Raw genomic sequence first — 832804 nt, 5'->3', positions numbered from 1 at the left:
GTATGTCTTGAGACTACCCGCTTAAGATTTCAGATTAAAAAAAAAAAAAGAACCAAGAAAACAATGCTATGACAAGTATTGGTATCTTGGTCCTTAACATAACACGAGATGTTGGAACACCAAAACCAGTGATGGACTTACCAAGACGCTGTTAGTGGACACATGCCCCGGGAGGAGACAGGTAAGATTTCCATAGTCTTACACCTCCACACCTTATATGCTCCGATTCACTTTCCTCATTTGTATTTCCTGCTGGAAACAAGAGGCCTCCCGCTGGCATGTTGGTCCCCTGTTGATCCATCTCCCCAGGACATGTCCTGGTCAGGCTGAAGTAAGGGTTCTGTCCAGGGGACAGAAATTAATGGGTCGACAACATTTTAAGTGTTTAGGCCCCTAAAATGGAACTCGCACACCATCTGGCAAATTAATTTTGTGAGCTGAGGTGGATTGACCATGAGTCAAAAAGAGATTAAGTTTAGGGTCCCTTCCAAAGCCTCAGAAGGGGCCCAAGCAATGGTTTCGCATGGTTACCTGCTTGTAAAATTGGCAAAAGCAGGGTATTTTAAACTCAATTGCTGCATCTCTTTATACTTTCTTTTCCATCTGGTGGCTGTGGGCTAGCCATGGGAATTTTGGGGCAGTGGAAGTGGAGATCCATTTAGGGTGGGTGTATGTGGAAATATTCATGTGGTTTGCAGTCATTTCTGGGCACAGCTGGGTGACTTTCAGTTTCACCAGCCTGGTTATAAGGGTGCAGGGCCGATGGGCAGATCACAGTATGAACATATCCTACAGCTCCCAGCACGGGAAGTGGTGGATCACGGAGGAGAAACAGGTGTAAAAGGCACAAAGCCAGACACTGGTCCATGGCAATGGACGGTGTACTGTAAGTAGATTTGGTTTGCGTTGATGTCTAGTTGAAAGAGAAGCATCTGCATATCAGCATTATATTCAGTAGTAACGCATACACAATTCTGCACATACCATCATTTTAACTTTGTCTCTATTGAGACAAAGACTTAGGTGCAGGTGGTTTATTTGGGAATTTATTTATTCCTCCAGAGAGCAGGAATGAGGGGACAAGGAGAGTGACAGAGTAGAAGGAAACACCATCGACGGCATTGTTGCAAGAACAAAGGGGCTGATTCTGCCCCTGAGAAGCACACTGAATGCCTCCCCAAACTGAAAGGAAGAGGCTGGAAAGGAAGAGGCTGGTGCATTTATTCCCTGGTTCCTGGGATCCCTGGAGTAGGATAGCCCCACATCTCTGGGCTGTGGCAAGCAAGCTCCTGAGGGCAGAATGTAGGAAGACGTGCCCATGTGAAGTTGGGTGCTGGCAGTGCGATGTGGGTCTGGGTGTACACCTACACCCACTGACCCCCCAAATCCACGGCTGCATCAGAGATGGGCAAGGGAGGTGAGACACCAACGAGAATGGTGTCCAATAGAATTTACCAGAATTCCTGGGCTTATATGCACACAAAACATGAACAGTACTCCAAATAGGGAGCATAGCTCTAACAGCTCTCACTCAACAGAAATTTGATAGAGATGCTCCCAATTTGACAACAATCCTAAAAATGTACATGACTTTACCAATGAGTTCAGCAGCTGAAAGAAACTCCTCTAAATTATCCATAAAAAGCAACGCATTTTTGCTTTTCTGTCCTTTCTGTAGACCATGATATCACTGAGTCATTGTTATAGGGAAAGATGATGAGATTATGCAGCCAACGAATGTAAGAAAACCTTTTAAAGAAAGAACAATTGTCATTTTTCTCAATCATCTGGATTTTGTGGGGCTTATGCTATTTGTCAATTTTTTAAAAAAATTGTCATGTTGTGATTTCTTTTCTTGTTCTAGATAAACATTCAAGTTTGTACCACATTTTGTGTTTGTAGTCTTGTGTTCTCTTCTGAGAGTCCTTGGCAGCCAGCCAGCAGCCTTCCCAGGGGCCACCCCAGCTTGCTGGCCATCTCAGAGAAGCAGCAACAGACCGAGGTTCAATCCTGGGGCACGAAGACCCCGGCTAAGTTGCCAGGCATCGCTGGACTTTGAATTTGTTTTTAGAACAATTAGCTATTAGAGGGCAGAGATACCCTCTCTTGCTTGGAATGGCAGCCACAATACTTTATTAAAGGTGATTTCAGGGACAAATAGAGGGGACTGCTCCCTGAAACACTCAGCATCACACTGCCATTCAGATAGACTCCAAAATGAGAGAAAAGCACTTTGCAAAATTGCTGTGAAAGAGGGTCCTATGGGCCGGCAAAATGGCAGCCCCATAACCATCTGTTGAATGAATTCACTCAAGTTCTTGCTTCCCTGAGCTTCCCAGGAGTGGATCTCCTAGAGGCACTCAGTGGCCCCCTTGGTCTCCAAACACCTGTTCGATCTGAGAGTTGAACGGATTCTCCTTTCCCAGAACCTGGGGCCACTGGAACTGCACCTTCTTCCAGAAGCTATCTGCCAACAGCTGGGAAGCCACCTACAAGAGAGAACCCGAAGGAGGAACAAAAGGAAAATTATACCAAAGTAAAGAATTTAGCAGCAGGATTTACCATATTCTTTGTTGGTGGGCAGACTCTGGGATGGTCTCCCATGATTTCTCGCTTTGTGTCTTTGTAGAATCCTTTTCCCTTGCTGTGGGTGGGACCTATCACTTGGTTCTAATCAATGGAATATGGCAAAGGTAAAAGGATGTCACTTCAGTGACTGTGGAACATTATCTAAGACTCTGCTTTGCTGGCAGACTTGGGAGACTCTGTGGGATTGATGAAGAGAGAAGGTTTGTCAGGAAGCCTGCATGGCAGCAGGCTGATATCCAGCAAGAAGCTGGGTTCTCAGTCCTACAACCACAAGGAAATAAATTCTACCAACAACCTAAGTGAATCTGAAAGCAATTCTTCCCCAGTTGAGTCTCTGGGTGAGGATGGGACTGGGATGACACAACTGGATTTCCACCTTGTGAGACCCTAAGTAGACGCCAAAAACTGCCTGCCTCACAGAAGTTATAACTTCTGCGTTGTTTTGAGCTGCTAACGTTGAGGTGATTGATTTTTTATTTAGTAACAGACAACAAATGTATGTTTTCATTTATCTGTGGACAGCTAACATCTAGTGCAGGCCTAAGGCCTAGGTTTTGGAGATTAATAGGGTAAACCTTTCTTCAAGGAACTCCAGACATGCAAAATGACACCACCAAGCCCACCGGGGGTTCTGTCAACGCTGGAAGGGGAGGAGGTGCCGGCTCTGCTGGGGGAAGTGACAGGTCCTCCTTAAAGAGGGTGATGGCTGAGCTGTTTTCAAGGGGGAAGTTCCCCCAGATGGGTGATGTGGGAAACAGTGCACCTTGCGGAGGACACAGCCTGTGCAAAGGCACAGAGGTGTGGAAGAGAATGGCACGGTGGGAAACCAAGAAAGCCTGGGAGACGAGGCTGCAGAGTCACCAGCTGAAGGAGGCTATAAGCACAAAGAAAGTGGCTGGGGTTCTAGGGTGAGCCCCGTCTCTGGCTTTTCCAGCTTAACGCCCACCTTCTGGTTGCTTGGTTTTACAGCAGGTTTCCCTTTACTCATAGTGTTAGCAGGATCCAGTCTTGGTTCTCTAATCCTCTGGCTCGTCACTAACACGACTTTGATGAGGACTCTTTCTCTGCAGATAATGCCCTTATTTAGCAGATGGGGCCTGGCCAGGCCCAGATGTCCTAACTTGGCTACATCGGCAAAGGGAATGCTGACAGAGAAATGTGGTTGCTGAAGGCCTTTTGGGGGGAACACACTGTTCAGAGCAGGTGCTCAGGGATGTCCCCAACTTTATTCAGAAGCACATGGACACGGTCCCCAGAGGGCAGGTCCTGTTCACCATTCCAACAGGTAGTGCTGCCGGGTCTCTGAGGGATGTTAGGCAGTTCCCTTCTACTCTCTGGGCTGCAATTCTCTCACTTGCAAAATGAGTGGGCTAGAGTATATGGTTTAAAGACCTTTCTGGGTCTAAACTGCGTGTAAGGTTTTAGCAGCTGTTAGAAAAAAACTAGAACTGGTTAAGTTGCTACATTAAATACCCCCAGTATTTCAGTATGTTTCTGAGCCTTCTGAGCTGGACCCAAATTCTGTGTATCCAACACTGTAATCTTGATCATATCCATGTGGTGCCTATCAGAAACATACCCCGCTACCCCTACCACATAGAAACATACTCCCAACACCCCCCCACAACACCTCACCCTCCAAAACCACGCACCACATACCCCATAGCCACCCTCCTCCAAAACGGACACACACACACACACACACACACACTCAGGCCTATGCTCATTCCCACCTCCTCTGCTCCCCCTCCCCCTCCCTTCCCACCCCAAGGATAACTATTAAGGCCACAGGTTTCCAGGAAGGGGCTACTCCTGTCTCACACACCAAGCGATCAGCATCTTCTGAAGACAGAAGGTTGGTCTTGTGGCTGTTTTTCCTGCTATTTCTCAACAAAGGAAGCTGCTGCCAGGTCTGTGGAAAATTACTGCTTCTCCTGTTTTGTTTTCTGCCCTTCTGCTATGTGGTACACCTAAGCTTTCTTCCTAACAATTATGTAAAACCAAGACATTTGTGATTATTTATTTCCCAATCTAAATTAATAGAGGAGGAGATGGGGTGAGGATAAGAAGAGGAAAGTTAAAAGGAAAGAGCTCAGCTTTGTGCATGTGGTAACTCTTCGGCTTGAAAGCAATTAGTTGGCTGTCACTCTAATGGAGATGAAAATATTTATGAGTGTGCACTGCTAATACACTGGGTCTAAAGCGAGAGCAGCGTGGTTATTATTAAACTAGAGATTTGGGGTAAGATGACCCACTCTCATCACTCACTCATGTGACAAGCGTTTACTGAGCATCTACTGTGGGCTTCTCTTAGGACCAGCCTCCTGTTGTAACTCCTATGATACCCAGGGCAAGGCACGGCCACCCTTTCCCCTGGGTGAGGGTGAGCTCTTCCCTGAACCCCAATATTCTTTTGTGCTTCCCTGGTCATGGTTTTTAAAATAGTAAAGCAATCCCTATTCATGTGAGAAAAATCTGACAAGACAATTAAGCAAAAGGAGTAAACAGAGTAAGTGAAAGTTATCTGTAATTATAATAGAGGGAGCCCACGTGCACACACACGCACACACACACAGAGGCACACAGAGAGCGAATCCTTCTGTAAATATCATCTGACGGTCTGCTCTTCCCGAGGTATAATTTACACACTGTGGAATTAACTTCTTGGAGTAAACAGCTTCGGGAGCGTTGACAAATGCACACGGTGGAGTCATCGCCCCCACAGTCTGTAATCCGCTTTTGTTTGCTTCCCTCTGTATTACGAACGTGTTTCTGTGTCGCTCAAGGTAGATCTGTATCACGGTTTTTTTCAGGGCGCGGTATTCCATCAGAGGCTCGCCGGCGGAGACTTTGGTCACCCACCTCCCTGGCGTCTGTCCTCAGGACGGGGACCAGAGACCGAGCACCTGGAGGGGGTTCCGAGGCTGCGGGGCTCGCCTGCCTCCCACGCAGGTGTGCGGGTGACCTCCCACCCAGCGCAGCGCTGGCCAAGAGGAGGTTCTGGTTCAGGGGGACTTCGCAGTTAACGCAGTCAGGCCCGTTTGTGGGTGATGCGGCGTGCGAGCTCTGGCAGCCCCCGCTGCGGTGCGTGCGGACCCCACTGCTAAGTCCAACAGGTGGGGCAGCTCCCTTGGGCTATCCTCTGAGAAGCCCTGCTGCCTTTTTGCAGGCGTTCCTGCAGCCCCAGTGCTTCTGTGGGATACGGCCACCCCCACCTGTCCGCCTGTAGGCCCTGCTGCTGCTCAGAAGCTCACGGTGTCCATTCCATGTGGGGGTCCCTGGTCCACTCTGAAGGCTCCTCTTCGAAATTCTCCCAGAAGGGGCAACAAAGCAGGGGGACTTACCCCTCCGCCGTTGACTTAAGTGGGTCTGGCGAAACATATCTTCCAGGGTTGCTGTGCGGCCCTAGAATCCCCTGCGATGGAAGCAGGCGTCCCCAGAGAGGAGAAGGGGAGGGTGGGAACCTGGCGAAGTTTCTGGAAGAGCCACTGCAGGTCTTCTAGACTCTCTCTCCCTTCTGATGACAGCTTTTAAACGGAGCCACGCTTCTTCTCTTAACTATATTTGGACTTACGCCGAGCTCCTCTCCAGGAGAGCGTCTGGTCCTCCCCGTGAACACACACCATTGGGTCTGCCCCACAGGTTCCTGAGACACACCTGCATACCACAGAGGCCCAGCGGGGCTCACAGCTGGACGCGATCCAGGATCCCTTCTCATTCCTACTTGATAAACTAATTTTATGTATTTTGCTACAAAAATAGAACTCATTAATAAGACAACTATAAAATCAAACCCTGAACAGTAACTACCTTTTTATAATATTAAAAAAAATAAATGCAATTCAAAGCAAGATTGCATAGGTTTCATCAAAAACTTATCATCCCTGATCCCTTTAAAGTTGAACCCTTGCTAAATTTAACTCTTGGGTTTTATGAGACCAAAGTTAAAAATAAACTCTGAATTTATTTTTCCTGTAGGAAGAACATTCTGGGCTATCTTGGTAAAACTGCTTTTAAACGCCTGCAGGGAAGCCCTTACCACAGGGAAGGCATGGCTCTGCTTCCCTGGGCTCTTAATCTGCCCAGAAACATCGTCTATTGGACCCAATTAATTTAATTTTATTTTTATTGAGAAAGAGTGAGAGAGAGAGAGAGCAAACAGTGGGAGGGGGAGAGGGAGAGAGAGAATTTTAAGAAGGATCCATGCCCAGGGCAGAACCTGACGTTCAGCTCCATCCCAGGACCCTGAGATCACAAGCTGAGCTGAAATCAAGAGTCAGACGCTCAACAGACTGAGCCATCCAGGCATTCCTCTCCCAATTAATCTTAAGTTTGTAAAGCAACAACGTGTCAGTGGTGTAAGATGTATTTAAACATTTACGTCTATGGGAGAATGGAAATTCCCAGCTCGGCCCTCTCTGTGCTGACTCAGTGTGTCATTCCAGAGCCACTGTTGCTAGCTGGCTTTATGTCTGAAGCAAACCGAACAGATATAGTCCTGGAAGCACAGGCAGGGCCAGCCCAAAATGTTTGAGGGTTCCCTGGCCCAGGAGGCCCTCCTCTCCACCCTCCCCACAGCCAGCATCATTTCCTTCTTTGGGGAACTCCACAAGTCCACTCAGGACCTTGGGTTCGCAGGGGCTTACATGCTGAGATAAACAAAGACCTGAAGGCTTTAACATTTAATAACCAATTATATACATAATAAATATTAAAGCCAAAGATATAAATACAATTTAAAACCAATCCACTGATTAGTATCTTATGTCTACTTCCAGCGATGCACAAGGTTTAGGGTTCAAGAGAAAGGAGGGGAGTCAATGTCCTGGAAAATTTATTGCTTGCGGGAAGAGTTTGAGGAGCCTGGTTGGAGCTGCTACTGGCATTGTGATAGGAAAGGAGGTGGTCTTGCAGAGAGCTCTGTGGGGCAAAACTGCTAAGGCAGGAGGTGTCAGGGATGGTTAGCTGAGTGGTCTCAGAGTAGCCAAGGACACTGGACTTGATGTATGTCTATGGCTCTTCCAGTATTTTCTGTTTACTGTTGTCTGACCCCAGGCCCAGAGGTCTTTTAAGTACCAATTCAGAAGCTTAGCTTTGCAGAGATTTTAAAATATTTTTAAATAGTAGAACTGCTGCGGCTTCCACAGGCTACAGATCTAGGTCTTGGCCATATTTTTTCTTTTATAAGTTGAACTTTCTCTACATTTGGTCAGCGCTTTCTCAGTCAGCTATTCTCCCCTCTCTACTATACCTGCTCAAATGGTCTCCTGGGTCTCCTCTCTAGGGGGTCCTTCTGTGATGGGCCACGGTCACAAGTTGAGTCCATGGGCCAGTCTCTACCCTACAAGTGTCTCTAGTTCTCAACTAGATACTGTTGATTTCCAAACTTGTGTCTCCAGGCCAGGCCCCTGTCCCAAGATCAGAACCCATCAATTTGATCTAATGGTGATTTAGACATTTCCATCTGGATATTGTGCAAGCACCCCAGATTCAGAATGCTCAGATCTGCCCCCTTCCTCTTCGGGGTTTCTTGCCTTGGTATTTTTCACTTCTGTTCCTCCAGATGCCCAGTCCTGTGAGTCATCTCCTTCCCACCCACCAAATCCCATCAACTGTCAAGTCCGGCATTATAACCTACTTTCCCCTCTCCTATTGAAGAAGATATTTCTTAAAATTCTGGTTCTACATTTGGGCAGTGAGATGAAAAGGTAACACAGTTGTCAGTCTGTACTAAGATTTTTTTCTACGCCTGGTTATTTTCCAATAAAATATAAGCAAAGGGTTTAGATGGTCGATACAATTTGGTCAAAATATTTTAGTATATCAATCATAAATTTGAACTGTTCAACACGACTCATGTTTATACTTAATTAAACTTGCCTTCCTAAGAAAATTGGAGCAACTGAATCAATATTCTAGTAGTTCTCTTGTAGTGTTTTAGAAAAAAAAAAAATAGGCCAATAGGATAAAGTTTGCTCCCTCCTTGGTGGTTCCCTCCTAGTTGGGCCAGCACCAACTGCTTTTGCTGAAATGGACAGGAATTGGTGGGCGGACATGTGAATATGGCCGGAGTGTACTCCTTTTGTTGGTGCCATGCCATTAATGTGAGGCCCTTGGGCCAACCTTGCCCATCTAGGAAAGACGTGGACTCCCATAGCTCCCTATATTTTGTGGATCATTTGCTTGTGTGTGTGTGTGTGTGCATGTGTGTGTGTGTGAGTACACACTTGTGTGGCAGTTTTAAGTTATTAGTTTTTACATAATAACCTAAGGTTCTAAAAGGAGCCATCAGTGCTGCCTCTGCTGTAAGAGGCATCATCTGGAAGGGACCTTGCGGGTAGGCCAAGAGATTCCTCTTCAAGGCTTTAAATCGCAATGTGCTCAGCGACTCACATCTGTAGCTTCCTCCTAGACCCCTTCCTGAGCTCTAAGCTTGTATATTCTCTGCTAAAACGACACCCCCATTTTGGATGTCCTGCAGGCTCCTTTAATCCAACATGCACCAAACTCCTCCTCAAACCACCCTGCCCTCTGTGTTCTTCACCTCAGCGAGCAACAGAATCATCTCTCCAGTTTCCCATGTCATGCTTAGCATCTCGTTCTCTTCCATGCTCACATCCAGTAAACAGCCATGTTCTGTTGATTCAACTGTGGGAAACCAGCCAGTGCACACCTTTCTCTCTCTCCCCACTCCCCTGGGCCACCACCTCTCACACACAGAAGCACCCTCCAGACCATCTCCCTGTCTCTAGGATGGGCCCCACCACACTATTCTCCAGTTGCTACCACAAATCTGGTTATTTTTCTTTCTTGCATGAAAACCTTCAGGGGCTCCTCCTTTCCCGCAAGAAAAAAGTCAAACCCCCTACAGACCTTATGTGATCTGGTCCCTGAGTAAGTATGCTTGGTTGCTCTCTCTCAACCCCATGCCCATACTCTATGACCCAGCCATACTGCAGCACTTTCATTTCCTCCAACATGCTCTGCTGGCTTTTTTGGTTTATTTATTTTATAATAAAATAAACTGCCCACGCAGTTTGCTCCGATCAGAACACTTCGTGCAGCCCCTCCCTCTTCCCCTGCACCTGACTAGATGGGGCTCTTAGCTCTGAGTAAGCTCCTCTGAAAACGTCTCCAAACCCTGCTCTCTCCCATCCCAACCTGCAGAATGCTCCCATAGCCTGGTGCTCATGCGACTGGAGGCATCGACCACACTGTATTTAATTGTCTGTTCACTTGTCATTCTTCCCCTCTAGACTACCATCTCCTTAGATGTCAGAGGCAGCTTCCTGTTGCCTTTTGAATTCTCACTGTGTTAGGCACTCATTAAACATTTTTTGCATGGCAAGTTGCAGTCTGGACTCTTTGGCTCAATATATGATAAACAGGCAGGTTTTATGCATGGCTACCCACCGTCGCTCACTTTGAATGTGGCTTCAGCATGCCATTGTGGACCACCATGCCATTTGTGGAACAAATCTCTCAGGAGTAATGTGTGATTATGGCACACACTGATTTTCTGCTTTTTAACTTTTTAATTATTTAACTAATTAATTAATTAAAAGTAGGCTCTACGCCCTACGTGGGACTTGAACTCATGACCTTGAGATCAAGAGTCGTATCTTCTATCCGACTGAGCTAGCCTGGTGCCACCCCTCCCACCTCCGCCCCAATTTTCAGCTTTTGACCCGATTCTAAACGATCAGTTATAGGCAAAGCTGTTTCAGTGCCAGATAGAGCCCTGATGTGACAGACTTTGAACCCTAATATTATTTTAAGTGTCAGGGACAGGATGGTCTTTTGATGGATCAGACAAGTATGTCCCAAAGAATAAAAATAAAGCCATTTTTGACCCTCTCCTTTTTAGTTTGTTCCTAATTAACTCCTTCTCTGACATTTCTTCATATCCACAATTCTCTCTAGAATGAGAAAAGTAAAACTCTGTGATATGCAGGAATGACAAGCACCACTGCCTAATTATTGCCAGAAAGAAGGTCTCTATATTAAAAATCATCCTAAGACAAAAGTCATCATTCTATGGGGAGCAGACTCTAATATTTAATCAGCTTCTAGCCAATAAATCTGTTGGATCAGTTTATCCACACGATACACAGGAAAGTTAGATATTCTGAGGTACATTTCCTAGATTTATTTTTTCAGTTGTTTAAAGTGAGAAATGGGCATTTGATGCTCACTTCCAATTTACTCAGCATTTATGGGACTCCACTGTTTATTCATTTGTAGACAGAGTGGCACTCTCTTTTGTTTCCTCTGAGACAGTTCTTAGCCTTGCCTGCGCACTCTGCGAGCCTGCAGCTTGAAGGAAGGTGGGCTGCCATTCCATTCAGGTTGCCAAGGGGATGGTCAGCCCTCCCTGTGGCCTGACTGACCACTGAGACCAAGGCTACTGGGAGAGCACACCAGGACTGCTTCTCTGGTGTAGACTGTGGTCGTGGCCACACCATCCTTACCAAAACTAGGCAAGGAGGCTAGAGTTGCAAAGGATTGCCAGCTTTTCAAAATTTGAAAAGTGGCAGGACTACTCCCATACTTACTTCTTTCTTCCTTTTCTTTTCTTTTCTTTTTTTCTTTTCCTTCCTTCCTTCCTTCTTTCTTTCCTTCCTTCCTTTCTCTCTATCTCTCTTTCTTTCTTTCTCTCTTTCTTCATAAATGAAGAAATACCACAAGCAGGTCCAGTATAGATGACAGATAAAGGTAGAGCTTCTCTGGTTGAAGCTGGGATAATGAGTGGGGGGCGCATTGGAAGGGACAGAGTCCCACGCACCAGCAATTCTAGCTCTGTGAGGAGGCCAGATTAGAACTACTTTCCAGAACTGAACCTTGGAATCTTAGTTAAGAAACAGCTCTTACTGCAGGATAATGCTATGGACACTGTTTTTCTCTCATCCAGTGTCCTTTCTGGAAAGATCCATAGAAGAAATTTCTCATAGGTCTCGCTTCCAGGAATCCTTGTGATTTTTTTTTTGAGTATTTGATTTATTATTATTATTTTTTATGGAGGCCATGACATATGCCCCTTTTTACATCAGCCCCTAGAAAACAGAGCTGATGTTGTAGGCTCTCACTGGCAGTCTGTGAGGACTGCCCCGCACACATGATAGGAAATGCAGGAAGCCAGGTATCATTTCCATCTCACTTGCCTTTTATTCTGATTTTCAGTTTGTTTTAATTGAATCGCCTATCTTTCACATGAGAGTACATCTTTCTGGAATAACATAAAGACAAACTTATGGATGCCTGGCTATATTCTACAAGGAACCTAATAGCCTCAGCAACTGCCGTGTGACTGCACTTACCTCATTGGGGTGGAATCCATCGACCGGTTCAATGAGCTGCCAGGGCTGCCCGCCTTGCTTCCGCCACTCCTCCGTGACTGCAGGGCACACAAAAGCATAGGGTTAGCGACCTGCTTCTCTAAGTGACGGTCAGTGCTGGAGAGCAAGGACCACATGGAAAATGTCAGAGCTTCCCATGGCCTGCCTGGCTGATGCTTACTCAGTCGTGGCTGCTCTGGGCTGTTATCTCGGGCTGGAGGCTTTCTCATCAGAAATGACCTTCCCATTGTATGTTCTCTCTCTCTCTTTTTAAATTTTCTAACTCAGGAAGAAAATGTGTGAGGGTGTTGGGTGTATGTGGTTTGTGCAGGGAGGAGGGCGGTGGGAAAAGGTGAGCTCTGAAATATTCAACACCGATGTAAATTCATCTCACTTCTCAGTGGGAGGGTATCGCAAGAGAAGGGGGAAAATTAAACATTTTGTTAACATCTCTTTAGGTGGGCTGCCGTTCCCAGATACTGCCTGCATATGTCAAGCCGTCACCATTAAAAATCATACAGTTTCTCAGAAATATAATTACACGAAATGATCTCAACATCACATTTAGAGTGAGTATGACTACCGAGGAAATATTGTGAGCCCCAAAGTGTCGAAAAGCAATAAAACTGCCCTTCAAACAGGAGTAAGAGACCAAGACTGTCAGATGCTCCAGGAACTCTCTACTGTAATATTATACGGTCAGGAAGAACTCCTCAAGGAAATTTCGAAATCCCTAGAGAGCCTCCAGAGACAGAGATTTGAAGCTGGCTGCTCCCAGCGTCACCCCTGCCCTCACTTCCTTGGCGCTCAGAAAGGGGAGCAGGCGTGGCTGCAATTTTTCTAGCTCTTCCCTCTTCACCCCATGAAGACTCAAGAGCAGGAATGTGTGCCCTCTTGGTTCCCCGCATCACACCCCAAAGGAAGGAATGGAAATTCTACCAGAAGCTTTGGCTGTGCAAGTGAAGGCTGTCCCAGAGCTGAATCAGCACCACGCTGCTTTTGTAATTAGCCCTACTATCACAGCATGCTACCCCTGCTTGCTACCCAATCCCTGTTCCCTGAGGGGCTTCAAATACTGCTGCCCTTCCCAGAGCTCAGAAAAAAAAAATCCTGCTGGTGGTCTGAAGTCCTACACACAGGACCACCAATTCCTATTGGCTTCCTCTCCTGCAAAATGGCCACCACCGACCCACTCTTCCATATTTCGCGTCTGGCTCTTATTGGGAGTCAGTGATAACATATTCCTTCCTGCCAGGAAACATGTTTCTGCTGCTGCACAAGTCCCTATCCCGCCTCACTACAAAGGAGTCCAGTCTTTAGAAGAACTGGCTTATCGTAGAGAATAATCCAACAGGCATTAAAAGAAATGCCGCAGGTTACCAAGGCTACTATCAGTCTATTCAGAGTGAAAAACATTTTCCAACACGATTATTGTGTCTGGGAGGGTTACCCATCATTGCAAATCTGCAGACATCAGTATTATAACACTTAAAGAGAGAATCAGAAACTCATAGGCAAGAGTTTAAGGTTTTATCTGTATCTGTACTGTGACCAGTGCTAGACAGAGTGACCCTTATATTTGTTGATCTCAGGGGGAAATTTTGCTTTCTGAGAATAAATGCAATACCAGTGAACTCTATTTCTTCTCTGATTGGTTTTATTTATTTAACTTTAGAAAAGATTTTATTTATGTATTTGAGAGAGAAAGAGAGAGCATTGAGGGAGGAGGAGGGGCAGAGGCAGAGGGAGAAGCAGACTCCCCACTGAGCAGGGAGCCCCACATGGGACTCGATCCCAGCACCCTGGGATCATGACCTGAGCCAAAGGCCGATGCTTAACTGACTAAGCCACCCAGGCGCCCTCTGACTGATTTTAGAGGAGGAGATCCAAGCAGGGGCAACATGGTAAGTTGGTCTGTTTTCTTCCTGCCTGGGACCACAATTACAAATAGGTAAATGGGGTGCCTGGGTGCCTCAGTCAGTTAAACAGCTGCCTTCAGCTCAAGTCATGATCCTAGGGTCCTGGGATCAAGTCCCACATTGGGCTTCATGCTCAGCAGACAGCCTGCTTCTCCCTCTCTCTCCGCCTACTTATGCTCTCTATCTCTTTGTCAAATAAATGAATAAAAATCTTTAAAAAAAATAGGTAAATGAATTCCTGTTTCTTCAGAAGACCTGAATTAAACTTCTTGAGTAATCACGAATGATCTCTTGGGATTTGATGCATAACGTATTTTCTATATCTATAAAGTCAAGGCAGCTCTGCGAATGGCCAGCTTTTCAATAGAAGCCATTGAAGAAGAGTCGTAAGCACTCGGAAGCTCCTGGATGAACAGCAACACTAGCAGATACTTAAAACAAGAAATCTGAATTCCGGTCAGCACCAGGAAGTCATTGGCTGTTTTACAAACAAACACGTGGGGAGAACTAAGAACCAAGTTTACTCCAATTGAGTTGTCTTGGAAACTGAGAGCAGCTGGTATATTTAAACTGTCAGTGTAAAAACGGCCTTGTCAGCCAAGTGGCATTTTCCTTCCTCTGTTTGGGAGGTGCGGTACAGACAAAGAAAAAAGGGTATCACCTGCTCCAGCTGGGGTTTCCTGAAGGGAGAAAAGATTGCTGCCTCTGTTTAGCGAGGGTGAGTCAGCAAGAGACAAAAAAGAATCTCTGGAGATGAGCAATAGCCCTTCACTGTGGGACTGACGCTGTCAGAGTGGAGAATAGATAGGCTCGTGCCTACCCTCAAGGGACAGCGGCCCTCAGCAGCAGTTTGCTCGGTCACAGGGGGTGGAACAGGCCATTTGCTGTGAAAAATGGGGATGTTTGTGAGGCAGTCGTCAGCTCAAATACAGCACTGAAATGAGAGGGGAGATTTCCATGTGACCTGAAGACTGCAGGTTTCAGGGGCGACTGGGTGGTTTAGCAGGTTAAGCATGTGCTTCGGCTCAGCTCATGATCCCAGGATCCTGGGATCAAGCCCCGCATGGAGCTCCTTGCTCAGCGGAGAGCCTGCTTCTCCTTCTGCCTGCCGCTCCCCCTGCTTGTGTTCTGCCTCTCTTTCTCTCTCTGACAAATAAATAAGTAAAAATCTTAAAAAAAAAAAAAAAGACTGCAGTTTTCATAAGTGGCTATGCAGTTTTTATGCCTGGTAACTAACCTAAGACCACAGTGTGAATGAGATACATTTCCACATGGCTTCCTCTAGGGGACTCAAAGTCATCCACAGGTATGATTGGTCATGGGAGGTGGGTTGGACATTGGAAGAGAATCAACATTTATTCTTCTATGACAAGCCCTAGGAGAACGTAGTCGAGCACACACGGATGACAGCGGTGGTGGGGGGACATCAACTAACAGGATTCTCACTACATCGCAGTGTTGTTTCAATCCTCACACAGCCCTGGGGATTACCCCCCCCCCCTGCTCCCTGGCTTAGTTATGGTTATCCTACACAAAAGAGACCAAAGCAGAGTGATTACTCTCTTTGTAATCAACTCAAGGTTACGCAGTCACTGTGTGTCTGAGCTGGGATAGGGGCACATTTCCCTCTGGTGCCGAATGCTGGGCTCTTTCTACAATAGCACATTGTACCTCCATGATTGCTGGGGTCATGTGCTTCGCAGGCATGGCGGTTACCCACGGAGCTGGATCTGGGAGTGAATGAGCCTCCTCTGTATTGGCTGTTCAAGGGGGACAGATGATGGGCCGAGGTGTCCTCTGCCTGCCGGCTCCCTCCCGCTGGCCCTGGATGTCCTCCCTGGAGCAGTGCCCCTAACTTCATATGGAGAAGGCAAAGAAAGCCCTCTACCAACCTGGATCTTCAGGTTTTATTTTTAATAAATGTCTCTCAGGAAAGTCCCTGAACTGCTGATGATTGTTGCCAAGTAAGGACAAATATGGAGGAGGCTTCTCAGTAAGATGACCCACTGCCATTTGGTTTAGAATGTTCCATGTCACTGAACTTTTAGCTTTTATCCTGCATTTACTGTTGCCTTGAGGACAAGAAGGGGCCGATGAGCCTCTGCCTTCATGCCTGTGAGGTCATCAGTGGGAAGTGGGTAGCACTGGGTCAAGGGTAAAGCTCTTCTCTATCCTTCGTGAGGATAAGGGCTGTTTTTTTTTTTTTTTTGATGGTGATATTCCCAGCACCCACAGAACATGGTAAGACTTAGTAAAACTCAGATGACTAAATCCTTAAACTTGGAGCATTACAGAGCCCCATTTATTAAATTGTAAGGTGCCTACGGGTCATCTGTGGATATGTTGAAATGCAAATTTCAATTAGGTAGGCCCTAATTAGGGGTGGGGCCTGAGGTCTGCATTTATAACGCCCCCAGGTGGGGGCGGGGCGCTGCCTGCCCTAAGCCACCTGTTGAGCAGCAAGGGTGTGAGGGGGGGACCTTACTCCTTCCTGGGCACCTGCTATGAACCAAGCAGAGCATTTAGGGGAATTACACATTTTTTCCATATAGTCATCACAAAGATTTGTTATGTAGATACGGTAGCCCCATTTCCAGGTTTGGAAAGGAACATTTATTTTTTATTTTTTTTTTTAAAGATTTTATTTATTTATTTGACAGACAGAGATCACAAGTAGGCAGAAAGGCAGGCCGAGGGAGAGGAGGAAGCAGGCTCCCTGCTGAGCAGAGAGCCCGATGTGGGGCTTGATCCCAGGACCCCGGGATCATGACCCGAGCAGAAGGCAGAAGCTTTAACCCACTGAGCCACTCAGGCGCCCCTGGAAAGGAGCATTTAGACATGTTCAGGGAATTGCCTACATTCCCAGAGATAATAAACGACAGAGCTAGGGTTTCCTTCGGGAAAGGAAAAGTCCCATGTGAATGTTCGACTTTATTATATTTTTAATAACTTTATCTATATTCAAGGTTGACGATCATCAAAGATCACTTGGTGGTGCATTTGTTTACACCAGGAATTCATTAATGAGTCTTTAGCTCTGCATTTTAAGGAGAGGTTATTTATCAAAACGTCTCTCCCCAGGAGACAATCATGTATCACCTAGGCAGGAAATCTAGTTAAGGGAGATCAGTCCTGTTGAAAGCCTGTTTAGGACTGAAGTACGAGGGTATGCAATGCCGTACGTGTCAGCTAATGTAAAATTTGATAATTCATGATGGCCATCTGCTTCATTCCAGCTGCTGGGGCTGGGGCTGTTGGTGGCCGGGAGAGAGAGATGATAAACTCTGGATGAGACCTCTTCCATCATTTGCATACACTGTAAAGCTTTCCATTAGCATCATCTCAGCTGGCAGTCAATCAACAGGAGGCTTTTCTCTTGTATAACAAGTGCTTAGCCATGAAAATGAGGCTGGGAGGATTAAAGTCAATAAATAACAATTTTCCAGAGTTAAGACCTAAAGTTTAAATCGGTAGCTCTGATAATCACACCCATTTTTGTGTGGCCACTCCTCAATGACCCCCATATTCTGACAGAATGCTAGAAAAGAAAGAGCGGTGTTCTTTCCAGAAAGCTGGGAGAGTGGACACACTTGGCCACCGGCCAATCCAAGATCCCATCCTTAAAGGCTCTGATAAGTTACATCATGTGTGGGGGGCTGGGAATCTACACTGCCGCTGAGTCCCAAGGTCATTCTGTGTCCACACAGGGGAGGCACTGCCTTATCCCTCATTCCTGCCACACTCATCTTTAGCCCACAGGTAAGCAGAACATTGGTGAACTGGCACGAATGATCTAGGTGATTCCATTGATCTGCTGGCTCCCGGCCCAGAGCTCTCTCCAACTGGTCACTGTGGCTTCAGGGATTCCGAATTGATGGTGTAATGAGGTGAAGGTAAGCTTCCCTCCTCCCCGAAAGGGCCTCACACTCGATCTTTCTTCAGTACTCAGAGCTGTGAGTGTGCCCGAATGTGTGGGAATCACGCTGCCCAATCCACTGCCCGTTGGCTTATAAAGGTTTTGCTCAGTCAGGCTCTAAACTGTGGTGACTACTTCTTGTCTTGTGTCAGTACCGACTCCAAGCAAAACTTACCTTCTTGGAAGTCAAAGTCCACGTAGAGGAGATCGAAGTTCGTAAATTTCTGGCTGGCTGCAATTTTTTTCAGTGTATCGGAGAGTTGTTTTGCTCTCTGAATACAAAAGAAACAGGGAGAATCCATGAAACCTAGACTTCAGTGAGACAATTCAGGCAGAACAAAGAAATGGAGAGTCTCCACCCTCTCTTGGAGCCATCGCGGAGGGAAGCTGCCTGTGAAATTCTAGTCATGCACAAACAGCTAATGAACATACAAAACTGTTAACATTCATTAGGAATCAATCAGTGAAAATTAAAGAAATAAGATAACCCTTCTTTCCCATGGGGTTGGCAAATAAAAGATGGATAATCATGATAATATAGAATATTGCCATGGGAGAGGTGACTGAGAATGTCAATTTGTTTTGCCTTTCTAGAGAGCAATTTGGAAATGGGATCAAACCCTTAAATGTGGCATGCCCTTTGACCCAATAATTTTTCTAAGAATGTGTCTAAAGGAAATAGACACAGTATAGAAAGAAATATAGATCTGCGTACATGCAGGTTCATTGTAGTGCTATTTTTCATCACGAAAAACTGGAAACAACCTATCTGTCCAACACTAAGTGGTGAAATAAATCATGGTACATTCATATGCTGTATGCTTTAAAATGATTACAAAATCATGATGTGGAGGAATCACTTATGAACACTGGAAAGCACAAAACAATCTGTGTACTCTGATACTGTATAGGCAAAAATCCCCCAAGTATCTATGAAAGTAACATAGGAAAGACATACATACATATTGACTTGGGTGATGGGATTTGTGGTAATTTTTGTTATTATTCTTTGTGTCTCAGGTTTTTTATATTCCCTAAGATTTTTTTTAATTGAAATATATTTCTTCTGTAAAAAAAATAAAAAATCTCTAGGCCTCTTACAAAGAGATTACCCACCATCCATGAAATAAGTACATGGACCACGGATCCCCTCAGAGAAGAGAGGAAGGTTACGGAGCACCTGGTCCTCGTGTACCTTGAGGGGAATGCCGGTCGTCTGTATGCCTAACCTTGCTCACTCCTCTACAAATACGCCTAGGACTACAAATACTCCTAGGACCAGCTTTAAATAGGGTATACATGTGTCCATACATGTGTGTGTACAAGAGAGAAATGCACATCACAGAGACAGTGAATGAGAGATCACCAGAGCCACAGACCCAGAGCATGGCAGAAAGAGAGGGACAGGGCAGCCCACATGCTCTTGGCTTCTCAAACACACTAGCAGTTGGATGTTTTTATTCATCAGCTTGGAGGCCCTTCCCCTGCCCAGATCCCCTCCCCAGTGGAAATGCCAGAGTAAACACAGGAAAGAACGATCAAGGATGGTATCAGAGGAGCTATTACAGTCCCACCTCTGAAGTGAGAGTCCGGAGCGTCTTGTTGGAGGACATCCAGCTGTGGCAGGGGCTGACCTGTGAGTAAGAAAACAGCTTTGATTACAGAGGAACCAGGCCAGTAGCAGGGAATTCGGCCTTGGAATAAGTCATTGTGGGCTCACCTGGAGACAGTTCAGGAAGGAGTAGAAATGTGCATAGGTCACATCCTTATTGAGCTGGCCTGGAAGACACAAAGAACTGGTATGTTGTACTTGTTCAGATCTAGCAGCCAATTAGGGACACTTGTGGGTGACCCTGTCTTTCCTGAGGAGGGTGGCAATTCCAGGGACCTGCCCTGAGTTTTCATTCAGCTATTCCTCTTGAAGAAGGCCTGGGTGCCCTAGAAATCAGACCGAGCTGGGAGGGGCCCTAAGAGCTTTGGCCCCTATCTGGACCCCAGGTAGAAGGATACAAAGGCCCTCCAGACTGGAATTCCACTAACAAAGGACTTGCAGAGCAGTGGCTCTGTCCTGGCAATGGTATGAGATGCCAAGTTCCTACGGGGTATGAAGAGCATTCAAGGTGGTCATTGGCCAAACCCCCCTTTGTGACTTTATGTAACACTCAGATCGGCCCAGTTATCCCATGATGAGGACCTGCTGGGACACTCTGGGTGTCTGAAGTTCTGACCATGCACTTCCCTGACGTTTGGAAGACTGAAAGCCTCCAAACGTGCATGGGTGGCTGTTGGATGGGAGAGGACAACATGTGCATATCTTATTTGGGCCCTAATTACTAGCTCTAATTTATTTTTTGGTTTAGGTTAAGAGGTGCAGAAGAATAAAGGTGGGGGCACCTAGCTTGCACAGCTGAAAGAGCTCACCACTCTTGATCTCAGGGTTGTGAGTTTGAGCCCAACACTGGGCATAGAGATGACTACAAAAATAAAATAAAACTTGAAAAAAAAAAAAAAAAGGAATGGAAGTGTTAAGTGCCATATGTGAGTTCATCCAGAGTATTTCCAAACATTAGTTGTAGACCCAGAATCTGTCCCCACAGATTTTCCTCTGTCTTTTCACACACCTCCCCACTTCCCTTACCTCCCAGCCTATCTACCCCTGGGGGCGATTTGACTTTCATGGTGTGGCTGAGACACAAAACCCAGGCCCTCCCAAATCTCAGGGATGAATTACTGATGTCTTATCCATTAACATTTCTCTCACACTTGAAAAAATAAAGGAAAATAATAGGACCTATCTCGGAGTGAAAGGAAAGATTGAAGGTGATAGAACACAGTCTTATTTTTCACTTATACCTCAGATCAGTTAGACTGAAAGATAGATTCAATTTTCTTGTCATTGAGGAAATATGTATTCTCTCTCTGTGTGGGTGAGTGAATCCCAAGCCTGGAAAACCACAGGGTTATTATCGCTATTAAAGTCACAATGACACACCAGGCCTCCTCTGTTCTCAAAGGTGTCTGCATCTTTGTATTTTGGATGAATCCCAAGCCACTGGCTTCTGTCTTTGCTTTCATTTTTTGCTCAACATGAAGCCTTGAGCTCTCATATTTCTCAAAGATCCTACTTTCCACCACTGGGGCTTCTTTCCCTCTCTTGTGTATGTGCACATGTGTGCATATGTGTGTGTGTGTGTGTTGTAATTTACCTTTCTGTATGTGTCCGTGTCTGTCTCAGCCTAGCCAGCTGTAGTGACTAACATCCCCTACTCCCATCCTCCATCCTGTGTCCCAATGACTTGGCTCTTGCCTCCGTTGGCACTGCCCCTGAGCTGCAGCTTTCCTCTGCCATCTTGTTTTGTTGTGTTTGTTCTTGTTGGGCTGCGGCCTTATAATTAACCTTAGGTAGCTTGGCTGGAGCCCTGTTGACATGCTTGGCCCTGATGACTCCCCTCTCCCTGAGAACTGGCCTCTCTCTCTTTCTCTTGCCCAGTGGCTGAAGTCTTTTTTTTTTTTTTTTAAAGATTTTATTTATTTATTTGACAGAGAGAGATCACAAGTAGGCAGAGAGGCAGGCAGAGAGAGAGAGTGGAGGAAGCAGGCACCCTGCTGAGCAGAGAGCCCAATGTGGGACTCGATCCCAGGACTCTGAGATCATGACCTGAGCCGAAGGCAGCGGCTTAACCCACTGAGCCACCCAGGCGCCCCGGCTGAAGTCTTTAACCTGTGTGTGGTGTCACCTAAGGCCTGACTATAAGGAACACTCTTGCACTTTCTCCCTTCCAACCAGCAAGGCTGGATTGCTCTGCTATCCAGAGGGACCAGCATTTGTCCTGCTACTGGATACTGGGGATTCATCTGTGGGCTCCCATCTAAGGGCTAAGTCCAGTCATAGCTTTGTCTATCCTGGCTTACTCCTCTCTACCTGCTGTCCTACTGCTGAGGTCCCAGCACACCTTAGGATGAGACCACAAGGTGTGTCCTCCTTCTGAGCCTTCTCTCCATTCCTGTCCCTTTCCCCCCATCTTCTTGCTCATCTGGCACTAGCTCTAATTAGACAAGGTTGTTATAGGAAAAATTCTTAGTTGAGTAGATAGGTCTGTTGAATAGGATAAGGGCATGTTAGCTGCAGTTAGGAGGGAACTGGGAAAGGTATAATGAGTTGGTTTCCCTTCTCTCCGGGATTTCTGCTATGGAAGGTAGGGTGACTCTGGAGTTGGCCACGTGGAAGGTCAGCTGGGCTTACAGTTTAAAGAAAGGGAGGAGGGAAAATAATTCTTATGCTTTTCTCCACCTATTGGTACTGTCAGTTGGTTATTCATTCTTTCCTTTTAGGTATTACTTTTCAATGGTATTCTTGCATATCGAGGAGCCTTGGTATAAAGATTGAGCTCACCCACATGTTGTACCTATAAAGAAGCAGTGTCTGCCACATTCTGGTCAGAAAATGAATCTGGTGAAGGAAGCTGGTCAACAATTGCCCAGGACAGGGGAAAGAGGACTGGAATTATGAAGGCTGAGGCACTAGAAGTGTGTGTGTGTGTGTGTGTGTGTGTGTGTGTGTGCGCGCGCGCTTATGTTCATGCACAGGCACAAGGAGTGGGGAGCCAGTGGGCTGGCCCAGTGGCCGCCATAGTTCCCCTTGAAGATTAGAGGGCATGTTCTTCCCCAACTAGCTATAGCAGCAGTTCACATCTTTATTAGTTCTTTAGGGCAAAGTCTTTGGCATTTACTTAACGCTGGTGGGACTGCAACTCAGACAAAAGCTTAGTACCAACAAAGATCAGCCACACCTCCATGAAATACCATCTGCAAGTATAAAGCCTGAGTAAAACCACATGAACACAGACAGGAGGTAAGCCAGGAATAAAATAAGGTATGCTGCAAGGTACTTTAAAATATATTAGGTTTCAAGTTTAGGAGTAATTGGGGAAAAATTAAGTTGTTGATGTTCTGTGGCAGAGGCCTTTCAAGGAAGGCCTACATGCAGACTTATTTGTGGCAGCAATCCTGGACTTTTTGACTGTAGTCCTCTGGGAACTTCAGGTAGTTCCCAGAATGCCCATGGCTTGTGCCAATGTCAGTGGCACAAGGTGATTTCACTGATAGGATCTATACAGTATTTTCCCCAGTGGAATTATCTTTTCTCTCTTTTTTGAGGACAAGGACACCATTTTAGTATCAACTTTACCCCCAAAGCACATAATAGGTCTCTCAGACATAATTATGGAAAGATTGACTTTCTGTGCACCTGAACGTTTATAGCAGCAATGTCCACAATAGCCAAACTATGGAAAGAGCCTAGATGTCCGTCAACAGATGAATGGATAGAGAAGATGTAGTGTGTATATATATCTATATAGGAATATTATGCAGTCATCAAAAACCCAAATCTTGCCATTTGCAAGGACGTGGATGGAACAAGAGGGTATTATGCTAAGCGAAGTAAGTCAACAGAGAAAGACAATTATCATATGATCTCTGTGATATGAGGAATTTGAGAGGCAAGGTGGGGAGGGTCATGGCAGGTTGGGAGGGAAAAATGGGAAAAGGGGACCGGGGAGGGAGACAAACCGTAAGAGACTCTTAATCTCAGAAAACAAACTGAGAGTTGGTGGAGGGGTGGAGAGGGAGGGAGAGGGTGGTTGGGTGATGGACACTGGGGAGGGTATGTGCTATGGTGAGTGCTGTGAATTGTGTAAGACTCATGATTCACAGACCTGTACCCTGGGGCAAATAATACATTATATGTTAATTAAAAAAAAAAGTTTGCCTTTCTCATAGACTGTGTCTGTGAGCACTTATCCCTGGTCAAGCTTGAAAAGATCTATGTAAGTAGAATCCTAATGTGTGAGACTTACTTTCTGGTAATTCCTCAAAAACACTATACATTCTCGCTAGGAATTTTAATTACTGGTAGAGACTGTGGGGCTGTTGCAGTCCTTGGCAGCCAGACTTGGATTGGGTAGTAACTCAAACATGGCTAAGAGATGCCAGGAGGGATTTATTACCCCCTCCTCCTTGGCAGGAGGGAGCTAGGAATCTGTTCTTGCCCTGGGCCTCCACTACCTGCTGATGCGACGTTACAGCATTTAACCTTTTTTTCGGTGAGTTCCTACCTTGTCCTACTGAGGCAACAGAAAATGTATCACTGACCCAGGAGTTCTGTTTGGTTCTTTCTGCTTCCCGACCTCTTCCTTAATCCATAATGGGTGGCTAAAGTCAAGTCTAAAGTGCATGGTCACCATGTTTCTAGGTGCAAAGACAGAAATAAATGGAAAATCCTGCTTATTTGCTTACACAATCCTTCACACAGTGCCCTGGGAATCAGACTCTGTGTTTGGTTATTGATTAAGACAAGACCTACTCTAACCTAGGCAGAGCAGCCAAACCCTGAGACTGGCCTGGCTTTAACCTGTTCTACCCTAGCCTACGTCGGATGGGAACGAAGGTCGACAGGCTGGATTTGAAGCAGGAGCGGAGCTGAGATGTAGGGCAGCAGCCTCCCCTCAAGCCTCTCATCTTATGTGAGTTATGTGCCAGCCAAGGGAGAAATGAGGAAGCTGGGTAAATCCCACCTACTTCCCCGGGCTGTCTAGGAAGAATACCGATGCTTCGTTGAGGAATTTATAATTTATTTCCCATGGCAACCAGGCAGCAGGGATAATTTAGGATATGAATAATAACTTAAAAACATTAAACAAATTTTAGATGGTTTCAACTTTGTTCCTAATTGGATTCTCCTCCCCCCCCCCCCCCCGCCCCAAACCAGGTCTGTTTATATAGAACAAACTCATTCTACCTTTTCCTTCTTCATCTTTTGTGCTGTGAAATGCTGGTGCCTGATTAATGGCTGGTGAAAGGGCATTTGAGGACAAGGCCAAGCCTAAAGCAGGGTTTTTCAACCTTGGCCCTACTGATAGTCTCTGTTGTGGGGGGCGGTCCTGTGCATTTCAGGATATTTAGGAGCATGTCTGGATTCTACCCACTGGATGTTAGTAGCACCCCTTCTCCAGTTGTGATAATGAGTAGGGGCGACGTGAGAACTACTGGCCTGGAGAATCCAGCAAAGTGACTGGTGAGTCTCCCCAGTCACCCTCTTTCCCTCCCTTCCAAATTGTACCGTGTCATTATTACCTACTGTGGTTGAGTCAAATGAATTGTGCGGCATATCCAACAGAAAGTATGGAGTTGTCTAACCAGAGTTCATGGAAAGAAAATGGGATTTGAAGCCAGAAAACCCAAAGTCCTGTCCCCACTGATGTGATAGAGTAAACTGGAAGCCCATCTCTCCTGTCTTATCCTTAACTTCCCTTCCCCAAGCATTTCTTAGTATGGGAGAAATCTAGGAATCTGAAAACATTTGTTGGGGGAACTGAAATTTTCAACCTCAATGGCTCAAAGAGACATTCTTGGCTCATGTGACTGTCCTTCCTGTGTTAAGGCAACCTAGAGAGGAGTCATGTTCTCTGTGTGACCGTGATACTGTTTCTAAGGGTCACAGTCAAAGCTGCGGAACAGAAGGAATATGCTTTCCTCTTGGGAGGTTGGACAGTGTTTGGCGGGGATGATAATGATATTTGTCGTGCACTAAGTAACTGAAGGGGAAAAATGACTTCCATCTTATTGGTGGGAAGCCTAGAATGTGGGGATTTACTGTTGTTCCCCTGGTGAAGGCACCACAGTCCTTTGAGAACTGGTTAAAGGGAACCTGCTCTTTTCATGTGTTAGGAAGGGCCAAACTTCCTGAGGGAGGTGGTGGGGGTTGGCTGAAGCAGAGACTACGGGAGGAGGAGAAGAGGAGACTGGAAAGGTACAGAGAAGTTATTAATGCAAGGAAAAGCACACCACCCCCAACCCCCAAGGTGAACACTGAGGAAGGAGTTGCAGGGTTTTCTCTTTGAATTGCTCAGCTGACTCATTAGAAACTGCTTGGACCTCCAGAACACGTTAGCAGGGATCGGTCTAGGGAGGAGGCTATGGCCATTTCAGGGAAGGGGTTGACTCTTTAATGAGACTGGCACACGTGTTGTTGACATGGGGCTGAGGGGAAGAAACCCAGGCCCCTCAATGCACATGCTTGTCAGAGAGGCCTGAGGCCAGCACTTCCTAACCCCGTTCCTGCTCAATTTATCTAGTAATACTTATCATCCTCTGGCATACTCCTACTGCAATACAAGCCTATGTTGGCAGGGATTTTTGATTATTGTGTTCACTTTTGGTTATACAGTGCCTAGAACAGTGCCTGGCACATAATAAATATTTTTTGAAAGGACATTCTCTCCCAAACAGAGAGAGAGCCCTACTACTCCCAGATCACACATACAATAAGTCATGTAACATTTGGAGCCTTGGGCTTTTCACCAATAACATGGAATTAACAAAAATACTGTTAATTGGATTAACAGTATTGTTTTAAGCATCAGCATGGCAGCCCTTCCTGATGTGAATTACTATTACTTTTACAATGTTTAGAAAGAATCTCGAATGCTAGAGATGCTACTGACAGTTTCTGGAGATCTTCGAAACATTTCAGAGCCAAGAACTCCAAGAGAGTGTAGAAGCAGGAAGCAAGCTCATGGGAGGATGTGTTGTGTAGAATTTTAACAGCTACCAGGGTCCACAGAATTTTTTAGAATCTGGCCACCAGGGGGCACTCACCATTGGGGTTTGGAAAAACCCTCCTCTGACTGGAGCTCTATCCACTTATTCTAGGTTTCACTTTTCCTTAAAGGAGTTTCCTGATTAAACTCTTACCCTTTGGTTGTCCTAATTTTACATTAAAAATTTCTGCCCTTTCTGACTTTGGATCTGGTTCTGACCATCTTTGGATACTGACCTTTAGAAGCGTACCTCAGGGATCTTGCCTTTCACCAGTTCTGACCTATGCCCTGTGGTGGCACTTTAGGTGTATTCCTACATGGTTTGAACTACATATATTTGAACGATGTAAAACTGACATTGTTAAAGAGTAAAAGTATCTTCAAACTAATACCGAGAGGATAATATCTGTTGTGCAAATTATCCCAGAGAAATGTTCCATCTGGTAAGCCGTATAAAATAACATGGCTGCCATTTGGCAGGTGGGAATTGAGATACTTCAGAGTCTGCATGATACTGGAGTACAGTTTCTCAGGAGTGGTCATTTCTGGGACGGGGTCAACTTTCCTGTTGGTGAAAGAAATAGAAAATATCTTAGTAGATAAGGATAAATGCATACACATCCATTAACCCCCCACCCCCTCCTCTGCTTGCCCCCCCCCCCACAATGAAGTAGTTATTGGTGTTATTGGCAAAATATGTTAGGCTTCCTGATTCTCTTGTGGTTGGGTGGGCCATGCGACTGATCTAGCCTATCAGTTGTGAGCAGAAGTGACATGTGTCACGTTTGTTGATATGAGAACCTCTAGAATGCTGTCATGAGTCTGGGCAACGCTCTATATAGCAGCTGCTTCCCTAATCTGAGTCCTGGAATAGAGTCCTGTGGTGATCCCTGGGTGACAATGTAGTAGAGTAAATGTTTGTTGCTTTATGCTACTAAGATTTGAGGTTGTTCCTGCAGCAATGACCTTACTTATCCTGACCAATAACAGAACCAAAGGAGTCTCGTGTTAACTTATTCTTTGTTTGACCCTTTGAGATCTGTAACTTCATCTTTAAACTTTTCACATATATCACAGTTAGGAAAATACAATTTTACTGAGAAATAAAATGTCATATTATGTATCCATACTACATTCTTCCTTTCTACATTGAATTCGAACTTACATACTTCCAGGAATACATTAAGTTTGAGTTAAGATACTAACCTGCATTAACCTGGGAATACATTGTAGAATTCGCTAAGATTTTCAGCTACTCTGTAAAGTGCCTTTTGTTAACCTAAATGGAATAAGTTGTTTTCTATTTGGAGTCCTTAAAATTCCTAATTTACATAATTATCCTACAGTGTGTTGAAGAGTTTCCCTCAGAATGTGACCTTATTCGGAAATAAGGTTTTTGCAAATGTAAAGATATGGTCATACTGGATTCGAAATGGCCTTAAATCCAAAAACAAGTGTCCTTCCAAGAAGAAGAGGTGTTATGCAGACTCACAAATAGGAAAGAAGGTCTTGGGAAGCTGAAAGCCCAAGGAATATTCTGAGGATTGCTGGGAGCCCTCCCCACGGCCCCTACCCCCAATAGGAGGCAGAAAGGACAAGAAACAATTATTCCCCTGGACCTCTCAGAAAAAGCAGAGCCCTGCTGACACCTTGATTTTGGACTTCTAGCCTCCGGAACTGTGAGAGTTATTTGAAGTCACCCAGTGTGTGGTGTTTTGTTATGGCAGCTTTCGGGAATTTAATACAGGTTCCAAACCAGAAAAAGTTAGTCTACTACTCACAGGCTGGACCTGAGGCATAAGAGACAATGGAAGGAAGGGACAGAAAAAAGCCCCCAGGTATGTTCACTATTATCACTTTTTTAAAAATTTAATTTTTCTTTTTTAAGATTTTAAGTAATCTCTATACCCAACATGGGGTTCGAACTTACAAACCTGAGTCATGTGCTCTACCCACTGAGGCTGCCAAGTGCCCCTCCACTGTTATCCCTTCAAAAGGGCTCCTAAATGGACATTGATGCTGCAATCTTGGAGGCAATTTTTCAAAATGTATCAACATTTGGGGCACCTGGGTGGCTCAGTTGGTTAAGTGTTTAGCCCTTGATTTTGGCTCAGGTCGTGATTTCAGGGTCATGATATTGAGCCTGAAGTTGGGTTCTGGGCACAGTGGGAGTCGGCTTGAGATTTTCTCTCCCCCCTACCCCACCCTCTTGCTCTCTTGTCGCTCTCTAAAAAAAAAAAAAAAAAAAAAAAAAAAGTATCAACATTTGAAGTTGGCTTAACTTTTGACTTTTTAAAATTTACAGTAACATTTCCACAAATGTGCAAAGACATATATACAACAATGCAACACTGCAACATTGTGTAAAATAGTGTAAAGTAAGAAAAAGCCAAAAGCCTGGTTATATAAATTATAGTACATCTAAGAGGTAGAAGGCTATGCAGCCACTAAAAAGAAAAAAGTAACTAATAGGGTGATAGTTATACAACATTCTGAGTTACTAAATGCCACTGAATTGTTCACTTTAAAATGGTTAATTTTACATTATGTAAATTTCACCTCAATAAAATAAAAAAAATTAAAAATAATGAAGTAGTCTGTATGCATTAGCCTGGAAAAGACTGCTAAAAAGTACTGTTGATTGAAAAGAACAAATTACAGAGCAGTAAGCATACTATTATTTCATTTTGATGAATATTAATCAGTCTGTAAGTTAGAATTTGCATAGAAAATATCTGGATGCAGATACATTAAACTGTCTCTATTGGGGAGCTTGGAGCAGGCTGGTAGAGGGCTGGTAGGGAATGATTCCTACACCCTGTATTATTTGAACATTTCACAACAGATGTTATTTTGTAATCAGAAAAATAATAAAAATAAAACAGATTCTCATATTATTTTTATTCTTTCTCAAGCAAAGGGGGAAAAAACTGAACTCCACCAAAGCTTTACTGGGAAGAGCAGAAAGCATTGTAATTTTATGTTATCTGTCCCCCACCTATTTCACTTAGCCAAATAAAATCACTGAATTGCTGCCATCCAGAGGTGACAGGCTGACCACGGATGCAAAGAACACTTTGGCTTGTTTGTGATGAGCAAGATGTACCCAGGAAGAGGAGAAGGCAGAGCCAGGCTGATGGGTTGCCAGTAAGGTCTTAGTTGTAGGTGGGGTCCATACTTTTATACTCTCTAATGGGTTGCTTAGAACTCCCCCATCCAGCCCTGGGCGGCGGGGGGGAGAAAGAAAGATGTCCTATTTTACAAAACCCCAGCATATAGAACAGAATGCTAAAGTCATGCTTTTTGTTACCTTGGGAAAAATTATACTACTTTATGAGTAAAAATCTCTCCAACCCGAATAAAAAGATCTCATAAGGATATGAGATTAGGGTGCCTACCTACTAAGGGCCGAAGGCTGGGTAATGGCTTTGGCTTAACTTGTATATGTGCAGAAAGTTCTAGAAGGATCCCAGTTTGTGAAAAGGACTCAGACTGCCTTGAGGGTTTGCTCAGCCTGGGAGGACCCACCCAGAGTCACCAGGCTTGATACTCACTGTGTGTGTGTGTGTGTGTGTGTGTGTGTGTGTGTACTGTCGCAGCAGGGCTGAAATGGATACCTTATCTTCCATCATAGGTAAGGCTAGCACATACTGCTTATTAACTTTTGCCTTGGCACTTCAGCTTCTTCTTCTTCTTCTTCTTTTTTTTTTTTTTCTTTTCCTGCTGATACACTAGCACTCTGGCACAAGGCAATTATGCTGAGCTATGGCTCTCCAATCACATAAAGCCAAGATGAGTTAAGATGGAGAAAAGTCTCCCAAAATCCCTATTTAATGATTATTTTCTGGCTAGAGACACAACCCTGATGATAACAAGTATTCTGAGCTACTTTGTGCTTTTGCAAAAGCAACCATAACTGAAGCAAGCATCACAGAAATGGCTAACTACTAAGTGAAATCAAAATGGAAGCTTTGGTGTTGCTGGCAGAACATTCTCCAGTCATCTTTGCTCCTTCGTGCACAGCTACATAATTTACACATGTGTGCTGTTAGATAAAACCATTTATTTATTTATTTTTTAAAAAGATTTTACTTATCTATTTGACAGAGATCACAACTAGGCAGAAAGGCAGGCAGACAGAAAGAGGAGGAAGCACGCTTCCTGCTAAGCAGAGAGCCTAATGCGGGGCTCTATCCCAGGACCCTGGGATCACAACCTCAGCCGAAGGCAGAGGCTTTAACCCTCTTTGCCACCCAGGTGCCCCCCAAAAAACCCTTTAATGTGCATAGCAAAACTCACTGGTTCTTTTTTTTTTTTTTTTTAAAGTAAGATCTAGGCTCAACATGGGGCTTGAATTCATGACTCCAAGATCAAGGGTTGCATGTTCTCCTGATTAAGCTAGACAGGCATCCCCAAATTGACTGATTCTTACTTCAGGCAAGAGGGCAAATGGATCTAAGTGACAAGGAGATGGATCACCCCTTCTGGATGTTTCCATAGGTACCTTCTGACTCTGTTCCTGAAAGATTGTCAATGCTATTTCGATCTGCCCACTCCTTCTTATCTGGTAGTTTCTGAGGAGAGTTAGCACTAGTATCTTGGAGACCAGAGTCCCAGGGGTTTGGGAAACATCTCTTAGGCCTTCCCTGATGTCTGCCGCAGGTTGAGCAGACTGAGCTGGAGGCGTCTAACCCTCTCCAGCCCACGTGTCAGGTCTGCTTTGTGAGCCCAGGCTTCCCTGCGTACGCCAGTGCCTGCATCCCTCCGCACACACCGGCGAGCTCACACCGGCCACTCAGAGAGGGGAGAAGTAAGGGGTGCTGAGCTTACATAGGGCAAGCCTGGGGCACGTGATGCTGGTGGCAGGGAAATGATGAGGGAGCACTGGCATCCCGGGCTGGGCTCTCAGGTCAGGAGCACGCGGCCGGCCACAGAGAAAGATTCTCGCCCCATGGGTGGCTCAGAGCCTGTCCTTATCCTCATGAATTGTGTCTGACCATGAAAATAAGCCTCGTGACTTGGGTGCAGGGCCGGCTGTGACTCTCTCATTACCCTGGCAGACATTCCAGCCAGATTTCACCTGGCTGATGCCAGAGAGCTGTGCCCCTTTTAAGGAAGAAAGCAAACAGCCTCTGTGGAAAATATTTCCCAGAACCACCGCTGAAGCCCAGACAGGCGTCACGACTGAGTGCTCAGCCCTCACTCAAGCTTGCACTTGAGTTCTCTCAGCGGCCAGGGAAGGCAGGGAGCCCTTTCCTTCAGGCCAGCCCGCTGGAACCGCATCGCTGACCTCCCACCGACCCACCTTGAGGAGGCATCTTGACACAGACTGGGGAGGGCTGGGGACTCAGCGGGCCCACATTAGCCCACGCATGGAGAGCCTGGGTCCCTGAACATGGGGGTGACCTGGAACATGCTGGCTGCTTGGGAACCTCGTTATCCTTCCCTTGGCTGCCCCCGCCCCCACAAGGAGGCTGGGAGAAAGAACTCCTCTGTGCATTCCCTTCCGCGCTGGTTTTTCTACCACTTGATTGGATGGAATGGAGTGTTTGCTGCCAGTGCAGGCTCCTTGGGGCCAGTGACCTATCAGCATGCTGGCTGGTTTCCTCTTTTTTATTTAAAAATTTTCTAAAAAATTTAAATTCAATTAATTAACATATATTACTGGTTTAGGAGGTAGAGGTCAGTGATTCATGTCTTATAAAATACCCAGTGCTTATCACATCACATGCCATCCTTAATGTCCAGCATCTAGTTACTCCTGCTGGTTTCCTCTTAATGCAGTGCTGATCAGTTGCCCTGGGTGACATTGGAAACATTGGCATTGAAAATGCAAGAAAAGGGGCACCTGGGTGGCTCAGTGGGTTAAAGCCTCTGCCTTTGGCTCAGGTCATGATCCCGGCGTCCTGGGATCGAGCCCTGCATCAGGTTCTCTGCTCAGCAGGGAGCCTGCTTCCTCCTCTCTCTCTGCCTGCCTCTCTGCCTACTTGCGATCTCTGTCAAATAAATAAATAAAATCTTAAAAAAAGAAAAAAAAAAAGAAACAAAATGCCAGGAAAAAAAAACCAACTTGGGTGCCAGGGGACACAGATAACCTGTGTAGGGTGGTCCCAGCACTTTCCATTAGGTGAAGAATGTACAATTAATTATTTCTGGGTCCACTATAAGACAAACAAACAAACAAACAAACACAACTGAAGCATGTCAGTATATGTGGCATGTCATGTTGTGGGGAAGAGGAAGCATTTATGATTTGAGGCCCTTACAGCCATTCCCTTTCCCAGGCTGCCTGGGCTACTCAAGGTTCTGCTGCTCTAGCTCACTCAAATTTGCCCTATTTCCAGGCATTTTTCTCTTTTTGTATTACAGTCATTCCATCTCTTTCGAGGGCAGTGATAGGAGAGGCCAGGGGAAGCTGTATTAACTTTGGCCAAACAGAGTAGAGTCACGGGGGAAAGCTGTGTTTGTCTATGTGACCTTTCTTCTTAAATTCCAGACATTAAAAAGCTATCTTCCAATCATGACCTTCATTCATTTAGCACGTACTTACTGAGTAACTGCGTGAGTTTGGAGAATTGAGAAAAAGCACAGGGCTGCATTATTTCAGTAAATGCTAGCATCATCATAAAAAAAAGGAAAGAAAAAAGTCAAGCCAATATCCCCAAACTTGTTCCAGGGCGGACTTATTATGCAACTCATTGCTGGCTTGAGCTTTTTATGTGATTGCTCTGCTCATTTTGGGTTGTGTGCTCCACCTTGATGTGCTGGCAGATGGGGAGGTACAGCTGCCATCTGTCTTTATTTTTCTAACCCCACCGCAGGACATTGCAAAGTGGGCACTGTGGGGACATCCCACGCTGCCAACCCCATTCTTTCACCCAAATGCTCGCTGCTTCTCTGCCCAGATCCCTGGCGGGGGGAGAGGCTGGCACAGGTCTCTGGCTGATGTCTGCCTGCCCTTTGGCTCCTTGGAAAAGGAAAAGCAGGCCTGGGCTGGAAGGGACTCTGAGTAAGCAGGTTCTGCTGGAAAATGCAGGTGGAGAGGTTTGGGTTCTTGGAGTCAAAGCCTCTCTCTGCAGGTGTTCTGGACTCATTAGCCATGGTTTGCTCTGTGTCCCCTTTGGGAGAACTTGATCCAGACCCTGGAAGGATGCTCGCTGATGTGACACAGGTTCGTTCTGTTCTGTGATAGGGCTGGGGTTGAAGCTCAGTGCTTCCCCTTTCATAAGCTCCTTGTGGTCAGGCCCTGTGGCCTCTTTGCCATTATGTCCCAGAGCCTGGTACAGCATTTGGCACACCGTAGGTGGTCAGTACATATGTTTACAAAAGTGATTGCCTACAGGAAAGCAGTTAAGGCAGGTGTGGACTATGAAAAGATCATAGAACTTCCTCAGAGAACCTGGTCTGCCTCTCAACCTGGCTACTTGTAGCAATATAAGCAAGTTCCTTAACCTTGCAGAACCTGTTTGTTTATACAGAATAGGGACAATCATACTTTCCTCTTAAGGCTGCTAGGGGGTGGTGTGACTCTTGGTGCATGAAGAGTTGGGGGGGGGGTCTGCTATTTGCCAGAGAGTTCTATGTGGCTCATCACAGAAGTTGGGACTTGAGTCTTTCTTGGGAGCTTTGGGATTTGGGGGAGGGTGGTAAACTAACCCAGGGGGTGCCAAGGCAGAATTTGGCACATCAGTACTTCTGCACTGCAATATGGTATCTCCCAACTTGAACTCACTTCACTAATTAGGTCTACACCTCCTTCACTGTGAGAGTTCCAGGGCTTTCCTACCTCATGGAGGTGTTGGTGAGGGCAAATGCATTTTAGTAATATTGAACTGGGTTTTTAGCACAGGCTTAGAGAGCTTGGTGAGTGAAAGCAAAGGACAGGCAGTCAGTAGGATGACCTACTTCTAGTACCGTTTGGGTTGGAGGCCAGCTCTGCCATTAATCAATTAATCAGGCAAGTCACATAATCTCTCTTGGCTTTACTTTTCTGTTTTCTGAGATGGTGGGTGGGTGGCTACTGGGGAGTTGTTCTAGATCTGATCTCACCTTTTTTTTTTTTTTTTTTTCCTTTTTGGCCACAATCCCAGGACAGATGGCATTCACATGTGCAGCATATTCTTAGGGGTACACACAATTTTTGAGAAACCTTCCAAAATGTTGTGGGAGACTAAGGCATTCAACATTTTGAAATCACTACTGATATTAGCAGTTTAGCAAAATTGCTTTCTTACTACGGGCCATGGGCATAAATAAAAGTGGCTGTGAACTATACAGTTTGTTGGCAAATGCTCCAAATCTATGCTTTCTCTCCACGTGAATACCGACATCAGAATGTGAGTGAGGAAGCTATTCTTATGGGGTAGCTGTGATTCAGCCTTGTTTTATTTAAAAGGCCATGATATTCAGGCTTGGATTCTTGGCTAGTAGCAGCATGTATCTTGTGATACAACTGAGAACTCATATCGTGACATACCCATCTGCTGGGAATCAGAGCAGAGAATTAATGGATCAGATATTTTTTAAAGGGTCTTCCAGCTTTACGGGTTGGTTCTATCAATTTCATATATATCTAGGACTTGCTAAGACAAAGAAATTCAACTCAATAGTAGGATACTGTAACAGAATGGAGTGGAGAAGAGAAGACGGCGGGGGTGGGGGTGGGGGTGCAACCCCGAGTCCAGGATTTTCAAAGCTTTCTTTCTCCTTAACTCACCCATTGCAGACATCGTTTCCGATCATGGCATATATGACGATGGCTGGATGGTCCAACAGTTGGTTCCTAGACAAACTGAGAAGCCAGAGATGGACTCTGAATGGCAAAACCTCAGAAATCAAACTTAGTCTTAGCTGATGTCACAGCCTGGACTCGTGAAAGGATTTTTGTGGGCCCCACCCACCCCCTTACTTTGGTAACTTTTTTCTATTTTTCTTTCTTTCCATGATCACTCTTCCCATTTTCCCCTTCTTCTGTATAATCTGTAAATTACTTCCCCCTGAGGGGAAGACCGCTTAAGTGCATAGAGTTGAAAAGGGTGGACTGAAGTCTCCAGGAGGCAGACACGTTACCATCGTCTTAGGATTTTTCACAGCTTTTGTCCTCAAGTGTTACTGGCTTCCCTCTGTCCAGATTCATAGGACATCTGGATAGCTGAGCTCTAGTACTGAACTTTTGAAATTCCAGGGCATTCTGGGCAGCCAGGGCCTTGCTTCTGAATTTTAAGCTCAAAATGAGCACATAAAGTGGGAAAATGAAGTTGTTTTTCTTTTTTGTTTGTTTGTGTTTTTTTTGCCTTTTTTCCAGCTACCTCAGCTAGACTTAAGTCTGACCCTCTTTGTATGCATTTTTATGATCCTTCTTTAAGGACATATGCACATTAATCACTTTCTATGTCCACTGTTCCAAGAAGTGATAATGTCCAGTGTGTGGGAGTCACTAGCAAGGTCCTGGTGCTCAGTACAAGTGATTACACGGTGACAACAGAGGGTTTTCATTCTTTCCTCACAATGAGAAACCCAATTTAAAAACAACTTCGTATATCCCTCTTTCACTTACGTCTCTAGAAATTTCTCCAGGTTTTGGGAAGATCCACCTGAATAATTAAAATTAAGAAATAATTAAAGTTAGTGAGTTCAATTTGACACTATCAGTATGATAATCTGACTGACTGAAAGCATGGAGAAGCATGCTGTGCAGCCAGAGGTCATCCACCCCATCACAGGGACGGGAATGACGTCATCCTGGAATGCTCCTTAATGGTTTTTTTGTTTACTTGGCGTTATGCTAACATAATTCTAAATTCTTTGGATATTCAGATCTCAAGATATTTCCTAAGGATGAGTAAACCTTCTAGTAGATGTGAGAAAATGATATACATCTATCTCCAAGAGGAAATTACTCCAAAGAAATTGGATGAGGGGCAAGAAGAAGTAAAAAGGATTCCTTGAGAACTACCCATCCCCCTAGAAAGCCCCATTTAATCACCTGCTGGTATCCCAGCTCACCCCTGAGGCTTCTTCTGGTTGGCTGGCCTGTGCAAGATTCTGATTGTTCAGAGCCTATATTTCAACTCCTATCATGACACGAGTGACCAACCTTGCTCTACCCATTACCACCTGTAATGTATCTCTTCCACAATAGTATTCATTTGATACTCATTTTACTGTGGCCATGCTGTTAGGCACTTACATTATTATTTCATTTAGGCCTTCACACAACTCTGTGAGGTAGGTACAGTCATATTCCCCGTTTATAGATGAGGAAACTGAGGCGTACTTAAGTGAGTTGCCTAAAGCCACACAAGTCATAATAGGGAGAACTGAAGTTCAAATTCAGTCCCTTCTGTCTGCACTGCTGAGCTCTGGCATATTGCTCCTCCTCTAGAAAGAGTGAACCCAAAGAGGTTTACTGCTAGTTTGTGCCTTGGAGGCTGGTCTGCAGTAACAAGTGAGTAATCATGAGGTTAACTCATGGGTGGTACGACTCATGGGACAAGGCAGAGTCTCCTGTAATTTCCAGCCTTCAAAGCTTGGGGGCAGATGCACTTTATGGCAGACTCTGAATGTTTTTACAGAGCCACATGGGGAAAGGGGGCCTGCACAGCTGTGAAGGCCAGAAAGGCCCACATTCCCCTGAAGCAGTGTGGCCCCCTTCTTCACATACAGCTGGCATCAAACTATACCGGCAGCCCCAATGTTCCCTGGGGTTGACTCAGAAACGTCAGTACATTCAATGAAGGTTGCTTTAATTCCTTCTTTATTGCAGTAGAATATACAGCCATAATCTTTCCCATTCTCCCTTTTTTTGAGCGCACAGTTAAGTGGCATTAAGTATGTTCACATTGTGGTGTGACTGTCCGTACTATCCATCTCCTGAACTTTTCCATCATGGCACACTGAATCCTGGTACTCATTAAAGAATAATCAGGTACCTCATATAGAGGGAATCATAGAATATTTGTCTTTTTGTGCCTGGCTGATTTCATTTACTCTTCACAGTTCTTCCGCTGATATCATGTGTCAGAATATCCATTCTTCTAAAGGCTGACGAATTTTCCATTGTATGGATATACACTTCTGGACTGTCCACTCCTCCCAACTGTCCATGGTGGATAGGCACTTGCTTGGTTTCTACCTTTTGGCTACTGTGACTAATGCTGCTATGAACACTGGTGCACAAGTGTCTGTTTAGGTCCCTCCTTTCAATTACCTTAGGTATATATTTAATTGAAATTGCTGGACCATATGGTAGTGCTAGGTTTAATTTTTTTTTTTTTTTTTTGAAGAACCACCATACTGTTTTTTATTCCTTCATGCAGTGAGGCGGGGCATATTCAGTATGCACGCAAACACAGAAATGAAGAGCAGTCAGTTCATCTCAGCACGCATGCGTTCATTCACTCTCTCCATTCAATCGCAGAACCTGCCACATGCCTGACATACTGCCATGTGCCTGTATGAAATTTACAGATGGGCTGGACACAGCCTCTATACCTGAGGAGTGGCATCCGCAGGGGTAAGGTTTAATGGGAACCCAAAGGCAATGCTTAAAAAGAGGAAAGCCCAATGTGATTTCAGCCTCTTCTCTCTGCTCAGAGAATGTGCCAGATTTTTAAAACTCTGAGTCCTGAATGTAGAGACTCCAAGCATTCCTGGGTGTTAGATGGCTCCCTACTGTTCTCAAGGGGGAGGAGGACAGCCAATGCCTTCTGACGTGCCCTATGGGGACTCCGTCATCTCGGCTGGGCCTTTCATTCAGTTCCTGCCCCACAACTCTCAACTTCCCATTTTCAGTAGGATAACAATCAAGAGGTGTTTAATTCTCACTCTTTGATTTTTCTCTTAATGAGAAATGAAAACTAATGAAAGCTCAAACCATGAGTGGGAAAAAAATTAAAGGACCAGGTCAGACCAATAATTTTCCTCATTATCCAGAGTACAGCTGGGAATTTGAGGTGCAGAGCACCCACAGAGCTTGAGGGAAATCAAAATGAGAACCTGTAATGGCTTGCCACATAAGCAGCCCCCTCTCCTGCCCACACCACCCACATCCCTTGGCTGCAACGGACAAGGAAGGCAGGAGCAGTTGCCACTGGGTGCGGTGAGTTTAGAAACGGCCATCACAAACAATCACTCAACGAGAGATCTCTACCCAAATGCTGATTTTTTCTTCTGCTGAATATTTATATTATAAGCACAGAATTCTCTGTGCTCTAGAGTTGTTGCGCCTTCCACAATTTCCATTTCCTTTTGGGAATCTTCCTTTGATGAGATTATGTAATTAGTTTAGGTAATTCCCATACCACTTTTTCTTCTTAGTTCCCTCTCGCTGTCATTCTCTACTCTTTTGAAGCCCCATCAACATTTGCTGTCTCTCTCCCTCCTGAGCTCTATCGTCTTTCTGCTCCTGGATGGAGACTTCTCAACTGTGGATTTTGCTGCTGCTATTGTAGAAAATACTGAGCAGCTGGACCTACCTGGAAGATGTGAGCAGGAGACACAGGCAGTTGCTAGCCTGTGGGATGTAGCAAAACAAGGGGAGCATTTGAAGAACCGCCACCACCCCTGAGAGGCCCATAGTCTGGCCTCTACCATTCTATTTCAGAGAAGTAGAAAAGATGTGACTACAAAAGAGGGGCATTTGATTTATTCATCAAGGTGGCCCAAGGGAGAATCTATCTGTCCACAGTTATGGGAAGAAGGGGGTCTTTTTTGGCCATCAAAATCAAAATTGTGGTTCATTCAGTGCCTTTTAAGTGAGGAATAGTGCATTGCAAGAAGAGAAGAAGGGTTTCATATTCTCTCAGCACTGGCTCTCCTTCCTAAATAAATTTCCGCTTACACTTCCCCTGCTAGATCAGTGTTGACCACAGCAGCAAGTGCTTCATATCTTAGACATGCAAATCAATTGGTAACATACTTTCAATGGTCTTCTAGATGAGCTTGTGACTTTTTGTGCCTGGCCCAGAATAGGAGTGCTCAGTCTCAAATTCCTCATGGAAAAAGACAAGGTATATTTAAGTATAATAGGTCTTCATAAACTAATGCATTACTTTGATCATGTTTGGAGTACTTTGGGCCAGGCATTGCAAACAGATGCCAGGAACACATCAGCAAATAGAAAAGACATGGTCCCTACTCTTGTGAAGCTTATAGTCATGAAACAGACAATGATCATAAGGTGGTAAGGTTCTGAGAAGCCCTGAAAAAGTCATGTGAAGCTGTGTACTGAAAGAAAAGTAGGTGTTTCCTTTCTTGAATTTCTAAGACAAGAACCTATTAATGAATTTCCAATAAAGTACCTGTGGATTCTTACATCAGAATTCCTAGCTGAATGCCATCTTGGTTATAAGTATCTGAATAGGATGGGGGCAGATCCAGGTTTCAAGCTCTGAAGCTTATATAATCTGGGGGACCCTCTTTAAGGAAAAGGACACAAAACATGAAAATGAGGCCTGACCTGAAGGGAAGCCACAGTGGAAGGAGACAAGGGTCTTAACCAATTGTGGTTAACTATTTTAAGTTGGCAAATTTTACAAACTCAAATGGTCACCAGGATTGGGGCTGGGGTTGGTCCTTCAACTGCAGCCTCATTACCTTCCTAACTCTGCCTCTTGGTGCTCCTTAGAGGTCATCTGTGAAGTCTTGGAGCATCCACATTGGGTGGGACCTTCAAGAGCAAGTGATCAGGCAGCCCACTTTACAGAGGAGACCCAGAGGTGGAAAGAGACGTGGTCAAGGTTCTACAGCTAGTAAGCAGTGATTCGTTCCAGATGCCAGTTTAACAACAGACATTAGTAACCACTGAGATAGATCAGACAGCCTTGTGTCTAGGTTGGGAGATATCAGAGGACAACAAAATGCTAACCTCACTGTCAGTTTGTACTCCTAATTCTGGTTTTCTTCTTCAATCGACCTACTACTATTTACTTTTCACAGCTCTCCAATACCTGTTCCATATTTTCTGACCACATTTCACAGTGGTATTCCGTGGGCCAGACTGGGTGGCGTGTACTTACTCTACTGTACCCAGAACCAGAAACCTAAAAAGCACTATAGAGAGTACAAAATGTTCATGGAAAACGTGTTGTCATACACAGACCTAGAGAAAATCTAATAATGCTTTTTAACTTTCATCAGATTTTAAATAATGGAGACTTGGCTATTTTTATAATTGAGGAAGCATTTTGAAGAGTATGGATTGTATAAATCTGGCTTAAAAAATCAGCCATAAGAAATTTAAACTCCTTCATTTCTCTAAAGTTTTTTTCTTGAGATAAGTAGAAACATTCAGACTAATACACTGACCTTGAGCTCAAAATAGTAGGCACTTAATAATTGTTTGTTGTGACAGTTTCTGATGGTGTTTCTACTACTGAAAATGCTTTCAAATTCACAAGTGTGGTTCTGAATTTCTGTGACAAACTAGATAAATGATTCCCCAAACATATATTTTTAAAAGAAAGTAACAGCCTTCCCAGCATGGCTCTCACCTGACTCCTAGTCTCAGAACTTGACATAACTTCACAAACATCCTTCAGCCCCTCTGAACTTCTCTCCTCCTCTTTCCCAAAGATTATTTTGCCCTTGGAGCCTCTTTGCACTGAGTCACCATCTCCCTCTGTTTTTTGGTTTCCTAATTTTTTTTTTCTGCAGGACACTCTGCTCAAATGTACCTCATTAGTGAGGTTTTCCTGTCCTTCTCCAAGCAGAGGTAAATGCCTGCCACCTCCAACTAATTCCTCAGACTTCAATCTACCTCTCTTTTAGTGTCATTTAACAAGAACCATAGTGGTTCCCTTATTTGTCCCTTCCTCCTTATTTTTGCCTCTTTTATGCTCTCCTTGAAGGCAGGGACTTTGTCCGCTTCATCTTTCTATTTCTAGCAGCTATTACAATACTGGAGAGGATACAGAAGAAGTGGTGGAAGCAAAATCGAGTGGAAAATGAGAAAAAGGGAAGTAAAAGAGAAGACCAAAGGTAAAGGCACATCCCAGCAAGATTGGGAGCTGATAAAAAACCCAGCAAGTTCATGTAAGTTACCAACACAAGTAGCAGCGAGCTCCCCTCCCCACCCCAATGTCCCTTATCTCAAACCCTAAACAAAAGGGATCTAGAAAGGAGACCCCCTAGGACTTCAGGAACACTTGCCATTGACAATGACATAAAATAGTAGAAGATATTTGCTTCTGTATTTGCCATTGGTAAGTGTGCAGACTAAAAAGGTACAGGATGGAAATCTTGACCTAACAGAAGAATGGAAAGCTCACATTCTTCACATTATGATCATGGTCAGGTGTTCTGCCTCAGACTGCATGAGCTGCCTGGGACAAGGAGAAGCCTTAGGAAAGGCTGCAGAGATAAATCCTAAGAAATTGCTCCACTCGGATCACAATGTCTCCATTGTTTAATAATTCTTGGAGAGTGAAAGCCTTGAAAATATTAAAAAAGGGAATAAATCCCCCGAATTAAAAGGAGGGAAATGTGTTCTTCTATAGAAAATGTGTCAGATTGAAATGTTTTTATTTCAAAAATTTCTGTTATAATAAAACAATGTATTTTGGAGATGCGTTTGGACCTTAGGAGAAATGGCAAGTTTTGATACCTGCGGGCACTGAGCCTACCTGCATTTATCTTTTAGATCAAAGCATCTCAAAAATTGGTATTAAAATCGGGCTTTGTTGCTGTGAGCACACTGGATCGTGGCTCCCAAATAGAAATGTCCTAGTTGTCTTGTTATAAATAATTTCTGTCATCTCCTCTCGACATTTTGGGTTGAGACCAAAAATATGACCCAGGAGTTGGGTTCACTAAATACTTTCCCGAAGGCCTACTTGTACTTGGGAGGGTAAATTCTTTGCTTCTTTCCAGTACTCTGTAGCTTTTAAAAAACTGCCTGAAAATTTTCATTTTGAGATCATTTCCAGAAAGTTGAAAATAATTTACAAAGATTGAAATAATTTACAAAAAGTTGCCAAAACAGAACAAAGGATTTTCACCTTCTCTTTACCCAAATTCCCTAATGGGACCATCTCTCACAATCACAGTGCTGTTATCAAACTCGGGAACTTCCCACTGGCACAAGCCTACTGCCTCATCTATAGACCTATTCAGATTGTCCCACTGGTGGGTCAGCCCAACTCAGACCCAACGCTTTCTGTGTCGGACCAACTCAGGATCACATACTACCTTCAGTCTCGTGTCAGTTTAGTCTTCTTTAATCTGCACTAATTCTTTGGTGTTTTTTGACCTTGACACTTTTGAAGGGTACTAACCAATTATTTTATAGCATGCCCTTTGAATTTGAGTTTGTCTTATGTTTCCTCCTGATTAAATTCAGGTTATGCATTTTTGTCAAGAACACAATACCAGATGCTCAGTTAGCCAGTTACAGGTATAAAAAACAGGTACAAATTTTGTTGGAGAACAGAGATCACGAGGCGGGATGTAGTGTGATGAAAATAAGTTCTTGTGTGTATGACCAAATTCAGCAAAGCCTTGATTAATACTCATTTATAGTTTGTTTCTTCATCATTCTTTTACCTTTTTCCTTGTCTATCCTTTTCAAAGAGGACCACTTGTGATAAAGAGGGGACACCGGCACAGAATGCTGGGTCGGGGTATCTAATTGTGATCGCCTACCTCTCCAGGGCTGGTGTTAGTTGTTCTAGACAGTGAAGTGAAGATAGTAGAAATGTAGTAAAGATGCTGGCTTTAGAGGCCAGACTCTGAAAGGGGGACAGCATGGTGTAGCTGGAAGCAGGGACAGACATGCTCTGACAGGGCTGGGATAATTCAGATCCAGGCTTGAGCTCTACCATTGACAAGTTGATGGACTATTAATCACCTAAGTTATCAAGTCTATCCAAGCCCCAGTGTCTTCACCTGTAAAATAGGGGTGTTGGTGGATTAAATGGGTATAGAATATGTAAATACTAGGATAGTGTCTGGGTAAGAGAAGAGAAGGTACCTTTAATGAACTGAATATTTGTGTTCCTCCAAAATTCATTTTGAAATCTAACCCCCATTTTGAAGGTCTTTGGAAGTGGGGCCTTTGAGAGGAAAAGGCCCTCTCTCTCTTTGAGAGAGGTCCGAAGGATAGAGTTCTCATGAGTAGAACTGGTGCCCTTTCAGAAGAGGGGGAGAGCTGGTGTGCTTCCTTTCTGCCGCGTCACAGGTGGAGGCGACCGGAAGTCCACAGTTCACAAGCCGTGAGCGGGCTCCCACCCAGGACCCAGGCCTGCTGGCGTTATGCTCTCGGATTTCCAACCTCTGACACTGTCAGAAATGCATTTCCGTTGTTTATAAGCTGCTCAGTCTCTGGGGGTTTTTTGTTAAAGCCATCTGAACTAAGTCAGCAGGCAGGACTTAATAGCTAAAACCTATAAAAGTAATAATAGCACTAGCAACCTCACACAACTCTCCAAAAGCATCCACCCATCGTGCTAACGGATGGTTCTGGAGACTCGAGCCCTGGCCAATGGTCCTGGACTGTAGTCCCAGTGGAACACATGATTAGCTGCCAAGGGCCTGAGAGGACATCGGTGTGTTCTTTCTGGCTCAGAGGAAGGCCTGACTCATGTGCCCCGGGCACACTCCTTCCACAGTTCTTCTGCTTGTTGAGGAAGGACACTCCTTTCTGGCACATCCAGCAGCAGGATGGATGGCTCCTCCATGTCCAGCCTTGTTAGAACATCCCCCAGAGATGTCTTCTTTCCTCCTGCTTCTCAGCCTGGTCACCTTGCAGGAGCTCCTCCCCACTTTGGCACCTTCTGATTTGTTGTGCTTCCAAGTCTTAGTTCTACTTTTCCTTGAGTAGCTCCTGGCCCCTTAGAATTAAGGGGAGGGGGACGAAGGTTCAAACAGCCACAGGCGCCGGGTAGCTAAACCTGTAGTCCACTGGAGGGGGAGGCCACCACTCAGCTCCAACGGACTCTCGCCAGGCAGGAGTGTGGCTGTGTTGCCAGGGTTGCTGATTTTTGGAGAGAAATAAAAATTGGATTTTTATGTAAAAGCTCTGATTTAGAATTTCAGAGTCATAGAGTTGGATGAACATTGAGATTATCTGGTTGAAGCCCTTTATTTGACACCAGGGAAACTGAGGCCCAGAATGGGGCACGATTCCCTGAAGCTCTGGAGCCATCCAGGGATAGATCAGGGCTTGAAGGTGGTCTCGTATGCATTAATAGGTAATCTTTTTATCTTCTGTGTCCGTTAGGGCGACCGGTGCTCAGAAATATCAGCAGAGACAACGAAGGCGTGGAGATGAATTTAGGGCTCCCTTCTCCCCCCAACTTTTCACTGGAGAGCAACAGGAATGAGTGGTACTGTCCTGCGGTACACGAATAAGGTGATTTTCTTTGTTGGTAATCTCAGAGCAGTGATGTGGAGAAGCGACAGCTGAACAGCCGTCAGGGGAGAGCCCAGGGCTGAACTGCTAGCATCATGGACACGCAGTTCCCTGCTCTCCTCTTCCCGCCTCTCCCCTCCCTCCACTTCTGCTCCAGGACCCCCTTCCTCAATCTGCTGAAGAATCTCCTCCACCTCTTCGCACCACCCACCCCCAACTCCCACTTAGCCTTCCCAGCCCTTGATCATGGAGATGGCCTGAGTATAAATTCCATCTGCTGCCCTGAATGTTGTCCCTTTCTCTAGTTCTCCAGTCTGCTAGATTCTCTCCCATTCTCCAGAAGGTTTAACGCAAGCTTGAAGAAGGGGACCGGCAAGAAGTTCTTGGAGTGGGGCACCATGGGGAGAAGTGGAGGGATCCAACTCACATCTGGCTTGCAGCCAAAGGATTGAGGCAGGGTAGGAGAGGTGAGGCTAGAACACATGCGCTTTGGCCACATGTTAGAATCCTCCGTGTTTCTTACCCATACACTTCCAGCTAGTCCCCTGCTCCTACTCCCTGTGAGTGAGTGAGCGCCTGGGTGTGCACAAAGGTGTGGCCCCACACCACGTAGGAGATTGGGCCTGGAGAAAAATATTCCTGTGAGCACTTCTGACTTTCTGAAAACAAAACAACTCGAAAGTGGTGTTTACACTAAGGTTTTGCTACACCTGCAAAGACAGAAAGAGGAAGCTGCCGGAGAAAAGGACATCGCAAGCTAGTGAAGTGTCCCTTGGAGGCCCCTAACCAGTCGGTCAGAGTGGCCTCCCTGGTAGGCTGTGGGCTGCAGGCTGTGGGGGCTCTAGGGCTGTGATCTGCTTGCCTTTTAAAGCAGATGAGTCTTGTTTATTTTAGAAGTGGGTGACTTGTGAATTTTTATTTACTTAAAAATACATATTGAATACCCCTTTAACATTTGTTTTTCTTCTACCCTTTATTTTAAAAATGAAGTGTAATCCTGCCAATGGTGGTTTTTGTCCACCGTGGAGGTATTCAGGTTGGCAAAGGATTACTGTGTGTGCTTTTCCTCTCTTCAAAGGCCGAACATAACTCCTGAAAGGTATTTGGGCTTAAAAGAAAGTGTGTGTCGGGTTGGCAAGTCCCTACTACGCACGGCAGAGCCTGACCTCAATGCCAGGAGTACAAATGTGGTTCCCCTGGGGCTCCTGCTCACTGTCACACTGGGGAGTCAGACTTGAAGCAAGAAAGTCAGCTATAAGCCAAGTAAAGGGGGAGAGCAGAGGCCACGACAAAGGGCTAGTGCAATGAGGCAGGAGGTTGGCTCTGCTGGACGTGTGAATGAGAGGGCAGGGACGTCAGGCAGGGCCAGTGAGGGCTGAATAAATAGCGTTCATTGAGCCTTCACTGAGCATGAGGCCCTGAGGTCCAATGCCAAGACCCTCATTTTTTTTTTTTTTTTTTTTTTTTTTTTAGTATATGTGCTGCCGAAGCAAGACCCTCAAAAGTGGGTCATGCAGCATGGGTACGGGAGGTGGTTTTGGGGTCCACGATTGCCTCACCAGCCACCTAGGCCGCACCCAGCTCCCATTCCCCAGGGCTCCCTTGTGGTCCACCCATTTCTCCTTTGGCTCCGGCCCCAGCTCCCCTCGGTCATCTCAGACCCGCTATTTACCAGGCTTCATCTTTCTCACTCCTATCCTTGGCCCAGATTTTCCTTCCAGAGGGAGCTCTCTTTTTCCAGGTCCAGCCAGCTGCCCCTTCCCTGTTCCCGTTACCTCCCTGCCCACTGCTGTCTCAAGGGGCCTGGAGACCCGACCCTAGGTGACCCTTCTTTCTGTTCTTGCATTCTGGGAGTTAACAGGCCTTCCCATTACAGACATGTGTATTCTAAATGTATTTTTGTTTTCAAATCTACTTAGTTTTTTAAAGAAACCCTTTACATTGAAAAAGTGACTGATTTTTTAAAATTGCTGAGGAAATAACAGGACAGGTGGTAAGTGGAGTAAGCAATGATGACGGACACTGAGGGAACACTGCATTTTCCCATTCAACTTTATAATAGCCCTGTAAAGTTCAGGTATGGCCTGTTATCATCCTTACTGTGCAAAGTAGGCCCCATCTGGGGTTTGTGATGAATTCCACAATGTCATGTGATGTAGTTTAAAAATTGGCTTTATTGGAGAAGGGGCAAACTTACAAGGCAGGGTTTGTTCCTGGAACCCCATAATCAGACTGACTTTGGGTGCAGCCTTTCCTCCAGCAAAATAGGGGGTAGGTGGCCTACTGGAGCTAGCTTTTTGTCTACGCAACCCAGGATGATAGCCTGGGTCACTGCTGACAGTTGTGTTCATCGAACCATGACCCCCATTTTATAGATGCAGAGGCAGGCCCGAGAAATTAAAGCATTTATCCTAGTCACACACCCATTCCAGCACCTACATTCAAAACCAGTCTACCGGTTTACATGGCAAGGAGACGATTTTATGAAGTAACAAGTTGCAGAAACCTCTGTGGTCTGTTCTCTGGGCCTCGCTTTGCATCTCTGAGTCGTGAGGTGACTTTGTGTGTGGAGCCAGCCAGCTACGAGGGTTTTTGACCCTTTTCTCCTTCACTACATGGGTCCCTCCACTTGGGAACCTTGGGGAAAGCCGGAAGCTATAGGAGCCGCTGTTAGCAGGAAGCTTGCTGTGCCTAACCCTGGTGCTGGAGAATTGGTACCCAACTTAAACACGACTTTGACACTTTACATTTTAAAACACTTCATCAGGGGTACCTGGGTGGCTCAGTGGGTTAAGCCTCTGCCTTCAGCTCAGGTCATGGTCTCAGGGTCCTGGGATGGAGCCCCACATCAGGCTTTCTGCTCAGCAGGGAGCCTGCTTCCCACTCTCTGCCTGACTCTCTGCCTACTTGTGATCTCTCTCTGTTAAATAAATCAATCTTAAAAACAAACAAACAAACAAACAAACAAACAAACGCTTTATCATCCCTGGCAACCACTGGATCAGCAGTTCACAGCAGAGGAATCTATACACGTTTTCCAGGTCTTGTGTATAAACACCAAGAGGAAAATAAGAGCTGTTTCTTTAATTCTTACTGTACAGTTTTTAAGAAAGTCTTTAATATTCTATTCAACTCTTTCTTCTCTTTCTCCTTCCTGTCTCTCTCCACCCGCCCCTCTTTTTACTGGTTCTGAAACGTCAGTGTAGCCATAAATATGCAGGGCAGAGAAGGCTGACTCTTCCTATATCCAATAAACACCTTAGGGAGTAATTGAAATAACTTGGCACAGCTAGTCAGGGTACACACTGCATAATATCGAGAGAAAGCCCACAGTGAGGAAAAGCAACAGCAAATAGGAAGAAGGGCTGCAAATAAAACCAGAATGTTAAATAATGAGTAATTATGAGAAACTAAAACGACAGCGACAATAGCAATAAAAACCTTCTTAGAATTACAGCCTTAGAAAACGAGTCAAGAAGCATCTTCGAAGAAGTTACACTAGACGAGGTACACATTCTAATTATTTCTAAGAATTGCAAATTTAAAAAGGAGGAAGGATCTCATTCCCCCACCTCCCCTCCGCCCCATTCTCCCGCACCTACTCATTAGAAGCATGTCTGACAGACGGCATAGGTTTTTGATCCCGTTCTGACATGCATGCTTTTTCATGATTAGGCTTCCCTCCCATCTCCTTTCCCGTTTTTATCTCCATGATCTGAATGTTAAAGGAAGGCTGTCAACGCGGCATACCGCACAAGGGAGAAACGTCTACTACAAATTGTACTTTGTACTTTTTGCAGTATCTTCGTTTGGTCTTTTTGATTTTACAAAAGATCTCTGTATGCGTTGTGGGTAGAAAGTAATGTTGAGTTGACATGTCTGGGTCGTGTGCGGGAGGGAAATGCTGGTGTCCTAGGCACAGGGAGAAAGCAGCTTAGAGCCTGTGTTTCCCCAGAATCCTATTGCTTCTTCTCACCCCTACTTGACACCCTCAGCTATGGGATCTTGGGCAAGCCCCTCACTGTTGCTACACTGTTTCTTTCTAGGCTATTTTTTTTAAAGGTTATTTCTATGTCAAAATAAAATCTTCAGAAAACAGAAAATTAAAAAAAAAAGTGATCATCCATAATTTAGCAAACATCATGATTTTGGTCTATTTTCTATAGATCTTATGTACATCTAGTTTCTCCTTTTATTTTAAGAAATATAGAATATTTTAGAAATTAAGCTATACCATCCAACTTTATATCCTGATTTTTTTTTTTTGGCAGTGTTTTGTCTTTCTAAATAAATACATATATAGACTCTGAACCTTCATTTTCTAGCGTTGTATGATATTCAACTCAGGCATTTTTGTTCTTTGTTTTTTACAGTCTATGTTGACAGAGAGCTTTTGATAGCACTGGGGCTGTTAGATTATCTCACTGAAGGAAAAGAGAAAGTATAAGGGCTGCAGTTCACTTTGTATCTGTGATGATCTGTAGCCAGGTTCAATTCGAACTTTCCACTACATTGTCTGATATGTTCATCTGCAGAGAGGTGAGGCCAATCTGTTTCTGTAGATCACCGCAGATCCCAGACCAGTGACTGGAGTACCTGATTGTAGTAAGACAAGCTAGCTACAAATTCCAGCCCTACAACTTTGTTTGTGATCCCAGGCAAGGTTCTTGGTCTCGGTATGTCTCTGTTCTCTCAGCTGTAACAGTGTGGGTGTCCTGATAATCCCTCAATTCTGAGAAATACATTTTAACACGTTTGATAGGAGGTTGAGTGCTGCAATCAAGGTGTATGTTGTAATTCCTCCTTGCTTTTTCCTCCCTTAACACTTCCCAGAGCTATTATTATCAGTGGTATCTTAGAACTGAAGAAATATAGTAATACTTGCCTTACAGTTTATTGAAAAAAAAATCAGCTGAAATATTACACATAAAGTATTTTTAACACTTGGTAAGAGAGCAATAAATAGCAGCTATTATTTTATTAGTAAGAAAACTTATATTGTTCTTAGAATAGTAGAACATTTATTCTGTGCTGAACATTTATTATAAGACATAAATTCCTTGCAGGTCATATATTTAGTTAAAGCTTGAACTGCTTGGAAAATGCCTTAGCACTCTTGTTAATTAGAGATGGCACAGGATGGCAAATAGGTCTAACTCTCTGTGCCAAGTCTAATCTGTTGATGATGATTGTCAGACGTGCTGTGCTGTGTGAATTGCTGAGGCAGAATCTGGGTGTAGCAGACAAGAGCGCCAAGGTTGATTAGTAACATCCTAGGGAGATGGAGTGGCAACACACACCCTAAGTGTCTGCCATGTCTGCATTACGTGGCCTGAAATGTTACTTGGCAATTCATTTGGCATGAACCAGACATTGGTCTCTCAATCAGGAGTTTCACTGAAATCCTGTGGCAATGGACTACCTCTGGGTCCAAGGTGGGGGCTGAGAACCACACAGGTAAGAAGCAAGCCCAGAGGACACTGATATCCTGTGAAACATGGGAAGCTGATGGAGACCTGTAAGTGTCCACGACACTCTGAAAACGCATTCCTTTCCTTAATGACTTTGGAGATTTCAGCCACAATCACTTAGCCATTTTTCTTAAAGTGCCAACCCCAGTAGAAATGCGGGAGACCTTTGCAATCATTTTGATTTTGCTCAGCCCTTATTCTTCTAAGGCTTGCTGAAGTTCTACCTCCTGAGCTTTGAATGCCCTGCACCTTGGCCTTTCCAGAACCTGGCTGGGGAAGGATTGATCGCATCTTGTTCTTATTCTCCTCTGCTGTAGGTAAGATGCTCAAATCCCAGGGCCCTTCTGTAGAAAGGAGACTACTCATTTTATTATGTGGTTCTGGTCATCTAACGCTCAGCTTTTGTGACACTTATGAAACAAAATCAATCATTAAAGGCACACTGCTAAAGGCTTAAGTGGAAAGTTACATACCATTTCTTGAAATATTCTGGTAGTCTCTGTGATTGCAGTGGTTTCTTTTCCGTAATCGAAGGTAAACAGAGTTTTCTTTAATTCTGAAACAAATATATATGTGCATAATTAATACCAGGACAGTCACATGATGAAGTTAAAAAAAAAAAAACCAGGATTTTGTTATGATTTTCCAAAATGGGTGGTTCAAATGAACTCAGAAAAAACAAATTTCTGCAGACATGTTTTTCTCTAAACTGTCAGTACATTACTGAGCTGTTACAAGAAGCAATCCTATAAAATGGGTTGCATCAATGTAGTAAGATTAAATTCTTTTTGTGAAGACCTCCAGAATCATCCCCTTCTTTTTTTTTTAAATTTCAGGCTTTTGTCATGTCCACAAACCTCAATAATTATTTAACTAATAAAAGAAACCAAACAAACCCAAATATGCCAAATGAACTTTTCAAAGTCGAGTTTCTAGATCATCATAGAGTTCAGTTAATGGGTGGCTAAAAATGTGATTTTGTTTAAGCAACCCCATATGCAGAGTCATCCCTTTCTAAACTTTTTACCAAGAGCTGCTATAAATTTCTTGAGCAATTGGTCACCTTTATAAAATGTGTTTTTTAAATAATTTTATTAAGTTTAAAATTTTAATTCCAGTAGTAAATAGACAGTGTTTATTCGTTTCAGGTGTGCAATACAGTGATTCAACAATTCTATACATTGTTCAGTGATTTTGAACCTGACCTTATACACTTTCTTCTTTTGATTGCTGTGAAGCTGTGGCAGACACTCTTGCTGATCTTCAGATCCATCCCTCCCCTTCATCTATTTTAACAGAAGTTTTAGTAGAGAATGAGGATGCCACATGACAACTGCTTTACCCAGCTTCTCTCGCAGCCACAAGTGGCCACTTCACTCATTTCTGGACAACGAGGTAAAAGTATCCAATTTCTGGGAATATTTCTTAGGAAACAATTGCCAAGTGACCTTTGCTGCTTCTTTGTCCTCTTTCTCCATTTTGCTGCCCAGAATAGGTAAAAAACTGTCATCTTGGACAGCGGGGGTGACTTCTACATTGGGAAGGCAGAGGGGTGAGCTGGAAGGACCCTGGATTCTTGAGGACCAGGGGAGTTGACATCCCATACCAGAACCGGACTACACATCTCTGAAATTTTACGTGTGAAAGAAATAAACTCAAGTATGATCTTATTTTAACCACCTACATGTGGAGTTTCTTGGATACTTGTAGCTGAATCTACTACTAATGGACACAGAGTTTAGAGACAAATTTGTGACCAGTATCAGGTTACAACTGTGCACATACTTTAAATCATTTTCTTGGCTTCTCTTGGTCCCATCTTTGATTTTCTATCTTCTTTTGCCAAGCCTTAAATTTAATTTAAATGTAATTTAATGTTATGTTCTTTATGCTTTTATAGGCTTCTGTAAAATCCTTTTTGAAACAAGACCAGGTATAGACTAATGAATAATAATTAAACTCAGAAGTATTTGATTACTCTGCAAATGTATTGTATCTTCTCTTCATCACAATAACTTCATATCTCATGACCTTACATAAATCACCATTTACTTGTGTTACATGAGTCTCACTTACTGTATTAGAGTGCCTGCCAGCTGTCTTAGTGCTTCAGAAAGGTAAGCATGTATGAGGCTTGGGCACTTGGCATGCACTGAAAATGTCTTTTTGAAGTCTGAGAAAACTAATGATAATATTTTTTGATAGAAGAGCATGATGTCTGAGCAATATTTTAAGTATGGGATTTTTGCTTTGTGGTGGAGTTTTGAGGTGAATGATTTATTTTATTTTCAAAAAATCAAACCTACCTATGCACATAGTTTTAAAAAGTCAAATTAGTATTACTTGAGTGATGTTTAATGAGCCCTACTATGTTCCAGGCACTCCTGTAGGCACCTGGGTTGTATTGGTAAATGAGGAAGACAAAGATCCCTGCCCTGTATTTCTGATATTCTATCAGGAAAAGAAAAACCACTAAGCATCCTCAATGAAAAAGAAGAGAGGATGCTAGAAGATGCTAAGTGCTATGGGGGGAAAAAAAAAAGGGAGGCAGCAGAAACAGGGTTAGAGTGGTTGGAACAAGCTTCACTGGAAAGGTGAATGTGAACCAAGACAGTTGAACTCTTGATGTCTACAAGGCTTGTAGAGATAAAGAGCAAACCCATACTACCCTCCCTTCCCTATTTCTCCATTCCCAGAGACAACTAATTTCAGCCTTAACTGACTGAGTCCCTGAGCATTTCCTTTCTTATCTCTAAATAACATACCTTCAAGTCCACTTTGTAGACTTTGGCCTTATTTACTTTCCACCATCAAGAGGAGGATTTAGCTATTCACAATTGATCTATGAATGCTTTCTCTTCCATTCCAAATTCTTTTATTTCCCTGGAGTTAATAGCAGCCTTCTGTTTCTTTGCCTAATTTTCTAAGTATTTGTCATCAATTTATTCTCAAATCTTTTACAGTTGTTTGGTACCCTTTCAATATGCTTTATCAGAGAGCTTATTTATTTTTGTCTTGTGGAAATCTCTTGACCTGATTGCTCTGGACTTGCTACCCTCTCACCCTTGTGCTCAGTGGATATCCTGGGAATTCTCTTTACTTAGCAGATCTATTTTCTAGAAGACATGTTTATTTATTTATTTGTTTATTTTTAAAGATTTTTATTTATTTGACAGAGAGAGATCACAAGTAGCAGAGCAGCAGGCAGAGAGAGAGCTTTGCTGAGCAGAGAGCCCGATGTGGGGCTCAATCCCAGGACCCTGAGATCATGACCTGAGCTGAAGGCAGAGGCTTAACCCGCTGAGCCACCTAGGTGCCCCAATTTCTATTTATTTTTTTAAATTTTATTAAAAATTAAAAAAAATTATTTGACAGAGATCACACGTAGGCAGAGAGGCAGGCAGAGAGAGAGAGAGAGAGAGAGAGAGAGAGAGGAGGAGGAAGCAGGCTCCCTGCTGAGCAGAGAGCCTAATGTGGGGCTCGATCCCAGGACTCTGGGATCATGACCCAAGCCAAAGGCAGAGGCTTTAACCCACTGAACCACCCAGGCACCTCTTTTATTTTATTTTTTTGATGGAGAATGTTTTTAAGTAACTTTTGAAGGATGTGGGAGAAGTAACTTTTTTAAATCATTTGTATATCTAAAAAGTTTCTATTTTTTCATTTGCTGAGGAATAAGGTAGGCCCAGAAATACAGCTTACATCATTAATATAAACATAAATATGGTTAATAAGGCTTGTTGGGGAAAAACTTCAAGTAGAGAAATATCAGTGTTTCCTTGGTCCCTGAACTTTCATTACCTAATAGAAAGGTGTTTCAGATAGGGCATAGCTAGACTAGACACATCTAGGACACCCTACATATTTTTAGGGAAAAAAGGTTTTGGTGTTTATAAGCCATTATGTAACAATAACAGATTTATGGTATAGGCGATTGTTTTGTTAAGTAGGAGGAATCCCAAACATGATGAATCAGCTTCTTGTTAAGCCATCAATAGGAAGATGGAAATAAGCCTCCTGGACCGTCAGAGTTTCTCTCTCCTTGGCTGGTGTGGTAGATTAGAGATGGCCTCATTATCTTTGACACCCTTACCCTTAAATCTTGGCTGTTATGTGACTTTTTGACAAATAGGGTATAGTAGAAGTGATCCTATGTCAGTAATGGCCTAGTTTTTAAGATAGCTGGCAACTATGGTCTCCTGAAGCTCTGATCCACCATGTAAAAAGCCTGACTATCCTGCTGGAGATACTAGGTAAAAAACTCTACAATGGAAGTAGCCAAAATATCTTTCAAAGGGTGAATGGGTAAACAAACTGTGGTATGTCCATACAGTGGACTATTATTCAGCAGTAAAAAGAAAAGAGCTATCACATGAAAAGACATGGTAGAACCTTAAATACATATTGCTGAGTGAAAGAAGCCAATATGAAAAGGCTATATTCTATATGATTCCAGCCACATGACACTCTGGAAAAGGAAAAACCATGGAAACTATAAAAGATTAGTGGTTTCCAAGGATTTGGGGAGAGAGAGATGGGATTAACAAGTGGAGTGCAGGGGTTTTTTGGGGGAAGGGAGTCAATGAAACTCATCTATGTAGAATTGTAATGGTAGACACATGGAATTATGCATTTCTCAAAACCCATGGAAGGTTCTACATCAAGTATAAACCCTTAGTAAACTAATGGACTTTAGTTAAGAACAATATGTAAATATTGGCTCTTCATTTAAAACAAATGTACCACACTTATGCCAGATGTCAATAACAAGGGAAATTGAAGAGATGAGAGAGTATATAGGAATGCTGTATTTTCTGCTCAATTTTTCTATAAACCTAAAATTGTTCAAAAATTAAAGTCTATTAAAAAAAAAAAAAGGCCCTATCTGGAAAGAAAGAGGGATGCAGCTAAACCAAGTCTTCTAACTCCTTTTTCCCAGACACCAGTTATATAAGTGAAGCCATCTTGGACCCTCTAATCCAGCCACTAGGTGAATACCATTGAGTGACTATGGTCAATGTCACATAGAGAGTTAGAATTGGGCAGCCAAAATTTTCCTGAATTCCTGATACCCTAAACTGAGAGATATAATTAAAATGGTTGTTGTTTAAGCTACGAAAGTCTGGAGTACTTTGTTACACAGCAATAGATAACCAGAACAGATGGTTATAGAATTCTAGGTTAAAATCATTTTCCCTTAGAAGTTTGAAGGAATCAGTGCGTTGGCTCCTAGCCTCCTAGTGTTGTTGTCTGAAGCTTTTCTGGGCCTTGATCCTTTAAAAGCCCATGGTAGCTTTCAGCCTCCTCTGTTCCAAGAGTTCTAAAATGTTGTGATGACAGGCTTGGCATTGCTCTGTTTCCATTCACAGTGTAGTCACTAACGGATTTTTCTTTTTTTTTTTTTAAAGATTTTATTTATTTATCAGAGAGAGAAAGGGAGAGAGAGCGAGCACAGGCAGACAGAATGGCAGGCAGAGGCAGAGGGAGAAGCAGGCTCCCCGCTGAGCAAGGAGCCCGATGTGGGACAGGATCCCAGGATGCTGGGATCATGACCCGAGCCAAAGGCAGCTGCCCAACCAACTGAGCCACCCAGGCATCCCACTAATGGACCTTTTCAACCTGGACTCATGTCTGTCAGTTCTCAGAGATGTTCTTGAATTACTTCATTGATGATTTCTTCCTTACTTCTTTTGCTTAGAACCCCAATTATTTGCATATTGGGTCAGTTGGGTTCTGGTCTTCTGATCTTCCTAGTTTTTCAGCCCCATTTTCTGTATCTTTTTCTGAAGGATATCCTTAAATTTATCTTTCAATCCCTTTATGGAAGTTAACTGATGTCATTAGCATAACTTCCAAGTGACCTTTTTTGTTCTTTGAATATTTTAGTTTTAGCATAACCTTATTACATGAATGAAACCTCTTTACATTTTTGAAGATATTAATTCTAGTTAATTTTTGTAAATAGGATATCAATTAGAATCTAAGAAAAACATTTTCTTAGAAAATAGAGCAATAGTTTGTTTTCTTGAAGTTGCCTTTTCTCTTTTTGTGTTGTCATTCACATTCAAGGTTTCCCTCAGATGTCTGATGATCCTGGAATGTTTGTTGGCTTGTATTTAAAAGTGGAAACTCGTTGAAAATATAAAAGCTGAATGGAAAATGGACCCCTGGGTGTGACTTGTTGACCATGGTCCTCACCGTAGCATGGGCCGACTTTCTCAGGGAACCCCTGTTGCCCGTGTCTGGAACCTTCCTCCCTGGGATGTGCAGATTTCCCCTGGGAAGGATCTTCTGGTCTTCAGCTGGCTTGCCAGCACTCTGGGGATGGTTCTCTGCATTCAGCATGCATGTACTTTACTGGGCTCCTCTCCTCACTTATGTCTGGTGTCTCTCGACCCAGAAGCCTTTGATTTTAGCATCTCCAGAGAATAATAAACCTCTAGTCTTATACCAGAGTAAGGGGAGGCAGCTGCCCACCTGTGTAAAGTCGGGCAAGGGTTGAAGTATCTAACTGCTTCTTCAGCAATCTTTCAACTGACACTTGTTTTTACCCTCGCCTCCATTTCTAGAGCTGCCATATGTGGTTAATCGCCAAGTCTTTGGGGGGCTGCAGCGTAAACTGGTTTGCTTCTTGACATTCCTTTCTACTGGCTTGGGATGCAGCTTTCTGAGTCAACTAGGTCATTTACCTTCTGGCCTGCTTTCTGGCTTCCAACGTTTTGTAGCGATGACTCTTCCTGTTCTCTTTGTCCTTGTAGACCAAATCATTTACTGTCATTTTAGTGGGGTTTCTCAGGGGAGAGAAGTAAATGCTTTGTTCAATTCATTTCAGAAGCCTGAAATGAATACTTTATCCTCTGCATCATTTACGCCGTCTGCCTTGACTATTTTATTATATTTTGAAAAAGCAGATGGGAAATGGACATTAGATCTGAGTTCAATGCTAAAATAATTTCACGGTCAATAAAGAGGGGTTACTTTCCTTTGGGAAAGTAATTGTTACCAATATTTAGCCATAAATGTATTTTTGATAATTCTAAAAATGGAATTTATGTACCAAAATACTGTTTGGCTCATGACCTGCTCATGGATGAGTGTGGATATTAATATTATAGATACAGTTAGTTGCATCTTTCTTTATAAGAATATAAAATCTTTGCCAACCAGTGAATAGTTTCATTAACATTTCTGACCAGAAATAGTACATAGAATTTTGAGATCAAGGATTTGGATAGGCACTAGAAAACATTTCATATAATCAAAGATAATGTTTTCTTTCATCCCACCTCGAATACACAATCTGTCTTGTAAATTCTAGGGTTGAATTTCTCATGGAGTGCTCAAGAATCCAGAGAAGACAGAAAAATCAATACGATATTTTGTGAAGCCTATAGCACAGTATTTTTGAGATGCTAACAAACTGAGAAGAATGCTTGATGGAAAGTCATCTGTATACAAGGTCAGTTGGATTTGAATTCATAGGAGAAACCAAAGATACTGTGGATAGTAAGCTTAACCCTGATGACCTCTCTGGTTTCAAATCCCTACTTCTTGGGCTCCCCAACCCTACTTGGACTCAGGTTTCTCAGTGTGACCTTTCATTTCTCCCTTTTCCCTCTGTTGTATATTAAAACCAAGTCCAGTGGGCTGGTAGAAGAGGTAACAGTATAGTTTGAGGGATGCAAAGGAGAAGTACGTGAAGTACTTGAAGGTTCTCTGCCTTCCACTTGCCCCAGTGCCTAAGATGCTGGTATCCTCAACCTCCAGGGCTGGCTTGGAAGCAGGCCATGTTGAAGTCCCACTTTGACCAGATCTGTCTACTGCAGGGAGTTTCATGTGAGGACACACTATCAGCTTTCGATTTCTTCTATTTATTTATTTAAAAGATTTTATTTATTTATTTGACAGGCAGAGATCACAAGTAGGCAGAGAGGCAGGCAGAGAGAGGAAGGGAAGCAGGCTCATCACTGAGCAGAGAGCCCGATGTGGGGCTCGATCCCAGGACCCTGGGATCATGACCTGAGCTGCAGGCAGAGGCTTTAACCTGCTGAGCCACCCAGGTGCCCCCAGCTTTCGATTTCTAACACCAAAATTCAAAATAGGTAAATCTCACACAGAATGTCTATTGGCTGCTCTCCCCAACATGGGTTCAGGGAGCAGACAAAAAACCCTTTCTCTGAGAGCCTTCCAGTAACCCACCACCCCATACCATTTCACTATCAAGAAATGGATAAAAACAAAACAAAGAATAAAACCAAGAATAAACCTCAAGCATGATACAGACGAATGAAAGGGGTTGATTTTAAAACTAAACAAAATCATCACCTCCTATATTGAGTCAAAGTGGAACCTTCTTGGAGAGAGGCATCAGAATGCCTTCCTGATAGACTTAGCATTTCAGAGGGTTTGGGGGTAGACCAAGTGTGATATTATGCAAGCAATAATAGTGTATCAGGTGCCAGTGAAGTTTCTGGGGGCAATTTCTGACTCTCTGAAGGGCACTGCTAGTTTGGATATAAATTCTGACACCCTAATTAAGTTGCATCATAGAGAAAAAGACACACAAAAAAGACCAGGCATGGTAGCCTAGCAGCAGGGTCTGTGAGAGAAAAGTGGTAACATCTGATGTGAACGGTTAGGGCAGGGGAGTGAAGTAGGATAAAACTGAATAATTTAGAGACTGGAACAGCTTTATGCAAGGGCTGTTATTGCTAGGAATTTTAAGAAAAGGGTGGATGGTTTTCTTTCTGATGTGGGTGGAAGTCAGACCAGCATGGGACCAGGGAGACAGATTAAAGAACTTTCAGAATTCCTTTTAGTTCTTTGATACTAGATCCCTGTGTAACGTCTAATTCACCACATCATGGAACAACCAAGATTTCAGCCTCAGAGAGAACTAAATGTGCAGAATTCGACTCGTTGTGTATTCAGAGAGACCGGCAATGGGCTAATTATGCAGGGGTGTGTGCAGGGGTGAGAAGGGCTAGAGAGGAGGTCCGAGGAGTTCAGACATGAAAAGATTAGTCAGACAGAATGATAGATTTTGAATTTGGAGCAGCAAATAATACAGGGAAATAGACTTCATGGGCCTTGTGTTCAATAATTCATGAGCCGCTGTACTCAGACAAGGCTTCTTACCTGTTAAGTTAACCTCCCACTAAGATTCTTCCCTCTGTCCTTTTCAGAGCTTGGAGCAATGATAACTGTTTCCCTCCTGGCATGTATGGTCTCAGATTTGATTCTAGGCCACTGCATCAGCATAAACATTAAACTATGATAAAACTGAGAGATAGAAGGTGTGGGCGCTTATAAAAGTAAAAAGATCACTTGTGATGCACAAAAGATTGTTTTAATAATCTAAACAGCCTTTCTCAAAAGATGCTGTGAAACACTACTTTCTTGAGATGTATCTTTCTCATAAAGTATACACACAGACACACAGGGAAGGAGAGAGAGAGGGAGGGAGGAAGAGAGAGAGATTCTACATAGTTCTGTGGTCAAGTATGTAAATGAATTTAGGAACTGTTCCATATTAAACCTTGGAGATATGCAAAGTATTTTTGCCTTATCAAAGCTCTTATTAGTCTTATACTGGATAAATGTATTTCTCCTTGTTCAAACCGGCATCTCCAAAACTTAGTTGACCCAGGAATCTTGTGAAAAATGTATGTGGAACTAGACCTTCCTGGAACAGTGTTTGGAGAATACTGATGAATTATTTCTATCTGTATGTGAGCATGGAGATGGCCTAAAATTTCAGGTTCGGTTGGTTATAGGAATCCTGTCAGAGAAATTTGGAGGTTTTTCCTTTGCTTTGATCAATTTAGACTGCACAATTTATCGTTCTGGACAAAACTTTACAATGAGGCTTGACTCATCTATAATTGGCCAAATTCACTTGTAGCAGATCTCTCTCTCATTTGTTCTATTCCCTCTACCTGGCTACTGAATCGGTATTTTACTTGAAGTTCACTATTTCCAACTTGTCGATTGTGTGGTTATTTTAATATTTTAATGGATTGCACTAATCTTTTGCAGAATATTTATTCTGGAACACACTCAGAAGTCCGAGGGCTTACATTATGCTGATTTATTTTTACGTGATCACATCATGCAGCTGGAGATTCGATTCATGCTGTTTCTATTCCTCCTCCCTCATCCCTAGCATTTTTTTCAGAAATGTTAATTCCTGCAAATCTGATTTGATTTAGGCAATCTGAGAAAATGCAAGGGAAAGAGCCTCGTAGATTGGAAAGCAATCTACAAATGTGATATCGTTATGAATGTATTCAGTAATTCTTTTATTGAGCACCTCCTATGACGTCCCGTAATGTGGGGGTGGTATGTGTGTGTGCTGGGGCTACAGAACAAAGTCAAGCCTGATTCTTGTACTCAAGAAGCTCAGGGTCTGGTGTCAGGTAGGTGGAGGGGAAAAACAATAAAGAAACCGTTATGACCAGTGAGATGACATTGGTATTGAAGAAGCACAATGGGGAGTATGAGATAGAATCATCCAGTTAGATGGGAATTGGCATGAGGCGGCTGTCTAAAGGAACCAACTCCTGAGCGGTGAGTGTCAGAGCGTGAACAAGGGCTAAGTAGATAAGACAAAGGTTAATGTAAATGCTCCTGAAAAGATGCTCAAACTCACGAGTGACCAGGAGACTACATATGAGAACAATAAAATATTATTAGACTGGAAAACATTAAGAAACTGGGCGATACTCAGTATTGGCCAGGATGTGGGGAAACAAGTATTCTCATCTACTGCTTGTGGGAATGTAAAATGGGATAGCCTTTTTGGAGGGATGATGAAAAGTTAAGAATATATACATTCAGATTTAGCCACTTTTCCCTAAAGAAATCCTCATGTGTGTTCATAAAGAGAACTGCCGAATGTTCATTATGGCATTACTGGGCATAATGAGGACTTGGAATTGACTGTCTATTGGTAGGAGAACCAAACAACCTTGCTACGAAATACTGTGTAGAATTACACAAGAATAGAAAGCGCTTCAAGAAGTATTGTTAAAGCAAAGCATTAATTTACAGTATGTTATGCACAGTATAATATTATTTATGGGAAAATCCCAATGAAATATTTTTTTTTATATACCGATATGCACATGTGATCACACAGAAGGGATCTGAACAAAATCACACTAAATTGATTGCAGGGTTTTCTCTTGGCAAAGGGGATGAAATTGGGGGAAAGCTTTGGCTTTTTACTTTACATACCTGGGTATTTTTTTTTTTAAGATGAAAATGTATTCATGACTTGAGTAGTTAAATTAAAAAGTGAAAATTTAGAAATGAGTAGAGTCAAGGGAGAAGTTGTTGCAAGTGGAGAGACTTGCCAGGGTGTGGTAGGAAGAGTCCTTGGCTAGGAGCCGTAGTGTCCATAGATGGTCCTTCCTAATCAAGGGATAGTGCCTCTCTCCCGTGCACTGCACCCCTTCTTGCCTTCTCCAGGACCTGGTTCCTTCCCTCATCCACCTTTCTCTCCTTGTTGGATCGTCCTCTCACTAAAGGCATGCTATAGGAGTTCTCATCTAAAAATGTCTCCTTGACCTTTTATTCCCCACGAGCTATCACCTCCTTTCTCTGTTCCCTTTAATAGTGAAACCTGTTAAATGAGTTGTTGATGTTTACTTCCTTCATCACCTCCTGGAAACTACTCTCAGCAGTCAGGCTCCCATCTCTGTCCACTGAGACGTCCCTGGTCAGTCTCTCCTGATCACCACCCTGCGTACCCAGGGCTCTTTCTTCATTCCCGTCCTCCTCTGCCTCTGGCAGTATGTGGCTGAAGGGCACCTGTCCTTTGTAAACACTTCTTTGATCTGTAGGATGCTGAATCCTTCTAGTTTTCTCTCTGCTTCGAGAATTATCCCTTTATCCTCTCTTCTCAAACTTCTGCATATTGGCATTCCCCAACCTCTGTCCACAGCCACATCTCTCTTTCACACTCACTCCCTGGCACAGAAGTTCTCAATTTGTTGCTTTCAGAACCATTTTATACTCTTAAAATTACTGAGGAACCTAGAGAGCTTTTATGTGAGTTACAGCTGTCAGTATTCATATTTTAGAAATTAAAGCTTAGAAATTTGAAAGAATATTTAATTATTACTTCATTTAAAATAATAATAAACCCATTACATGTTAACTTGAATTTTTTTCTGAAAAATATATATTTTCCAACCCCTCCTCCAATTAGTGAGAAAAACAGCATCATTTTACAATTCTGTGAATCTCTTTAGTGTCTGACTTTAATAGAAGACAACTCAGTTCTCATCTCTGGTTCTCATTAAATCTGTTGTGATATGTTGTTTTGATGGAATTATATGGAGAAAATCTCATCTTAAACATACATGTGGTTGGAAAAGGGAGTAACATTTTCATATCTTTTTTATGTAGGTTGGATAGCCTTCTTTGATTCTATACCAAAACTCGAGATGTGGTATTTTCTTATAAAGATTGATTAGTTGCAATGTACCATCTGAAATTACATCAATGAACTTTTTTGCACCACATTACATTAAAATGCATTTGTCTGTCTTATATTTTGAATGGACCTTTTACCCATGCATTTTTTTTTTTTAAAGATTTTATTTATTTATTTGACAGAGAAAGAGAGAGAGAACACAAGCAGGGGGAGTGGCAGGTAGAGGGAGAGGGAGAAGCAGGCTCCCCACTGAGCAGGGGGAGCCTCACATAGAACTTGATCCCAGGACCCTGGGATCATGACCTGAACCAAAGGCAATGGCCTAACAAATGAGCCACCCAGGGGCCCTACCCATGCATGGTTTTATATATCATATACTGGCCATTTAGAAAATTTTGGCTCACTGAGTTATGTGGATATTCTAAATGCTGATACATTTTATTATACAATATTGAAAAACCATACTTGTTGTTACCACTATGTATCTAGTAGAAAGGTTTTGAGTATTAGGAAGCTGTAAAGTTCCTAACAGAAAATTCAAGTTTTCAAAAATTCAAAATTTTTTCTGAAAGCTCAAATTTTAATGATTAACAATCAATACTGTCAGTTGTTTTCCTTGAAGCTCCCTCATTTCAGATGCAATATCTGCCACATATCCAATCTGAATAACTATAATTTATTTTCTGGTTCTTTTCAATAAAACTGGTGTTCCATGAAAAACTGACTGGAGTGGAATATAGCTCTCAACTCCCTTACACTAGTGTTTTTCCTTAAGAAAATCGTATTTTGTTACACGGCAAAAGTGCTTTATATGTATCTCCCATTTCGTCAGATGAAAATGTTAAAAAATAATGTGTATACGTTAATAAAGTTAATGATTTTTCTGCTTTTAAGTGAACTTTTCAGGGGAAGATGTCCCCTTCTTTTTCAAAACCAGGACCATGTAGAGGTGAAGACCACAGTGACTGCTAATATAGTTCGGTGCCACCACTTTGATTTGTGCTCGGATGTCAGCACCTTCACCCCCTGCTGCTCTTGCACGTCAGTACAAAGGGCTGCAGGGCGCGAAAGACAAATGCTGTTTTAATTCTGTTGTGAAAATGGCTTTTACCTAGTGGATCCTCTGAAAATGTCCAAGAGACATACCTCCAGGCAGTCCATGGACCACACCTGGAAAAAATAACTGATGTAGACTATATACTCCACTCCAATCAGCCCCAGCTAACTTCAAATGACCAACTCTCTGGCTAATTATTTGTTTTGCAAAGTATAATTATAAGACGGCTAATCATTGGCACTTACATCACATGTAATTTTTGAATAATGGATTTAATAAGGTTATTAAACCCATTAGTGTTTAGTACTTACATGTCTTTTTTTAAAACATGAAATTAGGTTAGCAAATCTTAGCTGCAAATCCCTTCTCTCCAATTTTCTGTTTTTAACACCCCAAGTGACTTGGTTTGGAATTATACACTGCTTTTCAAAATTGTTCTCTCATATAATGTCTGCTGGGTTGGAGAGAATAGATAACCTTTAACACTCAGATTCTAGGACACCTCTCATCAAAGATGTGTGTTTAAATGTCCTTGAATAGCATTACTGTGCCACTTTTCACAATAGCTTTGTCTATTTCTTTCTAAGCATGTGCTATGTTTCTGACCCCAAATAGCAAGTCTAAGCCAGAAGCAGAGGGAGCAACATTTACTCTAGAAAATTCCAAGTGGTTTGCATCCACTTACGTTGACCCACTGCTCTCATTCGTATTCCTCCTGCTTGATATGATAACTTTGGTAATTGCTCTTGGTTCTTTAGCTTTCTTGATTTTCTATGGCTAGCTTCACCTTCTTTTTTAAGGCTCTGATTCGTAACCTGTTTTTCCTCCCAGTCTCCTCTGCCCTCCAGCTTTGAAGGACTTCTCTACCATTTAGCCCTGGCCTGCAGAACTCTACTGACTGGACCATCCCTGCCTCCATGTTCAGAAGGGGATTTGGACAACCATAAATGCTCAGGTTATATGCAGTTGGGTTCAAGTGGTTATTTTGTTAAGGGTTTGGTGTTATCTGTTTCCCTTGCCGAGGTTTGCCTGGAGGAAAAAGTACCCATAAAAGACAACTACAGAGTGCCACTTTAATTAGTAGCTGGTCCAGCACCCAGTATCACACAGTGCAGGGCTTACTATGCAGGGTTTCAAACTTTATGGTACAGCAATGCTGGCCCTAGAGAAACATGGTTCCTAGAATGTTTCAGGCTCTGATCCATTAAATTACCCAGGTCTTGTCTGAAGGCACAGCTAGTTAAAGGATGGAGAAAACATATTTGGTGGGTAGAAGCAGGAGCACTGTTCCCCACCAGCTTCTTCCAGTGCTTCTAAACCAAGCAGCATCATGAGGTCGGTTGTGGACTTTAATAACACACTGCCCTATAGCCACTAAACTTGGACACTGGGGAGAACTTCAGAGATGGCTAGGTATAACTCAACTCAAACATATAAATGAGGTCCAGGGATGCTATCTATTCCACTGAGGGCCGTACAGAACCAGAACCCTTGTATGTGTAAACATGATCTTCCTCCTACTCCTCCACATGACTCACAGGGCTCTGTAATTTCAGATATTGCTTTTAAACTAAAAGTCTTTCCTACCTGAATTTTGATATTATTCCCCATATTTCCATATTTGTTACTGGGACTTGGATTCTCTCCCTTAAATAGGATTTTTCTCTTCCACTAATTGCTTTTGAAGGTGATCTGAGCATGAAGTACTTTTTTTAATCTTTAGAAAAAAATACCTTTTTCTTCTCACTCACAGTTATAGTTCTCCTTCCCAGTGTTAGTTATCATTGGGCTCCCAGCTTCCACGCTACCAACCTCACAAGGTGGGTTTTTGTTTTATGTTTTTGCCTTTCAATGACTCAACTGCTTTCTGAACCACATTAAGAAGACAAAATAAAACACATGGTTTTACAGGAAATTGCTTTTTGAATTTTCTGGAGCCTGAGAGTTAAGAGAACAGATTTTTGTTAATGTTGACTCAACTGAAGGATGTAAGGTTTGTTTTGTTTTTGTTTTTTGTTTTTGTTTTTGAGAGAGAGAGAGAGAGAGAGGGAACATGCGCTAGCTGTGGTGGCAGGGAGGGAGAGAGTGGGAACCTTAAGCAGATTCCACACTCCCTCAATGCAGAGCCTGAGCAGGGCTTCATCTCATGACTTTGAGATCATGACCCGAGCCAAAAACCAAGAGTCAGATGCTTAACCAACTGAGCCACCCAGGTACCCCAGAGTGTAAAGATTTGTAAAAGTAAGGGCTTGTGTTTGTCTTTTAATGCATGTGTGTAATTTCAATTAGTTACATTTATCTTATAAAAAAGATATTAAATTTTGACGGTTGAAGGGTATATTGGAAAAAGGAAAGCAGCCATTTTCTCTCCCAAACAGCATTCTTCTGCTTTCAAAGGTACAATTACAAAGAACATTGTTAATACACAAAGCATGAGGCTGATCCCAGATAACAGGAAGCACTTTCTAGAGATCCAGTTGAACAGAGAAATCAATACATTCTATCCTGTGTTGATAAGCATTTGGACTCAGAAGGACATTTGCTCCAAATGCCTGTGGAAACTGTCTACATGGCTCACAAATGCTGCCTCTGGGTCAACATTCTTTTCATTCTCCCAATTCCACCAGAAAAGGATCTTTATCATACGCTAATCTTTAATATTTTTTACACACTTTACAAATCTTCATTCTTTTAAGAAGGAGACTGGCTCAGCATAGATTATATGCAGGTATATTTTGCATGAGATTACAGAGCTAGTTTAACAGGACCTCCTGCTGGGGTGGGGGGGACACATCCAGAATGGTGACACACAGCGGGTGTCATGCTCTGTGTCTGCCTAATGGGGGAGTCCACGGCAACTCACATTCCAGACAGAGAAGTTCCTTTTCTATCTAAAGGAACGGAATATATTTTTTCCCATTCCAGCTGGTGGCAGAGGACACAGGCAGAGCACACAGAAACAGGTAGCAAAAAGAAACAACTAGATAGCCTGGGGCCCCAGAAACACAGAGGAAAGCTCTGGCAGGGTAGGGAACCTGACAGCCCACCAGTGGGGGTGCTCACCTCCTTAGAAACAACAGATAAGGACAGCACTCAGAGTCACACTGTACAGGCAGACTGAGTTTTTGTAAATGGCAACACAGAGTCTCACACTGTGCAAAGTCAGCACGGACTAGCTCAGGATGCCCCCGTGTTCATATAACACGCACCTAGACAGTCGCTTCCTTTGTGAGATGAAGTCAGAATGTCTCTGCACAGCCCTTAGAAGGATTATAACCCATGCGAGTCTGAAGACTGGCAACTTTCCTCTCCCTCTCTCCCCACTGCCTTTTTCCTAAGGAAGATCTGGCTGCCCGCTGGGCTCTGATGGGATTACAGGGGACCACCCCCCCAATTCCCCACCCCCAGAGAAAAACCCTAAAACAACTGAACAGTGTACTTGGGAGCAGGAGCTATTTTGGGGTAGAGTTTGCGGGAAAATTCAATGCAGGAGATGTGGGGCACCTGTTGGCGAGTGTGTGTTTTAAGTGGAAAGAAATGAGCAAATGAGTTTTCACTTCGGCTGGGCCTGCTGAGGGAAGTCTTTCATTCTTTGCATGAGTCCAGGGAAGATTTAAGGTACTTGGCAATTAATTTTAAACATCAGACTGGTTATTTCTTCAATGGCAACTCTGTGAGGCTTTAGGCCAAAAAGTGGCTGAATTTTACAGGGTTCAACTTAAAGTTAAGCTTCCATCAAAATTATAATAAATGATGTCCACTTCTCTCTCATAATGAATTCCTTTTGTTATTGTCATAAAAGCCTTAATACAGAGAAACTTCTAGGTAGTATTATACACGGCTGGATGGTGGAGGCCCACTTAAATATTTTCTCCGTTCTAATGTTGGCAGTGGGAGATCAGTAAGAGTCTTTCTTCCAGGAAGCTGCTCCAGCCTGGCCATCTCTAGATGTAGTCCAAGTGACAAAGACAACAGAAGGTGCAGCTAAGGAGAGAAGGACCAAGGCTAGGGAATAGGGGGCCCCAGACCGCTGGCAGCATGGGTGCCCTAGAAAGGGGCTCCTTGAAAGACCTCTGAGGCAATGCATGCCACATCTCCCTGGGGAAGGGCTCCTTTAGCTTTTAGTCATTTCTCCAGCCCGTAGCCATGCCCTCAGACAGAGTGACAAAGTGACTCCAGATAGCCACATTCCCATGGCTGAAATGAAAGAGCACACAAAGATTGGGAGCTGGGGGCTGGGAAGATCCACACCAAATCACTCTCTGAGACAACATGACGTCAGATTTCACGACGAGAGACTGCAACACTTCTTATTAACATGGGACCCTAGTCAAGTTTCTTAACCTGTCTACTTAATCCTTAGATTCCTTGGCTGTGAAAGAAATTAATGCCATCTCCCTTGCATAGAGATGAAACGAGAAAAACCTCTATGTAACACTCAGGACAGTGATTGGTATATAGTGAATGCCTCACAAAGGTTACTTCTTATTCTCCCTATCACTCTTATTATTATTACACTAACCTAATTTTTCACATGATTAAACTTGAAAAACTACACTTAAACTTGAAAATGCCTTTCCTCTGCTTTCCCTACATTCACAGATGATTCCTACATAATTATGAGTAATTATGGTTACTTTTCCTAGTTTCTTCTCTACCTTTTTCATTACCCCAATCTCGTAAATCCTTCAGGGTTTGGGCCCCCTTGCCTAACATCCCCCAAAGAAGTGGCCGTTGATAAATTCTATGCATTATTTCTTCAATGACTCTGCAGCTCTGTGTTGAGAGTTGTCTTTTGGCACATCTCTCTTCTACTATCATCATTTGTACATTGCCTTATCTGCCCTACTCGGTTGTAATTGTCTGTAGAGATCAGTCAAGCCCTATTTACCTTTGAAATATCTGTAGCTCCTGCCTGATGAGGTGGTATTTAATGAGTACTTAGATGAGTGAGAGAAGATAGTAAGATAATAATCAACTAAATTATTCATGATACACAGTGTCCTCTATTAAATTAAAAAATAGGGTGCTAACCTATGAATGGCCATTCCCACGTTCTGAGTCAGCACCCAATCGCACACAGCAGATTGGGATTGTGTGTCCCTCAGATTTGCCATACATTGTCTCCACCTTCAAATTCAAAGCATTAAAGCCAGGGTGATTCCAGGACCTTGTGACTTCCCTGTTAATTTTAGCCATTACCTTTATAAATATTAATTTCTGAGAGTGAATAATCATAAACATCTTTGTCCCCGAGTGAGAAAAATTCAGTGATGTGTTTATGTATTTTCCATTAGAGATCAACAATTGTGCCCCTGCAGCCGGAATACTTCCTCCTTGCAAGCAGTGATAAAATACAATTTGCAGCAAGCTGGTGCAGCCACTCTGGAAATCAGCATGGAGGTTCCTCAAAAAGCTGAAAATAGAGCTACCCTATGACCCAGCAATTGTACAACTTGGTATTTACTCCAAAGATACAAATGTGATCCAAAGGGGCACGTGCACCCAAATGTCTATGGCAGCAATGTCCACAATAGCCAAACTATGGAAAGAACCTAGATGTCCATCAGCAGATGAATGGACAAAGAAGATGTGGTATATATATGCAGCCATCAAAGAATGAAATATTGCCAATGATGTGGATGGAACTAGAGGCTAAGCGAAGTGATTGTCAATCAGAGAAAGACAATTATCATATGATCTCAATGATATGAGGAATTTGAGAAACAAAATAGAGGAGCATAGGGGAAGGGAGGGAAAAATGAAACAAGATGAAACCAGACAGGGAGGCAAATCATGAGAGACTCTTAATCTCAGGAAATAAACTGAGGTTTGTTGGAATGGAGGGGGTGGGAGGGATAGGGTGGCTAGGTGATGGACACTGGGGAGGTATGTGCTATGGTGAGCACTGAAAATTGTGTAAGACTGATGAATCACAGATCTGTATCCCTGAAACAGATAATACATTGTATGTCAATAAAAAAATACAATTTGCATTATATCCCACTGCATAGTGCACTCTATGTCAGTGGTGGGTTTCTAGTCTATTACTCATGTTCTAGAAGAAATTCCTAATGATTCCCATTTCAACATCTTGGGAACAAGCCCTATTTCTTGTTCTTTGCTTACATAGATACATTGAAAGGCTTAAACGTAGTCAAACATACATACCCACTAATGGAGTCCAGAAACCCAGTAACACCAGAGAGCTGGGGCCAGTCAAGCTCATTGGTAAGAGCTACTGGTAAATCGATGAAGGATTTCTAAAGAAAAAATAAAGTGGTGATTATAAAAACAGTCATTTGTTTTTTATAGATAGTAAGATTATTGATTGCCTAGGCATTGTCCTCTCTCTCTCTTACTCTCTTTTTCTTAATCTCTTTAAGAGACTTTGACATATATGAAGCATATGCCTCTCTATCATGAGAAGCTTCACAAAGATCAGCATCACTCATGAACTGGCTTCCATTCAGCTTCTGTGAAAGATGTGAAATGCATGGCAGCTTCGGCTCATCCCTCATTTGAAAGGGATGCTGCAGTAGATGAGTAAACTTTCAACTCTTTTAAATGTGCTGAATTTTCTTCATATTTTAGTTGAGATATTCAGGAAATCAACTGTCTAAAGAGAAATAATACCCAAGCCTCCAGCAAAAATGTCTTCCCTGAGTTCAAAGCTATGCCCTCAGTCAATACGATACGGTCTCCTGACCTCCTTGGGAGTCTCAGGCACCTGTGAGAATCTAATTTTGGCTCCTTTTCTTCCAAAGAGGCACATATACTTAACGGGGTCTATAATTTCAAGGGGTTCACAGACCCCCTGCCTCTCTAGCATAGACTCCAGTTCAAGAACTCCTGACACAGAGTGTTGACAAAACCAGGATTCACTTGAACCATGTTTCTATGGTTTGTACAAAATCAACAGCCAAAAAATGATGTCAGCTATGTCCCCTTATGTTTCCTTTTATAAAGGCCTTCTGGGATCAATCTCTATTCTGGACTAATTTCTAGAAGAAGCTTATTTAGACTGATGTGTTTAGAACAGGGTTGCCAAATTTAACAGGTAAAAATAGAGGACGCCCAGTTAAACTTGAGTTTCAATACACAAACTGTGGTGTAGACATACAATGGAATACCACTCAGCCTTTAAGAAGAAGGAGATTTTGACCCAGGCTACAAAGTGGGTGAAACTTAAGAGCATTATGCTAAGTGAAATAAGCCAGTTTCACAAAAAAGATAACTACTGTATGATTGCATGTATATAAGGTGTTTAGAGCTGTCAAACTCATAGAAACAGAAAGTAGAAACGTGGTTGCCAGGGGCTGGGAGCGGATGTGGGCCCAGGTGGGTGAGGGCCCCTTATACTTGTCCCAAGTGTGATTTCCAGCACAGGAGAGGCTGGAAGTGGCAGAGAGGTGACTCAGAAGGATGGCTTCTTGGGACTGACAATGTTAATTCACAACAACAATGGTGTATTATCATTAGTAATTATAATAATTAGGTATTAATTATATAACAATACTAATGTATCAGTTACAATGTGTCTCCGTCAAAGGAGTAGAGACAAGGTCATGGAAAAAAGGCTCCTGATGAGTCTTGAAGTACCATGCAGTTCCAGTGACTGGCACTTTGTCACCCGTCTCCCTCTCCTTAGCAGGAGGCACCCACCACTTTCTGCTCAACACTCCACCATTATTGTGAGTCAGATACTCTCTTTTAGTTTTTCTTTCTGTTGCCAGCATAAATCATATGTTTTCTCTCTCTTTTTTTTTTAAACCTTATTTTTTCGCTAGGTCTTTCTGCTTACAAAGTGTGTTTGCTGTAGGATCTGAGAATATTCAGTTCTTCCAGAGAAGACAAGGAAAGCAAGCAGAATGGATGAAACTTGTCAGACGTTTTAAGAGGAGGTAGCGAATCAGCGAGTGGCTTGTGAGATGAAGACAGAATTCATGTGCTGTGCTAAGTAAGCTAGTAGCCTGTAGAAGACACTGGAAGTTAAAAGAAGGACACAACACTCCTGGCAACCATTCTCTGTCCTTTTTCTCAGTCATCTGCATAATGACCACCCCAGATTTGGGGAACCGGCAGGAAGCGAACTAGGCTTCTCATTCTGGGCAGCTGGCTCCACCTTTCCTAGGCAGTGAGACAGGAGCCCTGCTGGCACAGGGAGGAAGTCTGATGCTCTCTGCAGCCTGGAGCCAGAATGGAGGGGACGGCAGTTTGGAACTGCGCCAGCAAAGTAGGAAAAGACTTTACTTTAGAAATCCAGGAGCTCTGACTTCTGTGGCTGGCTCTCCCAGTACGGTAAAATGCCACAATTTGGACATGACACATTGGCAGTGGTTTCCATATCCCATCCAGCCCCATTCTCAGGCGGGGGTGGCTGGTGAAGTGTTTATCTTCCCAGCTGGGGAAGAGCAAACGGGGAGGGAGGGGTAGGACAGGTGAGGAAATGGCCGGCAACCTCATCTTGGGAAGCGGGGTCTCTCAATTCAGTTAATTGATCAGTTGCTGGATCCATCTGAGAAAATGGATCTCAAACACGTGGGAGACTCTGGGACTTCTTGATGCTCTCAAAGAAGCCCCAACCAGTCCTGGAAGCATCCCCTCCAAGATTTAAACCAGAGCGGATGGCAACTGATGCTGAATCACAGAGGGGACCAGGATGGGTCTGCATCTGGCTCTTGGAGCCGGAAGGCCCAGGAAGGTCAGCTGCATAGGCTTCTCCCTGTCACTTGATTAACTCTAACATAACACACATATGTGTTTTCCTGGTTAAGTGTTTAGACTTCACTTACGGTGTTATGGCAAAGTTTTACTATTCCTAGCTGTGCAAAATCAGGGAAAGTGAACTTTACTATTGTGTCAGTTTTGCTATCTCCAATGGCTATCAGATATTACTCTCTCTACTTCAAAAGCAACGTCGGGAGGATCTAAGGACAGCGAGAAGAGCAGGTTGACAAGTAGAAGCCCTACACTATGTAAAGGATCATGCTTGGATGGTCACCTAGTGTCCCTTGCCAAGTGGATTGTCCCAGGTTTAAGAGAAGTGAAGTTTATAGCCAGATAATAGAAGATTTGAGCAGACAAATGGAAGCCTCGACATACTTTTTCTTCCTTAGTAAATCTGGTAGATAAAAATGAGAAGTAATGGCCATTAATAGCAAAGGTTTTATAGACCCTAGAAAAAGAGAATGTTTAAGTCATATCACATTAAACACTAAAAGCCTTATTCACGCAACATTATACCCAAGATATTTCAGGCATTTAAGGCAGGAAAGATGCAAATTAAGATCTCCCTCATCAACTCCTGCTTATTCCTCTCGAGCATTTATGTTCTCAGGAAACTCGTCTTAAATGTACCTTAAATGTACATATGTGGAAAGACTTAATATTTACCAAGAAAAATTTCCCCAATTTGTAAAGAGCATCAGATGCTCAGTGAGCACTAAGTCAACTATAGCACTGCCTCAGATGTTATTCTGATTTTATCAGCGACATAAAGTGTTTTTATGTCATAATTGGCATGTATATACTATATTTGTGTGATATTTTAACATTATTCTTTGTGTGTATGTGCACTGAGTAAGCCCACTAGTTCTCATTTTTAATGCATATTCAGAAAACGTAATACTTTGGATTTGGATATATCTTAAGCCCTAACCTCAATGAGCAACTTATATTTGGGTTTCTTAAAACCATCTTCAGTGAGAGAAAAAGAGTAAATGTATCAATCAATCACACATTCATGTGGTCTTGCCAATCTTCCAATGATAAAGGGATTCTTTTTTTTTTTTTAAGATTTTATTTATTTATTGACAGAGATCACAAGTAGGCAGAGAGGCAGACAGAGAGAGAGGAAGGGAACCAGGCTCCCTGCCAATCAGAGAGCCCTAAGTGGGACTCGACCCCAGGACCCTGGAATCATGACCTGAGCTGAAGGCGGAGACTTTAACCCACTGAGCCACCCAGGCGTCCCAAGGGACTATATTCTTGATGCCTTTATTTCACTGTTTCCACTCGAGCCCTCCCTATCCAGCAATGCTATGTACTCCCTTTTCCAATACCGCTAACTGGGTTAGATCTAAGTTGTTTATTCTCAAATAACAGAAAGTCACTTGGCAGAATCTGTAGCTAATATTCTGTTGGAAAAATAAATAAAAAACACCATCCTCAGTTAAATTAGTATTTTAAAATTTATCTCCCAGGAACTAAACTGTCAAAGAAGACAGGTTTTGTTGTTTTACTCAAAGAAGAAGATAGCTCTTAGGCTGGTCTTTTGATAATGGTGCAAGAATTTCAAGGCCTGAGAATCAGAGGCTGCTCTCTCTTTAGTTTTGGGAAGAGGAGTCTTCCAGCTGGTCTGCCACTACTTCATCTGTCCTGCAGGTGGCGCAGATGAGGCTACCCTTCTCTGCCTTTCAATCCCAAAGGCCCGCTCTGACTTCCCCATTCAGCTTGCAACTCAATCTCATCACCCCCGCCTCTCCTCCTCCTATCGCTGCCACTACCTTAAAGCCCTTCCTTATAGGAATACCAACTCACGAAACTTGAAGGGCCCTCCTTGACCTTCACATAAACTCTCCTGCTCTGGTCCCATTCCTTTAGACTTTGACATGTGAATAGATCCAGTAAGTGAACATATATCCATTCATGATGTTTGCATGTGCTACGTTTCCCAGATAACTTTTGTGTTTTAGGCCAGAGTAGGGAAGGGAAAGAGTAATGAATTTCCCTTATGTGCCAGGCACTGAGACACGGAAACTTACACACCCTGTTTAACTTCATCAAACATCTCTGTGAGACAGGGACTCGCTTCTTCCTTCCTTCCACTCTCCCTCCTACAAACACTTTCTGAGAAATTACCTGTATCAGATGCTGGACACTACCTCTCAAGAAAGCAATGAGTACCCAGGCCTCAGACAAACAGCAGTAAATTGAATGAGCATGCTTCAACCTACTTGAACCTACAGAAAAAAACAAAACGAACAAACAAAAAAGTTTACCGTGGCGTTTCCCATCGCCAGTTCTGGGCCACAGAAGAGTCTATTTTCTGGGGAGGAACTGGGCAGCACGGGACCCATGGCAGACAGAATTCAGAAGGAGTCTGGGTGACTTGCCAAGGTCACAGAGTTGGTAGTAGGGGGTGGGGATTTGAGCCCAGGTTCAAGTGGGGTTAGGAAGAGAGAGGCTTAAAGCACGCTGGAGTTCTAACGGTCCTTGCGTATCCCCTAAACTGCTAAATCTCACAGAATCACACATGTGACTAAGCTGGTCTGCCAGCTGTTGAAAAAGAGGCTTCCTGGGTGTCTACTGAGTGGATGGTCTCTGGGATACTGCTTTGGCTGAAAAGTTCAGAAAGCTACAGATAACCCAGGAGTGGCCGTCATTTTTCCTCTCTGTTTCTCTTACATGGAAGCCCTACATAACTTATGAGGAGTACAGCATGAGTATTTTGGGGATGCATACAGAAATGATCTGTGACCCTAAGCTGACACCTACATACACACCCCACTCACATATTCGCAGGGCCTGTTCTGTCCTCGCATCTGGGGAGAGGCAGTCAGGGCGCACAACACACACTGCTGACCCGAAGGTTTATGTTCCCGTGTGGCCTGGCAGATGAAGCTCTAGGAGAGCGGGGAAAGTGCATTTCATTTGGTTTCTGCCTCTGCAATCTCTTACTTAACTCGGTCGGGCAGCATCATTCACATAGGCTAATGCTTTGATATAGACAACCCCAAGAATGCAATTTCACTCCGAATTTGATGCTACAAACTTTAGAATCCCATATGCAGTCAAGTGAGTCTCCTACTGAGGTCCCTGTGGCCCAGTAATTCATTAAACATACAGAGAAAGAGAGCAGAGAGGGAGGGACAGAAGCGTCTGTTGACCATCGTACCGGGCAGCCATAAGTTCCTCCTTCTTGGAGCTCACAGGCTGGAAAATAAAGTCTTCCCAGCTGGGTAACCTTGAAGACTTGCTTTCACTCTTCTGTATCTCACTTTCCTTGTCTGTACAATGGACTCACCACAGCACCTATCTCATCAGGTGGGTGAGAGGATTGGAATGGAAAAACCATGCAAAAAGTTCAGAATTATCAGTGTTCAATGAGAGTTAGCTGTTAGCAGGATTGATAGGGAAGCCCAGGGTGCTAGAAAGGACATCCATCCTACATGCGGGGGTGGGGGCAGGAATCTTGAAAGAATTGTTATCCCATGTGAGTCCTGTGAGGTTGCTAAGAGGGAGCCAGGCAAAGAGAGGCCAGGGAAGAGAGAGTTCAAGTGTTGGCAATATCATATGCAAAATCCCAAGGCTGAATTCATCGTATTATGTACAAGGAAGATGAACAAGGTCTCCTTCAAACAAACCCAAATAACCAGTATGCCAGTTATCCACTGCCCTATCTGTTGTTATGACCAGTAACAAGAACTGCTCAGCTCCTGCCACGATGCCTACTGAAGGCACATTTAGACTTTGGCCAGCACTAAATAAGTAATTTTCAGGGAAAAGGAGTAGCATTTCATCTTTGACCCTATGCCAGTCCAAAACCTTACAGGGCAGTGAAGAAATAGTCAAATAAAGATTGCTAGCAAAATGTGACCAGGAAATAGAAAGAGGACAGACTAGCGGGCAACAATTTTTCATCATTTTCCCTGAATATAGTTCTTTTTATTTATCTATTTTTTCACCTTGTCAGCTCCTCTTAGTCTCTTTCTTTCCCCTTTTCTTTTATCTATTATTTAAGCGCTAACCCCATGATTTATTTATTCAATGAGTGAGTCAAGGGATGCTTTATCTAACTGCCCCATACCAAATGAAAATGCATCACGCAGTTGGATTTCTTCCACAGAATTCAATTCCCTCCAACATTACTTCCAGAGTGATTGATTGAAGAACTGTATCCAAATTCATAAAACTGAGAAAATAAGAGTTTCAAGTGTCCCACTGTTATGCAGAAATAATCACAACTCAATTCTTACACAGAGCCTGGGAAACAAATTCTTCCACAAACAGAAAAAAAATGACTCTTCTAAGGGCCAGGAACAGGCAACAAGGCATGCATCTCATATTATAAGGGTCCCTCTTCAGATAGTTTCTTTTGATTTGTAAAGGTTTGGTCATTTCTAAAGCAGCCAGGCTGTCCCTTACTCTGGCATGGAGTAGTTCTCCCTTTTTGAGAGGTAACATCCAACTTAGACTCTAAAAGTCCAAAGTCCATAGCCAAGCTATAGAGGTGAGAAGAGGGGAAGCCACCATGGGGATACCTCATGATCAGGCCAGAACTGGGGTGTCACTCCCCACTATCTCACTCATAAAGGATAAACTCATTTTCTTCCTCTCCCCTCTTTCACCTTCTACCAAGAAGCTGTCACAAACCTCACTGCTTCTAGCCTTCCAACCTGCACGTAGGATGGCCCTGGGTTACCAGAGCCTGTGGCCAGGGTCCCTGCCTTCTCACTCTCCCCCTACTATCTTCAGCAGTGTATTCCAGAATCTTGTGGGGAGTTTGTTGAAGATATGGATCCTGTTTGGATAGATTTGCGGTGGAGTCTTAGAATCCTCATTTTTAATGGCTGTTGCGATTGGCCAGGTTTGGTAAACACTGCTTTTAGAGCTAGTGTAGCTATTCAATATTCTCCATCACACTGCACCACCCCCTGTCCTAACCTCTTCTCACACCCCACTCTACTATCAGTGGGCCACTCAGACCTCCAGGCCTGTCTCAAGCTCTTCTTCCTACTCAACCGTCTTTACTGATTGATCGCTGCTCATTAGTCAAGAGTTAGCTAAATCCTGGCTTCCTTGACGGGCCCACCTCTTCTCTGTGAGGGGCTCTCCTCCAGCTCCCGCCACACCCTGTGCATGCCCAGCTAATTACTAATATATTAATTATAGTAATTACTAATACATATTACTAAATATTTCATCTAATATAGTAAATATTTTAGGCTTTGAGGGCCATTTTGTTTCTGTTATGACTACTCAATTCTGCTACGGTAGTGGAAAAGCAGCAACTGACTGTAAATGAATGCGTGTTAAAACTTCATTTACAAAAAAAAAAGGGAAGGGCTGCATTAGGTTCAAGGGCCATAATTTGCTGACTTCTGCTCTAGGGTCTGACAGAATCAGTTTTTATCTGGGTTCCATGTTTAACTGCATTATCTTGGATCAGTTAGTTAACCTCTCTAACTCTTCATTTCTTCATCTATAAAATATATATAATGGAGTCATTTCATATGACAGGAGGTAATGCTAAGTACAGTGTCTGGCGTTTGGTAAACACATGGTAATATCTGCTTACTGTTATAATTGTGAGTTTACTTGTCTATCCTCCCAAGTAGACTTCAAGCTCTTTGAGGTTAGAGCCTGCTTTTCACATCTAAAGCCCTACCTGTCCACCCTTATCTCTTTTCCTCTGCCTTTAATAGAATTCCCAGGGCGTTCGTTGGGCACACAGCTGCCCAGCCAGGCACTCCTCCCCAGCCTCTGCTGTCGCCTGGTGTGGCCATGCGACTGGGTTCTTCACCATGAAGTGTCTGAGAGAGTATTGTGTGCCACCTCTAAGTCAGATTCTCCCAGGGAATGTGCGTGTCCTCACTTGGTCCTTTTTCTTTCCTACAGGTGGGAGGTGGCAAAAGCAGGAGCAGCCCCCTTAGACCCAGGGGTAGAAGCTGCATGTTGAGGGTGAGCTGGTCATCTTGCCAGCCCTAGACTGCTTCTCTTCAGATTATTATATGAAAGGAAAGCATATTTCCATGTTCAGTCACTAGATTTTTGGATTCTTTGTTACAGCAGCTAAGCCTATACCCTGCTGGATTAATAACTAGTCTTTTGAGAAAGGCTCTACCCTTCTCCTTGCTCTACTTGCTGGCACACAACTATGTTACCAACAAGAGAACATGACCTTTCGCTCCTTATTGATCTATTTTCCTATGGGCTCTTTCACAATCAGTCTTTCAATTCTTGGCTCAGCCCTGCTGCCCTTAATCTATCTGAAATTTTTGGACCTTGTGTTTCAGAATGTTCCCCTTGATTTTCCTCTAGAAGTTATGGTTTTGCTCACACCTCTCACCAATCTGCCAGCCATGGCCTTAAGTAGAAAAATCCCCAGGAAATCATTCAAAAGCCCAGTACTGGGGAAGGGCTGGGCTGGGCTATCTCTATTCTTATTACTCCAAGGACTGGCATGGAAGAAATTAGCTAAATGAACTAATGAATGAATGGGGTGTAGCAATCAATTCCAACCAGCCCAAATTATTTCTAAATGCCAGAAATTTCCTCTTTCTACATCCCCACTGGTTCAAGATCCTAAATGTTTTTCCTGTGATGAGTTAGTTCCCTGAGACCCATTTCATGGTTGAGGAACTTGAGGGAGAGCGAAGCAACGTGGTAAATATAATTAACTAGAGGGCAAGAGATTGCCTCGAGTCTTAGCAGCACACCGGCTGGCACAGGTGTTTATGGACTCATGCTGCCTGTCTCTGACGAAATCTCCATCTCGTGTGCTGGGAGAGCAGGCATGTGGGCTGGCTAATTATAAATGCCTTTCAGAAGTATGGAGCTTAAAATAATTTCCTCTTGTAGTTTTTCATAACAACGAGCGTTTGTCTTTTTAATTCTTGCAGAAACTGGTGAGGGCTAAGATCACTGACGTTTTTGGAAGAATGGGCCCCCGAGAACACCATACTTTGCTGGCAGGTAAGAGCCCCAGATGCTCACCTTGAGCAGGGAGAAAAGGGCATCACATTGATCAGGCCTCAAGGCAACAGCCCGTCTGGCCTGTGCCCATGAACAGGGAATGAGAATCGAAGAACATTCTGTCTCTTGTGGCCTGAGAGCTGCTGGAGAGGATTCACCAAGATGAACACAGGTCTCTTTTTCTGACAGAATAAGTGAGAAGTACCATGGATTGAGGCTTCTCTTCTCACCAGTTAGCATCCTTAATCTGCCAGCCTGCAAGATGTCTGAGGAGCAGAAAATGTCATCTTGTCCAGTTTTATGGAACTCTGGCCTTTCCTCAGCTGGAAAAACAATAATCAAGTATTCTAACCCTTAAGTCTTTCTGGAGTCGACACGAAGTTAGTGGAGGTAGGATTTTCATATTTTACGTGCGCCATGAAAATCAGCCTCTATGCTTTATGGAAGCCTCATGCTCACTGTTAAATCCAGCAGGGCAAGTTAGGGAAGGTCAGGGTGTGAGCTCTGATAATACTGGACTGTCTGCGGGCTAATAAAGGGCAGCCAAACTTGACCTGGACACTCATCTCAAAGAAAGGAATGAAGCGCATGTGGGCTTGAAGACTGGAGCTGCCGGGCTCTCGGGTGCATATGCATTTTCTGCAGCCAGATTAAGGATTCATTTTGTCCTTGACACAGTACGAAATTCAATCTGCGCCTACTTACCCTACAGACAACAGCCTGCCGGGGGTCGTGCCGAGATTTTATAATAGTACAGGCAACAGCCTTCGCTAGCAAAATAAACATTTGGAAAATTGTATTTCAGAATCTCGTCTCCCTCCTCACTCCCCCAGCCCCAGCCCGTCATGCAATTCTGGTTCAGCGAAATGCAGCATTTAATATTTTGGAAATAATTTTCGAGCAGATGGGAAAGAGGCAGGAGGGCAGCCTCTACGGCTGCCCTTGATGATCTCTCTGCCTCCCTTTCTTTCTCAACAAAACATCTCAAGCAGTGATTGTTTTTCCTTTGAAAGGAAAAAAAAAAAAGCACGAAAGTGTTTTCAAATTTGCTCGCTGCTTTGCTTTGCAATCTTTCTAAGCTGAGATCTTTCCTGTGGCATGGGAAGCTCATTCTGCATCTGATGACTACGGGTATCTTGGAGAGAAGTGAGGCTTGTTTAGGGAGGGAGCGGGCGAAAGCCTCTTTCTGTCGCCCCCCGCCCAGCGGAATGAGGCTCCTTGTTTCTGTGGAGCCAGTAGGGTGATTCTTCACACTCTCTTTATTGAACTACAAATATCTTTCCAGATGAACACACTCCTAATCTAATTAGCTGTAAACAGGCCTCTCGGGTGCCACACTGCTTAACGAGAGGATGGCAAGAAGGGGAGAGAAGAAGAGGCTGTGGCAGGAAAGATACCCCAGGCCGTGGAGTCGGTTTCAAAGGCGCAGTCGGGATGGGGTGATGTATTTGCGGCAGCGTTTTCTGCTTTATAGGGAGATAGAGGCCAAGAAATGTTGAGTAGTCTCATAAACGGCAGAATGGCCTATGATGAAACAATGATTCACTGATCTTCTTTAGCACTCCCTGCACTTTCCAGACGATATGATGTATGACTTGGTGCAGCAAATGCGAGCACCAGACACGCTGGGGCCGTCCTGTCGGGTCTTTGTTGACCATACCTACTCCCACTGGCAGACCCCAGGGGAGGCCACCACAGCTTGGGGGTTACTACGGTTCCTGCATGAAACCAGAGTTTGTGGAGGGATTGCCAGGTGGGGTCACGGGACAATGGATATTCTCTGGTGTCAAAGCAAAATAGCAAAATTCTGTAGCAAAAATGCTACAGAATCCAAATTCAGAACCCCTGTCACCCAAAGCCCTCAGAGAAAGACCCAGAGGCTTCATTTTTAAAGGTGATTCCTGTTTGTTTGCCCTCTTCTGGTCATTTTGGGAAGGCTTCCTCAAAGGTAGTTCACAAGGAAATCTGGGATCTGACATTGGGTGAAGAGCAGCCTTTACGGAACTCTAGAGATGAGACAGGCCCCAGTGTAGAAGGACATAAAAGGATGAGGCTCTAATTGGCTAAAACCATGCAGACAGCCAACCAGGCCTCCCATTCCACTGATGGCCTCTGATCTCTAAGCCCATGTCTAGTCTCTGTTCTGCAGAATGGGCTTGGACTCTGCAAACTACACTTCCCAGGCTCTTCTGCATCCTCCAGCCAATGGGAGGCCCAGTTGGGAGAGAGGCATATGAGAGAGGAACTATTTTGTGGTTTCCAGCTGAGGTCAGCAACCTCCACCAGCCTTCAGCCTCCAACCTCCCGCTTCCTTTGCTACTTCCTGCTCATCTCCACATCCCAAGGTGGTCCCAGTAGCAGCTGGTCTGTGTGCCCCTGGCAGTCAATACAGGATCTGCCAAGGTTCCAGCATCAGCCACACCCCTTGCTCTAGCTTCTGATAAACCCCCATCTTCCTTTTTGTTCACTAGCCTAGCGTCAGCAATGATTAATTTCTTCAGAAACTCCCTTTTAGTTCTAATACCGATGTAATCAGTTGCTTGTATTAAATCCAACATTGTGTAACCAATCTCCTGTATTAAATCCCCTCGTTGGAATGCTTTTATTCTCTTGATTGGGCCCTGCTAACTGCTGACTCTGACACTGACTAGAAACCCAGACTAAAAGGGGTTCCACCTGCTGAGTTAGCCAAAAGGTTGGAGGTTCTCTTCCTTTGTGGTGACATTACTAAAAGGCTCTCAAATAGTAGAACCCAGGGGCAGAGTGAGCATTCTCATGGACACTCTCTTGGGGAACCTCACATATCCCACTGTGCTCTGGGAATCTTGGGTTGAGAGGTTAGTCCACCATGTACTGATGGTTTCCCATTTTGCCCTAAGATATTCTATCTTAGAGTACCTCTTTTTTGGCATTTCTAGATGTAAATAATTTTGGAAACCGCACTGTGGTACTCCACAACCACATCTTTCTTTTGTAAATCCTCCAAGTTTAGACACTAGAGGCAGCAGGAAAACTCTGTGACAGTGGTTCTCAAAATATGGTCTGGGGAACCCTGGGAATCTTTGGGACTCTCACAGAGAGTTTATGAGATCACTATTTTCCTCATACTTCTACGACTTGATTTGCCTTTTTCATTTGCCTTCTTATTTCACCCATGAGGGTACAATGTAGTTTTCAAGAGGCTACATGAATGCATATGAAAACAGATTGAAGAGGGAAGCAGGTATGGGGATCTGGCTGTCTTTAGCCAGATATCAAAGAGAGTCACAACAATGGAAAAGAAAACTACCCTTCCAGCTTGTTTTTTGTTTGTTTTGGAAAATAACATTATAGGTCATAAAAATGTTACTTATATTGATTGTTTCTTATTGTTATTGCCAAATGAATTAATGAATAATTCACAGCAGAGGCTTCTGACCACAGGTGGTGCTGGGTGGAGGGAGAAGAGGTATAATCAGATGTGATTCTTCTGGCTGGGCTGATGTCCAAAGCTGGCTCTCTCTAATGGGGGCTCTGAGAGGCCCTGCTGGGAACACGTGACTAACCTTGCAGGTGCAGTCAGTGCATTCTCTTCAGCCTCTCTAGTCTTTTAGTATTCGTGCTCCAGTCCCTGGTCAACTGGTTTACCCTCCATGGTGCAGTCATCTCCAGGCAATCTTCTCCAGGATTTGTAATGGTTCATGCTGGCTCTCCCTTCCTGGGGTCCATGTCCTTGCCCCCAGGACACACATTCGTTCTTTCCTCAGTCACCACTCTTACATTATTCATGAGAGTGTTTGGACACCAGCCCCTTTGACCCCAGTCTCTGGAGACAGCTACCCAGGTCCGCTAGTGGTGGCCTACTCTGAGGGGGAAGCATGTCCACCCTTTCCCTGAGGGGAAAGCTGAGCCCCACTGCCATGCTGACACCAGCCATGCCCTGCCTCAACTCTTAGACCTTTGAGGTGGGTCTTCTGCTACAGGTAGCAGAAATGATTGTTCACTCCTTTCTGGTGCATGTCCTGCTGAAGTCCTTCTGATTTTTCAATGCGGAAGGTGGGAATTGTTGGCTCACATTGTCTTGGGGCCTCAGTTGAAACTCAGGTAGAAATAAATAGTCCATTTTAAAACATCCTCTTGTAAAATCTTCCCAAAGTTCTGATAAGATAGCTATCATTACTCATATATATTTTAGGTGAAGAAATTAAGCTCAGGGAGGATTAGTATGTGGCTAAGCTAGGATTTGAACCCAGGTCTGCTTAAAAGTCCAAGATTATTTTATAGAGAGATGATTTAGGGGCTGGAAACTCCTCTGGACAAGGCTCTTGGCTCAAGGTGTCGGTTTCCAACATGGCTGTCATGCTATCAGTTGGGTGGCCATACATCCCAGTTTGTCTGGGCCAGTCTAATTAATGCCTATTATCCTCATAAAATTACCAGTGGTGATCCCCCTTCCCTCAGGTTTGGACAACGAACTGTAAGTTCACTATAACTACTGGGAGTTAGGGGTATGATGCAGAAGAGCCAGAGGCATCCGAAGTTTCTTAGGGGGACAGACTCTTCCAGTAGAGTCTCCAAAAGCTAGTTCGACCCTGCAGGGAAGACCTGCATAAGGGGGTGCAGTCGATACAGCAGACTCTTCTGATGTGTGGATGCCCTCACGGCCCCAGGGTAAGCCGGTCAGGTGGGACATCTCCCTCCGGGAGGCTGATCTCTTCAGGAATTGGCTGTAAAAGTCCACAGGGTGGGAAGTGTATGGGAAAAATACATGTCCACTGTGCATTCTAGATAACTGCTGAGTTTGCCCATTTCTTTTCTTCCTCACCATACTTTTCCAGGTTAGGGCACTTTCACTAGAAAGAACCTAGCTGGTCTACTTTCCTGTCTCCCCTCACCCCTCACCAGTCCAATCCAACTTGCCACTGGAATCAGGGTGATATTTCTAAAATTCAAATATGACTGCTGCTCTTTCTCAGTTTAAAACCCCTTGGCAGCTTCCTACTGCCTTCAGGATAAACTCTGAATTCCTTAATGTGGCCTCAAGGACCCCTGAGATCTGTCTCCTATGCACCTTTCCAGACTCTTCTCATACCTTCTCCACTTCATATTCTATTATCATCAATGCAGCCACACTAGACTTCTCAAAATGCTGAACCCTCTTACTTCTGTGAGCCTTTGTGTGCTCTTTCTGCTCCTGGGACCCTCCTTTCTGTGAGGATCAGACTGCCGGAACTCCTTCTTTCCTTGAGTTCGGGGCATGCGTATGCATTGCAGCAGCTATGGAGTCTGGTCTTCATTTGCCCATAAGACCTGAAGCCTTCTGAAGGCCTGGTTCTTTCCATGCCCTTTACTTCTGTGTCATTTGCTTCTATCACAGGGCTTGGTATACAGTTGGTCCCAGGTTAGTACTTGGCAATATTTTGTTTACTTGCCACAAGTATTAAAGCCAAACAATCAGAACATGAGACATCAGAGCTCAACATATGCCATGGATGTCTGCCAGGCATTGTAGTTATATATATATGCTGACTCCCTGGCAAATGAAGAGATTCTATAGATAATACGTTTGAAAAATTAGTTTTTTTTTTTTAAGGGAGTATGATCCATAGTAGTCCAGAAATGAATCAACTTAATATCCAGTCGTGGCCAGATGGTTTAGTACATTATGGCTTGTATACTGAAAAAGATGCTAGAGAACACTGACAAATATAATGAATACAAAGACTAAGTAGCAACGAGGAAAAATGATTATAATTAGTGCTAATTGACAAAAAGGAGAGTGGCCAATTGCATACTTGCTACTCTTATAACTACATAATGCGTGTGTGTGTGTGTGTGTGTGTGTGTATGCACAGTAGGAGTCGAGCTCTGGGAAAGAATGGAAAAATAATGAGAAAAGGTCAAGTTGGTGGGGATTTTTTTTTTAACTCTCAAAATTGGTTCTAGTACTGACTTCCTATCTTCTTTTTTCCCACAATAAGAAGAATATTAAGAGAATATTTTAAAACTAATCTGATACCCCCAAATGTTAAAATGATTCTCCCCGGGTGGTAGGATTAAAGAGAATGTTAATGATTTCTTAACAATTTCTGTATTGCTTATTTTTCTCGATTGAATATTTAACATTTATAATTAGATAAAAGCAATAATGCAAATATTTACTTTCTTCCCTCTCTCACTTTGAGCAGATATACTTGCTTCCCCACTGATCGTGGGCATGGTCGTATGACTTGCTTGGGCCAATGTACTGATTGTGGACATGATGTAGCAAATGTATTTGTGTGGGGCCCTTGTCCTCTTGCACTTCCACAATTACCGTGAAAAGAATACTTTCTGGATAGACTGCCCAACCAAGAAAAAGGAGAGATACATGGTACAGACTTAGACCCAACCTTTAGCTTGGAGCCAAGACCAACAGGGTTTAGCTGACCCTAGACAACCCACAGATGTGTGAGTGAGAAGAAATGGGGACTGTTTTAAGTCCTTAAGACGTGGGGTAGTTTGTACAGCATTATTTTGATAATAACTTGGTGATATACCTTCTTTTCAATGCTAACTTTCTAAGCAAAATATTTCTCTATTATCCTTGTCTCATCTTCCATCTTATAAATGGCACAACACAGAAGTGGCCCCGGCTTGGAGTGGCTGGATTGATCTGTAGCTTGGAGATGTATATTAACCCCTTTGAGAACACTAGAACATCAAAGGCTTGAAATAGGTGACAGAATGCCGCTAAATCGGTGGTGTTGTCCCTACCACCAACAGCATTATTAACATGTTGGTGAGATTCATGAACCCAATTACCATTACGCCCAGTTTGGCTTCCACATCAACTCTACGTTCTTGCCCTTCTTGTGGCCGTTTCTAAGACTATAATTTACTGCCAAAAAGTGACAGGGGAGTGGGGGTGGGAAACATAGGTTTCCCTGGCTATCTAAACAGGGAGAGTTCTCAAGGTTTGAGTTAGGCCACTCTGTTTTCTGGAAGACCTACATTAGCATGGTAACGGTTTTTGTTTTTGTTTTAAGTGAACATCTTCCTTAGCTTTCTTTTGGCTGGGAAGAAAGGGGGCTAATATAGGTCTTCTGTAAAAGCAAAGTGGCATAAAAAAAAAAACAAAACTTTCAGCAACCAGGGGACTCCTATAACCCAACCCAAACCAACAATGCTGAGCTACAGTATTTCACTTAATTTGTTGTTGCAAACAGCAGATGAAAAAATGTTAGAATTTAAATCCCAGTTGTCAGGACTCCAGACTGCTGGGCTAGCTTCTCAGTGAATCTTTCTCTTCCCTAGAGATTTCGCACACTATAGAGTGAGCTGCTGGCTCTGGTGACAGTTTCTGAGACGCCATTCTCTCCAGGAGGACCCTAAAGGGAGAGGCACCCTTCACCTCAGCCTCCAGAGGCCCAGATGTGGGACAAGAAGGACAAGCACAAGGACATGGACCAGCCTGGTTAGCTGCCACCACTGCACTGCATGAGTCAATCTACTTTTTGTCTAGTTTGAACCCAATATAGAGTCCAAAGCATTTTCACAGCCCTGAGATCATGAAACACATGGCCTTGCCTGAGATTGTTCCTACCATCATTTACAGAGTTTCTGGATAAGTGGCTTATTCAAGATGACAAGGAACTGAATCTTCCACCTGTTAGCTGTGTGACCTTAGGCAGTCTACCTAACCTCTCTGGGTATCTGTGTGTACAGTGAAGCTATGTTGTGAAACACCTACCTTGGAGGGTTTTTACAAATACTAAGAAAAACAGTACTTTGGTGTTTTTTAAGCTATTTGCTCAAAACGAAACAAAATGATACCCCAGGTCTTGGATTGCAATATTTGGTACCTACATAGTACAAATTCATTGAAGAAAAATGAAGAATATGTTACCCAGTGTTCTACAATCCAGACATATCAGTGTTAATGTACTGATCCACAACCTTCCAATTATTTTCTTTGCTTGCACACACAGATGCACTTACATATTCACAAAACTGGTTCATACATTATTACTTCATAACCTATTTTTGCCCCCTAACAAGTTATTATTTGTATATTTCTTGCTAAGAAATATGTCTATGACATGTGTATTAGTGGTTGCGTAACATTTCATTTTATGGGTATATTTTTGCATGTCTAATCCCTGTTTTTTATTTTTAATTTCTAATTTTTGCTCTTATAAGTAACTCTTTGATGAATACTCATATACACAGATTCTTGAGCAAATGACTAATCATTTTTAGAGGTAAACTTCCAGATGAAGAATTAATGATTAAAACCACCACCATTTTCATGTCACTTTATATATTTTGTCAAATTGCCTTTCAGAGAAGTTCAACCAACTTAAACACTCTTGGTGGTGAAAGAAAATGTCCATTTCACCATATCTTTGCTGAAAATAGGTCTTTTATCACTTCTTAAGCTTTATCTGTTTGACAGATGATAAGTGATATTCTATTATTTTGTGTTTCTTTGATTACAATTAAAGATGAAACTATGTTTATATTTATTAGTTATGTTATTAAAACACTTAAAAAATTTATTATTGACATGCAGGAACTGTGTGCTATTAGGGAACTTAAATATCGCCTTGTATGTTATAAATATTGTTCTCATTTTTCATTTGTCTTTTAACCTTATGGATTTTTTTACATTGTTTACATTTGATAATGTTATATACTGAAATCTAGTAATATTTGGAATAGTTGGAATAGTAATCTGGAATACTTCTTAAAATAATCTTTCTCAGGAGGGCATAGGTCTGTTATGTTTTCTGAATCTCTGAAAATGGAGAACAAGTTTCTGGAAGAACAAACAATATCTTGGCAGCCTGAACAATTCTGACATGCAACCCTCAAAATCCTGTCGAGGCTATTCTACTATTTTCTAAAAGTTAGCATTGAGAGGTAAGTCTGATGCTAAAATGTTTTTTTCCTCCTAGTAAGTACCTTGGTGATTTTTGTTGTTGTTGGGCAGAATGATTGCAAGATTTTTCTTTATATTTGGAATTAAAAAAAAAAAAAAAGGAAGACACGGTAAATAGAGTCTATTTTACACTTGGGCCTGTGCTCACTGCGGGTTTAGTATTGAAGACAAGGATTCCCTCAACTCAGTAATTGAGTTATCTTTTATTGCTTATTTGGTCACCACTTCCTCTCTGCCTGATATGTTCTCTTTTCTGGTTTTCCTATTCAGTCTCCAGAACCCATCCCGCATGCCGGTTCTCTGAGTTCCAGAATTTCCCCAGCAGGAGGACTGGTTTGCTAATCTTGTTTTTTTGCATCATCAACTTGCTTGTCAGTGTTGTCACTGGATTTTTACATCAGGTGATTATTGTTCTTTCTCCCCAAAGTAGTCTTTCCTGATGTCTGACTGCTCCTTTTTCATGGGTACAATCTCCTGTTGACCATTATTGAGAACCTGAATTTAATATTGTACAAAATGCCACTCTGTCTCCTACAGCAAGCCTTTTGCCTTTTTTTTTTTTTTTAAAGAGCATTCCTCTGTTGAGATCATGAGCATTTTTTTATACATCCAGATGTTTCCCTGCTTGCTCCCCTTTACAAAGGGAAGTCTATGTCTGTTCAGTTTTGGGACTTGGCACAGGTTCAGTTGGAGTGTTTAGATGTATGTTCAATTTCTCTAGTTTGAGAAGAAGGGCTCAAGGAAGAATTTATAATTCTTGTAGTTGGATTTCTCCAGATCGGAGTTTCAGGGTTCTTGGAGAGGGAGAAGGGAACCACGGCCGAGGTGGCCATATGACCAGGGTTTCCCCATTGTGCCTAAGTCTCCTTTCCACCTGGCAGAGGTCCCCCTTCTCTAATGGACAGGACAGTTGCTGTGATGAGCCGGCTGTGACAATGCCCTCACATTTCTTATCACATTGTTTGAAATAAACCAAGCTGGAACGGTTGTGGCTGCGCCTTTTTACAACAGATTTTGCTGAGGAGGGAGATTTGCACCTGTTTGGAGTTGGCATCGCATTTAGAGGGAGCAAGGAGGGACCAAACACAAAGAGTGGCACATCCGGGATGATTACTGCCAAAATTACTTACCAAAGACATCTGTGAAGCTGTGATCCATTCGGGAGAGATGTGAAAATGAGCCCCAGCTGAGTCTCCCAGCAGAATGATTCCCCTGGGCTGTGAACCTGGGAGGCACAATTTATTTGCATTATTTATGCACTCCAGTAGTTTGGAGCTTCTGGATTGGGTGGTCAGAAGGGTAGATACCCTGGTGTGTATCCCGCACAGAGCCTCATGACAGTGACGCACTGCCGCTTTTCAAGCGTTGGGGAGTGAGGGGGATGGCATTTAGGAGTTGACTGAGATTTCTAGGCCACTGAAACTGCTAGGTAAGCTGTACAGATGCAGGTGTGTTTCCTAGCTCAGCATAAAACAAAACTGCTGTGCAACCTCATGAGTGAATGATGGATGAATCAAAGAATCCATACTTTATCTGAACTCAGAAATACACCCTGGGTTTTGGTTTTGGAAATGGCTCTCTTGAATTCTATTGTAATTCACTATAAGCATTAGTGATCTCATGGAGCAATTTGGACTTTTCAAAGTTGTTATGGTCTTTTAAAGCCCTTAATCCATATACACAAAAGCACTGGGTGGACAATTCTGGCTGACTAACGGGAGATGAACATAAAGGTCTCTGCAAAGCCCTATCTGGAGGTTAGGAATCTCTTAATCTGCCTCTGAGGTCCATCTGCATGATTTGTCTACCCATGGGTGATGGATGTACTCTTTTTTTTTCTTTTAAAGATTTTATTTATTTACTTGACAAACAGAGATCACAAATAGGCAGAGAGGCAGGCAGAAAGAGGAGGAAGCAGGCTCCCTGCTGAGCAGAGAGCCTGATGCAGGGCTCCATCCCAGGACCCTGGGATCATGATCTGAGCCAAGGCCGAGGCTTTAACCCACTGAGCCACCCAGGCACCCCTGGATGTACTCTCCTAAATTCCTTAAGATCCTGAAAGAATCAACGGATCTGTCCCAAAGTCAGACAGAGGGACGCCTCTTTTCCTTAGACAATCAGACTAGTTGATTCAGGGCAAAGACTGTGTGGCCTCTGTCCAGGACAACTCAGAGCCAAGCATAGCCCTTGGTGCATAATAGGGATAGGCATTCAGGAAATATCCATCAAGTGGAGGAATGAATGAATGACTGGAATGCTTTTTAATGTTAGGGAAAAGCACTGCCCATATGTAAAAAGTGAGCCTAGCAGAGGGTCTTGCCTAAGACCCTTTGGGTATTACCAGGCACAAATTTTCAGTAGTATGTGGGTGATCATAGGTTTTTCCCAACAGTACTGGCAGCTCAGATGTCTGTGGCATTTGGGCATTTAGAACACAGAGCTTTTGCTCAGATTTTTGGGAACTCCCCAATGGCTATAACTTGGAGGTGTCCCTCAAGTAACCCAGATATGAATCTTTAGGCCAGTTGCCTGCCACAGGGATTCTGTCAGCACAAACCTAGATATCTGACCTTGTTGTGTATTGAGAAGGACATGGAAATGCCAGCACCTCTATTTGTTTTCATATTTGGGAGAAGCCCTAGGTTTCCATTACCTTGTGCTCTCTCCTGTTGCCTTTTCTGCCCTCATCATTCAAGTTTCCAATTGTTTCCAATCTCCACATAAAGGGGGCAGTCAGAAAAATTCAGTTATACTTTTTCTAGGTTCTGCCTCCATTTTCTACAAGTTTTTTCATTGCTTTTTTTCATGAAAATAAATGGACATCGATCAACTTTAAGCTCTAGCACCAGGCACTTCCTCCCTTGGGTGGTCTGTTGGCTTAAGTGTGCCTCCGACTAGAAAAGAGTGTCCCTGTTGTGATAAGCACATTAACTCTACAATACATACCTTCACAGAACTTCTTCTCATATGGAATTCCATCTTTTGGATCAACACCCTTCAAAAGAGAAAGGATGGGATTAGCAGTTTGTTTTTAAATGTATGAGACGCATATACTGTGGCTTTCCCTAATGGCTTTAAAAGTACAAAGGCAAGTTAGTGGATAAAACCCATTAAAGTCTCCTGAGCCCTTAATTCAACACAGCGACACTGACACTCGGTGTGACCTGGGCTTTATGGTTGGGGGCAGCAATAAGGAGAGATCCAGAGGGCCAACCATTTGGTCCAGAGGACGCCCCTCTAGCAGTGTCTGAAGGGCTGGCAGTGTCGCCGCGAGGGGGCGCTCTGGGCCCACTAAGTGACCGAGACACAAGGTCAGTGTGTGTCCCTCTGTCTCTGAGCTGGAGCTCTCAGTGCGCTGATGTCTTCACTCCCTAAACATGGATGCTTCCAGAACCCCGATTCTCAGCAGGGCTGGCTTCCCCCCACCTCTGCCCCGAGGGACATTTGGCAAAGTCTAGACATTTTTGGTGGTGACAACAGGGGGAGGGGGAGCGCCTGGCATCTAGTGGGTGGAGGCCAGGGATGCCGCTGCACAGCCTATAATTTCCAAGGGACCTGGATTTCCAAGACTCTGGGATTTTGTTGGAATTTCTTCTATTGTTCTAATTAACTATTAGTAATTTGGTATCCTTTTTGTTCAGGAGGATCCTCAGTCATGTATTAGCACAAGACCCCACAAAATGGGGGGTCTGCTGCCGTTGTTGTCCTCAGAGAAGTATTTGGTTGGGCTTCCTCCTTTCTTCCCTCTCTCTTCCTAAAAGCTTCAGATCTGCTGTTCATGCAGAGCTGAAACACCAGCATTAATTTCCACCCTGACTGACTAGCTTTGTGGAATAGAAAGAAAATGGCTGCCTTGACGTGGTGGCGCAGTAGGAGCTTTTCTCCAACAGCTATTTGGGTCGCTGTAAAACTTTGCTAACAGAATTCTTCCTTTAATTTCTCCTGACTCAATGCAGAAAAAAGGGGTTGGATGTGGGTGACTTCAAGGGACTGTGACTGACAGACCCTCAACTCTCATTACATCCCTGCCATCCATCATGTGAGATCTGACTCTACAGCCCTCTTCCAGTTTGCAGAGAAAGCTTGCTTTCATCTGTCATCTTCTTCCATAGGACTGACTAAAGCAAATGGGCTTTTAAGGAGGGCAGAACGTCAGAGGATGGGACTAGGTTTGAATCTGGTTGCTTACCCAAATGCCATTACAGTTTGAATCCTCGTGTATATCCCAGTTGTCTGGCCTAAGAAGAAAACAGCAACATTGGCCTTCAGCATATGCTTCTCGCCCCGTGAATGTCAACTGAATGAATGAGTGAACCAGTGCTGTATGAAGGGTCAGTGATGGACAACAGGCTTGTCAAGGAGGTGTGTCATGCATGACTGTCAGTGGCACACAGAAACCTCCACTTGGCCTCTGCCAGTATCTCGGTTTGGGATATTTTCTGACCACGGTGGACCAGCTCCAGTGGCCTCCATTCATGGACTGTGCTGTGGGATGGAGCCGATGGCAGAGTGAATGAGTCGGCAGCCCACTTTATTCAGATAGGTGAGGCATCACATGGTACTCTAGACTCCCAAACATCTGGTAAACGGAACACTGTGGCCCCACAGTCAAGAGGAAGGTCACGCATCCACTTTCTGAAGTTCGAGATGTGGCTGGCTGAACATCAGCCCGGGACTGAAAGGCGACACATGGTCCACTCATGGGAGCTCCTGCCTCACTTCTCAGTCCTGCGTGTGGACCTCGAGCAGGAGGCTGGACACAGGCCCCCCCCCTCCCCGTACCCTGTGGACTCACATGTTCCTCCTACTAGACCAGAAGCTCCACGAAGGGAGGCCCTACTTCATTTCATTAACCGCCCGACACCAGGCAGAGCGCTGGGCAACGAGCAGGTGCTCTAGGAAGGTTTCCTGGACAAATGGTGAACGAATGCTGTTCTTTCTTCACTGAGCTTTACTTTGGTGGGGACACGGAGGTCCCTTCTCTAAGTTCAAATCCCCTAGGCTGGGGCTGGAATGACGCCTCCTGCCTCCTTTTTAGAAGGTAATTTCCCGAGTCAGTGACCATTGGAGACGTACCTTCTGCCCGGGTATGCCATCCTGTTGCTGTCATTGCAGTCTCTCCCTCGCCAGTGGTAGCCCCTTAGCGTCTGGAATGGAAGAACACACACAGGAAGGGTTCATTTCCTCCCCTTGTTATCCACAAGGAAGGGCAGTCAAAGCTGTCCCAGGGGTACCAGCATGTGCAATTCTTAATTCCAGTACAATCTAGGAACACTAGAGGTTACTAAGAAAATTAAGATTAATATGCTGAGACATGCTGTGTGAGGGAAATGTATCAGAGTCCCAGCACCAATGCCAAGTGGTAGTGTGTATGCGTGTGAGTGTGTGTGTGTGCTGTTGGGTGTGTGTCTGTACATGGGTGCACAACAGTGTATGCATGTGGGCACAGTGCATGCCTGCTGTATGCACATGTGCATGTGTTCATCTGTGTGTGTTCGTGTGTGAGTGTATACACTTCCATGGACAGCACGACATCCAACTCTCTGAACTTCATTAGTTATCAATCTTCTTAACCTCCAAAATAGTTGATTTATTTGGTCAAATGAGTAATCGTTGTACTGGATAATTTAAAAATCTCTAGCCGAGTTGGCTAACTTTGTGGATTTATTATATGATTGACCTGTCTTGATCCTTGATTTGAAAGACTTAAGAGTCACAATAATATCAAACAACATCTTCATTTCCCCCATTCCCAGGTAGACTATCTGAGATCCCACCAACTTGGCGGAGTTATACATGCCCCCTGCTTGTTCGCTTTTCCAGAGAACATCCTGACATCCGTACTGCTCTAAATCAAACATGTGGATACACATAAACACAACACACACGCACTCTAAAAATAGGTTTAAGAATTTCCAAAATAATTCTCAGCACCTTTCAAGATAAATGAAACACCCAGCTGGGTATGGCATCAAGAAACAAAAAATAGTCCCGGCCTAAAGACCCACTCTGATGGTTCGTGTCCTATTAAGATGCCACAAAGTCCATAAAAATCATGGGATGGTATATTAACAAATTTTTAATACATTCCAATGGAATTCAGTCTTGTCTTATTAAAGGTATGATATTTGTAGAAAATGATACAATATTTAGTGAACATCTGGTTACTCTTAACAATACTTACTGGGAAAATGCTGTGTTTGTCTGAATCTACATCTTTGAATGGCACAGAATTTTGTATCGTTCTAGAAAAAAAGAAAACAAAACAGCTGGTGAGCTAAGAAAAAAGAAACTGTTTATGGAAACAAACAGGGACATTTCAGATGTGCTGTGTTGAGTGGATGTGATAGAAGTCCATTCTAAAAATAAAATGAAGTGTCTCCATGGTATGGAAGAGTGCCAGCCCCACTTTGCCAATCTCTGCTCTCCACCTAATTAGAACTATTTTCTCTCTGATATTAATTTGGCCCATATGGGGAAGTGAAACAATTACATCAACATTTTAGAGAAGACAGGATATTGATGTTGAGATGCCCAGAGAGGAAGGAACTGCATTTTCGGTCCAATGAGCTCAGCACTATAGATTGAATTTGTGCCATTTTACACATTCTGTGATGGAAGTTTTTTCTTAAAATCTACTCTTCTAAACCACTACCTCAAAAAATCTTGAGGCACTGAGCTGGCAACGTTCACTCCCATTCATGAGCCTGAAAAACCAAAGACTTGGATCATTGATGACCAAGGAAATTCATGCTAAAGCCACAGACCCCTCACCCGAGGGAGGCTCTCCCTCTGTGTCCTCACTACTAAACTTTTCCCAGCTCCTGCATGGCACGCACTGCTTTCCCTCTAGGAAAATCTCTTACGGGGTAGCAGGCTAGTGCCATCAGACGGCAGGGTGAGACTACTGGCAGAGCCTAGAATGTAGAGAGTAACATGAGCCTTTACAGAATTTATTAAATGGTCTTTCGAATCAAGAGCATTCCAGCAGTTGTAAGAGCCTCAGGGCAAATGGATTCAGCAAGAGCCAGCATGGAGCTTAACTGGTATCTTGGAGTCTGTCTTACTAACTCGGGGATGGTGGACCCAGAGTCTAGGTCATAAGCTTCTCTGGAGATGGCCTCATGATCTTGCGAGGCCTTCTTGTGATCTCTGTGGGTCAAATAAATAAATAAATTCTTTAAAAAACAAAAAACTGTATCTAAATCTGATACTCATGTATCCTTATAGACGCCTGGTTGTAGGCTGAAACATACATTCATTCATTCCATAGGTATTTTTAGAATCCCTGTTGTGTTCCAGACACCACATTAGATATTAGGGATGAGTATAAGATATATTTCCAATGTTAGAGGAGTTTCATGGGGGCAAACAACTCATCAGTAGGCAACTACAATGCTATGGAGAAAATGTTAAAAAGGGTTGGGCATCAAGAGCAAAAACACTTCTAATGCAATACAGGGAAGAAGGTAATCTTAAGTTTAAATTTAAAGGATGACAAAGCATTTTCAAGGCATGTAATTGGGTGAAGAATATTCTAGTAGGAACCAAGAGTCATGGGAAGTCTCTTAACATAGCTCTGGGTTCTGAAACTAGACTCTCAGGGTTTGAATCCCAGGTCTGCTGTCTACTTGCTATATAACCTTAGGCAGAGTATTTAATCTTTTGTGCCTCTGTTTCCTCATTTGTAAAACAGGGGCCAATATTAGTACCCACTTCCTAGGGCTGTTGTAAAGAGTGAGTTGCTCCATGGGAAGCATAAAGACCTGTGCCAAGTATGTGGAAAACGCTCACAAAACGTTAGCTTTTTATTATTTTGTGTAATGGTTACAGTTATTCCAAGGGTGATTTCTAGGGCTGGGCAAACAGGAGACAGGGATCTGCTCCTATGGCATTTTAGTTTCTGGAGCCATCCGAAATCCAACCCATGGACCCTCTTCAGATTTTCAGATTTCAAGGCACACGGCATTCTACCCAGTTACCTTGTCAGCTGGGACTTGCTCAGGGATGAATATAAAATCTATTTCCACGAGAGCCATTGCTCTATGACTGCCAGTTGTCGAGCTAGCGGGCTTGATCCAGTGAGCAATTGTAATGCAGGTGAATGTTATTCATTACATAATAGAATAGCTATTCAAGTTCAAACTCCCTAAAATTATTTCATGAAACTGGGGCATTACAACAAAAGAAAACTAGGGAGAATAAAGTTTCCATGTGTAGCTGTCTCACATTCGAGTCCCAGGCAGCACTCCAGGGCTGGGAATGGTTCTGTTCAATATGCATGTGAATGTGTCAGATGCATCTCTGTACACCCGGGGTTAACCTTGGTGGCAGGGACAGGGACTGATATGGTTGGGAGGAGTGGGCCATAGGGAAGAAGGAACAAGTAAAAAAAGAAAAGAAAAGAAAAGAATGATGAACAAAGGCAATTAACGTGGGCTAGGATAGTCTGTACGCCTTTATGTGAATTGATCCACATGCAGGTTTATGCATATGGAAATTAAATAACAAAAGAAGATTATTAAGAGGGGATTCTCTTGACTTACCCTTGTTACAATAAAAAGTAGACACTCATAGGCACTGTGAATTCTTACTAGCACAAAACAAAACAAAAAAGAACAAAAAACTTGATTGCCCCATGGCAGTAGCTTGGTATCCTACATATTTCTGTTCTAGTAAAATAGTGCCTTTTCTTTCTTTATGCCTTGTTTCTTCAGTGAGTCCCTACTAATTGGAAGCAAAGTGTCTAAGTACAAGGATAAAAGGTTTACTAAGAGATGGTGTCCCCGTCCTCTAAGAGCTTTGGGTGGTATGGGAGCCCAATGGGGAGAGGCCTAGAAGAACGGGGTGCACAAGCAGGCACTGGTGAGCTTGGGGTATGGAGGGCTAGCCAAATGCTGGGGAGCAGGGAGCTAGGAAACTGCCCACAGTGGGGACACCGTCCCTGTATTTTGAAGGCATTAGACCAAACAGGATGAGGCAGAAGAGTTACAGAACAGGAAAGGCATTACTCCTGGAAGGGACTTTAATGAAGGATTATGTAATAAAAAACAGGTAGGCCTTATCTCTACCATCTGCTGACTGTGCTTTGGGGTCAGACATCCAATATGCTAGAACCTACTTGCTCATCCAAAAGTGGGGAGAAAAATCAAGGGACAGACAACTGAGTGGTTCTGAGCCTGGCCTTTGCAACCTGGCTGCTGGGTTCCAATGCCTGATTTATTGATTACTAGCATCACAGCCTTGGACAAAAGGCTTTACCTCTTTAGAAAGGGGACAATGATGCCATCTGCCTTGTAGGGCTGCACTGATAAGAGTTCCTAGTGTACAGACCTTATCAGACAACATTTTGTCATTGTTATTATTACTAAGCCACAGGTTGCTTTGAAGAATAAATGAGGCTGCATTTAAATATGCTTTGTAAATCATAAAGCACTGAATAAATTGTGATCTGGTGCAAATTATATTAGAAGCACAATTATTTTTTAGAAAGAAGGAAAAAACACACTGCTTTTGCTTTTTCATAAAAGAAAAATTTCCCTTTTAAATAGCGCCAGGAAAATCCCTGGTCACAGATGCTCTTGAATTCAATTTTTCGAAGTTGGTTCAATTGAAGAATTGTCACTTTGGGTTCTGCTGGCCTATGTTTGACGTAGAAAATGCAATGACGCTTCAGGAAGGAGGGGACAGGGTGTCTCAATTCAGTAAGAGTTAGACATGATGAAACGACTGGGGGCCTAGGGAGCTGCCTGCATCTCAGCCTTCCAGCATCTTCTTTCCTGTCTATTTCTCCTCTGCTCCCTGTGTCATGGTAGTCACTACATCCAGCCCTGGTCATGAAAAGTGGGGCTGATCCTGTTTCCACGACCCAGGTCAGCACTTTGCATAGCTGACCTATGGGAACTCATGTAGGCAGATGAACTCGGAAAAGTTTTAAACTCTTGGATCTCTAAGAGGCTTTGAATGTAGGTCAGCAGATAGTCTCCTCCTCTCCTGAGCAGCTTTCACAGCAGACAGGAGATGTTTAGTGGATTGAAAGTCATGAAACTCATGAGATAAAGGAGGAGGAATGTAGAAAAAGTGCCTCTTCGTTTGGGTTGAATTGTATTCACAAGACTGTCATGTTGAAGTTCTAACCCCCAGGCCCTATGAATGTGACCTTTTTTTGGAAACAGGGTCTTTGCCAGTGTTACAAAGTCAAGATGGGGCCATGAGCCCAGCCCCTGATCCAGTAGGACTGGTGTGTGTACAAAAGGGAAAGACGGACACACAGGGAAGACGGCTGTGGAGGAGGCTGGAGGCAGAGACTGGAATTGCCAGCAGGATTGCGGGCTCCCATCAGAAGCTAAGAGGCAAAGGGTTTGACCCAGAGAGTCGGAGACACTCTTGGAGAGCAGAGTCTCAGAGGAACCCTGCCAGCACCCCACCTTCAGACTTCCAGCCTCTAGAACAGGGAGAGGATACATTTCTGTTCCTCTAAGCCATCCAATTTGTAGGTATATTATTATAGCTGCCCTAGGAAATGACTATAGCCTCTGAGTTCAGATGTGCAGCCTGAATCACATCCAAGCCCTTGCAAGGGGAGCTAGACAGAGCAGACACAGGGGGCAGCTGGGAGAAATTATCTGTTTAAGACTCAGTGTCCTTCAATGTAGGAATAATAACAATTAGAAAAACAAGTAGGAATAATAACAATCCCTACTTACGGAGTTATTATAAGAACTAACATGGACAGGTTTGCATGTTTCCATGTGTGGCACCCCCATCAGTGACCGTATGCTGTGGGACAGCAGCCACTGTCACATGAGGAAAGTGGCCAAGTGCAAGGTAGAGCCTGTGCTATTTTGCCTCTTGGTCCAATGTCCCTCTTGGCACACCACTGCATCTTTTAATGCTGTGGACAGTGATTATGATGACACCCAGCATAACCCCAGGCTTAGATGAGAGCTGGGGTATGGGATTTAAATAGAGACAGAAGGTCCTGGTAATTGGGACAGTGTCTCTGCATTGGCAACACTGTATATGCATTTCTGAGCCAGAGCTTTTAGGTAATGGGTTGGGTTCTGTGAAATAAATTAGTCCCTTTCCAGCCTCCTGAGTGCCTTGAACTAAAGATGCTCAGAGTTCCTTTCATGACAAGGCGCCAACCTTGACTTTGTCTGTGTCTTACACAGCAAGGAAGGGCTGTCCCCGTGTGTGGCACGGATGTGCACCAAGTTGCCCAGAAGTTTCACCAGCAGCCTGCCTGCCAGCCCAGGGGATAAGTCAGATTTTTGGTTCAAAGATACTGTTATGCAGTGGATTTCCAAAATGATTTGTGCAGACCTCATTTGTCTTTTAGTTTCTGTACAAGTCATGGTATGAGACACGACCAATGCACACCTTCAGGAAGGTGCCTTTTGCTTCTGACAATTATTTTAGTCATTGGAAAACAGGGACAACCAACGGTGCCATCTCATGCCAGTATTCAGGGAGGTAGGAATAGTATACGTACGATTTAATCCTCTGACAGATCTTGGCCAAAAATGGGAGCGAACAAATATCAGAACTACTTCTGGAATGTTTCTGGAGAGGAGAACAAAAATAACAAAAAGAGTTGCTTAGTTCACGGAATAGCCCTGCAACTTATAAAGCTCCTTTTTCCCCTGCTGGCTCCATAGTCTGGATTTCGGGAGCCTCTTTCCTTTAGAACCTGGGCCATCTCGTTTAACTGAACTGACCTCTTGTTTCTGTCTGCACACTCTGCCCTCACTCTGTCTCCATGCCTTTGTTCTTGCTGGGGTCTCAGCCTTCAGCTCCCCCTTCCTCCTGCCACCTGTGACCCCCACCTTCACCTATGCTCCATTTCTTTCCCAAAAGGTCTGGCCCACCATGATCTGTTCCACTTGTGCAACAGCATTCTTCTACCTCCTTGTACCCAAGGGCTTTGAGAAAAGGTTTGAAAAAAGAACGTGTTCCAATAGAATAATCCCAGCCTATTATGAGAGAAAGACAAGACTAATTGGAGAGACATGCCAGGGCTTGGGAAGAAGGAAGGAGGAAGTCCCCTTTCCTGGGGGGTGCCGTGGGGGCAGGTGAGGTGGACGGATGAAGCTCCTGAAGCGTTGTGAGCACGGGATTTCAGAAAGCAGTTTCCATAAGACTCTGGCTGTGTGATGGATGGAAAGCCCCGGCTTTTGACTAAGAGATACGTTTACAATGATCATGGTTTCCATGATATGTTCCTCAGATGAAAGTAAAAGATAACAGGGCTGAAAAAGTTAGAAACTAGCATTTATCGGTGAGCAGGGAGAGAGGGGTGATTTTCACCAGCCAGAAGAGTCCTTCAGACGGCCATGAGTTGGATCAGTAGCGTCGGTGATACATTGACCTTGACAGAGGAGAACAAAGCAAACTCATTTTCGTGCTATGAATCAAAGTTGAGCAAAACTTCGTGAGGTTTGCTCAGCTTTCTAGAATGAGAGGAGCAATCCTTATTGGTGCCCCATCCATGTGTAAGATACAGAGACAGAAGAGGCTGTCCTTGTCCTCATCAAGCTTACTGCTTAGGGGAGTGTAGGGGTGAGCATCTCAGCTCTTGGCGTGCTTTGGGATGTCTGCAGTGGTCCCGGCATTAACACAGCTGTCTAGAAACCCAGTGGAGGAGGCAGGAGATGAGCGAGAAGTCCTGTAGGAAAGATGCTGGCAGGAAGGGACAGATACTCTAGGCTTTGTGACCCCAAGTGTGGTCCAGACTTGCTATAGGTACAATTTGTGCACCCCTCCCTGATCTACTGACTTGGAAAGCCTGGGGTGGGTCCCAGAAATCAGTGTTTTCTAAGTCTCCAGGTCATTCTGATGGTTGCTAAAGTTTGAGAACTTGAAAGTGTGATCACAAACCCAGAAAGTGTGCCTGGGAACTTTCGGAAATGCAGAGTTTTGGGCCCCACAGTTGAATCAGTCTGTGTTTTATCAAGGTCCCAGGTTACTGAGGTGATTGCTGAAGCGGGGGAAGCCTGGGGCTTTGGAGAGGGAGCGCCCTGTGAGGGGCTGTGGAAGTGTGAGGTGTAGTATCAGGGGACTGCCGAATGTCTCACCCTGGCTGTGGGATAGCAGAGCACAAGGACGTGGTGAACCCCGGAGGCAAGGAGGCAGCATGACCAGTCTAAGATGTCGCACTGTGTGCTTTTCCCCATGGAATGATTACTGAAGGGTTAGCCGAGGGATCCCATTCGTATTTCAAGAAGGTATGCTGGGGGTGAGAGGGTGGCCCGGAGGAGGTGAGCTGGGGCAGAGAGACCCGATCCTGGGGTTGCTAATTTCAGCATTAATGCTATTTTGGGGCGGAATAAGTCTTTGTTGTGGGGCTGCACTGTGCCTGGTGGGATGTTTAGCAGTGTATCTGGCACCTAGCCATTCAGACGCAAGCAGCCCCAAAATGTCACCAGACATTGCCAAATGTCCTCGGGGGAGAGGTGGGGAGGATCAAGCTGCTGCTGACTGGGAACCACTGCTGTAAGGCGGGAGGAGGGGGATGTCAGGCAAAGGAGGGGTGTTCAGAAGGTTGAGTCCAGAGACCTGGTAAGTGAGAGGGATGAGCATTGCGGACACACCGTAAAGCAAGCACCAGCATGAAATTATACGGCAACAAGGGTGGCAGTTTGGAAATACAGACACATTCTGAGACTCAGAGCTCCAAGGCAGGTTGCATTTGGATGTCTGAGCTCTGTCTTTGAATATTTACTTGAACCTGAAGGCCTCAGTCTAATTAACCTAACGACCAGGTAGATTTTAACACTGATGTAACCAATACATCAGAAAAATTTACATGGACAGCCTTATCATTACTGCACAAGAGGTACAAAAGAATTAAATGTTATATCTGCACAGCTGTTCACTGTCAGAATTCAACGGAAGGCTGCGGCTGTCTCTGACATTCATTGTGCAGAAATGGGGTCTAGGGTGTGTATAATAGATGATGAAGCTTGCCCAGGGACCACCTGGTCCCCCCACCCTGAACTCTTCCTGTTCAGACAGAGGTTTTAATTATCCGGTCTTTTCATCACATGGCATGGGAAGGACTAGCCTCTTTTCCTTTCCTTGCAAAGAGAAATGAGACAGGCACAGAGTAATGTTGCAGAGTTCCTCCCTTGCAGTTTGCCAGCCCCTTCCTTTCAGTCTGAACTTTGCTAGACAGAGGGAAAATGAGAGCTGTTATTGATTCAGCAATGGTTTTAAAATATTGCACCTGGCGGCATGTAATCCCATTAAAATGAAAGTCTCAGTCTGGGCTGTCCCTGGGCACAGGAGCCACGCAGCATCTTCATTTAGCAATCTATTCGAACCAGTTTCTGCTTGTATCCTGAGCTTTCCCATGCACCAGGATGTTAAATGAAAACAGAACAATACACAGGGGTTGAATAAAGAAAAAAAAAATGTGGTGACTGGGGTAAACAGAAGGTCAAATGGGAGAGAACAACTACTCTTCTATACACAGCCAAAATGAAGTTGGATTTCTCCATGGTGAAGTGCTTTTCAACACTTGCTACATATTATTTTACCTGGTTTTAATTGCACCAGGGAAGATGATTCTATTAAGTAGGTAGGTTTTTGATGACTAACGTCAGGTACAGTTGCACAGGTCATGCACTGCATAATTTTAACCTACATAGCCTGTGATGTGAATGGTGCTTCTTGAAAGTTAGTGCTGAGGAGGTTGAGAGCTATTGGCATAGTGGAGAAGGTAGGAACTTGGAAGTAGCTAGATCTGGATTTAAATGATGGTTTTCTCCCTTACTAGCTATGGGGAATGAGTGTATTACTTAACATACCTGATCCTTAGTTCTCTCATCTATAAAACAGGGTTGATAACAAAAATATACTATTTTCTATGATTTTTTGTGAGAATTCAACAAATTGATTCCACAACTCAGGTACTCTAAAACTTAGATGCTCAGTTTTCTGCTAGATCCATGAGGAGCCTCTCAGGGTCTCACTGAGATGCAGATATTTTCTGGAACATTCCCTTCCACAATACTTCACTTTTCCCCAGCCTGATAGGCTGTGCTGAAATGATATGGAACCCACTGTATGTGTCCTTCTACATCCCAGCCAGGTCTGCTGTTAGACCAGCCATCACAACGTAACTAATTGTAGCTGCTATCATCTGAGCAGTAACTCAAGAGACACTTATTGGCATTTTATGATTATTTTTTCCTTGATAGCTTTGATCTAGAGAGTACATTAATTGGAGGAGGTGTTTGAGGGGTTTTGTATTAGTGTTTGGTAGTTTGTTTTTTTGTTTTTGGCTTCTCACTGGAAATTATTGGAATCTGGCCCTATGAATTATGCTTGCAATTCTGATGACAGAAACGAAAAATCATAAAATCCTAATTAGCTTCTGAGCTAATGCCAAGGCAGTTTGTGCTGGTGGAGTTAACAATGCTCCTAGAAGAAGTTTTTAGATGCGTGTGGAGAAGAAGGAAAGAAAAGGATCGTATTGTTCTCCAGTTTTGTTTAGAGCTCTGAAGGTGGTCAAGGGTTTCCTATGATGTTTCCAATTTCCTTTCTATGGCTTCAGCTGATTAGCTAACCCACTACTGTTGGTCTTTAATTACTCACTGAATTAAATAATGGTTGACAACATTGTGATTGATTAACTGATTGCATAGAAATGCCTGAATAATGCCAATCCCTGCATCCCAGCTCTGTACATCAAAACCCATATGCCCCCCAAGAGTGGGGCTGCCAGATAAAATATGGCACTGAACATACTTACACTAAAAATTTATTCATTGTTTATCTGAAATTCAAATTTAACTGGTCTCCTCTATTTTTATTTGCTAAGTCTGGCAAACTGAGCCACGAGGGCTTTTCCTCCTCCTTATTTCTGTGCTGCCAAATCAAGATTGCCTTAAATGTACTGCATCGGGGGAATGACGAGAGCAGGGTGATGAGGGAGAGGCTGAGGACAAAGGCCATGCCCTCTCATCTCTGAGGAATGCTTCCTTATTGCCGGGATCTTTAGCATGGAGGGAGACTTGGTTCTTTGAAGGTTTACTTTTCTGCTTCCTATCCAGTTGGGGCTCATTTGCATTCAGGGCCTAAGTCAAATACTTGACTCCCTAATAATCAATTTGAACTAAACATGGTATTGATTGAGTGCTAGAGAATTTCCAGGCATGACACCAACACTTGACACACATCGTTCTCTTAGTCCTCACAGCCATGCTTTGACAAAGGAGCACTACCACTGTCTCTATCTTGCTGATAGGGAAACTGAGGCTCACCTTGAAGTCACATATTTAGAAAGTGGAGGGTCAGGGGCGCCCAGGTGGCACAGTGGGTTAAAGCCTCTGCCTTCAGCTCAGGTCGCGATCCCAGGGTCTTGGGATCGAGCCCCACACATTGGGCTTTCTGCTCAGTGGGGACCCTACTTCCTTCTCTCTCTGCCTGCCTCTCTGTCTGTCAAATAAATAAATAAATAAATAAATAAAGTGGAGGGTCAGAAAGCTAGAAAGCTAGAGCCTCCTCTAAAATGGTCTGCTGGCGAGTAGCAGTCCTCAACTGCACATACCAGAGGATGTTTGGCAACATCAGGAGCCACTCACAGTTGTCACGACTGGGGAAGGGCGATGTGGCCGCGGGCCTTTAGTGGTTAGAAGACAGGGATGTGGCTATACACCCTACAGTGGACAGGACAATGCTCGCAACCAGGGAGTAACTAGCCCCAAATGTCAGTACTGCCCAGTTTGAGAAACACTGCTGCTGGGAGAGAGGGAGGAGAAAAAGGGGGGGGGGAGCGCTCACTTTCCTACGACGGTGTGTTGTGGGCATGGATCTGGAGTAGCCCATGGTCTCAGGGGTGTGAGAGCAGGGGAAGGGGAAGATGAAGGCACCCAGCACAACGCTGCTGTTCTTCTCATCCGCTGCTTACCAGAATGGGGGATTTCTTCACAATCTGTCTCGCCTTCTCTAATGTAAATTTCCATGGCTCCTATAAAAACAAAGTTAGACAACATTACAGCTTGCGCTTCATCTCTTCTTTGTATGTCTTCTCTGAAGTTAGGGCTTTTAAAGTCCATAACTTTGCAGTAAAGAAATGATTCCATAAAACTGTGAAAAAAAAATTCGCAAGAAGGCGATTTCATGCTAATAACTCTTTATTAAAGGATTTACTCTGTGCCAGATGCCAGGCTAAGTACTTTGCAAACAGGATCTTATTTAATTTTCACAACAGCTCTGAGAGATACGACCTTTTTATAGATGAGGAAATTGAGATGCAGGAAAGCTAAGAAGCTGGGTGAAGATCGCAGAGCCAGGTCTGGCAGAGACCCAGTCTAAACTTTCACCTTTCTACCTGCTCTACTATGTGAAGGCCTCTAGATACCTCCTCCTTATGTCTGGAAGCCCCATGGCAGAAGGCTGCCAACAGCTCACCTGAGTGGTGACTGCTCCCACACAAGGTAACACCCCATCTCCCATGCACAAACTCTTCTGGTTCCTCACCCCTATTTTTTCAGCCATGTCTACAGCAACCAGGTTTATCTTTTTAGTTCACATTCCATGTGTAAACACGTAGGTGATTACGACAAATGACTATTGCTACATAATCCCATATTTGTATACTTGTGGGCAGTTTGGGAGAAAAGTAACCCTTAGGGAAGAGGGTGGGAGAATTTGCTCCCAGCACTGCTTCCCAAACCTTTTGTCCTCCTCCCATCTGGACTTAACTACATTCTTTCTTGTGCTGCTCTCTGTAAAACCTAGGAGAGCCTGGGCGATGGTTTGCACACCGGGGTTCAAATCCCAGGTCTACTGAGTATGAGCTGTGTGCCCTTGAGCAAGTTAAACTCTGAGCCCTTCAGTATCTACAGATTTACTTCCTTAACATGTAAGAAAGCCCTATTTTTGTCATCTGTAGTATGAGGGTGATGTCTACCTCCTAGGAGTGCCGGGAGGATGACAGGACATCATGCATGTAAACCCCTAGGCCAAGGCCTGCCCCAATAATCCCCAGCTCAGTAATTGATGGGTTGGCTGGAAAATTTCTGTTTCAGCTCCGGATGTCCCCTCACGCACATCAGTAGGGAAGCTGGGATTATGGGAGAGTGGCATAGTTCTCACTCCAGGAAACTGAGAACATTGCCCTGCATTTTAGTAGAAAGAATGGGCACTGGAATGGGATTCTGGAGCTGGCTGACAGCAGGAGAGGCCTCCTGGGACATGGGGCCCTTGCTGCTAATGGACGTTCAGGACTTGTGTCCCTGCTTGACTCCTTTGTATATTCTTCACCCCTGGGGAGATGCCTCCCTCCATTATGGAGCACCGTGCTATTCCAAAGACCTTAGCCATGCAGAGCGAATGTGGGTGGAGGAGTGACCGCTCAGTGTGAGCTTGGGTTGGAGCCAACTTTCCAGCAGGTGCTTTAGGAAGGAGGAGAGCAAAGCTAGCCATAAGAGCTAGCTTGCCCTCCACAGGCTGGCTCTGAAACCCTCTCCCTGGCTTCTGCCCCACATCACACTCCTCCAGCTCAAATTCAAAGGAGGACAAACTAAGCCTCTTATGTCAGAGGCAGCAGGCCCACTGGCATCTAAGAGTGCATGTTAGCAACTTGAGAAAAGAAGCTGCTCTCCAGGTCAGTCTGGTCACCAGGACGCCCCTGTACAGTGTATGTTTCATAAAATACTGAACCACGAATGTGCCAGTTGATGAACACCCACATCCCTGAGCCCCTGAGGGTCCCCATCATCGATCTGGCCATACAGCCTCTCCCTAGAACTTCCAGACTTCCTTATGATCCATCCACAAAGGGGCCAAGGTCATGGTACAACCTCACGGGCACCTGTAGACTGAGCTCCAACACTACACCCAGTGTCCAGTCTGATTGGCTGACAACAGCCCCAAAACAATTCATTATAACCCTCCCTTTAAAATCCTAGATACGTGAATGCAATTTTGGCTTCTTCTGGAAATTCTCACAAATCCTGGAAGCTCTCTGGTAAGTAAGCCTCTTGGGCAAGGTCAATATAAGAAACTGGATCTGGGTGCAAATTTCTGTCACAGTGCCCTTTTTGGCTGCTCTCATTAACCTAAAACTCATTCTCTGTAATACCATAATGTGATGTTGATGTCCCTCCACCTTTAATTACGTGCCCCCTGTTTCTGTGCTTGGAAATACCCCTTTCATTCTAAAGCTCAGCTCAAGCACCCGAAGGGCCTAAAACTGTCCATGCTACATACTAGATGCTCAACTGATATGTAAATAAAAAGCAAGAGAAAACCTGTAGGATATTATGTTAATCAAGGAAAAGAGGCCCCAGATTTTACACACAGAGAAAAGAAATCCTGCAGAGAAATATGCCATAATAATTGCACGTGACACCTTTTTTCCTTTTTGGTTCTTTCTTGCATTTTCTAAATTTTCGATAATGAGCACAAATTCAGCAATGCATGCTTTTTAAAAAGAACTCAATATATATTGCCCTGTTCCTTCCTGAAAAAACAAAAACATGATCACGGCATAGGGACGCAGTGAGAACACTGGAGATCTGGTGTGAAGAGACATTCCTGCCCTCCCAGGGTTTCTGGGTAATGGAGGAGACAGATAAGGAAGGAGCACAGCGAGCAGAAGCGAGAGGGGCAGAAAGAGGCCTCAGCAGGGTCCTTGTAGGACAGGCCACTTGGGTCCCCTTAAGGGGACTAATTTGTTTTTCATCCGGCTCCGTTCTCTGAGGGGACCGATGTGTAGTGAGGGATAAAGACCAGCAAGCAAAACAAACAAACCAAAAGCCCAGTGACAAGGGCTGCACCAAATACCTTCTGACCCCCATAGTGCCATGTGTGATGATGCTTCTGTCGACCTCCCTGGAAGGCCTAGGGCAGGATCATCAGGACCTGGCTTGACTAGAGTGTCACTTGCTCCCATAGTTCAAGTGCACAAATGTCAACATAAAAAAGAGAATATAGATACTAGGCCTGATCTTCTGTCCCCAGAAGAAAATGGATGTAAGGATTCAAAGATACTTGGAGGGGCAACTGGATGGCTCAGTCAGTTAAGCATCTGCCTTCGGCTCAGGTCATGACCTCCCAGACATGGGATCGAGCCCCAAGTGGGGCTCCTTGCTCAGCGGGGAGCCTGCTTCTTCCTCTCCTGTTGCGTCTCCAACTGCTCATGCTCTCTGTATCTCTCTGTCTCAAATAAAGAAAATCTTTTTTAAAACTTAATAGAAAGATACTTGGAAAAGCTAATTTTTTTTGCTTGTTGTGATGACAGGCAAATGGGCAAATTGTTAGCCATGGGCAAATGAAGATAATTACTCTCTCTCATCGGTAACCTTTCACTGTTGGCAATCTGGTGCTTACAGCGCCGCTTCTGAAGTATGAGGACCACTCTTGCATCCTCCAAAAAATTAAGACTTCAGAATGGAGGGGGCAACTGTAATCAGAGGCTGCAGAGAACATTCGGGGCTAGATGGTGAGCTGGATATGACCCCTTTCTGGTTGGAAGGCATACTGGGGTTTCTGACTCAGAGCAATGATCTGAGGCATAAACAGATTCTCCATCAACAATGAGGAGCTTGGTTCTGGAGTGTTCATTTGATCCTGCAACATTCTATGGTCGATCCTTTCCAATTTCTCATTACTTTCTGCCTCTAGTTAGAGTGGCTCCTATTCCAGGCTCAAATCCTCTTCAGGGTCTCTTTAACATTCTCACGAGTGGCTTGCCAAGGAGGGCCCCACACAGGTTTACAAAGAAATAAGCTCTCAGAGTGGGAGCTTTAGAGTCCCAAGAACCATGGATACATAGAGTGCATTTCTTTACTCAAGAATTTGGAAAATTCCAAGGACGATATGGCACCGTGTGCCAGCAGTCTACAAGATGGGGAGAGGTCAACCTTTTGCTTGATCATCAGAGCACAGAGTAACACATAGCCATGGTTGTTCACGGAAGACATCCGCCTAGAATGACTGAAGTGTTCATGCAGACCAGAGCCAGCCCAAAGTCTTTGGACAAGAGGAGAGGTTCGGTGACTCCCGATCTTCCATGGAAGATATTTAAATGCTGTACTGATCACCAGGTCACAGTCTCCATCATCATCTTCTATTTAAAGTGAGTTTGGACTCCAGAGTGCTTGTGGGTTTGAATCCTAGCTTTGCCATTCACTAATTGTGGGACCTTGGGCAAGTTACTTAAGCACTCTGAGACTCACTGTCCTCCACGCAAAATGGGGATAATACTCTGTGTGTGTGTGTGTGTGTGTGTGTAAAGAACAAGAAAGCCCTTGGCACAGTGCCTTGCATGTAGTAAGCACAACATTAGTGTAACAGCAACCGATGGTTTTGAGTCGTTATGTCACTAATGCATAGCTGGAAAAATTACTGTAATTACAACATCAGCCTACAAAAATGGATGCCGTATTTCAATGATCTTCAAAACCACCCTGAGTGGAAAGTGGTGAGGTTACATAATGTAAGCAGGGCCACTCAGCAAACTGAGCAGACAGTACTCAAGTCCCTAGACTCCAACACCTTTTCCACCATGACCACACTGTTTCCCGAGAGCAAAGTAAGCCTGAAATTTTAACCAAGTGAGAAAATATGACTCCCAAGGTTCCACCAGGGCTTAAGGGAATGCAAGGGGAATTCATGTGTGTGGGGGGTGCTTTCAGGCAAAGGCTCACACGGTGGAGGAGAGAGATGTGACTCTGTAAGCCAACAATCCATGCACCTGTGTGTGGAAATGCAAGTACAAACATTGTAGCCAGCGTAGGACTGAGAGAGAAAGAAAGTCATTCAGTCAGTCATTTTGTTGGGCTGTCATTCACTCTACTCATTCATTCCACAAACGCTTACTGATTATGCTGTGTGGCAAATTATGTATCAGGGCTGTAACAGTGAATGAGACATAATCCTTCTCATCAAGGGTTTTATAACCTGGGAGAGACGATTGGCAATAAAATGTAATTAGAATACAATGTAGCAAGTGTTAAGTAATAAGTACCATTATTCCTATTTTACAGATGAGGTAGACTGAGTCTTAAGAGTGACTAAAATCCAAAGTCACAAAGCCAGTGAGGGGCACAGTCCAGATTCAGTTCATACCCCCTGGGCACAAAACCTGTGCTTTTAACCCTGCTCTGGGAGTTGTTAATAGGTGTGCTAGAAAAGAAAACTGTTGTTGTTTTAAGTTGAAGAAGCTGGGGAAATTCGCGAACTAAATGCTCCTCTGAGAGAGCCCTAACACACATTAGCATATTCAAGGCTTTCAACCACTTTGTGTTAAGACGCACTAGTTAGGAAAGCATTTCCAAATATTCAAATCTTTCAGCCAAAGCGTAGTGTACCGTATTGTCTATGATGGGGAAACACGTAAAGAACACAGTAAACGGGGAATGCTCCAGAACTCGGGATCATTTCTCCCGACATTTTAGGAGTATTGGTGAATTGGACAAGACACATTCATTAATGGGCCTTCTCAGGTTTTGTGATGTTAAATAATTAAATCCTGGTACACTCAGGAGTGAAGGAAGTAAAGAGAAATAGTATTTTTAGGCACGAGTTTCTACGGTGAACAATTTTTAGCAATTGCGTTCTCTACTATCAATTATAGCAGCAGGTAGATTTAAAAATTACAGAAAGTGCCTTTTGTTCACTTCACAGTCCTGACAACAGTGACAGGTACCCACAAAGGAGAAAGCCCCTTGGGAAGTGAAATGATTTTAGACACAAGATTTTTATTGTTAAAGAGCAGGCACGTACACGAGAGGGTTTGAGGGTGGGGGGATTTCACTGATCTACTTGGATCTTCTCTAGAAGTTTATTAGGACAGGTTTTTTTCCCACACCCCCACACTTAATGGTGTAAGTTGATCCAAAAACGGAGCAAGATTTGAGAGACGCTATCTCCAAAGACTTGACCACCAGAGGCAGTAAGCACAGAATACCTCTAATGTAAGGCAGACTAGAAGAGCCAAGGGAAGGGAGGAAAAGCCCTTTGAGGTGATTTCTATTAAGTAGAAAGACAGAGGTGGGAAGCGCCTCTACTTGTAAGATTTTATGAAATCCTGGCATGTCTGGCCTTTGGGTGGGCTCTGCTCATCTGTTATTGTATCTCTATTCCACTGTATCCTACAGTGGTGATTTTCCAATATGTAGGATGAAGTCTACCAAAGCCCAGTTTGATTTCCACGATTTCCATGTTCCAACGAGGCCCAGCTCTAAAGGGCATTTATGACTCTTAGCTGTGTGGAAAAAATGAAGTCAGTTCATGCCACCTTCTTCTTCCAGGAGCATGAAGAAAGCAAGGGGGGGAGGGAGGAAAGGAGGGACAGAAATACGAAAGAAAAAAGCCATTATCTTCAAATGTATTCCCTTTTTATCACTGAATAGCTCTTCTTCATAGGTATTTTACCGTTAGCTACATTTTCTTCTTTCCTTCTCCGGGGCTACTTCTGCATTGTAGAGCTATTAGTATCATTAATATATTTAATCATACTATCCTTATTCTACTCCCCAGACAGCATCTTTTACAAAAAGCATTGTTTTATACAGCACTACTCCCATTCCGCTCTTCTGACATTGTCATCCATCGAGTTTCCCACCATCACTGCACACATACAGCGTTCTTCGATGCTTCCAGGTCTGTACCAGGCATTGTATATGCTGTAGCTCTTCACCTTATACTGACAGCAGTGGCGTGGGGGTGGGGATTAACAGTTCTTAATCCTGCTTTAGAGACGAGAAGTCTAAGAGCCAGCGCTGGAATTCTCCAAGGCTTCACAACCAACATTCTTCAGCTATATTTTGACCCTTTCTTCCCTAGAGTCTGCGTGCACAGAAGTTCTCCAGTGCTAGACTGTATGGGCTGTTCTTATTACAGGTTATTGTCCTACTTTTTAAACACACGGTTTCTGGCAAATAAGTGGGTTAGTTAGATGGTAAATGTGGTTTGGTCATTGGGTTGTATAGACCAACTGTTTTGCAACATAATATTCTATTTGTTGTCACTGTTGTTATGATCTATTATTATTCCGTTTGCATTCAGGTTGCTAGATCAGTCTTGTCCAATGTTTCACAATTAACCTGTGTTAGTTTCCTATTGTGGCTGTAACAGATTATCACATAGTGGCTTCAAACAACACCAATTTGTTATGTCACAGTTCCAGAGGAGGTCAGAAGTCTAAAATGAGTCTTAGGAGGCTAAAACCAGGTTTCAGCTGGGCTAACAGTTGTAGTCCCGGGGGAATATCCATTTCTTGCCTCTTTGGTGTTTCATGGCTGTATTCACCCCTTGGCTGATGGCCTCCTCAGTCCATCTCTGTTGCCGTATCTTCTTCTCACATTCGGATCCTCTTGCCTCTCTCTTATAAGGACCCCTTTGGATTACATGGGGCTCATCCAGATGATCCAGGAGAGTTTCCCCATCCACAAATGCCCCACAAAGTCCCTTTTCCATATAAGGTAACATTCACAGGTTCTGGGGATAAGATGTGGACCTCTTTGGGTCCACTGCTCATTCAACAAGTATTTATTGAGGGATTAATAAGTGCAGTGAATTGTGCTGGGCTCTGGGGAAATCACACATAACAGCATGTGCCTGGGGGATACAACAGCTGGGTTATCTGTTGCCATGGAATTTATACCTTAACAGAAGGAGCAGATGTTAAATAATAATTGTATAATTATTTAGCTTATTGTGCAATTGCTAATTATAATTGTAATACGTTCTGGAAGGAAGGGGTCTGATGGAAGGCAAGGAAGTCTGGGCACCAGGAAAAGCTTCTTTGAGGAAATGACTTCAGAACTGAGTTCCGATGTGGCTGACTATTTAGGTGAAGAAAAGGGCCAAGAATGGATATTGGGAGACCATTGATTAAAACTTTAGGGAAGCCTGGCTGGCTCAGATGATTAAGCATCTGCCTTAGTCAGGTCATGATTCCAGGGTCCTGGGATCGAGTCCTATATCAGGCTCCTTGCAGTGGGGAGCCTGTTTCTCCCTCTCCCACTCCCCCGCTAGTGTTCCCTTTCTTGCTGTGTCTGTGTCAAATAAATAAAGAAAATTTTTTTTTAAAAAGTCAGAATTTGGGGATGCCTGGGTGGCTCAGTCATTAAGTGGCTGCCTTCAGTTCAGGTCATGATCCCAGGGTCCTTGGATGGAGGCCCGCATCAGGCTCCCTGCTCAGCGGGAAGACTGCTTCTCCCTCTCTCACTCCCCCTGCTTGTGTTCCCTCTCTCGCTGTGTCTCTGTCTGTCAAATAATAAATAAAATCTTAAAAAATAAAAAAAATTAAAAAAAGTCAGAATTTGAAGTATCTTTTGAACTGTTCAAATTCACTAGAGTCATTAGCTTTTCTTGAGCTAAGGAAAGAAAAGAGCATATTATCAAGAAAAAAACAGTTATTTTTTTAAACTTTTCTAAAGTAGGCAAGAAACATTTTTAAATCTTGAATGCCATATAAGTACATTTCTTGGAATCATTTGATTTCTTCTACTTAGCAGAAAGGGTAACTTAAATTTGCATTATTACTGCTGTATTTTGAAGCTTTTAAAGATCATATGAGTTTAATCACCTCCAAATTTGTCTTTAAACAAGTCTAAGTAGATAAATTCTCTAAGATTCCAAATATGGGCTTACACCAAAATAGAGGATGGTATCTCTGTCAAGATACCTCAAAATACCCAGAGAAAAGACTGAACAGTAGTCTGTATATCTGAGTATGGGGCTTAATGTTTTCCTCAGTTCTGTTAGCGTTTTAAGCCTTCAAGTCTTCAGGGAGCAATTTAATGTAGTAGTCTCTGATATTTAAAACCTTTCTGTTTCTTCAATAATTTCTTGTCTAATGACCTTCAAAGAGTTTTGCAAAGGCAAAATACATAAGAGATAGTTGGCCTCTCATTTAATTTTCACTCTTTTTGTTATGAGAAGAAGATTGGTATCCCCCTTAAATTTTTGGTCCTTTGATCTTCTTTCTCTGTGAACTAATTGTTTGTGACCTTTGCTCATTTTTCCTTTCTTTTTGATTTTATAAAAGCTCTTTGAATTGTGGAAAAATAATTCGTTGTGTGGCATATTACAAAAATATTCTCCCCATTTACTGTTTTTTTGACTTTGTGTACAGCAGGGTTTTTTTTTTTTAATCAGTCAGATGTATTCATATCTCCCTTTATGACTTCTGTATCACAAATCACAATTAAAGTTGCTCGGATTTTTCTTCTTTTAAGGTTTCATTTTTAATGATTCAAACTTTAACTTATTTGGGATTTATCTGGCTGTAAGAAATAGATAAACATTTAGCTTAAATTCTATTTCCAAATGGCTAGTCTTTAGTTCCATCCATTTATTGAATAAGCCAGTGTTGTACCACTGATTTGAAATGCTGCTTTTATCAAAAACAAGAGTCTCCAATGCACCTGGGTTTATTTTTAGGCAGTATACTCTGTTTCCTTTTCAGCTGACTTTGCACATCTAGAAGGCTATATCGCCCTGTCATTTATCTCATTGTTCAACAGTTCCCGAGATGTTTAAATAGGAACTTTACAAACATTGTCAAATAACTCCACAACCAGCAACTTAATTTGGATTTTGATTTCCCACCTGTAAAATTAGGATAACAGAATAAGCTTGCAGTTGTGTGGAAGGACTTTAAATGCTGTATGACAAGTACATAGGCCAGCTTTTGGTACAGGTATAACAACTCAAATTGTGTTTGCCATCGCCTTTTATCATTCATCCCTAATGTGTGCCTGTCACACAAAAGGAGCCTAGAAAAGGTCTATTGTGGGAATAAAAGAATGACTGTCTCTGCCTTAAAAGCCTATCAATTTCACCCAAGACACTTCTGACCCTAGTGCCATTTCTGGTCCCGGTTAATAAAGATATGGTTACCTTCTAGGGACAAACATGGATTTATAAAATGGGAAACTTTATTAACTCTTCCAGAGTATCGAGGTAGTACACAAAAAAATGGTCCAAAATTGTAGGTTATTATTCCTGGAATGTATGTTCCCATCACAAGTAACACCTGATTTTTTAATAGTTTGTCAAGTCACAACTGAAGATCAGCCATCATTCAAGAAGGAAATTTCCTTAACCTGAAACTCTGATGATCACAAAAATGGGTATTATGTAATGATTTGTTTGCCCCTAAGCTTGGATATGGGAGAAAAGTCACATACTGTACAGAGTTAGGGTGGAAAAAGGGGAAGAGCAAATACGAGCTGGAGGGGTTGACCAGATGACCAAAGAGGAAGAGAGGCTTCTATTTAGTTTAGGTTGGAGCTACTATTTTGCTAGAATTGTCCATGACAGTAACCATGGAGGCTCCAGTGTAGTGATGATGACAGAGGAAGTAATTTTTTTCTTCCATGTTTGAATACAGATTCTGTTTAATGGAGAGCCCTGAATTCATTTTTATTTTCTCATAAAAAAGACAAGTCATCATTACAATGTTGAGAGGACAAAGGTGGACTTTAGAGACTCGGGTCTTATTAAACAGAGATGGAGTAGAGAAATGTACCCCCATACACACACACACCATATTGGACCTTGGGGGAAGATTAGCTCGCACATCTGAAAGCATTGTGCACAGAGCTCAGCTCATCCTTCGGAACAGAAGGGCCCAACTGACGGTCCAGAACAAAATGTAGTGATTCATGCATTTTAGAAAATGTTCAATTTACTGTCCACTTGTAATTTTTCCTGAACTTTACTACCTGAGATATTTGAAGAGATGCTAGATATTTTTTTTCACACTTACTGTTTAAAAAACGAAAGTAAGTTCCTGAGATCAGCTTATTTATCTCTCAGCTGAACAGCAAGAATTTGTTGCGTGACATTTTCTCATAAAAAGAGTACAAACTTATTCCTTCCCAAGCCTTTTTATGTCAGCTTTGTGGTAATTTGGGTCCCAAGAAAGCATGAGTTCCCTGTGTATGCATACACTCCCACACACTCAGCCTTGGAGAGCTTCGGGTTCCTGTAGCAATCAGACTCACTCAGGAAAAGCCATTTCAAAGTCTGGATTGCTTTCCTCAGGCAACGGGTCCCCTCACAGCAGTTTACTATTTTTCTGAAATACTTTTCAAAATTGGTATTAATATGGTACCTGCATTAGAATCACCATTTATGTAAGATGAGATAAGAAGATGAGGACAAATGAGAAATAACTGGGAAGTTCTTCATAGCTTAAGGATGACCTCAATGCTAGACTAAGATGACTTAAAAGAAGATCGTCATTTCATTTCATATTTAACCCCCATTATACTTTATTTTATGTAGTGCTTCTTTGAAGTAATTTTTATTTTTATTTTTTTAAAGATTGTATTTATTTATTTGACAGATAAAAATCACAAGTAGGCAGAGAGGCAAGCAGAGAGAGAAGGGGAGGCAGATTCCCCACTGAGCAGAGAGCCCGATGCGGGGTTTGATCCCAGGACCCTGAGATCATGACCTGAGCTGAAGATAGAGGCTTTAACCCACTGAGCCACCCATGCGCCCCAATTTTTATTTTTATATTAGAATACATTTAATGTATATTTCAGTATATTTGCATTTTACTTCTCTTTTATGAACTTTTGTATTTGAAATGTATTAAATAGTCTGTTTTACTGATTTCAAGTACTTAAAATTTGTTACGTGAAATAAATACCAAAACATGCTGAATTTTCACTCCAGAATTTGAATGACTCTTTAGTTTAGCACTGGAAGCCCTTCCAATCTGCCCCTTGTCTCCATTTCCTGCCTCCCTTGCTCTCTGCCTCATTCAGTGATAAATATGTCTATGTTTCCTTTCCCATATAGAACTCACATCTGGCTACCTTTTTCCTTTGCTTAAGGCCCCTTCTCCTACCTGTGATGTTTACACTGAATAAGCACAACTGGTAGAATAGGCTCTTAGAGCAAATTCATTCTCCACTCCCCCCTCCCTCTGCCTCTCAGCCCTTTAAATGGGTTGGAGGCCCCAGGGAAATGAGGAGAATCTATCTGCAGTAGAGCACATGCTCTGAATATAATTCTCTTTTAATGTGGATCAAAGTGGTGTCAAGTAGGTCTTGACTATGCTTTGAGATGTCTGTGAATGTAGCATGTCCCTGCAGCTCGGGGGTGGTTAGGAAGGGCATCTGTTCCAAGTTACAGGGTGTGCCCAGAGGGAGCTGCATAAAGCCAGGGAGGCTCCACTCCTGGCCCGATGGGTGCTCTCTAGCACTGATCTAATAAAGACATAGTACACGTGGAAGAACCACATTCAATTTTCAGGGTCAGAGTGCTGCTCGGGCACATGCGTGCACATCTGCAAGAGTGCACGTGCACACGCATTCACGCAGCAGGTGCTGCCTAGTTTTGGGTGCAAATGAGATCGGAGTGGGGTATAAACAATACCCTCAAAGTCAGTAACAAAAAACCACCTGGGTGGTCTTTACAACGCAGTCTGCAATTTTCTTCTTTCTGTTCCTTTCCTATTCTGTCTCGTCCTCCTTCCCCGCCCCCCACCCCCAGCTGGTGCCGACTGAACACTGTAGACTGTTTCTTGCTTCAGTTAATCATGGATGACGCTCTGTCATTCTGAGCACACAACAGGTAAGGATATGACCTGCAGCTAAAAGATGGGCAAAAAGTGGGCTTGGAATGTCAACTGCGCCGTAGATGATGACTAGGCAGTTTCTTCAGGTCCCTAAATGTGCTTCCACTTTTACTTCTGTTCCTACTGCGGTCAGACCCCATTGCTCTGCACTTCTGGGTGCTGCCCACCAGAGCCCTGGAGCAGAAGGACCCGCTTCTTCTCTCCACCCTGCAGCATGCATTTCACAGGGGCAATGGCTCGTGTCATGTTATTTGTATTTCACCAGAATCAGAAACACAAGCAAAGCAGGACACTGAGGGTGTAGAGTCCCATTTGTGAGGAATTACTGACCCAGGATCGGTGGTTCAATTATAGAAGTAACCATAACCCCGGTACTAGCAAGTGGCCTAGAGCACAGTGGGGTAGAACTTGGGCAGAACTTTAAAAGACCTGGGGCTGAATCCTCTCGTTGCCACTTACTAGCTTTGTAATCTCTTAACTTCTCCTTGTCTCAATTTCTTCTCCCGTAAAATAACCCCCGCCCCCTGGGAGCACTGTTACATGAGATCGCACATGTCAAGGGCAGTGCTGGCATATCATCCGGACACCAAACATGTGCCTGGCACAATGGAGACAACAAAGATGGCAAGACACAGACCTGTCATCTTGATAAGCTTACATCTTAATAAGAAAATCTGTGTAAACTTAATATTTTAATATCGCTGTGCTATACTTTCCTCACCTATAACATGTGGACAACAACAGTACCTATTCATAAGATTAAATGATTCATGTACATAAAGCATTTAGAACAACACCCGCACATAATAGCACTTCAAAAGGTATTTAAGATGTTAGTGGAGAACAGAGTTAGTATTTTGCGGAGAGGATTAGGAATTATCCTGCAGAGAAAGTGACAGAGACGTGAGCTCAAAGGATGGGCCTGGTAATGACAGGGCATCCTGGATGGAAGGAATGATTGAGAACAAGGGCGCAGAGGTGGGAAGATTAAGGTGAGCTCAAGGAAGAGCCAATCACTCTATTTTGGCTGCAGCAGGTAGGTAGGTAGGTAGGTAATTTTAGTAGGTAGGTAATTCTACCCACTAATTCACATCTGCTTTGTAGGTGTGCCACAAGTAGAACCATGGAAGTCCAGGAAGGCTTTTTGAGAATCCTGAAATGCTAAGTGAAAATGTATACCTAACTGGGTAGGCAATATAGAGATCATAAGCCGGGCACAGAGACAGGCACTGGGAAAACTAATGTGCCTATGAAATAAGGAAAATCAGAATTTCCATCAGCGATGCAAAGGATAAGCTAGAGGCACTTTATTCATTCAACAAATATGTCTTTGTTATGTGTGAGGCAACCTAGGCATTGGGTGTACAGTGGCGACCAAGGCCAAGTCCTCCGGGAGGTGACAGCATAGTGGGAGAGATGGACAGACAATCACCCAGTTCTATCGTTTAAAACAAGGCAGGTTCTGTGGAGGGACCTACAAGAGCTTCAACAAGATGGGTATATAGGATGAGTCAGGGATGCACTCCCTGAAGAAGCAACACATGAGCTGAGATCTGAAGCATGAGGGAGAAACTGATTTCCACATCAAGGCACTGAGGTGGAGTTCAAGATCAAATTTACCTTACAGAAGGGCCTTTCTGGCATCAATGTGGAGAATTTTTTGGAAAGCAGGCAAGAGCAGAATTTGGTTGGACTAACTGGGAAGATAGAGCAGGAGTGACACAAAGGATGATTGTGGGAATCCTTCATGTGGTGTCACACACACAAAACACAATGACCCTCCCAGGCAAAAGAAGCCAGACGTGGAGAAGACCATGTTGTATGATTCCATCTATATGACATTCAAGAACAGAACTTTATATGCATGAACTAATCTGTGGTGATAGACTTTAGAACAGTGGCTATACTGAGGGGTAGGTATTGACTGGGTGAGTCATGGGGGAGGCTGTTCTGACAACAGACTGGAAATTATTTACATCTTTAGTAGGTAGGTAATTCTACCCACTAATTCACATCTGCTTTGCAGGTGCGCCACAGCAATGAAAAGAAGGTCTGAAATATACCATTAAAAAAAATACATGCTCAAAGTGTAATGTTAAGGGGGTAGAGTAGGGTAAGAATTACACGTTATCGTAACTCTCAAAAAAATCAATATAATAGCAAATAATTTAAAAATTAAAAAGAAAACATCCAAGATTTTGACATTGGTTATTTGTGGTGGGGGGAATTCAGCAGACTGAAGCAAAGAGACAACCTGGGGAGGATTTTCAGAAACATTGACAATGGATAAGAGATTAACCAACTGCTCTCAGCAGGCTAGGGATACAAATCGCAGTTCTGTTCTTTCCTAAGGGAATGACCTTCAGCAAGTTACATAACCCCTTTACCCCAGTTTCTGTGACATTAAAAAAGGGCTCATAATGAACAATGGTGCCTCCATCCTAGAGTTATCTGGGGAACGAAATAAGGTGACGGGTAAGCACAGCATCATATAGGACAGTGAGTCCTCAGTAAGTATCAGTTGTTGCTGTTAAAGAAATCTTGGAGGCGGAAGAGAGGGAAGCTGTTCATGTTTGCACCAACTGCCCGTCTTGTTTGGGGCACTTGCAGGGAGGGAGGCTGGTGATGGGGATTTGAGGAGGTGGGTGAAGGTCCAGAACAGCAACTAGGGGAATGTCAAGGTGAGTAGGGAGCATGGCCTGAACATTTCTAGGGTGAAATCTTCCCACCTGCTCCGAGCCAGCTAGGATGGCTGGAGCCATTCTGAGTGAGGAACTACAAAGGGTGTCATGACGGGCAGACAAGGAAATGGTATTCTGAGTATAAACTGCACAGGGTAAGAAAATAAAGAAATGTCATTTTACATGGGATAGTTTAAAGTTGAACATTTTGTGACTATATATAACTGTGAGTGTGATGTATATATAACGTGATGTTATTTAAGGAAATGACGAAAAACCCCTATCACCTGCCTTTATACATAGAGACACGTTTCCTCTGTGCATTATCAAATAGTGAATTATTATGACACCATATTCACATGCTATTGGAACATATGAAAAAGAAATTTTTTTAATTAAAAATGCCTATCCCTTCTAGAAACTAGTGGATTCCAAAGCTTCTCAGGTAGATTTCGAGGACATGTAATTGGCACGTGGTCAGTCACTTAGGAAGCATGACATGTGCTCATACTGTAGGTATTTGCACCTTTTTCTTCCTTCTCCAGGGGACAGGCTGATGATGTTTAAGGCTGTCAGTCGGCAGCATCATGTTCATTGGTTAGGCCGCAAAGTGTTAAACTGAATTTATTTCAATGAGAGTAAAAAGGAAATTACATTTGAAACAGAAACCTATTGTGTCATACACAGAAAAACTACAATTCTGGAATAGGAGGCATAGAATTTTCTTTTCTTTCATATTTTCTTTTATTTTTATAGGAAGCTTCTGAAAATTCAGTATTTTGAAGCCTAATTAGATCTAATATTATACTCTCACCCAGAATGTGAGCTGAGAATTTTCTCAACATTTGCAGTCCTGTCTACTGCATTCCAATTGAAAATTGTCCAATGTGATACAATGCACACAGGGTGTTCTGAAGAGCTATCTCTGAATAATAATGATACTGATAATAGTGATACTGACTACCACTTTTATTAAGACTTCTTTACGTAGCAGGGATTGTGCTGAGCATTTGGGGTGCCTTAGCTCACTTACTTCCTACAGCAAACCTATGAAGGAGTTATTTCAGGCATTTTATTATACCCATTTTATTGGTGAGAACAGTAAAGGTCAGACCAGAGTGACCAACAGCTCAGGTTTTCCCAGGACGTGGGACTTTTAGGACTTACCCCAAGAAAGTCCTGAGCAAACTGGATGAGTTTATCTTGCTATAAAAGTGACTTGCTTGATTTTTAAACGTTAGAAAGAAATTTAACCTCTTCTCTTCTTGGCTGATTAGATTTCCCACTTAATGCAAGCCCAGTTCTAGATTATAGTCTATGATAGTTAAATAGAAAAGACATTCTTTGGCAGCATGGTGGAAGAAGGGGGAAGGGTCTGAGTGAAAACTGGGCAATATTATTTGACACGATGTACTTGAAAATGTCATCTTGCCTCTCTCTGTTCCCAAACCACTGGGCCTGCAAAGCTGAACCTCCCTTTACAACATTTTCAAAGAGCTTGCATGTCACCATAATCTGACATTCAGAGTGAAAACCCACTCACCTTGGGAAGCGGATAGAGATGACACAATGGTTGGCCGGGGTCCTGCTTACAAAACTCCAGGGTATGACACACCACATCAGCATTAATATTTGCGCTAAGCCTGGAGGGAAATGGGACAAAACAAAGGCTATTTAAGATCTCTCGGGCTTTAGGAAATAGAGCCTATTTCAAAGGAAGGTAAATCCCCAGAATGGATTCTAGCATGGTGTTTGAGTCCAGCCCCATGTAGCTGCCAGGTCACAACCATCTCCTGCCGTGTTGTTCTCTCCTCTATGTAGAAGAAGGTCCTGGGGGTGGAAAGGGGGCACAGACAGCACTGAGCTGTGGTCAGCCTCTCACATGGGCACTGTGGTTCTTTTCAGGAGAAGCCACAAATAAAACTGGGAAAGGAAAAATGAATGGGGGTTATAATTTGGTGGAAATAATATTTTAAAGTTTGCTAGGACTTATAGCAAAAAATCATGTGTGATAAAGCCTTAAACACCTAAAATTATTTTTAGGCATAATCCAAATTTCTTTCCCTTTAAAATAAATACATTTCTTTTAGAATAAAATACAATAGCATTGACTTCCCCCCACCCAAGGATGGTGCAAGGAAAGTGTTCTTCAAACATTTTGGTTTATAACTAGTTTGAAGGGGCTAAAACAAACCTTCTATATCCATTTCCTAGCTGACACTTCCCAAACCCTTCTTACCAAGAAGAATGAGAACAATGTGCTGTTTCAAATGAAGGAAGAAATAGAGTATCATTTTCCAAGTAAATCACTGATTCAAGCCCAACCCAACCCAAACCAAAACAATGAAAAGCATCCATAAATATAGGATGGTCATACCTAGAGACTAATCTCAGAAAACCAGGTCTAGATTTTCTTCTCAGCTCAAATGATCATTTAACTGTCTCCTTCACCTTATAGGGGCAGGTTCCCGGCAACTCCCTATCTCTTGGCCAGTTGATTGGACCTGATTGGATGACATTGGACAAGCAGGATCAGTCAGATTCTCTCTTATGGAAATGTAGAATTAGTACTAAAGATTTCAACTTCATGGGCTGGCTGTTCCCAGAATAACAAGAGCCATCGTGACTTGGGACTATAATGTCACCTTCTGCCATGTGGAATAGCAGTTGGAAAGCTAATCTCTAGGATGGGGTACAGGGGTTAGAATCCAGTATCTGCAGTGAGGAAACCTGGGGAGAATATGCCCATGTTTCTGGTGGCTTCCAAGTCCTGATGCCATCTCTGTCTGAGGCCTGGCAAGATGGTGTCTTAATTTTTTTGAGCCACTGAGTTAAGAGGGAAAAAGAGAGTCATTTGCTTGGCCCCAGGGCTCCTTCGTGAGAGGTGGAGGGAAAGGCAACTTAAAGTAGAAAAGGAGGCCACATCTTCTAATTTGTGGGACAAGCTGTATATGGCAGATAAAGTCTATTAGCAAACTAATGTCTACCAAGGGTCAGTAAATCAGGAGAGGGTAGCTGTTTTCACACATCTGTTCTCAACTTAATGGTTCATTTATTTAACTGATGACTGCTGTCTTTATGGGGGTAGAATATTTAGTGGGCTCACAAGGGTGATAAATAGGGCTCTGCTTAACCTTTTTTTTTTTTTTTAACCTACAGCCAATATCCCATCTGTGGTAATCCAGGACCACTAACTAATCATATGATATCTAAGACCTATTCATTATCTCTGCAATTTCAAGTAAGTGAACTTGATCACTGGACTGGTAATGGGGTCCCCACAGTCAGAGAGTGAGGCTGATGGTCTCTATGTTGAGGAATAGGAGTAGAGAACTAGGTATGTGGTATTCTTCCCAGAGTCCTCTAAAGTCAGAGCTTCATCATCAAAAGACTGAAAGTGAGAAACGGTCCTTCAGACAAGAATAGAAAATGCTGAGCCTCATAAATCCAGAGAGTGTAGGACCACTAAAATGTACAAGATGGAAAGAAGTGCTAATGTGGGACAAAGAAGTAGCATGTGTGCTCTTCACCAGCCATGGAACAGAAAGCTCAAGTGACTCATAAACTGTGAAATCCTTAGGAGATCTCCAAATTCTTTTTTTTTTTTTTTAGATTTTATTTATTTATTTGACAGACAGAGATCTCAAGTAGGCAGAGAGGCAGGCAGAGAGAGAGAGGAGGAAGCAGGCTCCAGGCTGAGGGGAGAGCGCAATGTGGGGCTCCATCCCAGGACCCTGGGATCATGACCTGAGCTGAAGGCAGAGGCTTTAACCCACTGAGCCACCCAGGCACCCCAGAAATCTCCAAATTCTTAATAACCATTCCCACCCAATATTGTTTTCCTATAGCAGCAAAAAGACCAAAATAGTCACATTTTAGTTTACTTCATTTTACTACCCTTACTGGTACAGAGGTGTACAGGAATGAGGCATGTGGTGGGGGAGCAGGGCTGGTGGGGAAGGAGGTGTTAACACATTTGGCAGAGCTAATTAACAAGTTTAATTAGGATCACAGTAGAATGAATTCAATGAGGATGATCATCACCATAAATCAAAAGAAGGGAGCAAGGTCAGGGTTAACAGACAGTATGGCAGGGAGTAAGGACAGGACCTTCCACACATGAAAGCTCTCAAATTTAGACCTTGACATCACTTTCAAAGAAAGCTTAAATATTAATATATAGTCACAGAAATATACTCACAGCATTGAAAGATCTTCCTCATGCAACTTAATAATTTTATCCCATATCTAAACCACACCCATAGCATGTTATTAATTTATTAATTTCCCTAAATCTTGTATAGTAGTCCTCCTCTTATCTGTGATTTTGCTTTCCATAGTTTCAGTGACCAGTGGTCATCTGTGGTCTGGAAGCTGATGATTACATATTATCTGAAGGTCAAGAATAGCACACGTACCCCAATATTTGTAGCGCAATGTCCACAACAGCCAAACTATGGAAGGAACTGAGATACCCTTCAACAGACTAATGGATAACGAAGATGAGGTACATATATACAATGGAATATTATTCAGCTGTCAGGATTAATTAAAGGATTAATAACCACCATTTGCATTGACATGAATAGAACTGGAGGGGATTATGCTGAGTGAAATAAGTCAAAGAGAGAAAGAAAATTATCATATGGTTTCACTCATATGTGGAACATAAGTAATAGCATGGAGGACCACAGGGGAAGGAAGGAAAAACTGAATGGGAAGAAATCAGAGAGGGAGACAAACCATGAGAGACTCTGGACTCTAGGACACAAACTGAGGGTTGGGATGGGAGGGCTGGGGTAACTGGGTGATAGTTTTTTTTTCCAATATTTCTTTGTCAGAGGGAGAGCATAAGCAGGGGGAGTGGCAGGCAGAGGGAGAAGCAGGCTCCTTGCTCGTGGGATCATGACCTGAGCTGAAGGCAGTTGCTTAACTGACTGAGCCACCCAGGCATCCCTGGATGATAAGTATTAAGGAAGGGCCTGTGTTGGGATGAGCACTGGGTGTTATATGCAACTAAAGAATTGTTGAACACTACAACAAAAACTTGTGATGTACTATATGCTGGCTAACTGGACATAATGGAAAAAAAAAAGTAGCCTAACTCTACATCACAATGCCTTGTCATTCAGCTCTCTTCACTTCAACATGTAGACATTTTATCATCTCACATCATCACAAGGGTGAGTACAGTGAAATAAATATTTTCAGAGAGAAAGAGAGACAGAGACCACATTTACATAACTTATATTACAGTGTATTGTTATAATTGTTCTATTTTATTATTTTTGTTAATTATTTCCTATGCCTAATTTATAAATTAAACTTTATCACAAGGATGTATGTATAGCAAAAAATGGTATATATAGTTCAGTACTGTCTGGTTTCAGGCATCCACTGGGGGTCCTTGGAATATACCCCCCTCTGGATAAGGGGGTACTGCTGTAATTATCTTGTGAATGGCACAGATATTGCTTTGTATTTTGGGTGTCTAAATAATACATTAATTACATTTAAGATGTACTATGTTATAAACCCTGTTACACATTTTCTTCTAAAAAATGTTAGTAGTTTAGGCGTCTCCTGATCTCTGAGAGTTCCTAGGTTTGGAATACAAGGGTTTAAGATTTAGAGGCAAGCATAAATAAATCCCAGGAAGCAAGCTGAGATGTACAGAAGACAAGCATCAGGCTTGCTATGGCAACAAATGGCACGATGGAAATCAAAACCAAGTAGAGGAGGTCCTGGTACTGGCTAAGATTGGCTGCTCCTGGAAGTAGTCCCTCCCTGCACAACCCAGGCTCTTGGAGGAATGCCTGAATGTTCAGGAGTCCCATTTCCCAAGAACATCCTGTGGCTTGACAATGGAAAGGAAATGTAATTGAATAATTAGTTCATGAATCATTGAGAATTGACTGGTATCAAATAATGAGGAGGAATGCCCTCTGGGTTAGGAAACACATTTAATACTGGAATCCTGAAATTCAGGTAGAACTAAATCATAAGGTTGTCATTTTCAGCATCTATAACAACCCAAAACTATATGTGATTGATTAAAACAAGTTGTAAGAAGGGCACACACTAAGAGAAGAAATGTCTATCAGCAAACAACTAATATGAGTACTGGAAAATTACTCACAAATCAAACTAATGGTGGACTGAGCCATGAAGAGCGATGATTTACTACATTTGACTTTCTTCAAGTGACCCAGCCCATACTAACGAGAATTTGTCATCTTAGTACTTTGAGTCATCTCACAGGGAAAAATGTCCTCCCCTCCCCGACACCTACTCAGGGTGTGTTCCTCTTTTGGTGGTTTGCTGGCACCATTCTTCTCTATCACCTTGTGTTCATTTGTTGTCATTTGAGGTGGGGACTGTCCCTTGTACAGTTCACATCTGCAGTACCTAGTATAGTGTCTGTCTGCCCTTTCTGATCCTTGTGCTTAAATGTCTCCTGCACTTGCCACTCTCCAGGCAGCTACAGAAGAGCAATGGGTTTCTCCACCAACCCATGCCACAGCCCTTTTGTTCCCAGCACACGTGGCAGCTAATCTCTGGCTCCCCCTTTTGGGTATCCGTATGCCCTGCCCTCTTTAAATTCTGTGACTTTTTCCCACCTACCTTTCTGGTTCCCTGATCTAGGCCCAGCAGAACCTCTCTGGTCAGGCTGACATTTCCCCCAGAGCACTTGGCTTATACTAGGTATATAAGCAGATTCAATGAATAGGCTAAAAAGTTTTTCTTTTTCTCATTTAATATGTTCAACCTATTTCTTTGGGGTAGTCTAGTCATAGCTCATAGCTCATCTGTAGTGATACTTCTGTTCTTTTAAAATAATTAATTAAACAAGCATTTGTGGAAGGCCCTCAATATATATTGAAGACTCAAATATAGCACCAAGCCCTGAAGATTCAAAGCCTTCTCTTTCTTCCCCTCCTTCTCTCCCTCCCTTCCTCCTTCCCTCCCTCCCTTTCTTTCCTTCCTTCTTTCCTTCCTTCCTTCCTTCCTTCCACATATTCAGCATTTTGCTCTCATAAGGCTTTCAATCTAGTTAGCGACTCAGAAAAGTCCACACTTTTACACAAAGGTGGGGTAAGTGCTGTGCCTGGGGTTTGCATGGGGTCCTAGGTATGAGTGAGAGAGAAAGAAAAAGAGAGAGAGAGAGAGTGTGTGTGTGTGTGGTGGTCGTGGTGGCAGCAGTTGACATGTCTGTCTTAGTCTGCAGAGGGTCAAGAAAACTTCCACAGGAAGTGACCCTGGAGCTGAGGTCTAAAGAAGTAGAATTTGTCTGGGGTAGGGGTTTCGGATGCATCAAGCAGGGCAAATGTCCTGAGGCCAAAACATTTGGTGTGTGTGTGGAGAATTACAAGTGGTTTGGAGTATGGAAGGGATAAATCTGAAAACGTCCTCAGGGACTGATTTATAAATAGCCCTGTGTATGTCACTAAGGAATCCTGCAAATGGCATGAATACTGAAGAATTTCATGTTTGTGCCATATTAGTTTGGCATTTAAAAGATATTGGCCAGGTAGAATGTGGACTGTCAAGCTTGCAGGCCAATGGGCAGACCTAGAAGCCTAGAATCCAGTTAGGAGGCAAGGGCAGTAATAGAAGTATGAGTTAAAAAGAAAGTGTTCCTGCTTTCCAAATACTCACAGTCTAGGGTCATTAGAAATCATTTACCATAACAAAGTGAGGTACATATTGATAGAGGCAGGTGCAGAGCATGACGAAGCACTCATGACCACTGTGGACTGTATGATTTTCAGTTCCTCTTGTCCTTAATATTCTGCCATTCTAGACTACCTAGCTGTGGGGAATGATGCTTCCAAGACTCTCTGCTTTGAGTCTTATGGCATATAAAAGAGGAATCACATAAGAATATTCATCATATCATTCACAAGAGAGAAAACCAGTAAACAACCCAAAAACCCATCATTGGAAGAGTGAAGGAACTGACTTTTGTAGAGGCACAATATTCTATATAGTCAGAGGGAATGAGCTACAGCAACAACACTAGGTTATGTTATGGATGAAACTTAGACATATAAATCTAAGTGGTATGTCCCAGAAGATTATATACATTGTGTTACCCACTTCATAAATTAAAGAAATAACTAATATATGGTTTAAAGCAATATATATATAATAAATGTAGTAGAATTCTAATTATTTTATGTAATTATATTATCATTAATTATAATGATTAATCATTAAGCTATTAATCCAATAATATTTGATTAAGATTAATTTTCTATATTTTATTGACATATTTCTTATATACTAATTATTGATATTGCATATATTTGTATATTACATATATTTATATTTATTGTTATTTATAAATATATTACATATATTTATTAGCATAAATAAATATAAATTTAATATAATACATATTAATGTAAGTATTTATACACATATACGAAAACTACAAAAAAAGAAAGCAAGAGAAAGATGAACATGGAGATTATTAATTGGAAGGAGAAAAGCATGAGAATGACAGAGGAACTGGATTGTTAGAGTAAATTATAACTAAGGTCCTAGACTTAGTTTTTTGAGTGGTGGGTTTGGAAGCTAATTACATTATTCAAAGTAACTAAATCATAAATGTAAGAAAGCCATGTATGGATCCTTGATGAGAAAATGCCATGAATAGGAAGGAAAATCATTTATCTGATTCAGTGCACCTGAGCTCAAAATAGAAAGAAACATAAGAGACAGAAGGAAACAGACTGATGATAATGACATGCATGCGGGAACCTGAGAGGCATGGGCTGGGGCTAGGGAAATGGAGAGGGCCAGGAAACCCACGAGGAAGGAGAGAGGAGAAGAGCCTAGGAAGAACACAGCCTGGGACCGGAGCAGGAAGAGAAGGGAAAAGGTGGGGCTCCTAGGGGAGCTCAGGAGAAAGGGTTAAATGCTTAGGTCCAGACAGTAGGATCTGGTAACTTGTTGGTAAAATTCCTTCTGAGATGCTCTTGAAGAGAAATTGAGCTAGGTGCCACACTGTAATTCAAGGGGAGTCTTTGCCTCGAGTGACAACCGATCTGAGTCAGGTCTGAATGCTCCACTACTAACAAGAACAGGAAAACAGCTCAAGCCCTTGTTCTGTGAATACATCCTGCTGGAAGTGGAACCAGCTGCCTGGCAGCTTTCCTGTTGCCCCCATGTCCCAACACCAGACCCAGGTTACTGTGCCGGCATACTCACAGTTTTATGAGGTCCGGTCCAAACATTCTTATCACTAAATAGCAGGTCGTCTTCAAGAACAGCTTTTCTAAGAAGAAATAAAGAAGGGGAAATAGATTATTTTTTATTCTGATGAATTTAACACATGAGTTAAAAATAATCATCTTTACTAGGAACTGATGCTGAATGATTAATTTAGCATTAATTCAAGTGATTAATTATAAGGGTTTAGAAAAATGTTACAGTTAATGTATTCATTAAAACCTCATTTTAGGATTATGTGAATGCCACTTTGTTTACCGTGCATGATAAAGATCACCAGTTTATTATAAAAATACAGTTACATTTTTGGGTTTTATTTTCTTTTGTACAGCAAGGAACATCTGAATGTTGATGAAGTTCTCCTTTGTTGAAATAAAAGAAACAGGACTCACATTGAAGTAAGCAAGCTGAAATATAGCTTTGTTAAAAATACACTTCTTTTGTGTTCATTCAGGGAAAAAAAGATTGCATTTAGGCTATTTGGTTTTGGGTGTTGGTATTCCAGAGACAGGAGACTGTCAAGATCCCTGCACTGCTATCTACCCCAGAGAACACACAGACCCCCGACCCCCACCAACACACACACACATAAACAAAGCAATCTCCTTCCTCTCCACTGTGACAGTACAGGGATGCCTTGTGGATTGATCTGCACAATAAAACCTATGAACTCTCTGGACCTGTTTTTCCAGTTTGTGACTCCACTGTGAAACCCTGGGAATTAGAACCTTAGCACAATTAGGACAGATGGGCTATCCTGGGAAAAGATGGGAATCTCTCCCTGATGAGAATTTATCTTGTCATGCTTAACTCAAACGGGGCTACACACACCTTGCCTGGAGGGCAGGTAGTGAAAGAACAGCATAAATATTCGGAACTCTTGCCAGTAGTTCATTTTTACTCAGTAGTAAATAATGTAAATAGTATTTTTGTATTCCAATAGATCTATCGATAGGACTTTTTTTTCCTACAATAAAGCATGAACTTCAAACACACTATGCTTTGGGAGTAGGAACTTAAAACCATATCCCCACACTGACCTTCTAGAAATGAAAAGAACCATCGGGGAATACTATGACATGTGATGACAGCAAATTAGATAACTAGAGGAGATGAACAAATTCCAAGGAAGACAGGATGTCAAAACTGACTCAAGAATAAATAGACAATCTGGATAGATGTATAACAAGAGATTGAATTAGTAATCAAACACTTCCCCCAAAGAAGAGCCCAGAACCAGGTGGCTTCACTGGGGAATGGTATCAAACACTTAGGGAAAGATTTTCTGAATTGATTTTCTCCAAAGAAGATATATGAATGGCCAATAAGCACACGCTCAACCTTTTTAGATATTCAGGAAATGCAAATCAAAACCACAGAAAGATACCACTTCACACCCACTATGATATGCTGTAATAAACACAACAGATTAGCAGGTACTGATGTGGAGAAATTAGAATCTTCATACACTGCAGGTGGGAACAGAATACGGTGCAGCCACTTTGGTTAATGGCCTTATAGTTCCTCACATGGTTCAACATAGAGTTGCCATAAGATCCAACAAGTACACTTATAGGTATATACCCAAAAGAATAAAAAATATACATCCACACAAAAATGTGTACATGAATGTTCATAGTGGCATCCTTTAAAATAGCTGAGAAGTGGAAACAACTCAACCCTCATGTTCATTCACAAATGAATGAATGAACTAAGTGGGTTATATACATACAATAGAATGTTATTCAGTTATGAAGAGTAATTAAACTCTGCTCCGTGCCACAACATGGACGGTAAAACCATTATGCTAAGTGAAAAAGATGTAATTGTATTTATATGAAATATACAGAAGAAGTGAATGCGTGGAGGCAGAGAATAGACTCGTGGTTGTTTGGGTCTCTGGAGGATAAATATTTGGGGTGGTGAAGCTTAGAGGTGCTAGGGTCCTTTTCGATATAATGAAAATGTTCTAAAGTTTGTGGTGATGAAAAAGGAGAATTTCAGACCAATATCCCTGATGGATATGGATGCTAAGATTCTCAACAAGATCCTGGCTAATAGGATCCAATAGCACATTAAAAAGATTATCCGCCACGACCAGGTGGGATTCATCTCTGGGTTGCAAGGATGTTTCAAGATTCGCAAATCAATCAATGTCATAGAACAAATCAATAAGAGAAGAGGGAAGAACCACATGGTCCTCTCAACTGATGCAGAAAAAGCATTTGACAAAATCCAGCAACTGTTACTGATTAAAACGCTTCAAAGTATAGGGATAGAGGGAACATTCCTCAACTTCATAAAGTCTATGTATGAAACACCCACAGCACATATCATCCCCAATGGGAAAAAGCTCACAGCCTTCCCGTTGAGATCAGGAACACGACAAGGATGCACACTCTCACCACTCTTGTTCAACATAGTATTAGAAGTCCTAGCAATAGCAATCAGACAACAAAAAGAAATAAAAAGTATTCAAATTGTAGAAGAATGAAACTCGACCATTCTCTTACACCACACACAAAGATAAACTCAAAATGGATAAAAGACCTCAACGCGAGGCAGGAATCCATCAGAATCCTAGAGGAAAACATAGGCAGTAAGCTTTTCAATATCAGCTACAGCAACTTCTTTCAAGATGTGTCTCCAAAGGCAAAGGAAACAAAAGCGAAAATGAATTTTTGGGACTTCATCAAGATCAAAAGCTTCTGCACAGCAAAGGAAACAGTCAACAAAGCAAAGAGACAACCCGTGGAATGGGAGAAGATATTTGCAAATGACAGTACAGACAAAAGGTTGATATCCAGGATCTGTAAAGAACTCCTCAAACTCAAGACACACAAAACAGATAATCATGTCAAAAAACGGGTAGAAGACATGAGCAGAGACTTCTCCAATGAAGACATACAAATGGCTAACAGACACATGAAAAAATGTTCATCATCACTAGCCATCAGAGAGATTCAAATCAAAACCACACCAGTTAGAATGGCCAAAATTAACAAGACAGTAAATAATGTGTGTTGGAGAGGACGTGGAGAAAAGGGAACCCTCTTACCCTATTGGTAGGAATGCAACTTGGTAGAGCCACTTTGGAAAACAGTGTGAAGATTCCTTAAGAAATTAAAAATGGAGCTTCCCTATGACCCTGCAATTGTACTACTGGGTATTTACCCCAAAGATACAGATGTGGTGAAAATAAGGGCCATCTGTACCCCAATGTTCATAGAAGCAATGGCCACGGTCGCCAAACTGTGGAAAGAACCAAGATGCCCTTCAATAGACGAATGGATAAGGAAGATGTGGTCCATATATACAATGGAGTATTATGCCTCCATCAGAAAGGATGAATACCCAACTTTTGTAGCAACATGGACGGGACTGGAAGAGATTATGCTGAGTGAAATAAGTGAAGTGAAATAAGTCAAGCAGAGAGAGTCAATTATCATATGGTTTCACTTATTTGTGGAGCATAAGAAATAATAAAGAGGACATGGGGAGATGGAGAGGAGAAGGGAGTTGGGGGAAATTGGAAGGGGAAATGAACCATGAGAGACTGTGGACTCTGAAAAACAATATGAGGGTTTTGAAGGGGCAGGGGGTAGGAGGTAGGGTGAGCCTGGTGGTGGGTATTATGGAGGGCATTTATTGCATGGAACACTGGGTATGGTACATAAACAGTTGAATTCTGGTGCACTGAAATTAAAAAATATATAAATAAATAAAATTTGTGGTGATGGATGCACATCTCTGGGAATATACTAAAAGCCACTGAGTTATACATTTTAAATGGGTGAATTGCCTGGTATGTGATTATACCTCAGTACACCTGTTTTAAAATAAAAACATCTCCCCTTTTCCCCGGGGAGCTCCTTGTCAGGGCACTGCAGTGGAGAGTGTCGAGAACCTCGGATGTCCTAGGACTCAGAGATCAGATTTCAGCACCTGTCCACCTGCCTCTGACCCTCGACTGCTTACCCTTTCTGGATTTCAATTCCTTCATCTGAAAAAGGTGGGACAGGGACTCAGTCTTCTTCACTAGACCATCTAGGAACTTGGGAGAATTAAGTAACAGCCATTCAGAACTACAGGAATCGGCAAAGCACTCTGCCAGCAAGTTTCAAGTACCCTGACACAGAACTAGTTTAGCTGAGAGCTGGGCAATAGTTTACTCTTGCAGTACTTCTCGGAAGAGAAAATTTGCTTTCTTTCTGGTAAAATAAAAGACGTTGGTGTGTGTTGGTGTGTGTGGGTGTGTGTGTGTGTTTTGGAACCTCGTTTTGCTCAAGTTGAAATGAGCATCTCTGAGTCGGACCATCCGAATGACCCATTTCTTGAACGGATTCTGTGATCATTTCTCAAATGGATTCTATGATGCTTAAAAGTGAGGGGCTCCTGGAGCAATAGCTGGTCTGAAGCATGAGATGGCCCCTTGACAGCTAAATTCTAGATCAGCACAGTAGGGTACAGAGTGGAGACATGCAAAGTCCCCAGAGCAAGCCAGATAGAGCCTAATCACCATGATCAGTTGTAACCTCACCATTAGTGATGGAAAACAAAGTTGCTCACATATTGCTAGTTACCCGACTTAAAACGTACACAGTTAAACTCTCTGTGACCAGGAAGGTACAACAGCATTTAATTTCTACAGAGTCAGACTTGGAACAGCATCGGAGAAAAAAAATCGTGGCCATTCCCAAGGGCAAAGAAGGGTTAAAAAGGAGCCGGTGAGCAGTCATTGTACTTAGATGTACACACGCGTATGTAAATAACACCAAGCACATTCTAGGCTGTCATTCACCTTCACATTTACTGTGAAGAAGTTTCTCATAAGAATCTTTTGAGGGAGTGTTTCTTCTTACCCTTGTTGTATAGGGAGGAACGTCCAGGTTTAGAGAGCTTAAGGCCCCAAGTCACAGATCGGCCAACTGGCTCGGTTAGAGATTGTATTTTTTACTCCAAAAGCCCATGTTATTTGCAGCATGACTGTCAGGTGTACTTAGGACATTTTATTTGATGCTTTGTCAACTCCAAGTATGACAGGGTCAGTGACAGACTAAGTACTGGTGAGAAATTTGAAGCACAGGGAGATTAACTGACCACACAGCTAGTTTTGAGGCTATGTGTTCTCTAGCTTGTTCGTAGATTTTCAGAATCTCCAGAACACGAGGAGAGTTGCCTTCCTCATTTTCAATCTACATGAGTTTTTAGCTATCATATTCCATGAAGATAAGATTTTTGCAGAGGTGACCCCCAGAAGAATGAAGTTCCAGCAAGGGTCTTAGGGCATAGGAGTCTGCTCATCCCTAGGGAGAATGATTCCATTAATCATTTTTTCATTAACAATTCTGAGATTCTTCCAAGGTGTTTACTAATGAGAGCCAGAGGCAAAAGCAGCAGGTGAAACCGAAGGTCAGTAATGCTTTGCAAAATTCAAAAAAAAAAAAAAAAAATCTTCTCAGGCAAGAAAACGCCAACATGATTTACTGAGTGATTATTCTCAAGAATGTTGTTTACATGCTTTCATTCTGCTAAAAGTTATGTTTTCTGAGCTTGTGTTGCTTTGGAGGTAAAAGCAATACTATACTATTTTAAAATAGTTTTTAAAATAGTATCTGTGGGGGCGCCTGGGTGGCTCAGTGGGTTAATCCTCTGCCTTCGGCTCAGGTCATGATCTCAGGGTCCTGGGATCGAGCCCCACATTGGGCTCTCTGCACAGCAGGGAGTTGGCTTCCCCCTCTCTCTCTGCCTGCCTCTCTGCCTACTTGTGATCTCTCTCTCTCTGTTACATGAAGAAATAAAAAATCTTTAAAAAAATAAAAATAAAATAGTATCTGTGTGTTGAAATCCATAATTTCACTTCCTCTGTCCCCATTCTCACAGCTCACCAGACAGGAGGCAATACTGGAGTTCAGGTAGGCACTATGGTTCAGGCCTATTTGATTTCAAGAAGGAAAAGTCCTGAGGTAGGAGGCAAAGTGTCTTTGTCACCCTCTACCATCTGCATGGCCATTCTACGCCCTGGTTTCCACTTCCGTAAAATGGAAACAGTAATGCCCACCCTAACTTAATGTATGTCAAATGAAAGAGCCTTTACTGAACTGAGCGTCTTATTTTTTTTTAATATTTTATTTATTTATTTGACAGAGAGAGAGAGAGACATCACAAGCAGGCAGAGAGGCAGGCAGAGGGAGAGGGAGAAGCAGGCTCCCCGCCAAGCAGAGAACCTAACTCAGAGCTCCATCCCAGGACCCTGAGGTCATGACCTGAGCCAAAGGCAGAGGCTCAACCCCCTGAGCCACCCAAGGCACCCCTGAGCACCTAATTTTTATCCAGAGGTAAAACATTAATTAATAAAATGAAAATAACCTCAAGCAGCATTTTTTTAAAAGATTTTATTTATTTGACAGAGAGAGATCACAAGTAGGCAGAGAGGCAGGCAGAGAGAGAGAGAGAGAGAGAGGAGGAAGCAGGCTCCCTGCTGAGCAGAGAGCCTGATGCAGGCCTCGATCCCAGGACCCTGAGATCATGACCTGAGCCAAAGGCAGCGGCCCAACCCACTGAACCACCCAGGCACCCCCAAGCAGCGTTCTTAATCCTTTGAAATTCTTTCAATTGAGAGGTAACCCACCCCAGAAACTGAAATACCTACTTTGCTTCCTTTGGTAAAGTAACAACTTTCATTTTACCAGAATCTGACCTTCTGCCTCTCATTTACCTCAGCAGACACTGAAATGTCCTGCGTTGAGTCAGAAAGAGCCCAGACCATACCCTGAAGACCAGCAATCTTGGTCCCTGTTGTGCTACATTTCGCTAGTACATTAGGACAAGGTCATCTAGGAAGGAGGATTTTTACTGAGCCTTTCATCTTTGAACAACACAACCTTGCCTAAAAAGAGAAAATCAAACACCAGGTACAAATGTGATTATCTTCAGTGTGGTCTATTACACGGAAATGACAACCAATAAACAAATCTTAATGATAATTAGGACTGTTTTCACTTTTTTTCCTGTTTTGTGAAATGGTAATAATGTTTTCCTCTTCTTTCTCTAATTCAGGGATGTGAAAATGCAAAGTCAGGTTTATGATACACTGTAAACATCCAGTAATGGGGGATGGGTCAGGAAAATATGGGACATTTATGTGGTGAAGAACTGTAGAGTAATTAAGGGGCTTGACCTAAGTCTCTAGGTCTTAACATAGATCTACAGATCTCAAAAACATACTGTTGAGTGAAAAACAGAAGTTGCAGAGCTATACATACAGTAGACATTACTATGAAAGCAAAATCCCACATGGGGAGAATTCTGGAAAGATAATGTTGAAGGCAGAGGAATTTTGGAATTTCTTTGAGTTTCCACCTACGAGGGGAAAAAGAGCTCCTGGAAAGAAAAACCCCAAATCCATGGACAATTGTTATAACATAAGTAGGTATTTCCATGAACCCCAAAACACATTTAGGCAAGGATAAACCACTCATGGCCACAAGACCTATGGGTTATCAATATCTATATGACAGAAAGTAAAGGGAAGCAATGGAATGCCAGAGAAACCTGAGAGTAGGGGAATCCCCAGATAGCTCATAGGTATTGCTCAGAAAGTATGGTGGACCAATTAAAGAACAGCACCTGAGACTGGGAGGGGTTTGGCCCACTGTGACAGATGAGTACAAAGGGCTCAAGGCAGAAGGACTAAGATGGCTGGCTTGTCCAGGCATGTATAAATTGCAGAAACTGACCTGCCAGTGCTCCCTAACAGAACAGTGTGCATACTGAGGAGAAACTGCTGGGTTTGGAAACAACACTGAGCTGGACAGAAGCAAAGGAAAGAGAAAATCCAGATAAAAGTGGGCAGGGAAACAGTCAGAAACTCTCTCAGCAAGCAAGCTGCTGTGGTTTGTGTGTCTGTGTGTGTGTTTTAACACTACACAGGAACAACAGAAAAAGTTTTATGCATTTAGAAAAGTACCTTGAACCACTTCTCTTTAAGAGGTTTTGAAAACTAATTTCACATAAAAATGAGCAACAGAAATGTATCTAGGTCAACTCCCATACAAAGTTATTATAAGAAAAAAAGAATAAGGAACAGAATCACATCCTTATAGATAGCAAAAGCATGCCAGAAAGTCAAGCCCAAAAAAGGATTAAAAAATAACATAGTATTTCGTAATGAGTTAAGAAGCATTAATAAAATGTTACAAGTCGTGAAAAAACAACAGAAATCAGAATTAGAATAACTCAGACATGGAATAAAAGAACTCAGGGAAAAATACAAAATTATAAGAGAAATGAAGTCTGAACTAGAGTGTATACAAGAACTGAACACAATAGCTAATGTCTTAAGTAAAATACAAGGTGAAAAGGAGCAAAACTTTCAAGAGAAAAAATAAAGGGATAGAAACTATTCAATAGCTAGGCAACATATCGAGGTTAGGCAAAGGAGATTGAAAATACGGATATTAGAAATCTCTGAAAAAGAAAACCAAATCAATGAAACTGAACAAGTAAACAACTTTCCTGAAATTATAAAAAAATGTACTTGAGAATATTCTCTGTGCCTGACGTCAACATACAACAACTAACACCAAGACACATTCTACTTAGATGACTGAATTTTGGAGAAGAAAGGAAAAAGCAATCTTTGAATTTCTAGGCAAAAACAGCAAGTGACTTACAAGAAAAAGGGAATTAGATTACCAGCAGGCTTTTTAAAGACACATTTAAGATACTTAGGGAAAGAAATTGTGTGCCAAGGATTTACATATTCAGAAAAACAACTGATTTTCAAGTGTAAAGGGCACAAAGAGCTAGCTATTGACATGAAAGAATTCAGGGAATATTGTTCCCATGAGTCCCTCCTGAGGAAAATGAACTTTAGACAACAGCTCAGCTAGAGAGACATCCTCATAAGGGCTGGTGGTGAACATCGATCAAATAGTTGCTGATGGGACGGAGACAAAGTGAGGGCGGGCAGGGAATGGGTATCATCCGTAATAGCTGTATGCTCAGGGCATATAGTCAATGACTAGAAAGGGTGGAGAAACAGGAAAAGTATATGCAAAAAACAATGTTAACTGCTTTCAGTGATTATAAAGTATATTAATGGTAGCAAGACGAGGACTGACACTTTGAGACGTTATATATGTAATGAGGGAGAGGTGAATGAGTCATGATGGGATATTTTATCACTCTGCCCTTGAGAATTAGACCTTCAAGTATGGAAAGAAGAGATACAGATATGATTCAGAAGAGACTAAGAAGAAAATCCTGTCAAGAAAAGAATCCTGTAGTCCTGAATTTGAAGTGTTAGTATGAACTCACTAGACATTTTGTCTTAAAATTATATGTAATATAGGTAAATGTATGTATATATAATTTTTTTTTTTTTTCCTAGCATTGTCTACTGAAGAAACCCAGAAAGAATGACCAACTCAGTGGCAATGAACACCCAGATTGTGGTCTTAAAATACTATTTCCCAATAATGGAAACCAGAACTTTTGAGAGAAATGATTGATTTCAAGCCTGGGGCTGGAAAAGCACAAGTCAGGGCTGGAACATCTTCTATCAATTAGTAAGGAAGCTATCAAAGGTTCCTTAGACTCGTGTCAAAGGGACTCAGGAGCCAACTTGAAGTTCCCACTGGTCAAACATGAGACAGTTTGAGTTACAGAAGGATGGTAATTGAAAAAAACAAAACAAAACAAAACAAACTCATGAAATACATATAAATTCAAGAGTTCACATTGGTATTTTAAAGAAAAGTGATTGACTACTGTGGGATGATCACAGAAAGGAATGAATTATTTGAAAACTGGCAAGTAGAGCAAAGGAATCAGGAATGTATCTGGACTTTCTTACTATAAACATTATCATTAGTGACTGTGGGGAACATGTCTTTAAAATATGATGAGGATGAGGGAACTGTCTCTAATGCATTTCCACCACTAAATATAATATGAATGTTATTTAGAATAGCACCATTTTGCAACTCCCAATGAACTAATAGATTGGGTTATTGAGCATCAACAGCTGCTAATATCACAAAAAGGAAAAACCACATTTAATGGACTCTCAATGAAAGAAAACATCACCACTTATAGTCTTGCCAAAGAAATCAAACTGGAGTCTGATCAAGCCTCTGGATCTAGCTGCAAATTTTCACGAAATACAGAACACACAACAACATACTCAACCATACCACAGCAAAATCAGCAATCAGCAATCAGCAAAATCCAGGCTGTGGGAAACTCTATAGAGCAAATCCCACAATTAAATTACATGGCAAAGAAAGGGAAGGAAAGAAAACTTGTAGATTAAAATAGACTTAAAAGTCATATCAAACATTTTAAATTATTCACTGAATAATACCATACATTGTTTATGAATTCATACAAGTGAATGTGAAAGTATAAAGCTCAACAAGAACAATACTCATCAAGTTCATATGAGTGGTTCCCTCTAAGGAGATTGGAGGAGAATGGAACTGGGGGTGAGGGGAAGCCAAAGGGTGTTTCAAGTTTATCTGCCACATTCTAATTCCATAAAAGAAAGATGATGTAAATATGTCAAAACCTTAGCAATGGTTAATCTGGGACATTGTAAACACATCTGTTTTATTCTCTCTTGATCTTTAGTTTAAATTCCAAGAAATTTAGCTTGTGAATGCATATTGTATGTAACTGAATGCAGTAAATCCTCCGAAAATGCTTCTGTGCTGTTCATGCAACATGCTGTATAAGCCCAAGACACAGACGCCATTAGTCTAGCTTTCTTACTTCAAGAAAATTCATCCTTGATGAATTTGTTTCTTAACGTTAAATCAATGACAATTTGATTCTCAAAGAAGTTTACCCATTGTGATTGTTCACTTAATAGTATTCTATAAAGGATCTATAAAGGAAACAGAATCAGCATTTTCTCGATTTTGTTGAGATTGAAAGAGAAATACACAACTTGTGTATTTTTGTACCTAATCAGTTTTATTCATTCTAGAAGATGGAGATAATGTTAAATTATGATTGAATCATCAAACATAATACCTATTATACCCAAATCTGCAAATTCACTAATTATGCTTTCTATTTCTATTTCTTTTTTTTTATTTAAAATTTTGATAGTTAACATATAATGCATATTGATTTCTGGAGTAGAACTCCATGGTTCATCACTTACATACAACACCCAGTGCTCATCATAACAAGCGCCCTCCTTAATACCCATCACCCATCTATCTCATCGCTCACTCACCTCCTCACCTCCCTCCATTAACCACCATCATCTCCCCCAGTTTGTTTTCTTTTCAAGAGTCTCTTATGGCTTGTTTCCCTCTCCCCTTTTTTTCCTTTTTCCCCTTCCCATATGTTCCTCTCTTTTCTTTCTTAAATTCCACAGAGTAAATGAGATCATATGATATTTGTTTTTTTCTGATTTATTTCACTTAGCATAATACTCTAACTTTATCCATGTTGTTCCAAATGGCAAGATTTCATTCTTTTTGATGGCTGAGGAGTATTCCATTGTATATGTACCACCTCTTTATTCATTCATCTGTTGATGGACATTTGGGCTCTCTCCATAGTTGGGCTATTGTTGATAATGCTGCTATGAACATTGGGGTGCATGTATCCCTTCAAATCTGTACCTGTGCATCCTTTGGGTAAATACCTAGTAGCGTGACTGTTGAATCACAGGGTAATTGTATTTTTTAACATTTTGAAGAACCTCCATACTATTCTCCAGAGCGGCTGTACCAGTTTGCATTTCCACTGTCAAGAGAGTTCCCCTTTCTCCTCATCCTCACCAACATCTCGTTTCTTGTGTTATTAAATGAAAAAAATAAGAATAAAAGAAATATAGAATACAAGTAAAAAGGAAGCTCAATCCTATTTCCCCTAGAGCTGAAGCTTCGCAGCACCCAATGATAATAAACTTGGTGGGAGCTAGTTTCTGCTGGTCGGCTGCGGGAGTGTCCTCTGCACCGATTCTCAAGCCGACCTGTCTCCGTGGAAACCCCTCTCCAGGGCTCAGTGGGGTGAGGCTTGGTGGCCAGGGCTCTGGCCTCCACTAGGTGGCGCTGTTTTTGCTCCCTGAACGCTTATCAACGCGGACGTGCGGGATGAATATGGCGGCGCCCTGCTCTCCAGCCTCGGAGCTGACAGTTCACACCCCCTACTCTTCTGTGAGCCCTCAAAGAAAAGCAAACAGTCACCCTATTTGTGTCCCTCGTGTATGCTAGAACCCTGCATTCACTCTGCCTGTGTCCGAGCCTTTTTATTTCTGGCATGTGACTGAATTTCAAAACCAAATGTCGGGGTCACCCACCCCTCAAACCACACTGTTCCCCTGGGAGAGATTCTCCCCACGCCTGCCTGCCCCTCCCAGGAAAGGGGTCGCCAGACCGACGCGGAGTCCACACTTTATAGCGGAAAGCCTGCACGAAGTCCCGCTGCTCTCTCTCGGGCCTCTGGCTTCTATGCCTGGGAACCCAGGCGCCCCTTGGTGCCACGCATTCTTCCTGAAACCCAGGGGATCCTCAGACTACCTGGTCACTCCTGGGATTCTGTCCCTTTTCGCCACCTGAGCACCTTTAATCCTGGCTTATCTGCCCCCATAAGGAACTTAAAAGTTCAGATTTTGCGTCCAGAGGCCTCTAATACTTAGCAGTAGCTCGCCCAAGCAGGCTCCCTCTCTGCCCCGTTTCCACAGCTCAGTCTCCCCCCGGTGAATTTCCGCACTTCCTACCTTCCAAAAGGTGGTCGCTTTTCCACTTGGAGCCTTGCAGTTCTTTCAGACGCCGAATGGACTTCTTGGGTGGTCAGAATAACTTGATAACTATCTAGCTGTGTTTGGGGGGGCAAGAGGAGCTCCGGGATCTCCTACTCCTCCACCATCTTAACTCCTCCCCCCACAACTTGTTTAAATCATCAATCAGTTCTTTTTTTTTTTTTTTTTTGGGAGGATGGGTAAATGATTTAATTGAGATCCTGTTCAAATCCATGGGCTGTTCCCAGATTATTTTCCCCAGTTAGGTTTTTAAGATCAGCTGTCTTCTCAGCCTAAACAAAGCTCTGTGTTGGTAGGGCTCTGGGTGCCTCTGGGAATGTGCATGAGGTTAAACTAACATAAATCACTGAAAATTATCCATTTTTTCATTATTTTGACCTTCTTGGTACTTAAGGCAATGAACCCCAGTTGGTGGGCAAATCCTTATAAATGTAACACATGAAACAAAAATTAGCCATTCTATGTTTTATTCCATAAATGTCTACAGCAGTCTCATCCTGCCATGATGGAAAATGAACATCGGGGAGCACAAATATACTAGAGTGGTTTTTTGTGTGTTTGTTTTAATTTCTATTAGTCTCATAAAAATATCAACTCACATAAACACCTCAATTACTTTCTCCTCCCTAAGCAGGTGTAGGGTATAAACTCACTCATGATGACCCAAGAATCAAACGAAGAAGCCGACCCACAGCTGCATGACCCTTTCTGTGCTTACCCGGCAGGTAGCTGCAGAGTCTCTCCATCGAGGCCTCCACCGTGGAGTTGTGAACTTGAGCAAGCTGTTCAATCACAGAAACTACCGCCACGCAGGCTGCAAGGGGGGAGAAGCAGAAGAAATGTCAGCAGTGTGGAAAAGAAAACAGTGTTGGAGGGCCAGAAGAAAGGAAGGGATACGTGTGTGTCCTTAGGAACACCAACCTCCCCGCAACACAGAACGTTTGTTGGCTAAGCCTTTTAAAATCTGCCATGTGCATAGAGGCCCTGTGAGTTGTAATGAGGTGTGAAGTGTGCTAAGATGGTGTGTTTGAGGACCAGAAAGAATGGTTGTCAGTTCAGTTTTGCTACTTGGAAGCTATGTGACTTTGGGGAGCTAACGGAATCTTTGTTTATTTCTATTTTGATCACATGGGAGAAAGAAATGGCATTTAAAGGAGATAGTGCAGAAATAAACCAGCTAGCACAGAGTGGAAGCCCAGTACGCATTAGCTTCTTTCCCCTCTCCTTTTCTTCTTTTTTGCAGTAGTTGGCTTCATTGAGACTAGGATCATTCCCACTCCATACATGCTCAGCTGTGATCCAGGGTCAGTTTTTTAATTTTAGAAAAGTGGTGGAAATTGCTCAGCATTTGGAGTCAGAAGATCTGGTATTGAGTCTTGCCCTTGAATCTTGGACTCAGCATCCTGGCTTTCTAAGACTTGGTCTCCTCACTGCAATGTAGGTAATAATTCTACAGGGCTGCTGTAATGCTTAAGGGAGATAACAGTGCAACTGAATGTGGCTTTGAAATCATGGTACTATTGTAAAATATCATTTTACCTCCCAGCTATAAAACACTCTGCTTGAAAGCATGTACCAATATAATAAGTGTCTGGAAGGAACCTCAGATTAAATTAAAAATATATTCCTTCAGCTATCTTGATATATAAATGTGTAGGCCCAGAAGTACTATGCTGACACCCCTTAGAAGGTTCTATTACTAGCCTTGATCTCCTGAATGTCTGTGGAAGCCCAATCCTCCTTTTTCCAAAGGGAGGGGACTCTTTCTTCTATACACAAAGGGTTGGTTGGCCAAAGATCAGTAAGTCTGTGAGAGGAAATGTTATCTTGAGATAACAGGAGTGGCGTTTATTAGCAGAGGTTGGTTTCTAAGGAGGCAAAAGAAGGCTTATATCCCAAATGAAGACGTTCCAGGGGGCCTGGCCCAGTAGTAGCTCGCTATTATCCATATGCTCAAGGAGCTGGGAACCCAAATTCACATGCAGTGTCATTAAAACCAGATTTCTACAAGGACCCCTTGAGGGAAGGTGGCTGATAACAGATGTGAGAGTACAACCAACCATTTCTAGACAGATAAAGCTGGACAAAGCTGGACTCCCCTAATTTGAGATAGCATGATCTTAAAAACCAGTCTTACTGTTCTGAGAGCAATGGCACGTTTATCAACGTCAACTATCAAGGTTGATTAGATGTGCTTTTAACCTAATCCATGCATTGAGAGTCTTATTACACCCAGTGAATTCAGTAGCTAATACTTATTAGCACTTTATAGTCTAAAAAGCATTGCCATATATATTTTATTTTAAAACATTTCAAAAATACAGATTCAATGCAATCTCAGCAAACAAAAAATACAGAATACTGTAAATAAAATAAACATCCTTTAAATCACCAAGAGATAGACCAATTTCATTTTTATTTTAAATATATAAATATATTTAACATATGTGACTATATTCAGCATTTATAATATGCTTTTATACCTTAATAGATGTCTCCGCCAATCACCTCTTAAGTTAGGTGGAGCCAAATAAATTTTAATAGCTGCAATTGAAAAGCAATTATAAATAATTATATTGCAGTGTGGAAAGGGGATACAGTGAGGTATAGTTAAAAAGGGAGAGGCTTTGAATTAAAGAATAAACTTGGGTTCCAATACTGGATCAGTCCGTTATAAATAGTGCAACTTTGCACAAGTTACCTACTCTTCTAGAACTTCTTTTCTAAGAGTTTAGAGTTGGACCTTAAGTTCCTTGAGGGTGGGAATGGGGTCTTAACTCTGACTTTGAGTGCCTGATGCAGGGTCTGTTTTGGAGTCAGGGGACAGCAAGGTTTTCTGACTTCAAGCAAGCTGACTGAGAAGCACTGAAGGGACATTTCAGTTGTTAGTTGCCAGGGGTCTCCACAGGAAAAGCTGAATGGGTACACTCGAGCTGTGTTCTGACTCAGTCACGATCCTCAACAACATTGCTTATAATGTTTTTGTCTTGTTGGAGGGCATAGGGCATGGCGGTACTTCTATTCTGGTGTGAAACAACCAGAGCCATCAGCTGAGTCATATAGCAGATTCTATAGCAAATAGTCATGGCATGCAGCTCAGGATCAAAGAAGGCAAAGGAGGGACATCTGGATGGCTCAGTTAGTTGAGCATCTGACTCTTGGCTTTGGCTCAGGTCATGATCTCAGGGTCATGAGCTCGAGCTCCGAGTCAGCCTCCACACTCAGTACAGAGTCTGCCTGGGAGTCTCTTTCTCCCCTCACTTGTGCGTGCATGCATGCACTCTCTCTCTCAAATACATAAACAAATCTTTAAAAACAAACAAAGAAGATGGTGGAGATTGGGTTGAAATCTTGCATCACAGTCACTTCATCTGCCATTTCATCAATGAGCGGCTTCACCCAAAGTGGACTTGAAATATAAGTATGCCTTTGTTTTAATCCAGGGCTTGGAAGGATCAATGCAAAGCGAATTACGAATCACGCTGCTCAAAACCAACCTGCTTCTTTGTACTTATAGATATGGGTTTTTCTTTTACGCAAAGGAATCCCATCAAGGACTCTTATGACTTTGGAGGCTCCTTAGCACGGCTTGCTAAAATTGGAAATCATTAGATTAAAAGGAGCAAAAAAAAAAAAAAAAAGTCAGCTGCCTCTGAAGATCAGTAGGATCTTGCCATTACCCTCACTCTGCCTGGTGAAGAGTTACGATCAAAAGAGCTCTGCAGAAAAGGGGGTAATAGGTTTGAAATATGTAAACGCCCAGGTTGGGCTCCGCTTTGATTTGAGTCCTGCCCACTTGGACATCCCCGCCCATTTCCAAAGAGGCTCGACTCCCCTTCCAGCTGGATTGTTAATTTAGGGTCTGCAGTAAGGTGTGTTCTGAATCCTTCAGTTGGTGAGAATAGAGAAATTGACTTTGCTGTAGTTTCTAATAAGAGGTTCCCCGGGCTTGACAAGCTAAAGAATGTTTTCCTTGGGAGAGATGCATGAACAGAGTAATTTCTCCCATTACAGACCATTCTCTGGCTGCTAATAAAAGGCATGGCTCTGCGCAAGTGAGTTTGTCCAAGCTACTGTTCATTTAGGAAGTGACGAGAGCCGGTGAGAGCTGTGCATTAGCTGAGTGGTCACCATTTGAAACCTCACATATGGCAAATCTCTTCTCACATGGCATCTGAGACTAAGGAGGGTAATCAAAACAGACACTCCTGATATTGTATGAGGAGATGAGAATGGGCCCAAATGAGAACACCTGCTAAAGGGATCTGCTTCTGGACACATACTGGAGGTAGGTTGCATACTATACCCAGAATCCTTTTGAAATGAAACAGGAGTCTTGCAACTCTAATTATAATCATATCCACGCTGGCTGGAAATGCAGGCACTGTGGAGAGCAGGTTAAAAGATTTCCCACTTGTCCAAAGTCCACACGTCATGGAAAAGCCTGGAAAGCACTTGGCATTTGTCAGAGCCAGGGTCAGCATGACTCTACTACCTTTTTGACCCTAAGTGGGGGCATAAATAATTCATCACATGGCTAGCGTGTGCCCTACACATTGTTTTTTGTTTTTTTAAAGATTTTATTTATTTATCTGAGAGAGTGAGAGAGAGAGAAAGAGAGCATGAGTGGGGCGAGAGGCAGAGAGAGAAGCAGACTCTCCGCGGAGCAGGGAACCTCCATCCCTGGACTGCGGATCATGAGCTGAGTTGAAGGCAGACGCTTAACCAACTGAGCCACCCAGGTGTCCCTGCCCTACAGTTTTTGAAGTGTTTTGCATATATTATCATTTTATTCAAACTTCACAACAACTCCTAGATGTAGGAATTATTGCTCTCAATTTACAGACTAGTGGACAGAGGCTTGGAGAGGTTAGCATACCTTGCCAAGTAACCAGCTGGGTGGAGAGGTTAGCATACCTTGCCAAGTAACCAGCTGGGACTGGAACAGAGTATGCATTGAGTTCCTTCTAGATGGAGGCACTGTATTGGGCTCCTAGTACATGCTGAAACAAACTGACAGAGTTCCTGCCCTCTTAGAGATTATACTCTGTTAGAGAATAGTGATCGTAAACAAGTAAACAAACACAGAATTATAAATAATTTTAGGTGCTAGAAAGAAAAAGGACAGGGTGAATTAGCAGAGGGTAATGAGGATGCAGGTGTTATAAACCTTAGCTAGAGCCAATAGAGAAGGCTTCTTTGTAGAATACACACACACACACACACACACACACACACACACAATGACTAATATAATAGAAAGGATCATGAGGAGCTGGGACAAGTTTTGTAAGACGTGGGGGCTGCTGATGGCCACTTCATGGCATAAAACTAGGAAAGCCAGAACCCAGTGGTGAAAGATGAAATTCAGGGGAAGGAAGGGGCCAGGTTCAAGGGATCTGTAGATTGCAAAAAAGCCAGGGATTTTTCCAGAGAGTGATGGGGAGCCATGGCTGGGTTTTGTTTGAAGGGGCTGCTGCTATCTGATCTATGTCTTTAAATTATCATGCTGACTGTCATGGGGAGGAAGGGCCTTAGGGGACAACGGTGGGAGCAGAGAGATGAAGTGGGAGGCTCTTTTGGTCCTGGAGAGAGATGACGGTGGATCACAGAGAGTAACAGGTGGCAGGGGGGACCGAGGAAAACAGACAGATTTGGGATCTACTGTGGAGGTTCACCTGATACAATTTATTAATGAAGTGATGTATGAGGGAAAGAAGTGGGAGGAAAAGTGAGAATCAAAACTGACTCCTTTGTTCCTGGTTTGGGCCCAGGGAGGGGCAGAGCACAGGTCTGGGAGCCATGCCACACCTCAGTCCCTGAATTTCTGTTGGACTCATGTGACTTTGTACATCCCACCTGCCCCCCCCAATGCCCCTCAGTTCTGTTCTCCTCAGATTTCCCTCCTTGGGTGGGAGCAGAAGACATGGCTTTACATGTTTACATTATTTCTCATATTGGTGGAAAGAAAGGGAAATAAGAAAGAAAGGCATGAAAATAATCACTTACAATTATCCTACTCTCAGTCTAGTTTCCCTAAGCTATTAGTTACTAAGCCAGAGCTGGTGGCACACCACCCAGGGAGGGAGAGGCAGACAGGGAAGAAAAGAGAATGGAAGAGAGGGAAGAGAAGAGAGAAGCTATGTACCAGGAGAGAGCAGAAGAACGTGGGGGGTCAGACAGACCTGGGCTCACATCCTGCTTCTGTGACTTACGAGCTGATGTATTTGGTAGGATGGTTAATCTTTCTGAACCCAGATTTTGGCACCCACCAAATAGGATAATAACACCTGTCTGCACAGTACACTAAACATGGATGCCACTGTTTTGCACTTATTCCCATGAAGAGGGGTGACCTACTTCCCAGTCTTCCAAGTGAAGTAACCTGCTTTGATCAGTGGACCGTGGAGGAGATGACAGCATGTTGGGTCTGAATCCAGACCTTCAGAGGCCTTGCAGCTTCTACTTTTGCCCTCTTAGAACTGTTTAGCTGTGAGCTGGAGCCAGCCTTCTGGAGAGGCCACAGGGGCCCAGTCAACAGCCGGCCAACTACTAGATTGGTGAATGAGGCCATTCTAGAACATGCAGCTCCCGTCATCTCCCCGTCTACCACCTGAATACAGCCGCAGGAGTGAGTTGAGGGGATACAAGTGGGAGGACCCCCCAGCTGTGCCCACCCCAAATTGCCAGCCCACAGAACTGTAAGCTAATGACTGTTGTAGAAGTGTGGAGTGGTTTGCAAACTTAGCACAGGCTATCTGACACACCGGGCAAAAGCGTTGTAAGGTTTAAGCAATGCAGCACGTAAAAATGCACAGTTTCTATTCCAGCTGCTGAGACTATAGGGCAAAGACATATTCTCTGTGACTCTTTTTTAAAATAGAAACTCAGAGGGGCGCCTGGGTGGCCTAGCGGGTTAAAGCCTCTGGCTTCGGCTTAGGTCATGATCCCAGGGTCCTGGGATCGAGCCTTGCATTGGGCTGTCTGCTTCAGCGGGGAGCCTGCCTCCCTCCTGCCTGCCTCCCTGCCTACTTGTGATCTCTGTCTATCAAATAAAAAAAAAAAATCTTTAAAATAGAAACTCAAAAACTTCTTTGAAAAAACATATTGCAGTGACAATAGCATTTTCACCTTTCTATGGCCGAATTTTGTTTTTATTGCCAATAGCTAGTATTTTCACTCCATCTGGGCAGATCAGGCTCTGTGGCCTAAACTGACCATCACCTACAACACCATCTTTATGAGAAAGTGCTCAGTGAGTTCCAAACTTCTAACATTCACAAGAGCATCAGCAACAAGAGAGGGCCATTTCCTGGTGAGAGGCTGAGCGCACTCAAAGCTGAGCAGAGCGCAAGCAAAGGCGAAGAGAAGAAATAAGCAAACAGTGCTGAGAGATGCAGGATGGTGGGCTTGGCTACTTTAGAAATACATGAAAAGCTAATAATCAAGAAATGAGAGTACAGACACAGGAGCCATCCCATCTTGTTATTAACTCAATGCATACTTATGAGCACCTGCTATGTGCTCAGAGGCATAGGATACAAACGTGCATAAGAGAAATCACGGACCAGGAGGGCAGCCCAATGACTAGAAAGACAGTCTAGTCCTGGCAGCCTGTAAGCACTACGGTTCAGGGACCCATTAATGCTTTGGAAGCGCAGAGGAGGAAGAAACGCACTCTGCCTCGAGGAACCGGGGACAGTTTCCTGGAGAAGTTGAATGTTGGAAAATGGGGGAACCTCATTCAACAGGAAAAGGCAGGAAAGGGCTTCAAGGAGAGAGGTGTAGCCTTTATAAAGCCTTGGATGTGAGAAAGAGAAGAGTTGGGCATCCCCAGGCTCCGTGGGAAAGACGGAGTGAGAGAGATAGGAAGAGATCCCATCTTGAGGTGCCTTGAAGGGCACACGGCAGTGCATGGGCTCTTAATGCTCTAGAATCTAGATTATACACCAGTGGTGTCAAATATTTCGCTTTGTACCCCCCAAAGGAAATTTGAAAAATTATGTACCCCTTTTACATTTTAATGGATGTTAAAATATTATTAATGGATATTAATTTACCTAGTTGCAAAGAGTATAATTCTAGGCAGACTATAAATATTATAGTAGAAATCATACATTAATCTCTATGTATCCAAAGGAATCTAAATACTATAGTGATTTATACCTACTCACAACCACTGGAAAAAAATATAAGCTCAAACGCTTCTTTCACAGTGAGAAATTTATGTTGATAATCCCTCTCCTTGAATTCATATTTCAATAAAAAGTTGACTTCCTTGAATTTTTCTTCCACTATAGAATTTTATCCCAATGTAATATATTTTTGTGATTGAGAGTATTTTATTGATCACACTGTTATACCTCTTAACACTAAAAATATGAATAAAACTTACATGAAAATTTGAGTTTCCTATGAATATAACTCTAAGTATTAAAAAAAATTCTTCTGGATAGAGTTTTCATTATTAGTAAAATTAGCTTTTCTAAGCAGTATGTATTGCCAATTCGATAAACAATTCCTAAATAACAAAAGTAAAATTTTATTGGAATTGTACTCCTTAATGAGATGATTGGTCTTTTCGATTAGTACTTACATCTGTTGAAGAATGGCAAGACTCCATATCATGTCTGTTCCTATTTTTCATTATTGAAGAGGTAGGTGCTGAGAAAACATGTTTCCTTAAGTAAATGGAAATGGAAGGACTTTTGATAGAGTGATGTCCCTCCATTCTGTTACTTCTTCTGAGTTAAATATAAAAAATCTTAAAGTGATCTATCGTTGGAAATTATTCCAAATGACCCATCACCTGACAACTCCATTAACTACCCCTTCAATTGTGTTGAAAGCAAAGAACTAGAAACCACCTGACTTGCAAAAAAAAGTTGTTATCTAATCAATGGAGTCTTTATTTTTCTCAATTTCTGGGAAGTTATATTAAAATAAGAAAAAAGTTTTAGTAAGACTCTCCTTTTAATTATACCCATTACAGTTCACCAAGAGAGACCTTGTGAGAACTTAATATACTCAGAAAGAATTGGGAAGTTGAAATATTGTTCGTTTCAATATACTTTTGCCAACATAATATTTTAAGTATAATCTTTTCTCTTAATGCATACTTCATATATATCTTTGCTGAAGTTGGAGCTGCAGATTTAGTTCATCATGTTATGAGACATGTCCTCTGTGTAATCCAAAATGGCAAAGTCAGACCTTATCATTAATGCCAGGAACTAATCAGATTATCTTTCAGAAAACATATGGCTTCATTTTTCCTTTCACTTCTGTGTTTGAATTCTAAAATAGATACTTAGAGAGGGTTTCTCTAATATCTTCCATGCCTTTTTCGAGCCCGGCTAGAACCTTGAGAATTGTCATTCTGAACTCTAGATCTGACATATTACCGATGTCTGTATTGATTAGGTCCCTAGCCTTTGGTACTGCCTCTTGTTCTTTTTTTTGCGTTGAATTTTTACGTCTTGTCATTTTGGCCAGATAAGAGTAAATGAAGGGGCAAGTAAAATACTAAAAGGGTGACTTAGAGATAGAATATAGATGAATAGAAAAATAAGAGGGATGAAAGGGTGAGTGGGTGGGTAGGTGAGTAGATGGATGAATGAGTGAAAAGAAGGACAGACTGATCATGGACGGAGGGATAGATGGGAAGATAGATGATGTTTGGGTAGATAGAAATAATGGCTCATCTTTGACCATGCCCAACAGTTTTTATGTACAAACCTACTTTTTAACTTGAAAAATTTTCACCTGCTAAAAAAGACTTACAACTACAAAAATGTTTACAAATGTTTTGTTGGAAAAAAAAAAACCAGTATTTGATTTTAGATTGTTTTCTTAGCCATCCAGATTTAGAAATCAAACAATAAGATCCAAACACCATAAATACATACCTAGACAATTTTGAAAGGAAATATAACAAAATATCAATAGTGTTCATCTGGATTTGGGGCTTACAGTTGATTTTATTCTTTTTTTTTTTTAAAGTGATTTTATTTATTTATTTGCGAGAGAGAGAGCATGAGAAGGGGAAGGGACAGAGGGACAAGTAGACTCCCTGCTGAGCACAGAGCCGGACACAGGGCTCGACACAGGGCTGGATCCCAAGACACTAAGATCATGACCTGAGCTGAAGCCAGATGTTGAACCAACTGAGCCATCCATGCACCCCACAGCTGATTTTATTATTTAAAAAACTTTAGTATTTTCTAAAATATCCCAGAAAGTCACATACTCCTCTACAATTAGAAAAAACAATTATATTTTATCAAATAATTTCTCATTGAATAAGCTTTTTAATAGTTGCCCTTTACCTTACTAAGTTCTAGGAAAACATGAAATGACATTTTCTAGAATACCTTCAGCTCTCTGCTGGGTATTTTTGCGCACTGTGTCTCAGCTAATCCTCTTCCTCATGGGATTGTTACTTTTTACAGATTGTTACATTTGAGGCTCAGAGAAGTTAAAGGACATATCTAAGGCCTTTTACACAAGCAGGAATTGCACTGTTAACTGGCTAAATCATTCTAATCCAGACCAGTTGAAATTTGAAATCTATAGGCTTCTAAGTGTCACACTGAATATATAAAATATGGGATACTGAAAGTGAACATTGTCAATAACATTTATTAAAATAATCATTGCTATATTGTAGTCTATATGATTTGTACATACTTTCCCACAGTATTCCTTTCACTTTCTAATGACATTTCCTGGAGAACAAAAATGTTTAAATTTAATAAATTTGTAAATTTATTATTTTTATTATGTATAACATATATATTTATATATAACATATATGTTTATATATAACTTGTGTATTTATTATATATAGAATTTTAATATAGCCCTTTTGATGTCATATTTAAGAATCTTTAAATCCAAAGTCACAAAGATTTTCTTCTACATTTTCTAGAAGTTTCATAGTCTTAGCTCTTATCTTGAGACCTAATAATTGTGTGTGATTTTGAAATCAGATATATCACTTCTCCAACAGTGGTTTTCTAAATTTGGGGCTATTCTGGTTTCTACGTGTTTTCATTAAATTTTAGGATCAGTTTGCCAATCTTTACAAAAAAAAAGACGTTAGGATTTTGATTAGAAATGTGTTTAGTGTATAGGTCAATTTGGGGAGTACTGCTATCTTAACACCACTGTCTTCCAATCCATTACCATGATGCTGCTCTCCGTTTCTGTAAAGCACACTTTCATTTCTCTCAGCAATGGTTTTTAGTTTTCAGTGTTGCATTGCTTTTGTTAAATTTATTCCTACATATTTTTTGGTATATCGTGAATGGAATTTTTTCCTCAGTTTCAATTCTTAAAAATTTGTTGTTAATATAAACAAATATAATTGGTTTTTATATTACTCTTAAATCCTGCAATCTTATTAAACTTTCCTATTCAATATAGTAATTTTATTTAGATACCTCAGGATTTTCTATTCAGGATCATGCTGTCTGAAAATAAAGATGGTCTTACCCATTCCTTTCCAATTTTCAGACTTCTATTATTTTTATTTATTAAACTGATTAGAATTTTCAATAAAAATTGAATGTGGTGAGAGTGGACATCCTTCCTATGTTCCTGATCTTAGGACAAAAGCATTCAGTCTTTTGTCATTAAGTATGAAGCTGGCAGTAAGGTACTCAAAGATGCCCTTTATCAGGTTAAGAAAGTTCCTTTTTATAATTTATTGAGTGTTTCTGACATGGATAGGTGATAGATTTTGTCAAATCATGTTTCTCTTTCTTTTGGGGATGCTAATGTAGTTACAACCTCGACTAATTCAGTATATTCTATTAACTGATTTTCAGATGTTAATACCATCGTACATATCTAGGATAAATTCCAGTTGGTCATGGGTATAATTCTTTTTATATGTTGCTGGATTCAGTTCGTCAATATTTTGTCAAAGATTTTTGTCAATTTTGGATTTTTCTTGTAGCATAAATGTTTAAAGTTTTAAATTTTCCTCTAAGCACCGGTATAGCTACATTCCATAAAATTTGGTATATTGTACTTTCTTTTAAGCCAAACTATTTTCTAATTTCTCTGATTTCCTCTTTTATCTATTTTTTTAAATTGTGCACATTGTTTTTTTTCCCCAGATTTCTTCTTGTTGTTGATTCTTAATTTAACTGGATAAATGTTTGTATGATTTCAGATTTTTTAAAATGGATTGATACTTGTCTTATTGTCTAGTATATGGTCCATAGAGGACAATGTGCCATGTATAGTTAAAAAATAATGTGTACTTTTCTGTAGTTGAATGGAATGTTCTATAGATGTTAGTTGGGTCAAGTTAGTTGTTAAGTGTTGTTCAGGTCTTCTATATCCTTACTGACTTTTTGTCCCCTTGTTCTATCAGTTATAGAGGGAGGAGCATTGACATTTTCAACTACTGTTGAACTATCTGCTTTTCTTTTGAATTTTTTAATTAAATTTTTAAATTTTTGTTTTTTGGGGCTCTGTTATTAAGTGCATGCACATTAACAATTGTTACTTCTTTCTTGATATATTGATCTGTTTATCATTATGGAAGATACTTCTCTGTCTTAGGATTATTTCCCTTTTCTTTCTTTTCTTTCTTTTTTTTTTTTTTTAGAGAGATTGAGACTCTGAGCAGGGGAGGGACAGAGGGTGAGGGAGAGAAAGAATCCGTAGCAGGCTCCACTTAGTATGGAGCCCGATGTAGGGCTTGATCCCATGACCCTGAGATCACGACCTGAGCTGAAATCAAGAGTTGGATACCCCATTGACTGAGCCACCCAGGCACCCCAGGATTGTTTCATATCTTAAAGTATATTTTGTCTGATAATGCTTTACTTACTCCAACTATCTTACTTTCAACCTATTTGTCTTTGAATCTAAAGTGCATCTCTAGGAAACAATGTAGTGGGGTCTTGTCTTGTTTATCTCTTTGATCGTCTTGTGTTTTGATTGACAAGGGCAGGTCATCCACATACGTGGAAACTAACAAACAGCTGTGCAAATAGATGGACATATCATAACTTTACAGGGATTTTACTCCACTTAATGCTTTGTAACATTCTTTTCTTTCCTCTTTCCTGTAGTACATTTGGTCTATGATCTAGTTTCACCCTCCTCCCCAAAATTTATTCATAGTCTTCCTGAAGAAAAGCATACTGTTAACTTGACTTCTTTCAGTTTTGCTCACTTTGTGACCTTTCCCCAAAGCTGTGGCTTGCTCTGTCTCTAGACTGTCTTTGTGGTCTTCCTCTTCAGAGTTGTGAGCCCAGAACAATCCAGGAAAAAAACGTAGGCGGAGTGAAAGTTGAGATGATCAGAAACCTACCATTTGTGCTAAGGTTGGAGTTAAATTCGAGAATTTGAAAATAAAAGCAGGGGAATTAAAGAGAGGAGAAGGTGTGAAAAGTGGGGGACAAAGTACAGGGGGCTTCAGCGGAGAGCCAGGGGGTGACCTGTTAGAGCAGCTTGGTCTGCAGGACCTAGGAAGGTGAACGTGAGCTGCAGGCCCTGGAGAATGACTTGACTGTGTTGCTGAGACAAGCCCCGGAGCTACACCAGCCGGGAGACCCCACATGGGAGCGGTCAGGACTGGGGACAGAGACATGCCTTCAGAGGCTGAGAACTTACATGGCAGAGGGGTACATAACCCCGCCCTCAGAACTGAGACCAGCCCTCAGAGAGGAAAGAAGAGAACCCTGGTGGAGGAGGGGGTAGGGCGACTAAATGTAAACACAGAAGGGGTAACATGAAGAGTTTTCGGTTAGCAGCAGCAGTGGTGGCTTAGCAACAAGTGTTCAGTTACAGAGAAAAAGAGAAAATGAAATTTCTGGATATAAGATTGTGATCGTAAATTTTTAAACTTTTCTGCCAGCTCTGTCTAAATCTTTCCTATTTTTGTTGGTGACCCTGTCATCTTACCACTCACCACTTTCTCATCATTCAAACTAAAAAGTCATCTCTTACCACTCTGTCTGGGATGCTGGGAGTGGGAGCGGGGTGGGGAGACGGGGGTTAATGGACTCTGAAGACGTTCTGTATAGTTAATCAAACATGGATGAGGGGGAAGAAAGGTGATGTCTTTTTTGGTTTTGTTTTGTTTCTTAACCTTTTAGAAGGTTTCCTGAGCACCATGTGCTGCTTTATAAAATAAAAATTTTTAAAAAACCCTCAAATCTCAATGAATTAATTTAAAATGTCAATGATTTAGAAACATAAAGATTACTTTGCCCCTAAATCACCCAGGTAGAGAAATGATGTTTTGCAGAAATGAACATGGCTTATTATTGATTCCATAACATTTGGAAAGTGGCAGGAAGGAGCACTGCTTATTCAAGCGCATTAGAAACAGCATTTGCTTAGTGATCAAATGAGAGGTACAGTTCTGTGCCAACAAATCATGGTAAATTGGGAGGGGGCCACTGGGGCTTTGCACAGCTTGATTCTGCAATATGTTTAAGTCCATGTCCTCCACTTCTGCCTGTGGTCTCTACTGTAAAGGCTACTTCTGGGACTGATGCTGAAGGTTTTTGTTTCCATAGGGATATTGGCTTAATGTCTCAGTCACATCTGTGGTGGTTTTTTTTAGAGTTACCTCTCCAGTCACAGCACTCCCCACTTCCATGAGAGCAGTCTTCTCACCCCACAAATACATCTGTGCAGTAGGCTCTCCTCATTGCCACCTGCCCCTTACTAAGTGTCCTAAAACTTGGCCCAGATTCTTGGTTTAACAGCAAGGAAAGTCCATCTCTGTGTGTGCTGAGAAATGGTAGGCAAACACTGGACTGTGGGAGCCCATAATCAACCAAAGGGCCTAGAGCAATAAAACCAGCTGGTCTGTGGGGTCAGAGATGGAAGCAGTACCAAAAGGCCAGGGAAAACTCCCTGGGACCCTGGCAGCCACCATTTTTGGGATCCTGGCTCATTGTTTTTAGAAAAATGGAGTGAGCTCTGTTTTTGTGACTTTTGATTCCAAAATTCATGCTTGGGATTCTCATAAGAAAACTCCTTCCTTTTTCTTTTCTGCTTACCCTAGCTTAACTCAAGTTAATTCCTGCTACTTACAACCACAGGAGTGATGATTGGGGTTGCCAAAACCCAATGTCTAGGAAACAAGATAAGGGGATGGGCACATGACAATAGGAAAACAATAGTTAAAACACTAATTTTTTAAAAAAATATGGGATTAGATAGGACACAAAAAGCATAACAGGCGAAAGAAAAAAAAATAGATAAACTGGACTTCATCAAAATGTAAAACTTCTGCACTTCCAAGGATACCATCAAGAAAGTAAAGAAACCCCTACAAAATGGGGGGAAATATTTACAAATCATATATTTGATAAGGGATATATATATATCTAGATGATATAAATAACTTTTACAATTCAACAACAAAAAGACAGTAATCCAATTTAAAAATGGGCAGATGAGAGTCGCCTGTGTGGCTCATTCAGTTAAGCATCTGACTTTGAATTTCAGCTTGGGGTATAATCTCAAGGTCTTGGATTCGAGCCCTACGTTGGGCTCCAGCTCTGTGCTCAGCATGGAGTCTGCTAGAGATTCTCTCTCCCTCTCCCTCTGCCCTTCCCCTTATTCATGCTCTCTAAATAAATAAATAAAATCTTAAAAATAGAAGGGCAAATGGCTTGAATAGACATTTTGTCAAAGGAGATATGCAAATGGTCAATAAGCACATGGAAAGCTGTTCAACATCGTCATTATTTTGGGAAATTCACATCAAAACTCGAAGGAGGTATCCCTTCATATCCTCTAGGATGACTATAATAAGAGAGATGGGTAATAACAAGGGATTGGGGAGGTTATGGGGAATTCGTACCCTCTTGTTCATGAGTGTAGAGATGTAAAACAGTGCCACAGCTCTAGAAAACAGTCTGGCAGATCCTCAAAACGTTAAACATTGAGTTACCCTATGACCTGGAAATTCCACTTCTGGGCATATACCCAAAAGAAAAGAAAACAAATGTCCACACAAAACCCTTGTACATGGATATCTGTAGCAGAATTATTCAGAGTAGCTAAGAACTGGAAACAACCCATATGTCCATCAATAATGACTAGATAAACAATGTGCGGCATATCCAGACGATGCAATATTATTCATTCATAAGAAGAAAGGAAGTTAGTGCATGTCACAGCACGGAAGAACCTTGAAAGCCTTGTGCTAAGTCAAAGAAGCCAATGACAAAAAGCCATGCATCCTTCCATTCCATTTATAAGAAGTGTTCATTAGAGACATAAGGGAGACTAGTGATTTTCAAGTGCTGAAGGGACAAGGAGATAGGGAGTGGCTGCTAATAAATACTGGGTTTTTCTTTAGCTTGATAAAAGTGCTTGAATTAAATATTGATGATCAAGACACAGTTAATGAATATACTAAATAAACATTATACTTTAAAAGGGTAACTATCGTATCGAATTGTATCTCGACAAAGCTAGAAAATAAAATTTTATTTAAAAAAATGTGGGGAAGAAATACTGTGTCCCAACCTAATCACTTAGAAAACAAACAAACATAATAACACTTGCAGTGATATCTAAGGCAAGTTTTTAAATGGCTGTGTAAACTTGGCCAAGTTGCTTGTTTCTCTGAGTCTCAATTGTTTCTCCTGCCCAGTGGATATGGTGATGATTTATAAACCATAAGGTCATTCTAATGATTAAATGAGGTAGTCCATATAAATCTCTTGGAAGAATGTTAATTACACAATATGTGCTCAATAAATGTTAGCAGTCTCATAGTTATTAACTTACAAATGTAATTGCTACGGCTGAAGAGCCCTTCCTTTCCCCACGCACCACTCCAATTAGCCCAGATGCAACTCAGAAAAAAGATAGAGGGCAGCATCGAGAAATGCCAGGAAGAGGCAAGAATGGCTGCAGACCAGCAGCAAAAAAATTTCATGAGTAAGAAACAATTACGATCACTAAAAGTGCGTCTTCATCAAAACGGATGGAACCCAATTAATTCAATTGAACTGCATGAAAATGGGAAAGCAGAACTACTTCCATGTGTTGAGAAGGTGACTCTAAATATTTTATTTTATTAGGAGCTTATAAATCAAGGCCAGTGTATACTTTAATGAACAAGGGAAAATTTTATTTTGGAATGGTGATTAGGATATTGCCAGCAGCTAACTAAGATGATTCACCTACCCTTATCCAACCACTCAGTTGGATGACCAGAAATCCTACTGGCTCACCAACTTTTCTCAAGGTTGCCCAGCACCTTTAAGCAGAGAGGTAATGACAATGGAATCTTTGAGACCCCTGAGGCTTCCGTCTTCAACATTTGGGTGGAAACTCTTCTAGAATTCTAACACTTTACCCTACTCCTATTCTTTTTCACCCAGCTTATATTTTCACCTTCCTCTGGCGACTTTATGAATATGATGAGGTTCTTGCGTTCGGCAGTTATCTGCTTTGAAATGGCTTGCCTTCGCTCTGTGCCTCTGGGCTTTCTGCGGGCCCTCCCAAGAATGCTGTGGTTTATAGGGCTCCTGGGAAGGTGGGTATCACTATGTGCACTAAGTGCCCAATTTGTCTTTCATCTTAAACACCGTAATCTTTACAGTCCAGATTCTCATTTTTTTTTTTCTCCTAACCTGGGTAGTGAATTCCTGAGGACAGAGACATTTTAAAAATTATTGGTATTCACCTTTGTGTCTCTAACTCAGAGCACAGGGCCTGGCATGTGGTGGCCACTCAATGACCATGTGGGGGATGGACACGAGGAAGGTGCCTTTGTGCCAGTGGACTTGAAGTCATATTGTCCTGCTTTTCATCAGAAAGGAATGGAAGACTAGCCAGTATCCCTTCTCTTCTCCTGCCTCCTCCACAATGCTCCTCCACTTACTACCAGCTTCCCTCACTGCTTCCTAAGACATGTCCCACATTGGCCCCATAAACCAGAGCACCCCCAGATTCCCTTTAAGGAGATCCGCCCTCCCCTTGTTGCTGGGACTGTTGGTGTTAAGAGCTCACACCACGTGCCTCTGAAGGCATTGCCTCCCCCCAAGGGAGCTCCCCATGGGGTTGGTTCTTATCCAGTGACTGCTCACTGTGGTAGTTCCAGAGTCTAGACCCACCTCAGACCACTCTGAGGAGCCTTTCTGGCTCCAGAGTTCTCTGTGGGATTGACAGGGTGGGTGGGTGGGGGTGTGTGTGTGTGTGTGTGTGTGTGTGTGTGTGTATCTACAGCATAGCCCATATTTTCCTCCTAACTACTCCTGCTGCTTCACCCTTCCTCGTGGTGATTTCCCCAAAATCACACCTCGATGGGACACCTGGGGGCTCAGTGGGTTAAGCCTCTGCCTTCGGCTCAGGTCATGATCTCAGGGTCCTGGGATCGAGCCCCACATCGGGCTCTCTGCTCGGCAGGGAGCCCGCTTCTTCCTCTCTCTCTGCCTGCTTTTCTGCCTACTTGTGATCTCTGTCTGTCAAATAAATAAATAAATAAATAAATAAATAAAATCTTAAAAAAAAAAAAAGAACACACCTCAATAAAATCCCCTGTTTACAAATGGGGAGTTAAAAAAAATGGAGTATTTGACCCCTGTTTCTCCAAGGAACCATCCAGACAGTGAGCCCTCCAGCTGGGACGGCCGGCAGGCCCTGGCTCAGCACAGTCAGTGACGAGTCCATGTTGATTGCATGACCGACTCCTCTCACCCTTGCCTTTCCTCTGACCACGAGGACAGTCAACAACTCCAGGCAGAGTTAGCCAGAAGTTGTGAACTGGGAAAAGGGGTGTTAAAGCATCATCAATCCTAGCCACAGCAGACTCCCTGAGCTCTGGGGGCCACATTTGCATAGGAAACCAAATGAACCCCCATGGCTAAAGAGGAAGGCCACAAATTCCTCAACACTCCCCATGGAAAGGAGGGAACTATGTCCTCTACCCTTGAGTCTGAGGAGAAGGATCAGGACCACCTTCAGCAACAGAAGATGATGCTGAGGTCACAGGCCATTTTCCTTCTACTGTGCAGTGCTGCCCACTATCCTTCTGACAGAGGTAAGAATTTCAGGCTCTTCTAAGGTTTGCCCACCCAAGAGAAAAAAAAAAGTGCCAGTCACCAGCGAGGTGGAGGACTTTCACAACTAATTCAAACTAGCAACTGGGTAGGGTATTTTTATGTGGTCGTGTGAAAGCTCAGTCTCAGGCTCAAAGGTTTTCTCTGTTGGTGAGGCTGCTGGCTCCCGACCTGGAACTCACAGCCAGTGACGTCATTAGATAGGTGATTTACTACCCAAGCGGAGTATTTGACCCCATTGTTATGTCCACTTGAAAAATAGACAAAACCCTCACTTACCTACGCAAGTGTGGCCCTTGGAGTGTCCAGTGCTGGGCTGGTCGTCAGAGGCTGGAGAGGCCAATGTGTGAAGGGGCAGGAGTAAGGACAGAGTCGTCGCCAAAAGGATATTCCAGAGGGACTTCATCTCAGGGCTGTGCACCAGAGAGATCAGCCTGCGTAGAGAGGCCGCCCTCTGAGGGATGCCGAAGCTGGGGCCACAGAAGCTCTTGCTCAAGCTCCCCTCCTCTCACGTCCTCTCTTGGAAACACTCCCACCACACACGCCCCACACTCTCACATAGACACACTTTTCATAAGTGTGAAGGGACTAGAAAAACATACAAACACTCACAGACCCCCTTGTTCCTCTTGCGGAACCCCCAGCGAGAGCCAGAGGCCTGCGCCCGGTTAAGAGCCGCGAAGAGTCTCTGGGAGGCGGGAGGCAGGGTTTCTGAGTTACAAGCTGCAGCCAAGGACAGACCCAGGTGGCCGCAGCGGCAACAACGTGCCCTTCTGTGCTCGCCAGCTGAAGTCAGTCAGAAGCACGGGGAACCTCAAGGCTTACCAGAATCATCCTGTGGGGTGGTTAGGAGGCCCTTCCCCTTTCGCTTGTGCAAAATGAAACAAAACTAAAACTGAAGGTTTGAAAAAAAAAAAAAAACCACAAACACACACCCTTTAGCAATGTGACCAGCAGCATCTACACATTCTAGAGATTATAATTTGCTCTATTCAGAAGTTATCTAGTTTTGCTCTAAATAATTTTATATGGTGAGATCGAGCTCCTTATTCTCTTGCTGAAGAATATTCTGGTCAAGTTGTTCTTTTCCTCAAGCTTTCTCAGGGCCTTCAGTCCAGTACGCAGGGAAAAACAATATAGACAGGAAAGAGCACTCAGTATGGCTGGATTTTAAATCTAATGAGAAAAAGGACGTGCTGGAATTAACCTCTTCATATTTACTTGACTGAGTGTGATGCATCTCTTTTCTCCAGAATTTCAAAACATGTTAATATTCCCCACCTGTAGATGATTTGTTCACTTTTAAGAGACCAATTTTCTGTTTTGAAGATGAGAACCAAATACTGTTTCTCTGGGTTGGGGGGGGCGGGTGGAACCAGATCATAGATAGAGAAGAGACATATAATCTAAGTGCTTTGCTTTGAAATAGGATACAGCAAAGTCATTGCCATTCTCAGGCAAGATAAGGGGATTGGGCCAAAGTCCCACCATCTAGATAAGCCTGGGAAAATCCTGCAGTTTTTATTCCCCTTTGTTTAGGCTCTGAGGAAAGCTTATTATAAAATGTGTGAAATATTATGAAAGCTATCAGACTTGGTAGAGAGCTTTACTTCTCCTCTTCCTGCTTTTACTTAAGAAATAGCAATTAAGGGGTGCCTGGGTGGCTCAGTGGGTTAAGCCGCTGCCTTCGGCTCAGGTCATGATCCCCAGGTTCTGGGATCGAGCCCTGCATCGGGCTCTCTGCACGGCAGGGGGCCTGCTTCCTCCTCTCTCTCTGTCTCTGCCTGCCTCTCTGCCTACTTGTGATCTCTGTCTGCCAAATAAATAAATAAATAAATCTTTAAAAAAAAAAAAAAACCAGAAATGGCAATTAAAATAGCAGGCAGAATTTTAGAGTTGTATTCTTTCCAGGATGTAGGAAATACTAATTTTTATGGTTTGAAGATTTCTTTGTAAGCATTAGTTTAATAAAGGCCAATTGGTCAAATCTCTGAATCTGCAGCAGAGACATCATATGCCAGAATGTTCTCCTGCTTATGTTCCAGGACAGGTTGGACCAACAGATGCCATGGATGACCCTGGTCACCATGGAACTGTGATTTCCTTTGAGGCTGGTCCTCAAGGTCCCCGACCCTGTGACCAAGGAAAGCTCTGGAGGTCACCAGGTCATAGGTCACCACAGAGGGCAGGGCCTAGAGAAGTTCTAGAGACTTCCTGGAGAGGCCACATAATGGAATGATTAAGAGCTTTTACTGCAAAGACAAAAAGACCTATGTCCAAATATAACCTTTAAATGCTTCAGTTTCCTCATTTATATTGGAATAGTAATAATATTTGTCCTACAGGGTTGCTGGAAGGACTAACATAAATGATGTAACCCAACTATAAAGCAGTGTACCTGGCAAGAAGACAGCGCTTCGTAAATCAAAGCTTTGGTTATGATTCCAGCAGCAGTGTGATGAAATCTGCACCCCAGGCCAGCCTTGGAGAGAGGGATAAGACACCCGCACAAGGTGCAGGCCAAGGTGTGGGAAAACGGCATGGGTTAGAGAAGGCAGCATCTATCGAATGCCTTCTGTGTACTGGGCAACACTCCAGGAATGCACAGTTTCATCTGCTAACCCATAGGTAGGTGAGGAATCTTCCGGCAGCTTCCAGAAGAGCACTTGGCATTGACTCTGGGCCTCCTGAGGTTCTTTTGGTCTAGATTTATAGCTGTGAGCAGGCTGTAAGCAGGCCTCTCGGGGTGAGAGGAATTTCTCAGCATAATGCTGTATGCAAGTTTTCAGCCTTGGTCAATGTGTGTGCAATGCCGGCAGTTCTGCCTACAACCACCCCCCACCCCCCAGGCAGGAACAGTGAGCCCTGAGGCAACCTGGGGTGCTTAGGCTTCAGGGCTGGCCAAACTGGGAATTCCTGGCTTAGATGTACAGCGCTGACCAAGTCCTTGACTGTTTCCAGGGGTGAGATTTCTCAGCTGTGCCGGTATGTCATAGTTATACTTGACACATGGTAGGTTTTCCACAGAGTGATTTTCATGCTTGAAGGTCAAGTTCTTACTGGGCAGGGTCAAAAGAAGAACATAGAAATCAGGAAGTGATTTCTGCTAACTAATGTTAAAGCAAAAGTATGTGCCTGCATTTCCCCAAACACCACCTTTCTGTCACCAAGTGGGGGGTTCCTCGAGGTGTCCCCCAGACTGGCTGCTCTCATTTCCCCCCTCGGGGCTGCCTATGTTCATTGATCATTGAGTGCACAAGACCTAGGATCTCTGCCCAACTTGCTGAAAGGCTCTGGATCTGCCCGCGGCTTATAATAATTAGCTGGACCCCTGGACAGTGTCCCTAGGGGACCCCTGCTGTCAGATGCTCCAGTTCGGATTTTCTTGATATCTGCTTTAAGGAAAGAGATTTCTTCCTTGCAGCATTTTGTTACTTTACTTGGGGAGTTTCAAACCACAGTCCCTGTAGCAGAAGGCTGAGTGTTTCTGATTCCCAGATGCTGCACCTGTGGTTCTGGTTTGCTCTGTCTGAATATGCTTCCTGATTATTTTTTGACCTGCCTTGGCCTCAGCCATCTCATTCATAGCAAGTCCCTTAACCGGCGGGGGGTGGGGGGGGGGTGTAGAGTGGGGGGAGACCTAGATGGCAGGAGATACTGGAGAAGCTGATTCTGTCACAAAAGCATATCTTCCCTTTGACTTTCTCCCCTTCCTGACACCAAGGGTCCCTCTCTTTGCTTCTGGCTTCCCAGGATTCTCTGCGGTGGTGCTCGGTTCAGACCCACCAACCTCAGACGCTTTGCTGACACTCTCCTTCCCCGTCAGAGCTTATTTATTCTAGCTTTAGCCAGTCCTCTTTCTGTTCTGTGCTAGGGAAATAGTAAATTAATCCGCAACAAGGCTGCACATCTGTTAATTAAAAGAGATAGGAATTTAGGAGGGGGTGCCTACATTCTCACTGTGGCTTCACTCTTTCTTAGCTGTGTACCTTTGGGTGAGCAGATCCACCTCTCTGGGATTAGCTGATGTCACTGTAAAATGGGACATGATGCCAATATTATAGAAAATTCCTAGGATTAAAGAGACGATGTGTGGGGCTCCTAGGTGGCTCAGTGGGTTGAGCCTCTGCCTTCAGCTCAGGTCATGATCCCGGAGTCCTGGGATTGAGCCCCGCATCGGGCTCTCTGCTCAGCAGGGAGCCTGCTCCCCCCATCTCTCTCTGTCTGCCTCTCTGCCTATTTGGGATCTCTTTCTCTCTGTCAAATAAATAAATAAAATCTTAAAAAAAAAAAAAAGAGGATGTGAGTGAACAAACCCTAATAGCAAATGTTAGATAAATTTAAAGCTAACGATTGGGGGTGCCTGGGTGGCTCAGTGGGTTGGGGCCCCTGCCTTCGGCTCAGGTCATGGTCTCAGGGTCCTGGGATCGAGCCCCGCATCAGGCTCTCTGCTCAGCGGGGAGCCTGCTTCCTCCTCTCTCTCTGTCTGCCTCTCTGTCTACTTGTGATTTCTGTCTGTCAAATAAATAAATAAAATCTTTTAAAAAAATTTAAAGCTAACTATCAATTAACACTGTCCTTCTCAAGTAATATTGGAATTTTATCATGCTTTGCTTTGTACATTTTCTGAGGACATTTAAAGAGATTTCCATTTTAGTAATGCACATAAGTAGATGCAAAGATGGAATTCAGAAAGCCTCAGGGGAGTGGCCAGCCACAGTTGCTATCCCTGGTCAGCGGGGGGACTTGTGATGTAATGTGAGTTGTAAGCGTACAGTGGGCAGTGGGTGAGAGTGTAGAGACCAGGAATGTCTCTCCCAGAGGTATGCTGGTAGCTTCCAGCAGGAAGAGCCATGCACCAAGAGATAAACCAATGATCCTCTGGCGATGGGTGGCCAAGCAGCGGTGCAAAGTAACCTAGACACACAACAGGCTGTGTGCTCCAACACTCTCCACAAACCCCACACCCTCATTCACACACTTGTAGGTTCTGAGAGTTTTAGAGCTATGTAACTGGCAGGGGTATGCGATTTATAACCACAGCCTTCTAAGGAGGGTGCATTCTATTAGAAACCACTGCGTTTGTCTGCTGGGCACCTGATCAAAGTTTGGAAAAAGGAGCTGCGGTGAGTGAACCACTTTTCATAAGCAGGGCAGAAGAATTTGGACATAATCTAGAAGGAAAAGTGTATGAGCAGAGAAATAAGAGTGAAGGGAGAAGCAGGACAAATGAGACACTAGGATCTCTCTGACTAGAAATCAAGAGAGAAGTGTGGGGAAGTGGGGTGACAAAAGACTGAGCTAATAGAAAGGTCTGATGTAGATTTGCAAGTTGTTTGCTATGCCATGTGTGAAATAGTCCTTGGCCCAGATCCTGAATGGATTTTTGTGGAAATCAATGAGAGCACCTTTCCTGTTTGGATCAGAGCAAGAAGAAGCAGAGGCAGAAGGACCAAGAGAATACAAGCTCAGGAATTCACAGGTGTCTTGGGAAGGGATTTGGACTCTCATGTGCTATAGACTGGGGAGGGGGTAGTCTTCAATCACTTTGAGCAACATCTCCAAAGTGTAAAGTTTGAATGCACAGAGAATAAAATAAAATAAACACTGTCAAAATAAGCTTGAAGCTCATCCATTCATTTTTTTCATTCATTTTTAGATAAAAGAAGTCCAAGGCTAGGCTGTTCAGGGGGAGGCTGGCAGTCCCCTGATATTTTTAGGGACATAAGCTCTTCATTTTCTTTTTTTTTAAATTTATTTTTAAGATTTTTATTTAGTTATTTAACAGAGAGAGAGCACACAAGCAGGGGGGAATGGGAGAGGGAGAAGCAGGCTTCCCACTGACCAGGAAGCCTGATGTAGGGCTCCATCCCAAGACCCTGGGATCATGACCCGAGCTGAAAGCAGATGCTCAACCAACCGAGACACCCAGGTGCATCTCCTCATTTTCTGTCCCACTATCCTAGAACTGATTTTCATCTTCAAGATCAGCAAAAGTCCAAAACGGCTGCTAGTAACCCAGCTCTTGTGTCTACACTCCAGGCCAACAGTAGAAGAAAGCAGAAGGCTAGTGGAACCCAAACCTACCCCTTTACAGGTGTTTCTTCCTAAACCTCCCCTAACACCTTTGCTTCCATCTCAGGTAAGCAAAACCCAGACCTGGCTGCAAGGGATGCTGGGAAATAGATTCATATTCCCAATTGCAAGGGAAGCTGGAGCAGGTGGTCTTTATTCTGGTGCATGTTCAGCTAAAACCCAGGGTTCTGAAAAGAAGGAGAAATTGAATTGGAGGCACTTGCCTACCATGTATATTATGCATAAATGCATATTAACATTTTTCTTTCTGAATTAAATATGTTTGATTAGGTTGTGTGAGTTTTTGGAAGATAAAACGAGCAGGCATCCTGACCTGTCCTATTCTTCTCAGTGGGTTTTCTTTGAATGCTAGGCAGACTGATGCTCCCCAAAGGCTCTATCCCCTCCAACTCTTGTCCTAGAGACTATGGGAAAATGAGCTGGCAAAAATCCTCATGAAAATCACAGCTGAGGCTGAGACGAGTTGGGCCAACCTGCGGTTGGGGGACCGTCATGAGTAAGACAGGCTCCCACTATACTGGGGAGTTGGCCACTATGTAGAAAAGCAAAAACAAAAACATGGACTAAATTTCTTCTGCAAATACTTTCTTGAAGGAACCCCAAGGAAAATGCAGTCAGGTGCAAAAGAAATGTAAACAAAATGCTAAAAGCAGCTTCAAGTTTCATGGCACAGCAAATATAGGGCGCTGCAGTTGCAGAGGGCCCTAAGATTACGGGGTCGACCAGAGGGCTCATGGTCAACGTTCTGGGTGATCAAGCGGCTACAGAAATGGCAACCCCATGAACTTGCCTCAACCGGAGGGGACTCTGTTCTGTGGCATGGGCCCCAGCTGTGCACAGCAAGCTCAGACCACTCTGTCTCTTCAGGCTTCTCCAGAGTTCCTGCATCAAGACTGAAAGTCTCTCGCTGACTTGCTGAGTTGTTGCATCAGGAGTCAGTGAGAGACAGAGTGAGGGGGGATTGCTTTGCTAGTGCCTGGCACAGAGCAGTGCGTCAAGTGTCGTCCCCAAACTCCTGCCAGTGTTTCCTTTGGGAGGATGGAAGGAGGAAGATGGGGTGGGGTTGAACATAGAGTTGGTGGGAAAATAAGGAGAATCAACATATCCCTGAATGACCTTATGTTAAGATTATATGGGCCTTCAGGAAAAAGAGAAAGATAATGGGGAGCTCAAATATAAAATCAGTGTTAAAGAAAAGTAGTAATCTTAGTCAAAACACAATAGATCATGTTATCCCGTTGCTTACAACTGCTCCAAACTCCTCAGGGCCCCCAAACGAAAGGGTTAATTCCTCAGAAGGTTTGAAGGGATCTTCATCATCTGGAGATTGTTATCTCCCCAGCCAAGTTTCTAGGCACTTTGCTATGTTTTCTGTGTTCTGGTGATACCAAATTACCCAGACATTCCCAGCTGTTCATGCCTCAGTGCCTTTGCATGGGCTTTCACTCTGCCTAGAGTGTTCTCCTTATCTTCCAGGACAACTCCTCCTTTTCCATCAAGGCCACCTCATTGAAGACTTCCTCGTCCTCTGCCAAGTACAAGTTGGCTCTGTCTTCAGTGCCTCCCTAGCCCTCGCTTCTGCAACATGGCCACGAGAGTAGGCAATTGACTCCCCCACCAGTGGGCGGTTCCTAGAGGGCAGCTTATTTAGTGCCATCCCCACAGAACATGCACTGGACTCATGGCAGGTACTCAGTCAATGTTCATGGGGGAAAAGAGGAGTGAGCCAGAAGAGAAAATATGTTAGCTATTACAGCAGAGAAGTGGAGCCCATGAGGATATTTTTCATAAATGTCCTCAGGAGTGTTATGTGAAAGGAAGAAACATTAAAGGCAGGCAGTATATTTGGGGTTCAGAACTCAACCCTAGTGCAAATACTTCTGAGTCAGATGAGGGAAGGGCCGAGCATCCGTCAGATTTGAGAGGCTGGTCCCGGGTACAGAGAAAACAAGAAGTGAGAGAGTCATGCTGTCGGGGGGTAAAATCTAGAGTCATGCAATTTCCTCCTGGTTTTTCACAGTTTTTGTAATAAGGTGGTAAAGCTGATTTCCTGGGTGACTGTGGACCTGAGCCAGCCAAGGGGAGCAGAGAAGGGAAGCATGGGGAGGAAAGGGTGTCATCTTGCTGAGGCCCGGAATGAGCTGCTTTGAGGAGCCATGAGGAGGGTGACCTCACTGACCTCACTGACCACCGCCCCCCCCCCCAGAGAAGGAAGACAGAAAGGTCTTTGTCTCTGCACCTGCAACGGCAGATCCTCTTTGCCTCTTGGAGATGCCCGAACCATCTTTGCAAATTACTTCTTGTGGTGATTTGGGGTGGGAGGAGGATGGCCAACTTAAACGGAGATCACAGAGGAGCAAAGTGAAGCGAGGGCGGTGGGCCTGGGTGCTCTGCCACAGGGGCCGGCACCTAGAGAGTCCGTCTGAATTGACCTGCAGTTTTCTCCTCATCCCACATCCTAAATAATGCTTTTAAAAGTCACTCTCTCATAATTTTTTTTTTTTTTTAGTTTTGCTGAGTTTTAGTGTATGTGCATGTATCTATGTGTGCATATGGCTGTTGGATTGAAGATGGTCTCAAATTCTTTGACACTCTCACTATCGAGAAATGGGTCCGTTGGCCCTTCTCCTGAATCTGGGCTGCTGCATGACTGTTGACCAAAGCTGTCTGGAAGACATGTTTCTGGGCTAGTGCCAGGCACAGACTTTCAGAGGACTGCTTTTCAGAGCCTCTGCTTTGGTTTCTTGGAGCTCTGAGCTTCCAGGTAAGGAGTCTGATGGCTTTGCTACAGAGATCACATGCAGACCCTAGGACCCTGTGGAGACCTAGAAGTCCCCTTCTGACTCAGCCTTCCAGCAGTCACTCCAAACGTACCAGCCATGAGAGTGAGACCAACTTTGACCTTCCAAACAAAAGTGAAGCCATCCTGGACCCTCCAGACCAACTTCCAGCTCAATGCCAACAAAGCTCCTCCCCCACCCCCAGTTGATATTACTTGAAGCAAAAAAACCTACCAGAGGAACCCTGCCAGGAAAAGAGGTAATAAAATAGTTGTTGTTTTAAGCCCTTACATTAGGTGTCACCCATTATGTAATAGTGGATAATCAGAACAGTGTGTGAGATTGGAGACTGAGGTAAGGTTGGCCAGTCTGCATCAGCCGGGTGTTAAGGGTTTGGGCATATCTGCCCCATTTCTTTGGTGCTGTGCTTTTCAGAATACTAAGGTTCTTCATTTGAGATCAAACCAGCCCCAAAGCACTAGACTTTTCTAGTGATCAGAGGTGGTTGCTGCACGTCCCAAAAGGACAGTAACCCAGACGCAGAAGATGAAAGGACCATGTAAGACTTTCAAGGGCATGTATCTTCACCTTGAGAGCAAAAGTCACATTTTCTGGCTCACACTTTTTAAGTCCCCCAAGAATACTTATGTTCCTTGTTTGGGTATATTGTTTTTTATTGCAGGGAAGGTAAGGAGAAGGGGGTGAGGTGAAGGAAGAGAGGTTATCTGCCTGGAGCTTGTTAATATGTTGCAACTGGAGTAAGGGTTTAAGTTGTAGAATCCTTTGTTGACATTTGCTACCTTTGCACTAGGTTGAGATAACACGTGACCTGTTCTCAAGCATCACGAGGTTGATACAAATCTCAGAACCAACAAACAAGGAGGAACTTTGGCTTCTCCCCAGAGCTCAAGGAAAGCCATTCTCCTGAATCAAGTTAGGAGCAGGTAACACATGCAGAAGGTTACCCAAAACAGCCTCAGAGAGGTCAAGATGACTTTTCTGGAATCAAAGCCCAGAATGAAAACCCCAAGTACGATTTTGAATCCAGAATCCTTTCTGCTTCTTTCTTCCATATCCTTTCAAAGAATTGTTTCTTCTATTCTACTTTCAGGGGCCATCATTTTTACTTTATTTTAATTTTTTAATTTATTATTTTATTCTATTTATTTATTTAAGAGCAAGCGAGTGAGTGAGCGAGAGAGAGAGAGAGAGAAAGAGAACGCACAGAGGGCTGGGGCAGAGAGAGAGAGAGCCTTAAGCAGACTCCATGCTAAGCACAGAGCCTGATGTGTAGCTCCATCTCATGACCCTGAGATCATGACCTGAGCCCAAACTAAGAGTTGGACTCTTAGTCCAACTGCGCCACCCAGGTGCCCCTATTTTATTCTATTTTATTTTAGAAAATGTTTTACAGATGATGTAAAAGTTTAATGTTATATGTATTTAATATATATTTAAATATTAACATTTAATATATACTTAAATATACACACACACACATATATATATACACATAAAATTATTAAATAGGAACTGAATGTCCTAATATAACTAGGATACAATAAATTTATTATAGTATAACTATGTAATTTTTAAAATTCAACATTAAAAGAAATAATTGATGCAGAATGTTTTGCTAAAACACTATCTCCTCTCTTTTATTCCATGTGTTTAGGCAGCGAATCCTAGACAAGGACATTGCTACTGGGCAAAGTTTCAGGTACAGGTATAGTTTGCTTCAGCCTCCTTGTGCCTTCTCTTAGACAGTCTGGATCTGTCTGAGACCTTAAGGGACACACAGACCCAAGTGAGTTGCTCCAGGTTGATGGGGATGTGCGTTCCCTCCAGGTGTGTCAAATTTGCTTTCCTGGCTTCTCCCTGAGAGGACAGTCCTCCCAGATCCTCACTAACTTATCCCAGAGCAGGAAGGCAGCTAGTTGCAGCTGGAGAGGTCTGAAATGAAGACTAATATATGTCAAGGCTTTGTGTTTTGGGGTGAGACCTTGTGCCATTGGTTCTCCAGGCTGCCTGCTGGCTCAGTGTCTGAACTTGACATTGCTTCCATTCCCACTAAGCTCTCCAGGTGCCAAGCTGACCTCCATTTCTGTGAGGCTCCTGACACCAGTTGAGCTCTTGCCCCTCCCAATGGGGCTAGAAGGCCTCATTTCCCCACCTTACAGATAGTTGCTGGAGTCTCACTGCATGTGGCCTGACCTCTCAAACCACATCCTGTTTGCTCACATGACTATCTGTGTTATCTGTTGCCTGCATTTCCATTATGCCTTGCCTCCTGGACTGTACCTCTTCTGGGTTCTTGGTGTCTGCCTAAAATAAGCCCAAGCTTTCTTTAAGCATTAGACCCTGAACTCTGGCCCCAATATCCACCTTGATAAGAGCCAGCTTCATCAGTAATCATGGGGCCACTTCCAATTTGTCTGTCTTGGTCTTACAAGTTTTTCCATTCTCACTGGTCTGCAAGGCTAAAGTCCAGTAAACTAAAGTTGGTTTTGCACCCAAGGCCATCTGAGATACCTGAGTCTCAGTCTTGAAGCCACTCCAGGGTAGAACCAGAATTTTGAACCATTCCAACACCTCCTCCCCCACCCTTCCCCCCAAAAGTTGCCAATTTTCATGATGGTGGTTGGCCAACATCTCAGATATGACTCATTGCCCTTACACAGAGTGATTTGCCAGTTTGCTCTGACCAACCCAGAGAGACCTTCAGACCCTCATCCCTCCATCTCCTGGGACTAGATTCTTGACAGCCATTCATTAGACCCGCCACTCTCCCTGGAATTCACTGCTTTGCTGGAATATGTTTCAGGAGTGAGTTAGTACTCTGTCCTCACTGCTCTGTGGCACCAACACTTCTACTTTCCCAGAACTTAAGCCAAAAGAGAACGAGACCATCTAACCAAGTATTTTTTTTTTTTTTGTAATCGGGCTCATTTGCAGTCGAGTCCCTGCAAACTGACAAGTTCAGGGAAAACAACCAGCCAGCACCTTGCTTCACCTGGTGAGACATTTGTCCTGGAGGGTCCAAATGCATCTTGGCTGCAAGCCACAATATAAGAAATCGACTTAATTTCTTTTTTTTTCTTTTAAGATTTTATTTATTTGACAGACAGAGATCACAAGTAGGCAGACAGGCAGGCAGAGAGAGAGAGAAAGGAGGAAGCAGGCTCCCCACAGAGCAGAGAGCCCGACGTGGGACTCGATCCCAGGACCCTGAGATCATGACCCGAGCCGAAGGCAGAGGCTTAACCCACTGAGCCACCCAGGCACCCCAAGAAATCGACTTAATTTCTGATTCAGAAACTTTCCTTACACTCTTTGATGTGAGAAAGTGATCAGATTTCAACACAGACCTGAGGGTTCTGTTTGTTGGGTCTGACATAAGATAGCCCTGTGGGAGTGATCCATGCCTGGCTCAGACCAGCTCTGCCAAAGACAATACAACTAGCACAGGGCAACACCAATAATGCCTTTGAGTTCCACCATGCAGGGAAAGAGTTCATTTTCAACCAACAAAAACAGAAACCTTTCATCCTGTCACTGTTAACTCTGGAACTTTGATCTCTTATCTCCACGGGGTCAGAAGTCCTAAATTACATGATTCCAAATGGAAAGCATCAGTTAGTGGTCTTGCCTCCCCATTTGCTTTCATATGTGACTTTTTAATATAAATATAAGAAAATGCTGCATTGATGAAAATCAAAATGTTTCAGGGAACAGCTTTCAGACTTTCAGCATGAAAACAATCACAAATAAAGTATTAAAATTTTCTATTTGAGGCCAATGTGCGGCTTTTAAATAAAATCAAATAAATTTCTTATTAGTGGTAGAGTACATTAAAAAGCCAGCCTAATTTAATTGGACCCACAGTCTTTGTAGGATTTTAGAAACTCTTCGTTGATGGATTCATTCAGGGCGTGTTATTGATCACCTTCTAGTCAGACATTGCTGGAGGCGTGAGAGTGAGGAGAACCTACAAGACTTTTGCTCTCATTGAGTTCACATTGTTTGGACTCACAGTTGACTTGCTGTGCCCTCCAGCAAATACATGTATTTAAGTATGGTTTAATTGCTTTTGCTTTTTGTCATTATTCATCCACATGATCAGAGGATACATGCTCCTTGGGACACTCAAAACCCCACAATTTCTCCAGAGCAGAAAGTCCGCTTTCTTCATCTGGACTTTGGACTTTGAGTAGGTGCTGAGAATGGGCTCTAGGGCTGCCATGTGGATTAGTCCCCATGTTTACTGTGAGCACATTTCACAGATAAAAGGAAACAACTTCTTATACCAGGAAATTAATGACACAAGCACTTTTTATCTTTTTCTATAGATCACCTTATGGAAATACCTTATATTTTATAGAATCACACACCCCTTTGATAATCTGATGAATGCTATGGATCATCTTTCTAGGAAAACATATTCAATTTTATACCTGAACTTAGAATACTATGGACCCCCTGAAACCCATTTATTTTCTAGGGGTTCCTGGATCTGAAGTCAAGAACCTCTGGTCTGGAAAGTCTTACTTTTCTCACTGCCTTACTCTGTTTCCCATATACATGAAATTTCCACAAACTGGAGTTTTCCTCTTTAAATTTAGCCACTTGGGTTGAGAAATCGTACAGCCTTTGGGCAAACCTATTTCTAGATTAGCACTGTCATGTAAACGCTTCCTCCTGAGCAAGGCACCAGAGCAGACACTCTCTGTCCTCTGGGATGGAAGCTGTTTTCATGAAGCAAAGTGTGGGGAACTCCAGCCCAAGGACTGGTCTCCTTTCCCCAAGCCAGACACCATACAACAGCTTTCATTTCTTCTTTCCAGTTTATGGCAAAAAAAAAAAAAAAAAACCCACAAAAAACAAAGTTCCTTTGTATATTTACTTCACATATTTGAGCGAGCTCTTTTATTTCAGTTTGTATTCCCCTTTTTGCATTTTGAAAAATCTGCTGAGCACCCTACTTTAGGCAATCAGAGAAAGAACAGGCGGACACCCGCCAGCGCGGGCTGTCTCCTTTTCTGCTGCCATGAGAGAAGGCTTTCCGAGGATAGAATGCTGACATGAATCTCCAATTGGTTATGAGATTCATTTGCCAGTATGGCAGCTTGGTCAGTGGTCCTTCAAAGATGTTCATGTCTTAATCCTGGAATCTGTGAAAAAGGTTTTTCAGAAATGCTTAGAGATCTTGATTGAGAGAAATTACTCTTGACTATCTAGGTGGACCCAACATAATCACGAGGGGTCATAAAAGAGAGGCAAAAGAGGGGTACCTGGGTGGCTCAGTTGGCTAAGCATCTGACACATGATTCTGCCTTGGGTCATGATCTCAGGGTGGTGAGATCAAGCCCCAGAAGCTTGAGGAAGATTCTCTCCCACCTTCTCCCTCTTCCCCTAATCCCTGTCCCTGCTCATATGCTCTCTCTTTCTCTCTAATAAAGAGAGAAAGGCAAAAATATCAAAAAATATCAAAATATCAGAAATAGGAGCTGGAGATATGACAATGGAAGGAAAGGTTGGAATATAAAGAAGGGGCCATGAGCCAAGAAAAGCAGGGAGACTCTAGAAGCTGGGAAATCAAGGAAATAGATTTTTCCTTAGAGTGTCCAGAAGGAATGCAGCTTTTCCAACACTCGGAGTTCATCTGTAAGATCCAGTTTGGGTTTCTGACCTCCAGGATTGTAAGATGATATTTTGTGTGGTTTAAGCTACTAAGTTTGCTTGGAATTTATTATAGCACCAACAGGGAACTGATAAAGTTACTAACTATTTTATTAAAAACAAACAAAGGGTCAACATAGAGGCAAGAGCTACCTTCCTTAGGAACCTACTTGTGTTCTGTCCTCTAGAACATCTGTAACATAAGATGCTCTAGAGTTCATTCAGGTGTTTGTGGCTGATTTTCCTCATTGACTCTAGATGCCTTCACAGCTGTCAGAATGGCTCAAATCAGAAGGACAAAGGAGTAACAAGTGTTGGTGAAGATGTGGAGAAAAAGGAACAGTTGGGCACTGTTGGTGGGAATGTAAATTGGTCCAGCCACTGTGGAAGAGAGTGTGGAAGTTCTGCAAAAGAATGAAAAGCAGAAATATCATATGTTCCAGTAATTCCACTACTTGAAAATGAAAACATTAATTCAAGAAGGAAGATACATGTAGCACTGTTTATATGTTTATTGCATTTATTTATAGTAGCCACGGTATAGGAGCAATTTAAGTGCCCATCAATAGAAGAACAGATAAGGAAGATGTGGGGTATGTCTATATCTATCTGTCTATCTATCTAGAGGTATAATATATATATATATATCTATATCTATATATAGATATATATATAATGGAAAATTACACAGTCATAAAAAGATGAGATTGTGTCATTCGTGACAACATGAAGGAACCTAAAGGGTCTTATGCTTTAAGTGAAAGAAGTCAGACTAAGACAAATACCAGATGATTTTATTTGTAAGTGGAACCTCAAACAAAATAAATAAATGAACCTATTAGACCTATAAATACAGAGAGCAAACGGGTGATTGTCAGGAGGGAGGGCAGAGGGGGTGACCAAGATGGGTGAAGGGGAGTGGGAGAGACAGGCTTCCAGTTTGGGAATGACTAAGTCACAGGAATAAAAGGCACAGTGTAGGGCACATAATCAATGATATTGTACTAGCCATGTATGGGGACAGGTGGGAGCCACACTTGTAAACATAGCCTAATGTAGAAACTTGCCAAATCACTCCGTGATACACCTGAAACTAACGTAGCATTGTGCATCAGCTATACTAAAAAATAGATGCAAACATTAAAAAAAATAAAGGGTAAGCTTTATGTGCATTATTCACAGGATGAAAGGATGATTCCATGATTAGCAGAAAAGAAGGAAGCTGTGTCTTCTTCACATAAAAAGTAGCAGAGTGTACAATTTTGGACCCCAGTCAACATGACAATGATAATGAGGAAGGAGGGGTCTGTAACGGGTGACCCAGCCCTGGTTCTTGAATAAGATGTCTTAGTAGAGGCTTAAGAGTGCCACAGAATGAAGGGCTCAAGATCACGACAGAATCATGTCCAGAGACTTGAGGATCACGGAGCCAAGGGTGGCTAACTCAGCCTAAGAGGCTGAAAGACCACCCCAGGGGAGCTGGTAGAGATACTGGGTGGGGGAGGGGGGATGCATGTGTTCCCTTCTTCCAACAAAAGAGGCCCCCCGCACACCAAGAAATTGACACCTTCCTTAGGCTCTTTTGGTTTTAAGTTATAGGAACCCATGGGAATCAGCTTGAGCAAAACCTTAATTTCAATAGAAGGATACTGCAGAAACACCTGGATACCAAGAAAAGGAAAAGCCATGGGTGGGGGTGCCTGGGTGGTTTAGCTGTTAAGCATGTCATGATCCCAGGGTTCTGGAATCGATTCCTGCCTCTGGCTTCTTATTAACTGCTTCTTCCTCTGCCTCTGCCTGCCACTCCCCCTGCTTGTGCTCTCTCTCTCTCACTATCTCTCTCTCTGTGTCAAATAAATACATAAAAATATTTTTAAAAATATTTTTTAAAAAAGGAAGAAAGAAAAGCCATGAGGACTCAGGAGGCACAGGACCCTGAAATCCATTAGGAATCTGAATGCCTATCTTCACTGTTTTTCTCTGAGCCTCCACCTCATTCCTCATCTTTGGTTTTGGGTTCTCTTCCCCTGTTTCCAGCCTGGAATGGCCACCAGTACCTCCTGAATTTGCATGTCGCAAGGCCAAGCTTCTCTCTCTCAGGTGAAACTCTTCATTTACCTCCTTCTGATCTATCGACTCTGTCCAGGAGAGAGGGAGTCCAGGTGTGCAAAACTGCTCCCAAAGCCTACATTGTATATGGGAAGGGAGGGACCAGGTACGTATAAGGGGTCTAGGCTCCTCCCTCCAGCCACCAGGGAGGGTCTGGTCCTCTCTCCACTGAGTTAAGCAAATTCTAGAGCGCAGGGAGAATGACTTGAGGGAGGGGATTGGGAGTGGGCAGAGGAGAGCCCCTTCCAACTTCCTCCTGGCTTGGGAAAGCAGAGTCAGTTCTTTCTGGCCAGAAATTGGGAAGCAAAGGTGTAAGGGGGTTGGGTATAGGACCACTGACACATTTTATTGCACTTTTGCATGATGTCCCCTTAAAGAAATTAAATGAAACCTTCAGCAAAGGGAAAGAAAATTAATGATGTGGAAGTTATCCAGAAAATCTGTTAAACATCATACCGGAATTTCACAAGAGGTTGGTGTACTGATTTTCTCATGGCTCCTTAACGAGTCTTAGGGAAAATCACGATATAACTTTAATGTGATTTTGATTGCTTTATTCTTAAGTCAACCTGGTAAGTTTCTCATGATGCTAAATTATTCATTTTTATAAGAAGCTTGCATAAATAAAAGTATAAGGGCTGGGGTGTCCAGGGGTTTGGAGAAAGAGGTGGAGATAAGTATGGGAAGAAAGTGAGAGGTAGCCAGAAAGACTGGATTTGCTCTTTCCCAGAATCATGACATCACAGAGATCTGGCTTTAGGCATCGTCTACAGCCTTTAAGAATTGCCCTGCAGGGGCGACTGGGTGGCTCAGTGGGTTAATGTCTCTGCCTTCCGCTCAGGTCATGATCCCAGGGTCCTGGGATCCTGCTTCCTCCTCTCTCTGCCTGCCTCTCTGCCAAATAAATAAATAAAATCTTAAAAAAAAAAAAAAAGAATTGCCCTACAGCCCAAGACCACTGGAGTACACAGGTAGTTCTGCAGCAAGGGAGAATACATATCCTGGGGAGCTTAGGAGCCTCTCTAAAGGGAGGATTCGAAGGGAGGAAGGGACACTTAACAAGGTGTTAGGGGCTGAAGTTTAGTCATAGGAAGGTCTTGGCAGGATTGGATGGCATTTTGTAAACTCAGGAGTTCCTAGAAAAGCCTGCGAATGGTCCTCTCTTTGAGACACACGAATCTGTGGAGTTACTGTTAGATCGGTCTCTCTATGGACTTGGTGCACACAGGTCTGAAGGAACTGGTGTTTCAAGACTTTGAGGTCAGATGGTCTGTGCTGCACACACGAGACAGTCTGGCATGACTGATCTGTTTTATGAGGGAGGTTTATGTTTCACACGTGTCATTTCTGTTTCCCTTCTCGCCCCGCGCCACCCCCCCACTCTAGTCTGGGTGTTGGCTGGGTCTGGTTTCATTTCCACCCTACTATTCTGCGCCAGAGCCACAATTGTCCCCCTGCCCATACACACATATGAAACGGAAAGAGCTCTCCAGCTACATAACCTCCTGCCAGATGTCTCCTGTCATCTGCACCAGAGAAACAGCAACAGTGCTCACCTCCCGGAATCGAGTACTCAGAAAATCATCTTGTTTGATTACTTGTCCCCCCTCCCCACAGGTCTATACCTTCACTGTGTATGACAGACATAGTATGTAGAGTTGACAACCAATTCAGCTCAACAAATGTCTATATTGGGAATTATGATTTCTAGGAAGTGTCTTCTCTCCCTCTGTTCAGACTCTTCCTTAGGAGCCTGGGTGGGATGCTAGCATGGCAGGCCATTTCCTGGGGCTGGGTCTTACGGGGGGTGCGCGGTTAAGAAGTCCAGCAGAAACACAATGAAATACCACCTCACATCCACTAGGATCATTATTATCCAAAAAAACAAAGAAAGAAAGAAAGAAAGAAAGAAAGAAACAAGTATTAGCAAGAATGTGGAGAAATTGGAACACTCGTACACTGTTGGTGGAAATGAAAAATGGTGCGGCTCCTGTGGAAAACAGCATGGCAGCACCTCGAAAAGTTAAAAATACAATTTTTATTATACATATGATCCAACAATTTGACTTCTCAGTATATACTACCTAAAGGGATTTCAAGCAGGGTCTCAAAGAGTTATTTGTATACCCATGTTCATAACGGCATGATCTATGGCAGCCAAAAGGTAGAAACAACCCCAAGTGTCCATTGACAGAGGAATGGATAAACGAAATAGGATGTACACATACTGGAATATTAGCTTTAAAAAGGAAGGAAATTCTGATATTTTACGTGCCACAGTGTGGATGAACCTCAAAGACATTATTCTAAGTAAAAGAGGTCAGTCACAAAAGGACAAATACTGTATGACTCCACTTATGGAGGTACCTAGTATAGTCAAATTCATAAAATGAGGAGTTATTCAATGAACACAGAGTTTGGGCCACAAGGGAGGCTTCTGGAATGCAAATGTTCTTAATCTGGGTGGTAAATACATGAGTGCATTCACGTTTTAAAAATTCAGGTGAAGACTTACAGACTTCATGATATACATATTACACATTAAGCTTCCAAAAAAAAAAAAAAAAGGTGAAATAAACACAGACTTTTCTAGGGACCATCCACTGCCTACACTCCAAGCCATACACCAACACTGTCTATACTTGGCTTATCTGTGGTTTTCAGATGCAATAGGCCCCTCTTGATCATGAGTGAGATGAATGTGAGTGAGATGTTGGGCACTTGTTTTTGCCCTCTGTTCACCTACCTGTCACTGAGGTCATTGTCCCAAGTTCAGAGTCAGTCTAGTTTCAGCTCAAGAATTGGTATTTTGATGCTAATCCTAACCCTTCTGAGGGAAGCATATGGTATATACCCGAAATGGGAGTGACCAATATTATTAATAAAATTCTCTACTAGCAACAGCTGTGGGCCCATCTTTTAAGCCAGGTGTATGCTTGGAACATATCAACCATATCCACATACACAGGTACTATATTAGGAAGTAGAACTTCCTGGATGCAAAGACTACCAGTCTGATCTTTAGGAGATGACACAGGTATCTCAAAGGACACAGATTTGCTAGCCATGCGAACAAAATAAGACTCAACAACGGAATGCATTCAATTTGTCTTTATTTGGGTGGTGAAGAAACTGCTTTTCACTTTTTTTCCCATGTGGTGTATCCTCAGATGAGGTATGGAAGTTCAGATAAGGATCACAAGCCGACTTACTCCTTTCAGTGACCAATCCTCTCAGTATGGGCTGAGTGCAAATCAGATCTTCAGGAACATCAGCTCCCAAAAGGGCTTAACATACTTGCCTCACATGGGCCCAGGCTCCTGTGGTATTAATGGCTCATTGATTTCCTCTTGGATGGGCTGGGGTGACTGTGGACTGAACTCTGAATGCCTAAGGGCTCTTGGGTTGGTTACACACATTGAGCTGCCTCACGGCTTTTAAAAATTGCTAATAGTGTCCTTCCCCTAGGAAGTGTCTTCAGATGCTCCAGAGCTAGTCACAGCTAGCAGTGTTTAATTGCTCAGAAAGGACCCAGCATCATCAGACTGGTGTCTAAGCCATATTATAAATTACTGGTGGCACTTCTAGCCTGTCTTCCCTGTGCCTCAGTCCTGGATTTGTGTCCTTCTCTCTCTCTCTCTGCTTCTCTAGATCCTCTGGGAATAAGGTCTACAGTCATGTCATCTGTGAATAGTGACACTTTTACATCTTTCTTCCAAGTCATCCTGTTTCTAACCTTTCCTTTTTCCTTTTTTTGCATTGGCTAGGCCTTCCAGTTCAATGATAAAAATAAGTGGTGAAAGCAGATATATTCTTTTCTTACTCCCAGTCTCAGGGGAAAGTTTTCAGTATTTCCCTGGCAGATTTTATGTTTGCCCTGTGTTTGTTTTTTTGTTTGTTCGTTTTATTTTCTGGATCCCATCATTTCTGTTTAAAAAAATAGACTTAAGACTTTTTGTAGGTAATGTATCTTTTTTCTCTGACAGCTTTGAGGATTTTTGCCTTGTCTTTGGTTCTCAGCAACTTAATTATCTGTGCCTAGGTCTGTTTTCCTTTGTATTTATCCTACTTAGGGCTCATTGAGTTTCTTGAACCTAGCTGCTGCTGGTTTTTTTTTTTTTTAATCAGTTTTGGAAATTTCTTTGCCGGTCTCTTCAAATATTATATCTTACTTATTTTTTTCTTTTTTAAAAAGATTTTATTTATTTATTTGAGAAACAGCGAGAGAGAGAGCATAATTGGGGGGATTGAGGGGAGCAGCAGAGGGAGAAGCAGACTCCCTGCTGAGCAGAGAGCCTGATGCAGGGCTCCGTCCCAGACCCTGGGATCATGATCTGAGCAGAAGGCAGACACTTAAGTGACTGAGCCACCCAGGTGTTCTATTCTCATTTTTTTTTTTTTTAAGATTTTATTTATTTATTTGACAGAGAGAAATCACAAGTAGGCAGAGAGGAAGGCAGAGAGAGAGAGAGGAGGAAGCAGGTTCCCTGCTAAGCAGAGAGCCCGATGCAGGACTCAATCCCAGGACCCTGAGATCATGACCTGAGCCGAAGGCAGCGGCTTAACCACTGAGCCACCCAGGCACCCCTTCTATTCTCATTCTTTTTTCCCCATTTCTGAACACCAGTTATATACTCCCTGAGTCTCTTTTGCTCTTGTCTGTATTCTTATTTTCCATCTTTTTTTTTTTCTCTCAGTTGTTTTCTGTTTGTGGTTCAATACAGATATTTTTTGTTGGCCAACTTTCTGTTAAATTACTTCATTGTTCTTTGATATCTAACATGCTGCTAAAACCATCTGTTGAATACTTAGTATCATTTACTACACTTTCCAGCTCTAGGATTTCCATTTGACTTTTTCATAGATTCCAATTATCTGGGAAATTCATCATTTTCCATTAGTTTTCTTTTTGTATGTATTGTAATTATCTTAGTGTTAGTATTTGATAATTCACATAGCTACAGGATTCTGGGTGTCAATTTTCTGGGATTTTTATCTTTTATTTTTCAATGATTTCTTTCTATTTCCTGTTATGCCTATCAATTTTTTATTGAATGCCAAAATGTATGAAAAAGAATAGAAGCTCCAGATGATGTTATTTTCTTCCAGAAGATGTTGTTTACTTCTAGAAGGCAGACAGAGTATTGGCATATCATCTGGGTCCAGTGGAGTCAAATCTACTTCTGTTTTTCTCTACTTATAAGTTGTGTCCTTCAAGAGTTTCAACAAAAGCTTAGAGGTCTATCAGGGCTCCTTCTTTTTTGTGTGTTCTCAACCCTTTTCTCTCTCTCTCTCTCTCTCTCTAGCATTTGCAGAAATCAAAATATCTGCTTAGTTTTTCCCACTCCAAAGTTTCTTTCTTCTTTGTTTCTCAGTATCTAGCCCCATGCAAACACAGCACAGAGGACAGAAAGTGCCTCAAGAGGTGTTTGTGCACAGAATGTCCATCTCCTGTCAATGCATTCCCTTCTCTATAGGATTTTCAGTTTGTGAGAACTGTGCTTTGTTAAGGAAACGTGGCTGCCTTGGTTCTTCCCCAGTGCCTTCAAATGGTCATTGTTGTTGTTGTATCCAGCTTCTGTAGTTGCTTTCAGTGGGAGGTTTGTCTGACACCAATGACTCCATCAGTCAGAAGAGGAAGTCCTCTTTGTTCAGCTTCTAATTGATTCAATATTAGAGACCCATTAAAAGCTCAAGACAAAAAACGTGAAATATTTTATGTCATTTTTATGAATGTCTTTATTCTTCTGCCTTCACGTTTTAGAGGAATGCTTGCATACAGCAAAATGTGCCAATCTTAAATGCATTGGTCTTGACACGTGTAGACCCATGTAACTGTGTCATTTAAGCTTTAAAAGCATTTTCTTTATAGCACCTAATTTTGTCAACACTGAAAAAGCTTTGGCATGATGGTCAAAATTCATAAATCAAACAAATTTTTATAATTTGGAATTTAACAAGATTTATTTAAGCAACCGTGTGAATTACCATTTTAACACAGTGGCCCCCACACCCACATATAGCCATGCTGGCCTTTTAGACATTTTAGACATTTACTGAAATGTCTTCTGGATTGAAGTAAATTGCTGACTTCATTTTAAAAATTAAGTTGCTCCAGTCTTTGCCTTCAACAATAAATAACTCTAAGTTTGGCAATTTTGTTTGAGTTATTTTTTAAACAACTTCTTATTATAAAGATAAATCATTTTTACTGTTCAAAGAATGGAAAAATGTAGAACGGTTTCCCCAAAATTTCCTCACCAGCAAGTTTATTCCAGATATAACCAGTATTTATAGTTTGGTATATACTCTTCCTGGCATTTTATTATTTTTTTTAAAGATTTTTAATTTATTTGAGAGAGAGAGAGCATGAGAGAGAGCGAGATCTCCCTGACATTCTCTGCATGTACAGTTTTTAAATAAAAAATCCTGTCATATTTTTATAAACTCCTTTCTCTTAAAAATTTACCAATAAACATCTGTCTCTTGTTAACAGTTATGCTTCCATACTTCCCTTTTAAATAGATGCATACAGTGTATTATATGAAACTTACTTAAAAAATACCCAATTGTTGGAACTTTGGATAATTTCCATATATTCTCCATTAAAACCCACACTGTTACACATTCCCAAAGTGAGAAAAATTCTCAATCTACTAAGTATTTCCTTAGGTTAAATTTTTACTGGTGGAATTGCTTTGTCACTGTTACACACATTTTTTTTTTAAAGACTTTTTTTTCACACAGCAAAGTTTCCCACAAGAAATCTTTGCCAATTTGTACTTCTCCAGCTGCCTAGGAAAGATCTTCATTCTCTCCTTCCTTCACCTACAAAGGCAGAAAATATGTCATTGTTGTTTTAATTTGTATTTCTTCTGTTACTATTGAGGTTGGGCTTTTCCCCCTTATGTTTATTCTCCCTACATATATTAGATTTTTCTTCTTTAGAATGCCTGTATAAATGTATATATATATATATTTTTTTTTTTCTTTTTGAACAGCTCATGCTCTGCTTCCTGATCTGTGATAGCTGTTTATATATATCACACACATAAGAATTGTCATATTTTCATATATGTTACAGGTACTGCCCCGTTTGCCACTTGCCTGTGCTTACATTCCCCCCTGCAGTTCTGCTAGAGCCCCGCAGGCCAGCCAGCAGGGCCCCGAGCACAAGTCAGACGGGGGTGTGAGAAGGCTGAGGCCAGAGAGCTAGGCACAGGCCACGTCGCCCAGGGCTGGTTGTCGCACAAGGGAACTGGAAGTTTCCACCGAAGAAGGAAGTATTTAAGAATATCTAGGGAGCGAATTCTTGAGGTTTTAAGGGAAGTGAGAGGGACAGAGGTGACAGTGACAAGACTCTGACTTCTGGGCTGAGCAGTGACAGGGAAAGCGGTGCCTTCACGTGCTGAGGGTCAGTAGGTGCGAGAGTGCCTGGAAGGAAGGAGATGAGCATTGAAGTTACTGTCCTGCGGTGTCTGCAACACTCAGATATTAGTGGCCTTCCGGGTCCCATAGCCAAGTACAGTCCCTGCACATGGTGGTTGCCCACTGGGTCAAGTTTATTTATTTATTTTTTAGATTTTATTTATTTGAGAGAGAGAGAGAGCAGGCCTGAGTGAAGGAAGAGGGGACAGAGGAAGAAGCAAACTCCCCACTGAACAGAAAGCCTGATGTGGGGCTTGATCCTGGGACTCTGGAATCATCATCTGAGCCAAAGGCAGATGCTTAACTGACTGAGCCACTCAGGTGCCCCTGGGTCAAGTTTAATTAAGAGGAATTCATTGTCAGCCTCTATCAACTATGATCCACTTTTCTTTGGATCCTCTTGAGCTCTGTGCCTGGTGCCAGCAAACTCACAACTAAATTTAAGAATCTCAGTTCTGCTTCTTTGAAACCCACAGATCCCAAAGAGAATAAAGGCCACAGGTGACTTTCCCCTCACATTTGGCTGAGGGCCAGCACTTTCTTAGGGACCTTAATTATTTCCTTCTCTACTCTGGAGTTTATGTGGTTAAGGTAAATGTTTCTAGAGTTCTGCATGGATTCCCTGGTGGAAGTCAACCCATGATTCGCCCGTTTCCCGTCTTCAGCAAGCTTGGATGCTGGGCGGCTCCCATGGACTCTCGTTCAGCCTCTGGTAGCTCCATCCCTAGAGAAGGCACAGCCCCGAGCAACAGTGGCATGAAATGCTGTTGCCACACAGACAAATCTGGGGTGCTGCAGGGTGGGGATGAGAGAAGTGGAGTCCTTGTACGGGGGCAAAGCAAAGGCGGTCATTAAATGCCTGGTGTGGGGTGGAAGGAGGGGGTGGAAGAGAGTGGGATCTAAACAGAAAAGATCGCAGGAGACGCAGAAGAAAACCTCACAACTCAGCAGTTCTCAGTATTCACAGCTATTACAAAGCCCGTATTTGGGCTCATTCTATAAGTCACTCATCCTCTGCTACCAGAAGTACTAGGCCCGTGGTCATATTAGAGTTCTGTGAGCAGTTAAAACTTCTCCCTTGCATGTGGAATGGCCCAACGGTAAATCTGAGGAGGGTTAGTCCATGCAGAAGAGGCAGCTGCATCAGCTCTGGGCCCAAGATAACTTGGAATGCACAGGTGGAGCGGACCTCCGTTTCACAAGCAGACCCGAAGATTCTGCAGCCTGCCAGGCAGCCTTGTCCTGGGGGCTAGAGAGGGACTGGAGGCGGGGGGAGAAAGGAACGTGGTCTATCCTGTAAGAAAACTGTGCTTCCCTCTGGTATTTCATCCCACCTCTTCTTTTTCTTTTATACTTAAAAAACTCTCAGCCCCTACTTTGAGCCACACCATGCTGGGGATGGAGAATTCAGAGAGAAATAAAACACAGCCTTTGTTCTGGAGAAGCCAATGGGCAGAGGGAGGCGATAGATGTATGAACATTTAGAATTCGGGGTCACTCTTTCTGCACAACTGCATGAAAAGAGTCCCAGGGGGCCATGGAAATTAATGCAAGTAGCTCTCTGGGTTCGGGATTCGGAAAAATGTTTATGCAACATGGACTTTGACAGGTAAGAGGGATTTCGGCACGAGGAACGTGTGGAGGGAGAAGCTGGGAAGCAGAGGGAGCAATAGCGTATGCAGAGGCATGAGGACTCCTGGATGGTGGCCAGAGTAGAGGCTGGCAAAGGGGGGCAGAACCCAGAGTGGAGATGTGGGAAGGCTACGGCTGGCTGGGGAAGAGGCTGGAAACGTGGGTATGCCTGTTTTGCTGATGAAGGGAGACCTGCCCTTTGGGTCATCCTAGATGGTGTGTACCGAGGGCTCTGGAAGACCGTGCCGAAGTGGACATGGCGTTGAGGGCTACTCCCAGTCCTTTAACAGACAGGGATAGTAGAAACTGGAGAGCTTGTCCTAATAGCTTTTCATTTCATTTCATTATCAACATCAAATATTTATGCAGCCTCTGTAGGGAAATGAGTCCCACAGACAGTGAGGGGTAGCAGATCTAGAGGTTAATCAAAGGATGCAGTCCTTGGGTCCTTATGTTTGCAATTTAAAATGGATACCCTGGGGTGGAAATGCCTGAGAAGAATTAATCATGGGACAGATAGAACATTTTTGCTAATCAAATGTTAGCTAGAAGACTTTGCTATGTTCCTTGATTTTGTTAGCATCTCAGCACAGTGGCTTGCTAACATTTTTAACCATGGCCCAAAGGAAGAAACACATTTTATGCTGTGACCCAGGAACCCACACAAAAATTTCACCAAGTACTATTGCAATGTGCTCTGATACTTTATACTCTATTTTACCATTTGATTTTACTATTTATTAAATGCCGGTCACTGACCCTCTAAATCAATTTCATGACCCATTGCTGGATTATAACTTGCAGCTTAAAAATTGCTATCTTCCCATTTCGTGAGGGGGAGATGCATGCGAAGGGAAAAGAATGAGATCAGGCTGGAGAAGGGGGGGTGAAAGAGGGAGCACGTCCCTGGTGAAGGAAGGGGTGACATGCACAATCGCTCCAGTAAATTCATGTGTCCCAAGAGGGGAGTGGATGATCAAGGGCGCTGCAACAGGAAGGGGGACTTACTTGCTCCTAATAGATTAGAAGGGAATTAATTGCTCGGTTCCTGGTAAAGATGTGGAGTAGCACTGATGAACCTGCGTTGTGTGAAACACTAGGAAATAAACATAGTATTCCTTAAAAGGAATTACTGAGTGGTGGAACGAGTTTGGGAAGTGCTAAAATTTATCTCCCCAATCTGGAAGGTCACAAATCATATTTAAAGATCAGAGAACATTTCTAGTAGCAAAATCATTTTATCCTTAAAAAAAAAAAAAAACCAAACCAACCCAGGATTTTATTTATCACAGAACATTTTCTGTTCCATGCAACACCGATCACTACCTCACAGAGCAGTTTGGAACACATATGTGCAGCCATGCAACATAGCAGAAGACAAACAAAGGGTGCAGAGTCACATGGGGCAGGGTTAGTGTCCACTAGAGCTGCCCCGTTCATGAAGGTTCTAAGCCAGGAGAGCCTTTTCTGTGAAGGGCCAGAAAGATTTTAGGCTTTGCTGGCCCCTGTTCTTTGTTGTAACTTCTCAGCTCTGCCCTCGTACCGTGAGAGCAGCCATACATAATACATAGGAGAGTGCCTAGGCTGTGTTTCAACTCAACTGTATTTATAACCACTGAAATTTGAATTTCATATGATTTTCCTGTGTCAAGACATTTTAGTCTTCTTTTCCTATTTTTTCTCTAACCATTTAAAAATGTAAATATCTCTGCATAGCTCCCAGTGGATTTGGTCTGCCAGCCACTGGTCTAAATCTTTGCTACTTGCCTCTCTGCAATGACAAGGGAGAGTCCAAGATAGGTAGAATATTCCCTTTCTCTCTGCTGAAGTAGCCCTAACCCCAGGAGAAGAAAGTCCCCACAGGCCTAACTTGTTTGTGCCCTAAGGGTTTTCACTGTCAGTTGTCAACTTGTTTCTCTCTCTCACACAGATAAGAAACTGTGCAAGTTAGCTTAGGGAGACTTTGGAAGCTTCTTTTATTTATTTATTTATTTATTTATTTATTTATTTATTTATTTAAAGATTTTATTTATTTCTTTGACAGAAAGATCCAAGTAGGCAGAGAGATAGGGGGAAGCAGTCTCCCTGCTGAGCCAGATGCGGCACTTGATCCTAGAACCCTGAGATCATGACCTGAGCCGAAGGCAGAGGCTTAACCCACTGAGCCACCCAGGCACCCCTGGAAACTTTGTTGGTCCCAGAGCTGTTTGAGGGCCCTTCTTCTGTCCCCCATCCACCATGGGCATGTGTCACTGGCTCCTCTTTCCCCATGCCTCCCTCTGTGATGGCTGCTCTGATGGGCAGTGACTCAGGGCTACTCCTGCTCGAAAATTTCCACCAGAGCAGGAGAAAAAAACGATGTGGAGTCTCAAATCTTGAGAAAAATAAATTTCAATTTTGCATTCTACTCCATGACACGTCCTCTAATCTAAAAAATAATGTGTTTCCCTCCCAGGAAAGTATTCTAGTAAAACCAATGCTCCATGAAGGGCCTTGCTTACCTGGTTTGAATATCAACTCCTGGTACAGTGCCCCTTACTCCATGGTTGGAAGCGTAAGCTTATGTGATAGGTTTCAAAATCCTGGCACTTAATACCCAACAAAACCTGGTCTCAGCCTATCTTTGGGGACTCCCCGCAAAATTTCTCCTGCCTACAGACGCCAGCCCAGGTGCACCCCTTCAGAAAATGTTCATGATCTCGTAAGCTGATGTGATTGCTGCAGCCTAGAGATCATAACATTCCTATTTGTATTATCATGTATTTACACATCTTGTTTGCTCAATTCAATGGAAAGCTCTTTAAAGCCAGAAACTATAATTTATCATCCTTATATTATAAACTCCTTTGGAAATAGATTCCAATATTTTCTCCCATAATCCTTGACTCCTGATGTATACCCTTTCATGTGATTCCTCCCTTCAAGTGTAGACTCATGCTGTGACTTGCTTCCAACCAACAGAATATAGCAAATGTGATGGGGTATCATAACTCCATGATAATTATCATCTCCATCATCATCAACACCATCATCATCATCACCACCACCTAAGATGTTGTCATGCTAGTAGACTCACCCTAGAGATGTTCCTTCTGGCTTGTTGAAGTATTCTATGTTTGGGGGGGGTGTAGGTGGCAAAGACTGTAGGTGGCCTCCAACTGATACCTGGGAGAAAGCCAGTGCCCCCAATCCTACATCTACAAGGTAATGACTTCTGCCAACAATCGAGTGAACTTGGAGGAGGATTTCCCCCAGAGCCTCTAGAAAGAATGCACTGATACTTTCATGGTAGCCCTGGGACACCACAAGCAGAGGACCTGGCCAAGATGTGCTCAGATTCTACTCAGAAACTGTGAAATGAAGCATGTATGTCATTTTAAGCAGTTAAATCTGTGGCAATTTGTTGTATAGCAATAGAAATGTAAGACACCTCCATTCCCCAATGGACTGCCCTGACAACTGTGCCTTGCACGGCTTAGCTTGCAATTGCCTTACACTTGCATGCTCACTGAAGACCCATGAATTCTTCACAGATTAGCCTCTAGCACGCCACACACTTGGAAGGTACAATCAAGGTAATGTTTGAGGCAGAAACTTCAGCTTGTGCCAGCTCTTTGTTTCTTTTTCTGTCTCACCCTTCTCGTCCTCATAGACACAAACAATATAGTTACAGAAATAAGTGTAGGAAATAAAATCGTTAGAGAAAAAAAGGAACACTAGGGCTAGTACAGTTATTATGATCAACCATCTCCCTTCAGCCTGAGAGTCCTGGGGCATCTGGGTGGCTTAGTCGGTTAAGTATGGGACTCTGGATTTTGGCTCAGGTCACGATCTCAGGGTGGTGGGATCAAACCCCACATCAGACGCCAAGCTCAGTGCAAAGTCTGCTCGAGATTCTCCTCGGCCCCTGCCTCCCACGTACATGTGCTTGCTCACTCTCCCTTTCACTCAAATAAATAAATAAATCTTAAAAAACCAACAACAACAACCAAGAAAAAAAACTACCAAAGGGTCCTGGCAGCTCGGTGAAGAGGGAGGAACATGATTAATTACATGGCTCACAGCTCGGGGATAGGTGGGCCATAGCAGCTCTTCCAAGGAGACAATGTTTTGTACTGGATCTGAATTTTACCCCTATTGTCCTTTGGGGTTAGTGCACGGCCTGTAAAATTGGACTTACTCTAGGCAGAGGTGCCTTATGCCTGAGGTATGAGCCCATTTGGGAGTTCATGGAGAAAGATTATGCGTGTGTGTTTTGTGTGTATGTATACATGAATGTGTACATATGCACATGCATGTGTATATGCGTGCATGTTCACTTGTGTTCATATGTATGTGCACGTGCATATACATGCATGTGTGCGCGTATGTACATGTATGTAATTATGCATGTGCTTGTGTGTATATGTATATGTGCATATGTGCGTGCGTGTGTATATGCATGTGCGTGTGTATATGCATGTCTGTGTGTGTGTGTATGTGTGTGTGCGTGTGTGTGTATATGTGTGTGTATGTGTATGAGAATTTGTAAAGAGCTGCCAAACTCCTCCGACAAATCATGACTCCATCCAAAGCTCTTCCTTCACTAAGAGATGACCAAACTCCCATCAGGCTCCTAGCAATGTAAAGGCCATGTCCCTAGGATGACACCAATTCTCCCTTCAATAATTTTTTTGAGAAAGTTCAGTGCCGCTAATGCATTCAAGCACTGAACGGAACGATGCTTTATTCATGTGGAAAGAGGAGAGACAGAGATGGACTGCCTCCAAGAATGTGTGTTGGACCCCATGACTAGCAGTGGTGGCTGGCAGTCTAGGCAAGGCCGTTGGCCTGTGCTCACCCCACTGGTGCCGCAGCAGAAGGACCTCTGCTCTCTCACAGGGAGTCAGAAATTCTGAAAGCTGAAGGTGTGTCATGGGACAGCTGACACCCTTGCTTAAGTGGAACAAAGGAGCACAGCAGGCCCCAAACAGGGGAGGACATTCCCACACAAGGCAATAAGCCCAGTGCAGACTGTATGGGCTCCTTAGCTCCTGGTAAGGAATGTTCCAGGCCCAGGACCCTTTCTTATGTAAGTGAGAAGACTGTGCACCGGGGATGCCTTCCTCAGCAATTTACTACGAAGTTCTTACAGTTGAAAATACGCATCTCCAACAACTCGGAGGCATCTTTCTTAAGGACCTGAAGGCCATTCCTATGAAATGCAATAATCAGGAAGGGTAGGGTCTCTGTCCCTCAGTTTTGATGGGAGGACAGAAGCCTCATTTGGGCAATAACCAGCCAGCAGACACAGCTGACCTGGTCGCATGTAACTAACCAACCCTTTGTAATTTTTTTTTTAAAGATTTTATTTATTTATCAGAGAGAAAGAGGGAGAGAGAGGAAGCACAGGCAGACAGAATGGCAGGCAGAGGCAGAGGGAGAAGCAGGCTCCCTGCTGAGCAAGGAGCCCTACGTGGGACTCGATCCCAGGATGCTGGGATCATGACCTGAGCCGAAGGCAGCTGTTTAACCAACTGAGCCTTTGTAATTTTTCACTTCCCTGACTACTGAGTCCCTGCTCACCCCTCCCCCTACTCCCTTGTTCCCCTTTTAAATTTCAGTCACCTCTGCACAAATTGGAAGGGGGCTCAGCTTTCCCCCAGCTTTCAATAGTTACTGAATAAAATCTGTCTTAACATTTTAATGCCTCGCATTGTTGATGTTTGTCTCTATGCGTGTGTAGTAAGTAATATAAATGTATATGCATGTGTATACGTGAGATATACACAGATTTTATAGGCAACCAAAGGAAGACCCTCTGCACCCATCCAGGGAGGCAGGGGGCACTTCTGAAGATTTTAAAACCATGTCAAGAAGATCTGTTACTAGCGGCGCTTGGGTGGCTCAGTGGGTTAAAAGCCTCTCTCTTTGGCTTAGGTCATTATCCCAGGGTTCTGAGATGGAGCCCAGCATCGGGCTCTCTGCTCAATAGGGAGCCTGCTTCTTCCTCTCTCTCTGCCTACTTGTGATCCCTATCAAATACATAAATAAAATATTAAAAAAAAAAGAGAAGGTCTGTTACTAGAGTATCTAGAAGAAAAATAATTATGCAAATACTGGCAGCCAAATCCTTAAAGGAAATAAGCCATGTTTTTGATTGTTGTGTTATTTCTGTTTTCTTAGACAATTAACTTGGTAGAATAATTTGGCCTATCAGGTCAGGATCAATCAGAAGTGGAAATCATTGCTTTGCAAATAAAGTAGAAAACTTTTGCATTTTCTTCTTTTTTTAAAAGATTTTATTTATTTATTTGACAGAGAGAGAGAGAGATCACAAGCAGGCAGAGAGGCAGGCAGAGAGAGTGGAGGAAGCAGGCTCCCTGCTGAGGAGAGAGCCGGATGCTGGGCTTGATCCCAGGACCCCGTGATTATAACCTGAGCTGAAGGCAGAGGCTTTAACCCACTGTGCCACCCAGGTGCCTCCAAAACTTTTGCATTTTCAAAATCGATGGCAGGGTTGGGCATGGATGAAGAGTGGGGAGAGAGTGAGGACCCAAGGACCCAGAGAGGCCAGAAGGTGGGATTTGGAAGACTCCATGCCAGAGAAAGACTCCCAGGAGCAGGTCAGGGAAAGGATGTTAGAGAACAGGTATCAAATATTCAATTAAAGTTGTCTGTCATGAGCTCATCCCCAGGCCCCAAACTGCAGATGTAGCCTATGTCCAATGCCCAACTTTTTGGCTATACTTTTATTCCACGAGAGGTCTGAACCCTGACGCAGCACTCAACATTCCCCAGAGGAATTTGTTGATTCACAAATATCATCACCGATGGTTTTGGGAGAAGAGTCAGAAGAGGGTTTTATATCATGCAGTCTGCAGCAGGTCCCTTCTGATCTGTCCCTTCTTCCCCAGATCTCACTCACCTGCTCTGCTGTCCAGTGAGAGGAAGGACGGAAGAGGTGCCCTGCTCTGGGGCTAGATTCATAAGTCCATGCCCTGTGCCCAAGAGCAAAGAAGCCCAAAGGAGATATAATGCTCTGCTTCCATCCCTTTAAAATAGTTACTATTTAATCTGTGAAACTCTGTTTTGTAGTAGTTGCATAGGACAACAGAGCCTGTGACTAAGCCCAGGAGGGAGGTGTAAGGCATACATCCACCATCTCACCATTCACAATCAGTATCCACAATACCCCCTCAACACAGAATTTTGGGGGACCCTGGTGTGTGGGACTTCAGCAGGACTCAAAGAGAGAATAAGCCAATGATTCTCACACTTTCCACTCAAACCAGAACACACTTGGAACCCAGAAGGAAGGCAATGGTCCTCTAAGAAACATGGAAGAGCAAAGAACCTCATCCTGTCCTTTCCTTTTTTTTTTTTTTTTAAATTTTTAATTAACATATAATGTATTATTAGCCCCAGGGGTACAGGTCTGTGAATCGCCAGGTTTATACTTCATAGCACTCACCATAGCACATACCTTCCCCAATGTCCATAACCCCACCACCCTCTCCCTACCCCCCACCCCCTGGCAACCCTCTGTTTGCTTTGTGAGAGTCTCTTATGGTTTGTCTCCCTCCCAATAACCCCACCACCCTCTCCCTACCCCCCTCCCCCTGGCAACCCTCTGTTTGTTTTTAAGAGTCTCTTATGGTTTGTCTCCCTCCCAATCCCATCTTGTTTCATTTATTCCTTTGCCACGATGTGGATGGAACTAGAGGGTATTATGCTTCGCGAAATAAGTCAATCAGAGAAAGACATTTCTCATATGATCTCCCTGATATGAGGAAGTTGAGAGGCAATGTGGGGGGTTTGAGGGGTAGGAAAAGAATAAATGAAACATCATGTCCTTTCTTACTCGTGTGATACCAGAGCAAGATGTGATCAGGAGAAAGTAAGTCTTTCAGGAAACCCAGGAGATGTTGGTAGGGATGGAGGTGGGAGGAGGAGAGACATCTTTCCCCACCCCCAACCCCTTAAGGAATTTCAGCCTTTAAATATCAAAGACTAGGGACTTCCTACCCAGCTGGAGGAAGTCTGAGCAGTTAACATCTGAGCTATGAGTGCCCCAGGATGAGGAAGACTATTATTGGAAGTCAGTTGTTATTGGTTATGGTAACCCCAGCTGCTGAAACAACACCTAAATATAATAAAAGCTCATTTCTCCTTTTCCAAAATAGGTATTCCCAATGATCAGGAGGTCTGATCCTCTGAGGGCCGTCCTCTGAGTGGAGATTAGAGGACAGATCCTTTCTTTCTTTTGGCCCTACTACTTTTATCACGCGGGTCTCCTGGAACTGTGGTCTCTTCATTAGTCTGTATGGAGGAAAGAGGTTCTTTGGATCAGGCCTGCAAGTGACACAGATAACTTGCGCTCTCATTCTATTGGCTGGAATCCAGTCTTTAGTTAATCCAGGCTATAGTTAACAGCAAAAGAGACTGGGAAACGCAGTCTTCTCTATATAGCCAGGAAGAAGAGCAAATAGACGGACACTGGTCAATGAAGACGTAGGAAACGCATTCTGGTAAATAAAGGCACAGAGGGCGAAATGCTATGGTGAGGCAGGGAACTCTGAGCCATGGTGGTTGTCAGAATGCCTGTAGTATAGCTCAGCCCTTCCCCACTCCACCCCCACTTGCCAAGGGCTAGAGATGGCTGGAGTTATAATGTGAAGAACATGAGTATTTATAGAGGATGGCTGGGAGGCTCTCTCCCCTCTTCTCTTCCCTGCCTTCCAAGTAGCACAATCAGTAATGATGGGGCATGCTAAGGTCCCATGATCATGTGCGTCTTGAAAACCCACCAAGCCAATCCATCCAACAGAGACTGGAAGTCAACACTCCAAGTATAAAGAACCCACGTTTTGGTTGGTGTATTCTTTGTCTTCTCTCCCCCATAAGCCTGAGATGCCCGGGTAGACGACTGGACATGGGAACTGGGGGCAGGGTCAGATTTCCAGGGAGCTACTGGCCAGCACAACACTAACCTATGCGTTCTCCCAGGCACACCCACTTTATGCTAATGATTCTCTTAGGCTTGCGTTGTGTTGTGCAACCTCCTCAGCAAAATGCTGAGAGGAAGAGCCCAGAGCCTTCCCGGGAAACTGTGACATCCTCCTGGAACATTACCATGGCCAGGGTGAGGTGTGTTAAAGGGTAAAGGAGGCAGCCATCTGCATTAACTAAGTCCAGCCAAGGAAATTGTTTCTGTCTGCAGGGGCTTGACAAATCAATTGATCTATCATGCTGCTCGCTGGGTTTCCTGAGTACAAGGGCTTAGCTTTGCTGCACAAATATGTCCCGGTATTGAGCTCGAGTAATAGACAGAAGGTTATCAGCGATCATATGAGAAAAGAGCCTTTCTCTAACATCACTTCTCAGCACTAAATTGCAGAGAAATCTGTGCAGTTTAAAGGGATGAACCTGCCTCTTTACACAAAGCATCTCTCCTTAGTGATGTTGTCCCTGTCATTCCTGGAAAGTTGTACAAGGGGCAGTGCTAAAGGAAGATAGTTGATGCCACCACCTCCCTTCCAAACCCCTTTCTCCCTGCATCCTCTCAGTGATGTTTGTGCAGCTTCTCGGCCTCACCCCTGCCTCCATCAGGTTACAACCAAAATGTCCTAAAGCCACTTGAATTGATGGCCCATGCAATCACAGGCAAGGCTGGCTATGTAATTTGCAGGGCCCAGTACGAAATGAAAATGTGGGAGCTCTTGTTCAAAAAGCAGGTAAAACATAGCATTAAAGGTCCAAAAATACAGACCTTGTTTTTTCCTCCACAGTTTCTTTCTTACCCTGTCATGGTGTTTTTAATTTTTTTGTTTAGTATTAGAAGTGAAGAAAAATTAAATTTTACATTATTAGTTTGAATTTACCATTTGTATTCATATTGTGCAATACCAGGGTTAAATGCAAATATAAAAGCATTTAACTCTTATGTGAAATCACCAAAATTACACAATTCTTATTGCATATCTCATACATGCATATATATTTCATTTTTACGAAACACTGGAAATACTGCACAAGAAACCCTTCACTATTTTATGTCATTTTGTATGTACCAACATTTCTACCAATACTCTCTACCTTTGGTTTCCTGATTTGGAAGAAAGGATTGAAAGGAAAGGAACTATAGGTGCCAGATCTTTTCCTTTTGTTCTATATGATCATTTTCAGTACATGGTTGGCTGCTGCAGGGAAGGAAGAAGGGTAAGAAAGAATCTGACAGGATACCTTGATCGTTCATGTTTTTTAGAATGCTACTGCCTTCTTTTTGTGTTCAAAGCAACTTCTGGTTTGAACAGAGAGCGTGGGCTCCCAGGGCTGTCAGTACCTCCACTCACTGCATCATGGACACAACAGGCTTCCTCTGATTTGCTCTGAGTTTTGCTGAACTCCATGCATTATGGATCCTCTGGGATTCTCTGCTCATGGGCATCTCAAAGGCTAAATGTAAATGGGACAGCAGGAGCCAGAAGCCCTACATAGAGCACCTGTCACCTCTGCACATTGCCGTGGCCCAGCGAACTTCACTTATAAAATGCAAGTCAAAGATAAAATTATTAAGAATTTCAGAATGGGGGTGTCTGGGTGGCTCAGTTGGTTAAGGGTCTGACTCTTGATTTTGGCTCAGGTTGTGATCTCAGTATCATGAGATCAAGCCCCAATGGGGCTCCATGCTCAGCACTGAGTCTGCTTTAGATTCCCTCTCTCCCTCTGCCCCCCCCATTCTCTCTCAATCTATCTTAAAAAAAAAAAAAAAAAAAAAAAAGGATTTCAGAATGACTACAGCAGAACATCAAACCAGGCTCGGGTTCTTCTGAACTTGATCCTGTGTTGCTGCATACGTCACCCCTCTGTACAACCAGCCCTCATGAAAAAGCACAGCCCAAGAAAGCTAAGCTATAGTCTAATGGTCAGTCCTGCTTAATTTCCCTACCAGAATACTGACAACAATAGTCAAGGAAGGCATGGATATTTACATCTTACTTTATATGCATAGATTTCAAAAATTCTTGGATCTTGCAGAGACAATAAAATGTGAGAATTAAAAATCCTACAGAGTTATAATGGTGTTAACTCAGATGTCTTTACAATCAACAATCCCTAATGAGCATTAGTGGGGTTCTCATATTAATTTCACCAGAAGACTGGTAAAAAGCCTTAGCCTGGTATCACCAAGAGAATGGTCTGGTCTGTGCCAGACTATAGTTTGGTGTCTAAAGACTTACTGCATTCTTGTTCCACAGCAATCCTTGCTGTAATGTCCACAGAGAGCTTTATCCCCAGATTCTGCTTATAAACATGAGCAATGTCCTTATTTAAGTGGTCTTGTTATCCCAGGATGAACATATTTTTTCTGTTTTTTTATTCAGTTATAAAAATAAAACATATTTGTGGTTAAAAATTAAAATGACACAGAAGGTATAGAGAAGGAGTAAGAAAGTTCCCATCTAGTAATCTGCAAACATAACCACCATTAACATTTTTGTTAAGTTCTTTCCTTATTTTTTCTATTTACACACATGCACTCCTATAATTCTGGAACACACACACACACACACACACACACATTTTTGTTTGTTGTTTTTCCAAAATGATAGCATTCTCGATGTACCATCAGCCACTTCTGCTTTTCATTTCGATATGTGATCATTTTCCCATAGATCTACAGATCTTCCCATTAATGCATAATTGTAATGCTGTTTCTTTATCTAACTATATTGCTAGATATTTAGATTGTTTAAAGTTTGTTGTTGTTGTTCTGTTTTTATGTCTACAAAGTGAAATAAACACGTTCAGGGGTATAAAAAGAAGGAAAGAGGGTCATCTGGGTGGCTTAGTCCATTAAGCGTCTGCCTTAAACTCCTCAGGTCATGATCCCAGGGTCCTCGGATCAAGCCCCGTGTCAGGCTCCCTACTCAGTGGGGAGCCTGCTTCTCCCTCTCCTCCCTGCTCATGCTCTCTCTCTCTCTCACTATCTCTCTCAAGTAAAATCATTAAAAAGAAGAAGAAGAAGAAAGAAGAAGAAGAAGAAGGAGGAGGAGGAGGAGGAGGAGGAGGAGGAGGAGGAGGAGGAGAAGGAGGAGGAGGAGGAGGAATGAACTATCTCCTTTTTTGTCTTAGTATAGATTGACCATAATGTCTTAATTACCCTTCCAGTACTTCAGCCACCTACTGGTGCACACTTGGAGCCCCTCCCTGGCCGTACCCTACTTGGGTGCCTTCTCCTACTTGGACCCTGCAGCAAACTCCAGTCTGGTCCCTCCTTCAGTCTACCTCTCCTTCATCCGGTAGCCAGAGTAATCCTTCTAAAAATAGTTCTGCTTGTCTCACCTCTATTTAAAAATCTTTGCACAAGCACAAGCTGGAGGGGGCCATGCTCAGAAGCTTCTGGTGTCTTTCTTTCAACAGAGTCTAGTCAACCTCTTTCTGCTCACTCTATTGCCGATATGAGTTGACTTGACTTATAACCTTCATGTCATATTTTATAAATCATTGGGAGGTGAAGTTCAGATCATTTTGTTTCCCTTGTCTTTTCTTTTGGCATATTGGCTCATCTTCCAGGATCCATTGCTTGAAACATACCCTATCTACAGAAATTGAGTTTGAATGAGAACATGAAGTGGAATTAATTCTTGGCCAGAAGTTAGACTTTGGGAGAAATATTTTCCATTTTTTGACCACTTGAGAATTACATGTAAACTATTGTTGGTATTAGAAATGGCTCTGGTGAATTTAAGAAAAAGAAAAAGAAAGAAAGGATCAGAGCAGGAGACAGGTTGCTCAATGAATTGAAGAAAAGGCTGAACACCCTGAGTTTGGAAAGTAGGAGAACTCAAGCATGGTCAGTTTTAGACAGTGCCATTGCACAGTCTGCTGTACCATCTCTCTTTCTTGAATTAAGATTTCCTGAAGAGAGAGAAAGAACTGGTCTACTTGGGATAGGGAGCCTGTTGGCTTTGGGGATCATGGCTTGGGAGTGGTATGTATTGATTTTGTCATGCCATGAAAAAGGGGAAAGAGCAGTCCCTTATTTTTAGTCTGCTAGGATGGCGATAAAAATACACCAGAGAGGGGGAGGCTTAAAAAAAGGAAATTTATCTTCTCACGGTTCTAGAGGCTGTAAGTCTAATATCAAGGTGATGGCAAGTTTGGTTGCTCCTAATCACCTCTCCTTGACTCGTAGAGAAGCACCTTCTCACTGTGTTCCGACATGGCCTTTTCTCTGTGTGTGCCTGTCTAGTGTCTCTTCCTCTTCTTTTAAGGACACTCATCCTATAGGATTGGGGTTCCACCCTTATGACCTTATTTAATCTTAATTTCCTCTTTAAAGGCCTTATCTCCAAACACAGTCACATTGTAAGACACTGGGCAATAGGCTTCACCACAGGCATTCTTGGAGGTCAGAATTTAGCCTGTAATACTGCTCAAGATAACAAGTGACACTGTCACCAAATGAAAGGGGAAGTGCTGCTGGGCAAGCAAGAACAGCAGATGGCCTCAACCTTGCTCCTCTAGACCCTTATCATACAAACAAGCTTGTCTGATCTATATATATTTTTCTAACTGGTGCAATTCTGGTTTTTTAAATATACTGAAGTTCAAGGGAGGAGATTTAGGAGCCTAGAAGAGTGAAGGTTCTCAGTTAACCACAGCTCCTTTTATCCCCTCCATTGTTATAATACTGCAGGCTGAGAGAAGGAAGGGGAGGCACTGAGTAAGATGGGGGAACAAAGGGAATCTTGGGGGGTGCTCAGGATAGTTAACTGGATTAGGTGGGCCCATTTCAAATGCTGATCACTTTCTCTTAAAAATCCTCAAGTTAGGGGTGCCTGGGTGGCTCAGGGGGTTAGGCCGCTGCCTTCGGCTCAGGTCATGATCTCAGGGTCCTGGGATTGAGTCCCCCATCGGGCTTTCTGCTCATCAGGGAGCCTGCTTCCCTCTCTCTCTCTCTGCCTGCCTCTCTGCCTACTTGTGATCTCTCTCTGTCAAATAAATAAATAAAATCTTTAAAAAATTATTTAAAAAATCCTTGAGTTAAATAATATATTACACTTCTATGAGATGAACTAGAAACAACAATCAAACACATTCCTCCCAGGCTTTCTCTCCTTTTCTAACATAAATTAAATCTCTCCTGCTGTCTCCCTCTTTCTCTCTTCTTTCTATACCTTATAGGTTTTCCATCTCCTCTCTAAGATATCTGGAAGATTAGAGGTTCATCACTGGTATATCAGCTCTTAGGTTTGCCTTATTCTCTGTCTAGCTCCTTCTTGTTATTCACAATTCATTATTTTTATTCATCTCTCTATATATAGGTGAGTAAAAGAACATATAGAGAGATGAATATATATATATATATATATATATATATATATATATATATATACCTACTATATGTATTCCATTGTTCTGGGTAATTTGGAAGCATCAGGAACCAAAACAGATAAAGATGCCTGGGCCAGGAGGGCTTACTTTCCACTAGAGAGATAAAGTGCCATAAATATAATAAATAGGTAAATTACATATGGCAGATGATAATGGTACCAGGGAAAAAGAAAAAGCAGGAGCATGGTAAGGAAGATTCCAGGACCTGGGGACATACTGATACATTAGAGAGCTCAGGGTGGGTTTCTTGGTGGAGATGATATGCTGATAGTCCCTCTTAGCCCCTCCAGGTCTACTCTTTGCCCTTCATCCTGCTCTCTGCTGTGGTGGATGACCTATATGGGCTGCACCAATAGGCTCTCTTGTTCTTTGGCTTCACTTTGGGTTAGGCCTATCAATGACACTGACAGGACACTGAAGGAAGTAGCACACTGAGGTCAGAGTATTAATTCTTCTGGCTCCCTCCTTGCTAAGCCAGAGTTTGGTAGTGGCTGCAATCTTTATTGGCAGTTACGGTTCTTTTTGGGTCTCCATAACTATTCTTTTTGAGTTCTAATTGTTACTCCCTTATGTTGTTAACCCCTTGGTACTTCTATGTCCCTTATTGGTTTCTATTAAATCTACCCATACCTTTGTAAAATGTACCTTTATTACACTCTTTAATTACCCTAATTTGGATGTACTACTTGTTTCCTGCCAGAATCTTGAGTTACAGAATAATTAGTACTGGAAAAAGTGAGCCCAAGACACGGTCTCTCAAAAAAAAAAAAAACCCCAAAAAAACAAACCAAGATTCTATGATTGGATTGTTAGATAACCTCCTTTATGGGAAGAGAGAGAAAGGGATAAGAGACTAGTAATCCTTGGCAAGAAGAAGTATCTTCTCTGGTTATTTCCTCACTTCCAAAAAGTATAGTGAGAACCAATATACTCAACTGGCAGGATACTCACATTAGTTCTCTACTATGTGGAATGAAGATTCTATTGATAGGAAAAGCTAAGTGGAAGCCCCAAAATAATAAACTCAAGGCAATGTGGCATTCCTTGGAGGAACTGCAAGGATTAATGGTACCATCAGAGACTTGGGAGACACAGGGGTGATTATTCCTACCTAACTAGTCTTGTTTGGCAGGTGCAAAAGCCAGATGGGTCTTAGAGAATAATGGTAGATTTTTCCAGCCTTAATAAGGCGGTTATGGCAATCAGCTGAGGTTTTGGATATGGTATCTTTATTAGAAAAAAATCAGTAACTACTCCTGGCACCTGGTTTCCAGCTATTGGCATCCAAATGCTTTCAAGAAACGTGTGAAAAGTGGCTATCAGTCACTCTCCTTCCTTGGCCACATTGGTGCTTATTCAATGAGCCTATGTAGAAAGTGGCAACAGAGACAAAGATGGAGGCTTACAATGGATTTCTCATCCCCACCGCTAATTTGACAAGAGCCACTGCTGATTGCCCAACTTTTCAGTAGCCATAGTCAACTCTTGAGTCCCTAATAAAGCATAGAGAGAGAAATTATTTGTCTTCACAGGAATATATATATGTATCAGATATACATATACAGATAGATAGATATCTATCTATCTGTATATATATACCAGATACACATTTGCCTTCCTTTATCAGAATTTTTCTACTGGCATTCCTATTTGTGGACCTACAAATGCCTTACCCATTGAGCACTAAATCCCCTGGCCTTTTAGGTGTTGTTCTGCCAGATATCTCACAGAATGTCACAACTATTTGGCGACAAAGAGGTAAGGCAATCGGCTCTTTGATATTTACTATTCTCCCGTAACTAAGAAGCAGATGGCTTGATATATTATTGGAATGGCCTGGTGAAGAAAATCCTTTATAAGCAGGTGCCTTAAACTAGTGGCCAATATCTTGTGCCATCTCTGCGGCAGAATGCATGGGCCTATGAACCAAGAGAGATGAGAGTAGCTGGAGTAATGTTTGATGTTATCTGCAGAATCTTAAGATCTGTACTCTAAGGAGGAATGTCTTAACAGAAAACAGTGTCATAGTTCAACTTAATTGGGAGCTGGGATTATTCCAAAGTCATTTTTGGGCTCTTCATGTTACTGAACTAACAAAGAAGGTGGGGAGTGGTCACTGTAGTGACTAGGGTAATTGATACAGTGAACTTATCAAACTAACTTCTGAAAACACAGGAATAAATTCACAACCCACTGAAATAAATGTTTAAACAAACTGTACCACCAAAGGAAGTACATAAATGTAAAATATTCATCAAGGACTTCTTTCGAGAAGTAGAAAATAATGTCCCATGAGTCAGTAGTAATTACCCTATTCCCTTTCTTCCAAGGGAAATATCTGCCAAGATGTTCTACCATTCTGGCACTTAAGCCTTTGGATTCTGCAAGGCTTCCATGGCCATCTTTGTAATTTGTTCTTCATATTCTACATAATTTTTATTCATAGCCACATCAGGATTTGAAGATTGGCCCATAAAATAAATACTGAGCCAAAAATGTACAGGCTTTAGCCAAGACTAAAATAATTGCCGAAAATTCTTGTTTGGGAAGAAGGCAAGTTTTTTCTTATTGGCATCAATGTTTTACTGCTATCTATTGCAGGAAGCTTTACGAACAATGATTCTGCAAAAACCCTGCACTAATTGACATCAGAGGGAATAAGCACTAAATCTCCTGGCCTTTTGGGTGTTGGTCTGCCAGATATAGTTTGATTGAGAGTCAGTGGTGTCAAGGTCATGGATCAGGAGTGGTAAAGCGGTATTGGTGAGACAATAGTATGGTCTGACATCTGGGTTGTTGTCCATCATTGGGGTTAAACAACTTGGAAAAGGAAAGATCTGGCTGTCCTTTGTCTGAGGGTATACAACAGTTCAGGGCATCTGCAAAGCTGCATTAGGAACCATGGGCAAAGAACACTTCTGATTATACCAGCTAGACGAGAGTCATGGCTATAATGGTTTCAATGAGTTTCAATGGTTTCAATGAGTTACGTGAGGGCTACCACAAAGTTTTAAGAAGAAACTACCTGCTCAGGTCTGCCTTGCTTGGTCAGATTCTACAGATTTAAATGGCCTTTGATTATGACCTCAATGTCCATGTCTTCTATCAATATCTTATTGCCAGTTGTTTGGAACTTGGGTTAAGGGTTTAAATTCTGACCCTAACATCTACTGGTATGGGTCCCAAGGCTAGTTATATAACATTTCCCAAATTATCAGGTTTCTCATAAGAAAAACGGGAATCATATTTCACAGAACTAAAAAAATAATACCAAAATGTGTAAGAAAAAAAAGGGCATCATAATATTGACTTCATAAGGATGTTGTAAGGATTAGATGAGATCATGTTTGTAAAGCACCTTCAGTAATGTCTCATGCATATCAAGGCCCAATAAATAGTAAAGGTGTTTATCAGTGTTATCATCACCATGAAGGCAGTTTCTCCAGAGTCCAGAGGGGAAGGAGATTCAAGCAGCCTTGGAACTGGTCTTCTTTTTGATGCATCTTTCATGAACTGTGCTGGGCAAGAGTTACACTAATAAAGATTCTGAGAAGGTAAGAATGAGAGGAATATATTTGAGTCATTGGTCCTAAGTATAGTCAAGACCATGAGGACTGAAGTCCACCTCTATGAGAGAAGGAAGAGGTATAATATATGGCAAAAACACTCTTAGGAAAATGACCAAAGTTAAAGGAACAAGAGGAACCAGAACAGGAGATTGAGAGAGAGAAAGAGAGACTGGGAATAGAGCCTCAGAGGTATTTCTAAAACCAAAGGAGAAGCAATCTAAAGTGGAGATGTTGCTGAAGGCATCATGCAAAATGAGGACTAAGAATGCGTTTGAATTTGGCAGGAAGGAGGTCTCAGTCTCATCAAATGAGCAGTTTCCATGAAGTGGCACATGAATCAGTCAGGGTTCAATTAGGCAAAAGCTATAGGATACATATATTGAATATAAATATTATGAATTATAATACTTATTATAATCATACAAATTATAAATATTAATATAGATATATCAAATATTAGTTAATAATACATATTAATGATAAATATAATATACTCATTCTTATTAATATATGATGGTATTTATCACAAAAAGTTGAGTTACACAATTATGGAGACTGGCTTAGCTACCCTAAAGTCCATAGAGCAGGCAGATGGGAGGAAAAGACCATGTACAGGCTGGAACCCCATAGACCCAGGCTGAAACTTACTGTCCACAGGCAGGCAGGCAGGAAGATCCAATGCAAACGGAGAACCAAAAGCTAGCTTCTGTCTGCAGTCTCTAGCTCAAAAAAGGCCTAAGTTCTCTTTTAAAAGGTTTCCAATTAATTAAATAAGGCCCATCAAAAGTTAACCCAAAGTTAATGTACTTTTTGATGAACTTAAAGTCAACTGATTAGGCAATTTACAGTTTATGGTTTACATCTGTAAAATCCCTTCACTGTACCATCTAGAATGGTATTTGTTTAGCTAGGAGAACATTAGAAAATAGTTGCTTCTGCCCTTCTGTCCTTCAACTCACACAAAGGAATATTCCTTGAAGTCTGCCCTAACTAGAAATACCAGAAAGATAATTCTCTGGTAACTCAGCCTAGCCAAGTTGACATATCACAAAGGCATCACACAGGGGCTAAATGGTGGGGGCACAAAAACAGTGTTTCTTTTTTCTTTTCTTTTTTTTTTTTTTAAGATTTTATTTCTCTTTTTGAGAGAGAGAGAGAGTGCACACCAGCCGGAGGAGGGGCAGAGAAGGAAGAAGAAGTAGACTCTGTGCTGAGCAGGGAGCCAGATGCAAGGGCTCAGTCCCAGGACCCTGAGATCATGACCTGAGCTGAAGGCAGACACTTAACTGAGTGAGCCACCTATGTGCCCAAGACAGTGTTTCTAAGAACTTTAGGAATTAAGTGGGAGACTTCTGCAATAAGAAAGAGAAGGAGCTATAAGAGATATGAGCAAGGGATGATTCCAAAAGAGAACAAAAGAGTGAAACTGCAGTTAGAATAACTAGGAACAAGGCCTTATTTTTGCCTAGAGAGGGACTCAGTTCTAGAAGGCACAATTCACCATGGGCCTTTAGCCTTCCTACACATTCTTGCTGGGTATGCCCAAAATGCAAGGCACAGTCTGCTACTTACCTAGGTCATTTCTCAGAGCTGTGTTTGCAGGTAGGCATTCTTAAGGGACGAGGTAACATCTTCCCCAGACAATGAATATGCTTGCCATCCCTTGCTATAAAAGCAATAAATCCCCAATTTTAGTGTTCCTCTCCTGTAATGCAACCCATACCATGTGTGGGCACTCACCACAGGCTCTCTTTGTCACCCTCATTGGCCTTAGTGGTTCATGAGGATTGGGAATAGACCAACATAAACCAACATAAAGCTCTGGCTATTACTTTTGCTGTGAATAATAAACCCCTTTGTCTCTGACCACGAGTCTTATGTCTTCTGCCAGCATCCACAAAATAGTAACAGGCTAGTTAATTCATGTCTAAGTAGGGTAAAATCCCAGACCCTTCACAATTCTTGACACACAGATGAGGAGGTACAAATTTCTAGTAACTTCTGAAAGCACTAGACTTAAAATCTAACAAAAACCATTCACAACCAAAATTTAAATAAATTCTAGACTTCTTTAAAATACAGGTTGATTGGTCTTTGTAATCAGGAAAGAAAACTAAGCCTATTCTCATCAAAGTCCCAAAGTCTGGCTTCAAATGTATTTTCTGGACAGTGGAATAGTCTAGTGAATCAGTTGTAGAATCTTAAGACCTGGGCTTTGAGCCTCATTTTCCTCAAATATAAACTGGGACACTAATGCCTGACACCTGCAGTATTGCTTCATGGGTTACATCAGAGCCGGTGCGGTAGACAGTAAGATACTGTGGATACCTCACAAATGCTGGTTCTCCTTTCTTCTCTTGCTTCCCGCTCCTATCCCATACATGGCCTTAGAACTGTTTTCTAACTTTTGCGTAGATTTTGCATATGTTTTTACTCAGGCCAGTGACATTAAGTATTGTGTGTCCTTTAGATGCCTTATAGAAGATCCAATCATTAACTAGTTGGCTTCCCTATTCCTCTCTCAAGAGTTCAGCTACTCAGAGCCCAACTTTTCCAAAAATGGTCTCTGTTTCAGTCCAAAGTCTCCTTTTACTCTGCTGCTTTCTATGTAATAAGTGCCATTTTAAAGCACTTAACATTTACAAAGAGCGCTCCCGTTTTTCATCTCAGGTGAGCGTCTCCCAGCGCGCAGTGTTATATATGGCAGCTATATGATAGTCATCCACTCTGTAGACCATTAAATGGAAATGTTATGCTGTTACCCAAGGTTGCACCTTACCAAGGTCATTGGTAAATGGCAGAGCTGGACTATAAACCCTAGTGTTCTGACTCTAAGTCTTGTGCTCTTCTCCTTCTTATTGGCTGCTATCACCAGTCTTTTTTCTTCCTGTTCCTACCTCGCCCACCCCTGGGTTGGTTTTTTTCTGAGGTCTTGACAGTGTTTTTGCAATGACCCTGTATATTAGCCAGGGCTCTTTCAATTTCAAGTCCTAGAAATCCCACTTAAAAAAGATTTATTGGCTCATGTACAGAGAAGGATGGGGAGTAAGTGGTGTCAGGCACTGCTGGGTCTGAGGGCTCGGAGATGTCATTAGGGTTTTTTTCCTTCTCTCCATTTCTCAGCCGTGCCTCTTTCTGGTTTTTGGCCTCATTCACTTCCTGTTGATGTGCTTCCTTTCTGTGGTAGCAAATATGACAGGCAATAGCTCTGACATACACCTCCACTGCTTGATGTTCTAGCGGAAAGAAAATCGTGGTCTTCACCTCTCCGTGTGAAACTGGCTTTGTTGGATCGTGTGCCTACTCATGTGACCAATCAATGGCCAGGTAAAGGGCTGTTGTGATTGGCTGGGCCAGTGTCACGTGTCTATTCCATCACCCGGAAGTTGGGGTTCTGGGTCTGGCAGTTCACTAGGGTCACCTGATGAGAAGGGAGGCTGCAGGACTCAGAGGGAAAGAGTAGGGGAAGGGGACGTCTGAGAGCAGAGGAAAGCAAAACAAAACAGAAACAAAACCGTCCCTATGTCTAGCAAACCATACGTTCTAGATTATCATGAATAATTCAAATTTCAAATATTATAAAAACCGGTCTATGTTTTCTCTGAAGTTTTGCTTGAGATTCGATTCTTTGCGGTAAAGATTATCCACTAAATTTCATGTGATTTAATTTAATACCTGTGAAAACCTTTTCATAATGCTAAATTAAAACTCAGGAGCAAACGTGCTTGTCAGACCACACATCCTGATTTGGAGCTCCTAAAACCTGGTTCTGCTAAGTAAGGACAGCAGAGTTTATGGGCGGCGGGGGTGCGGTTTTGGTGTCTGTCTTTCCTCCACCTGCCCACCTACGGGACTCCATTTCTTGGCGGGGAAGCCAGCCTGCTCGAGCACTCATTGAATATATATTTAATGGTGCGACATTTACACGATGCCAAGGAGACTTTGAAATGACTAAATTTAAAATAGATTTTAATACCTAAAGCAAGAGAGAGAAAGCAGAAGGAAATGAAGCACATTCTGTGAGTTAAGAAGACACATTAGAAAAGAGCTAAAACCAAATATGCCTGCAGATTTCCAAAATAGACTTTTATTGTGTTATTTCCCATCTTTCTTCCTCTGTCTCTTCCTTCTCCTCCACCCCAGATGTATTAGGCCAATTAGTGAACAACAACAATGATGATATTAAATTACTACTATTTATGGAGCACTTACTTTGTACCAAGCACTTTACCAAGATTTTTAGATATAATATCTCATTTAATCCTCACAAGCACACAGTGAGTATGATTCCTATTAACAAGATGCGACAGGGGGCTTAGGAAGATTAAATGTCTTGTCCAAGTCCATTCAGTTGATAATACTTCTATTAGTTTCCTATTTCTATTGCAACAAATTACCACAAATTCAGTGTCTTAAAACAACATGTGTTTACTATCTTATAGTTCTGGAGGTCAGAAGTCTGAAATGGGTCTCACTGGCTAAAATCACTGTGTTAGCAAGCCTGTCTTCTTTTCTGGAGGCTCTAGGGCAGAACCCACATTCTTGCCTTTTCTAGTGTCTAGAAGCTGTGCTCATTCTTTGGCTCATGGCCTCTCTTCACCACCCAAGCCAACAAGATTAGACTGAGTCCTTCTTACACAGCTGTCTCTCTGCTTCTCCATCTTTTGCCCCAATCTACCACTTTAAAAGTGATTACCTTGGTCCCACTAGAATAATCCAGGATAATCTTATTTTAAGATCAATTGATTAGCAACATAATGTCATCTGAATCATGAGTTCCCTTTTCTATGTAGCCAAACATATTCACAGGTTCAGGGATTTGGGACATGGAATCTCTAAAGGCCATTATCCACCTATCTACAATACTGTCTTAGTTACTCCACTCCTGATCTCCCTTGCTTCTGAGCCTTGGACTTGGCATTTGAACTCTTAGCCTCACTTGCTCCTTTGATGGTCTCTAAAGATGCTGGCTATACTCCCAATCTCTGGCTATTAGGCTCCTGGTACTTCAGTTAAGATGGCTCAGTCCCAGACACATGTGTACATAGTCACAGATACACACAGACTTCCTCTAGGGAAACATTAAGCATACGGAGCTTCTCTGAATCCTCACTTAGTACACATTTGCTGAGCCCCAACTATATGTCAGAGATACAAGAAAGCCCCTGCCAGCAAGATGCTTACAATCAGAGAGAAGACACACAGGTAAACCAGGGACCACAAGACCTTGTGGTAGAATGGGCGGAGTGTTGTGGGAGCAGAGGAGGGGTGTGGGGAGCATATTAGGAAAGATTCCAATGGGAGCTGACACTTGACTGAAATCCTAAGTCATGAACAGGAATACTCAGGCAGAGAAATAAAGGGGCAGACTCTAGACAGAGGGATCTGCATGGGCATAAACCTGGAGAATAAGAGAAATGGACCATTTAGAAATGCAACTAGCCTGGTTTAGATGGAACATAAGGGCCAATTCAAGATAAGGACCACAATGGCACGAGAAGGCCATTTAACCAGTTCAGGTAAAGACTAGGGTAGAGTGATAAAGAACCCCAAAGAACAATACCCTAAATAAACTAGATTTTAATTTCCCTCTCACAGAACTATCTTGCTGGCCTAGGCTGGTGAATAGCTTTGCTAGATGAGTATGTTCCAGAGTCACATTTTTCCTCTACTTCTGTACAGTCAAGGACAAGACACTGTAGTGTCTGGTTCCAGCTTCAGGGAGTAGGAAGTGAAGACGTCTGGGCCAAGCAATTTCCTCTTAAGCAAATAAGGCAGAGCTGGTTAGGAGGGTGCTATTGACCATGTGACAACATTTCAACATTATCCTGAAAACAACAGGACATCGTTAAGGGCTGAAAGATTTCATTTCAAAAATGCAAATTCTAGCACTAAGGAAGGATAGTAGAGTGGACCAAGGCACGTCTAAGAATTAGAAGTCCATTTAAGATGCATTTAGCACGACTCCAGGGGATAAGAAAAGAGTAGATGGAATGGAATTTGCAGAAGCAGATACAGGCGAGTTTTAAAAGTAAGAATGTGGAGCGCCTGGTTGGCTCAGTGGGTTAAGCCTCTGCCTTCAGCTCAGGTCATGATCTCAGGTCCTGGGATCGAGCCCCGCCTAGAGCTCTCTGCTCAGCAGGGAGCCTGCTTCCCCTTCTCTCTCTCTCTGCCTGCCTCTCTGCCTGTCAAATAAATAAATAAAATCTTTAAAAAAATAAATAAAAGTGAGAATGTATTCAATTGTTAAATGCTACAAAGATATCAAGCAAAATAAGGACTGTGTTTGGCATCAGGGGTCATTGGTCAGGAAGCTGAGAGGACTTCCAGTGTAGCAGTGACACAGAAGAAGGGGGTGGAGAATTAGAAATAAGGAATAGAGAAAATTGTCCAAGATGTTTGGTGATGACAGCATATATGAGGCAGCATTTTTTTTTTTTAAATATAGAAGAGCCTGGATATGGAAGGGTTGAAGATAAATGTGAGCACAAGGTAATTAATGAATAAACGTGGTTAGAAGGAGGGAAAGAACAGGATCCAGGGCCCCAGGGAAGAAATAAATTCAGGGATAGAAGATAGATCCAGAGCCATAAAAAAGCAAATTTTCCCCTTCTACTGAGACATTTAGAGAAAATGCCAGAGAAGCTGCCAACCATCAGCATAAAGATGGAAGACAGTAAGCCAAGGGCAGTAAGGTCCATCTGTGGTCTAAGGGTTTATCTCTGCTTCAGAAACTTAAGACTAGATGCAGGACAATTTTCAGCGATTAGTAAATTTGACCACAAGGCACAGATTACAATAGGAGTTGAGTGTAAGTATTACTATGAGATGTAATGAAGTCCCTGCAGCCACAACCACAATTATCTTAACAGTCGCAAAGAGATGCACTGGAGTGTCAATTCTCTTCCTCCCATTCCTCTTCTCCCCATATCCCCAAGTGTTTCCTCAAGATTCTGCACTAACTCATCTTAATGATGGGCCCTCCTTAACTTGGTTTGTTCTCCTGCCTGTGGCACCCTTTTCTGCCTTCCTAACTCAACGAATTCCATTTTGTTATCTCAGCATTTCCCTGAGGATCTTTTAGGCAGAGACATCCTAGTTTCATTTTAGTATCTTCACTGTGTCTTTTACATTACATCCACAGTCTGTTAGTTTCAGACTTTGCCTTCTGGTACCAAGTCGATTAATATGCAATTTTGAACATGTAAATATGCATACATACAGCAAAGTGCACCAGAGTTAAGAGAACAAAGAAGCAGTCTGTGTTGGCCTACAGGCTGCAAAACTGTACAGCGTAATGAGCCCTGAACCTATAAAGAGAAATTGGAGTTGGTTTCTGCCCACCCAGATGATGTATGTGAATTTCCCAGTGGGGTTCACTGCAGGTATTCAAACACTGATTTTCCTTCTCCTTTCACTCTCTCACAGAGTACATTTTCAAAGGGAGGAGGCATAACTATGGCATAAGTACATATTTATAAAAGGAGAGGAAGGCAGGGGAGTCTGGTGGCTTGGTGGGTGGATAAAGCATCAGACGTGATTCGATTTCTGCTCTGGTCATCATCTCAGGGTTATGAGATGAAACCTGCACATCAGGCTCCATTGAGTTTGGAGCCTGCTTGGGATTCTCTCTTCCTCTCCTTCTGCCACTTCCAGACCACTTGTGTGTGTGTGTGTGTGTGCGCGCGTGCGCGCGTGTGCATGCTCTCTCTCTTTCTTAAAAAAAAAAAGAGGAAAAGGAAGGGGAAAAGGAACTATAGAAAGCTAAGATGTTTGGACAATTTTTTCTATTCCTTATTATGTGAAGGAACAGAGTCATGAAAAAGCACATATCACACAAAGAAAAATAAGTAGAAACAAGTCCACCTGCAATATTCTCCAAGACCTTGTTAAGAACCATATTTAGATTTTGATAAATCACTTATACTAAAATTTTTTTTGGTCAGAGAGACCCCTGGATTAAAGTTATTTTGGTTCATGAGATCACCAAATCTAGGTTATTAAATTACACAGAAAATGCCAGTTTTATTTTGTTTATTTATTGATGTAGACAGTCTGGATTTCATTCCCCAGTGTTTCTGGTAGCAAACCTGTTGTAGCATTTGAGAAACATGCTTTGGGATATGATAGTCACTACCCACTAGCCTTGTGAATCTGGTAAGTTATGAAATCTTTCTCCCTTAATAGCCTCATTTTCATTAGGATTCAATAAGATAACCACAGAAAGTCCCTTGGCACATAGTAAGTGCTCAGTAAGTTGCCGCCATGTTGGAGGAGGTAGTCAAGAGGATGTGACTGCCCCCTTGACTGAGAGACCCAGATAATCAGAGGCTCCTTCCTCCCAATCCTGTCCTTGGATTGTGCACTCTACCTACCATTCCCACAGTGGGAACTCTTCCAAGGAACCCAGCATAGACCTTTATACTAATTTGACAATAACTCTGCAAAAGACAGCACCCTTGTCAGTAGGTTTTAGTCAAGCCACTCTGTGAGCTTCTGGCCAGCTGTGTATGGAAACTTTGTACCACCTAGAATACATCTGTGATTTGCTAGGTTGTAAGCAGAATAGTGGGATAAGTTGTCCAAAATGAATGATGCCCAAGAATTTCTTGCACAGAAATAGCGATGACAAGCAGGAGCCATCAGTAGAAATACTCCACCATACACAGACCCACCCTCACACAAATTTGTGAAATGCGTTACGTTTAGTGTGCAGATGCGGGTATATGAAAGCATTAGAGAAGAACATGTGTTTCCTTCCATTTTGCCCCCTTATATTCAGTAGAAAAAAAGAAATACTCAATAAAATGCTAACTAATTCCCCCAAGATTACCAGTGTATGGGGGGAAAGGGCTATTGGTAGCAGAGAGCACTTGCAACAATGGCAACAATGATTGAAGATCTCTTTAAAACCAAGATGATTCTCTGATTATTGTATTTTTCTGTAATCATAGCCATACTCCAGAAGTAAGACAGTAAGCAAAGCCCTTTGCTGTTACTCTAAAATGTGCAGAAAATAACAATAACCCTGCTATTGAAATAGCAAACAATCATAAAGATTATCTTTTATAGCATGGTTAAAAGTGGGGAACATAGGAATGAATTTAAATTTCCAACAGTTGGGTAAAGGAGGGGTGACAAATTCATACAAGAGAATATTTTTCAGCTGTAAAATGATGCTCTAGAGGGATAAGTAATAACTGGGAAAGATATTAAAATGCATTGTTAAGTGAAAACAAGTTATAAAACATGTACCTTAGATTATTTTTTGCTGGGAAATACCGCCTATCATTTATTCACCTAGCTTGCTATCAATCACCCACCTACTGAAGTCTATGCAGCAAACAGCGAACACCAGTTATCTCAGCATAGAAAGATTACGTCATTTTATGTTTTATTTTTCTTTTTCTTATCTTTATTTCTATGGTATTATTTTCTATGTTGACTGTTTCTTGCTTTTTAGAATAAGCAAAATAAATGCTATGTACTATAATGAGAGAGAGTGCAAGAGAGAAGCAGGGTGTGCTAGGGAGTGTGTCTATGGGAGAAGAAAGAGAACATTCATTCAGAGACAGACTGGTGTTTCCAGGCCCTAAACTCTGATTCTGGCTTTCAACCTGCCTTCTACATAAAGTAATTCAAGCCCTATTTTCTGATGGATAAATAGTCCTTTTGACTCTGAGATGCCTCCCTATGGCTCATACCTATAACCTGAAAATAAGTCTACATTTAAACCCCAGAGGACCCTGCCTCCTTAAGTCTATGTATGTAGTTACAGTATAAGAAGATTTTTCTCTAACTCAGAAGCTGGATCATAGATGATATACCAGGCTATGTCAATTTTATGTTTGGTCGGGACTATCTGTAACACATACACAAACATACATGCAGTCAACTTCCAGTTTACAGTGGAGGTAAACTAATTGCCAACTGTCATTTACTAAAGCTCTTGGCACTTTTTTTCTTGACACCCAGATCAATTTTCTCAATTATATTACCTGCCCCTGATCCCTGGCATATATTGTAGAAGCATGAGTGTAAATTTTGTATATTAAAACTTATTTTTAGGTAAAATTTCAACAATTGGAATTTTAATGTATTGGGAAGTGAACTTAATATTTATAGCTTTATTCCTTAATGTTAAAAATCATACACTTGAAATTACTTTAAAGCTGATTTTCTAAATCTTTTCATTTATCTATTTCATTTATTCACCATAATAGGGTAATAAAGTACAAAATGTAACTCATCTGGTTTGACTGAAGAGTTTAATGAAGGGATGGTGCTATGGGCTGAATGGGTCCCCCTCAAATTCGTATGTCGAAACCCTGACCCTCAGGACAGAGGTACCAGGAGGCAGGATTTTGGATGTGATTAGATCATGGAAGCAAAGCCCTCCTGAATGGGATTAGCGAGTTTACCGCTAAGAGAGAGCTCTCATCCCTTCCATCAGATAAGTTTAGAGCAAAAACCCAGCTCCCTTGTAAGTGGGTTCGTACCACAGAATCAGCTTATGCCTTCACCTGAGACGTCTCAGTCTCCAGAACTGTGAGAAACAAATTTCTGTTAGTTAAGCCACCCAATTTATGGTATTTTGTTAGAGCAGCCCGAGCTTACTAAGACAAATGGTTTGCTGAGATGTGGGGAGGGTTGAAGGAACCAACAATGGTGTGGAGATGTCCAGGAACTAGCAGTGTAGGAAGGGGCTATCGGCCTCAGACCTAAAGGGGCAAGAGGAGAGAGTAGTGTTTCTGGAGTCCAGGAAGGGTCGGCACCATGAAGGAGAGGCCACCCCATGGGACCTGTGGTTGTGGACACAGCCATCCCAGAAGCAGAGTGCAGGAGAGGGGCAAGGGAAGAGGTACTTGCTGGGTCTCTCTTTCTACCTTCTACCCTCCTGTTTCCTGTAACCAGCGAACAGTCACCTGGCAAGAGCACCTGGATGATAATGTCTACAAGAGTCAGGACAGGAGCCAGGAGAAGAGGGTGGAGAACAGAGAATGAATGGCAAAAGGGGAAATAAAATCAGTATACTCATGCAACAACTTTTTTTTTTTTTTTTTTTAACTGATGGCTAGGTTCCAGACATTGGGCTTAGTGTATTTGATTCCCTAAACTTAATTTGGGATTGTAAGTTGATTAGTTGGGTACAGTTTTGAAGGAAATCTCTGCTTTCTTGAATATTTTTTCTATTTACAGCATTTCAATAAGGACAGCACATCATGGATTAGACTACCAATGAGCTCCACTACCTTTTGCGTCTGCTTGCTGTTCTACATAATGGTGCCATTTGAAAAGCCGTTAAGTATAGAACAGGCACGACTTCTCATAATTAAGCTCAGGAGTAAAATACACAATTCAATTTTGGAATTTTACATAAGGGAGGTTTCCAGGCTCTTTGTTGGCTTTTAAGAAAAAGGACAAATAAGGACACAGAACACAGGAGATAGGAGGCAGGAACAAAAGCAAATAACTTAATGAGCTATTCAAAGGGGAATTCACAAACGGCTTCCTGAGCCTTAATGAGAAATATGGAGGCATTTGGGTGAGGAGCTCATGTTATTATTACTGGAAACGTGTTGTATAGAGAAAGGTAATGGATTCTCAAAAAAAAAAAAAAAAAAGCTTCTAATGAAAGTAAAAAATTATAGAACATGCCTCTTCATTCACAGCTACAGAATCCTGGCTGTGGAGTACTGAATGAGCTTTCATTTCTCTCTTCTACCCTCTGGCAAGTTCGGAGTCCCAGTTCATTGCTTTTTAAGCACTACCTCTTCCTTTCCTTTCATAGAGGCCAAGCAGAAGAATTTGGATAGTACAAGTATATCTTATTTCACACAGTAGATTAGTTTCTTTGCTACTAGGCTAGTATTTCTGGTATAGGTTTTGAAATTCAGACCATCCACCTTCTGATTCAGGTTCTGTCACTGTGTAAACTCAGACAAGTCACATGATTTCACAGGGTCTCAATTTCCTCATCTGTAGAGATCAACTGGAAGACAGAGGGTTTACCTGCGCCGTAGGAAGTCATTAAATGCATGCGTTGTAAGGACAGTTGTATCTGTACGTATCTGTGTGTGCCTTTCCCACTGGAGAATAGGGGATCAGTACCATTCACCAGATTCTCCAATAACTTTGTGTTCCCTAAAAACAATTACACAAATCTAAACCAACAGTTTGAGGCATGCCCTATTTTAAACTAAGAAATTCTACAGCTTCACAAAAATCTTTGGGTTAGATGGCAATTTCCTAGCTGTCAGGTCATTTTCTTGAGATTCAGTTGATAGCGGCTCTGCCAATTTAAGTTTCTACTCTCCTCCCAGTTTTAATGATCTGTAACCAAATAAATCAGACTTTAAACAAGGAGATAAGCCATCAAATATATTAGAAATATTCACATTTAAAAGAACATTTCTACAATATAAATAAATATGCCTTATTTTATCTGTTTTTAAAATCATCATTTTAATATTTGGTTTCTCATAACATGCAAGGAACTGGAGCTTGAGATATTTAATAGAATTTCACAGTAAAAGATCTTGCAGCAGCGCTATCCAAAAGAACTTTCTGAGAAAATGGTATGTTCTATAAATGTGTACTGTCTGATACAGTGGCTACTAGTCATATCTGGCCATTGAGCACTTGAAATGTAGCTAATGTGAATGAAGAATTATACTTTTGATTTAATTTTTTTAAATTTCTTTTAAAAAAATTTAACATATAATGTATTGTTTCAGGGTTGCAGGTCTGTGAATCATTAGTCTCACATAATTCACAGCACTCACCGTAGCATATATCCTCCCCAGTGTCCATGACCCAGCCACCCTATCCCTTCCCTACCCCCATCTTAGTTTGTTTTCTGAGATTAAGAGTTTCTTATGGTTTTTCTCCCTCCCCGGTCTCATCTTGTTTCATTTTTAATTTAATTTTAATAGTCACACACAGTGAGTGACTACCATATTGGATAACGCAATCTTGGAGAATGCCCCCATGTAACCCGTACCAAGAGCTAAAAATCTCAAAGCACCTCTTATCAAGCAGGATTATTCAACAGCAACAGTATCTGTTGAGGGGGACCAGATAATTCTTTGCAGGGAGCTTGTCCTGTGCTCTGGAGGGTGTTCAGCAACATCTCTGGCCTCTCCCCACTTGATGCCATCTGTACTTGATCTCCAGTTGTAACAATGTCTTCAGACATTGCCAGTTGTCATCTGGAGGTTATACTCATCCCAGGTTGAAAAGTAAGTTGTCCTTTGAGCTTTTCCTCAAAAGTACCCAGGAAGCAAGCACTTTACCAGCTGGACTAATTCTGTATCAGATTCTTGAAATTATTAAGAGGTTATTCCATATATATGGATGTCCAAGATTCTCTTCTCTAGTCTTTGTACTTCTTGGCAACTCTGGAAAACTGTTTGTTGAGGAGGAAGGCAGAACTAAACAAATTAGTTGAAATGTATATTCACAGGAAGCTCAGTACACCGTGGTTAAGAGTGTGAGCTCTAGGACTAGAGACAGACTCAGTTTCTGGTTTTGTCATGAGCTAGTTGTGGGTCATTTGCAAGTCAATCTCTGTTCCTTAGTTTTTTCACTTATAAAATAGGATGATAATAGTAACCAGAGTTGTTTTAGAATTAAATGAAATAATGCCAATAATATGCTTGGCTATTATTACTGTAAGGAATAATGACAGTCATATTCTATTTTCTTGTTGTGGTATACAACAAAACAATGGTAAAATATTAAATATTTTATCACATGACCTTCTGAATGATTTTTATAGGTATTGGTATTCCCATTTGAAAAACATGGCAGCTCCCATAATTTAAGTGGTGTGTTCAAGCACATGCTTGGTGAGTCCAGAAAGCTGGATTCAAATCCAGTTCATCCAGTTCCAGTGTTGGTGTTCTTTCTGTCATACACCAAGAATTCTGCCTGATCTCACCATCTTAAATTCTGTGTCTATGAGGGATCAGTCTATGTATACCAGGTATGGAGAATTTTATAGAGTCATCAGGAATGTGTGTAAACTTTTGAAGGGCCCAAGTGTGAAAGTCAGAGAAGCCTGAAACACTAAACCAGAGAGGTTCTCAGGAGCTGCTGTGAAGCTGTCCCTGCATCTAGATACAATCACCCCTGCAGGATAAACTCCTCTGCTTCTCCTCTGCCTTCCAGATAGCTTACTGATACTCTCATCAGGAGCCTGCAGGGAATGGAATTCTGGGAAATGTAGTTCCTGCTCTGCTTCTGCAATGCAGTGGAGACCTAGAAGGGGATGGTAGTGATTCTAAGCCAACAACCAAAAATCCAGCACATAGCCAAGGGATTCATTCAGTCACCAGCAGATTATACAAGGCAGGGTGATATGTGGGAAGGACCATGGGTTCAAATTTTCCCTTTGGCAGCTATAGTTATCAGTGAATAATTCATTTCACCACTCAGCCTCTTTGCCTGTCAGGATTAAGGAAAATAATGTCCTGAATGATTCTCACAGTCTGGAATACACTGAATACTCAGTTAGTGTTGGTTCTTGCCTCTCCCAGCTTTATACAGACACGTGTATGCTGAAGCCTGTTTGTCCTAAGTGCTCTTACATAGTTTACGGCAAATGTTCTTTGGGAAGAGATTACTGGTTGCCCCAATAGCCACTCTTCCTTTCTTCAATAAAGATAGAAACTCCATGATGGCCCGGATGAAGATCCTATTCCTGGCCTCTTTTGAAATTAAGTGTGACCACATTCTCACCAGCAGCTGTGAGGGGGAGGTGCTGCTGGATCTTCCAGGTCTGGCCTTTGGAAGGAACTGGATCTGCACTGTCTTCCTCTCCCTCTTTCTGCAGGCTAGGATGCCACCATGTTGATGAGAACCAACAGTGGGCTGGCAGCCATGGATCAAAGGCAGCAGAGCAATAACCCAGAAGGAACTGGGCTCCTTGTTCCTCTGGGACTGCATGTCAGCCAAGACAGCTTGGGCTCGGACTCCTATGTGAGTGAGAAAGAAAATTCTGTCTTGTTGCCACCACTGAGCCTTACTTGATGTAGCAGCTTGGCCTGTCTTCTAACTATACACTACTGAATACAGATACTCCTACATAATTCTTCAATTATTACATGAAGGCAGCTTTCTGTAAGGGTGTGAATGCTCACTTGAGACAGATTTCAAGCCAGAATAGCCAATATCTCACTTAGCCAGCTAACTTTATTTGAAAGACAGATCCTGAAGGTGGTGGGTGAACAACAGAGATGCAAAACTGGGGAGAGGCAGAGAAGCATCTGGAACCAACGCCAAGGGAGTTCAGATACCAAGCAGGGGAAGCAGGTAGCCCTTTCATACCACAAGCTGTCCTGTCCAAGATGACAGGAGGGCTGATAAAAAATGCTCTCAATGCAGAAGTCTGACATTTCTTGGCTTTCAAGAATAGTGCTAGTATTAAAAACAAACAAACTTGACAAATAGAGCAATGCTTCCCTCAGCTGAATGACGGGGTGATCATCTGTGGTTAGCAGAGCAGCACACATGCATCCAATAATCATAACTTAAAGATTACAAGTGATAAAAGCATCACATTGAAATATCTGTTGTCTTCATGCTGGCCTGGCTACACCGACACAAAGAACTGGAAAGTACTGCTAAGTAACTGGGATCACAACTGGCACATTTATTGCAGCATTCACTACACCATGACCTCGTCAGTTGCATAGATGTCCTTTCTCTAGACTGCGAGCCCTCTATGAATTATTTGCCTTTGTACCTTCTGCTCCTAGGATGGCCAATAAATATTTAAGTGGATGAAACTGTTCAACCTCTTTACTTTGCAGTGACTCGTTCAAAGTCAAAATTAATAATAGAAAAAATCTGATTGCTTTTTTCATTCTATGGGAATAGTTCCATTTTTTCCAGGACATGAATGGCTAATACAAACCTCTTATTTATTATGCATTCTATAACCCAGATGCACATATACACACAGACACACAAAAAACTACACATGCATGTACATACACACAAACACAAAGATACGTAAGCGAACGTAAAAGACACATAAACACAGAGACCCACACAACACACATGCAAATATACACACAAACACATGGGTTTTACATTTGAATTTCAGGCAAAGAATGGGTAATATTTTAGGATAAATAAGTTTTAAATATTGTATACTCAAACACAGGCATGGGACATACTTACCTTAGGAGAATTATTTGCCCATTGACTTGAAATTCAAATTTAACTGTGTGCCATGTATTTTTATTTGCTAAATCTGGCCATTCCACCACAAGCACACACACATAGGTATATGTGCAGAAACACATACAAAACCACATAATTAGGGCGCCTGGGTGGCTCAGTGGGTTAAGCCGCTGCCTTCAGCTCAGGTCATGATCTCAGGGTCCTGGGATCGAGTCCCGCATCGGGCTCTCTGCTCAGCAGGGAGCCTGTTTCCTCCTCTCTCTCTCTCTGCCTCCCTCTCTGCCTACTTGTGATCTCTCTCTGTCAAATAAATAATAAAATCTTTAAAAAAAAAACCACATAATTACACACAGACACATACACCCCAAGATTCTGCTCCTCCTCATATCCTGCCACTGCCAAATTGCTCACCAGATTACCTGTCCTAGCTTTCCTTAGAGAGCTGGGGAGATAACAAAGTGTCTTGGGAGGGAGGAAGAAGGCTGACAATTCTCCACTCATAGTGATCCTGGGTGGAGGAGGGGAAGGGGAGCCTTATTCTTCTGTGATATGAACAGCTGCTTTAGAAAGGGCACACGTCCCTCCAAAGATTCTCTCCACCCACCCCCCCATACACAAACCCTCAGCATCTCCAATCACCACAGTCACCACTAGCAACTCCTTTTACATGATTTTATAAATAAATTCAAGCTCCAGATAGAAACTTCTATTCCCCAGAAATCTGATGTTGAGTTTACAAATATGCTTGGCAATGAATGACAGGATGGGTTTGTTCGAAATTCTACCTCTGTTTACGGTGGTCCATGTATGCTTAACTTAGAGATCCTAAGTTAAGTTAATGGGTAATTCTTGACACTCCTTCCCTTATTGCCCCCCTGACCCATAACCCTTCACCATTACACACCTACTAATGTCTATCTCAGAAGGGTCTTGGATATGCTTTTTGCCCTCCATTCCCATGGCCATTGGTCATCCTTTGCCTCTCGCCATCTCTCACCTGGATGTTGACCTCACCCCCTACTGCATCTCCCCAGCTTGTCAACTAATTCATCTTCTAAGAGGATATCAGAGTAGAGCTCGCAGTGTGCAAGTCTGATCATGATCCCCCCTTCCTTGAAATCCTTTGATGGAGCTCCATTTTCTTCACCATGAACCCTGACCTCTCAGCATGGCCTGAAAGGTCCTTCTCTGTCAGAAGCCATTCCAATCTCAGTTTCTACTTTCACCTCAAGTATTCAGCCTGATTTTCCCAAAATCAAATGATTTGGGGAAATCAAAATGAATGATATTCCCTATAGTGACTCCCATTGCTCAGCCTGTATCCCATCATTCTCTGTGCATGAAGAGCTCTTCACCTCTTTCTCTGCCTACTGAATTAATTATCCTTCAGATCGCATTACATATCCTCTCCAACCCCATCTCACACTGCCTTCTACTCCTGTAGAATCCTGTGTAGCCACGATCTTCTACATATACTTCCCATTTACCATTATAGTTATTTATTAACACTTGCAAACCATTCTCCCCACCACCCCAAGCTTGTGTATGGACCACCAGTATCTGGGATCGTGCCTGCCACAGAAGAGGTTCTTAGGAAATGACATTGTTGGTAGAATGCTACTGGGAAGCAGTATGGAATAGGCTTATTAGCAGAGGCTTTGGAATCAAGAGACTAAGATTTGAATCAAGAAAATACCATTTATTACCTCCATGGCCTGTAGCAAGTTATGTAATATTTCTGTGGCAGGCAGAATAATGACCCCTCCAAAGAGGTCCATATTGTCATCCTGAGAACCTGTAGATATGTTGCCTGCAGGACAGAGAGAAATTAAGACTGCTAATCAGATGATCTTAAGAAAGGGTGAGTATCCTGGATTATCTGGGTGGACCCAATGTTATTACAAGCGTCCTTAAAAGTGAGAAAGCAGAAGAGTGACCGGAGTGATGTGATGTGAGAAGGGCTCAACTCACTATTGCTGGCTTTGAAAATGGAAGTGGGTTAGGAACCAAAATACGTGGGCACCCTCTAGAACCCTGGAAAGATAAAGAAGCATAGTCTCCCCTGGAACCTCCAGAGGGCACGCAGCTCTGCCAAGACCTTGGTTATAGCACACTGTGTCCCATTTCAGACTTCTGACCTTCAGAACTAAAAGGTAATGCTGTTGTGTGGTTTTAAGTTTGAGATAATTGTTACAGCAGCACTAGGAAACGTATACAAGTGCTAAGCCTGTTCCTTTTTTGGAAAATGAGGACAATAATAATCCCAATCACACAGGGTGATAGAGAGAACCAAAAAGCTAACTATGTAATGCATTGGCACGGTGCTTTGCATGGAATGGGTGCTAAAGAAAGGCAGTAGCCAAAGCAATAGCTACTGTACCAGTACTCCCACTAATATAATACTGTTGTCATTTAAAGAGGGGTGGAGTGGGGCGGTAAGTTGGGAGTTAAAAGAGATGCCCAGGGAGCAGCAGTCTCATCCAACTGTTCATAACAGGGTAATGAGAAGAGGCTGAATCTGCTTCCGTGGAGATCCCCCAGGACCCTCTGTAATGACAACAAATGGAAACTGCCACCACCCCTCCTCCCATCCGAAATTCTACAATAATTACAACCGTGCATTTGTAGGATGTCATTAGCTACACAACTCTTCATATCAGCCTGTAGCCCATCAGGTAGAAAGTCACTCTTTATTTCTCAATGATTTTTCTTGCATGATCATTTTACTGGAGAAATTTCTCACCTTTGTCTTTTGAGAAATTTCAGAATCTTTTTTTTTAAAAGATTTTATTTATTTATTTGACAGAGAGAAATCACAAGTAGATGGAGAGGCAGGCAGAGAGAGAGGGAAGCAGGCTTCCTGCTGAGCAGAGAGCCCGATGCGGGACTCGATCCCAGGACCCTGAGATCATGACCTGAGCCGAAGGCAGCGGCTTAACCCACTGAGCCACCCAGGCACCCGAGAAATTTCAGAATCTTACACATGATATGTTTCAGGGCTGTCGTAAAGGTAGAAGAGCCAAAGCCTGCATTCATTTGAGGATGAAATTCTGTGGAAGTTGAATAATAATGAACTACATTACTACTACTACTACTACTACTACTACTACTACGACTACTACTACTACGACTACTACTACTACTACTACTACCCAGTAGGGAAAGAAATGTCTATATAGGGAAATAACCCAGATTCCAATAGCCAGATCATCCATTATGTATTTGATATGAACTTAGTGTGAATTGTTTCTAATTTGACTTTCAAGATTAGAGGTCTGTGTCAAAGTCAATGTCAGAGGACAACAAAGACTAAACACAACTCTTTCAGGATCTCTTCTCATTAGAGTTGGCACAAACACTTAGGGAACTTTTATTTTTGTTCTAATCCTGGCTCTACTGACATCCTAACTCGTAAGTCAATAAATGCATGATGAGTCAACCCTCAGGGAAAACTTCACTGATGGTCAGAGATGTTTGTATTCAGGAGAAATCCACAGATAACCCTTGGCTGAATTGTTAGCAGACTAGTTAGCTCCCAATCTCACCAGTACTTTAGTCTTCTTAACCATAGAAAGCTTTGTTAATGTGGATTTCCTGCCTCCCATCATGGTTCCCAGTCTCATTTGAAGGGGCTACTGAACAGCAGAGTGGCCGCAGGAAGCAAGGAAATGAGGCAGTGGGGGAAGGGATGGGGTTAAGGAAGAGGGTAATCATTGAGCTCCCACTCTAGATCTAGCTCATATTTGGCAGATGTTAAACCCCTTGAAACTTTCTATGGTCCTGCAAGGTGGCCCCCCTCTCACACACACACACAACCCTGCTGGACTATTGAAATGCCAATAGAGTATTACCCCCACCTTAAAAGACCACCAGAGACGTGAGGCAAAGCCAATCAGCAAGGGTCGTTTATTGCAGGTTCAAACCTGGACCTCTGTGCCGCTTGTTGCCAATAACGCCGAGAGGTCCAGAGCTGGGTTGGTGCAGGGTTTTTATAGACAGGTACAAACAAGTTTTGCGTGGGGCTGAGCTGGCTGATTGACAGTTTGAACAGGCATACTTGGCGTCAGTGGATTGGGTCAGGGGACCCCGCGCGAAAGCAGACAAAGCAATCTTACAGAAGCAGAACTGGCCGGTTAGCCCACGCATGCGGAAAAAAGCACTATCAGGATATTGAAGGCCTGGTTACTATCAAGTAAAGACAATTGGGAGTCTCCTGGTGGAATGTTACATTCCTGCTATCAAGCGTCCTTGTTAATGAGATTTAGGTTTAGAAGAAATTTAACTTTATTTACTTTTCCTTCTACCTCCGCCTCCTTCGGTTTTTTATGGAGGGGAGGGTGACATTAGGGCTTGAGGAACTGAGTTCTGTGTCCCTGGAAATTGGGCTATTGATAAGGTAACTTCTTTGTTTTAAATCTCAAGGACATTTGCAAACCAAGGGAGACTCCTACCTTGCAGGACTGTGATCTCTGCAAGTTAACTATTTATTATTTTATGGCAGTCAGGGGTGCCTGAGGAATGCTACACATATGGAGGGGAGTGGGTGAAGGGGGGGTGCAAGGTGCCAGCTTTTGCTTTGTCCTCAGCCAGCCTCCTGCTCCTTCACTATAAGCTTCATGACTGTATCATCGCTGTATCTCCAGGGATTAGTATGTGCATTAATGCCTATTTGGGGAAGTTAAATGAATTACAAGAGGATGTACAGCTAGAGGTGTATAGCCAGATTTTGATCCCAGGCCTGCCTGCCCACACATCAGTCACACTGACCACACTCTGGACACTTTTGAGCTTCCCAGCCAAGGCTTTACACAAAGTCATGGGCACCTTTCTTGCAGTGTGAAGAGTTATGGCATGAGATGCTCCTTCTGACTTGCAACGTCTTCACTCACAGTCTGCGTGTGTCTGTGTGTTTTCATGTAGGGAGGCTGACTGATCCTGGGAGAATGGAGATATACGGGAAGTGGAATCATGAGGCACACTCCTACATAGCTGCTTCCTTCACCTGAGCACACATCTGTTCTTCAGTGTGTAGTTCTGTCACTCTAAGAGCATGTGACATTTCAGAACAATATTACCCAAATTGCTTTAATCCCTCTGCGAAGAAGGAAAAAGAACTGGTTTTTCCTATTTCCATCGCAGTCCCAAACTCCAGTCTACTTCTCTTTTGTAAATGGGGGACACAAGGAGTTTACCTTGACATTAGAGTCAATGTTGATGGGCTCTATGGGGTGGCTGGCTCTAAGAGGTTGGAGTTATGTCCCCTTTGATTATTTCTCCTGGGGTGGAATCAGAGGGCCTAAGGGTGACATCAAATCTTAATGCTATTAGATTTCAAATGCTAAGAGACTACCTTTGTTTTTCTTTTTCTCTAATAGAAGCATTAAATAGCAAGCGAGTATCATTTCTAGACTTAGAGGGGCAAGGGCTCAAAGGAATTCTGCAAATGTCGCACGGTCTCTCTGGGAAGGAATATGGAGCTTGGAAAAACTGCCACAGTTTATTAATTCCATTTGTTTTCAAAGAAAAGGATGGTTTTTCACATGGCAATGCTAAAGAGCCCTAGCCCATAAAAAGATTTTCCAAGGGTTTTCCTATACACATCTGATTGTTTTTCATGTCTTTTATCTATTTCTGGGCTGTGTTGTTTGACATGGCAAGTGCATACCTGCTGTATTGCCATTGACAACTGTACTCTTACCCATTACAAATAAGCTTCTTTCTTCTATTTAATCCCTTGCTGTAGGTTCTACATTGTCAGATAATATTACCACCTCAAATTTTTGTGTGTTTGTTTGTACTTGGTAGGTCTCTGCCTCCCTCTTTCATTTAAAATTTTCTGATTATTTGCTTTAGTTGCATTTCTTTCTCTCTCTCTCTCTCTCTCTCTCTCTCTTTTTTTTTTTTGGTATTTAATTCTTGTACAGTGTGAAAACCTTTGTCTTATAGTAAGGGAAGCAATCTATTTATATTCACTGATCTCTTTCCTGTCATCTTGAAGAACTTAATGTTTTTCTGTTTCTATAGTAATATATGCTTTTCCACACTTAATGTTGTAGATTTTTGTTCTCCTCTATTTTCTTTGCTGGCCTGTTCAGAATGAAATCTACTTTATCAATTCCACCTCAAATTTATGAATTTCAGTTTATATGTTTATTATTCTTTTTCTGGGGTCAGTATTTGGTAACAACTTAAGTCATGTATTTTTTTGTTAAGAGAGATAGCGTGCACACACATGCATTTATGTCCATGAGTGGGGGTGGAGGCAGAGGGAGAAGAAAAGAGAATCTTAAACAGATTGCAAACCCAGTGTAGAGCCCACCTCTGGAAATTTATGATAGATAAAAATGGAGATACAAACATTGATTATATCAGTTTTGTAAATCCTTAATTTTTTTCTATTACTCTCCGGATTCAGGGAGAGGGACACTGAAATTTCCTATTGGATATATTTTTTGTCAATTTCTCCTTCTAATATATTTTTTTAAACATTTTAATACTATGTGATTCAATGACTAGGTTTAGTCATCATTCATGACCATTAGTTTTTTATTGTAGTATTATTCAAAAACATAAAACTATCTGCTTTGTCCCATTCAGCAATGGTTTCTCTTTATCTCAGCCTTATTTGATATTAATTATTGCCATCCCTACATTCTTTTTTGTTCACTCTCTCTTTATCCACCTTATTATTTTTAACGTTAATTAGCTGCAATCAAGTTTCTGGAAAATCCTACATAAATGAATTTAAAAAAAAGATTCTATTTGTTTATTTGAGGAAGAGCAAGAGAGGGAGAGAGAGCACAAAGGGAATGGGGAGAGGGAGAAGCAGACTCCAGGTTGAGCAAAGAGCCTGATGCAGGACTCAATCCCAGGACGCTAGGATCATGACCTGACGGGAAGGCAGACAACCAAATAAGCCACCCAGGCACCCCTATAATTGAATTTTTAAACTAAGTTTAAAGGTTCTCTTGTTTGTAATACTTCTACTTAATATATTTATTTTCATTTTAATAATTAATTTATGATTTTATCATCTTATTTTGTATTTTTTAAAAAGGATTTTATTTATTTGATACACAGAGAGAGCAGAAACAGGGGGAGTGGCGGGTAGAGGTTAGAAGCAGCCCCCCGCTGAGCAGAGAGCCTGACATGGGGCTCGATCCCAGGACCCTGGGATCATGACCTGAGCCAAAGGCAGATGCTTAACTGACTGAGCTGTCAAGACACCCCTTATTTTGTACTTTTAAACATATTTTCCACTTTTAAACATATTTTCCTTATCTATTGCTTTTTTTTCTTTTCCTATTTTTTTCTTACATAAACCAAATGATCCTAATTTTTTTCCTATTTCTTTAGGAATTAGAAGTTGTAATTTTGGTCTGCTAGTGTTAATCTTTAAACTGAAAATACATGTATTTCTCAATTAGTACCAAGGATAAAAATAATGTCTTTTCGAAATCTGTATAAACATGGGAGATTTACTGCCATCATCCTTCCTTTCCTTTCTCCCTTCTTGCTTAGCATGTTTTGTTAATAAACAGTGGATTTTCCATTCAGATTAATAATAATAGTAATGATTTTTTAAGGTTATGAACATTAAATAATCATTCTAGACATGTGCATTTTTTATTTTTTAGAATTTAGATTATTTCAAACTTCCACTTATTTTATTGCCCTTTAATTTCCTATCCAACTTCCAGATTCAAGTTCTTGGTTTGGAGCATTTGTGCATAAGTACTTCTTCAAGTAGTTTTTATTCAGGAAAATATGTGGATGCTATGCTTCCTAGTTCTTACATGTATGAGACAGTCTTCTGATGCACTTACACGTGTAAATATCACTTTACCAGATGCAAAACCCTTAGGTCACAATATTTCCATTTCAAATGCTGTGGTTATTCTCTGTTGACTTTCAGCATTTGGTATTTTTAAGAAGTCTGGTGCCAACTGAACTATTTTTATATTTGGAAGACAACTTGTTTTTAATCCCTGAATTCCCATAAGATGTTTCTCTTTGTCATTTGAGTTTAAAAATTCTACCACATAGATGTGCATTCCTTTTCAGATATTTTGCCTGGAGACCCTTTTGTAGGTCTTTTCAGATATTTGTAGAGACCCTTTTGCTCTGAAGCCTCCAGTCTTTTGAAATCAATGCATTTTTCTTCTATTATTTGTTTAATGATTGCTTCTGCTCCTTTGCTCTGCCTTGCTTCTGGAATCTCTCTTTCAGATGAAACACATGTACACATACTCACATAATCCTCTGGGTCTACTTTTTATCTCTTTTATAATTCTGCACATTGCACATTAGCTTTCCTTTTTTTTTTTGGCCTGGGTTTTGGGAACCTTAATCTCATCTTATCCACTCACATGTGTCTACAGCTTCCCATCTGCTGAAGGGTGCTTCTATTGCATGTTTAAAAAGAACAAAATGTTGACTTTTTAGTAACACAAGTAACAGATTAATTCATCTTCTTGATAAAGGTTAAAGCAATTCAAGTGAAATGAAAAATTACCCTTAACACCTTCCCAACTCGCTTCCCTTCCCCGAATTAGAAAGATGTATAGTAGGTAGATATGAATTTGCCCACATTTTTTTGTGTATCTACATCCATGTAGATATGGATGCTTTTGAATTGTTTTTTTTTATTATTATTACTTGCAAAGAAACTTTCTATTCATACTGTTTTGCAGTTTGTGTCTCTCATTCAGTAACACATAGTGGAGGTCACTCCACACTGGCTTAGGTCAGGTTTCCTGGGCAACGGAAGATGAGGGGGTGAGGTGCATGTAGAGGGGTTGATTGGCTACTGCTCTTAGGAATAACACCTGTGGGAGAGGAGAGGGATGGCACTGAACAGAAGGATAAGTTAAACTGCACTGCAGCCACAACAAAGCTCTCAGCCATCTCATGGAGAGCTTTAGAGCTTTCCAGACTCATCTCAAATTGGAATAAGGGGCCCAGGTGCACTAGAAATTAGATGTGACCTGCCCTTGAAAGGGGCCATGACCTGGCGTGAGGCAGATCCCCTTGACAGCTCCTGGGGAGGGATTCGGCTTTCAGACATTAGCAGGGAGCCCTCTGTGCAGCTGAGGAAACAGTCTTTCTATTCTGAAGGTGGACATAGACACGGCATCACAATGCCCACTAGACATACCCATACCTACACATCTAATCTTAGAAAATTCATGTGTGGTGACTTTTGGAGCAAACAGGTCATTCAAAAACATCCTCTGTTCCAGGGGTTGCTTGTTTTGAATAATGGACCAAATGTCCATGATGATGAGCACATTGTCCATTTTGGCTAAAATGTCACTGATATAATAATAATAATAAAAAAACATGAACATTTTCAAATACACCAAAATGTGTTGAGAACAACATAACAAACCCTCATATTAGAAGCACCCAGATTCAACCATTATCAAGATATTGCAATATTTTCTTCTTTTTTTTTGGAAGGATTTAAAAGAAAATCCCATCTAATATACAGCATGGTGACTCACTTGAAAATTGTTAAGAGAGCAGATTTTAAAAGCTATCACCATAAAAAAAAAATGATAATTATGTGAGTGCATGAAGAGGATAATTAACCTTATTTTGGTCATCATTTCACCATACATTCACGTATCAGATCGGTATGTTCCAGACCATTTCTTTTCGTTCTTTCTTTTTTTTAAGATTTTATTTATTTATTTGACAGAGAGATCACAAGTAAGCAGAGAGGCAGGCAGAGAGAGGTGGGGGGGGGGGAAGCAGACTCCCTGCTGAGCAGAGAGCCCGATGCGGGGCTCAATCCCAGGACCCTGAGATCATGACCTGAGCTGAAGGCAGAGGCTTAACCCACTGAGCCACCCAGGCGCCCTATGTTCCAAACCATTTCTTAATCTGGTTTATCTTTATCATGAAAATTGGGAAAGGAAGGGAGTTAAATATGGGATCTCCCATAGACCTCATCAAGCCAACTAATCCAAACAAAAAAACATTTATTTATACAAAGGCAGCAGATTAGTGAGCTCTAACTTTTGCTTAAAAGCCATACAATGCTCCAGTTAGAATATGTGTTAAAAGAATATAAATACATCCTGTGTACTCTAAGTTTCATTACTAACTTAGCTGCTAAAGCTTTTCTTTAAAATATTTGCTTATTCATCTTTCTCCCACGTGTGGGCTTCCCAAGGCTATTTCACAGCTTTTTGTTTCCTACAGCAAAATGAACTCTTACTGTGAAATAGACATGTTCATTATCTCCTTTACTCATTTTTTATTCTTCATGTTGTTCCAAACCCATCAAACGTTCTTCCTTTTTTTTCCCAAGAAACAAGAGCACTGCCTGAAGCTAGAAGGCTTATCTCTCTGGAGACTTTCCGGTCTTTTCCTCTGTTGCCTTTAAACACCCTGTAATATGGTAATACACAATGTCTATCTCCACGTGCTCCTGATTTGGGTTCTTCATCTAAATAATTAATATAATCTCTCAGTACAAAAGTCAGACCAATTATCTATCTATCTATTTATCTAAGTACCCGGCACTATCTTTCTCTCTTAATATTTTGAAAATATTTGCAGAAATAAAACACAGATGTCATCCATTAATTTGGTTTCCTAACTCGGAAATACTCCATTCTGGGTCATGCTCTCTAGAGGATTAACCTAAACCGTTCAACTTCAACCCACTGACATCTTTACCATTTCATAAGGTCCCACCATAATATTACCACATGATTTAAATATGACCGTTGCAGCCATAAATCAGGGAGTCATGTGCTCACATACTCTGTTCTCATACAAGGGCCAAGATTACACAAACCCCCTAAGAGGTAGACATCTCCAGGAGAAACTTCTAAAAATATCATTCTAGAAGGGGAACATGAGAAGTGGAAATAACATGGTATTAGGAGTTTGACTTCTTCTTTAAAGAAGAAGACCAGCATTGTTGGTCTCTGATTCTTCTTCCACAGAGTAAGAATAACAATATTGCCCTGGACAGGTCAGAGAAGAGCCTCAACTATACATCTGTCCAAACCCCCACCCCTCAGCAGTTCTTAAATCGTTTCCTGTGCAGATAGTTTATTGGAATCTGCCTTACCAATTTCCATTGTGAAATGAAAATGTGAAATTTAAAAAAAACAACCTATTTTTGTGAGCACCGAATATAAGCCAGGTTCTGACTTGACTTGCTTGACTTGCTCACATTTATCCTCATGGCCATCCTATAGAACCAGTGCTGTCATTATCCCAGTGAGAAAAAACAAAGCCCACCCAAATGAGAACAACAAAAAGCTGGTCACGATTTGCTACAAGAGGGGACCAGCACTTGTCACCAGCCACCAGCACTTGCCTTTGGTCGACTCAGAGGCTGTCAGGGCAGCAGGGAAGCTTGCAGAAGGGGCCGTATTCAGGTGTGCTCTCAAGGCTGTGGCCATGCAGAAGCAGGACGTGGGCTACCTTGAAGTGGAGCATCTGATGTGATTTGTTTGGAGAGAATATATTTGGCTTTCTCTGCTTGGTGCTGACTTGGAAGGAAGGGCAACAAAACTACAGAAGCTGGCAGTCAGTGGTCACATCCTAACGGTTCTGGACTGACGGCTGCAGACGGTGGTGGCTTGGTTCCCCAGGCTGGTTGCAGCACAGGGAGACAGTTAGGGTTTGTTTGACCTTCACACATGGTCTGGCTGTTGTCCACCTGAATGCTCAGTCTCTCATTCCCACCTTGCAGTTGAGGACACCAAGGCACAGAGAGCATAAGTGACTCACTCAAAGCGTCGCCACCAGTAAGGGCCAAGCTGGGATTTGGACCCGACCAGGGGGATGGATGCCAGAGCCTGAACTCAGCTCAGCCCTGTTCATCTACCCCAGCTTCTGCCCGTCAGCCCAGGGCCTCCCCCAGCTCAGCCCTTTCCCGGTGTGACCCAGCTTGCTTCTTTGCTCTCTCTCGGCTGCTCTTTCCTCCTTTGGAAGCTACTCAGAAAACTATAAAAGCCAACACTTTCACAGGGTTTGCATGAGAATTCACGGAGATATCTGCCCTCAAGTCATGGCCTATGGTAGATGCTCGCAATGTGTGTCTTACTTTTGAAGAGCGAGCATGCCCTTGGTAAACATAGGCTAGTTTCTAAGTCTGATTGATAACTATATCATCACAACTTTTTGTTTCTAACGAGGAGGTTGGGGAAGTTTATTTGAAAAGTATTTCAGGGAGATTTCCTCTGGAAAGAATAAGGTGTTTGGGCTACACATGCCCACTACTACTTTTAAGAAAATAAAATATTTAACAGCTTCCCCATCATTTCTTCAAATCCTTTTCACTGAAGCTTTCCCAGCCTGCAGCCATTTCTGCTTTTTTTTTCTTCCTTTGGTGGCCCCCACAGCAGCATCTGCTTTCTGTTTACAGAGCTGAACCCACAGTCCGGAGCCCGGAACCCCGAGCCCCGAGCCAATGTGATTAATTAGAAATAACCGCAGTGGGACACACACCCCTCCTGCCTTCCCCCAAACACAGCGGTGCATCTTTTTTAATTCTCTCAATAACCAGCTCATATCCCCCACCTTATAGCAACTGGCCTTCACAGGTGTCTTGTTTCAGGCCCCATCAGAGGCCAAGGATTGGCCCGAACACCTTCCTGGTGATCAGAGGGGCTGCCTGAGCTACGCTGGGGGAACAGATGGCTCCAACCAGACTTCTGAGAACCTCAGGCAAGTGGGAGAACTGATAGACAGGAGGAACCTCAGTCTTCTCAAGGCGGTAGTACTCAGCTCATCGGGCCAGCAAGTGCAGGGCAATAAAAGTTGCATGAGACCCAGAGAGTTATTTAGAACCTCCTGTTCTGCATACCCGCTGTGTAACCTGTGCATGGATCACGACCTTGTAGAGAACAGCACTCCCCCTCCAGGGTCTCCATGAGGTTGACATGGACTAAGAGACACAAGAAACTCCACCCAGCCCAGGACCAGCATGGAATTTTTCCAAGTAAGCTATCTTACCAAATGGTAAACGATTCTGCAGCTATAATTCACAGTGCGGACTGATGTGCTTTGGAGCAGTGGGGTTCGGAGCCAACGGCCAAGAAAGAGTTCAGTGCCAAAAAGGTGGTTTTATTCAAACGCCAGGACGGGACCCTTGGGCAGAAAGCAGCCCCAGGATTGTGAGGAGCAACTGATTATATCCTAAGGAGTTGCAGAGGTCAAGGCTGGAGAAGTTTCCAAAAGGATTATCGTATGCTAAAGAGACCCAGAGGGTACTGGAGGCCTTGCTATCCTCAAGCTAAGATTGCTTTTTCCTCTAGCAAGGCATTAACATTAAGATAGTGGGGAATTTTCTGGAGGAACATTCTATTCTGTCTGCCTCTAGCATTTATCAACGGGGATGCAGGTTAGAAGGAAATTTAATTTTATCTACCTTGCCTTCTGCCTTTATCCCCCCACATCACAGACCACAGCCAGAGGCAAAAGATTTGGCTAACGTTATAGTCCAAAGATTCTTTGATTTTCTAGAAAAGAAAAATGAGCATCTGGCTCTTTAACCTGGATCATTTAATGCTCAACCCCTTTCCACCGTGCGCCCCACCTCCCCAAGGAACCTGGGAGCGTTGGATGGAGACCTGAAGCGAGAGAAGAGGAGGGGACTCAGAATCTGTGTCTGACTCTGGGCCTGACACTATACAACTTCCGACACAGTCTCACTTCACACAACCCAAGGGTTTTAAAACCTACGCATTGCAGAAGAGAAAACTGACGTTCATAGTGGTTGAGTGAATTGCTTACATTTACACAGGAAATAAATTTCAACTTGAACTCCTAACAAATTCCTCAAGCCCGTGAGCTAGGACATACTGATTCAGATAAGATTAGCAACCTGTTTTGTGTGTGTGTGTGTGTGTGTGTGTGTGTTAATTTTCTCTGTTCCTAGTCTATTCCGTACCTTTTCTCTGATCCTCAGCACGACCCTACAGGGAAAGTGCTTTCAATTAAGACCTGCTGCCGAGAGGGATTGACTTTCCCAGTGTTACACAATTAAATGGGAGAGACAGGATTTGACGCAAGGTCTGCCTGCTTCCAAAGGAACTGCATCTTTTCACTACATCACATGAAACAAGAAAGACTGAAAAGTGATACTCACTCTGCTCTTAGCCAAAGAATGTCCTTTGAAGGCATTTCTCAGTGCTTGAACTCTTGGCAACAGCAGCTCCAGGTCAGGGGGAGAGGGGCTGGCAGGGTGGAGGGGTGGGCTGAGTTTCTTGTCCGTACGCTCTCATTTGGCCCTTCAGCATACTGCCTTGTTCCCCTTCTGCTCTGCCATTCTCTCTTGCTATGGGCTTTGCACATATCCTTGTCCTTAGGAGCCTGTGAGCTCATGAGCCCCAGAGTTTTCTTTTACTTCTCTGAGAATTTTAAGTTCACGGTCAAGTGCACAGAAATGCAAAGAGGGCTGCCCCCAGAGGGAGGCCTGCAGACTGTCCCCTAAAAGGGCTCTGGGGGATGGGGGAGATGCCGGGAAGGAAGAGACTTAGGCCAGTCCTCAGTGCCGGCGGCTCAGAAACCTGCCCTAGCCAACACACAGCGAGTGCGGCTTCATCCCTCAGAAGCTGAGTCACATTGATCACACGCATGATCTAATGTATTGGTATCTAACTGCTAATTTATTGACTTAATGAGATCTCACTGTTGCATTTCAGAAACACGTGATGCTTATTAAGGTTTTCTGTCCCCTGGATTGAACCAGCGTCTACTAGAGCTTTCCTTGCTATGGTTCCTTGCCAATTCATTTCCACCCTTGGATCTATGAATATGCTTTGCCAAGTAATTTCCAAGTCTTGCTGACCAGGATGCTATGTTTTTTTTTATAACTTGAAAGTTATTCTGTATATCTCCCATAGATCAATTAGGTCTTGCTTTTATGGTTTATTTATTTATTTTTTTATTTGGGAGAGAGAGACAAAGAAAGGTAGGGGGAGGGAGGAAGGGAATCTTAAGGTCAGAGCCTGACTCAGGGTTCAATCTCAGGATCTGAGGTCATGACCTGAGCCCAAATCAAGAGTCAGGCTTAACCAACTGAGCCACCCAGGTGCCCCTGATTTTGTAGTTTAAATCTAAAAGTAACATTCCTTTCATTTATAAATTACTGGGGGAAGGGTCTGATAAGACCACAAGCTTTAGCTACTGACAACACTGAGCACTTGTTGCATGAATAAATAAATCAGATTCTAAATAGGTGTTCATTCCCCACATTCCAATGAAGCTCTTCTTGGCAATATAACCAGGGACTGCCCCACTGCTAAAATATTGGTTAATTCTCAATCCTAAACTCAACAACTGCTCTCTCTTGTTCTTGATTTGATTTCTTCACTTGGTTTGTATCAACAGTTATCCCTCCATAGCCTCTTTTACTGGTTCCTTCTCTTTTTCCCACTCTACATGGAATGCTCCAGAACGAAGTCTTTGGTTTTGGGTTCCTTTCTGTATAAGGGAATCTCATAGTTTTATGGCTTTAAATATCATCTATATGCCGCATTTGTATCTCCAGCCTAGACTTCTCTCCTGAGCACAAGGTTCATATATCTGTCTAATTATTTGGCATTTCTATTTGGATACTTAACGAACATCTCCAACATACAGATCCAAAACTAAATTTCTTATCTTGTGACTATGTAACTGAGTTTTGGCCTGTGGGATGTGAGCGGAAGTATGCAATTTTCTGGGTCTAGGCCATAAAAATCTTTCGTGTAATCCTCTGTTCATTTCCTCTCTGTCTTTTGGCTAGAAGCTGACTCCACAGGCAATCTCGAATGAAAATGGATCCATACCAATGCACATCATAATAAAATGCAGACCACTGAGTATAAATGGAAATTTTTCCTGAGAGGAGAAAAATAGATGGACTTTCTGTGAATTCTATCAGATAGTTAAAGAATTAACACAAATTATTTGAAATGTCTTCCAGAAAATAGAATAAGGAACACTTCTAAGTTTATTCTAAGAGGCCAGTGTTTGATACCAAAGCAAAAGACATCACAAGAAACAGTAAAACTATAAGCAATGTCCTTAAAAACATGGACGCAAAATTCTTAACCAAATGCTAGCAAACCAGCAGCATATTGCAAAGGTTATACACCATGATCTAGGGTAATTCTCCCAGGAATACAAAAGTAATTAAACATACAAAAATCAACTAATATCATATACCACATTGATAGAAGAAAAGAAAAAAAGACTTATATGATTATCATAATATACATAGAAGCATTTGACAAAATCCAATCACCTTTCATAACAAAAACACTCAACAAAGTAGAAATAGAGAACTTCCCCACCCAATAAAGGAAATTTATGAAAAACCCAGAATGAGCATCATTTTTAAGGGTGAAAGACTGAAAGCGTCCCATCAGAAATAAGACAAGGATGTCTATTTTCCCACTTCAGCTCAAAAATGGGCTAGAAGTTCTTGCCTGTGCAATGAGCAAGACATAGAACTAAAAGGCATATAATTTGAAAAGAAGAATTAAAACTGTCTCTAACCATAGAGGATATGTTCTTATACATAGGAAACCCTAAAAAAATCCATTAAAAATGATTCAAATTAAGGGAGGGGCTCCTCAAGGCTATAAAAATAGAAGATCAATATACAAAAATCAGTTTTATTTCTGTTGATTTTGTTTTCTGTTTCTTGTTTTGTCTGTTCTTTTATTTCAGTTGATTTCTAAAATCATCAATGAACACTTTGAAATGAAATTAAGAAAACAATCTGATGCACAATAGTATCAAAGAGATTAAAACACCTGTGCATAAATTTAACCAAGGAACTGCAAGACTTGTACACTAAAACAGTAAAATATTGTTGAAGGAAATTAAAGAAGCCCAAAATAAATTGAAAGACATCATCTGTTCATGGATCAGAAGACTTAATATTGTTAAAATGCAATACTCTCGGAAGCAATCTAGACATTCAGTGTGTTCCCTGTCAAGTGGGCCTCTCCGAGGGCCTTTTTAGAGAAATGGAAAAGCTCGTCCTAAAATTTATATGCAACCGTAAAGAACCCTGAATAGCCAAAACCATCTCAAAAAAGAAAAAAAGAGGACTCACACTTCCTGATTTTGAAACATGCTCTAAAAACTTGTTTTCAAAGCTAGCATGCACAGTATGTTACCGGCCTGAAGACAGACAAATAGATGAATGGGATTCAATTGGGAGTCCAGAAACAAACCCATGCATATATGGTTAATTGATTTTTAAAAAGATTTTATTTACTTATTTGACAGACAGAGATCACAAGTAGGCAGAGAGGCAGGCAGAGAGAGAGGGGGAAGCAGGCTCCCCACTGCACAGAGAGGCTTGAACCCAGGATCCCAAGATCATGAACTGAGCCGAAGGCAGTCTTAACCCACTCAGCCACCCAGGCACCCTGGTTAATTGATTTTTAACAAGCAGGCCAAGACCTTTCAGTGAAGAAGGAATAGTCATTTCAACAAAGTGCACAAGCAACTGGATATTCATGTGCAAAAGAATGAATCTGAACCTCTACCTCATACTCTACACAAACATTAACTTGAATAGAAGACCGAAATGTCAGAGCAAAAACTATAAAACTCTTTGAAGGACCTGTAGGTCTAAATCTTCACAACCTCAGATTAGGCAACAGTTTCTTAAATATGACATCAGAAGGATAAACAATAAAAGACAGAAAACATAATACAATGGGCTTCATCAAAATTTGTAATTTTGTATCAGAGGATATTACTATGAAGTGGAAAAAAACCACAGAATGGGAGAAAATATTTGTAAATCATATATCTGATAAGGGTCTAGTAGCAGAAAAAAAGAACGCAAACTCAACAACACAAAGACAAACAACTTATTTTAAACCTGGGCAAAGAACTGGAGTAGACATTTCTCCAAAGAACATAAAAATGTGCACCATCATTGCCTAATAGAGAAATGCAGGTCAGAATCATTTCACGTCCATTAGAATAATAATAACGGCAGTAATAATAAAGTGGAAAATGAGACGTGTTGCCAAGGCTATAGAGAAATTGGACACCTTGTCTATTGCTGATGAGAATGTAAAATGTTGCACTTCTGCAGAAAGTGGCTCCACAGTTTTTTGAAAGGGTAAACAGAGTTGTCCTATGATGAGTACTTCCTTACCTGGGCACAAACCTAAGGGAACTAAAGACACCTGTTCACACAAACACTTGCACAAGAATATCGACAGCAGCATTACTTACAATCACCCAAAGCAGAAACAACTCAAATCTCCCTCAACTGATCAATAGCTAAAGGAATGCGACGTGTTCTTACAAGGGACTAGCATTCATCCATGAAAAGAATAAAGTCGTGTTGTTAGCAGCAGCACGGAAGAACACGGAAAACACTGTGCTAAGTGAATGAAGCCGGCAACAAAAAGCTACCTATTGTATGATTCCATGTCCATAAAATGTCCAGAAAAGGCAAATCCATACACATGGAAGGAAGATGAGTTGTTGGCAGGACTGGGAGTAGGACAGAATGTGGAGCGATCGCTTAAATGGAAAGGAGGTATTTTGGTGGGGAAAGGGAGGAAACCATTCTAGAATTAAATGATGATGAAGGTTGCGCAACATCATAAATACACTTAGCAATGCCAAACTTCACACTTTAATATGGTTAAAATGATAAATGCTATTTGAACTTTATCTCAATAAAAAACAATTCCAAAATGAGGGTGTAAACCAAGAAAGCAGAAGACTTGGGGGTCGAGGAATCCGAAAATGCCCCTGGAGAGAACCCAGAGAGTCCTCCGGATGACCAGGAAGGGAGATCCCAGATGACCACATTCATGGAGACAGAGAGCAGGCTCCGAGAGAGTATCCGCAAGAAGATGGCATCATTCCTGATGTGTTTTAAAGCACTGGGGAGGTTTACAGGATTGAGTCTGGGCAAATACAGAGAACACTAAATTAAAAAACAGGCCTGCCGTTAATTTCAGAGAAAACAAATAGTTGTGCCTATTCGAGGCAGCTTAACTGAGAATAGTGTTTGCATAGTTATAATGTCAATATTAAACACTGAATTAATAAAAATTTTTATGTAAGTGGGATCTGAGGGATAGGAATATGTGTGTGTGAGAGAGAGAGAGAGAGAGAGAATGCGTGTGGGAGAGAGGTGAGAGGAAGAGTAAAGAAGAGATAGGAGAAAGGTAATTTATGCCGTCTAACACAGAAAGGACAAACAGCGCTAAAAGCAGGATGTAATTTATTGATGTGCAGGTGAAAAACAAGACAGTTTCAACTGTGGCAAAAGGTGGCCTCTTAGAAACAGAAACTTGAGACAGTGGGTAGGGAACAGGAGATTGTTTTGGCTTAGTTTGGTTTGCTTTTGGTGATAACCCTGGTAGAACTATTTACTCTATATGTATACATGTATAACTTTGATAGAAATAAAAGCTAAATTATAAAAATTAGGATATGTGATCTGGAGAAGATCAGTAACTCTGTCCTTCCCCCCCCCCCCGCCCCCAGTAATTTATTGTTCTGTATGAACTCCAGGGCTGAGTAAGGGAGACAAATTCTTTCTGCACGTGATCATACAGGTATGGGGCGTGTGTGCGTGTGTCTGCATGCACATGTGTGTATGTGCATATGCCTACACATGTGTGTGTTCACCGGCATGCTGAGGTGCGTTTGTTCACTTACATGTGCTGAAGTGAAGGGAGGCATTAATGGGAGGAATTAATGTAGACTGGCTGGTAAGCAGCAAGGGAGTAAATAATGTAATGATTATAAGAAAAGACAAGAAACAAGCTAAAATAATGGAATTCATTAAAGGAACCACAAGCAGATATTAAGTTTTTAAAAATCTAACTAAACAGTTCTTCTTTAGAATGTCACAGCATTGTGTGGATGAAATAATTGAGATATGGAAATGACGATTATTTTGTTTTGCATCCATTTTCTATAAATAGGGCCATCTGATAATTATCATTGTTAAAATAATCCATCATTCATTAGAAGACTTATAAACATAATTAACAGTAAATTCTTGCCAGTTTCTGAAAAAAATCAACAAAAGAAGCACTGAATGAAATAAATATTTAAATGCCATCTGATATTTTTTAAAAAGAAAATTTGTATTCAAAATATATAAATTTGGTTGATTAAAAATTAATGACTGTCTTACAAACTGTTTTATTTGCATCATAGCATGGTATTGGAGACTGCTGTATACTCTCAGAAAGAAGCAAGCTTTGTCAAGGTAGAATTCTGGAAGGGAAAGTGTGCATTTGATTTGAACCCTGGAATTTTGACTCTCACTGTGTGACTAGGAACCACCTAGTCCTGAGATTTTCTAGCTCAGACTGGCTAGAGATGACCAAAGATTAACCCACCCCATTAGTGAAAACCACATGTGGCCAGCATACACGTATTCATACGTGCAATAAATTAACAAGAATAGACAACGAAATCTGATGTTAATCTCTGGCTTCCTGTCTTGGGGAGAGTAATACAGCCATCCCTTTGCTTATTTTTCTTTTGGGTGTTAGACATTGCTCTTGACCCACAAAGGAGATGACCGACTGTTGTTTTTTGTTTCAGAACTCTATTAAGAAGTCTTGGTTTTTGGTTGTGTTTCCTGCAAATACCATGTTTACATTCTGAGCCTCCTCACTGACTTCTAGCATGGGCATCACTTGCCTCCAATGTACTTGACTGGTGCTAGCTGTGGATGTAGATTCTGTGTTTTTCTGTTCTGGCCATTACACCCGGTGCTCTCAGCTCTGATGACCACGTGCTTGGAATACTGTAACAAGTTGAAGGATGCTTTAAACTCCTTTTGGAGGGGAAAGTCATTTCTGGCTTGAGCTGGAGCTGAAATCATCTCTTGTAAAAAAAAAAAAAAAAAAAAAAGCACAAGCACCAAGATATTTTCTATGCAGCTCCATGATATCCTCCCAGGAACAGGGATTCAGCATGACATCATTCAAACATTTGCAAAGTTGGTTATCATCCAACATGCAGAAGGGACTTGAAGAAGTAGTGGAACCTGTTGTCTTTTCCTCCTTCCAAGCTGGATTACACTACTAAAAGCCACACACTGAACAGATGCTTGTAAAATGTCAGCAACTTCTCTGCAATGTGTATCTGCATGGGCTTATCCTGTTCTCCTTTGCCCCATCTTCTGGTAACACACCTCGTTTACAGTGGAGAACCTATTCCATGAGATTTGAGAGGGTCTGATTTCCTATTTTAGGGTCTGATTTTCTTTTTCACTTATCCCAGCTGACTCTAAACTTGCTTGATCATCAGACTTACCTGAAGATGTTTAGAGAAGAAGAAGATTAAAAAAAAATGAACCCCCAAATTTGGAAATGGGATGTCGGAAATGGGTATTTTACAGAAGCTGTCTACAAGGTTCTTAATGGGAGCCAACTTTGGAATTCATGGGCCCGCTTAAGCTGTGGTAGCCATTAATTAAACCATTAGTTAGATGACCAAATTTCTGATGCTACAGAAAGGCACACATTTGCCAAAGTCACATGACGTTTCACAGTATCTATGTGTTTGCTGTTGCAGGGCCTGCCCTCAGCTCAGACAAAAGGAAGAAGAAAAACCTTTACTTCCCACCCACAGAGCAGGCTGAACTTAGGGCAGACCTCTGAGTTACAGAATAGAGCTCCTCCAACCATGGAGCAGAGAGGCCATACCCTACAACAGAACCCACTTGAGGATAAAAGTAATTAGTGGCCAGTGTTTTGCCCGCTGCATTGGAGGGAAGTAAAATCTCTTTATCACTGAAAATGGAAATATTTAAAATGAAAAGTGAACTAGTTTATAAATTGAGGATGAGGAATCTTGCTTCAAAGCACAGACATCCTAAGACAGACAACATGGAGCAAGAGTACCACATGGCCTACCAAGGATGGTCAGCAGCTCTTAGAGCATCCAGAGAGGAGAAGGAGTCAGATGGAATCAGAAGGAAGAGCACTCTCTTTGCCACACAGGGTGCCCAGCCTCCAAGATGGCCCGCAGTGACCCCTGCCCCCTGGCATTCACACCCTGGTAGAGTCCCCTCCCACATTGTACCCATTCAGTCTGTGTGACCAAGAGCATATGGCATAAGTGATGATATGTCATTTATGAGATTAGGTTGTGAAAGGCTACAGATTCTATCTTGGGCACTGTCTCCTTTGCCTGTGTGCCCTCTCTCTCTCGGTTCACTTGTTCCAGTGTGAGCCATGTTGGGAGTAGTCCTGTGGAGAGACCCACACGGGGAGAAACTGATGCCTTCTGCCAGGAGCCATGTGAGTAGGCTTGGAAATGGACGGTTAAGCCTCAGTCAATTCTTCAGAGACTACAGCGCCAACTTATAGCCTCATGTGATACCTTGAGCAGAAGCCACCTAGATGAGCCACTCCTAGATTCCTGACCCCTGAAATGAATATAATACAAATGCTTGATGCTGTCACCTGCTAAGTTCAAGGGCTTTTCCCTACAAAGAAAGAGATAATATACAATGACAGTTCTACAGTGAGGAGCTCTATATATTCAATATCAGAAGCTACTTTCTGTCTTTACAACTTGTAATATATTGATGCTTTTGCCAACTTAAAGCATATTATTTATATTCCAGAATATTTGCCAGTAATTCTCAACTAATCCTTTTGTCACTGTGATTCATTAGTTCAACAAATATTTAATCATCTATAATACCAGATTCTGTTTCCGGCCCCATGAATAAAAAATGAACAAAAGTGACAAAGTCCCTATCCTTGTGCAGGGTTCATTTTACTGGTGACAGATCTTAAAAAGTGAGTGAAGAACTGAAAAGGTCACTTCATATAGTGATAGTTTTCACGAAGAAATAAATAGGTGAGCTGAACAAGAGTAACCAGGTGTAGGGCTGTGGTAAAGTAACTTCTCTTGATAGACTGGGCAGGGGCATGACATTCAAGCTGACATGTGGGGGTAAAAGAGAAGGGAGGCCTGGAAAGAGAAGCCTGTTGGTTCAAACTATCCTCCAGAGTTCCCAGGAGTAATCTGAAACCAGCTCCCTTTGTGAAGGGCCAGGTGAGAGGCAGGCCACTCTAGATTGGTAGGTGGTAGATTTACTCAGCAAGGGGACTTCCTGGCATGGCTTGCTTGTCTTGAGTAGCTGTAAGACAAGTAGATCTCTGCACCCACATGCCAGAATCTTCAAAGTTATATGGAGGTCTTAACTGGGTTCAGACCTGCATACCATCCAAATGGTCTCAGCACCACATAACTCTTCTGGGAGCAGGGAAGGCAAAAAGAATGCAGGTTCCAAGGAAAGGTTAGGGATGAGGAGCCCTGGTCCTCAATTGCCTATGTCCAGCGCACAGGTCAATTGGGGGTCATGTTCTGCCGATGACCACCCCCAGCAGGCCATTAAGTAGTGAAGTAGACCAGAAAGCAATCCTCCTTTACAGAGTCCCTACCTGAACGCAGGGGCTCCTACCTGATGAAGGCTCCCAGGTGTTGATACCTAAGGGAGCAGCATTCCATTCAGTGTCTTGCTAATCCACAGCATAGCATCCACATGTTTGGCTTTGGCAGATTGCTAATTATAATTTCCTTCTCCTTCAACATCCCTGGCGCTTTTTGGAGAACAGTGAGAAATACTCTTATATTTTATCATCATTATTATTAGTATTCTTTATTATTATTTTATTGCTAGGAAAGATATATTACTATCCACTTTACTAAGTAGTATTTGAGAAGTTCCTGGCTCACCAACATGGCAGTTTTTAATAAGCATTTTTTTGGTAAGATTGTATTTATTTATTTGAGAGAGAGACAGTGAGAGAGAGCATGAGTGAGGAGAAGGTCAGAGGGAGAAGCAGACTCCCCATGGAGCTGGGAGCCTGATGCGGGACTCGATCCTGGGACTCCGGGATCATGACCTGAGCCGAAGGCAGTCGTCCAACCAAATGAGCCACCCAGGCGTCGCAATAAGCATTTTTTTATACTCTTAGTTTCTTACCTGTTTCTCCAGAGCTTTGAGGTAATCATGAGTTTTGGAGACAAGATCAAGTATACTTTGTCACATCTTCCTGAGCCATTCACTTGCCCAACCTCTGGGGAAGCAATCCCATGGGTGTGTGTGTGTGTGTGTGTGTGTGTGTGTGTGATCATTAGTTTTTGATGTAGTGTTCCCTGGTTCCTTTTTTGTGTATAATAACACCCAGTGCTCCATGCAATCCATGCCCTCCTTAACACCCATCACAGGGCTCACCCATTCCCCCACACTCTGCCCTGCTAAATCCCTCAGTTTGTTTCCCAGAGTCCAGAGTCCATAGTCTCTCATAGTTCGTCTCCCCCTCCAATTTCTCTCCCTTCATTTTCCTTCCTTCTCCTAATGTCCTCCATGCTATTCCTTATGCTCTACAAGTAAGTGAAGCCATATGATAATTGACTCTCTCTGCTTGACTTTCAACATAATCTCTTCCAGTCCTGTCCATGTAGATACAAAAGTTGGGTATTCATCCTTTCTGATGGAGGCATAATATTCCATTGTATATATGGACCACATCTTCTTTATCCATTCGTCTGTTGAAGGGCATCTTCCACATATTTGCTAACTTGGTCCTCAGTCTTAGCACTCCACACCTGCTGTGTCACCGGAGGAGTGCCACTGGAATGGATACATGTCATCTTGACCTTGTGTTTCATTACCTTGCTGCCACTTATTCTCCCATGGTCCCATTTTATCAATCTTGTCTTTCTTCTTGATGCTTCGAAAGCTTCAAATAGCTTGTCTTCCCTGAGAGATGCAGCTGCTGTGCTCTGTGAGGGCACGAGATCCTGCAGTACATCAGCCAGCTGCTTGGGACACCCAGTGAACCCCTCCTTCTTCAGCAATCTGGTTGTGACACTCCATCTCAACATATTATTTAGCAGCAGTTCATTTGCAGGGTGTGTTTTGCATTTGCCGTGTGATGCAGTCTATGATCAGTGTTAGTTTGATGCAAATACTGTGCATAGCAGGGTGAGCCTGGGAAGACCCTTGAAGAGAAGCTGGCCTGTGCACAATTTTTCTGTTTCATGTGACAGTGCAATGCCATTGAAAATCTGGCTAATTTCTCTTTCTTGCCCCCTAGACTCCCTGTGACATAAATTATAGTGATGCTCAACATGTCACCAGATTGGTAATTGAAAGAACACTTGGCATCCTCAAGAAGGGTTCAGTGGGAGAGATAAATCTATTGGAACATGGCTGAGATGTGCTTTCCACGAATTTCCTTTCTTCTGCCTGGATGGCTAGAAACTGACTAATGGAGTCATGAAGTATGGTTTATTTTTAGATAAAAAGACAAAGATTCATGAATCAAAGTTAATTGTTGCTACAAATGATGATGATGTATAAGTTGGAAAGGAATTAGAGATACAATAGGAAACAGTAAGTTGAAAGAAACCCTGGATCCTTTTCCTTTAAAGGTTAACAGAGAGAGGTATGTTGTCTCTGCTGGGTGTTGGCCAATTGCGTACTATGACTTGTTCCTTTGTTCTTCTTTTCTTTTTTTTAAAGATTTTTTTTTTTTTTTTGACAGACAGAGATCACAAGTAGGCAGAGAGGCAGGCACAGAGAGACTGGTGGGTGGGGGGCAGGCTTCCCGCTGAGCAGAGAGCCCAATGCGGGGCTCGATCCCAGGACCCTGGGATCATGACCTGAGTCGAAGGCAAAGGCTTTAACCCACTGAGTCACCCAGGTGCCCCTGTTCTTATTTTCATTCAGAACACCTCTCACACCTACCTCTACCTTACCTGCCCCCCACACCAAACCCGCAAGATAGGGTAATCCCAACCCCTCTGGAGCTCACTAATTCTTTATCTGTTCTTCTTTCCCAAGGTCTATAGGAAACAACAGTGTGTGTGTGCCCACGAAATGGGTTCTCAATAAATAATTGTTGAATTTAAAAAAAAGGACATCTCTAATACATTGTGCGCCCCTCCTGGTAGAGCCATAACAGGGCTATATTCACAATTTAGTATGAGGTTGATAATTCATAAACATTTCAATAAGAAGTACATCAATATCAAACAAATTGAAACACAGTCTCATGCTCTTGGGGCAGGCAATTTTTTCTTAAACAATATATATAAAAATATTACTGACCTAAAGAAAAACATTTGTAATCGGGACTACATTAAAATTTAAATTGTTTGTCAAAGGCACCATTAAGTGAGTGAAAAAGCAAGTCACAGAGTAGATGTTTTTGGTAATACTATATCCAACAAAAGATCCAAATCCAGAAAATAAAGAATTCCTACAAATTCATTAGAAAAAAGCAGACAAACCAATAGAAACATGGGGAAAAGCACTGAATGGACACTTCAAAAAAAGAGGGTTTTAAATAAAAGAGGACCAATAACTATATGAAACAGTCTTGAACTTCATCAATCCATAGGGAAGTAGTTTTAAACTACAACGTGATGCCAACATACCTCCACCAGAATGGCTAAAAGGAAAAGATATACCCTGCATTTACAGGGATCTGAAGCAACCATAACGTCCATACACTGAAGGTGAGGTGGTACCTTGGTGTAATTATTTTGGAGAACTATTGTGTAGTATCTAAAAAAGCGAATATATGTACACCCTGTGAACCAGCAACTCCTCATTGCATTCTTTACTTTATTGATTAGCCAACACCATGTTCCTGGCTCATTTGAACTACAGATTCCACATCAGTTTGAATACCTGGACCAGGAATCCTAAACTTTTCTTTTACACAGATGGTGGCCCTGCCCTTAAAAGCTTTGTGGGCTACCAAACAATATGAAATAGTTAAAGCCAAACCAGTAGATTTTGGGAAGTGAAGTGTTAAGTACATTGAAGAGCCTTAAGGATTTGCTATTTCTAATAATTTGTAACTCCTATGCCCATAAGCACATGCCTGTTACAGAACATTTGTCTACCGTAGGTCAACACTTGCCTATGAACAGGCATGAGTCAATGCTCTCAAAGTTGCTCACACTCTCTGACCTAGTAATCCTACTTCTAGAAATCTATCCTAATAAGATCATTAGAGATGTTTACTCAGATTAACTGTCCAAACACTAAAGGAAGAACAAAGTGGGATGGAGCCAAGGCCTTCCAACACAGAATGGTGCTTGTGGACACTCTTGAGTCTGAGGAAGTCAGCCTGCCACCCTAACCCATTCCTCCCACACACACTTACTGGAGAATAGAGAAATGTTGACAATGGGATGTCATACTTACCAAGCCAGATATGTCCAAGGTCCTCATTCAAGTGGTTCTTCCTCTTCCCTTCTCTTCTCCATCTTATTATACTACTCCAGTTGTTCAGCTTCTGACATTCCCTAAAATCCCCAGAAAGAACAAAGATAAGCTTTTGGCTTCGACCAGTTAAAGTCGTCTGGGGAGCTTTGATCTGAAAATATCTCTAGGAGGCTGTGTAAATAAATGCTTGGAAATAGGACAGTGAAATCAGCTGAAGTGTTAAAACAAGGACATTCTCATTCACTCGCACCAATGCCTTCTCTGCCAAAATATGTGATCTCTATTCTGTGGACAGATAGAAGCTAAGTGAAAAGAGTGGAAAGGAAGAGAAACTGGGCCACCTTGTCCCTCTTAGCTTGGCTTCCAATTCTTTGAAGAGGAACATAGCAGGGCCAGAGCAAGTGAGTTCCCTTTAGTGGTACCCCATGGGATTCTAACTTTTAATAGCAGGAGACAATCTCAGTATTTAGAGGTTACATTCTTGTAACTTGGTCTACTTTTTTTTTTTTTTTTTGAGAGAGAGAGAGAGAGAGAGAGAGAGACAGCACATGAGTGGGGTGGGGCAGAGGGAGTGGGAAAGAGAGAATCTCAAGCAGGTTCCATGCCCAGTGCTGAGCTAGACTTGGGACTTGATGTCATGACTCTGAGATCATGACCTGAGCTGAAACTAAGAGTCGGAGGCTTAAATGACTGAGGCACCCGGGTGTCCTAATTAAATAATTTTTAAAACATTATTAGACACCCTTTTGAATGTTGTCTTATACGGTCTGATCTCTTTTGACTTTAATTAGAATGTAAAGGGGTACCTGGGTGTGCACACACTCTCTTTCTAAACAAGATAAGGAAAAAAAAAAAAAAAAGGAGGAGGAGGAGGAGGTGAAGAAGGTGAGGAAGAAGAAGAAACAAACCACTTTCTATCATTTTATTTATTATTGGCAAGCAATGAACATCTGCTATTAAAAGGAATTCTTAGCTTCTTTGACTTCTACTGAAAAATAAAGATATAATCTGATTACTAATTTATATACCTTGTAGAGGGAGAGCCCACATATTCATTCTTTCACCATTGACTTCTTAGCCCTTACATAGTGTGTGGCACACTATGTGTGTGGTACACACACATAGTGTGCCACAAAAGAGACCCAAAATATGTTGATTCTCTGATTCCTAGTGTATAAAGAATGTTCCAGTACAGATAACCTACCTCAGCTCCCACCCAAGTGGCCAAACCTAGGTCTGATATTTTAAGATAGCAAAACCTAGGTCTGATATTTTAAAAATAGTATATTTGGTTCCTCCTCGTACCAGCTGAAAGTGTAGAAATTTATTTATTTTTTAAAGATTTTATTTATTTGAGACAGAAAGAGAGAGAGAGGATGAGCACACCAGCAGGGTGAAAGGCAGAGGGACAAGCAGACTCCCCGCTGACCAGGGTGCTGATGCAGGGCTCAGTCCCAGGACCCTAAGATCATGACTTCAGCTGGAGTCAGACACCCAACCGATCGAGCCACCCAGGGGCTCCATGAAAGAATAGGAGTTTAATTCATCTCTCTGAACTTTAGTCTCCTCATCCTAAAACGGGGGTAATAATATTTACCTAGTGAAGGAATAGCAAGAGTTGGAGATAATGAAAGTATCCAATTATATAGCAAAGTGGTGGCTAATAAATAGTGAGTTATTTATATAGATGTGCTTGGTCTTATCACTGACATAAAACGCATGCACGCGCACACACACACAAAACCTCTTGGGAGGTCTTGAGATCTATGTCTAACTTCAGCCAGAGAACTATAGTATTGTTACTATAAAGCAGGAAAGATCACCTTCTTGAGAGTTAATGTTTAGTAATGGTAACATTTGAAAGCAAAATAATTTACATGGATAAAAACTTCAGCTTCCATAATGTTGACTACTCACCTGTCACCAAACATCACCAAACAAAATATATGAAGCCAAATTTGCAACTGTATCTAGTTACCTAGTTGTCTGTAACGAATGACCACATAACTTAGTGGCTTAAAATCACCAACATTTTTCATTTCCCAATTTCTGTGGTTAGCTGTCCAGGGGCACTGAGCTGGCTGATTCTGGGGAAAATCTCTCCTGAGGCCGAAGACCAGATGTTGGGTTGGAGCTATGTTCACCGAAGGCATGACTGCACCTGGAGGATGTGCTTCCCAGGTGGCTCACTCAGATGACTGGTGAGTTGGTGCTGGCTGTTGGGAGACCTCAGTTCAATGCCCCAAGGACCTCTCCATAATGCTGCTTGACTGTCCTCGGGGCACAGCAGCTGCTTCCTCCAAAGCAAGTGGTCTAAGCATGCCAAGGTGGGGGCTCCAACAACTTGAGCTAAGGAAGGCACACTTGACTGTGTCTGCCATGTTCTACTGGTCACAGAAACCAGGCCTGTTCAATACAGGAGGGGAATTGCAGGGCCCATATACCAGGAGTTGTAAATGATGGGGGGGCCATTGTGGAGGCTGGTGGGCAGACCTTCTGCATCAAAATCACCCAGGTTGTAAACAACCTGGGCCCCATCTTCATTTTAAACAAGCTTCTCAAATGATTGCATCATTTACATCAAAATTTGAGAATAATTGCTGTATTGTACTAAAACATGTCTATCTATATCTATATAGATCTATCCAAAAACTTTGAGATTATTATGCATAATTGTTACTTCTGGGGATTGAGGGTGGCTGAAGCAAATATCATTTTTTAATAATAAATATGTGCTGATTTATAATAATAGTTTTAATTAAATTTTTTAATTTTTAAAAATTTAATTAATTTATTTTTGAGAGAGAGCACAGTGGGTGTGGGGGATGAGGAGCAAAGGGAGAGGGAGAGAAACACACCCAGTGTGGTGCCCAACCGGGGGCTTAATCTCATGACCCTGACAGCATGACCTGACCCAAAATTAAGAGTCCAGCCCTAGGGCACCTAGGTGGCTCAGTCAGTTAACTGGCTTCCTTAGGCTCAGGTCATGATCTCAGGGTCCTGGGATCAAGCCCCACATCAGGCTCTCTGCTCAGCAGGGAGCCTGTTTCCCCCCACCCCGGCTGCCTCTCTGCCTACTTGTGATTTCTCTGTCAAATAAAATCTTAAAAAAAAAAAAAAAGAGAGAGAGAGTCCAGCCCTTAATCAACTGAGTCACCTAGGCACCCCTGAAGTGTTTTTTAATAGCATCCGTGGTACTCAGAACACATCTAGTCCAACCGTCTTGTTTATAAAAGAGCCTGAGGTTGAGAGAGGGCACACAACTAATGAAAGGGAAGTCGAACCCACACGTGCTTGTGAGACTGAGTACAGAGCTTCTCCCACTGAGATCCAGAGACCCCCTATTTGTGGGTCATGACATAAAGCCCCTTCAGCCAACTCAGTTGTGAGGACACTGGAGGCTGGCTGGCGTCTCACCTCCAGCAGCTTCCACACATTGGTTCTCAGCCTTGCTGCAGCTTTGCCTCAACCGAGAAGCTTTTAAAGCCCAAGTTGCACCCAAACCAGTTCAGTGAGAATTTCTCGAGGTGGGGCTAGGTGGCAGGATGGGTCAAAGCTGTCCCAGTCATTCCATGGTACAGCCGGGTTGAAGAGCCCTGGGCTCAGACTTTGGTGCGAGAGTGTTGCAGGATCTTACAGGTTGTTTGTGCTGCTTTGCTTGTCACCTTGTAAGAGGTTGGCTGGCGCCTCTCCAAAACATAAGTTCTTCCCAGAACCTCAAAATGGGGCCTTCTTTGGATATTGAGTTACTGCCGATGTCATTAGTGAATCTGATGAGGTCACACTAGAGCGCTGTGGGCTCTTAATCCGATGTGACTGGTGTCCTGAGAAGAAGAGGAGAAGAGACACAGAGACAGACAACACAGGGAGGAGAACGTCCTGTGAACACACAGACACAGGGGAGAAAGCCCCGTGATGACAGAGATTGGAGTTAGGTGGCTGAAGCCATGAATCACCCAGCGTTGTTGCTAATCCTCAGAAGCCTGCTGACACCTTGATCTCGGCTTCTAGTTTCTGTGAGAGAATACATTTCTGTTGTCTGAGGTCACTTGGTTTGTGGGAGTTTGTTATGACAGTCCCAGGAAACCCCACGCACCTCCAGAGCACTTTGGGCTTGTCGGCACAGCCGCTCCCATTGGCCCGGTGCAGTCCCCACAGACCTCAAGTGCTTCCTCAGTCCCACTCTCTCGGCCCTTCCCCCACTCGTGTGGCTTCTGTCGGGTCTGCTGTCCACGCGTTGGTCCTCTTCCTTCCATTCACCTCCAGCTCATCCCAGCTGCTGAGGCACCTAGTAGACCTCCACTGTCCCTGACTTATAAGACCCTTTGGGGTCCCAAAATGCTCGGATTGTGGGCCTGGAGAACATTTCCTATATTCTACTTTTGCCCTTTCATCGTTACCGAAGGAAGGGGGAGAGGATGGTCTTCGGGACACAGAAGCTAGAACTAGAACTTGTTCATTTTCTGGCTCCATCCTTTAGAATCTATGTGGTCGTAGAAAAAAAAAATGCTTTGTTTGACCTCTGTGAGCTTCAGTTTTGTAGTCTGTAAAATGGTGGTCATACCTTCCATGCAAGGTCGTTCTTGTCAAGACAGAAGGGGGCAATGTTTACAAAGCGGACTGGGCAGTGTCCTCAGCGCCCAGGAGGGGCTCTAGAATGTCTCGGTCTCAATCTGCTCTTCCCAATCAACAGTGGCTTCGCATTCCAACGACCTCTCCTAGCTGGTTCCATTTCCTATTCCATGGCTCCCATGATATGTATCCTTCCTAGACAAGACTGTATGTAGCCCCTTGAAATCCTTCTCTTCTGTTGTTCTTTGAATTCTCTGGAGCCAGAGATTGTAAGCCCCACAGCTCCTTAGAATGGGATGAAGTGATGCATCATCATGCCGGCTCTTCAGACGGGCGATCTGCAGAGGCAGCGTGAATGACCTGAAGGAATTTCATTTTAAAAGGTAAGAGAGGGGTGTGTATGTGTGTGTGTGTGTGTGTGTGTGTGTGTGGTGGGAGCATGGGTGCCCACTTTATGTTAGAATTGTCTTCTCTAAAAATCTATCCAGAAATTTTACTGGGGCCAGAGAGAGAAGTGGGTATACTGTCAGAAAGGAAAAGATACCCAATCTCTTTTTAGCATGGGAAGTGGGGGAATTATTTCCAGAAACTTTATGCAACAACAACAACAAACGGAGGGAGCAAAAATACACTTAAAGTTAAGAATAAACAAACAAAGAAATTAAAAAAAGAGAAAACCCAGTAAGAAAATGACTGGGAGAGACAGGCTAAAAATGGAAGGGTAGAGATTTTGAAAATGAATAAAAGAACAACAAAAAAGAATTTTTACATGAATCGGTAAATGAATTAAAGTAAAAATTTCAATAGATACCAAGGGGAGGTTTAGAAATAAAAATTTAAACAACTGAAAAAACAAACAAACAAACAAACAAACAAACCCAGAGCTGAAAAGCTAAAATGAGAATCAAACAAGTTCAAATGCTTTAAGGTAAGGTAGTATGTTAATGAAAATATGAAAAACTAATAAAAGAAACTGGCTCTAAAACTCAGAAGGTGAAAGATTAAATGGGAAAGCAGATGAATAAGACGAGAAACTTTAGAAAGGAGGATAAAACACTAAAATGAAAATAAATGAAACCAATAATGAAAAGCATAGGCAGGTCATTTGCATCTGCTGGCGGCTGTTGACTCTTGCAGGCCCAGGGCTGGGAACTTTAGGACTGAGACTAAGGTCCTCATGACCAGGCCTGTGGCCCGAGTATTACTCCAGAGCCTGAAGGCCAAGTCCCTTAGACAATGCCCATTTTTGGTTGGTTTGCAAACATGAGGAAGAGACCAGATGCCTTCTTCTCCCTCCATTTCTCCCACCATGAAAAATCTTACACTAAGACCCTGACTCGCCATTTCCCTTCAGGTCACCTTTCCACGTATAAGAAGGGTTCCAGCCAGTGGAGCCGTGACTGCGCCTGCTGCAGTCATGGGAGAAGGTGAGGGAGGTCAGCCTTCCTGGCACAGGGAGCTGCTCTTCTGCCATGGTAGCAGTCCCTGGAGTGGCCCTCAGGCTTCCGACCCCATGACCTAAACTCAACCACCCATCTTCCTGCAGATGTGTTCCTCCCACGCCACCCTGCCCACCCTGAGTTCATTCTGCTGTTTAACGCATACACCATCGCCCTAATCCATGGAGCCAGCAAACTCAGAGTCACTCCAGACTGCTGCCTCGTGTCTACTCCCACATCCAACGAGCCACCAGGCACTGCCTCATCTCCTTTACCTCACACTTGTCAAGCCCTCACTGTTTTGGTTTTTTTTTTTCCTTAAGATTTTTAATGAATTTATTTATTGTAGAGAATGTGTGAGGGTGGGGAGGGGCAGAGGGTGAGGGAGAGGAAGAGGGAAAGAATCTCAGGCAGACCCTGCCCTGAGCACGGAGCCTGACTTAGGGCTGGATCTCATGATCCTGAGCCGAAACCAGGAGTCGGTGGTTTAACCAAATGAGCCACCGAGGCTACCTGTCAAGCCCTCATTGTAAGTGATAGTAGTCAGAAGAGACAAGCAAGGGCCTGGACAAAAGGGTTTTAGGTTCCTTGTTTTGGTGCCAGGAACTTGAGAAGACAATAGTTTATAGGGATGTGTATTATCTCTAAGGCTGAGGATAGGAAGGAGCTGGGAAAATCGAGAGTCAAGAAAAGGATGATTAGCCCTGGACCTGGGTCGATGTGCTGAATCCAAAACCGATTCCATAGCACTGAGTGTGCTTGGCGCTGCCCCACTTGACACACTTGAACGGACCTGAGGTCGTCTTAAGCATCGGAAGTAGGATGTCAGCTTCTCTATTGGTTGAAGAGGGTCTAGAGAGACAGCCTTCTGAGTTCCTGTCTTGCTTAACATATGTTTTATTCAAAGAAAGACCAGAAGATCTGAGAGGCAGTGGAAGGCTCTGGGGCCAAGAGGCTTTTTAACCATCTGATCAGTCCATCTCTGTCTTTATCCCTCCACAACGGAGCAGAGGGCTGCACAAGTCCCCTCTGACTGTTACTGATACAGGAGGATCCAAGGCAAGAGAACTCGGGACACAGCCCAGAGCCTTCTGCCTCATGTCTGATTAGGCACACAGTCTCCTGCTGCTATCTGATTCAAGCCGACACTTCGACACCAGGGCATTTCTGGGCTCTGGAGAGGAGCACCGGCTGGCTCTTTCCTCTCATGGAAGGACTTTGAGCTGAATATGCTGTGCCCTGGCCTCATCTGGAGTGGGCTTCCAGGATGGGAGAGGAAGCCATCGCTGCAGAGACTTCTGGCAACAAACTCTGATACTGGCATCCCCAGGCAAATCGCTGCCGCTTGTTTGAAAAACAGCTTCACGTAGATGTCGTGCTGACGGTAATCAGATTTAAAATTAGCCTTAACGTGCCTTCATCAAGGGAGGCTTAATTGCGGGGCCCAATCAGTAGACAAAATACTACAACCACAATTTTGCTGACAGAATAAATCTAAACAAACCAGAGGATTTTGAAGGGGTAAGAGCTTCTCTGAGGGATCACTCAGGCTTGCTAAAAGCCGCCCCTGTTCAGACCCATCTCCTTATGGTGCAGGTCTTCTGTTTGAGGATAAACGCAGAATTTATAAGGTCTCCATTGTCCAAACTGTAGGAATTCTTACTTTTTGGCTGGGTACAGCTCCGAAGGGCGGGAAGCCCACTGTTTGGTAGCTCTGTGATCCCTGGCAAGGTACTTACCCCCTCTGAACCTCCGTTTTCTCACTTGCAAAATGAGGGAAATAAAGTGAACCTTGAAGGACTGTTGAGAGGTTTAAAATAAGTAAGATGTGAATCAAGTTTTTTTTTTTTCCCTTCATCCTTCCCAAGCCCAAATGGCCAGGGGTGCTTTCAGTACCTAGGGACATTGTTGCTGACATTTTTCCATGAGTAGCAAATAGGATCATTCTGTCCTAGATAAGCAGGCACCTGGAGTATCTCCCTGTCCCCATCCTCTACATCTAGTTTGGTGGTTTACAATGGGGGGCAAGTTTGGGGGACATTTGGTAGGATCTGGGGACATTTTTGGTTGTTACAACTCACTCGGTGACGGGGGAGGCTGGTACTATTGGAATCTAGTGGGGAAGGTCCAGGGAGGCCATGAAACATTCTACAAAGCACAGAATATCCAACCCCACCCCCAACAAAAGATTATCTGACATTAAATTGTCATTAGTGCCAAGGTGGAGCCCCTGGTCCTAGAGGATGGTATATATTCTTATCCTTGAGCTCCTGGAAGGTAAGGAATGTGCCTTCCACAACTTCCCTTATCATGACAAAGGTTTGAAAGAGCAGTGGGGAAAGTATTCAAATGGAATTACTCTAATTATTGAATGTAAGTGTGGGTGGAGATCACAGTTCAGTCGAGTTGGCTTGTATTTCTGTCCTCTTTGGTCTTCAAGTTGGGCTCTGTTAATATTTCTCTAATATCCTGATTCAGCTCATTTCCTTTGACTTTTCCCCATTGATTTATGGGATTAACTTGTTTGTTATCCTCATCTGTTAGTACCAGACACGGAGAGATATCCTGATGTGTGACGTTGAGGGTGCTCCGACTGGCCAGGGGACTTTTCCAGAAGTCGTGGGGGAGTGGTCACAGGAATCAGATGCCAAACATTGGAAAAGGATGAAGAGAATCTCTGGAAAGAGAAACCTGGCTAACCTGAGGGCAGAGTGATGGGAACAGACTCATCTTCCCTGGTTTCTTCCATTCAGTTGATGATACAAATACATATAAATATATAGCATATTCTCAGTAATACTCTATCTATCTATTATCTGTTTTTTTCTATCTGTTAATATACATGCAAATCCCTGGAAGGGGAATATATTTAAATATTAATGATGGTTGTCTTGATTAGATCCTTTTCTCCCTATGTACATGCTTCTGAATTTTCCAAATTTCCCAAAAGTTATTTTATACATTGAAAAACAGTAGAGATTATTTTTTAAAAGAATAGAAAGCGCCATTTTCAACACGTCTGCCTGAACCTTACATTCTGAGGATTTCTCCTTCTGTGTAAATTGCAAGTTAGATGTTGGCAAGCTGCTGCTAAGAGATAAATTGCTCTCCCACCACCCCAGCTAGGAGTCATGTCTGGGTAACAGCTGCTTCGATAATGACTTTATTTGGTGATAGATGAATTCGTGGTTGCTTTACAGATGCTAAAAAGACTTGGGTCAGACAAAACTGCACGTATGGCTCTTTATTGAGCCTCACTTTGCTCATAGTAGGTGCAGAAAAGAGACAGCTCCATGGCGGGCAGAAGGAATGACATGACATGGCTTTCCTCTTCGCAGAGGAAGGGTCAGCCCTGGCTCTTGCTCTTGGAGGGCTGTGCGCACCTGCCAGACGTGCCCACATGGGAATACAGCCCCACGACAAGCCTCTGCTACCAGTCTGGTTCTTACTCTCTCTTCTGCTTTGCATTCTGCGCTGATAGCACATCGATCTTTTCCAAATGTAAACAGGAAAATGCAGAATCCAGTCTTGAAAAGGAATAGTCTCTTTTCTCAAAGAGCCACTAGCCTGTAATGGGGGAAATGCTGGAAAGCTGATTATAGGAAAAGCCATGGATGCCCCTTGTCACAAGAGAATAACCCAATGGCACCCACTGATAGGGCAAGGGTCTTTCTAAAAAAAAAAAAAATTATTATTATTATTATTTGTATTCAAAGCACCTCACAAGTTCTGGGCACATATTTTGGAATCTGATCTTCATAAAAAGCTATCCTGGTGACTCTCAAGGACCATGATGACCTCAAAGAAAATAGGAAGGTTGCTAAAGAAGTTATCTAAGAGCAGATATGAAAGAGAGAGATGGGCCAAAGGGAGAAAAGCTGATGGAATCCAGGATAAATAAATCAAGGTTTGTGGGGGGAATTTTCAGGGTTGTGAGGAAGTTCTATTACAAATTATGACCTGGATAAGGTAATATAGATGCCCAGTGAAAGATCTAGAACTGATGCAGCTGTGGAGACTTGCTCAGATGTGCGGCTGAACGGGTGAGGCATGCTTTGAAGGATTAGGGGCTGCGCGATCCCAGGCAGGCTAGGGGACAGCACACAGTTCATGGTGCTTCTAGAGAAGCCTAGTGTTTTGGAGGTAAGGGAGTCCATTAACAAAAGGCGATGGCCTGCTCTCCTCCACAGAAGAGAGAACTGAAAGTTAAACTTAGGATTAAAAAAAAAAAAAAAAAGCAGGAGTATCAGGGGACGAAGGTCTACCACAACTATCCTTTGGAGTGAGTAGAACCCATGGAATCAGAGAAGCCTGACTCAGCTCCAGATTCACCTCCTTCCTTACTCTGTGACCTTGGAGAGTGACCTACGTCCTCAGAGCTTTGGGCATCTCATCTGGGAAACTAGTAACACTACCAGCCTCCTGGAGAGAGAGATGAGGTAATGACGGGAAGGAGATGAGGTAGTGAAGGGAAAGCCTTTAGCACGATGCCTGCCATCGGGTGGTCAGCAAATGGCAGCCGGAGCCACACAGGCACATTTCTCTTGTCCAACAAAGGCAAAGAACAGAGCTCACCCGTTATTCCTGGCACCTCTTGGAATGCCCCTTGGCTCCTTACCTTGCTTCCACTGCCTGCCGGTTCTGCTCGATTCCTGCATGTTGACTCAGTTTCCACTTCCAGCTCTCTTCCTGCCGGTTGGACCACCGATCCTGGATCTGGCCCATGCATTCAGCCTCCGCCACCACCACCAGGAAGGTGGGGGTAAGATTTGATTAGCACAAATGAGGCTTAATAATAACTCATGGGGAAAAGTGTGAAAATTAGAGTGAATGATGAGATCCGTGTGGTCAGCAGCTAGCCTGGGAGGAGGAGTCGAGTGTGACCTGATTCTCAGACTCCAAGGGCCCCGGTGTAGGTGTATTTGACTGTGGTTATCTGAAATGTCTCCTATGGGTATTTATTATTTACTGTTTTTGAGTCTTTTCTAGTGTCTAGATACTTTCTTATGAAACTTATAAATATGAATTAAAATAATTCTTCAACAGTTGTTATAAAAGGATTTTATGGAGAAAGGTTTACAAATCAGGAAATCACTTACCTGAAGTCACACAATCAATGTGCCTTAGAACTGGAATTGGTACCCAGGATTTCCAAGCTTATCTTTTCTTAACATCTATACAAACATGACATTGCACAAGAGCTGGGCTTTTCCTCAACACTCAGGTCCATTCTCAGTCTCTCTCTCAAACACACATACAATTAGCTAGAAAAGCACTCAGGAGTTACTATTTTCTGACATCTATGTTGTGCATTTATTTTTTAAAAGTGTATTTTATACCATAAGATCTTGCTAAATCCCTTAGGATCTTTGGTCAATAGTATCACATATTCTAAAAATCAAATGAGGGTAGCTGGCTGGCTCAGTCAGTTAAGCGTTTGCCTTTGGCTCAGGTCATGATCCTAGGGTCCTGGGATCGAGCCCCACATCTCCTCCCTCTGCTCCCCATTTATTCTCTCTCACTATCTCTGCCTCTTTCTCTCTCAAGTAAACAAAATATTAAAAAATTCAGATGAAATTAAAATGAAGTCAAATAAGTTGTGTCCTTAAGTTTTAATCATGAAAAAATATTCTGTGAGTTAAGGTCTTTTGTTTGTTGGACTGTCAGACCACATTTAGAAAACTGATTGGTTTCAAGTGACATATTTTAAGTGTAACGCCATCAAACTAGAGTTTCTTTATTGATGGGTAGCTATAATCCATGTGTCTTCTTCCTTTCTGGCTGTTCTAACAAAATACCACATACTGGGTGGTTTATAACAATAGAAATTTATTTCTGGCAGTTCTGGAAACTGAAAGTTCAAAATCAAGGTGGCAGCATGGTTGAGTTCTGGGGAAATCACTCTTCTGGGTTACAGACTGCCAGCTTCTCACTGTATCCTCACGGGATGGAAAGGGGTGAGGTTGCTTCCTGGGGCCTCCGTTAGAAGGACACTGATCCCCTCCGGACCTAATCACTGCCCAGAGACCCCACCCCCAATTAGCATCACCTTGGGGGTTATGTTTCCAATGGATGAATTTTAGGGTACACACACATTCAGTCCATAGTACTATGTCACATAGGAAGGGTCAAAAGAAATAGGAAAAGACTGAAAAGGACCATAATAGCTGCTTTCAAGTACTGAGAGGTTGTCATGAAGAAGATGATTCGTATCATCTACACATCGTCTCATCAACACATCGCATACGTATATGTATACATACACATACGTATCATCACACACATTCGTATGCGTAGGGCCTTAAGTAGTGTACACAGGACTGGTAGATGAAAATCAGTAAAGGTAATAAATGATCTTTTATTCTTATATGTACAGTAGTCTTACTCTCATCCATGGTTTCTGGGGTTCAGTTACCCCCACTCCACTGTGGTCCTGGAGCAGACGACCCTCTTTCTGATCTATGTTCGGGTCATTGGAAGCCTCATGCTGCTGCCTGTGTCATGACCTTCCCTGCATTCCCATCACGGAGACACTCTGTCATCTCAGGTCATCATAAGAAGAAGGGTGAATACGGCACATAAGCTATCTTGAGAGAGAGAGGCCGCATTCACATAACTTTTATTATAGTATATGGTTATAATTGTTCTGTTTTAGTATTCATTATTGCTGTCCATCTTACTGTGCCTAATGGATAAGTTAACTTTATCACAGGTATGTCTGCATAGGAAAAAACATACTGTATAAAGGGTTCAGAACTATCTGCACTTTCAGACCCTCTACTGAGGGTCTTGGAGTGTACCCCCCTCAGATAAGGGGAACACTGTTGTGTTCAGATTTTTCTGCATGAGGAGGGGGTATTCTGGTGACTGGTTGGGCACTCTAGTTTTCCAGCACAGGCTTGCTTAAGGATGGGCCTCCTACACTTGGCTGGGAGGTAGGATTAATGTCTATTAAGGTGATTTGACCCATTAAGTCTCATCATCCAAAGAGGCAGACATTCTCATAGTTGGTGACAGCTTTTGTAAGAAATCTGGAACAGGCAGACTAGAGGGGGTGACAGGAGTGCCGCTGCCCCATAGATTACAGGAGGGGCTGGTCGGAGGAGGAGCTGAACCCAGAGAAGATAGAGCTGATGTTGGAGACAAGGGCAGCTAACTGAAGGTCAATTGCAGGCAACAGACAAAGGCATGGAGGATTGGAGGAGGCAGCAGAAAGCAGGAAATGAGAATGTATGGGCAACGTAAGAATTGGAGTGGATAAAATTAGTTCACGTCATTAATCTACTGGCATTGGGTTTAGAAAAGCAAAATAAGTTCTTCTTATTTCAAAGGCAGGGGATATGTAAGACAAAAATCTGAAACACAGACTTAGCAATAAACAAGCAAATAAACAAATTCTCAGAATTTCATCCAAACAGAGAGAAAACCATTAAAAACATCTTGGCGAATATTATTCTAAACCCTTATCTATGCATATTTAATACACATGTGTACACTTAAAAATAAAATACACATATTCCTACTATAATCTATTTTTTCAGGTAATAATTTATTAACATCTTTCCTTTTAAGGAAACATTTCATATAATTTTGAGAGCCCGTCGTGGGTTATGGTGGAAATGGATGTCCCGTAAGTTATTTAATCCTGAGGTTTTAAAGTTTTATTTTTAAACACCGAAATCTCTTCTTAACAAAATCATACAGAGGAGCTTAGTGTGTTAAACAGATAAACAAAAGAAACAGAGCCATTCCGTTTGATGAGAAGTACAAGGTCAGAGTTAGTTGTATCTTGAAAACTTTGGGTATACATTGCCAAATTTTTCTCCAGGAAAATTGTGAGAGCTTGATTCATTATCCTTTTACCATCCATCATTGAAAGCATACAAATTTCTTAGACAAAATTCTGTTTTAAGGTATTAACAATATGCCTTTTAAAATTATTTGTGACCATGAACACTTTTTTTGCTCATTGTATATTCATGATTCTTTAAGGATTTACGTAGTCTTCTTGTTAACCCACATTTCTTTTGGATTATTCTGCATTAGGTTACTCTGTTTTTCTTATTGATTCATTTACCTAGTAAGAGAAATAACCTGTAAATCAAATAGTCATTTGCCAATGTGGTAAGCCAAGTAGGCAGCTCATCCTGATGCGCGTTTCTTCAGTTTGTATGGTGGTGAATATTTTCTCACTTCTCTACTGATCGTTCACCTTATATTTTGTTAATTGCCTTTTTGATTTCCTTTTCACAGTGTTCAACTGCAGCACTCACATTGTGGGTGCTCCTTCTTTTATTTATTACTGAATTGCCTTAATTTTATTACCTTTTTCCTTCTACTGATAGCGAAGTTACACATTTTTGTTTCTAGTATTTTTAGTAGTTCCTCCTCAACTTTTAATATGCAGAATTGATTTAAAGTCTAAAGATGGTTAGTATTTCTAAAATGTTAAAGGTTAAAAGATGAAAATGTTTCAAGTTACATTTTGCCTTTTGTTGTAGGTTATATCCTTGCCCTGCAACTTAATCCCACATTGTTTTAATACACCTTGAATTAGTTACTACTATTATTGTCTTGTGCACAGCCCTTTGTTGAAGATTTGCTCCCCATACTCTGCATTTTCTTCCCACACTTACAGATCATCTGTCTGTGACAAACTTCCTCGAACCCTGTTGGAAAGGACTTCCATTTTTTTTTTTTTTCACTTGATTGGCATTTTAACTGGGAACAGAGTTCTAGTTTATAATCTTCCACTTACCCACTACAGATGATTTCTCAGAGTTGTTTTACTCTTTTAAGGTAAGCACAACTTTTTAATGCCTTCCCTGTGGAACTCCCTCATGGAGGGTCACACCCAGAGGAGTTTTTCATTTCCTTCTGCCAGGAGTCCAGGTCTGTCCAGGCCATGACCAGGTATTATGTTAGTCTTTCAAGTGGACATTCTAGAACATATGGAAGCAGTATAGATGTGAGCCCTGAAATCATATGAGTCACAGGCTGATGGTCTCGAGAATTCATGTTATCGTCCTGTACCAATGGATAGATTCTTTTCCCCCTTCTAATCTGCAACTGAGACTTCTCAGGACCCTGGCTTTTATGGGAAGAGCCCAGTCCCACTTCCCATCTGGCTTGCACACGACACCTGGCATCTGTCCGCACCTGGGCATGAGAGCCCGCACCCGTCAAGGTGCCCACACCTTCAGCCCCAGCTCAGGGTTGCCAGTTGACTTCTCTCTTCATCATGGGTACCTGTGGGCTTCACTTTCTTTATGACAAGCTCAGGTAAAATAATTTAAAATCATTTTCACTGTGTTTAATTGTTTTGTTGCTTTTAAAGTAATTTTGGCAAAGGGATGTTTTTTGTATTGTCACCGAGCCAGAAATCCTTTATACTTACTTTTTATCTCGCGGTACAAGGATTTTCTTTGCAGACAACTACACAATTGATTCTGAACCTATTCCAAAGATCTTTGAATAACGTATCTTTATTGCAGATTATACATATTGAGATATCTATTGAATCCAGTTCATCGTGTTAGTTAAAGCCTAATGCCATTATTTAAGGTCTCTACAAAAAGTGTGGTGTTCATCAATTCTTTTGTATTTATAACGGTCTTAGTTTATGTTTTTCAGGGCCATTTTATTTGGCATTAGACATTCTCGTCAGTGATGTCAACGTGGTACATTGTACCGATGTCGATGAGATTTCACACTAACTTTTCTTTGCCACAGCCTTTTATCTCTTATTTTACTCGCTTGACATTTATTTGCTCCTTCCCCGCCACCTCCCTCCTTGAGTGCACCACCGTGACTCAGTATTTGCTGGTAGATCTTACCCGTCTCTGTATTTGCAATGCTCCCTATCTTTTTCGTAACCAGCATTTGTCCAGATTTTGCTTTCCCAGGCAGTCTGAGGAAGATCAGGTCTTATCTCTAGTTTTGTATTTATACACGAGGCTTCAGAAAATAGATTCTTCCGCCTTTTTTTTTTTTCCCCCCATCCTTGCAGTGACGGTCAAGTTTCACCTCTTTGACAGCACCTGTGTGTAATCTCTGTTGGACGCCACGCGATCCCAGTCATTTGCTGGACTGGCACGTTGAGCCTTCTTACGAGCGAAGCGCCTCTGACAGGGGTTCAGCGTGATCTCCCTGCCTCCAGACCCCTCCTTCTCCAAACTGTCTTTTGTGCTGCTTCCAAGGAGCAAGTGGTGATATTAAACTGCAAATCTGGTCATGCCAGTCACCTCTGTGCATGTCGGTGGCCCCAGGTGATGGAAAGAATACACTTCCAGCTGCCATTCACGGCTCTTCACTCTGGCCCAAGCTTGTCTCCTCTTCTTCTCTCGGCCATGCTCATCTCCGTCCCAGCCATGACACGTTTCCTCTTTTTAAGGCCTCATGTTCTTACATCTTGCTGGAATGCCCTTTACCAATCATTTTAGAAAGTACCACTGCAGTCCAGTTAAGTGCCTGGCACTGTGCTAAAGGTAGTGCATGGGCGTGGTGACCACCATTGGCCTGGTTACTCCTCCTATGGGGTCACAGGCCACTGGGGAAGATAGCGAAAGCCTCAGGAACAACAGCGTAAGTAGAGGTGGCTGTGGGAGCGCAGAGGAGTCTCCAGCCTTGACTTTGATATCTAGGGGATGCTTTCCAGGGCAAGTGATGACCAAAGAGAGTCCCAAAGGACAAGCAGGGATCCAGCTCGACCTTCTTTCCCTTATCACCTGGTGGCTTCTGGTCCCCCTGCCCCCGCCCCAACTCTGTCAGACCTCACTTCCTCCAGGCAGGGGAGCTCACCTGCTCTGAGTGCTAGCTCAGTAGGTGGGATGCTATGGTCTTCTTAGCCATGGACTGTATTTATTTGCCTCTCGGTCCTGTCTTAGACAATGAGCCTCTTGAAGACAGAGTCTGCTTCTTATTTTTATAGCCCTGTGCAACATGCTTGGTGCATAGCAAGTGCCTGGTTATATTTCAGTGGAATTGGGTTCCCAGACCCTGCTCTTCTTCTTCGCAACAGCTCTTCTGGCCCTGGACTCACTCTCTGGCCAACCCTTCTTCTGTTGCTCTATTCCCAGGATCCTCTTCCGATTCTTCAATCATGCGCTCCCTACACCCACACCAGCACTCGGATGGCCCGTGTGCTTTCATCTACAAGGCTACAAGGGCAACCCCTTTCATTCTGCAAAACAGAATGACAGACAAGTAGCACCTGCTAAGAGGTGTCTATTGAAGGTGGTAAGTGCTTTGAATAGCACATCTCCTCCAAAATGTGGTGCCTGGGAAAGGTGGTTTTCTTATGGTGGAATAAAATTTTTACTAAGAAAATGAGAGCTTTACATCCCAGTTGGCTTCCCTATTTACACAGGCTTCCAGGAGGAAATTTGGATTTAATGTTCAAGTTGGCAACTCTCTTTACATGATGTTTCTGGTATAATTATTCCCTTCCTTCACCTGGATGTGTTCTAATTATTTTTCTGAATTAAAAAAGCCCACTTAACTTGAAGTGTTCATTAAATGTCAGAAAACATGTAATTACATTAGGAGAAAAATTTAGTGTATAACTCTATTTTCATATGGGATTATACCATACCTCCTTTCCCCAAAATTTATTTTTAATTATGGTTCTATTGCAAGTTATCAAAATCCTTATTGCAAGTATGTTAACATCTTCAGTTTCTCCTTTGTTCCTCTCCTTTGCTTATTTTTCTTTCTCAGAAAGAAGGTTGCATTGGTTGAAACATGCCATTTAGTTTGAGTTGTGCTAGAGATGGTTCATTCAAACCAAAGGGAAGGAAGGGGTGGGAGGAAAGGGGCAGCCATGGGGGAAAGGGAAGGGACCTACCTCCGGAACACTGATGGTTCTAGCCACCCCATCCATAGTATTCTCAAGTAATGAGATTTCCCTTTCATTAATGAGGTGAGATGCTCACAGTGGTTAAATGACTTCCCCAAGATTTTATTTCTTTGTTTGGAAAAGTCCAACAAATTCACAGTTTATGATTTCATCTCATTGCCGTTTCCTGAAATCTCCTGTTCCTCCTCTCTTCCTGATTTTAGAGAAAAACAGCTCTGTTACCTGCTTACTCATTCCAGAAGCTCAGGAGTCATTTGCATTCTCTCTCTGTCCCTTGAGAGGCAGCTAGTTCTGCCTCTTTGATACCTTTGCTTTCTTCTTCTTTCCCATTGCTTGTGCCAGAGTCTGGGCTCCATGGTTCTGGCTTGGGACTATTTCCATCACCTTCTTGCTAATATCTCTGCTTGCAATTTCTCCCACTCCAGTCTTTCCCCCACGGGGGTGTTTTGTCGTTGTGACATTTCCGAGTGGCAAATCCGACACCATCCCTTGTCTAAGTGTATTGTCTTGCCCTCAAGTCCAAGTCCCTGGCCAGCTATGTCAGGATTTTTAGGCTCTGTGCCTTGCCTGCCCTGCAAGTAGTAACCTCTCCCGTAGGCATCCTACAGACCGGCCACACCGAGTGACAGGTTTGTGAACAGTCATGGATTTTCATGCCTCCACGCCCTTGCCACTTTGTTCTACCTGCAGTGTTCATCTCTTGCATGGTGAACGTCTGCCGTCTTTTGAGACTGAACTCAAAGCTCTACTCCTTTCTTGTTTTCCCTTATCTCGTTATCAAACGTGTTGAGCATGACCTCTTTCTAGTTCTCTACCCTGTACATATTTATATACTGTTTACCACACTGTGCTGCAATTATTGCTTTTATGTTTCACTAACTTCTTTGATGAGAACTTTCCTGATTTCACAGATTTTATTCTTTTTTGCAAACTTTAGACTTACTTATTTTATTCTTGTTGCATGCCCAGTGCTTAGTGGTGAGCACATTTTTGGTTATGGTGTGGGTATTTTATTTCCTTTAAGTTAAAGGTTTATGTTAATTGTAAAATATTACATAACTACAACAAAATAGAGTAAAGGCATGTATGGCATCAGAACACCTGCTGAGTTGATTTTAAGAGCAGGTGGTAGGACAGGCTTTATTTGAGAATTGGAAACCAACCAACTGGTTTGGGATGGATGTGCAAATAGTCTCAAGAAACATTCGGCCCGGCATTTTTTCCTTTGTAACGACTGTTAGGTTTTCTTATCCTTGTAAGTAGCTAAGTTTGAGGGGGCCAATTTATTACCCTTCCTTGTACAGGTTCTGAATAAAAAACCAGACAGGAATTAAAATATCAGCAGATTCAAATGCAACGCTCAGTTTTATTTCAGGTAAAGCCGAACTGAAGAAAGCAGCATAGATCTGGTTAAAAACTTGAATTCCTATGTCACTACGCCCCTGGCTTTCCCAATTGGTCCAGGCTTGGAAACCTGAGGCAGCAGGAGGGGGATGTCTCACCATCTGGGAATCCTTGGCAGTTGAGCCCCATGAGATGAGCTGTCCAAATATGGACAGCAACCTGCACCATCCTGCTGCAAAATGAGGGAATGACGTCACACTCTCCAGATATCACCTGTCCATAGAGGGAGGGTCTAAGGAGAGGTGGGCTCTCTTCATCATCTGAAAGCATTAGTTTCTATTTAATGCACCAAAGCACAAATGCCAAAAGGGAAAGGTGCTGGTTCTTCCCAGCAAGGGTTGGAGGATGGACCCCGTCTCTTAAACCCAGAGTCCCAGGACCTCGGATACTTTGATCCAAAGAATTTCCCTTCCAAGGACAGATCTGGAACTCCGAAGTAAAGAACAGTATGATTCTGTCTACTTTCTTTTAGCTAACATTTGTCTTTTTATCATGACGATGGGTAATAAGCACTCCCAACAAGAAGGACATATGGGTTAACGTCATTAAAGCTTAATGATAAAGGACACATCGATTTGACAGTCAGGTGCGAGTGCTCTGATGGGAAGCATAATTGTCTGTGAATTACTATGGATCAGAAAGGAATTTTTTCTTGCAATTTATAGAGGGCCCTGGACCATGTCATCTCAACTCAACTGAATCTGTAATTGCACATCTTGACGAGGGTCCGGAGCAGTGACCTGAAGGCATGGAACACTCTGGTGGCGAGTCCGGAGCGGCCTGTGCTGCATTTGCACGCCTGGACGTCTCTGACAGCCCTCGCAGCCCTCAGACTTTATGATCCAGATACGCATCCGGTGGAACTGACCTAAGAAAAATCCTTTACGGGGCTCTGACCCGTATCTTATTAATTCGTGGTTAGATTTATTTTTGACTGAATTTATTTCTGTTCCATAGGGCTGCAGTGCTTTCCATGGTTAAATGCGCTCACTCAAAGTGTGATGTGTTTAATTCGGTCAGTTCTGGACATCCTATAATGGTGAGGGGGAAGAAAAGAGGAACGTCCCCGTCAGGAAGGCAACAGTGCAAAATAAATACTTGTATTTTCACATAGTGGGTCTGACTTATGCTGTGAGTTGAGATGGTCTTCTTAGAAGGAACGTGCTTTACCGACGCTCAGTGTCTTGGGTGACCTAGCCGTGGCTGAGTCCCCTAAGCCAGCGCTTCTCAAAAGTTGCTGTGTGCAACAGTCCCCTGATTCTGCAGGTCTGGGGTGGGGCCAGCAACGTTGCTGGCAAGCTCTAGAGCGATGCTAAAGACCAAACGGCAAGTAGCAAGTCACCAAATCAAAACACCGGCTCCCCAACTCATCACAATTCATTTTATTCCACAGCATGTGTAAGGGAATGTTATTCTCAGGAAGATGTTTAGGATTAAAATAATTAAAAAAAACCTTGAAAGTACACACATTTATGTATCTCTTCTTTTCATTAAATATATATCTGTTTGGCAAAAAAATGTTAGACTCTTTTGTACAAAAACAAAGCAAAAAAAAACCAAAAATAAAACAAAACAACCAACCAACCCCCAACCCTTGCAAATTGTCAATACCTGTAATAATTACAATGATGTAAACTTGGATGCCTGACAGCTTGACCATCCTGAGGGTCCGTGTTATAGCAGAGTCCCCAGGAGAAGGTTAACACCAAACACACCAAACCCGTCGAGGGGGGCCGCCTGCCACAGAGGCATTTCGGTTTAGTATATTAGAGATGGGGATGACGACTGATTTCACCATTTGTGCTTTCGGCTAAGAGGCTGGGAGGTTATGAGGCCCGAAGAGGGCAGGCGTGGGCTGGGGCAGAGAGAGGACACCCAAGACTAGCTGGCGAGGAAGGAAGGTTGGTCACGGTCACAGTGCAGACGTGAAGTGGGCACGGGACCTGGGACTGGGTCCGGGAGACCCGGTGCGGCCACGGCTCTGACGAAGCTGCTGCTGCTCCTGGAACCAGAGAGGAACAGCACAAGGCAAAGGCCTGCACAGAGGAGGGAAGGGATGTGAAAGCAGATTTTGAATCACAGGGAACTGGGGATGTGAGCAGACTCCAGAGAGAAGGGGAACGAGGAAGTGGTGTTTGGTCTTCTCTGGCAGCTAGGCTGTTTCTTCCAGACACAAGCACTGGGGCATTCCCTTCGGTCTAATGGGCAGGCTTTGGGGCAGTCTGGTGCTGCCGGCTTGCCCCCTCCAGGGAGGGAGGATGTGCCTGCTGGGCATTGGGCAGGGGGTCCGGATGGAAGGGCCCTTTGGCTCTGTTATTGGTGGCGGGTTTTGCTCTGCTCCCACCAGGAGACTGCAGCAGTGGGGAGTGATCTAAAGCAATGGAGTCTAGAAACAGAATCAGGGCAGTGAGCAAGACGCCAGGTAGGGGCAGAAGAATGCTGGGGCTAGAGGCGAGGCCAAAGACAGTGTTGACCCACAGCTTCTCTTGACCGCGAGAGGGTTCCAAGGCGTGGGTGTGTTTTCATTCTTCTCTCCCATTAGCTTGATTTTCCAGTTTTGGAGGGGGGCGCTTCTGGGCCCGGCCACTTCAGTTACAGTCATAGACGAAGTCATAGTTGCTGGGCTCCTTGGGGATGGGAGGAGGCGCGTCGGGGATCTGAATGTTTTCCAGGTCGAGGAGGCGGAGCTTGATTTCCATGCTGAGCAGGGTGTCCAGGTCATTCCGGGTCAGCTCACTCATCATGTCTTTCCCCAGCAACGCATTCAGCCCATCCGTCCAGATACAGTACTGGTGGAAAAGGAGGTGACAAGGGTAACTGACTACTGATGACAATGATCAGAGTAGTGACAGTAGTTAAAAATGACCACTCAGCATGTGCTGGGCTCTATGCTAAGTGCTCTGCCTCCATCACCAATTTATCAAGTTGACATCTCTGGTTTGCAGGTAAGAGGACCGAGGTGCCGAGAGGCTGAGGGTCACGTGGTAGCAGGTGGAGTGGGCGGGACCGGAACTCAGGTGATCTAACTCTAGTGCACCTGTACTCTTCAGTGCAAATGATGCTTCTTCTGTAACAGCAGGAGGATCTGAGTTCTGTGTGACCTCACAACATCACACCTCCAACATTCTACCAGTGAGTCTGCTTTTAAGCTATTGGTTGGACATATCCTACCACGCCCGGACTCATCTTTAAGTCAAGCCTGCTTCTTTCCTGACTCCAAGCATAGTTCCTAGTCTAGTGGCTAATCTCTGCCTCTCCTTTTGGGTTCTTAACACTCACGATGACAGCTGGCTCTCAGCCTGAAGCCAATGGTAGTCCCACCCCAGCATTTCTCTGCAAAGGGCTGGGCAATAACATTCTGTTGCTCAGTGTCTGGGGGACAAAATGGCTAAAATTATTGGCTGATCTTCATGGGAGGTGGACTGGCTGCCTGTCTCTTCCCCCTCAGTCTCGAGTTTCCAGGTTTTTTCTCCTCTGGGTCTGGGAAGCCTGGTTCCTGGGGACAGCACTGATCTTGGAAAGCCCTCTGGAGCACTCATCTAAGAACTGGTTCTTCCTTTCTCATTAAAACTGACCATGCCTTTTGTTTCTCCAGTAGACTGTGGACTCCTTGAAGAAAGAAAATCTGCTTCCTTTATCTGAGGACCTGCTTTGCTCTTCTCCTTCTCCCTCTTAAGAGTCCTGGGCCTTGGCATTAGAGCCAAGATATGTGTTGGCCGAACTGGCTTCCGCTGCCAGCATCTGACAGAGCAGCCTGCGTTCTGGATATTGTGCTCCACTCACCTTTTAGGATCTCCTAGTCCTCTGTAGGATCTCTGTGATAGCATTTGTTCTGTTCTTACCGTCAGACTAGACTTCCTTCTAGAATGGGCTCTAGATTGCCGCCCCCTCTTCTGCCCTCACTGGGTCAAGTTACAATTCCAGACCTTATACGTAGCCTGTCCTTTACACTGTGGTTACCTGGAGCACAACAGCAGATCTCAAGCAAAATGTACTATAGGACTGCAAGCCCTTTACAAACCCTAAGCCACAGCGATCTGGAATCTTCCCATGAGGCACACCTGTGGCAGGACTTTTTAAGCCGAGAAGATGCACCGTTGGTATACCCCGAGGATGTGTGTCTGGGTAATGCAGCCCTGAAGTGCAGAACTTCACTTTGGCTCTGTAATCTCAATGCCAAAGCACTGAACCCATCTAAACACCAGCTGACCGCTAAGAGATGTCTGCAAGTACTCCCGTCCGCACGAATACCTTAGACAGACTCTGAACTCCTCTAAACGTTACTTTCCACATAAATAACCTTCCTGGAAATAGATACTGAGGTTCTACCCTGGAGATCCTGACTTTTAGATCTGTGGTGAGTAAATTTTACTTAGAAAAGCTTCCAGCTAATTCTGATACGCTTCCAGATGTGGGGGCCACTGAACTCCATGTGCTCTGAGGCCCCTTCCGGCTCTAACGCTGTTTGACCGTAAATCCCTAAGTCATGGGATTACTGCTTTTTGTACAGACATCCCAGTTCTGGCCAGCTTCCCAGTACAGATTAACCCACAGCAACACTTCTGTGGTGCCTTTCTTTTGAGAAGCAGCAGGCCCAGAAAATTTTATTAAAGAGTACATCAACCAATAAATAAAAACTCGGTAGGACTGAATCTGAGTTCAAAGTATCAAAATGAACTTAAAATGTATTTTATCTTTAAAGAAATAATGTAACTTCTAGCTCTTCCCCTAAAAAGGTCTAAAAATAATGACTAACCAAGTAATAGTATGCACAGCTAATGGCCAGATTCTGGTTGCTAAATACCACTTTCTACCAGAAGGGACCATGGCTCCATGGAGAAAAGGCAGATAAACCAGGCATATTTTGTAATAGCAGCATGACTATAAGTTGTCCAACTGGTTGTCCAACTACAGGTTGTCATGTAGTCCAACATGACTACAAGTTGGGTCCAAGATGACCCAAGTTGACATCTGGGGTCATGTCAGTAGGGCTTAGAAGCCAACCAGAAGGTGCTCCTACTTTCTCTAGACAGGATTATTTGGACACTGACCATGACAATCACTGCAACCCATTAAAACACAAATATGTTTAAATTCATTACTTCATAACGATGCTCAAATACCAAAACCACCTCGCTGTCCTCATTTGGAAGACGTGCGTTATTCTGAGGAATGACAAGGATGGTCAAGGGTTTATCCTCCCTATTCCATATAAACTGTATAGCCTGAAATATGGGGCCAATTTTCCATAAAGAAGAAGGAATGACCAAATTGAGGTATGAACCTTCCCAATGTTTAATGGGTCCAAGGATCCAGGCCAAAATCACCAATGGCTGCTAACATCCCCCAAAGAGAGACAACCAAACACCATGGAAGAATACAACATCATTGTTGCTCAAAGTTGAGCCTCAACTAGAAGAATCCTCTGACTACCACTCAATTGGAAACACGGGAAACAGATAACCGTGAAATAACAGCGCAGCTTGCAGTAGGCAGAAGAACACCCTCCTTTGAAGGGAGATCGTGTCTTGGAGCCTGTGAGTATGTTAGGGTGCATGGCAAAGGGAATTAAAATAGCTAATTAGTTGATCTGCAAATAGGAAAGTCCTCTGGGATTGTCCAGCTGGGCTAATGTAATCACCAGGGTCCCTAAAAGTGGAAGAGGGAAACAGGATAGGCCTGAGCAAGAGAAGGGAGACAGAGGGGGGGTTTTGACTATGCAGGAGGAGGTCAGAATGAGGTGGTGTGGAGACTCAACCACCACAGTTGTGGGAGAATGGAGGTCATGGTCAAGGGATGCTGGTGGCCTCTAGACGTGCAAACGGCAAGGAAATGGATTTTCACCCTAGAACCTCCAAAAAGGAATTCAGCTCTGGTAGTACCTTGATTTTAGCCCCCCCAAAGACCTACATCAGACTTCCGACCTCCAGAATTATAACATAATACATTTATGTTGCTTTAAGCCGCTAAATTTGCGGTAATTTGTGACAGTGGCCACAGTGAACAAATACACCTAATTATAATCAGCAAATCTAGACCCTCAGCAAGGTTACCAGACAGCTGACCTGGTTTTTTCAGTGAATGGTATGCAAGGAAGAAGAGCACAAACAGATGCTCCTGAGAGAGAGAGAGAGAGAGAGAGAGAGGGAGGAACCTATAGATTCAAGGAAATCGAAGAAACCTGTTGGCCAATTGCTATGCATGGATCTTATTTGGATGCTGATCTGAACAAAGTGTAGAAGAAATAAAACACACAAAGGAGACAAGAGGAGAAGTCTGAAAACCAGCTATGGATGGTGGTATCAAAATGTTAACAAATCAGCTGTGAGAATGGTACTGTAGTTGGTTTCAACATGGACACTGTTATTTAGAGAGGCACATTGGAATATTTACAAATAAATGATTTTTCTGGATTTGCTTTGCTGGGGGGGGGGAAACTGGGCATCGGCGTGGGTACAGATGGCGCCACTTTGGCCCTGAGGTGATTAACAGCCCACACTGGGCAACGGGCACAGGCCGGAAGTGGGGAGGTCTGGTCCAGCTTCCTGCCTCCCTAGTGCAGGGACCAAGGAGACAGGGACCCTGGAGCAAGGCTCCGTGGTTTCAATTCCAGCTCTATCACTTATTACTAGTTTGACCTTGGACAGGCTTCTTAACCTCTTTGTGACTCATTTCCCTCCTTTATCAAATGGGCATAATAGTTTGTTTCTCTCAGAGGTATAATGAAGATTAAGTGAGGTGAACATCCACAAGACATGGGATGGTGCCTGGCAGAGAGAAATCCGGGCTAGTTGCAATTACTATTATCCTTACTAATATAGAGGTATTCGATTTTGGGAGGCTTCTCTCCTTATATGATAAATGAAGATAGCTGTAATAGGACTTCCTGTTTTATTGAGTGATTATGCAAATAAAAGGAGGTAATACATATGAAAGAGAGCTGAAGAAATGAGAAGTGTTCACAAGTGTATGGCATTTTTCACCTCCCCATATCAATAAAAGGTGGCAGTTACAAATAAAAATTTGGCAGTCGGAGAACATTTGTCCTTATCTGGAATTAATGCACCCTGGAGAAAACAGCCTTGCCTAGATTTAAATAACATCCAGAGTTCTCCTTCTTAATACGGTGGCCTGCCTGTATATAACCACAATTTTATTTAAAAAGAGAAGCAGTAGGCCTCAGTATCTATTTTCAGAAAGATGAAGACAAAGTCATACCCTTTTGCAAACTAAATGTCAAGTAACACAGAATTACATTTAAGCACCATTCTAAATGCAGGATTTGCATCTAATCTTTCCTCTCTCTTTGGGATGTACGATTTTATTCAAAAGCTCTAAACCAGTGAAAAGCAGATACTGAATAACTTCTAAATGAGCAGAGTCTCCTAGGGGAAATGGGAAACAAAAGTCAGATTCTATTAAAATGTTCCATTCCTTTCTAAAAGCTGTTTATGCAACCACATGTAAAACAAAAATTTGAATGGTATCATCTAAAAATAAAGAGTTTGGAGCATAATGCTGGGCTCTCGTTTACAAGAGAACGAGTTACATCAACCATAGCTGTATTTCACCTTACAAATACATTTTCCTAGATCTATGCTAAATATTTTAAATATAGCTGACAGGCGTGCTTCAAGAAGAAAAACAAATTATACATATAACAAGATGTCAAAAAGGAATAAAATCATCTTAAAAATAAAATTCCAACAGCAGAGACAGCCCTGAATCTCTTAAAATAACTTAAGGAAACATGGTAGAAAACCTACTTCATCCAATGTTTTAAAGAAGAGAGACAAGTTTATCTTGGGAAGATCCTGATTCAAAATCCAATATTCAATGGAAACCAAAGCTTCCTCAAGGCTGATTCTTCCTCAGGGTTGACAGTTATGCCCTTGCTGAAGCATTTGTACTTTCTCTTTCTTTACCATGAACTCGTGCTCAAGCTAGTAAGAGGCTGAATATGTGATAACTGGTGGTTTTTAAAGAAGTTTCCATTCAGAGTGCCTGGGTGGCTCAGTGAGTTAAGCCTCTGCTTTCAGCTCAGGTCATCACCCCGGGGCTCTGGGATCGAGCCCCACATTGGGCTCACTGCTGCTCAGCGGAGAGCCTGCTTCTCCCTCTCCCTCTGCCTGCACTCTGCCTACTTGTGATCTCTATCTGTCAAATAAAAAAATAAAATCTTTTTTAAAAAAAATGAAGTTTCCATTCTATTCGAAATCAACGAGATGTTTCTTTGTTCACGATTTTTCGTAGGCAGGCTTTTTTTTTTTTTTTTCTAAGTGAAATTTCTTTACAATATTTCTCTCATGCTTGTTTTTCTTGCAAGAGGAAAAAGTGACATTCTCTCACAAATTAACCCCACTGAGACCCTTACCTCATGCTTGTCAGGAGCTATGAAGTTCAGTTGGCAGTTTGAGTCATACAAGATGGAGAAAGCAAGTTCAAGCACCTCCTACAAGGAATCAGAGAAAACACCACATTGAAAAAAAGGGCCACATTGGTTCTGCAGGTACAAGTGGCTGTAGATCGAACACAGAGTGAGTCCAGATGTGAGAGGCAGCAGTGAGGCTGACAGGAGGAAGGAGTGGTTTTTTTTTGGTTTTGTTTTTATCAAGGTTCACAGCACATGTCCTCCTATTTAGGGGAGGTCTGCATGAACCAACTCATTTAATTCTCAAGATAATCCTTGTAGCAAGTGTGATCTTTCCTCTTGTAGGGGAAGGAGCTTGGAGAAGTTAAATCATTGTCCAAAGCCATAATCCCAAAGCCATGATAGTCTTCTTCCTTTAGCTTTTCCCTTCTAGGTCTAGGGAGACCTGAGAAATACTAACTTCTTTCCCAACCAGCATATTAAGGGCTGCTCTATCTTTGATCACCCCCAAACAGACATAGGGGTATGAACTTCCTAAAACATGGAAGCTACATGGAAGTCAATGAGGCTTGTGGGTGAACTCATTATCTTTAGGTCCTTTGCTCTTTGAAGTACTATGGGGCAAAGGCTAAATAAAACTTAGATGTTATCCAGAGGCTACAGAATATAAAGGTCAAGCAAGGGCCCAATGTTAGAATACATGGGTTCATTCATTGGTGAACATTTGCTACCTGCAGGCTATGAGCCAGACCCAAAGGGCCAAGGAGTAAGTAACTGTCATTTCACTGTAGCTGTATGACATTGGCTGAAACACTCAATGTCATGTCTAGTATGTATGTTAAAATATCCTTCTCAAATTATATGTGCTGTGCATTATTGGGGACAATGATTATTCTATCACTTTGAGCAGTTAGTGGGACACAACCTTTGGAAGACAGTCATGGAACATCTCAACACCTTAAAAGCCCCTAATCTGGAGGGAAAGGGGCAAGTGTATCCATGCTCTGCATTGTTACAACACACACAGACTGCATAATTCCTTAGGAGGGCAGATCTTTCCACATACTTCTCTGCCTAACACCCGTCAGAGGATTTGCCTTTGGCCAGTAACTCACAGCAAGAATGCTCCAGGAAGAAGATGGAAAGCAGACCGGTAAGATGGCTCCAGATTTCAGACTTTCAAATGGGTTAAACAATTCTTGCCAGGTGAACTCTGAAGGCCTAGCATTACTTGGAAGCCCACACAGTCAACCATCCGGCTATTTGGGCTCTCGTGGGGTTCGTCTGGGTCTGACTCGCCTCCAGCTGCCCCCTCATTAAGAGGGAGCAGCTCTTGTTCTGAGCCCAGAACTACCAGTATCTCAAACCCTTCAGCCTCCTTACCCTGCCAGAAATAGGAGTAAGTGAAGGAAAGAAGGCCAAGTCAGGAATGGGAGCTATTCCGCAAACTACCTCTCTCCTCATTTTCGTTACTTCTTCCTCGGGCCTCTATTCATGCCTGCCCAGTGAAGATCAATGATATTTTAAAAAAGAGTTCACCAGGGGCACCTGGGTGGCTCAATGGGTTAAAGCCTCTGCCTGCGGCTTAGGTCATGATCCCAGGGTCCTGGGATCGAGCCCCGTATCGGACTTTCTGCTCAGTGGGGAGCCTGCTTCCTCCTTTCTCTCTGCCTGCCTCTCTGCCTACTTGTGATCTCTCTCTGTCAAATAAATAAATAAAATCTTAAAAAAAAAAAAAAGAGTTCACCAAAACAAACCAAAACGTTTTTTCCATTAAGTTTGGCATCTCTCTTGGGACTCTGAGTTTGTCATGGGCCCTACTAGTGGCATCATAATTTGGTGTCATCTTTAAGACAAACAAACAAACAAACAAAAAACAGTCAGGCAATCCATATCGAGAACCAGGGATCCCATTTCTGGGATTAGTTCTAAAAAACTGAAAAGCAAGCCAACACCGCACACATTATTACCTATAAGAATGTATCATGAGAACCAAATAAATGTCTTCCCCAGTTTGGGTAAACGATTAAAGAAATCACAAATTAACAGAGAAATATATTCAGCCAGCCATTTAGTGTAATAGTTATGAAGATCTGATCTTGAGTGACAAAAATCAAGAGAAATGAACATTATTTACATACTGATCACATTTAGGAACAATGTCTACCTGTGGACAGAGACTGGAGGCAAATGATGGGAAATGAAAATAATTATGTTAAGGGGCTGGGATCATAGGTGATTATTTTTTTAAATGTAAATTTTTTTTCAATAAAATGATAAGCTCTGATCTTGAAAATTCATAAAGAGATTAGGAACACTGACATAAATGATGATTTCATACTAATTTTAGTATCATTCATTAGGAAAACTCTCTGACTCCTGCTTGAGAGATGGGGAAAAAGGAAAGGATGGGCTTTGCTGTGAATGACCTGTCAGTATATGGTGATGGCCCTAGGTGACCTTCAGAGGTGAAATTCACAAATGGATTTCTGGGCTGAGGCTGGACAACTGGCGCTCTGCTTAGGCAGTCACATGAATCAGCCCCTTGCTAATGACAGCCAGGGTAAACACCATCAGAGCTCAGACGCAGCCTCTTGACTAGGTGTTGATGTCATCTGAGACCAGACTGTCCGTGTGGCTGTCCTTGGGACACCTTCTCTCCTGCAGAGGCTCGTAGAAGGGAGAGAAAGGAGGGGGCCTGCCAACTTTGGGTTTTGCCCTCCTAAGGTGCAAACCAGTGAGGACGTGAAGGAGCAGAGTCGTCATGACCTAGATTCCTGATAAACACAGGCAGGAAAGGGGAAATTCGTGAGAATGTCAATCCCCACTTTCATTTCACCAAAGCTGCCTGGGAGGGGTGGGAGGAATTAATTCTCTGATCCACACGCCTGCATTAAAGGCTGCTATCGCCTATAATGAGTTTTATTGACGTTCCTGGCTTGTTGTCATTGAGTCACTGATAGAGGTCAGCTCTTCAGCACTTCGAGCATAGAGGCTACAGAGCTGGGAGTGATGGCACCTCTTGGACTAACACTCTAGAAGCTGCCACCTGTCCAAACCGTCTGTGAGGGACAGAGGTGCCAGGAGGTGGTAGCGGAGCAGTCACGGATCTGGGGCAGTGTCCCCCTCAGGGGCTTCATCACACTCCACAGCATTCAGACATCTGATGCTCTGGGGCTTTGCTATTCACAACCTAAGGTCTTTTATTCCCTCTGGATTTAATTCCGTGAAAAATTGTGTTCAGGAGCTCCTTATTTTCCTCCTCTATTCCATTAATTCCCATCTCTCACAATCATGCCTTGGGGTCTCTGACCCCATCCTCAACTCTGGGGCCTGCAAGCAGTGACAAGGCATGCTGGGTCAGGGGAGGCTCAGAGAAATTCTGGGCATGGACAGTACCTTGTTTTGGAGACTGCCATTTTCCAGGGGTTAAATGAGAGACTTGAATACAAGAGTCCTATGCAACATATTTTTAGTATAGGCGCTGGCTGCCATTCCTTATATTGTTTTGGGGTGAAAGGTCCCATTTGGCCATTTTTCCAGGCATTCTCTTGAGCTGTGTCAGTTCTCTACCATCTCCTCAGGTCATCTTGAGGGCAAAAACACAGGATATAACTTGGCATGTGAGTGTGCTTAATATGGCTATAGGCATAGCAGTAGAGTTCATAGCTGTAATACACGGCTGCTCATCTATAGATCTGTGAGTTTGAGTTTCTATTTTAGAAGGCAAAAATTACTCACTCATGTAGTTCATAAAATAATAGAGGCTACTGCCTTCTTTGGGCAGCTATAACTTTCTGGCCCCAATCTGTCTTAGCATTACCAGCCAGTAGTTCTCCAACCCATTTTCTTCTCTCAGTCCTCTCTCTGTGTCTCTCAATCCTATACTCTGAATTCAATGTTTCTCAATCAGAGGATGTTCTGTCCTATGTTGGAAGCACCCTGTACCTTTTCACATACTCTCTCTTCTTCCTAGAAAGTTTTCGTCTTGCTTTCCCTCCCTTAGCAATTCCTTTTCAACCCACCTCAGACACCATTTCCTCCAGGAGCCTTTCTCAAGTCTCCCAGGCTCTCTCTGTATTTAAATGTCCTAGAAGTGGACAACATTGGATTATCATTGCATGTTGGCACATGAGTCTTACATCTAGTAGACACCCGGGGCTAGGGGCTAGGTTGTATTTATCTTTGAATTACTAGCTCCTGGCACAGACCTGATAGAAAGAAGATACTCAATATCACATGAGTATGAAATGAAGCAAATCTCAATAAAAGGCCTTTGCGTTAAGACCAGGGTTCTCAAGCTGATGCTAGAACATTAGCTTCTAGTATAACCTGTTTCTTATGGCAGGTTCATGAACACACTAGAAAAATAAAAGCTGGATTCCAGGACATGGTGAGTTGGAAGCTTCTGCTATGTGAAATACATTCCTATTTCTTATCAGTGAGACCTGGTCGGATTGGTTCCTTTCCTTTTCTATTCCTAGGACCTTGGACAGTACCCAGTATATCAGATGCAGAACGAGTGAGAACTCTGATCATTTACCAATGTATTGCTATGAACAAGGTGTCTCCCTTATGGATGTTAATGTTGAAGTCTGCCTTGCTCAGCAATTGAACTAACCAAAGTCCCATAGCACAAAATGTCAGACCCTACCCACTAGTTGGAAAAACTGTCTGAAGAGCCAGTAACACACATTGGTTACTGCCCACTACCATGTACCGACAGATCTCCTGTGGACACATTTTGTCAGCTCTCTTTTTAAGCTGCAGATAATCCCCTTTTCTACCAGAAGTCCCAGAGATAGGGAGCAGCAGGCCTGTGGAGTACTAGAAGAAGGGGTGTGGTATGGGGGATTGAAGCAGGAAAGTCTTAGAACCATGGGTTTCCTTTCTGCCTTTTGATGTTTTGCCTGAGGAACCAGGTGTATGAATGCTGGAAACTTTGCAAGACAATCGGTTTTCATGTACAGGCAATGAAAGCATCAGGCTTGGGGAGATACTGCCTATCTCAGCCTTCAAGGTAGCCTGGAAGAGCAGGGGGTGACTGAAACATCTTGACTAGTAATACCAGGGAAGAGCCTCCACTTGCTAACATATCTCTATGTTTATAGCAGTGTATCCCATTCATCCATCCATTCATCCACTTTTCCATGAAGGTCATGACAAAAAAAAAAAAAAAATAGATTCGAAAATGTCATTTACTCTGTTCTGTTGGTCTCCTCTACAGGGAGAGGAATCTGACACAGGAAGGCCACATCCATCCACACGTGTCACATGCGTCAATGAGATCATCATCTCCACACCTGTTTCAACATTGGTGACTTGTGTCTTCTCTCTTCTCTCTCTTGCTTTTTTGTTTGTTTGATTTTTGGTTAGTCAAGCTGGAATTTTATCAGTTTTATTAATATCTTCCAGAAACAAAGTTTTGCTTTTGTTGATTTTCCCTGTTTTCAGTTTCACTGATTTCAACTCTAATATTAATTATTTCTTTTCTTCTCTTTGCTTTAGGCTTAAATTGCTCTTCTCCAGCTTCATAAGGTGGAAACTTTATTGATTTTATATACTTCTTCTTTTCTAATAGATATGTGTTTAATATTATAAGTTTCCCTCTAGCACTGCTTTTGCCCCATCCTGCACATCTTGATGTTACATTTTAGCTCCATGTAGTTTATTTTGTAATTTCTCTTGAGACTCCTTTGAACTATGTAGAAGTGTATTTTTAAATTTCTAAGTATTTGGTGAGATTTTTCCAGCTATCTTTCTATTACTGATTTCTAGCTTAACTCCAGCTCTGGCCTGAGAACATGCTTGTATGACTGCTATTCTTTTAAATTTGTTAGGATATATTTTATGGCCCAGAATGTGGTCTGTCTTGGTGAATGCCTCTTGTGAGCTTCACAAGAATGCATATTCTGCATTGTCAGGTGGATTTTCTATTACTGGTAATTAGATCAAGTTGACTGATGGTGCTGTTCTAAGTCATCGATATCCTTACTGATTTTCTTTCTGCTTCATCTATCAATTACTGACAGAGAGGTATTGAAATCCCCATGTAATAATGGATTTGGAAATTTATACTGTTAGCTCTTTGCCTTTGGTTTTCTGCATTTGGAATATGACATGCCTAAATGTTATGGGTGAGGTTTTTGTTGTTGTTATTGTTGTTTTTGCACATTTATATTGCTTAATGTTCTCTAAATTTCCTGGATTTGTGGTTTTATGTCTGTCATTAATTTTGGACTATGCTTAGCCATTCTTGATTTAATATTTCTTTTGCACCATTCTTTTTTTCTTCTGGTATTCTAATTATACATAGGTTATACCTTCTGCAATTGTCTCTCAGTTCTTTGGAGTTTTCATTTTTTTCCCTCTTTGTTTCAGTTTAGAAGTTTCTATTGACTCATCTTTAAGGCACTAATCCTTTCCTTGGCCACATCAAGTCTACTAATAAACCCAGGAGAAGCATTCTTCACTTCTGTGACACTACTTTTATTTATAGCCTTTCCTTTTGACTCATTTCTAGAGTTTCTGCCTTTTTGCTTACATTACCTATCTGTTCTTTCAGGTTGTTTCCTTTTCCCATTAGAGCCTAAGACATTTATAATCTAGTTATTTTAAATTCTCTGTCTGATAATTCTAGCATCTTTGTCATAATGGAGTCTGGTTCAGATGATTGCTTTGTTCTTTTCTTCAGGCTATTTTTTCTTACTTTTTGGCATGCCTAAAATTTTTGTTGAGATCCAGACATGTTATGTTAGGCAACAGGAAGTGAGAGATACAGACCCTTATGGTGACGATGTATGTTAATCTGGTAAGGAATTGGGATATGTTCAATATTTGCTGTAGCTATAAATTCCAGAGGCTTCAAATTCCTCTAGTGTTCCCGTTTTTCATCTCCTCTGTTGACTCTGGGATTCCCTAAGTACTCCTCCTCAGAGACAGTTGATGTTTTGCAGATCTTTCTGCCCTAATCCAATGTTTTATTATCTTGGAGTCTTATTAGTGTACTGGTAGGGTATGGGTGATGAAGAGCATTCGATAATTTCCCAATTAAGTCTTCATCTTTTAGGGGCTCTGTATCTTCTGGCTTTCACCTTCTCAAATGGTATAGACTTCCCTTCCTATCCTCTCCCCTTCTGCCTGGCTGCAGAGTTTCCTATCAATTTCCTTAGGCTCTGACTCAACTATGTCTCCCCTACCCCCAACACCATGGTTGAGACAGAAAGGCTAAAATGAGATGAAATGGGAGAAATGTTCTTGCCCTAGATAGGAAAAAGGGGTCTGGAGGACAGAACTCTGTTATGGAGAAGGCTCTGGCATATTTCATGTTTACTCTTTCTTTTTCCCTGCCAGAGACATGAAGGGTGGTCCTTTTCAGTTCTTCACTGTGAGAATCTGCTAGGGTTACAGTAGGTAAAACCCATGAAAGTATGCTCCACAGAAGATTGCAACCCCAAGTTTCTCAACCTCACACTAACCCACACTCAGCCTACAGCAATTTATCAGAATTGTCATTTAAGGGATCCTGTGATTTCTAGCTCCTGCGGCTTCTGCACCAAGTGAGCAGATCAGGCTATGGCTCTCAGGATGCCCTTGACTCTCCAGATTCCAGGGTGGTGGTTTGCCCTGCAACCTCAGTTCTTGGATAGGTCCAAAAAAATTGCTGACTTTCACTTTATTCAGTTTCTTCTTACTATAAGGATAGGAGTAAAAATTCCCAAGCACCTTACATGTTGGAACTGAAAGCAGTCTCTCCACATGTATTTTACCTAATGCTCTCCATTCATACTCAGAGCACATGAGTCCTGGCAGTCTGTTTTGCTGCCAGCTACACCCTTCCTGGCCTTCTCTGGGTTATAAACTCTTGTTGCTGCCAATTTCCCCACACTGTTTCCTGCTCAGCTCCAAGTGTTCTAGAACGATGGGGCTGAGCTGAGCCAGTGCTCCCCGAGACTGTGCTCTGCGTGTCAGGTGGCTGAGGAGGCAAACCATGAAGACTGGGACCTTGCTGGTATAGTTAAGGATGCTCCTCTGAAATCTGATGAGTGGTACAAACTCTATTTCCCCACATCACAAACAAGAGAGAAATGTTGTGTAACAGGTGACCCACAGACTCTGAGGCACACTGTTGTATCAGTGTGCTTGTCAGTTAAGTGTGTTATATGATAGTGCTGTGACAGGCTTGACAAAGAAGGAATTCACACTGAGTTGAGGTGAGTTATACTTATGTTACTTAAGAACAAATGATCTTGCTGTCGGTTTTCTCACCAGTATCTTTATAGTATGTTTATCCTCCTAAGTAGTACTTTTACAGTATAACTGATCTGTGGGGTATTTTCTACCAAGGTGGCTGGAGCACCCAGATCTATCTAGATAATTTTGCTCATGGATGGGTACTGTGTATCGCAAGATGCAAGAGGTAGACACAAAGAATTGGCTCCCTGGTGGCCCTTCCAAGGGCAAATACCTCCAAAGTGGGGGCAAAGGAAATTCTTCCATCCTTTCAGAGAGCGCCTCCTCCCACACTCTCTAGTATGGAGCCCTGGCTGTTATGATCAACACCTGGTTGGTAACTAGGAGGGGAGGGTGAAAAATATTGTGATATGAAGATGATTTAAGCAATATTCACCTCTGGGGGAAATTTTCCCCTTTAATAAGGGTTTGAGTTATTTCACATACGTTCCATGACGCCGAAGGCTACCACGCCCTTAAATTTTCTAAAATGTTTTGAGTCCTCTTTCCCAGGCTTCACACAGACTCTGGAGGCTACCAAGAAGGTAAGGACAGCAGGAGAAAATGGAAGAGACTGGAGTGGAAGTCAAGGAAGAAAGAGCATGAACATAAATGGGAAGTGAGGAGAGGCCCAAAGAATGGGTGGGGATGAGGGGAGCGGGCTTGAGGGCGGCCTGAGTGACAACAGTGGGGAGGCAATTTCTAGGGTTGTCAGGAGACAGGAAGGGAGAGAATGGAAGAGGTGGGGGAGAGGGATCTGAAAGTGATCAGTGAAAGCATAAGGCTAAGGGATATAAAAGCAGTCAAGAAAGGAAAAAGGAGAGCTGAGCAAGTGACGTGCTACAGCACAAGCACGCACATGCACGCGCACACACACGCGCATTGCTCCTAACGTGGGGCTGGGCACCCCCCCCCCCCCGCCCCCCGCCGTTTCTGGCTGCTCCGTGAGATTGCGCTGTTCGCAACAATTTGGAAATCGTACCTTGTTTTGTTTAAGGGCACCTTTCTCTTTCATATGAGGGCAGTCCTTCCCCGTCACCACCGCTTTGATATCTGCCACCGGCACTGCAATTCAGAAGAGAAAATGAAAGTCACTACACCGTGGGAGAGCGGAGATGACAGGAAAGAAGCAGGGCTGAGCCCGGAGTCTGCGAACACCGTCGTCATTCCTGAAACTATTGCAACACAGGGAAAGAAAAGAGGTAAAAAGAGAAAGAGAAGTGAGGCAAAATCCCAGGCCTAGAAACTAAAATGGATTCTTATATTCTGCTAAAAAGCATCCCTGGGAGAAAAATCTATGTTCACAAGCAGAATCTGGTTCACTAAAACAAATCCCTTAGAAAAACCCATCATCGTTGTGTAAAGGTGATGGTATCAGAATCAGCAGTAATAATACTACTACCAGTGGTACTAATACTGGTATTAGTTTCTGCTGCCAGGAGCAACGCCAGGTGTTTCAGACACATTGCTATCTCTTGCTACAGCAGTTGCATCTATTCAATTCTGAGTTTTGGATAACAAGGAGAAGCAACCTTACCAAAAAAAAAAAAAAAAAAAATCGATCTGGATCTGAACACTCATCTCCAAATTCTCATTCTCTACCATCTCATTAATTTTCACAGCAACTCTGTGAGGCAGGGCTGTGTGTGTGTGTGTGTGTGTGTGTGTGTGTGTGTGTATAAATCCCTATTTTATAGACAACGAAAGCAAACTCAATTAAAGAAAGGGAACATTATTTTCTGATAGGGAAATGGTAGCTGGTATTTATCTTGGAGATCCTGAGAATAATGAAGTTAGATAAAATGATGTTATCTCATGTCTTCCTCAGGACTTGGGGGAAGATAAAAGATGCAGACAGGTTTGTACATTTAAAACTTGTCAAGAGCATCGAAGAGAGGGAAGGCAGTAAGATGGTTTGGAACCATACTTTTTAAAACTGTGAAGTCACCTGTCCCTCTCCAATCCCTAATCTTTTAGTCCTGCAAGGGACTGTGAATCCTGGGGCCCACTTAGGATTTGCAGAAACTTCTAATAATCAATGCCTCAGACTCCCTTAATGACGAAGATGATGAGAGATTTTGTAATTAAGGTTCATATACTTTTACTGAGGAATTGCATTGTGGGGGAGAGATTTGGATGAAGATGAAATTATGAAACATACAGAATATCAAAATGATACAACAGGGAGGCCCTTGAAAAGCTCACATTTCCCAGGTCCCCTAAAATTGCTAAGACTTTGCTCAAATCTATTGACAGCCCTAGAGCTTTCTCTAACCCTAGAGAAAAGTGGGGTTGAAATGAACTCTTCCAGGAATCTCTGCACATATTCCCTACTGTCTGTCTCACCTCGTCAGCTCCTTCATCTTGCAGTTCTGATTCTAGATTGCATTGGCAGGCATCACGTGTGCTGACTAATATCTGGCTTTCCTCCTTTTCCTGGGCATATGGAAGACTACACTTCCCAGCAACCTTTGCAGTTAGGTGGGCCATATGATGAGGTCTGGCCAGTGAAATATGAGAGGTGATGGCATGCATGCCCCTTCTTGAAGGAAGCAGTAAAAAGCCCACATCCACCAGCCTCCCTTCAGAAACCCAACAGGCCACACGCTCCATCCAGGTGGCACAGCTGTGGGATGGCACAGGAGCCACTGGTCTGAGGGGCCATGTGGAACAGTCCTTCCACTGCCCAGGCCAGTAACATGAGTGGGAAATAAACTCTTGCCGTAAGCCACTGAGATCTGGGAGCTGTTTGTTCCTGCAGCGTAACGCAGCAATGTGGCCTATCTGGAGTGGCATAATTGTTTGCCTTCAATGCCTTTCCTGCCTCTAAGCCTAACCGTAACTCTAACCCTATAATTCCTGGACCTCCTTTTGACCACAACCCTTCACTGACTTCAACTCTTCTTAAATCCATTTTTTATAACCAATAATCAGCCCTATTCCCCTCAGTGGTCAATGTGATTGCCTATTCACAAGCCCAGGAGGGGACATTTGGGCACTCTGGGAAACTGGGGTTGACTGTGTTTACTTTTCAAATTGGGCCTCCCCCACTGTACCTTGCAGAAAAAGTCTTTTGTTGTATCATATATAACACAGTCAACGAACTAGAAAGAATTTCCACAGTCTATAAATACTAAGTTACCCTTTGGCTTTGAAAACCCATCATATGGAACCGGACAAGAGGAACACAAAAGTCGATGGTGGGAGCAGTCTTCAGAATCTCTAATGAGACGGCTTCAGGGGAGAAAAGGCACTTTTCCACTGTGCTTGTGGCAGTACATATTCTGTTTTTTTTTTTTTTTTTTTTTTTTTTTAATACGTATTGTCCCCTGTCAAGGAGACAAGTTGCTGTATTATTCCCAGGACTGTGGCTAAGAGGAAACACAAAATTCTAAAAATACAGTCTGGCTTTTAAAGGTTGCTCTTTGCATAGTTTGTCTCCAGATGCACTGGAAGATTAGGAGTCAGAAGGGCTAGAACACCGTCCTTTCTATTCCCATGAGCAGAATCAGACTCATGTCTCTTGAATCTACACTCTGAGGAGGCAAGAGAGGGCTCCTGACTCCTTCAAAGTCAGGCGAGGGTTTCCAACAGGCTTTTTTTTTTTTTTTTTAAATGTTGGAGCAGTATAAAGAAGCGGTGCCCAGAGATAGGAGAAATAAAAGGGGCCCTGCCGGCACACTCCACCCCACTCTAAATGCTTGGGGCATGGTCTTATTTCTTCCAATCCTTTTCTCAGTTTGAGCCAGACTGAGACAATCTCATTCAATACTACCATTTTACAGATGGGAAGACTGAGGCCCAAAGAGAGGAAGTAAATTATGCAATGCCATAATTAGTTAGTGCAATGCATAATGCATTATGCATAATGCATTAGTTAGTGCAATACAATGCACTAACTAATGATAGTTAGTGGGAGCCAGAGCTGGGACAGTTTTTTCTTCTACTCTATGCTCTCTAGCTTGGTCATGGCTTCTTCCTATGTGTGGAAGGTGTCAGCACCCCAAATCATGCTGCACACAGCCCTGGGTGTGGTGATCACTTTAGATACTCCAGGAAACTCTTTGATGGCTAATATCTGTGGAAAGCACAGCAACTGTGATTTAAAACAAAAATACACGGGAAAAAGGAAGGGTGACCACCAAAATAGTGTTAGTTTTCACTGCTGGGAGCCAAACTGAGGCAGAAACCACCCCAGGAAGTAGCTAGTGAGCCATGAGCACTTGCTGTATACACAGCTCCATAGAGGCTCCTGAGAGTGGCCACACAGAGGGGGGTCGGGCGGAGCCTATCCCCCTCCATAATCAGTGAAGAATCTGATCTCTAATTTGGCAGCGCAGAGCAGTGGGAGGGGCCGGTGTCCTGAGCTGGCTTTGAATTCTAGATCGACCACTGGATCTGTTCCACTTTGGGCTGAAGTGCTGGGAGCCTAACCTTCCTCGTCTGCAATGGGGAACTCGAGCATCAGCTTCGTCAGAGTTGCTCAGAGAACGACATCCTAAGGCCAGAGCAGGATCATGGTTGGCTTTTCATCTAGGCTGTGCAGGGTCGTGGGTAAAAGCCACGGCTACGGAGCTGGATGGTCGCAGACATCTCTGCTCTACTGTTTACTAGCCATGGGACCCTGAACAGGTTGTTTAAAATTTTCTGTACCTCAGTTTCCTTATCTGTAAAAGAAGGGCAATGATGTCTACCTCTCTAAGTTGGTGAGAGGGTAACTTATGTACAGCTCTTAGAACAGCGCCTGGCATACAGTAAGCACTCAATAGATGTTGATCACAATTATTCTCGTTATCAATAATCAAAGTTAATTGTCTCTTTGGATTGAGGGACCTGAATTATTCAGCGTGCTTCCGTGACCCAAACTGCCCACTTTGCTTTGCTGTCTCACCTGTTCCTCCCATCCTCTGTAATAGACTTCATCGCCTTGTGAGGGGATGAGCCTTCTCCCCCCTGTCCCCTTAGATGTGGGAGAGGAGTCTGGCCTAGATTCTTTCAAAGGGCAGAGCTGAGGGGCCTGGGGCACGGCTGGAAAGTTGTGGAGTCTATTGTCTAGTGCGGGTGATGAGAGCCCGTAAATGTAGCGACTGGGATGTGGGGTGGTATCTCCTGCCAAACAGGAATAATACGAGAAGAGATTTCCTAAACCTTTAGGGGTGACGACAGCTAAGGAGAGGCCCTCAATCTCCACTCATCCTCTCTGCATTAAGAAGATTCAATTACACTCTTTGATTCATCAATATCTCAATATTCAGCACTGATTAACTCAAGGGGCGGAAGACAATTTCCCCCGTGGTCTCAGGAGAGGGCAACCATACATGGCAAGAGTGATAGCACTTGGTATTAATTAAAGGAACATTTCATTTTTCTAGTGGAACGAGGTTTATGACTTCTAAGGGCTCTAAGAAGATGGGCAGAATGCAGAATTGGAATTAAATGCAAACCAAGGGCAGGTCTGAGGCAGTCAACTTGAGTTTCCTAAGCAGGGCCTGCTCATCCCAGGCACATATCAGGTCCATTTTACTTCTTTACATGAATACATGCCCTCCCTGGCTCCCACGTGCATAAAGATACAATCTCACCAACACACACACACACACACACACACACACCCTTCCACGTGCATACACCTGTACAGGTATGCAGTCCTGGTTTATCCTGCAGTGGGTAAGCTGTTAATGGAGCAGTTCTTTTGAACTCTAAAGTACTGAGTTTCAAAGGCTGCAGAGGAAGGGGCAGGCTAGAGTTTTTGGAGCCATCGTCAGAAGGGACCACTGTAACCCTTTCCCAGAACCAGCATCACTCTGTGGTCACCACCAAAAGCTGTTCAGAGATTTGCAGCTCTGACCTTGCACTTCCATGACCACCCTGGCAAGCTGGTTCTCCCTGGCTTCGGCACTCTGGGTTTGTAGCTAGTTACTTTCACCCTGCCGGCAAGCCCAGGAGCTGCCCCTACAAGGCTCACGAGCTGTCTGGTCCTTGACCTTCTCCAGGAGCAGGGCTACCAATCTCCTAAGCAACAGAACTAGCTAGAAGGGGAGTGCTGCATATAAAACCTGCAAATGATGCCAATCAAATGTCCATCTGTGGACTGAGAAGAGGATTATATCCCTAAAAATATGGATAAGTAATATGTCCAGTGAGTGGGAGAGCAAATTCGCTGGCCCACGTGGGGAAAAAAAATTAATCAAGCTGTGTGTGTGTGTGTGTGTGTGTGTGTGTGTGTGTTCTTCCCACACCACTTTCCCTATTTCCTGAACAGGTTAAGAAGGAGACTATGGAAGACTTTGTATAGTACTTCTGGTTGCCTTGAGCAACAGCAATGTTTAACTCTTCCTTTTACCACTGTAGAGCAGCGATTCCAAACTGCTGGCCCCTGGACAATTCCAAGTTCACGAGGGAGGTTTCACCAGTGAGTTTTCACCAGTTAATAGCAAACAGAGGAAAATGAAGACACAGCTATGAGTTTTTTAATAAAGCTAATTTAATTTAGTAGATGGGATTGTCCTATATTCCAAGATTAGGCCCTTCAGGTCTTTCTTGTTGTTTTTCATGATCAAGAGCCCCCTTTTTTAATGAAAGGAATGTGATATTAAATTTTAGTTAGATCTCATTTTTTAATAGACTTTTTTTTTGGCCAAAATTAAAAGTTGTCAAGCTACCATCAAATCACTTTTTCTGGTTCTTCTAAAATATTTACTCACTGGTGAAGCCAACTTTCAGAAATCATCATGAAAAGAAGAGTAGCAGTCAGTGTCTAGCTCAGGGGTACTCACTTTGAGTAAGTATCAGAATTACCGGGAGAGTCAGTAAAGATGGAGATTGCTGGCCTCTTTCCCAGTTTCTGATTCAGGAGGACTAGAAATGAGGCTGGAGAATCTGCATTTTCTAGTAAGTTTCAGCATTTAGTAAGATGCTGCTCATGGTCCAAGGACCACCCTCAGAACCACTGGTCCAGCTTGTCCATGGTGGAATGGGGAAGGCTTTCTGAGACCTGAAGGGAGGGTCCTCATTATGGGCAGATGCTGGGAATGCTGCCACAGTAGGGATACACAGACACTGCCCCAGACTCTGCACCTGTGCCTTTCAGATTTCCTGCTCCGCCCACTAACAGAGCCAGTAATATGGGCTGGGGAAGCAGTGCTCCTGTGACAGCAAACAAGAGTGCTTTCTGAACTAAATGACTCTATGAAAACCAGATTGTTCCATTTTGAACCTGGAGGAAGAGAGAATGTTCCAGGCTGTCCACCTAATATGTCAGTGCAGAGTCTGAATGTATCAGGAATTTCTCACTTGTGGTGACTTACTGCCTTTGATGGCTGTGGGCTGCAAGGAAGTCAATCCAGAGCTGACTTCTGTGAGCCCTGAGGTGATGAGCAGGAAGGCACTGAGGCTTGGGGGGAGGTAAGGATTCCATCTGGGACACACTTATATGACTCATGCAGGGTCAATGTGACTTTTGAAGGCTCTCTGAAAGTGTTTTTATTTGTTTTCTCACTCTTTGGTTTCTCTTCCTGGGATATCCTCTGAGGTTATGTTCATTTTATCTCATTTCTCTTCCAAATTAATTCATCACCCTCGTGTATTTTAATGTTTCTATAATACCTGGTTTAATTTGTACACTTATTCCTGTCTAAAAACCTGGAACCTGGCTTGATGTCGGGCTAAAATAATTAGCAAATTACTGGCTCTTCGAAACATACAGGTCAAAACATCACACAGAAACAGCAAATAAATACAAATAATAATAAGTATTTCAGGGAATAGTTAGCTGACAATAGAATGTAATGCAGCATAGATATTTCTAAGTGTTTCAGGAAGCAAAACCAACTACCCAAATTCAATCTTCCTAGTAAGAGAGCCACTTACGTTTGTCCTGCAAGGAATCGTGGGGCACTTCTCCCTGAGGACTCTCTTCCAAGTCTCCATAGTGTAGGACCTTGTGGTTGGGTGAAAGTCGACAGTACCAAAATTTGTCTGAGGGGGAAAAACACATACACACACAATTTGTAAGGTAAGTGATTCTCATTTCCAAAAATATCAACATCTTTATTTCCTAAGAGTCTTGCCTGGAAGAACAAGCAATGCATTTGATTTTAGGTCTTCAGGAAGGAATGAATTCTAGAGCCCTGGGCAGTAAGTCCCGTTTTGATTTTGATCTTTAGTTAGCACTGTCCTGCGAATCACGGGGGAGGTTATTGAACCCTTCAGGAATAATGGCACCAGGTTTTCTGCAGGGGTGGTTTCCAGAGGGTTATTTCATCAGTATCTGTAATGACTATGGGAATTATTCCTTGTCCACATAGGCCTGGCAAAAGTGGGGAGGGAGATGCAGAAAAGCCAGCTTTCTTGGTTCTCTCCTGCTTCCACATTCTTCTCTGAGGTTAAGACAGTTGACATGATTGTGTGCCATATCTTAGTTGGTGTACCAGACCCCCACCCTGGGGCTAATACACACAAATTAATCCACGAACGAATTGTTAGGATTCTAATGCCAGACACAAGGGGTAGACTTCATGAGGAAATCATCCAAATAACTCAGGGATTTATCCAAAGGACAAGGATATTCATGACGGTCTCCTCTCTGATTCCTAGAGTTTAGTTCTCTAAATAGGCATGACTAGAAGGGGATTAAGAGGTACAATCTTCCATTTATAAAATGAATAAGACATGGGAATGTAATGCATAGCATAGGGAATATAATCAGTAACCTGGTAACAATTTTGTATGGTGATGGATGGTAGATACATTTATTGTGGTGACCTTTTTGTAATATATTTAAGTATCGAGTCACTATGGTATACACCTGAAACTAAAAATTTTTTAAAATTAAAAATTATGACAAAAACAAAGAAATAGGCATGACTAGGGCCTTAAGAGTCATTCTTTTCTTTTAATTTTTTTTATTATGTTATGTTAGTCACCATACAGTACATCATGAGTCATTCTTATAAATAACTCCCTCAACTTAACCTGCTCTGCATTCCAATGTAATAAGAAATATCTGAATAAGCCTGTGAGGAAGGAAGAAGGAGGCAAAAAGCACTTTTTATAGATAAGGAGCTTAAATTGTAACAGCAGTATTCGTGAAGTTCTCAAGCAAGGCGGTGCTTAGATGTCTCCTCCTCCAGGAAGCCCTCTCTGGTTACTACTGCTATCAGGGCTGTCCCCATCCTATTAGCTGCCCTAGCATCTTCCTTGATTTTGGGTGCCCCCATGTGATGCATCTTGGTATTTCTCATTATTTGTCACAAACTCCAGGTAAGCAATTTGCCCTAGCAGGTGTACTCTGAACAATTACTGATGGAAGAGGACTCAGGATACTCATGAGCTCGGACCGTGTAGAGAAGTCAGGGCTCTCTAATGACAGCCCCTGTCTTCATAAAGGCACTGTCCCAACCCCTTGGCACAGTGCCTGGCACATAGGAGTAACACAATTGGTGTTGGCTAAATTGATAAATGAGGACCCAAAGGGACTTGGCCAGAATGCTTAAGACCCAGAGAATGTATGACCTTGAAAGCATCTATGTATGACCTGTAAGGCCATCTGTGCAGTTATGTGGTTGGGGAACATGGTGGCCTTGGTCAAGTCACCTCATTACTGTGTCTATAAATGGATTGTTTTGAAACTACTCTGATTGGAAGGTGCTCCATTAAACACTGTAAGTAAAGTGGTTTCCTATCTAAAATTGCCTTTATTGCAAAACTTATGTCTTAACTAGGACTCTTTAAATAGAAAAGAAAGTGTTAAAAGTGGAAATAAAAGCCACACAATGAACAAAGAAAACGCCGAAACTTGATCCACAAAAGCAAAATGCCTCTGTCATTCCCATCTTCCTCATCTATAAATAGGGCTTGGGAATTCTTGAATGTCGTCAGAATATGGCAATCCATATAATTTAAAGAGAATCTGAAGTGTGCTGGAGAAACTGGAGAGGAAAGGAAAAGTAGTTTGGTGGCTAGGGAAACATCTGGCATTGCTCAATTTAAAAAATTATGTTATATCTATACATACAACACATGTCCCTTTCCTGCGAGACTATTTCAAAGGGAGAAAATAAAGTTACTCCCTGAATACTCGACAGTCATTTCAATTAGGCAAACATGTGATCACCAGATCTCCAGGAGGCGAACACATTTGGGAATCAGACTCGTGATTCACAATAGGAACTGTGAAGTCCAAAGGAGCAGGCAGGACTTTGGCCATGAGCACCCACAGTGCTCTTGGGGGGGCCTGCATGACAGGCCGTGACAGTTCCTCCTCCCTAAGGGGAGCTTTCCACCTCGTCTAGATGGACTGCAGAGACTGCACAAAGCCCCCTGGAGAGCTTTACTATGTAGCTTCCTTCCCCTGATACCTTGGCACTGGGATTATTAGCTAAGTGAAGCGTCGCAGAAAACCAGCAAGGAAGTCCTTCCTTGTACTGGGACATGCTGGTCTTATTCTGAGTAAGGGCCCAAGCTGTTCTTTACAGGGATCCCTAACTACGTAAGGTGGGAAAAGCTCTATGGGTAATGGTAGTAACCTAAAGCCCAAGGGCCAATATGACGCCATCAAAGATCATCCATTCTCAGGACATTGGGGAGCATCACAAAATTTAAGTGGTACAAACAGATATGCTGTGAAGTAAGATGCACAATTTATATTCTTTTGTAAGACTTCAAAAATCTCTGCTGTGTATGCTTTCAAGGGACATTTCCTTATGCAGTGAACATCTGCAGAGTGCCTAAACGGCACACAGCACTCTACTGGGTACGGCGAAAAGTCATCAGGGTGACAAGCAGACCTGAAGGACAGAGCCAAGAAGTTCAAGGATGAGGAGCTCCCTTGGTTTTTGGTGGCAACTGAGAGAAACACGGTGGACACCCTTGTTTCCCAGACTTGGGAAATAGGCCCAGGGACTCAACAATTCTGACTATACTGCAGGGAAAAGTAGGAACAAGGAGGGTATGCATTCTTCCAGTCAGAGACTACGAGAGGACGGTGGCTATCTATCTGGAAGCAAAGCAACCATCATCTTCATAACATTGAGGTAGATGTTCACTGAAAAGAGACACAAAAGGCCTCCCAGAACCCTGCCATGACGATATCTAGCACCCGGCTGACGGAGCACTCCTCCTCCTTCTGTCTAACTCCTCTCCTGTCCTCTAGGAGTTTCTCTTTCTCAGGCTACTGCTACAGTGGGAGAGAGCAAAAAGATCCAGACGTCATTAATGGAAGTGATGGCTCCGTTCCTTCCTCCCCATCAAACGGGAAGTCGTGGGTGGACTGGAGACAGGGCTGGGAGGTCTCAGGGAGGCTGTTTTGACTCCTAAGCAGATGGGTGGATACCATGACAGTATCTTCTTCGGGATAAAGGCTGGAGTCATTAGCTCTGGGAGGGTTTAGCAGCATCGTAACTTGGGCATGTCTGTCTCAAACGGGGGGCTGCGGTAGAGGACAGCTAGCTCCCAGCAACAAAAGGCGCCGGCTCGTTGCATGAGACAATTTCCGTGGCAGCCAGCAGCAGCAGTTTGATTTGCAGTTTCTTTTAGGGTAAGAAAAATGTGTATTTCTTTTCGAAACCCAGCATGATGTTACTAGTTCCTCAATCCCTCTGGGCAATGAATGAGTGGATTGTGTCACTAAAAGCAATTAGCAGGAAGCAGGGAGAACATTATCAAAGATTGTTTACTAGCACTTAAAGAATAAACAGGAGTTAATATAAGGGTCTTTCAGTCAATTACGAGTGTTAGCACGTTAATAGCCATTTCTTCATTCCCCAAATTCAAAAACTGACAAGATGGAGGCAGTTTTGTGCTTCGCTGTCTCGGTCTGTCTCCGTACGAGTGCACGAGGGTGGGCGTGCAGGCAAGCGTGTGCACTTGTGTGTGTGTGTGTGTGTGTGTGTGTGCAGGATCAGAGAGAAAAGCTGGCTTCAGAGCTCACAAGCCTGGTAAGAAGGTCTCCAGGGCTGATTAAAGCTATTCCCAGTGTCACATAGATCATTACGGAGCTAATAACCGCTGACAATTGTAATTCTTACAGCTCTGTTTGATAGAACTTTCTGCAATGACAGAAATACTCCACAGATACTTATCCAATAGTAAGAAATGAAGTTTTAACTTTTATTTAATTTCAAATAAATAAACCATAGGTTGCTATCTCCAACAGTATGACTAACCGTTAGTCCTCAGCGTCAAGTCTGGAGACACATTGGGGGCTGGCCAGCAGGATGCCAGGGGGCCGAGCAAGCTGGATACCAGCTACCATTGTTGAGTGGGAAATGTTGGGTGAGTCAGTGAGGCACAGGGCACAGCAAGAACGGAGTGTTCATCAGCTCTGCCGGAGTCTAAGGGGGACATCTTTGTCTTGGGTGCAAAATCCCCCGTTGGCAAGTAGCTGTTGGCCCAGGGAGCCCTTAGAGTCTCGTGTTTGAGAAGCAGGGGGCCTTTACTAAAGTAAAATCTTAGGGCACTTACATTTGGATTTTGGAGCTTTCCTAGGTTAACCTAAAATGTGCAATATCTTAAGCGTATTTAGGTCTTTTTCCTGCCTAGGCTTGAAGCTTTCCAAGTCATAAAACATGAGGGACCCAGCAATGTTTTTAAGGGGAAATGTCTTCTCTGAGATGATGAGATACCAGATTGCTCTGTTGGTCCAGTAAAGGAAGACAAGGAGTATAGACAGAGACAGAGGCCATTCTGCCTTCCAAATTTTCCTCATTTCCCTGGATAATCTTTAGAACGAGAGATGGTGTTCTGATTCCGAATTCTGGCTCCCTGCAATCTGCTGCTTCCTTTCACAACAGAAGATGAGTCTAGAGCCCCAAATCCTTTTAAAGATGGTTTAGCCTAACTGCTGCTTTGGAATCCTACAGACCTGGGCTCCCCACTAGGCCCTCACACATGAGCTAAGCGTCCTCGGCCAAGCTGTAAGAACCTTAGGGATCCCTATTCTTTTTTTTGTTAAGTAATGTTAATTATTACCTGAGTAAAATGTATATAGAATATCTTATTTTGAGGTACTGGAAAGTGCGCTGTCCCTGAAAATCAACTGGATTTTCTTCCTCTGAAAATATTTTAATTAAATATTTAAATATATTTAAGTTTTTAGTTAATTTATTTATTTTTAAAAATTTCTTCTCAGTGTTCCAGAATTCCTTGTTTATGCACCACACCCAGTGCTCCATGCAACACGTGCCCTGCCCTCCAAAATGAGCTATGATAAGGTTTAATTAAATATTAAATGAAAATTTCAATCAAGGATAGAGGAAGAAACAGCCTGTTCCTAACAAGGGTCCATCTGGTTACTTTGCCTGACTCTACCCTCGGCTCTAGGTTTTCTGAGTGTGCGGAGAGACCAAGGTAAGGTAGATCACCCCTGGCAGCAGGAAGGAAGCAAGCCAGTTGCTCGGGGCACAGGCTTTGCTCACATCCGAGTTCCAAATTAAGTTTGTCATGTTAGTGCTTAGAGAAGGGACGCTGGCCAAGAAAATGGACAATGTTTTCAATGAGAAGCAAAAATTTCATGCTATCATTTCTTGTAACGACTCTCCAGTGTGTTACCCTGGGCTCTTATCAAGACTGTTCAACACGAAGCATTCTGAAAGTCTGTAATCTCTGAGATATAAGGAAAACAGGGAGCAGTTCCTGATCCCGCAGATTCTCACGATGGAAATAATGGCCCTACCATAGTCCACTTCTAGAATTTCATCTGAATTCGGTCCTGCAGAAGCCCAGGGGACCCAGAAGCAAGGTCACTCTCTGTCACTGTGAAGGAGTCTGGGCAGAAGCCGTAGGTGCTCCGTGCTGGGCACAGAACGGAGTGAGGTTGGTACGTACCTCCTTTGCCAACTCCCACCTGCACTTAAAAACCTACACTCTGAGGATCTACAAGCTAAAATTTATGCTAAATATTACTAAGGTATGTTTGACAATGTGCAAAAGCACTGTACTGAGTGCCATAAATGCAGGATTTTGTTTCACCCTTACATACAATGGTCATCCTTTGACAGATGAGGAAATAGGAACACAGAGAGATCTAGTAGGAGGCCGATGGCCAGAGAGCTAGCGAGCGGGGAAGCCGGGGCTTGAATGCCGTTGGGAGGTGTCTCACGTGACTTACTGCCTCCAAGTTCTAATGTGGCCAGAATTCTTAGAAATCCAGATTTGCGAATGTCCACATCAGTCTCACCAAGTAGCAGAGCTGCGCAGGAGGAGGGCAGAAGGATGGGTCGGTATGAACTCGGGTCTTCTAGCCAAATGCGGTGTGGCAAAAGACGCTGTCTGCTCCCTGCTTTCTGGTTCTGGGGCATGGGAATCTCCTTCCGCTCATCCCCCGCACAGCTAACACTTAAATCGGCTCTTCTGTACATGACCCACTGTTGAACAAGTTTAAACGGAGGGTGGCCGCCATTCCTTCCCAGTGTACTTGCTCTCTACCCTGGGAGGGCACGTGGCTGTTCCCTTCTGAGAGCTCCCGTGGAAGTGCACCTCTTTGGAAGGGATTAAAGTGATTTTACGAGGGCATCTGTGCGGCTCAGTCAGTTCAGTGTCTGCCTTCGGCTCAGGTCATGATCTCAGGGTCCTGGGGTGGAACGCTGTGTCGGGCTCCCTGCTCCGCGGGGGAGCCTGCTTCTCCCTCTGCCCTTTCCCCTGCTCATGCTCTCCTTCACGGTCTCTCTCAAATTAATAAATAAAACCTTTTCTAAAAAATGATTTTATATCATGTCCTCATTAATCTGTGTAAATCTAAGTGGAATGTTTCGATGGGGTGATAGGAAACCAATTTCATCACTGTTGGCTTTGAAACCCTACTTTTATGCACACAGATCTAGTCACCAGATTTTAAATCCACTTGCACAACACCAAAAGGCTTTCCTTTCTGCACCCAAAGGATGATTTTGTATTAAACACAGATGGTCAGGCTCCCTAGGGAGCTTAACTAATAAATTTATAATCTAGGTGCTAATAGTTTTTTTTCATTAGGTAATTCCTTTTTAAAAAAAAGTGGGAAAAATTTGCAAATTATGGGCTAATACTTCTTTAGCCAAAAGACTGTCATTATTATATCTGGAAACAGAATTATTCTAGTAGTATCTTATCCATGTCAGACTAGAAAGGGGAGACTTGTGGTAAAATAGACTGCAATGTTAAGTTGAGTTCTTTGAATTACGTTCTGGAGGATTCCAACTGGACATCAGTGGAGATGTTGGATGGTAGGTATCCATGTGCCATCTCCCCCCTCCTCCTCCCACTTCCATGTCCTTTGCCCAATGCCAAGTAAATAAAATCTTGATAAATCATCTTACGGGAGCAGTATGTCCTGACTATTGATTTTTCCAAAGGCAATGAAGAGATCAAGCATAGAATCGACTACCTGGCTAACTGAGCTAAGAGATCATCTAGCCCAATTCTCTCACTTATTAGAAGGGAAATTGTAACCCAGAGGGGTCATGTGTCTGCCTAAAGGCATTCAGTTGGTCACTTAAGAGTTGTGAAGCCTAGAGCCAAGTCCATTCACTCCTAGCTCATTGCTCTTTTCCGACACAATCTCCTAGAAGAGTAGCCACTACACTTTGTTGGGGCTTTCTGAGAGCTACGTTCATCATCAGTTTCCCTCCTTACATTGACTTTAGGTCATAGGTATTGTTATCCCATTTCTGATGGGGAGACTGCCCACAGTCACACAACTGATCAGGGGGAGAGGCAGGAGTGCACTTATATCATGTGGCCCCAGGGCTCTTGTCTTTACCACCATGCCATACTATCTTTGGAAAAGCATTTGCCCTGATCACAATGTCCCATGCAAGGAATGAGGTGAGAAAGGAAGAAACTCCTCCTTCCACTGCTCTCCCAGCACAAGCCTTTCTCAGTCCCAGCTGGAACTCAGCTCTTATTATTATTATTCTGCCCATTGTCCTCTCCCCCGAGGCCCCTTTTGAAGTTCAGTGCCATAGATTGCCATCCTCTGGGAACAGCCGACACTTATTTCTCAAGGAAGTTCTGCCTTTGGAAGTTCCTTAATATGATTTTTAACCGTAATACTTGAAATCATTTGAATTTATTCAACATTCAGCACAAAGCTATTAAAGTAAATGGCCAGGGGGATGGGCTCAGCATAAATACGAAATTATGTTTGTCATTAGTGGCTGAGCTCTGCGTCTGAGGACAGCGTCCACTGGTTTTCAAAAACATCTGCTGGAGTTTCTCCTGGGCCATATGTTTTTCTTGGTAGACTTGCTACCGCTTACATTTGTTCCTGGTTATCCCTCGATCTCCTCACCTCTCCTCAGACCCTATTTTTTGGTTTTATTTCCTGTTTGTTTATAGGACAGTATGAATCCTGCGACTTCGCAATCAGCCTGTCAACAGCAGAAGAAAGCAATCGAAGGACTTTTACTTCCCTGACTGGGAAACAGCTGGGAGTGTCTCCTGCCTACTGGAACTAGTCTATCGGCTCCCATTTTGACATGATATTTTGGGACTAAAATTCCCTGAGACAATTCAGAAGTTCTTCTCACAAGATTATGAAAACCGATTCTATCCCACCTGGGTTCAGTGTTATTTATATCTCCAGAAAAAGTAATTTTCACCTAGCAGGGAATCAGTATGGGGATTTGAGCACGAGGACCATCCATGCTGGACGTTCCAAGATCGAATCCAACTGTAGAAGTAAGGACTGTAGAAAAAAATTTTAAATAAAGTAAAAATAAAATGAAAGTCAGGGCCATAGAGTTGCTGGAGTATGAATCCTTGCTCTTCCACAACTTACTTGGGCAACTTACTTAACTCCTCAGGGTGTCAGTTTCCTTATCTGTGAAGTGGGTACAATCACAGGGTTACCCGGAGGAGGAAATGCATTAAAATAAGTAAAATGAGAGTCTAGTACACAGTAAGCTCGTGATACACGTTGGCTGTTGTTGAACACCTACCAGCAGATCTGTGGCACTGAATAAATAGCTCAGGTGGCTTTTCAGTTCCATAGGTCTTCTGGTAATTCTTTGATTTTTCCCTGGGTACTCATGGGGAGTCAGAACTTACTTATTCCCGTTCTGAGTCCAGTGCTGCAAGGTCTACCCTTAAACCAGCACCCACGGCCTGTGATTCCCCAGGGAGCACGCCACTGGTTCCCCTAGCCGGGGGAGGAGTGGTCCCAGGCACACTACCTTGCCTTCGCCGGCAGTTGAGTTTCCTGAAGCAGGTCCCTTCCACGAGGCGGTTCAGGCGTTGCTGTTTGATCAGCTCCAAGATCTCTGGTTGAATCTTCTCCTTTAGCTCCCTGGGAAGGACAAACGCGCATTACACAGCATGCCTTGAGAACAGTACCTGGCTAAAAGAGCCTCGTGGGCAGTTGGGGCAGAGAAGTGCAAGCTGCATCTTTCCCCAACCATCCCAATACCTCCCAAGGTGGTGGTTTAGAGAATTATTTATCCCGCGTTAGTGGATGGGGTTATCTGTTAAAACAACACTATAGATTCTCTGACATTTACAGAACATCCACCAAAGCACCAGCTGCTTCAGTGACGTTTTTCCACACCGAAGTCTCCCGAGAAATTTCTTCCCTTGTTTCACAGAGCCACAGATATGAACTCATGCAGAAATGCACTTGGCTTTGCTAAGACAATAAATCTTTGGTCACACGTCCCCCGCTACAGCAGGTAAACTCCCAGACTACATTTGTGATCTGACCAGATAGCACTACTGGACAGCCACGTAATTACTAATTCCACAGCAAACCACAGGACCACATTTTGGTTTCCACTGTATCACTTACAAATGGGAACAATACACCATCCCCAATTTTAGCCTACCGAGACTGGGATGATGACGGGATAGATTAGGGATTATTGGCATCTTGAGTCAGGCTAATACAATATAATTTTGTGTTAGATGCATTATGCCTTAAAGATATCAGGACAGAGCACAATGTTTTTTAAATCTCTTTTTTTCTAAGAAGATTTTATTTATTTATTTGAGACACACAGAGAGAGAGAGAGAGCGAGCGAGCAAGCAGGGAGAGAAGCAGGGAGAGGGACAAACCAGCTCCTGGCTGAACACAAGCCCAAAGCAGGACTCCATCCCATGACCCTGAGATCATGACCTGAGGTGCAATCAAGAGTCAGATGCTTAACCCACTGAGACACGCAAGCCAAGAGCACAGTTGTTGTTATCATGTGAAATTTTATGTAGTGCCCTAGTCTTTGGGTATAGGAAAGCCAGAGTTGTTCTAGGTGATGCTGGACAGGGAGAACCCTCAGTAGTGTTATTGATGAAAGCATAGATCTAGAACTTGGAAGTCTAAGGTTTCGATCTAGACTCTGCCCATGACATGCATTTCATGTAGCTCATCTAAGTCTAAGTTTCCCCACCTGTACATGGGGATAAGAATCTTTTCTGGGAAACTGCTATGACTCCCAGAGGAGACGGTGTGAGTGCAAGAGCTCTGTAAGCCCTGGGCAGGAATGCAAGGTTATTACTGAATTTGCTTGAATAGTATTCTCTCCTTCCCTCAGGCCATATTTCCATATACCCACACTTCACTCTACTCAAGTCTTGCATGTCTGTCAGCTTCCACGTCAACTCTGGACCTGCTCTGCACTGCAGAAAGTCTGTCTTCACAGGGTGGTCGGCTCCTAGGTGGAGAAGGCACTCACGCTGGGGAAGTGCTTGCTTTGTCGGGTAGAGGTACTATTTGATTGAGCTCAGTTAGCATCCCCTTCCTGCTCCCCATCCAAACCCACTAATAAATGGGTATTGCTATTTCTATTTTACAGGTGGGGAAGCAGCTCCTAGCGGTTATGCGTAAAACCTGATCTTCTGCATATAAACTGCTTCTATTTACATGTGAGATAAAGAGAATTAGAAAGTTGCATCAAAGGACCCGGTTATCTAACGGGGTGTGCTAGTACTCTGCTAAGACATATTTTAAACTTGAAAGGTTTCAAACCTCTTGTCATTTGCTACTGTTGCAACTGAACATTTAAAAAGCACAATATGGAGATTGAGCCCTAATAATGCAGCTCGGTACATTTGCACAGCTCTCCTGCGCAGACCTCCAGGGTCTCATCTCGGGCTTCCAGATCACTAAAACTATTTATTATCAGTGTTCAGCTTTGGCACAATGGACTTAATATAGTACAGCTTTGATGAACCCTGCTCTGAATACTGAGAAGAAGGTAGGGGAGATGCCAGGGCAGACACACGTGACAATAAATCACTGCTTCTGACTTCCAAGCCGGGGCCATGGGGCAAAGAGAATTAGATGGCACTAAGGAATAGAGAAATCACTGGAGAAAGGGTTTGGGAATTTCACGGAATCTTAGGTGTTATCTATAAATAATCGTTTTAGTAGGCTAGAGGTGAATTATGAAAATGGAGATAAAGATGCAGGGAAGAGGACCAAAAGGAGGAAATAACTGAAAGTATTTCCGAGTCATTTTAGTCAATGATTTATGACATCTTAGTGTAAGACCCAGATGTGCCCATCCTGACACACTCCATTATGGAAACATATCCTGGGGACACACCACCAAAGTGAGTGAATCTGCTGCTGTAGGGGTTCCTTGTTGTGAACCCCGAAGGCCTCCAAAACATGGTCGGACAATGAGAAAGAGAGGACAACCTTTCTTTCTTCTAAGAGATTTCCTCTTCTTTCCATGCAAATGGACCCACTTGCTAGAAAATTCACTCATTGTAGGAAAACATACGTAACACCTACATGGTGTGTCTGTGGTTGAGGTTGGACCTCAGCATCATGCACCATGGGCTGCAGCTGGGAAAAGAGATTCTCAGCTTGGGGTGCATGAGGCCAAGGTCACAGGTGCACTGCCTTTGTTTTGACAGATACTCTTCTAATTCTGTCTAAAGGCCTTGTAAATATATAAAAGAAGGAAGATTAACGAGGGTAGGCTTATGAGTATGTGAAGAGCAATTCCAGGGCCAGCGTTGTTTCTGGGAGACAGTCCCAGGTCCAAGGCCAGCGAGGCCAGTGCCACACACAGAAGACAGAAGGCACCACTAGAAGACTGGTTAGCTGCCTCCCTGGACCCATGGTCTGCCCCCCTAAGCAGCTATCGGTGTCTGCCAAGAACAGACTTTGGCACACATTTCCTGTAAAGGCCAGACAGTAACTATTTCGGGTTCTGGGGACCATAGCTGTCTTTGGCAAGTACTCAGATCTGCCATAGTAGAGTGAAAGCAGTCGACATACATTAAACACATGAGTGTGACTGTGTTCCAATAAAAGTCCAATTACAGAAACAGGTAGTGAGCTGGATTTGCCCCAAGAGCTACCTATACTTTGCAGCCCCCTGATCTAGAGGTTCTGTGAAGACCGGGGGTGGGGGCTGAGAGGCAGTGTTGTTTCATGGAAATTGATCTGTCTTGACACCAGAGAGCCTCCAAATTCAGTCCTTGTATTTCTTCTGTTCTGTATATTATAGACTGGTGACACTGAATATTAACTTTATGCTGACAGCTTCTCCAAATTTGTATTTCTAACCTGGACCTTTCAGTTGAACTCCAAATTCATCAAACCATCTGTGAGACGTGCCAGATGTGGGTGTCTCACAGACACCTCAAACTTGACAGGTCCAAAGCTGAACTCCTGACCCCCTGTCCCAACCTGCTCTCCTCCTTCTCACCTTTGGTTGTTCAGCTCCAACAAAATCGTGAACTCCTCCTTGACTTCTCTCTTTCTCTTATCTAATCAATCAGGAAATGCCACTGTTTCTTATTTTCAAAATCTATCTGTAGTAGGGACTTCAATCACTTCAAATCATCTCTGGACTGAGTTATTGAAATAACTTCCTTACTGATCTCTCTGCTCCCAAACTTGCCTCCCTGGAGAATATTCCCAGTACAGTAGCAAGAGGGATCATTTAGAAGCCTAAGTCAGAGCATGCCAATCCTCTGCTCAAAACCCTCCATTGGCGCCACATCAAGGCCCTCCATCATCGACTCCAAGCCACTTTTCTGGACTAACTTCCTATTGCTCTCCTTGCTTAGTCTTCTCTCACCACATTGAGCACCCAGACCTACTCCTACCTCAGGGCCTTTGCACTGGTTTCTCTCAGCTGGAATACTCTTCTCAAATAGCCTGCTCCCTTAGTCCCTTAAACATCTTAACTCAAATGTTACCATCCCAACTAGAGGGATCTACTCTGACCGCATTACTTGGGACTGCCAGCTCTCTGTCTCCCTTATCCTGCTTTATATTTCCATTGTCATTATCCTCTTTTAGCATGCTATAATCTTATTCACTATGTTTATTTGTCTGTGTCTCCCCACTAAAATTCAAACACGGCAGGGTGAGAATTGCGTCTTTCCTCTTCACTGCTGCATCACCAAGACACAAAACAGTACCTGGTATACGTGGAAGGCATTTGATGAGTATTGGTCAAGTGCGCTGAACAATGAAAACTGTAACTGACCAGATCATCCTGCTGGCACTTGCTAAGAGAAAGCCCTATGCAAAGCTTGGGCCAATCTTTAGTGAGGAGGCGGATAAGCAGGGTAGCCATTTGCCTGATTTCTGGCCCCATTTTCACTTTTTCTTTCTCACTATACTTCTACTGTACCTTCTGAGATACGGCGAGGCATATAAAAATACATTTATAGTATTTTTATAGTAAAACTATTGACACATCAACAGTGTGACAACATGTCCCATTCTGGTTATCAGCTAATGATAAGAGGGACCATTTCTCTGAGTGGATATTATGTGCCAGTATATATGCTAAGTGCTTTTCAGGCACTACATCACTGAATCTTCCTAACTGCACAATGATGTGGACACTTTAATCACCTTCTTTTTTAGACCTCAGAAAAACAGGCTTCGAATGGGTTACGTGACTTGTCTAAAGAGCCGCATTTCCAAGTAGTGGCCTTGGAGTAGGATCCCAGATGGGTTAGTAGCTCCCTGGGTGCGGATTTTCTACCATTTGCTATTATGCTTCCTTGGCATTTACCCTTGCATCTCTCCTTTCCCTCCACAGTGTAGTGTTAAATGACCTGTTTTGGGACTATTCAAGCTTCTTAGATCCATTAACTCGGATTAATTGTGTGGCGGGACTTATCTCCCCTGCAAAGTCATGCTAAGTGGCAAGTAACAGATATCTCCTCTCGGAAATACTCCGTCAAGAGCTAAGAAATACAACAGCTTCTTCAATCCACTGAGTGGTCTCCCCAAATATTTGCTCACACAGAGTGTGCATTTTTCTCCTCAGGAAACATAAATGGTTTATAACAACGAGGCACGTCTCAAAGGATCTCTGGGGAACTTAAGTTGGCCACTGAGCTGTGTGCGGCAGACACAGAGGGAGCCAGGCCGTGGAGAGAGCGCTACAGGGGTCAAGAGGCAGGTGAGGGTATGGCCAGCAGGGCTCCGCACTAGCAGGCAAGCCCCAGCCAAGTCATTGTCCCAGTCTGCTAACTTGAACTAGATATTTGAACTGGATGACCTTAATTTCGAATATACTCACTCCCGAGCCTGGGAAAGAAGTGTATCCCAAGCGCTCTCATGACAACCCCCACCTGTGTCTCCTCCATCCTAGCACAGTCTGGGCTAACCCTCCTCCCCCAATTTTACAACCTGGAACAGTTGCGGGGTGGGGCAGTCAAGTGGCCCTGACTGTCTGTCCATCCGCAGCACAGGGCCTGGGAGGCAGGAGTCGCTCAAGACGTGTTTGTTAAATAATGAGTGAACGAATGCAAACTGTCATATGTGGGCTGTCCCTTTCTCTCTGCTGATGTGGGTTTGTCCTGGGAGCTGTGTCGGCAGCCTTTAGGCTTCATCCAATCCCACCAAGAGTTCCTCTCTAGCAGGTCACTCTAACAGACAAAACATCACTGGACAAGCAGCTGGAGGCTGGCTCCCACCTGCCCATTTTGGAGGCTGGGATAATGATCAGGTTGGCTCATAGCCTCCCCTTTAAATGCTATAGTTTCCGACAAGCTTTTATTGCAACTACGGCAAGGCCTCCAGTGAGCCGTGCTGTTTTTTGGGCCCGTGGCCGAGTGACAATGCAGGGACCTACAGAAGATCTCCTTTATATTTGCACTGCTTCTCTTCCTGTCATAAGTGCAAACGTAAGAGCTTCTTATAATCAAGGGAGAACGTCGGAACGTCATGGGAAGAGCCTTAGGAAATAAAGATACGAAGCCAAAACAGAAGCAGAGTGTTCACACTCCACGTGCAGTTAACATTCTTACTTAGAATAAAGTCATGGTCAAACATTAATTTGGGATCCGTCGGCCTTGACTGAAGTGGTTCCTCAAGTCTCCCTTTAGGAGACTTGCTCTACACACATTCTGGTCCCTCGGAAGGACTTGCTGATCCTAGTAAGGATGGCCTTTGTTTTATTTTCTCCTGCGCCCTTGACCTGACACAATGCCCTTGAAGGGAGGCATCAAAAGGAAATCATACCAAATGCCTACTAAACAAGCAGTTCTGACTTCAAAGTCCCTGGGAGATTTAAAGAAGCAAACTGAAGACAAGCTCCTTTGTCCCCATCAAAAGCAGTTTCCACAAAGCAGCAGCCCTCTCCACAGTGATTGCTCCATGTCCACGGTGACCAGCATGGCAGCCGGGAAGAGGTCCGCGCCAGGAACCCGAGGCCCCTGCCAAGGTGTGTTCACAGCAGACGCAGGATGCTTGCTTTAATGTCATCCAACCATTGGAGGGTGCAGAGCTTGAAAGAGCTTCTGTCTGAGGATGTGAAGGGGTGAGCCCTGTCAAAAGCATAATGAAGTCTCCGTGTGTTTGCCCATCTGCTGAAACAAGCCTCTGGAAAGCCAGCATCTCGGGGCTATACGCCCCGTGATGGGACGAGGCACCGCTGTTCCTCTCTACAGGAAAGAAACTGTGTCTCTGAGGAGTCAAGCATCTATCAGAAGGGCTTTCTGTTAGGTATTCCTAGCTGTACTTCCCGGCTGAGGACCAAGGCCTGGCAGTGCCTGCTGTAGAGCTGGCTGGCCATCATTGCAAGTCCGATTCAGGTCTCACCATGGTGGGAGCCAAGGACGCCCAGGGAGCCTATCTGCTCCCGGCTGCCCAGCTTCACCCCACTCAAGTTCGCCTTGCATTCCGCTGCCACTGACGGCGCTTGCCAGGGCCCACGAGCAGGCACGCAGCAGGGAGCTGCAGACCTGTGAACTTCTTTAAACTTCAGCTTACTCTTGCACTTCACAGAGGAGCTCTGCTGGGCTGGACAAAGCGCGAGCTGAGGGATCCGTGGGCTGGAGTTCACGTCCCGGCGCCTCCCCTCTCTGGACTTTTCCTGCTCCTTAAATGGGAATAAGACCTACCTCCTTCGCACGCATGGGAGGCATGAAACAGCAGGAGGGGCTACTTTGCAAATTGCCAACCATTTGAAATGTCAGATATATAAGAGTAAAGGACAGAAGGAGTGGCAGAAAGAAAAAGGACCTGAAACAGAGAGAGAGGGAGTTCGTGTCATGAGGACACCTGTGTTGTACGCCGGCTTTGTACGGAAGTCCACAGCCATGTGCGGTCTTCTGCAGGAGGAAGGAGAATGCCTGTCACACACTCTCCTTACCTCCACCTCTGCGCCTGTTTCCTTCCCAATGATAAGGTACCAGAACTGACCTAGCCCTTAGAAAAGGACAAGGGAAGATAAATAGGACAGTTCTAAGAAAAGACGGAGCAAACCATACAGTCTTGGTGTTGGAGGTTCAGAACATCCTAAAGATGGAGACATGCGAAATGATGACTGTCGCAAGTGACACCTCCTGCAAAGTCCTACAAGGGGACCTGGTGCTCTCAACCTTGGGCCTGCAGGCTGATAGTGACGGGGGTGATGCAAGGTGCTCTGGGGTGAGGCAAAACCGATAGATGGGGCAGGGACAAGTGAATCTCTCTCTCCTGCTCCATCTCTCTTCCTTCCACTCACTACTTGAATGTGTCTGAATGACCAGTGGGCCTTGCTCTGGCTGGGCAGAACATCTTGCCACTCAAAGGCAGGCACCAAGAAATACCTATCTGGGCAAAAATTGATCCCAAGTGTTAGGAAAGGTCTTCCTACTTTTCAGCTACAAGTTCTCAGGGGACTCCTCCAAATGCAAGCCACTCCCTGGTTTAGGTCCTGCTGCTGGGACCTGTCCCTGCCGTCCCCTCAGCTGCCTCTATGCCAACTTCCTCAGGGAGCTGCTGAGACTTCATGAACTGAGCTGAGGTCTTCCGGAGTGTCTTTTGTTGGCCTTCTATAAATGAGCTCACAACACAGCCCACTGCACTGTGTGTGATCGGCCTTCAGACCAGAGATGGTGGGTCAGAGCCTCTGAGGAGAGAGAGCTCAGGGGTTACTTACAAAATCGGGCGAGACTGGAAATCTTCCTGGTTCATCCTCTCAGATTGGCGGATTTTCAGGATCTCAGTGTAGCTCAGGTTCTGCAGTTTGCACTTGAACTGGTCCAGGGAGCTAGGCTTGGTTGTAAGAGCTCTCATAACCTGCTCCTTCACCACCTGCATTACCTGTAGATGAAAGGAAGACCATAACTTTCCTGGGGGGTTGCCCTTGCCCATTTGGAAAGGTCTAGAGTGAACGGCTCCCTGCCTCTCTGTTCCTTACTCCTGATTCCCTTCCCCTGCACTCTATGCCCAAGCCTTGAGAGTGCTTTTCCAAAGAGTAAACAACCACAATGTACACCTTCACTCTCTCTTGTGCTCCTGGAACCACAAGGAAGGAGATGGACTGATGAACTTGGAACTGGGGTGGGGGGCCAGGCCTGGCTGGGGAAGTGCTCCATTGGCTCAACATATTATGGGACTACTGCCAAAACTGACGCTACGAATAATGCAAATTTCAAAAGTGAAAGAAGTTCAAGCGACAGCTAGGAGTCTGTGTCACCGCCATTTTTTCCCGAAGAAGATCACTGAGACACAATTAACTGTGGAAGTCTGGCTGGTACTGGCTCAAACAAACGTGAAATGATACTCACACTCACACCTCCGAGAATGCTCTCCCTGGGTAGTGAAGGCCTGAGTGTTCACATACATGAGGGATCAGAAACTGTGCACGTGCTGTTGCCTTCTTGGGCCAAGCACTAAAAAGGAGGCCTTTTAAATAGAACAGACATATCCCATTGGAAGCTTAAAGAAAAAAAGAATATGGTAATGTGCTGCCTAAGGACAGGTCCAGCCCACAAGGAGGCAATTAACATTAATGTGGATTCGTCTTAAAAAAAAAAAAAAAATGTGGATTCGTCTTCATCAGAATTTATAAAGCAGGAAAAGACCAGAAAACACACAGAGGCATCCAAGGGACCTGTAGTAATCTTCCTGCTTCTTTTTTTTAATCTTCCACTGCAGAGGAGAATAATAATTGTTACCACTGAGAGAGGTATGTACTGTGGGCCTGATACTATGGTGGAAGCTTTATGTCTGTTCCTTCTCTTATTCCACTCAAATCTAGGAGTTAGATGTGGTCATCATTCTTTTTACATATGAAGAAACAGAGGCCTTGAAATGTCAAGTAACTAGTTCAGGATGTTATGGCTGGTTGGTAGGTGAATGCGTTGGGATTCGAGGGCTCCATGGTCAATCATGCCACTGTGATGCCATGGTCAATCATGACCCCATGCCACTTGGGGTCACTTTTAGAGATAAAGAGGTTGAGATTTAAGATCGAGGTCTGACCCAAGGTCACATATCTCTAGCTGAGTTCTATGACACTGAGTACCCCCCATGATAGATCTACTTTAACCAAGGATGTGTGTGCCCTGCTTGCTCTGTGCAGGGGTAGTTACTGTGTGAAGACAGAAAGGCAACTGTCTTCTTGTCCTCTGATTCATGGGAGTTTCGAAGACCTGGGTCCTTCAGTCTAACTGTGTTGGCTACCAGCTCGCCATAAACCAGAAAGTACTAATAGAAGCAATTAATAAAAAGTTGCTTGAGGAGCATTTGCTGTGAAGTCAATATAACAAACATCACTGAGTACTTACAATGTGTCTATACTGGGTGAAGCACTGGGAATTCAAGGGTGAATAAGGTATGGCCCTTGCCTTCTGTAAACTGGTGGTCTAATAAGAGAGCCGGACATGGGACATAAGCAATGATCATAACAGCAGAAGAGTGGACGTGAAAGAGAAGACGGACTGGTGGCCTTTCGTGGCAGGTGGGGAGACATTTCAGAGAAGACATCGTAAGGGTTTTGCAAGGAGAATGAGTATTCAGTGCTGTGGGAAGAGATGAATAACCTGCACACGGGCCCTCATTAACCCTGCTGAGCCTGGGCTGCCTCTGAATTGGGACCAGTTACATAAGCATTGTTTCCTGCCCCCAGCATAATGGCATCAGGGAAAATTTCCAGTTGACCTTCCACATGATCTGCTTCCTTTTTTCACACAAGTAAAATGCTAAATTTGGGATGCTTGACAAATTTTGAAATTGTGACCATCTTATATCATGTGGTATAAATGGTGGTTAAATTTGGTCAAGGCTGAACTATATAACACTTGGCTGTTTCATGAGGAGGCAGCACAGGAGCTACCTCCTCCCCATTTAGAGAAACTCAGAGTTGGGTCAAGGAGATAATTATCATCTCCCAATGCTACTTGACCTTCATGTGGGAGGTTGGACATGTAAGAAAGACCAAGAGAGTGATTAGAATACCAAAAATGAAGAAGCAATTTCAAAATAGAATCAGGTTACAGCTGGGAAAGTTTCAGAGACATCTCCAATTTCCTCATTTCATAGATAAGGAAAGAGGGCCAGGGGATGCTCCCACTTTAAGGGGAGAAACACTTAAGTGTTTCTTAAGTGGCTGTCACAGGGATGACAGTTACCAGAACACAGAGGATTGGACACAAAGATAACACTAGTGAGTGGGCATATGACCTGAGCTGACCAATCAGCATCCTTCTCCAGACTTCTGACTTGACTTGAAGCAGAGCTGAAGCATGCTCTTTCCCCTAAAACTGATAACCATAATACTGTCTCGTAACATGTAGAAGAGTGGAAGATGATGAGACTGGTTCCATTCAAATTAGATAGAAGAAAGATTGTGTGCGTGTGTGTGTGTGTGTGTGTGTGAGAGAGAGAGAGAGAGAGAGAGAGAGAGAGTTAATAATAGTTAAATTATACTCAACCATAATGTCAATTCAATCTTGACGTTTGGTGGTTTGTTACATGAACCTTTATTTCCCCAATTGAATGGAATTCCTGTCACTTGCAACTTAAGATCTCAACGAATACATACAATGAAGTCAAAGAGGAGTATCTGCTTATGGGATGGAGGCTGCCCAGATTGGGGAAAAGTAAGAAAAGAAAGCTGGATAGAAACAATGAAGTGACTTCAATAAGGAAAAACTTTTTAAAACAGCATCTTCATTTAATGCTCATGGTTGTACCTTTGCATGGAAATGATGATAATCCCTGACGGTGATATGGGAGATTCTTCAGTTCCTACTTACATTTTATGCTTAAAATCCACTGTTAAAGGTTTCAATTCTTCTAGCTTAAGACTTTCATCTTTTGCTAGATGTAAGAATCCATAAGTGGGACAACCTTTTAAATTTCCAACAATCACTTACGCTTCGGTTTAGAAGTGAATATAGACCATTTCCTAAGAGTAAATTGATAGGATAAAAAAAGAAGAGGCCAAAGGGGCACTTGGCCCCAGGGTAAAGGATGCAAGTGGTTGAGATACAGTCCAGAATGGAGGTTGGTGGACGGAAAGACTGGCTTTGCCTGATTTACTTCACAATTTTGCTGGGGCCCCAAGAAGTTCTATGGTAACTCCATGTGCCAAGGAAAATGAGCCCAGTAGAAAAAAATGTCACTGATATATATATATATTTTTTTGCAGAGACAAAAAAGTTATAAATCAAATATTTATCTATTTCTTAGCAAAGTAGCTTCTAAAAAGGCTAAAATTAATAGTGTAAAGTCTCTATTAATGCTCTACGTGCATGATTTAAATCAAGACACTCACAACCACCATGCTTACTCTGTCTTCTTTGGAAAATATCAGACCTTTTATCATGGTTTGGAAAGCCCATAGATGGTGTTGCAGAGGCATCAGCAAATCAATGGACTTAAAACTTCTTATTTACAGAATATGAATATGTTCTGTCATGGACATCAGACAAAACATGCTCTCAGAACCCACATTCACTTACTGGTATTGACTGATTATTTTAACAAGGTCAAAACTGTGCCTGTGGTGTGTTTCTGGAATTTTTCCAGCACATGCTCTCTGTAACAATGTCACATGTTACAAAAGAAGTGGGAGTCCCAAAATACACATGTACCTCAAATGGAGAAAACCTTTCAGATCCTTGGAAGACTGGGTTAAAGGTGTAAGTTCTGGGGACCCCCCCCCCCCCCCGGCAAGAATCAAGCGGGCTGGTAGTCTAAATGTGCTCCTGTTTCCCTGTTGCTTACTGAGATGGGCTCCTGTGTTTTATTCCAAGATCTCCTGAGCCTCCAGGTGCTTCTAGTCTAATCACTAATCTGACCTCGCCTTCACAGCCATGGTCTTCACCCAGCATTATTCATCTGTTCTCATCAACTGTTTTTCAAGCATCTACAATGTGCAAGGCACTGTAAGTGAGATATTTGAAGCCTTGAATCCTAGTATGGGAAAGTGGATAAGACATTACATACTTGCCTCCTCCAAGGGGGTAGGGGGAGTGATGTCACAGAAGAGCGAGGTCAAGACATTTATTCCCTAAATACTTAGCTTTGCTCAAGTGCTGACAGGCTCATGGCACAGCCCCCGACTTTGGCTGGGCCTTGAGGAGAGACCAGATGTGGACACAATGAGAGGTAGAGAAGGAGTCCTTCCTGGAAGAAACAGCATGAGCCAAGGCTGGAGAGAGGAGAGCCCAGCCCTAGTGGGGAGGAGTGTATGGTAGTTTCATTTAGTTGGAAAACTCAGGTGGTGCTTCGAGGTAAGGCTGAAAGTCAGGCTGGGCCAGAGAGGGGGTGGTTTCAGCTGGTTAAGATGAAAAAAATTGGATTTTTTTCTTTCAATTAGTGGTAAGTCACCAGGGGATTTTGGGGTGTGTGATGGAATCTGGTACAGTACACTATGTTGGGACACACACAAAGACTGGAGAGGTTGTGCTCACAGAGGGGTCTGGGAAAAGGAAGACATGACAAAGGAATCATTACCCTGGCTCAGCTGGGGTAAGGAGAGATGTCAGAGAACTCTGCAAGGCCGAGACCAAAGTGCTGGGACCTGGAGCACAGCTAGGAGTTACTGAGGTGAAGAAGTGAAGGGAGTCCAGGCGAGGAACCAGAAACAGCAAGAACAAAGGCTGGACGGAGGGAGTGCTTGACTCAGGCATTTGACCAAATAAGCTTTTAGAGCCCATGTTAGCAGCTTTCGGCCAGCGGATGCTATTGGTTGGAGGATGGTGGCTCAGCCTTTGGGGCCCAACACAAGTGGAGAGCCAGGCTGTGATCTTCTTCAAGATATTCAGTGCCCCCAAGACTCAGTTTTAGTAAAGCAGAAGGACTACTCATTTAGAATTCATCAAGGTCTTTCTCACTAGATAAATCTTTATACCCTTTATGGTATCCTGTGTATAGGTAGCAAACATGAGTCTCTGTTCCCAAGCCTTAGTTTGGGTCCCTATAAAGTAGAACTAATAGTTCAGAGTTCATAGGATTGTTGTGAAATCCAAACAAGATTATTACTTGTAAAGTACTGATACACTGAATGGAACATACTAAAAACACAACAACTGTGATGTCATGTTCCCTTGCTGTCTGAGGATGAAATGACTTATGTCTGAGGTTAATCCAATAAAAAAAAATATCCTCAACAGTGTTCCCAGACCACATTTGTATCACCGAAGAACTTGCTAGAAATGCAACTTTCAGATTCACCCGAGACCTACTGAATCAGAAACCTATGATCAGTGTTTCAACAGCCCCTCTGGGTGATTCCAGCACTCACGCAAATGTGAGAAGCACTGGTCTCGGCAAACGTCCAGCACAACTTCTCGGCCTTCAGTACGGTATCTGTAGTGATTCTTGTCATAGCACAGTAAAGCAGTTAAGCCAATTACTGGTGTACCTTTCCCCATCCAGACTGTAAATGCTTTGAGTGCTAGTACTATTTCTTATTCGTATTGTGGTCCCTACTACTTAACACAGTACCCTCCAGACTGTAATAATGATAGATATGCTCAACGCCAAAGATTCTTAGGCTCCCACCTCTTATCTGCAGAATTAAAAGAATACATCCTTAGCAGAATTAGAAGACTGTTAACATGGTTTTCAAAGTACACTTTTACAAAGCCTAAAAATTAAAGTCTGTGGCTTTGAAATGCTGTCTGAGGGTTTGAGAGGTCATTTTGGGCTTCCTTTCCCAGGCTGAAATGGAAAAGGCTGGTCTGCAGCTGAGCAAAAGTTTTCTGGAGAAATGGCTACTGGGCATTGCCACTAAGCGGGGGTGGTGGCGGTCAGCACTTACAAAAATGTACAATATACCCTATCAGTAGCAATCCATTAAATGGATTTATCTCCATAATGAAGAGAAAAGGTTGTCACGGAGAAGACAGATGTCAACACGGTCTAGCTTAAAAATGAGTCGTGTGGGAGAATTTTCATTGCTGGGCTTTAGCACTGGACCATTTTTCTTCCCAAGAATGTTCCTTACACAAGACAAAATGACTGAAGACTCATAAGGGCCAAAAAATGGGAAGGATTCTGCCTGGAGAGGGGTCTAGGTGCTCATCTACAGACAGGATAACTTCCCGGAGGCCAGGGGTCACTCTGAAGGGCTATTCTCTGAGCTCGGGATGTGGGGAGAAGTGGCCTTGCTCCGAAAGAGTACTAGAAGTTCACAGCGACACGTACTGACCTAGATGCAGACTATTGATTGCCCCAGCCCCCTGGAGGTCTTCAAAATTAGGACACCTTCTGGAAACTAAAAATGTTTTTCCTTTGTACTTCTGCCACGGCTGGGGAGAGGGCTGCCTAGGTTAGTCCATGAGAATGAGAGTTTTTGCTGAACAGTGTCAAGTGTATTAAATGAAGGGGAGAGGAAGAAATAAAAATGTTTATGGCCCCAAGGAGTAGCATTTAATTTTCTTGTATTTATTCTGGGGCGGTGTAGGCATAGAGCAGAGGTTGGCAAGTTTCTGTTAAGGGCCGGATCATGTCTGTGGCAGCTACTTAGCTCTGCCCGGGCGTTGTGAGCATGACTGCAGACCAGAAGCAAATGAACAAGTGTGGCTCTGTTCCAATAAGACCTGATTACAAAAAACAGGTGGGATGCCTGGGTGGCTCAGTGGGTTAAAGCCTCTGACTTCGGTTCAGGTCAAGATCCCAGGGTCTTGGGATCGAGCCCCGCATCGGGCACTGCTCAGCGGGGAGCCTGCTTCCTCCTCCTCCTCCTCTCTCTCTCTGTCTGCTGCTTTGCCTACTTGTGATCTGTCAAATAAATAATAATAATAATAATAATAAAACAAGTGGTGAGCTATATTAGGCTGGTGGGCAGGAATTTGGCAAACCCTGGTATAAAGGGAAACCACTGGGTTTTAGAGTTAGGCAGTGCTCATTTCAAAGTCTGGCTCCCTGACCCGCTGAGCCAGGTGAATCACTCAGTTTCTCTGAACCTGTTTCCATATCTATAAAGTGGAGGTGATCATCTTCAGTCAGGATTAGGACAAGTCCAAACATGATACCCATCAGTATAAGGTTTCTGTGAATTCCAGTCCTAAAGACAGCTTATCCAAAAAAAAAAAAAAAAAATTCCTCCTTGCTGCACACAAACTGCACACACACAGCGGGCTTCTAACATGGGTAGAGCAGTTCAAGATTATACTGAAGTTGCACTGAACAAAATGGTTTCTGATATTGTAAAGTTTTTGTTCTTTTAAAAACAGGGTTCTCGACTGTTCCCCCCCTGAATGGTTTCAGGGCCTTGAAGATATTTTGGCCTGTCCTTGCTTTTCCTTCTGCCACATCTCCTGCCGGGGTTTGGCCAGTGCAGTTCCCTGGTGAGGGGCGCTGTGTGGTCAGGCTTACTGGAAGTGGACAGAAACTGTTCTAAATCACAGAGCATCAGCCCAGCCCCTTGAGATTTCATCACGGGTCCTCCATTATACCAGAAGAATTTGAAACATTTTGTTCATTAATAAATGCAGAAAAGCTCCTTTGCATTTCACAATAGACACAACCTGATCTTGGCAGGCGATCATAATAAGAATCAGCAAATCATTTAACTTCTCCCTCCTTGCCTCTGTTTCCTCAGGGGTCCCTAACAGCTCTCTGAGCTCTGAACTCCTACAGTATCTGTCTGAGGGGGTGATGATGACCAAATTCAGAGCCGAAGGCCAGTGCTGTGTGTGATGTGGGCAGCGAGGTCACTTTAATTTTTCTTCTCTGAGGTGGTATTTCTGAACCCAGCACAAGCAAGTCTTGCTGTGTATCCCATCAAAGGCCAGAATATGTCCCCGAGCACTGAGAAAAAGAATAGCTCACTGCAGACCCAAACTTTCTGCTGGTTTGACTCCTCTTCAGATAGGGCCTGGAATGCAGACTGCTGACGGTCGAGGCCTGTTCTTTGAGGGACCATATATCTGTACTTGTAAGTGAAATGTAACTCTGAGTTGTGTTATGTCTTTGGTGAGTATGGAAAACTATGTAGCAATGATCAAAATAATGGAACCACTTGGGCTTGGAAGTTGGGAATTTTGCTCTGAGGATTATACCATTAAGGAAGGTTGTGATATTGACTCCCTTCTTGAATAGGGAGTCTACTCTCTACTTTGCCTCATTCTCACTGGCCCCTCCCTGGGCCTCTGGCCCATCCTTACCTGTCCTGCTTTACCTATAAGCCTCTGACTTCAGAAGCTGGATTGTTTCCAAAATGCAAGTCTGATCACATCATTTACCTGCTTGAAACCTCTGATGGTTCAGCACTGCATGTGGATGAAGACCAGTGCCCCACATGGGCACCTGTGGTTGCCTTCCAACTCCTGCTCCAGGAGACGCCTCCCCCTTGGCTTCACTCCACACACCCCATGATCTAGCCACACTGAGAGCCTTTAGGTGCCTTGAACTTCACCCCTGTGCCTTCATTTGTGCTCTTCCTTCCACCTGTGATTTAAAGCCTCCTAATACCTGCTCATTCTTCAAGTCAACATAATCCTTCCCTGACCTGCTGCCTTCCCCCCAAAGTCAGTGTTGGTCCCCCAGTCTCCCATGATGGGATTGTACCATAACATCACAAACTGTGTGTCCTTTGTTGACTATCACACATCTACAGTCTGTATAATCCAGTCACATAGTAGTTACTAAGAAAATACCTATTTAGGGATGCCTGAGTGGCTCAGTCAGTTAAGCCTCTGTCTTCAGCTCAGGTCAGGATCCTGGGGTCCTGGGATCGAGCCCCACCCTGCGCTCCCTGTTCAGCGGAAATATGCTTCTTCCTCTCCCTCTGCCTGCTACTCTCCCTGCTTGTCCTCTCTCCATGTCTGTATGTGTGTGTCAATTAAATAAATAAAATCTTAAAAAAAAAAGAAAATATCTATGTAACTTATGACCGATGGACTCATCAAGTGATTAAAAGAAACAAATAGCTTAAAAAAAATCAGTATTTCTCAACCCTCAGTCTACAGTAAAATGGAAAGTATCCCTTGGCCTGGCCTCACCCCTCCTCAGAGATTCTGATTCATTCGATCTGGAATGAGCTCCGGACACTGGGCAAGTTTCACACGCCCCACTGGGATGCTAATGTGCAGGAGGGCTTGAGGTCTACTCGTCTAAACAAGAAGCCATAAGATAGAAAGAATCAATGACCGCTGCCCTTCCAGGGAAAAGAGAGAAGGGCTAGCCTCCCTTCCTTCGTTAAACTGCCCAGTGCAATTACAGAGGAAGAACCAAGAGCTCAGCTTGTTGTTGCCAGTGGTTCCTCCAAGGCTTGGTCTTCAGGTATTAGCTATGGTGTGGGCAGGATGAATGTTTTCACCTGGGACAGTCAGAGAAAGGGTCAGGGGACCATGATGGCTCTGGGCATGTTCTGAGAAGCCACCTTTACTCGGGAAGACAGACCACTCTGCTTATCACAGAGGCAGCCAAAGCCACTGTAGTGTGGGCATCTGCCTGCCAGGCTTGGGCCCTGTTTAGGGCCCCACTTTAGCAAGGGCAGCCACCATCTCCCCAATGTGCCCACAGTTCCCTGGGCAGCAATTAGCAGCTGTGCTCCCAGACACAGGGCAGCAGCCTGTGTGCCAACCCGAGTAGGCAACCTGCGGCCGGCAGTGTCTCTATGGGCCTGGAGAACCTGAGGGAGCACTAGTACTAGCCAGTATGAGAGGTGATTTTTCAAACGTACCCTTAGAGCACAGCGGATGGCCCTGGAGCTGTTAGAAAGGGAGCTACCTGTTCAGCACTTCTCCCTTGCCTGAGAACTTCCTCCAGTTTTAGCTGCTAATGAACCAGAAATTGGGCAGCAGGAGATAGAGAGATACTCAGGCAGCTCCAAGCTTCCTGAGAATCTGCACATCATCCAGACTGACAGCTTTGAGGGCCTTGGTGTTCATCCCCCAAATAGCTCATTAGATAATGCCTGACCCCACCGTCCTGGGCAGGTGTTAACCGGGTGAGTTCACATTCCAAAGACTGAGACGCAAGGCACTAACAGTGGTCCTATTCCTCACAGAAGGCATCTAACTGAAGACGGAAGGCATCTCTGTGGCCAGGAAAAAAATTAACCTTTCACCCAGCAATTCGTCTTAAAATCAATTAGCGCAGGGTCTCTTGAAGAGCAAAGGACATGGAAGCAACACACTTCTCACTCTCTTCAGCGGCCGCAGGAAGTCAGCTCAAAAGAGAGAAACCAAGGTAAAGTTTGAGATCACGACCTTCTCTTTGCAGCCTGCCCTTGAAGGGACCGCAGTTAAGAGGCAAACAGCAGTGTGACCAAACTTCCTTTCTCCACTGCAAAAAGGGAGCGAAATTAATACAGTCATCAGGGCAGATTGGCTGGTCAGCTAATTGAGGACCCTGGTTGACAACAGGAAGCTATTTTCACCAGTGTCTGATGGAGTCGGCCTCAGGCAAGCAAAGTCTGAGCAAATCACATTAGTGAGTGACATTTAATCCACAGCTTTGAATAAACAACATGTCAAGTCAGTCAGTCAAAACATGTGACTACGTGTGAAGAAAGAGGCAGAAACCAATGGGGCTGGTTTGCTCACCAAAGTTGAGAAACTCTTTTCCCATGGGGTTGAGAGAAATGGCCAAGATTTTTTTTTTTTAATGAGATTTTATTTATTTATTTGCTTATATTATAGCTAAGATTTTTTAAAAATAACTATGCTACTGTTGTTTTTTTGATGCTCGTTCACTAAAGTCAGCCGTGCTTTATCAAGCATGGATGCTGAAAGCAAAGTCTTTTGAAAGTCTTCTGAAAGTTACAAGGAATGCCCTTCCCAATGGGAAAGTCTCCCAAACCGTGGTCACTCCTGAGGCTTGGTTCTCTTGCAGCTGTGGCTGCCGTGAGTAAGAGTAGTGATGACTTTCCTGGGAGGTCCCCAAAAGCAGAGGAGGAATTCGTCTAGAGAACTGAGCCTCAGAGGACTTTTGTTTTTTAAGTTACATAATCATAAGACCAAAATACACACTGCTAAATGATGAGCGATTCCAGATCGTCCTTGTTCCTGGATACATGGTGACCACAGATATCCCTTCAAACATTATGGGTTGTTTACCAACAAATCCGGGACGACTCACTGCCTCTTCTTTGCTTATTCCTGGTAGGGTGGGATGGAAAGGAGTGAATGGTAATTATGTCTGCTCTTGTGTTCATCCACCCTGGTATGTCTCAGCTTCCACGGATGGTGGGATTACCTAATTACACATCTCTGTGCCCAGGATCAGTTTCATAAATATTTGTGGAGCGACTGAAGAGGCTAAAGGAAGACAGAGATTAGGAGTAGCAGTGGGCCTGGATAAATTAGCTTCAAACTACTCTGAAATTAGTTGCTATTAAGAAATAAATGAAATGTCTACTGTCTCACGTGGAGGTGAAACCAGACGCTCTGTGCACTGAGATCTCCCGGCATGTTTTGCATAACCTGTTAAATAGTGACAAATGAAATGGGACAATCTGCCCCGCTGGAAGGGAGATTTAATAAACTTTTCATAAGCAGACTGCTCAGGTAAGACCACAGGGGATCCAGGGTGGGAAAAACGAGGTCTGGCTCCCACAAACTAGCTCAGCTATCAGGCAAGGCCGCTGAACCCCAGGGAGATCAGAATCATCGCTTCAGTGAGTCGCACTGGAAGGACAGTGCCACCAAAATGGAAGGGCTGGCGGAGTCTCCTCGGCAGACAGATGGGGCAGGGGAGGGAGCCACACAGTGGCTCTCAAAGTCAGCAGTGCCCATGGGTCTCTACTCTGTTAGATATATGGGGAAGGATTGGTCTTTTTACCCTTCTGCAAATATTTTCCTCTTTTCTACTTATCCAACTAACAGTGTGACATTATGAGTGGACCATTCTCTGCTGAGAAATTTAAAACACTGTGGTATGTGTTTTAATTTCCAAATAAATTCATTGGAATCATCAACGGAATACCCTAAGAGTAAATATATTTTGATTTTCTAGGTTTGGCCTAATAAATCACCATTTCCTGGGTATTACAAGCTTTAGAAGTACACATTCAGTCCTGTACTTGCTCAGTTTGAATATGGATTGAACGCTGGGGGAGGTGCTGAGAACCCAAAGAGCCAGACCCAGTGCCCACCTTGCAAAACCCGCCGTTAGGGGGAGGCAGGTGTGTAAACAAATAATAATGTTGGACTTTAGTAAGTCCTATTATAGGTATGGGCTAACAATATAATTTGGGGGCAGGGAAAACAAAGTGATTATTAAGCACACGACAGTTTTTTGCACATCCAAATAATTTCTATTGTATTTCTACCCTATTGTTTCAACAATGGCACTTCTCAGAGTGCACTGAAATTATGTATTCACTACTGGTCGTCCAGTAGGACCTTGAGCCTGCAGAAAGAAGAGACTATACCTCATTTATCTTTTTATCACTAGTGGGTTTTTAAATCCCTCATACCTGGAAAATTTCCCACTCAGTCCAGTAAAGCCAAGGTCAACCAGACTATATTTCTGAGTTACATGTTTAAAAAATATGATTTCTGGTGCATCTTTGTGAAGGCCATGGCTGAATCCCTGTGATAGTTTCAAGCAGAGGGAAAGAGAGGGTTTCTAACAGTAGCAATGATAGAATGATAGATTAACTCTGGTTAACACACCTGCTATCCCAACGTCTTGCTGTATTTTTCCCAGATGGTTATAAATTGGGACACCTCATAAATCCCCAGGCCTTTTCTTTTCCGTGGCTGGTTATTACAGTGTCCCAGGGCAGAAGAGCACTTTCTAAACTTAAGTAATTGTGAGCCATTTATTATCTTTAAAGGAGAACCTGTCAACCACCACAGCACAAATTTTAGACAATTAAAACAGCTCAGACTGCTCTGATTCTGCAAAATCCCAATGGTCACTTGGCAATTTGGAGCCAATGACCCCAAAGAAGGTTTGAAAATGGCTCCTGTGTTTCTCTACACAATACCTCTTCCTTCTTTTTTTTTTTTTTTTTTTTTTCTCATTTGCTATACCTCTCACAGCTGGAGCAACATAGCTGTTCCCTCAGTTTCCAAAAATCCACTGCATCTGCCACAGTTTACCTGATTGTGGTCCCTTGCCTACCGATGTGTCCTTTGGAGGAAACCCCACAGAAGGTAATTGCGTGGTATATGTCAATGTCTCCTATGTCAATGGTGGGCATCACTAATCTATCAGGGCACCTTTTTAAAATTTTTTTCCCTGCTGAACAAGGAGTCTGCCCATAGGCAACCACCTCCAATCAGTTGAATTTGGCATTCAAGATGGCATCCATCCTCCATCTCTGAAGAAATCAATGTAGATGACCAATAGTTAATCTTAACTAACACATCCAACTGTTCAATAACTTCAGACTAGAGTTTCTTAAACGTCCCAAGGTCCAATTTCTTTGAGGATTAGCTCAAGTCCTTTAAGGGTCTGGACCTGTGTTCAATTTTATGTACTTGGGTAAGTTGTTCAATAACTACACAGTCTTTCTATCTAACTCACTATCTTGGTGATCAAAACCAATACTAACGCCTCTGGAAATTGAGTACTCTCTACCGCAAGGACCTGACCACTGGTCCTAGAACAGAGCCAGATACTCAGGGCTGACCCATGCCTGCTGACATGATGAAACAGTGGGCAGACATGGGTCTCCTCGGTCAAATTATAAACTGTCGGATGTTGACCACAATCACCTTTTCCCTTTCTTTCAAATTTCCATGATTTTTATAACTCTGGAAAAAATTTCTGACTATACCCAATATATGAGGAACTTACCTAGAATTATAACTTAGGTGAAATTAACTGAGGATTTTTGGGAAGTAATATCTGTTTATTTAACACAAATCCTCTTGCTATTTATTTATTAAAAACAAATGAAATGATTTCCAAGTGGCTATAATTTATATTAGAATTCAGATATATTGAAGAGTAATGTTCTGTTGTTTTATTTTTTTAAAGAAAGTATGATAGGAGGGGAAAAAAAGGCTTGAGTCATGTAAGATGGCACAAGCAAAACAAGCTTCAGAAAACAAAAACAAAAACACATTAAACTATATGAGAGTTCTCAATTTCTCACTTAAGAAATCTATGCAGGTTATGTTGGATCTCACCACTCATCCCACCATGCATTCTTGAATTAGAAAATATATTTTTAAACTGTAAACAAATTTGATATCCACCTTCTCCCTCACCTAATCAGGTATAGTCATAAGAGTCAGATGGGATGGGTACCCAGAAAACACCTTTTCTTTATCAGAGGGGACAGCATGGTGACTCTTAGTGCTTACTGGTGGTTTATTAAGTGGGGTGGCAGTCCTTTAAACTTGGTATCATTAATCTCATTGTTTCTTCATGACAATCCTACCAGAGGGACCCTTCATTTCTTTGCATTCGGAAACGGCTGGTAAATGATGGGAGAGACTGAATCCGAGTTCTGAATGTAGAAAACCTATGCTTTGGACCTGCCTGGGTGGCCCAGTCAGTTACGTGTTCAACTCTTGATTTCGGATCAGGTCACGATCTCAGGCTCCATCATGAGATGGAGCCCTGAATCGGGCTCCATGCTGGATGCTGAACCGACTTAAGATTCTCTCTCTTCCTTGCCCTCTCTCTCTCTCTCTACCTCTCTCTTTCTTTAAAGAAAAAAGTTAGAAGAAAGCCTATGTTTTAAATTATTAAAATGGAAATATGAAGGTGCAGTTCATTTCAGAATATGAGAGTTGAATGAAAAGATGTTTACAACTTTAACCTACAGTTAACGAATTCTACCACACGAAGTTGATAAAAAGATTCGCAAGTCATACACAGCTCCTGCTAACTAGTAAGTACTCAAGTAGTAAGCAAACTCGCCAAGCTTTCATAAATAAAATCCAGGTCAGAATTTTACTTTTATTATTATTGTTACGAGGGTGCTTGGGAATTAGCATGAACATCTGACAAATAAAAATGGGTTCCGAGGAATTTGCTGAGGCTGTGAGGGGAGGAAGAGGATATCTATTCTGCAAAGTGGTGTCTGCTGATGGCATAAGCAGAACTGCCAACTGCTAAAATGAGTATCTGAGGACTTGCGGGAGCCCAAGGGGACAAGTGTTACTAAAGGTGGCATAGAAGATGATAGTGCTTGGAAGCCGAACCTGAAATCTGGGGACTTCAGCTAGTTGATAACCACACCCCTCTCCCCTTTTTTGGCAGGTTGGTCACTACAGGCTGGTATGTATAGGTGCACAAGGATGCGTGAGATGCTGGAAAAAACCCGGACACTGAAAATGTTTAAAAAGCGCTTACTGGCATTTGCCCAAACTTCTTTGTTCTGAGATCTCATCTTGTCAAAGTGACTTTTCCTTCTGTTTCATCTGCTTGGGGTATAAAAAAATGAAAAGTCCTTGCCCTCAAGGACTTCATTCCAAACCAATAGCTCTACTGTCTAAAGGGGGAAGTGAGGCCTCTAGAAGATCTCGGTGCTTCCAAGATCAAATTCTTAAATTACTGAAATTCAACGTTTAGTAAATATATGAATGAATGACTAAGTGAATGAAAAGATGTATGGGACTCAACACATACAAGAAATTATATATATAATACAACTTCAGAATCTTAGCATTTTTACGTGGGTGGGACTATAGGGGTCAGATTGCAGCATATGCTAAGATAAAATTAAGTGATTTACTCAAAATCACACAGCAGATACTGGCAGAGCAGGGATTTGACCTCAAATCTCCTGACTTCAACCTGCTTCCTGCCATTTGCTCTGAGGCAATGATGTCCAATGGTGATTCCCATGTTCTCTGTGGTTCAAGGGTGGGGAGACCACTTCCAGTTGGGGGATTAGAAAATACTGTAGGCTAAACGCAGGCTCTGGGAGGGGTCCTGCAGGATGGGTATGATTCAGATCTGAAAGGAGGAGTGAGGGGATTAGGGCTTCTCAAGTCAACATAAAGGCAATTGTTCAAGATCACTTTGAATTTAAGGAAAGGCCAAAGGAAATCAGTAAACACTAGCGTCAGGCAGAACTGTGTTTGATTCTTGGTGCTCTCACTATTACCATCTATGTCTTCTGGGGCAAATTTCTGAACCTAAGTTTAAGCTCCCCCAACAAACTAGAAATTACAGTATAGACTTCACAATGTGATGTAAGGGTTAAAAAAATCTTTTCTAAGCAGCTTTTACAGGACAAGACAAAAATGATAGCTATTCTTCATGCTTATTTACTTAGAGAGAGGGGTAGGATATAGTGGAAGATGCATCAAGATCAAACTATGGAAGCCTGTAATTGCCAAATAGAAGAATTTGTTTGAGGGACACCTGGGTGACTTGGTCGACTAAGCATCTGTCCTTGGCTCAGGTCATGATCTCAGGGTCCTGGGATCAAGTCCTGCATCTGGCTCCCTGCTCAGCGGGGGAGTCTGCTTTTCTTTCTGCCTCTCCCCCGACGCATGTGCTTTCTCTCTCTCTCTCAAATAAACAAATAATTTTTTTTTTAAATAGAATTCATTCAAACTGTATCTTGCAGGTGAAAATTTAAGACCTTGAGAAGAACTAAGTGATAAAGTCAAAGATTAATAATTAAGCTAGATTCTTACCGGGCTTTGCATTTTTCTTCTTGTGCTGTCTTTTGTGGAACCCTAGGCACATCTTCCCACCTTTCTGTTTTTTCTCCCCATCCCCAATGGACATGGGCATCCTTGTAACTTTTGGATTGAGAATTCTGGATGGGTTAATGAAAAAAAAAAAAGTGCCCTCTAAACAAGGTGTTATTTATCTTTATGAAATAGATATTCATAAAGTCTCCAGCTGGGAGTTGCCAAGGGAAATTTAGATATGTTTTCCATCAGATCCCTGTCCGTAATAGGGATGAAGAGTCCATTCTGAAAAGGACTACAAAAATGTGTTGTTCCCAGTTTTGGTATGACACTAAAAGGACAGCACCCCAAACAGAGCGGAGACATTTTCTCTACAACTTCAAGATCAACATATCCCTTTTTATTGCCCCACTCAAAAAACAAAAAGAGGCAAAAAGGAGAAAATTTGAGCGAAGGATGGATGCCAAACCAACATGGTGCAAAAGGTGAATGGAGTGAGAAGGAAAAACAAGAGATAAGAAGTATATAAGTCAAGATAAATACTACATTTAAAGTTTTTTTTTTTTTTTTTCAGTAGAAGAATCCCTTGGTACAAAAAAAGTAAAGCTATAAATGCTTGGTTTTTTAGCATAAGATGTTCAAAAAGGACATCTCAAAATACTTGACTGATACAAGGACATTTTGTTTGAAGGGGACTTGGAAGCAGGTAGGCTCTGGTAAGCAAATTTATAAATGGCGAGAACCAAGGCACAGAGAAAGGATGTAGCTGGATGAACACAGTGACAAGCCTTACACCCCATCCTAGTGTGCATATTGAGAAACCAGACCCCAAACATCATCTACTATAGAACCGATCCCTCCCCTAGTTAGGATAACCAAGAGTCACACTGGTGTTTCGAAACGACTCCCCTTTCTCAAGAGTCCACCTCCCATGCTCCCATCAGCCAACTTTCAGCTATTTGTCTTTGGCTAACTGGGTTTCTAAGGTAGCTCTGCAAACTGCTCACTCCCCACACATCATTAATCAGTGCCAAACTAAACAGGCTCCGGGCCCAGCTGAGAATACAGTGACTTGGCTCATCACCCCAAGACCTAATGAACACACATGAATGATGACTATTGGGTAAATACCACACAGAGAATGCGAGCAAGCTAAGTAACTACTGCTTCAGACGTTACACCTAGGAAGGTTGTGTGACAAATATTGATATCCAAATTGTTTCAGACGTACAGTAATTTTCCAAGGTGCTGAAGCTTGCTGGCATTTATTTAAAGTGTTAAATTGAAAGGGGGATAAAATTTGGGTCATTTAGGGAGTATACTCAGCAATTTCTATGATATTGGATAAATGTAGCTGAGCTATGGTAATTTCCATCCATGATAAAGGAAACCATACTAGTGGGTTTGTTATCAGTTTTGTTAAAAAGGACATAAGAGGTTTTGGGGAGCCTGGGTGGCTTAGTCGGTTGACCATCTGACTTGGTTTTGGCCCAGGTCATGATCTTAAGGGTATGGGATTGAGACCCGTGTCCGTGCTCAGTGCAGAGTCTGCTTAAGATTCTCTCCTTCTGCCCCTATCCCACTCTCTCTTTCTCTCTAAAATAAATAATAAAAGGTGTTCATGCTTTATTAAAAAAAATAACATGCCCATGGACAAGCATCCTGTAAAGGCAGCACACTTAATTATCTTTAATATTAATGCTATCAGGGATTGCGTAAATCATGGAAGGAAAATAGGAGAGAGTTTCTAAGCCACATCCAAAGGGATCTTTTTTAAATTACCAGGATATTAATAAAAGAGCTGGTAAGGGACAACCCTAAGGATGTTCCAAGGGTATATACTTAACCATTATGGGCAGGGGGAAAGAGTTAGATGAAGTTAAGAGAAAACTGGAGCACTAGGTAATAACTAAGTGGGTCATGTTCTTTCTCACTTTATTATTTTGATATATTTCCTAAGGTTCTCTAGCTATATAGAGTGAAAGTACATGAATGTTAGAAACAAGGAGATCTATGGTAATTTGCTTATCATCTTTGAGCCTTAACTTCCTCCTCTGTAAAATGGGGATAATACTTACTTCAAAACATAATTTGGAATATTGAATTAGAAAATGTAAATGAAAGTACCTAAAGTATTTCTTGACACATACTAGCTATTCGATGAGTGCTTCCACTTTGCTTTCCTTCACATTTATGGCATATATCACAACTAGGTCCCATTGTAGTTTATTTTGTCTGCCTTTGTTAAGCTGTGACATTTCTCAAGTTCAAGATTTGTTTGAGTATCTACCACCACAGCACCTTGACACTTTCTCAGGAGGTGTACATCAAATGCTCACAGGAAAACCACTGAATCCCTCAACTCATCAGACAAGGGATAGTATAGCCTGCACAATATGACCTGCCAGGTCCCACACCTCCATAAACACAATGCCCACACTGTATAATTTATAAATCCACAATCACTTCATTCATTAGATTGGATTCTTCAGTGGAGACCTCCTACATAGCAAGTACTTGATAAATACTAAATGAGAGGATATTTTAATACTCCTTTGTATTTGTTTGGGGTACTCTGTTGATGTGAAAGACTACTACATTAGAGGAGAGGAATGTCAACAAGGTTCACTGGGAGAACAAAATGCAGGAAAAAGTTTATTTCAGAGAAATGTGTACAGGGCTTCTAGAAAAAACAGTCAAAATACAGAGGTGAAAACTACAAAACGTTATTCTTATAAAAATGAAAGTGACTTGAGTTCTAGGGACAGAGTCTGACCAACTTGAACAGAGGATACAGTGGAGGACAGAGCTGGTTGTGTTCACATCAGGATCCTCACTGTATGACAATAACAAGTGGTAACAAGAAAAATCACAAGCACCTCAATAAATAGTAATAGAATCTGAACCTGTGTTCTGCTAGCTCTGCCGTGGAGGAGAATCTGGGGAGGAGTTTATGACACAGGCAAAGAATGGGGTCATAATAAAAAGCTATTGAGTAGTTAAAATGAGCCTGTGTGCTACAGTTTCTGGGTACTGCCATTGTTGGCTGATCCTCTGTTGATTTGTGTTGATAATAAACCGTGCGGCTGTAACTGGACTCCTCCAATCACACAATAGCGGCAGAGGACCCTCGACAGTCTCCCAACATAGGACTTGGAAGCTCAGAGATTTGTATGGAGTTTTAAGGCTCCATGACCTATTTAAGGTAAAGATTATGAACTTGGAGTTCTTTGAACTACCTGAAATTATGTGTCACGTCTCATGGACATGCACAGATGTATCCTTTCACTCTCAGGGAATCTGTTGTTTTCCTCATTCTCAAAGCTGGTCATGATGGAGTCCATAAGAGACACTGATTTAAAGAGGCAGCATAAGAAAAAGAATTATGAAAACCAGAACAGAAGCTGCATTTCTAGTTTTGGACTACAAATGGCTTTCTTTGTCTCTGGAACATTTTCTTCTAGAAGTATTCCATGAGCACCTCTCACACAGCATTCTAAAACTCAACTTCTCTCTTCTTTTTTCTTCCTGGCACATTCCCTGTAAGGGTTTATAGTATCCTCCTTTGGACCAAAAATAATGAAGTCATCTTGGACACATTTTCCTTTCTCATGCTCTGTGTCTAATCATCAAGTTATGACTGTACCTTCTCAGTGTTTCTCTGTTTTGCCTTTTTCCTTCCACTCCTCCTCCTTCTGCTTACTGAGGCTCAACTTCCCTTATCTGGACTCTTCAGGAGCTTTGTAGCTTATCTCACTCCCTCCACGTTCAACCCCTCCCATCCTTTCTCCAGAGGCAGCGAGACACGTGGAACACAAATCTGACCCCGTGGATCCAGGTGCATAAAAGTCAAACTTTTCAACAGTGAAAACAGCATCCTCCATCCCTGGGCTCCTGCCTGTGTCTTCCTGTCTCACTGCCTCCCATCTCCCATCTCTCAGTCCAGATGCCACCTTCTAGAAACCCTGGGGAACTAGTAATTTCCTTGTTCTTTTATGCGGATTTCACTTTTGGAAAGCCCCCTCTGACAGGCTCACTGCTCATCCTTCACTCAGGCAGGCCTGTCACCCCCTCCCAGACGATCCCACTATGTTAAAAAGACTTAATTTAAGCAAACAACCCCTCCATCCTCTGCCAGACTGTTATATGCTTTGGGCAAAGACACCTCCTATGAATCATGTTATCCCCAATACCTAAAATATTGCCTACTCTGCTGAGATTCTATGGGGTATTCATTTTCTTCTGGTTGGGTCACCCTGAAAACATCATGGCTGCTCTGGAGTCTCGGGCCAGCAGCAGGTAGCAGCAGGGAGCTAACCTGAAAGGAAAAGGTAAGGAGCAAAACAGTTCACAAGTAAAGGTCCTGACGTTTTACATGGGGGAATATAAAACCCTGCATCTTCCACAATTCCTGTGGCACTGAAACTCCGACTGGGGACTTGGCCAGCTGCATGACCTTTCAACCTTATTCAATTTTTTATTTGGATCAGTTCTCCCCCAACCAACAATATTTCTTCATCAGCGTGGCACTTTTGGTGGCAAAAAAAAGCTAATGACTCACGCGGGCTTGGTCTGGGGTACTGCTGAATCTCCGTGTACCTACAGCTGTTTTTCCAAATGAATGCTTTATTATGAAGTTTAAGGCTTTTTCATCGGAATTTGCTGATGTGCAATAGGAATGATAAATGTTTTACCTTAAGGCCCCATGGAATCATTAGGGTAAAACATGCAACATGTATGAAAACCCTTCATCAACTGTAAGGTCTTATACAAAGAAATGTACTTTCTTACTCTCCATTGTTTTAGAATGATCAGAAACATTTGAATAAACTGCCTCCTTGTGTCAAATGCAAGATTCCAGAAGTTCAAGTTGTGAAATCTGGAGAGCTTTAATTTAGCAGAGCACAGTTCCTTAAACTATTTGCCCTAATAATAAAAGACTAAGATTAAATATACCCATTTGAAGAGAAACTACTCAACAGTATTATTCAACATGTTTGTTCTTCTCTTTAAGAAATAGGAGAGGAAAGGATGATTTCTTAGTTGGAGGGATTCTCACTGGAAGAATGGCAACAAAGGTGACCAAAGCTGCTATCGCATTTGGCCCCTCTGTGTGCCCCAGATGTGCACCTTCTGGGAAGAGAGAAGAATCTTCCAAACATGCAAACCTCCTCAGCTTGCAGCACAGAAAGAATTCATGAATGAAGAGAGAAAGCCAAATCGAATCAACAACTTGGAGAGCCAGAAGGCTGGACTGCTGTTTTCCCAATCTTCCCATCCGAGGCAAAACCCAAAATAGCACGAGCTGGTGTTGGAAACCCAGGCAATCAAAGCAAGGGAAGATGCTAACAGCTGAGTCATGCCAAGTGACCTCCCCAGTAAGGAGGCTGAGTGCAGCTGTAGATGACAGATGATATGGCTTGATCCAAAGCAGGAGGTAAGGACCTGAGGAAGGGAGGGAGGGAGGGAGGGAAAGGACCAGGCTATGTGGATATGATGGCTGGCATAAGAACTTCCTTCCAAAAATAATACATGCTTGTATAAAGTTCAGGGAGGCTAATGTTTAAAAAGATACAATACTTCTCTGAAGGGCATTCTGTTGCACTGGACAGAGCCCCGGTTTGGGAGCTGGAGAACTCTGGGCTCTAAGATTTTCCATTTAACCTAATATGGCTCAGTTTCATCACCTTCGAAATGGTTACAATAACTCCTCCCTCCCGGAGTGGCCATAGGGATTAAACAGAAGAAGGCTCTCAGCCCTGGGACAAGACCAGAACAGGAGGTCAATCAATGGTCTTACCCCCAAAAGACAAGAACCTTTAGCGCAGGTAATTCTTTTGATGGTAATATCTTCTCTAATCACTTCCAGTGATAACATCTCTGCACAAACAGAGAGATTAGATATCATCTAGCTCTACTTTCTAGTCAAGCTGGTGATGATCTCTACCATCTCTTGACATATGGCCCTTCAGCCTGCCTGTGAGAACGGGTACCGCAATACAGAGCTTCAGTTGTGGGAAAATTCTGCGGCAGCTGTTAAAATATGCCTACCTTACAAGGTTTTATAAATTCAAATCATGTTAAAGTGTTTTTCAAAATGTAAAGCACCATATAAATGTAACACAAGCTGAGAGATGAAAATGTATCAGTTTATATTAAGTAGTCTAGTTCTTCAAGGCAGTGCTTCTCCACCGCCCCCCACCCCCGCCGCCCCTTTTAGCAGTAGAATCCTTTCTCAAGTAGGTCTTACATATCACCCAATACACCCAACAAAGAAAGGCAAAGCCTGTCTCCATTCAATTGGAGGCTGGAGGAGGGGGTCTGTGCTCAGCCTCCCTACGTCCTGACTTCCTCCTGCCATTCTTCCCACACAGCCCATGAAGACCCTTGAGCTGCCCCTCGGCGCTCCTTGGAGAAAGACAGCTTGAAATCCCCTGCTCTGCGGAGACAGGACTCTGATCTCAGCCCCTGTACTTTCCTAGAAAAGGCACAGACAGCACAGAGAAAGGACTGGCTTACGGTATTTATTTGAGTGAAATGGCTCAATATAAGTACAAGTAGTCATTAGCTTAATGAAGGCCAAAGCTGTAATTACGACTAGCCTGGTTGTGATGCAATTTGAGACACTTTGCAAGAATTTCAGAGCAAAAAGGGAAATTCAGTGAAATCTGACAGAGAGGCTGTAGGTTGCAATTTTTGAAAGACTGCTTGTTTTTAGTGTAAACAATACTTGATCTGCTTTAAAAGCATTGTGAGTACCATGACTTAATTTATTAGCCGTTAATTTATTACTTGCTTTCAATCATGCTGCCAATCACGTGACCGCGAGCAACAATACTGGGATCCCGTTTCCTTGTCTACATAAATGGGAATCATAATCCTTACCCTAGGTGGGAGAGTACCTCATTAAAAAAAGATCCAAAAATCACATCCCATAAGTTGAAAATTGGTTCCATGTGTCCCTTTTAAGTAGTAGGGATTTTTGTTCAAATATAGAAATTATTGGTAAGTTATCAAATAGCGAACTGGGAGTTAATTATTGCAGCAGCTAAAGCTGACAGAGGACTCATGTCTAGAATATAGAAAGAAATGGAAAAGTGGATAAAGAACGCAAAAAAGGCAAGCCTTAAAAGGGAAGGTCCAAATATGTAAAAACCATGTGAAAAGATGCTCGAACTCACTAGTAATCCAAGGTACAAAAATGAAAACAACAAGGACTCTCAGCTATCAGAGTGACCAACATTTAAAAGATGGTTCATGGCCAGTGTTGGTGGGGATGCAGAGAGATGAGAAACCTTGTGTACTGTTTCCATGTAGGCAACCCATCTGAAATTAAATATGTGTGTATCCAATGACTCTGAGCTCCAATTCCTGGGCACACGTCCCAGAAATCCTTCTCATACAGGTCCCTGAAGATCACAAATGAGGATTTTAGTTGCAGAATTTTTTGTGACAGTGGGATCTGGGGGTAGCAAGGGTGTCTATCAACTGAGAAGGACATAAGTCAAATGGAATGAATGCAGACAATGGAGTACTATGCAAATGTTGGAAGTCTACACAGCAATGGGGATATATCCGAAAACATAATGTGGAGTGACCAAGTAACAAAAATTCTTACTTTTTTATAGTCTGTTTATATTAGAGATGTATCACTTATGTCAATGAACGACATACACATACAAAAATAATAAGATATATTTTATAGGGACACAGGCACATTTTAGTCCCAGCATATTTAGGTAGTTCTCTACTGGGGAAGGGGCGTGGGTTTGGGAGAGGGGTAGAGAGGAATAATGACAAAATAAGAGGAAAGTCTTGCAGGGACTTATGATAATAACAAGCTTTGAGCTGAAGAATCTGCCTGACTCAACTCTCTATCTGCGGGCCAAGTGCGTCTTGAAATTTTGTTATGTTCTGTGAAGATTAAATGGAATGCATAAGCCAAATTTCCTGACTAAAAAGGTGCTCAACACCTATTTGCCTCCTTCCCCCATGCCTCTCAGAAGATATAGAAAGAATGGCATTCTCTTTCCTTTGTTTCTCTAATAATTTAATAGATGAAAATAAATGAGGGTCTCAAGAAAATGGGGTATAATATTAGCACTGAAACATGGGTATAGAAGTCGCATATCAGAATCACCCAGAGGATTAAAAAAACTACAGATAAGCAAGCTCCACCCCCTCACCCTCCAGAACAAAGTGGATTATTACCTTCAGGGGTGGGAGGCAGTGGGGACCAGGCTGAGATCTGCAAAGCAGAATCTGAAAAGCACTGACATTGTGCCTGAGGGTCTGTCCATTGTGATCTCAGCCACTCATGTCTTCTGCATCACTGCTTTTAAAACCTTCAACGGCTTTTGCTAAATAAAGCAGAACCAAACTGCTCAAAAAGAAATGTATTTCAAAATATATGACTAGTGTATACAGTATGGTACTCCATCTGCTCTTCCAAAATACTTGAGTTTTAGAAAATAATGTGTAGATAGGTCTATAAATTGCTACCTCCCACAAAACAAAGTAGACTCGCTTTAGGGGGTATGGGAAAATATTTTTTCCCTTGGTTTATCCATAGCGAGAAAGCTAATCTATAAGAGCAAGCAAACGTGCCTTCACTCATTCATTCATTTAGTCTTTCAGCCAACACCTGGGCCAAAATAAAGTGCTAAGGATGTACCAAGGATGGTTCAGCTAACCCTCTGTTAAGATGTCACTAGGTGCTTCATGGAATCCAGCATTTGGATAACACGGAGTGGGACAATCATTCATTTCTATTTTATTTCCCACAATATTTAGCCCCACGGATTCTCTGACTTCTCCACCGCTGCTCAGAAGTAGGCTAGAAACATGGGCCCTTAAGGTTATCCCCAATAAATTCTTGAATCAATCTCCCTTACCAATGGAGGAGGCTACAGCTAGCTTGAGAGAAGAGTATTTAGTAAAATGGGAAAAATGTGGGTATTTGAGTCCCTTAACGCTGGGTTTGAAACCTGACTCTCTCACTTGCTGGCTGAGTTTCTGCCTCTATCTATGAAGTGGGATAATGACATCAACCTTGCTAGGTTGCTGTGAACAGCAGATAATGAATGGACAGTGCCTGCCAACAGTGTGGGTTTGGAAAATATGTAGGTGAAGCTGCTTGCAGCTCTAGGGGTGTTGCTATAAACCCAGTATCTAGTCTTCCTGTGAAAGCTCTGCCCCCCAATTGCTCACAGATCTCTGGGTCATAGGTCTGTGCTCTGTGATACATGCTGGACTCATGTGGAAGAGTTTCTGTAACCCAAAGTTCTCATGAGAATGGAACACTACCTGAGCCACTCGATTGCCAACGTGGCTGTAACTGGAACAACCCCTCTAACCCTGTTCAGCTACCTTTCCTTGGAGTCCTAGTTCCTAACATCACTAAATCTCCAGACAATGTCTGAAATTGATATCTTAGATTCTGTAGACCATTCAGCACTAAAATACTGGAAACCCTCTATGGTGTCAAGCATCTTGGTTTGATATGCTCAAGTGATATGCTCAAGATGCTTTGTTCTTCTCCTTGGGCATACTGGCTCTGACTAATGTCTAATAGCTTTCTGTCCCAAGGGCCAGCCTAAGACCTCATCTTTTAGCCTGGCTTGCAAGATCCAGACCCTACCCCTTCTGCCCTGGGTAATATGTCCCTTGGCCAAGCCATTCAAGAGCGAACATTATAGGGTTCTGAACCAAGTCAAAAAATATTTGTTGACTACGAGTCAGTGAGTCCATGAAAATAAAGTGATGGAGTGAATGAAATGTGTCACTCTTCATTTCTGAATGAATTTTTGATTGATTAGGTGGTTGGACTGCTGCCCAGTGCAGGCAACCATCACCTGGCATTGCCTCTGGAGAGGGACACTGACCTCGTTTAGCTCTGAAGGGCTCATGTTTTCCCATTCCGCTATGTGTGGAGAGTCAAACAACTGCCACAATGTCCAAAATGATATGGCTCATTAAAATTTAATCATAACGTGGTGCTTGGTTTCTATCCTGAAACATAATCTCTCACCTAGCACATTAATTTACATATCTACATAATGAAATCCACACATATATATGCACATCTTTTAATGACTATCAATGGACTACTATGGTTTTATGCATAAAAGGTTTTTTTTTTTTTTAAAAAACCTGGCATAAAACATATCCATATTAAATCCCTCCCCGAAATAGTAACTTAAGAACAAAATTTTCCAAGTTGTGTTCTGCCATTTTACCTTTTGCTTTAAGATTGACCAACTTGCCCCTTTTGAAATGTCATCTCATTTGACTCACCAACTAGTCACACTAGTCTCTGTATACCCAAAACTCTCTCTATGGGCCTTAGATGATGATTTCAACGTCTATGCTCTTGAGAAGCAATACAGCCACACTGTGGTTAAGAGCTGGCCCACTGGATCCGACCTTCTGCCTTTAGAACTTAGGTCTGCACATCCTAGCTATGTGGACTTGTCAGGTTATTCAACATTTCTTGGCCTCAGTTCGTTGAACTATAAATGGAAAAAAGTACCCTACCTTGTATTAATAAAAATAATTATAATTATCATAATTATTATTATCGCTAAGTATTCCCCTCCTGGCAAGTCTATGACCTCCTCGGTAGCTAGATGAGGGTCTTTTTTTTGCACCTGGCTCAAGGGCTCAGGAGTCTTCAAGTACAATTGCTGATATACTGCAGGCATTCAATAGCTATCAACTGACTTCTACAGAACATAAAGAAAACTTCCTAAAATGTTCTTCAATGAAAAAGCGTCCAGATAGTAACCTGTCTTAGTTTGTTTGAGCTGCTGTAACAAAATACCATGGGCTGAGTAGCATGCAACAGAAATTTATTTCTCCCAGTTCTGGACACTTAAAGTCCAAACAAGATCAGGGCGTTAGCATGTTTGGGTGAAGGCCCTCTTTCTGGTTCATAGCTGGCATGAACTATGTCCTATGTCCTCAGGTGATAGATAGAAATGGTTAGAGATCTCTGTTGGGTTTCTTTTATAAGAACACTAATCCCATTCATGAAGGCAAAGCACCCCAAGTTCCCATCTCTTAATAGCATCAACTATGGGGGATGGGGATAGGGCTTCAACAAATTATTCAGGGAGGGGGCAGAAGCATTCAGACCATAGCAAATTCACTGCAAACCTCCCTCCCCTCATACTTATGGCAGTCATTTATCTTTTGGGGTTGTGTATCTCCTGAGAAAATCCTCTGAAGAAGGACCACATCTGCGTCTAAGGCATTTTTTGGGCTCTAGCCTACTTGACACTGTCCGGATCTCCTTCCCTGTCTTGTGGAACTTTCCCCATTCTCCAACAAGCACCTGGAATTCTTCAGATTAGCTCCTTGATAATTTTTTTCTGTTCCCTTATGGGAATGAGACAAATTTCAGGGAAACTAAGTATGATATCTATTTACAGTGAAACAGGTAATTCCAATAACAGTTCCAATAATAATAGGTAGGTGGTCAGGTACCCAATTATACAAATGAAGCAAATTAACTTTTATAAAAGAGGGGAGGATAAGCTGAGTGACGTTCTTCTTGAAAGCAAATCTACAGATTCATTCGCTGTTTTATTATGAGTACGTTTTTTCTCAACCTGGAAATTCACAGAAGCTCATGAATTTCTATTTGTTATTTTACTTTATATGCTTATTTTTTTTTTTTTTACTACTTTTCCCCTTTAAAGTCAGATATCACAGACTGAAGAAAAAACAACAGATAATTGAGATTCTTTTATCAGCCTCCTCCACTAAGCACTTCAAGAGACATTTTATTTATTTTTGGCTTTTGGGAAAATTTCAGCCCACAGATTATTTGTCATTTTTCTCATTTTGGTTAATTTGTCATTATAGTTAGTTTTATTCTTAGATTCTGGGATTTTTAAAATTGAAGTAAAATTGACATATAATATCCTATCAGTTTCAGGTGTACCTCTAGTGATTCTATATTTTTATACATGATGAATGATCCCCACAATGTCTCTCTTTTTTTTTTTTTAATTGTGGTAAATGGTATATCTTGGATCTCTACTCTCTGAAATTAAAAAATCTTCACAAATGTCATTTGGCAGAGAAAGGAAAGTGAAGGAAAACAAGGAAGACAAAGAAAAATATGAAAACCTCCATCTTGTAAATGAATATGATTTAATAATTAACTCTCTTCTGTTGGGAGGTATCACAGGAAAATAGTGGCTGAGTTCCAGGCAATAGTACAAGCTTCCCGTTGTGGAGGCTGCACTTGGCTGTCAGCAGGATTCAAGGTCTAAGGAGGTCCATTTCACATTCGACTTTCATAATAGTTTTAAAATGGTGAGTGTCGCTCAAAACCTCATCCTAATGACATATTTCCTGTTAAAACATGCTTGTAGAGCCTCTCGTACCTGCTGTCTATCTTAAGGGTGATAATGAGTATGGATAACCACAATTAAAGTAGTTCAGGAGGATGGACAATAAGAACTAAGATTGAACTGGGCACGCCACAGGTATCCAAGGACCTTCAGAACTCATAGCTCAACCCCTCCTCTAGTGGGCTTTCCCAGTTCATGATGATGGGAACATGTCTTCTGGGCAGTGGAGATATTAAAGGAAATAGTTCTCTCACTAGACTGTGGGCTTCCTTGTGGTGGAACTCTTTAATGAATGAATGAGGACAAAGAGAGATTGGTCAAACACAGGACAGAATGCAACTTACAGAACTTATGGGTTCATCAACATAACAAGTGAAATTCCTTCTGAAATTGGGCTCACATCTTGCAGAAAAACCCTGTATGTCAATATTATATCTTCAGGTAGGAAAGTAAAGGTACAAAGCTAACTCAATTTCAGTTTAGGGAAAACAGTTCCAAGGATGCCATGACAACTGAAAACCAAAAAAGGAGGGGAACCATGATTAAACACCCTTGTGTTGGCTGGATACACAGCAGCAGAGGGCCTGGCCTATGGGCTTATCACTGGCTGGGATTTCCAAACAAGAGGTTGGGTGGGGACCTTGGAATTTTCAAGGTACCTGCTGGAATTTAGAACTGAAGTTCTAGAATGAATGTGTTTCCAAAAAGAAAAGAAAAGAAAAAAAAAAAGACAGAGAGAAACCTTTCCTCAGAAGAGCAAATCTTAAATGACTTCTGTGGGACTGGGATCATGAATTAATTCATTCAGTTACATTCAGGTAGTGTGTACTCTCTACCACATTTTGGAAATTAGAAAAAAAATCATAAATAATTCGAATGTATCATGAGAAGAACCATAAATATACCACAGTTTATTAGGCAGAGAGGTAGCACCAAAGATAAGATGTTGGAGGGGAGTCAAGAATGATGAGTAGCAATTTCCCAGGTAGAGGGAAATTCCAAGCATGGTATAGAATCACCTGGTACATGGGGGAAGCTGAGAACAGTTGTGCTTAGCTGGAACATGGACAGTGAGGGAGCTGGCCAGAAGGGAGGCTAGAACTGAGGCTTATATGGGCAAATCACAGAAAACGTAGGTTCCAGGTCAAGGAGGTTGGATTCCTCCTGCACGAGCCATGAAAGGGCTGGCTCTCTCTACACAAGGAGGGACATGGCCACCAAAGTCGTGTGTTAGAACAATCCTCCTCCTAAATACTACCTATTCCAACCAGACTCTACTTCAAATCCTAAATCTGGATCTTATTAAACATTTAGATCTTAGACTGCTGCCCAACAGCCCTGGCCTTGACCTCTTTCTTAGGACAAAAGTCTCTCTCTACTCCATAATGGAGTAAACCGTTGTTGAATCTGGGAGCAGGAGACTTGCATGTGCGTGATCGAGAGGATTTGCCCACTCAGTCCACAACAGCACCATCTCACAGATAGGTGTTCTGAAACTGGGGTCCTCCCACGGGCAGAGCCTGCCTCCCTGCTCACATCCTGGGGCCCTTGATGATCGAGGGTGTAAACGAAACCGTAACACTGTACAAAAAGCAGAACCACAGAGATCTCAGGACGAATATGTCCTCTTGGCACTGCCTTAAAAAACACACGTAAACAAAACCAAACGGAAACACTGAGTGGAAACGTGTTTTCTCCTGTGGCAGCGGCCCATCTGGCGAAGGCTTCTACTGAAAGGACACAGAGGTGGTAAATACAATGCAAACATTTCATGACAAGGACAGGGTGCATGAAACCCACTACGTGTTGCAGGAGATAGGAGTGGAAGGCTCTTTAGCTGACGGAGGCAATCAGAGAACGGAGGGGGAAGGGCGCCTCCACAGGGGTGACGATGGCAGGGAAGGCGGGGAACAACCAGAAGGGAGGAAAATGGAAGGCAGGTGCATAGGAAAGACCATTTTCTGGGCAGTAGTCTCAGTTCTGAACAATTCACCCCCCCCCCCAACGACTACCCAGAGAACATTAGGCAATGTTGGGTCATTGCAACTGGAGGTGGGGGGTTTGCTACTGGCATTTAGGGTTGCTGCTGAATGTCTTAGCATGCCCAGGACAGCCCCCACAGCAAGGAACGACCCAGCCCGAGTATCATTCATTCATGCTGAGGCTTGAGAAAACCCGATACCTTACAAAGTTTTTCCCGTGCCCACCGCCCCCCTCCCCCGGTCTTGGCAGCACTATTCTACTTTCCATGGCTGCATCTGAAGACAACTGCCAGTAGATTTAGAGGGGAAAAAAAAAAAAAAGAAAAAAAAAAAAAACACCGTAATGTCTAAAAATAAAACCATTTTTATACTTCAAGGAACAAACAGCGATTTTTTTTTTTCGTGACTCTCAGTGCTTGAACATTTCCAAAGGCTGGGAAGAGCAGCCCTGCAATCTATACATAGCTCCCAGCCCCTCAGATCCTGCCTGCGCCACGCCGCGCCTGGCCTCTCTTGCGCTGGCTGCTGCAGCAAAAGATAAGACCCTTAATTTATGAAAGGATGCTATTCCTGGCAGGTAATAACCAGAAACTTCCAGGAAAGGCGGCCTTCCTAATGCCCAACCTCCCTTCCATCCTATCACTCAATCCCTGTCACTTGGTCCCTAGACGGTCCCTCCTCATTTCAATTTTCCTGGGCCCTAATTCCAGTCCCGAAACCCCAGCAAAGTGTCTGTGCTGCTTTGTCCCAAACCCTCTGACTCTGATTGCAAAGATAAGCCAGAAAATGAATTTCCTAACAAGCAATTTTTTTTAAAAGGCAGAAGGTCCATGTGCCATTAAGAATCCGGAGCTCGGGCTGGCTATTACCTCAGACCAATCACCTCCTCGTAATTTTCTTTCAACAAATGTCTGTGAGGGCTGCCAGGCTACAGCAGAAATTTGTTTAATGACAGTCTCTGGAAAATTCAACACTCTGGACAATGGTGATGGATGCATCTCCCCTCCAGCCCACCCCTCATGGCCTCTTTTCTGACCGCAGACCCAGCAGCCACACAGAGGACCGGGTACAGATGAATGCCCCGGGCCAGAGGAATCAATCTCCATTTTACGCGTGCTCTGTTGCTTCCCATTTCCCTCCGAGGCCCCCTTCATCTTCATTCTCTGTCCCCAGAACCCAAAGCGGTACTGGCTTGGCTACAACGTTGGGGTAATATTTTTACCTCCCTGCCCTCCTTTTCCTGACCGTGTTACGTAAGGAAGATCCCAGCTGCCCAAGGCAAGGAGGTGGAGGGAGGGAAGAACGCTGAATTCGTGACCAAGACTCCGTCCTCATTTCTCCCCTGCTGTGTGGTCTCAGCAGGATTCACTGTCCTCAGGAAAACGGCAGACTGTCCCGCAGGAGGGCAGGGCTAAAACCCAGGCCTGCTCCTTCATTTTCTAGATGAAAAACTAGGTTTGGGCCTGGAGTGACTTGTTCAAGGTCATGCATTTAGGTAGTGACTCTGGTAGGGCCCGACTGTCACCGGAACTCAGGCTCTCTGAGGGGTCTGGTCATGAATTTTTAAGCTCAAGTGGGCAATTTTTCCTTTTGTCCTATGAGTCTTTCCTTTTGTCTTATCCCCCGACCCTGGGCTAAGGGACCCACTCAAACTGAGGTTGGAATCTCGGGTCTTTGCCTCTTTTAGCTCTGGCCTTTACTGGGGATTGCCCTTAAACCTCACAAGAGTAAAGCCTTCCCTCTCCCGCCTTTCCCCTTACCGTGAGCGAGGAGAGGATGGAGAGAGAGCCCGGCTCTCGGTGCCAGGACCCCTCCCCGGAGGCGGCATTTGGGCGTGTTCCCAGTACACCAAGGGGAGAGCAGGAGAAATACAATCTACTCCACCTGCTTGCCTGTCATGCACGTATTTCTGAAGGCCAGAGGCCTGTCCTTCAAGCTCCCAAACCACTATTACATTCAAATTCCCATTAGACTCCTAGGATTTATACTTTTCTCTATATCTAATACAATGGAATCTCATCACTTACTGTGTTTCCTGCTTTTTAAATTAATTGTGTCCTAATTCCACTCAGGCTGGAGAAAAATAAATCCTTCTGTATCTTAATCTACTGATTTTCCTGGGTTCACTCCTGGTTTTGTTGGAGTGTCTAGAAACATGTAAAAGGTACAATGTATTTTCCATTAAGCCAAGAAGGACCAGCACTTGGAAAATGACAAATGGTTGAGACATTCCGGGTATCTATGCTCAGCCTGTCTTTCTTCATGCTCCTTAACACTATGGAAATTGCTGCTTCTATTTCACTTGGAGGGGATACTTTCCTTCAATTTAAAGAATGTAGGGGCGGATGGGTGGCTCAGTGGGTTAAAGCCTCCTTCGGCTCAGGTCATGATCCCAGGGTCCTGGGATCGAGCCCCGCATCGGGCTCTCTGCTCAGTGGGGAGCCTGGTCCTCTCTCTCTCTTTCTCTCTCTTTGCCTGCCTCTCTGCCTGCTTGTGATCTCTGTCTTTCAAATAAATAAATTAAAAAAAAAATAAAGAATCTGAGTGACTCCTGCTAGATGAGCCTGCAAGTAGCACATCTAGGCTCTTGACGCTTTTGGTAACTGAAACCCATGGGCCAGCTGATGGGAGGGACACGGGATCATGGGCAATGCTGTTGGGTGGACGTGGCAGCCTTGGAATAGGCTCCAAGGCTCACAGCTGGGGTAGCTGCTGCTGTGCAGCAAATCAATTTTCATTTTTCATCCATAATGGTGAAAGCAACTAGCAAGACTGACTCAAACAATTAAAATCACCTGTTGTATTTCCTAACAGAGGGCTGAAATTTGGGAGTCTTAGAGTGATTTTTGAGCTCAAGAGGGAAGCAGCGGAGTGTGTGTGTGTGGGGGGGGGCGGGTATGCATGGAAGTTGGTGGCAAGCAGAGCTTGAGCCAAATCCTAAACTGACCTTTTTCGTTGTGTGACTTTCAGCAAGCTGAGTCCACACATTCCTATACGTATCATCAAGGTACAATTTTGCACATTTCTTTTTGGGTGTGGCTTGAGTACAGAAGAGGTGCTTTCTCTTGCTCCCAGCCCCAGAACACCCAAATGCAGCCCCAGACACAGGACAAGAAATATTTTGTGAATGAATGAAGTCTATGCTTCAAATGAAGCGCCCCAGTGTGGCAAGGTGATCAGCTTCTCTCCTTTATCTGCAGTCTGCTACGTGTCATGTCGCTACAGACCAGGACCGACACAAAGCCTGAGGCTGGCATGGCGGCCCAGGCATATAGCGTGGCCCAGAACTGAGGACTGCCCACTGTGGTACCTTACGTCCAGCCTTACTTTTGGGAGACACAACCAAACTGTCTTGTTTGTTGTAAAACACGTGGCTCTTCCTCCCATACTGTTAGTAAGACTCCTGAAATCAAACCTGAAGCAACTAGATCACAGTAGAGGATGAATGGTTGGCAGAGCCCCAGGGGCAATGTACATATTTAAAGAAATTGGCTACTTTGAAAGACTGGCATTTCAACAACTGTAACAGACTGGCATTTCAGCAACTGTTTGGGGGCTCCAACTGCAGGAAGTAGGTGACTGGTCTCTCAACTCTCCTGGGAAGCCGGACTTGAACTTAACCTAAATAAGGCATGTCAGACAACTTTGGATTGTTATGAAACCCGAGCTTCATCTCTTCGTGCTCCATCACTTTCCTTGGCTGTTGGTAAATCTCTGAAGAGCTCAAAAGGCAAATCAGGAAAAAGAAGATTCTGAAGTCTCTCTCTCTCTCTTTTTTTTTTTTTTTTTGGCCACTTGTTAACCAAGAAGATAAGCTCCTTTGGGTTCAGGTGAGGCTTCAAAATTAAGTCCAGGATTCATAAATGTGTCTTCCCTCTGCCCGAGAAAACAGGAAACTGGCTGTCTCTTGTCACCTGCACTTTAGATCCAAGAATAGGATGATTTTAAGACTTTCTGAATCTCCTTCTAGCTGCTATCCTGCAGCATCCAGGCCTTTGACAGTAATGCCTACTCTTCCCCATCCAATCAATAGGACTTTAAGCAAATCACTTAGCGTAAGCAGTCAAAAAGAACCATCTGTAAATCAGGCGCAGAAGGCAATGAAAACCACCTCAGCAGCACACGAATGGCGTTCTATGTTTGAGAAGTTGAGTCTCTGATAAGAACGGTATACTTTGCCATCTTTTTCTCACCCCCATCCGGGAAGCACGGACAAGAAAAGCAGCCAGAGCGAAAACACCTTGCAACAAAAAGATAATGTCGACATCTATTTCAGGCCCTGGTTGGATCCCACTGCCTAGTTAATAATACTTGCCTTGAAAGAGTTGGCTAGCCATCCTCCGAAGCCCACTCCCAGTCCTGACTGTAAATATTAACTATGGTCTATAAAGCAGTCAGTCATCATCTCTCCCACAGGGCTGTTTGGAGAGGCCCCAGGAATGAGACAACCCCTGCAGAGCAAGTAGGAGCCTTTCTCTACTAGACTGAATGTGAAAGAGCTTTTCTGAATGGCATGAATGTACCCGAGTGTACATTCTGAATGTCTGATACAAACAGAGCTGCAGAGTGAGTGCATGAGCTTTTGCACGTGCAAGGTCACGGACAATGGGCTAGAAGGACAACAGTGACTGAGAGCAAGGCAGCCTAGCCACATTCCTGAAGGTTTTGTCGGGCCAGCCCTGGAGCTAAGCGCCGTACCTGTCCTAGTCCTAGAGATGCTATTGTCTCCACGTTACCGAGAAAGGGCACTTCAAAGATGGTAAGAGCTTTGCTCAAGGTCACACAGCTAGTAAGTATCAGACTGGGAACCGAGCAGAAGCTCCAGGGGACAGCAAAGCACATACTCCTTACTGCTGTCTTTGAGGTGTTCTCTCATTCTGGGCCGTTACAGGCTGAGATATGGACTCCTGCAGGGCTTACTTCCCGAAATCGAGAGGCAGGCCATACTGCTGAGCCCTGCCTTCCCTCCCAGGCAGATGCATCAGTAGGTGTCACGTGCTCTTAATTTCCTTACTTCCCCTCTTCTGTTGGGTCTCCTACATCTCACAGCTGGTTTTCTGAAGGAAGGTGAATTCATAGCAAGGAACTAGTTAGAAAATTTCTCACTCTAGATTAGAATTAAAACTGTCATATAATTCTTTCTCTCTCTCTTTTTTTAAGATTTTATTTATTTATTTGACAGAGAGAGATCACAAGTAGGCAGAGAGGCAGGCAGAGAGAGAGAGAGGAAGAAGCAGGCTCCCTGCTGAGCAGAGCCTGATCCAGGCCTCGATCCCTGAACCCTGAGACTATAACCTAAGCCGAAGGCAGAGACTTAACCCACTGAGCCACCCAGGCACCCCTATATAATTATTTCTTAAGGGGCGAATATACTCTGACCCTCAGGATCACACTCCAACCCTTTAGTGAAGTCCTCCAGCTTGACACTCAGTGAGGCCCAGCTCTGAATGGTGGCCACTAGTAAATACTTGTTGAATGAATGAACAGTGAATGGGTCAATCAGCTGATGGACTGGAAAGTGGGTAGGTCTTAAAATCACTGTACCAGAACAATATAAAAGAAGCTGGCAGGATGTACTAAAATATTAACTATTAATGTCTACAATAGCCAAATCCATTGTATTGGCTTCCAGATGCACTTGGAAAGCACTGCTTCCCAGTTGAGTCCCCTGGATGTAGGCCAAAGCTTGTCCAATCCATGAGTTACTCCCAAAGTGTAAGGAAGGAGGTTCATCAGCTTCACACACCCCTTTGGGAGCAATTGAGAAAATGAACAGTCTGCTGCTCCATGAGATCCAAGTGGCCTAACAAAATAATGCGACTCCACCAGGGCCTAAATTATGTTTGGGGATTATGTTGCTCATTAGGTAGCATCCCTGCTGTGAGGAGAACTGGTCAACCCAATGCAAAGAGAGGTGGGAAACACAATTAGTCAGTGAGCCGCCATGAGCTGTCTCACTAGATTAGAACTGAACAGACCATCCTATTCCATAAGATCCCCCAGCCCTCAGGCCAGCTGTCACCAACCAGGGAGTGGTCATGGCCCCAGATGTGTCTAAAAATGCTACGTGGGCTATTTGGGGCCCGAGGAAGTCTTGTTAATAATATCAATAGCAGGCCAATGTTAGGAAAAGTCAAAAGCTGCGTTTTTCTTTCAAATTACAGGTTCAACAAATTTTATTCCACAGGCATATACTGTAATGTTTTATAAGGTGCTTTTTTAAGATAAAAAGAGTTGAAAGCCTACCTGTGTGCAATTCCCCCAAGTTAAAGCTAAAGTTTCCTAACCTTTGAAGGTTGATTTCTCTTATGCTGTCATTAAAATTACTTATGCCTTTAATTTGCTGACTTGCATTTAGTGAGAAATGTCCCAAGCCACACACTGTGCTCCATTACTCACTCTCCTGTTCTGGGGCATTGCTCCTCATGAGTTACACCGTAATTGAAACACCCCTAAAACAGGATAAAATCATCTTCTACAGGATATACTCAGGTATATAATTTAAGTAAACTTGGCTCCATTTTCTGCTGTCAATGAGAAATTCTATCATTCCAACCATGTCGTATTTGCAATTTCAGCTGTTTCCCAATCAGGCAAGTGCAGGGGGAAAAAAAAGAAAGAAAGAAAAAGCCAGAGCATGTTCTCTAGTGGTAAAGGTTTGCTTCTTCGACTGTACAATGAGGGCATGTAGACGAATTCGGTCACTTTTCAGACAGACTTCCTACTGGTGAGGTGAGATTATGGGTACTTTTAGTTTTTTTCTCTCCATCTCCATCTTTATCATGTTATTAGTCATTGGAAAAGGTCAGAATGGAAATGAGTTTCTGTCTTTCTTATTGCCCTTGATCCATTAGCATCAATTTGACAGTTGATACATTGAGTCTTAATGCAAAATCTGAGTAAGATGGAAACATTGGCCATGATCATCACACTATTGAGTGCCAACGTATAGCAAAGGAAGTTGGGTGCAAGTTTGGAAAGAGAAGTGTCTCCTTTAGAACATGGAAGGTGGCTTTTTGGGATTCATTTAAGAGGGTCAACCTCCTAGGACCAGGACTGGCTGCCTGAGTTGTAATGCGTGCTCTTGGGAAAGGGGCCTATCATGGATGAATTTGTGGCCTTAAGTAAAATTCATTTATCTTCTCAGTTTCATAATCTCCCAATCACAGCACTACTATAGACTCTACAGAGTTGCAGGATTACATTACAAACACATGGACAGACTCAATACATAGGTCCTTGGCACGTGTAACTGGAACACAAATCGAACACATGAGCTGTGTGAACTTGGATACACAAGGAATTACCTCCATGAAAAGGAGAATGGCATTACGTATCTCATAAAATTCTTTTAAGGACCATCTGGAGGTATCAAATAGTAACTGAGCAAATTTTGTGTGCCAGGGACTTTTGTGTCTATGCGTCTCTCCTTAAGGATATAAATGGCCATCAGAAAGCTCTAATACAAGGTATTGTTTCAGGAAACCAGATATTATACAGAAGAATTTGCATGGGCTCAGGTGACAAATATGTGCTGAGTTCTAAGAAGACCTGCTCTTTAGAAGGTAAATCTCATTCATTGATTCGTTAAACATTTATTGTGCGGGTCTGTATTAGGAGGCAGGCGAGGCACTATTAGACACAGTTTAATAAAACATGGCCCCTGTCGATGCATGAGAGAGAATTTCCACGCAGTTAGCCGTTCAGTATCTTTAACTAGAAGCATTTGTTTCCTTCTTTTCCTCCCTACAGGAGATCTCTGATTAACTGGGAGACAAGTGAAAATCAATTCAGGGGTTGGGGGGTAAGTGCTAAAAGAGAGCAATGTGCCTGATGCTCTCCTGTCATTTCCAGATTCACGGACGCAGGTGAAAACAGCGTGCTGGGTCTGAGAAGTCTATCTACTTTCTAATGGAATCTTGAAATGCAGGATAAAAAATGCTATTAATTTAGACCACATGAATTGAAAGACTGTAATTTGGAGTAGGGTGTCTTCTGTTTACTCTTGTTGGGGCACAGGATGGGAGGCTAGAGCACTGAGGAAACACTAAGGGAGACAACGCTGGAAGGTTCTACGGGCATGTGTTTTTGTTGACTGGGGAGAAAGAATGAGCAGAGAGAATTGGGAGAGCAGAGACAGAGCACAAGGACAAGAGCCAATTTTGTTCTTTTCTCTAGGTCTCAAACACCCAACAAGCTCTTGGATGTTGCCAAGATAAAGGTTCCCTGTAACTGTTCAGCCCGCTGAGTAACTCGGCAACACTCTCCTGGATGCTCCATTCACCTGGGAGTGCCCCACATCAAGCTCGGTGGCCAGCACAGAAAAGGCTCTGTAAACATGTGTTGACTTGGCAGATGAATGGGAAATGCCTGTGTGATGCCTCAGGGTTCCTCCTGCAGGCAACAGAGACAGTGAAAAGAGAAAAGCCTGCCCAGAGCTGGTGCTCCAGCCAGAGCTTGGGAATTTTGTTTGGACTGGCCTTGAAAGGACAAGAAGAATCAGTCTTGTTCTTTACAGCAACCCAGAGAGGCTCACTGAGGTAACCCCTGCCTCAAAGCAGCTCAGAGCACGTGGGGCTGGCAAGGACCTTTCATGCCTCTCACAGGCTGAAGGCCGGGAGCAACTGTACTCCAGGCTTGCTTGGAAGGGACTATTCACAGTGTCACAGATTTTGTGTAGATGAAACTTTACAGGAACAGGACGCAACTGTGGCATTTTCAAGGACACCGATCTGTTTGGTCCAGGGCATCCCAGATAGGAATGATTAGTCCCCTTTTTCTAGGAAGACCAGGCAGTTTCTAGTTGAAGAACTGGGAGGAATCTAGGAATCTAACTCTACGCTCTTCTCTTAGAACATGGGTTTTCACCAACCCTCCGAGATGAGAAATTAGTGGGGAAATGATAATCATATGAGCAACAGTGACCTAAACTTGTCCATCCATACACACCTTAAAAAGCTTCCTGTGAAATGTTTCCTCAGCTTGGGTGAGCTATTGTGAGAGGCATGTGACCAACCCAAGTCCTTAGGAGGAGACAGATGCAGAAGCAGGGCAACAGGATAAGGGCAAAGAGCTTCTGCACGCAAGGGCTGGACCTCTGTGGGGAGAAGGGCAATCCCATGACACTCTTCCAGGCACGTGAACTTGGGGAGGTTGGGGGTCCCCAAGAGGGCAGGGAGCTGGGGAGCAGAATGCAGGGGCAGCTGAGGGTCCCAGTTAGACAAGCAGTGATCTTGTGCTTTCAGGTCTGTGATTTCTACACTGTGTTCAAAAGAAGCAAGGGAATCCCCCTCAGAAGACCAAAGGCCAAGAGTTCAAGCTGTCCCCTCCCACTGGAACGGGAAAGAAGGGTTTGGCTGTGGAAATGTTTGAAACATGCTGATCTAGTTCTTCTGGCTGGATCCCAGGGGCTTTGGGTGGGTAGGGGGCTGGAGAGAGCCCTATGGTATGGTAGCCAAAGGGGGCTGGATTGAGGGGGGGGTGTCTCACTCCTAGAGGAAATCTGTAGCATCAGATAGCGGGAGTAAGGTCTTAAAAGAGATTGGGCCCACCCAGCGAGGGACAAACAGTGGGGAGAACTGGGGACAACTCACACAGCAAGTCACGTTTCTGGAATTCTGCAAATCAGGTTTGTTATGTGCAAATTTAATTCAGTCCTTCCCTCAACCTACACAGTAGGACCGAGGCTTCTGAAGTACTTTTCCAACTAGCTCAGGAGCCAGAATGGTCTAAGGAGAGGACATCTTCCTATTAGAAATAGCAGGCAGGGAAGGGCACAGGCTTAAGAGCATTCACACCATACCCACCCCTCTCACTGCACACACTGGGGAACCAAACCTGGAGTGGGAAGAGAACCTCTGGGCATGGCTAGAGAAGGCTGAGAGCTGTTTCCTTTTGGCCAGCACACAAATTAATAACATTGGGGTTGTTTCTGCTTTGGTTACAACTAATTGAAATGACTGAAATGGAAATGAACATGTGCTTTTGATGATTAGGAGATAAGAAAAAAACAATTAGCATGAAGGTTAATAATGGGCAAAATAATTTTTTTTTTCCTCCTTGACAAGACAGATGCTCGTGAGAGAAAATGTCCTTGAAAATCTCCTCAATTTTGTAGTCCTCCATTGAAGACACGAGAAAAAACTTCAAATAGTCAAGGGCCAGATAAATTCTAAAGAAAACTTACAGAAGTCGTTCAAGGAAGGGTTCAAGACCAAAACCCAGGTGGTCCCTAAGGTCTGAGGGTGAGAAAACTCTTCCCCCCTTTCTTGTCACTGGCGTGAGATGCCAGGCATGCAAGAAAGTTACTGTTCTTCCATCTTGGAGTTTCCTGTCCCTGCTCAAGCACAGTTACCATCACCACTGCAAGCTTCTCCTGAGAGGTTACTGAGGTTTTGCCCTGTCTCTTCTAAAAAAAAGGTACCCAACTACTTTAACTGCAAAGTTGTGGGGGAGCCCATTCTCTCTCTCTGATAGCCTTACTCAGTGAGCCAGCCTGCCTGTTATCTTGATCACAGGGCATGAAAGCACTAGGTGTGGCTAACAGTTCAGTGGACCTATGGAGGTCGCCTACGGAGTGGGAGTCCATGCCCCCAACACGGGCACTCCCAGAATCATCTCTTCACACTTGACACCTCAAGGGCATTTTTCACTCACAGAAACATGCCATGTTATGAGGCTCTTGGTGGTCTAATTAGAAAGTACACACTCAAGGGTGTGGAGCAAAGTTTCTAAGAAATAGAGCCTTGGAGACTACTCTAAAAAACATAAGAAGGGCTTTGTGAGAGCATGCTAAATGAGAAAGTCAGAGACATGTGGTGCTGAATGGTAGCCTGACACTCATGAGCTATGGGATTATGGAAAAAAGGGATTAACTTCCCTAAATCTGAGAGGTTTAGTCTGTACACAGGGCCTGCCGAGGTGGGTGGGTGTTGATGGCTCACCTGATGGTTGCCTTCCTTCTTCCTACGTTTGCTCACATGTCTGTCTATCCTCCGGGCAGTCCCTGAGCCTCAGTAAATCCTAATCCCGCTTCCAGACTCATATCTGACTGGTCTCAGTATAACCCGTCCTTTTTTGGTATAGTATGTGGTTCAGAACTGGGTATGTGCTCAACTTCAAACCAAGGAGATAAGCAGAGGGTTGACTGGGTTCTTCTAGGGATCTTCTTGCTTCCTTTGGGGTCACATCCTCATGTGCCCCTCTCTCCTTCACTGGACTGACGTCACGGTGTGCCATGTACATGACTAAAACTGCCACACAGAGGAGGGTAGAGCCCCAGGAATCATGAGCTATGGGATTGTGGAAAATGAAGATAAATGAAGCCCCTGGATTAAGCCATCCCTAAAGTCTACATTATTTGTACCTTCTTGTTATATGAGCCAATTTTCTTCTTGAGAAAGACTATTAAAAATTGTAAGTTTTCCATTACTTGCAAATTAACGTATGTAAAATAATTGAGGTAGCTAGTAGAATTTGGAGGGAGATAAATAAAAAATAAGAGAAGTGTTGCATTGAGCATAGAACTAAGTAGAGAATAAGCACTCAAAACATGATAGCTTCTTTCACTGGAATATCTTTTCTGGCAACACCGCCTCATCTCAATTAAAGGGTTCTCCCAGAGGATCTATTTCAGTTTTATTCAAGCATGGTGACATCTCTGGCATTACAAATGTTGAGAGGCTTCGTTTTACTCATTGGCAGTTTCTAGAAATTGAGCATGCTGGGGGCAGAGAGAACTATGTCCAGAGGACCCTTAGTGCCAGGAGTTGAATTGTGTCCCCCTCCAAAAATATGTCAGTACCTCTGAATGTGACCCTACTTAGAAATGGGGTTATTGCCAATGGAATGGGTTAAGATAAGGTCCTACTGCAGTAGGGTCAGCCCCTACTCCAAAATAACTGGTTTGCTTAGGAGGAGATGGCAGTGTGAAGACACAGACACACAAGGAGAAAGAAGGTCATGTGAGGACAAAGGCAGAGATTGGTGTTACCCAGCGGCAAGTGAGGAACAGCAAGGACTACCAACAAACCAGCCAGAGGAAAGGAAGGATCTCCCCACAGGTTTCAGAACAACCGTAGCCCTGCCGACACCTTGTTTGGACTCCTCAGCCTCAGAACCGTTGAGATAATAAATTCTGCTGTTTTAAGCCACTGGGTTTGTGGTATTTTGTTATGGCAATTTTAGGAAACAAATTGTCTATTTGTTTCTAGACAACAAATTGTCTATTTGTTGTTCTGACAGTGTCTATTCAGAAATACTAAGAAATCACGTGGAAACCAGATATTGAAAATCACCTTTTTTAAAGACCTACACATTACAGGTATCCTGTACCTATGATCGTTTATGCTAGGCAGCTAAAAGTTTAGCATTTTCTCTCTAAAAGCATCCTAATATCCCTTTATTTAAAAGTATGACCATTCTCCAAATCTTTTTTTTTAAACAAAATTTAATGACGTCGCCAGATGTATAAAGTAGATAAAAGTACAGCTCCTATAGTTGAAGGAAACTGGAGAGATCCAGACCGGCTGCCAATTCTCTCTTCTGACCCCAAATCACCCTGAGGAACAGTGATCCACAGCACTCGGGCTGAGAAACACTATTCTAGGGAATGCAAATTATGGGGGCTTGCCACCGCATTGGGAACTACAGTAGGGTTCTCCTGAATGGTGGCCACACAGCTGGCTCGCCAAATTAAGAAATGTTCTCCTTTCTGTACAATATCGCGACCGATCCCCAATCAGACTCTATGAGTGGTGCCCCTGGTGCTTTTGCTTCTGCCACTTAAGATGGGAGATTCTGGAGTCTGTTTTCAAACCTGTTTCTGCCAGTTTGTCTTGTTAGTGTAATTACGTAATTTGGTTGCAGATTATATACACTGATGAAATGTAAGTGTGAAAAGAAAATGCTCTAAGTTGCATGCTTTGGAACACTGGATTAAAAAAAAAGTTGTTAAAACAAAACAAAACAAAACTGCTGGCAAACCAGGTGTGGTTGGGTCAGCCACAAAAGACGGGAAGATTCTGGGTGCCTGGGTGGTTCAGTGGGTTAAGTCCTCTGCCTTCGGCTGGGGTCATGATCTCAGGATCCTGGGATTAAGCCCCATATCGGGCTCTCTGCTCGGCAGGGAGCCTGCTTCCTCCTCTCTCTCTGCCTGCCTCTCTGCCTACTTATGATCTCTGTCAAATAAATAAATAAAAATCTTAAAAAAAAAAAAAAGTCGGGAAGATTCTGTACCTAGATGGTTTCCTAAGTGCCTTCCAGATCTCATTCCATCTTAACTAAACTGGAACTTTACACTGCAGATGGTGATTTTTAGGTATGGTTCAATAAACCATATAAAACTCCATTAAAAGCAAATCTAAAAGCCATTAAAAACTCCAATCAGCAAATCTAAGGAATGCTTTGACCTGACATGAAAAAAACCGGGGAGTGAACATGCATTTATATGCTTTAAGTTAAAATAAAATATTGAAAGTACATATATATCATGTTATGATTAACCATAATCATTTTCATGTTTTTTTAATTAACTAATCAGTGGTCAGGCCCACCTGCATGGGGTGAGAGGGCCTTTACTGCAGTTGTTTCATTTTGGATGCTCTGTTTTAGATGGGCAAATGCTGCTTTTGTTGTTGTTGTTGTTTTTTTTTAATTTTTTTATAAACATATAATGTATTTTTATCCCCAGGGGTACAGGTCTGTGAATCACCAAGTTTACACACTTCATAGTACTCACCATAGCACATACCCTCCCCGATGTCCATAACCCCGTCCCCCTCCCGGCCCCCCTCCCCCTAGCAACCCTCAGTTTGTTTTGTGAGATTAAGAGTCACTTATGAAGGGAGTTGACGGAAATTGGAAGGGGAGGTGAACCATGAGAGACTATGGACTCTGAAAAACAATCTGAGAGTTTTGAAGGGGCGGGGGGTGGGAGGTTGGGGGAACCAGGTGGTGGGTATTGGAGAGGGCATGGATTGCATGGAGCACTGGGTGTGGTGCAAAAACAATGAATACTGTTATGCTGAAAAAAAAAAAAAGAGTCACTTATGGTTTGTCTCCCTCCCAATCCCATCTTGTTTCATTTATTCTTTTCCTACCCCCCAAACCCCCCACATTGCATCTCCACTTCCACTTCCTCATATCAGGGAGATCATATGATAGTTGTCTTTCTCTGATTGACTTATTTCACTAAGCATGATACCCCCTAGTTCCATCCATGTCGTCGCAAATGGCAAGATTTCATTTCTTTTGATGGCTGCATAGTATTCCATTGTGTATATACCACATCTTCTTTATCCGTTCATCTGCTGATGGACATCTAGGTTCTAGATCTAGTTTGGCTATTGTGGACATTGCTGCTATAAACGTTCAGGTGCACATCAAATGCTGCTTTTTGATCTCAGTCATCAAGGGCTGCCTAGAATGTAAGCTCCATGAGAGAGGGACTGCTTGCTTACTAATGCTCATTTTTAAAACAACAACAAAAAAATTCCATTGGTTCAAAACATAATAGATAATGTCAATTTTAAAAAACAGAACATGTGTTTACCTGTATAATTTTTTTAAAGATTTATTTATCCACTTTAGAGAGTGAGAAAGACGGCATGAGCGGGAGGGACAGAGAGAGGGAAAGATCATGCCAAACTGACTCTACTCTGAACACAGAGCCAGATGCAAGACTCAATGCTACAACCCTGAAATCATGACCTGAGCTGATCAAGAGCTGTAGGCCCAACCAAATGCACCACCCAGGTGCTCCTAGCTGTATATTTTTTTAAAGCTACTTTTAAAAAATGGAAATTGACCTATAAATTACCTCTTTGTGGGTATAACTGTGCATTGGGCATGAGTCTCAGAAAGGGCTTTGTTGACTTCCCAGCCATACCATATCTAGGTCAAAGACTCAGTCACTTACCAGAGACAGAGAATCGATACCAGTAAGGTATGGGGGGGAACAGGGGAAGCAACCTTGGAATGGCTCCACTTGAGATTCCTGAGTACTTCATCTTCTTCAAGTAAAAGTCTACAGAGCATATCCCACTCCAACTTAGATTTCTGTTTTGATCTCACCAACGTAAAAAGAATTGTGTTTTCCAAACATTCTCAGATATGAAGTAGTAAATAAGTCAGTGGTCCTGTGATCGTTCTAGACTGTTCCTTATACCTACAAGTGTCCCCTTCTCCATTCGGATTCCAAATAAACCATTTCCCTGGGGAGCTTCACCTGCTCTGAGAAAGCCAGGCCAAGAAGGAGAGAATAGGAAGTAGGACAGCCCAGACTGCTTTTAGCTGAGGAGACTGGGAGCCAGAGGGGCCAAGTGGCTTGGCCATGGCAGGCATGGAGTGGCATCTGATGTAGAGTGAAAACTCCTAATCTCCTGTCTTATTCCCCATTCTGTATGGCTCTAACAAAAGCAAATAGAAGCAGGAATCAAAATGAGTGTGAAGACATTCACAGTGCCATCCTACCCTACCATGGGTCACGTGCCCAATAGATAAGGGTTAGTTTGACATCCTGACTCCATGGGTGGCAGTAAGCTGGGAGTCACTGGATGTGAATATTATCAAGACTTTGTAAATGAGAAGAATCTGGAGTGGCATATGCTGTTGGCATCTTCCTAACCCCATTAGCAGCTGGGCAAGTGGAGAGCAAATAGACAACCATTTCCCAGTTCTGAGGCCATTCTCTCTGGAGGGATTTTCAAAAGGAGAACACTGCCTAAATTGGCAATTAACCCAAACTTAACAAGGGCTTACAGTCACAGCAGGGCAAATCTATTGAAAGCAACCTCAGATAGAACAGGCCAGAGGGAACCTTCCACACTCAAACTGTAGGAGAAAAAGCAGTTGGCTGGTGGCCACAAGTTTTACATTTCTGGATGTGATTATGTCTACTTTGGAGCTTACGGATAATGGGGAACCACAAAGGTATCTCTGAGGCTGCTTTTTTGGATTGTGAGTATTTGTCTACTCTTTAGTCCCAAAGAGGGTGATGTTTAATAATCTACAGCACAGGTTTGGGCAAGAGACACCTATGGTTTGGAGTACTGGTGCTGATACTGGGAATTATGTGTAACTTCTTAAAGCTTCAGTTTTTCATTTATAAACTGAGGGAAAAGGATATCTACCTCAGAGTTTTGTTGTAAATATTAAATGAAATCATCAGTGCACATAGTAGATGTTCAATAAATATTTGCTGATAACAATACTAAAAGTAAATAAATAATCTTAGGGAAATACAAGAAACTCTCTCATCAAGTCAATCATTTGAGTGTCTAGCACAGGTCAACTCTGCTAGACATTGAGAGGCTCTAAGAAGCACGCCACAAGAGCAGTTTCTTCATCAGCTTGGGAGATAAGCCATGTACCTGGTTAGCTCTTGCATGAGAGGGCAGATTATGAATGCATAGGAGAGGCAACGGTATAGTGTGGTAAGAGGCTGAGAAGAAGAAAGGACAACTGCTAGCCAGGGAATCTGAAGAAGCTTCATGAAGGAGGTGGCATTGGTCCTCAGCTATGTGTTTTATGAAGTATCCTTAACCAATGTAAACTAAATTCCAAGTTGGCTTCCAATTATACAGCACATTCTTGGGATAAATTCCATTACTCTTACCCATATTGGCCCTAGAAAAAAATAAGTTGATTTCTGAAATATCAGCTAAACAGAGACCAGGTAGGAAAAAAAAAAAAAAAAAAAAGCCTACTGTTCCAATGACCTTCACTTCTTCTATGGTATATTTGGAAGTCACGTGTTTGTACTTTACACAGTGTTTGGTATTTGGCATTACCTGTGACACCATGCCTTTCTACTACCACAGGTGTAAAATGCTGAGGGTAGTTGCTTTAGAATTCCTTGGATCTGCATTTTTCATTCAAAGCATGCCCTGGGTAACACTAGTTCCATGACATGCTGGGTGGGCGAGGGGAAAGAAAGGAAGTATGAGAGGGAGGGAAGAATTCTGTGATGTAAAGTTTTGAGAAACTTCATTTCTTCTATCTCCCTCCTGAAGGTTCACTATACATATTAGCATATACACATTAAATCTATCTAACTTATTAAACCTGGGATACCACAAACCCATTTGGGCATGTAAGACTTTGTATCCTTTAGCACAATACCTACTCATTTCCAGTTCAACTTGGAAATTGAGGAATTGGTACAGCATTTCCAAAATGTCATTACAATATCATGACAAATCCAAACCCATCCAGGCAATCTGGAAACGTAGGAAAAACGGTTTGTGGCTTCCAGTCTTGTGATCACTCCTGGACGGATGATCAAACATGGACTTCCAAAGGATTTAACTCATCTTATCCATTTAGGAGGCACTGCACTCACTCCGTAAAACACCCTGACCTAGACTTTCACAACTTGCCCAATTTCACAACACTTCACTCCTCTCCTTTTCACAGATATGCAAATTGAAGCTCAGGGAGATTAGCCAATGTCCCTAAGATGGCACTACCAAGAGATGGCAGGACTTCAACTCTGTTCCCTAAGCCTCCCTGGTCATTCCACCCCATCTGCCTTAGCTTCATAACAGTGCTTAGGAAGCTAGCATCGCCTTAGTCTAGCACTGGGTAATTCCAGGGAACAAATGTGCTGGGAGCCGAGGTAAACAGTAATCTGTAATTCACATAAAGCCAATGGATTTTACAGTCATCGCCTCATCAACAGGTATTTAGAGAGAGATTTTTAGGATAAGATAGCTCCAAGCACTCCCCATTAGGCCAGATCTCCATGCAGTGGTTCACAACCTGGGGTACACTGAACAAAGACAGGCAGAGGTCACTGAGCTGTACCCAACCCTGACTGACTAAGTGGCCCCCTCTTCCGCTGCATCTCGAATATCTTTCCTCTTCTACCAGGAAGTGCAGCTGCACGCTGCTTGTAAGACCCCTCAGTTATATCTGGAAGAAACAAAATGATTTCGCCAAAGCATCAGTCAACAACCCTTGAAATAGAAACATGAAGTGATTATAAGTGACAGTCCTCAAATTGTGCTCAGGCTCAAAAGTGGTGCTTCCTTTGTCTCAGGAGACAGGTTGGGGCCACCTCCATCTAAGGAAGCTTAGGTTGTGTGATGGGGATTTCTGGAGAGATATAGAGAGGCCATTTTCTTTGCTGCAGACAACGGACTGCCTTAGTTATATGAAAGCCACAGATTTATGCCATGAAGGAGTAAATCTGGATAAATGGCATGACTTATTCCTTTAAAGGCAGTGCTTACTTTGATGGTGGGTTCCCTGTGTTTTAGCCTGAAGGAATTATAACATGAAGGCATATATGGCATTGCATGCTAATTAGGAAGTTCACTGCCCTGGCCAGGGGATTTTTTAGGCTCTGTGAAAAATTCTACACACATGACAATTACTTGCTGCAAAAAGGAACACACAGTCCAGGAAGCCCAAGAGCTATACTGATAAGATGCTCCCAGGAAGGTGGGGAGAAGACGTAAAAGGGTGGTCACTCCAGCCTGCCACTGGGAAAACCCAGGGAGTTCTTGCAGCGATAAATCACCATGACCAACCACCTTCAGGTCAGAGTTGCAGTAAGCTGGCATCATGGGACAGTGTGCTGGGGACTGCAGCCACCCGTGGAGCCGAGATTCCCATCCCGGGGGGTGCTCCCTATGAGTGCTCTCCCCTAACTTTCTTTGAGCTCCAATTTCTTCATGTGTACAGTGAGGATACCATTGACTACCTGGTTTGAGGACGATGAATTGGCAAATGGGAATGAAACACAATCATCAAGTCCTTCCATCATGCCCACTCTTGGCCACTGATGTTTTCTTTAATTCTTAAAATTTTAAAGTAACATTGGTGTTTGTATTAATTCAATCTTACCCTTCCTACGTTCTCTGTTCTGCTCTGTTCCAGCTAAGGTACTGCACTGGGCCTAACAGAAGGCTAACTGCCTTTGTAATCTTCCTGTCGGTATCCTGGATCATCATTCATGAACAGATCTTGCCTAATTTCTTGTGCTATCAAATTTCATTAGTTGACATTGCCAATTTCATTGGAATTTGTGGGGGAGCAAAGACAGTCCTGTTCCTATTTCTATCCCCAGCACCTGGCATAGGACCCACTGTAACTAGAGTGGATTATGCTAAATGAAATAAATCAGTCGGAGAAAGACAAATACCATATGATCTCACTCATATATGGAATTTAAGAAACAAAACTGATGAACACAGGGGGAGGGGAGGAAAAAAAATAAGATAAAAGCAGAGAGGGGGGCGCCTGGGTGGCTCAGTGGATTAAGCCGCTGCCTTCGGCTCAGGTCATGATCTCAGGGTCCTGGGATCGGGTCCCGCATCGAGCTCTCTGCTCAGCAGGGAGCTTTCTTCCCTCTCTCTCTCTCTCTGGCTGCCTCTCTGTCTACTTGTGATTTCTCTCTGTCAAATAAATAAATCTTTAAAAAAAAAAAAAAAAAAGCAGAGAGGGAGGCAAACCTTTGGAGACCCTTAACTATAGGGAACAAATTGAAGGTTGTCAGAGGGGAGGTGGGTGGGGGATGGGGTCATTAAGGAGGGTGATGGGCATTAAGGAGGACACTTGATGTAATGGGCACTGAGCGTTATATGCAACTGAGGAACTGTTAAATTCTACCCCTGAAACTAATAATATACTGTATGTTAACTAAATTCATTAATAAAATCTTAGGACAGTGAAAAAAACAGGAAGTCTGAACAAATGAATGGAGTATATATCACCATCCTCAGTAAGTGAAGTATACCATACGCCCCCAGAGGGTTCTCCCACCCCTTACTAAATAAACATATGTATTACTTTGGTTTCTGGAACACACGGACTTTACCTCTCAACTAAAGAACCTATTTTCATAAGGACAAAAAAGGAACAAAAGCCCTGCATAATAACACTCACTCCTCTCTCTCCCGGGACCCGAGGGGCTGCCTTCCTGGCTTGATGGGGAAGCTCACCCAGTCACCTCTTAGAGCGGCCATAGGTACTAGACGAGGGCTGTGCAATCCTTTAGGAAGATGACAGTAATGTAGCTGTTTTCCCAAATAATAGAACGATCAGGAAATCATTCAGAAAAGCAGGAGAGTGGGAGTAAGATGGAGCAAGAGAGGGTCTGAGGCACGATGTCGTCCCCTCTCTGTACCTCCTGATAGTGTCACAAGCACACAGCAAACACTCACATGACCTGCTATTCGAAGCACTCTGCATCTATTAATTATTTATTCCGTACAGCAACATTTTTTTAATACAGACACTTGGGCACAAAGTGAAGGGATCTGCTACAGGTCACTCAGCTGGTAAGTGGCAGAGCAGGGATGAGAAGCTGGCGATGCGCCCCCCGAGTTCCTGCTTGCAATGGTGACATTACGCTGCCTCTTGGGAGTCACGGTTCCAAGAATTCGATTGTTATCATTTATTAAAACAAACAAACAAACAAACAAACAAACAAAAAAAAACAGAGAAAGCTGAGATTCAAAGAGATTCCACAACTTGGCCAGAGTCCACCAGTCCACAGGAAGGAATGCACAATTTAAAATTTAGTCTGTCTGATTACAGAGCTACTGGGGCCTCTTGGATTATATGTTTTATCCTTCCACAGATTTAGTGGAGGATGACTCATTTTCTCTGCTGAGCGTTTTGCTCAACTATACTACTGGATATCAAGCAGTAATTTTAGCCGTGAAAATTTTTTTCTGGTCTCTTCCCCAATATGTAAATCAGATTCCCCTGATAACCAGCGCTGACTGTGTCTACTCCACTCCACAAACATTGATCTGTGGCCTGCTGGCCTGCCAGACACATGATGGAGCGCTTGGGAAGCAGAAGGCATGGACAGAGCCGAGCTCCGAAGGTTCACAGCCGTTAATGAAAACATACACGTCCTGCATGGAGACAAAACAGGAGAAAAAGTCCAAAGCCCCAAACTCTAAAACACAAGAACTCCTTCAGAACGTGGAACAATAACTAGACGGTAACGTCACGAGAAAAGCAAAGGGATCAGTTGCCAGAGAGCAGAAATAAAAAGTCTGGAACTCACTCTGTGAACACAGAGCGTGGCGAACACATCCTATCCTCTTTATAACAACTATAACCCCTGTCAGCTTTGCTCTCCTTTTTGGGGCTAAAGCTAAAGAAAACACCAGAGACAACTCTGCTTTGGGTGTGACACCTCATTACTTCCTTACGCACATCTCTCCACAACATGTTTCCTCCTAATTTTCTATCACAAGTTGTCTAATTGCAGTGTCTATTATTATCATTTGTTTTTCCCCAAGCCTTGGTAGAAGGGGAGAAATAGTAATTTTTTGGTTACTACTGCTATCTTAGAAACCTTCTCGAATCATTTGACTCACCTTCTCTGATTTCTATCTGGCCTACTTCCAGAAGAGCTCAAAGGGGTTTACAACAAATCAGTGAGTCCAGAGAAATAAGCGGCAGCAGAAAATAAGCATTAGAGAGGAAGGGAGTGACAGGCATACCCCAAACTAGGGTACGGCCATGATAATAGAGCATTCAGTTTAGCACGACACTTTCTGGGCATCCCTAGAATGCCACCACTTTGGTCAGAATTATTCCACCGATGGGCCCTTAGCCCAACATTGGAGAAATGAGAACGCTTCTGTATTTTTCCAATGGTGGCTTTACAACATTCCTGTTGGCTCCCTGGATGGGGTGAGACGGTCACCGGGGAAACCTCCCCAGCAAGATGACTCGTGGTGTGAATGGCTCCCCATGGTGCACATTCCCCTTTGGGTCAGTGTCCACGGCAGAGCCCCAGACAGTAGCCCAACGAACGCCCAGAGCCTTTGACAGCGCTATTTTCAGCAACACAGCCCCATGGCACTCTGAGTCTCGCTTCACCGGGTCCTCTTTTCAGGAGGACCAGCTCTAATGACAAGGGCCAAGAAATCCCCATATCAGACCCGCCCCCATGTCTGAGTGCCACACCTGAAGAAGTGACAGTTTTTTAAGAAACCCCTTTGCCATCCTGGCACACAAGGTGCCGAGGGTGGGGTACGGATCTGACTGATCTCTGCCTGTCCCTGCCTCTGCCTGCCACAGGAAGATGGGATGGGGCCAGGAAGCGGCAGCCGGAGCCGGCGACGAGGGAGAACGGCAAAGCCGACAGCTGTGCTCTTGGGCACCGAGCGCCCCGGGAAAATCAGCGCTCGGGCTGCCCTGCTGCCATCTGCGGAGTTTCTACAGCAGACACGTTATTTATAGAAACTTGTTTGTGCAAAGCCAATATTTACCTGTCGGGGCTGTCAAAATTTACAATCCATCCGTGCCATTAGCCTGCTGTTTCCCCGTCAATAATGGAAATTTCCATCACCAGGAAGAGAGGCTTGGTGGGGGGGTGGCTATGAGGGTTCTGCTCCCTCTTGGTAGGTGGGAGAATGGAGGGTGTGAATGGTTACCGGGAAAGCCTGGGTGGCGTACTGGTGGCCACGGCAGCCGCCTGCTATGCTGTGAGGGTGAAGAGTTGTCAGGACAGAACAGTGGAATTCTCCCATCACTTCTTTGTGGCTGAAGCTTCCAAGACACTGCTGGTCAAAACCAGAATGGCATTTTCTGCAACAACCTCTAAATTGCATGTGTTGGGTTGTGTGTTGTGTGTGTGTGTAAGGGTATGTGTGCGCTTGTGTCGCTCCCTGCCTTCCAAGGGACGACTGCTATCTAGAATAAGGAGTGGGTGGGGTGGTTTTCCATAAAAACCCACACCTTCCTTCTGAAACCATCGGGATCCTTTGTTTCTCCCTGCAAACAGCCATCTCCTCTCCTTCTATGATACTCCTCTTCAGGGTCTTTTGTGGGTTCACCGTCTTCTGCAGGTGCACAGTTCTATGCCGTCTTTCTTCTCTCTCTCTTTACTTTCTCCCTTGGTGACCTCATCTGCTCAAATGCCTTGCAAATTTAGCTCAGGCTTGTGACACCAATTTTGTATCTCCAGCCCCTCTTACTCGCTTTTACTCATTAGATGCTTTAGCTTTGAGCAAAACATTATTTCCATTTGATGTAACCAAAGCACTTCCCAGCGAGCTCAGAAACTGAACTCCTCTCTCCCTCATTGCCTGATTTGCTCTTACTCCCTCCTGTATTTTTTTTATCTGGGCTTGGAGGTTCCAATATCCACCAGGAAATCATTCTCAATATCTCATTCTCCAACTCACTCTCAATTACATCCAGTGAATCACTCAAATCTCATGTTGATTCCAAATCCTAAACATCTGTTGACCCAGTTCCCATTTTTGGCCACCAACTCAATTCAGGTCCTTTGTCGTCTCCTTCTTGGATTACGCAGCTGCCTCCTAAACTGGTCTGTCCTCCGGTAATCTTGGACCTTTCAGTTCAAGACTTATCCTTCTAAAGCACAAATCTGATCATGTCTTGCTTATCTTAAAATATTTTTGTGATCATCAGTAACCATGGGACAAAGCCTGAACTGCATAGCAATTTACAGAAGGCCCTTTCTAAGCTGACCTGGCTCACTTCAGGAGCTGTACTTCTTGCCCCTGAACCACTCACACTCTGGCAGTGACCTAGAAGGACATAAGGAGGCCACCTGCTCTGCCTGGAATGTCCCACAAGTGCCCCCTTGCCCTCCGCCCCAGATTCTTCTGGATAACTGCCGTCCTTCAGGATGTAGAGCAGGTATAATAGGTAAATAATATGACAAAATTCATGAAGGTACAGTTCAAATGACAGAAGATGAGCAAATGCTTGTTTGTGATAAACACAGTCAAGTGGGAGCATATACGTTCTTTGACTTAATTTCCCCAGCTTCTAGGACAGTTCCTCATAGGCAGTATATGCTCAATTAATGCAGACTGAATAAGTAAGTAGTAAAAATGATGAAAAGCATAACTAGAATGAATAGGATCTTGATTTAACAGGGAAGCTTATCTTAGAGCAGCTTAGGAACACTCTAGAGCAGACTCTCCTTAAAATTTGTGAGAGAGACAGAGAAGGGGGAGGGGGATTTGCTTCTGTGCACTGATGGGGAGGGAGGCTGGGGGAAACTAAGGCCACACATGAGATCCAAATTCACATAACCGTGGGCAGAAGAAGCTGAACTCCTTGCGCTAAACCGAAGCAAGGAGAAGATTTAGGAACTGGTTAGCATGTCAGCCAGGTACGGGGACTTTGCGTATATTACCATTTTACCCCTACAAAGGTTCTACGATGTAGATGAGAAACACAGAATTTCCATGATGGCCTGCTAGACTCTCCCTAATGGGCTGGGCTTATCACCTCTGACTTTTCTGTTTGGCACAGCTACCCCGCACTCCCACATCTCCTCACCAGGTGCCTTGCACACAGATGGAGGGCAGCAAAGCTTTGTTGACCACCAGGGAGACTTAGACAAGAGCTGAAATCATAGCTGGGATCTCACTGAATTTCCTCCTCTTATTTCTCTAATGGCAGAGCAGCTGACACACCCTTCCCGATGTGGATGGCCATATCCCCTTTGGGTGACAGCCATCAGACCATGCTTTCTTGTTCTGTTCCCCTCAGATGGCCTGGCCCAGCATTTCTCAACCTCAGCACTGTTGACTATTGTTCCAGATGATTCCACGTTGTGGAGGCCGCCCTGTGCACTGCAGGGAGTTCTGCAGCATCCTTTGCCTCCACCGGCTGGATGCCAGTAGCACCCACACCCACCCACCCACCCAACTGTGACAAAACTGTCTCTACACATTGCTAAATGCCCCCTGAGGTAAATTCCTCCCCTAATTTGAGAGCCACGGGTCTTCAATGCTGATTGCACAGACAAAGCAAGCATAATTCTAAGACAAATTCCCAAAGCTGGTTCTGCAGGACCCCAACCTCCCACCTTCTTTGGCCATGGCTCTTTGGGCCAGAGTTACCAAGCCCTCCATTCTCCCCATGCTCCTTTGTGTCTTCTTTACATCTGCCCCATCCCCACCCCCTGTATCTCACCATCTTTTTCAAGGTTTAAAGCAAGAAGATGCAGCCACCTGAGTACTCTAAACAGGTCGAAGGAGGGACAAGGTATTATGCTCGGTGCATAAACAATGAGGTGCAGGGACTACTGGAGGTTTGATTCATGACTGGCTAGAGTGACTGACATGCTCATTATTCACAGGTGTAAGAGAGGAGGTGACGTTTCCTTTAGCCTCACGAACAAGGTTCAGGAACCGAGCAGCCCACAGCAACTTTTTATGCAACCAACCCACCTTCTCTGTAAGAGATGCAGAGCTTAAAAATCTGTTTTCCTTCCTGTTCCCTCCTGAAGTTCCTCTTCATAGTAGGTGACTGAGCAAAGGGTCACTCACTACTGAACCACCAATTTCTGTAATTTCTGTCTTTGCCCCTGGCTGCTCCTATCTTTGGCTTCTTTTTGGTTCAACCCCCAGTAGATTCTGGACAGTCTCTGCTTCATGACGCCAGGAATTTGTCTCTCTTCTCTCTAATTGTTTCCTCCTTCCTAAGGCGACGATGACAAATATGTACCTCTCAACAAGACTAGGGAGTGACTCAATCCTTTTCCAACAGGACACTGCTTGACGTGCAGACACAGTATTTGGGTATTCCACAAACCATCATGCACACAAGACATGGCGCTAAAGGGATAGAGACCTTGTGGGGATCAGTCCAATGGCTCCTGTCTTGTGGGTCTGACCACACTGAGGAGGCAGCCTATAAGCCAAGCTGAGGATAGGCTTCCCGATGCTGTGGACAGTGAGATGCCTGCCCCAACATGTTAGGGAGAGTCTGAGATAAAGGCCAAGAATGCATGCCTGCCTCTTGTGTCTTCCAAGCAGTAAGCAACACCTCTATCTAGCCAGATACACAAGACAGAAATGGGAAAGTTGTGACCCTCCCCCATTCCGGAGCCACACTTCACCTGTACTCAGACCATCAAGCAAGACTTCTTGAACTTCTCCCTGAAACATACCTTGGAAATACTTTCTTACCTCTAGCCCCATGGCTACCCCCTTAGCCAAGGGCACCATCATCTACTGCCTGCACCGGCATGGCAGCCTCCTAACTGGTCTCCCCACTCCCACTCTGAAGCTACTCCAATCTTCTCTGGGCCCAGCAATGGATATTGTCTCTCTTTTTTTTTAAAGGTTTTATTTATTTATTTATTTGACAGAGAGAGATCACAAGCAGGCAGAGAGGCAGGCAGAGAAAGGAAGAAGCAGGCTCCCCGCCAAGCAGAGAGCCTGATGTGGGGCTCGATCCCAGGACCCTGAGATCATGACCTGAGCCAAAGGCAGCGGCCTAACCCACTGAGCCACCCAGGTGCCCTGGAGATTGTCTTAAAAATAATTTAGATCAGTGCATGTTATTGTTGTACAACAGTAACAGTACAACAATAACTTTATACAACGTTGTACAATTGTTGTACAACAAAACATTGTACTGTTTTCTCCATTTAACTAAGTCTAAACCCCTGCTTCCAGTCTATAAGAACCTGCATGATTTGGCCCTGATCACATCACTAACACCATCTCCTGCCATTTTCCCCCACACTTGGCTCCGGCCAAAGTAGGCTTGGTTTCACTTCCTTGAATAAGCAAACCCCTTTCTTGTCTTGGGTCTTCTGCTCCCTCTGCCAGGAATTCACTCTCCTCCACACTTTCATATGGCTACCTCCTTCCCATTGTGTAGATGCAACCGGAATTGGTCATTCTCCAACACTAGTGGGGCTCAGGATCACCTGGAGGGCTTGCTAAACACAGACTGTCGGGCACATCCCCAGAGACTCTGATTCAGGGGTACGGGGTACAGTCTGAGAACCTGCATTTCTGACAGGTTCGCAGATGACACTGAAGGTGCTGGTCCAGGGAGCACAGCTTTCCTCAAGCACACTATTCAAACAAAGGTTTGCCAGCCCTAGCAGGTTCTGTCTCTGTCCTTTCTTTGTTTACGTCATGGCACATCTTATCCTTGAGACCATTTTGCCTCGTTTACAACTTCATTTTGCTTTTGCTCATTTCCCCTGCTAAAATGTAAACTCCATGGGGGCACAACTGTGTCTGGTTCGGCCTGGTGTCCACAGAGACTGGTTCAGAGCCTGGCACATAGAAGCTGCTCAATAAGTATTTGTTGGAAGAATGACTACGTAAAGGAGGGATTTAAAGGCTGGAGCAAGGTTCAAAGACCCCTACATAGAAGCCAGAAAGTGGACTGAAGAGGAAGTGGTTAGGAACCAGGGAGGAAGGTCCAGGCACCAGGATATCCCAGGTGAGGGGTAGTGACAGGTGAACAGATGTGTCTCCCTGGCAAATGCTCAGATGCTCAGGCCAAGGACCATCTTCACCCCTGGGGGCTCCTGTCTGGCTCAATGTAGAACATGGATCCTGAGAAGAAGCTCCCAGAGGATCCAGGCTGATTTGAAAGGAAATCAGTCAAAGAGGCCATCAGAGGCCCTTTAATTAAATGTTCTGCTTGGTAACCTCTTAGTGATCTTTCCCTGTCCCCAGGGGGTCAAACACAGCACCTGGCCATGGGAGGTAAGAGAGAGAGAGATGGAGCCAGCCACCAAAGCGTCGGTGGAATTCTAATGAATGTCACAGACGGTGAGCAGAATGGGTAGACAAGAGCAGTGAAAGATGACACTAATGAATCTTATCCAGCTGTGCAGGTTTATATGATTAATGCCCAGCGCCGAGCAAACGTTTGATTAATAAGACAGCACCTCCATATCATCGCTCTCACCTTCGAGGCCCTAGGTCACAGAGGCTCTTGTAAAGGAGCTGAGACACTTTCAAGCAAGGTTCAAAGAAAAAGCAATCACTCTAGACTCAGTTATGAAAATGAATGGAAGGAAAGTGCGGATTGTAATGGCTGTTCTTAAAAAAGAGAGAGAAAAAAGGCAACACATTCTTTTCTATCACGGAGAGCCTCGAGAGAGGTCCACTTACATAAGAAAAATACTTCTGGTGTGTGAATAGATGGGGAAGAAAATAATACGGACAGCATAAGAGGACTGAAGTTGCCTCTGTTCTTGGGGGAGATAAATCTCCTTGTTACCCCAAATGCTTTGGGGACCCACAGGAAGATAATAAGACTCTCATGACATTTCTGTGTAATGAGGTCACTTGTGCCAAATAATGGGAGACACTGTTCTCTTCACATAAAGATAAGCATGTACAAAGGCCTCAAATTAGCTGCACAATTATTTTTCAGGTCTGAAGTTAAAGTCTGAAGGCCCTAGCTGTTATAATCGGTTAGATATATATTTATTACACGAGGGTGTTAAAATCAATATAATGAAGTTAGAAAGAATAGATAAGCACTATTTTTTTTAATGATCTCTAATTGGACAAAAAAATGGAAAAAATTTTGATGTGTATCTTTCTAGAAATTTTTATTAGTATAATATTGTATATAGTATGTTAAAAACTTTTACAAATAACAGTTAAATACCTTTTCCATATAAATAACTATGCTAATGCACCACCATCGTCAAGGAAAGCACAGTTTTCTATTTATTTAACTTTGCTCCTATTGCTGAACATGTAGATTATCTCCAATTTTAGCCTGTATAACATGGGCGCGCTGAAAGTCTGGCACCACATGGGTATATATGTCTCATGTTGCTAAACAAATGACTTGGTTGCCCTATTTCTTGCTCTAGGACTGGTACAGGGTGTATGTGTGTGTGCACGTGTGCACGTGTGCCTGTGCACATGAGTTTTATTATTTTGGAGGGAATTTTGGAAAAAGGAGAATAAAATGTTTCAATCCAAAATTATCAACTTTATAGATAACAGATACATGAAAAGATGTTCAGCACCACTAATCATCATGGAAATGCAGATCAAAACCACAAGGAGATAACCCTTCACACTAGTCAGTATGGAAGCGTTAAAAAAACAAGAAATAACAAGTGTTGGCAAAGATCAGGAGAAAAGGAATCCACGTGTACTGTTAGAGGAAATGCAAATTGGAGCAGCCACTGTGGGAAACCATATGGAGGTCCCCCCCAAAATAAAAAATAGAAATATTACATGATCCTCTGTTTCCACTACTAGGTATTTATACCCCCAAAATGAAGACACTAATTTGGAAAGAAATATGCACCCCTATGTTTATCATAGCATTATTCACAACAGTCAGAATATGGAGGGAACCCAAGATTCTGTCAATAGAAGAATGGATAAAGAAGTTGTCATGCACACATGTGCGCATATGGGAATATTATGCAGCCATAAAAAGGGATGCACTCTTGCCACTTGTGACAACGTGGATGAACCTAGAGGCTATCATGATAAGTGAAGTAAATTAGACAAAGAAAGACAAATACCATATGGTTTGACTTATATGTGGAATTTAAAAACAAACAAACATAAATAAACAAATAAAAAGCACACTCAGACCTATAAATACAGAGAACAAACTGATGGTTTCCAGAGGGGTGCCACAGGAATAAAAGGCACAATGTAGGGAATCTAGTCAATAGTATTGTAATTGGATTGTATGGTGACAAAGCTAGCTACACTTGTGGGGATAGCATAATGTATAGCATCATCTGATTTCTGTGCCATACATCTGAAACTATTGTAACACTGTGTGTCAGCTCTACTCAGATAACAGCATCCCCAATCACCATCTTTATTCAGAAGCTAATAGGCTTGTAGTGAAAATTGTACAGCTGTTTACTGCTCTTGACTCCATGCCTAACACTCAGAACCTTGCTCACTCCTGGGCATCCCTGCCACACTGTTGTTGCTCAGAAGAGCATAAACACACAAGCTGCTGTGAGGCATGATTCCATCCTGGTCTGGATGGAGGAGCTCATGCAGCAGGTTCATACAGAGCACTGAGCACGTCCCATTTCATTTCCTTGGTGGTGCTGCGAACTAGGTTATGTCATCCTCGTTTATGGTTGAGAAAGGGAAACTGGTAAACATAAGGGAATTGTCGGTCACAGAAATAATGAGTACCAGAATGAGGGTTTGGACCAAACAGTTAGAGCACCTTCCTGATGGCAGATGCCCTTGAGGCAGGGCTGGTAGAGAAGCAAGGGAAGGAGAGGCACCTCCAGAAGGCCCAGTGATCTTTAGCAGGAGACACTGATGCCACAGGAAGGATCAGCATTTTGGGAAGGAGCCCCAGGAGCCCCAGGGCCACAGCCTGTGCTCTTCAATCCTCACCCCAAACACAATCACAGTGCTTCAAAAAAAAAAAAAAAAGAGAAGAAAAGAAAAGAAAAAGTCAGCGCTTCCTTGATTTGGCTCAAAGTGGCCAGGCAAACTTTAGCCATGACACCTGTCAGGGAGGATCCACAGCAGCTCAACAAGGAGTATGTGTGCTGCATCTCGGAAGGTAAGGACCCAAGGCTTTATTCATAGGCAGGGCACTTTCTGGTCTAATTGTGCTGGAGGCATATAACTTTTCACATCTTTTGGGATGGTTGCTGTAAAAATGGTCTCCTTGGACCACCTTCTTTGGAATCCCTTGGGGTGTTTGCTTAAAAAGCAGATTCCTAAGCCATATCCCCATCCACTCCTACTGAACTGGAAACTCTGGAGGAGATTCCAAAGACTTGACATTTTTTATAAATAGACCAAGCAAGAAATATTTTGGGGACATTCCCAAAGTTGGAGAACCGTTCCCTAAGTTCATCCTATGCTTTATGATCATGGGGCCTTAATAAAGCAAAGCTCATTACTGAGGGATTAGTATGACTAGCAACTCTCATGTCTATTGTGCTAGAGGGCTTTCATGTTACCCCCCAACACACTGTCATATGTCTCAGAACAACTCACCAGTTGCCCCTCCACAGAGGAAGGAATGAACTCCAGGAGGTCAGGTGACTTTGAGGCCACATAGCTCCTAACTGCTCACACTAGGAAATAAACACCCTTCCTGGCGCATACCCTTTTACTTTCTCTACACCATCTTACCTCTCTTAATTCTCATCACTAAGCTCCATGGCTCCCATTCACCAAAAGATGGAGAAGTCATTTTTGAGAGCAAATTCCCAAGTAAAACAGCACACTGACCAGGTGTAAAGTCTTCCTCTATGAAAATACCCATCAGGTGAACTGTTTAGACCCATCATAGAAAAATGATCCAACTCCATGTATACATATTTTTTTCTCCCTAAATCTGTCAAAGGTAGGGCTCCAGGAAGCTCAATCAGAGGCTTTCTGCTGCCTCCACAGGGCCCCAAAGGCTATCCTCTTCATGCCTTCACTCTTTGCTCAGGCTGTCGGTTCCTCTTTGAATTCCCTCTCAGGTGACCTATGCTACTCCACTCCTATCCAAAATGTTTGGCAAATTCTTAATTATCTTCAAAGCCCAATTCAAATACCTTCTGTTCTTGGTAGGTTCCCAGTTCCCCACCCTCCATCTCCTACCTCTTTCCTCCCCCCAGAGGACCCCACACCCTCCCCTTAAGTCTAATGGAACTCAACAGTTAACTGGTTTATGTGTCTGTCTCCACTGCTAGACCATTCTACGCTTGAGATGAGATCCCTTTTTCATTTTTATATCTCCCTCTTAGTCAGTACTTGACACATTAAGAGGTACCTGATTCAAATTTATCTATCCCAATACCTTTTCCCTTTCTAAAAACCTTCTCTTGTCTAGAATGTCCTTAAGGCTACAAACATTTTGATTCAGGAACAGGTCAAAGCAAAAATCTATAATTCACTTCAAATTCGTGCATTTGCCTTCTCTTTTTTGCAAGAAAATAATTAAGTCAGACACTTTTAAAACAAGGTTGTGTTCTCTTCTATATCCAAGAAGTAATTTTAGACCCAAATGCCATCAGATCAATCAATGTATTATATGTTTGTAAAGGACAATTCTGAAATCAGCTAGATTGCGTGTAGGAAAAAAGGTCACTTTATCCAATGAGTTTTATTTTACAGCTCAGAAATGCACCCAGGCGTACAAGAAAACTAATTAGACTTTAAGACTACTGAGTGAGGCCATCTTGCGACAGCCTGTAATGACAAAGCTTTTGAGCAGTATTTGGAAAGACTATCACCAAAAATATGTTTTGCCTATATAAAAATCATCAGTTGGGCAATTTTTCAATGACTACTTTGAAAACCAAGAAAGCTGAACTTATGATGGGTAAATAATAAGTGGCCTACAGATTTGATTATAATGCAGGAAAAAAATGGCAAGAAATCATTAGTTGAATCAAGTCCCCATTGCCCTTAGACATTAATTACTTCTTGGGTAATCCGAATTTCCTAAGGCCAAAATGTCTAGTGGTGAGCAAAGAAAAGTATCATTTCCAAGTTATGTTCCATTGTAATGTTGTCGATTTCCCACCGACTATGATCTCCTCAAGAGATAGCCAAAGCTATTTAGGTGCTGTCAACCTTGTTTCTGTAGAGAAGAATAGCACCAGCTCTTTTACAATGTAAATTTGAAGTTCTCATCATGAAAACAGTATTTGTTGAAGCATTCAACCAATCTAGTAGCTCTGAAATATATTCAGACAAAGCCCTCAATCACTAAGTGACAATTTTCTAATCTAGAAAAAGTAATGGACAGTGGAAGGAGTATTGTTTCTGGAAGCCTTGAGATTGTCCTTGACAGGATTGAGGCAAAATCCCTAGAGTTCTATAGCCCCTGACAAGACTACTTCCCTTGGCATCTAAGGAGTCCTCAAGCAAGAACACGCCTGCTTTCCGGTGCAATTTCCACTCTCCCTCCTCTAGTTCTTCCACCTCACCGTAAGAACCACCAAAGAGATCAGTCACAACAAGTAACTACTTTTAGTACCGAGCGTCCCACTCTCCCTAAGACTCCACCAGAATCAGCCCATCATGCCTCTCATTCCTGTATACCTCAGTCATGAACACACTCCCAGGAAGCCAGCTCATTCTCTCAGACTCTCACAGATCTACATTCCCAAAGGCTCTGCTTATTCCTTAATATGCCTGAAGCTCTGGCCACCCCTGCCCCCATCTCCAAACCTTTTCTATTGTGTCCTCTGGAACCCATGGTCTGTCATCCATCAATTCTCCTATATCTTCTCCAAGCATTTGTTTCTTTCTTGCCCTGATGGAAATCTGGCTGACTTTCTGGAAGATTATTTCTCTTGCAGTCTTTTCAGGTTTTGCATCCCACACTTTGGTACTACTGATTTTGGAGACTGAAGAGGCTGTCCTTCCTGCTCCTCCTGCTGCTTCCAGGCCACCATGTTTCCTCTGACTAAGCCCCTCCCAGTCAGTTCCTTTGAGCTGCCTGACATCAGACGGTGGTACCCACTCTCTCTCCTTACGTTACTTGCTCTTCTCTTGGTCCTGCCCACAATGCAGTGAAGATTTTCTTCCCTTTCGTCCCCTTGCCACCATTCCGTTATCATTCTCGGCAGTTTCAATATCTTCACAGATGATCCACCCAGCCTCCAGCCTTTCAGTTTCATGGTCCCTTCAATCCAATGATCTCAACCATTATACTCCCCTGAACCATCCTTTGCTGTGATTTTATCACTCCCTTTCATTCATTTGCAAATCTCCAGAACCTTGTCCCTGCATTATATTTGCCTAGCAAAACACTTATCTACCTGAAATCCTCTTCTCTGCCTCCACCCACCTGAACAGGGCTGGAGAAAAGCATACAGTGGTGCTCATCTTAAACCTACCACCTTAACTAACAAATGAGTTCCTAGTTCTGTTTGGCACTCTTACTATATATTCCCATATATCCGCTTTTCACAGCTTCTCCTCCATTAGCAAACCTCTGGGGCCCCACCCCTATCGCCTGAGTTTTTATCAGTTAACTTTGACTCTCATTTCATTAAGAAACTGAAGCCAATCACAACAGAACTTCTTTAATCAGGCAGGCAGTGAATGAGCACTGAAACTGCTCTAATCCTGGGTATCCATGATTGACCTCCATTAGGACCAATTTGATAGATAATTTACAGTCTTCACTTTACAATAGCTTTGCAGCAGATGATCATAGCCTCTTTTTAAGAGAGTCTTTCTTCTTTTGGTATTCACAATACCACCTTTTGTTGTTGCATACTTCCTACGCCTCAGCATTTCCTTCTTAGTCTCCTTTGCTGAGTTTTTCTCCTCTTCCCTACCTCTAGCTGTTGAAGTGCCCTGGTTCCAATCTTTGGACCTCTTTTCTATCTCCATGCACTCCCTCAATGATCTGATCTAGTACTTTCTATGTGTGGACAACTCCCAAGTTCTACCTCTTCCTTGGACTCAGATGCATGTATTATAGTGCTCTCTCCACATCTGTACTTTTAAGTTTGTCAGGCATCTCACATCCAACAGGTCCAAACTCAACTCTTTCTTCTTCCCTTGTCACAATCTCTTCCTCTCATCTCTGGAAATGGTGCCATCAAACCCAGAATCATCCTCGACTTCACTCATTCTCTCCCATTCCACACCCAGTCTACCATAGCGCCAGCATATCCTATTGAGTCTGCCTTTATTTTTTTTAAGATTTATTTATTTGACAGAGTTAGAGATCACAAGTAGGCACAGAGGCAGGCAGAGAGAAAGGGGGAAGCAGGCTCCCCACTGAGCAGAGAACCCAATGTGGGGCTCGATCCCAGGACCCTGAGATCATGACCTGAGCTGAAGGCAGAGGCTTAACCCACTGAGCCACCCAGGACCCCCTTGACTCTACCTTTAAAACAAATTCAGGGCCGGGCTGTCCCATCATCTACCCCAGGGACCCACAACCCGACCGGTCCATGCTCCGATGAATCTGCCCAACTTTGGCAAAAGCCCGAAGAAAGTGGTTCACCAGCTCTGGCTGGGAGCGGGCTCAAGCATGGAAGTTTCCCAGGCAGCTGCAGTTCTGAAACAATTCTGTCTATAGAATGCTCAAGGTGACACCCTGCTGACTGGAGTAGCCCCCCAAGAATCCCCTCAGACCCCAGAAAGTCTGTTCCTTTTGTAGTAAAATGAACCTTTGGACGGTTTTCTAAACCACTTTTCATGAACCAGTGAATATGCAAAGGAGAACTAAATTTGAAATCTGTACAAAAGCTCATCCCTATAACAAGTGCCGTACTATATAAGCTCCTGCTTTGTCAGTCCTTAACATCCACCTCTCTGAATTTTCATTAATTTCTATTTCCCCAGGGCAATTATTTTATATACAATGACAGCAGCATTCAATAAAATACTTAGTGAAAAGAAAAGAAAAAAAAACCACCACCCAACTTCAGAACATGATTGCTCTTTACTGCGTCCAACCCTTCCACCTTCTTGCTAGCCATCAGTTACCCCTAATCTGACCTGCAGTAAGCAGCAGACTTCTCATCTGCTTCATTTCACCCTTACTCCCCAGCAGGCACAGTGAGCCTTTGAAGCCTGTCGTATCAAGTTGCTCCTGTGCTTACAACCCTCCAGCGTTCCCCGTCTCACTCCAAAGTCAAGGTGCTAACCATGGCCCACTGAGGCTGACACGTGGGTGCCTGTGGGACACCATCCGCTCCCACACCCCTCCTTGTCACTACCCTCTAGGCATGCTGCCTTGCTGATTTAAAACACACCAAAACGGTTTCCACCTCAAGCCCTTGGAGCTCACACTTCTCTTCCTGGAATGCTCTTCCCCAGCTATCATTCCATAATCTGCTCTTCACAGCTCCAGGGTCCCCTTCCCACAGAAACCCTCCATGAGCAGTCTGACCAAAACAGCAGCCCTCATCCTTCTTTAAGCTTTTCCCCTTGTTTAATTATTTCTCCATGACATTGTTACTACTCGACATATTATGATCTGTCTAAATAATCGACTGTTTGATTTCTATTAATTATTATTATATAATTAATTATTGAAGAAAGAACCATTTAGCAGAATGAAAATGATGCCTTTAAAAGGCAGTTTGGAGATTCTTCAAAGTAGGCAAGATGTTGATGGAGAGCAGTGCTATTCAAAGTGTGGTTAGAGAAGAGTGCAATTCAACTGTTTTAGACCAGTCCAGAGCAAGATACAGAGCTTGTATGAGAATGTGATTCAACACCCTGCTTCCTTCATTGAGAAAGTCTCATCAGGAAAAGGATATGAACTGGACTAAACAGTGTGCGTAATGACATCACTGATGGGCATTTGAGCACAAGCTCTTCATCCTGCTGCAAATCAGTTACAAAGAGCTCACTGACCAGCATTTTGAATAACACTGATATAGATCATTGAGCTTGATGCCTCCTGCAATTTCTTCCCTAGGGTTTTGAAAACCATTTCTAATCTCTTGACATATCTAGAGACCAGGAGATGGGATGCAAGGCAACTGCCTCTACCACGTACATATACAAATAACATACACATCGATGACAACTTTGGAATATATATATTAATAATGTGCCACAAGGGTGATAAGGTAGGATAGATATGAAAGAAAACAAGTACATTTCATATTCAGAATCAGGCTGCAATGTACACAGCATGACAACGGTTTGGCAAATCAGATGGATTTGAAGAAAAAGAATTTTCTACTATTATGAGCTTCCATCGGGTCAAGAATCAAATTTCTCTCTCTACTTGTGTCTCTGGATAAGGGGCTGGATAAGGACTTGATAAGTCCTCAGAGGAGGACCCTACACAAATCTTCATTCCATGGCGTGCAGTCATAATTCAACAGATGCCTACCATGAACCAGAAGCTGGGGACACAGTGTGAACCAGACAATGACTGTGTCTTTGTAAAAATTACATCTTAGTGGAGAAGACAGAAAAGTAACCAAAATTGTTTTAAATCCCAACTCTCTAACTTTCAGGAGTAATAGTAATGATATTAATGACTATATAATAATGGGTGTTCACATCACCTGCTATGAAAATTAGGGATTTCAGTCCACCAGACTCCTTAAGGATCAGTAAGAAATTAGATAAAATAAACTGTTATTATTGTAGTACTATCTTGAGTTTCATAAATGTAGTTTCTCTTTAACAACTTCACCATTAATCCTAAAGAAACATAGGCCTTCTCAAAAATTGCTTTTTCTTTTCTTTTTTTAACAATTTGATGGTATGAATACCCTTTCCTATAAGACATACAAAGAATCGAATGGCTTTTAAGTATTTTTCTAAGGAACCTAAAATTTGAATGTCTTAATTGAAAAGAAAAAGTTTAACACAGTGCTTTAGTAAGATTTTTAACAAGATACCCTGTTGCCCCTTTGTCCCACAGAACAATAGTTAATGCTCAGAACTTGACGCAGCCAAGCACATAGTAGTCTCTGGGGCCAGTCTTTACTTTCAACTACCTGCTTTGCATGATCTTAGAGTAGAAAATCCTGACTCAGCAGAAAAACTTTCATAGCTTAAAATTGTCATGTAATTAAATTAGGATTCCTAAATGGAAATGATTTTATAATCTATACTTGCAAACATGTTGCTCTTGGGTGGAATGCTTTTGAAATTTTTCCTAAAGAAATCACGGTGTGCTGGATCATTTTAAACTGCAGCTGAGAGCAACTTCTAGTGGTAGCTGGCCTCTGCTCTAGAATGGGTTCCAAGCAGACCAGTGCTTCCTCAGCACCCACCTCGGGACCCCGTGAAGGGCCAGGCTGCTTGTAGTGATATCACAGGGGGAAATTTAAGACACACAGATTCTTAGGATTTGTCCCAGGTGACTTGGTCCAGAAGTAGAGGCCTGTATGCTGTGCCATAGGGTTTGAATTTTATGTGGAAGGCGGAGCACTGGCATCATCAGATTTACATTAAAATGAAGAGCGAAAGACAGAGTAAAGTAAAGGGTGAGCCAAACCCAAGAAGAGAAGAGTATGTAAGGAAATTCTATGGGGATCCAGGAAGTCAGCAGTCATGGCCTAAGCTGGAGGAGGGTGCCATCAGGATCCTTTTACAGAGGCAGAACTTAAGGAATTTGGGGGCTGAGAGGATGCTGTCCATGCTCCAGGTTAGGTTACTGATTTAGAGTGATTAGTGAGGTTCAAGGCGGAAGAAAGGAGAAACAAATGAGGATCTAAAATTCAGGGACCTGTTCGGTGCCTTGAATGCCCCTTTCCTTCCGTGAAAAGGACAGCTTAGCGTTGTCCATAGTTGAGCAGAAGGGTCTAAAGCAGAAGCTTTGGGTATTTGTGTAGCTCAGTTAGAACAAGGATAGGTACCAACAGCCACTGTTCTCTCCACCTTTGGAATGAAAAGTATTCCAGAAAACTGGAAACGTGTGGGAAAATGTATTTTAAAAGAATGTTCATTCCAGCATTGATTGTAGTGGCAAAAAGCTGGGGACAATTTGTGTCTCAACTCTAGGAAATCGGTTAATTAGGATACAATCATACACCAGAGTGCCATGTGGCGATTAGCAATGATATCACTGACTGCGCGTCTTAAGGTTTAAGGAGGTAAGAAAAGGGGGTCCCAGAATCGTTTAGATGGTGTGATTCTCTCCCCATCCACATTCACAGAGAAATATCTGAGAGGACACGGACCAGAATATCCACAGAGGATTTCTCTGGATAGCTGGATTATAGGCATTTTGTTTTCTGTGGCTCACAGTCCCTAACTTAACTCCATTTTCATGACAAAGCCAATTTGTCACCTACGCAGATGCTATCCAAAGTACGGATGTCTCTAAATTAGCAAAGCAGAGCGCCTGCCTCCCAAGTCCATGACAAAGGGCCCTCTGTGCTCTGAATGAGCACCAGCTCCTGCGCGTGCTCACGAGAGAGGGCCGGGGAAGACAGCCTACGGACACCAGCCCAGCTGGCGGCCCCTGGGCCCTGTGCAGGAGATCCTTGAACTATGGCAAAGCCATAAACCTGACTGGCCACTTTGAGTCTCTCTCCTAACCTTGAATGATTCCAGAGACGCGCTTTACTGGGATACCTATTATGCCCCTTTCTAGGGACTCTGAAAACGAATATTTATAACTCCTGCCTTGTGGCATAGTAATTTGCGTACATTTATATAGACCGTATTAAACTGCAAGCTCCTGGAAGGCAGAATTTATGTCTGATTAAGGTTTATATCCCCCAGAGTGTCAACAGTTTGCATGTATTAGGTATTCAATATTCATAAAGAGAATTATTGATGTTTCTTGTATAAGGCCCAACAGAATACATTATGTTTAGAATTTATTTTTTAAAGCTTATTCCCTTAAGAATAGACACCCTCCCTTTTTAACTAATCAGAATTACAGAAGCCATCATTTTCTTCCTTTCCCCCCTTTTTTAAACCCTGGCTCTGATGGAATGCAGAACCACATTTTTCATTCTTTCTTTTTTTAATATTTTATTTATTTATTTGACAGACAGAGATCACAAGTAGGCAGAGAGACAGGCAGAGAGAGAGGAGGAAGCAGGCTCCCCGCGGAGCAGAGAGCCCGATGCGGGGCTCGATCCCAGGACACTGGGACCATGACCTGAGCCGAAGGCACAGGCTTTAACCCACTGAGCCACCCAGGCGCCCCTCCATTTTTCATTCTTAATCTCACTATCTATGGCTTCATTCCCCCTCCACCTGGTTTTGAGCTTTTATTCGAAGGAACTGGTGTTTAGGCATCAGGTATATGAATTCCCTCAAAGGCCTCTTGGAAGTCAGTGGAATAAAAATATAAAGAGTTAAGGGGCACCTGGGTGGCTCAGGCAGTTGATCAAACAACTCTTGATTTTGGCTCAGGTCAAGATCTCAGGGTTGTGAGATGGAGCCCTGGGTCAGGCTCTGTGCTCAGCGCAGAGCTTGCTCAAGATTCTTTTTCTCCCTCTCCCTCTGCCCCTCCCCCAATGCTCGCTTGCTCTCTCTTTCTCTTTCTAAAAATTAATTATTTTTTTTAAATATAAAGATCTAACTCACAAGTACTTTAATACTAAATAATCAACCCATGATTGACAATGAATTTAAAATAAAAAGTAAAATGGGGACTCTCCATCATGACCTAAGGACCTAACTTCATAAAGGAGCTTGCCTACCTCTGACCTCTGCCACAGCCGCTAACACTCCCCTATCCCAGCTGTGACATCCAGTGTGACTGGAATACCCCTGCCTCAGGGATTTCAGAAGCTTTCTTTGTCTAAAATACCCCCAAGGTCTGGCTATGGCTGTTCTTTCTCAACACCCTGGTTTCCTGGACAGACGGTACCCCTCTCCCGGTTAGCTTCCTCACTGGAGCCCCTTTCTCCCTATGCCTCCTTCTTTATTTTCCTCATAGCACCCAACACGTCCTGGTTGCTGGGGGTCACCCTTGCTGCCTCCAGTAGAGCTGCTGTTGGTCGTCCCCATCACTGTTCCATCTCCAGTGTCTAGAAGAGGGCATGGCTTGGGGGTGAAGGGGGGGCACTGAATAAATATTTGTCCTATCAAAGAATGAATGAATAATTAAAGGCATTCCCCACCCCCTCCAGGTTATAGGGAAGAAATCATGTTCCTTCTCCCAGAAGACTACTTTCAAGCTCTGCCACAGGGAGACAGGGGGATGGCCCCGGAAGAAAAGGTTGGGGTGAGGGGGGCTGGGGGTTGAAGAGGCGGAACTTCCAAGATGCGCAACCTGGTTTCCAGCACAGGTTTGTACTTTCATGTGCTTTATAGGTAAGGGTCCACTCTGTTGAAAATGAGGTTCTGCAGCTAAAATAAAAATGTGAAAAGCAATGATCAACATCAATGATATGCCTGCAGAAGAATCCGGCCTCTGGTTAGCACTGAAAACGGCCATCGAGTTGCTAGAAGAAACCTAATCCCAGTCACTGTATGTACAGTGTATAGACGAGAGTGAAAAGGCTCAAATGCCGCTGAAGCCCATTCAAAACAGCATTTCCTCTGCATTACCTAGTAGATCATTACCACCTCTTGGAAGCACTACATTTGCCTGCATATCTCCCCACATAAGGAGTCCTAAGCTATTAAACAGATACCGCTGGAAAGAATGCTTACATTTCCTTGTCTCCATCCCCTCCTGTATTGCCTGTGTTGGTTTGTCTTTTTTTTTTTTTTCCCTTATGGAATGCCTTCAAAGCAAAGCTCTGAAGGAAAAATGAATACAGCTCATTTATTTTTAAACTCCGCCAAATCATCTCAGTCAGGCAATAGAAAGAAAAAGAGGAAAGTGCTTGGTGTAATAGAGTCATATTTTTTTTTCTGCAGTTCCTCCATTAATTCTCAGGACCTCTGGCTGCCTTCCTTTCAGAATGCAACCCCATTCAAATCTTACATTATCTTGCCTCCTTTCAGACATTCGTTATTGCAGAAGTCATGCCATCATGGCATTCTGCCAACATGATTTTTAATGTCACTTTTGTACAATTCCACTGTATACTTTGGAAACCGTTTGTAAAGTGGGAATTGGACCTAAATCTATGGGTCAGCTCAAAGGTTATTTATATTTGGAATCCTTCGTGTAGCACTGAATATTGAGACCACAGGTATTTCAAGTAGGACTCCTGAGAAGTCGATGCACGTAAACTGCTCCCCAAATAATGCTGTTTCCTAGGACAAGAACACTCCTTCTCAAAGCAGAAGCAGCAATGGGAACCATTGGGCTGTGGTTCCATAAGAAGGCTCTTTCCTCTCTCGATTAATAATGATGACAAACCTATTCTCTAAAACTTTATATGTAAATGATAAATGATTTGGGTAGCATGTGGATATTAATATGAACACTTTCCTCTTCCCCACATGTGTGATTAACATGAGTGAATTCAATTCGTGCCATTTGACAGTTTTGAACAAAGAAGTGGCAAAAGGGGGTCACCAATGACTACAGAGAAATACTGAAAAGAAACTTTGGCCATGGAACAAATTATTCTACAAAAGGGACCAGAATAGAAACACCAGTTTGAATTAGGGCCAGTTTTATTTAAGAGACCCATTAACCATCTGGAAACCATGATAAGCAGCATGTTGATTAAATCGGCGAGCTCTTCCAAATGGGCTGGCTGTCTAGAACCTGGAAAGAAAATCTAAGGTATGGAGGATGTTGAGAAATAGGAACAGAGAATCCTAAAGCAAAATGACCAGGTATAACTCACTTGTTTCTAATTTACACTCCCATACATTTATAGATAACCTAAGAAATAAAAAAAAAAAAGTAGCAACCAGTGTGCTCACAAGTGTCCACTAGAGGAAACTAATACAGACACCTCTGGCCTCCCTTCTTTTTTGGAAATTAATAGTAAGTTAGATCACAAGAATGACTTCTCACGTTGCCTCTCTTTTCTACAACATTCAGCAATGTATGATCCAGGTCAATAGATTCCACACTTGAATATTTTAATCGCTTGGGATGCCTTTAAAAAAAGGAATACATATTTCTGAGCCACACCCTTGAGGTGTCCAGCAACATATATGTCTCATTAACAAGCGCCTCAATTAAGTGTTAGCTGGCTGGCATCCGTTTTCAGCCCCTGGCTCTTGGGTAAGGAATTTTAGGAGATTTGCTAAATTGCCACTAGGGGGAGTGTTGACCAAACTTTACATTTCTGGTAAAGGGAGGGTGCTGCCCTGCACCCTCAGAATCATGGTACCACCCAAGACCTCAGGTTTGGGGAAGAACATGTCCTCGCTAGTACCTTCTCCCTCCACCTCTCAGCTGTGTGCCCTGCAAGGGAATGGAGCGTATACAAACTACTGAGTGGACATTAGAAGGTTTCGTGGTGCTCTCAGTCTTGATAGGCTTACATACACGTACACGTCATGCTTTTGTACGTCCTTCTCCAGTGAAATGTTTTTCTATAATTTTATATTAAAATTTTCTATATTAAAATTTACTTTAGTAATTTTATGGTCTAGTTACAAAGGATTGCAATCTCATTGAGGGATGTTTGGAAGATGCCCAAAAATACATAGAAGAAGAAAAAAAGATCACTTGTAATCCTTACACTCAAAAAAAAAAAAAAAAAAAAAAAAAGGAGTGTTGACACTGTGGCGCAGTCCAGAATCCTCTCAGTTTGTAATGACATTTTTTTTTCTAGATGAAATCCCTCTATTTCTGTATTTTCCCACACAAAGAGTAATCATGGGCACACTCCCACGATATCAGTCTTCTTAAACTCGGTCTCCTATCAAAGAATATTTTCCCACATTTCTGATTTCCTTATGAGAAATTACTTGATTTCAAGTAAGGGGGTCAAGGATCATATGAATTTTTCAGTTTTGGATACACACTGCCATTTTCAGAAAGATCACACAAATATATGTCTCAACCAACAAGTCACAGAATTTGCTCTGCTAGCAATTTGTGTATTTTGCCCCAAATATATGCATACCTAGTAGTCTATAATTATTTTGCACGCGTGCGCGCGCGCGTGTGTGTGTGTATACGTGCTAACTGAGCTTTACCTGTCCATTGGCATATTGCCATCCCCAGTACTCATTAACAATATTTTAGTCATCTCCATGCCTGTTCCAATATCATTTTCAATTATAAACTTGTTAATTTGCATTTCCTCATATTTTCTTTGGCAAAATTGTCACTGGCTATTAGTTATTTAATAGAAGTAGTTCTTGGATTTACCTTTAAGATTCTGTTATTTCTCTCTTTTCTAGTTTATTATCTTTATTATATCTTTCCTCTTGCCTTTTTTGCTCTTTCATTTTCTAACGTGAGTTAAAACCCTGGTTCATTTATTTTCATTCTTTCCATAAAAATAGTAATTTTAAAAGAATAATTTTTAGGGTTCTCCTAAGGACAACTTCGGCTGTATTGTGTAAGTTTTGTCACAGCATGTTTTCATGGTCACCATTTTCTAAACAGCCTCCTACAGTAGCTTTGATTTCTGTTTTGATTCAGTAGTTACTGAGAAGCCTATTGCTTTAGGAATGTACTAAGGACTTTCGGCCATGTAAGTGACATATTTTTAAAGAGTTCCATGGATCCTTAGAAAAGAAGGCATACTTCCAGTGGAAGATACCAACTCAATAAGTACCTATTGGTTGACTTATTAATTATATTATTAAAATGTTCTCATGCTATTTGAAATATAACAATAATACAATGATGCTTTCTCAAAGCTGTATTTTTGTCCATTTCTTCTTGTATTTCTAGTTTTTTCTTTTCATTTTGATGATACTGCTGTGTTGTGAACATGTGAACACAGATTCATTAGAAAGAATGAAAGGGTGGTTTAATGTCAGTTTGGCAGTTATCTCTACAAAATAATTCTTCATCCCATGTTAAGCTTTTTGGCTTAACTCTTCTCTGATGTCCATATTGTCATTCTTATTTTTTTCCCCATTTATGTGCTGAATTTTTGCTTTTCAGTCTTTTTTCTCTCATTTGCTTAGGAGGCTGTTTTGTGAGAACATGATTTATATCGTTTCTCAATCCAATTTAAGACCTTTATCTCTTCACGGGTGTAACCTAGTAGGTTCATGGTCACAATGGATAGTTTCTGTCATGTTCCATCTCCTCTCTAGTCCTGTGCCTTCACCTGGGGCCCACTGGAACCACCGAAGGAAGCTGGTGGTGACAGGATGGGTGGTGGTGTTTTTAAAAACTTAAATAAGCCTCACTTGCAATTCTGGTTTATAAAGCTGGTGTTATGGGCTGGGTTTTTCAATTTTAAAAGAATCAACAGGTAGGAATCACCAAAGTATGAGAATCACTGCTCTAAGCAGTTCCAAAACAAACTCTGAATTGTATATCTCCAGTAATTAAAGTCAAGAATACACACACTTTCTGGTATTAATAATACTGTATGGCATTTTAATTTTTATTATTATTTTATCAAGATTTCTATTTTTTAAAGAATCCATTTTTGATGATTAAATTAAAAATAAATACAAATTTAAAATTTATAGTAAAAATATATACAGAAGAATATCATATTAAAAATGAAAATCTTCTGGGTTCCCCAGCTTTGTTCTCCAGAGTTATTCATTGTCTTTTTCATTTCTTATTCATTTTCCTATATATATGCAAACCACACAAATCTATTCATACACCAAAACATAAACACACACACACACACACACACACACACACCCCATGGATTACATGCTGTATATTTTCCTACTAACTTCCTTTGTTCACTGAGAAATAATTTCTTGGTCATTTTTCCTCATCAAATACATAGTTCATTCTGTATAATAAACTTGTATTATCATAATTTGTTTAGACAGATGCCACTTGGTATCAGACACGATATCTTGGTTTGGGAAAGCCCACGCAAGTGTAACATATGGTGCTCTTCACCATGGGATATTTTTTTCAGATCAACTAGTTACAGAATAGTGGCCTAGGACTGACTTCCCTTGAAGCTTACAATTCTCTAATTAACTAGATAACGCTGTGTAGTATGATTTACTGTCTTGCAAGCTTTTCACTGTTTTTGAAGATCCCTGAGAGCAAGGTCTAGATTATTCTGTCTTTGGATTCCTCCTATTTACCAAGGCACGGGGCTAGGCCCTGAGTATTCCCTTGACAAATGCTCTTTGTCAATGAATGCTGGTGCCAGTGCAAAGCAACCACACCTCCACTCTTCTGAAATAAGAGTTAAAACATTTGCTGTTTTCTGGGGCGCCTGGGTGGCTCAGTGGTTTAAAGCCTCTGCCTTCGTTTCAGGTCATGGTCTCAGGGTCCTGGGATCGAGCCCCACATCAGGCTCTCTGTTCAGCAGGGAGCCTGCTCCGCACCCCCCCCCACCCGCCTACTTGTGATCTCTATCAAATAAATAAATAAAATCTTTAAACAATTTGCTGTTTTCTGTTTTCTTCAATGCATGAACAAAAATCAAACCCAAATGAGTAGGTATGTGGTTGTGCAATGTCAGAACTGTCCTTCAATCTGGAATCCCTCTTTCTCCAGAACTCTGACCTATGGGGTCAGAAAGAAGCAGTGGCCACTCAGAAGATCATGGATGCCCATGCAAGGGGACATCAGAGGATGGGCCAGGAGCCTTCCCAATGGAATGGACACCAGGATGGGCATACCATCCTAGCTGCCCTTACCAAGGGGCTGGCTGGCCCCAGAGAGAGACTATCCCTTGCAACTCCCTGCAACTCACTGGTGAGGTTGTACCTATTATAATGTAAGAATAATTTAAACTAAGAGGAGCTTGGAAAAGTCTCCTTGGAGAGTTCTTCTTTAGCACAGAATGAAAGGTCTAAATATATTGAGTTTCACCAAACATTGTCTAAGAGGATGTGATAATTATCTACAAGTACTTAACAGGCCTTAGCACCAAGGTGAGGCATGAACTGTTTTAAGGTGCTTTATGGAGGTGTGAGAAAGTCTTGGCAGGTAGTGGTAATTAAATTAAATTGAGTAAAATTACATTTCAGCTGGGGATCTAGGAAGGTCTCCCTTGTCTCTCAAACAAGGGTCCCTAAGGATATGTTCAGTCATTTAAAGTCAAACTGGGCCAGTTAGTAGAGAACATGAGAGAAAGAATCATCTTAAATGGGTTTGGCAGAAACTGAAGTAGGGAGTAGTTAGCTGGTTTAATTAGTCACATTGTCCCTTTTGCTTCAAAGGGTTGTAAACACCTCACTACCGACTCTAGCTGGGAAGGAAAAATCATCAAAATTCCAGTGACTCAGAAAAGCAATATTACTGAGAGATCTGAGCTTGGCATTATTTACCTACCAAATTTGCTCTTTGAAATGTGTTTGGTCAGCTGTGCATGGCTTCTGTGACTAGCTATATTTGTCCAAAGGCTAATTAGCTCGAAGGGTAAAAAGATCAGTGAGTTAATCCATAATCTCAAGTGACTGATGAAATCTCACTGCCAAGTGGTGCTGGAGCAGATACTTTTTCAAGGGTTAATAAGGCATGATAGCTATTCTCAAATATTAGGCTTTGCAAGAAAAAGACAGGATAAAACAAGAGAAAAGACAATCCTAGATTTGGGGCAGGGGGAAAGCCCTTCTAACATTGATATGGCAACTTCATGAACAAATCTTTGAGAATTTCAGGGGACACGTGGGTAGTACTTGCTGGGTGATTCATGGGTTCTGAAGTGGTCTTAGGCAGAGGTTGTTCTTTTTGGTCCCTCAATAATACAATGAACATTTGACTGTTGAGCACTTACTATGTGCCAAGAACTGAGTTTTAATGTTATGAACCCAGCTGATCCTCGCAATAACCTAACAAGGCAGGTGCTGTTATTCCTCAGTTTAACAAGTGATGCCATTCATGCCCCAAAGTCACATGGCTACTAAAATTTAAACCCGAGGGCTCTGGCTCCAGAAGTTTTTATCTTAACTGCTCTTCTGCACTGCTCTAGGGGGAAGGAGGGAGACTAGGGGTGTCTCTGGTTCTGGTCCTCTGTTGTTAAATGCATTCTGGTAACAACTTGTGCTCTGATGGACCATGTCATGTAGTAATTTCAAAACACAGCTAAACATAAAAATCACTGGGCTTTGGGAAGTCCATTAAAAGAACCTGTGCTTTTCAGGCCACCGTATTTTTTGTGAGGGCTACTGTCAGAAGTACCAAGTACCATAGACTGGGTGGCTTAAACAACAGAAACTTATTGCCTCCTGGTGTTGGAGGTCAGAAACTCGGGTCTGAACCCAAGGTACAAGGGGTTGGTTCCTCCTTTAGAGGGATTTGTCCCAGTTCTCTCTTGGCTGGTAGGTGACCATCTTCTCCCTGTGTCTTTTCATGGTCTTATCTCAATGCATTTCTATTCCTGTGTCCAAAGTTCTCCTTTTTATAGGGACAAAGGCAGATTAGGGCCTCTTCTAAAGATTTCATTTTAACTTGCTAAGCTTCGTAAAGACCCTGTCTCCAAACAAGGTCATATTCTAAAGTAGTGATGATTAAGAATAGCCTCTGGTTTTTGGAGGAAGACAGAATTCAACCCAAAACATGAATCAAGGTTACTAGGCAGGTGTAAACTCCACCTGTGTGGTACAATCCACCATCCATGCAGCCTGAGGACAGCACAGGCTCCCCTCAGTTCTGCAGGGACATCCTAAAAAGCCCAGCCTTCTACTTCCTGGAAGGGCACAGCTTTCTTTCCGCTAGCTGACCAACACAAGGGCCAACGTAGGGGCTTGTGAAGGATTTTTCTGATCTCTAAGACTGAGCCCAGCCATTTACAAGGTCACTCTTTGACCCTGTCCTGCTAGAGACCAACATTTCCATCAGCTACCCATCAAGGTTGTGGGAGAAGAGCTTGATTGAGGGTTGAGGTACTCATATGGGGCTCAATTTGCTCCATGAAAAAGAGACAATCTCCTTAAACTTAAACTATGGAAAGTCACATGCCTGATCCTGTCTTCAAGGGCAGTGGTCTTCCTATTTTGAAAAAAAAAAAAAGTCTATGTATACTCTCTATGTACACATTTTTCAAGTTGATGGTTGAAATTTTTCATCACAGTTGAAATAGTTGCAAAGAACATAATTTTCAGGGTATTATAATATTGGTAGAAAAAACTGTTACATCACTCTTTTAAATGTATCCTTGGGTACACATACAATAGGGATTTTACACCCTTAATTACTCATTTAAAAATATATGAATAAGCTCTTTTTTAAGAGTTGGGAATTTTACATCATTTTTCTCCTTTAATAACAGGTCTACAAACTTTCCAGGTAAAAGGCCAAATACTATTTTAGGCTTTCCAAGCAGTCTCTGTCGTAGCTACTCAACGATGTCACTATAGCATGAAAGCGGTCTTAAACAGCATGTAGATGAATAGGCATGGCTAGGTCCCAGCACATTTTATGTACAAGGATAGCAGTGGGCTAGATTTGGCCCATGGGTTCCTGCCTGCCACCCTGTCTCAGAACTCAAATGCCCATTCCACTTCCCATTGTTCCCATTCTAGCCCAATGCTACTCATACAGAATTTTAGCATGATAGAATTGTATGCTTCAAAGTCAACCATGAATCATACTATTACACTTCTCTGAAACAAAAACATCTATATACTAAAATCTAATGTGAAATACATTTTCTGTGAACAGGAGGCTATTATAAAAATAGTCTTCCTCATTCAGTTTAATGGTGCCATCATTAATATAAAGTAATTGGAACAAATATATGACAAATGTTGATGGTTATTAAACTCAAGAGAAATATTTCATTGGGACTCCATCTCTTATTAAGATGGGAACCCATTGATGGATCTTTATTTGAAGAACCGGTCACATGCCCCTCGGGGCTCTTAGAGAAGGTTTCCATGGTTTGGGCCGCACAGTATTGTGAGATCTGATGAGGGTGAGAGGGGGCCTTTCCTTTGTCAAGAGAGAGCAGGCTGCTGGGGGGGGGGGGGTCACAGGCACCCTCTCAAGATGGGTTTTTTTTTTTTAAAGATTTTATTTATTTATTTGACAGACAGAGATCACAAGTAGGCAGAGAGGCAGGCAGAGAAAGAGGAGGAAGCAGGCTCCCTGCTGAGCAGAGAGCCCGATGCGAGGCTCGATCCCAGGACCCTGAGATCATGACCTGAGCCGAAGGCAGAGGCTTTAACCCAATAAGCCACCCAGGCACCCCTCAAGATGGGTTTTAAGGCACAAGTGGAAATTGAGAAAGTGGAAATGGATCACCTTAAAACTATGCATGCCTGCTTTTCCTTTGAGAAGTCTTTACATTGCTTCAGGGCATGAGCACCCCAGACTGAAGACTACTCTTCTAATGCATTAGTTATAAATCAATGTGCAGGGAGCGAGGCTTGAAATGAAAGCACTAAACATTGGGAAAAGGAACCCAGGCATGGGAATCAGACCTGGATTTCAATCCCATTCTGCCACTTATAGGAAGGATAATGAGCTAACTCTCTACATCTGTTTCCTGATCTGTGAAAAAGGGATCTAATGCCTTTTAACATTGCTCTTGAAGCTGCAATGAAATGTATTAGCATAAAGGACGGGGAAAGAGAATTGGTGCTAAAGCCTCCCTTGAGTCCCACTCTCTGTCCTGTGAGTATAGGGGGATATGCTCTTTGATAAAAACCTGTATCCTAAGAGGTATGGTACATAGAAGCAATGAATATTATTGAGCCATACAAAAGGGGAGGAAATTCTACCATTTGTGATAACATTTGTGCTAACATGGATGGACCTTGGAGGTGTTGTGCTAAGTGAGAGAAGTCAGAGAAATACAAATAGTGTATGATTTCCCTTATATGTGGCATCTAAATAAACAAGCCACCACGAACTCAATACCAAACTCATAAAAAAATAAGAGATCAGATTAGGGGTTACCAGAGGCGGGAGGTGGGGGGAAGGGGAACTGGAAGAGTGTGGTCAAAAGGTACAAACTTCTGGTTGTAAGTCCATACTAGGAAAGTGTTGTACAACATGGTGAACACAGCCCTGCCGTGTGGTATATAGGAAAGTTAAGAAAGTAGATCCTAAGTGTTCTCATCCAAGGAAAAATTTTTTCTTTTCTTTTTATTGTATCTAGATGAGAAGATGGATGTTAACTGAACCTACTGTGGTCATCACTGCTCATGTGTAAATCACACAATCATGTTGTATGCCTTGAACTTACAGTGATGTATCTCCATTAGTTCGCAATAAAAGCAGGAAAAAAAACCCCCACAACATTGTGTCTTGACAGACCACTGCATGTAGTAATTTTAAAATAACAGCTATATTAAGAAGAATAATTAAAAAAAAACACACAGCTTGGGAAATTCCATTAAAAGGACCTATACCTATGTAAAGTGCCTAGCACCTAGAGGGCATAATTCTTATAACCACCAGGCAAGCATTTCTGACATTACTCTGGCCTTGAAGTCAGTGATGGAGTGAGATTCTTAACTACACCAGGGACGGGAGAGAGAGACAGTGCCACACATCCTTGGCGCGATTACTACAGTGCTCAGAGCGCTAAGAGATTTTCCCCATCCCCTGCTACTCATAACTCTCCCCAGGGGAAGTGGAATTACAATAGCTCTCTATCACCATCATTGCAAATTCTTTCTTCCTTGACAATTATAACAGTTTAGAAGCCTTTGGTAAAGTAAATATTTTTGGTTCATCTATGTTACATTTCTAGGCTGCTTTGCAAAAAGTAGGATAGTGGAGTTTTTCTTCAGTTTTTCTTCATTGTTCATTTTCACCTCTGTGCCAGCAAGGCCATATTAAGTAACAGACCACGGGGAACAAAGGCAAAAATCAAGGGCAGTTATTGGCCAGTTTGTTTTTATCAATAACTTTCAAGTTGTTTTGAAAGAACTCTTACAAAAGCCCAACTTTTAAAAAGTGGATCTTTATTCTTTATGTAAACGGACGGGAAAATGAATACGTAAGTGAATATACAAATGAATTTGAATACAGCTGACCCCTGAACTGTGTGGGGTTTAGACATACTAATACAGTTGAAGAGCTGCATGTAATTTTTACTTCCCCAATACTTAACTACCAACAGCCTACTGTTGATCAGAAGTCTTACCGATAACATAGTCGATCAATACATGGTTCATGTGTTATATGCATTATATACTGTATTCTTAAAATAAGTAACCTGGAGAAAAGAAATTGTCATTAAGAAAATCATAAGGAAGAGAAAATACATTTATAGTACCATACTGTAAAATCCACCTATAAGTGCATTCAAACCTGTGTTCTTCAAAGATCAACTTACATAAATAATTGGTTGGTTGGGAATTTTGTTATCATAGTCTCTCAATTCTGGACAACTTTGAGGCTAATGATTGCATGAAAAACAAAATTCCACGCAGGTTAATCCACAGACGTTCACAGATTATTTTTGTTCCTAGATAATACCCAGTCCTAGAATACGGAGCAAGCATTCAGCAAATAGTGGTTGTTGACTGAATTGAGACAGCAAGGAAATGTAAACATTGTCCCTTGTCAAGAGACATATTAACAAGTCCATTAATTTCTCTGAGTCTCACTTCCTTCACCTGTAATAAGGTAACTGCACATGGCAACCCTTCCCTCCCCACCTAAGGGCCCACTGGGCCCAGAAGTAGGCCCTAAGCAGCCTCCACCAGAGTACCTAAGTTGTCACCAGACAGAATCTATTTGCCATCCCAGGACTCAGGATTCTTTAATATCTGGGATGTGAGAGGTTTATGGTAAATAAATAACCAGATTAACAAACAAAGACATCACCCATTCTCCTTTCTTGACAGAACAGTAATTCAGGGGCATACAATGCATGCTTAGGAGGATGGAGGAGAGAAGATAGCTACCAAGAAGTACCTGGGAACCTGCATATGGAAGAACCAAAAATATATATATTTTCCAAAGGTTTATTATGTCTTCATGAAGAAGAGAGGGTGAGTTGGGGCAGGATGGCTAAAACTTGGCAATCCAGACAGACTTACGGGCCATATGCAGAGACCAAGAACATCTTTCATTTAACCAATATAAAAGCCACCAGTTATTTACGATAGGTCACAGCCTTCCTGAATGCCCCAAGGCATCTGCCAAGAAGCACAATATCGTTTGATCTTAACTGGCCTCCAAAATCAGGAAAGCATACATCACTATCCTGGAGCTTCTGACTCTTGCTCCAAAAACACATTTCCAGTGATTTCTTCTCTGTAAACAAGGCTGAATTGTTAAGAGATACTGGATATGAAGTAGTAACAGTAATACCTTATATATTACCTTATGTACAATCCACAGAGCACATGGGATATGTTGTTTGTTCTCTGAACATTTCTATGTATCTGATGGGTTAGATATTCTCTATATTTTGTACATGAGGAAAAAAAGTTACTAAAGATTGGAGAGGCAATATGGCAAGACCTAAATGTTACTGGTAGCTAACCTGGGGCTTCACTCCAGGCTCTTTGTTCTAAGGGTGGTGTCCTTTTCCCTCTGGGTGGCCTCTGATGCTAGCAGGGCTGGGATAATCTCTGAGGGTTTAGGAGAGTGATCTGAGAGCAGACAGCATGTGCCCGCCTAGCACTCTAGCTGTCCAGTTAGAGAACCTTCCATAGCCAAAGAGTTGAGCTAGACATTCTCTGGGACAACAAAAAATAAATGGCTTCTACTCATGGAATATAATTGTACTATTGTCTCCTTGCACAGAGCATTATGGTGCTCTCATCACTTACACAGACTCCATAATTTAATTTTCATTCACCAACAGCCTTGTGAGATATGCACCTTTACTTCCATTTTTACAGATGAGAGAACTAAGGTTCAGAGGGTTTAAGTAGTCATCTACCTAGACCTCAAGAAATTTTAAGGAGGACAGAAGGATCTCCTATTCGGTGGTCTTTGCAAAGTTTCTTAGGTCTGCTTTGCAGTGAAGTTTGAACCTGGCTTATGGAATCCAGAGTGGGAGCTTCTGTCCACTGACCCCCTCTGTTCTCTAAAGCTAGAAGGGTGTGGGTACTAGGAAGAATGCTAATGGATCGTACCAACATAGCATCCCAGAGCCCCAGGCTTGGATTGAGCCCTTAACATTAAGTAGTCTGGACTGACACTCAGTATCAGTATGGGGGGCTTTCAGACCAGTTCCTACTTTGATACCATTCTTTGTATATGATAGAACATCTGTAATGCATATTTCACATTGCTGGACCGTCAGACATGAGTGAGTTCCATCACAGGTGCTAGGACCCATGGCCTGGCTGGCTCCAAGTAGAAATGATCTGCCCAAAGGTCAAGTCTGTCAGTATGGGCTGCCAGTATGAAGGCCCGAGTTCCAGGCCTGGAACTGATGGGTGCTTCCTTCCAACCAGGCAAATAGATGTTAGAACTGCCCCAGATGCTATCTCAAATGTTCAGCTATAAAAATTCCAACCAAGTCAGAATGAAACTTTATTTCATTATGCTTCCAGGTCTGGGAATGATGCCAGTGAACTGCTCTCCTTGACAGGTCTCTCATCACTTATAGCTTAAAGGAAAGGAAAAGTGAGCTCCCAAAGTGCCAGGCTGCAGCCCTCCTTGTCAGATGGCAACACCTCCCTGGAACAGCTGAGCAAGAAGATGAGTAAAGGACTGACATTCCCTTATTCCTGAAACCCTGCATACTGAGGATAATTCCCTGTGTGTTTCCTTTTCAAAGTCTTGCACAATGCACAGAGCTGAGAAAAAGACATAGGAGAGGGATGAAAAATCAGTTTCAGCTGTAAGCCAGTTCTGATTGGTTGGTAGTGGCTGCCTTGGTGCTGTGTTAAGAGGGATTCTGAAGTTCCATCTAGGAACAGTGGGAAAGATTGCTATGGTCGATGCAACATGGGCCCTAGAGAACAGATGGTTTGCAATCTTGACCTTGGAACTCATCAAGTCTAAACTTCTCTCTATACCTGTGTGTAGGTGCTGTGGAGCAGAAGGTTTAAATGATTTACAGAATTCAGTTGCAAAACTATAGACAGGAAGTCAAAGCCTTAGGTTCTAAATTACTGCTCTGTCATCTAGATGAGTACTTTTCTAGTCCTGGATTTCTAGAACGTCACAGATGGTTTGAAACTCGTTAGCATATCGGTGGACTTCAAAATCCTGTGGCAATTCAAAGATAATTATTGTGATGCTAATTTCACTTATGTAATAGCTATTTCCCGGTGTCTCTGTGCTCACTGAAATCCCACAGCACCTCCTTCCACTCATGATAGTCTTGGGTGTGGCCAAACAGCGGATTCACAAAGCAAGTCATCTCACTCTTAGCTTCAACCCTGATTCTGGTTTAATTTATTTGGTCTGCCAGTGTTGCCTCAGGAAAGATGATAAAATCCTGCCATGAAAAGAAACAAGTTGCCAAGAGGCCACACAACCCAATCCAGCGAACATTTCTGAGTGCTTACGTGCACAAGGCCTATTCCTTGGGAATTCTGTCCAACGTGCAGGAAATGGGTATAGCTGGACCGGAAGGTGTCCCTGGTATTAGGGATGGTATTGAACTGTAGGGATTTTTTCCCTCCCTTTCTCAATGTTTTGTGAGATTTCTAAAAGATCTCTTTATTAACCAAAGATTTAAGCAGACCAAACGCAGAGCGAGCTATATCCTTCTACTTGCAGATCTGGCTGCGAATGTCAATGTCAAGACATCTCCAGGAGGCTGGGCCCGGATGCCTGTAAGAAGGCTTTGCAGCATGATTTGGATCTAGCTTCCTGAAAAGGTTGATTACATTTTCATAATTGGTTTTACATTAAAAAGAAAAAACCTTGGGGGAGTGAATAAATAGAATAACATATGATGTTGAAGGTAAGGATTTTAAGACCAAATTAACTGTAAGAACTACTTAGTCAATATTTTCCAGCTAAACAAAATTTGCAGAATTGAGTAAGATGACAGCAATTAAATCATCCCTTAGCCTCAATTTATACTTGTCTTCATAACAAATTATCTGTTTGCAGCAGACTTACCCTCTCAATCAAGGTTTGCTTAGCCTATTATTAAAACTAAACCCACGTGTCCTGAACATACTGTGTTGAAGGTGGCGGCCCAACGTGTGGTGAGCGGTGGGGCCACCATATCTGTGGACAGAAACATGCCACAGATGGTGAATGTTGACTTTCTGCAATAGGAAATGGTACACCTTCACATTCCTCTATGCCAAGCAGACTAATGGAAAAACCAAGATTTTCTACATGTTGAGTGTTGCATGTACAATGGTTAAGGGCAAAAGTAAACAAGTTTGTGAATACTAATGTTCTGTTAATCTCTCTGTCGCCAGGGCAAGTCTTCTAGGTACTTCACAGAGGAAGAGAGGAAGGAGCTATAGCATGATGATGAGATAGAAGTCACTGGCCTAATAAATAAATAAATAAAATCTTTAAAAAAAAAGAAGTCACTGGCCTGGTAGAGCAGGAGAGCTCTTTAGAGCCCAGCACTGCCCGGTCTAGTAGACTAGTCACTAACCACACGTGGCTATGGAAACCTTGAAATACGTGGCTAGTATGACTATGCAAGTGAGTTACAAATTCTATTTAACTTTAGCTAATCTATATTTAAAAATCGATACTTCAGTTATTGAAAAACTTTTGTGTATGTTTGGAAGAAGTTGGGTCCGTGAATCTACCTTTTTAACTATAAATTTTATGAAATCTAAAAACAGATTTCCTGTGAAAATTCAGTATCCAAATTCAGTTGTGCTGTCAGTGTAAATTACGTGTTGGATTTCAAAGACTTAACATAAAAAAAATTGAATATAAATATTTTTGTTAATAATTTTGCAGTTGCATGCTAAAATATTTGGGGCATACTGGGTTAAATATATATATTATTAACATTTATAGGCCTGCTTTTTCTTTTTTTTACTTTTTAAATGTGATTACTAAAAAAAAATGGAAATTACACACAGACCTTGCATTGTATTTCCACTAGACAGTTTTGTTCTAGAAAGAGATCGGCTATATTATCCCTGTAGGACATTATTTTTTTTTGAATAGCTATTGAAATTGTCTTTTACACATTCACATACCTAGTGTAATAGTAGAAAGTACATAATATTAGGCATGCATAGCAAATAACCCACATTTTTAAAACCTGCTACTGAGACCCCTACAGATTCTTTTTCTGTTGAATGCAATCTGGCTTGTACATTCTGGTCTGCTATTTCTTTATATGTCAAGCTGGAAATTTCAAGGACATCAATAGTTTTTCTTTCTCTGTCTAGTGGCCTAACTCCTTCCCCTCCATTTGTCATTAGTTAAATCTTTGGTGGGAATGTCAGTTTATAAAACAGATAGAAATGGGAGTGGAGGACTCACTCACCCACCGACCCTGCTCCACATTTCCCCAGTCCCGTCAACGCCCCCAACTCTGACTGACGTGGTTTGAAAACTGTGTCACATTCAACGATTTTCAGGTCTAATCTGAGTCTTCAGCTGCTTCATCCATGTACATCCTCCACCACTACGTGGAATCTCTCTCTGAGCTGGGTCTATTTGCAGGATCTTTAGAAAGCATGGTGGCCTTGGTGACTCCCACGACCACGGAGGGTCACGCACGCCCCCAGACTGAAGGCACTGTTGTTCCTGGTTTTTCAGGGGCCTCACTGTTGCTACAGCAACTGTGAATCGAGCAAAGGGTAGCCATGGATCTGATGACCTTCCACCTCCCACAGATGGCCCAGGAGGAGCCCGTCTTGTGCGGAAACTGACCTAGAGCCTATCAGTCAAAGAAACACTCCTCGAAACAAGGTGGCATATCATACAGTAACACAAGGGGATAAACAAATGGGGCATTTTGGTCACGACGTTTTACTTAACTCCAACATTTTTTCCTAAATGACACTGTAAACTATTCACCCAACCACCCGAAAAGGCCTTTCTAATTTGACTTTGATTATCACAATGATGGTTGAATCCAATTCCCCATGGTCTGGTTCAGCCAGGTGGACTAAGGGGAGGAGACCTCCTTCCCCTGTCCGTTCACTCTCCTTCCATCCAGGGATGCAGCAAACAGGTAAGTCAACATGTGTGAAAACACAAACCACTTGCCATGTCCTGGTTTGGTAGACATGGGCAAGTTCCTTGACGTTTTGGTGACTCGATCTCTTCATTTAGAAAACAGGTATAAAAGCCATCCTGTTGGGGCTGTTTTAAAGCTTCAGTGATTTACTACATCTCCAGACATACTGGATAGTGCTTGCCACACCGCAAATGCTCAGGGCAGGTTAGCTTTTCCCATTGTGACTGATTGCAATCCAATTGCTAGGGGACATGGATTCTATCATTCCAATTCTCAGTGCTGAACTTCAGAGATTGGATTTAACATACTCATATTCACTGTGACCTCTCAGGCAACTCTGACAGTCACATGAAAATCTGAGGGAATTCATTTTTCTTTACCTTTCCATATGAGCCTCTAATACGTCCCACATCCCACAAACACCATGCAGAGGCAGAAGGAAGCAGCCTTCTCCTTCAGGACTGAACAGGTAGCTGTTCTGGCAGCTGAAGGAGCATGTTCCTTTCAAGTCCTGTGATCCTAGTTTCACTAACACCACAAGCTGAGAAGTGAAAAACCACCACATTCTAGAACTGTTCCCAAGACTTCTTCGTTCCAGCCCTCAGTGAGAACATGCAGGACCTCATTCAAGGACTGAAGCCACCACTTGAGTCAGAAGTTGACTGGCACAGGGCCGGGCAGTATTTAACGAGCCCTTTGCAAAAAGGAGATAAGAAACTTGAGGGTATAATAAATTCTTGGCTTTTTACCTGGGACAGAGATCCTACATGACCCTGAAATGGGGGCTGTCATCAGAGTTATAATGTGATCATGCATTCATGGATTTTCTTAGGGCCAGGGGAGAGTTTCACAGCTTGCAAATTCTTAAGACTTTCATGATCCAAAAATAGGTTAGTAACTACCCTTAATTTTTTTTTTAAACATTTTTAGTGCTTCCATAAAAGGCTGTCTCTTCTCTCATTCTTGCCAACAGGTGCCAGTGCCTCACTCATGGCAGTGACGCTAATGGGGGAGAGAAGAGACCGAAAGAGGAGGGAGGGTCATTCTAACGAAATGACGTCATTTAATGCACTTCTGCTTAAAAACCAGACTTCCTCAAAACTGGGCATGGGTCAAGGTGTGCCTAGGAGTGAGATGTAATCGGTAGAGTTCCCCTGCACACACTTGCCTCCGATCAGGGGGAATTCTCAATTTGGCACACCATCTTGAGCCTCTTGGGATCAGAAGACAGCCTCTATTTTTAGAGGGGTCTTCAGCTAACATGACCGGTCACTGACCTGGCCAAGTGACCGGGTTCCCCATGCTGTCACCCATAGGGAGGAAACTTGGCTATCTCTTCCCATGGCATCAGGTCCGAAGAGCAGGTCAGATCTCTTCCAACCCCCCTTGCCCTGCTTTCAGGTCTTCTCCAGGAGAAACCTTCCTAGCTCTTTTGTTTCTTTACCCACCCACCAGAGATCCCATTTAGGACACAGCAAATCCCCTTTTAAACAGCCACGTGAAGACCTACAACACTCTCTTCTGTCAAAAGGACATTGTTATAAAGGACTAGCTGGGAAGATTTCCCATGTTCAACTATTTCACATGCAAGTATTTCTGAACCAGATGATAAGGCTTTCCTCTCTCTTTCCCTCTGTTGTTTGCACCCAAGTGAACTGTAAATAGAAGACATGCAGTATGCTGTCAGTGTTCCTGGCACATGAGATGGGGAATTACATTTTTAAAAAAAAGTAACAGTGATGAAGCCTCAAAACCCGCAGAGATGCTGGGGAGAGGTTCTTATGCAGAGATGGAAGCCCCAAGTTCAGCCCCCGCTCCCCACACCCACGCCGAAAGCAATGCTTCTCCTCCCCATGTTCAGAAAGATTATAGTTCCCCTGGAATCCTACCCAGTGCTTGAGTTCTTTCTTGCCACATATATTTTTAAGTTTGCAGCTAAAAGGGTCTCTAAAGGCAGAGAGTTTTTCCTTCCCCATGTTGTCTCTCCATTGCCTGTTTACAGCAGTGCCTTCTTCTTTTTTCCTGCTTCTACCCAAAGAAATCAAGAATTTCATCACCAGTGTCAGAAAATTAAACCCCAGGGAGGAAAGCAATAGCTCAGAGCAGCCCTTCCCTGGCGAAGAGCCAATCCTTGAATATAACTTTGCAAACCCTGTCTGGTTTTCAGGGGCTGAAAAGGATGCAAAACAGAGTCATTTGGAAGCGTGGTTTTTGGCAGCTAAAATCTCTCTGACTGCACTTCAGCTCATCTTTGCAATTAATTTTTAAAAAGAGGGAGAACATATTTTGATTTAGAGACTGGTCTCATGACAGAAGTCAGGGGCATGACCTAGCTCGGTTGCACACTTTCCAATCCGAGAGCAGCAGTGCACGCCAAACAGATGCCCCCTTCTGCGCTTGGGGGTCTGAAGAAGTGTTTGACAGACCATCGTAACAACATCTCTCTTCACAATGCAAACACCGGCAACACAGTCAAGCTGCTTACTGTTCAGCTCTGTGCCTGCACCTTTCTCCCTCTTCCCAGCAATGCACAGGATGACTCTCACTAATTTAGTTTTAAAAGCATGTTCTTCAGAAATGGATCTATACCCAGGCAGATAAAGCACAACTCCACTCCTCCTCCTAATCCTAACTAGACAAGCCAGTGTTCTGGTATAATACAACTACAAATCTGATCCTACCCAAGCAATGCATGCAGCCTTTGGAATACAGAAGCTCACACATCACAGGAACCCCAGAATGCCCGCTCTTCCATGTGCTCGTTGCAATTCATAGTTTTCTCGGCAGACAATAGGACAAAGCTGCATTTTAGCGCCGTCTGCGGATACCGGCGGACAGATGTGTAAGACTCAGGTTTACTCACCAAGCTCCCGTAAGTCCATCCTTCCCAACTACAAAGACTGCTGCTAAGCTGCTGCCGCCACCAGATGACTTAGAGCCGTCCCCCAGAAGAACAATGTGCTGGAATACCGGATGGTTCCCGAGTAAGCTTGTTCACAAAACAGGTTTCCAGTCGAGCCATGTGAATGGAGACCTGCCGCACACCTTTGAATGGCACACACTTCGAGTCCAGAAGAATAAGCATGTAGCTTTGCTTATGTTTATGGAGCTCGAGCCCAGGGGTGCTCCGATTGGCAGGAATCGCAGAAAGATCAGCCAATCAAAGGGAGCCTCCATTTCAGGGAAACTCCTGCTCATTTATTTAGCATCTTCAGAGATCATCGGCTTTTCTAGGAAGAGCTTTTCTCTTATAGTATCACAAGAGAAAAATAATCACTTCATTTCAATATTGTGCCCTATGCTCTTTCATCAATAAACACAGAGCTCCTCTTCTCGGCGTTCAATACCTCCACTTTTGTTATAAAGAACTTTAAAAAGAGAGAGAGAAAGAGGAAGAAGGAGAAAAAGAAAGAGCTGGTGATGGGCTGGAGATAGTTCATATTCATCAGCCTCCACCTTGTTGGGAGGAAGGGGGGGAGCGCCTGGGCTCAATAATTACTGATTCTGTTGCCATGGAAACAGACTGGCTGCAGCGAGTTGGATTCGTGTAGAACATCTGCTGCCAGACCCATAATCAACGGCAATCTCCTCTCTCCCCCTCTCCCTACTTTTATGTGATAGTGAGTTTGCGTTCTCTCTTCTCCTCTTCCCATGCAGTTTTTTGCCCACAAATGGCATATAGCTGCCTTATTTCCTACATGCAGCACACGCGCGCCCAGAGATGCATGCACACAGGAGGGCGACCCAGCGGGACGCCTACGGAAGGATCTATACTCGGATTCCTGTCCAGAATGTAAACAAACATCGACACTGCGCCTCCACCCCTAATGAAAATGTATTGTAAATTAACTTCAAGAGTTGAGGGCGTTATCTTTTAAGATATCTGTCACCTGAGAGTCCTGAAAGCCCCCAAAGAAAAGTTTGCACTGGCATTTCTCAGAGGGCACTGTGATGGTTCCTAGCAAACCTCTGTAATGAAGCGACTGAACGGAGAAGCTTGTAAAAGATTTTTAAGCCCCAAACCTTTAGGCTCAGCTCCTTCTCTTGCGCTAGCAGCTCACAAGGCACGCTGAACACGGGGTGGGAGAGGTATCTCCCTGGGGATGTCTGAGTCCATTTACCTGGCCCCTGGCTCCTCTCCTGTTTGCACCAAAATCGCCTAGTTACAGGTACCAGAGTTAATGACGGACTCTGGATGTGCTATCTTTCTCCTTAACAGCAGGGGCCGCCACTGAGCAATAAATGGCTACATGGCCCGGTCAGACACCAGAGGGGACTTGGATGGTGGTAATCTTACCTGTGTGCCTGTGGAAGGCTTCAACTCTACAAAGACTGACTGAAGATGGAAAATGCCAAAGAAGGTTATGACTTTGGCTTACATTAGAAGGAAAGGAATTATTCTCCGTCCCATCATGATGAATTTCAAGAACTTCTCCTTCCTGAAGGCCTCTCTACAAACCTGGTGCCCTCAGACCATCAACGACACACAGGAAGCTTCAGAGGGGGCTTTGCACATCTCCGGCTCTTGAAGCCAAGTGAACTATCCATCTGTCACATACCTACAGTCTCATAAGCAACAGTAACTCTGAGCCTCCTTTATTCTGAAAGGAATCCCAGCCCAAACCCCATTCTCCTCTACCTCCAAGTGCTCCACTCTAGCACAGTGGTCTTGGTGTTGAATTTGTCCCTTCAGGAATCTGAATCCTGATTTTCCATTTTATCTCTTTTTGCCCCTGTGAGCTCGGATAGGAATTCTCACCTATGTTCATCCTGTCTCACACCCAAACCCAACTCTGGCCATCTGTCTCAGCTCTGTCCACATGACCTCCACCACCCAGGACGGTGGCTATCTCAGGTCTTTTGACCGCCACTCTGGAACATATTGACCCTCTTCTGCCTACTCTCTTCTGCCATGAGGACACCTACCCCCTGTCCTCTCACCCTCCTGAGACCCTCCAAATACCACTGTTTTTATGTAGCAACATGGCATTCCAACCTGGTCTTCCCTTAAGCAAAATTTAATCATTTATTCCACAAATTCTGAGGGTTTATATGTCAAGCACTGTGACCAAACAAACTGGCATGGTTTTTACCTTATGGCACAAGAACTTGAGTGGAGGAGGAAAAAATATGAAAGTATAACTTTCATATGGGGTATGAAGGAGAGCTATGTGCCATGAACACAAATGAAAGGATTTAACTTAAGTTCAGGAAAAGCATCTCAGAGGAAGTGATAAATCTGTAAAGGTGAGCTAAATCTCTAAAGGTAGAGTAAAAATTAATAAACTAAAAGTGAGGGAACAGTGTCTCAGACATAAGGAATAGCACATGTGAGGGCCTGTCTAGATGAACACTGCCTAGAAAAAAGTATGGCATCTTTGGAAACTCAAAATACACCAACTGCAGCTGATTGAAGTGAGGATGGCTGGAAGGATGATGTGAGATGAGCTCGGACAGCAGGCAAAAGCTAGACATGTAGGATCCTAGAGACCACATTAAGGATGTTGGCTCTCATCCTATTAGCAATGACAAACCATTGAAGTACTCCATAAAATGATTCCCAGCCCCCCCAAACACCCACATAGCTCAAAATATGAAATAAACTATTTCAAGGCATCTATAACTTGTTGGACTGGTCTAGCTAACATTTACTGGCCAATTAACAGTCCAGATAGCATTCCAAGTACTTTATATGATCTAACTGACTGAATTCTCACAAAAATACTGTGAGGTATTACCATTTCCCCTATTGTACAGAATGAGGAAACTGAGGCATACGGAGGCAAAGTAACTTGAGCAAGTTGACCAAGACACAATGTGGCAGAGCTGGGATTTGAACCAAGGGATTCTAGCTCCAGCTTCTACAAGTGTGATCAACAGGGACCACCTGGATATTGTCATTGGGAGTTCTCCTCAAAATGAAGATTCCTGGGATCCTACTGTATTCTTCCTGAACCAGAATCCCAGGGAATGGAATCTAGGGACATTTCCTCAAGCTTTCCAGGGGATTCTTACATACACCAGAACTTGAGAATCACTGCTAAGAGATGTTTGCATAAAGAAAATGAATTCATTTTCAATGTACAAAATGAAGAATGTTTTTTTTTTGTTTTTTTGTTTGTTTTCGAGAATCAGCCATCCCAAACGACACATCTACATCTACATCAGACCAAGGTCACCTTCCTTTGATTTACTACAAATTCTTGAGTTGAGGGTAGGTACCATTGCAGAGTATGGGTCTCGGTAGCTGCTAGGACAGGCATGTGAAGAATGAACATGGGATTTTTTTTTAATTTTTAATTTTTTATAAACATATATTTTTATCCCCAGGGGTATAGGTCTGTGAATCACCAGGTTTACACACTTCACAGCACTCACCAAAGCACACACCCTCCCCAATGTCCATAACCCCACCCCCCTTCTCCCAACCCCCCTCCCCCCAGCAACCCTCAGTTTGTTTTGTGAGATTAAGAGTCACTTATGGTTTGTCTCCCTCCCAATTCCATCTTGTTTCATTGATTCTTCTTCTACCCACTTAAGCCCCCATGCTGCATCACCACTTCCTCATATCAGGGAGATCATATGATAGTTGTCTTTCTCTGCTTGACTTATTTCGCTAAGCATGATATGCTCTAGTTCCATCCAGAACATGGGATTTTTTAAAGACCAAATTCACCAGGTGGGTAGAGATGCTATCAGACCCACCAACAATAACACAGGTAGATCATGTAGTATTTATCGTGGACACTATGAAATGTCATAAATTTTCTTCAAAATTTTTCCTTGAAAATTCATTTTTAAGACCAAATTGCAAGGTAGAGAGTATTTTTTGGCCTTCTGTCTGTTCTACCCTCCTCATCTATTCAAAAGCTAGCAAGCAGAGCCCTTGGTTCACCAAGATAGTCAAGGTGTAAGTTCTGAAAAATAAGCTGCTTCACCTACATTTTCACAGGGCTCACTTTCTACCAAATAGTTACACGGTCTTTGGAGAAACTTCCAAAGAATTTTTCCATAGAATCTTGTCTAGTAGTTTTGTTAACTGAGATCATAGGCTGTTCGCTAATTTGGCCATTGCTGGGTATTCTTTCCTTTCTAGACTTGCACTGAAAGGGTCTATACGAGACTCAGAGCTGCTGTTGAACCTCAAAAAGGGGAAACCTGCATTTTATTGGTCTGATATCTGAACAAGCCCCCAAGAACTGCTACGCCGTACAATGGCCCTGCATGAGAGAAGCTCAAAATGTATTATCAGTGGTATACCATCAAGCTTCTGGACACATTCAGAGTTATTATGAGCCATCTGTAGATAGAAGGGAACCGCAACACCAACCTGGAAGATACGGGGGGCGGTGGGAATCATCCCTGGGCATCTGAATACAAATCAGAAGAAATCTCTTTCTACTTCACCCCCACATGACAGCCTGGAATCTCTGCTTTGTGCTGGGTAGCCATTGCTGGTACCATTTACCTGCACTTTCTTGGGGGCAGATTCAAGCTAATTGAATTCTACTTCTTTCCGTAAACATGATTTAGTGAATAGATTATTACCAAATTTGATGTGTCATTCATATACCTTTGTAGTACTTTTTAAATAAATTCATGAATCAAAAAAGAATTGTTAAGGGATATGTATTTTGGGGGACAAAAAAATAAGTGACTATTGTAGAATGATTTCTAAACTAGCTGGCTAAATTTCCCTTAGTTTGCCTATTGGTCCTAACTAAAAGGAACACCATTTATAGTGAGCATTTTAAAAGGGAGCTGGAGAGGATTCCACATACTGGGCTATAGAGAGGAGGCACTAATAGTAAATCCTTTCATTTTCCTGCTGCTGGTCCCGAACAGATTACTTCCATAATCTGGGCATCTATTTCAACAGGAAGTGTGTTCATTACTGGCAAGGGATGTGATGATGATAACTTCCTTAGTTCATGACATGGCTACCCTGAACCCCATTTTTGTTTGGTCAACTGATTCTTAAGAAGGAATAGCATGAGGGTCAAAATGAGCCTCAGAAAAATTCTGGAGTATATATTGTACAAGGCTTACCTCTAACTATATCTTAGTCTTCTCAAGGCACACTCCCTCTACTGGCTTAGCCAGTAGATAGTTATCTCTGGTTTGTTTCCTTTTTTTTTTTTTTTTTTTTTAACATGGTGCATTTTAAAACCAAGATATATGCCAAGCTTCAACTAAACTTGGCCAGGATAATTTTTATATATCTTTTTACCCCCAAGGGGAGATACTCATAACAATATTCCATAGAAAATCATCATACAAAGGTAGATGCTTCTCTTTTTTTCACCCTCATGGGGAGATAAATCAGAACCTACCAAGTCTGCTATAATGTCAGTGTATCTTTAGGTCCCAGGATGCTAAGCATTAATGTTACACAGCCTTGACATCTATGAGAGAATGGGAGAAATATCAGCAAGTGTATAATCAGTACTGACAATGGGCCGCTACCATTAAACAAATGCCCATTCTCCAAAAAGGGAAACTGAGACCCACAATGTTTAAGTAGTATGTCTACAGTCACCATCAAATAAGGCTGGGACTCAGGATTCAACTGGGGTCTGTGAAGTACCACAAGCAGTCTATTATACCACTGCCTCCGAGCTCCCATAAGCAAGTTGTTTGGAGCAGGTAGGATTACTTCAGTAGCATTCTAAGGCTGACTTATATTTTGTAAATCATATTTATGAGACATTAATGTGATCAGGCTTACTTCCCCTGGACTTTGCCATTTTTGTATTTCCCTTAAAAATGCCTAAAATATAAGCAAAATCTACAAACACCAAAATAAAACCAGATCTATAAAATGCAAATGTGTCTATAAATAAATCTTTTATTCTTTCCTCTTCCAGAGCTTGATTTCTGATAGGCGACTATGATTTGCATTCATGGGGTTGGAGAGTCAAGGTGTGGAAGTCCTTGAGGTGTCATAAACTTGACCAAATGGAACAGGCTGACCTGAGAATGACATGAAGGCCAGAAAAGTAGGGCCCAATACGATGCATCTGTTGTAATTCTGGAGTGCCTTCAAAGCAATAGTTGGGTGAAATTCTCAAAGCATATCATCTTGCCAGCTTGAATCTTCCAAATATACCATGGAAATGCATTCCAGAAATGCAGGCTGATGAAAAATCATGCCAAAAGGAAAAATGAAAATGCCAAAATCCTTAACTCAGCCTTGCCAAGCATGTCCACTGGCAATATGGTGGTAAAAATCTACTGGGCCAAAGGTAGGATATTCTCTGGGTGACACAAAATGAGAAACGGCTTCTTCTCCATCACGAAAAGGGAAGCTTTGGGGCTATTATCACATTCTTCTTGGTTTTCAGCTCTCATGCATGAGTAAACCTCTTTCAATTCTGAGGCACATATCAATTTCACACACAAGTGATTTCACCTTTCGAGAAAAAAAATTTAGTTTCTGATATTCTCAATAAGAGAACCAATTTCACAGCGGTTGGTAGAGATTAAATCTGTGTTTTATCAAATAGTTAACATTTGATGCCTTTACTTTCTCTGCTCTTTCTGCTCACAGATTCACAGATAATCTGTGGTCCTGGTCTCTTGTTACAAAGGGGATCACACTGCAACAGAGAGGAAGAGGAGCGATGGAGGGTTTGCTGTTAGCCAGAGGGAAACCCAGATCAAGAAGGTGAGTCGATGCAGTTCACCCAGGTAAGGAGGGAGGGAGAGGAGGTTCTAGACACAGAGGCAGTCAGTTCCCGGGGATCATGTTCTGAGACGTGAAAGGGGGTGGGCCGAGCAGAAAAAGTTTGAGGGTTTCAACAGGGGTCCAGTAGGTCTGGACAGAGCCAGATACCTCCAGGACCAGGAGGATCACAATACGGAATTCTAGGGAGAGTCCTGTTTAAACCCAGTTATTTTTACTTTGTTCCACGATAAAGAAGTTGACATTGTCAGAAGCCAGTCACATTACAATGATGTGCCCAGAGTTTCCATGTATATCAGCAACGACCCAGTAGCTCTCTAGGAAAAGTCACTTGGAGTGTGTGTGCTCCTGTCAAACCACACTGCCGCAATGAGGACAGGCCTGTTCGTCAACTCAGTTCTTCAAAACCATCAGCTGGTAAGAGCCAGATCACTTCAAACCGTTCTCTATTGTACTTCCAATTAAAGGAAACTTTGAAATGTGAATCATAACCCTCTAGGCAAATGATATTGACAGGTTATTCCCAACTCTCACAAAGAATGAGCCCCGAGACCTAATTTGTGCAGCAATTAAATTCACGCAAAAATATAATTTTATTTTATTGCTCAGTACTTGCCTGTGTCTTTAAGCTAGCAACTGCAGGAAGGAGTTAATTTGATAATATAAATAAAAATTGGCCCCAAAGGGCAATAACCAATCCATTTACATGCAAAAACGCTCCTCTTCCAAGTCGTCCTAAGGCAAATATGAAACATGATTTCCAAAATGTGTCGCCTACAATTCTCTCTACACCGTGACAGGCATGAGGATTACAGAGGAAATACTTCAAATAATCACACACACTCAACCATGAGTAAATGCTCTTGCTTATATTTGGGGGGAATCCATTGTGTGTGAGACACCTCAACTGTTCTGTGCATATACAGAAAAAATATATTTCACCAGGAAGTCTAGTTTGGACTTTCTGTAAGTAAGAAATTGGCCTCCATCCATTCAACCAGTGTTTGGGAAGTGTTATGATGTAGGGCCCCTGGGTAGCTCAGTCAGTTAAGCATCTGACTCTTGATTTCGGCTCAGGTCATGATCTCAGGCCTTCGACAGGACTCCATGCTCAGTGGGGAGTCTGCTTGAGATTCTCTCTCTCCCTCTGTCGCTTGTGTGTACCAACCCTTCCACAAGTGCATGTGCACTCTCTCTCAAATAAACACATTTTAAAAATAAAATTTTAACAAGGGTGTGCTATAACAATTGTTCACATATTGCCACATTTCCTTCAAGTCTTGGGGACCCAAAAATATAGCCAGAGTATCTTGAAAGTAATAAAACACCACTTACTATGTCTTCTCTTCATGCATTTCTTAAATTTCATGTTTTCTTTTTTTTCCCCGTCATCTCTGTTCTGCTCACCTGGTAAGCTTCTATCCATATGTTGAAGCCCTCCCAAGGAAGGTCCTCTCTCTATGGAATTCCCTCCTTCAAGTTGCTTCTATACAACACATGAGGCTGCACTCTCCTACGTGTCATTTATTCCACAATTATCTCTTTCAAGAGCTTTCCCCACTGCCAAGAACTCCTGAGAGGCAGATTTAGTAACACAACACCAGGAACACCATCCCTAGATGGCTCTGATACCTTACCTGGCCCCAAATAGAAAAATCTTACTGCAAACCTTTATACTTAGAGAAGTTACGAAAGCTTTCTTCTGAGTGCTCTTCTGTCATTCTACCCAACATCATGGTAAAGTTAGGAGAAGAGGATATCTCTGAAAACCTCTCAGTGACTAATTTCATGTGTCTCCCATTCCTCCCTCCTCCCAGCCCTACGATCCCCAGCCTGAGAGGGAAGAGGAGGCGCTAGGAAGCACTCCTGAAATCCATGTTTTCGGCAGTCTAGCTGCTGGGCCCAGCTCTGTCTGCTGTCTCGCTCCTTTTTTCAAGGATGTCACATCTGTTCAGAACTCCCTTCCAGTTAATGAGTCTTCCTACAATGGAGCCTCAGAGGGCTTTTGATCTTTGTACCAATCAACTTCAGGATAAAGACTCGGGGACTGACTAAGCCAGGACAGCTGGCTTAAACCCATGCTTTATTTCAAGGAAGAATAAACAAAACTTTGCTTGAATTTATAACACGGGATGTTGAAATAAAAAAAAATCCCTCTAGACCAGAACCACTAATTGTACCAGATTTGGAGCCTGGTGACAGTCCTGTATCCCCATGTTTTAAAATTGGTTTTAAAACTATGATTGTAAGAACATATATGTTCACTAGAGAAAATGTACTAAATTAAAAACATAATAAAAAAGAAAAAATTTTAATTAATTACATCATGCAGAAGAAACCATTGTTGAAGAAATTTAAACCTTCTTAGTTTTTATTTCTACTTAGTTAAGTGTAATTTTGCATTCTGCTCCCCCTCATTTAGCATAATATAAAAAAAAAGCCTTTTTATATTTAGACACCATTCAAACATATTTAGACATTCATTCAAACATCATTTTGAATGACTGAAATATTTAACATATCAATTAATGTGCACATAAGTTAATTTATCATATCCTCTTTGCTGAATTATTTCCCATTTTCCTGCTGCTATAAATAACAATGAAATGAACATCTATACGCATACCTTTCTTTTTCTTCCCAGATGTCTGTGATTCTGAAGCATCACACTACACTACATGACTTCATAAATGAAGCCATCAGCTATTGGTGAATTTCCCAATAGCACTTTGTCCCAACAGCTTTCTTAAAATTCTATTGAAATATCAAGTTTCTACCAGCAAAGGGGTAGCACTGGGCCCTTTTATGTCACTGTAGATGGCAAGTCTTCCTTTTTTTTTTTTTTTTTATCAACAGGATGCTGCTATTTTATTTTAAATATCTATTTCCACACCGGATACTCCAAATATTGTATTTTTTTAAAATTTCTTTTCAGCGTAACAGTATTCATTGTTTTTGCATCACACCCAGTGCTCCATGCAATACGTGCCCTCCCTAATACCCACCACCTGGTTCCCCCAACTTCCCACCCCCTGCCCCTTCCAGACCCTCAGGTTGTTTTTCAGAGTCCATAGTCTCTCATGGTTCACCTCCCCTTCCAATTTCCCCCAACTCCCTTCTCCTCTCTAATTCCCCATGTCCTCCATGCTATTTGTTATGCTCCACAAATAAGTGAAACCATATGATAATTGACTCTCTCTGCTTGACTTATTTCACTCAGCATAATCTCTTCCAGTCCCGTCCATGTTGCTACAAAAGTTGGGTATTCATCCTTTCTGATAGAGGTATAATACTCCGCAGTGTATATGGACCACATCTTCCTTATCCATTCATCCACTGAAGGACATCTTGGTTCTTTCCACAGTTTGGTGACTGTGGCCATTGCTGCTATGAACACTGGGGTACAGATGGCCCTTCTTTTCACTACATCTGTATCTTTGGGGTAAATACCCAGTAGTGCAATTGCAGAGTCATAGGGAAGATCTATTTTTAATTTCTTGAGAAATCTCCACACTATTCTCCGAAGTGGCTGCACCAACTTGCATTCCCACCAACAGTGTAAGAGGGTTCCCCTTTATCCACATCCTCTCCAACACATGTTGTTTCCTGTCTTGCTAATTTTGGCCATTCTAACTGGTGTAAGGTGGTATCTCAGTGTGTTTTTAATTTGAATCTCCCTGATGCTAGTGATGATGAACATTTTTTCATGTGTCTGATAGCCATTTGTATGTCTTCATTGGAGAAGTGTCTGTTCATATCTTCTGCCCATTTTTTGATATGATTATGTGTCACAAAACAGACAATCATATCTTCCTTTTTTTTTTTTAATAGAAGGAGCTCCAGGGTCTTCCATTTCACATAAACAAGGGAGGGGCAGAGAGGGGGTAACTAACGTCATAAACAACTAGAAGCTGGGGTCTCCCAGACTCGGCCAGAGCCTGATTTGAGATATGAATGTGTTTGCAGGCTTCTTGGCCCCTGGTCTCTGTGCAGAAGGCACATGCCAGCAGGAAAAAATCAGTTGGCTTTTGTCAGGCAGTAAATACCACCAAAATAAACTCTAAAAGTGTTTTTAAGCCACACAAATGAAATTCTACCTCCCTTTTTTTTTCTCTTCTGGAAATGGCTCCATTTTTTCCCTAGTCCTAAAAGAGATCATCACTCTGGAGACTCACTTCTTCTCCTATCTCACCTTAGCCACACAGTGCCCTTCACTTATGGACTGAATTTGTTCTGTAGTTTGCAAAGTTGTTACAGAACGTACTTTTTCCTTTTAAAACATTATCAGCTTTTTAAATTTTTTTTAAAGAAACATTGTTAGCCCCTTTCCACTTTCCATTCATGGATGGATAAAAGATTTAATCCTGGTCACATGTGTTGAGCACCGATGTAATTTTTTTGGTAGGTGCCCTGGGGTAGAAGAGTGAGGAGGAATTTGTCCTTATTCTGAGGAGTAAGGAGGAGAAAGTGTAGATAACTCCATATGGTCGATGACCATGGGTTTCAATGGGTTCATCTAGGATTCTGCAGTATGACCTCAAATCAGCCATGAGGTGGGAAACAGGTGGCCAGGGGCCAGTTTAAAGCAAGCTAATTTGCCAAAAAGAGGTTTCAAACTCAATGTATGGCTGAGTATGGTTAAGTGCTACAAAGCAGGGAAAAAGAAAGTGTGCCTAAGAGGAACCAATTAATTCTAACCCCATGGAAGGACTCCACAGGGCCCGTGTGCTGGGCATTGAGGGATAGGCAGAATGTCAACAAAAGGGTGAAGGGTCTTCTTTGCTGAGGTAAGGACAAAGACTTGGAAGCACAAAGCATGCTTAGGTAGCCATCAAGAGGATAATTAACGGTTAATAGGGGTGTGCTGAAGAGTGCAATAGGCATTCTGTTTGGAAAAGTGGTTTGCAATGGAATGTTGAGCTTTTATTATCACACTAAGAAGAGGGAGGCTAAGATTTTTTTAGTGTAGATGTATCATGAGATGAATTATGTTCTATAAAGGTGTTTCTGGGGCACCTGGATGGCTCAGTTAGTCAAGCATCTGACTCTTGACTGGAGCTCAGGTTATGGTCTCAGGGTCCTGGGATCGAGCCCTGGAAGGACTGGTTCCTCTCTCTCTCTCTCAAATTAATATATAAATCTTTAAAAGGAAGAAAGGAAGAAGGGAGGGAGGGAGTTTCTGTTAGGGGAAAGATAACTTCCAGGTGGGCTGAGTCCAGATTCAGAGAGAACAATTAAAGGACAGACACAGTCTATGTAAGAGATGATGGTATTGGGAAGCGGGGCATAGCAGGACAAGCCAGCTGGCCCCTTCTTATGCACTGGTAGATCCACAGGACATGGGAATCCAGAAGAAGGGTTGAGGAAGTCTGGGATTACCCCCACGGTTCCAAGTCAAAGGGACGAGGTAGAATGCCATGCCACTCCTTGAATGGAAGGATGGCTGAAGATGGGAGAATGGGAGCGGAGAGGAGGTAGGAGAGAATCAAGAAGAAGGGCTTGGGGAACACATAAAGGTCAGGGTCAGTGAAAGGTGGTGGCAGTGCCTCGGGAGTCAGGGAATGGCCAGGATCCCAGGAAGCACAGGTGGGGACCTGAGCCAGTGCTTCAGGGTGCTGGAGCAGGAGGAGCACTGGGAAGAGACCTGACACTTGGGAGGTAACTGCTGACCTAAATAAAGCAATTTCAGTGGGTGGACGTGGGTGAACATCAGACCACAGGGAGTAGAGGAGGTAGGCAAGCGGGGATGGCATTCTCTCTCGGAAAATTTGGCAGTGCAGGGAAGGAAAGAGATTGGATAAGAACTTGAAAGAGGAACGGGGGTGAAAAACATTTTTTTTTTTTTATGGATAGGAGAGATTTGGGTAGCTTTTTAGGTTGAAGAGACGAAATCGAGGGGGAGGAAGGGAGGATGCCAATAAGCATAAAAATGTAAGGGATAAAAGATTTATTTTTACAAATTTTTTGATGTCTATCTTTTTCATCAGAGCAGGGAGTCATAACAATGTGACTTCTTTCCAGTCTTAAATTAGAACGACTCAACAGTTCCTCTTATTCTCCACTTGCCTCTTAGAAATCATGTCTCTTGTGGCTAGAGAGGTTTTTGAGTATTCAAGACACCTATTACTGCATTTTAGAGGTATTTTTCTTCTCTTGAGCTTAGCTATATAGTTGAGGTACCTTTTAACTTTTTTTCTAAAAATATCACTAGCAACTGGAACAATGATAATCATTTTTTCCTTTCATATATATCATATGTCACATATCTATCTTGTGGGAGCGTTCATTTCCAAAGCCACGGGAAGATCCTGTTTAAGAAGGAGAGAACCAAGGGCTGCAAAGAAGGCAAACAACATAGAGATTTTGAAATGCCCATCAGAGGTCATTCTGGACTTCATCAAAACCAATGGCTTTTGTGGCTAAAGAGGTTTTCAAGTATTACAGCATGATTTAGTGTTTATAGAATCTGTTGCTTCTTCTGTTTAGTTGTATTTTTAGTGAGGGCAAAAGACAAGTTGCAGTGGATTAACAAATTACTAAGAAATGAAAAGAAAAGGTGGCAAACAGGCAACTAGGTCAGGAAATCTGGCTGGGGGTGAGGACTGCATGGAAGATCAAGAAGGAGTTATTTATTTGTTTTTTTCCAACACAAGGCGTTTGAGTACATTTATATGCTGGTAAGATGATAGCCTCCAAGAGGACAAGATTGATGACATAAGGACCAGACGTGATGACCTGATCAAGCGGTATCCAGAGTGGATGAGAAGAGAGAGAATTCAAAGCACAGAAGGGAGAACCCACCTCGGGGGCCACCAGGGGCACCTTCATCTAGAAAGGACACAGGGGGTGAGGGCAGGTGTTGGAGAACAGCCTAGTGTCGTGTCGTCAGCTCGAGGGAGAGCTGGATTAGAATCCAAGCCTCCCCACACCTAGTCTGGAGCATTGTATCATCATTCTTGTAACTTCCCCTCATGGAAGTGGCCCATGTGCTTTACATATACTAGGATAAACATAAAGAACAGTTTTCTTATTCAGACATGGGTCAAGTATTGGCCATTCCATATTATCACCCTAATAGCCTAATATTGGCTCATTTAACCTTGACAATGTATGTATGTTCATGTGTGTGTGTGTATGTATTCCCATATTTCATAGATGAAAAGGCTGAAAAACAGGGTAAGGACATTAATGTGCTCAAAGTCACACAGCAAGGAAATAATGGAGCTAGGGTTTGAAGCCCACTCCTTGAGTTCAAGGTCAATGCTCTCGACTTACTACATCTATTGACTCAATGTACTGAATTTGTTGATTGAACTTACTCTCTTTGGTAAATTGCCAAACTCTCTTCTTGATTCCTTAGACCAGGGAGGGGTGCAGAGTGGCAGGCGGAGATGGGGAGCTGAGGCTGAGGCTTTGTCTGTGGCAGCTTCCATTCCCCATTATCACCCAACTCTGTCCTAAAGCATTTTATAACTTGGAAATTCAATGAATACAAAATGCTGGTAAAATGCATCCAAAACCCATCGATACCTTTTACTCACAGCCTTATTTTTCTGGTATGTGCACAAGAGAATTCTTATCTACTTGAAAAAATTCAACACCAACTCTACATCCTTGATGGGCCAGGGTCTGCTGAATTGAGGCTTGGGAGCAAAAATCCAGGGTTGCCCGGTGAGCTGACCACAATAAAACAAGCCAAAGCAGCTTCTTCCAACACACTCAGAAGAGCATCTCCATTTTATATGCACTTTTATCATGACAGACACATGTTAAATAGGAACGGCATCTCTGAGGCACAGGTATTACCCTTTTCTGCTTCTCCTAGAAGGACTCCTAGTGGCCTGGGAGCTTTTGGACAGAATCTCATGCTCTGTGATTCACAAAATGGAAATCTGGCATTATATGCCAGTGACATTCACTTCTATGGCAGCTCAAGCAGCAAAAAGCCATATGCCATACACCTCAGATCCAGCCAAGCCATGCAAACGGAAATGTGAAAGAGAAATAAGGAAATTAGGACCAGAAAAGTTCTTGGGGCTGATCGCCTCCAGCACCTAAAACACACAATCACTGTGGCACGAATCAAATCTTCCTACTCTTATGACACTCTTGGAAAATGCAATTTTTTTTTCTAATTTAAGAGCACTTTGGGAGGTAAAGGTAAAATATAAAAGACAATTTTTGTGAATGACATGGTGTGCTCACGTTTACTATTTAATGTGGCTGCTACACAGGCAGGTGGGTGTGCTCAGGGAGACAGTAGTAACCTAAATGGGTGGACTGCCAGCAGGCACATTTGTCCTCTGCACTGACCGTCTCTCAGTAGCCATCCTGTGAAAGGATAAGCACCATTATTGACATTATCTGCCCCACTGGCCTGGAAATAAGACTGATGAAAAACGGACTACTCCCCAAATGGCCAGCATATGTGGGTCAAGATGAAGGGGGAAAAAAGAAACAGAGGGATTTCTTTTTTAATGAGGGGATCCAACCACTCTCCTCAGAAAAGAAACTCCATTTATTTTGTGACTGTTCTATGTCTTTGAGGTTTTCATTCACCTTATATAAAGCTATGTAGGTGGAAAAATAATTACTACTGCCATTTTTGTTAAGAAAGGAATGGCAAAATCATTTTGTAATACCCTCAAAGTATTGACATCTGAAGAAGAGATTCTAATTGAAAGATCTAGAAGGATTTTTCATTAAGAGCTATTGGCATTTTGGGCAAGAGAATTCTTCATTCTGTAGAATGGTCTCCAGGAATTACCAGAATGACCATCCAGGGCGCCTGGGTGGCTCAGTGGGTTAAAGCCTCTGCCTTCGGCTCAGGTTATAGATCCCAGGGTCCTGGGATTGAGTCCCGCATCGGGCTCTCTGCTCCGCAGGGAGCCTGCTTCCTCCTCTCTCTCTGCCTACTTGCGATCTCTGTCTGTCAAATAAATAAGTAAAAATCCTTTAAAAAAAAAAAGAATGACCATCCAATATTAAAACAGTGTAAATTAATTCAGCTTACTGGCTAGGTGGACTGTTTAAAATAATGTGTGAATTACACATTTCTGGCCATTTATTCATCTGATATCCAACCCAAAGTAATTGGGAAGATCCTATTTCAAAAATCTCTGGAGAATATTAAGAGTTAAAGCTACAGTTCTTTGCTCTCAATGCTATAGTGATTTAATTGAGAAAGACAAGCTTGTAAATGAATGACTACTACAACATGCTAGAAGATATTTTCCAAAAGAAGTTCAGACTTCCATGTCATGGGGGCAGGTATACAGAATTTCATCCTAAATGAAAAATGGAGATGATAATCATCCAAGGTGGTACCGCTGAGGTGGCCATGTGTAAAATCTTAAAACAGAATTTCAGTGAGAAGATGGAGGAAGACATTAGTGAAGAAGGAAGGAGGGTAAACCCATATCTGTGATATGAAAGTACCATGGCTTACACAAGGAATTGTAGGCACTTCATAATGTGCAGAGCTTAGAGCAGGTACAGGGTGAAGGAAAGAGGATGAGGCAAGAAAGCTACATTAGGCTAATTAAAGAGAAACCTAAACATCTTGCTAAGGCTGTGAAACTTTATGAGGCAGGCAAGGGAAAGGCACAGATGGATTAAAAGCAACAGTGATATGGTCAGATGTGTGTTGGAGGAGGTTTGGAAAGTGGGAAGTTTTCAGAGTTGGGAGATAAGTTACTGCAACAGCTAGTGTCTCAGTCAGTGACTTCTACATGAATGCTGTGTAACAAATAATCCCAACAGCCAACAAGTTCTTCTCACACTCTCAGGTCTGTCGGTCAGCTGAAACGGCAGTTTTAAGCTGTAATTCTGGGGGCTAACTGGGGAAACTCGACTCCATATGCCTCATTCTGAGACTTACACTGAGGGGCAGTGGCCACCCAGGGTACATCCCTCATCTCATGATGAAGGCAGAAGTGCAAGAACCCAAGCCAACCACACAAGCAATATTCAGGCCTCTGCTCACTGCACATTTATGATCATCTGACTGGTCTATGTCAAAAGTTAAAGGGCCAGGGAAACAGGCTTCACTCCTTCAGATTATGGCAAGGACTCCTGTGGAGCAAAACGGAACTGCAACCAGCCATTCCACCTACCAGAACTGGAGTGAGGAAAGAGGAAGATCTGAGCGAAGGCAATAATGAGAAAGCAGAGGACCTTACAGTGATTATAGTGACTTTGGCTGCTGATTGGTTTCACAAGGAGGAACCAGCCCGTAAACTTCCAAACAGAAACTCACTGGACTGCCAGCTCCATGAAGGCAGAACCCACCTGTATTCCCAGTGTCTAGCACCATGCTTTCTGTGTCATGGACACAAAACAGTATTTGTTGAAAGAACAGACAGCATTAGAAGTATAGTTTAAACAGTGACACGATTCACCCAAGATATGGAACACTGACGTGGCCATGCTGTGTGGAGGGTGGCTGTGGGATAATAACATGAGTACCGTCTCCCCCTCCAAGCACTGAGTAGATCCTGAGAATATAGAAAAAAACCAGGCTCTGCTCTCAACGAGTCTGAAGATTAAACAGACAACTGCAGTTCATTGTGGTAAGTTCCAGGGTCACGGTATTATTCACAGGGCCAGAGCAAGGGGGTCCCTTGAGGGACATCTGAGGACATTGTTGCCACAAGTGACAATGGCCAGCTTGAGAACGTTCCCAGGGAAGATACAGGGCCTGTGAAGGGATGATATCTGAATTATCCACCTGCCTAAGTGACTTCCTCCCACACAGTTTCACTGAGCACCTACTATTGTTTTTCATTTCAACAGAACTGCATGGGAGACACATAGAAACAACAAAAGGAGAGGCACAGGGGAGGAGAGGAGAAGAAACTACAAGTTTGGAATTCCCAACTCTCAAATTCAAGCGTCCCTGTGTCTTTTTCTCTCTGTAACAAATTCAGCCTTGCTTTCGTACCATCCTCTTGCCTCCCCATCTTTGCTCCTGCTTTTGACCTCTTTGGCCTAGTGGCTCAGCTCTGTGCTAGAGAGGGAGAGAGCAGCTAGCCTCTGGGGTGGACCGCCAGGTGGGGGCTTTGGCTCCTATCCCGTCAGTCCAGGGGGACTGCTCATGCACAGCTTCCCAGCTATAAGCACCCTCTTGGAAAACCCGCACAGCCACAGAAGGAACTTAGATTATATACATGTTTAAATAACAAAATGTATTTTTAAACTTCTGACCCCCTAGGTCTTGGTGTTTTTGCAGGCGGTATTTAGAAATTTCACTTGGGATCTTCTCGGTTCTCCCAGCTCTTATACTGGAGTCCTAAGTAATGGCTTCTGACACTACGCTCTCATTCTGATTCCCCGTCTCATCTCATCTGGGGCACCCCTTTGCCTTCCATCCCTTGCCTCTTCCTACCGTCTGGCACCCTGAGCTGGCAATAAAGAGCACCCACATGATAGCCCCTTTACATTCTCCTGTCCTACCTTGGGAAACATACCCTTCGAACAGCTCTGTTCTCGACTCCCACAGCACGTCATTTTCTCTGCAATTTCAAGATAAATATTTTCCTTTAAATCAAGGAGGGCTCGTATTTCGCGAGAGATTCCCATCTAATGATGCTCTTCTTAGCAATCCAACTCTGATTCGTAGGTGCCCTTTAATTTAAAATGTCTAGATCTCATTATGCCTTACTTAAAACGTAGGCAATTTCCTTTTAATTGGACATAGACTAATAAAATGATTTCTGTGCCATTATGAAATCCCTAACACAATCCACAATGGAATATGGAATTCAGGTCAGAAGAACCAGCTCACAACTCATGTGGCACCCCAAAGTGTAGTTAACAAAAGGGGAAGAAGTTTCAGAAGTCATTGAACAGAGTGAGGCACGGCAGCTAACTTAGAGGCGTCATTATTTCCACGATCAGGGATGGTCTGCAGCTGGACCAAGAGACTGATGTAGCTTACTGCCGCCCAGCAGAAGAACCTATCAATTCTTTTTGTCTTATAATTGGCAAGTGTCAGCTTAGCACATGTTACACATACAAAGAAAGATACACTGACTCTAGGAAGACTTCGGAAATGAGGATCTTGCATGCGGAGAAACCTCCAAGATGTATATTTCCTATCGTCACGGCTTATCTGAAATTACTCATCAGACTCAATCACGGTAATTATCCTTTCTATACACGCTCAAGTTATGGCAAATGTCAAGAAAGCAAAACATGCTAGCACTGTTTTCAGCCAACTACAACCTAACAGTTAATCTTCAAACAAATTTTAAATAGTTTTACCATTTCTTAGGGAAATTACATAAACAGAGCCAACAAAATCTAAGTCTTTCGGTATGATTCCGGATACAATCCCTTCATAAAGAGATACGGCTGGGCTATCAAATGCATGACCCAGAGCAGTCCCTGGAAATGGACCACTTAATGATGACCCCTCCCCCTCACCCCATTTCTCACGAGTGTTGCACAGACCCGGTGCGGGAGGCACCATGAAGATAGTGTGCTGGGATGTGTGTTCTATTAGTTTAATCACTAAATCCACAGGAGAAGCTTGTCTTTTTCTGAAAATGTTTGCCATCAACATTGCCATGACTGGCCTTATTCCTTTTCAGAGGCATTTAGAAGCTGCAGTTAGAAGCTGCTGTCACTTAGTGTTTGCTCTAGGCTGGACTGAGCTGAGTAGTTTATCTGCCGGACACGGTCCAGGGCTCAGAGCCCACCTAGGGACACTCATTCCCGTCCCTATCTCACAGATGAGCAATCCGGGGTTCACAGGCTGAATTCCTTGCACAAAAGGTTTCGCAGCCGAAGTTATGCAGCTCAGAAGACCTGGGCTCCTGAAGGCCCAGTGTGCTGTGCCTCTGAGATTCCGCTAAGCCCCTCAGTCACGGGGGACATCCCTCGCCAGCAAGAACGCACACAGAGAACTTCCTCCTCATTTAGGGAACTGTCCCCACTGTAGTCAGTCTCCCTTTGCAGCCAAACCGAAGTTCAATGGGTTTCCACACAGAGGAATGGGAAAATCTGTATTTCTCGATATTAGCACAAACTATCTTGGAAAATCAAAGCAGCTCAATTATACAACATGACCAAGTGCAAATGACTGTCAATTTAGGTTCTGTCTGTTGACACCAGCACCTTATATTTGTATGGGGCAATTTACAAAGCCAACCTTTAAGGGCCTAATCCCCACAGTGATTTGGGGAAATACCACTGTTACTATTATCATTGTTGTTTTTGTTATTTTGCTGCTACCAGTTTACAGGTGAGAAGGGCTCTGGAGGCTGAAGGATATGCCCTAGGACATACCGCTGGGGAGGAGCCCCTGAGCCAGGACTGCCCCCAGACTCTCCTGCTCTGCTCAGGCTCAACCTCTCCCTTCTCTCCCCTCCTCCTGGCTTTCTCAGTGGGGCAGGGAATTGTGCCCCCAGGGGGAGAAATTTGGTTCTTGGAGGAGCAAAAAAAATATCTTACTTTCTTAATGCATGAAGCACAGATAAACAGACAATATATAAACAGGTAACAATGTATTTGCATAATTAAAATCTCAGGGGGAGGGTGATTAGGGAAAACTGTCTAAAAGAGATCCTTGTGGGGGTTGGTAATGCAAAAGAGTCTGGGAAATAACACCTCATGCAACCTGTCTTGGTCGGGCCCATGTTACCTGCAATTAATACAGTTCTTTTTAGAAAGTACACCCACCGGGGTCTTTTTAAAAAGATACCTCTTGGGGGAAAAAAGGTCATAAAGCTGGTCTGTTTCAGTCTTTCTGCTGTCCCTAGATAGCAAAATTGATATTGATGAGGACAGTACTAGATAGCACAAATGATCATGATGAGGACGGTAGAAGACATTCCTGGATTCCTATCCCAGTGGAAGTGGCTAACTCCATTAAAAAAAGGGAAACAATACCTTGAGCGAACAGCTTAAAAGCACTCATTTAAACACACGTGTGTGCGCGGTGCACACACGAAACCATTTTCTACCTATCCAACAGGAAACATCAAAGGCAAAAAAATAAATCTATTGGTATAATGCATTTGCTTCTACAGGAAGTGCGATTTCCTTCATGTCAAACCTTAAAGACCTTTGTGAAACATGAGCAGCTTTTTGAATAAATACTTGTAAATGGCCCAGACAGCTGAAAAATGGATAACCTCCTTGTATGACATCGGGGCCCTTTAAAAGACTACTCCTCTACTTAAATATTCATGTTTCAATTAAAACATACACCTACTTTATTAGCTACCCCAGGCCCGGTTCAGATCAATACCAGCAGCCCTAGATGGAATTCTAATGAAGATAAACAACACTGAGTCCTCCCCAGCTTCCCCTGGGCACGGATGCACAAAGCCGCCTTTCACAACTTGCTCCAAGATATTTTACAGTCACCTGCCTCATGCAAATGAAGAGATTCATGTTTATTCATGGCGAGAGTTACAGACCACCTTTCATTCCCTAGGCCAGCTCAGCTAACCAGCGAGAGAGCCGTCTGCTCCACTGTGAAGTTGAGCTGGCCTAGGAAGGGGACTCCGGAATATATAATTGCCCCCTGAAAAGCATGCACAGAAAGTCAGTAAGCTGGAAACAGTTCGGGGAGTGAACATATTTCTCTTTCTCATTCATGCAATCACTGCCTTCAAGCTCTCAAACGATCCCTTTTCTATGCCACCCCATAATCCATTAGATGTGACTAGTTAGTGGTTATTTTCCATGGATAATCTTCCAGGGGACTTCCTAGGATGTTTCCTCTGTTCTGCTCTCCAATTCTTCCTAATTGAGATTTTCTCCCACTGACTCAGATGGAGCCCGTAGCTTAGCCAGGGGCAGCTGCGGCTTTGTCTGATGGGCCTGGGTTCTCCCTGTGCACAGGCTCTCCTCTTTCAAGGGGATGGCTTCTCATCTGCAAGCCTGAGATCCTAACCTCTGTCATGTGTGCTTTGCATATTACTCTGCTGGGTCAAGTTTCAAAATAGTGCTTCTGCTCTAAGAGTGACAACATTTTTCAAACCATTAGTTTCTTCCATTTCGGCAATTTGAAAGCATGGCAAAGTCATTTGATCTTGTTTTCAATGGCGATTTTGATCGCATCGAAAGTAACACCGATGCCACGAACAAGTATTTTGAAGGTATCTAGTGGGTTCAGACATCCCCATAGAGTCCGTGTGCAGCGAGGTAATAGCTACAGAGTCTTAACTCTCTCCAGCCATTAAGCACCCGAGCTTTTATGAAACCTGACTTTTAGGCTGCTGCCTATGGCTTGTCACATGGAAAACTAAGGTACCTAATACAGATATTTCTTCCCAAATGCATGACATTTTCCGTTGAACCCCGATTTCTGCCAAAGTTAAATGATTCAGAACGTAATCTGTGGTACAAAAGCTGCTTCCCTTGTCTTTCCTTCCTTCCTTCCACCCCTCTGTTCCTTTTTTCTTTGTTTTTTAATGTAATGGCCAAAAACATTTTTTTTTCTTTTGAAAAGGGCAACTTACTCATTTTTCATAGATAGGATGTATCTTATAATGTACAAAAAGAATACAACTGCATATGACATTTTACTTCCTCAAAGCATTTTTACATTTATTACTTAAATTTAGTATCACAGCACTGTAAGAGAAGGCAATGGGACACTGGTATCCACTTTTTATTCTTTTAATTAATTGTTAGGCATAGAGTTCCTGAGTAGCAGAACCAGGGCTAGAACCTGGGCCTTACGAACCAATGGACAGACTACTTCACCGATGCACACAATTCGTGCTAGTTGGTAGTTTGTGTTATGGGTATCAACTGATGGCCATTCTGTGGATGTGATTCACATTGAGTGATCCAATCTGCCTTCATGAAAAATCTTCCTGAGAGCTTTGCCCCCGCCCCAAAGTAGTAATTGCTATGCTGTGCAAGTGCGCACTGGGATGACAGAGGTTTCCAAAGCCCCCCAGGTGATTCTAAGGTTTGGGCAAGGTTGAGGAGGTTGAGAAATACTGCTCCACACAAATATCGATTTTGATGTGTATACCCTTGTTAGAATTTCTAAAGTGGCACAGTCTGCAACAAAAGCTTTAAGTGAGATTCCCATACCTGAAATACCCAAATCTCTTGTGTCTTCTTTCCTACCCTGCTTAAAAAATGAGGGCTTCAGTGAAACGATTATGGGGCCACTTGTGTGCTGAGGTATCCGGCTGCAGTTTAAGCTCTTCTCTAATGCCCATAAAAATGAATAATGCATGCTCTAAAATATTGGTAATAAAAGGCAAAAACAGAATACAAACTCGATGGCCTGAATCAATGGATTATTCTTCAGAGACTGCTATATTGGGAAACTGGAAAAAAGCATTTTCCAAAGCATAAATATTTTAATCACTCTCTAATTCTACTTCTTTCCCATAAATAATAAAAAAAAAAAATATCCCATCTTCTGCTTCCCCAGGCTGGAGCAGCAAAAAGGCAGCTGCATCTCCAAACCTCCCTTCCAGCAGAAGAAGCACTAGACATCTACAAACTAGTGTCCCAAGCAAGGGGTGCTGTAAAAAAAATTCCTGCAACTGCTGGAATCTAGTTATTATTTGTAAAATCATAATTTTAGATTGAGGGATACAGCTTCTCCAGTAATGAGCGGAAGAAGGCAGATAGCGAAGCCCCTTCTTAGAGAACCTGGGCCGTAGGTCGACAAGCAAATCCGCCATCCACGCTACTGTTCAAAGTGGCGACAGTCTGAGACAGTGTCCAAGAAAGTTCAAAAGAAAGTGTATCTCATGTTGGGCTCTTTTAAGATATTCTGAATTCGAATTTGGACAATCTTCGGGAACAAGAAAAACATTCAATCTACCAATAACACTGAATCCACGTTTCTTCCTAAATTCAAAAGCTTCTGCTACCAAGTTAATAACAAGAAGAAAAATGAACTGGTGAAAATTTCAGTTCTTCTTCTCTCCTTTCCAATTTATTATCTAGCAAAGCAGAGCAGTGGCTGATAGACAAGCAGCAGGAAAAAAATCAGGAAGAACTGACCTAGAGGCCTTCACACAGGGTCCATCTCTTTTCAAAAGCCTGCTAGAGGCAGAACAGGGCCATAAAAGAAAAAGACATAGTTAAATCTGTATTTGAGCAACCACTAGCAGAACTCTGACTGGTATACTGCTCTACCAGCAAATAAAACAACAACAAAAAGCTCATCTGTCCACATTTCAGTACTTTAAATGGATACACACAGATAGACATATAATGCAATACACCTACAAACTAAATATATATTATGGTAGGTTAAAAAAATGCACCCCCCCTCCCCCGCAGATGTCCACATTCCAATCCCCGGAATCTATGAATATGTTACATTATATGGCAAATGGGAATTCAGGTTGCAGACGGAACTGAGGTCCCTAATTGGTTGACCATAAAATAGGGAAGATTGCCCTGGATTATCCGGGTGGTCCAAGGTAATCACAGGGTCCAAAAGAGTGAAAGATCCAAGCCAAAGCAGGATCAGAGTGATGAGGTGGGACATGGGAAGGATAGGACTTGCTGTTGGCTGGTTTTTAAGATAAAAAGGGCCACAAGCCAAGGAATACAGGCTGCTTCTAAAACCCAGAAAGGCAAAGAGATGGCTTCCCCTCTAGAGGGGCCCAAAAGGACCAGAGCTCTGCTAACGCCTTGATTTTAACCCATGAATCCCATTTCTGGTTTCTGAGCACCCGAGCTGTGGGAGAGAACACTTGCACTATTTCAACTACAAAATCTGTAGTAATGTGTGAACACGACCCTGGAAAATTAGTATATGCATGATAAAATAGTTTGTAACGGATAGATTTTTCTGTTATAGAAGTAAGGCCTGCGTGATTCTAAAAAGAAAAAAAGCAAACAAAACAAAAATAACTCATGTAGAAAATTGAAAACCCCTGTCATTCTCATCCCTGACCCTCCTGGTATCCACTCTTGACCACGGGATATGTGTACACAGGGTGGGACCCTCTGCCTCTCAGGCTTCCAAGTGCCTGTTCACAGCCATAATCACCATCACTACACGGCAGCATGTAGGGGACACTATGCTCCCTGCTCCTTTATGCCTCTTTCCCAGGGATGATTTGGGAAAGTCCCTCATAATCAAGTGAAGTAAACTTAGGAGGCTGAGGCATTACTGGATTTCTTTCCCTCACTTCCCTTCTTCAGTCATGCCTATTCCTGGGCATAGCTGCTAAGACCCTTGGCAGCTTCATACTGTAGCTGGCAGATCAGGACTCTCCACAGAGGGGTGCCACTGGGACCTGTTTCAATGAACTCAATAGATGGCCCAAGGTGACTAAGACAGAATGGGTTTGCTTCACACGGGGATGATCATCATGCTGATGGAGACGATCAGGTTAGAACCCACCTGAGGCTTGGTGAAGAGTATTATTGCCTTTCCCTCATTTCCTTTCCTTTAACCAGTATCGGTTCAAGAGGCCATGAACCAGAAATATGGTGGAAAAGAAGAATGGAATGTAAGTTCCCAGGAAAGGTGACAGGGAAACAAAGACCAATGAGAATATCAAGTGCAGTTGGAATTCTATGTTCTGTTCACCAGCTGTGAAGGCCCCACAGGACGACCATGTGATCAGACCCCTGGACTCTTAGCAACAGGTATGTCCCCAGGACCAGGTCAGCTGCCATGGGTGATGGAGCCAATCAAACCCAGATCCAGAAACAGTACCAAAGGAATGGTACTAAAGACTTCTCCCACTCTGCCTGTCCCAACCATCAGTTACTACTGGCCATGGGTTATGGTCAACAAGGCCTTTACCTAAGGATAAAGATTTTGTTTCTCTTGAAAAGTTCACATGATACTTCTACTTCTGCTAAGTTGGCCAACAGTCTTCTCGTCGCCTAACATTCACTCACAAAGAGAAACACAAAATTCATACTTTCACAGAAAACCAAAGAAGATGTTCATTCAAAGAATCAAATGATTTCTCTAAACAAAAAAAAAAAAAGAAAGAAAGAAAAAAAAGTGCCATATAAACTTAACTCCTTGAAAGAGATTTTGCTTTTGAATAAAACCTCTTTTTGACACAGCGAAGGGCAGATTATCTCAACACATCCATAATCTGCAAAGAAACCACATCACCTAGACAGAGCAGCCTTCCTGATCTCATTTTTTTCTCTAACGGCCATCCACACAGGTGAAGAGAGAGGCCTTTTCCCCAGTGGTTGCTGCCGTAACACGGAACCCTGGACTAATGCCCTTAAATGAAAAAATTAATCTAGACAGTATTTTTTCAAGGAAAGGTCTCCGCTGGTGGCTCCAGTGTAGTTAGCCAAAAGGGAACAAGGCTGCTCTAGGCTCATCCTTGCAGAGATGAGAGCACCACCAACACACAGCTCGTGTCCATACAGGTATGGGAGCTAAAGAACGACGCAGAGGTGGGGCTCCCTTGGGGACGCAGGAAACTGCTGCCTCTGCCTTGTTGATTCACCTTACCTTGTTGAAGTCTTCAGAAGTTGCCCTCATTTCCTTCCACGTCTTGTTCAGGAGCTGGATGCAGATGCAGAAAAACTCCTCGAAGGATCTGTCGTGGGTGAAGAACATTGGGTGGAAATCGTTGCAGGTCTCACTGGCTGGAAGAAAGAGGGGGGAAGTGAGGAAGTTTGCAGGGTGAAACGAGAGGCCGCAGCCACATGGAGGGCTCCCAAAGAGAGGACGGGAGGCAGGTTTGGCCAAAGCCACCGTGGACGTAAGGCATTTTGAAAAAGCAACCTAAGAACAGTCCCCATGCGACTGTGAAGTCCAAGGTCAGACAGTCAGACCTATCCCTGGGCACATATTTTGCCTAAAGGAGGTTAGCTCCCGACCTACCCCACCACAGGACCCTTATGTTTTTTGTTCTCTGGGTCTGTGTCTTTGACCTCATAAAGGACGATTCACACTGGCCTCTCAGTCACAGTTCCATCACCCTTAATTCCCCCTTTCTCGACAGAATGACTAGCAGAGGATGAGCTTTCCTGAGCACGCAATTAATTGTAACTTTGAAAATCGCATCCTTGATGATTTCTCCAGGGGGCTCTTTTCCCTCTGATGGCAGTAAGCAGGGGGGACATTTGAGATCATATACCATCTGATGCCATTAACCATTTGTTTTACATTCCCAGACACAGATGGCTGGAGGTCAAAGCAACCCAAATGGCTCTGGAGGTCGCACATGGTCCAGTCCTGGACCTAACAGTGACATCCGCCAGACTGCCTTCATGTCTCCCCACTGAAGAGCTTCTCGGGGTCAGAGCCAGCGTCCCGTGCTCTATAGCTGTGCCTACTTCTCTCTTCCTTCCCAGACCAGGATCCCAGCCACACTCCTCTTCTCTGATATGGGCGCCACTTACACTTGCACAGTCCTTGTACGTCCATCTCATGGGCTCTTTACAATGCCTTTCATGGTTCCTGCCTCATGGACCATGGAAGGAGCCAGGTTTTGTGATCAACCCCTACCCAAAAGAGTACCCAAGTTTTATTTTGTTTTGTTTTTAGTATAACCTGTTAATGTATAGTAAAGAATTCCTATTTGAATTGGAATCTCTCTAAAGGCCAATTAGTCTTCAAGTTTCCAAATGGCAGAATTTCAAGGCCAGGGGTGGAGGATGGGGTAGGGCTGGAGCAGAGTTTATAGCAAAGACCTTCTGTATGTGCAGAAAGCCCTGTGCCTGCCATGTGGTTGTTTCCACTTGCAAAGAATCCTCTGGTGCAGACCCCTGCACCTGAGCCCTAAGCAAACCTAAGGGAACACACTCTACTCTGGCTGGGCCGTAAGCTACAATGCACCAGCCTCTTCTATCTTGGTGGATTCCAGACTTCTAGATGGGTAGATACGAAGATACATAAATGCTGTTTTCTTCCAGATGAGGTAAGGACACAGGCTAGCAGCAATGTGCAGTTACACAGGAAAGGTTTGGTTCTGAGAATAGGGGATTTGGGTTCAAGTTCAGCCCGTGACAATCAAGAGCAAGTCCCTTTACATTTCTGAGCCTTGATTTTTTTTATTTTAACTAAAAAAAATGTTAATGACATCTCCTTGCCCATCTCTATAGGTTTTGGAGAGGATCAAATGACATGACTAACAGGAAAGTGCTTTAAAAGGACAGACGTTGTCGGAAACATAAAGCAAGGCGATGGTAACGAACGTAGGGTTGGTGTGTCATTTCTAAGAACACGGGCTGTTCTTTGATTCCCCACCTCCCCTCCCCCCACACCTAGTTCCTAGTCAAGCCCATTCCCATCTCAGAAATGAGCTGCAAGAACATATGTCACCCCAACCCCCAGCCTGTGTCACTGGCAGTAAAATGGAGACAGTGAAGTTCTGACCTGGGACACAAAGCTATTTAAAGAACTTGGAACGTAAACACAGGCGGATTGTGTGTTTGCTGCCCCGGGCAATGAGCTGTCAGTCTCACTTTCCTAAGCACTGAAGCCAGTGGAATTTACAAGTCCTCGGCAGTACTCTAAAACACTACTGCCACCCAAGAACTCGTTATTAATCACATTATCACAATATCTTTTGGGGCCCAGTGTGATGATACGTGGACTTCATGATCTAGTTAAAGTTTTTACGGGATTATTAAAGCCAAGATAACCAGACAAAACTGAGACCGAGGAGCCCTACTCTCACTTGGGTGACGAGGGAGGGAAGAAACATCATGAACAATAGAGAATATTTATTGGGCACATATTAATGCACCGAGGGGCTCTATTGGTGTTATCCTCACAACAACTTGAGAGGTAGTCATTATGCTGATCTTCATTTTATATATAAGGAAGGTAAAAGGTAGAGAAATTAAACCTTCCATCATGGGCTTTCTTTAGCAGGACCCAAATGAGCATTTGAAACCTGCAGTTTAGGTGACCCAGTAGGTTTCCTGCCTTAGTTAACAAGAGCTCAGGACATTTCCTTGTCACTGCTGCTTTGGGAATTAACTTCCCCACCCACTCTCCCAGATTCTCTCGCACTGCTCCTTCTAGAGAAACCGGGATCTTGACCCACCCCTCTACCCCGTCCCGAGGGGCTCACAGCAAGTACACAGCCAGCCCCTGCTGCTGGACAACACACTGTGCAGTGTGACAGTACCAACAGCAGGAATACCACCACAACCACCTTGTGTCAGGCACTGGGCTCTAAGTCGTTGTCAGTTGTTAAAGAAGTGAGGAAGAGTTCGTCTATTTCTTTTCTTTTCTTTTTTTTACACTAGAAATAGGAGACTTAGAAAGGTTAGGTGACTTCTCCAAGCTCCCTGGTCACAAGGCTTGTAAGTGGTACAGCTGGGATTCCAACTCCCATCATCAAAGCCCGTCACTCTCCGGTTATATTTGTTTCCTGATTGTTTCCCAATTAACGCTGCTTCTACTGCACCTTCCCCAGCCATCACAAATATGAAAGAGTTGCTTTTACATCCACAGAAGATATTTATGAAGTAAAAGCTTACAAGTGGCATGACCTTAACTATTAATACTTAGGGTTTATTTAGAATCTAGGATTCCTCTGCTTTCCCCCTACTAGTCCCAGTCCAAGTGGTGTAAGATTCAAATCACCAGGTTATACTCCTCTTCTGGACCTTACTTCCCTTCCCTTGGGTTGGGTCAAGCTGTATTCCTGACAACTCTCTTGAATACCTAAGACACAGTCTACCGGGTTAAAATTTCTATTGAACTAACTCTTTCATCTTCTCAAGATATTCTCAGCCTTGAAATACTCCAAGTTTCCCCTAGAGAGTCACTGGGGAGAGTGACTTGATGAATTTATTTAAATTTATTTCAAGAAATTAGTGGGTTGGGTTCCATGTTAATAATAATTTTGTTCACTGCAACAGTGCATCCACCCAAAAAGAAGTACATTTCTCAGTCTCTCTTACAACTTACAGTGATCATTATGACCCACCCCTAATCAGTGATAGATACAAAGAGAGTGCTGGGTAGAGTTTCCAGAAAAGACCTTTAAAAGAGGAAGGATACTTGACTGTCTTGTTCCTTTTGCTTCTGCATTCATGCCTCAACTTCTTCCAGTTCAGAACACTTCTTGTCCAGCAATGGCTGGAGCTCCTGCAGCCATTCTGTCAGCATGAAAGTGAGGGCTGTCCCCTAGAGCAGAGACTTAGAAGGAGCTCCAGAGGACACTGTGAAATCACCACACCGACCGCGAACTGACCTCCTAAGGAATTCCTTGCTTACGATTTAAAGTAACTGTTTTCAGGTTTTCCATTACTCTCAGACATACAGAATTACTGATATGGAAACTTAAACTCATGCAAGCACAGAGACATTAGCAGAAGAGAACACACGCTCAGGATTATGGGAGGCCATGGAGTAAGCAGGAATGAGGAAGCAGGACTGTGTAATAGTTATTAGCACACCATGTAACCTTAGACAACAAAACTCCCTGAATCTGTAAAATATATGAACTTAAAAATTTATTATCATCAAATTAGCTTATGTATATAAAGTCTGTGATAAAATACCAAGCACCCAGATGGATTTAGTAAACAGTGGCTATTAAATATTCCTTTTATCATCATCATCAGTGTACTATGTGGCTTCTTAAAGACTTGAACATTTCTAGAAGATAAGGAAAGGAAGAGGAAAAATCTGGTGAATGGTCTCTGGTAGAGACCTAAAGCTGAAATTTCACATGCTGAGTATACATGGACCCATCATTCCTGGCAGATCAACACTGTCTTCAGAGAAAAATAGCACCTGGCTCCTTCCCACTGTGTCACATAATGAAAAGAACATATGTTTCAGAGTCAGGTGAGTTTCGATTCAGGCTCTCACTGGGTCAGGGATGTGAGCATCTCTCTCCCCAGCTTCCTCAGCAGTAGGAAGGATACACTACTAGTGACCTCCTGGGGCTGGAGAGTGGGTGTCTGGCAGATGCTGGGCCTTGACACACAGTTAAATCTACATTTCCATCCTCTCCTTCAAACCTCCAAATAATATCCAGATCTCACAGGCTCTTTTCAACTGGTCGTGAGAGAAATGCTGCTAATGGTTCATTAAAAAGTAAACAGTGGGACAGTCCCCCGACGGAGGGCCAGACCCCAGAAGTCAGTGTACGAGGGGAGGACACAGTTCGTTCCCCTTTCTGGCGAGAGAGGAAGGGGCAAGCGGTGGAGGCTGGGGGGACGGGAGTCACACAGGAAGTAACAGGAGGAAGTACCCTACTTCCCTTTGCCTTTTGTGTTTTTGAAATCAGAGGCCTCGGGGACTGAAGAACAGCGGGACGAAGGGCCGTGGCTAACGGCAGGATGGAGTCCTCATCGGGACGCGTGCATGGCAGGAGCGACCCCTGAGACTGACGAGCAGTCCTGTCTGTGTTCCTAGTGAGGAATGGCAGCACTGGGAAATACAGCTTGACTGGAGGTTTCATGAGGAATAAAGGTGACCAGAGGAGCTGAGCTATCAGAACAGTACTTAGCCAGCAATTACCAGAAGCTGGATGCAGGCCACTGTTGTAAGAACTTCGCCTGTCGCAACTCTGAATCCTCAGTAATAGCAAAGTTCCTGTTACCATCCGCATTTCACAGAGGAGGACACCAAGAATAGTGAAATTAAGTCACTTGCTGTGAGCACTAAGTCACAGCAGTAAGTCACATGCTATCTCATGTAAGCAACCTCAGCATTTCCTCACCAGAGACAAGTCTACACCCTCCACATGAAGGGACTTCCATGACATTACCCTCACATTCTTTATTTTTTTTTTTAAGACTTTATTGATTTATTTGAGAGAGAGTGAGAGAGAGAGCAAAAGGCAGGGAGCAGCAGGCAGAAGGAGAGGGAGAAGCAGGCTCTCCGTCAAGCAGGGAGCCTGATGCAGGGCTCGATCCCAGGACCCCGGGATCATGACTTGAGCCGAAGGCAGATGCATCAATGACTGAGCTATCCAGGAGCCCTATCCTAAACTTCTTCAAAAGACTCATCCTTTGCAGTGAGGAATAGGCAAACGTCTCCCAGTTGTAAAATAAATAAGACACAGGGATGCAATGTACAGCACAGGGAATAAAGTTAATAATATGTCACAACTTTGTATGGTGACAGATGGTAGCTAGATTTATCATGCTGATCACTTTGTAATGTATATAAATGTTGACTCACTATGTTGTACATCTGAAATTAATACAATATTATATGTCAACTGCACTTCAGTAAGAATAAATCAAAAAGTTTGTTCCTTGACATGTTACACGGGAAACAATGAAAAGATTCTGATGTACTTTGGGATTCACGACTCCTTGTTTTAAGGATGTTCCAGTATTAGAGGCAAGGAAAAAGCATTAAATATGAATATATTCTTTTCTCTACAATGTTCAGATTGTAGGTATTCAAGATTGAGAATTATCAAGCAGGAAGAGCCCATCCAGACTGTCTCATCTGCTCTCCTCTCTTTGTAGTGAAGAGCAGTGAGAAAGGCAAAACGGATTGCCCAAGAGTTCGTGATGGCAGAAAGGAGGTGAAGACATTGGGAGCCAGATGGCCAGGTTCAAATCCTGGTTCTTCCACAACTGCTGAGCCACCTGGGTGAGTCATTTCACCAGTCAATACCTCATTCCTTCGTCTGTTAACTGGGGACAACAACAGTAGATTCACTGGAAATGGTGACTATAAGAAGCAAGCCCAATGCAGGGGCGAGGCTACAGAATAGCTTATGTTTCCCGGGGATCAAGTGGATCCCAGGCCAGTCCACCTCGCCTCAAGAATGAGGTCCTTCATTCAGAGGCTTAAACAAACAAACAAAAACACAGAGGGTGAGGGCTATTACTGCTTTTTTAAAAATAAAACACTAACGAGAAAGAACGTTGAATTACTAGGCAATGATTTTATAAATGAAATTTACAGAGAGACTTTCAATGGGACAAAAATAGTAAGACTTTTCAAAAACCAAATTGTTTTTAAGCACACTATTTTTAACACAATGAGATTCTACTTTGTAAAAAAGAATCAACGTAATGGTGTTTCAAAGTCTGGAATACGAAGGTATTTTCAGGGCTGAGGGTAAAATGGGTTCTTATTAATTTGCTGACACTGAATTCATTTATAAATAGGCCAGCTTTGAAAGCAGCTATAATCCATGTACATATGTTAAAAATAAAAATAAGAATGCTGTACACTTTTGTCACACTTTGCCTTTCAAAGTAGATTTGTTCCTATTTTCCATCAGATAATGCGAGATGAGGCAGGGATCGTCACTGGAGTCTCAGAGAACAAGGCCTACTGCGGTGTAACGAGGAAACAATGAAAGTGGAGTACAGAGAATGGGTTACAGCGCAGCTCATAACCTTCAGAAGGTCATCTCAGCTCCCTGGGATCCAGATTTCTTACCTGTAAATGAGACGGGTTGGTAAAGTTCCCCCCGAGTCAAAAATTCTCAGACTATACACACACACACACACATCCATGCACAACCAGATAATATATTTTCAACTCCCTAATGCCCAACAACAATTATACAACCTGCAGTTTGCACCTGTACTGAACTTAGAATTATTTCCTTAATTATTATTTCTTTGAAGGACAGGATGGCTACACATTTCGTTTAGGGTGTTAAGGCATCAAAATGGCATTTGCTTAACTCACAGGAATTTAAATAAAAACTTTGAAACTACAAAACAATGGCATTTGCTAGGCTTGGAAAATATTCGATGAGCTTATTCTAGTACTTATTTTGTCTTTATAAGAAAATTGTTAGATAGTTTTATACCCTCTAACCTATTAATATCACCTAATGCAGACCATTACATAAGAAAATTACCTGACTATAGCGAGAATGACAAGATGACCCAGGCAAATGCACACAATTTCTGCTATTTTACAGGAATTTTGTAAGATATATAGAATTTTTGAGATTCTGGAAAGCTCTGCTCCATGCTTTCTATGACACCTGTCATGCTCGAAGAGACTGTGAACCCATTTGTAGGTGACCAGAGGGACACAGATTTGGGAAGTACTAGGCAAATTCTGATTATTTTTACCAAAAAGAAATAAGTACTGGTTTAAAGGCACTTCTTTTAAAATTATGAGCTGCAGGAAGAAGGGAATAAATCATATACACACAAAAGCGTTTAATACATGAAAACTGTCAGGCTGGTTATAAAATCTTACTAGATATCCCCAGCATGGAAATTCAAATCAGAATTATTTGTGGCTCTAGGGTCAGTCTAGATAATATATTTATGAATTCTCAGATACAAATGTATACTTATACCTTTCTACCTTTGCATAAAATCTTAACCCCTGTAGCCTTTGAATTTTCTATTTTTAGACCTGATATTCTTTCATGGCTTGGTTTTGGGGGCTTGGTACTGTGTGGGACGATGCCGAAAGTTCAGAACCTTTTGTAGGTGGGAAAGGTGAAAAGAGGAGAGTGAGGGCAAAGAATCTGAAGTTCCCCAGCCGCTGCGGAGTTTCACCGATAGAAAGGCTACCACCCTGACTATTTCAGGACAGGGGATCAGACGCTTGAAACCTGCTCAGTTCTTTCCAGCTCCCAAAGCCTGGTTTAACAGAACTCTAGAATTCTTTTCTATCCTCTATCATGCCTAAAAATAGTATGAAATCCACACTGAAAAGACGCACAGTACCTAATCCAATGCTTTATTGTTCACCTTCCCTATGGGCCTTTTTTAAGGACACGGAGAGAGGGGGAAAAAAAAAATACCAGCTATAGTGTTAGGATTGAAAATCACACTCTAGCACCAAAGGACAGCCAATTTAGCAAGAGGGAGCTGAGGCCTATCCCAGGGAAAACAATGTGTGTTAATAAAAGAGCAGAATCTCGGGAGCAAGGTTGGCCCAGCTGCAAAACTTGGTCTTACTACTTAATAGCAATGTGACCTTGATCAAATTATACCTCCCCCGGACCCCATTTTCCTCGTTTAAAAAAAAAAAAAAAAAAAAAAAAGGACAATGCCTCCTATCTCATCAGATTGCTGTTAGGATTAAAGGTATAGCAATATATGATTCAATATAACTGAAATAAAATAAGCAATTAATGAATATCGGTTGTTACCAGATGTAATAGCAAAATAGTTATTACTGTATGTAGCTAAAATAACAGATTTGAAGAAATTATACTTTCAGATGCAAAGACATTATGAAACTACAGTAATTAAAAACAGTAATTGCTATGACACAGCCATTCTACCCTTGATATTAGTCTACGGATGAAAAAACAGAACAATGGAATGGAATATAAACCAGATACAGACCTGTAATATACAGTTACTAGACATATGACAAAAGTGACACTACAATGGATTTTCAAAACCCTGTGCTGGGCGAACTGTATACACATCTGGAAAAAATAAATCATGACTCCCTACCTCACACCATCTACATATCAACTCTAAGTGGATTACAGTTCTGAATGTGAAAGGAAAAACAATGAAGCTTCCAGATAATATAGAATAATATAATCATGATCTTGAGGTGAGCAAAGTTTACTTAAACAGGACCAAAAAAAAAAAAAAAATCATTTATGTGAATGAAAATGTTTGCTTGGTTTATATTAAAATCAAGAACTCCTATTTATCAAAAGATATAATAGGATGGCAACCACAGAGTAGGAAAAAAACCCGCAACATCAACAGACAAAGAACTGTTACCCAACATATATAAATACCCCTTAAAGTCAATTAAGAAAAAGAGAGACAACCCAATTTAAAAAATGGGCAAAATGTATATTAGGCACTCCATACAACAGAATACCTAAGTGGCCAATAAACACATGAAAAAATACTCAGCTTTTTTAGTCACCAGGAAAATGTAAGTCTAAACAATGAGATACTTTCAGAGATAGACCAGAATGGCCGCAGTGAAAAGACAGAAAACCCTAAGTGTGGATAAAAATAAAGGACAAATGGAATGGTAACACATTGTTGATGCAAGTGTAAACTGGCTCAACCACTTTGAAAACCAAGTTAGTATTTAGTTAGACCACAACAGTCATACTGTGCGACATGGCGATTTTACCCAAACATGTAAACCCTACAGGAATGCATACATATGCACTCCAAAGGAAATATATAAGAAAGTCCAGAGCAGCACTGTTTGTTATAGTTCCAAACTCGAAAAACCAAATGTCCATCTAAGAGTTTAGATAAATTATAGCTTATTCTTATAGCAGCATAGTTACTATAAAGAAATGATTTTTTTTAAAATATGCTATACACAATAACATGCATGAATTGAAGACAGAATGTTGAACAAAAAGAGCCCTAGACAAAAGAGATTGTACTATATGGTCCTATTTATCTAAAGTCCAAAACGAGCAAAATTCATCTATCATAGTGGAAACAGGCTTTCATTCTTCTGAGACAGAAAAAAATTACAGACAGAAAAAAGGAAGGGATATAGAGACCCCAGAAGGGTCTCTGATGGCTGTATAATATGCTCTGTCTTGATCTAGATGGAAAGTGACTAAGTGGATAGTTAGTTGGTGGTTGGAAAATTCATTGAGCTTTGTTGCACTTCAAGGATTTGAACACTTCTATGCATTTAAGTTACACTTACATAAAAAGTTAACTTTAAAAAGTGGAATATGGGGGCACCTGGGTGGCTCAGTGGGTTGAGGCCTCTGCCTTGGGCTCAGGTCATGATCCCAGGGTCCTGGGATCGAGCCCCTTGTCGGGCTCTCTGCTCGGCAGGGAGCCTGCTTCCCTTCCTCTCTCTCTGCCTGCCTCTCTGCCTACTTCTGATCTCTGTCTGTCAAATAAATAAATAAAATCTTTTTTTTTTTAAGTGGAATATGAGCTTTCTGGGTGATCAAAAAGGGACAGTAATGTTTTAGAGTAGAACTATAGCAGATGATTTAGATGGGCTTTTCAAAAGCAGTGCTGTTTGCTCTACCCATCACCTATGGAAACAGGAATTTGGCTTTTTACTCAGCCAGGTTGACTATCTGGGTAAAGAAGCATGTAACCTGTTTAGGCATCTTAGTCCAGTTACTTAAGGTATCAGTTCTAAAGAGTTGGTCAGGTGCACCTCTCCATACCTGGACTTTAGTATAATTTCGTCTGTTGGCTGGATAAGTATATGCTTGCATTTTCTTCTGCAGATGAGGATCCTGACCTCACTGAAGAGTACTGCAGATCCTGATGGAAAAGCTTGGATAGATTTGACTGGTTGTGTATGAACTCTAAGAAGAGTCACAGCTTTCTTGTAAATGAGTTTCCTTCCTCCCTCCCTTCCTTCACCCATTCATTCATTCATTCACCTTCCTTCCTTCTTTCCATCCATCCATCCATCCATCCATCCATCCATCCATGTGCATGTCCACCTGTCCATCCACCCAGCTAGCAAGGTGTTAAGATAGCACAGCCCTGGAGCCAATCTGTCTAAGCCTGGATCCCAGCTCTGCCACTCATTATCCAAAGGACCTGGAGCTCATGAGCAAAGGTAGATGAGTAAAAGTTAGGGCTGCAGAAGTAGGTAGGAATCAGATTATCCAACTCTCTGGAGACAAGACCACACTGAAAGTTCAGGCTTTATTCTTCCTACAGTGAGAAGCCATTAAAGCAGTTTAAATAGGAGCATGATAAAACAACACGTTCCCTTCTCCTTTCTTACTCTACTTTTTCTCTTTTTAATGGAATTAATGTTCAGGTAATTTGAAGATTCCTCTTATTTTGGAATCCATTTACTTGATATTTTAGTACATTAAGGATGAGTGGTAAACCAGATAAAAATGTTAGAGCTAAGTGACGAGGAGTGTTAGGGCTGGTGTTAGGGCTGGGGCTAGAATCCTCCCTCTGCATCTTAACTGCGTATCCCAGCCAAGCTCTTTAATGTCTCGACGTCCCTTATTATGAGGATAATAACAGTAACTCATAGCCTGTACGACTGAGTGAAGATTGCGTCAGGATTCCCATAAAACACTTAGCACAGTGCCTGGCATATAATAAGCACTCAATAAATATCAACCATAAGACCTTGTGCAGAATACAGATACAGTGTGTGATTTTCCCTTCCAAATGTTGAATTGAACACAAGGTTTAGCTTGTGGTGAGATCTTATTTACTTGACGCTCCCTTCGTGAAGGTACTCAGTTCCTCTGGAAAGCTACAGAGCAACCCTATCGTCCTCTTGTGAGATATTTAGCAAAAAGACGAAATGTGCAGAAATTCCATTAAATTAAGATTTCTGATAAGGGCAAGCTAAGTGGCCCCTGGAAGTTTGCTTATAATTATAAAATGGACTTGCTGATAAGCTCTGCATTTGCGCTTTTCCTTTGTCCTCTGGCTGAAACAACTAAGACATGCAGGAAAATGGAACTTGGATCCTTGACGCCTTATCACCTGATCTGTTGGCAAACTAATGGTTTCCGGATCTACTGACAGGTCTATGAAAGAGCTCTTTCTTGGCCCAAAAAGAAAAAAAAAAAAAAAAAAGAGCAGAAAAAAAGAAAAAGGAATTCTTTGCAAAGGAGTATCAGGTTTGCAGTGTGAGTTAGCAGTGCAAAAAACCAAGGGTGAAGCACATTTACCTTGCTAACTATATTTTACCTACCTTCTGGGGGTGGTGTGGCTGGAGCATTGGGAGGGTACAATGGAAGATCGGGACAGAAGAAAATTCTAGTTGGGTGGTAAACAATCCAAGGCGGGGCAAAGAAGAGCATCACAAGAAGCAAATTTCTGCATGCCTTTGTTAAAACTTCCTTTATAAGGAAAATTATTCTGAGAAGTGGCACATTAAGAGCCTGTCACACAGCAAATTTAGCACGGATATAAATAATTGCCTGTCCAACCATGTGAGATGGGCACTCAAAGGTTATGCTGGGATATAGGCAGACTCAGGAGCAGCTGGGATTTGCCTCATTGAAAACCTAGCAAAACTGTATGTATCATCACATGACGATGGGTTCATTACACCTTGATCTGAGGCTCAGAGTCTTAGCCAGAGCCAGGGAGCTGGCAAAAGGGGCTAAAAATAAGTAATCCTGAATCCAATAGATGCAAAATAAAGGGAAGAGGACATGCCAAGGTTTTTTCATCACATCATTCTATCTTGTCTCTGTTGCTCAGTAAATGACTCCCATTAAAATCTCAGTGATTACAGATAGCTATTAGGATAAAATGCAATTGTGCTAGCAAGTCATTCAGCACTCCCCAGTCTGACCCTGCTCCATTCCTTCTAACTTCTCTCTGACCTCCGGTGGAACCCTAAAATCAACCACAGTTTCCATCTCTTTATCATATAAACCACCCCAACTTGTATTTCTACAGGTTAAGCTCTTTGGTTTCCCTCTTCCTGGGGCCACTGAGTTGTCCTCCTAACCTGTCCCTTTGCTAAAGGCATTTCACTCAAGCCTGGCCCACCCACCTCTCCCCTTGTGCTTCCTCAGACCTTTAATCTTCTCCTCCACCTGTTTGGATTGCCCCTCTTGCTCATGAGCCTGCAAAACTAGGAGGCTCTGGGAACTTCTGCTTTCTTTATGCTTCTCACAGGGCCAGCCGCCTGCTAACACACGCCTGCGCATCCTTCCTCCATGACCCTCCTTGGGCCTCCGGGGACATGCTTTTCTTCCCCATGGCCGCCATCATGCCCCACTTCGGGCACTGCTTAAATAACAAGAGCAGGGGTGCCCCCACTTTTGTGTAACACACGCCTCAAAACTTCTGCTGTGATAAAGGCACTCAAAAGCCTTCACACGTGCTTCACCCCTGCTTTAAAACAGTCCACCCTGCAAAATGATCCAGTCCTCCTCCTCCTTTCCCCCAGTTTTCTGAACCCCAAGGATACGTGTTCTCTTAGAAGAATACTGAGGAACATTATGAAGGAAGCAAGTTAATCCTACAAATTCAACAGAAAAAAACAAATCTGATGATGTTCCCAAAATACAAAGGCATCACCCTCCTCTGGAGATCGACTTCCAACACCCAGGCCCCGGCAAGGGGTTTGCTTCCCCATCCTTCCCCACTCAGAGTAGGAGCACTGGGCCCAGTGCTCATCTTGGGTCCTTCTTGGACAAGTCACCAGGAGCCTATGGCCTTAAGGATTGCATGACAATGTGAACAATGCATTCACACTGGGAGCTGGAATTAAGGGAGATATGGGGGGATATTAAGGGAAAAATCCATGGACAGTCATGCCTTTGCCAGTGTGGGATTTGAGAGGCTGGAGATTTACATCAGTGAACAAAAACAGAGTTAAGTCCCTAATATTTCTGCCTATATATAGTTCCGTTCAGTCCTCTTAAACAAGACAGGGGGATAAGAGGCACACCTCTCTCCTGGCCAGGATTATGTGAGCAGGTCTGTGTGGAGGGACGGCGAGGCCCTCAGGATACCAACAGAACATCGGGCCCCAAGTGTATTCTCAACCATCGCCATAATAATTTAGGGAAAGGTCAAGCTTCACACAGGTGCTAAGCTGAGATATACCAAAAATGAGGAAACTAAAGGATAAGGCATTACCTATCAAACCAGAAACCACTGGCTGGAAAACTTGCAAAGGACATAACTGAGTAACAAGACGCAGCCTTGAGAAAGGGTGTTACTTACTGACACTATCCCAACGAGCATGTACCAAGAACTCTTCTAAGCTCCGGAGGGTTTTTCTGATTTAATCATCAAAACAATTCCATGAGGCAGGTACCGCTCTTACCAGCCCCCTGTGCAGATGAAGAAACTGAGGCACAGAGGAGCAGGACGGCGTGGTTCACGGAGCTAACAGGAGGCAGAGCCAGGGTCTGCAGTGGTTTGGGTCCAGAGTCCTTGTTCTCCTGCTGCTCACTGAGCAGCGAGTTCCCTCCACAGATGATCTCCAAAGCAGAAAGCAACTACTTTCTAGAATGCCTATTTACTGTGCTTTAACAACAAATTTAATTCCATTTCTTCCTCTCAGACCCACCTTTTTTTTTTTAAAGATTTTATTTATTTATTTGACAGTCAGGGATCACAAGTAGGCAGAGAAGCAGGCAGAGAGAGAGAGAGGAAGGGAAGCAGGCTCCCCCCTGAGCAGAGAGCCCGATGTGGGGCTCGATCCCAGGACCCCGGGGTCATGACCTGGGCCGAAGGCAGAGGCTTTAACCCACTGAGCCACCCAGGTGCCCCGCAGACCCACCATTTTAATGAGGACTTGGTCCTGCTAATGAAGATAATTTTTGGATATGTGATTCTTAGAGTTGGTAAGAGTACTACTTTTACCAATTTATCCAAGAAAGACATGTATTCCCATAGAAACACCACTGTTTTAATGCTGGGGGAAAATCAACAATTTGTAGACTCTTAATTTCAGGGACATTTATTTGCTCATTGGCTTAATAGATCCTCATCCTAATAAAGAAGATATAAAATTTATCTCTTTTAATGCAGGCTAATATCCTGAAAGATTAAGAAATCAGACTAGTGAGACCAATCTTTTTCTTCATCAAACAATTATATAGTGCTTAATATATACAAGCCACTGTCCTCAGTGCTTTAAAATTATTAAATGATTTCATTATATGAGAATTAAACATAAGCCACATTTAGCTTTCATCTGTCACAGGTGAGGAAACCAAGGCTCAGAGAGGCTAAGAAATTTGTCCAAGGTCACACAGCTAGAATGTACTTGTAGGAGGCCATCGGCCTGCAGAGACTGTGCTCTGAATCAATGTGTGGATAACCAGTGCACTCATTTGTAGGTCTCCTTGCCCCGGTAGCTTTTTAACTACATACTTGTACTGCTGCTGTACCAACCATTACATAGTTAGGTAAGAATTTGCCCAGAGTTCACATACTGAGACCACCAGGCCCCTCTGACCCTGACCGATCACACACATCCACAGTGTCTGATTTTAGAATCTCTCTCATCAATAAAAAGCCAAATTATAGCACTTCTACTCATCAAAAAAAATCCCACGCACTCTGATTTCTTTTTCAAAAAAGATTATGTTAGGACCAAATCTATTTCATGGAAACAGGCTCAAAAACAAACAAACAAAAAACCAGCTGTCAGGGTTTTGGCGATATCTTGCAACATGAATTTGAGTGGAACATGGCATATATTCCCTAGGATGTGCTCACAGAGCGTATCTTCCTGTCTTGAGCGTAATATCCTGGAAGTGACTCTGGTTTTGTAGTTGGTAAAAATGATTTTCCCTATTAAAAAGAACTAATAAAATTAGGTTTATGCTCTTGTTATTGTTTTAATGAGATTATTATTATTTTTTCCATTCTACACAACACTGTGGACTAATTAGGATTCCTGTGAATTGAACATTGGTTTCTTATCCCTGGACCGTTGGAATGGATGCGTGAATAGATTCTGTCTTAGAAGCATGTATTTCTGAAGAATTCAGTCTTAAATTGACAGGTGAAGATATATTTTAACCCCTCATTAGTTATCTAAATTCTTCTTATACTGAATATCTGCTACTCCCCTTCCCCCACCGGTCTGGCTGACATATAATGGTAATTAATCCCTGCAGTTTCTCTAATATCCCTATATTTTGGGGTGGTTGCTTTCCAATTGCAGACTTTGCCTCCAGTTGAGTTAGCCTTAAACCAAATTCAGTGAGAGTTCTTTTGGCCTCCAGCTTCTTGGCCATCATCTTTTTCTCTCTTTCTTTCTTTTTAAACCCTCACCCAAAAGAGGTCATTTTAGATAAGGATGTATCTTAATGAAAACCTAAGTAAGGGTAAGACTAAAAATAAGGTGCTGTTAGTCTCAGTAGGAAGATTCTGTTGGAAATTCCCAGCCCTTCCTTCTATATGAAATAAAAGTTAATGCTCTCAGACACTTTAATTCTCATTCTTTGTGGACAGTTATTTTTTTGGTCATTCAATTTTGTTCTTGATATTTTTGAAAGAGTTCTTTCCCTCTCCCCTGACAAATGCATTCAGGAACTTCCATTTTATAAAAATTTTCCCAACTTTCTAAAAACAGAGACCATTTTTATTATTACTGCTATTCTCTTATATACATAAGTGACCAGAACATCTCCCATGGTCACTAGAATGTACCATAAGATATCCAATATGGCGCCATGTTTCCTGCTAAGAAAGACGTTGTATCTAGCATGGATATATGCAGGTGGCTTCATGAATGCCTCCAAACTTATCCAACAACCATGAAGATCTTCAAGGGAAAAACATAACAACCGCCCACTAGCACTAGGTAACTGCTCTTCTTCCTAATCCCACTGATCTCCCTCATCTCCTTCACAGACTCGTTCTTGGTTTTCAGGCTTCCTTTCTACCCAAACTTCTGTTCTCATCTTTCTCTTCTCACTCTTCATTCTTGCCCTAACAAAACTCATCTAGTCCTGCAAACTCCATGCTCACAGCTACCAAATCCCCACTTCAAGCCCATGTCTTTCCCCTGAGCTCCAGACAACCAGATCCTTACTGGACAAGTCTCCCTTAGTCACCTCAAAATCAAAGGGACCCAAATTGAACTCATTATCCAAATTTATAGGGTTTTCCACCTCAGCTACTCATCTACTTGGCTGTCCAGGTCAGCGTTGACTCTCTCTCAGTCTAAACATATTTCCTCCTGTCTTGGCTCAAGTGCTTATCTCCCAGATTATCACAGAAGACTTCAAAATGGTCTCCCACCCTCAAGACGCATCTGTTTTCCTCTCTGGCCTGCATATAGAGTTTGTTCAGGTTGAGTCACAGCCACAGCAAGACACAGATATGGCAATGACTTGACTTTAATTTTACTAGTGCTTTTTCATAGTGAACATAATTAAGCCATTCTGCTTAAAATACCTCAGATAAAGTCCAAGATCCTTAATAAATGTGGACCATGCCTCACCCTGAAGAAGCCAATTTCAGGGCAAGTTTTTAAAAATAAAACTTCCAGGGTGCCTGGGTGGCTCAGTGGGTTAAGCCATTGCCTTCGGCTCAGGTCATGATCTCAGGGTCCTGGGATGGAGTCCCGCATCAGGCTCTCTGCTCGGTGGGGAGCCTGCTTCCCTTCCTCTCTCTCTGCCTGCCTCTCTGCCTACTTGTGATCTCTCTCTGTCAAATAAATAAATAAAATCTTTAAAAAAAATAAAACTTCCAGAATGCATTTATCGGGGGAGAGGGAGAAAAGCACTTAAACATAGTACGAACAAAAAGACCAAATACACTATTTGCAAGACCTCCAGATGCCAACATACGACTTCAACACCCTTCCTCAACCCACTGCCCTTCTCAGCGATAATTCCCATGGGTCTTGAAGATCTGATGCGGTCGTCAGCACCTTTATGGAATGCTTTCGTTCCTATATCCTAGAGGCTGACACTTCTAAGCATCTCCCTCTCACCCTCGGCCAATTTTCCAATTCTGTCTGCTTTTGTGTCTCTCCAGAGGAATTCTAAGATCCTGGGGACTCAGGACCATGCCTTCCCTGTCTTTGAATCCTCAGTACTCAGGTCTTTAAAAAAATGTTTGGGGAGTGCACGGTTCTTTTCTTTTCTTTTTGGGAAGCGGTTCTTTTCTGATGGCCCAAAGTGACGGAAGCCACAACATACAAAAATCCTTTATCTCCTTACACTGAGGTTTTGCACTGCAACATATTCTTGCCTGTGCCTGTTAACCACCAAACACCCCTCTCCACCGACAAAACAAAACATGACCAGGGGAGAAGGCTCTGCAGAGACCATGCCCACACATTTCAGTGCCTGGGCTAAAATAAGCATGTGAGTGTGTAGGAATCATCATCATGTTGTACCAGGAAGCGCGCCCTCCCATATTTAAAAATATACTTGTTTGGCTTGATTCAGGCTGCTCCTCATTCCAGGCCTGCCTGAGTCACTGGAGAAACATCCTATTAGGGTGCACCCCACTGATTGGCTTCCTTTGTATGTTCGCGACGAGTTAGGAGACATGACTCACAGTTCACTGTTATGACAAAAAGAACGTGCTCTCCCTTCCTTTTCATTACTGATGGTTTGTGGGCTTCATGGGCACCTCTTAGAAACATCTAAGGGAGCCAGGGGCAGCTCGGGAATTGGCATTATTTATTTTTAACAAGCAACTCTGCTTTAAGGGCCTTTCATCAGAGCAGCAGATACTCTGCTGGCCCGGCCCGGCTGAGGCTCACACTGTTCCTGAGAGGCCGGTAGCTGGCCAGCCTCGCTCTGCTCTGTCGTCAGTGGGGAGCAGGAGCGCTCTAAGAGGTGAAGGCACTGCCCTGAGCCCTTCTGCAGGGCTGGCTCCTAAAGCCGGTCTCCCAGAGCTGCTGTTGGGCTGGATGTTTGCTCTTGGTTAGGTTACCAAGATACATACAAACGCTTGACCAAGGAGAGAGACATCCAGCATCATCTGTGGCCGAGCAGTGAACGTGAAGTGGAGCGAGAGGACAGTCAAATGAGTGCCATCTTCTGGATCTCATCTAGGGCACTCCAGAGCTGCCGGTGGAAGAAGCTGAAGGTTCCACCATGGCGGTGAACAACAGAGGTTAATTCCTTTCGTTCCATTCCAGGAAACACTTGCAGGGGCTATTTGCTTTGGCGAATCAGGCACAGGCTGTGCACCGAAGGGCAGAAGAGTGAGAGACGCTGAGTTACACACCACAAAGGAAGAACATGCAAAGGGTTATGAGAAATCCAGGGGAAGATGGGTTTATTTTCTTAGAGAAATTCACATTTGAATTGGACTTAAGGGTGGGTAGCATCTAATTCATAGTTCTGAATGTGTTTTTCTTTCAGAACAATTTCCCAGTCGGGCTCATTTCAAATTCTGCTTACATTCAGACTCCAAATTCCATAATCAACGTCTCTTGGAAGCCATTTAAATGCATGCATGTAAGTCTGCCTGCAAAGATGCTTCTGTGCACAGTTCTATCAGGAGCAGGTTTATGGTGGCCAATAAATGAAACAGAGCAGAGACTCACTGGGTCCAGAAAGCTCTGCTTTCCAGGGGATCCTGGTGCAGTGAATTCTGCCTCTGCTTTAATAGAAAGCGATAAAAATACTACCACCCACTTACCTCGGAGGCACACTGCAAGGATGGATAATGTTCAAAGCACTTAAAATTCTTTAGGAGAAAAGTGCTCTATGAAAACAGAGCTTTGTTATCATGAATGTTGGGTGAAAATGAAGCGAAAACAATGTCTAGAACATGTGTTTGGGAGGGAAAAACCAGAGACTAGATTATAACTTTTGAGCAAGTTAGCACCCTACAGCCAAGGCCGGAATGCTCATTTCCGAGGGTCAGGGCCTAATGATCTGGCGCTGTTGTGTGTACAAGGAAATGAGGCAAAGGCACTGTCTTTGATGCCGATGCCAGCGGTTCCTATCAGAATACAGAATCTGCATGAGGAACTGCGAGGCCATTTTTCTCACCACCAGGTAGGAATACCTGCATCCAAGATAATCAGCCTTGATTCTCCAGAAGCCAAGAGAACACCCAGGGGACACAGAGAAAAACTATTCAGGGCCCAAGGCAGGAAGGGGTGGGTGATCCAGAACATTCAGGGGTGCAGAATACAGACAACAGAAGATAAAGAAAGGGTGTAAACAGTTAGGGAGTAACTCCCTGAATTACACTGCAGCCTGGTGTAAAAGAAAGCAAGCCGACTGTTCACAGGCTTAAGTAATGGTCCACTCTCCAATACGGAACAGACATATGTTTTCTGGGTGAATTACTTAATTTCTCACAGCCTCACATAGCTGAGAAAATCAAAGGAGAAAATGTATAAAAAGTATCTTCAAAGATGTTCTGGTATCATACGTGGTAATTGAGCTGAGTTCCAGGGAATTATTAAAAAATCAGAACAAAGTCCACAAAGGAGAGCCATGCATTTTGGCTGTGAAAGGTTGGGGTTTTTTTTTTTGTTTGTTTGTTTGTTTGTTTTGTTTTTTCCTTCTTTTTCAGAGCAGATGCAAGAATGGGGCTGGAAGGAAGCTTCTGGAAAGGACCCAGTCACCCAGAAGTGATATAATCAGGGTTTGAACTTCCACGATAGAGAAATATTCAAAACTGATTTTTGACACATTACATGTGGAAGAGAAGATGAAAGAAACAAAGACCACTTTGTGAGCCCGAGTTCGCACAAACCAGAAGAGAATAAAATGGCTGGTGTAGATGGGAAGCTGGATGGAGGAAGAGGTGGTCAAATGGGGACGAGGGAGGGACTTGGCTGGTGCAAAACACCAACGAGGTCATTACAGAACAAAAGTAAGCTTCCACCAAACAACAAAACGAGGAGCTGAAAGTTTATTGGTGGAATTTTTTGCATCCACTCGTCATTCTCACAAAATGGTGACAAAATGGTGATTCTCTTCTGTCAAAGACTGCACATGCCTTTTAATGTCTTAACAGAAGACAATCTGCAATGAAGAGGGTTCTCATGGGAATAGGCCGGACACCAACAGCTCCTCTACTTAGGGTGGGAGAGTCACACACGTTTTTCTGTTATTTCCATTAACCCTAAAAGCTTTTGTTTTCACTCCAGGCTGGTATTTATATTTGCAGTTCCTTCTCCAATTTGGCCAAAAAAAAAAAAAAAAAAAAACCTGATCGGCCATTCTTTCCTTGGGTTCTGGCCAATTCTGTCCACGAACCCCTACAGCCGAGGAGACTGGAATATAATTGAACTGCTACCTGGGAAGACATAACCGCCTCCCGCCGTGAGGACTCAGCAAGCGGTGCCAGGAATCGGGCCATCAGAAGGCCGGGGGAGCCTGGACATGGGCCTGGAGGCCCTGGCAAAGGAATGTGACAAGGACAAGCAAGGCCAAGTCTGTTCTGGAGAGAATTCAGACAGAGGGAGAAGGAGGGAGGGAAAATGAGCTGAGGCAAATAACAATCTGTGACAGAACCCACGGAAATCCATTATTAGCCCGGCTCCCTCACCAACCCTGAACCAATTTCCAGGAGTCAGAAGTCAAGGTCAGGCTGCTTTCTAAGTGCATGAACACAGAGGGCAAGGGGTCAGTGCAGGTAACATTTGAAATCTGTATCTACAAATACTTCTCCTCTCTTCCTCTCTCTCTCTCTCTCTCTCTTTCATTCTCTCCATCTCTGTTATATTCTGAACTTCTTTCTGAATATCCTTCTTACAGAATACAGAAACTCTTACTAACAAGATAGGTCACTTTCAAAGGATTTTTTGTTTGTTTGTTTTGCTTCAAGACATTCTCTCATTCTGACTGACTAAATGAATATTACTAAAATGGTCACACAGATACACTCATCTACGGCTTCAGGATATGGCTAATTGGGCAGCTGACACCCCTAAAAGTATTAATATGGAATAAAAGAAATTATGTAGAAATTATGGAAAAGTCAGCCTACTTGAAAGACACTGATGACTCAATCAATAATATAATAAATGTTGGGGTGTCTGGGTGGCTCAGTCGGTTAAGCATCTGACTTTGGCTTGGGTCATGATCTTGGGGTCCTGGGATGGAGTCCTGCGTTGGGCTCCCTGCTCAGCAAGAAGTCTACTTATTCATCTCCCTCTCCCTCTGCCCCTCTCCTTGCTCATGCACACACACTCTCTCTCAAATAAATACAATCTTTTTTTTTTTTTACAGTAGAGTATAATAAATGTTTCCAGAGATGATGGTTCCAATTTAACAGACGGAATGCTTGAGTGGACCCATCTGCTCAGCCCACAATCCACCACACCCCCAAAAGATAGATCCCTTAACTGTCCTGCCCCATGCTTTTTTTTTTTTTTATAAAGATTTTATTTATTTATTTGAAAGAGAGATCACAAGTAGGCAGAGAGGCAGGCAGAGAGAGAGGGGGAAGCAGGCTCCCTGCCAAGCAGAGAGCCCGATGTAGGGCTCAATCCCAGGACCCTGAGATCATGACCTGAGCCAAAGGCAGAGGCCCAACCCACTGAGCCACCCAGGCACCCCCTGCCCCCATGCTTTTTAATAAAGGAACCACAAAGATCATCTCAATGGAAGCCAAAGAAAACAAGCGTGAGGCTATGAGCTTCTTGGCAACAAGCACCAGGGATCATCCAGCTTTATACGCACACTTGCATTTCCTGTTCCCTCAGTTTTAACGTCGCTCTTGTTTCTAGCATTCTTGACTTTTCTCCTGCCTCACTGGCTCTAATCTCATGGGACACAGGGTGCACTTAGCCCCTGGTTCATCCTGCCCATGGATGCTTTAGGTCTCCGACCTGCCTGTGTAGACTCATGTCCCTAGAACTCCACCCAGATATGCCCTGGTTTTGCAGGACAATTTCTCTTATTTTAATAGAATCTTAAACAATGGAAACAATGAATTAAGTTCATGACAGTGACCCAAAGGATGCTCACAATATTTTGGGATAGACTTTCTGGTCTCTCTTAATTCTTACTATTAAAGTTGTTGCTTTTTCTAAATATTCTAAGCCTCACCTGCACCTCGAATTCTTAGCAACAGAGACTGGAAATGAAAAGATATGATAAGTTTCTTCCTTGCTTACATGTTTTTGTTCTAATATTACTTTTCCAATCTTAGAAAAACTCTAAGATTTCTTTTTTCTTCAAAGGGTTAGAAAAAGTTCTGTGTAAGACTTAAGGAAATGAATCACTGCTGCTATAAGTAAATGTGATTTTGTTTGCAAAAACACTCGCATGGGTGCACACAGGCTCACACAACAGGTAGCCCTTTACCTCACATATGTAGCAAAGGGTAAGAGGTACAGATCATGACATGCCATGGTCTGAGGTAAAATGGTTTTATCTCTCTCTATAAATGAGCAACATAGTGATGATTCAAGTTAAAATGTAGGCTCCAATCCAGGATAATTAAAAATGCAACAACGTGCAATTTTCATTTTACTCAGGAAAAAGGTTACATTATAACGTTGTATAGCAGAACTTCCTGAAGTGATGGAAATCCCTGTATGTGGTGGGCGGAGCTATTAAGCACTTGGAACATAGCTAGTAGGACTGAGGAACTGAATTTTAATTTAATTTAACTGAATTTTAATTTTAGTTTTTTAATTTTTATTATTCTTTTTAAAGATTTTATTTATTTATTTGAGAGAAAGACAGAGAGTGCATGAACAGGGGAGGGGCAGAGGATAATGGAGAGGGAAAAGCCGACTTTGCTGCTGAGCAGTGAGTCCAAAATGGGGCCCAATTCCCAAACCCTGAAATCATGACATGAGCTGAAGTCAGACGCTTAACTGACTGAGCTATCTAGGCACCCCAGGAACTGAATTTTTAAATTTTATTTATTTCTGCTTAATTCAAATTTAAATAGCTACACATGGCTAAGGGCTCACATATTGGGCAGTACAGTTCCAGAAAGAAAGATGTTCAACTTAGACACTTACTATCAGACAAAACATTCTCAAAGCACAAAGTTAAAACTGAATAGAAATATTTTGAGATCATTTTACTCATCAGTACTCTCTTTAGCACAGATTAAACAGGTGATTTGTCCAAGAAAAAAATTGCTGTGCTAGTGTACTAAGAGTTCTCGCATAGTAGGTCTTCCAGTCCATGACCAAGAGAAGTGAATCCACCTGGAAAGGATTTAGGAGTACCATGCCAATAATATGCACTAACACAGAAAAAGCAGGAATGCAAACATGAGAGCTCCTAACTATTATTAGAGTATGCTTACAATACTCTAAGAGTGTACAATACTCTAAGAGTGGCAAATTCCTTCTCCTCCCCAGGACAGGACTCCATTCACCCTGGGCCCTGCAACAAGAGAAGCCAGTGACGTGCTTCAAGTGCATGGCTCTCACGTCACGTTACCCCCAGTGAGTGGATTTCCGTACCAGAGAAGGAGGAATGGGACATGCTACAGCCCATGCCATCAGCCACGATATACTAGTGTAAGAAATGGGTGTTATGCATCCCTTACAGGTGTATCATTAAGATTCTATATAAGTTGGGGAGAGCAAAGAAAAGTGTAGCATATATAATAGGTAATGTTAACATTCCTTATAGGAAAGGAAATAAAGAGAAACAATACCCAGGTTACATCACTACACCATCTGGGCTGTTCCTATAATGCCCTTAAGAAAAAGGAACAATGCAAAGATTGTTACCATTTGTCATCTTGTAGCCACAAGCCTGAACATATGAAACCTTATTCATCATGGCTGCGCTAGAGACTCCTGAAATATACAGGGTGTATTTCAGATAGGAAGGTCTTTGCCCACCTTGCTAATCTACTGTGGGCTCTTGAGTTATCACTAGAACAGTAGTGATATATCTATATTACATATAGATATAATATATACATACTGCTCAATTTCTCCCAGAAATTCTCAGCCAGAGTGTGGGAACTGGGAGTAGGCTGGAGGCATTATTTGAAAAGTACTACCAAGAAGGCAAAAAGGAGGAGTTTTTATTGTTATTGTTGTTGTTATTGTTTTCAAGGAGGTGAGTCTTTGACGTAAGTTTAAAAGGAACACAGCAAACAAAAATGAAGTCACAGCACCTGACATACTGGTCAAAGAAAGGGGAATAAAACTGTGAATATCAAGCTCTGCACACTGGAGATCTCCCCCACAAGAACACACCAGTCAATAGGGGAGAGCAGCTGCCCCACGTGTACACAGCCTGAACTGAGCTGCTGTCTGTCCAGTTACTCCAAAGTGGTCTTAGGTGTTCTTCATGTTGTTTGCTATCCGGATGAAATACTTGCAGCTAATTATACTTTTGAAAATAAAGATGTTCATGATTTATGCTTCACAACATAAGTAATTGTTTTCATGTATTTTCTTTTTTAAGACTTTATTTATTTGAGAGAGAGAGAGAGAGAACAAGCAGGGGGAGCAGCAGAGGCAAAGGGAGAAGCAGGCTCCCCACAGAGCAGGGAGCCCAGTGCAGGACTCGAGCCCACGACCTGAGCTGAATGTATTTTCTTTTTTTTTTCCTGAAAAGATTTTTTTTTTCCTGAATATATTTTCAACAGCTGTTCTGCTCAAGAGAGTTACATGTCCACAGGGACTTTCAGTTTCACGTTTGATTTTGCACTTCACTGTAAAGGCATAGAGTCAGGTCTTTCTGCAAAACCCAGTTTTTTTAAGGCAATATTGTAGTAATTAATCAAACATTTCCTTGTTCACCCCATTTCTCCCACTCTGTATTGATTCCTCTCAGTCTCAGCTTGATTTCTTTCTTTCCTGAGTTACTCTGTGGGAGGAGCCCAGTTGCCACTTTGGTGACATCAGGATTAGATTATGGCTCAATGTCTTTGGGCCCAGTAAGCCATAATAGAGATGCGGGTTATGTGGGGAGAAGCTGGTGGAAATCTATGCCAAGGGATCAGAAGTTCAACTGCAAGTTCGACAATCTTGCTTCATGCTCTTCCCCTGGTGCTCCGCACCCAAGCCATGGCAAGCCTCGAGGGGTTGCATCTCACACATCTCTAACAGTGACATGCATGGGGCCACTGCTCTCTGTCCCCAGCATAAGGAAGCCATTGTCACCTCCCCTCACCTCACCAGCCTCTTAACAAGACTTCATCATTCCACTCCTGCCCCACTCCCTGCTGGAATCCATTCTCCACATGGTACCCAAAGGTGATGTTTTACAACACATCAGAATGTGTTGTTTCCTGCGTCCAGTCACATGCCTATCACACCTAGAATGAAATCTACTTAGCTGTCATTCTACGGAGCCCTAAGAGCTTTGCCTTCTGTCTGCCTCTTCCGCCTCATCCCCACAGCCCCTCCCTTGCTCCTACGTCCAGTCACTCTTGACTTCCTGTCATCCTAACTCCCACAAATCTCATTTCCAACCGTAAGGCCTTTGTACTGCCTGTTTCCTTGGCCTGGAATGTTCCTTAGCTCTGCATTGGCGGCTTTGCTTGTGACATTTGGGTCTCAGATTAACAGTGGGAGCTCTGCGCAGTCAGAGCCGGTGTGACACCTCTGCTAGCATTACCACCTGATTCAGTCCATGTGGAGCATTCTGTCGACATGACAGGTTTATTCACCGCCTCTCTTTCCCTACTTGCGGTAAGCCCCACGCGGGCAGGACCCTTATCTGTGCGGCCTCTCATTGTGTCCACAGTGCTGAGAACAGCGCAGACAGCTAGAAAACACTGAGAATGCATCTGGGGACCTTAAGCAGCCACGAAGGCAAATACCAGAAGTCTGCCTCCCCAGGCAGAGTCTAACCCCCCACCCCCAATAACCTGGTTAACTTCTCTCTTCAAACCACGACTAAAATAGACATACGACCCTGGCAAACCCTAAGCAACAGTCACGGAGGAAGCAGAGACAGGAGAAAAACTGATGGATTCCTTCAAGGTATTGACATGACACCACAGCTTTCCTCCCCTGAGTCCTGAATTTATTAAATAATTTATTATTATTAAATAATTTACTAAGTAATTTATTATGATTTATTAAAAGCCGCCAGGCAGCCTACTGATCATGGTTCTCAACCCTGGCTACACATGACAATCACCCACTTTAAAAAAATCTTGAGGCCACAGAAAACAGACAACAATCAGTCTCCACAACGGGTGAGGTGGGGTGCGAGTCTGGCTGGGAGGTCACCCCAGGGTGCTGGGGGCAGTGAGACAAATCGTCTGCATTTTGACTGCGGTGTTGGCTGCATAACCTCATGTGGGTATCAAAACCCAAGGCACTGTACACACATGAAAAGGGTCGACTCTAAGGTGTGTAACTTACATCTCAATAAACCCAATGAGGGAAGAACTGCTGAGGTCGGACAGTACCCCAGATGATCTAGATGAAACAAGCCAAGCCCGATCCAAGCAGGATCTAAAAGCTCCCCCATTATTCGAATATGCAGCCCAGAGCCCAGCGCAGGTCCAGCCCCCGTGGCCACAGGGCAGTCACACACAGGAGGGGAAGCCGACGGAAAAGGGGCTGAGCCAAAGAGGCCAGCCGTGCTGTCCCCTCTAGGGAAAGAAGTCAGGCTTCTGGCATAGGAGGCTTGTGAGATACGTGTTTCTGTCACTGAATGACAGTGAAATGCCCCCCCCCCCGCCCCGCTGCCCAACAAGGGGCCGGGATAATGAGTAGTCTTTTTATATGAATTGGACAGAGTCAGGGTCAGGGGGAGAAACATGGGATGTTGGTTTATAAGGAAAAAATGCTGTAACTTGCTCAGGTTTTTTTTTTAAACAAAGAATTACAATAAACAGACACTTGCTTGTTTTTATGTTCTGCTTTTGTTCTGTTTATCCGTGATACAGCAAATAGGCTATCTGGGGGCAGATGTGAAAATCCTCAGTGAGGCATAGGTAGGGAAGAGCTCTGTCCCATTGTTCTTTCTTCCATCTCCCATGGATGAGGGTGAGTGTCCTAATTAACAAGGACAGCGATTGTAAGGGCCATTCCTCTCTCTCAGGTCACTGGGGGGTGGGGGGAGCTTGGAGCAAACCAGGTGGTACCACTTCTCTCAGGTGAAATAGTAAGCCTCAATTATTTTTTTTATAGATTTTATTTATTTATTTGAGAGAGAGAGAGAATGAGTGGGGGCAGAAGCAGAAGGAGAGGGAGAAGCAGGCTTTCCACTGAGCAGAGAGACCATGTGGAGCTTGACCCCAGGATCCTGGGATCATGACCTGAACCAAAGGCAGACACCTAATGACCGAGCCACCCAGATCCCCCCATAAGTCCCAACTATTGAGTTGATTCCTCCCAGCTTTAAAAAAGATGATTTATAGTTCATCTACATACTCCACAGAACATTCTAGAAAAGTTCCTGTGACATAAGTAGAGCCTAGATTTAGACATTGAGTTTCACTAAATGCATCCTTGAACACTTAGTACATTCTGACTATCATGATCCTAGGCATCTTTACTTATCATTATGCTGAATTCAAAAGCTGCTAAAATCACTGAAAGAATAACATTTTCCGCCACACTTAATGTCTGGGTCTTCTGGCAGAGATTTATTTCAGGATCTTAAGTACCCTTCAGCTGTTTATGGGTAGGGGGCTCATTCTGAAAGTTCCAAAATACTCTATGGTATGAAAGGGGTTAGTAATGTGTGTAAAAGAACAAGTAAATAAATGAACTAGAGAATTAGAGAAGTAATCCTAGAAGTGATGTACATGAATATGGTTGACTCTCTGTCATTTACTGAGGCTGTTTCCAGGCTATTTTTAAATCTCCATGCTAGGTTTTGCCTACGTGTTGCTCAGATATAGTGGTTACACAGCTGGGCTCTGTAACAGAGGCGAAGATACTCTCCCCGTATGAGGCTCTGCAGGCTTTACAAGGATGATCAGTAGAGATCCGGAGAAAGGGGAGCTAGTTTAACACAGAGACACACACACAGATTCACCACCACCTAGGATGACACTCTGGACTTCCTAGAGTAGAAGTCAATGACTAAACATGAAATAGTGTTTGGGGTAGGTTCATAGAACAGAAAAGGAACATTAGGTTAAAAACAAGGAAATCTGAAAAGACTATGAACTTTAGCTGATATCACTATTATTAATGGTAATAAATGTAAGGTACTAAGATAAGAACAAAATCTGGGTGCAGGCTATATGGGAACTCTTACTATCTTTGCATTTTCTGTACTAAAAAATCATAGTTTGTTTAAAAAAATAGTGATACAAGAAGCAAAGATTTTGCATTGTCTACTTACTGTCTCAAACTTAAGACATGTCATTGTTATAAAAAAAAAAACTGCTCTATTTTGATAAAATGGTATATGTATTTTTTTCAAATCACAATAGTTCAAAAGCTTTTTTAAAAAATGCTTTTTTCCCCATCACTGACTGCTTTTGCTCTATGGCAATTTCCCTGTCCTTTATTCTCAAAAATACCACATATTTGATCCTGGGGGGGGGGGGCGGGGAGGAAGAGTTATTTATATATTTATGCATTGACTCATTCCACAGAGGAATTAAGAGAAAAGGAAAATAGTTCAATAAACTCTTAATTTTCCTTAATTCCCAAATAGTCTAAAACTACAAAACAATCTCCATTTCCATGGCAAGGAGTATATTTTAGGCAATACTTCAGAATTAACAAAGCATTTCCCCATACATTATCTCCTATCAGGTAACTACTGTGGTTTAGCATTATTCTTATTTTGGGGCACCTGAGTGGCTCAGTCAGTTAAGCACTGAACTCTTGATTTCAGCTCAGGCCAGGATCTCCGAGTCCTGAGATCAAGGCTGGCAACGGGCTCCACACCTGTGCCAAGTCTGCTTGTCCCTCTCCTTTATCTCATGCACTCCCTCATTCCCTCCCTCAAATAAATAAACAAATATATAAATAAATAAAATCTTAAAAAGAATTATCCTTATCCTTCTTTTGAGATGAGACAACAGGCTCTGAGAGGCAAAATAAAACCTTCAAGCCATGCAGGGCTGTCAGCTTCCTGTTGGCTTCGTGACCTCTCCTCCACCCCGCCGGCCCCAAAGCCCACACAGTCAGCCTGGAAGCAGCCTTCTGTGCATAAAGACCATGGAAACATCTTGCCAGATTCTAAATCAATCCTCAGTTTATAATCACGGTGTCCACCTTTGCCTACACACCACTTCCCTGGTTCCTGAACATAAATAAATTTCACTGTCGCCGAAGACATATATTTTACCTGTCTCCTTTTTAAATTATAGAGTATGTATGACTGCCCAGCAATTATACACAATTTCAACAGACAAGCTCAAGGTCAGCCTCTGAAAGGGAGAAAACTGGTTTCTACACATACACAGTAACATTTGTTAGAAGTCAAAACCATCTCAGACGATTCTTCCAGAAACGTCAAGCCTTCCCTATATCCTTCCCGCAAAGAATCCCAAGACGTTAGCACTAACAAATGTGAGGAAAAAAGAGGCCCGGGCCTCTGGCCAGCCACCTTCTTATTGGAGGATGACAGCACTGCAAGCATCCCACTTGGAGCTGCCCTCCAGGCTTTAGATCAGCTGAGGAAAGAACCCCAGTGTGTCTGCTCTCATTAGAGCGGGAGTTTAAGGTTTGATGTCTTGATATTTGATAATCATTGATGAATCAATGGGAGAATGAGAATGATGAAGACAGGACAAAACAAAAAAATCAAAGCATGAGACAAATCAAAGACGGAGGCAAATGTCTGCTGTTAACCCTAACAGTCTGAAACTCATGGAGAGATCAAGGGAAACACAACAATATGTACGTTGCGTGAGATTTTGATAGATCGAGAAGGGAGATCTTTGAGAGATCAAGGGAGCTTCTGGAGCAAAATAACAGCTGATACAAATTCGCTTTCTGATTTTTTTTTTAAAGGGAACCTGGGAACTCTCTAAGCAATTGCAGTACAAAGCACAAATGGGTTTTCAAGATCCTTTCAGTTTATGGAAGAGACTAGGAAATGCTAAGGACAACTCACTAGAGGCTTAGAATGAAACAGAAATCTTCCTTCTGTATTTACAAGTCACAAGTTCCCATATAAAGAAATTACGACTTAGGAGCAATCAAACATGACCCTTAAAAAAAAAAAATCATCTGCACCATTTGTGACCAGTAGTTGACGCGGGTGCTTCTTTAACTTGCAGAAGAGAAAAAGAAAGCGTTGAACCATATAAGTGAGTGCCTAGACGGGCAGGGCTGGGGCTGGCTCCCCTTTCCACTCCCAGCTTTAGCACTTCGTCTGCAAAACATGTTTGTTGAATACAAATGACCTGGCATTGCATTTTATAGGCCAACAGAATGAAATAGCTTGTTAAATATAGAAATAGCTCATTAATCAGGGTACCTGCCTGTCACAGAATTTCTTCTCTATACATAGCTGACTTGCTTTGAAACACACAACCCGTAAGAGCAGGCTCATCACCAAAGTGGGTCCTGGTGAGATAATGAACAGGAACACCAGCTTGGCCCCAGTTAGGCGGGGTCCATTTTGGTCTATGAGCACTTGAGGGTTACAAGGGTTACAGAGGAGAACAAAGGGATGCAGCCACCCCAGCGTCACTGCAACCTATGGGCTCCATGCATCAGCGTTCAAGGATCTTCCTTGAATGTTGATGACTCTACACCACAGCCACAGACTCTATCCAACTAGGTCACGGGGCCCCTTCTAGTTAAGGGCCATACGCATAGTGCCATGTGCATAACCACACCTGCCACCATAAACACAACTGAATTCTGCCTAACCTACAAATAAACATACCCTGTGCCTGAGTTTGAGGGACGTTCCAAAGTAAAGCACATGAACTTTGTTAATGCTTGAATTCAAAGTTCCCTGTTTGTCACCAAGAGATCTTTCTGCATTCAGTTGAGGCTATTGGGTTAAGTGCCCCCAGAAAGGAATTCAGATCATAGTATTCTCTTGCCCTATCCTCTTACTGAGAGAAATGGTGATTTTTTTTTTAAAGGCATCTTAAGAGAAACTTGCTTTCTTTGATCAAAATACAAGTCACCATGTTAAATACTTACTATGGCAGTTTATCTGAAAAATCGTTATATGTTATCATAAATCATTGCTTTTCCCTTGTACAACTAAACCTTCACTTTTTGAAATTTATGATAAAGAGTTTTACTGATTAAGGTAAGCAAGGGTTTCTCAACCTTGGTACTACTGACATTTGGGGATATATAAGTTTTGGTTGAGAGGGGGCTGTCCTGTGCATTGAAAGATTTTTAGCAATTTCTGCTCATGTGATGCCAGCAGCAATCCCTACCAGTTGTGACAACCAAAAATGTTTCTTGACATTACCAAATGTGCCCTGGGGTGCAAAACTAACTCTCCTTGAGAGCCACTGATTAAGTCATTAAAATCTAGTGGAAAACCTACTTTATTATGTATTCTATGCTTAGAAAATACATTTCCTTAAATTATAAATCTTAAATTCCTTAAATTATAATCTCTTTACATTGTCTAAATTGATTTTTATTATTTCATAATCAAGTATATAAAAAGCATTTTTCCTGGGTATTTGCACAATAACTATGACTATTCTGTTATCTGGAATGCTGAAAAAGATTCTAGTCTCTGTGGTATTAGAGACTAGAAGCCTTTGTCTTGGGATCAGCTCCCCATCCTGCTCCAAAGAAAGAAATAAAGTTGTTGTGGAAGGACTTAGCCTGAAAACATGTTTAAAACAAAATTCCATGAGATAAGCATCAGAGTGATTCCTACCTAAGTTTTTTTTAAACCTTTTCAAGGTGCTTTCCACACCTTGTCTCTCCTTGGACTCGTGAAGTCACTATCTTCTGTAAGATTTTTATAAACAGGGCTAAGTAGTAACTTATATGGGTAATTAAAGTTCAGTTGACTCAGAATATCATGGATTCACTGAAAGAGCTTTGGTTACATTTCTTTATTAAGCACTTTTTTTCTTTTCTCCTTTACAGGTATGAAAATGGATGGAAAGGGCTAGTCTAGTGATGTGATATGGTCAGACAGACCCACTGGAAAAGCAAACTCTTGTTTGCTACTCTCTTTTTCAGCCCTCTGATTTATTCGTAATCTGGTACAATCTGAAATTATTTAATTTCTCTTTACTTGTTTTTTTGGTCTTCCCACCAGAATGTCAGCTTTGAAGACAGAGACCACCACCTTTGTCTTGTTCAGGTATAAGTACTAAGCACTTACTGTACCACCTCAGCCACAACTGACACTTAATACATGTATATTGAATGGATTGGGGAAATAAATACAGGATCTAAGCTGGGGGACTTCCTGCAGCCTGAGTACTGTCAGTATTGCTCTGGAACTCCCAGGGTCCTGTCTCCAGGAAGTTCCTGATTCAGCTTTCCAGCAAGGACTCTCTTCTGGCTGCATAATCTTCCCAGGAAAAGATCATTCTGTTGCAGAAAGGATTCAGCTGGTGGCCCTTATATACTAATTTAGATAGGGGACATGTTCAACACCATTTCTCTTTGTCCAACTCAGCCTTCCCCTTGTAAAGGAAACCAGGTTAGGGGGGGGGGAGTGGGTATGACAGTGACGTTAAAGGTACAGAACTGCCCTTCTTTCCTTGAAGAGCTTAAAACTTAGTCTGATTTCTATATAAGTGAATAAGCTGCTTCTGTCTCTAGGTCAGCCCAGGGAGAGGGGCTTATTGATGGAATACAATGAACTCAATTTTCCTTAATCCAGTTTTGGGGAAAGAAATATATCCTAAAATGGGATGGTCAAATTTTCTCTCATGAGGGCTTCTTACAGGTTCTAACCTTTCATACCTAAGACCTACTTCTATTCACACTATCAGTGCTACCAAATTCCCCATTTCCAACAATCAGTGTTGCTGAGGACTTTCTCTAAAGTAAGCATCCTGGTAAATGTCTTACATACATTGTCCCAATTATCCTTATGACCACTCCATTAGAGATATGGAAGCTGAGGGGCAGGGTCATTTAATAACTTGCCCAGGGCCACTCAACTATGGAATATCAACTTACAGGGATGGGAACCCAAGCCTTGTCCTCAGTGCCCATGCATTGGAGAATAACACTTTTTTACCCCTCACAAAAAATTAACAGCTTTACTGAGATATAGTTTCTATATCATAAAGATTCACCCGTTTAAGTGTGAAATTCGATGTTTCTTAGTGTACTTAGAGAGTCATGCAACCATCATCACAATATAATTTTAGAACACTTTCATCACTACCAAATGAAACCTCATACCTGTTAGCAGTTAACTCTGCATTATCCTTTTGTTTTTAAATCTTACTTTTCCACCTCCTATCATTCTGACCCTTGAAAAATCTCTTGTTTTCCTTAAAGAATTTTGAATTTAGAATTACATCAATCAGCCAACTCTCTATGTGTGGCTGGCTGGCTTTCTTTCTTTCTTTCTTTCTTTTTTTAAAGATTTTGTTTGACAGAGATCACAAGTAGGCAAAGAGGCAGGCGGTGGGGGGGTGAGGTCGGTGGGGGGGGGGCAGGCTCCCAGCTGAGCAGAGAGCCCGATGGGGGCTCGATGCAGAGCTCGATACAGAGCTCGATGTGGAGCTCGATGCAGTCGATGCAAGGCTCGATCCCAGGACCCTGGGATCATGACCTGAGCTGAAGGCAGAGGCTTTAAACCACTGAGTCACCCAGGTGCCCCCATGTGTGGCTTTCTATTGGGATAAACCAAGAGCTTAGGTCAGCAGGACCTCTTTGTCACATTGAATCCTAGTATTCAAAGTTGCTGGAGGGGACAGGGGTGGGGGGATGGTGTGGCTGGGTGATGGACAACAGGGAGGGTATGTGCTGTGGTGAGCACTGGGTATTATATAAAACTCATGAATCACAAACCTGTACCCCTGAAACAAATAATACAATATATGTTAATTAAAAAAATAAATTATACCTTTTCAAATTTTAAATCACAATGAGCTCTGAATATTCAAAGTTAAAGTCAATTAAAAAAAAAAAAAAAAGATAGCCACCCTGTGACCTCCCGTCAGGAGAAAGAAGATGGATCCGTCACAGACTTCAATGAGTATGAACATGTAAGACTTTCAGCAACAAATGATTACTTAGGTGTTCGGCAAGAATAAAAACTTACTTTGTAATTTTCTTTTTTAATAGTACTTAACATAGCCTTGAAAAAATGAAGTGGGGGAAAAAAAAAAAAACAAGTCATTGTGCCCCTACAAGGATCCAAATGTCTTAGAGCAACTCTATGAGGTAGTTGATATGACCTCCATTTCATAAACACAGAAGCCGGGTTCAGAGGCTGACTAAGTGTCTTTAGAACAGGCTCATCTGTGCTTCGGTGGAAGAAAGTCACACATTAGTTGCTGATATTTGGTGTGCTCCAACTGAGGTTAGCTAGGGAGACAATGTAACCATGGAGGACAGCTCAGATGCAGTGCCTAGTTAACTCTAAGGGTTTCAGCTAGGGTGCCCTGTCATAAATGTGGACTTTCCCATAGGAATTCTTTCTTCGACATGTTCAGTTTCCTTCCTCCTCTGGCTATTACATAGTGCTTTATCAAATATTGTTTTCTTTCAGAATGGGTATTAGTAGCTCCAAAATGTTCGAAACAGTGGCAGAGTTAAATAAATAAATAAATAAATAAGGGATGGAGGAGATGATGAGAAATGGCCTGTCTACTTGATTTTTATCACACTGGGTATAATAATGGGGAATAAGAGCTTTTCAAATGGACACTGGGAACCCTTAGCTGTGGAGAATATTTTATTCAGGAAAAAAAAAAACCTTTCAAAGAGAATTATTCAATAAATGGGCTACTTCTTCAGTGACTCTTCCCAATTTGTATAATTTTTCTAAAACTAATAAATCTGACCTTGAGTTTGACCAGCTGTTAAAAGACCGGTCTAAATTATGAAAGAGTATAGATTCTTTCGCTCTCAAAGTTCTTTATATAAAATATTACTTAATCACACAACTTCACCAGATGAATTTGGAGGATTAACGATTTCGTTTGTTATATTTCCTGAAATCATGTTTCTATTTTTCCCCTTAATTTAAAGGGAATTTTTTCCTCTTCCTATCAAAATCACATGTATCACAGAAAGCATTTACTAACTGCATAACTGGTTATAGAAACGTTTTATAAATTATAACTAGTGAACTTAGAATGAATTCTTAAGGAATTTTACTACATAATTTATGAACCTTAAGTGGTTTGGCTTCTATGTGAGTTTTTATACAAGTTAATTATCAAGTGTTTAAGAGATTTTCAGCCTTTTTTTTTTTCTTTTCCATTAGTAGTTCCTTTTCTTTCTTTTAATTTTAGGTTTCCAAGATTCTCTTGTTTGAGCTCAATCTTAGCTCCCTGGGTCCCCAGGGAACAACGTTCCCATCAATTTCTCTACATCTGGTAAGACTCCACAGAAGGACAGAAGTACCTGTTCCTGTTAGTCCAGCAGCGTCCTTCTCTCTTCTGTGGAACACGACTGTCTGTTCTGTAAAGCCTGAGTTTATCAGATCTCCGCTTCTGTTGTCAAGATGTCCTGTCAATGTGTTTCTTCTAGTTGTCATGTGGTGGCCTTTACTAAAAGCTTTTCATTTCCATGCAAAGCCATGTTAGTGTAAAGAATTGAACAGCACTTTATATGTATGAGAGAAAGCAAATTGTAGGTTAAAAACTTCAATTTTCGTATCTAGTTCATCACTGGCCTCATTAAACCCTTAAGACCCCCTTCCTCAGCCAGAAACTATCTTATCTAATATTTCCCTTCATGTCTATGTTAAAGAATCAATAAATCTATACCATAAGACAAGTTTTCAAGTGATAGGAAATATAATTGCTTAATAGTTCAAGAGAGATCTCTGAATGTTGCGTTTCACCTCCTGCAGCTGCCTACCAAAATCTCAAATCTCTTCTGTAACTCATCTTTCTTGAGAGGTCAGTGGACTGGGGTCAAAGCAGGCTAGGTGCCAGTCAGATTTAAGAAAGGCAGACAGAATTATCAAAAATCTTGATGTAAGGATGTAATCTAAAAGGTATAGAGCCATAATATGAAGGCAGATCAACAGGCAACAGGTGCAACCTGAATGTGGCAGGACAGAGATAATGTAACAATGCAAACCTTAGCCTGTGAGGAGGCCCAAAAGCCCCTGCCTACATTCAGCACCAAGGATAGTGACAGCCATGTTGTGCCCCTGCACCCCTCCCCCTCGCACCGGTATCAGGATTCCCAAAGGATGGCAATCTAGTCTCCTCCAAAGAGAAAGCCTGGAACCAGTGTGTTGTCTAAGGATTGTTCAACAGATGTCTTGGAGTGGGGTGAGCATCAGGTAGAAACCATACAGTTCCGATTTTCTATCTTTGGGGGTATTTTTGTTAGACTAGTCTAAGAATTTACATTTCTAGACATGGAAAAAAAAATTTTTTAATTTCTTAACTACAATACTCATGAAAGACTGTCATGTAATTTGATTGGACCAGGAGTCCTGCTTCACAACTTTGCAGTACACTTTCATGTGTTTAAAACAAACAAACAACTGTTGGCTAGTTTCCCAACACTTCCACACATGCTGGTCCCAGTTTACCCCCTAAAGTTGTATGCAGTAAATCAAATACCTTTCCACTTGACAATCTTTGAAATTCTTGAAGAAAGTTAATGTGTCTCTTCTTAGCTTTCTCAACTCAAGGCTAATCATACACCATTTCTTCACTTGTTGCTTAAAGACATCATTACTTACTTCTCTATCTATCCTCCTGGCTTGCTAAAAACCTTCTTAAAATATGTGTCCTAGAATGATTCCTAGTATTCCAGACACAGTCTGAGGCAAGTATATTCATTACAAGACTACCCTCCTTGGATCTGGGAACTCTATTTCTGTGAGCGCAAGTCTGAGACTGTACTGGTTTTACTTAACAATTTACCATGGGATTAGACTGACAGTGTCAGCAACTAAAATGCTCAGGTCCTTTATCCAGAGTTATTGATCCAAGTCTCCTCAGTTTTAAACTTATGCAACTGGTTTCTTAAAATCCAAGTGAAGAATTTTATCAAAGTCTGATTAATCTTGATACTTGTCCCAAGCTTTCAGCCTATTAGGACATTTAAAAATCTGTAATTATGAAATGCTTCTCTTAATTTGGGTATTCTAAAAAGTCTGATAAGTATAATTTTCATGCCTTCATTCAGATTGTGGATTCAAATCCTTAAAAAGATATAGCCAAGGATAGATACATGTTCCCTCCAAGAAAATGATTCTAAGAAATTCTTAAAACATGGTCTCATGCTAGAAACTAGATACACTATATTTACAACATTTCTAACTTATGACAGAAAGGAAAGTGATTTTTGATAGAAATTTGATCTAGGAAATCCAGAATGTCTGTAAGTATCTGGGACTTTCTCTTGTAAAAACCAAACACTAGTCCTTTCAATAATCTATTGAAAAATTTTATCAGTGATTATAGTTCTCAGAATCTACTTCCAAAGACTATGAAAATGGTACCATTCAGCCTCAGTCCCTCAGCATATACTGATCACCTGCCTGTCACGAAGATGCACAGGAATTGGCCTCTATTTTCAAATATCTGGGAAGAAGGTGGAATTGGTTATGGGCACAAAACTGCACTGTTAGGAGGACAGTGATACGTACTATAATAAAGTAATGTATAAAGTTAGAAGGGCCACTTTTACATTGGGGTTGGTTATAATAGGCAAAATGTACTAACATTTTATTATATACCTTACAGAAATCTTAAGAGATACTGTGAAAAGAATTGTGATTTTAGTATTCTGTATAATCTGAATTCAAATTAAATTTAAGAATGTCTGCTTACTCAGATTATGTTCATATGTTCAATACATCTGGGGGATTTATATAACCTCTATTACATAATATCTTACAGAATGAAAAGATTTCAAGATTCACAATAATTTTACCCAAGCCCTTGCAAATAGTATGTATGCCTATAGTAATTCAGAGGAAGGCACCACTATGGAGCAATCTCCAGTTTCTGGCACCTCTCCCATCTTCATTGAAAACCTGCTAAAAAAATTTCAATTTCCATTGCCTGTAAATGTGAAACAGACAAGCTTCTTTGGTTCAAACATCTTTCCAACTATTCATGCTCATATTAGCATATGTATTGCATTTCTTGTCCTAGCAATAATGCTACTGCTTACAAACAATAGAGCTGAGCATATTCCATCACCCAGGAAACAGATTTCTAAGAAGCTTATCATTTAGCTTCCCCACGATACCATGTCTCCCTGTCAGCCATGTCAAAAAGCAGTTGCAACTCATCCCTCAACATAAATGCTGAACATCAAAATGAATATGAGAAAATGGCTTCTGTGGCCAGTGGACAAATACATAGAGATGATAACAAGAAACAAAGAGCTGGGGTGACTAGGAAAAAAAAAACAAACTTGTTCAAACTAGAAGCAACAGTACACATATGTATACTATACTCTGTATACTATGTATAATAGTATAATATGTATACTATGTATACTATACTATAATTTGTATACTATGTATACTATACTATAATATGTATACTATGTATACTATGTATACTATACTATATATAATATATATGCTATACTATATATAATATGTATATACATATTATACTATACTTTGTATACTATGTATACAGAGTATACATAGCAAAGAACACAGGCTTTAAAGATTTCGGTGAATTCCATCTCTATAGCTTCGCAGATATAGGAATTTGGGCAAAAGGGGTTCCCTCTCTGAACCTCAATTTGTTCAACTTTTTCACAACTGTTACTATAGCAGGAGCCAAAGACTCCTGGACCCATTATAACAGAGATTTCAGAATTTCAGATTATGTGTTTAAGCCTAGAATCAAGCCGTTAAGATACCTAACCTCCTTCTACAGACTCACTGCCCAGACACTCTGCCAAGAACCAAAAAAGCCTGGTCAGTAATCATCCATTGGCAGGACCTTCCCCAACCAGCTTATGTGTCATGTTCAACTGGGTGTCAACTGCAGCCCTCCAGCAGGTGGAATCTCCCATCGGTTCTGTCACTTCAGATTCTGAGAGTGAGAAGCGGTCTGGGGAATGAACCTGCTCACCACATCTGTGTGAAGTCTTACTAGTCATGGGTCCTGCTGTGCCCACAACTGCACTACTGTATATGGTTGAACAGTGTCCAGTTCTAGGGGACACCATAATCACCAGGAGCTGTGTGAGGGGTGCACCTACAGATGGGCAATACCCAGCCACACATACTGGGGGGCCACAGAAGAGGGAGCCCTGGATTTTCATGTTTCATTCCATGTAATCCATTAAAACTCAGCATTCACCTTAATTAGGAACCAACTAATTATGAAATATTTAGTCAACATTGGTGCTTTGAAAGGAACGAGAGACATGTAAAACCACAATCCTGCCCAAAAACAATTTATGATTTACAATCGTCTTGGCTCCCTCAATAATATTTCAGGAAGTATTCTCATTTAAGTAGAATTTGTATAGTTCTTTCGTCTTGGAGGAAAGGTGATTTATAAAAACAAGCTATTTTTATTGACTAAAGCTGGTTCTTTATGAGGTCAGTGTACCCAAGAGGAAAGACATGCAGAGATTAAAAAGCGACAAAGAGTTACAGTTTCTTCTAAGTGACTTTCTTGACAAAAGCACCAGATGGGGCCTGCTCTACATGCATCCATTCATGAGATAACTAATGCTGAGAGGGCCTCACTTTCAGAACTCCTACTGTGACCACCGTGATCAAACCAACCACAGCTCCTATGAAAAAGTTTAAACCCAACCATCGTCCAATGGATGGCGTGTCCATGCCTGATAGAAAATAAAACAGGATACCTCTATCATGAGTTGGGTCTATTTAACCTGGCAATGTTTAAATATGAGAGGGAGGACATGGAAAATGAGAGAAATATGCCCTTGCCTCTGGTTCTTTCTAAACAAGTAGATACGATTACCCAGCTTGCTTAGGTTGTAATGCATCAAAGGTATATTACACTGGACATGCAGAGGAAAGGTATTCTAGAACTAGCAGATGGAATTGTTTACCATCAAAGCAGCCTCTTTTGACTTGGTGTGGGTGTGTATGTGGTGGTGGGAAGGTAGGAGAAGAAATGCAATGGTACACTCAAGACCACGATGACCGAACCCCATATGAATGGCGAAGGCTTAGAGCCAGAGTCCTGACTTTCATTTGTTACCTGGACCCTCTTAGTTGGTCTTGTGCTAGTCCCTGGACCTGTGAACAGGTTCTCTCATCAGTAAACCTCTGAACAGGTTCTCTCATCAGTAAAACGGAGATTAAGGTACTATTCGTTCCATAGGATGGCTAAGTATTAAATGAGACAATAGGCTTAAAAATTCTTAGCAAATGATGAGTGCTATGGATTGTGTAAGTCTGATGATTCACAGACCTGTACCCCTGAAACAAATAATACACTGTATGTTAATTAAAAAATTCTTAGCAAAATAACACATGGTAAGTACTCAAAAATATTAGTTATCACAGGATTGCCTGGGTGGCTCAGTCGGTTGAGCATCCCACTCTTGGTTTCAGCTCAGGTCATGATCTCGGGGTTGTGGGATGGAGCCCCATGTCACACTCCAGGCTCAGTGGGGAATCTTCTGGAGATTTTCTTCCCTGCCTTTCCCTCTGTTCCTCCTCCTGCTTGTGTGCTCTCTCTCTCTCTTTTTTCAAAAAATATTACTGTCAAAAAAATGTTACAGAGAAGAAAATAAGTATGGTGATTAATAAATAACTGTTAATTGGAATGAGGCAAATGTAACAAAACAGACATCAATTATGATTATTTTGGGGGAAATTTTATTACCAATGGCAGTTTTTGCATTCTTTTAATTCTTTTTATGCATTTTTTAGTGGGCTTTGCATCCTGGCTCTGATTTAAGGTGAAACATCAATGATATCCTAGGGCAGATTTGTCATGCTTTTGAAAAAAAAATTAAATTTCAACAATGATTTGTACAAATGCCTAAATTTATAAGATTAACGAAAATAAAGGGTTAGAGACTGACTCTTAATGACTTCTACCAGGCTTGCTCTTGGTAAAAAGATGTCCTGCCATCTGTTACTCCAGACAGAAAATGGTAAAACCATTTGGAAACAGAAGTCAAGTTCTCCAAAAGCCATGAGGCTCTCATGAAATTGTCTGTAAAAGAGATTCTTTCATGACATCTATTTCTTACAAAGCCTTGGTCATTCTTTATTTCACGTGTCTTCTAAATATAGAAGCTCCACCAACTCAGTAACAACCCCTCAGCCAAGAATATTTAGAGCATTATCAGAAGAGGATATCTAGGCTTCAGATGTACGTTAGTACATGTGTGCACCCACATATGTGCATGTGTGTGTCTATAAGAAAGAACACATCTCTTCATACTTCTGAGCTTCACCTAAAGAGTTAAGTTTGGTGGGGAATGGGAATTGCCAGTCTGCTAGGTAATGATCTTTATGTTGGGCCTTTAACAACTTTTTTTTTTAAGATTTTATTTATTTATTTGACAGAGAGAGTGAGAGAGCACAAGCAAGGGAAGCTACAGAGGAGAGGGAGAAGCAGGCTCTCTGCCAAGCCAGGAGCCTGATGCGGGGTTCGATCCCAGGACCTTGGGATCATGTCCTGAGGATAAGGCAGATGCTTAACCATCTGAGCCACCCAGGCGGCTCTATTTTGGGCCTTTTCAGAGTAGCAAACATTTTCTTGTAAATTTGGGAACTGGTATAATGTTATTAACTTCTCATTGTGTCAAGTAAAACCGTTTAAAAAGTCCTCTACTGTTACTAACAACATTTAATAGAGAGCAAGACATTTTTAACCCTAAAGAAGCTGTCAGGGCAGAAATACAGAAAAAGACGAGTCTTTCGGTGCTATAAGACAGATGGCAACTTCATAGGAACACATACACACTTGCATGCACACACACACATTATATGTCAGATTATACATCACTGGCTGCTGAACAGGGAACATTCTGTCCATGGTCCTCAAGCCAGAGTTCTTAGGGCTCCTTTATGCTAAAATCCTACTTGCTCTCACTTTCTTTGATTCTGTGGAGTGGTTTCATACAAATGTTAAATTCGCCGGGATATATCACTCAAGTCAAAGGAACAGAGTTGTACAAAAAAAAAAAAAAAAAAAAAAATTACATCTGCCACCCTTGTGGGAGAGACTTAGCTGGTTCATCACATTTTCATTGTAGGTTTTAAAATTCAGTTTAAAAACCTGAAAGGTGAGGAGCCATGTAGCAGTTGCTCTCTCTCGCCTTCCAGGTCACTCCTCTACTGCCCCGCCCCCGCCTGCCACAGTGGAGAGAGAGTGGGCAGGCCATCAGGTACTGGGAAAGAAAGTGAGGAAGAGGAACTCTGCTCAGCTTTCGTCAGACTAACCAGAGGAGGTGATGGGAAATGATTCTGTATTGCCATAGGTGTCAACAGACAACTCCCACAGGTTCGGCAAGGTCTGAACACCTCTCATGGGTGCGTGCCGTGACCTCTCTTTCAGAGAATCTCAGTACAAGGACCCCTAGGGTGGCTCCCCAGAACCAGGACAGACTCAAGGTATTGAGTAGAGTATAAAGATTCTTCCAGAAAACCAAGAGGCCCTAGATTCCACCTGGGCAGTATCCCCTTCCAAAAATACTTCATGGAAGGATTCCTCAAAGATGGTGAACTATTTGGAAAGTCTAGAGCTGGTGGTCTGATTTCATCTATACCCAAGAAGGATTTCTGGAACCTATGGTAGGATCCTTCCTTTCTGGGGGCCTATGAGGTGGAGCCAATGCCCTTCAAGCGTCGTACTGCTACCCATGAGGCATCCTGTTGGCTTGAGAGTTCCCACCAGGGCCACCTGAGGCACCTGAGGTCTCCCTGTGGTGAGAGTCTCGGATGAGAGCTGGCTGCTACAATCTTTTCTAACATCCAACAAACCGCCTTGAGACAGCTCCCTTACCTTCAATCCTCTGTGTCCATGTTGATGAAGTCTCTTAATGTGCCCAAGGGGGCTCATTCTGATTTGCCGAGGACAATTAGCGCATGAGTTAGGGGACTTTTACATACAGAGGCTCTGTAAATCAGGGAGTCCAATGAGCCACAATCCTTTACAGTGCCTGTCACGAGTGTCAGGGTAAAATGATTTCAAGGCAGGAATGCAAGCTTAGGGCCAGTGTATCAGCTCTTTGCATTTGGAACACCATAAAAACTGGGTAACTTATCCTTGTTGAAAACTAACAGCATGTGTGTCAAAACTTTAGTACCTAGTAGTAGAGAATGTTCTATAGCCTATTAATTAGCTGTTCTATTTTCTTCTTTCATTACATGGCAGAGGCGATTTCTGTGTTTCCCTGCTTTTTAGTGTTGCCATCAATTGTATCTCACAAAGCTACAAAATGATTCACTATTATGTTAATCATTAGGAATTATTTCTAACTGGCAAGGAGATTAAACCTTTAACACCCACATAAAAAAAAATGTGGCTTTGAAGTCCTGGGAGGGAGGCTCTAGATAGCACAGCTTAATACTGGCCAGCAACCCCCCCTCCCATTATTATCCTTTTCCTCTCTCAAATTTTCCCACATGAGACCTCATGGCACCAGAGCAATAATGATAACAATGCCCTTCATTTTCTCATTAGTTCCCAATGGCTCCAAATTACCAATCTGAGCTGGAAATGGGGAAAAAAAAAAAAAAAGCAAAGTGATCAATTTAGGACTTGCCCAAGGGCAGGTGCAGACTTGCACCTCACTGCCTGTTGGCATTTTAGTTTGGGCAATAATCACTTTTAGAGGTTTCTGTGATATCATCACCAGAAGAGGTAGGAAACAAGAAAAGACAAACACAGGAAAAAAACACATATTGAGCCCCATTATGGATTCGGCCCTCTGGTAGGGGCTCATTTTTGTGATCTCCTTGGGGCTTCACAACAAGTCCTGTGAATTACAACCATTTCCCACACTGGGAAAGGCCAGAGCAGCTGGGCCTGTGTCAGTACTTGCACAAGGTCCCAGAATCAGCAAGAGGTGAAGGGGGACATTTAACCATCTACCCCAAACTCTGGTGCTAAAAAAGCAACAGAAATACTTCCTAACGAGGCAGAACTCCTTTCTCTGTAGCTGGTTAGAAATGGGTCTCCAAAATTCTAGAACAACTGACCAAAATATAAAAACTTTGGTCAACAATTCTTTTAACTACCTATAGAATATGAGATTGTTAGCTTTATTTTATTTACAGTGAAACTACACTGAGTAAATAATGTGTCCAAAATTGGGGGTTAAGGACCCAAGTCACCTGATTGCAACCCAATTTGGTGATGGGCTGGGGACAAGGGAAGCACAGAAGAGGAGGAGCAGAGAATGAAGACATGGAAGAGTTTTGATCTCAGAGGCTCCTCGTGCAAAAATTCAGATTTGCAAGGACATCTCTGACCGAGTGATTTGGTCCATAATGGGTTTTAGGTTTTGATCTTCGAAATGTATTCACTGTTTGCATTTTGTTTTTGGAGGGTGGGTGTCTGCCATAATAGCAGGTTTCCTTTAGGATAAACTGTTTCACCTTCAGTTGTCTCAAACGGAAGAGAGAACTCAGAGAACCAGAAATAGAATAATGGGGGTGGGAGGTCATTTTGCATGGAAACCAAGTAGGATTGGGACTTCCAGGAACAAGGGATTAGCAAGAAACAGACTTGGGCGCTTGGGTGGCCCAGCTGGTTGAGCATTCAACTCTTGGTTTTAGCTCGGGTCATGATCTCTGGGTCCTGAGACTGAGTCCCGAGCTGGGCTCAGCACGGAGTCAGCTTGTCCCTCTCCTCCCACTCTGCCCCTTTCTCTGCGTGTTCTCAATCGCTCTCTAAACGAAATACATAAAATATTTTTTTCAAAAGGAACACACTGAAATGGTGATAAAGGTCAGTTGGTCTGCTACCTACAGTTTACGCCAGGAGATATTTACAGAAAGGTAACCACTCTTTTGGAAGCACTAGATACAGCCAAAATTCCCTCATCTCCTTTATGGAAAGGGACTTGTTCTTGAGCAAAACCTTATTTCTTCCTTACTACAACAAGCCTAACAAATGACAGAAGAGACGGCTAGGGCTGCCCAGAATTCAGCCCCGTGATGACGGTATTTACTGGCCCAACTTTCTTCCTCCTGCTATCCCCCCTTCTCTCCTTTCTCTCCCCCGCTGTGTTCACCCCTGCCTCCTCCCTCCCATTCCTGTCTTCCACTATGCTCTCTTTTCTGCATATACAGAACAGGCACCACGTTAGTCACGTGGAGAACAGAGCGTTAAGTCAGACAGTAGTACTCAAGGAGGGCACATGCAAGCAGTCAGTAGATGGATGAAGTCATTTAGCAGTGGGGCAACTTGAGAAGGCTGCATGGTCTCTTGCATTTTACTCTGAGCATGTGTAATAAAAAAAGAAAAAGAAAGTACATTAAAGTAAGTACAATGAAAGGCATAAATACTCATGAGACTTTCTCTGTGACTCAAATATTTAAGATTAATTACCAACCTTAAAAGTTTCCACAGTCTAATGTATTTCAGTCAGGATTTTATGCTTTTAATCCATAATATTCTGCGACTCCTATCACCCCAAGTGTTAGATTCATCATCTAACAAAAGGAAAAATCACACTGAAAGATAACCCATGAGTCCAGACGGAAATAAACCCTAGCCAGGTTCTATGTCTCATTCTATGGAAAGTGTTCAGCATTCATCCAGCAGCGTCCTGGTTGACACAGCACATCCTGTAATTACCCCTAAAGGCCATTTGAATTGATAATATATTCACCACCATGTATCATTTACATAATGTTTTACAATTATCCATTAATATGCAAATGTTAGGCTAAAGATTATGTGGCCTAGAAATGCAATGCAAGTCCTTCTCCGACAATCACGTTCGATGTGCTTATAGATATCTAACCCAAAAGGCCTTTCAATTTTAGTGAAGAAATGACGCATGGCGGTCAAGATGAAATGTGAATGAACACAACTTACCATAGTACACAAAGCCATGTTAAGTTCAATAAGCAATTACTCAGTCTGGGCACTAGGCTGGGCACCCCGGGTATGAGAATGAACAATATTTTTCTCTGTCTACAAGAGTCTTCATGATGTTAGAAAGCCTGTTAGAACTAGCACAAGGTCAAGGTGGGAAATTAAAGCAAAGACACAAATCCCGTTTGGACCTGTCATTCCCACGAAAACCACTGGCCAGATGACTATCAGGACACACTGGTCAGCTAAACTAGCTGTGAAATTAACTCCACCTTCTCCCTTCCTCAACAGTAATCCGTCTAAACAGGAAAAGGAAATCCAAGTGGGCCAACGAAGAGGTACGTATGCTCCCACAGCACCATTGTTGGTGTGTTAAGTGTACTAAAGGAAGGAAATTCAGTTACTTGTTCCCATAGCAACTGCAGCTCACCTCCTGGACCTAGCAAATTAAGTTATGAAAATTAAGCCACACTTGGAGCACAAGGAAACGCTGTCCCTAAGCAAGGGAAATCACAGGTAGGTCAAAGTTTGCATTAACAAAGCAGCACTCTCTCCCTGAGGTTAGGTCCAGGGCAAACAACCCTCACATTAGTAACTCATAGCAAGAAGAGAACTGTTCCCTTCCACTGGTACCACCTGACCAGGTGACGGGGCAAGGCATGTGAGCCCAGAAATTCCAGAAGGATCGAAGAGAATAAACACAGGCACCTCTTCCCTACACACCAAGGCACAGGATGTGATTTTATTGCATCCAGCCAGTAAGAAAAGGAGATACAATAAGCACACTGTAATTTACTATTACTTAAGAATGCCAATTCTCTTTAGGTTTTGATGAAAGTTCAAATAAGGAAATGAAACTCATATGAAAGTGAAGGTTTCAAGTCGTATGTGATTGTCAATCCAACTGATGTTGTTCACACCTGTGTTGTCTGATAAACACAACAAATTAGTATTGCAACTGACCCTTAAAACTATCAACCGATATCAGCAATATCTAAAGGTCATTCATTAAAAGATATTAAATGACATGTTATTTAATAATAAATATTCTAGAACCAGGGTCATGGTCTTTCTTGACATCACAACTTCTTCCTTCATCCTGGACTACTTTTAAGTCCACACATAGGACCCTTGGCCTCATCTTCAGCAACCCCCACTCCCATTCCACATTGGCGATCCCTTCCACAATCACACCTGAACTGAGAATATTAAGGAAGCCTCCCTTCTTACTTCCCTAACTTCTGACTTCCCTAACTTACTTCCCTGACTATAACTAACCGCTATAGTTCTTCAGCCTCATCAAAGCATCAAGTCCACCAGCCCCTCCCATCTCCACATTCTCGTTTTGCCATGCAGGGTCCATGGTGCATTACTGTAACTGTGGTCTATCTTCCCAAGTCCCTCAACTCCTTGGTCCTTCCAATATTCTTTCTCATCATCATCTTAACTATGGAAGAGCCCTACAGGCCACCTTCTCTGGGCCTACTCAGAACAGCTGAAGTGACTGAAGGTATAAGATCCCAATGGACCCCCCCTCCATAACTAGCTTTCTCCGGTCAGCCTGCTCACCCAAGAACTACATCATTTTACACATTTTCTACTTTCCTTAAATGTCTCTGGTTAGCTCCCCTCACTCTTAGGGGACATGGATGTTGCTGCCTTCTTCAGAGAGAAAACAAAAGCACTCAGCCAAGAACTTGTGTCAACTTCCTGCTACAGAATCTACACATTCTCTGAGATGGACTCTCGAGTACAGAGGCTACTTACGATGGCTGCCGTGTCAGACCACTGGGTTTGAATCTTAGCTCCTTGATATAACCACTGATAGGCTTGGCAAACTACTCTACCTCTCTGGGCTTCAGAGGCCTGATCTGTGAAGACATAATGACAGTACCTGCCTCAGTGTGTGGCTGCTACAGGAAATAATTCAAAGCTCACGGCAAAGTGCTTGGCTCACAAGAGGCAGTCAGAAATGGTAGCTTTGATAATTAATGCTGTTTTTATAAGTCATGGTTCTCTCTTCTCTCATGCTCTTTTCTTGGCATCCCATTAAAGTAGAGGTCATGCCCTTCCTGCTTTTAAAAGCCAATTTCTCCATAGCTAGCTGGACTCCATTTGCTTCCCCATCCTCAGAGACCAGGTCCCATCAGCACCTCCAATCTCTCCTCCTCTAGCAGAACCTATCTGTCTATACTCAGGTACGCCCAGGGGTATGCTGGTCAATGTGTAACCACTATAGCTCCTGGTGTTCGGCGTGGGGGTGGGGGGTGCGGAGGGGGGAGGTGCTTATTTGCCTTTGCCAGTTTCTGGGATGTGCATACCGCCACCATGCCCAATTTCAAACCACTAATTGTTTAACAACTGGTCACCAAGCTTGCTGAAAATTTAATAATTTGCTCTAGCACATCACAGATGTATGCTGTAATTTCTCTCATCTTTAAACAAACAAACAAACAAAAAAAACTCAAAGAGCATCACAAACAAAACCAAAACAAAACAACCTTCCTGGATTCACTCCCCACCCAACCTGCTGCTCCTCCAGGCTGGCTAGGCACCTGGAAGGAGCTGTTTCCCTCAGGGCTTCTCCACATCCAAATCTCTCCTCCACTCCGCACACACCCCACTCTGCCTTCCATCTCCGTTCCTCTGTGGAAACTGCTCTGGCAGAGATCTCCCACGTCCCCCAGACACATTTTAGTCCTCATTCTTAGCAGCCTCTCTGGTGCCTCTGTGTCTTCTGCTTGTACCCTTCCCCCTCCAGCCTCTCCTTCGCCGGATCCTTCTCTTCCTCGATGAGGCTCCTTGGTGAAGGTTTTGCATGGTTCTCCACCCTGGTCTCCTGCTCATCTCACTCGAAGTTCTCTCAAGACAATCTCAACCAACGCTGTGACTTTTATACCAACTCACATGGCAATGACTCACAATTTATTGTCTCTAGCTCAGGTTTTTCTTCTGTGTTCTCTCATCTGATCATGTACCTATTTTGACAGTGAAAACACAATAATCCGAGGAGACAGGAGGAACAGATCAAGAATAAGAATGCTGCCTGCCTCCACCAGGATTCAGGCTAGATGGGAAGAAGGGATAGTCAGTCTTGTAAGTCACTGAAGGAAGAGTGGGAGCCAAGCCTGTAGGGTACTGAGCTTTGCAGTTACCACTGGGTGTGGCATATCCATTAATATAAACCTTTATGTCTGGGTGTGGAGCCCAGCTCTTTAAAACTATGCAACGATTTGAGGTAATGGCAAGAACTAGACAATATGGAATCTTCCTTGGCACAAAGTGACTCTCCAGGAACAAATGCAGGTCCCCTGACTGCAGACACCAGCTTGTCCCTTGGCATCCAGCCCCCAGGTCTTCTGGGGTGATTCTCTGAAAAGGCATTGTGGCTTCAGGTCAGTGGACCGTAGTGTCTCAAAGAGCTACTGATGCTGAGAAAAATGGACTCCAGGACTCATAACAATTTTAGGGGAGAACACAATTAATTTTAAAAATAAAGACACTGGAGGACAATGTATTTGTGACTTGCTATTTGGAAATCCACTAGCATTACCCAGTTAGTAAAAACTAGTCAGTGGCAATACCCTGTAAGATTTTCAATTGACTGAACAGAGAAGCCAATAAAGAGGACTTGGGAATAAATTCTTTATCTGAGCAATCTTAGGGATAGAAACAATTTTGCACACATATTTATGAGGCCAGCCTTGCCAGAATTTAATGAGGATCCCATAAAAATTGGGATCCATGTATCCTATGGAAACTCATCCATTTTTAGATAATGGTCTTAAATTTATGGATGTCACCAGTTACTAAGGGGCAGCAGGCAGCCCACACACTGATCTGCAGATATGATGCTTCAGAAGTAAACATTTTGATCAAATGGTGCTAAGGTGCCCCATCAGTTGGAAAAAATATATGAATAATCAACATAAGAAAGATCATCCAGCCCACACATATGTGCTGAACATTGTAACAACTTTGAGAAAGTCTGTTGGATGCTGGGATACAGTAATAAACAAAATTTCTAAACACAAGCACCAAAGGGGCACCTGGGTGGCTCAGTCAGTTAAATGTTTGACTTCAGCTCAGGTCATGATCTCAGGGTCCTGGGATCTAACCCCACATCAGGCGCTGCACTCAGCAGGGAGTCTGCTTATCCTTCTTTTTCTCCCTCCGCCCCCGCCCCCCTTCATGCTCTCTCTCTTTTTCAATAAATAAGATCTTTTTAAAAAATTAAAACACATGGACCAAAGACTGGCAGAAATGCAAAGTATATTAGCAATGGCTATTGCAGTGATATTTCTTATTTCATTTTCTAATTTTTATTAAATTTTCTAATTTTTCTTTTATTTATAGGAGCCTGTTTCACCACCAGAAAAGAAAGTTCTGTTTAAGAAAAAAATGTCAAAAAGGATATAATTTCATAGAGACCTAAAGGGGCGCATGCCCCCAATGTTTATAGCAGCAATGTCCATAATAGCCAAACTATGGAAAGAGCCTAGATGTCCATCAACAGATGAATGGATAAAGAAGATGTGAGACAGACACACACACACACACACACACACACACACACAAAATGGAATATTATGCAGCCATCAGAAATGAAATCTTGCCATTTGCAATGATGTGGATGGAACTAGAGGGCATTATGCTAAGTGAAATAAGTCAATCAGAGAAAGACAATTATCATATGATCTCACTGATTTGAGGAATTTGAGAAACAAGACAGAGAATCATAGGGGAAGGGAGGGAAAAATGAAACAAGATGAAACTGGAGAGCAAGACAAACCATAATCTCAGGAAACAAACTGAGGGTTGCAGGAGGGGAGAGGGGGTTCGAGGGAAGGGGTAGCTGGGTGATGGACACTGGGGAGGGTATGTGCTATGGTGAGCACTGTGGCTTGTGTAAGACTGGTAAATCAGAGGCCTGTACCCCTGAAACAAATAATACATTATATGTTAATTTTAAAAAGGCAATAATCTCAGAAATGGCTTTAGATTGCTAAAATATTTAAACAGCTATAGTTCTAGGCTATCTCTATTAACTTAAGAAACATCCAGAAATAGAAACTGTGAGTCTAGACCATCTTGAAAACTCACATAAAATTTTAAAAGAAGGCAGAATTTTCTTCTGTTGCTAACACTGTGAAGGTTAAAAAGTTTCCTGGAAATGAAGGTTGCATGGCTGATAGATGTGTTCTTGTAGACTCTCCCCGGACTGGATTCCTTCACAAATCTCCAAAGGACGAGTTTGAAATATGGACCCTAGGCAGCTTACTCTCACTCATAAATAAAATAGTTCAACCTCTGCCTGATGTCATGAGACTATCAAATTCAGCATTATGGACGCACCCAACACATTTTCATATCCGAAGCAAAATATTAAGCTAAGAGAAAAGACCAAGAGGTAATCCCAGGCCATGGATGGCATCGACACACACCACTGTACTGAAGAGGAGCTGAATGTGGGTCAGCTATTCCTCTCTGACACATAAGAATGTTCACATGCTTCATCCCCTCTCCATGTGCGCCCTAAAGTAAAGCCGTGGAGACACAAGACGGGCTGTGTAGTTACATAGTTCCCAGCCACTGAGGTGAAACTCTGCCCCATTCCCTCTCAAGCATATAAAAGCTTGCTTTATTCTATTAAAAAGAAAAAAAAAAATGTCTCTAGATCCAAACTGCTGGAGTAGAAAGTTAAACCTCATTTAGACTGAGAATGAAAAACCAAATTCCATCCCATCACTTCCCAGCCCCTTCAACTAAAAGATAGGATAAAAATCCAGAACCAGTGTTAGTTAACTAAGAGCAGAAAGGTCTGGGAGCTGCAGGCATGAAATGAAGACATTTCCTAGAAGAGAAATGTTCACATTGTGCCTTCGTGCCCCAAAGTAATGTGAACTACTGATAGGTACTAACATTTCTAATGTTTCACTTCTCATAATGCTTCCCAAATTTATTTCATAACAAGCATTTTTAGGTCACTCTTGGAAATTATCTCAAATGGAACCCATTCCAATTTTATACCAAAAGTTAATGAGAAAATGGGTCTCAGACTTTGTTATCAACTTTGCTAGAATGTTGCTACTCATTCTGTTAAAAATTATGAATTGAAAGAATTTTGGAGTCTAATTATGGGTTTTATTCTATTTTGCTCCATTTTTACCAGCATTAAGTTGAAAATGTCTTATGTGAAGTTAGTCCGATTTCACCCTTTTTAACTTCGAGAACATGAGTTAATTTGCGTGCTCACTCTGCATATTTATATCTAAATCCGAGATTTGCTTGGAAATGTGAATTTTATCAGTTGTCAGAGGCAACTCAACATGGGCTGGTGCGAGGGGAAAAAAATCAAATTACATTCACACGAAACTTAAGCTGGCTCCCATCTGGCTAAACTTTAAGCTTAAAATAAATGCAATTTTCTTTTCTTCACCTCATCGGATTAGACACGGAAGATATTCCACCAGGGGGTGAGAAGATCGCAATCGGAGGAGGTAAAAGAGAGGAAAAGTGCAACTGCATCTTTTTCTACCCTACCTTCGTGGCACTATCTGGCGGTAGAAGAGGCCATGCCGCTGAAGTCACTCATTCTTCAGTGCTTCCAGAGCCTTCCATATCTTGTGGGAGTGTGATAAACAGGCTTAAAAGAGGATATGGTAGGCTGAGAAAAACTGTTTAAAGATGCAATCTTCTTTTATTCTTTTTTTTTTTCTTTTTCATTTGTAGAAGGCGGAGACCTAGAAAAGGTCCTATTTATCACCTTGGTTATTTCACTGAAAACCACACCCCTTGGTAACTTCTACAGACATCTGAGAACTTTGTGGGCTCGTGTACAGGTGTGCACATGTGTCTCTGATATTTAGAACCTGTGTTTCTCAAATCTGGATCCTCTCTGTTAGTCAGGTACAGTGATTAGCAAATGAGGTGGGTTTATCCTCCATTTGTCACGTATGACCCCTTGTTTTCTTGAGCAAGTCTTTCTTCTTTGGCCATGACTGACTGTCAGTTAAAGAGGATGTGGTGAATTTCAGAACGGTGGACATCAGTTTTGCTTTGCTGTCAGGGAAGGGTTCTGGCCCATCCTATGGAATTACCATACCTGATTAAGACAGTATGGTAATCCTGTGGAAAGGAAAATACGCCATCTATTTTCTCTACTGTGATAGTCCTTTCTGTATGAATCACAAGGGGGTGGGGGGGACACTTTCGTCAAGGAATAGTAGTGTTAAGTCTGAGAAATGAATACATAAGCTTCCTGGAGGTTTATGTCAGTCACGTTAGATTTAACTTCACTACTTCCTCCCCCACGATCCTCTACTGGCTGAGAACTACTGATCAAGGACTAAGCAAACTGGCAAAAGGAAAGTTTTTTGAGAAAATGGAAATAGTCTATATCCTGATTGTGGTGGTGGTGACATGACTATGTTTCTCAAAACTAAAGAACTATACTCCTAAAAAGAGTGAACTTCACTGTGTAACTCTTTCCCAATAAAACGGACTCAAATAAAGAAGGGAAAAAGCAAAACAAAATACAGCTTCCCTGGTTCACAAAGCTTAAAATACACCTCATTTTCCTCCACACACTCCCAAATCTATCTCCCCAAAAATGTCTCCCCCAAAAGCTGACCTCACACTCTCAGGAAGAAACTAGCAAGGGATTTCACAGTTGTATGTAAGGGTTCTGAGTGGGACTATTGTTCAGCAACAGAAATCAGGTCTGGATGTTGTGATTCAACTCCCTTAGACAGATTTCCAGAGACAGCCCCTCGATAGTGCACTTTCAGTTCATTACTCCACTCCCCCAAATTTAATTAGGCTCCCCAACTTAAATAAATTTATCAAGTGAAGAGCGTAATTAAGTTTGGTATCATCTTCCTTTACTTGGCATAACTTTAAAAAAAAAACAAAAAACCTATCCTACCATATCTTCTCTATGAACATTAGCCAAAAAGATCATCTCCTGGGTCCTTCAACTTCTCCAACAGATTAAATAAATGAAATTCCCTATAGATAAACCTAATTCTATCTGCACTCACATTTTAGGAATTATCTTAGATCAGATATTGTTCCAGAATATTATCTAGACATTAAAAATAATGAGTTCTATAATATTACACGTGCACACACACACACACACACACACACACATACACACACTGGTACATGCAACTGAAAAGCACTAGGAGAGCCCATCAAATCAAAGTCACGGCCAAAAGCTAGGACACAAAAAGAAACAAGTTGAAGATGGAGAGCGGTATTCTCTTTATTTTAAATATCCTACCTAAAATACATCACGGTATTATGTGCGATCCTTTTAATAAATATTAAATAAAGAAGAATCTAAAACCTTTAAAAAAATTAAATACTACCCCCAACTACCCCCATAGACTTTTGGATACTCAATAAAGAGTGCCCTCCGCAAAGTGATGAAATGCCTAGAAAGGAGGCTTTTCTAAAAGGGTCCCCTCTGAATAGGGATTGGCTGCTTACAACTTGGTCTGTTACTACTGCGGATGCAAGTCAATGTATGGCTCCTCATTTTAATATTTTTTAAACAGCCTGAATTAGCTAAGTAAAATCGTGACCCTATACATTTTCCAGATGAGAATCACCCAGTGTCATTATCTCAAGGAATATTACCAGCCCCTGTATCAAAAACATGTGCCACCTGATAGTGTTACCATTTTTTCCTATTTATCCACATAAGACAATTGTGATTCTCATATAATTAGAAGAGAATCACTCATTCTGATACACTAAATATAAACAGCGAGTGGATACATCAAAAACTGTTTAACATTTCTCATAAAATAGCCATGAATAAGGCAACATTTTGAGCTCACAGGTTAATGATTTCTTGGTTTCTTGGTTTTATGAATCTTTTTATGACAGTTCTTAGTGTGGTAAACAGGTACTCGCTCCCATTCTGTTGAGGGGACACATACAATGAGATGACCTTTTCAGAGAAGAGTCTGGCAAAAGGTATCCACTACTTAAAGGCGGACTTGATGAGCAATTTAACTTCTAAAAATTTATTCTGAGTAAAAGATTAAAGATTAATGCAAGATTTATCTACAAAGATCATTTATATTTGTTTATAATAGTAAAAACTGGAAAAAACTGCCAACATATAAAAATAAACATCTATTCGATAAATGATGATATATCAACACAATGGAATGATATCAGGTCAACAATGAGTATGTCCCTAAGGGATATTTAAAGGTATAGAAGGATGTTATAGATATGATGAGTGAAGAGGAAAACAGGATTCTGAACTATAGAGACAGCATGATCTCACATTTTTTCAATATACATGTATACATACATATATTTCAATATACATTATATGTACATACATATAATACCGATGATGTGAGGGTACAAATACAGACACAGCAGAGGACAGAAGGAAACATACCACTGTGCCTACAGCTGTCACTTCAGGGTGCAGAACAGTGAGGGCTTTAGTTTTCTTCCTGAAACATCTTTCCCATTTTGTAAAATTTCAACAATGGGTGTGCACTGTTTCTTAAAAAGATTATTTTTAATGTATTCATTTTATAATCTTAAATATATATATATATATATACATGTATGTGATATGAGGCTGGTTTCATGTGTGGTTTTTTTTTTTTTTTTTTTTGGTAGAGAAATGGTAGAAAAAAATCAAGGGTAATTATCATGTGATCATTTATTTTAAAAAAATTAAAATACTGACCCTCTCTGAAAGTTATAAATTTCAAAATAAAATATACATTATAAAATATTACTTGTCTAAACAGCGATAGAAATCAAAGGATTACCAGAGAGAAAATAGCCTTATTAGCCTTTATTTTGTTTCTAGAATATAATTTAATGAGGAGCATAAAGATAATGCCACAGCTGACTTTTAGATTATCTTCCACAGATCAGTAAAGTCTCAGTGCCTGGGACAAGATATGGGACACCATAGATGCTCAGTGGATGTTTGTCTTAATAATTCTGTGAGTTGGGGTCTCTGCAGGGAGAAAGGATGAAGACAAGAATCACGTCTTCTTTGTTGTCATATTTGAGTACTGTTCTTAGAATACAGTAGGTGATTAAAATTGGTACAGTGAATTCAAATGAGTAGAGAAAGTCCCCAAAGGTTTTGTGGCCCTAAGCTGGGCCACAGAAGCTGGGTGGACATTAGACCACAAGCAGCTGCAGGAGAAAGTGCCAAGGACCCGAGGCACAGTGGAGGAGGGCTGATTTATATAGGGAGCTGCAAACAGATTCTACCTCAACAGAATGTAAGCTAAAAGGTTATGGGAGCTGGTTTAGGGGTATGAGGTCAGAAGAGCAGACAGAGGCCAGATTTTTTTTTTTTTTTTTTTTTTGGACAGAGATCACAAGTAGTCAGAGAGGCAGGCAGGGAGGGGGGTGGTGCAGGAAGAGGGTGCTGAGCAGAGAGCCCGATGCAGGGTTCCATCCCAGGACCTTGGGATCATGACCTGAGCCGAAGGCAGAGGCTTTAACCCACTGAGCCACCCAGGCACCCCCAGAGGCCAGATTTTTTAAAGGCCCCAAGCAATAGCAGGTTTTCCACAGTCCTGGGTTTGCACAGGAGAGAATGACCATTCCATTTTCTGGTTAGTCAGGACCTGGGAATTGCCTTCTCACGCCCCACTTATTCTCATTCACATTCCCTCGACTGTGAGTGAAGGGGGCTCAGGAGGAATGAAGGGCGTTTATCACTGCACAAGACATTTCTGCTTGGGTTTCAGATACAGGCTTTTATATAAATGGCGGCTGCTGGCTTTCCATTTGGAATTATTTGAAACAGAATATCCCCCTTCCGACACAACACCGAAATAAATCGGCAACACAAAAGGTGTTTTAAGGCACCAGTCATTTTTGGCACAAAGGACTGACACTGTCCTTTCATTTAAAGATGTGTCTTGTGGCTCCCCCTTATGCATCCATAGGAAATGTCAGCACACACGATTCTCATTTTCTAATCTATAAAGAAGTTCTTCTCAGAGGAACAAGCCTGAGAATTCAGGGATATCACTTAGAGCCAGAAGGAGTACCAAGAGAAAAGATGCAAGCAGGAACCATGCAGGAGATGTCTACGGATGATAATTACCCTCACTTGGATCACGACGTGGCAGGCAACTCATCCCTTAAGATAAACTCTGACAGCAGAACATGTTTGAGTCAAAAAATGTGTGATGCAGACATTAATGCAAAAACAGAGGATGCTGTATTGAGTAAGGAATTTCACAGTGAATTGACTTATGACTGGGCAGGGGACAGGCGCTTTTACATTTTCTCAGCTGTGACCGACCGCACAAGACACGTCTTATGCCGCACCCCAGTATGCAAGCAGATGAATGTAAAACTGATCTAATGAAACACTTATCTTTGCTACTTGTGAAGCACTCTAAAAATTATTTTATTCCATTTTTTAAAACCCTATTCAAAATTCACTAAAGAGATTTCATTACCCCTGATGAGTCACTATTTGCAATTACTTTAAGAGTAATCCATTTGCCTGACTCCTTCCAGATATATATTTTCTTCTTATTTCTTGAGATAAAATACCTACAACCACATCTCATGAACTATTCAAAGTTAGAAATCAAATGACTCAAGGTCATGACTCACAAGGAATATTCAAAAACAATACAAATTATATTATTGTCTTAAGCATAAAGGCAGGCAACCACATGGCACAGGATCTGGTACACTAAGGGGAAAAGATCCCAGAAAAAGAAAGAGGAAAAGGTCCTAGGGTTCTCTTTGTACCCTCTACCCAGCCACGATGACCAACAGTATAAGAGAGAAGCAAAATGGGTCAACAGCCCGAGGATTAGATATAGTTTGGTTTTGCCTGGGTTTTCTTTGTCTTATTTTTGTTTTCTCATCATTTGTTTTCTAAAAACCTAACCTTCTAGCTAACCAAAATAGCTCAGAAAATGTCAAGGGCTATGATTCTGATCTTTCCTCAAGGCCAAGAGCAGCAAAGAAACGTGGGCCCCACTCTCACACAAAGAGAACAGAGAGCTTAATCCCGCTGGTGACAACCTAGGAACCAGAGGATTCACCTGCTGGCTTCTGACCTCCATCTGACTGATGCCACGATCCAAGAGACAGCCTCAGAGAGCAGAGGGCAAACCCTGGTGGGCCAGATTCCCAATGCCACCTCCACCAGGATGATGGGGACAGACAGTATCTGCTGAGCTCTTCATATGTGTTTTTTTGTAATCCAATGTAATATATGTACATTCTTGGAATGCTGTGGCGAAGACCCATCCCACTGCCTGCTGTCATCCCACATGACATTGCCAGTCCTGACTGAGAGGTTTTATTGACTACTGCCTGTCCAAATTATAACCCCAGAGACAATCGGTTCAACGTTATAACAAAACTGTCTGATGTCCAGTTCAATATGGCACCATTGGCTGCCACCCATGCAACCTCTTGAAGCTTCTTACCCACGCTGATTGAAGGACAGCCTCACACAAGAATCTGGAGGGAACTGACACTAATTATGAAGCAGATGGAGCTGGAGGGAGAAAAATGTGCAAAGACAGACAAATAATTTCCATATAGTGTGAGATGTGCCCCGATGGGAAAGTTCAGGGGTCAAGCGCAGCCCTATGGAAGGGTGCTGTCAGGGAGGGGGAGCTGAAGAGTGGGTCTGAGGTGGTGGCACAAATGAATGGAGGTGTTCTAGGGTAGGGAGCCAATGTGTGTAAAGGTCCAGAGTAAAGAAGAAGCACATCATGGTGTGATTTCTGGAGCACGGGGGTGGTGAAAAGTTTAGACTTTGAGAGAAAACAGGAGCCCACAAGAGCCACCTCATTTTAATAAATAAGAGTAAACAGACGTGATTTGTGCCTTAGATAAAGCCCCGGTTGCAAGAAGAAGCAGGGATGGATGAGAGGGGCAGGTGAGGAGGCAGGACCGCGGTGGTCAGAATTAGGGTAATGGCATTGGAGACAGGTATCTTCAGTGGTCAAAAGTTACAAAATTACTGGGGATGTAGGGCCCAGCACAATGACTACAGTCAACAATATTGTATTGCATCTTTGAAAGGAGCTAAGAGAGTTAGATCAACACACAAACTTGGAACTTTCTGAAGTGCTGGACGCTGACTCAACTTAATTCTGGTGATCATATCCCACCAGGAATATACATCAGCTTCCCTTCCCGAATATCACATTTGCACTGCTAAGACCTACAAGGTAAGAGGTCGCTTACATCTCAATTACAAAAAAGAAAAGCAAAGAAAAACCTCCAGGCGCTGACTGGACAGGGCTTGAGTCCCTGACTGGCTGTGGACATCAGGCTGTGACTGAGGAGGACATCAGTTCCAAGGCAAACAATTAGGTAAACGGTGACACCGAGGATCAAGAGCAGCAGCAAGTTGAGAGAAGCATATACGGTTTTAGTCTTTCCTTACAGCAGGACCTAGGCCTTCCCTTACAGCCCCCTGCTAGAGAGGAAGTGGGATAGGATGTGAGGGAAAAGAGGAAAATACCTCCTCCCTTGGTGGGGTGGGGTGGGGGGACCTAAAGAAATCTACTAGGGACCATGAGTATTCATAAATGTATTCTGATTTTTTTCTTTTTGGTCCTAAGTAATATCTGTTCATCATTAGGAATATTAAAAGCACAGAGAAGCATCATCAGGATTGACCTCTGTATCGGGCTGGGTGGGCGCAGTTCTGAGGGCGCGTGATACTTCGGAAGCCCATGCAACGTTTTCAGTTTACTTGCTTTTAAAATCAGAAGAGAAGCATAAATAGGATAATAATGAATATACAATAATGAATCCAGCCTGGATGATATTCATCTTTATAATAATGTAGTCAAAACTATTATTTTTAATACAGTTTTAAAGAGGAAGGGGTCCATGAAGGTAAGAGTACCCAGATTTCGTGAAAGTCATAATGAAGCTGCGTATAAATAAATACCAATCGCATCTAACGCTATAAATCTCTGCCGTGTCTGCATCTATTAGGTCTGTGTTGACCTGCCTGCCTGTCTCCCTATACACCATCACCCCAAATCTGACCATCTCAGGTTTCTTCCTCCACCCCCCAGTTTTTCAGTAGATCAAAAAGTTGTGTTAAACCTTGTTCTGAAACCCACTGCCTGCTAAATGGATGCAGATGCCTTGGTCTTTCTAGGGGTAAACTGTAAAGGAATAAAAAGCTCTAAAATTTCAGACCACTTGACATGAAACTTGAACTTCCAAGAATTAATGCTGAGGAAACAATCAGATGGAATTACAAAGATGTTCATCACAGAGCGAGTTCCACTAAAAATAGAAACATCCCTGAATATTCTGTAATAAGAGTCTGGTCAAAATCATTATGGTTGATCCACACAATGAAATATTAAAGAGGCATTAAATAATGATGTAATATATATTTATTGCTGTAGGAAGATAGCCATAATATAATAAATGGAAAGAATAGAACATTTAAAATAACATAATTTAATCTCATTTTATGGGGGGAAAAAAACCAACCTATCTTGGTGGTAGGAGAATGGGCAATTTATTAGTTTTCTTTCTCCATATTTAAAACTATTCCAAGAATACACATATATTACACTGGATTACAAAAACACGAAAGGCATGTACTGTTTGATTCAGGATCCATTGGTAGGCATTTCATTAAGGAAGTTGTTTGAAGATGCGAACAAAGACATAGCCATAGAGACAGAGGTCTCCTTCATCATCACCTTTCCCCCTCTACTGAATCATTCCTGTGAGTACATAAACAAGCTGTAACTTCTACCATCATTTAAAAAAAAAATCTCACTTGACTGTAACTTCCCCTCCAGCTTCCACCTTATTTTTCTACTCTGCTCTAAAGCAAAACCCCTTTCAACAATCGTCTGTATCAGTACCTCACGAATGATGAGGGGAAGGACCAGTTTGTTTCTCATTTCGAATCTGTTGTCTGGAAACAGACACTCTTGAAAAATACAATAAAACTTAATCACTAGAATAATGTTCACGCTCGAATGCCATGGCTGTGTTAAATAGCTAGAAAGGTTTCTGAGGGCTGACTCGGTGTCCCCTCCCTCACAGCCCGTCTCACGCCATGCTGAGTGTCACTCCTCCGTGTTCACCATCCTAATTCCTGTACCCTCACTTGCTGTCAACCTATGCAGTCAGGATCTCTCCCCACTACCTCACTGAAACTGTTCTTGCTCAGGCCACTCCTGCGCTCCACTGATCGTTGCTAAAATCCCGGATCAATTCTCAAATCCTCATGTAGTTCCACAGTCTGCGGCAATCTCTCCTTGACCTGTACTTGAACTTTCTCTTGATTTGCTTCTTACATCCCTGCAATTCCTCTCGCTGTTCTTCTTCTCTCCAACAAGCAACTTTTGGGGCATTTCATGGTTGAACCCAGGAGCCTCTTGGAGGCTGTCATCCAATCTCAGCTATAAACACTGTCTCCATGCTGATAGTGCCCAAAGTTAAATCTCTGGCTCAGAATCATCCCCGGAACTCTAGTCATATATATATATCCAACTATAAAATCAACATCTTCACTCCATGTCTAAAAGGCATCTCAAAATTAACATAACCCAAACAAAACTGCTGGTCTCTTATGTTCTCCATCCATCTCAGTGACAAGTCCATGCTTCTGGCTGCCCATCCTCAACTCCTCCTATTATTTCCCAACCAAATTCAATCTGTCAAGGAAATCCTTCTGGTTCTACCTTTAAAATATATCTGGTCTCACTGACATGAGGAATTTGAGGAAAAAAGACAGAAGCTCATAGAGGAAGGGAGGGAAAAATGAAACAAGATGAAACCAGAAAGAGAGACAAACCATAAGAGACTCTTAATCTCTGGAAACAAACTGAGGGTTGCTAGAGTGGAGGGGGTCTGAGGGATGCGGTGGCTGGGTGATGGACCTCGGGGAGGGTATGTGCTATGGGGAGTGCTGTGAAGTGTGTTAAGACTGATGTATCACAGACCTGTACCCCTGAAACGGATAACACATTATACGTTAGTTCAAAAAATAAAATAAATAAAAATTTTAAAAATTAAAAATAAAAAAATATACCTGGAATCCAACCGCTTTTCTGTATCTCTACTGCCGACACCCTGGTTCTTAACGCTGTCACCTCTCGACTTGCTTACTGTCATGGAACGTATTATATTCCAACGTCCACAGATCACCCAAATGATTCTTTCAAATGGTAAGTTATATAATGTCACAGGTATGCTCAAACCATCACATAGCTTTTCTTTTCACAAAGAGGAAAAGCTAAATTTGTTACAGTGGCAGAAAGTCTCCACTCTCCAGCCTTACCTTATCTCCTGCTACTCCCCATTGGCTTCTCTCTGCTCCTGTCACTGGCCTCCTAGCTCTTCCCTCCCAGGGATGGACACTCCGGCCTCAGGGCCTTTAAACTACTATTCCCTCTTTGGGGAAAACTCTCGTCCCAATACTATCTCCGCTCCTATATTTGTGATAAACACAGTCTTTTCAGGGAGACAACGCCGTGCATCTTCCTTGTTCTGACTTTTCTGCATTGCACTTTTCACCATGCGGCATACTTTCTTTATTGTCTCCTTTTTCTCCAAGTAAAATAAATATATGCAGCTTAAGGAAAGAGAAGGCATTCTGTTTTATTTCACTGCTATGGCTCAAGTACTAAGGGGTTAACTAGGCACATTTACTGGGCAAACGTTCATCCAGGTGCTCTTTGTAAAAACAAAAATTCGTAAACAATGTAGCTATTTGTTGATAAAAGACCCATACTTTCATAAGATGGGGTACTATTTATATCTGTATCCACAATATGGCAATATGCATATGAAATGAAAAACTATTAAACTATCGCAAGTTTGAATAAACTGCAAATTAGTAAATTTACTGGAAAGAAAGAGGTAACACATTTAATGCATTAAGTAAAAAGAATCAGGTGACAAAGGGCCAAGGATGGTATTAGCTCATTTTTAGAATAAAATGGAATAGGAAAAATTGTTACAGTATGTGCATTAAGGTAAACTCCTACCTAACCCAAAGCAGAAATATGTTAACCGATCAGAACAGTCAACCCATGAGGCTTTAAATGTGAGGTTTTCCTCTGGTAACATTAATGACACAGAGAAGAAGCAAGATTAGTTCTGACTTGGGCAGGCAGAGATGGGACATAAAGTGTGTGCTCTTTGGTCGGCTTCGTCTGGGCTCTGATACAAAGCAATTCCTCAAACTATTACCTAGCCAATAAAAGCCAAAGAACCATTAGAGCTGTGTTTCTCAGGGTGTGAATAGGTATGACTTGCAGAAATGTTAAACAGCCTTTGGATTTAGGCTTGTTTCTTCTTCCAAGTTTCAGGATTATTTAAACTCTCCTGTTTCCAAGTAAAAATGGGAGAGGCAGCTGCTTCAGCCAACAGCCGCGCCACACGACGGAGAGGCAAGAGCCACCAAACCCAGCCGAGAGAATCAAGGTGGGAAAAGGCAGTGTGAAATCAGCTAGGCAGGGGAGAATCAAGCCAGAGGAATGTTTTTTGCCATTTCCTTGATCTGTTCTGGCAAAATTAAGGTCTAATTCTTCTCAAAGAACTCTTTGCTGGCAATAAAGTTGATATTTCAAAGGAGGAAAAAATTCAGAGTGGGAAAAGCACATTAGACTAAATTCTACACTCGGAAGGTGAGAGCAGTCATCTCCGTGTGGCAGAAAACAAATTCTCTTGGTCCGTGCTGCCAGGCTCTCTTATCACCAGGAACCCGGCCTCACAAGGTCTTTGGGCATTTCTTTCACTTTCTGGCACAGAATCCAATTCCAACCTAGGTTATACACATCTCTCAAGAACTGAGGATGGCCAAGTTTTAGTCAACTTATTTAGTGGCTAGAGTCCCTATACTGGGTATATAAGAAGGACTTAGCTCAACACAGCAGTACTGGAGCTGGTGGCTACCGGGGCAGTAATGGTTTTATGCCAGAGGGGACTAAGGGACGACACAGGAGACTAGGCTGATCTACAGCTGGTCCGAATGGAGCCAGATCTAGAACCTGTGACCTCTAATGCCCGATCTAGTACTTTCAACACCCCATCAAGATAGCCATTTAACCATGATCCAAATTACCATGAAGGAAGTTCAACAGAGATTCCCCAATGTAGGAGAGAAGAGCCAGCTGCCTAGGAATGAACTGGCAAGTTCATTAAGTATACTGATTTCTGGGTTCCACGGCAGGAATTTCTATTTCCCAGAAGCTCCCCCAAATGAATCTGACGCACAGCCACATCCAGAAATCACCGGCCCAGGTTATACAAGATAGAAGAGCAAAGAAACAAGCCGATATCTATTTTTAAAAAAATAATGCAAGTCATTCTCCTGATTCTATGAAAAAAAAAAACCACACACACACACAACATGAAATATGCAATTATAAGGCTCAAAATAGCTTCTTCAGGGAAAAAAAAAAAATGATTCACACTTCTAAAGATGCTCAGGCCACAGCTGCAATCTGTTCTTGTGGCCAAACCCTTGGAGAGCCAAATTAAGGGAAGCCACGTTGGGCTCGATTGCTGGGAGCCAAAGATAGAGGCAGGGGGATGACCACCCTCCTGGGCAGCACATAGGCAGCTGGGACCGACCTAAAAGAGGTGACAGCTGACTTTCGAGCCCGCGGCAGCCAGCCTGGGAAACCAGGCTCCCTTCAGGTCCAAGCTGATGGGCGCCCCTGCTTGGGCAAGAAGCGTCCCTGAAGGAGCAGTTCTCTGGCTTCTTTGCACCCACACTCTGGACTGGTTAAAGTCTGCCCCATCTTCCAGATCTAGGGGGTGGGTAAGAGACAAGAAAGCAAGTCGAGAGCTGTCTGGAATACAATAAATTAGGAAGTCACACAGCTGTGTGTTCTGAAACACAAGATTGAAAATAGATCATTTTTTTCCTCTTTGGGGAACATACTGTAGTGTTGATATTTTCTGATTCAAATTTGGACTCAGTAGGCCTTCTCACTAAATTATCCTGAGGAGGAAGAGAAGGGGGAGGACTGAGGAGGCACCCTTTTGTAGAACTCATTCTCACTTTATTAAGGGGAAAAAAATGCTGCTTGAGAGGTTTTGGGGTAACACAGAAAGTTCATAAAAAATTGAGTGTCATCTGAAAAATATTATTGGAACTGACCCTTAAGCAACTATAAAGCTACTGTATTCATGCAATAAATACTTATTAAGTGCACACTGTACGTAAGGCACTGGGCTACAGCATAGGATGGAAGATGAATTCCCTCTCAGTCTCCTGCTCAAGGAGCTTACAGTCTGTGAGGAAGACGAGATATTTTAAAAAATGAAAGCAGTGGTTTACAGCATTGCACAAGAGTGAAGAGTAAAGAGCACAAGCAAATCCCACAACAGCTAACTATATCTAACTGCCTGTGTGACCTTGGTCTGTTTAACCTCTCTGAGGGGCCCAGGCCCCTCGTCTGTAAATGGAGATGTTGAAAGGGTTAACAGAATATTGCCTCAGAGAATCGCCTGCCCTGTAGAAAGCATTTATTTTTTTTTTAAAGATTTTATTTATTTATTTGACAGAGAGAAATCACAAGTAGGCAAAGAGGCAGGCAGAGAGAGAGAGAGGAGGAAGCAGGCTCCCTGCTGAGCAGAGAGCCCAATGCGGGACTCGATCCCAGGACCCTGAGATCATGACCTGAGCCGAAGGCAGCGGCTTAACCACTGAGCCACCCAGGCGCCCTGTAGAAAGCATTTAATAAGTGGCAACATTCATTGTCATTTTTAAAAATAAATTTTTTTCTGCTTATCTTTAAATCAGCAAGTGTTTTGGTTGTAGTTTTTTATGAGAGAGAGTGTGTGTGCCCCAGGAGTGGGGGGAGGGGCAGAAGGAGAGGGAGAGAGAGAATCTCAAGCAGGCTCCAGGCTCAGTGCCAATGGCAAGGCTTGATCTCACCAACCTGAGAGCATGACCTGAGCTAAAATCAAGAGTCGGATGCTTAATGATCCAGGCGCCCCATAAATCAGCAAGTGGTGTCTGATTGAAATTAAAGTGCCCAGGGCCGGGAGATGCCACTAGCATCTACCTCCTAATCTACTCCAACCACCAGGAAAATCTCTCTATCCAAAGGCCTGGGGTGAAGGATGAAAGGCTGCACACAGCATCCTGGAACGTTCTATCCTCTGCTGCTCTCCGAACCACTGGGGACTTCCCCAGGGGTGGGGGTTGGGGAGGCACATCTGTGGGAAGTAAGTTAAAGACCAAAGCTGAGAACATGTTTCTGGGGTTTGTGCTTGTTTGTGTTTTGTTTTGTTTTGATTTTCAAAACCTAACAGGATACATTTTTACCACTATTTCAGTGCGGTCTGGCATCCGGACTGTGGTTCTTTTCATTCCTCTCTCTCCGTGGTCTACTTTACTTTGCCCTCGATTTGAATCTTTCAGCATTCCGCTTCTACTTTCTAATTTGATGCTGCCTTTCCAAAATAATGTCCTACTGCTATGGCATCCTAGGACCTTGAAGCTCATGGCCTGGCACATCACAATGCTACAATAAATGCTGGGGAGGCTGAGTAAAGCACCACTTCGGAAAAAAAGGCTTTGGGTCCAAACCCAGGGTACAGAACTAGGGAAAGATGGTTTTACATTTTACACTTTTTGGAGTGAGACTACTCACTTTAATACTAGAATGATGTAGCAGATGAGAAGTGAAAGTACCATTCATGCAAATGACCTCTTTCATCTACTGGGATCCTGTTCCTTTTATGTCTTTTTTTTTATATATATATATAATGTTTTAACTTCTATAAAAAGCTGAATATCCGGAAATCCATAGTTCCTCATGCATACAACCATGGATTTTAGGTCAGCCATACCCACAGTGCTGTAGAAGGCAAGGTAGGCACGAATTTCACCAGCACAAACCCCCCGACCTGCACTGGGTGCTGTCAGGTGGTAGCAAGCCCCTCTCAGGCTTCCGGTGGTGAGTATTCTAAGCCAGGTTCTCGGCACTGCTCCGTGACAGTGCCTCCCCTTGTAGCAGCCGAAACCTTCCACCCCACCGCTCTCCTGGGAAGCCTCTCGCTAGGCAGGGCTCTTGGCACCTTTTCCTCTGACAGAACACCGGCCAGAGCTGGATCCAATTTAAAACCATTTTATTTATTTCCTTATTTTTCTTCAGATGATATCTAATTTCTTCCAGTCATAAAAAGTTTTCATATTTTAATAATACATGTGACTGTGCATCTGTGTGTGCATGGGTGTGTCTGGGTGTAGAAAGAAAGAATGATAAAGCAAATACGGAAAATATTAACACGATAGGTAAACCTGGGTGAAAGGTACATATGAATGTGTGCTTTGGACTTTCTTGCAAAAAAATGTTTTTTAAAAAAGGAATATATTCTTAGGTCCATGTACTTTTCACTGTTCTCCTTATAAGTCCTTCCTTATCAACTGTCCCTCCTTATTCTTCCAAATGAACCCCACAATCCCTCTGTGGAGTTTTCATGTCGCTTCTGTTGGTGGTCTGGGATGATACACGGGCCAGTGTACTAATTTGGAGGAAGTCACGTCTTTACTCCAATACTAATGTTTTCCTTCCAGGAATACAACATTCACTCTTTATTTAAAACTTGTGTATCTTCGTGAAGCCTTGCGGATTTCTTCACATCGAAATCTTAGATGTTTTCCATTAGGATTCATCTGAAGCTGTACATTTATCTGGACACTAAAAAGAATCTTTTTTTCCATTTTATAAGAAACTAAATATTGCTGACATGCGGAATGGCAAACAACTTTCTGTTACCCACCATGTAGCTACTCTTCTAAACTATATGAATTCTAACAGCTTTTCTTTCCTTCCTTCAGGAATTTCTAGAGAGAGAGTTTTATTGTCTATAATCTAAAATATTTTGTTTCTATCAGTGAACTATACCTCTATTTGTTGCTCTCTTCCAGATCAAGGAGAAATAAACATTGGTGAATATTAGCATTCGACAGCACCCAACTTTTAGTTCCAGCATTTAATGGGAAAACTGTTTCGCTATCACCATTTTAAATATAGTGTTGGCTGCCTTACAGAAGCTTTAAAAAAATAATGTTAAGAACATGTCTATTCCATCATCGTTAACAAATATTAAGTGCTATCAAATACTATTTTAGCCTTAACAGAAACTAGCATTTGGATTTACACGTTGAGCTTCCTCATGTGAGATGTGCACTCATCTGTCTTCCATTACGGAGCTCCTCTTGCTTCCCTGGGACAAATCTTTGAGCCAAATTCAAGTCTACCACTAGTAAATATGAAGGCCTTTAAAACATGCACTTTGGGAGCACCTGGGTGCTCAGTGGGTTAAAGCCTCTGCCTTCAGCTTAGGTCATGATCCCAGAATCCTGAGATTGAGCCCTGCATCCAGCTCTCTGTTCAGCAGGAAATCTACTTCCCGCCCCCCTCTCTCTGCCTGCCTCTCTGCCTACTTGTGATCTCTGTCTGTCAAATAAATAAATAAATAAAATGCACTTCGCAAACCTTCATAATCCATTTCAGTTATAATTTTTATTTGCCTTTGTTTTCACCACTTATTTATTTTAAAATTATCTCTATACTTTACAATAAACCACCTCAACTTTGAGGGAAGCAGGACCAGGAATTAAAGGAAAAAAAGTTTTCTACAACAGGAGGAAGTATAATAAAAGAGGCAGAGATGAAGTGCTATAGGAATTCTGAGAAGGACGTCCTCCTCAGCAGGAACTCAGAAGAGGAATCAGAATGGTCATGTGATGTTTGAGATGAAGCTGGTGGAAAAGTAATTCTACACGGTGGGAGGGAAGACAAGTGGGCATCTGTGTTTTTTTCCACAGGTCTGTGTCTCTCTCTTCATGAGGTTCAGCAAACCTACCAGGCTCACCTCTCAATCTAGAACATCAGAGACAGGCTCATCTGTCAATCTGGAACCTCAAAGACTAAAGAAATGGATGCTGGTTGCTCTCAGCTACATGTCTTCTCGGAAACGAGGTAACAAGGAGCAAGTGCTAAAAACTGCCTGTAATAAATATGAATTGTTTTCATCCACTGGTAAAAGAGATGTGCTTGAGATATTCTTTTAAACGGCTAAGCTTAATTTCTCTCAGCAATTACTTTCTACGGCGATAAGGATTACCTCGTGATTTCGGAAGGATCAACAAGTACTATCTTCTGAAACGCCAGCCAGTCACCACAGAACTTCAAGTTCTTAAGTCACAGAGCTGACTTTGCGACAGGAAGAGAGACAACTCGGGGTCTCTAAATCTGTGCGAAGTTTGGTTGTTATCTCCTTCACAAATAGGGCGTTTTACAGTTAACAAAACACTTTAACCTATATTTCTTCATCTAATTCTGAGATGAGAATGATCATGATGGTGGCTGTGGTGATGGGGAGGGTGAGGACGATATCCCCAGGTTCCAAATGGGAGACTAAGAAGCAAGATGGTGAACTGTCTTGACAAAAGCCCTTACTTGTCTCAGCTGTGCCAGTTATCAACTGCTTCTGATTCTGAACGCAAGAACTGTACATCAGGTCCTCCTGTCTTGTGACACTATTACGAATCCTGATAACAGTTCTAGAATGATCATAAATACTACACTCAATGGACTTTTATACTCTCTCCTTTGACATTTTTAATTTGGGCCCAAAGTGGATACAACTTTCTCAATATAGGCTCAGACCACGAACATTTTTTTAAATTAATTGATTAATTATTAAATAATTAATTAAGTTTGTTTTTACGTTAAACTTAACGTTGAAGTAAGATATGAAAATAGACATCAAAAATGAAGATTCAAGACTGAGACGAGATCTGACAGGCTTCAACTTTCCATGGAGCATGGGTATAAGCTGTTATTGAAGGGGGGGTGGGGAGGGCCCTAAAGAGGCTTAATTAATTGTTCAATCTACTTTTCTTGAGTTTTCTGAAGCCAGAATGTTCTAAGAGTGAAAGTGATGGATGGTACTTCTCAAAGTACGAAAACACCAATGTCCCAGCATTAAGTGTCTATTCTAATTGCTGCTCTACTCCAAAGAGTTCTTTCAGATTGCTCGTCTGTGTTATTTTTACTTGCTAAAGCAGAGGTGTCTGGGTGATGAATTATACAAGGTGCTTCACTCAGCACTACTGGTGTGTTATAATAAACATCGCCACTGAAAGACAAAGTAGGGAAATGCTGAGTATTTTCATACCGTGTGATGTAGATTTTATTTTTGTTTTTTTCAAAACAAGGAAGTAGCTCTTAAGTTTTAATCTAATTATATATGGTCAAATAGGTGAAGATGGCAAAATTGTTTCAGGGAAATATGAAAATTTTAATCACAAATGTATGTCCATTCTGCCCTTCAAAATACACTTGAGAATAACCCACATACAAAAGCATAATTGAGGGAGTGAAAAATAGACATCGGCTAAAAGGAAAGTAAGGTAGGGGAGCCCGAGCATCTTAGTGATGAGAAATGAAATACATTATAATCAAAACTCAATTACCATTTTTCTGCAACCTCTGATATTGCTACATTAAAAAAAAAAATTCTAATGCAGTCCCCAATTCCCAGTAAAGGCAAAATGACAGAGGGCTGTAATCGGACTTCAATTTGCTATAGTTTTCTACTGCAGTAGGGAAATGCAGAAGAGAGTTTTCCAAGTAGAGGGAAAGAATTAAGGGCTGCAAGTAGCTATTTTCCCCATCTGAACAAAATCTCAATTTTCTTTAGCTACCTATCATCCTGTGGTCGTATACTCAAGGAAGGCTGGTTCGGGGCACCAGGGTGGCTCAGTTGGTGAAGGCTGTGCCTTCAGCTCAGGTCATGATCTTGGGGTCCCAGATTGGAGCCCTGCATTGGGCTCCCTTCTCAGGGGGAGTCTGCTTCTCCTTCTCACTCTGCTCTTCCCCCTGCTCATGTTCTCTCACTTGCTTGCTCTCTCTCTCAAATAAACAAATAACATCTTTAAAAAAAAAAAAAAGGAATTTGATTTCATGCCCAGTCTAAGGAATAGCTAATGTTGGTCCTATTCCCCTTACCAAAGACTCAGTTAGGCATAGGCACAAGCCATGGTGTTTGCCAATGAGACATTAGAGAAAGTTTGTTGAAGGACTTTCGGAAACTTTTCTAGACATCTAAAAGAGACTCACTAGAATATACAGCTTCTTGTTCCTCTGGACCATATGATGATGGCCGCCATATTGCTATCTGCCTGAGGACAAATTTTGTACATCAAGGATGGCAGAACCAAAAGGTAGAAAGAACTTGGGTCCTTGATGATATTCCTGAACAGTTAATCAACTCTAGGACTTACTCAACTCTGCAGTTATGATATTCAATAAATCTTCTTCCTACATAGGCCATTTTGAGTTGGGATTTCTATAACTTGCAGCTGAAAGCTTCCTAACTGCTATCCTGGCTGGGCTGGGGCTAGAGTGAGGTCAGCTTGTTCCTGGTCCTGGTCCCATACATTATCACACTCACAAGTTCTTGTCATAACCAGAAGACATAATCTAATTCTAGAATTTTATGCCCAGGACTAGGGCATTTCTTATTAAAAATCCTCCTATTGATTCCCGTTGCTTGTAAAGTCCAAACTCCTCTGCGTGGCAAATCTTTATGATTTAACTCTTGCTTTTTCTGTCAGCATCCCTTTCATTTGTTTGCTCCCTTGAGCCATCTGCTTTAGCCACATGGAACCAGAATTCTCTGAACCTCCAAGTCTTTTTATTTACACCTCACTGCCTGGAATGTTTAACAGTGGCTGCCCACCATACACATATCTGTGCTTACCTGGTTATTCTTTCCATCTCTTGAGTATCTCCTTTTCTGTGTCACACCTCCCAAGACTCTCCTTTCTTTAGTCTGTCCAACTTCCCATGAGCAGAAAGAACCAACCACTGCCTTTTAGTGACGCTAATGTAACTTAAACATAATGTTCCAAATGACAATGCATTTTCTCATTATTTGTTTATATGAAGGACTCTCCAGTCAGCATGTAGGCTGCTTGAGGACAGAGTGTGTGTTCTAAGTCCACATCACCAGAGATTAGATCCTGACTCATAGAGAACAGCCCTGTAGATACTGAATGAACGGGAGACAAAAAGAAATACCCTAGCTCCACTTGATATTGGAAGATAACTGCCTGAGGTAACAACCAAAAGATAAGTAATTAACTTATTGTGTCAGAAATCAAGTTTTCCTCTTATCCTTAAACAACTTATTATGGATTTAGGAACAGGGCTGTAAGAACCCAAACAATAGTCACCACTTTTTAGCCCTAGTTAAGAGCCAGGAATCGGCCTAAGGACTTCACACTACAGTGAGTATCTTTGCATTTGTCTGTGATACACCTCCCATCTTCTGACAGTGCACCACCTCCCACCTCCCAACACCCTGACCTACCACACACACCCCCAAATACACCTCTTCTTCTGAAGTCTCGCTCTTCACTCCGCTTCAATCCTGTTCTTCTAACTGGGGTTTCCAATTGCACTACCCACGCCACGGGGAGATCTGTGACCACACCCAGGTCCATAAGGATTCTTCTTCGTGATCTTTAAAATTGAAACTAAGGGAAAACAAGCGCCTTGCTCTCAAAAGTGCCTCGTGGACGAAGCGTATTACAAGGAATAATTTTAGTCAGAATGGAAAGAGTGAAGAGACGAGTATCACTGTTCCAGATCCTGGTTCTAGCTGTTACTTAAGTCAGAACGTTCTCCTGCCATCACTGAAGCCGCCGTCCACTTGTGCAAAGCAAAATGCTATCACTTGCAAAGAAACCATCTATCCTGCAATAGAAGCAGAGCCCATTATCTCATTGAACCCTCCCGAAAAATATGTGCAACAGGGATTATCTTTATTTTAGAGATAAGGAACCAGAAGCTCAGCACAGACCGGAAACATGCTCAAGGCATCCAATTAGGTAGTTGATCTATGATTCAGAGACGGGTCATTCTGGGGCCAACATGCAACCACCCCGCTTTTCTGCTTCTTTCTGCACTATTCCTTGGGCTTCCTGAACACTGGTTTGAGCTCAGTGACCCAGACAACATCCGGTAAGTGTAAGTCTTCTCTTCATTAATAAACATAGATGTTATTGATCTTGATTAACTCCCGGGGGTGTAACAGGTTTCAATTAAATAACCTTGATAAAGCGCTCTAAGCATATAAATTATCAGATGCTGTTTTTTATGCCACACTAGGAAACACTGGCCTCTTGCAGTGTTAATAATTGGGAAGCAGAAATTGAGTTCTTTTTAAGAAGTAGTCTTAAAAACACTGTGCATAAATACTTGGTATCAGTAATCTAATTGAATGTTAATTTGCTTGCTTTGGACACCAAAAGATAACCGGTATTTCAGAAGTGGGTTTCTTCAAAAAACTATAAGTTAAATCAAAAGACAAAGCATTTGTAGAAAATTGAATCTTTCTACTTTTGTATATGTCCTTTTGCTCGGTTAGATTTTTAATTGGTATTTCTTTGATCTCCACACTTGCTTATACATCTAGCACAACCGTGATCTCAGGGGTCAATTATTGACACGAATCTGAGAACCATGAACTTAGAAGCAGAAAAACAGACACAGTTAAACCAAAGGAAGATGGATTTGTATGCGAAACCAATTTTCCTCAGAAGAAAAACAGATACTTCCCTCAACATCAGGGTATACTCAGATTTGTTTTCCATATTAGTAACTTATTTAATATGGCAGTGGGCAAAAGGCAATCCATTAAAAAGCAATTTTCCTCTTACCACAGGGTGTTTTATCATTCGATGTCTAGCACTCAATCAGAATGTAGCAATCCTTTAATATTTTATGAGCAGAGAACAACTCATTTAGGCATGTAGACTCTAGAAACGTGGAGTCCTCTATAATCCTTGCAAAATGTCCAGAATGACCTTTGCAGTGCAAGCAATAGGCCAATCTGAAAACTCAAACTATCAAAACACTGGAAAATTTATGCCTTAGAATAGATAATGGGCATTTAAAATAAATACGCAATTACTTAAACTAAGAGTGAAAGATATTAGTCCCAAATCACTCTTACACTTTCTCAAGTGCAAGCTTATTGGGGACAGGAACTGTATCTGATTGACCTTTGTATCTGCCATGCCCATCATTATCTCTGGCACACTGTAGTAATCAATAGATTTTTATTAAATAGATGAATACATACATCTGTCATTTTGGACAAAGGGAGCTTGCCATGAGTATGCCAGGCCCTAGGTGACCAAGGCCAACCTCACTGCAGAGATGGGCCTGACCAGGTACTAAATGATCTGCAGCAGAAGGCTGGAACCTTCTCTGAAGCAGAAGGTGAGATATGGAATAATATACAGTGGAAGCACAGCATATGGGGTACCCCCAGAGATCCCCAAAATATTCCCACTCTTCATCTCAGCCCCTGGGAATGAGGTTCTGTCCTGTTCCTGGTTTCATACCAGGTTCTCAACAGTGTGGAAGGATTGCTCTGCACCTGCCAGGGGTCATTCCTTATTCTGCACCCACCCTCCCTCCTGCGAAGCACAGAGCTGCCACTCCCCTGAGCAGCACTGTCTGCTCAGACTCCTGTCACCACAGTCTCCCCATTCCCCTGCCCAGCAAATAGGGTCCCCTGAGGTGGATGAGAGTCTGAATCAGATCCACATTTGTCCTGCCCACACACAGCCGAGAACTTGGCCCTCTTTTCTGAGTTAGTCTCCCTAGCCTGAATATGATCTGTTCCCTGGGTCCTTATCTGTGACCAAGCCAAAATGAACACAGGTCTTCCAATCATCACCCCAAATACTACCAATCTACCTCTGGGGGAAATGTGGAGGTGTAGGAGCATGGCGAAGTCTGTGAGTACATTAGCCAAGGAAACGAAGGTCCTATGTGGCAGAAAGAGAACCGAGCTGCCCATTAGTCCCAGCATCCTCCCTCGACTCCTCCATCTCTGTTCTGTGTTAACCTGTAGCATGCTAGATACATGCCAGCTGGGCAAAGGAAAAGAGCAGAGGCTGGGTATAATAATGAAGCATGAAAGAATCCACCTCCTGCTGCCATCAAGATGAAAACTGATAGCCCAAAGCAGGCCACAGGGAAGGGGGCAACATGGGGAAAAACAAAACAAAACAAAACAAAAACAAAACAACAACAACAAAACCAAAGACAGGACAAGCCCCAGCCAGGTAGAGCAAGACCGCTGACCAGCTTCTGAAAACCTCAAGTACTCTTGTAATGCTTCTCAGCAAGTGACTTCCTGTAGCTCCCCCATAAAATCAACCCAAACACAAAACAGTCATAGTAATCAGACTGAGGAATTCTGTAGGATCTGCCAAATTCAGGACTTTAATCCTTCAACCGAATAAACAGTAAGCTCAGCGGCAGGCATAAATCTCAACAAGTTAGTCTGATGGAGAGCAGGAGGGGAGCAGGGTCAAGGATCCAGGTAAACGGAGACGTTACCCTCGATGATCCCTGAACCAGAGCGGACTGACACAGACCTCTCTCAGATCAGGCTGCTACTCTTTCCATGCCAAGATGTCCTAACTTGGGCTCCCAAGGAATGAACCTCCGTGGCACTACCATGTCGGCTCATCTTCTTCTCCCCATCCACCTGCCCTGGAGGAGGGTAAGAGTTGGCTGTTCTCAGCGTTTCCTTACTGCGTTCTCCATTTCCTTGTTTACCTGAGCAGCACCTGGAGTCAGTTCTTACGATGTAGGTGAAGCACGAACCCCCTTTCCAATAATCCTCGGATTCCTTTCCATTTATCATTTCGGACCATTATTTTAAGCTCTCAAGCAGGTAACTGAATATCTATGCCTTCACCACATTACCTTACACCCAACATCTCTCACCCAATGTCTTTCTTTGGCACCCAAGTGATTAAGCCTACAAGGGAAGATGTGTACAGGCGTCAGCTTTGGAGATGTTGGAGGGGAGGGAAGTCAGCCACTTTAAGGAGGTTTGGTGCCGACAATGACTGCAGGCCAGGTTAAATCTGATGCATCCTAACAGGTTCAACACAAATTATACCAATGAACAAAAGGCAGGAATATTATGCCCTCTTTTTTCCGGGGGTCCCCTCCTAAATTTTGTAATAAAAGTAAGAAACAGAGCAATAAGCTTATCTTTGACCACATTTCTCATGATCAACTACCCATTTTCTTCTACAATTCCTTCTTGCTTAGAGAAAGCACTCTAAACAAGGGAGATCTTGGGAGCAAGAGGATCTTACTAAGGTATTCAATTTCTCTTTATAGAGAAAAATGGGTTTCAAAAGAGAAAATGATCCTTTGATAGGTTAAAAAACTGGAATTTTTAAAAAGCAGCCATAGATCTCTTTCCTTAACAGATTACTAAGCACAGGACTGTTTTAACATATTCTCATGTTTACAATATCGGAAATTTAGTCATATTACCTGCCAATTTCCCCATTCTTGTAGATTTTAAGAACAGTTATCCCAGAACAGATATGCAAAAATACACACATGGAAACCTGAGCCAAAGAATGCTGGGTCCACAGGGATGCTCAGGCATAGCTCACCAGCCCCCCAGGAATTCTTCGTGTAGGTCCAGGCACAGCCCCGGAAGTGGTGTGCCTGCCAAGCCCCAGGCCCACGCGGGAACCAGGTGTCACTTACGCAGCTCGCCCACTTTCAGGATCTCGCACAGCATCTTGGTCAGCTCTATACTACTGCGGCCAAACGGACACTCGTGCTTGTCTTCCCGGCTACTGTTCTCAAGCACGATCTGCAAGAGGAAAGAACGAACAGGTCGGAAAGGGCAATCAGTGTGTGGAACATGTCAGAAATGTTCACTCCGCGGTAACAGAGACACAGAGCCACTTCAGATTACTAGACTAAGGCTTGGGGCCCAAACAAAAAATATACTCCATTCATATTCTCAGTATACAGCGCCTAAAACTCTCACATTTTCCAAATCTCCTAAAACTTCCCACCCTCTAAGAGGATATTTTGCTCGTTGGTTTACACTGACACCGAAGTGCCTATGGATGGAGAGTTTTTCAAAACAGGACTAGAAAGACCATTTACTGAAGTGGTAAGACTGCTCTCTTTCCCCCAGTCACAACTTCCCTATCCTGGGCGGGTAGCAGCTCTCCTGTGCCCTCAACTCCCACATTTTTTGTCACTTATCTCCCACAGAGTTTCTATGCTCTTACAAGATCTCACCCCTGACATTAGTTTGAAACTTTTGTTTGTCTGAAAAAGAGAGAGAGAGAGAAAGACAGAGTGAGTGAGTGGGGGTGTGAGGGGCAGAGGGAGGAAGGATCTTAAGCAGGCTCCACGCCCAGCTCAGAGCCCAACACAAGGGTCACTATCACCACCCCGAGATCATGATCTGAGCCCAAATGAAGAGTCGGGCACTTAAGTGACTGAGCCACCCAGGGGCCCCAACCCCCCATGTTAACTAACTGGAGCATGCCTAAGGGACATGTGACACAAAGAGAACCAATCAGAGTTCCTCCCTGAGACTTATCCTACAAAAAGGGAAAATAAAATGGTCCATTTGTGCTGACAGTACCCAAGAGCTACGAGTGCAGAAGCTATCTGAATGCGAGCCTGCAATTAAAAAAAAAAAAAAAAATTTTTTTTTTTTTTAAAGATAAGCAAGCCCACATGCAAAGGAAAGCAGAGAGGAGAGGCAGCGGGAGCCTTGGCAGCATTTGAGGGGCTGGTCCCACTTGTTCCTAGAGCAAAGATCTTACTTGCTCAACCCTTTCCCCTGAAAACTGTTCGGCTGGTCTGATAACTTCTCCTCTACCCTTAAGATAGTTTAAGATTTTCCCACCACAATTAAGGGAGCCATTGTACACATGGATTAAACAAAAGTAAAACAATAAAACTCTGTTTTAAAGACACTGAACTTCAAAATCAGATGGCGACAAAAGGAAAAACCAGCTTCCGCTGAGGAAGACAGATGAAACCATAGATAATTACAGTTTATCACAAGTCCTATGAAAAAGAAATTTAACTCATTGAGGTGCTAAAGGGCAAGGGGGAAGGCCTGGGGAGGAGAGTTTTGATAACCAAGTGACTGCTGGAAATTGGGGATGCAAAAGAGAGTGCCATGTCAAGGTCCAGGAGGAAGAAGGTTCCAGGTGTAGGGATCAAGGACAGTGTCTCCAGGTGTAGGGATCAAGGACAGTGCCCCTGAGCTGAGTAGGACGTATGAGGGACAGGCCGGCACACTGCCCAGTCTATAAAGCAAAAAAGCCTGGGGTGATGCAGGGCAGCACTTGGGGTTCCAAGAGCCTGAAGGGGAGAGCAGAGGTGAGCCAGAGCCCCTGCCCCAGGACCGTGTGGGTTATCATTCTAAGACCTTGAGACACTAACCATTTAGGCAGGCAAGTGACAAGAGTGACACAGCCGGGTGTGTTTTGAAAAGATCTATGAGTACAGAGAACAGAGAACAGCGAAGAAGAAAGAAAGGAGCGCCTGGGCAGCATCCCTGGCAGAGATGAGGGTGGCTCAGAGTGGGCCTGCCTGGGGCATTCAGCTTGTGGTCACAGAAAGGTAAGACAATAGAGGCAGACAAGGAATGATGAGGACAAGGAAGGGAAGGCTTTGAGAAAAGTGAGAGAAAAGAAAGAATACTTGGAAGGAGCGAAGCAAAGGGGGAAGAAGGAAAACTGCACGAAAGTGCTAGCTTACTGATAGGGACAGGGTTCCCAACAGCATGGTGGTGTGAGGGAGCTCAATGTCATCTGCATTGTTTAAAACCAAAAGAGGAGGATTCTAACAAAAATGTGCTCCAACCATTTTCTGCACAAACAGTGTAACACACATATATACATATGTTACTATATGCACTCACAGTACCCCAGGAACACATTAACTGTTCGGGGCTATTTCTGCCAGCACTGCATTAACACCGAGGTACAATCACAACACAGTTTGCTCATTCAATCTCCTCTTCCACTTCCCCCATGAGCAGTTTTCACAGCCGTCCCCGTTACCACTTTACCCCTTTATCATGGTCCAAGAGGTTGATGAACCATCCCATTTTGTAAGACTTTTCAACCGTGTGGAACATATGCTCACATAAATAATTATGTCTTGAATACCACCAGGAACATAACATTATTGTCCTTGGGATTTACGATAAAAAAAATTCTTCTTTGCGGTCTTTTTACGGAACACATGTTATGAGTGGACCGTTTTTTCTCTGAGAAAGCTGAATGTAAACTCCAACTAAATCCCTTTTCCAATCAAGCAAGGAAGGACCAGTGCTAGAGGCTTTGAAAGGCCTGTTTCCTCTTCACTGTCTCTTCCGGGCAAGCTGCCTGAGCACAAAGACTCATGAGGTTGAGCCTGAATCACCCTCTTCCTTCTAGGGGAATTCTTCCTAGTTCTAACCAGGAATTCCAGTTCAGGAAAGCAGGAGAGGAAAACAACTCCATTCCCATCAATCAGGGAATCTTTCCCTTTTAAAAATGTTGTATCTGGAACAGCCACCCCTTATATCAAGGCGCAATCTCAATCCAAATCTCCTGTGGGCGGGGGAATGAATGGAAACAATGGAGATAGAAGAAGACTGAACACAAAGAGAAGACAGAAGACAGGTAGCTTTCAGCCAGCTCCTGGCTCCCACTGAGGACATTCCCCTGCATTTCACATTAACATTCTATTAACATTTCATGAGCACATCAATATTTAATGAGGATGTGATCTGCATACACCGTAGATAGAATTACTGCAGCCAATAAACGTTCCGGAAACATTTCCAAGGCACTGTTTATTAGCAGGCACTAAATTAAGGAGTAATTTAAGTAATCAATATGTAAATCAGCTCTGAGAAGCCCTTCTCTTTACTCTTTAACGTACCATCCATCTTACCATATTTACCCTCCTAAAGAAAAACAAACCCTCCTTCTTGAGCGGTGTCTTTAAACAAGGCGGACACAAGTCTTTAAAGTTACCTGTGTGGATTTTAAGGTCTACATTCCTGCAAAAAAGACTATGATTATGAACCTTACTAATAAGGTATTACTAGAGTGAGAGAGAATTCTTAAATGACAAGGTAGCTTCTTTGCTTTAAAATTAACACACTGATCTATCTGTAGTCAATTTCAACATTCTGGTATTAACCATGTTCACGGGCGGCATTTTGAAAAGTTCCATGTGAAAATATCAAGGCATATTTTCCCATCTTCATTTTTTCCTCACTCTTTAGTTTTAAGAGCAAACATACTTGAACAGAAACCATTGATGGATGAAGCACAAAAACCTGCTATTATCACTCATCTTAGAATACGCCATACCCCAGAAGAAGTTACAACCAGCTGCATGTCTTAGGAAATAAAACACTGGATACTGATGCCATATTAAGTACAAAATCTGTTTTAAATACTCTCTGGTTTGCAGGGTGTATTTACATAACTTCTATCAACTGATCCCCAACAAAGTCCGAATGATTGGTAAGTCAGGCATTACTATTATTCTCTTTAAAATGTGGGCACAAGAGGAAGAGTAGACTTACTTGTATCACACATAGACCTAGCCTAGGTCCATCATGGAATTTCGTTGTTATGTCCTCAAATTCCAAATTTCTCCTGTGAAGATGTCCTTCCCGTACCATATTGTCATAAAATTCAATGGATTTCATGACTAAAGAAGCTAAGGAACTTTGATCAATTTCTTCTATCTCATTGAAGTGGCTCTATAAATCCCAGTTCCTCCTAGACAAAAGTATAAGGTTCTCTCTTATCTCATTCATCCCGTGAAGATCAGTAACAATTGCTCAAGGTGAGTGACCCAGTGCTGCATAGAGTAGCCCACAGGGTGTCCCTCCCTAAATTCTGAGTACCCCTCTGAGTGCTCTGCATTTCTTCTTCTCCACCAGTTCAGATGACCAACCTATTTGGCTTGGATGTTGACAGGCTAACTACAAGGTCAGCTACAGGCTGGCACTCAACCCTTCTCTGACTCCTGGGGCCACCATTGGCCTCAGCCTCAGCATTGCATGGCTGACTTCTTCAGCTGCTTGTCCCTGACACGTGTTCCTCTGCATTCCTCTGTTGACCTCTCCTCTTCCAGGACAGGCCCAATCCATTCTGTCTTCCCCATGGTCAGCCCTGGGATGAGAGCCTCGAGAGCCTCTTCCACTGCCTCTCACCCAGGAAGCCTTCCTTCACATGCTGCTTTGACTCTCAGAGTCAGATCAAGCCTAGAGGTCTCCTCACAGGCCACCAAAGACATTGTGTGAACTTCTACTGTGTTCTCTCCAAAAAGAAGGAACTGTCCATCTTGCTCTACTTCTGAGCATAGCTCAGCATAGTTGCTACAACAAGCATCGAACTGAGAACGCCTGGGCAAAACTAGTTTCACGTGCACAAAGCACCCCACCTCTTTGTGAGCTACCCAGAAGTTTCAGAGATCTCACGTCCTAGGACCGTGGTGCAAATTCAATCAGAAAACAAAGGCAAAACGCCTAAACCAGACTTGACCTGCTTGGGGTTTATGATCTCTTCACCGCCCTCCCTCTTCCTATTCCTGTGTGACCCAGAGGCTGACATCTACACAAGGCTTTCACCAGCAACTAAACCAAAATCATGACTGCAGGGACACTGGCCCTCTGGGGGCCATTGGTAAGTAAGCCAGAGGCTCTCACGTTGTTTCAGCAGGAGAACCACATAACTAAAGAAGTGTCCTCACTTGCCTACACCAAAACTGCAGACAGGAAGCCCCTGTGCTCGTGTTCAAGTTGGAGTCTTCCCGGGAATACACGTTGGTCCAAGTGCAGGAATGAGCAAGGAGCCTGAAGAACCAGTCACAGTCTGCCGATGTGGGCAACAAGTCCCAATACGAAACCATTACGGCCACCACGGGACACTTGTCCTCAGAGTCCTGTAAACCTTACATGTCTGTTAAAACCTGTTTCCTGACCCACCAGAGGAAACACCAATCTTCTCCTATAGTAAACCAACCAAACAAACAAACAAACAAACAAAACCTTCCATGAGGCTCCCTTTGCAAAACAGAAATAACTTGTGTTGGTACCAGGATCCCGAACACCCCAAAAGGAAGCGTTAGCCCTTAGATCACATCGCCAAGACCAAGACCTCTCCTGAGGTCAAAGTATAAGCCTAGCTTGAGGTCCTCTCCCAGCAACTTGGGGGCCATGAGGGAATACTCCTCCTCTGTTCCCCCTTGGTACTAATGGGACCAAGTGCTAATGGTGATTGGTCCCAGAAAGCTGGGGAGAAGCATTAGAAAGTACACTGAGTGGCCTCAAGGGACTTGCACAAGAGCTTAATTGTGATCATGAATTTTGAGCAAGTCCATAAAATCAAACAAACACGCCAAAGCCTAATAAGATGATTTCAAATGGGCAGAGAACAAGGAACATTACAATCCTAGAAACTATGCCAAGCAGGAAAATGAACCAGAGCAATCAGAATCCCAGCTGCTCAGCCACCTGATCCACTGTCACCATTCTACAGCTAAGGGAAGCGAGGCCCCAGAGTGAGGGAACCTAAAGGAGACAGCTTTAAAGGTGCAGACAAGAGGGCAGAGCAACACAAACAACAGCTGCCATTCACCCAGAGCACTGACTTCCCAGGCCTCATTCCAAGCACTTTTACGGATTGTCTCATTTAAGGGACACGTCCTATTGCGCGATAGAAATACTGTACCATCCCTCTTGACAGACGGACAAATTGAGGCAAATTTGCCTGAGGTCACACAGCACGGAAAGAAACCCCACAGAGGAACTTCGGTGACCTGACACGAGAGCACGCAGTCCTGCTTACCAATTCCCATGGCGACACACTCTACCTGTTCCTACTGAGAAGGGGGACAGTGAAACAGTAGCCAAGTTTGATCAGGGGAGTGCTCACCACGCTAAGAGAGGAGCAGACAGTACTGTGGCTCTGGACAGAAATGATTTTCTTGGATCACCTTCTAACAGAGGTGGTGACTTGATGCACATTCCTAAACCTCAATCTCAATTTTCTCCTATAAAAATGGGGACAGGGACACCTACCCACGAGGGGTGTACAGATGAATGAAAAAAAAAAGTGGAGGTAAAGACCTCTCAGTGCCTGAGACTTCTTCAGTGATGGAAATGATCAATCCGCTATTGCTATAAGTAATTACATGAGCTCATGCCAGGGTATTATTCTTTGCTTTACTGAAATATTCTTATAATTCTAGGGCAAAGCTGTCGAAGAAAAATAAAAACAGAAAACAAAACAAAACTGTTACAGAGATTATTAATCTTGCTTTTTGGCAAAAGGAGTCGGGTGGAATTAAAATTATTTCTGACTTAGATGGATTTCCTAAGGTTCTTTCAGCCTCTCTTTGGAACAGCGGTTCTCAAACTTGAGTAGGCATCTGAATCGCAGGAAGCTTGCCAGACGCAGACCGGGGGGCTGCTCCCTCGGAGCCGGATTCAGCAGGTCTGAGGTGGAACTGAACAAAATATGCAGGCAAGTATACCAAACCATAGATTCCTCTGAAACACTGGAGGGACTGAGGGAAGGTGTGTTACAAAGCATTACAAAAAACATTTTTAAAATTATTTTTAGCAGCATGCTCTTAAAAAAAGAAAAAGCTTCCATCTATGCATCTTCCAATTACACATACAGAAGTTGGGGGAAGAAGAAATAAATCTGATAATAAAGCGATCCATGGTATGTCCAGGGCTGAAGGGCAGGCCTCAAGGCCGTTGGACAAGGCCAAGGACACCAAGCAGCTGCAGTGGAATGACTGAGTCAAGAGTGTGACTTGGATACAGAACCCCCAGGGCAGAGTGTGCAAAAACTTCAAGAGCTCTTGCCAAGGGCAAAAGAACAATGCATCCCAGGAAAAGGAGAAAAAGAATGTATAAGAGGTCAGATTAGCGAAGAGAACAAAGTAGAAAGCACACACCGGGAACTGAGATAAATAACAATCTGGACAAATGAGAAGAATGGTATAAAACCCAGCTAATGAGGTGAAATCCTTCCAGAATAAAATTAGGCAATTGCACATACAGAGGCATAATAAAAGCCATAAATATAAAATGGCAAGGAATTGACTGGGTAATGGTGTAGTAATTAAAGCCTGGAGGTTCATAATAGATCTCAAATTGAACATTAATCAACCAAAAAGAAGCGCTGCCTGTACTTTGATACAGTGAAACCAACCCAGGACGTGTGAGACACACCAAACACTCAGAGCCACACTCGGCTGGGGGAGTCCTCCCGCCGAGTATGGAGCTGGGCGGCACCAGGAGGGAAAGAGTCAGCAACAGCAGGGATGACATAAGTTTATGCCCGCATAGGGACCCCGGCATCACTGAAGGAAGCTGAGACATCAGCTCTGCGGACTCTTCCAAAGGCCAGCAGATAGCCGGAACAATGCCCCTGCAGGTGCCTGCGTCACAGAAACCGAACCAGAAGACCTCCTCTCAGGCCACGACGCGTGCTCCTGGGCCAGGGATGGCGCATGCGTAGTAGGCACCTGCAGGCATCGCTGCTTGCTTGCAGAGGGAACATCTTGCTTATTGAAAGCAGTGGTTCTCTAACTTGAGCGTATGCTAGAATCATCTGGAAGCTTATTAAAGCCATAGATTGCTGGGCCCCAGCCCCAGAGTTATAATTCAGTTTTTCTGGGGTAGACTCAAGAATGTGCATTTCTAACAAGTTCCCAGATACCATGGATGCTGTTAGTCAGGGACTACAATTTACAAACCACTGATTTAAAGTTATGCCACGTCTATGCTCTCATTTTCCATCAACAGCAAACCTCCTGTTTTTGAAGACGTGAAAAGCAAGAAGAATAGGTAAAGGAGAAGTAAATCTGATTGTTCTAATTTTTTTTCTGTGACAAATGAAAAATGTCATTAATGAGTTAAAATCCATACAGGATGCAGATTGGTTATTGCCTGGGGCTGGTGAGGGTGGGGGGAGAAATGGGGAGTGATGGCCTAATAGATACGGGGTTTCATTTTGGGATGATGCTAATTAATGTCTCGCAACCACACAGAGGTAGTGTTTGCACACAACATGCGAAAGTACTAAATGTCCCTGAATAATTCACTTCAAAATGGTTTATTTGGTGTGACGTGAGTATCATCTCAATTGAATAAAGAGTGAATACAGATGGACTGAGGACCAAGAACAAACTCTCAAGTGTCTAACTCACTGGGTCCCCACAAGCCGTCAAGCAGAAACACTTGCTCCAGATGGGGAAACCATGCCTTGGAGCTTGAGTCACGTGTCTGCTGTCTGACAATTGCACGTGATGTGCCGGCATCCTGAGTCTGCCAGCAGGACTCACAGCTTCTAAGCTGTGGTTTGAATTGCTTCTTGGGTAGCATTGGTGGCTTCTATTTCCAAGCTGGGGCTTAGGACTGACCAGACGGAGGCACCAGAGGTTCAGGAATGGCCTGGAGTAACAGTCCTGTAGGGCACCCAAGTACGGCCAGCCACATGGGGCCCACGAGGGAAGTAAAGTATGAAGCCCTTATGAAGCCCTCAGTTATCCACGGATGGGGAACAAGCAGCTCCCTGCACACTGGTTACCTGCAAATCACATACACTTCCAGGCATTTACGTGTGAAAACTCACGCTTATATTATTTTGTAGACACGCACTGCTCAGGTCTGCTCAAACTTTAAAGCACTGCTTGGATCGCCTGAAGATCTCATTAAAATACAGATTCAGATCCGACAGACTGAGGTCAGCCTGAGATCCTGCATTTCTAACCAGCTCCCAAGGGATGCTGATGCTGCAGGACCAAGAGCCACATTTTGAAAAGCAAGGCTCTAGGCTTCCCAAATCTGGCATACGAATTCTAGTCCCCACTGTTGGTTTGATTCATTCATGCATTCCTTCATTCATTGTTCCAACAATTATTTTTTTCAACAGGTATATCTTTTAAGTATTCATTATGGCTAAGGAACTTGCTAGCTGCTAAAAATACACCCATGAACAACATCACATTTTTCAGGGCTCATAATCTATTTGGAAGGCACAAGGGGAAGGGATCTGGAGGGTAGACAGGCTCTCATTTGCGATGTCGCTCTATCATCTACTTCTAGACTGTCTGCATTTTTTTACAAGGAAGTATTACTTTCTGGGATAAAGTTGCACATGGCACGCAATGGGCAAGCAGAGTCAACTTCACAGAGAGGGTAAGCTTGGAGGGGAAGAAATGGGATTCCAGACTCTCTCCTGAGGCATCTTTTTAACATTCCGGACCAGCGGTGAACTATGGAATGTAATAAAGATTAATTGCAACTGGGAATTGGATGCTGAGCGAAGGCAGAGGAGCCCCTCTGCATGTTGGGCAGTATTCGCAATAAATCACAAGATCACGGGGCAGAATTTTGACTCACTCAACATTACATTACTGAATACAAATGCCTTCCATCTCCATCAATGGCATGCGAAGACACTGAGATGCTGGCATTGTCTGACAGTCACTGCTGGATGAAAAATTGGGCTTGACGTTTCTCAAGCCTGATTTCTTACTGAGAAATTGTCACTGCTGCCTTAACAGTTATTGCCGTCTTAAAGCGAAGTTACGCTCCACATGCATTGTCTGAAACATATTTGGACATAACTCGCTTTCCGAAACAAACACATTCCAGGAGAGCTAGTGACAAAACGAATCCCGGCGAGTCAGATCACACCTCATTTTCTCACTTCGCTCACAGATTTATAAATTCCCTCGGGTTGGGGAGACTGGACTTGAGGGGCTGGAAAGGCGAGGAGAACTGTTTATGTCCCACCACCTTCTTCTGGACAATAATTAATCGGCCTTTTCTGCTTGAAAATGCGGATTTTCCGAGGACACACATACTAAATTAGCTACAAGGGGAAAATTACTTTTTGAAACCCAATTCCGGAATTAGGCCATCTGTTGTTTTCCTTGAATTCATGTGAAAAGGAAATCTTTCTTCTATTAAATCTAGCTTTTTAAATGGAATTCATCTTGTTCCAGCTCATTCTATATAAGCATCTCAAATCTTGGCTACTTCTGCGAAAGGAGAGATCTCTTCTGCGGGGCGGCGCTCCTACAGGAGTGGGTCCCAGTGTGGTGTGTCCTTCTATGCAGACTGCCTTCCCTGGTATCTCTCCACCCCTCCCCCCTTTCCCTCCAGCATTTGTCTAAATTTCCCTTCTCCTTCAGACTCAACTCAATGTCACTTTCTTCATAAAACCTTATACAGCTCCTTCCTCTAAAACCTCACAGTCCTTTATCTTTCTCTTTTTTACAGCAGTTCTCACTTTCTGTCCCAAACTGTGGCAAGTATATGTGTCTTCTTTTCCCTAGTGGGTAGAACCACATCTCAATCACCTGTCAAGCCCTCAGGGTATAGCAAAGTCACACATAAGCTAGGACTTACTAAGGAGATAGTTACTATGCAAGTCAACGGACACCACAGGATACAACTCTGGCCTCTAACTGGGCTGTCAGTACTCACCAAGGATCCAGTAGACATCTCTGTCCTTTATGGCAAGGATTAATTTACCTAGCTTTAACAGGAGAATTTTCCCAATTTTTTTTTCCTGTACATCCTCATTTATCTTCACAGAGTTACAGTCACCTTCTAAGCCCTGCCACCCATACTCCCCATTCTATTTCCCTGTGGACTTTATCAGCAGCAATGACTTCTGTGATGCTCCCAGCAACCTCCAACCTCACCCTTTCCTTCCTCGTGGGGGTGGCCAGGACCCAGAAACTTCTCCCCAGCTGGAGCACAGGAATCCAAACCTTGGAGGAAAACTCCTCTTGAAAGGGAGCCTTCTGCAAGTGCCCAAAGGGCCCCAGGGAGACTTGTCCTCCAAGAACCAAGTCAGATGCAAATTCTCACTGGGCCAAAGCCCACACTTCAAAGGCCTGCTTAGGGAAACTACACTCACCTTCTTTGTGCATTGTGAAAACAAACATTTACAGAGCTGTTGGAATGTGTGAAAAATGTCCTTAGTTGTGTTTATGGAAAACACTTGGCAAGTATTTGCTATAAATGCTTCCTGTAAATACTGTGAGTGAGAACCAGCAGGAAAAAATGTATTATGAGATGACAGGGAGCCAGGTTCCATCTCAAAAGAAGTCTCTTTGCACATACCCTGCACGGGTATGTTGGCTCAGCTCCTTACCCTCCTGTTACAAGGGAATCCTGCATGGGTGGTTGGGACAGAAGAGGGACAACCTACAAAGGGAGCTTCAGGGCTGGCATCCCACGTTGAAGTATGGAAAGAGAAACCCACTCATGTTTCCTAGGTGATAATGCCCCCTGGTAGGCCTTCCTTCTTTGTGCATTCTGGGGAGCAGTTCTGATTCCAAGTCCCCTGTTCCACCTGGAAAGAGGCCCTCAGTGTGAGCCCCACTTTCCTTGCCTGATGACTGGCCTCTCCATTCATTCTATGTTTTCAGGTAGAACATGAGAAATGGAAAACAAGACATTCAAAGGTATTCCTTTATAGCAAGATTAATAAGATTTCTCCTAATTACTTTATAATTGACATAAATCTCAGAAGATATGGAGAGGGAAAGAGAGTAATGCAAGCCAAAACAATGCTTGAGGTTTTCCCAGGAAGCAGCCTTGACTAGCCCCAGACTGCCTTCTGGAATGAACCAGGTCCGTCTTATGCCACATGAGGCATACCCTGGCCATGACAGAGAGGCTGGCTATACTTGTGCCCAAGCAGCCAACATGGTAAAGAGTATAAGTGTTTAAATATCAGAGAGATCAGTTATCTCACAGTAGTTATATCCAAAGTAGACTTTATTTTTTCCTATTTTCTTAAAAAGAAAAAAAAAAGACGCAAATCTTAATGTACGATATGACAGCCAAGGCAAAGAGGCATGGTGGCTTTGTATTTGCATGGTGCCAAGCTCTACCCCCTCACTCACATTCCTGTGTCCAAACCCCTCCCTTTACCCCAAAGTGCTCTCCTCTGCACATTACCCAAGGCTAATGATTAACATCCTTGGGGAACATTATTTTTTATGTTTATTTACAAAATTATTTCCTTTAAGTACATTTCTAGAAATGGAAGTGTTCCATCAAACGATCTCAGTATTTTTGCCACTTAAAATATATCAACAAATCATCATCCAAGATGCTTGGGTCACACTCAATTTAAATGGGACAGCATTCCCTTAAAATCATTTCATCACCCAAATCTGCAACTGACGACACCCAATGCTGATGAGGATGTGGAGAAACAGGAACTCTCATTCTTTGCTGATAGGAATGCAAAAGTGGTATGGTAGCTTTGGAAGACTGTTGGGTGGTTGCTTACAAAACTAACACACTCTTATCATACTAATCCAGTGATAGCACGTCTTAGTATTTACCCGAAGGAGTGGATAACTAATGGGGACACATCAAGCTGCATGTAGATGTTTAATGCAGCTTTATTCATAACTGCCAAAACTTGGAAGCAAATAAGATGGACTAGAGAAAAGAGGGGCTGAGTCAGTAGGAACAAAAAGTGCAAATGTCCCGTGGTACAGGAGCATCACCATTCAAAACCTGAAAAGTCAGCCAAGCTAGCCTCCTCGATCTTGGTAACTGTAACCAATGCAGAGAAAAAGTTGATAAAATTAAGGTCAATGTAAAATTAAAATTACCTGGGTCTACTAGGTATATTGCACAGTTCCTAAGGAAAAAAGTTATTTTTATCATATACAATGGGACATTTGGGAACATCACCACCTAAATTTTATTACTCTAATACAAAACACCTTCTGATTTGGTAGGCAGGTTGCTAATACTAGCTGGACTCTGCTCACATGAATACGACTTAAAAACAAAAGTCAGCAGTGACTCATCCAAGTATAAGCATCAGCATATCTGGGCCAAGGCCATTTTGGGGCACACTGGTAGAGCTTCTAATTTGGTCTCCATTCCAGGATAGACAAAGGACAAAGTCTACAGCCAGGAAGGCTATAGCATGTTCCAGATGGGAACCTATCTCCATGGCTTCCTACCTTGGAGAGCCTGGCAATCTCAGTCAGAAGGCAAAACACCAGAGCACAACTGATTTAGGCACTCATTTAACAGGTATGTGCTGAGGGCCTTCTGTATGCCTGCCGCAGCTCTAGACACTGGGGCATAGCAGAGGCACAACACACAGTGTCTGCCCTCATGGGGTTTATATATCAGCACAGATAAACAGGAAATAATACAAAAATCAATTTGGAGTATAATAAGCAAGTATTACATTTGGAGGAAAACAAAGGTGCGGGTGGAAATAGGGAGCAAAAGGATGAAATCATTACTTAATACCTGGTGGTGAAGAAAGGGCACTCTGAGCCTAAAGGAAATGAGGGAAGAGATGACAGGACTAACTGGGGAGCAGGTTCTCAGGAGAGGAAACCAAGTACAATGCCTAGAGGCTGGTGGAGACCTTGGATGTTCAAAGTCAGCAGGATGTTGTGGATTGAACTGTGTCCTCCCCAGAATTCATTTGTTGAGGGCCTAAACCTCAGCATCTTGAATATGACTGTACTTGGTGATAAAAGACTTTAGAGGCAACTAAGTTAAAATGAGGTCCTTAGGGAGGTGCTCTAATTCAATACGACTGGTGTCCTTGTAAGAAGAAGCAGAGACATGGGGGATGGAAGGGCATAGCAGGGTGGCCACATGAAGACACAGCCTGGAGGAAGGCGTCTGCAAGCCAAGAGAGGCCAAAAAGAGAAACCAACCCTGATCTCACACTTCTAGCCTCCAGAACTCTGGGAAATAAATTTCTATTGTTTAAGTCAGTCAGTCTGTGGTATTTTGCTATGGCAGCTCTAGGAGACTAATACAACGGAGGTACCTGCGGCTGGAATGAGCAAGGAAAAGATGCACATAAAGATGGAGAGGCAGATTATCATGGAGACTTAGGGGTCATGGCGTGACTCTGGATTTTACACAGAGTGAGATGGGAGCCACTGGAGAATTTTGAGCAGAGAGGTGACAAGATGTGTAAAAAGTTTAGAAAGATAGAAAGATTGCTCATGTTTCCTAATATTCTGACTACTGTGTTGAGAACCGACAAGAGGAACAAGGGTGGAAGCAGGAAGAACCAATTAAGAGACTACCACAACATTACAAGAGAAATATTCATTGAATTACATTATTTTTTAAAAAGATTTATTTATTTGAGAGATAGAGAGAGAGAGTGAGCACATGCATGGAGTGGGGAGAAGAGAGGGGGGGGGCAGAGAAACAGACTCCCCATTGAGCATGGAGCCCAACGTGGGGCTCAACCTCACCATCCAGAGATCACAACCTAAGCTGAAACTAAGAATCAGATGCTTAACCAGCTAAGCAACCCACGTGACCCAAAGGATTAGATTATTATAAGGACAGAAGAGGTGGGAAAAGAGGTGGGATTGTATGTATATTTTGTAGATAGAGTCAACAGAATTTATTGATGGAGGTTAACGGCAACCAAGTCTTAATGAAATGAAGAGTAATCCTCTGAGCCAGGGATTTTAGAGTTCCTGGAAGGGTCTTTTGTGGCAACCTATACTCAGTGCCATAAAAATTTTAAACATTAATGTTCTAAGTTGATTTAGCCAAGCTTAACCCCCAAGAAAGTAGATCCTAGGATATTTGTAGTAAAAGAGTGACTGAGTACAGGAATTTCCAGCAATGGAACAACACTGCTAGCTATTTTTCAATTCAAATGTTTTGTTTTGTTTTTTTCCTACTAAGAAAACCGAAGGGATTTCTGGTTCCCTGTCTGACATGTAAAAAGGTTAGAAGTTGTCACTCCCACACTCACAACAAGAAAAAGGGTGAACAAACTGAAAATCAACACCTCTTCTAAGTTCTGTCAGAGAACTGAGGCCACTGGGCAAACTGTCACCCTCAAAACTGGAAAAACAGACAAACACTGAGGATTGCAACTACTGGGAGCAGAAGCCAATGCCGGAGCCTGCTGAGAATGCTCAAAAGATAACTGACATTGCTAGACACAGGATGTTCCCTAAGAGCGAAAACCTCTGAGGGCCCAGCCTTACAGGAGTCTTGCATACTTTCATGAGTTATACCTCTAGGAACACTGCCATGTTCTCAAGATAAAGGTTAGAGAAAAATCCTCTCTAACTTCAATGGGGGGGGGGGGGCTATAAGTAATCATTTTGGACTAAGCCCAGAGCATTCCATTCTCTTTAACAGTGACCTGCGCTCAAGGGAAACTATTTTACCGGAGTCTAAACTAAATAGATGTCACCAGAACCGAACCAACATGGTTACAGCCATGTTCAGCCCTCTTGTCTCATATGAAAGAGGAGAAAGGAACTGAGAAGGACACGTGAAGGCCACAGCACAAGGGCATAGGCTCATTAAAAAGACAAAGAGATCTAATCATAGGACTATAGGACACTTTCCTTCTCCTTATACTTTGCCATCACATCAACAGGGCTCCTCTATAATAACAGGAAATCACAGGTAAAAAAAAACTACAAGCCTCAGACCCTATTTTTGAAGGAGTCTCTAGGGAAACACACAGACAACAGATGTGAGAAAAACATACCAGCCTCTGACACCACAAATTTCAGCCTCTGATACCACAGCTACAACAAACCCTAAATTCAGGATAATTCCTACCTAGATAAACATAAAATCTCACATTAAAGGCTTATTTACCTTGGTTCATGTTACCAAATACATTATGTCCAGCTGTCAACAAAAAACTTAAAGAAATATTAAAAGGCAAAAACACACTCTGAAGAGACAAAGAAAACATCTGAGCCAGAATCAGATATGGTGGAGATTTGGGGCTCCTCAGATCAGGAACTAAAAAGAACCATGATTAATATGCTAACGGCTCTAACAGAAAAAGTAGACAAAAGGCAAGAACAGGTGGGCAAGGTAAGCAGAGATATGGAAACACTAAGAAATAATCAAAAGAAAATGCTAGAAATGAAAAACACTGTAAAAGAAATAAAGAATGTCTTTGTTGGGATCATTAATATACTGGTCAGGGATGAGGAAAGAATCAGTGAGTTAAACATTAGACAATACAATTTCCTAAGCTGAAAAGAAAAGGAATTTTTTATCCCAAACCCATTCCGGCTATCTTCTTCTACATCAATCTCTTCATCTTTCATTTGGACCATTGCAATGACTTGTTTCTAGTTACAGATACCACCAATTCATTCTCCATACTATTGGTTTGATCTTCCATAAAGGCAAATCAGACCACATCACTCTCTAGCTCAAAATTTCTGCCATTGCTATTGTCTATAGCAGTTTTAGAAATATAGCAGTTTTAGAAGTACACCTTGTGGGGCGCCTGGGTGGCTCAGTGGTTTGGGCTGCTGCCTTCGGCTCGGGTCATGATCTCAGGGTCCTGGGATGGAGCCCCGGATCGGGCTCTCTGCTCCACAGGAAGCCTGCTTCCCTCTCTCTCTCTCTCTCTCTCTCTGCCTGCCTCTATGCCTACTTGTGATCTCTGTCTGTCAAATAAATAAATAAAATCTTTAAAATAAAATAAAATAAAATAAAATAAAATAAAATAAAATAAAATAAAATAAAAGAAGTACACCTTGTATCCAAAGGAAATACTCACACAGAAGGGCAATATGTCAAGTATATAAATGCAGAAATGCTCTATTTAGCAAAGCATGCAACATCTTTCACGATCTGTCTTCTGCCTACCTCTTCAGCAAAAACTCTTAACTTAATCAGCATGGTTCAGTGGCTTTAAAAAAAATTGATAAAAAAAAAAAAAACAGAATATCCAAGAATTGTGACCAATTACAAAAGTTGTAACACACATGTGATGAGAATACAAGAAGAAGAAGCAGAGAAAGTAACAAGAAATATTTGATGTAAACATGGCTCAGTGTTCCACAAAATTACTTAAAGACACCAAAGCACAGATCCAGGAAACTCAGAGAAAAAGCAGTATAGATACAAAAAAAATCTACACCTAGGCATATTATGCAAACTGCAGAAAATCAAAGACACAGAAAACCTTGAAAGAAATAAGAGGTAGAGAGAAAATACCTTACCAAAAGAGGAACAAGGATAAGAATTAGATCAGACTTTTCTTGAGAAGTCATAGAATTAGGAAGAGAATGAGTGAAATATTTAAAAATTTTGAATGAAAAAAAAAAAAAAAGCATAGAATTCTGGGTCCAAAAAATTTTTCCTTGAGAGATAAGAGAGAAATAAAGACTTTGTCAGACAAATAAAAACATAAGAGAACTTGTCACCAAAAGACCTGTCTTACAAGAAATATTAAAAGAAAAATTTCACAAAGAAAGAAAACGATATAGATCAGAAATATGGATCTTCAAATGGAAAGAAAGGGTATTAGAGAAGTAAAGGAAGGCAAAACAAAATATTCTTAAATTTTTAATTGATCTAACAGAAAACAGTTTGTTCAAAATAATAATACCAATAATGTATTGAGTGATTACTGTCTCTAGATAATTGATTTGAATAAGGGGAATGAGGGAGGAATTGGGAATAATCTCTTATAAAGCACGTGCACTACCTGTGAAGTGGTATAACATTATTTCGACTTAGTATACTGCAAACTCTAGTGCAGCAACTAAAAATTGTTAGTAGAAGTATGAATGCTATACCAAAGAAAGAGAGAAATGGAATCAGAAAATGCTCAATTAAAAACAGAGAGGGTAGAAATAAGAGTGAAAAACAAAAGAAAAGAAATACATACACACAAAGGAAAAGGACAACAAATAGGTAACAGAAACAAATATGGTAGATATTGATCCAATTATGTCAACAATTGCTTTAAATGTGAATGGCCTAAATATATCAATTAAAAAACAAAGGCTGTCAGAAAATCAAGGCCCAATTACACACTGTCCAGAGAAAACCCACTCTACATATAAAGATACACAGATTATAAAAGTAGAGAGATATATCTTGGTGTAGAGGCCACTTTTAGGCAATAAGCTTGACCAATGGAAACCTGGGTAAGGTAAAAGGGCCCAGAGCAACCACCAAGCTGAATACAGAGGCAATGCAAACAGACTTATTAAGTGACCCTCCTTGAAATAGTCACAATTCCTAACTGCCAACTAGAACCAGGCACAGTTCCTAAGATTACCAAAAAAGGAAAAATTCCATACTTTTCCTGTACCTTCTCACTCTGCTCTTTAACTGTGGTCCTTCACCACTGCCTTGTCGCAGACAATTTTTCCTTTGCTGTCCTGCCTGCTGCTCCTTTGTGGTATGTTCAATAAACTCTGTTGTTCTGCCTTGGGTGAATTCTCTCACCAACTACTCTGCTGGCCCCCACCCAACTGGATCACTCCCATCTGGTGACCCCCATCTGACTGGAGCACCCCCCACTTGGTAACATGAATTAAAACAAAATGACTAACTATATTAATTTCAGATATTCTGAGCAAACTTCAGAGCAAGGAAAATTGTCAGGGGGAAAAGAGACACATTAGATAATGACAAAGAGTTCAATTGTTCAAAGGACAATAATTTTTAAATACATGCACCTAACCACAGAACACTGAATTATGTTGGGCAAAAACTGATAAAAATGTGAGGAAATAGAGGCAAATCTGATTTTATGCTTAGAGACTTGAATATCTATATTTTGGTAATTTATAGATCCAGCAGGCAGATAATCATTAAGTACACAGTTGAAATGAACAGCACCATGAATCAACTCGATCTAATTGACGTGCATAGGATACATTATCCAACAACAGTCAAATACACATTCTTCTTAGACGTACATGGAACATTTACAAGATAAATCATATCCAGGCTATAAGACATATCTTAACAGAAAAAATAGAAATCACAGAAAGTATGCTCTTTGGCAATGGAATTAAACCAGAAATCAATACCCCAAAGGTAGTTGGGAAATACCAAAATATTTGTGGAGTTTGAACAACACACATCTAAATAACACAAGGCTTAAAGAAAAAGCCTAAATAGTTTTTGAAAATATTTTGAACTAAATGAAAATGAAAATAGAGTTTTTAGAAATGAGTGGGATACAGCAAAGGCAATGCTTACAGGGAAAATTACAGCATTTGATGCATATATTATAAAACAAGAAAGATGCAAAATCCATAATCTAAGCTTCCACTTTAGGAAACCAGAAAAGAACAAATTAAATCTGCAGTAAGTGGAAGACAGTAGTAATAAGAATAAGTGCCAAAATCAATGAAACAGAAAACTGGAAATCCAACACAAAAAAAATCTGTGAAGCCAAAAGATCAATTAAATAATAAGATCAATTAAAGTGATAAAGATCAATTAAAATGATAAAATTCTGGGGTGCCTGGGTGGCTCAATGGGTTGAGCCTTTGCCTTCAGCTCAGGTCATGATCCCAGGTCCTGGGATCGAGCCCCACACTGGGCTCTCTGCTCAGCAGGGACGCGTCTCCCTCTCTATCTGCCTACCTCTCTGCCTACTAATGATTTCTCTCTCTGTCAAATAAACTTTTAAAAAAATCTTTTAAAAAATGATAAAAATCTAGCAAGGCTAACCAAGAAAAAGTGGGAGAAGATAAATTACCAATGTTGAAAATGAAAGAGGAGCCATCACTACAGACCCAATGATAATAAAAGGTAATAAGGTAATATTATAACAACTCTATGCCCACAAATCTGATAACTTAGATGAAGAAGCCCAATTCCTCAAAATACAGGAGACATAGATAATCTGGATAGGCCTGTATCAATTAAAGGAACTGAATCAATAATTAGTAACCATTCCATGCCCAGATGGTTTTATTGGTGAATTCTACCAAACGTTTAAAAAAAGAAATGATGTCAATTCTCTACAGTCTGTTCCAGAAAACAGAGGCAGAGGAACACTTCCTAATTTGTTTTATGAGGTCAGCATTAATCTAAGCCAAAATCAAAGACATTACAAGAAAGGAAAACTACACACAAACAGATGCAAAATGCTCAACAAAATATTATCAAATAGAACCCAAGAATTATACACTATAATCAAATGGGATTTATTCCAGATATGCAGGGCTGGTTCAACATTCAAAAATCAACTAATGTAATTCATCAAGTAAAGGAAGAAGAATCATACAATAATATTAATGCACATAGAAAAAGCATTTAACAAAATCCAATGTCCGCTCATGATAAAAACTCTCAGCAAATTAGGAGTAGATGGTGTTATGGGCTCAATTGGGCTAATGAATTGGGATAAATTCATTGACTGAAGTCCTAATTCCTAGTGCCTCAGAATGTGACTTTATTTGGAGACAGGTTAATTATAGAGGTAATTAAGTCAAAATGAGGTCCCTACAGTAGGTCCTAATCCAATATGACTTGGGTCCTTCCACAGGGCACAGACACAGACAGAAAGAAGACCACATGAGAACACAGGGAGAAGTCAAACATCTACAAACCAGAGAGATCTTAGAAGAAATCAGTCCTGCTGACACCTTGATCTCAGACTTCTGGCCTCCAGAAATGTGAAGGGATATATTTTTGTTGTTTGAGCCACCCAGTCCATTTTCCTTTGTTACAGCAGTCCTAGCAAAATAATGCTGATAGGGAACTTCATGAATTTTTAATAAAAACATCTATAAAACAATCTACAGGTAACGAACATCATACCTTATGCTGGGAAACTTAAGTCTTTCCCCCTAAGATCAGGATCAAGGCAAGATGTTCCTTCTTACCACTCCTCAATATGTTACTGAAAGTCCTAGGTAATGCAATAAGATAAAGACTTGAAAAGTATACATACTGGAAAGGAAGAAATAAAACTGTACAGAGATGACATGATTATCTATCTAGAAAATTCCAAAGACTCAACAAATAACTCCTGGAAGTAATGAGCAATGATAGCAAGGTTGCAGGATATTGGCTTATCAAATGTAACTAAGTGTACACAACTCATGCAAGGTGCTCATGATAGGGGAAACTGTGAGTGGCAGCGTGGCAGGAGGATGTATGGGAACCTTCCGTATCTCTGCTCAATCTTTCTGTATACTTAAAACTTCTCTAAAAAATAAAGTCTATTATTTAAAAATAACTGGAAAGCCAATGAGGCCTATAGCACCTTCCAACTCTAGGCACACAAAAGAGAGAGGATTCCCAGAAAACTTTCCTCCTTAAAAAACATGCAGAAGTGATCTGCAGCTCCTGGAACTTCCGCACTATGATGTGGTGCAGCAATGAGAGCAAAACGGGAAGAAACAACAGCAAATCTCTAGCATGGCAGCTACTGAGTTCTGTCCCGTGAAGGTAGAAAATGTATAATCAAAGAAGAGGATCAAATTATTGATCAATGCAGCAGAAAGGAGGCAGCTAGTCACTGAGCAAGTACTCAATAAATATTTATTTGTTCAGCATAGTGAGATATGAAAATGGACAATGTGGACTGAGAGAGGTCCATTTGGAGAAAGAATGAAAAGGTATTATAGAATCTAAGAGATCTCAGGACAGTGACTATCAGCTCAGGGCTTCACCGGTCCTCTAGGGAGGACGTCTGCAGTTTCTACCCTTATAATTCACACTGGGCTTAGGTTTGCAGTGTGTCCACTACACAGAGTTCATTATGTAGCTTGGTTTTATGTAGCTTCATTTTTTTCTCAAGAAGGGCCACATGCACTCCAATGTTCATAGCAGCAATGTCCACAATAGCTAAACTATGGAAAAAGCTGTGATGTCCTTCCAACAGATGAATGAGTAAAGAAGATGTGGTCCATATATACAATGGAATATTACACAGCCATCAGAAAGGATGAATACACAACTTTTGCATCAACATGGATGGGACTGGAGGAGATTATGCAGAATGAAATAAGTCAAGCAGAGAAAGTCAATTATCATATGGTTTCACTTACTTGTGGAACATAAGGAATAACAAGGAGGACATTAGGAGAAGGAAAGGAAAAGTGAAGGGGAGGAAATCAGAGGGGGAGGTGAACCATGAGAAACTGTGGACTCTGAGAAACAAACTGAGGGTTTTAGAGGGGAGGGGGTTAGGGGGATGGGGGATGGGTATTAAGGAGGGCATGGATTGCATGAAGCACTGGGTGTTATATGTAAACAATGAATCTTGGAACAGTGCATCAAAAACTAATGATGTATTGTATGGTGACTAACATAACACAATTGAAAAAAATATTCTGAACCTAATACCCAGCCTGGGCTGGTAGCCAAGGAGAAGGAAACAGGTAGTTAGCATGTTTTAATCTGCTTCAGATTCCAGAAACTAAATCAAGTACCAAAAGAACTCAGGTGGTGTGAACACAGAGCGTGTACACTGTTATGTCCAGTAGGTCATGTCTGTGAAACCTGCCTGCCTTTGCTCAGATAATGGGTCTTCAAAGACAAAAGCAAGCCCATATTGAACAATGATCTCATCCCAAGGCCTGAAGCATCCCATTCAAATCACTGACTTTGGAAGTCAGAAATTATGCCTTCCAGTGCAATTAGTAAATCTAATCACATATATTCACACTCTCAGGGGGTCCTGACTGGCAGTAACAGCTTGGTTATTCACAATCAATGAAATTAATGCCGCTATTTTTGTAACATGAAAAGGCTACATAAAAACAAGCCTCCGGGCTGTGGACCTTGGTCAAAGAAAGAATAAAAATAAAAGCAAAGTATAAAGTATGTAAATGAATTAATAGAAAAAGAGTCATTTTAAAGTCCCAGCAAGGCTATGCCTTGGGGTCCTTGTTATTCCAAATTGATTCTGTGCTCCAGATCACCTAGAAGGAAAACGTCGTTCAAATAAAAAAGGTTCCTTTACACGAAACTGTGTGTTTAACTGGCAACATATAATTTCATTTAAAAAAAAATTAGGAGCAATTGCCGCTAAAGCCATTTCAGGGACAAGGGGAGGGGAGGATCTGTCAGCACTGTGAGAACAAAAAATGATGTGCCACCAAGCTTTATTCCAATCATTTGCTTCATAGTTAAGTTTAATTACACATTACACACTGTCCTGTAATTATGCCGCTTGGGAAACTGCCAATTTCCCCCTCGAAATGTTAAAAGTTCCTTAATTTATTTTAAAACTCAGCACTGCCTCCATCAGCACCCTGCCTTAGTTCATGTAGGATCCTTGGTTCCTGCTTCCTTGAAATGCCAGCTAGTGGGCAGCAAGGGACCCACTGCATGGTCTGACATCGTGTGGAAGGCTGACCATGCTTGGAGCCCCAGGAACACCGGTCCGGTGTACTTATAATAAGATCTGATGACATTTCTTCCTTAAAGTTTACAACCGGAGAATTTGAGAAGCATGCCTATTCCTTTTGCCTGCCCTCAGGAGGCTGAAATTTAGACGCTTTATTCTTAGTGAGAGAGAGACGAAGCATTAGTCAAGCACAACTTTATGGACGAGGAAAGGGAAAAGGCAAAGAAAATGGCTTGAGCACCTACTGCGTGCTGATAATGTATCTAGAACTTCACAGAGGTCGCTGTAGACCACTGGCATCGGTGATTGCTAACTCAAGTCCCTCAGATACAAGGCAGGTAACAAGAATGCATGAAGCAGCCAGACAGGCTGTAATAGAGAGTTCTGGGGCTCATGGTAATTTGAAGAGGGGATGCGTGCCCTGCCTAAAGGCAATTCAAATTCTCTTCCCTTTAAAAATACTAAACAAACCCAACCGCAGACTCATTTGAACTGCAGCTGCGACCCCCCCCATATGAATCTACAAACCCCTAAAAGCCACTGGAAGCCGAGTACTTGGCTTTAAATTCAGCTCTGGCACTTCCTCAGCTGTGTGACTCTGGGCAAGCCACCTAACTTCTCTGTGTGACAGCTTCCTCATCTGTAAAATAGAAATAACAACACTGCTGATGTCATAGGGGTGTTGTAAAAGATTAATATATGTGCTTAGCATAGTGGTTACCTCGTGGCAAGCTCTGTGTTTGCTATGACAAGTATGTTTACGCCCTCGGACACAGGAGAGAGAAATCAAAAAGAGTTTCGCCAAAACGGCTTTGAACTTGAAGCAGGCCTCATCAAACAGAGATCTGTGTACTGGAAGAAGAGGGTACAAGGGTCACCTTATCTTCCCATCCCTGGGAGCACTGCATGGAAGATTACAAATAATGTGTGTTAAGCAGTCAAAATGAGGCAAAGGCTTAAAAGATGATAGCTTTTCTCATCCTAGGTCATCTCAGAGCATTTTCTTTTCAGTGCTGCCTCCAGACCTAGGCCTCCACAACCCAGTGGTGAGTTAGGGTCTAAGCCAGTATTTCTCTCAACTATTTTTTAGAAGTGTTGTTTACTCTGTATGCATCATGAGAAGGAAGACTCCATTTAAAGGTTCTGAAATAGTATAAACACACTTTAAATTTTTCATCTGTTAAAAAAAAAAAGTGAAATGGATAAAAATAGTGGAAGAAGCTTGAGAAAACAATTCTTAGGTACAAATATCCATCTTTTCCCATAATTGAATTTACTTCATGTATTATAAATATTTCTGCTCTGATTTGGTATAACATTTGAAACATACATGGGCCCTGGTTCACAGCGGCCTGAAACCATTATAATTCATCTTATTTTTAAAGGGATTTCTATTTTTCCCCACTTGGGAAAACCATTAACATCCAGCATCGTCACCCAGGGTGCAAAAATATTCCAATTAGATGAAATGTTCATCATAAATTAGGAGGCAAAAATTGCAGGCTGCGTGAAAAACAAGTAGTTTCCAGTGTTTACTCTTAATTTTGTTACTAGAAACCTCAAGATTTCAGAAATACTATACAAGTTCCGTAACAGCTTCATTAAGAAAACATTTTATTTATGACAAATATTATACCAAAGAAAACATACAAGAGGGGTCAGGTTTATTCTAGTCCCCACTGACCCAACACCAGAATATTTCTCTAAGAAGTAGTGCCATTCCTTAAAATTAAGTCACTGGTTAAGAAAGCGAGTCCTAAGTGACTCGATGGAGTTAAACAGTATGATAATTTATAAAATGGTGAAACATATACCTGCTCAAGATATTGTGGGAAACGGCAAAGAACTATCAAGTAAAGGTTTTGTGACTTGGTAGATTTGCCCAGGATAGGTCACATCTAAAAATCCAGAAGGAAACAAGAAAAACCCCAAGGCGGAGAAAAACAAACAAACAAACAAGCAAATTAAAAAAAAAAAAAAAAAAAACAAAACCTCGACAAAACGCTCTACTCTCTTCTTTTGCCTGCTGTTCTAATTTCTGCTATTTACCAACTAGACCCCGCTCTTCTTGTGGACCACTAGATCCACTGTGCGTGTCACCAGCCTGACAGATGCGAGGTGTTTGATAATATTTCCTGAGTGGGTCAGTGAATGAATAAACGTGCATGTTAAAGGAATTCCTCTTCCTTTAGTTAGATGCTTTTCAGCATCTAAGAAGATGGGCTGTTTTCCTTTTCTGTGTGAATTTTTTTTCCACGGAAAAAGATGTAAGCAATAACAGAAATATCTCATTTGCATGCATTTGGCTTTTATTGTTGCACATTTAAATAGCTTATCTGACGTCTTTAGGGCCTGGGATTAATGCACAGCATGCTTCTGTCTGGCTGCAATGCCAAGGGGGAGACAGATGACTGACAATAGGTTCTGAAGCTCCCCTCATCTTCCAAATGTCACTTCTCATGTCACTAGTCTGAAACTTACAACCACATCGGAAATCTGGAAAGCTCTGCAATGATACCTTTGCCAGGCTCATTTATTCTTTTAAATAACATCATTTGAGTCTCAGGCACATATTCGGTAATATGGTAACGTAGAGGAAAAAGGCAGCCTAGGTTTTCAGAGGATTTACAATTTAATAGAGACAATGTGACACAGTTTAAAAAGTCTGTAGTTAAATGGAAAGAGAAGGGACCACCTCTCTTACTTTAGGAATGACTTCCTGATGAGGCTAGATTTAGGAAGACGGTAAGTAAATACCAACACTTCCTTGATGGCATCATCAATCTAATCATGTGTCTTGGACTCTGTCCTCTTTCCCTCCATTTCAAGAACAGCACTGTTATGTTTCCCACACTCCAAGCCCAGAGACAGGAAGCTGGAGACTGACTGGAAGGAGGCTAAGATTGGAAGGCCAAAGACCTAAGTTCAGGCTCTGCTTGTCTACTAGCTGTTTGACCTCATGGAACTCTCCACACCTCTCCAGATCCCAGTTCCTGAGTCTACAAAATGGTGATGACAGTGCTTCTCTCAAGGATTTTCTTCAAGTCTGAGCTAACTTATGCAACATGTCTCTTATGCTGCCCAACCTCCTCTAGGTACACATTTTCTCGGATCAAACATGGGATAACAAATGGGACCATAAAGACTGAACTGCATCCTGAAGCCACTCTTTCTTATAGTTGGAACATGTCTTAAGTATTTTTATGATCCTCCTTCTTCCTCAGACCTGGCTACCGTCCGTTTTGGAGACCAGAGATTTCCACGTTATTACTTCCTGCTTTGTGGCTCAATCCTGACTCCCACAACAGCCAGCATGACTCTTGAACCAAATGTAAAACCAAGTCATTTTGGGTTTTTCGGCAGCTCCCAATGAATAATTAAATACAACAAGAATACACGTTATTAGTCCAAAGGCTTTATTTCCAGTGGAGTCGCTAATCTTCTTTTTTCCAATGTATTAAAGAGTTGCCACTCCAGGGAGGGGAAAAAGAGCAAAACAAAAAAAAGCAAACAAAAACAAAACATGTAACACGCTCAGCTCTGTACCATTATCCTGCCTGTGAAATAATGACAGCAGGCTCAAGGGAACGAGCCAAGTGCCACCCTCCACCTCTCACAGAGAGAGCTTTGGTGGGGAGAGCTGGGGAGTAAAGCATTTCCAGAAAAAATGAAAGCAATTATGCCCAGAGTAAATAAGACCCAGAAGTCTCAAATCATGCTATGCCTCCAGATTTTACTCCAGGCATAGTGGGATGCTCAGATTTGCAATTCTTCCTCGTGTTCTGGGCCTGTCCATGTGTGGGGTAATTCAATTACATCCAGTGCTTTCATGACTACCCAGTTACAGAGTACATTTAAATAACACATAAGAAAAGGCTGCTGGTTAATAAACTCATGTTGCAAAAAATATATACCTTTATGTAGTTGTTAAAAGGGAAAATGATAGGAATTAATCCTTGGCAAGAGGCCATTTAAATAAAAACTAAAGAAAGTCTGTAATCAATTAACAAGAAATTATTTAAATCTACGATATGCCAGGGACCACAAGAGGGAGGCTTATGGGCCAGGGGTAGTTCCCAAAGGGTTCTGAACTCTGTTTAGAAAGATCATCCTAGAAGCTGGCATGGAAGGTGGCTAGGAAGATACTAGACTTCAACAGGAAGGCCAGTAAGACAAAACAGCAATAATCTACATGAACAGATTAAAGGTAATGATCAAGGTTAAGGACATAGAATTTACCAAATGTGGGGTTTACCTGGGTTTGAACTCTGCTGCTCACATCTCACCGCCTACTAGACATGTACATCCACTGGACAGATGTCCCACGTGCCTATAAGGCTGTGGATGTTGCCAAATGTCCAGCCCCTTAGAGACACACACTTTGTCTCATTAATGACATGACCATCCTTGTATTCACTCAAGCCAGTCGCCTCCCTCTTCCTCAGAGAGAGCCCAGTTTATTTCAGTTCCAAGATAATCCACTCAAACTGCTTCTCCCCAGTGCCCTAAACACTACCTTAGTTCCATTTCCCCTTACATTCCCCAATTTTTATTTTTGTCTCATCTTGATTTTTCACATTTGTTTTCTGGCAGGAAAGTGGTTTTTCTAAAATTAACTCCCATCATCTTTACTTAAGCACTTCCAAAATTCTTCAATGCCTTGAGGTTAAAGTCCAAATAAACACCTTCCCAGGGCCTCTAGGGTCTGTAATGAACCAACCCACATCTGCCTCAAGCCAAGATCATATTCAGCACTCCCCGTTTTAGCCACACTATACTATTTTTGGTTCCCTAAAAAAAGGCAACACACCTTTATACACTTGTTTGCATGTCTCCCTCCACCTGGATTACTCTCCCCTTTCCTTCACCTGATTGTCTAGCATTATCCAGTAGGTCTTACTGTAGATGCCACTTCCCCCAGGAAAATTTTCCAGACCTGACTCTCCCTTGTGTCCCCAGTGTCTTCCCTGTGCCACCACCACCCAATCAAAATACATTCCAAGTGGCTTGGAAAGTGCCTGGTATTTATCTCTTCACCCCGCCTTTCCATCTCCAGACAGTAAACTCCTCAAGAACAGGACTCAGGAGGACTTGATCCTTGGGGAATCGCCATCACCTAGCTCCCTGCTGGGCATCTGATAGTGACTCAGAAAACATGTGCAGCCTGAGGCACTGAGAAGAGACAAGGTCTATAGTGGAGTCCTTGGGATGGTGTGCATTAGAAGGACAGGCAGAAGGAGAGAAAGCCCCCAGGGAGACTAAGAGGAATGGACAAAAAGAGAACCAAGACAGATAGGACTGGCTTCAGGCAAAACAAAACAAAACAAAACAAAAAACAAAAAAAAACAAAACAAAACAAAACAAAAAAAACCTGGTCAGTGGCAAACAGTATCCAGTGTCAATGGAAAGGCAGTTGAGACAAAGGTGGGAAGGGGGTGGGGGGTAGGCGGGGTGCGGTTCTCCATTTGGCGGGAGAACAGCTTCTGGAAAGTGATGAGTGGAAGCCTTGGTACGGGGTATTGAAAGTGAGTGGCAGATTAATGAACATAGGGCAAGAAGACAATTCAGAAAAGTACAAATACACGGTGTTTGAAGGAAGAGGAGAGCTGGAAGGGGGTGTCGGGGCGAAGAGGAAACATCTGTGTGTGCGCCTGTGTGCAGGTGTGTACGTGTGAGTTACAATTCCTTTTAAAGATCTCAACTGTACTGTGACTGGCAAAGTGACGGGTGAGACCATATTCAGGTACAGAATAAGCATTTATTGAATGAAAGATATAAGTAACAAATGAATAACTACATTCAGGCAGGAAATTTATCTGGTCAAAAACAAAGCAAATTTCATCAATATAAGCTTATTCTAAAAAGGAACCCAACTTTACGTTTCAGAAGAGACCACTCAGCTCATAGTTCAAAATTTAATTAGCTGTCTGAGACGACGGTTTCCGCCGCCTGTAGCATTTCACTATTACTGGGATAACTGTTTCCAGAGTCACCCCGAAACTTCCTTGCAGAAGGCCTCAGACTTTATATGTGGTCCCCTAACCCCAATTGTTCATGTAAATAGCTTTGGCTTTCCATCCAGGAGTTAATGCCCTAAAGTCAGAAGGGACACAGAAAACATCAGGAAACTGACACTTTTGAGAAAATAACAGACATTTCAGTAATAGACGCAGAGATATAGATAGGCTCACATATAGATACTATCTAATCAGCAAAGGGCATGTGAATAAAAATAATAAAAAAGAAAAGGGCAGGTGGACAAAAAGGGCCACATTTTTCTTTACAAATAGTTTTTTTTTTAAGATGTTATTTGTTTATTTATTTCTGAGAGAGAGAGAGAGAGAGAGAGCACAAACAGGAAGAGTCAGAGAGAGAAGCAGGCTCCCTGCTGAGCAAGGAACCCAATGAGGGACCCGATCCCAGGATGCTGGGATCATGACCTGAGCAGAAGGCAGCAGCTTAACCAACTGAGCCACCCAGGTGTCCCTACAAATAGTTTTATTTTTTTCAAGTTTCTATCAGATGTCAAGCTCTTTCAGGTGGTCATGTATTAAATTTACTTATGACAGTTTGGAGAATGCATTAAGGAAAATGGGTTCTAAACGTTAAATTACTTTTCATGAGACATATGCTTCTTATGCAATTAACAATACATTCAGCATCAATAAGCTCTAATTTTGGAAACCTTCATCCACAGACATTAATCAGTTAATGCTAAATTCAATTTCTATTTGGCTTCTTCTTTTCATACTCAACCCTCCAAGGCTATATATGATAAGGTATCTCAACAATATTAATTTACTTACTGTGAGAGCAGATTATATTCCTAGAAAAAAAAATCTGTGCAATAAATATACGTGCATATAAGCCAAATTAAACTCTCATGAAAAAATAATTTTCTTATGAAAGACTGCATTTCTGACCAAGCACCTGATCCCCAACTGTCTGCAGGAATGCATAAAATCCTTTACGTAATCAAATTATAAATAACATATCAGTATAAATCAAAGCTTGTCAAACCGCATATATAGAAAAACACATAAAATTAAAATATAGTGCCTACAGGGAACTCAGAAATCTGGCATGACTTTTTTCAAGGGGGTCACTGCTGGGTAGAACAATCTTTCACGTGCAGAGTGTCCCATAATTCTAGGCTTTGGCCAGCAGTACCCCACTGGCATGGCGACAACAAAACCTACCCACACATTTCCAAATGCCTCCTAGGGAAGTACTGCTTCCTTGTTTGGAAGGGAAACTTTAGCCTAGACAAAAGGAGCTGCTCACATTTATATCACTAGACCCCAATGGTGCCAGGTCTTGAACCCCGGTCTCCAGAAAGCCAGTGCCGCCAAGGGGGATCTAACAGAGAACGTCAGTGTAATAGACTCATCTTCCAGTCTGAGCCTTACTCTTGCTGCATTAGGCAATTCATTCATCAAGTATTTTCTAAGCTAAGGGCTAGTCATTTCAACCACTCACAATTCCCTTGTCCATTTATTCATATCCTCCTCCATCTCAATCTTGGATGATATACCTCAACCCTACTGAATCTGGGCCCCTTTCCTTGAAGACAAGGTAGGAGTCAGCACAAATCCAGGGCCTCCATTGGAGCAGCCCTATGTCACCATCCCTAGGCTCCTGGGAGTTCCCACTTGGTCCTTCCCACACCTGTCTTGCCCACTCAGCAGGGGGCGCCTTCCTTCTGGTTTCCTTCTGCCCTGCCCACAAAGGAGTCTGTCTGTCTCTCTCTCCAGAGTGAGAGTTTCACTAGTTTGCTACAAATTAGGAGAAAAGGCATTTCTCTTTCCTCCCCATTTCTCCCATTCTTCTCTTTGTGTTTATCTTATCATGTCTCTAGCATTGGACTGAACAGAAGAAGAACCAGAGAGAACCCTCAGTCTCTTTTCTACCAAGTGGAATAAGCCTCAGGCGTCTCCACTAATGCTGGGATTGTGCAGGTTTGGGGTGGATAGTTCATCCTCCTTCCTTGTTATTTAAGTCTGAGAGTTTTTGTCATAATCCATTATTCAACTATAGGTAAGACATTTTCTGGTATCTGTTGTGTTTTTTTCAATGTCATCACATGAGAAAATTTAAGTCAAAAATCTTGATTTCAAGTGTCCCTCTTGATTTAATTTTGACATTTATTTTACAGAACGGGGAAAGTCACAACTCTGGGGCCACTCATCTCAGAGTAATCCATCCATATCTGCAAGTTAGAAATTCAAATTCAGTAGGAAACCTACACCAGCTTCGAGACACTTCATGCTTACCCGGATGTAGGCATCCTGGTGGTGCTTAGCGAAGTACAGCATGTTGTCCAGGGCTAACATCCCAGGAGGCGTCTGGGTGAAGTCCATGGCGGGGTTGACATGATTCTGTGAGGGAAACAAAATGTTTGATCAGGTTAATTCTCTCTCCAGCTCCAAATAATCAAGGAGCATGATTTTCTCTCTTCGTGTGAACCTTCTAGGGTGGGGGCTTCTTTCTACAGGTGCAGATTTCCTATCCAGGGTTAGGAAACTCAGCTGAAGAGTGAAATATAGGATTATTCATGGGCATAGGGCCCTGTAGGGAAAAGAAAATAATGTAAAAACCGCCCTTCAGGGATCTGTGCGGTTGGTGGAACCAACAGCATTTGGGGCAGAAGACCTGGGATGAGGCCACATCTCTGGCATTCATCCTTCTGCACTTTCCTAATCCTCAAGGGTCAGGGCTAAGTATAGCTGGACCCACCCATGTACTTCATGATCTGTCCAGGCTTACTCCATCTGCAGGCCTCCGAGGCAGACACTTGATACAATTCAGGAGTCTACACGGTCCTGCATCAGCCTGCTACCAGGCAGTGTTCTGGCTTTGGGGTCAGTACACACAGGGCCGAAAGCCACAGAGACAAAATAATAGCTACAAACAAGCCCAGCAAATTCTCCATATGTTCAAGATCATGCATTAAAACCACAAGATGGCTGCTCAGAGCTGCAAACCAGTCTCCATCATTAATCATTATAAATGATCACCAAGATCTGTCCCGAAAATTCAAATCTAAATGGTAAATGATTTAATGAAAGTCTTTTTTTTTTTTGCTGTTAAAGAGATGAAAAAGAGGGCGCCTGGGTGGCTCAGTGGGTTAAGCCGCTGCCTTCGGCTCAGGTCATGATCTCAGGGTCCTGGGATCGAGTCCCACATCGGGCTCTCTGCTCGGTGGGGAGCCTGCTTCCTCCTCTCTCTCTCTCTCTCTGCTTGCCTCTCTGCCTACTTGTGATCTCTCTCTGTCAAATAAATAAATAAAATCTTTAAAAAAAAAAAAAAGATTCTCTCTAAAAAAAAAAAAAAGAGATGAAAAAGAAACGTTAAAGAGATAATAAAGAAAACTGCTTTTGCCTCATAACCCAGGTAATTTGTATGCAACTAAGTTATTTTTGTTTTGTTCCTGAGTATGTCTTAATAAAAAGGCTGAATCTCTGATTTACCAGGGAAATTTGGGTTCACTGCAATTTTTTCTAATTCAAGTACAGGGAGACCATCTTGTTCACTTGTTCAAGGTTCAAACGACTGACACTTTTCTACATTACTGAAGGGTACTTAAACTGTCTTTTCCATTCTGCTTTGAAAAAGAAATTATGAGATAATAAAGGACATCTGAAATTATAGGACTACTGGCCCATTTCAGTTTCGAGAGCTTCTCTGTCCATATCTCTTTATCAAGTTGGGTCAGTGCAGTGACTTCAATATTTTATGTTAGCATTTTATTCTGATTAACTTAAGATGTTGGAAAGATTTGGGGCACCTGGGTGGCTCAGTCAGTTAAGCGTCTGCCTTTGGCTCCAGTCATGACCCTGGGGTCCTGGGATCAGGCCCTGTATAGGGCTCCCTGCTCAGCAGGGGAGACTGCTGCTCCCTCTGCCTGCGGCTCCCCATGCTTGTGCGCTCTCGCTCTCTCTCGCTCTCTCTCTCAAATAAATAAATAAGATCTTTAAAAAAAAGATGTTGGCAAGATCTTTTCCTAACCCAAGTTAGGATAAGAAAGAGATATCTCCTAAAATAAATCTAATTATAACAAAAATGAAAACCACTGGGCAGATCAAATGTAGTGGGGTTCAGCCTTCATCTGATACTCACTGGAGTAAGAGGGTCAGGCTTGTATTCAAGAACAAGGGGATCAAAAGGCTGGAAATAAATGACCAGAGATTCTGTCTGAAAAGTTAACTTGTAAAGAAAGGTTTCAGGACCGCTTTAGTTCTTTAGAAGAGAAGAGTGGAATTCCTCCATTATACCTAAATTTATTATTTTGTCTTTGATATGTTACATTTTAACATTTTAAAGTCACATTTTACAAGTTGGTATTTGCTGAGTACGTCCTGAGGGCCGGCACGAGCTGGTGCTTTACAAGCATTCTCTAATAATAATGAGGTGCTGGACATTATTGCTATTGTCCCTGCTTTTATGGATGGGAAACTGCCACTCGGATGAGACAAGAAGCTCGCCTGGGGCCTCCCAGCTTGGATTTGGCAGAGCAGGCAATGGCTTGTTTGGACAATATGTCTCAGCATGCTTTTGTTCCTACTTTGTTCCCTACCCCTGGCTTATAAGTCGAATGCATTTATTTTGGTACTGCTAGCACGCAGACTTCACATAGCCTAAGAAAAGTGTATTTGAGAAAAATCCAGTCTAATCAATATTAGCTGCTCCGAACACAGCCCAGCCAACAAAGGAGAGTGTGCCAGATGTAAGCGAGAAAAACATGACATTTACTTCAGACCTATTTCTAGCATTGGCCTGAGTCCATTCCCAAAATAGGCACACCAAAAGGAAATCAAATGACAAAAATTAGTTCCTCCGAATCCAGTTTGAATAACCCCGCAGAGTTCTGTCAGGCAAGCTGACCAGGCAGCAGGTCCTCACGGCTCAAGAGTCATCTGTCTTGCACCCACTGGGATCCCGGGATCCAAACGGAACCTCTTATCAGTCATCCCCCTCCTTGGGCACACACGGAGGGTATCAAACAGGGCGCTGCTGCTCTCAAGGAGGTCTCACAGTTAAGAAATCATGTGATTTATTTTAAGGATTCTTTTAAAGAGACAGACAGCTCTTTGGCAAATAGTCCCAATACAATAAGGCCTGCTCCTCATCAGGCATCAGTGCCTTGCATAAGCCAGCACTTAATCCTCATAAAACTCCCACTACATAGGTTCTGTTATTATCTTGCTCCAAAAGACAAGGAACCGGGCTGGCGGCTGGGGAGCTTGCCCAGAGCTGCAGAGTCAAGATGAGGCAGAGCCCGAATCTGAACTCCGAGCTTGGGCTTTTGACCAGGATTTTAGTGCTGAGTCACTGGTCACCTGGACACTGCTGGGAATTTCCCAGAGATGACCAAGGCAGGCCCTCGTCAACTGCGGTTCTGCTCAAGCAACGTCATCTGCTCCGGCCATGTGGGCCTGCGATCCATCCCTTTTAATAAAAGCTGTAATTGCTCCATCTCCCAGACATAACAGACCCAAGGCGCTCTCGTGTTCAATAAACCATGCCCTATTGTCTCCAACAAACAGGCTCTCACTGAACAGAAGCCAATTAGAAAATGGTCTTTGATTTCCTATGACTTGTCTTAAATTATAAAGCATCACTGCTTTTCAGATGAAAAAAAAAATTATTTTGTATTTGTGGGGGAACTATGTGCTCTCATGCTCTCTCCCTCTCCTTAAAATGCTTGCTCCCTTTTTCTCTTTTGATTTTAATAGCCAGTGAAACGATTTTACAACCGCAGATTTCGATAATGAAAAAAAGTATACGAATTACATGCCAAAACATTTGAAAGCTTTCTATACTGTGACAAAAATACTCTGAGAATCCAGCAAGGCCAACAGCTTCCCTACTCCTTTCTTATTTATGAGATGCTCTGGATACAGATTTATTTTCTTTTCTTGTTCCATGTTATTTTTTTCCACCTGTCTTGAAATGGAAGCTGCAAGAGCTTTGATAAATAGCTTAAAATTTCCCCTTGTTTTACTGCAAAGCCTGTGTACCCCTGCACATCCTTCTGAGATGCCATTTGTTAGTGCCCGTAGAAGCGCCACTCCGTGAATCACATCAGACAGCTCTGGGCCCCCAGAGAAGGGGGTAGAGTCTGCCTCCCCTTCCAAAGCACCGGGCTTTATCACTTTGGGAAAAATGGTACCAAGCCATTAAAGAAAGTACAGTTTATTTTCTACTGAACATTCTGGGGTGGGGAGGGATGGGTATAGAGTTCCCAGAGCTCTGTTTCTCTTCTGTTGCCCACATGCTAGCGTTTTAGCTGAGTTACTTCAATCACACATCTAAGGAAAGATTCAAGGCCCGATATGGAGAACCTTACAACCTGTTCCAGGCCATACACCAAGGCCACTGGACAGCTGGAATGGCCTTCAGACATTAGCTAGGCTGGCAGCCTTACTTAATAGATGAGAAAACAGTACACTGGTAGAGAGCGATGATGCTCGAACCGGAGCAGCCATTTAAATCTCCCAGAGCGCTTGTTAAAACACCATGTCCTGGTCTCACCCCATAGTCTCTGATTCAGAAAGGTTGTAATGGCTCTGAGACTCTGAATCTCCAACTAATTCCCAAGTGATGTTGATGCTGCTGGATGGGGACCATACTTGGGGCCCCACTGGTGGCTGAAAGGCTCATTTCAAATAACACAAGCAATAGCAGAATAAGATCTAGAATCCAGACCCACTGCTTCCTCAAATCCCGTGCCACTTCTGCTAAAGCACACTGTGAATCCACGGGTTCCAATGTACAAATGCAATTTAAATATATTCACTGTTTGTCTGATTTGGGCTTTGGGCTTCTCATTGAGAAAACAGACTCCTTGATACAGGAAAAAAAAAAAGTAATTTTAATTTAGAACCCTCTCACTTCTATTTCTCAAATTTCTGACTAAAATAAGATGTATTAATACCTCTACTACACTCCTCAGGGAAAGTAGGAAACTGTCATCAGTCAATATTTTCTACTCCTGAATGCTTCCTGGTTAGGAAAGCAGGGCCAGCACTAGCCTGAATGATTTTTAAATGATCTGTGTTTTTCAATTACCAATGCCATGCTAGTCCTTCATTAGTGTGGTTAATAAAGAGATGATTACAATAATGCTTGCCAGATGGCATATTGTAGGGAAAGCCTTTGAGAATTTAGGAGTTAATATTTGTGCTATACGAGTGTCTACATTTGCTGCACAAATATAGCATTAAAAGCAACCTTTAAAACAAATCACATTGAGTGAATATTCAGTCCATGGAAAGCCCTCTCAAGGATATTTCATGAGGCTGGTTGTTTAAGGTCAGGTTCTCCAAGGGGAGGCAGTGTTCAGTTGGTACAATAGACCACTTGGGAGCTCTGTCAAACTACACATACCTCCCACTCCTCACCTCCCATCCAGGAAAAAGGACTCCGTGAGCATTTCAACAGGCTCCTTTGAAGTGCAGTTATCAACCTTGGATGCACCTGAAAATCACTTCGGGAGCTTTGAAAAAATCCTGAGGTCCAGGCTGTACCCCAAATCTGTTCAATGAGAAACTGTGGGTGGGAACCAAGCAACTAAACTTTCAAAGCTCCCCAGATGATCCCATGTCTAACCATAGTTGAGAACATGTTCCTAAATCAGTGGGTCTCAAATCTCAAGAGTAATCAGAATCTCCTAGGGGCTCTGTTCCAAGAGATCATTGCCCCTTCCCCACTCTGGTTCTGATTCAGTAGATCTGGAGGCCTGAGAATGTGCATTCATATAAGTTCCCGGGTGCTGCTGATGGTTGCTGGGCCATACTTTGAGAACCAATGCTCTAATGCCACAGTAACCCAAAGCGAGAGTACGTTAGGGACTTACATCACCAGCCGATGGAGTTGGAACCTTGATTCCCTGTACAAGGGTTTGGTTATGCAGTAACTCTTAATTTAAATGCCTGCTCTATCGGATATCTGTCAACAGATGAATGGATAAAGAAGATTAGGTGTACACACACAATGGAATATTACTCAGCCATCCAAAAAATGAAATCTTATCATATGCAACGATGTGGATGGAACTAGAAGGTACTATGTTAAGTGAAGTAAGTCAGTCAGAGAAAGACAATTATCATAGGATTTCACTCGTATGTAGAATTTAAGAAACAAAACAGAGGATCATAGGGAAAGGGAGGAAAAAATAAAACAAGATGAAATTAGAAAGGGAGACAAACCATTAGAGACTCTTAACTATAGGAAACAAACTGAGGGTTGCTGGGGTGGTAATTGGGTGACAGGCATTAAGGAAAGCATCTGATGCCATGAGCACTGGGCGTTATACACAAATACTGAATCACTGAACTCTACCTCTGAAACTAATAATACACCAAATGTTAATTACCTGAATTTAAATAAAGTAAAATATTTTAAAAAAGGAACTGTTTGAATTAGGGTCAGATTTCCACAGAGTCTACAATAGGACTTGAAATGAAAAAAGAAAAGAATTGTGTCAAAAGGAAATGTCAAAATCTCATGCAACTGATGTTTAACTAAATATGGACAAACCGTAAAACCACAATGATAATCATCTATTACTAAAAAGAAAGAAAGAGCAGCAGCAGCCTGCTCTAGGTGGGATATGCAGGCCTCAGCACTCTGTCACTGGCTACTTTGCACATTTATATAAGGAGGCTCTCCATAGCATCCGACTTTGTGATCCCCAACACAGACCAATGTTCCAAAGAGTCCCAGAAGCAGCTTCCAGAAATCTTTGGATTCTGGCCCTGATCTCTCTCCATTAAATTCAATAAAAATCAACAGTTTGGATGAATACAGAGAAAGCACCCTATCAAATCTGCCCTACAAATGGGCAAGATGGCGAATATGCTGAGAAGCAGGAAAAAAAGTCTGTGACCAGCTGGGACTGGTCCTGGTGGGCATCATGCCAGGCAACTCCAAATGTGGGATTTCATTTAATTTTCCTGACTACCCAGTGAAGCGAGTATTATGAATGAGATCAATGTTATTCATCTCTTCCTACAGATGAGGGTCAGAACCCCTCACTCGTGCAAGATCATGGCTAGTAAGTGGCAGAGTCACCGCTTCAATGCTAGAGCTTTTTTTTTTTTTTTTGCCTATTTAGGTTCAAAAGGTCTTTGGAGACTAGGAAGATGGGCCCCATTAGCAAGAAGTTTAATCAGAAAAATGTAAAGTCCTGTAAAAATTTTTTTTTAAAATTCAAGCACACATCTAGGGAATGAGGGAAATCTGGCTTATGAATAATTCATCAGAGCCCAGCTCCTATCATTAAAATTTGATTCTTTTAGGTAAAAACACAAAAGATCTGCATGAAAGAAACACCCAGTAAGATGCTAAGGGTAGAAGACAGTAGATTCTCAACCACCTCCGTTGCCCACCGTACCTCCCTTCTAGTGGCACCTGCTCTCTTCCTTGCCTGGCCTCTCTAATACATTTGCTGTTCTCTGTCATTCTCTTCCCCCAACTGCTGCCTCCGGCCCTTCAACCTGGCTGCTTCCCCTGGTTTGGCAAGTCTACGCTCATCATTTGGATAACACCTCTGGCTTAACTGAGCTCTATGACCATCTGCAACCACCTACTGTCACTGAAGGGACCCCCGCCCTGGAACTGTTTCAAAACCCAGGATAGTTCCAGACCATGGACAGTATCAGGAACTAGGAGTCAGAGTTGACAGCAAGTCCAAGAAGAATCCTGCTCACGTGGCAGTCAGAAGCCTCTGACATGCTGGGTTTCATTAAGAGGAGCACAGCAAGAAGAACAAAGGAGGTTCCACTGACTGGTCTCAAGTCAGGCCCCATCTGGACACAGTGCACAGTTCCAGCACACACAGCGAGCCAGCTCCTGACACACAGGAAATCATGCACACAAAGGTGGCCAGAAAGAGGCAGAAATGTCTGAACAGAAGGCGTAACAGAAAAGTTGGGGGGGGGGGGGACTAATTTGGTTATTTGGCCCAGGGAGAAAAGAAAGGGTTGTGTGGTTTGGTTTTGGAGCTGGGAGGGGCGTTGTGGGTTGAACTATTCCTATTGTCTTGAGGCATCTGAAGGATGAATATTATTCCGTGCAGCTAAAAGAAAATAGAATTAGCTGAGAAGTTCCTGCCCTTAGAAATCCTGAGACAGGGGGTGCCTGGGTGGCTCAGTCAGTTAGCATTTGCCTTGGGCCCTGGTCCTGGGATAGAACCCCACATTGCCTCAGGCTCCCTGCTCAGTGGGAAGTCTGGGGAGTCTGCTTCTCCCTCTCCCTCTGCAGCTCCACACCCCCACCAGCTCCCGCTCACCTGCTCTCGCTCTCTCTCTCAAATAAATAAAATTAAAAAAAATAAAAGAAATACTGAGACAAGGATTGGATATGCAGTAGGGCCTTGGAAATAATGAAAGGGCAGAGGATTGGAGCCATGACCTCTCGATGCCTCATAGCCCGTGGTTCATTCTTCCTCTCATCAAATAAGGTTGGCTCTCTGCTCCTGCACAAGGCACATGGGGCCTGACATGATCAGTTTCATCCAGGATGAATTTAACACAAAACGGTATTTGAATTACTATATTATACACCTGAAACTAATATAACACTGTATGTTCAATATACTAGAATTTTTTAAAAAAATAATTTTTAAGAGGCATTTTTTAAGTAATAATAAATAAACAGTAATTGCCTTCAAAAAACTTCCATCCCAGGAGTTATCAGAAGTCTTCACAATAACGCTTTGAAACACACATGTACACACACACACACACACACACACACACATTCATAAATAACTCCATGTGCGCACACAGTGGACGATCACATCAAAAATTCTGGATTTAAGGCAAATTTCCTTAGTTAAAAAATAATGTCCTTTTTACAAATTACTCTTATGAGGTCCAAAAAGGGCATGCAATTGCCATGTACACAATTCCGAAAAATCTGGGTTTCCTCTCACTTCATTAACCTGAACAGGCAGAGTTGAGCCCTTCCTGAATAAAAGGATAAACGTGAGTAGTTTATTTGGAATGTTGATTCAACAGTCAACACAAAGAATTACCATAAAAACTCAATTAAAAAAAAGAATGCCTTGAGAATAAATTTCCTTTAAAATGAAGCTGGTTATGGTTTAAAAAAAAAAAAGCCTTCATGAATAATGAAATAATGCTGTCAAGGTTTATAAAGATATCTGCAATTTTTCTACAGCGCTGAGCACACACGGGATTCTGCATAATCCAAGCACCATGGTTCATGCTTGTGACTCGCCGCTGGTTCTTCCCTCCACTTCCAGCTCAGGTTTCTACCACCTTTTTCAGAAACCCCTTGTCTCCCCTCCCCCGTTACTTGGAAAAGGATGTGAACTAGCTGCAGCCATGCACGGCAGGTGTCTCCGTCTCTCTTCATCCGTCACCCATGCACAGCAAGAGCACAGGGTGAAGGTTGGCCAGAGGACACAGCATGTGGGCCCCCTTGGCTCCAGAGCACGCCTAGCTCATCGGTCAGGAGGCCCAGACCTCAGACTCAGCACAGCTCTCCAAGTTCCTTTGGAAGAGAGCGCTTTGCCATGATGAAGCCAAGAGCTGAAGAAGCTGCAGCTGCTACAGACAGATTCCCAGGAGGTCAAAGGGAGGCAGGGGCCTACGTGTGGCCACCCTGGCCTCCTCCAGACCTGGCACTGCATGGCCCTGTGGCAGAGATGGTGACGGTGGGAACAGCGCTGATGGTGGGAGCCAGTGCACCCCGCACTTAAAGGGTGCCAAGGGCTATTCTGAGCCTCAAGTTCCCACAGCCCAGAGGCCAGACTGGGTCCACCACTTACTTTTGCACAGTTGTGTGTTGAAAGGAAAGTTTTACATTTTTAAATCTTTTTTTTTTTTTAATCAAAAGAGGAATAATAATCTGTGACATGTGAAAATTACATGAAATTCACACTTCAGTGCATAAAGCAAGCTTTACTGGAACACAGCCATGCTCATTTATTTACATATTCTGTGGCTGCTTCGGCATATGGTCTGCAAAGCCTGAAATATTTACTACCTGGCCCTTTGCAAAAAGAGCTTTGCCATCCCTGATTCTATGCATTCTGTCCTCATGGTGACCCTTTGAGTTAAAAAAAAAAAAAATCAGTCCCTCCTTCATAGAAGTTAAAAAGCTCAACTAACAAATAAATGCTAATATTTTGTTCCCTGGACAACACCATGACCCCTTTGTAAATGTTCAGTGCCTCACTCTGCTGTATAAATATTGTGATTATTTTAAAGATTCCCAAGGACAAATTCTGTTACGTTGAACAGAATGTTTTCAGGAGCTTTAGCTCCCGACTCCATGCCCCATCCTAGCGTCTGTGGGCCCCTCCTTCCTCCCTACTAAAGGCAAACCTTGCAGAAGGCCTTTAATACATTCAGGTATAGAAGCCTGCTTGTAATTTGGTATGTTAGGAACCTGCACTGTGGCTGGTAAGTGTTCTCCTCCTTCCTTCCTTCAATGCAGCTCTTGTAAATGGCAAAGTCTGGCTTTTAAATTTGGAGACCATGAAAAATAAATAAATAAATAAAACAATAAAACAATTAATTAATTTGGAGACTATGGTCTCTTCTCCCCAACAGAGTAAATAGAATTCTTATGTCTCTCTTAAAAATGATGACACAGAAGTACAGTGAGTATAAGTCCGTGTTCATATAAACATTTTGCTGGGATTGAACCCAAAAGTCCAGATCTCATGTTCTTAAGCAGTATTCTAAAAAGAGAAATGGATAACCCACAATGGGGGGGGGGGAATCATTTGATAGAATATTACACAGCCTTTAAAAATCATATTCGAAGAGTACTTAGGTACCATACGTGAAAAAGACAGGAATACAAAATATATGTTATAGTCTGTGTAGAATTTCTATAGTAGCATGTGTTCCTTGGCAATGTGTATTTTATCTAGAGTACTCTATATATTTTTATCACATATAGTATATATGTGTTAGCAATATCAAGATATAGACTTAACATGTAAATGCTTTTAAAAACTGGAAAGAAATCTACCCAAGTATTAATAGCAATTATTTATAGTGGTGGGAAGGTGGGAGACTTTTTTTTTTTCCCTACCTTTCCACATCTCTTTCTAATTTTCTTTAAAGAAAATGCATTGATTTTTACTTATATTTGATTAGAGGTGCGCCCATTGTTCTAGCAAAAGAAAACAGAAGTCATTTTGCAGAAGAACATGAGAAACAGTTTGAATTCTTATCCAGGATGCTGTTCTGAACACTTCGCTGAAGACTTCCCTCTAAGTAGGAATCCCATTATACCAGAGGGACACACTGGGCAGAAAGGCTCGTCTCCATCTGCCCAAGTGAGTCCTGTGGAGGCAGGTGTATGGCTGGATCCCACAGACAGCATTTCAGACACTGTGGGATGGGAAGGGTTTCATTCAGATGGAAGCAGCTCAGAACAGGTCCTTTCTGATCCAAATTCTCAGGCCCTAGGGCAAACTCAGGTCCTGAGGCCTCATGAACTTGGGCCATTTCAGGGTGTTTGCTTGATCTGCCTACCCTGCCAGGGTACAGTCCTTTGGGCTTAAAGGGACCCCCCCACACACACTCCACTCCTTCATCCTAACCTTTTAAGCCAGCACCTCTTAGACCCTGACAGTTTGCACCATACCTCCTAGTCTGTGGGGGGACAATTGGTCAATCCCAGGCCAGTGCCAGGGTGATGGCTTGTAAATGGTGTCAGCTGGACAACTATATCATTATTTTTAAGATTATATTTATTTATTTGACAGAGAGAGATCACAAGTAGGCAGAGAGGCAGGCGGGGCCCGGGGGGTGGGTGAGAAGCAGGCTCCGCACTGAGCAGAGAGCCCAATGTGGGGCTCGAGCCCAGGACCCTGGGATCCTGACCTGAGCTGAAGGCAGAGGCTTTAACCCACTGAGCCACCCAGGCGCCCCCAACTATATGATCTTGATGGGACCTATCAGCTCAAAAGTTCTCTGTGCTGTAAACGATCAGGGTTTCCCAAACCTATTGTGTTGAACCACTGAAACTGCTGACATCGAACCATTTATGACCTACAAAAATAGAATTTCACATGGTTCAACCTAATAACAATTGAGCTAAATAGATGTACTCACCCCCAGTGATGCTGAAAGTTACTGAAAGGAGATGCTTTCTAGAGAATAAATTGGAAGCAACTCCGAAGGGAATCAGCTAGAGCTGAGGATAAAAAGACCAGGGGATGTGCCACAGATCTGCTTTGAAAATCAATACTGAAATTACTTTTTTTAAATAAACTTTTAAAAGTACATCTTGCGACACATGCCCCTCTGCTATGAAATCGCCAATACCAAGGAGAAATCAGCTTCCCTCCTGGGTGCCACTCATCACAGCCAGTAGAACTGCGGGCAATCCTTTGGTTTGGTTCCACCCATATAAATCTGCCCATCTGCAGACAGAGTGACCGTGACTCCCTCATTCCTGAGAATAAGAATCTGAAAAATCAGAATTTGAGACCACTACCAACCAGAGAGGCAATAAACTCTAAAAGAGGATGAGAACTACTGGAAATGTTAGGTAAATAGCATGTGAATACCAAGTTGCCCCTAACCTTAGCAAACAGATTAGATGGAATTAAAAACTACTATGTTGGGGGGAAAAAAAAAAAAAGCTCTTGTTTGTCCTTGTCCTTGTGAACCTCCTGTGCTCTAGGAACCTTGTCCAGAAGCCCCCCGTCCACACACACATGGGCGGATCTAAAAGGTTCTCAGAGGGTTGAGGGCAAGAGAAACTGGAAAGGACTCCTGAAAGTCTAACTTGCTTTTTGGTAGTTATTTTATAAATGTCAAGCTCCCATAATAACTGGCTGCTTTGATAATTATGCCTCCCAGAAAAATAACTTTAAAAACACATGTACGGCTTTAAACTGATCATGTTATCAAAATGTATTTGTGAATAAAATTTGACTTGAAATTTCCACAACCAGTTTCTTGAAGTACAAAAAAATACACAAGGAAACAACACACATCTGTACTATGACGAAACCAAGGAGAGGGGACAGACCGGGAACAGGGTTGGATGTCAAATGAGCCTGTGATGTCTGGTTTTCTTAAAAGACCCCTTTCCAAAATAAAGATGCTTGAAGAAAATTTAGCCAAAGGTTAGTCGCTATTAAATCTGAGTGGTGCGTATGTACACGAATGCCTTTCAGATTGTTATTTTTCTCTAATGAAGATATTCCATAATTAAAAGTTAAATGCAGAAAGTCTACATTTTCTTAATCTTATTTGACCTCAGCAAACTAAAGTAGGTTAATAACTTCAGGACTTTGCCCCTTAAATATTATAGAATAATACGACGTAAGATCAAAAGTAGTTATTGCCAGAAATGCAAATGGGTATTTCCTCTGCTACTACTTTCATACTGATTATGCTATCTTTCTCCTCGGCTGTAGGCTGGCATGTAAAGGACAGAAATATATTTTCAACAACAAAGGAGGAATGAAAATATTAAAGACGACCCTCAAAGATCAGGTTTCATATTACCTTTTCGTGAAATTCAGCAGACTCCTCTGTTTCTCTTAGATAAGGAATATTAATAAGAACATTTCAATCCTCCACAAATGAACCTTTCTTGAACAGACTCAGTGTGGATAGGGGCAGTTTCCGGAAAACCATTCTGAACGTATTTCTATAAAATCCTCTCTTGTCTCCAAAAGAGCATGATTTCCTCTCCTATTCCCCATTTTCTAGTCAAGGATCATTTTCTTTTTCCTTCAGCACCCTGACGTGAAGGAGTTGTGCCGACTTCTCACGTGGCGGACAACACACAGAAGGGGCAAGCTGGGTCTGCCCATTCACAAAGTGCTTGTTTTTCATCTGGAAAGCTCACAGAGGTAGTACACCGCCCTCAGCGGCCCTGTGTGTATGGGGTGGGAAGGGGAAACAAATCAAGGAAGAGCTCAAAGGAAGTACAGCTGTATTTGGCCCCAAAATATCCCAGAAAAGCCCACCCCAGGAGTCCGGTGCTGCGAAAAAGACTACTTGGGTCTTGTGCCCACCATACTCATGGGGCCTATAAATGGCCTCCGAATGCTCCACCTCACCCGGCTCCTCACCCGTCAGAAAGACTCTAGTCCTTCAAGCCTGACAGGACTTGGTCAGGAAAGACCCTGACTAACCAACCACACAGGGCAAGACAAGCCCATGCCAGGGGCAGCAAGGCTTGTGGATAAGCAACCCAGGCTTGGAGAGTTAACCCTGGTTCCCATGCAATCTTCTATGTTAGCTGGTGTTCTTAGAAAAGAAAGGTCACCTTCCTAAAACCCACTTCTTCACCCATGACTGTATAGGTATCGCCTCTCTCATTGGCCTGCTGAGAAGCTCCAATGACATAGCATATAGAAAGCACCTTGAACAGAGTCTAGCAACGGGTAAGCCCTGGGGGAAATGGTAGCTGGGAGTTATTCACTTTCCGTCAAGAGTGGCTTCCCTGTCCTCTACCATATTCTGTCTCAGCTCTGTGAGAGCTCTAAGTCCTAGTCTGTATTCTAGTCCTGGTTGCCCTTGAGTTTTAGGCTTCAGCCATCACTGATTTGAAGCCTAGCTCTCTCCCTGGTCACATGGTTCTGATGCCCCGGGCTACTCTCAGCCCACACTTATTCGTGGATCTCACCAGCACCGTGCTCACAAGGCCTCCTTCCCAACACTGCAGAACCATCTCCCCACCCCAGGATCAGACATCAACTAACTAAAGAATAACAGTCCCCCGGAGACCCTAGAGGATATTCGACCTTCTCGGTCTACCCGCATTCAAGCACGGAAATGTTCAGTCTCCCACTGGATGGTGACTTGTTCTATTTATAACGACTTCTGGCAAGGAATATTCAATAGCTTTTCTCATTTTTCACTCATTTGTACATTCAGCAACATTTTACCTGACTTGCAGGTGCTAAGTTACATAAGGTAATGCAGCATTGTACTTGGGAGTTTGCTGTCACTTCCAAACGGCTTAGGGCTACCAATAAGGGATCCATGCACTGCTACAAGACATGGGAATTTTCTGTTCTCTGATTTGTGTGTATTTCACCGATCGACATTTACTGTGAAGGCTGCCGCTAAGGCATTCTAGAAAGCCCTGAAGTAGTCAAATAAATAGATAATCCGGTTAAACATGATGTCATCACCTGCACAGTCCCCATTCAGGGAACATCTGTTAATGGATGAGGAGGCAGACAGAGGAAAGGGAGAGAGGGTAAAAAATGGGACTGATGGAGGAAGGAGAGAGATAATCAAAAAATAATTGTGGGGGGAGCACCTGAACTAAGTGAATTTAACGTCTGATACTCCCTGAAGGACAAGGGTGTTAACTTCAGGGAAACTACATGCATGGATGAGAGTCTAGAAAGCCCCCTCCAAGGGGCGCCTGGGTGGCTCAGAGAGCTAAAGCTTCTGCCTTCGACTCAGGTCATGATCCCAGGGTCCTGGGATCGAGCCCTGCATCAGGCTTTCTGCTCAGTGGGGAGTCTGCTTCCCCCTCTGTCTGTCTCTGCCTGCCTCTCTGCCTACTTGTGATCTCTGTATGTCAAATAAATAAAATCTTAAAAAAAAAAAAAATAGAAAGCCCCTCCTGGTACTAAAGGAGTGAACACCAGCATCTGTCTCTGTGGGCACCCTTGGACCCCAAGGCTCCTCTCCTAGAAAAGCACTCACGATTCTCTCTACAATTCTGGCCCTGGCTGGAATCCCACAATTCCTTACACAAGCCCAGTTCCAGCTCCTGAAACTTTTTCATCCACACAAATAGAATCATTTCCCTCACATTGTGAGCGACTCACGTCTTAACCACCGGATGAAGGCTAACTCATCCACAGCCTCGACAACCTACTTTCGTACCTGGTGAACATGCATCACCATGCTCTCGGGTTCCTGTGGACCAGTCACAGAGCATACTTGTCCATCTACAAATACACATCACGGTCACTGGCAATACCTCTGTTTCACCTGCGAGATTTAAATCTTGACAAAGTAAAATTTTCAGAAAATTAAAAACAAGACTCATAAAGATAGACTAACCAGGTATCAAGATTTCCTCAGCTCAATAATGAAGAAAGCAGCAGGATGGTAAAGCTGGTTCAAATAGCACTGAGGGGGAAGGTTTGCAGGAAACTATGAAACTGTGCTACAGAGCAATTCAGCATTTGGGGTAAGCTTTCCTACTGGACAGCTCCACCAGCTAAACACCTACATATCAGTGTAACACAGCCTGGTGTCTGGGCTCTAACCACAGTAAATAACCAAGTCAAATATAAGGATGTATGCCTAGGTGATTAAGTAGTCCTTGGCCAGGCCCATTATCATTATTACTATTTTAACTGCTCCAATATCACATTGAAAGGTTATGCTGTTCTACCTTTTTGTCTAATTGCCAAGTTTTGAATAATTTTTCTTAGTAGCCTATACACTATAACACCACACAAAGGAAAAAACAGCTATGACTTGCAACGAGCTGGATTGTAAACAGAGATTTTTGTTGTTGTTGTTCCCTTTTTAATTGAAAGATCATCCTTAAATCTGACTTATGAGTTTGTAGATTTTTTAACCTGCCACTTAAATATTTAAACTTTTTCAAAATACCTGACTCACCTAAGGTATTTTGAAAAAGGACCGTGTCATCGTTATTTGTGAGCAAATAAGGAAAGGCAGGTTCACACTTTAGAATCTAAGTTATTTCAAAATCTTGAAGCTTGGCACTTATGACTTAGGATTTTGCTTTATAAGTACTGTGAAAGTCCACAAGTTAGAGATGCTTGTCATGTGATAGATTAATTCTATTTTTAACTAAGAGTTAAAATTAATATTACCATCTTTCATTAATTCTAAGATGCACTTTTTTTTTTTCATATGGTAACAGTTCTAAATTTGGGTAGATTACCATCAACAGCATCTTTGATTTGCTCTCGAGCAGACCTCAGTCACTAAGGAATTTTCTTTGCATGGGTGTGGGTGAATACTAAAAACACCAGCATCACCGGAGCAGAATGGGTTTCTGGGTCTGGAATACACCTTGAGACAAAGCGAGAATGGTCTTTAACCCCAAGCACCAAATGGCTGTGGGGAGTCCAGGAAGCTGGGGCAAACCAGGCCTCCTTCAATACATTTCCAGCCCAGTGAACATCAGAAGTGTGTTAACTCTGCCAAATTGCAGAAGGAGGATGCCCTAAGAGCTCAGCATCAATAGCTTTTAATTCTTTTTTCAGATTCTTCTTAAACTGAATCACCTGTGTATCATTTAGTCGGGTAGGGCTCTTTCAATAAATAGAATATTTTCAAAAATTCTAAAATAATGGAAATATTGAGTAACAGCTACTTAGGTCTCTCTCTTCTTTTTTTTTTTTTTTTTTAGTTGTCCATAAAATGTGTGTCTACTAATCAATGGCATCTTGGACAGTGAAATATGAGCACAAAAATGTAGACAGAACAGCAAGAAGATTTACCTATGAGATTTCTAGGTAACCTTATGTGAGTAGCTAAACATGGTCCGTTAGTTTATTACCAGAACCAGGCCTTAGTCTCTCTCCAACTACATTGAAATTGATGGGTTCCCATAAAGCACATCTGGTATAAAGAGCTACTCATACCCCCATTAGGTCCTAGATACAACTATTGCCAAACCAAAGACTAAAAATCAACAAAGAAGGTGGACATCGTATCATGTGCCTCTGGAGAAGGGAAAAGGGAGGATGAAGGAAAGGGACAGTTTTTACCATTTTTTTTTTTTTACCTTCTGTAACTTTTTAATGTTGTACTACTGTCTATTCAATACATACGTAAAGTTAGAAAAGACGTTCTTAAAATAAAAACTTCTCATTTAGAAGAACATATTTTCCCCACTTAGAACATACAGATTGTGCACGATGAGAGAAGCGAGAGTTAACAGAGCCTCCGATGACCATCTTGTAAGAAAATTCTCAAGGATGGAACGGAGTCTCTAGGACTCAGAGTGAGTACAATATCTAGAGGAAACGAAAAAGCAATTCCATATGGAGAGTTTTAATTTTAGATGGCTTCTCTTGTCAGCTTCATTTCTATTTCTCCTCTCCTTTGAAATTCTGTGAAGGGTTGAAGGTGGAGAGAAAATTGTCTGTGCTTTCATTATTAAAAAAAAAAAAAAAAAAAAAAAGACGTCATTTCATACTGAAAACCTCTTTTGAGCCACTCAGGATATTTCCGAAAAGAAATTTACTCTCAATATCTAGGGAATGTTTTCTTAGTATTTCTTTTTACATAAGAAAGGCTACATGAAACATTTCAGCGCATCGCTCATTTTGTTTCCTCCCCACACCCCTACCCAGAATACCACACAGAAACCAGTCTATCATTCCCCCTATCCTTTCAGAGACTTAGCAGCTATGTTAAGAAAAGGTAAGATTTGGTGTGACATTTATGCAAATGGAGGAGCTAGTCTGCTATCAGGAGGTACTAACAGCCTTGACTGGGATTTTAGAGCCTACATCAGCCAAAAAAAAAAAACTCATCTCAGATGGAGGGCACATCACCAACAACACCAGAAATAGAACTCAAGTCAACTACTCAATTACCATCAAATCAGTGCCTGTACATGCTATGCCGAGAAGGAAAAAGGACATCTTAGGTACAATGCTGGAGCTAAATAAATAGGTTCCATGTGTGCATTTAGGTACCACATGCTTGATATAGCAGACAGGGGTTTTCACTGACTGTCTTCATTGCGCCCAAATTTCCCACAACTGGCAGAGGGCCCTTACTCATCTCCACAAGCTCCCAGCAGATTGGATTCTCCATCGCACAGCAGGAACACAGATCCTGCAACAATGAAAAAACTGAGCAAAACAGATCCACAACAGCCTTCTGTTGTAGTAAACAACTTGCACAAGACTTGATTTTCATTCCAATGAAATGTGAGATAGCATTTCCTGTATTTAACTTAATCTCCTTAATAAAATGTTTCAAAGGATTACATCATCTTCGCCCATTCAGAATTTAAGGCAAACTCCTTTAACTGTAAAGATACACTTTTTGAAGTTCAATCTAGTGACTACAGTCATATCCCCCTATTCTCAGTCCTGGCAGACACAGGTGCATGGGACAGTATCCCTTTCCTTCTTGTGCCCAACCTGTGGACCCCCTGTCACCATCTGTGGGTCCAAGGAAAGAGATCACTAAGGGATTACAAGCCAGTTCACGACAGTTCTCTTTGATGGAAGGAAGCAATGGAATGGAATACTGAAAAAATTGCCTTTAGAATTCATTTCAAAGTAAACAGCAGTATTATTTACAATAGCCAAGATATGGAAGCAACCTAAGTGTATATCAACAGATGAAAGATTTAAAAACTTGTGATGTATATTTTATTATATAATATACATATGTTACACACACACGCAGGAATATTACTCAGTCATAAAAAAAGAATGAGAGCTTGTCATTTGCATCAGCATGGCTGAACCTAGAGGGCACTACGCTAAGTGAATTAAGTCAGACTGAGAAAGACAAATGCCATATGATTTCACTTATATGTAGAATCTAAAAAAACAAAACAGAAACAGACCCATAGATACAGAAACAAAACACTGGTTACCAGAGTTGGGAGGGGTCAGGCAATATAAGTGAACAGGATTAAGAAGTACAAACTTCCAGTTACAAAATAAAGACGTCATTGGGATATAAGGTAGTGCACAGGGAATACAGTCAGTAATACTGTCACAACTTGATATGGCGACAGATGGGAACTAGACTTATTGTGGGGATCCTTTTGCAGTGTACAGAAATATCAGATCACTGTGACGTACACCTGGAATGAACAGGATACCGCAGGTCAATTACACCTAAATAAAAACTTCCGGAAGTAACCAGTGAAGCTAAATTGTGAAAGCTCGAATAGTTCCCCTCCCGTGCGGCTGTTTCTGAGTGGATGACTGAATGACTGAATGGGTGAATGAAAGTGCAGGGAGTGCAGGACAGCCCTGGTCACCCATCCTCCCCCATCAGGAGTTCTGTCTCCCTCCCTGCGGTGCCATCTTTCTACAGGTAGGCAGGAAGCATAAACCCAAGGTCAATGTCTTCTTTTATGTCAGCTTGTTAAACTCAGAATGTATTTAGAGAACAGATGTGTTTCCCTTTTAAAAGTCCCCTCTTTCTCCTTGGGGCTCCTCTCAGGACCACCAGCCCAAACCCCAGCAGTCCAGATGGCACCTGCTCTGTTGGCTTTCAGGAGGCTGGACGAAGATAAACCACAATCATGGTGGCTCCCTCAGATTCTGGGAATTCCTCTAATTACTAATTGACCACTTGGCCATATGTGCCCAACTTCTGGTGAAACTTAAGTCCACTGGCCTGGGTTCTGAAAAATATCTTAGTGATTATTGGAAGACTGTTTACATATTTAGCCTGAATATGTCTGAACTACCTTGCCAAATTCCTCAATTAGTAAATGAAACCATGGTTGGCATGGGTGTGTGTGTATGTGTGTATGTGTGTGTGTGTGTGTGTGTGTGTGTGTATGTGTGTGTGTGTGTGTGTATGTGTATGAGAGAGAGAGAATCTTCTGCTCTATACCCTTCCCATTCTATCTCAATCTCTTTCATGCATCTCAAGTAAATGAATTATCCGATGATACAACAGATATGATGATATAAATATCTGACGATAATTATCTGATGAATAACCCCCCACTTCTTTTCTTCTGCGAATGTGTCTGGCAGTAGCTCATTTTCTGTTAATCAATATACAACACAACAGCCATGAAAAGGACTGAATTCCCTGCAACACTCTTCAAGGGAGGCCAACCCACCTTACTACACGAATCTTTGTTCAAGGTGTCCAGGGTTAGGGGAAATCTATTTAGAAGTCTAGTTTAATCATCAAAATTTCACCCCCTACAAGCTTTGGCTGAAAAACAAATTAAAATGTCTTCTGATTATTTCTAAAATCCAGCACAGATGCTGTGCCTAAAGAGAAAAGGGTCAGTTTATCCCTGGGCTTCTGGACACGGCAGCCTACGACTTCAGAGCTCATCAGCCGTATGCGCTGAGCAGCTGTCTGGGGATGCGTGTCAGAGCTCTCATCACCCAGCACCAGGCAATTCGGTTTAAATGTCACTCCTGGCTCGACATCCAGACCTACCCCATGCCCACGGCGTCCCGTGGGTAAGACAGACTCCAGGCACCAGTACATGACATTATTCATTGAACTGCACTCACTTTATGATCTGTGGCTGGCCCACTGTTAATTACGTGGCAAGGAGAGGTCACAATCAAGCTGAAATGGAATCCAGCTGTCCCACAACCTAATCAAGTCCACCTGAGACACTGAGCCATCACCCTTAAATCACCCCTACAAGCCCCAGCTCCTGCAGCCTCCCTTTATCAATAAGCCACAAATGCAGTCCCTGAATCCTGCAGTTTTTCACTATGAAACGACACTCCCTTCGCAACACTCAAAATTTAAAGCCTATTTTCCCAAAGGAACAAGAAAGGAATTAAGAATGGCAGAAACCAATAAAGAAGGGAGTTCTAAAGATGAAATAGCAGGGCAGGGATAGCATAAGAGTTAAGATAGTTAAGAGGGTTGGAAAGGGGGAAAAAAAAAAAGAATTGAAAGAGGGGAGAAAACCCAGCATTTGAAACATCAAAAAAGAAACAAAGAGGGAGAAAAATAAGGACAGAGAGGAAAGTAAAAAAGAAATAAAGGTCAAGTAGGTATTAAGAAGGGGAATATTAATAAAATGGTTATCACTTCTAAATGCTGAGTATGGTCTTCAGAGGAACCTGTCATTTATTATCATCATCTCACCCAATACAAATTAGTGACTGCCTACAGCTCTCTAAATTTGTTCAGCAAAGGGGCACCTGGGTGGCTCAGTCAGCTGTGCATTTGACTTGATTTTGGCTCAGGTCACGATCTCAGCATCATGAGATCGAGCCCCTTGTGGGGCTCCTCTCTCAGTGGGAAGTCTGCTTGAGATTCTCTCTCCCTCCCTCTCCCTCTGCCTCTCCCCTTGCTCTCTCTCTCTCTCTCTTCAGAATAAAATAAATTTTTACAATATTTTTCTCCAGCAGATCTTCAGAGTGTTTGATTAGAATGGAATAACATGGTCACCTGCCACATCACCAGGATGTACAGTAAGTCCTTCCCTTAGGACGAGTGAAATTGAAAGGATGTTGAGACCCCACCCTGGAGGGGTATCCAGGAGCACCTTCAAACACATCTCTTAACCCTATAGGGATGCTCTGCGTTCACTCTCCTCCACGCCCAACTCCAAACCCTACAAAGGACTTTAGGATTTGCCTCTATTCTCTACGCAGAAGAATGTAGCTACATTTAACTGCAAGTCAGACGGTAATTCTGGAAAATGATTTGCCACAGCAGATTGAGATTTGGGCAAGACATAAAAGAAAGCTTTCAAATGATAGTTTGAATGATATACAGGACACCAAAGCAGGTTTTAAAATAGTTTTTGACTATTGTTAAGACTGTATCGTTTTAGTCACTAGGAATAATTTCAGTATACATTACAGTGGTCTAGACAAGGAGTTTCAGAATGGCCTTTCACAAGCCAGTGATTTGACGAGCTCCCCAAGACTCAGTGGCTGCTTTGCTTTCACTATTTCGCTCAAAGATATCTTTCAGAATCCCAAAGACAGTATCACAGGAGAAGGCTGCTTCCAAAATAGGCTTCCTTAACATCACTTCCTCCCAAGACATTGACAAAGTGCCTTCTGATAAATGACAATTTGCTAAAAACAAACACAAGCAAAACCCAGCATTGACAGAGCCTAAGAGCCACGAAAATCTTTAAGCACTTTGGTTAGTGACCAGCACAGAGAAGTAATTCAAAAGCAAAGACGAACGCTTTAAGAACAAAGATACACAATAGAATACTGTTCATAAATAGAAAAACACTGCAATGTTCATGTCCGGCAACTGAGAATATCTAAATACAGGGCAACGTGTCAACTCAATGAAATAAATAGTCATTAGGATGATGGCGAGACAAGAATATGAAAAAACCTTTATGATATAATGCTTCAAGTAAAATATAAAAAATCTGTGCTTTGGGACTACAATGAAGTTAGCACTTACATGTGGATCAAAAACTAGAAAGAGGCAGGGGCGCCTGGGTGATTCAGTGGTTAAAGCCTCTGCCTTCGGCTCAGGTCATGATCTCAGGGTCCTGGGATGGAGCCAAGCACCTGTCTCTCTGCTCAGCAGGGAGCCTGCTTCCCACCCCCCCCACCCCACCCCCACCTACCTCTCTGCCTACTTGTGATCCTTGTCTGTCAAACAAATAAATAAAATCTTTAAAAAAAAAAAATCTAGAAAGAGGCAGAGAACAGAAATAACCGATCCATTGAAATGAGCACACAGAACTTATTCTTCTTGTGGGTTTGTTTTTGTTTTTTGTTTTTTGTTTTTTAAATTACTGTTGGGCTAGTGTTCATGCAATAAACAAAAATTGAAAGGAAAATTTAGGAAGGAAAGAGACAAACAGCTCACAGCTATTAGAAAAATATATAATATACGTCACACAATACTGTCATTAACCCACGTGGAGTACACAACTTAATGAGAAAATTAGGAGATGGCACAGCCATTAAAAATGATAAGGAAGGGCACCCGGGTGGCTCAGTGGGTTAAAGCCTCCACCTTCGGCTCAGGTCATGATCTCAGGGTCCTGGGAGGGAGCCCCGCATTGGGCTCTCTGCTCGTGGTGAGCCTGCTTTCCTCCTCCCCTCTCTGCCTGCCTCTCTGCCTACTTATGATTTCTGTCTGCCAAATAAATAAAATCTTTTTTAAATGATAAGGAAGAAGTACAGACATACATTCCAGTGGGGAAAGAGACCCACTCGTGCAGACACCACATGTTAAAAACTAGACAGAACGCGGAAGGAAGAGTTCTCAGTGGAACTGAATTTAAGAGCTTCAGAGAATTTAAAAAGATCACCTTTCCAATCAGAAACTTCAATAATCAGTCTTCTAAACATGGCATGTTCTAGTGGGGCACTGCGGGCTGCAGGAGATCTGAGATGTTCTTACCTCTGCCCCATCAGAAAACCTTCTGAACATATGTGACTTATGAAAGCTCACGGATCTCAACTCCGTGGTGATGGCTGCCAAATACATTCATGTATCATGTGAGAAATATTAGCAAATATATGCATCATCTGTGAGAGAAAGTGCAGGGATGTGGCTTGGAAATAGTGCTTGTTTCCAGAGTTCTCAAACTTCAGAGCTAATTAAATTTCTTTCTTTTTTTTTTTTTTTTTTTTTGTTTCCCAATTGGAAACATGGGTAATTAGTGATAGTCAAGCTTCTCCATACTAATTCCGAATGTGTTCTGGGAGCCATAGTTAGAATTAAATTTTAGGAAGTAAACAAGGACGACCTTCCTTCTGAAGATTAACTTTCCTTCTGAAGATTGTTTTCATTTTAAAAACGTATCTATTTGTTTCCATTTGTTATATGTATTTTATTTCTGTCACTCTATGTTCCAGACGACATCACGATAAAAGATTTTTAAAGTGTACCACCAACTGGAGCTTGAGAGTGACAAATTTCACCTCACGGCGGTCACGCATTGACGACGTTTGCAAAGTGAAGCCCTTTCTCACTCAGATTTCCTACTTAATATTCACTGTAAACTAAGACCCAGAAAGTTCATGAGTGAAGGGACATGAGATAAAGCCACATCTCTGTGATTCTTTATATTTGAAGGGGATTCAAATATAAAGAATCACAGAGATGTGGCTTTATATATTTATATAAATATATAAATATATATTATATAATTTAATATAAAATAATAGAAATATAATAGAAAATATAATAGAAATATAAATTTATATTTATATAAATATATAATATATTATAATATATAAGTTTATACATTTATATATTATAATAGGTTTATATTAGGATTCAAATCACCTTTCTGAAAAAAGAAAAAAAAAAAAAAACGCAGATTCTTCGAGCCAAATAAACACCCTCTCTCAAAGTCCGAGTCTGAGTCTGGCCTCGGGGGCGCCGTTCAGAGCCGCGCCGCCCACTCATTCTCTCCTATCCCTCCTGCATGACTTATTCCCATGCACGAGTTCCAGTTCACTAAAAATCACCTTAAAAGAAATCTCAAGATTTGGTGTGTTTTGTCCATGACTCAACATGGACACATCATAAGGCCGTATATCCATGCTTTTCAGGTGGAGCTGAAAGTATTTGAGAAAAAGGGAGAGACACTGATGTGATTTTCTTTCTTGGAGATTGCCCATGTGATACAGGAAACATAAAGTGTTCTAGGGATTTTGCACAAACAACCCAGCAATTGATCCACAATATTCCATTCTTAAAATAGTACCATGAGAAGATATTTAATACTGCAAAACCAAGGAAGACAATAAGAACATTTCAAAAGCCGACAAAGATAACGTGCATACCCCATATGATGTGAGGAGAACAGCACTTCACCTCTGTCGTATTCTTTCCAGAAAGCCGTAAGCCCAGGCTAATCATCAAAAATGAGAAAAATCTCAAACTCAAATTGAGAAAAAATTCTACAAAATAATCTGACTAGATCTTGGGAAAAAGTGTCAAGGCCATTATAAACAAGGAAGTTTATTATATATGTAAACTGGGAAGCTACCATGAAGAGACTAGAAGACATAACATCTAAATGTATCATGGGATCCTGGGAAAGAGAAAGGACATTAGTGGGGAAACTACAGTTCAGTTAATATCTAATATACCAACATCGATTTTTAGTTTTGATATATATGTTATGCATTAATGTTGGGGGAAGTTCTGTGAAGGGTTAAGTGACTCCCTGTACTAGAGTTGCCAGACTTCTGCTAATCTAAAATTATTTCAAAAGTAAAAGTTTTTAGGGGTGCCTGGGTGGCTCAGTGGGTTAAGGCCTCTGCCTTCGGCTCGGGTCATGATCCCAGGGTCCTGGGATCGAGCCCCACGTTGGGCTCTCTGCTCAGCGGGGAGCCTGCTTCCCTTCCTCTCTCTCTCTGCCTGCCTCTCTGTCTACTTGTGATCTCTATCAAATAAATTTTTTAAAAGTCTTAAAAAACATTTTTTAAAAAGTAAAAGTTTAAAAGCTAAAGGCAACAACACGGAAACTTTCCTCTATGGCAACAGAACAAAGGAATTTGTCCATGTAACTTAAAAATAATCCAAATTTACTTTTTTAAAGATTTACTTATTTGTCAGAAAGAGAGAGCAAGCACAAGCAGGAGGGTGGGGGCACAGAGGGGGAAGCAGACTCCCCTGCTGAGCAGAGAGCCCGATGCGTGACTCGATCCCAGGACCCTGGGATCATGACCTGAGCCCAAGGCAGACATTTAACTGACCGAGCCACCCAGGCATCCCAAAAATAATCTAAATTTAATCTGCATTGTTTTCTTTTTTTTCATTTCCATCTTTAAAACAAAAGCCAACAACCTTTTGAGAAAAGTTGAATTATCAAATACATCAGGATAAAAAAAGAAAAAGAAAAAGATTTGGGAGAGGCCGGATAAAAGGCAGAGAAAAGAACAGAAAGGCAGAATCACTGGGTCTGCTTCTAATAGTAGTTGTACAAACAATAATAAAGTAGTCATAAGAAATTAGCCATGTATCAAAATCGACATGGCTGATTTGCTTCTTATCGCCGGGCTAGGACCATGTTTTTGCCTGGCAGAGGGAAATCATACTGCCAGGGAAATGAACTGCTCCATCCTCCCCAAACAGAGGTGCAGAAGCCCAACAGGCAGCCTCGAGTATTCTTCGCCATGCCCTAGAAGACTGACTTAATTATCTTAACAATTTACATTGCAAATTGTCATTTTCTCATTCAACATCTGACAAGTGAATGAACATCCAGTAAACTCCATTTGGCTCCGTGATATCAAAGAACAATGATTTTAACACAGAGGGCTCACAACATGATTCTCAGTCACTGCCTTCCAGACTTGAAGCCATAAACCTCCAGCTTAATGACTTCGGAATCCACATGGCGACAGATTTCTGGGGGTCCCAGGGAAGGTAAATCTAATTCTAACACCACAGCGCACAGGGTTAGGGCATCTTCACCATGGAAGGTTAAAAAAAAAATGCCAACTAAACACAAGGTTTTTTGAAAGAGTCGTATGATAAATGATGTTCATAAGTCTAGCATTTGGAAGTCAGACCTCATTTTTCCATAGGGGATGGTACAAAATATATTAAGAACTTGAATCTAATCACAAAAAGTATTAGCCAAATTCAAATTGAAAGACAATATACAAAACGACTGGCCAGTACTGTTCAAAAAATATCAAGATCAAGGAACAGAAAGAAAAGCAGAATTGCTCCAGATTATAGGAGCGTAAAGAAGACAGCAACTAAATGCTGTATATGACTGTGGGTTGGTTCTGGATCAGAAAAAAATGAAGGTATGAAAGCTATTTGATGAAATTCAAGTATTTACCATTGTTAAATCTTCAGATTTTAGTAATTGTATTATGTACCCTTATTAGTATGCAAATATATATGCCGAAGTATTTAGTGAGAAAGAAATGTCTCCAACATGTTCTCAGATGGCTCAAGGGGGAAAATGTACACATATATAAGTTTTTTTTGTGTGTGTGTGTATATGTGTGTGTGTATCTACACACACATATACACATACACACAAACATATAATACAGGTGTGTATCCTGTATTTAATAGAGATACATATCATTCCTATAATACATATATAATATATACATAAATAAGTACATTGTAAATGTGTGTGTGTGTGTGCGCACGCACGCACATCTAGAAAGAGAGAAAGAGAGAACAAGACTGCATAGCAATGAGAAAATGTGGGAAAAGGTAAACATTATAACTGAATCTGGTTGAAGATTAGGCAGGAGTTCCTTGTATCATTCTTGTAACTTCTTCCTAAATTCAGAATTCTATCAAAATAAAGCGGTAAAAACTAAAATGAGATTTTGCAACTAAATAGAAGGGCCGACTATCCATTGTATAATGTACTAAATGATTTATGTATTTTAAGACGCTTAGTTTCGTTACGTGAAGTTCACCTCAATAAAAGTAAAAATAATAATGAGAGTCCCAGGAGAGACCCGAGGATCCATAATTCGGGTGCCCATGTTGCTCAAATTCAATGTGGAAACAAGTAGCAGACCTCGACTGTTAGCGGGCACGCTGTAAACGCGCCCAGTGCCCACAGAAAGCCCACCTCAGAGGGGTCAATTCCTTGCCTTAGGCGCTCCATCTCAGAGCCTAGTCTTAGCTAGGCTGAGCTGCTGAGAAAAGGATACCCACCGCCCACCCTTGCAAGGACTATTCCATAAGGAGGCACCTGGCAGGTCATTCCAGTTTCACTCTCTGGCTTAAGTAATTTGACATTACCCAAGATCACCTGATTTTATACTCTCAGATTTTATTACCATTGAATCTCCCTACCTCAACCAGGGCTTCTGACAGAGACAAAAACATATTTACAGAAAGAAGAGTCCAGGGCACCTGGGTGGCTCAGTGGGTTAAATCCTCTGCCTTCGGCTCGAGTCATGATCCCAGGGTCCTGGGATTGAGCCCCACTTCAGGCAGGCTCTCTGCTCAGCAGGGAGCCTGCTTCTCTGTCTCTCTACCTGCCTCTCTGCCTGCTTGTGATCTCTGTCAAATAAAAAAATAAAATCTTTAAAAAAAAAAAAAGAAAGAAAGAAGAGTCCAATTTCTATGAAATTGGACTGGAAGGTATACACAAGGTATACACAAGGTATACACAAAGACCATTATACACAGAGCATAGTACCATGTTCCACCTGTTTAAAAACAAACAAACAAAAACTCCCCTTTGAATGAAGGAGAACAGGAATGTATTACAACCCTCCCTGTCCCACAGCTAGTAAGTGGCTACACGTCTGAACGCAGGTTGGCTGGCTCTAAAATCAGCACTTTGGACAGTGGGCTTTGCCGGAAGTGCTAGAACCCTGTACAATGCCTTCCAACACTGCTGCGTTTCCTTAGGAAAACAAGGTTTAACTGGTGGTTGAGACATACATCGACCACAGCAGCTGTGGTAAAGAGAACAGGTACTCTCCTTAGAGGAAAGAACCCTACATACACAGAACACATCCATTCTTATAAAGTACAAAATACTTGCTTGTGTGTGCTAACATACAAGGAGTATTTCCTTTTTTCCTCAAACAACAACAAAACATTGAAAACTGGCTTGCATTCACTTTGCCTAATTAAGGTTGGGTGGTCAGGTTGGAGAATAAGAGGTGAAGAGCTACCAGGTTTGAGGTGAGCCTGATGACTGTACTGCCCTCTCCCCTATATGCCCATTAAATAGGCAACTATGTGAGGATGCTGCCCCCTGCTGGCAGCACGAGGCGAGCAGCCTAAAACAAAGACCAGGGTTTCTCACCCTTTCCCCAGTTTTGTAACATTGGCCACTCACCTTACACCTGGTGTGTTTCCCACACTGGCAAATACCATGGGCAGATCCATGAAAACGATATGGAGCTTTTCACTTGCGCTCTGATGTGTCCCTGAGAGTGACAGAGAGAGGCCACATAACAGCTCTCAAACTGGAAGGAGGGGTACGTATGAGATCCATCATGTACTTTCACCGCGGGAAAAGGTTAAAAATTATTACACCAGAAGGTAAATCAACCACTCTTGCTTACAACTACTTTCTCATCCGCATTTCTGAGTTCTCTTAAACCTTTATTTCAGAGACATACCACCTGGTTTAGTCCCAAACAGCAAAGGCTTGGGTATGAGACAGAACTGTCCCTGAAGCCTAGGGTCACTTCTTAGTGTCTGGGAGACTCTGGGCAGGTTATTTCAGATAGAAAATAAGGGGCCAAACCATCTACTTCGCCAAGTGGTTGTGAAGATAGAACAAAGAAAGTATGTCAAACACCAGGAGAGGATCTGGCATGAGATAACAGGTAACAAATTTTTAGTTCCTCCCCCTCCCCTGCCCCTGACTAGGGCTGGTGATTCACAAAGACAGCTCAAACCTCTGCTACTCTCTCTCTTCCTTCAAAGCCCTACAAAAGATGTCAAAAAGGGCCAACACACAGAAGCTAGATGCAAAATGCGATGACCAAGATGCGTGTGGTAAAGGCAATTAGTGTGTGGACTCGCTTATATGGGACCACCTTAATGGGGAATACTTTAGAACTGGACCCCGTAAAAGCTGCCCAGGAGGACTGATGAGGGAACTGAAGCTGCCAACACCATGGAAGATAATGCGAGTGGAGGAGGGATGGGTCTATTTACAGTGATCGACCCCTTCTTTTTCACCATACAAGAATAAAACCTGATTATAAAGAAAAAAGGCACACGTTCTGCCATTGTACTCTGTAAATATTTTCTCAGTAACCAATGTTATTTCTTGTAAATTACCCTAAAGCATTTGCAATAAAGATACGACAGTTACGAGAAAAAGGCAGCGGGGTAACAATAGTAGCTGAGTGATCCAAAAGCTTTGTCCATTCATTCAGTACCCACGCATTCAACTCCTGTTAGAGAAAGAGATAAGAAAGTCCTGGAAGCTGACCTCCTATTATCCAGGGCCCATCAGAGAAGAGAGATGAACTAGGAGAGGAGCTGGAATTTGCTATCTGAAAAGCGGCAGAGGTGGGCACACCATAAAGGGGTCAAAGACTATGCCAGGTTCCCCCCAATCCTCAGTTTCCTCACTGCCCTACTTATACTCCAAAACGTTTTTATTTCCTCAAGGCAAACTCTTTTAAAAAAAAGGAAGAGATGGCTAGAAATACCCTATTTCAAACAATGAAACCCCTGGAAGAAACATAGGTATATATCTTCGGGATGATTTATGACACCAGACGCACTCCCAATAAAAGAAAAAACAGACATCATTAAAATTAAAAACCCATATGCTTCAAAAGACTCAATCCAGAAAGTGAAAAGACACTTCACAGAAAGGGAGAAAAAAATGTGCAAGTCATATCCCTGATAAGGGACTTAAACCAGGATACATACAGGACAAAAAGAGAAACAACGCAACTAAAATTGGGCCGAGGTTACAAATATTTCTCCAAAGAAGATATACAAATGACCAATAAGTCCAGGGTGATACGATCGGTATCATTACCCACCAGGGAAATGCAAATCAAAACCATAAGGCCCACTTCAAACCCACTAGAATGACTATCAGAAAGACAAATGTGGAAAAATTACAAACCTGAGAGTTTGGGTGAGAATAACATTTAATGTGAACATTGAAAAAGCTTGACATTTTCTCAAAGTGTTTAAGGTGGAGTTCCCACGTGATCCAATAATTCCACTCCGAGGTATACAGCCAAGAGAAATTAAAACACGTCCACGCAAAGACTTTATACAAACGTTCATATGCAGCATCGTTCCTAATAACCAAAAGGAGGGAGGCACTGAAATGCTCATCAACTGACACATCATAAATTAAATGTGATTGGGGTGCCTAGCTGGCGCCGCGGGTTGGGCATCTGACTCTGGGTTTTGGCTCAGGTCGTGATCTCAGGGTCAAGAGATCAAGCCCCGCAGCGGGTTCTGCACTCGGTGTGTAATCAGCTTGAGATGCTCTCTCCCTCTGACCCTCCTGCTCATGTTCTCTTTCTCTCAAATAAATAAATAAATCTTTTAAAATGCTTAATTCATTAAATGAGGTATTTTATATATGTGCTGCGTAGCCTTCTCACTTTCATGGTTCCTAGTACCTTGCGACAAGAGCTCTATTCATGACATTTTTAAAAATAAAGCCGTCAAAATCTTGTTTCCAATGGCAATTGTTGCTATCATTTGCACGATGCTTCAGAAATTACAAACCACACGTGCGTACACTGTCACCCCTGATGTATAACATCTTTGTAAGGGGGGGAGGCGTGTAAAATCATTACCACTTTGCATGGTAAAAATAAAGACACCAATCACTCCACAAGAGATCCCAGTGACTTACCCCCCAAAAAAGACAATTACCTGTACTGCAAACCTTTGAGAAAAATGAGTCTACCTAACACCTGCTGTAACTCAAGAAAGGCAGTCAAGGCTCATGAGACCCGAGGACAGAGATAATGAACATTCAGACCTTAGGGACCTAAGGCTCAGAGGCCATGAGAAGAGCAGACACTCTCCCGGAGGTACAAGGGTGTGTTATTTTGGTCATTCCAAGAACTGATCTTCATTACCTTAATGCAATCTGATCCCTATTAGCCTAAGGAATAAACTCCCGAAGGAATGAAAGACACTTTTCCAGAGGTAAATTCTTACTAAATTACTGCTGAAACTTGAAAAAGAAAATAAATGGCAGTAGACTTTGGTGAAATAAAGCCAAGTATATCTTCATCCTGGGATTTGATCATTGATAAAGCATATGGAAGTCACCACCACCACACTGGGTAAAGTAAGTATGTGACGTCACCTACTCACTCTACATTTTTGTCTAAAAGAGAACCTGTTATCAGTTGGATTGTACGGATAACCTGGAACGTAAGGTCCCTAGGAAAGCTGAAGGGATTTATGTCACTAGACAGCCTTGGAATCTGAATCTTTCTACAGCCATGTCCAGTCATCAGATATCTAGACATTTACTTTATTGTTCTTTCACCTACAAAAAAAAAAATTATTTTATCAGAAACTTTACCAGCAAAGGAAAGAGCACAAAGATCAATAGGCTAACATTTATAAACTACAATCCCGGTGGTAATAAGTCTGCAAATGCATAAAATAAACATTATGCTAAGGACAGACTATTGATCATTAAAAAAATTACTTTACTCCAAGGTGACCCCTTTCATTTGTTCTGTAGGCAGCGTGGTGATTAGTCTCAGGTAGATATTCAGTAAGAGCAATGATTATCATTTAAGAACCACACATGGAGCAGAAGTCTCCATATGCTTTCTGCAGGAATTATTTTTATTTTCAACATTTTGTACCTGAGATAGGAAAGGAAGCAGATCTCTCATAACACTCTGCCAGATAAAGCTAAGAAGATAGTAAAATGGCATAATAAACGCTCCCCTTCCAGCATTTCACTAGATACCTTACAAATAAAACCCATTTTGAAGATTTTAAAAAACAACCTGTATGATTACAACTTTAGTAAAAGCATATCTATCTATATTAAGTATAGAAAAATATTATCTGGAAAGATACTAACCAAAATTTTAACAATATTTTATTTACATATGAAGGAATACAGCTGATTTTTGGCTAAATCATTTTGGTTGTCCATATTTCTGAATTCTCTGCAACAGCCTTGTCCTGCTTTTAGAATTAGGTTAGTTTAAAAAAATTTTTTCAAATAAATTCATAGAAATGATACGAATAAAAAATCTGCTTCGTGGAAAGCAGGAAGAAGAATTTTAAAACAGGAATTACAAATACATAAAATTATAAATGAAGGTTTCAAAAATGTCCTTACATTTTGGCCCCAAAGTCTAATAACCCCTCTTAGGGAAATAATTCTAAATGTGGACCAATAGTGATACACGGTACATTTACTGAATCAATATTTTTAATGTATTTTTTTAAATCCTTAATTATACAGGAGAAGGCCGAAGTAAATTCAGGTTCAGTTATGTAACAAAATGGTATTCAGCCAGTGCACACGATTTCCATCAAGGATTACTGATGACATAGGGAAGTGAAAGGAAATTGAACAGTTTCTTCTCAACTGCGTCAAGAGCAGAGTTCACAGAATTAGCAGGGTTTAGAAGGAGCAAGGTTTGCCTATGGAGGCTGGGAATACAGGTGATTTCTCGCAGTCTCCTGTGTGTTTCCTTGGCTGCTTTGCCTCCGCTTTCTTCAGGTTTCTGTAATAGGCCCCACACCAGATGGAGCAACAAACAGAAATCTTGTTAAAAAGTGGAAAGAGGGGATGCGTGGTGGCTCAGTGGGTTAAAGCCTCTGCCTTCGTTCGGCTTGGGTCATGATCCCAGAGTCCTGGGATCGAGCACTGCATCAGGCTCTCAGTGGGGAGCCTGCTTCCCCTTCTCTGCCTGCTTCTCCTTCTACTTGTGATCTGTCAAATAAATAAAATCTTTAATAATAAAAAAAAAAAAGGTGGAAAGAGAATGTGCATAAGGTCGAAGGACCGAAAGCAGAATCAAACATTGCAGATCCGTGTTCAGATCTGGAGAGGGAAATTTAGGGAGAGATTTGAAGAATTCACCCTGATAAGCGTTATTTTGTGGTTTGTTAAACATTTACACTACCATGTCAATGCTACCAAGGACTTTGTGAGCACTTCTGACCGCCTCGCCCTTCCTTTCTGGATGAGAAAGACAAAGAAGGCAAGTGAAAAGTATGGCCCCTGGAGGCCAAGAGCCAGCGAAGCCCCTGAACCAGACTGGGGTTTACAAGGCAAGACCAGAAAGATGATGTTTATCAACCAAGGCCCCTTGGCTGCTTCTGCTTGACCAGCCTGGTATTTTCACCACAATCTCTTTTGTGAGGGAGGTAACTCCTGCTGAGATGATAAAAGGAATGAAAACAAAAGGCTGTTAGATAAGCAGTAGAGGGCAAAGGGGACAACCACCCAGCATAGGGACTAGCTCTGCTAGGCTCAGGGACATCAGAGAATGAAGCAGGGCCACAGCCCAGTACTCAGAGGGACTACCCAGGGGACTGAGAGCTTAAAGGTACAACACTCTTTGGTAACCAACAGCCTTATGCAATATATTCATGCCCAGCACTAAAATTAGGGTAGTACTATATATATAGTGTTGCATCACTAGGAAACACTAAAATAGGGCTATGCAAACGATCTTTTATAGGAAGAGTATTAATTATGTTTCCTAACTCTTACAAATAAATCGGAGAGTTCTGGCTTCCCGATTTTCTCTGGCCATCACTTTGGCTCCTGCTGGTGGACGGATACCCAGAGAGGAACATGTGCACACACACTTAATGCATGTACAGGTAAGTCTGGTACGATGTGCTGCTCAGAAGAACCTGCCTTGGATACTCAGGGCAGTTCTAGTCCAAGACACCCGTTAGAAGTCGTAGAGCGTCCTGGCCAGCATGCAGAGCGAGAAGACGAAGAGGATATGCACCGAAAGGCCGTCTGTATACTTCCGAAGGGAAACCCTCAGCTCTCACCCACCAGCCCCTAATTTAAAAACTATCCAGTTTCACCCAAACACCCCAGCACACACCCTTCCATGGCCTGTCGTCGAAGGAGCACTTTCTTCCCATTTTTCAGCCTCTCCCTGCTTGTCACCCGTGCTCCGCCTCCTCTGTCAGAGCACAGTCACATGCTGGTCCCTTTGCTCTTCCTCCAATGCCTGCATGCCTAACCCTGCTTGCTCCTTAACCCTATCCCCAATGTCCCCTCCGTAGGTGGTCATGGCTTCCTCAAATTCTGCTTATTCCTTTTTGGACTTTCAAGGGCACCTTCTACTCTGTACTTTTCTCATGTCATACATCAACTTCCACCTGGTATCTTACACACACACACACACACACACACACACACACACGCATCTCCCTTCTTGAATGACACAATCGCTCACTGATTGATTCATTCATTCATTGAACACACACTTGCCGTATGCCTACTGATGATCTAATCTTGGGGATTGGGCTGGGTATAAGGGATGTCATGGTGAGCCAGACATATCCCTCCAGGGAGACATGAGACCAGCCATCAGGTGACAACGATGGGGGTGGTAGGTGCTGAAACAGGAGAAGCTCCAGGACCTCCCATCAGACTCACCTTTCCTAGTCTAAGAACGTAATACATCCCACCGGAATCATACATGGACTGAAGACTGGAGAGGAGGGAAGGAGGAGTGAGCTCAAGCAGAGGGAACACCGTGCACGGAGGTCCGGAGGGACAGAGAATGCGCTAAGGACTAAGTTCCATGAGGTTTGGCTTCTGCCTGGTTCATCTTTGTGACTAGAGGTGTATTGGCACGGTCCCTTAATTATAATAAATGCTTGTGAATATTGGTTGAATGAAAAAAAAAAGGAGCCAATTCCTGAGTTCCTTATTACTCTGTATGTCCCTATTCCATTGCCTCACCCATTACTATCAAGGAACTCTACAGGTGCCCCACGGGGTGCCATCTTTCAGTGACCCTCTGACCAGTCCGCTGACATCCAGGGACACGCCTCCTCCCCTGCCTTGGAGAGCTAGTGTGGGCGCCAGCCAGCTGGAGCCTGGGCTCCCTTCAATGCACAGAAACTGCAGAGCTTTGCAGTGCTTTCCCCAAGTAGGGGAGGAATGTGCTTCCTAATGCAGCTTTCCCATCTGCAAGCGCTGGCGTGGCTCTTCCCCTAATAGACCGGGTCCCAAGTATGCTATTTGGGGTGGATCCTGCCCCCAGAACAAGAGCTAAACTGCAGGGATCTCCCTCTTCCTGTTCTCCACTCTCCAGCCTGTCCTCTTTCTCCCACTGCTCACGAGTGACAAGGAATGGCTGCAGCGTGGGAGAGCCCTTCCAGGGAGCTAAGAACGAACATCTAGAATATCTCAAAGAGCCATAGAAAGGGCTGGACGGTCAAGAGAAGCAAAATCACAATTGCTACTTTCAGGTTCCGTGAGCAACAGGAGGCAGAGAATTCGAGCCAACTTCTGGATTCCCATAAAGTCAGGTAAATGGGCAATCGGGACGCTGGTCATCAAAGCGCTTGCGTCCCGTCATGACTCTGTCTTAGTTCTACAGCAAGGTGAACATCAGTGTGGGGCAGAGAAAGCATCTCTGAGCAGAAAAGGCTCTAAATCTGGAGGAAGAAGGGGAAGGACAAAGAAAACCTGGAAGCAAAACTGAAGAGATTTAAATGACTGAAGAACACCGAGCAAGCAGGCAGCCCTGAAACAAAGAGGGGATGGAAACAAGGCGTCTCTGTTTAACCTGAACTGAATCCAGAGAGTGAGACCTTTCATCTGGCATTTTCCTTTCTCCTTAAATAGGGAGACAGCACAGCCTAGAGGCCGAGGAGGAGACTGGCCTCAGGCAAGCCTGGACACCCACCACTGCCGCAGCTTGCTGGCCCTGAGTGTTGGAAGCCCCTCTGTTTTCAAGAAGCAAGCCCAGCTCTACTTTCTAGCTGCAGACAAGGACGTGCACTTGCTCTTGCTGGGTTTGATTTCAGAGCCAGCAAAGTCAATGGTCTGTACACATTCCCTTAAAGAGAAGCAAGCAGAGGAATTCAGGGCTGGGAGGCGGGGGGCCTCCGTCAGTTAAGCGTCTGCCTTCAGCCCAGGTCATGATCCCAGGGTCCTGAGATCGAGCCCCACGTCGGGGCTCTCTGTTCTGGGAGAAGGAGGAAGAAGCAGCTCTGCTTCTCCCTCTCCCTCTGCTGCTGTCCTCACTGGTACGTGCTCTCTCACTCGGTCTCTCACTCGCTCTCAAATCAATAAAATCTTTTAAAAAAGAAAGAGAGAGAAGCAAGCAACCAGTTGGTGTGCAGTCTTCATTCATGGTGATGTTCTGAGAATGAAGGCCACAGTGAGACAAATATTTGGTGGGTTTCTCGGCCTTGGGGGGACGGGACAGGAGTAGAGAAAGTCTCAGCTTTGTACACCCACTCAGTGCTCCTAGAGGCCAGAGAGAGAGCCATGCGGAAATACGCCACAGTTACCCACTTCCCCGCTTGCTTGCACTGCAGTCTGTTCCTTTAGCTAAACAATGCAAGGAGTCACAGTAAGTTTGCACGTTTCCTTTTCCTGCCAAAACAATGCAGTCCCCTTGGCAGGTTTTTAACCTCCCAGAGCTAAAAAGCCTCGTTTTCTTCGTTTCCAAAATAGGAAAATGAGTCACTATGCCCTGTGCCTTGCAGAGATGCAATGAAATAGTACATGGGAGCCATCTGACCCATGCCCCAGGACGTACCCCAAAAGGCTGCTGGTGGTGGGGACGGGGTGGCTGCCGTGGGTGTTCTGTTATTGATCCAAAACCAGTGGAAACCCCCACGGACCACCTAAAAACCATATATTCTCAGCAGGCTGATCAGTTTGCTAAATATTTAAAGAGGAGGGGCAAGAATAACAAAAAAGCCAGAAGTTCATAAACACCTGGCACCCTTTTAACTATGTGACCTCCAGAGCCACTTCAGGAGAGTGAGTCATTTCTCGCTGGAGAGTCTGGAGTCTGCAAGAGTCCACCAGAGAACTCCTCCTGCACCCCCCTTCTCTCCCCTTCAGAATGAACAAGTACAGGAAGCGTGCCAAGATGCCTGCACCAGGACAGTTTTTATATAAGCACATTATTCTCAAATTGGTTCTTGTCCCTTCCCATTGGAAAGGTTTTGACAGCCTTCCTACACATACAAAATGCCATCCCCAGAATTAGAATCCCACGCCACGAAGCCAGTTCCTAGTGTATAAATTACTTCCTCCCAGACATGAAACAGGTCTGGATGGCGTGCTCACACCTCCTCTCCCAAGGTCATATCACACTGAATTCAGAGCCATGAGACACATGGACAATTGGTGACCATTTGGGGAAAAAAGGAAAAGAAAAAAATAAAGTCTCCGGGAAAAGAAAGAATAAAAACAGAAGGCACCCTAACACCACGGGGAGCTGTTCCACGGCTGTCAAAGCAAGGTCAACAGCAAGCAGGCAACTATACCAGGGGTCTCTGGGCTGACCACTTCTTCACCCTCTTCCCTGCACCCCAGAAGAGCCAGGACTGTTCTTAAGAGTGCTCTGAGAGGATCCCACCAGGGCCAAAACCACCAAGTCAGGCAAGGACAGCAAAGCATCAGGGGGAGAAGTGCTGAATGTTTGCAAGAACCCATCCCAGATGCCAGAATCCCGTAACGGCTCATTCTATTCTAGACTCTGATCTAACACTTTGGTTCTAGAACTGTCCAGCCTAAGCTAAAGGCACTCAAAATGTTTCTCTGGGATGGAGTCAGCCAATTGAACCGTGCTTTCTATTTTGAACAACAATTTTTAAAAATATTTATGTTGTGGTTCTGAGCCCTCCTTGCCTTTGAAAATTCTCCCAGAAGCAGACTACTGTGACAGACTGGATCCATGAGGACATGCTTGGCCATGGACCTGTGTGCTAGCTCCTGAGTAGCCAAAAGGCAGAAGAAAAAGAACGGCCTCTTCATTAAAGAGGCTCTCTGAAGGGTATAAAACTCCTGCAAGATGCAAGGGTATAAAACTCCTCTTGGGAAAATCTTCTAGAATTCATAGCCTTTGGGACGTGTCGCTCCTTAGCATTAGCTCCACTCTTGAAATGACACATTTCTACTCGCTGACCCGGCCAGTTATGGTCAAATGGAGAATTGCCCCAGTCATCCAAGGGGGAAAATGCAGACCCCGGACTCATGACGGCCATCAGATCCAAATGGTGATATCAACAATCAGAATTTATTAACATTTTCTCAGGGCCAGGCAGGTTGCTAAGAACTCAACAACTATTAACTCATTAATCTCCCTAGCAAGCCTAGGTAGGAACCATTACTCTGCCCATCTTACTAATAAAAATATGATGTATAGAAAATCAAGATCAATTGTCCAAGATCACACAGCTGATGAGGAATGGAGCTGGGCTGCAAAAACAGGTAGCCTGGCCCAGACTACCTGTTGGGGCTCACCAACGCTTTGCTACATAGTTTCAAATAAAAGTGATTTGTTTATAGGACATCTCCCACGATCATCCTCCCACTAGGTGGTGCCCTTTGGCTCCAAAGTTCCCGTATAAAAAAAGGTGGTCAAAAAAGTGTGTACAAAAATTGGGTATTCGTCCTTTCTGAAATAAGTCAAGCAGAGAGAGTCAATTATCATATGGTTTCACTTATTTGTTGAGCATAACAAAAAGCATGGAGGACATGGGGAGTTAGAGAGAAGGGGGTTCGGGTAAATTGGAAGAGGAGGTGAACCATGAGAGACTGTGGACTCTGAAAAACAACTGAGGGGTTTGAAGTGGCGGGGGGGCGGGGGAGGTCGGGGTACCAGGTGGTGGGTATTATAGAGGGCACGGATTGCATGGAGCACTGGGTGTGGTGAAAAAATAATGATACTGTTATGCTGAAAAATAAATAAATGACCAAAAAAAAGGGATGTGTACAATACTCTAAGAAGTTAACGCTAACACTGTTCGGTAAGTTGCCTCCTTCTGCCACAGTCATGTGTCAAAGGGAACAAAGTTCTTGTAGGTTTTAAGCTAAAAGTGGAAGGCGAAAGATTTTGGCTGGAGCAGGGTTCTTCAGAACCATTTGAAAATTACCCCGCTAGGGGCGCCTGGGTGGCTCAGTCAGTTAAGCACCGACTCTTAATTCTGTCTCAGGTCATGATCTCAGGGTCGTGAGATGGAGCCCCACACTGGGCTACGCTCCAGGCATGGAATCTTAATCTTAAGCAAAGATTCTCTCTCTCCGGGCACTTGAGTGGCTCAGTTGGTTAAGCAACAGCCTTTGACTCAGGTCATGATCCCGGAGTCCCAGGATCAAGTTCCACATCGGGCCCCCTGCTCAGCAGGGAGTCAGCTTCTCCCTCTGCCCCTTGACCTCTCATGCTCTCTCTCTCAAATAAATAAAATCTTAAAAATTTTTTTTTTCTCTCTCCCTCTCCCTCTGCCCCACCCCTCCCTCTGTCTGTCTCTCTGTCTCTAAAAATAAAGTACGGATAAAGTAACCCCACCAAATACTTCACCCTCTCCAGCACATCTGAATCACTCCTTACTAAGTTGCTCCTTTCTTCAGCCTGGATGGCAGCTAAAACACATCCCTTTGTTAGGAGCGCCCCCTAGTGACAGAAAACAGGTCGCGCGCCAACAGGAGATCTAAGCGGACCCCTGGGGTACAATGGGTGTTGAACAGGAAAGGACCTGGGAAAAGAGGGAGCAGGGAAAACCCGTCTCCTCACTCCGTTTTCAGTAATCATCCCTACAAAATTTTTGCTTAGAGTTAAAATAAGTTACAGTAAAAAAAAAAAAAAAATACAGGGACGCCTGGGTGGCTCAGTTGGTTAAGCAGCTGCCTTCGGCTCAGGTCATGATCCCAGCGTCCTGGGATCGAGTCCCACATCGGGCTCCTTGCTCCGCAGGGAGCCTGCTTCTCCCTCTGACTCTGCCTTCCACTCTGTCTGCCTGTGCTCGCTCTCGCTCGCTCTCTCTCTGACAAATAAATAAATAAAATCTTAAAAAAAAAAAAATACAAGAGAAAGATGAAGTTCAAAAATTGTCTTGACAAAGAACCATAGTTCATTTTCTTTTAAAATATTTCTTTTAAAAATATCAAAACATATCATGAGTACAATTATTCACGTATCCCTTGTCAGGGAGTAAGGACGGATGTGCTTTTCACCACCTCCAGGGGGTACCCATAACAGGTAAGGCAAATGTTGGATGTCTGGGGGGTGATTCTGAGATGGGATCATATCCCCAGCTCCACTGCCCCTGTGAGCTCCTGCCCCCTGCTCGGGTGGGGATGAGGGCAAGAGCATGGCGCAGATGTAAATCACTGACCTGATGGAAATGGGAGGGACAACACATGCCCTCCGGCAAGAGAAGGGCAGAAGAAAAAAGGGGGTCCCCCTCCACCTCCCACTGTGAACGCTCACACCTGGGCTGCCCCCTGGAAGCCACCCTGAGCCCGTTTTCACTGTCCTTCCCCAAGGGAGCCAGAGAGCAAAGCAAGATCAGGGAAGAAAATAATCCAAGTGTTCTGCATGGGACTTCCCGACTGTCCCTCTCCAGCACTAGGAAGCACGATGAGGTTAACCAGAGAAAGAGGTGGCCCCATGACGCTGTACCAACCTGAAGACTCCACCTCGCAGGAGCTCTGTCCAAGTGACCTGCTCTGTGGGGTCCCTGATGGGAAATACAAACCAGTACCTGATCTTCCAGAGAGATCTTTCCAGAGCTAAATTTTCTACACAGACAGTGACAACAAAGCTGTGGTCTTCACACTTGAAACCAAAGGGGAAGACAGCATGTGCCATGCTCTGCAGCAATTAACCAAAAACATCCATCGAAGACACTGCAGAGCCCACCCTGGACGTGTAAGGACAGGACACTGGTGATCTCCTCTTTACCTGTAAGGAAGGAGTCCCTTGAAAGATATGAATCCTGCTTGCCAATCAAGGAAGTGAGCAACACAGGTGCCTGCAAATTTTTGCCTGAACTATTGGCAGCCTCAGAGAATGCCCTGGGTTGGCTGGTTCCATTCCAAATCCCACGTGCTGTTTGCTGGCATGAGGAAGGCAAATTCAGAGATAAAAGCAAAAAATGGTCCCTGAGGTTCCACAAGGCTCACGTACTTTCTGTCATCAAGGCAGAAGTCTCAATGACATCTTTGAACATAAAATTCAGGAAGTGGCTACTTACAAGAAAAAGTTGAAAAATGATTCTATAAGAGTCTATCTACCTGAGAAATGTGTATCAAGAATCAGCTCGGGGGCGCCTGGGTGGCTCAGTCGGTTGAGGGTCCGACTCTTGTTTTTGGCTCGGGTCATGATCTCAGGGTCATGGGATCGAGCCCCATGTTGGGCTCCATGCTCTCTGGGGCTCTCTCTCCCTCTCCCCTCCCTGCTCACTAGCTACTGTGCACTCGCTCTCCTTCTCACTCTCAAATGAATAAATGTTTAAAAAGGAAAGAAAAGGAAAAAAAGGGGAGGAAAGGAAAGGAAGGAAAGTAAGGGAAAAAGAAATCATCTCAGACTTCCCCTAGACAGCTTGTACCCCACCCCAACAATGCTGGTTTACTACAACTGCACTGGTAACTACTACCCCCTCCATGTTATTGCATTAAACATTTTAATTATGTGTATTTTTAACTCAAAATACATTACTATTCTTTCTACAGTCAATACCCATTTAGCTTTTCCATTTCCAGTGCATTCTTTCCTGCATGTCTGTGTTAAGACAGAAGATAATATTAGATGTACAAACTACTATACCTCATATAAAAGACCTCCAGGACAGCTTAAGGAAAAAGAACTAAGAATGAAATTCAGATATAAAAAAACAAACAAGAAAGTCATTATATATAGGTGCTCGATAAAAGCTCACCTGCCACAAACAACAGACAAATCTCAATTAATAGGGAGGCCAGCTGTGCATCTTAGAGTTTTCTTAGCCCCTGAAAGGTCCCCATGAAGGCTAGTGACTCCCACCCCGCCCCAAGATCGTAAGGCCCCTGTATTGGTCCTACAACTTTTGCTCTGCAGGCCCATAAGGAGGGCTGCAACATCACTGGGTGTCCCCAAGGCAGGCTGTCCAAGTTTGGGGTAGGGGCAGGCGCCGGGTTCTGGTTAGGAGTCAACGGCTATTGTTTAGCGCCATCTGGTGGCTGATTCTGCTCCAGCTTCCAGTTACTAAACAAGACTTCCCCAGCTCGTTTATACCCTGATGGAGCAAGAGTTGAAATGATTGGGACTGGGGCTTTGTGGCATTTCAGATGGGAACAGGGGGTGTGTGATCAGAACAGAGCAGGTTGCAGCATCTGTGAGCAGCCCACAGAAGACCAGGCTCCAAGGAACAGGCACACGCAGTATCTGCCTGCGATTTCACCACCATGCCCAGGTCTCAGTATTGGGCAATCCCTCACCAACATCTCCCAGAGGTCTGTCGGGTGAAAGGGACTGTCTGGAGCCGGATAGACCGGCAAGGATTGGCCCGCGCTTCCCAGGAGAGCACCCCAGCCCACATGGGGACCTGCTGAATTCTGTGTGACTTAAACTTGGAGTATCTCAAAAAACAACGGTTTAAAAAAAAAATTCACTGTCTTTTGCTTTTATGAACTATTGTTCATGAGTCACATATTTATTTGAAAGCAAAATGTTTGGTTATCCTAATTATTAAATCACTCACATGGGAAAATGTGCCTTACTTTACAAAAAACTGCTTCATCTTGTGGTTACCAGAGGTGTTTTGTTACCAAGAGGGGGAGGGTTGAGGAGCTCCACAAAATCAGGTAAATGGCCAAATTCACTTTCTACAATTCCCAATCATGTACTCTGGATTCTTACTAACACTGTCCTTGGACCCCATGGGACTGACGCACATTCTCAACAACAAAACTTCATGAGAAAGTCCTGTCACGAATGATGCAGAAATACAAGCCAAGCCCACGGGAGGCAGGGCCTCCTCTAGGATGGATACAATGAATGTGGACTGAAAATTCCCCTGATCTCAAGGATGTGGTATTTTCCGGGCACCGGCAGTTTCAAGGCAGCTTCTGACTTCAAACAAATGAATGAAATCTCAGTAGGTCGTCCCGCTCCCCTGGGACTGTCCTGAGCAGTGTGCCAAGGGCTGGGCAGATGCCCTATTAGGCCTCACATGCTGTCAGCTCATCAACAGTAGAATTTCTCTTCCCCACTTAGCACGTACAGGCCACAGGGCTAGGAAGGAATGAGCCTAGGACCGCCTGGGCTTCTCTCCAGGGCCCACCCCTGACTGAAGGCTCCCCAAGCCCTCAAAGTCCAGTCCATTCTGCTTCCCTGCCCCCTCCCTCCCTCCGCCCCCCCCCCCAGCTATGTTCTATGAAGTTACTGCAAATCCTGAGATAATGAATACTGAGCCGCTACTTCCCAGGGGAAGTACAGGGTGAGATGACTTCCCGCCTCTGGTGTCAAGACTTTGTCCATCAGTCAATACACAACCTTGCTTTATGTACTTTTAAAAGACAACTTACTTAATATACATTGTTGGTTCATTAACATGGAACTCACAGCAATGACACTGTAATGCACGCCTGACCTGAGTTTATCTGACCCGCATTTCTCCCCATAAGGTGCATTTCGGCTCCGTGCGCTTACGAACATATGCTCGGGGATCCCTTTAAACAGCAATGCCTCCAACACACAGATTTCAAACATCGAGGCCCTGGCTTGACTATGAAAAGGACCCCCATTTAGTGGAGGAGAGCTGAACCAAGAAGGCAGGCACCCCTCCTTGTTCTGACCTCACAAAGGCGAATGACGATGAAAGCACCCGGAGTACTGATTCGGGGATTACAAATAAATCTTCGCGAATAGCTGAATTTGCAAATACGGAATCCATTAACCGTGAGGACTGAGGATTGACTGAATATTTCAAACCCCTTTGGATTGAAAATTCTCTATCATCTCTCCTTACTCGCAAAAGCCAACTCGACTTCTCTCTCCCATAAACCTGAATGTGCACCGGCGACGCATGTTTGCAGTGTCCCAAGCACATGGCTCTTTCACCGGTAACTCGTATTTTCGGCATAAATGCATCTAAATCCCCAGTCCGCTTGCTCTCTGCCAGGCATTCTGCTGTAGGGTTTACAAGTATCTACTAATTTAATTCACACAACAAATTCACCAATAGAGACAACGCTTAGATCCCCAGATTAAAGATAAGGAAACCAAGACATGAAAACGTCAAGTAATCTGCCCAGGCCACTGAGCCTGTGCGTGGGAGAGTCAGCAGTCAACCGCAGGCAGCCTGCGTTCAGAGCCCAAGTGTTGTCCCCAGGTCACGCTCACGGTTACGGTTGAATTCTAGTAGCGTTTAGAGCAGGAGGCTTCCTTCTGTGATAGGGATGGGGATGGAGATGGAGGAAGACATGGGTAAACACGCATCTCACTTCATTCCCTGCCATCTGTATTTGAGAAAATACTATATTAAAATGACACCAAGCACTGCATATGCAATTACGTATAATTATACTTCTGTAAAGATGCATAATTATCTTCTATCATCTGAGGAAGTAGAAAATCCTCTAAAAATTTTAACATGAATCTGTAGTATTAGCCATTTTTTTTAATTTTTGGTATTCTCTGATCCTCTGATCCCTTGGGTCCTTGCTAAGATTGGAGGACCTGCCCCTTCCCAGGGTTAGCTAATTCCTAGCGATAGGAAGCATGCATTTCATATGCAGACTCTCCAATCCAGATCCCAAACCCCAACATCTCCTTTATCAGGGTTTTGCACTCTGGTCCACTGTCCCCTGCCCTCATCACCACAAGGCAGACAGCGAGGGGCAGCCCCTATGCTCCACAGTCCAATGAGATTATTTAAACCGGCCAACATTAAACCTGCCCACCTTATCTTGCCTTGCTTTCTTCATGGAAACCACAACAAAAACTCTTGTCCACATTCCCCCCTCACCCCCTCTGTCCCTTGACACCCCTCAGGGCTTGTCCCTGTGCCCCCATGTGCCCACTCTTGAGAACAATGCGTAAATACATTACATCTTCTCCAGGTGTGGCCTCCCCATAACAAAATACAATCAAACCTACACTTCAAAAGAGAATCTTAATTCTGAAGTCATCTTTTTCTCGTGACCTTTTATCACTTCCACATTGTAGTCACTTTTCTCTTTTAGGACAATCGGAAACGTTAAGGGAAATATTTATCAAAACTTCTCATATTAAAACATATTATACTGTTCAGAAACCGTTTATTTTAAAAATGAGTTTATTGGAGCACCTGGGTGGCCCGGTGGGTTAAGTGTCCAACTCTTGATCTTGGCTCAGGTCTTGAGCTTCTCAGCTCAGGTCTCGAGCTCAGGGTCATGAGTTCAAGCCCTGCATTGGGCTCCATGCCCAGTGTGGAGCCTACTAAATTCATTCATTCATTCATTTAAAATGAGTTCATCTGGGGCCCAATCAAGCTAAAGGAATGGGAAAGAAAAGGCATTTAGGAAAAAAACAAAAACAACAGCCTTGTCCAACTTCAACATCTGCCTTGGTTCAAGGGCAATCACAAAAATGAACTACAGATATGTCCTTTGTAATGACTGTCCAACCGACCGAACGAAGGTAAAATTCACAAATAGAGAAGCTGCTAATCTGACATCAGGACAAACTCTGAAGGGTCTCTGGCCAGGAATGCAACTCTTCAGAGTATGAAAACCATTTTGCACAGTTCTTGGTCATTATAATCAACAAGGTACAGTTTGTATTCAGGTATTTCCCCAGTTTTCAAAATAAAGTATTCTAAATAAGGGAATCTGCCTTCCAGTGCCTTGAGAACTACCTGCATCCCCACCCTCTTATTTTTAATAAGAACAGCATCATCCCAGATAACCCGGACCCCTCCTCCCGCCTGGGCACCTGCAAGTCCATTCTGCAACTAGAGAATCATTAACTGAGAGATCTTAGAAGATTAAGCAGCTTTGTTTTAGAAGCAGGTGCTTTTCTGTGTTATGACAAACCGTAATACACCATTTAGCTGCTTTAAATTGAGATTTCAGAATTATTTCATCAGAAGAATCTGCTCTGTCGGGAGGCTGTGCTGGGAAGGAATGTAAGGCCATCTGCCTTCTCAAAGGTGTTGTGCTTTTTTATCCTTTAACAACTGCTCTTCTTGCCTTGTTGGAGCAACTGTCCCTTCTACTTTGGAAAACTGAAGAGGTTGCCTGTGATTTCCATGATATGTTTTCTCCAAAAAACAAAGAAGGGAAGCACTATCAGATGATCTTTGAAGACATTCTGAAGACCTTAAAATAGACAAACAGCTGCACAACTGAGGAACCTGCTGCCCAAACAGGTTCAACAACAGGCCGGCTGGTCCAACAGCTGGTAACCAGGAAAGATAGAATTAAAATCTAGGCCTACTCGACTCCAAAAACCTGTCATTTAACATCTCCTAGGCACTTCCTACTTGGAAGACGGGAAATGAGAAAGAACAATCTGCGTCTTATGAATTAAACTTCTTTTCAACGAGAACCAAAAGATTATCCAAACCTTAATTGCTCCTAAAGGAGGCAACAGGAAGGAGTTCATTAAGGGAATAGGCAAGATTATTCCTCTTTCAGAAGCACAAAGAGAATTCTGCATCCGGGCAGCTTACAACAACATCTAGAGATTTTATGGCCGGCTTCCAGCATTTTTGCACGATGGTCTCTAGGTGGCGCAACGAGCCCGTGATTCCATTCACCAAGTCTTGTCTGTTTTGGGCTTACTGGGCATTCAAAAGTATCTCTGCTCCTCAAGGCTGTAGGAAATTTTCCACCATTAGAAATCATTACTAACTAGTCATTCCAATTTCTCAACTCTTCTGATGCAAGCTCATGGCTTGGAAGAAATTTCAGGGGAAGGACTAAAACAGAAAACTAAAAAAAGAACCATGGAAAAATAAAGGAAACCAACACTCTCTTTTTGGTTATTCTAGGTTCCAGATCTTTGCTTTTTCTAAAATGACTTTTCAAGTCCTTTGAAAGGAGGCCACATAAGAGCTAAAGCCTTAAAACCACATCAAATTGGCTTTCAGTTAAAAAATACATTGTTCTTCCTAAACTACTTGAAGCAGAACGCTCAGCAGACACTGAAAACTAAGACAGAGATACACTCTATTTGTCAGCTGTGGAAGGAATGAACACCACATTAACACAGATGGAGCTACCCTGAGAAAAGTCACTCCGACTTTGGCTCATGAAATATTCTGATGACCTCATCTAGAACATGAAAATAAAAAGGGAGATGTTTCATACCTCCGACCCCCATTACATATACCATTCCTAGGGATCTGTAATAATCCCAGGAACCTGTAATAATCTGAATCCCAGCAAGTGTTCTTCCCCCAATGTCTCCTCTCCCCTCCACCCTTCAGGCACACAGCCAGAAGGAGAAATGACACTGTGCATTTGGGGATCCAATCGTCCCCGACTAGGACGTGGGGCAGAGAGGCAGAGTGAGCCTGGAGGCACTATGGATCAAGAACCAGAGCTCTGTGTTTTCTACACAGTTCAAATGCACTGGAAATCCAGGTGGTAGCGGAGGAAGGCAATGAAACGGGAGTAACTCGAGCACAGCCTATACCCAGGCTCTCCACTGGGACGGAGTATGAGAATCAATTGGGAACATTTTGAAATACACATGCCTTGATCTCTTCCCAGGTCATTTTGATATGACTGGATGGCAAGAGAGATTGGGTGATTTTGCAAAGCTTCGCAAGTGATTTGGACAGGCCTCATTCAAGACACAAAAGTAAAATCTGGGGAAAAAAATGGGTGGGGAGTTAGGACGTGAGCCGCGTGCACACTCCTCAGCTATATCCCCAGTAACTGCTAATACACAGGTGGGTGACAGCAGGGCAGGGACCGCCTGTTAGCCTTGACCACCAATACACTTCAAGTACAGGGAGCTCTTACCTGGCCTCTTGGCCATGACACTTCCTGCTAAAATTTTTCAAAAAATAGATTCTACTAAAAAATGTAAATAGAATGTCAAAATACAAGATATGATGATATAAGAATGATATCACAGTTCCTCTATAAAGTAAGTTGTAAAGCAGAATACATTTGACAAGTATTCTTATTAGAAAAGACTAATAAAAGACTAATAAAAAAAGACTAAAAGACTAGATATTAGACTATCTACAAAAAAAAAGACTATCTACATAAAAACAATAAATAATCAGATTTTTTTTTAACTTTAGGAAACATTGGATAGATTTAAAAAAAAAAAAATAGTCACTCTGATCCACTGGGCTAAAGTGGAAATGACTCAGTGTGGAAAACAAATTGGTAAATATCAACAACCTTAAAAAATAAATGCCACAAATTTATCCAAATAACATGATCATGGATTCACGTAAATACTGGGCGGCAAAGAAGTCAGTTTCAGACTTATGGTAACTTTCAAATACTGATAGCAAATAGCAAGAGGGTTTGGTTACATACACTATAGTCCATCCCAAAAATAAAAACTCCTCAGTAATGGGAAACAATACATGTTAATATGGAAACATTTCCAAAGACGATCCCCATGAAAGACAGGGTTTCCCAAATAACATACAAAGTGTGATACATATATACATAAAGATTAATATTTGTGTGTGTGTGTGTGTGTGTGTGTGTGTACTAAAGAAGAGTGTGTTTGAAATGACAAAGTAATGCCTAATGATTTCTAATCACTGAAACCAAAATCTCATTTTTGGCCACTTAAGATGCCAGCCAAAATGGAAACCTAATTTTACACCCTCAGATGCTGACATTCATTAGCTCAAAGTCACGGAAGAAATGTCATGGTGATAAAGTCCAGAACGGAACCCAAGTAGAAACAAAACAACAGATTACGTTCAGGACAAGCAGTGTTCTGATTTGCAAACTGAAAAAAAGGAAATCAAGGAGCTGTCTTACTAACATCCGTAACAATACAAAACTTTCAGGAAAGGACAAATTGCGTAAATCTCATCGTGACTACGTTTCAGGAGACCCTCAATGTGATTTTGATAGGAAAGCCATGTATGTCAGTGATCCAAACACTAACCCAATAATAACATCTATCCCGCAGTTGCCATCGCCCATTTATTTCAAATAGAACCTGAAGCATCTTGTGATGCAGAGTTAATGAAATCTACATGCATTCCGGGCTCACTACACTTAATCAAAACTGAATAAACAAACTCCGTATTAGTCACACTTAGGCAAGCTATTCCGCTGCACTGCAGCCAGAAGAGATTTTCACGGGATCCTGTTGAAACCAGCGAAACATCTGGAAAATGTGGAAACTATTCCACGAGGCGCTAGAGGACCACACGCTCGGAGGAGACATCGGTTTCTGCGGCTGAGGTCAGACCCCTGATGTTGGAAGGAGAGCGCTTACTGGAGATAGCTTACTTACAATGAAGCCAAGTTTTTTATAATCCCGGGTGTACATGGACTTGCGTTTCTCCATGCTGCCACTGCTGTTATTGGGTTCAGACTCTGCATCAAAAGCGATTCTTCGAAGTTCAAATATGATGTCCCTCTGAGCCTGAAGGCGTTCGGGAGAAAAAGGAGGAGGGAAGAGCTGCTTTCACTGTGTGATATTACAGATACTCCCTCTTTCCCCAGGATCTAAACGAATCACGGCTTTCAGGCCAAAGAAAAACAGATGAAAGACAACGGATGTCCCAAGTTAGGGCTCCGCATCGTTCCCCCGCCCCTCTCCCTGCTGGTCAGCCCTGGCTTCATCCCACGGTTATCCTCACGGCCACGTCGTTTGGAATACTTCGGTCAATTACCTAGAAGTTCAAATTGGTGTCCCAAAAATGATGGAAGTCTTGGGTCTGGGGTTTTCCACACTGGTCGAGCCCAAGGGAGAGGCACGTGCAGGTTTTACAAACAGCGTTCAAGTGACAAGGGATCTCTACCACCACTAAGAAGTGACTACGTGGAAACAAACCCTTAAAAATGGCTACAATGGTAAACATTTGGCTACGTCTATTTTACCACAATAAGAATATATATATATATACATATATATATGTATATATGTTTTCAATAAATAGAAGGAAGCATTTCCAAATGGGGAGGGCCGTTCCACATTAAGATGCAAGGCCTTCCGTCACTAGAAGTGGTAAGCTGACAGTCTCCTCTCTCTGGGATGATTACACTTGGCCTTGCCAAAGTCCGGGGCACGCTGGACAGCCTCTCCAAGCCTCTCCATCATTCTTAATCGCGTGGCCTCGTGCCATGGACGCAGGGCTGCGGCAGTTACACACTCCCCACGTGGGGCTCACATCTGCGATAGATCAGGCCCTCACGTGCCAGTAATGAGTGTTTTCCTTTCCAAAGCTGCAGCACTGCTTAAGTTGAAAATGGGTTACGGCACGGCCCCCAGCTGTTTCCTCTCCGTCTGTCCTCACACACTAAAGTTCCCCCAAAGCCTTCTGGATGGAGGCATAACCTTTCACACACAACCACCAGAGGCCTACAGAGAATTAAAACAATAGCCAACTGACACAAACGCAAGCCCAGAAATCAGGTGTAACCTAGGAACGCCCCCCCCCCTCCCGCTTCTCAGCACTGAGCACTGGAGAATAGAAATTAATTCCTCCAGCTGTATCAGGATCACACAGGGCAACTAAATGGCCTGAGTTGTCTGGGAACTTGACTCCAAAGACATTACCATCGCAGGTATTGGGACCAAGGGCCAAGATTCATGACCATGTGACATTAGGCTTTCTTATCCAACAAGGGAAAAATATGCATGTATTTGATGTATAATGAAATAATCCCATCTGCTTTGTTCTCTGAGCCCAAGTTCACCTAAATTTTAAACACATCCACCCCCACCAAGTTCTGGGGTATGTCCATTAAGGGTCTGACTTCAGCTCAGGTCATAATCTCAGGATCCAGGGATCGGGCCTTGAATGAAGCTCCCTAATCAGTAGAGAGTCTGCTTCTCCCTCTGCCCCTTCCCCTGCTCATGTGCTCTCTTTCTCAAATAAATTTTTTTTTAATCTTAAAATCTTAAAATATAAGATTTTATAAAATCTTATATATATATATAGCCCCCCCCAAGTTTTAAGATGATAATAAAACAATATCATCATCTACAAATTCCTGGTTTGGTAGTAGTCCAATAAAAGATCTTTAATAACCACTTTCTCTCCCCTATGTGCTTTTGCTGCTGTCTCGATGGCACTCACCTGGTCCTGGGGGTCCATCTTGGTCATCATCCTGTCTTCCAGAAGGTTAAAAGTAAGCACCTGAAGCACGTACAGCTGGTGTGCCATTTCATTGTTGATGGCTCTCTGAGCTCGGATGACATGCTGGGGAGATGGTTCAGAAATAATGATTTTTTTTTTTTAAAGGAAGAAAAAGCCAACAGCAATTAACCCCTGTCATTATGTCAAGAAGAACCCCAGAAGTCTTCACTTGGAGGCCCGGGAAATGTAGGTCTGTGGGACCACCCTTCAGAAGAAAGGTGAGGATGTGGGTAAACTTGGAGCTTTCCTTTCTATTCCAGGGCCCAATAAAGTTCCTGATGGTTAGGCCAGAATCCAGGTAAAGACCTGCTCTGTGCAGCAGGGAGCAGAAGAAAGGCATTGGAAATGCACGGGTGACTGCAGCTCTATAAACCAAAAAAGTGTGCCTGACATGAGAGCATCCTGAAGAGAGCTGTGGAATCTACAACAGAAGCCTTCCTTGCACGCAGCAGAGGACCAAATCGTGTGTATGTGTTGTCAGCAACTTTGCCATCCTCTTACCCTATAACTGTCTCCAACAGGTGATCCAGCATCTAGGTGGAGAAATGTTTTAGAAGCAACACAAAAGAAAGCAAAGTATGAATCAGGCCTGCAGTTCATTCACCGTGGCAACTAGCCAGAGAACACCACCACCACAGGCAATGAGCTAATTCATGTGCACGACTTTGCTCTCCTGCTAACAATTAAATGAAAAACAAAATGACCCCTCCCCTTAGAAACAGAACCAAAATGGAACAAATAGAAAAGAAATGGCAGGAGACTAGACATGGGGGCCTTTGCCCCCACCGGAGCGAGGTCAGAAAGGAGACTGAACAGTTGGCCTAACATACGCCCCCTCTAGCAGAGACCAAGGGTGTGCCTTAAAAACGCCAAGGACGGGTCAATGTGATAGTTTGAATGTGCTATACCCAACCACTTCCTGCCGTCTGAAAGAACTTTCTCGAGGTGTCCCAAAGCCAGCATGCACTTGGACTCCACACCCCGGCTCTGAGTACCGTGTCAAAAGAGCCAGTTAAAGGAGGAGGAGAGGGGGCACCTGGATGGCTCAGTGGGTTAAAGCCTCTGCCTTCGGCTCAGGTCATGATCCCAGAGTCCTGGGATGGAGCCCCGCATCAGGCTCTCTACTTAGCAAGGAGCCTGCTTCCCTTCCTCTCTCTCTCTCTGCCTGCCTCTCTGCCTACTTGGGATCTCTTTCAAATAAATAAGCAAATAAATAAATAAAGAAGAAGAAGGAGGAAGAGGAAGAGGGGTGCGGAGAAGAATGAGAAATGGAAAAAAAGTCACTGAGCCAAGGGAGCGGGGCTGATGGAGGTGGGAAGCTCAGCGGTGATATGGCGAATGGCATAAAACGTCATATCCTCCCAATTTCAGAACAGAACGTTAATTCAGAGTATATGTTTCGTATCCAAGGTGTGTATAGGCCATCTATTTTATTAGCAACTCAAAAGTATCTTCACTCCAAGTTTCTGACTGAGGATAGCAGCCTGGAACTTCCAGCCTTCTAAGTCTCAGAGGAGAAGTCCCATGGAAGCCATCTGATCTTCTAGGCACGGGGGCTACAGCCATTCCACCTGGCCCCTCTCCCGACATTCCAACTCCGGCCACCACACCCAGGTAGGAACCGCAGGCTCAGACCTTAGCGTAACATCTCTCACCCTTCGTCTTTCCACCCTCTTCCTGTCCCACAGGAACAGGACCATGCTTCCTGTCCCATGTCACTGAACCATGCTCGAATACTGTGCTTTCTGCTCACGCTAAGAACCACGATAACGATTAACCGTGCTTTGAATCCTCCTGCAACTTCTACCAAACCATTCTTGGACCAAGAATCTATCCGGATGCTCTACCAACACCCACTTCATAGCCCAGGTCCAGGGGGAGAAGGATGTCATCCCTGAAGAACCAGGGTACCTCTTTTATCAAGCAACGAAAATTACACTCATATGTTTCTTTTTATCCTTGTCAGCCAGGAAGTTCAAAATCAAACTCGATGACAAATTGTAGTCATGGCTATTGGCTTTGGATTCTAGAATATTTATTATGTTTGCCCCCATAAGGTTTTTAATTTTCAACGGCCTCACTGTATTGGAATGTGTGTGTGTGTGTGTGTGTGTGTGCGCACGTGTGCGCATGTGTGCGTGTATGTGTGTGTGATTGTAAGCTAGTGGAACTCCTCTTTGAAATCACAGAAATAGAAATTGCCTCTTTGGTAAGCTGGGAATCAATCACACGTGATTCTTTTCAGTCTTTGGTTAAAGTCAAATAGCGGGTAAGGCCTCAGGAAATGATGCCATTTGATTTATTTCTAAACATTCACCGCATAAAATGCTGGACTTCTTTTCCACTGACATTTCAGGTCATTTGCACATGGCAGTTAACCAGTGGGTTCCACTGGTAAGTCTTTTCTGTCTGTCTCTTGCAAAGGGGCCCAGGGAAGTGATGGTCAGAATTTCAGAGCCTCTGTCAGAGTCTGACAGGCCTCCAGTTAGCTTCCTCATTAAAAGCAGTGTAAGCTCACACCAGTGGATTTTTTTAGTCATAGAGCCCCGGGTTTCCTAAATGCAAAGCTAAGGTGATGTTGAGGGGGGGTGCCTGGGTGGCTCAGTCCGTTAAGCATCCACCTTCGGCTCAGATCGTGATCCCAGGGTCCTGGAATTGAGTCCCACATCTGGCTCGCTGCTCAGCAGAGAATCTGCTTCTCCCCAGCCTGTGCTCTCTCTCTTCCTCATGTTCTCTCTCTCTCTCAAATAAATAAATAAATAAATAAAAGCTTTAAAAAATTAAAAAATAAAGTGACAGTGAGTGTAATAAACCTGGCCCACTGGGAGAGATTACTACTCCTTCCTCCCAGAATGTCTTCCCAGGGCAGTTCTGGACACCCCTCCTTCCAATCCTATGAGACGGTTTCTGTGGGAAAGCCTCGTTCATTCCAATTCCAAAAGCCCACTTCTTCCTCCTTGCTAGTTACTACTGCTCGTCACAGAAGCAAGTCACAGAACCAACCACAAACTGAAGCCGCAAGGGGAGATAAATGAATGCCCCAAGCCATTCCTGCCCAACAAGGTGGTCACACCGCACGGGTACTCACTGTTAAAATGATGGAACGCAGTTGCTTCTGAGCCAAAATATTCGCCATCTCCTGTTGATGAAAAACACACCCACACAAAACCTTAGGTTAGAAAAACACAGTTCAACATGGCCTCAAAAGACTTTATCCTGGGGGGTGCTACCTAACTGGATATCAGCAGTATTTCTTATGGAAGAACAGACTCCAACAGGCAGAAGTATTCAAATTGCTCTTTGAATATTCTGTTTAGACAACAGAGCCTGGTCCAAAAGCAAAGGAAGGAAATCTGGCACCCGCAAACTTCTTGTTGTTTTAGGAATTTCCTTCTTGCAGGAAAAAGTGAGCATGGAATAAAAAGCAAATACTCTGGATAAAGGCAATGGCTCTCCATTCAAAAGGCTCACCTGCTTTTTCTTAGACTATACATGTGCAGAGAGGTTTACTAGGAAATGTGCCTGCACCAAGGAGTCCCCCAGTGTTGGAGCACCATCACTTTAAGTCATCAAGTCTTCCAAGAGCCACATCATCTTAATTTGTGCAAAACCAAAGCATGAGTGGTACGTACCCCGGGGCTTGAAAATAGTCTATACAAGTCAACTGTGTGGTTTTTCGGAAGGGACAAATATGGAGCAGGGACTCCAAGAGTCCACACTCCACATTGCTAGGACTCATTTCTGTAAGTTGTGTTTGGGGCTTTGGCCCGCCTAGCACAGAGGATTTGCAGGTGACTTTAGTAAAAGAAATGACTCACAGATACTCTTTCTAAATATCGAGCCCTAGATATTTATCTAGGGCTGAAATTATCAAGTTGGGTACAACCTTGGTGCAAACATTGTAAGCTAGTGGAAAAAAATACTGCTCATATTCAGGAAGGCACTTGAGTGTTCTTTTGGTGGGGAGGGGCTGGATTTTAGAGTTACAGTTGCTGCTCTTCCTGAGTAGAGAAGAAACTAGGCTGTGATTCGAAACCACAACCATGAATTCAATCACGGCGAAAATAAACTCGCAGGAAGCAAGGAGAGCCCAGACACGCGGGTGGGAAGTGCGAGGGGGGACACGCAGGCAGGTCGGGGCAGGAGCAGAAGGTGGGGACTTACAGTCAGAGGACAATCAAGGATGTCAACACTGCTCTCTACACCAACCTAAGGGCGCCATCGCCACCACAGAAAGGAGAGCAAGCAGGAGAGAAGAAGGGACGGAAATTCAGAGCACTCTGTTAGCGGTTACAACTTGATGTTAACACCCCTGCTCACCCACTGCCTGGGGGAGAAAAGTTGCACAAATATCGTGAGGTGTTTCAAGACACCTTCCACTCTGCTGACAACAGGAAAGCAAGGACAATGATGCATTCAGAAATAAGGGAAATGGCAATCTGGAAGGAACCTGTCTTTCCATGGTCCCCAGAAAGTGGGGCTTGCTTCTGAAAGCGAATAGAAAGGTCCACTTTTTCTCCCAGACCCGATGAAAAACAGAGGGCCCAAAGGATCCTATGGATCTTTTCATTTATTTTCTTTTATAAAAAATGAAATTACTGCCTGGCACATAAACAAAAGGAAAAAGAAAAATATTCTCCGTGCCTATTTTAGCCTATTGAGTTTTGGAATTTTAAAATCAGTTAGAAGGGATAATATAGTTCCAATATGTACAGCAATTGTCATAATTATCTTTAGCATGGTTTCTCTTCTTCGTAAGACCACGGTTACCTTAGGGGCACAGAGACTGTCCTTTTCCTCTTTGTGTTCCTGTGCCCAGAGCACTCTGTCTAACACAGAGCAGACAGTAAATGTTTGGTGGAAAATCAAAGAGTCATTTCTACTACCCTCCTAAGAAACACAGAAGCTTGGTCAGAGAGAAAATAGAAAAATCCTTGTGTACATCATGAATTTGTTGGTGTTCAATATGAGAAAACAGTCTGAGTAAACTTGAGGCTCCATGGAGAATATTTTATACCATCGAGATGGTATAAAAGTATAGATAGATTTAAATATGGATATAGGGATATTGACATGGAAAGATATTCACAAAATCTTGTTTAGTTTTAAATGCAGTAAAAAAAAAAAAAAACAAAAAAAGCAAAAAAAAACAACGGCTAAACAGTGCAAGTAGTATGAGTCCACCCAGTGAAGAAAAAGTTATGTAGGTAGGTCTTTGGCCAGAACAAACCAGGGCCACGCAATGTGACTTACCACGAGGGTTCTCTGCTTGGGACATGCACTTAGAGGAGTCTTTCAAACTTCCTCCTCTGAATCTGTATTTTCTGAGTTTACCACCAAATCTTTTAACTTGCAAAATGGTTTTTTAATAATGCTTTTGAAAATCATAGATACATGTAGAGAAATTTGGACGGGACCTCACCAACATGCTTGCCGTGAGAACAGTAATATAACGGCAAGGAGTTGTGAGGGAAAGGATCCATTTGCCCCATCTCTGCAAAACAAACACTCCTCCCTTCATTTGTGCGGGAAAAGGGAGAATGTCCCACATCCAGGAGGCAGGGAAGCAGGACGTTCCGCTCCACCCACTTGCCGGAAAGCCCCCAGTGGAGCTTGGAACTGGAAGTGGAAGCAAAGCAGGAAGTTCGACCCCAGCCCTCAACACACCTGTCCCTCTACAAACCCCACGCTCTCTCAGTAAGGCCCACTGAGTGAATGCAAAACAGAACTATCCCTCCAGCCTGCCTCCCAAGTAAAAATAACTGACCAGGGTGGTATTTTTCTTCAGTAAAAGCAGAAATAGGTGTTTCAAGTCCATCCGTCCAACTTCATTTCATACATTTTGAAAAATAAAGAAAAACCCAGATAAATGGAGTCCTACCGATGGTGCCTGGCCCAGAGTTGGGAAGAGAAGTTGAAACAAATGAAATTTTTTCACTGAAGTGGAATTTATCCAATGTCCTTGGGCTTTAAAAAAAATAAATAAATAAACAGAGCTGTTCCTATAAATCCAATAAATAAATGTTTAGATTGTGTTTTAATCTAATTGGAGTGAGAAAACGGGCTTGGTGTCTTTCAGGCTCCAGGGAGTTCTTCACTCAGCAAATACCAGAGAATTCTCTGGGTGACACCTCCCAGACCATGGGGTGCTCCCAGAGCACAGCAAGGCCTAGGCGGGACTCTGAGTGGCTCCTTCCCTTCCTTACTCCCTCGGACTCTCAATTTCCACTTTTGAAAAGAGGCAAAATAAGGCTTTCCAGTGATAGAAGAATAAATTGAAATAAGGCACAAAGCACTGAACACTGAGTTTGGCACAGGCAAACTCTGAGTATCATCATGGACGGCAGGCTTTGCTAAATTTTCCTCTTTACCCCCCAAATTCAGAACGTTTAATTTTCCACAAGAAAAGCTGGTAACAACACAGGATATAACCCACATGACACCCCCAGTTAGCGTGGTCTTCTGCTTTGCAGGTTCCACGAACCTTCAGAAAATAACATCAAACTTTTCTTCAGTATGAACATGAAATCAGTTTTTTAGAGCCAGCTCTCGCTTAACTCACTGAAAAATATTTTTTAAATTAAAAATCAAAATACTCCTTGTCTTGACAAACAATAGGCACTGATTCATCTTTAATACAACACAATTTAGAAAGTTCAAGTTAATTTTCTGTGTTGTTGCTATTTTTATTTCAAAGGCTAAATTAGAGTCTAGATATGCTGCTGTATGATTACAGACACCTCATCTTTCTTAGTTGGATTGTTCTCCTAAATTACCCAATGTTATTAAACTATCCTTTGTGATTTATTATCTTTACAGCAGTAGACTGCCAATCGGTGTCATCTCAGTCAGATATTTTCTAATTTTCAAAAAATAAATTTTAAGGGGCACCTGCATGGCTCAGTGGGTTAAAGCCTCTGCCTTCAGCTCAGGTCATAATCCTGGGGTCCTGGGATGGAGCCCTGCATCGGGTTCTCTCCTCAGCGGGGAGCCTGCTTCCTCCTTTCTCTCTCTGCCTGCCTCTCTGCCTACCTATGATCTCTCTCTGTCAAATAAATAAATAAAATCTTTTAAAAAAATTTTGATTCACAGAATCCAAACCTCATGTTCTACTGATATGCCATTATATTTCACGGGGATCGTTACTCTGGAGTCAGCACAGATTGACATCTGGCTCTCGATTTCTCCATGGTCGTGCGAAACTAACTCAGTAGATTAACAGTAGTTCTTGGTGTAAGAGGCAGAGGCAAAGTGTACGTATCTTACTGATGTCTAGATCCAGGGATCCAAATCATAGCAACTGGGGTGGGCATGGGTTTTTGTTTCCTCTAATCCAAGCTCTTCATAAGCAAAAGAAAAAGCCCATGAGGTCAGACCAGATGGCAGCTACCAGTTCAGCCAGGTGTCCTTGGTCCCGCCAGCAGAAGGAGGATCAAGCTTCTCCAGGGCTATGTCAGGAGTGCAAGCATATGAGCCTGCTGTCGGGCAGTTTGCTGGGCTGCTGGAAGTTATCATGAGGCCAGCATTTAGATTTAGATATAAAAAGAACAGTCCCGGGGTGCCTGGGTGGCTCAGTGGGTTAAGCCTCTGCCTTCAGCTCAGGTCATGATCTCAGGGTCCTGGGTTCAAGCCCTGCATCAGGCTCTTGCTCAGCAGGGAGCCTGCTTCCCGCTCTCTCCCTGCCTGCCACTTTGCCTGCTTATTTTCTCTCTGTCAAACAAATAAATAAAAATCTTAAAAAACAAAACAAAAAACAGACCCACCTAGGATTTGACCTGCAAAACCATACTTAAAAATCCAGCCTGGAGCATAAGGCTTAGGGAAGGCCCGCATCTCCTGGCTCCGGAGGAGACACAACCCAATACACAGGAAACAATAAAGTCACTCCATTCGTGCAGACATAGACCCAGGATTGAGCAAACAATTCTGAATGGAAAACAAACCAGAAACCCTCACATTTAGTCACTGAGGTTTAAAATCCTTGGCGATGATATAATAAAACAAAACAAAACAAAACAACAACAAAAAAAAGACTTCTCGAGTGTTCAGGGTTCAGTAGCATGCTAGCTTCTAAATTCTTCTAAAACGATTTAGTGGTAACTGTCACAGAGCTCCCAGTACACTTTCTACTGGTTGGAAGATCTCATATTTCCACCCAGTTTTTAAATGAAGTGAATTGTGTGACCAAGGTACATGGTCTATGCTATGTTGATGGAAAAAAAAAAAAAATGAACGGACTTTGAAGGGCAAGCTATATTCCAAGACATACAAAATTCTACTTCTTCTATACCCCCTCTACAAGGATCCTTTACCTCACTGCAGAAGAACCACAGAGCCACAGACAAAGGAGAGTACCAAAGGATGGGTTTCACATGGGTACATTTAAGGGGTTCCCTTGTGTGCACAGAGAAAGGGAAACGGGTTGATCACTCCCCTCCCCACATACAGATATGGACAACAGAAATATCATGGAGCAAAGACCCTCCCTGACTTAGGAATAATTATCTCAACCAGGGGCAGCGAACTGTGTGGTCCTCCTCCTGTCCTTTCCATCTAAACTTCTGTGGGCAATGCAGGACACCTCTCGGGGTCTCACTGTATTCATCAGGAAAATAGGGACAATACCTCCCTTGCCCCAGGGAGCATTCAATGGCATGACAGAAGATCTCAGGGCTTCTACCTCTGCTGCCCCCAAAGCAGCAAGGTTTTCATCTTTTAATGTTTTGAGCTCCTATGTTGGGTTTCCTTTGATGCAAGGGCTCTACCACTGGTACATTCCTAGCATTCTTCCTAGGACAAGGGCTTACGCATCTCCACCTACTTCCCACTGGATCTGTGAATGACTCCAGGCTGGCCAGCCAAGCTGCCGAGCAGTGGGGAGTCCCCAGGATGGGAAGGAGAGGGCACTCTCTGCCCCCAAATTTGCCAAAGTACAGTCTTAGGGCCGAAGAAATGCAACTTACCTGCCTTCTCTCATCAGGGGCCTTCAGGAATAGTGCATTAATCACTGCAATGGTATAGGTTTGGATTTCTTGATCTGTTCTGTAAAGACCCGGAACAATACAGAAAGTCAGAATAGGCTACCTCTGAGTCAGACCGTGATAAGGGTCATGATCTCCCCCACACAAAAAAAAAAAAGAAAGAGAAAGATATGGCCCAGACAATGCAGTTGGCAACTGAGAGAGAACATATTTCAACCATCATAAGGAAGGACACACCATTGCGGGGGGGGGGGGGGTGCGGGGGCATTATTATTACTAGCTTGACGATACACGGCTCAGCGGAGATCACGCAGGAAGTCCGGGTGGTTAGCCGGCCCGTCCCTTCTTCTCTAATAGGCTTAAATATATGAACCCAGAGCTGTACGTGTGGTTATGAGGTTGGGGGGGAGTGGGACTGTGATTTTGTCTGATGCATGAAGTAAGTATATCTGGGACTGGACTTGGGTACCCTTACACCCCTGGACTTATTATAAAGGAAACTGCTTTGTCTCCATGGCAATGCTAGTACATCGTCTAAAAATCTACTTCCAAATAGAAACTTTTTTAATAACGAAAAGAACCAGTTTTTATTTGTGAAATTTGAAAAACTGCTTTTCACAGAAATGAAATCAGAAATTCCAAAGGAAGCAAGAATCTCATAGAAGCCACGTGGTAAATGGTAAATCAGAAGGACCCGAGGCAGAAAACAAAGAGCAGCCCGTGAGCTACATTCGGAGATCATTTCAGAAGAGGCCGAGTATAGAACACAGCCTTTGGCAGGATGGAATCCAAACCCCAGTGCCCCGCAGGCTGGCTGTGTGGCCTTGCACAAGGTTGGAGAGGGGTGTCCCCAAAACAGTTTCCTCATCTGGAACACTGGGGAAAAACACACTTATTTTAAGGCGCTGCTTTTAGGGTAAAATTAGTTAATGTATATAAAACCCTCAGCACGGCACTTGCCAGATTAGAAACCCTGCACTCTAGCAGAGCATGCTGTGAACGCACAAGTATGCCCTCGATACTGAGAGAAAAGACACGGGCTGTAGAGCTAATACACTTCACATTCAGGGAAATGTGAAACTGGTATTATTTCGAGAGCAGTTTCACACAAAAGCATCATTTTAGAGCATGGGCTCCTTTTCCCTGAGGCCACAATCCACAACTTGTGTGACTGAAGATTTTACAATCTGGTCACCCACCCCACCCCCCCAAATGAAGGCAACCTAAAACGCACTTCAGTAGGTTTGCCTTATCAACACAACATTTCTAACATTTCTGGTACGTGGAGAACTACTGACTGTTCCCGCACATCCCCAGCCTGCACCCCCAACCCAAGCCAGGCCAATCCGATTTCCTCCTGAGAACATGTCAATGCGACGTGAGAGACCAGGAATGGCAGTTACTGGGAGCCAAGTCACACCGATGCCAGCCAGTGCGGCAGAGGAAAAGCCTGTTGTGGCCACTCCAAGGAAGCCACACTTTCTATCCTTCTCAAGGCTTGGCTACTTAAGTTGTTCCTGGGGTCTATAAAGTCCCCCTGGATCCTTTCGATGAATTCCCTGTTGGTGTAAGCCACCTCACGGGGCTGGTTGCCCACGTGCAACTCCACATCCTTTAATTTCTGAGAAGCCCTAACCAGTGGTGTCCTTCGCAGGGACAACCTTACTGATTGCCTGAGTGGAGAGAAGGGAAAGAGCCCTGAAGCCTGCAGCCTGCTAAGTGCCTTGTCTTCCGGCTCAAGCCTCTAGAGACAAAACACATGCATTAGAAAAGACAAAAGAAGGTCACTGTAATTACCTTGAGCCTAAGAAGGAAGACTGCTTTGAAAGATTCGTAATTATCTATGAAAATACTCATTATAGCAGAGAAAACACTATTTTTAATGACAAAGGAAAGATGCTGTTGAGAACTTAGGACAGCAAATTGTCCTATGATGTTAAAAGCAAAATTCTACTGATATCAAAAGTGATTGCCTACGAAAAGCCAGGCACTGGGGACAGAAGGGTACCAAGAACAGGCCTGGGATCCCACCCCCCCCACCACCGGCGGGCCAGTCACGATGCCATCCGTGTGGTGGGGGATGGGTATAGTACATGGTGTGGTTAGATGCCAAATGAAGGTTCCTTTTCTACACATTTGATCAATATATATATATTTTGATATATATCAAAAAATATCTACATATTGGATTCGGTTGGTTGATCAAACCAACCAAAAACCCTTCCCAAGGCTTTATGGCAGCTGTCTACCAGAATCACTTCCCCCTCCCACACAGGAGGCAACTGCATGCTTACCCTTGAAGATGTGGAATAAGTTGGCCGATAGTGATCTCCTGAGCCACCTTCTGGTAGAGATCATGGCTGTTGAGCACCATTGACTCCAAAATGGCCAAGGACCGCTGCAGGATTGAGATGTCCATGCCTGCCTTGTTGACAAAACTCGCTATCTGAAAAGCCAAGGAGGACACAATTGACCACCAGCAGTAAACAGAGCACAGAAGTACAGAAGGGAGTAAGTTGAGGAAATCGGGAGCTCACTTCAGAAACACCGGACACAGGATGAAAAGTATCAGGAATTACAGCAGAACTGTCAGAAACACATCAAGTCAGCAACAATTGCTTATATTACTACAAAGCACCCTCTGTATCTTATTTCTATAATTCAATAATGAGCAGTTCAAAAAAGGAGATGACTTCAAGGAATTATTGTCTGGTTTTTCTGGGATTTTTCTGCCAGGTTTTAACTTTCGGGGCAGATGATTTCAACACACACTGTGTCTCTTTGAGGCGGTAATTTCAATATATACTAATAGCCATCCCCTCCCATTCCCAGGCTACTTCTTCACCCACACGATGCATGATTTTTATGTTCAGATTATGACCCTGTTACATTCTTAAGGGACTCCCACAAATCACACTTGTCAACACAACGCAACTGGCAACTCCTCAGTCACTGGCTACTCTCCTTGGTATTCCACCATGGAAACACTCTCTCCCCCCTGTTCTTCCAATTTCTTATGGTTAAAATAAATTCCTCTCATCTCAAATTTAGCAAATAGGAACACACTTAAATTAGCAGTGCTAAAAGTTAAAATAATAGCTTAAGCACTAAAATACATTCCCTAAGGAATTAATCATGGAGGCTTCAAACATAATAAATCACAAAGTAAGAGGGAAGTAAAATAAGGGTTAGAATAATGGATCGCAGTAACCCAAACACATGGGTACCATAAAGGTTTTATTTTAGAGGCCTCATTAAAAGTTATTACTGTCTGTTGACAACTCACACTAAAGGGCTGTTATTACATCAACATAATGACTGCTTTCTTAAAAGCTAAATAATTTGGTTCCGTGACAAATTGACATTTGCTCACGTCCCGTCTCCCCACCCCCTGTGACTCTGATTTCTTCCTTCCTGCTGTCCCATCGGGCCTCTTCTCCTCATCCACGTCCCCACCCCCCATCTTGGGACAAGATAAAATGCAAAGGTGCCCATGGCAACTGCAGTTACCATCTCTACTAGTTTCTAGCTAACGACTCCCTAGCTGACACAGACCCCAACAGCCTCTCTGCCCCCAGATACACCTGGATCTCAGGGGTGGGAAATACAGGACAGAAAGGAATATAGTATAGCATAGCAATATGATTATATCCCAAAAAGCTACTATTTTATAACATAAAAAACAGGAAGAGTATGAGAATTTTAAGATTCTCAAAAGGCTGCTTGAGCTCCTTTCATGGCTAATAAACTTCTCCAATGTGTTTACTGTCCCCGGCAAGCCTTTGCCTTAATCCTCACGATCTGCTCCCCTCTGTCCAACCTACCAAGCTAAGGCCATCTTTTTCTGACAAAAATCCAATTACCCTCGTCCTGAGCTCACGGTTTAACACTTTCTTTAGACCTCTGCTAAACAGAATGTTCAGCTCAACTAAGTTAGTTCCTCGACTTCCTCACCAACACCTCCTCCACCATTTTCCATGATCCCAGCACAGTTCTGACACTTCTTAAAAAACTGAACTCACACAGAAGTTTGTTGACAATACTTCTGATGTTCTCGGCACTCAGGTTGTCTTCCATGCTCCTTTTCTTGCCCCCATTCAGCCAAAGTGAATGTACTTTCAAGGGTCCATAGACAATCTTCTACCTGTCAGTCAACTACCAAACTCCCTCCCCCACCCTGCAGTCTTCACACCCTTTTCTCACTCATCCAAATAATATGCATTGACTGGCTGCCACAAACAGGCTTACACTGTCCTGGGATCTGGAAATAAGAGACATGAGCAAAACGCACAGGATACTGAACTTCAAGGACCTGATAGTCTAGTAAAAACAGACAATCATATCAAAAAATGGGCAGAAGATATAAACAGACACTTCTCCAATGAAGACATACAAATGGCTATCAGACACATGAAAAAATGTTCATCATCACTAGCCATAAGGGAGATTCAAATTAAAACTACATTGAGATATCACCTTACACCAGTTAGAATGGCCAAAATTAGCAAGACAGGAAACAACATGTGTTGGAGGGGATGTGGAGAAAGGGGAACCCTCTTCTACTGTTGGTGGGAATGCAAGTTGGTAAAGCCACTTTGGAGAACAGTGTGGAGATTCCTCAAGAAATTAAAAATAGAACTTCCCTATGACCCTGCAATTGCACTCCTGGGTATTTACCCCAAAGACACAGATATCGTGAAAAGAAGGGCCATCTGTACCCCAATGTTTATAGCAGCAATGTCCACGGTCGCCAAATTGTGGAAAGAACCAAGATGCCCTTCAACGGACGAATGGATAAGGAAGATGTGGTCCATATACACTATGGAGTATTATGCCTCCATCAGAAAGGACGAATACCCAACTTTTGTAGCAACATGGACGGGACTGGAAGAGATTATGCTGAGTGAAATAAGTCAAGCAGAGAGAGTCAATTATCATATGGTTTCACTTATTTGTGGAGCAAAACAAACAGCATGGGGAGAAAGAGAGGAGAAGGGAGTTGGGGGAAATTGGAAGAGGAGGTGAAAAACAATCTGAGGGGGGACTCTGAAATTGGAAGGGGGGACTCTAAAAAACAATCTGAGCGTTTTGAAGGGGTGGGGGATGGGATGTCGGGGTACCAGGTGGTGGGTATTATAGAGGGCATGGATTGCATGGAGCACTGGGTGTGGTACAAAAATAATGAATACTGTTATGCTGGAAATAAAAAATAAATAATTAAAAAAACAGATAAAAAGGCATTTACTGTGAAGTACATTAATTGCTTATTCTTGGCATCCATAAGTATAATTCCATTCAGATATTCCAACAAAGCCTAAAATTAAATGGTGTGAAAACCAATCTCACTGTCTTTTTAATCCTCCTTTCTCAAAAATCACCTTTTTCCACGTTTGCCATAATCATTAGTGACTCATAGTCCCAGTCTGTAGTGTTCTGTTCCTGTGAACATATTTGGGATGTCTTCCCCTTTGGTACGCATTCAGGTGTATAAGCACAACACTGGCCCAGGGTCCAACTCATTCCTGGATCCCTAAGATAGCATCTTCTCCCACCTTCTTCTTTGTTCAAGATTCCCCTCTAATACAATTTTACCCTCTACTTCTACAGATATCCTTTTGATACCATTTCCTTTCTCAAAATATATAACCAGAACTCTCAATGTTTTCTGATACAAAGTACACCTTCTGCTAACGGGTTTTAAAGTTCTCTACAAATTCTTGGCAGTCATGTTCTCAAGGCGTCTGCTCAATGTTGGTAAAATAGTTTGTGGCCTTTGCTTTATTTCGGGGATATTTGAATTCCACATACATGTTCCATTTCCATTTGCCATTTCTATATATTTCTCTCCTATACAACTAATCCCTTACCTTCATCAAAATATTCTTTAAAAATAATCTTTCCTATTAGCTCACCTCTTTTGTGATATAGAAGAACCCATCATTTCAACAATCCTAATGCAGGTTACAGACGGAGCATCTTGTTGAACACAGCTGGGTACTGCCAGGCATGCAAATTATTAGAGACCTAAGTGCAATTCTGGGGCCAATACTAGCCACAGGATTTTTTTTTTAAGACTTATTTATTTATTTATTTGTCAGAATGAGAAAGCACAACCAGGGGGGTGTGGCGGGGGGAGTGGCGGCCCGAAGGAGAAGCAGGCTCCCCACTGAGCAAGGAGCCCCATGAGGGACTCGATCCCAGAACCCTAGGATCATAACCTGAGTGGAAGACAGATGCTTAACCAACTGAGCTGCCCAGACACCCCGTTAGTGGCATTTTTAAACTAACTTCTATCTCTTGTCTTTACGTGTCAGTTGTTGTAGCCAGATGCTTAAATGACCCAATACTGTCATCTAATGAATACTAATAACCAAGGCATCCGTGCTGACAGAGTGAACAGAACGACTGTGGACGGGCTTCTTATTAGTGCACGTACAATTTGCCAAAAAATCAAATGTTATTTTCTATATCTATTTTGAAAACCATGAATGTTAGTATAGTTACAGAGCATTAATGATTTTTGGGTTAAATTTCAATTTCTCTTGTCCCCCTCCATGTCACCCCCCCCCAAAAAAATGACTTTCTTTGTCTTTCTATTATTCCTGGCTCCATGACGCACTTTTGGCTGATGCAGGTGACCCAGGCTAAGAGGAGCACAGCTGCATGAAAGTAAGTCTGTACCACAAGAAAGAAGAGGGAAGAAAAGCTAGCAATAATGATATATACTACCTCTGCATGTTTCCAGACATTTTAAAATGTTACCTAAATAAGCTAGAGGAGTATTTGCATGGCTTCTACGAAGCCCCAGGGGCATCACAGTGCATGAATCAAAGACACAAACTGTTAAAAGTACGTAAACACTTCTTAGAATAACTTAGAATGAAATCTTAAAATTCTTCCATGCTATCCAAAGTAGAAAGACTACAGAGAACATGCAGCTCCATTGCCCTATTTTAAAATTATCCGGGCAGCGGCCCATAAATCTCACGAGTGTTGTTTTTGTTTTTAATTTTATTTATTTATTTATTTGACAGTGAGAGATCACAAGTAGGCAGAGAAAGAGGGAAGCAGGATCCCTGCTGAGCAGAGAGACTGATGCGGGGCTCGATCCCAGGGCCCCAAGATCACGACCTGAGCCGAAGGCAGAGGCTTAACTCACTGAGCCACCCAGGTGCCCCAATCTCTTGAGTTTTTAAGAGGTAAAAATTACTGGGTCTCTACATTGAACCGGCTGGTTATTTGTCCAAACACAGAGCACACTGTGGGGTAAACTAAGCCCTCCCACAGGACTAAGGTTGCAAGAGTATGTGTAGGAAATCCTCCTTCCAAGAAAAGGCCCTGGGTTATACTTGGTTAGGGAAAACCAAATCGTAATACAGAAAGTTCCAGGCTTTTGGTGTTTGCTTTATTTTGTTTTCTTTTCTTTTTCTTTCTTTCTTTCTTTCTTTCTTTTTTTTTTTTTTTTTTTTTTGTTCTTTCTTCTCCATACCTTCCTACCCTCTCCTGAAGCAGCAAGTCTTTAAAACGCAACATCAGATCCTAACATCAAGGGATTCCATGTTTCAAAATGTTTATGAAACAATGTCATTTATTGTAGACAAAGTTCATACACTAGGACCTAGATGTGACAGAAGAAAACAGACAGTAAGGAAGAAGACAGGGGCTGGCAGGGAAAAAATATTTCTCCAAAGTGGTATGAATTTAGCATTAATAGGAAGCCAAGTCTGGACCACAGAGATAAGCATCTCTTGTCAGTGCATTTCCTAGTTGAGTTTTGTCGAGATAAAGCTCCATTTAAAAGACAGTTGCATGCATACAATTCGTGGGTTGTCTAACTGCTGAATTTGAATCAGCTAATGAATAATAAAAAAGTTAAGCTTACAAAAACTATCAATTACAAGGTCATTATCTGATGACTACTTTTCAGATTCACATAAGGGACTGAGATCTAAGTAGCAATGCAAAAGAAAGAATGACAAGAATGACCAAGAACGAGAACATGAGATTCACTAAATGTATTGCCTTTCAAGAAAATATTTAATATTTTACTTAAACCACCAAGACTGCTAGTCTTTGCTTCCTTGGATTTTTTTTTAATTTAATTTCAGTGAGTGAAAACCATTTTCTTAAGTAGTCAGATATTAAATTATTGTCATTCTTAATCCCTTCTCACATCATTTAACAAAAGACAGTTTTGTCATTTCTTTCCGCTCATGACTGAAATTTGACTTGAAATACATTTAAATACAATGTCACTATAGTCCTTCTCTTCTTGAAGTGTTAGGGTTAAAAAAAAAAAAACGCTTCCAAAACAAATTTCATTCACTCATTTCACAGAAATATATTAATGTCTTACTCTGTGCCAGGCCCCAAGGATAAAGTCATGCGGAAAGCTGTGGTTCCAGCCTCCTGGGACTCATGGTCTAGTGGGAGCCAGTAAAAAGAACAAAGAATCCACAGAATGTGGTAAGTGTTAGCACAGGGGCACACAAGATCCAAGGAGAATGGAGAGCAGAAGAAATCACTTAACTCCATACCAGTGAGGTCGGGGAGGGCTGAACAGAGGCGATGCTGGTTCAACAAGTCTGCAGGAGTTACTTTTTCCACCACTTGAAAGCACAGGTGCATGACATGGGGGGAGGAGCCCTTAACCATGGGATTGATGACGCTCCACTCCATATGCCATCACTTAACCTCCCTAAGCCACTGACTAAATCCTCGCCTCCTGGCCCGGAGTAGCAAGACAGCCTGTTCTGTTCTGGAAAGGACTTCCGTGAGATCAAAAGATATTGTGGATGGAGGGGCGCGTGGGTGGCTCAGTCCGTGAAGCCTCTGCCTTCAGCTCAGGTCGTGATTCCAGCGTCCTGGGATCGAGTCCCACATCGGGCTCCCTGCTCAGCAGAGAGCCTGCTTCTCCCTCTTCCACTTCCCCCCACTGCTGTGCTCTCTCGTCTCTTTCTATGTCAAATAAATAAATAAAATCTTTTAAAGAGAGAGCTACACTACAGATGAAAGCACAACATAGCATTAAGGAATTCTCATTCAAGACAGCATTGTTTTCAGAGCAAAAGAGGCTCTAACAATAGACTAGTGAGGCAATTTGGATGTAGGAAAGAAAGGCCTGCCGTAAATCCAGAATGAGTTAAAATTTTTGTTAAGTATAAAAAAATCCACAAAGCCCAGTATCCTCAGATTTCAACTTACTTCTCTTGATCTTTTTGCCTAGAAGTACAGACCTCCGCAATTTGTTATTTGCATTTATAACGCATGGCTTTCATTTCCTTGGCTTTCTCATCCAGAGTTGTTTCTTTTCTCTTCAGCAATTTGTACCACTGACTAGTACAGGCAAAAAGAGGCCTACTTTTCTAGTGTTTCCCATTAATCATCTCCTTTGGCTTGATGCCCTTACAGAAGGAAAGAGAATGCAGAGGTCTATTAAGAAGGCCCTGAGTTCCCATCAGCTGTTGTCTGAAATGCACACACAAGACATGCAAGCATCTGATCTTTGGAGCTTCCGTTCCCAACATCTCACTTAGCTGACTAGGGCTCTCCTGTACCGTTCAATTCAAGGCAGTATGTCTTTCAAGAGCTGGATTAATTTCAAAAAAAATTTAAAAATGTAACTTCATGACAAGGGGACCCAGGAGATAACCACCTCAACCACATAATCAAGGTCAACGTCACCATTACTAATACCTGTTGACATCATGTACCCCACTACAATGTGCTGACAAGGACACAATTATCACTTCTCTGCTATTCTTGCCAAAATGCACCACCTTAATTTAACCATCGGATGTCAAACAAATCCAAATTGAAGGACATTCTACAAAATAAGTGACTGGTACTCTTCAAACCTATAGAAGTCATAAAAGACCAGGAATAATGGAAGAACTGTCAGATTGGAAGACACTAAGGAGGCATGACAACTAAACGCAATGTGGGATCCTGGATCAGGTCCTTAACCAGACAAAGGACATTATGAGAAAAATTGGCAAAGCCAAAATAAAAATGGTAATGGTATCGCACCACTGTTAACATTTATGCAAAATGTTAACCTAGGGGAAGCTGGATAAAGGGCATATGGAAACATTCTGTATTATTTTGTACAACTTTTCTATAAGTCTACATGATTTCAACATAAAAGGTTTAAAAATTTCAAGTGGCTCTTCTGGATTTCGCTTTGACTTTCCAGCTTTTTCACAGATTCTCTGGAAGTCTTTATTTTAAAAACTCTTCCAAGAAATCTATACTTATAAAATAAATTAATGAATTCCAAACACCTCTTTACTGCCAATACAACGATAGGAAGAAAAATGCCAATACTCTTATAAATCATTTCACAATTACAGAGAGAAGAAAAATAAGTTATTAAATAATAATGATCCATGATCCAACATCATATTTAGGAGTTATCAAGGCAGAACTACTTACTTGTTGTGCAAAGACTGTAAACAGAATTAAAAGTTTGCAAATGCATCTTAACACAACGCAACTGCAGAGATGGTGGGAGCTGTTCCCACACCAAGTCCACTTTTCCAGCCCTTTATTAGCTCCCTCCTAAAGAAGGAGGCTCCGATTCCAGAGACTTTATTGCACTGTGATTACAAGTAAGTGAGCTCAACCTAAGAAGATGAAACTAAGCACACCCCCTTCTCTTACATCCCTGCTTTAAACTCATGGATGTAAGAGATCAATATACTCTGCCTCTTTCCTGCTCCCTAAATACCTCATTGAGAGCAGAAGGTTTAAGAAGAACAGAAGGAACTCTGCTTAGGTCTTGAAAACAACCAAGTCCTGGACAGGGAATCCACAGGGACTGCATCTGAGGGTGTTAACAATATGACACCTTGATTTCCCTTGACTGTGGGTTCTCACATCCCAACCCTTACGATCCTGGTGGGGGGACGATGTCATCTCCACATAGGAGTTAGGTGCCCAGATCCCCATATTCATTATCCTCTCAACACCACACCTACCTTTAACACAAAGAAACCAAAGGACACAATGACACAATATTCTCCAAAGCACAGCAACATGAAAGTAATTGAAGCCTTAGAAAAGCACAGTCTGCATTACCTTCTTAATAAATGCCACTGAAAACGTATCCCAGGACACTATTCCATGGTCCATCAGCTCAACAAAGGCCGTCAGGGTGAAGGACAGCATGTCTCCAAAGCTGGAAAACACAAAGAGGATTAATGGAGACGGGCCAAGAGCTGAGCCCAAGGACAGGCACAGAAGCGAGAAAGCTTTAGAAAAGTGAATACAACAGAATTGTGAAATACACTGAGATAAACAGCTGTGCTATAGGAAACTTCATCAAAAATGTGAGTCAAGGGGCATCTGTGTGGCTTAGTGGGTTAAGACTCTGCCTTCGGCTCAGGTCATGATCTCAGGGTCCTGGGATTGAGTCCTGCATGGGGCTCTCTGCTCAGCAGAGAGTCTGCTTCCCTCTCCCTCTCTGCCTGCCTCTCTGCCTACTTGTGGTCTCTCTCTGTCAAATAAATAAATAAAATCTTTTTTTTTTTAAAGTGATTTAAAGGGAAGGAGGCTGGTGGACTTTACAAAGAAAGCCAGGGCCTCAGTGGCACAGAACTGAACTCCTACTGACTCTCACTCTGATAAGCTATGTCTCACTGGGCTATTCCCTAATATGTCTGAGCCTCTGTCTTCCCAGTTGAAAAACTGAAGAGTGACACCTGTTTAACACAGGACTATTTGTACTGTACTTAATAACATGTGTAGCATGTAAGTATTCAGTGAAAGATCGCTTAAAGCTTCTCAGCCAAGAGAGGGCAATGTGCTTCTTTTATTATTCACGGGTAGCTAATAATCAGAAATAATTCTAGTAAGAGTATTAGCACTTTGCAGAGGATTTGAGCAGTCTATATATACACGTGCATGTGTGTGTGTTTGGAGGAGTGCTTACACACACACAAACACACAGATACAAATATATATGCAAGTAAACATATTCATTTCTATATTACACTGGCCAGCATTTTATCTTTATTTTAAATATTTTATTTATTTATCTAACAGAGAGTGAGATCACAAGTAGGGGAAGCAGCAGGCAGAGGGAGAGGGAGAAGCAGGCTCTCCACTGAGCAGGAAGCCTGATGCAGGGACTCAATCCCAGGACCCTAGGATCATGGCCTGACCCAAAAGCAGCCACCTAACTGACTGAGCTACCCAGGCATACTGCATTTTATCTTTATAGACTATCTGTGAAAATAATCATTATTTGCTGGCCATAGACTTGCTGTGATTTGGAGGGCTGTCTGGAGGGTCTAATGTGTGGGTTAGAAATCAAAACAGAGATCAGACACACTCAGGCAAAAGCACTATCCTTTTAAAACAGCTCCACTCCTGCCCCTGATCAGACAATACCCTGGTTTCTAATGTTCTCAAAACAACACTTGACAGACACTCAGAATCTTTTATAGAAACTCACCTCTACTGTAACCCATCGTCATCAGTGTTAAGTCTCAAGGTGAGTACTCTCTCCAAGTACCCTGAATGAGACCCCCCAGGATGTCTGCAACGTACACAACCTGCAACCTCGCAGATTCACGCGCTTGATTTAAAACAATAAATAAATGAAGCCGGTTGCTCAGATTTTGAACCTCTAAGACTCCGTCATGCCACAACTGCTATACTACAAAGGCTCATGGAATGTTTAGACTGTTTTGTGCTATTTAGACTATTTTGTGCTATTATCTATTTTGTGCTAACAGAACAGAAAACAGACTCCCATTTCTTTGAAAACAGCTTCGTCAGTCTCCTGAGAGGGGCTCATGACCTTGGGCATGACCTTGGGAATTCTGCCTCACTTCAGAGGCTGCGAGGCTGTCAGGAGAAGACCGTGATCCGAAGCTACCAGAGTCAAGGGGCATCTGTGTGGCTTAGTGGGTTACCACTAAGCTACCAGAGATCAGAGAGGAGGGGATGGAACGGATAGACACCATTACGTGGAGTCAGACAGCAGTCTCCTCTCCAGCGCTTGACGTGCAAATTACAGACTCAGCCTGTGCCTCAGTTTCCTTACTGACAGTGGTGGTGGTGATACTTGACTCAGGGATGTCTGGGGGAACAGAACAAGCCACGAGGCTTCAAGCCCTTCCCGCAGTGTGTAGCGTAGTAGCAACACGCGTTAGTTGTGATCCATTACACAAAAGTGATCTTGTAGGAAGGTAAACAAAGTCCAAGATCTTCAAATGTTTGCCTTCGTTGTGTCAAGGATTCTCTGTCCTTGGAGCCAGGGGGCTGTGAGTGGGGGAGGGTGTTGTGTGGGTGGGAGGGGAAAGCAAGGAAAGCCAAACCATTCAGGCAAGAACTACTTTTTTTTAAAGGCTTCTCTGAGTCCCAGACGGGCAATACCAATCTCACAGGTGATCCCCAGGTGGCACGCCCCCCAAAATAAATTCCAAACCAAAAAGCCCAAACGTACTTGAAGCAGAATATATAACCAGTAGAAAGACGAAAAAGGGGTTAAAAAGAGTAGCAAGAGAGGTTAAAAAAAAATCCAGAAATGACTCTACGATGAATCACAAGAAAATCCAGATGTCAGCTTGGGGGGAAAAATAAAACAAAAAAAAAAAGGAAACTGCCTCAGGAAAATAAGAGAGTCAGGTATAAAAGCAATTAGTAAGACTTATTAATAAAGTGTGTTGGCATTAGTATTGCTGTGAAAACGTTATTACATGATAATGTACAGTACTCACAGTAAACAGTATTAGCTAATGCATTGCTTTATTATAACATTAGTCATCACCATTATCAGCGAATTTATTTTCTTTTTTGCTTAAAAAGGGGAAAAACAAGCATATGGTAACTAATCATTACTATTTGCTTACACCTGGCAAGCTCAAAGATCTCAACTCTACAAGACTCCCATGTAAATGACATTGGAGAATGGCACCCGCGGCCTCTGTACAGTGGAAACACGGCCTCGTCTCGTCACTCACAGCACCAGCACTGAGACAGTGACAAAGGAAAGCACACGCTACTGCAACCAAACCCTTCTTTATACCCCCTGGACCTAGCTGAGGGTGAGAACAGAGAAGGTGTTCGTTTTCCTTAGCTGCTTTAGAAACAAAATATAAGTAATATTTATGCTCTCTAATTATCCGAAGGTAAAATGACCCTGGTCCCCACTGGAAGGACCCATAATCTGAGTGACCTTAGTAACCTCTAGGGATTGTCCTGCTTCCTCAAGTGCTCTGGAACTCTGCCCGCGGACTCCTCAGACAGGCTGCAAGGACTTGGGAAGAAAGAAGGAGAGAAAGAGAAAAGGTATCACTTGGTTTCCAGATCTGCAAAGCTTTGCTTTTGGGCCCAGGATTTCAATCTCCAGGGTTGTGAAGGAGGTGGAGTGCTATTTCTGCAACTGTCGATAGGCCTTTCTATGCTCTGCTGTCTTCCATAAGTGTGACTGATTGGTAAGTGGGAGAAGCTCCTTCCACATCACACACTAAGATGCCCAGAGTAGGGATAGCTCCCAAGGTCCATCTAATAACATTGTATATAAGTGTTGTATGATTTGTATTCATATTTTATAGAAATATTATGTAATAATATCTTATTTATACACATACTTAAAAATATACTGTATATGTTATCAGACCATACAATTCCATTTTATATTATATATCATATAAAGATATTATTAAATATATGGGTTATATTATTTATTACATTATAAAATATACACATACATATATAATACTCTTACATATAGAGAGAGTGCATATATAACATATATATAATTCTCTGTGACTGGTTGCTCGATGGCATACTAGGTTTCCACAGGAGAGAATTTTTTTTTTTTAATTCACACTCAAATCCTCAATTGAAAAGAGAAATGGCCATGCTAAAATTTTATTACATTCCAAATCAATCATCTAATTTCAAATGATGCAGCTATAAAAGCCCTTATTGAACCCCGACATAGATGTTGACTCTCACCCCTAGAGGAGAGACTGAGGCTCCAAAGGCAAAGGCAGGAGAAAGGCTCTCTTTTGAAGTCAATGCCACATGCACAAGATCAAGGCTAAAAGGGTTATGAGTAAAACCCAACCACATGGCACATGCAGGAGCACTTTTATTTGTTTGCTTTATTTGTTTTTTTATAAAGTGCTAAGCTAAAGATTTTGCAGTACTGACTGCCACAAATTAAGCCGACTGCAAACTTACATTCTGGTGAGAGACATGTCACAGCCAACACACCATGTGTGTTGGAACGATTCAAATAAATGTTTCTCATCAACTCAGTAGAGACCATCTTCATTCCAACTAAATACAGCCAATCTTGAAGCATTTCAAATTTAAGCAGCTAAATTTATAAAAGAATAGTGCCTCCAAATGTTTTGACTGGGTGCCATTCCAGGGCAGAGGTGGAGAGAAGCTGGAACTAAAGGCCACTTTTAAAGTCATCAATAAGTCACACTCACTATATCCTTAACTCCCAAAGTTAATAAATAGAGTTCTGATTTTGAATTTTTTGAATTATAGTTCTCCCTTTGAATTTTTCCAAATGCTTTCTCTTGTATGTGGTAAAAATTATATACATAAAAGGTTAAAAATTGCTAAATTACCCTTGCCTTCATTTTCATAGCCTGACTCGTATGCAAACGTTCTTTTGGCTCCTTTTTTAAAAATCTAACTGCAAATCAGTTCTGGACTCTATTCTGTTCCTTTGATCTGTCTACCCCCTTGTAGCAAACTGTAGTGTGTTAGTAACTTTATAGGAAGTCTTAAAGTCAGTTAATGAAATCCTCCAACTTGGTTCATCTTTGTTGCTTTTTCCAAGGCTGTTTTGCCTATTCTAGGTCCTACACATTTCAAGTTTTTGGATTGGTTTGCAATTTCCTTTTAAAAAATGATATTGTGCTGGGGGCACCTGCATGGCTCAGTCAGTTAAGTGTCCAACTCTTGGTTTTGGCTCAGGTCATGATCTCAGGGTTGTGGGATAGAGTCCAGGGTCCGGCTCCATGCTCAACAGAGTATCTGCTGGGGATTCTCTCTCTCCTTCTGCCCTTCTCCTCCCCACCCACCCCCCAGCTCACACTCAATCTAAATAAATAAATAAATTCCTTAAATTTCAAAAGTTTGACTATAATATTTCCAGATAACAGTTTCCTACTTACCCCACTTAGGATCACTGAGCTTCTTAGCTCTATAAATTTATGTTTTCCAACAAATTTTGGAAACTGTCATTATTTCCTCAAATATTTTTCTGCTTCACTCTCTTCTCTCTTTCTGAGACCCCCATTAAATGTGGTTTAAATCAATTGTTACAATCTCACAGATCAATTACTCTCTATTCATTTTATCTATTCTTCGGACTGAACAATTTGTACTGACACGTCTTCGAGGTTACTATCTCTTCTGCCATCTTCAACTCCCATACAATAAATTTGTCATTTTAAGTATTACACTTTCCAGTTTTATAATCTCCAATTGGTTATTTTTTTATGGTTTCCATTTCTCTGCCAAGACTTCTCATCTGTGCACACATCACAGAAATACTTTCTTCTTTTAATATAGTTACAAACGTTGCTTTAGAATCTTCATTTGCTAATTCCAACACCTGGGTCATCTCAGGCTCAGATTCTGGTACTTGCTTTATTTTGTTTTTTTAATATTTTATTTATTTATTTGACAGACAGAGATCACAAGTAGGCAGAGAGGCAGTCAGAGAGAGAGAGGGGAAAGCAGTCTCCCTGCTGAGCAGAGAGCCCAATGCGGGGCTCGATCCCAGGACCCTGGGATCATGAGCTGAGCCGAAGGCAGAGGCTTTAACCTACTACGCCACCCAGGTGCCCCTATTTTGTTTTTCTTAAGAATGAGCCATCTTTTCTTCTTCTTCACATATCTAGTTTTTTTATTATTATTATTATATTCTGAACATTGGGAATAAAAGACCACCAAGTCTCAAAATTTTAATTTTATTCTTCTGAAGTAGAGCAGGAACAAACTTGGTTTCCAGATCTAGGAAAACCTAGCTAGAATCAAACTCCCAAATTCTGTAGTGAGTGGCAGTTTAAAACTCTTCTCAATTCTTTTCATTTCCAGTTGCTGTTTTTACCAGGCCGCCCAGGTTTATCACACACATCTACACTCACACACATGTACATTCCCACTGCTGACTTGGGCCAATTTTACAGGTGGATATATGTAGACACAGGGTCTCATATCCTCTGAACTTCCCTCCTTTCATGGATTTCGTCTCATGAGGTAGCAGTTCCATCAGCCCCAACTATACCTTCTTAGGGTCCTACCAAGCAAGACTCAGGCTTTCAGCCACTTCATGCATTATAACTGCAGGAGCGGGGATCTTCAGGGAAAAGCTACAAACACATAAATCTCATCTGAGACTCATTTGTTCTTCCAACGGCTGACCTCCTTCTTTCTGTCTACTTTGGGTTGCTATCCAGTTCCTTCAAGCAGTTATTTTTAGGTGTTTTTGTTTACACTACTTTGTCCAGATTCTGTAATTGCTATCCGTAATAGTCTAATTAAGATATTCTGCCATTACCAGAATGAAGGCCCTCAACACTGATTTATTCTATGCTTGATAAATGAAAATCGTGGTTCACAGGTAGTCATACTACTTCCAGCATCCCTACATACCAAAAGATTAAAATTATTGGCAGATAAATTTTAAAAAATTACTCTGGCTTCAGAGCCCCCAAATTCCTCGACACTAGCAAGTTGTATGAGGTTGCTAGAGAAAAACTCAGTTTGAGTCCCATCTCCACCCCGATTTTAACTTCTGCGTCAGTGAAATAATTCTCATTATACTGATCTTGTGCGGTGGATAGAAGTGTGGATTAAAAGTAATGAGTGTAAACATTGAGACAGTGCCCAGAACAAACGCTCATAAAAGAGGGCTTCTACTGCCATTACCATTAAGTGTGCCTACTATATTAAATACATATATCAAAAGAATATTTAAAAATTTTTACCCTAAAAACTCAGTAGTGCTTTCCACTTTATTAGGATTTAGTAACTAAGGAGTATATACTTTTCTTTCTATGTGGAAGGGTAGGGGAAGGTGAATGACTCAGACCAGTTTTATGTACTTGAAGGTGATTGGAATTTTCTCTGAGGACTGAAAAAATAAGTCACACATTTTCAGATGTTGCTCAGTTTTGCTTCTCAAATTGAAACTATCTGCTTAACAACTTGGCAAAATGGAAATTTGTTCTGCCCACTGGAGAGAGTTTGTTAGACCCTGTTTGGACTCACCTTGTTCAGTGGACAAGAAAGGCACCGAGGAGGAAAAGCGCTAAGAAAGAAGTTCTGAGATCTCCAGACACAATTATCGTGCAATTCACTTGATAGGGGACTGAACACTTTCTGAGACTCCGAGTAAATAATTTTCATACCATACTTCAATCCTGAACTTTTTTTTTTAATGTGGATCTTTTTCATACTGAGCCACTGAAGAAAATCAAAGACTTTTAACTTTGAACATCAGATAGGCACACAAAAGGAAGTTTTTGTTTAAAGTAATGCATAAAATTATGCCTAGCCTTGCTCCCAGAAAAGGATAGCAATTCTGTTTTAATCATTGTGTGGCGACAAACATAAAAAATCCTCTGACGATCAACCAAAAGAAAAGGGGGGGGGGGATAAGATTTTGAAGAACCTGTTAGTAAGAATATCAAACAAGCAAAAAAAAAAAAAAAAATCACTTACTCAAAATATCTAGATACATAGTTATAAGGTCAGTCAGAGGACAGGATTTAATTATGCAGAGAAGTGGTGTTACATCGTCTATATTAATTGATCATAAATTCTTACCAAGGCTTCATGATCTTCTGCAATTTCTGGTATCGTCTGCAAAATTTGAAAAAAAAAAACATATGAGGAGCATGTTTGAAAGCAATAATTTTTACACAGAGAACATATCTTGAAGAAAGGTCAGGATTACATATAGGGGAGATGTAACTGCCATGATGTAAATGACTTTATTCATTTCAAAACATTATTCGAAGTAATAAACTGGTGTTCCCCCAATGATAAGAAACAATCGAAGATAGGAATTAAACTACTGTAACCAACCCGCTGCATTAATTTAAGAGTAAAGACAACCAGAACACTCCATTTAGATCAGAGTGAGTATGTGTTCAGAGGGGAGAAAATCCCTAGATATAAGACCAGGCATATTTTCAATGGGGAAAAAAAAAAAAAAAGTGGAGCCAAAAAAGTACTAGACCAATTCTTAAGTATAAGCTCAACACTGAATAAATAATTGATTATCTTTCTTTGGGAAAATGCCCACTAATTCCACTTGACTTTTCTTGAGAAAAGACTGCCTCTTTGCAGGGAAGGTATCACAAGATACGGCACTAATCTTGGACAACAGATGGAGCTCTGTGATAGTACCCTGCAAAAAATGCAAGAAAGGACCACTATGCTTCTTAAAAACTGAGGTCAAGAAGATGAGGAAACAAGTGATGTTCATCCTATCAAATCACTTCCCATCCCTCCAGTCTGCCATATTTCTCTGGTCTTAAGTATGTTTTTCCCTCTGTTTTGAATACCCTTCCCATCTAACCAGCTTGTCCAACTAGCTAAGTTCTATTCCAAACTCCCCAGCTTCCAGGCTCCTCTGGGAACCCTTCCTGACCTCTGATTCTCCTTCCTTGACCAGACTGAGGGCGGCACTCATACCCCCATGTGCTAAGAGAAACATCAGCTGTAGTATGACTTAGGCAGGACATCTCACTCTTCTTCCAGCTCCCTAAAGGCAGAGGCCTTCACCGTGACTGAGTACTATGTCAGGTCTGTGCAGAGTAGATAATAAGCAGCTGATGAATGATTTGGCTCTTCAGATGAAGTGAAGTTTCATTTTCATCCACATAAAATGTAACCACTTCAGAAACCTAACTGACCACAGGAGATCAGATCTTGTGTTTGGTAAATCAGGGGCAGGGGAGAAGGTATAAAAAATGCATATAGTCATCTTCTTCCTCCTCCCATTCCCTACCTTGACCTGTCTTTGAAAAAAAAAAAAAAACTTAATAGCTTCCTTCCTTACCCCACTCAAAAAGCCGCTGGGCAGGGTAGAAGTAGTAGGTGACCAGCCCACCACAGGGAGGCACACTTGAGCAGAGGGTGGGCCACCTCCCAAGGGCTGAGCACTACCGTCCACTAAAAGGAACTGGGTTCCTTGTAGAAATGACTCCTGCCAGGACTGAAGTAAGGAAAGTTCTAGATAAGCCTGGAACAGCTCCCTGAGCCAGAAAGGAACGAAGTGCCCAGAGAATAAAGGGAGACAGGTCAGAAGGGCACAGAACACTGCTTGAAGCTTCCATAGTTAAATCTGGGACAGACTGTGCACCAAAATAAATAATAACAGTGGCAGATCACAGCTTACTGAATTAAACAGGACCAAATGAGTCCACTGTTTCAAAGAGTGGCGTGCTGATACTGTTGCAGAGCCAAATCTCTGCGGGAAAACATTCAAATCTGATTTGTACTCTTTTCTATCCTCCCTCCCAAAACCATTCCAAAATTATTTATTAATTATAAGGTGAGGTAAACGTGTTACAGGAGAGACTCCAGGAAAGTGCTCTCTTAAGCAGTCGAAGTGAACATCAGTGATAAGACATCGAGTCCATCCACAGGCTGTAATGGAGAAACCACAAGCATTGGTGATATTCCAGCCAAAGATGTACAATATGGGTTTACAACAACAAACCAACACAGGATAAACCTGCAGATAAAGACACCTGTGTTCCAACGGGAAGCTGTGCGTTCTCTTCCCAGGTCTCAGACGCCAGCCCAGTTGTCTCTAAGTGTAGGCAGCTGGTGACTATGTACATGTAGTCCCGTCTCGCAGTGATTTTATGGACTTCCTCCTTGTAGGTGAAAACGCAGTTTGCCTCTATTTACAATTGATTTCAACATCCCTTTGCTTCACATGAATTGGTGCCCTTTTGACTTCTACTTTGAAACCGTTGAAACATCTGCCCTGTTCCTTCACCTCACGGGAGTAAAACTGTTTGAACACGTGTCCAGTTTTATATCTGTGTGAGAGCCAGGCTTTTATTGTTTCCTAAAAATCACCTGTAATGAATTCCCTTTTAACAAACCCAAACTGGAGGATATTCTAAAAGTGGCTGACCTATCATCTTAAATCTTGCCAAAATCAGGAGAGAAAAGGAAACCCTTAAGGAATCATTTCGTACGGAACGCAATCAGGAAAAGACGGAACACCTGGTGCAAATCTGGACACAACAGAGACAAGTGTGAGACTTGATCTTGCCACTCTTCCAGTAGGTAGGGAACTGTTCAGTTAATTAAACAAGGAGTCCATTAACTGGGGTGGCCCTGAGGCTGGAGGCTTATGTAAGCAAACCAAAACCTAAGCCTGTAAATGCTATAAGGTTGAAAAACAAAACAAAACAAAAAACAAAAAACGCTATCTATGGGTAACCAATCACAAACACCCAGCCAGACTCTAAGTTGCAGCCAGTCAAATAATTGCTTTGTTTTGCTTCCTCCTCTTCTGTATAAAAGTCTTTCCCCTGGGGGCACTTGGGTGGCTCAGTCGTTAAGCATCTGCCTTTGGCTCAGGTCATAATCCCAGGGTGCTGGGATAGAGCCCTGCATCAGGTTCCCTGCTCAGCAGGCAGCCTGCTTCTCCCTCTCCCACTCCCCCTGCTTGTGTTCTCTGTCTGTCTGTCTCTCAATATACTCATTTTTAAAAGAAATATGGCCAGGAACAAATGAGTCTAGAAAGGCTGATATTTCAGGGTAGCCAGAAGCCACTACCTGAGCCAAGGTACAGCATTCTGTTCCCTGGCAGAAGACAATCTCCTCTCTAAACAGGCTGTGAGACCTTCTCTCATTTCCATTTTTGCTTCCAGGGTGATGCTGAATAGCTAGCTTGAGCAAGCTCACCCTGAATGTCCCTGTTAATCACTATCTTGAGAACATACCCATCCCACCTCCCTCTATCTTCCCATCAAGCAGAATGTGTAGAAGAATGTGTTGTCCAGCCTTCAGGGTCAGGGGCTCGTGGAGATGCCCAGCCCAGAGCGTCTCCTTTGCACTGAAGGGTGTCCAGATGGCAGGCCTTGATCTCCTTGGAACGCTGGCCATGCGAGAAGGGAGAGGCCGAAGATAGCTGGCCAGGCTAAGCTGCTGTGCTGTCAAAGCTGGCTGCACGGAGATCCCAGCAGCGGACGCTTTCTGCACTGCTACGGTCCTCCTTGTTTACAAGTTTCCCCAATCAGCCTGTCTTGACCACTGTCTCTCGGTCTCTTCTGTGGCCTCACTGGACTATCATGCACCCTCGACGTGGAGTCTGCTGGGGTATGGCTGCACAGATAGACAAAGACCCAGGGACAAAGCAAAGAGCGCCGGGAAGGGGGAAGATCCAGTGTAAGGAATTTTCTGCTGCACAACCGCTGACAAAGCCCAAGAGGATTGATCTCTTCCGGGTTCATGATGCAAATTTCTGGCCGGGCCCCAGACAGGCTGTTCCAGTTGGAACTCCCTGCACTCTGCGGAGTGCGGAATCCAAAAAATTGGGCAGATGATCTGGGGAGACCCAGCGGTCTTCACAGCTGGGGCCCCAAGACCACACGGAGCAGCTTCTTTCTGTCCAGAGAGCTGCTGGCTCCTCCCTGTGGCCTCGGTCCAAGGTGAAGTGCAGGACACGCACCGTGTGACCTGTACTTAGCTGCTCGACAGCAAGTCGCTCCTCAGCTTGGCCTGGCTCGGGCCTTCCAGAACAGCCAAGGTTTACGAGAGACACCAAATTCTTAGAATTAAGAGCATGAAGTTAGAGCTGAGAATCCATGCCCGCAGAGGTTAACAAAGGTACTTTCAAAAAAACAAACAAAGTCATCTTTTGTGTGAAGATGAAGTTCAAAAAAGGTCACACATAGTCCCAAACTGTCATATCCATCTTTGTATTTTCCCCCACACACCTTCTCCGGTGTGCCTCACCCCACGTCAGAAACACTCAGCACTCAAGTAATACACACTTAACTAAATGAATAAAATCCACAAATCCATTGTCAACTGTGGGTGCTAGGCAACATCAATGCCAAGACATCATTCAGGTGCTTAATTCAAGTCATACATCAATTTTCACATCTCCTAAGGAATGGCTGTAGCTCTGATTCGCGCCTGGAAAAAACGAGTCGCATAATGAAAGTTTCACATGAAACTGTGTGTTCATGAATGCTGACAACAATTTTTATAAACACAAACACACAGAGCTATACATATGCACCATCAAAGGTCCTCAACTATGTACATATGTAGGACAGAATGGGGAGGGGACTAATAATTTATACAATTAACATTGTTCTTTAAGACAATAACTTGAGAGCTTTTGACATCTCTCTCAAATAAACTCTGGAACTCTCTCCACTATTTCTAATACTGCCAAATTTTGGAGAAATGACTTCAACCAACAACAACAAAAAAAAGCACTTGTAAATTCCCCAGATTAGTGAGAACCCCTCACTATCTCACTGCTATTTTTCTTAGGAAAGCTAGAATCCCTGAGGGACCACCAGCCCAGTACTGGCCAGGATGTTAGAAATGGACAGATTCCCCCACAAGTAATAAAGTATAAATAAGGATATTTCAACGAGCTGCAGGGCTGTTCTTATTTGTAAAACAGCTTTAAAATGTGTATATCCTAGGGCGCCTGAGTGGCTCAGTTGGTTAAGTGACTGCCTTCAGTTCAGGTCATGATCCCGGAGTCTCAGGATCGAGTCCTGCATGGGTATCCCTACACAGCAGGGAGTCTGCTTCTCCCTCTGATCCTCTCCCCCCGCTCACTGTGCTCTCTCTCCCCCTCTCTCTCTCAAATAATCTTTTTTAAAAAAAGTGTTAATGTGTAAATACTTTTAAAAAACCCTCTGAATCAGGAATCATATTCCAACAAAATAACTTAAATATTCACAAAGATTTTTCTAGAAGAAAAACTGATTAGAGAATGTGAAAAAGACACCAAGATAATGGAAATGTCCAACAACAGTGGAATGGTTAACCATACTGTGTACATCCTTCAAATTGTCACACTGTACCTCAACTGTACCTCAACAAAGTTCTAAAAATGCAATAATATACAAACAACACAAGTGATGATGGAAATAATATTAATTACATGGAAATATTATTAGGTATAAAAAGGTATACAAGAGTGTGACGATTGTAATTCTTCTTTTGCAAAGCCTGTGCATGTGTGAGTATACCTAAAAGAAATACAAAAAAGGGAGCACCTAGATGGCTCAGTCATTTTAGCATCTGCCTTCGGGTGAGGTCATGATTTCGGGGTCCTGGAATTGAGCCCAGCATTGGGCTCTCCACTCAGTTGGCAGCAAGTCTGCTTCTCCTTCTCCCTTTGTGATCTCTCGCTTTCTCTCTCAAATAAATAAATAAAATCTTAAATATATATATATACATAAAAGAAATGCAAAAAGGATATATACCACAATATTAAAAATGTCTCTGGGAAGGCAGATTACAAATGATTCTTATTTCCTCCTCTGTTTACTTATATTTATTTCTTTTTTTAAAAAAGATTTTATTTATTTTTTTGACAGACACAGATCACAAGTAGGCAGAGAAGCAGGCAGAGAGAGAGGTGGGGGGAAGCAGGCTCCCCGCTGAGTAGAAAGCCCGATGTGGGGCTTGATCCCAGGACCCTGGGATCATGACCTGAGTCAAAGACAGAGGCTTTAACACTGAGCCACCCAGGCACCGTTACTTACATTTATTAAATAATATAATTTTTTTTTTATTAAGGATAGAAAGCTAATTCAAAAGAGTGTCTCGAGTTTTTTGTAAATACATGAATTTAACTTTTTTTCTCTCTCAACTTCTCTGCCCAGGGTGGTGCTACAGCTTACTCATAGTCCAACAGCGTAATTTTCCTGTCACATAGCCAAGTGGGAAGGAAACTGTAAGAATCCTGCCCTTTCATTCTTGGAAATGTTCCCCCTGTTCTTCTGTTTAGCACTGGAAGGACAGAAGATAAACTATCCTCTTGACCATGTGTGTAGAGGCACAGACAAAGAACACGGTGTTTTATTGAAAGCCCAAGAAAGGCAGTGTTAGTCACTACACTGGGCTCAGGGTGCCACGTATGATTCTTTTCTTTCAATTAAAATAAAATATTTCATTTTATTTTTCATGTACTGAGCTGTAACTGGCATACAATATCATGTTACTTTGAGGTATACAACAGAGCAAATCCACATCTGAAGACATTGTGAAAGGATCACCACAGTGTCTACTCACTGTCTGTCACCATACAAAGTCAATACAATGTTACTGCCTACATTCTTACATCACGGGGACTTGTTTATTTTATACTTGAATGTTGATGCTTCTTGATCTCCTCCACCCATCCTGCCTACCCTCCAAGCTCCTTCCTCTCTAGCAACCACCAACCTGTTCCCCGTAATGGTAAGTCTGGGCTTAGTTTGGTTTTGTTTTTCAGATTCCATGTGTAAGTGAAATCATGTCGTGTTTGCCCTTCTTTGACTGACTTGTATTACTTAGTTTAATACCCTCTAGGTCCATCCATGTCGTCACAAATGGCTGAGTACTACTCCATCAGACCTATAGGTCACATCTTTATCCATTCATCCATCAGTGATCAGTGGACATCTCAGTTGTTTCCGTATGTTGGCTATTGTCAGTAATGCTGCAATAGGCCCGGGGATGTGTGTACCTTTTCAAATTAATGTTTTCATTGTCTTCAGATAGATACCTAGTTGTCCAACTGCTGGATCACATGGCAGTTTTAATTGTAATGCTTTGAGGAACCTCCACACTGTTTTCCAGAGGGGCTGCACCAATTTACGGTCCCACCAACCGTGTACAAGGGTTCACTTTTCTCCGCATGCTCTCCAACCCCTGTTATTTCTTGTTTCAACAGCAGTGACTCTGACAGGCGTAAGCTAAATTCTCACTGTGGTTTGGGTTTGCTTGCCCCTGATGACGAGTGCTGTGGAGCCTCTTTCGACTATCTGTTGGCCATCTGTATGTATTCTCTGGACGAATGTCTATTCAGATCCTCTGCCCATTTTTTTTTAATAGATTTTATTTTTTTAAAGATTTTATTTATTTATTTGACAGAGATCACAAGTAGGCAGAGAGGCAGGCAGAGAGAGGAAGAGAGGAGGAAGCAGGCTCCCTGCTGATTGATTAGAGAGCCCAGTGTGGGGCTTGATCCCAGGACCCTGAGACCATAACCTGAGCCAAAGGCAGAGTCTTAATCCACTAAGCCACCTAGGAACTCCCCTCTGCCCATTTTTTAACCGGGCTGTTTTTTGTTATTGAGTTATATGAGCTCTTTAGAGGTTCTGGATATTAACCCCTTGAGAAGTGTCTAAGTACCTGCTTTAAAAAAAAAAAAAAAAGAAAAAGAAAAACACTGTCCACTCCTTGACTTTCCTTGCCTGACACCACTGCCTCTCTCAGGCTGAGCCAACACGTTTCCCCACAGCTTCACTTGCTTCCACACATATGTTTCAAGCTTAGACTAGGAAGGGAATTTCTAAATTCCACAAGGATGGAAAAATTCAGTTCAGGTTTTAGACACTATGCCCTGCCAATGTGACACTCCCGTTGCTCCTCTGTTGCTCATTTTGCCCCATGGCCCCTTCTGGGACCAACTGGAGAGAGAGACCTTTAAAAACTCAGCCTTGAGTAATGACAAGCAGGTGAGTAATCTTTGAATCTCATTATGGCTCCTTGCAGTCAGGGGGAAAATTCCAGCTACATTTCTTCAGTGTTTCCTAAAAATTTCCACAGGTCCTACTTAGGCAACCTCTGCCTTCCCCTGCTGGAAATATGCCCAGGAGTCACAGTGAAATATATTCCAAATTGCAGGATCTATTTAATTTGTACAGTTTCTGTTCCCAAAGTTGCCTATTAATTAATTAAAGTCTTGCTGAAGCTTAATTGAGAAGCCAGGCTTCCTTATAAGAATAAAATGTCTTTCTCTCATCTTTTTAATCTGAGCCAAAGAGCTGAATAATGGCCGGGCATCGAATAAGCAGCTTCTTAAAATGAGCTGTGGGATCCAGCAGAACGAGGCAGAAGGCCGTGTGGCTCCAGCACCTCTTTCCTCCAGTCCCGAAAGGAGCCTCACTTTGAACTGACACAAGTCGGTAAGGAGGACACCAAACACAAGTCAGAGAGACACCATTCCTCTCAGAAACAGAGGGCGACGGGAACGCATGAGAGATAAATGCAAACCAGAACTCGCCCAAGATCTGGCCTCAGGTCGTTTGTCTGTCTGAAACCCAGCTGCATGGAACAAATTAACACGGCTTGCAGATCACAAATTATTAAAATACTAATAACTATAATAACGCTTTTCAAAAAAAAAAAAAAAAGGAATTCAATGACAACGGTTCTCATAAAGCACGTGCGGTGTCAACATCCTCTCCGGTTATCTGTGTGCAACACGGAGACAGAATTCAGACATGCCTCTCCAGTCCTCAGTCCGAGGTGGAATGGCTCTGTGGGGGCCCCTCTACAGGTCGAGATGAATTACAGGGCAAGGCAATGACACTGATACTAAGCAATAATGTTGACAAGACAAATACAGAGCATTAGTGTTCACTCTTTTTCTTCTCAAGCAGAAAGGACAGTGTCCCTGTGAGGGGTGTTAGAGCCTAAACTGTGTTCCCTTAGAATTCATATCTTGAGCCCCTGTCTCCCAGTCCCTCAAAATGAGTCCACATTAGAGACGGAGCCTTTAAAGAGGGGATGAAGTTAAAATAAGGCCGTGAGGGTATGTCCTAATCCAATCTGATTGGTGTCTTTATAAGAAAAAGAAATGTGGACCTTCAGAGAGGTTCACTCAGGAATGAGTGAGACAGAGGAAAGGCCACGTGAGGGCAGAGCCGGAAGGCGGCCATCAGCAAACTGAGGAGACCACAGGAGAAACCAATGCTGCCAACACCTTGATCTTGGACTTCCAGCCCCCACAACTATGAGACAATACATCTCTGTTGTGTAAGCTACAGCCTGTGGTATTTTGTTATGGCTGCCTAGCAAACAAATATAATGGGAATTAAAAAAAAAAAAAAAAAACAAAAAAAAAAACAACAACAACAGAAAAAACCCTGGAGCTCCTAATGTGCATTTTTCCTCGTTGCCAAAATATATAAATGCCAGCCTTGGCAGTCTCAGAGCTCGGCCCCAGCCTTCTATTCAGGGTATAAATCACATGGACCTCTGCTTTCAGTATACTTCACACTACAATTGCAATTATGATTGCAATTCTGCTAAATTTAGAAGCATTAGCACTATCATTCTGAATGCTCAAGAGCTTAAGTCCCTGGATGCTTAGGTATCTGTGATAAAAACACCTGGTGTTAGCAGGTTCCACTACCACTGGCTCTAGCACCCTGCCTGCGATACATCAGTGACTGGGACTCAGATTATAAATGTGAGGGCATTTTTACATACTCATTTAACACACTGTAAATGTGACTGAGGCTGCACCCCCCCTCAGGGCTCACTGTCCCACTCCAATCAGTGATTCTGCAGGAACTTCCATATGTGGCACCCACATGAAGTCGTCTACAGTGACCGGCGAAGGTGATTATAATCACAGCTCCCACTCCCCAGCTCACTCTTACCAAAGAATGAGGGATCTGACCCATTCTGCACCACACCTCAGCCTGGGGCATCCAATACAGATGAAATGTTTTCTCCTTTTCCTTAGTCAAGTCCCTTAGATCCAAAAACTTACTCCAACTCCCCTGAGCCGGTTCAAACTCCAGCTCCAATTTATAGCAGGTACCGTGAGATTCCTGTAAACCCCAGAATCTGAGTTTCCCTGCTCTGCTCCAAGTTGATGTTCGCCAAAAATTTAATGAGCTGAGTTTCAGCCCTCATTAAAAAAAAAATAAACAGGGGCACCTGGGTGGCTCAGTGGGTTAAGCCTCTGCCTTTGGCTCAGGTCATGATCTCAGGGTCCTGGGATCGAGCCCCACATCTGGCTCTCTGCTCAGCCGGAGCCCTCTACATGCCTCTCTGCCTACTTGTGATCTCTCTCTCTGTCAAATAAATAAATAAAATCTTTTTTTAAAAATTTAAAAAATAAACAAAACCTGTCTACAATCAACCCTCTCCAAATCACCTAAGCCTGCTTGCCAATAAAAAAAAAAAAAAGAATCTGTCACAAGTGCTACCTGCAGAGGCCACATGTAGGAGATGGAAGGAAAGTATGAAGGAACAAAAGAATGAAGGAAGGGAGAGGATTGAGATGGGTCTGCAACACGCACAGTCAACAGCTCATTCTTTGCATCACCAGGTACTGAAGAGACATGTAAATGGCCCAGGCTTAAACCCCAATTCTCAGGGACATTTAACTCTTTACTCATAAATATCTATACCACCTTTGCACATCACTGATTTAGCATATTAATATCTAATTAACTTTCGTGGCATTGTCACGTGGTCTAATTTGCATATTCTAATAGTGAATGCCAGTTGCACCTGACCACTTGGGAATGAGCAGATACCTGTGAACCCTACCCTGGCGTCCGGTGGTCAGGGGAGCAGTCTGTCCACACATGCAAGAGTCAGCCCAATCTGGCTCTTTGCACTCCCCAATCACACCACAGAATCAAAGCCTTCCCTGAGAATGTGCACTCCCCAAGGAGAAATGCCCATCCCTTTCCTGACTGTGACGGAACTCGAACTCCTTCAGGCCCCACTCACTGACACCCCCTCCGTCGGTTTCCGTGAGCTGTAACTGGTCCCACCTCTGGACTCGCCGCCCTCAGAAGGAATCAGACGTCACTTGAATTCTGCCGCCATGTAATTTTTAATGGCAAGCCTCACATCTTCTTAAATTCTACCAACTTCCATTCTTTGCACGCAGTATTTAGTAAATACTTATTGTATTTAATTTTAAATAATTAAGGATATATACTTTATCATTTACATGATAATTTTTTTAAGGAAGCTCCATGCCCAGCGCAGAGCCTAGCATGGGGCTTGAAACCACGACCCTGAGATCAAGACCTGAGCTAAGATCAGGAGTCAGATGCTTAACTGACTGACCCACCCAGGTGCCCCTCAAATGATTATTTTTTTTAAAAAATCACTTCAGGGATGCTATTTTGACTTGGTCTAAGACTCTGGAACATAAGGATTTGGGGGAGTGGAGCAGTCAATTTCTGGTCTTTAAAACTAGAAACTGCAAGTGCAAGGAAAGTAACTAATACCCGGAATACTGGAGAGAATAGAACGGACTCGAAGTCTGAATAAAAGATGCTTACTCGGTGCCGCTTTCAACCATCTGTGTGAGGAGAGAGATGCCATCGAGATTTATGAACTCCTGGGCAAACGTGACATCCCGGGAGAGGCTGGCTAGGTCCTTCAAGGCCTCCAGCTTGGCGTCCATACTCGATGACTGGATTCGTTCGTGGAGCTGCTGGGCGTTTTGAGCCTCGTTGAGGACAAAAACAAAGGGAAGAGTGTTCATAGAGGAAACCCCAACTGACAGAAAATTACCGTTTCATTGAAAAACGAAGACACTGAGGCCAAAGCAGGAGACCATATGCATCCTCTGTACCAAGGGCAGGTTTCCAACCATAATGACTCTGCCTTCAGGCAACGGCTGTTAACTTCATGGTGGGAATGAACACTTTCCTGACAGAGCCCATATTTCCATCTCTTGGAAAAGCAAGAGCGCAAAACCAATAAAGCCCCAGAAATGGAACTGGAGTGGCAGTGAGGAGGGGGAAATGGGGAAAACATTTACCTTTTAAGTAAAATTATTATCTACAAATGACAAAAAGCTATTTGCTTAAACAATTACACAAATTTATGCGACACGTTCACCTGTTCAGTCAATACTCTGCGTAAAAACTGCCTACACACCGTGTTCAAAAGCTTCATTAGACACCCAAGTGATCTCTCCCGGTTACTGAACATTTTCCAGCACAACACAATGGCGCTTATAAATTTCACTTTTCAACACCATGTGTTTCACAGGCATCGGCTAATTACTGCATCAATATAAAATAAAATAATTTGGAAACCAAATTAGCCACTTTGCCTAAAATTAGGCTTCTTTTTACGGCATCTGCCCTTGGCTACTACACACAGGGCAGGGAGGAATGGAAATATATTGGAGGAGCTGACCTTCTGGATAATAACTTGCGGTTTAGATTTCAGTAATGGTTTTCATATCTACTTTTCAGCTGGGGCAGACAGGAAGAAAAATAAAATATTAAATTTTTCTGCCTGTATTTCTGCTCAATGGAAATAACTCGACATCTGTAGTACTTATTATTTAACTCCAAATTGCAATGTGCCATTGCCGTCTTCATATTCTCCCTCTTGGCTACTTGCTTTCTTCTCTGAAACGTGTTATATTTCAGAGGAAGAAGAAGAGGGGATAGTTGTCCCCAACAGTGAGGCATCTTCTGAACAGAAACTCTGAGAATGATCCAAGGAGCCCGCGGTGAGCTCTAACGGGGTTAAGATTGCAGACGGAAGGCAGGGAATCCACCCAAGTACTGACAGCAAAGGTTCCCCACCCCACCCCATTGGGCTCCACGGCCAGGGACCCCTCCCCCCCTGCCCAGGTCCCCCCCTTCACTTCATCTGGAAGTAGCCCCCAGGAGAGAAGGGGACCCAGCAGAGAAACTCGTGCCAAATCTTCAGGGACCAAGACAGGAATGCACCCCACACCCTCCCCAACTTGGTCAGAGACACACGGTAGTCTCCCATCGCAACCATCAACTGACACGTTGCATCAGAAACAAGAGGGGGGAGAAGGAAGGAGGAGAAAGAGAACTCTCTACTCACTCACAGATCCCGAGATATCTGACAAATCACCCCAACCCGAAATCCTATGTTTTTAAGGGGGTTAAGGGAGAGTTGAGCAAGAATCATTTCATCTTTTAAAATCACTCAAAGATACATTGTTCTTACAATTTTCCAAATGGACATACAGCATTAACATGTATTTAAACCAAGTGGATGACTTTGAATTCCTTGAAAAATACATTTTTCTCCAAGCAGGATGTCAGCATTTACTTTACAAATGATGATAATGAAGGAATACTCAAAGATTATCTTGCTATCAGTATTAATTCTGACTAACAGTGTTTGGGGCTGTTAATACTAGTAATAAAATCAGCAAAGTTACTTGGGGCTTTCTAGGAGCCTCTGTTCTAAATATCCTCGAGAAGGAATTCATTTAATCTACACAGTAATCCTATCAGGTAGGTATCCTCACCATCTTCATTGTACACAGGAAACTGAAGGGCCAGAGAAGTTATGCAACTTAGCCAAGGTCAGAGAGGCAGAAGTCGGCACAGGTGCACATCACTTAAAGCAAGAGTGTGTATACGGATGTGCACACACATGCATACACATGTAGGTGTCTGTGCATTCTGTCTGGCTCTAGGGAGAGTTCAGCCAAGGTAGAGGAAAGAACTGAACATTTTTATGGTATAACACCATTTGTTCATTTCTTTATGGTACACTTACACTTCCTAGCAAATTTGATGGAGACAGTTATGTTATTTTTTAACATTTTTTTGTGTGTATATAAAAAGTGAAAGAGTTAGCATATGCTGACCCATATTTCTCAGTTAAACATAAAATAATAAAAAAAAAAATCTACTAACAACAAGTGACATTTACAGAGCCAAAATATCTTGCTTATAGAATAATGCCTAGTTCTAGATCCTAGGGTTCACAGCCAAATTATAAAATGCGTGCTTAAAATGCAGATTCCTGGACCTCTTTTCTAGATATCGGAATTCGGTTTCTCTGTAGAGACCCAAACAGCAGCATTTTTAGAGTACCACCAGTGATTCAGCTTGGGAACCCCTGCCCTTTAGAACACGTAAACCAGGATCCTCTATGTGGACCCCATCTTATGATACTGCCCAGTGTAGAATGTGTCGGTCACGATCTGAAGAGGACGGACTTTCGGGGCACTGAAAAACCTCATCCTGCTAAACACCTAACCTTCCAAGGAGTGGCTCACATTGTGGAAATGTTGTTCATGAACCTATAGCAATAAAAAAAGAACAAACATTTTCTTCGGCTTAGAGCAGATCTCGGTGTAAAAACCAAGCCTCTCTAATTCTAAGACCCAACAAAAGGCAAGGTGTACTCTTTGTGCCGGCCAGCAGAAGAGCAATTGTAACAGGATAAACAGCAACGACAAAACACAGCTGAAACCATGCTCTAGAAATGTCAAATTAGCATTAGTTCATGCTGACTAAAGTAAGGTCAATGCTAAGTCAGACAAAAATGTCTCAGCTCATCATGTGGTCATTGAAAAATGAGTATGAATGATGACTTCCAGTAAGTGGAGAAGAAGGCATCAGAAGACAGTCTGGCCAACTCCAGCCATGCATTCTGTGGAGCCTGTCGCTGTGTTTAGGTTCAAGATGTTATTGGGTAAAATGTTTAGGAGTTTTAAAGCCCCTCTAATGTAATTTTCAGCAAGAAGAATGTGTGGTAGTTACAGTACCCACAGTTTAACTTCAGCCAGATGCTTTTCCCAATTTTTAAATTTATTTTTAGCCTACCACATGGCTTCAGTGGAAACTGAAAATAAGAGTTAGACACAGTTTTTGTCACATATGCAGAGTGAAAATAGTAACACTTGGTGTATTTTGCGCAGATTATTTTTTAGGAAAGCAATAAAATGCACTGTGAAATAATCTAGTTTAAAAATGCTAATGTTACTATCCAAAGTATCTACAAGCAAGGAAGAAAGATGAAGATAAGCAACACAGCCAGCTAGAGTGGCCTAAATATTCTACAGCATTCTGGTGAGCAGCTCTTATTGGGGAGACCTTAAAGTGTCTTATCTAGATCAGCTGGCAATGAAACAGATTAAGTGGCAAGCATTTTGCAAACTACATTATTATCAATCGTCATCATCACTGGCCAGAACTGGAAAATGCTTCAACACTCTCACTTTTCCACACAGACACACCCCGACTTTAAAGAGAGGTAATGGGCTGTCTTTGGGTTTGTTTCCTTTGTTTGTTGACTGAATTTGCTTAGAGGGCATTAGGCGGATGTGTTGGGCAGGTGGGTAAAACCCATCAGGGCAGCGGGAGTTATCGTACCTGTAATATAAGAGTTACTGAAATGACCACCAAACGCAAACCTTAAAGTCTGTTTCCTTGCTCTTAACCGGAAATAAAAGCTTCCTCCTCTGTAATGGGAAATATAAGGAAGGACATTCCTGCCAACCCAGAATCCACATGTCAGGACATGCCAGAGACCTTCTGTTTTGCACTCACATCACCCCCAAAAGTTAACATCTCTTAATCGCATATAGCAGAACTGGAGAGCAAAGTATTTACTGGAAAGCTATACACTCAGGTCAACTTACTGGAGATGTGGTTAACCGAAGGATAGTGCCATTTTTTATTTCATTGCGATTCTGGAAAAGAAAAATAAAATCTTGGTAAATCTTTAAAGTTGAGAAGCCTGGTAAAAAGACAGCAAAAGCAAAAAATGATCTAGTAGTAACACTATATAATAAGAATTCTTACAACTTGGTTTATTATCACTTTATCTTCAAAATTATTGAGTGGTTTTTAATTATTTCAACAAAGAACTATAAACTGGGTCTCAGCTGTATTAACTTTCTATCAAGTCATAGGTAACATTGAGCACAGACGTGAATATGAATTCAAAGAACGGGAATATGAGGCCCAAGAACAGCACCAAAAAAGCAAGTTTGAAAGGTTATTTAGGAACGTGACCTAGCAGTTCTGCTGGAGTTAAGGCATCCATTCACACAAAAACTTGTACATGAATGTTCACAAAAACATTTTTCGTAACAGCCAAAAGTTGTAAACCACCCAAATGTCCGTCAGCTGATGAATGGGTAAACAAAATGTGGTCTTGCCGTTCAACGGAGTATTACTGGGCAAGAAAGAGAAGTACTGATGCATGTTACAGCGTGACGGGACCTTGAAAACACTACACTAAGTGAAAGAATCCTGACACAAAGACCACGTATGTTATGACTCCACTTACAGGAAATGTCCAGAATAGGCAAATCCACTGGGACAGAGAGGAGATTGGCTGTTTCCAGGGGCTGGTGGGCAGGGGTGGGGAGAATGAACATTAATGGTTGCAGGGTTTCCTTTCCAGGGGATGCACATGTTCTGAAGTTGATTGTGGTGATGATTTCACCAATCTATGAATACATTAAAAACCACGGAACTGAACACGTTAAACAGTGGATTTGGGGGAATGTGACTTCTATCTCAGTAAAGCTATTTTTTGTAAAGCTTCTATTAAGGAGTTTGCTTTCTTAACCTCTGCTGCTCTAACTGCATGTTGCTTTTTTTTTTTTTAAAGATTTTATTTATTTCAGTAGGAGGAGTGACAGAGGGAGAGGGAGAAGCAGGCTACCTGCTCAGCAGGGAGCCTGATGCAGGGGCTCAATCCCAGGACCCTGGGATCATGATCTGAGCCGAAGGCAGATGCTTCACTGACTGAGTCACCCAGGCGCCCCAGAGCCTCCTGCATGTTGCCTCAGTGTTAAGAACAAACAGCATAAATAAGCCGATCCCAAATCAGTCCTCCTCCCCTTAGCGGGTATATTTGAGGTGAGTGTTCTCAAGCTGTCTCTTAGCATCTCTTGGCACTGGAAGGAGAATTTCCCTGGTAGTTTTATTTCCTGCCACCAGAGTACGCACCACACTCAGCTTTCAGGAGGTGACCTGCTGGGAGTCACACGTGCACATGCCCAGCTGTAGAGCATAAAGGCCAGAAGTTAATAAAAGTGCCATGAGGTTCAGTGTCCTGCATCATTCAAGACAAGTCACAAGCTAGAATTGCCTCAGCAGGTGGACTGAAGTGGTGGGAAATTTCTCAGGATAAGATGCCAAAAGCACATAGAACACTCGTACTCTCCCTGCTCCAATTCTGACCACTTACTGGAAAATGAATTTTCTAAAATAACTACCTGAAAGGGAGCAGCCTTCAGGCCCGTACTGTCTCCCAAAGAAAACCTAATCTGAACATTTTATAGGGAGTGCAGGATGGCCTGAAAGCCCCACTCTGCCAGCTCCAACCCCCTCTTGAGTGATTCCGGCCCAATCTAGAGCATCCCTGACCCCTACCCAGATACCCTGCACTTCCTCTTAAGAAAGCAAGCTCCTCGTTCCTGGAAGTTTCCAGCAAGGGCTGAATTCCACCTTGGAGGGGGGGGGGCAGGAATAGTGAAATTAATTTCAGTCATTTAAAAAACCTTTGAACCCTAAAATCCTAAGACTCTATGAGAATGGGTGAGGAAGATAGCAAACACTCATGACAGAATATTAAGGAAGCTGAATCCAAGGCATACCTCTTTCCTGCTCAGGTTCTAAATGAACCGAGAATGAAGAGAGTCAGAAGATGAAAAACCTAAAATATCCCCCTTCTTAGTTTTTATGGAGAACAAGGCTCACAGTGAGAACCAGCAGACAGCTAGAAGACCTAACGGAACTTCCTACCCAGAGGAAAGAAGGGCCCAGTTTATTCTTCCCGAAGAGCTAGTCAAGGAGAAAAAGAGGCCCTGCTGATACAAAGTGGCCAGGAGGATTTAGGATAATATCTCCTAGTGGAATTTGGGGTGGGGGTAAGGGATTCCTAATAATAGCAAAAAACATTTATTGGAAGGCACCGAGCTGATGTATTGTTGGGTTCTGTTGTCGTGCTTATTTAACCATCGTAATAACTCTATGCCCAGTTTTTTAAACATTTTTTTAAAGGAATCTCTATACCCAACGTGGGACTCAAACTCACAAGCCTGAGATCAACAGTCGCACGTTCTACCGACTGAGCCAGTCAAGTGCCCCCAACTCCATGCCCATTTTCAAGATGAGAAACCAAAGTTGCTGAGAAGGTAAATCACTTGCCCAACATCATGGAGGGGGAAGGGAAGCCGCAAACCCATCCTGGAGGGAGAGGGAGATCTGACCCCAGAAGCTGCATACGATCCCTCTGGAAGAACAAGATCCTGCCTTTATCCTCAGAGGGTCCTTATCCCCATCAACTGTCAAGGTCCGTGAGAGCAAAGAAGTTAAGCGTGGTGTTGACAATGCCCTGCAGATCCTCAGGCCACAGCCGCGGGACATAGGATGGGGTATGACAGCAGTAAAATCAAGCAGCTGGCCCCACGTTGACTCCTGCAACGCTGACTCCTGACTTTCTGGAGTCTAAGCACGAGTTCTGTGATGAAAGGGTCTTGAGGGTGGTTTGCTGAAAACCAAAGCAGTGCTGTAACCACTGACGGCCAGAGCTGGGTTCCAATTCCTCACGTGCATCGCACCAGCTTGTGTGCTCCGTGCAAGCTACTTAACCACACAGATGCAATTCTTCTCTTCCCTAAATGGGGACAGCAAGTCATTACTTAGAGTACAGGAAGAACCACAGGTGCCACAGATGCCAAGCCTGGCCTAGAACCGGCTCAGACCGAGAGTGACTGCCACCATCAGACGGAGAGCAGCTCGCATCCCTCTGCCTGCGTCTCCTCCCGCAGCAGTTCATTCACCTCCTGTCTTTTCCTTCCTTCGGAAAGACTTGTTCTTAAAAACAGTGTTTGGCATTTTGGAATAAAAGCAGATATGCAGAAGAGCTGTGAAATATGCATGAAAACCATTAAGGTCCCAGCAGAAAAGAGGATGAGACCCAAAGGGAAAGCCAGGAGAATCAGCCACAACGCACTCTTCTCCCCGCAGCTGATGCCGCCTTCCAGTCACCGAGAGATGCTAACTTGGGCAGCAAAGGAAGGGGCTTGTGCTTGTCCTGAAGCTATAAATTCCATCCAAGCCACATGGAGCCTCAGTTCAGAGCAGGGTCTCCAGGCAGGACACTATGGATGTGACCCGCATTTCACTTCTTACCCAGGGAATCTGAAATAAGTGACACAGCTGTCCTTTGTGCTAGCTCCTTCAGCTGCACCATGGGGACAGTACCTGTCTCCTAAGGTTGTGCTGAGGATTAGCTGAAATCATCCATTCACAGTACTCGGAACAGTGCCTGGCACGCCGCAAACACTCCAGAAAATAAAGTTGGCTCTTTATTATTAGGCACAAAAATACCACCCAAAAAGTACACTGCTGCATATCTTTGTTTTTAGCTCGTCTCTCTATATAATCTGATCAATAAAATAATAGTATAATCTAAGTTATCCTAAGCCTAAGACCCTAAATTCAGTAGCATGGGCCCAGCAGAAAAAACAAATATTCGCAAACGTACATGTCTTCTATCAACAGACCAACGTGGCTGAGGCGTCGTGCCCCACAGTGCATTTTACCTCAAAGGCTGGGAAGCTGGGAATCACTGTGTTATCATTCGTGGGCCCCCACCTCTGTTTTGGAGTGGCATTCTTTGATGTAGTCTTCCAAGCCTTCAGTAAGCGCTGGTATTCAGTAAGCGCTGGTATTCAGTAAGCGCTGTGTGTGGCATGCGTGTGTGTGTGTGTGTCTGTGTGTGAGAGAGAGAGAGCGAGCGCGCACGCATGTCTACCGGCAGTGTCTCTCCACCCTCAGAACGTCACCCCCCACGCCAGAGTCGATGCCGTGCTACTGTTGTTAACACCCTTTCTAAACCAGCGGCTACCTGTGACCTGGCATATGCGCAGGACTCCATAAATATTGGTTGAATAAAATTCTGAACCTACTGTGTGCCTGGCCAAAGATGAGACACTATACAAAATTAAATAAGACTTAACTCCTGTCTTCTGGAAATTCAATAAAGCGGAAGACTGAGGCGTAGTACCTGCACCATGAAACAACGGTGGCCTCTACAGTGGGGGACCAGCACTGGTACCAGCACATCCATGCGAGAAGAAGGAGAGAGAAAGAGGATACTCGGCAAAAACTTTCCCTTTTCAAAATATAAGCAAGGGTTTCCCAGCACCGCACAAAGGACAAGACATCCTCACAGATCAGAGAACAGCCCTGTGGGGCCACTTAGGAGCCAAGGACGCATAAAGACTGGAAAGACACGACATTCATGAAGTATACCAGCCTTTCACCACTTAAAGAGGCAGGGGCAAGTATACTCGGCATAAAATTCTGGCTCTGACTTGTGGTCTGTGAGTGTGTTCTCTCTCTGAGGCAGCCACCTGGATGTTGTGGCAGCCATATTTGTGCTTAACGCTTCTACACCATAAGTAAAGAAGAGAAGCACAGAGCTCATGCTTTGGGAACAAAAGTGGTATGTCTTCCTTCACTAGAAAGGAGTGCAGGAATTTCCTTATAAGAACTTCCTAAAGTCTCATAAACTCTTCAGTGCGAAATATCAACTTTTCATCCAAAGATTCTTTGAATCCCTCAACTGGAAATTCTCAGCTGTTAACACCAACCTTGGACAGGGATACCATGATCCATACATGCTTTGAAAGACCAGGTGAAATCAAACTTCCAATTCTCAGTAAATTCTGATGTGACTCTCTGTGATGGTCTTTTGACTAGGCTGCCATTCCCAATTATTCAATCAAACATTCTTCTAGGTGTTACTGTATAGGTATTTGCAGGTGTGATTAAAGTTGATAATCAGTTAGCTTTAAGTAAGGGAGATAATCCCCAGATACGTTGGGTAGGCCCGATTCCATAGATTGAAAGGCCTTAAATTCTACCAGGGGACAGCAGATTTAGCCTTTACCTGGGAGTTCCAACCTACTCTACGGATTTCGGATTTGCTTTGCCCGCCTCCCGTCAAGCAAGCCAATTCCTTGCAGTCAGCCTCTTAGCACATATCTCCCACTGGGTTTGCATCTCTCGTTGAACCCTGACCAATACCTGACCTGCACCTGCCCAGACAGTGCCAAAGCTTTGCATGGCAGTCATTTCCTTTACCGCAGTGAGCAATACACTGACCAGCTTTGTCTCCTCGGGTTATGCTGGTGGCCCCTGGGAAGCAGCTTTGAACTGGGCCAATCCAGCAGCATTCAACCAGCTCGGGCCCGGGCTGGGCAAGGAACACCACCACTAAAGAACATATAAGAGCATATGGGGAAGAAAAGAAAATAACGGGCCAACTCCTTCCCCCGCCAGCGGAGAGGGGTGTTCTGCAAAAGTGAAGAATGCATTCATCAAGTCCCAGGCCAAGAAACTGCTCCCTGCCCCTCTTTGGGAAATCAGTCTTCAATCTTCCATTTTTCACATGATCTTTGGTTCCTCTCCTCTAGGGGCACCACAAGTGCACATTAAAATGCTGGTTGCTGGGGCTCTCACCCCCAACGAGCGCCACTGACTCAGGGGCCTGGGATGCTGCATTTTCGCTGGGATTCCCAATAACTTGGATGCACTATACAGTGTGGAATCGTCCTGGTCTCGTTCAGAAGACTACCCAGCACATTTCAAATAATGTTCTGAATTTCAAGGATATAAAGTCTGAGGCAAACAAGACTAATGCCAGCTCCACAAAAGTGAAGAGGAGAAAACCAGCAGCAAGAACATTTCTGCAGGGAGATACCCCAAGTGCCCAACAGCGTATGAGGAGAAGTGACCAAGGGGAAGCCCCCTGAAGCCCCGCTGTCCTGTTTACTCATGCCCAGCAGTTCCAGGCGGGACTAGCCCCTGACATTCACAGTCCTCTCGATGGGATGTCTTTGTGTCTCTTCACAGAGCTAGCTCAGCGACTGGGCCTCTGTGTGGGCTGGATAATAAGATCCTGCTGAAAAATGTCACTGTTCTCCTATTTTTCCCTCTGAGATTTGTTTTTCCTCGGTATGCCAACTTTCTCTCGAGCCAGACAAATTACAAATTATTCCCTGGTCAAAAATACAAGTGGTACCCCTGTTTCTGTTACTCAGCAAGGCAAAGAGAAGGTCAGAGGGGGGAGGGCGCTTACGGCCCCACAAATGCAGACTCCTGGAGCACAGGCAGCTCCAGGGTCTTCTCGCTGGCTCTGTCTCTCCTCCTCTCTCTGTCTTTGTCTCCCTCTCTTTCTCTCTCCAGATGTGACGGGGTCTTCACCTTGGATATATTGTTACTGAACAACGCTGTTCTTCACATCCACTGCTCAATCATCACAAATACTGATTTTGCATGTAAACCTGACCCCTTTTGTCCTTTGTGTGTCCATTTGAGTGATCTTCAAATCTTCAGGCTGAAGGAAGTAACAGAGGACAGTACATGATATCCTGGTTGCTAGGTTACAGAGCAATGCCTCCAGACAGAGGACTACCGGTCTAACATTTGAGGAGGGATGTCAGAAATACCCTCAAATAAAATATGAACCTCTGAAATGAGGAAAAAGGGACTGAGGCAGGGGCGTGAGGGAGCGGGATAAGCAAGAAAGGGTGCCCACCTGGTCTAAATGCATATTTCCTGTAATTAACCTGGCCTTTCCCAGGTTTGCTTACCATCAGGGACCTGTCTCCACTGCCCGAAACAGCTTGAGCAGGTCATCTCCACCCATTAATTGAAAGATTTGGATTTGACTTCTTGCTCTATTTTCCTGCCCCTAATTAGATTCTATTCTCAATTGCTTTTCTTCCGTCACTTTCCTTTTCCCAGCATCCGGACATCTTGTACACAATTCCCAAAATGGAGAGAAGGAAGAACGAGGCATGTGTTAAGAAAGATATCTACTAGCTCCGTTTTTGTGGTGTGTAAACACAGATCATGGAGGTGGACAGCCTGTCGCACAGGAACTGGTTTGCTCTCTTTCCATTGGTAATGAGACCCAGGTAAAAGGAGTGGAAAGCAGTGGGTTGTCACCAAGCAGGCCCAGGGAGTCAACTAGGATGTAGTGAGCCCCATGGGAAGAACATGGGAAGAACGCCTGTCCCCCTTAGCATTTTAATCAACCACTTGTAGAAGACAGAGATGAAGAACAGTGTGTTTTTCTAAAGAACATGCTGTCTTATCTTAAAGGAACATACACTATTAGATGTTCACTGTTCCGGAAAACCAGGCAGCCTTTCAGTAAGCAGGGAAGCTGCCTGCTTCCTTGGTCACATTCACGTAGCAGGAATGAGCACACACCTCTCGTCACCTGGTGTCCAGGCCCAGGGACCAAAAGCTTGAGGTTGAATCCAATCCATATCCACGTCCCTCTGACACCCTAAGATCGGAACTGATTGAGTCCAGTTTGTGAAGAAGGAATGGGAGAACATTATTCAGAGGTGAGTCTCAGTCTCAGAATTGAAGGGAAAAGACAGTTCCCTTAAGCCCAGAACCTGAGGGGGACAGTTTTAGCAATCCGGACAGGGGCATCAGCACCAGCAAGGGCACAGTGTGAGCATCAGGGGATGAGGACATGTATTCGTAAAATCTCTCTCACTGCATTGTTGCCCTGGGAGAACCAGAGGGTGTGAGCATCCTGGACCGACAGGGGTCTGGGAGCCGGGAGAGCACAGTGGACCACAAGGAAGGAAGCCCAGGTGGGGCCTGAGCCAGTGAACTTCCCATGTGACCCTGGGCAAGTCAATTGGCCTCAATTTCCTCATCCACAGAATGGAGGCAAGGGGCCCTGCGCCAAAGGTCAAGCCTCTTCTCTTCTCTTTCATTCTCAGTACAACACACAAAGAGGAAACATTTCAGGCTTTTGAGCAAAATGTCTCATCACGATGAAGGGGATGTCTCGGAGAAATCAATCTGTCAGCAGCAGTGAATTGGAGGAAGGTGGCTGAGGTGAGGCCTCCCGTCACCAAGTCAGCCTGCGGTCTCCAGACCAGGACCACTGGCCTCAGACATCTCTAGTCTCCAAGGTAACGAGCTCCTACAAATACCCAAGATCTGAGACGCTAGTAAGTCTTAAGGGATATGACAAAAATACATGACTTTCCTCGCACACGTAACTTGAAGGAGAGGAAACATGGCCACATTTTTGGTGGGTGATTCTGTTATGCTTAACAAAAGCCTTAAAAATGTTCCAATCAAATTCTACGGATTTGTCCTATAGAAATGTCGGAGATGCAGACATCTTACAAAGGATGTCTACTGCGGTAGTGGTTATAATGGAGAAAAACACTAAGAGCAAACCCAAGTATCTCAATTAATTATTGTTTCTTATCTCAAAATCCAGCTTTCTGGGCCCCACCCTGGGCTACCTACCCAACCTGGATCCTAGCATTTCCCCTTCACCATCTGGGAGAATGTTAAGCTTCTCCAGTAGAGGGCACCGAAATGATCTTGCCTGGTCAGAGAAAGGGAGTTCTCTTTCCATCCACCATTATTATTTAATGTGGAAGCCCTCAGGCCTCTTGCCCTATTTCCACTTACAGAAGCCACTTCTAAGTAGCTCTGCCTACTTGACCTGCAGGCAACAGATGTGCTTCTACCATCCGCCACTGTCCTGCCTCCTTTCGCCATTGGTGGTCAGGTCCCTGTGGCAGCCAGGCTCCCTTTGAAGAGCCTTAGGGAGGGGTGCAGTTCCTTCTCTTTCTCGGACTCTCCCTTCGTCAGACTAGAGGCCACAGCTGATTTGCTGTGACTGCTTCTTCTGGACTCACTAGAGTCCTTTTTTCCCTCCCTAGCAACTAACGAGCTCAGCATCTACTAGTTACCAATTTTTAAAATAAAATTCCCAGGGCACCTGGGTGGCTCAGTGGATTAAGCCTCTGGCCTCGGCTCAGGTCATGATCCCAGGGTTCTGAGATCAAGCCCCACATGGGGGCTCTCTGCTCAGCAGGGAGCCTGCTTCCCCCTCTCTCTCTCTGCCTGCCTCTCTGCCTATTTGTGAGCTCTCTGTCAAATAAATAAAATCTTAAAAAATAAATAAATAAAATAAAATTCCCCTTTTCAAATAATGGTATGGTTTCTACATCTTGACTGGACCCTGACAGATACAATGTCTCCCAAAGGTTCTGTAACATGAAGGAAATTTTAAGTAAATATGGTTGGGCAGGCCAATGATACATAATACAGCCACGGAAGGGCTGGTATAAAATAATGCTTAATAATACACGAACATGTCACATTTTATTGTGCGGTGAAAAATGCAGGTTGCAAAATACTATTGTAGCCTGAGTGTAAATCGATGGACAATAATGTCTGTGTATACATCAAAAAAAAAAAAAAAAAACACCGGTGCGCATGTAGATAACTACATGAACAACACTTTTCACTTGCAACAGGTACAAAAAAGAAAGAAAGCAGGAAAAATACCAGTTCTTGTGGGTATTTGCCCAACCCCACTAATGAAGATTATCTGGTTTCTGGGGGAGAGAGAGCGACCTCCCCGGTTTTGACAGAAGGAACCAGCGCAAGCTGGAGTGAACACATGCAACAGTCCTTCCCCTGCAGTCCTGTTTTGCCATCCATTTAAGAGAGACTTGATCTCCAGCTCCTCTCCCTGGCCTTCAGTGTTAACCCACCCTCCAATCAAAAGTCACGTGCGGATGTTTAAACCTAGCTTACAGCGTTGCTGGCAAGCCTGAGCCTGTGGCCTCAGAAACCCACAATGTGCTGGAGAAGAGAAGTGCTTCTTTCTTTCCACTTACAGGAAAGAAGCTCGCGCTTGCAAACCACACATTTTTAAAGGGCTGTTCTGAGGACAGCGGTGGGAAGTGCCAAGGATGCTGTGACAGCTGGGAAAATGTTGACTCCATGGCTGGTTCTAGGCAAAGCCAGCACAAACAACACACTAGAGAGAGAGAGAACAAGACACACACCTCTGCATCACAGAACTGTGGAACAAAGGGGGATGGAGACACCAGGAAGGGGCGAGCCAACAAGCTTGCCGGCTGGCTTCAAGCAGAGAGTGCGGTATCACACGGAACCCCAAACATAACCTGATCTAGTGTGACCCACCTACACACTAGCCGCCGAAGAACCTGATTTGAGGCATGGCTTTGCCATGAACAGCTTTGTCACCCAGGCACTTGGCACTGAACCTGGCACATAGCAGGTGCTCAGGGAAATTCACTCAATGAATGATGTCCGCACAGGACAACATCTCTGGCCACCCTCCCTGTCACATAAAGACAGTCACCTTGATTAAATGGTACTGGTGTGGAGATTAAATTAGATAGTGCTAATAAAGCCTCTGTCTTGCACACAATATAGACACAACACATCATTCATACGTAAGAGGCATCTTGAGAACTAGGCACGGAAAATATGCAAAATTCACCCGACAAAGGAAGAGGAAGAGAATCCTAAGCAAAGGAAACCCAGATCAGGCCACTGTGTTCATGTCCCTTGGGACAACGCAGTGCAGGGATTCTTTCTCTTTTCTGTTTTTCCCCAGGATCATGGAGGTTTTGGCAATCTGGTGAAGCCTATGGGATCTCTTCTCTGAATAATGTCTTTAACTGCATAAAGACAATGCATAAGCTTGCAAAAAAAAAAAAAATAGTTATACACATACTTTTAAAATTGTATCATAGTAACATACATGCTGCTTTATCAATACAGTTATCAGCAGCTCTCCGCAGAAAGAGCCAGAGAGTACATACTGTAAGCATTATGGGCCAGAAGGTCTGCAACAATGATACATAAATAAATGGGCATGGCTGTGGTCCAAAATATTTTGTGTACAGAATCAGGGGGCAGCCTGGATTCAGCCCACAGGCCAATTTGTTGACCCCTGTATTAATGCATGAAATAACAAGATAAACGATAAGGTCTAATAACTACCATAATTTCTAATTAAAGTGTAATGGTGATAAATGACATGTTGAGGTAGCTGTAATAACAGTAATAAATGGAAATATCTATTATTTCTTCTGGTAACATTGGCACAGATACTGCTTATACAGCGTTTTGCCTAACTCATGATTGAAGTAGCGCAGTATTTCATATTCTCACAGAGCTGTAACTTTCCTCCTAAATAAGTTCATGGGCCCCAGGTGAAAATGGTGGTTTTCCACTGCACTTAGAGGAAAATCCAAATACCGACTATGCTTTAAAAGACTCAGTTTTGCTGTGGCCCCAGCCAGCCTTCCCGACAATAACCACCTTCCCGTGCCACCCCTCAGCTCACTATCCTGTTCCGTTTTGTTCCGTGTCACACATTATGCTTCTGGGCTTTCATCCTGGCTGCTCCTTTCCTGAAGTGCTATCCTCTGTCTCGCTATCATCAAGTTTTGGCTCAAATGTCCCCTCATTAGAGAGACATTCCTGATGCCTCCCGACAATCTTGGCCAAGGCTCACAGAGGGACATCCGGGGTCTTGCTTGCCGAGATATCCGGATTGCCCTAGAGCAGGCATGACCCCATGATGAAGACCCACAAGCCAAACATTAGCCTTGGGGAGCACAAATCCTTACAAGAGAATTACTGCTTAGAGAGGAGATATAAGTTTTCTTCTCGGGGCTCACGATGTCAGAAAAATAAGGGCCTTAAGCTTCCAGTGCTGGAAACCAAGTCTACACACTGGTAGCTTTATTTCATTTTTGTGTGGTTACTTGCTAACTTGAACCAAGCCACGTCATGCTTCTGACCCATTCTTCAGCCTGGAACCTAGGACTGGCCTAGCAGGCTGACCTTCAGTAGCCACACCTACTGTACTCTACCCCCAGAACTTTGTCACAAGATGTCACTTACTTCCTTCATACCACTTACCCCAATCTGAAAATAAATGCCTTGCTCAGTTTGTAAAAATTTCCTGTCTGTGTCTACACACACACACACACACACACACGAGAACGTAGGCAAGAGAAGAGAGGGCATCTTCACGTTTGGTCATCCTCGGGGCCTAAAACAATGCCTGGTGGGTGAAATGTGTTCAAGAAATACTTTTTAAATGAATGGAATGGGTATTTCAGTATATGTGCTGCCGAAGCGAGCACTGGAGTGGGTATTTTAATCATAATAAGGGAGGAAGAGCCAGAGCATATCCGTAAACTAAAGCTTACCGGCCACTTATGTCTTTAAAGACAGAAATACAGTCCCGTTCTTCCTCCCATAATGCAAAGAAATCTTAAACCATCTTTCCTTCCTTTCTCTATTCTACAACCTTCTGTCAACAAGTAGATATTTATTGCATACCTACTATGAGGCACATGTATCATTAAGCAAAGCATTGTTTTAAAGATTTATTTATTTATTTGAGAGAGAAAGCATGCCAGGGAGAGGAGCAGAGGCACATGGAGAGAAAAACTCACGGAGACACCAGGATGAGCGCAAAGCCTGACACGGGGCTCAATCTCAGGACCCTGAGATCACAACCTGAGCTGCAGCTAAGAGCAGGACACTTCACTGTGCCACCCATGTGTCCCTCATTTAGCATTTTTTTAGAAAGAGAGAATCGAGGGCTGCCTGGATGGCTCAGTTGGTTAAGCGTCCGGCTCTTGGTTTCGGCTCAGATCATGATCTCAAGGTTGTGAAATGGAGCCCCACACAGAGGAACATGCTCTCTCACACTCTCTCTATCTCTAATAAACAATCTTAATTTTTAAAAAAGAGAGAACTAACACATATGCGCTCCTGTTCCAATATCACTCCACACGTCCACAACGGTGTTGAGAGGAAATGAGCTCTATCCCACCCCACCGTTGACCTGAGCTGCAGCCTCAGGCCGCCCTGACCCAGGAGCAAAGTCACAAACAGCCTGGGGGGCTCTGCAACAACTGAGGCCTGCAGCTCGTAAGACTGTCCAGAACCACTTCCAGAAGTTCACATGCCCCTGCCCTAAGAGAAAGCGCCTTGTCACGAGAAGACATGCCAAGGCTGCCCTAGGAAAGCAGGCTGCAGACTCAGCATGGGAAGGGACATACCCTGCAGCGGACACCGGAGAAAGAGAGGCTTCGGTCAGAATCCGCATTAGTCGCCCTCATGCCCTCCTCTCCTCTCCCTTCTTGCACGGGGAGTGAGATCGGAATTTAAACAGAGTCTTCTCAAGGAGTGAGTAGGAATAACAGATAGAAGAGGAGGTAAGTAAATAGTCAAACCTTTAAATAGTATTAACAACTCATCTGCATTTTAGCTTTTCTCTGCCTTTTTCACTGGAGCACCCACACCTCACTCAGACGCCCAGGCCTTGTCTCCGGAAGCTGTCTTGTCAGGGTGGGTGGGGGGACTCATGCTACCTTCGTCGAAAGCACCGATGACGTCATCAGCAATACTAAGACTGTGCCGATTCAGTTATGAAGGGGGTTTTCCTTAAGAGATGATCCAAAAATAACTGCTAGAGAAAGCATTTCTTTACAGACTTACTCTCTGTCATAAATGTCTCTAACCCAGACGAATTAACTAATTGCTATGAAGGGACAACTACTTGGTGAATTAAATGCCTTTTTTTTTTTTACATAGAAACTCCATAATGAGGTTTTGGATTTTTCACTATAAAAAGATCCTGTGAAACAAGATGACATACATCAGAGAAAAAGAGGCTGATTTAAAAAGCCATTTGAAGCATGGCTTTTAGCAAAAGGTAAAGATTTAAATAAAACTGAGTCAAAATCCAGGCCATACAATTAGTCATATACAATGTTCATATTCATATGAATCATACTCAATTTTACTTAACCTCTCTCTAATACCTAATTTTATTAATCTTTAAAAAAGAAAACAGGAAATACACTGGTAAAATACATCTCAGTGGTTTTGAAGTAATTTTTTGTAGAATTAATTAAGCTCAACAGAATGACTTATAAACAGCAAATGATCAATAAATATATAAATGGCTATCAACAGTGGAAGTGCTTAAAAACACATAATTTACGATGGATACAAAATTATGAGGTGCCTAGGCATACATTTTGCTAAATGTTCACTAAAATATTTACTAAATGTAATTAAAGGAAAAAAATTTACAAGACTTTAATTGAAGAATGTGAAAAAACATTCTAATCAAGATATATTCAGGGAGGAGACAGAAAAATATCTTAAAGAAAGCAATTTTCCCCCAAAATGAATCCATAAATTGTTCAATGTTAATTAAAATCCTCACAGGATTTGACAAGCTGATGCTAAAGTACATATAAATGGCACAGTATGGATTAGGCAGATAATTTTGATAAAGAAAAAGAAGACAGGTTCATCCAACGAGGTATCTAGTTTTGTTACCAACTTGTAAATGACCAAAGCTGTATGATAAGGAACAAAACAAAGAGCCACACAGATGCCTATGTTTGAGAAAACTTGGCTCCCAGCAGAGGTGGGAAGATGGGTAATGAATAGTCAATAAATGGTGCTAAGACAAAAAAGACAAAATTAGATCCCTACCTAATAGACACACGCACACACACACACACATTTTCAAACTGGATTAGTGACCTATATAAAAATCAAGACTTTCTGGCTTTCAAAAGAAAACACACAAGAGACTACATTTATAGCAGATATCTAGAGAAAATGCATTTAAACAAGACATGGGAAGCCCAAGCAATAAAGGGAAAAAACGATCAATGTGATCATATTGAAATGATTTTTTAACTTTTTTTTTACAAGAGACAGCACTGAAAAGTTAACAAACAGTTATGAAGTGAATGGAGATATATAAATAAGAACTTGTGTCCATACCCTAGAAGAACTCCTCTCCATCAATGAGAGTACAACACTCCCCACCCACGGCTGGACGTAGACCCGACAGGCAGTTTGTAAAAGGTAAAGTCTGAAGAGATAGTAACATGGGAAACAGGCTGAGCTTTCCGCAGTTAAGGAAAATTAATTAAAACCACAAGAAGCCATGTGGCACCCCCATCCGCGTGCCCAACGTTAAGCAAGACTGTGATGGCAAGCACCGTGAGGACAAAGAGAATAGGAGCTCTACATTGGGGGTAGCAGAGGAGGGTAGAAAGCAGTTGGGCAATTCCTGAGAAGGTCGAGGATAGCCACAGCCTCTAGCCCAAGCACTTTCTACCTTCTCCTGTGGGAAACTCTGAAATGAGGTCACGTGCATACATGTACAAGGCTATTCATCACAGCGCTGTGTTCCCTACATTGGGGAAACAACTGCTTACCAACTGGGTTTTATTCATGGTTTATTATAGATAATTCTTCTCAAAATATAACTTTGGTTGAAAATCTTAAATTGGAAAATGTTACCTACAAGTAGGAGAACAATAACTCAAATTTTACAATGCTCAACAAGTCTCTATATTCTTCATGAAAACATAAATATGTAGAAAACCTATAAAACATGCATGAGAATAACGTACATCCATTTCAGGCGAGTACTTACTTCTAGGGAGGGAGGAATAGAAAAAGAGACAGGAAAAACAACAGAGCTGGGCTTGGGCCAGACCACCACATTTTTTTTTTCCTTTTTTTTAAAGATAATCTGAAGCAATAGGCAAGCTATTAATATCTATTAACATCTAGATGGCTGGGAATATGAGTGTCAGTAACACCATTTCCTGGGCTTTTTTGGTGTGTTTGAAATACTGCATGATTACAAAGTTTTAAATTACCATTTAAATGAATTCTGCTAAACAACAGTATCACTAGAGCAAAACTCATCTGTCTGAGTCCAAAGCAGTGGCTGCATTTCTCACATCTATGCATTGCTTTGTAATGAGGGAACAATTAAGGATAAACATGTATTTAAAAACAATGTGCGGACTGTAAATGAGCCTCACACAATCGTGCTCTTCTTTTCCCTGCCAACAGTTACATTCTTAAAACAACTGAAATGCAGTCTTTTTAAAAAGTGCCTATTAGTCAAGCCAGTGGTTTTCAAATAATGAAATCCTTTTGTTCTAGAAAGGGGGGGGAGGAATCCCTCAGATGATGCCTCAGAAGCTAAAATAGACAAAGAGATACTGTATTCATATTACCATGTTTTATGAGCTTAGGTTTGTAAATGTATATTTTATTCAGGTAATCGATAGGAATAAGCAGGCTTTTTTATTAACATAAAAATTCAATATCTCGTCTTGTGAATGATTATTATAAGAATGTAACAAGCTCCCACATTCAATTTACTTTGTGTTTTGTTATTGTATTCAATATGGAGAAAACCTGGATATATATGTACACTGTACTAGTTTTGACTGCTGCGGAACAAATTACCACAACTTGAGGAGCTTAAAACCACACAAATGTATGATGTTGCAGTTTCAATGGGTCAGGAATGGGGCACGTGTTAGCTAGGTCCTTTACCTGGGGTCTTCCTGGGCTGAACTCGAGGTGTTGGTTGGCTGACTCCTAATCTGCAACTCGGAGACCTCTTCCAAGTTCATTCCGGGTGCTGGCGAATTCGTTTCCTTGTAGTGGTATGACTAAGGTCCCTTCCCCCCCATATTTTAGCTAGCTGTTGACCAGGAACCGTGCTCACAATTAGAGTCTGCTCTCCGACCTTTACCCTGCAGCCGCCTCCACAACCTGACAACCCGCTCCTCAAGGCCAACAGGAGCGCATCTTTGTAATGCTTTAGCTTCTTTTAAAGGCCCCTTTGGATTAGGTCAGGTCCACGGAGATAATCGCCCTTTTGATTAAGCCAAAGTCAAATGATTAAGGACTTAATTGGATCTGCAAAGCCCCTGGAACATACAGCGTAATAGAATCGCAGAAGTGACATCCCATCCTAGTCCCAGGTCCAGACTGCACTCAGAAGAGACAGAATTATACTGGGCATGCAACATGAGGTGGTGGGTGTCTTGGGTGCCTCCTCAGATCCTGCCAACCACACACAAACATGTACCTGTCCATGGGAACTGTTTTTGAGAGCTGACCTTGAAATCTCAGAAGTCTGTCCAGATGCTTGGAAAAAATACAATGGGACACTTTTTCTTTCAAATCTATAGACCTAACACCTATCTCAACTCTCACTCATTCCTCATAAATACTCAAAGTCAGACAAAAATATTCAAAACTCACAGAAAGGTATGGAATGAAATTGGATTTTCACCTATTATAGGACCCCGGCCATGCTCCTAAGCCAATCTATCTGGCCTACCAGCATCTTCTGTGAGCCCTCACCCAGGTGCAGCAGCCTACACTTGCTTGAAGATTTTGCTCGAATGGATGGATTCGTGCCTGATTTAAAGTAAAACGGTACAATCTCCCCCATCAAAAACACCTTTATAAGAGGTGTAAATATATGCACAGGGATGGAGGAAAGTAGATGCTTCCTACTGAGGTCTGTTGAAAGTCAACTCAACCTGGCACCCTAAGTTAATAGTGATTAAGCTATTACTACAGTTTATGTTGATTCTTTCACTCATGCTTAAAGAGCTCAAAACAATATTTTAAAAGGCTGTATCAACCAAATACATCTGCAAGTCCTGAACCACCTCTGAAAACCCCCGAAATGTTACTTTCTTCATGATAATATAGATCTTGGTTTCAGTTCCAAACTGATACTCAGAAGCTGAGTAACCTGAAGCCCCAACACCCCCAAACACCTCTGTGAGCCCTGAGTATGTCAGTGAAATCACCCATTACAGTGGCTGGCACCTGGAGGGTCCTTAACAAATGACCAGCATAAGCAGGATGACCCAATGTCTTTGACTGATCATTAAACTTTTATTTTGTATGGAAACAGTGAAATAATTATAAGACTCAGTTTGAAGAATGGAAACCTGGGCATTGTTTTAAAAAATAAAAAGGAAGGGAAAGAAAGAGAGGAAAAAGGCAAATAAAAAGCCCAAATAGAAAGAACGGATTTTAAAATAGAGTTGAGTACTTTCAGCCATGAAGGAAGTTTGACAAATAAATAGGAAATATGACTCACTGAGGGATGACCATGGGCTAGGCGCCTTGCACACTACACTGTCTTGGCGGCCTGAAGCATTTTCACTGTCATTACAGAATGAAAAGGACAGAGCAGATTCACTGACAACATGTTAAGATGTCCACTATGTATTATGTTCAAAAGCAAGTTATAAGAGAATATGTAAGTGATGATCTCACTTAATAAACACCCAAACTCAAATTTTGTTGTATGTATACTAAAATGTCAGTTTGCACTGTGTAACAGGATTATGATCATTTAAACAATTTTTACTCTTCTTGTTTTCTTCTACTATGTCTCAAAAGTGCTTACTCCATGTAAATTTTTTAAATGAACTCTGATACTTCATATCAGTTTGCTGAGAGGCAGCAAATAATGGAACATAGACTATTTATAAATGTCGTATTAAATTAGTAAAGTGGCACCTTGCTATTTTTTAATATCTAAAAATCTAAACCTAACTACAGGGCATGTAAATCTGAAGCTGCAAGAGAGAGGGCAACTGAACACAGAAGAAGAGAAAGAAAAGTAGATCAACAGAGACCAGGAAGAAACTTTTTTTTTTTTTTTTAAAGATGGCTAATAGGGGCACCTTGGTGGCTTAGTCAGTTAAGCGTTTGCCTTTAGCTCAGGTCATGACCCTGGGGTCCTGGGACTGAGTCTGGCGTCGGGCTCTCTGCTCATCTGAGAGTCTGCTTCTCCTTTTCCCTCTGCCCCTCCCCCAACCACGTGCTCTTTCTCTTTCACTAGCTTTCTCTCAACTAAATAAACAAAATCTTAAAAAAAATAAAATAAAATAAGGGGCACCTGGGTGGCTAAGTGGCTCAGAAGCCTCTGCCTTCCACTCAGGTCATGATCCAGGGGTCCTGGGATCGAGCCCTGCATCAGGCTCTCTGCTCAGCAGAGAACCTGCTTCCCCCTCTCTCTCTGCCTGCCTCCTTGCCTACTTGTAATCTCTATCAAATAAATAAATAAAATCTTTTAAAAAATAAAATAAAATAAAATAAAAGATGGCTAATAACCTAAAGATATCACTATGGATATTACTATGGAAAGATGGAACAAAGTCACAGACAGACAAAGGGGAAAAAATCAGCAGGAAGATATGTGTCACAGGAGAAAAAAACTCAACATTAGGGAGCAGAGAAAGAATGGCAAAAGAGAAGAAATGAATTTTAAACAATCATAACACAAGAGGAAGCTCTCCCTTCCTATTCATCTCTTAACAAAATGGGAAATGTAAATAAGATCACAAAATGAATCATTTTTAAAGTTATTTTTGTGCTTGATAGCCAAAGTTATCTTGACCTACACCAGTCTGAGAGACCTGATAGGGCTGCAACAGTCTAACCAGGTCTCTTTCAGATCTCTCTTTAGTTACAGCACCAAGTTCAAGACTGTCTTTGAAAGATGAAGAGTAGTTACTCACCAATTTACAAGTGTAGCTGATACAACAAAGCACTCTCTTTCATTTTTTAATTTGAAAGTACACATAGAGTAAAGGAAGTGAACCAATATCCCCCAAAATGGTACTCAAAAAAAGAACATGTAAATATCAAAGTGCCTAATGGATTCCCTCTAAATTCTTGTGAAAACTTCCTCTATTTACACAATCACTGCCCCCTCCACCAGCAAGAAAGAAAAGCAATAGATCGTGCCTCCGCCTGTATCCTTTATCAATGTGGAAAATAATCTCATTGCTGCTCTCTGTTTTACTAATGTAGAATTTCTTCTACTTATCTTACTTTATATTTTCTTCTTCCTCTTCACTTAAGGAGTTGAAATCTAGCAAAAGTGAAAAGGCAGAGTTTGATCTTTGAGTAAGTTCTGGAAAGTAGTAAACCCATCTGAAGGCTCCTGAAAGAGCAAGGTAAAAAGATGTTGCATGCGGTGGCTTAATTAAAAAGCCCCAAAGTTCTTTGCCACTCCTTCCACAGAGAGGAAGTTCCCCTACCGTCTCCTATTGAATCGAGGCAGGCCATATGACAGTTTCAATCATCTGAGTATAACAGAAGATTCCAGAGAACTTCTAAGCCTTGATCACAAAGAGCCATGCAGCTTCTGCTTGGCTCTCTTAAAACACTGGCTCTTAGAAAGTGCCCTCTCGGGGAGCTTCCCAGAACCCTGTCACATACCCTAAGGAAGCCCAACCCACAAGCAAAGGCCACATGTAGGCACTCCCGTTTACAGTCCCAGCTGAGCTGAGCCTTTGAGTCATCCCAGTCCAGCAGTCAGACATGCCAGTGATGACGCTTCCAAATGATTCCATCCCCCAGATATGTGTGTCTTTCCAAACAAGACTTCAGACATCAAGCAATGACAAGGCATCATCCTTGCTCTGCCGCGTCCAAATCCATGACCCAGAGCATCAGTAAGTATAACTAATCCTTTCCACTGAGAATGGGTTTTTATTTTAGGTTTCTAGGTTTGGGGTGCTTGGGGATTCAACAACAGATAACTGGAGCAATGGAGATTAAAAAGAAATGACCATGCAATGATTAGTACCATAAATTAGCTGAGATCACAGTGGAAAGAGTGGGCAACCTAGAACCCTATGTCATACACTGTCACAGCCTGAAAACAATTCAAGCAGGTGGAGGTTAAGATCTCTTTCCTCTGCTCTCTCTCTCTGGTCTACTTGACTTTCTTTCTTTTTTTATTTCTCTTTTTTCTTCGGATCTTTGCTCATACCTATCCCTTAAGTCTGCCCTTGGGTCACTGATTTACTGTTGGAGGGTTATTCATTTTTCATGAAACAAATATTTATGGAGCATTGTTCTAGACATTAGGATAACAAAAGTGAGAAAATCTAACTTTGCCCTTGACCTTGTAATAGAATGTTTTTCAAACTATGGTTCACAATGATTAATAATTACAAAACCATCCTGATGGGTCCTAGCAAACATTTTAAAAATAAAAATAATGCAGAAAATAACACACTAAAACTAACAACAAAAAAAGGATTTCTAAGTAGTATAATGAGTATTGCTTCATGAATCCTTTATCCTTGGACACAAGCACACGATGTCTACATTGTGTTTTCATCCTAAAACTTTGACAAACATAGTCTAAGAGCTAGACAAAAATAAACCTCATTTCTGATGTATAAAAAACTTGAATGAGATTGTGTTTAGGAAATTTGCAATTAAGTTGCTGGCTCTGGAACACATTGTAACAATCACAGAGTCATTCTCCTCTATAGATAACCGGTTTTGGGGTTTTTTTGTTTGTTTGTTTGTTTTAACTGTTGTTAGCTTTGTTTAGAAGGAGTATTCTAGTGTTTCTAGGGCCATTTTTGGTAAACAAGTGCCTGTCTTCAGCATGTGTCACTCATTGTGTATCTGAGCATTACACAGTTAAATGTTTGAGTACTTGAGTCAATCTATTCATTGGTTTAATAGCTGAACTAGAGAACATGGAATTATCATGACCTCTGGCATTTATCTTTGCCTGCAATTCTAGAAGCAGTCATATCTTACCAAACCCAAGCTAGGGAGCCTAAGGGGGGAAAAAAAATTAGCTGCCTGTGTAATCAGCATGATAGCCTCCATCCACAGTCAGTGGTAAACATTAAATAACATGTCATAAAACCACTGACATCTGAGAAATACTGATGGCAGTCAGTACCTCCTCTCTCCTGCACCCTCTCATTTATGTGACTCAACTCAGACGGGCTTTTTCCCCCCTTCATCCTGAAATAAGTATATATTCTTCCAAGTCTTCCCTAGAGGAAAAGCAGCAAATGATTTAAAATGATAGCTCTCATCCAATTCCTGAACTCTAATTAGGAAATTCTAAAACCACCCAAAAAAATGTTTTTACAGAAAACTTCAGAAAGTCTACTGCCAATTTAGCTTGAGTCACTGAGAGCAAAACAGCGGGATAGAGGTGAGATGACATTCCCAGAGAAGGCAATGGCTGGTGGAAGCCCAGTGCCCGGGCCAGAGAGCTTGTGAGCAAAAAGTACGATCTGAGGCATGTACGCACGTGTGTGTGAGGGGGTGTGTTTCAATTTTCACAGGTTATGCTTAAGGGACTGAGAAAAGGCTGAGGGAAGCAAAAGCCATACATACCTCTCATTCCTATCCCAAGCATCACCACAGCAATCAAATACCCAAGTGTGCCATACGGCCATCATAGCTCAACGCCAGCCTTTTGTCTTCATTTACTTAACTGGGAAAAATCTAATAGATCTAATAAAAACTAAATTGTTAATAATATTAGTAATCTTTTGGTTCCTGACTTGAAGAAACTCAAAATGAAAGGTCTGGGGATGAATATAAACCACTCTTGGTGCACACATGGCCAGATGTTACAGACTGAACATTTGTATCTCCCCAAAATTTGTTTGTTAAATCCTAATGCCCAGGATGATGGTTCTAGAAAGTGGCGCCTTTTTGGGAAGGTGGGCCTTTACCTTTATGAATGGGATTAATGTCCTTATAAAAGAACCCTAGGGAGCTTTCTCTCTCCTGCCATGTGAGGGCACAATAACAAGATGGCGGTCTCTGAACCAAGAAGCGAGGCCCTCACTAGACATCAAATCTGCCGAGACAAAGGTGCTTCCAGAACTGTGAGAAATAAAATGTGGTTATTTATAAGCCAGTCTATGGTATTTTATTATAGCAGCCTGAAAGGACTAAGACACAAGCAAATACAGGATGACCTATTTCAAAACATTCTTTGTGTTGGTCAAAATTCTGGCTCCAACCTTTACTCTTGGTGACTTGTTTCCACCATATGGACGTGTACTGCCAACTGCAAACAGTTGCATTCAGTGGTTTACTGGTTATTGGAAAATGGGTCACCACAGTGGAGTGTGACTGTCACAAGCTTCTCCTTCATTTAATGAAAAAGACTGTGGGGGGTAGAGAATGCCAACAAGGTTCCTAAGTTATGGGCCATATTTTCCTTCACGGAAACGCTTAAGTATTTATTTACGCCTAGCCTTTTCTCTGCTCTCCTGTGACCACTGCTTCCTCAGAGCCAATTGCCTGACATAAAGAACTTGAGATGGGTGAGCCACATGAATATTAATGGTTCCCCACGGTGAGATAAAGTAAAGCGCACTTTCTCAGAATTGAACTATCACATAAATAAGGGTAAATTATCATTCACAACTACAGTTTGATTCTCAGCTTTTGTTATTTGCTACAATAAAAATAAGAATGATAATACTGACTTGGGAAGTGGATTACTGGCTGATTATCTGCACAATAAAGACCTATTTGTATAATATAAGGTACAGTGGGGGGCACTCTTATTTCTCCCTCCCCACAGCTATTGCTGTGAACTGGAGATACATTCCCAAAGTCAACCCCTTTTTCTCTTTGGCTCATGTATTCCAAACAGAGAGTAGTACTTTAATCCATGCAACTGGTTTAATTATTATTCTATGAAACTTCATGAATCTTCCAAAAATTTTAATTGATATCCAACTAAGTATAGATGTGGGGTGGGGGGAGGTAGAGAGAGAGAGAAAAAGAGAGAATGTTTATACTGTACTTTTTTGGGAAAAGATAATTAATAAGCTGTGGGGGACCAAAAGCCAACCAAAACTTTTAACACTGATTCAAGACTCTAAGAGAAGCATTAAGATTCATTTACTCACCCTACAATTCCTCCACCGTGAATAATCTGAAAGTGTATGCGCATATTCTGGTAATTGAATTAACCAACGTCATACATAATTTATTAAGAGACTAATTGTACTTTCTATCTTGCAAAGAAAACTGCATCATATTAAATCAACAAACAGTCCTCAAACACCTACTTATTTTGTTCAAGGAATCAGGTGAAACACTGTGACGGGGATCTAGGGGTGGATTTTGGATTGCAAGGCATTTCTAAGCCCAGGGAAAAGAAAATACAAATTAGCACACACATTGTTAAACATCAGTCCAAGGCAACAGCAAAGAGATGCAGGTTCTGATTAGCTAACAAATGAACTTAAGAGATAGTAACCTAAAGCAGCAATGATTCTGGATAGCAGTAGAGAAAAAGGGAACAAATTTACGAAAACTTCCAAAATTGGGGTTAAGATGATCTCAGGCAAGCGGTACCTGAATGGCTCAGCCAGTTAAGAGGTTAAGCATCTGCCTTGGGCTCAGGTCATAAGGTCCTGGGATCAAGTCCCCCTGCAGGCTCCCTGCTCAGCAGGGAGTCTGCTTCTCCCTGGGCCCCTCCCCACTGCTTGTGCTCTACCCTTTCTTCCAGCTCAAAGAATTTAGGGTTGGTAAGGAGAGGTCAGCTGGCCTGCAGTGGTGGTTATTTTAATAAAACTGTTTCCAGTATGTGTTTGTTGCTGAGAGTCACCTCCCCAGAAGCAAGGAGTATGTCCTTTCCTGTCTTTATCCCCAGCACCTCTCCTGTACCTGAAGCAAAATGAGAGCGAGGGGCGGGAGAGGGAGTAGGATTAAATTCCAAGAGCAAGTTTTATTTGGAGAACACTGGGGCAGTTTGTCTAACGCGGAGGGAACAAGAGAAAGACAGCAACATTGAGCATGTTGCCTGGCGTTAGACTGTGATGCACACTGATGGCCAAGGGAAAGAAGGAAGGAAGTCGGACCTTCTCAGCAACAGTGGAAACCAACCAGAATGAGGCCCCCAATTCAGGGAGCATCCAGGCCTATAAGCCAATTCAAATTCATAATACGGGTTTTCATCATCGGCAGGAATCAGGGGAAAGATTCAGAGGCTGCTCCCACTTCACGTGGTAGCATTCCAGTATGGCACCGGGACCACCCAGACTTGTTAAAAATGCTCAAACCCCAGTCTTGATCTACTGAATCCAAATCTCTAGATTTGACAGGTGATCTACATTTAAGTATGAGAGTTGCTGTTCTGGAAAATGAACATATCCTGGCCGGGGTGGGGGTGGGGGGGTGGGGGGGTGGGAGAGAGGAACAGGACACAGATTTACTATCTCGAGAGTAAAGCACTACATATTAATACACTAAAACCATTGCAATGTATACATTATCGGGCAGGTTATATGGTGTATGAGTCAGATGTTTAAAAAATAAAGCAGAAGAGTTCAGATCCTACTTAAAAGATTTTTTTTTAATGTGTACTGAATCCAAAAATGCAGGGCCCAGGTGATGACTCATCAAATATGATTCAAAAATCAAATTCTCAATAATCTATCCAAACTTGACCCCCACAGTGATCCACTGGTGTCATTCTAGTCTACACCAGACTGAAAAGTCTATGAAATCAGGCACTTCATTATCTTTCTCACCTCAGGATGTTTAACTGTCAAATCTGAGCAAATAAATTTCTCCCTCTTGTACTCTTATTTACTACCGATTTTTTTTTCTATTTACTACCGATTTTTTTTTCTACTTATTTTCCAATGAATATCAGTTAGAAAATTTTTACATTCTAAATTAGGAGTACCCAAAAGGGAAGTTAAATTGGATATGTTAGTTGGGTAACTATAAGTTAACGTTTTATCTGGCTGGGCAGATCAACAAATTCATCAAGAAGTTATCACTGAGAAAATAAATAAAAAGAGCAATTTTATTTAACAGCAATGTGTTATTATTAACCTTAGCCAGGATATCAAGGAGATTAATAGATAGCAAGCATTTCAAGAAGATTCTTATCTGGTCTCATTTTCTCCTTGGAATCAAAAGTGCCACCTGGTATATGATGCCAGTCTGTAGATATATTTCAGAATACCCTTGCATTTCTTTCTTCTCCATAGTAACAGGTTTTCTGACCGTTCCTAACATAGGCTGACCACTCTTCCCATACGGTGCATTCAGACTAGTCACTGGGGAGTCTATAATCCAATCATTTATAATTTAGCTTAAGAACCTCTGCTCTCAGAATACAGTTTAAAATTCCAGGGGCACCTGGTGGCTCAGCTGGCTAAACATCCAACTCTTGATCTCTGCTCAGGTCTTGGTCTCAAGGTTGTGAGTTCAAGCCCCATGTTGAGCTCCATGATGAATGTGAAGCCTACTTTTTAAAAAGTTTAAAATCTTTATTATGGCCTGATAAGGTCTTGAGAATTGAGGCTTATGCAAAAACTCCCTAGGTATCACTTGCGCATTTTAAAGGCCTCCCCTGCCATTTGTCTTAGATCTCTGCTTAAATGTCCCCTGCTCCAGGCTAAATTAGGTCTGGATGCTTTCATCTGTCCTTGTGACACTTACAATTATAACTGGTTAATTTGGGGTAAATACTTATTTGTCTGTCTTCCCTTCCGGATTTTGAGAATCATGAAAGTTGGAACTATCTTGAGCTCAGCGCAGTGCCTGGCACAAAGGTCAACACAAGTTCTTTTTAATCGAATATATGCATACATGGTTGTTGTTGTTTTTCCTCTCCGCATGGCTGTTTCTGTTTGACAGACGTGGATTATGAGCGGGCAGATCCAGTACAAGTGGCCTGTCTAGTAGAGTCCACTGCTTTCCAAAAGCTAGTGACAGGCGTTCCAGCAGCCATTAGGGCAAGGAGCATCCGTAACAGAAGTCAGGTTCAATCACTAGTCACAAAAGAAAGAACTCAGCAGAGAGGCACATGTGAACGTGGAGTCTTTAACAAGTCCACAGCAGGCAGCGGGTTGTGAGAGAAGACAAGGGAGAGAGCAAAGGGGCAGCACGAGAGAAATGCTTGGAGTCAGGAGCCCCAGGAGAGCTGGAGGCACAGGGCAAGGTGAAAAGCAGGAGCATTTTTCTTTGCGTTCCTGCCTGCTGAGAGCCAGACCCAGGGCATTGGCCCAGGCCTGCAGGTGGTGGCCTGTGCTGGTCACAGCTGGCTGAGGGGTAGGCTTGCAAAGGCAGCAACAGTGGCTTCCGATGAACAAATCCAGAATCTTATACCACAGGCAGCAGAAAAGGCAATGTAATGTGGTTGGGTCAGGAAATTTACAACATTCCTGGGCTCTGGTTTGCTCAAATTAGGATGCCAATCCCAGTGAAAGTTCTTTGATCAGTTTAAGTAAAGGGGCAGGACTGAAAAGCGCCAGAGGGTCCTCTCACAGGGGTGCAAAGACAGGACACAGAGAGCAGAGAGGGAATTCAGGATGGGGAGCTTCTCCCTCTCCACCTCCTCTGACTCCCTCAGGGCCCTTCATCTCCACATAACCTCAATCCTTCCTGCAGGACGGTTTTACTCTGTGCCCTTATGGTTCAGTCCACCAAGCCCCGTATTTATAGCTTGCAGGAAGATGCGTCTTCCATCAAACGTGATTCCACAGGATTTTCCTGTTCCAGCGAACGCCATCACCCAACTCACCTCGCAATTTCAGATTCTCAGAAGAGAATGCATGGGGGCCCAGCTAGGGTGCGGTGTCAGATCCTGGTGCCATTAGCTGAGGGGCAATAGGAAAAGGACACGTGGCACCAGGTCTCAGAGCTGCTCCTCCCAGAAACCAGGAGCAGGACAGCTCCCCAGGAAAAGACGTGCCTCAGTCCTCTCTGTATTCTGTTTGCTGGTGGTGCTGGTGGTGTTGGTCTGTGTATGTGTGTTACTTTCTTCAAGGAAGAGCACATTCCAAACACGAGGCTTTCTTAAACTATTACACTTAAATACAGCCCTTGTATTTATTCTCCCTGGTTAACCCTCCCTTGTAATGATTTTTCAGTGACTTTCAAATATTTTTGACCCCCACCCAAGGGAAAAACTAAGACTATCCACATATTATCTGTGAATGTATGAGAAGCAAATATTTCACAAAATGACACATGTAACAGACTGTTACTTTTGTACTCTCTTATACGCCATTCTTTTTCTTTTTTTAAGATTTTATTTATTTATTTGACAAAGATCACAAGTAGGCAGAGAGGGAGACACAGAGAGAGAAAGGAGGAAGCAGGCTCCCCACTGAGCAGAGAGCTGAACGTGGGGCTCGATCCCAGGACCCTGGGATCATGACCCGAGCCAAAGGCAGAGGCTTTAACCCACTGAGCCACCCAGGCACCCCTTATATGCCATTCTTAAAGCTCTTGTGACTGACTAAAATGATTTCATTCCCACTAATGAGTAATGATCTACAGTTTGGAAAATGCTACTATTAATTCTATTCTGTAATTTTATTATTGAAAAAGTTTTACACTTTCATATTATACTTAAAATAGAAAAAAGTTCCCCTATCTTTTCTCAGAAATACCTCCAATCCCACAAAATTTTAGCCACTTTTAAAAGATGAACCAAATTGGCGTGAGATGTCTAGTGCTTAAGGACACCAACACGAAACAGGAAGATGAGGTTAACACGAACGTCCTTACTCTCTCCTTTTATTAGATAGCCTGTGTCCATCACAAAAAAGGGGCATGTTTGAAATACAAATTCCCCAAGGCATATGTCCAAATTTGAATTGTTTTCATCATGGCATTCTTGAGCGAGGCACGCGACAGCCATGTTCTGTTCTGTGTAGCAACCCATAGAGACATGTGCCCCTGTGTTAGCTGAGCCCGTTCAGACATGCCATCCACCGCCTCTGTAGAAAGGTGACTCTCCCACACAGAGATGGAACCTTACTAGCCTTACTAGCCTTGTCCCAATGGAAAAGAAGCTCTACTGGTGAGGAATTTCTCAGGCAAATACTTGGTTGAGCAATGCCGATCAAACTGGGTTACTGGGTCGAAGGTGTATGTAAATTCAAAGGTTTCTGGAGGACCAAGAGTGAAGAATGAGGACGTTCAGCAGAGGAAACCGGGGAGGTAAAAGAAGAGGACGGAAAGATCTACTTTCATCTCCGGCACCCAGACCTGACGTGCCTCCCATTCGTGGTTGGGCATGACGAGAACTGCCGAAATGCCTGCCTGGGTCACAGAAGAGCCTAAGAGCGTGGGACGCTGACTCTGGAATTGGTCTTTCTGGGTCCAGTCCCAGTTCACTTACTTACACGGCTGAGCCTCTGTTGTTCCCTCTGTAAAATGGAACGTGTAACAGTTAAACTTGGTTCACAGGCTTCTTCTGAAGATTCAGTAAGACAAGCCGTCCACGTGAGGCTCTTGGCGGAGACAGTTTGCCACACAGTAAGCATCTGACAAATGCTCACAGCAGTTGCTCCCTCCAGCCAAATAAGTCCTCAACTGGCTTACCAGGGTGCTAAGACTCACAAAGAGAGTTCGGTCTTTGAAGGAATATATTTCCCAAATTCAGGTCAGATGTAGTTATCCTGCTCTAGGATCCTTTTTGTTCCGTCTTTCCTTCTATAATTACTTGGTTCTCTCATCCCCTTCCTCAAAACCTGTGCCCATTTTGAGACTCTCTCCTCTACTAGACCTTGAGATCAAGAGAATGGAACATATTCTTCTCACTAAGGTCTTTGTAGAGGCCAGGTCTCGTGTGTGATAACTGAAATGAACTCCACAGCATAATTAAGTGTCTCCTGACTGGGCAGGACATACAAATCCCAGGGACACACACTCCCTATCTGCCAGCTTCTGGGAGGCTCCAGACCTCTGAGAACTGAGAGCACCTAGGAAGTTAAGAATGACATAAAAATGACCTCATTTCCTTCCCAAAGGTTGCTGATGTCAGCTTTGCCCAGAGAGCCTGAATGAGGCATGTTAATCTCTCTTACTACACAGTAAGAATTCATCTAAACAAGATACTGCTAAGGTATATTATGATACTTCATATATTCGGCAACAGGTGGTTAATGGTAGAGTATATAGTCTACTAATGGTGGCCTTCACCATGCCCCATGCTCTCTGCATGCTTAAGAGTAAGGATGATCTGGCAGCTTTCCTAAGAAGAGTGGCATTAGTACAATAATACTACCTTAGACAATCATACAATCCATACCGAAGGCAAATGAAAATGTACTATTGACCAGTGATAGCACAAGAGTCAGGAACCCCAATGCCCAACTCAATCAAAAATCCACATATAATTTTTGACTCCTTCAAAACTGAGCTACTAATAGCCTGCTGTTCACTGGAAGCATTGCCAGTAACATAAGGAGCCAATAAACACATATTTTGTATGTTATATGTATTATATACTGTGTTTTTACAATAAAGCTTGAGAAAAGAAAATGTTATTAAGAAAATGATAAGAGATAATACATTTATAGTAACTGTACTGTATTTACATTTAAAAAAATCTATGTATAAGAGGACCCATGTAAGTCAAACCCATGTTGTTCAAAGGTCAACTGTATTTGTTAATCCCTTGTGAGTGGAAGTCTACCTATTACAACTTCCTCCAAGTTATCCTCTTAGGGAATAAAGAAGCCACAGACTGAAGCTATGATCACAGGCTGTAGCCTCCTGTATTTATTTTCTTGAGCTGGTTACCATCAGGATCACTGGCCTGGAGTCCATAGAGAAAAGGCATCATGAACAAACTGGGCCCAGACAACGGGGATTGAGGGTTTCCAGGAGGTGACCTAGAAAGTTTTGCAGAAAGACCCACCTGGGGCCTCAGCCTGACCACTGCCCAAGTGCGTGACCTCAACAACCTGTTGCTTGACCTCTTTCACTGTAAAATGGACACAATAACACATGCATCACAAGACCAAAAGGAGATAATGAGCTGAAATGTTTAGCACTTGCTCTATATAAAACTCTCTTGGGGAAGACAAGTTCCACTGGAATACTTAAAGTAAACATACACTTCACAAAAATAAACAAGTGGGATATGTCAAACTGAAGAGCCTACTTCATAGTAAAGGAAACCATCAACAAAATGAAAAGGCAACTCATGGAATGCGAGAAAACAACTACAAATCATATATCTGATAAGAGGTTAATATGCAAAATATACAAAGAACTCATACAACTCAATAGCCAGTAACCGAAACAATCCTCTTAAAAAATGGGCAGAGAAACTGAATAGGCGTTTTCCCAAAGCCATACAGATGGCCAAAAAATATATGAAAGGTGCTCAACCTCACTCATTTTCAGGGAACTGCAAATCCAAACTATAATGAGGTATCACCTCACACCTGTGAGAATGGCCATCATCAAAAGCATACATAAGTGTTGGCCAGGATGTGGAGAAAAGGGAACCTTCAGACACCACTGGTGGGAATGTAAACTGGTGCAGCCAAGAGAGAAAATAATACGGAGGTTCCTCAAAATTTCAAAAATGAAACTACCATATGAACCAGCAGCCCCACTTTTGAATATTTATCCAAGGAAATGAAAAGAGGCTAGCTATTGAAGAGACACGTGCACTCCCACGCTCATTGCAGCATTACTCATGACAGCCACAACACCCTTAGTGTCTGTCAACACACGCATAAAAAACAGGAGGTGCATGTATGTGACGGAATATTACTCAACCATGAGAAAGAAGGAAAGCTTGCCACTGGCAACAACATGGATGGACCTTGAAGGCATTACGCTAAACAAGGTAAGTGGGACAGAGAAAGACAAATACTACATGGTATCCCTTAAGTCAAACTCACGGAAACCAGGAGTAAAAGAGTAGTTGGGGCGCTTGGGTGACTTGGCCGGTGGAGTGTCTGACTCTGGGTTCCGGCTTGGGTCATGATCTCATGGGTCGTGATGTGGGGCCCTTGTCAGGCTCTGTGCTCAGTAGGGGAGTCTACTAGAAGATTTCTCTCCCTCTGCCCCTCCCCCCACTCACGCTCACGTGCGCATGCACTCTCTCTCTCTCTCTCTCTCTCTCTTTCTCTAACTCAATAAATAAATCTTGAAGAAAAGAAAAGTGGTTGCCAGGAGCTGGAGTGGAGGAGGCATGGATAGGGAGACCCTGGTAAAAGAACAGAAACTTTCAGCTACAAGACGAACAAGGTCTGACTCTAAGGTAAACTATAATGACTACAGTTGATAATGCTATATTATGTAACCGAAATTTGCTGAGAGAGTAGAACTTAAATGACTCCACCAAAATAAATAAATAGGTGAGGTGATAGATGTGTTAATTATATGGGGGGGAACCCTTTCACAGTGTATACATATCATCAAATCCCCATGAGGGGGGGCGTCTGGGTAGCTCAGTGGGTTGAGCCTCTGCCTTTGGCTCGGGTCATGGTCCCAGGGTGCTGGGATCGAGCCCCACATCAGGTTCTCTGCTCAGCAGGGAGCCTGCTTCCTCCTCTCTCTCTGCCTGCCTCTCTGCCTACTTGTGATCTCTCTCTCTGTCCAATAAATAAATAAAATCTTAAAAAAAAAAAAAAAAAAAGATCTCAGCTCAAATGCCACTCCTTAAGGAAGACTTTGATGACCCTCCCCAGTCCAAGATAGGTCACTTAAAAAAAAAAAAAAAATCCCCATGAGGTACACTTAAATACCTTACAATCTTATTTTTCAATTATACTTCCATAAAGCTGAAGATAGACATAAAGATAGACAATTCATTTTTTATTTATTTTTTATTCCCACCTCCCCCTCAGGGACATCACCCTGAAATATAAAAGTTTTGGGGGCAGAATCTGAATTTGTGAGTAGCTTACTCATAACATTCTATAAGGCATTTGCATGCGATGCTATTACTAAGCCCTGCCCAACAACATGACAATCTCTCCCACTGCACTGAAAAACCAAAGTTAATGACCCAATAAGCAAATGAAGACTATTTTGGAAAATATGCTTGGATAACATGAGAGACGTAGGGGAGGTGCCTCCCTGGGGCTCTTAGAATGAGAGTCCCAAACACCCATCTATCAGTCACAAAATGTGTTAGCTTGTCGAGCCTGGAGAATTCTTCTTCTTTTTTAAAATTACAGGTGATATTTTATCTCTGGCAGAGGGAGGAAGACCACCTCACAGGCAAGAGAAAATCAGTAACTAAGAAGAACATGCATAAGTTTCAAAAATTAGTCACTGGTTACCATGGTGATGCAAATATTACCTAACAACTCACTGGGCTATAAGTAACCAAGATGATACTAAATACATTACTTCAAGATGGAAAATGGGCTCTATTTATAGGAGCACTTGTAAGGAACTAGACGGACCTAACACAGACTAGAGGCAGCCCTGGTTTGCCCCTGTGTCCCAGGATCCGAGGTCCCTCTCCTGCCCTAGGCATGTCAAGTTGAGCTCTGTGTCACATGCACACACAGCTGTGCCCAGGAACAGCTGCAGGAGGAAGAGTGATGACATTTTATTTACAAACAAAGGGCAATGAGGGGAGGATGAGTCTTCTCACTCCCTAAATGCTTCATAGAAGAAGAATCTCTGCTAGCGCCCACTGAAGATGACCAGACTGGGTGACAGACTTTGACAGACTTAGGTGGCTGTCCCTTTCAAACTCAACATTAACAGTTTCCTCAGGCAATGCAACATTTTCTAAAAAAGAAATGACTGGGGGGTGCCTGGGTGGCTCAGTGGGGTAAAGCCTCTTCCTTTAGCTCAGGTCATGATCCTGGGGTCCTGGGATCGAGTCCAGCATTGGGCTCTCTGCTCAGCGCAGAGCCTGCTTCCTCCTCTCTCTGCCTGCTTCTCTGCCTACTTGTGATCTCTGTCTGTCAAATAAATAAATAAAATCTTAAGGAAAAAAAAAAAAAGAAATGACTGGGATGCCTAATAAAATAACAATTTTCCCACAGTTCTAAGGAATTCTAATTTTCTGAGTATACATTAATTTTAATTAGAACAGAAGCATAAATATTATTTGACTTTTTATGTTATTCTAAGAATTTGCTGCACACAAACACACTCCTAAGTCAAACTTAGTACATAACTTGTGTTGACGATGCCCTCTGTCTGGTACACAGGGTACTGGTACCGAAAAGCAACCCGAAATCTGTATTCCTCCCAGTGGCCCCGGGGTTTCCACATTAGAATTCCAGGGAGGCTCTAAAAATGCAAAATCCTGGGCCATATTCAAGGTTGATTTAGTCTGAGTCTGTGGGGGTGGGGATCTGAAAACGTACATTTCTGACAGGTTCTCCCTTCAAGCTTATCGTAGTAATCTCCAGTAAATTAAGGTCTCCTGACAATGAGGACAGAAGATAGGACAAGCCCAGGGGACACAGCCGATGCAGAAGAATCAAAGGCAGGGGTATTTGTGATGCCGTGACTTTGGGTTGTGGCTGGACCACAACCCAGGGGGATAACCCCAGCACAACATACATGTATTGTGTGTGTGTATACAACACAAGGATTTGCAAACAACACAGATGTTGTGGTGTGATCTATCCTATTAAATATATTCTCATTTTTAATGCAATTACAGCCAACAAAATTGATATCACCACCCACTAATTAGTGATATTTGAAAAACCTTATTCTAACTTCTATTGCCCTATACCTGCATCTCTTAATAATTTTTACACTTTCTCATATTGTGCTCCAAATAGCAGAAACCCATCCAAGCTTTCCCAGTAATACCGCCAAAAAGTTTCAATATTCGAATTATCTCTAAAAGTCGAACCAAGTTGAAATGAGGTAGAATTCTGTTTAAAGATAGCCACAGCAATACATTCAGCAGCAAACGCTTAACTTATTTATTTATATCCTCTTTATGTCACAGAGCATAGCGCGCAGAGCACATAAATGCAGGATAGAATAAATGGAAAACATTGAGAAAATGAAGCTGAGGGAATATAAAGACAGGAAACTAACTGTTTGTGGAATGAATCAAAGGAACAAGCAAAATTAAACATAACACAGGCTGGGAAATCTAGTCTACTTGTTTACTCTGAGCTTTCTGTCAATTAGTATGAAGAGGAAAACCTGATCAGTTATGAAAATTCCGGGATCCATCTGGGAAGAACAAAGCAATTTCTAAGAAGGATTTCCAGGCCTCTGGCTATACTCCATCTGGGCTGGACTGAAGGTCACCCCTCAGACCCTCACACACACACACACACACACACACACACACACACGCCATGACTCCTCTGGGGAGAGCAAGTCCTATTCCAGAGGAATAGGAACCTTGCCATTGCCTCCTCCTTGCACCACCACTTACTTCACAGATAAATTCACAGTCACTCTAGGGACTGCTCATTGGGAGGAACAAAGCCTGGGGCCCGAGGTTACCCAATGTCCCCTCCTCCAGGAACACTTTGTGCTCACTTCTGTCCCAGCACTGGCGACCTTGTTGTAAAGAAAACTGTTCACAGGGTTGACCCTTCCCTCCCCACCACACCCCACAAGGCTATAAAGTTCCACGGAGGACAGGACCGGCTCTGTGTATTTCGGTGAATTCTCCATAACAATGAGCTAAATGCTAAGCTCTTCTAGAAATTCCCAAAAGGCAAAGTGACAGAAGCACCAAGTCTGGACTTCCTTTTTGATTCTATCATTTACTACTCCTGGGATATTGGCCAAGCCATCAGACCTCTATGATTCAGCTTCTAATCTATTAACAAAAGCCAGTATTGTGTATAACACAGGTGAGTCTTGAGGAAGAAACCCACAAACAATGGGACTGGCCCAATTCCTGGCACACAATAGGTGCTGAATAAATACTAGCTTTCTCTTCTCCTGTCGAGGACCTCCCTAAGACCTAGTTTTTATTGCTGCCGGAACCATTGTAGTCTTCACCCACTCCCTCCCTCTCCTCCAAGCTTCTTAAAGAATAAAGAAAAAAAAAAAATCACCCAAGAAGAAACCAAGTTCCCAGGAGCCATAGAATACTCCATCCATGTCTACACAACGCCACCTTTGAAATGGTTTCTTGTCACTGTTTCAACTACTTTAAATAGGACTTAGAGATGGTTCTTCAGGAAGAAGAAAAAAAAAAGAGTCCGAGAAAGGAGTCATTACACCATCAAATAAATGATCTCTCCAGGCAGTAAGAAAGAAAAATTTTTTAAAAATAATAATTTAAAAAAAAAAAAGAAAAGAGAAATAATTAGTGAATTCACTGTCCGATGGCAAGGGCAGTGGCTAATGGAACGTTGCCTTATTGATACTAAAGCAGCATTGTTTGCTCTGTACACTCTATTTTCATGGACCGTAGAGATTTAAAATTTAGAGCACGATGTCTCATCTAGTCCTGAACAGAGGAAATATCAGTCATGCTTTCATTTTTTTATTTCATTTTTTCATTTTTTTTGTCCCCGATCAAACAATGTGGTTGACCTACCTTTTCGGTGATGTAGAAGTTTGAACTATCGGCATGCTGCAGTGCAAAGTACTCATGGTTGGCAAGGGACCACCTTAAAAACAGAAGCACAAACTGATGAGAAAAACAAATGATGGTCATTTTCATTTCTATAGCATGACACGGTTAGAAGAATGAAGCATCCTGCACTTGAAATTGGCCCACACCCAACACACCCCACAATGCGAGCCTAAAACACGAGGACACCAGCCTGACCAACCATTTCCTGTGTGGATGATCTTGGTCTTCTTGGTCGTGTTCCCTGCCTAGCGTCTGGAATATTTCATCTTTAAGGCTTTGAGCAGGGGCATTTAAACACAAAGTTATATTCCTCTCCATTTTGGAGGGGTGGAGCAGAAAGAGGGAAAACAACAGAAATGAATACCATTAAATTTTTGTTAACTGTTTCATTCCCACTGCCTCTGTGTTCCACAATTCCCCAGTCAGTATGCTTGCTGCAGATGGAAACATTCCGATTAAGTACCCTGGGGTCTTAAATAAACTCCAAGTAAGACTCGCTTGGTAATTCTGCTCTGAAAGCAGAAAAACCTCGAGAAATGTCCCTACATGCTTTTCCTTTGGACTGGTAGGGCAGCCAAAGACAAGGAGGAAAGCCCTAACACTGGGAAGTTCCTGCGGCCGCCAAACCACACACAAGCTTGTCTTTTAAAATTCTTTTATCTTCTATGGGAACCTAAATGGTCCTCTCGATTTCTATCAGATGAGGTGTGTATTTAACCTCAGGAACTTCAGACTGCTCCCTGCTGGGTAGGATGAATGAACCACAACTTTTCAAAATAAATAAAAGAGATCCCAGTGTGCATAGCCCAACCATTTCACACTTTCTGCTCTTTGAGGAACAGAAGTAATTTTTTGGTAAAAGAGGGCATGTAGGGGCATCTGGGTGGCTCAGTGGGTTAAGCCTCTGCCTTAGGCTCAGGTCATGATCTCAGGGTCCTGGGATCAAGCCCTGCATTGGGCTCTCTGCTCAGCAGGGAGCCTGCTTCCTCCTCTCTCTCTCTACTGCCTTTCTGCCTACTTGTGATCTCTCTCTCTGTCAAATAAATAAATAAAATCTTAAAAAAAAAAAAAAAAGAGGACATGTATATCTTACATAGCAATCCGTAATGTCTTTGGGCAGGTCAGGGAGTGGCTTAGGAATAATATTTTATAATAGTTCGGGAATCTTTTATTAGCTTCTCAATTTGTGGACTGAAGCAACTCCGATGAATCCTAAGTCATACTTACCCATCACAGACTTCCTTTATTATTGCAGACAGCGGTTTTTTCTGCAAAATAGCAAAAAAGGGAAATGCTGTTAGTTTCATTTCACCATTTTAAATAAAAAGAAGAAGAAAAAGAAGCCTAATAAAAAGATATCTAAGTAAGGAGAATTTACATTTGCTATTCTTGGCTGTTGTCAATAAGTCAGTTATTTTTCTCAAAGTATAACCTACTGCCATCACCACCAAATATATTACTGATTTACTGCCCTCGTAGTCCTCTTTTCGATTCTTAAGAAATTAGTTGAACAAAATATGCATCATATTCAACTTAGCTGCTTTAAAATCAAGATGAAAACACAGGAGCCAGGGAAGCCCCAAGGTCAAATGATAATGGCAATTTCTTGGGATTAGTACCTGAAGCAGGCAACAAACAGTTCGGCTTTATGCAAACGCGCTCTGATTCATGGCAGTTTTACGAGAACGTGTGGCAAATGGAATATGAGGCATTGCAAAACTGTTCCTGTAAAGTGCACAGAATTCTTCTCCTAACCATGGCCCGGACCCACGCCAAACCGTGCAGCAGCTTGAGCTGGACACACTTGAGTAATGAGATGGTGACACCATGTGCTGCGTATCAACTGGCCGGCTGACCACAGCTGTGCTCTAGGCCCGAGAGCCACAGCTGTGCTCCGCCTGCCTCCAGAGGGAAGGAATGCGGCAGACACACACACACACACACACACACACAGCTCACCCAGGGAATGTTGAAACTTCTCTACTTTGGATGCAAACAGACCCAGTCTGTCCCCTGGGGTGGGTGGCAGTGTGTCAACCGAAAGAACAAATCACAGACCAGAAACAAAGGGGTTAGAAAAATCAAAGAAATACAACACATGGTCTTGGATTTTCCGATACAAACATACAAAAAGCTGTCTACATATAAACATGTTCTGCTTCTGTCCCTCTTGAAGGATAATGTGCTATGGGAAAAGGAATTCTCAATCAAGCAGAACGGCTTCAAATCCTAGCCCTGTTCAATTGTCTGCCATGTAACCTACAATTTCCATAATTTGCTGAACCTCAACCAATTTATCTGTAAAATGGGCATAGGACCTATTCACTACTCTGGGCTGCTGTAAGAATTAAATTACATGGGAATTAATACAAAGAGCAAAAAATTCAAAAAAAAAAAGAAAAAAAAGACAGGTTCTGGCTTCTTACCCCCTCATATCACAGGATAAGTTCCATCTTCTCCTTACATCCTTGCCCTTGGACACAATGCTACTCTATCTGTCCTGCTGGTGAATTATGAACACTATTCACGGAGTCCACCCTCATGGGATGAAAAGAATGTTTGACTAAACTAAAAACCCGGTGGGGAGAAGGGGCACCTAGAATCACTGAGGGGGAAAGGTGCTGGGAGGATCCTGAGATCCTGAGCTGGTCTCCTTTAAAATAAGATGAGAAACAGAGATTGGGGTCTACAAATGAACTTACATGTTGTATAAGCCAAGGGCTTCTTGAGAACGTGTCCACTGTTGATGGCTTTAGCAGTGCGCTGAGGGGCCAGTTCTCACAACCCAATGACAGAGGAAATTTAGGAACAAAATTCTGTCCAGAAGACTAGGACTTAGTGCCTCCCAACTGCCAGAGCCTTCTCCAGGCTAATTGTGTTTCGCGATGACCGGCCAGTCCCAGCCCCCTCCTCTTACTTTTTGCCTCACAACTGAAATCTCGTATCACAGGGCGGGATGTCAGCCTTAAGTTACATTGCGGTGACAGATCAGACCAAGAGAGCGCTGTTGCTGAAGCAGGAGAAGGCGCCTAAACAACGGCTCCCAGAATTAGGCTTCCCCGCTCAGGTGTCAAGAGAGGAATTTCTTAGATTTTTTGTTCAGGTCTGATTCACATATTTGGAACCAAATCTGAGAAGACAGCAGTCTACGGGCTACTATTATATTTAGAATAGTCTTCACTTGGCTGTATGAAAAGAGTACAGACCACAGGGGATCTCAGAGATTTAACAAAGATTCCAGAAAAGCTCTAAACCACCAATGAAAGAAGGAATCACAGTTAATTGAACATAACGTACCCATCACGCACGTTCACCACTTAAAATGCACGTTATATGAGGGTGGGGGCAGTCTGCACGCCCCACTTCCCATACCCGCCTCCTCCATTTTTCTCGCGGTTCCAAGGAAGCCTGAGTCCTCACCACCCAAAGCTAGTTCCCAAGGGCCTTTCAGTCCTCAGCTCCCTCAGTGCGGCCACCTTACCGCACACTATGACTATTACCTTCTTTTAAAACCCTCTTTCCAGGGTGCCTATGGGATCTTCTTTAGTTTTGTATGGTTTTAACCAGTAAAACTTCAATAAAATCCAAGAGAGCCTTCATTGTTTCTCTTTTGCCTCTGGGTAACTCCAGATTTCTGGGTTTGTCTCTTCCGCTTTTACCTATTCAGTCAGTTCCTCATTCACTTCAAGGCCGGAGCGTATGTATAGTTCTGGCCCCAAACACTCTCTGGCAGATTTCTACCGGCTTGCTGGATAAAGCACTGAGCTCTCCTGCAGCCATCTTACTGCTCACAAACAAAAACCATCGCTCTCACCCATCAGTCTGCCCCAACACCAGCCTGGCCTCAAAGGTCCCCCACCCCCACTGACGTCTTGCCCTCAGGGCAGCACCCCTGCTCAGGAGCAGAGAGCCTCCTTACAACCCCCATTCCTTCACTGGACAGGAGGGCCTGGTTCCAAGGCTCTGTAGCATTTTCACATCATGACTTCTCACCTCCTAACTACTCTTCTAAAACACCCACACTCCTCATCCCAGCTCCTGCTATCAGACCAACCTTCCCCCAGTCCCATCAGCTCCAGCTCTGCCTCCCAAGGCCCAGCGCCATTCTGGAGTACCAGCCCTTCTTTACTAACCACTCACCACAGATTTTGAGTCCAATGTTTCGCCAGTGCACCAAGCTCATTCCCATCTTTCATGACTTCCGACACTTGACTTGCCTGCTTTGGGCAGTTTTTTCACTTACGTGTCTAGAGAATTCATCTTTGCCTGCCCCTTTTCTTTACCCTGTTTTGTGACACACACCTTTACACTGAGTCTCATCATTAATTCTTCCACAACTTCTCTCCCCTTTATTCTTTCCAGACCTTACTCCCACCTTTGTTAAGACTTCTCTGGACGCTATCACCAGAGCCTTGCAAATAAGTCTCTACATCCCCAGTTTTTTTTGTTGTTTGTTTTTTGTTTTTTGTTTTTCTGTCCAACCCCTACAAGGACCATCATCAGACAAAATTGGACTTTTCCTACAAACTTTGCTCAGGTCACTCTTCTCGGTCCAATTTCCTCTACAGATCCCCAGTGACCATCACCTATATGGTATAAATCCCTTAATTAACTTGTCATCTGAGGCCTCCCACGATCTGGGCTCAAGAAGTCAAACTTTCTACCAATGTTGTCCATGTTGCCCATGCTTCCAGATTCAGATTCACCAAAATTATCCCACTTCCATACTTTCTTTTACCTTACCCCATTTGTTGAAATACTCCTCTTTCTGTTTCAGCTCTAACAGAGAATCCTTAGGATCATTTATCTCCATGTCAAAGCCACCTCCTCCAAGCAGACATCCCAACCCCACAGAGATCACTCCTAAAAACTTTATATCTGTCTTATCTTCTTGTCCCTTGAGAACAAGACATCTTAATTCATCTATGTTAATCTCCAGCCTTCAGTACTAGTTACCACGTATACAGGTGCTAAGAGAATCTAAAAGGAGACTCGGTATATTTCTAGTCAATGGAAAATCTACAGATACCCTTTTTGTTAAAACAAAAACCACAACAACAAAAAAAAGTGTTGCTTATAAAGCAAATTATTCTAAAGAATAGCCTGGATTAACTAGCACACAGCCCCCTTTCTACCATGTAAACTACCCTGGGTGGCTCTAAGCAGCTGTGAGCTGTAAGTGCTTGACACAGGAAGGCTGTCACTACTCCCCGAACAGATAACTCTAGAAGGAGTTACGTGATTCGTGGCTGGAAAGAGCACTGAGCAAGCTGGCTGATGATGAGTGAAACTCAACAGGTGATAAAACAGATACCAAATGACTGTCACCATCCCTTTAGCAAAGTCATGAAGGTGAGCAGCATGACCATAAACAGGACTTAACGAGACACCCCGATACACGCTAGCCTGGTGTCACAGCTTTTCTCACTTCTTGTATACAGCCTTCAGTCTGACACGAGCTCTTTGCCTGACTTAAACTTCAGGCCAAACGCTGGCTCTGTCCATGTTTTAGTTAACGTCTGCTCAGGCGACAAAAGATGCTTCTGCCTATATGCCCAGATGCCTAAGACTAGAGAGTAGGGTGACATCTTGATAGCTTTCAGTAGACCCGAGAAACAATTTGTCTTTCACCTCATGGAGAGAAAAGGCTCCGGAGAAAAGAAAATGTGATCTAAAAGGCTGAAAATTGGTTCTTTTCTCTGTGATTTCAAAGAGCCTAAAGGAACTAGAAATCACATTCTACACTCTGGATATGCCTGGATTTAGAATACTGAGACAAAATTATTTTAACTACCTGAGGATGTTTTCATAACTTAGGAAAATCAAAACTGGGGCACCTGGCTGGATCCATCGGTAAAACCAGGGTCTGAGGGTCTTAAGGTCGTGAGTTTGAGTCCCATGTTAGGTATGGAGCCCACTTAAATTAAAAAAAAAAAAAAAAAAAGGAACTAAATGTATTAAGCTTTTGTTTTGAAGGTCAAAACTATCTTCTTGGGCTCAGCAGTGAGCTGAGATGGGAAGGGCAGGAATGTATTTAAAGATAACCTGGAGGGTCAGACAATTATCAGAATTCAGCATGGCCGGGATCACCGAAGGCCTCAGACCACCACTCTCTTTTCCTCCTTCCCCTAAGCAATGGTGAGGTCATCTTGCAGCCAACAAAAGTAATCTCTCCACTTTGTATTATTCTGGGAAAATCTTAATGTTGGCAGAAACATTTTTATTTGTCAAACAAAGTATGCATTTCCATATGAATCTGATTGGCAAAGTACGATGTGCCAACAGTTATAGTCAAGGGGTAGCTTTTTTTGTTTCTTAGGATTTATTCCTCCTGGGGCGCGTGGGTGGCTCAGTGGGTTAAAGCCTCTGCCTTCAGCTCAGGTCATGGTCCCAAGGTCCTGGGATCGAGACCCACATCAGGTTCTCTACTCCACGGGGAGCCTGCTTCCTCCTCTCTCTCTGCCTGCCTCTCTGCCTACTTGTGATCTCTCTCTCTCTCTCTAAAAAAAGAAAAAGAAAAGATTTATTCCTCTGTTTTAATTTTAACTCTTATTCTCCAAAAGAATTCCTTTATTGAACGTCATTTGCCCAAAACTGTAAGTCCAGAAAGCAAATTTCCTATACAAAAAAGATTTTTTTTTTATCTACTTTTCATAAAATCAGCTAGGTTTTTGAGGATAGCCAAATTCCCTAGCAATTCATTTTTAATCTTCATCTCTGGCAACACTCTCTTTTCTCTGGTCCTTAAAGTGGGTGTTGGTCTTTTGCGTTCCTTTTTATTATCTCTCCCTTGCCTTTAATGAAATGCCAGTAAATAAATTCCTGAATCCATGCCTCTCACTCTGACCCCGCTTCTACAACCCCGCGGATGGATCCACGTGGATCCCGTCATCCCTTCAGGCTTAACACTTCATCTTCTTCCTTCCTAAACCAGATCCTCCTCTTGGCTCCCTTTTATCTCAAAAAAAAAAAAAAAAAAAAAAAGATTCTCCCACCCAAGCCACATGGCTCCTCGATGGCTCATTAAGGAATCCCTGCTTGTTTATTTCGGAGGGGGCAGAGTCCAGCCTGCCTCGAATCTCGTTCCCTGGAGACCCTGTGGCTCTGCTACTTCCATGTCCCCTGACGGGGACAGCTCCTATTTACCACCTGTCGCTGTCCTTTGGCCGAGGCCCCTGGCCTGGAGGCTTACATGGCCCCAGTGGTCCCCTCGGGGCTCTCAATCCATGGTGCCCACGCTGCTGCCTTGATGGTGGCCCGGGGAGGCTGGTCGCACCCAGCCCACGTGACCCCATGCCTCTGAGCACCTCTAGACTGCGGGCCGCGGCTCTGGCCTCTGACATTTGCTTCTCAGGAACACCTTGTCCTAAAATGGACAACCCTGCAAACGAAGCCTGGCTTCACTGAAGCCGCACGCATTTCACATGTTTTTGATGACCCAAGGTCGGGGGGGTCGGGGGGAGGGGTGGGCGGGAATCCTTCTGGGATGACATTAAGTTAACAGACCCCAGAAAAGCATTTAGAATGCTGAATTTTTATCCTTTCCCCGCTTTCGGAGATCTTGCCTCAACTCGGGAGTTCTCAAACAACTTGAGAAAGTGACTTCCTGGGCTTGAGCCCCCCGACTTCTGCAGCTCCGGGTTTTGTAACCGGAGGCTTATGACTTCCCTCCGTGTTTCCGTCTTCTTTCCTCAAAATAAAAACTGTCCCTCGCACCCAGGCACCGTGAGCCTGACTTGAGACAGCCCCGGTGGGAGCTCCGTGACAGCACCCGGGACAGAGGACAGCTCTGCACCGTGTACGATGAACAGGCTCTTTGAATTCTCTTATCCCCTTCGGACACTTTGCAGGTACTTTTTTGGGTTTTGTTTTGTTTTTTTTAAAGCTGTTTACATAAGGACATGGACAGATACCCAATTCCTCTTCTTCCCTTGAGAGACTCCAGCCCCGTTGTTGCCTTTGGCTCTCCTCTCCTCCTGTTCTTCCCTCTTCGGCTCATTTTCATTTCGTCGGCCCACTCGATTCTGCTTGCTCTGGAGGCTGAGACGGCCTCCAAGACATCTCGGTCACCTCCCAGGTGAGTGGGTGCCAGACGCCCCAGTGGCATGCAATTAACGCATACCGTTAGATTAAGAACTCATCTTTTTGTTTTCAGACGTTTAGCTCCTTTCCCTTTTTACTGGTCCCTTTCCGACTGCCGCTGATGCTCAGGCAGGAGCTAAAGATGGAACATCGCAAGAGGGAAGCAGAAGCAATCCCCGACCCCCGCCACGCATCAGCCCTTCCATATGGCCGTCGCCTTGCAGTCCTTTAATTGCAAAACTGTTTTCCCCAAAGACTTTAAAGTTTTTTGGTCCTAGACTCTTAAAACGCCTTTCTCCAATACTTTAAAGAATGTGACAGATGCTTTATTCTGACACTTTGAGGCGATACAGCACAGCACTTGGGATTCTACTTTGCTTTATAAACGGAAATTCATTGAACATATTCTGCACGGCAGTGATGAGTAATGTTGGCCCAGAAAGAAAAGAAACCCAGCTCTCAAACGTCAGGACATCTCTGAGAAGGGAAACGCATGTTAACTACGACTTAGCCTACAATAGGATTTAAAGAAACTTTAATATACGATAACCAGCCTCGTTCCAGAGGTGCTTCCTGACATTGTGTCAATGACACCAGTCATCTTAGAACAGCTCTATCTTCCCCCTCGCGAGCCCTATAACTACTCTCCATGCTTCGGAGCCGTACACCTTTAGTGTGGAGGAATCTGATGCTCTCTGAGAGGTGTGTGTGCTTCTCTATTTACCTGATAGCAGCCTAAATAATCTGAAGAAGAGTAACACACACACACACACACACACACACACACTTTTCTGGGGCAAATTTAGCTGTTTCTTGGAAAGTAAGTATTTTGACAACAGTTCCAATGTGAGTCACTGACACAAGATTGCAGGTATTGTCAGAAGTGACAGAGGGGCTCACAACGACAGCTCCAATGTAGTAAAACCCTGTGTATCATGTTAATTTTAAAGACTGAAAGATGACAGGCTATGCCACCTTTTTCTTGACAAATGAGGATTCGTTTCAAAAATGGTTTCCTTATAATGACTTGTACCAAGCTTCATGAAACTAATTAAATATTATATTTTGGCCATATAAAATATAATCTTTGTGTCATAAAAATCACTGGACTGTGTCGATGAGCAAAGAAATAAATAATTAGCACTCTTGTGTATTAGTGGGTTAAAGACAAGTGATGAAACCTTTCTCTTTTAGGTACTCTAATACACTTCCCAGCAGACACTGTATTTTTCTTCAATTGTAAGGGAAACTGCAATTTTCAAAAGTGACAAAAACATAAAAATGAACAATGTAAAAATGAAGCACCACTCATATCCATTATCTACTGTGATTCTCCTTCCTAGTCCTTGACTAGTTTATATCGTCCTAATATCCATGTTGCTAGAGATACAAGAAACATATTTTCCCCCAAATTTCAATATCTCAAACAGCAACAACAATCAATTTTTCCATTCCCATACACCCCCCAACCTTATTTAATATCAGTCCTCTCCAAGAATTATGCCCAGACGACTCTCCACTGGCTGGCACACCACTTTACTCTACCACACACTTGCAACCGAGTGTCCTCCTCTATGTGAAAAGGAGGGATTCACTCTGCAAACCAAGTCAGGTCTGATGGTCTGCCTACCCTCACTCATGGGAGACAGGGTACTTACTCTGTCAAGTTCATATGTGAAACGTGATTAGTATTTATATTCATGGTTTAAAATCTAAAAGGCAGGGCCACCTGGGTGGCTCAGTCAATTCAGTGTCTGCCTTTTGCTCAGGCCATGATCCCCGGGGTCCTAGGATCTAGGCCCACATCAGGCTCCGCAGGGAGCCTGCTTCTCCCCTGCTGCTTGTGCTCATTTGCATGCTCTTTTTTCCTTTCAAATAAACAAATAAAATCTTTAATAAATAAATAAAACTTAAAAGGCAGACAGGCTCAGTATGATAAACGGAAATGCCTGTCAACCCCTGTGGATAGGGTATTATCAGACCAGGTACGCAGACACCAGAAAGCCAGATAAAGCTCTGAAGGCAAAGTAGGGTTCAGGTTCAATTTAAACACGGGATTAGGAAGGCTTACCAACGGCAAAGCAACCGAGACTGGACATAGGACAGCAGTCAAAAGCACACTGGCAGGAACTGGTGGTAAAGGGAGTTTTAAGAAGTGAGTTTAGTTTTTGTAGTTTTTCCCACTTTCCCTTCTTGACTCTGCTTGCCGTGTGCTGGGCTTCCTTCTTGGTGAGTGGATGCACGAAGTCCAATTCATCCTTCTTTCTTGAATGGAAATGGATGTGCTAAGACATCTGCCAGCAAGCAGTAGAAGGACATGGGCTTCCAGTTGTCAAATATATGTCCCAGGAACAGGACAATGACAATCGAAGGCTGAACCACAGCCTTGAAGAATAATAAAACAGGCTCTTCTGCAACTGTCTGTAATATGCAAACCAGGGTTACAAGCTCACACGCTTTTTCTAAAACTCCCCTACCTTTGCCATATCACCAACCCAGACTTCTCTTACCTATCATCACTTGGCCAGCCTTACTGACCCTGATGATAGTAGTAGCAACTGGTTGCTGGGGGGAGGGGGGAGGGAGAGGGGAGAGGGGAGAGGGTGGTTGTGTGATGGACACTGGGGAGGGTATGGGCTATGGTGAGTGCTGTGAAGTGTGTAAACCTGGTGATTCACAGACCTGTAGCCCTGGACCTAATAATACATTATATGTTAATAAAATTTTTTTTTAATTTTTAAAAACTTAAAAATTTTTTAAAAAATAGTAGTAGCGACTTACTGAGTGACTCCCATATTTCCCTACAAGATGGTATTACTGAGTCCATTTTATTAAAGAGAAAACTGTATGAGGATCTTGAGATATTAAGTAGCTGCTCAAAACTTCAAAGCATATGAAGCAAAGTCAGAACTTGAATCAGACCTATATAATTCCAGAAGCCTTGCTCTTTAACTCTGGCTCACATCTGGAGTCCCAGCAACTGTGAACAAGCCCAAGTGCCCAGAGCTAACCCCCAAAGGGAACAGTGCTGGAATTATGGACTGCTTGGCACATAGTGAATTCACAATAGATATGAGTTAAGGCACAACGTGCTAGCACTACCATGAGAACAGTAGATGACCCTTCATCATGCATTACTCACGTATGCCATGATGAAATCCTAAGTGAACACTGAACTTTTCTCTTAGTTATTTATTTATTTATTTATTTATTTATTTATTTATTTATTTGAAAGAGCAGGGTGGAGGGACAGAGGGAGAGGGAGAAGATTCCCTGCTGAGCAGGGAGCCCAATGCAGGGCTTGATCCCAAGGACCCTAAGATCATGACCGAGTCAAAGGCAGACGCTTAACTGTCTGAGCCACCCAGGCACCCCAATACTGAGCCTATTTTTTTAAGGTGTATTTATTTGTTTGAGAGAGAGAGAGAGAGCATGAGTGCATGCGTGCCTGACTGGGGAAAGGGGCAGAGGGATAGAATCTCAAGCAGATTCTCCACTGAGTACAGAGCCCGATGAAGGGCTCAATCTCATAACCCAGGAGATCACAACCTGAGCTGAAACCAAGAGTCGGACACACAACCCACTGAGCCCCAACACTAAGACTTTTGATATCCAGTAGAATTCTCTGTGCTCAGGTCCCCTTCTTATCACAGACTCAAATCCACATCCCCAGTGTTCACTTCACTGTAGTCCCCTTCTGCCTCAGGCCATTTTCACTTGAGTGTGTATCCTTCCATAACCTCAAACTCAAACCTTTCCCCCACAACTCTCTTTCTCAATTTCCAACTTTTACTCATCTTCTAGTTAGCCAGAAAGCAAGTTTTCAGTCAACATTACAGCTTCTCTGCCCTTCCTATTATTTGTCAGCCCTACCCAGTCAATCTCATGGGTAACTCTCTAAACTTTCTTCTTTATTCTGCCCAAGGGTACAGAGAAGCAATTAAAAGTAGATGCTCAGGGCACTTCTGGTTGAAGGTATAGTAAGGCAAAGGCATGGCTTAATGGATGTTTGTGTGGCCTATGAAAGAGCTGACAATGTCATCATATGCACGAATGGGAGAGAGGGAACCAAGAAGCAAGCCAGAGGCAAAAGATGCCTAAACAGTTTGGACCTAGCATGAGTTTTTAAGCACGAAAGTGACATAATCAAACGTGCCTTCTCTAATGATAGGTGACTGCCCTGGTGGCCAACAGAACAGATCAGTGTACAAATTGGCCTGTACTGAAACCCAAAGAAAATATGAAAAGACTTACAACCATACAGATACCTGCCTTATTCTCCTGAATCTATTTGTCAAGTTCTGGACTGTACATCCATTTAAATATCCCTCCGCTAGTGCTTTCTATCATGATAGCTGTCACCACCCTTTGCCCAGCTATTCCCGTAAGAAATCTTGAAATCATCAGCATATCCCCACTCCCTTAACTCCCCATCACATAGAATCAATCATCAGTTTCCTGTTAATTTAATCTTCTTACACATCTTGATGAGACGTGTCTCACTTCTGTCTCCCATCTCTACCATAAGCTATGGCCTATCACTTCTTGCCTGGACTATTGCAAGGACTGCCTAATTAATGTCTCTTAGTTCATTTTCTCTCTCACAAAACATAAAGAGAAAGACAGCAAACATATTTCTCCCCTCGGCTGAGATTTCAGTGTAACTGGACAAAAATGAACTCTAGCATTCTGCTTTTCCTTCTGAAAATGAATTGCAGATTGTAGGCTGCCTTCTAGGTAGATTTCAGCAGAGAAATCTTCTAAAAGTTCAAATCATACTGTGTCAATCCCCTGCTGATAAACCTTTCCTTCCCCTGTGGCTCCTGGACAAAGTATTAAGGCCATTTAGCTTCTGTGTGGATCCCCTGCTGATAAACCTTTCCTTCCCCCTGTGGCTCTTGGACAAAGTATTAAGTCCATTTAGCTACTCATAGCAGAGCCTCTACTCATCCAACCAGCCAAAACCAGAGCCCCTGTTCTCTCCCACTGTGGAATTTCACTTCAGTTCCAGAGAGGTAGGATATTAGCCAAGGTCTGCTCAAGTATTGCCTCTCCACCATTCAGTCCATTCTTTATTAATAGGACTGCCCATTAAACATAGGCCGAAATCCCTTAATGTTCCCTTTTAACACAACTTGGTGTTCATATTTTTCATTCTTTCATCTTTTGGGTTATGTCCTGGCCGAAGTGCTCATTTTCATCTTCCAAGTTATCAATTCTCTCTCCAGCCAAATCTACTCTAGGGCTACTTTGTCAATGCATTTATTGTTTTTAGTGATCTTTGATAGTTTTTTTTTTTTATTTCACTTACCCTATGTGTATTTTCCATTTCTAAGATTTCTAGTTAGTTCTTTCCCACATCCATATAGTCCTCAATGTACATCTGCCTACTTTGTACTCATAATCTCCCGCTTGTGTAGACATTGCCTTCTCTCTTTTTGAGTTCTGCCTTTGGGGCATAGCTGCCACACTAATGAGTAAATCCTCCCTTGTTGGTCTCTCTCTTCCTCCACATGGCCCAGAGAGAAGAGGGCTGGCCAGAGCCACAGCCAAAGACTCAAGGAAGAGGGACTAGAGACGGCAAGTTCTCAGAGGTAACTGATTGGACAGCAAAGCTAAGGGATAGAGTAGGGCCCAGGAGGACACACAGTTTCAGCTTTAGCAAACTGAATGTATATTCACATCTATCACTAGGAAGAGGAAAACATGAAGTTTCTGAAGCAAAACTACACAGGTTTTGGAGGAGAAGGAACAATAAGGACAGTTCAGAATATACTGAGTTTGTGGAGCAAGGGACATACAGATGGGCAAGGCAAATGGGCTGAGAGCCAGTTGTTTATATGGGTCAGGAGGTCAAGAAGGAAGTGAGTTGGAAATGATCAGCATCTTCCTATGAACCCAAACAGATCAACACAAACTTGTCCCAGACTAATGACCCATCCACAAAAACTCTGGTTTGGGGGGGTTTTTGTTTGTTTGTTTGTTTGTTTGTTTTAGAGGGGAGAGGAGCAAATGGAAAGAGAGAGAGAACCTCAACTGGGCTCCATGCCCAGCTCGGCCTATGGTGGGTCCTAGGCAGGCCTCAATCTGGTGACCCTAAGATCATTAGCTGACCCCAGTCAAGAGCCGGACACTTGGGATGCCTTGGTGGCTCAGTCAGTTGAGCAACTGCCTACAGTTCATTTGGTGATCCTGGGGTCCTGGGATCAAGCCCCACTTTGGGGGGGGGGGGGGAGGCAGGTCCCTGCTCAGCAGGGAGTCTACTTCCCCTCTATCTCCCACTCCTAGTGTACTTTCTCTCTCTCTCTCTGCCTTTCTCTCAAATAAATACATAAAATCTCTTTAAAAAAAAAAAAAGAGTCAAGGGGCGCCTGGGTGGCTCAGTGGGTTAAGCCTCTGCCTTCGGCTCAGGTCATGATCCCAGGGTCCTAGGATTGAGCCCCACATTGGGCTCTCTGCTCAGTGGGGAGCCTGCTTCCCCCACCCCCCCTGCCTGCCTCTCTGCCTACTTGTGATCTCTCTGTCAAATACATAAATAAAATCTTTAAAAAGAAAGAAAGAGTCCGACGCTTAAGCACTGGAGCCATCCAGACACTCCCACAACCATTTTGAAAATGGATACAACTTATCTCAAAGCCATTTGGTTGTGTTTTGACTATGGATGGCTTTGATGAAAGGACAAAAATAAATCTTTATAAAGTCAATTAATAAAATGTAATAATATATTTAGAATGCATAGTGGGAACAAGGAAAGGTATGTTTCCTCTCACCACAGCCACCCCATTGCAGAAAGATTTCCCTGTGGAAATCTACCTAGAAACCAAACTAAAATCTGCAATTCATTCTCAGAAAGAAAAGCGGAATGCTAGAGTTCATTCTTGCTCAATTAAACTGAGCTCTTGGTTGACAGGAGAAATACGTTTGCCGTCTTTCCTCTTCCAAAGCATGGCAAACTCTATTTTATGAGGTTAGATAGACTCTGTCACGCAGAGAGAAAGAGCTAAAACCAGAAAGGGAAGTAGCCTGGTCACTCCATTTTAAGGAAGTTTAAGAAATAACTGCTATAATGCCAAAGCCAACAGGTTCAAAAATCAGATGAGGGATGACCATTCCCATCACAATGTCATCCTACCTTAGGATGACATCACAGAAAGCACTAGCACAGCATCACCTGGGCTTTGGTGCATCTTTGTCATGTGGAATGGAAGGAACTCTTGCAGGTGCTATTTGGACTCTGAGAGCGAGGAGAGGCAAAGAATTAGTAGGACCATTCTATGGTTCAAGGTGTGAGGCACCTGCTGAAGGCTACTGTAGGAGCCAGAGGAGTCACCAGCACAGAGCATCAGAAATCTAGAAGGCCAGGGACGCTTGGGTGGCTGTCAGTTAGGCTACTGTCTTTGGCTCAGGTCATGATCCCGGAGTCTTGGGATCAAGTCCTGCATCGGGCTCCTTGCTCAGCAGAAAGCCTGCCTCTCTGCCTCTGCCTGCCGCTCTGCCTACTTGTGCATGCGCGCGCTCTCTCTCTCTCTCTCTGACAAATAAATAAATAAATAAAATCTTTAAGAAAGAAAGAGAGGATGAAAGAAAGAAATCCAGAAGATATCACAACAGTGACTTCCAAATCTGGGTCCCAGAGCACCAGCATCACCGGGGAGCTAGATAAGAACAGGAACCCCTGGGCCTCCAACTGTACCTACAAACAATCCTCTCCATATGTCCAGTATGTTTCACACACAATTCCAGTGCAGAACCAAGCTTGGGAACCACTGATTCAGTCCATTCGCAAGAGAGAAATTTGTCTGTTGCCCTGGGGACATTTGGCAATGTCTAGAGACATTTTTGGCTGCTCCAAGTGGGGTAGGGAATGCTACTGGCACCTGCTGTGTAAAGGCCAGGATACTGCTTGAAGCCTACAATGCACGGGATGGCCCTCACAACTGAGAATCATCTGATCCAAAATGTCAGTGGTGCTGAGGCTGGAAATCCTCTAGGATTTCCGTCTAGGAAAATCACAGGACTTTTAATTTTTGCCATGCAAGGTTGAAACCTCCCATTCCAGAAATTCAGTCTCATTTTCCTGATTCTACGGAATGGTAAAATTGTTTATTGTGGTAAACTACACATAACATAGAATTTCCATTTTTAACCATTTTTAAACGTACGGTTCAGTGGTATTAAGTACACTCCTCTTGTGCATTCTGTGTGCTATGCGATCTTAAAGTTCCGAATTCAAAACTTCTTATTTAGAGCTCAGCTGTCATTTTAGTGCACCAGGCTGTCCATATTTAAATGTCATGGGAATTATTGGTTTTCAGGCTACAGAACTGGCTTTAATGCACTCAAGGGGACATTTGTATTATTGTTTCCAATCTTGCGTGAAACGCATAAAGCTTGCAATCTTCTATGCACCACTCGGAAAAATTCATAATTGACTCCTAATGGTTACCATTATTAGGGAGAGTGCTGAGTGATTATCTCACTGAATCCCCACAATGCCAGGAAGGATGTACGAATATTGCCAATTCTTCCTTACAAAGCAGGAGGCCTGTCCCCAGTCACACAGCTCTTAAGCGACAGCCCAGACTTTTGAGTCCATGTGAGTCTATCCCCAGTTCATGCTTGTAAGCAGGGCCTGGCCTCAAAAAGACATCTCACAGAAGGAGGTGGGCTCCTTCTGTAGTGACCCAGGCCACTTGCCACATTTTCCCTAATTTAAAAAAAAAAAAAAAATACCATCTTTGCTTTCACAACAGAATGCGTCCCTGGAGATCCCACCCTTAGCGGACAGAACAAGCAAATTGGCAATGGTGTATGTGTCTGCTCGAATCAGGCTGCTGTTGGTGGGGCCAGCTGGGGAGGGGGCAGAAGAGACAGAGAATCTGAAAAAAGAAAAATGGCCAGGCAAGTGAAAGAAGTCAGACGAAGACAAATGCTACACACAGTGTCACTTATAGGCGGAATTTTTTAAAAATCACACTTACAGAAACAGAGAATAGAAAAGTGGTGGTCAGGGGCTGGGTGAGGGGTGTGTGTGGAGGAAATGGGGAGAGGCTGGTAAGAAAGTAGAAACGATCATCTGTAAGATGAGGAAGGCCTAATGTGTAACATGGTGAGTACCGCTGATGACATTGTGTTGTATAACTGAAATCTGCTAAGAGTAGAACTAGAACATTCTCTCTCTCTCTCTCTCTCTCTCTCACACACACAGGACAAATATGTGAAGTGATGGACGTGTTAATTAACTCGCTGGGAGAGAAGACTCCCACAGTATATTTGTACATCAGATCACTGTGATGTACACTCTAAATATCTTATAATTGTATATGTCAATATACCTTGATAAAGCTGAAATGAAATTTAAAAAAAAAAGAAGAAGAAGAAGAGTTACCAGACAGATTTACAGTTTAGTCAAAATTGCCTCATGTGGTCTTGGATTCAAATCAGGAGCTTCCCAGCTGTGTGACCTGAGACAGATTGATGAACCTGTGAAAAATTACAAACGGGGAGTCTACAGCCTGCCTTAGTGGGCTGTAGTAAGGGCGTGGAAGAGTCCGTGCAGGGCACACAGTATGTGTGCTGATCTCATGGCTCGTGTGATTGTCACTACTGCTCCTGTCACTGTTACAGGCAGAATGCGCAGAACTCCAACATCAAGCGCAACAGTGTAAATGTGCTTTCTGCAGTTAACGAGTTTTAGGAAACTCTTGGGCAAATCAAATTTATCCATATTAGATTACATCTTAAATAAACTACAGAAATAGGACAGTTGAGGGGGGAAATGCAGGTGGTCATTCTGTACATGCTTGTCTAAAAGCACATCATCTAGATTTTCTTGTAGGGAAATAAAATCCCCAACAATATACGGGTAGGGGGGGTGCTACTATAATTCTTCTGTTTAGAGGATGGAGACTAGCCATGTTTTACTCTCATCCTTACTGCTCATAGTTCAAACCTAAAGCAGACACACGCAGAAACAGAAATCCCTGTGAGGGACCATAGCTTACAAATGTACCTAAGACACAGGCTGACCAGAAGCATATAATCTACTTCAAAAGACATGCGTACATTTAAAAAAAAAAAAATGTAAGGAACATTCTGTGCAGAATACATTAACTGAATAACAGCTACAGGCAAAGGAAATGGTGTAAGCAATTAGAAGGATGGAGAAAGAACTGCATGATATCACACAAAAGAAGGTCTGAGCAGGAAGGAGGCTCTGGGCAGTGCTTCGCAAAGCCAGGACTTAAAGGAAGGAAGAGCTGAACACAAGGGCAGGAGGAATCCCAGCGGGGTGGGATTAGAAAGACTGTTAGAAAGAAACCACAGGTGATGAACCAGTACATAAGCGCACAGGAACACACTTCTGAAGGGGCAGCTTCTCTAAAGCAAGAGGGTACTTGAAAATCTCACACAGCACCTGCACATATCTTGAACCCTGGATGATATGAAGAGAAATCATGGAGCACAGATGGAGTCATGTTCAGCAATCTGACTAAGTCTCCGGACCACTCAAGAATCACCTCCGTGGGGACGCCTGGGTGGCTCAGTTGGTTAAGCAGCTGCCTTCGGCTCGGGTCATGATCCCAGCGTCCTGGGATCGAGTCCCACATCGGGCTCCTTGCTCCGCAGGGAGCCTGCTTCTCCCTCTGACTCTGCCTTCCACTCTGTCTGCCTGTGCTCACTTTCGCTCGCGCTCTCTCTCTGACAAATAAATAAAATCTTAAAAAAAAAAAAAAAAAAAGAATCACCTCCGTGATTTTTTTTTTTTCCCAATTGTGATACTCTCTTCAAACAGAATCTTTCCCCAAAACATCCAAAACCAACATAGGTCGATACAAGCTGCTGTTGCAGAAGTGAACGTGGAGGGGGTGGAAGCACACTGCATACAGCCCTCACCCCTGAAGCATCTGAGAAGGATCTTCGAGAAGGATCCAGCTGAGGTTGAAGATCATGCATCTCTCCCCGTCATCATTTTGGGGCCTGAACCTGGGGTCTGTCTGGTGCACAGATAATAGAGATGATCCAGACCCCTTGCCTGACAGAATGGTGTGTGCTAGCTTTTCCTCAGTAGAAGAAAGCTCTATCTCCTTGTACGGACAGGACAGAGGAAACACACCTGGGGCTATAAGCAACACATCTGATCCATCCGTCTTCTCCATGAAATAACTTCCAAAAGTCAGTCACACCTATGAGACCACCTTTCTGCAGGTTTATGTCTGGGCAGTTTCACCAACCACCTACTTGTGTTCCGTTGGCACGTGAGGGTTTATATAGAGAATAATGTATCCATCAAACAGAGAAGGAATGATGGCCTGCAAGCCGGGCAGGCTAGTGACAGAGCTGGTATTACTTAGCTGGAAGTTATACTTAAAGCCCAGAGAGCACACAGAATCTAGACCAAGAGGATCAGTATCAGTGTCATAGGGCTACGCATTGAGGCTGAGACAGATTTGGACAAAAGGAGAGACATAGAATCATGAAGGAAACTCCCAACACCTAATCAGACAAGGGGGGAGAATCTCAGCTTAATGAAGGGAAGGGCGTGTTTCAAGAAGATGAGAAGGAACAGCTTTGCCAAGTGTAACCAGGAGAGCGAAGCCAACCAAGGCAGAGCAAAGACCACTTGATTTAACGAAGCAGAAGGCACTGCGGCCATCAGAGGGCAGCGCCGGGGAGAGACAAGTTGTTACTCATCCTAAGATTAAGTAGACCCTGATGCCACACAGGGGGTGGCATATACTGGCAACATTTAAATCAACTCGGAATGGAAAGACAAGAAATAAATCACATACTAGCAAGAGAATTACTAGGTCGAGAGAAGGGTCTTCCAAAGTAAGAACAGAAATGCTTATTGGTGAACAGCCGAAGAGATGGGGTTGGGGCAGACTGAACGCCCTGGGAAGAAAGCAGGACCACACCCTTTCCCTGTTCTGCTGGCAGTGAGGGGAAAGAGGACAGCAGGAGACAAAGGCGTCGTGGGCTCCGTGGAGGCAAACGCATCTGCAGAGGAGCTGCGAGGCACAGACAGGAGTAGAGGCTTTGCGGCCTCGGTGTGCAGCTTGGGAAGAAAGCCGTGCAAGGACAGGAGAAACGGGAGGCCTGAGGAGTGTGTGCAGGAGCAGAACAGCTGCTGCCCAGAGTGCTGGTGAGTAGTCTTGGGAAGCAGCTATCACAGAGAAGTGCTAGGGAGCCAGAGAAGACTCCACAGCACAAACTGGCTGCGTGTCCCGTTAGCATTCTCCCTTACTGCCAGGTGACGCCTCCTGCTTGTTCTTTAGTTGTGTCTCCTTCCTAAACACTAACAACATTAGGCAAAGAAAGAAGGAGAAAGGGAACTGTTCGTGATGAAGGCAGGTAAAAAGGAAAACCAGCATGTCTCTTTTCCTTTCTTAAAGATTTTATTTATTGATTCGAGAGAGAGCACGAGAGAGAACATGAGCATGGGGTGCTGCAGAGGGAGAGAGAGAAACAGACTCCCCGCTGAGCAGGGCTGAGCCAGACACGGGGCTCCATCTCAGGACCCCAAGACCACGACCTGAGCCAGAGTCAGACCCTCAACCTACTGAGCTACCCAGGCGTCCCACGTCTCATTTTCTAACCAAATGAGAACGTGCATACACTAGCAGCGATGCGGGCTGCCTTCACGGAGTGATGACCCTGAGCCAGGCAATGCCCTACATTCTGGTCGCACATTTCCTTTACTCTTCACAGCAATCATGAAAGTGGAAAATGATGACGTCAGCTTTACAAAACGAAGAGACTGAGGCTACGAGAGGGTGAGTGAGGCTCTCACAGAAATGGGGCCACCCCCGTTTTGGGGTCCTGGAGCCTGGAGGACATCGGTTAGGCCACCCTGGCTCTCGGCAGGACGCCTCTCGTTGGAGCGGTGAGGGGCTCCATGCTCTTGACTGAGAGCTGGGGAGATAACCAGACGAGTGGGCGGGCGCCCTTCAGGCTCAGTGCGTCCCCACACCCAGCCACGGCAGCCTCAAGTGGGTCCTGAGGGAGAAAGCCCAGCGACAGACAGCGAAAAAACAGAAGCCGCCAGTAAGAAGGCCAACGCGTGCTTTGACAGCCTCCTATGATAGCACAAGCACCACTTGGAGAAAGCCCTCAGGGCCTTTTCCTGCTGAGTGGAAAACACAGAAATGTCTCCTCACAATTTACAAAGAAGACAAACCAGTCTACTGCGAGCCAACATGCCCTTGAACCAAATGGGCATGGTTAGGGCAAGGCAGAGCAGATACGATCCCCACTCACCAGGAAGCGCCCTCTCCTAGTTATCCATTAATTAAATATCTACTTATTAAGGATGGACTGTTCTCTGGGCACCAGAGAAACAGCATTCAGAGAAGGACCCATTTTCAGACTCCTGACTTTCTCATGAGCCCCTGGACCAGGACATTTGGGAGCCCCCCCACCACCACCGCCCGCCCCATCAAACTCACTCAGTGCTCATCACGAAGCAGATAAAGAGCCCCCGGCCCCTGGCCAATGGCACCAACATCTCTGCACCTAGGCTGGGACTAGGCCGTTTTCACAAGCTCCCTGGGTGATTTTTGGGCACACTCCAGGTCGAGTCAGACCACTGGTTTAAGTCAACATTCAATGACAACTCAGGTGACAAGTGGAAGGACACTCGAGGCTCTAGAACACGAGACAGTGATCCCTAACCCAACTCCCAGAAATAACCTTTTAATGAAGCAGTAGCCACCCAGGGTAAAAAGGAACAAAGAGCTCTCTGAACAAAGGAAACATGCCAGGGGGAAGAGGCAGGGTATGTGACGCTCACTGAACATGGGAGATTAGAAGAAAACCCAAGTGGGGCACCTGGGTGGCTCAGTGGGTTGATCCTCTGCCTTCAGCTCGGGTCATGATCTCAGGGTCCTGGGATCGAGCCCCGCATCAGGCTCTCTGCTCGGCGGGGGGCCTGCTTCCTCCTCTCTGCCTGTGTCTCTGCCTACTTGTGATCTCTGTCTGTCAAATAAATAAATAAAATCTTTAAAAAAAAAAAAAGAAGAAGAAAACCCAAGTGACAATCATTGCTTAAGTCCTCACTACATGTGCAAATATGTTTCTAATTCTTGTGCCAAGTTCTGATGTGTTCAAGAAACCACCTGAGGGGCACCTGGGTGGCTCAGTGGATTGGGGCCTCTGCCTTCTGCTCAGGTCATGATCCCGGAGTCCTGGATCGAGTCCTGCATTGGGCTCTCTGCTCAGCGGGAAGCCTACTTCCCTTCCTCTCTCTCTCTGCCTACTTGTGATCTCTGTCAAATAAATAAATAAAATATTTATTTATTATTTATATTTATATATTTATATATTTATTATAGATTTATATTTATATATTATATATTTATTATTTATTATTTATATTTATTATATATTTTATTTATTTATTTGACAGAGAGAGAGAGAGATCACAAGTAGGCAGAAAGACAGGCGGTGGGGGAGGGGTGCGGGGAGCAGGGAAGGGAGAGGCTTAACCCACTGAGCCACCCAGGTGCCCCAAATAAATAAAATCTTTAAAAAAAAAAAAGAAAGAAAGAAAGAAAGAAACAACACGTGATACCAACACTGCCGCTAGGCTCTTCCTCCAACTCCAGCAAGGCAGGGCCATCAAGGGCTGGGATTCTAACTCTTTGTGTGAGGCAATGCCAGGAGGCCCACAATTTAGCCAACTGTTTAGAAGTTCAGTCATGAGAGTAAGGGAAGCCTTGGTTTGTGTCCTGGTCTCATGGACTGGCAAATCACTGAACTTCCAAGAATCTCAGTATCTGCATTTCTAAAACCAGAATCATCACCACGAATAACACAAAGGAATCATCATGTACCTTCCGATACAAGATCCCTGAGAAGGACACTTGTCATCTTTCTGACAATTCACCCCAAAATGCAAAACCTGGGGGGAAAGCATCAGAGAAATTGAAACTGAAGGACATCCCACAAAGCTGTACTGTACTCTACAAAATTATCAAGGTCACAAAAGATAAAGAAAGACTAAGGAAACATTCCAGATCAATGGGAACCAAAGGGAAATGGCAATAAACATAATAATACATGATCCCGGAGGGAAAACTCCTATAGGGAAATCACCTATAAAGGACATTACTGGGACAAGTGACAATTCCTGATTATGGGTTATGGACTCAGAGTTAGATGATAGTTTTGAACAAAGGTTCAATTTCCTTGCTTTTATCAAGAGAAGATGGTTATATAAAAGAGAATGATTTTCTTCTTAGGAAAGACACACCGAGTATTCAGGGGTAAAGGAGGGTGATGTCTCCAAATCACCCTTGGATGGTTCAGAAAAAAGATATATGCTAAAAAGAGAGAAAACCATAAAGCATATGAAGCAAAACATTAATAATTAAAGAATCTGGATAAAAGGTAGGCAGAGGCTCTTTGCCGTTTCTCCACTTGAAATTGTACTGAAATCAAGTTACTCCTCAAAACTATCAAGCCATGAAATAACAGGGAAAGACTGAGAAGCTCTCAAGGGCTGGAAGAGAGTGAGGAACCGTGACGACTATATTACAATGCGGCTGGCATTCCTGGATTAGATCCTGGAACAGGAAAAGGACATTAGCGGAAAAACTGCTGACATCCCAATAAAGTTGGAAGTTTAGTTACCTGCCACGTGCCGTTGTTAATTTCTTAGTTTGGGGAAAGGAATCCTGAATGAATGATAATATATATCCTAATATATTAAGATGTTAACATTAGGGAAAACTGGCTGAAGGGTATATGGAAATGCTCCATATAACCTTTGCAATTTTTCTGCAACTCTAAAATTGTTCTAAAATATAAAAGATAGTTTTTTAAAAAAAGTATCAAGACAGAACAAAGAACACAGAACAAAGGCCATCGCCAAAGGCAAGAACAGGACATGGACTCCACAAACCCCGAAGAATGTCTATCAGGAGCTGCTGTCTTACAGCAGTGGTTCCCAAATACCAGGGGCCGGGGCAGAATGAAAAGGAAGTAATTTACTAAACCGCTGACTGAGCATCTCTTGGCAGAGGGTCCACAAGAACATTTACACAAGTACTCCAGGTGATTCTGAGGAGGCTCTGACTCGAGCACCAGGTATCCAGCTCAGCACTTCCCAAACTTACCGACACACAGGATTTCCCAAGGATCTAGCTAACATGCAAATTCTGGGTCAAGAGGTTTGCGGTGGGGTTTGAGACTCGGCATGTCCAGGGAGCTCCCAAGTAAAGCCCAAGCAACGGTCCTCAACCACACAGATGGAGAAGGCAAAGCAACAAGACAGAAGGGGTCTGGGTCCAGGACACTGGGGCATCATGGCAGCCCAGAACTGCCCATGTGGGTAGGACAGGCCAACTCCTCTTTGAAACTTTGGCTCTCTCGGTTGTAGCCAAACTAATTCTAACTACACTGAGTCTGCACCAATTTTTAAATCCGTCCCAGGCGGATTTAAAAATTCAGCTCACACCCTCTCTCAAGCAGCACATCTGTTAGCTGACACAAATGTAGATAAAACTACTGAGTGGGCTTATCTATCTGTGTGGGTTACTTCTAGAGCCTCACAAAAACTACCTCAGAGAGCGGTTAAAATGACGATGATGAGCTGGACGGATGACACCTTTTTTGATGACAATCCTAAAATTTTACCCTTTCTCACATCCACACTCAAGCTCAACTAATTCTATCATTTATTTTAATGAGTCTTTTGGACCCTCACAATGCCATACAACTCTTGCCATATTCTTCAGCCAGATAATAAAATCCAACTGGGGGCAAAAAAGTATAGATCATAATCATAAAATAGTGCTGAGAGCATAAATAAGAAGTAGAGTTGCCATGGTACCCTAATTTTGAAAATGTCGAAAGCCATCTAGAATCCTACATTATTTGCGTTATGAAACCCAAAGTGTACATTAAGTCTCAACCTTTTATTTTTCTCCCCCTTAAATCATCTGCTCTGGAATGACAAAAAGTAACCTTCCTGAGATAACCTGTAATCAAATCCAATCAACGACTGTCAAATTCCAAGCTAAAGGAAGCCTTTAAAGGTAAGGCCATTTAAAACATCTTCTGGATATTTCTTCATTCAGTCAATATTTGGAACATTCATTATATGCCAGACAATACACTAGACACAGTGCACTTTATACTGACAAAATTATAATTGGCTGGGATGCGAGACTGAGTCCTCCTAGACTGAAATAATCACCTCATTAGTAGGCTGTTACTATAATGCACTTGTTGGCTTCTGCAAAGATCAAAGGGGAAAGTGTGTCAAAAAATTAAGTTTTGTATTGCCTATAACAAAACAATCTGCCCATATTCATGAACCCCTGCCAGGCAGGGCTGGGACGACCTCCACTGTGTCCACTGCCCAGAGCCCCAGCCACAGGCCCTGCCGCCTCTCTCACAGCCTCAGACACAAACCCTGTATTGACACAATCCAAGTGCACGTTGAGCGAGTATAAAAACCCCATCCATCGCCGCTGTATGTGGTACAGAAATCAAACTACACTGCAACTATTATTGCACAGATTTTTCACCACAGCCAGACAGAGAAAGAGGTGGGGGAAAGAACAATCCAAAGTCTGTGAAAATGCCAAAACAGAAAGAGGACCAAGAATCACCCCCACACTGCGGCGGGCATCACTGACCTGGTCGATTTCCATGAGTTTGGGGTAGGCGCCTGGCCATTCTATGGCCACCTTGACGATGTCCGCGGGCGGCGGCATGGTAAACCCCGAGCGTCCAAAGCCGGGAGAACTGGGATCCTACAGTGCAGATGGCCACACGTGTCTACACCTGATGAAGAATGACAAAAAGAAAGAAAAGTTGCTCGGTGCCGATGCAGGGTGAATTCTGCTTCATCACTTCCTGTTTTCACTGGCGGTTTTAGGTATGAGAAACGGCTCTGGGTGCAGAACTCACAGGGCACCAACTGCACTGCCAGCGGCCACTGAGGAGAGAAGACAGGGGAGGGGAAGGTGCCGATGGCCTGGAGCCCCGGTCGCCCCGAGACGTGGCTCCGGCGAGGGACAGTGTGTCCCTTACCCCGGGGCTGGGCTCCACGCGGTGCCCAGGGTCTGAATGAGCTGGGCTCACTCTGTCCAGAAATACACGGAAACTTCTCGCGCTCAGCAGTCTCCGGAAGAACAGATTGCCCAGGAAGTCATGGTCAGGAAGCAGCGTTTCTTTAAAGTGTTTTCTGTGTGTCACAAATAGAGCTCCGCACTATAGCAACCAGGATATGGTGAGGAAGGAGAAATGCCCCGAGGTTCGCACACAGGCGCACACACGTTCCCTCCCCAAGGCCAGTGCACCCAGATGCCTTGAAGTGGGGGAAGCAAATTGACTGATGAGGCTGATGCGGCCGGCATTCAGGAGGGACCTTGAATTCTGGCTGGAGTTAACAATGTTGCTTTCACAAAGGAAGGTAATCCACCACTGCCTCTCCCAGATTAGCCCGTGTCTCTAGGATGACTTTTTTAACTTCATATTTTTGAACGGGTTGAGACTTTTCATGTGATGCAAAACTTAAAGGTGTTTATGAAAACAGAGCATAGAATCTCCCCTTGTAAAGTTACACACCTACCCCATGTCCACGGTCACCCGTTTCTCCAGCTATCCAGTTCTTGTGTGACCCTCCAGAATGGCTCCAAGTATATAAGGCAAATACAAAAATATATTACAGTTCCTCCTCTCTTTATAAAAAAGAGGCAGCATTCCATACCTTTTTTGTTCATTTCACGTATTTATATATTAATACAAATGAGGCACCCTGGCTCCTTTTACAGAGGCAGAGCAGTTCTCTTTATGGAAGTATCCTACAGGATAAGCTAGTTCTCTATCACCTGGACCCTGAGGTGATTTCCTACTTTTGGCTATTATGAGGCTGTGGTGAAGAGCCTTATGCACTCAGCACTTTGCTCATAAGCGGGTATGACAGATGCATAGATATGAAATTGGGGGGTCAAAGAGCATATGCAGTTTTATTTTGTTTTTAAAGACTGCTTTATTGGGGCGCCTGGGTGGCTCAGTCCTTAAGCGTTTGCCTTCAGCTCAGGTCATGATCCCAGGGTCCTGGGATCGAGCCCTGCACTGAGCCCTGCACTGAGTTCCACATTGGGCTCCCTGCTCTGCAGGAAGCCTGCTTCTCCCTCTCCCATTCCCTGTGCTTGTGTTCCCTCTCTCGTGGTCTCTGTCTCTGTCTCTCTCTCTGTCAAATAAATAAATAAAATCTTTTTAAAAAAAATAAAGACTGGTTTATTTATTTGAGGGTAGGGGCAGAGGGAAAGAGAATCTTAAGCCAGCTCTAGGCTCGATCTGACAACCCATGAGATCATGACCTGAGCCAAAACCAAGAGTCCACTGCTTAACTGACAGAGCCAAACAGGTGCCCTGAGCATACGCAACTGTGAATTTTGATAGCCATTTCCAGACATCCCTCCACAGGCTCCGTACCAGTCTACGCTCCCGCCAGCAACACATGAGGCTGCCTATTTACACACAGCCTTACCACCAAATGGGAACATTTGTACACCTAACAGATTGAAAAATATATCACATGTACTTTTAATGTGTATTTCTCTTATTCTCTTGAGTGAGGTTGAACATAAAGAGGCAAAGTCCTCATGCCAACGTTTCTGTGAACTGCCCAAATCTTTCATCCCTTTTCTATTGGGTTTCTGGTCCTTTCCTTTCAGAAACTGATCTGTGTATAAAGATTCTGATCAAACATGTGCCTTTGGCTCTTTATCAGACCAGAGTAAGCTTCGTCAGTTATGATCCCCATCTCAGTGGCAGCTGGACATCACCAAGATGACGGAGATAGCAGACTTACTAATGGCCACCTTACAACACCGGCAGTTATAGAAATAACTGACTCCACCGAGCTGACAAGTACCAGAAATGAACCCAAACAAAACGGCTGCTCCTTTGGCCAAGGATGATGAGGGAAGCCTGCTGTGAGGCTAATCAGTGCTAACCGGCAAAAGCAGATCTACAGAGCAGTGGTTCAGTCACTGATCTGACAAACAATTACTGAGCCCTACCTATTCTGTGCCAAGAGCTGGGGGTACAACAGCAAATCCAGTTGTTTATCGGCTCAAGGGATAGGGAGAAAAATGCAATAGGGAAGGAGCATCTGAAGCATGGGAACGTGTCTGTGTGAGAGGGGCAGAAGTACACTGGTAAACAGGGAAATCTGGGAAAGCTCCCCAGAGAAGGCAGCATTCAAGAAGAGGCTTGTGAGAGGTGAGGATATGAGCCAGGAGGCCATCTGGAGAAATTATGTCAAAGGCCAAGGAAACAGCAAGTGCAAAGGCCCTGAGGCCTGGCATATTCCTGAAACAGGCAAGTGGCTGAAACCAAATAAGGGCAAAAGTAGTTCTAATAGAAGCTGGGTCATAACTTAGGAGGTTCATATTCTTGACTCCCTAGACAATTTTGGTTTACGACTCCTAAAGGAGAAAGTTAATGTCCACGTCTATCTATTCAGAATATAAATTGGTACAGCTTTCCAGAGGTACTTTTTGCAAACTGTACCAAAAGCCATATAACTTCCTATTCTCTAAGTTATTTTACTTTTCTAGAATATTTCCTCAAGAAATAATTATTCAGTTAACTATAACAATGACAACTGCTATTTTGGTTATGATTCCCAAAACTTAGAAACAACTGAATATTCTACAACAAGAACCTGTTAAATAATTATGAAGTCTCATATATGTAAGTACAAGTAGACGATCAGTACTGGAATCTTCCTCTTCATAGCCTGTATACTCTTTTACTCTCTTGCGAATCCTACAGACAATGTACTATATGTCTATACCACATCACTTTAATTCAGGATCCAGACTAATTATAAGCCCCAGAATAAGAATTAAGAAAACAGGTTCTAATGTGAAAACAGACTGTGTAAAGATCAGTTAACACTATTAAAAACAATGGACACACAATCTTGAGGGGCAAGAGAATTGATAATGAAAATTAAAATGCATTTTGAGCACCTCCTTCCCCCTTCTACACAAAATAGTCTAGAATTACACTAAGAGGGGTCATCTAACCACCCAGGAATCACCAACCAAAGGTGCTTTTCTTCCCCTTTAACTGGTATTTATTTCTCAAAGACTGTTGAGACCAAGCCTGTTGAACAGGTGAGAATACAATGCTGTGGCTCTCCCTGAGTCCCCGAGGAGAACAAGATAGCAGAGGTGTACAAAGGAGTCATTGAGAAAGCCAAGAGGCTAGGGGGAGTGCCCTGGGAATTCACTTGACAAGTCCTATTAGACCTCATGGCGTTGCCCACACTAACAAACAGCACGGATGGGGCTCCTTAGGCGTAGAGTCAGGTGCACCATTGCAGAATGAATAATCCAGTCCACAGGGTTATCCTCGGAAGTCCACATTTTATCCTCTTGAATTTATATTTGCATGAGGAACAGTTAAATCTAGCTCATCAGAGCCACCAGCAATAAAACTGAGCCTAAAGCTGTCGAAATTGCCCAGTAAATAGAAGGCTCGTAAATTTATGTAAACAGCCTGATACAATCATTCTTATGCAAACTAAAATTTAAGACCCTCTAGAGGGAAGTCTCTGCAGCTGGCTAGACTAGACACTCCAACCCTTCTGTCTTGTAACTCTCCAGTCCCTGGAGGCAATTGGGAAATGGGTGGAGAATGCTACAATGTCCCTGCTTGCCTGCTGACTGATTGATTTTATTCCCATTTTAACAGGGAGATTCTACAACCTTAATATGCATGTCAAATGGCTTGTTTATAGTTGAGTGAATTTAATGAGAGTTGGAGGAATCACTTTTTCTTTGGGAGTTAGTTACCAAAGTCTGCGTGTCAGTTAGATGTGACTTCATAACCCTGGAGCGAGTAGAAATTTTCTTTATCATTCTGCTGAGTGTCTCCTTAGCTTTGGGCCACGTTTCCAAGACAACGGAGAGAAACTGTTCTTGATTCCATCTAGAAATCTGTCTGTCTCTACACATTGTTCTTTGCCCAAAGTTCTATATGCTTCTGAGTTTGAAAGCTCACTTCACTGTAGTCTCTTAAAGATCTGTTACATCTCTACATGTTTTCCCATCTATTTGATTAGGTTTGGGGATGCATAATGTTCCCAAATACCTGATCTTCCCCTCCCCCCTCAATTTCCCATATTGTTTTCGCTTTCAGTCCCTATAATGGCTTTAAACTCTTTTATCCTGTTTCTAGACTTTCTGTTACACCAGCAAACTCTATTAAGAGGAGAGAGAGAAAAGCAGCCTGAGAGGACATTCCTATAGGAGCTGTGTAATGGAAAAATGAACATACTTGCCCTGGTAAACTGTGTGTCCCCACGATTACACTGACAGAGCCCGACAGATGGGCCAGTAGAAGCCAAAAGGCAGATCAATGGGAAAGGAACACCAAACAGCTGGATAAATGATTTGCTTTAACTCCTCTGTCCCTTCCTTCCTCCCCAGGAAAACTGTCCTCTGCCTCACTGGCCATCATTATCCACTGGTGACAAATAATAGGTTTATAATGATTATGGGAACTTCCCCCCAAATATTAACACATTCCCTGAGGTGATGGAGGCCCCTCTCTCATGATGGTGGGCTACTGTGTTCCCCTAAAAATGTTGAGGTCCTAACCTAATGTTGAGGTACCTAAGAATATGACTGTATTTGGAGATAAGGTCTTTAAAGAGGGAATTAGGTTAAAATGAGGTCATTAGCAAGGGCTGGACTCCTGACTGCCCGTATAAGAGGAAATCTGGACGTGGGAGGTACGGAGGGACAATCATCTGAGGATACAGTGAGAAGACAACTGTCTACAAGCAAAGGAGAGAGGCTTCAGAAGGAACCAACCCTGCCAAAACGCTGATCTCAGACTTCCAGACCCGAGAACTGGGAGACAATACGTTTCTCTCGTTGAACTCATCCGGGCCGTGGTACTTTGTTATGACAGCCCTAGCAAAGGAAGACAGGAAGCAAAGGAGAGGCAGATGATTGATAGAAAGACCCTTAAAATTTTGCCATTCTAGAAAGCACCATAAAAATTTAAAAACAAAAAAAAAAATCAAGAAAATATTTGCAATAGCTATAGCAACCTGGTATAAATATCCTTAATAATGATCTCTTATGAATATATTTTTAAAAACTTGCAGAACCTAAGAAAAAAAAAAAAGTAGTCCACACAAGAGGAAATGAATGATCAATAAATACCCAAAAGATCACCCTTAATTGCATTAAAAGAAATGCAAAGTAAAAGAGCAAATCATACCTTTTTTGTCCGTCACACTGGTAAGAAATAAACATTTATTGATTGGTGAGAATGTGGGCAAATAACACTCTCTTACACTGATACAATCAAGAAAAAAAGCAAAAGCCCTTTAAAAATAAATAAAATTACTTTATTTTTAATCCATAAGATGTAGACTAATATATCTGGCTATTAGAAGTCTGTTCTCCTGAAACTACTAAAGCAGGGTTTCTTAACTGCAGCACTATTGACATTTGGGATCAAATAATTCTATGCTGTGGGGCTCATCCTGGGCACTGCAGGAAGTTTATCAGGGATCCCTGGCCTCGGGCCAGTATTAAATGCCAGTTACACAATCAAATGATCGCTTATAAATTGGAGACAATCAAAACGTCTACAGACATTGCCAGACATCCCTTGAGGGACAAAATCGTCCCTGGTTGAAAAGCAGGGAACTGAGGTGACGGATTCTAATCCTGATTTTATAAAAACATACTATATGGACCAAATTTACAAAGTGGGCAGTGACAGTCATGCATATACTATTTTAACTGCAAAAAAAGGAGGGGGGGAATGAGATGTAGAACAAGAATCATTTAACAGATAAAAAAAAAATCTTTTTAAGTGGCTTAAATCAATAGGAAAAAGAATTTATATAAATTTATGAAAACCTTGCTACCACTTGGGGTCATCTTGTAACCTTTTACTCTAGGCGCCTTTTCTCTCGCATGCAGCTCTAGTGTGGGAAGGTCTACTGAGCCTTCCCATCTCTTCTCTTCAGGTGGCGGGTCCCATCCCACAACCAAGAGTGGGCATGTGTGGGGCCAATGACAATGCCCACCTCCCTGGCAACAGCGACTGATTGGGCTGAGGGACAGACACGTGATCCAAGCAAATCCAATGCTGGGGATCCTTCCATGAGGCCTGGAAGGAAAGAGTCTGTCTTCCTGTGGGGGGGTTGTTTGGCAACCTTCTTCCCTCTATGTGGGGACAGGCCATCTGTGATAGGAAGGAATGGGGCAAGGAGAAGCAAAGACAAGCAGCAGAGAGAGAGAGGAGAAAGGAAAAGAGGACAAGAGTCCTAATACATTGAGTTCCAGACTCCTTAACGCTTTTTCTTCCATTCTCTGAGCTCTCCTAATACTCTCCCTAGATATATGAGCCCATAAATTCCCGGTTATGCTAAGTGAGTTTGAGTAAGGTTTCCATTACTGGTAATTGAAAACCCCTAATACACCAGCCTCATCGTATCTGTTTACTGCCCTGAGTTATAATCTCGCCAGTCCCTTGAGAGACAACTGGCACAAAAAACACCCACTGAAGTTACACAGACTGACCTTGGAGCTAAACAGGAATGATATTTTATTCACTGGTTCTAGAGCTCAGATACCTGCATGCCAACATTTCTGATGGAGTCTTCATTGCCCAGAAGCTGCTTTTCCTCTCTCGGCCTGCAACCAGGAGTCATGCAGGCATTTCAGGAATAAGCCTTAGCCCAGCAGTTCCCACACAACACTGCTTCCTTCAATATGAAGTCAAGTAATATAAAAAAAAAAAAAAGAAGAAGAAAAGGAAAGGAAAAGAAGGAAAGAAAAAGTTAAGCCTCTTGTAAAACACTGAATGCAATAATAGCTAATAATGGAAACAACTAGTTCACGTACCATATACTTTTTGTAACAATCTTATGAAATTGGTACCATTAGTAAACCATTTTACAGACTAGGAAACTAAGATACACAGATATTAAGTACCTTGCCCAAGATCTCATATCAGAATATGGAGCTCAGCCAGAACTTAATCCACTTCTGTCTGATTGCATAGCCATGTTTTTAATCACTATACCACATTTTTTAAAAGGCTCCTTTAGTAGAGGGCTTCTTGGGTCTTTAATGTAATATACATCTACTGTGAAATTTTCATATGCAATACATAATATTTCCCAAATGGATCTTTCTAGAAAAAAAAATTTTTTTCATGGAGCAGCTTATGGCACCAGTTTCACATGGGATACACGTCGGGAACTGATGCTTTGAGACCACTTGCCTCCTTTGTTTCTCGGGGGAAAAAAGAAGAGCTGTATATCTTGGCCAGATATACAGTGGAAAGTGGCAGAGAACACTCTTTCCTTTAGTCCCATATTGAATTATCATCACCTGCGTCTATGGGATTATCTCCAGGAAAGCAGCCCAATTCTTTTGAGTAACTCTTTCCAATTCACATTGGACAGTAAAAATTCAATTAACTACAGCTTCTACTGTGCAAACGAGCAGAGGATAAACAGTAGAAGAAATGGAATATTGTATTTCTGAGAGTTTGAATCTCAACATCTCCGTTCCTGCTTTAAAACTTTGGATGGTGGGGCGCCTGGGTGGCTCCACGGTTAAGCATCTGCTTTCCTCTCAGGAGGATCCTCAGAGTCCTGGGATCCAGCCCTAAGTTGGCTCCCCGCTCAGCACGGAGTCTGCTTCTCCCTCTCCTTCTGCCCCTCCCCCTGCTCATTCTCTATCTCTCTCACTCTCTCTCTCTCAAATAAATAAAATCTTTAAAAAAAAAAAAAAACTTTGAATGGTCATTTGGGACCTACATCACATAAACTTCCCACAGCCTGCTCCCACCTGCCTCTGAGCGCCACCAGTGCATCCTACCCTCCAACTGTACCCCTGTGCGCCGCATCCCGCAAATCCGCACACAACAACTCTGTCAGTCTGGCAAACGGGCTTTTCTTTAAGATCATCGACAGTCCTCCTGCAGGAGCTGTGGGGAGCTCTGCATACGGCAGGCAAGCCCCAGACTGGCCATGTCAGGATTACTGCAGACATAGGTGGGCCACACTCCACTGAGTGGAGAGGAAAAGCACCAAGAGAGACAGTGGCTTTCTTTCCTCCGGAAACTGCGGGCCATTTCCTGGCCGTGGCCAATTCTTGTGCCTCCTGCCTTCGTTCAGAACGTTCCCTCTCCTTGGAATGTCCTTCCCTGCCGCCCTTGGGTTGGCTTCAAACATTCCCGCCTAGACTTCACAGCAACCTCCTGTGCCAGCTCCTCCGAGAGATTTCCCTGACCCCAGAGCCGCCCCCAGTAATGAGAGACTGCCCCGCATGTCTTCTCAGGTGCTTGCGAGACACCTGCCACGGCGCCCTGCCACAGCTGATGCTATTAGTTTACAGTCCCCCAGGGTCAGGATCATAGATCTTACTCATCTCTGCACCTCCGGGCCTGACCCGATGGTGTGGCAAATAACAGCTCAATAAATAGTTTGCAGACGAGGGAATGAATAAATGAATGAATCACTTGTTCCTTAAAAGCAAAGTCAGAGATAAAAAACAAAACAAAACAACAACAACAACAACAAAAAAAAACTGAAGGATTACTCAATCCAATGATGCATTTTTAAAATCCAGAATTCCTTTCTCAGAAAACCTTTAGGCACTTTTTCAAGCAGCAGCTGTTCATTTGTCCCATCGGACAGGACTAGAAATAGAGGCTCTCAGAGGTGAGAATAGGGCCTACTCCAGATTTGCTTTCCTCCTGGAGAAGTCTGCCAAAATCAAGCAGACAGGAGCTGAGCTGCTGGTTCTTCGCCCTCTGTCCTGTACTAGGAGCTCTCTTGCACTTTGGGAATCAGCATCTCAACTGGAAAGTTCATTATTTTGCAAACTAATGCACACCTTTCCTCCTTTATTCTGGTTTTTGGATATTTGTTTGAAAGATTCCTTTTCAGTGGTTGTAATGCCACTGACTGCTCCCCTCCTGCCGGCCCCCCCTTCCAGCCCACCCCCGCTCCCCTGCTCCCAGCAGGCAAGCCTTGTGGCTTGTGATGTGTGCTGACATTCCCCGGAGGAGGAGGCAAAGCTCAGGCCCAGCTCTCTATCTCAGAACCCAGACTCGAGGCCACAGGAAATGCTGGAGCGTTTCCACCATCCTGTGAGCCAAACACTCAAAGTTTCCAAACCTGCTGATCAAAAAACAATATGTGAAACTTCTTTCTCCTTCTCTCTCCAACAATAGCCGAGCTCTAAAGGCCACCCTAGGAAATTCGATTGCATCAGATGAGCAGCAAGGGCCTCCTTCTGCGGGAGGTGGAGAGCTGGGCTGTGCCGCGGAGGGCTGCCACCTGACAGCTCAGACAGAATTAGTCATTCGGAACAGCAACACACACATAACCCAGGGCCACACTCACAGGACGCCACGAGCCTCTGCCTTTCTCCCCCTCCTCAGTCCCTCAGGTTTAGTTCTCCGGAGGAGCACAAGCTGGCAAGTGAATGTGAGGTCGGATGTCCCCGTGGGTGTCAGGCCAGGTCCCACCATGCCCATGGCTCTGGGACTGGGGACAGTTACCTAACATGCCCCACCCTCGCTGTCCTCTGTGACACAGAAGGACAGTGGAACCTTCTCATAGGATGTTATGAAGACTAAACATAGAAAGCAATGAGCTCAGGGCCAGCTAGGGTAGTATTAGTGGGTAATGATTTAGCAGGCACAGGGGACCTGGGTTCAGCCCCCTGTAGCCTCCCTAGTGAAACACACAGAGCTCCCCCCGCATGCTGGTTCATTCTCCCTTTGGCATCTGAACAGAACTAAACAAACTCTTCTGACACTAGAGAGGAATGATAAGCTGGTTTCAAGTCCCAGGAGGTTTTATAGGTATGATCACTTTTTCTTTTTTCTGAGTTTCAAAAGATGAGCCTGAGTTTCCAGGTTAGAGACTAGGTCGGGAGGAATTGTAAGGGGTAAGGTTTAGTATTAAGATTCTGGAAGGATTTACCGGCCTTTCAAAGGCATATAACCTGATGGAACAAAAGAGACCCATTTTCTCTCACCACCCCTGTCACATAGGAAAGCTCTCTTAAGTATAGGGAGGTGACCAGACGCAACTTCTCCATGCTTTCTCTCCAAGGACAAGTGGGTGTGGTCTTTGGTTTTGAGAGAGTTAAGAGTCCCTCAAGATGGATGGCAGGGGTGCTGTCTACACAGAGAGGGACGTGTCTCATTAACCCTGTACAGCTTCCCAGCCACATGTCACGCCCGCTCTGAGGAGGGACTTCGCACCTGGCTGTATGAGGAGGAGACCCATCCAGCTCCCCACTCACTGACTTCGCTATCCTGTTTTCAAGGTGAGTAGCCCTAACGCGGTAATGTTCTACCCAGCAAGCTGACAGAGGGGACGCAGGACCCACCTGAGGCCTGATGAACTTGCTGGCCCAACCTGGGCCCCATGGCTCCCCAGGGAAGCTGGGGTTTTACTGGGAACAAAGGCACCATGGCCAATGGTGACACAGTCCTGCTACTAGGGTATCACATCCTGGCTCCAGACAGAACTGTGAGACGTTTCTCAGCAAAGATTCCGTTCGAAAACATGAATTTCCTCCATTTTTAGGGCTTTAGAGAGCTTATCTTTCTGGTATTGAGGTGGGAACCCACACCCCCAGCAAGACAAACAAAAAACAAAACCTGACTTTTCTCTTATCTCCTTCACCTTGGGAGGGTCCGTCAAGACTCTCAGGATTGTAGGATAGAAATCTCTTCTGCTTTTTATCTGGGTTCCCTCACAAGTTGGCTGCAATTTGCCTTAAGATAAAATGCTGTCAGGGCACATGCTATCCACAGGGACAGAGGGCCACACCTTGAAGAGTTTTCCACACAAACACCAAGATCACAGTGGATCCAGTGGGCCAGCATTTGCTGCTGGCGAACAAAGGGATTGCTCTTCCACAGGCATGCATGTGAATCTAGGAATTCCTTACCCTGTTCATTTAAAAATAAAAGATAAAAATAAAACTTGTCCAAACGGGAAAGATGGCCTACAGTTCCATCCTGAAAAAACCAGTATTACTGATTACAGCCTGGATTTGCCAGTCTGCTTCCTGCCAACCCCAGGATCCGGTCAGGATGGATTTTTTTTTTTTTTTGGTCCCAAGCTCATTTCCTCTTCACTTTCCCCTAGGGAGACCTTCCCTACACTCAGTTTACATGCCCTGGGAAGAGGGGAGATTAAAAGCTGACAAAGGGAAAACAGAGGGACTTCTAACTCAGTGTGGCCATTTGCTGAGTACTTTTTAAAAATTTACTTCGGGGGACACCTGGGTGGATCAGTGGGTTAAGCCGCTGCCTTCGACTCCGGTCATGATCTCAGGGTCCTGGGATCGAGTCCCGCATCGGGCTCTCTGCTCTGCAGGGAGCCTGCTTCCCTCTCTCCTGCCTGCCTCTCTGCCTACTTGTGATCTCTGTCTGTCAAATAAATAAATAAAATCTTTAAAAAAAAAAATTTACTTCAGTAAATAAACAGGATGCTGATGATTTAAGTCTTTTTTAGGGACACCTGAGTGGCTCAGTCGGTTAAGTGCCTGCCAGTCAGCTCAGGTCATGATCCCAGGGTCCTGGGATAGAGTCCCTGCTCAGCAGGGAGTCAGCAGCTGCCTCCACCCGGTCCCCACTTGTGCTCACTCCCTCAACCTTCTCATGTGCACACACACGTGCACACACACGAACTCTCTCCCTCTTTTTCAAAAAATAAAATAAAATAAAATCTTAAAAAAAAAGTCTTTTTTAAGTGCACTCAGTTCTAGCAAACTTGGGATTCAACCTGTTAATATCTGCTTTGATAAAGACTCAGGCAAAAACCAAACCAATAATAATAAAAACAACCACATAACTAACACACACACACTCCAAAAACCCAGCTAGATTAGTGAACGAGATTGTGAAAAAAAATTAGAAAAGGCTGTCATGCATCTTATCATTTTCCTATTACAATATACTCTGTCTTGCCCAGAAAAGAGGTCAGATATTATAAATCTTTGTGGAACATTTGAGATCTGCTGACAGGTCTGGTAATGGGGTCAGATTCTAGGACCTAATTATCTGAGGCATGAATTTAATGAATGAGGTCAAAGAAAACCTGATTTTACTTGACACCTAAGAATCTTACTTTTTTCATTTCTCCAAATCAAAGCTAATTGCTCCGAACTTTATAAAGGCAAGATGGCATGAGAAAGAAGACAGGTTTTGGAATCAGACAGATGTGGGTTTGAATGTGAAAATGGGTAAAGTTTTAGGCCAGGGCATAAGATTATAAGATTTGCATTTTTGCATTTTTGCCTCAGACTGAGGAAGTTGGGAAAGAAGGAGATTGAGGACCTTGGCTTGGGCTGATAGAGTGCCGTGGCATTGGAGAAGGTGAAATATTTATAAGGCATTTAAAAAATAAAAATAGGGGCGCCTGGGTGGCTCAGTGGGTTAAAGCCTCCGCCTTCCGCTCAGGTCATGATCCCAGGGTTCTGGGATGGAGCCCTGAGAACTGGGCTCTCTGCTCAGCAAGGGGCCTGCTTCCCTTCCTCTCTCTCTCTCTCTCTCTCTGACTGCTTGTGATCTCTTTCTGTCAAATAAATAAATAAACTCTTAAAAAAAAATAAATAAAAACCAACAGGAATTAATGATACCAGATACAGTAACAAGGGAAAGGCTGGAGTTAAGGGAGACCCAGGCTTCTAGCTCACTTAACAGAAGAGATGGCAATGCCATTTCCTGAAGTAGGACTACTCCAAACAGAAGATACACGCTGGGCCAATCTGTTGGCCACTATCAAGTCAATGGATGTATACTCAATCAGAGGAACCAGTGGTCAAGTCCAAGCCACCAGTATAAGAGACCCTCCTCTTACTCATCTCTTCCTTATGAGCCTCTTTGCTTCACTGCAGATTACACCTAAAATTCATGGCCATTTCCTTCTTACTAAATCGAGAGGTATCAGAACAGAGCATTTACAACCACAGAATGGACTCAGATTGCATGTATTCTAATCCTACTTCACCACCTCTTAGCCTTGTGGCCTTGGGATCATTGCTCTCTGTGCCTCAGTTTATCCAACTGTAAAATGGGCAAAACCACAGTATCTATCCCTCAGCTCTTTTGAGATGAGTAATAAGATGAGGATGATAACAGCTAGTGTTTATACGACTTACTACACACTAGGCACCCTCCTGAACTGAACAGGTGTATGAACTCATTCAACCCTCCCAAGTGCTGTCATAATCCCCAAGCTAAAAATGAAGAAATGCAGTCACTGAGGAAACCAGCCATTCACTTGGTTAGTTAGCAATCTAGCCAGCCCAAAAGTCTGTGTTCTGTACCAGTACACTGAACTCCCTTTGATCTTGATATACACAAGATGCTCAGAACAGGGCCTGGCCCACAGAGAGAACCAGTCAATATCAGCTCTTTTAATCTGCAAATCCAGGATTCTACAACAAGTATGGTTCATGGGGAAGGAGGAGGCTTTAGGCATTTTTCCATTATGGATCTCTGCTGTACCTTCCCACTTGGCATTAACATAATATTGACCATGACGTAGTGAACTTGCTTCTGAGTTTGACTCCAGGGAAGGTAACCCATGGCCAAGCTTTTCAGGCTCAACACAGACTTACTTCTTAGCACTGTAACAATTTGTAACACTGTAACCTGCAATTTGACTCTACCTCCGAGAGCTCTGCAGGAAAAATACCCTGTGGCTCAAGCATAGCTTCTGGTCAGGTGAAACTGGGATCTCTTGACAGCCTCTATCTTTTTACCTTTCCACTTAACGAATGGATAAACTTTTGCGTGAGTTAAATATACTCTCCTATAACCCTAGACAAAGAACAGAGCGGCTCCTTTATAAGCCAATAACATGATTTTATCCCCACTAACAAGAAATAATCTTAATTGACATCTAGCTCTGTCCGAGTATATAGCCTCAGAACAAGCACTCAAAACTGAAATAATGACTTTTTGGTATCAGGTCCCTGCATTTAATGAGCTTATTATGGCAAACACCTAAATAGCAAATCAATTTCCTCAGGTATAAGTCAGCTCTCTGGAAAGTTACACAGCTTAAAGTAGAAGACCACAAAACTTGACTGAGACTTCAAACATTAACTTAAAGACTGTTCAGGCAAAAATTCATTCAGCCACATGCTAAGGGACAAATTACTGGGGGACCAAGAGACACAAAATACCCTTCTAAGAAAAATCCAGGATCTGCCTGAGGGTACTCCTTGACATACCCCTGAAGAGGTAAGGTGGCTGCCTACTCGAAAGTAGAATTAAATTAGGCTCATCAAATTTCCATAGAATTTCAACCCAATCCCCAGATCAACCCATGAGGAAAGGCACATGGTGTAGCCACTAGCTACTAAGAAGAGTAGAGAGTAATTGCACTCTGTACCTTTACCAGTAAGTGCAGTATTGAACATGTTGCCCTCTACACAGATGGTGACTGCTCTGTTTTCAACAGGAAATTTTTATAAAGTCTTAAGGTTTAATAACAGGAAATCCATTTAATAACTTATGGTAAAGCCAGAAGAAGTAGCTATTTAAAAAATCACATATAAAAAAAATCTATGATACTAGATAATATTCTCAATATATTTTCATTGATTCATTTATATCCATTAACATTTAAATATTAATAAATATTTATTCCACTAGATACTACAATGCCAAGAACTCAGAACAATTAGAACTCGCATACATTATTGGTTTAATAGTAGGTCTCTGGGGCAGCTGGGTGGCTTAGTCAGTTAAGTGTCTGCCTTCGGCTCAGGTCATGATCGCCAGGGTCCTGGGACTGGTCCAGAACAGGGGCTCCTACTCAGTGGGGAGTCTGCTTCTGTTCAGCCTGTCACATTCACTCGCTCTCTCTCAAATAAATAGTTTTTTTTTAATCTTTAAATTGTTGATTTCCTTTAAGAAACAGTTTGGGCAGCTTCTTATAATATTAAATGTGCCTCTTCCATATGACCCAGAAATTCCATTCCTAGGTATCTACCTAAGAGAAACGAAAGCATATGTTTAAACAGTGACTTGTAAGTGAATGTTCATAGCAACTTTCTTCATAAAAGCTAAAAACTAGAAACAACTTAATGATGAATGGGCCAACAAATTGTGGTACATCATCCATACAATGGAAGACTACTCGGCAAAACAAACAAAAAAAACAATGAATTATTACACACAACAATGGAAATTACTCTGAAGAGCATTGTGCTAAATCAAGGGTCAGCACACTTCAGCCTACAGGCCACATCTGGCCCTCAGCCTGTTTTTTTCATCAAAGTTCCACAGGAACAGCGCTGCCTACCTTCAGTTTATATATTTTCCAAGGCTGCTTTTGTGCCGTAACCGAAAGAGTTGAGTACTTCCAACAAAGACCCTCTTGTCTACAAAAATGCTTACTATCTGAATCTTAGCATAAAAAGTGTACCAACCCTTATGCTAAATAAAAGCATCCAGATACAAGAGAACACATACTGTACGATTCCATTTATATGAAATCCTCTAATAGGCAAACTATTTTAATAGAAAATACATCAGAGCTTACTTGGGTGTGGGAAGACAGGTTTGACTCTCACAGGGCACAAAGAAGAAATTAGAGTGACGAAATGGTGTGTATCTTGATTGTAGTGATGGTTCTACGACTGTACACATTGGTTAAGGTACACTCACTGAATGAAAAGTGATTGGTTTTGTTCTATCTCCACAAAGCTGACCAGAAAGGACACAGACATGTAATATAATACAATATATCAATGACTACCTCCTACTAGATGTTACCAGGTACTACCTCTTTCAAGGTATTCTTTCCAGTGCTGGGGAGGTGACACTGAATTTCTATTCAGACCAAGTTTCTACCCAGACAGTGTAGTGTAAAGTGGCAGATTCTAACACACCCCTAAGTGGACCCACAGGATAGCTTAACTAATAAAGGGCTCATTTCTTCATCCTAGTCTTTCTCTAGACACTGTCTCTTTGCGATCCCATAAATCCCATAGATACATTTTGAATGTATATACAAAACCTGAATTTTCCTCCTTCCCCTTCCTTCCCTCTCTGCCTCCTTTCTTCTTTTCCTTCATTCTATCCTTCCTTCCTCCTCAAAGGCCTACGTGATACAGATACTTATTTATCTCACAAGCATCTCAAATAGCATATCTGAAACAAAACTCTTTGGAGCTCTCCATATCAGAAAATGGAATTGTGATAGACCTTTCCACCAGGTTTTCTGTTTCTCCTCTTCTTCTGAGCACAAGAGAGAATTACACTTCCAGCTCCTTGAAATAAAAGGGTGCACCCATATACACAACCTACTCTGGCCAACAAGATGTGCGGAGAAGTGACTGAAGAGTCCATGCGTGAATCTTCGTGTCCGCTTTTCCCTGTCACAGCAAATTTGGTGGACCCAAATTTGTTCAAGTGGTGGGCAGTCCAATCATTGAGTTTAGAGGACAGCTGCCCAGGAAGGTCACTTGGATGTGTAGCCCACTTTGCATGACTAAAGGCTTTGTGCTATTGGCCTGAGATTCTTTCTTTCTTTTTTAAGATTTTATTTATTTATTTGACAGACAGAGATCACAAGTAGGCAGAGAGGCAGGCAGAGAGAGAGGGGGAAGCAGGCTCCCCACTGAACAGAGAGCCCAATGCAGGGCTCTATCCCAGGACCCTGAGATGATGACCTGAGCCGAAGGCAGAGGCCCAACCCACTGAGCCACCCAGGCACCCGGGCCTGAGATTCTGAGGCTGTTGTTACCGCCCCAGATCCTAGTCTTGCCTAACATAAGGACTTCAGGTACTCATGTGAAAACCCAGGTGTCCTTGACACTCCTCCTCCCTCATCTGCCACTTCTCATCCACCACCAATCCAACTAATCCCTTTCAAATCTATCTCATTTTCTCCATTTTCCCCATCTCCATCACAGACATGCCCTAGGCCAAACCAACATCTCTCAACTGGATTTTTCTAACAGGCCTTCAGTCTCTTCTCCACACACCACCAAAGAGGAAACCACAAAAATTTTCTAATGACTTTTCTGTTTAAGTGTCTTCAATGGCTCCCCACTGAACTCAGGATTAAATCCAAAGTCTTTAAGAGGTCCACAAAGGCCTATATAATCCAACCAGTGCCCACCTGTCCAGACCTCATTCACATTCGCTCTCATTCTCCCCTTCTATCTCTCTCCCCACGGTACCCCCCCCCCCCATCCCAATCTCCAACCCTCTTTTGGCTGCTCTAGCTCACCAAATTCCTACCATGGAACTTAGTCTCCCCTCCTCTCCATTTTTCCTTTCTGCCCCAGCTACTTGAAGTTACTCTAAAGCACATTTACTACTCCTTTTACTTACTACCTTTCATTTCTTACTAGAAGGGGAAAAATAACTCTTGAAAAATCTCAAGAAATGATAAGATTAAGTTCTCAGGATTCAGACTACCATAAGATCTAAACACTGGCAAAAGTATAAAGAGAAAGAAGTTATCTCCAGTGCTTGGGGACTGGGGAAAGGAATTAAACAGAGCGAGAAGGAAACCAAAGAGGCCCGGGAAGGGTTCCCTGAAAAACTGTACCCTGGGAGGACTCTAATGACTTCATGACCATCACCACCCACTCCCATCAGTGCTTCTGTATTTAACTCCGATCCCTCAAGAATCCCTCACTTAATTCAGCTCTAAAACCATGCCGTAAGCCATAATCTCTCAGATATGAAAGAGTCTCTTCCCCACAGATGGCCAGAGAATGCCCCCATACATTCCCATCTCAGGGCCACTATGGTGTCAAAGGATGCCAAACTAGAAAGCTCAATACATTTTTCCTTTGGGATCAAATTCTCCAAACAGTCTTTATCTGTGTCTTTATTAATACAAAACGAGAACTTAGAGATACTCAGGGGACCATCATATGGCTGTGTCTAACACTGATTCTGCCAAATATAGTACCGAACCCATGACTAAAAGTGTTCCAAGTTTCAGACAAAAATCTAAAATGTTGAAACATACTTACACTTAAATTAGGAATCTCCTGAAGAGGTCTACTCACACTTGACCATTTGTGCTTTCAACTAAATGTTAGCCCAATTGGAGAAAGAGACTCTCTTTTCACGTTTGTCTTAAAAAGCTTTAGTGTACAGGAAAGATAACACATGAGTTCTATAAGGCATATTTTAGTGCTTTAATTCTGGTCTTTATTTCTGCTATGGTGTTTTTTTTTTCCCAGAATTCTCTTTTTTTTTTTTAAGATTTTATTTATTTATTTGACAGACAGAGATCACAAGTAGGCAGAGAGGCAGGCAGAGAGAGAGAGGGGGAAGCAGGCTCCCTGCTGAGCAGAGAGCCCGATGCAGGGCTCGATCCCAGGACCCTGAGATCATGACCTGAGCCGAAGGCAGCGGCTTAACCCACTGAGCCACCCAGGCGCCCCTTGTTCCAGAATTCTTAATTCTAGTAATTAAGATAAGGCAAATTTGTCTTGCTGTTTCACCATCTTAAAGTTCTCTAAGTGTTGTTTGAGGAAAAGGAGCAAAGTAGAGTGCTTTTGTAGACACATCCTGTCCTTCAGCAGCAAGACAGCTCAGGATACTCCCTTTCCTATTACCATGGATTTAAAAAAAATTTTTTTTTTTCAAAAAGTGATTCCTACTGAAGATCAGTCAGAAGTACCTTCTTGAGAAAGCTCGGAAAGTTTCTACAAACTCTCATATGTCTAGCACTGCAACTTGTTAGAGATTATTTCTGGATGGTATCCAAAACATCTTTATCATTGACAGCTGTGAAAGACTGTCATAACTTGAAAAGTGAGAAATATGGGCACGTTTTTAGCTTTTACTGCATAAAAAAAAGCTCTTTGCCCGCACAGGTTTACATCTGAGCCTGCATGGAATGGGAAAGCAATAGTAGTTTTCCTGTCTCCTCCCATGGATTGGAAAAACACATCCACTTCGCTTGAAATAACTTCTAATATCAGGCCACATTTTCACTTTGTGTTTTAAATTCTCTGATGTGATCCTAAAGTCCTACGGTAATCAAAGGCTGTGAAACTTCACAGAGTGAAGAGTCCTTCAAATGAGCACCTGGAAATGAAAGAAGTTGCGTCTGTGAATCAATTCCCAAGCTTGCAGCAGGGGATCATGTAGAAATGTGGCGAGGAGGAGTGAAGCCAGGAGCTTCAGAGCTCAACAGGAAAGAGATGGTATCCAGGCTCCTGCTAGTTAGCGCTGGCCAACACCAAAGCAGCCGCAGGACATAAAGGGCAGCAGGAGATCCGCTCAGTACTGGTCCCTGAAGAAGCTCTCATTAGAAGAAGCAGAAGAGGAAACTATCACCTACTGCAGAACCACCAAAGCGCCCATTCTCAAACACAAACTACTCATCTCAGTCATTATTTCTTATGACCAAAAGTTTGATCTCAGTGATTACAAAAGTTCAAACCCAGTGTGAAGACACAGGAGAAAATGTGGCTTCTGAGGTAAAGTGGAGAGCTGAAGAGCTAACCAACTAGTTAATCAATGCAGACAGTCTGAAAATTCTTTTCCTCAATAGTGGACTTTTGTCTCAGTTGCTTATAATTATTTCACCTCATCACTTACCTTTTTCTAGGCATACAGGGACACAGAAAGTATCACCATGAACACTACTCTCTTTCCCATGCTGTCATCATACCAAATATGTGCAATGACTTCAAGCTTCATAAGTACAAAAGTATAAAGAGTTAATATTCATTGTATAACCTACTAAAGATTACAACCACTACAATGATAAGAAAACATCTGATAAATGAATCATTGAACTAAGGTTTCACTTCTGTTCAGCACTGACAAGGTCCTCTCTACCAATGAGGTTTCCAAAGAATCAAAGTGACCCAGAAATTGATTCTGAATTCTCAGTAGAAAACCCCATCATAATCAAAGGGACTAGAAGATTAGAAGGAAAATTTAGGAAGTTTCCTTATTTTTGCACCTCAATTCTCATAACTGTGCCATTCTTCTATAAGAGAAAGAAAGAAATTATAGTCACATCCTTTAGGAATGGAAAATCCAATTTGTTTTTCTCCTTCAAAGTTAAATTATGTTGCATGTGACAACAAGAAACATTATTATTAATAATGATTGTCTACCAGACTTTAGCATTAACTACTTATTACGTATTAAAACAGACAAACCAAATTTCCAACATCCCTCTCATGTCATCACACACAGAATGTCTGAGGTAGGTCAGCAAATCCTGTCACATAATCTCATCTTACAGATAGATTACTGAGGCACAGAAGTTAAGACCCAGCTCACAGTCAGATTCATTCCAATAACCTAACACCTAAGGCTCAAAATGGTAGCTGAAGTTACGGGACAAAGTTACGGGATTGTGTACGAATCAACTGCACTTATCTAAGTTGTATGTTCCTATCTGAAGAGAGGAAGTCGGACAGAATTTCCTACCTCACCCTGAAGAGTTTCATCCATAGAGCAACTCAAGGCTAGAAAGACATGCAGTTTATTCATGCTCTTTCGAAGGTTCATTCCTTTAGAGTCTACAGAATAACATCTCCCAACCTGATGGAAAGCATGAGCCCCAATGAAGCAACAGCATTCTCCAAACTCCTCCAAGGGGAAAGAGAGATTCTTTGCTCATTTCACAAATATTAATATGAGTATTAATATTAATAATATTATTAATTATATCAATTATATATAATATGAAATATATATACCTCTAATCTATACATAAAATATAGAATATAATATGTAAAATTATTATATTATTAATATTAATATTAAGGTCTCCCTTCCCACAGTTGTGGAGCTGGAGATCCTGACACACAAGAGTGAAGGAAACCCAGTTTGCTGCTCACAAGGCCTTTCCATTCTAATCTCAGCAACCAGACAACAGGCTAAAGAAATCACTGAAAGAATAAAAGAACAAAAAGATATCAGATGCTACTAAAATACAACTATATCGTTTCATTACATCAGTAAGAATATCAAAGCAAAATCTCTCTGATAAGGAGTTTTTAGAAGCCGAACATTTTCTGGCCTCTGCTTCTCCCTGTCCCCATCTCCTACTCTGCTCTTCCTGGATCACGTGCTTCCGGCCACATGGGACTTCTTGAAGAGCCTCAGAAATACCATGCTTTTCACCCACTGTTCCCACAACGTCCCCCAGCTGCTTGCTCTCCTTATTCAGGACTCACCCAAATGCCAGCTCCGCACAGAAGCCTTCTCTACATAACCTACATAACCTAATGCCAGTAAAATTGCCACACACACCAGCACACATACATTCCCAATCACCCTCTTCCTCCCTTTGTCACTCACCCTCCTTTACTCCCCACTTCTCACTGCCTTGCACCATATTACACACTCACCTATTTGTTTCTTGTCCTAATTTCAGTCTAGAGTATAAACTATGAGGCAGGGATGCTGCCCTCCTCACCATTATACCTCTGGTCACATAGGAGGCTCTCAATAAGTATCTGGTGAATGAGTAACCAATAGATAAATAAAGTGATTAGATCTGGGGCAAGCCATTTATTTCTTTAAAGAACTTTAAGGAAATTCCTCAAAGGACAGTGAAAAATAACAGGTAACAGGTTCAACTCAGTAAGTGTGTGACCTGGAGAACCTAGGGAAGCCTACAGAGGAAAGAACTGGTTACTTAAGCATGGTACAAATTAAGTATCACCAGACTGTAATAGAAAAATTGGTGCATACTGGACTCAAGTTTCAGTCACAGTCATGGACTTAGAACACGCTAAACAAAAATAAAAACAAAACGCTAGAAATAATAGTCAAAATGCAGTAATTTGGGGCGCTTGGGTGGCCCAGTGGGTTGGCCTCTGTCTTCAGCTCAGGTCATGATCTCAGGGTCCTGGGATAGAGCCCTGCATTGGGCTTTTTGCTCTGCGGGGAGCCTGCTTCCCCCTCTCTCTCTGCCTCCCTCTCTGCCTACTTGTAATCTCTCTCTGTCTGTCAAATAAATAAACAAAATCTTTTTTAAAAATGCAGTAATTTGCAAGAAATTATTTTACAGCATATAAAACAAGCAGAAATAAACTATAGCAACCATATACTATTTCTCACTATCTTCTCCCCTACACTAACCTCCACTGCAGGCATCATCATCAATCACTGATAATAAATCTAACTCCTTTCTGTCACGGCTAAACAGAACATCAGAATCACTAAAATACAGGCCGATTACAATTTCTTAAAGCCTTTTAGAAAAGTAGAAAAATTGGGAATAGAGGGAAACTTCCTTCCCAAAGGATGTCTAAAAAGCCTATAACAATCATTATTCTCAATGATGAACCACTGAACATTCCTTTTAAAGTTGAAAACAAAGCAAGGAGGTCAAATACACAACCTCTCTATTAAATATTGTGCTGGAGGTCCCAGCCTACACAATAAGACAAGAAAAACAAACATAAGCATTGAGGAGGATGGGGCGTCTGGGTGGCTCAGTCAGTTGAGCATCTGCCTGCGGCTCAGGTCATGATACCAGGATCAAGCCCCACATTAGGCTTTCTGCTCAGTGAGGAGCCTGCTTCTCCTTCTTCCCCCTGCTCCTGCTCATTTTCTCTCTCTCTCTCTCTCTCTGTCAAATAAATAAATAAGGATTGAGGAGGGAAAGCAAATTTGTCATTATTCAAGGATATAATTATCTACCAGAAACTCTATTAGAATTAATAAGATAGTTTGTCAAAGTTTAACAGAAGATCAATATACATGTTATTTTCATTTCCATACACCAGCAATAAAGAATCAGAAAGAGCAAACTCTTAAACATACAATCTATAATAATAATAACAATAATAATGATAATATAAAAAGGATAAGCAACCAAAATGCACGTTGGCATTTCATGAAAGAGAAAACATGAAGTTTGATAAACCTATGAAAAAACGGTCAACCTCATGGGTAATTAGGAAACTTCAGAGAAATGCCAATGTGACACCTTTTTATAAACCTTGAGACTAGAAAATGTATACAACCTGACAATACCAAGTGTTGAAAGTATGTGGAGCAATGAGAATTTCATGCGCTCCTGGGGAGAACTTAATTTGGCACAACTCCTTTGGGGACACGGTAACATTGCCTAGAAGAGGGTAGGTGTGTAAACGCCCTACATCACAGCTGTTCCTCTCCTAGGTACACATCCTAGAGAAACTCTTACTCCTCTGCACTAGGAGAGGTGTACGAAAATACTCGTAGCATCATCCTCACAGCAAGAAACAACTCAAATGTCTGAGAAAAACTGTGGCATATTCATAAGATGGAATACACTACAAAGAGTGAAAAGGAACTACGGCTACATGTATCCATAGGGGTCAATCTCAGAAAGAGAATGTTAACCAATGTTGAGCAAGTCACAGCAGAGTGCATCCAGATCATTCCATTTTTAGAAAGTTCCAAAATATATTGTCTATATTTATATAACCCTAAACAATTTTTTTTTTAAATCGTGAATGAAATATTCAGGACAAAGGTTACAAAGATGAAGGAGGAGCAATGGATCAGGGCCTCAAAGTTCCTGGTAACATTGTGTTTCTCAAACTGGGTGGTGGGTGTGTATTAATACTTTACTATTCTTCACTAAACAACGCATATCTATTATAGATCCCCATTTGCCTAGATGGCATACTTAACAAAAATGTAAAATTCTATCAGACTTTATAAAAATAAAACTGTTGAGTGTCGGTATTTATTTACCTACAAAGTCCTCTGTCGTGAAACACCAGTTGCAAAAGAAGGAGACATTCCTCTACTAATAAATAATGGAAGTATCTCTGAACTTTCTTGTATGTATTTGAAGGACGTCTCGACAAACTGCATGAGGCAGAAGAACCTATGGTCTGCTGGAGAAGCAATCTTTTCTCTTCCAAAGAAGGAAGGAGCCTGTTTTCTAACGAGGTAGAGTTAAAGAGCCTTCTCATTTGAAAAGCACAGTATAAATGCAGTCTCTGCCTGGTTCTCTTCATCACTGGCGTGTTTCTTATTCCTCCCCTGAAATTCCCCTCTCTCAGCCACCCCTCTGCGTTTACTCATCACTCCCTGGGTGAGCTGATGGCTTGTCACATGATTTGTTAGCAACTCCAGAGGATGACAGACTTGGTGGGGCGGAGGTTGATACAGAGAGAAATGAGAACGCAACGGAGATAGAGGCTCAAAAATACCTGCATGCCATGTCCCTCTTACTAAGACTAATAAAAATAATTGTCAGAACGAAAACCCTGAGATGACTTCATTTGCTACAGATACTTGCTAGTATTACCACTTAGTCATTATCTTGACCTTTTGCAGTGAGGATAGGATGAACACTGCCTCTGCTCAGTTTTTTGGTTTTTTTTTTTAAAGCAATGAGCTTCTAGTTCTAAAACTCACTGATTTATTATAAATAATTTAGTCCTGTCCCCGCATTTTAAAAATAAGGAAGCTAATAAGAACAGTGACTGAGACAACAAACACGGCATCCTGTGATTAAGGCTGTAATCTCTGAGCTCACGATCACTAACGACTCTGTCACTAAGCAGCAGGGTGTCTCTGGGCAAATCCCGTAATCTTCAGTGTCTCCTCTGTGAAATGTGGGTGGTACTGCTCCCTCACAGGTTGGCTGTGATGATTACATGACGCCTAACGCTTCCACGAGACATGGGCACATAATAAATGTTCAATATGCCATCACTGTTAAGTCCAACTCACAAAGCCAGGAAGGTCCAAAATAGAATCTTCCAAAGATAACCTCTTTTTATCCACCCCCTAACCTACACATCTCATTTTTGAAATTATAGCCACTTAATAACACTTTTTATAACTTTCAGTCGAACTAATAAACTTTTCTGTCCTCCCCAGGGCTAACTGAAACATATAGAAGTAAATTCCAAACTAATCAAAATGCAGTAATTCAATAAATAATGGCCACTCTCCTTTCTGCCAATTGCTTCAGTCTAGTTTACATATTTAATGGGTGTTTTCAGCTGTGTTTCTAGATACATCCTTCACTCGTCAAGGGATCTGGCAGTTGGCACCTCTCCCCAGCGCTCCTTCTTCATAATTATCTTCCTTTTTCCAACCTGGCATCGAGCGGAAGAGAGCGGTAATCACGAGACCTCATCTCCCCGGTCAGACAGGCTCTTGATGATGGCAAATACAGCCACAGCCAGCCCTGGTGGCTGAGACCTGTAAAAGAACAGCCCCCTCTCTCCTTCTGACCTCACTCTGGGCGCTGAGTAGTCACCATGTGTCGTGACATTGAAGGGAAAGACGGCCTGAAAGGTCCTCACCCAGAATCCCACCACACCGTGGGCTTTGCAAGACAGCGCCTCACATCACAGCAAGAGAATCAGCTATAAAATGAAGATGACGCTGGGGTGGGGGGGAGGTCTGTCCTGGGCAGGGGCACACTTACTTACCCCAAAGCCAAAAGCAAACAATCTAACTAAACCAATATGCAAAAGTGGTCGTTTAATACATTTAGAGTTTTGTGGTAAATCCCTCTGTGGAGTATGACGCTTCATCTTTCCATTCCAAGACGTCTAAGGCTTATTGGTTCGTGGTGCTATTTTAATTTAAGCAGTGCTTTTCTTTTAAACAACTCCACACGTTATCATAAACGCTTAATGGCTATGCAAACAATTTTCACTCGCTTTAAGCCAAGACTACTACTGATAGAAGCTCAAAATGTAAACAGAATCAATCCATGATTCCCAGTTCTCTCCTTGCCTTGCTGCTTTAGGAGACCCACTCCGGAGTCCAACCAAGCCTCATGTTTAAGGCACTAACAAAACAAGAGCATCCAATCCAGGAGAAAATAAAACATTTTTACTCAATAGTTCTAAAAAACACAAGGTCATCATCAAGAGAAAATGTGCATTGTGTTGGATTTCCTGACACTTACTTTATGATTTTCATTTTAATTATATATGGGGTGTGAGCACCATGGGTGAAGTTCCCAAGGAGCTAATCTGGCTCTAGTCCAGTTTCGCCCAGCTTTTCCCAAGAGCTCTAGTTTATTATACCCTGAGATCACATTTAAAATATTTAACACCACCACCGGGTCCACAATGACCAAGCATAAGGGACGCAGGCCATGACCAGTACACCAGTGAGTCCTGGCTAAAGGCCAGCACGTTGGACACCCAAGAAGCCCAGGAAGGCAAGAGGAGGTGGGGGCAGAAAATGTGATGTTATGCAACCATTTGTGTCTGCGTGTATTTGTGTCTGAGTGAGAGTATCAGCAGCCGGCTCCCATTTCTTCATGTTGTCCAAGAACTTATTAATACATTTTTGAAAGTCTTGCAAAAAGCTGAGTATACTATATCTGAGGCATCTTTACCACTTGCCAGATAAAGGGAACATTAATCACTTTTTTAAAAAAAACCTAGAACTTCTACTAAGTAATTTTTGGTTCTTTGTTCCTGTCTCCCTGATTATCGCCTCTCCTTGGAAGCAAAGCAGTACGCAAAAGCACACACAATCACAGCTTAACAGGTTACTCCTTTCTCGGCTAAAAAACAAAAACAAAAACAAAAACAAACAAACAAAAAAACACACACACACAAAAAAAAAACTCAACTGAAAAAGAGAAGCCTTCCTGTATTTAGGAACCCATAAACAGATATCAAATGTTTCCTAACCAAAGAGCGGATTCACGCAGCTCAAGAGGGAAGGGCTGAACCCGTTAGCAAGTTAGCAAAGGTTTAGGATGACACCTCTGATCAAAGCCCGGACCTCATGTTCACTGTTTTTTAAGCATTTTTCATTTATCCAAGATCAAAAAGTTGCAAGAAATCTGTGAACTTGTTAATTCACAGCATCTCTTACTTACCCATTAGTTAAAAAAATCTCTGTATCCACAGGATGTGGCGGGTCTTACAAGTTTCAAAAAAGGGAAACTGCCAGACCAAGCCTCTGGCCTTTGGTGGACAAAGATAAAGCACTAGAAGCGGATCTTCCTCTGGGGGTGAGTCAGCACAGCGGCCTCTCACAGTCATGCAAATGAAGGGTGAACCGGTGCTTGGGAGGAGGAGGAGTGACCTTTCCTGACCTGAGCAGGGTTTCCCCTTCCAATACTCTGGGATAGGCAGAGTGGATCAATGACCAGAAGGTGCATATATATTTGCATAAGGATAGAGGGCCTCTCCTCTACCCACGGGAAAAAGGGATCCAGAATCCCTCTCTTAGGACATTCGATTTAATTAGACCCTGATGGGCTGGGTTTGTCCTGACAGAAAAGGAAACCTGGAGTGTGAAGGGATTAATTCACAGTCCACCAAAGTGGTATAAAATTACTTTAAACTGAAAACATCAGAACAATCAACAGCCACAGAAAGACAATTATCTAAACTTAAGCAGACACTCCAGCAAATCCATCCTCCACTGACATGGACTCCTCCCCCACCCCCACTCCCTTCTCTGACCAGAGGGAGAAGACTAACCCTTAGCACCAGGAAGTGGGAATTCAGCTATTCATTGGCATCAAAAAGCCCAACAGAACTTTCTATACTTTCCCACTGACGCTCTAAACATCTTTTTTATTAGTTGGTACCTAAACCTTTACTTCAGCAAGTTACCCAATATTGAGTACTTCTGTGAGCACAGGTAAATAAATACCTTCCCTTTTGCCAGTTAATCTATTGTCAGTCAAATAGAAGGACCCAGGCCTTTTGAAGCTAAGTGGGGAGAGGAACGTTTCCCTCCCAACAAATCCCAAAGACAGAAGAAGTCAGAAGTCCAACCCAAGTTCAAAGGGAGGATCTGGAGAAAACTCCCACAAAACCAGTCATGCTGGCCTGGGGGTCCTGCACTGGAGGGCACTGGAGGTCCTCACTGAAGAGCCACATCCTTGGAAGGTCAATATCAGAGTGCCCCTGGTGGCCTGTGTAGGCACCTGGACCCAGATACCAGGTGCAGCCCCCGGTTCTGTCTCTCCTGGGCAACCTGAAGCAGATCTAAAACCTGAACCAATAAAACTGCTCCTTTGTGGATAGTGGCAGAACCGAAGAGATGGGGCACTAACTGGCTTGCAATTAATGTGTGCAAAAGAATGCTATGGAAAATGAAAGAACAGTAACCAGATTTGAGTGCCAATATGCACAAACCCACAGAGAAAAACACAGGGGGAGAAAAAAAAATTATTTTAAAAATTGCTATTGCCAGTAATAAAAGGGGGGGACTAAAGTTTATAAATGGTCTTTTATGTAAATACACTTACCTAACTTGTTAAATTCTTCACTCTGCTCACCATGAAGTTTCTCCTTCAACATTGCTCCTTTTCAGAAAAGGGACCTCTATTCACACAACTTGAGAATCACTCCCCATAGCTCTTTTTTTCTCATTCCATACATTCATATTCATCATTGAGACCAACAGATCTGACCTCCTAAATAGGTCAGATAGTCTCTCCCAGTCTTCTTCCACCTCCACTTTCACCATCACTTCTGCTGGGACTACTGCAGTAGCCTCCTGACAGGTCGCTTGCATTCACTTGCTTCTCCCCCTCCACTCCCAATTTCATTCACTTCCTTCCTTAGGGTCTCTCAATAGATTTCCATTGCTCCTAAAATCCTGAACAGGCCCTTATCTTGCCTCATTCTTCCCTTGTCCATTACCTTTAAGCCACTAATGTCTTCCTGCAAAGGGTCAGGCTCTATCCTACCTCATGTTCTACCTGGAAAGTAGGAGATCGTCCATCAATATTTTGCTGAATACTACTGAAATTAGCTATTATAAGCTCCATACTACCTACAATAGGATAACTATATGACCCAGTTTGTTTGACAGTCCTTGCTTTGACCCAATGAACCAGCACACTCTTTGATAAATTCTCACTTCATTCAGGGCTATAGGAGGAGTCAGTTACACGGTCACCCTACCTATAAGGAAGCTGGAATTCAGAGAGATCACGTAAAGAGTCCGTTCTCTCTCGTTGCAGTAGTCATGCTCTCTAAAGTCAATGGGAACACTTAGCAAATGCTGATTTTTGCTCCTAGGGAAATACAAGACTAGGTTCCTATGAGCCACTGGCCACATTTTTTGTCAGCCAATCAATACATGATTTTGTTTTATGTGTATTTCTGTTAAAGACATCTTATTTAATATCTATTGCTGATTCACTGGCATTGAACTCATGACAGGAGCACTGTAACATCTGCCTGACAAGTTTACCTAACACACACATTTTCTCTTAAGCAGAGCACAACCTTTTGCACTTAGGAGACCTTTGTGGGCAATGTGCTCACTGGACAGCTCGAAATTTTCAGTTTGCTGCAGTCTGCAATCTGTGAATGACTGCAGAAGCACTGTAAGCACTGATGGAGAGTTATAAATAAATACTCACAAGTATGTGAATTCACAAATATGAAATTCACAAATAGTGAGGGCTGGTGGAAACTTATTTAAAGTTATACAGCTGCTCTAGAGTAAGGAAGGACCCCAGAGAACATCCAATTTCACAATCTTTGTCCATTCATTAGATCAGTACTAACAAGAAAAGAAGTGCTCTTTCAAAAACAGTACCATTACTCTAGGTAATGTATAGGTATTAGGTATACCTGATTAAAGGTATTATAATCATTAGGTATAATGATTAAAACGCTTGCATTTCCATTTTGTCAAAGTTCAGTAGATAATGCAGATAGAAAGAGGCAAAACTCTTCCTCATGAAGTGGATAAATATCTGTACAAAAGTACTCAGTAATCCACAACTCTGTACCACTTAAAATTTAAATGGCAGGAACTAGCTACTACTTCTTAATGACAATTCACAAGGGAACCCCAAGTTATTTATAATAATAGCAGGTAAATTCTCAATGCCACGTAGGCTCTGAGATTAACAAAAATAGGAATTTATGTGATTACAAACATTTTTAAGAGTCAAAGCTTGAACCATCTAAAGACCAATGCCCAGGTAAACTTATACATAGAGCATGAGAAAACCAATAGTCTTGCCTCTTTCTAGACTACAGGGGTGGACAAAATCTTTGACAAGTTTCCAGCACTTGACCACTCTCACTATTCAGGAAGTCCCCTCTACAATGAATTTATCACTTCTTAGTAAATTTTTATGTCCTCTTTTAAAACACATTCAAAACAAGGAGACCAAGCTGCAGGTTTATGAGCAGTATGAGTTAAATATTTTAAATTACACGTTAGTTTTCCATTCATTAATTTAAGACTATTTAAGGCTATTTAAGAATCAAGCATAAGAAAAATACTTCCCACTGGTCCACTTTATTCTAACTGGCTCTCTTGGCATGTCAAGACTCACATTGCTCTGTTGATACAAGATGATGTTTGAAGTGTCTCTAACTAGTTGATAAAATATTAAAGGCAATCTAAGAAACACTTGCCTTACATCTAAAAAAAAAACAAACAAACAACAAACAACAACAACAACAAAAAAAAGTCTTCTTCCTACCATTTAGAAAACACTAGTTTGGTGGGGGTAGGGGGAGAAATTTGGCAGAAAATAAACTAAACTCAACTTAGAGTTCATAATTGGAAATAAATTAAGATTTACTAAAAAAATTCCAATAGGAACATGAAATATACCCTTTGCCCAGATTCCCCCATGCTAACATTTTACTCCAGTAAATTTATCTCTTTTTCTTGTAATATTTCTGAACAGTGAAGGAGTTCAGAGTATGCCACCCCCAAAATGTGCTGCTCTAGCATAAGGATTATTGTGAGCTGAAGGCAAATGTTAAAAGAGCAGACACAGGATGAGCTTTTCTGTCCTCTGCCAATCTGCCTGAAAAAAGAACATAAATTCCCCCATAAAGGTGTCCCCTGCTTCCCCAACCAGGAAGAAGACAATCTTATCATGTAAGGTGGGGTGCCATGGAAATACACCTGTACAAACAAGCCTCACTAAATTAACACTCATCTTCCTGTAGTTGCCCTACATATTCACCTTCCCATAGGTGCTGCTCTTGAAAGCCTAAAACCCTTTTTGTCTGTATCACTTCTCTGAAATTTATTGTTTGTTTTGTTAAGAAGCTATATAAGCCAAAGTTCCAACCACCCCTTTGAGTTACACATTACTGAGTTTCTCCCGTGTATATGCATGCTGCACTTGTTAACAGACTTCTGGTTTTCTCTCATTATTCCACCTTTTGTCAGTCTAATGTGCAGGGCATAAGCTGGAGAACCTGGAGGAATAGAGGAAATAAGCTCTTCCTCCTCCTGTACCATCTATGAGAAAGTTGCAAACGTGATGCGCTTTTTCTCCTTAAATACTTCAATGTGTATTTCTGGAAATCAAGAACATTCACTTACATAATCACAGCACAATTATCAAAATCAGGAAGTTCAAATTGATACGATACTATTATATAATCTATAGGCTTTATTCAAATTTCTCTAACTGTCACAATGATTTATCATAAAAGAACAGAGTTTATTTCTCTAGTCCAGCAGCTAAGCGAGGATCACTTAGTTCTTCAGTCCTTTTGTGTGTGTGTGTGTGTGACCTTGACATTTTTGAAAAGTAAGGTTAAATCTACGAAAGTTATTTTGTAGAATATCCCTCTACTTGGGTCTGTCTAATGTCTCTTTGCAGCGAGATGCTGGTAATGGATTTTTGGCAGAAATGTAACAAGAGTGGTGTCAGACCTCATATCAAGAGGTAATGCAGTTGGTTTGTCCCATTGGTGAGGGTATCAACTTTGCGTACTTGGTTACAATTCTATCTGCCCAGCAAGTTCATGAATTTTTACTTGTCATTTATGTTACAGGGCATCTGACACAAAAATTCTGAAATACTTCACAAATGAGTCTACTTACATAGTTTCAATGGCTTGTATTTTTTGTTATAGTTTCAGAGTTTTTGAGTTTTGATCTTTATTTTCTACCTATTTATTCCTTTTATTACCAAGTACAATGTTTCTACTACCTTCCATTTTTATCTTATAATGTGTGACAAGAAAAGTGTCTAATCAAAGATTATTTTAGGCAACACTTTAACGATGTTGGTTATGGCTGCCCGGGGAATGCAACACTTCCTTTCTATGCTCCTGGCAATGGGAGCAGGTATGTCCTGGACATGCAGAAGAATGCTGGCAAATTTGTGGACCTCCACATACCGCAAAAATACTCTGCCAGCAACCACATTATCATTGCCAAGGACCACGTGTCCATCTAGATGAACATGAATGAGGCTGACAAGGGGACAGGCAGGTTCAACAGCCAATTTAAAACCTGTATCTGTGGGGCCATTAGCAGGATGGGTGAGTCAGAGGACTCCATTCTTCAACTGGCCAAGGCCGATGGAATGGTTTCGAAGAACTTCTGAGAGGATCACAGATGTGGAATATTTGCTGTCAATAATAATTCTCCAAATAAATAAATAAATAAAATGATGTCAGTTTTTGGTAAATTTTCAAATACATAGGTGGGGTGGATTTTCAGGGGGTTCTTCTATATGTTACTTATGGTTTGTGTAGAACACGTTGCTTAGAGAATCCATAGAATGCCTATACCTATTGTGGTCACACAAACTGAAAACAAATGCACACAAATCATATGCCAATGTACACACTGTCTCAGTACATTTGGGCCTGTTGTAACAAAGAACCACGGACTGGGTGGCTTACATAAGCCACAGAAATATATTTCTCACAGTCTGAAAACTGGAAGTCCAAGGTCATGCTGCCAGCATGGTTGGATTTCTAGTGAGACCCTCCTCCTGGCTGCAGACTATCTACTTCTCCTTTTCATCAGCACATGGCAGAAAGAAAAAAGTGAGCTAGCTCTCTGGACTCTTCGTCTAAGAGCATATACCCCATTCAAGAGGGCAGAGTCCTCCCACATAACCACCTCCCAAAGGCCCCAAACCTCAAAATACCATCACACTGGGGATTAACTTTCAACATATGAATTTTGGAGGAACACGACCATTTAGTCCATAACACACATTTAATTACTTATGTTCAGGGGCGCATGGGTGGCTCAGTAGGTTAAGCCACTGCCTTCGGCTCAGGTCATGATCTCAGGGTCCTGGGATCGAGCCGTGCATCGGGCTCTCTGCTTAGCAGGGAGGCTGCTTCCCTTCCCCTCTCTCTGCCTGCCTCTCTGCCTACTTGTGATCTCTCTCTGTCAAATAAATAAAAAAAATATCTTAAGAAAAAAAAATTATAATTACTTATGTTCAAAAAGATTAATGAAATGATACAGATGCAAATAAAAAGCACCAGTCATTAGAAAAGATACAATATTTATAAACAAGAGTGATGAAAATAATTAGATTGCAGGAAAACGAAATTCATTTGTCAGAAAAACATTAAATTCTAGATCTACTCAAAAGCCTGCCTCAGAAATTTGACCCTGACAAACTACTTCTTTTACTGTAATTTGTAATAAAACTATCAAGGATTGCACATGCATAAAAAGACACGAACGCAAATGAACACAAAATTATTTGAACTTGCGGTCTTGTTGAAATAACACTGCAGATATCATACTGAAAAATATACAGAATTATTTGAAGGGTAAAAAGTACATATTCTATACTTTGTTTGGAAGTTCTAAATATAGCCAACACTGCTGAGGAACTGGTTTAATATTTTTCCAGCAGCAAATGTGTAAGCTTCCTTGGACAGTGCCTGAAAATCTACCTCTTAGCTGTCCTCACTGGGACTCGGGCATCCTTGGCCCACCGGAGTCCATTCTCCAGGATCATCCATTTAAGACACAGATCAGATCACGTCACTGCCGTGCCCAAAACCTTGCATCACATCACACTTAAAAAACATTCCAAGCCGTATTTATATCCCGTCGGCCTCTATGGTCTAGCCTCCACCCATCTCTGCACTTCTTTTCCTGCCCCTCTCCAGGCCAGCTATACTGGCCCTCTGTTCTCCAGCACACCAAGCACAGGGCTGCTCCTCTGCCTGGAACATTCCCCACCACCACCACCACCACCACCAAATTCCCCTGTGGCTTGTTCCCTGTCTTTACTCAGGTTCTAATGTTGCCTCCTTGGAGAAGCCTGCCTTGATCCCTAAGCACCACAGTGCCCTGTCCTTCCCCCCTTGCTTCCCATACATTCTTTTCTTACTGGTGCTCCTCAAAATCCGACATTATTTCAGATAACTGTTTGCTTGTTTATGTTCTGGATTCTCCACTAGGAAAGAAGCTTCAGGTGAGCGTGAGTGTTTGGCTCTCCAGCATATTCGATCTAGAAGTCCGCCCAGCACATGTTGACACCTACAAAATATGTGTTGAATGAAGCACTGAAGGAGGGCTTAGGTTTTCACCTAACAAAATGCACGCACACATACACACAGATGTAGAGAATACGGAGGTGACAGCTCTGCCCTTGCGTCAGAATGGCCTGGAGAGCTTGAAACTGCACGCACCAGGTCCAGCCGCTGGAGATCTGGATTTGGCAGGCATGACCAGGCTAAATTCTGAATCAGAGCCAGAAGCCAGAAGTCTCTTACAAGAGGCTGAGCTACCTATTAACTGAAGACTGAGGCTCCTCCTCTTCTGGAGGTTTCCAGGGCAGTGTTTCAGATGCGGTGCTTTAGCCGCCCACTCTTGGCTATGAATGACCACCTAGAAAAGCCGTGCCTGCACCCCACAGTGGGATGAGCCACAGTGACCTCATCCTCGGCCTGGAGCCCACTTCCTTAAGGAATAAACATACTCTCTTAACCAATGTTTTTATTTGTTGACAAGAGGGCATCCGCACCAAGAACGCAGATTTCCGTTGTTTTGGAAGCCGACTGAGTGTGCAGGAGGTTGGGGAGGGAGGGAGGAATAAGAAAGAGTAATCAAGGAATAGGTTTGGATGAAGGGCAACAGGCTGCAGGGAGAGACTGTTCTTGCCCTGGGAGACTCACTGAGAAGAGGATCACAAGGTGTCCTGATTGGTTTACCAACAGTCTTTAATGCTTATCTCCCAGACCCTGACTCTGGACTCAGCGCATCTCACTGAACCCTCTCATTTATTTACAGACTAAATGTCCATGTCTCCCAGAATCCCTATGTTGAAACCTAATTCCCAGTGTGATGGTATTTGGAGATAGGGGGTTTTGGGGGGTGATCAAGTCATGAGGGTGGAGCCCACATGAATGGGATTAATGCCCTTAGAAAAAGGACCCCAGACAGTTCCCTTGGCCCCTCCACCACATGAGGACACAGCAAGAAGAGGAACCAGGAAAGGGGCTCTCAGCAGACACCAAATGTGCAGACGCCTTGATTTTAAGACTTCCCAGGCTCCAGACTGTGAGAACTGAGTCTGGTGAGGCGCTACCTACACAGACTGTGTAGCAACCTACACAGACTACTGGGTAGTCATTATAATCCCTACTGTATAAATGAGTAAGCCACAGTATAGAGCCACTAGGTAAGGGGAAGAGCCATGGTTTGAACCCAGCTCCTTGGCTTCAACAGGAGATCTACCACCTCCTGCTGAATTGTGGCCAGTGCCTCTATCTCCCAGCCTCCCACCCCCCCAACACACTTAGCCAGCGTAGCCCTTGCTTCCTTCATCAACTCCTGACCCTGCATGTGCATTAGAATCACCTAGAGAACTTTCAGAGGAAATACTTGAGTCCTACTCCCAGAGATTCTAATTAATTAGGTAATGTCTAGGCATTAGTACTTTTTTAAGCTTCCTAGATAATTCCTTTGTACAACTAGAGTTAGAAACCACTGTTCCAGGTCAATAAGAAAGGCCAGGCCTCAGTGGAAGTATCACAAACAACATACACAAAGAAGGAACCCCCAATTCAGAAGAAATCAGTGAATAGCTTGGCTTAGAAGCTTCTAGAGCTAGGGATGTGGTTCTAGCCCATCCTGAAAAGAAGCCTCAAGTCTAGAATGGCAAAGACTGTTAGGGCTACCACAACAAAGCACCACAAACGGAGTGACTTAACCAAAAAAATATATTGTCTCACAGTTCTGGGGTTAGAAGTCTGAGATTAAGGTGTGGGCCAAGCCATGCTCCCTCTGAAGGTGCTCAGGAAAGATCTACCCCAGGGGTGCCTCCAAGCTTCCAGTAGTTCCTTGACTTGTGACAACATAACTCCAGCTTCCCAAGGCACTGTCCTACAGTGTGCATGTGTCTATGTTCGAAAACTCCCTTCATTAAGGGCCCCAGTCATCATGGAGTAGGGCTTACCCTCCTCAGTATGACTTCATCTTAACTAATCACATCTATAAGGACTTTAGTGCAAAATAATGTCATATTCTGAGGTACTGGGGGCAAGGGGAAGACTCCAGCCTATGTCTTCTGGGAGGGACACAATTAAACCCATAACAAGCAGGTAGAGCCAAACATTGGGGTAGCATGCCCCAAGGACACACTGAGGAACATATTCCTGAGCCAGATGCCCACTTCACTCACTGTCCTGACAGTTTACAACATGTGTGTATACACATTCAAGGCCCAGAAAAGTCCTTCAGTAAAGCAATCTGTCCGCTCTGTTTATCCAAATCTATTTGACCATAAAACTGTTTCTACCTCGCACCTGTTTAGGAAACCCCACAACCGTCTATGTGTAGAGGAACCATGATGAATTCAAACCTCATGTGAGCAGCATATGCACCCAGGAGCAGACCATCTGATATGGAGGCCGCGGGGCTTTCCTTGAGAAAACATCCAGAGAAACTAGAAACAAAAGGTGAATGATCATGAACTGCCTTCTTTTGCAGTACAGTAATAAGCAATCCTGAGTCTTATGCCACCTTCTCGGTGGCCAACTTTTTATAATGCGCTAATTCATCTCACAGAGTGCTATTTCAGCCCTCTGGGAAGTTGGGCTTGGGGTACAGGAATAGTAGGGTAGGACATGTTGTCGCCGGAGGAACCAAATGTCCTCCTGGATCCCCATCGATATTGAGCGGCTTCCTGGAGCTACACGAAAGCTGGAGAAAGTTGCTCAGGCCTTCTTTCCTTCCCTCGCCCATCAGGAATCCACTCCAAACATGACACGGTACCTCCGTTACAGAGAAGACCACAGAAAATACAGCTGCCACCTGCCCAACACAAAATACATCCCAGATTGGGACAAAAACTTTGGGAAAAGCTGACTTGAAGGCACACACAAGATAATCTAACACACAGTGTGGCTTCTAAAAATGAAACCATATAATTTACATATATTTGAGGCAAGATTTTGCTCAAACACTTCTTTGAACATAGGGAACCATGGGCCATTTCAAAACGGAAAGGCATATGTTTTTCAGGTTTTCACTTTTGAGCAAACCAGACTTTCTAAACTTTTAATTCAAGAAAGAAATTACAATGCACACCAAAGCAGTACTTTCCCCAGCAGCAAATTAGAGAGGGCTAATTTGTGGGCACAGCCATGCCCTGTTATCTGTACCTTGTCACTTTAATTTAGCATACCCAAAACCTCGTCATTCCTTTCATTCTTTTACTTCTCCACATAGAATTTTAGCCTTCATGCTGGCTTTCAAAGAGTCGAAAATAAAACCAACCCACATTAAGCAAAACAGCCACATAAGGCCTTTCCTTTATGTGTGGAGAAAAAGACTTTCAAAGTTCAGAAGAAGGATTTTTTTTTTCAAAGCACTAAGTAGTCTTGGTAATGTTTTTAAAGATCTATTTTAAAACATTGAGTTTTTTTCCCTCCATTGTGCTGACGTGCATGTGGACAGACATGTGGATTTCCTCTAACAGAAGCAACAAAGTTGTTACTTGAAACCTGTACATTTCAATCCCTTGCTAAAACATGACCCCTGTACAAGAGTCTGGAAGAGCCACAAACTGTCAAACTAGGAGACACACTTTCCATCCTCCTGCCCTGTGGAGCTTTAACAGGCAAGGATGACAGCATGAGCTCAGGGGACATGCTGGTCTCCAAATCCTCAATATCCTGCTCTTAACAATAGTGAATCCAGCCATCCTTGGAGCACAGGAAACAGACTGTCAAAGAGTTGCAGAACCGAGTGCTACTGCGTTTACCTACGGGCGGGCATAAAGCATGAAATACAACTGTCCCCCAAAATCCTTTATTAACGCTCTGGCACCTGCAACCCTCATCAGGGAGAACCGTTCTCTGAAACAAAAAATAATTATTGTAAACAAAAATACATGTCTTCCACAACCTCGTAGGTGTCACTTGGCTTCCACAATCTCCTGGCTGTCCCCATCCCACCTGACTCTCCATCCTTTAGAAATGCACAGCAGATTTCCCAGCACTCTCACCTCGCAAGGAGCAGAAAGCGTTAAGTATGCATCACCTGTGCTCTCATTCTGTAAATCATTTGGTTAGAAATACTAGTCACTGGGGATGATTGTGTATCGGTCATCACAGCGGCAAGTTGTAAAAATGCACCACAAACAGGGAAATGCAGACTCTTTGGAAACTCAAGTGGTAATTGGAATTCAGAGCTAGGACCCTGCCATAAATCTGTACTTTGCAGCTGTCATTGGGAGTAGAAGTCTGCCTCTTGACGGAGCAGAGACCCGAAGCCCATTCCAGGGAGCACTTCCTTACACAGCTGTCAGCCTCACCACTTGCAAGAGGAGGGATCCGTTTCACACCCAGCCCATGCCCCCTCGTTGAGGGGAATGCCTGGCAGAGCTGGGAAGGGCAGAACTCTTTCCAGCACATGGAAAATCTGACTGACAGAGGCACAGCTTAGGAGGGTACCCCAAGGATCACATTTCTTGATACAGCCTGCCTTTATTTTATTATTATTCTCTGACTCCCAGATGCAAGGAGGCCCAGGGACAGAATGAAAGTGAAAGTTATAGGTCCCTCAGCCGACCTCAGGGCCTACCTGCTTTGAATAGCATGTTTCAGGTGATTCTATTTCTAATCCTTTCTCTGGGCCACAGAGTTTGATACTCATCACAGCCCCTCACCCGTTTAAAAAAAAAAAAAAAAATCAAACAGATGGCAAAAACTAGTGCCAGAAATCATGCGGGGCTTTCAGTTTTGCTTTGTTTGCAAATGGAAACCAAGTCTGCTCCTACAGCCTTGCAGACACTTACCACCTTGCCCCCCAGTCTCTTGTGTCTGCCCACCAGGTGCTCTGCGCACCTGGTGACCCGGCGGTCATGTGAGAGGACACTGTGTTTGCAGACATCCCCCAGAGATCACAGATGGCCATGCCACCGCTCAGCAGCCGACCTGGTGACTGTATAGATGCTGCTTCCCCACCCCCAACTGAACCTGGGGTTCAATTTCCCATGGTATGGAGACGCCAGAGCAGGCATGTTCTGGTTATCATTTCTTTCTTTCTTTCTTTCTTTAAAATATTTTATTTATTTATTTGATAGAGATCACAAGTAGCAGAGAGGCAGGCGGGGGGGGGGGGGGAGGGAAGCAGGCAACGTGGGGCTCAATCCCAGGACCCTGTGATCATGAAGTGAGCTGAAGGCAGAGGCTTAACCTACTGAGACACCCAGGCGCCCCTGGTTATCATTTCTAAAGGCATTTGTGTGAAGGCCTTATCATGGCATGGAAAGAGGAGAAAACAAAATATAAAATTATAGTACATTGAAGACCCTTACCTTGGATGAGTGTAAGCCAATCCATATATGTATATGCTCCTTCTCAGCAAAAATCACAACTGCCTTCTAACCGTCCTTTGAAGAAGAACCTGGGATGCACACCTGAAAGCACCCAGCCCTTCATCACTCACAAAAGGACCCAGACCCTTTTTGGCTGGTCCCTCCCCGACAAGCTGTACAGAACCACTGCTTCTTTCTGTGGGCTCATGTGCATTCCAGATTTCAGGCAGCTCTTCAAAAACCAGCTCTGGCACTCAACAGCCTCAACCAAGGCTGGGCAACCTCAGGCGACACCCACCTGGAGACAAGTGGCTTTTGCATACGGAGCCGTTTGGAACCTTAAGTTCCAGAGCTAAGTACCCAGGGGTCTTACAGTGCCCTGGCAGAGATGTGAGCACCTGTGCAAGAAGGAACTGCAAACACTCCAGGGAAGGGGGAATAGGAGGCCAGGGTGTCTCACGCCTCAGCTGCAGAAAGAGAGCTCTCGTCACCACACACACACACACAACAGTCAGCCCCACACGGACTGTGCTCCGAAATCTGAATACCTCTGGTTCACAGAGGAGGGGCACAGTGCTCTCAGAAGGGAAAAGTATCTATTTTGGCCAAATTTCTGAAAGTCTCTGCAACCTAGGAAAATTAAAGAACTCTAAAGATAACAAGATATTCCAAGAAGGTAAGCCTTTTTTTTTTTTTTTTGGTCTTTCCTTCCTTTTACATGGCTCCAGACTTTTAAAAAAACAAATAGCAAAAGGGAAGTTGCTATTCTAGAGTACAGCCTCTCTCTAGCCCAAGTTCCCACGTGGCTAGTGGTGGCAAGGGGGAGACCTCTAAGGCACTTGAATAAAGCAGTCTATGCCTCTGAGAGTGAAACATATCGAATCAACCCAGGAGTCAACACAGAATCCTAGAGAGGCAATGGCATTTGAGAGTCCACAACCCGGCTGAGGCTATTACCATATCTAAAGCGAGAACCCATCAGTCAGATGCAGAGAGGTGGCCGACCATGAAAGCAAAGAAAAATTGGAGTCTGGGAAGCCACCCAGCTCTACCCTAGGGAGTACAAGCCCCGCCACAGATTTGCGCCTCCACGTCCCATTGCCAAGTATGAGGCTCCGGTGCAGGATGGAGGAACCAGGCTCCCCTCGCAGGATGCCTCCAGACCTTGATCGTACTGGCCAGCTCTCCTCATTGTGATTCCTTGCTCATCACCCACTGTCCGGGTTACCACCAGGCTTCCCTTGAAGTCCGCTATACAAAGGAAATCTGCCCATCAAAGAGGGCCAGTGGCCCCGGTTACATTTCTCACAGTAAGTCACCATCAAATTGGCATCTTGCTCCCCAGTCGCTAGAAACCTGCCAATGGCGCTTACCCCTGGGAGGCAGCTCTGCTCTCCTGGAGGTGACAGTCTGTCTTCTGAGCCTGTTTTCAGGTAAGGTGACCTGCTGAGGGCTGGCTGTTGGGGGGGAGACGATGACACAGGATGCATGTTGGCTCTCAGCCATGCCCCTCAACTTCATCACTGCTTCACTTCCAGTTCAGCTCAAGGAAAACCAAGCCCTTCTTCTGCACAGTTCCATCACCATAAATACACCAAGAGTCCAATCTTATGAGGTCAACCTGTCTGTGGGAACAAGTCCAAGTTTGTCTATTGACTTTTTTTTCTTTAAAAATGTCTTACTGGGGGACGCCTGGGTGGCTCCCTCAGTTGAGTGTCCAACTCTTGATTTCGGCTCAGGTCATGATCTCAAGGCAGTGAGATCCAGCCTGGCCTCAGGCTCCTCGTTCTGCGGCAAGTCTAAGTCTCCCTCTGCCCCTCCCCCTCCACACCTGCATGTGCCTGCTCTCTCAAATAAATAACTTTTTTTAAAAGATTATATTTATTTGACAGACAGAGATCACAAGTAGACAGAGAGGCAGGCAGAGAGAGGAAGGGAAGCAGGCTCCCTGCTGAGCAGAGAGCCCGGATGTGGGGCTCAATCCCAGGACCCTGGGATCATAACCTGAGCAGAAGGCAGAGGCTTTAGCCCACTGAGCCACTCAGGTGCCTCTTAAATAAATAACTTTTTAAAAATTTATTTTGAAGTGATCTCAAATTTACACAAAATAAATAAATAAATAAATAAATAAATAAATAGCTGCAACTATAGTATAAAGATCCTTCTTTCTCTCTTTAGCATTTGAAAGTAACTCAACAACCCCAAGCTCACCACTCCCTGATGCTTCCCTGATGCTTTGGTGTGTATTTCCTACAGCTATAACCCTTCTCCTCCACAGCCACAACACAAACATCATCAGGAAATTAACATGTAATACATGTTACATTTGCTCCTTGGACCACAAGGATGTACCCCCAAATGTACTTTATAGCAAAAGGATCAGGTTCAGAATCACCAGGTACTTTTAAGTTGTTACCTCCCTTTGGTCTCCTTCACCCTAAAACACCTCCCTAGGTCTTCCCTTGATTTTTCTAACCTTGGCAGTTTCTGAAATTACAGGCTGTTTATTTTGTATTAAGTCCTTCAGTTTGGCTTTGTCTGATGCTTCCTGTGATTAGAGTCAGGTTATGAGCTTTTGGCAGGAAAATCACGGAAAAGTGAAGCTGCATCCTTTTCCTCGCATGTTACCAGGTGGTGCCTGATTTTGATTTGTCCCATTGCTGGTGATGTTTATTGTTTTCCCCCAACTTGGGTTTGTTTTTTTGGTTTTTGTTTTTTGGATTTTTTTGGTGGGTTTTGTTGTTGTTGTTTGTTTTTGGTTTGTTTGTGGGGTTTTTTGGTGGTGGTGGTCAAATCCCTACATGTCTGTGAAGAATGCCTGCCCACCCCAAAGTCAGGTTGAGCTAGGGAGGGCTTAACTCTCTCTGCTCCAGTGTACTTGCCTCCTCTTTGGAAGGCACTGTAGTGACAGTAATGACAGCTGATTTATGTAGATGCATTTATATAAAGAAATGGGATAAAGAAGAGAGGGAAAAAAAAAAAAGAAGAAGGGAGGACATGGCTTTTGTGGCTGAACAACAGAATATCTTAGATCCTTCTCACACAAATTCTCCAGAGCTAAATGGAGGTTAGTTGCATTAAGTTTTTTCATGCAAGAAAGACTCTGTTTCACCTCTTCGTTCATTCAAGCCACAGACATTTCTGGGGAGCCTCTTCCTGTTAAGCACAGGGACACCAATGCTTGCAGGATGCTGCCCTGCCCCTAGGGGACAACATGGTCTCTTACAGCAATGTTACAAAGAAAAAGCTACAGAGCAGTGGTGAGAAGGAGATGCTTGACCCAGGCCAGGCTGAGAGGGAAGCGGTCCAACACAGGAATGGCTGGCTCAGCAAGGTCTGCACATTCTGCCTGACAGCCAGTATAAACAGATGGCAGATCAGACTGGTACAAAGGTAAACTCCAGGAGAGGGGAGACTGGAGAACGAGGGGGCGGGGGCTGGGTCAGAAAGGCTTTGGATGCTCAGCAAGTTGGTAAGCCCTAGGAAACCACTGAAGGGTTTCAAGCCAACTGGCAAGATCATATGGGTATTTTTACAACATTGAGAGGAACCCATTTATGGAGAGGAAGAAGCAGGGAACAGAGGGAAGGACATATGTTAGGAGACCACTGAAGTCATCTTCAGACCAGAGGCCAAGGAGGGTTCATTTGGGGCAGGAATGGTACAGAGGAAACAGGGGCAGATTCTTTAGAAGCACAGAATGCAATATCCACAGGATTTTGCAGGCATGTGAGAAGTGGAGGAGAGAAAAGAATCAGGAGTGCCCAGAGGGCTTCTGGATTAAATGGCTGGGAGTGGGGATACTTGTAATCAGGATCCAGAATGTAACAACAGTAGGTGTTGCTGATTCAGCACTTCCAAGCACAAAACCAATTTCCCAACCTCTAATCTGGAATCCCAGGGAAGTTATAGTCAAGCCAGTCGGTAGAGTATTTCAAGGACAGAGTTTGCTGCTCAAGACGGATAGCAGGCATGCAGAGATACAGCCCTAGCACGTTAATTATATTTGAGCTCCTAATGTTACCTGTTGCAGTGACTTCTGTGGGCATAGCTGGGAGTGGCTTTACAGGAAGACAGACAGAGAGGTTTTAGTACTTGTTCATCCCTGCCTCTCTCGCTACCACGTACCACTTATGTCTCCCTAATCCCTCCCAGTGATTTTGGACTTGAAGCAGCATATTGTTGACTTAATTTCATAGCACGCCTTTCATGTACTTATTTTTAAGTAAAGTGAATTATAACCAATTTTGTTGTGAGAACTTTAAGAGATCATTGAGAATAAGTGAAAACACCCCATGGTGTTAAAAAGCTAAGCTTTGGAACGGTACGCTTCCATAGTGAAAGATGAAAACCCAATGTCTGCCCAGGGCCTAGAAGCAACCACAGTTCTTCTCCTCTCCCAACATTTTGGTTTTTGTTGTTGTTGTTGTCATTAGTGTAAGGCAAGCTACTTATTGTTTGCGGCCCCGTCTCTCCATATATCCAAGAAGTATATATTCAAGTCTGAGGGAGGACATAGGGACTTTCCAGTACAGTCTATCCAATTCTACAACTGCATCGACATTCTGCACATTTTCATTTTGACCCGTGGAGGAAAAAACACAACAGTCTCATAGTTATTTCGTAAGCGATCTCAAACTTTTTCCTTCACCTATTTCTTCCTTTTATTTATCCATATTCTTCTGTGCACTCTATCGGGTCACACTTTTGTCATTGCTCTTCTCGCTGAGAAGCCCGTGACTCCTCAGAGTGACATGGTGAAGTTGATCTTGATTCACACAGACCTGGGCTCATGTGGTGTCTCCACATTATCCTCACCTGAATGCTCTTGAGCCTGTTTCTTCCTAAGTACAGTTAGAGACAATGGTAATAAGCTCACCTAAGATTTATGTGAAGATTAAATTAAGCTCCATTATGCATATGACAAGGATTTTCTCCTTGAGCAAATTTTAGTCAGGCTCCTGAGTCCTCTGCTCAACTAAGCCCAACCATGACCTTCCACCTCTGTTCCTGTGGAGTCCAATTTTAGCAAGAGTCCTGCTAAATCAGCTTAAGAGATGCTTAAGTATCTGATGAATCAGCTTAAGTATCTGATGGAATTCTTCATCTTCCCTTATCCTCCAGGTGATAGGTGATCACCCTGGTCTGCCTTCAGCAAGAATCCTGTTGAGTTGGTTTCACAAGAATTCCCTGTTCTTGATGTTTCCTCTTAGTAATTTTCCATCCACTGACCCCCTCCCTGATGCATGGCTATAAATCTCCACTTTCCTTTGTTGCATTCGGAATTGAGCCCAGTGCTCTTCTTCCCCTATTGCAATAGTTCTTGTAACATCAGGTTTACTGTTTTAACTAAGGCCCAGCCCTCCGTCTTTTTGAGAGAGATGAAAGCCTCATACACTGTTCCTACTGTAAAGCAATTTTCAAACATTAAAAACACGACCTTCATGCAAATATAAGGTGAATACATATTAAAGATGTATTTAATTCAGTGAGAAAACCAATGGGATAGAAAAGTTGTTTCAGAGGATTATAGGAGAAAAGAGATATTTATATATAGTCATTGAAAGGACAGCTGAAATAAAATTGTTGAAGTAGATACAAAACTGGGTAATGCCTTGCACGGTAGCAAAATTATATCTTGGGGGATTATTCTTCTAAAGGACAAGAATCATTTGCATTGCACCATTTCCTATAGGTATTCATCTACCCTTACCTACTTGTAAAATACCTTAATCAACAGTAGATGGTAGGGGTGCCTGAGTGGTCAGTCAGTTAAGCATCTGACTTCTGCTTATATCATGATCTCATGATTTCAGGGTCCTGGGATCAAGCCCCATGTGGGGCTCTGTACTCAGTGGTGTGTCTACTACTCTCTCCCTCTTCCCTTCCCCCTGCTCCTACTCTATCTCCTTCTCAAATAAATAAATAAAATCTTAAAAAGAAAAAGCCAATAAAGAGTAAATCAAAGCAAAGCAAAGAAAGACAATACAGCTAGAGAATTAGATCATCCTCGGGTGGCCCCAATAATCAGGGGATGATTTTGAAGAGACACAAAGTCATCCTTTTGTCTCTTTGCCTATTTTCAAGTTTTAAGTAGAATTATTTTTTTCTTTATGCTAGAATATCATTGGTGTCCAACAAATATTGACCAGAATTATTTGATAATTATATCTATATACAAAACCTATATACAAAACCTCATAAGCCTCAGGCAAAAAAGTAGTAAGAGGAAAACTCTTAGCATCAAATGCTGTCACTGAACAAGAAAAAAGAAGAAATAAAAAAATGACTGCATTATATTATGAAGATTATTAACCCAAATCTGAGAGCTGAACCCTAAGAAAGACAGAATAGTACAGACCAAAGAGAGGAATTTTCATTAGAAAGAAATTGGCTGGATATATAAAAATTCAGCACAGTCTTAAACTCTAATTAAGATAGAATAACTGTAAAATATATAATAAGTTGAATTTTAGTTTACTTACATTTTAGGACAAGAAATAAAGTAAGACCCAACAGAAGTTCCAAATACTTTTTTATGGCCTCTCACAGTATAAACTTTCTTAATTTCATTTCTTAACTTTTTTATCCCTTTGAATAGCAATGCTTAAAATACGTCATACTCAAGACAGGAAGGGTTAGGTATCAAAGGTTGAGAAAACTGAGAGAAAGTGCAAGGTCACCTTTGAATCAATGTCAGGAACATGTAGGGTAAAAATAACGGCTATCAAAGGCATCTGTACGCCAGTCCTTCGGTAGCATACACACACCAGCAGGGTTAAGGACAGCATGTTTGTGAAGACAGGGTTGGAATCCCTCGGGTGGATTTACCAGTTATTTCTCTTTAGGCAGCCCACATAATCTCTCAAAGCCTCAACTTTCTCATCAAGGTGGCCAGTAACACATTTCACTGGGACTTCTGTGAGCATTAAATGAGCAAACACCCATACAGAGTTTATCACAGTCCCTGAGGCACAACAGATACTAGTAAATATGTCCTACTTTTTTCTGCCCCCAGGATCACCTTTCGAAAAGATGTGTAAATACATGAAAAGCAAGAAAGGGCTTTTGAACTGTATTCTCAGTCACCTAGAAAGGAAGGAGGTCAGTATCTGTTTCATTTTTCTTTTCCCTTCCTACCTCTGGTATTTTAAAGTTTCTTTCGCAGGAAAACCCAATCACATACTCATTTAAATGTAAGTATTTAATTAATCATCAAAATGTTCTTTCTTCTGAAGCTCTTTTCTTTTAAAAAAAAAAAAAAACAGTATAAGGAAACTCAGGTAGGGAATCCAAAAGGGACTGACTTCACCAACATTGTTTATCTTCCTTTGTTTCCATTATTTTACTTCCCCCCTAGCATAGGATTCCTGGACACTTGAAACAAACAAACAAAAACTTTTCTAAGCAAGGACACCAAAGGGCAAAATTTTCCTCCCCCAGGGAATGACAAAGAAAGGCAAGAGACGAGAAGACAGGGCAGACTCTTGTGTACTGCTACTGCTATCGTCCGCCTTCCTCCATAAATCCCACTCAGAAACCAGAAATAAAAGATGACCTTCACTTTGGCACTGTGGTGCTATTTCTCCTACACTCAGTCCCCTGCCAGACTTATTAAACAGTTCTGTGCCCAGTGTGTGTAAGTCCTTCCCTCACTATTTCCAGGGCCTCCATCCTCAATCCCAGAGGCACAGAAAAGCTGGCTCTTCCCAGCTCCTTTCTGGGAACCACCACTCACGGCTTAAGACTAACCTCCCAAAAGGATCATTCCTGCCTTGCTGGCATGTTCCAACCCAAAACTGTCTTTCCTTTTCAGATGTACTGAACTACCAGATGAAGCCAGTCTGGACCCAGCTTCATTCATGCTGAAGTTTCACTGGGCAAGGAGCAGACTCCTCAGAGGTGCCCTCACAAGGCAACCACCCAGCATCTGCCCCTGTGAGCCTCCAGTCTAGATACAATGTTGTGCCACTTGATGGGACAAAGATCCTCAGTCTCCAACTGAAGTTTCTGCCCTCCCATCTGGAGCCCACCTCAATCCAAGAGGCATATATATCCATTCCAGGTTCTGGTTCCTCCTGGATCTGTCTTGCTGGTTGTCATTAGCCTACCTAGGCCCTGCCAGGACAGGACTATGAGGGCTGGAATCAAGCCCTTTATTCAACTCATTCAATAAACTTCTTGGGGGAAAGGAGAGCAGGAAGGGAATGATTCTCTCCCAGGACTTGGGGAAGGGGGAGTATCAAGCAATTTTGTTGCATGTCAACCTCAATTTTAATGTAAAGACTTTCAGCCAGTGAGTCCTCACTGGAGGGACCACTGATTTGTTATGAACCCACTCCCAGAAGGCCCTGTGAGGAGTTAGGCCACACTCGTATACCATGCCCTCCACGTCGGCCCCAATGCCAGTCCTGTGCAGGCAAAGAGGGGGGCCCCAAGGACGGGGACGATGAGCCACTGTGAGAGTGTGTGGGAAAGGAGGAAAGGGTGTTTTTAATCTTCTTCTTCCAGTAAACATACATTCACCACCCATTTGGACCACATGACTGTGCCATCAGTCATAGGAATAAGCTGAGTAACCGCTTTGGGGCAATTCTAGAAATCTACAGAAGCCTGAAGCCATATTATCTGGAGTACCCTTTCATCAACATCCTTAGGAGATCTTCACATGTCCTTGGAGGACACGTCTCCTCTATAATTCTCAACCCTCTGTCTGCTGTGACATAAAATGGGGATACTACTGTAACCCTCATACCACAGGCCTGCATAAACTCTCTTTTTCCTTGAACTGTTCTGAGGAGCAAACACTGTAAAATATGCAAATTATCTGGCACACACAGAAAGTGTTCCAAAATTAATAATTCTCTTTCCCTTGCATTTACGTGAGAAGGGCCAATTATTCTGGAAGGGCAGGGCAATGGATTTCGTGGCAACTGTTCAGGCTTCTGGGGAGACTCCATCTCTAGTTCTGCCGCTTCTTGGCTGTTTACTAATATGGCACGAGTCTGGTATTTCACTGTGTTCCACTGCAGAAGGAGATCGCACTTACTTTGGAGGGAGTTATGTGCTGTAAATGAGATGACACATGTCGACATGAAACATCAGAAAGCATATGCTCACTTAGAACTGAGGCCCTTTGTCTTGCACACAGCGGGGTTTCTTTATTCAAAAACTGTACCAGTAACACCAGAACGGCCCAGGCGCCCAGGCTAGAATCAGCATCAGCATGTTGTCCATATATCACAGTGTGCTGTGTGAACCATGGAGCCACTGGAGTTATTTCCAAAAAAAAAAAAGGAAAGGAAAGGAGAAAGAAAAGAAAGAAGCAAGCAAAACAAAACCAAAACATGTCGGCTTCACTAAGCAGCAGATTCACCCCTTCGTCCTCAGCGAGCACACACGAGCACACACCTAGTTCTGTTTTGTTTTGTTAATGTATTTTATATGCCATAAGGTTTCATAAAATCACTCCAGGAAATAAAGGCTGGTTACAAAGGATTTTAACTGAATGTATTTTAATAGCCCACAACATTCTCCAGCACACACACAAAAAACAACATCAAATATAAAATACCCATCAGAAAAGCCACGCATTTCACGTAAACATGGGCAAAAGTTAGAAGAGGGGAGAGGAGAACACAAATCATCCTTTCCCGCAGTGACTGAAGGATATTTGATTTGCTATGTTTGAAAAGACGAAGAAAGATCAAATTTTTTTACTTTTTAGAGGTAATGCTCGGGCTGCTGACCATCTTATCTCCCAGCTCCAGACCATCTCCTTGTCAAGGAAGAAGAAAGATTTAAACCACTTTCCAAATGGCAAAGTCCTCCTCCTTTAGGACAGAGGACAAAACCAATTTTCTTTTAACAGGTGCTCAACATGTGCATCTGGCAAAGCTTTCAAGACAAAGATTCCAAGGATTTTACGACACACTTAGGAAACGAATAGCCTTGCTTCACCTTGGTCCAAAAATCTGACTCTTCCAACTGATAGAAACATTGACTGTCATCGAGTTCAGGGTGCTTTCACTCTTAATACTAGCTGCCCCGCCTTATCCAAAAGAAACCCTCCAGGAGCTCTAACCTGTGAGGAAGTTGGAAGTTGCTTGTCCAGAAGAAGTGGGAGGCCAGAACCTAGCTCGCTCTGTCCCTACTCCCTTTCCCAGCAGGGACCCCTATGCTCATCATCAGAAACTTAGGGCTCATGGAAACACAGTTTGAAGGTGAGTAAACACACCTACCCTCCTATCACAGATGAAACTGAAGTGAAAAAAAAAAAAGTGCCTAGTGGATAAATGGGTGAGGCCTGGCCAAACATTGGAGGGGTTCAGAACAGCCACTTCCCGGCCTCAATGCAGCCAGAGTGACTATATGACCCACCTGAGGCCAATAAAATGTCAGAGGAAATCTGCTAACGGTCAGTTTTCTGATGGCAGAGCCAAAGTAAGAGGAGAGTTACTGGTGTTTCCTTTTCCTCTTTATTCCTGTTGAGCATAAGAGGGCGTAATGCCTGGTGTTCCAGCAGCCCTCTCGAAACTAAGAAGAGCAAGCAAAAGACCAAAGGCCAACATGCTTCATGTGGGTGAGAAGAAGAGGAGAAGAGAGCTTGGGTCCTTGATGACGTCCTTGAGCTATTTAATGAATCTGAAGCCACTTGCTGCTGACTTCTGGTTAAGTAAACAATAAATGTCCTTATAGTAAAAAGCACTGTTGGTCAAGTCTTCTGCTACTGTATCCTACGTAAAAGAAAACAGGTACTTTAAAGTCAGTGTGCTACATCGTAAGTAGCACCTGCATTTCTCCATAAATTATCTCTGATTTCTATTTTCAAACTAAAGTCAGATGGAAAGTTAAAAAGGAGGAATGGTTCAGCCACCAAAAGACAGTTTGGCAATTTCTTACAAAGCCAAACATTTAGTCTTTATCATACAATCTAGCCATTGTGCTGGGGTTATAGACACGGGGCTCCATCCCAGGACCCTGGGATGATGACCTGAGCCAAAGCCAGATGCTTAACCAACTGAGCCACTCATGAGCCCCTGGGTGACTCTTAAATGAGTGTTTCTAAGTGAAGGATGTCAGTCTGAAAAGGCTATAGACTGTTTGGTTTCAACTATGTGACATTCTGGATAAGACAAAACCATGGAAACAATAAAAAGATCGGATCAGCGGTTGCCAGGGCTTTGGAGGCTGGGGTGCAGGCGTGGGGACGGGAGGCGAGGTTTGTGAGGGACAGGCGGAGTACAGGGGATTTGGGGGCAGTGAAGCCATTTTGTATGATACTGTAATGGAGGATACATGACATTACGCACTTGTCAAAACCACAGAGGGCGCCTGGATGGCTCAGTCAGTTAAGCGTCTGCCTTTGGCTCAGGTCCTGATCTCAGGATCTTGGGATCAAGTCCCCCATTGGGCTCCCTGCTCATTCTCTTCCTCTTAAATTAATAAATAAAATCTTTTTTAAAGATTAAAAACCTAAAACTACACAACACAGAGAGTGAATCTTAAGGTAAACTATGAATGTTAATGATAATAATGTATCAGTATTGATTCGTTAATCTTTTTATGGAAGCACACTAATACAACATGTTGGTAACAGGAAAAACTGTGTGCAGAAAAGGAAATATATCTTGGAACTCTGTCTTATCTGCTCAGTTTTTCTATAAATCTAAAACCGTTCTAATAAAATAAAGTCTAGGGGCACCTGGGTGGTTCAGTGGGTTAAGCAGCTGATTGCAGCTCAGGTCATGATCTCAGGGTCCTGGGATCGAGCCCCAAATCCAGCTTCTTGTCAGCAGGGAGCCTGCTTCTCTCTCCCTCTGTCTTACCCCCTGCTTGTTCTCTCTCTCTTTCTCTCAAATAAATAAATCTTAAAAATAAAAAAATAATAAAAATTAAAAATAAACTCAAGGGAAGAAGCGGAAGGATGAAGGAGGGGACGGGAAGCAAAGAATCCCTGAAGTTAATAAGTGTTCTTCTCAAATCAGTCTGGAAACTCACTCAGTTTCAACATGGCGTGGAAAGGTCTGCACCAGCCCTTCTATCCTCACTGTTCCACAAACCACCCTCCTTACCCCTACCAAGACGGATCTCTGACCTTGACCTTAAGCAGCTCCCGACGACCTCCGTCTCCCCTTCACTGCACTGTTGCAGGGATTTCCTGAGCACATCCACGCTCTCCAGCAGGGCGCGCCATTATTTGCATTGGGCCCCTGCGCTTGCGCATCAGGGTCCTCCTTCCACCAGCCCTAGCCATGCCCTCCGCTTTCCAAGGCATCCCTATGGTTCCCATGTTATTTTTACCTCTGATAATGACATCTCTGGGGGGAAAAAAATAGTCTTCTTCAGATGCTTCTCTGCATGAATGGAAGTAATAATCTAGTCGATAATAAATCTCCCAGGTCCTGCAAGTGGTTTCCAAAGGGATTCTCGTCTACCCAAGCCTTGTTCACCTGCTCCCCAGACCCGGCCCAGAACTCCGACCACCGTGGAGATCTAGCTTCTCCGTGGAAATGGAGCAGTTTCTGAATTCAGTACATATTTATGAAAGGAGGTCTGACAAGCCAGTCCCAAATGTGTCTTGGATCTTTTCTTCTACGGTGTTCTCTGCAGTCTGGATGTGGACTTCAAATTTTAGTTCTAAACAGACTGAGGTTGTAGTTGGGTAACTGACTTGATGGGGGAAAAAAAAAACTGTAGTAAAAATAAAAAATCAGGGATTACTTGGCTCAACTCTCTTCCCCTCTTTTTTTTTTTTTTTCCTTTCTCATCTCTTCTGAATAAAATGCAAGTGGGCACACCATCAGGATCCTCACTGAAAGTGTGGCCTCTATGAAATTGGCCGGAAGAAGGCATTTGTTAAGCAAACACATTCCCTGGAGAGAAGTCACTGTGTCCAGATCAATGAAGCATTGGTAATGGGGGCCACCAGCTGGGGACTAAAATGCTTGTGTTAGTTAGCATGATTTGGGGGTGATAATGGGATTTTATCTGAATGAATCATTCCCACAAGTAGGGCATGGGTGTCTTTCATACATTCAGACCAAACAAGAATGAATAATAACAAACAGTTCTCCCCACAATGTCAGGCTGTCTCACAACTCTCAGCCTTTGCACATACTGTTCCCTCTGCCTGGAATATCCACCCCCAGCCTCATCCCCACCCCTGGCCCTTCTTGATCACATCCACATTCATTATTCAGGACACAGTGGGAAACCTGCAACTTTCCCAAAGTGGGTATTGGGTTCCTCCTCTCTGTCCTGTATCACCTGGTACCTATCACCTTTCATAGGGACTATCTGTTCACAGGTCCTTATCTCCATTAAACCAAGAGCTGGAAAGACAGGGCCTCCCTCTTATTTGTCTTTCCAGCTCCTGCAACAGGGACAGCATGCTACCCTTAGTAGGCCGTCCACAGATGCCTACTCAAAACAAGGATCACAAAAGAAATAAACACACAAATGGACTTCGTAGCACCCTCCATGTGGTAGATTTAAAAAGCCTTCTTCTAAACAATCTCTTTCAACAAGAAATATTTTTCAGTTTGACAAAATATTACCATGCATTATGTGCACCATTTAGCACAAAAATAAGCCCACAAAATTTAACTCTAGGGAAAGCTTAACTATGTGCGTTATTCTTCCAAAACACCAAGTAAAACAAATACACTTCCATGTTGCTTTGATGGACATGAGTATCTGTGATGCGATAAATTACACAACTACACACACAGATGCATTCCTTGCAGGCAATCCTGTTCCTTCATCTCGCATCTTATACAACCACAAAGCAATTAAACTTGGTGTGCGTGGGGCACTGAAATCATTTTTTGCATACTTACTGGGACCTGGGATGCTGGGCTTGTTAATGGCAATGAGGTTGTCTGGAAGATAAGCTTACTAGAGTCGTGGCAGTTTGCAGTGCAGACTGGCTGGACCCCTTCCAGTCATTCTCCAGAGACCTTCCAGAGGAAACTGCATGTGCCTCGGGGGACAGCGCTCTACGCCAGGGGGTCAACTCTGCAGGGCCTATCAGCTGGCCTCTGGGAGGACTGCCCCCAGTAGCATGGGTCAAACTCACTGGGAAACCCATCCTAATAAGGAAAATGTCGACACTTCCTCCCCTTATCAGTAATTCTGACGTCTACTGCGGGGTACAGACAGAATCAGGAAATCAAACTTGAGCTCCAAGAGATGAGAAAAGCCATTTTAAGGGTATTTTTAAACTGCTCCTAGGACTTTGACTTTAGCTCATTACATCTCAGGGTTCATTCAATCATTCATGCAAATACTTGAGTGCCTTCCCTGGACTCGGCCCTGTGCCAAACACAATCAGTTCAATAAACAGCCATCATCTTGGGGTGGCTGGTCAATTTGTACTATCAAAATTTTTTCTTTTTTTTTTTCCACGTATACATTTCCCACCTTGGCTGTCAATGTGAAAGGTTTCCATTTGATTTGATGCTGAATTCAGCACAAGAAAATAAGGAACATAAAACAATGAGACAGAAAAATATTCTTAGCAAATAAAAGTAATATAAAAGAAGTAAAAAAATACATTCTTAGTATTATTTTTTCATCTTAAAATGTAGTTGACTAAAAAAATAAAATGTAGTTGACTAGAAGATCCCAAAGGACCGACTGGTTTAAAAAACTGACTCACTACTATTCAGGAAAATATAAATTAAAATAACAATAAGATACCAGTTAAGATATTCGGAGCAAAGAATAAGAATTCTACAGTATCAAGTGTCAGTAGGAATATGGAGTAAATAAGATGACGTCCACTGATGATTAGGAGTGTAAATAAATGAATAAACCCTGTTTAGAGAACAACTTGGTAGTTTATAACAAAGCTGAATAAGCTTTTCTTCAATATTCAAAATAAATAAACAAACAATATTCTAAATAAATAAATAAGCTGTTCTTCAATATTTCTGACAATCACATATATGCTCAGGGTGGCATGGACAAAAAATATTTGCTGAGGAATTTTTTTTTTTTAAATAGGCTCCATGCCCAGTGTGGAGTCCAACACAGGGCTTGAACTCACAGCCGTGAGATTAAGACCTGAGCTGAAATCAAGATTTGGACACTCAACTGACGGAGCCACACAGGCACCCCCAGGAATAGTTTTTATATGGCAAAATTGGCAACAACTTACATGTCCATCAACAGATAAATAAAATGTCATGAGGATACAGTCTAAAGGCCACCCAATATAGAGCACTTTAAGGGATAAACTGTATTTACATTCGTGGTTGAAACACAATAACATAACAACAAATAGACCAAACAAGATGGAGAATATATAAATACCACACCATTTATGTAAATTAGAAAATAATACTATAGATTTTTCAAGGATATATGCTGTGAGAATATACAAATAAAATTGGTGGTTCTCAAATAGGGGTGAATCACCTTTTGCTGCTTCCTGGGGGACATGTGACAATGTCTGGAGACACTTTTCTTTGACATAACTTAGGGAGGGGGTGTTACTGGACTCTACAGGGTATTGGCCAGACATGCTGCTACCATCCTACGATGTAAAGAACAACATCCCACCAATAAAAAATTACCTAGCCTAAAAGGTCAGTAGCACGAAGATTGAGAAACTGCTCTAGAATACAGTTGTTTGTAGATTTTAATTATTTAATTAATAATCTCTTGGCACAAATTTAACTTCCCTGGCATGTATAACCCTTCAAAGCAGCCAGTGGCTGGAGTCTGGATGTTACCAAGTCCAAGATACAACATGCCATGCTTCATTTTCCCAGAAGAAAAAGGAGGGGGTGGGGGCAGAAGGACAAGGAAGAAAAGAAGACGACTCTCCAGAGGCTTCTGAAGCGTGCTTTCCTCCCCTTTGAGACTTGAGAGATTAAAATGTCCCCAGCATGCTAAATACATGTCTTTTGTGGGCTCCAGCACTATCGTCAAATGTCACCAAGCCTGAAATGGGCTCACACTCGCACTGACTCCTTCCTTCCTTCCATCTCGACCTCTCTCTCCCATGATTCTTCCGTCAAATAGTGGTATCATTTGCTAGTTAGTAACTACCAATTGGAATTTCCTGTGAAAAATTATTTGTAAATTATGTTTTGGGAAATTTATTATTATTTTTTTTTTTTAGAGAAAGAGAGCATGTAAGCAGGTGGGGGAGGGGGGTACAGAGGGAGACGAAGAGAGAAAGTCTTAAGCAGACTTTCTCTTAAGGGGTCTTGATCTCACAACCCTGAGATCATGACCTGAGTAAGCTGAAATCAAGAGTTGGGTACATAACGGACTGAGCCATCCAGGCACCCGTTTGGGTAAATGTAAATCATGTTTAAATGAACCAATGTACATCTTTACTTAAAGAAACTTGCTAAAGAAACCTTTGTGAAGTTCTTATTGTACAATAATCCCAGCCTAATTCATCTGCTGCCTTAACGATTAATGACTATACGTTAGAATCTGTAGCAAGACACACATGTATTAAAGTCAAACCTGTTCCAAGTTCCTGCAGTGTTCTCATTTCACTAAATTGCCCCTTTCTCTGTTACCCCTTCAAAACTTTGCAACACAGCCTACAAAATTTCTTTATACCTGAATTCTAGGAGGAAAACATTCCTGTTCCAAAAGGTACATGAAGATACATGTGCTCACTCTAACCTGAAACTAGACCTGTAAATATCCAAAGCCAAAAGAAGATCAATCCATCAATAAACTTCATATTATATTGATGCAGACACAAAATGAGATCAGTAATTCCAGGAATCTTTTTTAAAAACATATGTCTGAACAGCGGATGCCAGATTAGGGCAGGGCAGGGTTCGGGAGAGCCCACAACTATGGAGGCAGAGTTCTAGGGTGTGTCTGTGTGGCGAAGGAACAGTTCTGTATCTTGATTGGGGTTGTGATTACATAAATCCACATAAGCAAAAGAATTTTTCAGAACTATAAACACACGCAAAAATAGAATCAGTGCACAACACACTGAGGAAATCCCAGCAAAGTTTGTAGTCTAATTCACTGTGTTGTGCAATGACAATTTCCCGGTTTTGATAATGTTCTAATTAAGTCAGATGTTACCATTGGGAGAAGCTGGATTAAGGGATGGCTCTATACATGTTTGTTGTTGTTGTTTGTTTGTTTTTAATTTCTAGTGACTCTATAATGAGTTCAATATGAAATTTTTTAAAAATTAAAATTAAAACCATGTTGCATATGAAAAAATGATCAACATTATATGTCATTGGGGAATTGCTAGTTAAAACAACAATGAGATAACACTACACATCTATTGGAATAGCTGAAAATCCAAAGCACTGACAACACCGAATTCTGGTGAGGATGCAGACCGAAAGGATGTCTCATTCATTGTTGTTGGGAATGCACAATGATGCAGCCATTTTGGAAGGCAATTTGGCAGTTCCTTTCAAAATTAAACAGACTTCCACCGTGTGATCTAAAAGTCGCATTCCTTGGTATTTACCCAAATAAGTAGAAAACTTTCGTCCATACAAAAATCTATACCCAAATGTTTGTAGCAACCTTATTAATAATCGCCAAAACTCAGAAGCAACCAAGACATCCTTTAATAGTTGAGCACATAATGAGCAGTCTGTCCACACAATGGAATAGTATTCAGCCACTAGGTATCAAGCCACACACACACTAAAGGATGAATCTGATATGCATATGTCTAAGTGAAGGAAGTCGGGTCTGAAAAGACTTACGCGGTCTGATTCCAATGATACAGCTTCCTAGGAAAGGCTAAACTACAGAGACAGTAAAAAGACCAATAGCTGCCAGGGGCTCTGGATGGGGGTGGGCAGAAATGTGGGATGAAGAGGTAGAGCACAGGAGATTTTTAGGGCTGTAAAACTATTCTGTGTGATACTGTAACAATGGATCCCTACACTATACATTTGTTAAAATGTACAGAACTGTACAAAACAAAGAGTGAACTCTGATGTAACCTATGGTGTTCAGTTAATAATAATGCATCATCCATTGCTTCAACTGCCACACATGTACCACACTAATGCAGGACGTTAGTAAGAAGGGAAACTGTGCAGGGAGAAGGGGCATATGAGAATTCTCTGTACTTACTGATTTCTCTATAAACCTAAAACTTCTCTTAAAACAATAACATCAATTAATTTAAAAAATAAAGGAAGAAACTACGTCAGTCTATTTGTAAATGAGGTCCATTTTGGTAGAGAACATGAATACTACTTTACCCACAGCTGCACGGAGTTTACATCCATAATTGTATCCTCATGTTCCCCATATTAAAGAAACAGTCCTCATTCAGCAAGGGTTAAATAAAATCATGCTTGTGAAACTGCTCTGGAAGCATGGAGGAATCCTGCAAACAGGAGTGTAATTCTAATCTTGCTCAGGTCACACAACAGATAGGCATGCTGATGAAGCCCCCAGGAGGAGTCCGGGCAGCTCGTCTACCTAAATGATGCCCAACTCTCCAAGATCTACTGGGAAAAATTAGCAGCAAACACAAATAAGCCCCTACTTCTCTCAAATGCATCTCAGTGAGATTCCGGTATTTGGGAAAGGTGGGAGAAAGAGCAGCAGGGCAGTATTTGTACCTCTACACTCACTGTACCCTGAATCTCAATAGCCAAGAAGCAGAAGCAACCCAAAGGTCCCCTGGCAGATGAAAGGGCAAATAAAATGTGGGCTAGACGTACAATGGGATACTATTCAGCCTTCAAAAGAAGCAGTTCAGCAAAATGTCTTTTGTATCATTTTGTAATGATACTTTGTACGTCTTGTAAAAATGTACCCAAAGAACATGCCAGACAGGGCTGAATCTCGTGGGCTTTATGCTAAGTGAAATAAGCCAGTCACAAAAGGACAAATACTGCTTGACTCCTCTCATGTGAGGTCATCAAACTCTTAGAAACCGAGAGTGGAGTGGTGGTTGCCAGGGGCTGGGAGCACGGAGAATGGAGAATGAGGAGTTACTGTTCAATGGGTATGGAGTTTCACTTTGCAAGATGAGAAAGTTCTAGAGATCTGTTGCACAACAATATTCAGTTCCACTGAACTGTACACCTAAAAATGGTTAAGATGATAAATTTTATGTTTCTCACCACAATTTTAAAAAATGTTTTTTAATAACATCAGGAGCATGACATTCACAGAATATCCTGGAAGTTTAAACATTGATTACAATTCTGGCCATGACTTTGAAAGTTTGAGTGAAACCCTAACTCAAAGGAGGACAGAGTTTAGCAGAGTCAGTATCATAAACCCAGAGAAAAGAACACCGGGGAGCTGATACACAAAATTTTTTGCAGATGACAAAAAACGAACAAAACAAGTTCCCTAAAACCTACCAGATACCAGAAGTTCATGGTGGGGAATTTCAGATCCTGACCTCACTTTGAACTAATGCTGATTTTCATTATCTTCTCAGCCAGTAACAATAGTGAAAAGAGCTGTCATTAGTGAAGCATTCGTTTTGTGCTGGTTTATATGCATCATTTCACTGACTCCCCTTAGCAACTTTACATGGCAGATGTCCTGGTTATTTATTGCTGTGTAACAAACCATCCCAATAATTAGTGGCATCAAACAGCAACTATCATGTATTTTGTTCATGACCATATCGCTTGGCAGAGTTGAGCAGGCCTGGGTGGTCTACGCTCCATGTGGAGTTAGCCAGGGCAACTCACCTGGGGCTTGCCACCATGATCCACTCGGCATGGCTCTCTTCTAAGGGTGGCAAGCTGTGCTAGCTGTCAGCGGGGAGCTCAGCCAGGCCTGTGGGCCAGCATCCTCATTTCCTCCCATGTGGGTCTCTCCATGAACAGCTTGATCTTCCTCACAGCATGGTGGCTGGCTTCCAAGAGTTGGAACACCAGAGAGCAAGATGGAGGTGCGTAGCGTTTTTAGGATCTTGCCTTGCAAGGCATATAGCACTACTTCTACTACACTCTGTCGGTCAAGATGCTCACAGCCTTCCCCTCAAGATCAAAGAGAAGAGACAGAAACCCTATTACAAAGTGAGAGGACTGTCATTTCACAGAATGAGTGACATTGGTAAAAATATGTGGAATGAGAGATGTTGGTTTGGCCATCTTTGAAAAATACAAAGTATTATCAGTATTATCCCCATTTTGTAGATGGGGAAACTGAGCTTTGAAAAGGTAATTAACTGTCTCCTCCACCCCAAGTCACAAAACTATTAAGTAATGGAGCCAAGATACAAATTCAGATATATATGACTCCCAGAGTCCAGAGCCGTTAACTACTCAACTATTCTTTTTTTTTTTTAACTTTATTTATTCATTTGATAGCAACACAGCAAGAAAGGGAACACAAGCAGAGGGAGGGGGAGAGGGAGAATCAGGCTCCCCACCAAGCAGGGAGCCCGATGCGGGGCTCAATCCCAGGACCCTGGGATCATGACCAGAACTTAAGGCAGATTCTCAACAACAGAGCCACCCAAGCGCCCCACTTCTCAACTATTCTTAACCACTGTTTCCCACTTCCTCTTCAGTTCCCACTCTAAATACACCAGCTCCAAAGATAATTACTTTCTTTGCATACTAAGGGCCTATTTTATGTAAATAACATGAAAATAAACTTGAACTTCCCAACTACAGCACTTTAGTGACTGACACATAGAAAACTCTCCAAATTGTTGCTAAATGAGATATGTGTCTTCTTTTCTGTACTAAACTATGAAGTCCCTTGAAGGAAAGGATCAAGTTCAGCATAACCTGGTATTTATATGAAATCCAAGCATTATCTTGCACACAGCAGGAGTTGGATAAATGCATATTCAAAATGTACTTACTTACTTACATGCCTGTCTCTCCTTCTCTCCACCAGACTATGAGCTACTGAAAGGCAGGGACAAAGGGCCGGCTGTCTAGGTCACCACAGTCTCCATGAGCATGTCCCACCCCAGCACACGTACAACCCTACACCGTGGGCCCTCCACAAATCCTCTGCTGAACAAAGAAATGAATGCATACATGACCTACAGGAATGAAAACTGAATGAACAATGATCCAAATTTCTAATAATTTTCTTCACTCAAACAAGAGAAAGCTAGTACAATTCAAGAAATGAGACCCCATTATTGGGCCTGTGGGTCCAGCCCTAAAAGAAGGCAACCTGACTTAAATTTTGGTAAAGAAAAAAAAAAAAAAACAGTGGGTTACATGTTGGGGAGAAAGAGGTAAAGCTGCAAAGGGAAGAAGACAGAAGTGGGAAGATTTTTAGCTGAATGAAGAACAGGGTGCTGTCCACGAGCCGTCCGTCTACCCTAGCTCTTTCTGACGGCCTCCCTACTTCGATGCTGGGGTCAGTGCAGAAGGCATCAGGGTAAGGGAAGGAAGAAAGGAATTCACGTTTACCAACACCGTTCCATGCCAGGTCCTCTGCTAAGTAAGAGCCTGGTCTTTTACTCCCACGCAGACGTTTTCATAATAAAACCTGGAGCGGCTGCAACAGGAAGGAGGAAGGAGAAGTAGCAGAGCATTTTGCTGGTTCTTAGAAAACCATTTTAAGAAATAATTATGGAGATAGAGCAACTAATTCTCCCTCACCGATATTCTGAATGGGAAATCCCACAGGTATGAATAGTGATTGTTAATGGATGAATTCAAAGAACAGTAATCTCCTTCGGTTAAAAAAAAAAAAAAAAAAAAGGAAAACAAATGCAGTCCTCTTTCTTGCATTCACCATCAGCTCCCAGTGTCTTCTAGTTTTCTGCATTTACTACAACCCTTCTTAATTTTAAAAAGAAACCTCTGCAGCAAGCTCCGTGTTCTTTCTTTTCCAGGAGCAAGTGGGTAAACTTCATCGGTGGCGGCAATGAAAGGAGAAAATGATAGCAGAGAAAAAGTAGTATCTTCGTGATTTCATCCTCAAGTTTCTTCGCGAAAAATTTAATTTTGCTGGCGACTGCCCTTTTAAATGTGTTAAATTAAAGAGAGTTAATATAATCTGCTTTTCCAATTTCTCTATTAGAGGGTCTCTTTTCTTGCACACAGTGTACAAAAATGGCTTTTTTAGGGAGAGGGACTTTAGCAGTATATTGTTATGTTGAGAAAACTAATATTCATATGACTAATGAGCACAATTTTCTTTATCTGGTTCATAAAAATTTCCTGTCACCTCTGGTAATTATGAAAAACACTTAGCTGAAAGTACGCAGAGTCTCCGTTTTCAGAACTGCACCTCCCACTCCAGCAGTAATATTGTGACCATTTGAGCTTATGTCATCACGGATGGCTTTAGTTTTGCTGTCACAGGGAATGGTGGCTCATATCTCTCATCGCTAGCACCACCCCTCTGTTTCAGTCCCAAGGCTGTACTTAGCTAATGTGTGCTCCCCAGAGACGAAAATTCTGTTTAAAGTCCTCTTCCTCAATCTCAACCACCTCCCACTTCTACCCACAAAACGTATGTTTGGAATGAAACAATACTGGGGTGCCTCGTGGCTCAGTGGTTAGGCCTCTGCCTTCAGCTCAGGTCATGATCCTGGGGTCCTGGGATCGAGTCCAACATCAGGCTCCCTGCTCAGTGGGAGGCCTGCTTCTTCCAACTCCCATTCTCCCTGCTTCTGTTCCCTCTTTCGCTGTGTCTCTCTGTCAAATAAATAAATAAAATCTTAAAAAAAAAAAAAAAGATGAAAAGGTGATCAACCCATCACATTAGTCATTAAAATAAAAATTGTTATAAAAAAAAAAAAAAGAAACAATACTAACTTTCACTCCATGCCATGGCCCAACCACCTGTTTAAAGTACTGGTAATAATTGTCACGATTAGAATGCACTTTACAAGCCATTCTAAAACACTGAATAGGAAAGAGCTCTGCTGAAGAACAAACTGAATTCTTAAGGAAAAACAAAAAAGAAGTGGAAGGATCCGTGGCATGGCTTTCAAACAGAGCTCTGTTCTCAGGGGTCAAAGTGTTTGTGGGGCCCTCGGGGGAGGCTGCGCCTACCACCTCAGCCCCAGCCACTTCTGCTTTATCTACGACCTTCTGTGGTAAGTGTCGGCTACAAGATACCTCTTGAATCAATCACCAACTTTTATGTTAAATAACTAGTAGATGAAAATATTCTTTTTTTAAAAAAGATTTTATTTATTTATTTGACAGAGAGAGACACAGCAGGAGAGGGAACACAAGCACAGGGAGTGGGAGAGGGAGAAGCAGGCTTCCCGCCGAGCAGGAAGCCCGATACGGGGCTCCATTCCAGGAGCCCGGGATCATGACCCAAGCCAAAGGCAGACAGATGCTTAATGACTGAGCCACCCAGGCACCCCTAGATGAAAATGTTCTTAAGACATTATTTATACCATAGTCGACCAAGCAAAATAGTCTAGCATGCCAGCTAATATGAGGAAAGACTACACTGAAACAACTACAGAAAGACCATGGCAAATACAACTGTCATTTCTGCTTCTGTCTTTTTTTTTTCAAGAACAGTATAGCTTTTAAAATATCTGTGCACATTCTTTGAAACTCTTCTCTTTATTTTTGACATTCCTCCCTATAAATGGTGACTCCTAGTTCCCCCTTCCCTTAGACTGGCCTTTTCTAACACATAGAATGTTTCAGAAATAATGCTGTGTGATTTCCAAGGCTACCACCCAAAATGGATACAGCTGCCACTTGACTGACTCTGTGTCAAACTTTGGTTCTGGGGAAGGCCAGCCATCCCGTCAAGAAGACCAGTGCTACCTCACCAGCCCTGTGAATGAACGATCTCGGAGCAAATGTTCCAGCCCTAGTCTGACATCTGAGAACCACTTCAGGACAGACCCTCAGCCACAACTGCCCAGCCAAGCTACTCCTGGACCCATGACCCATGGAAACGAGGAAAGGTCATAGAAACCTCTTGTTGAGTTAGCCACTAAGTTTTGGGGTAACTGTTAAACAATAAATCACTAGTACAAGAAAGTAACTCAACTAGTTTTTTTTGTTCGTTTTCTTTTTCTTTCTTTCTTTTTTATTTTTTTTTTTAAAGATTTTATTTATTTATTTATTTATTTGACACACAGAGATCACAAGTAAGCAGAGAGGCAGGCAGAGAGAGAGAAGAGAGAGAGAGGAGGAAGCAGGCCCCCTGCGGAGCAGAGAGCCCGATGCGGGACTCGATCCCAGGACCCTGGGATCATGACCTGAGCAGAAGACAGAGGCTTTAACCCACTGAGCTACTCAGGCGCCCCTCCTTTTTCTTTTTTTACTCACAACATCTAGGCTCTAGCCAAACTATAATATCTATCCTTTGTCTGACACTTCCCCTGTCTGAAGTCCCTACTCTCGTCCCTTCCCCAACTCAGGCATGACTTCTCAGCTCACTGGGAATCTTTCCCTCCTCCCAACCCCTTGGAACTTCCGAGCCTCCCTTGATCCTTCGTGTTGGTTATCTGTGTGCTTGTCTCCTCTTCCTGACCAGACTGCAAGACCGAGAAAGCTGTGTTTCTAAAGAAAGTCTCCATCGACCTGGAATCCACACAACATACCTTGTTGCGTGTCACAGGTGTCCAGTCGATCAACTGAAAAATGGAAGGAAACACCTCTTGGTGCAATATGGCGAATAAACAGGGCAAGCAGCAAATGAACCGAGTCATCTGAAGCCATTTCTCACTTCTCAGAAAAAAATCCCCATGGCCAAAACACGAGTGTCCATGTGACGTGCAAACTTAGAGCCCACAGTTCTCCTTTTCTCACTGTCCCTCACCTGTCATTCAGGAAAACACTCTTCAGCACTTGTCTGAGAACTGAGAGCAAATACAAAAGCAGTAAACTGAAAGGGTAAATGAAGAGAAGTCAATCTACATTCACCAGGATACGACCACATCAAAACAATATTAAGTGTAAATGGGAGTCACATAGCAATGAATGGGTCCAACATCATGATAGCATTCATTTTGCTAAGAAAACTTATAAACTTTCGTGGATGTTAGCAGCCAACACGAATGTTGTACTGGATCTATGGGACTGACACATGGGAAATTGAAATACGCAGACTCACACCCCTGAGTGTCCAAGCCTTTTCTGTGTTTAGAGGTAACTACAGAAATATTCACTGAAAATATTAGCAGGGGGAGGGGGGCCCTATACATCACATTAGAATATCGATACATGTAAGGCAAAGAAAAACTGGAATTAATATCTTCATTAATCTAAATTAGGCATATCCAAGTCACTGGCCATGGTGGACCACGTCCATGTGCCCGTTCACTCTTCCTAAAAGAGATCTGGTTTTTTCTTCTGGCCTTCTTTGGTCACCACCCTGTTCATTTGCTGGGAAAGCTGCCCCAGGTCGAGATCCAAATTTCAATGGTGGCAGAGACGGGGGGAAAAAAAGAAACCAAGTCCTAAATGACCTAAATCCTAAATGACCTAGAAAGTGGCAGAATGAGATGAATTCTACAGCTCACTATACCTCTAACCTTTGCTCATATATAGTCACATGGCACTGGGTCTTCTGTTACTTACAATCAAAGTCATCCTAACAGCTACACTGCAAAAATCTAAAACAACACCTCCTAAGTGCATGATGAGAACCTTACCTGCCAGAATAAAGTAAGAACAAATAAATAAGCAAACAATTGTCAGGTTTGTTCCCAAAAACACTTAATGGTTATTTCTTTTCTCTTGAGTATTGCAATGCACATAGCATATATTCAAAGCCTTGAGACCTTCCTGAAGTAAAAACAAAAGAAAACAAAACCTATTCAACTTTTAAAACAGTTATCTAAATTGATTTGACTTGGTATTATTTATTACACAAAAGCAAGTAACATTCTGTTTGGAAACACATACTCAGTAACAGGTGAGTCAGTTCTCAAGGTTATCTATGTATGAAACCTGTGAATTTCTTAATTCCATGCTAATTCCTCCTGCAACCCAGAGCCTTCCCGGGGTATCCCCCACCGCTTTCAGGGACTGCGTGTGCAAATGAGCATAACGTCAACCTCACCAAAACAAATTAAGCAAAGTGAATCGATCCACTGGCCCAAAATTCATGTTTCGAAAAAATGCAGGGGCCTTCTGAATCACTGAAAAATTCTGGATTGCATCTGCAGTTCCTTGAAACAAAGATTTGAGAAGCATGGGACCCCAAGTCAGAGTATCAGGGTTCAAACTCTGGTTCCACCACTTATATTGTTGGCAAGTTTGTCTGCTCAGGCCTCAAACCCTCAATATAAAATGTAAATTCTAACTGACACTCCTTAAAAATCTGGTATTGATATGAAATTAAATAATAAGGATAATCTATCTAGAGCCATGACCATAGTGACTGGTGTATGGTAAGTGTGTGATCACATTCATGGCTGTGGTTGTAGTAAGTAATACTGAAAGGAAAAATAATTAATATATAAAAAAAGCACACGAAAAGATGTACCTTCCAAAAGACATCAGGGCTCCAAGGAAAAAGGAACATAAGTAACAATAGCTCTCAATATAAAGTAAATGAATCTCACTTAAAGTTAAACATTAATTCTTGATTATTTGCTTTGGGAAGAAGAAAGAACAGAATATATTAAAAATAAACAGCACCTCGACAATTCATAAACCAAATAGCTACAGCACATCTTCAACAAATCTTGGTACAAAATTCCCAGAACATCAATAGACCCACATAAAATTACGTTCGAAGTATATTCCATGATGAAATCTACGATCTTTCTTAATAATCGGCATTTCAGATGCTCACCTCATGAAATGAGCATGCAAACTCTAGCCTCTATTTTCAGTTCTGCAACTGACTTACACCAGAAATAAGGGAATGAACTACGATCATTCCTTTACTGGACTTGAATCTAAAGCTAAGATGTACTTGGGCCTTCAACATGTAGCATCTAAGTTCCAAGCCAGCTATGCTGCCGGTTATAAAACTGATGTCACAAACTTCACAAAGACAACATGGGGAAGAAAACAGCAGGTTGACTTGAGAACAATTCTTAGGTTTATGTTGGTGGTAACATAATATATCTTCCTTTTCTGTAAAGCTATGGGCTATGGTTTAGAATCTTGGGAATCCCATTTCCATCAGAGAGTTAAGCTAGCAGAATATGTTTTAGGTTCACACTATGACTCTGCAACCTGCCAACCCCACATAACCCTGGAAAGAACCCACAGCCACCTCACACGATGGCCCAGGCCATGTCCCCTGGAATTCCAGCAGCAGTGCCACTCACACAGGCCACCATATGCATCGTGCCACATGTCTTATGGGAAGACCCTGAAAGGATAGACACATTTGCTCGTTCCAGCTCAAGGCCTAGATTCTCTAGAACTTGCCCAAGAGAGTTACTTTGCATTCACTTAAAAGAGCAACATGGGAGATTTCCATCAAGCAAACACTTGGGCAAACTCAGTCCTGACAACAACCTTGGAAGCAAAACTTGTGCACAGATGAGTCCCATGGGTCACAACATCAAAAGAATTAACTTCTGCTTTACCATAGTGTTGCTTGTGTGTGACTCATTCACTTCCTCAATTTCTTCATGAACTAGCTTATGAAATCAAAGGATAGGAAGTAACTGGCCATAAAAGCTAACACCTACTGAGCACACTCTCTAAGCCAGATCCGATCCCAAGTATTACCTCATTTAATGCTCTCAACAATCCTATTAGAGGGCACTATTATTATCTCCACTTAAAGCCAAGGAGACAAAGACCCCAAGCATTCTGGCAGGTGGCCACACCACTGGAGTACATACAGGAGGACTGGAGCAGAGGCAACTGTTACGGGTTGAATTGTGACTCCCAAAGTTATATTGCAGTCCTAACTGTGGTATCTATGAACAAACATAGCTTTACCTGGAAACAGGGTCTTTGCAGGTGGAATCAAGTTAAGATGAGATCATTGGGTGAGCTTTAAACCAATATAACTGGTGTCCTTTTAAGAGGAAAACACCATGCAAAGACAGAGACACCCAAAAAGAAAACAGCCACATGAAGACGGGGGTAGAGACAGGAGTCATGCACAAATCAAGAGATGCCTGGAACTACCAGAAGCTGGAAGAGCTGAAGAAGGATCGTCCCCTAGAAACCTCCCAGGGAGCAAGGCCCTGGCAATACCTTGATTTTGCACTCTTAGCATCCAGAACTGTGAAAGAACAAATTTCTGTTTCCAGCCACCCAATTTATTGCAATTTGTTAAGGCAGCCCTAGGAATCTAACAGAGCCACCCAGGCTCCCTGAATACTCTCTCCTCCCTGCCCACGCTTTCCACTTAACCTGACCTGTCTGTTAAAGAAAAGATAGGAAAACTTCTATTCCAGGATATTTTAATGGTCTTGAAACTGTTACAGGTAGAAAATGCAACATATTTTGAACTGCCTTGAAAGATACTTTCAACTACAGTTGAAGTAAAAGGATTCTACCCTTAGATATAGATCAGCACCCTGCTTACCCAATTTCCAGCACCCTCAGCAGCCTGCAACTCTGCTGTCCTTCAAGCCCTTAACAACTTCAAAACAAATTGTGTTTTCAAAGTGCGGTATCTGGTGGCCTGGCCCAGTGGATTGCAATGAGGGAAGCAAGACCCATGGGAGAGTCCAGAACCTGGACTTGGATCTGCCCAGGTCCCTGGAGTGAGCAAGGCCAAAAGCAAGGAGAAAGACCGCTTCTACAACTGGGAGGGAGTGCGCTCTGCAGTAGCAGAATTGTCTAATGCTGGATTCCGATGCCAAGGATGCATCTGAGTTAGCTCAAGTCAGCATCCACGAGGCAGACTTGAAGTCAGCAGCACTGGGCAGGTTTAAGTGTGGAGAAGGCAAAACTAGGACCACGATAATCTCAAGTGCAGTCAGGCAGTCAGATTCAGATTCAGATTCAGACCATCTTCATGTAGGTCTTATAAGAAGACATGAGTCACCAGGCTTAGGTGGGAAGCAAAGGTCAGCTTGCGCAATAAAGGACCTTACGGCCAGGAGGACCTTACGACCTTGGTCTGAGCCAAGGGACCAGCTCTCAGTGGGTTATTATGGCAAGGATTCTGCACTTGGAACAAAACAGAAGCCAGTACAGAACACCAGTCAGCCAGGATAGAAGAGCATCCAGGCTAAGCTGATGAGGAGGTGTTGGCCCCTACGGACCTAGAGAGTGTTCCAACAACCCCTCTCCACAGCCCCAAGGGCTGGAGCCGCAGGGGAGGCAGGGGACAGGGAGCACAGGCAGCTGCTCAGGAAGTAGGCAGGCTGCGACCCAAAGTGTGTATTTCTCAACTCCTTGGCTGAAATGCAGAAAGCATTTTCTGATCGAACAAGGCAACGTTTCCAAGTTCTAGAATAGAAATGAAAAAATAATCCAAACCAATACTTGTAAAAGATGTCATTAAAAATCTAAATAGAAAACCACATTAATTGAGAAGAGAGTAGTAATTTACCTTTGTTACAGGGCTTGGTGAGCAGCAGAATTAATTAGGGAACATGAGGAAGGAGACAGAAATTTCAAGGAAGGTGACTATGTGGCTATGCTATCTGGAAATTTCAATAAATTCAGTTTGCAGTGGCTGGATGGTTTCTTTGTTTTATCTGTTTTCCATTAAAAATATAAGTGTTTTTCTTTGTGGTTCTCTTGGGGTTGTTGTGAAGATTAAATGAGATGTGACGGCACTTTAGAAACAGTAAATATTAGGCAAATTTAAAGCTGCAAAATTGCTATTTATAAGGGAAGATCAGTGATATCATTATTTAAATAATTACATATAATTTGTGACATGCAGAAAACTATAAAGATAAGAATAAAGTTTGGTCATATGTCTATCACCTAGAAATGACCAATCCTAACATTTTCATAATTTCAGTGTTATTTTAATTTACTCATCATTTACCTAAGTGGGCCACACTTCTTCAGAGCATTCTATTTTCATCTATTACATGCATTTTTTCCTTGCATAAAATGTTTTATCGTCTGTAATTACTTTAACAGTCTACACTGTATGATGACATAATTCAAGCCTCAACCTCTCACCAGACAGGGTGTTTTCATTTTTTTTTACATGTGACTAATGCAGATTGAACATCTTCAAACACAGATCTTTGTTCGCCTGGTGTGAATGGTAATAAAAAATACACCACGTGCATTAACCTCTAAGTTCTAGGCACTACGCTAAGCACTTTAAAGCATAATCCCAACTAATCTTGATAGCAACACATGGCTCTGTTCCTGCCTATTTTATCAGTGCAGGGAATGCTCAGTCTGGAGAAGATAAGGATCAGGGAGCAAAGCGTGGTTGGGTTACGATCCCTCTGGATCTGCCTCCACACCCGCACCCCAGCCCCCTTGCAGGCACACAGAGAAGGGGAGGGAAGACCACTGAATCAAAGCACATTCAGGGTCCTGGGCTCTCCATGTAAAAAACCTAATGGCTCCCCAGAAAGGCTGCAGCAATTCTTACTCCAAAGGTGGTGTGAGGTCGCTGGCCTAGCACAAGTGCTTCTGGTTCCCAGGGTGAAGGGTGGTGGCGGGGGTGGACAGAGCAAGGACAGTTTGGTTACATTGTAAGCAGGGGAAAAATCACTTCATGTTTGAACATCTGGGAACAGAGCTACATTTATGGTGGCATTAAGAAGACCTTTATCTGTATGGCCTCGCCCTTGACGGAGCCCTTCTCTTCTCACTCTAAATGAAGATTCACTTTTGTAACTAATTTGCTTCCTTTTCTAAAGTGAGCCCCAAACTTGCATAAGCTTCAGGCCCCACAAAACCCAGATCCACAACGGTTTAGGAAGAACATTTAGGGCTGCGGCAGACACGGTGCTATGTATTTAAGAAATCCACTGCATTTCCCCAAAGCACATCATGAAACCACCTTTTCCAACCCCCTCTAACTTTGGCCACCGTGCCTGAGCTCTGGAGAAAGGAAGATGGGTAGGAGACGGGGACCGTGCTGGCCAGATGTGGATGCCCAGGGGGACCCCACTGACCAGCACTGGACCATGAAGCGACCCATCACTACACTCTGAGTCTGTCGCCACTAACAGCAGTGGCTAAAGCAAGCCTCCCAGGAATCAGCCATACCTCTTGCAGGCAGGCCTGGGTCACAATTACCTTGCTGACTCGGCATCTTTTCAATCTTATTTCCCCCACTAAGCCAGCAAAACTGATTCACCTCAAGTCTGCACACTTGAATCTGCGGGCCTTGGATTTCATGGTTGGAAACTCTTCTGCCATGTGCTGTGCAAAAGTAAAGCCCAGAGCCATAAGCCAAGTCCTTCTTTAAAAAGCACACTCTGAGCAGTAGAGGCTTAACTCCTTAATGAGGAGACAGAGTGAGTGGCAGTTAGAGGGCTCCCACCTAACACTTTAGAACCCTGAGTTTTCTGCAAAGGAGCACAGATGTTCCCATCTCTGACAACAGCCAGAAGCATCTTGCCAACACATCAGCCCATTTCAAGAGAAAAACAGACACAAATACCAAATAGATGCCAAGTTCTCTCTCAGATGACTTCTTTTCCCTATTTCCTTATTTGGGCCAACTCGACCCTTTCTATATTGCCCGCCACGTATTTCCTCATCTCCTAGTGCACACACATTTCATAATGATCCCCCAGAAGGGCTCAAGGTTGCTTGCGCCCATCAGAAACCCACTCTGCTCTACATCCAGCAGCCACCCCAAGGACCTTATCACAATATCACACTTCATTCGGGGCCACGGTGTTCTCTCCCCAGAGGCCATAAATCTCTCCCTGTGAGGAGAGTATAATCCTCCAGGTTTCAAAGCCAAGCAGACTCAAGGCTGGCGAGTCTCTAATGTAATCACACCTCTTAAACTCCCGGCCGCTCTGAAACCATCACCTCAGTTCAACCCGGGCTTCTTCAGAGTTGAATATGAAGCAAACGGACGAAGCTGCCAAGGGAAAGGATGGGAAATTAAAGGCTTTATCAAAATCGGTAGTTGCGATGGATTTTTCTGCATGCTCTTCCAGCAGACCGGGATGAAAGAGCCCTACCACATAAACAGCAGCGGGAGAGAGCCAAGCAGCAGGGTCAACCACGTTCGCTGGCCAAAACGGTCCCCTGTGCTTGGCGCATACCAATGCACTGTGATTTAACCACAAGCAGCCGGGGCCAAACGTGATGGGCAGCAGAGTTTCCGACCTGAGGGAGAGCAGCGAGCCAACCTGGGCTCCCAAAATGCAGACAAGAGGTGCCTCTGTCCCATACAAATGCTGACCTTTGAAGAATGCAGTCCACAAGCCAGTTCCGTTGTGCAACTGAGATTTTTGTGGCCCAGTCTGACTGATTAGCTATAATGGTTAGAACATCTGGCTAATAAGATTAAAGCCCATCCCAGCATAAGAAAATTAGCTTTCCTCTCTTTCCACAGCACAGACTCATCCTTACCCCAAAGTGAAACCATTACACAAGGCAAGCAAACAAAACTTATCGATTCCCAATTACATATACAGCATCCAGAGAAATAAATTCAATAAGGCAATGAGTTTGCATTATTTATCCAAGTCTTTGCAAACCTGAGAGAGTCTTATTTCTGCTGTGTTTAGACAAAGCATTTACATCTCTCTGGCCAAGAGACTGAAAGTTATTGACTTAATTCATCCGAGACCCCTCTCCCAAATCTGTGTCTCTCTCTCTCTCTTTTTTTTTCTTCTCTGTCTCTTTCTAGCCCGAGGGACCTGATACAAGTCTCAACACATCGACAGCATTAATAAAGAAGATCATGTGGTCTTCCTGCCTCTTTTAGAGCATTCAGCTGTTGGCAGGAACACACAACACTTTTAGGGAATTTTGTTTCGTCATGAAGTAAGTGCCTTTCATGATTTTAAATGTTTTGCTGGATTTCAAAATGTGGAAACAGGTGTACACATAGGCAGAGGCAGCAGGTAACACCTGTCTCCCTATTTAGGGAAAGGGTTTTAGAATGGGCTGTGCAAACTCCAAAATGTCCTATTTCTTATAGTGTAATAATTCAATGTAAGATTTCTTGGGAAATTAAAAAAAAAAAATCAGACAAGCATGACACCATAGTGAATCAAGTCACGAGGTCTGAAAGCACCTCCAAAGGGCATTTCAGAGCTCCTCTCCGGGTGTGGTGGACACTATTTAGATATTTTTCTGTTTATAGTTCCTAATAAAAGCTACCATTTATTGGGCATTTTTCATGTGCCAAGCCTGTTAAGCACCACATAACATCCTCTAGGAGTCTGTAGTACGAGCCTCATTTTACAGATGAGGAAACTGTAAATCAAAGCATCATATAACTTGCTTAAATTCTCACATCAAAAATGGATGTGAGAATCACATCAGGTCCCGCTCTTTCCAGCTCTAGGTACCACGCTCTTTGCCACAAACCAATGTATTCTATATTACAGATTATTTACCTAAAATACAGAAGGGTACAATATCTACCATTTCCCCTCAATAACATATTCCATCACTTCACCATTTTTTTTTAGTCAGACATTTCTCTTCCAGCCTACAGGAAACTCCTACAGATACAATTAAGCCTGTGTCTCTTGACCTAACTTCCAAAAACTCTGCTTTCACTTCTGAGGCTAAATAAAACTTGCAGCTTTCCATTTTATTTCACTTCTTAAATACTTACCCCAATCCCTCTTTGCCTCTCTCCCCAGAAATAGATGTCTGATGGTGCTGTGATGCTCAGAGCTGTGCAGAATGAAATAACCCCTTCTCAGGGAAACACCCTCTTGGGGAAACCTAGATTTCCATGAGAAACCTAGAAATGAATTTGACAGATGGTGTCAGATTTATTTCCCTTTCTCTTCTTTTAAATTATAAGTGCCCTCCACCAGAGAGGCTGCATTTCTAACCACTAAAATGCCCTTCTCTGAAATTAAGGCTGCATTTCTAACCACTAAAATGCCTTTCTTTGAAATGCCCGCCTAAACTAAATGATCTGCTTGAGATGACGTGCTGGGTGAGTGCTTCCTGAGGCCTCTGCAGTTGGACCTCATGGGACCTCAAGGGGGATCCCTTGGAAGCAAGGAGTCCCCTGCGGAATGCTGAGCCAGGTCCAGTTCGGCACTTCCCTTCTTCCTGGGACAGCAAGGCAAACTGGAAAGAGCCATGAACATGCTGGGGTCAGACCACCATTTCCTCCATAGCAGAATGCCTTTCCACAGTCGCACATTCCTGAGAGGGGGAGCTATGCAAGTGGAAAAGCCATTTGCTTTACTGACCTTCTTGACAAGATCTTTCCTATGAGCGCTGACCACCTGGCCAGCTCAGAATGTCTAGCCCAACGGACTCCTGGCACCTCCATACTGTACTAACATCAGCCATTTTTCATATGGCTGGGTTCCATTAGCCCGTCGCAGTACTCATGGGCAGAGATTTAGAAGGCACAGCATGCTACAGAGTTCAGAAAAACCACCAGAAAGATTGCCCAGTACCCACAGGTACTCCGTAATTCAAGCCATAAAGGACCGGCCATGTAATAAGATTCTCTGTCCCATCTCTCTTGTATCTGAACAAGCTAGACTCTCCTCAAGAATCTTTTGATATTAGCAATTTGGGTAGAGCCTTAGAGATTCTGGCACTTTAGCAACATGGCCAAAAGCCCAGGAATCAAAAAACAGATGTGGTCTGAAAATTCTAGACAATAAGACAATTTACCAACACTGAGAAACCTATAGAGATGATTTGCAAACCTGACTTCTGTCATACAGTACCTGTCCTCTAATGACTATTAGAACTCGATGCTGTTCAGAACGGGGCTTCTTAGCAGGGGTAACCAAGAAACCCACTTCAGTCTGCGGACCTCCCAGAACATTTTGTTTTTAACTTCCCAAAGAGTAACATACGCCACAACCAACAGCAATTGGTATTTTCTTAATTGCCCATTTTGCTACATAATAGGAAAAACCCAAATCATCAACAGCTCATTTATTTATTCAACAAACAGTTACTGAAAATGCATTCCTGTCCTGTGCTAGAAACTGGGAAAACAAAGATGAAAAAGGGGTGCCTTCCGTCTTGAAAAGAATGCTGAAAAAGTAAAAATTTCCAATTTTCATAGATTTACTGTTACCTTAAATTACCAATTCGTTTTCATAGATCTTCCTCTTGTCCATCTGTTCAGGGCTAAGCCCCAGTTCCTAGAAGGCCTGGCCCCTGGCAGGCCCTGGTTGAAAGAGCAGGGGAATGACACAAACTCTGCCAACTACTAGTTTTGACTTTGGCCAAGTCATCATGGACCTCAGATTTCTCATGTGTAAAATGAGCTTAAAAGGATTAGGTTAGGTCCCAAGTGCGTGCGCCACAGAATATTGGTTCTGCAAAATGTAGTAGGTTTTATTGAAGAAAAGGGGAACATGTGGTTAAACTGCATTTGAAAACCAACAATATTACAAAGAAAACAGGTTTCTGACTGCAGGCTTCTCAACACTTAACATGCTAATATATGAAGAGAATCTCCCCCAAGAAAGTTCCTACGGGAGTCCCCAATTCAATGAGGCTACCAAATCCTTCATTCTCAAGAGTCTTGGGGCAGCTCTCTGGGCCCTGGCCACCTAGAGGCTCAGCACACACGTTAAGCTCTCAGTAAATATTTGCTCCACAGGCCTTTGGTCTCTTAACAAAAGGATCTCTTCTCCAGGGTCTTCTTTGATGTTAACTCTGCTCATTGACCTAAGATCAGCCGATGTGCAGGCCCTCTTTCCGGTGGGCTCTGCCCCTTGCTGGCCCTCTGACCTTGGGCAAGGGACGCACCCTCTCTAAGCATTGAATTTTCTTATCTATATGATGAGAATATTAACAGAAGTTAACGCAAAGGACTGCAGTGAGAATAAAATCCCATAATGTACGTGAATCCCTCTGCATCATATGCAGTAAACACTCAATAAATGTTAGCTGTTCTTGTTACTCTTCACGAACATCATATACTTTGGATTCCAGTCTCAGCCTTGCCACTACAAAGACTTTGGCAAGTGGATCCCTATCGAGCCTCATCACAGGCAAAATGCAGCCTTCAGATTACATCAGCGTTTCCCAAAATCTTGCTCTTCAGGGACCATTTTCCAGCCCTATTACATTTAATATCAACATTATTGCATCTTAGGGGTGCCTGGGTGGCTCAGTTGGTTAAGCATCCAACTCCTGGTTTCAGCTCAGGTCATGATCTCAGAGTCCTGGGGCTGAGCTTCCCACGTGGGGCTCTGCGCTCAGCACAATCTGCATGTCCCTCTCCCTTTCCTCCTCTTGCCCTTGAATAAATAGATAATCTTTTAAAAAAAAAAAGATTATTGCATCTTAGTCTCATCCTATGGAAGAAAATCTGAAACCATAGGTTTGATACATTTATACTTTCAAAATATGTATTAAAATGAATAAATAGTTATTTAAATATATTTTAAAATCCAGCATTAGTACCCAACCCCTCTTCAAGATCATAGCGAGGGAAACATTACTTAGAATCTCCAAGATCCTGGGGCATCTGGGTGTCTCAGTCAGTTAAGTGGCTAACTCTTGGTTTCTCAGGTCAGGTTGTAATCTTAGGGTCATGAGATCGAGTCCCATGACCATCTCCATGCTTGATGCAGGGTCTGCTTCAGATTCTCTCTTTTCCTCCCGCTGCCCCTCCTGCTTATGCTCTCTAAAATAAATAAATAAATCTTAACAACAACAACAACAACAACAAAGAGAGAGAGAGAGAGGGAGAGAGAGAGAGAAAGAGAGAATCTCCGAGATCCTTTCAATAAAATATTCTAAATTGTCTCTCCTGAAAAAAATCACAAACTAAACTTTCCAAAGCTAACCTGAACCCCCTAAGGAAGAAGCATGGTTCAGACCATCAAAGGGGTCCTTTTTAGAAACTAGATTAGAATCATTTAAACAGCTGGAAATCAAAAAGGACCAAGGGCACAAAGCTGATGGTGTGACTTTCCGAGTTCAGATATTTCAACTCTTTTTCTCTGTCAAGCAAATTAATGTGTGTACTTATTTGGAACAAAATGTTTTGCAAAAATGGACAACCACTGCAGTTCAATTTACAGAATAAAAGGACATCTCCAGAATGTGCTACATTAGCTGGGCAGTAGGGAGGCATTTTTTAAGATACATTTTGGGCAAAGACTTCTTCAAATTCTAAAGCTAAAACTCACAAAAGGCACATAACAGGATGATGGCACCCAGCCAAGAACGAGAGCACCTGCTCCGCCCCCTCCCCCCTAGGAAAAGCACATGGTGAAGAACTCTGACACCTCAGGCGAAACAACCCCCAGTCACCTCACCCCGTTGGCAGTGACCGAGACTGAAAATGTGTCACAGTTCACTCCAATACAATACAGCCCTCCTTCAGATGTCAGCAAAACCAGAGCCACTATGAGATAGGGGGAAAAACAAAACAAAACAAAACATAAAGAGTACTGTAGACTAGTCATAAGTAAAATGACCAAGGATCCTGCTCTGTAAGTGATTTATGGCCCACAAACGTTCAGCCCTATCGTGAGTAGGAACAAGTCTAAGCGGTAGTCTAAAATGTCTTTTCATTAATATCTTTACTTTTAAGTGCAATTATTCTAAAGCCCTTTTAATAGCTGTCACTTATTCTTTTCTAGGCTGTAGCAAATTACAGTGGGGGAGATGGCTGCTGACAGCTCACATCTGCGAATGGCACGTTCTCGAATTTCTGCAAGGTCTGTGGTCCCTCCTTCCTGGCACAGCTACCAGGAGTACCCACGTCCTGCAGACTATTGTCTTCACTGCCCAGGTTGGCCAATTAGGAGCCTTTGGTTACGTCAGCTGTATCTCACAAGACCTCTGTCTACTGTTTCTCCTGCTGAAAAAGGGAGGAAAATCAGTTTTCCCGTACACGCGCCAAACACATTTTATCAATATGAAGGATGCATGTTTGGGAAGAGATGTGTGGAATGCGTGAGTCTGTGTGCAAGAGCTGTGTGCGTGTGTATGTGAGTGTGTGTGTGTATATGTGTTGGAGGAGGATGCAAACACTGATTTCATTTGAAAGGAATTAATATTCCAGGTATTGTTAACATCATAAAGCTCATCCTCTTAGGACACACATCCCAGGGAAAAGAGAACTGGGTCAAAGACACAAAGCAGTACATAAAAAATAAAATATTTTTGAAGCTAAAATAGTACCTAATAAAAAAATCTGAGTGATCACTTTTGGCACCTAGAAAGTGGTACAGCCTGTCCCCAAAAATTAAAATTGTAGGATACAAAAATAACTCTTCAGAGGAGCTTTCATAACTCGGGCTAATGAATCCAGCTGTGTTGCTTCCTAGCGGTCATGGTTAAGTGGAACGCTGGACTCTGGACAGGCCCTGGGCCGGACCCGTGAACAACGGAGTATATGCGGAGAGCCCTGACACCTCTGTGTCCCCCCAATGGCAATCAGACACCAGAACCGTGTGATGGCATTTCTTGTTATAACAGCGGTTCTTTCCAAATCAACATGTAGCCTAGCGATCAAAACAATCGAATGGGAAGGCGTGCTCGAAAGACCCCTAGGAGTTATTTTTCAAGCCTTAATGTGTTCAAAAATTCAAAGACTCAACAGATGAAAGCAGAGCAAACACAAATTAATTGCTGCTCAGAAGACGAGCTTTTTATTTTTTAATTAACGTTCTGTCCTTAATCCAAAAGCAGAAGTAAAACATACGAAAGTACAGCGCTTACGCACCACTTCTGGTGAAGTGTTACCTTTTCCCCTCAGGCTTTCTTTATCCCCATCCAAATGTTTGAATTTAAGATGCAGCCTTGGCAGTGTGTGTAGCTCAGTGATGCAAATAGTGTGGGATGGCACCACCCAGAACTCCAAGCGTGGGAGGGCAACCAGGAAATCAACTTCCCTTTTCTCAGTGTGACTCCATTCTGTCCGCAGGAGGACTGGGGCCCACAGATTGTTGCCTGTCCTGTTTGATCGGAGAAGGGAGGAGGTAGAGAGAGGCGAATGCCCAATGATATTTTGGGAGTACTTATATTTGCAAAACACCTGAGTTTAAGCTGTCAGTTTCCAACTTGTCATCTTGTCCTCCCTTCTCTCAGCCATCCCACATCTGGCCTGAGGTCTTGAGGCCATAGGAGGAAAGCAAGGGTCTTTGGAACAGGCGGATATCTGGGAACAAGGGCTGGCACAGATTAAGAAGGCAATGGGCAATCCCAGATATGCTGGAGTGATTCGTTTGAAACATCCCTGAAGTCTCTTCTAGGAGTGCTGACAGGCAGCAACCGAGTTTTCCAGTTTACTGCTCTCCTATCTTGCTGTCTGAAAACCCCGCTTTGGGCACGTTCTCCGTGCCCGTGAGCAGGGCAAAGAGGACGCGGTGATGAATGTGCTGCCGTCATTACTCTCAGGAGCTCCCAAGCCGTCGGGGGAGATGGAAACGCCGTAGGCGCACATTGACAAGTTTTGTTTGTGTTGTTTTGGACAGAGGCATGAATGAATTCCCTACCAAGGGGCCAATCAGTCAGAGGTCAAGAAGGCTTTCTGAAGGAGACATTGAGAAGTGTGTTAGGTTTTAAAGGGTGAAGAATGGAGCTGTAGGAAAGAAGTCATCCAGGGCCTTCCAAAAGAACCTTCATGCGTCAGTTAGCCAGGGCAGGGAGTCTCTGTGTCAACACGAATTCCAGAACCTGTCCAGACTCAGAATTTCTGATGTCGAGGGCCCAGATTCTAATTGTTTTAACAGCTGAGATGATCCCGAAACAGCTGCTCCACGGTTTTTTCACTTGGGATCTCTCCGTCATGTTGAGCACCCTCCTTCCGCATTACAGAGGTAAGAGAACTGAGGCAACCAAGGAAGGACACAGGTTAGACTCAGTATCATCCTGTGACTAAGACCCAGGCCTCTTGATCCTGAGTACCATGGCTGGACCACCAGTGCCTGCAGAGCTCACCATGTACCTCTTCCATAAAGCACGCCTTTGGCTAATACAGTGATTGGTGCCTACATGGGGGTGTTAGTCCCACTGCATTCTGGGTGTGCTCACTGCGCCCACCTCCTCCCCTGGAGGGAGCAGAGTCTCTCCCTGTGTAGCGCCATCTCCCTGGCATCGAACATTTGAGGAATGAGTTCATGAATGAAGCCCACAAACAGAGCCCACAAATAGGACTCCCCACAGCATCAGGTAAGTACTAAGAAGGTCACCTGTCCCCTGTCTCTCTAAAGAGAGAAAAATAAGACCCAGCAACCAAACTCTGATACTGGAAAACACAGTAAACTTGAAATCTACATCATAATGCAGAGAACAGGTAATGCGAACTTTTTTGGTAGACATAACCTATGCTAATAAAATGCCATTTTTTTTTCCTACAACAGTTAGAATCGAGCACATACTTTAGAGTCTTGAGCACCTGAAGGGTGTTGGAAGCTAGCCACAAACCGTGCATTCTGGGAGTCTGTTGTGAGTCCTAATTTTATCCCTTCCAACCAACCGATGGGCTTGAAAACACAATTCTGGAGAAGAGGTTCAGAAAGCATATACCCTTTCACATCTACTGCACACCCGTTGGGGTCAAAGAACTCCATTCCTTGGTGACATTTTTCATTCTATTGCAACAACATGTGGGCACCATTTCCATTCATCCAGTAGGAAACAGGAGTCATGAGAACATAACGAATTTGCCGCCAGCAAGTACACGGTGAGTGATTTCAACCTCAGTCTGTATGGCTACAAAGCACTTCCTGCCTCTTGCTCCCCCAAAGCCGTTCTGCAAAGTGTCTAAGGGAGGGCAGGGCGGGTTGGGGATGGGGGGAGATCAGCCCTCCAGCCAGGCAGGGGCTCCAAGCACTTTCTAGCATGGTGTGGTTAACACATGGACAGCAGAACCAAGGACCAATCAGAACATTGGTCTTGGATAGTTAGTCGCAGTGTTTCCATAAGGGAAGATGGGAAGCCCACTAAATTCTTACTTAATCTGGTGGAAGCAGAAAAGCTGTAAGTCAGATGGACAAAAGTCTGACCTGAATCATAAAAACAGTCATGGCCTCTCCATCCAACCCCAGGCTTGAAGCAGTTTAGGGGTCCAGGACCCATTAAATGAAGGGGAGGCCACATCCCCTTGACGATGGACCCTGGCAGATTGCCAAAAATTTATCCCGTGACTCGTTCTCCTAGCTTTCCTCCAAAGGGACCTCCAGGCTTTCTTTGAGGGGGGAAGGGAGATGTACCTTGGGGAAAAAAAATAATCAGACCTTTTCGGGATTACTAGACACTGGCTCTGAACTGACTAATGCGAGGAGACCCAAAACGTCACTGGTGACCCACCAGCCAGTGACGGTGCTTCTGGAATTGAGGTAATCAGAGGGTTTTAGCTCAGCTCTTTCTCATACCCATTCCAGTGGGTCCCAGAAACCATCGGTAGTCATTCTCCAGCTCCAGAATGTATAATTGAACCAGACATACTCAGCAACTGGCAGAATCCCCATGTGGGGGGAGCAAGTCACTATTTGTTTATTTAATTAAGGGAGAAAGGGGCTGTGGAAGATCCGGGAATACGGTTCCAAAGGCCTGAATATGCTCTACTTTTGGAGTGAACTCGGAACACTCAAGTTTGGGGTTTACTGTGTGTGTGTTATTTGGCTTCAAAGAAATGGGCTTGGCTCAGCCCTGGAACATCAGGATTAATCATTCCAGCCATGAAGAGCCATGACACCTATCAAGTTTCAATTGCTAGCTGAAACCCTTGATAGCTGCTAGAAAAATAATGTGCAATTATAGCCTAGAAACATAAATTATCAAGGCCACGGTGCTCTCAGATTGTAATGAATGAAGTGTGGGTAACCACATATGTGGTAGGGATCCCAGCCCCCAGTGTGTGTCACGAATGCCTGGTCGCCCACAGGCTCTGGAGAGGAAGGAAGAGAGAAGCTTTCTCTCCAGATTCAACAGTGGCTCAACTGTGGATGAAGGCACAAAGGGAGAGCAGTGTCAGGGTTTAAGCCAAGAAATGTTTTCAGCATTCATACAAGGGATGGTCTCCGATACCTATGCCCAAAGGCTTTCTGGTGAGTAGGGGAGAATGAAAGGTAGCGACATGAGGTATAAATACTTCTGCAGACAGGAATGCAAATGACAAAACAGTGGTTTCCTCCTCTGGAAAGTTCATTACATAGAGGGTAGACTGGGGGCCGTGGAAGGACAGGAAGGCAGTTGACCGTTGCCACCACGGGACTAGACACTGCAAAGCCACGGCCGTTGGCCTTCCCACCTTGGACATCTGGTCTGACCCTCAGTCACAGTGAGCTCAAGCAGGACTGGTCTTCCACAAAACTGTGTACAATGAGAGTTACATCCCTGAACCACGTGTCCTTGGGCTCCTCACTCAGGGACAAAGAAGCCATTTTTAAGGGCTCTTCCCAAAGGGACTGTAGGACACAGTGCTCACGTGCATGGGTAACAGTGCTTCATTCTGGAAAACACTGACTGAGCGCCTGTTACGAGCTCAACACTGGGAACATGCACCTTCGGGACCTCCCATCTACTCAGTACAGAGAAGGACTCAATGTGTCCTAGGAGTGGATCCCAGGACATCCAGGAAGTTTTCTGGAGAAGGTGACTATGGAGTCATGCCATGCAGACCAGAGGGAGACATGGGTCCAGGGCACTTTACTCTAGGCTCACCCACTGAATTGGTGGATGCCTTTTCTGTGACTTCTTTTCTGCTCTAAAGTCTGCCCTTGATATCCATTTCAACCTGACTGCACCTGAGCAGGAATTCTGGGCTCCTACCCTCCCTGGAGAACAGCCGCAAATAGTTCTCTAGGACGGGAACCGTGGACTGGTCTCACTTTGGCAGAACTCCGAGCCTCCCGCTCCGGAGAGTAGACTAAGCAAATCCGCAGGGGGCTTCTCATTCCCCTGCCTTGGCTGGCCAGCATTCCCCACCACCTCTGTGCCCCATAACCTCATTTGGGACTTACATATAAAGATTCTTATTAAAATAGCGACAAAATGTAAAGTGAAATATCAGAGACACAGAGGGAATAAGCCACAGATCTGAGAAAACAGCTGCATATGAAAGGATTAGGAAATAAATTAGAAGAAACTCAAAGGATTTAGAATCCATTTCAGGTGCACTAGAAGAAAATCCCTCCAGAACCAAGAGGATAGGTCCAAGTTAAAACCTAGGCAGGAACAGAGGCTCCCTCCTCTCCTGGCCGCCTCTCAGTGTTTTACCTCAAGGTTTATATTTTTTTTTCCACTTCTTAGCACTTTTGGGGATGATGCTTTTCAAAGTGGAGTCGGGACCACTGGCATCACTGGGTCCTGAGGGACCCGCAAGAACACAAGTTCTGGGTGCCCCACAATGCTTGGGCAGCTGGAAGTCCGAGAACCACGGAACCAGCTACTGTATCATTCTTAAGTAGTGGTGATATCCATGCTAAATCTTAGTTAAGCTGCAGTTTAAAATCTGAAGAAGACACTAGTGACTAAATTGGTTGTTTTAGAAGCTGTTAGATTCTAAAAGTGGTAAGAGTGCGGTCACGTTGTGACCAATTTTAAATAATGTAAGATTTACACAATGAAGCCAGGAAAACCTTTGCAATGCATACATCTGAACACATGGCTCCTCAGGTGAAACACTCTGGTGACTTCTCACTGCTCTTTTTTTTTTAAGATTTTTATTTATTTATTTGACAGACAGAGATTAGAAGCAGGCAGAGAGAGAGGGGGAAGCAGGCTCCCCGCAGAGCGGAGAGCCCGATGCAGGGCTCGATCCCAGGACCCTGGGATCATGACCTGAGCCAAAGGCAGAGGCTTTAACCTACTGAGCCACCCAGACGCCCCTCACTGCTCCTCTGATAAAAATCCAGACCCCTGATCCCAAGGAGCCTTCCTCTCCACTACTCCATTCCTGGCGAGCTCCCAGTCCCCAGCACTCTGCTCTTGGGTTCCTTCAACCCCCGCATCTGCTCGTCACATTCACTAGGCATCTGCAGGGACTCCTCGTTCCCCATGGAAGCCCACTCTCTTCCCAGCCCTCTCTGACTACATGAATCCCTTGCCGTAGGCTCTTCCAGCATCAGCACCTTTCTTCCCCAGTCCTGGGCCCAGCTTAAATGTCACATTCCTTCATGTGATCCTTTGATCATCGTACATTTCCCCCACAAGAACAACCCAAGAAAGCAGCAGTACGTCTGTCTGCTATTTTCATAGGAAGGGGACTCACCATTGTTTATGTGTCCCTTAGTACCCGCCCCCCGCCATGGTACCTAGCAGGTGCTCAATAAATATTTGCGGATGAACAAATAAATTTAAAAGTATTTTACTATGGTGAGTGCTATGAAGTGTGCAAACCTGGCGATTCACAGACCTGTACCCCTGGGGATAAAAATACATTATATGTTTATAAAAAATAAATAAATAAAGTATTTTAGAAAAATGCTGGAGGCAAAATCAGACCCACGGTAACCATCAAGCACACCCCGACGCGTCTCTTACAAGTTAAGGGCTCCAGTGTGTCTGGGACCCTAAAGACTGAAGTCCTGTGGTAGCTACCCTTCCCATGTATAGGACCCTCAGTACCTTCTTTGGCACTTTTCACTTCAAATGGATGACCCCAACTCTTCTTAATGCAATTTCTAGGGTCTGAAAGAAGAGTGAAACTCAATTTTATAACTGCCATTGTGCCATTTCTCTGGGCCTCGCATTGATCTGGTTACAATTACCCTAAAGCCTGTTCATTGTCTGAAAGATGTAGTCTGAAATCAAAACAAACCTGGAGCTTTGGCTTCTTTTACTCTTGTACCTCTTTCGGTGCCTTAACATCCTCAGCTCCCAGGGTCGGTTCTCAGACTGTTTCATGGCAATTTCACATGCCAGAATCGTTAGTAGCGTATTTCAAGACTGAAAATGGCCCTAAAGCAGTCTGCAGTAATCGCAACACAATTCTTAGGACAGTGGAAAGTGTCTCCTGGGAACATAAAGGAATCCACCACGACCGCCCTCTTCCCCCTGCCATCTTGCTGGCAGTCAGCCCTGGCTGAGGTAATGACCCTGACGGTGTGCTCTCACTGGCTCCTGAAGCAAAGCTCTCATGGCATGTTCTCCACCAAGCAGCACGGCCACTCAATACGAAGTCCCAACACGACAGGTTCAATGGAGGCAAAAACAAATTGACAAATGGAGGGGGACTCGGCTGCAGGAGAGTTGGCGTTAGGTGTGCTACAGAAAAGAGCATTCAGTTTGGATCTGCATGATGTTGGGCAGTCAGCCTCTCTGACAGATTTCCTCAACTGTAAAATGGGTACAGGGTAAGTTAATGGGTCTGAATCACTGTGAAACTGTTACATACCTTGGTCTGAATAGAATTCCCCAGTGATTTACTGTAAATCTGTATTTCACAGTAGAAATCTTGTTATGAGTCTTCAAACATTTCCCATCAGATCCCACATAAAGCTACACACCAAACCTAATACATAGTGTAGAGGTATCACTCTATAGCCAACAATCTAGCAGCTGAACGTTCCCTAGTTATCACCCTGCTTGGGAGAAGAGAGAGTGAGTGGAAATTTATTTTACACTGAAAGTAGTGTGCCATTTGTCACGTGTCGAACAAGATTTGCATATAGTGATTAGATGAGGGACTTTTCACAACTCTAGTAGTCGGGGGTGAGGGGGGAGATACACGTTTTCAAAACACAAGTTTAGAGCAGTTTCGATCTGCATAGTTCTCTTCCACACCCATACTTCACAGCAGTTTAACATCTGTACTGAGGTTGATTTTTTTTCCCCATCCACTCATGAAAGCCATTACCAAGTGACAGGTACATGAGCTACTGCTTAATGAGCTGGTGAGTCTGTGAGCTAGTGGCTGCCTTCCTGAAGGCACATAAAGCAGATAAGTCACCCAAAGAAACTGGCAATAGCCAGAAAGAATAAACAGAAATGGAAACAGGTGTCTTCTACTTCTACTTCCACAGGTGGCCATAAAATGAATTGTCCAGTCTGAGACACTTTGCAAAGGGTAAGTTGGTACGTGACATTATGCTGGGCCAACACAGCTATCATGGGTCTAACCCTCAGAACTGTAGTCATCCAACCTTAATTTTTCTGCTTTATCCCCAGAGTATTTGTTAATTGGTGTGATAGGCTCAGATCAAACAAGAAAGATTACTAACACTTTGCTACCACCCACCTGCCAGTGAAGATTAACAATCTCCCACTTCCTGGAATGCTTCAAATGATTCAGAAGGGGACATTTACCAAGTCTTATTGGAATGACTGAATTTCCTTAGTAGGCAACAGAATCACATGAAACCCAGTTCAACTGAATCAAATTCCTGTCAATGGCTCTTCCCCTGGTACTCCAGTAACTGGGGGTTTCTCACTGGTCTTCCTTCTACACTGGGCGAGTGCAAATAGCCCTGCCAAAAAGCTGGATTTAGGGAAAGGGAAAGAACCTTATTTTGCAACCTCCATTCTCTCTACACAAGGCAAAATAATAATAAAATAAAACAACAAAACCCCAGGTCGGTTCCAAGTGACTGGGAGATAGAGACCTATTTATAAGAACTTTTCTTCAGGACCTCAGGTTGCTAGCAGGATTCATTATGTCAGTTCTTTTAATTCACAATCGATTGTAATTTTCCCTGACCTGTATTTCAGCAGCCTACCTCTGAGGAAAAGTTACATAAATCAAACTAACAGTCTAGCAAAAATCCTAGGAGGAATTTCCTAGGCTACTTACAACTCATAAAGAAGATAAAATAATAAATGCATGTCTTTAAAGGATTTTAGCAAGATATTTGAATAAAAGATCTGAATAGGAACTATTGAATTAGTAATAATAACCTCAGCAAATCCAATGCACTGCTACTGGGGTATTCTACTTTAAGATCATCATTCCATCTAATGCCCTCAGCAGCTCCAAGAAGCAGGGACTTAGTTATCTCCATTTGAATGATAAGAAAACTAAGGGGCCCCTGCCTGGGTGGCTCAGATGATTAAGCTTCTGCCTTCGGCTCAGGTCATGATCTCCAGGTCCCGGGATCCAGGGCTATGTCGGGCTCCTTGGTCAACTGGGAGTCTGTTTCTCCCTCTGCCTCTCCACCTGCTTATACTCTCTCTCAAACGAATAAATAAAATCTTTAAAAAAGATAGAATGATAAGAAAACTGAGGCTGAGAATAATAATTAACTTTCACCAAGTCCGTCAGCAGGCAGAGTCCAAAAGATACTCGAACCCTCAACCAACAAGCATGTATATATTTAGCTTTAAACCTCAAAGACTCCTGCTTTTTCCCTTCTTCCCAAATCCAATCAGTCACCAAATCCTTCTTCTTTCATCGATGTCAACATCCTTTCTCTCTGACTTGCATCCATCCAGGGGGTCTCCAGAAGCTGTCTCCTTAAAGGAAATGGATGGTCCACTACTCAGACTAGCAGGTGGGGGCAGAGAGTTGCATTTACACAGCAAGCCCCCTGCTTTATTTACTTCTTCATTTGACCAAGATTGAGTGTTTTTTAGGGTAGGCCCAGAAGGAAGGAGCTGACAGCTTCCATCTCTCCTTGGCACCTCCTTCCTGCGTCACCCTCTAATCTACCTTCCCTGTTGCCCTGGGAGCTGGATTTCTCACTGACTTCCAATTACGTCTTTTCCTTCCCCAAAATCCTTTGTTTTTCCTTCCCACTCAGTGGATGCCCAGCGCCCCAAGGAGTTGACACGAGGCCTCTTCCAGACTTTCTCCTGACTGCTGTATTCCTTGGACATGTCATGTTGTTCTTCCTTTTAATACTCAGCTTTCCAGATCTTTCTCAAAGTCCCTTCATTGTGAACTTTCCTCTGCGATCTGCAAACAGTCTACATACATGTACATTTACCACCCTCCACTGTGAGTGTCTCTTAATGGGTCTGTCTCCCCATACTGCTCCCATGAAGTGGATCTTACATTGTGCAGGGAGTGCCCTGACTACAGAACGTAAAATGCAGTCAAAATGGTTGCTGAATGAATCATGTAAATAATGTATTGTGATAGATGCTGTCAGCCTAGCAATATTTCGGTTTGAACACATAGATGCATTTTAAGTGTAAGTCGTACATTTATTTGTTTAAGTATACTACAATAAATAAAACTTTATTGTGTTTCTCTTGAATAAACCCAGGCAAATATTTCCCAAAACTCTCAACTGAAGAAGAATGGATGGTAATTGACAAAACAGTCCTAAGGAGTTGAAGTCACTTTCTGGCAGTAGAGTAAGTCTAAAGATGATGGAAACATATTCATTTCTTGCTAAAGGTTTTGATTTAATGAGATTTGTAGTGACTTGCTATAAATGTGACACGCACTGGAGAAAATGGGATTTAGGAGCTGATATAATAAGTTTCTTTGCATTTAAAGACTTTTCAGTATTAGGAGAACTGCGTGGATGTGTGTGTGTGTGTGTGTGTGTGTGCGCGCGTGCATCTTTCTCTCTTGCACATACAGACACACATACTTACTAGCAAGTGTATGAAAGCATCAGTCTCCTTCCCCCAAATCTGAATTTTTGAGTACTCCGTCACTTCCCACAAAGTGGCCCAGTATTAGACTAACTAGGGCACGGGGTCCACTATAAAAATGCTATGAAAATGGTGAGGTGGGGCAAAGGGGGGGTGGTGGTCAGGAGTCAAGGAAAAAACCAGCCTTACTGAGTGCTATTGGAATTCACTCTTCACTCAGCCAAAAATACGCAATCTAACCAAAGTCCTTCCACTAGCTCTACCTCCCAAGCCACACGTCTTTTCAGGGCTATGGGCAAAGCAGCTGCGGCTCTGCATTTGGATTAAAGAGCCTGAAAACAGAAAAAAAAATTATTTTGAAATGCATTACGCTTCAAAATTAAGGGTAATTGTGTGTAGCAGCCTGGAAAATATAGCTCATCCAGCACTGCTCAACCACAGAAGCCCACAGCACCAAATGCTGGCTCTCTAAATGCAATTTCAAACTTTAAAAAAAAAAAAAAAAAAAGGCACAAAGGGCGGAAGGAAGGGCGGAGGGTTGCTATAGGGCTGTGACTTATAAGGAGGCTGATGCCTTAGGGAGTCAGAGCCGGTACCCGAGTGGCAGTATTTCCAGGTTGTTTAAGCCACTAGATGCTGCTCTGCACAATTACTGCAGCCAAACATCGAAGGTAAATAAAAGGTCGACAGATAATTACATAAGAAAATAAATGTGGCAAGATTAGGACAGAAATCTAATGGACAGAGGAGGAAAGGACTTCACAGAGAGACACACCTGAAAGGCTTTCCCCTGACCGGTTCAATGTCCAGGTCACACTAATGGAACAGCAGTATCTGTTACTATCCAACTAGCCCAGGGACATTGTATAAGCAAGGGAGGCGGCATTTCACCGTTAACTCATTCCCACGCAGACGCTTCCTTAACCTGGTGACAGAGGTCTCTGAATGAGCCAAACTGAGCCTCGTGAACTACCTCCCTCGTTTCGTTTGTCACATTCCCATTCTGTAGAGGGTATGGTTACTGCAGCAACCAGTGGCCAGGATTCTAGACCTTGTGTGGAAACTGAAACATAAAATCACTCGCTATAGGTCTCTCCAGCCAGGAAGAAACACACATGAAATTCGGCAAAACTGAGCTGGGTTAGGAAGACAATGGTAACACGGGAAGGAAGGAAACTCCAGATGGAAGGCGAAGATCTGGAGTAAATTAAAGACCATACAGGGGTGAGACCACCCATAGGAGAACGGACCACATTAGGGTCTGAGGAGTAAGCCGTAGAGAGAAAGCTGGGGCACTTCTTGTTGCTGTCAAGTCTAGCCTATCTGATAGCACATCTGTTCGTCTTAACTGATGCAAGAAAACAAAACAATGGCTCTCAACTCGGGGGTGAGCGTGGCCCTGGAGGGGACCACTGGCAACGTCTCGAGGCATTTTTGGTTGTCACAACTGGGTGTTGCTACTGGCATCTAGTAGGTAGAAGCCAAAAAAGCTGGTGTTTCCTACAATGCACTGGCCAGCGCCCTCAACACAGAATTATCCAGCCCCAAACGTCAAGAGCGCTGAGGTTGAGATTGCCTGAAATAAAGGGTCAACATAGAAGGGGCAATAGCCTGCAAGTAGAAAATGAACAGAAGCAATAGCCTCAGCATCAGCCCATGGGGAACCACCCCGGTTTAAAGACTCCAGTCTCTGGCCGCCTTGGTTGGTATTAATCTATGGGGCCGAAGAAAGAGCACAAGTTAAGACTCCGTTATATGTATTCCCTACTCTCTACTTGGTCCCTTCCCACCACCGACGGGTTCCAAGCTTTTGCTTTCACCATGACTCATCCACAGAGTGGGGAAAAAAGTGTTTGCTAAAGAATAAGTGTCTATTCTCCTTGGCAAACAGTGTTCTCATTTTTGATTAATGAATTCCATTCTGGCTTATATGCTTCAATATCATGAGCTTAGGTGGTGGGCATGCTGTCCCCACGAGAAAGATCCTCTAACCCTCTCAAGGCTAAGAAGTTTTGGCTGTGAGGGAGATATCCAAAGGGAGGCACCAATTCAGGCAAATTCGGCCTCCGTGGCAGAAGACACCTCCCTGGGAGCCATGGCAACCCAGGGCATTTCTACCAGCAGACAGGAGGGAAGGGCTTCCTGGATGCCCAGGAGCATAGCACAACACGGCAGGCCTGGCCTCAGACCAAGCGAGAGAACCAACAAGGGCAGAAAATAGCCAGAACCGGCATCACGGTGCCTGGGAAAGGAACGACAAGGGAAAAGAGACAGCAAAGCTGGGTGTAGGCTCAGATATACTCTCCAACAATCCCTGTGACATTGCAGTCCTCTAAGCCACATCTATAAAATGGGATAATAACACTCTACTGCCTGTTCTCCACCCTTTGCAAAGCCGCATTCCAGGAGGAAGGGTGTCAGCTGTGGAGGCAAGAAGGGAAATATCACTTGGATCCTGTGACTCCAAGATCTCTAGGGCAATGCTGGGTCAGGGCTTACTGGAACATGGCGCCCTCCAGCCACTGTCCACCACCCACCAGATACACCGCAGTCCTGGAGTCCAGCAAGTAGTAAACATTTTCTAACTGAGGAAAGTTCCGTCCCCTGAATTAACGTGAGAACTAAAATAGCCAAAACTACAGCCTCAATTCCTAAAATTGAGGTTCCAATAATAATCTTGCTCAGATTCTGGAAACCAGTGTTTGTGGGGGCCTAGAACACTGACTTGAGAATCGTCATCTCCTTCTATTTATACATGTGACTAATCTCTCCACTCAGCGCTACGCCAGGTTGTTGCTGTGGTTAATTCCGTTTGGTGAGCCAGCATTCCTTCTCCCACGCGGATTCCTCCTGGATACTTCACGGTTACTCCACCTTAGGCCGGTGACAGAACTCGGCTCAAACTGTACCTGCACTTATCCTGGGGAGGTGTGGAAAACACAGCTAACTTATTCCTGGATCCTATTCGGGCTTCAGCACAGGCTCTTATAAATAAGTTCTAACTGTTAACACTCAGACAACCTAAATCACCGGAACGGTGGCGGGGGGGAGGTGGGCAGGATAGCAAACTGCAATGTGTGCATGTAGGAGGCACTCAGGGGTGGCTTTTCCTGCACCTGATCGCCTGTTGCTAGGCCTCATGGGAGCCACACTCTGTCCCTCAGATGGCTGGTCTTCAACAGCCTTGTTTCAGCCAGAGCTCAAGTTCTTGTCCTTTCTCTTCTTTGGTTGGCCGGTCCCAAGCCCAAGTCACCTAAAATGTTTTATCTAACTATGTATCATGGCAGTGTGGCGGCCACTAGGAACCGTGACTACCGTCTTTGCAAAGGTCTGAAAGTAATTAAAATACGCACATGGGGAATACTGGGTGTCAACAATGAAAAGTTGAGCAGAGGCGAGTTCCCAAGACCTGGAAAGCTGAAAGACCTCCAAAGCTCAAAACTAAAACTTGGCCAGAAAAGAGTACATTCAGTCATTTTATTCTTGGTAAGAGTAAAGAGGAATTTCGAATGAATCTGCTGCCTCTCTGTATCGCTAAGTGACAAACACACCAGCTGGATTTCCAGTTGTGACAATGGGGCGGAATCACGACCACCACATCCTATCAGCAGCAGCATTTTATCAGTTAAGTCCAGGGCGGACCCCTTTACTGCATCTGCTCGAACATTTGTAAACTGCAGCTCTTGGAGGAGATTAAACCAAAAGCATTTTGTAAGGGGTTGGGAGCAGCTAAGTATTTCTTAAAGAATGGCCTTTTGAACCACGGTCATCAGCATCCCTGGCAAACTGGTTGAAAATGTAGATTCCTAGGGCCTCAAGAATTATTAAAACAGACTTTTTTTATATACCACATTAAGCAATACACTTGACATTAAGACTTAGTGTGTTTTAAAAAAATAATAATTTAGTGTCTGTTTTGTAAAACGCCCCAGTTGTCCATTGTACTTTCTTCCACTTCATGTTTTAAACTGCTGGTTTGGCCCTGATCAATTGATACTCAGATCTATACCGGGGGTTGCAAGCCTAAACTTCAAAAACCTGGACTAGTTGACAAGAAGGAAGCCAAAGTGGAGTTGTGTAATTAGCTGCAAACACTTGAGGCTTTGTGATGCAGAGAGCACTTATAATTCCCCACCTTTTCCCAATTCAACAGAATGAAAGTCGGAAAAACCAAACTACCCACTTGGATGGTTTCAGGCATTAAAGCGGTGGCAGGCTTCAGTTACAAACCTTCAGGGTAAGAGCTGTCTTAGATCAGGACAGGAAACGTCCTCCATAGGAATGATTAGCTCTAAACTGAACCTTCAGTGTTAAGAAAGATGATAAGGTAAGCAAAGTGTGCACTCAGTAGAGCCCCTTGGCATGGCCCCAGCCACATCCTCTCTGCAAGGACTTCAAAGCACTCCCTTCCTCCACCTCTCCCCACCCATTCACACTGAACACCCAAAGGGGGTAAATTACTTTAAAACACTTAAGTATTGTCCTATCTCCATACTGTAATTTCACAGATGCTTAGGGGCTTATAGAAGCCCCTCATCTGTTACCTCTCTTTGTTTTTCTAGTCCTAGATATTTCTCGTTTGTCTTCTCCCCTGCATCTGCCACCAAGTTTCTTTCTGCCTCCCTGTCCTTCCTCCCTTTATTACCCCTTCTCTCCCTCTGCCTCCACCTCCATTTTCTGGGAGGGCAGAGCAGGATACAGTGGCTATCTCTGACTTCACTCCAGGCACAGTAACGCCCTTCCTCCTAGAGGAGTATTTCTTTGGCTAAAGCAACACATGCTTTGAAAAGACTTTCTCCAAGGAGGAAGATAAAACAAACACCAGATCTGAAATGGTCATGCGTTATCAATAAGTCGTACTGATTTTCCACTCTCCCAAGGAACTGCCTCTTTCTTCCTTCAGGCTGAAGTTCTGAGTCAGCTCCAGCACAGGCGGTCTGCAAAAGGAGCAGCTGGGTATGGTGGGAAGGACAAAGAAAAAAACAAAAGCCTGTTACCTGGGTCCCCTTGCCACTGATGCTGCAGTATTTCCCTGGTATATTTTCCATAACAGGCATCTCTTATTCAGTCCATCAACAATTATTTACTGAGCACCTAGTCTGCTGGGAATCAGTCTAGGTGGACCTATACACAAGACAAGGTCCCTGCCCTCATGGAACTTCCATCCTAATGGGGGAAACAGACATAATCAAATAAACAAATGAATATATAATGCGAGGGGGTAATAAGTGCTAAGAGGGAAAACCGAGTTATTTAAGAGGTCCAGAGAGAGTTATTTAAGGGTTGCTATTTTACATGAGATAATCAGGAAAGGCTGCCTGTAGGCTGACAACTGGGCAGAGAACTGAAGTTGAGCAAGGCAGTGAGCCATCTGGACATGTGGGGAAAACTTCCTTGTGCAGAAGGAATAGCATGTGCAAAGGTCCTGGGGAGAGAAGCTGGAGAAAAGGAAGAATGTAGGTGGTTGGAATGGCTGCAATTAAAAGCAAGAGGGGTACCTGGGTAATTTAGTTTGTGAAGCATCTGACTGGTTTCAGCTGAGGTCCTGATCTCATGATTGTGGGATAGAGCCCCATGCACCCCACCCCCAGCTTAGTGGGGAGTCTATTTGAGATTCTCTCTCTCCCTCCCTCCTGCACTCCCTCTGTCTAAAATAAATAAATAAATCTTTTAAAAAATTAAAAGGCAGAAAGATAAGACATGGGAAAGGGGGTGGGCGTGGAGATACGACCATTAATAACACCACCCACCCTTTAGCACAATGCCTGCCTCTGAATTCCACCAGAACCAGACCTCCTGGGCCTACTTCACAACCTCCCCTTCCCTGATAACCTACTAAGCTTCCTCCCCAGTTCCATTCCCTCCTGACCCCATCCCCCTGCAGAGTTCCAACACTCCAGGTTATTCCCTCAATTTCCCAATTAGACAACCAGTCCATCTAATTTAAAAAAAAAAAAAAAATGAGTAATAAATGTAGTAGGAAAAAAGGCAACATTTAACTACAGCCCTCAAGAGAGAGGAAATGTACCATAGTAAAGAGCAGAGGTTCAGAAGGGCAACCATAAAAAAGAAGTCTGCCACATGACAGCAGGGGATCTGGGCTTCTGAGGTTCCGCAAACTGGGGGAGGAAAATCCCTGAAATAACCTTGGGAAGTAGGTATGGAGGTGAGAGATGAGAAACCATGACCAAGAGAGGCCCTTAATAATAGTTCCTGCCAGGCTTTTTAATGTAAAAGTGAACCTGAGTGGGGTTATGTACCTCTCCTTCCCAATGTTAACCCTCAAAGAGCTAATGCATAAACACAGATCATTAATTACTTTTAAAAACAAACAAACACATCCTAAATTCTTCCATTGCCCCACCTCCTCCACCCACTCGCAAGCGAGGGCAGCGCTAAACCAGGAGCCCACAGATTCTGCCCCCTGAGGCAGAAACCCTTGTCTTGGCTTCTCTGAAATCTTGAATACAAGGGATTTGGTCCGCCTCATTCATGGCCAGGGGTGTTAGCAGGCCCAGGGTGCGAAGCACAGGGTATCACAAAATATGCTCAGTGAGTCCCAGGAGCTGTCCAGAGCACCCCCCCCCCCACCACCACCACCCGGACCAGGTCACTGGGGGAGGCCAAGCCCTGCAGCTTTAGGTCAACGCAGGTCCGACCGCCAAAAACCTCTGCCCGGAGCTGCCAAGGAACTTCAAACGGCCCCCAAGCGGGAGAGGGTCTTTTGGCGGGAAGTCCCCAGGCCTGGAGCCCCTCGCGGTCGCGCTCTCGCTCTCTCTCGCTCTCTCTCTCTCTCTCTCACACACACACACACGCTCACACGCTCGCCGCCCTCGCGCGCGCCCGCGACACAACACGGACTTCCCAACCCCAAACACACGCGCGCACCCCCCGGGCCGGCTGACTTCTGTATTTCCTCTTCCTCGAAGCTACTCTTGCGATCTCCGCTGCAGCTCACAGCTCCGATTCCAGGACCCCCCGAGCTCCGCTGTCCCCTACTCAGAACGCGCGCCCGGTACCCCCCCCCCACCTTCCATGCCGGGATCTCCTACAGAAGCCCCCCTCCTCCGCCGTCATTCCCGGTCCCAGCGGGGGACCCCGGCTTGTCCCCAGGAGGCGGGCATTTACTGCCTCCCTCGCGAGTCCCAGCCGCCCCAACCGCCCCCTCGGCCCTCCATCCCTCTAGCCCCTCGCTGTCCCCTCCCCAGAGCGCGCCGGCCGAGGAATTCCCTCCCATCTGCCAGTGCCCGAGAAAAGCCAGAGTCCGAGCCGCCAGTCCCTTCTCCAGCGCAGCCTCTCGGGTCTCCAACCTCCAAATCCCACGCTCTCCGGTCCCCAGTCCCCCGGCGCCAGCAGCACTGTCTTCCCGCAGCCCCCACCAGCCAGCCCCAGCCAAATCCTCCCCGCGGGTTCCGGGGCCGGGGCCCTGCGCTCCAACCCCCGCGCCCGCTCCCTCCGCTCCCGCTCCCACTCCCACACCAGCCGCCCGGCTCTGCCCAGACTTCCCCAACTGCGAGCGCCCGGGAGCGCCCGCAGCCCTAGCCCCGCCGAGCGCCGCGGCCACCCCCGCTGCAGCCGCGGCGCCCCCGGGGAGGAAACAAAAGTGTCTCCGCGGCGCTCGGAGTCCCCCCACAAAGCAGGGCGCCTCCTCCCGTGCCCCAGCCCCAGCTCCCTCCCCGGCCGCGCTGAGGTCAGCGAGTCGGGGCGCGGCGCCAGCCCAGGAAACTTTACGAACCTGCCCGGGGTCGCAGGACAGCGGCGGTGGCGGCGAAGGCTCCCCGCGACCAGAGCTCTGGCGACCCGTGACCATTGAAGGGGGGCCAGAGGCTCTGTCCCCCAGCTCAGGGCCGCGGCGGTGTGGGTGGCTCTGCCTCTATCCCGTGCCCATCCTCGCCCGCGCACACGCACTTACACTGGGGATCCGCCGGCTGCTGCGCCGCCGGCTGCCGCTGCTCTCACTTCCTCTTCCTTCCTCCTGCTGGCCAGAGACACATTTTGCATCTGCAAGGCATCCCGAGATCTACCGCGAACTCTCCTCCCGAGCGGACGCTGCGGAGTGGCCGCCGCCGCCGCCCCCCGGCACCTGCGCCGGGACACGCGTGGTTGGCGCTTTCACCTCCCGCCCGCACCCCGGGGCCTGCCCACCGCACTTTGCCTGCGGGGGGTGGGGGAGGGTGCCCACGACTTTTTGAAGTCCCCCTACTTAAAAAGAAGGAAAATGTCAAACACCGTGCACGCCTCAGATCGGCTATAAATAATATGTGTGCGGAGCATGACTTCTCGGATGAGCTCACACGCGGCGCTTTGCAGGCACTAATTAACTCCGTCACCGTCATAGCGCCACCTCCGGGAGGCCGAGAGCGCGTGGCATCTTTTTATATGCTTTCATTTTTGGCAACTGGTTTGGAATTTGAGGGGAAACTTCGGTGGGTTGTTTTAAAGCTACTTTAAAGGGCTGCTGTGTTTGTTCTGACGCTTTGCCTCTACCCTTGAGCAGCGTAGCGAGAATAACAGAACCTTTGTTCCCTCTTACAGTTACCTGTGCATTTGCATGATTTATTTCTAACCAGTTAAACTAGGGGCTCCCTAACTTGGCATAACTTGGCATAAAGCAAGACTTTCTACTCCCCGTTTGGTATTTGGGGTACACTCTTTAATGCAACCCACTTCCGTGATCTTCAAAGCAAAAACAAAAAACGAACTCCCAGCCTTGCTGCCTGGAGGGAAATAACAGTCGTTGGAAGGTTGCAGGAGGAACACCTGTCCTCTCCCTAATCAGAAATATCTACATTGGCTCTGCTGGGAAAGACAAAGGCGGCTACTAATGCATTCCCTTCAAACTGGCAAAGGAGAGAAATCTGGAACAGGGAGGCGCTGTAATCTAGGGTAGAAGGCAAAACTCTTTAAATTGCAGTCTCACCCTTGCCCCCAAGGGGATTTAAATTTTAACCCTGTGCTGGCTGTTCATTAGCAGCCAAGAGCCACAAGCAACTATTGAACACTTTAAATGTGCCTAGTCCTGAGATGTTGTCCAAGTGTAAAATGGACACAGGACTCAGTGTGAAAAGCAGAATGTAGAAATAGCTTGTTAATAATTTTTATGTTGATTACATCATTTCAACAAATGATAATAGATAATAAATGGGATGAGTCAGTTGAGTTATTGTATTGAGTTAAAATGTAAATATATATAATTTAAAATATTTTCAATAGTTTCTCCATTTTTTTTTTTTTAATTTTAAGATTTTATTTCTTTAAGTAAGCACTACACCCAGCCTGGGGCTCAAACTCACAACCAGGAGATCAAGAGTCCCATGCTCCACCAACTGAGCCAACCAGGTTTTTTACATTTTTAATGTGGCTAATAGAAAAAGTAAGATTACATATATGGATCACATTAGTGGCTTATATTTCTAATGAACAGCCCTGATCTGACCTCTTATTATATGCATACCCTCTGGAGGCAGTGTTACTAGCAGGAAGACTTGGGGCCAGACCATTATAAGCCAATAACTTAAAACAGGATGATTCCAAAAAACTAATTTACCTTCTGTATTCCCTCATCTGTAAAAAGATAATGATACAATAACAGTAAACAGGGTAACTATCAAAATGAAGTAATTTAATAGGCAGTCAGTAAATGGAGCCTTTACTAAATGATGCTGTGAGGCACTTGTAATAACTAAGAATTTGATCCACAGCTTTTTAGCTAAGGCATATAAAGATTTTAACTATGGTGCAGACATCATGAGCATTTGGTAAATGTTAGCTGTCGTAATTGTTCCGAGAGTAAATAGGGAACTCTGTGTCTCCCTTTGCAAAGCAATTAGGCAAATCCACCTCCTTGTAACCTTTGGTCCCAGCTCTGCCCTCTGCAGTTGACATGGAGTAAGTCACATCCTTTCTCCAAGAGATAACCTTACATAGATCTTTGAAGGCAGACATTGAATTCTAGCCAAACATACTCTGCTGAGGATGAAATGTTTTGGGTTACTCTAACTCCTTTCCATATCCTATGGTTTCAAATATCTCTCATCTTAGCCATCTCTCCCTTGGAGGATGTCAGTCTTGGCTTTTATTTTATTTTATTTTTTTAAAGATTTTATTTATTTATTTGACAGACAGAGATCACAAGTAGGCAGAGAGGCAGGCAGAGAGAAAGAGGGGGAAGGCAGGCTCCCTGCTGAGCAGAGAGCCCGATGCGGAGCTCGATCCCAAAACCCTGGGATTATGACCTGAGCTGAAGGCAGAGGCTTTAACTCACTGAACCACCCAGGTTCCCCCAGTCTTGGTTTTTTAAAAAAAATTGGTTGTCATATAAATTAACCACCAAAAACAATTAATATAGCCTGAAGTCTCGTCAGTTCTTTCTCAAATGCCTCTATCTCACCGCTGATCCAATGACAAAGCAAAGACTGGAAATTCTTTGCTGTGTTATTGTTGGGCCATGTCTGTGCTTAGGGGGTTGATATCTGGGACCAAAGCCCCTGGTCAACCTTCCGTACGTCTTTTCAAATTTGATTCAGGCACTCAGGGTCTCCCCACATCTACACATCAGGTAAGAATACTAGGGTTCCAGATGATGCCTCACCAAGGGGCTCCATCTGCCATGATGACAATCAGATTCTTTGGGTTCACTAGTTCCTCTTATCTTTTTCCTTTTCCTTCCTCCTCTTACTTATATTCCACAATACAGTGAGACCCTGTTCTTTTTTTTTTTTTTAAGATTTTATTTATTTGACAGATCACAAGTAGGCAGAGAGGCAGGCAGAGAGAGAGGAGGAAGCAGGCCCCCTGCTGAGCAGAGAGCCTAACGCGGGGCTCGATCCCAGGACCCTGGGACCATGACCTGAGCCGAAAGCAGAGGCTTTAACCCACTGAGCCACCCAGGTGCCCCGTGAGACCCTGTTCTTAACCTCCAGTTTTTTTCCTGTTAAGCATTGGGTCTAAGGGTCTATCTGAGATTTCTTCTTTAGTTGTCCAAATTCTAACTTGTCCATTAACTTTATCTATGGCCTGCAATATTAGGAGATAAAATGCCCCCTTCCTTCTATCTAGAACCTGCATTTCTAATCACTCTTACTAATAAGGGATAGGGTCCCAGCAAACCCTCTTAGAGTTTCTTATGGTGTCATTTCACGTCCCCCTTTATCCTTTGTACTTTTTTGTAGGACTTGGGCTTTCGGTTAATCACTTTTAGCAGAGTGATGTGGGCACTTGACACCGCATCGCACAGGTATATGCACTATCTGTCTGTGCCTCTCTCGGTGGTACTAATTTCAACCACTTGCAAAGTGTCACCACAGCTAAATCACTCCAGGGAAAAAGTGCATTTTCCCTTTACAATGAATAAGAAATCTGCCCTGGGGCAGGGTGGGGAGGTGGTGCCTGGGTGATGCAGTCAGCTGGGCTTCTGACTCTTGATTTCGGATCAGATGGCGATCTCAGGGTCATGAGATCAAGCACCCCATTGGGCTCCATGCTCAGCATGGAGGCTGGTTGAGATTCTCTCTCCCTCCCCCTCTGACCCTGCCACATGAGCATGCTCTCGCTCTCTCAAATAAATAAATAAATAAATAAATCTCTTTTTTTCCTGCTCTTTGGTTTCATTTATTGTCATAAATTAGTAAATTAGCATTTTGATTTACATATATTTTTATTAACATATACTGTATTATTTGCCCCAGGGTACGGTTCTGTGAATCATCAAGCTTCTACACTTCACAGCACTCACCATAGCACATACCCTCTCCCCAATGTCCATCACCCAGCCACCCTATCCCTATTCACCCCAGCAACCCTCAGTTTGTTTCGTGAGATTAAGAGTCTCTTATAGTTTGTCTCCCTCCTGATCCCATCTTGTTTCATTTTTTCCCTCCCTATCCCCCACGACACCTCTACCCTGCCTCTGAAATAAATCTGTTCAAAACAGAAATGTGTTGTAGGACCTCTTGCACTACGTGAATATCCTATTCCACAACGATCTTTTACTCGGTGGTTTTAGCATCTCCCAGTCATTCTTCCCACTTACAGTTTGATTCCAGATTGCTTCCTACTTACTTTAGTTTGTTTCTTTGTTGGTTTTTTTTTTTTTTTCCCCTCAGTTCTGAGTTCCGGTAAGCGTATCTTACTTCTCTCCTACCTCCAGGCCCCCCGGAATCGACACCCTCCTCCCTACTCTCAACTGACTCTGGATCTCTGTTTTTATGTTCTCTTTTAGACTGAACTCCTATCTCCAATCCTATTGTCTTTCATTGTTTTTGCTCCAGTTTTTCTCCCTGCAACCAGGAAAGTACTGTCTCCTTCAAGGGTCGGGGGACGACGTGGGGGATGTATAGCGGGCTAAAAGATCTTCTTTCCATATGGGCATGTCATTTGCTGTAACAGCCCTTCATACTGTTTGGAAGAATGGAGGGGGCTCCTAGCAGGGCATTAGTAGAAAATAACACAGTGTATTTTGTCATGAAAGAATTCCAAGAAAAACAAACAAATTGTTCTTTGTTTGCTTTCTGCTATTGGAAGTAATTTCAACTTCATGTCTTACCAATTAGTGAAATGAAGATAATTTTGCTGATGACCTTCCTGTAGAATTTACACACCTGCAGGGTCCACGCTCTTTCTTTTTGCATTTACAGGGCTGAGGTTTATTTGGGGACACAAAGAAGAGCAGGGCACACATCTGTGCAAAGATCACAAACCAAGTAGGGGGGATCTACATATTACAAACTTGATGTCAGGTAGGTGAGATTCACATCCCTGGTGTTACAATGCTCCAATTAGCTTTCTGGAGTTTGAAGCTTTCAAGTTTCCTTTATTTTCACCTTTGGGATTCATTATTCTTCTACACCTTGGTTCTTTGGGCATCTATGATCCCTGTTTACTCTTTTTACTATCCCTCATAAATAAATTTATTTTCAGCACTTCCTTGTTTTCTTCTATTCTGAGAAACAGAGTCTCCCCAGCTTAAGGTTTAAAATGTTCTCTTAAACCATGAAAAGTTTTCTTGTAGCCCTTTGCAATCAGTCCTTCCCCCTCTGTTCACCCAGCTCCAGGCAATCTCTGATCTGTTCTGTGACACTAAAAAAGCTTTACCTTTCCTAGAAATACACATACATGGAATCACAGAGCATGTATTCTTTTAGGTCTTGCCCTTTTACTATGTGTGATATTTACATCAGAATTTCATTTCTTTCTTTCTTTCTTTTTTTTTTTTTTTTTTTTGCTGAGGGTATTGTGCTCTAAAGATTATTTGTTTATTTATTCATCTGCGGTTGACCATTTGGATCACTTCTGGTTTTTAGCTAGTATGAATGAAACTGCTACAAACATTCATGTAGTCTGTAGGTGAACATATATTTTCATTTCTCTCGCTCCATTTATGGTTATGGTAATGATTCCACTGGGATATCAATTTGTCAAAAGTCACCAAAAACATAAGCTTAAAATTAGTACATTTTGTCCTCCACAGGGTAAGCAAACTGGGGTCATCTACATCGTGGAATACTACTCAGCAATAAAAAGGAGTGAACTATTGGTATTTATGGCAACTTGGATGAATTAACAGGGAATTGTGCTGAGTGAAAAAAATCCTATCCTAAAAGGTTACACACCACCTGACTCCATTTAAATGCCATTCCTGAAATGATAAAACTGTTGAAATGGAGAACCGATTTGTGGTTGCCAGAGGTCAGAGATGGTAGAGTGGAAAAGTGGGGGCAACCAGGGCTTGTGGCTGTATAAGGGCTACATCATTGTGGTGATAGAACTACTCTCTATCTTGACTGTGTCAATGTCAATATTCTGGCTGTGGCATTGCTCAGTACAGTAGTACAGTATAGTATACACTACCTTTCACAATAATATTAGAATACAATATCACCAGCAGGGTTTTGACATCGATATAGTCAAGAACAGATGCACAATAGTACAATATTGTTATGTTTTATCTTAGTTTCACCATTGCAGTAAACGGGATAAATGGTTCAAGGAAATGTTTCTGTCTTACTTCTTACAACTACGTGGCAGGTACAACTATTTCAAAATAAAAATCTTTAATTTAAAAAAAGGTGAATTTTATTGTATATAAATTATGCCTTATTAAAATGGATTTTTAAGGGACGCCTGGGTGGCTCAGTTGGTTAAGCGGCTGCCTTCGGCTCAGGTCATGATCTCAGCGTCCTGGGATCGAGTCCCACATCGGGCTCCATGCTTGGCAGGGAGCCTGCTTCTCCCTCTGCCTCTTCCTGCCACTCTGTCTGCCTGTGCTTGCTCTCGCTTCTCTCTCTATGACAAATAAATAAAATAAAATCTTAAAAAAAGAAATACCCCAGAAAAAAAAAATGGATTTTTAAAAAGCTCTTCTTTTGGGCTATAGAACACCCAGCTGTACCCTCCAAACACCACTCCGAATTCTCCTGAAACACTGTTCCCTCTTTGTTCAGGCACATGACACACTAATAATTAGACACCCTGAGCCACTTTGTTCTTCCACTGTTTTCCTTACATCATCTCTAAGAATCATAATTTCATTTTCCCACTTCCCCTCCTGGGTCACTGCATACACTTCAGGGGGTCAGCACACCTTAGCTTATCCACCAGCTTGGTTTCTCCAAAGGCATATATATCTAAAGAAACTTGGTTCATCTGTAGTTTTATATACATTGATTTTTTGGGGTTTTTTTTTTGGATTTAGGACCCAGATTGATTGAAGGTTACTTTCAACTCTCAAAGATCCACCATGCCATCAATTTTATTTCAAGACAATGTCCCAGTTTTTGCAGTTCTTTGTCAATACCCTATATTGTTTGCTCCCAAATATGACCTTATCTCTTCTTTTTATCTTCTTCTTTCATTTCAAAGGAAAAAGGGGGCAGAGGGATTAAATGTGAAAAGATCATTTAAAGACAGAGTAGTAATTTTACTATTAATGATCAGTTTTAAGGCTTTGAACTTGATATGGGTCTTATGATTTACATAAAAAAAGAAAAATGTTGTGCTAAATATTCAGGTGAAATTTGGAGGTAGAATATTAGAGCTCATGTTAATACAATACCATTTATGACAAGAAAAATAATTACTCATTTCCAAGCATTTGGATTTGTTCCCTTAATGAGCCTAGTATTAGGGGCATGAATGGGAAAAGTAAAAGGCAAGTAGGATTCCCTATATACTTGCCTGATGGAAAAAGTCTTCAATAGCATTTTGTTTCCATAAGCAAAATGTTTTAGAAGAATCTAAAGAAGGTAGGCCTTCTTTTCTGGAAATTTGGAAAACTATGAATTTGATTATAAATCTGAGGTAAGTTACATGAATAACATAATTATTTATCTTAAATACTCATAATTGAGGCAAAGTCCTCTTTAGTTTGCACATACACTTAGGAAAATAGGGAAGTTTTATATTTGAGGAAAATAATCTATGGTTTATTCCAAAAAGACTAATTATAAAGGAAGCATATTTCAGCATTTTAGACAGTGGGTTGAGGGTATGTTACTTTTTTTATCTTTAGATTTTATTTATTTATTCATTTAAGAGAGAGAGAGAGCACCTGAGCAGGGGAAGAGGCAGTGGGAAAGGGAGAGGGGAAAGGAAGAGAAGGGGAGAGAATCCCAAACAGACTCTGCGCTGACCATGGAACCCAAGGCAAGGCTCCATCCCTTGACAACCCCAAGATCATGACCTGACCAAAACCAAGAATAGGACGTTCAAATGACTGAAGAACCCTGGTGCCCCTGGGTGTGTTACTTTTAATTTAATTAAGATAAAAAAGTAAAACAGTCTAGTATTTATATTCTTTGCCTGAAATTCCTAATCTAGAGAGACAAGAATTAAGTCAAGGAAGGGCTTTGTGTCCAATTCACATCAACTAAAGGGAAGCTATTTTCTTATCCTCATTTTCAGGATGAAACACAGACTCAAAGAGGTTAAATGACCTGCCAAGTTCACTATGAAGTGGCAGATGAGGACTGAAAGCAGATTTCTCAATCCGGAACTATGATCACCCAATGCCACCCTTCTACAGCTGACTTAACAGTGACTGGTGAAGACTTGGGTTTGAAGTCTATCAGATGATAATTTGTATTGGGGGAAAACTACCTCTGCAGTTACTGAAATGAAACAGAATTTGTATATGAATGTATATTACAAACCTACAGAACATGGAACATGCTTTAATTTAACATTAGGCACAGACATACTGGATGCCATTTTGGGTCAGGGACTGTATATAAACAAGCCCTGGCCCCTATCCTGCTTCACTTCCTTCCTTATAAGAAGGAAAGAGAGGAAGTTGACTATTTTAGTTGGTGAAATTTACTCTAAATAAGGTTTGCTTTAGAAACTACCACTAGATGACAATTCTACAAGCATTAGCAGGATGAGATGATATATATGATTTAAGTGAAGGTGGAGGCATTCTAAGTATACTATTTTCATTCCTCTTCTCTCATTTAAATATATTTTGAAACAATTTCAAGGTAAATAAATACAGATTTGTGTCATGACAATCACTTCATAGTATTTCATCTTATGGATTACTGTTGGATATTTGGTTTTAAATTTTTTTTCTCTCTTATAAATGACAATTCAGTTAGCATTTTTGCACAGACAACTTTAAACACTTTTTCTTTTATTTTTTTAATAAATTCCCAGGAGCTAAATTGTTGGGTCAAAAGATGGATGTAGGGGTGCCTGGGTGGCTCAGTGGATTAAAGCCTCTGCTTTCAGTTGGGTCATGATCCCGGGGTCCTGGGATCCAGCCCCGTGTCGGGCTCTCCGCTTCTCGGGGAGCCTGCTTCCTCCTCTCTCTCTCCCTTCCTCTCTCTCTGCCTACTTGTGATCTCTGTCTGTCAAATAAATAAATAAAATCTTAAAAAAAAAAAAAAGATGGATGTATTATATTTGTTGCTACATATCACCAAATTGCCCTCCAGAAATGTTGTATCAAAGCAATAAACTTGTAACTGATCATCCCGCTTATAGTCCCTCTTTTTTCAGTCCATACTACACATTCCCAGGTTAATGTTCCCAATGAGCTACTTTATGTCTAAAACATAAAGGCTACCTATCGCCTACAAATAATTCTAAACTCTAACACTCAATGCCTTCTGCTCTCAGGGCTTGCTTATCTCTTAGGATTTTATCTCTCCTCCTCTTCTACCTAATTTCTAGGATTTAGTCAAATATGTTCACCAAACAAGCACATTTTGGGAAAGAAAGTCCTGTGTTCCTTTAATGTCAGCCTCACAAACACTTCTAATTTATTGATATCTTCACCCATCTTTACCTATTTTCTTTCTCTGAGAAATAAATTTCCATCCCATACTCCATTCCTTATTTAGCTTAAATGTAAATATCTAAATTTAAGCATAAAGAAAAAGTCATGTAAGTTAACCCTTGGAGATGGCTGAGGAGGCTCTGTCAATAGCCCAGGAACAGACTGGGAAAGTCCCTTTCCCTTCCAACTCATCTTTTTCCCTACTGCTAGATTTCCATTTCTAAGAGATAGGTCTCATTATATTACTTCCATTTTTTTTTTTCTTTTTCTTTTAAGCCTCCAATAGTTCATCACTGTAACCTAACAACAACCCAAACTCTGAACCATACAGAGCTCTTAACAGCCACTTTTCAGACTCATCTTCCAGGACAGAGGCACACATGTGTCCAGAAACTTCACACCCACCTGACCTTTCTCTTCCCAAAGGCATCAGATGCTTTAACGCATCTCTGCCTCTGCTTTTGCCCATCCCGCTGACAGAAAGCAAAGACAATTGAAAGGCAAACCATTAGTGAGGAAGATATTTGGAAATATTTGTTACAAATACGATAATGGCTTATGATTCTTGATACACAATGAACTCAAACACATCATTAAAATGCTAGCACTGCAAAAAGCAAATGAGCAAGGGATATTAAAAGATTATTCATGAAAGGGAAAATGCAGGTGGCAATGGAATACTAATGGAATTTAAGTAAAGAACTCAAGGAATTCAAATAACTATGAGTAATTGTTTTATTCATCAAACTAATAATTATATATATTTTAAAAACAATGACTATGGCAGTCTAGAGTTTAGTGAGACAGACACACCTATACATTCCTTGAAGAAATAGAAATTGCTGCAGTCTTTCTGAGAAGTCACTTACAAGAGCCTTAAAAATGTCCCTGTCTTTTGATCCAGAAGTGTCACTCACTCTGGTGATGTTTTTGATTTTTTTCTTTTGAAGTAGGCTCCAAGCCCTGCATGGAATCCGAAGCGGGGTTTGAACCCACAACACTCAGATCAAGCAAGACCTGATCTAAGATCAAGAGTAGGATGCTTTCCGACTGAGCCACCCAGATACTCCCACTCTGATATTGCATACTTAAAATAATCAGAGAAAAAAACAAGTGCGGTTGGCACTAAATTGTTTGTCCCAAGTCATCTTATAAGCTACAACAATCAAAAATAGCACAGAACTCAAAAGCTCAAAAAAGGACAATGCTTCCATTGCAGTTTATCCATATAATAGAATATTAAATACTCATCAAAATGTCCTGTATGTATCAAGAATTTTTATTGATGTCGAAAATAATATAATGTGACAGGAAACATGACGCATCGCTGAATGAAAAAAGAGACTTATATGTGTACATTATATTTGTATATATATGTACAGTATCAATTGTATAAATCCATACCCCAAAATATCAGTGCTCCCTGAGAATGAATTATCTGTTTGTTGTACTTCTTTTCTTTGCAAATGAAACAGTGGGCAACATATTTCCCTTAAAATTTGCAAAAATTAAACATAAACAACCTATATTACACTCTCACCTTGCAGTCTTTCACACTATTCACTACTCTTTTTTTCTGTTCTCACAACCACCTTGCTTTGGTGTCTAGGACTCCTGTGGCACTTGGCAAGTAATTGCTGCCTGATGATCATCTTCTTCCTGATGATCAAAATTTTCTCAAAAGTCTGAACTGCCTCTTTTGCAATGCTACCTGCTTTGAAAAACTCAAAACCAATTGTGAGATGACTGAGTGCATGGATAACTGAATGACTTTGTGCCTTAAACATTTCTTCGAGGTGAGTTGTGTCTCTCTGCTCTCTGAACGCACAGAGCAGCTCTTGCATTGGAGAGCCAAGTGGTTTCTGTGTTAAGGGGGCATTCAGCCTGCACAGGCTCACTCTCCACCTGTCTTTACTTTCATGTACACAGCTGGTGATCTCTTTAGGCAACGTGTGAGACTCACCTTTTCTACCTGGATGTTGCCTTAAACACTGATGGGATGTCGGTTCTGATGAGTCAAATGTTTGGGGAACCTACTTTTAAGAAAAATATATACCTAGAAGCTATTGCTATAAGCACATTTTCATAAATCCCATAAATAAAGGATGTACTACTTCTACTCAGACACTTGCTTTATGAATGTTTGGGGCATATGGTTAGAGACCTTTAGAATATTAAGTCTTAAATATTCCAGATTAAGCGGGTCGTTGATGGCATTTCCTAAATCTCTTTACTGCTTGCAATAAAAAGATGTGTGAGGGGGTAGGGGGAATCACATCAAAGGCCTCCTTTCATTTATTCTCAGCTACCAGCAGAATTACCTAAATTATTGCTGAGGATTATTTAACAAAGGGATTCCTCTTGTTACCAAAATTACTAGTGAACTGAGAAAGACCATTTTTCTGTAAATGAGGATGGCTTAGATCCTAGTTCCTATCCTATGTCATTAATACCTTCTCTCTTATCTACAACTCTTGTTTTGCAAAGTTTAGGAATGCATGCTCTGAACTCAAAACTTGGGTTCCAATCCAGCCTGAATCACTTACTAGGTCTCTGGTCCAATGCAATCTCTTAACTCTCCAAGACTTGGACTCCTCATCTATGAGATGGAATAGTCAGAACCCCTACCTCATAGGGTTGTTATGAGTGCTGAATAAAATCATATATTTTATTTGGCAAATTTCAATTGTTCCTAAGATGTCAGCTATTATTTATTTTGCTGTGCAAGATAGAACAGAAACGAACAAAGCAAGTACTATGATTAACAGAAGACTTCTCTCAGCTCACACTATTTCTTATAAATATCACTATTTGGTCAGTTGATTCTTTCTTATATTTTGAGTAGTCTTGGAAAAGAAGTACTGTAGTGTGTTCAAAAACCTATGTCTTGGATGTGTTGTGGAGATAGGCGGGAATCATTTCTCTGCTCTCCTTCACAGCAAAATTTCTGTCAAAGCTACTCCCCCATCATCGTTCCTTCCTCACCTCCACTCCCTCTACAATCCGTTCCAACCTAACTTCTGTTCCTGACACCCCATCGAAACTGCTTTGGACAAGGCCGTCAGCCAGCTGGGGTGTATCAGCTCAGAGGGAAATCTGTCCTTATTTAATCCACTCCCCCAGCCGCATTCCACACACTGGGCTGTTTGCTCCTTCTCAAGTAATAGCCTTTCGTTTTCCTTCAAATCACACTCCCCAACATTACCGGCCCCTCCTTCTTAAACTCCGGTGGTAGCATTCCCTCTTCCGTCTGACCTCCAAATATTTGGTTGCCCCAAGACTTGGCCTGAGTCCTATTCCGGGTCCTTCCATAGAAATCCATCCCTATCCTGTAGCCTTAAAAACCATGTATATGAGACTATCTTCCAAACCATATCTCTGAGCCAGACATTTCTCATGAACCGCAAGCTCATAAATCCACCCACCTACTTGGTTCTTCCACTTTCAAATATACTGTATCTGTAACCCGATCGCTCCAACGCCCCTGCCCCACCTTCTTCCCAACTTCAGTAAATGGCACTACCAGCACCCCCAAAATATGTCTCCTGCTAACTTACTTCCCCAGGAAAGAATTTTCACTTCTTTTAAAAGTAAAAATGAGGTAATGTCACTTCCCTGTTGAAAACTCTTGAATGTTAACTCATGACTAATGGCATTAAATCAAAATTTCCCACTGACTGCAGGGCCCCCATGACATGGGTCCTTCTGCCTAAGTGACAGCTTGTGCCACCCTTCTCCTGTATGGGTGATTTTCACCCTCTGCTTGAGACATACTAACCTAGAGAAATTGTGTCTTCCTCAGGACCTTTGCATTTGCTCTTTTCTCTGCCTGGAAGGCAGTTGCCTGGTTTCTACATGTCTAGCTCCTTCTTGTACTTCGGACTGTGGCCTTAGCTGGCGCTCCAATAGGTCTGCCTTGACTTCCTATGTAAAGTAGACCCCTCCACACACATATTCTATCATTCCGTCTATTTTGATCATGGCTCAGTCAAAACCAATCATTATCTTACTAGATAAGCTTTGGAGCTCCATGAAGACAGTACCAAGTCATAGTTCATTACCTGTTCAATGCTATATCCTGGGAGCTTGGGAGAGGGCCTCGCAAGCTCCTTTATGAAGGAGATACAGGTGCTGCATCATTTGATAAACGTTATAATGACTGCTCAATGTGCAGTGAAAAACCATAGATGGAGGAGAAGCTTCCTCAAGGAGGTGATACCTGAATTCAGATGAGTATAAATATGTTGGGGGGAAAGGATACTTGGGCCAAGTAAACAGCATGAGCAAAGGCCTGGGGGTATGAAAAAGCATGCCACGTTTAAATTGTTAGCTCAAACAAGTTTTCAGAAGAAAATTAAATTAATGCAGTTCCATAGCGCTTGGGGGGAAGAAAAGTCAGGAACTAAATAAGATCAGATGATGGAAAAAGAGTCTTAAATTTAAGCAGAAAATGCAATTTCACAACGATGGCTCATTTAAGCTACTGGTAATTAAAAGCATATATAGAAACAAACACCACCTGGGTTTTGCAGGTGTGAGTAAACTTAAAAAAAAAAATGGGGGAAGGAATCATTTGGAATGGCTCAAGATGCAACTAAAGAAATCCGAGGCTGTGCATTTCGTGCCTTTTGATCCTTAAGGAGAATAAACATGGTCACCGCAACAATCATCCGGCAGAACAATTTCATTTCACTTAAATGTGACAAACATATAACCAGGCCTGGGGCTGGGTAGTGGGAACGAGAAAAGACAGAATCTTGGGCTTGAAAGAGATCCCTATCTAATGAAAGTACACAGGGAGTTGCCGTTCTAGGATTTAAAGAAAAGAAGAGCCCTCTGTACAAATTCTGTGCAAATGTGCCAACGATTCTTGATGTGCAAATTGTTGTTTAAAGTGACGCAGGTAATTTTTTTCCCAAAAATACCACTGGAAGTGTGTGCACTAAGCCCATTTTCCCGTGGGATGTTTAATTGATTCTGCACATAAGGACGGTTCTGATGGTGACTTGCACAGAGCAAACAAATGCTGCTAGTGGAAACTGGTTGGAAAACACTAATGCAACTCTTTTCACTTATGTATGCGACACATCTCTTTAAAAAAACAACCATTTCAATGTTTAAAATCAATAGATGTCCATTTTATAAAACTGTGAAAACTGAAAAAAAAAAATCCTACCATGTTACATATAGATTTTCAAAGACATTTTTGAAACTAAATCTAGGATCGCATCATAACATGTCTGCTCGTATCTTCATTGACCTGAATGTTATTTAGTGTGCGTTTTGTGTTGCTGTTGGTTATCTTTAAAGTTTTTAAAAATAAACTGTAAAATAAAAAAACTGTAATCTTCTTACATCAAAAATGAAAAGCAACCCTCTGGGTCTTCCTTATACGAAATGAGGAATTTAAAAACCTTTTTTTCTACCATAATCACCCTAATTCCTAGATTTTGTAACAATGGGAAGTTTGATTAATATTTTGAGATTTAAATTATTCTTTTGTCACAGAAATCTTCTTTTTCAAAAATTATTTGAGAATTGCATTTGGTATCGTAACTAAATTTTCAACTGTTATTTGAACTAAGCTAACTTTAAATACATGATTGGCTAACTTTAAATACATGATCTTGAGCTCTTCGTTTTAGTTTCTCTTCAGAAATAAAAAGGGCAAAGAGCTAATAATATTTTTTCAGAATGCTTACAACTCTGGAAATGTTTTTATATTGACCTCACACCATGAGAAAACAAACTTGCAAATGATAAAATTCTTATATTTCAATTTTCTGCCTCAAGACTCTGCCAATATTTTTTTATCGTTAGCATTTAGTGTCATAGAAGAAAAGGCTAAGGACAACCTGATTTTTATCTTTCCCATGTAACCCATTTTCCAATTTATAGGCTTATTTTTTATTTTCTTGTCATTTTTGTAAAGCAAATATTTTTCAGTATGTATCTAAGTTTCTAGAAACGCGGTAAGCCCAATTGAGTTGAATTCCCCAGTATTTTCTGGTCTTTGAGAGTATTCAACAGGGGCGCCTGGGTGGCTCAGTGGGTTAAGCCGCTGCCTTCGGCTCAGGTCATGATCTCAGAGTCCTGGGATCGAGTCCCGCATCGGCAGAGAGCCTGCTTCCCTCTCTCTCTCTGCCTGCCTCTCCATCTACTTGTGATTTCTCTCTGTGAAATAAATAAATAAAATCTTAAAAAAAAAAAAAAAGAAAAGAAAAAAAAAGAAAGTATTCAACATTTATGTCTGATTCTTGCTCTTTTTTTTTTTTTTAAAGATTTTTTTATTTATTTATTTGACAGAGAGAGATCACAGTAGGTAGAGAGGCAGGCAGAGAGAGGGGAAGGGAAGGAAGCAGGCCCCTGCTGAGCAGAGAGCCCGATGAGGGACTCGATCCCAGGACCCTGAGATCATGACCTGAGCCGAAGGCAGCGGCTTAACCCACTGAGCCACCCAGGCGCCCCTGATTCTTGCTCTTGTCCTGTCCTTTTTTTTCAGGTATACCAAATAATTATTCTGTTGACTCTATTTTCTGTCTTAGATACTTATCATCTCCTTTCTTGTCATTTTTAAAAAATGTCTTAATTCTCTTTCTCTGTTCTCCTGAAGAGTTTCTTCATCTTGCTGTCTCTATCACTGATTTGATTTTCTGAATTAGCAGTTTGGTTTTTTTTCCCCAGTAATTATGGTTCCTGGGTTCTGCTGTTACTACCTTTTAAATGTTCTTGAAGGGGCGCCTGGGTGGCTCAGTGGATTAAATGTTCTTGAATACCTTCCTGATCTTTTCCATTTCCCTTTGCATCTCAGCCTCTTCTATTTTTTTTTCCTACTTCTTTTTCGTGAAGGATATGTCTTCTTTAATTCTGCTGAGGTTGACAGTTTTTAACAATTTCTTTCGGTTTCTGAAATAAAGTCATTTCAGAGGCTTATTTTTCCTCTGGAGTTCTCAACATCTTGTTTTGGCATTCTTTATCCCTTGATAATACTTTTTTTTACCCGCATGGGCTCATTTTGTTTTGGTTTTTTGTTTTGCTTGCCTATTCATCCTGGAGGAAGAAAAGTCCATCTAGCCCCTTTTTGGATTTTAATAGCCAGGGCATAAACTGTGCAAGGTGAAGGTAAGCACTTTCCCCCCTTAGGCAAACTGGCATTCATTGAATGAGCCACTGACTGTATTTTTCTATCCAATTCCATCAGCTTTTGTGCTAGAGAGCATTCTTTCCAAATTCCAGTAACAGGCTGGTAGAAAGTCTTGGTTTTAAATGGGGTTGAATGTCTCCCTCCTCCTGATATCTTCATCTGTATTTTATTTTTGGAGCTTAGGATGAGCCATTTGGGACCAATAACCTGATGTCGTTTTTTTTTCTCCTCCATGAAAGCAATTTCCTGCAGGCCCATTTCTCCAAGGCTCTGAACTTCTATTGAGTGATAAGAGCTTCTGCTATTGATGCACTAGGTTGGATTTCCAGCTTGTGATAGAGAGAAAATCTTCTCGCTCTTATCAGCAGTCCTAAACCATCCTTTTCCTTCAGGGTGTGACAAGTTAATGGTCAATAATAAAGCGTAGCGTGTCCTCCTGCAGTACTTCTCTTAGTCCTCAGAAAGGGCAAATCACCAGGCTGAGGATGAGGATGGTTCCCTGGCAATGGAAGCAGTTCATTCATATCTAGTTTGAAACCGTTTTCTATGGGTTTGAATTTATAGGTGGCCTGACCTTCCGGTCCTGGAGTTCCCCACTGTAATGGAAGTCACCAAGTGAGAAATGCTTGGTTTACTGCTCAGGTAAATGGACTCTATGCAAGTGCCTTTTGTAGTGACCGTGTCTTTTATTTTCAGTATTCTGGTGCTTTGACATCCTGGTGCTGACCCTGGAGAGACTATCAGGATCCCAGGGTTAGCCAGCAACTAGAGAGAGCAAATGACACGCCCCTGAGCATGTCTTTCAAATGCAAAGCACCCAATCTAGAGCCCTTATCCCCACTGCCACCCTCCCTTTTCCTCTGGCTTTCACACTATCCACTTGCCCTAATCACTCCAGGACTAGAGACAGACCCTATGCCAGAGAGCCCACTCAACTTATCGAAACCAGCCAATCCTAAGCCTGCTTATCATGTCAGGCCCACGCCTTCCTATGGAAATCACAATAAAGGCTCAGCTCACATTTCCCCCTCTCTCTCTGCCTCCTCACCAACCCTGGTGCTTCCCCATGTAGCCCTCCGTGGCATGGCGAGGCATGATCCCCCTCTTGGGATCTACAGGTGTAACAAACTATCTTTCCAGGGAGACTTGCCTTCTGAGCCCGTGGCATTACCATACTTAAATAATAATAAATCTATATTTTGAAGCACCTTTTTAAAAAAAAGATTTTATTTATTTATTTGACAGACAGAGATCACAAGTAGGCGGAGAGGCAGGCAGAGAGAGAGAGGAAGGGAAGCAGGCTCCCTGCTGAGCAGAGAGCCTGATGCGGGGCTCAATCCCAGGACCCTGGGATCATAACCTGAGCGGAAGGCAGAGGCTTTAACCCACTGAGCCACCGAGGCGCTCCTAGAAGCACCTTTAAATGGCAGAATCGAAAACATTTTCATCTAGCATTTCATGTTTATCTGTCAAAGCTGAGGAGGTAAAGGAAGAAAGTAATTGAGATACCGAAAGCACAGGAGTTTGGTGCAGGGTTGGAAAGAGAAGGATGAAGGCGGCCTCGGATCTACCTTTCCACTTCATGGACTCTTACACCTCCGATCGGCGCTCATGCTGTGGAAGTCCTTCCAAAAGCAAGTAGGCTGCCAGGAGGTTAGTGCGCATTCTGCACCTTGTCTAAACAGAGGGAAGCCGGTGGTAGTAGTGTGCAGAGGGTAACGTCCCCACTCGCAGGCGGAGAGATACATGCCAACCGCACTACGGTGTGGGCTTGGTCTCTCCATCGGTTTCAGCTCAGCTGTTTCCACACACTTCATTCTGTTCGTTGAGTTTCCATCTCTAACCTTTCTATTCTGACACGAAACACAGTATTTCTTTTGTTCCCATTTAATTCTTTTTCACAAATTGAATTTTCCCAAGTGCTTAAATTAATGCATGGCTTTAAGAAGGAATTACTTCTTTTTCCTTCCAGAGCCTGTCGCATTGACAGGGAACCCAGCTCTGCTCCAGCAAATGAGGAGGCTTGTTAACACTTAGCTTTGGTTCGGTGGGGAGAGGACACGGGGCTGATTCCTTGAAGGTCACTAATAAACAAAGGCTATTTTAATACCCTTGCTGTTAAATGTTTATTCCTTCTGTCAGCCAGCTCCTTTATTTCTGTAAGCTTTTGCTGAACTTCATGATAAAATTCTTTAGCCATTATTAAAGAATTTTGTACCTAAGTTCTCTTTAAAAAATAAAGTACCGGTGTGATTAGAAGATAATTGTGGTCATATTAACTTTTCAAAACGAATTACATAAAAACATTTGAACTACAGATTTTAATTGAGCGTCTACTCTTTCCAGGGAGGACACTGTTCTAGGTACTAGATATGTATCAGCGAACAAAACTGAATTCCTTGTGTCACAATTTAATTTTAAGATAATTTCACCGTAGTGTTGGCCAAACGCATATAGAAGCAATATTGCCAAAAATGTAAACATAGAGACGAAAACCAAACTACCCGATCTCTTCTCACTAGTTTGATCTGAAAAGGTTGGTTCTGACTGGGAGAGACTCAGGTCCCTGAGTCATGGTGGGAGGGATAAGGATTTGTCAATCAAAATATTTTGTTGCTTCCACCAAATGCGGCTTCAACTGTTCAAATATTAACTCCACTAATGAGTTAGTGCAGGTGCCCCACGTGTTCTAGTAATAGGTGAGCTGTCTGTCTGAGGGTTCATCGTTCTCTGAGTTTCCATGGGTGTTTCAGTGGGAAACTGGAGGAAGCCAAGTCAGAAACTGCTAGTTAGATGCCACATGAACCTAGCAATGGCTCATTTTAAGCTAGTTTCAAAAGCCTTTTTATTCTACAAACAATAAAATTCCATTAATCTTTGAAATCCCATGGTCTAAAGCTACATGATGAAAAATCTAGCTTTATCTCTGACCCAAGGCAGTATAGATTAAAAAAAAACAAAAACCACTAAATTGTATACTTTATTTTTTTAAGTAATCCATCTTCCCAATGTGGGGCTTAAACTCACAACCCTTAGAGTGTTCTTCCACTGAGTCGGCTAGGTGCCCCTTAGGTTTCTTTTTTTAAACAGCCAGAACATCTTGTTATGTGTGTGTGTTGAAGGAATCAGGGAGGAGCATGTTTCCTCCAGGTGTTATGGATTCCGGTCGAAAATGACTGGAAAGATGGTCTCTCCCTCATCATTGAAAGTAGTAGTCTTGCCTGAACAAAAGAACAAAGGTCAAGGGTGAGGGCGGAGCAGAGAAATGCTCTGTTCTGGGCGCAAAACTGATGCTTGTTGAATGAATACACAGTGACTTGTTCTTGAGCGTGTGCAAAATACCTCCAGGAGACCCTCAGAAACATTTGGGCTGGGAGGTCCTTTATAGGAAGCAGGACTTCTGTGAACTGGTAGGATACCCTCTGTGAGTAAAGTTGGAACCAAAAACCTTGTGAAGCTGGGAAAGCTCTTGATGCTTCTGTGCATTAAAATGTAAAGTTTCGGGACGCTTGGGTGGCTCAGTGGGTTAAGCCTCTGCCTTTGGCTCAGGTCATGATCTCAGGGTCCTGGGATTGAGTCCCACATCAGGCTCTTGGCTCAGCAGGAAGCCTGCTTTCTCCTCTCTGTCTCTGCCTGCCTCTCTGCCTACTTGGGATCTCTATCTGTCAAATAGATAAATAAAATCTTAAAATAAAATAAAATGGAATGTTTCAACACTTGTTTGCTTACCCACAGTATCTCGTCCTTAAGCAGAAACTCCATATTTAGAACAGGTAAAAGTAGATCTTTTCTGGATGGAGAACCTGGAGCAGACCCTCCTGACTCTCTTTCTCCCACAGAAGGCTGCACAGAGTGGAGTCTGAAAACACAGGCCTACCCATCAGTTCTGGGCTCATTATCTAACTACTTTGAACAGGTAGAAGTGTATTTAATTTTTGCCCTTACTATACCTGATACCGAAGTTAAAACTTTCATCTCATTCTTAAGATCCACTGATTCCCTAATCAAATTCTAGAAGATTATTCAATCTGCTCTTGGCTTCATGTAGAAAAGAAAATTACTATTAAGTTTAAGCTCTGGAAATCGAACACTGTGACAAATGCTACATTCTAGTCCGCCATTTGACATCAACTTTCCTCTGAGCTCTCCAGTTGTCAAGGCAAAGGTATGAGAGACCCAAGTTCTACTAGAGGGGAAAAAAAAATTCTCACTTATATAAGATCCCATCATTAAAAAGGCACATCATGGGACATAAGTCTTGAGAATGCATTTGAGGTTGAAATCGGATTCATTTGATCATTTTCTTTTCATGTTGTTTATATCATTCAGTATGTTGGTGATTCAAGAGATTCACTTGATAAAAAGTTTGGGTTTTCTAACAGTCCAAGAGCATGGTGAATGCTTCTTTATTCCTTTTTCTCCTCTCTCTTTTTTTTTTTTCTTTTGCAACAGTTTTATTGAAATAGTAATTCACATACCATATGATCTGAAGTGCGCAATTCAATGGTTTTTAGTATAATCACAGAGATGTGCAACGTCATCACAGTCAATATTAGAACACTTTCCATCCTTTTAAAAGGAAACCCCAGGGCGCCTAGGTGGCTCGGCTGGATAGGGGGTTGACTCTTGATTTCAGCTCAGATCATTGGGATCTCAGGGTTGTGAGACTGAGGCTCATGTTGGGCTCCTCATTCACTGAGGAGTGTGCTTGCGATTCTCTCTCTCCCTCTCCTTCGGCCCCTCCTCCCACCACTCTCACTCTCCCTTTTAAATAAATGAATAAATCCCTAAAAAATAAGAATACAAAACAAAAATAAAAGGAAGCCACATATCCTTGGAACTCTTGCCCTTTTACACCCTCTACCACCTTCAGTAGCCGCTAATCTACTCTTCATCTCTAGAGGTTTGCCTCTTCTGGACATTTCATATAAATGGAATCCCAGGAGATGTGGTCTTTTGTGACTGGCTTCTTTTACTTAGCATAACATTTTCAAGTCTCATTTATGATACAGCATGTAGTCAGTACTTCGTTCCTTTTCGTGGCTGAATAATATTCCATTATATGGATAACTACATTTTGTTTATCCAGTCATTAGTTGATGGATTTCTGGATTGTTTCTACAATTTTTGGCTATTATAAATAACGCTGCTGTTAATATTTGTATACAAGTTTTTGCAAAGACACGTGCTTTCATTTCTCTTCGGTATATATGTAGGAGTCAAATTGCTGGGTCAAATGCTAATTCTATGTTCAACTGTTTGAGGAATTGTTACCAGCAGTCTATGAGGGTTGCAATTTCTCCAACTCCTCACCAACACTTGTTATCTGACTTTTTGATGATTGCCATTCTAATAATGTGATGTAGTATCTCGTTGTTTTGATTTGCTTTTCCCTGATGATGAATGATATTAAGTACCTTTTCATGTACTTATTAGTCACTTGTGTATCTTCTCTGGAGAAATGTCTATTTAGATACTTTGCCAATTTTTATCTGGGCTGCTGACTTTTTATTACTGAGTTACAAGGGTCCTTATACACACTAGATGCAAAGATGTTATCATATATATGATTGCAAACGTTTTCTCTCATTCTATGGGTCACCTTTTCATTGTTTTGATAGTGTCTTCTGGAAGCACAGAGGTTTTTAATTTATCTATTTTTTTCTTATCTTGCTTATGTTTTTGATGTCATATGTAAGAATCCATTGCCCAATTCAAGGTCACACGTATTTATTCCTGTTTTCTTGTATGAGCTTTGTAGAATTGGCTCTTACATTTAATCCTTTGGTCCATTTGAAGCTAATTTTTATATATGATTCTTGTTTAGATGTGTCCTGAGAAGAATCAAATTTAAGACAGCCTGACTGAATAACATGTAGAAATATTAATAAACAGGTTATTAGTGTGTTGAAGAAAGGAAATATTGAGGCAAGGGGATTAGCTGGTTTTGTGTTTGTATGTTATATTATGTGTTCTACACATCTAAAGCTTCCTGGATAAAATTGTGGCCAAACAAAATTCAGAATTTCATCTCTACTTCCTCCTTGCAAATGAACACTTCTTCCATTTTACTTATGAATATTCATACCTTGTTTCCATTCTTGCTATACAAGCTGTTTTGAACAGTGCTGCTTACATAACCCAGCTTTTGTTCCTCATTAAAAAAATCTGCTTTCTCCACAGGCATACACACACACACACACACACACACACACACACACACACAGCATGCTACCTCTTTCCAATACGCTCATGTGTTTGCTGGGACAGAGGTCCCTGAAATTCACCTCTTCTCCTCTGTCACCTTTTAAGTCATATATACATCTGAATTTTCTCAGTTATTTTTACAGGCACATTTCAGCATGGGGGCAATCTAGATGATAAGAAAAAACCCAAGATGGTAAGGAAGGGCAAGACAACACACTAGAGTATTTAGTCATTCCTTTGTGTTTTAGTATAGAAATGTAAGGTTCAGCCATGGAGTAAGCATAATGCATAATTATCACATTGGGATGCTAAACACAGACATTGCATTCACTCTGTGCATAGAGTGAGATCTGGTTCATGGAAAATGCAGGTTTTGCATTTTTCCAACAAAATAAGTGAGTGGGGGTGGAAGGAGACTAGCATTCTGATGATTATTCAGAATACTAATGCCTAGGAGAAGCAGTGGTGTTGCTGGCTGGTCTCCACTGCATAGTGTCGACAGAAAATTGAGGGGCCCCCCTTCCTCTTTCGATGTCTTTTATGGCAACAGCCCAACAGGTACTTTTGATCAACCAACAAGGAATTCTTCTGCACCTCTACGAGGAAAACATTGTCCAAGTGTTCAAAGAAAACTAGCACAGGAGAACGAAAGCAATACTCATGAAAAAACTGGAGGACAGTTAAGGATCAGATTGTGTGGTCTTGAATATAAGGGCCAAAGAAGTACAAAGAGGAGGGCGTCAGTGAGCTTGGGCATGGGGGTGGTCGAAGTGTCAAGACACTTTCATGGACTGTGTAGGCTGGGATTGGGCTGTGGAGAATGAAAGCAATTTTTAACATTAAAGGAGGTGGGGAAGAAAGGCTACACCCTATGCGAGGGAGGAGGACAGAAGCTCAGCCTGTTGATGGACCAGGCGCCGGACATGGCCTTGTTACAATCTCCCTTAGAGTCTTTGACAATTCTGAAAGGAGGTGTAGTAAGTTTCCCTTCAAGGAGTTTAATTACTTGCTCCTGGTCACACAGCTTCTAAGCAGTAGCGTAGTGTTGGGACAAAAATTTCCGCATCTTCCTCAGCAACACACCTTTACAGCTGCTGTGCTGGAGGCACAGAGACTGGAGCTTTGATCACTGTTTTCTGCACCAGCTCCGGTTTCTCCTTACTGCTCCCTCCCTGAACTACCAGACAACCAGACTGAGAGCCTCTGTTTCAGATTGGTGGGTTCCCAACTTGCTGATTTTTAGAATCATCTCAGGATCTTACAAACAAACAAACAAACAAACACACAAAGCTGTTTCTAGACCCCACTTCAGACCTAATGAAAGCAAATATCCAGAGATAAGATGCTTACGTCATTTCCAATGGTCCTCCAGCTCTCCCTATATTGCTGTGGAAAAGTAGGTCAAATGATGAATGCCTAAGACTACTGTCAAGTGATAAAAGTCTGTCAAATGAATAATTAATTAATACACTAGATAAAATCATTGTTTTATCCACTGATTTGATGACTGAGTTTCCTGTTGCCTTGGTTTGTGTCTTCAGTATTATACCATGGTCATTCTTTTGGAGAAATATCTGTTTCTGTGTGATGAACATGAGGACCGATGGACTTTTCCCAGCCTGGAGTCCATCCATTTGGAGTGAACCCAAAGTGAATTTGACCAAGCACTTCAAAAAGGCAGACACACATCCCCTGGCCTGGGGGAGGATCCACAGACCAACATTCCTTGCAATCCTAGCTCTCTCTTCATCCTAATCTAACCCAAACTGTGTTAAAACCAGCCTTGACTATTTCTCTTTTCCCACACTAAAACCTCAATGCTTTGTATCTTCTTTACCACCATTGTCCTGCGGACTAGGAAGGCAGTTGACAGACCTTTGCTGATTCTCCTAAACTGCCCTAACTCAACTCTGGTCACTGAGCTTTGTTGTAGGGTGGGCGACGGGACATTGGCAAGGAAGTTTACTTGGTTTTTATTAATTCCATCGGCAATCTGATTTAATGTCAACTTGTCGATGTGTTTTGGGTTAGATTGTGTTCATCAGGTTGATTTAAACATTGCTTGATTTGGTTGCAAATTGAAGTGCTTGATAAAGTGGTTCTGTGATTTTTCCATCACTTTCTTTCTGTTCCATCCATTTTATTATGCTACCAAGGCTTCTACAGTGAATTGTCCAGAGCTCATACAGACAAGTGATTGGTGATATGTGAGAACGTGATGAGAAATACTGGAGTTCTCCAAGCTGAAGTGTGCTTCGGTCATAGAGATAATTATTAGTGTAATAAAAACAGCAAAAGTCTAAATGAGATTCACCTCCCTTTAGTATCCAATGGATCTCAGATGATATTCCAGCTTCGGTTCATTTTCTTTTCTGCATTTATTATTCCATTATTATAAAATGTCACTTTGCCTATAAAATATTTTGCCTTGCTGTCAAGTTTTATTTGGTTCAGCTTTTAAGTCAGGAGCATTTGTGGCTGAAGGCTCTTGTCTGTGCCAAAGGAATTTTCCGAGCTATGATGTTTATTAGTTTTGTAAATATACACGTTGTTTCTAAGGTAGTCTGCGAACAACACTGGCTTAAAAAAACTACATACTAAGGCAAAAGACACACGTTCACAATGTGACTCAGGTCTGATGGGAACATTCTTTATTGTATAAACTGACTTTAAAAAATTGCTTTTAGAATTGATTTAGGTGGAAGAAAAAAAGGCAAATAATCTATGCCATTCATGGGACAGTAGTCACTACAGAGAATAGCAAACTGTTTGAAGCAAAAAAAATAGAATTCCTTTATTAACACACATGAGATGCTTCAGGTTTGCCACATTATCCTGGTCTGCTCCTCTTTCCCACCCACCATTTCAATTTTAGTGACCTCTTCCCTATCACCGGGCTTTCAAAACTGTCATCCAAATTTCCAGCTGCTTCTCCATCATGTAAAACATCAGCCAGCCTGGTAGAAGCTCCAACTGTTGCCCTTTCCTCCTACTGCTTCTTCCCAAATAGGAACTCTTCATTAAATTAATTCTCTCTATCTAGTTTGATGGGTAGCAGCCTGTTAGGAGGGACATATCCTTTCCCTTGGTCTTTGAAAGGGGAACAAATCAAAGTACTGACTGTATTGAGATGAGAAACAATTTTTAAAAAAGATTTTATATATATTAGAGAGAGGGAAAGAGAGAGCACATTCTGAGGAAGGGGCAAAGGGAGAGGCAGAGGGAGAAGGAGGCTCCCTGCTGAGCAGGAAGTCCAAAGTGGGGCTCGATCTCAGACCCAGGGATCAGGACCAGAGCCGAGGGCAGACACTTAACCGACTGAGCCACCCCGGCATCCCAGAGATACAGTTTCTTGGGGGGAAAAAAAATCCGATAGGAACTCTGGTTAATTGATGCATTCAGTATGTTTTAGTTCATGCTGGTAAGCTTTGTATGACCAGACAAATATAGTGTTCTATCTACAATCTACCAGATTGCTTTCACCATGAAATAAGCCGTCTTTATTGCTGATGCTTTAGTGCATCTCTTTTAGGCATAAGAAGAGAGATAAATTATTATATTTATTTTGTAAAGATTTTACTTTATTTATTTGACAGAGAGAGAGAGAGACAGCGAGAGAGGGAACACAAACAGTGGGAGTGAGAGCGGAAGAAGCAGGCCTCTCACTGAGCAGGGAGCCCGGTGCAGGGCTTGATCCCACGACCATGGGATCATGACCTGAACTGAAGGCAGACGCTTAATGACTGAGCCACCCAGGCACCCCATGAGTTATTTTTTAAGAAAGCCAACAATTCTCAAAATAAATAAATAAATATAATAATAAAATAAAGAAAGCCAACGATTCTCAGATAAATCTGGTTTTCAAGTGTTTTGTCAATTAACAAAATAGCTGATAATCACCTGCAGGGACACCAGCACTTCTGATAAGTGTAGCAAGTTAATAGATTTACTTGTCTTCAGGGAACGGGCTTTACTTTGATAAGGTTTTGTCTTTGCTAAATATATCATGGGTGGAGTTCCTACCTTTATCAAGCTCTAAACGCAATGCTTAGACCATCCTTTAGAATGTATCACGACGGCCACTGCTTTCAATAAAGACAATGGAGGAGCAGCAATGATTTATGGCAAGTGCCACACTGCTCTGTAGGCACTTGTGGATTATCTCCAATCCAGACTCTCTTGCTGTCAATTGGCTGGCATTAGGGATTGTCCATTATGACTGCAGAACCATATTTTAAGTCATACGCATTACTATATGAATAAAAGCTAATGTAAAGGCAAGAACCAATGGAGGAAAATCCCAAATTAAGTATACTAAAAAGACCCTACATTTTTGTTAACTTGCAATAAGACTGAGACCTTCTCACGCAGCATCGGTCAACTTCTCACTGAGAAGTGAGGATGTGGGTTTGGAAATCATCTCACTCGGTCATAACCAACGCCCAAGAGTGAGAACAGATAGATTATAAGAAGGAAAATGGGAAGAAGTGTGGTTACAGCTGTAGGAAGGGAAAGATGCTGAGGAGACTTTAACGTCCTACAAAAACTAATCAATCACGCGCAAAATAATGGGTCTATTGTGATTGCTCTGTGAGCTTGCTCTTGCACTTACATCATCCCTCAATCCATGAGACCCTTAGACCAAGAAAGGAAGGTGAAGGAGAGGGGAAAGCAAATCCTTCAGGTGATCCCAGCCAGGAGAAAATGCAGTAACTCTGCAATTGAGTTCAAAAGCCAAGAGGCAGCAGACATCCCCTATTCAGCCACATAGACAGTCCTTTCATGGCGATTTGCAAAGGTGGGTTTTTGTACGAGGTCCAATTGTCTTGATAAATAGCGCAGCTGATAAAAACCTCCTGGCAAGGAACTTGCCGTAATTGAATAGATCTCTAGGCTGGCTGCCATCCGGGAATATCGTCCCAGACACCCGCTTGGCAGGGCCCCTGGGCTGCTCGCGCTGGTCAGGAGTACCTCCCCAGTCTCAAAGCTAGAGGCAGGCTGCATTCTCACTTTAAAGGAGTCTCATTTCCCCCATTTTACAAGAACAATGGTTTTCAGCCTTCAGTGTGCCTGGGAATCCACGGAGCTTGGCTCACTTCAATTCTCCCGTGCACAGAATAGACTGTGATTTAATGTGGATTTTCATGTCTGCCTCAACAGAATGGATTTCCTGCATGAATCACCTTTATTGTGGTTTTATCTTGGGCCACTTAGCCAAGTTATAAATGATCTTTAGAGGCATAAGATAAATCTTCTGCCCCTTTGATTCACCAATTCTGTGAACCAAAAAAAGTGTAGGCTTATTTAGCAATCTATTTCCAGGGACGCTAGCGGGGCTTTTGGTAGGTTGATGGCAGAAGACGAATGGGCAGTTTCGGGTCAGTCTATGAAATGGCTCGTGCGAGAGTTCCTTGTATTCTCTGCCCCATCATTTGTCTTCCCAAATCCTGTTAGCAGATCTTCCTTCCACCTCACATTCATGCTGTGTGCAGGGCTCTATCTTTTCAAAGTTGCAACCTTGTTCCAGATACCATCTTGAACAGGTGCCTCTGAACATGGACTGGGGTGAACCTCCTTTTTTGGCAGCTGTTTCTGAGTAGGATGGGCCAGTGAGTTCCAGGAACTTCCAGGATTAGCCTTATTAACTAGGTAAAGCTACCAGGGTTCTTTCCCCACCTCCTCTCTTTCTACACAAACAAAACAAAAAGCAGGGACCAGCCTTTCAGGCAGGGGCCTTCAGAACAAATCTTTACTTTGTTTCTTTTACCCTCCACCAGTCTTTCAAATCAATATCTTATTTGGGGAACTGTTCCTAGTTGCTCAAGGCAGCTTATGAAGAATAGATTTACTGGGTGACCATGTGAACAGTCCTCCGGATGACAGGACTCCGTTAAGTTCTTGGAGCTGTGCTCAGGACCAGCCTTGCTCACCTGCAAAGATTCCTCTGCTTTTCTCTCTCCTGCACGTTCCCTTCCAGAACCCAGCATTCCTGTGATCTGTCCTAGTCAGGATCTGGCACTGATATGTAGTAAAAATCCAGAGGCTGCAGCCAGGCGAGGGAGCATAGCTAAGTCCTCCCAGCTCACTGAAGACCTGGGTCTGGGACTCATCCTGTCACCTGGTGAGTTTTGTTTTTGCAGGGAATTAGTGCCAGGAGAGGCAGTTGAGAGTCTTCCTCCATAGGCTGACTTTCATTTCTAAAGAGCCTTTTCAGAAAACAGCCCAGCCCTCTGCTAGATACCAGGAGAAGGGCATGTGGCTGAGCCTCTGGTGCAGGCTTATGGATCTGCTCGGCTGGTCCTTGTATGATAACACATTGTGCCCATTTCACACATCACTGGTTCTTCAAATTGATGACCAAGACCCCAGGAGGAACCTTAATTGGATGCTAGTTACAAGCATAGTTCATTTCCCTAGAAGGATGGAGATTTGGCAATATTTAAAACTTTTTTATTTTGAAAGTATAGACACACGAGGGGCTGCAAAAATAATACAGAGAAGTCCCAAGTTCCCACTACTCAGTTTTTGCCAATGATACCATCTTACATAATAGAGCACATTAACACAATCAGGAAATTGGCAGTTATTTTCATGGTCAGAGAGAATAAGCATCAAAAAGCCTCAACTGAAAAAAAAAAAAAGCCTCAACTGTACGCTTAGTATTTAGAGTTTGGGTCCAAATTTACTTATTTACTTAAAGAATGACTATAAATTGGTCACACAGTGACACTGCATGTGTCCCCAGAAAGAAGGATCCTATGAAAAGTCATTCCAGGCTATTTTGACCTCTATTCCCACACAGAAAAGATTCTGTGCAAAAGGTAGTGCATTGGGGCGCCTGGGTGGCTCAGTGGGTTAAGCCTCTGTCTTCGGCTCAGGTCATGATCTCAGGGTCCTGGGATCGAGCCCCGCATCGGGCTCTCTGCTTGGCAGGGAGCCTGCTTCTCCCTCTCTCTCTCTCTGCCTTCTTGTGATCTCTCTCTGTCAAATAAATAAATGAAATCTTAAAAAAAAAAAAAAAAAAAGAGGGGCTTTCAAAAATAAGGGACCTTCAAACCACCTTAGTTACCTTTGAAAATCAGTGTCTTGGCTAATTGGGTCACTTCTGGCATCTTTTTATGGAATCCAATTCCTCAGATATCTTGACCATTATGTTGGCTGAATGAAGCTTAGGAAGAATGGAAAAGCCAGCCTTTTTAATACTCATGCATTAGATAGAATGGGTTGGCAAAATGTGGTTGACATTTATTTATTACATACGAGATAGGAGCTCAGCTCCTGAACTCAGGTCAGGTTTACGTCCCAGCCTTATCCTTTATCAGAAGGTTGACTTTGAACAAGTCACTTGACTGTTATAAGCCTCAGTTTTCTTAAGCATAAAATGAGGATGACATAGTACCGGAGAAATCCATGTTAGTTGATTGGAAACTCTCAGGCACATAGTAGGTGATCAATAAATTTCAGCTGTTGTTCTGAATAATCATTTCTGATTAGGGGATTCTGGGAAATAATTTTTATTGCATTCGGTTTCTTTAAAGCTGGTCCAGATAATTTGTGAAATATCTTCTAGTCTTATGGTGTGAAAAGGAGCTGGAGGAGATTTACTACTCCTTATATTTGGAAAACCATTTGAATTTCCAGTGCAGTTATTATTTTCAAGTAGTAACTGCTCAATATCCCATCAGGCATTATAAATCATGGTGTAACTTCCAGATTATTAACTGTTGTTGATAAAGTACATGCATAATAAAACAGTCTAAAATTGGATCAAAACACAGTCATCAGATTTTCAAGTCTTATCTTAATATAACCTACGTCCGTGTAACCGGCTTAAAGTTAACACACCTAGATCCATGGTTATGTGGACATTAATTTCTTCAAAAATGTAACAGATATCATGGATGTACTTGTAACAATTTGTCAAACATTAAAGAACATTAATTGTTTTCGAAAATTTTTATTTGTTGTGAAAAGTAGATGTTACCATGGTTGCCTATGTCTTCTTTATCATTAGAGGTTTTCTTTTCCTGGCAGTTAAAGTGGTTGAGGAACCAGTAGCAAATCTACCCTTTCTACATCAGTACTACTTTAGTTGATATAGTTGATTAATAAATCATTGAAAATTGCATGTAAATAATTTTAGGCTTCAGATTTTATACTGCATATGTTTATGCTTCTTTTTAAACAGAATATTAGACTCCCATTTATGTTGGCATAAATTAGTAGAATGAAAGAAATGTTGAAGTTTTTAGGGAAGAACTATGCACGAATAGTGTTGGAAAATGAAAGGGATCTTAATTGTGTCATTATGAGGTTTTGTTGCCAGATAATGTGATCCTCTGTAAACAAACACTGCTCCACAGTGATTTAGCCCAAAAGGCAGCTATCTGTAATTGGAAATATGTCCTTTTAGGGTTTATGTTCAGAAATCGGCACGTCATGAGTAACTTCTGTCTTTTGGCTCCTGATACTGAGAGCCAGCTCAGGTGAATTACAGTACCAAAAAGGGGAACTTGGGTCAGTGACACCAAAGCAGAATGTCCAACCAAGACCAAAGCCCAATCCTCTATATTAAATCATTACCACTAGCAATGTGTATCTACGCCTTCTTGGTTCTTCTCTTCTGGGGAGAGGGAGCAGACAAAGTTGTTGCCTCCAAATTTCTGTGACTTGTGTTTTCATAGTACCAGAAATATTAGAAAATACTAGTTTCCCCTTGAATTCTAACAGTGCATTCTTAGACAAATAGAAGAAACCTGTGGCTACCAGCAAGACTTTCCAGGTTAACAGACTGGTTGGTCCACCCAGGAAAAGGATAGCACTTTCAAAGAAAATTTAAGTTAATATCTGATATCTGGATATGGAAGTACTATGTGAGCATAAAATTAATGACGGAAGGATCACAACAAGAAATGATATATATGAATCCTTAAAAACAAAGGACTTCACAGACATGTACCCCTGAGGCTAATAATACATCATATGTTAATTAAAAAAATAATGATTTAGAGGGGCTTCTCCACTAAAAAAAAAAAGGACTTTCACAAGTTCAAATATCATAAATACAATTATACACCAAACAAGAGCAATATTTAGTCACCAACAGGCATAGAAAATCAGAATATTTTTAATATTTAACAAGTTTATGTTTAAAGAAGGGAGGAGAGTCACTAAGTAGCAAATGATAGAAAGAGACAATTCACACTGGAAGAAATATAACTAGCTAGTAACTATAATAAGAAAACATATAAAGTTGCTAATATTAAAATAATGAAACTTGGAAACAACAACAGGATACTGTCTTTTCTCTCATGAAATTAGCAAAGAATTAAAATCCTGGATATACAACATTACCTTTCAATGTTGGTAAAGATTCCTTCTATATAGTGAAGGCCAGGGCTCTAGAACTGAATCATCAGAATTCCAAATCTAGTTGTATGACATTGGAGAAGTTATGTAACGTCTTTGTACCTCAGTCTCTCATCTGTAAACGGGTATCAAATAATACCTACTTCATATTGCTATGGTTACAGTTAAATGAGATAACAGACATAAAGCATTTAGCACAGTGTCTGGCGCACAAGGCAAAGAAACAAAAAAGAGGTAGTTCCTATGAGTTACTCTTACAGTCCAATTCACTGCTGGTAGAAGTTTAATCCACAAATTATAATAAAACCAGAAAGCAATATGAGCAACATGGCAATATTTGACCAAAAGCCTTGAAAATAGGTTTATTTTTAGGAAACTGTTCCAAGAAAGTAATGTGTTGTGCACAAACATTATGTGCATGTGATATACACAAACACTATCTGTCGATGGTCATAAAGATAAAATATTCCAAATGATCTAAATGTTCAACAATAGAGAAATGAATCTAACTTGATTACACAGCATCTCTCTATGGTAGAACACACCATGACAACATGACTATTAAAATTATACTTTTTAAAGAGGTTTTAATGACTGGCATATGCTTATGAAAGAACATGAAAGAAGCAGAAATGAAATTATACCTATATCACTTCAATAATGTGAACACAGATATAAATTAAAGACATAACTACAGAAAAATATGAAGGAAACAACAACTATGTTAGTGGCTGTTGTTCCTGGGTAGTGAGACTACGGGTATTTACAAAAATATACTTTTCTGTGTTTACTTTTTCTACAATTCAGATAAAACATGAATTTTGAAAAGGAGATTTGAAATGGCATAGTGGGACATGTCATTTGCTCCTCATAAAATCTAAATGTTTTCAAAGCTCTATGAGGAGAAACAAGAGGAAATCTGCTAGAGACAAAAACATAAACACATTAATGTTTTGATCAGATTTATCCTCGTTTGGGCTAAACTTAATCTCCACCCACAGGCAGTTTCTTTCTGTGACTACCATCCATCAGTCGATCAACAATGTTGTGGGCCTACTGTATGCCAGACCCTGGGCCACTCAGGGAAAACAGTGTTGAGCAAAGCAGAAACTATCTGTACCTTCACTGAGCTCACCTGTCAGGGGAGCATTTAGCAATTCCAGATCAAAGTCTCAACAAAAATCTCAGGCCCTCATGTATTTAGAGATTTGTAAATTTGCTGGAGTTATTCTTCAATTAAAAAACAATAAAGTGTGGGGCGCCTGGGTGGCTCAGTGGGTTAAGGCCTCTGCCTTCGACTCAGGTCAGGATGGCTCAGGTCATGATCCCAGGGTCCTGGGATGGAGCCCCGCATGGCATCGGGCTCTCTGCTCAGCAGGGAGCCTGCTTCCTCCTCTCTCTCTGCCTGCCTCTCTACCTACTTGTGATCTCTGCCTGTCAAATAAATAAATAAAATCTTTTTCAAAAAAGTAAAAAAATAAAAGTGTTATTTTTTAATGTCCATTATAAGGAATGTTTATTAAAACCAAAAAGAAAAAGCGGGATGTCCCAAGTGTCTGAGATGCTGGCCTGGGAGAAGAGGCTTCCTGCAGGTCTTAGGGAGGGAGCTGCTGTTTGAGGACACAGTGTTGCCAGCTGTGCTCCAGGTCACAGAGAATGCCATTGTTTATTCTTGGAAACTGTTGCTTTTGTTCCCCAACTCCCCCACCCTGCCCCAGAGAGAGCGGACAAACAGTCACAGTCCTGGCTTGCTGTTCCTTTGTAAAGCACCCTTATTCCTTCGCCTGTTAGCATTTCTTCCATTTAGTGACCTTGATAAAGATAATTAAGCAAGCAATGAAAATGACTCAAAAGAAAGCAGATTCATATGAAATGGTTTCCCAATGTGGAAGAATGAGCTCCTTTTTCTGCCCTGCATTAAATAGACATTCACGAATCTGCATTTATATTTGTGAATATGCACATACACATATATATGCACATAGACTTAGGCGGATTAGAAATGAAAACTCTGAAGTACATTTGTGTTAAGAAAGAAAATACAATATGCTATCAGTACACGAAAAATAAAACAAGAAGATTTATATAACTTGAGGGGGGCACAAAGCTTTTCTATAAATGTTGTGATTACAACCACAAGTAAAAATAGACTAGAAAGACTTGTTTGAAATAATAGTTTGACTACCCACGATTCAACTACCTGCAGCTTCACCTTTTGGAACAACAATCAAGAATGAGAAAATAACTTAATACCCAGAGAAGAGGGGCGCCTGGGTGGCTCAGTGGGTTAAAGCCTCTGCTTTTGGCTCAGGTCATGATCCCAAGGTCCTGGGAATAAGCCCTGCATCAGGTTCTCTGCTCAGCAGGGAGCCTGCTTCTCCCCCCAACCCTTCTATGCTGGCCTCTTTGTCTACTTGTGAGCTCTGTCAAATAAATAAATAAAATCTTAAAAAAAAAAAAATACCCAGAGCAGACCCTGCTAAGTATCTGCTGCTTTACCATCACAGCCTCTCCTCGCCCCACCAGGCCCCTACTCTTCCTCACTCCATACACATTTTTAACAAACTAAATGTGGCTCTCAGCCCTCCAAGAACTCTGCACATGAGACCTCTGCAGAGGAATCCTCCTGGGGGGCCGGGGTGGTGGCACAGTTGGTTAAGTGTCCAACTCCTGATTTCTGTCCAGATCATGATCTCAGGGTCATGAGACTGAGCCCCGCACTGGGCTCTGCATTCAGCACAGAGTGCTCCAGAGTGCCCGAGACACTCTCTCTCTCTCCCTTTGCCCCTCTCTCCCTCCCTCATTTAAATAAATAAACAAATAAATAGAGTCCTTCCTACTGCTTGTGTATTGATGGCAACACAAAATAACAACTGAAAGTAAGGGGTGGGGAGAAATAAGAAAACCACAAAATGTCCGTGCAGAAATTCGAGAAACAAAGTTGCCTGGTTTCGTGTACTGTGGGGGTACAGTCAACAGTGAAGAAACAGCTACTTACAAACACTGTGCAGAACACATTTACACACAGATTGTGTTAAGTGATTTTTTTTCTCATTTGTTTAAGTAAACTCCATGCCCAACATGGGGCTCAAACTCCAGATCCCTAGATAAAGAGTTGCCTGTTCTACCAACAGAACCAGATGAACACCCCAGGGTTTGTGCTAAGTCTTAAAGAAATGGTTAAACTTTATTCGGTGTATTCAGTTGAAGTTAAAGTGACAGGAAATTCTTCTTAGCCTATTGTCTATTTATGAGTACTTTTTAAAAATTTTTACTTATTTATTTGAGAGAGAGAGAGCAGAAGCAGGGGGAGCAACAGAGGGATAAGCAGGCTTCCTGCTGAGCAGGGAGCTGGAAGGGGGGCTCGATCCCAGGATCCTGAGACCATGACCTGAGGTGAAGGCAGAGGCTTAACCAACTGAGCCACCCAGGCACCCCCATTTACAAATACCTTAAAACAAGTGAGTTTGAAGGAGTAAGATTTTGACTCTATGAAAAAAAAGAATCTTATTAGAAAAAAAATGAAACTCAGAAAATTCACTTCAGAAGGTTCTGGAGAGCACACACACACACACACACACACACACACACACACCCCCATATGTACATACTCCTAGACAATAATTAGCTGCACTTCAGGAAAATCCTTTCCTTTGTGACTAAAACTAGAGGAAAAAAAACTGCTTTGGTTTAAGAAAAAAGGTTTTTGAAAATATCCACAGGGAACAAGCAATAAATTTCTTTAAACTCCAGATATCAAGGTAATTACTTCAAAAGGCAGATCAATGTGGTTCGACTTTTGAATATCTAATGTAATTACGACACATTCCTCCCAGAAGACATTCATTTTCATTGCATTCCATAAAATACATTCTCCCCATTCTACAAAGCTCAAACTGCTTTCCAAATATTCTATTACACACAGGGTTGAATCTGTCACTCTGATTTTTTTTTTTTCTTTCAGGGATGGTAACCTAGCAAAAAGTCACCTGGAGATTTTATAGCGAAATCTATAACCCCTGATCTTCAAGATACAGCTACAGGAAGCTGGGGGGAAAAAAAAGTTTCCAAACATCAAAAACTTGTCAACTGGGGTTTCTTACTACTAGACAGATTTGGAACAACCTAAAACCAGTTCTCAGAGTTTTGTATAAAAATCGACTCCAGGGTATGTTAGGAAAACAGACTCGGGTCCCCACTTCATCCTCACCATTCTGGTGCAGTAATTCTGAAGTATGGCAGTGTGGGCTAGGAATGTGCATTTTAACTGCCACCCCAGGTGTTGGGTGACTTACTCTTTGAGAAGTCCTGTCATCCCCAGAGCTATTTGAACAGGTTTTCCCATTCCTCACTATTTCTCAGTCTGTTTTTTTTTTTTCATTAAATGCACTGGAATTCTAATATAAGATACCTATTTCCAAATTTAAAATTGTCCCCTCCTTTAGTTTTGACCTTGCTAAATCAAATGTATTCATCCATTTGATAGCTTTTTTGGGGTCTTGACTGCACCACCTAGTGTGAAGAGAGGTAATTGCAGGTTCTTTTAAAAACTGATTTGAATGCTTTTATGATTCTAAATAGAGATTCAGCAATCACTTTTCCATCTAACAAGTCAGTGAGATATGGACTCCCTATAATTTCTCTAAGACATCATTAAATCTTAAGCATTTAGCAACTATATATGATATCAAATATTTAAAATTATTTATTGTCGCTGGAACAAATATTTTGTTCAGAGTTGAAATTTCTTAAATATTTAACTAGCATCTCATTATTTTGTATATGATACATGTATATCTTATGGTACATTGGGCACCTTTGCATAGTGTGTACTTTCAACACATGTACAGTTTTGTGTATAATGTAGTTATGCTTATTTAGAATTTAGGCCAGAATTCAGAGTGTTAACTTTCTGAATTATTACCAAAGTTGATGTTTGAATCTTTGCATTTGAGATAAGATTTTGGTCAAAAAAATTATTTACTTTGCACTTGGTCAGCATTATAATTGCCAGCTCTCATGTTGTTCCTTCTCCTTAGTGACAATTTGTTGAGTAACATGGCACATTTCGGTTTTGAAAACAGGCTGCCTTTATAAGGGACATAGGAAAATGACTGCTTTAAAAAGCTTAAATGACAAATGACACCAGGAAGAAAACTTAGTTTTGTGCTGAATATGAAGCCACAAACATAAATGGATAGTATAGCATTTCCTGTGCTAAGATTTCATGAATAAAATAGGAGAAGCTAAGCTCTATCCTTGTTTCACACAAAATTTCAAATTAGGAGTACATTTTGGAACATACTCCCCCAAACATTCCCTTAATTTTAAAAAATACCCTAATTGGGAAAATATGATACTATAAACAAATATATATCATACACATGATATTAGAAGTAAATATGATATTTAAAAAAAATAAGAACCCCCCCCCTTTCTTCCCTCCTAGTTGTAAGGTATAATTATCTCTCAAGTTTTCTCAATTAACTGCTGCCCAGAGCCTGACTCTTGTCACAGACTGATGGTTTTTAAAACAGTTGGAAATCCATTTACACGTGCCCCCAAAGGGGAGAACATTATTCACTGAATTAAAAGGACTGCCTGTGAAAGCAGAGTGGAATACTTCTAAGTGAAAAGGGTGAGGTTAGCAGTCACCTAGTGGAATATACTTAGAATGTGTCTGGTGCTCCTGGCTGTGCTATAGTAAGACTATAGCCCACTCCAACAAAATTTGTCTCTCTGTGCCATGATATCTGGGTCTGTCCTGACTGCCGCCTTAGTAGAAGGACAGGTTGGAATAAGTTATTCAGCATTTTTCAAAATGGGTGTCCACAGAGCTGTACTTACCCCGAAGGTCTATAAGTGTACTTAACAAAACGGCATCTCAGTCAAATAACTCTTAGAATCATCATATTTAACAACGTCAGCATTAGTGTAGTATCCTACGTTAGTGCAGGATATTTCAGGATATTTAAATTCATTGATCCCTTTTTCACTGAGTAGCTCATGCAACAAGTGTTTCTAGGAACTTACTTTAGGGAATGTTGGCTTCAGAGGTTACTTTAACTCAGAAGTACTTTACACATCTACACATGTATGTTGTGCATGCATATATTAAACACAAGTTGGGAAAAACTGGGCCTTTTTCTTTGTGCTCTGTAATTTACTACATAGTTACTGTTAATGTGGGAACAGTGTTTTAAAAACATATTTTAAACTAGCCACTATAAAACAGAAATCATCATTTCGTGGTGAAATCTCGGGTTGAGAATTGCTCTGCAGACTATGGGCTCTGTCCTCAAGACCTCAGATGGGCGAGAGCAGAAGCAGACATGGAAGAGATAGTTTCAGTATAATGCAGAGAAGATGTGCTTGAGCTGCTGCTATAGAATGCTCTGGGAGACCATGGGAATGGAAACTGTTCATTTGTTGGAATATTTCGTTTGATGGACAATAGGTTTTGGAGGAGACAATGCTTGAGCGGAATATTGAAGCATAAATAGGGATAAATAATTCAAAGAATTGGAAGGAGGTGGGGCATGGGGCCAAGGACAGCTCCAGGCATAGAAGGGCCTGTCCTATAACAGGTGGGAGGTTGTTTTATTAGGAAGGCAAATGGGAAGATGAACCTGCAGGTGGGGAGGGACCAGGTCATGGAAGAAGCTTGGACACCGTGGTTCTCAAACATCTCGGCACATCAGAACCAACCAGAAATGGTCACCCAGTAGGGCCAGTTTAGATGTATTTCTGTATTTCTGATAAGCTCGTCAGATGACTTAATGTGGCCAGTCAGCATGAAGGTCTTTGGGACCCATTGCTATAGGATCATTGAAGGGTGTGTATGTGTGTGTGTTTATGTGTGTGTGTGTGTGTGTCTTTACCCTTTTTTTTTCCATTTTTTAAATTAAATTTTTAAATTTTTTATAAACATATAATGTATTTTTATCCCCAGGGGTTCAGGTCTGTGAATTGCCAGGTTTACACACTTCACAGCACTCACCATAGCACAAACCCTCCCCAATGTCCATAACCCCACCACCTTCTCCCTCGTTGAAGGGTTTTAACTGAGTGACTGAGTAGGTCACAGTGCACCTTAAACAGAAAACCTCTTTAGTTAAAAAATATGCGGACTAGTACATGCTCATTACAGAAAGAAAATACACAAACAAAATAAAAGATGATGTGATCCTACCATTTATCCTTCAAATCTACTTTTTTTTTTTAAAGATTTTATTTATTTATTTGACAGAGACAGAAATCACAAGTAGGCAGAGAGGCAGGCAGAGAAAGGGGTGGGGGGAAGCAGGCTCCCTACTGAGCAGAGAGCCTGACGCAGGGCTCGATCCCAAGATCCTGAGATCATGACCTGAGCTGAAGGCAGAGGCTTAATCCACTGAGCCACCAAGGCACTCCCTCAAATCTGCTTCTGACAGGAAGTCAGAAGTAGTTGTAACAAACAAGAAGTACTTGTTTGATGCAAACAATTATGTATGTAGTCTTACACACACACAAATGGGATCAGGTCAAAATAATAATAGGTAACAACATGTGCCTATAGCACTGTTCTAATTATACGACATATATAAATTCCCTAAATCTTCCCAACTCAAGGGAATAGGGATTATTATTACGTCAACTGACAGATGAGGAAATGGGGCCATAGAGAGGTATGTTTCCCAAAGGGACAAAACTAGCAAATGGTAGATCCAGGATTCAAACTCCAATAGTCTGGCTCCATTATTCACTGCTTTCACATTATGATGCAATTGATTTCTTCACTTAAAAAGACTTTGGAACTTCAAAAAGTTAAACATAGAATATCATATGACCTAACGATCCCCCTTCTGTATATATCCCCAAAGTACTGAAGACATGGACTCCAACAAACACATGTACATACATGTTCATAGCAGTTCTAGTCACAAGAGCCAAAAGGTGGAAATGATCCAAATGCCCATCAGAGGATAAATGAATAAACAAAATATGGTTTGTTCATATGGTAGAATATACTTCAGTCATACAAAGGAATAAAGTATTGAATGAACCTCGAAAAAGATGGTATTAAATGAAGACGCCAGACACAAAAGGCCACATATTGACTCCACTTATGCGAAATCTCCAGAATAAGCAGATAGGGACAGAAGGCAGATTAGTGACTGCTAGGCCCTGGAAGAAAGGAGAGTGAGGGATGACTGCTTAAAGGGTACGAGTTTTCCCTTGGGGCCGACGAGAATGTTTTGGATCCCGATAGTGGGGATGATCGCACACCAGAGTGAATGTGCTTAATGTCACTGAATTGTGCCCTTCAGAAACTGTTAAAGCAATGAATTTTATGTTACGTGTGTTTTACCATTGTTACCATTTTAAAGTGTGGAATTCAGTGACATTCAGTACATTCACACTGTTGTGTAATCAAGACCTGGAACACAGTAGGTGCGTAATAAGTATATATTTTCTATGGTTTTGTGATTTTTAAAAGAAGTACATGCTCATTAAAAAGATTCAAGTAATACAGGAAAAAAGTAGTTATAATAGCAATGTAAGGACAACAGCTAACACATTCACTGTCTACTGGGTTGCAGACACTGAAGTGAGAATATCAGGACATTTTATAATTATAAATTATAAATATAAAATATAAATGATAAATTACTGATTTCTTTGTGTGTTCAAGATACTTCCTTTCTCTTATCTGCATTATTATTTCATAAGCTACCTCCACCCATTTGTACTTATTCATCCCAGAATCATGGCTTGGTGGTTGTTAACACAGTGGACGTGGATGCCCATGGCCCTGTTCTGCCTCTATGTAGTTCTTCACCATGTTTGATGTAGTTTTAAGGCAGACTTCTTGAGTTTTAGTGAGCTTTCATTTAGCGTACCTCTATAGGCTTGAGATGCCCTGATACTCTGAGCAAATGAAGAAAGTTAAAAAAACCTACAGTTCCTAGCATGTCCTATTACCAATGCGGGGCCTCTGTTCTTGTTTCTCCAGTGCACAGTAAGTGGAAAGGCCCAGAATGCAACACACTCGAGTCGTTCTGGGGGGCGCAGTTTCTGTCTCTGGAGAAAGGAAAGGTGCTCTGGGGAATGGCTGACTGGTCTTTTCTGGTGGTCTTACAAATGCCTACCCAAGCATTAGAACACTGACTACGTGGCAGAGTCTGAATCAGGAGGATGAATTTGGGAAAGGATGAGGGATATCTGCCCATATTTCAGAATGAAAGTCTCCACTTTTTTCAGAGGTAAGGCATCACCTAGTCACTTGCCTTTGTCTATGGTTTGACTTTGGAGTTAGAGAAATTTTTCCCATATTCTGGCAATAGCCTTTAAAAAAAAAAAAAAACTGTATTGTGACTGTCATTAAAAGAAAAAAGAAACCCTTTTTATGTATTTTTGTGGAAAATAGGAGAGGCTGTGTCAGGCTGCTAGCCAGATATGGGTTTTAACCAATTCTTTTTAAAATTTGTAATGAATAATGAAATCTTGGAGAAATGAGCACAGCTATTTATTTGATAATTTCCACATGAAAAGCTTAATTTTAGAAGCATATTATAAAAGAATCATGGTACACAGCATACTTTATTCCAAAGTTTATATTCATATGGACCTTGTTAGGACAGTTCTGAAGTTGATGTTCATAGTTACACTGTTGGATGGTTCAACTGTTTCCTCCAGGTAAAGCTGTAAGGTTTGGGGAAAATTCTTTATAATAATAGTAGGGGAGGGTGCTGTATTAGGAAATATTCCTTAAATTAGTAGATAAATTCCGTGTCTAACTGATGATTGCCCAAGCGAAAATGAACCACAGTCAGCTAGTTTCTACTCATAAATACATCAGAGACTCCGGCAGATTAAGAAGATGGCATTTCTGATTTGAGCTATGAAAATAACAAGGCCAAAGTACCCAGCGCAATGTTCTCTAATAGCAGTCTCATTTTGCAAGGTCATTGTGCTCAAGGTCATTCTTAAGTAGCTACAGTTTTATTTCAGTAAGGTCTCCAGCCCTTACTTAACTCCAGTTTAAAAAAAAAAAATTTGTCTTTAAAACGCCAGCACTGACGTAAGCTAGAGCCACAGAATGCCTAAGGGTGAAGGCCAGCTTGCCAGTCCCTGAAGGTGAAGACATATATGTACTTTAAGTTTCAGGTTTAATCACCGCCTCTCTTCTTTTTTTCATTAAATGAATAAAGTGTCACCTTATTTATAAGATCATATGTATTAAAGTATTATAATCTAATACAAATGATTCTTTATTAATGTAATGACCTTTCAAACTACACAGATCTTATCAAGTTCTTTTTAAGAAATCTGCAAATGAGACATTATTATTATCCTTACTTTCCAGGTGAGGAAACTGAGGACCAGCATGTTCTAGTCCACTGGATCATGGAACATGGGAGGTGAACCCTGTTCTATGATATGACCAGAGGTCCTTGGGCTACTACTCCGGGGTTTTTCTACCATTACAATGGTCTCCGAATATAGACTATGCTTTTTTCTCCCGTATTGGAAAGGTTCCTTTGTTACAGATCACACAGTAAAAGCCTAGAAAATATTATTTATTTTAAAACTTAATAAACTTGCTAACACAATATTACAGCAAGTTTATTTATTATATAGGGGGAAAAGTGCTTTGATGCCAACGTGCAGGCTCACTTACGTTCCCCAGAATCAATATAAAGATTATTTTAAAGCAAAGACATTTGAAAATTAATAGATGCAGC

General features: G+C 42.7%; 2 protein-coding genes and 1 long non-coding RNA gene across 54 annotated transcripts; all 3 read right to left on the bottom strand.

Moving 5' to 3' along the window:
* Positions 1–2110: 2110 nt before the first annotated feature.
* AOAH (acyloxyacyl hydrolase) lies at positions 2111–162488 on the bottom strand. 3 transcript variants are annotated; one of them, XM_082693165.1, is made up of 22 exons: positions 162425–162488; positions 161879–162033; positions 143260–143355; positions 129737–129803; positions 122064–122163; positions 105195–105254; positions 99774–99844; positions 94464–94524; positions 93356–93426; positions 92469–92517; positions 91226–91274; positions 89410–89504; positions 69850–69941; positions 50653–50735; positions 35916–35952; positions 35076–35150; positions 26752–26924; positions 19480–19538; positions 19334–19393; positions 17935–18031; positions 11907–11983; positions 2111–2489 (listed from the first exon to the last, which is right to left on the bottom strand). In XM_082693165.1, the coding sequence occupies exons 2-22, from the start codon at positions 162003–162005 to the stop codon at positions 2361–2363; spliced, it is 1728 nt and encodes a 575-aa protein (XP_082549291.1). In that variant the 5' UTR covers positions 162006–162033; positions 162425–162488; the 3' UTR covers positions 2111–2360. The 3 variants fall into 3 exon arrangements, with proteins under 3 accessions (XP_082549291.1, XP_082549290.1, XP_082549289.1); XM_082693164.1 differs by having other exon boundaries at positions 162212–162431; XM_082693163.1 differs by having other exon boundaries at positions 161879–162425.
* On the bottom strand, positions 73461–75714 carry LOC309845330. The gene is made up of 2 exons (XR_014301218.1): positions 75578–75714; positions 73461–74642 (listed from the first exon to the last, which is right to left on the bottom strand). It is a non-coding gene; the product is annotated as an uncharacterized lncRNA (long non-coding RNA).
* A 106851-nt stretch (positions 162489–269339) lies between the features above and the next one.
* Positions 269340–790421, bottom strand: ELMO1 (engulfment and cell motility 1). Of its 50 annotated transcripts, XM_082693127.1 has the most exons (26): positions 789818–790045; positions 780782–780990; positions 778084–778230; positions 759249–759381; positions 754509–754665; positions 693813–693960; positions 669313–669353; positions 668047–668119; positions 631889–631939; positions 627792–627961; positions 616309–616344; positions 608575–608674; positions 599790–599941; positions 597478–597556; positions 591603–591653; positions 588455–588577; positions 586663–586794; positions 536444–536548; positions 504727–504835; positions 427362–427498; positions 309889–310052; positions 301726–301838; positions 292445–292552; positions 285558–285640; positions 276347–276424; positions 269340–270761 (listed from the first exon to the last, which is right to left on the bottom strand). In XM_082693127.1, the coding sequence occupies exons 6-26, from the start codon at positions 693888–693890 to the stop codon at positions 270561–270563; spliced, it is 2184 nt and encodes a 727-aa protein (XP_082549253.1). In that variant the 5' UTR covers positions 693891–693960; positions 754509–754665; positions 759249–759381; positions 778084–778230; positions 780782–780990; positions 789818–790045; the 3' UTR covers positions 269340–270560. The 50 variants fall into 50 exon arrangements, with proteins under 50 accessions (XP_082549253.1, XP_082549252.1, XP_082549249.1 ...); XM_082693126.1 differs by lacking the exon at positions 780782–780990 and having other exon boundaries at positions 789818–790055; XM_082693123.1 differs by lacking the exons at positions 754509–754665; positions 759249–759381 and having other exon boundaries at positions 789995–790397.
* Between the last annotated feature and the right edge of the window lie 42383 nt (positions 790422–832804).

Source organism: Mustela nivalis (genome assembly GCF_964662115.1).
Source record: "Mustela nivalis genome assembly, chromosome: 12".
Classification (NCBI taxonomy): domain Eukaryota; kingdom Metazoa; phylum Chordata; class Mammalia; order Carnivora; family Mustelidae; genus Mustela; species Mustela nivalis.
Note: the sequence above shows the minus strand (reverse complement) of the source record. Positions and strands in the feature narration are given on the sequence as shown.

Excerpts from the sequence above, each read along its gene's own strand:
- AOAH (XM_082693165.1), bottom strand. The coding sequence starts at position 162,005 with ATGAAGTCCCTCTGGAATATCCTTTTGGCGACGACTCTGTCCTTACTC. Across the intron at positions 122,164-129,736 it reads GGACCGGACCTCATAAAACT|GCTTAGCGCAAATATTAATG; the intron begins GTGAGTATGCCG and ends ATTTCCCTCCAG. Across the intron at positions 92,518-93,355 it reads ATGGCATACCCGGGCAGAAG|GCCAGACAACTGGGATATAC; the intron begins GTACGTCTCCAA and ends TTTTCTTCTTAG.
- ELMO1 (XM_082693146.1), bottom strand. The coding sequence starts at position 693,890 with ATGCCGCCGCCCGCGGACATCGTCAAGGTGGCCATAGAATGGCCAGGC. Across the intron at positions 668,120-669,312 it reads ATAAAGGAAGTCTGTGATGG|GTGGTCCCTTGCCAACCATG; the intron begins GTAAGTATGACT and ends TCTGTTTTTAAG. Across the intron at positions 536,549-586,662 it reads ATAAAAAACTTGGCTTCATT|AATCATGTCAACCCCGCCAT; the intron begins GTAAGTAAGCTA and ends TTTCCCTCACAG.